The following is a 1,153,433-nucleotide window of genomic DNA, read 5'->3' on the forward strand; positions in this document are numbered from 1 at the left end:
GCCTTCATCCATTTGGAGGTGTGGGCCAAATTTCAAGCCTCTATAAACTTTCCAAGCCCCTCAAAAGCCACTTCATCTTTCATGTTGAACAGCGTTGCCACCAGGGTGCGCCGTTCAGTTTAAAGTCACAATTTTTGCACTGAAGCATCACGAGGGACTGATGTTGATATTCACCGCTTTTGAGGTGGCCACGATGAACCTGTGAAAATCAGTACAACAAAATTAAAGCCATGACATTTCCTGTTGCCACTAGGTGGCGCTGTACGTATTCCCGACAATGGGCACATCAATCTGTTCAGGGTGGGTCTGACATCATGCCTGTAAAGTCTGGTACTGAACAGACTGGATTTCATTGAGTTATACTAATTTGTTTCTTCATGGCGTGACATCAAAGTTCGCCATGCTGCTGGGGTCACACCCTTTTGCGAAAAGTCACAGTTTTCACTGTAACCCAAGACCAACTCCTTAAGGCTTTCCTGGAGAAATTTGAGGCTGCAGGTGTCACCCATCACTATACTGTACCCCAAAGTGTAAAACATGACATTTCCTGTTCCCACTAGGTGGCGCTGTCCTTGATGTCAAATATGGCAGTTGAAATATGTTCAGGGGTGGAGCCTTATCATATGTGTGCTCTTTGGTCCAGATCGGAACATGTATGACAAAATGAGAGGCAATAAGATTTTCATGGCGAGTCATCGAAATTCGCCATGGCGCCACGGCCTAATAGTATTGTGAAAACTCAAAAGCTCCGCAATTTAACATGGCACAAGGGTGTAGTTGACACTGTCCAAATTTGAAGGTTATGAAATGAAACCCCAAGGAGGAGTTCGCAAAAGTTCGAGGCATGGAAATGGCAAAATTAGAGCCAAAATGTCACCTTCTCTTCCAAATGGCGGACTTCCTATTGGGTTTGCGTCAATGGGCCCACAGACTTTTTTGTTCGTCTTGGCATGATACACATGTGTGCCAAATTTCATACATGTAGCTCAAACCATGTGGTCGTAGGGCTGCATTTAACAAGGCATAGGTGGCGCTCTAGAGCCATTTCCCAGTGCTCATATGTAAAACCATTAAAATACAAAATTTTTCACCAGACCTGGCATGTGTGCAAAATTTCATGAGTTTTTGAGCATGTTTAGGCCCTCAAAAAGGCCCTTGTTTCGCCTGAATAATAATAATAATTAAAGCTGCAAGCAGCGTTATGAGGGCCCTCGCACCCCATCGCGTCGAGCTACGCCCAACACCTACAACCAGCACCTCCGATCTGATGTCACATTGATGAAATTCATGCATTCAACCACCAGCTAACATTTCATCTCATTCAATCATGATTATAGTCATCCCACTAGGTGGCGCTCTAACCATTATGTACAAATGGCATAACAAACATTTCCGAGCTCGAGTCTCATCACGCCTATGAGCTTTGGGAGAGATTGGACATTGTGTTTTTGAGTGACAGCAGATTACTGCTTTTTGGCGAGTGATTGAAACTCCACGTGCCGCCATGACCACCCCGTTTCCCTGAATGTAAAAAGCTTCGCAATTTAACATCACAAAGGTCTTTAGATTCCACACACAGGAGATCGCATCAATGTGATGAAATCCCTTGGAGGAGTTCGTCAAAGAACGGTGCCTGGAAAGAGGGGAAAATGTTGCCAAAATTGCACATTAATTTTAAAATGGCTGACTTCCTGTTGGATTTTGGATATTGCTCCAAGAGACTTTTTTGTACATCTTGATATCTCCTATAAGCTTACCAGGTTTCAGACTCATACATAAAACACAGAGCTGGGGCTGTGGTTTTGAAATTTTGTAGGGGGCGCTGTGGAGCCATTTCGCGCTATTCAATAAAAATGATCACATGACAACAAAGCCTTCATCCATTTGGAGGGGTGTGCTAAATTTAAAGCCTCTATATACTTTCCAAGCCCCTCAAAAGCCACTTCATCTTTCATGGTGGACCGCGTTGCCACCAGGGTGCGCCGTTCAGTTTAAAGTCAAAATTTTTGCACTGAAGCATCACGAGGGACTGATGTTGATATTCACCGCTTTTGAGGTGGCCACGATGAACCTGTGAAAATCAGTACAACAAAATTAAAGCCATGACATTTCCTGTTGCCACTAGGTGGCGCTGTCCGTATTCCCGACAATGGGCACATCAATCTGTTCAGGGCGGGTCTGACATCATGCCTGTAAAGTCTGGTACTGAACAGACTGGATTTCATTGAGTTATACTAATTTGTTTCTTCATGGCGTGACATCAAAGTTCGCCATGCTGCTGGGGTCACACCCTTTTGCGAAAAGTCACAGTTTTCACTGTAACCCAAGACCAACTCCTTAAGGCTTTCCTGGAGAAATTTGAGGCTGCAGGTGTCACCCATCACTATACTGTACCCCAAAGTGTAAAACATGACATTTCCTGTTCCCACTAGGTGGCGCTGTCCCTGGTGTCAAATATGGCAGTTGAAATATGTTCAGGGGTGGAGCCTTATCATATGTGTTCACTTTGGTCAAGGTCAGAAAATGTATGACAAAATGAGAGGCAATAAGATTTTCATGGCGAGTCATCGAAATTCGCCATGGCGCCACGGCCTTATAGTATTGTGAAAACTCAAAAGCTCCGCAATTTAACATGGCCCAGGTGTGTAGTTGACACTGACCAAAGATGAAGCTTATACAACCAAATCCCAAGGAGGAGTTCGCAAAAGTTCGAGGCATGGAAATGGCAAAATTAGAGCCAAAATGTCACCTTCTCTTCCAAATGGCGGACTTCCTGTTGGGTTTGCATCAATGGGCCCACAGACTTTTTTGTTCGACTCGGCATGATACACATGTGTGCCAAATTTCATACATGTAGCTGAAACGATGTGGTCGTAGGGCTGCATTTAACAAGGCATAGGTGGCGCTGTAGAGCCATTTCCCAGTGCTCATATGTAAAACCATTAAAATACAAAATTTTTCACCAGACCTGGCATGTGTGCAAAATTTCATGAGTTTTTGAGCATGTTTAGGCCCTCAAAAAGGCCCTTGTTTTGCCTGAATAATAATAATAATAATAATAATAATAATAATTAAAGCTGCAAGCAGCGTTATGAGGGCCCTCGCACCCCCGGCACGTCGAGCCACTGCCAACACCTCAAACCGGCACGTCCGATGTGATGTCACATTGATGGATTTCATGCTTTTAATCACCAGCTAACATTTCATCTTATTCAACCAGGATTATAGTCATGCCACTAGGTGGCGCTCTAACCATTATTGACAAATGGCATAACAAACATTTCCAAGCTCGAGTCTCATCACACCTGCGACCTTTGGGAGAGATTGGACATTGTGTTTTTTAGTGACAGCAGATTACTGCTTTTTGCGAGTGATTGAAACTCTACGTGCCGCCATGACCACCCCGTTTCCCTGAACGGAAAAAGCTTCGCAATTTAACATCACAAAGGTCTTTAGATTCTACACACTGAAGAATGCTTCAATATGATGAAATCCCTTGGAGGAGTTCGTCAAAGTATGAGGCCTGAAAAGGGGGGAAAATGTCATCAAAATTACACATTAATTTTAAAATGGCTGACTTCCTGTTGGATTTGGGATATTGCTCCAAGAGACTTTTTTGTACATCTTGATATCTTACACAAGCTTACCAAGTGTCAGACTCATAGATGAAACACAGAGCAGGGGCTGATGTTTTGAAATATTGTAGGGGGCGCTGTGGAGCCATTTTGCGCTATTCAAGGAAAATGGTTACATAACAACAATGCCTTCATCCATTTGGAGGTGTGTGCCAAATTTCAAGCCTCTATAAACTTTCCAAGCCCCTCAAAAGCCACTTCATCTTTCATGGTGAACCGCGTTGCCACCAGGGTGCGCCGTTCAGTTTAAAGTCACAATTTTTGCACTGAAGCATCACGAGGGACTGATGTTGATATTCACCGCTTTTGAGGTGGCCACGATGAACCTGTGAAAATCAGTACAACAAAATTAAAGCCATGACATTTCCTGTTGCCATTAGGTGGCGCTGTCCGTATTTCCGACAATGGGCACATCAATCTGTTCAGGGCGGGTCTGCCATCATGCCTGTAAAGTCTGGTACTGATCAGACTGGATTTCATTGAGTTATACTAATTTGTTTATTCATGGCGTGACATCAAAGTTCGCCATGCTGCTGGGGTCACACCCTTTTGCGAAAAGTCACAGTTTTCACTGTAACCCAAGACCAACTCCTTAAGGCTTTCCTGGAGAAATTTGAGGCTGCAGATGTCACCCATCACTATACTGTACCCCAAAGTGTAAAACATGACATTTCCTGTTCCCACTAGGTGGCGCTGTCCTTGATGTCAAATATGGCAGTTGAAATATGTTCAGGGGTGGAGCCTTATCATATGTGTGCTCTTTGGTCCAGATCGGAACATGTATGACAAAATGAGAGGCAATAAGATTTTCATGGCGAGTCATCGAAATTCGCCATGGCGCCACGGCCTCATAGTATTGTGAAAACTCAAAAGCTCCGCAATTTAACATGGCACAAGGGTGTAGTTGGCACTGACCAAATATGAAGGTTATGAAATCAAACCCCAAGGAGGAGTTCGTTAAAGTTCGAGGCATGGAAATGGTAAAATCAGAGCCAAAATGTCACCTTCAATCCAAAATGGCGGACTTCCTGTTGGGTTTAGGACATTGCCATAATAGACTTTTTTGTTCGACTCTGAACATTATATAGGTGTACCGACTTTCAAACATGTAGGTCATACCCATACCGGGGGCTCGCGTTTTTCATTTTTCTAGGTGGCGCTACTGAGCTAATTTTCCCTGGCCATGTCTGAGAACATTAAAATACGTAAATTTTCACCAGACCTGACGCGTGTGCAAAATTTCATGAGTTTTCGAGCATGTTTAGGCCCTCAAACGGCCAATTCATTTGCCGAAATAATAATAATAATAATAATTAAAGCTGCAAGCAGCGTTATGAGGGCCCTCGCACCCCGGCGTGTCGAGCCACGCCCAACACCTAAAACCAGCACGTCCGATGTGATGTCACATTGATGGAATTCATGCATTTAACCACCAGCTAACAATTCAACTCATTCATTCATGATTAGTTAGTCGTTCCACTAGGTGGCGCTCTAACCATTATGTACAAATGGCATAACAAACACTTCCAAGCTCGAGTCTCATCACACCTGAGACGTTTGGGAGAGATTGGACATTGTGTTTTTGAGTGACAGCAGATTACTGCTTTTTGGCGAGTGATTCAAACTCTAAGTGCCACCATAACCACCCCGTTTCCCTGGACGTAAAAAGCTTCGCAATTTAACATCACAAAGGTCTTTAGATTCCACACACTGGAGAATGGTTCAATATGATGAAATCCCTTGGAGGAGTTCGTCAAAGTATGAAGCCTGAAAAGAGGGGAAAATGTCGCCAAAATTACACATTAATTTTAAAATGGCTGACTTCCTGTTGGATTTGGGATATTGCTCCAAGAGACTTTTTTGTACATCTTGATATTTTCCATAAGCTTACCAGGTTTCAGACTCATAGATGAAACACAGAGCTGGGGCTGATGTTTTGAAATTTTGTAGGGGGCGCTGTGGAGCAATTTCGCGCTATTCAATGAAAATGATCACATGACAACAAAGCCTACATCCATTTGGAGGTGTGTGCCAAATTTCAAGCCTCTATAAACTTTCCAAGCCCCTCAAAAGCCACTTCATCTTTCATGGTGAACCGCGTTGCCACCAGGGTGCGCCGTTCAGTTTAAAGTCACAATTTTTGCACTGAAGCATCACGAGGGACTGATGGTGATATTCACCGCTTTTGAGGTGGCCAAGATGAATCTGTGAAAATCAGTACAACAAAATTAAAGCCATGACATTTCCTGTTGCCACTAGGTGGCGCTGTCCGTATTTCCGACAATGGGCACATCAATCTGTTCAGGGCGGGTCTGACATCATGCCTGTAAAGTCTGGTACTGATCAGACTGGATTTCATTGAGTTATACTAATTTGTTTCTTCATGGCGTGACATTAAAGTTCGCCACGCCGCTGGGGTCACACCCTTTTGCGAAAAGTCACAGTTTTCACTGTAACCCAAGACCAACTCCTTAAGGCTTTTCTGCAGAAATTTGAGGCTGCAGATGTCACCCATCACTATACTGTACCCCAAAGTGTAAAACATGACATTTCCTGTTCCCACTAGGTGGCGCTGTCCCTTATGTCAAATATGGCAGTTGAAATATGTTCAGGGGTGGAGCCTTATCATATGTGTGCTCTTTGGTCAAGGTCAGAAAATGTATGACAAAATGAGAGGCAATAAGATTTTCATGGCGAGTCATCGAAATTCGCCATGGCGCCACGGCCTCATAGTATTGTGAAAACTCAAAAGCTCCGCAATTTAACATGGCACAAGGGTGTAGTTGACACTGTCCAAATTTGAAGCTTATAGGACCAAATCCCAAGGAGGAGTTCGTTAAAGTTCGAGGCATGGAAACGGTAAAATCAGAGCCAAAATGTCACCTTCAATCCAAAATGGCGGACTTCCTGTTGGGTTTAGGACATTGCCATAATAGACTTTTTTGTTCGACTCTGAACGTTATATAGGTGTACCGACTTTCAAACATGTAGGTCATACCCATACCGGGGGCTCGCGTTTTTCATTTTTCTAGGTGGCGCTACTGAGCTAATTTTCCCTGGCCATGTCTGAGAACATTAAAATACGTAAATTTTCACCAGACCTGACGCGTGTGCAAAATTTCATGAGTTTTCGAGCATGTTTAGGCCCTCAAACGGCCAATTCATTTGCCGAAATAATAATAATAATAATAATAATAATAATAATAATAATAATAATAAACAGAGCAATTACAATAGGGCCTTCGCACTGTCAGTGCTCGGGCCCTAATAATAATAATAATAATAAACAGAGCAATTACAATAGGGCCTTCGCACTATCAGTGCTCGGGCCCTAATAATAAGAAACGGAGCAGATACAATAGGGCCTTCGCACTCTCGGTGCTCGGGCCCTAATAATAATTAAAGCTGCAAGCAGCGTTATGAGGGCCCTCGCACCCCCGGCACGTCGAGCCACTGCCAACACCTAAAACCAGCACGTCCAATCTGATGTCACATTGATGGAATTCATGCATTTAACCACCAGCTAACATTTCAACTCATTCATTCATGATTAGCTAGTCGTTCCACTAGGTGGCGCTCTAACCATTATGTACAAATGGCATAACAAACATTTCCGAGCTCGAGTCTCATCACGCCTATGAGCTTTGGGAGAGATTGGACATTGTGTTTTTGAGTGACAGCAGATTACTGCTTTTTGGCGAGTGATTCAAACTCTAAGTGCCGCCATAACCACCCCGTTTCACTGAACGTAAAAAGCTTCGCAATTTAACATCACAAAGGTCTTTAGATTCCACACACTGGAGATTGGTTCAATATGATGAAATCCCTTGGAGGAGTTCGTCAAAGAACGGTGCCTGGAAAGAGGGGAAAATGTTGCCAAAATTACACATTAATTTTAAAATGGCTGACTTCCTGTTGGATTTGGGATATTGCACCAGGAGACTTTTTTGTACATCTTGATATCTCCTATAAGCTTACCAGGTTTCAGAATCATACATAGAACACAGAGCAGGGGCTGTGGTTTTGAAATTTTGTAGGGGGCGCTGTGGAGCAATTTCGCGCTATTCAATGAAAATGATCACATGCCAACAAAGCCTTCATCCATTTGAATGTGTGTGCCAAATTTCAAGCCTCTATAAACTTGCCAAGACCCTCAAAAGCCACTTCATCTTTCATGTTGAACAGCGTTGCCACCAGGGTGCGCCGTTCAGTTTAAAGTCACAATTTTTGCACTGAAGCATCACGAGGGACTGATGGTGATATTCACCGCTTTTGAGGTGGCCACGATGAACCTGTGAAAATCAGTACAACAAAATTAAAGCCATGACATTTCCTGTTGCCACTAGGTGGCGCTGTCCGTATTTCCGACAATGGGCACATCAATCTGTTCAGGGCGGGTCTGACATCATGCCTGTAAAGTCTGGTACTGATCAGACTGGATTTCATTGAGTTATACTAATTTGTTTCTTCATGGCGTGACATCAAAGTTCGCCACGCCGCTGGGGTCACACCCTTTTGCGAAAAGTCACAGTTTTCACTGTAACCCAAGACCAACTCCTTAAGGCTTTCCTGGAGAAATTTGAGGCTGCAGATGTCACCCATCACTATACTGTACCCCAAAGTGTAAAACATGACATTTCCTGTTCCCACTAGGTGGCGCTGTCCTTGATGTCAAATATGGCAGTTGAAATATGTTCAGGGGTGGAGCCTTATCATATGTGTGCTCTTTGGTCCAGATCGGAACATGTATGACAGAATGAGAGGCAATAAGATTTTCATGGCGAGTCATCGAAATTCGCCATGGCGCCACGGCCTCATAGTATTGTGAAAACTCAAAAGCTCCGCAATTTAACATGGCACAAGGGTGTAGTTGACACTGTCCAAATTTGAAGGTTATGAAATGAAACCCCAAGGAGGAGTTCGCAAAAGTTCGAGGCATGGAAATGGCAAAATTAGAGCCAAAATGTCACCTTCTCTTCCAAATGGCGGACTTCCGGTTGGGTTTGCGTCAATGGGCCCACAGACTTTTTTGTTCGTGTTGGCATGATACACATGTGTGCCAAATTTCATACATGTAGCTGAAACGATGTGGTCGTAGGGCTGCATTTAACAAGGCATAGGTGGCGCTGTAGAGCCATTTCCCAGTGCTCATATGTAAAACCATTAAAATACAAAATTTTTCACCAGACCTGGCATGTGTGCAAAATTTCATGAGTTTTTGAGCATGTTTAGGCCCTCAAAAAGGCCCTTGTTTGGGGTGAATAATAATAATAATAATAATTAAAGCTGCAAGCAGCGTTATGAGGGCCCTCGCACCCCCGGCGCGTCGAGCCACGCCCAACACCTAAAACCAGCACGTCCGATGTGATGTCACATTGATGGAATTCATGCATTTAACCACCAGCTAACATTTCAACTCATTCATTTATGATTAGTTAGTCGTTCCACTAGGTGGCACTCTAACTATTACCGACAAATGGCATACCAAACATTTCCGAGCTCCAGTCTCATCACACCTGAGACGTTTGGGAGAGATTGGACATTGTGTTTTTGAGTGACAGCAGATTACTGCTTTGTGGCGAGTTATTCAAACTCTAAGTGCCGCCATAACCACCCCGTTTCGCTGAACGTAAAAAGCTTCGCAATTTAACATCACAAAGGTCTTTAGATTCCACAAGCTGCAGATCGGTCCAATCTGATGAAATCCCTTGGAGGAGTTCGTCAAAGTACGGTGCCTGAAAAGATGGGAAAATGTTGCCAAAATTACACATTAATTTTAAAATGGCTGACTTCCTGTTGGATTTGGGATATTGCTCTAAGAGACTTTTTTGTACTTCTTGATATCTCCTATAAGCTTACCAGGTTTCAGACTCATACATAAAACACAGAGCAGGGGCTGTGGTTTTGAATGTTTTTAGGGGGCGCTGTGGAGCCATTTCGCACTATTCAATGAAAATGATCACATGCCAACAAAGCCTTCATCCATTTGGAGGTGTGTGCCAAATTTCAAGCCTCTATAAACTTGCCAAGACCCTCAAAAGCCACTTCATCTTTCATGTTGAACAGCGTTGCCACCAGGGTGCGCCGTTCAGTTTAAAGTCACAATTTTTGCACTGAAGCATCACGAGGGACTGATGGTGATATTCACCGCTTTTGAGGTGGCCACGATGAACCTGTGAAAATCAGTACAACAAAATTAAAGCCATGACATTTCCTGTTGCCACTAGGTGGCGCTGTCCGTATTTCCGACAATGGGCACATCAATCTGTTCAGGGCGGGTCTGACATCATGCCTGTAAAGTCTGGTACTGATCAGACTGGATTTCATTGAGTTATACTAATTTGTTTCTTCATGGCGTGACATCAAAGTTCGCCATGCTGCTGGGGTCACACCCTTTCGCGAAAACTTACAGTTTTCACTGTAACCCAAGACCAACTCCTTAAGGCTTTCCTGGAGAAATTTGAGGCTGCAGATGTCACCCATCACTATACTGTACCCCAAAGTGTAAAACATGACATTTCCTGTTCCCACTAGGTGGCGCTGGCCCTTATGTCAAATATGGCACTTGAAATATGTTCAGGGGTGGAGCCTTATCATATGTCTTCACTTTGGTCAAGGTCAGAAAATGTATGACAAAATGAGAGGCAATAAGATTTTCATGGCGAGTCATCGAAATTCGCCATGGCGCCACGGCCTCATAGTATTGTGAAAACTCAAAAGCTCCGCAATTTAACATGGCACAAGGGTGTAGTTGACACTGACCAAATATGAAGGTTATGAAATCAAACCCCAAGGAGGAGTTCGCAAAAGTTCGAGGCATGGAAATGGCAAAATTAGAGCCAAAATGTCACCTTCTCTTCCAAATGGCGGACTTCCTGTTGGGTTTGCGTCAATGGGCCCCCAGACTTTTTTGTTCGTCTTGGCATGATACACATGTGTGCCAAATTTCATACATGTAGCTCAAACGATGTGGTCGTAGGGCTGCATTTAACAAGGCATAGGTGGCGCTCTAGAGCCATTTCCCAGTGCTCATATGTAAAACCATTAAAATACAAAATTTTTCACCAGACCTGGCATGTGTGCAAAATTTCATGAGTTTTTGAGCATGTTTAGGCCCTCAAAAAGGCCCTTGTTTCGCCTGAATAATAATAATAATAATAATAATAATAAGAAACGGAGCAGATACAATAGGGCCTTCGCACTCTCGGTGCTCGGGCCCTAATAATTAAAGCTGCAAGCAGCGTTACGAGGGCCCTCGCACCCCCGGCGCGTCGAGCCACGCCCAACACCTAAAACCAGCACCTCCGATCTGATGTCACATTGATGGAATTCATGCATTTAACCACCAGCTAACATTTCAACTCATTCATTCATGATTAGTTAGTCGTTCCACTAGGTGGCGCTCTAACCATTATGTACAAATGGCATAACAAACACTTCCGAGCTCGAGTCTCATCACACCTGAGACGTTTGGGAGAGATTGGACATTGTGTTTTTGAGTGACAGCAGATTACTGCTTTTTGGCGAGTGATTCAAACTCTAAGTGCCACCATAACCACCCCGTTTCACTGAACGTAAAAAGCTTCGCAATTTAACATCACAAAGGTCTTTAGATTCCACACACTGGAGATTGGTTCAATATGATGAAATCCCTTGGAGGAGTTCGTCAAAGAACGGTGCCTGGAAAGAGGGGAAAATGTTGCCAAAATTACACATTAATATTAAAATGGCTGACTTCCTGTTGGATTTGGGATATTGCACCAAGAGACTTTTTTGTACATCTTGATATCTCCTATAAGCTTACCAGGTTTCAGAATCATACATAGAACACAGAGCAGGGGCTGATGTTTTGAAATTTTGTAGGGGGCGCTGTGGAGCAATTTCGCGCTATTCAATGAAAATGATCACATGCCAACAAAGCCTTCATCCATTTGGAGGTGTGTGCCAAATTTCAAGCCTCTATAAACTTGCCAAGACCCTCAAAAGCCACTTCATCTTTCATGTTGAACAGCGTTGCCACCAGGGTGCGCCGTTCAGTTTAAACTCACAATTTTTGCACTGAAGCATCACGAGGGACTGATGGTGATATTCACCGCTTTTGAGGTGGCCAAGATGAACCTGTGAAAATCAGTACAACAAAATTAAAGCCATGACATTTCCTGTTGCCACTAGGTGGCGCTGTCCGTATTTCCGACAATGGGCACATCAATCTGTTCAGGGCGGGTCTGACATCATGCCTGTAAAGTCTGGTACTGATCAGACTGGATTTCATTGAGTTATACTAATTTGTTTCTTCATGGCGAGATATCAAAGTTCGCCATGCCGCTGGGGTCACACCCTTTCGCGAAAAGTCACAGTTTTCACTGTAACCCAAGACCAACTCCTTAAGGCTTTCCTGGAGAAATTTGAGGCTGCAGATGTCACCCATCACTATACTGTACCCCAAAGTGTAAAACATGACATTTCCTGTTCCCACTAGGTGGCGCTGTCCTTGATGTCAAATATGGCAGTTGAAATATGTTCAGGGGTGGAGCCTTATCATATGTGTGCTCTTTGGTCCAGATCGGAACATGTATGACAGAATGAGAGGCAATAAGATTTTCATGGCGAGTCATCGAAATTCGCCATGGCGCCACGGCCTCATAGTATTGTGAAAACTCAAAAGCTCCGCAATTTAACATGGCACAAGGGTGTAGTTGACACTGTCCAAATTTGAAGTTTATAGGACCAAATCCCAAGGAGGAGTTCGTTAAAGTACAAGGCATGGAAACGGTAAAATCAGACCCAAAATGTCACCTTCAATCCAAAATGGCGGACTTCCTGTTGGGTTTAGGACATTGCCATAATAGACTTTTTTGTTCAACTCTGAACGTTATATAGGTGTACCGACTTTCAAACGTGTAGGTCATACCCATACCGGGGGCTCGCGTTTTTCATTTTTCTAGGTGGCGCTACTGAGCTAATTTTCCCTGGCCATGTCTGGGAACATTAAAATACGTAAATTTTCACCAGACCTGACGCGTGTGCAAAATTTCATGAGTTTTCGAGCATGTTTAGGCCCTCAAACGGCCAATTCATTTGCCGGAATAATAATAATAATAATAATAATAATAATAATAATAATAATAATAATAATAATAATAATAATAAACAGAGCAATTACAATAGGGCCTTCGCACTGTCAGTGCTCGGGCCCTAATTAAAGCTGCAAGCAGCGTTATGAGGGCCCTCGCACCCTGGCGTGTCGAGCCACGCCCAACACCTAAAACCAGCACGTCCGATGTGATGTCACATTGATGGAATTCATGCATTTAACCACCAGCTAACATTTCAACTCATTCATTCATGATTAGTTAGTCGTTCCACTAGGTGGCGCTCTAACCATTATGTACAAATGGCATAACAAACACTTCCAAGCTCGAGTCTCATCACACCTGAGACGTTTGGGAGAGATTGGACATTGTGTTTTTGAGTGACAGCAGATTACTGCTTTTTGGCGAGTGATTCAAACTCTAAGTGCCGCCATAACCACCCCGTTTCCCTGGACGTAAAAAGCTTCGCAATTTAACATCACAAAGGTCTTTAGATTCCACAAACTGCAGATCGGTCCAATCTGATGAAATCCCTTGGAGGAGTTCGTCAAAGAAGGGTGCCTGAAAAGAGGGGAAAATGTTGCCAAAATTGCACATTAATTTTAAAATGGCTGACTTCCTGTTGGATTTGGGATATTGCTCCAAGAGACTTTTTTGTACATCTTGATATCTCCTATAAGCTTACCAGGTTTCAGATTCATACATAAAACACAGAGCTGGGGCTGTGGTTTTGAAATTTTGTAGGGGGCGCTGTGGAGCCATTTTGGGATATTCAATGAAAATGATCACATAACAACAAAGCCTTCGTCACATTGGAGGTGTGTGCCAAATTTCAAGCCTCTATAAACTTGCCAAGACCCTCAAAAGCCACTTCATCTTTCATCGTGAACAGCGTTGCCACCAGGGTGCGCCGTTCAGTTTAAAGTCACAATTTTTGCACTGAAGCATCACGAGGGACTGATGGTGATATTCACCGCTTTTGAGGTGGCCACGATGAACCTGTGAAAATCAGTACAACAAAATTAAAGCCATGACATTTCCTGTTGCCACTAGGTGGCGCTGTCCGTATTTCCGACAATGGGCACATCAATCTGTTCAGGGCGCGTCTGACATCATGCCTGTAAAGTCTGGTACTGATCAGACTGGATTTCATTGAGTTATACTAATTTGTTTCTTCATGGCGTGACATCAAAGTTCGCCATGCTGCTGGGGTCACACCCTTTGGCGAAAACTCACAGTTTTCACTGTAACCCAAGACCAACTCCTTAAGGCTTTCCTGGAGAAATTTGAGGCTGCAGATGTCACCCATCACTATACTGTACCCCAAAGTGTAAAACATGACATTTCCTGTTCCCACTAGGTGGCGCTGTCCCTGGTGTCAAATATGGCAGTTGAAATATGTTCAGGGGTGCAGCCTTATCATATGTGTTCACTTTGGTCAAGGTCAGAAAATGTATGACAAAATGAGAGGCAATAAGATTTTCATGGCGAGTCATCGAAATTCGCCATGGCGCCACGGCCTCATAGTATTGTGAAAACTCAAAAGCTCCGCAATTTAACATGGCACAAGGGTGTAGTTGACACTGTCCAAATTTGAAGTATATAGGACCAAATCCCAAGGAGGAGTTCGTTAAAGTACAAGGCATGGAAACGGTAAAATCAGAGCCAAAATGTCACCTTCAATCCAAAATGGCGGACTTCCTGTTGGGTTTAGGACATTGCCATAATAGACTTTTTTGTTCGACTCTGAACGTTATAACGGTGTACCGACTTTCAAACTTGTAGGCCATACCCATACCGGGGGCTCGCGTTTTTCAATTTTCTAGGTGGCGCTACTGAGCTAATTTTCCCTGGCCATGTCTGAGAACATTAAAATACGTAAATTTTCACCAGACCTGACGCGTGTGCAAAATTTCATGAGTTTTCGAGCATGTTTAGGCCCTCAAACGGCCAATTCATTTGCCGAAATAATAATAATAATAATAATTAAAGCTGCAAGCAGCGTTATGAGGGCCCTCGCACCCCCGGCGTGTCGAGCCATGCCCAACACCTGAAACCAGCACGTCCGATCTGATGTCACATTGATGGAATTCATGCATTTAACCACCAGTTAACATTTCATTTGGTTCAACCATGAGTATAGTCGTCCCACTAGGTGGCGCTCTAACCATTATAGACAAAGGGCATAACAAACATTTCCGAGCTCGAGTCTCATCACGCCTGCGACCTTTGGGAGAGATTGGACTTTGTGTCTTTGAGTGACAGCATATTACTGCTTTTTGGCCAGTGATTGAAACTCCACGTGCCGCCATGACCACCCCGTTTCCTTGAACGTAAAAAGCTTCGCAATTTAACATCACAAAGGTCTTTAGATTCCACACACTGGAGAATGGTTCAATATGATGAAATCCCTTGGAGGAGTTCGTCAAAGTATGAAGCCTGAAAAGAGGGGAAAATGCCGCCAAAATTACACATTAATTTTAAAATGGCTGACTTCCTGTTGGATTTGGGATATTGCTCCAAGAGACTTTTTTGTACATCTTGATATTTTCCATAAGCTTACCCGGTTTCAGACTCATAGATGAAACACAGAGCAGGGGCTGATGTTTTGAAATTTTGTAGGGGGCGCTGTGGAGCAATTTCGCGCTATTCAATGAAAATGATCACATGACAACAAAGCCTACATCCATTTGGAGGTGTGTGCCAAATTTCAAGCCTCTATAAACTTGCCAAGCCCCTCAAAAGCCACTTCATCTTTCATGGTGAACCGCGTTGCCACCAGGGTGCGCCGTTCAGTTTAAAGTCACAATTTTTGCACTGAAGCATCACGAGGGACTGATGGTGATATTCACCGCTTTTGAGGTGGCCACGATGAACCTGTGAAAATCAGTACAACAAAATTAAAGCCATGACATTTCCTGTTCCCACTAGGTGGCGCTCTTCATATTCCTGACAATGGGCACATCAATCTGTTCAGGGCGGGTCTGACATCATGCCTGTAAAGTCTGGTACTAATCAGACTGGATTTCATTGAGTTATACTAATTTGTTTCTTCATGGCGAGATATCAAAGTTCGCCATGCTGCTGAGGTCACACCCTTTCGTGAAAAGTCACAGTTTTCACTGTACCCCAAGACCAACTCCTTACGCCTTTCCTGGAGAAATTTGAGGCTGCAGATGTCACCCATCACTATACTGTACCCCAAAGTGTAAAACATGACATTTCCTGTTCGCACTAGGTGGCGCTCTCCCTGATGTCAAATATGGCAGTTGAAATATGTTCAGGGGTGGAGCCTTATCATATGTGTTCACTTTGGTCAAGGTCAGAATATCTATGACAAAATGAGAGGCAATAAGATTTTCATGGCGAGTCATCAAAATTCGCCATGGCGCCACGGCCTCATAGTATTGTGAAAACTCAAAAGCTCCGCAATTTAACATGGCACAAGGGTGTAGTTGACACTGTCCAAATTTGAAGTTTATAGGACCAAATCCCAAAGAGGAGTTCGTTAAAGTACAAGGCATGGAAACGGTAAAATCAGAGCCAAAATGTCACCTTCAATCCAAAATGGCGGACTTCCTGTTGGGTTTAGGACATTGCCATAATAGACTTTTTTGTTCGACTCTGAACGTTATATAGGTGTACCGACTTTCAAACTTGTAGGCCATACCCATACCGGGGGCTCGCGTTTTTCATTTTTCTAGGTGGCGCTACTGAGCTAATTTTCTCTGGCCATGTCTGAGAACATTAAAATACGTAAATTTTCACCAGACCTGACGCGTGTGCAAAATTTCATGAGTTTTCGAGCATGTTTAGGCCCTCAAACGGCCAATTCATTTGCCGAAATAATAATAATAATAATAATAATAATAATAATAATAATAAACAGAGCAATTACAATAGGGCCTTCGCACTATCAGTGCTCGGGCCCTAATTAAAGCTGCAAGCAGCGTTATGAGGGCCCTCGCACCCTGGCGTGTCGAGCCACGCCCAACACCTAAAACCAGCACGTCCGATCGATGTCACATTGATGGAATTCATGCATTTAACCAACCAGCTAACATTTCAACTCATTCATTCATGATTAGTTAGTCGTTCCACTAGGCGGCGCTCTAACCATTATGTACAAATGGCATAACAAACATTTCCGAGCTCGAGTCTTATCACGCCTATGAGCATTGGGAGAGATTGGACATTGTGTCTTTGAGTGACAGCAGATTACTGCTTTTTGGCGAGTGATTAAAACTCTACGTGCCACCATGACCACCCCGTTTCCCTGAATGTAAAAAGCTTCGCAATTTAACATCACAAAGGTCTTTAGATTCCACACACTGAAGAATAGTTCAATCTGATGAAATCCCTTGGAGGAGTTCGTCAAAGTACGGTGCCTGAAAAGATGGGAAAATGTCGCCAAAATTACAGATTAATTTTAAAATGGCTGACTTCCTGTTGGATTTGCGATATTGCTCCAAGATACTTTTTTGTACATCTTAAGATATTCCATTAGCTTACCAAGTTTCAGACTCATAGATAAAACACAGAGCAGGGGCTGTGGTTTTGAAATTTTGTAGGGGGCGCTGTGGAGCCATTTTGGGATATTCAATGAAAATGATCACATGACAACAAAGCCTTCATCCATTTGGAGGTGTGTGCCAAATTTCAAGCCTCTATAAACTTTCCAAGCCCCTCAAAAGCCACTTCATCTTTCATGGTGAACAGCGTTGCCACCAGGGTGCGCCGTTCAGTTTAAAGTCACAATTTTTGCACTGAAGCATCACGAGGGACTGATGGTGATATTCACCGCTTTTGAGGTGGCCACGATGAACCTGTGAAAATCAGTACAACAAAATTAAAGCCATGACATTTCCTGTTGCCACTAGGTGGCGCTGTCCGTATTTCCGACAATGGGCACATCAATCTGTTCAGGGCGGGTCTGACATCATGCCTGTAAAGTCTGGTACTGATCAGACTGGATTTCATTGAGTTATACTAATTTGTTTCTTCATGGCGTGACATCAAAGTTCGCCATGCTGCTGGGGTCACACCCTTTCGCGAAAAGTCACAGTTTTCACTGTAACCCAAGACCAACTCCTTAAGGCTTTCCTGGAGAAATTTGAGGCTGCAGATGTCACCCATCACTATACTGTACCCCAAAGTGTAAAACATGACATTTCCTGTTCCCACTAGGTGGCGCTGTCCTTGAGGTCAAATATGGCAGTTGAAATATGTTCAGGGGTGGAGCCTTATCATATGTGTTCACTTTGGTCAAGGTCAGAAAATGTATGACAAAATGAGAGGCAATAAGATTTTCATGGCGAGTCATCGAAATTCGCCATGGCGCCACGGCCTCATGGTATTGTGAAAACTCAAAAGCTCCGCAATTTAACATGGCACAAGGGTGTAGTTGACACTGTCCAAATTTGAAGTTTATAGGACCAAATCCCAAGGAGGAGTTCGCAAAAGTTCGAGGCATGGAAATGGCAAAATTAGAGCCAAAATGTCACCTTCACGTCCAAATGGCGGACTTCCTGTTGGGTTTGCGTCAATGGGCCCACAGACGTTTTTGTTCGTCTTGGAATGATACACATGTGTGCCAAATTTCATACATGTAGCTCAAACCATGTGGTCGTAGGGCTGCATTTAACAAGGCATAGGTGGCGCTCTAGAGCCATTTCCCAGTGCTCATAAGTAAAACCATTAAAATACAAAATTTTTCACCAGACCTGGCATGTGTGCAAAATTTCATGAGTTTTTGAGCATGTTTAGGCCCTCAAAAAGGCCCTTGTTTGGGGTGAATAATAATAATAATAATTAAAGCTGCAAGCAGCGTTATGAGGGCCCTCGCACCCCTGGCGCGTCGAGCCACGCCCAACACCTAAAACCAGCACCTCCGATCTGATGTCACATTGATGGAATTCATGCATTTAACCACCAGCTAACATTTCAACTCATTCATTTATGATTAGTTAGTCGTTCCACTAGGTGGCGCTCTAACCATTATGCACAAATGGCATAACAAACATTTCCGAGCTGGAGTCTCATCACGCCTATGAGCTTTGGGAGAGATTGGACATTGTGTTCTTGAGTGACAGCAGATTACTGCTTTTTGGCGAGTGATTGAAACTCTATGTGCCGCCATGACCACCCCGTTTCCCTGAATGTAAAAAGCTTCGCAATTTAACATCACAAAGGTCTTTAGATTCCACACACAGGAGATCGCATCAATGTGATGAAATCCCTTGGAGGAGTTCGTCAAAGAACGGTGCCTGAAAAGCGGGGAAAATGTTGCCAAAATTGCACATTAATTTTAAAATGGCTGACTTCCTGTTGGATTTGGGATATTGCTCCAAGAGACTTTTTTGTACATCATGATATCTCCTATAAGCTTACCAGGTTTCAGACTCAAACATAAAACACAGAGCTTGGGCTGTGGTTTTGAAATTTTGTAGGGGGCGCTGTGGAGCAATTTCGCGCTATTCAATGAAAATGATCACATGACAACAAAGCTTTCCTCCATTTGGGGGTGTGTGCCAAATTCCAAGCCTCTATAAACTTTCCAAGCCCCTCAAAAGCCACTTCATCTTTCATGTTGAACCGTGTTGCCACCAGGGTGCGCCGTTCAGTTTAAAGTTACAATTTTTGCACTGAAGCATCACGAGGGACTGATGGTGATATTCACCGCTTTTGAGGTTGCCACGATGAACCTGTGAAAATCAGTACAACAAAATTAAAGCCATGACATTTCCTGTTGCCACTAGGTGGCGCTGTCCGTATTTCCGACAATGGGCACATCAATCTGTTCAGGGCGGGTCTGACATCATGCCTGTAAAGTCTGGTACTGATCAGACTGGATTTCATTGAGTTATACTAATTTGTTTCTTCATGGCGTGACATCAAAGTTCGCCATGCTGCTGGGGTCACACCCTTTCGCGAAAACTCACAGTTTTCACTGTAACCCAAGACCAACTCCTTAAGGCTTTCCTGGAGAAATTTGAGGCTGCAGATGTCACCCATCACTATACTGTACCCCAAAGTGTAAAACATGACATTTCCTGTTCCCACTAGGTGGCGCTGTCCTTGATGTCAAATATGGCAGTTGAAATATGTTCAGGGGTGGAGCCTTATCATATGTGTGCTCTTTGGTCCAGATCGGAACATGTATGACAGAATGAGAGGCAATAAGATTTTCATGGCGAGTCATCGAAATTCGCCATGGCGCCACGGCCTCATAGTATTGTGAAAACTCAAAAGCTCCGCAATTTAACATGGCACAAGGGTGTAGTTGACACTGTCCAAATTTGAAGTTTATAGGACCAAATCCCAAGGAGGAGTTCGTTAAAGTACAAGGCATGGAAACGGTAAAATCAGACCCAAAATGTCACCTTCAATCCAAAATGGCGGACTTCCTGTTGGGTTTAGGACATTGCCATAATAGACTTTTTTGTTCGACTCTGAACGTTATATAGGTGTACCGACTTTCAAACATGTAGGTCATACCCATACCGGGGGCTCGCATTTTTCATTTTTCTAGGTGGCGCTACTGAGCTAATTTTCCCTGGCCATGTCCGAGAACATTAAAATACGTAAATTTTCACCAGACCTGACGCGTGTGCAAAATTTCATGAGTTTTCGAGCATGTTTAGGCCCTCAAAAGGCCAATTCATTTGCCGGAATAATAATAATAATAATAATAATAATAATAATAATAATAATAAACAGAGCAATTACAATAGGGCCTTCGCACTGTCAGTGCTCGGGCCCTAATAATTAAAGCTGCAAGCAGCGTTATGAGGGCCCTCGCACCCCCAGCGCGTCGAGCCACGCCCAACACCTAAAACCAGCACGTCCGATCTGATGTCACATTGATGGAATTCATGCATTTAACCACCAGCTAACATTTCAACTCATTCATTCATGATTAGTTAGTCGTTCCACTAGGTGGCGCTCTAACCATTATGTACAAATGGCATAACAAACACTTCCAAGCTCGAGTCTCATCACACCTGAGACGTTTGGGAGAGATTGGACATTGTGTTTTTGAGTGACAGCAGATTACTGCTTTTTGGCGAGTGATTCAAACTCTAAGTGCCGCCATAACCACCCCGTTTCCCTGGACGTAAAAACCTTCGCAATTTAACATCACAAAGGTCTTTAGATTCCACACACTGGAGAATGGTTCAATATGATGAAATCCCTTGGAGGAGTTCGTCAAAGTATGAAGCCTGAAAAGAGGGGAAAATGTCGCCAAAATTGCACATTAATTTTAAAATGGCTGACTTCCTGTTGGATTTGGGATATTGCTCCAAGAGACTTTTTTGTACATCTTAATATCTTCCATAAGCTTACCAGGTTTCAGACTCATAGATAAAACACAGAGCAGGGGCTGTGGTTTTGAAATTTTGTAGGGGGCGCTGTGGAGCCATTTTGGGATATTCAATGAAAATGATCACATAACAACAAAGCCTTCATCCATTTGGAGGTGTGTGCCAAATTTCAAGCCTCTATAAACTTTCCAAGCCCCTCAAAAGCCACTTCATCTTTCATGGTGAACAGCGTTGCCACCAGGGTGCGCCGTTCAGTTTAAAGTCACAATCTTTGCACTGAAGCATCACGAGGGACTGATGGTGATATTCACCGCTTTTGAGGTGGCCACGATGAACCTGTGAAAATCAGTACAACAAAATTAAAGCCATGACATTTCCTGTTGCCACTAGGTGGCGCTGTCCGTATTTCCGACAATGGGCACATCAATCTGTTCAGGGCGGGTCTGACATCATGCCTGTAAAGTCTGGTACTGATCAGACTGGATTTCATTGAGTTATACTAATTTGTTTCTTCATGGCGTGACATCAAAGTTCGCCATGCTGCTGGGGTCACACCCTTTGGCGAAAAGTCACAGCTTTCACTGTAACCCAAGACCAACTCCTTAAGGCTTTCCTGGAGAAATTTGAGGCTGCAGATGTCACCCATCACTATACTGTACCCCAAAGTGTAAAACATGACATTTCCTGTTCCCACTAGGTGGCGCTGTCCTTGATGTCAAATATGGCAGTTGAAATATGTTCAGGGCTGGAGCCTTATCATATGTGTTCACTTTGGTCAAGGTCAGAAAATGTATGACAAAATGAGAGGCAATAAGATTTTCATGGCGAGTCATCGAAATTCGCCATGGCGCCACGGCCTCATAGTATTGTGAAAACTCAAAAGCTCCGCAATTTAACATGGCACAAGGGTGTAGTTGACACTGTCCAAATTTGAAGTATATAGGACCAAATCCCAAGGAGGAGTTCGTTAAAGTACAAGGCATGGAAACGGTAAAATCAGAGCCAAAATGTCACCTTCAATCCAAAATGGCGGACTTCCTGTTGGGTTTAAGACATTGCCATAATAGACTTTTTTGTTCGACTCTGAACGTTATAACGGTGTACCGACTTTCAAACTTGTAGGCCATACCCATACCGGGGGCTCGCGTTTTTCAATTTTCTAGGTGGCGCTATTGAGCTAATTTTCCCTGGCCATGTCTGAGAACATTAAAATACGTAAATTTTCACCAGACCGGACGCGTGTGCAAAATTTCATGAGTTTTCGAGCATGTTTAGGCCCTCAAACGGCCAATTCATTTGCCGAAATAATAATAATAATAATAATAATAATAATAATAATAAACAGAGCAATTACAATAGGGCCTTCGCACTGTCAGTGCTCGGGCCCTAATTAAAGCTGCAAGCAGCGTTATGAGGGCCCTCGCACCCCCGGCGCGTCGAGCCATGCCCAACACCTAAAACCAGCACCTCCGATCTGATGTCACATTGATGGAATTCATGCATTTAACCACCAGCTAACATTTCAACTCATTCATTTATGATTAGTTAGTCGTTCCACTAGGTGGCGCTCTAACCATTATGCACAAATGGCATAACAAACATTTCCGAGCTCGAGTCTCATCACGCCTATGAGCTTTGGGAGAGATTGGACATTGTGTTTTTGAGTGACAGCAGATTACTGCTTTTTGGCGAGTGATTGAAACTCTACGTGCCGCCATGACCACCCCGTTTCCCTGAATGTAAAAAGCTTCGCAATTTAACATCACAAAGGTCTTTAGATTCCACACACAGGAGATTGCATCAATCTGATGAAATCCCTTGCAGGAGTACGTCAAAGCACGGTGCCTGAAAAGAGGGGAAAATGTTGCCAAAATTGCACATTAATTTTAAAATGGCTGACTTCCTGTTGGATTTGGGATATTGCTCCAAGAGACTTTTTTGTACATCTTGATATCTCCTATAAGCCTACCAGGTTTCAGATTCATACATAAAACACAGAGCTGGGGCTGTGGTTTTGAAATTTTGTAGGGGGCGCTGTGGAGCCATTTTGGGATATTCAATGAAAATGATCAGATGACAACAAAGCCTTCGTCACATTGGAGGTGTGTGCCAAATTTCAAGCCTCTATAAACTTGCCAAGACCCTCAAAAGCCACTTCATCTTTCATGGTGAACAGCGTTGCCACCAGGGTGCGCCGTTCAGTTTAAAGTCACAATTTTTGCACTGAAGCATCACGAGGGACTGATGGTGATATTCACCGCTTTTGAGGTGGCCACGATGAACCTGTGAAAATCAGTACAACAAAATTAAAGCCATGACATTTCCTGTTGCCACTAGGTGGCGCTGTCCGTATTTCTGACAATGGGCACATCAATCTGTTCAGGGCGAGTCTGACATCATGCCTGTAAAGTCTGGTACTGATCAGGCTGGATTTCATTGAGTTATACTAATTTGTTTCTTCATGGCGTGACATCAAAGTTCGCCATGCTGCTGGGGTCACACCCTTTCACGAAAACTCACAGTTTTCACTGTAACCCAAGACCAACTCCTTAAGGCTTTCCTGGAGAAATTTGAGGCTGCAGATGTCACCCATCACTATACTGTACCCCAAAGTGTAAAACATGACATTTCCTGTTCCCACTAGGTGGCGCTGTCCTTGATGTCAAATATGGCAGTTGAAATATGTTCAGGGGTGGAGCCTTATCATATGTGTGCTCTTTGGTCCAGATCGGAACATGTATGACAAAATGAGAGGCAATAAGATTTTCATGGCGAGTCATCGAAATTCGCCATGGCGCCACGGCCTCATAGTATTGTGAAAACTCAAAAGCTCCGCAATTTAACATGGCACAAGGGTGTAGTTGACACTGACCAAATATGAAGGTTATGAAATGAAACCCCAAGGAGGAGTTCGCAAAAGTTCGAGGCATGGAAATGGCAAAATTAGAGCCAAAATGTCACCTTCTCTTCCAAATGGCGGACTTCCTGTTGGGTTTGCGTCAATGGGCCCACAGACTTTTTTGTTCGTCTTGGCATGATACACATGTGTGCCAAATTTCATACATGTAGCTCAAACGATGTGGTCGTAGGGCTGCATTTAACAAGGCATAGGTGGCGCTCTAGAGCCATTTCCCAGTGCTCATATGTAAAACCATTAAAATACAAAATTTTTCACCAGACCTGGCATGTGTGCAAAATTTCATGAGTTTTTGAGCATGTTTAGGCCCTCAAAAAGGCCCTTGTTTCGCCTGAATAATAATAATAATAATTAAAGCTGCAAGCAGCGTTATGAGGGCCCTCGCACCCCCGGCACGTCGAGCCACTGCCAACACCTAAAACCAGCACGTCCAATCTGATGTCACATTGATGGAATTCATGCATTTAACCACCAGCTAACATTTCAACTCATTCATTCATGATTAGCTAGTCGTTCCACTAGGTGGCACTCTAACCATTATGTACAAATGGCATAACAAACATTTCCGAACTCGAGTCTCATTATGCCTGCGACGTTTGGGTAAGATTGGACATTGTGTTTTTGAGTAACAGCAGATTACTGCGTTTTGGCGAGTGATTGAGAGTCTACGTGCCGCCATAACCACCCCGTTTCCCTGAACGTAAAAAGCTTCGCAATTTAACAACACAAAGGTCTTTGGATTCCACACACTGAAGAATAGTGCAATCTGATGAAATCCCTTGGAGGAGTTCGTCAAAGAACGATGCCTGAAAAGAGGGGAAAATGTTGCCAAAATTGCACATTAATTTTAAAATGGCTGACTTCCTGTTGGATTTGGGATATTGCTCCAAGAGACTTTTTTGTACATCTTGATATCTCCTATAAGCTTACCAGGTTTCAGACTCATAGATGAAACACAGAGCTGGGGCTGTGGTTTTGAAATTTCGTAGGGGGCGCTGTGGAGCCATTTCGCGCTATTCAATGAAAATGATCACATGACAACAAAGCCTTCATCCATTTGGAGGTGTGTGCCAAATTTCAAGCCTCTATAAACTTTCCAAGCCCCTCAAAAGCCACTTCATCTTTCATGATGAACCGCATTGCCACCAGGGTGCGCCGTTCAGTTTAAAGTCACAATTTTTGCACTGAAGCATCACGAGGGACTGATGGGGATATTCACCGCTTTTGAGGTGGCCACGATGAACCTGTGAAAATCAGTACAACAAAATTAAAGCCATGACATTTCCTGTTGCCACTAGGTGGCGCTGTCCGTATTTCCGACAATGGGCACATCAATCTGTTCAGGGCGGGTCTGACATCATGCCTGTAAAGTCTGGTACTGATCAGACTGGATTTCATTGAGTTATACTAATTTGTTTCTTCATGGCGTGACATCAAAGTTCACCATGCTGCTGGGGTCACACCCTTTCGCGAAAACTCACAGTTTTCACTGTAACCCAAGACCAACTCCTTAAGGCTTTCCTGGAGAAATTTGAGGCTGCAGATGTCACCCATCACTATACTGTACCCCAAAGTGTAAAACATGACATTTCCTGTTCCCACTAGGTGGCGCTGTCCTTGATGTCAAATATGGCAGTTGAAATATGTTCAGGGGTGGAGCCTTATCATATGTGTGCTCTTTGGTCCAGATCGGAACATGTATGACAAAATGAGAGGCAATAAGATTTTCATGGCGAGTCATCGAAATTCGCCATGGCGCCACGGCCTCATAGTATTGTGAAAACTCAAAAGCTCCGCAATTTAACATGGCACAAGGGTATAGTTGACACTGTCCAAATTTGAAGTTTATAGGACCAAATCCCAAGGAGGAGTTCGTTAAAGTACAAGGCATGGAAATGGCAAAATTAGAGCCAAAATGTCACCTTCAATCCAAAATGGCGGACTTCCTGTTGGGTTTAGGACATTGCCATAATAGACTTTTTTGTTCGACTCTCAACGTTATATAGGTGTACCGACTTTCAAACATGTAGGTCATACCCATACCGGGGGCTCGCGTTTTTCATTTTTCTAGGTGGCGCTACTGAGCTAATTTTCCCTGGCCATGTCTGAGAACATTAAAATACGTAAATTTTCACCAGACCTGACGCGTGTGCAAAATTTCATGAGTTTTCGAGCATGTTTAGGCCCTCAAACGGCCAATTCATTTGCCGAAATAATAATAATAATAATAATAATAATAATTAAAGCTGCAAGCAGCGTTATGAGGGCCCTCGCACCCCCGGCGCGTCGAGCCACGCCCAACACCTAAAACCAGCACGTCCGATGTGATGTCACATTGATGGAATTCATGCATTTAACCACCAGCTAACATTTCAACTCATTCATTCATGATTAGTTAGTCGTTCCACTAGGTGGCGCTCTAACCATTATGTACAAATGGCATAACAAACACTTCCAAGCTCGAGTCTCATCACACCTGATACGTTTGGGAGAGATTGGACATTGTGTTTTTGAGTGACAGCAGATTGCTGCTTTTTGGCGAGTGATTCAAACTCTAAGTGCCGCCATAACCACCCCGTTTCCCTGGACGTAAAAAGCTTCGCAATTTAACATCACAAAGGTCTTTAGATTCCACAAACTGCAGATCGGTCCAATCTGATGAAATCCCTTGGAGGAGTTCGTCAAAGAAGGGTGCCTGAAAAGAGGGGAAAATGTTGCCAAAATTGCACATTAATTTTAAAATGGCTGACTTCCTGTTGGATTTGGGATATTGCTCCAAGAGACTTTTTTGTACATCTTGATATCTCCTATAAGCTTACCAGGTTTCAGATTCATACATAAAACACAGAGCTGGGGCTGTGGTTTTGAAATTTTGTAGGGGGCGCTGTGGAGCCATTTTGGGATATTCAATGAAAATGATCACATAACAACAAAGCCTTCGTCACATTGGAGGTGTGTGCCAAATTTCAAGCCTCTATAAACTTGCCAAGACCCTCAAAAGCCACTTCATCTTTCATCGTGAACAGCGTTGCCACCAGGGTGCGCCGTTCAGTTTAAAGTCACAATTTTTGCACTGAAGCATCACGAGGGACTGATGGTGATATTCACCGCTTTTGAGGCGGCCACGATGAACCTGTGAAAATCAGTACAACAAAATTAAAGCCATGACATTTCCTGTTGCCACTAGGTGGCGCTGTCCGTATTTCCGACAATGGGCACATCAATCTGTTCAGGGCGCGTCTGACATCATGCCTGTAAAGTCTGGTACTGATCAGACTGGATTTCATTGAGTTATACTAATTTGTTTCTTCATGGCGTGACATCAAAGTTCGCCATGCTGCTGGGGTCACACCCTTTGGCGAAAACTCACAGTTTTCACTGTAACCCAAGACCAACTCCTTAAGGCTTTCCTGGAGAAATTTGAGGCTGCAGATGTCACCCATCACTATACTGTACCCCAAAGTGTAAAACATGACATTTCCTGTTCCCACTAGGTGGCGCTGTCCCTGGTGTCAAATATGGCAGTTGAAATATGTTCAGGGGTGCAGCCTTATCATATGTGTTCACTTTGGTCAAGGTCAGAAAATGTATGACAAAATGAGAGGCAATAAGATTTTCATGGCGAGTCATCGAAATTCGCCATGGCGCCACGGCCTCATAGTATTGTGAAAACTCAAAAGCTCCGCAATTTAACATGGCACAAGGGTGTAGTTGACACTGTCCAAATTTGAAGTATATAGGACCAAATCCCAAGGAGGAGTTCGTTAAAGTACAAGGCATGGAAACGGTAAAATCAGAGCCAAAATGTCACCTTCAATCCAAAATGGCGGACTTCCTGTTGGGTTTAGGACATTGCCATAATAGACTTTTTTGTTCGACTCTGAACGTTATAACGGTGTACCGACTTTCAAACTTGTAGGCCATACCCATACCGGGGGCTCGCGTTTTTCAGTTTTCTAGGTGGCGCTACTGAGCTAATTTTCCCTGGCCATGTCTGAGAACATGAAAATACGTAAATTTTCACCAGACCTGACGCGTGTGCAAAATTTCATGAGTTTTCGAACATGTTTAGGCCCTAAAAAGGCCAATTCATTTGCCGAAATAATAATAATAATAATAATAATAATAATAATAAACAGAGCAATTACAATAGGGCCTTCGCACTGTCAGTGCTCGGGCCCTAATAATAAACAGAGCAATTACAATAGGGCCTTCGCACTGTCAGTGCTCGGGCCCTAATAATAAGAAACAGAGCAGATACAATAGGGCCTTCGCACTCTCGGTGCTCGGGCCCTAATTAAAGCTGCAAGCAGCGTTATGAGGGCCCTCGCACCCCCGGCGTGTCGAGCCATGCCCAACACCTGAAACCAGCACGTCCGATCTGATGTCACATTGATGGAATTCATGCATTTAACCACCAGTTAACATTTCATTTGGTTCAACCATGAGTATAGTCGTCCCACTAGGTGGCGCTCTAACCATTATAGGCAAAGGGCATAACAAACATTTCCGAGCTCGAGTCTCATCACGCCTGCGACCTTTGGGAGAGATTGGACTTTGTGTCTTTGAGTGACAGCAGATTACTGCTTTTTGGCCAGTGATTGAAACTCCACGTGCCGCCATGACCACCCCGTTTCCTTGAACGTAAAAAGCTTCGCAATTTAACATCACAAAGGTCTTTAGATTCCACACACTGGAGAATGGTTCAATATGATGAAATCCCTTGGAGGAGTTCGTCAAAGTATGAAGCCTGAAAAGAGGGGAAAATGTCGCCAAAATTACACATTAATTTTAAAATGGCTGACTTCCTGTTGGATTTGGGATATTGCTCCAAGAGACTTTTTTGTACATCTTGATATTTTCCATAAGCTTACCAGGTTTCAGACTCATAGATGAAACACAGAGCAGGGGCTGTTGTTTTGAAATTTTGTAGGGGGCGCTGTGGAGCAATTTCGAGCTATTCAATGAAAATGATCACATGACAACAAAGCCTACATCCATTTGGAGGTGTGTGCCAAATTTCAAGCCTCTATAAACTTTCCAAGTCCCTCAAAAGCCACTTCATCTTTCATGGTGAACCGCGTTGCCACCAGGGTGCGCCGTTCAGTTTAAAGTCACAATTTTTGCACTGAAGCATCACGAGGGACTGATGTTGATATTCACCGCTTTTGAGGTGGCCACGATGAACCTGTGAAAATCAGTACAACAAAATTAAAGCCATGACATTTCCTGTTGCCACTAGGTGGCGCTGTCCGTATTCCCGACAATGGGCACATCAATCTGTTCAGGGTGGGTCTGACATCATGCCTGTAAAGTCTGGTACTGAACAGACTGGATTTCATTGAGTTATACTAATTTGTTTCTTCATGGCGTGACATCAAAGTTCGCCATGCTGCTGGGGTCACACCCTTTTGCGAAAAGTCACAGTTTTCACTGTAACCCAAGACCAACTCCTTAAGGCTTTCCTGGAGAAATTTGAGGCTGCAGGTGTCACCCATCACAATACTGTACCCCAAAGTGTAAAACATGACATTTCCTGTTCCCACTAGGTGGCGCTGTCCTTGATGTCAAATATGGCAGTTGAAATATGTTCAGGGGTGGAGCCTTATCATATGTGTTCACTTTGGTCAAGGTCAGAAAATGTATGACAAAATGAGAGGCAATAAGATTTTCATGGCGAGTCATCGAAATTCGCCGTGGCGCCACGGCCTCATGGTATTGTGAAAACTCAAAAGCTCCGCAATTTAACATGGCACAAGGGTGTAGTTGGCACTGACCAAATATGAAGGTTATGAAATCAAACCCCAAGGAGGAGTTCGTTAAAGTTCGAGGCATGGAAACGGTAAAATCAGAGCCAAAATGTCACCTTCAATCCAAAATGGCGGACTTCCTGTTGGGTTTAGGACATTGCCATAATAGACTTTTTTGTTCGACTCTGAACGTTATATAGGTGTGCCGACTTTCAAACATGTAGGTCATACCCATATCGGGGGCTCGCGTTTTTCATTTTTCTAGGTGGCGCTACTGAGCTAATTTTCCCTGGCCATGTCTGGGAACATTAAAATACGTAAATTTTCACCAGACCTGACGCGTGTGCAAAATTTCATGAGTTTTCGAGCATGTTTAGGCCCTCAAACGGCCAATTCATTTGCCGAAATAATAATAATAATAATAATTAAAGCTGCAAGCAGCGTTACGAGGGCCCTCGCACCCCCGGCGCGTCGAGCCAAGCCCAACACCTAAAACCAGCACCTCCGATCTGATGTCACATTGATGGAATTCATGCATTTAACCACCAGCTAACATTTCAAGTCATTCAATCATGATTATAGTCGTCCCACTAGGTGGCGCTCTAACCATTACTGACAAATGGCATAACAAACATTTCCGAGCTCGAGTCTCATCACGCCTGCGACCTTTGGGACATATTGGACATTTTGATTTTGAGTGACAGCAGATTACTGCTTTTTGGCGAGTGACTGAAACTCCACATGCCGCCATGACCACCCCGTTTCCTGAACGTAAAAAGCTTCGCAATTTAACATCACAAAGGTCTTTAGATTCCTCACACTGGAGATTGGTTCAATATGATGAAATCCCTTGGAGGAGTTCGTCAAAGAACGGTGCCTGGAAAGAGGGGAAAATGTCACAAAAATTACACATTAATTTTAAAATGGCTGACTTCCTGTTAGATTTGGGATATTGCTCCAAGAGACTTTTTTGTACATCTTGATATCTCCTATAAGCTTACCAGGTTTCAGACTCATACATAAAACACAGAGCTGGGGCTGATGTTTTGAAATTTTGTAGGGGGCGCTGTGGAGCCATTTTGCGCTATTCAATGAAAATGATCACATAACAACAAAGCCTTAAGCACAATGGAGGTGTGCGCCAAATTTCAAGCCTCTATAAACTTTCCAAGACCCTCAAAAGCCACTTCATTTTTCATGGTGAACAGCGTTGCCACCAGGGTGCGCCGTTCAGTTTAAAGTCACAATTTTTGCACTAAAGCATCATCAAGGACTGATGGTGATATTCACCGCTTTTGAGGTGGCCACTATGAACCTGTGAAAATCAGTACAACAAAGTGTAAGACATGACATTTCCTGTTCCCACTAGGTGGCGCTCTTCATATTCCTGACAATGGGCACATCAATCTGTTCAGGGCGGGTGTGACATCATGCCTGTAAAGTCTGGTACTAATCAGACTGGATTTCATGGAGTTATACTAATTTGTTTCTTCATGGCGAGATATCAAAGTTCGCCATGCTGCTGAGGTCACACCCTTTCGTGAAAAGCTACAGTTTTCACTGTACCCCAAGACCAACTCCTTACGCCTTTCCTGGAGAAATTTGAGGCTGCAGATGTCACCCATCACTATACTGTACCCCAAAGTGTAAAACATGACATTTCCTGTTCCCACTAGGTGGCGCTGTCCTTGATGTCAAATATGGCAGTTGAAATATGTTCAGGGCTGGAGCCTTATCATATGTCTTCACTTTGGTCAAGGTCAGAAAATGTATGACAGAATGAGAGGCAATAAGATTTTCATGGCGAGTCATCGAAATTCGCCGTGGCGCCACGGCCTCATGGTATTGTGAAAACTCAAAAGCTCCGCAATTTAACATGGCACAAGGGTGTAGTTGGCACTGACCAAATATGAAGGTTATGAAATCAAACCCCAAGGAGGAGTTCGTTAAAGTTCGAGGCATGGAAACGGTAAAATCAGAGCCAAAATGTCACCTTCAATCCAAAATGGCGGACTTCCTGTTGGGTTTAGGACATTGCCATAATAGACTTTTTTGTTCGACTCTGAACGTTATATAGGTGTACCGACTTTCAAACATGTAGGTCATACCCATATCGGGGGCTCGCGATTTTCATTTTTCTAGGTGGCGCTACTGAGCTAATTTTCCCTGGCCATGTCTGAGAACATTAAAATACGTAAATTTTCACCAGACCTGACGCGTGTGCAAAATTTCATGAGTTTTCGAGCATGTTTAGGCCCTCAAACGGCCAATTCATTTGCCGAAATAATAATAATAATAATAATAATAATAATAAACAGAGCAATTACAATAGGGCCTTCGCACTATCAGTGCTCGGGCCCTAATTAAAGCTGCAAGCAGCGTTATGAGGGCCCTCGCACCCCATCGCGTCGAGCCACGCCCAACACCTACAACCAGCACCTCCGATCTGATGTCACATTGATGGAATTCATGCATTTAACCACCAGCTAACATTTCAACTCATTCATTCATGATTAGTTAGTCGTTCCACTAGGTGGTGCTCTAACCATTATGCACAAATGGCATAACAAACATTTCCGAGCTCGAGTCTCATCACGCCTATGAGCTTTGGGAGAGATTGGACATTGTGTTTTTGAGTGACAGCAGATTACTGCTTTTTGGCGAGTGATTGAAACTCTACGTGCCGCCATGACCACCCCGTTTCCCAAAACGTAAAAAGCTTCGCAATTTAACATCACAAAGGTCTTTAGATTCCACACACAGGAGATTGCATCAATCTGATGAAATCCCTTGGAGGAGTTCGTCAAAGAACGGTGCCTGAAAAGAGGGGGAAATGTCGCCAAAATTACACATTAATTTTAAAATGGCTGACTTCCTGTTGGATTTGGGATATTGCACCAAGAGACTTTTTTGTACATCTTGATATCTCCTATAAGCTTACCAGGATTCAGACTCATAGATGAAACACAGAGCAGGGGCTGTTGTTTTGAAATTTTGTAGGGGGCGCTGTGGAGCAATTTCGCGCTATTCAATGAAAATGATCACATGACAACAAAGCCTACATCCATTTGGAGGTGTGTGCCAAATTTCAAGCCTCTATAAACTTTCCAAGCCCCTCAAAAGCCACTTCATCTTTCATGGTGAACCGCGTTACCACCAGGGTGCGCCGTTCAGTTTAAAGTCACAATTTTTGCACTGAAGCATCACGAGGGACTGATGTTGATATTCACCGCTTTTGAGGTGGCCATGATGAACCTGTGAAAATCAGTACAACAAAATTAAAGCCATGACATTTCCTGTTGCCACTAGGTGGCGCTGTCCGTATTTCCGACAATGGGCACATCAATCTGTTCAGGGTGGGTCTGACATCATGCCTGTAAAGTCTGGTACTGATCAGACTGGATTTCATTGAGTTATACTAATTTCTTTCTTCATGGCGTGACATCAAAGTTCGCCATGCTGCTGAGGTCACACCCTTTTGCGAAAAGTCACAGTTTTCACTGTAACCCAAGACCAACTCCTTAAGGCTTTTCTGGAGAAATTTGAGGCTGCAGATGTCACCCATCACTATACTGTACCCCAAAGTGTAAAACATGACATTTCCTGTTCCTACTAGGTGGCGCTGTCCTTGATGTCAAATATGGCAGTTGAAATATGTTCAGGGCTGGAGCCTTATCATATGTGTTCACTTTGGTCAAGGTCAGAAAATGTATGACAAAATGAGAGGCAATAAGATTTTGATGGCGAGTCATCGAAATTCGCCATGGCGCCACGGCCTCATAGTATTGTGAAAACTCAAAAGCTCCGCAATTTAACATGGCACAAGGGTGTAGTTGACACTGTCCAAATTTGAAGTTTATAGGACCAAATCCCAAGGAGGAGTTCGTTAAAGTACAAGGCATGGAAACGGTAAAATCAGAGCCAAAATGTCACCTTCAATCCAAAATGGCGGACTTCCTGTTGGGTTTAGGACATTGCCATAATAGACTTTTTTGTTCGACTCTGAACGTTATATAGGTGTACCGACTTTCAAACTTGTAGGCCATACCCATACCGGGGGCTCGCGTTTTTCATTTTTCTAGGTGGCGCTACTGAGCTAATTTTCCCTGGCCATGTCTGAGAACATTAAAATACGTAAATTTTCACCAGACCTGACGCGTGTGCAAAATTTCATGAGTTTTCGAGCATGTTTAGGCCCTCAAACGGCCAATTCATTTGCCGAAATAATAATAATAATAATAATAATAATAATAATAATAATAATAATAAACAGAGCAATTACAATAGGGCCTTCGCACTATCAGTGCTCGGGCCCTAATAATTAAAGCTGCAAGCAGCGTTATGAGGGCCCTCGCACCCCCGGCGCGTCGAGCCACGCCCAACACCTAAAACCAGCACCTCCGATCTCATGTCACATTGATGGAATTCATGCATTTAACCACCAGCTAACATTTCAACTCATTCATTCATGATTTGTTAGTCGTTCCACTAGGTGGCGCTCTAACCCTTATGCACAAATGGCATAACAAACATTTCCGAGCTCGAGTCTCATCACGCCTATGAGCTTTGGGAGAGATTGGACATTGTGTTTTTGAGTGACAGCAGATTAGTGCTTTTTGGCGAGTGATTCAAACTCTAAGTGCCACCATAACCACCCCGTTTCACTGAACGTAAAAAGCTTCGCAATTTAACATCACAAAGGTCTTTAGATTCCACACACTGGAGATTGGTTCAATATGATGAAATCCCTTGGAGGAGTTCGTCAAAGAACGGTGCCTGGAAAGAGGGGAAAATGTTGCCAAAATTACACATTAATTTTAAAATGGCTGACTTCCTGTTGGATTTGGGATATTGCACCAAGAGACTTTTTTGTACATCTTGATATCTCCTATAAGCTTACCAGGTTTCAGAATCATACATAGAACACAGAGCAGGGGCTGTGGTTTTGAAATTTTGTAGGGGGCGCTGTGGAGCAATTTCGCGCTATTCAATGAAAATGATCACATGCCAACAAAGCCTTCATCCATTTGGAGGTGTGTGCCAAATTTCAAGCCTCTATAAACTTGCCAAGACCCTCAAAAGCCACTTCATCTTTCATGTTGAACAGCGTTGCCACCAGGGTGCGCCGTTCAGTTTAAACTCACAATTTTTGCACTGAAGCATCATGAGGGACTGATGGTGATATTCACCGCTTTTGAGGTGGCCAAGATGAACCTGTGAAAATCAGTACAACAAAATTAAAGCCATGACATTTCCTATTGCCACTAGGTTGCGCTGTCCGTATTTCCGACAATGGGCACATCAATCTGTTCAGGGCGGGTCTGACATCATGACTGTAAAGTCTGGTACTGATCAGACTGGATTTCATTGAGTTATACTAATTTGTTTCTTCATGGCGTGACATCAAAGTTCGCCACGCCGCTGGGGTCACACCCTTTTGCGAAAAGTCACAGTTTTCACTGTAACCCAAGACCAACTCCTTAAGGCTTTCCTGGAGAAATTTGAGGCTGCAGATGTCACCCATCACTATACTGTACCCCAAAGTGTAAAACATGACATTTCCTGTTCCCACTAGGTGGCGTTCTCCCTGATGTCAAATATGGCAGTTGAAATATGTTCAGGGGTGGAGCCTTATCATATGTGTGCTCTTTGGTCCAGATCGGAACATGTATGACAGAATGAGAGGCAATAAGATTTTCATGGCGAGTCATCAAAATTCGCCATGGCGCCACGGCCTCATACTATTGTGAAAACTCAAAAGCTCCGCAATTTAACATGGCACAAGGGTGTAGTTGACACTGTCCAAATTTGAAGTTTATAGGACCAAATCCCAAGGAGGAGTTCGTTAAAGTACAAGGCATGGAAACGGTAAAATCAGACCCAAAATGTCACCTTCAATCCAAAATGGCGGACTTCCTGTTGGGTTTAGGACATTGCCATAATAGACTTTTTTGTTCGACTCTGAACGTTATATAGGTGTACCGACTTTCAAACATGTAGGTCATACTCATACCGGGGGCTCGCGTTTTTCATTTTTCTAGGTGGCGCTACTGAGCTAATTTTCCCTGGCCATGTCTGAGAACATTAAAATACGTAAATTTTCACCAGACCTGACGCGTGTGCAAAATTTCATGAGTTTTCGAGCATGTTTAGGCCCTCAAACGGCCAATTCATTTGCCGGAATAATAATAATAATAATAATAATAATAATAATAATAATAATAATAATAATAATAATAAACAGAGCAATTACAATAGGGCCTTCGCACTGTCAGTGCTCGGGCCCTAATAAACAGAGCAATTACAATAGGGCCTTCGCACTGTCAGTGCTCGGGCCCTAATAATAATAATAAGAAACGGAGCAGATACAATAGGGCCTTCGCACTCTCAGTGCTCGGGCCCTAATAATAATAATAATAATAAACAGAGCAATTACAATAGGGCCTTCGCACTATCAGTGCTCGGGCCCTAATAATAATAATAATAATAAGAAACGGAGCAGATACAATAGGGCCTTCGCACTCTCGGTGCTCGGGCCCTAATAAGAAACGGAGCAGATACAATAGGGCCTTCGCACTCTCAGTGCTCGGGCCCTAATAATAATAATAATAATAATAAGAAACGGAGCAGATACAATAGGGCCTTCGCACTCTCGGTGCTCGGGCCCTAATTAGACGATCTTTACCTAGAGAAAGCCCAGGGTGCCTTTATAAGATCGAGAGCCAAGTGGATTGAGGCAGGTGAAAAGAACTCATCATATTTTAGTAAGCTGGAAAAGTGCAGACAGCAGAGAAATCTAATCTCAAGCTTGTTGATAAATGGGACTGAATGTAAAGATTTCAGAAAGATTGAAAAGGAAGTCTTCACTTTTTATTCCAAATTGTACTCCTCAGAATATTCAGCAGCTGATTCTGATAGTTTCTTTGATAAGATTCATAATCTCATCCCATGTATTGACAAGCCGTTCAAAGATCTGTGTGATTCAGAGCTTAAAATTGAGGAACTGGATTTGGTAGTCATGAAAATGGCATTAAACAAGTCCCCAGGGACAGATGGACTCACTACTAATTTTTATCAATTCTTCTGGAAGGACCTAAGAACTTTATTGTTTGATGCATTAAAGGAATCGATAGAGAAAAAAGAAGTGATGCCGAGCATGAAACAAGGGCTGATAACCCTGATCCCTAAATCGGGTAAGGATAAAAGAATTTTAGACAATTTAAGACCCATCACCTTACTAAACACTGACTATAAGATCCTGTCTGGAGCTGTAGCTGAGAGGCTAAAGAAAGGCATCTCAAACATTATCAGTGAAACACAATCAGGTTTTTTGAAAGGAAGACTAATTCATAACAATATTAGGCTGGTTTTGGATCTCCTTGAATACAGTGAATTAATCCAAGAGAGAGGGTACATCCTGTTCTTGGATTTTTACAAAGCATTTGACTCAGTTGAACATACGTTCATATTAAAAACTCTGCAGTCTTTTGGTTTTGGAGAGGAATTTATCAATGTTATAGAGATGCTATATAATGACATTAACAGCTCTGTTTTGCTAGAACATGGTACATGTTCAAGGTTTGAGGTTAATAGAGGGATAAGGCAGGGATGTAGCAGCTCACCACTTCTGTTCATCATGGTTGCTGAGCTGTTGTCTATTTTCATCATCATCATCATCATCAACTTTATTTATAAAGCACTTTAAAACAACCACAGCTGACACAAAGTGCTGTACATTGGAACTGTAAAATAAAATTACATGAGATATAAATAAAAAACAAATAAAAGAAGAGTGAAATCATTAATTAAATAACTACTGCATTAAAAAAGAAACTAAGTCTCACTGAGGTTAAAAGCCAAGGAATAAAAGTGGGTTTTAAGACGTGATTTAAAAGTGGACAGTGAAGGGGCCTCTCTAACATGCATGGGCAAATTATTCCATAATTTTGGAGCCACAATAGAGAAGGCCCTGTCCCCTCTGAGCTTCCTCCTGGATCTCGGTACCTCCAGGAGCAGCTGGTCAGCTGACCTGAGAGACCGACAGGGTATGTGGGGATGAAGAAGCTCAGAGAGGTAAGGCGGGGCAAGACTGTGTAGACATTTAAAAACAAACATAAGAATTTTAAAATTAACTCTAAAAGACACAGGCAGCCAGTGCAGAGAGGCCAGCACGGGGGTTATATGCTCTCTTTTTCGAGTTCCTGTTAGGAGTCGTGCAGCCGCATTTTGAACCAGCTGCAGACGTGAGAGCAATGACTGACTGACCCCCACATAAAGTGAGTTACAGTAGTCCAGGCGGGAAGAAATAAAAGCATGGATCACTGTTTCAAGGTGCTGCCTCGAAAGAAAAGATTTTAGTCTTGCCAGTCGCCTTAAATGATAAAAACTGGACTTCACCACTGCTCTGATTTGGTTGTCCAATTTAAAATCACTGTCCAACTTAAAACCAAGGTCAGTAACAACAGATTTAAAATAGACTTCCAGGGATCCTAAAACAACAGAGGAGGACTCACAGGGACCACTGGGTCCAAACACCAACACTTCTGTTTTCTTTTTATTAAAATTTAAAAAGTTTCGAGCCAACCAAGCTTTAATGTCATCTAGACATGTCAAGAGAGGTTTTATGGAGATGGCATCCTTGCGTTTTAGTGTCAAATAAATTTGGCAGTCATCGGCATAACGGTGAAATGAGATCCCATGCCTTCTAAGGATAGAACCCAGAGGCAGTAGATACAGAGAAAAGAGCAGTGGCCCTAAAATTGAGCCCTGTGGGACACCACATGACAGAGGAGCAGAAGACGATTCGTAACCGAGAAGGCTGACAGAGAAAGTTCTATCTGACAAATAAGACCTAAACCAATTGAGTGCAGTGCCACCAATACCCACTACATCATGTAATCGAGAAATTAAAATATTGTGGTCTACTGTGTCAAAGGCAGCAGTTAGGTCAAGCAAGACAAGAACAACATGGTTACCAGAATCACATGCCAGAAGGATGTCATTAAAAACCCTTAGTAATGCAGATTCTGTGCTGTGAAGGGTTTTAAAACCTGACTGAAAAACCTCAAAGATTCCATTTTCATCTAGAAAATCTTTCAGTTGACTAAAAACAATTTTCTCTAAAACCTTGGAGACTAAAGGCAGCTTGGAAATAGGCCTATAGTTCGCTAAAACTGTGTGATCAAGGCCAGGTTTCTTAAGCAGTGGCTGTACTACTGCATGTTTGAAATTTGCAGGAACCACACCAGAAGACAGACTGCTGTTAATAATGTCAAGGACATACTGTTGTATACTAGGAAAAATTTCTTTAAAGAATTGTGGAGGGACAGGATCCCGTGGGGAACCTGTGGGCTTAATATGGCGAACCACATCCTCTAAAGAGGAGAGCGTCACAAGCTCAAACTGAGTGAAAACAGCAGCGCAAGGGACAGAGACAGAGGGCTCAGAGTCAGGAGCTGTGATAAGAGCCCTGATGGTGACAACCTTTTCAATAAAAAAGTTCAGAAAATCATTGCAAATCTCAGGAGAAACTTCCAAACAGACATTCAAAGGAGTATTAAGAACAGTGTCAATGGTCCTAAATAACACACGTGGGTTATGACAGTTGGAAGAAATAATATTTGCAAAATATCCCCTTTTTGCCTCTTTAACAGTGTTCTGGTAGCGATGCCAGCAGTCTTTGAGAATTTGAAATGATACATGCAGTTTATCCTTTTTCCACCTCCGTTCTGCTCGACGACATTCCCTCTTAACAGCACGACTGCTCTCATTAAACCAAGGCTCAGGTTTAGCCTTAAGCTGCCTGGTTTTTAAAGGAGCCACAGAGTCCATGATTTTTTGACAGCAAGAATTAAACCAGGAATGTAGGTCTTCTGTGTCAGAGGAATTATTTTGATTAAAAACAGTCACATTAAGGGGTTAACTGTGATGGGTGAACAGATAATAATCAGTCAGCTGGCAGATGATACCACCCTGTTTCTAAAAAATGAGGACCAGATTCCTTTAGCCTTGCAGGCGATCAACCATTTCTCCAAAGCTTCTGGCCTACAGCTGAATATTAATAAATGCAAAATTCTAGCTCTGCATGAGTGTCCCCTGCAAGCAATAAATAATATGCAGATCAAAAAAGAGGTGAAGTATCTGGGCATTGTAATTTGCAAGGATAAGACATCAACAGAAAATAAGAATATCTGTACCAATATAGAAAAGTGTAAGTCAATTTTAAACATGTGGCTGCAAAGGGACATAACTCTGTTTGGGAGAATCTTGCTAACCAACATGGACAGTCTGTCCAGACTCATCTATCCAGCCTTTTCTCTGCCCATACCTCCAAAACTAATTAAATCTATAAATACTCTTAATTTTAGGTTCATATGGAGGAACAAATGTCATTATATAAAGAAAAATGATGTGATTAAGAATTATGAAGAGGGTGGGGCTAATGCCACTGACTTTGATGTTATGAATGGTGTACTAAAATTGAAATGGTTAAGATCTTTCATTAGGAACAAAAATTCCTTTTGGAACATTATTCCCAATGTGATTTTTGGCAAAATGGGTGGAATAGACTTTTTGTTACGTTGTGACTTTGATTGCAGTTCGTTACCTGTTAAACTCTCAGCTTTCCATCAGCAGGTCCGTCTCTACTGGAAATTAATCTATAAACATAGCTTTACTCCTCACAACACCCCTATATGGAACAACAGGTATATCCGTTTGTGTAGGAAATCTGTGTACGTGGATGAATGGAGATCTAAAGGGATTTGGGCTGTAGCTCATTTTATGGATGATAATGGGGTCTTACTAAAACATGAGACGTTTTGTGAGAAATTTGATGTAAGATGTACTGCTAAGAGATATAAATCCCCAGTGAAAGCCATCCCAGTCCCTTTGAGATCAATGATAAAAGAAGATATTGTGCACTCTAAAATTTCTCCTGGACTGAGGCAGCTCTGCATAGCTGGAGTTGAATTTGGTGACAGCAGGTTTACAAACAAAGTGATCAGGAATATTTTGATAAATGAAATTTGCCCTAATCCGGTTAAAAGAAATTATATCCTTAAAGAATTTGAGACCATGGAGGTTAAGGCGATAAGACAAAAGTCTACAGGGAGAGCAGAATTATTAGGCAAATGAGTATTTTGTCCACATCATCCTCTTCATGCATGTTGTCTTACTCCAAGCTGTATAGGCTCGAAAGCCTACTACCAATTAAGCATATTAGGTGATGTGCATCTCTGTAATGAGAAGGGGTGTGGTCTAATGACATCAACACCCTATATCAGGTGTGCATAATTATTAGGCAACGTCCTTTCCTTTGGCAAAATGGGTCAAAAGAAGGACTTGACAGGCTCAGAAAAGTCAAAAATAGTGAGATATCTTGCAGAGGGATGCAGCAGTCTCAAAATTGCAAAGCTTCTGAAGCGTGATCATCGAACAATCAAGCGTTTCATTCAAAATAGTCAACAGGGTCGCAAGAAGCGTGTGGAAAAACCAAGGCGCAAAATAACTGCCCATGAACTGAGAAAAGTCAAGCGTGCAGCTGCCAGGATGCCAGCATAGGAAAATTGGGTTGAACAGTGAGACTGCATTTGTGGGGTTTAGAAACATCCAGAGCATCGCAACAGAAAGGTAAATAAAAAAAGTAAGAGAGAGAGATAAAGAAATAAATGAACTAATAATACATAAATGAATAGAAAAATATAAAACACACATGTAGAAATTGTCACATGTGAAATTGTTTTTGGAGAGAATCAGAAGTGAGACAGTTTGAATCCACAGTTCAGCGCAAAGATGCAGGAATTAAATCTGATTATAAAAACACATCGAGGCAACGAAGACCAGCTTACACTCAATATTAATATGAACACACAACATACACGCAATGAAGACCAGCTTACACTCAATATTAATATGAACACACAACATACACGCAATGAAGACCAGCTTACACTCAATATTAATATGAACACACAACATACACGCAATGAAGACATGCTTACACTCATGAATGTGAATACATGACATAAATGCTGAATGGTGTAGATTTAACACACTTAAAGGCTGAAGCTGAGGAATAACTCAGGAAGTTGCAGGACAATAGAGCGACTTTTGTGACAAGGAAAAAGAGACTGGGAGGACCAACCAGTGATTAGAAGCTTAAAGCAGGTTTAAAATAGTGAATTAGAAGTGGTTTCCAGCTGATTGAGCAAAAGAAGTGACGACTGTAGAAATAAAAATAAAAGAATAATAATTGAATTATGCAGCAATGTTTTGAATATGCATTTCTGTTGTCAGGGCAACTTCTCGAGATGTGACTCAATATGCAAATTAGTTGAATGAGTGGGGACAGAAAAAAAAGAAAAACTCAAGTTTCCTGTCTGAGACATGAGTGAAGTTTGCATTGAGAGAAATATATCTGTGACTGTGTGAGAAGAACTGTTTGGTAAAATATATGATAGCAGCCGCAGGACAATTAAATAAAGTCTGTGACTAAGTGCAGTCGTGCAGATCTGGAGAAGAAGTTTATAATTTAGTGATGACACATTGTTATAAAGTGTTTAGAAAGGGCTTAATGGGAATATTACTGTTGGGCAAACTGTGCGGCTTTAACAAGATTTTCTGTGTATTTAGCAGGTGAAACTCTGTCAGCTGACTTCAGACTGTCAGGAAGCTGAAGAACCTGAGGCCAACCACTGAAACATGATGTGGGCAAAATGAACAGAGGGAGGGATTTTAAAGGTGAACATTTAGGACTTACTGCAAATGTTACTATGTCAAAGTTACTGTGACTCAAACAGAGGAAATTCTGATTTTTTTATTTCCACACCCAGCATGTTTTGGGTGTTATATGCTATTAAATACTTTTAAATAAATTAAAAAGTATTTAATAGCATATAACACCCAAAATATGCTTCGGTTCACATTTAACTCCAGAAAATCATCAATCAAAACATGGATATTACCTGACCACAGATTCGTGGTGACGTCACTGCTCTTTTAACTGTTCGGTGTCTTTGTTTGTTTGCTGGTTGTAGAAATGGTTTATATGAGCTTTGAGCTGAGAGTCAGAGGTTTCTGTGGACACTGCTCATGTCGGCACTTATATTTCTGACCTTTTCTTATAACCGATTAAACATGATCTCCTCCCTTTTGCCCCCATTTTTGGTGGTGTAGGTACAAATGATCAGGCATGACATTCTCATAATAAATAAGATACTGCAAATAATTATTTCTGCATTTGTGCGATTGAAGTGAATTGAAAATGTGTATGAAATGACACTGTTTTAAAGATTTGGCCTAAATAATTTTGGAGTGAATGAGTCTAAACATGATGACCTAACTAGTGATATCCTGACACACACACACACACACACACACACACACACACACACACACACACACACACACACACACACACACACACACACACACACACACACACACAGCATGTTATGCCAGTTTCAGCTGAAACTATGTTTCAAACCATATTCCGGGTTTTTAGTTCACCATTTATGAGGCTTCAAGAAGAAAATAAAAGACAGATCTGAATGTTTGAAAATGTTTTGGAAAGATTCTGTAAAGATGAGATGAAAAATACTCAAAGGATAAATTTAATTGGTTTATTATTTAGATAAGTTGAAAAAAGTTAAACAAGCAAGTAAATGAAGAAACAAGGTAAAATGAAGTAATAATGAAAAAAGTTAAACAAGTAAATGAAGAAACAAGGTAAAATGAAGTAATAATGAAAAAAGTTAAACAAGTAAATGAAGAAACAAGGCAGAGGAGAGAAAAGCCCAACAATCCCCTCTGAGCAAGCAGTTGGCGACAGTGGGGAGGAAAAACTGCCTTTAAACGGGCAGGAACCTCCGGCAGAACCAGGCTCAGGAGGGGACAGTCAACGGCCGGGACTGGTTGGGGGGGTTAACAGAGGTGGAGCAAGACGAGGCTACATCAGGTGAGGAAGCAGTAGCGTCTCTCCTCCGGAACAAGTGGAACCATTTTCTCTTTTTTTTCATGCACTTTTCCACGAGCGCTTTTTTCTCCAGGATGAGATTTCTCAGCTCATCGATGGTTTCTGCGTTTTGTTCTTCAAGTTTCTCACATCTTTGTTCCACCTCTTCCAATGTTGCTTGTTGTTCTTCAAGCTTGTCTTTGAGTTGTTTGGATGTTGCCTCCTGTATCAGCTTGTCCTTGTGCATGTCTGCATTTCTCTGTTGGACCTCTTTGTGCTTGTCTTCTAACTGCTCGTTTCTTTTCTGGATTTCTTGGAGCGTGAGCTGCAGGTCTTCATGTATTTTGTCTTCTTGTTGTTTTTGCGCCTGCATTTGAGTGTTTTCACGCTTCAAGTTATTGAATTCCACCAAAATCCCCTTAACGAGCTCGGAGTTGTTTCTCGCTATCTGATCGATCCTTCTCTGCATCTGTGAGCAGCGTTTCTCCAGTTTGTCCTTTTCTTCTTCCACTTTAGTTGCTTTGTCCTCCAGCTGATTACAAAACTCTTGCAGTTTTAGATTTTTAGACTCAAAGTCCTGGACGATACGTTTTCCTTCTTTCAGTCTTTCCTGCTGTTGCTCTTTCTGTTGAAGAAGGTCTTTATTTTGGCGCAGTGTTTCATCCAGGCTTTCTTTCAGCATGCGGTATTTTTCCTGCATGCTCTTCAGTTCGTGCTGCATGTCTCGTTGCTTTTTGTCCTGCTCTTCCTTCTGTTGGAGGAATTCTTTCTTTTCTTCCACAGCTTCATGGAGCTGTCTTTGGAGGAGCCGATTTTTTCGGTCCATGTATTGGAGATCCCGTTGTATCTTATCAGTCATCGTTTTCTTGTCTTGGAGATGGTTGGTCATTTCTTTTAGTTCTGCCTTTTGCCTGTTTTCTTTAATGAGGTGCACAATCTGCTCTCGGCTCTGAGCAAACTTGATTCCCCAGCCCTCATTAATAATTTTTATGTCCGGCTGGCGCTGTTGTCTTTCTTCCAGCTCTTTATTTTGGGCTTCCATTCGTCTACATTTGTCCTCCAGTTGAAGTTTCTCTTCTTCAATTTGTTGCATTTTTTTCTGGAGAAGGTAGTTTTCCTTCCTACTCTCCTCTAACGCCCTTTGGAAGGATGAGGAGCCATTTGGGGAAATTGGCCGGCCACGCCAGGAAGGAGAGGCGGCGTAATCTTTTTGAATTGGTTGTTTTTTTCTTGGAAACATGTTGGAGTTTCTATACGATGACTTTGAAGAGCTTGTGGTGAACGTTTTGTAGGCTGCAAACACAGATGCTGCTGAAACGAACTAAAACTTGCTGTTTCTCACCCCTACTTAAGGAAAAACATCAAAGGACTTAAGATTCTTAAGATCTATGACATCATCACTCCCTAAGCCAATGAGATTGTCACAAGACATTTTGGAATGGGGTATTTTTTTTTAAACTGTTTTCAAACTTAACTTAAAATTTCAGTGTTTCCTGGTTGTGGACTATTGGTTAGTCCAGCCGATTAAGAAATTAATTGTCACAAACATCACTAATATTATATAACAGACGACAGAAAACACGAGTTTTTTTTCTACTCAATAGAGGTATAATAAAAGTTTTTTTAATTATCCTACTTTTTATAAAAGAGAACATTTATTAAAGATTATGTATTTAATTAAAAAACTCTGTTCATCTAAAGCAGGGGTCAGCAACCTTTAAGACCCAAAGAGCCAAAGAGCCATAATTGGCCTATCTGGGGTTGAAAGGCTCGATAAATGCACGGCGTTTCGCCGGGTACACCGGCTTCCGCGAGTGTGACGCTTATTTTGAGCGATGAAAAAATAAGAAAATATAATTTTATTTGTATATTGCAAAATCACAATAATCTTCCAATTTAGAACTACAAGTTAAAAAAAGAACTAACATAAATAAAATACACTTCAGCTAATTTATTTTCACAAACCACGCGGAGCCGCACTATAAGGACTAAAGAGCCGCAGGTTGCCGACCCCTGATCTAAAGGGTTTAACAAAAAGGGGGAGCTTCCTGCTGGAAATTGAAATGTCCCCATGTCCCCACTGGGCGATCGTGGCTCAAGAGTTAGGAGTTCGCCTTGTAATCGAGCCCCGGCTTGGACAGTCTCGGTCGTTGTGTCCTTGGGCAAGACACTTCACCCGGCAAGACACTTCACCCGTTGCCTACTGGTGGTGGTCAGAGGGCCTGGTGGCGCCCCAGGGTGGCTGTAGCTACATCACCAGTGCGTGAATGTGTGCGTGAATGGGTGGATGACTGAACGTGGGTGCTTAACTAGTTAAAAAAACAAACAAACATCTGTCTCTTATTTTTTATGTCACACAGGAAAGAAGCTTCAATGTCTGATGAGAAGACATTAATTTGTTGGTGTTTGTGGTGTTTGGTGCAGTTTTCTTGTTCTCTGGCTTGTTGTTTATTTACAGTGGAGATGAAGATCTCTAACAAGTTGATTTGTTCACATTTGCACATCTTAATTTTTAAGAGGAATGTGTTTTTTTGAGTTTGTACACTATATGCATGTAAGGCAACCGTTTCCTTTTTCTGTATTTTTGTGTGCTGCTCTTTTAACAAAAGGGGAACAAAAGACATTTAAATCGACCTCAGATGATTTGTTTAAATTTTTACAAGGTCTTACTGAGGTGATGCAAAGTGAAACATGCTTCTTTTTTGGTAATGTGCTGGAAAAGCTTGAAAATTGACCTTGAATGTGCTTAAAAAGTGCTTGAATTTGACCCTAAAAATGTGTATGAACCCTGCATATATTGCAGTATTTACATTTTATAGTAGGAATTTCATGGCAACAGCTAATCTTTATTTTGTTTACTGGGAAATGAAATGCTGCCAATTCACAAAGCTGTGCTTCAGCTGCACTTCCTGTTGTAGACTTGTGATGCACACAGGCTCTGTTCCAGCACTCAGCATGTTCTTCCTTATTTGCTCCACCAGGGGGAGCTCCTAAACTATGACATCCTGATAGGAGTGAACCAGGGAGAGGGGCTGAAGTTTGTGGACGACAGTGAGGACAACGACGGCATCTCAGCTGCGGCGTTCGACTACACCATCTCCAACTTTGTTGACAACCTCTACGGCTACCCAGAGGGTGAGGACGCCACCTCTGTACACTGCCACTTTTTCAGTTATTCCATTTTACAGCCTCCTCTCACTTAACTGCATTTTGCAGCATCATCAGGTTTTGTCTCATTAGGAGCCGCGTTTGTTGATTTGTTCGTTTTTTTCTGTTTGCTGTATTCATTAAAATAAACGGATAATCGTCAAAATGACAAATGTGGACAATTATCAAAGCTTACATTACAATTCTGACAGCTTGAGTTCACATGAATTTTCAAAAGAATATAAAAAGCTGTGAAAGTGCTTTAAGCGTTTAAAACATGTGAGTAAAGAATGGAATCAGTAACATGTGAGCCCAGTGAAGTGCATCAAACAAGACAAGCGTGCTAAAGAGAGCCACTCATCCACATCACGGTGTGTCTGCGCCTTAACCTTTGAGGCTCTGTGGCCAGTAATGCTATCATCCCCCAGGTAGTCGGCTCCCAATCTCAGTGTCGGTGTTTCTGACAGATCGGCCTGCGAACCCCTCACAGCCGGACCACAGTCACAGTACAGACATGTTTGGATAATGCAGTCATGCTTCCTCTCTGCTGCCTGTCACTCCTTCTGTTATCTGAAAGACTTTTTTTTCCTCTCTAGATTTCTCACTCGCTTCCTGTTTACGGACCACCAGTGGGTGGCACCAGCTGTGGCCACTGCCAAACTCCATGCTGAGTTTCAGTCCCCAGTTTACTTTTACACGTTCTACCACCACTGCCAAACCGAGACGCGGCCCGAGTGGGCCGACGCCGCGCACGGAGACGAGATACCTTACGTGTTCGGCGTACCGATGATCGGTGCCACGGACCTGTTCCCGTGCAACTTCTCCAAGAATGATGTGATGCTGAGCACTGTGGTCATGACTTACTGGACTAACTTCGCAAAGACTGGGTAGGCCTCATGTCACAGTAGTGTAAACTGTACACGTTACTGTATGTTCTCTGATAGCCTTCTAGTCATCTTGAATACTTGAATCTAGGTTGCTAGTTTAATTCCCGTGTGGCTTTGAAGAATTGAACATACTGGTTCACCAAAAGCATCCAGATCCCAGAGCAGCCGGTTGGTCTTAGATAGTTTAAAGGTTGCACAGAGAATGGGCCTCCTGTCTGTATTCAGTGTATTGATGCCACATGTTACTTATAATGGAGACTGAATATAACTTTGAACTGAAACGTTTAACCTTTATGCTCCACCAGGGACCCCAACCTGCCCGTCCCTCAGGACACCGAGTTCATTCATACCAAGCCCAACCGCTTCGAGGAGGTCATCTGGACCAAGTTCAACTGGAAGGACAAGCAGTACCTTCACATCGGTTTGAAACCTCGTGTCAGAGACAACTACAGAGCTAACAAAGTGGCCTTTTGGCTGGAATTAGTCCCTCATCTTCACAGCCTGCACGACGTGCTCTTTCCCACCACTACGCGCTCCCCCGCAGGCCGTGACCCCGGCACCATGAGGCCCAGAAACAACGTTCCTCGAACCACTCGTCATCCTTACCCTACCTTCCCATCAGATCCTGAGCCCGAGGGCTCAGAGCGCCCGCCCCAGGACCTCTTTCCCGGAGACACCCGCGACTACTCCACCGAACTGAGCGTGACAGTTGCAGTTGGAGCGTCGCTCTTCTTCCTCAACATCCTGGCCTTCGCCGCCCTTTACTACAAGCGTGACAAGCGGCACGAGATGCGCCGGCACCGGCTGTCCCCTCAGCGGGGCGGCCCCGCCAACGACCTGGCTCACAGCCAGGAGGAGGAGATCATGTCCCTGCAGATGAAGGACTGGGAGCACGACGCTCACCACGACATGGAGCCCATGCGACCCCACGACATCCTGCGGCCCGCCTGCCCTCCCGACTACACCCTGGCGCTGCGCCGCGCCCCCGACAACGTGCCGCTGATGACGCCATACACCATCACCGTGATCCCCAGCACCATCACCAGCATGCAGCCTCTTCACGCCTTCAACACATTCCCTTCCACCGGCCACAACAACACCCTGCCCCACCCCCACTCCACCACCAGGGTATAGTAGGGACAGGCCCGACACAGCGCCACCTAGGGACCAGGAACACTGGCTCTGCTTCCGCTCTGGAAGGGAGGCCTCTAGACGTGGGCCTTCGTTCTGTCCTCTTATTCTCTTCTTTCTCCAAAAGCAACTACACCTGCTGCGTCATGTGCTGTGAAACTTGGCAGCTCCCTCCACTGGTGGCATGTGGAGGTGCAACTGAAGTGTCCAGCAGCAGATGAGCAGTTTGGGGTGGGTGACTCAGATCTTTCAAAGATACTGTTTTCAAAGACGGTCTGCTGTTTCCAGGCTCAAGACCTCCAACATTTGTCAAAGGGACGAATGCTCTCTCGCTCCTCGCTGTTTTCTCTTTTTTACGTTGGCGTCATCTCTTTTTCCATCTCCTGTGTGTTATGTGCACATTATGCTTCTCTTTTCTACATCCGTGTTTTATTACTGCTCTCTTCCTCTCATTTGACACGCCTCCCTCCTGCTCTTCTCTAAAAATTCCCGATCTGCTGAGCAGTCTGGAGGGGGGAGGCGTACACTAAACATATAACTATGAAAACACTGATATCTTTCATTCTACCAGCATTTTTAGGTGCCAAGTAAGTACTGCTGTGTTTCATTTCTCATCGAGGGAGAAGAAAAACCAAAGAAAAATAGAGTATCGCTATTTACCGTCAACTAACAGAGTTCTGTCATGTTCTCATGACAAAGTGCCAAACTGGCCTCAGTCGTGATTTTCTTTCTTCCATCTTCTCTCTTTTTGTTGTTTTGTTTGAAGCATTTGTTAAATTGTTGTTTTTTATTGTGTGGAAAGAATTTTTCTGAAAATATAGATATAGAGAAATGATATTATATATAGTTCTATATAAAATGTGTACAAAGGAGAAAGTATATAAAAGGGTTTTCTCAGTGGGGGATCTATGCATGAATTATTTTTAAAGACGCGGGGAAAAGGACACTGTACCTGTCGATGCACGTTTCCCAAAATCTAAACGAGTCATATCGCTCCATGTTTGCTACTTTTGGTTTTTGGTTTTCTCCCGCAGAGTAAGAGCATCGCAGGAGCATCGCAGGAGCATCGCAGGAGCATCGCAGGAGCATCGCAGGAGCTCCTGAAGTCAAACGACGCCTCCCAGCACTCATTTATTAAAACGGAGTCGATGCCAAAAGTCTTAAACGTTAGAATCAAAGCAACAGCTGTGAACTCAGTCATGGTGTCATGTGCAGCCTCCATCTTACTGTCACTACTTTTTCATTTTAGGGTACGTGAGGTAAAGCGTCCGTCGATGTAGCTTGATTGTACAAAATTATTTTTCTACGTTATTAACAAAACAGAGCAGAGACTGATGCTGCTCCTGTCTGACCCCCTTATGTCTGCCACATGTGTATTCTGACTTCATATCATCACTGCTCCCTCCCTCCTCCTCTCTCCATCCTACACCGCCTTTGTTATTTAACACCGACCCCCCCAAACTGATAATCAGACAAATTCCCAAACAGCTGACTTCACTGTGTCGACACCGTTCCTGACTATTTCTGACCTCAGTTCAGCTCTGCTATTATCCTCACATTAAGGGTTCGTTCACCTGCCTGCAGATGATCTGTGAGCTCGTCGGTTGTAAATTAAACTCTAAGCACACTGAGGGTAACCGGGAGGCGTTCAGGGCCTGCAGTGCAGAGCTGCAACATGAAAAAAAGGGATGGGGGCTCAGATCTCCTGAACAGGGTGGAAACAACACGGTGGGTTTGTGCTGTTTGTGATTCCTGCTCCGTCACTCTGGTGGAGACCACTGCAGCTCAGCAGCGCTCCCTGCTGATCCTCTGATGAAGATGTCAACAGTATGTAAACTGAGCTGATGTGCTGCTGTTTGAGCCCACGTGGTAGCGTACGTCCAGTATGGGAGAACTTAGTCACCGGTGCTGTCTTTGCTTGTGCTCTAGCTTTAGCCTGTTTGATTGTTTGTTTTCTATTTTATTACTGCCTAAAAGGGGAGGTGGGGGAAACACATGCCTGACTTCTCCTGTCAGAGGTTTTGTAAGCTCAGTGGAAGGGAAACGTGCACAAAGTAAATCATAAAACAACTGAGTGGGGCTGTGCTGCAGGTGGATCAGTGCTGTGGACAGTAGCTGTGGAAAAGAGACTGGACAAAGACTCTCAGCCTTAAATACAGGACAGAGGATGATCCGATCATCTTTCAGCTAACAGTGTCGAGCAGAAGGACGGCCGGCTGATGCGTCCATATGAACCCTTTTGTACTCACTCCTGTGTATAAGGAGGTGGCGAGGGGTTGTGTAGTTAACCTCAGCACCACACAGCTACAGCAGAGGAGAGAACACAAACGAGTCCTTTCATTCGGCTCTGTTCTTTCTCCTTGTCTGTTTTATAAGCTAACACTAGAGGGCGCCATTGTGGCACATTCAGCGCTCACTCTGAGGTCACTGGACAGAGAAGAAAATACCAAACTGGGAGACGGATGGAGTCGAAACATCTGGAAGAAGATCAGAGCTGTACATTTTTAAGTGTAAGAAAAAAAACAGACAAAATATTTGTAAATATTAAGTTTCTTGTTTATTTTGTTTTGTTTTGTTTTTTTTTTTTGGAGTGAATGAATGATATGCTTATTTTGTGATGACAAAAGACAACAGGTGCAGTTTGTAATGAGAAGAAAAAATGGCCGTTAGCTTGAGGTTTCAAATGAGTTCATCCTTACCACCGATCAGTTTTGTCTTTGTTTTTTCGACATTTATTTGATTTTTGTCATAACGTTGATCGTTATCATGTGACCATCCGGTAGTAGGAAGGTCGCTGTAGCAGAAGTCATCTCCACTGAAGCCCCCTCACAGCAGAGGGCCAGTCATGCTGTTTATTAGGATTTGCTCGTTTTCAGTGAGAGAAAACATTTTCATCAAGTTTTAAATCGTTTCGTTGCTCTTTTCTCTGCGATTGTCATAAAGTCGTCGTCCTCTATTCAAGCCTTAGCTCGCTTTTATTTTGAAACATGAGTCTTGTGATCAGAGATGAATCTGTGCTGCATGATGTGCGTAACATCAGAGCGATAAAAGCCAGCTTTTCCTTTCAGTGATTCGCAGTAAGGACATAAATGACCTAAACTGAGACTGAAAAAAAGTGCAGTCAGTTAAATGTTAGCTCACCTAACATGTAGCAGTGTTTACATGTAGCCATGTTTGACAGACTCCAGGGCTTTGATACCATAAGATGCCTCATATCCTCACAGACTCATGAGATCACACAGGTGGTCTGACCTGCTCGTGTCACACTGTGCTGTCTGTCTGTCCGTTGTTTTTCTTCTGCAGTGATGTTATGTAGCAGAAAAACAGTTGGATGCTCGAAAAGTGCAGAGCGATGGGTGACGTGTGGAGAACATCACAGTCTGTGTGCGTTCAACAGCTGTTAGAGCCACACTTTGTCCTTTCTGTTGTATAATAGGATCCAGTCCGTCGCAGTACGCCAGCATTTACTGCTGTATCGCACCAGAAGCTCAGGAGGGATTAATCCGACAAAACATCGGCTTAGCTTTATACGGGCTAGCGCCGCCCTGCAATCAATGTGCAGGTGGGTTCCCAATTAACCCGATCACCTGATACAAGGAGCGAGTGCAGCGGAAAGAGAGCGAGGGTGGTAGAGCGAGCGAGAGAGAATGAGAGAAGAAAAAACGGAAGGCGAGTAGCCCATCTGGCTACATCGGCATGTTGGGTTCTTGTTCCGTCTCCTTTTCAGATTCTTCTGAGGAGGTATCAGTGGCCTGCTGGACAAATGAAACCTCTCCTCCATCAGAATCTGCTTCGTCCATTTTCTGAAGCAAAGCCAAAGCCTGTTGCGTGGAGAGGTTCTTCCTGCGTGGCAGTGATACGGAGGCCATCCTGATGTGCGTTCTCAGAAATGCGAACAAGAAATGATTCTCCCGTCTGGGTCGGTCTGCTTTTATGCACAGCACTGTGCTGTAGTCAAGCAATGCCACTCCCTCACATACACAGTGACAATGGAAGATCTGTGCTGAGACTCAAGGAAGGTGTGAATGTGTGTCTTTTATATTTGCAGGTCAGTCAATGTGTGGGATATTTTGTATAGATACGGCAGGCATTTCTGAAAGTCGTAACACAGAGGTTTGGCCTGACTTGGATCTGAGCAACTCTGAGTGAGCAAATGCAAATGTGCCAGGCCTCAAGGATAATGGGTGGTTTGCACAACAAAAGCTGGAGGAGAAATGAGCTGACGACCTGTGAAAATCTCAGCAGGGGTGATTAACACCTCGGGACTTGCACCAGAAAATAAAAAAGCCAGTAATTCTAGGGGGTGTTGGGTTTAGGGAAGTTACGCAAATTTGCGCAGGTTTAGTAAATCTAGTGATAAATACGTGGTAGAAATCCCAAAAGGGTGATTCTGTTCACCTGGACGTAGCATTTTCAATGGGAGAAACGCCTCCTGAACTGAATTGTCTCAGTTGATGGCCATGCGGTTGGCCTCCTGAACTGTTTCTTTGGACTGTTTTTCCTCCTCTTCTGAGTTTTCCTTCCTGGAGCTCCAGCACCCACCCAGGTTTGGTGGAAATGTTCTAATTTTAAGAGTTTGATTGCAAAAGAATAAACTGCTGATGTCCGCAGAAGTTTTTAACTTTGGTTGAAAGGACAAACTATGAAAAATAATAGACCTTTGAGGATTTGAGCATATGGCAAACATTATGCAAAGTTCCTCTTAATTGTAAAACACAAATCTGAGGATGTTGGAAGACGTGTGGTTCTCATCAGCTTTGTGGCATGTAGATGCTCCTTTTATTAATATTCCTAAGTCCGGAAGAATACTCATAAACACTGAGGTCCTGCTATGTGCCAATGTGTATCTGGGCCATTACTAAACAAAGATGTGAAGCAATGTTAATAATTGTTGGTAACTTTTTTTTCATTTCCAGGTTTCAGTTACTGCTGTTGATATGTTAAGAGTAAGAATAAGTTCAGATTCTCTTAAAGATAACAACACTAATATGTTAACAATTGTTGGACTTGTGGAGGTATTTTGAGAACCCTTATAAACATCTGAAGGAAAAATATTCTTTAATCATAGATGCAGACTCATGGAAAAAATATTGATTAATCATTTTATTTGATTTTGTAGAGTTGGAACAAACAGATTGGATTCTCAAAATCAGTCAGTTTCTTGGGGTCTGAAGCAACAACAGAACAGGGCTCTGAATTTTTGGCAGAAGCCCTTTTTTTTCTTCTTTTTCTCCTTTTTCTCCTTGATTTTAATGTTGTCAGACTTCTCTGAATTATTAGTAAAAGAGACAACTGGCTCAGACATGGATAGACATACAGAAGGGAGTTCCTCACTAGGAAGATCATCAGACGTTGCCAGAATTTCAGAAGCAGGCTCTTTAGTAGGAAGAACATCAGCCTTTGATGAACTTTCAATGAGAGGTTCTTTAGTAGGATGAACATCTGGAACATCTGACTTTGGCAGACTTCCACGAGCGGGTTCTCCAGTGGGAAGAATATCAGCCATTGTTGAACTTTCAAAAAGAGGTTCGGAAGTAGGAAGAACATCTGACTTCAGAACACTTTCACAAGCAGGTTCTTGTGGTTCTTTGGTAGGGAGAATATCTGACTTCAGAACACGTTCACGATCAGATCCTTTTGGTTCTTTAGTAGGAACAACATCTGACTTCAGCAGATTTTCATGAGCAGGTTCTTTAGCTGGAAGAACATTGGCCTTTGTGGAACTTTCAAAAAGAGGTTCGGAAGTAGGAAGAACATCTGACTTCAGAACACGTTCACGATCAGGTCCTTTTGGTTCTTTAGTAGGAACAACATCTGACTTCAGCAGATTTTCATGAGCAGGTTCTTTAGCTGGAAGAACATCAGCCTTTGTTGAACTTTTGGAAGGAGGTTCGTGAGTGGAAAAAATATCAGCAATTCGTGAACTTTCAACTGGAGGTTGGGAAGTGGGAAGAACATCTGACTTCAGCAGACCTTCAGGATGAGGTTCTTTAGTTGGAAGAACATCAGACACTACTGGACTTTCACAAGGGGGCTGGAAGATCTGGCATATGCTCGTCTTTGCTACATCAGAAATTGCCCTGAGTAGTCCTGGTGCAAAGTTTGCAATGTGGCTCAGCAGAATCTTTTCTGAATATTTCTCTCTGACTTCAGACAGGATACTTTGCACCATGTCATCTCTGATGGACCATGAGAAGATGGCCTGGTTTTCCGTTGTTAGGAGAGATTTGGACACTCGATCCAAAGTGGCCTTTGTCACACTGGTGGAGAGGATGCTCAATTTTTGGGAGGACATGTTCAGTAGGGGGTAAGAAGGAAGCTTCCAGAAGCCATGCAGGACACGGGGAACCACCTCTATCACCACGTCTGTTGCAGTGAACAGTTTGGAGGTTTGTGCGTCCTGCTGCCTCTCTTTAAGGAGGTCAATGTACTTCCTGACATTGCTGAGGATCTTAGGTGTTCTGCAGAATAAAGTTATAAGAATGATCTTTTACACCTATTTAAAAAAATAACAGAAATTTTGAAATACTGTAGCTGGACTGTTAATGATTTTATGTCAGAGGTGACTCACTGAAATTTAGGAGGTATGGCCTCTGGAAATTCCAGCAGCATCCGGGCTTGAAACTCGATGTCCCTCATTTTATTTATTGTGTTCACTGCCCACACCTGAAACAGAAAGCATGTTTACATTGCAGTTTTGTTGAGAGGTTATGTGATTGTAGTAAAAAAAAAAAAAAAGATCTCCAAATGACTAAAACTCTTGTGAGTTTTCTAGTCTTACCAGTTTCAGAAGAGGTTTGGCTTCTGTTTCTTCCAAACCCTCCAATTCAAACTCCCAAAGTCTTCAAAAGAAAACAAAAGAGAGGTTTTCTCTCAGCATTTACACTTCAGCACAAACAGTTTCAGGTGTGAGGTGGATGGTCTGTAGGTGTCACAGTAACTCACTGCTCTCTGACTGTCTCTTTGCTCCTCTCCACCAAAAGATCTCCCATATCTTCTGCAGTGAGGCTTGATGGTATTTGGTTTTCCTTCTGAAGTCTGAGGAATTCCATCATCATTGCAATCTAAAAATAAAAGGAGACATTTAATCAGCATCAGTCCCAGGTCTTCAGAAATCACCTGACATTTTATCTCAGTTTTGGTTTGGATGGATCTGGGTCTTACCTGAGCCCTGTAACCTGGTAGATACCAGCAGATCTCCACAGCTGTGTTATATATGGGTGTGTTGAACAGCACCTGTCAAAGAAATAAGAAATTACTCATTGTAACTTAAATTGATTCTCAGTTTGTCAGCTTTTTAAAACTACATCAAATTCTTCAAAAATGCAGTAAAAACAAAAAGTGTCACATACCCTGATGGGTTTGTAGATCCCTTTACTGGCTTCCATTAAAACGCTGCTGTTCTATCACAGTTGGGGAAGAGAAACTTTCCAAAACTCTTCAAAACTTGTGTAAGATCAAATGTAGATATGAAAATACTCCTGACTTGATGGTTTTTCTTGCACAGATGAGCTCTTTTTCAAGTCTGATGCAGATTTAAAAATACACAATTCTAAAACAGTCACCATGGAAACATTTGATCCCTGCTTTATGTCATTAAATTAAAAGAAAACACTCTATTTTACACCACATTACACTATATGTTGTTCATTATATAAGTAAATAAGGGTAGGCTACAGCCGTCCTTAGGTCACTCCTGTGAAAAGATGCATACAAACTGGTGAATCAGAAAAGAAAGAAAGCCAACCTGCAGCATTATGTCCTTTTATGTTATTTCAATTCACTTCAGTTTTATTGATACAGCACCAAATCACAACAACAGTCGGCTCAAGGTGCTTTACTTTGTAAGGTAGACTCTAAAATAATATACACAAGGAGAAAAACCCAACAATCATATGACCCCCTATGAGCAAGCACTTTGGCGACAGTGGAAAAAAACTCCCTTTTAACAGGGAGGAAGCGCCGGCAGTAACAGGCTCAGTGAGGGGCGGCCATCTGCCAGGAGTGGTTGGGGTGAGAGAACGAAGATGGGACAAGAGGCATGCTGTGGAAGAGAGACAGAGATTAATAACAAGTGTGATTCAATGCAGAGAGGTCTATTAACACATAGTGAGGGAGAAAGTCTCTGTCTGCTTTTCCTAATGCTGAGGTGAGGAGGACTATTAGCCAATATAAAGGCGACACTGGCGACCCGAGTGTGGAAACAAATGGTTTGCACAAGAAGCGGTCACTGAGCGATCAAAGCTTATTTACCACACATAAAAAATCAAGGCAGAGTAGAAGCGGGTGGATCGATATTTAATGAATTTTAAAATTATGTTTGTTTTTCTTATTCTTAAAAAAAAGATCATTTAACCTCGCATTTGTTTCCCTTTTTATAAACTACTACTTATGTGTTTTTTCTTATTTATGTCTATATTGTTTAGTTAAACAGATGACAGTTTTCCCCTTTTTACTACTTTTTGAACTCTGTGCTGATGTTTAAAGATTTTATTATTACTAAATAATGTTTTTAGCAATTAGGTGAAAATAAATACCAGATGAAACGATATTCTCTTCTGTTATCTTTTATTATTTGTGACTTGAATCAGTATCCGCACTGCACACAATCAAAGTTATTTTCAAAACATGCAGAAACAGGTCTTATTTTGTTAACAAAATGACAAACCATTGCATCGTTACAAACAAGGTTATCACTGTACATATTAATTAGTCTTGAATAAGACGCTCCTTTTTGGACATGATATAGAAAAAGCACACAGTGTTGTCCGCAGGTTACCGAAAAGTCCTTCTGAACCTGTCTCCCAGAATACAATATCCGAGCGGTGTTTTTAAAAGAAAAACTTTTATCTCGGGTGAAAACTTATCAGGTGAGTTACCGAAGCTGTCAAAAAAGTGCCCTTGCTTGTCTTTGTGATATTGAACGCCAACCAGTGCTTCCCAGGTAAGTCTGAAGGATCTGTATTCACAATGCCCATGCATGGATATCTGATGGGCTTTGTTGGCAGCTGGTCACATGCTAAGACGCCTAGAAGATGAGCCCTGTTACTAATCCTTTTAACAATGCTGGTTAGTTCTATTGTATTCATTTTGAATGTTTAGTAGTCGTCCAGCAGCACTTGTCTCATATTAGATATTTGGATGACTGAATCAAATACAGAGTAACACACCAGGTTCATTGTTCGGGGTAGCGGATTTCTGAAACGGGTTTCCAGCCTCACGCTCCCTGTTTGAACTAATGATACGTTCCCTGAATGTCCTTCATCAGTTTTAAAATTAAATGGATTACGTGTAAAAGAACCAGGATAAGCTTCGTTATCCACGAAGGCGATGATGACAAATTTAGGCAACCTGCCCATAAATAAATTAGTTGATATTCTTGCCCCAGCAGGTGTGGAGAAGGTCTTTAAAGAAACTCTGTCTACAGCATATTTTGCATTTGCATGATGCAGCGCCTTGCCGTGTGCCAGCCTGACACTTGGTGAGACACTGATTCTTTTCACAAATAAGCTGGCACAGACGATTTTAACTTTATACGCGGTGTTAGCTCCAGTCATGAGAGCAAATTCGTCTTTAGAGCGCACAAATTTCAGCGACAGCTCGATTCCATTAAGTAATAATTTTTCTTGAAAAAACAGGTCTGCGTGTACTGGAGCAATCAATTCAACAATACTGCTATTCGCTGTATAAGTACCTCTGGTCACCAGACCCTGGCTCTCCCCTTCTATACATGTATCATTCATGTGCGAGGCTGTGTCTGTACAGAATAAAGCGCTGCTGAACTGTGTGTCTAAAGTCTGCTTATTATAATTGATAAGACATTCTATTATGCCTCTGTATGGATACGTGTTGGATGATTGGCTAATCAAGCGATCCCCCAAATTTACATCTACCTGACTAAATAAGGTGCAACCTGGATAATTAACAAGTCCCACGTTTGTGTCACAGGGTGGAGAGGGACAAGTTACCTAAGATATTTTTATTGTGCATGTTTGGTTTTGTTTTTACTTTCTTTAATATTTTAATATTGTATAGTGTTCTATTCTTGGTTTTATTGCATGTTTTATGGTATTCATCGGTGACTTGTCCTGGAAAGTCTCCGCCCCTCCTTGATTATGAACCCGACACACCTGTGAGGTCCCGGAGGCCAATAAGAGTGATGGGAGACGAGAGAGAGGAGATTGATGGTGGAGTGAGGACTGAGAGAGTGAACGGTATCAGGCGGTGGCGGTGCCACAAGCCCAGACGGGCTGGTGCCGGTTGGTGTGCCACAGGAAAGCGGTGGCAACCGGAACAGAAACATCGATAGGGCGGCGAGACGCCGCCGGGTTTTCCCTTCTTCTAAGGCGGCTAGAGTTGGCTAATGCAGGCACCAGCGCGCAGAGGCACCAGCGCGCAGAGGCACCAGCGCGCAGAGGCACCAGCGCGCAGAGAGCAACAGTACCAGCGCAGAGAGCACCAGCGGAAGCCACGAGACGGCTGTGCCGATTTCCAGTTTTAAAGAAGCGGCGGGCGGAGTTGAGAGCTCTGCCCACCCGGGCATATCGGGCGTGAGTGCGAGAGGGAGGCGAGGACTCCGCTGGTTCCTTTGGTTATACCACCTGCTGGATTTCTTAGCTCCCTGGGACTTTTAGGTCGTGGCGCAGGCCACAGGACTTTTAATGTTATGCTTTATTGATTTTTACTGTGTTACCCCTTGGCCAAGGTTGTTTTAATTCATTTTACATTTTTAACTATTTAAATATAATAAATTATATTTTTAATCTTACAGTTTAAATTGTGTGCTTTCCCTTGGCGGCTCCACTGCTCTGCCCGTTTTGAGGAAGGTTTCCTTCCTTTAAAAAAAAAAAAAAAAACACAAAACACTGTGGAAATAAAATCAGCCTTTCCGCTCCGTTACATAATCATCCCTGCCTAAGTTTGTGCCGTCAGCATCTGTGATTCTTACTCGTGTGTAGATATAGGAATCGTTTAGATCCAGGTAATCCTCTCCGGACGATGAGATTTAAACTCGATTGGACCTCCGTCTGTGATTGCAGAAACTGGCGGAATTTCAATAAAGGTCGTTTTCTCTATGGACGTTTGTGTGTATGGGACAGTAAAAAGATCGAGCTCTGTTTTTAGACATTCTCTGATTGGTTGTGTAACAGAGCCATTTAGAAGATGTCACATGCTGTAGTTTTTGAACGACTGGTTCTGGGTCTTTTCACTCCGCGTGGTTGTCTCCGTTTGGTGGCTTTCCTGGCAGGTTTTTAGGCGGCGGCGTATCACGCATGCGTGCAGTGGGAGGGGTCTTAGAAGGTTTGGGTGTATACACATACAAGCTGTTGCCATCCTGCTCAGTAGATGTTGGCTTGGTTATGTTGGATATCACATCAGACACTATGCCTGATGCAGCTTTTTTTAGGTGGGGTTTGACTATGCTGACTCCTTTTTTAAACAACGGTACAGCAATTCTAAACAGGCTGCGGAACAAACCTCCCAGACCTGCGCCACATTGCGTGCTGGTCCCAATATAACCATTCAATTCGCCACCAGCCTGATTTAAATAATATCTTACAGATTTTGCTTCATCTGTGTTGTAGACAGACATCCTTATTTTTTAAAAATGGTGTCTTATGGGTCGGAAGTGGAGCTTGACAAACACCTTCCCGTATAAAAAGGGTATGTGTTGATTTTGATCGTCTATCAAATCAATTTCTATGTCATCGATTAAGGATTTCGAGACCTGTGTGTAGTGTGGGCTGTCAAACTGAAGAATGGCTCCCCGAGGGTCATCGTCTGTTATATTTATTGCTCTTAATAGCTGCGCATGGGCGTCACCCACAAGCTGGTAATCAACGATATCTGCATAAATAAAAATGTTCTATTTTCCGCCGTATACGTCTGCAGGATGTGATGCGTATGTGTTTTTATAATGAAGTACAAACGGGTCTTCTGATTTGAATCCTAAGATTCCTGCCAGTCTCCCTCTAAATGTGAGAACTGTGCCCCTAGGGCCCATAACACTAACATAGTTACTAACTTCACTGTATTGTGTTTTAATGTCGGTGTTATGTTTTAATGTTTTATTATCTGCGCCACAGATGCATAATGCCCCACAGACAGCTCAATCACGGTTATGGACAATGCTCCATTTGTGACTGGATCATAAATTTCCACTCGCGAATCTGATTGTGGAAAAGACAACCATAGTCTTGGGTATTGAAATTCTATAACACCGACCTCATACGGTTCATTTAAAACAACAGGTTTTGCTAGCTTTGTTCTAAAATTAGATTTCTTATTGCCTGGATAAACATGTGCTGAAGCATTCGAGAAGAGGCTCACATAAAAGCCTGCGTTGTTGTTGTTCGTTTTATCCATTCCTTCCTTCCTTTATCAGTCTTTGTCTAGTGCAGAATGAAAGTATGCAGAGCTGCGGCGTCTCTGTTAATCACACTTCAACGATGTCTTTTTCAGGGATCCATGATTTTCAAATGAGAAGGCCAACCGAGCCATTTGACCAGCGCTAACTTTTTTCGGTCCTCTTTTTTCTGCCAAGTATTTTCTCTATTTGAAACCTTTTGTTTTTGTCAATAGTCACCTGCTGTGTATTCATAAATTACACCTTTCACTGCAGCTCCTGTGAGATCCTCCAGTTTGTATACGGGAGGGTCTCTTCCTAAACGCTCCTTTATGGTAAAGTACTCGTCTGTGTAGGTCTGATGGTAACCCTTTCAGAATATGCCTCGTAGTTTAGATATTCTCTCTGTATCGCCCACATTAAATTTAAAAGTCACCGGTTTTTGGGGTTTCATTTTGTACAGGGTGTTAAAGACTGCTTTCTCATTATCTTTGCACACCTCGGTGGGGGTCATTTTGATAGAGCTGTGATAAGACAGGTTATAGGACTGTACAAGATCTTGGATCACATTAACATATCTTGGCGAGTTAACTGATGTTAAGTATTTCCACATTTTCCCCTTTAAGGTGCGGTTAAAACGCTCTACCACACATGATTTCATTTCACTAAAGGTTGAAAAATGTGTGAAGTTATGCTGCTCCATTAGTTTTTTAAATGTTTATTATAAAATTCCTTCCCTAAATCTGTTTGGAGTTTTTCAGGCACACGGCCCTCTCTCAGAATATCACCAAAAGCCTCAGCAACAGCCTGTCCTGTCTTGGTTTCAAGGCACCTAACCCATGCATACTTAGAAAACACATCTATGCATGTCAATAAGTACCTAACATTATCATTATCCGCAGAATATTCACGCATGTCAACCAAATCAGCTTGAAACTGTTTGTCAGTCCCGTTAACCAAAACTCTATTTCTGTATCCTTGCATTTCTGTATCCTTGCATTTCTGTGTCCTCTATCCTTGCAGGTTTATGAAGAGTATATGTGTCATCTCCTTTTAAAAACGCTCCACGTCAGGTAATGACGGCTTTAAGCCTGTTGCCTCACTGACAGCGATACGGAGCTTCTTTACACTTCCTAAACCCCCTGGGTGTGCAGGGTTGTGATATATTTTTCTCAGCGTGTTTTCCATAATCACTCTGACCAAACACAAATACAAATGACCAGAAAAAAGTGTTAGCATACGTTTTTATTTCATTTTCTGTGTAGTGCACAGTAAGGTTTTTATAACAGATGTACATTAAATCTTGTGTCTCCCAGACCAGTAGTTTCCAATCATGTGGAGCAGCGCTGATTTAACTCCGCGGGTGTGATGATTGGTATTTAGCAGGTATCCGACATTCTCATCAGTGGTGCAAACAATGATCTCAGTTCACACAGAAGACGCTCTGCAGTGCTGATGATTTGTGCTTCAGCCTCACTGACACTGTATGAGCAAACAAACAGACGGATGGCCGGGATGAATCGGGGCGTCCGGAGCTTTTCCATCACCTCATCATAGCAGGTCTCGAAGAAAAACACAGGCAGCTCAAACAGGCAACTGTGTTGTAACTGGCTGGGGTGACCGGATTGGCATCCATAACATATCTCCTGCACATACTCATTCAGTGCCATCGACAGCAGGTGGAAGGTTGCGAGTTTAATGTTGAGTTCCGTTTCCTCAGACGGGTGTGATCCTGCAGAGTCCTGTGAGCATCCTGGAGAGGGGGGCGGAGTCGGTGGGGTCTGGTGTTACAGTGAATTATTAAATGTTTGTCATTTTTATGTTTATCATTTGTACATTGTTTTAACTCTGATGAAAGAAATTCCACTGTCCTTCCCCCCAGATTCTCGAGGATCAAGGTGGGGGGCTGTAGTCTTTTATCACAGACACATCCTTGTGCTTCTTTTGATGTAACCTTCCTGCGTTTATGACCCTTTGGTCAGCAGGTGGTCTGACACACACACACACACACACACACACACACACACACACACACACAATGTCTTGTCTGGGCGTGGCTTTGTTCTGACGTGTTTTGTGTGAACGGTCTCTCAATAAAGGCAGCAGGAGGAGGAGGATCTAGAGGTCATTTTCATGGTGGCCTCCCTTGCGCAAATAATCGATCGATCGATTGTCTTGTTTTCTTCATGATGAATAAGTCTCTAGAATTCGCGGGGCTTGTGGAAACACAGATCCAACATCTGGATTAGCAGTGCTGGAGGGGGAGACTCTGAGCGGTCCACAACATGGCAGATGTTGTCTGTAAAAGAAATCCACACATTGCATTTTTAAAAAAATATCGGGTATAATGCCAACGTCTCTCACACAGAGACAACCTACCATTTGGGGTTTTTTTTGTTTTTTTCTGTCCTCAGGGTTTTTGGCCTCAACATGGCAGAAGGTAAACCAATCTTCGGGCCATGTGCGAGCCGATCATATATACAAGACGCGTCCTAATATTCTCATAAGAAGAGTTGTTTGTATGTGCTAAAAAAACAAGCCTCAGAATGAAAACAAAATGAGGCTAATTAGTTCTTTGCCTTATATAGTGTACAAAGGTTGCAGCCTTGTTCTATCATGGAAATGTTAGTAGACTCCTATGACTCACAGAACATTTGAGCCGACCTGGTTTTCCATTTTAGGATGAAACCTCTTCTCACCCACACTCTGCTATTCATCTCTGTTTTTATGTTGCGGCTTTTGAGCCGGGTCGTAACACTGAAGATTACAAAGATCAACATTAAGACCAGTCTGTGCATTCAAAGCAGTGACAGAAAAGAGTGTGGGGCATTAACCCCCACTCACTGAAATGGCATCCAAGATGCCTTCATAACTTTAAGAAAAGGAAAGAAAAAAGGCAATAAAATGTAACTCTAGGAATCACTCATTTCATCCACCTTTGCCACCATTTTCCACATTAATTAGAAGATGAAATGAATCGATTAGCTCAAAGAAATTCCACTGCAGACGAGTGTTTTGGTGGTTAACCCTTGGTAAGTCCTAAAAAAAAAAAAAAAAAAAAAAAAAAGTACCCCTTATGAAGACCTAGAGCCAAAAATCGACCACGCCATAAAAAGTGCTATAAAAAGATTATACATTAATATTTTTCCACTTTAAATTAGCCAATATTTTAGACCTACTTCTCCTTGAAATATTCATATAAAGTTTTAATTATATTTCGCGATTTTAACCTTTTATATCCCGGTTTTGTCACATGAGCACACTGCCTTTTTTGGCAAAAAAAATGAAAAAATTAAATATTTTCCATAAAATACATTTGAAAGTTATATTTTATTGTACTTTTAATTAGGCCTTTGGATGGTCTAAAAATTACTACTGACCTTCATTTTGATCGGCCGTTAGTTTTTTTTGCAGGAGAACGTTTTTCACTCTTGCCCCAATAAATGCATATTACCTTGTTGCCATCTAAAATCAAATAAAAAGCATTATGTAAATAAAAATACAAGATCAGTTTGAACCAAATAAACATTTATTTTTCAACAATGAACAAGAACATGTATATGGTAAATGTAATTATGTATATTGTTGTTGGGAATGGGGAAATGTATGAGAGAGAAAGAGAGTGTGAGAAAGTGAGAAAGCAGTGAGAGGGTGGGGGGCGTGTGTGTGGCTGGGGGGTAAATGTCTTGCTCAGGTAGGGCAGTGGCTGCAGACAAATTTGCTGTGGGCTCGGCAGCTGAATTTTCCACATTTGCTGCATGTGTTTCCCACTCGCCTCCTTTTCCCAACACAGAGCTCACAGAGCTTCCTGCCCTTGGGATTTGTCACTCCAGAGGGGCCTGCAGCAGCACCATCCTGCGCATCTCTTACTAACTCAGCAGCGGCTGATGAGCGGGGAAGACGCTGTCTTTGTGACAAATGGGGCGTGATCAGGCCTTCTCCCACCTCTTCAATGAACATCCTCCTCCTGTGTGGCTTCTGCTGATGCCAGGCCTGATCCACGGAGGTCCACAGCATGAAGGCGTTGTAGAGGGAGACGTCTATGATGTGATGAAAAAGGGCCATTGGCCATCGATTGGTCCGTCTCCTGCAGGAGTAGGTGCCGACAACCTAACAAAAAATAAACATAACAAAAAAAAAAAAACAACATAAAACCTCTGTATATTTTACACAAGAATATATGAAGAAAAATGAATAAAGGTGTGCGTAACTGATGCGTAATGACACCCACCTTATCAAGGTTGTCGACACCTCCTTTGCATCGATTGTAGTCTGTGATGATCGCTGGCTTTTTTCTCTCGTCATCGCTGACCTCCGGCCTGCGATGTTTCGTGCTCAATAAAAGCACATTCCTGCCCCGTCGGGGAATGTACGACACTAGGGTCTGTTTCGCTGAAAAGGCAAAGATCGAGGAGTAGACGGCTCTCCCTCTCATCTGGCGCAAAACGGGTGGGATTCCTTTTTTGTTCTGGCGGATTGTGCCGACCAGAGCCATTTTATTTTTGAGGAGTTCCTCTGCCAGTTCAGATGAGGTGAAAAAAATTGTCGACTGTGACAACATGCCCATGGAGCCCGTCAGTCATCTGCTGGACGACCCTCATCCCCTGGTTTACCTCGGCCGGTTCGCCCGCTGCTCTCCCGGTGTAAACCTGCAGCCGCCAGGCGTATGATGTCTTGACATCGCATGCTGCCCAGACCTTTATGCCGCATTTCGCAGGCTTTTTGGGGATATACTGGCGGAAACTGCACCTTCCCTTGAACGGTACCAGCTGCTCATCCACCGTAAGGTCCCGGTCTGGACTAAACAACATCCCCAGGCGGTGTGCCCACATGTCCCATATCTGCCGAATGGGAGCCAATTTGTCCGCACGTCGTGCAGGTCGGGTGAGTTTGTCATCAAATCGGAGCGCTCTGGTTATGTGACAAAATCTTTTCTCAGCCACTGAGGCACGGAAAATCTTCCTTCCCGTTTTCTCACTCCAAAGGCTGGCGATGGCCTCGTGCTTTGACCGGTATACACCGGACAAAATTAGCAGCCCCACATAAGCGAGCATTTCGTTGCTATCTAAATCTCTCCAGAATGAGATGTAGCGTCTGCCCTGAAGGTTTGTCATTGCAACTATATGCTGTATAATCCCATCAGTTATGTACAACCTGATGCTGGAGAGTGGGTCCGTAATTCGGGCTACGGCGTAGTGGGTCGGTCCCGGAATAAGCCCCGTGGGTGCTGCGACGTAGCGCAGCGTCTCGGCGTTTGTTGCGGACCATTTCTTCCCATCTTTGGAGGTCCACGCCGCTGCTTCCTCCGGCGTCCTCCCCTCGTTCTCATCTTCAGAAGAAAAATCAGAGGACGACTCCTGGTGATCAGTGTCGAGAGACGAATCATCCGTGTCACCCCCGGAATCAGAGTCACTCTCGGCAGATGAAGAGGAGAGATCCTCGCTGTCAGAGCGCATCAGGATGTCCACTACTTCCTCGGTACCGTGCCATCGTGAAAATGCCTACTCCCGCGCTACGGCTTATTATTATAACCTCTCCTGCCTGCACCTGCATAAACAAGCTGAGGTTGGCGACAAAATAAAGTCTAATTTGTTTTTTATTCTTGTTTTCATGTTAGATTTGTTTGCATTGCAGGGTGTACTTCAAAGAGGGAAGGCTTTTATCTAAACTATGCCAATCAGCAACTCCTTAAGGTACCGAAAACTAAGTATAAACTTAAAGGTGATCGTGCTTTTGCTGTAGCTGCTCCAAAGTTGTGGAATGATCTGCCCTTGCATGTTAGGCAGGCCTCTTCTCTCTCCGAATTTAAAAGTCTTCTTAAAACATATTTATTCGCTGAAGCCTTTGGCATTGATTAGAGGGGTTGACTCAATTTGTTTTAACATGTTTCAATTTATTGTATCTATTTATTTTATCGTATCTCATTTTAATTTTCTTTACGTATGCTATTAACATGTACAGCACTTTGTGAAACTCTGGTTTTATGTTAAAGTGCTTTAGAAATAAAGTTGGTATGGTATGGTAAACTTAGAATGAGACAGACACAAAATTTTTTTCTTTTAGGCAGAGAGACCTTTATTTTATTTATTTTTAAATATAAAGGTCAAAATGCACCCTCTAACAGCCCTAAGGGCAGAAAATGGTCCCGAACGAGCAGCGGGCCAAGCTGCTGCTGCACTCGGGGAATGAGTCTGCCTTTCCCGGGTGTATGTCTCGAGCAGCCCGCTGGAAAAGGTCTATGTTCCAGCAGGCGTCACATGTGGAACAAGGGCGCCACCCGGTGGCCAAATAAAAAAAATTACAATTCTAAGGCCCCTTGTCCAACACGGAACCGAAACAGAAGCCATCACCCATACGTTAATGGTAATAATTCTGCAGTGAAAAATAGCGTTTATAATGGGTTTCAATGGGGCGATTTATGGCTCTAGGACCTCATGTGGATGGCGGTTTGTAGCTTAGCCACTTTAAGCTAATCTAATAAACGGAGACTGCAATTCTAAAGAAAAAAGAAAAAAAAAAGGGTCGGAAGGTTTGGCTATATTCTATTCAACACAGTGAAAATGGCCTAATATTAAAAAACGCTGGGGATGAAAAATGGCTGTAGGTCCTACTGAGGGTTAAACTGCAAAGCAAGCCACGCACATGGTGCAGGCCACTTCTGTGGGCTCTATCAGGGATTTATGTGACTAGTCGACTAATTGTCACTAGTCTGTATCAGACTTACCAGTCGTTCAATCTAATTGTTAACATTTTAATTGATTAATTAATGCTGGTACATTGTGTTCTAAATGTTAGGCAGCGATCTACCACCAGATGGTGCACTGTTGTTGAGAAACACCATAAATCTATTAATCTACCCTGATCTTCTTGTTAACACTGAGATCGCAGATACACGCAGAGGAAATTAGTTTCCTGAGAGGTGGAAAACCTCTCCTTTAGGAGAGCAGTTAAGTCAATGGGGGAGGGGCTCAGAGTAGAGTCACTACTCCTTCACATCAAAAGGTGACAGCCACCTTGGCCAGGAGGCTGTTCCAGCTGGGCACGTCCTACCAGTAGGAGGCCCCAGCATCCTTGGTCATGCTAGCCAGTTTACATCTATCAGCTGTGGTCAGGAGTGGTCCTTCCTGCTGCCCCCACAACCTGACTAGAAAACAGCTGTATAATGTATTACCTGAATCATTCTCGCCACACTTAGACGTACTTTTAGATTCTCAAATGATTGTCATATTTTAATAGAACATCTTTTGTAGTAACGCATTTTCATTTGTATTTAACAGAATGTGATAAATGGTTTAAGATACCTCTGCGTCTAGTTTGACAGTTTCTATTAATCAGTTCTGAAAATCAACTCAATATCTGAATGTTTCTTAGTTTTACATTAGTTGGTTAGTCTAATTATTTCCCCCTCGATTAGTCGACTAGTAAATAAGACGCCAGGAACATCCCTACTCTTCAGACAAAATGTGAGTATGAATTACACACCAAGGTATTAAAATGGATATGGAGTATGGCTTTGGTTTACCATAAACAGCTGATGTAAGGACATCATTAATGTACTCTGTCCAATGAACACTGGAAACAAGACTGCACTGACCTTGCTGGCAAACCTCAATGAGTTCAGAGTTTCCCCAAAGCTGTCGGGCTCCGGAGCAATGTTAACAAACATCAAGCTGCAAATAAAGACATCCAAAATTAGTGCCAAAGAATAAACAGTCACAATCTGAAGTGATGAGATCAAACGCTGTTAAATATTTTTTGGGGATAAATTCCTTCAGTTTTATGTGTCGTCATTATAAAGATTTGTGATGTCAACAAACTCACGTTTTGCCGTTTCCCCCCCAAACATCCCTGAAGGAGGTACGTGAGCTTCGAGTTCCTGTAAGCTACGTAAGTCTCCTGGAACACAAAGGCCAAAAAAATCATTAATACTGTAAATGTAAAGAAAGCAGGTGTGACATCTAAGACTACAGAAACTGCAGCTGCAGACCTTTTTGGCCAGAGCGGCGATAACGACGCCCAGGTTGGACAGTGAGCTGTTGATGGCGGTCATCTCTTTGAAACGGTCACCCTGAGACTGGCTCTTCACCATTCGCTCACTGCCAGCCAAGTCCACCAGGCACAGAGTGGCTACACACACAGAGAAAACCAACTCTTATAGGAAGCAGTGATCCGTTTTTCCTTCCATTAAAGGTAGTTTTAATACTTTACAAAACACTTCTTTTAGCGCTCAGGGGCTCAAACATTAACCTTGAGTCATCATAGCAGATTTTGCACTGGTTACAGTAACAATAACTAACCAGACTAAATATTATAGATCCAAAAAGAAGAAACCACATTCCTGATGCTGGTACTTCCAGTGTGATACATTTGCACTTGACATCCCTGCCGGCATTAACTCCCTCAATATCCAGCTGGAAGACTGAGTGGGAGCGAGACGAGCGGTCATTCTGGGCTGTCTGGGCAGTGGAGCGATTCTGATTGGCCAAAGCAATCAGACGGAGAACCTGAGAGGACGAGGGAACGTTTTAAAACATAGAGCATCGATAAAGTTTGATGTATTTTCAAAGTTTGGTAACAATTTGTCAGCAGATTTGAAATTAATTTGTTCTGAGCTACAGATGTCTGTCTGCTGTACCTGATCCTCATTGGAGACCCGCTCATAGGTGAGATTAGTGATTGTCAATTCGTTGCTGGCTGTCTTGCGGATCTCATGCTCAGGTCTCTTGCTGGACTTGCCGGTGAACACAAGGTCCCTCAGGGTCTCATTGTAAATTTCGACGAAGCTCGCTGTGAACGTGAACTGTGAAGTGAGTGGGGGTTAATGCCCCACACTCTTTTCTGTCACTGCTTTGAATGCACAGACTGGTCTTAATGTTGATCTTTGTAATCTTCAGTGTTACGACCCGGCTCAAAAGCCGCAACATAAAAACAGAGATGAATAGCAGAGTGTGGGTGAGAAGAGGTTTCATCCTAAAATGGAAAACCAGGTTGGCTAAAATGGCTGGTGCCACCAAGGCAAAGACTAGTGCACTGCCGGGAAGCTTGCCTCAGGTATGCTTTTATCCACACCTGACTAGGTGTGGCCAGTTAGCACCAGCTGAAAACACTGAGACGATTAGAAGCTGCAGAGGGACGTAACATTCAGTATTGATATTTGTAAATGTAAACTATGAGGATTTATTTATTTTTAATTCTTTTCTTTTTTTTTCTTTTTTTTCCCTCTTTTTTTCTTTTTCCAAATAAATGTCCCGATTGAGTAATGAAACTAACCCAAAGGAGAATTCTAACAATATTAGACAGGCCATTCAATATGCTTTATCGTGGACAACTCGTGGCTAAAAACCCACACACACACACACACAAACCTCTAATCAAACATGAAAACGGATAATCCAGCTGAAGCTTCAGACAGCCGTCAGACAGTGAAACACTGCCATCTGCTGGACGCGAATAACAAAGACGCTGCTTTGACGGGTGAGGGAGTTTCAACAAGTCTGCAACGACTCAAGCATCAAACTACAGAACTATTCTAGCGGACATGGTGATCTAATGACTGCTTCATTAACGCAGGTCAGAAAGGATCAAACATATCAATAAATCATAAAACACAAAACGTCTCTTATTGCCCAGGGCTCAGGAAGTGAGTGTGTTCCTTATAGCCTATTAAACCTTAGCAGGTTATTTTGATGTGTTACAGATGAAACAGCTATCCAGTAACATTCAGCTACAAAAACGCTTTTTTATAATTACTTTTTTACAGCTTCGCACTTTTACACAAGTTTTATCATCAGTGTCACAATGGCTGCTGCTAAAATTGAGTACAAGATATTTGTTGGCCTGATTAAAAGGTCTTGATGCGTGCTCAATCATCAGGGAAGTAAATCTCCAAAAGTTGATTCTGTTCTTCTGGACGTAGCGTTTTCAGTCAGAGAAACCAGCCGACTGAAGGAACAATGGGCTGGGAGGTCAGTTCCTTAATCATGATTATGCAAATTCTCATGACCATTGATCAACAACCACTGATCAATGGTCCTGAGTACCATTCACAGAGAGTTGGAGAACGGCTGCAATCACAGCATTGTAAGATGGTGACAGATGTACCCTTAGGCCCCCTCCTTGATTCAGAGAGGGTCTTTCCCTTTTCACGTAAATGGCCTCCTTGACTCCGCCCTCAAACCAGCGTTCATTGCAGTTATTGTTGACAATCACATTGTATCGTGTAACCATCCAGCTCACATATTCAATGTAAATGATTTGTTGAACTGAAGACATGATGAATGTTCCTGCATTAAAACACATCCAGCCTAGTGTTCTCACTCTCCCTAAATGGATCTGTTACATTAGTGATATATGGGAGTTGTGTTTCAGTCTTTTCCACATGAGGACATTTACATTTAGTTTTTGCTTTACTGATGAGTGGCTGGTTAACCTGCAGTGGTTGAAGTATGTGTCGGTCGTCTGGAAGAGTAGGTGTAGAAGACGTCTTTAATGAATGTAATGCTCTGAAGGTGTCAGTGATTACTGTGAATTCATTATAAAAGTGGATTTCAGTGAATAAAGTGAATAAAGACAGGCCCTCATGGTGACGCTCAGGTGTCCATAAAGTGTAACAGGAGAGCTTTGTCATACTTTCAGAGATTTTACATGAGCCAGTCTTTCAAAAATTACATAAATAAATAATTCATTCATTCATCCACAGGAAACACAATGCTCATATCTGAAAGTAAACTCTGATATATATCCCCGACTAGAGTTACTACTAAATAAAGGATCGCCCCAAAATGACTAAATATATAAAGACACTCTCCAGAAGAAGTTAAAGGGATTTTATTTATTGTACAAGCAATATCTTCATAAGAATTACAAATTCTGCAGACATATTACCTTCTTACTGAACCTGAACAACTCACACACAGACGTGTCTGCTGCTTATCTTTGTTCAAACATGATGTTTTATCTTCTCTTCAAAACACATTACTCATCTTTCTGGCATCGTGTTACATGAAAACACCTGCATTCTACCTGTGTCATTGTACCACAAAGACAATGATTGCAACACTGTGCTTGCAAAATAGAAGAAATAAGACGACCAGCAAATACATAAAAGATGGTAAAAGTGATTCCATCTTTGTGTCTCCTCCCATTGTTTCCCCAGTCTGTCTAGTTCCCATATTCCCAGGACACCGCTGGACAACAAGTGGGTATTCCAAGACTGAGAGACAGCCAGAGTTGGCAAAAGATCAGACATTCTCCACTTAAGTAGAAGTAAAAATACTATTGTTCCAGTGAAAGTTAAAGTACTGATTCAACTTCATTACTCAGCTAAAGCAAAAAAGTACAGGCTCGAAGCGCTTACAGAGAAAAGCAGACAACAGAATACAACAGAATGCTGATGGCGGCAGTAACACACACTTGGAGGAGAGGCTCCAGCCGTCCATTCCAGCCCTATCCCTAACATTAACTCTAACCATAACTTTAACCTTAACCCTATCAGGTCTTGTTTTACAAAGCGATTCATGATTAGAACAAAAAACACATTTACACATACCGATGATTTGTCACATAGCATCGTTACCTGTTGGGATGAGAACGTGTTGTTTCCAGAGCACCACAAATTGGGGTGTCTGTAGCTCAGGTAGAGCAGGAAACCTACTAATCAGAAAGTTGCTGGTTCAATCCCCGCCTGCTCCAGCCTGCATGCCAAATATCCTTGGGCAAGACGCTAACCCCAAGTTGCTCTCCGATGCATCCATCGGGAGGATGAATGCGTATTAATGTTAGATAGAAAGCACTTACAGAGAAAAAGCATAGAAAAAAGTGAGTGCATGAATGAGGCAAGTTGTAGAGAGTAGAAAGGTTTTATACAAGAACCAGTTCATTTACCGTTATATTTTAGTTTCATTTTCAGTTCTGTACTTTTTACATGTAATATTGATTCATTAGATTGACTACATGCATTAGACCTAACTTGCTGACAGCAAATTTAAACAACCGTAGTAATTTCTTTTCAGCGTCTGAAATATTTATTTAGTTTGTTTTTTGTTTTCTTTTTGGCTCCTGATATTAGTCAACTACTATTTGTCAATGTTGAACTAATAATGAATCTAAGAAAAGCTATTTGTCACGGTTGGCCAGCGTCAACCGTGGGGATGTGAGGAAGGAGGAGCCAGGCACGGAGCTCTGAATGCAAGCAGTGCGTTTATTTACAGTGAATGGAAAATAACAATAAATCCGCAGTGCGTTCCCGACTCCCGTGAAATGTCCTCTTCCCAGTGCTAGTGTTCCTTGTCTCCGCTCCTCAGTGTCTGAGCACCCCGTGCTCGCTGCCCTCTCATCTCCACGCTTCTCCTGGGGAGATAACAAACAGGCAGCCGTAAGACACATACAATGCGGCAGACTATCCGTACTGACTGGCCGAGAGACTAACGTGAAGTCACGCAATGATCCAGCGTCAGAGAGAGCGCCACCGCATTCTCAAGTAGCTCCTCTGACAAGGCTTGATCAGCTGTGTGATGGTCTTCAAGTGTGGCCAACCACCTGGCAGGGCCACACCCACCAGGCCTGAAGGTGCCTGTAAACAGGTGCTCTCAGAAACTCCGGCATCCACACACACACACACAGATATACCTGCAAGCAGGGAGAACGAGGGACAGCACACCAAAAACACACATGTCCATAACTGCTGGGTCGTTTAGACTCCTGAGCTGTGCACGAGGGGTCGAACACCCACTGGAAGGCCGGGCACTGGTTTTCAACCGTAATATACCTGATGTGCTCAGGTAACCTGTAGCGCCATGAAACCACTGTCACACCAGGGCGCATAAGAAATGATGCTTTAAGAGACTGATGGGATCGGGCAGCAGGGAAAACATCCACAAAATGCTACTTTCAGTTTGACTCCCTAAGACTACCTAAACTAAGTAGAGTCATTACATGGTTGTTAAAAGCAAACTCTCATATAGTTTTTAATGTGCTTCTTTCATTACAATGACTAGATAAAGAATGTGGCCCTGTCTCTATTTAACACTGGCTACCCCAAAATGTTTCCAAACCTACAACCGTAACTTTCACTGAGAGATTTTTAGATACGGTTATTGAAGCTGTGGGGTTAATTTTTTAAGTAACATGAGAGAGAGGCAGCAGCATACTGTTAGATTATAATATTATTTTATGCCATGTTATACCCCTAACTAAAGATTGTGAATTATTATGTAGTTTTAGTTTGCATTATTCTCCTGAATTAGAAGAAGCTGACAACTATTGCATTAGTTAAACTGATTTGCATTAAAGTAGACTGCTGATTTATTGTGGATGAATGATATTGTTTTATGATGCATAATACTGCTGCAGAACGTCATCGCCTTATTTGTCTGATTAGAAGAGAACAGAGCATGCTGGAGTTTTCTGCCCCAACTCAGCAGGAGCAGATAAACGGGGAGCCAAGGTCGTAGCTTAGGCGCCGTGTGAGAGAAAAGCATGTGAATGTTTAGGCTTTTATGATAAGGTGGGAGAACCAGAGGCTATAAGAGTTTGATCAATGCTCCACCATTTTGAGATCTGAGGCTGTCTGCATCAGTGTCCATCTCCCACGCGTGTGATCATCATCGTTTGACTCAACCCGACCGGACCAGTGTTGTTATTGTGATTTTTCTCTTGTCTCCATCCCCAGTATTTTGAACCTTAACAGTACCGATTTAAAATCCTACATGTCTTTGTTCTCAGGTTATCACGTTCACAAACTTTGGTGTCCACGCTATTTGCCTGCCAGGCTGACAATGATTTAGATCACAGAAACATTTTTAAGCTGTTATTCCTGGTTTCACAGTGGAAAACTCCGGGTAACGTCCATTATCTTTGCTCCTGTATAAGACTTTCCTGAATGCTGAGGTTTGGTCTTCCACATGAAATTCAGTACTTTTGTTTCAGTTTCATTAATGATGCATTGATTTTGGACATCGATGTAATATATATGTGATACACGACAGTCTTTGAGTCCGTCCTTCTCATATATAATCCCACTGTTTTTGCACTTCAGATGATTCCAGTAATGACTGATTTAAAAAAGAAAAGTGAAATATTTCTAATGAACTCACCACGATTCTTATTTCAAACTTCATTAAGAGCTGCTGGATCAACAGGGGTGTCCTGGATTTGTTAGTAATATAATATAGTAATATATTATTATTAGTTTTAATTATTTAGTCAAAAATCAATTCCAGACTGCTCTGAGCAACATGCTGCAGCGAGAGTCCTGACAGGGACTAGAAACAGAACATTTATTGGCTCCCTGTTTTATCCAGAATAAAAGATTCTTTTTTCTTTTGTGTCCCGTTTGGATCTTTAGCCATCAGAATTGTTGTCTTAAGGCCAAGAAAGATGCCAAGCGGATTTATTTTACCAAGTGGGTCATCATGGCCTTGCCATATTGGTCCATTTGATTGACCTTTATTATAATTATGAATTTATTTTATTTTCAGTTGCTACAAACGGGACAGACATGACTGTGGGATAGGACAGGGAGAAAGAATGAAAGAAAGAGGGGGAGAGAAAGAAAACCAAAGGGGAGAAGAGACGGTGAGAAGGGGGGGAAGAGAGAAAAAAAACCAAAACTCCTGGGTCACCTGCATGGAGAAAAAAAAACAGAAGAGAAAGCAAACAACAAAGAGCAACATAATAAGAAAAAAAAAGCACCATCACAATAAACTAGCTAGCAGTAGATATCAATAGTTACTAAATAATAAACGATATTGTGCAGCACGCAAGATAGACAGCGCACAATGTGCTTTGAGGCAGCAGCCAAGAAAGCTGTAGTCCGCGTCTGTGAATACCCGTGTGTACACCTGTGTGCATACCTGCGTGGATCAGCATGCTTGTATTCCAAAGGTTTCTCCATGTAACGATCTGCTAGGGAGTGTGTGTGTGTGTGTGTGTGTGTGTGTGTGGGGGGGGGGGGGGGGGGGGGGGGGGGGGGCACAGCCCCGTCCTCCAGGGCATGAAGCAGGTATGAAGGAGATCAAAACTCGAGACATCCAGAGGCCCCCAGAACACAAGACACCAAGGAAGACCCACAGAGGGGCAGCCGCGCCACTGTCCCAGTAAGAGCTGAGGAGAGTCCCAGATGAGGGCTCATTCAGCAGCCGCAGAGCAGAAGCCAAGGGGAGTTGCAGTGACGCGCCCGTGAGCTCCGCCAGCAGCCAGCTGTGCCTGAGTGACCAAGCCCCAGGCCGAGAGGCCGGGGGCACCCCACCTCCGAAGTGCCCCAGGCTCCAGGCCCCGACAAGCGGCCGCCAAGGAGTGAGCCGGTGTGTACCCGGACGCCCACCCCCAGACACAAAGAACTACCAACACACCGACACCTGAGGGAGTCCGCCACCGGCAGGGGAAGTGGTGGTGGGGGGAGATAGGCCTCCAAACCTTGGAGGGCCTGAGATGTCCCCAGAGAGGTGGCGTCTGATACCCAACCTGACATATAGACACAGACATACAGGCACACACAGACACAAACATCCATTCCCACCCTCATGCTCTCATATGCACTTACTCCACACTCAACCGACGTGGAGACAGACATAAAGAGACGCTGTATACACGATCACACTCCCCAAGCGTACTCTACGAACTGGGTCTAGGTACCCTTGCCCCTGGAGGGGGGAACTGCACCCAGACCCAGGTAGTGTTACCCTTTTCCCTGCGGTGGGGAGAGGCAGACCGCCCCGACTCCGCAGCAGCAGGGAGGCCCCACACCCCAGACCGCAGCCAGACGGCCAACTCCTCCTAGCCCCCCCGCTCCAGCAGGCCGCAGAGGATGGGGGTGAGAGAAGACTCCAAACCTCCCTCCACCCGCTCATTGTAGTGTTGATGCATGTGTGTTCTAAGGTGTAATTAAAACCCAGGAGGGCATGGAGCTACCTGCCAGAGAGCAGCAGGTAAGCGCATAGTCCCTCCTGCTAGCCCTCAATGTCTACGTGTATTTAAAATTGAGAGGTGGGCAACGATGCCAGGGGTGAGGTGTACACCCTGATGGTAACTTGGACTCCGTGTATCGTGCCCACCCCCAAGATCCTATATGTATGTGCAATGAGGGTGTGAGTAATGTGAATGTCTAAGTTGTGGGATAAAATTGTCCATCTCCCACGCGTGTGATCATTAAAATCATCGTTTGACTTAACCCGGCCGGACCAGTGTTGTTATTGTGGTTTTTTTCTCTTGTCTCTTGTCTCCATCCCCATATTTTGAACCATAACAATACACACAGAGCATCAGTGATAGAAAGCTAGGCTAACATAGGGTAGCTACCTGTTCAAGGAGAAACATGTATAGGCCCATCTCAAGTGCCAGTGAACATCTAAATGATTCAGGGAAGACTTTGGAGAAAGTGCTGTGGGGAGATGAAACCAAATTCCAATTATGTGGCTTTAACTGACCTTTTGAAATAGGAGTGTGATGCAAAAAATAGCATCCCCGCAGTCAAGCAGAGAGATGGAAACATTATGATGTGGGCTACAGGACGACTTAGTCGGGGTTCCAAGCAGTCAGGAAATGTGACATCGTCAGACTGCAGGCCACGGATTGGCTCGTCAGTCGCGGCACTCAATGAGTCATGAGACGGTGTCTTTCACTAAAATCAAAACTGCAGTTTTTTAAAAACCCTGCAACAAGGCAAATAGCTGCACAACACCGTGGTTTCCAAGTGTGACAAAAAGCCACAGATACATCATTCACACATTCACACACTGGTGATGGCAGCTACATTGTAGCCACAGCTGCCCTGGGGCGCACTGACAGAACATTGCAGAACCTTCAGCACCTCGTATGAAAAATATTTGACTGTGTGCATGCTTTTAGCACTGTTTGGATTTGAGAAAATCTAAAATAAATCGAAATTTGCTTTTAGAAGTTGTTTTATAAAGTTCAGTGGTATATTATGCATACAATAGGACATCTATTTAGATTTACATCTTCCACAGAAAAAACTGCACATTACTGAAACTTAGTATACTGGACTTTGTTGTTGTCCCACACAGGTTCAATTTCGAGTGGTAGATGGCTCAGTGCTCAGTCAACCAAGATTTTATGATAGTGGGCACAATGAGATAGATAAGCTGCTTGTAAACAGTACTTTTATGCTCTCTTTTTCCATTTGGATAAGAAAGAAAGAACCAGGAAACAAAGGCAAACAAATAATCTGTGCCTTTATCCCAGATTCACATTATAGGAACAGCTGCTCAATGACCACTGTAGTCTTTGCTTACAGCACTTTTATCTAGATCTATGCAAAGTGATCCACTACACCTACTTTTACAGTTAAATCATTTTATGAGCACTGATGCCATTTTAATCTGAGTTTCTACTCAAATACAATCAGTAAAGAAAAACACAGTCTGTGACGTTTGTTTTGAAGGAAAAGGTATTCCCTGCAAATGTTTATCTGTGTGAGACTATTCAGAAAACAGTCATTTTGTTTTATAGGTGAGACACTTGGCCTCTTTTTTCCTTGTTCTACGTTTGTCTTTTGTCCGATTACTCTGGAACACAAGATGGAAAACTGATATTCTCATGTTAAAAATATAGAAAAAGGATTTTATCACCCATAAATGTTAACTTCTCATGCCTCTAAGCACAAGCAGGAGCAGAAGTGCCCTCTGAAGTTTGTGTGTGGAAGTGCAAAAGCTTACAGCACCTGGTTTTCCCAGGCGGTCTCCCATCCAAGTACTGACCAGGCCCGACCCTGCTTAGGTCACGATATCGGGCAAGCAGAGCTGAAGAGGAGGATGCAGGAGGCCTGTGTGTGTTCAGCAGCCTGCTGCATTGGAGTTTGCCTGGTAACAGATGACTCAAACAGCCCACACACCCGCTGGACGTGACCGCAAACATGCCCCCCTACACCTTTTACATAGCCCGGCTGCTCGAGTTCTTTTGCTGGTTTTTCCCGCGACCCCCCACCTTCTTCAAATCCAACAAAAGTGGTATCAAACGTTTATGCTACGTTTGTGCTGTAAAAATTTTTGTTTGTGCTGCTATCATTTTAAAGATATTCAAGAAAATTTCTAGAGGTCCCCAGAGGTCAACCAGCCCCCCCACATTAATTAAATCAAACAAAACTGGTGTCAATCAACTGTGCTACGCTTGTGCTGGTTTGTGCTGCTAAAATTCTCGTTTCTGCTGCTTCTGTTTTAAAGATATTAACGAAAATGTAAAGGTCAAAAGGTCTCTTCAGTATCCTTCCTGATGGCAGCAAACTGAAGACGCTGTTGAAGAGATGAGTGGAGTCACCTGTAATGAAGAGGACCTTTTGAATGAGGCAGGCACAGTAGATCTCCTGGGGAGGGAGGCAAGAGAGGACCCTGCAATCCTCTCCACTGCTCTCACTACCCGTTGTCATATTTTTCCTGCAGGACCCAGTGCAGGAGTCATACCACACAGTGATGCAGTTGGTGAGGATATTTTCAATGGTGCTCTTTAGAAGGTGCTCATAGTGGGGGTTGAATCTCTTGTCAGCAGAGTGAAGAGAATTGTTATGTGCATTATTATTCAGCCCCCTTTGGTCTGAGTGCAGTCAGTTGCCCATAGACATTGCCTGATGAGTGCTAATGACTAAATAGAGTGCACCTGTGTGTAATGTAATGTCAGTACAAATACAGCTGCTCTGTGACGGCCTCAGAGGTTGTCTCAGAGAATACTGGGAGCAGCAACACCATGAAGTCCAAAGAAACACTCTGATGGACGTGTGGACAGCAATGCTGCCTTGAACAGTACCGATGTTTCAGGGCTGGGTGACGTTGTTGGGTGGGACATCTACATCCTGACATATCAAGGTTACTTTACTTTTAGGTCAATTTGCTTTACAGAAAAATAATAGCATTTGTCATCAAGATATTTATATGACTGCACTTGCTCAGGTTTGTCCGGATTTCAAACTGTTCTAAAAGTCTTTTGATTCAAATCTGGGGCTGTGTTATTGAAAGCAGCAGAGAAATCGATGAACTGAAGTCCTTTACTCTCTACATGTTTGACAATCAGGTGAAGTAGAATCAAAAGCACGTCCTCCACTCCTCTATTGGGCTTATGTGCAATCTGCATTGAATCAAGCTGAAGTTCAGTGTCTTCCATAATCACATTTCTGATGATTTTTTCAAAGACTGAGGTGAGGGCAGCAGGCCTGAAGTCGTTTAGAACTTTTGGACGACTAGATTTAGGACCAGGAACCACAACAGCTTCTTTCCAAAGAGAGGGCATGAACGATTTATTCAGAATAACCTAAAATATGGGACTGAGTTGTCTGTGACGGTTCTCAGTCATCCAGGTCATTGTAGACTAAGGAGCTTGCAAAGAAAAGCGTCTGGACTTCTTTGAGTTGCTTGAAGACGTTTCACCTCTCATCTGAGAAGCTTCTTCAGTTCTAAGGGTCAGTTGGTGGGGAGTCCCAGATTTAAACCCAGTGGGAGTTTCCCCCCAAAGAGGGACAAAGGACCCCCTGATGATCCTCTACGTAATCACATGAGCCAAGGTGTGAAAGCGGGTGGGGGTCCTAATCAGCCAGGGTTTCGGGTGAGCTCATTGTGAAACCTGGCCCCACCCTATCATGTGATTTCCTGAGGTCAGATGGCCCAGGATGTGAGTGGGCGTTAAGGTGTCTGGGGAGGGAACTCAAAACTGGATTATAGATTATTTATATTATATATTGATATTATTTATCTGAATATTTATTTATCATAACTCTGTTTCTACACTCACTTTATATGAGTGCTTGTTGTTTCTTGTATATTTGCTGCTATGACAACTCAGTTTCCCTCCTGGATTAATAAAGTTTCTCTGATTCTGAAATACAGTGAGCCATTATATTTGTAGTTTCTAACTAACAATATAAAGGTTCAGCAACCGATAGTGCCACAGCACGTCCCACTGGCAGCTGAAGGAGCTTTTATACAAAGGACTTTGTAATTGAAGCTTTATTTATACAGGTCGGCTCATTGAGACTCAATGTCTCATTTACAAGAGAGACCTGTTCCAGACACACATATTAAAATTACAACAATAAGAGAAAAGTTTGTGTAATGTACTCAGTCACATTAAAAACGAGAACAAGTTCCCAGAGATGGTTTCACAAAAACATGTGTACGTCTTTTGAAGTCTGCAAGTGAAATCAACGGAGAGCCTTAAATCCTTCGGTTATGTTTTCCATGAAGACGGAGCAGAAAAGGAGAACGCCTTCTTCCCAAGCTCTGCATGAACTGATGGAACAGTGAATGTAATGATGTCCTGAGACTGCAGGCTGTGACTAAACTGTTTGCCTAACATGTACTCTGATGAATAGGAGGCAGTAACCCAGAAACAGATTGATAGATAAAATGATACTAATGGACCATCCTGTGTAAGACCAATGAGGACCAGTTAACCAGAGAACACAGAGTATAGTGGTGTTCTTCTGTTGTAGAGAAAGATTAAAAATATAAGACACTGGCTCAGCTATGATATTTGCAGCCAAGTGCAAGAAGGAAGGAGAACGATTGTGAGGACGAGTTTCTGGTGTTGGGGCTATTCAAAGCCTTACAAACCTCTTCTACTGTGACAGGTGTGAAGGAAAAGGTATCAGTAAGCAGGAACTACGAGCAGAGTTGTGTGCAAGAGGTTTACCATCAGATACTGTGCTGAACAAAGAGCAAGAAGCAACAAAGTGTTTGTTAAAGCAACATTTCAGTTTTGTGTGACACAGGAGTGGAGTCGATATTTAAGTGAGGAGGAAGCTCTGAGGAGTCACAGCTGGCAGAGACACTTTATAGTTTGCCAAAACCTCCTACGGTCGTTTGGACTGTCAGTCGTTAAAGTAAAAAATAGTTACATCTTGATGATGGAGGCAGTAATCCGATTACACAGCTAATGAAAACGTAGCCAATCAGCATCAGAGCCAGACTTCCTGCCCAGGCCTGGTTTCTCTCATGTAGGAGATCGGCCGGTACTGAACCAAACCAGGCCTGTCCCGACCTTTCACCCTGACCTGGCAAAAAGGGGCGTGTCTGTCCACAAAGTAGACACAACTCTCCTGTAAATGTTCCCAAACTGACATTGTCAGCCTGTTTAATACGACCCCAGTTCAAACTGATGCGGGCTCGGAGCGTGAGATTTTAGTGTTTCTCACAGCACCAACTATGCAGTGATCACTCAGGTCGTTGGCAAAAACTGCAGATGTGGAAAACTTACGCAGCATATTAGTTAAAAAAGGTCAATAAGAGCAGATTTATCTGGGTGTTTAGGATCAAGGCGTGTGAGGCTTTAAATCATTTGAGTCAGTTTTAAAAACTGACCTTAAAATCATCAGACACAGAAGAAAGCCAGTCCCAATGAAAATCATCCATCTGAAAGACGTCATTAAAATGCAGCTCAGATAAAAGTTGGACCAGAGACGGTGATGTGCTGGGGGAAGCAGGTGGAGGCTGATAGCAGCCAACAACAGTCTGATTTCCAAACAGATCAATAGTTAAGGCCAAGATTTCAAATGGCTGAGGTGCAGATGGAGAGAACAAGACTTGAGCAGCAAGACAGAGCTTCACATAAACTTCCAGACCTCCGCCTTTTCTGGGACAGTCTGAGTGCTAAATGTTAAATCCATCAGTTGCTACGTTTTTATCCAGTAAAGATTTGGAAAGTCTCAGAAACAACAACGATACCAGCACCGCTTGAACAGCCCAGATTCCAATCATATCCATGTTAGGAAGCACACGACGTGATGCACGTGTAACCCAGACAGTTTTTAACATCTGCTGGTGTTTCACATTCAGCCAGAGGCCCAGGGTTAGGTTGGATACCAGACAATAATAAAAGCATCGTTATTAGACTCTAGAGCTCGTTTATAGCTGACACCACATGTAGAGTTTAAGTTCACACAGAGACGATGACATTTTTCTACAACCAGCAAACAATAAACAAGAAATGTAACAAGAGTTTCAGAAGAAGCTGTTTTACAGAGAAATGATTCCCTGAAGACAAAATTATTATTATCATCTTTATTTCTCCAGGTGAAAATTTAATTGAGATTAAAAATGTTGTTTTCAAGAGAGACCTGGCATCATGGCAGCAAGAGTCAGAAATACATCATAATTCAAACAAATACAAAATAGGAGAAACATCCTACATAAACTTCATAAAGTTTCATTAACAGACTTTGAACAATGGACTTCAAACTTCCCCCCAAAACAACAGAAACACATTTGAAGATAATGAATGACATTTATCCCTCTAAAGAAGGACTTAGACTACGATTTAATATGAATGAGAACATGTTCATAAATGGATGCAACCAAAGATTTCATCAATCCCTGATTTAGAGACAACAGAACATTTGGTTTGATTTCACAAGATAAGAATGACGACTGAGTTGGAAGATTGTTTTACGTTTAGTCAAATCTTTCATACATAAAGTTGGATTACAAAATCATCCCCTAAATTTGTTGTTTTATTCAAGGAATTGAAATTATAGAGAAAATCTGTGAAATGACTTAAAGAAAACAAACCACAAAAACTCTATGATACTCTAAACCTCCTGGTTTAGGTCGGACACCTTTCTGATGATGAGTGCATCTAACATTTCCTCAGAAGTCAATGTGCCATATGATTGCATTAGCAATAAATTACACACTATATAGAACCACTTCATAGGATTATATTTGTGCGCAGATGTTTGCAGCTATCAGCGAATATTAATCAGCTATTTTGAAACAAAGAAAGGCTTTTTATCCATAACAGCAAATGAACTGTACAACAGAAAATACAAATGCTATTTATGGTCTCCTCACAACAATGATAAGAAAAATAAACTGGGCTAATATGTCATGTTTCTTAATACAGAGACACACATGTTAATGTGATCTCTGGTCTCCTCTGAGTGGGAGTTATTATAACTGACTGTAAAAAGTCAGCACAAGGAAAATAAACTCCACCTAAACTTGGTTTATATCTGACCCAGATAGACTGCAGGTCATAACTTCTTACCTGAAGTTCAGTTCACCTGACACTCGGACCGGCAGCCGCCTCGGGTCTCTGCTCCTCCTGCCTCCCCTTTCCCTCATCCACCTGCTGCCTCTGTGGAAGCTCCGCCATAGCCACCACCAAACAACTGACTTATTTTTACACATCGACCAGCATCCGGCCAATCCACCACCTTCCATCGTTTATACCGTTACAAAAAAATTAAAAAACATCATCGGCCCATTAAAAATGAAAAATCATCATCGGTATGCCCGATGGCCAGTCCAGCTATGGTCGTGCCATCAGTTAACCCTTCACGTGGCAGCTGTGACACGCGTGCCCAGGGTTGCCGACCCCTGCTCTAAAGCATCTGATTTGGATTCCTGAGCTCAAATATATTTTCCTTTGTGTTTGTTTTCTTCACATTTGTGGCTTTAACGTAGTGTTACATCCTGTTTGTTTGCTTCCATCTGTATACATGTCCAGATTCACTGTTATGTTTCTATTCTTACATTGCTGTGTGATCACTGTTCCCTCTGCTGACTGATGTGACCTTTTGTATCTCACACTGATACTTGTCATATTTGTATCTGCGCCTAAAAGATAAAAAGTTTTCCATGCTAAAACACAGCTCCACCTCCTGCAGTTCTCCCTCTGAACCACTAGATGTCTCTGTTATCTAAATGAAGACGTGCAGCACAGCAACCACAGCAGCGCTCAGATCACACGTGTCCTGTTATTATGTATAAAAGCATGAAACAGGTGAGACAGGTGGGATCAATATTAATGTTGTGGAAATATATGAAAAAGCAACAGAAGAGTGAAAACATTTCGTGTTTCTAGAAAGATCTTTCAGCTCACAGCTGCTCACAGACTGTATTTACAAGTGACAAACTGCAACTCTACAGTACATCTACAGTATATATCAAATATATTCTGTATTCAAATCTATTGAGTGATGTTTGAAAGTCTTTCCAGGTGAGTTTGATCCAGGAGGGTCTGAAGCCAGAGTCAGACAGAGACTGTGCAGAGACTGTAGAAGGACAGAGCAGCAGCAGAGCAGTCCAGATACACTGATGATCCTCTGTCAGATCCAGAGGGACACACAGGGATGATGCTGGACTCTACATTGTGTCTGACAGTGGAGCTGTTCTCAGAGCAGTTCACTCTGCAGCACTGACAGTCATCTGCACTTCTTCTCATTCCTCTGTCAGTCACTGCTGGATGAAGCTCTCCTCTCCACCTCCCAGTAACATGGCCCAGTCAGAGCGTCTCTACACACAAGCTGCTGCTGCTTCAACCTCTCTGGATCATCAGGACACAGCTCCTCCTCTCTCAGCACACACACCGTCCTGTTTACCATCATAGCCTCCACCTGCAGAGAGAAGAAGGAAGAGCAGAGGAGATAAACGAGTGTTTCCAGAGACTCTTCATCAGCTGTCAGTCAGTGATGCAGCACATCCAGTATAAAGAGCAGCAGGGACTTCAGTGCTGGGACTGTACTAGGACTCATTGTTGCTTCACTTTTTCTAATCTTTGGATTTTTATTGAAGTTGATGAAAATGTTTTTCCCTCCTAGTTTGAGTTTGGACTTTCATTCATTAGAAGAACCTTGGTGTGTCCACTCTGAGCTCTGTAGGAACCCCAACAACAAGCCCAACAATCCAGATGGACGGTTCCAGCTGTTAACTGGAGGAATTCCATCCAAACATCTGCTCTCACTAAATTCTTCCTCACCTACAGACTGTGTTCTTCACTGCTTTAAACTTGGAAATGAATGCAGTCATTGGTCTGCGTGCTGCTTTGTTCAGAGAGCTGATTGGCTGTTGACAGTGTTTGATCAGAGCGTGTCAGCTGTTACTATGGTGACCATAAAGGTCAGAAACAGGAAGTGTTTGTGTCCAATCCTGAAGCCTGTCACCATTCTCCTCTCACAGCTTCACTGAGAAGCTGCAGCTTTACAGGAAACACTGGATCTTTGTTTCATACTGACTGTGTTTAGTACAATACTGCTGACAGCACCACCCACTCACTCCATCACTCTACTGACCCCAGAGTCTCCAGTCTGTAGTCTGGACTCTGCTGAAGATCAGACAGCTGCTTCACATCTGGATCCTTCAGGTTGTTTCCGTACAGGTGCAGCTGTCTCAGATGGGAGGGGTTGGACTTCAGCGCTGCTGCCAGATAATCACAGCTGATCTTTGACAAACCACAGCTCATCAATCTGTATAAAGAATGAAAGATGTAAGTTTATTAGACAAAGTGTCATCATCTGTTCAGAGCTGAAGAAGGTTCAGAATGTAGAAGTTTAGAAAATAGAAACTCCAAACAGCTGAAGCCAACAGGAAGCAGCTTCAAACAGGAAACTGTGCAGAGTTTCAGACTATATGTCCTGATGCAGCCAGTTGGATTTTGGAGATTTGAATCTCTGTTCTGTGACTAAGTCCTTGAATCATTTCTTCCAGTTGGTCCAACAAGACAGACTAAGTGTTGGACATGTGTTGTGGCTCCATTAGGGGAGCTTCTAAATGTGATGTGATGGCCCCTCTGGGTCTGTCAGGTCACAGCACTGAAGAGAGCTCAAACTGGGCACACAGTTGTTCCAGTCTGGACCAAAGACTATATACTGGGACTGAGGGACTGCTTTGACTGCACCCACTGGGACTTTTTAAAGGCTCATGTTCTCACTGAGATCATCGATTTCTACTTACATTTCTTTCTGGGAAAAATGGGGATTACTTTGGAAACAGGAAGTATTTTCCCAATAAGCAGCCCTGGATTAGTAAATCACTCCAACATGTTCTCAGGCAGAAGAAGCTGTCTTGTTATGAGGGAGAGAAGAAAAAGATTGAGGCACAGAAACTTGTTGAAAGAGAGATAAAGCAGCTAAAATCAGGTGTAAAAGTAAAGCAGAGGATGAGCTGAATAAAGGACACTCAAGGCTGGCTTGGAAAGGAATGAAGTCCATGGTGGGGATGCAGAACAAGGAGCAAAGATGAATGTGATGCTGAATCAGCAGAAGACTTGGACTCATTTGATTCCAGCTTTGATATCATTGATTTCAATGAAGAGCTTTGTGATTGTAGCAAAGGGCTGGTAGCTCTGAGAGTCCCACTGATGAGGTGTTTGTGTGGAAATCTCTTAGTGGGACCAAAGAGAGAAAAAGCCCTGGTCCTGATGCTGTGGGAGGGAAATGATTGAAGTGTGCTGTGAGGAACTGACTGGGAGATTTTCACACATTTTCCAGTCCTCCTTGGAACAACAGGAAGTTCCCAGCATATGGAAACAAAGGTTAAGTGTCCTATGGCACTCAGTGATGATGGTGCTGTGGCCCCACCACCTCCACCTCTTTGTAAAGGAACTAACTGTAATCTGAAGCTTCAAATGGAACTAAGACTTCCTCCACTAGGTGGCAGTGTCTGATGAGAAAGTGTTAGTGGAGCTGGCCTGGAGTCAGAAACAGGAAGATGCAGGATTTGGGCTGAAATGGGGAAAAGTGGTTCGCACTAGTGCCTTAAAGCAAGAAGGTTGTAGGTTGAAGCTTGTTGGCCTTTCTGTGGAGGTTGGATGTTCTCCCACAGTCCAATGAAATGCTGCTTAGGTTCATTGGTGCTTCTAAATTGGCTGTAGGTGTGGATGTGAGAGAGTGCTTCTCTGTCTCTCTCTGTTGGCCCTGTGATGGACTGCTCACCTGTGCAGGTGGACCACGCCTCTTGCCCTATGACAGCTAGGGCACAGGCTGCAGCCCTGTGAGCCTAAGCTGAATAAACAGTTAGCAAAAATGATCCATAGATGGCCTGAAATCCCCCAGTTAGCAGTTTGGTAGATAGCTATGACATGCTAATCCCATCCAGCAGCTGTATTCTACCTGTAAGCTGATCCCTGCTGAGCCAAAGCACTTTTTCATATACAAATTACAACCTTTAATAGAAACCTATTGGTCAACATCTTATTAGCCTGCTGTTAGCTTCATTCCACAGAAAACTGAGAGAAACTAACAGAGTTGATAAAGAATAAAGAGAAATGTGCTGATTTAAAGCCTTTGAAGTGCTTCAGATGATCTCTGTCCACTTCTGTCCACTCATTCATTCATGTAAGCTTTCTAATGCAGCTTTGATCTTCACAGTCTGCTTCATGAAACTCATTCTAACCCTGAATGTCAGAGTGTTCCTCCTTCTCTTTCCCATCATTCATGCTGGCAGTGGAGGAGATTTGGATGTTGGACTGTGTTTTGGATGATGTGTGTATGTTTGTGTTGGACTGCTGTCTGTAAAGCAAACGCACATTTTGCTTTGGATTTCAGTGTCAGACAGACTTTAAGGTGGAATGAAGAGTTGGAGAGTTTCACAGTGAATTATCCAGTGGAGGATTTTTCTTCTTCTTTGAAGGTTTGAAATGTAAACATTGTTCTGCTGCAGTCAATGGACTAAACCAGAGAAGAAGAAAACAGACTTTACCATGAAGATCCTCAGTGTGGATCAGTATAATATCAGCCTGATGTCTGCAGTTTAGTGTCAGCACAACTTTCACATCATATTCATCTCAGCACAACTAAAACATGCTGACTGACCTCAGAGTTTCAAGTCCACATCCTGGACTCTCCAGGAAACCACACAGATGCTTCACTCCTGAATCCTGCAGCTTGTTGTTGGAGCTCAGGTCCAGCTGTCTCAGATGGGAGGGGTTGGACTTCAGTGCTGCTGCCAGATAATCACAGCTGATCTCTGACAAACCAGAGCCCCTCAATCTGTATAAAGAATGAAAGATGTAAGTTTATTAGACAAAGTGTGAGCTTGAAATCATTCAGTGTTTCATCATCTGTTCAGAGCTGAAGAAGGTTCAGAATGTAGAAGTTTAGAAAATGGAAACTCCAAACAGCTGACAGAGTTCATACGCCTTTGTCAGGGTCAAATTCAAGCAAGACCATGTGAAAATTAAAACACATCATCCTAGGTGAACTTAAACACCTTTGTTCCCCTTTTGTTAAGACATAGAAAAGTACACCACACAAAAATACTGCAAAAGGAAACGGTCGCCTTATATACATAGTGTATAAACTCAAAATGCACATTTCACTTCAAATTAAGATTAAGGCTTTGAACAGATCACATAGTTCAGTTCAACATATAAGACTTTAAGAATGCACAAGCATCTACTTAAAATCTATTTAATTTATCATCCATGATATTATTTTGTACAATTCCAATGTATTTTGTTCATCTCCCTTAAATAAACAGGCAGTCTTAAAGTATGAAATATTCATATACAAACACATATAAATGTGTGTACTGTCTCAGTGGCTGATAGTACCCCACAGGCCTCAGTGTGAGCTTGAAGACATTTATAATGTTTAAGTAGTTTAATGTGCAGGTGCTGACGATAAACACATTTTGAATGAAAGCCGGGGAACTTTGGTAGCACAGAAACAAGTGGCTATTCTTTGTGACTATATGGATCACTCACAATACCATTATTTCACACAAAGGCACCAAATTAATACTCAAAAAAGCTGCAGCAATACACACAAATATAAACAGTACTTGGTGACAACTTTGCTTTTAGCCTTTAACCCTTCTTGACTACTTTTGATGTGGCCTCTATATTTTACCTTTAAAAACAGTTTATCTTGCCAATCTGTTATTTTCTCATTTTGACCAACTGTATCAGCACAATTTATCTAAATTCAGACAAAATTTAAAATACAAGTAGAAAGTGATATTTTGACTGTAAAAACCACACACATGTTTAACGAATCATCTTCATAACTTGAAATGCAAATAGAGATTGTACATTTTTAAAAATATGCACACGTTTTGCAAACAACAAAGTTATATGGTACTATTTACCAAAAAATGCAGCCAAGGCTCAGACGTTTTTCATATAATCATTTCAAACTATTTACAGAACAATCAGGTGTCAAACAATAGTTTGTGTCACTCTAACACATATGAGAACAGCACAGGGATAAACCTGCAGGTCTGACAGCAGGTGTGTCACTCAGCGTTTACACTGCAATCTGCCTTTGTTGGCTTTAAGGCAGCAACTGTGACGATCACTAGTAGAACTGACACACAAAACAAAACAACAGCTACACACTAAATACACAAGACAACAAACTAACTTGAGACCAAACACGGTAAACGTCACAAATCTCTCACGTATCAAAACTCTCTCTCTCTTTCGCTCACTCGCTCTCTCTTGCCGGTCACTCCTAAAACTTCCCCCTTTTGCTAAACAACCAAATGTCATGTTTCCATATCATTTTTGATTGGTCGACATGGTACATTTTCCCACCTATAGGGCTTTGGAGCGTGATGTCACGGGAGATGGGCCATGCCCCCTTCCGCCATGACAGTAGGCCAGCCAAAGGATACCATTTCAGCTATGGATCGTACGTGTTGTGTTGTCGGTTGCAACGTTAGATCACACGATCGTGAAGGCAAGAAGCTGGATAACGGGCTCTCTTTTCATCGTTTTCCATCCTGGAGGCAACGTGAGGGATCCCATGTATCCGATATTAGTAAACAAAGACGTCAGGCTTGGATTGCAGCGGTGAGACGAGCGGATATCGAGTTCTCTGCAATCCCCAGCTTTTTGTTGGTTTGCTCACAGCATTTTCTTTCCGGTGAGTTCTAAATTAATTCATATCACTCTTGAAAGGCTTTTAGTGTTATTTTCAACGTGCTGCGGTCATAGATAATGAGATAAAACATGCTAATGTGTGATGCTGCAGAACCACATCATGTCGACTGAGTAGCTTATGATTTGGCATTATTGCAGGCAAACCAGCATATGAAATGGATGTAACAAATCCAGACTGGGCACCAACACTGCACATGGGGCATGACGACATACCTGTATCAGACTCGGACCGGCACTCAAGGCGTACGCAACGGAAGCGAAAAAGAGCACCCATCGGAGGTAAACAACCCCCCCCCCCCCCCTCTAAAAACATACTAAATTGCTATCACTGTACACTAATCCGCACATAACTTCCAGATGAATCACACACCTGTCATTGGAATATTGGTGTACATTTACCTTATGTCTAATTTTATCTTACAGGCTTTCGTTATGCAGCTGCAGAGTCTGAAGGTGTGCCCCGTGCAGAAGTGATTGATGAAGATCTGACAGAAGACCAACAGCAAAATCACAATGTCATGGAGGCAGTGGACAGCAGTTGTGTTGGACAAGTGGAGGTTGAGGTAGCAGCTGCAAATGTGGATATACTGAAGAAATGTAAACCTTTTAAAATGATGACAGATTACAAACTCTCAGCTGTGTCTGTAATCAAACCTCTGTAACTTTGCTTCACTTCAGCAGCATCAGCTCATGTTCACATGTTGATTCATGGTTTGCTTCAGTTTTTGATGGACTGCAGAATATTTTGAAGGTTATCTGCTATAAAAAGCCAGAACAGGAAAATCTGCTTCATGTGTTTCTGTTTGATCCTCAGTGACTTTGACACAAAGGCCTCTGCTGTGATGATCACACCTCTGATCAAGTCTCACAGTGTCAGCTTTGTTTTTATACATATGGATATGTGCTGATAAATGATCAGAGTTATAATATTTCCCACTGTCTGCTGTGTGCCGTGACCTTTGACCTGCTAAAGACAGTCAGCTGTGGATTATTCATTGTTGTGTCTGATACTTAGAACTGTGAGGAAGAACACTACACAGTTAATCAGGGTCCCCTCTCTCTGAATCAGGAAAGGTGGGCAGGCCGCGTGTGGGCCGCGGGCCATACGTTGAGTCTCACTGTTTGAAATGTGAACATTGTTCTGCTGCAGTCAATGGACTAAACCAGAGAAGAAGAAAACAGACTTTACCATGAAGATCCTCAGTGTGGATCAGTATAATATCAGCCTGATGTCTGCAGTTTAGTGTCAGCACAACTTTCACATCATATTCATCTCAGCACAACTAAAACATGCTGACTGACCCCAGAGTTTCAAGTCCACATCCTGGACTCTCCAGGAAACCACACAGATGCTTCACTCCTGAATCCTGCAGGTTGTTGTTGGAGCTCAGGTCCAGCTCTCTCAGATGGGAGGGGTTGGACTTCAGTGCTGCTGCCAGATAATCACAGCTGATCTCTGACAAACCACAGAGACTCAATCTGTATAAAGAATGAAAGATGTAAGTTTATTAGACAAAGTGTGAGCTTGAAATCATTCAGTGTTTCATCATCTGTTCAGAGCTGAAGAAGGTTCAGAATGTAGAAGTTTAGAAAATGGAAACTCCAAACAGCTGAAGCCAACAGGAAGCAGCTTCAAACAAACACAACAAGAGAAAAAACTCTGAATGTTTCACATTAAAGTCGTACATTTATCATAAAAACAGGACAAAGACTTGAAAAAGTCGTGTTTTTCCTTCCAGGAACCACAAGGCTTCACTTTTAAAGGTGAAGTGTGAAAGAAATGGACATATTTGAAGTCCAACACCTTTTTCCAGTCACATTATTAAAGCAGACAAACTACAAGCTCATTTTCATTCCAACAAGTCATCTTCTGACCTGGACTAACAACACTGGTCTCTATGTGCAGCTGGCTGTGAGACCAGTGCTCAGGGAGCGTCTACAAAGTGCAACACTGAAAGAACATCGCACACTAGCTTTGTCCCAAAACGTCGGCTGCATCCTTCAGAGGACCCGGTATTCGCGGTCTACGTGGGCCAGGTCCTTCAAAGACCGAAAAGGCTGGAAGTGCGAGGCTGTGAAATGGGACGGTCTAGCCTTCAGATTTGCGTCACCGCTGTGTTGGTGGAGTTTAATAAACTCGGCCGTCTGCTCCTTGCTATCTAAAATATAACAGGACACTGGCGTAAATTCTCGACCGTCTCACACTTCTGTTTAATCAGTTTCCTGTTTAACGTTTATTCAGCTGTGTGAAAATCCCGGAGGAACTTTGATCTCAGCCAAACCGATTTACTCCGGAACAAATAAAACACAGAAAAAAGGCAAACAATTACATTTTTAAGTTCTCCGAGTGACTTATATATCGTGTTTCACCTGAGTAGCGAAAGAGCAGGGGTCTGAAAACGATGAAGCCGGGCGTCCACTGCTCTCGCCGGCTGGAGTGACCATTGAACCCCCCGGCTTGCTAGCGAGCGGGTGGGTGGGTAACAGACGTCTCCGAAAACGTCGGCACACTTTTGCAAATATGTGATGTCTTGATAAACCAAGCAGATATTTGAAGTTTACACAGCTACTTTCTCGCCTGAAAATATGTTAAAAGTTTATTTTGTGACCCAGAAAGATTAATAAGAGTAATTTGAAAACTTAGTAGCTGCCGCCATTGTTGGCAGCTGAAATTTGGCTGGGATATGAATTCTGGGATATGGTGGGCCACGAAGGACACACCCGACGAATCCTTCAAATTCGGGGAAATGAAGGACGCATTTGTCGGGCACATTTGAAGGAGTCGACAAATACGGACAGCCTTCATCGCCTGGCTGTGACGTAATCGGCCTTCAAATGCAGCCTCTGGAGGATGCAGCCGACGTTTTGGGACACAGCTACTAATTTGCTTCCATCATCCAACCTGAAGAGGAAACAGAGACGCCTCCCCTTCAAAGTAAAAGCTGCTCCTTTTGGACACAGTATCAAAGAAAGTCTACAGTATAACATAGAAAAGACAGAACAAAGTTTTGGTTGTTTTTAAATTGTGCAGAAATGAAACTACACTAAGCTCAATTATGTGACAGACATTTCATCCCATGTCAGTTTGGCCTCATCCTGGGCCGGATTATCCAGCACACACTCTGACCACAGGTCCATGTTGAGCAGGATGAGCTGCTGGCTAATCTGGAGGCTGTAGCAGCAGCTCACAGTCACAGTGGGTTTCCACTCATGAAAAAGCTCTGGCTGCTTCATTTCTCATCTCATATCAGAGACTTTAATGCTTCACTGAAGCTGTACTGTGATGCTCCCATATTCCAGTGAGGCCTCCATAATGATTTCAGCTGTTCTGTACACACACTGTGTGCCCTGTATGGCTCAAAGTCTCTGCAGCCTGTTTTTATCTGCTATCATCAGATCTTCATCATCCTCATTCACATCCCTCACACACTCTACAGCCTCATCAGCACTGACTTCATCTTCACTGACTGATGGAGCACAACATGAACCTGTGGAGGCTGAAACACTGTCCTGTCAAACATCTCCCCGTCACCACTCCACTTCTGTCAGCCTTTAAATGAACCCTGCTCAAGTCTGTCACTTCTGTTTGGAGCCAAAAGAGGTTAAAGATTACGCCACTACATTCTTGTCTAGAAAATATTAAAGTGTATTTGGTGACACACAAAAAAGGGTAAAAGTATAGTTTGGGTCCACACATGTCCAAACCCTGGTGTGTAGGCCTACTTAGTATTGAGAAAAGCCCACTAAAAGAACGCCCACCAGACCAAAGCAATGGTGTTGACTTGATCAGCATTAACCCCGCCCCCTGACTTTGATGGGTGAAGCTGACAAATAAAATGTATTTATGAACAGCGATGCAGGGCCAGGAGTAGCAACGTGAATTAAATAAATACATCATTAAATAATTCATTAAATGTGTCAGTAAAATAATTAAAATAGAAAACAAACCAACAAAATATGTAATTAACTAATTTGAATTGTACATAAATACTTAATGAATTATTTTAAATGAAATTAACCAATAATTCATTGTGATTTTGTTTTGTGTTTTGATGAGCTAATAATCAGCTCTCTTTTTCTCATTGTTGTTCTAAGCCGCTTATCCAAAGGTAAGGCACTACCTGTTGAATTATTTCCAAAGTGTGCCAAATTGGACATTACAAATTAAAGTCTACTCACTGAAATTACTGGGGAATGTCTGCTTTGATTTTGATGAGAATCTCATGACAGTACTGAGGATTTAATGCAGTTGGACTGCTAAAAATGATTGAATGCGGTTGGACCGCTAAAGGATTTAATACGGTTGGACCGTGGAAAGCAGTTGGACTGCTGAGTGATTTTAGTATATTAGGGAATTTGGTTATTGTTTGGGGTGGAGCCCGTATTGGTTATAAGGTTGGACCTGCTTCAGTCTTACACTTTTTTGGCTGTTTTACTGTTGTTCCAAAGTATTATAAATTATTCAAGAACGTCAGTTGGACTGATAGGAAGCACAGTGCTCAGAGGTAACGCTTGCCAATGCCAAGGACGCTTAGGCATTGTCCTCGAAGAGGGATAGTCAGTTGGTCACTGTGGAGCTTGGGGCACTCCAGAATAACTAGGAGTTAGAGTCTCCTTACCGTTTGGAACGGTAGTCTGCGCTTTTTTGGCCAGCAGAAGTTGGACTTCGGGCGTGTAACTTTAACTTAAAACTTCGGGGTAAGCCTTGGCTGTGAAATGCCAAAAATAGAGCTTCAGGCAAAGTTTGGGTTGGTTGACGCTTTTAAATTGAGTTAGGGATTTTAGAGATGAGGCCAGAAACTGTTGGACAGATACTGGTTAATTGATCACAAAAAAGTTGGACTTTATCGGTTGGACCGTTAACTTAAATTTGTCGAAATTGTTTAGGCGCTAAAGCTGACAGATGTGACAGTGGTTGTAAATATAAGACGTCTTTGTAATATAAAATAAGAGATCTCTGTGTGAAAGGAGTCTGAGGCAGTGCTGGAGCTATTTTTAGACTGTGTGTGTGTGAGTGTGAAAATGCAAATTAGTCAGCAGTGAATTGTTTAAACCACAGTTGGTTTTACAAATACTGCTGCAAACATTGTTGAGTGTGTGTTTAAGACGCCATTTATGTTCATTAGAGGGCTATAAATAAAGTTTTGAGTTGCCGTAGTGGATGTATAGTAATTGACTGAGTTTTGATATATAAATATAGTGAGTGCACTGTATATATTTAAGACTAACATATTACTTTTAGGAGTAACCTCTCATCAGCAATAAATGCTGGTGTGTTTTATTTTTTCTATTCTATGTGTGTGCTGTGAGAATTAATAGAGGTTTCAATTGTTTTCTTTGACTTGCTCTTTCTGATTATGAAAGGCATGTCTGAAATACTCTTAGGAAAGCGTGTTGTGAGTATATTCCTCAACTCTTGTCACAGTTTAAGTGTGTGAATGCTGTGAGTAGCAGGCTTTGAGTGATTGGGTGTGATTTGTACAAAATAATAAATAATAATAACACTATGAAAGTTTTGATAGTAGAGTGAGTGCAGAAGTGGAAGTGTGAGAGAAAAGGCGGTGTGTGTGTGAGACGATCTGACAAACGCAAAGAATTTAGTATATTTAGAAGTGTGTGCGTGAAATAAGGGTGAATTGTTTTAGATCAAGACTTAGTAAAACAAGAGTTTTATTAGCCTGTAAAAAAAACAAAACAGGAGAGATAGAAACAGAAAATATGGTTCTGAGCAGCTGCAAGGTTGACAGGAAATGGTGTGTGTGACAGGAACTTTGCATGCCCATAAAAGGAACTGACTGTGACAAGTGAGCACACAGAGAGAGAAACATACGAGTTAAACTCCAGGCAGATGAAGCAAATGGAGGTTTTAAGAAAAGAAATGAAAAGGATATTAATTGTATGCTTTAGTGTGTCAATACAGGTGGACTTCTTTCAACCTAGAATCTTGAGTACAAAACCATTGATTAACAGAATTGGGAGGAAAACAGGCCAGATTTTGGCTTAAAATTTTACAGCTTGACCTCCCACTTGTCCCGATCCTGAGAAGAAGCTCATAGGACAGTTAATCTCCTGATGAAGACCGACAGAACATCGTGGACTTCAAGAATTAACAGCAGGCAAAAGACAGTGCAACTGAAACTACACTGACGATACCAGCAGCAGCATGGAAGAAAAGCACGTGATGGAAAATGCACGGTGAACTGCAGGCTGGTAAGAACAGTGTGACATAACTGTTTAAAGACACTGAATGGGATATTTTGCCAGGCTGGGATTTAATCTAAAAGGAAAATACTGAAAAGAGCAACGGAGAAGAAACAGAGAAGAAACAGACTGTGTTTGCTGGGGATCACAAGACAACAAAGGACACTAAGAGAAGGGCACAGGGGCCAGTGGGAAGGTGAAGCCCAGACGAGTTCGACTGCGAGAATAGAGGGTACAATTGGGTTGAAATTGAAGCCGGAACTCAGGATGGTTTAGGGATGTCCACGTCACAAACAAAGAGGTAAACAAAAAGAAGGTAAAATAAAGAGAGAAAATAACTGACAATTACATTAATGAATAGAAGACACACATATAGATATTACATAGATTTATTTTTAGGATAAAGGGGAGAGCTTATACATAGAAATGACTTTTTATACATATTGCAGGGAGTTGTGGCTCAATTCGTCTCTTGTGGGTCACGAGCCTTTGGCTAGCGCTATGATTAGCCAATCTACTGTGAGGATGATATGAGTTATTGAAGGATTGCACACGCTTACAGACATATAGAGTCCATAAACACACATGACAGTATTGATTCCAGGCAAAAGGCCTCAAATTAATTTAGCGTTTAACTGAACTTGAGCTGGCCCTGTAATAAGTGACAGAAAAGAGGAACTGAATAGGAGTTTCTTGCTTTAGAGAAGGACCAAAGGAAGGAAAGCATATATTTTGGTTAAGTCTGATAAACTAGAATGAGAAGGTATTGTTACATCAAAGGAGCAAGATGAAATAAAAAGGCTGTACCAAAAACAGGCTATAACATAGGAAATGTGAGTTTTAAAATGAAGTTAGTGTTAACACACAGGAGTTGTTTCAAGGCAGCGTTTAGCTGTGATAAAATGTATGCAGGAGTAATTGCTTATATGTTTAAACTTAATTGATTAAAGTGGTTGTTTTTTTTGGATCTTTTAGTAGAATAGGCGCTTATAATGATTTTCTTGTGAAAGGAGATTCTAGGTCAGAGTGGAGGCCTTGCAGCAGCGAGAGTTCTGTGTACAGGATGCTGATGATTAGATAAGGCAAGCGACAGGAAACGCATGCAGGGACGTGAAAGCAGCGTTTTAAGAGTTTTAAAATGATGAGTAACGTTGAAGAATATATATAAATACAAGTCAATAAGTCAAGAAGATAATTAGGATCAGGCTTTTGATTAAAGAGTCCCAAAGATGATAAGTTAGGGAGGTGCAGGAAAAGGTGTTTGGTTTGCTTTACACAAGATCTCGGCGACCACAGGGGGGTGAGGATGCTGGAGGCCCGAGGCATGATGGACCACAAGAGAGGGACGCAGAAAAAACCTAATCTTACGCATGGAGTGTTCTCGAGGGGGAGCTGGTGTTTATTACTGGGCCACTTAGATGACATGAGGTTGTCTGATTTGCTGAGCCAGAGGACGGCTAGAGAGGGTCAGAGCGGGAGTGGTGACCCCGATGTCCATGATGCCATGGATGGACATGGAAGCAGCTGAGTGGGCCGAGGAGTGACCCAACACAATGTATTGTGACCTCTGGTGTTCCAGAGGTCGAGAGAGGGAGTATTGAGATTGGAGAGATATTTTGCTGCTATTGTTAAAGGCTCATGTTCTCACTTAGATCATCGATTTCTACTTGCATTTCTTTCTGGGAAAAATGGGGATTACTTTGGAAACAGGAAGTATTTTCCCCAATAAGCAGCCCTGGATTAGTGAATCACTCCAACATGTTCTCAGGCAGAAGAAGCTGTCTTGTTATGAGGGAGAGAAGAAAAAGATTGAGGCACAGAAACTTGTTGAAAGAGAGATAAAGCAGCTAAAATCAGGTGTAAAAGTAAAGCAGAGGATGAGCTGAATAAAGGACACTCAAGGCTGGCTTGGAAAGGAATGAAGTCCATGGTGGGGATGCAGGACAAGGAGCAAAGATGAATGTGATGCTGAATCAGCAGAAGACTTGGACTCATTTGATTCCAGCTTTGATATCATTGATTTCAATGAAGAGCTTTGTGATTGTAGCAAAGGGCTGGTAGCTCTGAGAGTCCCACTGATGAGGTGTTTGTGTGGAAATCTCTTAGTGGGACCAAAGAGAGAAAAAGCCCTGGTCCTGATGCTGTGGGAGGGAAATGATTGAAGTGTGCTGTGAGGAACTGACTGGGAGGTTTTCACACATTTTCCAGTCCTCCTTGGAACAACAGGAAGTTCCCAGCATATGGAAACAAAGGTTAAGTGTCCTATGGCACTCAGTGATGATGGTGCTGTGGCCCCACCACCTCCACCTCTTTGTAAAGGAACTAACTGTCATCTGAAGCTTCAAGTGGAACTAAGACTTCCTCCACTAGGTGGCAGTGTCTGATGAGAAAGTGTTAGTGGAGCTGGCCTGGAGTCAGAAACAGGAAGATGCAGGATTTGGGCTGAAATGGGGAAAAGTGGTTCGCACTAGTGCCTTAAAGCAAGAAGGTTGTAGGTTGAAGCTTGTTGGCCTTTCTGTGGAGGTTGGATGTTCTCCCACAGTCCAATGAAATGCTGCTTAGGTTCATTGGTGCTTCTAAATTGGCTGTAGGTGTGGATGTGAGAGAGTGCTTCTCTGTCTCTCTCTGTTGGCCCTGTGATGGACTGCTCACCTGTGCAGGTGGACCACGCCTCTTGCCCTATGACAGCTAGGGCACAGGCTGCAGCCCTGTGAGCCTAAGCTGAATAAACAGTTAGCAAAAATGATCCATAGATGGCCTGAAATCCCCCAGTTAGCAGTTTGGTAGATAGCTATGACATGCTAATCCCATCCAGCAGCTGTATTCTACCTGTAAGCTGATCCCTGCTGAGCCAAAGCACTTTTTCATATACAAATTACAACCTTTAATAGAAACCTATTGGTCAGTATCTTATTAGCCTGCTGTTAGCTTCATTCCACAGAAAACTGAGAGAAACTAACAGAGTTGATAAAGAATAAAGAGAAATGTGCTGATTTAAAGCCTTTGAAGTGCTTCAGATGATCTCTGTCCACTTCTGTCCACTCATTCATTCATGTAAGCTTTCTAATGCAGCTTTGATCTTCACAGTCTGCTTCATGAAACTCATTCTAACCCTGAATGTCAGAGTGTTCCTCCTTCTCTTTCCCATCATTCATGCTGGCAGTGGAGGAGATTTGGATGTTGGACTGTGTTTTGGATGATGTGTGTATGTTTGTGTTGGACTGCTGTCTGTAAAGCAAACGCACATTTTGCTTTGGATTTCAGTGTCAGACAGACTTTAAGGTGGAATGAAGAGTTGGAGAGTTTCACAGTGAATTATCCAGTGGAGGATTTTTCTTCTTCTTTGAAGGTTTGAAATGTGAACATTGTTCTGCTGCAGTCAATGGACTAAACCAGAGAAGAAGAAAACAGACTTTACCATGAAGATCCTCAGTGTGGATCAGTATAATATCAGCCTGATGTCTGCAGTTTAGTGTCAGCACAACTTTCACATCATATTCATCTCAGCACAACTAAAACATGCTGACTGACCCCAGAGTTTCAAGTCCACATCCTGGACTCTCCAGGAAACCACACAGATGCTTCACTCCTGAATCCTGCAGCTCGTTCCAGCTCAGCTCCAGCTCTCTCAGATGGGAGGGGTTGGACTTCAGTGCTGCTGCCAGATAATCACAGCTGATCTCTGACAAACCACAGCCCCACAATCTGTATAAAGAATGAAAGATGTAAGTTTATTAGACAAAGTGTGAGCTTGAAATCATTCAGTGTTTCATCATCTGTTCAGAGCTGAAGAAGGTTCAGAATGTAGAAGTTTAGAAAATGGAAACTCCAAACAGCTGACAGAGTTCATACGCCTTTGTCAGGGTCAAATTCAAGCAAGACCATGTGAAAATTAAAACACATCATCCTAGGTGAACTTAAACACCTTTGTTCCCCTTTTGTTAAGACATAGAAAAGTACACCACACAAAAATACTGCAAAAGGAAACGGTCGCCTTATATACATAGTGTATAAACTCAAAATGCACATTTCACTTCAAATTAAGATTAAGGCTTTGAACAGATCACATAGTTCAGTTCAACATATAAGACTTTAAGAATGCACAAGCATCTACTTAAAATCTATTTAATTTATCATCCATGATATTATTTTGTACAATTCCAATGTATTTTGTTCATCTCCCTTAAATAAACAGGCAGTCTTAAAGTATGAAATATTCATATACAAACACATATAAATGTGTGTACTGTCTCAGTGGCTGATAGTACCCCACAGGCCTCAGTGTGAGCTTGAAGACATTTATAATGTTTAAGTAGTTTAATGTGCAGGTGCTGACGATAAACACATTTTGAATGAAAGCCGGGGAACTTTGGTAGCACAGAAACAAGTGGCTATTCTTTGTGACTATATGGATCACTCACAATACCATTATTTCACACAAAGGCACCAAATTAATACTCAAAAAAGCTGCAGCAATACACACAAATATAAACAGTACTTGGTGACAACTTTGCTTTTAGCCTTTAACCCTTCTTGACTACTTTTGATGTGGCCTCTATATTTTACCTTTAAAAACAGTTTATCTTGCCAATCTGTTATTTTCTCATTTTGACCAACTGTATCAGCACAATTTATCTAAATTCAGACAAAATTTAAAATACAAGTAGAAAGTGATATTTTGACTGTAAAAACCACACACATGTTTAACGAATCATCTTCATAACTTGAAATGCAAATAGAGATTGTACACTTTTAAAAATACGCACACGTTTTGCAAACAACAAAGTTATATGGTACTATTTACCAAAAAATGCAGCCAAGGCTCAGACGTTTTTCATATAATCATTTCAAACTATTTACAGAACAATCAGGTGTCAAACAATAGTTTGTGTCACTCTAACACATATGAGAACAGCACAGGGATAAACCTGCAGGTCTGACAGCAGGTGTGTCACTCAGCGTTTACACTGCAATCTGCCTTTGTTGGCTTTAAGGCAGCAACTGTGACGATCACTAGTAGAACTGACACACAAAACAAAACAACAGCTACACACTAAATACACAAGACAACAAACTAACTTGAGACCAAACACGGTAAACGTCACAAATCTCTCACGTATCAAAACTCTCTCTCTCTTTCGCTCACTCGCTCTCTCTTGCCGGTCACTCCTAAAACTTCCCCCTTTTGCTAAACAACCAAATGTCATGTTTCCATATCATTTTTGATTGGTCGACATGGTACATTTTCCCACCTATAGGGCTTTGGAGCGTGATGTCACGGGAGATGGGCCATGCCCCCTTCCGCCATGACAGTAGGCCAGCCAAAGGATACCATTTCAGCTATGGATCGTACGTGTTGTGTTGGCGGTTGCAACGTTAGATCACACGATCGTGAAGGCAAGAAGCTGGATAACGGGCTCTCTTTTCATCGTTTTCCATCCTGGAGGCAACGTGAGGGATCCCATGTATCCGATATTACTAAACAAAGACGTCAGGCTTGGATTGCAGCGGTGAGACGAGCGGATATCGAGTTCTCTGCAATCCCCAGCTTTTTGTTGGTTTGCTCACGGCATTTTCTTTCCGGTGAGTTCTAAATTAATTCATATCACTCTTGAAAGGCTTTTAGTGTTATTTTCAACGTGCTGAGGTCATAGATAATGAGATAAAACATGCTAATGTGTGATGCTGCAGAACCACATCATGTCGACTGAGTAGCTTATGATTTGGCATTATTGCAGGCAAACCAGCATATGAAATGGATGTAACAAATCCAGACTGGGCACCAACACTGCACATGGGGCATGACGACATACCTGTATCAGACTCGGACCGGCACTCAAGGCGTACGCAACGGAAGCGAAAAAGAGCACCCATCGGAGGTAAACAACCCCCCCCCCCCTCTAAAAACATACTAAATTGCTATCACTGTACACTAATCCGCACATAACTTCCAGATGAATCACACACCTGTCATTGGAATATTGGTGTACATTTACCTTATGTCTAATTTTATCTTACAGGCTTTCGTTATGCAGCTGCAGAGTCTGAAGGTGTGCCCCGTGCAGAAGTGATTGATGAAGATCTGACAGAAGACCAACAGCAAAATCACAATGTCATGGAGGCAGTGGACAGCAGTTGTGTTGGACAAGTGGAGGTTGAGGTACCAGCTGCAAATGTGGATATACTGAAGAAATGTAAACCTTTTAAAATGATGACAGATTACAAACTCTCAGCTGTGTCTGTAATCAAACCTCTGTAACTTTGCTTCACTTCAGCAGCATCAGCTCATGTTCACATGTTGATTCATGGTTTGCTTCAGTTTTTGATGGACTGCAGAATATTTTGAAGGTTATCTGCTATAAAAAGCCAGAACAGGAAAATCTGCTTCATGTGTTTCTGTTTGATCCTCAGTGACTTTGACACAAAGGCCTCTGCTGTGATGATCACACCTCTGATCAAGTCTCACAGTGTCAGCTTTGTTTTTATACATATGGATATGTGCTGATAAATGATCAGAGTTATAATATTTCCCACTGTCTGTTGTGTGCAGTGACCTTTGACCTGCTAAAGACAGTCAGCTGTGGATTATTCATTGTTGTGTCTGATACTTAGAACTGTGAGGAAGAACACTACACAGTTAATCAGGGTCCCCTCTCTCTGAATCAGGGAAGGTGGGCAGGCCGCGTGTGGGCCGCGGGCCATACGTTGAGTCTCACTGTTTGAAATGTGAACATTGTTCTGCTGCAGTCAATGGACTAAACCAGAGAAGAAGAAAACAGACTTTACCATGAAGATCCTCAGTGTGGATCAGTATAATATCAGCCTGATGTCTGCAGTTTAGTGTCAGCACAACTTTCACATCATATTCATCTCAGCACAACTAAAACATGCTGACTGACCCCAGAGTTTCAAGTCCACATCCTGGACTCTCCAGGAAACCACACAGATGCTTCACTCCTGAATCCTGCAGCTTGTTGTTGTATCTCAGGTCCAGCTGTCTCAGATGGGAGGGGTTGGACTTCAGTGCTGCTGCCAGATAATCACAGCTGATCTCTGACAAACCACAGCCCCCCAATCTGTATAAAGAATGAAAGATGTAAGTTTATTAGACAAAGTGTGAGCTTGAAATCATTCAGTGTTTCATCATCTGTTCAGAGCTGAAGAAGGTTCAGAATGTAGAAGTTTAGAAAATGGAAACTCCAAACAGCTGACAGAGTTCATACGCCTTTGTCAGGGTCAAATTCAAGCAAGACCATGTGAAAATTAAAACACATCATCCTAGGTGAACTTAAACACCTTTGTTCCCCTTTTGTTAAGACATAGAAAAGTACACCACACAAAAATACTGCAAAAGGAAACGGTCGCCTTATATACATAGTGTATAAACTCAAAATGCACATTTCACTTCAAATTAAGATTAAGGCTTTGAACAGATCACATAGTTCAGTTCAACATATAAGACTTTAAGAATGCACAAGCATCTACTTAAAATCTATTTAATTTATCATCCATGATATTATTTTGTACAATTCCAATGTATTTTGTTCATCTCCCTTAAATAAACAGGCAGTCTTAAAGTATGAAATATTCATATACAAACACATATAAATGTGTGTACTGTCTCAGTGGCTGATAGTACCCCACAGGCCTCAGTGTGACCTTGAAGACATTTATAATGTTTAAGTAGTTTAATGTGCAGGTGCTGACGATAAACACATTTTGAATGAAAGCCGGGGAACTTTGGTAGCACAGAAACAAGTGGCTATTCTTTGTGACTATATGGATCACTCACAATACCATTATTTCACACAAAGGCACCAAATTAATACTCAAAAAAGCTGCAGCAATACACACAAATATAAACAGTACTTGGTGACTGTTAAGTCTAATTGTTGAATGTTGCCATTGTGTTTCTTAAATTTGTACAGTCTTAGTTCAAGCAGTAGGATCAAAGCCATTCCTTTGATCCTGGCCACCTCTCCAACCACTCTGTGCTGGGGGAGGTTTTATTGTAGATACATCCTATCTGGAAGATCTGTTTCTTTTGATGTAAACTTCCTGGGTTTACGACCCTTTGGTCAGCAGGAGGTCTGACACACACACACACACACACACACACACACACACACACACACACACACACACACACACTCTTACAGAAGTTCACACATATACATAAAATGCTTTGTCTTAGAACAAAGGGGGCGTGGCTTTGTTCTGACGTGTTTTGTGTGAACTGTCTCCCAATAAAAGGTAGCAGCAGGAGGTCAGATCTGTGGTCATTTTCGTGGTGGACACAGACGAGGCCTCCCTTTCGCAAATAATTGATCGATCGACTGTCTTGTTTTCTTCATGATGAATAAGTCTCTAGAATTAGCGGGGCTTGTGGAAACACAGACCCAACAGTGACAACTTTGCTTTTAGCCTTTAACCCTTCTTGACTACTTTTGATGTGGCCTCTATATTTTACCTTTAAAAACTGTTTATCTTGCCAATCTGTTATTTTCTCATTTTGACCAACTGTATCAGCACAATTTATCTAAATTCAGACAAAAGTTAAAATACAAGTAGAAAGTGATATTTTGACTGTAAAAACCACACACATGTTTAACGAATCATCTTCATAACTTGAAATGCAAATAGAGATTGTACATTTTTAAAAATACGCACACGTTTTGCAAACAACAAAGTTATATGGTACTATTTACCAAAAAATGCAGCCAAGGCTCAGACGTTTTTCATATAATCATTTCAAACTATTTACAGAACAATCAGGTGTCAAACAATAGTTTGTGTCACTCTAACACATATGAGAACAGCACAGGGATAAACCTGCAGGTCTGACAGCAGGTGTGTCACTCAGCGTTTACACTGCAATCTGCCTTTGTTGGCTTTAAGGCAGCAACTGTGACGATCACTAGTAGAACTGACACACAAAACAAAACAACAGCTACACACTAAATACACAAGACAACAAACTAACTTGAGACCAAACACGGTAAACGTCACAAATCTCTCACGTATCAAAACTCTCTCTCTCTTTCGCTCACTCGCTCTCTCTTGCCGGTCACTCCTAAAACTTCCCCCTTTTGCTAAACAACCAAATGTCATGTTTCCATATCATTTTTGATTGGTCGACATGGTACATTTTCCCACCTATAGGGCTTTGGAGCGTGATGTCACGGGAGATGGGCCATGCCCCCTTCCGCCATGACAGTAGGCCAGCCAAAGGATACCATTTCAGCTATGGATCGTACGTGTTGTGTTGGCGGTTGCAACGTTAGATCACACGATCGTGAAGGCAAGAAGCTGGATAACGGGCTCTCTTTTCATCGTTTTCCGTCCTGGAGGCAACGTGAGGGATCCCATGTATCCGATATTACTAAACAAAGACGTCAGGCTTGGATTGCAGCGGTGAGACGAGCGGATATCGAGTTCTCTGCAATCCCCAGCTTTTTGTTGGTTTGCTCACGGCATTTTCTTTCCGGTGAGTTCTAAATTAATTCATATCACTCTTGAAAGGCTTTTAGTGTTATTTTCAACGTGCTGAGGTCATAGATAATGAGATAAAACATGCTAATGTGTGATGCTGCAGAACCACATCATGTCGACTGAGTAGCTTATGATTTGGCATTATTGCAGGCAAACCAGCATATGAAATGGATGTAACAAATCCAGACTGGGCACCAACACTGCACATGGGGCATGACGACATACCTGTATCAGACTCGGACCGGCACTCAAGGCGTACGCAACGGAAGCGAAAAAGAGCACCCATCGGAGGTAAACAACCCCCCCCCCCTCTAAAAACATACTAAATTGCTATCACTGTACACTAATCCGCACATAACTTCCAGATGAATCACACACCTGTCATTGGAATATTGGTGTACATTTACCTTATGTCTAATTTTATCTTACAGGCTTTCGTTATGCAGCTGCAGAGTCTGAAGGTGTGCCCCGTGCAGAAGTGATTGATGAAGATCTGACAGAAGACCAACAGCAAAATCACAATGTCATGGAGGCAGTGGACAGCAGTTGTGTTGGACAAGTGGAGGTTGAGGTAGCAGCTGCAAATGTGGATATACTGAAGAAATGTAAACCTTTTAAAATGATGACAGATTACAAACTCTCAGCTGTGTCTGTAATCAAACCTCTGTAACTTTGCTTCCCTTCAGCAGCATCAGCTCATGTTCACATGTTGATTCATGGTTTGCTTCAGTTTTTGATGGACTGCAGAATATTTTGAAGGTTATCTGCTATAAAAAGCCAGAACAGGAAAATCTGCTTCATGTGTTTCTGTTTGATCCTCAGTGACTTTGACACAAAGGCCTCTGCTGTGATGATCACACCTCTGATCAAGTCTCACAGTGTCAGCTTTGTTTTTATACATATGGATATGTGCTGATAAATGATCAGAGTTATAATATTTCCCACTGTCTGCTGTGTGCCGTGACCTTTGACCTGCTAAAGACAGTCAGCTGTGGATTATTCATTGTTGTGTCTGATACTTAGAACTGTGAGGAAGAACACTACACAGTTAATCAGGGTCCCCTCTCTCTGAATCAGGAAAGGTGGGCAGGCCGCGTGTGGGCCGCGGGCCATACGTTGAGTCTCACTGTTTGAAATGTGAACATTGTTCTGCTGCAGTCAATGGACTAAACCAGAGAAGAAGAAAACAGACTTTACCATGAAGATCCTCAGTGTGGATCAGTATAATATCAGCCTGATGTCTGCAGTTTAGTGTCAGCACAACTTTCACATCATATTCATCTCAGCACAACTAAAACATGCTGACTGACCCCAGAGTTTCAAGTCCACATCCTGGACTCTCCAGGAAACCACACAGATGCTTCACTCCTGAATCCTGCAGGTTGTAGTTGTCACTCAGCTCCAGCTCTCTCAGATGGGAGGGGTTGGACTTCAGTGCTGCTGCCAGATAATCACAGCTGATCTCTGACAAATCACAGTCCATCAATCTGTATAAAGAATGAAAGATGTAAGTTTATTAGACAAAGTGTGAGCTTGAAATCATTCAGTGTTTCATCATCTGTTCAGAGCTGAAGAAGGTTCAGAATGTAGAAGTTTAGAAAATGGAAACTCCAAACAGCTGAAGCCAACAGGAAGCAGCTTCAAATAAACACAACAAGAGAAAAAACTCTGAATGTTTCACATTAAAGTCGTACATTTATCATAAAAACAGGACAAAGACTTGAAAAAGTCGTGTTTTTCGTTCCAGGAACCACATGGCTTCACTTTTAAAGGTGAAGTGTAAAAGAAATGGACATATTTGAAGTCCAACACCTTTTTCCAGTCACATTATTAAAGCAGACAAACTACAAGCTCATTTTCATTCCAACAAGTCATCTTCTGACCTGGACTAACAACACTGGTCTCTATGTGCAGCTGGCTGTGAGACCAGTGCTCAGGGAGCGTCTACAAAGTGCAACACTGAAAGAACATCACACACTCATTTGCTTCCATCATCCAACCTGAAGAGGAAACAGAGACGCCTCCCCTTCAAAGTAAATGCTGCTCCTTTTGGACACAGTATCAAAGAAAGTCTACAGTATAACATAGAAAAGACAGAACAAAGTTTTGGTTGTTTTTAAATTGTGCAGAAATGAAACTACACTAAGCTCAATTATGTGACAGACATTTCATCCCATGTCAGTTTGGCCTCATCCTGGGCCGGATTATCCAGCACACACTCTGACCACAGGCCCAGGGGCCACGCACAGCTGGGCTCCATCCAAGAGACAGGAAACAAACCAACACAATAATAAAAAGCACCATGTGATCTTCTTACATCTTCAAGACAAACATAGTAAAAACATGAGCATATTTGTTTCCTGATAAAATGATGTGACAGGTAGAACAGAGTAAAGTGGTGGTGTTACAGCCTTTCTCCCCTCTGCTGCCGAGGCTGTTAGTCTCTCCCAAACTCAGCTACAGGACTTCCAAATGAATGAAAGCAGCAGAAGTGGCTTTACAAATGAAAGAGGAAGAGGAGAAGAAGAGGAGAGGGAGGCCACCCTGACCATCACTCCAGCTGAAAACATCACACTTCCATTAGAGTTGGTGAGAAAATGTTGAGCAGGATGAGCTGCTGGCTAATCTGGAGGCTGTAGCAGCAGCTCACAGTCACAGTGGGTTTCCACTCATGAAAAAGCTCTGGCTGCTTCATTTCTCATCTCATATCAGAGACTTTAAAGCTTCACTGAAGCTGTACTGTGATGCTTCCATATTCCAGTGAGGCCTCCATAATGATTTCAGCTGTTCTGTACACACACTGTGTGCCCTGTATGGCTCAAAGTCTCTGCAGCCTGTTTTTATCTGCTATCATCAGATCTTCATCATCCTCATTCACATCCCTCACACACTCTACAGCCTCATCAGCACTGACTTCATCTTCACTGACTGATGGAGCACAACATGAACCTGTGGAGGCTGAAACACTGTCCTGTCAAACATCTCCCCGTCACCACTCCACTTCTGTCAGCCTTTAAATGAACCCTGCTCAAGTCTGTCACTTCTGTTTGGAGCCAAACGAGGTTAAAGATTGTGCCACTACATTCTTGTCTAGAAAATATTAAAGTGTATTTGGTGACACACAAAAAAGGGTAAAAGTATAGTTTGGGTCCACACATGTCCAAACCCTGGTGTGTAGGCCTACTTAGTATTGAGAAAAGCCCACTAAAAGAACGCCCACCAGACCAAAGCAATGGTGTTGACTTGGTCAGCATTAACCCCGCCCCCTGACTTTGATGGGTGAAGCTGACAAATAAAATGTATTTATGAACAACGATGCAGGGCCAGGAGTAGCAACGTGAATTAAATAAATACATCATTAAATAATTCATTAAATGTGTCAGTAAAATAATTAAAATAGAAAACAAACCAACAAAATATGTAATTAACTAATTTGAATTGTACATAAATACATAATGAATTATTTTAAATGAAATTAACTGATAATTAATTATCAATATATTTTTTTAATTAATTATATACATTTTTAATTAATCACTGAAATAAATAATTCATTAGTGATGTATTTATTTAATACAACCATAAAATTATTGCTAGTTTAATCAAAATAAATTTAAGACATCAATATTAAAGGTTAAATTATGATAATGAATACATGCAACTATAACTGATGACGTAAGAATTTGGATTTTTTAAGCTAAAGCGAAGGTGCTGACTCACTTGGCATGTTAGGCTACGTTCACTCTGCAGGTCTTAATGCTCAATTCCGATTTTTTGATCAAATCCGATTTTTTTATCTGCTCGTTCACACTACAAATAAAATGCGACCGCAAACGCGCTCTAGTGTGAACGCTCAAAGCGGCCCGCATGCGCAAAAGAAGACTTCACACACAACGTGCTCTGTTTAGACCCAGAGCAAAGAATATTGTTTGACAGATGGCCCTTAATATAAAGACTTCGGACTTTACGTTTCCCAATTTTTGCTTTAAGTTATTTTGTTATTTACATAATAATGTAAATAACCTAATAATGATCCTTATTGCTGTTTTAAAGGAGCGGTGCTTCAAAGGATAGCTGCAGATTTCTGTCAGAATCTGCAGATTATACAGTACAAATAAAAAGTTCACGTTTCTCCAACGCTGTCTTCCCAACAGTTTCACTGACATCTACACGGGATGGCCAGGAAGCGTTTGCGATGTCTTATCGGGCGCTGATAATTGGCGTCTGTCTTGTGTTGGTGACGTAAAAGACGGATTTAATGCGACTTGACCGTTCAAACAGCAGTCGCTTTCTAAAACATCGGATATGTATCGGATTCAGCACCACATACGAAAGTGACCCAGATCGGATTTGAAAATATCGGATTTACGCCGTTCACACTGTCATAGCATGATCGGATATGGGTCGCATAGGGTCAAAAAAATCGGATTTGATGCGCTTTCGCCTGCAGTGTGAACGTAGCCTTACTCTCAAATCCTCCCTAATAACAAGAACATAATTACACTTTAGCCACAAGAGGGCAGCAGCATTAAGTCGCATGTATATAAAGGTACAGTGATTATATTACAGTGATTTTGACAAAAACAAAACAGAAGTTCATGGCAGTGTGTTTTTCATAACATACCAACCAAATTAAATAATAAAAACTTTATAACTTACAGAGCTTTTTTAGAGGCTTTGACCACTGGCAGCAGCCTCAGAAGAGCCTCCTCTGAAGCAGAGTATTTATTCAGGTCAAACACATCCAGATCTTTTTCTGATGACAGTAAGATGAAGACCAGAGCTGACCACTGAGCAGGAGACAGTTTATCTGTGGAGAGACGTCCTGATCTCAGGGACTGTTGGATCTCCTCCACTAGAGAACGATCATTCAGTTCATTCAGACAGTGAAACAGATTGATGCTTTTCTCTGCAGACAGATTCTCACTGAGCTTCTTCTTGATGTACTGAACTGCTTCTTGATTGCTCTTTGAGCTACTTCCTGTTTGTGTCATGAGGCCTTGCAAACGAGTTTGATTAGTCTTCAGACCCAAGAGAAAACGAAGGAACAAGTCCAGGTGTCCATTGGGGCTCTGTAAGGCCTTGTCCACAGCACACTGGTAGAAGTATTTCTCTGTCTCAGAGCTTGTTTGTTGTTCTTCCAGCAGATTGAGTCCAGAGTTGATGAAGGTCAGGTGGACATGAAGAGCAGCCAGAAACTCCTGAACACTGAGATGAACAAAGCAGAACACCTTGTTCTGGTACAGTTGTTTCTCCTCTTTAAAGATCTGTGTGAACACTCCTGAGTACACTGAGGCTGCTCTGATATCGATGCCACACTCTGTCAGGTCTGGTTCATAGAAGATCAGGTTTCCTTTCTGCAGCTGATCAAAAGCCAGTTTTCCCAGTGACTCAATCATCTTCCTGCTCTCTGGACTCCAGTGTGGATCTGTCTCAGCTCCTCCATCATATTTGACCTTCTTCACTTTGGCCTGAACCACCAGGAAGTGGATGTACATCTCAGTCAGGGTGTTGGGCAGCTCTCCTCCCTCTCTGGTTTTCAGCACATCCTCCAGAACTGTAGCAGTGATCCAGCAGAAGACTGGGATGTGACACATGATGTGGAGGCTTCGAGCTTTCTTGATGTGGGAGATGATCCTGCTGGCCTGCTTCTTATCTCTGAATCTCTTCCTGAAGTACTCCTCCTTCTGTGGGTCAGTGAACCCTCTGACCTCTGTCACCATGTCGACACACCAAGGAGGGATCTGATTGGCTGCTGCAGGTCGTGTTGTTATCCAAAGGCGAGCAGAAGGGAGCAGGTTCCCTCTGATGAGGTTTGTCAGCAGCTCATCCAATGAGGTGGACTTTCTTGTTTCAGTCAGGATTTTAGTTTTGTTGAAGTCCAAATTAAGTCGACACTCATCCAGACCATCAAGTATGAACACAACCTGGAAGTCTTCAAGCCTGCAGATTCCTGATTCGTTAGTTTGATTAAAGAAGTGATGAACAAGTTCCACCAAGCTGAACTTTTCCTCTTTCAGCACATTCAGCTCTCTGAAAGTGAATGGAAATATGAACTGGATGTCCTGGTTGGCTTTGTCTTCAGCCCAGTCCAGGCTGTATTTCTGTGTTAAGACTGTTTTCCCAATGCCAGCCACTCCCTTTGTCAGCACTGTTCTGATTGGTTCGTCTCTTCCTGGTGAGGCTTTAAAGATGTCTTCTTGTCTGATTGTTGTTTCTGGTCTGTCTGGTTTCCTGGATGCTGTTTCAATCTGTCTGACCTCATGTTCCTCATTGACCTCTGCAGTCCCTCCCTCTGTGATGTAGAGCTCTGTGTAGATCTGATTCAGGAGGGTTGGGCTTCCTGCTTTAGCGATGCCCTCAAACACACACTCGAACTTCTTCTTCAGTTGGGCTTTAAGTTCTCGTTTACAGAGTGGAGCAAATATTTCTGAAGGTAAGAAATTCAGAAAAAAATATTATATAATAAATATCATAGCCTTTCAGTACCCTGAAAGGATGAATGTCTATTGGTCCATTTCTTGAGCTATTAGGAAAGATCAATATTCAGTCTTTAGAGAAATTCTCTTACTGCTCTGCAGATGGTCAGCCATCTCATGCTGCTTAAGTCTCCTCAAGAAGTGGAGTGTGATCTTCAGAAATGCTTCTCTGCAGCTCTTTCTTTCATCTTCATCCTCTCCTTCAAACATCTCCTCATCCTCCATCTGGCTCTTTAAAGTTTCTGGGTGATCTGGACTCAGAAGCTTCTGGATCTTCTTCAGCTCGTTCTTCACAAACATGGTGATGTTGTCCTCCAGCCGCTGGAAAAGAAGACTATATGAATTACCCAGTGGTAAATGGACTGGTTCTTATATAGCTCTCTTTGATACTCTGTGCACACAAAGCTTTTTATACAACATGCCTCATTCAACCAAGCACATTGTTCTATGCTTAAATACTTTCTTTCACACTCTGATGGATGCATCAGAGGGCAGCTTGGGTTTAGTACGTTACCCAGTACATTTGCCAGCCAGGGTTTGATTCACAAACCTTCTGACTAGTAGCTGACCTGCTCCCCTCCTGAGCTACAGTCACCCCAATCTGACTGAAATCATGGAGCCCAAACTCTGACTTATGTTGGACACACTGACAATCCTCTGGTCCACAAAGTGCAGCATAGAGGTGACTGAAAAGAACAAATGTAAACGTAGTACTACAAACCATAACCACAGAGTCCAGGTGTGTTTGATGTTGCTGTGCAGACTGACCAGTGGAAACCTCTGCTCTCTGCTGGTCCACTCTGTGGAGGAGTAATGTATAATTAGCTCATGTTATGTCTGTCCACACACAGACACAAGCTAAAGGTCCATGAAGTGATGTTTGGATGGGTTCAGTCAATCAGATGACTGTCATGGTGGAGCTTTGCTAGTCCTGCTGATCCCACTGAGAATTAACAACTCAGTTTCCAGATGTCTGTAGTTTTCTGCTCAGTTTCTTTAGTCCCAACAGCTCTTACCATCTCCTGCATAAAGCTTTCCCTCCATGCTCAGATGCCCTGGAACAAGGTGCTCTCTTTATATCAGTGACTGGTTTAAAGGGACAACTTGCAGTGCTCGCCAAACTTTGTGTCAGCAAAAGTAGTTCTAATGTTTCTTACATTTATTACATTTTTACACACACAAATCAATGAACGCAAAAACATGAACTTTTCAGACATTTTGTTTTACAATGTTACAAAACTCAGTTCACAACTACACAGTCAGATTTACAAGTACAAAATATTTATGACCACAGTTTGAGCCGATGTATGTCCCGAGTCTGTGGACTCAGTGGTTTTGTTTTGATTGTTCTTGTCTTTTGTTACAATTTCATTCTGATTAAGATTTTCTAGTTCTGAGGTTTTGGTTTCTGTGTTCCCTCTGTACTGTGTTAGTATTGTGTCTCTGTGTTCACTTCCTGTTTTATTTTGACAGTGCCATGTCCTATGTTAGTGTGTCTACTTTTGCTTCCCCTTGTCTGGTTATGTCCAATGAATCCTGCTGTGTCTCCCTTTTCTCATTCCCTGATGGCTCTTTTGTGTATATGAGCCCTTTGTTTTCTCCTGCTTGTTGCTGGTTCGTCTGTGTTGTCTCCCCGTGTCTCCGTTTAAGGTTTCAGGTTAGTTTTTTGTTTTTTTCAGTAGAGGTTATCTTAGCTTCTGCACAGGCCATCTCCACTGCACTTCACCGTTTCAATACAGCTCACTCACTTCACAGCAGTGTCTGCATCTTGGGTCCTTTATTAAATTCAACATGGCTCGCCCCACTAGCCGTGACAAAAGATGTGAAAACAATATCCAAAAAACATGAGGGACAAACAGGGAATAGTTTTAAGGTACAGGGCCAACAAACTGAGTCTAGCCATGAACTCAGAGTTGATTGAATTAGCATTTTGAATTGGCTGATCTGAGCAATCAAGTCTATGTTCACTTTCAGTTAAGATTATACGTGATTGATGTAAAAGAAAAAAGCCATCATCAGCAACTGATTCTGATTTAGCAGGTTTTCAAATGTAAACGGTACCCATCCCTAGCTGGCTGTAGTTAAACCTTTACTTAAAAAGCATCCCTAGACCCAGCTGTACGGCTTATCTACTGAGCAGCGCAGTGTCAGAGTGAACAACACAGGAAAATGATCAGAGATGCCCAACTCAGATATTTCAGTGACGCACACATCCCGCCCGTGGGAAAGCTCCAAGTCTAGTGTGTGACCTTTTTCATGAGTGGGACCAGTAACCCACTGGGTCAAGTTAAAAGAGTCAATAATATTTAAAAAGTCCTTGACCAGAAGTTTAAAGTCACAGCAGACATGGATGTTGAAATCACCAAGGCAGCCTCATCAGAAGACATAGCACACCCAGCTCTATCTGTCCATGAAGCCAGATAACACACACCAATGAGTTAAACTGCAGGAATGTCTTAAAGACACAAAGACCTGGATGGCCGCTAACTTTCTGCTTCTTCATTCAGATCAAACTGAGGTTATTGTACTCGGCCCTGAAAAGCCTAGAAATATGATCTCTAAGCAGATTCTTACTCTGGATGGCATTACCTTGGCCTCCAGTAACACTGTGAGGAACCTTGGAGTCATTTTTGACCAGGACATGTCCTTCAACGCACATATTAAACAAATATGTAAGACTGCTTTCTTCCATTTGTGCAACATCTCTAAAATTAGAAATATCCTGTCTCAGAGTGACGCTGAAAAACTAGTTCATGCATTTATTACTTCCAGGCTGGACGACTGTAATTCATTATTATCAGGATGTCCAAAAAACTCACTGAAAAGCCTTCAGTTAATCCAAAATGCTGCAGCAAGAGTGCTGACAGGGACTAGAAAGAGAGAGCAGATTTCTCCTGTTTTGGCTTCCCTTCATTGGCTTCCTGTTAAATCCAGAATTCAAAATCCTGCTCCTCACATACAAGGTCTTAAATAATCAGGCCCCATCTTATCTTAATGACCTTGTACCAACCAACTTGTACCAATCAACCAACCTAGATGGCGCCGTGGATGGTCGCCCTGGTGCTTCAGTGCGTTACTTTTGTTTTGTTTTTGTGCATTTCTTCTGTGTCTGGGCACTCCTCTGGATATTCGTACACCAGAGAAAAGCTCCTTAACTACAGGACTACAACGCCTGTGGATTTATTTCCAATATTTGTCGCATCTGCGGCAGATTTACTGCTGACTCTGACCAGGAAAGCGAGACGCCGAAAGAGAGGAAAGCGAGCCGGCGCACTCGTGCGTTTGAGGAGACGCGGACTGCGAACCGCTCTTCCTGGGATCTTCCTTTCTAATGTACGCTCACTCGGGAATAAGATTGACGAACTGGCCCTGATGAGAAGCATGAACAGAGACTTTGCCTCCTCCTGTGTCTTATGTTTTACGGAGTCGTGGCTCAGTGAGAACATCCCAGACTGCGCGCTCAAACTGGAGGGCTTCCATCTGCTGCGCGCGGACCGGCAGGCCGCTCTCTCCGGTAAGTCCAAAGGTGGAGGTCTCTGCTTCTACATCAATAGTGGCTGGTGCACAGATGTGACAGTGATTGCTCAGCACTGCTCTTCCTCTCTGGAATATCTTTTTATCCACTGCAAACCGTTTTATTCTCCGCGGGAGTTTGCTTCATTCATCCTGGCCGCTGTTTACATCCCGCCAGACGCGGATGCGCAGGCAGCTCAGTGCGCACTCGCAGAGCAGATTCTCCACACGGAGCGGACATTCCCGGACTCTCTCATCATTGCTCTTGGGGACTTTAACAAAGCCAATCTGAGCCATGAGCTTCCGAAATACAAGCAGTATATTAAATGCCCGACCAGAGAGGAGAGGACATTGGACCACTGTTACAGCACGATCAGCGGGGCCTATCGTGCGGTGCCCCGCGCTTCACTCGGACTTTCTGACCACGTCATGATCCACCTAATCCCCGCGTACAGACAGAGGCTGAAGCTCTCCAAACCTGTCGTGAGGACTAAAAAACTGTGGAGCAACGAGGCTGTGGAGGAGCTTCGCACGTGTTTGGAGTCTACAGACTGGGACACAATGAAGGCTGCTTCTAACAGCTTGGACGAGTTTACGGACACTGTCACCTCCTATATCCACTTCTGTGAGGACAGCATTGTGCCATCACGCACCAGGGTGAGTTATAACAATGACAAACCCTGGTTTACCCCTAAACTCAAAAAGCTGTGGCTGGAAAAGAGAAAGGCGTTCAGAAGCGGAGACAGGGACTGCTACAGAGAGGCCAAGTACAAGTTCACTAAAGAAGTGGACGTTGCTAAACATCAGCACTCTGAGAAGATGCAGCAGCAGATCTCAGAGAATGACTCGGCCTCTGTGTGGAAAGGTTTTAGGAATATCACAAACTACAAGCCTAAAACCCCCCACTCCACTGATGACTTGCTCTTGGCCAACACCCTTAACGACTTCTACTGCCGTTTTGACGAGCCATCAGGCAGCCTTCACACCTCCAACGGCCCCAACAATAGAGACACTTTGGACACTAATTCCCCCACCTCTCCCCCATCCATAGAGCCATCACCACCTTCAAACCGTTCACCTACAACACCCCCCTCCTCACCCCACACAAAAGAGGATTTCACACCACCTCCTCCCACCACAACTCTTCATATTCATGAAGCAGACGTGAGGAAGCAGTTTAAGAGTCTGAATGCTCGGAAAGCTCCCGGCCCAGACGGTGTGTCTCCTGCCACCCTCAGACACTGTGCAAACGAGCTGGCCCCAGTGTTTTCTGGCATTTTCAACTCCTCACTGCAGGCATGTCATGTGCCTGCCTGCTTCAAGTCCTCCACCATAATCCCTGTCCCCAAGAAACCTAGGATCACTGGACTAAATGACTACAGACCCGTGGCTCTGACATCTGTGGTCATGAAGTCCTTTGAGCGCCTAGTTCTCTCCCATCTCAGGACCCTCACGGCCCCCCTCCTGGACCCCCTGCAGTTTGCATATAGAGCCAACAGGTCTGTAGACGACGCCATCAACATGGCCCTACACTTCATCCTGCAGCATCTGGACTCCCAAGGAACCTACGCCAGGATCCTGTTTGTGGACTTCAGCTCTGCCTTCAACACCATCCTTCCAGACCATCTCCGAGACAAGCTTTCCCAGATGAATGTGCCTGATCCCATCTGCCGGTGGATCACTGACTTCCTGACGGACAGGAAGCAGCATGTGAGGCTGGGAAAGAATGTCTCGGACTCCCGGACCATCAGCACCGGCTCCCCTCAGGGCTGTGTTCTTTCTCCTCTGCTCTTCTCCCTGTACACCAACTGCTGCACCTCCACCCACCAGTCTGTCAAGCTAATCAAGTTTGCAGATGACACCACCGTTATTGGACCCATCTCGGACGGGGACGAGTCTGCCTACAGGAGGGAGGTTGAACGTCTGGTGTCCTGGTGCAGCCACAACAACCTGGTGCTGAATGCCCAGAAGACAGTGGAGATTATTGTGGACTTCAGGAAGCACACAGCCCCACTCCACCCCATCATCCTGACTGACACCCCCATCACCTCTGTGGACTCATTCCGCTTCCTGGGTACCACCATCACCCAGGACCTGAAGTGGGAGCCCACCATCACCTCCGTCATCAAGAAAGCCCAGCAGAGGATGTACTTCCTGAGGCAGCTGAAGAAATTCAACCTGCCAACACGGACGATGATGCAGTTCTACACTGCAATCATCGAGTCCATCCTCACCTCCTCCATCACCGTGTGGTACGCTGGAGCCACTATCAGGGACAAACAGAGACTGCAGCATGTTGTGCGCTCTGCTGAGAAGGTGATTGGCTGCAGACTCCCATCTTTGCAGGACCTGTACACCTCCAGGACACTGGGGCGTGCAGCTCAGTCACAGCTGACCCTTCTCACCCTGGACACAGTCTGTTTGACCTGCTCCCCTCAGGCAGGAGGCTCCGGTCCATTCGCACCAGAACCTCTCGCCATAAGAACAGTTTCTTCCCCTCTGCTGTTGGACGCATGAACAATAACCATATGACTGTCCCCGCCACTAACACATGACCCTACGCTGTGTTCACTGTATCATTCCATGTTTGGCACTGATCACCACCTGCACTCATGTATATATCTTTCAACGTAGCACTCTTAATTCTTACTCTCATGTATATATCTCATGTATATCTCATGCACATATCTTTCCACGTAGCACTTTTAATTCTTATCCCTACTTTTATTTTTTCCATGTCTATTTAAGTGTTATTTATGACACCATGTTTGCACTGAAGCACCGCAGCAATTTCCTAATGTTGTAAACCTGCTCAACATTTGGCAATAAACCCCATTCTGATTCTGATTCTTGTAGTACCATATCACCCTATTAGAGCACTTCGCTCTCGCTCTGCAGGCCTACTTGTTGTTCCTAGAGTATTTAAAAGTAGAATGGGAGGCAGAGCCTTCAGTTTTCAGGTCCCTCTTCTGTGGAACCAGCTTCCAGTTTGGATTCAGGAGACAGACACTATCTCTACTTTCAAGATTAGGCTTCAAACTTTCTTCTTACTTAACGATTAAGTCCCTGTATTCCACCGTTATATGGAAATCAACCATTATAACTTGTGTCAAATCTACTTGTACCTCACAGTTTTCTAAGCACACAGAGAGCAGTAAACCTCAGAGCAGCAGCACATCAGACTGTGCAAAAAATCTAGAAGAGAAAATATTTTGACCCATTTCTAAATGATTCTTGTGACCATGCTGCACCACAACACCTGATCTCTGGTTTCCTCACCTCTTCAATCCCACTTTAATACTTGACTAAACTCATTTTCCTGTTTAGGTGTTGAGGCAAAGCCGCCCATCTACAATGCAGGCAACAGCAAACGGAGCTATTTTTGATTCCCTTTGGGTTTTTTCTACTTTTGTGCTACAAAATGTTCAAGCTGATTAAATTCATTAGAATAAAAGTTCAGATAATTTTCTCATATTAATGTTGGAGGTAGAAATTCAGGGAACTTTGCACAAAAACTGGCAGAAATTTCCTTCAAAGATGGCGTTTTTACTTTAATACTGTGAGTACATTTCAGAGCCTGGACTCTTTTACCTTTACTTGAGTAAAGAAGTTGAATCAGTATTTCAGCTTTAAGAGGGTATTTTAACACAAACATCAGTCCTTCTACTTAAGTATGTTTGACACTTTGTTTAATCATCATTTTTAATGATCAAATATAATTATGTTTGTTATTTGTGGATTTTAAATGTCCTTGACAGAGACAGATGATGATCATTATCCTGCACTGTGGTCTCAGGTTTGGTCGAGCTAGCACAAAGAATGGCTATGTTGAACTTCCTCCTGGGATCTACACTAAGAAGTGAGTCCAACATTAGCAGGGTCTCTTTCCTTTATCTGGATTCACTTTAGCATTCACAGTCACGTGAAGCTTGTTATTAACTCGATAAGTCAACCCAGGGTTTCAGCTGAGCGCTCACATGAAACACATGGTGTTGGCAGCATCTGATCAATCATATTCATGGAGACGTGTATCAGCAACAGAGCAGCTGAGTTTGCAGAAGGAAGTCAAACTAAACCACAGGAACAATATGAGGAGATTACACACATAATAAAATACTAGCAGTAACACAGCTGCTGCAGACAAATCAGTCGTGTGATCGTGTGTGAGAGGAGAAGGACTGTAAAGGAGTTTGGTGTTAAAAGCTCTGTATGAATGTGGGAGACTTTGAAGGGCTTTAAAAAGGCCAATATAAAATAAAAGGCAGCAAAATTGCTGAGTGTGAAAGTCACCAGACTTATCAGAGCTCTGTGATTAAGACCTGTAAGAACACCTGTTTGTACTTGTTGGCATTATATCAAACACACACGTATATTAAGCCTTTGTTTGAACTCTGGTTGAATTTGTTACTTTCAGACTGTGAAACATCACAGAGGCTGCAGCTGCAGATCTTTTATTCACCTGGAAATTTACTTTAAATGTTAGATGGAAAATGTATTGCTCAGTTTAACCAAAGTAAGAACAAGAATCCATAAACCTTCACAAAGACAAACATCTCCCAGAACATTGAGCTGCTGAAGTGTCACTGAAGGGAAAAACTATTTGTCCTCCTCCATCCAGCAACACCTGAAACACCTGAGTGGAAGCTCCTCCCTACACTGTGTTTGAAGCAAAGCACAAAGGAGACACCTGCTGGAGCAGCTGGAGTCCTACAGACACTCAGCCTCTTCACTACACAAACACCTCCTACAACATCCACTCTTTCCACTCTGACTGCTGTGTTTGTGGAAACACTCCAACACACACCGCTTCACATACCAACATAGAAATGTGTGTGAAAAAGAGCTGAGCTGATATTAAACATGAGGATTTATTCAAAAATACAGAGTCAGGAACAACATCTAGACACACATTACCTCTCAGCAGCAGAAGAACAGCCTTTAAAGTCTATAAAAGCATCCTTCGACTCGTTGCTCTTTAAGGAAACACAGCTGGGTTCAGGTCCAGGAGATTCTGGCCTCTTATTGATCCTAAAAGAAAAACAATAAATGTCACAGCTTCATGAGACAGGAAGGAAAAACTGGAAATATTAAATTAAAGACATGATGAACAATCTCGTAAAAATAATGTACTTACTCTTTGTCACATAACAGTCTTTTGTTAAAGTTTACAATAACACCCTTCGAGTCGTTGCTCTTTAAGGAAACACAGCTGGGTTCAGGTCCAGGCTCTGGATTAGTTTCAGGGTTATGTCCAGCTGAGCCTGGTACGCCCCACAGCTCTGGGCTTTAAAACAACACACACAGAGGTATGAGTGTGAATAATGATGGAGCAGTGATGTGAGTGCTGAGCTGTGACATGGAGAAGAGTCATGGACAGTTAGAGATGGTCATCTCACCTCTGAGCTTTGGTCTGGCTCTCATGTTCCCCACACAGAGTGCTTTTAGAGGGAGGGACTCCCTCCTCTCTGTCCTCACACTGATCCATGCTGCTCAGTTCACATCAGCTCACACACACTTTCTACCTTCACCTGCAGAGGAAACACAAATCATTCATGTGCACATCAACTGAGAGCTGCAGAGGTCGTGTCTGATGTGTTGGACTAACATCCATCTGAGACACAGCTTTCATCAGTTCACTACAAAAAGTGTCACAGAGCCCAGTTCAGTCTCCAAATCCTCCATTACTGTAGTCCTACAAAGCAGCAGGTCAAACATGGCTGCAGAGAGCAGCTTTATGTCAGTAACCATGTCCAGGACCGAGCTGACTGCTTACAGAGTTCATACTCTAACTGCTAGCTGCTCTGCTAGCTAAGCTAACTCAGTAACAGTGACTCTGACAGCAGTTACTGTGGAACAGCGGCCGAGCTCAGGACACATTCAGTGTGTTTAGTCTGAGTCCTGGACTCTGATTCAATGGATTCAATCCAGCTCAGAGTTTCATGTGTTCATCAGAATAAAATACATGTACTAATATAACAGAAGTAATGCTCTGAATGCAGGACTGTAATGGAGGATAAATAAGGTTTTTACAGCCTGAAAGAAACATTCAGTTCATATATTTGTAGACAGTGAAGCAGTTTTTAATACTGCAGCTGTTTCCTTCACCTGTGTGTGTGTGAGCCACACCTTCATGTGCTGCTGTAGAAATATGTGGTCTGACTGCTCAGACTGAGTCTAGGAGGAAAGTTCACACGCTGGAGAAAGTTTTGTTCCTAACTTTGTCAGAGTTCGACTCCAAAGACAAAGAAGACGGAGCTCACAGTCTGTAGATGGTCCTCAGTGTGTGTGTGAAGCACACAGGAGTGTGTTTATGTCAGCAAATCAGTGTGTGAAGAGTCTGGGGGAGTGTGTGAATGAGACTAAACACTGAAACCAACAGTCCAAGAAAAGCGTCTGGATTTCTTTAAGTTTAACTTAAAGAAGTCCAGACGCTTTTCTTTTTGTCTCCATAATGTCTCCATAATGCTGCAATGTTATCTGCCCCAGAAACACTGCAGAAGCTCTGATGGTGACACAGAAAAGTCACAGTGGAGATACTTCTGTCCACCTTTGATTAGACTCATTATAAAAAGGAAACAAAGTTTGAACACAGTCATGTTTCCAGTTCACTGACTTACATTTATTCCATGGACACTCACTCTAACCTGAAGCACAGCTACAACCCAACATTGTTGAGGCCTCATCTCCTCCTTTCCTGACTGTAGAGGTTAAATATGCAACAACCGACAAATAAAAGAATTTGGTTCATTTCAAAGAAATTCACACGGTGACCAAGTAAAGTAACCGTAGTAAAGGAGACAACATCCCGTTGATGGTGGGATTATTTGAAAGATTTGCTTTAGTCACGTCACCAAATGCAGTTGAACCACCCGTGGATCCATGTTTGACCATTCTACCACTCTGAGCTCTGCTTTTGAATCATTTTATTATTATCATCATTCATTTATTCATTCTTTGGAGGGGGGCTATTTCCTAATGCCGCCCTAATAAGCTGATGTTCAAGGGGAAATATAACAGAAACTCTTTCAGTGTTATTCATTAATAAATTAACAGATAAACTGTGAAGAAGAAAAAAACTGAGATTTAAAGGAGAGAGTGAGAAACTTGATCATCCATCCTCATAATACATGTTTATCAGTATCTGCTGTGACCATACTGCAGTAATAACTACAAGTCTACATTTCTGTGACTGTTGATCAATCACAGCAGGAATCTGAGCTCATCTCTGCACACAGAGCAGCTTCAGCTCTGGGATAAACTGCTCGCTTCACGTCCTTCTCAGCTCACAGACACTCATCCTGATATTTTCCTTTAACATTTGATGGTATAATTCATCTGAGTTTACACTTTATCTGCATAAATACAGAAAAACAGACCCAAACACCAGAAACCATCAGTTTCACGTTCAACGGGAAGTGGCTCAAACGTCACAGTTTCATAACGTCACCCTGAACTCCACTCACGGAGTTTCTGTCGCCATTGTAGTTTTTAAAGTCCCGTGATAAAGGCGGGGCTTTCTGTGAATCCGCACGCTCATTGGCTAATAGCTCGAGATTGACACATCGTTATCCAATGAGCGTGCGGGAACTTCCGACATAAAGTTGTTTCCTTTGAAAAACCAAAGTCTGATTATTTTTGCCTCCACTGACGGAGCCTGTTGTTCCCGCCACAGAGACACAGTAATGTCAGAGCGGTGTTAACACTCACCCTGCCTCAGCACAGCTCTCACTCTCCTCCTGCTCTCTCACACTAAACGGAGGCTCAGCTAAACTCACTTCCTCTCTACTTACAGGAAACCAGCGCTCAGAGGAGCCGACCGGCCTCACATTTCACCCACAGACACGAACAGCGTGGAATTATTTTATGTCATAAGAAGAAACATTCATGTTAACACTCACCTGCCTCAGCTCCACCTTCCTCCTCCTGCTTTCACTTTCACTGCTGCTCCCTAAACACAGAGGATGCTGGGACTTGTAGTTGTTTCCTTCCGGTGCGGTCTTCCTCTTTGTTTGTTTGTGTTTGTGTTCAAGTTATTTCGATCATGTAAACATCAACAGAACACGTGAAGCCACACAGAGTTTGTATGTCGAGGTGGGTAGGAGGGTTTGAGGGTTTGGGGAGGGGTCAGAGGGAAGAGGTCTCTCAGTCTTGACAATCCACATTGATGGCATTGCATCTTTCAACGTGTTTGTGGGTCGATTTGGATGCTCCAGGTGTGAGAGCAGCCACTCAGCCTCTGCTGCAGATGTGTGTCACAAGTTCATCTAGTAGTGAGACGGTGGCGCAAGATGGCGAGTTGAGCAGTCGCACGAATTAGGAGCTCGTTGAACTTGTCCCAGAATTTACTTTGTGTTCGTTATTGTTTCCACTCGAAAGTAGTAAAATGACTGCCCCAAGTATAGTTAAACCTGCTAAATTCAGACTCGACCTCAAAAAACAAGAAACAACATCGCCATGTGATGGAAAGGAAGACAGCAGAGAAGGAACGGATCATGACTACGTAGAAAAAACCTTGAAAAAAGAGTGGACGAGCAGCTAGCTGACCTGAGTGTGCAATGCAAGCAAGCTAGTACGATGCTAGCCAGCCTAGCCAAAGCGGTTCAGTTCAACTCGGAGGAGGTGAAAGAATGTAAACAAAAGGTTAAAGAGTTGGAGAGACGAAACGAGCAGTTGACCAAAGATAACTACGATCTCAAGGAGAGAGTGTGAGAGCAAGAAAGGTACAAAATGAGGTGGTGCCTCCGGATTAAAGGATTAGAAGAGAAAAGAGATGAAGGTGTCAGATCGCTGGTTATTGGAATTCTTGGCAAGATCGCACCTGATATGATATCAAAGCTTGAAGAATCTGTGGATGTGGTGCATAGAGTTGGGAAGAAGATTGAGAACAAGGTCCGACATATCATCATTCTGTTTGCTCTGAGACACGTGAAAGAGGAGATTTGGCGTCGCACCAAAGATTCGGCTGTCTGTAAGAACGGCGGTTTCCACTTCGCTGAGGTACTGCCGCGGGAGGACTGGGAAGAGAGGAGGCGGCTGTGGCCGCAAATTGAACAAGCCAGACGGGCTGGGAAACGGGCCTTTTTCCGGGGTCCTCATGGATACATCGAAGGACGGAGGATCGTCGACGTTGAATGAAAGACTTGATGTAAGACTGTATACAGTGGAATATTATTAATGGGACAAAAGAGTTCTACTTAAAGTTAAAGGTTATTAGTCACTGAGTTGGTGACAAGTGTTACAATTTAAACTCATGTTTATATATTTTTCTTTTCTTTTTAAAAAAAAGTTATTTTCTTAGCATACTCTTATTATGGTTCACTCAAAAATTTCTTTTGGTTCATTAAACGTTCGGGGTTTGAAGGAAATTGTTAAGAGAAAGGCACTTTTTTTATTTTGCAAGGGGCAAAAATGTCACTGTCTGTTTTTACAAGAGACTCACTCTGTGGATGCCGATGTTACCTTTTGGGCTAATCAGTGGGGAGACAAGATTCTTTTCAGTCGTGGATCTAACAGATCTGGAGGTGTGGCGATTTGTTTTAATAAGTTCCCAGGGGAGATTATAACATATAAAGCTGATAGTGAGGGTCATTGGTCAACTGCAGCTTGAAGAGCGAAGGTATATTTCTAATTGTTACAAATCTTTATGGACATAATAACGAAGGTCAAAATAAACATCTATTGGAAAATCTAACAAATGTTATTTCAGAGTTTAAAGTTATGTACCCCACAGATTACATCCTAGTAGGAGGAGACTGGAACATGACCTCAGATGAATGGATGGACAGATGGCCTCCTCGCTTAGGAAGGAGGCAACAGAATAACATTATTGAGAACTTTTCTAGTGATAATAATTTTACAGACATTTGGAGAAGTTTGAATCCTGGAGTTAAGAATTATTCATGGTTTAAACCTAATGGAGAAAGCAGGTCAAGAATTGATTATTGGTTAGTGAGCGATGACATTTTGAGGTGTACTTCACCATCTAAAATCTCCAAAGCACCCCTATCTGATCACTGTTTCATTGATCTTGTCTTAGAACCAACAAGGATGAAACGTAGTAGCAGGGGATATTGGAAATTTAATGCCAGCCTTTTAAATAAGGACAAGTATTGTGATAAAATTAGACATAAAATTACAGATATAAAAAATGATGACTCAGTAGTGGGTAATATACAGAAATGGGAACTTATTAAATTCAAAATCAGAGAATTCACTATAAAATTCTGCAAAGAACTGAACAGGGAAAAACGGGAATATGAAAGTAATTTACTTCGTGAAATAACTCAGTGCTGTAGTAAAGAAAAACTAAACGTGCAAGAAAAGAATAAATTGATGGAGTTACAAACTAAATTAGACGATCTTTACCTAGAGAAAGCCCAGGGTGCCTTTATAAGATCGAGAGCCAAGTGGATTGAGGCAGGTGAAAAGAACTCATCATATTTTAGTAAGCTGGAAAAGTGCAGACAGCAGAGAAATCTAATCTCAAGCTTGTTGATAAATGGGACTGAATGTAAAGATTTCAGAAAGATTGGAAAAGAAGTCTTCACTTTTTATTCCAAATTGTACTCCTCAGAATATTCAGCAGCTGATTCTGATAGTTTCTTTGATAAGATTCATAATCTCATCCCATGTATTGACAAGCCGTTCAAAGATCTGTGTGATTCAGAGCTTAAAATTGAGGAACTGGATTTGGTGGTCATGAAAATGGCATTAAACAAGTCCCCAGGGACAGATGGACTCACTACTAATTTTTATCAATTCTTCTGGAAGGACCTAAGAACTTTATTGTTTGATGCATTAAAGGAATCGATAGAGAAAAAAGAAGTGATGCCGAGCACGAAACAAGGGCTGATAACCCTGATCCCTAAATCGGGTAAGGATAAAAGAATTTTAGACAATTTAAGACCCATCACCTTACTAAACACTGACTATAAGATCCTGTCTGGAGCTGTAGCTGAGAGGCTAAAGAAAGGCATCTCAAACATTATCAGTGAAACACAATCAGGTTTTTTGAAAGGAAGACTAATTCATAACAATATTAGGCTGGTTTTGGATCTCCTTGAATACAGTGAATTAATCCAAGAGAGAGGGTACATCCTGTTCTTGGATTTTTACAAAGCATTTGACTCAGTTGAACATACGTTCATATTAAAAACTCTGCAGTCTTTTGGTTTTGGAGAGGAATTTATCAATGTTATAGAGATGCTATATAATGACATTAACAGCTCTGTTTTGCTAGAACATGGTACATGTTCAAGGTTTGAGGTTAATAGAGGGATAAGGCAGGGATGTAGCAGCTCACCACTTCTGTTCATCATGGTTGCTGAGCTGTTGTCTATTTTCATCATCATCATCATCAACTTTATTTATAAAGCACTTTAAAACAACCACAGCTGGCTGACACAAAGTGCTGTACATTGGAACTGTAAAATAAAATTACATGAGATATAAATAAAAAACAAATAAAAGAAGAGTGAAATCATTAATTAAATAACTACTGCATTAAAAAAGAAACTAAGTCTCACTGAGGTTAAAAGCCAAGGAATAAAAGTGGGTTTTAAGACGTGATTTAAAAGTGGACAGTGAAGGGGCCTCTCTAACATGCATGGGCAAATTATTCCATAATTTTGGAGCCACAATAGAGAAGGCCCTGTCCCCTCTGAGCTTCCTCCTGGATCTCGGTACCTCCAGGAGCAGCTGGTCAGCTGACCTGAGAGACCGACAGGGTATGTGGGGATGAAGAAGCTCAGAGAGGTAAGGCGGGGCAAGACTGTGTAGACATTTAAAAACAAACATAAGAATTTTAAAATTAACTCTAAAAGACACAGGCAGCCAGTGCAGAGAGGCCAGCACGGGGGTTATATGCTCTCTTTTTCGAGTTCCTGTTAGGAGTCGTGCAGCCGCATTTTGAACCAGCTGCAGACGTGAGAGCAATGACTGACTGACCCCCACATAAAGTGAGTTACAGTAGTCCAGGCGGGAAGAAATAAAAGCATGGATCACTGTTTCAAGGTGCTGCCTCGAAAGAAAAGATTTTAGTCTTGCCAGTCGCCTTAAATGATAAAAACTGGACTTCACCACTGCTCTGATTTGGTTGTCCAATTTAAAATCACTGTCCAACTTAAAACCAAGGTCAGTAACAACAGATTTAAAATAGACTTCCAGGGATCCTAAAAAAACAGAGGAGGACTCACAGGGACCACTGGGTCCAAACACCAACACTTCTGTTTTCTTTTTATTAAAATTTAAAAAGTTTCGAGCCAACCAAGCTTTAATGTCATCTAGACATGTCAAGAGAGGTTTTATGGAGATGGCATCCTTGCGTTTTAGTGTCAAATAAATTTGGCAGTCATCGGCATAACAGTGAAATGAGATCCCATGCCTTCTAAGGATAGAACCCAGAGGCAGTAGATACAGAGAAAAGAGCAGTGGCCCTAAAATTGAGCCCTGTGGGACACCACATGACAGAGGAGCAGAAGACGATTCGTAACCGAGAAGGCTGACAGAGAAAGTTCTATCTGACAAATAAGACCTAAACCAATTGAGTGCAGTGCCACCAATACCCACTACATCATGTAATCGAGAAATTAAAATATTGTGGTCTACTGTGTCAAAGGCAGCAGTTAGGTCAAGCAAGACAAGAACAACATGGTTACCAGAATCACATGCCAGAAGGATGTCATTAAAAACCCTTAGTAATGCAGATTCTGTGCTGTGAAGGGTTTTAAAACCTGACTGAAAAACCTCAAAGATTCCATTTTCATCTAGAAAATCTTTCAGTTGACTAAAAACAATTTTCTCTAAAACCTTGGAGACTAAAGGCAGCTTGGAAATAGGCCTATAGTTCGCTAAAACTGTGTGATCAAGGCCAGGTTTTTTAAGCAGTGGCTGTACTACTGCATGTTTGAAATTTGCAGGAACCACACCAGAAGACAGACTGCTGTTAATAATGTCAAGGACATACTGTTGTATACTAGGAAAAATTTCTTTAAAGAATTGTGGAGGGACAGGATCCCGTGGGGAACCTGTGGGCTTAATATGGCGAACCACATCCTCTAAAGAGGAGAGCGTCACAAGCTCAAACTGAGTGAAAACAGCAGCGCAAGGGACAGAGACAGAGGGGTCAGAGTCAGGAGCTGTGATAAGAGCCCTGATGGTGACAACCTTTTCAATAAAAAAGTTCAGAAAATCATTGCAAATCTCAGGAGAAACTTCCAAACAGACATTCAAAGGAGTATTAAGAACAGTGTCAATGGTCCTAAATAACACACGTGGGTTATGACAGTTGGAAGAAATAATATTTGCAAAATATTCCCTTTTTGCCTCTTTAACAGTGTTCTGGTAGCGATGCCAGCAGTCTTTGAGAATTTGAAATGATACATGCAGTTTATCCTTTTTCCACCTCCGTTCTGCTCGACGACATTCCCTCTTAACAGCACGACTGCTCTCATTAAACCAAGGCTCAGGTTTAGCCTTAAGCTGCCTGGTTTTTAAAGGAGCCACAGAGTCCATGATTTTTTGACAGCAAGAATTAAACCAGGAATGTAGGTCTTCTGTGTCAGAGGAATTATTTTGATTAAAAACAGTCACATTAAGGGGTTAACTGTGATGGGTGAACAGATAATAATCAGTCAGCTGGCAGATGATACCACCCTGTTTCTAAAAAATGAGGACCAGATTCCTTTAGCCTTGCAGGCGATCAACCATTTCTCCAAAGCTTCTGGCCTACAGCTGAATATTAATAAATGCAAAATTCTAGCTCTGCATGAGTGTCCCCTGCAAGCAATAAATAATATGCAGATCAAAAAAGAGGTGAAGTATCTGGGCATTGTAATTTGCAAGGATAAGACATCAACAGAAAATAAGAATATCTGTACCAATATAGAAAAGTGTAAGTCAATTTTAAACATGTGGCTGCAAAGGGACATAACTCTGTTTGGGAGAAGCTTGCTAACCAACATGGACAGTCTGTCCAGACTCATCTATCCAGCCTTTTCTCTGCCCATACCTCCAAAACTAATTAAATCTATAAATACTCTTAATTTTAGGTTCATATGGAGGAACAAATGTCATTATATAAAGAAAAATGATGTGATTAAGAATTATGAAGAGGGTGGGGCTAATGCCACTGACTTTGATGTTATGAATGGTGTACTAAAATTGAAATGGTTAAGATCTTTCATTAGGAACAAAAATTCCTTTTGGAACATTATTCCAATGTGATTTTTGGCAAAATGGGTGGAATAGACTTTTTGTTACGTTGTGACTTTGATTGCAGTTCGTTACCTGTTAAACTCTCAGCTTTCCATCAGCAGGTCCGTCTCTACTGGAAATTAATCTATAAACATAGCTTTACTCCTCACAACACCCCTATATGGAACAACAGGTATATCCGTTTGTGTAGGAAATCTGTGTACGTGGATGAATGGAGATCTAAAGGGATTTGGGCTGTAGCTCATTTTATGGATGATAATGGGGTCTTACTAAAACATGAGACGTTTTGTGAGAAATTTGATGTAAGATGTACTGCTAAGAGATATAAATCCCCAGTGAAAGCCATCCCAGTCCCTTTGAGATCAATGATAAAAGAAGATATTGTGCACTCTAAAATTTCTCCTGGACTGAGGCAGCTCTGCATAGCTGGAGTTGAATTTGGTGACAGCAGGTTTACAAACAAAGTGATCAGGAATATTTTGATAAATGAAATTTGCCCTAATCCGGTTAAAAGAAATTATATCCTGAAAGAATTTGAGACCATGGAGGTTAAGGCGATAAGACAAAAGTCTACAGGGAGAGCAGAATTATTAGGCAAATGAGTATTTTGTCCACATCATCCTCTTCATGCATGTTGTCTTACTCCAAGCTGTATAGGCTCGAAAGCCTACTACCAATTAAGCATATTAGGTGATGTGCATCTCTGTAATGAGAAGGGGTGTGGTCTAATGACATCAACACCCTATATCAGGTGTGCATAATTATTAGGCAACGTCCTTTCCTTTGGCAAAATGGGTCAAAAGAAGGACTTGACAGGCTCAGAAAAGTCAAAAATAGTGAGATATCTTGCAGAGGGATGCAGCAGTCTCAAAATTGCAAAGCTTCTGAAGCGTGATCATCGAACAATCAAGCGTTTCATTCAAAATAGTCAACAGGGTCGCAAGAAGCGTGTGGAAAAACCAAGGCGCAAAATAACTGCCCATGAACTGAGAAAAGTCAAGCGTGCAGCTGCCAGGATGCCAGCATAGGAAAATTGGGTTGAACAGTGAGACTGCATTTGTGGGGTTTAGAAACATCCAGAGCATCGCAACAGAAAGGTAAATAAAAAAAGTAAGAGAGAGAGAGAGATAAAGAAATAAATGAACTAATAATACATAAATGAATAGAAAAATAGAAAACACACATGTAGAAATTGTCACATGTGAAATTGTTTTTGGAGAGAATCAGAAGTGAGACAGTTTGAATCCACAGTTCAGCGCAAAGATGCAGGAATTAAATCTGATTATAAAAACACATCGAGGCAACGAAGACCAGCTTACACTCAATATTAATATGAACACACAACATACACGCAATGAAGACATGCTTACACTCATGAATGTGAATACATGACATAAATGCTGAATGGTGTAGATTTAACACACTTAAAGGCTGAAGCTGAGGAATAACTCAGGAAGTTGCAGGACAATAGAGGGACTTTTGTGACAAGGAAAAAGTGACTGGGAGGACCAACCAGGGATTAGAAGCTTAAAGCAGGTTTAAAATAGTGAATTAGAAGTGGTTTCCAGCTGATTGAGCAAAAGAAGTGACGACTGTAGAAATAAAAATAAAATAATAATAATTGAATTATGCAGCAATGTTTTGAATATGCATTTCTGTTGTCAGGGCAACTTCTCGAGATGTGACTCAATATGCAAATTAGTTGAATGAGTGGGGACAGAAAAAAAAGAAAAACTCAAGTTTCCTGTCTGAGACATGAGTGAAGTTTGCATTGAGAGAAATATATCTGTGACTGTGTGAGAAGAACTGTTTGGTAAAATATATGATAGCAGCCGCAGGACAATTAAATAAAGTCTGTGACTAAGTGCAGTCGTGCAGATTTGGAGAAGAAGTTTATAATTTAGTGATGACACATTGTTATAAAGTGTTTAGAAAGGGCTTAATGGGAATATTACTGTTGGGCAAACTGTGCGGCTTTAACAAGATTTTCTGTGTATTTAGCAGGTGAAACTCTGTCAGCTGACTTCAGACTGTCAGGAAGCTGAAGAACCTGAGGCCAACCACTGAAACATGATGTGGGCAAAATGAACAGAGGGAGGGATTTTAAAGGTGAACATTTAGGACTTACTGCAAATGTTACTATGTCAAAGTTACTGTGACTCAAACAGAGGAAATTCTGATTTTTTTTATTTCCACACCCAGCATGTTTTGGGTGTTATATGCTATTAAATACTTTTAAATAAATTAAAAAGTATTTAATAGCATATAACACCCAAAATATGCTTCGGTTCACATTTAACTCCAGAAAATCATCAATCAAAACATGGATATTACCTGACCACAGATTCGTGGTGACGTCACTGCTCTTTTAACTGTTCGGTGTCTTTGTTTGTTTGCTGGTTGTAGAAATGGTTTATATGAGCTTTGAGCTGAGAGTCAGAGGTTTCTGTGGACACTGCTCATGTCGGCACTTATATTTCTGACCTTTTCTTATAACCGATTAAACATGATCTCCTCCCTTTTGCCCCCATTTTTGGTGGTGTAGGTACAAATGATCAGGCATGACATTCTCATAATAAATAAGATACTGCAAATAATTATTTCTGCATTTGTGCGATTGAAGTGAATTGAAAATGTGTATGAAATGACACTGTTTTAAAGATTTGGCCTAAATAATTTTGGAGTGAATGAGTCTAAACATGATGACCTAACTAGTGATATCCTGACACACACACACACACACACACACACACACACACACACACACACACACACACACACACACACACACAGCATGTTATGCCAGTTTCAGCTGAAACTATGTTTCAAACCATGTTCCGGGTTTTTAGTTCACCATTTATGAGGCTTCAAGAAGAAAATAAAAGACAGATCTGAATGTTTGAAAATGTTTTGGAAAGATTCTGTAAAGATGAGATGAAAAATACTCAAAGGATAAATTTAATTGGTTTATTATTTAGATAAGTTGAAAAAAGTTAAACAAGTAAATGAAGAAACAAGGCAGAGGAGAGAAAAGCCCAACAATCCCCTCTGAGCAAGCAGTTGGCGACAGTGGGGAGGAAAAACTGCCTTTAAACGGGCAGGAACCTCCGGCAGAACCAGGCTCAGGAGGGGGCAGTCAACGGCCGGGACTGGTTGGGGGGGTTAACAGAGGTGGAGCAAGACGAGGCTACATCAGGTGAGGAAGCAGTAGCGTCTCTCCTCCGGAACAAGTGGAACCATTTTTTCTTTTTTTTCATGCACTTTTCCACGAGCGCTTTTTTCTCCAGGATGAGATTTCTCAGCTCATCGATGGTTTCTGCGTTTTGTTCTTCAAGTTTCTCACATCTTTGTTCCACCTCTTCCAATGTTGCTTGTTGTTCTTCAAGCTTGTCTTTGAGTTGTTTGGATGTTGCCTCCTGTATCAGCTTGTCCTTGTGCATGTCTGCATTTCTCTGTTGGACCTCTTTGTGCTTGTCTTCTAACTGCTCGTTTCTTTTCTGGATTTCTTGGAGCGTGAGCTGCAGGTCTTCATGTATTTTGTCTTCTTGTTGTTTTTGCGCCTGCATTTGAGTGTTTTCACGCTTCAAGTTATTGAATTCCACCAAAATCCCCTTAACGAGCTCGGAGTTGTTTCTCGCTATCTGATCGATCCTTCTCTGCATCTGTGAGCAGCGTTTCTCCAGTTTGTCCTTTTCTTCTTCCACTTTAGTTGCTTTGTCCTCCAGCTGATTACAAAACTCTTGCAGTTTTAGATTTTTAGACTCAAAGTCCTGGACGATACGTTTTCCTTCTTTCAGTCTTTCCTGCTGTTGATCTTTCTGTTGAAGAAGGTCTTTATTTTGGCGCAGTGTTTCATCCAGGCTTTCTTTCAGCATGCGGTATTTTTCCTGCATGCTCTTCAGTTCGTGCTGCATGTCTCGTTGCTTTTTGTCCTGCTCTTCCTTCTGTTGGAGGAATTCTTTCTTTTCTTCCACAGCTTCATGGAGCTGTCTTTGGAGGAGCCGATTTTTTCGGTCCATGTATTGGAGATCCCGTTGTATCTTATCAGTCATCGTTTTCTTGTCTTGGAGCTGGTTGGTCCTTTCTTTTAGTTCTGCACTCTTTTGCCTGTTTTCTTTAATGAGGTGCACAATCTGCTCTCGGGTCTGAGCAAACTTGATTCCCCAGCCCTCATTAATAATTTTTATGTCCGGCTGGCGCTGTTGTCTTTCTTCCAGCTCTTTATTTTGGGCTTCCATTCGTCTACATTTGTCCTCCAGTTGAAGTTTCTCTTCTTCAATTTGTTGCATTTTTTTCTGGAGAAGGTAGTTTTCCTTCCTACTCTCCTCTAACGCCCTTTGGAAGGATGAGGAGCCATTTGGGGAAATTGGCCGGCCACGCCAGGAAGGAGAGGCGGCGTAATCTTTTTGAATTGGTTGTTTTTTTCTTGGAAACATGTTGGAGTTTCTATACGATGACTTTGAAGAGCTTGTGGTGAACGTTTTGTAGGCTGCAAACACAGATGCTGCTGAAACGAACTAAAACTTGCTGTTTCTCACCCCTACTTAAGGAAAAACATCAAAGGACTTAAGATTCTTAAGATCTATGACATCATCACTCCCTAAGCCAATGAGATTGTCACAAGACATTTTGGAATGGGGTATTTTTTTAAACTGTTTTCAAACTTAACTTAAAATTTCAGTGTTTCCTGGTTGTGGACTATTGGTTAGTCCAGCCGATTAAGAAATTAATTGTCAAAAACATCCCTAATATTATATAACAGACGACAGAAAACACGAGTTTTTTTTCTACTCAATAGCGGTATAATAAAAGTTTTTTTAATTATCCTACTTTTTATAAAAGAGAACATTTATTGAAGATTATGTATTTAATTAAAAAACTCTGTTCATCTAAAGCAGGGGTCAGCAACCTTTAAGACCCAAAGAGCCAAAGAGCCATAATTGGCCTATCTGGGGTTGAAAGGCTCGATAAATGCACGGCGTTTCGCCGGGTACACCGGCTTCCGCGAGTGTGACGCTTATTTTGAGCGATGAAAAAATAACAAAATATAATTTTATTTGTATATTGCAAAATCACAATAATCTTCCAATTTAGAACTACAAGTTAAAAAAAGAACTAACATAAATAAAATACACTTCAGCTAATTTATTTCCCCAAACCACGCGGAGCCGCACTATAAGGACTAAAGAGCCGCAGGTTGCCGACCCCTGATCTAAAGGGTTTAACAAAAAGGGGGAGCTTCCTGCTGGAAATTGAAATGTCCCCATGTCCCCACTGGGCGATCGTGGCTCAAGAGTTAGGAGTTCGCCTTGTAATCGAGCCCCGGCTTGGACAGTTTTGGTCTTTGTGTCCTTGGGCAAGACACTTCACCCGGCAAGACACTTCACCCGGCAAGACACTTCACCCGTTGCCTACTGGTGGTGGTCAGAGGGCCTGGTGGCGCCCCAGGGTGGCTGTAGCTACATCACCAGTGTGTGAATGTGTGCGTGAATGGGTGGATGACTGAACATGGGTGCTTAACTAGTTAAAAAAACAAACAAACATCGGTCTCTTATTTTTTATGTCACACAGGAAAGAAGCTTCAATGTCTGATGAGAAGACATTAATTTGTTGGTGTTTGTGGTGTTTGGTGCAGTTTTCTTGTTCTCTGGCTTGTTGTTTATTTACAGTGGAGATGAAGATCTCTAACAAGTTGATTTGTTCACATTTGCGCATTTTTAAGAGGAATGTGTTTTTTTGAGTTTGTACACTATATGCATGTAAGGCAACCGTTTCCTTTTTCTGTATTTTTGTGTGCTGCTCTTTTAACAAAAGGGGAACAAAAGACATTTAAATCGACCTCAGATGATTTGTTTAAATTTTTACAAGGTCTTACTGAGGTGATGCAAAGTGAAACATGCTTCTTTTTTGGTAATGTGCTGGAAAAGCTTGAAAATTGACCTTGAATGTGCTTAAAAAGTGCTTGAATTTGACCCTAAAAATGTGTATGAACCCTGCATATATTGCAGTATTTACAGTTTATAGTAGGAATTTCATGGCAACAGCTAATCTTTATTTTGTTTACTGGGAAATGAAATGCTGCCAATTCACAAAGCTGTGCTTCAGCTGCACTTCCTGTTGTAGACTTGTGATGCACACAGGCTCTGTTCCAGCACTCAGCATGTTCTTCCTTATTTGCTCCACCAGGGGGAGCTCCTAAACTATGACATCCTGATAGGAGTGAACCAGGGAGAGGGGCTGAAGTTTGTGGACGACAGTGAGGACAACGACGACATCTCAGCTGCGGCGTTCGACTACACCATCTCCAGCTTTGTTGACAACCTCTACGGCTACCCAGAGGGTGAGGACGCCACCTCTGTACACTGCCACTTTTTCAGTTATTCCATTTTACAGCCTCCTCTCACTTAACTGCATTTTGCAGCATCATCAGGTTTTGTCTCATTAGGAGCCGCGTTTGTTGATTTGTTCGTTTTTTTCTGTTTGCTGTATTCATTAAAATAAACGGATAATCGTCAAAATGACAAATGTGGACAATTATCAAAGCTTACATTACAATTCTGACAGCTTGAGTTCACATGAATTTTCAAAAGAATATCAAAACCTGTGAAAGTGCTTTAAGCGTTTAAAACATGTGAGTAAAGAATGGAATCAGTAACATGTGAGCCCAGTGAAGTGCATCAAACAAGACAAGCGTGCTAAAGAGAGCCACTCATCCACATCACGGCGTGTCTGCGCCTTAACCTTTGAGGCTCTGTGGGCAGTAATGCTATCATCCCCCAGGTAGTGGGCTCCCAATCTCAGTGTCGGTGTTTCTGACAGATCGGCCTGCGAACCCCTCACAGCCGGACCACAGTCACAGTACAGACATGTTTGGATAATGCAGTCATGCTTCCTCTCTGCTGCCTGTCACTCCTTCTGTTATCAGAAAGACTTTTTTTTCCTCTCTAGATTTCTCACTCACTTCCTGTTTACGGACCACCAGTGGGTGGCACCAGCTGTGGCCACTGCTAAACTCCATGCTGAGTTTCAGTCCCCAGTTTACTTGTACACGTTCTACCACCACTGCCACACCGAGATGCGGCCCGAGTGGGCCGACGCCGCGCACGGAGACGAGATACCTTACGTGTTCGGCGTACCGATGATCGGTGCCACGGACCTGCTCCCGTGCAACTTCTCCAAGAACGATGTGATGCTGAGCGCTGTGGTCATGACTTACTGGACTAACTTCGCAAAGACTGGGTAGGCCTCATGTCACAGTAGTGTAAACTGTACACGTTACTGTATGTTCTCTGACAGCCTTCTAGTCATCTTGAATACTTGAATCTGGGTTGCTAGTTTAATTCCCGTGTGGCTTTGAAGAATTGAACATACTGGTTCACCAAAAGCATCCAGATCCCAGAGCAGCCGGTTGGTCTTAGATAGTTTAAAGGTTGCACAGAGAATGGGCCTCCTGTCTGTATTCAGTGTATTGATTCCACATGTTACTTATAATGGAGACTGAATATAACTTTGAACTGAAACGTTTAACCTTTATGCTCCACCAGGGACCCCAACCTGCCCGTCCCTCAGGACACCGAGTTCATTCATACCAAGCCCAACCGCTTCGAGGAGGTCATCTGGACCAAGTTCAACTGGAAGGACAAGCAGTACCTTCACATCGGTTTGAAACCTCGTGTCAGAGACAACTACAGAGCTAACAAAGTGGCCTTTTGGCTGGAATTAGTCCCTCATCTTCACAGCCTGCACGACGTGCTCTTTCCCACCACTACGCGCTCCCCCGCAGGCCGTGACCCCGGCACCATGAGGCCCAGAAACAACGTTCCTCGAACCACTCGTCATCCTTACCCTACCTTCCCATCAGATCCTGAGCCCGAGGGCTCAGAGCGCCCGCCCCAGGACCTCTTTCCCAGACACACCCACGACTACTCCACCGAACTGAGCGTGACAGTTGCAGTTGGAGCGTCGCTCTTCTTCCTCAACATCCTGGCCTTCGCCGCCCTTTACTACAAGCGTGACAAGCAGCACGAGATGCGCCGGCACCGGCTGTCCCCTCAGCGGGGCGGCCCCGCCAACGACCTGGCTCACAGCCAGGAGGAGGAGATCATGTCCCTGCAGATGAAGGACTGGGAGCACGACGCTCACCACGACATGGAGCCCCTGCGACCCCACGACATCCTGCGGCCCGCCTGCCCTCCTGACTACACCCTGGCGCTGCGCCGCGCCCCCGACAACGTGCCGCTGATGAAGCCAAACACCATCACCGTGATCCCCAGCACCATCACCAGCATGCAGCCTCTTCACGCCTTCAACACATTCCCCTCCACCGGCCACAACAACACCCTGCCCCACCCCCACTCCACCACCAGGGTATAGTAGGGACAGGCCCGACACAGCGCCACCTAGGGACCAGGAACACTGGCTCTGCTTCCGCTCTGGAAGGGAGGCCTCTAGACGTGGGCCTTCGTTCTGTCCTCTTATTCTCTTCTTTCTCCAAAAGCAACTACACCTGCTGCGTCATGTGCTGTGAAACTTGGCAGCTCCCTCCACTGGTGGCATGTGGAGGTGCAACTGAAGTGTCCAGCAGCAGATGAGCAGTTTGGGGTGGGTGACTCAGATCTTTCAAAGATACTGTTTTCAAAGACGGTCTGCTGTTTCCAGGCTCAAGACCTCCAACATTTGTCAAAGGGACGAATGCTCTCTCGCTCCTCGCTGTTTTCTCTTTTTTACGTTGGCGTCATCTCTTTTTCCATCTCCTGTGTGTTATGTGCACATTATGCTTCTCTTTTCTACATCCGTGTTTTATTACTGCTCTCTTCCTCTCATTTGACACGCCTCCCTCCTGCTCTTCTCTAAAAATTCCCGATCTGCTGAGCAGTTTGGAGGCGGGAGGCGTACACTAAACATATAACTATGAAAACACTGATATCTTTCATTCGACCAGCATTTTTAGGTGCCAAGTAAGTACTGCTGTGTTTCATTTCTCATCGAGGGAGAAGAAAAACCAAAGAAAAATAGAGTTTCGCTATTTACCGTCAACTAACAGAGTTCTGTCATGTTCTCATGACAAAGTGCCAAACTGGCCTCAGTCGTGATTTTCTTTCTTCCATCTTCTCTCTTTTTGTTGTTTTGTTTGAAGCATTTGTTAAATTGTTGTTTTTTATTGTGTGGAAAGAATTTTTCTGAAAATATAGATATAGAGAAATGATATTATATATAGTTCTATATAAAATGTGTACAAAGGAGAAAGTATATAAAAGGGTTTTCTCAGTGGGGGATCTATGCATGAATTATTTTTAAAGACGCGGGGAAAAGGACACTGTACCTGTCGATGCACGTTTCCCAAAATCTAAACGAGTCATATCGCTCCATGTTTGCTACTTTTGGTTTTTGGTTTTCTCCCGCAGAGTAAGAGCATCGCAGGAGCATCGCAGGAGCATCGCAGGAGCATCGCAGGAGCTCCTGAAGTCAAACGACGCCTCCCAGCACTCATTTATTAAAACGGAGTCGATGCCAAAAGTCTTAAACGTTAGAATCAAAGCAACAGCTGTGAACTCAGTCATGGTGTCATGTGCAGCCTCCATCTTACTGTCACTACTTTTTCATTTTAGGGTACGTGAGGTAAAGCGTCCGTCGATGTAGCTTGATTGTACAAAACTATTTTTCTACGTTATTAACAAAACAGAGCAGAGACTGATGCTGCTCCTGTCTGACCCCCTTATGTCTTGTGTGTGTGTGTGTGTGTGTGTGTGTGTGTGTGTGTGTGTGTAGGAGCTGCTGTCGCTGTGTGTGATATCACATCTGCATCACTCAAGGGTAGGCGGCCCCGCGTCAGACAACAATAAACAAAAAGCAGAAAAAGGCCAACAGTAAAAACTCAGACTCCAGCATGAGCTCCTTCCTGCTGCTTAACCAATCACCTTCCTCCATATCATCACTGCTCCCTCCCTCCTCCTCTCTCCATCCTACACCGCCTTTGTTATTTAACACCGCCCCCCCCAAACTGATAATCAGACAAATTCCCAAACAGCTGACTTCACTGTGTCGACACCGTTCCTGACTATTTCTGACCTCAGCTCAGCTCTGCTATTATCCTCACATTAAGGGTTCGTTCACCTGCCTGCAGATGATCTGTGAGCTCGTCGGTTGTAAATTAAACTCTAAGCACACTGAGGGTAACCGGGAGGCGTTCAGGGCCTGCAGTGCAGAGCTGCAACATGAAAAAAAGGGATGGGGGCTCAGATCTCCTGAACAGGGTGGAAACAACACGGTGGGTTTGTGCTGTTTGTGATTCCTGCTCCGTCACTCTGGTGGAGACGACTGCAGCTCAGCAGCGCTCCCTGCTGACCCTCTGATGAAGATGTCAACAGTATGTAAACTGAGCTGATGTGCTGCTGTGTGACCCCATAAAGACTTCCCTAAACCTGCTGGTCTGGAAGTCCAGCAGTTCATCTAAACAAAAGGCACTTAGCCTAAATCAGATATAGATACATTTATCCTAAATGAACAGAGGGAGTGACTTTAAGTCTGATTTCAGACTATGTCAGTATTAGTTAAGCCAAGAGTCGGCAAAAGCTTTATGGCCCGGAAAGTTCTAGTTCCCACAACATATTATTGGATTAGTAAGCAAAACTTTTCTGTGATGAAGATTTTTGGGGTCGTTGTTTTAGTGATGGGTTCATTCTGTCAGTTAGCTTTGGCTTGTTTTCTTATTTCAATAGAGGGAGTTTTACTAAACATGGACATGTCGAGGAGCGGCTCATTATTTCTGTAACAGTGCACTTAGAGAAAACTGTCAGGTGTCGCCCCCTTTGGTGATGATGTTTTGTGCTCTGATGAGCTAATAATCAGCTCTCTTTTCCTCCTTCTTTGTTCTAAGCAGGCCTGCAAGATTGAATTAACAGCGCTGTAAAACATTGTTGTGAGAGCAAATATAAGGTGAGCTTTTCCAGATTACAATGGGCTGAGGAAAAGGTCACCTGTGGGAACCTGCCAGTTCCTGTCTAAAAGGATTGCAGCGAGTCAATCCAGTCCAAGATCATAAAGAACTCTTTTTCTAAAAACAAAAGAAAGAACAAATAAATGAGCTCATATTGATGAGGGTGGAGACTCTGATGCTTTGCGCGTGAGGCTCCACTTGTCTGCTGTGCAGCCGTGACAAAGACTGGACCAGCGTTAGGATGAGTAGATGTTGACAAACAATTCACGACGCCGGTAAGAAAAAGGTGGATGCTTTGCTTTGCTTTTGGCAGGAGCACAAGAGAGAGAGGGAGACCGAAAGGTTCACATGAGAGTGGAGCTGCAGACTCCACCCTTGGGCGGCTAATTTTGGGTTGCTGATGTTTGCTTTAAGAAAATGTTGTTTTATTGACTGGGTTTAGATGATGGTGTCACATTATATTGTTGGGAAAATGCCAAATGCTGAAGGGGAGAAAATGTTTGATATTACTGATGTTACCATTAACCAAAGCAGGCCACTGTAGAAGTCAACGACATTTTATAGAAGGAAAATAGAACCAAAGCCAAATGTAGGAGTTATATAGGGGATTGGTGGACTTGTCACATTCCAAATCCAGTTATGGAACAACAAACACTGGTCCAAGGGAAAGGGCAGGTGATACGAGGTGGTGCTGGAGGGAAACGAGCAAAGTAAAGACAGCAAACCTATTTTGGTTCGATTTGATAAAGTCAGATTAAAAGAAGTACCATGACACTCAGAGGATCAACGTGAAACTAAAACATACGCACATTTTGTATGAAGCACATGACTGATAACTGTTGTGTTTTAAGTTTAGTTTCTTATAGCACAGAGTGGATCACAGTGAGGGAAGGACAGGGGGGGAACTGAGTTTAAATGTGAAGTTGATGCTAATATACAGGTTTTGTTTCTAGGTCGTTCTGGGGATGCAGGCTCTGGGTGGAGCCAGGAGCTGAAAAGATCGAACATGATAATTAAACTGATTTTATTATTTAAACACAGGTTTGCAGGCCCGGAGCAAATATACTCGAGAGGAGAATCGCTGAGGTTTCCTGAGAAATGATCTGATGAACCTTTTTCTTTTAATTTTCTAGTTGTGGTTTTGTTTGACACATGAAGATGTGTCAAAAGGGGGAGTTTTAGGTCTAATTTGAAACAATGGATTATATGATCGATGATGCAATTCTACACTGCAATCATCGAGTCCATCCTCACCTCCTCCATCACCGTGTGGTACGCTGGAGCCACTATCAGGGACAAACAGAGACTGCAGCATGTTGTGCGCTCTGCTGAGAAGGTGATTGGCTGCAGACTCCCATCTCTGCAGGACCTGTACGCCTCCAGGACACTGGGGCATGCAGCTCAGTCACAGCTGACCCTTCTCACCCTGGACACAGTCTGTTTGACCTGCTCCCCTCAGGCAGGAGGCTCCGGTCCATTCGCACCAGAACCTCTCGCCATAAGAACAGTTTCTTCCCCTCTGCTGTTGGACACATGAACAATAACCGTATGACTGTTCCCACCACTACCACGTGACCCTACGCTGTGTTCACTGCATCATTCCATGTTTGGCCCTGATCACCACCTGCACTCATGTATATATCTATCTACTTAGCACTTTTAATCCTTATTTTTATTTTTATTTAAGTGTTATATGACAGTATGTTTGCACTGAAGCACCGCAGCAATTTCCTAATGTTGTAAACCTGCTCAACATTTGGCAATAAAACCGTTTTTGATTCTGATTACTGTCAGCATTTTAATCGCTAGTTTAAAGGCTGCAGCTGTTGCTCTAACATAAATGTAACAGGCCTCAGTGCTGGTTCTAATAGTCTGAGCTGCTTCCAGCTTTATTTGTGAAGAGCACAGCAGCTTACAAAACACGTAGCTAGCTCGTACAGCTGCGACGTTAAACTTTCATGAGCTAAGATGACCTTAAAATAACGGGGCTACGTGTGGTGATGCTAGCGTTAGCCACGTTAGCGCGTTAACTTCACAGGTGGTCAGACTGAGTAAACAGGCACTAAGTCAGAGGTTGGGCTCTCCGTTTCGCTGCAGGATCCCTTCATTCATGCAATTTATGCAGTTTATTAAAGTGCAATTGGAAAAAGGATTTTGAAATGCAGTTTTTAAAAGCATTTCAAAAATCAGTTTATTAAATGGGAATTCAAAAATGAATTTACAAATGCAGAATTTATTCTATAATTCATTACTTAAGCACAGAATTCTTTATTTCGATGCGCGTGGCTCTTGTGGTCCTCCATACAGGAGTGAGAACGTGTTGGCATTTGGGTCCTCCTTCCCCTCATCATAGTCTGCCACGCAGGCCGTGACAGAAAAGCCCACTAAAAGAACGCCCACCAGACCAAAGCAATGGTTTTGACTTGATCAGCATTAACCCCGCCCCCTGACTTTGATGGGTGAAGCTGACAAATAAAATGTATTTATGAACAGCGATGCAGGGCCAGGAGTAGCAACGTGAATTAAATAAATACATCATTAAATAATTCATTAAATGTGTCAGTAAAATAATCAAAATAGAAAACAAACCAATAATTGATTAAATATGTAATTAACTAATTTGAATTGTATATAAACAAATATTGAAAAATTTTAAATGAAATTAATGGATAATTCATTATTAATATATATCTTTAATTGATTATGTAGATTTTTTAAATTAATTACTGAAATAGTTCATTCATTAGTGATGCATTTATTTAATGCAACCATAAAATTATTGCTAGTTTAAGTAAAATCAATTTAAGACATCAATATTAAAGGTTAACTTATGATAATGAATACATGCAACTATAACTGATGACATAAAAATGAGGATTTCTTAAGCTGAAGCCAAAGTGCTGACTCATTTGTCATGTTACTCTCAAATGTTTTCCCTAATAACAAGAACATAATTACACTTTAGCCACAAGAGGGCAGCAGCATTAATACAAGTCACGTGTATATAAAGGTACAGTGATTATATTACAGTGATTTTGACAAAAACAAAACAGTTGATGGCAGTGTGTTTTTCCATGACAGAATAATTACGCACACCCCACTTTGCAGTTATTTATTTGTAAAAAATGTTTGGAATCATGTATGATTTCCGTTCCACTTTGTGTTGGTCTTTCACGTGGAATTCCAATAAAACTGATTCATGTTTGTGCTGTAATGTGACAAAATGTGGGAAAGTTCAAGGGGGCCAACACTCGGACCGGCGGCCGCCTCGGGTCTCTGCTCCTCCTGCCTCCCCTTTCCCTCATCCACCTGCTGCCTCTGTGGAAGCTCCGCCATAGCCACCACCAAACAACTGACTTATTTCTACACATCGACCAGCATCCGGCCAATCCGCCACCTTCCATTGTTTATACCGTTACAAAAAAAAAAAAATCATAAAAAAACATCATTGGCCCAGAAAAACGAAAAATCACCATCAGTATGCCCGATGGCCAGTCCAGCTATGGTCGTGCCATCAGTCAACCCTTCGCTTGCCAGCTGTGACACGCGTGCCCAGGGTTGCCGACCCCTGCTCTAAAGCATCTGATTTGGATTCCTGAGATCAAATATATTTTCCTTTGGCTTTGTTTTCTTCCCATTTGTGGCTTTAATGTAGTGTTACATCCTGTTTGTTTGCTTCCCTCTGTATACATGTCCAGATTCACTGTTATGTTTCTATTCTTACATTGCTGTGTGATCACTGTTCCCTCTGCTGACTGATGTGACCTTTTGTATCTCACACTGATACTTGTCATATTTGTATCTGCGCCTAAAAGATAAAAAGTTTTCCATGCTAAAACACAGCTCCACCTCCTGCAGTTCTCCCTCTGAACCACTAGATGTCTCTGTTATCTAAATGAAGACGTGCAGCACAGCGACCACAGCAGCGCTCAGATCACACGTGTCCTGTTACTATGTATAAAAGCATGAAACAGGTGAGACAGGTGGGATCAATATTAATGTTGTGGAAATATATGAAAAAGCAACAGAAGAGTGAAAACATTTCGTGTTTCTAGAAAGATCTTTCAGCTCATAGCTGCTCACAGACTGTATTTACAAGTGACAAACTGCAACTCTACAGTACATCTACAGTATATATCAAATATATTCTGTATTCAAATCTATTGAGTGATGTTTGAAAGTCTTTCCAGGTGAGTTTGATCCAGGAGGGTCTGAAGCCAGAGTCAGACAGAGACTGTGCAGAGACTGTAGAAGGACAGAGCAGCAGCAGAGCAGTCCAGATACACTGATGATCCTCTGTCAGATCCAGAGGGACACACAGGGATGATGCTGGACTCTACATTGTGTCTGACAGTGGAGCTGTTCTCAGAGCAGTTCACTCTGCAGCACTGACAGTCATCTGCACTTCTTCTCATTCCTCTGTCAGTCACTGCTGGATGAAGCTCTCCTCTCCACCTCCCAGTAACATGGCCCAGTCAGAGCGTCTCTACACACAAGCTGCTGCTGCTTCAACCTCTCTGGATCATCAGGACACAGCTCCTCCTCTCTCAGCACACACACCGTCCTGTTTACCATCATGGCCTCCACCTGCAGAGAGAAGAAGGAAGAGCAGAGGAGATAAACGAGTGTTTCCAGAGACTCTTCATCAGCTGTCAGTCAGTGATGCAGCACATCCAGTATAAAGAGCAGCAGGGACTTCAGTGCTGGGACTGTACTAGGACTCATTGTTGCTTCACTTTTTCTAATCTTTGGATTTTTATTGAAGTTGATGAAAATGTTTTTCCCTCCTAGTTTGAGTTTGGACTTTCATTCATTAGAAGAACCTTGGTGTGTCCACTCTGAGCTCTGTAGGAACCCCAACAACAAGCCCAACAATCCAGATGGACGGTTCCAGCTGTTAACTGGAGGAATTCCATCCAAACATCTGCTCTCACTAAATTCTTCCTCACCTACAGACTGTGTTCTTCACTGCTTTAAACTTGGAAATGAATGCAGTCATTGGTCTGCGTGCTGCTTTGTTCAGAGAGCTGATTGGCTGTTGACAGTGTTTGATCAGAGCGTGTCAGCCGTTACCATGGTGACCATAAAGGTCAGAAACAGGAAGTGTTTGTGTCCAATCCTGAAGCCTGTCACCATTCTCCTCTCACAGCTTCACTGAGAAGCTGCAGCTTTACAGGAAACACTGGATCTTTGTTTCATACTGACTGTGTTTAGTACAATACTGCTGACAGCACCACCCACTCACTCCATCACTCTACTGACCACAGAGTCTCCAGTCTGTAGTCTGGACTCTGCTGAAGATCAGACAGCTGCTTCACATCTGGATCCTGCAGCTTGTTGTTCCAGCTCAGGTCCAGCTCTCTCAGATGGGAGGGGTTGGACTTCAGTGCTGCTGCCAGATAATCACAGCTGATCTTTGACAAACCACAGCTCCTCAATCTGTATAAAGAATGAAAGATGTAAGTTTATTAGACAAAGTGTGAGCTTGAAATCATTCAGTGTTTCATCATCTGTTCAGAGCTGAAGAAGGTTCAGAATGTAGAAGTTTAGAAAATGGAAACTCCAAACAGCTGAAGCCAACAGGAAGCAGCTTCAAACAGGAAACTGTGCAGAGTTTCAGACTATATGTCCTGATGCAGCCAGTTGGATTTTGGAGATTTGAATCTCTGTTCTGTGACTAAGTCCTTGAATCATTTCTTCCAGTTGGTCCAACAAGACAGACTAAGTGTTGGACATGTGTTGTGGCTCCATTAGGGGAGCTTCTAAATGTGATGTGATGGCCCCTCTGGGTCTGTCAGGTCACAGCACTGAAGAGAGCTCAAACTTGGCACACAGTTGTTCCAGTCTGGACCAAAGACTATATACTGGGACTGAGGGACTGCTTTGACTGCACCCACTGGGACTTTTTAAAGGCTCATGTTCTCACTTAGATCATCGATTTCTACTTACATTTATTTCTGGGAAAAATGGGGATTACTTTGAAAACAGGAAGTATTTTCCCCAATAAGCAGCCCTGGATTAGTAAATCACTCCAACATGTTCTCAGGCAGAAGAAGCTGTCTTGTTATGAGGGAGAGAAGAAAAAGATTGAGGCACAGAAACTTGTTGAAAGAGAGATAAAGCAGCTAAAATCAGGTGTAAAAGTAAAGCAGAGGATGAGCTGAATAAAGGACACTCAAGGCTGGCTTGGAAAGGAATGAAGTCCATGGTGGGGATGCAGGACAAGGAGCAAAGATGAATGTGATGCTGAATCAGCAGAAGACTTGGACTCATTTGATTCCAGCTTTGATATCATTGATTTCAATGAAGAGCTTTGTGATTGTAGCAAAGGGCTGGTAGCTCTGAGAGTCCCACTGATGAGGTGTTTGTGTGGAAATCTCTTAGTGGGACCAAAGAGAGAAAAAGCCCTGGTCCTGATGCTGTGGGAGGGAAATGATTGAAGTGTGCTGTGAGGAACTGACTGGGAGGTTTTCACACATTTTCCAGTCCTCCTTGGAACAACAGGAAGTTCCCAGCATATGGAAACAAAGGTTAAGTGTCCTATGGCACTCAGTGATGATGGTGCTGTGGCCCCACCACCTCCACCTCTTTGTAAAGGAACTAACTGTCATCTGAAGCTTCAAATGGAACTAAGACTTCCTCCACTAGGTGGCAGTGTCTGATGAGAAAGTGTTAGTGGAGCTGGCCTGGAGTCAGAAACAGGAAGATGCAGGATTTGGGCTGAAATGGGGAAAAGTGGTTCGCACTAGTGCCTTAAAGCAAGAAGGTTGTAGGTTGAAGCTTGTTGGCCTTTCTGTGGAGGTTGGATGTTCTCCCACAGTCCAATGAAATGCTGCTTAGGTTCATTGGTGCTTCTAAATTGGCTGTAGGTATGGATGTGAGAGAGTGCTTCTCTGTCTCTCTCTGTTGGCCCTGTGATGGACTGCTCACCTGTGCAGGTGGACCACGCCTCTTGCCCTATGACAGCTAGGGCACAGGCTGCAGCCCTGTGAGCCTAAGCTGAATAAACAGTTAGCAAAAATGATCCATAGATGGCCTGAAATCCCCCAGTTAGCAGTTTGGTAGATAGCTATGACATGCTAATCCCATCCAGCAGCTGTATTCTACCTGTAAGCTGATCCCTGCTGAGCCAAAGCACTTTTTCATATACAAATTACAACCTTTAATAGAAACCTATTGGTCAGCATCTTATTAGCCTGCTGTTAGCTTCATTCCACAGAAAACTGAGAGAAACTAACAAAGTTGATAAAGAATAAAGAGAAATGTGCTGATTTAAAGCCTTTGAAGTGCTTCAGATGATCTCTGTCCACTTCTGTCCACTCATTCATTCATGTAAGCTTTCTAATGCAGCTTTGATCTTCACAGTCTGCTTCATGAAACTCATTCTAACCCTGAATGTCAGAGTGTTCCTCCTTCTCTTTCCCATCATTCATGCTGGCAGTGGAGGAGATTTGGATGTTGGACTGTGTTTTGGATGATGTGTGTATGTTTGTGTTGGACTGCTGTCTGTAAAGCAAACGCACATTTTGCTTTGGATTTCAGTGTCAGACAGACTTTAAGGTGGAATGAAGAGTTGGAGAGTTTCACAGTGAATTATCCAGTGGAGGATTTTTCTTCTTCTTTGAAGGTTTGAAATGTGAACATTGTTCTGCTGCAGTCAATGGACTAAACCAGAGAAGAAGAAAACAGACTTTACCATGAAGATCCTCAGTGTGGATCAGTATAATATCAGCCTGATGTCTGCAGTTTAGTGTCAGCACAACTTTCACATCATATTCATCTCAGCACAACTAAAACATGCTGACTGACCTCAGAGTTTCAAGTCCACATCCTGGACTCTCCAGGAAACCACACAGATGCTTCACTCCTGAATCCTGCAGCTTGTTGTTGCAGCTCAGCTCCAGCTCTCTCAGATGGGAGGGGTTGGACTTCAGTGCTGCTGCCAGATAATCACAGCTGATCTCTGACAAACCACAGCTCTCCAATCTGTATAAAGAATGAAAGATGTAAGTTTATTAGACAAAGTGTGAGCTTGAAATCATTCAGTGTTTCATCATCTGTTCAGAGCTGAAGAAGGTTCAGAATGTAGAAGTTTAGAAAATGGAAACTCCAAACAGCTGAAGCCAACAGGAAGCAGCTTCAAACAAACACAACAAGAGAAAAAACTCTGAATGTTTCACATTAAAGTCGTACATTTATCATAAAAACAGGACAAAGACTTGAAAAAGTCGTGTTTTTCCTTCCAGGAACCACAAGGCTTCACTTTTAAAGGTGAAGTGTGAAAGAAATGGACATATTTGAAGTCCAACACCTTTTTCCAGTCACATTATTAAAGCAGACAAACTACAAGCTCATTTTCATTCCAACAAGTCATCTTCTGACCTGGACTAACAACACTGGTCTCTATGTGCAGCTGGCTGTGAGACCAGTGCTCAGGGAGCGTCTACAAAGTGCAACACTGAAAGAACATCACACACTAGCTGTGTCCCAAAACGTCGGCTGCATCCTTCGGAGGACCCGGTATTCGCGGTCTACGTGGGCCGGGTCCTTCAAAGACCGAAAAGGCTGGAAGTGCGAGGCTGTGAAATGGGACGGTCTAGCCTTCAGATTCGCGTCACCGCTGTCTTTGTGGAGTTTAATAAACTCGGCCGTCTGCTCCTTGCTATCTAAAATATAACAGGACACTGGCGTAAATTCTCGACCGTCTCACACTTCTGTTTAATCAGTTTCCTGTTTAACGTTTATTCAGCTGTGTGAAAATCCCGGAGGAACTTTGATCTCAGCCAAACCGATTTACTCCGGAACAAATAAAACACAGAAAAAAGGCAAACAATTACATTTTTAAGTTATCCGAGTGACTTATATATCATGTTTCACCTGAGTAGTGAAAGAGCGGGGTCTGAAAACGATGAAGCCGGGCGTCCGCTGCTCTCGCCGGCTGGAGTGACCATTGAACCCCCCGGCTTGCTAGCGAGCGGGTGGGGAACAGACGTCTCCGAAAACGTCGGCACACTTTTGCAAATATGCGATGTCTTGATAAACCAAGCAGATATTTGAAGTTTACACAGCTACTTTCTCGCCTGAAAATATGTTAAAAGTTTATTTTGTGACCCAGAAAGATTAATAAGAGTAATTTGAAAACTTAGTAGCTGCCGCCATTGTTGGCAGCTGAAATTTGGCTGGGCCGCGCTATGAATTCTGGGATATGGTGGGCCACGAAGGACACACCCGACGAATCCTTCAAATTCGGGGAAATGAAGGACGCATTTGTCGGGCACATTTGAAGGAGTCGACAAATACGGACAGCCTTCATCGCCTGGCTGTGACGTAATCGGCCTTCAAATGCAGCCTCTGGAGGATGCAGCCGACGTTTTGGGACACAGCTACTAATTTGCTTCCATCATCCAACCTGAAGAGGAAACAGAGACGCCTCCCCTTCAAAGTAAAAGCTGCTCCTTTTGGACACAGTATCAAAGAAAGTCTACAGTATAACATAGAAAAGACAGAACAAAGTTTTGGTTGTTTTTAAATTGTGCAGAAATGAAACTACACTAAGCTCAATTATGTGACAGACATTTCATCCCATGTCAGTTTGGCCTCATCCTGGGCCGGATTATCCAGCACACACTCTGACCACAGGTCCATGTTGAGCAGGATGAGCTGCTGGCTAATCTGGAGGCTGTAGCAGCAGCTCACAGTCACAGTGGGTTTCCACTCATGAAAAAGCTCTGGCTGCTTCATTTCTCATCTCATATCAGAGACTTTAATGCTTCACTGAAGCTGTACTGTGATGCTTCCATATCCCAGTGAGGCCTCCATAATGATTTCAGCTGTTCTGTACACACACTGTGTGCCCTGTATGGCTCAAAGTCTCTGCAGCCTGTTTTTATCTGCTATCATCAGATCTTCATCATCCTCATTCACATCCCTCACACACTCTACAGCCTCATCAGCACTGACTTCATCTTCACTGACTGATGGAGCACAACATGAACCTGTGGAGGCTGAAACACTGTCCTGTCAAACATCTCCCCGTCACCACTCCACTTCTGTCAGCCTTTAAATGAACCCTGCTCAAGTCTGTCACTTCTGTTTGGAGCCAAAAGAGGTTAAAGATTACGCCACTACATTCTTGTCTAGAAAATATTAAAGTGTATTTGGTGACACACAAAAAAGGGTAAAAGTATAGTTTGGGTCCACACATGTCCAAACCCTGGTGTGTAGGCCTACTTAGTATTGAGAAAAGCCCACTAAAAGAACGCCCACCAGACCAAAGCAATGGTGTTGACTTGATCAGCATTAACCCCGCCCCCTGACTTTGATGGGTGAAGCTGACAAATAAAATGTATTTATGAACAGCGATGCAGGGCCAGGAGTAGCAACGTGAATTAAATAAATACATCATTAAATAATTCATTAAATGTGTCAGTAAAATAATTAAAATAGAAAACAAACCAACAAAATATGTAATTAACTAATTTGAATTGTACATAAATACTTAATGAATTATTTTAAATGAAATTAACCGATAATTCATTGTGATTTTGTTTTGTGTTTTGATGAGCTAATAATCAGCTCTCTTTTTCTCATTGTTGTTCTAAGCCGCTTATCCAAAAGGTAAGGCACTACCTGTTGAATTATTTCCAAAGTGTGCCAAATTGGACATTACAAATTAAAGTCTACTCACTGAAATTACTGGGGAATGTCTGCTTTGATTTTGATGAGAATCTCATGACAGTACTGAGGATTTAATGCAGTTGGACTGCTAAAAATGATTGAATGCGGTTGGACCGCTAAAGGATTTAATACGGTTGGACCGTGGAAAGCAGTTGGACTGCTGAGTGATTTTAGTATATTAGGGAATTTGGTTATTGTTTGGGGTGGAGCCCGTATTGGTTATAAGGTTGGACCTGCTTCAGTCTTACACTTTTTTGGCTGTTTTACTGTTGTTCCAAAGTATTATAAATTATTCAAGAACGTCAGTTGGACTGATAGGAAGCGCAGTGCTCAGAGGTAACGCTTGCCAATGCCAAGGACGCTTAGGCATTGTCCTCGAAGAGGGATAGTCAGTTGGTCACTGTGGAGCTTGGGGCACTCCAGAATAACTAGGAGTTAGAGTCTCCTTACCGTTTGGAACGGTAGTCTGCGCTTTTTTGGCCAGCAGAAGTTGGACTTCGGGCGTGTAACTTTAACTTAAAACTTCGGGGTAAGCCTTGGCTGTGAAATGCCAAAAATAGAGCTTCAGGCAAAGTTTGGGTTGGTTGACGCTTTTAAATTGAGTTAGGGATTTTAGAGATGAGGCCAGAAACTGTTGGACAGATACTGGTTAATTGATCACAAAAAAGTTGGACTTTATCGGTTGGACCGTTAACTTAAATTTGTCGAAATTGTTTAGGCGCTAAAGCTGACAGATGTGACAGTGGTTGTAAATATAAGACGTCTTTGTAATATAAAATAAGAGATCTCTGTGTGAAAGGAGTCTGAGGCAGTGCTGGAGCTATTTTTAGACTGTGTGTGTGTGAGTGTGAAAATGCAAATTAGTCAGCAGTGAACTGTTTAAACCACAGTTGGTTTTACAAATACTGCTGCAAACATTGTTGAGTGTGTGTTTAAGAAGCCATTTATGTTCATTAGAGGGCTATAAATAAAGTTTTGAGTTGCCGTAGTGGATGTATAGTAATTGACTGAGTTTTGATATATAAATATAGTGAGTGCACTGTATATATTTAAGACTAACATATTACTTTTAGGAGTAACCTCTCATCAGCAATAAATGCTGGTGTGTTTTATTTTTTCTATTCTATGTGTGTGCTGTGAGAATTAATAGAGGTTTCAATTGTTTTCTTTGACTTGCTCTTTCTGATTATGAAAGGCATGTCTGAAATACTCTTAGGAAAGCGTGTTGTGAGTATATTCCTCAACTCTTGTCACAGTTTAAGTGTGTGAATGCTGTGAGTAGCAGGCTTTGAGTGATTGGGTGTGATTTGTACAAAATAATAAATAATAATAACACTATGAAAGTTGATAGTAGAGTGAGTGCAGAAGTGGAAGTGTGAGAGAAAAGGCGGTGTGTGTGTGAGACGATCTGACAAACGCAAAGAATTTAGTATATTTAGAAGTGTGTGCGTGAAATAAGGGTGAATTGTTTTAGATCAAGACTTAGTAAAACAAGAGTTTTATTAGCCTGTAAAAAAAACAAAACAGGAGAGATAGAAACAGAAAATATGGTTCTGAGCAGCTGCAAGGTTGACAGGAAATGGTGTGTGTGACAGGAACTTTGCATGCCCATAAAAGGAACTGACTGTGACAAGTGAGCACACAGAGAGAGAAACATACGAGTTAAACTCCAGGCAGATGAAGCAAATGGAGGTTTTAAGAAAAGAAATGAAAAGGATATTAATTGTATGCTTTAGTGTGTCAATACAGGTGGACTTCTTTCAACCTAGAATCTTGAGTACAAAACCATTGATTAACAGAATTGGGAGGAAAACAGGCCAGATTTTGGCTTAAAATTTTACAGCTTGACCTCCCACTTGTCCCGATCCTGAGAAGAAGCTCATAGGACAGTTAATCTCCTGATGAAGACCGACAGAACATCGTGGACTTCAAGAATTAACAGCAGGCAAAAGACAGTGCAACTGAAACTACACTGACGATACCAGCAGCAGCATGGAAGAAAAGCACGTGATGGAAAATGCACGGTGAACTGCAGGCTGGTAAGAACAGTGTGACATAACTGTTTAAAGACACTGAATGGGATATTTTGCCAGGCTGGGATTTAATCTAAAAGGAAAATACTGAAAAGAGCAACGGAGAAGAAACAGAGAAGAAACAGACTGTGTTTGCTGGGGATCACAAGACAACAAAGGACACTAAGAGAAGGGCACAGGGGCCAGTGGGAAGGTGAAGCCCAGACGAGTTCGACTGCGAGAATAGAGGGTACAATTGGGTTGAAATTGAAGCCGGAACTCAGGATGGTTTAGGGATGTCCACGTCACAAACAAAGAGGTAAACAAAAAGAAGGTAAAATAAAGAGAGAAAATAACTGACAATTACATTAATGAATAGAAGACACACATACAGATATTACATAGATTTATTTTTAGGATAAAGGGGAGAGCTTATACGTAGAAATGACTTTTTATACATATTGCATTTTGTGCCTTTAAGGGAGTTGTGGCTCAATTCGTCTCTTGTGGGTCACGAGCCTTTGGCTAGCGCTATGATTAGCCAATCTACTGTGAGGATGATATGAGTTATTGAAGGATTGCACACGCTTACAGACACAGAGTCCATAAACACACATGACAGTATTGATTCCAGGCAAAAGGCCTCAAATTAATTTAGCGTTTAACTGAACTTGAGCTGGCCCTGTAACAAGTGACAGAAAAGAGGAACTGAATAGGAGTTTCTTGCTTTAGAGAAGGACCAAAGGAAGGAAAGCATATATTTTGGTTAAGTCTGATAAACTAGAATGAGAAGGTATTGTTACATCAAAGGAGCAAGATGAAATAAAAAGGCTGTACCAAAAACAGGCTATAACATAGGAAATGTGAGTTTTAAAATGAAGTTAGTGTTAACACACAGGAGTTGTTTCAAGGCAGCGTTTAGCTGTGATAAAATGTATGCAGGAGTAATTGCTTATATGTTTAAACTTAATTGATTAAAGTGGTTGTTTTTTTTTGGATCTTTTAGTAGAATAGGCGCTTATAATGATTTTCTTGTGAAAGGAGATTCTAGGTCAGAGTGGAGGCCTTGCAGCAGCGAGAGTTCTGTGTACAGGATGTTGATGATTAGATAAGGCAAGCGACAGGAAACGCATGCAGGGACGTGAAAGCAGCGTTTTAAGAGTTTTAAAATGATGAGTAACGTTGAAGAATATATATAAATACAAGTCAATAAGTCAAGAAGATAATTAGGATCAGGCTTTTGATTAAAGAGTCCCAAAGATGATAAGTTAGGGAGGTGCAGGAAAAGGTGTTTGGTTTGCTTTACAGAAGATCTCGGCGACCACAGGGGGGTGAGGATCCTGGAGGCCCGAGGCATGATGGACCACAAGAGAGGGACGCAGAAAAAACCTAATCTTACGCATGGAGTGTTCTCGAGGGGGAGGTGGTGTTTATTACTGGACCACTTAGATGACATGAGGTTGTCTGATTTGCTGAGCCAGAGGACGGCTAGAGAGGGTCAGAGCGGGAGTGGTGACCCCGATGTCCATGATGCCATGGATGGACATGGAAGCAGCTGAGTGGGCCGAGGAGTGACCCAACACAATGTATTGTGACCTCTGGTGTTCCAGAGGTCGAGAGAGGGAGTATTGAGATTGGAGAGATATTTTGCTGCTATTGTTAAAGGCTCATGTTCTCACTTAGATCATCGATTTCTACTTACATTTCTTTCTGGGAAAAATGGGGATTACTTTGGAAACAGGAAGTATTTTCCCCAATAAGCAGCCCTGGATTAGTAAATCACTCCAACATGTTCTCAGGCAGAAGAAGCTGTCTTGTTATGAGGGAGAGAAGAAAAAGATGGAGGCACAGAAACTTGTTGAAAGAGAGATAAAGCAGCTAAAATCAGGTGTAAAAGTAAAGCAGAGGATGAGCTGAATAAAGGACACTCAAGGCTGGCTTGGAAAGGAATGAAGTCCATGGTGGGGATGCAGAACAAGGAGCAAAGATGAATGTGATGCTGAATCAGCAGAAGACTTGGACTCATTGGATTCCAGCTTTGATATCATTGATTTCAATGAAGAGCTTTGTGATTGTAGCAAAGGGCTGGTAGCTCTGAGAGTCCCACTGATGAGGTGTTTGTGTGGAAATCTCTTAGTGGGAGCAAAGAGAGAAAAAGCCCTGGTCCTGATGCTGTGGGAGGGAAATGATTGAAGTGTGCTGTGAGGAACTGACTGGGAGATTTTCACACATTTTCCAGTTCTCCTTGGAACAACAGGAAGTTCCCAGCATATGGAAACAAAGGTTAAGTGTCCTATGGCACTCAGTGATGATGGTGCTGTGGCCCCACCACCTCCACCTCTTTGTAAAGGAACTAACTGTAATCTGAAGCTTCAAATGGAACTAAGACTTCCTCCACTAGGTGGCAGTGTCTGATGAGAAAGTGTTAGTGGAGCTGGCCTGGAGTCAGAAACAGGAAGATGCAGGATTTGGGCTGAAATGGGGAAAAGTGGTTCGCACTAGTGCCTTAAAGCAAGAAGGTTGTAGGTTGAAGCTTGTTGGCCTTTCTGTGGAGGTTGGATGTTCTCCCACAGTCCAATGAAATGCTGCTTAGGTTCATTGGTGCTTCTAAATTGGCTGTAGGTGTGGATGTGAGAGAGTGCTTCTCTGTGTCTCTCTGTTGGCCCTGTGATGGACTGCTCACCTGTGCAGGTGGACCACGCCTCTTGCCCTATGACAGCTAGGGCACAGGCTGCAGCCCTGTGAGCCTAAGCTGAATAAACAGTTAGCAAAAATGATCCATAGTTGGCCTGAAATCCCCCAGTTAGCAGTTTGGTAGATAGCTATGACATGCTAATCCCATCCAGCAGCTGTATTCTACCTGTAAGCTGATCCCTGCTGAGCCAAAGCACTTTTTCATATACAAATTACAACCTTTAATAGAAACCTATTGGTCAGCATCTTATTAGCCTGCTGTTAGCTTCATTCCACAGAAAACTGAGAGAAACTAACAGAGTTGATAAAGAATAAAGAGAAATGTGCTGATTTAAAGCCTTTGAAGTGCTTCAGATGATCTCTGTCCACTTCTGTCCACTCATTCATTCATGTAAGCTTTCTAATGCAGCTTTGATCTTCACAGTCTGCTTCATGAAACTCATTCTAACCCTGAATGTCAGAGTGTTCCTCCTTCTCTTTCCCATCATTCATGCTGGCAGTGGAGGAGATTTGGATGTTGGACTGTGTTTTGGATGATGTGTGTATGTTTGTGTTGGACTGCTGTCTGTAAAGCAAACGCACATTTTGCTTTGAATTTCAGTGTCAGACAGACTTTAAGGTGGAATGAAGAGTTGGAGAGTTTCACAGTGAATTATCCAGTGGAGGATTTTTCTTCTTCTTTGAAGGTTTGAAATGTGAACATTGTTCTGCTGCAGTCAATGGACTAAACCAGAGAAGAAGAAAACAGACTTTACCATGAAGATCCTCAGTGTGGATCAGTATAATATCAGCCTGATGTCTGCAGTTTAGTGTCAGCACAACTTTCACATCATATTCATCTCAGCACAACTAAAACATGCTGACTGACCTCAGAGTTTCAAGTCCACATCCTGGACTCTCCAGGAAACCACACAGATGCTTCACTCCTGAATCCTGCAGCTTGGTGTTGGAGCTCAGCTCCAGCTCTCTCAGATGGGAGGGGTTGGACTTCAGTGCTGCTGCCAGATAATCACAGCTGATCTCTGACAAACCACAGCCCCACAATCTGTATAAAGAATGAAAGATGTAAGTTTATTAGACAAAGTGTGAGCTTGAAATCATTCAGTGTTTCATCATCTGTTCAGAGCTGAAGAAGGTTCAGAATGTAGAAGTTTAGAAAATGGAAACTCCAAACAGCTGAAGCCAACAGGAAGCAGCTTCAAACAGGAAACTGTGCAGAGTTTCAGACTATATGTCCTGATGCAGCCAGTTGGATTTTGGAGATTTTAATCTCTGTTCTGTGACTAAGTCCTTGAATCATTTCTTCCAGTTGGTCCAACAAGACAGACTAAGTGTTGGACATGTGTTGTGGCTCCATTAGGGGAGCTTCTAAATGTGATGTGATGGCCCCTCTGGGTCTGTCAGGTCACAGGACTGAAGAGAGCTCAAACTGGGCACACAGTTGTTCCAGTCTGGACCAAAGACTCTATACTGGGACTGAGGGACTGCTTTGACTGCACCCACTGGGACTTTTTAAAGGCTCATGTTCTCACTGAGATCATCGATTTCTACTTACATTTCTTTCTGGGAAAAATGGGGATTACTTTGGAAACAGGAAGTATTTTCCCCAATAAGCAGCCCTGGATTAGTAAATCACTCCAACATGTTCTCAGGCAGAAGAAGCTGTCTTGTTATGAGGAAGAGAAGAAAAAGATTGAGGCACAGAAACTTGTTGAAAGAGAGATAAAGCAGCTAAAATCAGGTGTAAAAGTAAAGCAGAGGATGAGCTGAATAAAGGACACTCAAGGCTGGCTTGGAAAGGAATGAAGTCCATGGTGGGGATGCAGGACAAGGAGCAAAGATGAATGTGATGCTGAATCAGCAGAAGACTTGGACTCATTTGATTCCAGCTTTGATATCATTGATTTCAATGAAGAGCTTTGTGATTGTAGCAAAGGGCTGGTAGCTCTGAGAGTCCCACTGATGAGGTGTTTGTGTGGAAATCTCTTAGTGGGACCAAAGAGAGAAAAAGCCCTGGTCCTGATGCTGTGGGAGGGAAATGATTGAAGTGTGCTGTGAGGAACTGACTGGGAGATTTTCACACATTTTCCAGTTCTCCTTGGAACAACAGGAAGTTCCCAGCATATGGAAACAAAGGTTAAGTGTCCTATGGCACTCAGTGATGATGGTGCTGTGGCCCCACCACCTCCACCTCTTTGTAAAGGAACTAACTGTCATCTGAAGCTTCAAATGGGACTAAGACTTCCTCCACTAGGTGGCAGTGTCTGATGAGAAAGTGTTAGTGGAGCTGGCCTGGAGTCAGAAACAGGAAAATGCAGGATTTGGGCTGAAATGGGGAAAAGTGGTTCGCACTAGTGCCTTAAAGCAAGAAGGTTGTAGGTTGAAGCTTGTTGGCCTTTCTGTGGAGGTTGGATGTTCTCCCACAGTCCAATGAAATGCTGCTTAGGTTCATTGGTGCTTCTAAATTGGCTGTAGGTGTGGATGTGAGAGAGTGCTTCTCTGTCTCTCTGTTGGCCCTGTGATGGACTGCTCACCTGTGCAGGTGGACCACGCCTCTTGCCCTATGACAGCTAGGGCACAGGCTGCAGCCCTGTGAGCCTAAGCTGAATAAACAGTTAGCAAAAATGATCCATAGATGGCCTGAAATCCCCCAGTTAGCAGTTTGGTAGATAGCTATGACATGCTAATCCCATCCAGCAGCTGTATTCTACCTGTAAGCTGATCCCTGCTGAGCCAAAGCACTTTTTCATATACAAATTACAACCTTTAATAGAAACCTATTGGTCAGCATCTTATTAGCCTGCTGTTAGCTTCATTCCACAGAAAACTGAGAGAAACTAACAGAGTTGATAAAGAATAAAGAGAAATGTGCTGATTTAAAGCCTTTGAAGTGCTTCAGATGATCTCTGTCCACTTCTGTCCACTCATTCATTCATGTAAGCTTTCTAATGCAGCTTTGATCTTCACAGTCTGCTTCATGAAACTCATTCTAACCCTGAATGTCAGAGTGTTCCTCCTTCTCTTTCCCATCATTCATGCTGGCAGTGGAGGAGATTTGGATGTTGGACTGTGTTTTGGATGATGTGTGTATGTTTGTGTTGGACTGCTGTCTGTAAAGCAAACGCACATTTTGCTTTGGATTTCAGTGTCAGACAGACTTTAAGGTGGAATGAAGAGTTGGAGAGTTTCACAGTGAATTATCCAGTGGAGGATTTTTCTTCTTCTTTGAAGGTTTGAAATGTGAACATTGTTCTGCTGCAGTCAATGGACTAAACCAGAGAAGAAGAAAACAGACTTTACCATGAAGATCCTCAGTGTGGATCAGTATAATATCAGCCTGATGTCTGCAGTTTAGTGTCAGCACAACTTTCACATCATATTCATCTCAGCACAACTAAAACATGCTGACTGACCTCAGAGTTTCAAGTCCACATCCTGGACTCTCCAGGAAACCACACAGATGCTTCACTCCTGAATCCTGCAGCTTGTTGTTGGAGCTCAGGTCCAGCTGTCTCAGATGGGAGGGGTTGGACTTCAGTGCTGCTGCCAGATAATCACAGCTGATCTCTGACAAACCACAGTCGATCAATCTGTATAAAGAATGAAAGATGTAAGTTTATTAGACAAAGTGTGAGCTTGAAATCATTCAGTGTTTCATCATCTGTTCAGAGCTGAAGAAGGTTCAGAATGTAGAAGTTTAGAAAATGGAAACTCCAAACAGCTGAAGCCAACAGGAAGCAGCTTCAAACAAACACAACAAGAGAAAAAACTCTGAATGTTTCACATTAAAGTCGTACATTTCTCATAAAAACAGGACAAAGACTTGAAAAAGTCGTGTTTTTCCTTCCAGGAACCACAAGGCTTCACTTTTAAAGGTGAAGTGTGAAAGAAATGGACATATTTGAAGTCCAACACCTTTTTCCAGTCACATTATTAAAGCAGACAAACTACAAGCTCATTTTCATTCCAACAAGTCATCTTCTGACCTGGACTAACAACACTGGTCTCTATGTGCAGCTGGCTGTGAGACCAGTGCTCAGGGAGCGTCTACAAAGTGCAACACTGAAAGAACATCACACACTAGCTTTGTCCCAAAACGTCGGCTGCATCCTTCGGAGGACCCGGTATTCGCGGTCTACGTGGGCCGGGTCCTTCAAAGACCGAAAAGGCTGGAAGTGCGAGGCTGTGAAATGGGACGGTCTAGCCTTCAGATTTGCGTCACCGCTGTGTTGGTGGAGTTTAATAAACTCGGCCGTCTGCTCCTTGCTATCTAAAATATAACAGGACACTGGCGTAAATTCTCGACCGTCTCACACTTCTGTTTAATCAGTTTCCTGTTTAACGTTTATTCAGCTGTGTGAAAATCCCGGAGGAACTTTGATCTCAGCCAAACCGATTTACTCCGGAACAAATAAAACACAGAAAAAAGGCAAACAATTACATTTTTAAGTTATCCGGGTGACTTATATATCGTGTTTCACCTGAGTAGCGAAAGAGCGGGGTCTGAAAACGATGAAGCCGGGCGTCCGCTGCTCTCGCCGGCTGGAGTGACCATTGAACCCCCCGGCTTGCTAGCGAGCGGGTGGGGAACAGACGTCTCCGAAAACGTCGGCACACTTTTGCAAATATGCGATGTCTTGATAAACCGAGCAGATATTTGAAGTTTACACAGCTACTTTCTCGCCTGAAAATATGTTAAAAGTTTATTTTGTGACCCAGAAAGATTAATAAGAGTAATTTGAAAACTTAGTAGCAGCCGCCATTGTTGGCAGCTGAAATTTGGCTGGGCCGCGCTATGAATTCTGGGATATGGTGGGCCACGAAGGACACACCCGACGAATCCTTCAAATTCGGGGAAATGAAGGACGCATTTGTGCATTTGCATGCGCAAAAGAAGACTTCACACACAACGCGCTCTGTTTAGACCCAGAGCAAAGAATATTGTTTGACAGATGACCCTTAATATGAAGACTTCGGACTTTACGTTTCCCAATTTTTGCTTTAAGTTATTTTGTTATTTACATAATAATGTAGATAACCTAATAATGATCCTTATTGCTGTTTTAGAGGAGCGGTGCTTCAAAGGATAGCTGCAGATTTCTCTCAGAATCTGTAGATTATACAGTACAAATAAAATGTTCACGTTTCTCCAACGTTGTCTTCCCAACAGTTTCACTGACATCTACACGGGATGGCCAGGAAGCGTTCGCGATGCCTTATCGGGCGCTGATAATTGGCGTCTGTCTTGTGTTGGTGACGTAAAAGACGGATTTAATGCGACATGACCGTTCAAACAGCAGTCGCTTTCTAAAACATCGGATATGTATCGGATTCAGTACCACATACGAAAGTGACCCAGATCGGATTTGAAAATATCGGATTCGCGACGTTCACACTGTCATAGCATGATCGGATATGGGTCGCATAGGGTCAAAAAAGTCAGATTTATAAAGGTCAGAAAAATCGGATTTGATGCGCTTTCGCCTGCAGTGTGAACGTAGCCTTACTCTCAAATCCTCCCTAATAACAATAACATAATTACACTTTAGCCACAAGAGGGCAGCAGCATTAAGTCGCATGTATATAAAGGTACAGTGATTATATTACAGTGATTTTGACAAAAACAAAACAGAGGTTCATGGCAGTGTGTTTTTCATAACATACCAACCAAATTAAATAATAAAAACTTCATAACTTACAGAGCTTTTTTAGAGGCTTTGACCACTGGCAGCAGCCTCAGAAGAGCCTCCTCTGAAGCAAAGTATTTCTTCAGGTCAAACACATCCAGATCTTTTTCTGATGACAGTAAGATGAAGACCAGAGCTGACCACTGAGCAGGAGACAGTTTATCTGTGGAGAGACGTCCTGATCTCAGGGACTGTTGGATCTCCTCCACTAGAGAACGATCATTCAGTTCATTCAGACAGTGAAACAGATTGATGCTTTTCTCTGCAGACAGATTCTCACTGAGCTTCTTCTTGATGTACTGAACTGCTTCTTGATTGGTCTTTGAGCTACTTCCTGTTTGTGTCATCAGGCCTTGCAAACGAGTTTGATTAGTCTTCAGACCCAAGAGAAAACGAAGGAACAAGTCCAGGTGTCCATTGGGGCTCTGTAAGGCCTTGTCCACAGCACACTGGTAGAAGTATTTTTTTGAAGATTTTCTTGTTTGAAACACCTTCCAAGTTGTTTCTTGCTCTTCCAGCAGATTGAGTCCAGAGTTGATGAAGGTCAGGTGGACATGAAGAGCAGCCAGAAACTCCTGAACACTGAGATGAACAAAGCAGAACACCTTGTTCTGGTACAGTTGTTTCTCCTCTTTAAAGATCTGTGTGAACACTCCTGAGTACACTGAGGCTGCTCTGATATCGATGCCACACTCTGTCAGGTCTGGTTCATAGAAGATCAGGTTTCCTTTCTGCAGCTGATCAAAAGCCAGTTTTCCCAGTGACTCAATCATCTTCCTGCTCTCTGGACTCCAGTGTGGATCTGTCTCAGCTCCTCCATCATATTTGATCCTCTTCACTTTGGCCTGAACCACCAGGAAGTGGATGTACATCTCAGTCAGGGTGTTGGGCAGCTCTCCTCCCTCTCTGGTTTCCAGCACATCCTCCAGAACTGTAGCAGTGATCCAGCAGAAGACTGGGATGTGACACATGATGTGGAGGCTTCGAGCTTTCTTGATGTGGGAGATGATCCTGCTGGCCTGCTCCTCATCTCTGAATCTCTTCCTGAAGTACTCCTCCTTCTGTGGGTCAGTGAACCCTCTGACCTCTGTCACCATGTCGACACACTGAGGAGGGATCTGATTGGCTGCTGCAGGTCGTGTTGTTATCCAAAGGCGAGCAGAAGGGAGCAGGTTCCCTCTGATGAGGTTTGTCAGCAGCTCATCCAATGAGGTGGACTTTCTGGTTTCAGTCAGGATTTTAGTTTTCTTGAAGTCCAAATTAAGTCGACACTCATCCAGACCATCAAGTATGAACACAACCTGGAAGTCTTCAAGCCTGCAGATTCCTGATTCGTTAGTTTGATTAAAGAAGTGATGAACAAGCTCCACCAAGCTGAACTTTTCCTCTTTCAGCACATTCAGCTCTCTGAAAGTGAATGGAAATATGAACTGGATGTCCTGGTTGGCTTTGTCTTCAGCCCAGTCCAGGCTGTATTTCTGTGTTAAGACTGTTTTCCCAATGCCAGCCACTCCCTTTGTCAGCACTGTTCTGATTGGTTCGTCTCTTCCTGGTGAGGCTTTAAAGATGTCTTCTTGTCTGATTGTTGTTTCTGGTCTGTCTGGTTTCCTGGATGCTGTTTCAATCTGTCTGACCTCATGTTCATCATTGACCTCTGCAGTCCCTCCCTCTGTGATGTAGAGCTCTGTGTAGATCTGATTCAGGAGGGTTGGGCTTCCTGCTTTAGCGATGCCCTCAAACACACACTGGAACTTCTTCTTCAGTTGGGCTTTAAGTTCTCGTTTACGGAGTGGAGCAAATATTTCTGAAGGTAAGAAATTCAGAAACAAATATTATATAATAAATATCATAGCCTTTCAGTACCCTGAAAGGATGAATGTCTATTGGTCCATTTCTTGAGCTATTAGGAAAGATCAATATTCAGTCTTTAGAGAAATTCTCTTACTGCTCTGCAGATGGTCAGCCATCTCATGCTGCTTAAGTCTCCTCAAGAAGTGGAGTGTGATCTTCAGAAATGCTTCTCTGCAGCTCTTTCTTTCATCTTCATCCTCTCCTTCAAACATCTCCTCATCCTCCATCTGGCTCTTTAAAGTTTCTGGGTGATCTGGACTCAGAAGCTTCTGGATCTTCTTCAGCTCGTTCTTCACAAACATGGTGATGTTGTCCTCCAGCCGCTGGAAAAGAAGACTATATGAATTACCCAGTGGTAAATGGACTGGTTCTTATATAGCTCTCTTTGATACTCTGTGCACACAAAGCATTTATACAACATGCCTCATTCAACCAAGCACATTGTTCTATGCTTAGATACTTTCTTTCACACTCTGATGGATGCATCAGAGGGCAGCTTGGGTTTAGTACGTTACCCAGTACATTTGCCAGCCAGGGTTTGATTCACAAACCTAACTAGTAGCTGACCTGCTCCCCTCCTGAGCTACAGTCACCCCAATCTGACTGAAATCATGGAGCCCAAACTCTGATTTATGTTGGACACACTGACAATCCTCTGGTCCACAAAGTGCAGCATAGAGGTGACTGAAAAGAACAAATGTAAACGTAGTACTACAAACCATAACCACAGAGTCCAGGTGTGTTTGATGCTGCTGTGCAGACTGACCAGTGGAAACCTCTGCTCTCTGCTGGTCCACTCTGTGGAGGAGTAATGTATAATTAGCTCATGTTATGTCTGTCCACACACAGACACAAGCTAAAGGTCCATGAAGTGATGTTTGGATGGGTTCAGTCAATCAGATGACTGTCATGGTGAAGCTTTGCTAGTCCTGCTGATCCCACTGAGAATTAACAACTCAGTTTCCAGATGTCTGTAGTTTTCTGCTCAGTTTCTTTAGTCCCAACAGCTCTTACCATCTCCTGCATAAAGCTTTCCCTGCATGCTCAGATGCCCTGGAACAAGGTGCTCTCTTTATATCAGTGACTGGTTTAAAGTGACAACTCGCCAAACTTTGTGTCAGCAAAAGTAGTTCTAATGTTTCTTACATTTATTACATTTTTACATTTTTACACACACAAATCAATGAACGCAAAAACATAAACTTTTCAGACATTTTGTTTTACAATGTTACAAAACTCAGTTCACAACTACACAGTCTGATTTACAAGTACAAAATATTTATGACCACAGTTTGAGCCGATGTATGTCCCGAGTCTGTGGACTCAGTGGTTTTGTTTTGATTGTTCTTGTCTTTTGTTACAATTTCATTCTGATTAAGATTTTCTAGTTCTGAGGTTTTGGTTTCTGTGTTCCCTCTGTACTGTGTTAGTATTGTGTCTCTGTGTTCACTTCCTGTTTTATTTTGACAGTGCCATGTCCTATGTTAGTGTGTCTACTTTTGCTTCCCCTTGTCTGGTTATGTCCAATGAATCCTGCTGTGTCTCCCTTTTCTCATTCCCTGATGGCTCTTTTGTGTATATGAGCCCTTTGTTTTCTCCTGCTTGTTGCTGGTTCGTCTGTGTTGTCTCCCCGTGTCTCCGTTTAAGGTTTCAGGTTAGTTTTTTAGTTTTTCAGTAGAGGTTATCTTAGCTTCTGCACAGGCCATCTCCACTGCACTTCACCGTTTCAATAAAGCTCACTCACTTCACAGCAGTGTCTGCATCTTGGGTCCTTTATTAAATTCAACATGGCTCGCCCCGCTAGCCGTGACATAAGATGTGAAAACAATATCCAAAAAACACGAGAGACAAACAGGGAATAGTTTTAAGGTGCAGGGCCAACAAACTGAGTCTAGCCATGAACTCAGAGTTGATTGAATTAGCATTTTGAATTGGCTGATCTGAGTTACTTCAATCAAGTCTATGTTCACTTTGAGTTAAGATTATACGTGATTAATGTAAAAGAAAAAAGCCGTCATCAGCAACTGATTCTGATTTAGCAGGTTTTCAAATCTAAACGGTACCCATCGCTAGCTGGCTGTAGTTAAACCTTTACTTAAAAAGCATCCCTAGACCCAGCTGTCTTAGCTAATTATAGGCCGATCTCCAACCTGACAATCCTTGAAAGAGTAGTTGGGGGGCGACAATCAGAGGGGCAGTGTGATGATCTTAGGTTACAAACTACTGCAGTCAAGTCATTAAGGGAGACGGGATCAAACTGCTCTAAGACAGCTGAGCACACAGGAGAAAGACTCTGATCTGAGGCAGCAGTCGGCGAGACAAGAGCCCTAATAGATAGAAGCTTGTTGTTAAAAAACGCTAAAAAGAGTGACGCTGAAAAACTAGTTCATGCATTTATTACTTCCAGGCTGGACGACTGTAATTCATTATTATCAGGATGTCCTAAAAACTCCCTGAAAAGCCTTCAGCTGATCCAAAATGCTGCAGCAAGAGTCCTGACAGGGACTAGAAAGAGAGCAGATTTCTCCTGTTTTGGCTTCCCTTCATTGACTTCCTGTTAAATCCAGAATTCAAAATCCTGCTCCTCACATACAAGCAGTGTTGGGACTAACGCGTTATTAACTCATTCACTGCCATTGACATCTATAGCCGTCAATTGCAGTGCATGAGTCAATGGGTTTAACTCATTCACTGCCAATGGCTGGCAGTGAATGAGTTAAGTAACGCGTTACAGTAACTACGTTATTATTGTGGTAACGAGCACGGTAACTAGTTATTATGCCAAAATCAGGAACACGTTAGTCGTTACTGGGATTTAGATAGGGTCGTTACTCGTTACTTCGTGTGGTGGCTATCGCGGAGCTTCCACAGATTCAGTAACATTAGCAAGTGGTGGAGGCCAGCAGGTGGATGAAGGAAAGGGGACGCAGAAGGAAAAGAGACCCGAGGCGGCTGCCGCCGGTCCAAGTGTGACCTGAACTTCAGGTAAGAAGTTATGACCTGCAGTCTCTCTGGGTCAGATATGAACCAAGTTTAGGTGGAGTTTATTTTCGTTATTCTGACTTTTTCCGTACTGCGTGCTAGCTAGCATGACGGAGTTTCTATACAGCTGGGTGGTGCTATGAAGTTAATGATGTTGAACTTTATTTTGTTCATAAGTTATTAGAGTTGCCAACCGTCCCGTCTGGTATTCAGAGAAAATATTACGCGTTTCTTATTGAGGTGAAAAGGATCAGTTTGTCCCGTAATTCAGCTACAATGAAAAAGACACAAAGCTGGAGTTATTCTGTGTCTTTGCTGCACAGCTGCCTCTTCTTCTCTCATTCTCCCCCCTCCCTCTCCCGTTTCTACTTCAATCATGAAAACTGATCAATGATCAGCTGATCGGCTCTCTTGTTTGTTTATCGCTCACTTTGCGCCAGAAAGAGGAAACCAGCGGATGTCGCGGTAAACAACAGCAGCACTTTTAAGCTTGATCAGCTGTTGTTAGAATTTATTTAATATTAATTTCTAGTATCAGCTGATGTTTGATGGAGCCACAGCTGTAAAGCTGCTGGTCATGATATGGTTTGGTTATCTGGTGAGAGGGAAACATGAAGATGAAACCAGGAGATGTCCTTACTGGATCATCAGAGCTGAACAGGTGATGGAGAAACAGGTTTACCTTTTAGGTGACATGAATGAGTTGAAGGGAAGTTATGAACTGTTTCTGAGAGACAAATAACACCAGGATCCTTTTTTAGGTAGCTGACAGCTGGTAACTGTGCAGGTGCGGATCTAGCAAAGTGTTGCCAGGGGGGCATGTAGGGCATTAACAGGGAAAGGGGGGCACAAGGAAATACTTTTCTTTCTTATTCTTATTTAAAATGTCTAGCTTTTAAAAAATAATTATCTGAATCTTACAACAAACGATTGATAGATTGATGCATATATACCATCAAAACAGTGTACATCACTGTCACAACAGCGTTTGTTTTCATTCAAAGGCTTTATGTTTTTCCTATAATGGTGGGCCGGTCTCTAGTCAAAATGCCCGGACCAATTTTCTGTCCCAGTCCAGCCCTGTATGCAGCTCATCTGCAGTCTGGTGTTACCTACATCTTCCTATTCAGAAGGCAGAATTTCTGAGTTCTGAGTACAATCAAAGCACCACGACTGCAGTTTTTGTGTTGGATGTAAAAGGCGCACATGACGCTGTGACGTAGGCTAGAATCATGGCAGCAGTCAATGACGGTCCAGGCGTGGGATTTCTCTCGTGGAAATGTGCACATTATCTTTTCCTTTCTATTGGTAGGTGGCACAGTGCACTGTGGCAAGTAAGCAAGCTAGAAGACTGGCAAAGTTATGGAAGCAACACATTAACAAGAGAATTCTGAGTAAAACCAAAGTTACTTTCCCTAGTAACTAGTTACTTTGAAAATAACGAGTAACTTGAAGTAACTGAGTTACTTTTGAGAGAAGTAACTAGTAATGTAATTAAGTTACTATTTTAAAGTAACTTACCCAACACTGCATACAAGGTCTTAAATAATCAGGCCCCATCTTATCTTAATGCTGCACCACAACACCTGATCTCTGGTTTCCTGACCTCTTCAATCCCACTTTAATACTTGACTAAACTCATTTTCCTGTTTAGGTGTTGAGGCAAAGCCGCCCATCTACAATGCAGGCAACAGCAAACGGAGCTATTTTTGATTCCCTTTGGGTTTTTTCTACTTTTGTGCTACAAAATGTTCAAGCTGATTAAATTCATTAGAATAAAAGTTCAGATAATTTTCTCATATTAATGTTGGAGGTAGAAATTCAGGTAACTTTGCACAAAAACTGGCAGAAATTTCCTTCAAAGATGGCGTTTTTACTTTAATACTGTGAGTACATTTCAGAGCCTGGACTCTTTTACCTTTACTTGAGTAAAGAAGTTGAATCAGTATTTCAGCTTTAAGAGGGTATTTTAACACAAACATCAGTCCTTCTACTTAAGTATGTTTGACACTTTGTTTACGTCTAAATTAACTTTACTGTTAACGAGTTTTCATGTTTCTGTAATCCACCAGTGTGCTCATGCTTTTTTAATTGAAAACATATTTTTAATGATCAAATATAATTATGTTTGTTATTTGTGGATTTTAAATGTCCTTGACAGAGACAGATGATGATCATTATCCTGCACTGTGGTCTCAGGTTTGGTCGAGCTAGCACAAAGAATGGCTATGTTGAACTTCCTCCTGGGATCTACACTAAGAAGTGAGTCCAACATTAGCAGGGTCTCTTTCCTTTATCTGATTCACTTTAGCATTCACAGTCACGTGAAGCTTGTTATTAACTCGATAAGTCAACCCAGGGTTTCAGCTGAGCGCTCACATGAAACATGGCAGCATCTGATCAATCATATTCATGGAGACGTGTATCAGCAACAGAGCAGCTGAGTTTGCAGAAGGAAGTCAAACTAAACCACAGGAACAATATTTGGAGATTACACACATAATAAAATACTAGCAGTAACACAGCTGCTGCAGACAAATCAGTCGTGTGATCGTGTGTGAGAGGAGAAGGACTGTAAAGGAGTTTGGTGTTAAAAGCTCTGTATGAATGTGGGAGACTTTGAAGGGCTTTAAAAAGGCCAATATAAAATAAAAGGCAGCAAAATTGCTGAGTGTGAAAGTCACCAGACTTATCAGACCTCTGTGATTAAGACCTGTAAGAACACCTGTTTGTACTTGTTGCCATTATATCAAACACACACGTATATTAAGCCTTTGTTTGAACTCTGGTTGAATTTGTTACTTTCAGACTGTGAAACATCACAGAGGCTGCAGCTGCAGATCTTTTTTTCACCTGGAAATTTACTTTAAATGTTAGATGGAAAATGTATTGCTCAGTTTAACCAAAGTAAGAACAAGAATCCATAAACCTTCATAAAGACAAACATCTCCCAGAACATTGAGCTGCTGAAGTGTCACTGAAGGGAAAAACTATTTGTCCTCCTCCATCCAGAAACACCTGAAACACCTGAGTGGAAGCTCCTCCCTACACTGTGTTTGAAGCAAAGCACAAAGGAGACACCTGCTGGAGCAGCTGGAGTCCTACAGACACTCAGCCTCTTCACTACACAAACACCTCCTACAACATCCACTCTTTCCACTCTGACTGCTGTGTTTGTGGAAACACTCCAACACACACCGCTTCACATACCAACATAGAAATGTGTGAAAAAGAGCTGAGCTGATATTAAACATGAGGATTTATTCAAAAATACAGAGTCAGGAACAACATCTAGACACACATTACCTCTCAGCAGCAGAAGAACAGCCTTTAAAGTTTATATAAAAATCCTTCGACTCGTTGCTCTTTAAGGAAACACAGCTGGGTTCAGGTCCAGGCTCTGGATTAGTTTCAGGGTTATGTCCAGCTGAGCCTGGTACGCCCCACAGCTCTGGGCTTTAAAACAACACACACAGAGGTATGAGTGTGAATAATGATGGAGCAGTGATGTGAGTGCTGAGCTGTGACATGGAGAAGAGTCATGGACAGTTAGAGATGGTCATCTCACCTCTGAGCTTTGGTCTGGCTCTCATGTTCCCCACACAGAGTGCTTTTAGAGGGAGGGACTCCCTCCTCTCTGTCCTCACACTGATCCATGCTGCTCAATTCACATCAGCTCACACACACTTTCTACCTTCACCTGCAGAGGAAACACAAATCATTCATGTGCACATCAACTGAGAGCTGCAGAGGTCGTGTCTGATGTGTTGGACTAACATCCATCTGAGACGCAGCTTTCATCAGTTCACTACAAAAAGTGTCACAGAGCCCAGTTCAGCCTCCAAATCCTCCATTACTGTAGTCCTACAAAGCAGCAGGTCAAACATGGCTGCAGAGAGCAGCTTTATGTCAGTAACCATGTCCAGGACCGAGCTGACTGCTTACAGAGTTCATACTCTAACTGCTAGCTGCTCTGCTAGCTAAGCTAACTCAGTAACAGTGACTCTGACAGCAGTTACTGTGGAACAGCGGCCGAGCTCAGGACACATTCAGTGTGTTTAGTCTGAGTCCTGGACTCTGATTCAATGGATTCAATCCAGCTCAGAGTTTCATGTGTTCATCAGAATAAAATACATGTACTAATATAACAGAAGTAATGCTCTGAATGCAGGACTGTAATGGAGGATAAATAAGGTTTTTACAGCCTGAAAGAAACATTCAGTTCATATATTTGTAGACAGTGAAGCAGCTTTTAATACTGCAGCTGTTTCCTTCACCTGTGTGTGTGTGAGCCACACCTTCATGTGCTGCTTTAGAAATATGTGGTCTGACTGCTCAGACTGAGTCTAGGAGGAAAGTTCACACGCTGGAGAAAGTTTTGTTCCTAACTTTGTCAGAGTTCGGCTCCAAAGACAAAGAAGACGGAGCTCACAGTCTGTAGATGGTCCTCAGTGTGTGTGTGAAGCCAAGAGAGCACACAGGAGTGTGTTTATGTCAGCAAATCAGTGTGTGTGAAGAGTCTGAGGGAGTGTGTGAATGAGACTCAACACTGAAACCAACAGTCCAAGAAAAGCGTCTGGACTTCTTTAAGTTTAACTTAAAGAAGTCCAGACGCTTTTCTTTTTGTCTCCATAATGTCTCCATAATGCTGCAATGTTATCTGCCCCAGAAACACTGTGCAGAAGCTCTGATGGTGACACAGAAAAGTCACAGTGGAGATACTTCTGTCCACCTTTGATTAGACTCATTATAAAAAGGAAAACAAAGTTTGAACACAGTCATGTTTCCTGTTCACTGACTTACATTTATTCCATGGACACTCACTCTAACCTGAAGCACAGCTACAACCCAACATTGTTGAGGCCTCATCTCCTCCTTTCCTGACTGTAGAGGTTAAATATGCAACAACCAACAAATAAAAGAATTTGGTTCATTTCAAAGAAATTCACACGGTGACCAAGTAAAGTAACCGTAGTAAAGGAGACAACATCCCGTTGATGGTGGGATTATTTGAAAGATTTGCTTTAGTCACGTCACCAAATGCAGTTGAACCACCCGTGGATCCATGTTTGACCATTCTACCACTCTGAGCTCTGCTTTTGAATCATTTTATTATTATCATCATTCATTTATTCATTCTTTGGAGGGGGGCTATTTCCTAATGCCGCCCTAATAAGCTGATGTTCAAGGGGAAATATAACAGAAACTCTTTCAGTGTTATTCATTAATAAATTAACAGATAAACTGTGAAGAAGAAAAAACTGAGATTTAAAGGAGAGAGTGAGAAACTTGATCATCCATCCTCATAATACATGTTTATCAGTATCTGCTGTGACCATACTGCAGTAATAACTACAAGTCTACATTTCTGTGACTGTTGATCAATCACAGCAGGAATCTGAGCTCATCTCTGCACACAGAGCAGCTTCAGCTCTGGGATAAACTGCTCGCTTCACGTCCTTCTCAGCTCACAGACACTCATCCTGATATTTTCCTTTAACATTTGATGCTATAATTCATCTGAGTTTACACTTTATCTGCATAAATACAGAAAAACAGACCCAAACACCAGAAACCATCAGTTTCACGTTCAACGGGAAGTGGCTCAAACGTCACAGTTTCATAACGTCACCCTGAACTCCACTCACGGAGTTTCTGTCGCCATTGTAGTTTTTAAAGTCCCGTGATAAAGGCGGGTCTTTCTGTGAATCCGCACGCTCATTGGCTAATAGCTCGAGATTGACACATCGTTATCCAATGAGCGTGCGGGAACTTCCGACATAAAGTTGTTTCCTTTGAAAAACCAAAGTCTGATTATTTTTGCCTCCACTGACGGAGCCTGTTGTTCCCGCCACAGAGACACAGTAATGTCAGAGCGGTGTTAACACTCACCCTGCCTCAGCACAGCTCTCACTCTCCTCCTGCTCTCTCACACTAAACGGAGGCTCAGCTAAACTCACTTCCTCTCTACTTACAGGAAACCAGCGCTCAGAGGAGCCGACCGGCCTCACATTTCACCCACAGACACGAACAGCGTGGAATTATTTTATGTCATAAGAAGAAACATATTCATGTTAACACTCACCTGCCTCAGCTCCACCTTCCTCCTCCTGCTTTCACTTTCACTGCTGCTCCCTAAACACAGAGGATGCTGGGACTTGTAGTTGTTTCCTTCCGGTGCGGTCTTCCTCTTTGTTTGTTTGTGTTTGTGTTTAAGTTATTTCGATCATGTAAACATCAACAGAACACGTGAAGCCACACAGAGTTTGTATGTCGAGGTGGGTAGGAGGGTTTGAGGGTTTGGGGAGGGGTCAGAGGGAAGAGGTCTCTCAGTCTTGACAATCCACATTGATGGCATTGCATCTTTCAGCGTGTTTGTGGGTCGATTTGGATGCTCCAGGTGTGAGAGCAGCCACTCAGCCTCTGCTGCAGATGTGTGTCACAAGTTCATCTAGTAGTGAGACGGTGGCGCAAGATGGCGAGTTGAGCAGTCGCACGAATTAGGAGCTCGTTGAACTTGTCCCAGAATTTACTTTGTGTTCGTTATTGTTTCCACTCGAAAGTAGTAAAATGACTGCCCCAAGTATAGTTAAACCTGCTAAATTCAAACTCGACCTCAAAAAACAAGAAACAACATCACCATGTGATGGAAAGGAAGACAGCAGAGAAGGAACGGATCATGACTACGTAGAAAAAACCTTGAAAAAAGAGTGGACGAGCAGCTAGCTGACCTGAGTGTGCAATGCAAGCAAGCTAGTACGATGCTAGCCAGCCTAGCCAAAGCGGTTCAGTTCAACTCGGAGGAGGTGAAAGAATGTAAACAAAAGGTTAAAGAGTTGGAGAGACGAAACGAGCAGTTGACCAAAGATAACTACGATCTCAAGGAGAGAGTGTGAGAGCAAGAAAGGTACAAAATGAGGTGGTGCCTCCGGATTAAAGGATTAGAAGAGAAAAGAGATGAAGGTGTCAGATCGCTGGTTATTGGAATTCTTGGCAAGATCGCACCTGATATGATATCAAAGCTTGAAGAATCTGTGGATGTGGTGCATAGAGTTGGGAAGAAGATTGAGAACAAGGTCCGACATATCATCATTCTGTTTGCTCTGAGACACGTGAAAGAGGAGATTTGACGTCGCACCAAAGATTCGGCTGTCTGTAAGAACGGCGGTTTCCACTTCGCTGAGGTACTGCCGCGGGAGGACTGGGAAGAGAGGAGGCGGCTGTGGCCGCAAATTGAACAAGCCAGACGGGCTGGGAAACGGGCCTTTTTCCGGGGTCCTCATGGATACATCGAAGGACGGAGGATCATCGACGTTGAATGAAAGACTTGATGTAAGACTGTATACAGTGGAATATTATTAATGGGACAAAAGAGTTCTACTTAAAGTTAAAGGTTATTAGTCACTGAGTTGGTGACAAGTGTTACAATTTAAACTCATGTTTATATATTTTTCTTTTCTTTTAAAAAAAAAAGTTATTTTCTTAGCATATTCTTATTATGGTTCACTCAAAAATTTCTTTTGGTTCATTAAACGTTCGGGGTTTGAAGGAAATTGTTAAGAGAAAGGCACTTTTTTTATTTTGCAAGGGGCAAAAATGTCACTGTCTGTTTTTACAAGAGACTCACTCTGTGGATGCCGATTGTTATGTTGTGGCAAGGATTTGTCCACCAGGGGGCAACAGTGGTTGGGGAGCTTTCAGTCTGTGGGGGCGCATGCCCCGGTTCTCTTAATAAAGAAGCAACTGTGAGCTAAACATGGTCTCCGTGGTTCCTTGGTCTTAGGATATCACATATGGCGACGAGGGTAAAAGCCAGGTTTTGCTGTGAAGTTACACCGTGCTAAGTGACTTATGAACTGAGGTTGGCAAGTGGTACAGCGCTAGCATCTGTGGGAAGTGGAGCGTAACCCTCAGTGTGGAATAATGGCTACCACTTTGGGCTCGGTGGCACCGTTCGACAGCGAGCTGCAATCCTGGGAGGAATATTGTGAGATTTTGGATTACTTCTTTGTGGCGAATGATATTAAGGAGGAGGAGAAGAAGCGAGCGGTACTGTTGAGTTGCGTGGGCGCACAGACCTATGCCCTGATTAGGAACCTACTCAGTCCGGTCAAGCCAGGGGATCGTTCTTATGCTGAGTTGGTGGGATTGTTGAACAATCATTTTCACCCTAAGCCGAGTGAAATTGTGCAGCGGTGGAAGTTTAACACACGGAATAGAAGGCCGGAGGAAAGTGTGGGCGATTATGTAGCGGAGCTGAGGAAGCTCGCACAGGACTGTAACTTTGGTGACTCCCTGACGGTGATGCTGCGGGATCGTTTAGTATGTGGAATAAGCGACGACAGAATACAGCGCAGATTGTTAGCAGAGGATTCGCTAACATTTGAAAAGGCGCTGAAGTTTGCTCAAGCAATGGAGGCTGCTAACAGAGACATTGTGGATTTGAAGAGCATGACAGAACAGTCGCGATTCACTAAAGGATTAGGAGCCGTGAACAAGATGGAGGACGGCGGCTCGACGTCACAACAGGTTGTCAGGAAGTGCTACAGATGTGGAGGACTAAATCATGTGGCCAAGGACTGCAGGTTTGTTTCAGAAAAATGCCACAACTGTGGAAAGGTGGGACACATAAAAAGGGTTTGCCGAATGAAAATGGAACAAAAAGGAGGGCGTGGCAGACAAGGTAAACAAGCCCATTTCTTGGAAGAGGAGAATGTGGAGAGTGAGGAAGAAGGAGCTGAAATGCACCACATAAAGGCAAGTGTGACTATGTATAATGTGCATGAGGAGATTAGCATCCCAAGGGAAGAACCCATCAGACAGAAGCTAAAAGTAAATGGACAGAATGTGACATTTGAAGTAGACACAGGCTGTGGTTACACTATCATGTCGAAGGAGTCATTTAAAAAACTTTTTGAAGGCAGTAAGGCGCCCAAAGTAAGCAAGTGTGGAATCAAACTGAGAACGTATGGAGGCCACAAGGTACCCGTGTGGGGAGCAGCCCAAGTGCAGGTGGAATTCAGAGACAGTAAGAAAACACTGGATGTGGTGGTGGTTGAAGGGGCTGGAACTAGTTTGATGGGTCGGGGATGGATTAAGGCCCTCCAATTAGACTGGCAACCTGTACATAAGATCGAAGGCGGAGAGGATGCCTTACAGCGGATACTGGCCAGACATGAAACAGTGTTTAAGGATGAGTTGGGAACGCTGAAGGGGTTTGCGGCAAAGATACATGTAGCTAAGGATGCTAAACCGTGCTTCTATAAGCCCCGATCAGTTCCGTTTGCTATGAAAAAGAAAGTGGAGCAGGAACTGGAGAGACTGTTGGAGGAGAAAATCATCCAACCAGTGAAATTCTCAGAGTGGGCCGCACCCATTGTACCCATACTAAAGCCAGACTCCAGCGCCAGAATTTGTGGTGACTACAAACTGACTGTTAACAAGGTGTCGCCTGTAGAACAATACCCCATTCCACGAATGGAGGACATGATAGCGGGGCTGGCGGGAGGAGAAAAATACACCAAGTTAGATATGAGTCACGCATATCAACAGGTTGTACTTGATGAGGAATCTAGAAAGTATGTCACAGTGAACACACACAAGGGTTTGTTTACATACACCAGGTTGCCATTTGGTGTGAGTTCAAGTCCTGCCATTTTTCAGCGCACCATGGAGAGTGTGTTGCAAGGTCTGACCAATGTCGCAGTGTATCTGGATGACATCATCCTGACGGGAAAGAATGACAAAGAACATCTTCAAACACTGGAGGGAGTGCTGCAGCGCTTGGAGGAGGCGGGCCTGCGCTTAAAAAGGAGCAAATGTCAATTCATGGAGAAGGAAGTGACATTTTTAGGACATCGGGTGGATAAGACCGGTTTACATCCAGTACCGGCAAAAGTGAAAGCAGTGCAGGAGGCGCCACCCCCAAAATCAGTGACAGAGCTCAAAGCTTATTTGGGGTTGTTGAACTTCTATAATAAGTTCTTGCCAAACTTGTCCACACTGTTGGCCCCACTGCACAAGCTTCTGAGAAAGGGGGAACCATGGTGTTGGGGACCAGCACAGGAGAAGGTTTTCGGCAAATCAAAGGAACTGTTGCAGTCAAGCAGTGTATTGGTACACTATGATGAGCAAAAGGATTTAATTCTTTCTTGCGACGCGTCCCCCTATGGAGTGGGAGCAGTACTAGCTCACCGCATGCCAGATGGTCAGGAAAAACCCATTGGGTTTGCATCGCGTACCCTGAATGCAGCAGAAAAGAACTACTCACAGCTGGATAAAGAAGGATTGGCTGTGATATTTGGTGTACAGTATTTTCATAAGTACCTGTACGGCAGGAAGTTCATGATTATCACGGATCATAAGCCATTGATAAGTTTGTTCCATGAGTTGAAGGCCGTCCCTCAGATGGCGTCACAGAGGATCATGCGATGGGCAGTGTTATTAAGAGCCTATGAGTATGTCATTAAATACAGAGAAGGCAAAAATAACAGTAATGCTGATGGTCTGAGTCGTCTCCCTCTTCCAGAGAACCTCCCTAAAGAGGTGGCAGCTGAGGACCAAGTGTTGATGGTAGATCAGGACCAGGAGGGCGTGATGACATCTGAGCAGCTGCAAAGATGGACAACCAAAGATCCCATACTCTCCAGAGTGCGTGAGTATGCTATGAGAGGATGGCCCACTACGCAGCATCCTAATTTTCAGCCCTACAGACAGAGACAACAGGAGCTGAGTGTGCAGGATGGGTGTGTGCTGTGGGGGGCGAGGGTGGTGATACCAGAACGAGGTCGACGCCCCCTTTTGGAACAGCTACATCAGTCACACCCAGGAATGAGCCGCATGAAGGGCCTGGCCAGAAGCTACATGTGGTGGCCGCATATGGAGAATGACATTGAAGACAAGGTGAGGTCCTGCAGTACATGTCAAGAACATAGACACAGGCCACAAGAGGCACCGCTACACCCCTGGGAGTGGCCAGAAAAGCCCTGGAGAAGGATACATATCGATTATGCGGGCCCGTTTTTGGGTAAAATGTTCTTAGTAATAGTGGACGCCCACTCCAAATGGTTAGATGTGTATACAGTTCCATCCGCTACAGCAGCTGCAACCATAGACTGCCTGAGAAATTGTTTCAGCACGCACGGCCTTCCTGAGATGGTGGTCTCAGATAATGCCCAGTGTTTTGTAAGTGCACAAACTAAAGAGTTCATGGCAAAGAACGGAATCACTCACGTCACCTCCGCTCCATATCACCCCGCCTCCAATGGGTTAGCAGAAAGAGCAGTGCAAACGTTCAAAGAACTCATGAAAAAGAGTACTGGAGACACACTGGCAACCAAGTTAAACAGGGCTCTGTTTAGTTACAGAATCACACCACAGTCCACAACAGGGAAGTCTCCCGCTGAGTTGATGATGGGCCGGAAGTTGAGGTGTACTCTTGATCTCATACACCCTGACTTGAAACAAAAAGTGACAGCAAAACAAGATAGCCAAAGACGGTATCATGATAGACATGCCAAGGAACGCATGTTTGTTATTGGAGACACAGTATATACCAGAAACTATGGCAGAGGACCCAAATGGATACCAGGACTTATACAGGAGATGACGGGGCCTGTTTCCTACTTGGTGATGCTGGGCAATGGGACAGTGGTGAGGCGTCACGTCGATCAGCTGTTTGCCCGCCTGGAGCCGTGCCTGGCAGCAGGAATGCCTGAAGGCCACCCAGGCGAGCCCCCAAAGGCAGCCCCAAACATCAGCGCTGAGACAGGAGACGAGGATGAGAGACACATAGAGGTGCAAGTTACACCAGTGGTGAAGCCACATATGGAGAGTAGTGATTCGCTGGAATCACCTGCCACTGGGTTACGGCGATCGCAAAGGACCAAGAGAAAGCCGGAGCACCTGAGAGACTTTGTGCCGTGATTACGGTGAACTGTTATAGGTTAACCTAAGACTGTTGGACTAAAGGTTCACTATTCCGGAGTGAAATTTCAATAAAGGCTGGGGACGGGGTTGTTGCATTTTTTTTATAAAGGTGAAGTTTTTGGTTATGGGTATTTTCTGTAGTGATTAAAACTACAGAGTAGTTCCAGTTTAAGGGGGGAGGAATGTTATGTTGTGGCAAGGATTTGTCCACCAGGGGGCAACAGTGGTTGGGGCTAAACATGGTCTCCGTGGTTCCTTGGTCTTAGGATATCACACCGATGTTACCTTTTGGGCTAATCAGTGGGGAGACAAGATTCTTTTCAGTCGTGGATCTAACAGATCTGGAGGTGTGGCGATTTGTTTTAATAAGTTCCCAGGGGAGATTATAACATATAAAGCTGATAGTGAGGGTCATTGGTTAACTGCAGCTTGAAGAGCGAAGGTATATTTCTAATTGTTACAAATCTTTATGGACATAATAACGAAGGTCAAAATAAACGTCTATTGGAAAATCTAACAAATGTTCAGTTCAGTTCAGTTCATTTTTATTTCAAACATTTCAAACATGTGCCTTCACAATCATTACAAAATATCATTCCATTATTTGTTTGAAAAGGAGTAGGCTGAAGTATTTACTTATTTGTCCCTACCCCCTCAAGTTTTACCTCTCATTCATTTAATTTTTTTTTGTCTTAAATTAAACAAACAACATATGAAACATATAAACATATGAAGTAAAACAAAACATAACATACATAAATCAAAAACAAGAAATTAGCAAGCCCCACCACAGTATAGTTTCTTTCATATGAAAAATACAGAATGTGTATATTTGCAGATACACAAGTTATGGAAAAACAACAAACCAAAACAAAACAAAAAAACAAAAAAACAACCAAAAAAGAACCGCAACACCATTACCAGCAACATTACCATCCTGGGTTAACCCCGTTTTCTTCATTCTTATACTTATTTAAAATTAGGTTTTTATATTTTACTTTAAACTGTTTTATGTTTTGACTGTCTTTTATTTCTTCTGTTAGACTGTTCCATAATTTAACTCCTGCAATTGAGATTGACATAGTTCTTAAAGTTGTTCTAGCACTTTGTATTTTTAAATTCCATTTCCCTCTTAAGTTATACCCACCTTCTCTTTCTATGAACAATTTACAGATTTCTTTGGGAAGCAATTTATTTCTGACTTTATACATTATTTGCGCTGTTTTAAGCTTCACCAAGTCTTGGAATTTAATAGCTTGCATTTTGACAAAGAGTGCATTTGTATGGTCCCTGTACCCTACATTATTTATTAATCTAATGGCCCTTTTCTGTATTATAGTTATTGTTTGTGTGTTACTTTTGTATGTGTTTCCCCAGACCTCTACACAGTAGCTCATATATGGCAGTAGTAAAGCACAGTATAAAATGTGCAGTGCTTTCTGATCCAACATATGCTTTGCTTTTCCCAGGACGGCAATGCCCCGTGCCAATTTCCCCCGAACATAAGTAATGTGTGGCTTCCAACAGAGCTTGTGGTCAATGATCACCCCAAGAAATTTTATTTCATTTACTCTTTCTAAATATACATTGTCAACACATATTTCTACTTCGATGTTTTTCTTTTGGTTTCCAAACAACATAAATTTGGTTTTATCGAGATTCAATGATAATTTATTTATATCAAACCACTTCTTTAATATCGTTAATTCCTGTGTGATCATTTCCAAAACCTGTGGCAATTCCCCACCTGCACACAGTATATTTGTGTCATCTGCAAATATTACAAACTTTAAAATCTCCGATACTCTGCAGATATCATTTAAGTACATAATAAACATTTTTGGACCCAGTACTGAACCTTGAGGTACTCCACAAGCTATATCCATCAAATTAGATTTATATTCATTTATTTGTACATATTGTTGCCTATTCCCTACATAGCTTTTTAACCATTCCAAAACCACTCCCCTAAACCCGTACTTTTCCAGTTTTTTTAATAGAATTTCATGATTAACAGTATCAAACGCCTTCTTTAGATCTAAGAAAACTCCGAGCGCATACCTCTTATTATCCATACATTCCGTTATCTTTTCCATTAAATCTATCAGTGCCAAAGCTGTTGATCTGTTGTTTCTGAACCCATACTGACTATCTGTCATTAATTCATATTTTTCCACAAAACTGTCAAATCTTTTTATGAAGAGTTTTTCCAGTATCTTAGAGAACTGGGAGAGTATTGACACTGGTCTATAGTTTGTAAAATGATGTCTTTCACCGGTTTTGTAAATGGGAATAACTTTAGCAACTTTCATTTTTTGTGGAAAAAACTCCTTTTTGAAACGACAAGTTGAATATATATTTTAATGGTTTTACGATACCATCAATAACTGTCTTTACCGTTACCATATCAATATCATTCCAGTCTGTACTGGTTTTGTTCTTAAGTCCTCTAACCATGTCATAAATCTCTTTCTCTTCCACTGCTCTTAAAAACATTGAGCTACTATTCCTTTCAATATTTTCACCAGTGTCCCTTTCTATTCCATCAACCTTTATTTCTTCTGCCAGTTTTGGCCCTATGTTTACGAAGAATTCATTAAAGCCATTTACTATCTCCTCCATGTTATTAATACTTCTTGTCCCTTCTATAAAGTACCCAGGGTAATCATTATTCCTTGATTCATTTTTGATTATTCTGTTTAATACATTCCATATATCTCTTGTGTTATCTTTATTGTGTTCTAACCTTTTAATGTAATACTCTCTTTTACAGGATCTCATTATATTAGTTAATTTATTTTTGTAAGTTTTATACTTCATTTCAGTTTCTATTGTTCTCTTTTTTATGAATTCTCGATATAAGGTATTCTTTTTTTTGCTGGCATTTTGTAGTCCTTTTGTCATCCATGGTCTTCCTGCATAGTTGTGTTTCCTATTGATTTCAATTACTGGGCAGTTTTTATCAAGTAATGTGTTAAATGTTCTTAAAAATCCTTCGTAAGCTTTATTAACTTCTGTTTGTTCATATACAATATTCCAATCTTGCTTTAAAAGTTCATTTCTAAGACAATTTAAGGTCTTCTCTGTTCTTATTCTTTTGTAAATAATCTTATGTCCATCGTTGTTCACTTTATAATGGCAATTATACGATGCAAAGACTGGTAAATGGTCACTTATATCATTGATTAACAGCCCACTTTTTATCTTTCCTTCTATTATATTTGTAAATATATTATCTAATAGAGTTGCACAATGAGATGTTATTCTGATCGGTCTTGTTATCAGTGGAAATAAACCGATGCTGTACATGGAATCAATAAATTCTTCTGTACTCTTATTATGATTTGGATTCAATAAGTCAATATTAAAGTCCCCACAAATAAACATTCTTTTCTGATTTATATTTGTAAATAAGTCCTCCATATTATCCTTAAATATCTCAATCTTAGATCCTGGTGTTCTATATATACAACTGACAATTAGGTTTTTCCTTTTTTCTATACTTATTTCCACTGATAAACATTCCATCACTCCATCAATAACAGTTGTCATTCTTCCCATTCTTTTGTACTTTAGGTTTTTATCAATGTAAAGTGCCACCCCACCTCCTTTCTTGTTGATCCTGTCTACATGAAGGAATTCATATCCATTTATTTTAAAGTCTTCTTCTTTTCCAGGAGTTATCCAGGTCTCCGATATGGCTATCACATTGAATGGCTGTTCAAACTGTGTTATGTAGTCTTTGATGGATTGAAAGTTTGCATATAAGCTTCGACTATTAAAGTGAACCATTGTTATACCCTGTTCTACCTTGAATTCCTTTTTAAGTTTCTCATTTGTATAATAATTGCATTCATTTGTCTTATTGTTAAAGAAATTACAATCAGGATCTATGTTGCTGTCATACATCAATGTCTTATTTTCAATATCTATATGAGTTGTTAGTTGAAAATTGTCAGACATCTGCGTTGGTTGTGCACTTGGACGGTCACATCATATTTAGCACTGCTTTGCATTTATCGGTTATATTTTTCTAGTTCCGTCATCTCTTTGATGACTAGAACCTTAGCCTGCTCTGGTGTTCCATTTAACTTAATGAATATTTTACAGTCTGACGTCCAAGTTGACTGTATTTTCTTCTGTTTTCTTAATATTCTTGCTTGTCTTGCAATGTCTGCATTTTTCTTGATTAGGTGTTCATTTAAATAAACATTTAACAAATGTTATTTCAGAGTTTAAAGTTATGTACCCCACAGATTACATCCTAATAGGAGGAGACTGGAACATGACCTCAGATGAATGGATGGACAGATGGCCTCCTCGCTTAGGAAGGAGGCAACAGAATAACATTATTGAGAACTTTTCTAGTGATAATAATTTTACAGACATTTGGAGAAGTTTGAATCCTGGAGTTAAGAATTATTCATGGTTTAAACCTAATGGAGAAAGCAGGTCAAGAATTGATTATTGGTTAGTGAGCGATGACATTTTGAGGTGTACTTCACCATCTAAAATCTCCAAAGCACCCCTATCTGATCACTGTTTCATTGATCTTGTCTTAGAACCAACAAGGATGAAACGTAGTAGCAGGGGATATTGGAAATTTAATGCCAGCCTTTTAAATAAGGACAAGTATTGTGATAAAATTAGACATAAAATTACAGATATAAAAAATGATGACTCAGTAGTGGGTAATATACAGAAATGGGAACTTATTAAATTCAAAATCAGAGAATTCACTATAAAATTCTGCAAAGAACTGAACAGGGAAAAACGGGAATATGAAAGTAATTTACTTCGTGAAATAACTCAGTGCTGTAGTAAAGAAAAACTAAACGTGCAAGAAAAGAATAAATTGATGGAGTTACAAACTAAATTAGACGATCTTTACCTAGAGAAAGCCCAGGGTGCCTTTATAAGATCGAGAGCCAAGTGGATTGAGGCAGGTGAAAAGAACTCATCATATTTTAGTAAGCTGGAAAAGTGCAGACAGCAGAGAAATCTAATCTCAAGCTTGTTGATAAATGGGACTGAATGTAAAGATTTCAGAAAGATTGGAAAAGAAGTCTTCACTTTTTATTCCAAATTGTACTCCTCAGAATATTCAGCAGCTGATTCTGATAGTTTCTTTGATAAGATTCATAATCTCATCCCATGTATTGACAAGCCGTTCAAAGATCTGTGTGATTCAGAGCTTAAAATTGAGGAACTGGATTTGGTGGTCATGAAAATGGCATTAAACAAGTCCCCAGGGACAGATGGACTCACTACTAATTTTTATCAATTCTTCTGGAAGGACCTAAGAACTTTATTGTTTGATGCATTAAAGGAATCGATAGAGAAAAAAGAAGTGATGCCGAGCACGAAACAAGGGCTGATAACCCTGATCCCTAAATCGGGTAAGGATAAAAGAATTTTAGACAATTTAAGACCCATCACCTTACTAAACACTGACTATAAGATCCTGTCTGGAGCTGTAGCTGAGAGGCTAAAGAAAGGCATCTCAAACATTATCAGTGAAACACAATCAGGTTTTTTGAAAGGAAGACTAATTCATAACAATATTAGGCTGGTTTTGGATCTCCTTGAATACAGTGAATTAATCCAAGAGAGAGGGTACATCCTGTTCTTGGATTTTTACAAAGCATTTGACTCAGTTGAACATACGTTCATATTAAAAACTCTGCAGTCTTTTGGTTTTGGAGAGGAATTTATCAATGTTATAGAGATGCTATATAATGACATTAACAGCTCTGTTTTGCTAGAACATGGTACATGTTCAAGGTTTGAGGTTAATAGAGGGATAAGGCAGGGATGTAGCAGCTCACCACTTCTGTTCATCATGGTTGCTGAGCTGTTGTCTATTTTCATCATCATCATCATCAACTTTATTTATAAAGCACTTTAAAACAACCACAGCTGGCTGACACAAAGTGCTGTACATTGGAACTGTAAAATAAAATTACATGAGATATAAATAAAAAACAAATAAAAGAAGAGTGAAATCATTAATTAAATAACTACTGCATTAAAAAAGAAACTAAGTCTCACTGAGGTTAAAAGCCAAGGAATAAAAGTGGGTTTTAAGACGTGATTTAAAAGTGGACAGTGAAGGGGCCTCTCTAACATGCATGGGCAAATTATTCCATAATTTTGGAGCCACAATAGAGAAGGCCCTGTCCCCTCTGAGCTTCCTCCTGGATCTCGGTACCTCCAGGAGCAGCTGGTCAGCTGACCTGAGAGACCGACAGGGTATGTGGGGATGAAGAAGCTCAGAGAGGTAAGGCGGGGCAAGACTGTGTAGACATTTAAAAACAAACATAAGAATTTTAAAATTAACTCTAAAAGACACAGGCAGCCAGTGCAGAGAGGCCAGCACGGGGGTTATATGCTCTCTTTTTCGAGTTCCTGTTAGGAGTCGTGCAGCCGCATTTTGAACCAGCTGCAGACGTGAGAGCAATGACTGACTGACCCCCACATAAAGTGAGTTACAGTAGTCCAGGCGGGAAGAAATAAAAGCATGGATCACTGTTTCAAGGTGCTGCCTCGAAAGAAAAGATTTTAGTCTTGCCAGTCGCCTTAAATGATAAAAACTGGACTTCACCACTGCTCTGATTTGGTTGTCCAATTTAAAATCACTGTCCAACTTAAAACCAAGGTCAGTAACAACAGATTTAAAATAGACTTCCAGGGATCCTAAAAAAACAGAGGAGGACTCACAGGGACCACTGGGTCCAAACACCAACACTTCTGTTTTCTTTTTATTAAAATTTAAAAAGTTTCGAGCCAACCAAGCTTTAATGTCATCTAGACATGTCAAGAGAGGTTTTATGGAGATGGCATCCTTGCGTTTTAGTGTCAAATAAATTTGGCAGTCATCGGCATAACAGTGAAATGAGATCCCATGCCTTCTAAGGATAGAACCCAGAGGCAGTAGATACAGAGAAAAGAGCAGTGGCCCTAAAATTGAGCCCTGTGGGACACCACATGACAGAGGAGCAGAAGACGATTCGTAACCGAGAAGGCTGACAGAGAAAGTTCTATCTGACAAATAAGACCTAAACCAATTGAGTGCAGTGCCACCAATACCCACTACATCATGTAATCGAGAAATTAAAATATTGTGGTCTACTGTGTCAAAGGCAGCAGTTAGGTCAAGCAAGACAAGAACAACATGGTTACCAGAATCACATGCCAGAAGGATGTCATTAAAAACCCTTAGTAATGCAGATTCTGTGCTGTGAAGGGTTTTAAAACCTGACTGAAAAACCTCAAAGATTCCATTTTCATCTAGAAAATCTTTCAGTTGACTAAAAACAATTTTCTCTAAAACCTTGGAGACTAAAGGCAGCTTGGAAATAGGCCTATAGTTCGCTAAAACTGTGTGATCAAGGCCAGGTTTCTTAAGCAGTGGCTGTACTACTGCATGTTTGAAATTTGCAGGAACCACACCAGAAGACAGACTGCTGTTAATAATGTCAAGGACATACTGTTGTATACTAGGAAAAATTTCTTTAAAGAATTGTGGAGGGACAGGATCCCGTGGGGAACCTGTGGGCTTAATATGGCGAACCACATCCTCTAAAGAGGAGAGCGTCACAAGCTCAAACTGAGTGAAAACAGCAGCGCAAGGGACAGAGACAGAGGGGTCAGAGTCAGGAGCTGTGATAAGAGCCCTGATGGTGACAACCTTTTCAATAAAAAAGTTCAGAAAATCATTGCAAATCTCAGGAGAAACTTCCAAACAGACATTCAAAGGAGTATTAAGAACAGTGTCAATGGTCCTAAATAACACACGTGGGTTATGACAGTTGGAAGAAATAATATTTGCAAAATATTCCCTTTTTGCCTCTTTAACAGTGTTCTGGTAGCGATGCCAGCAGTCTTTGAGAATTTGAAATGATACATGCAGTTTATCCTTTTTCCACCTCCGTTCTGCTCGACGACATTCCCTCTTAACAGCACGACTGCTCTCATTAAACCAAGGCTCAGGTTTAGCCTTAAGCTGCCTGGTTTTTAAAGGAGCCACAGAGTCCATGATTTTTTGACAGCAAGAATTAAACCAGGAATGTAGGTCTTCTGTGTCAGAGGAATTATTTTGATTAAAAACAGTCACATTAAGGGGTTAACTGTGATGGGTGAACAGATAATAATCAGTCAGCTGGCAGATGATACCACCCTGTTTCTAAAAAATGAGGACCAGATTCCTTTAGCCTTGCAGGCGATCAACCATTTCTCCAAAGCTTCTGGCCTACAGCTGAATATTAATAAATGCAAAATTCTAGCTCTGCATGAGTGTCCCCTGCAAGCAATAAATAATATGCAGATCAAAAAAGAGGTGAAGTATCTGGGCATTGTAATTTGCAAGGATAAGACATCAACAGAAAATAAGAATATCTGTACCAATATAGAAAAGTGTAAGTCAATTTTAAACATGTGGCTGCAAAGGGACATAACTCTGTTTGGGAGAATCTTGCTAACCAACATGGACAGTCTGTCCAGACTCATCTATCCAGCCTTTTCTCTGCCCATACCTCCAAAACTAATTAAATCTATAAATACTCTTAATTTTAGGTTCATATGGAGGAACAAATGTCATTATATAAAGAAAAATGATGTGATTAAGAATTATGAAGAGGGTGGGGCTAATGCCACTGACTTTGATGTTATGAATGGTGTACTAAAATTGAAATGGTTAAGATCTTTCATTAGGAACAAAAATTCCTTTTGGAACATTATTCCCAATGTGATTTTTGGCAAAATGGGTGGAATAGACTTTTTGTTACGTTGTGACTTTGATTGCAGTTCGTTACCTGTTAAACTCTCAGCTTTCCATCAGCAGGTCCGTCTCTACTGGAAATTAATCTATAAACATAGCTTTACTCCTCACAACACCCCTATATGGAACAACAGGTATATCCGTTTGTGTAGGAAATCTGTGTACGTGGATGAATGGAGATCTAAAGGGATTTGGGCTGTAGCTCATTTTATGGATGATAATGGGGTCTTACTAAAACATGAGACGTTTTGTGAGAAATTTGATGTAAGATGTACTGCTAAGAGATATAAATCCCCAGTGAAAGCCATCCCAGTCCCTTTGAGATCAATGATAAAAGAAGATATTGTGCACTCTAAAATTTCTCCTGGACTGAGGCAGCTCTGCATAGCTGGAGTTGAATTTGGTGACAGCAGGTTTACAAACAAAGTGATCAGGAATATTTTGATAAATGAAATTTGCCCTAATCCGGTTAAAATAAATTATATCCTTAAAGAATTTGAGACCATGGAGGTTAAGGCGATAAGACAAAAGTCTACAGGGAGAGCAGAATTATTAGGCAAATGAGTATTTTGTCCACATCATCCTCTTCATGCATGTTGTCTTACTCCAAGCTGTATAGGCTCGAAAGCCTACTACCAATTAAGCATATTAGGTGATGTGCATCTCTGTAATGAGAAGGGGTGTGGTCTAATGACATCAACACCCTATATCAGGTGTGCATAATTATTAGGCAACGTCCTTTCCTTTGGCAAAATGGGTCAAAAGAAGGACTTGACAGGCTCAGAAAAGTCAAAAATAGTGAGATATCTTGCAGAGGGATGCAGCAGTCTCAAAATTGCAAAGCTTCTGAAGCGTGATCATCGAACAATCAAGCGTTTCATTCAAAATAGTCAACAGGGTCGCAAGAAGCGTGTGGAAAAACCAAGGCGCAAAATAACTGCCCATGAACTGAGAAAAGTCAAGCGTGCAGCTGCCAGGATGCCAGCATAGGAAAATTGGGTTGAACAGTGAGACTGCATTTGTGGGGTTTAGAAACATCCAGAGCATCACAACAGAAAGGTAAATAAAAAAAGTAAGAGAGATAAAGAAATAAATGAACTAATAATACATAAATGAATAGAAAAATAGAAAACACACATGTAGAAATTGTCACATGTGAAATTGTTTTTGGAGAGAATCAGAAGTGAGACAGTTTGAATCCACAGTTCAGCGCAAAGATGCAGGAATTAAATCTGATTATAAAAACACATCGAGGCAACGAAGACCAGCTTACACTCAATATTAATATGAACACACAACATACACGCAATGAAGACATGCTTACACTCATGAATGTGAATACATGACATAAATGCTGAATGGTGTAGATTTAACACACTTAAAGGCTGAAGCTGAGGAATAACTCAGGAAGTTGCAGGACAATAGAGTGACTTTTGTGACAAGGAAAAAGAGACTGGGAGGACCAACCAGGGATTAGAAGCTTAAAGCAGGTTTAAAATAGTGAATTAGAAGTGGTTTCCAGCTGATTGAGCAAAAGAAGTGACGACTGTAGAAATAAAAATAAAATAATAATAATTGAATTATGCAGCAATGTTTTGAATATGCATTTCTGTTGTCAGGGCAACTTCTCGAGATGTGACTCAATATGCAAATTAGTTGAATGAGTGGGGACAGAAAAAAAAGAAAAACTCAAGTTTCCTGTCTGAGACATGAGTGAAGTTTGCATTGAGAGAAATATATCTGTGACTGTGTGAGAAGAACTGTTTGGTAAAATATATGATAGCAGCCGCAGGACAATTAAATAAAGTCTGTGACTAAGTGCAGTCGTGCAGATCTGGAGAAGAAGTTTATAATTTAGTGATGACACATTGTTATAAAGTGTTTAGAAAGGGCTTAATGGGAATATTACTGTTGGGCAAACTGTGCGGCTTTAACAAGATTTTCTGTGTATTTAGCAGGTGAAACTCTGTCAGCTGACTTCAGACTGTCAGGAAGCTGAAGAACCTGAGGCCAACCACTGAAACATGATGTGGGCAAAATGAACAGAGGGAGGGATTTTAAAGGTGAACATTTAGGACTTACTGCAAATGTTACTATGTCAAAGTTACTGTGACTCAAACAGAGGAAATTTTGATTTTTTTATTTCCACACCCAGCATGTTTTGGGTGTTATATGCTATTAAATACTTTTAAATAAATTAAAAAGTATTTAATAGCATATAACACCCAAAATATGCTTCGGTTCACATTTAACTCCAGAAAATCATCAATCAAAACATGGATATTACCTGACCACAGATTCGTGGTGACGTCACTGCTCTTTTAACTGTTCGGTGTCTTTGTTTGTTTGCTGGTTGTAGAAATGGTTTATATGAGCTTTGAGCTGAGAGTCAGAGGTTTCTGTGGACACTGCTCATGTCGGCACTTATATTTCTGACCTTTTCTTATAACCGATTAAACATGATCTCCTCCCTTTTGCCCCCATTTTTGGTGGTGTAGGTACAAATGATCAGGCATGACATTCTCATAATAAATAAGATACTGCAAATAATTATTTCTGCATTTGTGCGATTGAAGTGAATTGAAAATGTGTATGAAATGACACTTTTTAGTTTTTAGTTCACCATTTATGAGGCTTCAAGAAGAAAATAAAAGACAGATCTGAATGTTTGAAAATGTTTTGGAAAGATTCTGTAAAGATGAGATGAAAAATACTCAAAGGATAAATTTAATTGGTTTATTATTTAGATAAGTTGAAAAAAGTTAAACAAGTAAATGAAGAAACAAGGCAGAGGAGAGAAAAGCCCAACAATCCCCTCTGAGCAAGCAGTTGGCGACAGTGGGGAGGAAAAACTGCCTTTAAACGGGCAGGAACCTCCGGCAGAACCAGGCTCAGGAGGGGACAGTCAACGGCCGGGACTGGTTGGGGGGGTTAACAGAGGTGGAGCAAGACGAGGCTACATCAGGTGAGGAAGCAGTAGCGTCTCTCCTCCGGAACAAGTGGAACCATTTTTTCTTTTTTTTCATGCACTTTTCCACGAGCGCTTTTTTCTCCAGGATGAGATTTCTCAGCTCATCGATGGTTTCTGCGTTTTGTTCTTCAAGTTTCTCACATCTTTGTTCCACCTCTTCCAATGTTGCTTGTTGTTCTTCAAGCTTGTCTTTGAGTTGTTTGGATGTTGCCTCCTGTATCAGCTTGTCCTTGTGCATGTCTGCATTTCTCTGTTGGACCTCTTTGTGCTTGTCTTCTAACTGCTCGTTTCTTTTCTGGATTTCTTGGAGCGTGAGCTGCAGGTCTTCATGTATTTTGTCTTCTTGTTGTTTTTGCGCCTGCATTTGAGTGTTTTCACGCTTCAAGTTATTGAATTCCACCAAAATCCCCTTAACGAGCTCGGAGTTGTTTCTCGCTATCTGATCGATCCTTCTCTGCATCTGTGAGCAGCGTTTCTCCAGTTTGTCCTTTTCTTCTTCCACTTTAGTTGCTTTGTCCTCCAGCTGATTACAAAACTCTTGCAGTTTTAGATTTTTAGACTCAAAGTCCTGGACGATACGTTTTCCTTCTTTCAGTCTTTCCTGCTGTTGCTCTTTCTGTTGAAGAAGGTCTTTATTTTGGCGCAGTGTTTCATCCAGGCTTTCTTTCAGCATGCGGTATTTTTCCTGCATGCTCTTCAGTTCGTGCTGCATGTCTCGTTGCTTTTTGTCCTGCTCTTCCTTCTGTTGGAGGAATTCTTTCTTTTCTTCCACAGCTTCATGGAGCTGTCTTTGGAGGAGCCGATTTTTTCGGTCCATGTATTGGAGATCCCGTTGTATCTTATCAGTCATCGTTTTCTTGTCTTGGAGCTGGTTGGTCATTTCTTTTAGTTCTGCACTCTTTTGCCTGTTTTCTTTAATGAGGTGCACAATCTGCTCTCGGCTCTGAGCAAACTTGATTCCCCAGCCCTCATTAATAATTTTTATGTCCGGCTGGCACTGTTGTCTTTCTTCCAGCTCTTTATTTTGGGCTTCCATTCGTCTACATTTGTCCTCCAGTTGAAGTTTCTCTTCTTCAATTTGTTGCATTTTTTTCTGGAGAAGGTAGTTTTCCTTCCTACTCTCCTCTAACGCCCTTTGGAAGGATGAGACGCCATTTGGGGAAATTGGCCGGCCACGCCAGGAAGGAGAGGCGGCGTAATCTTTTTGAATTGGTTGTTTTTTTCTTGGAAACATGTTGGAGTTTCTATACGATGACTTTGAAGAGCTTGTGGTGAACGTTTTGTAGGCTGCAAACACAGATGCTGCTGAAACGAACTAAAACTTGCTGTTTCTCACCCCTACTTAAGGAAAAACATCAAAGGACTTAAGATTCTTAAGATCTATGACATCATCACTCCCTAAGCCAATGAGATTGTCACAAGACATTTTGGAATGGGTTTTTTTTTTTAACTGTTTTCAAACTTAACTTAAAATTCAGTGTTTCCTGGTTGTGGACTATTGGTTAGTCCAGCCGATTAAGAAATTAATTGTCACAAACATCCCTAATATTATATAACAGATGACAGAAAACACGAGTTTTTTTTCTACTCAATAGAGGTATAATAAAAGTTTTTTTAATTATCCTACTTTTTATAAAAGAGAACATTTATTAAAGATTATGTATTTAATTAAAAAACTCTGTTCATCTAAAGCAGGGGTCAGCAACCTTTAAGACCCAAAGAGCCAAAGAGCCATAATTGGCCTATCTGGGGTTGAAAGGCTCGATAAATGCACGGCGTTTCGCCGGGTACACCGGCTTCCGCGAGTGTGACGCTTATTTTGAGCGATGAAAAAATAAGAAAATATAATTTTATTTGTATATTGCAAAATCACAATAATCTTCCAATTTAGAACTACAAGTTAAAAAAAGAACTAACATAAATAAAATACACTTCAGCTAATTTATTTCCCCAAACCACGCGGAGCCGCACTATAAGGACTAAAGAGCCGCAGGTTGCCGACCCCTGATCTAAAGGGTTTAACAAAAAGGGGGAGCTTCCTGCTGGAAATTGAAATGTCCCCATGTCCCCACTGGGCGATCGTGGCTCAAGAGTTAGGAGTTCGCCTTGTAATCGAGCCCCGGCTTGGACAGTCTCGGTCGTTGTGTCCTTGGGCAAGACACTTCACCCGGCAAGACACTTCACCCGTTGCCTGCTGGTGGTGGTCAGAGGGCCTGGTGGCGCCCCAGGGTGGCTGTAGCTACATCACCAGTGTGTGAATGTGTGCGTGAATGGGTGGATGACTGAACGTGGGTGCTTAACTAGTTAAAAAAACAAACAAACATCTGTCTCTTATTTTTTATGTCACACAGGAAAGAAGCTTCAATGTCTGATGAGAAGACATTAATTTGTTGGTGTTTGTGGTGTTTGGTGCAGTTTTCTTGTTCTCTGGCTTGTTGTTTATTTACAGTGGAGATGAAGATCTCTAACAAGTTGATTTGTTCACATTTGCGCATTTTTAAGAGGAATGTGTTTTTTGAGTTTGTACACTATATGCATGTAAGGCAACCGTTTCCTTTTTCTGTATTTTTGTGTGCTGCTCTTTTAACAAAAGGGGAACAAAAGACATTTAAATCGACCTCAGATGATTTGTTTAAATTTTTACAAGGTCTTACTGAGGTGATGCAAAGTGAAACATGCTTCTTTTTTGGTAATGTGCTGGAAAAGCTTGAAAATTGACCTTGAATGTGCTTAAACAGTGCTTGAATTTGACCCTAAAAATGTGTATGAACCCTGCATATATTGCAGTATTTACAGTTTATAGTAGGAATTTCATGGCAACAGCTAATCTTTATTTTGTTTACTGGGAAATGAAATGCTGCCAATTCACAAAGCTGTGCTTCAGCTGCACTTCCTGTTGTAGACTTGTGATGCACACAGGCTCTGTTCCAGCACTCAGCATGTTCTTCCTTATTTGCTCCACCAGGGGGAGCTCCTAAACTATGACATCTTGATAGGAGTGAACCAGGGAGAGGGGCTGAAGTTTGTGGACGACAGTGAGGACAACGACGGCATCTCAGCTGCGGCGTTCGACTACACCATCTCCAACTTTGTTGACAACCTCTACGGCTACCCAGAGGGTGAGGACGCCACCTCTGTACACTGCCACTTTTTCAGTTATTCCATTTTACAGCCTCCTCTCACTTAACTGCATTTTGCAGCATCATCAGGTTTTGTCTCATTAGGAGCCGCGTTTGTTGATTTGTTCGTTTTTTTCTGTTTGCTGTATTCATTAAAATAAACGGATAATCGTCAAAATGACAAATGTGGACAATTATCAAAGCTTACATTACAATTCTGACAGCTTGAGTTCACATGAATTTTCAAAAGAATATAAAAAGCTGTGAAAGTGCTTTAAGCGTTTAAAACATGCGAGTAAAGAATGGAATCAGTAACATGTGAGCCCAGTGAAGTGCATCAAACAAGACAAGCGTGCTAAAGAGAGCCACTCATCCACATCACGGCGTGTCTGCGCCTTAACCTTTGAGGCTCTGTGGGCAGTAATGCTATCATCCCCCAGGTAGTCGGCTCCCAATCTCAGTGTCGGTGTTTCTGACAGATCGGCCTGCGAACCCCTCACAGCCGGACCACAGTCACAGTACAGACATGTTTGGATAATGCAGTCATGCTTCCTCTCTGCTGCCTGTCACTCCTTCTGTTATCAGAAAGACTTTTTTTTCCTCTCTAGATTTCTCACTCACTTCCTGTTTACGGACCACCAGTGGGTGGCACCAGCTGTGGCCACTGCCAAACTCCATGCTGAGTTTCAGTCCCCAGTTTACTTTTACACGTTCTACCACCACTGCCAAACCGAGACGCAGCCCGAGTGGGCCGACGCCGCGCACGGAGACGAGATACCTTACGTGTTCGGCGTACCGATGATCGGTGCCACGGACCTGCTCCCGTGCAACTTCTCCAAGAACGATGTGATGCTGAGCGCTGTGGTCATGACTTACTGGACTAACTTCGCAAAGATTGGGTAGGCCTCATGTCACAGTAGTGTAAACTGTACACGTTACTGTATGTTCTCTGACAGCCTTCTAGTCATCTTGAATACTTGAATCTAGGTTGCTAGTTTAATTCCCGTGTGGCTTTGAAGAATTGAACATACTGGTTCACCAAAAGCATCCAGATCCCAGAGCAGCCGGTTGGTCTTAGATAGTTTAAAGGTTGCACAGAGAATGGGCCTCCTGTCTGTATTCAGTGTATTGATGCCACATGTTACTTATAATGGAGACTGAATATAACTTTGAACTGAAACGTTTAACCTTTATGCTCCACCAGGGACCCCAACCTGCCCGTCCCTCAGGACACCAAGTTCATTCATACCAAGCCCAACCGCTTTGAGGAGGTCATCTGGACCAAGTTCAACTGGAAGGACAAGCAGTACCTTCACATCGATTTGAAACCTCGTGTCAGAGACAACTACAGAGCTAACAAAGTGGCCTTTTGGCTGGAATTAGTCCCTCATCTTCACAGCCTGCACGACGTGCTCTTTCCCACCACTACGCGCTCCCCCGCAGGCCGTGACCCCGGCACCATGAGGCCCAGAAACAACGTTCCTCGAACCACTCGTCATCCTTACCCTACCTTCCCATCAGATCCTGAGCCCGAGGGCTCAGAGCGCCCGCCCCAGGACCTCTTTCCCAGACACACCCGCGACTACTCCACCGAACTGAGCGTGACAGTTGCAGTTGGAGCGTCGCTCTTCTTCCTCAACATCCTGGCCTTCGCCACCCTTTACTACAAGCGTGACAAGCAGCACGAGATGCGCCGGCACCGGCTGTCCCCTCAGCGGGGCGGCCCCGCCAATGACCTGGCTCACAGCCAGGAGGAGGAGATCATGTCCCTGCAGATGAAGGACTGGGAGCACGACGCTCACCACGACATGGAGCCCCGCGACCCCACGACATCCTGCGGCCCGCCTGCCCTCCCGACTACACCCTGGCGCTGCGCCGCGCCCTCGACAACGTGCCGCTGATGAAGCCAAACACCATCACCGTGATCCCCAGCACCATCACCAGCATGCAGCCTCTTCACGCCTTCAACACATTCCCCTCCACCGGCCACAACAACACCCTCCCCCACCCCCACTCCACCACTAGGGTATAGTAGGGACAGGCCCGACACAGCGCCACCTAGGGACCAGGAACACTGGCTCTGCTACCGCTCTGGAAGGGAGGCCTCTAGACGTGGGCCTTCGTTCTGTCCTCTTATTCTCTTCTTTCTCCAAAAGCAACTACACCTGCTGCGTCATGTGCTGTGAAACTTGGCAGCTCCCTCCACTGGTGGCATGTGGAGGTGCAACTGAAGTGTCCAGCAGCAGATGAGCAGTTTGGGGTGGGTGACTCAGATCTTTCAAAGATACTGTTTTCAAAGACGGTCTGCTGTTTCCAGGCTCAAGACCTCCAACATTTGTCAAAGGGACGAATGCTCTCTCGCTCCTCGCTGTTTTCTCTTTTTTACGTTGGCGTCATCTCTTTTTCCATCTCCTGTGTGTTATGTGCACATTATGCTTCTCTTTTCTACATCCGTGTTTTATTACTGCTCTCTTCCTCTCATTTGACACGCCTCCCTCCTGCTCTTCTCTAAAAATTCCCGATCTGCTGAGCAGTCTGGAGGGGGGAGGCGTACACTAAACATATAACCATGAAAACACTGATATCTTTCATTCGACCAGCATTTTTAGGTGCCAAGTAAGTACTGCTGTGTTTCATTTCTCATCGAGGGAGAAGAAAAACCAAAGAAAAATAGAGTTTCGCTATTTACCGTCAACTAACAGAGTTCTGTCATGTTCTCATGACAAAGTGCCAAACTGGCCTCAGTCGTGATTTTCTTTCTTCCATCTTCTCTCTTTTTTTGTTGTTTTGTTTGAAGCATTTGTTTAATTGTTGTTTTTTATTGTGTGGAAAGAATTTTTCTGAAAATATAGATATAGAGAAATGATATTATATATAGTTCTATATAAAATGTGTACAAAGGAGAAAGTATATAAAAGGGTTTTCTCAGTGGGGGATCTATGCATGAATTATTTTTAAAGACGCGGGGAAAAGGACACTGTACCTGTCGATGCACGTTTCCCAAAATCTAAACGAGTCATATCGCTCCATGTTTGCTACTTTTGGTTTTTGGTTTTCTCCCGCAGAGTAAGAGCATCGCAGGAGCATTGCAGGAGCTCCTGAAGTCAAACGACGCCTCCCAGCACTCATTTATTAAAACGGAGTCGATGCCAAAAGTCTTAAACGTTAGAATCAAAGCAACAGCTGTGAACTCAGTCATGGTGTCATGTGCAGCCTCCATCTTACTGTCACTACTTTTTCATTTTAGGGTACGTGAGGTAAAGCGTCCGTCGATGTAGCTTGATTGTACAAAATTATTTTTCTACGTTATTAACAAAACAGAGCAGAGACTGATGCTGCTCCTGTCTGACCCCCTTATGTCTGCCACATGTGTATTCTGACTTCATATCATCACTGCTCCCTCCCTCCTCCTCTCTCCATCCTACACCGCCTTTGTTATTTAACACCGACCCCCCCCCAAACTGATAATCAGACAAATTCCCAAACAGCTGACTTCACTGTGTCGACACCGTTCCTGACTATTTCTGACCTCAGCTCAGCTCTGCTATTATCCTCACATTAAGGGTTCGTTCACCTGCCTGCAGATGATCTGTGAGCTCGTCGGTTGTAAATTAAACTCTAAGCACACTGAGGGTAACCGGGAGGCGTTCAGGGCCTGCAGTGCAGAGCTGCAACATGAAAAAAAGGGATGGGGGCTCAGATCTCCTGAACAGGGTGGAAACAACACGGTGGGTTTGTGCTGTTTGTGATTCCTGCTCCGTCACTCTGGTGGAGACCACTGCAGCTCAGCAGCGCTCCCTGCTGACCCTCTGATGAAGATGTCAACAGTATGTAAACTGAGCTGATGTGCTGCTGTTTGAGCCCACGTGGTAGCGTACGTCCAGTATGGGAGAACTTAGTCACCGGTGCTGTCTTTGCTTGTGCTCTAGCTTTAGCCTGTTTGATTGTTTGTTTTCTATTTTATTACTGCCTAAAAGGGGAGGTGGGGGAAACACATGCCTGACTTCTCCTGTCAGAGGTTTTGTAAGCTCAGTGGAAGGGAAACGTGCACAAAGTAAATCATAAAACAACTGAGTGGGGCTGTGCTGCAGGTGGATCAGTGCTGTGGACAGTAGCTGTGGAAAAGAGACTGGACAAAGACTCTCAGCCTTAAATACAGGACAGAGGATGATCCGATCATCTTTCAGCTAACAGTGTCGAGCAGAAGGACGGCCGGCTGATGCGTCCGTACGAACCCTTTTGTACTCACTCCTGTGTATAAGGAGGTGGCGAGGGGTTGTGTAGTTAACCTCAGTGATAGGTTTGTAGCATAAACCTATTCGTTGGAACGTTAAGGACAATTTAATTACACAGCAAAGCAAGACACGAGTAGGCAAAGTTCTTCATGTTTCCCGTGCACGGGAGAGAACCGGACAAACGCCGTTCCTTCGCTTGACCCCAGTTGCTCTCGTCCGCTCCCCCGTAACACTGCTCTTTTATTGAGGTTACATGAATATACATATGACGTTCATTAACATATGACGTCTACATACAAACAAAGAGTACGTTGCCTGTGCGTGCGTGTGTGTGTGTGGGGGGGTCAGAGTGTGACCCCATAAAGACTTCCCTAAACCTGCTGGTCTGGAAGTCCAGCAGTTCATCTAAACAAAAGGCACTTAGCCTAAATCAGATATAGATACATTTATCCTAAATGAACAGAGGGAGTGACTTTAAGTCTGATTTCAGACTATGTCAGTATTAGTTAAGCCAAGAGTCGGGCAAAAGCTTTATGGCCCGGAAAGTTCTAATTCCCACAACATATTGTTGGATTAGTAAGCAAAACTTTTCTGTGATGAAGATTTTTGGGGTCGTTGTTTTAGTGATGGGTTCATTCTGTCAGTTAGCTTTGGCTTGTTTTCTTATTTCAATAGAGGGAGTTTTACTAAACATGGACATGTCGAGGAGCGGCTCATTATTTCTGTAACAGTGCACTTAGAGAAAACTGTCAGGTGTCGCCCCCTTTGGTGATGATGTTTTGTGCTCTGATGAGCTAATAATCAGCTCTCTTTTCCTCCTTCTTTGTTCTAAGCAGGCCTGCAAGATTGAATTAACAGCGCTGTAAAACATTGTTGTGAGAGCAAATATAAGGTGAGCTTTTCCAGATTACAATGGGCTGAGGAAAAGGTCACCTGTGGGAACCTGCGAGTTCCTGTCTAAAGGATTGCAGCGAGTCAATCCAGTCCAAGATCATAAAGAACTCTTTTTCTAAAAACAAAAGAAAGAACAAATAAATGAGCTCATATTGATGAGGGTGGAGACTCTGATGCTTTGCGCGTGAGGCTCCACTTGTCTGCTGTGCAGCCGTGACAAAGACTGGACCAGCGTTAGGATGAGTAGATGTTGACAAACAATTCACGACGCCGGTAAGAAAAGGGTGGATGCTTTGCTTTGCTTTTGGCAGGAGCACAAGAGAGAGAGAGGGAGACCGAAAGGTTCACATGAGAGTGGAGCTGCAGACTCCACCCTTGGGCGGCTAATTTTGGGTTGCTGATGTTTGCTTTAAGAAAATGTTGTTTTATTGACTGGGTTTAGATGATGGTGTCACATTATATTGTTAGGAAAATGCCAAATGCTGAAGGGGAGAAAATGTTTGATATTACTGATGTTACCATTAACCAAAGCAGGCCACTGTAGAAGTCAATGACATTTTATAGAAGGAAAACAGAACCAAAGCCAAATGTAGGAGTTATATAGGGGATTGGTGGACTTGTCACATTCCAAATCCAGTTATGGAACAACAAACACTGGTCCAAGGGAAAGGGCAGGTGATACGAGGTGGTGCTGGAGGGAAACGAGCAAAGTAAAGACAGCAAACCTATTTTGGTTCGATTTGATAAAGTCAGATTAAAAGAAGTACCATGACACTCAGAGGATCAACGTGAAACTAAAACATACGCACATTTTGTATGAAGCACATGACTGATAACTGTTGTGTTTTAAGTTTAGTTTCTTATAGCACAGAGTGGATCACAGTGAGGGAAGGACAGGGGGGGAACTGAGTTTAAATGTGAAGTTGATGCTAATATACAGGTTTTGTTTCAAGGTCGTTCTGGGGATGCAGGCTCTGGGTGGAGCCAGGAGCTGAAAAGATCGAACATGATAATTAAACTGATTTTATTATTTAAACACAGGTTTGCAGGCCCGGAGCAAATATACTCGAGAGGAGAATCGCTGAGGTTTTCTGAGAAATGATCTGATGAACCTTTTTCTTTTAATTTTCTAGTTGTGGTTTTGTTTGACACATGAAGATGTGTCAAAAGGGGGAGTTTTAGGTCTAATTTGAAACAATGGATTATATGATCGATGATGCAATTCTACACTGCAATCATCGAGTCCATCCTCACCTCCTCCATCACCGTGTGGTACGCTGGAGCCACTATCAGGGACAAACAGAGACTGCAGCATGTTGTGCGCTCTGCTGAGAAGGTGATTGGCTGCAGACTCCCATCTCTGCAGGACCTGTACGCCTCCAGGACACTGGGGCGTGCAGCTCAGTCACAGCTGACCCTTCTCACCCTGGACACAGTCTGTTTGACCTGCTCCCCTCAGGCAGGAGGCTCCGGTCCATTCGCACCAGAACCTCTCGCCATAAGAACAGTTTCTTCCCCTCTGCTGTTGGACACATGAACAATAACCGTATGACTGTTCCCACCACTACCACGTGACCCTACGCTGTGTTCACTGCATCATTCCATGTTTGGCCCTGATCACCACCTGCACTCATGTATATATCTATCTACTTAGCACTTTTAATCCTTATTTTTATTTAAGTGTTATATGACAGTATGTTTGCACTGAAGCACCGCAGCAATTTCCTAATGTTGTAAACCTGCTCAACATTTGGCAATAAAACCGTTTTTGATTCTGATTACTGTCAGCATTTTAATCGCTAGTTTAAAGGCTGCAGCTGTTGCTCTAACATAAATGTAACAGGCCTCAGTGCTGGTTCTAATAGTCTGAGCTGCTTCCAGCTTTATTTGTGAAGAGCACAGCAGCTTACAAAACACGTAGCTAGCTCGTACAGCTGCGACGTTAAACTTTCATGAGCTAAGATGACCTTAAAATAACGGGGCTACGTGTGGTGATGCTAGCGTTAGCCACGTTAGCGCGTTAACTTCACAGGTGGTCAGACTGAGTAAACAGGCACTAAGTCAGAGGTTGGGCTCTCCGTTTCGCTGCAGGATCCCTTCATTCATGCAATTTATGCAGTTTATTAAAGTGCAATTGGAAAAAGGATTTTGAAATGCAGTTTTTAAAAGCATTTCAAAAATCAGTTTATTAAATGGGAATTCAAAAATGAATTTACAAATGCAGAATTTATTCTATAATTCATTACTTAAGCACAGAATTCTTTATTTCGATGCGCGTGGCTCTTGTGGTCCTCCATACAGGAGTGAGAACGTGTTGGCATTTGGGTCCTCCTTCCCCTCATCATAGTCTGCCACGCAGGCCGTGACAGAAAAGCCCACTAAAAGAACGCCCACCAGACCAAAGCAATGGTTTTGACTTGATCAGCATTAACCCCGCCCCCTGACTTTGATGGGTGAAGCTGACAAATAAAATGTATTTATGAACAGCGATGCAGGGCCAGGAGTAGCAACGTGAATTAAATAAATACATCATTAAATAATTCATTAAATGTGTCAGTAAAATAATCAAAATAGAAAACAAACCAATAATTGATTAAATATGTAATTAACTAATTTGAATTGTATATAAACAAATATTGAAAAATTTTAAATGAAATTAATGGATAATTCATTATTAATATATATCTTTAATTGATTATGTAGATTTTTTAAATTAATTACTGAAATAGTTCATTCATTAGTGATGCATTTATTTAATGCAACCATAAAATTATTGCTAGTTTAAGTAAAATCAATTTAAGACATCAATATTAAAGGTTAACTTATGATAATGAATACATGCAACTATAACTGATGACATAAAAATGAGGATTTCTTAAGCTGAAGCCAAAGTGCTGACTCATTTGTCATGTTACTCTCAAATGTTTTCCCTAATAACAAGAACATAATTACACTTTAGCCACAAGAGGGCAGCAGCATTAATATAAGTCACATGTATATAAAGGTACAGTGATTATATTACAGTGATTTTGACAAAAACAAAACAGTTGATGGCAGTGTGTTTTTCCATGACAGAATAATTACGCACACCCCACTTTGCAGTTATTTATTTGTAAAAAATGTTTGGAATCATGTATGATTTCCGTTCCACTTTGTGTTGGTCTTTCACGTGGAATTCCAATAAAACTGATTCATGTTTGTGCTGTAATGTGACAAAATGTGGGAAAGTTCAAGGGGGCCAACACTCGGACCGGCGGCCGCCTCGGGTCTCTGCTCCTCCTGCCTCCCCTTTCCCTCATCCACCTGCTGCCTCTGTGGAAGCTCCGCCATAGCCACCACCAAACAACTGAGTTATTTCTACACATCGACCAGCATCCGGCCAATCCACCACCTTCCATCGTTTATACCGTTACAAAAAAAAAAAATCATAAAAAAACATTGGCCCAGAAAAACGAAAAATCATCATCGGTATGCCCGATGGCCAGTCCAGCTATGGTCGTGCCATCAGTTAACCCTTCGCTTGCCAGCTGTGACATGCGTGCCCAGGGTTGCCGACCCCTGCTCTAAAGCATCTGATTTGGATTCCTGAGATCAAATATATTTTCCTTTGGCTTTGTTTTCTTCCCATTTGTGGCTTTAATGTAGTGTTACATCCTGTTTGTTTGCTTCCATCTGTATACATGTCCAGATTCACTGTTATGTTTCTATTCTTACATTGCTGTGTGATCACTGTTCCCTCTGCTGACTGATGTGACCTTTTGTATCTCACACTGATACTTGTCATATTTGTATCTGCGCCTAAAAGATAAAAAGTTTTCCATGCTAAAACACAGCTCCACCTCCTGCAGTTCTCCCTCTGAACCACTAGATGTCTCTGTTATCTAAATGAAGACGTGCAGCACAGCAACCACAGCAGCGCTCAGATCACACGTGTCCTGTTATTATGTATAAAAGCATGAAACAGGTGAGACAGGTGGGATCAATATTAATGTTGTGGAAATATATGAAAAAGCAACAGAAGAGTGAAAACATTTCGTGTTTCTAGAAAGATCTTTCAGCTCACAGCTGCTCACAGACTGTATTTACAAGTGACAAACTGCAACTCTACAGTACATCTACAGTATATATCAAATATATTCTGTATTCAAATCTATTGAGTGATGTTTGAAAGTCTTTCCAGGTGAGTTTGATCCAGGAGGGTCTGAAGCCAGAGTCAGACAGAGACTGTGCAGAGACTGTAGAAGGACAGAGCAGCAGCAGAGCAGTCCAGATACACTGATGATCCTCTGTCAGATCCAGAGGGACACACAGGGATGATGCTGGACTCTACATTGTGTCTGACAGTGGAGCTGTTCTCAGAGCAGTTCACTCTGCAGCACTGACAGTCATCTGCACTTCTTCTCATTCCTCTGTCAGTCACTGCTGGATGAAGCTCTCCTCTCCACCTCCCAGTAACATGGCCCAGTCAGAGCGTCTCTACACACAAGCTGCTGCTGCTTCAACCTCTCTGGATCATCAGGACACAGCTCCTCCTCTCTCAGCACACACACCGTCCTGTTTACCATCATATCCACCACCTGCAGAGAGAAGAAGGAAGAGCAGAGGAGATAAACGAGTGTTTCCAGAGACTCTTCATCAGCTGTCAGTCAGTGATGCAGCACATCCAGTATAAAGAGCAGCAGGGACTTCAGTGCTGGGACTGTACTAGGACTCATTGTTGCTTCACTTTTTCTAATCTTTGGATTTTTATTGAAGTTGATGAAGATGTTTTTCCCTCCTAGTTTGAGTTTGGACTTTCATTCATTAGAAGAACCTTGGTGTGTCCACTCTGAGCTCTGTAGGAACCCCAACAACAAGCCCAACAATCCAGATGGACGGTTCCAGCTGTTAACTGGAGGAATTCCATCCAAACATCTGCTCTCACTAAATTCTTCCTCACCTACAGACTGTGTTCTTCACTGCTTTAAACTTGGAAACGAATGCAGTCATTGGTCTGCGTGCTGCTTTGTTCAGAGAGCTGATTGGCTGTTGACAGCGTTTCATCAGAGCGTGTCAGCCGTTACTATGGTGACCATAAAGGTCAGAAACAGGAAGTGTTTGTGTCCAATCCTGAAGCCTGTCACCATTCTCCTCTCACAGCTTCACTGAGAAGCTGCAGCTTTACAGGAAACACTGGATCTTTGCTTCATACTGACTGTGTTTAGTACAATACTGCTGACAGCACCACCCACTCACTCCATCACTCTACTGACCTCAGAGTCTCCAGTCTGTAGTCTGGACTCTGCTGAAGATCAGACAGCTGCTTCACATCTGGATGCTTCAGGTTGTTAAGTTGTAGCTCCAGCTCTCTCAGATGGGAGGGGTTGGACTTCAGCGCTGCTGCCAGATAATCACAGCTGATCTCTGACAAACCACAGAAACTCAATCTGTATAAAGAATGAAAGATGTAAGTTTATTAGACAAAGTGTGAGCTTGAAATCATTCAGTGTTTCATCATCTGTTCAGAGCTGAAGAAGGTTCAGAATGTAGAAGTTTAGAAAATGGAAACTCCAAACAGCTGAAGCCAACAGGAAGCAGCTTCAAACAGGAAACTGTGCAGAGTTTCAGACTATATGTCCTGATGCAGCCAGTTGGATTTTGGAGATTTGAAACTCTGTTCTGTGACTAAGTCCTTGAATCATTTCTTCCAGTTGGTCCAACAAGACAGACTAAGTGTTGGACATGTGTTGTGGCTCCATTAGGGGAGCTTCTAAATGTGATGTGATGGCCCCTCTGGGTCTGTCAGGTCACAGGACTGAAGAGAGCTCAAACTGGGCACACAGTTGTTCCAGTCTGGACCAAAGATTCTATACTGGGACTGAGGGACTGCTTTGACTGCACCCACTGGGACTTTTTAAAGGCTCATGTTCTCACGTAGATCATCGATTTCTACTTACATTTCTTTCTGGGAAAAATGGGGATTACTTTTAAAACAGGAAGTATTTTCCCCAATAAGCAGCCCTGGATTAGTAAATCACTCCAACATGTTCTCAGGCAGAAGAAGCTGTCTTGTTATGAGGGAGAGAAGAAAAAGATTGAGGCACAGAAACTTGTTGAAAGAGAGATAAAGCAGCTAAAATCAGGTGTAAAAGTAAAGCAGAGGATGAGCTGAATAAAGGACACTCAAGGCTGGCTTGGAAAGGAATGAAGTCCATGGTGGGGATGCAGAACAAGGAGCAAAGATGAATGTGATGCTGAATCAGCAGAAGACTTGGACTCATTTGATTCCAGCTTTGATATCATTGATTTCAATGAAGAGCTTTGTGATTGTAGCAAAGGGCTGGTAGCTCTGAGAGTCCCACTGATGAGGTGTTTGTGTGGAAATCTCTTAGTGGGACCAAAGAGAGAAAAAGCCCTGGTCCTGATGCTGTGGGAGGGAAATGATTGAAGTGTGCTGTGAGGAACTGACTGGGAGATTTTCACACATTTTCCAGTTCTCCTTGGAACAACAGGAAGTTCCCAGCACATGGAAACAAAGGTTAAGTGTCCTATGGCACTCAGTGATGATGGTGCTGTGGCCCCACCACCTCCACCTCTTTGTAAAGGAACTAACTGTCATCTGAAGCTTCAAATGGAACTAAGACTTCCTCCACTAGGTGGCAGTGTCTGATGAGAAAGTGTTAGTGGAGCTGGCCTGGAGTCAGAAACAGGAAGATGCAGGATTTGGGCTGAAATGGGGAAAAGTGGTTGGCACTAGTGCCTTAAAGCAAGAAGGTTGTAGGTTGAAGCTTGTTGGCCTTTCTGTGGAGGGTGGATGTTCTCCCACAGTCCAATGAAGTGCTGCTTAGGTTCATTGGTGCTTCTAAATTGGCTGTAGGTGTGGATGTGAGAGAGTGCTTCTCTGTCTCTCTCTGTTGGCCCTGTGATGGACTGCTCACCTGTGCAGGTGGACCACGCCTTTTGCCCTATGACAGCTAGGGCACAGGCTGCAGCCCTGTGAGCCTAAGCTGAATAAACAGTTAGCAAAAATGATCCATAGATGGCCTGAAATCCCCCAGTTAGCAGTTTGGTAGATAGCTATGACATGCTAATCCCATCCAGCAGCTGTATTCTACCTGTAAGCTGATCCCTGCTGAGCCAAAGCACTTTTTCATATACAAATTACAACCTTTAATAGAAACCTATTGGTCAGCATCTTATTAGCCTGCTGTTAGCTTCATTCCACAGAAAACTGAGAGAAACTAACAGAGTTGATAAAGAATAAAGAGAAATGTGCTGATTTAAAGCCTTTGAAGTGCTTCGGATGATCTCTGTCCACTTCTGTCCACTCATTCATTCATGTAAGCTTTCTAATGCAGCTTTGATCTTCACAGTCTGCTTCATGAAACTCATTCTAACCCTGAATGTCAGAGTGTTCCTCCTTCTCTTTCCCATCATTCATGCTGGCAGTGGAGGAGATTTGGATGTTGGACTGTGTTTTGGATGATGTGTGTATGTTTGTGTTGGACTGCTGTCTGTAAAGCAAACGCACATTTTGCTTTGGATTTCAGTGTCAGACAGACTTTAAGGTGGAATGAAGAGTTGGAGAGTTTCACAGTGAATTATCCAGTGGAGGATTTTTCTTCTTCTTTGAAGGTTTGAAATGTGAACATTGTTCTGCTGCAGTCAATGGACTAAACCAGAGAAGAAGAAAACAGACTTTACCATGAAGATCCTCAGTGTGGATCAGTATAATATCAGCCTGATGTCTGCAGTTTAGTGTCAGCACAACTTTCACATCATATTCATCTCAGCACAACTAAAACATGCTGACTGACCTCAGAGTTTCAAGTCCACATCCTGGACTCTCCAGGAAACCACACAGATGCTTCACTCCTGAATCCTGCAGCTTGTTGTTCCTGCTCAGGTCCAGCTGTCTCAGATGGGAGGGGTTGGACTTCAGTGCTGCTGCCAGATAATCACAGCTGATCTCTGACAAACCACAGTCCATCAATCTGTATAAAGAATGAAAGATGTAAGTTTATTAGACAAAGTGTGAGCTTGAAATCATTCAGTGTTTCATCATCTGTTCAGAGCTGAAGAAGGTTCAGAATGTAGAAGTTTAGAAAATGGAAACTCCAAACAGCTGAAGCCAACAGGAAGCAGCTTCAAACAGGAAACTGTGCAGAGTTTCAGACTATATGTCCTGATGCAGCCAGTTGGATTTTGGAGATTTGAATCTCTGTTCTGTGACTAAGTCCTTGAATCATTTCTTCCAGTTGGTCCAACAAGACAGACTAAGTGTTGGACATGTGTTGTGGCTCCATTAGGGGAGCTTCTAAATGTGATGTGATGGCCCCTCTGGGTCTGTCAGGTCACAGGACTGAAGAGAGCTCAAACTGGGCACACAGTTGTTCCAGTCTGGACCAAAGACTATATACTGGGACTGAGGGACTGCTTTGACTGCACCCACTGGGACTTTTTAAAGGCTCATGTTCTCACTTAGATCATCGATTTCTACTTACATTTCTTTCTGGGAAAAATGGGGATTACTTTGGAAACAGGAAGTATTTTCCCCAATAAGCAGCCCTGGATTAGTAAATCACTCCAACATGTTCTCAGGCAGAAGAAGCTGTCTTGTTATGAGGGAGAGAAGAAAAAGATTGAGGCACAGAAACTTGTTGAAAGAGAGATAAAGCAGCTAAAATCAGGTGTAAAAGTAAAGCAGAGGATGAGCTGAATAAAGGACACTCAAGGCTGGCTTGGAAAGGAATGAAGTCCATGGTGGGGATGCAGGACAAGGAACAAAGATGAATGTGATGCTGAATCAGCAGAAGACTTGGACTCATTTGATTCCAGCTTTGATATCATTGATTTCAATGAAGAGCTTTGTGATTGTAGCAAAGGGCTGGTAGCTCTGAGAGTCCCACTGATGAGGTGTTTGTGTGGAAATCTCTTAGTGGGACCAAAGAGAGAAAAAGCCCTGGTCCTGATGCTGTGGGAGGGAAATGATTGAAGTGTGCTGTGAGGAACTGACTGGGAGATTTTCACACATTTTCCAGTCCTCCTTGGAACAACAGGAAGTTCCCAGCATATGGAAACAAAGGTTAAGTGTCCTATGGCACTCAGTGATGATGGTGCTGTGGCCCCACCACCTCCACCTCTTTGTAAAGGAACTAACTGTAATCTGAAGCTTCAAATGGAACTAAGACTTCCTCCACTAGGTGGCAGTGTCTGATGAGAAAGTGTTAGTGGAGCTGGCCTGGAGTCAGAAACAGGAAGATGCAGGATTTGGGCTGAAATGGGGAAAAGTGGTTGGCACTAGTGCCTTAAAGCAAGAAGGTTGTAGGTTGAAGCTTGTTGGCCTTTCTGTGGAGGTTGGATGTTCTCCCACAGTCCAATGAAGTGCTGCTTAGGTTCATTGGTGCTTCTAAATTGGCTGTAGGTGTGGATGTGAGAGAGTGCTTCTCTGTCTCTCTCTGTTGGCCCTGTGATGGACTGCTCACCTGTGCAGGTGGACCACGCCTCTTGCCCTATGACAGCTAGGGCACAGGCTGCAGCCCTGTGAGCCTAAGCTGAATAAACAGTTAGCAAAAATGATCCATAGATGGCCTGAAATCCCCCAGTTAGCAGTTTGGTAGATAGCTATGACATGCTAATCCCATCCAGCAGCTGTATTCTACCTGTAAGCTGATCCCTGCTGAGCCAAAGCACTTTTTCATATACAAATTACAACCTTTAATAGAAACCTATTGGTCAGCATCTTATTAGCCTGCTGTTAGCTTCATTCCACAGAAAACTGAGAGAAACTAACAGAGTTGATAAAGAATAAAGAGAAATGTGCTGATTTACAGCCTTTGAAGTGCTTCAGATGATCTCTGTCCACTTCTGTCCACTCATTCATTCATGTAAGCTTTCTAATGCAGCTTTGATCTTCACAGTCTGCTTCATGAAACTCATTCTAACCCTGAATGTCAGAGTGTTCCTCCTTCTCTTTCCCATCATTCATGCTGGCAGTGGAGGAGATTTGGATGTTGGACTGTGTTTTGGATGATGTGTGTATGTTTGTGTTGGACTGCTGTCTGTAAAGCAAACGCACATTTTGCTTTGGATTTCAGTGTCAGACAGACTTTAAGGTGGAATGAAGAGTTGGAGAGTTTCACAGTGAATTATCCAGTGGAGGATTTTTCTTCTTCTTTGAAGGTTTGAAATGTGAACATTGTTCTGCTGCAGTCAATGGACTAAACCAGAGAAGAAGAAAACAGACTTTACCATGAAGATCCTCAGTGTGGATCAGTATAATATCAGCCTGATGTCTGCAGTTTAGTGTCAGCACAACTTTCACATCATATTCATCTCAGCACAACTAAAACATGCTGACTGACCTCAGAGTTTCAAGTCCACATCCTGGACTCTCCAGGAAACCACACAGATGCTTCACTCCTGAATCCTGCAGCTTGTTGTTGTAGCTCAGCTCCAGCTGTCTCAGATGGGAGGGGTTGGACTTCAGCGCTGCTGCCAGATAATCACAGCTGATCTCTGACAAACCACAGTCCATCAATCTGTATAAAGAATGAAAGATGTAAGTTTATTAGACAAAGAGCTTGAAATCATTCAGTGTTTCATCATCTGTTCAGAGCTGAAGAAGGTTCAGAATGTAGAAGTTTAGAAAATGGAAACTCCAAACAGCTGAAGCCAACAGGAAGCAGCTTCAAACAAACACAACAAGAGAAAAAACTCTGAATGTTTCACATTAAAGTCGTACATTTATCATAAAAACAGGACAAAGACTTGAAAAAGTCGTGTTTTTCCTTCCAGGAACCACAAGGCTTCACTTTTAAAGGTGAAGTGTGAAAGAAATGGACATATTTGAAGTCCAACACCTTTTTCCAGTCACATTATTAAAGCAGACAAACTACAAGCTCATTTTCATTCCAACAAGTCATCTTCTGACCTGGACTAACAACACTGGTCTCTATGTGCAGCTGGCTGTGAGACCAGTGCTCAGGGAGCGTCTACAAAGTGCAACACTGAAAGAACATCACACACTAATTTGCTTCCATCATCCAACCTGAAGAGGAAACAGAGACGCCTTCCCTTCAAAGTAAAAGCTGCTCCTTTTGGACACAGTATCAAAGAAAGTCTACAGTATAACATAGAAAAGACAGAACAAAGTTTTGGTTGTTTTTAAATTGTGCAGAAATGAAACTACACTAAGCTCAATTATGTGACAGACATTTCATCCCATGTCAGTTTGGCCTCATCCTGGGCCGGATTATCCAGCACACACTCTGACCACAGGCCCAGGGGCCACGCACAGCTGGGCTCCATCCAAGAGACAGCAAACAAACCAACACAATAATAAAAAGCACCATGTGATCTTCTTACATCTTCAAGACAAACATAGTAAAAACATGATATTTGTTTCCTGATAAAATGATGTGACAGGTAGAACAGAGTAAAGTGGTGGTGTTACAGCCTTTCTCCCCTCTGCTGCCGAGGCTGTTAGTCTCTCCCAAACTCAGCTACAGGACTTCCAAATGAATGAAAGCAGCAGAAGTGGCTTTACAAATGAAAGAGGAAGAGGAGAAGAAGAGGAGAGGGAGGCCACCCTGACCATCACTCCAGCTGAAAACATCACACTTCCATTAAAGTTGGTGAGGAAATGTTGAGCAGGATGAGCTGCTGGCTAATCTGGAGGCTGTAGCAGCAGCTCACAGTCACAGTGGATTTCCACTCATGAAAAAGCTCTGGCTGCTTCATTTCTCATCTCATATCAGAGACTTTAAAGCTTCACTGAAGCTGTACTGTGATGCTTCCATATCCCAGTGAGGCCTCCATAATGATTTCAGCTGTTCTGTGCACACACTGTGTGCCCTGTATGGCTCAAAGTCTCTGCAGCCTGTTTTTATCTGCTATCATCAGATCTTCATCATCCTCATTCACATCCCTCACACACTCTACAGCCTCATCAGCACCGACTTCATCTTCACTGACTGATGGAGCACAACATGAACCTGTGGAGGCTGAAACACTGTCCTGTCAAACATCTCCCCGTCACCACTCCACTTCTGTCAGCCTTTAAATGAACCCTGCTCAAGTCTGTCACTTCTGTTTGGAGCCAAAAGGAAAAACTGTTGTTCAGTCGTTTGGAAAGACAACATTTCTGAAAGCACTCAAACTTCTTCACATTTGTCTTCAGACACATCCTGAACATTTAGGAACTAAAGAAAGTTTCAAACATCAATCAAAGACCTGAAATATAGAAAAACTACAACAGCCGCAGTCAGTGAACTCACCTCAGAGTCTCCAGTCCACAGTTTGGACTCTCCAGTCCAGCACACAGAAGCTTCACACCTGAATCCTGCAGGTTGAGGTTCTCACTCATGTCCAGCCGTGTCAGATGGGAGGGGTTGGACTTCAGAGCTGAGGCCACAACTTCACAGTGAGACTCTGAGAGTCCACACTCAGTCAGGCTGTGATGATAGAAAATATAAAATGTGTTATTATAAAAGCAGAAAATCTGCATTATAAACACAGACTGAATGTATATGAAGACAAAACAGAGTGAGGTCATAATCTGATGAATCTGCTCTTCACATCTGTGCTTCAGCTCCTCTTACTGTGTTTGACATGACACAACGATTGAGTCTCTCTCAGACCTGCAGACTTTTAATGAGAATCTTTGTTTGGCTTTAATCTGCAGATGAAGGAGGAAGATGGTGTCACATTTAGGCTTCCATAATGTCCACAGTCTGTCACTGAGATCTGATCCAGAGTCAGAGTGAAGACACACATTTGGACTGCTTCCTGTTTTGACTCCAGAACATTTTGAATGAGTTCAGCTCAGTGAAGAGTTCCAGCTGGAAAGATGATCTCTGTTTGCTACCTGCTGTCAGGTACGACTGTTCACGTCCACACGCAGGAAAAACCTGCTGACTGTTACCAAACGTAGCAGAAAGCTCATCACTGGACAATAATGATGAATGAACTCAGAGCTGCTGATATCAGATCTGATTTCAGGGGAACTAAACACAGAAATGATTGGCTCATTTTAGCTTTCTGAGCCATTATCTGCTGCTGTGTCGCTAGTTGGCAGAAAATGATTTGTATTCCTGTTCAGGGCTTCAGTGTTTATGAGTCCAGATCCAGGTGACAGCAAGTCAAAATGATGTTACCTGTCTGTGTCCAGCAGCAGCCTGTATTCACTTTGAATATTGTTATAACCTGACATGGATCAGTTTGTCTTTGATTGGTTTGTAAATGTCACTGTTTCCATTGGACCTGAGTGACGTACAAAGACAGAGAGGGAGAGAAAGGAGAGAGAGGATGGAGACAGCAAAGAGAGAGCAAACACAAACAGGTGAGAGTGGACAGGTGACCAAGGTCAGCAACCAATCAGAGAGCTTCTGTTTGACCCACAGTCACTGATGATGACTGCACATAACCAAGCAGTGTGTTACTCTGATATCAAATATGGATCCTGCTCTTATAATAATGATCATCAGATGATATTATTGTGTTATTTTGCAGCTGAATACGATGTTTGTGTGATTATCAGTGAAAGAAGCAGTGAGGAGGATGGAGAGAGAGAGAGGACAGAGGGTGAAGTTAGAAACACTAAAAGGATTTTTCATGGATTTCATGGATGATTTGAGTGATTTCCAGCAGGACACTTAAACATGTCAGTGGACGTCCTAAAGAACATATTCACTGATATGAAACGTGTCATTGAACAGGATTAATATCAGTGGAAACATGGTGGAAACAGCTGTGACTGCATGGATGTGACACACTTCAAATCTGTTCTCCACTCTTGGATTTGGGATCCATGGAGCTGCTGCTGAGTCTGTACAATAAAGGAATGGTGTGGAAGGTTGCAGCGTACGGACACAAACACTTTGTGGTTACAATCTGATTTTATTTTCAACATTAAACTACTAACCTACACTGATCAATGATGTTAATGATCACATCTGGACTCACCCAGCCTTTCTGCAGGTCCTCACAGCTGGAATCAGTCTCTGTCGTCCCCGCTCTGATGTGTTGTACTTCTGCAGGTCAAACTCATCCAGAACCTCCTCTGACATCTGCAGCATGTAGGCCAGAGCTGAGCACTGGATCTCAGAGAGTAACTTCTCTGATCTGTTCTCTGACTTCAGGAACTCTTGGATCTCCTGAAATAATGAGAGGTCGTTCATCTCCATCAGACAGTGGAAGATGTTGATGCTTCTGTCAGGAGAGATTTCATCACTGTTCATCTCCTTCAGGTTGTTGATGACTCTCTGGATGGTTCCTGGACTGATCTCTGTCTGACCCAGCAGACCTACTAAGAGTCTCTGGTTGGACTCCAGACAGAGGCCATGAAGGAAGCGAACAAACAGGTCCAGGTGGCCATTTTTACTCTGGAGGGATTTATACATGCCTTTAGTCAAAAAGACATCCATTGATGGGAAGCTATAAGACTTGAACATGTTCTTAAAAAAAGATCTGTTTTTGTATTCTTCTCGGAAATTCCCTAGAAAACCTTCTACCACCTCTGTCTTCCTGTTGGTGTGACAGTGGAACATGTAGACTGCAGCCAGAAACTCCTGAATGCTCAGATGAACAAAGCAGTAGACTGGTTTCTGGAAGATCACACACTCTCTTTTGAAGATCTCTGTACAAACTCCTGAGTACACCGAGGCCTCTGTCACATCCAGACCACACTGCTCCAGGTCTTCTTGGTAGAACATGATGTTTCCTTTCTCCAGATGTTCAAACGCCAGCCTCCCCAGCTTCAGAAGAACTTTCCTATCAGCCTTCGTCAGCTCCTGTGGACTCGTCTCACGTCCCTCATGGTACTTGTTCTTCTTCCTCTTTGTCTGAACCAGCAGGAAGTGTGAGTACATGTCAGTCAGGGTCTTGGGCAGCTCTCCTCTCTGCTCTGTAGTCAACATGTGCTCCAGAACTGTAGCAGTGATCCAGCAGAAGACTGGGATACTACACATGATGTGGAGGCTCCTGGATGTCTTCATGTGGGAGATGATTCTGCTGGACAGCTCTTCATCACTGAATCTCCTCCTGAAGTACTCCTCCTTCTGGGCGTCAGTGAAGCCTCGTACTTCTGTTAGCCTGTCAACACGTGTAGGAGGGATCTGATTGGCTGCTGCAGGTCGGGAAGTTATCCAGACGAGAGCCGAGGGAAGCAGATTCCCCTGGATGAGGTTTGTCAGCAGCTGGCTGACTGATGACTTCTGTGTGACATCAGACAGCAGCTTCCTGTTGGTGAAATCCAATGAAAGTCTGCTTTCATCCAGGCCGTCAAAGATGAACAAAAGCTGAGAGACAGCCAGCTTCTCTGCTGTGACCTTCTGTAATGTTGGATGGAAAACATGGAGCAGCTCCAGAAGACTGTACTGCTCATCTCTGATCAGGTTCAGCTCCCTGAATGAAAGCAGAACCACCACACTGACATGTTGGTTCTCCAAGCCCTCTGCCCAGTCCAGAGTGAACTTCTGCACTGAGAAGGTTTTTCCAACACCAGCCACGCCGTTGGTCAGAACCACTCTGATGGGTCTCTGTTGGTCAGGTAAGGCTTTAAAGATGTCCTGGCACCTGATTGGAGCGTCATGGAGGGCGTCCATCTTGGAAGCTGTCTCCAGCTGCCTCACCTCATGTTGGGTATGAACCTCTTCACTCTGTCCCTCTGTGATGTAGAGCTCAGTGTAGATGGTGTTGAGGAGGGTTCTACTTCCTGTTTCATCACTTCCTTCAGTCACACGTTCACATCTCCTCCTCAGACTGATCTTATGTTCATCTAAAACCTCCTGCAGACCAACATCTGCTGAAAGAAAGAAAAACAATGAGACTAAAGAGAAAGAAAACTCTTCAATGTCTGAACAACACAAGAAGTCCAGTTTTCAGAAATGAGTCCATCAGCAGACAGATGTTCAGTCTTACTTTGTACACAGCTGCTCTGACTGGCTGTCTGCAGTCCAGCTCTGCTTCTGGATCTTTCTCCACACTGTGCAGAAGCTCTGATGGTGACACAGAAAAGTCACAGTGGAGATACTTCTGTCCACCTTTGATTAGACTCATTATAAAAAGGAAACAAAGTTTGAACACAGTCATGTTTCCAGTTCACTGACTTACATTTATTCCATGGACACTCACTCTAACCTGAAGCACAGCTACAACCCAACATTGTTGAGGCCTCATCTCCTCCTTTCCTGACTGTAGAGGTTAAATATGCAACAACCAACAAATAAAAGAATTTGGTTCATTTCAAAGAAATTCACACGGTGACCAAGTAAAGTAACCGTAGTAAAGGAGACAACATCCCGTTGATGGTGGGATTATTTGAAAGATTTGCTTTAGTCACGTCACCAAATGCAGTTGAACCACCCGTGGATCCATGTTTGACCATTCTACCACTCTGAGCTCTGCTTTTGAATCATTTTATTATTATCATCATTCATTTATTCATTCTTTGGAGGGGGGCTATTTCCTAATGCCGCCCTAATAAGCTGATGTTCAAGGGGAAATATAACAGAAACTCTTTCAGTGTTATTCATTAATAAATTAACAGATAAACTGTGAAGAAGAAAAAACTGAGATTTAAAGGAGAGAGTGAGAAACTTGATCATCCATCCTCATAATACATGTTTATCAGTATCTGCTGTGACCATACTGCAGTAATAACTACAAGTCTACATTTCTGTGACTGTTGATCAATCACAGCAGGAATCTGAGCTCATCTCTGCACACAGAGCAGCTTCAGCTCTGGGATAAACTGCTCGCTTCACGTCCTTCTCAGCTCACAGACACTCATCCTGATATTTTCCTTTAACATTTGATGGTATAATTCATCTGAGTTTACACTTTATCTGCATGAATACAGAAAAACAGACCCAAACACCAGAAACCATCAGTTTCACCATGTAGAATATATTGTTGTTTCCTTGCTTTTAATTCAGAGAAAAACTCTGATTTTGATTTTCTCTGTTCTCTTTGCCACAGCCCATCCCAGCAGCAGCTGAAGCAGCTGACTGTCACAACACTGAATAACACTTTAGGAGGAATTTCAGAGGTCAGTAAAGCTCCCGTTTCAACATCAGTTAATTCATCATAGTTCATCATAAATGTTAACCTGGCTGGCACACATGTTAATGTTAGCCATTTAAATATTAGCAGTTAGCTGAGGCCACAAGAAGAAGAGGCCCTAGAAGAACAATGGATGATAAGATTAGATTTTCAAGACTAGGCAGAGACGTGTTTTCCTTTACTGTCTCTTACAGAGGAGGGAGCAGATACCAGACGAGGCCACGGAGGTACGGGGAGGATTCGCAGCAGACAGCAAGACTGCCACGTCCATGCGAGAGAGCGATGGCTACGATAATCTCTGTTTTTGTCTCCCTATATAATGTTGTACTGTGTGAGGGTTATCCTCTCTGTGAACCAGATGCTTGATTTCACACAGAGGTCCACCAACTGAATTTGATCAGTTATGGAACGATTTACCTCGACAGGCTCCTTCACTCGCTGCTTTTAAACCTCCTTTAAAACAAACTTTTACTCCCTGACCTTTGACCCAGTGTGACATGTTGACTCACTACCTCAGACAGCTTAAAATAGTCTTTTTGTTTTTTGGTGCTGCCTAAAAGAACCGTGAAATATCTGTCCTATATACAGTTATGTTCATATATTTTTGTACTACATCAGGAAACTCAAAAATATAGTTTGTAATATTTTAACCCTTTGACTGCCTCACCAAGAAAAATACAATGAAAAAATTATTTGTTCATATTTTCTATTCCTTTAGGTCAATAATGATCACAATCAAAAAAAAAATTTATACACACCTTATAGTTTTTTAAATATTACCCTCTACCAAACGGTTGAGATGTCGCTCTATGGTACAACTACATAAAGTTCCACAGACATAACTAGTAGAAAAAAGTAAAGGTTATACTCATTTTGCAAAACAATAACTACCCAATTTTGTGTTTGACCCACTTTATTGTGGTAGTAAAACATCAAACATTGTTGGATTCCATTTCAACAGTGGGCGTTATAATAACAAACCACAAAATGTATAAAACACAAAAATATTGTAAATTTGATCAAAAACTTGATCTGCAATTACCGAAAATTCATAAACATACAAATTCACTTTTGACCTGTTGTTAACATAAACTTTTCACTGTAGTGTTTGAACAGCACTAACATTTTTTATTTTATTTTCCAGAACATTCTGGTGGTATATTATATACCATTGCCGTTTTGCACTGAAAAATTTGAGAACACACTGAAACAGTTCTGGCTCTTTTCTTTTGCTGTTCATGCAACTTCACCAATATCCCTTGATGATTAGATCTTCTGGTGGTACACTGCAAAGCATTCCTGACTGGCATTCAAGCACAAGAAAACGTTGCATTTTTGGCATTTCCATCTTGAGACGCCCTTTGGACAGTAATTGCATCGGCCTCGCTTGTCACAGTGAAGTGGCCAATGCCCAAAGCAGTCATATCGCACATCTGGCTGTGGGTGTGAGGGTCTTGGGGTGTATTGTTTCTTTGGTGGTGGTGGAGAGCTGGATGCTGGCTTGTTGACTTGTTTCAAGCTATGCGCAACTGCCAGGCGGAATCTTTTGAGTGTGATTGGTTTCTGGTTTAGTTGTCCACTTTCCCTCTTGTAGACCAGCCAGGAATTTGCAATGGACAGATCAAGCATGTAACCAAAGAGTGGCAGGTACCATCTTGTAGACTTGGCTGGGGTCTTGTACAGGTGTACCAGCATGTCAGAGAGATCTATCCCTCCCATATGCTCATTGTATGCAGGGATGAGTGATGGGCATGGGATCATAACTTTCGCCTTGGACTCTTTGCTCCAGCGTTTGACAGTTGAAAGTGGCATGATCCCAGAAGCATTACTTAGCAGGTTCACACATTTGTTGTTGTCAAACCATTTAACTGCGATCACACCTTCAGCAGACCTGTAGTCAAAAGCTCCACGCCCTCTCTTCATCAGCTCTTTGTCTGTCATCAAAGTGGCTCCACCTGTGCGATTTGGTCGAACAGTGCCAATGCACTTGACACCCAATGAGGTGTTTAGGTGCTGGACCAGTTTAAAACTGGTAAAATAGTTGTCACAGAACACAACAGAAAGCCTTGGCTGTGTTATGGTTTGGCAAAGCGTTGTCACCACTTTGGCTCCCTGAGAATTTTCAGGTACAAGGGCCAGGTAGGTGCGTTGTCTTGCTCCATAAAAGGATTTGCAATCCATCTAATAAACATTAAAAAAAATAAAATTGTAGAAATATAGTTGGTTTGATTTCCATGTGTCATTTAAAACTGTACTTTAAAAAATAATCACAGAAAGTGAGTAAATCTTTAAACATTAGAACATTTTGTAACATACAGTATTTGTCATGGAAAATTTTAAACATGTAATATTTACATGTATAGATCATTAAATTATTTATATTCAATAGTAAATAGTCAATTTCATATGTTAAAACAACAGTTCTAAACATTAGCTAAGTTTTGCTACTCTTACCATCAATTGACAAATCAACCGTTTGGTTGAGCATGTTTTTAAAAAAATATTATGGATTTATTACAGCTATTTTCTGGTATCAAATGACATAATCATGTTCAGTAAAGACTCTGACATGTTTATACTGCAGAAAAATGTACTTACCTTTAAAATTTTTAGCCAAAACAGTCCATGTGTCCAGAGTGATTTTTTGCTTTCTGATTTCCTGGTTGGAGGGTGGCAGATGAGGCCTGCCGTATCCTGACACAGTGCCATCTAGTGTTTTTTTTTAGGATAACATAACTCAACCAAGTGGTAGAGATGGCTCAATAAGGTTGAGTTAAGCTAAGTACTCCAGTTTATTATATATAGTCTCTCAAAATATGTTAAACCAAATGGTTGAGCAGGCAGTCAAAGGGTTTTAATCCTTATTTTTAAAACTGTTTTTGTCATTTTTCTTCTCCCACTGCATCAAAAATCATTATTTACACTGAATAAATGAGTCAGCAGCTCTCTTACATTGTTGCTGCAGGTTCATTGCTGAACTTTGGAGGTTCTCCTTTGGACCGGTCACTCCTCACAGACACACAGCTGGATGCTGCAGATCCTGCTCCATCCTCTTCCTCCATCTTCTTGATGTCAGGGTGGAGTTAGTCTGAGAGGTAAACACACACACTCAGAGGTGCTGTTGTACTGGAAGCATCACACTGACGGGTTTCTAAAGTTCTCATTGATCATTTCATGGAGTTTCTGTGGTAAACACTGTCCTGTGACGTATGTGTTATGGTGAGGGTCATGAGGGCTAACCAGCCCCACTCCTTACTCCTCATATTTCAGCCTGAAGCACAATAACAGCCTAAACCTAACCAGGAGGCTGTAACCTCAAAGGGACTTCATGGTTAGAAATAAAAGTTCGATGAAATGAAGCAGATCATAAAAACATGAGTTCCAACTTTAAAAGAAGCATCCACACGATGACGGCACAGCAGAGGAGCACTTTCTCTAACACACTGATTCAGTTCCACTGACACAAGGACACACACAGGAAGGCACACACACACAAGCCTTTATAAGAAACAACACAATCATCTGCGCTTGACTTGTCAATCCAAGTCCTTAGCCCATGAGCCCGCGGTATCAGACCACAGATATTCCCTTACTTTGAAAAAATAAAGACAGTTTTCAGAACAGACCTGATGTTTATGCTACAGCCTGTTTACCAATATAATCAATATCAGATATCAGAGCAACAGAAACCTCGGTGATCAGGACGCTGGGACTGAGAACAGGAAGTGGCTCAAACGTCACAGTTTCATAACGTCACCCTGAACTCCACTCACGGAGTTTCTGTCGCCATTGTAGTTTTTAAAGTCCCGTGATAAAGGCGGGTCTTTCTGTGAATCCGCACGCTCATTGGCTAATAGCTCGAGATTGACACATCGTTATCCAATGAGCGTGCGGGAACTTCCGACATAAAGTTGTTTCCTTTGAAAAACCAAAGTCTGATTATTTTTGCCTCCACTGACGGAGCCTGTTGTTCCCGCCACAGAGACACAGTAATGTCAGAGCGGTGTTAACACTCACCCTGCCTCAGCACAGCTCTCACTCTCCTCCTGCTCTCTCACACTAAACGGAGGCTCAGCTAAACTCACTTCCTCTCTACTTACAGGAAACCAGCGCTCAGAGGAGCCGACCGGCCTCACATTTCACCCACAGACACGAACAGCGTGGAATTATTTTATGTCATAAGAAGAAACATATTCATGTTAACACTCACCTGCCTCAGCTCCACCTTCCTCCTCCTGCTTTCACTTTCACTGCTGCTCCCTAAACACAGAGGATGCTGGGACTTGTAGTTTTTTTCCTTCCGGTGCGGTCTTCATCTTTGTTTGTTTGTGTTTGTGTTCAAGTTATTTCGATCATGTAAACATCAACAGAACACGTGAAGCCACACAGAGTTTGTATGTCGAGGTGGGTAGGAGGGTTTGAGGGTTTGGGGAGGGGTCAGAGGGAAGAGGTCTCTCAGTCTGGACAATCCACATTGATGGCATTGCATCTTTCAGCGTGTTTGTGGGTCGATTTGGATGCTCCAGGTGTGAGAGCAGCCACTCAGCCTCTGCTGCAGATGTGTGTCACAAGTTCATCTAGTAGTAGGCTATGGCACTTGGCCACAGGTGGCAGCAGTGGACTGGCCTCCATGTGAGACTGCTCCAGCTGCTATGTGATAGTCCAGCTGCAAACTGAAGATCATATGCAAGTTTTGGAAATTAAACTGTACAATATAAAGCGCCTTGAGGCGACTGTTGTTGTGATTTGGCTTAGCTTTAAAACCAACCCAATCTCTCCTCCACACTCAAAAACAAAGACAAACCAACTGACACATCTGAGTCCCTCACTTTCTTCAATCCACTCACTCTCACAAGCTCCACTTAGTCACACTGGCTCTGTTTATTACTAATTACTATTGTCTCCCCAGAAACACTTCCGTTTTCTTTTTTCCTATTTCAGTTGTGTTTTTTGTGCTTTTGCAGCGTTTTTGTTATTGCTGGTGTTTTCTTAAGTTGCAGTCCATTTGGCCTCTCAGGGCCACCGTAGATAAAGGCCAAAAATAAATACATAACATCATTTCAAATCAGTTTAAAGGTTTATTTGCAAGACACAAAAACAGAAAAAATAAAAAGTTACAAATGTATTGTGCATGAAACAGGAATTCAAACGTGGCTCAGATGTGTGTCACAAGTTAACCTGGCTGTAGGCTATGGCACTTGACCACAGGTGGCGCTAACTGGCTTGACTCCATTTGAGTGCGCACAAAGTAAACTGCACACTTTAGTTGTGAAGCGAAAACGCTGAAATCGCAGTAATAACACGTACGAGGGGAACGATAACGAAGACAAGATGCTCCTGATCGTTACTCTTGCTGTCCTGTGAACAGCATCGGCGTGGTGTTAATGGTTTGCTTTTGTTTTGGCGAGCGCCCCGTGAATGAGAATATGACCAGGTAAACCCGCGACATTTTTAAATAGTTTGTCGTTCAACAGCAACAAGACTGACGGAGTGTGTTTGAGGAAACCTCACAAATGTCACAGATGAAATATTTGGTGTTTATTTGCTGGTTTGTCGGTAGCAGCTCCTTCAGAGTAAGTCTACCACACATCTGTTTGACCAACGCCAGTTGATTTGGATCACCGGTCCAAACAATTTGAACCATTGTTGTGTTACCTTTGTGTTGAGTTTGACTGATATTTGCTGGATAGCAAATGTTTTAAAGCTATGCAACCTTTATCTGCACATAGCAGTTAAACTGTTTGGATCAATCTTTATTGATAATATACATTATTTATTTATGAATTACTGTGTACACAAGAATAAGTTAATGTATTAAGATAAACTGGCTGAAGTTTTTGTATTATTCTTGTGATTTTTTTTATTGGCCCTGTTTATTTACAGGCCAGGTGACCCTTTAGGGGTTTAAAATGCCGAGCCAATGAACGGCTGGGAGCAGGAATCTTTCTTCACTGAAGCTTCCACTTCCACGGGTCTGGTAGGAAGTTGTCCAAGCCAACAAAACAAACAGACAAAAAATCCATCTATCAATCACCTGGATCACCTGTTGAGAAAGAAAAAAGAGAAAACAAGCAAACAAAAGAGAGCAATATAATAAACAACAGCATCGCGATGATCTATGTGAATATAACTGTAAATACTAAATATTGAATATTATTGTGCAGCACGTAAGATCGACAGCGCACAGTGTGCTTTGAGGTAGCAGCCAAAATGCAAGGCAAGTTTATTTATATCGCACAATTCAACAACAAGGTGATCCCAAGTTCTTTACAGAACATTAAAAAACAAAAATGGATAAAAAGCATGATTTAAACGTGACGTGCCCGTGAGCTCCGCCGGCAGCCAGCTGTGCCAGAGTGACCGAGCCCCAGGCTGAGAGGCCAAAGGCACCGCACCCTGAAGGAGCCCGAGCGAGCCCCAGGCTCCAGGCCCCGACAAGCAGTACCTGGACGCCCATCCCCGGACACAAAGAACCACCAATGCACCGATATCTGAGGGCGTCTGCCACTGGCAGGGGGAGTGGTGGGGGGAGATAGGCCTCCATACCTTGGAGGGCCTGAGATGTCCCCAGAGAGGTGGCGTCTGATACCCGACCTGACATATGGACACAGACAAACAGGCACACACAGATACAAACATCCATTCCCACCCTCATGCTCTCATATGCAATTACTCAGCAGCAGGTAAGCGCATAGCCCCTCCTGGTAGCCCTCAATGTCTACGTGGATTTAAAATTGAGAGGTGGGCAACGGCGCCAGGGGTGAGGTTGTACACCCTGATGTGATTCTGATCTTGGAAACATTAAAGACATTCATAGCCAGACTGCTGACTTTGTGTTTTTATTCAGTCGCCTAACAGAAGTGCAGTGAGAAACGATTTACCCCATCCTGATTTCTTAGCTATTTGCATATTTGCCACACTTACGTGTTTCAGATCGTGAAGCAAATTTTTATGATAGATAAAGATGACCAGAGTCAGCATAAAATAAAGCTTTTACATGTATTGCTGGGAGGTCGGCAGCTCCCTCCACTGCTTGGCCCTCTGTGAAAAACAACTGGGATCCAGCTTCCCTGTGATGCTGAATTATATAAGTGGACAAAAATAAATAGATAGAAGGATGGATGATTGTATTTTGTGTACTGTTAAGTCTAATTGTTGAATGTTGCCATTGTGTTTCTTAAATTTGTACAGTCTTAGTTTAAGCAGTAGGATCAAAGCCATCCCTTTGATCCTGACCACCTCTCCAGCCACTCTGTGCTGGGGGAGGTTTTATTGTAGATACATCCTATCTGAAAGATCTGTTTCTTTTGATGTAAACTTCCTGGGTTTATGACCCTTTGGTCAGCAGGAGGTCTCACACACACACACACACACACACACACACACACACACACACACACACACACACACACACACACACACACACACACACACACACACACACTCTTACAGAAGTTCACACATATACACTTACATACAGTGCCTTGTCTATGTAACCAAAGGGGGGTTGCAAGGGGAGGTGTTTTGTAAACTATTGTTTGAAGTTTGTCAATAAAAGGCAGCGAGAGGAGGCCACCATTGGGGTCATTGTCGTGCTGGACACAGATGAGAGGCCTCCCTTGCGCAAGTAATGGATCGATCGACTGTCTTGTTTTCTTCATGATGAATAAGTCTCTAGAATTAGCGGGGTTTGTGGAAACACAGACCCAACAGTACAATCGTTGAAGTGTAAAAAGGGTTGGCCCTCCGTGGTGCCCTAAGCAAAGTTTGATTTTTGGGGCCCTTTAATAGTGCCAATAATAGTGATTAATGATCACCTACTATAAATGTATTTCATTTTCTAATGTTGATGTTGTTGTAATCCACAGTGAAAAATGTCATAAAAACAGATAACAAATTTGCAACTTTCATGAAAAATGTTTTCATTAATATTAAAAAAAAAACAAAAAAAACACCTCCCCCTGCTGGCCACACAGAGAAACAATAGATAAAACCTGAGAGCTGCACAGTTGCAGCAGTGTGGTTTACGTCATTCTGTTGTCAGCCTGTTTTACACATCGGTGGTTTCTTATTGACGTGTAAAAAGATCTGAAATCGTAGTAAATTCAGCTGCTATTGTGGGCTGGGGATGATTTACACTTAACATTTTAATAACTGGGTATTGAATGTCAGAGGCCCAATGTTCCCTCTAATTTTTCAGGTGTCTGAGCGAACACACAAACTCCCTGAGCGGTTCCTTGGACCACTGTGAGCCACATCAGACGTGTGCACTGTGGTCACGCCGGCATCGAATCCATCCAAGTTTCATGGTTTATTAAAATAATCAAATTACAGCGTTTACATTTATGTTAGACTACTTTTAATGAACTGCTTCAGCCCATTTACAATGAAAATGTAAAAGAAATCTTGTTCATGACCTGTGTAGTATGTTAACACTATTGGAAGTACAAATAACTTGAACTCCAATTTCAAAAACACAACTTTCTTTTTTTTCCTTTTTTTTAATAAAGCTCTGACTTGTATTATGAGTCTGTGGTCTGGGAGAGAGTCTGTAACTCTCTGTCTCCAAAATACAGGATATAATGACCAAAGCTGGGAAATCAATCAATCAATCAATCAATCAATCAATCAATCAATCAATCAATCAATCAATCAATCAATCAATCAATCAATCAATCCTTATTTATAAAGCACTTTTCATACAAAAAAAGTAGCACAAAGTGCTTTACATGGTTAAAAGCAGCCCACCCCACCCCACCCCGCCCTCCAACTAACCCCCCACACTCTCATTAACATAAACAATCATAATACACACATATATCCCCCCCCCCAGCCAGGCTGAGAGGACCCCCCAGAGCCCCAGCAGCCACGGCCGATCACAGCCCCGGTGCAGAGAGCCCCCTCCGAGGAAACACTGGAGATATGTCACAATAGGATATGTACAGGGTAAAAAGATAAAGTAAATAAGAACGGGTTACAATGTAAATATAAATATAAATAGAGTAAGAAGATAAAAAATGAGTAAGAATAAAATCAATAAATATTAGGTAAAACCTAAATTAATAAATAGAATAACAGGATAGAATAAATAAGCATAAAATAAATAAACGTTAGGTGAAAGCTAAATTAAAAAGGTGGTCTTGAGCCTGTTCTTAAAAACATGTACGTTCTCTGCGGCCCTGAGCTCCTCCGGCAGGCTGTTCCACAGACGAGGACCATACCCCTGAAAAGCTGCCTCTCCGTGAGTATGTCCTGACTTTGGGAACAGTCAAAAGGCCAGTGCCAGAGGACCTCAAGGTCCGCGAGGGTTCATATGGTAAAAGCAGATCTGAGAGATAAGAAGGCCCAAATTCAAATTCAAATTTTATTTTTCACGCACACAGTCGTACACAGTACGATATGCAGTGAAATGCTTGGACAACTGCTCGTGACCTAAAGAAAAAAAAGGAAAAGGCTATGAATAAGATAGGAAATAAATATGAAAAATTAAAAAGGGTAAATTTAACTAGGAAGGAATAAAATATAAATTAAGGTTAAAATTGAAATAACTGTACAACACAAATTAGAATGAAGGGTAAATTTAACTGGGAAAGAATAAGATAAAATATATAAATTAAAGTTGAAAATAAAATAACTGTACAACAAAATACACAACATAGAACTATACAGGGAGTGCAGAATTATTAGGCAAATGAGTATTTTGTCCACATCATCCTCTTCATGCATGTTGTCTTACTCCAAGCTGTATAGGCTTGAAAGCCTACTACCAATTAAGCATATTAGGTGATGTGCATCTCTGTAATGAGAAGGGGTGTGGTCTAATGACATCAACACCCTATATCAGGTGTGCATAATTATTAGGCAACGTCCTTTCCTTTGGCAAAATGGGTCAAAAGAAGGACTTGACAGGCTCAGAAAAGTCAAAAATAGTGAGATATCTTGCAGAGGGATGCAGCAGTCTCAAAATTGCAAAGCTTCTGAAGCGTGATCATCGAACAATCAAGCGTTTCATTCAAAATAGTCAACAGGGTCGCAAGAAGCGTGTGGAAAAACCAAGGCGCCAAATAACTGCCCATGAACTGAGAAAAGTCAAGCGTGCAGCTGCCAAGATGCCACTTGCCACCAGTTTGGCCATATTTCAGAGCTGCAACATCACTGGAGTGCCCAAAAGCACAAGGTGTGCAATACTCAGAGACATGGCCAAGGTAAGAAAGGCTGAAAGACGACCACCACTGAACAAGACACACAAGCTGAAACGTCAAGACTGGGCCAAGAAATATCTCAAGACTGGTTTTTCTAAGGTTTTATGGACTGATGAAATGAGAGTGAGTCTTGATGGGCCAGATGGATGGGCCCGTGGCCGGATTGGTAATGGGCAGAGAGCTCCAGTCCAACTCAGACGCCAGCAAGGTGGAGGTGGAGTACTGGTTTGGGCTGGTATCATCAAAGATGAGCTTGTGGGGCCTTTTCGGGTTGAGGATGGAGTCAAGCTCAACTCCCAGTCCTACTGCCAGTTTCTGGAAGACACCTTCTTCAAGCAGTGGTACAGGAAGAAGTCTGCATCCTTCAAGAAAAACATGATTTTCATGCAGGACAATGCTCCATCACACGCGTCCAAGTACTCCACAGCGTGGCTGGCAAGAAAGGGTATAAAAGAAGAAAAACTAATGACATGGCCACCTTGTTCACCTGATCTGAACCCCATTGAGAACCTGTGGTCCATCATCAAATGTGAGATTTACAAGGAGGGAAAACAGTACACCTCTCTGAACAGTGTCTGGGAGGCTGTGGTTGCTGCTGCACGCAATGTTGATGGTGAACAGATCAAAACACTGACAGGATCCATGGATGGCAGGCTTTTGAGTGTCCTTGCAAAGAAAGGTGGCTATATTGGTCGCTGATTTGTTTTTGGGGTTTTTTTGAATGTCAGAAATGTATATTTGTGAATGTGGAGATGTTATATTGGTTTCACTGGTAAAAATAAATAATTGAAATGGGTATATATTTGTTTTTTGTTAAGTTGCCTAATAATTATGCACAGTAATAGTCACCTGCACACACAGATATCCCCCTAAAATAGCTAAAACTAAAAACAAACTAAAAACTACTTCCAAAAACATTCAGCTTTGATATTAATGAGTTTTTTGGGTTCATTGAGCACATGGTTGTTGTTCAATAATAAAATTATTCCTCAAAAATACAACTTGCCTAATAATTCTGCACTCCCTGTATAAGAATGTATGAAGAAATATAAATAAATAAATATATACACAATAACAGCAGCTGTACAAGTATTAATTGGAAATAAAGAATATAGTGCCCAGTGTTGTGCAATCCACATTATGTCTTGTGCAGTGCAAATATGCTTAAAGTATTTTAAGTGAAAACAATGTCCAGAAAGTCCAGTGTGTGTGTAAGAACCATATGTGTGGGTCAGTACTGTGTGGTGGTGTGATTGAGAGACCGTATCGCCTGCGGGAAGAAGCTCCTCCTCAGTCTCTCTGTGTTGGTCTTCAGGGAGCGGAATCGCTTTCCTGACCTCAGCAGAGAGAACAGTCTGTTGTTGGGATGGCTGAGGTCCTTCACGATCTTCCTGGCCTTGGTCCAGCACCGCCTGCTGTAGATTGAGTGCAGGTCAGGGAGCTCGGAGCGGATGGTGCGCTCAGCTGACCGCACAACCCTCTGTAGAGCTCGTCTGTCCTGCATGGTGCTGTTCCCAAACCAGGTTAAGATGTTTCCCGTCAGGATGCTCTCTATGGTGCAGGAGTAAAAGTTCCTGAGCACCTTGGAGGGCAGTTGGAAGTCTCTCAAGCGTCTGAGGTGGTAGAGACGCTGTCGGGCCTTTTCACCACGGTGTTGATGTGACAGGACCATGACAGGTCCAGCGTGATGTGAACTCCGAGGTATTTGAAGCTGTCCACTCTCTCCACTGGGCACTCGTTGATGACAGGGGTCTGGTAGTTCCTCTCCTGCTTAGTGCTGAAGTCCACTATCAGCTCCTTTGTCTTACTGACGTTTAGAAGGAGGTTGTTCCTCTGGCACCAGTTCTCCAGATTCCTAATCTCCTTCAGGTAGGCCGTCTCGTTGTTATCAGAGATCAGGCCCACCACGACGGTGTCGTCAGCAAACTTGATGATGGTGGTGGAGCTGGTAGTGGCCACACAGTCATATGTGTACAGAGAGTACAGCAGGGGGCTCAGAACACACCCCTGGGGGGCTCCAGTGCTGAGAGTGGTGGAGGCTGAGACATGTCCGCCCATCCTTACTGCCTGTGGTCTGCCAGTTAGGAAGTTGGAGATCCACTGACACATAGATGAGCTGAGTCCCAGATGCTCCAGCTTGGTGGTGAGTGTGGAGGGAATTATGGTATTAAATGCAGAGCTGTAGTCTATGAAGAGCATTTTAACATAATTCCCCCTTCTAGTGTCCAAGTGAGTGAGTGATGTGTGGAGGAGATGAGAGATGGCATCGTCTGTGGAACGATTTGGACAGTAAGCGAACTGTAGTGGGTCCAGTGTGTCTGGTAGTGAAGAAATGATGAAGTCTCTGACCAGGCGTTCAAAGCACTTCATCACTACTGAGGTGAGGGCTACAGGGCGATAGTCATTGAGAGAAGCAGACCATTAAGACATTTAAAAACCAATAAAAGAACTTTAAAATCGATCCTGAAATACACGGGGAGCCAATGCAGCGATTCTAAAACCGGTGTACTGTGGGCCCACCCTCTGGTCTTCGTCAGCACACGAGCTGCAGTTTTGTAAAAGTTGTAAGGGTGATATATTCTTTTTGGGGAGACCAGAGAGCAGGGCGTTACAGCAATCAATGCGACTGGTAATAAAAGCATGCATCAACATATATAGCTGAATTTTTTTAATATTTTGTACACAATAACAGAATAATTTCAGAAAAACACAAAATGACTGGTGTCAATATTATTTGCCCCACAAAAAAGGTCGAATATAAAACAATATTGCAAATATTGCACAGTTGAAAAAAAAAAAGCACTACAGCTCAGTTGTTCCCGCCATCCTTTGTCCTCCTGTTTCCCCTCCCTCTCCCCTCCAACGACGAGTTTGATGGTGTTACGGATTCAAATATTGGGGATGGATACAAGAGGAAAAACCACAATAACAACACTGGTCCGACCGGGTTGAGTCAAACGATGATTTTAATGATCACACGCGTGGGAGATGGACACCGTACGCAGACAGCATCAGATCTCAAAATGGTGGAGCATTGATCAAACTCTTATAGCCTCTAGTGGCCCCCACCTTATCATAAAAGCCTAAACATTCACATGCTTTCTCTCACACGGCGCCTAAGCTACGACCTTGGCTCCCTGTTTATCTGCTCCTGCTGAGATGGGGCAGAAAACTCCAGCATGTTCTGTTCTCTTCTAATCAGACAAATAAGGCGATGACTTTCTGCGAACAGTATTTCTTATAACTCAGCAGTATAATGCATCATGAAACAATATCATTCATTCACAATAAATCAGCAGTCTAATGTAATGCAAATCAGTTTAACAAATGCAATAGTTATCACCTTCTTCTAATTCAGGAGAATAATGCAAACTAAAACTACATAATAATTCACAATCTTCAATTAGGGGTCTAACGTGGCATAAAATAATATTATAATACCACACTGGCAAACTTCTCCCAATGTTTCCACTGAAGGGGTTGAAAGTTAAAAAGCGCCGAAGGTTAAGTTAGGTTTGGAGTAAATCATGGATGTGCGCACGTGTTTGTGTGCAGCTTGTAGTGCAAACGTGCGTGCAGAATTCATGCAGACATGTGTAACTGGTCGTTTTGAGGTAGAAAAGAGTGATGCGCGGTCAAGCTGGTAGTTGAAAGTGTCAGTCAGAGTAGAAGAGCATTGTGTAAAAATGCAAGTAATAACAAAAAAGTGCAAGTCATTAATCGCATCACCCTGAAAAACCTGAGTAAGGAGTGCAGCTCCTGATGAAAGGAGGAGCACTGAAAACCAGGAAATGATGTTTCTGGAACAGTCTGATGACTGAAGCTGGATGTTTGAAGTCTCAGTGAACTGCTTGTCTTTTCCCCACAGCTCCTCCCTCAGCGATGTATATGGCTATATGTTATGAACAATGTGCTGATGTCCGTATCAGGTAACAAACAGCGTGACACAAACGGAGAACATTGTGTCCACTCGATAATATGCTGCTCTAAAAAGGCTCCATCCTGCAGGGAAGTCGTCCCAGCTTTACTCGCACAGCCTGCCAGCTCTGTTTGAACAGAAAGGACATCTGCACAAGAAACACAGCAGCCTGTCGCTCAGCACCAACCGCCTCACTGAGCGGATCAGTCTCAGGTACGACACGCCATCACAGATGCAGGGAAACAGGAGCTGTAGGTGCAGCAGTGTTAATAATGTCATGTATGATGCTACCACTTGATTTTGAGGAAGGAGGATACTGTAAACCCAATTTTGTCTGCTTGTTCTGACCTGGATATTCTCTGTTGGCCACAGAAAGTTTACCATATCTGTAAAGATTCCTGACACTAAAGGTTGTAGGAGGTGCAGTGTAGGTAAGCAATGCCGAGTTACTCTGGTCAGTCTGTTTGTTCACGGAGAACAACTGCAGACACTTAGTCCTGCTCTCTCTGTTTCAGCAAGAAACCCATACACAGATAGTACATATCTGTGCGGGGCTGTCCCATCTGGCCTGGTTTTACTCTTGTGGTATGAGCCTCTTCAAAAGTTCATGCATCTAAAGGTTTGTACAGATATGTCGAACTTGCCACCTGAATAAATGTCTTCCTTTCTAACTCTAACCCTATTTCCACAATGCAAACCAGTCATTAGACCTGAATTACATAAAAGTAGACAGACAGCATATCAAAATCTGAAGCTGAAGAATGTAATTGATTTTTTTTAATAACATATGCATACTTTTTATTCAAGCCCAACAAGATTTTAGAGACTAAATAAAAGAAACGTTGTATAAACGCCGTCCAAAAACACCAACAGCACCTTCTCTGGGTCCAAGCTCGTGTAACTGAATGGTTACCGTGTGTTTTCTGTGCTACAGGAACAGTGTTATCAGCACACAGTTCAACGCCAGCATGCACCATTAGATCACATAGCACAGATAACTGACAGTTTTTTTGTGAATGTCTCGCACATTTCATAACGATAATGTATGTACTGTGAGAACAGAGCTCTGTGTTAAGCCTGTCTGCAGTCCTAACACAGTGCTGCTTGGAGAAACACGCCTGTGTCACAACATTATGGAAAAGTGGCATCAGTCCAAAGACGTGCAGTTAGGGGATGGATGGATGGATGGATGGATGGATGGAAGGATGGATCGACGGGTGGATGGATGGATGGATGGACGGGTGGATGGATGGATGGACGGCTGGATGGATGGATGGATGGATGGATGGAGGGATGGGTGGGTGGATGGATGGATGGACAGATGGGTGGACGGGTGGATGGATGGATGGACGGGTGGATGGATGGATGGATGGACGGATGGATGGATGGATGGATGGATGGATGGATGGATGGGTGGGTGGATGTTTGGACGAACAGATGGACGGGTGGATGGATGGATGGATGGATGGATGGATGGATGGATGAATGGATGGACGGCTGGACGGATGGACGGGTGGATGGATGGATGGATGGATGGATGGATGGATGGATGGATGGACGGCTGGACGGATGGACGGGTGGATGGATGGATGGATGGATGGATGGATGGATGGATGGGTGGATGGCATCGGTTTATCTTTAATCTCAAGATTTAATAATCATACAAGAATTCTGTTGTGCTGTTTTTGACGGTTGTATGAACAGGTTCAGCTCAGGTTTAACAAGCATCACTTAACCATCCATGAGAATTTATTTAGTTTTTTTTGTTTTCCTTGGTGACTGTTTCACAGCAACTCGCCATCAGGCTCCCAGATTCTCTTCTCAGCTGTGTGTTGGAGTGAGAGACTGTAGTAATGATAAACCACCAACCGGCCAACAGCTCAGGTTTGATATTATAGAGCTGAACGGCGCTCCTGTTCCAGTGCCAGGTAGGACCGTTTCTGCGTGTCTCTGCTGACTTCCTGAAGCTTCAAGCTTCAACTTGTTGCAACAAGCTTCCTTCTTTCCGTGCATCAGGAGATAGTGGAGCACTCAGAGTCGTGCAGGTAACCCAGCTGGACCGAGACACTGTTCTCATCACCTTGGAAAGTAAGTCCCCTCGCATATTGTGAATCCTTCAAATGTCTTTCATGCTCATTCTCAATCTGTGTACTGTTTGGACAGGAACTGTAAAGATCGTGAACCTGCAAGGACTTCCATCCAGACAGCTGGCTGCAGAAATAGTCTTTGACTTCCCCATTGAAACACTAGGTAGAAATAATGATGTGACAAACAAAGTGAATGAGAGCTGATGTGTGTCCTGAAAGCTGAGTGACACCTCCTGTTCTGTCAGTCTGCTTGCAGGATAGTGTGCTGGCATTCTGGAAGCATGGCCTCAAAGGGAGGAGTTTCCATTCAGATGAGGTGATGAACTAGTAAATTCATCCAACGTTGGCTGAGCTCGTATCATGTGCTCATCATATTAGTTCTAAGTCATTACACGTGAATTTTCACTTTATGTGCAGGTAACACAAGAAATTACAGATGAGAGTCGTGTGTTCAGAGTTCTGGGAACAAACAGGTATGTTAACTGTATGCTGACAAGAGCTATCAATCACTGTGAGAAACTAGTAATCCTAGTACATCAGAAGTAATCAGGATAGTATTTTTCTTGATACTATTGTTAATAGACCTGGAAGTGATTTTCAGAGTAGCATGTGGAAGTAGCATGAATACTGCTAGCATTAATGGTAGCATTAAAGCAGGAGTCACACTAGAGTGTTTGTTCTGTTGGTTACTCAGATCCAAGGATTTAGGAAATGCAGCCTATGTGTTTGCATGCAGCCCTCCAAAGAAAAACAGCCATTAAAGTTACCAACTACCGTCTACCTGACACTTTGTACAGAAAACTACTTTCCTTAGTGCTAATTTTCTTTATTCTAGTACCAAATCACAACAATAGTCACTTCAAGACACTGTATATTGTAAGGTAAAGGCCCTGCAATTATGGTGCACAAAGGTGAAAAACTCCCTTTTAGCAGGTGAAAACCTGAACCAGGCTGGGGGAGGGGCGGGCATCTGCTGCGATTGGTTGGGGGGGTGAGAGGAGGAAGACGGGACAAAGACAATCTGGGGAAGAGAGCCAGAGAATATTCTCAACTAATGATTGAATGCAGAGAGGTGTTTAAATAGATAGTGAGTGAAAAGGGCGACTGAAGAAGAAACACTTGGTGCATCACGGGAACCCGCCAGCAGCCTAGACTTAGGCTAACTAAGGGAGGATTCAGGGAAGAAAGGAAAGTTTGAAGCCTAATGTTAAAAGTAGAGAGGGTGTCTGTCTCCCAAACCCAAACTGGAAGCTGGTTCCACAGAAGTGGTGGCTGTAGTTCAGGTGGGGGAGCAGGTCACCTACTCCCCGTCTACATGCCAGATATCCTGCATGAAAGTTGCTCTTCGGTGCATCCGTCAGAGTATGAATGGGTGTGAACGGGTGAATGAGGCAAGCTTTGAGTGCTCAGAGTAGAAAACCACTATATAAGAACCGGTCCATTTACCATTTACCAAGAGGGGCCTGGAAACCGAAGGGTCTGGCTCCCATTTTACTTTTAAATACTTGGAACGAAGTGCTCTAATGGGGTGATATGGTACTATAAGGTCATTAAGATAAGACAGGGGCTGATTATTCAAAACCTTTTATGTGAGGATTTTGAATCTTTTATTCTGGATAAAACAGGGAGCCAATAAATGTTCTGTTTCTAGTCCCTGTCAGGACTCTCGCTGCAGCATGTTGCTCAGAGCAGTCTGGAATTGATTTTTGACTAAATAATTAAAACTAATAATAATATATTACTATATTATATTACTAACAAATCCAGGACACCCCTGTTGATCCAGCAGCTCTTAATGAAGTTTGTAATAAGAATCGTGGTGAGTTCATTAGAAATATTTCACTTTTCTTTTTTAAATCAGTCATTACTGGAATCATCTGAAGTGCAAAAACAGTGGGATTATATATGAGAAGGACGGACTCAAAGACTGTCGTGTATCACATATATATTACATCGATGTCCAAAATCAATGCATCATTAATGAAACTGAAACAAAAGTACTGAATTTCATGTGGAAGACCAAACCTCAGCATTCAGGAAAGTCTTATACAGGAGCAAAGATAATGGACGTTACCCGGAGTTTTCCACTGTGAAACCAGGAATAACAGCTTAAAAATGTTTCTGTGATCTAAATCATTGTCAGCCTGGCAGGCAAATAGCGTGGACACCAAAGTTTGTGAACGTGATAACCTGAGAACAAAGACATGTAGGATTTTAAATCGGTACTGTTAAGGTTCAAAATACTGGGGATGGAGACAAGAGAAAAATCACAATAACAACACTGGTCCGGTCGGGTTAAGTCAAACGATGATGAGCACACGCGTGGGAGATGGACACTGATGCAGACAGCCTCAGATCTCAAAATGGTGGAGCATTGCTCAAACTCTTATAGCCTCTGGTTCTCCCACCTTATCATAAAAGCCTAAACATTCACATGCTTTTCTCTCACACGGCGCCTAAGCTACGACCTTGGCTCCCCGTTTATCTGCTCCTGCTGAGTTGGGGCAGAAAACTCCAGCATGCTCTGTTCTCTTCTAATCAGACAAATAAGGCGATGACTTTCTGCAGCAGTATTATGCATCATAAAACAATATCATTCATCCACAATAAATCAGCAGTCTACTTTAATGCAAATCAGTTTAACTAATGCAATAGTTGTCAGCTTCTTCTAATTCAGGAGAATAATGCAAACTAAAACTACATAATAATTCACAATCTTTAATTAGGGGTATAACATGGCATAAAATAATATTATAATCTAACAGTACCATAGGTGTGTCTACTGGGAGGCTGAGGCTTGGCGCTGCTGGCTGCCAGTACTAAGTATTATTATACAACCCTTATTTAGTTGATCTTATCTTCTTTCCTTGTGTTTCAGTTAGTTTTTACTCAAACTGGGTGTAGAAGGAATCCCTGCAAAGGTTTCTTTTTCTTCTGTGTTATGTTTTATGTATTTCTCAGCTCTTTGCTTCCTTTTTTATACTTTAAACTTGTTTGTATGCTGTTGTGTAAATGTTCACACTTATCATAAAGTTTAAAAAAGTAGTAGGCGTGGTGATGAGCAGGAACAGGAGTAAAACTCCAGTAAGTGTACCAGTACTGTACCAGTGTGTAGCATTAAAGTCAAACTACAGTGGTTGTAGTATCAGTAGAGTAGTGTTAGTACTAGAGGTGGGAGGAGTAGAAGCAGGTGGAGGCACTGGCTTTAGGTTAGTACTGCCTTTCTCTGGCTCTCCTTTACAACTCATCTCCTTCTCATTTGCTGACAATGTGCAGAGCCATCATCCTTCAGAGCACACCGACTGATGACCCGTCAGCACTGAGCAGCCTGTACATCCTGACAGGACACGAAAGCAGCTACTGAGAGAGGACACGGGGCTCATTCGACGGTGTTACCAAAGAAAAGCACAGCCTGTCTGTAACTGTGGGGTGGAAACGATGCTCTGTTTCACTGAGGCTGTGCCAGGAAACGGTTCAATGCTGGGAATGACAAATGTTAGGAAGGTATCCTGCTGACTGTCCAGCCTTCACCTGTACACAAGACACCTGTCAAGGTCCTCGCTGGGGTTATAGTTGATAAAGCTTTCTAGCTTTTCTTGTCTATTCAGCTTACCTGCTTAAATCAGACCTTTCTGTTAAAGCTAATGCAGACTCCACTGATCCGCCCGCTCAGTGTGGACGGGAGAATAACCTGAACATGGCCTCTGGGACATCATCGTACTGATGTTATGAAGCGCTCAGTCAGGTTTTCTTCTTGATCAGACTGAGGGGCAGACTGAGTGTGTTTTGGTGCCTCAACATTCAGTCATATTCTGTAAAGCCATTTTCTGTCTGCATGCTGCACATAACCTCTTTGGACCAGAGTGCTGTGACACCTACACCTTACACCTGCAGGAGCTGCTCGGCCATAGAAAGCTGCTCTGTGAAGTGCACGGCTTTTTTGCCAGTGTTGATTTTATGGGTTTAATGTAATAACTAATTTTTCACATCATCGTCTGAGTCGTAATCCCAACGAGGAAACCTGGAATGTAAAACTTGATGGACGCTCCAGCTGAAGAGTGAAGTGTCAGACTTTTAATGGATCTTTCAAGCATTAGCGTACTTACAATGGCAGAAACAGTGCCACGTCTAAAGCATAGGAGCCATCTTCATCTCATTCTTCCCATTTCATGCAAGTTTCTTCTCTTCCTCAGATGGACAGAATTTGGTTTGCTGACTTCATTCAGTCACACCATACTAGAGCATAAAAAGTGGAAATAAACTGGTCAGTAAGAAAGTGTGATGCTTGAAAGTATAGCGTAAGGACAGCAGCAGCACTGCATTTACAGCTGATATGATGACTTCAGCATCTTTAAAGAACTGTGAAGGAATTATCAGTGCTAACACAACCTTAAGCACGTGATGTGACCGTATACACTGCTTACACTTTCAGTATCCTTACTTAAAGAGAACATCTCAGAAAAAAGTACAGTTAGCAAGAAGCTTTGAGAACAAGGCAGTGTTATTGTATGCTAACCACCGTGGTGGTGTAGCTTGTCCTGATAAAAAGTGAATGTGGTCACATTATACTTGTTAACTAAAATGAAAAAAATACAATAATTCCACTACATGGGTAAAGATATTTATGATATTTATGGAAAGGATACTATAAAAGTAACACTGGCCTTTCCATGAGAGAAACTTGAAGTACAGTATGCATGTTGAGGTTAATGTTTGTTTAATATGTTTTTGCTACTATGTGAAGATGTGATGTTATTAACAACACAGAATAGACAGAAATAAAGATTTTCATATCTCTTGGAGTTTTATGAAGAGTTTGTTGGGTTGTTCTTCTTTGAATGTGTGGATCGATGCTTCTGCGATTTATATCTTAATCCTTCAATTTGTAAAAAACATTTTGAATTCCGTTTGAGAAGATAAATGAAGGTTCTTGCGTTCAAGTGGAGGCTCTAGCAGACTGAGAAAGTAACTGCATAACTGGTCAAAGGAGCTTGTAAAGAAAAGCGTCTGGACTTCTTTAAGTTACTTGAAGACGTTTCACCTCTCATCCGAGAAGCTTCTTCAGTTCTAAGGTCAAATGGTGGAGAGTCCCAGATAACTGCATAACTGTGTTATTCCTGCACCCATAGCAGCAAGTAAGTGAAGGCAGTGAGGAGCGCTGATGAGTTCTCAGATCACTCAGTCAGTCTCTGAGCGTCACCTTTATTGTGATCGCGCACTTTAAGCTTTCATGCCTGTATTTTTGCACAATTGTGATAATACTGTATTGAAAGAAATCTGTGCACAGACGAACATGGGGTGGCTTTGCTCAGGTAGTAGAGGAAGGTGCTTCAATCCCCGTCTGCATGCCAAATATCCCTGGGCAAGATACCAACCCAGAGTTGCTCTCCGAATGTGTGTGAACATTACACAGAAAGTGCTTACAGAGAAAAGTGCTTGCGTACACCTGAATGAGGCAAGTTCTTTAAAGTGCTTTGAGTACTATATAAGAACCAGTCCATTTACATCGCCAAAGCACTCAATACTCTCTTTACGAAGTTCTCTGTAGTTTGTTTCTCCAGCACCATATTTGACCGCGGTCAAGTGAGCCCTCACTTACGACCACACAGTCAAGCCAGCCGCACCTAAAATGTTGTTGCACTATTCTTATGCATATTACGGTACGGGTGCCGACTGGCTTAGAAATGCAGTCTTTTGTGTCCTGACCAGAGATGGGCAGTAACGCGTTACTTGTAATCCGATTACTTTTTTCAAGTAACAAGTAAATAAGGGATTAGATTAGATTACCGTTACTTTCCCGTAGGAACGCTGCGTTACTAAAACAGTGATTTTTTTGCGAGAATGTCTCATGACAGTGACGTAAGCAAGTGCAACGTCCGTGACAACAGCTGTGTGCAGATCAACAATGGATAATATATCGAGTGCGGGAGAGAGTATGAGCGTGCAGCGTTTAAAGCGTGGAAGTACTGACCTTACTTTGAGTTTGATTCCATAAAAAGTGACAAAAACATTAGTGTCCGTTGTGCGTGGGAAGAAAACTTCTTTTTACGGCGAAAAAACCCCCTAAACTTCCAAGCAAGCACCGAGTGCGCTACGACGTAATGGGAAAGTCACAGAGAAACTCGCGGATTCTTCAACTGACCGCGGCACACCTGCACCAGGGTAAACCTCCGCCTACCCTACTCCTGCTTTACAGGTGAAAATAGAGCCAAAGGACCGCTAGTCTTTGATTTTATTTATTTTCTGCTGTGTTTTACTTGCATCTATTTGAAAGAGTGAGTGTAAACACAAAAAATATTTTATTTTATGTGCTGGAATGGGCAGAAAATAAGTTTAAATATTAAACAAATTTCTTCCAGTCAGAGAATGTTGCATATAATTCAATTTTTGCTTGATGCATAAAGTTAAAAGATTAAAACTAATTAAACAAGTTTTAAAAAGAGAGACTTTTCCATTTGATTACATTTTATATGATGAATTATGCAGAAAAAGTAGAATTGGGCTGAAAGATCTATCGCTTTATCACCTATTCAGGTTGTAAATCGTGTTTTTTAAAAGTAACTAAGTAATTAATTACTTTTGAAAATAAGTAATCAGTAAAGTAACAGGATTACTTTTTGGGGGAAGTAATCAGTAATTAGTTACTGATTACTTTTTTCAAGTAACTTGACCAACACTGGTCCTGACACTATTGTACTTCACAATCCACTCCCAGTTTTGGTTCATCTCCACTTTTCCACTTTTTCCACTCCACCCTGTGATCCACAGCCCAAATTACTGTACGATTCAGAGAAAATTAACAGTAAAATTTACCCAATTTACTGTACTGTACTCTATATTTTCTCATATTTGAGTTCAGATTACAGGAAAACTGTAAGAGGTGACACTGATATCTCACTAGATTCTGACTCTGGGTGACCCCCACACACCCAAGATTACTGTACGGTTTCTGAGATTGCTTTGTTAACCCTCTCAAGGCAGGCGTTGCAGATATGCAACAGTTAAAAGCTAACAACCTGATCACCCCACATACATATTTCATGAGTTTTTTACTCAGAAGTACCACTGCAGGTATTCTTTTGTGCATTAGCAACAAAAACTTAATTTGAGCCTGAGAGGGTTAAGCATGAGTATGACAAAGGCTAAGAAAATATACTGCCTACAATAATATCAAATTTAAACAACAAATTACAAAATTGCCACACCTGCTGTTATTGCCAGGTGTTCGATAGAGCATTATTTAGTCATAAAAAATACATATCACTGAAATATCATCAGTAAAAGAAACACTCTGTCATGGTCCTGGGTCAGTGACCCAGTGCTTTTAGTTATCATTTTCTAGTTTATTATGATGATGATGATTATTATTATTGTTTGAGTTCTATGTGTGATATTCGGTCTGCCTTTGAGTCTGTGTCTCTGTCTGTCTATGGTGTCACCCCATCTGTTTGTGAAGCTGTCTGTTTAGATCTGTGTCTTGTTTGGTTCCCCGTGTCTGAGTTTCCTGTTTTATTGTGAAGGTCTCTGTCTGATGTGAGTATGTTCAGTTACATTTCCCCTGTCCCATCAGCTCTGATTTCTCCCAGCTGTGTTGCCCTCCTGTCTCTCATCCCCTGATTACTGGTGTGTGTGTATTTAAGCCCTGTGTGTTCTCCTGCATGTTGCCGGTTTGTCTGTATTACTCAGTGTATCCACCGTGCCTGCTCCTTGCTTTTCATCGTCATTCTCCTCTGCTCGTTTTCAATCAGGATTGTGCTCTGTAGTTTAGTTGTTTCCCAGTTTAGTTTAGTTCGAGCCCCGTTTGCTGTTTGTCCACATTCTTTTTGTGTTCAATAAATCACCTTCACTTCTCCACGACTGCCTGTGATTGGATCCTCATTTATTCCGCACGGCTCGCCTCGGCAGCCGTGACACACTCACTATGTAAGACATGTTAGCAAATTCAGTTAATAAATAATGTATCAAATCTATACAGATGTTTGAAGGTATATTGCAAAGCATGTTTGTTTCTTATGGCTTACAAATGTGTTTGCCTTTAACATAATTTACATTTTATTTATACAGTTTCACAGACGAAACAAAATAGGTTTCCTGAACTGTTCTTCGTGGCCTAATTTTGAATCCTTCTGAGGGGGATGCATTATCCATGAAGGTGGGCAATTTGTTCGTCGATCTCTGACCCTCGCTGACTCTGACGCCTCCTAATTCTGCTTCCAGCCTCGCTGATTAATTTGTTGTCACTGATGCTGTCACCAGTTGTACACAACATCTCTGTTTGTCCACCAGTCTAATCTGTAATTCAGGTGAACCCAGAATTACCTGCATCTTTGTAATGTTTCAGAAAATATACACTATATGTTGATGGGCTTTGTCCCACTTTTCTTTCCTTTATAAGTAAGAATCTCTGTGGTTTTAATGACAATTCATATACAGATTGTGGAGGACATTTTATTCAACACTCAAAAAAGTTCCTCACCAGCAGACTGTAGTACAATTTCAGCCCACAGTTAATAAACCCATCCAATGCAGCGTTATCAGAGAAATTATGCAAGTGTTATGTTTGTATGTACTGGTAATCTGTTTATCATTTATCATGATTCCTGCTCTGATGATTACTTTCTTCTCCTTCTGTAATTTTAACAGATAAAGGATGTTGAACATTAAGCTCCAAACAGGATGAATGAGGAAGACCACAGAGGAGAATCGTGGATGTAGTGAAAGAATATATGCAGATGGTTTTTTTCATGGTGGAGGAGCAACTTCTGATACCATCTTAAAGAAAAAACACATAAAATTGAAGAGTAAAAATAATGACAACAATATGTCTAAATTTTTTATTAAGTTTTTAGAGCAAATGCAGTCTTGTCATGGTCAGAGTTGCCCACTCATATTTAACTAATTCAAATACAATTACTCCATTTAAATGCTTATGTTCTAATAAAAGGCATCGTTTAATACTTCTGCCATGACAACCCAAATAAATCAATGAGAGGGAAACGGGAAGATTAGTCATCAGGCAAGGTTTACTGTTCATTTACCATGCCTTGATAACAGTAAGCTTAACAAAAGAAAAATGTTGGCGACGAGAAAAGGTGTGCTGTCAAAACATCCTACCGTAGCGTAAATTTATAGTCTTGTCTATCAATCCGTGCTAACTTATCAGAATATGCTACCTTACGTGGTTAATGGCTCCGTTGTATAGGTAGCGTGTTCAGATGACCCAATCACACTATTAAAACATGCTTCCTGCTGGGATTTATATAGGTAGCATGTTCAGATGACCCAATCACACTATTAAAACATGCTTCCTGCTGGGATTTATATAGGTAGCATGTTCAGATGGCCAAATCACACTATTAAAACATGCTTCCTGCTGGGATTTATATAGGTAGCATGTTCAGATGGCCAAATCACACTATACATAACATAAGTGGTGGCTCGTCCGGGATCTTTGGACATTTTAGTGGAGACTGAATGTCAGTTTGTTTTGCTTTTAAGTGGGTGAGTGATGGTGTTCAGTGTAATTGAGCAAACTCCCTTTAGTGTGTTTCAGCTGGGTGACTGTGCTGCCCTTCCATCGAAGCACTTGTTTGTTGTTTTGCTTTATTGTTTTAGTTTGTGTTTGGTGGCTATCCTGGGTGGGGGTACGCTTCAGAGTTTGGTAGGAGACTATATCTCTGGTCTGCTGCCTGCTCTCGAGTTCGCGTTTAAAGTTGCCTCGAGCCTGGTACACCACTGAAGACTAGGGTAGGGAAAGTAAGGGATTTGTTGTTTTTAGTGTACTTTTGGTTTTGTGTTGTAGCAGGTCAGGTAATCATTTTGGGTTTGACTGTTGTGCTCTTTTGTGTTGGTCACATGTTACTTTTTGTGTGTTCAGTGTGGCAACTTCAGATCCTCATGTAGGGGCATCCATGCTTAAAGATGCCAACTTGCTTCAGAGGAACTTTTAATTTGTTTAGGGGTCCTAGAGGAACCCTTTTAAGGGAGGAGGTGTTACGTCCCTCTGCAGCTTCTAATCATCTCAGTGTTTTCAGCTGGTGCAATTGGCCACACCTAGTCAGGTGTGGATAAAAGCATACCTGAGGCAAGCTTCCCGGCAGTGCACTAGTCTTTGCCTTGGTGGCACCAGCCATTTTAGCCAACCTGGTTTTCCATTTTAGGATGAAACCTCTTCTCACCCACACTCTGCTATTCATCTCTGTTTTTATGTTGCGGCTTTTGAGCCGGGTCGTAACACTGAAGATTACAAAGATCAACATTAAGACCAGTCTGTGCATTCAAAGCAGTGACAGAAAAGAGTGTGGGGCATTAACCCCCACTCACTGAAATGGCATCCAAGATGCCTTCATAACTTTAAGAAAAGGAAAGAAAAAAGGCAATAAAATGCAACAGCCTTTAAATTTGGTTTTATTTGTAGAGTAAATGTAATAGCGTACATGTTAAATAAACATTTAATTCCCACGAAACATACTAATGATATGGCAGACATCGAAACAGGTAAAAGAAACAATCATATTTATTCATTTTCATTAATTTAAAATACCCTTTACAAAGTATATATATAGAAACATAATCCAACATATGTGGAAAAAAACAAAAAAAACTGACACCCTGCTTTAAACGCACATATATAAAAGTTACTCTTTTAATAATTTCTACTTTGTTGTCCTGATGACGCAGTCGTTCACCTGCATGTGGTGCAATCCAATTAGGCTGTCAGTAGTACTTCAGGTCTCCCAGCCCTTTGCCAGACAGGAGGAGACACCAACCCCCAGGTAACTCAAACAAAGATGTATTAATATAACATAAAACAGAGCTTTGACCTTGCAAGGTTAATATGTGTGCACGCCATATAAACATTGGAAGGTGTGATGGAAAAATGAATACATTTAATAAAGAAACAATATTGAACAATAAATGGAATATTTTAAAGTAGTGACTGTAAATTAAACTAAAGTGAATCAACGGGTGGTGAGGTGTGGAGCTTACCATGTGTGGCATGCCATCACACATGGCAACTGTCATGACCAACTCAGCGTGGAAACCTGAGATGAACCTAAAAAGTAGAAAACTCAGGGTTTTTTTTAAATAATTCTACTTTTTGTTGGCAGTCGCTGTCCTGATGACGCAGTCGTTCACCTGTGGGGGAGAAAACAAAACAAAATTGTCAAAAATGTTAAAGTTACAGTGAAACTTCAAATCCTTGTACAATTCAGTGGTATTTATACTGTAAACTTAATCCCTATGCTGTAAACTGACATGTAACTCTAGGAATCACTCATTTCAGCCACCTTTGCCACCATTTTCCACATTAATTAGAAGAAGAAATGAAATAAATGAATCGATTAGCTCAAAGAAATTCCACTGCAGACGAGTGTTTTGGTGGTTAAACTGCAAAGCAAGCCACGCACATGGTGCAGGCCACTTCTGTGGGCTCTCAGGGATTTATGTGACTAGTCGACTAATTGTCACTAGTCTGTATCAGACTTACCAGTCGTTCAATCTAATTGTTAACATTTTAATTGATGCCCAATGCTGGTACATTGTGTTCTAAATGTTAGGCAGCGATCTACCACCAGATGGTGCACTGTTGTTGAGAAATGCCATAAATCTATTAATCTACCCTGATCTTCTTGTTAACACTGAGATCGCAGATACACGCAGAGGAAATTAGTTTCCTGAGAGGTGGAAAACCTCTCCTTTAGGAGAGCAGTTAAGTCAATGGGGGAGGGGCTCAGAGTAGAGTCACTACTCCTTCACATCAAAAGGTGACAGCCACCTTGGCCAGGAGGCTGTTCCAGCTGGGCACGTCCTACCAGTAGGAGGCCCCAGCATCCTTGGTCATGCTAGCCAGTTTACATCCATCAGCTGTGGTCAGGAGTAGTCCTTCCTGCTGCCCCCACAACCTGACTAGAAAACGGCTGTATAATGTATTACCTGAATCATTCTCGCCACACTTAGACGTACTTTTAGATTCTCAAATGATTGTCATATTTTAATAGAACATCTTTTGTAGTAATGCATTTTCATTTGTATTTAACAGAATGTGATAAATGGTTTAAGATACCTCTGCGTCTAGTTTGACAGTTTCTATTAATCAGTTCTGAAAATCAACTCAATATCTGAATGTTCCTTAGTTTTACATTAGTTGGTTAGTCTAATTATTTCCCCCTCGATTAGTCGACTAGTAAATAAGACGCCAGGAACATCCCTACTCTTCAGACAAAATGTGAGTATGAATTACACACCAAGGTATTAAAATGGATATGGAGTATGGCTTTGGTTTACCATAAACAGCTGATGTAAGGACATCATTAAATTATCTTTTTTTCTTAAAGAAATCTACTTCATCATGTGTAATATTTTATATCATGTGTAAGTTCCATCACAACCTGCTGTGGTTTTATTTTGAAATGTTTTTATTGTTGCATGCTGCACCCAGTGTGAATGTAGAGATTTGTGAATTTCATCAGTAATAAATGTTTTTGGACCCTTTAAGGCTGAAAGCGTTTGTCACACTCATATCACAGACGTCTAACGTCATCTTGTTGGCCACACTAACTAAAGAACAAACAAACAAACAGCCCACCTGTAGCATTTCTACACATTGACCTCCACAGAAAAGTGTCAGTGTTAAAGGACCTACATGACATAAAGCAGATCATTGTAATGTTGTTGCACACTGTTGCAGTAATGAATGTCCTAATGTGTATATTGTCAATTAGGGCTGCCACAAACGATTATTTTGATAGTCGACTAGTCACCGATTATTTATGCGATTAGTCGACTAATCAGATCATCATCCACTGGACGTAAAACTACAGCTTATTGCACCAGCAGCATCTGCTCTTATATAACTATCATTAGCTTACAGCTTTAAGCTTTTAAGGTGCTAACTAAAAATAAAGACAAGATGATAGTTTATTCAATTTTAATGAAATTTGCAGATTGTTTCGGTAAAGTTTAATAAACTCCTTGCTATCTAAAATATAACAGGACACCGGAGTATAATCTCCAGCGTCTCACACTTCTGATAATCAGCTGTCTGCTTGACGTTTATTCAGCTGTGTAAAAACTATAACTTTAATCTCAGCCAAACCGATTTACTCAGGAACAAATAAAATACAAAAAAAAAAAAAAAAGCCAAACAATAACATTTTTAATTTATCTAAGTGACTCATATATATTTAACCTGAGTCGCGAAAGACGGCGGTGGGTTTGAAAACAATTTGCCGGGAGTCCGGTGTTCTCATGGCGCTAGTGAGCCTAGCCCCCGGCTAGCTATCGAGCTAGTGGGTAACAGACGTCTCCGAAAACGTCGGAGCGCTTTTGAAAATATGTGGTGTCCTGATAAACTGAGCCGATATTTGAGGTTTACACAGCTACATTCTCGCCTGAAAATATGTTAAACGTTTATTTTGTGACCCAGAAAGAATAATAAGAGTAATATTAAAACTAACTAGCTACCGCCATTGTTGGAAACTAAGCTGGGCCGCGCTATGAATTCTGGGACACAGCTGCTTCTTCTTCTTCGGGGTTTAACAGCAGCTGGCATCCTTGTACATGCTGTGCTGCCATCTTCTGTTTCAGTCCGTTATTACACTCTTAAATCCTGCTATTATTCCTGCGTCTTTTGCGATCTTACAAAGCTTCAAACGACACGTCGACTATTAAATCAGTCGTCGACGATTTTGATAGTCGACGTAATCGTGACTAGTCGACAAATCGTGGCAGCCCTATTGTCAATAATAATGTGGATACTCAAATTGCAACTCAGTCTGAAGAATCTAAAAACGGTGAGTCGAGATTTTTTACCTATTTTTTTGGAGAAATCATGGGTGACAATAAACAGGCAGTTGCTATGCTTCTACGTTTAATGATGATTACTTAACCTGACCTGCATCATTTTACACTCAGTGGTCACATCACATCTCACTGCTGTCAAAGAGTTCATTAAGTTGGCACAGGTCAGCAGTCCTCCTCCACCGCTCTCTGTCCCTTCAGCAGGTCGATGCCAGCACTTCAAGCTCTTTCAGTCAGAAACCTTTGCTGACCAGCCAGTCCTTCAGCTCATATCGAAGTGACCTTTGACCTTCACGGTCATGGTGATCACATTGACCTGTGTAAGCAGCTCTTTCCCCATCACCTCCTTCAGGTACTGCCTCACGTCCTTCTCTAGAGCCCGAATGTCACCCTCCCTTTTCCATATCAGCGTTAATTTCTGGTTGCTATTGGTTACATCAGTGTAAATCAGGATGTCGTGTCGGGAGCTGCAGATCATGTAGGGCAGAGACGAATTCGGGCAGATCCCGCAGTAGGCATCCAGCCTGATGGGGTAGGACCAGTGTGTTTAGGCAGAGTGGGGATCCGTGATGGTGGGATGAGCCGCTCAACAGCTGAACTCTTCACTCTTGGTAAGATGTTGAAACTGTTTTGGGTTCTAATCGTAGGAATAGACAGTTTTTAGGTTATATAAAAAACTTTAAATTGGTCTGAATTGATCATAATGGGAACAAGTTGTTGAAAAATCCTTCCTGAATATGCATCTGAACAGACCCAACAGAGCACCTCAGTAAAGGACTTTAAATTCTTATCACTACAAAATTTAATAACTGGGCAAAGGACAGACGCAACAATACTGATGATTACAACCTCACAAAGAAAACAGAATGTATGTTGTATCACTCAACACTAGAGGATATATTAGCTGTGTCAGTTGTTAGACTTGAAACAACAGCTTTATTGTCCACATTTTGACTTTAGTCTGTACAGTTTGTTCACTGACCTTCTGTCCCTCACTGACTCAAGTGCCTCCAGATTTGAACAGTGTTGGTCAAGTTACTTGAAAAAAGTAATCAGTAACTAATTACTGATTACTTCCCCAAAAAAGTAATCCCGTTACTTTACTGATTACTTATTTTCAAAAGTAATTAATTACTTAGTTACTTAGTTACTTTTTAAAAGCACGATTTACAACCTGAAGCGGTGATAAAGTGATAGATCTTTCAGCCCAATTCTACTTTTTCTGCATAATCCATCATACAAAATGTAATCAAATGGAAAGGTCTCTTTTTAAAACTTGTTTTATTAGTTTTAATCTTTTAACTTTATGCATCAAGCAAAAATTTAATTATATGCAACATTCTCTGACTTGAATAAATTAGTTTAACATTTAAACCTATTTTCTGCACATTCCAGCACATAAAATAAAATATTTTTTGTGTTTACACTCACTCTTTCAAATAGATGCAAGTAAAACACAGAGTCAAAGCATGACATCTCTCATGATCAGGGCTGGACTGGGACAAAAAAATCAGCCCGGGCATTTTGACTAGAGACCGGCCCACCAGGTATTATAGGAAAAACCATAAAGCCTTTGAATGAAAACAAACGTCGTTGTGACAGTGATGTACACTGTCTTGTTGGTACATATGTATCAATCTAATAAACTTAAACCTACACCATCCTCCCTATTCTGGTATTCTAAACAGTACTTCCTACAAAACTGCTCAAAGAAGTCCTGCCATTAATTAATTCTTCGATCTTAAATATGACCAACCTATCTCTAATGATCGGCTATGTACCACAGGCCTTCAAGCTAGCTGTAGTTAAACCTTTACTCAAAAAGCCATCTCTAGACCCAGCAGTCTTAGCTAATTATAGGCCAATCTCCAACCTTCCTTTCATATCAAAAATCCTTGAAAGAGTAGTTGTCAAACAGCTAACAGATCATCTGCAGAGGAATGGTTTATTTGAAGAGTTTCAGTCAGGTTTCAGAGCTCATCACAGCACAGAAACAGCTTTAGTGAAGGTTACAAATGATCTTCTTATGGCCTCTGACAGTGGACTCATCTCTGTGCTTGTCCTGCTAGACCTTAGCGCAGCATTCGATACTGTTGACCATAATATCCTATTAGAGCGATTAGAACATGCTGTAGGTATTACAGGTACTGCACTGCAGTGGTTTGTATCATATCTATCTAATAGACTCCAATTTGTTCATGTAAATGGAGAGTCCTCTTCACACACTGAGGTTAATTATGGTGTTCCACAGGGTTCAGTGCTAGGACCAATTCTGTTTACATTATACATGCTTCCCTTAGGCAGCATCATTAGAAGTGTCACGGTTTGCGGGGCAAGCCGTGTGGATTTGTAGTAGGACCAAAAGGACGGCAGTTCTGGTGCAGGTGGGTGTTTATTTATGATAGTGGGTCAATACAAACAGCAAGGGTGGCAAAACATGAAACTAGAAACCTAAACTGGGTAAACTAATAAGACAAACCAGAAACGAAGATGCAGGGAGGTCCGGGGAAATACATACGGGGAGCCGCAGGGAGACCGAGGGGAAACAACACAGACGAACCAGCGATTACTAAGACAGAAAATACAACTTAAATACACTCAGAACACAGGGAGATTACACACAGGTGGGAGACACAGCTGGGAGTGATTAACATGACGAGACCAGGGAGGCAAACTGAAAACACTCACATAAGACGCAGACCTTCACAATAAAACAGGAACACACGAGGGGGGGGAACAGGGTAAACACCAATTAGAGAACAGAACCAAAATCGCGAAGAGAAAACACAAAACGCTGGGTCAAAAGGACCCAGGATCATGACAAGAAGACATAGCATACATTTTCACTGCTATGCAGATGACACCCAGCTCTATCTGTCCATGAAGCCAGATAACACACACCAATTAGTTAAACTGCAGGAATGTCTTAAAGACATAAAGACCTGGACGGCCGCTAACTTTCTGCTTCTTCATTCAGATCAAACTGAGGTTATTATACTCGGCCCTGAAAATCTTAGAAATATGGTATCTAACCAGATTCTTACTCTGGATGGCATTACCTTGGCCTCCAGTAACACTGTGAGGAACCTTGGAGTCATTTTTGACCAGGACATGTCCTTCAATGCACATATTAAACAAATATGTAAGACTGCGTTCTTCCATTTGCGCAACATCTCTAAAATTAGAAATATCCTGTCTCAGAGTGACGCTGAAAAACTAGTTCATGCATTTATTACTTCCAGGCTGGACTAGTGTAATTCATTATTATCAGGATGTTCAAAAAGCCTTCAGCTAATCCAAAATGCTGCAGCAAGAGTACTGACAGGGACTAGAAAGAGAGAGCATATTTCTCCTGTTTTGGCTTCCCTTCATTGGCTTCCTGTTAAATCCAGAATTGAATTCAAAATCCTGCTCCTCACATACAAGGTCTTAAATAATCAGGCCCCATCTTATCTTAATGACCTTGTAGTACCATATCACCCTATTAGAGCACTTGGCTCTCGCTCTGCAGGCCTACTTGTTGTTCCAGAGTATTTAAAAGTAGAATGGGAGGGAGAGCCTTCAGTTTTCAGGCCCCTCTTCTGTGGAACCAGCTTCCAGTTTGGATTCAGGAGACAGACACTATCTCTACTTTCAAGATTAGGCTTAAAACTTTCCTTTTTGCTAAAGCATATAGTTAGGGCTGGACCAGGTGACCCTGAATCCTCCCTTAGTTATGCTGCAATAGACATAGGCTGCCGGGGGATTCCCATGATGCATTGAGTTTTTCCTTTCCAGTCACCTTTCTCGCTCACTATGTATTAACAGACCTCTCTGCATTGAATCATATCTGTTATTAATCTCTGTCTCTCTTCCACAGCATGTCTTTTATCCTGTCTTCCTTCTCTCACCCCAACCGGTCGCAGCAAATGGCCGCCCCTCCCTGAGCCTGGTTCTGCCGGAGGTTTCTTCCTGTTAAAAGGGAGTTTTTCCTTCCCACTGTTGCCAAAGTGCTTGCTCATAGGGGGTCATATGATTGTTGGGTTTTTCTCTGTATCTATGAAGCGCCTTGAGGTAGGGCTGCTCAATTAATCGAATTTTAATCACGATTACGATCTGGGCTTTCAACGATCATTAAAAATGACTGAGCCGATTATTAGCCCCTCCCTCATTTATCCGCGACACCTTAAAGGCCGGTCCGTGAAAATATTGTCGGGCATAAACCGGTCCGTGGCGCAAAAAAGGTTGGAGACCGCTGATTAAGAGGACCCGAGGGAAGCTCGGAAAGCTAAGCAGAAGTTATTTGGAGAGTGACTGCCGTTGGTTGAAAAGAGAGTTAAAAAAAAAAAAAAAAAAAACTTCAGTGGTGTTGCACACTATTTTATATTATTTTTTTAAAGTCATTGTTAACCCTTTAAAGCCGGTCAGAGCAGCACGCTCCGTTTTGCGTAACTATTTTTAAATCCCTGTAGAACCTGAACCGTGTAAGCTAGCGCAATAATTTGTTTTGCATATGAAACCGGAGGAGTTGTACTTACATCTGATGCCATCAGCTTGTCCTCGGTCACGGTTTCCTTCCACATATACTGTCATGGTCCTGGGTCGGTGACCCAGCGCTTTTAGTTATCATTTTCTAGTTTATGATGATGATGATTATTGTTTGAGTTCTGTGTGTTATATTTTTGATCTGCCTCTGAGTCTGCATCTGAATCTGTCTGTTTAGTTCAATGTCTTGTCTGGTTCCATGTATCTGAGTTTCCTGTTTTATTGTGAAGGTCCGTGTCGTATGTGAGTGTGATCAGTTTACGTTTCCCCTGTCCCGTCAGCCCAGATTCCTCCCAGCTGTGTTGCCCTCCTGTCTCTCATCCCCTGATTACTGGTGTGTGTATTTAAGCCCTGTGTGTTCTCCTGCCTGTTGCCGGTTCGTCTGTGTTCCTCTGTGTAACTCTGTGTTCCACGGTGTCCTCGGCCTCGTCTGCGTCTCTCTGCTATTCATCATCCGTTGTCATATGCTCCCAGGTCTGTTATTTTAGTTCTCCCAGTTTAGGTGTCTTTAGTTGTTTGTTATGCCCCACTGTTTGTTTGCCACTACACCTCTGTAAATAAAACCACCGGTATCTCATCCACTGCCTGCATCTTGGGTCCTCCTTCTATATCCACACGGCTCGCCTCGGCAGCCGTGACATATAGCTTTGCAAAAATTGCATAAAAAGCGCTTGCAGGAACAAAAACATAATATTCCAGAAACACGCTTTGCCGATCCTATCAGCTGTTCGTAACACTTCCCACAGTGAAATGATGCACATGCTGTTTTCTTTGCAAATTTGCATCATAGGATTGTTTTTTGTTTTTCCTGCAGTATATAAAAATTGGTGTATCTCCAAAATAAAACTATGAAGACACTCAAAATAAATTTCCTGTGGTGGGAAACTATTTTTTGCAACTTTATTGTATTTAAAGTTTTGAGGGATAAACCTCTTAAATTTCTCCAAGTAGAAATATATGTAAACAAAACAAAAGCGATTTTCAATTTTTTTTTGTAGTTTATTGCACTTTTTTGCAATTTATGTAATTACTATGGACTTAATGCATACATATTATTAAAATATGGGCTATAACAGTTGTATTGATGTATAGCAACTTGAAATGCTCCCACAAATGGCACTACAGCAAGTAAAAAAAAAAAAATAAATAATATAAGCTCTGGTGGACTTGGTTCCATAGTAGGTCTTAAAGGGTTAAATAAATATCGTCAAATAATCGTGATCTCAATTTCAGTGAAAATAATCGTGATTATCATTTTTGCCATAATCGAGCAGCCCTACCTTGAGGCGACTTATGTTGTGATTTGGCGCTATATAAATAAAATTGAATTGAATTGAATTACTTAGCTGAAACCCAAAGACTGCTTGGTTGAGTTAACTTCCTGAACTATCTACACCAAAAGAACAAATCCTTTAAAAATATGATCCTGGTTCCAAAAATATGGGGTAAAGATAAGAAGGGAGGAGGGAAAGAAGAGGAACTAGGAAAAAGATGAGAGTATAAAAAGTAGACCAAGCCTGGACTTAACCTCTGCTAACTCCTAATGAGCTCAGTAAAACTGCTGAGGTGGTTCAGGGAGGATTTCACAGCAGGCTGTTTGCACATCCCTGGATTTCAGACATCCACTCTTCCACTATTTATGGGCGTGACTATGTGCAGCGCTTCAGCTGCTGAACTGCGCAGTTTGATTGCAATTCTCTGTGAGGTTGTGTGACGAGAAAGAGCCCGTTCTTCTTAAATATTCCACGTGGCCAGTTTTTAATCGTAAATTAGGATCATGTGCTGTGGCTTTAACAGCTTCACGTGTGGAATTTTAAAGACACTCTGAGACAATATCTGTAGATCATGTTGTTGTGTTACAAGTCAATATAGAATCAGAGCAATGTTTTAACTTCTTTTGCTGAAATAATCTACCAGTGTTAAAAAGTGACATGCCAGTTGCTCTGATGTCCGCTGATCAAACAGTGTATAAAAAGTATAAAAAGTAGACGTGTTTTGACAGGTTAGAACGTTAAAGCTTACCAACACTAATTGTGCCTGTCCAGTAAATAATAGAACTATTTCTGAATGAAATAAGCCTGTTGTTGGGCAGCATCTTTCATTCTTTCACTATTAAGAGTTTAAAACTAAAGACGACTTGAATAATTTTGACTCACATAATGAAAAGAGAGGTTTGTTTTACTTACCCTGAAGGCTCTGAGGACTGCTAATGGGTCATCAGTTGTGAGTCTCTGCAGGAGTGCTGGCCAGCAGCGATGAGCCATAGGCAGCAGTTCATTTTCCCTCTCACTCAGCACCTGAACGCACAACTCCAGCACGTCTAGTACTGTTAAGGTTCAAAGTTGAGGAAGGAGAGTACACACCACCCATGGTCCAGAGGATCTTGGTCAAACAATGATTTTAATGAACACACGTGTGGGAAGACACTCTGTACGCAGACAGCCAGTAGTCCTCGACTTAATCAAAGCATGAACAGATATTTTATAGCATCAGGGTTTGTTTACTGACGCCCCTTCATGCGTCACCGGTACATTTTATACATAGATCAGATCAACACCATCATGACTTTTCACCCAGAAAATCATCTTCTATTTTCATGGCTTGGTACTTTCCGTTCTTGTCTCAAAGTGAATTGTTCCTCTTTCTTGTCTAGACATAACTAATCTCTCCTCTAAATAAATCTTAACTAATGTGTGTGTACGTGTTGACCTCACATGCTCTTTGTGTCACCTCTTCACTGTCTGTGTCTCGTCCTCAAATGCTCTTTCTCAATTCACCTGTTGCACTTCTGACCTTTTACCAGACCAGAGGCTCACTGAGACTATGTGTATGTCTTCTACTAAATAAATGTTTTAATCAAGAACCTCTACTTAAACCTTAATATAAAATGACCTGATATAAGTGTTTTGTAAGCATGTATTGCGATTCCTTCTATGGCTCCAAGTCACTTGCACAATAGATTGTCCGAACATCGCGCCGAACAAAGCTTCCGACCCCCAATTAATTGACCGAGCTCCAACTCTTTAATAAGCACAGATATGCATTGTGTATGAAATAGTCATAACTGCTTAAGGCCTTCTTAAAGCTATCTGTTACATTGTTAAAGCCTCGTCTTAGCCTGCGGCTCAAAATAACTTCCACTTCTGCATACAACTTCCTGTCAGCCTGCAACTCAGTCTTTCTGAAAGAGACACTGTTTAACCCCTGAATGCAATATAAACTCCAGATTATATTATTAATGCAATGGTAATGATGACAATTATTTAACAATAGCAGTAAAATAATTTCCCTGCTCCACAGTACCTAAAGACAAAGACGCACAACACACCTAACAATTATCTCTGTTTTGATCCTGATTATATGTGAGCTGAAACTAATTACTGAGGTCTTCATTGAGAGCCCAAACTCCTGAGCAGGCACGACTTCAGCACAGACTTATTTCTGTTTCACTCCTGGACCAGACTGAATGTTTTTCCTTGATGAGCATTACACCACTGAACAGTCATCCACACAGTTCTGACAGGATGAATTGTACCAACGCTGGCGGTCCTACCTTCACAAGAATGATTATTTTTGTTATTAGTCCAACAGTTGACTCTACGTAAAACTACTGATACAGTACCTTGAGTCGGAGCCTGAGGCTGGGATCAGACAGCAGATGAATGCAGCGCTCCATAACATCCTTAGTGATGCTGAGGTGGGAGGGAAGCTCTGCTTTCACATCAGGACTACCAGTATCTTCAACATCCTCACACTCAGTGGGAGGGACTTCTGCAATGGAGCACATGTACAGTTAGACTGCCAGTTTAGCAGTGAGGTTCAGATTTCTATGACTCTTAATTACAATGATCCATCTCCTCTACACTCTGAATCTAAAATAATCACCACTACAACCTATAGCTTATATTCCACTGGCCCTTAGACAGACCTATTACCTTGGTCTTCAGTGTTATAATCATCCTCTATTCCAATGCCCTCTGCCAGTTCTTTCTGTTTGCGGTAATTCAGCAGGAATTGGCGAATGCTGAGGTCTTCCTGGTCACTGGAGCTCTACCTGGAGCTGACAGACATACTGGTCCTGCAACAATTGGAAGGAAACCACCTCGCTAAAGGAAAAAAAAGACAACAATATCAAAATAGGTTTGATTACAATAAAATAAGTCAGTTAATCAAAATCAGTGTGACAGAGATGCTGATGTTTTTGAAAAGAGCCCATTAGTGACATTTAATTCCATATTTTTACCGTGACGGCTTGTAAAACTGCAAAAACTGCAAACACCTATAGTGCCGCTGTCTAAATATTATTATGAATATGAATTCTATAACAGAAAACGACTGAGCATTTAAACCATCACGATGTATTAAATGTTTCCAAAGATACTGATAATTTGATAACAAGAAAAGTTAGTTCTCCTCAAAATGCGCCTGACTAAAAGTGGGATCAACCAGTACATATAATATTCATCCTGCTACATTTAGAAAGTGGCAACAACAGTAAACATGAGTAACTCCACCGTGTGTCTATCCGGTCTTTAAGTGATGACGTGATCAATCCTACTTCTGGGCCCAAACTACTCTGTGTTTAATAAGGCTGTTGTGTTTTTAACATGTTTTAATGCTTTGTAACTTGTTCTATTTAATCTCAACAAGCCCCTTACAAAAAGTAAGCGATCACTGTCGACCTCTCTCAGTTTTTATTACAACTATTCATATTAAAGCTCAGTTTTTAAAACCTTACCATGTAACTACAGCCCAGGCAATGCAGCAGCACATTAATGACTAACCTGTATGTGGATGGATTATCTCAGTTGTTCTCTTGACTGAAGTTTGGTCCGTTTACAGCATCCTGCCATGCCACTGCATTTGTCCCTAACCATCGGGAACCCTCACCTTAACTCTTATCCAGTGGAAAAAAGTTCCCCTTCATCACTGTGTTAATGTTATGCTAACATAGCTGTTTCGCTAGTCACATAGCACATCACTATATACCAGCTAGCCAAACTTCAGTAACCCTACAAACATCACTGCTGCTTACTTTCCTGTCTTCATGTATGTCAGAAGTGATAGCAGAGCTGTGCCTTTTAATTTGTTTTAGAAATCCCTCAGTCAGAACCTGGTATATTATATTTAGACGGAAACTAGTGAGCTAACTCTCTGCTAACTTCTAACTTCAGACAGATTTTTAACTCTCAGTGATCATTTGACTTTGGGACCTGCAGTGTAGTTTGGGTCCAGACACGCTAATGACCAGACTTAAAGACCAAATTTCGGGTCACTTTTGCTGGTCCCAAGCCCCAATAAAGAAGCTAGCTTGAAGCTTGACATAAAAAACAATAATTGCTAAGAAAAGTGTAATTTGTAGTTCTAAATATATTCTAAATGCATTTAGATCGTTTTTACTCACTTTATGTCTCTTCCACGATGTTACGTCTCTCTCCTATGTTGGTTACAATTACATAAGCACTTAGCAGGACAGTGGAAAAACCCAGGGCCACAGTGATACTGAGAATTCCACGGTGTTCACTGTCTTCAGCAACCTTACGAGGGCCGGTTGAACGGCTACAGTCTTATCATACACGTGCAGTGTTCCTACAAGCCATAAGGTTACCTTGAGTGAGGAAGATGATGATTGAATGTCCGTCTGAGTCCATAGGTTGAGGTGCAAGCACATTTCTCCCATTCTCCACAGAGGGCAGTGGCGCATAGGTGTGACGTCACTAACACTTTAAAAGATAGAGTTTGCACAGATGTACAATCAAATCTTCTTCTATTTAAACACAAGAGACAGCAGGTCTATTTGCAGTGAGATGTAATACTCCGATGAATTTTAAACACGCTATAACATTTCACACATCGTTATGAGAGGAGCGTTTCTGAGGCAACGACAAAAGGCTGGTTTTCAAGGGGATATTTCTGAATTTTCTTTTTCGCTTTCCATCTTCTCTGCATCACAGCACAACAATTGGATTAATAAACCTGCAGCTGAATAGCAGCAAAGGGATTTCAAATATTGCTTCATCGCTAATAATTTCTGGTGTTTGTATCTAGTCATTTCTAGACAGTGCAGCCACTCCACCACTAAATATTCAATTTATGTCTGCAGCAAAATTCCAGCTTTTTTTATTCATTTTTCCCCCCCAAGCATGACTGAGTGCAGACAAATCGACATTGTGGTCATAACTGTGTTTACTGTTGTTTACTGATTTAATCCCCTTGAATACAGATGAGCCAGGATCACAGTTTTAATGAGTGCCAGGTGGGTGCAAAAATATGTTAATTCAAGGTCATGTCAAGGGGTTAAGACTCACTGTGTTTCAGGTCAGCGGAGCCACAGCTCTGACTACTGCCACCTGTGACCCACTATGTTATTACTTTAGAAGGAAGAGGTGAGGTGATAGCAATGATTAAACATCCACTTTGTTAAAAAGAGCTGAAAGTCAAATACTGGAAAGCCACGTGTACTATTGGATTTTACTTTGCTCCAAGCAGATCTAATCTATATTTCAGAGGGAAAGATCTTTGTCCCAGGCCAGCACTGCAAAATCATCTGAAGCAGTCATTTAACAGAGAACAAGCAGCAGTTAGCCACACTTTGGACAACCTCTCCACTAAGAAGCTGACCTACATTCTTAAAGCAGCCAACTTTGAATGCTAAATCCTGCTGGGTTAGAGTTGAGAGACACACAAAGAGAATTCTTCTTTATACATATTCTACTATGACTGCAGCGACAACTAATACTGTTGTATAATGCTATCTGGACACTTGACTCTCAGGGCAGATGTTCATAATGATGATGACAAAAATGTGGCCAATGTTTTAACACAACCTGCACTAATGATTGTGAGGAATATTGAAGCTCTAACACCACGTGTCTCATTCTTACATAATGCATCACAAGTATTACTAGGATCAATGAAAAATAAAGCATAGCTGTGCTTTTTAACCATCTGTATTGAACATCTGGATCTCTGCACTGTGACATAAAATAGAAATCTTATGTAGTACATAAAATTTTTCCCTTTCTCCATCACAGATTATAGACATTCGAAAAACGTCAAACACTTAAAAACTGAAGACAATCTGTTTCGTCTCGTATTTTAAAAATGGCGTCAGGTGGTTGCTGTCAGTGCCTCTGTCAGTGCGCCCCAGGGTGGCTGTGGCTACAATGTAGCTTGCCATCACCAGTGTGTGAATGTGTGGATGACTGGATATGTAAAGCGCTTTGGGGTCCTTAAGGACTAGTAAAGCGCTATATAAATACAGGCCATTTACCATGCTGTGCACGTGATGAAATTGTATGTTTAATGATTTTTTTCCCTGCCATTATTCAGATTGAAGACTCGTGGAACACAAGTAATAACATGATTAAGTACTCACTCTAATGCGATTACTGAGTTCAGCAAAAGTAATGAGTTACCGTTAAAATACTGCATTAAAGACAAAGTAGTAATGCTTTAATGGCTAAAAATTATGATGCATGAACGCTTCCCGGCCAATGCAGCCTTGCAGTCTGCTGTATCATTTCTGTCAGACAACCTTCAAGTAACCCGTCTTAAATCTGACAGCCACCTTCTGCTTTTCCGACTTCATGCCGTTTCCTGCAGCACCACATGGCTTTTTGCTTTGACTCCTCAATCACTTTCAAATGAAAACAAACTGTCCCACAGAGGGAAGGACAAACTTTTAAAAAGTCCAAAATAATCCTTTCAGGGAAAACAAAACAGGAACTACTACTCATTCTAAATCTGAGTGGGACTAGCAGCGTATAAAACCAACTGTGGAGTCGACGCTGTTGTTTTAACATAAAGCACCGAGGCAATACTGTTCCTAAAATTCAGTGGGACAATTTTTCTAAAAAAAAAGGAAAATACTGTGTGGACTGAATTCCAAGCAGAAAGCTACACGACAAGAGTAAGTAATGCTTTTACCAGAAAGTACAGCACAGGAGGACTTACAACAGCCATTAAAATGCACCCACATTTGGGTTGAGCGACCTCTGCATCAAACAGAGAGCATTACTGTGGAGAGCACAGATACAGGACTTTCCACTGCAGCATTCAATTACAGCAGTGTGGTTCAGAATGCAAAAACAGCTGGTGATAGTACAAAAGAGCCGTGTAATGCAAAAAGATTGATGAGAACATACCTGTCTCTCCCCACAGTGTGTCATGACTATCAATTTGCACAGCGTGCTCATTATTCAACGCCAGCAAGCCTCTCACAACCTGCCAAAAAAGAAACTTAGATTAATGACATGCTGTTTCAGCAGAAAAAAAAAAAAATCAAATAAACCTTTGAGAGGTTACAGTATACAAAATGCTAATCTTAAAAAACATTAACAAAAACGCGCATTCAAATAGTTGAACTTTAAAAGGGTCTTTTCTGCATGCAGGTTGACTTCACTTGGCCCAGTTATGTTATTCTAATCCAGGCCTTGGGAGCCAATTCCAGCTAACGAGGGAGCCAAACTAAACCTTGAGCCTACGTCTCACCGGGGCAGCTGAAGGCGCTGCACTGTTATCGATTGTGAATCTACATGCAATTCTGAACAGTACTTCTGGCTTTGAGTCATATTCACAGAGAACGCTGTGTGCTCATTTTTATTTTATATATCTATAGTTCCTTCTGATCTTTAAAAAAAAATAAATCAGAAATTCTTTGTGAAGGCTGTTGTGAAACCATGCAAGAAAGAAAAGGTCTTGTCTCACTATTAAAACTGGAAAAACCAGGATCCTGTGTGGCTTAAAGTATGTTTTTTGTACATCCATGTTTTCTTTCTTTTGTAGCGAGAAACAGTACAAAAAAAAGGGCATTTATGTCTATGGATCTGGTAAAATACATGCATGTGTGTCAGTCAGACCTGTGTGTGCCCCATGCTCGAGGCTGCAATCAAAGCCTGCTGCAGAGCTTTGCTCTTCAGAGAGCAGTCCTGCTGCTGCCCCTCAGCACGCCATTCTAGCTCCAGCAGGTACTGGATAATCTCAAGGTGTCCTCGTAGGGCAGCATGGACCAGAGCACACTGGCCACTCTTATCTACATGATCAACCTGGCAAAAAGAAGATTCTTGGTTTTAATAAACAGAAACAGCAAAAACCTGTGAGGTAAATGTACCGTATGCATGGTTCAGACGCATTTTTCAAATTTAAGTAATTTTTACGCACTTTCAAAGTCCATTATCAAGCTTTTCCAGTACATTACCAAAAAAAGAATGAATGTTTCAATTTGCATTACCTCAATAAGACCATGTAAAAATTGAAACAAATCATCTTAGGTCGACTTAAAAGTCCTTTGTTCTCCTTTTGTTAAAACAGAGAAAAATGCACCACACGAAAACACTGAAAAAGGAAATGGTTGATTTATATGCATATAGTGTACAAACTCAAAACACATATTTCTCTTAAAACAGAAAGATGTGCAAATGTGAACAAATCAACTTAAAGATATTCATCTCCACTTGACAAAAAACAACAACCACATAAAACAAGAAAACTGCACAAATTAATGTCTTTAATCATTAATAATAATTAATAATTTTTGTGACACAAAAATAGGAGACAGATGTTTGTTATTTTAACTAGTTAAGCACACATGCCCAGAGAAATGGGGGGAAAAGGGAGGAGACCACGTTTAATCGATTATAACACGAGGTCAGAAATATAAGTGCTGACATGAGTAGTGTCCACAGAAACCTCTGAATCTCAGCTAAAAACTCATGTAAACCATGTCTACAAACACCAAACAAAGCAAAGACACCAGACAGTTAAAAGAGCAGTTACTGCACCATGAATCTGTGGACAGGTAATATCCCTATTTTGATTTATGATTTTCTGGAGTTAAATGTGAACCAAAGCATATTTTCAAACGTGTTATATGCTATAAAATACTTTTAAAAATTAGGTGAGGGAAATAAAAAATCATTTTTTCTATGTTTGAGTCACAGTAACTTTGACATAGTAACATCTGCAGTAATATTTACAGCTCTGATGACATCTCACCAGTGTTAGCTTTATTTTGACACCAAGACTGTTTACACAGAGTTTGTAATTGCAGAGAAATACATTTATTTTGGTCATTTCCTTTTCAAGCAGGAAGCTCACCCTTCTTGGTATACCCTTTAGATGAATACAGAGTTTTTAATTAAATACATATTCTTTAAATAATGTTCCCTTTTAGAAAAAGTAGGATAATTAAAAAAACAAAACATTTATTATAGCTCTGTCACGTAGAAAAAAACCTGTCTTTTTTCTGTGGTCTGTTATATAACATTAGGGGTGTTCGTGGCAATTAACTTTTTAATCGACTAAGCGGGTCAAGTAAGAAACACTTAAATATTAAGTTACATTTGAAAACTGTTTTAAAAAAAACATATCCCCATTCCACATTCCAAAATGTCATGTGACAATCTGATTGGCTTAGGAGTGATGATGTCACAAGGATGTCACAAGGATGTCACAAGGATGTCACAAGGATCCTTTGAAGTTTTTCTATAAATAGGGGTGAGAAACAGCAATTTTCAGTTCGTTTCTTCGCAGCCTTTGTGTTTGCAGCCTTCAAACGTTGACTACAGAAAAATTTGGAAACCTCTCAGAGTCATCGGATACAAACGCCAACATGTATCCAAGATTACGGCAACCGAGACAAAAAGATTTCGCCGCCTCTCCTTCCACGCGTGGCCGGCCAATTTCTCCAAATGGCCTCTTATCCATCCAAAGGGCATTACAGGAGAGTAGGAATGAAAACAACCATCTCCAGAACAAAATTCGACAAATTGAAGAAGAAAAACGTCACCTGGAGAAGAAGTGCTTACAGATGGAAGCACAAAACAAACACCTGGAAGAAACACTACAGCGCCAGCCCGACATCAACATTATTAATGAGGGCTGGGGGATCAAGTTTGCTCAAGCCAGAGAGCAGATTGTATCCCTCATCAAAGAAAACAAGAAAAAGAGCGCTGAAGTTAAAGAAATGTCCGAGCAGCTTCAAGGCAGGAAAGCCACGATTGATAAAATGGAGTGGGATCTGCAATACATGGACCAAATGAATCACCTGCTCCAAAGAAAGCTTGATGAAGCTGAAGAAAAAAATAAAGAAGTCCTCCAACAGAAGGAACAACAGGACACAAAGCAAAAAGACCTGCAGCGCGAGCTCCAAGGCATGCAGGAAAAGTACAGAATGGTGAAGGCAGAGTTGGAACAAACATTGGTCCAAAATAAAGACCTCCTTCAAGAGAAAGAGCAACAGAAAGAAAGACTGCCAGAAGAAAAGTGCATTATCAAGGACTTTGAGAGTAAAAATCAAAAGTTGCAAGGATTCTGTGATGAACTGAAGGTCAAAACAAGTGAGCTGGAGGGAGAAAAGGAAACACTAGAAAAACGATGCTCACACATGCAGAAAAAGATTGATCACATGGCCAAAAACAACTCAGAGCTCATTAAGGGGATATTGTTGGAATTCAACAACTTGAAGCGGGAAAACACAGAAATGCAGGCCCAAAAGCAAAAACAAGACAAAACGCATGAGGACCTGCAGTGTACGCTCCGCGATATCCAGAAAAGAAATGAGCAGCTAGAAGGCCTGCACAAAGAAGATCAAGTGAGAAATGCAGACCTGCAGAAGGCAAAGCTGACACAGGAGGCAACATCCAAAGACCTCAAAGAAAAGCTTGAAGAAACACGAGCAACATTAGAACAGGTGGAACAAACATGCAAGAAACTAGAGAGGCAAAACACAGAAACCATCGATGAGTTGAGAACCCTCATCCTGGACAAAAAGGCGCTCGTGGAAAAGTCCATGAAAAAGAAGAAAAGATTCTTCAGCTTTTTCCGGAAGAGGGACAATACTGCTTCTTCAACTGATGTAGCCTCGTCTTGCTCCACCTCTGTTCACCCCCCCAACCAGTCCCGGCAGTTGACTGCCCCCTCCTGAGCCTGGTTCTGCCGGAGGTTTCTGCCCGTTTAAAGGCAGTTTTTCCTCCCCACTGTCGCCTAGTGCTTGCTCAGAGGGGATTGTTGGGGTTTTCTCTCCTCTACCTTGTTTCGTTATTTACTTGTTAACTTTTTGCTCTTACTTCATTTAACCTTGTTTCGTTATTTACTAGTTAACTTTTTGCTCTTACCTCATTTAACCTTGTTTCGTTATTTACTTGTTAACTTTTTGCTCTTACTTCATTTAACCTTGTTTCATTATTTACTAGTTAACTTTTTGCTCTTACTTCATTTAACCTTGTTTCATTATTTACTTGTTAACTTTTTGCTCTTACTTCATTTAACCTTGTTTCGTTATTTACTTGTTAACTTTTTGCTCTTACTTCATTTAACCTTGTTTCATTATTTACTTGCTTGTTTAACTTTTTTTTCAACTTATCTAACAAAATAAAACAGTTGAATTTATCCTTTGAGTATTGTTCATCTAATCTTTACAGAGTTTTTCCAAAACACTTTCAAACATTCAGATCTGTCTTTCATTTTCTTCTTGAAACCTCATGAACGGTGAACTAAAAACTCTGGAACATGGTTTGAAACACTGAAATTGTTTCAGCTGAAACTGGCAAAGTCATACGTGCGTGTGTGAGTGTCACAGGTGATATGGTGTCATTAGTCCGGTCATCATGTTTAGGCTCATTCACTCCAGAATTATTTAGGCCAAATCTTTAAAACAGTGTCACTGCACACACATTTCAATCACACAAATGCAGGATTAATTCTTTGCAGTATTTTATCTGATTTATTATGAGAATGTCACGCCTGATCATTTGCACCCACAACATCAAAAATGGGGGCAAAAGAGAGGAGACCACGTTTAATCGATTATAACACGAGGTCAGAAATATAAGTGCTGACATGAGTAGTGTCCACAGAAACCTCTGAATCTCAGCTAAAAACTCATGTAAACCATGTCTACAAACACCAAACAAAGCAAAGACACCAGACAGTTAAAAGAGCAGTTACTGCACCATGAATCTGTGGACAGGTAATATCCCTATTTTGATTTATGATGTTCTGGAGTTAAATGTGAACCAAAGCATATTTTCAAACGTGTTATATGCTATAAAATACTTTTAAAAATTAGGTGAGGGAAATAAAAAATCATTTTTTCTATGTTTGAGTCACAGTAACTTTGACATAGTAACATCTGCAGTAATATTTACAGCTCTGATGACATCTCACCAGTGTTAGCTTTATTTTGACACCAAGACTGTTTACACAGAGTTTGTAATTGCAGAGAAATACATTTATTTTGGTCATTTCCTTTTCAAGCAGGAAGCTCACCCTTCTTGGTATACCCTTTAGATGAATACAGAGTTTTTAATTAAATACATATTCTTTAAATAATGTTCCCTTTTAGAAAAAGTAGGATAATTAAAAAAACAAAACATTTATTATAGCTCTGTCACGTAGAAAAAAACCTGTCTTTTTTCTGTGGTCTGTTATATAACATTAGGGGTGTTCGTGGCAATTAACTTTTTAATCGACTAAGCGGGTCAAGTAAGAAACACTTAAATATTAAGTTACATTTGAAAACTGTTTAAAAAAAAACATATCCCCATTCCACATTCCAAAATGTCATGTGACAATCTGATTGGCTTAGGAGTGATGATGTCACAAGGATGTCACAAGGATGTCACAAGGATGTCACAAGGATCCTTTGAAGTTTTTCTATAAATAGGGGTGAGAAACAGCAATTTTCAGTTCGTTTCTTCGCAGCCTTTGTGTTTGCAGCCTTCAAACGTTGACTACAGAAAAATTTGGAAACCTCTCAGAGTCATCGGATACAAACGCCAACATGTATCCAAGATTACGGCAACCGAGACAAAAAGATTTCGCCGCCTCTCCTTCCACGCGTGGCCGGCCAATTTCTCCAAATGGCCTCTTATCCATCCAAAGGGCATTACAGGAGAGTAGGAATGAAAACAACCATCTCCAGAACAAAATTCGACAAATTGAAGAAGAAAAACGTCACCTGGAGAAGAAGTGCTTACAGATGGAAGCACAAAACAAACAGCTGGAAGAAACACTACAGCGCCAGCCCGACATCAACATTATTAATGAGGGCTGGGGGATCAAGTTTGCTCAAGCCAGAGAGCAGATTGTATCCCTCATCAAAGAAAACAAGAAAAAGAGCGCTGAAGTTAAAGAAATGTCCGAGCAGCTTCAAGGCAGGAAAGCGACGATTGATAAAATGGAGTGGGATCTGCAATACATGGACCAAATGAATCACCTGCTCCAAAGAAAGCTTGATGAAGCTGAAGAAAAAAATAAAGAAGTCCTCCAACAGAAGGAACAACAGGACACAAAGCAAAAAGACCTGCAGCGCGAGCTCCAAGGCATGCAGGAAAAGTACAGAATGGTGAAGGCAGAGTTGGAACAAACATTGGTCCAAAATAAAGACCTCCTTCAAGAGAAAGAGCAACAGAAAGAAAGACTGCCAGAAGAAAAGTGCATTATCAAGGACTTTGAGAGTAAAAATCAAAAGTTGCAAGGATTCTGTGATGAACTGAAGGTCAAAACAAGTGAGCTGGAGGGAGAAAAGGAAACACTAGAAAAACGATGCTCACACATGCAGAAAAAGATTGATCACATGGCCAAAAACAACTCAGAGCTCATTAAGGGGATATTGTTGGAATTCAACAACTTGAAGCGGGAAAACACAGAAATGCAGGCCCAAAAGCAAAAACAAGACAAAACGCATGAGGACCTGCAGTGTACGCTCCGCGATATCCAGAAAAGAAATGAGCAGCTAGAAGGCCTGCACAAAGAAGATCAAGTGAGAAATGCAGACCTGCAGAAGGCAAAGCTGACACAGGAGGCAACATCCAAAGACCTCAAAGAAAAGCTTGAAGAAACACGAGCAACATTAGAACAGGTGGAACAAACATGCAAGAAACTAGAGAGGCAAAACACAGAAACCATCGATGAGTTGAGAACCCTCATCCTGGACAAAAAGGCGCTCGTGGAAAAGTCCATGAAAAAGAAGAAAAGATTCTTCAGCTTTTTCCGGAAGAGGGACAATACTGCTTCTTCAACTGATGTAGCCTCGTCTTGCTCCACCTCTGTTCACCCCCCCAACCAGTCCCGGCAGTTGACTGCCCCCTCCTGAGCCTGGTTCTGCCGGAGGTTTCTGCCCGTTTAAAGGCAGTTTTTCCTCCCCACTGTCGCCTAGTGCTTGCTCAGAGGGGATTGTTGGGGTTTTCTCTCCTCTACCTTGTTTCGTTATTTACTTGTTAACTTTTTGCTCTTACTTCATTTAACCTTGTTTCGTTATTTACTTGTTAACTTTTTGCTCTTACCTCATTTAACCTTGTTTCGTTATTTACTTGTTAACTTTTTGCTCTTACTTCATTTAACCTTGTTTCATTATTTACTAGTTAACTTTTTGCTCTTACTTCATTTAACCTTGTTTCGTTATTTACTTGTTAACTTTTTGCTCTTACTTCATTTAACCTTGTTTCATTATTTACTTGTTAACTTTTTGCTCTTACTTCATTTAACCTTGTTTCGTTATTTACTTGTTAACTTTTTGCTCTTACTTCATTTAACCTTGTTTCATTATTTACTTGTTAACTTTTTGCTCTTACTTCATTTAACCTTGTTTCGTTATTTACTTGTTAACTTTTTGCTCTTACTTCATTTAACCTTGTTTCATTATTTACTTGTTAACTTTTTGCTCTTACTTCATTTAACCTTGTTTCGTTATTTACTTGTTAACTTTTTGCTCTTACTTCATTTAACCTTGTTTCGTTATTTACTTGCTTGTTTAACTTTTTTTTCAACTTATCTAACAAAATAAAACAGTTGAATTTATCCTTTGAGTATTGTTCATCTAATCTTTACAGAGTTTTTCCAAAACACTTTCAAACATTCAGATCTGTCTTTCATTTTCTTCTTGAAACCTCATGAACGGTGAACTAAAAACTCTGGAACATGGTTTGAAACACTGAAATTGTTTCAGCTGAAACTGGCAAAGTCATACGTGCGTGTGTGAGTGTCACAGGTGATATGGTGTCATTAGTCCGGTCATCATGTTTAGGCTCATTCACTCCAGAATTATTTAGGCCAAATCTTTAAAACAGTGTCACTGCACACACATTTCAATCACACAAATGCAGGATTAATTCTTTGCAGTATTTTATCTGATTTATTATGAGAATGTCACGCCTGATCATTTGCACCCACAACATCAAAAATGGGGGCAAAAGAGAGGAGACCACGTTTAATCGATTATAACACGAGGTCAGAAATATAAGTGCTGACATGAGTAGTGTCCACAGAAACCTCTGAATCTCAGCTAAAAACTCATGTAAACCATGTCTACAAACACCAAACAAAGCAAAGACACCAGACAGTTAAAAGAGCAGTTACTGCACCATGAATCTGTGGACAGGTAATATCCCTATTTTGATTTATGATTTTCTGGAGTTAAATGTGAACCAAAGCATATTTTCAAACGTGTTATATGCTATAAAATACTTTTAAAAATTAGGTGAGGGAAATAAAAAATCATTTTTTCTATGTTTGAGTCACAGTAACTTTGACATAGTAACATCTGCAGTAATATTTACAGCTCTGATGACATCTCACCAGTGTTAGCTTTATTTTGACACCAAGACTGTTTACACAGAGTTTGTAATTGCAGAGAAATACATTTATTTTGGTCATTTCCTTTTCAAGCAGGAAGCTCACCCTTCTTGGTATACCCTTTAGATGAATACAGAGTTTTTAATTAAATGCATATTCTTTAAATAATGTTCCCTTTTAGAAAAAGTAGGATAATTAAAAAAACAAAACATTTATTATAGCTCTGTCACGTAGAAAAAAACCTGTCTTTTTTCTGTGGTCTGTTATATAACATTAGGGGTGTTCGTGGCAATTAACTTTTTAATCGACTAAGCGGGTCAAGTAAGAAACACTTAAATATTAAGTTACATTTGAAAACTGTTTTAAAAAAAACATATCCCCATTCCACATTCCAAAATGTCATGTGACAATCTGATTGGCTTAGGAGTGATGATGTCACAAGGATGTCACAAGGATGTCACAAGGATGTCACAAGGATCCTTTGAAGTTTTTCTATAAATAGGGGTGAGAAACAGCAATTTTCAGTTCGTTTCTTCGCAGCCTTTGTGTTTGCAGCCTTCAAACGTTGACTACAGAAAAATTTGGAAACCTCTCAGAGTCATCGGATACAAACGCCAACATGTATCCAAGATTACGGCAACCGAGACAAAAAGATTTCGCCGCCTCTCCTTCCACGCGTGGCCGGCCAATTTCTCCAAATGGCCTCTTATCCATCCAAAGGGCATTACAGGAGAGTAGGAATGAAAACAACCATCTCCAGAACAAAATTCGACAAATTGAAGAAGAAAAACGTCACCTGGAGAAGAAGTGCTTACAGATGGAAGCACAAAACAAACACCTGGAAGAAACACTACAGCGCCAGCCCGACATCAACATTATTAATGAGGGCTGGGGGATCAAGTTTGCTCAAGCCAGAGAGCAGATTGTATCCCTCATCAAAGAAAACAAGAAAAAGAGCGCTGAAGTTAAAGAAATGTCCGAGCAGCTTCAAGGCAGGAAAGCGACGATTGATAAAATGGAGTGGGATCTGCAATACATGGACCAAATGAATCACCTGCTCCAAAGAAAGCTTGATGAAGCTGAAGAAAAAAATAAAGAAGTCCTCCAACAGAAGGAACAACAGGACACAAAGCAAAAAGACCTGCAGCGCGAGCTCCAAGGCATGCAGGAAAAGTACAGAATGGTGAAGGCAGAGTTGGAACAAACATTGGTCCAAAATAAAGACCTCCTTCAAGAGAAAGAGCAACAGAAAGAAAGACTGCCAGAAGAAAAGTGCATTATCAAGGACTTTGAGAGTAAAAATCAAAAGTTGCAAGGATTCTGTGATGAACTGAAGGTCAAAACAAGTGAGCTGGAGGGAGAAAAGGAAACACTAGAAAAACGATGCTCACACATGCAGAAAAAGATTGATCACATGGCCAAAAACAACTCAGAGCTCATTAAGGGGATATTGTTGGAATTCAACAACTTGAAGCGGGAAAACACAGAAATGCAGGCCCAAAAGCAAAAACAAGACAAAACGCATGAGGACCTGCAGTGTACGCTCCGCGATATCCAGAAAAGAAATGAGCAGCTAGAAGGCCTGCACAAAGAAGATCAAGTGAGAAATGCAGACCTGCAGAAGGCAAAGCTGACACAGGAGGCAACATCCAAAGACCTCAAAGAAAAGCTTGAAGAAACACGAGCAACATTAGAACAGGTGGAACAAACATGCAAGAAACTAGAGAGGCAAAACACAGAAACCATCGATGAGTTGAGAACCCTCATCCTGGACAAAAAGGCGCTCGTGGAAAAGTCCATGAAAAAGAAGAAAAGATTCTTCAGCTTTTTCCGGTAGAGGGACAATACTGCTTCTTCAACTGATGTAGCCTCGTCTTGCTCCACCTCTGTTCACCCCCCCAACCAGTCCCGGCAGTTGACTGCCCCCTCCTGAGCCTGGTTCTGCCGGAGGTTTCTGCCCGTTTAAAGGCAGTTTTTCCTCCCCACTGTCGCCTAGTGCTTGCTCAGAGGGGATTGTTGGGGTTTTCTCTCCTCTACCTTGTTTCGTTATTTACTTGTTAACTTTTTGCTCTTACCTCATTTAACCTTGTTTCGTTATTTACTTGTTAACTTTTTGCTCTTACCTCATTTAACCTTGTTTCGTTATTTACTTGTTAACTTTTTGCTCTTACCTCATTTAACCTTGTTTCGTTATTTACTTGTTAACTTTTTGCTCTTACTTCATTTAACCTTGTTTCGTTATTTACTTGCTTGTTTAACTTTTTTTTCAACTTATCTAACAAAATAAAACAGTTGAATTTATCCTTTGAGTATTGTTCATCTAATCTTTACAGAGTTTTTCCAAAACACTTTCAAACATTCAGATCTGTCTTTCATTTTCTTCTTGAAACCTCATGAACGGTGAACTAAAAACTCTGGAACATGGTTTGAAACACTGAAATTGTTTCAGCTGAAACTGGCAAAGTCATACGTGCGTGTGTGAGTGTCACAGGTGATATGGTGTCATTAGTCCGGTCATCATGTTTAGGCTCATTCACTCCAGAATTATTTAGGCCAAATCTTTAAAACAGTGTCACTGCACACACATTTCAATCACACAAATGCAGGATTAATTCTTTGCAGTATTTTATCTGATTTATTATGAGAATGTCACGCCTGATCATTTGCACCCACAACATCAAAAATGGGGGCAAAAGAGAGGAGACCACGTTTAATCGATTATAACACGAGGTCAGAAATATAAGTGCTGACATGAGTAGTGTCCACAGAAACCTCTGAATCTCAGCTAAAAACTCATGTAAACCATGTCTACAAACACCAAACAAAGCAAAGACACCAGACAGTTAAAAGAGCAGTTACTGCACCATGAATCTGTGGACAGGTAATATCCCTATTTTGATTTATGATTTTCTGGAGTTAAATGTGAACCAAAGCATATTTTCAAACGTGTTATATGCTATAAAATACTTTTAAAAATTAGGTGAGGGAAATAAAAAATCATTTTTTCTATGTTTGAGTCACAGTAACTTTGACATAGTAACATCTGCAGTAATATTTACAGCTCTGATGACATCTCACCAGTGTTAGCTTTATTTTGACACCAAGACTGTTTACACAGAGTTTGTAATTGCAGAGAAATACATTTATTTTGGTCATTTCCTTTTCAAGCAGGAAGCTCACCCTTCTTGGTATACCCTTTAGATGAATACAGAGTTTTTAATTAAATACATATTCTTTAAATAATGTTCCCTTTTAGAAAAAGTAGGATAATTAAAAAAACAAAACATTTATTATAGCTCTGTCACGTAGAAAAAAAACCTGTCTTTTTTCTGTGGTCTGTTATATAACATTAGGGGTGTTCGTGGCAATTAACTTTTTAATCGACTAAGCGGGTCAAGTAAGAAACACTTAAATATTAAGTTACATTTGAAAACTGTTTAAAAAAAAACATATCCACATTCCAAAATGTCATGTGACAATCTGATTGGCTTAGGAGTGATGATGTCACAAGGATGTCACAAGGATGTCGCAAGGATGTCACAAGGATGTCGCAAGGATCCTTTGAAGTTTTTCTATAAATAGGGGTGAGAAACAGCAATTTTCAGTTCGTTTCTTCGCAGCCTTTGTGTTTGCAGCCTTCAAACGTTGACTACAGAAAAATTTGGAAACCTCTCAGAGTCATCGGATACAAACGCCAACATGTATCCAAGATTACGGCAACCGAGACAAAAAGATTTCGCCGCCTCTCCTTCCACGCGTGGCCGGCCAATTTCTCCAAATGGCCTCTTATCCATCCAAAGGGCATTACAGGAGAGTAGGAATGAAAACAACCATCTCCAGAACAAAATTCGACAAATTGAAGAAGAAAAACGTCACCTGGAGAAGAAGTGCTTACAGATGGAAGCACAAAACAAACACCTGGAAGAAACACTACAGCGCCAGCCCGACATCAACATTATTAATGAGGGCTGGGGGATCAAGTTTGCTCAAGCCAGAGAGCAGATTGTATCCCTCATCAAAGAAAACAAGAAAAAGAGCGCTGAAGTTAAAGAAATGTCCGAGCAGCTTCAAGGCAGGAAAGCGACGATTGATAAAATGGAGTGGGATCTGCAATACATGGACCAAATGAATCACCTGCTCCAAAGAAAGCTTGATGAAGCTGAAGAAAAAAATAAAGAAGTCCTCCAACAGAAGGAACAACAGGACACAAAGCAAAAAGACCTGCAGCGCGAGCTCCAAGGCATGCAGGAAAAGTACAGAATGGTGAAGGCAGAGTTGGAACAAACATTGGTCCAAAATAAAGACCTCCTTCAAGAGAAAGAGCAACAGAAAGAAAGACTGCCAGAAGAAAAGTGCATTATCAAGGACTTTGAGAGTAAAAATCAAAAGTTGCAAGGATTCTGTGATGAACTGAAGGTCAAAACAAGTGAGCTGGAGGGAGAAAAGGAAACACTAGAAAAACGATGCTCACACATGCAGAAAAAGATTGATCACATGGCCAAAAACAACTCAGAGCTCATTAAGGGGATATTGTTGGAATTCAACAACTTGAAGCGGGAAAACACAGAAATGCAGGCCCAAAAGCAAAAACAAGACAAAACGCATGAGGACCTGCAGTGTACGCTCCGCGATATCCAGAAAAGAAATGAGCAGCTAGAAGGCCTGCACAAAGAAGATCAAGTGAGAAATGCAGACCTGCAGAAGGCAAAGCTGACACAGGAGGCAACATCCAAAGACCTCAAAGAAAAGCTTGAAGAAACACAAGCAACATTAGAACAGGTGGAACAAACATGCAAGAAACTAGAGAGGCAAAACACAGAAACCATCGATGAGTTGAGAACCCTCATCCTGGACAAAAAGGCGCTCGTGGAAAAGTCCATGAAAAAGAAGAAAAGATTCTTCAGCTTTTTCCGGTAGAGGGACAATACTGCTTCTTCAACTGATGTAGCCTCGTCTTGCTCCACCTCTGTTCACCCCCCCAACCAGTCCCGGCAGTTGACTGCCCCCTCCTGAGCCTGGTTCTGCCGGAGGTTTCTGCCCGTTTAAAGGTAGTTTTTCCTCCCCACTGTCGCCTAGTGCTTGCTCAGAGGGGATTGTTGGGGTTTTCTCTCCTCTACCTTGTTTCGTTATTTACTTGTTAACTTTTTGCTCTTACTTCATTTAACCTTGTTTCGTTATTTACTTGTTAACTTTTTGCTCTTACCTCATTTAACCTTGTTTCGTTATTTACTTGTTAACTTTTTGCTCTTACTTCATTTAACCTTGTTTCGTTATTTACTAGTTAACTTTTTGCTCTTACTTCATTTAACCTTGTTTCTTTATTTACTAGTTAACTTTTTGCTCTTACTTCATTTAACCTTGTTTCGTTATTTACTAGTTAACTTTTTGCTCTTACTTCATTTAACCTTGTTTCGTTATTTACTTGTTAACTTTTTGCTCTTACTTCATTTAACCTTGTTTCGTTATTTACTAGTTAACTTTTTGCTCTTACTTCATTTAACCTTGTTTCGTTATTTACTAGTTAACTTTTTGCTCTTACTTCATTTAACCTTGTTTCGTTATTTACTTGTTAACTTTTTGCTCTTACTTCATTTAACCTTGTTTCGTTATTTACTAGTTAACTTTTTGCTCTTACTTCATTTAACCTTGTTTCGTTATTTACTTGTTAACTTTTTGCTCTTACTTCATTTAACCTTGTTTCGTTATTTACTTGTTAACTTTTTGCTCTTACTTCATTTAACCTTGTTTCGTTATTTACTAGTTAACTTTTTGCTCTTACTTCATTTAACCTTGTTTCGTTATTTACTTGTTAACTTTTTGCTCTTACTTCATTTAACCTTGTTTCGTTATTTACTTGTTAACTTTTTGCTCTTACTTCATTTAACCTTGTTTCGTTATTTACTTGTTAACTTTTTGCTCTTACTTCATTTAACCTTGTTTCGTTATTTACTAGTTAACTTTTTGCTCTTACTTCATTTAACCTTGTTTCGTTATTTACTTGTTAACTTTTTGCTCTTACTTCATTTAACCTTGTTTCGTTATTTACTTGTTAACTTTTTGCTCTTACTTCATTTAACCTTGTTTCGTTATTTACTTGTTAACTTTTTGCTCTTACTTCATTTAACCTTGTTTCGTTATTTACTAGTTAACTTTTTGCTCTTACTTCATTTAACCTTGTTTCGTTATTTACTTGTTAACTTTTTGCTCTTACTTCATTTAACCTTGTTTCGTTATTTACTAGTTAACTTTTTGCTCTTACTTCATTTAACCTTGTTTCGTTATTTACTTGTTAACTTTTTGCTCTTACTTCATTTAACCTTGTTTCGTTATTTACTAGTTAACTTTTTGCTCTTACTTCATTTAACCTTGTTTCGTTATTTACTTGTTAACTTTTTGCTCTTACCTCATTTAACCTTGTTTCATTATTTACTTGTTAACTTTTTGCTCTTACTTCATTTAACCTTGTTTCGTTATTTACTTGTTAACTTTTTGCTCTTACTTCATTTAACCTTGTTTCATTATTTACTTGCTTGTTTAACTTTTTTTTCAACTTATCTAACAAAATAAAACAGTTGAATTTATCCTTTGAGTATTGTTCATCTAATCTTTACAGAGTTTTTCCAAAACACTTTCAAACATTCAGATCTGTCTTTCATTTTCTTCTTGAAACCTCATGAACGGTGAACTAAAAACTCTGGAACATGGTTTGAAACACTGAAATTGTTTCAGCTGAAACTGGCAAAGTCATACGTGCGTGTGTGAGTGTCACAGGTGATATGGTGTCATTAGTCCGGTCATCATGTTTAGGCTCATTCACTCCAGAATTATTTAGGCCAAATCTTTAAAACAGTGTCACTGCACACACATTTCAATCACACAAATGCAGGATTAATTCTTTGCAGTATTTTATCTGATTTATTATGAGAATGTCACGCCTGATCATTTGCACCCACAACATCAAAAATGGGGGCAAAAGAGAGGAGACCACGTTTAATCGATTATAACACGAGGTCAGAAATATAAGTGCTGACATGAGTAGTGTCCACAGAAACCTCTGAATCTCAGCTAAAAACTCATGTAAACCATGTCTACAAACACCAAACAAAGCAAAGACACCAGACAGTTAAAAGAGCAGTTACTGCACCATGAATCTGTGGACAGGTAATATCCCTATTTTGATTTATGATGTTCTGGAGTTAAATGTGAACCAAAGCATATTTTCAAACGTGTTATATGCTATAAAATACTTTTAAAAATTAGGTGAGGGAAATAAAAAATCATTTTTTCTATGTTTGAGTCACAGTAACTTTGACATAGTAACATCTGCAGTAATATTTACAGCTCTGATGACATCTCACCAGTGTTAGCTTTATTTTGACACCAAGACTGTTTACACAGAGTTTGTAATTGCAGAGAAATACATTTATTTTGGTCATTTCCTTTTCAAGCAGGAAGCTCACCCTTCTTGGTATACCCTTTAGATGAATACAGAGTTTTTAATTAAATACATATTCTTTAAATAATGTTCCCTTTTAGAAAAAGTAGGATAATTAAAAAAACAAAACATTTATTATAGCTCTGTCACGTAGAAAAAAACCTGTCTTTTTTCTGTGGTCTGTTATATAACATTAGGGGTGTTCGTGGCAATTAACTTTTTAATCGACTAAGCGGGTCAAGTAAGAAACACTTAAATATTAAGTTACATTTGAAAACTGTTTAAAAAAAAACATATCCCCATTCCACATTCCAAAATGTCATGTGACAATCTGATTGGCTTAGGAGTGATGATGTCACAAGGATGTCACAAGGATGTCACAAGGATGTCACAAGGATCCTTTGAAGTTTTTCTATAAATAGGGGTGAGAAACAGCAATTTTCAGTTCGTTTCTTCGCAGCCTTTGTGTTTGCAGCCTTCAAACGTTGACTACAGAAAAATTTGGAAACCTCTCAGAGTCATCGGATACAAACGCCAACATGTATCCAAGATTACGGCAACCGAGACAAAAAGATTTCGCCGCCTCTCCTTCCACGCGTGGCCGGCCAATTTCTCCAAATGGCCTCTTATCCATCCAAAGGGCATTACAGGAGAGTAGGAATGAAAACAACCATCTCCAGAACAAAATTCGACAAATTGAAGAAGAAAAACGTCACCTGGAGAAGAAGTGCTTACAGATGGAAGCACAAAACAAACACCTGGAAGAAACACTACAGCGCCAGCCCGACATCAACATTATTAATGAGGGCTGGGGGATCAAGTTTGCTCAAGCCAGAGAGCAGATTGTATCCCTCATCAAAGAAAACAAGAAAAAGAGCGCTGAAGTTAAAGAAATGTCCGAGCAGCTTCAAGGCAGGAAAGCGACGATTGATAAAATGGAGTGGGATCTGCAATACATGGACCAAATGAATCACCTGCTCCAAAGAAAGCTTGATGAAGCTGAAGAAAAAAATAAAGAAGTCCTCCAACAGAAGGAACAACAGGACACAAAGCAAAAAGACCTGCAGCGCGAGCTCCAAGGCATGCAGGAAAAGTACAGAATGGTGAAGGCAGAGTTGGAACAAACATTGGTCCAAAATAAAGACCTCCTTCAAGAGAAAGAGCAACAGAAAGAAAGACTGCCAGAAGAAAAGTGCATTATCAAGGACTTTGAGAGTAAAAATCAAAAGTTGCAAGGATTCTGTGATGAACTGAAGGTCAAAACAAGTGAGCTGGAGGGAGAAAAGGAAACACTAGAAAAACGATGCTCACACATGCAGAAAAAGATTGATCACATGGCCAAAAACAACTCAGAGCTCATTAAGGGGATATTGTTGGAATTCAACAACTTGAAGCGGGAAAACACAGAAATGCAGGCCCAAAAGCAAAAACAAGACAAAACGCATGAGGACCTGCAGTGTACGCTCCGCGATATCCAGAAAAGAAATGAGCAGCTAGAAGGCCTGCACAAAGAAGATCAAGTGAGAAATGCAGACCTGCAGAAGGCAAAGCTGACACAGGAGGCAACATCCAAAGACCTCAAAGAAAAGCTTGAAGAAACACGAGCAACATTAGAACAGGTGGAACAAACATGCAAGAAACTAGAGAGGCAAAACACAGAAACCATCGATGAGTTGAGAACCCTCATCCTGGACAAAAAGGCGCTCGTGGAAAAGTCCATGAAAAAGAAGAAAAGATTCTTCAGCTTTTTCCGGTAGAGGGACAATACTGCTTCTTCAACTGATGTAGCCTCGTCTTGCTCCACCTCTGTTCACCCCCCCAACCAGTCCCGGCAGTTGACTGCCCCCTCCTGAGCCTGGTTCTGCCGGAGGTTTCTGCCCGTTTAAAGGCAGTTTTTCCTCCCCACTGTCGCCTAGTGCTTGCTCAGAGGGGATTGTTGGGGTTTTCTCTCCTCTACCTTGTTTCTTTATTTACTTGTTAACTTTTTGCTCTTACCTCATTTAACCTTGTTTCGTTATTTACTTGTTAACTTTTTGCTCTTACCTCATTTAACCTTGTTTCGTTATTTACTTGTTAACTTTTTGCTCTTACCTCATTTAACCTTGTTTCGTTATTTACTTGTTAACTTTTTGCTCTTACTTCATTTAACCTTGTTTCATTATTTACTTGTTAAATTTTTGCTCTTACTTCATTTAACCTTGTTTCGTTATTTACTTGTTAAATTTTTGCTCTTACCTCATTTAACCTTGTTTCGTTATTTACTTGTTAACTTTTTGCTCTTACCTCATTTAACCTTGTTTCGTTATTTACTTGTTAACTTTTTGCTCTTACCTCATTTAACCTTGTTTCGTTATTTACTTGTTAACTTTTTGCTCTTACCTCATTTAACCTTGTTTCGTTATTTACTTGCTTGTTTAACTTTTTTTTCAACTTATCTAACAAAATAAAACAGTTGAATTTATCCTTTGAGTATTGTTCATCTAATCTTTACAGAGTTTTTCCAAAACACTTTCAAACATTCAGATCTGTCTTTCATTTTCTTCTTGAAACCTCATGAACGGTGAACTAAAAACTCTGGAACATGGTTTGAAACACTGAAATTGTTTCAGCTGAAACTGGCAAAGTCATACGTGCGTGTGTGAGTGTCACAGGTGATATGGTGTCATTAGTCCGGTCATCATGTTTAGGCTCATTCACTCCAGAATTATTTAGGCCAAATCTTTAAAACAGTGTCACTGCACACACATTTCAATCACACAAATGCAGGATTAATTCTTTGCAGTATTTTATCTGATTTATTATGAGAATGTCACGCCTGATCATTTGCACCCACAACATCAAAAATGGGGGCAAAAGAGAGGAGACCACGTTTAATCGATTATAACACGAGGTCAGAAATATAAGTGCTGACATGAGTAGTGTCCACAGAAACCTCTGAATCTCAGCTAAAAACTCATGTAAACCATGTCTACAAACACCAAACAAAGCAAAGACACCAGACAGTTAAAAGAGCAGTTACTGCACCATGAATCTGTGGACAGGTAATATCCCTATTTTGATTTATGATTTTCTGGAGTTAAATGTGAACCAAAGCATATTTTCAAACGTGTTATATGCTATAAAATACTTTTAAAAATTAGGTGAGGGAAATAAAAAATCATTTTTTCTATGTTTGAGTCACAGTAACTTTGACATAGTAACATCTGCAGTAATATTTACAGCTCTGATGACATCTCACCAGTGTTAGCTTTATTTTGACACCAAGACTGTTTACACAGAGTTTGTAATTGCAGAGAAATACATTTATTTTGGTCATTTCCTTTTCAAGCAGGAAGCTCACCCTTCTTGGTATACCCTTTAGATGAATACAGAGTTTTTAATTAAATACATATTCTTTAAATAATGTTCCCTTTTAGAAAAAGTAGGATAATTAAAAAAACAAAACATTTATTATAGCTCTGTCACGTAGAAAAAAACCTGTCTTTTTTCTGTGGTCTGTTATATAACATTAGGGGTGTTCGTGGCAATTAACTTTTTAATCGACTAAGCGGGTCAAGTAAGAAACACTTAAATATTAAGTTACATTTGAAAACTGTTTAAAAAAAAACATATCCCCATTCCACATTCCAGAATGTCATGGGATGAGAACGTGTTGTTTCCAGAGCACCACAAATTGGGGTGTCTGTAGCTCAGGTAGAGCAGGAAACCTACTAATCAGAAAGTTGCTGGTTCAATCCCCGCCTGCTCCAGCCTGCATGCCAAATATCCTTGGGCAAGACGCTAACCCCAAGTTGCTCTCCGATGCATCCATCGGGAGGATGAATGCGTATTAATGTTAGATAGAAAGCACTTACAGAGAAAAAGCATAGAAAAAAGTGAGTGCATGAATGAGGCAAGTTGTAGAGAGTAGAAAGGTTTTATACAAGAACCAGTTCATTTACCGTTATATTTTAGTTTCATTTTCAGTTCTGTACTTTTTACATGTAATATTGATTCATTAGATTGACTACATGCATTAGACCTAACTTGCTGACAGCAAATTTAAACAACCGTAGTAATTTCTTTTCAGCGTCTGAAATATTTATTTAGTTTGTTTTTTGTTTTCTTTTTGGCTCCTGATATTAGTCAACTACTATTTGTCAATGTTGAACTAATAATGAATCTAAGAAAAGCTATTTGTCACGGTTGGCCAGCGTCAACCGTGGGGATGTGAGGAAGGAGGAGCCAGGCACGGAGCTCTGAATGCAAGCAGTGCGTTTATTTACAGTGAATGGAAAATAACAATAAATCCGCAGTGCGTTCCCGACTCCCGTGAAATGTCCTCTTCCCAGTGCTAGTGTTCCTTGTCTCCGCTCCTCAGTGTCTGAGCACCCCGTGCTCGCTGCCCTCTCATCTCCACGCTTCTCCTGGGGAGATAACAAACAGGCAGCCGTAAGACACATACAATGCGGCAGACTATCCGTACTGACTGGCCGAGAGACTAACGTGAAGTCACGCAATGATCCAGCGTCAGAGAGAGCGCCACCGCATTCTCAAGTAGCTCCTCTGACAAGGCTTGATCAGCTGTGTGATGGTCTTCAAGTGTGGCCAACCACCTGGCAGGGCCACACCCACCAGGCCTGAAGGTGCCTGTAAACAGGTGCTCTCAGAAACTCCGGCATCCACACACACACACACAGATATACCTGCAAGCAGGGAGAACGAGGGACAGCACACCAAAAACACACATGTCCATAACTGCTGGGTCGTTTAGACTCCTGAGCTGTGCACGAGGGGTCGAACACCCACTGGAAGGCCGGGCACTCGTTTTCAACCGTAATATACCTGATGTGCTCAGGTAACCTGTAGCGCCATGAAACCACTGTCACACCAGGGCGCATAAGAAATGATGCTTTAAGAGACTGATGGGATCGGGCAGCAGGGAAAACATCCACAAAATGCTACTTTCAGTTTGACTCCCTAAGACTACCTAAACTAAGTAGAGTCATTACATGCTTGTTAAAAGCAAACTCTCATATAGTTTTTAATGTGCTTCTTTCATTACAATGACTAGATAAAGAATGTGGCCCTGTCTCTATTTAACACTGGCTACCCCAAAATGTTTCCAAACCTACAACCGTAACTTTCACTGAGAGATTTTTAGATACGGTTATTGAAGCTGTGGGGTTAATTTTTTAAGTAACATGAGAGAGAGGCAGCAGCATACTGTTAGATTATAATATTATTTTATGCCATGTTATACCCCTAACTAAAGATTGTGAATTATTATGTAGTTTTAGTTTGCATTATTCTCCTGAATTAGAAGAAGCTGACAACTATTGCATTAGTTAAACTGATTTGCATTAAAGTAGACTGCTGATTTATTGTGGATGAATGATATTGTTTTATGATGCATAATACTGCTGCAGAAAGCCATCGCCTTATTTGTCTGATTAGAAGAGAACAGAGCATGCTGGAGTTTTCTGCCCCAACTCAGCAGGAGCAGATAAACGGGGAGCCAAGGTCGTAGCTTAGGCGCCGTGTGAGAGAAAAGCATGTGAATGTTTAGGCTTTTATGATAAGGTGGAGGCACCAGAGGCTATAAGAGTTTGAGCAATGCTCCACCATTTTGAGATCTGAGGCTGTCTGCATCAGTGTCCATCTCCCACGCGTGTGATCATCATCGTTTGACTCAACCCGACCGGACCAGTGTTGTTATTGTGATTTTTCTCTTGTCTCCATCCCCAGTATTTTGAACCTTAACAGTACCGATTTAAAATCCTACATGTCTTTGTTCTCAGGTTATCACGTTCACAAACTTTGGTGTCCACGCTATTTGCCTGCCAGGCTGACAATGATTTAGATCACAGAAACATTTTTAAGCTGTTATTCCTGGTTTCACAGTGGAAAACTCTGGGTAACGTCCATTATCTTTGCTCCTGTATAAGACTTTCCTGAATGCTGAGGTTTGGTCTTCCACATGAAATTCAGTACTTTTGTTTCAGTTTCATTAATGATGCATTGATTTTGGACATCGATGTAATACATATGTGATACACGACAGTCTTTGAGTCCGTCCTTCTCATATATAATCCCACTGTTTTTGCACTTCAGATGATTCCAGTAATGACTGATTTAAAAAAGAAAAGTGAAATGTTTCTAATGAACTCACCACGATTCTTATTTCAAACTTCATTAAGAGCTGCTGGATCAACAGGGGTGTCCTGGATTTGTTAGTAATATAATATAGTAATATATTATTATTAGTTTTAATTATTTAGTCAAAAATCAATTCCAGACTGCTCTGAGCAACATGCTGCAGCGAGAGTCCTGACAGGGACTAGAAACAGAACATTTATTGGCTCCCTGTTTTATCCAGAATAAAAGATTCTTTTTTCTTTTGTGTCCCGTTTGGATCTTTAGCCATCAGAATTGTTGTCTTAAGGCCAAGAAAGATGCCAAGCGGATTTATTTTACCAAGTGGGTCATCATGGCCTTGCCATATTGGTCCATTTGATTGACCTTTATTATAATTATGAATTTATTTTATTTTCAGTTGCTACAAACGGGACAGACATGACTGTGGGATAGGACAGGGAGAAAGAATGAAAGAAAGAGGGGGAGAGAAAGAAAACCAAAGGGGAGAAGAGACGGTGAGAAGGGGGGGAAGAGAGAAAAAAAACCAAAACTCCTGGGTCACCTGTATGGAGAAAAAAAAACAGAAGAGAAAGCAAACAACAAAGAGCAACATAATAAGAAAAAAAAAGCACCATCACAATAAACTAGCTAGCAGTAGATATCAATAGTTACTAAATAATAAACGATATTGTGCAGCACGCAAGATAGACAGCGCACAATGTGCTTTGAGGCAGCAGCCAAGAAAGCTGTAGTCCGCGTCTGTGAATACCCGTGTGTACACCTGTGTGCATACCTGCGTGGATCAGCATGCTTGTATTCCAAAGGTTTCTCCATGTAACGATCTGCTAGGGAGTGTGTGTGTGTGGGGGGGGGGGGGGGGGGGGGGGGCACAGCCCCGTCCTCCAGGGCATGAAGCAGGTATGAAGGAGATCAAAACTCGAGACATCCAGAGGCCCCCAGAACACAAGACACCAAGGAAGACCCACAGAGGGGCAGCCGTGCCACTGTCCCAGTAAGAGCTGAGGAGAGTCCCAGATGAGGGCTCATTCAGCAGCCGCAGAGCAGAAGCCAAGGGGAGTTGCAGTGACGCGCCCGTGAGCTCCGCCAGCAGCCAGCTGTGCCTGAGTGACCAAGCCCCAGGCCGAGAGGCCGGGGGCACCCCACCTCCGAAGTGCCCCAGGCTCCAGGCCCCGACAAGCGGCCGCCAAGGAGTGAGCCAGTGTGTACCCGGACGCCCACCCCCAGACACAAAGAACTACCAACACACCGACACCTGAGGGAGTCCGCCACCGGCAGGGGAAGTGGTGGTGGGGGGAGATAGGCCTCCAAACCTTGGAGGGCCTGAGATGTCCCCAGAGAGGTGGCGTCTGATACCCAACCTGACATATAGACACAGACATACAGGCACACACAGACACAAACATCCATTCCCACCCTCATGCTCTCATATGCACTTACTCCACACTCAACCGACGTGGAGACAGACATAAAGAGACGCTGTATACACGATCACACTCCCCAAGCGTACTCTACGAACTGGGTCTAGGTACCCTTGCCCCTGGAGGGGGGAACTGCACCCAGACCCAGGTGGTGTTACCCTTTTCCCTGCGGTGGGGAGAGGCAGACCGCCCCGACTCCGCAGCAGCAGGGAGGCCCCACACCCCAGACCGCAGCCAGACGGCCAACTCCTCCTAGCCCCCCCGCTCCAGCAGGCCGCAGAGGATGGGGGTGAGAGAAGACTCCAAACCTCCCTCCACCCGCTCATTGTAGTGTTGATGCATGTGTGTTCTAAGGTGTAATTAAAACCCAGGAGGGCATGGAGCTACCTGCCAGAGAGCAGCAGGTAAGCGCATAGTCCCTCCTGCTAGCCCTCAATGTCTACGTGTATTTAAAATTGAGAGGTGGGCAACGACGCCAGGGGTGAGGTGTACACCCTGATGGTAACTTGGACTCCGTGTATCGTGCCCACCCCCAAGATCCTATATGTATGTGTAATGAGGGTGTGAGTAATGTGAATGTCTAAGTTGTGGGATAAAATTGTCCATCTCCCACGCGTGTGATCATTAAAATCATCGTTTGACTTAACCCGGCCGGACCAGTGTTGTTATTGTGGTTTTTTTCTCTTGTCTCTTGTCTCCATCCCCATATTTTGAACCATAACAATACACACAGAGCATCAGTGATAGAAAGCTAGGCTAACATAGGGTAGCTACCTGTTCAAGGAGAAACATGTATAGGCCCATCTCAAGTGCCAGTGAACATCTAAATGATTCAGGGAAGACTTTGGAGAAAGTGCTGTGGGGAGATGAAACCAAATTCCAATTATGTGGCTTTAACTGACCTTTTGAAATACGAGTGTGATGCAAAAAGTAGCATCCCCGCAGTCAAGCAGAGAGATGGAAACATTATGATGTGGGCTACAGGACGACTTAGTCGGGGTTCCAAGCAGTCAGGAAATGTGACATCGTCAGACTGCAGGCCACGGATTGGCTCGTCAGTCGCGGCACTCAATGAGTCATGAGACGGTGTCTTTCACTAAAATCAAAACTGCAGTTTTTTAAAAACCCTGCAACAAGGCAAATAGCTGCACAACACCGTGGTTTCCAAGTGTGACAAAAAGCCACAGATACATCATTCACACATTCACACACTGGTGATGGCAGCTACATTGTAGCCACAGCTGCCCTGGGGCGCACTGACAGAACATTGCAGAACCTTCAGCACCTCGTATGAAAAATATTTGACTGTGTGTATGCTTTTAGCACTGTTTGGATTTGAGAAAATCTAAAATAAATCGAAATTTGCTTTTAGAAGTTGTTTTATAAAGTTCAGTGGTATATTATGCATACAATAGGACATCTATTTAGATTTACATCTTCCACAGAAAAAACTGCACATTACTGAAACTTAGTATACTGGACTTTGTTGTTGTCCCACACAGGTTCAATTTCGAGTGGTAGATGGCTCAGTGCTCAGTCAACCAAGATTTTATGATAGTGGGCACAATGAGATAGATAAGCTGCTTGTAAACAGTACTTTTATGCTCTCTTTTTCCATTTGGATAAGAAAGAAAGAACCAGGAAACAAAGGCAAACAAATAATCTGTGCCTTTATCCCAGATTCACATTATAGGAACAGCTGCTCAATGACCACTGTAGTCTTTGCTTACAGCACTTTTATCTAGATCTATGCAAAGTGATCCACTACACCTACTTTTACAGTTAAATCATTTTATGAGCACTGATGCCATTTTAATCTGAGTTTCTACTCAAATACAATCAGTAAAGAAAAACACAGTCTGTGACGTTTGTTTTGAAGGAAAAGGTATTCCCTGCAAATGTTTATCTGTGTGAGACTATTCAGAAAACAGTCATTTTGTTTTATAGGTGAGACACTTGGCCTCTTTTTTCCTTGTTCTACGTTTGTCTTTTGTCCGATTACTCTGGAACACAAGATGGAAAACTGATATTCTCATGTTAAAAATATAGAAAAAGGATTTTATCACCCATAAATGTTAACTTCTCATGCCTCTAAGCACAAGCAGGAGCAGAAGTGCCCTCTGAAGTTTGTGTGTGGAAGTGCAAAAGCTTACAGCACCTGGTTTTCCCAGGCGGTCTCCCATCCAAGTACTGACCAGGCCCGACCCTGCTTAGGTCACGATATCGGGCAAGCAGAGCTGAAGAGGAGGATGCAGGAGGCCTGTGTGTGTTCAGCAGCCTGCTGCATTGGAGTTTGCCTGGTAACAGATGACTCAAACAGCCCACACACCCGCTGGACGTGACCGCAAACATGCCCCCCTACACCTTTTACATAGCCCGGCTGCTCGAGTTCTTTTGCTGGTTTTTCCCGCGACCCCCCACCTTCTTCAAATCCAACAAAAGTGGTATCAAACGTTTATGCTACGTTTGTGCTGTAAAAATTTTTGTTTGTGCTGCTATCATTTTAAAGATATTCAAGAAAATTTCTAGAGGTCCCCAGAGGTCAACCAGCCCCCCCACATTAATTAAATCAAACAAAACTGGTGTCAATCAACTGTGCTACGCTTGTGCTGGTTTGTGCTGCTAAAATTCTCGTTTCTGCTGCTTCTGTTTTAAAGATATTAACGAAAATGTAAAGGTCAAAAGGTCTCTTCAGTATCCTTCCTGATGGCAGCAAACTGAAGACGCTGTTGAAGAGATGAGTGGAGTCACCTGTAATGAAGAGGACCTTTCGAATGAGGCAGGCACAGTAGATCTCCTGGGGAGGGAGGCAAGAGAGGACCCTGCAATCCTCTCCACTGCTCTCACTACCCGTTGTCATATTTTTCCTGCAGGACCCAGTGCAGGAGTCATACCACACAGTGATGCAGTTGGTGAGGATACTTTCAATGGTGCTCTTTAGAAGGTGCTCATAGTGGGGGTTGAATCTCTTGTCAGCAGAGTGAAGAGAATTGTTATGTGCATTATTATTCAGCCCCCTTTGGTCTGAGTGCAGTCAGTTGCCCATAGACATTGCCTGATGAGTGCTAATGACTAAATAGAGTGCACCTGTGTGTAATGTAATGTCAGTACAAATACAGCTGCTCTGTGACGGCCTCAGAGGTTGTCTCAGAGAATACTGGGAGCAGCAACACCATGAAGTCCAAAGAAACACTCTGATGGACGTGTGGACAGCAATGCTGCTTTGAACAGTACCGATGTTTCAGGGCTGGGTGACGTTGTTGGGTGGGACATCTACATCCTGACATATCAAGGTTACTTTACTTTTAGGTCAATTTGCTTTACAGAAAAATAATAGCATTTGTCATCAAGATATTTATATGACTGCACTTGCTCAGGTTTGTCCGGATTTCAAACTATTCTAAAAGTCTTTTGATTCAAATCTGGGGCTGTGTTATTGAAAGAAGCAGAGAAATCGATGAACTGAAGTCCTTTACTCTCTACATGTTTGACAATCAGGTGAAGTAGAATCAAAAGCACGTCCTCCACTCCTCTATTGGGCTTATGTGCAATCTGCATTGAATCAAGCTGAAGTTCAGTGTCTTCCATAATCACATTTCTGATGATTTTTTCAAAGACTGAGGTGAGGGCAGCAGGCCTGAAGTCGTTTAGAACTTTTGGACGACTAGATTTAGGACCAGGAACCACAACAGCTTCTTTCCAAAGAGAGGGCATGAACGATTTATTCAGAATAACCTAAAATATGGGACTGAGTTGTCTGTGACGGTTCTCAGTCATCCAGGTCATTGTAGACTAAGGAGCTTGCAAAGAAAAGCGTCTGGACTTCTTTGAGTTGCTTGAAGACGTTTCACCTCTCATCTGAGAAGCTTCTTCAGTTCTAAGGGTCAGTTGGTGGGGAGTCCCAGATTTAAACCCAGTGGGAGTTTCCCCCCAAAGAGGGACAAAGGACCCCCTGATGATCCTCTACGTAATCACATGAGCCAAGGTGTGAAAGCGGGTGGGGGTCCTAATCAGCCAGGGTTTCGGGTGAGCTCATTGTGAAACCTGGCCCCACCCTATCATGTGATTTCCTGAGGTCAGATGGCCCAGGATGTGAGTGGGCGTTAAGGTGTCTGGGGAGGGAACTCAAAACTGGATTATAGATTATTTATATTATATATTGATATTATTTATCTGAATATTTATTTATCATAACTCTGTTTCTACACTCACTTTATATGAGTGCTTGTTGTTTCTTGTATATTTGCTGCTATGACAACTCAGTTTCCCTCCTGGATTAATAAAGTTTCTCTGATTCTGAAATACAGTGAGCCATTATATTTGTAGTTTCTAACTAACAATATAAAGGCTCTGCAACCGATAGTGCCACAGCACGTCCCACTGGCAGCTGAAGGAGCTTTTATACAAAGGACTTTGTAATTGAAGCTTTATTTATACAGGTCGGCTCATTGAGACTCAATGTCTCATTTACAAGAGAGACCTGTTCCAGACACACATATTAAAATTACAACAATAAGAGAAAAGTTTGTGTAATGTACTCAGTCACATTAAAAACGAGAACAAGTTCCCAGAGATGGTTTCACAAAAACATGTGTACGTCTTTTGAAGTCTGCAAGTGAAATCAACGGAGAGCCTTAAATCCTTCGGTTATGTTTTCCATGAAGACGGAGCAGAAAAGGAGAACGCCTTCTTCCCAAGCTCTGCATGAACTGATGGAACAGTGAATGTAATGATGTCCTGAGACTGCAGGCTGTGACTAAACTGTTTGCCTAACATGTACTCTGATGAATAGGAGGCAGTAACCCAGAAACAGATTGATAGATAAAATGATACTAATGGACCATCCTGTGTAAGACCAATGAGGACCAGTTAACCAGAGAACACAGAGTATAGTGGTGTTCTTCTGTTGTAGAGAAAGATTAAAAATATAAGACACTGGCTCAGCTATGATATTTGCAGCCAAGTGCAAGAAGGAAGGAGAACGATTGTGAGGACGAGTTTCTGGTGTTGGGGCTATTCAAAGCCTTACAAACCTCTTCTACTGTGACAGGTGTGAAGGAAAAGGTATCAGTAAGCAGGAACTACGAGCAGAGTTGTGTGCAAGAGGTTTACCATCAGATACTGTGCTGAACAAAGAGCAAGAAGCAACAAAGTGTTTGTTAAAGCAACATTTCAGTTTTGTGTGACACAGGAGTGGAGTCGATATTTAAGTGAGGAGGAAGCTCTGAGGAGTCACAGCTGGCAGAGACACTTTATAGTTTGCCAAAACCTCCTACGGTCGTTTGGACTGTCAGTCGTTAAAGTAAAAAATAGTTACATCTTGATGATGGAGGCAGTAATCCGATTACACAGCTAATGAAAACGTAGCCAATCAGCATCAGAGCCAGACTTCCTGCCCAGGCCTGGTTTCTCTCATGTAGGAGATCGGCCGGTACTGAACCAAACCAGGCCTGTCCCGACCTTTCACCCTGACCTGGCAAAAAGGGGCGTGTCTGTCCACAAAGTAGACACAACTCTCCTGTAAATGTTCCCAAACTGACATTGTCAGCCTGTTTAATACGACCCCAGTTCAAACTGATGCGGGCTCGGAGCGTGAGATTTTAGTGTTTCTCACAGCACCAACTACGCAGTGATCACTCAGGTCGTTGGCAAAAACTGCAGATGTGGAAAACTTACGCAGCATATTAGTTAAAAAAGGTCAATAAGAGCAGATTTATCTGGGTGTTTAGGATCAAGGCGTGTGAGGCTTTAAATAATTTGAGTCAGTTTTAAAAACAAGCAGCGTGCCTTAAAATCATCAGACACAGAAGAAAGCCAGTCCCAATGAAAATCATCCATCTGAAAGACGTCATTAAAATGCAGCTCAGATAAAAGTTGAACCAGAGACGGTGATGTGCTGGGGGAAGCAGGTGGAGGCTGATAGCAGCCAACAACAGTTTGATTTCCAAACAGATCAATAGTTAAGGCCAAGATTTCAAATGGCTGAGGTGCAGATGGAGAGAACAAGACTTGAGCAGCAAGACAGAGCTTCACATAAACTTCCAGACCTCCGCCTTTTCTGGGACAGTCTGAGAGCTAAATGTTAAATCCATCAGTTGCTACGTTTTTATCCAGTAAAGATTTGGAAAGTCTCAGAAACAACAATGATACCAGCACCGCTTGAACAGCCCAGATTCCAATCATATCCATGTCAGGAAGCACACAACGTGATGCACGTGTAACCCAGACAGTTTTTAACATCTGCTGGTGTTTCACATTCAGCCAGAGGCCCAGGGTTAGGTTGGATACCAGACAATAATAAAAGCATCGTTATTAGACTCTAGAGCTCGTTTATAGCTGACACCACATGTAGAGTTTAAGTTCACACAGAGACGATGACATTTTTCTAAAACCAGCAAACAATAAACAAGAAATGTAACAAGAGTTTCAGAAGAAGCTGTTTTACAGAGAAATGATTCCCTGAAGACAAAATTATTATTATCATCTTTATTTCTCCAGGTGAAAATTTAATTGAGATTAAAAATGTGGTTTTCAAGAGAGACCTGGCATCATGGCAGCAAGAGTCAGAAATACATCATAATTCAAACAAATACAAAATAGGAAAAACATCCTACATAAACTTCATAAAGTTTCATTAACAGACTTTGAACAATGGACTTCAAACTTCCCCCCAAAACAACAGAAACACATTTGAAGATAATGAATGACATTTATCCCTCTAAAGAAGGACTTAGACTACGATTTAATATGAATGAGAACATGTTCATAAATGGATGCAACCAAAGATTTCATCAATCCCTGATTTAGAGACAACAGAACATTTGGTTTGATTTCACAAGATAAGAATGACGACTGAGTTGGAAGATTGTTTTATGTTTAGTCAAATCTTTCATACATAAAGTCGGATTACAAAATCATCCCCTAAATTTGTTGTTTTATTCAAGGAATTGAAATTATAGAGAAAATCTGTGAAATGACTTAAAGAAAACAAACCACAAAAATTCCAAGATGCTCTCAACCTCCTGGTTTAGGTCGGACACCTTTCTGATGATGAGTGCATCTAACATTTCCTCAGAAGTCAATGTGCCATATGATTGCATTAGCAATAAATTACACACTATATAGAACCACTTCATAGGATTATATTTGTGCGCAGATGTTTGCAGCTATCAGCGAATATTTATCAGCTATTTTGAAACAAAGAAAGACTTTTTATCCATAACAGCAAATGAACTGTACAACATAAAATACAAATGCTATTTATGGTCTCCTCACAACAATGATAAGAAAAATAAACTGGGCCAATATGTCATGTTTCTTAATACAGAGACACACATGTTAATGTGATCTCTGGTCTCCTCTGAGTGGGAGTTATTATAACTGACTGTAAAAAGTCAGCACAAGGAAAATAAACTGCACCTAAACTTGGTTTATATCTGACCCAGACAGACTGCAGGTCATAACTTCTTACCTGAAGTTCAGTTCACCTGACACTCGGACCGGCAGCCGCCTCGGGTCTCTGCTCCTCCTGCCTCCCCTTTCCCTCATCCACCTGCTGCCTCTGTGGAAGCTCCGCCATAGCCACCACCAAACAACTGACTTATTTTTACACATCGACCAGCATCCGGCCAATCCGCCATCTTTCATTGTTTATACCGTTACAAAAAAAGTAAAAAAACATCATCGGCCCATAAAAACGAAAAATCACCATCAGTATGCCCGATGGCCAGTCCAGCTATGGTCGTGCCATCAGTTAACCCTTCACGTGGCAGCTGTGACACGCGTGCCCAGGGTTGCCGACCCCTGCTCTAAAGCATCTGATTTGGATTCCTGAGATCAAATATATTTTCCTTTGTGTTTGTTTTCTTCTCATTTGTGGCTTTAATGTAGTGTTACATCCTGTTTGTTTGCTTCCCTCTGTATACATGTCCAGATTCACTGTTATGTTTCTATTCTTACATTGCTGTGTGATCACTGTTCCCTCTGCTGACTGATGTGACCTTTTGTATCTCACACTGATACTTGTCATATTTGTATCTGCGCCTAAAAGATAAAAAGTTTTCCATGCTAAAACACAGCTCCACCTCCTGCAGTTCTCCCTCTGAACCACTAGATGTCTCTGTTATCTAAATGAAGACGTGCAGCACAGCAACCACAGCAGCGCTCAGATCACACGTGTCCTGTTATTATGTATAAAAGCATGAAACAGGTGAGACAGGTGGGATCAATATTAATGTTGTGGAAATATATGAAAAAGCAACAGAAGAGTGAAAACATTTCGTGTTTCTAGAAAGATCTTTCAGCTCACAGCTGCTCACAGACTGTATTTACAAGTGACAAACTGCAACTCTACAGTACATCTACAGTATATATCAAATATATTCTGTATTCAAATCTATTGAGTGATGTTTGAAAGCCTTTCCAGGTGAGTTTGATCCAGGAGGGTCTGAAGCCAGAGTCAGACAGAGACTGTGCAGAGACTGTAGAAGGACAGAGCAGCAGCAGAGCAGTCCAGATACACTGATGATCCTCTGTCAGATCCAGAGGGACACACAGGGATGATGCTGGACTCTACATTGTGTCTGACAGTGGAGCTGTTCTCAGAGCAGTTCACTCTGCAGCACTGACAGTCATCTGCACTTCTTCTCATTCCTCTGTCAGTCACTGCTGGATGAAGCTCTCCTCTCCACCTCCCAGTAACATGGCCCAGTCAGAGCGTCTCTACACACAAGCTGCTGCTGCTTCAACCTCTCTGGATCATCAGGACACAGCTCCTCCTCTCTCAGCACACACACCGTCCTGTTTACCATCATAGCCTCCACCTGCAGAGAGAAGAAGGAAGAGCAGAGGAGATAAACGAGTGTTTCCAGAGACTCTTCATCAGCTGTCAGTCAGTGATGCAGCACATCCAGTATAAAGAGCAGCAGGGACTTCAGTGCTGGGACTGTACTAGGACTCATTGTTGCTTCACTTTTTCTAATCTTTGGATTTTTATTGAAGTTGATGAAAATGTTTTTCCCTCCTAGTTTGAGTTTGGACTTTCATTCATTAGAAGAACCTTGGTGTGTCCACTCTGAGCTCTGTAGGAACCCCAACAACAAGCCCAACAATCCAGATGGACGGTTCCAGCTGTTAACTGGAGGAATTCCATCCAAACATCTGCTCTCACTAAATTCTTCCTCACCTACAGACTGTGTTCTTCACTGCTTTAAACTTGGAAATGAATGCAGTCATTGGTCTGCGTGCTGCTTTGTTCAGAGAGCTGATTGGCTGTTGACAGCGTTTGATCAGAGCGTGTCAGCCGTTACCATGGTGACCATAAAGGTCAGAAACAGGAAGTGTTTGTGTCCAATCCTGAAGCCTGTCACCATTCTCCTCTCACAGCTTCACTGAGAAGCTGCAGCTTTACAGGAAACACTGGATCTTTGTTTCATACTGACTGTGTTTAGTACAATACTGCTGATAGCACCACCCACTCACTCCATCACTCTACTTACACCAGAGTCTCCAGTCTGTAGTCTGGACTCTGCTGAAGATCAGACAGCTGCTTCACATCTGGATGCTTCAGGTTGTTCCAGCTCAGGTCCAGCACTCTCAGATGGGAGGGGTTGGACTTCAGTGCTGCTGCCAGATAATCACAGCTGATCTCTGACAAACCACAGCTCATCAATCTGTATAAAGAATGAAAGATGTAAGTTTATTAGATAAAGTGCTTGAAATCATTCAGTGTTTCATCATCTGTTCAGAGCTGAAGAAGGTTCAGAATGTAGAAGTTTAGAAAATGGAAACTCCAAACAGCTGAAGCCAACAGGAAGCAGCTTCAAACAGGAAACTGTGCAGAGTTTCAGACTATATGTCCTGATGCAGCCAGTTGGATTTTGGAGATTTGAATCTCTGTTCTGTGACTAAGTCCTTGAATCATTTCTTCCAGTTGGTCCAACAAGACAGACTAAGTGTTGGACATGTGTTGTGGCTCCATTAGGGGAGCTTCTAAATGTGATGTGATGGCCCCTCTGGGTCTGTCAGGTCACAGCACTGAAGAGAGCTCAAACTGGGCACACAGTTGTTCCAGTCTGGACCAAAGACTCTATACTGGGACTGAGGGACTGCTTTGACTGCACCCACTGGGACTTTTTAAAGGCTCATGTTCTCACTTAGATCATCGATTTCTACTTGCATTTCTTTCTGGGAAAAATGGGGATTACTTTGGAAACAGGAAGTATTTTCCCCAATAAGCAGCCCTGGATTAGTAAATCACTCCAACATGTTCTCAGGCAGAAGAAGCTGTCTTGTTATGAGGGAGAGAAGAAAAAGATTGAGGCACAGAAACTTGTTGAAAGAGAGATAAAGCAGCTAAAATCAGGTGTAAAAGTAAAGCAGAGGATGAGCTGAATAAAGGACACTCAAGGCTGGCTTGGAAAGGAATGAAGTCCATGGTGGGGATGCAGAACAAGGAGCAAAGATGAATGTGATGCTGAATCAGCAGAAGACTTGGACTCATTTGATTCCAGCTTTGATATCATTGATTTCAATGAAGAGCTTTGTGATTGTAGCAAAGGGCTGGTAGCTCTGAGAGTCCCACTGATGAGGTGTTTGTGTGGAAATCTCTTAGTGGGACCAAAGAGAGAAAAAGCCCTGGTCCTGATGCTGTGGGAGGGAAATGATTGAAGTGTGCTGTGAGGAACTGACTGGGAGATTTTCACACATTTTCCAGTCCTCCTTGGAACAACAGGAAGTTCCCAGCATATGGAAACAAAGGTTAAGTGTCCTATGGCACTCAGTGATGATGGTGCTGTGGCCCCACCACCTCCACCTCTTTGTAAAGGAACTAACTGTAATCTGAAGCTTCAAATGGGACTAAGACTTCCTCCACTAGGTGGCAGTGTCTGATGAGAAAGTGTTAGTGGAGCTGGCCTGGAGTCAGAAACAGGAAGATGCAGGATTTGGGCTGAAATGGGGAAAAGTGGTTCGCACTAGTGCCTTAAAGCAAGAAGGTTGTAGGTTGAAGCTTGTTGGCCTTTCTGTGGAGGTTGGATGTTCTCCCACAGTCCAATGAAATGCTGCTTAGGTTCATTGGTGCTTCTAAATTGGCTGTAGGTGTGGATGTGAGAGAGTGCTTCTCTGTCTCTCTCTGTTGGCCCTGTGATGGACTGCTCACCTGTGCAGGTGGACCACGCCTCTTGCCCTATGACAGCTAGGGCACAGGCTGCAGCCCTGTGAGCCTAAGCTGAATAAACAGTTAGCAAAAATGATCCATAGATGGCCTGAAATCCCCCAGTTAGCAGTTTGGTAGATAGCTATGACATGCTAATCCCATCCAGCAGCTGTATTCTACCTGTAGGCTGATCCCTGCTGAGCCAAAGCACTTTTTCATATACAAATTACAACCTTTAATAGAAACCTATTGGTCAGCATCTTATTAGCCTGCTGTTAGCTTCATTCCACAGAAAACTGAGAGAAACTAACAGAGTTGATAAAGAATAAAGAGAAATGTGCTGATTTAAAGCCTTTGAAGTGCTTCAGATGATCTCTGTCCACTTCTGTTCACTCATTCATTCATGTAAGCTTTCTAATGCAGCTTTGATCTTCACAGTCTGCTTCATGAAACTCATTCTAACCCTGAATGTCAGAGTGTTCCTCCTTCTCTTTCCCATCATTCATGCTGGCAGTGGAGGAGATTTGGATGTTGGACTGTGTTTTGGATGATGTGTGTATGTTTGTGTTGGACTGCTGTCTGTAAAGCAAACGCACATTTTGCTTTGGATTTCAGTGTCAGACAGACTTTAAGGTGGAATGAAGAGTTGGAGAGTTTCACAGTGAATTATCCAGTGGAGGATTTTTCTTCTTCTTTGAAGGTTTGAAATGTGAACATTGTTCTGCTGCAGTCAATGGACTAAACCAGAGAAGAAGAAAACAGACTTTACCATGAAGATCCTCAGTGTGGATCAGTATAATATCAGCCTGATGTCTGCAGTTTAGTGTCAGCACAACTTTCACATCATATTCATCTCAGCACAACTAAAACATGCTGACTGACCTCAGAGTTTCAAGTCCACATCCTGGACTCTCCAGGAAACCACACAGATGCTTCACTCCTGAATCCTGCAGCTTGTTGTTGGAGCTCAGGTGCAGCTCTCTCAGATGGGAGGGGTTGGACTTCAGTGCTGCTGCCAGATAATCACAGCTGATCTCTGACAAACCACAGTCCCCCAATCTGTATAAAGCATGAAAGATGTAAGTTTATTAGACAAAGTGTGAGCTTGAAATAATTCAGTGTTTCATCATCTGTTCAGAGCTGAAGAAGGTTCAGAATGTAGAAGTTTAGAAAATGGAAACTCCAAACAGCTGACAGAGTTCATACGCCTTTGTCAGGGTCAAATTCAAGCAAGACCATGTGAAAATTAAAACACATCATCCTAGGTGAACTTAAACACCTTTGTTCCCCTTTTGTTAAGACATAGAAAAGTACACCACACAAAAATACTGCAAAAGGAAACGGTCGCCTTATATACATAGTGTATAAACTCAAAATGCACATTTCACTTCAAATTAAGATTAAGGCTTTGAACAGATCACATAGTTCAGTTCAACATATAAGACTTTAAGAATGCACAAGCATCTACTTAAAATCTATTTAATTTATCATCCATGATATTATTTTGTACAATTCCAATGTATTTTGTTCATCTCCCTTAAATAAACAGGCAGTCTTAAAGTATGAAATATTCATATACAAACACATATAAATGTGTGTACCGTCTCAGTGGCTGATAGTACCCCACAGGCCTCAGTGTGAGCTTGAAGACATTTATAATGTTTAAGTAGTTTAATGTGCAGGTGCTGACGATAAACACATTTTGAATGAAAGCGGGGGAACTTTGGTAGCACAGAAACAAGTGGCTATTCTTTGTGACTATATGGATCACTCACAATACCATTATTTCACACAAAGGCACCAAATTAATACTCAAAAAAGCTGCAGCAATACACACAAATATAAACAGTACTTGGTGACAACTTTGCTTTTAGCCTTTAACCCTTCTTGACTACTTTTGATGTGGCCTCTATATTTTACCTTTAAAAACAGTTTATCTTGCCAATCTGTTATTTTCTCATTTTGACCAACTGTATCAGCACAATTTATCTAAATTCAGACAAAATTTAAAATACAAGTAGAAAGTGATATTTTGACTGTAAAAACCACACACATGTTTAACGAATCATCTTCATAACTTGAAATGCAAATAGAGATTGTACACTTTTAAAAATACGCACACGTTTTGCAAACAACAAAGTTATATGGTACTATTTACCAAAAAATGCAGCCAAGGCTCAGACGTTTTTCATATAATCATTTCAAACTATTTACAGAACAATCAGGTGTCAAACAATAGTTTGTGTCACTCTAACACATATGAGAACAGCACAGGGATAAACCTGCAGGTCTGACAGCAGGTGTGTCACTCAGCGTTTACACTGCAATCTGCCTTTGTTGGCTTTAAGGCAGCAACTGTGACGATCACTAGTAGAACTGACACACAAAACAAAACAACAGCTACACACTAAATACACAAGACAACAAACTAACTTGAGACCAAACACGGTAAACGTCACAAATCTCTCACGTATCAAAACTCTCTCTCTCTTTCGCTCACTCGCTCTCTCTTGCCGGTCACTCCTAAAACTTCCCCCTTTTGCTAAACAACCAAATGTCATGTTTCCATATCATTTTTGATTGGTCGACATGGTACATTTTCCCACCTATAGGGCTTTGGAGCGTGATGTCACGGGAGATGGGCCATGCCCCCTTCCGCCATGACAGTAGGCCAGCCAAAGGATACCATTTCAGCTATGGATCGTACGTGTTGTGTTGTCGGTTGCAACGTTAGATCACACGATCGTGAAGGCAAGAAGCTGGATAACGGGCTCTCTTTTCATCGTTTTCCATCCTGGAGGCAACGTGAGGGATCCCATGTATCCGATATTACTAAACAAAGACGTCAGGCTTGGATTGCAGCGGTGAGACGAGCGGATATCGAGTTCTCTGCAATCCCCAGCTTTTTGTTGGTTTGCTCACGGCATTTTCTTTCCGGTGAGTTCTAAATTAATTCATATCACTCTTGAAAGGCTTTTAGTGTTATTTTCAACGTGCTGCGGTCATAGATAATGAGATAAAACATGCTAATGTGTGATGCTGCAGAACCACATCATGTCGACTGAGTAGCTTATGATTTGGCATTATTGCAGGCAAACCAGCATATGAAATGGATGTAACAAATCCAGACTGGGAACCAACACTGCACATGGGGCATGACGACATACCTGTATCAGACTCGGACCGGCACTCAAGGCGTACGCAACGGAAGCGAAAAAGAGCACCCATCGGAGGTAAACAACCCCCCCCCCCCCTCTAAAAACATACTAAATTGCTATCACTGTACACTAATCCGCACATAACTTCCAGATGAATCACACACCTGTCATTGGAATATTGGTGTACATTTACCTTATGTCTAATTTTATCTTACAGGCTTTCGTTATGCAGCTGCAGAGTCTGAAGGTGTGCCCCGTGCAGAAGTGATTGATGAAGATCTGACAGAAGACCAACAGCAAAATCACAATGTCATGGAGGCAGTGGACAGCAGTTGTGTTGGACAAGTGGAGGTTGAGGTAGCAGCTGCAAATGTGGATATACTGAAGAAATGTAAACCTTTTAAAATGATGACAGATTACAAACTCTCAGCTGTGTCTGTAATCAAACCTCTGTAACTTTGCTTCACTTCAGCAGCATCAGCTCATGTTCACATGTTGATTCATGGTTTGCTTCAGTTTTTGATGGACTGCAGAATATTTTGAAGGTTATCTGCTATAAAAAGCCAGAACAGGAAAATCTGCTTCATGTGTTTCTGTTTGATCCTCAGTGACTTTGACACAAAGGCCTCTGCTGTGATGATCACACCTCTGATCAAGTCTCACAGTGTCAGCTTTGTTTTTATACATATGGATATGTGCTGATAAATGATCAGAGTTATAATATTTCCCACTGTCTGCTGTGTGCCGTGACCTTTGACCTGCTAAAGACAGTCAGCTGTGGATTATTCATTGTTGTGTCTGATACTTAGAACTGTGAGGAAGAACACTACACAGTTAATCAGGGTCCCCTCTCTCTGAATCAGGGAAGGTGGGCAGGCCGCGTGTGGGCCGCGGGCCATACGTTGAGTCTCACTGTTTGAAATGTGAACATTGTTCTGCTGCAGTCAATGGACTAAACCAGAGAAGAAGAAAACAGACTTTACCATGAAGATCCTCAGTGTGGATCAGTATAATATCAGCCTGATGTCTGCAGTTTAGTGTCAGCACAACTTTCACATCATATTCATCTCAGCACAACTAAAACATGCTGACTGACCCCAGAGTTTCAAGTCCACATCCTGGACTCTCCAGGAAACCACACAGATGCTTCACTCCTGAATCCTGCAGCTTGTAGTTGTCACTCAGGTCCAGCTCTCTCAGATGGGAGGGGTTGGACTTCAGTGCTGCTGCCAGATAATCACAGCTGATCTCTGACAAACCACAGCCCCACAATCTGTATAAAGAATGAAAGATGTAAGTTTATTAGACAAAGTGTGAGCTTGAAATCATTCAGTGTTTCATCATCTGTTCAGAGCTGAAGAAGGTTCAGAATGTAGAAGTTTAGAAAATGGAAACTCCAAACAGCTGAAGCCAACAGGAAGCAGCTTCAAACAAACACAACAAGAGAAAAAACTCAGAATGTTTCACATTAAAGTCGTACATTTATCATAAAAACAGGACAAAGACTTGAAAAAGTCGTGTTTTTCCTTCCAGGAACCACAAGGCTTCACTTTTAAAGGTGAAGTGTGAAAGAAATGGACATATTTGAAGTCCAACACCTTTTTCCAGTCACATTATTAAAGCAGACAAACTACAAGCTCATTTTCATTCCAACAAGTCATCTTCTGACCTGGACTAACAACACTGGTCTCTATGTGCAGCTGGCTGTGAGACCAGTGCTCAGGGAGCGTCTACAAAGTGCAACACTGAAAGAACATCGCACACTAGCTGTGTCCCAAAACGTCGGCTGCATCCTTCGGAGGACCCGGTATTCGCGGTCTACGTGGGCCGGGTCCTTCAAAGACCGAAAAGGCTGGAAGTGCGAGGCTGTGAAATGGGACGGTCTAGCCTTCAGATTTGCGTCACCGCTGTCTCGGTGGAGTTTAATAACCTCGGCCGTCTGCTCCTTGCTATCTAAAATATAACAGGACACTGGCGTAAATTCTCGACCGTCTCACACTTCTGTTTAATCAGTTTCCTGTTTAACGTTTATTCAGCAGTGTGAAAATCCCGGAGGAACTTTGATCTCAGCCAAACCGATTTACTCCGGAACAAATAAAACACAGAAAAAAGGCAAACAATTACATTTTTAAGTTATCCGAGTGACTTATATATCGTGTTTCACCTGAGTAGTGAAAGAGCGGGGTCTGAAAACGATGAAGCCGGGCGTCCGCTGCTCTCGCCGGCTGGAGTGACCATTGAACCCCCCGGCTTGCTAGCGAGCGGGTGGGTAACAGACGTCTCCGAAAACGTCTGCACACTTTTGCAAATATGTGATGTCTTGATAAACCAAGCAGATATTTGAAGTTTACACAGCTACTTTCTCGCCTGAAAATATGTTAAAAGTTTATTTTGTGACCCAGAAAGATTAATAAGAGTAATTTGAAAACTTAGTAGCAGCCGCCATTGTTGGCAGCTGAAATTTGGCTGGGCCGCGCTATGAATTCTGGGATATGGTGGGCCACGAAGGACACACCCGACGAATCCTTCAAATTCGGGGAAATGAAGGACGCATTTGTCGGGCACATTTGAAGGAGTCGACAAATACGGACAGCCTTCATCGCCTGGCTGTGACGTAATCGGCCTTCAAATGCAGCCTCTGGAGGATGCAGCCGACGTTTTGGGACACAGCTACTAATTTGCTTCCATCATCCAACCTGAAGAGGAAACAGAGACGCCTCCCCTTCAAAGTAAAAGCTGCTCCTTTTGGACACAGTATCAAAGAAAGTCTACAGTATAACATAGAAAAGACAGAACAAAGTTTTGGTTGTTTTTAAATTGTGCAGAAATGAAACTACACTAAGCTCAATTATGTGACAGACATTTCATCCCATGTCAGTTTGGCCTCATCCTGGGCCGGATTATCCAGCACACACTCTGACCACAGGTCCATGTTGAGCAGGATGAGCTGCTGGCTAATCTGGAGGCTGTAGCAGCAGCTCACAGTCACAGTGGGTTTCCACTCATGAAAAAGCTCTGGCTGCTTCATTTCTCATCTCATATCAGAGACTTTAATGCTTCACTGAAGCTGTACTGTGATGCTTCCATATTCCAGTGAGGCCTCCATAATGATTTCAGATGTTCTGTACACACACTGTGTGCCCTGTATGGCTCAAAGTCTCTGCAGCCTGTTTTTATCTGCTATCATCAGATCTTCATCATCCTCATTCACATCCCTCACACACTCTACAGCCTCATCAGCACTGACTTCATCTTCACTGACTGATGGAGCACAACATGAACCTGTGGAGGCTGAAACACTGTCCTGTCAAACATCTCCCCGTCACCACTCCACTTCTGTCAGCCTTTAAATGAACCCTGCTCAAGTCTGTCACTTCTGTTTGGAGCCAAACGAGGTTAAAGATTACGCCACTACATTCTTGTCTAGAAAATATTAAAGTGTATTTGGTGACACACAAAAAAGGGTAAAAGTATAGTTTGGGTCCACACATGTCCAAACCCTGGTGTGTAGGCCTACTTAGTATTGAGAAAAGCCCACTAAAAGAACGCCCACCAGACCAAAGCAATGGTGTTGACTTGATCAGCATTAACCCCGCCCCCTGACTTTGATGGGTGAAGCTGACAAATAAAATGTATTTATGAACAGCGATGCAGGGCCAGGAGTAGCAACGTGAATTAAATAAATACATCATTAAATAATTCATTAAATGTGTCAGTAAAATAATTAAAATAGAAAACAAACCAACAAAATATGTAATTAACTAATTTGAATTGTACATAAATACTTAATGAATTATTTTAAATGAAATTAACCGATAATTCATTGTGATTTTGTTTTGTGTTTTGATGAGCTAATAATCAGCTCTCTTTTTCTCATTGTTGTTCTAAGCCGCTTATCCAAAGGTAAGGCACTACCTGTTGAATTATTTCCAAAGTGTGCCAAATTGGACATTACAAATTAAAGTCTACTCACTGAAATTACTGGGGAATGTCTGCTTTGATTTTGATGAGAATCTCATGACAGTACTGAGGATTTAATGCAGTTGGACTGCTAAAAATGATTGAATGCGGTTGGACCGCTAAAGGATTTAATACGGTTGGACCGTGGAAAGCAGTTGGACTGCTGAGTGATTTTAGTATATTAGGGAATTTGGTTATTGTTTGGGGTGGAGCCCGTATTGGTTATAAGGTTGGACCTGCTTCAGTCTTACACTTTTTTGGCTGTTTTACTGTTGTTCCAAAGTATTATAAATTATTCAAGAACGTCAGTTGGACTGATAGGAAGCGCAGTGCTCAGAGGTAACGCTTGCCAATGCCAAGGACGCTTAAGCATTGTCCTCGAAGAGGGATAGTCAGTTGGTCACTGTGGAGCTTGGGGCACTCCAGAATAACCAGGAGTTAGAGTCTCCTTACCGTTTGGAACGGTAGTCTGCGCTTTTTTGGCCAGCAGAAGTTGGACTTCGGGCGTGTAACTTTAACTTAAAACTTCGGGGTAAGCCTTGGCTGTGAAATGCCAAAAATAGAGCTTCAGGCAAAGTTTGGGTTGGTTGACGCTTTTAAATTGAGTTAGGGATTTTAGAGATGAGGCCAGAAACTGTTGGACAGATACTGGTTAATTGATCACAAAAAAGTTGGACTTTATCGGTTGGACCGTTAACTTAAATTTGTCGAAATTGTTTAGGCGCTAAAGCTGACAGATGTGACAGTGGTTGTAAATATAAGACCTCTTTGTAATATAAAATAAGAGATCTCTGTGTGAAAGGAGTCTGAGGCAGTGCTGGAGCTATTTTTAGACTGTGTGTGTGTGAGTGTGAAAATGCAAATTAGTCAGCAGTGAACTGTTTAAACCACAGTTGGTTTTACAAATACTGCTGCAAACATTGTTGAGTGTGTGTTTAAGACGCCATTTATGTTCATTAGAGGGCTATAAATAAAGTTTTGAGTTGCCGTAGTGAATGTATAGTAATTGACTGAGTTTTGATATATAAATATAGTGAGTGCACTGTATATATTTAAGACTAACATATTACTTTTAGGAGTAACCTCTCATCAGCAATAAATGCTGGTGTGTTTTATTTTTTCTATTCTATGTGTGTGCTGTGAGAATTAATAGAGGTTTCAATTGTTTTCTTTGACTTGCTCTTTCTGATTATGAAAGGCATGTCTGAAATACTCTTAGGAAAGCGTGTTGTGAGTATATTCCTCAACTCTTGTCACAGTTTAAGTGTGTGAATGCTGTGAGTAGCAGGTTTTGAGTGATTGGGTGTGATTTGTACAAAATAATAAATAATAATAACACTATGAAAGTTGATAGTAGAGTGAGTGCAGAAGTGGAAGTGTGAGAGAAAAGGCGGTGTGTGTGTGAGACGATCTGACAAACGCAAAGAATTTAGTATATTTAGAAGTGTGTGCGTGAAATAAGGGTGAATTGTTTTAGATCAAGACTTAGTAAAACAAGAGTTTTATTAGCCTGTAAAAAAAACAAAACAGGAGAGATAGAAACAGAAAATATGGTTCTGAGCAGCTGCAAGGTTGACAGGAAATGGTGTGTGTGACAGGAACTTTGCATGCCCATAAAAGGAACTGACTGTGACAAGTGAGCACACAGAGAGAGAAACATACGAGTTAAACTCCAGGCAGATGAAGCAAATGGAGGTTTTAAGAAAAGAAATGAAAAGGATATTAATTGTATGCTTTAGTGTGTCAATACAGGTGGACTTCTTTCAACCTAGAATCTTGAGTACAAAACCATTGATTAACAGAATTGGGAGGAAAACAGGCCAGATTTTGGCTTAAAATTTTACAGCTTGACCTCCCACTTGTCCCGATCCTGAGAAGAAGCTCATAGGACAGTTAATCTCCTGATGAAGACCGACAGAACATCGTGGACTTCAAGAATTAACAGCAGGCAAAAGACAGTGCAACTGAAACTACACTGACGATACCAGCAGCAGCATGGAAGAAAAGCACGTGATGGAAAATGCACGGTGAACTGCAGGCTGGTAAGAACAGTGTGACATAACTGTTTAAAGACACTGAATGGGATATTTTGCCAGGCTGGGATTTAATCTAAAAGGAAAATACTGAAAAGAGCAACGGAGAAGAAACAGAGAAGAAACAGACTGTGTTTGCTGGGGATCACAAGACAACAAAGGACACTAAGAGAAGGGCACAGGGGCCAGTGGGAAGGTGAAGCCCAGACGAGTTCGACTGCGAGAATAGAGGGTACAATTGGGTTGAAATTGAAGCCGGAACTCAGGATGGTTTAGGGATGTCCACGTCACAAACAAAGAGGTAAACAAGAAGAAGGTAAAATAAAGAGAGAAAATAACTGACAATTACATTAATGAATAGAAGACACACATACAGATATTACATAGATTTATTTTTAGGATAAAGGGGAGAGCTTATACGTAGAAATGACTTTTTATACATATTGCATTTTGTGCCTTTAAGGGAGTTGTGGCTCAATTCGTCTCTTGTGGGTCACGAGCCTTTGGCTAGCGCTATGATTAGCCAATCTACTGTGAGGATGATATGAGTTATTGAAGGATTGCACACGCTTACAGACACAGAGTCCATAAACACACATGACAGTATTGATTCCAGGCAAAAGGCCTCAAATTAATTTAGCGTTTAACTGAACTTGAGCTGGCCCTGTAACAAGTGACAGAAAAGAGGAACTGAATAGGAGTTTCTTGCTTTAGAGAAGGACCAAAGGAAGGAAAGCATATATTTTGGTTAAGTCTGATAAACTAGAATGAGAAGGTATTGTTACATCAAAGGAGCAAGATGAAATAAAAAGGCTGTACCAAAAACAGGCTATAACATAGGAAATGTGAGTTTTAAAATGAAGTTAGTGTTAACACACAGGAGTTGTTTCAAGGCAGCGTTTAGCTATGATGAAATGTATGCAGGAGTAATTGCTTATATGCTTAAACTTAATTGATTAAAGTGGTTGTTTTTTTTTTGGATCTTTTAGTAGAATAGGCGCTTATAATGATTTTCTTGTGAAAGGAGATTCTAGGTCAGAGTGGAGGCCTTGCAGCAGCGAGACTTCTGTGTACAGGATGTTGATGATTAGATAAGGCAAGCGACAGGAAACGCATGCAGGGACGTGAAAGCAGCGTTTTAAGAGTTTTAAAATGATGAGTAATGTTGAAGAATATATATAAATACAAGTCAATAAGTCAAGAAGATAATTAGGATCAGGCTTTTGATTAAAGAGTCCCAAAGATGATAAGTTAGGGAGGTGCAGGAAAAGGTGTTTTGTTTGCTTTACAGAAGATCTCAGCGACCACAGGGGGGTGAGGATCCTGGAGGCCCGAGGCATGATGGACCACAAGAGAGGGACGCAGAAAAAACCTAATCTTACGCATGGAGTGTTCTCGAGGGGGAGCTGGTGTTTATTACTGGGCCACTTAGAGGACATGAGGTTGTCTGATTTGCTGAGCCAGAGGACGGCTAGAGAGGGTCAGAGCGGGAGTGGTGACCTCGATGTCCATGATGCCATGGATGGACATGGAAGCAGCTGAGTGGGCCGAGGAGTGACCCAACACAATGTATTGTGACCTCTGGTGTTCCAGAGGTCGAGAGAGGGAGTATTGAGATTGGAGAGATATTTTGCTGCTATTGTTAAAGGCTCATGTTCTCACTTAGATCATCGATTTCTACTTGCATTTCTTTCTGGGAAAAATGGGGATTACTTTGGAAACAGGAAGTATTTTCCCCAATAAGCAGCCCTGGATTAGTAAATCACTCCAACATGTTCTCAGGCAGAAGAAGCTGTCTTGTTATGAGGGAGAGAAGAAAAAGATTGAGGCACAGAAACTTGTTGAAAGAGAGATAAAGCAGCTAAAATCAGGTGTAAAAGTAAAGCAGAGGATGAGCTGAATAAAGGACACTCAAGGCTGGCTTGGAAAGGAATGAAGTCCATGGTGGGGATGCAGAACAAGGAGCAAAGATGAATGTGATGCTGAATCAGCAGAAGACTTGGACTCATTTGATTCCAGCTTTGATATCATTGATTTCAATGAAGAGCTTTGTGATTGTAGCAAAGGGCTGGTAGCTCTGAGAGTCCCACTGATGAGGTGTTTGTGTGGAAATCTCTTAGTGGGACCAAAGAGAGAAAAAGCCCTGGTCCTGATGCTGTGGGAGGGAAATGATTGAAGTGTGCTGTGAGGAACTGACTGGGAGATTTTCACACATTTTCCAGTCCTCCTTGGAACAACAGGAAGTTCCCAGCATATGGAAACAAAGGTTAAGTGTCCTATGGCACTCAGTGATGATGGTGCTGTGGCCCCACCACCTCCACCTCTTTGTAAAGGAACTAACTGTAATCTGAAGCTTCAAATGGAACTAAGACTTCCTCCACTAGGTGGCAGTGTCTGATGAGAAAGTGTTAGTGGAGCTGGCCTGGAGTCAGAAACAGGAAGATGCAGGATTTGGGCTGAAATGGGGAAAAGTGGTTCGCACTAGTGCCTTAAAGCAAGAAGGTTGTAGGTTGAAGCTTGTTGGCCTTTCTGTGGAGGGTGGATGTTCTCCCACAGTCCAATGAAATGCTGCTTAGGTTCATTGGTGCTTCTAAATTGGCTGTAGGTGAATAAGCTGAATAAACAGTTAGCAAAAATGATCCATAGATGGCCTGAAATCCCCCAGTTAGCAGTTTGGTAGATAACTATGACATGCTAATCCCATCCAGCAGCTGTATTCTACCTGTAAGCTGATCCCTGCTGAGCCAAAGCACTTTATCATATACAAATTACAACCTTTAATAGAAACCTATTGGTCAGCATCTTATTAGCCTGCTGTTAGCTTCATTCCACAGAAAACTGAGAGAAACTAACAGAGTTGATAAAGAATAAAGAGAAATGTGCTGATTTAAAGCCTTTGAAGTGCTTCAGATGATCTCTGTCCACTTCTGTTCACTCATTCATTCATGTAAGCTTTCTAATGCAGCTTTGATCTTCACAGTCTGCTTCATGAAACTCATTCTAACCCTGAATGTCAGAGTGTTCCTCCTTCTCTTTCCCATCATTCATGCTGGCAGTGGAGGAGATTTGGATGTTGGACTGTGTTTTGGATGATGTGTGTATGTTTGTGTTGGACTGCTGTCTGTAAAGCAAACGCACATTTTGCTTTGGATTTCAGTGTCAGACAGACTTTAAGGTGGAATGAAGAGTTGGAGAGTTTCACAGTGAATTATCCAGTGGAGGATTTTTCTTCTTCTTTGAAGGTTTGAAATGTGAACATTGTTCTGCTGCAGTCAATGGACTAAACCAGAGAAGAAGAAAACAGACTTTACCATGAAGATCCTCAGTGTGGATCAGTATAATATCAGCCTGATGTCTGCAGTTTAGTGTCAGCACAACTTTCACATCATATTCATCTCAGCACAACTAAAACATGCTGACTGACCTCAGAGTTTCAAGTCCACATCCTGGACTCTCCAGGAAACCACACAGATGCTTCACTCCTGAATCCTGCAGCTTGTTGTTCAGGCTCAGGTTCAGCTCTCTCAGATGGGAGGGGTTGGACTTCAGTGCTGCTGCCAGATAATCACAGCTGATCTCTGACAAACCACAGTCCCTCAATCTGTATAAAGAATGAAAGATGTAAGTTTATTAGACAAAGTGTGAGCTTGAAATCATTCAGTGTTTTATCATCTGTTCAGAGCTGAAGAAGGTTCAGAATGTAGAAGTTTAGAAAATGGAAACTCCAAACAGCTGAAGCCAACAGGAAGCAGCTTCAAACAAACACAACAAGAGAAAAAACTCAGAATGTTTCACATTAAAGTCGTACATTTCTCATAAAAACAGGACAAAGACTTGAAAAAGTCGTGTTTTTCCTTCCAGGAACCACAAGGCTTCACTTTTAAAGGTGAAGTGTGAAAGAAATGGACATATTTGAAGTCCAACACCTTTTTCCAGTCACATTATTAAAGCAGACAAACTACAAGCTCATTTTCATTCCAACAAGTCATCTTCTGACCTGGACTAACAACACTGGTCTCTATGTGCAGCTGGCTGTGAGACCAGTGCTCAGGGAGCGTCTACAAAGTGCAACACTGAAAGAACATCGCACACTAGCTGTGTCCCAAAACGTCGGCTGCATCCTTCGGAGGACCCGGTATTCGCGGTCTACGTGGGCCGGGTCCTTCAAAGATCGAAAAGGCTGGAAGTGCGAGGCTGTGAAATGGGACGGTCTCGCCTTCAGATTTGCGTCACCGCTGTGTTGGTGGAGTTTAATAAACTCGGCCGTCTGCTCCTTGCTATCTAAAATATAACAGGACACTGGCGTAAATTCTCGACCGTCTCACACTTCTGTTTAATCAGTTTCCTGTTTAACGTTTATTCAGCTGTGTGAAAATCCCGGAGGAACTTTGATCTCAGCCAAACCGATTTACTCCGGAACAAATAAAACACAGAAAAAAGGCAAACAATTACATTTTTAAGTTATCCGAGTGACTTATATATCATGTTTAACCTGAGTAGCCAAAGAGCGGGGTCTGAAAACGATGAAGCCGGGCGTCCGCTGCTCTCGCCGGCTGGAGTGACCATTGAACCCCCCGGCTTGCTAGCGAGTGGGTGGGGAACAGACGTCTCCGAAAACGTCGGCACACTTTTGTAAATATGCGATGTCTTGATAAACCGAGCAGATATTTGAAGTTTACACAGCTACTTTCTCGCCTGAAAATATGTTAAAAGTTTATTTTGTGACCCAGAAAGATTAATAAGAGTAATTTGAAAACTTAGTAGCAGCCGCCATTGTTGGCAGCTGAAATTTGGCTGGGCCGCGCTATGAATTCTGGGATATGGTGGGCCACGAAGGACACACCCGACGAATCCTTCAAATTCGGGGAAATGAAGGACGCATTTGTGCATTTGCATGCGCAAAAGAAGACTTCACACACAACGCGCTCTGTTTAGACCCAGAGCAAAGAATATTGTTTGACAGATGACCCTTAATATGAAGACTTCGGACTTTACGTTTCCCAATTTTTGCTTTAAGTTATTTTGTTATTTACATAATAATGTAGATAACCTAATAATGATCCTTATTGCTGTTTTAGAGGAGCGGTGCTTCAAAGGATAGCTGCAGATTTCTCTCAGAATCTGTAGATTATACAGTACAAATAAAATGTTCACGTTTCTCCAACGTTGTCTTCCCAACAGTTTCACTGACATCTACACGGGATGGCCAGGAAGCGTTCGCGATGTCTTATCGGGCGCTGATAATTGGCGTCTGTCTTGTGTTGGTGACGTAAAAGACGGATTTAATGCGACATGACCGTTCAAACAGCAGTCGCTTTCTAAAACATCGGATATGTATCGGATTCAGTACCACATACGAAAGTGACCCAGGTCGGATTTGAAAATATCGGATTCGCGACGTTCACACTGTCATAGCATGATCGGATATGGGTCGCATAGGGTCAAAAAAGTCAGATTTATAAAGGTCAGAAAAATCGGATTTGATGCGCTTTCACCTGCAGTGTGAACGTAGCCTTACTCTCAAATCCTCCCTAATAACAATAACATAATTACACTTTAGCCACAAGAGGGCAGCAGCATTAATACAAGTCACGTGTATATAAAGGTACAGTGATTATATTACAGTGATTTTGACAAAAACAAAACAGAGGTTCATGGCAGTGTGTTTTTCATAACATACCAACCAAATTAAATAATAAAAACTTTATAACTTACAGAGCTTTTTTAGAGGCTTTGACCACTGGCAGCAGCCTCAGAAGAGCCTCCTCTGAAGCAAAGTATTTCTTCAGGTCAAACACATCCAGATCTTTTTCTGATGACAGTAAGATGAAGACCAGAGCTGACCACTGAGCAGGAGACAGTTTATCTGTGGAGAGACGTCCTGAACTCAGGGACTGTTGGATCTCCTCCACTAGAGAACGATCATTCAGTTCATTCAGACAGTGAAACAGATTGATGCTTTTCTCTGCAGACAGATTCTCACTGAGCTTCTTCTTGATGTACTGAACTGCTTCTTGATTGGTCTTTGAGCTACTTCCTGTTTGTGTCATGAGGCCTTGCAAACGAGTTTGATTAGTCTTCAGACCCAAGAGAAAACGAAGGAACAAGTCCAGGTGTCCATTGGGGCTCTGTAAGGCCTTGTCCACAGCACACTGGTAGAAGTATTTCTTTGAAGATTTTCTTGTTTGAAACACCTTCCAAGTTGTTTCTTGCTCTTCCAGCAGATTGAGTCCAGAGTTGATGAAGGTCAGGTGGACATGAAGAGCAGCCAGAAACTCCTGAACACTGAGATGAACAAAGCAGAACACCTTGTTCTGGTACAGTTGTTTCTCCTCTTTAAAGATCTGTGTGAACACTCCTGAGTACACTGAGGCTGCTCTGATATCGATGCCACACTCTGTCAGGTCTGGTTCATAGAAGATCAGGTTTCCTTTCTGCAGCTGATCAAAAGCCAGTTTTCCCAGTGACTCAATCATCTTCCTGCTCTCTGGACTCCAGTGTGGATCTGTCTCAGCTCCTCCATCATATTTGATACTCTTGACTTTGGCCTGAACCACCAGGAAGTGGATGTACATCTCAGTCAGGGTGTTGGGCAGCTCTGCTCCCTCTCTGGTTTCCAGCACATCCTCCAGAACTGTAGCAGTGATCCAGCAGAAGACTGGGATGTGACACATGATGTGGAGGCTTCGAGCTTTCTTGATGTGGGAGATGATCCTGCTGGCCTGCTCCTCATCTCTGAATCTCTTCCTGAAGTACTCCTCCTTCTGTGGGTCAGTGAACCCTCTGACCTCTGTCACCATGTCGACACACTGAGGAGGGATCTGATTGGCTGCTGCAGGTCGTGTTGTTATCCAAAGGCGAGCAGAAGGGAGCAGGTTCCCTCTGATGAGGTTTGTCAGCAGCTCATCCAATGAGGTGGACTTTCTTGTTTCAGTCAGGATTTTAGTTTTGTTGAAGTCCAAATTAAGTCGACACTCATCCAGACCATCAAGTATGAACACAACCTGGAAGTCTTCAAGCCTGCAGATTCCTGATTCGTTAGTTTGATTAAAGAAGTGATGAACAAGTTCCACCAAGCTGAACTTTTCCTCTTTCAGCACATTCAGCTCTCTGAAAGTGAATGGAAATATGAACTGGATGTCCTGGTTGGCTTTGTCTTCAGCCCAGTCCAGGCTGTATTTCTGTGTTAAGACTGTTTTCCCAATGCCAGCCACTCCCTTTGTCAGCACTGTTCTGATTGGTTCGTCTCTTCCTGGTGAGGCTTTAAAGATGTCTTCTTGTCTGATTGTTGTTTCTGGTCTGTCTGGTTTCCTGGATGCTGTTTCAATCTGTCTGACCTCATGTTCCTCATTGACCTCTGCAGTCCCTCCCTCTGTGATGTAGAGCTCTGTGTAGATCTGATTCAGGAGGGTTGGGCTTCCTGCTTTAGCGATGCCCTCAAACACACACTGGAACTTCTTCTTCAGTTGGGCTTTAAGTTCTCGTTTACGGAGTGGAGCAAATATTTCTGAAGGTAAGAAATTCAGAAACAAATATTATATAATAAATATCATAGCCTTTCAGTACCCTGAAAGGATGAATGTCTATTGGTCCATTTCTTGAGCTATTAGGAAAGATCAATATTCAGTCTTTAGAGAAATTCTCTTACTGCTCTGCAGATGGTCAGCCATCTCATGCTGCTTAAGTCTCCTCAAGAAGTGGAGTGTGATCTTCAGAAATGCTTCTCTGCAGCTCTTTCTTTCATCTTCATCCTCTCCTTCAAACATCTCCTCATCCTCCATCTGGCTCTTTAAAGTTTCTGGGTGATCTGGACTCAGAAGCTTCTGGATCTTCTTCAGCTCGTTCTTCACAAACATGGTGATGTTGTCCTCCAGCCGCTGGAAAAGAAGACTATATGAATTACCCAGTGGTAAATGGACTGGTTCTTATATAGCTCTCTTTGATACTCTGTGCACACAAAGCATTTATACAACATGCCTCATTCAACCAAGCACATTGTTCTATGCTTAAATACTTTCTTTCACACTCTGATGGATGCATCAGAGGGCAGCTTGGGTTTAGTACGTTACCCAGTACATTTGCCAGCCAGGGTTTGATTCACAAACCTTCTGACTAGTAGCTGACCTGCTCCACTCCAGAGCTACAGTCACCACAATCTGACTGAAATCATGGAGTCCAAACTCTGATTTATGTTGGACACACTGACAATCCTCTGGTCCACAAAGTGCAGCATAGAGGTGACTGAAAAGAACAAATGTAAACGTAGTACTACAAACCATAACCACAGAGTCCAGGTGTGTTTGATGTTGCTGTGCAGACTGACCAGTGGAAACCTCTGCTCTCTGCTGGTCCACTCTGTGGAGGAGTAATGTATAATTAGCTCATGTTATGTCTGTCCACACACAGACACAAGCTAAAGGTCCATGAAGTGATGTTTGGATGGGTTCAGTCAATCAGATGACTGTCATGGTGAAGCTTTGCTAGTCCTGCTGATCCCACTGAGAATTAACAACTCAGTTTCCAGATGTCTGTAGTTTTCTGCTCAGTTTCTTTAGTCCCAACAGCTCTTACCATCTCCTGCATAAAGCTTTCCCTCCATGCTCAGATGCCCTGGAACAAGGTGCTCTCTTTATATCAGTGACTGGTTTAAAGTGACAACTCGCCAAACTTTGTGTCAGCAAAAGTAGTTCTAATGTTTCTTACATTTATTACATTTTTACATTTTTACACACACAAATCAATGAACGCAAAAACATAAACTTTCCAGATATTTTGTTTCACAATGTTACAAAACTCAGTTCACAACTACACAGTCTGATTTACAAGTACAAAATATTTATGACCACAGTTTGAGCCGATGTATGTCCCGAGTCTGTGGACTCAGTAGTTTTGTTTTGATTGTTATTGTCTTTTGTTACAATTTCATTCTGATTAAGATTTTCTAGTTCTGAGGTTTTGGTTTCTGTGTTCCCTCTGTACTGTGTTAGTATTGTGTCTCTGTGTTCACTTCCTGTTTTATTTTGACAGTGCCATGTCCTATGTTAGTGTGTCTACTTTTGCTTCCCCTTGTCTGGTTATGTCCAATGAATCCTGCTGTGTCTCCCTTTTCTCATTCCCTGATTTCTCTTTTGTGTATATGAGCCCTTTGTTTTCTCCTGCTTGTTGCTGGTTCGTCTGTGTTGTCTCCCCGTGTCTCCGTTTAAGGTTTCAGGTTAGTTTTTTAGTTTTTCAGTAGAGGTTATCTTAGCTTCTGCACAGGCCATCTCCACTGCACTTCACCGTTTCAATAAAGCTCACTCACTTCACAGCAGTGTCGGCATCTTGGGTCCTTTATTAAATTCAACATGGCTCGCCCCGCTAGCCGTGACATAAGATGTGAAAACAATATCCAAAAAACACGAGAGACAAACAGGGAATAGTTTTAAGGTGCAGGGCCAACAAACTGAGTCTAGCCATGAACTCAGAGTTGATTGAATTAGCATTTTGAATTGGCTGATCTGAGTTACTTCAATCAAGTCTATGTTCACTTTGAGTTAAGATTATACGTGATTAATGTAAAAGAAAAAAGCCGTCATCAGCAACTGATTCTGATTTAGCAGGTTTTCAAATCTAAACGGTACCCATCCCTAGCTGGCTGTAGTTAAACCTTTACTTAAAAAGCATCCCTAGACCCAGCTGTCTTAGCTAATTATAGGCCGATCTCCAACCTGACAATCCTTGAAAGAGTAGTTGGGGGGAGACAATCAGAGGGGCAGTGTGATGATCTTAGGTTACAAACTACTGCAGTCAAGTCATTAAGGGAGATGGGATCAAACTGCTCTAAGACAGCTGAGCACACAGGAGAAAGACTCTGATCTGAGGCAGCAGTCGGCGAGACAAGAGCCCTAATAGATAGAACCTTGTTGTTAAAAAATGCTAAAAAGAGTGACGCTGAAAAACTAGTTCATGCATTTATTACTTCCAGGCTGGACGACTGTAATTCATTATTATCAGGATGTCCTAAAAACTCCCTGAAAAGCCTTCAGCTGATCCAAAATGCTGCAGCAAGAGTCCTGACAGGGACTAGAAAGAGAGAGCAGATTTCTCCTGTTTTGGCTTCCCTTCATTGACTTCCTGTTAAATCCAGAATTCAAAATCCTGCTCCTCACATACAAGCAGTGTTGGGACTAACGCGTTATTAACTCATTCACTGCCATTGACATCTATAGCCGTCAATTGCAGTGCATGAGTCAATGGGTTTAACTCATTCACTGCCAATGGCTGGCAGTGAATGAGTTAAGTAACGCGTTACAGTAACTACGTTATTATTGTGGTAACGAGCACGGTAACTAGTTATTATGCCAAAATCAGGAACGCGTTAGTCGTTACTGGGATTTAGATAGGGTCGTTACTCGTTACTTCGTGTGGTGGCTATCGCGGAGCTTCCACAGATTCAGTAACATTAGCAAGTGGTGGAGGCCAGCAGGTGGATGAAGGAAAAGGGACGCAGAAGGAAAAGAGACCCGAGGCGGCTGCCGCCGGTCCAAGTGTGAACTGAACTTCAGGTAAGAAGTTATGACCTGCAGTCTCTCTGGGTCAGATATGAACCAAGTTTAGGTGGAGTTTATTTTCGTTATTCTGACTTTTTCCGTACTGCGTGCTAGCTAGCATGACGGAGTTTCTATACAGCTGGGTGGTGCTATGAAGTTAATGATGTTGAACTTTATTTTGTTCATAAGTTATTAGAGTTGCCAACCGTCCCGTCTGGTATTCAGAGAAAATATTACGCGTTTCTTATTGAGGTGAAAAGGATCAGTTTGTCCCGTAATTCAGCTACAATGAAAAAGACACAAAGCTGGATTTATTCTGTGTCTTTACACTGTCATTCTCCCCCCTCCCTCTCCCGTTTCTACTTCAATCATGAAAACTGATCAATGATCAGCTGATCGGCTCTCTTGTTTGTTTATCGCTCACTTTGCGCCAGAAAGAGGAAACCAGCGGATGTCGCGGTAAACAACAGCAGCACTTTTAAGCTTGATCAGCTGTTGTTAGAATTTATTTAATATTAATTTCTAGTATCAGCTGATGTTTGATGGAGCCACAGCTGTAAAGCTGCTGGTCATGATATGGTTTGGTTATCTGGTGAGAGGGAAACATGAAGATGAAACCAGGAGACGTCCTTACTGGATCATCAGAGCTGTGATGGAGAAACAGGTTTACCTTTTAGGTGACATGAATGAGTTGAAGGGAAGTTATGAACTGTTTCTGAGAGACAAATAACACCAGGATCCTTTTTTAGGTAGCTGACAGCTGGTAACTGTGCAGGTGCGGATCTAGCAAAGTGTTGCCAGGGGGGCATGTAGGGCATTAACAGGGAGAGGTGGGCACAAGGAAATACTTTTCTTTCTTATTCTCATTTAAAATGTCTAGCTTTTAAAAAATAATTATCTGAATCTTACAACAAACGATTGATAGATTGATGCATATATACCATCAAAACAGTGTACATCACTGTCACAACAGCGTTTGTTTTCATTCAAAGGCTTTATGTTTTTCCTATAATGGTGGGCCGGTCTCTAGTCAAAATGCCCGGACCAATTTTCTGTCCCAGTCCAGCCCTGTAAGCAGCTCATCTGCAGTCTGGTGTTACCTACATCTTCCTATTCAGAAGGCAGAATTTCCAAGTTCTGAGTACAGTCAAAGCACCACGACTGCAGTTTTTGTGTTGGATGTAAAAGGCGCACATGACGCTGTGACGTAGGCTAGAATCATGGCAGCAGTCAATGACGGTCCAGACGTGGGATTTCTCTCGTGGAAATATGCACATTATCTTTTCCTTTCTATTGGTAGGTGGCACAGTGCACTGTGGCAAGTAAGCAAGCTAGAAGACTGGCAAAGTTATGGAAGCAACACATTAACAAGAGAATTCTGAGTAAAACCAAAGTTACTTTCCCTAGTAACTAGTTACTTTGAAAATAACGAGTAACTTGAAGTAACTGAGTTACTTTTGAGAGAAGTAACTAGTAATGTAATTAAGTTACTATTTTAAAGTAACTTACCCAACACTGCATACAAGGTCTTAAATAATCAGGCCCCATCTTATCTTAATGCTGCACCACAACACCTGATCTCTGGTTTCCTGACCTCTTCAATCCCACTTTAATACTTGACTAAACTCATTTTCCTGTTTAGGTGTTGAGGCAAAGCCGCCCATCTACAATGCAGGCAACAGCAAACGGAGCTATTTTTGATTCCCTTTGGGTTTTTTCTACTTTTGTGCTACAAAATGTTCAAGCTGATTAAATTCATTAGAATAAAAGTTCAGATAATTTTCTCATATTAATGTTGGAGGTAGAAATTCAGGTAACTTTGCACAAAAACTGGCAGAAATTTCCTTCAAAGATGGCGTTTTTACTTTAATACTGTGAGTACATTTCAGAGCCTGTACTCTTTTACCTTTACTTGAGTAAAGAAGCTGAATCAGTATTTCAGCTTTAAGAGGGTATTTTAACACAAACATCAGTCCTTCTACTTAAGTATGTTTGACACTTTGTTTAATCATCATTTTTAATGATCAAATATAATTATGTTTGTTATTTGTGGATTTTAAATGTCCTTGACAGAGACAGATGATGATCATTATCCTGCACTGTGCTCTCAGGTTTGGTCGAGCTAGCACAAAGAATGGCTATGTTGAACTTCCTCCTGGGATCTACACTAAGAAGTGAGTCCAACATTAGCAGGGTCTCTTTCCTTTATCTGATTCACTTTAGCATTCACAGTCACGTGAAGCTTGTTATTAACTCGATAAGTCAACCCAGGGTTTCAGCTGAGCGCTCACATGAAACACATGGTGTTGGCAGCATCTGATCAATCATATTCATGGAGACGTGTATCAGCAACAGAGCAGCTGAGTTTGCAGAAGGAAGTCAAACTAAACCACAGGAACAATATGAGGAGATTACACACATAATAAAATACTAGCAGTAACACAGCTGCTGCAGACAAATCAGTCGTGTGATCGTGTGTGAGAGGAGAAGGACTGTAAAGGAGTTTGGTGTTAAAAGCTCTGTATGAATGTGGGAGACTTTGAAGGGCTTTAAAAAGGCCAATATAAAATAAAAGGCAGCAAAATTGCTGAGTGTGAAAGTCACCAGACTTATCAGAGCTCTGTGATTAAGACCTGTAAGAACACCTATTTGTACTTGTTGACATTATATCAAACACACACGTATATTAAGCCTTTGTTTGAACTCTGGTTGAATTTGTTACTTTCAGACTGTGAAACATCACAGAGGCTGCAGCTGCAGATCTTTTATTCACCTGGAAATTTACTTTAAATGTTAGATGGAAAATGTGTTGCTCAGTTTAACCAAAGTAAGAACAAGAATCCATAAACCTTCATAAAGACAAACATCTCCCAGAACATTGAGCTGCTGAAGTGTCACTGAAGGGACAAACTATTTGTCCTCCTCCATCCAGCAACACCTGAAACACCTGAGTGGAAGCTCCTCCCTACACTGTGTTTGAAGCAAAGCACAAAGGAGACACCTGCTGGAGCAGCTGGAGTCCTACAGACACTCAGCCTCTTCACTACACAAACACCTCCTACAACATCCACTCTTTCCACTCTGACTGCTGTGTTTGTGGAAACACTCCAACACACACCGCTTCACATACCAACATAGAAATGTGTGTGAAAAAGAGCTGAGCTGATATTAAACATGAGGATTTATTCAAAAATACAGAGTCAGGAACAACATCTAGACACACATTACCTCTCAGCAGCAGAAGAACAGCCTTTAAAGTCTATAAAAGCATGCTTTGAGTCGTTGCTCTTTAAGGAAACACAGCTGGGTTCAGGTCCAGGAGATTCTGGCCTCTTATTGATCCTAAAAGAAAAACAATAAATGTCACAGCTTCATGAGACAGGAAGGAAAAACTGGAAATATTAAATTAAAGACATGATGAACAATCTCATAAAAATAATGTACTTACTCTTTGTCACATAACAGTCTTTTGTTAAAGTTTACACCAACACCCTTCGACACGTTGCTCTTTAAAGAAACACAGCTGGGTTCAGGTCCAGGCTCTGGATTAGTTTCAGGGTTATGTCCAGCTGAGCCTGGTACGCCCCACAGCTCTGGGCTTTAAAACAACACACACAGAGGTATGAGTGTGAATAATGATGGAGCAGTGATGTGAGTGCTGAGCTGTGACATGGAGAAGAGTCATGGACAGTTAGAGATGGTCATCTCACCTCTGAGCTTTGGTCTGGCTCTCATGTTCCCCACACAGAGTGCTTTTAGAGGGAGGGACTCCCTCCTCTCTGTCCTCACACTGATCCATGCTGCTCAGTTCACATCAGCTCACACACACTTTCTACCTTCACCTGCAGAGGAAACACAAATCATTCATGTGCACATCAACTGAGAGCTGCAGAGGTCGTGTCTGATGTGTTGGACTAACATCCATCTGAGACGCAGCTTTCATCAGTTCACTACAAAAAGTGTCACAGAGCCCAGTTCAGCCTCCAAATCCTCCATTACTGTAGTCCTACAAAGCAGCAGGTCAAACATGGCTGCAGAGAGCAGCTTTATGTCAGTAACCATGTCCAGGACCGAGCTGACTGCTTACAGAGTTCATACTCTAACTGCTAGCTGCTCTGCTAGCTAAGCTAACTCAGTAACAGTGACTCTGACAGCAGTTACTGTGGAACAGCGGCCGAGCTCAGGACACATTCAGTGTGTTTAGTCTGAGTCCTGGACTCTGATTCAATGGATTCAATCCAGCTCAGAGTTTCATGTGTTCATCAGAATAAAATACATGTACTAATATAACAGAAGTAATGCTCTGAATGCAGGACTGTAATGGAGGATAAATAAGGTTTTTACAGCCTGAAAGAAACATTCAGTTCATATATTTGTAGACAGTGAAGCAGTTTTTAATACTGCAGCTGTTTCCTTCACCTGTGTGTGTGTGAGCCACACCTTCATGTGCTGCTTTAGAAATATGTGGTCTGACTGCTCAGACTGAGTCTAGGAGGAAAGTTCACACGCTGGAGAAAGTTTTGTTCCTAACTTTGTCAGAGTTCGGCTCCAAAGACAAAGAAGACGGAGCTCACAGTCTGTAGATGGTCCTCAGTGTGTGTGTGAAGCCAAGAAAGCACACAGGAGTGTGTTTATGTCAGCAAATCAGTGTGTGTGAAGAGTCTGAGGGAGTGTGTGAATGAGACTAAACACTGAAACCAACAGTCCAAGAAAAGCGTCTGGATTTCTTTAAGTTTAACTTAAAGAAGTCCAGACGCTTTTCTTTTTGTCTCCATAATGTCTCCATAATGCTGCAATGTTATCTGCCCCAGAAACACTGTGCAGAAGCTCTGATGGTGACACAGAAAAGTCACAGTGGAGATACTTCTGTCCACCTTTGATTAGACTCATTATAAAAAGGAAAACAAAGTTTGAACACAGTCATGTTTCCAGTTCACTGACTTACATTTATTCCATGGACACTCACTCTAACCTGAAGCACAGCTACAACCCAACATTGTTGAGGCCTCATCTCCTCCTTTCCTGACTGTAGAGGTTAAATATGCAACAACCGACAAATAAAAGAATTTGGTTCATTTCAAAGAAATTCACACGGCGACCAAGTAAAGTAACCGTAGTAAAGGAGACAACATCCCGTTGATGGTGGGATTATTTGAAAGATTTGCTTTGGTCACGTCACCAAATGCAGTTGAACCACCCGTGGATCCATGTTTGACCATTCTACCACTCTGAGCTCTGCTTTTGAATCATTTTATTATTATCATCATTCATTTATTCATTCTTTGGAGGGGGGCTATTTCCTAATGCCGCCCTAATAAGCTGATGTTCAAGGGGAAATATAACAGAAACTCTTTCAGTGTTATTCATTAATAAATTAACAGATAAACTGTGAAGAAGAAAAAACTGAGATTTAAAGGAGAGAGTGAGAAACTTGATCATCCATCCTCATAATACATGTTTATCAGTATCTGCTGTGACCATACTGCAGTAATAACTACAAGTCTACATTTCTGTGACTGTTGATCAATCACAGCAGGAATCTGAGCTCATCTCTGCACACAGAGCAGCTTCAGCTCTGGGATAAACTGCTCGCTTCACGTCCTTCTCAGCTCACAGACACTCATCCTGATATTTTCCTTTAACATTTGATGGTATAATTCATCTGAGTTTACACTTTATCTGCATAAATACAGAAAAACAGACCCAAACACCAGAAACCATCAGTTTCACGTTCAACGGGAAGTGGCTCAAACGTCACAGTTTCATAACGTCACCCTGAACTCCACTCACGGAGTTTCTGTCGCCATTGTAGTTTTTAAAGTCCCGTGATAAAGGCGGGTCTTTCTGTGAATCCGCACGCTCATTGGCTAATAAGTTGAGATTGACACCTCGTTATCCAATGAGCGTGCGGGAACTTCCGACATAAAGTTGTTTCCTTTGAAAAACCAAAGTCTGATTATTTTTGCCTCCACTGACAGAGCCTGTTGTTCCCGCCACAGAGACACAGTAATGTCAGAGCGGTGTTAACACTCACCCTGCCTCAGCACAGCTCTCACTCTCCTCCTGCTCTCTCACACTAAACGGAGGCTCAGCTAAACTCACTTCCTCTCTACTTACAGGAAACCAGCGCTCAGAGGAGCCGACCGGCCTCACATTTCACCCACAGACACGAACAGCGTGGAATTATTTTATGTCATAAGAAGAAACATATTCATGTTAACACTCACCTGCCTCAGCTCCACCTTCCTCCTCCTGCTGCTCTGAACGGAGGCTCAATGCTTTCACTTTCACTGCTGCTCCCTAAACACAGAGGATGCTGGGACTTGTAGTTGTCCGGTGCAGTCTTCCTCTTTGTTTGTTTGTGTTTGTGTTCAAGTTATTTCGATCATGTAAACATCAACATTAATTACAACAATTAATTACAGCAAAAACCATCATTATAATGATCTTGATTGATATTGTAATCTCAGTTTTCAACACAATTGTTCATTAACTTAAACAATGTTACAAGCTAAATATATATTCTTAGTGCTTATTTTCTGATTAGATTGTTTTATGTATTTTAATAAGAGAGGCCTTTATAAACCAATCGCAGTGTGTGTCTGGCAGGAAGTGAAGCAGGAAGTCTGAATATAGCTTGTGAGCTTGAGAGAGATGTTTCAAAATGAAAACAGAGGAATTAGAGAATGAAAGTGCAAAGTAATAGTAATGAAAATGATATTAAATAAATGTCTTAGTGTGTTAATACAGGTGCCCATGGACTTGCTCAACCTCCTGGAAGAATACAGCAGAAAAATGATAGATTAACAGAATTGGGACGAAAACAGGCTTTGGTTTAAAATGTCACAGCTTCACCTCTCATCCTGTCCTTATCCTGAGAAGAAGCTTAAAGGACAGTTAATCTCCTGATGAAGACAGAAGACAGACAGAACAACACCGTGGACTTGAAGAATTAACAGCAGGCAAAAAGACAGTGCACCTGACCTACAACACTGAAGGGTCCAGCAGCATGTATGTTGATGGAAACATGCGCTCTGAATTACAAGCTGGAAAGTGTACCAGTGACATGACTGTGTGAAACCACTGGATGGGACTGTCTGAGTTCATATTTGCCATGCTGGGAGTTAAGCGCCAAGAAAAGACTGAAAAGAGGAAGAGAGAATGAAGAGAGAAGAAGAAACAGCTGATTTGGGCCTGTGTTTGATTTGGGAGGCCACACAGGAAGTTGAGAGAAGAGGGGACGAGGACCGGTGAGAGGTGAAGGCTGGACGTGTTAAAGTGACAGCATAGGAAAGTTGGGTTGAACATTGAGGCTGAATTTGTGGGTTTAGAAACATCCAGAGCATCACAACAGAAAGGTAAAGAAAAAAAGAAAGAGAGATAAAGAAATAAATGAACTAATAATACATAAATGAATAGAAAAATAGAAAACACACATGTAGAAATTGTCACATGTGAAATTATTTTTGGAGAGAATCAGAAGTGAGACAGTTTGAATCCACAGTTCAGCGCAAAGATGCAGGAATTAAATCTGATTATAAAAACACATCGAGGCAACGAAGACCAGCTTACACTCAATATTAATATGAACACACAACATACACGCAATGAAGACATGCTTACACTCAATATTAATATGAATACACAACATACACGCAATGAAGACATGCTTACACTCATGAATGTGAATACATGACATAAATGCTGAATGGTGTAGATTTAACACACTTAAAGGCTGAAGCTGAGGAATAACTCAGAAAGTTGCAGGACAATAGAGCGACTTTTGTGACAAGGAAAAAGTGACTGGGAGGACCAACCAGTGATTAGAAGCTTAAAGCAGGTTTAAAATAGTGAATTAGAAGTGGTTTCCAGCTGATTGAGCAAAAGAAGTGACGACTGTAGAAATAAAAATAAAATAATAATAATTGCATTATGCAGCAATGTTTTGAATATGCATTTCTGTTGTCAGGGCAACTTCTCGAGATGTGACTCAATATGCAAACTAGAAAGTGCATTTTCTGAAGAAACTGCAGTGTGAATGCTTGAATCTGAATGTATGCATTGAAATGAAATAATTACTGAATTTAAGTTAAAAATTTTGAATGAGATAAAAAAAAAAACCCGAATTTAACCTGAAAACAAAAGTGCTGAACTGCTAAAAGCTGAAGGTTACACAGAAGAAGAAGTTGGAAAAAAGCTGAAAATGTTTTAATTGTAAATTAGAAAAACCTAAGAAATGAGAAAAGAACATTTAGAGTCAGAAAACATCTGAAAGAATATTAAAAGGTCATATTCTTTGAATCACTGAATGACTAAAATGTGATCCCTCCACTTGGACCCACACAGTTTAAAAAGTTTACATCTCTGAGCTTTGAAAGACAAGATGTTGGAAAAAGAACAACGATGGCGACGTTTTGAGGGTAAAATGATGGCTTTAACACTGTGGACACAGCAGCAGTTGAAAGAGAAGTGTTTAAGATGAATTTTGGCAGAGTGGCAGAGAGAGCTCGTTAAGCAGGCAGGTGTGAGCCTGGTTGCTATAGTGACCGCACCCAATGGCTCCATACACACGGACACAGACATGCACCTCACTTTTGCTGCTTAAAATGAACAGAAAAGTCAGGCCGAAACAATCGTCCCCAAATGAAAAGTAAAAGTCGTATTGACAAAATTCTTTCACTGTGAGCGACAGCAATGTCTAGTCTACCAAATTCTCAGTTTTCATGTCTGTGGAGTTTATTATATGGACGTGGTGACAGTGGAAAGACACCATGCTCTTCTGATTTTCAAACGAACCTTCTGAGCCATTTTAACATTAGAGTCTATGGAAGAGTTGGAGGGAGGAGGCTGTGCATTGGTGACATTTATGAAAGAACCATAACACCTAGTACAATAGTAAACACATTGGATAAAAGAGGACAGCGATGGCTACGTTTTGAGGGTAAAATCATACCTGTAGAGCAAACACTGTGGACACAGCAGCAGTTTTAAAAAAGATTTTAAGATTAATTTTTTTGCTCCTCTCACTCTAGCAGTTGAGCTGTCTCACTCTAGCCCCAACATTCCGTCCCATACACACCCATTATAAACTCTGAAACGGCTGAAAAAACATCATGAAACTTAAACTGGAACTGAAGAAAAAGTATAATAGATATTGAAAAGATAAATACAAGTTGAATAGTTGAATGTCTTGTCTTCGTTTTAAAGTTTGAATGGTGGCTCTATGTCAATGTATGTGGAAGTAGATACAGTTTAAAGAGGAGGAAGTTGAATGAGAATTTGAAGGGTCTCTCCATTGAAATACATTATAAATTTTTGTTGAAAAAAGTTGAATAAAATTAAAAATATAAATGTTAAAAATGAGAAAAATAGAAGCAATGTTGTCCAAAAGAATAGGAATCTAACGGTGTTTGAATGGTTTTTCTAAGTTGAACGGTTTTGAAGGAGTAGGCTTTCAAAAAACGTACGGAATAGATAATAATAACTAGAAAGTGCATTTTCTGAAGAAACTGCAGTGTGAATGCTTGAATCTGAATGTATGCACTGAAATGAATTAATTGCTGAATTTTGAGTTAAAAATATTGAATGAGATAAAAAAACAAAACAAAAAAAAATGAATTTAACCTGAAAACAAAGGTGCTGAACTGCTAAAAGCTGGACGTTACACAGAAGAAGAAGTTGGAAAAAAGCTGAAAATGTTTTAATTGCAAATTAGAAAAACCTAAGAAATGAGAAAAGAACATTTAGAGTCAGAAAACATCTGAAAGAATATTAAAAGGTCATATTCTTTGAATCACTGAATGACTAAAATGTGATCCCTCCACTTGGATCCACACAGTTTAAAAAGTTTAAATGTCTGAGCTTTGAAAGACAAGATGTTGGAAAGAGAACAACGATGGCGACGTTTTGAGGGTAAAATGATGGCTTTAACACTGTGGACACAGCAGCAGTTGAAAGAGAAGTGCTTAAGATGAATCTTGGCAGAGTGGCAGAGAGAGCTCGTTAAGCAGGCAGGTGTGAGCCTGGTTGCTATAGTGACCGCACCCAATGGCTCCATACACACGACACAGACATGCGCCTCACTTTTGCTGCTTAAAATGAACAGAAAAGTCAGGCCGAAACAAATCGTTCCCAAATGAAAAGTAAAAGTCGTATTGACGAAATTCTTTCACCGTGAGCGACAGCAATGTCTAGTCTACCTAATTCTCAGTTTTCATGCCTGTGGAGCTTATTATATGGACGTGGTGACAGTGTAAAGACACCATGCTCTTCTGATTTTCAAACGAACCTTCTGAGCAAGTTTAACATTAGAGTCTATGGAAGAGTTGGAGGGAGGAGGCTGTGCATTGGTGGCATTTATGAAAAAACCATAACACCTAGTACAATAGTAAACACATTGGATGAAAGAGGACAGCGATGGCTACATTTTGGGGGTAAAATCATACCTGTAGAGCAAACGCTGCGGACACAGCAGCAGTTTTAAAAAAGATTTTAAGATAAATTTTTTTGCTCCTCTCACTCTAGCAGTTGAGCTGTCTCACTCTAGCCCCAACATTCCGTCCCATACACACCCATTATAAACTCTGAAACGGCTGAAAAAACATCATGAAACTTAAACTGGAACTGAAGAAAAAGTATAATAGATATTGAAAAGATAAATACAAGTTGAATAGTTGAATGTCTTGTCTTCGTTTTAAAGTTTGAATGGAGGCTCTATGTGAACGTATGTGGAAGTAGTAAGAGTTTAAAGAGGAGGAAGTTGAATGAGAATTTGAAGGGTCTCTCCATTGAAATACATTATAAATTTTTGTTAAATAAAGTTGAATAAAATTAAAAATATAAATGTTAAAAATGAGAAAAGTAGAAGCATTCATGTCCAAAAGAATAGGAATCTAACGGTGTTTGAATGGTTTTTCTAAGTTGAGCGGTTTTGAAGGAGTGAGATGCCAAAAAACGTACGGAATATATAATAATAATAATAATAATAACTAGAAAAATTTGCATTTCCTGCGAAAATGCAGTGTGGATGCTTAAAGCTGAAGCTGAATGCAAAAAGTAGCTGAAAAAGCTGAAAAGTTGCAGAAATTGTAAAAACTTTGCAGAAGCAAAAGAAGTTTGCTAAAATGGAATAACTTAGCAGAACTGCAATATCTTAGAGGAAACATAATACTTGGCAGAAATACAATAGCATAGCAGAATTTAGCAGAAATATTGTAACTTACCAGAAACATGATAACTTCTCAAAAATACAAGAATTTAGGAGAAATAGTATAAGATAACAGAAAGAATATATTTAGCCAAAAATACTTAAACATTACAGAAACACTATGATTTAGAAAAATAGTACAACAGAGCAGAAATATTGTGATTTACCAGAGACACTGTGATGAACTATGAATATTGTAATTTTAAATTGAGACTATGTTTTAGCACAAATATTATAATTTGGCAGAAATACTATAATTTAGCAGAAATACTATATTAAGCACAAATCCTATAAAAAGCAGAAATGGTATGATTAAGCACAAATACTACATTTAGTAGAAATACTTTGTTTTAGCACAAATCCCATAAAAAGCAGAAATACTGTACTATGATTTAGTAGAAAAACTATAATTAATCAGAAATACTAAATTTAGCAGAAATACTATATTAAGCACAAATCTTATAAAATAGCAGAAATAGTATGATTAAGCATAAATACTACATTTAGCAGAAATACTATATTAAGCACAAATCTTATAAAATAGCAGAAATAGTATGATTTAGCACAATAGTAATAAGTTAAACAGAAAAATTGGAAAAGCAAAATGGACAGCTGAAAAAATGCTGAACATGCTGAGGGTCCCTCAAATATACTTGTTAAATGACAAAAATCTGCAAAAAAATTTATTACAGCCACACAATCACAAATATGTACACATGAGGAAACACACATGCACAGAGAGACCCACACACAAGATCCAATTCAGTCAACCAGTCTAAATATATTGAATTTAAATCTTAGAATGAGATCATCCCATTAAAAGCCTTTCTCTCTCTCTCTCTCTCTCTCTGTCACACACACACACAAACACACACACACACACAGGGAGAGAGAAGTAAGTTTCTAGGTCAGCCTGGGAGCTGGTGAATTTGAATCCACCAATCAGAGAGGCTGTGCACTTTTCCCCACCAAAACAGGTGCATCTGTTTACACACGCAGCAGCACAGAGAGACACAGGATTTTTGCAGTCTATTTCTCATAGTGACGACTCCCCTCAAACAAATGACCGTAATTTCCTAACCGTAGGGGCTAGAACGGTCATTCTTACACCGTTTTGTTCAGAAGAGATGGGGGAATCTTCAAGTGTTGACAATTTAATATTAAAATATGAATTTTTAGAGATATATGACATGGATGACTTGTTGACTTAGAAGCCACGAATTCCCCAATATGCAAATTTGAATGCCTGAGACCACATATGTGATTGGCTGGCTGGGAAGCCGTGCAGGCCCTGATTTGTGGATTTGAATTCCTCAGCCCTCAGATATGATTGGCTGGCTTAGAAGCCACGAAGGCCCCAATATGCAAATTTGAATGCCTCAGGACACTTATTTGATTGGCTGGGAAACTGTGCAGGCCCTGATTTGAAAATTTGAATGTCTCAGTCCTCACAGAGGATTGGCTGCCTGGGGACCTGGCAGAAATATATAGAAATACTATTATTAAGCATAAATACTACATTTAGTAGAAATACTATGTTTTAGCACAAATACTATAAAAAGAAGAAAAACTATAATTTAGCAGAAATACTATATTAAGCACAAATCCTATAAAAAGCAGAAATACTATAATTTAGAACAAATAGTATAAAAAGCAGAAATACTATAATTTGGCAGAAATACTATGTTAGGCACAAATACTATAAAAAGCAGAAATACTATAATTTAGCAGAAATACTATATTAGGCATAAATCCTTTGAAAAGCAGAAATAGTATGATTTAGCAGAAATACTGTATTTAGCACAAGTACCGAAAAGTACCAGAAATACTATGATTTAGCAGAATAGTAATAACTTATTGAAACACAAATGCACAGAGGGACACACAAACACAGGCTCTAATCCAGTCAACCAGTCTAACTATATTCAATTTAAATCCTACAATGACATGCTGCCAAATAAGGGCAGGGTCCTCTCTCTCCCACTAAACACACACACACACACACACACACAGGGAGAGAGGACTAAGTTTCTAGGTCAGCCTGGGAGCTGCTGAATTTGAATCCACCAATCAGAGAGGCTGTTTACGTTTTCCCGCCAAAACAGGTGCATCTTTTTACACACGCAGCACAGAGACATAGACCTGCTTCTTTCAGTTTATTTCACATAGTGAGGATTCCCCTCAAACAAATGACCATAATTTCCTAACCATAGGGGCTAGAGCGGTCATTCTTACACCGTTTTGTTCAGAAGAGATGGGGTAATCTTCAAGTGTTGACAATTTATCATTAAAATATGAATTTTTAGAGATATATGACATGGATGACTTGTTGACTTAGAAGCCACGAATTCCCCAATATGCAAATTTGAATACCTGGAGCCCACATACATGATTGGCTGGCTGGGAAGCTGTGCAGGCCCTGATTTGTGGATTTGAATTCCTCAGCCCTCAGATATGATTGGCTGGCTTAGAAGCCACGAAGGCCCCAATATGCAAATTTGAATGCCTCAGGACACATATATGATTGGCTGGGAAACCGTGCAGGCCCTGATTTGAAAATTTGAATGTCTAAGTCCTCACAGAGGATTGGCTGCCTGGGGACCTGGCAGAAATATATAGAAATATATAGAAATACTATGATTAAGCATAAATACTACATTTAGTAGAAATACTATGTTTTAGCACAAATACTATAAAAAGCAGAAATACTATAATTTAGCAGAAATACTATATTAAGCACAAATCCTATAAAAAGCAGAAATAGGATGATTAAGCATAAACACTACATTTAGTAGAAATATTATGTTTGAGCAAAAATCCTATAAAAAGCAGAAATACTATATTAGGCACAAATCCCATAAAAAGCAGAAATAGTATGATTAAGCATAAATACTACATTTAGTAGAAATACTATGTTTTAGCACAAATAGTATAAAAAGCAGAAATACTGTAATTTAGCAGAAATACTATATTAGGCACAAATCTTATAAAATAGCAGAAACAGTATGATTTAGCACAATAGTAATAAGTTAAACAGAAAAATTGGAAAAGCAAAATGGACAGCTGAAAAAATGCTGAACATGCTGAGGGTCCCTCAAATATACTTGTTAAATGAAAAAATCAGCAAAAAAATGCACAGGGAGAGAGAAGTAAGTTTCTAGGTCAGCCTGGGAGCTGCTGAATTTGAATCCACCAATCAGAGAGCCTGTGTACTTTTTCCCGCCAAAACATGTGCCTCTTTTTACACACGCAGCACAGAGAGGCACAGGATTATTGCAGCCTATTTCTCATAGTGAGGACTCCCCTCAAACAAATGACCATAATTCCCAAACCGTAGGGGCTAGAGCGGTCATTCTTACACCGTTTTGTTCAGAAGAGATGGGGGAATCTTCCAGTGTTTACAATTTATCATTAAAATATGAATTATTAAAGATATTTGACTTGTAATGCACCATAACTGAGTAGAGCGAAGCAAAAACTGCCTTGACTTGCCCTCAAACAACGCTTTGTAACTCGAAATCTATTTGGAGTATCGATATCATTCTTTCACCGTAAGAGACAGCAGGCTTTGGTGAACAGTCATGGAAATTTTCAGGTCTCTGTGGAAATCCAAAAAAAAATTATGACGAGAGAAAAAAGTGGTTCATTTCCAGAGTTTTAAATCTGAAGAAATCTGAGCGAAGGACGAATTTCCTACCCTCAAACAAGTCCAACTCATTTCAGAACGGTAATAGGTGAGAAAGAAATTCTTGAATTGTGAGCGTCAGGGGTGTCTGAAAATATTCGGGGACAAGCCTCATGTCTTAAAGTCGCTTCGTTAAGGAGATATGACGATTCGAATATGCCTCTCATTACAGAAATCCAGCGATGATTTTGAACAAGCTCTCCATTGACTTTATATGGAGAGTTTTGAGACCTTGTGTTGGTCTGAGGAGATTTGCAAAAATTCTATAAATCCCACAACAATGATAGTGACATTTTCTGAAAGCCAGCAAAAATACCTACGTTTTGATGTATAATTTGTGGAAGTTGAGTGAAAATTGAGCAAGTAGCAAGAAGTTGTTCGGACATGAAGTGAAAATTGCAAAACCTTCAGTGGCACACTGGAAGCCAAGAGCATAGCAACCATAACAACGCATGTATTTTGTGAAAAATCACAATTTTGCAACTCAAAACTTTAAGAGGCATAAAAGTAAAACAGTAAAACATTTGAAAAAGCTGAATCATACCTGAATAGCCCAATAATTTGTGAACATTTTAAAGTTTGAATGGTTGTTCTAGGTGAAAATATGAGGAAGTAGTTAAGTTTCAAAAACAAGCAAATTTTAGCAGAATTGCAGAAGTTTCCCATTCATTTCAATGGGACAAATTAAAGGAAAAAAGCTTAATATTTTAAAAAGTATAATAGTTAAAAATAGCAAAAATCGTAGCGTAAATTAGCAGAAATAGCAGAATAGTTTAAAATTTGAACGGTGAAAATCGGCTGAAAATTGTGGAAGTAGTTAAGTGCCAAAAAGTGTACGGAAGCAACTAGAATAATAATAATAACTAGAAAAATTTGCATTTCCTGCGAAAATGCAGTGTGGATGCTTAAAGCTGAAGCTGTATGCAAAAAGTAGCTGAAAAAGCTGAAAAGTTGCAGAAATTGTAAAAACTTTGCAGAAGCAAAAGAAGTTTGCTAAAATGGAATAACTTAGCAGAACTGCAATATCTTAGAGGAAACATAATACTTGGCAGAAATACAATAGCATAGCAGAATTTAGCAGAAATATTGTAACTTACCAGAAACATGATAACTTCTCAAACATACAAGAATTTAGGAGAAATAGTATAAGATAACAGAAAGAATATATTTAGCCAAAAATACTTAAACATTACAGAAACACTATGATTTAGAAAAATAGTACAACAGAGCAGAAATACTGTGATTTACCAGAGACACTGTGATGAACTATGAATATTGTAATTTTAAATTGAGACTATGTTTTAGCACAAATATTATAATTTGGCAGAAATACTATAATTTAGCAGAAATACTATATTAAGCACAAATCCTATGAAAAGCAGAAATAATATGATTAAGCATAAATACTACATTTAGTAGAAATACTTTGTTTTAGCACAAATCCCATAAAAAGCAGAAATACTGTACTATGATTTAGTAGAAAAACTATAATTAATCAGAAATACTAAATTTAGCAGAAATACTATATTAAGCACAAATACTATGAAAAGCAGAAATAATATGATTAAGCATAAATACTACATTTAGCAGAAATACTATATTAAGCACAAATCTTATAAAAAGCAGAAATACTATATTAAGCACAAATCCTATAAAAGCAGAAATAGTATATTAAGCACAAATCTTATAAAATAGCAGAAATAGTATGATTTAGCACAATAGTAATAAGTTAAACAGAAAAATTGGAAAAGCAAAATGGACAGCTGAAAAAATGCTGAACATGCTGAGGGTCCCTCAAATATACTTGTTAAATGACAAAAATCTGAAAAAAAATTTATGACAGCCACACAATTACAAATATGTACACATGAGGAAACACACATGCACAGAGAGACACACACACAAGATCCAATTCAGTCAACCAGTCTAACTATATTCAATTTAAATCCTACAATGACATGCTGCCAAATAAGGGCAGGGTCCTCTCTCTCCCACTAAACACACACACACACACACACACACACACACACACACACACACACACACACACACACACAGAGGGAGAGAGCTGCCGAATTTAAATCCACCAATCAGAGTTGCTGTTTACGTTTTCCCGCCAAAACAGGTGCATCTTTTTACACACGCAGCACAGAGAGGCACAGGATTATTGCAGTCTATTTCTCATAGTGAGGACTCCCCTCAAACAAATGACCATAATTTCCTAACTGTAGGGGCTAGAGCGGTCATTCTTACACCGTTTTGTTCAGAAGTGATTGGGCAATCTTCAAGTGTTGACAATTTATCATTCAAATATGAATTTTTAGAGATATATGACATGGATGACTTATTGACTTAGAAGCCACGAATTCCCCAATATGCAAATTTGAATGGCTGAGGCCACATATATGATTGGCTGGCTGGGAAGCCATGCAGGCCCTGATTTGTGGATTTGAATTCCTCAGCCCTGATATGATTGGCTGGCTTAGAAGCCATGAAGGCCCCAATATGCAAATTTGAATGCCTCAGGACACATATATGATTGGCTGGGAAGCCGTGCAGGCCCTGATTTGAAAATTTGAATGTCTCAGTCCTCAGAGAGGATTGGCTGCCTGGGGACCTGGCAGATATATATATGTAGAAATACTATGATTAAGCATAAATACTACATTTAGTAGAAATACTATGTTTTCGCACAAATACTATAAAAAGCAGAAATACTATAATTTAGCAGAAATACTATATTAGGCACAAATAGTATAAAAAGCAGAAATACTATATTAGGTACAAATCCTATAAAAAGCAGAAATACTATATTAGGCACAAATCCTATAAAAAGCAGAAATACTATATTAGGCACAAATAGTATAAAAAGCAGAAATACTATAATTTAGCAGAAATACTATGTTAGGCACAAATCTTATAAAAAGAATAAATACTATAATTTAGCAGAAATACTATATTATGCACAAATCTTATGAAAAGCAGAAATAGTATGATTTAGCAGAAATACTGTATTTAGCACAAGTGCCGAAAAGTACCAGAAATACTATGATTTAGTAGAATAGTAATAACTTACAAAATTACAAATATGGAGGCATATTGAAACAGAAATGCACAGAGGGACACACAAACACAGGCTCTAATCCAGTCAACCAGTCTAACTATATTCAATTTAAATCCTACAATGACATGCTGCCAAATAAGGGCAGGGTCCTCTCTCTCCCACTAAACACACACACACACACACACACACACACACACACACACACACACACACACACAGAGGGAGAGAGCTGCCGAATTTAAATCCACCAATCAGAGTGGCTGTTTACGTTTTCCTGCCAAAACAGGTGCATCTTTTTACACACGCAGCACAGAGAGGCACAGGATTTTTGCAGTCTATTTCTCATAGTGACGACTCCCCTCAAACAAATGACCATAATTTCCTAACCGTAGGGGCTAGAACGGTCATTCTTAAGCCGTTTTGTTCAGAAGAGATGGGGGAATCTTCCAGTGTTAACAATTTATCATTAAAATGTGAATTTTTAGAGATATACAACATGGATGACTTGTTGACTTAGAAGCCACGAATTCCCCAATATGCAAATTTGAATGCCTGAGGCCACATATATGATTGGCTGGCTGGGAAGCCGTGCAGGCCCTGATTTGTGGATTTGAATTCCTCAGCCCTCAGATATGATTGGCTGGCTTAGAAGCCATGAAGGCCCCAATATGCAAATTTGAATGCCTCAGGACACATATATGATTGGCTGGGAAACCGTGCAGGCCCTGATTTGAAAATTTGAATGTCTAAGTCCTCACAGAGGATTGGCTGCCTGGGGACCAGGCAGAAATATATAGAAATACTATGATTAAGCATAAATACTACATTTAGTAGAAATACTATGTTTTAGCACAAATACTATAAAAAGCAGAAATACTATAATTTAGCAGAAATACTATATTAAGCACAAATTCTATAAAAAGCAGAAATACTATATTAAGCACAAATTCTATAAAAAGCAGAAATACTATATTAAGCACAAATCCTATTAAAAGCAGAAATACTATATTAAGCACAAATCTTATAAAATAGCAGAAACAGTATGATTTAGCACAATAGTAATAAGTTAAACAGAAAAATTGGAAAAGCAAAATGGACAGCTGAAAAAATGCTGAACATGCTGAGGGTCCCTCAAATATACTTGTTAAATGAAAAAATCAGCAAAAAAATGCACAGGGAGAGAGAAGTAAGTTTCTAGGTCAGCCTGGGAGCTGCTGAATTTGAATCCACCAATCAGAGAGCCTGTGTACTTTTTCCCGCCAAAACATGTGCCTCTTTTTACACACGCAGCACAGAGAGGCACAGGATTATTGCAGCCTATTTCTCATAGTGAGGACTCCCCTCAAACAAATGACCATAATTTCCAAACCGTAGGGGCTAGAGCGGTCATTCTTACACCGTTTTGTTCAGAAGAGATGGGGGAATCTTCCAGTGTTTACAATTTATCATTAAAATATGAATTATTAAAGATATTTGACTTCTAATGCACCATAACTGAGTAGAGCGAAGCAAAAACTGCCTTGACTTGCCCTCAAACAACGCTTTCTAACTCGAAATCTATTTGGAGTATCGATATCATTCTTTCACCGTAAGAGACAGCAGGCTTTGGTGAACAGTCATGGAAATTTTCAGGTCTCTGTGGAAATCCAAAAAAAAGTTATGACGAGAGAAAAAAGTGGTTCATTTCCACAGTTTGAAATCTGAAGAAATCTGAGCGAAGGACGAATTTCCTACCCTCAAACAAGTCCAACTCATTTCAGAACGGTAATAGGTGAGAAAGAAATTCTTGAATTGTGAGCGTCAGGGGTGTCTGAAGATATTCGGGGACAAGCCTCATGTCTTAAAGTCGCTTCGTTAAGGAGATATGACGATTCGAATATGCCTCTCATTACAGAAATCCAGCGATGATTTTGAACAAGCTCTCCATTGACTTTATATGGAGAGTTTTGAGACCTTGTGTTGGTCTGAGGAGATTTGCAAAAATTCTATAAATCCCACAACAATGATAGTGACATTTTCTGAAAGCCAGCAAAAATACCTACGTTTTGATGTATAATTTGTGGAAGTTGAGTGAAAATTGAGCAAGTAGCAAGAAGTTGTTCGGACATGAAGTGAAAATTGCAAAACCTTCAGTGACACACTGGAAGCCAAGAGCATAGCAACCATAACAACGCATGTATTTTGTGAAAAATCACAATTTTGCAACTCAAAACTTTAAGAGGCATAAAAGTAAAACAGTAAAAGATTTCAAAAAGCTGAATCATACCTGAATAGCCCAATAATTTATGAACATTTTAAAGTTTGAATGGTTGTTCTAGGTGAAAATATGAGGAAGTAGTTAAGTTTCAAAAACAAGCAAATTTTAGCAGAATTGCAGAAGTTTCCCATTCATTTCAATGGGACAAATTAAAGGAAAAAAGTGGAATATTTTAAAAAGTATAATAGTTAAAAATAGCAAAAATCGTAGCGTAAATTAGCAGAAATAGCAGAATAGTTTAAAATTTGAACGGTGAAAATCGGCTGAAAATTGTGGAAGTAGTTAAGTGCCAAAAAGTGTACGGAAGCAACTAGAATAATAATAATAAAGAATAAAGAGAAACAGGAACTCAATAGTGTGGATGCTTAAAGCATCCACACAATAATAAAGAATAAAGAGAAACAGGAACTCAATAGTGTGGATGCTTAAAGCATCCACACAACTAGAAAAATTTGCATTTCCTGCGAAAATGCAGTGTGGATGCTTAAAGCTGAAGCTGTATGCAAAAAGTAGCTGAAAAAGCTGAAAAGTTGCAGAAATTGTAAAAACTTTGCAGAAGCAAAAGAAGTTTGCTAAAATGGAATAACTTAGCAGAACTGCAATATCTTAGAGGAAACATAATACTTGGCAGAAATACAATAGCATAGCAGAATTTAGCAGAAATATTGTAACTTACCAGAAACATGATAACTTCTCAAAAATACAAGAATTTAGGAGAAATAGTATAAGATAACAGAAAGAATATATTTAGCCAAAAATACTTAAACATTACAGAAACACTATGATTTAGAAAAATAGTACAACAGAGCAGAAATATTGTGATTTACCAGAGACACTGTGATGAACTATGAATATTGTAATTTTAAATTAAGACTATGTTTTAGCACAAATATTATAATTTGGCAGAAATACTATAATTTAGCAGAAATACTATATTAAGCACAAATCCTATAAAAAGCAGAAATGGTATGATTAAGCATAAATACTACATTTAGTAGAAATACTTTGTTTTAGCACAAATCCCATAAAAAGCAGAAATACTGTACTATGATTTAGTAGAAAAACTATAATTAATCAGAAATACTAAATTTAGCAGAAATACTATATTAAGCACAAATACTATGAAAAGCAGAAATAATATGATTAAGCATAAATACTACATTTAGCAGAAATACTATATTAAGCACAAATCTTATAAAAAGCAGAAATACTATATTAAGCACAAATCCTATAAAAGCAGAAATAGTATATTAAGCACAAATCTTATAAAATAGCAGAAATAGTATGATTTAGCACAATAGTAATAAGTTAAACAGAAAAATTGGAAAAGCAAAATGGACAGCTGAAAAAATGCTGAACATGCTGAGGGTCCCTCAAATATACTTGTTAAATGACAAAAATCTGAAAAAAAATTTATGACAGCCACACAATTACAAATATGTACACATGAGGAAACACACATGCACAGAGAGACACACACACAAGATCCAATTCAGTCAACCAGTCTAACTATATTCAATTTAAATCCTACAATGACATGCTGCCAAATAAGGGCAGGGTCCTCTCTCTCCCACTAAACACACACACACACACACACACACACACACACACACACACACACACACACACACACAGAGGGAGAGAGCTGCCGAATTTAAATCCACCAATCAGAGTGGCTGTTTACGTTTTCCCGCCAAAACAGGTGCATCTTTTTACACACGCAGCAGAGAGAGACACAGGATTATTGCAGTCTATTTCTCATAGTGAGGACTCCCCTCAAACAAATGACCATAATTTCCTAACTGTAGGGGCTAGAGCGGTCATTCTTACACCGTTTTGTTCAGAAGTGATTGGGGAATCTTCAAGTGTTGACAATTTATCATTCAAATATGAATTTTTAGAGATATATGACATGGATGACTTATTGACTTAGAAGCCACGAATTCCCCAATATGCAAATTTGAATGGCTGAGGCCACATATATGATTGGCTGGCTGGGAAGCCATGCAGGCCCTGATTTGTGGATTTGAATTCCTCAGCCCTGATATGATTGGCTGGCTTAGAAGCCATGAAGGCCCCAATATGCAAATTTGAATGCCTCAGGACACATATATGATTGGCTGGGAAGCCGTGCAGGCCCTGATTTGAAAATTTGAATGTCTCAGTCCTCAGAGAGGATTGGCTGCCTGGGGACCTGGCAGATATATATATAGAAATACTATGATTAAGCATAAATACTACATTTAGTAGAAATACTATGTTTTCGCACAAATACTATAAAAAGCAGAAATACTATAATTTAGCAGAAATACTATATTAGGCACAAATAGTATAAAAAGCAGAAATACTATATTAGGTACAAATCCTATAAAAAGCAGAAATACTATATTAGGCACAAATCCTATAAAAAGCAGAAATACTATATTAGGCACAAATACTATAAAAAGCAGAAATACTATAATTTAGCAGAAATACTATGTTAGGCACAAATCTTATAAAAAGAATAAATACTATAATTTAGCAGAAATACTATATTATGCACAAATCTTATGAAAAGCAGAAATAGTATGATTTAGCAGAAATACTGTATTTAGCACAAGTGCCGAAAAGTACCAGAAATACTATGATTTAGTAGAATAGTAATAACTTACAAAATTACAAATATGGAGGCATATTGAAACAGAAATGCACAGAGGGACACACAAACACAGGCTCTAATCCAGTCAACCAGTCTAACTATATTCAATTTAAATCCTACAATGACATGCTGCCAAATAAGGGCAGGGTCCTCTCTCTCCCACTAAACACACACACACACACACACACACACACACACACACACACACACACACACAGACAGACACAGAGGGAGAGAGCTGCCGAATTTAAATCCACCAATCAGAGTGGCTGTTTACGTTTTCCTGCCAAAACAGGTGCATCTTTTTACACACGCAGCACAGAGAGGCACAGGATTTTTGCAGTCTATTTCTCATAGTGACGACTCCCCTCAAACAAATGACCATAATTTCCTAACCGTAGGGGCTAGAACGGTCATTCTTAAGCCGTTTTGTTCAGAAGAGATGGGGGAATCTTCCAGTGTTAACAATTTATCATTAAAATGTGAATTTTTAGAGATATACAACATGGATGACTTGTTGACTTAGAAGCCACGAATTCCCCAATATGCAAATTTGAATGGCTGAGGCCACATATATGATTGGCTGGCTGGGAAGCCATGCAGGCCCTGATTTGTGGATTTGAATTCCTCAGCCCTGATATGATTGGCTGGCTTAGAAGCCATGAAGGCCCCAATATGCAAATTTGAATGCCTCAGGACACATATATGATTGGCTGGGAAACCGTGCAGGCCCTGATTTGAAAATTTGAATGTCTAAGTCCTCACAGAGGATTGGCTGCCTGGGGACCAGGCAGAAATATATAGAAATACTATGATTAAGCATAAATACTACATTTAGTAGAAATACTATGTTTTAGCACAAATACTATAAAAAGCAGAAATACTATAATTTAGCAGAAATACTATATTAAGCACAAATTCTATAAAAAGCAGAAATACTATATTAAGCACAAATTCTATAAAAAGCAGAAATACTATATTAAGCACAAATCCTATTAAAAGCAGAAATACTATATTAAGCACAAATCTTATAAAATAGCAGAAACAGTATGATTTAGCACAATAGTAATAAGTTAAACAGAAAAATTGGAAAAGCAAAATGGACAGCTGAAAAAATGCTGAACATGCTGAGGGTCCCTCAAATATACTTGTTAAATGAAAAAATCAGCAAAAAAATGCACAGGGAGAGAGAAGTAAGTTTCTAGGTCAGCCTGGGAGCTGCTGAATTTGAATCCACCAATCAGAGAGCCTGTGTACTTTTTCCCGCCAAAACATGTGCCTCTTTTTACACACGCAGCACAGAGAGGCACAGGATTATTGCAGCCTATTTCTCATAGTGAGGACTCCCCTCAAACAAATGACCATAATTTCCAAACCGTAGGGGCTAGAGCGGTCATTCTTACACCGTTTTGTTCAGAAGAGATGGGGGAATCTTCCAGTGTTTACAATTTATCATTAAAATATGAATTATTAAAGATATTTGACTTCTAATGCACCATAACTGAGTAGAGCGAAGCAAAAACTGCCTTGACTTGCCCTCAAACAACGCTTTGTAACTCGAAATCTATTTGGAGTATCGATATCATTCTTTCACCGTAAGAGACAGCAGGCTTTGGTGAACAGTCATGGAAATTTTCAGGTCTCTGTGGAAATCCAAAAAAAAGTTATGACGAGAGAAAAAAGTGGTTCATTTCCAGAGTTTTAAATCTGAAGAAATCTGAGCGAAGGACGAATTTCCTACCCTCAAACAAGTCCAACTCATTTCAGAACGGTAATAGGTGAGAAAGAAATTCTTGAATTGTGAGCGTCAGGGGTGTCTGAAGATATTCGGGGACAAGCCTCATGTCTTAAAGTCGCTTCGTTAAGGAGATATGACGATTCGAATATGCCTCTCATTACAGAAATCCAGCGATGATTTTGAACAAGCTCTCCATTGACTTTATATGGAGAGTTTTGAGACCTTGTGTTGGTCTGAGGAGATTTGCAAAAATTCTATAAATCCCACAACAATGATAGTGACATTTTCTGAAAGCCAGCAAAAATACCTACGTTTTGATGTATAATTTGTGGAAGTTGAGTGAAAATTGAGCAAGTAGCAAGAAGTTGTTCGGACATGAAGTGAAAATTGCAAAACCTTCAGTGACACACTGGAAGCCAAGAGCATAGCAACCATAACAACGCATGTATTTTGTGAAAAATCACAATTTTGCAACTCAAAACTTTAAGAGGCATAAAAGTAAAACAGTAAAAGATTTCAAAAAGCTGAATCATACCTGAATAGCCCAATAATTTATGAACATTTTAAAGTTTGAATGGTTGTTCTAGGTGAAAATATGAGGAAGTAGTTAAGTTTCAAAAACAAGCAAATTTTAGCAGAATTGCAGAAGTTTCCCATTCATTTCAATGGGACAAATTAAAGGAAAAAAGTGGAATATTTTAAAAAGTATAATAGTTAAAAATAGCAAAAATCGTAGCGTAAATTAGCAGAAATAGCAGAATAGTTTAAAATTTGAACGGTGAAAATCGGCTGAAAATTGTGGAAGTAGTTAAGTGCCAAAAAGTGTACGGAAGCAACTAGAATAATAATAATAAAGAATAAAGAGAAACAGGAACTCAATAGTGTGGATGCTTAAAGCATCCACACAACTAGAAAAATTTGCATTTCCTGCGAAAATGCAGTGTGGATGCTTAAAGCTGAAGCTGTATGCAAAAAGTAGCTGAAAAAGCTGAAAAGTTGCAGAAATTGTAAAAACTTTGCAGAAGCAAAAGAACTTTGCTAAAATGGAATAACTTAGCAGAACTGCAATATCTTAGAGGAAACATAATACTTGGCAGAAATACAATAGCATAGCAGAATTTAGCAGAAATATTGTAACTTACCAGAAACATGATAACTTCTCAAAAATACAAGAATTTAGGAGAAATAGTATAAGATAACAGAAAGAATATATTTAGCCAAAAATACTTAAACATTACAGAAACACTATGATTTAGAAAAATAGTACAACAGAGCAGAAATATTGTGATTTACCAGAGACACTGTGATGAACTATGAATATTGTAATTTTAAATTGAGACTATGTTTTAGCACAAATATTATAATTTGGCAGAAATACTATAATTTAGCAGAAATACTATATTAAGCACAAATCCTATAAAAAGCAGAAATGGCATGATTAAGCACAAATACTACATTTAGTAGAAATACTTTGTTTTAGCACAAATCCCATAAAAAGCAGAAATACTGTACTATGATTTAGTAGAAAAACTATAATTAATCAGAAATACTAAATTTAGCAGAAATACTATATTAAGCACAAATACTATGAAAAGCAGAAATAGTATATTAAGCACAAATCTTATAAAATAGCAGAAATGCTATGATTTAGCACAATAGTAATAAGTTAAACAGAAAAATTGGAAAAGCAAAATGGACAGCTGAAAAAATGGTGAACATGCTGAGGGTCCCTCAAATATACTTGTTAAATGACAAAAATCTGCAAAAAAATTTATTACAGCCACACAATCACAAATATGTACACATGAGGAAACACACATGCACATAGAGACCCACACACAAGATCCAATTCAGTCAACCAGTCTAAATATATTGAATTTAAATCTTAGAATGAGATCATCCCATTAAAAGCCTCTCTCTCTCTCTCTCTCTCTCTCTCTCTCTCTCTCTCTCTCTCTCTGTCACAGACACACACACACACACACACACACACACACACACACACACACACAGGGAGAGAGGACTAAGTTTCTAGGTCAGCCTGGGAGCTGCTGAATTTGAATCCACCAATCAGAGAGCCTGTGCACTTTCCCCCACCAAAACAGGTGCATCTGTTTACACACGCAGCAGCACAGAGAGACACAGGATTTTTGCAGTCTATTTCTCATAGTGACGACTCCCTCAAACAAATGACCGTAATTTCCTAACCGTAGGGGCTAGAACGGTCATTCTTACACCGTTTTGTTCAGAAGAGGTGGGGGAATCTTCAAGTGTTGACAATTTAATATTAAAATATGAATTTTTAGAGATATATGACATGGATGACTTGTTGACTTAGAAGCCACGAATTCCCCAATATGCAAATTTGAATGCCTGAGACCACATATGTGATTGGCTGGCTGGGAAGCCGTGCAGGCCCTGATTTGTGGATTTGAATTCCTCAGCCCTCAGATATGATTGGCTGGCTTAGAAGCCACGAAGGCCCCAATATGCAAATTTGAATGCCTCAGGACACTTATTTGATTGGCTGGGAAACTGTGCAGGCCCTGATTTGAAAATTTGAATGTCTCAGTCCTCACAGAGGATTGGCTGCCTGGGGACCTGGCAGAAATATATAGAAATACTATTATTAAGCATAAATACTACATTTAGTAGAAATACTATGTTTTAGCACAAATATTATAAAAAGAAGAAAAACTATAATTTAGCAGAAATACTATATTAAGCACAAATCCTATAAAAAGCAGAAATACTATAATTTAGCAGAAATACTATGTTAGGCACAAATCCTATAAAAAGCAGAAATACTATATTAGGCATAAATCCTATGAAAAGCAGAAATAGTATGATTTAGCAGAAATACTGTATTTAGCACAAGTACCGAAAAGTACCAGAAATACTATGATTTAGCAGAATAGTAATAACTTATTGAAACACAAATGCACAGAGGGACACACAAACACAGGCTCTAATCCAGTCAACCAGTCTAACTATGTTCAATTTAAATCCTACAATGACATGCTGTCAAATAAGGGCAGGGTCCTCTCTCTCCCACTAAACACACACACACACACACACACACACACACACACACACACACACACACACACACACACACACACAGGGAGAGAGGACTAAGTTTCTAGGTCAGCCTGGGAGCTGCTGAATTTGAATCCACCAATCAGAGAGGCTGTTTACGTTTTCCCGCCAAAACAGGTGCATCTTTTTACACACGCAGCACAGAGACATAGACCTGCTTCTTTCAGTTTATTTCACATAGTGAGGATTCCCCTCAAACAAATGACCATAATTTCCTAACCATAGGGGCTAGAGCGGTCATTCTTACACCGTTTTGTTCAGAAGAGATGGGGGAATCTTCAAGTGTTGACAATTTATCATTAAAATATGAATTTTTAGAGATATATGACATGGATGACTTGTTGACTTAGAAGCCACGAATTCCCCAATATGCAAATTTGAATACCTGGAGCCCACATACATGATTGGCTGGCTGGGAAGCTGTGCAGGCCCTGATTTGTGGATTTGAATTCCTCAGCCCTCAGATATGATTGGCTGGCTTAGAAGCCATGAAGGCCCCAATATGCAAATTTGAATGCCTCAGGACACGTATATGATTGGCTGGGAAGCCGTGCAGGCCCTGATTTGAAAATTTGAATTTCTCAGTCCTCACAGAGGATTGGCTGCCTGGGGACCTGGCAGAAATATATAGAAATACTATGATTAAGCATAAATACTACATTTAGTAGAAATACTATGTTTTAGCACAAATACTATAAAAAGCAGAAATACTATAATTTAGCAGAAATACTATATTAAGCACAAATCCTATAAAAAGCAGAAATAGGATGATTAAGCATAAACACTACATTTAGTAGAAATACTATGTTTGAGCAAAAATCCTATAAAAAGCAGAAATACTATATTAGGCACAAATCCCATAAAAAGCAGAAATAGTATGATTAAGCATAAATACTACATTTAGTAGAAATACTATGTTTTAGCACAAATAGTATAAAAAGCAGAAATATTGTAATTTAGCAGAAATTCTATATTAGGCACAAATCTTATAAAATAGCAGAAATAGTATTATTTAGCACAATAGTAATAAGTTAAACAGAAAAATTGGAAAAGCAAAATGGACAGCTGAAAAAATGCTGAACATGCTGAGGGTCCCTCAAATATACTTGTTAAATGAAAAAATCAGCAAAAAAATGCACAAGGAGAGAGAAGTAAGTTTCTAGGTCAGCCTGGGAGCTGCTGAATTTGAATCCACCAATCAGAGAGCCTGTGTACTTTTTCCCGCCAAAACATGTGCCTCTTTTTACACACGCAGCACAGAGAGGCACAGGATTATTGCAGCCTATTTCTCATAGTGAGGACTCCCCTCAAACAAATGACCATAATTTCCAAACCGTAGGGGCTAGAGCGGTCATTCTTACACCGTTTTGTTCAGAAGAGATGGGGGAATCTTCCAGTGTTTACAATTTATCATTAAAATATGAATTATTAAAGATATTTGACTTCTAATGCACCATAACTGAGTAGAGCGAAGCAAAAACTGCCTTGACTTGCCCTCAAACAACGCTTTGTGACTTGAAATCTATTTGGAGTATCGATATCATTCTTTCACCGTAAGAGACAGCAGGCTTTGGTGAACAATCATGGAAATTTTCAGGTCTCTGTGGAAATCCAACAAAAAGTTATGACGAGAGAAAAAAGTGGTTCATTTCCACAGTTTGAAATCTGAAGAAATCTGAGCGAAGGACGAATTTCCTACCCTCAAACAAGTCCAACTCATTTCAGAACGGTAATAGGTGAGAAAGAAATTCTTGAATTGTGAGCGTCAGGGGTGTCTGAAGATATTCGGGGACAAGCCTCATGTCTTAACTTTGCTTCGTTAAGGAGATATGACGATTCGAATATGCCTCTCATTACAGAAATCCAGCGGTGATTTTGAACAAGCTCTCCATTCACTTTATATGGAGAGTTTTCTGACCTTGTGTTAGTCTGAGGAGATTTGCAAAAATTCTATAAATCCCACAACAATGATGGTGACATTTTCTGAAAGCCAGCAAAAATACCTACGTTTTGATGTATAATTTGTGGAAGTTGAGTGAAAATTGAGCAAGTAGCAGGAAGTTGTTCGGACATGAAGTGAAAATTGCAAAACCTTCAGTGGCACACTGGAAGCCAAGAGCATAGCAACCATAACAACACATGTATTTTGTGAAAAATCACAATTTTGCAACTCAAAACTTTAAGAGGCATAAAAGTAAAACAGTAAAAGATTTGAAAAAGCTGAATCATACCTGAATAGCCCAATAATTTGTGAACATTTTAAAGTTTGAATGGTTGTTCTAGGTGAAAATATGAGGAAGTAGTTAAGTTTCAAAAACAAGCAAATTTTAGCAGAATTGCAGAAGTTTCCCATTCATTTCAATGGGACAAATTAAAGGAAAAAAGTGGAATATTTTAAAAAGTATAATAGTTAAAAATAGCAAAAATCGTAGCGTAAATTAGCAGAAATAGCTGAATAGTTTAAAATTTGAACGGTGAAAATCGGCTGAAAATTGTGGAAGTAGTTAAGTGCCAAAAAGTGTACGGAAGCAACTAGAATAATAATAATAATAACTAGAAAAATTTGCATTTCCTGCGAAAATGCAGTGTGGATGCTTAAAGCTGAAGCTGTATGCAAAAAGTAGCTGAAAAAGCTGAAAAGTTGCAGAAATTGTAAAAACTTTGCAGAAGCAAAAGAAGTTTGCTAAAATGGAATAACTTAGCAGAACTGCAATATCTTAGAGGAAACATAATACTTGGCAGAAATACAATAGCATAGCAGAATTTAGCAGAAATATTGTAACTTACCAGAAACATGATAACTTCTCAAAAATACAAGAATTTAGGAGAAATAGTATAAGATAACAGAAAGAATATATTTAGCCAAAAATACTTAAACATTACAGAAACACTATGATTTAGAAAAATAGTACAACAGAGCAGAAATATTGTGATTTACCAGAGACACTGTGATGAACTATGAATATTGTAATTTTAAATTGAGACTATGTTTTAGCACAAATATTAATTTGGCAGAAATACTATAATTTAGCAGAAATACTATATTAAGCACAAATCCTATAAAAAGCAGAAATGGTATGATTAAGCACAAATACTACATTTAGTAGAAATACTTTGTTTTAGCACAAATCCCATAAAAAGCAGAAATACTGTACTATGATTTAGTAGAAAAACTATAATTAATCAGAAATACTAAATTTAGCAGAAATACTATATTAAGCACAAATCTTATAAAATAGCAGAAATAGTATGATTAAGCATAAATACTACATTTAGCAGAAATACTATATTAAGCACAAATCTTATAAAATAGCAGAAATAGTATGATTTAGCACAATAGTAATAAGTTAAACAGAAAAATTGGAAAAGCAAAATGGACAGCTGAAAAAATGCTGAACATGCTGAGGGTCCCTCAAATATACTTGTTAAATGACAAAAATCTGCAAAAAAATTTATTACAGCCACACAATCACAAATATGTACACATGAGGAAACACACATGCACAGAGAGACCCACACACAAGATCCAATTCAGTCAACCAGTCTAAATATATTGAATTTAAATCTTAGAATGAGATCATCCCATTAAAAGCCTTTCTCTCTCTCTCTCTCTCTCTCTGTCACACACACACACAAACACACACACACACACAGGGAGAGAGAAGTAAGTTTCTAGGTCAGCCTGGGAGCTGGTGAATTTGAATCCACCAATCAGAGAGGCTGTGCACTTTTCCCCACCAAAACAGGTGCATCTGTTTACACACGCAGCAGCACAGAGAGACACAGGATTTTTGCAGTCTATTTCTCATAGTGACGACTCCCCTCAAACAAATGACCGTAATTTCCTAACCGTAGGGGCTAGAACGGTCATTCTTACACCGTTTTGTTCAGAAGAGATGGGGGAATCTTCAAGTGTTGACAATTTAATATTAAAATATGAATTTTTAGAGATATATGACATGGATGACTTGTTGACTTAGAAGCCACGAATTCCCCAATATGCAAATTTGAATGCCTGAGACCACATATGTGATTGGCTGGCTGGGAAGCCGTGCAGGCCCTGATTTGTGGATTTGAATTCCTCAGCCCTCAGATATGATTGGCTGGCTTAGAAGCCACGAAGGCCCCAATATGCAAATTTGAATGCCTCAGGACACTTATTTGATTGGCTGGGAAACTGTGCAGGCCCTGATTTGAAAATTTGAATGTCTCAGTCCTCACAGAGGATTGGCTGCCTGGGGACCTGGCAGAAATATATAGAAATACTATTATTAAGCATAAATACTACATTTAGTAGAAATACTATGTTTTAGCACAAATACTATAAAAAGAAGAAAAACTATAATTTAGCAGAAATACTATATTAAGCACAAATCCTATAAAAAGCAGAAATACTATAATTTAGAACAAATAGTATAAAAAGCAGAAATACTATAATTTGGCAGAAATACTATGTTAGGCACAAATACTATAAAAAGCAGAAATACTATAATTTAGCAGAAATACTATATTAGGCATAAATCCTTTGAAAAGCAGAAATAGTATGATTTAGCAGAAATACTGTATTTAGCACAAGTACCGAAAAGTACCAGAAATACTATGATTTAGCAGAATAGTAATAACTTATTGAAACACAAATGCACAGAGGGACACACAAACACAGGCTCTAATCCAGTCAACCAGTCTAACTATATTCAATTTAAATCCTACAATGACATGCTGCCAAATAAGGGCAGGGTCCTCTCTCTCCCACTAAACACACACACACACACACACACACACAGGGAGAGAGGACTAAGTTTCTAGGTCAGCCTGGGAGCTGCTGAATTTGAATCCACCAATCAGAGAGGCTGTTTACGTTTTCCCGCCAAAACAGGTGCATCTTTTTACACACGCAGCACAGAGACATAGACCTGCTTCTTTCAGTTTATTTCACATAGTGAGGATTCCCCTCAAACAAATGACCATAATTTCCTAACCATAGGGGCTAGAGCGGTCATTCTTACACCGTTTTGTTCAGAAGAGATGGGGGAATCTTCAAGTGTTGACAATTTATCATTAAAATATGAATTTTTAGAGATATATGACATGGATGACTTGTTGACTTAGAGGCCACGAATTCCCCCAATATGCAAATTTGAATACCTGGAGCCCACATACATGATTGGCTGGCTGGGAAGCTGTGCAGGCCCTGATTTGTGGATTTGAATTCCTCAGCCCTCAGATATGATTGGCTGGCTTAGAAGCCATGAAGGCCCCAATATGCAAATTTGAATGCCTCAGGACACATATATGATTGGCTGGGAAACCGTGCAGGCCCTGATTTGAAAATTTGAATGTCTAAGTCCTCACAGAGGATTGGCTGCCTGGGGACCTGGCAGAAATATATAGAAATATATAGAAATACTATGATTAAGCATAAATACTACATTTAGTAGAAATACTATGTTTTAGCACAAATACTATAAAAAGCAGAAATACTATAATTTAGCAGAAATACTATATTAAGCACAAATCCTATAAAAAGCAGAAATAGGATGATTAAGCATAAACACTACATTTAGTAGAAATATTATGTTTGAGCAAAAATCCTATAAAAAGCAGAAATACTATATTAGGCACAAATCCCATAAAAAGCAGAAATAGTATGATTAAGCATAAATACTACATTTAGTAGAAATACTATGTTTTAGCACAAATAGTATAAAAAGCAGAAATACTATATTAGGCACAAATCTTATAAAATAGCAGAAACAGTATGATTTAGCACAATAGTAATCAGTTAAACAGAAAAATTGGAAAAGCAAAATGGACAGCTGAAAAAATGCTGAACATGCTGAGGGTCCCTCAAATATACTTGTTAAATGAAAAAATCAGCAAAAAAATGCACAGGGAGAGAGAAGTAAGTTTCTAGGTCAGCCTGGGAGCTGCTGAATTTGAATCCACCAATCAGAGAGCCTGTGTACTTTTTCCCGCCAAAACATGTGCCTCTTTTTACACACGCAGCACAGAGAGGCACAGGATTATTGCAGCCTATTTCTCATAGTGAGGACTCCCCTCAAACAAATGACCATAATTCCCAAACCGTAGGGGCTAGAGCGGTCATTCTTACACCGTTTTGTTCAGAAGAGATGGGGGAATCTTCCAGTGTTTACAATTTATCATTAAAATATGAATTATTAAAGATATTTGACTTCTAATGCACCATAACTGAGTAGAGCGAAGCAAAAACTGCCTTGACTTGCCCTCAAACAACGCTTTGTAACTCGAAATCTATTTGGAGTATCGATATCATTCTTTCACCGTAAGAGACAGCAGGCTTTGGTGAACAGTCATGGAAATTTTCAGGTCTCTGTGGAAATCCAAAAAAAAATTATGACGAGAGAAAAAAGTGGTTCATTTCCAGAGTTTTAAATCTGAAGAAATCTGAGCGAAGGACGAATTTCCTACCCTCAAACAAGTCCAACTCATTTCAGAACGGTAATAGGTGAGAAAGAAATTCTTGAATTGTGAGCGTCAGGGGTGTCTGAAGATATTCGGGGACAAGCCTCATGTCTTAAAGTCGCTTCGTTAAGGAGATATGACGATTCGAATATGCCTCTCATTACAGAAATCCAGCGATGATTTTGAACAAGCTCTCCATTGACTTTATATGGAGAGTTTTGAGACCTTGTGTTGGTCTGAGGAGATTTGCGAAAATTCTATAAATCCCACAACAATGATAGTGACATTTTCTGAAAGCCAGCAAAAATACCTACGTTTTGATGTATAATTTGTGGAAGTTGAGTGAAAATTGAGCAAGTAGCAAGAAGTTGTTCGGACATGAAGTGAAAATTGCAAAACCTTCAGTGACACACTGGAAGCCAAGAGCATAGCAACCATAACAACGCATGTATTTTGTGAAAAATCACAATTTTGCAACTCAAAACTTTAAGAGGCATAAAAGTAAAACAGTAAAACATTTGAAAAAGCTGAATCATACCTGAATAGCCCAATAATTTGTGAACAGTTTAAAGTTTGAATGGTTGTTCTAGGTGAAAATATGAGGAAGTAGTTAAGTTTCAAAAACAAGCAAATTTTAGCAGAATTGCAGAAGTTTCCCATTCATTTCAATGGGACAAATTAAAGGAAAAAAGCTTAATATTTTAAAAAGTATAATAGTTAAAAATAGCAAAAATCATAGCGTAAATTAGCAGAAATAGCAGAATAGTTTAAAATTTGAACGGTGAAAATCGGCTGAAAATTGTGGAAGTAGTTAAGTGCCAAAAAGTGTACGGAAGCAACTAGAATAATAATAATAATAATAATAAAGAATAAAGAGAAACAGGAACTCAATAGTGTGGATGCTTAAAGCATCCACACAATAATAATAAAGAATAAAGAGAAACAGGAACTCAATAGTGTGGATGCTTAAAGCATCCACACAATAATAAAGAATAAAGAGAAACAGGAACTCAATAGTGTGGATGCTTAAAGCATCCACACAACTAGAAAAATTTGCATTTCCTGCGAAAATGCAGTGTGGATGCTTAAAGCTGAAGCTGTATGCAAAAAGTAGCTGAAAAAGCTGAAAAGTTGCAGAAATTGTAAAAACTTTGCAGAAGCAAAAGAAGTTTGCTAAAATGGAATAACTTAGCAGAACTGCAATATCTTAGAGGAAACATAATACTTGGCAGAAATACAATAGCATAGCAGAATTTAGCAGAAATATTGTAACTTACCAGAAACATGATAACTTCTCAAAAATACAAGAATTTAGGAGAAATAGTATAAGATAACAGAAAGAATATATTTAGCCAAAAATACTTAAACATTACAGAAACACTATGATTTAGAAAAATAGTACAACATAGCAGAAATACTGTGATTTACCAGAGACACTGTGATGAACTATGAATATTGTAATTTTAAATTAATACTATGTTTTAGCACAAATACTATAATTTGACAGAAATACTATCATTTGGCAGAAATACTATATTAAGCACAAATCCTATAAAAAGCAGAAATGGTATGATTAAGCATAAATACTACATTTAGTAGAAATACTTTGTTTTAGCACAAATCCCATAAAAAGCAGAAATACTGTACTATGATTTAGTAGAAAGACTATAATTAATCAGAAATACTAAATTTAGCAGAAATACTATATTAAGCACAAATCCTATGAAAAGCAGAAATAGTATGATTAAACATAAATACTACATTTAGCAGAAATACTATATTAAGCACAAATCTTATAAAAAGCAGAAATACTATATTAAGCACAAATCCTATAAAAGCAGAAATAGTATATTAAGCACAAATCTTATAAAATAGCAGAAATAGTGTGATTTAGCACAATAGTAATAAGTTAAACAGAAAAATTGGAAAAGCAAAATGGACAGCTGAAAAAATGCTGAACATGCTGAGGTTCCCTCAAATATACTTGTTAAATGACAAAAATCAGCAAAAAAATTTATGACAGCCACACAATTACAAATATGTACACATGAGGAAACACACATGCACAGAGAGACACACACACAAGATCCAATTCAGTCAACCAGTCTAAATATATTGAATTTGAATCTTACAATGGGATCATCCCATTAAAAGGCTTTCTCTCTCTCTCTCTCTCTCTCTGTCACACACACACACACAAACACACACACACACACACACACACACACACACACACACACACATACACACACACAGGGAGAGAGAAGTAAGTTTCTAGGTCAGCCTGGGAGCTGGTGAATTTGAATCCACCAATCAGAGAGGCTGTGCACTTTTCCCCACCAAAACAGGTGCATCTGTTTACACACGCAGCAGCACAGAGAGACACAGGATTTTTGCAGTCTATTTCTCATAGTGACGACTCCCCTCAAACAAATGACCGTAATTTCCTAACCGTAGGGGCTAGAACGGTCATTCTTACACCGTTTTGTTCAGAAGAGATGGGGGAATCTTCAAGTGTTGACAATTTAATATTAAAATATGAATTTTTAGAGATATATGACATGGATGACTTGTTGACTTAGAAGCCACGAATTCCCCAATATGCAAATTTGAATGCCTGAGACCACATATGTGATTGGCTGGCTGGGAAGCCGTGCAGGCCCTGATTTGTGGATTTGAATTCCTCAGCCCTCAGATATGATTGGCTGGCTTAGAAGCCACGAAGGCCCCAATATGCAAATTTGAATGCCTCAGGACACTTATTTGATTGGCTGGGAAACTGTGCAGGCCCTGATTTGAAAATTTGAATGTCTCAGTCCTCACAGAGGATTGGCTGCCTGGGGACCTGGCAGAAGTATATAGAAATACTATTATTAAGCATAAATACTACATTTAGTAGAAATACTATGTTTTAGCACAAATACTATAAAAAGAAGAAAAACTATAATTTAGCAGAAATACTATATTAAGCACAAATCCTATAAAAAGCAGAAATACTATAATTTAGAACAAATAGTATAAAAAGCAGAAATACTATAATTTAGCAGAAATACTATGTTAGGCACAAATCCTATAAAAAGCAGAAATACTATAATTTAGCAGAAATACTATATTAGGCATAAATCCTATGAAAAGCAGAAATAGTATGATTTAGCAGAAATACTGTATTAAGCACAAATCCTATAAAAAGCAGAAATACTATAATTTAGAACAAATAGTATAAAAAGCAGAAATACTATAATTTAGCAGAAATCCTATAAAAAGCACAAATCCTATAAAAAGCAGAAATACTATAATTTAGCAGAAATACTATGTTAGGCACAAATCCTATAAAAAGCAGAAATACTATAATTTAGCAGAAATACTATATTAGGCATAAATCCTATGAAAAGCAGAAATAGTATGATTTAGCAGAAATACTGTATTTAGCACAAGTACCGAAAAGTACCAGAAATACTATGATTTAGCAGAATAGTAATAACTTATTGAAACACAAATGCACAGAGGGACACACAAACACAGGCTCTAATCCAGTCAACCAGTCTAACTATGTTCAATTTAAATCCTACAATGACATGCTGTCAAATAAGGGCAGGGTCCTCTCTCTCCCACTAAACACACACACACACACACACACACACACACACACACACACACACACACACACACACACACACACACACACAGGGAGAGAGGACTAAGTTTCTAGGTCAGCCTGGGAGCTGCTGAATTTGAATCCACCAATCAGAGAGGCTGTTTACGTTTTCCCGCCAAAACATGTGCCTCTTTTTACACACGCAGCACAGAGACATAGACCTGCTTCTTTCAGTTTATTTCACATAGTGAGGATTCCCCTCAAACAAATGACCATAATTTCCTAACCATAGGGGCTAGAGCGGTCATTCTTACACCGTTTTGTTCAGAAGAGATGGGGGAATCTTCAAGTGTTGACAATTTATCATTAAAATATGAATTTTTAGAGATATATGACATGGATGACTTGTTGACTTAGAAGCCACGAATTCCCCAATATGCAAATTTGAATACCTGGAGCCCACATACATGATTGGCTGGCTGGGAAGCTGTGCAGGCCCTGATTTGTGGATTTGAATTCCTCAGCCCTCAGATATGATTGGCTGGCTTAGAAGCCATGAAGGCCCCAATATGCAAATTTGAATGCCTCAGGACACATATATGATTGGCTGGGAAGCCGTGCAGGCCCTGATTTGAAAATTTGAATTTCTCAGTCCTCACAGAGGATTGGCTGCCTGGGGACCTGGCAGATATATATATAGAAATACTATGATTAAGCATAAATACTACATTTAGTAGAAATACTATGTTTTAGCACAAATACTATAAAAAGCAGAAATACTATAATTTAGCAGAAATACTATATTAAGCACAAATCCTATAAAAAGCAGAAATAGGATGATTAAGCATAAACACTACATTTAGTAGAAATACTATGTTTGAGCAAAAATCCTATAAAAAGCAGAAATACTATATTAGGCACAAATCCCATAAAAAGCAGAAATAGTATGATTAAGCATAAATACTACATTTAGTAGAAATACTATTTTTTAGCACAAATAGTATAAAAAGCAGAAATATTGTAATTTAGCAGAAATACTATATTAGGCACAAATCTTATAAAATAGCAGAAATAGTATTATTTAGCACAATAGTAATAAGTTAAACAGAAAAATTGGAAAAGCAAAATGGACAGCTGAAAAAATGCTGAACATGCTGAGGGTCCCTCAAATATACTTGTTAAATGAAAAAAATCAGCAAAAAAATGCACAGGGAGAGAGAAGTAAGTTTCTAGGTCAGCCTGGGAGCTGCTGAATTTGAATCCACCAATCAGAGAGCCTGTGTACTTTTTCCCGCCAAAACATGTGCCTCTTTTTACACACGCAGCACAGAGAGGCACAGGATTATTGCAGCCTATTTCTCATAGTGAGGACTCCCCTCAAACAAATGACCGTAATTTCCAAACCGTAGGGGCTAGAGCGGTCATTCTTACACCGTTTTGTTCAGAAGAGATGGGGGAATCTTCCAGTGTTTACAATTTATCATTAAAATATGAATTATTAAAGATATTTGACTTGTAATGCACCATAACTGAGTAGAGCGAAGCAAAAACTGCCTTGACTTGCCCTCAAACAACGCTTTCTAACTCGAAATCTATTTGGAGTATCGATATCATTCTTTCACCGTAAGAGACAGCAGGCTTTGGTGAACAATCATGGAAATTTTCAGGTCTCTGTGGAAATCCAACAAAAAGTTATGACGAGAGAAAAAAGTGGTTCATTTCCACAGTTTGAAATCTGAAGAAATCTGAGCGAAGGACGAATTTCCTACCCTCAAACAAGTCCAACTCATTTCAGAACGGTAATAGGTGAGAAAGAAATTCTTGAATTGTGAGCGTCAGGGGTGTCTGAAGATATTCGGGGACAAGCCTCATGTCTTAACTTTGCTTCGTTAAGGAGATATGACGATTCGAATATGCCTCTCATTACAGAAATCCAGCGGTGATTTTGAACAAGCTCTCCATTCACTTTATATGGAGAGTTTTCTGACCTTGTGTTAGTCTGAGGAGATTTGCAAAAATTCTATAAATCCCACAACAATGATGGTGACATTTTCTGAAAGCCAGCAAAAATACCTACGTTTTGATGTATAATTTGTGGAAGTTGAGTGAAAATTGAGCAAGTAGCAGGAAGTTGTTCGGACATGAAGTGAAAATTGCAAAACCTTCAGTGGCACACTGGAAGCCAAGAGCATAGCAACCATAACAACACATGTATTTTGTGAAAAATCACAATTTTGCAACTCAAAACTTTAAGAGGCATAAAAGTAAAACAGTAAAAGATTTGAAAAAGCTGAATCATACCTGAATAGCCCAATAATTTGTGAACATTTTAAAGTTTGAATGGTTGTTCTAGGTGAAAATATGAGGAAGTAGTTAAGTTTCAAAAACAAGCAAATTTTAGCAGAATTGCTGAAGTTTCCCATTCATTTCAATGGGACAAATTAAAGGAAAAAAGCTTAATATTTTAAAAAGTATAATAGTTAAAAATAGCAAAAATCGTAGCAGGAATTAGCAAAAATAGCTGAATAGTTTAAAATTTGAACGGTGAAAATCGGCTGAAAATTGTGGAAGTAGTTTAACGGCGAAAAGTGTACGGAAGCAACTAGAATAATAACTAGAAAAATTTGCATTTCCTGCGAAAATGCAGTGTGGATGCTTAAAGCTGAAGCTGTATGCAAAAACTAGCTGAAAAAGCTGAAAAGTTGCAGAAATTGTAAAAACTTTGCAGAAGCAAAAGAACTTTGCTAAAATGGAATAACTTAGCAGAACTGCAATATCTTAGAGGAAACATAATACTTGGCAGAAATACAATAGCATAGCAGAACTTTGCAGAAATATTGTAACTTACCAGAAACATGATAACTTCTCAAAAATACAAGAATTTAGGAGAAATAGTATAAGATAACAGAAAGAATATATTTAGCCAAAAATACTTAAACATTACAGAAACACTATGATTTAGAAAAATAGTACAACATAGCAGAAATACTGTGATTTACCAGAGACACTGTGATGAACTATGAATATTGTAATTTTAAATTAATACTATGTTTTAGCACAAATACTATAATTTGACAGAAATACTATCATTTGGCAGAAATACTATATTAAGCACAAATCCTATAAAAAGCAGAAATGGTATGATTAAGCACAAATACTACATTTAGTAGAAATACTTTGTTTTAGCACAAATCCCATAAAAAGCAGAAATACTGTACTATGATTTAGTAGAAAAACTATAATTAATCAGAAATACTAAATTTAGCAGAAATACTATATTAAGCACAAATACTATGAAAAGCAGAAATAGTATGATTAAGCATAAATACTACATTTAGCAGAAATACTATATTAAGCACAAATCCTATAAAAGCAGAAATAGTATATTAAGCACAAATCTTATAAAATAGCAGAAATAGTATGATTTAGCACAATAGTAATAAGTTAAACAGAAAAATTGGAAAAGCAAAATGGACAGCTGAAAAAATGCTGAACATGCTGAGGGTCCCTCAAATATACTTCTTAAATGACAAAAATCTGCAAAAAAATTTATTACAGCCACACAATCACAAATATGTACACATGAGGAAACACACATGCACAGAGAGACCCACACACAAGATCCAATTCAGTCAACCAGTCTAAATATATTGAATTTAAATCTTAGAATGAGATCATCCCATTAAAAGCCTTTCTCTCTCTCTCTCTCTCTCTCTCTCTCTCTCTGTCACACACACACACACACACACACACACACACAGGGAGAGAGAAGTAAGTTTCTAGGTCAGCCTGGGAGCTGGTGAATTTGAATCCACCAATCAGAGAGGCTGTGCACTTTTCCCCACCAAAACAGGTGCATCTGTTTACACACGCAGCAGCACAGAGAGACACAGGATTTTTGCAGTCTATTTCTCATTGTGACGACTCACCTCAAACAAATGACCGTAATTTCCTAACCGTAGGGGCTAGAACGGTCATTCTTACACCGTTTTGTTCAGAAGAGATGGGGGAATCTTCAAGTGTTGACAATTTAATATTAAAATATGAATTTTTAGAGATATATGACATGGATGACTCGTTGACTTAGAAGCCACGAATTCCCCAATATGCAAATTTGAATGCCTGAGACCACATATGTGATTGGCTGGCTGGGAAGCCGTGCAGGCCCTGATTTGTGGATTTGAATTCCTCAGCCCTCAGATATGATTGGCTGGCTTAGAAGCCACGAAGGCCCCAATATGCAAATTTGAATGCCTCAGGACACTTATTTGATTGGCTGGGAAACTGTGCAGGCCCTGATTTGAAAATTTGAATGTCTCAGTCCTCACAGAGGACTGGCTGCCTGGGGACCTGGCAGAAATATATAGAAATACTATTATTAAGCATAAATACTACATTTAGTAGAAATACTATGTTTTAGGACAAATATTATAAAAAGAAGAAAAACTATAATTTAGCAGAAATACTATATTAAGCACAAATCCTATGAAAAGCAGAAATAGTATGATTTAGCAGAAATACTGTATTTAGCACAAGTACCGAAAAGTACCAGAAATACTATGATTTAGCAGAATAGTAATAACTTATTGAAACACAAATGCACAGAGGGACACACAAACACAGGCTCTAATCCAGTCAACCAGTCTAACTATGTTCAATTTAAATCCTACAATGACATGCTGTCAAATAAGGGCAGGGTCCTCTCTCTCCCACTAAACACACACACACACACACACACACACACACACACACACACACACACACACACACACACACACACAGGGAGAGAGGACTAAGTTTCTAGGTCAGCCTGGGAGCTGCTGAATTTGAATCCACCAATCAGAGAGGCTGTTTACGTTTTCCCGCCAAAACAGGTGCATCTTTTTACACACGCAGCACAGAGACATAGACCTGCTTCTTTCAGTTTATTTCACATAGTGAGGATTCCCCTCAAACAAATGACCATAATTTCCTAACTGTAGGGGCTAGAGCGGTCATTCTTACACCGTTTTGTTCAGAAGAGATGGGGGAATCTTCAAGTGTTGACAATTTATCATTAAAATATGAATTTTTAGAGATATATGACATGGATGACTTGTTGACTTAGAAGCCACGAATTCCCCAATATGCAAATTTGAATACCTGGAGCCCACATACATGATTGGCTGGCTGGGAAGCTGTGCAGGCCCTGATTTGTGGATTTGAATTCCTCAGCCCTCAGATATGATTGGCTGGCTTAGAAGCCATGAAGGCCCCAATATGCAAATTTGAATGCCTCAGGACACATATATGATTGGCTGGGAAACCGTGCAGGCCCTGATTTGAAAATTTGAATGTCTAAGTCCTCACAGAGGATTGGCTGCCTGGGGACCTGGCAGAAATATATAGAAATACTATGATTAAGCATAAATACTACATTTAGTAGAAATACTATGTTTTAGCACAAATACTATAAAAAGCAGAAATACTATAATTTAGCAGAAATACTATATTAAGCACAAATCCTATAAAAAGCAGAAATAGGATGATTAAGCATAAACACTACATTTAGTAGAAATACTATGTTTTAGCACAAATAGTATAAAAAGCAGAAATACTGTAATTTAACAGAAATACTATATTAGGCACAAATCTTATAAAATAGCAGAAATAGTATGATTTAGCACAATAGTAATCAGTTAAACAGAAAAATTGGAAAAGCAAAATGGACAGCTGAAAAAATGCTGAACATGCTGAGGGTCCCTCAAATATACTTGTTAAATGAAAAAATCAGCAAAAAAATGCACAGGGAGAGAGAAGTAAGTTTCTAGGTCAGCCTGGGAGCTGCTGAATTTGAATCCACCAATCAGAGAGCCTGTGTACTTTTTCCCGCCAAAACATGTGCCTCTTTTTACACACGCAGCACAGAGAGGCACAGGATTATTGCAGCCTATTTCTCATAGTGAGGACTCCCCTCAAACAAATGACCATAATTCCCAAACCGTAGGGGCTAGAGCGGTCATTCTTACACCGTTTTGTTCAGAAGAGATGGGGGAATCTTCCAGTGTTTACAATTTATCATTAAAATATGAATTATTAAAGATATTTGACTTCTAATGCACCATAACTGAGTAGAGCGAAGCAAAAACTGCCTTGACTTGCCCTCAAACAACGCTTTGTAACTCGAAATCTATTTGGAGTATCGATATCATTCTTTCACCGTAAGAGACAGCAGGCTTTGGTGAACAGTCATGGAAATTTTCAGGTCTCTGTGGAAATCCAAAAAAAAATTATGACGAGAGAAAAAAGTGGTTCATTTCCAGAGTTTTAAATCTGAAGAAATCTGAGCGAAGGACGAATTTCCTACCCTCAAACAAGTCCAACTCATTTCAGAACGGTAATAGGTGAGAAAGAAATTCTTGAATTGTGAGCGTCAGGGGTGTCTGAAGATATTCGGGGACAAGCCTCATGTCTTAAAGTCGCTTCGTTAAGGAGATATGACGATTCGAATATGCCTCTCATTACAGAAATCCAGCGATGATTTTGAACAAGTTCTCCATTGACTTTATATGGAGAGTTTTGAGACCTTGTGTTGGTCTGAGGAGATTTGCAAAAATTCTATAAATCCCACAACAATGATAGTGACATTTTCTGAAAGCCAGCAAAAATACCTACGTTTTGATGTATAATTTGTGGAAGTTGAGTGAAAATTGAGCAAGTAGCAAACAGTTGTTCGGACATGAAGCGAAAATTGCAAAACCTTCAGTGGCACACTGGAAGCCAAGAGCATAGCAACCATAACAACACATGTATTTTGTGAAAAATCACAATTTTGCAACTCAAAACTTTAAGAGGCATAAAAGTAAAACAGTTAAAGATTTGAAAAAGCTGAATCATACCTGAATAGCCCAATAATTTGTGAATATTTTAAAATTTGAATGGCTGTTCTAGGTGAAAGTATGAGGAAGTAGTTAAGTTTCAAAAACAAGCAAATTTTAGCAGAATTGCTGAAGTTTCCCATTCATTTCAATGGGACAAATTAAAGGAAAAAAGTGGAATATTTTAAAAAGTATAATAGTTAAAAATACCAAAAGTCATAGCCGGCATTAGCAAAAATAGTTGAATAGTTTAAAATTTGAACGGTGAAAATCGGCTGAAAATTGTGGAAGTAGTTCTACGGCGAAAAGTGTACGGAAACACCCGGAATAATAATAATAAAGAACTAGAAAAATTTGCATTTCCTGCGAAAATGCAGTGTGGATGCTTAAAGCTGAAGCTGTATGCAAAAACTAGCTGAAAAAGCTGAAAAGTTGCAGAAATTGTAAAAACTTTGCAGAAGCAAAAGAAGTTTGCTAAAATGGAATAACTTAGCAGAACTGCAATATCTTAGAGGAAACATAATACTTGGCAGAAATACAATAGCATAGCAGAATTTAGCAGAAATATTGTAACTTACCAGAAACATGATAACTTCTCAAAAATACAAGAATTTAGGAGAAATAGTATAAGATAACAGAAAGAATATATTTAGCCAAAAATACTTAAACATTACAGAAACACTATGATTTAGAAAAATAGTACAACAGAGCAGAAATATTGTGATTTACCAGAGACACTGTGATGAACTATGAATATTGTAATTTTAAATTAAGACTATGTTTTAGCACAAATATTATAATTTGGCAGAAATACTATAATTAATCAGAAATACTACATTTAGCAGAAATACTATATTAAGCACAAATCCTATGAAAAGCAGAAATAGTATGATTAAGCATGAATACTACATTTAGCAGAAATACTATATTAAGCACAAATCTTATAAAAAGCAGAAATACTATATTAAGCACAAATCCTATAAAAGCAGAAATAGTATGATTAAGCATGAATACTACATTTAGCAGAAATACTATATTAAGCACAAATCTTATTAAAAGCAGAAATACTATATTAAACACAAATCTTATAAAATAGCAGAAATAGTATGATTTAGCACAATAGTAATAAGTTAAACAGAAAAATTGGAAAAGCAAAATGGACAGCTGAAAAAATGCTGAACATGCTGAGGGTCCCTCAAATATACTAGTTAAATGACAAAAATCTGCAAAAAAATTTATGACAGCCACACAATTACAAATATGCACACATGAGGAAACACACATGCACAGAGAGACACACACACAAGATCCAATTCAGTCAACCAGTCTAACTATATTCAATTTAAATCCTACAATGACATGCTGCCAAATAAGGGCAGGGTCCTCTCTCTCCCACTAAACACACACACACACACACACACACACACACACAGACAGACACAGAGGGAGAGAGCTGCCGAATTTAAATCCACCAATCAGAGTGGCTGTTTACGTTTTCCCGCCAAAACAGGTGCATCTTTTTACACACGCAGCACAGAGAGGCACAGGATTATTGCAGCCTATTTCTCATAGTGAGGACTCCCCACAAACAAATGACCATAATTTCCTAACCGTAGGGGCTAGAGCGGTCATTCTTACACTGTTTTGTTCAGAAGAGATGGGGGAATCTTCCAGTGTTAACAATTTATCATTAAAATGTGAATTTTTAGAGATATACGACATGGATGACTTGTTGACTTAGAAGCCACGAATTCCCCAATATGCAAATTTGAATGCCTGAGGCCACATATATGATTGGCTGCCTGGGAAGCCGTGCAGGCCCTGATTTGTGGATTTGAATTCCTCAGCCCTCAGATATGATTGGCTGGCTTAGAAGCCTTGAAGGCCCCAATATGCAAATTTGAATGCCTCAGGACACATATATGATTGGCTGGAAAACCGTGCAGGCCCTGATTTGAAAATTTGAATGTCTAAGTCCTCACAGAGGATTGGCTGCCTGGGCACCTGGCAGAAATATATAGAAATACTATGATTAAGCATAAATACTACATTTAGTAGAAATACTATGTTTTAGCACAAGTACTATAAAAAGCAGAAATACTATAATTTAGCAGAAATACTATATTAAGCACAAATCCTATAAAAAGCAGAAATAGGATGATTAAGCATAAACACTACATTTAGTAGAAATATTATGTTTGAGCAAAAATCCTATAAAAAGCAGAAATACTATATTAGGCACAAATCCCATAAAAAGCAGAAATAGTATGATTAAGCATAAATACTACATTTAGTAGAAATACTATGTTTTAGCACAAATAGTATAAAAAGCAGAAATACTGTAATTTAGCAGAAATACTATATTAGGCACAAATCTTATAAAATAGCAGAAATAGTATGATTTAGCACAATAGTAATCAGTTAAACAGAAAAATTGGAAAAGCAAAATGGACAGCTGAAAAAATGCTGAACATGCTGAGGGTCCCTCAAATATACTTGTTAAATGAAAAAATCAGCAAAAAAATGCACAGGGAGAGAGAAGTAAGTTTCTAGGTCAGCCTGGGAGCTGCTGAATTTGAATCCACCAATCAGAGAGCCTGTGTACTTTTTCCCGCCAAAACATGTGCCTCTTTTTACACACGCAGCACAGAGAGGCACAGGATTATTGCAGCCTATTTCTCATAGTGAGGACTCCCCTCAAACAAATGACCATAATTTCCAAACCGTAGGGGCTAGAGCGGTCATTCTTACACCGTTTTGTTCAGAAGAGATGGGGGAATCTTCCAGTGTTTACAATTTATCATTAAAATATGAATTATTAAAGATATTTGACTTCTAATGCACCATAACTGAGTAGAGCGAAGCAAAAACTGCCTTGACTTGCCCTCAAACAACGCTTTCTAACTCTAAATCTATTTGGAGTATCGATATCATTCTTTCACCGTAAGAGACAGCAGGCTTTGGTGAACAGTCATGGAAATTTTCAGGTCTCTGTGGAAATCCAAAAAAAAGTTATGACGAGAGAAAAAAGTGGTTCATTTCCAGAGTTTTAAATCTGAAGAAATCTGAGCGAAGGACGAATTTCCTACCCTCAAACAAGTCCAACTCATTTCAGAACGGTAATAGGTGAGAAAGAAATTCTTGAATTGTGAGCGTCAGGGGTGTCTGAAGATATTCGGGGACAAGCCTCATGTATTAAAGTCGCTTCGTTAAGGAGATATGACGATTCGAATATGCCTCTCATTACAGAAATCCAGCGATGATTTTGAACAAGCTCTCCATTGACTTTATATGGAGAGTTTTGAGACCTTGTGTTGGTCTGAGGAGATTTGCAAAAATTCTATAAATCCCACAACAATGATAGTGACATTTTCTGAAAGCCAGCAAAAATACCTACGTTTTGATGTATAATTTGTGGAAGTTGAGTGAAAATTGAGCAAGTAGCAAGAAGTTGTTCGGACATGAAGTGAAAATTGCAAAACCTTCAGTGACACACTGGAAGCCAAGAGCATAGCAACCATAACAACGCATGTATTTTGTGAAAAATCACAATTTTGCAACTCAAAACTTTAAGAGGCATAAAAGTAAAACAGTAAAAGATTTCAAAAAGCTGAATCATACCTGAATAGCCCAATAATTTATGAACATTTTAAAGTTTGAATGGTTGTTCTAGGTGAAAATATGAGGAAGTAGTTAAGTTTCAAAAACAAGCAAATTTTAGCAGAATTGCAGAAGTTTCCCATTCATTTCAATGGGACAAATTAAAGGAAAAAAGTGGAATATTTTAAAAAGTATAATAGTTAAAAATAGCAAAAGTCATAGCCGGCATTAGCAAAAATAGCTAAATAGTTTAAAGTTTGAACGGTGAAAATAGCACAAAAATTGTGGAAGTAGTTCCACGGCGAAAAGTGTACGGAAGTCCTAAGAATAATAAAGAATAAAGAGAAACAGGAACTCAATAGTGTGGATGCTTAAAGCATCCACACAATAAAGAGAAACAGGAACTCAATAGTGTGGATGCTTAAAGCATCCACACAATAAAGAATAAAGAGAAACAGGAACTCTATAGTGTGGATGCTTAAAGCATCCACACAATAATAAAGAATAAAGAGAAACAGGAAAACAATAGTGTGGATGCTTAAAGCATCCACACAATAATAATAAAGAATAAAGAGAAACAGGAACTCAATAGTGTGGATGCTTAAAGCATCCACACAACTAGAAAAATTTGCATTTCCTGCGAAAATGCAGTGTGGATGCTTAAAGCTGAAGCTGTATGCAAAAAGTAGCTGAAAAAGCTGAAAAGTTGCAGAAATTGTAAAAACTTTGCAGAAGCAAAACAACTTTGCTAAAATGGAATAACTTAGCAGAACTGCAATATCTTAGAGGAAACATAATACTTGGCAGAAATACAATAGCATAGCAGAATTTAGCAGAAATATTGTAACTTACCAGAAACATGATAACTTCTCAAAAATACAAGAATTTAGGAGAAATAGTATAAGATAACAGAAAGAATATATTTAGCCAAAAATACTTAAACATTACAGAAACACTATGATTTAGAAAAATAGTACAACAGAGCAGAAATATTGTGATTTACCAGAGACACTGTGATGAACTATGAATATTGTAATTTTAAATTGAGACTATGTTTTAGCACAAATATTATAATTTGGCAGAAATACTATAATTTAGCAGAAATACTATATTAAGCACAAATCCTATAAAAAGCAGAAATGGTATGATTAAGCACAAATACTACATTTAGTAGAAATACTTTGTTTTAGCACAAATCCCATAAAAAGCAGAAATACTGTACTATGATTTAGTAGAAAAACTATAATTAATCAGAAATACTAAATTTAGCAGAAATACTATATTAAGCACAAATACTATGAAAAGCAGAAATAGTATGATTAAGCATAAATGCTACATTTAGCAGAAATACTATATTAAGCACAAATCCTATAAAAGCAGAAATAGTATATTAAGCACAAATCTTATAAAATAGCAGAAATAGTATGATTTAGCACAATAGTAATAAGTTAAACAGAAAAATTGGAAAAGCAAAATGGACAGCTGAAAAAATGCTGAACATGCTGAGGGTCCCTCAAATATACTTGTTAAATGACAAAAATCTGCAAAAAAATTTATTACAGCCACACAATCACAAATATGTACACATGAGGAAACACACATGCACAGAAAGACCCACACACAAGATCCAATTCAGTCAACCAGTCTAAATATATTGAATTTAAATCTTAGAATGAGATCATCCCATTAAAAGCCTTTCTCTCTCTCTCTCTCTCTCTCTCTCTGTCACACACACACACACACACACACACACACACACACACACACACACACACACACACACACACAGGGAGAGAGAAGTAAGTTTCTAGGTCAGCCTGGGAGCTGGTGAATTTGAATCCACCAATCAGAGAGGCTGTGCACTTTTCCCCACCAAAACAGGTGCATCTGTTTACACACGCAGCAGCACAGAGAGACACAGGATTTTTGCAGTCTATTTCTCATAGTGACGACTCCCCTCAAACAAATGACCGTAATTTCCTAACCGTAGGGGCTAGAACGGTCATTCTTACACCGTTTTGTTCAGAAGAGATGGGGGAATCTTCAAGTGTTGACAATTTAATATTAAAATATGAATTTTTAGAGATATATGACATGGATGACTTGTTGACTTAGAAGCCACGAATTCCCCAATATGCAAATTTGAATGCCTGAGACCACATATGTGATTGGCTGGCTGGGAAGCCGTGCAGGCCCTGATTTGTGGATTTGAATTCCTCAGCCCTCAGATATGATTGGCTGGCTTAGAAGCCACGAAGGCCCCAATATGCAAATTTGAATGCCTCAGGACACTTATTTGATTGGCTGGGAAACCGTGCAGGCCCTGATTTGAAAATTTGAATGTCTCAGTCCTCACAGAGGATTGGCTGCCTGGGGACCTGGCAGAAATATATAGAAATACTATTATTAAGCATAAATACTACATTTAGTAGAAATACTATGTTTTAGCACAAATACTATAAAAAGAAGAAAAACTATAATTTAGCAGAAATACTATATTAAGCACAAATCCTATAAAAAGCAGAAATACTATAATTTAGAACAAATAGTATAAAAAGCAGAAATACTATAATTTAGCAGAAATACTATGTTAGGCACAAATCCTATAAAAAGCAGAAATACTATAATTTAGCAGAAATACTATGTTAGAAACAAATCCTATAAAAAGCAGAAATACTATAATTTAGCAGAAATACTATATTAGGCATAAATCCTATGAAAAGCAGAAATAGTATGATTTAGCAGAAATACTGTATTTAGCACAAGTACCGAAAAGTACCAGAAATACTATGATTTAGCAGAATAGTAATAACTTATTGAAACACAAATGCACAGAGGGACACACAAACACAGGCTCTAATCCAGTCAACCAGTCTAACTATGTTCAATTTAAATCCTACAATGACATGCTGCCAAATAAGGGCAGGGTCCTCTCTCTCCCACTAAACACACACACACACACACACACACACACACAGACACAGAGGGAGAGAGCTGCCGAATTTAAATCCACCAATCAGAGTGGCTGTTTACGTTTTCCCGCCAAAACAGGTGCATCCTTTTTACACACGCAGCACAGAGAGGCACAGGATTATTGCAGCCTATTTCTCATAGTGACGACTCCCCTCAAACAAATGACCATAATTTCCTAACCATAGGGGCTAGAGCCGTCATTCTTACACCGTTTTGTTCAGAAGTGATTGGGGAATCTTCAAGTGTTGACAATTTATCATTAAAATATGAATTTTTAGAGATATATGACATGGATGATTTGTTGACTTAGAAGCCACGAATTCCCCAATATGCAAATTTGAATGCCTGAGGCCACATATATGATTGGCTGGCTGGGAAGCCGTGCAGGCCCTGATTTGTGGATTTGAATTCCTCAGCCCTGATATGATTGGCTGGCTTAGAAGCCATGAAGGCCCCAATATGCAAATTTGAATGCCTCAGGACACATATATGATTGGCTGGGAAGCCGTGCAGGCCCTGATTTGAAAATTTGAATTTCTCAGTCCTCACAGAGGATTGGCTGCCTGGGGACCTGGCAGAAATATATAGAAATACTATGATTAAGCATAAATACTACATTTAGTAGAAATACTATGTTTTAGCACAAATACTATAAAAAGCAGAAATACTATAATTTAGCAGAAATACTATATTATTAAGCACAAATCCTATAAAAAGCAGAAATACTATATTAGGTACAAATCCTATAAAAAGCAGAAATACTATATTAGGCACAAATCCTATAAAAAGCAGAAATACTATATTAGGCACAAATAGTATAAAAAGCAGAAATACTATAATTTAGCAGAAATACTATATTAAGCACAAATCCTATAAAAAGCAGAAATACTATATTAGGTACAAATCCTATAAAAAGCAGAAATACTATATTAGGCACAAATAGCATAAAAAGCAGAAATACTATAATTTAGCAGAAATACTGTGTTATGCACAAATCCTATAAAAAGAATAAATACTATAATTTAGCAGAAATACTATATTAGGCACAAATCTTATGAAAAGCAGAAATAGTATGATTTAGCAGAAATACTGTATTTAGCACAAGTACCGAAAAGTACCAGAAATACTATGATTTAGCAGAATAGTAATAACTTACAAAATTACAAATATGGAGGCATATTGAAACACAAATGCACAGAGGGACACACAAACACAGGCTCTAATCCAGTCAACCAGTCTAACTATATTCAATTTAAATCCTACAATGACATGCTGCCAAATAAGGGCAGGGTCCTCTCTCTCCCACTAAACACACACACACACACACACACACACACACACACACACACACACACACAGACACAGAGGGAGAGAGCTGCCGAATTTAAATCCACCAATCAGAGTGGCTGTTTACGTTTTCCCGCCAAAACAGGTGCATCCTTTTTACACACGCAGCACAGAGAGGCACAGGATTATTGCAGCCTATTTCTCATAGTGACGACTCCCCTCAAACAAATGACCATAATTTCCTAACCGTAGGGGCTAGAGCCGTCATTCTTACACCGTTTTGTTCAGAAGAGATGGGGGAATCTTCCAGTGTTAACAATTTATCATTAAAATATGAATTATTAAAGATATTTGACTTGTAATGCACCATAACTGAGTAGAGCGAAGCAAAAACTGCCTTGACTTGCCCTCAAACAACGCTTTCTAACTCTAAATCTATTTGGAGTATCGATATCATTTTTTCACCGTAAGAGACAGCAGGCTTTGGTGAACAATCATGGAAATTTTCAGGTCTCTGTGGAAATCCAACAAAAAGTTATGACGAGAGAAAAAAGTGCTTCATTTCCACAGTTTGAAATCTGAAGAAATCTGAGCGAAGGACGAATTTCCTACCCTCAAACAAGTCCAACTCATTTCAGAACGGTAATAGATGAGAAAGAAATTCTTGAATTGTGAGCGTCAGGGGTGTCTGAAGATATTCGGGGACAAGCCTCATGTCTTAACTTTGCTTCGTTAAGGAGATATGACGATTCGAATATGCCTCTCATTACAGAAATGCAGCGGTGATTTTGAACAAACTCTCCATTGACTTTATATGGAGAGTTTTCTGACCTTGTGTTGGTCTGAGGAGATTTGCCAAAATTCTATAAATCCCACAACAATGATGGTGACATTTTCTGAAAGCCAGCAAAAATACCTACGTTTTGATGTATAATTTGTGGAAGTTGAGTGAAAATTGAGCAAGTAGCAGGAAGTTGTTCGGACATGAAGTGAAAATTGCAAAAGCTTCAGTGTCACACTGGAAGCCAAGAGCATAGCAACCATAACAACACATGTATTTTGTGAAAAATCAAAATTTTGCAACTCAAAACTTTAAGAGGCATAAAAGTAAAACAGTAAAAGATTTGAAAAAGCTGAGTCATACCTGAATAGCCCAATAATTTGTGAACATTTTAAAATTTGAATGGTTGTTCTAGGTGAAAGTATGAGGAAGTAGTTAAGTTTCAAAAACAAGCAAATTTTAGCAGAATTGCTGAAGTTTCCCATTCATTTCAATGGGACAAATTAAAGGAAAAAAGTGGAATATTTTAAAAAGTATAATAGTTAAAAATACCAAAAGATATAGCCGGAATAAGCAAAAATAGCTGAATAGTTTAAAGTTTGAACGGTGAAAATAGCACAAAAATTGTGGAAGTAGTTCTACGGCGAAAAGTGTACGGAAGTCCTAAGAATAATAAAGAATAAAGAGAAACAGGAACTCAATAGTGTGGATGCTTAAAGCATCCACACAATAAAGAGAAACAGGAACTCAATAGTGTGGATGCTTAAAGCATCCACACAATAATAAAGATTAGAAGAACAATACTGTGAATGCTTTTCAAGCATTCACACTAATAAAGATTAGAAGAACAATACTGTGAATGCTTTTCAAGCATTCACACTAATAATAAAGATTAGAAGAACAATACTGTGAATGCTTTTCAAGCATTCACACTAATTAGTTGAATGAGTGGGGACAGAAAAAAAAGAAAAACTCAAGTTTCCTGTCTGAGACATGAGTGAAGTTTGCATTGAGAGAAATATATCTGTGACTGTGTGAGAAGAACTGTTTGGTAAAATATATGATAGCAGCCGCAGGACAATTAAATAAAGTCTGTGACTAAGTGCAGTCGTGCAGATCTGGAGAAGAAGTTTATAATTTAGTGATGACACATTGTTATAAAGTGTTTAGAAAGGGCTTAATGGGAATATTACTGTTGGGCAAACTGTGCGGCTTTAACAAGATTTTCTGTGTATTTAGCAGGTGAAACTCTGTCAGCTGACTTCAGACTGTCAGGAAGCTGAAGAACCTGAGGCCAACCACTGAAACATGATGTGGGCAAAATGAACAGAGGGAGGGATTTTAAAGGTGAACATTTAGGACTTACTGCAAATGTTACTATGTCAAAGTTACTGTGACTCAAACAGAGGAAATTTTGATTTTCTTATTTCCACACCCAGCATGTTTTGGGTGTTATATGCTATTAAATACTTTTAAATAAATTAAAAAGTATTTAATAGCATATAACACCCAAAATATGCTTCGGTTCACATTTAACTCCAGAAAATCATCAATCAAAACATGGATATTACCTGACCACAGATTCGTGGTGACGTCACTGCTCTTTTAACTGTTCGGTGTCTTTGTTTGTTTGCTGGTTGTAGAAATGGTTTATATGAGCTTTGAGCTGAGAGTCAGAGGTTTCTGTGGACACTGCTCATGTCGGCACTTATATTTCTGACCTTTTCTTATAACCGATTAAACATGATCTCCTCCCTTTTGCCCCCATTTTTGGTGGTGTAGGTACAAATGATCAGGCATGACATTCTCATAATAAATAAGATACTGCAAATAATTATTTCTGCATTTGTGCGATTGAAGTGAATTGAAAATGTGTATGAAATGACACTGTTTTAAAGATTTGGCCTAAATAATTTTGGAGTGAATGAGTCTAAACATGATGACCTAACTAGTGATATCCTGACACACACACACACACACACACACACACACACACACACACACACACACACACACACACACACACACACACACAGCATGTTTTGCCAGTTTCAGCTGAAACTATGTTTCAAACCATGTTCCGGGTTTTTAGTTCACCATTTATGAGGCTTCAAGAAGAAAATAAAAGACAGATCTGAATGTTTGAAAATGTTTTGGAAAGATTCTGTAAAGATGAGATGAAAAATACTCAAAGGATAAATTTAATTGGTTTATTATTTAGATAAGTTGAAAAAAGTTAAACAAGCAAGTAAATGAAGAAACAAGGTAAAATGAAGTAATAATGAAAAAAGTTAAACAAGTAAATGAAGAAACAAGGCAGAGGAGAGAAAAGCCCAACAATCCCCTCTGAGCAAGCAGTTGGTGACAGTGGGGAGGAAAAACTGCCTTTAAACGGGCAGGAACCTCCGGCAGAACCAGGCTCAGGAGGGGACAGTCAACGGCCGGGACTGGTTGGGGGGGTTAACAGAGGTGGAGCAAGACGAGGCTACATCAGGTGAGGAAGCAGTAGCGTCTCTCCTCCGGAACAAGTGGAACCATTTTCTCTTTTTTTTCATGCACTTTTCCACGAGCGCTTTTTTCTCCAGGATGAGATTTCTCAGCTCATCGATGGTTTCTGCGTTTTGTTCTTCAAGTTTCTCACATCTTTGTTCCACCTCTTCCAATGTTGCTTGTTGTTCTTCAAGCTTGTCTTTGAGTTGTTTGGATGTTGCCTCCTGTATCAGCTTGTCCTTGTGCATGTCTGCATTTCTCTGTTGGACCTCTTTGTGCTTGTCTTCTAACTGCTCGTTTCTTTTCTGGATTTCTTGGAGCGTGAGCTGCAGGTCTTCATGTATTTTGTCTTCTTGTTGTTTTTGCGCCTGCATTTGAGTGTTTTCACGCTTCAAGTTATTGAATTCCACCAAAATCCCCTTAACGAGCTCGGAGTTGTTTCTCGCTATCTGATCGATCCTTCTCTGCATCTGTGAGCAGCGTTTCTCCAGTTTGTCCTTTTCTTCTTCCACTTTAGTTGCTTTGTCCTCCAGCTGATTACAAAACTCTTGCAGTTTTAGATTTTTAGACTCAAAGTCCTGGACGACACGTTTTCCTTCTTTCAGTCTTTCCTGCTGTTACTCTTTCTGTTGAAGAAGGTCTTTATTTTGGCGCAGTGTTTCATCCAGGCTTTCTTTCAGCATGCGGTATTTTTCCTGCATGCTCTTCAGTTCGTGCTGCATGTCTCGTTGCTTTTTGTCCTGCTCTTCCTTCTGTTGGAGGAATTCTTTCTTTTCTTCCACAGCTTCATGGAGCTGTCTTTGGAGGAGCCGATTTTTTCGGTCCATGTATTGGAGATCCCGTTGTATCTTATCAGTCATCGTTTTCTTGTCTTGGAGCTGGTTGGTCATTTCTTTTAGTTCTGCACTCTTTTGCCTGTTTTCTTTAATGAGGTGCACAATCTGCTCTCGGGTCTGAGCAAACTTGATTCCCCAGCCCTCATTAATAATTTTTATGTCCGGCTGGCGCTGTTGTCTTTCTTCCAGCTCTTTATTTTGGGCTTCCATTCGTCTACATTTGTCCTCCAGTTGAAGTTTCTCTTCTTCAATTTGTTGCATTTTTTTCTGGAGAAGGTAGTTTTCCTTCCTACTCTCCTCTAACGCCCTTTGGAAGGATGAGGAGCCATTTGGGGAAATTGGCCGGCCACGCCAGGAAGGAGAGGCGGCGTAATCTTTTTGAATTGGTTGTTTTTTTCTTGGAAACATGTTGGAGTTTCTATACGATGACTTTGAAGAGCTTGTGGTGAACGTTTTGTAGGCTGCAAACACAGATGCTGCTGAAACGAACTAAAACTTGCTGTTTCTCACCCCTACTTAAGGAAAAACATCAAAGGACTTAAGATTCTTAAGATCTATGACATCATCACTCCCTAAGCCAATGAGATTGTCACAAGACATTTTGGAATGGGGTATTTTTTTTTAAACTGTTTTCAAACTTAACTTAAAATTTCAGTGTTTCCTGGTTGTGGACTATTGGTTAGTCCAGCCGATTAAGAAATTAATTGTCACAAACATCACTAATATTATATAACAGACGACAGAAAACACGAGTTTTTTTTCTACTCAATAGCGGTATAATAAAAGTTTTTTTAATTATCCTACTTTTTATAAAAGAGAACATTTATTAAAGATTATGTATTTAATTAAAAAACTCTGTTCATCTAAAGCAGGGGTCAGCAACCTTTAAGAGCCAAAGAGCCAAAGAGCCATAATTGGCCTATCTGGGGTTGAAAGGCTCGATAAATGCACGGCGTTTCGCCGGGTACACCGGCTTCCGCGAGTGTGACGCTTATTTTGAGCGATGAAAAAATAAGAAAATATAATTTTATTTGTATATTGCAAAATCACAATAATCTTCCAATTTAGAACTACAAGTTAAAAAAAGAACTAACATAAATAAAATACACTTCAGCTAATTTATTTTCACAAACCACGCGGAGCCGCACTATAAGGACTAAAGAGCCGCAGGTTGCCGACCCCTGATCTAAAGGGTTTAACAAAAAGGGGGAGCTTCCTGCTGGAAATTGAAATGTCCCCATGTCCCCACTGGGCGATCGTGGCTCAAGAGTTAGGAGTTCGCCTTGTAATCGAGCCCCGGCTTGGACAGTCTCGGTCGTTGTGTCCTTGGGCAAGACACTTCACCCGGCAAGACACTTCACCCGTTGCCTACTGGTGGTGGTCAGAGGGCCTGGTGGCGCCCCAGGGTGGCTGTAGCTACATCACCAGTGTGTGAATGTGTGCGTGAATGGGTGGATGACTGAGCGTGGGTGCTTAACTAGTTAAAAAAACAAACAAACATCTGTCTCTTATTTTTTATGTCACACAGGAAAGAAGCTTCAATGTCTGATGAGAAGACATTAATTTGTTGGTGTTTGTGGTGTTTGGTGCAGTTTTCTTGTTTTCTGGCTTGTTGTTTATTTACAGTGGAGATGAAGATCTCTAACAAGTTGATTTGTTCACATTTGCACATTTTTAAGAGGAATGTGTTTTTTGAGTTTGTACACTATATGCATGTAAGGCAACCGTTTCCTTTTTCTGTATTTTTGTGTGCTGCTCTTTTAACAAAAGGGGAACAAAAGACATTTAAATCGACCTCAGATGATTTGTTTAAATTTTTACAAGGTCTTACTGAGGTGATGCAAAGTGAAACATGCTTCTTTTTTGGTAGTGTGCTGGAAAAGCTTGAAAATTGACCTTGAATGTGCTTAAAAAGTGCTTGAATTTGACCCTAAAAATGTGTATGAACCCTGCATATATTGCAGTATTTACAGTTTATAGTAGGAATTTCATGGCAACAGCTAATCTTTATTTTGTTTACTGGGAAATGAAATGCTGCCAATTCACAAAGCTGTGCTTCAGCTGCACTTCCTGTTGTAGACTTGTGATGCACACAGGCTCTGTCCCAGCACTCAGCATGTTCTTCCTTATTTGCTCCACCAGGGGGAGCTCCTAAACTATGACATCTTGATAGGAGTGAACCAGGGAGAGGGGCTGAAGTTTGTGGACGACAGTGAGGACAACGACGGCATCTCAGCTGCGGCGTTCGACTACACCATCTCCAACTTTGTTGACAACCTCTACGGCTACCCAGAGGGTGAGGACGCCACCTCTGTACACTGCCACTTTTTCAGTTATTCCATTTTACAGCCTCCTCTCACTTAACTGCATTTTGCAGCATCATCAGGTTTTGTCTCATTAGGAGCCGCGTTTGTTGATCTGTTCGTTTTTTTCTGTTTGCTGTATTCATTAAAATAAACGGATAATCGTCAAAATGACAAATGTGGACAATTATCAAAGCTTACATTACAATTCTGACAGCTTGAGTTCACATGAATTTTCAAAAGAATATCAAAAGCTGTGAAAGTGCTTTAAGCGTTTAAAACATGCGAGTAAAGAATGGAATCAGTAACATGTGAGCCCAGTGAAGTGCATCAAACAAGACAAGCGTGCTAAAGAGAGCCACTCATCCACATCACGGCGTGTCTGCGCCTTAACCTTTGAGGCTCTGTGGGCAGTAATGCTATCATCCCCCAGGTAGTGGGCTCCCAATCTCAGTGTCGGTGTTTCTGACAGATCGGCCTGCGAACCCCTCACAGCCGGACCACAGTCACAGTACAGACATGTTTGGATAATGCAGTCATGCTTCCTCTCTGCTGCCTGTCACTCCTTCTGTTATCAGAAAGAGTTTTTTTTCCTCTCTAGATTTCTCACTCGCTTCCTGTTTACGGACCACCAGTGGGTGGCACCAGCTGTGGCCACTGCCAAACTCCATGCTGAGTTTCAGTCCCCAGTTTACTTTTACACGTTCTACCACCACTGCCAAACCGAGACGCGGCCCGAGTGCCGACGCCGCGCACGGACCTTACGTGTTCGGCGTACCGATGATCGGTGCCACGGACCTGTTCCCGTGCAACTTCTCCAAGAACGATGTGATGCTGAGCGCTGTGGTCATGACTTACTGGACTAACTTCGCAAAGACTGGGTAGGCCTCATGTCACAGTAGTGTAAACTGTACACGTTACTGTATGTTCACTGATAGCCTTCTAGTCATGTTGAATACTTGAATCTAGGTTGCTAGTTTAATTCCCGTGTGGCTTTGAAGAATTGAACATACTGGTTCACCAAAAGCATCCAGATCCCAGAGCAGCCGGTTGGTCTTAGATAGTTTAAAGGTTGCACAGAGAATGGGCCTCCTGTCTGTATTCAGTGTATTGATGCCACATGTTACTTATAATGGAGACTGAATATAACTTTGAACTGAAACGTTTAACCTTTATGCTCCACCAGGGACCCCAACCTGCCCGTCCCTCAGGACACCAAGTTCATTCATACCAAGCCCAACCGCTTCGAGGAGGTCATCTGGACCAAGTTCAACTGGAAGGACAAGCAGTACCTTCACATCGGTTTGAAACCTCGTGTCAGAGACAACTACAGAGCTAACAAAGTGGCCTTTTGGCTGGAATTAGTCCCTCATCTTCACAGCCTGCACGACGTGCTCTTTCCCACCACTACGCGCTCCCCCGCAGGCCGTGACCCCGGCACCATGAGGCCCAGAAACAACGTTCCTCGAACCACTCGTCATCCTTACCCTACCTTCCCATCAGATCCTGAGCCCGAGGGCTCAGAGCGCCCGCCCCAGGACCTCTTTCCCAGACACACCCGCGACTACTCCACCGAACTGAGCGTGACAGTTGCAGTTGGAGCGTCGCTCTTCTTCCTCAACATCCTGGCCTTCGCCGCCCTTTACTACAAGCGTGACAAGCGGCACGAGATGCGCCGGCACCGGCTGTCCCCTCAGCGGGGCGGCCCCGCCAACGACCTGGCTCACAGCCAGGAGGAGGAGATTATGTCCCTGCAGATGAAGGACTGGGAGCACGACGCTCACCACGACATGGAGCCCCTGCGACCCCACGACATCCTGCGGCCCGCCTGCCCTCCCGACTACACCCTGGCGCTGCGCCGCGCCCCCGACAACGTGCCGCTGATGACGCCATACACCATCACCGTGATCCCCAGCACCATCACCAGCATGCAGCCTCTTCACGCCTTCAACACATTCCCCTCCACCGGCCACAACAACACCCTGCCCCACCCCCACTCCACCACCAGGGTATAGTAGGGACAGGCCCGACACAGCGCCACCTAGGGACCAGGAACACTGGCTCTGCTTCCGCTCTGGAAGGGAGGCCTCTAGACGTGGGCCTTCGTTCTGTCCTCTTATTCTCTTCTTTCTCCAAAAGCAACTACACCTGCTGCGTCATGTGCTGTAAAACTTGGCAGCTCCCTCCACTGGTGGCATGTGGAGGTGCAACTGAAGTGTCCAGCAGCAGATGAGCAGTTTGGGGTGGGTGACTCAGATCTTTCAAAGATACTGTTTTCAAAGACGGTCTGCTGTTTCCAGGCTCAAGACCTCCAACATTTGTCAAAGGGACGAATGCTCTCTCGCTCCTCGCTGTTTTCTCTTTTTTACGTTGGCGTCATCTCTTTTTCCATCTCCTGTGTGTTATGTGCACATTATGCTTCTCTTTTCTACATCCGTGTTTTATTACTGCTCTCTTCCTCTCATTTGACACGCCTCCCTCCTGCTCTTCTCTAAAAATTCCCGATCTGCTGAGCAGTCTGGAGGGGGGAGGCGTACACTAAACATATAACTATGAAAACACTGATATCTTTCATTCGACCAGCATTTTTAGGTGCCAAGTAAGTACTGCTGTGTTTCATTTCTCATCGAGGGAGAAGAAAAACCAAAGAAAAATAGAGTTTCGCTATTTACCGTCAACTAACAGAGTTCTGTCATGTTCTCATGACAAAGTGCCAAACTGGCCTCAGTCGTGATTTTCTTTCTTCCATCTTCTCTCTTTTTGTTGTTTTGTTTGAAGCATTTGTTAAATTGTTGTTTTTTATTGTGTGGAAAGAATTTTTCTGAAAATATAGATATAGAGAAATGATATTATATATAGTTCTATATAAAATGTGTACAAAGGAGAAAGTATATAAAAGGGTTTTCTCAGTGGGGGATCTATGCATGAATTATTTTTAAAGACGCGGGGAAAAGGACACTGTACCTGTCGATGCACGTTTCCCAAAATCTAAACGAGTCATATCGCTCCATGTTTGCTACTTTTGGTTTTTGGTTTTCTCCCGCAGAGTAAGAGCATCGCAGGAGCATCGCAGGAGCATCGCAGGAGCATCGCAGGAGCATCGCAGGAGCTCCTGAAGTCAAACGACGCCTCCCAGCACTCATTTATTAAAACGGAGTCGATGCCAAAAGTCTTAAACGTTAGAATCAAAGCAACAGCTGTGAACTCAGTCATGGTGTCATGTGCAGCCTCCGTCTTACTGTCACTACTTTTTCATTTTAGGGTACGTGAGGTAAAGCGTCCGTCGATGTAGCTTGATTGTACAAAATTATTTTTCTACGTTATTAACAAAACAGAGCAGAGACTGATGCTGCTCCTGTCTGACCCCCTTATGTCTGCCACATGTGTATTCTGACTTCATATCATCACTGCTCCCTCCCTCCTCCTCTCTCCATCCTACACCGCCTTTGTTATTTAACACCGACCCCCCCCAAACTGATAATCAGACAAATTCCCAAACAGCTGACTTCACTGTGTCGACACCGTTCCTGACTATTTCTGACCTCAGCTCAGCTCTGCTATTATCCTCACATTAAGGGTTCGTTCACCTGCCTGCAGATGATCTGTGAGCTCGTCGGTTGTAAATTAAACTCTAAGCACACTGAGGGTAACCGGGAGGCGTTCAGGGCCTGCAGTGCAGAGCTGCAACATGAAAAAAAGGGATGGGGGCTCAGATCTCCTGAACAGGGTGGAAACAACATGGTGGGTTTGTGCTGTTTGTGATTCCTGCTCCGTCACTCTGGTGGAGACGACTGCAGCTCAGCAGCGCTCCCGCTGACCCTCTGATGAAGATGTCAACAGTATGTAAACTGAGCTGATGTGCTGCTGTTTGAGCCCACGTGGTAGCGTACGTCCAGTATGGGAGAACTTAGTCACCGGTGCTGTCTTTGCTTGTGCTCTAGCTTTAGCCTGTTTGATTGTTTGTTTTCTATTTTATTACTGACTAAAAGGGGAGGTGGGGGAAACACATGCCTGACTTCTCCTGTCAGAGGTTTTGTAAGCTCAGTGGAAGGGAAACGTGCACAATGTAAATCATAAAACAACTGAGTGGGGCTGTGCTGCAGGTGGATCAGTGCTGTGGACAGTAGCTGTGGAAAAGAGACTGGACAAAGACTCTCAGCCTTAAATACAGGACAGAGGATGATCCGATCATCTTTCAGCTAACAGTGTCGAGCAGAAGGACGGCCGGCTGATGCGTCCATATGAACCCTTTTGTACTCACTCCTGTGTATAAGGAGGTGGCGAGGGGTTGTGTAGTTAACCTCAGCACCACACAGCTACAGCAGAGGAGAGAACACAAACGAGTCCTTTCATTCGGCTCTGTTCTTTCTCCTTGTCTGTTTTATAAGCTAACACTAGAGGGCGCCATTGTGGCACATTCAGCGCTCACTCTGAGGTCACTGGACAGAGAAGAAAATACCAAACTGGGAGACGGATGGAGTCGAAACATCTGGAAGAAGATCAGAGCTGTACATTTTTAAGTTGATGGAATAGAAAGGGACACTGGTGAAAATATTGAAAGGAATAGTAGCTCAATGTTTTTAAGAGCAGTGGAAGAGAAAGAGATTTATGACATGGTTAGAGGACTTAAGAACAAAACCAGTACAGACTGGAATGATATTGATATGGTAACGGTAAAGACAGTTATTGATGGTATCGTAAAACCATTAAAATATATATTCAACTTGTCGTTTCAAAAAGGAGTTTTTCCACAAAAAATGAAAGTTGCTAAAGTTATTCCCATTTACAAAACCGGTGAAAGACATCATTTTACAAACTATAGACCAGTGTCAATACTCTCCCAGTTCTCTAAGATACTGGAAAAACTCTTCATAAAAAGATTTGATAGTTTTGTGGAAAAATATGAATTAATGACAGATAGTCAGTATGGGTTCAGAAGCAACAGATCAACAGCTTTGGCACTGATAGATTTAATGGAAAAGATAACGGAATGTATGGATAATAAGAGGTATGCGCTCGGAGTTTTCTTAGATCTAAAGAAGGCGTTTGATACTGTTAATCATGAAATTCTATTAAAAAAACTGGAAAAGTACGGGTTTAGGGGAGTGGTTTTGGAATGGCTAAAAAGCTATGTAGGGAATAGGCAACAATATGTACAAATAAATGAATATAAATCTAATTTGATGGATATAGCTTGTGGAGTACCTCAAGGTTCAGTACTGGGTCCAAAAATGTTTATTATGTACTTAAATGATATCTGCAGAGTATCGGAGATTTTAAAGTTTGTAATATTTGCAGATGACACAAATATACTGTGTTCAGGTGGGGAATTGCCACAGGTTTTGGAAATGATCACACAGGAATTAACGATATTAAAGAAGTGGTTTGATATAAATAAATTATCATTGAATCTCGATAAAACCAAATTTATGTTGTTTGGAAACCAAAAGAAAAACATCGAAGTAGAAATATGTGTTGACAATGTATATTTAGAAAGAGTAAATGAAATAAAATTTCTTGGGGTGATCATTGACCACAAGCTCTGTTGGAAGCCACACATTACTTATGTTCGGGGGAAATTGGCACGGGGCATTGCCGTCCTGGGAAAAGCAAAGCATATGTTGGATCAGAAAGCACTGCACATTTTATACTGTGCTTTACTACTGCCATATATGAGCTACTGTGTAGAGGTCTGGGGAAACACATACAAAAGTAACACACAAACAATAACTATAATACAGAAAAGGGCCATTAGATTAATAAATAATGTAGGGTACAGGGACCATACAAATGCACTCTTTGTCAAAATGCAAGCTATTAAATTCCAAGACTTGGTGAAGCTTAAAACAGCGCAAATAATGTATAAAGTCAGAAATAAATTGCTTCCCAAAGAAATCTGTAAATTGTTCATAGAAAGAGAAGGTGGGTATAACTTAAGAGGGAAATGGAATTTAAAAATACAAAGTGCTAGAACCACTTTAAGAACTATGTCAATCTCAATTGCAGGAGTTAAATTATGGAACAGTCTAACAGAAGAAATAAAAGACAGTCAAAACATAAAACAGTTTAAAGTAAAATATAAAAACCTAATTTTAAATAAGTATAAGAATGAAGAAAACGGGGTTAACCCAGGATGGTAATGTTGCTGGTAATGGTGTTGCGGTTCTTTTTTGGTTGTTTTTTTGTTTTTTTGTTTTGTTTTGTTGTTTTTCCATAACTTGTGTATCTGCAAATATACACATTCTGTATTTTTCATATGAAAGAAACTATACTGTGGTGGGGCTTGCTAATTTCTTGTTTTTGATTTATGTATGTTATGTTTTGTTTTACTTCATATGTTTATATGTTTCATATGTTGTTTGTTTAATTTAAGACAAAAAAAAATTAAATGAATGAGAGGTAAAACTTGAGGGGGTAGGGACAAATAAGTAAATACTTCAGCCTACTCCTTTTCAAACAAATAATGGAATGATATTTTGTAATGATTGTGAAGGCACATGTTTGAAATGTTTGAAATAAAAATGAACTGAACTGAACTGAACTGAACTGAAGTGTAAGAAAAAAAACAGACAAAATATTTGTAAATATTAAGTTTCTTGTTTATTTTGTTTTGTTTTGTTTTGTTTTTGGAGTGAATGAATGATATGCTTATTTTGTGATGACAAAAGACAACAGGTGCAGTTTGTAATGAGAAGAAAAAATGGCCGTTAGCTTGAGGTTTCAAATGAGTTCATCCTTACCACCGATCAGTTTTGTCTTTGTTTTTTCGACATTTATTTGATTTTTGTCATAACGTTGATCGTTATCATGTGACCATCCGGTAGCAGGAAGGTCGCTGTAGCAGAAGTCATCTCCACTGAAGCCCCCTCACAGCAGAGGGCCAGTCATGCTGTTTATTAGGATTTGCTAGTTTTCAGTGAGAGAAAACATTTTCATCAAGTTTTAAATCGTTTCGTTGCTCTTTTCTCTGCGATTGTCATAAAGTCGTCGTCCTCTTTTCAAGCCTTAGCTCGCTTTTATTTTGAAACATGAGTCTTGTGATCAGAGATGAATCTGTGCTGCATGATGTGCGTAACATCAGAGCGATAAAAGCCAGCTTTTCCTTTCAGTGATTCGCAGTAAGGACATAAATGACCTAAACTGAGACAGAAAAAAAGTGCAGTCAGTTAAATGTTAGCTCACCTAACATGTAGCAGTGTTTACATGTAGCCATGTTTGACAGACTCCAGGGCTTTGATACCATAAGATGCCTCATATCCTCACAGACTCATGAGATCACACAGGTGGTCTGACCTGCTCGTGTCACACTGTGCTGTCTGTCTGTCCGTTGTTTTTCTCCTGCAGTGATGTTATGTAGCAGAAAAACAGTTGGATGCTCAAAAAGTACAGAGCGATGGGTGACGTGTGGAGAACATCACAGTCTGTGTGCGTTCAACAGCTGTTAGAGCCACACTTTGTCCTTTCTGTTGTATAATAGGATCCAGTCCGTCGCAGTACGCCAGCATTTACTGCTGTATCGCACCAGAAGCTCAGGAGGGATTAATCCAACAAAACATCGGCTTAGCTTTATACGGGCTAGCGCCGCCCTGCAATCAATGTGCAGGTGGGTTCCCAATTAACCCGATCACCTGATACAAGGAGCGAGTGCAGCGGAAAGAGAGCGAGGGTGGTAGAGCGAGCGAGAGAGAATGAGAGAAGAAAAAACGGAAGGCGAGTAGCCCATCTGGCTACATCGGCATGTTGGGTTCTTGTTCCGTCTCCTTTTCAGATTCTTCTGAGGAGGTATCAGTGGCCTGCTGGACAAATGAAACCTCTCCTCCATCAGAATCTGCTTCGTCCATTTTCTGAAGCAAAGCCAAAGCCTGTTGCGCGGAGAGGTTCTTCCTGCGTGGCAGTGATACGGAGGCCATCCTGATGTGCGTTCTCAGAAATGCGAACAAGAAATGATTCTCCCGTCTGGGTCGGTCTGCTTTTATGCACAGCACTGTGCTGTAGTCAAGCAATGCCACTCCCTCACATACACAGTGACAATGGAACAATGGAAGATCTGTGCTGAGACTCAAGGAAGGTGTGAATGTGTGTCTTTTATATTTGCAGGTCAGTCAATGTGTGGGATATTTTGTATAGATACGGCAGGCATTTCTGAAAGTCGTAACACAGAGGTTTGGCCTGACTTGGATCTGAGCAACTCTGAGTGAGCAAATGCAAATGTGCCAGGCCTCAAGGATAATGGGTGGTTTGCACAACAAAAGCTGGAGGAGAAATGAGCTGACGACCTGTGGAAATCTCAGCAGGGGTGATTAACACCTCGGGACTTGCACCAGAAAATAAAAAAGCCAGTAATTCTAGGGGGTGTTGGGTTTAGGGAAGTTACGCAAATTTGCGCAGGTTTAGTAAATCTAGTGATAAATACGTGGTAGAAATCCCAAAAGGGTGATTCTGTTCACCTGGACGTAGCATTTTCAATGGGAGAAACGCCTCCTGAACTGAATTGTCTCAGTTGATGGCCATGCGGTTGGCCTCCTGAACTGTTTCTTTGGACTGTTTTTCCTCCTCTTCTGAGTTTTCCTTCCTGGAGCTCCAGCACCCACCCAGGTTTGGTGGAAATGTTCTAATTTTAAGAGTTTGATTGCAAAAGAATAAACTGCTGATGTCCGCAGAAGTTTTTAACTTTGGTTGAAAGGACAAACTATGAAAAATAATAGACCTTTGAGGATTTGAGCATACAAACATTATGCAAAGTTCCTCTTAATTGTAAAACACAAATCTGAGGATGTTGGAAGACGTGTGGTTCTCATCAGCTTTGTGGCATGTAGATGCTCCTTTTATTAATATTCCTAAGTCCGGAAGAATACTCATAAACACTGAGGTCCTGCTATGTGCCAATGTGTATCTGGGCCATTACTAAACAAAGATGTGAAGCAATGTTAATAATTGTTGGTAACTTTTTTTTCATTTCCAGGTTTCAGTTACTGCTGTTGATATGTTAAGAGTAAGAATAAGTTCAGATTCTCTTAAAGATAACAACACTAATATGTTAACAATTGTTGGACTTGTGGAGGTATTTTGAGAACCCTTATAAACATCTGAAGGAAAAATATTCTTTAATCATAGATGCAGACTCATGGAAAAAATATTGATTAATCATTTTATTTGATTTTGTAGAGTTGGAACAAACAGATTGGATTCTCAAAATCAGTCAGTTTCTTGGGGTCTGAAGCAACAACAGAACAGGGCTCTGAATTTTTGGCAGAAGCCCTTTTTTTTCTTCTTTTTCTCCTTTTTCTCCTTGATTTTAATGTTGTCAGACTTCTCTGAATTATTAGTAAAAGAGACAACTGGCTCAGACATGGATAGACATACAGAAGGGAGTTCCTCACTAGGAAGATCACCAGACGTTGCCAGACTTTCAGAAGCAGGCTCTTTAGTAGGAAGAACATCAGCCTTTGATGAACTTTCAAAAAGAGGTTCGGAAGTAGGAAGAACATCTGACTTCAGAACACTTTCCCAAGCAGGTTCTTGAGGTTCTTTAGGAGGAACAACATCTGGCTTCAGCAGATTTTTACAAGCAGGCTCTTTAGTCGGAAGAACATCAGCCTTTGTTGAACTTTCAAAAGGAGGTTCGGAAGTAAGAAGAACATCTGACTTTAGAACACGTTCAGGAGCAGGTTCGTGTGGTTCTTTAGTAGGAAGAACACCTGACTTCAGAACACTTTCACAAGCAGGTTCTTGTGGTTCTTTAGTAGGGAGAATATCTGACTTCAGAACACGTTCACGATCAGGTCCTTTTGGTTCTTTAGTAGGAACAACATCTGACTTCAGCAGATTTTCATGAGCAGATTCTTTAGCTGGAAGAACATCAGCCTTTGTTGAACTTTTGGAAGGAGGTTCGTGAGTGGAAAAAATATCAGCAATTCGTGAACTTTCAACTGGAGGTTGGGAAGTGGGAAGAACATCTGACTTCAGCAGACCTTCAGGATGAGGTTCTTTAGTTGGAAGAACATCAGACACTACTGGACTTTCACAAGGGGGCTGGAAGATCTGGCATATGCTCGTCTTTGCTACATCAGAAATTGCCCTGAGTAGTCCTGGTGCAAAGTTTGCAATGTGGCTCAGCAGAATCTTTTCTGAATATTTCTCTCTGACTTCAGACAGGATACTTTGCACCATGTCATCTCTGATGGACCTTGAGAAGATGGCCTGGTTTTCCGTTGTTAGGAGAGATTTGGACACTCGATCCAAAGTGGCCTTTGTCACACTGGTGGAGAGGATGCTCAATTTTTGGGAGGACATGTTCAGTAGGGGGTAAGAAGGAAGCTTCCAGAAGCCATGCAGGACACGGGGAACCACCTCTATCACCACGTCTGTTGCAGTGAACAGTTTGGAGGTTTGTGCGTCCTGCTGCCTCTCTTTAAGGAGGTCAATGTACTTCCTGACATTGCTGAGGAGCTTAGGTGTTCTGCAGAATAAAGTTATAAGAATGATCTTTTACACCTATTTAAAAAAATAACAGAAATTTTGAAATACTGTAGCTGGACTGTTAATGATTTTATGTCAGAGGTGACTCACTGAAATTTAGGAGGTATGGCCTCTGGAAATTCCAGCAGCATCCGGGCTTGAAACTCGATGTCCCTCATTTTATTTATTGTGTTCACTGCCCACACCTGAAACAGAAAGCATGTTTACATTGCAGTTTTGTTGAGAGGTTATGTGATTGTAGTAAAAAAAAAAAAAAAAAGATCTCCAAATGACTAAAACTCTTGTGAGTTTTCTAGTCTTACCAGTTTCAGAAGAGGTTTGGCTTCTGTTTCTTCCAAACCCTCCAATTCAAACTCCCAAAGTCTTCAAAAGAAAACAAAAGAGAGGTTTTCTCTCAGCATTTACACTTCAGCACAAACAGTTTCAGGTGTGAGGTGGATGGTCTGTAGGTGTCACAGTAACTCACTGCTCTCTGACTGTCTCTTTGCTCCTCTCCACCAAAAGATCTCCCATATCTTCTGCAGTGAGGCTTGATGGTATTTGGTTTTCCTTCTGAAGTCTGAGGAATTCCATCATCATTGCAATCTAAAAATAAAAGGAGACATTTAATCAGCATCAGTCCCAGGTCTTTAGAAATCACCTGACATTTTATCTCAGTTTTGGTTTGGATGGATCTGGGTCTTACCTGAGCCCTGAAATTATTTTACTGCTATTGTTAAATAATTGTCATTATTACCATTGCATTAATAATATAATCTGGAGTTTATATTGCATTCAGAGGTTGAACAGTGTGTGTCTTTCGGAAAGACTAAGTTGCAGGCTGACAGGAAGTTGCAGGTTTGCAGAGTGTGCCTTTTGCAGAACTGAAACCGAAAGCAGAGTCTAAGTGCAGGTTATTTTGAGGAGCATTTGAGGACGAGACAGACAGTAGGTGAAGAGGTGACACAAAGAGCATGTGAGGTCAACACATACACACACATTAGTTAAATTTATTTAGAGGAACCGTCCTTGTTGTCTCGGCAAGAAAGAGGAACAATTCATTTTAAGATAAGAACGGAAAGTACCAAGCCATGAAAATAGAAGATGATTTTCTGGGTGAAAAGTCATGATGATGTTGATCTGATCTATGTATAAAATGTACCGGTGACGCATGAAGGGGCGTCAGTAAACAAACCCTGATGCTATAAAATATCTGTTCATGCTTTGATTAAGTCGAGGACTACTGGCTGTCTGCGTACAGAGTGTCTTCCCACACGTGTGTTCATTAAAATCATTGTTTGACCAAAGAGCTTCTGGACCAAGAGTAGTTTGTACTCTCCCTCCTCAATTTTGAACCTTAACATTTGGGGGCTTCGTCCGGTGGTTGAGGAGGGAGGATTGGAGGTGTAGACGGTGATGTATGGTCCGTTGTGGTCAGACAGGCAGGCGTGACCCGGCAACCAAACTGAGGGGACAGGCGCCTTTAAAAAGAGGTAGGCACAGGCCTGTTGATTTTATCCGAAGTGTGCTGGATTGGATGAATAAATGTGGACAAACAATTTGCTTTTACCAGAGAAAATTTCTGTTTTGTTTTGTTGACTGGGGTTAGATTATGGGATTATAGTATATTGTTGGGAGAATGCCAAATGCTAAAGGGGAAATATTTTTGATGAAACTCAGTTATCATTAATTGAAGAAACACATGACTGATAACTGTTCTGTTTTAAGTTTATTTTTATGACATAGATTGGATCATGAGTGGGGAAAACTTAGCATTTTTAAGTTTTGTATAGTATCTTGACACATGAAATGTATCAAGATAAAGGGGGGTTTAGGGTTTAATAATTTAATTGTTTAATAATTTAGGATCATTTCAGGACCTTTTGGGTTTTTGATCATTTGGATATGGTAAAACTGAAACTGTTATTTTTAAGTTAAGGTTAAAGGATTAAAGTGAACTTGTCACGGTTTGCGGGCCAAGCCGTGTGGAGTTGTAGAAAAGGACCCAAAAGGCGGCAGCTCTGGTGCAGGTGAATATTTATTTACAACGGTGGGCATAAAACAGCACTGGTGGAAAAACAAGAAACCGGAAAACTGGGTAAGCTAATAACACAAACCAGAAACGAGGATGCAGGGAGGTCCGGGGAAATACACACAGAGAACACAGGGAGATTACACACAGGTGGGGAACACAGGTGACACTGATAAACATGACGAGACAGGGCAGGAGTGAACACAACATTACGCATACTGACGAGGGACTGTCAAAGTAAAACAGGAAGTACACAGAGGTTCAGACAGGAGGAGAGAAAGCACGGGGAGAACACAGACATAACAGGCTGGGGGAAAACATGGAATAAACACAAAGAGAGACGAGAGCTCATAAATACACGGAGGGGCACAAGGGGGTAAGAGTCACAAAGGGAAAAAACACTTAGGGAACACCACAACAGGACACCTCAGAAAACCTGGCCTAAATAAGGAGCGAAAATACAAGGAACCAAGAATACTGGGCCAACATGGCCCAGGACCATGACAGAACTGAATCCTGTTTAGAAGATACAATGCCGGTTTTTCAAAGCTGTGAATAAGTCTTAGGGGGAAAATTAGTGAGGGTTGAAGGAGTAGAACAGCTTTGATTTCTTTTTGATCTTTAGAAGAAGTGGTTATAATGTAGGCGTACACATACAGATATTACATAGGTTTATCTTTAGGATAAAGGGGAGAGCTTGTAAATAGAAATGATTTTCATACATATTGCATTTTGTGCTTTTAAAGGAGTTGTGGCTCAAATTTGTCTCTGGAGGGTCACGAGCCTTTGGCTAGCGCTATGATTAGCCAATCTACTGTGAGGATAATATGAGTTCATGAAGGATTGCACACGCTTACAGACACAGAGTTAAGGAACACACATGACAGTATTGATTCCAGGCAAAAGGCCTCAAATTCATTTAGCTTTTAACTGAACTTAAAGAAGGACCAAAGAGGAAGGAAAGCATATATTTTGGTTAAGTCTGATAAACTAGAATTAGAAGGTATGGTTACATTGAAAGGAGCAAAATGAAATAAAAAGGCTATACCAAAAACAGGTGATAACATAGGAAATGTGAGGTTAAAATGAAGTTAGTGTTAACACACAGGAGTTGTTTCAAGGCAGCATTTAGCTATGATGAAATGTATACAGGAGTAATTGCTTATATGCTTAAACTTAATTGATTAGAATGGGTGTTTTCTTTTGGATCTTTTAGAGTGGAGGAACTTGCAGCAGCGACAATTTGTGCACAAGATGTTGATGATCAGATAAGGGAAAATAGAGCGAGCAACCGGACGTGAAAGCAGGGCTTAAAGAGTTTTAAGGTGATGAGTAACGTTGAAGAATATACATATAAGTCAATAAGTTAAGAAGATAATTAGGATCAGGCTTTTGATTAAAGAGTCCCAGATAGGATAGGTTAGGGAGGTGCAGGAAAAGGTGTTTTGTTTCCTTTGCAGAAGATCTCGGCGACCACAGGAGGGACGAGGATCCTGGAGATCTCGAGGTCCGAGACCACCAGAGAGGGTCTGAGCGAGGACACAATGTATTGCGACCTCTGGTGTTCCAGAGGTCGAGAGAGGGAGTGTGGAGCAGGGAAATTATTTTACTGCTATTGTTAAATAATTGTCATTATTACCATTGCATTAATAATATAATCTGGAGTTTATATTGCATTCAGAGGTTGAACAGTGTGTGTCTTTCAGAAAGACTAAGTTGCAGGCTGACAGGAAGTTGCAGGTTTGCAGAGTGTGCCTTTTGCAGAACTGAAACCGAAAGCAGAGTCTAAGTGCAGGTTATTTTGAGGAGCATTTGAGGACGAGACAGACAGTAGGTGAAGAGGTGACACAAAGAGCATGTGAGGTCAACACATACACACACATTAGTTAAATTTATTTAGAGGAACCGTCCTTGTTGTCTCGGCAAGAAAGAGGAACAATTCATTTTAAGATAAGAACGGAAAGTACCAAGCCATGAAAATAGAAGATGATTTTCTGGGTGAAAAGTCATGATGATGTTGATCTGATCTATGTATAAAATGTACCGGTGACGCATGAAGGGGCGTCAGTAAACAAACCCTGATGCTATAAAATATCTGTTCATGCTTTGATTAAGTCGAGGACTACTGGCTGTCTGCGTACAGAGTGTCTTCCCACACGTGTGTTCATTAAAATCATTGTTTGACCAAAGAGCTTCTGGACCAAGAGTAGTTTGTACTCTCCCTCCTCAATTTTGAACCTTAACACCTGGTAGATACCAGCAGATCTCCACAGCTGTGTTATATATGGGTGTGTTGAACAGCACCTGTCAAAGAAATAAGAAATTACTCATTGTAACTTAAATTGATTCTCAGTTTGTCAGCTTTTTAAAACTACATCAAATTCTTCAAAAATGCAGTAAAAACAAAAAGTGTCACATACCCTGATGGGTTTGTAGATCCCTTTACTGGCTTCCATTAAAACGCTGCTGTTCTATCACAGTTGGGGAAGAGAAACTTTCCAAAACTCTTCAAAACTTGTGTAAGATCAAATGTAGATATGAAAATACTCCTGACTTGATGGTTTTTCTTGCACAGATGAGCTCTTTTTCAAGTCTGATGCAGATTTAAAAATACACAATTCTAAAACAGTCACCATGGAAACATTTGATCCCTGCTTTATGTCATTAAATTAAAAGAAAACACTCTATTTTACACCACATTACACTATATGTTGTTCATTATATAAGTAAATAAGGGTAGGCTACAGCCGTCCTTAGGTCACTCCTGTGAAAAGATGCATACAAACTGGTGAATCAGAAAAGAAAGAAAGCCAACCTGCAGCATTATGTCCTTTTATGTTATTTCAATTCACTTCAGTTTTATTGATACAGCACCAAATCACAACAACAGTCGGCTCAAGGTGCTTTACTTTGTAAGGTAGACTCTAAAATAATATACACAAGGAGAAAAACCCAACAATCATATGACCCCCTATGAGCAAGCACATTGGCGACAGTGGAAAAAAACTCCCTTTTAACAGGGAGGAAGCGCCGGCAGTAACAGGCTCAGTGAGGGGCGGCCATCTGCCAGGAGTGGTTGGGGTGAGAGAACGAAGATGGGACAAGAGGCATGCTGTGGAAGAGAGACAGAGATTAATAACAAGTGTGATTCAATGCAGAGAGGTCTATTAACACATAGTGAGGGAGAAAGTCTCTGTCTGCTTTTCCTAATGCTGAGGTGAGGAGGACTATTAGCCAATATAAAGGCGACACTGGCGACCCGAGTGTGGAAACAAATGGTTTGCACAAGAAGCGGTCACTGAGCGATCAAAGCTTATTTACCACACATAAAAAATCAAGGCAGAGTAGAAGCGGGTGGATCGATTTTTAATGAATTTTAAGATTATGTTTGTTTTTCTTATTCTTGAAAAAAAGATCATTTACCCTCGCATTTGTTTCCCTTTTTATACACTACTACTTATGTGTTTTTTTCTTATTTATGTCTATATTGTTTAGTTAAACAGATGACAGTTTTCCCCTTTTTACTACTTTTTGAACTCTATGCTGATGTTTAAAGATTTTATTATTACTAAATAATGTTTTTAGCAATTAGGTGAAAATAAATACCAGATGAAACGATATTCTCTTCTGTTATCTTTTATTATTTGTTACTTGAATCAGTATCCGCGCTGCACACAATCAAAGTTATTTTCAAAACATGCAGAAACAGGTCTTATTTTGTTAACAAAATGACAAACCATTGCATCGTTACAAACAAGGTTATCACTGTACATATTAATTATTCTTGAATAAGACGCTCCTTTTTGGACATGATATAGAAAAAGCACACAGTGTTGTCCGCAGGTTACCGAAAAGTCCTTCTGAACCTGTCTCCCAGAATACAATATCCGAGCGGTGTCTTTAAAAGAAAAAGTTTTATCTCGGGTGAAAACTTATCAGGTGAGTTACCGAAGCTGTCAAAAAAGTGCCCTTGCTTGTCTTTTGTGATATTGAACGCCAACCAGTGCTTCCCAGGTAAGTCTGATGGATCTGTATTCACAATGCCCATGCATGGATATCTGATGGGCTTTGTTGGCAGCTGGTCACATGCTAAGACGCCTAGAAGATGAGCCCTGTTACTAATCCTTTTAACAATGCTGGTTAGTTCTATTGTATTCATTTTGAATGTTTAGTAGTCGTCCAGCAGCACTTGTCTCATATTAGATATTTGGATGACTGAATCAAATACAGAGTAACACACCAGGTTCATTGTTCGGGGTAGCGGATTTCTGAAACGGGTTTCCAGCCTCACGCTCCCTGTTTGAACTAATGATACGTTCCCTGAATGTCCTTCATCAGCTTCCAGATTGAAACAGGAATTGTTTGGCCAGATACGACTGTCCATCAGCGTATAAACACATGAGTTCTATATCACAGTTTTAAAATTAAATGGATTACGTGTAAAAGAACCAGGATAAGCTTCGTTATCCACGAAGGCGATGATGACAAATTTAGGCAACCTGCCCATAAATAAATTAGTTGATATTCTTGCCCCAGCAGGTGTGGAGAAGGTCTTTAAAGAAACTCTGTCTACAGCATATTTTGCATTTGTATGATGCAGAGCCTTGCCGTGTGCCAGCCTGACACTTGGTGAGACACTGATTCTTTTCACAAATAAGCTGGCAGAGACGATTTTAACTTTATACGCGGTGTTAGCTCCAGTCATGAGAGCAAATTCGTCTTTAGAGCGCACAAATTTCAGCGACAGATCGATTCCATTAAGTAATAATTTTTCTTGAAAAAACAGGTCTGCGTGTACTGGAGCAATCAATTCAACAATACTGCTATTCGCTGTATAAGTACCTCTGGTCACCAGACCCTGGCTCTCCCCTTCTATACATGTATCATTCATGTGCGAGGCTGTGTCTGTACAGAATAAAGCGCTGCTGAACTGTGTGTCTAAAGTCTGCTTATTATAATTGATAAGACATTCTATTATGCCTCTGTATGGATACGTGTTGGATGATTGGCTAATCAAGCGATCCCCCAAATTTACATCTACCTGACTAAATAAGGTGCAACCTGGATAATTAACAAGTCCCACGTTTGTGTCACGGGGTGGAGAGGGACAAGTTACCTAAGATATTTTTATTGTGCATGTTTGGTTTTGTTTTTACTTTCTTTAATATTTTAATATTGTATAGTGTTCTATTCTTGGTTTTATTGCATGTTTTATGGTATTCATCGGTGACTTGTCCTGGAAAGTCTCCGCCCCTCCTTGATTATGAACCCGACACACCTGTGAGGTCCCGGGGGCCAATAAGAGTGATGGGAGACGAGAGAGAGGAGATTGATGGTGGAGTGAGGACTGAGAGAGTGAACGGTATCAGGCGGTGGCGGTGCCACAAGCCCAGACGGGCTGGTGCCGGTTGGTGTACCACAGGAAAGCGGTGGCAACCGGAACAGAAACATCGATAGGGCGGCGAGACGCCGCCGGGTTTTCCCTTCTTCTAAGGCGGCTAGTTGGCTAATGCAGGCACCAGCGCGCAGAGGCACCAGCGCGCAGAGGCACCAGCGCGCAGAGAGCACCAGCGGAAGCCACGAGACGGCTGTGCCGATTTCCAGTTTTAAAGAAGCGGCGGGCGGAGTTGAGAGCTCTGCCCACCCGGGCATATCAGGGCGTGAGTGCGAGAGGGAGGCGAGGACTCCGCTGGTTCCTTTGGTAATACCACCTGCTGGATTTCTTAGCTCCCTGGGACTTTTAGGTCGTGGCGCAGGCCACAGGACTTTTAATGTTATGCTTTATTGATTTTTACTGTGTTACCCCTTGGCCAAGGTTGTTTTAATTCATTTTACATTTTTAACTATTTAAATATAATAAATTATATTTTTAATCTTACAGTTTAAATTGTGTGCTTTCCCTTGGCGGCTCCACTGCTCTGCCCGTTTTGAGGAAGGTTTCCTTCCTTTAAAAAAAACAAAAAAACACAAAACACTGTGGAAATAAAATCAGCCTTTCCGCTCCGTTACATAATCATCCCTGCCTAAGTTTGTGCCGTCAACATCTGTGATTCTTACTCGTGTGTAGATATAGGAATCGTTTAGATCCAGGTAATCCTCTCCGGACGATGAGATTTAAACTCGATTGGACCTCCGTCTGTGATTGCAGAAACTGGTGGAATTTCAATAAAGGTCGTTTTCTCTATGGACGTTTGTGTGCATGGGACAGTAAAAAGATTGAGCTCTGTTTTTAGACATTCTCTGATTGGTTGTGTAACAGAGCCATTTAGAAGATGTCACATGCTGTAGTTTTTGAACGACTGGTTCTGGGTCTTTTCACTCCGCGTGGTTGTCTCCGTTTGGTGGCTTTCCTGGCAGGTTTTGTCGTTTTACGCTTTTTAGGCGGCGGCGTATCACGCATGCGTGCAGTGGGAGGGGTCTTAGAAGGTTTGGGTGTATACACATACAAGCTGTTGCCATCCTGCTCAGTAGATGTTGGCTTGGTTATGTTGGATATCACATCAGACACTATGCCTGATGCTGCTGTTTTTAGGTGGGGTTTGACTATGCTGACTCCTTTTTTTTAAACAACGGTACAGCAATTCTAAACAGGCTGCTGAACAAACCTCCCAGACCTGCGCCACATTGCGTGCTGGTCCCAATATAACCATTCAATTCTCCACCAGCCTGATTTAAATAATATCTTACAGATTTTGCTTCATCTGTGTTGTAGACAGACATCCTTATTTTTTAAAAATGGTGTCTTATGGGTTGGAAGTTGAACTTGACAAACACCTTCCTGTATAAAAAGGGTATGTGTTGATTTTGGTCGTCTTTCAAATCAATTTCTATGTCATCGATTAAGGATTTCGAGACTGGTGTGTAGTGTGGGCTGTCAAATTGAAGAATGGCTCCCCGACGGTCATCGTCTGTTATATTTATTGCTCTTAATAGCCGCGCATGGGCGTCACCCACAAGCTGGTAATCAACGATATCTGCATAAATAAAAATGTTCTATTTTCCGCCGTATACGTCTGCAGGATGTGATGCGTATGTGTTTTTATAATGAAGTACAAACGGGTCTTCTGATTTGAATCCTAAGATTCCTGCCAGTCTCCCTCTAAATGTGAGAACTGTGCCCCTAGGGCCCATAACACTAACATAGTTACTAACTTCACTGTATTGTGTTTTAATGTCGGTGTTATGTTTTAATGTTTTATTATCTGCGCCACAGATGCATAATGCCCCACAGACAGCTCAATCACGGTTATGGACAATGCTCCATCTTTGACTGGATCATAAATTTCCACTCACGAATCTGATTGTGGAAAAGACAACCATAGTCTTGGGTATTGAAATTCTATAACACCGACCTCATACGGTTCATTTAAAACAACAGGTTTTGCTAGCTTTGTTCTAAAATTAGATTTCTTATTGCCTGGATAAACATGTGCTGAAGCATTCGAGAAGAGGCTCACATAAAAGCCTGCGTTGTTGTTGTTCGTTTTATCCATTCCTTCCTTCCTTTATCAGTCTTTGTCTAGTGCAGAATGAAAGTATGCAGAGCTGCGGCGTCTCTGTTAATCACACTTCAACGATGTCTTTTTCAGGGATCCATGATTTTCAAATGAGAAGGCCAACCGAGCCATTTGACCAGCGCTAACTTTTTTCGGTCCTCTTTTTTCTGCCAAGTATTTTCTCTATTTGAAACCTTTTGTTTTTGTCAATAGTCACCTGCTGTGTATTCATAAATTACACCTTTCACTGCAGCTCCTGTGAGATCCTCCAGTTTGTATACGGGAGGGTCTCTTCCTAAACGCTCCTTTATGGTAAAGTACTCGTCTGTGTAGGTCTGATGGTAACCCTTTCAGAATATGCCTCGTAGTTTAGATATTCTCTCTGTATCGCCCACATTAAATTTAAAAGTCACCGGTTTTTGGGGTTTCATTTTGTACAGGGTGTTAAAGACTGCTTTCTCATTATCTTTGCACACCTCGGTGGGGTCATTTTGATAGAGCTGTGATAAGACAGGTTATAGGACTGTACAAGATCTTGGATCACATTAACATATCTTGGCGAGTTAACTGATGTTAAGTATTTCCACATTTTCCCCTTTAATGTGCGGTTAAAACGCTCTACCACACATGATTTCATTTCACTAAAGGTTGAAAAATGTGTGAAGTTATGCTGCTCCATTAGTTTTTTAAATGTTTATTATAAAATTCCTTCCCTAAATCTGTTTGGAGTTTTTCAGGCACACGGCCCTCTCTCAGAATATCACCAAAAGCCTCAGCAACAACCTGTCCTGTCTTGGTTTCAAGGCACCTAACCCATGCATACTTAGAAAACACATCTATGCATGTCAATAAGTACCTAACATTATCATCATCCGCAGAATATTCACGCATGTCAACCAAATCAGCTTGAAACTGTTTGTCAATCCCGTTAACCAAAACTCTATTTCTGTATCCTTGCATTTCTGTATCCTTGCATTTCTGTGTCCTCTATCCTTGCAGGTTTATGAAGAGTATATGTGTCATCTCCTTTTAAAAACGCTCCACGTCAGGTAATGACGGCTTTAAGCCTGTTGCCTCACTGACAGCGATACGGAGCTTCTTTACACTTCCTAAACCCCCTGGGTGTGCAGGGTTGTGATATATTTTTCTCAGCGTGTTTTCCATAATCACTTTGACCAAACACAAACACAAATGACCAGAAAAAAGTGTTAGCATACGTTTTTATTTCATTTTCTGTGTAGTGCACAGTAAGGTTTTTATAACAGATGTGCATTAAATCTTGTGTCTCCCAGACCAGTAGTTTCCAATCATGTGGAGCAGCGCTGATTTAACTCCGCGGGTGTGATGATTGGTATTTAGCAGGTATCCGACATTCTCATCAGTGGTGCAAACAATGTGCGGCACTGATCTCAGTTCACACAGAAGACGCTCTGCAGTGCTGATGATTTGTGCTTCAGCCTCACTGACACTGTATGAGCAAACAAACAGACGGATGGCCGGGATGAATCGGGGCGTCCGGAGCTTTTCCATCACCTCATCATAGCAGGTCTCGAAGAAAAACACAGGCAGCTCAAACAGGCAACTGTGTTGTAACTGGCTGGGGTGACCGGATTGGCATCCATAACATATCTCCTGCACATACTCATTCAGTGCCGTCGACAGCAGGTGGAAGGTTGCGAGTTTAATGTTGAGTTCCGTTTCCTCAGACGGGTGTGATCCTGCAGAGTCCTGTGAGCATCCTGGAGAGAGGGGGGCGGAGTCGGTGGGGTCTGGTGTTAGAGTGAATTGTTAAATGTTTGTCATTTTTATGTTTACCATTTGTACATTGTTTTAACTCTGATGAAAGAAATTCCACTGTCCTTCCCCCCAGATTCTCGAGGATCAAGGTGGGGGGCTGTAGTCTTTTATCACAGACACATCCTTGTGCTTCTTTTGATGTAACCTTCCTGCGTTTATGACCCTTTGGTCAGCAGGAGGTCTGACACACACACACACACACACACACACACACACACACACTTACAGAAGTTCACACATATACATACAATGCCTTGTCTGGGCGTGGCTTTGTTCTGACGTGTTTTGTGTGAACGGTCTCTCAATAAAGGCAGCAGGAGGAGGAGGATCTGGAGGTCATTTTCATGGTGGCCTCCCTTGCGCAAATAATCGATCGATCGACTGTCTTGTTTTCTTCATGATGAATAAGTCTCTAGAATTCGCGGGGCTTGTGGAAACAGACCCAACATCTGGATTAGCAGTGCTGGAGGGGGAGACTCTGAGCGGTCCACAACATGGCAGATGTTGTCTGTAAAAGAAATCCACACATTGCATTTTTAAAAAAAATATCGGGTATAATGCCAACGTCTCTCACACAGAGACAACCTACCATTTGGGTTTTTTTTGTTTTTTTCTGTCCTCAGGGTTTTTGGCCTCAACATGGCAGAAGGTAAACCAATCTTCGGGCCATGTGCGAGCCGATCATATATACAAGACGCGTCCTAATATTCTCATAAGAAGAGTTGTTTGTATGTGCTAAAAAAAACAAGCCTCAGAATGAAAACAAAATGAGGCTAATTAGTTCTTTGCCTTATATAGTGTACAAAGGTTGCAGCCTTGTTCTATCATGGAAATGTTAGTAGACTCCTATGACTCACAGAACATTTGAGCCGACCTGGTTTTCCATTTTAGGATGAAACCTCTTCTCACCCACACTCTGCTATTCATCTCTGTTTTTATGTTGCGGCTTTTGAGCCGGGTCGTAACACTGAAAATCACAAAGATCAACATTAAGACCAGTCTGTGCATTCAAAGCAGTGACAGAAAAGAGTGTGGGGCATTAACCCCCACTCACTGAAATGGCATCCAAGATGCCTTCATAACTTTAAGAAAAGGAAAGAAAAAAGGCAATAAAATGTAACTCTAGGAATCACTCATTTCATCCACCTTTGCCACCATTTTCCACATTAATTAGAAGATGAAATGAATCGATTAGCTCAAAGAAATTCCACTGCAGACAAGTGTTTTGATGGTTAACCCTTGGTAAGTCCTAAAAAAAAAAAAAAAAAAAAAAAGTTCCCCTTATGAAGACCTAGAGCCAAAAATCGACCACGCCATAAAAAGTGCTATAAAAAGATTATACATTAATATTTTTCCACTTTAAATTAGCCAATATTTTAGACCTACTTCTCCTTGAAATATTCATATAAAGTTTTAATTATATTTCGCGATTTTAACCTTTTATATCCCGGTTTTGTCACATGAGCACACTGCCTTTTTTGGCAAAAAAAATGAAAAAATTAAATATTTTCCATAAAATACATTTGAAAGTTATATTTTATTGTACTTTTAATTAGGCCTTTGGATGGTCTAAAAATTACTACTGACCTTCATTTTGATCGGCCGTTAGTTTTTTTTGCAGGAGAACGTTTTTCACTCTTGCCCCAATAAATGCATATTACCTTGTTGCCATCTAAAATCAAATAAAAAGCATTATGTAAATAAAAATACAAGATCAGTTTGAACCAAATAAACATTTATTTTTCAACAATGAACAAGAACATGTATATGGTAAATGTAATTATGTATATTGTTGTTGGGAATGGGGAAATGTATGAGAGAGAAAGAGAGTGTGAGAAAGTGAGAAAGCAGTGAGAGGGTGGGGGGCGTGTGTGTGGCTGGGGGGTAAATGTCTTGCTCAGGTAGAGCAGTGGCTGCAGACAAATTTGCTGTGGGCTCGGCAGCTGAATTTTCCACATTTGCTGCATGTGTTTCCCACTCGCCTCCTTTTCCCAACACAGAGCTCACAGAGCTTCCTGCCCTTGGGATTTGTCACTCCAGAGGGGCCTGCAGCAGCACCATCCTGCGCATCTCTTACTAACTCAGCAGCGGCTGATGAGCGGGGAAGACGCTGTCTTTGTGACAAATGGGGTGTGATCAGGCCTTCTCCCACCTCTTCAATGAACATCCTCCTCCTGTGTGGTTTCTGCTGATGCCAGGCCTGATCCACGGAGGTCCACAGCATGAAGGCGTTGTAGAGGGAGACATCTATGATGTGATGAAAAAGGGCCATTGGCCATCGATTGGTCCGTCTCCTGCAGGAGTAGGTGCCGACAACCTAACAAAAAATAAACATAACAAAAAAAAAAAACAACAACATAAAACCTCTGTATATTTTTCACAAGAATATATGAAGAAAAATGAATAAAGGTGTGCGTAACTGATGCGTAATGACACCCACCTTATCAAGGTTGTCGACACCTCCTTTGCATCGATTGTAGTCTGTGATGATCGCTGGCTTTTTTCTCTCGTCATCGCTGACCTCCGGCCTGCGATGTTTCGTGCTCAATAAAAGCACATTCCTGCCCCGTCGGGGAATGTACGACACTAGGGTCTGTTTCGCTGAAAAGGCAAAGATCGAGGAGTAGACGGCTCTCCCTCTCATCTGGCGCAAAACGGGTGGGATTCCTTTTTTGTTCTGGCGGATTGTGCCGACCAGAGCCATTTTATTTTCGAGGAGTTCCTCTGCCAGTTCAGATGAGGTGAAAAAAAATTGTCGACTGTGACGACATGCCCATGGAGCCCGTCAGTCATCTGCTGGACGACCCTCATCCCCTGGTTTACCTCGGCCGGTTCGCCCGCTGCTCTCCCGGTGTAAACCTGCAGCCGCCAGGCGTATGATGTCTTGACATCGCATGCTGCCCAGACCTTTATGCCGCATTTCGCAGGCTTTTTGGGGATATACTGGCGGAAACTGCACCTTCCCTTGAACGGTAGCAGCTGCTCATCCACCGTAAGGTCCCGGTCTGGACTAAACAACATCCCCAGGCGGTGTGCCCACATGTCCCATATCTGCCGAATGGGAGCCAATTTGTCCGCACGTCGTGCAGGTCGGGTGAGTTTGTCATCAAATCGGAGCGCTCTGGTTATGTGACAAAATCTTTTCTCAGCCACTGAGGCACGGAAAATCTTCCTTCCCGTTTTCTCACTCCAAAGGCTGGCGATGGCCTCGTGCTTTGACCGGTATACACCGGACAAAATTAGCAGCCCCACATAAGCGAGCATTTCATTGCTATCTAAATCTCTCCAGAATGAGATGTAGCGTCTGCCCTGAAGGTTTGTCATTGCAACTATATGCTGTATAATCCCATCAGTTATGTACAACCTGAAGCTGGAGAGTGGGTCCGTAATTCGGGCTACGGCGTAGTGGGTCGGTCCCGGAATAAGCCCCGTGGGTGCTGCGACGTAGCGCAGCGTCTCGGCGTTTGTTGCGGACCATTTCTTCCCATCTTTGGAGGTCCACGCCGCTGCTTCCTCCGGCGTCCTCCCCTCGTTCTCAGCTTCAGAAGAAAAATCAGAGGACGACTCCTGGTGATCAGTGTCGAGAGACGAATCATCCGTGTCACCCCCGGAATCAGAGTCACTCTCGGCAGATGAAGAGGAGAGATCCTCGCTGTCAGAGCGCATCAGGATGTCCACTACTTCCTCGGTACCGTGCCATCGTGAAAATGCCTACTCCCGCGCTACGGCTTATTCTTATAACCTCTCCTGCCTGCACCTGCATAAACAAGCTGAGGTTGGCGACAAAATAAAGTCTAATTTGTTTTTTATTCTTGTTTTCATGTTAGATTTGTTTGCATTGCAGGGTGTACTTCAAAGAGGGAAGGCTTTTATCTAAACTTAGAATGAGACAGACACAAATTTTTTTTCTTTTAGGCAGAGAGACCTTTATTTTATTTATTTTTAAATATAAAGGTCAAAATGCACCCTCTAACAGCCCTAAGGGCAGAAAATGGTCCCGAACGAGCAGCGGGCCAAGCTGCTGCTGCACTCGGGGAATGAGTCTGCCTTTCCCGGGTGTATGTCTCGAGCAGCCCGCTGGAAAAGGTCTATGTTCCAGCAGGCGTCACATGCGGAACAAGGGCGCCACCCGGTGGCCAAATAAAAAAATTACAATTCTAAGGCCCCTTGTCCAACACGGAACCGAAACAGAACCCATCACCCATACGTTAATGGTAATAATTCTGCAGTGAAAAATAGCGTTTATAATGGGTTTCAATGGGGCGATTTATGGCTCTAGGACCTCATGTGGATGGCGGTTTGTAGCTTAGCCACTTTAAGCTAATCTAATAAATGGAGACTGCAATTCTAAAGAAAAAAAAAAAAAAAGGGTCGGAAGGTTTGGCTATATTCTATTCAACACAGTGAAAATGGCCTAATATTAAAAAACGCTGGGGATGAAAAATGGCTGTAGGTCCTACTGAGGGTTTTAAACTGCAAAGCAAGCCACGCACATGGTGCAGGCCACTTCTGTGGGCTCTATCAGGGATTTATGTGACTAGTCGACTAATTGTCACTAGTCTGTATCAGACTTACCAGTCGTTCAATCTAATTGTTAACATTTTAATTGATGCCCAATGCTGGTACATTGTGTTCTAAATGTTAGGCAGCGATCTACCACCAGATGGTGCACTGTTGTTGAGAAACGCCATAAATCTATTAATCTACCCTGATCTTCTTGTTAACACTGAGATCGCAGATACACGCAGAGGAAATTAGTTTCCTGAGAGGTGGAAAACCTCTCCTTTAGGAGAGCAGTTAAGTCAATGGGGGAGGGGCTCAGAGTAGAGTCACTACTCCTTCACATCAAAAGGTGACAGCCACCTTGGCCAGGAGGCTGTTCCAGCTGGGCACGTCCTACCAGTAGGAGGCCCCAGCATCCTTGGTCATGCTAGCCAGTTTACATCTATCAGCTGTGGTCAGGAGTAGTCCTTCCTGCTGCCCCCACAACCTGACTAGAAAACGGCTGTATAATGTATTACCTGAATCATTCTCGCCACACTTAGACGTACTTTTAGATTCTCAAATGATTGTCATATTTTAATAGAACATCTTTTGTAGTAATGCATTTTCATTTGTATTTAACAGAATGTGATAAATGGTTTAAGATACCTCTGCGTCTAGTTTGACAGTTTCTATTAATCAGTTCTGAAAATCAACTCAATATCTGAATGTTCCTTAGTTTTACATTAGTTGGTTAGTCTAATTATTTCCCCCTCGATTAGTCGACTAGTAAATAAGACGCCAGGAACATCCCTACTCTTCAGACAAAATGTGAGTATGAATTACACACCAAGGTATTAAAATGGATATGGAGTATGGCTTTGGTTTACCATAAACAGCTGATGTAAGGACATCATTAATGTACTCTGTCCAATGAACACTGGAAACAAGACTGCACTGACCTTGCTGGCAAACCTCAATGAGTTCAGAGTTTCCCCAAAGCTGTCGGGCTCCGGAGCAATGTTAACAAACATCAAGCTGCAAATAAAGACATCCAAAATTAGTGCCAAAGAATAAACAGTCACAATCTGAAGTGATGAGATCAAACGCTGTTAAATATTTTTTGGGGATAAATTCCTTCAGTTTTATGTGTCGTCATTATAAAGATTTGTGATGTCAACAAACTCACGTTTTGCCGTTTCCCCCCCAAACATCCCTGAAGGAGGTACGTGAGCTTCGAGTTCCTGTAAGCTACGTAAGTCTCCTGGAACACAAAGGCCAAAAAAATCATTAATACTGTAAATGTAAAGAAAGCAGGTGTGACATTTAAGACTACAGAAACTGCAGCTGCAGACCTTTTTGGCCAGAGCGGCGATAACGACGCCCAGGTTGGACAGTGAGCTGTTGATGGCGGTCATCTCTTTGAAACGGTCACCCTGAGACTGGCTCTTCACCATTCGCTCACTGCCAGCCAAGTCCACCAGGCACAGAGTGACTACACACACAGAGAAAACCAACTCTTATAGGAAGCAGTGATCCGTTTTTCCTTCCATTAAAGGTAGTTTTAATACTTTACAAAACACTTCTTTTAGCGCTCAGGGGCTCAAACATTAACGTTGAGTCATCAGAGCAGATTTTGCACTGGTTACAGTAACAATAACTAACCAGACTAAATATTATAGATCCAAAAAGAAGAAGCCACATTCCTGATGCTGGTACTTCCAGTGTGATTATACTCATGTTACGACCCGGCTCAAAAGCCGCAACATAAAAACAGAGATGAATAGCAGAGTGTGGGTGAGAAGAGGTTTCATCCTAAAATGGAAAACCAGGTTGGCTAAAATGGCTGGTGCCACCAAGGCAAAGACTAGTGCACTGCCGGGAAGCTTGCCTCAGGTATGCTTTTATCCACACCTGACTAGGTGTGGCCAATTAGCACCAGCTGAAAACACTGAGACGATTAGAAGCTGCAGAGGGACGTAACATTCAGTATTGATATTTGTAAATGTAAACTATGAGGATTTATTTATTTTTAATTCTTTTCTTTTTTTTTTCTTTTTTTCCCTCTTTTTTTCTTTTTCCAAATAAATGTCCCGATTGAGTAATGAAACTAACCCAAAGGAGAATTCTAACAATATTAGACAGGCCATTCAATATGCTTTATCGTGGACAACTCGTGGCTAAAAACCCACACACACACACACACACAAACCTCTAATCAAACATGAAAACGGATAATCCAGCCGAAGCTTCAGACAGCCGTCAGACAGTGAAACACTGCCATCTGCTGGACGCGAATAACAAAGACGCTGCTTTGACGGGTGAGGGAGTTTCAACAAGTCTGCAACGACTCAAGCATCAAACTACAGAACTATTCTAGCGGACATGGTGCTCTAATGACTGCTTCATTAACGCAGGTCAGAAAGGATCAAACATATCAATAAATCATAAAACACAAAACGTCTCTTATTGCCCAGGGCTCAGGAAGTGAGTGTGTTCCTTATAGCCTATTAAACCTTAGCAGGTTATTTTGATGTGTTACAGATGAAACAGCTATCCAGTAACATTCAGCTACAAAAACGCTTTTTTATAATTACTTTTTTACAGCTTCGCACTTTTACACAAGTTTTATCATCAGTGTCACAATGGCTGCTGCTAAAATTGAGTACAAGATATTTGTTGGCCTGATTAAAAGGTCTTGATGCGTGCTCAATCATCAGGGAAGTAAATCTCCAAAAGTTGATTCTGTTCTTCTGGACGTAGCGTTTTCAGTCAGAGAAACCAGCCGACTGAAGGAACAATGGGCTGGGAGGTCAGTTCCTTAATCATGATTATGCAAATTCTCATGACCATTGATCAACAACCACTGATCAATGGTCCTGAGTACCATTCACAGAGAGTTGGAGAACGGCTGCAATCACAGCATTGTAAGATGGTGACAGATGTACCCTTAGGCCCCCTCCTTGATTCAGAGAGGGTCTTTCCCTTTTCACGTAAATGGCCTCCTTGACTCCGCCCTCAAACCAGCGTTCATTGCAGTTATTGTTGACAATCACATTGTGTCGTGTAACCATCCAGCTCACATATTCAATGTAAATGATTTGTTGAACTGAAGACATGATGAATGTTCCTGCATTAAAACACATCCAGCCTAGTGTTCTCACTCTCCCTAAATGGATCTGTTACATTAGTGATATATGGGAGTTGTGTTTCAGTCTTTTCCACATGAGGACATTTACATTTAGTTTTTGCTTTACTGATGAGTGGCTGGTTAACCTGCAGTGGTTGAAGCATGTGTCGGTCGTCTGGAAGAGTAGGTGTAGAAGACGTCTTTAATGAATGTAATGCTCTGAAGGTGTCAGTGATTACTGGGAATTCATTATAAAAGTGGATTTCAGTGAATAAAGTGAATAAAGACAGGCCCTCATGGTGACGCTCAGGTGTCCATAAAGTGTAACAGGAGAGCTTTGTCATACTTTCAGAGATTTTACATGAGCCAGTCTTTCAAAAATTACATAAATAAATAATTCATTCATTCATCCACAGGAAACACAATGCTCATATCTGAAAGTAAACTCTGATATATATCCCCGACTAGAGTTACTACTAAATAAAGGATCGCCCCAAAATGACTAAATATATAAAGACACTCTCCAGAAGAAGTTAAAGGGATTTTATTTATTGTACAAGCAATATCTTCATAAGAATTACAAATTCTGCAGACATATTACCTTCTTACTGAACCTGAACAACTCACACACAGACGTGTCTGCTGCTTATCTTTGTTCAAACATGATGTTTTATCTTCTCTTCAAAACACATTACTCATCTTTCTGGCATCGTGTTACATGAAAACACCTGCATTCTACCTGTGTCATTGTACCACAAAGACAATGATTGCAACACTGTGCTTGCAAAATAGAAGAAATAAGACGACCAGCAAATACATAAAAGATGGTAAAAGTGATTCCATCTTTGTGTCTCCTCCCATTGTTTCCCCAGTCTGTCTAGTTCCCATATTCCCAGGACACCGCTGGACAACAAGTGGGTATTCCAAGACTGAGAGACAGCCAGAGTTGGCAAAAGATCAGACATTCTCCACTTAAGTAGAAGTAAAAATACTATTGTTCCAGTGAAAGTTAAAGTACTGATTCAACTTCATTACTCAGCTAAAGCAAAAAAGTACAGGCTCGAAGCGCTTACAGAGAAAAGCAGACAACAGAATACAACAGAATGCTGATGGCGGCAGTAACACACACTTGGAGGAGAGGCTCCAGCCGTCCATTCCAGCCCTATCCCTAACATTAACTCTAACCATAACTTTAACCTTAACCCTATCAGGTCTTGTTTTACAAAGCGATTCATGATTAGAACAAAAAACACATTTACACATACCGATGATTTGTCACATAGCATCGTTACCTGTTGGGATGAGAACGTGTTGTTTCCAGAGCACCACAAATTGGGGTGTCTGTAGCTCAGGTAGAGCAGGAAACCTACTAATCAGAAAGTTGCTGGTTCAATCCCCGCCTGCTCCAGCCTGCATGCCAAATATCCTTGGGCAAGACGCTAACCCCAAGTTGCTCTCCGATGCATCCATCGGGAGGATGAATGCGTATTAATGTTAGATAGAAAGCACTTACAGAGAAAAAGCATAGAAAAAAGTGAGTGCATGAATGAGGCAAGTTGTAGAGAGTAGAAAGGTTTTATACAAGAACCAGTTCATTTACCGTTATATTTTAGTTTCATTTTCAGTTCTGTACTTTTTACATGTAATATTGATTCATTAGATTGACTACATGCATTAGACCTAACTTGCTGACAGCAAATTTAAACAACCGTAATAATTTATTTTCAGCGTCTGAAATATTTATTTAGTTTGTTTTTTGTTTTCTTTTTGGCTCCTGATATTAGTCAACTACTATTTGTCAATGTTGAACTAATAATGAATCTAAGAAAAGCTATTTGTCACGGTTGGCCAGCGTCAACCGTGGGGATGTGAGGAAGGAGGAGCCAGGCACGGAGCTCTGAATGCAAGCAGTGCGTTTATTTACAGTGAATGGAAAATAACAATAAATCCGCAGTGCGTTCCCGACTCCCGTGAAATGTCCTCTTCCCAGTGCTAGTGTTCCTTGTCTCCGCTCCTCAGTGTCTGAGCACCCCGTGCTCGCTGCCCTCTCGTCTCCACGCTTCTCCTGGGGAGATAACAAACAGGCAGCCGTAAGACACATACAATGCGGCAGACTATCCGTACTGACTGGGCCGAGAGACTAACGTGAAGTCACGCAATGATCCAGCGTCAGAGAGAGCGCCACCGCATTCTTAAGTAGCTCCTCCGACAAGGCTTGATCAGCTGTGTGATGGTCTTCAAGTGTGGCCAACCACCTGGCAGGGCCACACCCACCAGGCCTGAAGGTGCCTGTAAACAGGTGCTCTCAGAAACTCCGGCATCCACACACACACACAGATATACCTGCAAGCAGGGAGAACGAGGGACAGCACACCAAAAACACACATGTCCATAACTGCTGGGTCGTTTAGACTCCTGAGCTGTGCACGAGGGGTCGAACACCCACTGGAAGGCCGGGCACTGGTTTTCAACCGTAATATACCTGATGTGCTCAGGTAACCTGTAGCGCCATGAAACCACTGTCACACCAGGGCGCATAAGAAATGATGCTTTAAGAGACTGATGGGATCGGGCAGCAGGGAAAACATCCACAAAATGCTACTTTCAGTTTGACTCCCTAAGACTACCTAAACTAAGTAGAGTCATTACATGCTTGTTAAAAGCAAACTCTCATATAGTTTTTAATGTGCTTCTTTCATTACAATGACTAGATAAAGAATGTGGCCCTGTCTCTATTTAACACTGGCTACCCCAAAATGTTTCCAAACCTACAACCGTAACTTTCACTGAGAGATTTTTAGATACGGTTATTGAAGCTGTGGGGTTAATTTTTTAAGTAACATGAGAGAGAGGCAGCAGCATACTGTTAGATTATAATATTATTTTATGCCATGTTAAACCCCTAACTAAAGATTGTGAATTATTATGTAGTTTTAGTTTGCATTATTCTCCTGAATTAGAAGAAGCTGATAACTATTGCATTAGTTAAACTGATTTGCATTACATTAGACTGCTGATTTATTGTGGATGAATGATATTGTTTTATGATGTTATAACAAATACTGTTTGCAGAAAGTCATCGCCTTATTTGTCTGATTAGAAGAGAACAGAGCATGCTGGAGTTTTCTGCCCCATCTCAGCAGGAGCAGATAAACGGGGAGCCAAGGTCGTAGCTTAGGCGCCGTGTGAGAGAAAAGCATGTGAATGTTTAGGCTTTTATGATAAGGTGGGAGAACCAGAGGCTATAAGAGTTTGAGCAATGGTCCACCATTTTGAGATCTGAGGCTGTCTGCATCAGTGTCCATCTCCCACGCGTGTGATCATTAAAATCATCGTTTGACTTAACCCGGCCGGACCAGTGTTGTTATTGTGGTTTTTTTCTCTTGTCTCTTGTCTCCATCCCCATATTTTGAACCATAACAATACACACAGAGCATCAGTGATAGAAAGCTAGGCTAACATAGGGTAGCTACCTGTTCAAGGAGAAACATGTATAGGCCCATCTCAAGTGCCAGTGAACATCTAAATGATTCAGGGAAGACTTTGGAGAAAGTGCTGTGGGGAGATGAAACCAAATTCCAATTATGTGGCTTTAACTGACCTTTTGAAATAGGAGTGTGATGCAAAAAATAGCATCCCCGCAGTCAAGCAGAGAGATGGAAACATTATGATGTGGGCTACAGGACGACTTAGTCGGGGTTCCAAGCAGTCAGGAAATGTGACATCGTCAGACTGCAGGCCACGGATTGGCTCGTCAGTCGCGGCACTCAATGAGTCATGAGACGGTGTCTTTCACTAAAATCAAAACTGCAGTTTTTTAAAAACCCTGCAACAAGGCAAATAGCTGCACAACACCGTGGTTTCCAAGTGTGACAAAAAGCCACAGATACATCATTCACACATTCACACACTGGTGATGGCAGCTACATTGTAGCCACAGCTGCCCTGGGGCGCACTGACAGAACATTGCAGAACCTTCAGCACCTCGTATGAAAAATATTTGACTGTGTGCATGCTTTTAGCACTGTTTGGATTTGAGAAAATCTAAAATAAATCGAAATTTGCTTTTAGAAGTTGTTTTATAAAGTTCAGTGGTATATTATGCATACAATAGGACATCTATTTAGATTTACATCTTCCACAGAAAAAACTGCACATTACTGAAACTTAGTATACTGGACTTTGTTGTTGTCCCACACAGGTTCAATTTCGAGTGGTAGATGGCTCAGTGCTCAGTCAACCAAGATTTTATGATAGTGGGCACAATGAGATAGATAAGCTGCTTGTAAACAGTACTTTTATGCTCTCTTTTTCCATTTGGATAAGAAAGAAAGAACCAGGAAACAAAGGCAAACAAATAATCTGTGCCTTTATCCCAGATTCACATTATAGGAACAGCTGCTCAATGACCACTGTAGTCTTTGCTTACAGCACTTTTATCTAGATCTATGCAAAGTGATCCACTACACCTACTTTTACAGTTAAATCATTTTATGAGCACTGATGCCATTTTAATCTGAGTTTCTACTCAAATACAATCAGTAAAGAAAAACACAGTCTGTGACGTTTGTTTTGAAGGAAAAGGTATTCCCTGCAAATGTTTATCTGTGTGAGACTATTCAGAAAACAGTCATTTTGTTTTATAGGTGAGACACTTGGCCTCTTTTTTCCTTGTTCTACGTTTGTCTTTTGTCCGATTACTCTGGAACACAAGATGGAAAACTGATATTCTCATGTTAAAAATATAGAAAAAGGATTTTATCACCCATAAATGTTAACTTCTCATGCCTCTAAGCACAAGCAGGAGCAGAAGTGCCCTCTGCAGTTTGTGTGTGGAAGTGCAAAAGCTTACAGCACCTGGTTTTCCCAGGCGGTCTCCCATCCAAGTACTGACCAGGCCCGACCCTGCTTAGGTCACGATATCGGGCAAGCAGAGCTGAAGAGGAGGATGCAGGAGGCCTGTGTGTGTTCAGCAGCCTGCTGCATTGGAGTTTGCCTGGTAACAGATGACTCAAACAGCCCACACACCCGCTGGACGTGACTGCAAACATGCCCCCCTACACCTTTTACATAGCCCGGCTGCTCGAGTTCTTTTGCTGGTTTTTCCCGCGACCCCCCACCTTCTTCAAATCCAACAAAAGTGGTATCAAACGTTTATGCTACGTTTGTGCTGTAAAAATTTTTGTTTGTGCTGCTATCATTTTAAAGATATTCAAGAAAATTTCTAGAGGTCCCCAGAGGTCAACCAGCCCCCCCACATTAATTAAATCAAACAAAACTGGTGTCAATCAACTGTGCTACGCTTGTGCTGGTTTGTGCTGCTAAAATTCTCGTTTCTGCTGCTTCTGTTTTAAAGATATTAACGAAAATGTAAAGGTCAAAAGGTCTCTTCAGTATCCTTCCTGATGGCAGCAAACTGAAGACGCTGTTGAAGAGATGAGTGGAGTCACCTGTAATGAAGAGGACCTTTCGAATGAGGCAGGCACAGTAGATCTCCTGGGGAGGGAGGCAAGAGAGGACCCTGCAATCCTCTCCACTGCTCTCACTACCCGTTGTCATATTTTTCCTGCAGGACCCAGTGCAGGAGTCATACCACACAGTGATGCAGTTGGTGAGGATACTTTCAATGGTGCTCTTTAGAAGGTGCTCATAGTGGGGGTTGAATCTCTTGTCAGCAGAGTGAAGAGAATTGTTATGTGCATTATTATTCAGCCCCCTTTGGTCTGAGTGCAGTCAGTTGCCCATAGACATTGCCTGATGAGTGCTAATGACTAAATAGAGTGCACCTGTGTGTAATGTAATGTCAGTACAAATACAGCTGCTCTGTGACGGCCTCAGAGGTTGTCTCAGAGAATACTGGGAGCAGCAACACCATGAAGTCCAAAGAAACACTCTGATGGACGTGTGGACAGCAATGCTGCCTTGAACAGTACCGATGTTTCAGGGCTGGGTGACGTTGTTGGGTGGGACATCTACATCCTGCCATATCAAGGTTACTTTACTTTTAGGTCAATTTGCTTTACAGAAAAATAATAGCATTTGTCATCAAGATATTTATATGACTGCACTTGCTCAGGTTTGTCCGGATTTCAAACTGTTCTAAAAGTCTTTTGATTCAAATCTGGGGCTGTGTTATTGAAAGAAGCAGAGAAATCGATGAACTGAAGTCCTTTACTCTCTACATGTTTGACAATCAGGTGAAGTAGAATCAAAAGCACGTCCTCCACTCCTCTATTGGGCTTATGTGCAATCTGCATTGAATCAAGCTGAAGTTCAGTGTCTTCCATAATCACATTTCTGATGATTTTTTCAAAGACTGAGGTGAGGGCAGCAGGCCTGAAGTCGTTTAGAACTTTTGGACGACTAGATTTAGGACCAGGAACCACAACAGCTTCTTTCCAAAGAGAGGGCATGAACGATTTATTCAGAATAACCTAAAATATGGGACTGAGTTGTCTGTGACGGTTCTCAGTCATCCAGGTCATTGTAGACTAAGGAGCTTGCAAAGAAAAGCGTCTGGACTTCTTTGAGTTGCTTGAAGACGTTTCACCTCTCATCTGAGAAGCTTCTTCAGTTCTAAGGGTCAGTTGGTGGGGAGTCCCAGATTTAAACCCAGTGGGAGTTTCCCCCCAAAGAGGGACAAAGGACCCCCTGATGATCCTCTACGTAATCACATGAGCCAAGGTGTGAAAGCGGGTGGGGGTCCTAATCAGCCAGGGTTTCGGGTGAGCTCATTGTGAAACCTGGCCCCACCCTATCATGTGATTTCCTGAGGTCAGATGGCCCAGGATGTGAGTGGGCGTTAAGGTGTCTGGGGAGGGAACTCAAAACTGGATTATAGATTATTTATATTATATATTGATATTATTTATCTGAATATTTATTTATCATAACTCTGTTTCTACACTCACTTTATATGAGTGCTTGTTGTTTCTTGTATATTTGCTGCTATGACAACTCAGTTTCCCTCCTGGATTAATAAAGTTTCTCTGATTCTGAAATACAGTGAGCCATTATATTTGTAGTTTCTAACTAACAATATAAAGGCTCTGCAACCGATAGAGCCACAGCACGTCCCACTGGCAGCTGAAGGAGCTTTTATACAAAGGACTTTGTAATTGAAACTTTATTTATACAGGTCGGCTCATTGAGACTCAATGTCTCATTTACAAGAGAGACCTGTTCCAGACACACATATTAAAATTACAACAATAAGAGAAAAGTTTGTGTAATGTACTCAGTCACATTAAAAACGAGAACAAGTTCCCAGAGATGGTTTCACAAAAACATGTGTACGTCTTTTGAAGTCTGCAAGTGAAATCAACGGAGAGCCTTAAATCCTTCGGTTATGTTTTCCATGAAGACGGAGCAGAAAAGGAGAACGCCTTCTTCCCAAGCTCTGCATGAACTGATGGAACAGTGGATGTAATGATGTCCTGAGACTGCAGGCTGTGACTAAACTGTTTGCCTAACATGTACTCTGATGAATAGGAGGCAGTAACCCAGAAACAGATTGATAGATAAAATGATACTAATGGACCATCCTGTGTAAGACCAATGAGGACCAGTTAACCAGAGAACACAGAGCATAGTGGTGTTCTTCTGTTGTAGAGAAAGATTAAAAATATAAGACACTGGCTCAGCTATGATATTTGCAGCCAAGTGCAAGAAGGAAGGAGAACGATTGTGAGGACGAGTTTCTGGTGTTGGGGCTATTCAAAGCCTTACAAACCTCTTCTACTGTGACAGGTGTGAAGGAAAAGGTATCAGTAAGCAGGAACTACGAGCAGAGTTGTGTGCAAGAGGTTTACCATCAGATACTGTGCTGAACAAAGAGCAAGAAGCAACAAAGTGTTTGTTAAAGCAACATTTCAGTTTTGTGTGACACAGGAGTGGAGTCGATATTTAAGTGAGGAGGAAGCTCTGAGGAGTCACAGCTGGCAGAGACACTTTATAGTTTGCCAAAACCTCCTACGGTCGTTTGGACTGTCAGTCGTTAAAGTAAAAAATAGTTACATCTTGATGATGGAGGCAGTAATCCGATTACACAGCTAATGAAAACGTAGCCAATCAGCATCAGAGCCAGACTTCCTGCCCAGGCCTGGTTTCTCTCATGTAGGAGATCGGCCGGTACTGAACCAAACCAGGCCTGTCCCGACCTTTCACCCTGACCTGGCAAAAAGGGGCGTGTCTGTCCACAAAGTAGACACAACTCTCCTGTAAATGTTCCCAAACTGACATTGTCAGCCTGTTTAATACGACCCCAGTTCAAACTGATGCGGGCTCGGAGCGTGAGATTTTAGTGTTTCTCACAGCACCAACTACGCAGTGATCACTCAGGTCGTTGGCAAAAACTGCAGATGTGGAAAACTTACGCAGCATATTAGTTAAAAAAGGTCAATAAGAGCAGATTTATCTGGGTGTTTAGGATCAAGGCGTGTGAGTCTTTAAATAATTTGAGTCAGTTTTAAAAACAAGCAGCGTGCCTTAAACTCATCAGACACAGAAGAAAGCCAGTCCCAATGAAAATCATCCATCTGAAAGACGTCATTAAAATGCAGCTCAGATAAAAGTTGAACCAGAGACGGTGATGTGCTGGGGGAAGCAGGTGGAGGCTGATAGCAGCCAACAACAGTCTGATTTCCAAACAGATCAATAGTTAAGGCCAAGATTTCAAATGGCTGAGGTGCAGATGGAGAGAACAAGACTTGAGCAGCAAGACAGAGCTTCACATAAACTTCCAGACCTCCGCCTTTTCTGGGACAGTCTGAGAGCTAAATGTTAAATCCATCAGTTGCTACGTTTTTATCCAGTAAAGATTTGGAAAGTCTCAGAAACAACAACGATACCAGCACCGCTTGAACAGGCCCAGATTCCAATCATATCCATGTCAGGAAGCACACAACGTGATGCACGTGTAACCCAGACAGTTTTTAACATCTGCTGGTGTTTCACATTCAGCCAGAGGCCCAGGGTTAGGTTGGATACCAGACAATAATAAAAGCATCGTTATTAGACTCTAGAGCTCGTTTATAGCTGACACCACATGTAGAGTTTAAGTTCACACAGAGACGATGACATTTTTCTAAAACCAGCAAACAATAAACAAGAAATGTAACAAGAGTTTCAGAAGAAGCTGTTTTACAGAGAAATGATTCCCTGAAGACAAAATTATTATTATCATCTTTATTTCTCCAGGTGAAAATTTAATTGAGATTAAAAATGTTGTTTTCAAGAGAGACCTGGCATCATGGCAGCAAGAGTCAGAAATACATCATAATTCAAACAAATACAAAATAGGAAAAACATCCTACATAAACTTCATAAAGTTTCATTAACAGACTTTGAACAATGGACTTCAAACTTCCCCCCAAAACAACAGAAACACATTTGAAGACAATGAATGACATTTATCCCTCTAAAGAAGGACTTAGACTACGATTTAATATGAATGAGAACATGTTCATAAATGGATGCAACCAAAGATTTCATCAATCCCTGATTTAGAGACAACAGAACATTTGGTTTGATTTCACAAGATAAGAATGACGACTGAGTTGGAAGATTGTTTTACGTTTAGTCAAATCTTTCATACATAAAGTCGGATTACAAAATCATCCCCTAAATTTGTTGTTTTATTCAAGGAATTGAAATTATAGAGAAAATCTGTGAAATGACTTAAAAAAAACAAACCACAAAAACTCTATGATACTCTAAACCTCCTGGTTTAGGTCGGCAACCTTTCTGATGATGAGTGCATCTAACATTTCCTCAGAAGTCAATGTGCCATATGATTGCATTAGCAATAAATTACACACTATATAGAACCACTTCATAGGATTATATTTGTGCGCAGATGTTTGCAGCTATCAGCGAATATTTATCAGCTATTTTGAAACAAAGAAAGACTTTTTATCCATAACAGCAAATGAACTGTACAACAGAAAATACAAATGCTATTTATGGTCTCCTCACAACAATGATAAGAAAAATAAACTGGGCCAATATGTCATGTTTCTTAATACAGAGAAACACATGTTAATGTGATCTCTGGTCTCCTCTGAGTGGGAGTTATTATAACTGACTGTAAAAAGTCAGCACAAGGAAAATAAACTCCACCTAAACTTGGATTATATCTGACCCAGACAGACTGCAGGTCATAACTTCTTACCTGAAGTTCAGTTCACCTGACACTCGGACCGGCGGCCGCCTCGGGTCTCTGCTCCTCCTGCCTCCCCTTTCCCTCATCCACCTGCTGCCTCTGTGGAAGCTCCGCCAAAGCCACCACCAAACAACTGACTTATTTTTACACATCGACCAGCATCCGGACAATCCGCCATCTTTCATTGTTTATACCGTTACAAAAAAATAAAAAAACATCATCAGCCCATAAAAATGAAAAATCACCATCAGTATGCCCGATGGCCAGTCCAGCTATGGTCGTGCCATCAGTTAACCCTTCACGTGGCAGCTGTGACACGCGTGCCCAGGGTTGCCGACCCCTGCTCTAAAGCATCTGATTTGGATTCCTGAGATCAAATATATTTTCCTTTGTGTTTGTTTTCTTCCCATTTGTGGCTTTAATGTAGTGTTAAATCCTGTTTGTTTGCTTCCATCTGTATACATGTCCAGATTCACTGTTATGTTTCTATTCTTACATTGCTGTGTGATCACTGTTCCCTCTGCTGACTGATGTGACCTTTTGTATCTCACACTGATACTTGTCATATTTGTATCTGCGCCTAAAAGATAAAAAGTTTTCCATGCTGAAACACAGCTCCACCTCCTGCAGTTCTCCCTCTGAACCACTAGATGTCTCTGTTATCTAAATGAAGACGTGCAGCACAGCAACCACAGCAGCGCTCAGATCACACGTGTCCTGTTATTATGTATAAAAGCATGAAACAGGTGAGACAGGTGGGATCAATATTAATGTTGTGGAAATATATGAAAAAGCAACAGAAGAGTGAAAACATTTCGTGTTTCTAGAAAGATCTTTCAGCTCATAGCTGCTCACAGACTGTATTTACAAGTGACAAACTGCAACTCTACAGTACATCTACAGTATATATCAAATATATTCTGTATTCAAATCTATTGAGTGATGTTTGAAAGCCTTTCCAGGTGAGTTTGATCCAGGAGGGTCTGAAGCCAGAGTCAGACAGAGACTGTGCAGAGACTGTAGAAGGACAGAGCAGCAGCAGAGCAGTCCAGATACACTGATGATCCTCTGTCAGATCCAGAGGGACACACAGGGATGATGCTGGACTCTACATTGTGTCTGACAGTGGAGCTGTTCTCAGAGCAGTTCACTCTGCAGCACTGACAGTCATCTGCACTTCTTCTCATTCCTCTGTCAGTCACTGCTGGATGAAGCTCTCCTCTCCACCTCCCAGTAACATGGCCCAGTCAGAGCGTCTCTACACACAAGCTGCTGCTGCTTCAACCTCTCTGGATCATCAGGACACAGCTCCTCCTCTCTCAGCACACACACCGTCCTGTTTACCATCATCACCTCCACCTGCAGAGAGAAGAAGGAAGAGCAGAGGAGATAAACGAGTGTTTCCAGAGACTCTTCATCAGCTGTCAGTCAGTGATGCAGCACATCCAGTATAAAGAGCAGCAGGGACTTCAGTGCTGGGACTGTACTAGGACTCATTGTTGCTTCACTTTTTCTAATCTTTGGATTTTTATTGAAGTTGATGAAGATGTTTTTCCCTCCTAGTTTGAGTTTGGACTTTCATTCATTAGAAGAACCTTGGTGTGTCCACTCTGAGCTCTGTAGGAACCCCAACAACAAGCCCAACAATCCAGATGGACGGTTCCAGCTGTTAACTGGAGGAATTCCATCCAAACATCTGCTCTCACTAAATTCTTCCTCACCTACAGACTGTGTTCTTCACTGCTTTAAACTTGGAAATGAATGCAGTCATTGGTCTGCGTGCTGCTTTGTTCAGAGAGCTGATTGGCTGTTGACAGTGTTTGATCTGAGCGTGTCAGCCGTTACTATGGTGACCATAAAGGTCAGAAACAGGAAGTGTTTGTGTCCAATCCTGAAGCCTGTCACCATTCTCCTCTCACAGCTTCACTGAGAAGCTGCAGCTTTACAGGAAACACTGGATCTTTGTTTCATACTGACTGTGTTTAGTACAATACTGCTGACAGCACCACCCACTCACTCCATCACTCTACTGACCTCAGAGTCTCCAGTCTGTAGTCTGGACTCTGCTGAAGATCAGACAGCTGCTTCACTCCTGAATCCTGCAGGTTGTCGTTGTATCTCAGGTCCAGCTGTCTCAGATGGGAGGGGTTGGACTTCAGTGCTGCTGCCAGATAATCACAGCTGATCTCTGACAAACCACAGCTCATCAATCTGTATAAAGAATGAAAGATGTAAGTTTATTAGACAAAGTGTGAGCTTGAAATCATTCAGTGTTTCATCATCTGTTCAGAGCTGAAGAAGGTTCAGAATGTAGAAGTTTAGAAAATGGAAACTCCAAACAGCTGAAGCCAACAGGAAGCAGCTTCAAACAGGAAACTGTGCAGAGTTTCAGACTATATGTCCTGATGCAGCCAGTTGGATTTTGGAGATTTGAATCTCTGTTCTGTGACTAAGTCCTTGAATCATTTCTTCCAGTTGGTCCAACAAGACAGACTAAGTGTTGGACATGTGTTGTGGCTCCATTAGGGGAGCTTCTAAATGTGATGTGATGGCCCCTCTGGGTCTGTCAGGTCACAGCACTGAAGAGAGCTCAAACTGGGCACACACTTGTTCCAGTCTGGACCAAAGATTCTATACTGGGACTGAGGGACTGCTTTGACTGCACCCACTGGGACTTTTTAAAGGCTCATGTTCTCACTTAGATCATCGATTTCTACTTACATTTCTTTCTGGGAAAAATGGGGATTACTTTGGAAACAGGAAGTATTTTCCCCAATAAGCAGCCCTGGATGAGTAAATCACTCCAACATGTTCTCAGGCAGAAGAAGCTGTCTTGTTATGAGGGAGAGAAGAAAAAGATTGAGGCACAGAAACTTGTTGAAAGAGAGATAAAGCAGCTAAAATCAGGTGTAAAAGTAAAGCAGAGGATGAGCTGAATAAAGGACACTCAAGGCTGGCTTGGAAAGGAATGAAGTCCATGGTGGGGATGCAGAACAAGGAGCAAAGATGAATGTGATGCTGAATCAGCAGAAGACTTGGACTCATTTGATTCCAGCTTTGATATCATTGATTTCAATGAAGAACTTTGTGATTGTAGCAAAGGGCTGGTAGCTCTGAGAGTCCCACTGATGAGGTGTTTGTGTGGAAATCTCTTAGTGGGACCAAAGAGAGAAAAAGCCCTGGTCCTGATGCTGTGGGAGGGAAATGATTGAAGTGTGCTGTGAGGAACTGACTGGGAGATTTTCACACATTTTCCAGTCCTCCTTGGAACAACAGGAAGTTCCCAGCATATGGAAACAAAGGTTAAGTGTCCTATGGCACTCAGTGATGATGGTGCTGTGGCCCCACCACCTCCACCTCTTTGTAAAGGAACTAACTGTCATCTGAAGCTTCAAATGGAACTAAGACTTCCTCCACTAGGTGGCAGTGTCTGATGAGAAAGTGTTAGTGGAGCTGGCCTGGAGTCAGAAACAGGAAGATGCAGGATTTGGGCTGAAATGGGGAAAAGTGGTTCGCACTAGTGCCTTAAAGCAAGAAGGTTGTAGGTTGAAGCTTGTTGGCCTTTCTGTGGAGGTTGGATGTTCTCCCACAGTCCAATGAAATGCTGCTTAGGTTCATTGGTGCTTCTAAATTGGCTGTAGGTGTGGATGTGAGAGAGTGCTTCTCTGTCTCTCTCTGTTGGCCCTGTGATGGACTGCTCACCTGTGCAGGTGGACCACGCCTCTTGCCCTATGACAGCTAGGGCACAGGCTGCAGCCCTGTGAGCCTAAGCTGAATAAACAGTTAGCAAAAATGATCCATAGATGGCCTGAAATCCCCCAGTTAGCAGTTTGGTAGATAGCTATGACATGCTAATCCCATCCAGCAGCTGTATTCTACCTGTAAGCTGATCCCTGCTGAGCCAAAGCACTTTTTCATATACAAATTACAACCTTTAATAGAAACCTATTGGTCAGCATCTTATTAGCCTGCTGTTAGCTTCATTCCACAGAAAACTGAGAGAAACTAACAGAGTTGATAAAGAATAAAGAGAAATGTGCTGATTTAAAGCCTTTGAAGTGCTTCAGATGATCTCTGTCCACTTCTGTCCACTCATTCATTCATGTAAGCTTTCTAATGCAGCTTTGATCTTCACAGTCTGCTTCATGAAACTCATTCTAACCCTGAATGTCAGAGTGTTCCTCCTTCTCTTTCCCATCATTCATGCTGGCAGTGGAGGAGATTTGGATGTTGGACTGTGTTTTGGATGATGTGTGTATGTTTGTGTTGGACTGCTGTCTGTAAAGCAAACGCACATTTTGCTTTGGATTTCAGTGTCAGACAGACTTTAAGGTGGAATGAAAAGTTGGAGAGTTTCACAGTGAATTATCCAGTGGAGGATTTTTCTTCTTCTTTGAAGGTTTGAAATGTGAACATTGTTCTGCTGCAGTCAATGGACTAAACCAGAGAAGAAGAAAACAGACTTTACCATGAAGATCCTCAGTGTGGATCAGTATAATATCAGCCTGATGTCTGCAGTTTAGTGTCAGCACAACTTTCACATCATATTCATCTCAGCACAACTAAAACATGCTGACTGACCTCAGAGTTTCAAGTCCACATCCTGGACTCTCCAGGAAACCACACAGATGCTTCACTCCTGAATCCTGCAGCTTCTTGTTCCTGGTCAGGTCCAGCTGTCTCAGATGGGAGGGGTTGGACTTCAGTGCTGCTGCCAGATAATCACAGCTGATCTCTGACAAACCACAGCCCCTCAATCTGTATAAAGAATGAAAGATGTAAGTTTATTAGACAAAGTGTGAGCTTGAAATCATTCAGTGTTTCATCATCTGTTCAGAGCTGAAGAAGGTTCAGAATGTAGAAGTTTAGAAAATGGAAACTCCAAACAGCTGAAGCCAACAGGAAGCAGCTTCAAACAAACACAACAAGAGAAAAAACTCTGAATGTTTCACATTAAAGTCGTACATTTATCATAAAAACAGGACAAAGACTTGAAAAAGTCGTGTTTTTCCTTCCAGGAACCACAAGGCTTCACTTTTAAAGGTGAAGTGTGAAAGAAATGGACATATTTGAAGTCCAACACCTTTTTCCAGTCACATTATTAAAGCAGACAAACTACAAGCTCATTTTCATTCCAACAAGTCATCTTCTGACCTGGACTAACAACACTGGTCTCTATGTGCAGCTGGCTGTGAGACCAGTGCTCAGGGAGCGTCTACAAAGTGCAACACTGAAAGAACATCACACACTCATTTGCTTCCATCATCCAACCTGAAGAGGAAACAGAGACGGCTCCCCTTCAAAGTAAAAGCTGCTCCTTTTGGACACAGTATCAAAGAAAGTCTACAGTATAACATAGAAAAGACAGAACAAAGTTTTGGTTGTTTTTAAATTGTGCAGAAATGAAACTACACTAAGCTCAATTATGTGACAGACATTTCATCCCATGTCAGTTTGGCCTCATCCTGGGCCGGATTATCCAGCACACACTCTGACCACAGGCCCAGGGGCCACGCACAGCTGGGCTCCATCCAAGAGACAGGAAACAAACCAACACAATAATAAAAAGCACCATGTGATCTTCTTACATCTTCAAGACAAACATAGTAAAAACATGAGCATATTTGTTTCCTGATAAAATGATGTGACAGGTAGAACAGAGTAAAGTGGTGGTGTTACAGCCTTTCTCCCCTCTGCTGCCGAGGCTGTTAGTCTCTCCCAAACTCAGCTACAGGACTTCCAAATGAATGAAAGCAGCAGAAGTGGCTTTACAAATGAAAGAGGAAGAGGAGAAGAAGAGGAGAGGGAGGCCACCCTGACCATCACTCCAGCTGAAAACATCACACTTCCATTAAAGTTTGTGAGGAAATGTTGAGCAGGATGAGCTGCTGGCTAATCTGGAGGCTGTAGCAGCAGCTCACAGTCACAGTGGATTTCCACTCATGAAAAAGCTCTGGCTGCTTCATTTCTCATCTCATATCAGAGACTTTAATGCTTCACTGAAGCTGTACTGTGATGCTTCCATATTCCAGTGAGGCCTCCATAATGATTTCAGCTGTTCTGTACACACACTGTGTGCCCTGTATGGCTCAAAGTCTCTGCAGCCTGTTTTTATCTGCTATCATCAGATCTTCATCATCCTCATTCACATCCCTCACACACTCTACAGCCTCATCAGCACTGACTTCATCTTCACTGACTGATGGAGCACAACATGAACCTGTGGAGGCTGAAACACTGTCCTGTCAAACATCTCCCCGTCACCACTCCACTTCTGTCAGCCTTTAAATGAACCCTGCTCAAGTCTGTCACTTCTGTTTGGAGCCAAAAGAGGTTAAAGATTACGCCACTACATTCTTGTCTAGAAAATATTAAAGTGTATTTGGTGACACACAAAAAAGGGTAAAAGTATAGTTTGGGTCCACACATGTCCAAACCCTGGTGTGTAGGCCTACTTAGTATTGAGAAAAGCCCACTAAAAGAACGCCCACCAGACCAAAGCAATGGTGTTGACTTGATCAGCATTAACCCCGCCCCCTGACTTTGATGGGTGAAGCTGACAAATAAAATGTATTTATGAACAGCGATGCAGGGCCAGGAGTAGCAACGTGAATTAAATAAATACATCATTAAATAATTCATTAAATGTGTCAGTAAAATAATTAAAATAGAAAACAAACCAACAAAATATGTAATTAACTAATTTGAATTGTACATAAATACTTAATGAATTATTTTAAATGAAATTAACCGATAATTCATTGTGATTTTGTTTTGTGTTTTGATGAGCTAATAATCAGCTCTCTTTTTCTCATTGTTGTTCTAAGCCGCTTATCCAAAGGTAAGGCACTACCTGTTGAATTATTTCCAAAGTGTGCCAAATTGGACATTACAAATTAAAGTCTACTCACTGAAATTACTGGGGAATGTTTGCTTTGATTTTGATGAGAATCTCATGACAGTACTGAGGATTTAATGCAGTTGGACTGCTAAAAATGATTGAATGCGGTTGGACCGCTAAAGGATTTAATACGGTTGGACCGTGGAAAGCAGTTGGACTGCTGAGTGATTTTAGTATATTAGGGAATTTGGTTATTGTTTGGGGTGGAGCCCGTATTGGTTATAAGGTTGGACCTGCTTCAGTCTTACATTTTTTTGGCTGTTTTACTGTTGTTCCAAAGTATTATAAATTATTCAAGAACGTCAGTTGGACTGATAGGAAGCACAGTGCTCAGAGGTAACGCTTGCCAATGCCAAGGACGCTTAGGCATTGTCCTCAAAGAGGGATAGTCAGTTGGTCACTGTGGAGCTTGGGGCACTCCAGAATAACTAGGAGTTAGAGTCTCCTTACCGTTTGGAACGGTAGTCTGCGCTTTTTTGGCCAGCAGAAGTTGGACTTCGGGCGTGTAACTTTAACTTAAAACTTCGGGGTAAGCCTTGGCTGTGAAATGCCAAAAATAGAGCTTCAGGCAAAGTTTGGGTTGGTTGACGCTTTTAAATTGAGTTAGGGATTTTAGAGATGAGGCCAGAAACTGTTGGACAGATACTGGTTAATTGATCACAAAAAAGTTGGACTTTATCGGTTGGACCGTTAACTCAAATTTGTCGAAATTGTTTAGGCGCTAAAGCTGACAGATGTGACAGTGGTTGTAAATATAAGACGTCTTTGTAATATAAAATAAGAGATCTCTGTGTGAAAGGAGTCTGAGGCAGTGCTGGAGCTATTTTTAGACTGTGTGTGTGTGAGTGTGAAAATGCAAATTAGTCAGCAGTGAACTGTTTAAACCACAGTTGGTTTTACAAATACTGCTGCAAACATTGTTGAGTGTGTGTTTAAGACGCCATTTATGTTCATTAGAGGGCTATAAATAAAGTTTTGAGTTGCCGTAGTGGATGTATAGTAATTGACTGAGTTTTGATATATAAATATAGTGAGTGCACTGTATATATTTAAGACTAACATATTACTTTTAGGAGTAACCTCTCATCAGCAATAAATGCTGGTGTGTTTTATTTTTTCTATTCTATGTGTGTGCTGTCAGAATTAATAGAGGTTTCAATTGTTTTCTTTGACTTGCTCTTTCTGATTATGAAAGGCATGTCTGAAATACTCTTAGGAAAGCGTGTTGTGAGTATATTCCTCAACTCTTGTCACAGTTTAAGTGTGTGAATGCTGTGAGTAGCAGGTTTTGAGTGATTGGGTGTGATTTGTACAAAATAATAAATAATAATAACACTATGAAAGTTGATAGAGTGAGTGCAGAAGTGGAAGTGTGAGAGAAAAGGCGGTGTGTGTGTGAGACGATCTGACAAACGCAAAGAATTTAGTATATTTAGAAGTGTGTGCGTGAAATAAGGGTGAATTGTTTTAGATCAAGACTTAGTAAAACAAGAGTTTTATTAGCCTGTAAAAAAAACAAAACAGGAGAGATAGAAACAGAAAATATGGTTCTGAGCAGCTGCAAGGTTGACAGGAAATGGTGTGTGTGACAGGAACTTTGCATGCCCATAAAAGGAACTGACTGTGACAAGTGAGCACACAGAGAGAGAAACATACGAGTTAAACTCCAGGCAGATGAAGCAAATGGAGGTTTTAAGAAAAGAAATGAAAAGGATATTAATTGTATGCTTTAGTGTGTCAATACAGGTGGACTTCTTTCAACCTAGAATCTTGAGTACAAAACCATTGATTAACAGAATTGGGAGGAAAACAGGCCAGATTTTGGCTTAAAATTTTACAGCTTGACCTCCCACTTGTCCCGATCCTGAGAAGAAGCTCATAGGACAGTTAATCCCCTGATGAAGACCGACAGAACATCGTGGACTTCAAGAATTAACAGCAGGCAAAAGACAGTGCAACTGAAACTACACTGACGATACCAGCAGCAGCATGGAAGAAAAGCACGTGATGGAAAATGCACAGTGAACTGCAGGCTGGTAAGAACAGTGTGACATAACTGTTTAAAGACACTGAATGGGATATTTTGCCAGGCTGGGATTTAATCTAAAAGGAAAATACTGAAAAGAGCAACGGAAACAGAGAAGAAACAGACTGTGTTTGCTGGGGATCACAAGACAACAAAGGACACTAAGAGAAGGGCACAGGGGCCAGTGGGAAGGTGAAGCCCAGACGAGTTCGACTGCGAGAATAGAGGGTACAATTGGGTTGAAATTGAAGCCGGAACTCAGGATGGTTTAGGGATGTCCACGTCACAAACAAAGAGGTAAACAAAAAGAAGGTAAAATAAAGAGAGAAAATAACTGACAATTACATTAATGAATAGAAGACACACATACAGATATTACATAGATTTATTTTTAGGATAAAGGGGAGAGCTTATACGTAGAAATGACTTTTTATACATATTGCATTTTGTGCCTTTAAGGGAGTTGTGGCTCAATTCGTCTCTTGTGGGTCACGAGCCTTTGGCTAGCGCTATGATTAGCCAATCTACTGTGAGGATGATATGAGTTATTGAAGGATTGCACACGCTTACAGACACAGAGTCCATAAACACACATGACAGTATTGATTCCAGGCAAAAGGCCTCAAATTAATTTAGCGTTTAACTGAACTTGAGCTGGCCCTGTAACAAGTGACAGAAAAGAGGAACTGAATAGGAGTTTCTTGCTTTAGAGAAGGACCAAAGGAAGGAAAGCATATATTTTGGTTAAGTCTGATAAACTAGAATGAGAAGGTATTGTTACATCAAAGGAGCAAGATGAAATAAAAAGGCTGTACCAAAAACAGGTTATAACATAGGAAATGTGAGTTTTAAAATGAAGTTAGTGTTAACACACAGGAGTTCTTTCAAGGCAGCGTTTAGCTGTGATAAAATGTATGCAGGAGTAATTGCTTATATGTTTAAACTTAATTGATTAAAGTGGTTGTTGTTTTTTTTTGGATCTTTTAGTAGAATAGGCGCTTATAATGATTTTCTTGTGAAAGGAGATTCTAGGTCAGAGTGGAGGCCTTGCAGCAGCGAGAGTTCTGTGTACAGGATGTTGATGATTAGATAAGGCAAGCGACAGGAAACGCATGCAGGGACGTGAAAGCAGCGTTTTAAGAGTTTTAAAATGATGAGTAACGTTGAAGAATATATATAAATACAAGTCAATAAGTCAAGAAGATAATTAGGATCAGGCTTTTGATTAAAGAGTCCCAAAGATGATAAGTTAGGGAGGTGCAGGAAAAGGTGTTTGGTTTGCTTTGCAGAAGATCTCGGCGACCACAGGGGGGTGAGGATCCTGGAGGCCCGAGGCATGATGGACCACAAGAGAGGGACGCAGAAAAAACCTAATCTTATGCATGGAGTGTTCTCGAGGGGGAGCTGGTGTTTATTACTGGACCACTTAGATGACATGAGGTTGTCTGATTTGCTGAGCCAGAGGACAGCTAGAGAGGGTCAGAGCGGGAGTGGTGACCCCGATGTCCATGATGCCATGGATGGACATGGAAGCAGCTGAGTGGGCCGAGGAGTGACCCAACACAATGTATTGTGACCTCTGGTGTTCCAGAGGTCGAGAGAGGGAGTATTGAGATTGGAGAGATATTTTGCTGCTATTGTTAATAATCATCATCATTACCATTGCATTAATAATATAATCTACAGAATTGATATTGCATTCAGATGTTTAAACAATGTGTGTCTTTCAGAAAGACTAAGTTGCAGGCTGACAGGAAGTTGCAGGTTTGAAGAGTGTGTCTTTTGCAGAACTGAAACCGAAAGCAGAGTCTAAGTGCAGGTTATTTTGAGGAGCCTTTAAGGACGAGGCACACACTTAGTTAAAGAGAATCATTTATAGGTGGAAGTTTAATCATGTTTTGCTCGGGGTTGCAAAAGAGCAGTTTGTCGCAGAACTGCTGCTGATGTGTCAAGATGATAAGCGAGCATCCGGCAGTGACAGGAAGTACCTGCCATGAAGATAGGAGATAATGTTCTTTTAAACTGTGTTAAAAGTCATTGTGGTTTTGATTTGACGTATGCATATATTCTGTTTGTGACGTATGAGAGGGCGTCATTAAATTCAAGCCCTGATGGTATAAAATATCTGTTTATGCTTTGATTAAGTCGGAGATCAGCCCGGTCTGCGAACGGAGCTGGTCTTCCCACGCGTGTATTTCATTAAAATTGTTTGACCAAGTTCTGGACCATGGTTGTTTGTACTCTCCTTCCCCAATATTTGAACCTTAACATTAGTTTACTCAAAATAATTTTAAGACATCAATATTAAAGGTTAAATTATGATAATGAATACATGCAACTATAACTGATGACATAAGAATTTGGATATTTTAAGCTAAAGCGAAGGTGCTGACTCACTTGGCATGTTACTCTCAAATCCTCCCTAATAACAAGAACATAATTACACTTTAGCCAGAAGAGGGCAGCAGCATTAATACAAGTCACGTGTATATAAAGGTACAGTGATTATATTACAGTGATTTTGACAAAAACAAAACAGAAGTTCATGGCAGTGTGTTTTCCATAACATACCAACCAAATTAAATAATAAAAACTTTATAACTTACAGAGCTTTTTTAGAGGCTTTGACCACTGGCAGCAGCCTCAGAAGAGCCTCCTCTGAAGCAAAGTATTTCTTCAGGTCAAACACATCCAGATCTTTTTCTGATGACAGTAAGATGAAGACCAGAGCTGACCACTGAGCAGGAGACAGTTTATCTGTGGAGAGACTTCCTGATCTCAGGGACTGTTGGATCTCCTCCACTAGAGAACGATCATTCAGTTCATTCAGACAGTGAAACAGATTGATGCTTTTCTCTGCAGACAGATTCTCACTGAGCTTCTCCTTGATGTACTGAACTGCTTCTTGATTGGTCTGTGAGCTACTTCCTGTCTGTGTCATCAGGCCTTGCAAATGAGTTTGATTAGTCTTCAGACCCAAGAGAAAACGAAGGAACAAGTCCAGGTGTCCATTGGGGCTCTGTAAGGCCTTGTCCACAGCACACTGGTAGAAGTATTTCTCTGTCTGAGAGCTTGTTTGTTGCTCTTCCAGCAGATTGAGTCCAGAGTTGATGAAGGTCAGGTGGACATGAAGAGCAGCCAGAAACTCCTGAACACTGAGATGAACAAAGCAGAACACCTTGTTCTGGTACAGTTGTTTCTCCTCTTTAAAGATCTGTGTGAACACTCCTGAGTACACTGAGGCTGCTCTGATATCGATGCCACACTCTGTCAGGTCTGGTTCATAGAAGATCAGGTTTCCTTTCTGCAGCTGATCAAAAGCCAGTTTTCCCAGAGACTCAATCATCTTCCTGCTCTCTGGACTCCAGTGTGGATCTGTCTCAGATCCTCCATCATATTTGATCCTCTTGACTTTGGCCTGAACCACCAGGAAGTGGATGTACATCTCAGTCAGGGTCTTGGGCAGCTCTCCTCCCTCTCTGGTTTCCAGCACATCCTCCAGAACTGTAGCAGTGATCCAGCAGAAGACTGGGATGTGACACATGATGTGGAGGCTTCGAGCTTTCTTGATGTGGGAGATGATCCTGCTGGCCTGCTTCTTATCTCTGAATCTCTTCCTGAAGTACTCCTCCTTCTGCGGGTCAGTGAACCCTCTGACCTCTGTCACCATGTCGACACACTGAGGAGGGATCTGATTGGCTGCTGCAGGTCGTGTTGTTATCCAAATGCGAGCAGAAGGGAGCAGGTTCCCTCTGATGAGGTTTGTCAGCAGCTCATCCAATGAGGTGGACTTTCTTGTTTCAGTCAGGATTTTAGTTTTGTTGAAGTCCAAATTAAGTCGACACTCATCCAGACCATCAAGTATGAACACAACCTGGAAGTCTTCAAGCCTGCAGATTCCTGATTCGTTAGTTTGATTAAAGAAGTGATGAACAAGTTCCACCAAGCTGAACTTTTCCTCTTTCAGCACATTCAGCTCTCTGAAAGTGAATGGAAATATGAACTGGATGTCCTGGTTGGCTTTGTCTTCAGCCCAGTCCAGGCTGTATTTCTGTGTTAAGACTGTTTTCCCAATGCCAGCCACTCCCTTTGTCAGCACTGTTCTGATTGGTTCGTCTCTTCCAGGTGAGGCTTTAAAGATGTCTTCTTGTCTGATTGTTGTTTCTGGTCTGTCTGGTTTCCTGGATGCTGTTTCGATCTGCCTGACCTCATGTTCATCATTGACCTCTGCAGTCCCTCCCTCTGTGATGTAGAGCTCTGTGTAGATCTGATTCAGGAGGGTTGGGCTTCCTGCTTTAGCGATGCCCTCAAACACACTCTGGAACTTCTTCTTCAGTTGGGCTTTAAGTTCACGTTTACAGAGTGGAGCAAATTCTGAAAGTAAGAAATTCAGAAAATAATATTATGTAATAAATATGTCTGTGAAGGTTCTCAGTCATCCAGGTCATCGTAGTCAAAGGAGCTTGCAAAGAAAAGCGTCTGGACTTCTTTAAGTTGCTTGAAGACGTTTCACCTCTCATCCGAGAAGCTTCTTCAGTTCTAAGGTCAAATGGTGGAGAGTCCCAGATTTAAACCTAGTGGGAGTAACCCCCCACAGAGGGACAAAAGGACCCCCTGATGATCCTCTAATCGCCTGAGCCAAGGTGTGAAACTGGGTGTGGGTCCCAATCAGCCAGAGTTTCGGGTGAGTTCATTATAAAACCTGGCCCCACCTTATCATGCGAATTCCTGAGGTCAGATGGCCCAGGATGTGAGTGGGCGTTAAGGCGTCTGGGAAGGGATCTCAAAACTGGATTATAGATGGCAGAGAGTTGGTGTTGTAAACCACCGCCTCTGTTCAAAGATGGTCGCTCACAGTGGACATAGATGGCTTCTTTCACTCCTCTTTCAAACCATCTGTCCTCTCTGTCCCAAATATTTTGGACATGATAAGGTGGGGCCAGGTTTCACAATGAACTCACCCGAAACTCTGGCTGATTGGGACCCACACCCAGTTTCACACCTTGGCTCAGGTGATTAGAGGATCATCAGGGGGTCCTTTTATCCCTCTGTGGGGGGATACTCCCACTAGGTTTATATCTGGGACTCTCCACCATTTGACCTTAGAACTGAAGAAGCTTCTCGGATGAGAGGTGAAACGTCTTCAAGTAGACCTCTAAAGAAGTCCAGACGCTTTTCTTTGCAAGCTCCTTTGACTATATAATAAATATCATAGCCTTTCAGTACCCTGAAAGGATGAATGTCTATTGGTCCATTTCTTGAGCTATTAGGAAAGATCAATATTCAGTCTTTAGAGAAATTCTCTTACTGCTCTGCAGATGGTCAGCCATCTCATGCTGCTTAAGTCTCCTCAAGAAGTGGAGTGTGATCTTCAGAAATGCTTCTCTGCAGCTCTTTCTTTCATCTTCATCCTCACCTTCAAATATCTCCTCATCCTCCTTCTGGCTTTTTATGGTTTCTGGGTGATCTGGACACAGAACCTTCTTGATTTTCTCCAGCTCATTCTTCACAAATGTTGTGATGTGTTTCTCCAGCCGCTGGAAAAGAAGACTATATGAATTACCCAGTGGTAAATGGACTGGTTCTTATATAGCTCTCTTTGATACTCTGTGCACACAAAGCATTTTATACAACATGCCTCATTCAACCAAGCACATTGTTCTATGCTTAAATACTTTCTTTCACACTCTGATGGATGCATCAGAGGGCAGCTTGGGTTTAGTACGTTACCCAGTACATTTGCCAGCCAGGGTTTGATTCACAAACCTTCTGACTAGTAGCTGACCTGCTCCCCTCCTGAGCTACAGTCACCCCAATCTGACTGAAATCATGGAGCCCAAACTCTGACTTATGTTGGACACACTGACAATCCTCTGGTCCACAAAGTGCAGCATAGAGGTGACTGAAAAGAACAAATGTAAACGTAGTACTACAAACCATAACCACAGAGTCCAGGTGTGTTTGATGTTGCTGTGCAGACTGACCAGTGGAAACCTCTGCTCTCTGCTGGTCCACTCTGTGGAGGAGTAATGTATAATTAGCTCATGTTATGTCTGTCCACACACAGACACAAGCTAAAGGTCCATGAAGTGATGTTTGGATGGGTTCAGTCAATCAGATGACTGTCATGGTGAAGCTTTGCTAGTCCTGCTGATCCCACTGAGAATTAACAACTCAGTTTCCAGATGTCTGTATTTTTCCGCTCAGTTTCTTTAGTCCCAACAGCTCTTACCATCTCCTGCATAAAGCTTTCCCTCCATGCTCAGATGCCCTGGAACAAGGTGCTCTCTTTATATCAGTGACTGGTTTAAAGGGACAACTTGCAGTGCTCGCCAAACTTTGTGTCAGCAAAAGTAGTTCTAATGTTTCTTACATTTATTACACACACAAATCAATGAATGCAAAAACATGAACTTTCCAGATATTTTGTTTCACAATGTTACAAAACTCAGTTCACAACTCCACAGTCAGATTTACAAGTACAAAATATTTATGACCACAGTTTGAGCCGATGTATGTCCCGAGTCTGTGGACTCAGTAGTTTTGTTTTGATTGTTATTGTCTTTTGTTACAATTTCATTCTGATTAAGATTTTCTAGTTCTGAGGTTTTGGTTTCTGTGTTCCCTCTGTACTGTGTTAGTATTGTGTCTCTGTTCACTTCCTATTTTATTTTGACAAGGCCATGTCCTATGTTAGTGTGTCTACTTTTGCTTCCCCTTGTCTGGTTATGTCCAATGAATCCTGCTGTGTCTCCCTTTTCTCATTCCCTGATGGCTCTTTTGTGTATATGAGCTCTTTGTTTTCTCCTGCTTGTTGCTGGTTCGTCTGTGTTGTCTCCCCGTGCCTCCGTTTAAGGTTTCAGGTTAGTTTTTTGTTTTTTTCAGTAGAGGTTATCTTAGCTTCTGCACAGGCCATCTCCACTGCACTTCACCGTTTCAATAAAGCTCACTCACTTCACAGCAGTGTCGGCATCTTGGGTCCTTTATTAAATTCAACATGGCTCGCCCCGCTAGCCGTGACATAAGATGTGAAAACAATATCCAAAAAACATGAAGGACAAACAGGAAATAGTTTTAAGGTGCAGGGCCAACAAACTGAGTCTAGCCATGAACTCAGAGTTGATTGAATTAGCATTTTGAATTGGCTGATCTGAGCAATCAAGTCTATGTTCACTTTGAGTTAAGGTTATATGTGATTGATGTAAAAGAAAAAAGCCGTCATCAGCAACTGATTCTGATTTAGCAGGTTTTCAAATGTAAACGGTACCCATCCCTAGCTGGCTGTAGTTAAACCTTTACTTAAAAAGCATCCCTAGACCCAGCCGTACGGCTTATCTACTGAGCAGCGCAGTGTCAGAGTGAACAACACAGGAAAATGATCAGAGATGCCCAACTCAGATATTTCAGTGACGCACACATCCCACCCGTGGAAAACCTCCAAGTCTAGTGTGTGACCTTTTTCATGAGTGGGACCAGTAACCCACTGGGTCAAGTTAAAAGAGTCAATAATATTTAAAAAGTCCTTGACCAGAAGTTTAAAGTCACAGCAGACATGGATGTTAAAATCACCAAGGAAGCCTCATCAGAAGACATAGCACACCCAGCTCTATCTGTCCATGAAGCCAGATAACACACACCAATGAGTTAAACTGCAGGAATGTCTTAAAGACATAAAGACCTGGATGGCCGCTAACTTTCTGCTTCTTAATTCAGATCAAACTGAGGTTATTGTACTCGGCCCTGAAAAGCTTAGAAATATGGTCTCTAAGCAGATTCTTACTCTGGATGGCATTACCTTGGCCTCCAGTAACGCTGTGAGGAACCTTGGAGTCATTTTTGACCAGGACATGTCCTTCAATGCACATATTAAACAAATATGTAAGACTGCTTTCTTCCATTTGTGCAACATCTCTAAAGTTAGAAATATCCTGTCTCAGAGTGACGCTGAAAAACTAGTTCATGCATTTATTACTTCCAGGCTGGACGACTGTAATTCATTATTATCAGGATGTCCAAAAAACTCACTGAAAAGCCTTCAGCTGATCCAAAATGCTGCAGCAAGAGTCCTGACAGGGACTAGAAAGAGAGAGCAGATTTCTCCTGTTTTGGCTTCCCTTCATTGGCTTCCTGTTAAATCCAGAATTCAAAATCCTGCTCCTCACATACAAGGTCTTAAATAATCAGGCCCCATCTTATCTTAATGACCTTGTAGTACCATATCACCCTATTAGAGCACTTCGCTCTCGCTCTGCAGGCCTACTTGTTGTTCCTAGAGTATTTAAAAGTAGAATGGGAGGCAGAGCCTTCAGTTTTCAGGCCCCTCTTCTGTGGAACCAGCTTCCAGTTTGGATTCAGGAGACAGACACTATCTCTACTTTCAAGATTAGGCTTCAAACTTTCTTCTAACTTAACGATTAAGTCCCTGTATTCCACCGTTATATGGAAATCAGCCATCATAACTTGTGTCAAATCTACTTGTACCTCACAGTTTTCTAAGTGCACAGAGAGCAGTAAACCTCAGAGCAGCAGCACATCAGACTGTGTGCAAAAAATCTAGAAGAGAAAATATTTTGACCCATTTCTAAATGATTCTTGTGACCATGCTGCACCACAACACCTGATCTCTGGTTTCCTCACCTCTTCAATCCCACTTTAATACTTGACTAAACTCATTTTCCTGTTTAGGTGTTGAGGCAAAGCTGCCCATCTACAATGCAGGCAACAGCAAACGGAGCTATTTTTGATTCCCTTTGAGTTTTTTCTACTTTTGTGCTACAAAATGTTCAAGCTGATTAAATTCATTAGAATAAAAGTTCAGATAATTTTCTCATATTAATGTTGGAGGTAGAAATTCAGGTAACTTTGCTCAAAAACTGGCAGAAATTTCCTTCAAAGATGGCGTTTTTACTTTAATACTGTGAGTACATTTCAGAGCCTGTACTCTTTTACCTTTACTTGAGTAAAGAAGCTGAATCAGTATTTCAGCTTTAAGAGGGTATTTTAACACAAACATCAGTCCTTCTACTTCAGTATGTTTGACACTTTGTTTACACCTAAATTAACTTTACTGTTAACGAGTTTTCATGTTTCTGTAATCCACCAGTGTGCTCATGCTTTTTTAAGTGAAAACATATTTTTAATGATCAAATATAATTATGTTTGTTATTTGTGGAGTTTAAATGTCCTTGACAGAGACAGATGATGATCATTATCCTGCACTGTGCTCTCAGGTTTGGTCGCGCTAGCACAAAGAATGGCTATGTTGAACTTCCTCCTGGGATCTACACTAAGAAGTGAGTCCAACATTAGCAGGGTCTCTTTCCTTTATCTGGATTCACTTTAGCATTCACAGTCACGTGAAGCTTGTTATTAACTCGATAAGTCAACCCAGGGTTTCAGCTGAGCGCTCACATGAAACACATGGTGTTGGCAGCATCTGATCAATCATATTCATGGAGACGTGTATCAGCAACAGAGCAGCTGAGTTTGCAGAAGGAAGTCAAACTAAACCACAGGAACAATATGAGGAGATTACACACATAATAAAATACTAGCAGTAACACAGCTGCTGCAGACAAATCAGTCGTGTGATCGTGTGTGAGAGGAGAAGGACTGTAAAGGAGTTTGGTGATAAAAGCTCTGTATGAATGTGGGAGACTTTGAAGGGCTTTAAAAAGGCCAATATAAAATAAAAGGCAGCAAAATTGCTGAGTGTGAAAGTCACCAGACTTATCAGAGCTCTGTGATTAAGAGCTGTAAGAACACCTGTTTGTACTTGTTGGCATTATATCAAACACACACGTATATTAAGCCTTTGTTTGAACTCTGGTTGAATTTGTTACTTTCAGACTGTGAAACATCACAGAGGCTGCAGCTGCAGATCTTTTATTCACCTGGAAATTTACTTTAAATGTTAGATGGAAAATGTATTGCTCAGTTTAACCAAAGTAAGAACAAGAATCCATAAACCTTCATAAAGACAAACATCTCCCAGAACATTGAGCTGCTGAAGTGTCACTGAAGGGAAAAACTATTTGTCCTCCTCCATCCAGCAACACCTGAAACACCTGAGTGGAAGCTCCTCCCTACACTGTGTTTGAAGCAAAGCACAAAGGAGACACCTGCTGGAGCAGCTGGAGTCCTACAGACACTCAGCCTCTTCACTACACAAACACCTCCTACAACATCCACTCTTTCCACTCTGACTGCTGTGTTTGTGGAAACACTCCAACACACACCGCTTCACATACCAACATAGAAATGTGTGAAAAAGAGCTGAGCTGATATAAAACATGACGATTTATTCAGAAATACAGAGTCAGGAACAACATCTAGACACACATTACCTCTCAGCAGCAGAAGAACAGCCTTTAAAGTCTATAACAGCATCCTTCGACACGTTGCTCTTTAAAGAAACACAGCTGGGTTCAGGTCCAGGAGATTCTGGCCTCTTATTGATCCTAAAAGAAAAACAATAAATGTCACAGCTTCATGAGACAGGAACGAAAAACTGGAAATATTAAATTAAAGACATGATGAACAATCTCATAAAAATAATGTGCTTACTCTTTGTCACATAACAGTCTTTTGTTAAAGTTTACAACAGCACCCTTCGACCTGTTGCTCTTTAAGGAAACACAGCTGGGTTCAGGTCCAGGCTCTGGATTAGTTTCAGGGTTATGTCCAGCTGAGCCTGGTACGCCCCACAGCTCTGGGCTTTAAAACAACACACACAGAGGTATGAGTGTGAATAATGATGAAGCAGTGATGTGAGTGCTGAGCTGTGACATGGAGAAGAGTCATGGACAGTTAGAGATGGTCATCTCACCTCTGAGCTTTGGTCTGGCTCTCATGTTCCCCACACAGAGTGCTTTTAGAGGGAGGGACTCCCTCCTCTCTGTCCTCACACTGATCCATGCTGCTGAAAACATCCAGATGAACAGAATCAACTTTTTGGGGATTTGCTGGATGATTGAGCATCAAGACACTTTTTAATATTTTACTAATTTCTGAAGCTTTTTACCAACTTTGATCAAATTGGTCTGCTGTCATTTTATTGTTGACAAAAAGAGATTTTGAGTTTGAGTGTTGACGTTTCCATGTGGGACTGTTGCTGCAACACCAGGATGTTACTACAGAATACACTTTATATTGTGAGCACTTGGATGTTAGTCCAGTGGTCCTAAACTGACACACCTGCACCTGGATTCATTCTGACCAGATTTTAGCCCAACAGTGTTTCATACTTAATACATCAGACACAAACTCTGCAGCTGTCATTGTCATCAACTGCTACTATGTAAGGAGTTGTTTTGATCGAAACTATATGTGACGTAGCAGAAATATATATACACATGCAGCTTGTGATTTTTTTTTCAGAGCTGTGGGTGCATGATAGCGCCTAACAGTTCTCCGTTCCCGGGAATGTAAAATAAAGATCATTTTTTGAGTTTGACCACTTTGAGCCCAGTTTTTCTTCGCCGCCAAAAGAATGCAAAGAACTGAATTTAATAAGACGATCAACTGCGCCACAACATTCACGAAAGCGAAAGTAAAAGCGACGGAAGGAAACGCCCAGAGAGGCGTTTGAGGGACGGTCAGAGTCAGGAACCTCAGAAACGCATCAGGCTGGAGTTTAATTCTGTTTTCATCTTTAGAAACATCTGGAAATAGTTATAAAAACGCTGCGTAATAAAGAAAAATAGTGTAGATTAGTTTGAGTTGTGTTTAGCTGAGCTGTGTCTTTAATCTGAAGTTCATTTTGTGGAGGAGCAGCAAGACTTTCAGTGTTACTCTCAGAGAAAGCCTCCCAAATGTCTGTTGTCTTAATAGTGGAATTATCTGGAAAATGAACCAGTTCTTATGAGCTGCTTTTCTGTATGAGCAGTCAAAGCATTTTATACAGCGTGCTTCATTCACACAAGCACTTCTTTTTCTAACAATGACACTATGATGGATGCATCGGAGAGCAAGTCGGGGTTCCACATCTTGCCCAAGGATACCGTGGCGTGCAGACTGGAGCAGCCAGGGATCAAACCTCCAACCTTCCAGTTAGTAATTCTACCTGCTGAGCTACAGTCTGTACTTCCTGAACATCACACCCTCCTTTTGTTTCTTTATTTCCAGTAGCAACCAGGACCATAATGAACCCTGACTCCAACAGACACTCAGGATCCACCTGCCCAGTAAGTCACCCGCTAACTGCAACTATCAGAGCCCTGACCTTCTGCAGAGACGAGTCACACTGAACACAGCAAGTGTCCCTGCTCTCAGATACAAAACCTGCCTTTAAAAGTTCAGAGTAATGAAATCAGCAGTTCTGATTCTAGAATCTGTAGTCTCACACACATGTGCAGAGCACTTTTGTTGTTTTGGTTCACATCAGGTGATATTCTGCTGCAAACAACTAATGAGAACATTTTATGAAAGCTTTGAGTGTCCATCAGGATCCTGTAGAAACAGCTTCCATGTCAAAGATCAATATTCTGAATTCTGTTTTGAAAGAAAAAGATTTCTAGAAAATTCTCTAAAGAATTCACCATCTGTTTTGTTTTCTAAAACAGATGGTGTTTTAGAAGCTACCTGGTTTCTCCACTGGTTTTTCTTTATTTTTTTTAAGGAGGTCTGGTTTCCCCACCAGTTTTTTAATTATTCTAAGGAGGTCTGGTTTCTTCGCCAGTTTTTAAGGAGGGTTAAGGATGGTTGCTCCACCGAAAGGAGGTTTTTCCTCTGCCGCTGAGGGCGTTGAGTGTTTGGTTTATCCACCAATATGTAAGGAGGATAGAGCTCTCATTGGTGGGTAAACGCACGTGTGAGCGAGTGCGGGCCAGACGTGGTCTGTGTGAGTGTGACTGATTGTTGTCTTGTAATGGGGAATAAACTGGGTAATTCTGCCTTGAAAGGGGATGGAATACATTGCAAAGTATTCACTGGGCAGCACGTAGTATGTAGATCATTGAAGGAAGAAAGTAATGAATTTGTGCACAAAGCAGATGGAACAGTGAGTGTGACTGTGTCTGACGTCACTGTGTGTGTGAGACACAGAGAGGTGTGAAAGACAAACATCCAAACTCAGCCTGCAGTTCTGTTCTGTGATTCTACATTTGACTATCCGTTGAGTTTGGTGTGCACTTCTGCTTTGTTCAGATGCATTTAGATACATCACCTCCACTCTGGGTGGCTGTAGCTCAGGTGGCAGAGCAGGTCAGCCACTAATCAGAAGGTCGGTGGTTCGATCCCAGGCTGCACCCTGGCTGCATGCCAAATATCCTTGGGCAAGATACTAACCCCGTGTTTGCCTACTGGTGGTGGTCAGAGGGCCCGGTGGCGCCTGTGTCCGGCAGCCTCGCCTCTGTCAGTGCGCCCCAGGGCAGCTGTGGCTACAATGTAGCTTGCTATCGCCAGTGTGTGAATGTGTGTGTGAATGGGTGGATGACTGAATGTAGTGTAAAGCGCTTTGGGGTCCTATGGACTAGAAAAGCGCTATACAAATGCAGGCCATTTACCATCTCCTGTCTTTCCTTCTCTACCATTGCCTCCTAACTGCGGATGGGCACCGGTATCTGATGTCATTATGGCACCGGGTCTGACATAAACGGTAGTAACCAGACTGAAAAGCAGTGCACATTTTGGTGCTTTTTTTCCTGAGATGTCATACACTTTGGATTCTAGCCAATCATTTTACCTTTCCAAGGATAGTAGGCGGGCCCCGGTACGTATGTTCTTTTAGAGCAGAGCGACAGATTAAAAATGCCCAAGGCTAAGCGGTCAAAGTCTGGCTGTACTTCACAGCAAAAGATGCAAACTCAGCAGCCTGCAACAAGTGCTTTAAGCTGATACTGTGCAAAGGAGGTAACACCTCGAATCTGGTGAAACAGGGAGGCTGTAGCTCAGGAGGTAGAGCTGGTCACCTACTGGTCGGAAGGCTGATGGTTCGATCCCAGGCTCCTCGTGCCAAGTATCCTTGGGCAAGATACTAACCCCAACTTGCTCTCCACATTCGGAGTGTGAATGTACTTAGAAAGCACTGAGTACAGATAAAGTGCTGGTGTGATTGGGTGAATGTGGCATGTTGAGTACTCTGGGAGAGTAGAAAAGCGCTATATAAGAATCAGTCTGTTTACCATGAAACACCCGGCGACGCAGTGTTTTTTTTTTAAAGCCGAGAAATGCACCGTATTTGATAGCTTCCTGCAAGACCTCACACCGAGCACAACTACTGCGGGTGTGGTGCCTGTTATCGGACACGGAGTTAGCAACATCCCCCAAGAACCTGAAGAGGAGAGTCCTGGCCCCTAGCCCTGCCAGAGGAGCAGAAATGATGAGGATGATGACGGCAGCAGCAGCCGTTCTTCTCTGCGTGTGTAGCTTAATGTTGTTTGTGTGTAATTTACGTTGAGTAGGCTAACCACGTTATTACATTAATGTAAGGTGAACAAGCAAACACCGTTGTAGTTACATGCTGCTGTCTTCTTGTTTGATAGAGTGATACCATATATGCCCTATAGCTGCACAAAAGGCTAACATTGTTATCTTTTTACAAAAAAAACAACAAAACATGAGCGGTTTCAGGACAAAGTTTGTGTTCTCCATTCTTTAAGCACCGGTTCCAACCAAAGGAGGTATCTTGTATCAACAGAAAAGGCTAACTTGGTTATCATTTTGCAGAAAAAAAGAGACTGCTAAAAATAAAAACATGAGAGGTTTTTGGACAAAGTTTGTGTTCTCCATTCTTTAATCACTGATTCGAGCACCGATTAAGCACAGGCACTGTTTCAAAAGTACCGGTTTGGCACCGGTATCGGATAAAACCTAAACGATACCCATCCCTACTCCTAACATGCCTCCTTCCTCCTCTTCCTTTTCTTTCAGCCATCAGTAGCATGACAGTCTTATTCATTATGATCCACGCATTTTATTTGGTAAAGCTTTAGTTCAGAAGGCCCTTACTAATGCAACACTCCCCATTTACCCAGGCTGGCACTTGGAGTACACTGGCTTGTGGCCCCTTGTGCCAGCATTAGTGCTTTCCTCCTTTCTGCTGCTCACAATTCACCGATCACACTTTGACTATTACCATTAAAGGCTGCAGAACCTGCGTCTGAAGCCTCTGGTTTAAAAGAGTTCAAATAAATAATCCAGCTATAGTTGTCAGTATTTCCACTGCTGCACAGGAAAAAACTTTATTATAAAATAAATAATAAGAAATAAACTTTATTTTTCAAACACAAGCTTTACACAACTTGTACGTTCACACAAGCACTTTTTCCATGTGTCTAAGTGTTTCCTGTCGAACATTCACCAGGACACCATGCAGACTGGCATTAAACCACCAACCTTCTGGTTAGCAGGTGACCTGCTCGACCACCTGAGTTCCAGCCACCTCATCAAAGTGACCAATCACATTAGAATCCTGTCCTGCTTTGGGCTCCGCCTCCAAACCATCCAAAGCGGGTTTATTTGCACCATGTATGCAGGTAAACTTAAACATCCATTCAGCTGCTTCAGAAGGAAAATGTCAGCTTGTGGTTTCAGTCACAGGAAACTCACAGGTTAGAGTCCAGCCAGAGGGCTGCTGTTGTTTATCTGTAAAGTCTTTACATTTACAGAAATAAATAATTATGTGGACACATCTGGATCATCAGCAAACATGAAACCAGGTGACCACCAGGACCAAGCTGACTGCTGACACAGAGTTCATACTCTAACTGCTAGCTGCTCTGCTAGCTAAGTTAACTGATGTTAAAGGTCAGAGTAAAGAAATGACGTGATGCTGCTGGGAGTGACACCACAGACTAGCAGCATTTAGTTACTCAGCATATAATGCAGTTAATCTGAAATCTCTTTTTCTCTCTGAAACAAAGTGACAGCAGACTGAGTCAAAGACAGAAACCTTATTGAAACACCAAATATTCCCCGGCTTCACTTCCTGATCCAGGATTCAAAGAGGACGTTGCACTTACTCAGCTTCTTCCCATGAACGTCTTCCCTCTGCAGCTCTGCTGTCTGGACCAGGTCTGTGTAGAAACAGAGACAATCTTCTGCTTCATCAGTCCTCTGTGTCTGCAGGCTGAAGTCACATTAAACACTTCACACCAGCAAAGAGTCTGAAGCTCAAAGGTCAGCTGCTGCACCTTGTGTGATATTGTTTGATCAATAATTAACCTGCAGCAGGTTTCTGCTCCAACTCCGACACACTGAACAACCCTGAGAACAAATCAGAGGATGTGGGTGTGTCTGCAAGCTTCAATAGTATTAAACACCTCACACCAGCAATGAGTCTGAAGCTCGCAGGTCAAAGGTCAAAGGTCAGCTGCCACACTGTATATAATATTTCAATATGTATACAACCTGACTGTGGGTGTGTGTGCAGCCATAAACAGTTTAAACATTAAACACTGAACCATAAAAGAAGCTTAAGCTGCAGCTCACAGGTCAAAGCTCAGCTGCTGCAGCCAGTTATGACTTTACATAAATCATCATGTTTTCCCTCTCAGCACTTGGGCTGTTTTGACTCAGCTACACTATGGCAAATGGCCAATGGTTCCACAGCTGTTCTTGTTGTGTTAGGGCTGAAAAGCCCGACTTGTTCTCCTCTGCAGGTCATCAAATGCACCACAGAAGTTTGTATTTGCAGAAGCCTGTGTATGTTTGATGGCTTTATTATTCTCTGTTCAAAGACAATAAATGTGGAAAATGTCTCATGTAGTATCAGCGTCATTTAAAAATGACTGCAAACATTTAGAGAACATGTGCTGCTGTTTGTCCTTGTAACAGGACGGCCCTTAGCGGCTGGAAACACAGTGAGACAGACCAAGGCAAGTGTAGTGGAACAAAGTATTTATTTGCTATATGGCTCTCCTTACAACAATTAACTTGTCGAGCTTCTTCACAGCACAAAAAATCCACCTCTAATGACAACTGGCAGCCTTAAATATGTTCAGCTGTCACAGACTTAACCATTATTCCACTCTCAGGTAAATTCTTAAATCCCAACCTTCCACCACAGTATACAATATATTAATTAGAATAAATAAATACATAAATACATTTCCACATTTACATATTAATAAATATTTCACACTTAATGTTACACCAAACCCAATATTATAAAAACCCAGAAACCCAAGCACAAAAAGATTCACCACACTCTCTTTACCAATGGTCTCTCCCGGAACCTTTAAATGGTGTCTGGACCCCAGGGGAAACATTTGCCCAAACACCTTGAAGAGGACACAGGCAAGAAAGGTGAGTAATCATTAACTTACAAACACTTATTTGCACCACTTTTATCCCTAGATTTCACACACACGTTTGCATTAGTTTTCCTTACTGGTAAACCTTAATCACAATCTCAATCACCATTCTTCTCTCCTGACAGACAACCACCACATTCCTTGATGAGGAGCAGCTGTGCAGGATCTGAAATAAGGCTACCAACTGATTTTAAAATTCCCAATAAATAGTCAATAAATATTTAAACTTCTTGTGTGCAAATCCATGCTTAAAGTGCAATGCTCATAAATTGCTTGATAAGGTGCTTTTAATAAAGTGAAAGGTGTGCTCTAAAGTGCTATACATATAATATAAATAAATACAGTCAAGTCTGTCCCGTATTCAGTAAGTGAAAATGAAATGAACAATAAAAGGTGAATCAAATGGACCATTACGGCAAGGCTGGGATGGTCAATTTGGTAAAGTAAATCCGTTGGGCATCTTTCTTTGCCTTTAGACAATAATTCTGATGGCAAAAGAGCCAAACGGGACAGGCACAAAAAAAAAAAAAAAAATACAGTAAGGGAGTCTTCTTCCTTACATTTCCTCCTCCCTCTCTTGAGCGCGAAGTGCTTCAGTCCTCTGTCATCCTAGATAAACAATCAGCAACCACATTTGACTTCCCTGGCCTATACTGGACCGTAAAGTCATAAAGCTGCAAAGACAAGTACCATCCTGCAATGCGGGCATTTGCATCCCTCATGCGGTTCAACCACTGGAGGGGACGATGATCAGTCTCCAGAGTGAAGTGACGTCCCAGAAGATGATACCTCAAGGCCTCAATAGCCCATTTCATGGCCAAGCACTCTTTCTCCACCGTCGAATACCTCGTCTTCCTGTCGAGTAGTTTCCGACTCAGAAACACCACAGGCCTTCTTTCACCATCCACCTCTTGCTGAAGGACAGCACCAAGGCCAACTCCTGAAGCATCAGTTTGCAAGATGAATGGCTTGTTGAAGTCTGGACTGTGTAGAACTGGATGTGTGCAAACTGCTTCCTTGAGGTCTCTGAATGCTCGCTCACAGTCTTCTGTCCAACGCACTTTGTTGGGGGCTGAGCCTTTTGTGAGGTCATTCAGTACAGTGGATCGCTCTGCAAAAGAAGGTATGAATTTCCGGTACCAGCCTACTAGACCCAGAAAACCTCTCACCTTCCTTTTTGTTGTCGGAACTGGGAAGGACTGAATTGCTTCAATCTTTCCAACCTGCGGCTTTATCTTCCCAGAGCCAACTACAAAGCCCAAGTACTCCACTTCTCTCTTGGCTATGGAGCACTTCTTGGGATTGATAGTCAGTCCAGCCATTCTGATGGAGTGTAGCACCTTCTGTAGGTGAATGACATGCTCTTCCCAGGACTGGCTGTTCACCACCACGTCATCCAGATATGCTGCAGAGAATGCTGACACATCTCTCAGTACATGGTCCATTAATCGTTAATCGCATGACTTTAAATTGGTACATACCAAAAGGAGTTTTGAAGGCTGTCAGCTCTCTCGCTTCTGGTGCCAAAGCCACTTGCCAGTATCCTTTACACATTGCTCAAACTCTTATAGCCTCTGGTGCCTCCACCTTATCATAAAAGCCTAAACATTCACATCCTTTCTCTCACACGGCGCCTAAGCTACGACCTTGGCTCCCCGTTTATCTGCTCCTGCTGAGATGGGGCAGAAAACTCCAGTATGTTCTGTTCTCTTCTAATCAGACCAATAAGGTGATGACTTTCTGCAAACAGTATTTCTTATAACTCAGCAGTATAATGCATCATAAAACAATATCATTCATCCACAATAAATCAGCAGTCTAATGTAATGCAAATCAGTTTAACAAATGCAATAGTTATCATCTTCTTCTAATTCAGGAGAATGATGCAAACTAAAACTACATAATAATTCACAATCTTTAATTAGGGGTATAACATGGCATAAAATAATATTATAATCTAACAATTCCCCCTGATGAGCTCGTTAGAATAATGAGCTCACCAACACCCTATAATCCAGTGTCGCCGGGTTCATCTCTTCTCACTCCTGAGGCCCTTTGTCCCCCTGAGGGGCGAACCATATGTGAGATGACCTCTGTGTTTGCGCAGTTCAGATGCAAGAAAAACTATTATTCCAACAATAGCAGGTACAGATGACACTCCCCAGTTCTCCCACAGCTTTATTTTGGTGCTACCTTATACCCTTCCGACGTACTCAGACTAGAACCTCTGTCCAAGGAGCTTTTAGCCTTTATTTTATTGCTGCAGCTACCAGTGTCTTCCAGTTGGGTGATCCTCTGCTCTTCATTCTTCAACCTCAGGGGTTAGACAACCCTTCAGTCGTGGCACAGATCAGGGGATTATTCTGCCCCGATTTCAAACAACGATCTGTGTATCCTCCAGAAAAAGATCAGGAACGCGTCCCCCTTTTTGCCCAAGAGCCTCTCGAACTTCGTTGGTCTGGTGTTCCTGGATTTCCGCCAACCCCTTCATGGTTATTGCTGTGTTTATGGGATCCATCCTTTTGTGGTGACTAGCTGGAGCCCAAACGCCATGACACTTGGACCCAGTTGATGTCTCGGCAGTCACTGTGTCTGTCTCTGCTGCGGAGGATCCTCGCATATCTGTGACCTCGTCTGGTGTCTGTCCCTTTCTCTGTAAGAGACAGAAAACCAAGACACCTCTCTTCCTAACCCTAATAATCTAATGTTGTTATCTACTGACCTTCTAGTGATTCAGAATTGGTCTAAAACATTCAGAATGTCCCAGGGACTTATTCTAATCATATCCTATGTGTGTGTAAGCGTGTTTGCATTTAGCCCTCTGCACTCAAGGCATTTCCTACACTTTATCAGTCCGGACCATCACGCCGAACGAAGCTTATGACCTTCAAAAGGCCGAGTGCCAACTCATCATAAGCACATTTGCAAGGTGTGTCTGAAACTTATTGAAACCACTCTTTTTAACAAAAGATAAACAAATTAACAAATCTTCTAAACGCTATTCAGTTCATTTCAATGATTGATGCTTACACATGGAAATAATGATTTATGCTTCTCACTGATTCTCTACAAAAGACCGGAAACTTCTCGGGCCGCTATTAGCTTAAGCTTTACCATTCCTAAGTTATTAAAGACACAAATGAAGTTATAAAAATGTTCAAATAATCCTTGTTTAATGTTAAAACTCAACTCCCCCCCCCCCTTTTTTTTTGACACATTCCAATGTGTCAAATCAACGGAGCTAGAACATTCAAAGAAAAGGTTAGGCAGCTACAAGGTTTCCCAGATTGTTAAGTTGATCTGCGTATGATGCTCTGACTCAAGTATATAATCTTAAATGAATGTCATTTAATTAACTGCCACTATTTAAAACTTAGCTTAAAGACATAATTGAATAAAAATCACAAAGAATAACATGATATCAATGTTATGTAAGCGCGTGCGGCCCTCTATGCTCGAAGTCACTCCACACCATAGATCAGCCAAACATCGCGTTGACTGTAGCTTTTAACCCTTATTAACTTGAGCACAACTCTATAATGAGCAACAAACTGCAATATGTCTGAAAATGATCATGGTTACACCTGCAATAGAAGATCGTATGATTATCCTGACACCTGTAAATAGAAAATTAACCTGCGGTTATAACAATCACTGGAACACAAATGTTAGTACAATGTCAAAAACTTCAATAAATGTTTAATGCAATGCTAGTTATATGATTCTGATGCAATAATAAAGCTGATGCCAAAATAAGAGTAAAACACCCCCTTTTATCCCGTTTCACTTGACACATAAACGTTTATAAATGCCTCTTTTAAATCTTATTTCCCCCTGATCTCCCCTTACTGACCACAGCAGGGGAAACTCCGCTATGAGTCAACCATGAATGCAGCTCACCTGATTCATCACTGAGCTCCACCGTCACTGGCGTCTGACAGGGTGGCGCTGCATACTCTTCCTTTAATGTCACTATTTTCAACCTGTTGATTAGAGTGCTTAAACCTGAAGTCGACTACGTCCACAACAAGTCAATACAGCTGTAAATGTGGCCAATTATCAATCTATTACCAATCAATAACAACAGATAAATTTTATTTTATGCATGCTTTCAGTCAACCACTCACCCAGAGGATCTCCAATCCCAGAAAATTCCTTCTCCTCAGTCAATGAGTCTGTCCTCCTTCCATGGCCTGGTAACTGGTCCATCCAGAGCCATATGATCTCAAAATATACATACAACAAGCCAAACCACACCTTGGTCACACCAACCCTTTTCCGCCCTGAAGATGTTCAACGCCATCTTAGTCTGGACTGTCAAAGGTGACTTTAACGCTGGCTGTTCCGACAATCCATTTTATAACATTTCCTGGTCAGATTCGCCAATCTCTGCACCAGGGTTTTAAACGTTTTGCCATCTTCATTAGTTTTTATTTTTATTTAGCTTCGACTCCAGATTTTCAATTTTTACCAGTTGTAATCAGTTTTTACCAATCAGTCGCTAGTTTAGTCTAGTTTTTATTTTCTGAACATCCTTAATTTCAGTTTAGTTTTGATTAGTTTCAGTTATAGTTTTAGTTGTGTTTTGCAAAAATTAAGTGTAACCAAATCCCAGTTCCATCATATCAATCATGCTCTTCCGCTTATCCTTGGGTATTGAGACTATTAACTCTTGCAGCACCGGGTGTTCCTAATTTTGGTTCAAGTGAATTGATAAACTTTTTGAAGGCGATTGACTCACACAATTATTTAGATGTCCCAGTCCTGTTGTCTCGGGACGCATCACGCTGCCTTATCTGGGGTTAGCTGTTTTCTGGGGATGCTGGTTAAGTGGGGGAGCTCTTCAAGGAGGGGGGGGGGGGGGGGGGGGGGGGGGGGTGCTCCCCCTGATGAGCTCTTCAAGGTAAGCTAGGTTAACCTTCTTGTGTGAGCTTTTCAAGTGCACTTCAAGGTTTGTGGGATTTTTAGTTTTATAAATGTCCCTCATAACCCCCTGATGACCCAGTAATTCATTTTTGCACACTGTAGTACACATTTAGTTTTTTTCTTGTAGCTCTCATACTCTACTTGCCACTCCTCTAAGTCCTGATGTTTCTTAGAGAGGACAACAGTACCTTTAAAATTATATCACATGTGTGGGGGTGTGGCCTTGCCAATTGTTTTCCCACCTTTTCAAAATGGCTGGCATGCCCACCAGCACATTTTAAGGAAGAAAGAAAGGTAAGCTTGATATTTACATTTAAAATGTTTTGTTAAACTCAGATTTTTATTAATTTTCAAAAAATAAACATCTAGTAAATAATTTGAGGGGTCTTTAAGAATTAGGCTTATTGAGTTTCACAGAGAACATGACTAATTTATTAATGTGTACTCTAGTGCACGTCGGGACTTTGTACTTATATTTATTTCACTTTTTCCTAGTAGACAACTCTTTGACAAAGGCAGAGAGAATTCTTAACAGAATAATTGAGCGAGATTCAAACAGAGATTTTTCAGAAGATGAGAGTCATGTGAGCCAGATAGGAGAGGGTGAGAACCCAGGAGGAGCCACACAAAGATTATCGAGATGCAGTGGCAGATGTGATAGAGAAAAACACAGGGCCACCTGAAATCTGTCGTCCTATCTGGTCCAAAACCAACATGTAGGAGAATCTGGAATTTTTGCTTTGAGTTAAAAATAAAATATGGGTAAAATGCAGGAATGATTTCCAGTATAGTAAAAAATAAGAGTCGCATTTATAGCTGAATCCATGACACCTGATTGTTTCTACACGATCACGTCTTTGCTGAAAGTTGTCAATGATCTCAATGTGCAAAAAGAACTCCCAGTATCTGGAGTTCAAGCTCCTCTTGGCTGAGAAACCAGGGACAAACATGTGAACAAGACCTGAATAATACCAGTAATGAAGAGTTCTCTCCAAAAATCAAGAAAAGGAGGCCCCAATCAGATGAGAGTGTAGCAAAATATGGTTCCCTCCACTTGCCTGAGATGGTTAACAGTCCAAGGCATTTCAGTTGTAGAATGGTTGGGTGCAACAGTAAAACATATGTGAGATGTGGGAAGTGCCAAATGTTGCTTTGTGTCTCCAAATAAAAAAATCACAGTACTTCCTCAGATATCATAAATGAATTGACTTTTGTGAAATAGAAAGCCCAGTGCAATCACTTGTTCCTGAACCAATGGCTTACAGCTAGTGAAGTGTCAGTGACTTCTAAGTTGGTCCCTGATCTACATTTTTATTATTATATTGTTATATAAATAAGTTTTAATATCCTGCTTACAACAAATTCAGTGGAGCTTTTAATTTTCTTAAATAGCTCTTGAATTTTGTTAGTTTCACATTCGTGATCAATGAACTCCCCTTGTGCACTGTAGTGCACATGTTGTAAAATTTAAATAAAATTAGTTAAAAACAATTTTGTTTTTGTAATGTGTTTTTTTTACCGTCCCAACACTTGATTTATCTGAAAAAGAAAAAAAGAAAAAGAAAAAAGGAAAATGCTTTTCCTTTTTTTCTTTTTTCTTCCTCCCTGGGTCTCAGGAGGACATTGTGTCTATCTTACTTTTAAATTGCTGACTATTTCAAGAAAGCACCCAAAAGACGGGGACCAGTGTTTATCATTACATATCTCCATTTTGAGTGTGGCAAGTCTATCATTCCCCTGTTATTCATAGACCTCAGTGGAGGTTTTTGTTTTTTTGTTTTTTTTACCTCTATAAAAGTTAATTGACTCTTTACAGTGACCTGCTATGGTTAATAATAACCTGCTCCGTCATGAGTGGAATCAAACCTTTTCTTCACTTTAGCATTTAACATTCCCAACCATATAATATGATACATTAATCGAACTACAGCTACTAAAAACACAATTTTCTTAATGCAAACATCAGTAACTCAAAATTAGCAACCAAAGGGTTCAGTCTGCAGTTCACACTCATGTGAAGCTACAGCCTCCCCCCTTAGTCTCTATCATCCTTCTGTTCTTGCAAAAACAAAACAAAGCAAGACAAAACATCCACCCTTCTTTTACAGGCTGGGTGAATTGTTGTGGACATTCACTAATCCTAAAGTCGGTACCGTTTTTGTCTCAATATCAAGTCAGTTAAACTTTTAGTCGTCAGTCCGTCACAGTCCAGTCACATGCATACATCCACACACATTCATACCAGATATTGCTGATAATGGAGTCTCACGCGCAACCTATTCGAGCCTCCATCACCAGCAAGATGACGTCATCATTTTGAAGGAAACAGTTCCTTGTTTTTGGACTGGATTGACTCGCTGCAATCCTTTTAGGCTCGGGACTTCTCATTCGATCAGTGTCCCATATAAGTGAATTTCTCCCAAGCTCATTATAATCATGGAGAAAAATACTTTGCGACTGTTTTCAGTAAGAATATTTTATAGCGCTTTAAAGTTCAATCTCTCAGGCCTGGATTAAAGAGCTGATTTGTTAAATCAGGAACTCACAAAATACCAAAATATCACCACCGGTGGATCATACAGTGGGGCAAAAAAGTATTTAGTCAGCCACCGATTGTGCAAGTTCCCCCACTTAAAATGATGACAGAGGTCAGTAATTTGCACCAGAGGTACACTTCAACTGTGAGAGACAGAATGTGAAAAAAAAATCCATGAATTCACATGGTAGGATTTGTAAAGAATTTATTCGTAAATCAGGGTGGAAAATAAGTATTTGGTCAATAACAAAAATACAACTCAATACTCACCAAATACCAAACAGGTAAGGTGTAATTGAGCCATAGTGCTTGGTCTCTTTGTCCGATGTAAATCAATTGCAGTTAGAGGCTACATTAATTTTCTTTCTGTAAGCACTTATTGAAATTATCTGAGCACATTACAAGTACATATTTGCTTACTCTGTATGCTCAAATGTGACCCGTTATGGCCACTAGAAAAAAAGAGGAGGCCCGAAAAACAGGTGGGGGTCCTCCACCACCACCACTCACAGAGCCTGGCCACTTGGCTTCCACATTTGTGATAATGTTGGCAGCATCACATATGATCTTCACAGTGCAGAGAACACAAATTAGCATCCATTACTATAATGAAATAATTTGTTAGTTTGAAATGCTACAGGGAACTATGTACCTGTACATTAATGCTGTGGAACGACTTCCTGTTCACATAGTCTCCTTCATTTACTGAAGGAGCAATGATTGGAATGTGAGTGCCATCTATACAGCCAATCACGCCTGGGAACCCTGAAAATAAATGTAAAATTTAAGTAGTAGTTCAAGTATCACCACATCATGAATTAAGTTTTGTTCATCCTGCTACCTGCAATTTTGTGGCATCCCTCTTTGATAAATCTTGTGGGTCTATGACCGGGGAACACCACAGACGAGTACAGGAGACGTTTCAGTGCAACTGTAACATTCCTGACTGCCCGACAGACGGTAGCCTTGGAAACGTGCTCAGCGTCACCAATATTATACAGAAAGCTCCCGTTTGCAAAAAACCGAAGTGCAATACAAATAATATGTACAGAACTGAGAGAATGTCCACGATGTGTCACATGAGCAATATTAGGCCTGAGGATGTTATTCAAATAAATTATAGATTGTGCTGAAAAACGGTAACGTTCACACAGGAAATCATCAGGAAATGATAAAATGTCCGAACGCGCTCTAATCACTCTCTCCCGGCGGAGAGCTCTGCGGAGAATTTGGGCTTCAACATCTACTGGCTCTTCAAGGAAGGAGCACGCCATGTCTGACACTTCCTACAGTCAGGTTTCCGACACAGAGGCGGAGAACGTCAGGGTTAGTTGAAGTAAACCTGCTAGGGAGCAGGTTAGCTTCACGGAGTGTGTCGTCATAGTAACTCACTCAGGATTAATCTAAACTCGCTTTGTGAAACCGAAAACCCAGAGTTTTCGTTAACTCAGGGTATACTTACTCAGAGTTTGCACTAAACCGGCTTCCTGAAATAGGGCCCAGATCTAAATCCAATCAAGAATCTGTGGCAAAATCTGAAAACTGCTGTTCACAAACGCTGCCCATCTAATCTGACTGAGCTGGAGCTGTTTTGCAAAGAAGAATGGGCAAAGATTTCAGTCTGTAGATGTGCAAAGCTGGTAGAGACATAAGGCAAACCGGATTATAAGGAGCACTGTCGATTTCCAGAAAAATCAAAGGACTGATTTTTAGAGTGCCTTATTTTCCGAAAAGCACAGTAATAACATAATAACAACGGCCCGCTAGCATGCTCTTGGTTGCTGAGGGCTATGCTGTGGCTGAGCTGCAAGATTAACTCTGCAAAACCAACTTTCATCAAGTAACAGGGCTCTAGAGTGCAACCAATTTGGTCGCAAATGCGAATCCGTATAAATGAGAGCAGGTACACTGATTCCACACAAAGACGTAAATACAGAACGGACCGACGCATCAGAATCAACTTTGTCTTTCTCGGCTTTCTCACCCGACGGCTCGTAGACGGACACGCTGTCGGAGCTTAGCGATCCTGATGCGTCCGGTCCGCGCTGCGATTACGTCTTCTTGCGCTGATTCTGAGCTGCAGGTTTTGTCTCTCCAACCAAAATTCAGAGCCAGCAGCAAAAGAAGCAGCAAACTGCGCTTCACATTTGATCAATGTCATTAATTTTGCTGTTTTGCTTCCACGACTATTAAAATCACACTCCATGCACAGCTAGCTCTCTCTCTATCTGTCTCTGTACTTCAAGAACAGTTTCCCGTCTCCAATCTCTGTTTTCTGTATTATTCATGCGCTTATTACCCACCAGTCTACCGTTGTTTTTTCCCTGCTAATATTAGCATCACACGGCACAGCTTCTGTATCACGTGGTATAAGGCTCCGCCCTTGTCATTTGTTGAGCAGGAAGAGTGAGCGCTTGGTTTCATGCAGAGTACGTCCCGGATCAAAATGCGGTACAATCGTCGTCGTCTTTTTCTTTTTCTTTCTTTTAAATCGTCATTTGGAAATGAGATCGCAAATAAGTTTGAATCGAGATCGCGATTTTCTAACGATTAATCGTGCAGCCCTAATCCTATTAGTCGACTAATCGCAAAAATAATCGGTGACTAGTCGACTATCAAAATAATCGTTTGTGGCAGCCCTAATGCACACAGGGAAAAGTTAGAGAGGAAAAGAGAGAGCAGGAAATTACTCTTACTCTTAGGACGTATATGGCCCAACAGGCCTCGTGATACAGATGAGCTACATCCTCCTGGAAAGCAGCTGCCAATACAGTCTCCCCCATCTGCTGGAAGGCAGATGCTTCAAAACAGAGTGAGAAGTAAAGAGAGAGGGAAGGAACTCAAACAAATTAACACCATATTTTATCTTTAATAATCATATATATTGCTTTACCAAAACAGCTTGTTTTTGTGTTTTTTAAACTACCATCTCTCTTAAACCAACTTGAATTGAACAGTGAGCACAGCCACTAAGTTCTATGTAACAAAAATACAGGGATGGGAGGGAGGGAGACGGTACCTGCACTGACGTTTAAAAAGAAGGAATAGGAGGAGGAGGGGTGGAGGTGGTGGAGCTCTCCGACAGGGGGAAAACTGAGATTTCAGTAAAGCTCAGTCCAAAGCACTTTCCTAATGATTTCCCTGTAACATTAGTCCTCGAGGTCCCCGTCACAGCAGACTACTGTGAGCGCCACCAGACAGTTAATGAGACAAAAACGAGACGCTCTTACAGCCAGGAGGATGCTTCCAGATGACGCTTGATTAATTTGATTGATTATCTGTGAATAAGTCTTGAGCCTCTCCTCAGTTCTTTATATTTTGCCTGTGCTGAGCCAGATGTTCTTCTTCTTCCTTTCTTTAGACTTTCTGAAGGTCATTTAAAGTTTTTCTTTGGACATTAACTGCTTTTTCACCCATTTTCAGTCCAGTCCTTGTACCTGATCGCTTTCAGAGCGATATTTTTGTTTTTTGGGGGGGTTAAACCACTTAACCTAACTCAAGGGGACAAACCCGAGTTGTCAAATACAATACAAAACACACAACTTAGCAAAGAACCAATTTTAAATTTTATCTTTAGGGACTTTGTTACTAGCAACCTGTCACAGAAACACACTATTTAATTTCTTTGGATTGGGAAAGTAGAAGACAGAAAAAAAGGGGACAAGCTGAAAAATCTATCTACAGTGGAGGAACAGTACCTGAAAGTCATGTCAAAAAAAATTCAGCAAACACCTGACACAGGACCTGAAAGATGCACTTGGTCCTTCAGTTGATCCATCTAGTGTTCACCAAAGCCTCATCTCATGGTGTCAGTGAAGGGTGGCTGTCAAGAAGCCATTATTAAGGAAGGGAACAGGGAGAAAAGGCTGAGGGATGCCAAATTACACAAGAACTGGACTGAAAATCAGTAGCAGCAGGTCTGATGGAGTGATGAACCAAAATTTGACAGTTCTGGTTCAAATTGTGGTAATATGTCTACAACCACCTGTAAACTACTGTACAGCTCTGCCATAGTTTGGGTCTGCATTTCAGCCAGGGTGTTGGGGATTTCGTCAAAATTGATGGAATTATGAATAGTACCACCAGACTTTGATGCACCATGCAATACCATCTGGAAAGCGTCTGATCGGCAGCAGCTTACTAAACACATCGAAACACCATCATTCATGGACTGACCTGAGCCGTGTGGGATCATCTCGGCAGAGAATGGAACAAAACGGCAGCTGATATCGAAAGAAGAGCTCTGAATGTCCTTAAAGAAGCTCGGAGAACTATTCCTGAAGACTACTTAAAGGAATTCCAAAGAAATGTGCCTAAGAGAGTTCAGGGCATGCTGAAGATAAAGATGCTCAAGCTCATTACCTCATTATATCAACTCTGTTTTTGCCTTTTATATTGTATTTTCATGTAAACTTTTCAAATTTAAACTGTTGCACCCGTTTCCCATTACCCAGCAAGTTATATGTTAGAATTAAGGTGTGGCTCAAACTTTTGCACAGTCCTACATTTCCCATCTATAAAATGATTTGACACCTGATAAACCTTTAAAAGCACTGACCTGCCTCTCCAACTCTCTGTTTTAAACAACACACACTTACCAGCAGTTGTGTTACGTTTTCGTCAGGTTAGTGGCTCAGACCTAAAACAGCCCAACATTATCTCTAATTCAGGTCTGGACCCAAGCTGACCCATTAAAGTACGTGGTACTCCTTTTATTTGTACTTGTGTACTCAGGCATAAATTAGACTTTTCAGGTACAAACTAAATAACACAAAGAGGAGCTTATGAATAAGAATGAAACTGAGAGGCCCACTGCAAGAAGATACACACCCAAGTGCTGAGATTGTAAAGATGAAAAGTGAGCAGAGGAAAACGAGCGTTTCAGGACACCGAGGCGGTTTCCTCTTCTTCCCATCTGGCAGCCTCACAGCGGGGAGTTATGAGGTAGCCCCAACCTACCTCACATCTCCCCGCTGTGCAAGAACGAGCTCAGCAACACAAGCATCCTCTCTCTTTCGCGAGTGCATACGTGCACATCTACAGTGCTGCATGCCAATGAACCCATTTTCTTGGAGCACCTACACAAGCTGCAATCTACAGATCGTGTTTCACAGCGCTACAGTGAGAGGCAAACACCTCCCTCTGTTTGTGCTTCATTCTAGCTTCGCCCTTCTCTTCCCAACCACACACACCAACACCTTCCTCTTGTGAATTTTATTTTAATCCTTAACATAAAGACAGCTATAAATTAGGATAATCAAACTTGATTTATTACCTCCTGCACCCCCCCACTGTGTGTTCAACAGGAAGCTAAAAGTTGTTAGCTGTTAAAGTGTTCAAAAAACAGCAGGAGCTCGGTGTGAGGCCACAGTGGGCCAAAAAACACAAGATGACCTCCAGCAAGGACAAAATGTATCTGGACGTCTCTGTGAGCATCTGTCTCACTGTGTAAGTGTAGCACAGTGTCTGTGTGTGCATGGCTGGGCAAGAGAGACAGCACAACTGAAAGCACTCAGACGAGGACCCGGTGCATCGTCTGTCTCATCTCAGCCAGTTTACTTACAAACTCTTTAAGTTTGAATTTTAAAGCCGACAATGTGCACAGGGCAGTGATATTTAAAATGAAGGTAAACTATTCCAATCTCTGCAGCCCCAATTGTGTATCTCACACACACACACAGTCCTGAATTCATTACTGAAGTCTCATCCAGACATTCAATGTGCTGTGTAATTAAATTGAGATGTGGGGTCAAAATTCCCACCTAGATTGAGTGAGATGAAATAGAAATCGGCTCTCCTCTAACTGACTTTATAGAAATAATTGCATAAGCTGCATTTATAACTGTTATTAAATAACAGCAGCACACGAGAACTGAAGTGTAATCCCAGCACATTTCGCTTCGCTTGCACTGATTCTTTAGAGATGACGACCGTGGTGGGTAATTAAGGGCAAACAATATACAAGTGGTGTGAAAAATGGAGGCTGCATTACCTTTCCAAAGCTTCCTTTCCCGATGGCCCGCAGTATCTGGAAGTGGTCAAAGTTTACTGTGGAGAAAATGAGAAGCAGTTAGTGAGAACGTGTCAGTTTGAGCTGAGCTATAAAACAGGGAACATGACATGTACAGCACTGTGCAAAAGTCTTGAGCCATCCCTCATTTGCTTCCAGGGATCCGGACTTCCCTGTAATCTTTAAAGTGGTATTAAGGAATAGCTCTCCAGGCTTTTTAAAGTGTTTCTGATTTTTAATCCAGGGCTTGTATTTGACCACTTTTTGTCTGTTAAGACCCTTCACACTAATCTCTGAAACATTCAAACATAAACAGACACCTAAGTCACGGAAAGGACCAGAAAACTTAACAAAGAACCAATTTTAAATTGTATCTTTACACATTTACTTGCAGCCTATTGCAAAAAAACAAAAGCCCACATCATTTGTTCTCACTTCTTTAGTTGAAGAATGCAGTTAATAACACCGTTAACACAGACTGACCTGGCAAAACACGAAAAAATAAGGGGGTGGTTCAAGACTTTTGCTCGGTACTGTATGAGAAATGGAAATGTGCACTTCACAATGTATCGCTGCACTTCGGCAGTACTGTGAAGATTAAATGTTTTTTCCTTCCCGATGCATGTGAAAGGTTAAGACTTACATCTCCAAATGTACTGGAACTGATTTGAACCAGAGGACTCAGCCACACTGTTACTATGTACTGCATAAACACGTTTACCGATGAAGGTAAATCAGACGCTGTCCTGATTGTGTGGCTAAATTTGGTGCTGAAAGCATCAAATCAATTGAATATGATTAACTTGCTATGAGAGGTTTTTACTCCAAGTGTGACTTTTTCTGGCTTCATACACCTTTCAGGGTCAAATTCAAGCACTTTGTGAGCACGTTTAATGTCCATTTTCAACATTTTCCAGCACATTACCATAAAAAGGATGCATATTTCACTTCGCATCACCTGAATAAGACCACGTGAAAGGCCAAATTAATAAGTCTTCTCATCAGATATTGATGCTTCTTTCTTATGTGACACAAAAAACAGGAGGAGACAGATCTTTGCTTGTGTTGTTTTTTAAGTTCATTCATTCAAAACTAACTGTAAGACGCTTAACTACATTGCAGTCTGTGTTATTGTTGTAGACCTAATTATCACCTTTAAAGTGTTTGTGGTAATAACATCATGTAGAGTAAGACAGGCATAGAGAACAGCACTGACTGGGAGAGGCTTTGAACAGATGACATACTCAGATCAATTCAACACTTTAGACTTTAAAAATGCACAAGCGTCTTTCAAAAACCCATTTATTTAATCTATCATCATTGATATTATTATGTACAGTTATAATGTACTGTTCATCTCCCTTAAATAAACAGGCAGCCTTAAAGTGTGAAATAGTCACTTGTCTACTGTCTCAGTGGCTGATAGTGCCCCACAGGCCTCAATGTCAGCTTGAAGCCATTATGTTTCAATTGTTTAATGAGAAACAGATTTTGAATGAAAGCGAGGAAACTTCGGTAGCACAAAAAAGTGCCTATTCTTTGTTCCCATATGGTTCAGTCATATTACCGTCATTTCCCCCTAAGCTGTTCCCAAAGACACCAGGTTAATACTTGAAAAGGCTGCAGCGATACACAAAAATATCATCAATATTCTGTTTACTTGGTGACAACGTCGCTTTTAGCCTTCAATCAGAAAGCCTGACGTTGGCTAGTTAAGCATCGGGCTAACGTTTAACGCTTTCACTTGAGGGAAGTAACTCGTATTACTGCTACTGCTGTGTAATCTTGGTTCAATTCACAGCATATTCTACAAGTTACCCTGCAATAACTAACTGTTAGAATAGCGCCACCGTATTGTATCGCACTGAGTGCACTTCAATCCTTTATCCCGCGAGTTTGCTAGCTAGCAAAATAATAATACCAATTTTAAACAAATAACATGTGTAACGTACACACTCGAGAAAATTATTTACTAGTACTTACGCAAACTCCCCCGTTGTGAAAACGTACAAATCCTTCTTGTATTTTTCGTTTTCCAGCAAACACTCATTAAAACGGCCTCCAGGCACATTAGCGCACTCACCCCCGACTGATCAGGGAGGGGGTGAGGGGTCACACACTGAAACAGACTAACGTGCAGAGGTACAGCCCAGGCAGAGAAATGTTGCTTTTAGACTTTGCGACTCGTTTTATTTCTCTATCTGATAAGAAAAATATTCAATCAGATAGTTATTTGTGGTGAATGAAATACGGTTACAGTTTCAAGAAGTTTTAAGCACCAAATCCAAAATCCAAGCACTGCAATATTAAAATCCAATTCAATTTCTTGTTTGCTCCGAAATCTACGACATGACTATATACAGAAAAGCTTGACATGGTATGCAAAAAAAACCCCGAAGACAATACAAATACAAATACATGAACAAAAAAGGTTTTAACTGTCAGTTATGTCATTTTAAAATTTTCCAAAACTAACATTTTCTTTGATTGACTGATATTAAATTGATTAGGGTCAAGTTTAGTGTGAACAATATTACACAAACAAGCACGTGTGTGCGCATGCGCACATATGAGAATCCCTTCGATCACTTCTCATATGTGCGCATGCGCACATATTAGAATCCCTTCGATCGCTTCTCATATGTGCGCATGCGCACATATTAGAATCCCTTCGATCGCTTCTCATATGTGCGCATGCGCACATATTAGAATCGCTTCGATCGCTTGTGACGCGGTAACTTTGCTTTGATCCTTTCTGACGTCATAACTTTGCTTTGATCCCAAAACCCATAAATAGGAGCGCTCACCTGTTACTTTATGCTTAACGGACGTTGACCTGCAGCAACTGAAACCCTTTCGAGAAGTTTTGAGAGCAATTTACGAGAGAAACCAAAACAAGTTCAGTTTTGTTTCTCACCAATCCACAGCGCAAACAGACACATTACACCATGTCAGCCAACCCATCCTTCGGCTCAGATGAGCTTCGAATATCTAAAGGGACCATTTTGGGAGATCACCACATGGTGGAGGCTTTCCTTGGAGAAGGAAGCTTTGGTGTTGTAACGAAATGTCGCGATACAAAAAACAACAAAACTGTTGCTATTAAAGTCAACAAGAGCGACCCTGAAATTCTGCTCCAGGCAAAACTGGAAATTTTCATCCTGGAGCAGCTACGACGCTTGGATCCAGACAGGTGCAACATTGTCGAATGGAACGGCTATTTCCTCGATGGAGAGCGCATTTGCTTGAATTTCGAACTCCTCGACCAAAGCCTGTCAGACTACATAGGGGACCGGAATAACCAAGGTCTCCCAATGAGAGAAATCAGGCCAATTTTGAATCAGCTCGCAAATGCTCTGTTCCACCTGGGTTCTGTGGGAATAGTGCATGCTGACCTCAAACCTGTCAACATCATGGTTGTGAACCGCAGTGAGTCTCAAGTCAGAGTCAAACTTATAGACTTTGGCATCGCATGTAACACCTCTGCAGTGATTCCTGGTGACTGTGTGGGGACAATTGGTTATTGTGCACCTGAGATTATGCTTGGCACTCCATATGATGAAGCAATTGACATGTGGTCTCTGGGGCTGGTAGCTGTGGAGCTTGCTACAGGGGTGCCTCTCTATCCTGGGGAAGACGATTATGACGTTTTGAAATTCATAATTGAAACCCAGGGTCAGCTACCAGATCATCTTCTAGAGTCTGGCTTGTACACTGACAGCTATTTCATCGAGGATAACCACAACGAACAGCGCCGGACATTTAAGACCCCAGAACAATTTCAATACGAGACAGATTATCGATCCAAGGAAACTCGATCGATAAAACTTAAGTGTCTCGATGACCTCGAACAACTGCTGAAAGTTAGGCGAGGACCGGAAAATGGCCAAACATTATTTGTAAGGCTAATCAAAGAAATGTTGGCCTTGGATGCAAATCAGCGCATAACACCCTCGGAGGTTCTGAAGCATCCCTTTTTCGACCCTGGCCTCTCAAGGAGAACCCCCTGCACGGACATGAATAGTACAGGGGGAGAACTCCTTGTGCTCTCTCAGCAGCCTTCAAGCTGGAAAAGTCATGGATCGCAAAAATTCAGCTGCAGTTTCCAAAACTCAGTTGAATTTGCTCAAAAAAGAGACATCAACACCTCAGCCAACCCATCTGCCTCTGAAGATGATCTTCAAATAACGAAAGGGACCATTTTAGGAGATCACCACGTGGTAGAGGCCTTCCTTGGAGAAGGAGGCTTTGGTTTGGTAACCAGATGTCGCGATACAAAAAACAACAAAACGGTTGCTATTAAAGTCAACAAGAGCGACCCTGAAATTCTGCTCCAGGCAAAACTGGAAATTTTCATCCTGGAGCAGCTACGACGCTTGGATCCAGACAGGTGCAACATTGTCGAATGGAACGGCTATTTCCTCGATGGAGAGCGCATTTGCTTGAATTTCGAACTCCTCGACCAAAGCCTGTGGGACTACATTGGGGACCGGAATAACCGAGGTCTCCCAATGAGAGAACTCGGGCCAATTTTGCATCAGCTCGCAAATGCTCTGTTCCACCTGGGTTCTGTGGGAATAGTGCATGCTGACCTCAAACCTGGAAACATCATGGTTGTGAACCGCAGTGAGTCTCCCGTCAAAGTCAAACTCATAGACTTTGGCCTCGCATGTCCTGCTTCTGCAGTGATTCCTGGTGACCGTGTGGGGACAATTGGTTATTGTGCACCTGAGGTTATGCTTGGCATTCCATACGACAAAGCAATCGACATGTGGTCTCTGGGGCTGGTAGCTGTGGAGCTTGCTACAGGGGTGCCTCTCTATCCTGGGGAAGACGATTATGATGTTTTGAAATTCATAATTGAAACCCAGGGTCAGCTACCAGATCATCTTCTAGAGTCTGGCTTGTACACTGACAGCTATTTCATCGAGGATAACCACAACGAACAGCGCTGGACATTTAAGACCCAAGAACAATTTCAATACGAGACAGATTATCGATCCAAGGAAACTCGATATATAAAACTTAAGCGTCTCGATGACCTCGAACAACTGCTGAAGGTTAGGCGAGGACTGGAAAATGGCCAAACATTATTTGTAAGGCTAATCAAAGAAATGTTGGCCTTGGATGCAAATCAGCGCATAACACCCTTGGAGGTTCTGAAGCATCCCTTTTTCGACCCTGGCCTCTCAAGGAGAATCCCCTGCACTGACATGAATAGTACAGGGGGACAAAACCTTGTGCTCTCTCAGCAGCAATCATCGTTTGGGTGGCCAGAATTCTAGGGGAGCTAGAAAATTCTTGTGGAAAAAAAGCCCAAAACAATAACATCAACAAAAACAACCAATGAATATGGTCTTAAACTTGGGCACAATTTGGCTTGAAATCCATCAACTAATCTCTCAATATTCAAAGCGGAACAGCAGACAACTTACCATCACATCAGTCCTTCAATCAGACCTACAACAAACGTCTTCCTTCTCTCACCCCAACCGGTCGCAGCAGATGGCCGCCCCGACCTGAGCCTGGTTCTGCCGGAGGTTTCTTCCTGTAAAAAGGGAGTTTTTCCTTCCCACTGTCGCCAAAGTGCTTGCTCATAGGGGGTCATATGATTGTTGGGTTCTCTATATGTACTATTGTAGGGTCTACCTTACAATAATACATACAGCCTTGAAGTGAGTGGTGATGTGATTTGCTGCTGAATGAATTGGGAACTAATTGGAAATCTGGATATTAATTAAATAAACCTGCTTTGAGCATCAATTAATTGTTGTTTGAAATTCTTTATAAATATATAAATATAGTGCCACTCTTCTACTGTTTAAATTGCAACTGTTTAAAACTGACTAATTTATTCATACACTTGAGCATAAACACACGCACAGTAAATGGCCTGTATTTGTACAGCGCTTTACTTAGTCCCCAAGGACCCCAAAGAGCTTTACACTACATTCAGTCATTCACACATTCACACACTGGTGATGGCAGCTACATTGTAGCCACAGCTGCCCTGGGGCGCACTGACAGAGGCGAGGCTGCCGGACACTGGCGCCACCGGGCCCTCTGACCACCACCAGTAGGCAACGGGTGAAGTGTCTTGCCCCGGGACACAACGACCGAGACTGTCGGAGGCGGGGCTCAATCTGGCAACCTTCCAATTACAGGATGAACTGCGAACTCTTGAGCCACGATTGCCCTATATACACATATACTTTACAGTACTAGTCAGTGCTTACATACTAGTTCTTTTCCCTACTTTTTCATGCTTACTGGTACAAATGCCTGTTACTAGAGTTAAATGCTATCAATGTATTCTCACAGTTATGGAACTGTACAAATGCATACAAAATAACGCTCACGTAAACATAACTGTGCACTAGTTTGCCCTTATTGCTGCAGTTTGTTTCAAGTTGTTCTCTCACACACACACACACACACACACACACACACACACACACACACACACACACACACACACACACACACACACTATGTAACGTTTCAGCAAGAAAATACCGCCCCTCCCCCCCACAGTGACACCACCACCACTAGTCTGCACAGCTGACATGAGGCAGCATGGATCCATCCTTTCATGCTATTTATGCCAAATTCTGACCCGACCATCTGCATGTCAGAGCAGAAATCAAGACTCATCAGACCAGGCAACATTTATCCAATCTTCTCATGTCAAATTTTGAGAACTGTAGCTTCAATTTCCTGTTCTTAGCTGACCAAAACGCTCTTCTGCATTCTTTGGTTGCAACAAATGGTTGTATGAGCTACGGTTGCCTTCCTATCAGACATTTTTCTCTGACCGTTGACATCAATAAGGCAGTTTTTCCAAGAGAACTGCCTTTCACTGGATATTTTCTCATTTTTGTCACCGAAAAGGGTGTCTGTGTTACTTCTTGTCTTATATATATTGTCTCTGTTTTCCTCTGTCCTTTGTCAGTGTCTGTTCACCTACCCCTGTGTCTCCATATTCCCAGTGTTCAAGGTTTCCGAGTGTTTTCCCAGTTTAGGTTTTCATGGTTGGTTCTGTTTGCTACTCAGCCAGAATAAACAGCTCGCTCTTTTTAAAAGTAGGCTCCAGAATGGATGATGGCATGTTCGCATGTCTTTATGCAACACTGAGTGTGCTGAACTAAAGGTAGGCCTAGTTTCATTTTCATGGTCATTATTATCATGACAATGATTACGCCTTATTCTGATTATTTCTCCCTTTTGGAGATGTAACATTTACATGAGGGGTGTAGGAACATTTCCCCCTAAATATTTTTAGATAAATTTTTGTTGAAGTCACTGTTTTTGTCGTATTGATGATGCAGCTAGAATAAGTGCTTTTAAATAAAAGAATAACCATTCAAAGTGCTCAGTGGTGAAACTGTAACTCTTTCAGAGTTTGACAGCTGGACAAGTGATGCCGTATTTAAAGAAACATGAGATGAGTGCAGCATATTATCTGAACAGAGATCATTCAATGAGCAAGAATAAACACTGAAAGAGAAACACTTCACTGTTGATTATCATATGAAGTCTAATAAAAGCTGTTAATCTGTTAATATCCTGCTAATCTGCATACAGCAAATACAGAACATGCGACTTTAAAGCATCCAGCAAAGTGATAACTGTCCTCTGCCCACTAAGTAGTGACTCTACAAAAGATTATTTTCAATATCATCTTTATATTATATTTAGTTATTCTCCAGCGCAACAATGTAAGGAGCTCTGTGATTGGTTAGGAAAGGACAGACTGGCCACCTCGATTTTTCTTCACTGCACATTGATCCATAGCTTTGCTCTGTAAAGGCTAACAAAGTGCTTTTGCTTTACAAAGACATTCAGCGTCGGTATTCACTCTTTTAAAATGCCACTGAACACTGGAGTGAAATGGAGCCCTGATCCTCAGAGTTTTATTGTTGCTAACATTTCTTATAGATAGCACAGATAGTGCCCCACTGCAGTAATCACTCATGTCTAGATATTCCTGTTAAAAATGAGTTTTTCCTCCCCACTGTAACATGGCAAACATAGCAAACGGATAATCCAGCTGAAGCTTCAGACAGCCGTCAGACAGTGAAACACTGCCATCTGCTGGACGCGAATAACAAAGACGCTGCTTTGACGGGTGAGGGAGTTTCAACAAGTCTGCAACGACTCAAGCATCAAACTACAGAACTATTCTAGCGGACATGGTGCTCTAATGACTGCTTCATTAACGCAGGTCAGAAAGGATCAAACATATCAATAAATCATAAAACACAAAACGTCTCTTATTGCCCAGGGCTCAGGAAGTGAGTGTGTTCCTTATAGCCCAACACGTTCTCACTCCCAACTCGTCAAACGTGTGACGCATGGTCAGGCTCCCTCTGCTTCACTTATGGACCATATGGACCACCAGGTAAGACCATTTAAACGGACAGCATTTATAGAATGACTATTAAAAGTCAGCGAGTGTCAGTAATGTTAATGTGGTTATGTTAGTAATACACCGAGTGCTAATATAACAGCTTTAAGATGCATTTGTAGATGTTATTACGTGTTTTACCGTCTTTATGGTGCTAGCTTAAAGTTACGGTGTAAACGTTAGCTTATATTGGAGGAAAGCTGTTACTGTTTAAACGATGTTAGCACAGAAATATTAGCTTCTGTCATGACTGATGAAGTTACTAGTTAATAAAGTTTCCAGTAAAGTGTTTAATCGCAGCCACAGACTGACAGCAAATATCTCGATTAGCTTCAGTGCATCTGTAATAAATATGTGCAAGTTTCAGTGCTTCGTTTAAACTGTATGATACTTATACTGACCCAGGGTCAGTGTAAAATACAATCCTAGCTGTGTGAACAAAGCCTGGCTGCTTTAATCCTGCATGACAAACCTCAGGATGCAGGTTATTATTACTCTTTCCTGCTGGCACACCTGTCACACCTGAGAGTCAGCTAGAAACTCACAGTGACGTGGACATCATGCAAAGACTGCCAGACTCTGTAATACTGCAAATGATCAGTGACTCAGGTTATCACTAAACTTTAAACGGCACCTCTGTGTCTCTGTGTGCTGAACATCTAGGATTGAGTCAGGCTGCATTGACTGTGGGACTTTAATGTGTTAAAAGCAGGTTGAAGACGGCTCAGAAACATTTGAAGATTAAAATTTAGCATTATGGCTGCTGGTGGTTTGTAAAGCCTCTACTCAGCTGTATTTCTGTTACTAATTTATGTTTGTTGTTGTTTAACACAGATTTCAGAAGAGCAAATATGCTTAATAGTTTAACTAGATTTCATTTGTCAGTGTGGGACTGCTGAGTCACCTGAAGAACTCATTTCATTCATTCTCCACATGATGTTCATTTACAGAAATGTTTCACAGGAACTGATTTCTCCCAAAGGGTGAACTAGTGTGTTTCCATAGATTACCTCTGTATGAATGTACTTCTTAAATGAAGGCAAGTGTTTGTCCTTTTTTGTTCCTCAGGTACAGTACGTGATATCAAGGGCAGGCGGTCATCACTGGGGGTAGACAAGAAGCAGACGTACTTCCAAGAGGGAGCTGCAGTGAGGTCAGAGGTCAGAATCTGAAACAGCTCAGGTTTATATTTTAGAGGTTATAAAAAATCAAAATGTATTATTTAAAGAAACCTTTAAATAATAGTCATAATTATGATTATTATAAGAAATATCAAACATTTAAGTGGATTTTCTGTTACACATATCGTGTTAGCCCTGCAATAAACTGGCAGCCTGTCTTTGTCCTGTATCAGCTGGGATAGGCTTCATCCTCCTGCAACCCTGAATTGGATACATTGTATTCCAATTATGTAATCTGATCATTTACAAACTCAAGGTATCTAATCAAAATGTAAGTGATGCCGCCCTTGACAGACAGGGAGATTTTATTCCTCAAAGACCATCATCCAGTCGAAGTACTAGTTGCCACGTGGTCAGTGTTCTCACAACCATTGATTTTATCTCACAACTTGTTTTCACCAAAGAATTTCAGTAAGTAAATATTCTTCAATCTCTTTTTCCCCCCAGTGTCTGCAGATCAGCATCAGTGTCCACGTGAAGAACCTAGTTATGTTGCCAGTGTCAACCCAACAAAAGGTACTTTACCTTCTTGTATATATTGTGATTCCTTTACTTTTATATTTGTTGTTATAGTTGAGTTAGGCAGGGCTTTTGTGCAGTCCTGAGAAACATACTGCCTAGAGTGTTTTTCACTTTGTGGAAGAGTTTCTTTATTTTTTTTCTGTTAGTGTGTGGAACTGAGGTGCTTCGTCAGGAGCTCCTTCAGTTGTTGGAGGATGGAGAAGAGGACGCAGCCATGACTTGTGAGACGTCGTCTGAGTCAGCTGCTACTCACTGGGCGATCAGAAACATGGTGTCCTTGCTAAAGTGGAAAGAGGCCAGGCCTTGTCTTATAGACAATATGTTAGCTACTCTGGATCCACAGTCACACCGTGTGTGTCAGTGTGGCAAACAAGTAGTTGTGAGGTGTCTGGACTGCCTGCCTCTTCCATTCCTTTGTGCTGACTGTGATATTGCAGTTCACACACGCTTTGTCCTGCACAGCAGAGAGGCAGTAACAGGAGGGTTTTTGCAGCCTTCATCAGAGTTTCACAATCCAATATGTACGGTTTTTAAGTCTTATGCATTTATTGCTATGTACTATGAGTGTGTGCTGTTATTGTATATTTATTGTGTATCATTTAATTTCCAATTCTTTTTATATATATTGTGTGTTTTTAATGTTAGTTCGGCTGTTGCCTGTGCAAAGACCAGACTGTGTGTGACTGCCCAGCAGGTAACGTTGAGGTTTCACCCGGTGCAATTGTGGCTCTTGTAACCATAAATGGTAAGTTGCTCTTTTGTCACACAGTACATACACAATAGATGTGTTTGCAGGTTTTATTGCAAATTGTACATTGCTACATTGTTTTGAATTACCCTCGGCCCGCAGTATATGTGGGCACCTGTCAAAGGTCATTTGGATTTACCAGACCGCTTTGAAAACAACATGGGAAAAAATGAATGTCTTTGTTGAGCCATGACTGGATTTCTCCTTATCCTTCCTAAAGGCCGTTATAACCTTGCACTGCCAGTGGTGAGCTGCACCAGCTGTGGCCTAATGTGGTCCCCCTCAGTTAAGGACTTCCAGGGTGGTGGATATTGGCCTGGCACCTTAAATTTCTGCACCCTGTTTTCAGTCTTTCTATGACATTAAGAAGCTGCAGCAGGGATGTCACTTAAGGCCTTTGTCAAAGTGCTGGATGAACGAACAGCCCATTTTGGAAGGGTGAGTTTCTAAATTTGTCAAGTTTAAGGAAATTGTGCAAATCAATGTTTATGATGACTGTCCGTGAATATTCTGTTGTTTGTCCTCTACTTAAAAGACTGGCCGAATATCAGCTGATGCCTTCAGCAAAAGTTTCTTGGAGTGGAGTGCTGTAAAGTTTGAGGTGGACAGGATGTGCAAGGAGCCATGCTTTAGCTGCCCTGCCTGCACTCCAGACATGCTCGCCGTCTCAGTTGATGGAAACTGCAAGCTTTATCGCTTTCAATCAAATGCAAGGTACGTTATGCATTGTGTACATAAATCAAATATGGATTTGTACAAAAATTGTATTTTGATGTTTCTTTTCAAACAACTGTCACCGTGTTCGTTCAGCACTTCAGAGCAGGGGAACTTTGAAGGTGTCTTCATTGAGAAAGATGAGGAAGTTGCTGAGTTTGTGAAATACATCCAGAGACACACAAATGATGTAAGATACACATATATATCAGTGCTGTCAGCGTTAATCTTGTTAAAATGACGTTAACGCCATAACCATATACTCATACGTGTGTGTGTGTGGATACATATTTGGATGGGTGGATATTTATTTTGTTTTTCTCTTGGTGTTGTCGTAATACTATTTACTTGACTTTATCTTAATGTGTACTTCATTTTGAGTAGCTCACACTTGGATGTGCGAGGTATACTGCAGCTTGTAGTCTTGGATACGTTTAAGACATTTTGTTATAAGGTTGAATGAATTCAGCAGTCATGTATTGTGACCTCCTTTCTATAGATCAAATGGGGAGGTGCGTTTCAGGATGGGGCCGGTTCTACAGTTGGAGAAGAGGTGGAGCAAGTAAACAGTTTCCTGTCTAGGGCGGCCATCACAACGAAGTACATGTCTAAAGCAGGTGTGTGTCTGTGTGTGAGATTCCACTCAGTCTCCTGCTCATTCATTCTTATTTGTATACTAACTGAAATGCAGGGCGAACAGACATGCTGAGCCTCCTGGCTTTGGGCTGGAACAAAAGGAAAGTGGAACAACTGGGCCGCACTTTGAGCCAGAGATATCTAAAGGTCATTTTTTCAACACCCATTTTAATGTGTGTGGTAATGGGGGGGAAACACCAGTACTCTAAAAATGTCCATATGAATGACATTTATTAATGTATTCTTATATCATAAGGATCCTTAGAGAACAAGTGGAGAGCCTGAATGCGAGCAGAAATGAGCTGGGTGTGGATGACGACACACTGCAGCAATGGGCTGAAGGTGAGTCTCAATATAATGCACTCGTGTATAACAACAGGACCCACCATGGCCTCATTAAAGAACTTAGAGTTAAGATCTTTCTGACAGTGTCAACAAACAATGAAAAATAAGCTTGTAAAAGCAGAATTGATGGCAGAGTTGTTGCGTTTGATCAAATTGGATTGGACCTGGGTTGAAGTGATGTCGTACTAGTTGGTTTTATAAAGCTGAACACCAACATACTTGTTATCTCATGATAATGCAGCACATGAAGGCTCCAGATGTCTCATAATGAATATCATCAAGTCAGTGATTACAGAGTCCACTGTAGTTTGGTGACTGTTACTCATCCTGTGTTCTGATTAATATTCCTCTCACTTAGAAACGGATCAAACTGATGGCAGCCTTGGAGCGTTGCAGGCACGAGTAGAGGAGCTTGTCGTCATCATCAGAGTGCGAACACAAAGTCTTTACAGACAAAATGGTGTCACAGTTTCTTTGAAACGGACCGTTTGATGCTCAGTTTGTACAGCTTGTACAGCTACTTTGTAAACAGAATAAAATCAGATCCAGGTTTGTTTAAGCTGGATGTGATTTGTTCTAGCAAACGAATTGATGAGTGTAGATTAAAATGTAAATATATGCATTATGTGAAGGTGTGAATTTTTTATGATTATTTACAGATAGCAACAAGAGGCGACATAGAATTCGCAAGGTCATCTTAGATGAGAAGAAACGCTTGGCGGCTGCTGTTGACGACTACAACAAGGAAACAAGCAACAAAGCAAATCGTATCCAGTGATGCCCTCATGCAGAGCGACGTTTGGCCCTGGCAGAGCACAAGTGAACGTAAGCTCTTGATTTCTAAATATCCTTTTTAAACAAACTCCCAGTATCTGAGCAGCAGTTGAATGTTTTGTTCTTGAATCATAATATGCTGCTATGTTTTCCCATCTGATGTTGTTAAACTGCAGCTGCTGCTGACCTCCGGACAAAGAGAAAGGTCTTTGAGAAGGTGATGGCTGTGAGGCGCCTGAGAGAGGAGGAGATGATCCTTTGCAGGGAGATGCAGCATCACTGGACAGTGTTGCAAATGCGATCTGTGGTGTTGGGGACAATCTCCTCAGACTGTAAGCACATCTTTTATTTATTTATACATTTGGTGATGAATTGATTGAAAATAATAGCAGATGCTAAAGTCTTACTGGATCTTTTACCTATATTTGGGTTGCTAGCTAACACCGCCTTCTCCCTTAAAAAAAGTTTAATTACATGATCCTAACTCCTTGTGTTTATGAGGTGAGGTTTGTTTGTTTGTTTGTTTGTTTTACTTATATTTAATAGTTTTGTTGTTTTTACAGCCTCCCTTGTTGGCATGTCGGAGGATGCACAGAAAGGACTCCATAGCCTGGTTTAAAAACAAAGTGAACTGAAAGCTGAAACGCTCAAAGTAAAGGACGTGTACAAGAGAATCCTCAGCCACCAACCACTCCTGGAAATGGACTCGGAGGAGGAGGAGGACGTTTCAGACGATGAGAGTGATTTGAGCACTTCTGATGAAGACTGATTGTGTCATCATTGATGTTATGTTTGCTAGAATAAAAAGTTAAACACATCTGTTTAATGTGATTTTTATCATGTCTGTTTTAGAAATTGCTTATCAACAGACATTTTACATGTTGAGAAGAAAAATGTAATTCCCTTGGTGCAGTTGTTTACCCTGAATCATTCTTTCCCATCTAATTTAATGACTCGTGTACATGTTCAGATACAATAACATCATTGAATTCATGGGATGCTTTCTGGGCTGCTCAAATTACTACAAAATGTAAAAGCACCAGGCAGCACACTCACAAGGACATGTTTTGTTCAGTGTTTTGTTGAAGAAATCAACAAGTACAACTGAGATGTTTGCTGTAGTGGTGTGTTTGTTAAGAAGCATGCCAGCACACTGGTGAACTGACAGTCCCAGAATGCACCCGAGCCAGTGACTCGCCCCAGAACAAATGACATTAATTATCTAGAAAGACAACCGTGATCAAAGAAGAAGTAAAAGAGTAGGAAACAAAAGCTAAGGAAAGGTACTGTGGGGTAGGAAAGAAAGGCCAGAGCTGTGCAAAATGACCTCCAGCAGGCCACAAATATGCACGTCTGCTCAAACGGTCAGATACTGACTCCATGAGGGTGGTATGAGGGCTCGACGTCCACAGGTGGGGGTTGTGCTTACAGCCCAACATCGTGCCGGATGTTTGGCATTTGCCAGAGAACACCAAGATTGGCAACTTTGCCACTGGCGCCCTGTGCTCTTCACAGATGAAAGCAGGTTCACACTGAGCACGTGTGACAGAGTCTGGAGACATATTGGAGAACCTTCTGCTGCCTGAAACATCCTCCAGCATGATGGTTGGGCAGTGGGTGACTAATGGTGTGGGTGGCATTTCTTTGGGGGACCGCACAGCCCTCCATGTGCTCGGCAGAGGTAGCCTGACTGCCATTAGGTGCTGAAATTAGATCCTCAGACCCCTTGTGAGACTAAATGCTGGTGCGGGTGGCCCCGGGTTCCTCCTAATGCAAGACAACGCTAGACCTCATGTGGCTGGAGTGTGTCAGCAGTTCCTGCAAGACGAAGGCATTGATGCTGTGGACTGGCCCGCCCATTCCCCAGACCTGAATCCATTTGAGGACATCTGGGACATCATGTCTCACTCCATCCACCAACTGCACCACAGACTGTCCAGGAGTTGGCAGATGCTTTAGTCCTGGAGTCTGGGAGGAGATCCATCAGGAGACCATCTGCCACTTCATCAGGAGCATGCCCAGGTGTTGTAGTGAGGTCATACAGGCATGTGGAGGCCACACAGACTACAGAGCCTCATTTTGACGTGTTTGAAGGACATTACATCAAACCAGATGAATGATTCTGTATTGCACTGATCAAGGAACCAACCCAATAGGAGCTAAAGGCATCCTCTTCACATTACTTAACATAGTGAGTTTATACTATGTTTAATGTGCATTTTCTTCATCAGTCTAGAACATAACATGTTAGCGCTCCCTGGTTCTTTTTGGAGACAGATCCTGAGACAGCAGGCAGCTTTGGAGAACTCATGCCAGCTGTGGTCATTAAGGAATCCTTTGATTTAATATTGATTTCATGACAACTATCCTCAGGCACATATTCCTGGATATATACAATGACACGAGTAGACACTAACCCCCAGCAGTCTGGTGCTATGACAGCATAACTAAGGGCTGACCTGAACCAGCCCCAACTATAAGCTCTATAAAGAAGTAAAGTCTTATGCCAACTCTTAAAAGTCTTGACCATGTCCACCTCCAAAACTCATAATGGACTTTGGAGGTGGACAGCTATCAAGCTCCTCACAGAGGAGCAGCTTGACAGCTAACAGCTCCCAATTTACTTTAGTCCAAATACATGAATTCAAATTGAGGTGATAACTATTTATCAACAGTATGAATGTCTGTTCCCGTCCAACAAAGTTGTTACTACATACCATGTTGAGCAGGGCTTCCACTTGACTTTAACTTCTTCTTTTTCCTGAAAAACATGATATAAACAAACAATTAATTCAGAAAGACATGCAGGTTGCATACAAAAAGGAGCCTACAAACATTTGTGTACTGTTGAATGGCTCAATATATTATACAGTTAGTTTACAAAAACATAAGAACCACTACAATGCTTGTACTGCCAGCATCGAGTGCATGTCAGCAAAGCAACACTGCTTACATTGTGGCTCACAAGCTCCACTCCTTTTCATCAAAACCAAAATTTTATCTACATTCTGTTTTTTACACTTTAAATCCCAGTTAGGTTAAATATTACCAGTAGCTTTTCAGATAAAACAGTAATAAAGTCCTAATGGTTTCATAAATCTTCATATTTTTTTTCATATAAGCATCGGGGACAAGGCTGTCTTGCAACTGTTGAGGTCACTAGTGTGCGCCCTATTTCTTCCAGGATCACTCTTCATTTGTAGGTTTTAGTGGACTCCTACTACTGTGAAGTGGTTTTCATGGGACAGGGGCTTGTATTCCAAGATCTGGGAGATTGTAGAAATGAGCTGTGATGCCCTTCTTGCCATCTTTCCAGAAATATCAGTGATCTGGAAGCTGTTAGGCTGACTTACAGCAGCAGCACTTTCTGCACCTGCAGAAACTCCAGGACACATTTACTAACAGTGTTTGTTGCTGTGTGTGCTGCAGCTGCAGCTTTGAATTTTTTTTGAGAGCTAATATTTTGGCTTTGGTGTCTTGTTATGAAATGTACAAGAGTAAGAGTGTTAGCATGTGTGTCAAAGCTACGTTTGACTGGGAAACTCAAAGCTCAATAACCTGTATCAACAACAATTCACTGCAGCCTGTGTAATATTTGATGCATCATAATTTATTCCAGTCTATCTTGCAAATACATGTTTGCGTTGCAATGTCATGCACAACACACACAACTATTAGAGCCTTAGGATCAAACCTGCGTCATTCTTTTGGTCCACTGCAGTGTAGCAGTCAAACAAGGAGAAGTGAAGTGGCCCCAAATGGCCAGGATAGAGATCAGAGGGTTAATGCGTAAAATGCATAAAAATATTATTGATTACAGGATAATACATTAATGTTAATATCAACAATAAGCTTTTTACTCTGAAGTTACAAGTATAAACAATGCTGTTGCATTTACACTTACATTTTTTACTATAAGTATGGAAACAAGTGAACAGCATTTTATAATAAGTTTAACTGGAATTCTGTACACTGAAAAACAAACAACAGATAAAAAACACAAACAAACAGCCAGTGCCTTCATCTGTCCATTAAATGTCAAACATCGCTTTGACCTGTAGTCTCTGCTCGTCAGCACGTGCTTTTAAAAAGAGCTCCATGTCCTCTGCAAACTGAAAAACAAAGAGGAAGAAGTCCCTCTACACAAAAACACTGTGGATGACAGGCCAGGCAAACATCTATTGACCTGTTTGAATGCCTCCTCATCATGTGAGCCTTGAAGTTTTTTTGTAAGAAGACTAAGACCACAGTGAGGACGTTTCATTTTCATGGACTTTCCACAAGCCCCAGTTTCATTTAGCACAGAGGGTGGAGCACATGAATGTTCTACCCAAGATTCAGGAAATGGTTTAGATGCTGGAGACGAGACATGGAGAGGGAGACGAGGCTCCACGGAGAGTTCAGTGGGGAGCAGTCCTGAATGCTGACATGACAATAATTGCCTTGCCATATCCCCACGCTGTATGACTGTCATGTTACAGAAGGGCAGTGAAAGTGCACCGGCACATCATTTTGTCTGTAAGAGAGAAAAAAAGAAAAAACATGTAATTTAAATGTAGTTGTATAGAATGCAGTCAGTTTATCTAACAATCAGATTGTACATATTAACAAAAATATCCAAGCCGTCCTCAATAATGAAAGCAAAATGGTGTGGATCACAAGAGCTGTCAGGAAATGTGGTGAACAGGAAAAATATTTAATGAAAACACTTTTTTCTCTCGCTGATGAATGAACTGAACTGTACAATGTGAAAAATAACTTTTAAGTCAACAAAGACCTGCAGAGGTGCTGAAAAGAAGTGCATATTTATGACTTTAACTATGAGGTATATTTAATACCAACATACCTTTGAAAGGCAAAGCATTTTGAATGTGTCCATTTATATGCTGCTCAATCTTTGCCCTGACAGCAGGGCTGAAAGTGGGGCACAGAGGGCAGTGAAACAGCCAACACGTGGTGCATTCCTGCAATTCTGGCCTGGAGGCAGAACTCCAATTTGATATTTGCATCTAAAACAGAGAGAAAAACAGATAAACACCATATACACATTTAAGTTCAGGTTTTAGCAGAAATAACACGTTACAGTTAGCATGTAAGAGATTTGGGAGAAAATTCTTTACAAAAACATAATTTACAAGAAACTTTTATTTGTGACATACGTATCTATTGACATATAAAAGACAATTGAACAAAGGCTAACTAACATCTTGGCAATAAAACAGAATAAATAGAGAATATTAGTATTTATACATACATAAAACTCTCTGTGACGACCTTTACAATGTTTTTGCAGGTGGAATGAGAGATATGAATAAAGTGCAATATGCAGTAAATGGAACAATGTGCATTGATGTTACAGATCGTGAAAAGTAGTGAAGTGAATTTGTTCATAACAAGCAAAAATCAAATACGTTTGAAACTGACCACTAAATGCTAACCAGAGGTGTCAAAAGTGCACATTCTTACTAAAGTTTAGATGCCTCGGGGGTCTGACCGTTGTTGTAGCGCTAACAAAGTGCCAACGTAATCAGTGTAAGCAAACTAGATGATTCCTACAATTATATAATTATTAACGGCAAATTTAGACATGAAAGACTCTGTAACAACCTTTACGATCCACTTGCAAGGTTTCCACAGTCGATGGCTGTATCCCAATTCAGGGTCTGCAGCCTTAAAGTTCGCAGCCTCAACGGTCCATGAACTCTGAACATCTGAACTCTGAAGCATGAACTCTGTGTCAAAGATTCAAGTTGCAGTTATTTATATTTCCTATCACCTTAAATCTTCACTCAAAGACACTCAAGTATCTGTGACAGTGTGTATATAGATGTATCATATATAAGAGAGAAATATTGTTATTTTAATATGTTGGCATTACTAAATGTGGCTCAGTGCTTACATATATGTGTAAAAAGCAAATGTACGAGCTGTGATAACTGTGTCTGATAGAATGAAGAGTAGACTGATAAATGAAATATTCCTTTATTGGGTGAGAAAATCAGACCATGTCATAACTGCTTTAAGTCACACAGAATAGACATCAGAGCCTTAAACAGGCTGACTTCTGCTAAATGGGTCAAACTGGGCAGAAAGTCTACAAACACATAACATCCTTATAGAATATGATGTAACACTATAGATCAACTTAGCTCAGAATATATAAAGCATATAAACAATTACAGCAATATGATGCAACAAACACAGCAGTGCTACTGATCCAAAATACTCAAAGCTTCATAGAACTGAAACAAACATTTATTTTTAGCTCCATTCTGCTGCTGATACAGACTTTAGGTTTCTGAACATTAAACTTGTTGCTGCCTTTCATAGTGTGTAACTTGAAGGCCCTGAGTACTTTCTCCCACACTGAAAACACTGGAATGATAACATTATTTGAACATTACCTAATAAGACTGATTCAGGACAGACAGTTATGTTAAACTTTTCTAGCAGTCCTTCACAAACAGGGAACAGTCTGTCTATTCTCTCCATCTGTCAGCTGCTGCTGGCTCTTCCTCCTCCTCTTCCTCACACACTGCTGAGTTTGTCCTGGTGGATCATCAGGGCTGCAAAGCCTCACAGATGATGTGCAGCAGTGGGTCCCTCAGTCTGTCCTCACTCTGGACACTTGCAGTCGTCACACATGGAAATCAAATGTGTGATAAGCTGCAGGATTCAAACACAAGTGTGACTTATAAACACATGTTCATACTTTTATTCCACAATCAGAGAGAAAGAAACAGAGAGAGAGTGCAGGACCATAGCTGGACTCGCCATCGGGCATACCGGGCATTTGCCCGGTGGGCCGCTGGCGATTTTTTGCTTTTATGGGCCGATCGATTTTTTTTTTTTTGGAAGGGTATAAATAATGAAAGGTGTTGGATTGGCCAATTGGTCATGATCGACTCTGGGCTGGACCAATTACAGCCGAGGAGGGCGGATGCACCCTCCCCCTTGTTTAGCAATCTTATAGATGAACTAAGGAAAATGGAGAACAAAAAAAGGAAAGAAGGTGCAGAAAAAATTAGGGCCAAAAAGAAACAAGCCCTTCAGGCAGACGCTGCCAAATGTGTAAAAATAACTGAATTGTTTGGCGGTAGCTGTGGCATAGCTTCCACAGATTTAGCAACATCAGCAAGTGGTGGAGGCCAGCAGGTGGATAAGGGAAAGGGGAGGCAAGAGGAGGAGAGACCCGAGGCCGCCGCCGGTCATAGTGGCAGAGGAACTGAACTTCAGGTAAGAAGTTATGACCTGCTGTCTATCTGTGTCAGATATAAACCAAGTTTAGTTGTAGTTTGTTTTCGTTGTGCTGACTTTTTACAGTCGCTTAGAATAACTGGTACTAGCTAGCATGACGGAGTTTATATACTGCTGGGCGGGTGCTATGAAGTTACTGATAGTAAATTTTATTTTATGCTTAAGGTTAGTTTCTCAAACTCCTCAAAATCTTAACAAATTGTGCCAATCCTTACATGTTGCACCAGGCTGATTTATCATCAAAAGTGGAGAAGTCTGTGACAGAGGAGACAGAAGAGCAGCAGAGAGAGATGGAGCAAGAGAGAGAAATAAAAGAGCAGGAGATGGAGATGGAGAGATGACTTTATGTCATCCATGAGGGATGCATTTGACATATGTTTCACATATTATAGCCCAACAAGTTACTTATAGCAATTTAAATACCAGCAATCACTTTTTGGCAGACAATCACTTTTTGGCACAACACCGGCTATTTTTTGTGTTTCTTTTTATCGCTCTGTAGCTGAGTTCAATTGAAAGCCTGCATGCGCTAGTACCTCTTGCCACAAGTTCCCAGAATCCTTTGCGGTTTTTACCCCTGAATGACGTCACATTTTTGGTGGGCCGGTCTCTAGTCAAAATGCCCGGGCCGATTTTTTGTCCCAGTTCAGCCCTGTGCAGGACAGACAGACAGGTGACAGTCTCAGGTGTATACACTGCTACACAACAGCACCAGAGAAGGAGGATTTAGTGTTTGTGTTATTACGAGTGCTAAACAAGAAGAGTTCCCAGATGGTGCAGTGGACACATGTGTGACTGCTGTGATTAAAGCATCTTTCTTTCAGCTTAACGAGTGAACCGTCAGCTCGTTCAAACACACGTTAAAGTCCGTTTGGCTCGACACCACCGAACAGAGGCAGCAATATAACATAGCTAACATTAACAGTGCAGTGAATCCTGCTTGTGCCGTGATGTTCAGGACTGCAAACCGAGCAGCATCACTGACTTTCAGCTTGTTGTGTTTGTGGATAAATGACTGACTTTAATTATCCACAAAATCATCACATTCTCTGTAGGATTAAGGTCGACTATTGAACAGCGTATATTTTAAAGTAAAGGCTTTAAAACCAAGTAAACGCTGAAAGTACAAACATCACTAATGTCACATAACTTTGCCAACATGTGGCCAACAGGAATGTTTTAATGTTCTTCATTATTAAACATTTGCACATAAATAAGTGACATAATATTCAGTACTTACTTCTGAAAGTTTACTCTTCAGCCGCCCCTCTTCCGCCGTTTTCTATCGGCAACATTATCCACACCCACCGCCGCGCCGTTCTCTCAGAACTGAAGAAACTTCTTGGATAAAACGTCTTCAAGAAATTTAAAGCAGTTCAGACGCTTTTCTTTCCCAGCTCCTCAGACTGTCCACCCTGTTAGCTTCGTTAAGCAGCCATGAAGAGTAGAAGGCCAAGTATGAGTTTCAAACAATAAACACATTTATTTTTAAACCCTGCAAATAAACAACATTGACATCAAAAGTTTTACATTTCCCATATGTATCCCACAATCTGAATATAACACCCACTTCCCCACGTTTGATCCGCTGTGTTAAATATGATTAAGAACAGAATTCAATCATTTGCAAATCCTATAAACCAGTATTTTAAACAAAGTGAGAAAATGAAACATTTAAAGAAAAATATTAGCCCATTTTGAATTTGATGGCAGCATCCTCTCTCCAAAAACTAAAGGCTTTACGATGTTTAGTGCTGGACCATGTTGGTTAATGTGTAAACTCAACAGTTTCCATTTTGATTAACCTGACCAACATCTAACATAGAACACCTTTGAAGTGGACCTCGCAGCCTGTGGATAACTTCAAACACGTCGAGGTCTTCAGAGGCTGAACTTTGACCCAGCATCACAAGGAGCGCCATAAACACTTGTTACGGTTATTAGAAGGAACCCAGCCTTTAGACATCCCCACAACGACATCGTGACCAAGGGTCTGTTGCATGATTTTTAACATGGCTACAATGTGTCGTCTGCTGAGTCATCGTTTAATACAACAACGTACTGAAAGAGAGCATTCAGCATCTGACTGAGCTGGACTAACCTTCCCTTTCAAAAGTGAAAACTGCAACATAAAACTGGAATACAACCAACTTCTAATGAAATGTAACATTTTATAACATGAACACAGATTCCAGGTGAGCTGTGTCTTCCAGGACTGGATTTACCAGAACAGGTATGAGGACGGTGCCTGACGGGCATGTACGAGCTGGAGTGGATCCCAGCTAACACAGGGTGAGGAGACAGACGACTGTTCACGCTCACACTTATTCACCAGTTAACCTAACCCCACTACCTGAATGTGTGTGAACTGTGGGAGGAAGCCAGAGTCCCCTGAGAGGACCCACACAAACACGGGGAGAACATCCAACCTCCACAGAGACTCTCTCTGCACTAAAAGCACAAAATAAAAATCACACCGTCATGTAATTCAAGAAACTGGTCTTAAAAACAGTTAATCTAATATGTCCACATGGAGCCCGTGTTAAGGTCCGTACTGGGCTTCAGAACATCAAGTGAACAACGTCAGATGGGACCTGGGTGCGTTGTCTCCTGATAGAAAGTGCTGAGGATCAGAAGGACTCAGGGACAACACGATATCTGTCCAGCAGAGGGCGGCAGAGGTGCTGGTGGTGGACTAATTGTAATTTAAAATGTGAACATTTTAGCTGTCCTCCATCATTCTCCCTGAGGAGTCGAGTTACGGTGACTTTGTATCTTCTACAAGAGACGCACAAGAGCAAGTTTAAAAAAAAAACTGTAGAGGAAAATATGGCAAAGTCCCAAGACTTACAAAAGGAAGCTTATGCTAGACGAGTCCAGAAGTACAGAAACCTTGTGTACAGCGTTGGAGATGAAGTTCTTCTCTTGAACACGAAACATGGAAGGAAGGGAGGAAGACTTGATCGAGATTTTTCAGGACCCTACACCATTCAAGACATCGCTGGCAAATGTGTGAGATTAAAAAACACAGAAGGAGCAACTTTAAGAAATCACTACAGCATTGACCATATCAAGCCGTACAGAAGAAGCCACCATGTAAATATCAGTGACAAGTAAAAATACCCAACTCGCAGTCAGATAGTGAACAGCAGCACAGACCTGAAGATGCCTCCCTGCCATCCTACTGCTAACCCTCAGTGCCAGCAAAGTCCAGAGGATTCATTATGCACCCAAAACGGCTGACACAAGGAGTTTAATTGTGTTCCAGGACCAGAAACGCGTGAACAAGAACTTCCCTCCCGGAAACAAAGCTTAGAAAATGAAGGTGACATAGTGAACAACTCTTTTTGACCAGTTGGTCATTTGTTGCCAGTTTGGCGTTGCAACTTAATTGACTGTTGCATGACTTTGTTTGCATTTTGAAGTCTTCAACTCATATTGGATGTAAAGAAACATGCAACGTGCACTGAGCTTGTGGAAGTCTGGAAATGGATCTGCCTGTCAGTAATTTTCTATTTTGCCCACCCGCTGTACCTTTCCTATTTCTCTGCGTGTAAATGCATGCCTATTGTATTGACTTTTTCCTGTTGTGGCCCGTCGGCCTTTACCAAGCGTATCCACTAGAAATCTCATGCATGCCTGAGCTAACTTATCATATTTTTCTTTTAGTAAAGAGGCTATGGCGTGCAAAGGATACTGGGCGCTTGGAGGCAGCTGTTGGACCATACAAGTTATTTTTCGAACACTGCAGGGGTCACGGTGGTTTCTGATGAGGTAAGAGAACTTATCATTATTGAGTCTGATTTCGAGGTTCTGCTCCTTCTGAAGCATTTGCAGTGCAGAGACCATTAATAGTTTAAAATGTGCGGGTAGGTCGGGGGGTTTGTATTGCAAAACTCTGATAAGGTTTCACCCATTCACTTCAATAGGAAAAAATGTTATCAACCACAACACAGATGTTGTGACATCATAATACCCAGTTTCAGTATATGCAGAAAGAACCTTTATCAGCAATTCTATTCCTTTAGATGTTTTTGTGTACAGCACTCAAGCAGTTACTTCAAAAATTGTTGCTGTTGTTGTATAAACTCAGATTTTTCAAAACAGGTCATTGATGCATATCTGCACCGTGTTATTGACAGACGAAAGGTAAGTAAGAAATGTCATTTACCTACTAATTTTGAAAAAAAAAAAAACCCTATTTACTGTTCTATAACATTTTTCTATACTTGTGCAGAATGCTGCACACCTGCTCTGTTCAGTAGTTGCAAGCTCGTTGTTTTCTGGGCAGTTCAGATGCCTCAACTGGTATGTTGAAAGCTCAGAAGTGGTCCAAACAGTTGACTCCTTTCTGTTGCTGAGGAAAGAGTTCGGTTCCTTTAAAGAAGACTATATTTGAAAACACCCTGAGACGCATGGTACCTAAGTAAATCCAAATTACTCTGCACTTCCAATCCCACAGATGAAGTTCCCAGTTGAAGACGTGGCTGTGCCCTGTGAACTTTGGTACACACTGGATTCTTGTGGTATGTGTTCATTTTGTTATTAATTTGCATAATTTGTTGTGAAGCAGTTTCTTGCACAAAGTGTTATTTTTAAATAAGTTTTCAGTGGCACAAACAATTGTAATTTTTAATTTAACTTTTTCTTTAGATTGTCAACATCTCTGCACAGAAAATACTGCTCATAGACCCCATGGGAATGAAGGTGTTTATGACAGGAAAATTCTGCGCAACTGGAGGTATGTATGATACTGAGGTGTTATTCTTAGATTAAAAAAAAAAAAATCTTGTTTCATTACAAACACTTTTGTTCAACTAGGAATTTTCTGAGGATGAGAGGGCATGAAGACACCATGGAGTGGCAGTTACAGACTATGCAACACAACAAGCGACAGGATTCCTGCAGTTGTGGAGTTTTACTGTTAAAGGTAACCCGTATTCAAATGATTCAGTTTCTTGTTAGCTAGAATTAAGACTTTAAGTGAATTTAAGTGAAGTGAAAGTTATTTCGGTCAACAACAACAAAGATGATCATTTTACATAGAAGTACTTAATCATACAGTAACTGAAAAAGGAATAGGCTGAAGCCTTGTGGCTTATAATTATCCTATCCTTTACCTAATTAAGACTTTACATTCTAATTATGATCAATCTCACAGTTTGCAGAACACTACCTTGATTTTGGAGAGGTCAGTGAGGTGTCAACCACTACAGAGCCAGTTGTGCTGGAGCGAATGCAGATAGCTTGCACCCTACTTGAAAATCGAGGTAAGTCCAGTAAAGTCCTTATCACGTTAGTGCGTACTTCCAATTTAAATAGTGCTTTTCAAACAGCACAGTACAAATAGTGCTCTTCAAACACTTTCAGATAAGACCCTTCTCAAAGTCTAATTTAGACTAATTTTCCAGGAAGTATATTTGGAAAAAATGTACTATTATTTTTTTAATTATTCAATAAACAATGTTTGATTAAAACCTAACTATGATTGTGTTTCAGGGAACGCTGAGGACTACTGCATTGTTTGCTCCATGTTAGATGCTAACGCTGACCGCAGCATGATTGAAATGGTAAAACAAAACAAAACAAAAGAAACACATAAGTCTTAGTATCATTACTTGCAAATCATAATTAAAATGTTGAGTAATAGTATTCACCAAACAGAATATGAGCCATTTATTTTTCCTTTCCAGGTGCAGTGTGAATCTTGCCAAAGATGGGCACATTTTGCATGTGAAAAATATAAAGAGAGCAACCAAGAATATAAATGCCAAAAATGTAGCCAGAGTCAGACAGAGACTGTGCAGAGACTGTAGAAGGACAGAGCAGCAGCAGAGCAGTCCAGATACACTGATGATCCTCTGTCAGATCCAGAGGGACACACAGGGATGATGCTGGACTCTACATTGTGTCTGACAGTGGAGCTGTTCTCAGAGCAGTTCACTCTGCAGCACTGACAGTCATCTGCACTTCTTCTCATTCCTCTGTCAGTCACTGCTGGATGAAGCTCTCCTCTCCACCTCCCAGTAACATGGCCCAGTCAGAGCGTCTCTACACACAAGCTGCTGCTGCTTCAACCTCTCTGGATCATCAGGACACAGCTCCTCCTCTCTCAGCACACACACCGTCCTGTTTACCATCATAGCCTCCACCTGCAGAGAGAAGAAGGAAGAGCAGAGGAGATAAACGAGTGTTTCCAGAGACTCTTCATCAGCTGTCAGTCAGTGATGCAGCACATCCAGTATAAAGAGCAGCAGGGACTTCAGTGCTGGGACTGTACTAGGACTCATTGTTGCTTCACTTTTTCTAATCTTTGGATTTTTATTGAAGTTGATGAAAATGTTTTTCCCTCCTAGTTTGAGTTTGGACTTTCATTCATTAGAAGAACCTTGGTGTGTCCACTCTGAGCTCTGTAGGAACCCCAACAACAAGCCCAACAATCCAGATGGACGGTTCCAGCTGTTAACTGGAGGAATTCCATCCAAACATCTGCTCTCACTAAATTCTTCCTCACCTACAGACTGTGTTCTTCACTGCTTTAAACTTGGAAATGAATGCAGTCATTGGTCTGCGTGCTGCTTTGTTCAGAGAGCTGATTGGCTGTTGACAGCGTTTGATCAGAGCGTGTCAGCCGTTACTATGGTGACCATAAAGGTGAGAAACAGGAAGTGTTTGTGTCCAATCCTGAAGCCTGTCACCATTCTCCTCTCACAGCTTCACTGAGAAGCTGCAGCTTTACAGGAAACACTGGATCTTTGTTTCATACTGACTGTGTTTAGTACAATACTGCTGACAGCACCACCCACTCACTCCATCACTCTACTGACCTCAGAGTCTCCAGTCTGTAGTCTGGACTCTGCTGAAGATCAGACAGCTGCTTCACATCTGGATACTTCAGGTTGTTTCTCCACAGGTCCAGCACTCTCAGATGGGAGGGGTTGGACTTCAGAGCTGCTGCCAGATAATCACAGCTGATCTCTGACAAACCACAGCGACTCAATCTGTATAAAGAATGAAAGATGTAAGTTTATTAGACAAAGTGTGAGCTTGAAATCATTCAGTGTTTCATCATCTGTTCAGAGCTGAAGAAGGTTCAGAATGTAGAAGTTTAGAAAATGGAAACTCCAAACAGCTGAAGCCAACAGGAAGCAGCTTCAAACAGGAAACTGTGCAGAGTTTCAGACTATATGTCCTGATGCAGCCAGTTGGATTTTGGAGATTTGAATCTCTGTTCTGTGACTAAGTCCTTGAATCATTTCTTCCAGTTGGTCCAACAAGACAGACTAAGTGTTGGACATGTGTTGTGGCTCCATTAGGGGAGCTTCTAAATGTGATGTGATGGCCCCTCTGGGTCTGTCAGGTCACAGGACTGAAGAGAGCTCAAACTGGGCACACAGTTGTTCCAGTCTGGACCAAAGACTATATACTGGGACTGAGGGACTGCTTTGACTGCACCCACTGGGACTTTTTAAAGGCTCATGTTCTCACTTAGATCATCGATTTCTACTTACATTTCTTTCTGGGAAAAATGGGGATTACTTTGGAAACAGGAAGTATTTTCCCCAATAAGCAGCCCTGGATTAGTAAATCACTCCAACATGTTCTCAGGCAGAAGAAGCTGTCTTGTTATGAGGGAGAGAAGAAAAAGATTGAGGCACAGAAACTTGTTGAAAGAGAGATAAAGCAGCTAAAATCAGGTGTAAAAGTAAAGCAGAGGATGAGCTGAATAAAGGACACTCAAGGCTGGCTTGGAAAGGAATGAAGTCCATGGTGGGGATGCAGAACAAGGAGCAAAGATGAATGTGATGCTGAATCAGCAGAAGACTTGGACTCATTTGATTCCAGCTTTGATATCATTGATTTCAATGAAGAGCTTTGTGATTGTAGCAAAGGGCTGGTAGCTCTGAGAGTCCCACTGATGAGGTGTTTGTGTGGAAATCTCTTAGTGGGACCAAAGAGAGAAAAAGCCCTGGTCCTGATGCTGTGGGAGGGAAATGATTGAAGTGTGCTGTGAGGAACTGACTGGGAGGTTTTCACACATTTTCCAGTCCTCCTTGGAACAACAGGAAGTTCCCAGCATATGGAAACAAAGGTTAAGTGTCCTATGGCACTCAGTGATGATGGTGCTGTGGCCCCACCACCTCCACCTCTTTGTAAAGGAACTAACTGTCATCTGAAGCTTCAAATGGAACTAAGACTTCCTCCACTAGGTGGCAGTGTCTGATGAGAAAGTGTTAGTGGAGCTGGCCTGGAGTCAGAAACAGGAAGATGCAGGATTTGGGCTGAAATGGGGGAAAGTGGTTCGCACTAGTGCCTTAAAGCAAGAAGGTTGTAGGTTGAAGCTTGTTGGCCTTTCTGTGGAGGTTGGATGTTCTCCCACAGTCCAATGAAATGCTGCTTAGGTTCATTGGTGCTTCTAAATTGGCTGTAGGTGTGGATGTGAGAGAGTGCTTCTCTGTCTCTCTCTGTTGGCCCTGTGATGGACTGCTCACCTGTGCAGGTGGACCACGCCTCTTGCCCTATGACAGCTAGGGCACAGGCTGCAGCCCTGTGAGCCTAAGCTGAATAAACAGTTAGCAAAAATGATCCATAGATGGCCTGAAATCCCCCAGTTAGCAGTTTGGTAGATAGCTATGACATGCTAATCCCATCCAGCAGCTGTATTCTACCTGTAAGCTGATCCCTGCTGAGCCAAAGCACTTTTTCATATACAAATTACAACCTTTAATAGAAACCTATTGGTCAGCATCTTATTAGCCTGCTGTTAGCTTCATTCCACAGAAAACTGAGAGAAACTAACAGAGTTGATAAAGAATAAAGAGAAATGTGCTGATTTAAAGCCTTTGAAGTGCTTCAGATGATCTCTGTCCACTTCTGTCCACTCATTCATTCATGTAAGCTTTCTAATGCAGCTTTGATCTTCACAGTCTGCTTCATGAAACTCATTCTAACCCTGAATGTCAGAGTGTTCCTCCTTCTCTTTCCCATCATTCATGCTGGCAGTGGAGGAGATTTGGATGTTGGACTGTGTTTTGGATGATGTGTGTATGTTTGTGTTGGACTGCTGTCTGTAAAGCAAACGCACATTTTGCTTTGGATTTCAGTGTCAGACAGACTTTAAGGTGGAATGAAGAGTTGGAGAGTTTCACAGTGAATTATCCAGTGGAGGATTTTTCTTCTTCTTTGAAGGTTTGAAATGTGAACATTGTTCTGCTGCAGTCAATGGACTAAACCAGAGAAGAAGAAAACAGACTTTACCATGAAGATCCTCAGTGTGGATCAGTATAATATCAGCCTGATGTCTGCAGTTTAGTGTCAGCACAACTTTCACATCATATTCATCTCAGCACAACTAAAACATGCTGACTGACCTCAGAGTTTCAAGTCCACATCCTGGACTCTCCAGGAAACCACACAGATGCTTCACTCCTGAATCCTGCAGCTTGTTGTTCCTGCTCAGGTCCAGCTGTCTCAGATGGGAGGGGTTGGACTTCAGTGCTGCTGCCAGATAATCACAGCTGATCTCTGACAAACCACAGTCCCTCAATCTGTATAAAGAATGAAAGATGTAAGTTTATTAGACAAAGTGTGAGCTTGAAATCATTCAGTGTTTCATCATCTGTTCAGAGCTGAAGAAGGTTCAGAATGTAGAAGTTTAGAAAATGGAAACTCCAAACAGCTGACAGAGTTCATACGCCTTTGTCAGGGTCAAATTCAAGCAAGACCATGTGAAAATTAAAACACATCATCCTAGGTGAACTTAAACACCTTTGTTCCCCTTTTGTTAAGACATAGAAAAGTACACCACACAAAAATACTGCAAAAGGAAACGGTCGCCTTATATACATAGTGTATAAACTCAAAATGCACATTTCACTTCAAATTAAGATTAAGGCTTTGAACAGATCACATAGTTCAGTTCAACATATAAGACTTTAAGAATGCACAAGCATCTACTTAAAATCTATTTAATTTATCATCCATGATATTATTTTGTACAATTCCAATGTATTTTGTTCATCTCCCTTAAATAAACAGGCAGTCTTAAAGTATGAAATATTCATATACAAACACATATAAATGTGTGTACTGTCTCAGTGGCTGATAGTACCCCACAGGCCTCAGTGTGAGCTTGAAGACATTTATAATGTTTAAGTAGTTTAATGTGCAGGTGCTGACGATAAACACATTTTGAATGAAAGCCGGGGAACTTTGGTAGCACAGAAACAAGTGGCTATTCTTTGTGACTATATGGATCACTCACAATACCATTATTTCACACAAAGGCACCAAATTAATACTCAAAAAAGCTGCAGCAATACACACAAATATAAACAGTACTTGGTGACAACTTTGCTTTTAGCCTTTAACCCTTCTTGACTACTTTTGATGTGGCCTCTATATTTTACCTTTAAAAACAGTTTATCTGTTATTTTCTCATTTTGACCAACTGTATCAGCACAATTTATCTAAATTCAGACAAAATTTAAAATACAAGTAGAAAGTGATATTTTGACTGTAAAAACCACACACATGTTTAACGAATCATCTTCATAACTTGAAATGCAAATAGAGATTGTACATTTTTAAAAATACGCACACGTTTTGCAAACAACAAAGTTATATGGTACTATTTAGCAAAAAATGCAGCCAAGGCTCAGACGTTTTTCATATAATCATTTCAAACTATTTACAGAACAATCAGGTGTCAAACAATAGTTTGTGTCACTCTAACACATATGAGAACAGCACAGGGATAAACCTGCAGGTCTGACAGCAGGTGTGTCACTCAGCGTTTACACTGCAATCTGCCTTTGTTGGCTTTAAGGCAGCAACTGTGACGATCACTAGTAGAACTGACACACAAAACAAAACAACAGCTACACACTAAATACACAAGACAACAAACTAACTTGAGACCAAACACGGTAAACGTCACAAATCTCTCACGTATCAAAACTCTCTCTCTCTTTCGCTCACTCGCTCTCTCTTGCCGGTCACTCCTAAAACTTACCCCTTTTGCTAAACAACCAAATGTCATGTTTCCATATCATTTTTGATTGGTCGACATGGTACATTTTCCCACCTATAGGGCTTTGGAGCGTGATGTCACGGGAGATGGGCCACGCCCCCTTCCGCCATGACAGTAGGCCAGCCAAAGGATACCATTTCAGCTATGGATCGTACGTGTTGTGTTGTCGGTTGCAACGTTAGATCACACGATCGTGAAGGCAAGAAGCTGGATAACGGGCTCTCTTTTCATCGTTTTCCATCCTGGAGGCAACGTGAGGGATCCCATGTATCCGATATTACTAAACAAAGACGTCAGGCTTGGATTGCAGCGGTGAGACGAGCGGATATCGAGTTCTCTGCAATCCCCAGCTTTTTGTTGGTTTGCTCACGGCATTTTCTTTCCGGTGAGTTCTAAATTAATTCATATCACTCTTGAAAGGCTTTTAGTGTGATTTTCAATGTGCTGAGGTCATAGATAATGAGATAAAACATGCTAATGTGTGATGCTGCAGAACCACATCATGTCGACTGAGTAGCTTATGATTTGGCATTATTGCAGGCAAACCAGCATATGAAATGGATGTAACAAATCCAGACTGGGCACCAACACTGCACATGGGGCATGACGACATACCTGTATCAGACTCGGACCGGCACTCAAGGCGTACGCAACGGAAGCGAAAAAGAGCACCCATCGGAGGTAAACAACCCCCCCCCCCTCTAAAAACATACTAAATTGCTATCACTGTACACTAATCCGCACATAACTTCCAGATGAATCACACACCTGTCATTGGAATATTGGTGTACATTTACCTTATGTCTAATTTTATCTTACAGGCTTTCGTTATGCAGCTGCAGAGTCTGAAGGTGTGCCCCGTGCAGAAGTGATTGATGAAGATCTGACAGAAGACCAACAGCAAAATCACAATGTCATGGAGGCAGTGGACAGCAGTTGTGTTGGACAAGTGGAGGTTGAGGTAGCAGCTGCAAATGTGGATATACTGAAGAAATGTAAACCTTTTAAAATGATGACAGATTACAAACTCTCAGCTGTGTCTGTAATCAAACCTCTGTAACTTTGCTTCACTTCAGCAGCATCAGCTCATGTTCACATGTTGATTCATGGTTTGCTTCAGTTTTTGATGGACTGCAGAATATTTTGAAGGTTATCTGCTATAAAAAGCCAGAACAGGAAAATCTGCTTCATGTGTTTCTGTTTGATCCTCAGTGACTTTGACACAAAGGCCTCTGCTGTGATGATCACACCTCTGATCAAGTCTCACAGTGTCAGCTTTGTTTTTATACATATGGATATGTGCTGATAAATGATCAGAATTATAATATTTCCCACTGCCTGCTGTGTGCCGTGACCTTTGACCTGCTAAAGACAGTCAGCTGTGGATTATTCATTGTTGTGTCTGATACTTAGAACTGTGAGGAAGAACACTACACAGTTAATCAGGGTCCCCTCTCTCTGAATCAGGGAAGGTGGGCAGGCCGCGTGTGGGCCGCGGGCCATACGTTGAGTCTCACTGTTTGAAATGTGAACATTGTTCTGCTGCAGTCAATGGACTAAACCAGAGAAGAAGAAAACAGACTTTACCATGAAGATCCTCAGTGTGGATCAGTATAATATCAGCCTGATGTCTGCAGTTTAGTGTCAGCACAACTTTCACATCATATTCATCTCAGCACAACTAAAACATGCTGACTGACCCCAGAGTTTCAAGTCCACATCCTGGACTCTCCAGGAAACCACACAGATGCTTCACTCCTGAATCCTGCAGCTTGTTGTTCCTGCTCAGGTCCAGCTGTCTCAGATGGGAGGGGTTGGACTTCAGTGCTGCTGCCAGATAATCACAGCTGATCTCTGACAAACCACAGTCCCTCAATCTGTATAAAGAATGAAAGATGTAAGTTTATTAGACAAAGTGTGAGCTTGAAATCATTCAGTGTTTCATCATCTGTTCAGAGCTGAAGAAGGTTCAGAATGTAGAAGTTTAGAAAATGGAAACTCCAAACAGCTGACAGAGTTCATACGCCTTTGTCAGGGTCAAATTCAAGCAAGACCATGTGAAAATTAAAACACATCATCCTAGGTGAACTTAAACACCTTTGTTCCCCTTTTGTTAAGACATAGAAAAGTACACCACACAAAAATACTGCAAAAGGAAACGGTCGCCTTATATACATAGTGTATAAACTCAAAATGCACATTTCACTTCAAATTAAGATTAAGGCTTTGAACAGATCACATAGTTCAGTTCAACATATAAGACTTTAAGAATGCACAAGCATCTACTTAAAATCTATTTAATTTATCATCCATGATATTATTTTGTACAATTCCAATGTATTTTGTTCATCTCCCTTAAATAAACAGGCAGTCTTAAAGTATGAAATATTCATATACAAACACATATAAATGTGTGTACTGTCTCAGTGGCTGATAGTACCCCACAGGCCTCAGTGTGAGCTTGAAGACATTTATAATGTTTAAGTAGTTTAATGTGCAGGTGCTGACGATAAACACATTTTGAATGAAAGCCGGGGAACTTTGGTAGCACAGAAACAAGTGGCTATTCTTTGTGACTATATGGATCACTCACAATACCATTATTTCACACAAAGGCACCAAATTAATACTCAAAAAAGCTGCAGCAATACACACAAATATAAACAGTACTTGGTGACTGTTAAGTCTAATTGTTGAATGTTGCCATTGTGTTTCTTAAATTTGTACAGTCTTAGTTCAAGCAGTAGGATCAAAGCCATTCCTTTGATCCTGGCCACCTCTCCAACCACTCTGTGCTGGGGGAGGTTTTATTGTAGATACATCCTATCTGGAAGATCTGTTTCTTTTGATGTAAACTTCCTGGGTTTACGACCCTTTGGTCAGCAGGAGGTCTGACACACACACACACACACACACACACACAGACACACACACACACACACACACACACACACACTCTCTTACAGAAGTTCACACATATACATAAAATGCTTTGTCTTAGAACAAAGGGGGCGTGGCTTTGTTCTGACGTGTTTTGTGTGAACTGTCTCCCAATAAAAGGTAGCAGGAGGAGGTCAGATCTGTGGTCATTTTCGTGGTGGACACAGACGAGGCCTCCCTTGCACAAATAATTGATCGATCGACTGTCTTGTTTTCTTCATGATGAATAAGTCTCTAGAATTAGCGGGGCTTGTGGAAACACAGACCCAACAGTGACAACTTTGCTTTTAGCCTTTAACCCTTCTTGACTACTTTTGATGTGGCCTCTATATTTTACCTTTAAAAACAGTTTATCTTGCCAATCTGTTATTTTCTCATTTTGACCAACTGTATCAGCACAATTTATCTAAATTCAGACAAAATTTAAAATACAAGTAGAAAGTGATATTTTGACTGTAAAAACCACACACATGTTTAACGAATCATCTTCATAACTTGAAATGCAAATAGAGATTGTACATTTTTAAAAATACGCACACGTTTTGCAAACAACAAAGTTATATGGTACTATTTAGCAAAAAATGCAGCCAAGGCTCAGACGTTTTTCATATAATCATTTCAAACTATTTACAGAACAATCAGGTGTTAAACAATAGTTTGTGTCACTCTAACACATATGAGAACAGCACAGGGATAAACCTGCAGGTCTGACAGCAGGTGTGTCACTCAGCGTTTACACTGCAATCTGCCTTTGTTGGCTTTAAGGCAGCAACTGTGACGATCACTAGTAGAACTGACACACAAAACAAAACAACAGCTACACACTAAATACACAAGACAACAAACTAACTTGAGACCAAACACGGTAAACGTCACAAATCTCTCACGTATCAAAACTCTCTCTCTCTTTCGCTCACTCGCTCTCTCTTGCCGGTCACTCCTAAAACTTCCCCCTTTTGCTAAACAACCAAATGTCATGTTTCCATATCATTTTTGATTGGTCGACATGGTACATTTTCCCACCTATAGGGCTTTGGAGCGTGATGTCACGGGAGATGGGCCACGCCCCCTTCCGCCATGACAGTAGGCCAGCCAAAGGATACCATTTCAGCTATGGATCGTACGTGTTGTGTTGTCGGTTGCAACGTTAGATCACACGATCGTGAAGGCAAGAAGCTGGATAACGGGCTCTCTTTTCATCGTTTTCCGTCCTGGAGGCAACGTGAGGGATCCCATGTATCCGATATTACTAAACAAAGACGTCAGGCTTGGATTGCAGCGGTGAGACGAGCGGATATCGAGTTCTCTGCAATCCCCAGCTTTTTGTTGGTTTGCTCACGGCATTTTCTTTCCGGTGAGTTCTAAATTAATTCATATCACTCTTGAAAGGCTTTTAGTGTTATTTTCAACGTGCTGAGGTCATAGATAATGAGATAAAACATGCTAATGTGTGATGCTGCAGAACCACATCATGTCGACTGAGTAGCTTATGATTTGGCATTATTGCAGGCAAACCAGCATATGAAATGGATGTAACAAATCCAGACTGGGCACCAACACTGCACATGGGGCATGACGACATACCTGTATCAGACTCGGACCGGCACTCAAGGCGTACGCAACGGAAGCGAAAAAGAGCACCCATCGGAGGTAAACAACCCCCCCCCCCCCCTCTAAAAACATACTAAATTGCTATCACTGTACACTAATCCGCACATAACTTCCAGATGAATCACACACCTGTCATTGGAATATTGGTGTACATTTACCTTATGTCTAATTTTATCTTACAGGCTTTCGTTATGCAGCTGCAGAGTCTGAAGGTGTGCCCCGTGCAGAAGTGATTGATGAAGATCTGACAGAAGACCAACAGCAAAATCACAATGTCATGGAGGCAGTGGACAGCAGTTGTGTTGGACAAGTGGAGGTTGAGGTACCAGCTGCAAATGTGGATATACTGAAGAAATGTAAACCTTTTAAAATGATGACAGATTACAAACTCTCAGCTGTGTCTGTAATCAAACCTCTGTAACTTTGCTTCACTTCAGCAGCATCAGCTCATGTTCACATGTTGATTCATGGTTTGCTTCAGTTTTTGATGGACTGCAGAATATTTTGAAGGTTATCTGCTATAAAAAGCCAGAACAGGAAAATCTGCTTCATGTGTTTCTGTTTGATCCTCAGTGACTTTGACACAAAGGCCTCTGCTGTGATGATCACACCTCTGATCAAGTCTCACAGTGTCAGCTTTGTTTTTATACATATGGATATGTGCTGATAAATGATCAGAGTTATAATATTTCCCACTGTCTGCTGTGTGCCGTGACCTTTGACCTGCTAAAGACAGTCAGCTGTGGATTATTCATTGTTGTGTCTGATACTTAGAACTGTGAGGAAGAACACTACACAGTTAATCAGGGTCCCCTCTCTCTGAATCAGGAAAGGTGGGCAGGCCGCGTGTGGGCCGCGGGCCATACGTTGAGTCTCACTGTTTGAAATGTGAACATTGTTCTGCTGCAGTCAATGGACTAAACCAGAGAAGAAGAAAACAGACTTTACCATGAAGATCCTCAGTGTGGATCAGTATAATATCAGCCTGATGTCTGCAGTTTAGTGTCAGCACAACTTTCACATCATATTCATCTCAGCACAACTAAAACATGCTGACTGACCTCAGAGTTTCAAGTCCACATCCTGGACTCTCCAGGAAACCACACAGATGCTTCACTCCTGAATCCTGCAGCTTGTTGTTCCTGCTCAGGTCCAGCTCTCTCAGATGGGAGGGGTTGGACTTCAGTGCTGCTGCCAGATAATCACAGCTGATCTCTGACAAACCACAGTCCATCAATCTGTATAAAGAATGAAAGATGTAAGTTTATTAGACAAAGTGTGAGCTTGAAATCATTCAGTGTTTCATCATCTGTTCAGAGCTGAAGAAGGTTCAGAATGTAGAAGTTTAGAAAATGGAAACTCCAAACAGCTGAAGCCAACAGGAAGCAGCTTCAAACAAACACAGCAAGAGAAAAAACTCTGAATGTTTCACATTAAAGTCGTACATTTATCATAAAAACAGGACAAAGACTTGAAAAAGTCGTGTTTTTCCTTCCAGGAACCACAAGGCTTCACTTTTAAAGGTGAAGTGTGAAAGAAATGGACATATTTGAAGTCCAACACCTTTTTCCAGTCACATTATTAAAGCAGACAAACTACAAGCTCATTTTCATTCCAACAAGTCATCTTCTGACCTGGACTAACAACACTGGTCTCTATGTGCAGCTGGCTGTGAGACCAGTGCTCAGGGAGCGTCTACAAAGTGCAACACTGAAAGAACATCGCACACTAGCTGTGTCCCAAAACGTCGGCTGCATCCTTCGGAGGACCCGGTATTCGCGGTCTACGTGGGCCGGGTCCTTCAAAGACCGAAAAGGCTGGAAGTGCGAGGCTGTGAAATGGGACGGTCTAGCCTTCAGATTTGCGTCACCGCTGTCTTTGTGGAGTTTAATAAACTCGGCCGTCTGCTCCTTGCTATCTAAAATATAACAGGACACTGGCGTAAATTCTTGACCGTCTCACACTTCTGTTTAATCAGTTTCCTGTTTAACGTTTATTCAGCTGTGTGAAAATCCCGGAGGAACTTTGATCTCAGCCAAACCGATTTACTCCGGAACAAATAAAACACAGAAAAAAGGCAAACAATTACATTTTTAAGTTATCCGGGTGACTTATATATCATGTTTAACCTGAGTAGCGAAAGAGCGGGGTCTGAAAACGATGAAGCCGGGCGTCCGCTGCTCTCGCCGGCTGGAGTGACCATTGAACCCCCCGGCTTGCTAGCGAGCGGGTGGGTAACAGACGTCTCCGAAAACGTCGGCACACTTTTGCAAATATGCGATGTCTTGATAAACCAAGCAGATATTTGAAGTTTACACAGCTACTTTCTCGCCTGAAAATATGTTAAAAGTTTATTTTGTGACCCAGAAAGATTAATAAGAGTAATTTGAAAACTTAGTAGCAGCCGCCATTGTTGGCAGCTGAAATTTGGCTGGGCCGCGCTATGAATTCTGGGATATGGTGGGCCACGAAGGACACACCCGACGAATCCTTCAAATTCGGGGAAATGAAGGACGCATTTGTGCATTTGCATGCGCAAAAGAAGACTTCACACACAACGCGCTCTGTTTAGACCCAGAGCAAAGAATATTGTTTGACAGATGACCCTTAATATGAAGACTTTGGACTTTACGTTTCCCAATTTTTGCTTTAAGTTATTTTGTTATTTACATAATAATGTAGATAACCTAATAATGATCCTTATTGCTGTTTTAGAGGAGCGGTGCTTCAAAGGATAGCTGCAGATTTCTGTCAGAATCTGCAGATTATACAGTACAAATAAAATGTTCACGTTTCTCCAACGTTGTCTTCCCAACAGTTTCACTGACATCTACACGGGATGGCCAGGAAGCATTCGCGATGTCTTATCGGGCGCTGATAATTGGCGTCTGTCTTGTGTTGGTGACGTAAAAGACGGATTTAATGCGACATGACCGTTTAAACAGCAGTCGCTTTCTAAAACATCGGATATGTATCGGATTCAGTACCACATACGAAAGTGACCCAGGTCGGATTTGAAAATATCGGATTCGCGACGTTCACACTGTCATAGCATGATCGGATATGGGTCGCATAGGGTCAAAAAAGTCAGATTTATAAAGGTCAGAAAAATCGGATTTGATGCGCTTTCGCCTGCAGTGTGAACGTAGCCTTACTCTCAAATCCTCCCTAATAACAAGAACATAATTACACTTTAGCCACAAGAGGGCAGCAGCATTAATACAAGTCACGTGTATATAAAGGTACAGTGATTATATTACAGTGATTTTGACAAAAACAAAACAGAGGTTCATGGCAGTGTGTTTTTCATAACATACCAACCAAATTAAATAATAAAAACTTTATAACTTACAGAGCTTTTTTAGAGACTTTGACCACTGGCAGCAGCCTCAGAAGAGCCTCCTCTGAAGCAAAGTATTTCTGCAGGTCAAACTCATCCAGATCTTTTTCTGATGACAGTAAGATGAAGACCAGAGCTGACCACTGAGCAGGAGACAGTTTATCTGTGGAGAGACGTCCTGAACTCAGGGACTGTTGGATCTCCTCCAGTAGAGAACGATCATTCAGTTCATTCAGACAGTGAAACAGATTGATGCTTTTCTCTGCAGACAGATTCTCACTGAGCTTCTTCTTGATGTACTGAACTGCTTCTTGATTGGTCTTTGAGCTACTTCCTGTTTGTGTCATGAGGCCTTGCAAACGAGTTTGATTAGTCTTCAGACCCAAGAGAAAACGAAGGAACAAGTCCAGGTGTCCATTGGGGCTCTGTAAGGCCTTGTCCACAGCACACTGGTAGAAGTATTTCTCTGTCTCAGAGCTTGTTTGTTGCTCTTCCAGCAGATTGAGTCCAGAATTGATGAAGGTCAGGTGGACATGAAGAGCAGCCAGAAACTCCTGAACACTGAGATGAACAAAGCAGAACACCTTGTTCTGGTACAGTTGTTTCTCCTCTTTAAAGATCTGTGTGAACACTCCTGAGTACACTGAGGCTGCTCTGATATCGATGCCACACTCTGTCAGGTCTGGTTCATAGAAGATCAGGTTTCCTTTCTGCAGCTGATCAAAAGCCAGTTTTCCCAGTGACTCAATCATCTTCCTGCTCTCTGGACTCCAGTGTGGATCTGTCTCAGCTCCTCCATCATATTTGATCCTCTTGACTTTGGCCTGAACCACCAGGAAGTGGATGTACATCTCAGTCAGGGTGTTGGGCAGCTCTGCTCCCTCTCTGGTTTCCAGCACATCCTCCAGAACTGTAGCAGTGATCCAGCAGAAGACTGGGATGTGACACATGATGTGGAGGCTTCGAGCTTTCTTGATGTGGGAGATGATCCTGCTGGCCTGCTCCTCATCTCTGAATCTCTTCCTGAAGTACTCCTCCTTCTGTGGGTCAGTGAACCCTCTGACCTCTGTCACCATGTCGACACACTGAGGAGGGATCTGATTGGCTGCTGCAGGTCGTGTTGTTATCCAAAGGCGAGCAGAAGGGAGCAGGTTCCCTCTGATGAGGTTTGTCAGCAGCTCATCCAATGAGGTGGACTTTCTTGTTTCAGTCAGGATTTTAGTTTTGTTGAAGTCCAAATTAAGTCGACACTCATCCAGACCATCAAGTATGAACACAACCTGGAAGTCTTCAAGCCTGCAGATTCCTGATTCGTTAGTTTGATTAAAGAAGTGATGAACAAGTTCCACCAAGCTGAACTTTTCCTCTTTCAGCACATTCAGCTCTCTGAAAGTGAATGGAAATATGAACTGGATGTCCTGGTTGGCTTTGTCTTCAGCCCAGTCCAGGCTGTATTTCTGTGTTAAGACTGTTTTCCCAATGCCAGCCACTCCCTTTGTCAGCACTGTTCTGATTGGTTCGTCTCTTCCTGGTGAGGCTTTAAAGATGTCTTCTTGTCTGATTGTTGTTTCTGGTCTGTCTGGTTTCCTGGATGCTGTTTCAATCTGTCTGACCTCATGTTCATCATTGACCTCTGCAGTCCCTCCCTCTGTGATGTAGAGCTCTGTGTAGATCTGGTTCAGGAGGGTTGGGCTTCCTGCTTTAGCGATGCCCTCAAACACACACTGGAACTTCTTCTTCAGTTGGGCTTTAAGTTCACGTTTACAGAGTGGAGCAAATATTTCTGAAGGTAAGAAATTCAGAAAAAAATATTATATAATAAATATCATAGCCTTTCAGTACCCTGAAAGGATGAATGTCTATTGGTCCATTTCTTGAGCTATTAGGAAAGATCAATATTCAGTCTTTAGAGAAATTCTCTTACTGCTCTGCAGATGGTCAGCCATCTCATGCTGCTTAAGTCTCCTCAAGAAGTGGAGTGTGATCTTCAGAAATGCTTCTCTGCAGCTCTTTCTTTCATCTTCATCCTCACCTTCAAACATCTCCTCATCCTCCATCTGGCTCTTTAAAGTTTCTGGGTGATCTGGACTCAGAAGCTTCTGGATCTTCTTCAGCTCGTTCTTCACAAACATGGTGATGTTGTCCTCCAGCCGCTGGAAAAGAAGACTATATGAATTACCCAGTGGTAAATGGACTGGTTCTTATATAGCTCTCTTTGATACTCTGTGCACACAAAGCATTTATACAACATGCCTCATTCAACCAAGCACATTGTTCTATGCTTAAATACTTTCTTTCACACTCTGATGGATGCATCAGAGGGCAGCTTGGGTTTAGTACGTTACCCAGTACATTTGCCAGCCAGGGTTTGATTCACAAACCTTCTGACTAGTAGCTGACCTGCTCACCTCCTGAGCTACAGTCACCCCAATCTGACTGAAATCATGGAGCCCAAACTCTGACTTATGTTGGACACACTGACAATCCTCTGGTCCACAAAGTGCAGCATAGAGGTGACTGAAAAGAACAAATGTAAACGTAGTACTACAAACCATAACCACAGAGTCCAGGTGTGTTTGATGCTGCTGTGCAGACTGACCAGTGGAAACCTCTGCTCTCTGCTGGTCCACTCTGTGGAGGAGTAATGTATAATTAGCTCATGTTATGTCTGTCCACACACAGACACAAGCTAAAGGTCCATGAAGTGATGTTTGGATGGGTTCAGTCAATCAGATGACTGTCATGGTGAAGCTTTGCTAGTCCTGCTGATCCCACTGAGAATTAACAACTCAGTTTCCAGATGTCTGTAGTTTTCTGCTCAGTTTCTTTAGTCCCAACAGCTCTTACCATCTCCTGCATAAAGCTTTCCCTCCATGCTCAGATGCCCTGGAACAAGGTGCTCTCTTTATATCAGTGACTGGTTTAAAGTGACAACTTGCAGTGCTCGCCAAACTTTGTGTCAGCAAAAGTAGTTCTAATGTTTCTTACATTTATTACATTTTTACACACACAAATCAATGAACGCAAAAACATAAACTTTCCAGATATTTTGTTTTACAATGTTACAAAACTCAGTTCACAACTACACAGTCAGATTTACAAGTACAAAATATTTATGACCACAGTTTGAGCCGATGTATGTCCCGAGTCTGTGGACTCACTGGTTTTGTTTTGATTGTTATTGTCTTTTGTTACAATTTCATTCTGATTAAGATTTTCTAGTTCTGAGGTTTTGGTTTCTGTGTTCCCTCTGTACTGTGTTAGTATTGTGTCTCTGTGTTCACTTCCTGTTTTATTTTGACAGTGCCATGTCCTATGTTAGTGTGTCTACTTTTGCTTCCCCTTGTCTGGTTATGTCCAATGAATCCTGCTGTGTCTCCCTTTTCTCATTCCCTGATGGCTCTTTTGTGTATATGAGCCCTTTGTTTTCTCCTGCTTGTTGCTGGTTCGTCTGTGTTGTCTCCCCGTGTCTCCGTTTAAGGTTTCAGGTTAGTTTTTTAGTTTTTCAGTAGAGGTTATCTTAGCTTCTGCACAGGCCATCTCCACTGCACTTCACCGTTTCAATAAAGCTCACTCACTTCACAGCAGTGTCGGCATCTTGGGTCCTTTATTAAATCCAACATGGCTCGCCCCGCTAGCCGTGACATAAGATGTGAAAACAAAAAAACATGAGGGACAAACAGGGAATAGTTTTAAGGTGCAGGGCCAACAAACTGAGTCTAGAAATAAACTCAGAGTTGATTGAATTAGCATTTTGAATTGGCTGATCTGAGTTACTTCAATCAAGTCTATGTTCACTTTGAGTTAAGATTATACGTGATTGATGGAAAAGAAAAAAGCCGTCATCAGCAACTGATTCTGATTTAGCAGGTTTTCAAATCTAAACGGTACCCATCCCTAGCTGGCTGTAGTTAAACCTTTACTTAAAAAGCATCCCTAGACCCAGCTGTCTTAGCTAATTATAGGCCGATCTCCAACCTGACAATCCTTGAAAGAGTAGTTGGGGGGAGACAATCAGAGGGGCAGTGTGATGATCTTAGGTTACAAACTACTGCAGTCAAGTCATTAAGGGAGACGGGATCAAACTGCTCTAAGACAGCTGAGCACACAGGAGAAAGACTCTGATCTGAGGCAGCAGTCGGCGAGACAAGAGCCCTAATAGACAGAAGCTTGTTGTTAAAAAACGCTAAAAAGAGTGACGCTGAAAAACTAGTTCATGCATTTATTACTTCCAGGCTGGATGACTGTAATTCATTATTATCAGGATGTCCTAAAAACTCCCTGAAAAGCCTTCAGCTGATCCAAAATGCTGCAGCAAGAGTCCTGACAGGGACTAGAAAGAGAGAGCAGATTTCTCCTGTTTTGGCTTCCCTTCATTGACTTCCTGTTAAATCCAGAATTCAAAATCCTGCTCCTCACATACAAGCAGTGTTGGGACTAACGCGTTATTAACTCATTCACTGCCATTGACATCTATAGCCGTCAATTGCAGTGCATGAGTCAATGGGTTTAACTCATTCACTGCCAATGGCTGGCAGTGAATGAGTTAAGTAACGCGTTACAGTAACTACGTTATTATTGTGGTAACGAGCACGGTAACTAGTTATTATGCCAAAATCAGGAACGCGTTAGTCGTTACTGAGATTTAGATAGGGTCGTTACTCGTTACTTCGTGTGGTGGCTATCGCGGAGCTTCCACAGATTCAGTAACATTAGCAAGTGGTGGAGGCCAGCAGGTGGATGAAGGAAAGGGGACGCAGAAGGAAAAGAGACCCGAGGCGGCTGCCGCCGGTCCAAGTGTGAACTGAACTTCAGGTAAGAAGTTATGACCTGCAGTCTCTCTGGGTCAGATATGAACCAAGTTTAGGTGGAGTTTATTTTCGTTATTCTGACTTTTTCCGTACTGCGTGCTAGCTAGCTATACAGCTGGGTGGTGCTATGAAGTTAATGATGTTGAACTTTATTTTGTTCATAAGTTATTAGAGTTGCCAACCATCCCGTCTGGTATTCAGAGAAAATATTACGCGTTTCTTATTGAGGTGAAAAGGAACAGTTTGTCCCGGACTTCAGCTACAATGAAAAAGGCACAAAGCTGGAGTTATTCTGTGTCTTTGCTGCACAGCTGCCTCTTCTTCTCTCATTCTCCCCCCTCCCTCTCCCGTTTCTACTTCAATCATGAAAACTGATCAATGATCAGCTGATCGGCTCTCTTGTTTGTTTATCGCTCACTTTGCGCCAGAAAGAGGAAACCAGCGGATGTCGCGGTAACGAGTAACTTGAAAATAACGAGTAACTTGAAGTAACTGAGTTACTTTTGAGAGAAGTAACTAGTAATGTAATTAAGTTACTATTTTAAAGTAACTTACCCAACACTGCATACAAGGTCTTAAATAATCAGGCCCCATCTTATCTTAATGCTGCACCACAACACCTGATCTCTGGTTTCCTGACCTCTTCAATCCCACTTTAATACTTGACTAAACTCATTTTCCTGTTTAGGTGTTGAGGCAAAGCCGTCCATCTACAATGCAGGCAACAGCAAACGGAGCTATTTTTGATTCCCTTTGGGTTTTTTCTACTTTTGTGCTACAAAATGTTCAAGCTGATTAAATTCATTAGAATAAAAGTTCAGATAATTTTCTCCTATTAATGTTGGAGGTAGAAATTCAGGTAACTTTGCACAAAAACTGGCAGAAATTTCCTTCAAAGATGGCGTTTTTACTTTAATACTGTGAGTACATACATTTCAGAGCCTGGACTCTTTTACCTTTACTTGAGTAAAGAAGCTGAATCAGTATTTCAGCTTTAAGAGGGTATTTTAACACAAACATCAGTCCTTCTACTTAAGTATGTTTGACACTTTGTTTAATCATCATTTTTAATGATCAAATATAATTATGTTTGTTATTTGTGGATTTTAAATGTCCTTGACAGAGACAGATGATGATCATTATCCTGCACTGTGGTCTCAGGTTTGGTCGAGCTAGCACAAAGAATGGCTATGTTGAACTTCCTCCTGGGATCTACACTAAGAAGTGAGTCCAACATTAGCAGGGTCTCTTTCCTTTATCTGATTCACTTTAGCATTCACAGTCACGTGAAGCTTGTTATTAACTCGATAAGTCAACCCAGGGTTTCAGCTGAGCACTCACATGAAACACATGGTGTTGACAGCATCTGATCAATCATATTCATGGAGACGTGTATCAGCAACAGAGCAGCTGAGTTTGCAGAAGGAAGTCAAACTAAACCACAGGAACAATATGAGGAGATTACACACATAATAAAATACTAGCAGTAACACAGCTGCTGCAGACAAATCAGTCGTGTGATCGTGTGTGAGAGGAGAAGGACTGTAAAGGAGTTTGGTGTTAAAAGCTCTGTATGAATGTGGGAGACTTTGAAGGGCTTTAAAAAGGCCAATATAAAATAAAAGGCAGCAAAATTGCTGAGTGTGAAAGTCACCAGACTTATCAGAGCTCTGTGATTAAGACCTGTAAGAACACCTGTTTGTACTTGTTGGCATTATATCAAACACACACGTATATTAAGCCTTTGTTTGAACTCTGGTTGAATTTGTTACTTTCAGACTGTGAAACATCACAGAGGCTGCAGCTGCAGATCTTTTATTCACCTGGAAATTTACTTTAAATGTTAGATGGAAAATGTATTGCTCAGTTTAACCAAAGTAAGAACAAGAATCCATAAACCTTCATAAAGACAAACATCTCCCAGAACATTGAGCTGCTGAAGTGTCACTGAAGGGAAAAACTATTTGTCCTCCTCCATCCAGCAACACCTGAAACACCTGAGTGGAAGCTCCTCCCTACACTGTGTTTGAAGCAAAGCACAAAGGAGACACCTGCTGGAGCAGCTGGAGTCCTACAGACACTCAGCCTCTTCACTACACAAACACCTCCTACAACATCCACTCTTTCCACTCTGACTGCTGTGTTTGTGGAAACACTCCAACACACACCGCTTCACATACCAACATAGAAATGTGTGTGAAAAAGAGCTGAGCTGATATTAAACATGAGGATTTATTCAGAAATACAGAGTCAGGAACAACATCTAGACACACATTACCTCTCAGCAGCAGAAGAACAGCCTTTAAAGCATACAGCAACATCCTTCGACACGTTGCTCTTTAAGGAAACACAGCTGGGTTCAGGTCCAGGAGATTCTGGCCTCTTATTGATCCTAAAAGAAAAAGAATAAATGTCACAGCTTCATGAGACAGGAAGGAAAAACTGGAAATATTAAATTAAAGACATGATGAACAATCTCATAAAAATAATGTACTTACTCTTTGTCACATAACAGTCTTTTGTTAAAGTCTTCACCAATATCCTTCGACATGTTGCTCTTTAAGGAAACACAGCTGGGTTCAGGTCCAGGTTCTGGATTAGTTTCAGGGTTATGTCCAGCTGAGCCTGGTACGCCCCACAGCTCTGGGCTTTAAAACAACACACACAGAGGTATGAGTGTGAATAATGATGGAGCAGTGATGTGAGTGCTGAGCTGTGACATGGAGAAGAGTCATGGACAGTTAGAGATGGTCATCTCACCTCTGAGCTTTGGTCTGGCTCTCATGTTCCCCACACAGAGTGCTTTTAGAGGGAGGGACTCCCTCCTCTCTGTCCTCACACTGATCCATGCTGCTCAATTCACATCAGCTCACACACACTTTCTACCTTCACCTGCAGAGGAAACACAAATCATTCATGTGCACATCAACTGAGAGCTGCAGAGGTCGTGTCTGATGTGTTGGACTAACATCCATCTGAGACGCAGCTTTCATCAGTTCACTACAAAAAGTGTCACAGAGCCCAGTTCAGCCTCCAAATCCTCCATTACTGTAGTCCTACAAAGCAGCAGGTCAAACATGGCTGCAGAGAGCAGCGTTATGTCAGTAACCATGTCCAGGACTGAGCTGACTGCTTACAGAGTTCATACTCTAACTGCTAGCTGCTCTGCTAGCTAAGCTAACTCAGTAACAGTGACTCTGACAGCAGTTACTGTGGAACAGCGGCCGAGCTCAGGACACATTCAGTGTGTTTAGTCTGAGTCCTGGACTCTGATTCAATGGATTCAATCCAGCTCAGAGTTTCATGTGTTCATCAGAATAAAATACATGTACTAATATAACAGAAGTAATGCTCTGAATGCAGGACTGTAATGGAGGATAAATAAGGTTTTTACAGCCTGAAAGAAACATTCAGTTCATATATTTGTAGACAGTGAAGCAGCTTTTAATACTGCAGCTGTTTCCTTCACCTGTGTGTGTGTGAGCCACACCTTCATGTGCTGCTTTAGAAATATGTGGTCTGACTGCTCAGACTGAGTCTAGGAGGAAAGTTCACACGCTGGAGAAAGTTTTGTTCCTAACTTTGTCAGAGTTCGGCTCCAAAGACAAAGAAGACGGAGCTCACAGTCTGTAGATGGTCCTCAGTGTGTGTGTGAAGCCAAGAGAGCACACAGGAGTGTGTTTATGTCAGCAAATCAGTGTGTGAAGAGTCTGAGGGAGTGTGTGAATGAGAGTCAACACTGAACAGTCCAAGAAAAGCGTCTGGACTTCTTTAAGTTTAACTTAAAGAAGTCCAGACGCTTTTCTTTTTGTCTCCATAATGTCTCCATAATGTCTCCATAATGCTGCAATGTTATCTGCCCCAGAAACACTGTGCAGAAGCTCTGATGGTGACACAGAAAAGTCACAGTGGAGATACTTCTGTCCACCTTTGATTAGACTCATTATAAAAAGGAAAACAAAGTTTGAACACAGTCATGTTTCCAGTTCACTGACTTACATTTATTCCATGGACACTCACTCTAACCTGAAGCACAGCTACAACCCAACATTGTTGAGGCCTCATCTCCTCCTTTCCTGACTGTAGAGGTTAAATATGCAACAACCAACAAATAAAAGAATTTGGTTCATTTCAAAGAAATTCACACGGTGACCAAGTAAAGTAACCGTAGTAAAGGAGACAACATCCCGTTGATGGTGGGATTATTTGAAAGATTTGCTTTAGTCACGTCACCAAATGCAGTTGAACCACCCGTGGATCCATGTTTGACCATTCTACCACTCTGAGCTCTGCTTTTGAATCATTTTATTATTATCATCATTCATTTATTCATTCTTTGGAGGGGGGCTATTTCCTAATGCCGCCCTAATAAGCTGATGTTCAAGGGGAAATATAACAGAAACTCTTTCAGTGTTATTCATTAATAAATTAACAGATAAACTGTGAAGAAGAAAAAACTGAGATTTAAAGGAGAGAGTGAGAAACTTGATCATCCATCCTCATAATACATGTTTATCAGTATCTGCTGTGACCATACTGCAGTAATAACTACAAGTCTACATTTCTGTGACTGTTGATCAATCACAGCAGGAATCTGAGCTCATCTCTGCACACAGAGCAGCTTCAGCTCTGGGATAAACTGCTCGCTTCACGTCCTTCTCAGCTCACAGACACTCATCCTGATATTTTCCTTTAACATTTGATGGTATCTGGAATAGTTGGCAGTAATAAGGATGATTTTCTGTAAAATAATATTGATATGAGCCGTGAATTATTCGTAGATGAGTGTTAGATTAGTTTGATGGGTTAACTCAGAGAGCTGAAGATATGGTGGACATGCTGACCTCGCTCCGTGGTGTACAGGGCCGTTTACCCTCATGATTAATATTCACAATAAAAAAATGAGGCGAACATCATGAAGTCTGTGTGTGTTTCATAGTGTCGAACCACCTTTGTACAGTTAAACCTAACAGTTACTACATGACGGAAACACCAACGTTATTTCTTTTATGTGTTTATCAGGTCACGCTGATTATTGAACAAAAACCCAAACATCAGATGTTAATCGAATCTTTTTGCTCTCTCTCCTCCTTAAACATGTTTTTAATGTTAGTTATAATTCAGAATTGGCGACTGGAACACGTATGACACATACGAACATCAGGAAATAAAAACACGATAAATATAACCTCTGTAAATGAAGTCAGTGTGCAGCGGGGGTTATTACAGCTGTGTACCGGCCTGCGCTTTGTCGGTGGTAATAGCAGCTCGATTGCTTGCGAGGCGAGCGGGTCTGTCCCACGCTTTGCCGTGAGACTGGGCTGGGCAGACATCTCCGAAATCATCGAAGCACTTTTGCAAAAAAGCTGTATCTTGACAAACCGACCAGACATCTGAAGATTAAACCGCTACATTCTCGGCTAAAAAATATTAAAACGGTATTTGGTGAGACACAAACTGTCATGGTCCCCGTGTCTGCCCGGCTGACTCAGGTTGGCTACATATGTTTCTTGTTTACATCTACCTCTCTCACGCTAGCTGTGTCTCGCCAGGGCGGAGCTCATTGCGGGCTCCCGCCCCTGGCCCTTGCACCTGAAGTTAATCACACATCTGTGGCTCATCGCCTAAACTCATCCACTACTTAAGGCAGAGGCTGGAAACATCTCGTCGCTGGACTATTGAGTAACCTCGGTAGTAAGCTCCGGAGTACTAGTCTCTTGTTGCCTTTTCGTATCGCTGACCCTTTGGATTAATCACTTGTTGTCTGTAAACAGGAATTCCGTTTCCCTGGAACCCTTGGTGTGCTGTGTTTTTTATGAAGTCCCTTGTGTGTGAAGAGCTCCTTTCCCGGATTTCCCTGTGCCCTGGATTCCCCCTGCCATCTCACTTGTATATATTTGCACCTGGTGTTGTATAGTAAAAAACGGAACTGTATTCTAGCTGCCTTGTCTGCGCTTGAGTCCATCCCACACACAAACACAAACAGGGTTTTTCAAAGTTCAGTTCTGTTAGTTTCCACATGGCAGTTGTTGGTGTGCAGTAACGCCTTCTAAAAACAATGGCCACCAGGCCAAAGCAATGGTTCTGACTCGATCAGCATTAACCCCGCCCCCTGGGTTTGATGGGTGAGGTTGACACATAAAATAAATTTATGATGAGACCTGAAGGAGTCAACTGTGCCAAAATGAATTAATTAAATACACCATTAAATAATTATTTAAATGTGGCAATAATTAATTAAAACGTGAAATAATTAATTAATTAATTAAATGTGTCAAAAAATGTTTATTTAATTATTTATTTCCCATTTTAATTAATTATTTCAAATTTTAATTAATTATTGTCACATTTAATTTATTATTCAATGGTGCATTTAATTAATTCATTATGGCACTCCTGGCGTTCCATACTGTGGTTGGGTCGACTTTACTATATAGATGTTTCACATGTTTCCATCTCAGCAGCCCCGTTGACAGATCACAGTATTATTACTTTTAAACTTAACCCTGAAAATAAAACGCAGTTTAAAAAAGATTACTGGAAATTAAATGCAGATCTATTAATTGATGACGGGTATGTTAAGATAGTTAAAGAGCTCCTCCATAACATTTACAACAACGTAACAATTGGCAATTACATACATAGATGGGAATTTTTTCATTTAAAGTTAGAGAATTTTCAATTACGTTTAGTAAAATGAAAAGTAGACAACAGAAGGAATTTGAAAGTAAATTACTTTACGATATAAATAACTATTGTAATAGACATTTTATGTCAGAGGCTGATAAGAAATCCCTGTTGTCTTTACTCAATTAGATGATCTATACAAGAAAAAGGCTCATGGAGCTTACATTAGAGCTCGTGCAAAATGGATAGAAGAAGCTGAAAAAGTGCTTCATATTTCTACAATTTGGAGAAACGGAGGCAAGAAAAGAAATCTATTAATACATTAATCATAAATGGGGAGGAATGCACAAATCATAAGACTGTAGCGGAAGAAAAACATAAATTTTACTCAAATTTATTCTCCTCAAAATATTTAATTGCTGATTCATTAACTTTTTGTGATCAGATTGAACCTTATACTCCAAAAATCGATTCTGTATTCAGAGAAATTTGTGATTCTGATATATCACTGGATGACTGAGATCAAGCCTTAAACAAACTGAAAATGACAAAGCTCCTGGTCAGGATGGCTTGACTGCAATCTTTTATAAATTCTTCTGGAAAGAAATAAAAGAATTTTTCTTCAAAACTATTACTGAAATCATTAGTAATGAAATGTTAGCAACGACAATGAAACAGGGTCTTATCTCCCTTATTCCCAAACCTGGTAAAGATAAAAGACTAATCGATAATCTACGACCAATAATATTAGATTGGTTGTAGATCTACTGGATTCTAATCACTTAATTGAAGATGATGGTGTGATTCTTTTTTTAGACTTTTATAAGGCATTTGATACGGTCGAACATCCTTTTATTTTAAAAGCTCTACCCTATTTTGGTTTTGGTAAACAAAACTTCATAGATTTAATTTCTTTATTATACTCTGACTCAATAGTTCTGTTTCTTTACCTTTTGGAACATCTAAACGCTTTAATGTTAGACGAGGAATCGTCAGTTTTTATAGAACATGAATGAAATTTCACTTTTCTCAAAGGCTTCTGGTTTGTACCTGAATATTAGAAAATGCAAATTATTAACTATTCGTGATTGTGACCTAGTAGCTCTCTTAACATAGCTCTTAAAACTGACATTAAATATTTGGGTATTATAATGTCAAAGAACACAAATAATAGAGAAAATCTACATTTTGAGCAAATTACCCAGAAATCAAAAAGATTACAGGCTACAAAGACACCTCTCCATCTTTGGACGTGTCTTGCTTACTAAAACAGAAGGTATCTCTGGATTGATTTATCCATCACAATGTTTATATGTTTCCAATAGTCTAATCAATAATATAAATCAAATTAATTTCAATTACATTTGGAGAAACAAGCAACATTATGTTAGGAAGAATGATATAGTGAAGTCATTTGAAGAAGGAGGTTTGAATGCGATTGATTTTGAAGCAATGATGGTTCCATCAAACTCAAATGGTTGCAATCTTTCATAAATAATTCAAACAGTATTTGGTTTTATTTTCCCAAAGTAATTTTGGAGAAGCTGGGTGGCATTGAATTTCTTATAAAGTGCGACTTTGAAATTTCCAAATTAAATTATCCAATTTTCACAAACAGGTTCTCCAGTACTGGAAAATGATACACAAGCATATTTTTTCTCCACATACAAATTCGATTTGGAACAACAGATGTATACGATAAAAGAAAATCCATCTTTTATAAGGATTGGATGGATCATGGCATTTGGACGGTTTTACACCTTTTAGACAATGACGGAAATGTGTTAACATATAACAAATTCATAGATAATTATGGCATATCATGTACTCAGAGTAAATTCATTAAAGTTGTGAAAGCCATTGCCCCCTGCAATGATTCAGATGTCTTCCCCCGATCGTGGGCGATCGTGGCTCGGAGTTTGCCTTGCAATCGGAAGGTTGCCGGTTCGAGCCCCGGCTTGGACAGTCTCGGTCGTTGTGTCCTTGGGCAAGACACTTCACCCGTTGCCTACTGGTGGTGGTCAGAGGGCCCGGTGGCGCCAGTGTCCGGCAGCCTCGCCTCTGTCAGTGCGCCCCAGGGTGGCTGTGGCTACAATGTAGCTTGCCATCACCAGTGTGTGAATGTGTGTGTGAATGGGTGGATGACTGGATATGTAAAGCGCTTTGGGGTCCTTAGGGACTAGTAAAGCGCTATATAAATACAGGCCATTTACCATTTCCCCCGACTGAACAACAACCCGTCAACAACATGCTGAGCTGTGACTCTTCTTCCCTCTAAAGTCCTGGTGTTAACACTCACCCTGCATCAGCTTCACCTTTTTTTAATTGTTTTTACTTTTCAAACCGACGGATCATTTGAAGCCAACCATCCAAAAACTGCTTCGGCTGTGTTTGATGTTTATGCTACAGCCTGTTTACCAATATAATCAATATCAGATATCAGAGCAACAGAAACCTCGGTGATCAGGACGCTGGGACTGAGAACAGGAAGTGGCTCAAACGTCACAGTTTCATAACGTCACCCTGAACTCCACTCACGGAGTTTCTGTCGCCATTGTAGTTTTTAAAGTCCCGTGATAAAGGCGGGTCTTTCTGTGAATCCGCACGCTCATTGGCTAATAGCTCGAGATTGACACATCGTTATCCAATGAGCGTGCGGGAACTTCCGACATAAAGTTGTTTCCTTTGAAAAACCAAAGTCTGATTATTTTTGCCTCCACTGACGGAGCCTGTTGTTCCCGCCACAGAGACACAGTAATGTCAGAGCGGTGTTAACACTCACCCTGCCTCAGCACAGCTCTCACTCTCCTCCTGCTCTCTCACACTAAACGGAGGCTCAGCTAAACTCACTTCCTCTCTACTTACAGGAAACCAGCGCTCAGAGGAGCCGACCGGCCTCACATTTCACCCACAGACACGAACAGCGTGGAATTATTTTATGTCATAAGAAGAAACATATTCATGTTAACACTCACCTGCCTCAGCTCCACCTTCCTCCTCCTGCTGCTCTGAACGGAGGCTCAATACTTTCACTTTCACTGCTGCTCCCTAAACACAGAGGATGCTGGGACTTGTAGTTGTTTCCTTCCGGTGCGGTCTTCCTCTTTGTTTGTTTGTGTTTGTTTTCAAGTTATTTCGATCATGTAAACATCAACAGAACACGTGAAGCCACACAGAGTTTGTATGTCGAGGTGGGTAGGAGGGTTTGAGGGTTTGGGGAGGGGTCAGAGGGAAGAGGTCTCTCAGTCTGGACAATCCACATTGATGGCATTGCATCTTTCAACGTGTTTGTGGGTCGATTTGGATGCTCCAGGTGTGAGAGCAGCCACTCAGCCTCTACTGCAGATGTGTGTCACAAGTTCATCTAGTAGTAGGCTATGGCACTTGGCCACAGGTGGCAGCAGTGGACTGGCCTCCATGTGAGACTGCTCCAGCTGCTATGTGATAGTCCAGCTGCAAACTGAAGATCATATGCAAGTTTTGGAAATTAAACTGTACAATATAAAGCGCCTTGAGGCGACTGTTGTTGTGATTTGGTGCTATATAAATAAAATTGAATTGAAATTCAGAATATTCTTAACTTAGCTTTAAAACCAACCCAATCTCTCCTCCACACTCACAAACAAAGACAAACCAACTGACACATCTGAGTCCCTCACTTTCTTCAATCCACTCACTCTCACAAGCTCCACTTAGTCACACTGGCTCTGTTTATTACTAATTACTATTGTCTCCCCAGAAACACTTCCGTTTTCTTTTTTCCTATTTGTGTTTTCGTTTTTTGTATTTGTGTTTTCTTTTTTCCTATTTCAGTTGTGTTTTTTGTGCTTTTGCAGCGGTTTTTTTTTTATTGCTGGTGTTTTCTTAAGTTGCAGTCCGTTTGGCCTCTCAGGGCCACCGTAGCTATAGGCCAAAAATAAATACATAACATCATTTCAAATCAGTTTAAAGGTTTATTTGCAAGACACAAAAACAGAAAAAATTAAAAGTTACAAATGTATTGTGCATGAAACAGGAATTCAAACGTGGCTCAGATGTGTGTCACAAGTTCATCTGGCTGTAGGCTATGGCACTTGACCACAGGTGGCGCTAATTGACTTGACTCCATTTGAGTGCACACAAAGTAAACTGCACACTTTAGTTGTGAAGCAAAAACACTGAAATCGCAGTAATAACACGCACGAGGGGAACGATAACGAAGACCAGATGCTCCTGATCGTTACTCTTGCTGTCCTGTGAACAGCATCGGCGTGGTGTTAATGGTTTGCTTTTGTTTTGGCGAGCGCCCCGTGAATGAGAACATGACCAGGTAAACCCGCGACATTTTTAAATAGTTTGTCGTTCAACAGCAACAAGACTGACGGAGTGTGTTTGAGGAAACCTCACAAACGTCACAGATGAAATATTTGGTGTTTATTTGCTGGTTTGTCGGTAGCAGCTCCTTCAGAGTAAGTCTACCACACATCTGTTTGACCAACGCCAGTTGATTTGGATCACCGGTCCAAACAATTTGAACCATTGTTGTGTTACCTTTGTGTTGAGTTTGACTGATATTTGCTGGATAGCAAATGTTTTAAAGCTATGCAACCTTTATCTGCACATAGCAGTTAAACTGTTTAGATCAATCTTTATTGATAATATACATTATTTATTTATGAATTACTGTGTACACAAGAATAAGTTAATGTATTAAGTTAAACTGGCTGAAGTTTTTGTATTATTCTTGTGATTTTTTTTATTGGCCCTGTTTATTTACAGGCCAGGTGACCCTTTAGGGGTTTAAAATGCCGAGCCAATGAACAGCTGGGAGCAGGAATCTTTCTTCACTGAAGCTTCCACTTCCACGGGTCTGGTAGGAAGTTGTCCAAGCCAACAAAACAAACAGACAAAAAATCCATCTATCAATCACCTGGATCACCTGTTGAGAAAGAAAAAAGAGAAAACAAGCAAACAAAAGAGAGCAATATAATAAACAACAGCATCGCGATGATCTATGTGAATATAACTGTAAATACTAAATATTGAATATTATTGTGCAGCACGTAAGATCGACAGCGCACAGTGTGCTTTGAGGTAGCAGCCAAAATGCAAGGCAAGTTTATTTATATCGCACAATTCAACAACAAGGTGATCCCAAGTTCTTTACAGAACATTAAAAAACAAAAACAGATAAAAAGCATGATTTAAACGTGACGTGCCCGTGAGCTCCGCCGGCAGCCAGCTGTGCCAGAGTGACCGAGCCCCAGGCTGAGAGGACAAAGGCACCGCACCCTGAAGGAGCCCGAGCGAGCCCCAGGCTCCAGGCCCCGACAAGCAGTACCTGGACGCCCATCCCCAGACACAAAGAACCACCAATGCACCGATGTCTGAAGGCGTCTGCCACTGGCAGGGGGAGTGGTGGGGGGAGATAGGCCTCCATACCTTGGAGGGCCTGAGATGTCCCCAGAGAGGTGGCGTCTGATACCCGACCTGACATATGGACACAGACAAACAGGCACACACAGATACAAACATCCATTCCCACCCTCATGCTCTCATATGCAATTACTCAGCAGCAGGTAAGCGCATAGCCCCTCCTGGTACCCCTCAATGTCTACGTGTATTTAAAATTGAGAGGTGGGCAACGGCGCCAGGGGTGAGGTTGTACACCCTGATGTGATTCTGATCTTGGAAACATTAAAGACATTCATAGCCAGACTGCTGACTTTGTGTTTTCATTCAGTCGCCTAACAGAAGTGCAGTGAGAAACGATTTACCCCATCCTGATTTCTTAGCTATTTGCATATTTGCCACACTTACGTGTTTCAGATCGTGAAGCAAATTTTTATGATAGATAAAGATGACCAGAGTCAGCATAAAATAAAGCTTTTACATGTATTGCTGGGAGGTCGGCAGCTCCCTCCACTGCTTGGCCCTCTGTGAAAAACAACTGGGATCCAGCTTCCCTGTGATGCTGAATTATATAAGTGGACAAAAATAAATAGATAGAAGGATGGATGATTGCATTTTGTGTACAATCGTTGAAGTGTAAAAAGGGTTGGCCCTCCGTGGTGCCCTAAGCAAAGTTTGATTTTTGGGGCCCTTTAATAGTGCCAATAATAGTGATTAATGATCACCTACTATAAATGTATTTCATTTTCTAATGTTGATGTTGTTGTAATCCACAGTGAAAAATGTCATAAAAACAGATAACAAATTTGCAACTTTCATGAAAAATGTTTTCATTAATATTTAAAAAAAAACAAACAAAAAAAACACCTCCCCCTGCTGGCCACACAGAGAAACAATAGATAAAACCTGAGAGCTGCACAGTTGCAGCAGTGTGGTTTACGTCATTCTGTTGTCAGCCTGTTTTACACATCGGTGGTTTCTTATTGACGTGTAAAAAGATCTGAAATCGTAGTAAATTCAGCTGCTATTGTGGGCTGGGGATGATTTACACTTAACATTTTAATAACTGGGTATTGAATGTCAGAGGCCCAATGTTCCCTCTAATTTTTCAGGTGTCTGAGCGAACACACAAACTCCCTGAGCGGTTCCTTGGACCACTGTGAGCGACAGCAGACGTGTGCACTGTGGTCACGCCGGCATCGAATCCATCCAAGTTTCATGGTTTATTAAAATAATCAAATTACAGCGTTTACATTTATGTTAGACTACTTTTAATTAACTGCTTCAGCCCATTTACAATGAAAATGTAAAAGAAATCTTGTTCATGACCTGTGTAGTATGTTAACACTGTTGGAAGTACAAATAACTTGAACTCCAATTTAGAAAACACAACTTTTTTTTTTTTATAAAGCTCTGACTTGTATTATGAGTCCGTGGTCTGGGAGAGAGTCTGTAACTCTCTGTCTCCAAAATACTGTATATAATGACCAAAGCTGGGAAATTAATCAATCAATCAATCTTTATTTATAAAGCACTTTTCATACAAAAAAAGTAGCACAAAGTGCTTTACATGGTTAAAAGCACCCCACCCCGCCCTCCAACTAACCCCCCACACTCTCATTAACATAAACAATCATGAATGCACCCATATCCCCCCCCCCCCCCCCCCAGCCAGGCTGAGAGGACCCCCAGAGCCCCAGCAGCCACGGTCGATCACAGCCCCGGTGCAGAGAGCCCCCTCCGAGGAAACACTGGAGATATGTCACAATAGGATATATACAGGGTAAAAAGATAAAGTAAATAAGAACGGGATACAATAGAAATAGTAAGAAGATAAAAAATGAGTAAGAATAAAATCAATAAATATTAGGTAAAACCTAAATTAATAAATAGAATAACAGGATAGAATAAATAAGCATAAAATAAATAAACGTTAGGTGAAAGATAAATTAAAAAGGTGGTCTTGAGCCTGTTCTTAAAAACATGTACGTTCTCTGCGGCCCTGAGCTCCTCCGGCAGGCTGTTCCACAGACGAGGACCATACCCCTGAAAAGCTGCCTCTCCGTGAGTATGTGTGCTGTCTTTGGGAACAGTCAAAAGGCCAGTGCCAGAGGACCTCAAGGTCCGCGAGGGTTCATATGGTAAAAGCAGATCTGAGAGATAAGACGGCCCAAATCAAATTCAAATTCAAATTTTATTTTTCACGCACACAGTCATACACAGTCATACACAGTACGATATGCAGTGAAATGCTTGGACAACTGCTCGTGACCTAAAGAAAAAAAAAAAAGGAAATAAATAGGAAAAATTAAAAAGGGTAAATTTAACTAGGAGGGAATAAGATATAAATTAAGGTTAAAAATGAAATAACTGTACAACACAAATTAGAATGAAGGGTAAATTTAACTGGGAGAATAAGATAAAATATATAAATTAAAGTTGAAAATAAAATAACTGTACAACAAAATACACAATATAGAACTATATAAGAATGTATGAAGAAATATAAATAAATAAATATATACACAATAACAGCAGCTGTACAAGTATTAACTGGAAATGAAGAATATAGTGACCAGTGTTGTGCAAAAACAATGTCCAGAAAGTCCAGTGTGTGTGTAAGAACCATATGTGTGGGTCAGTACTGTGTGGTGGTGTGATTGAGAGACCGTATCGCCTGCGGGAAGAAGCTCCTCCTCAGTCTCTCTGTGTTGGTCTTCAGGGAGCGGAATCGCTTTCCTGACCTCAGCAGAGAGAACAGTCTGTTGTTGGGATGGCTGAGGTCCTTCACGATCTTCCTGGCCTTGGTCCAGCACCGCCTGCTGTAGATTGAGTGCAGGTCAGGGAGCTCGGAGCGGATGGTGCGCTCAGCTGACCGCACAACCCTCTGTAGAGCTCGTCTGTCCTGCATGGTGCTGTTCCCGAACCAGGTTAAGATGTTTCCCGTCAGGATGCTCTCTATGGTGCACGAGTAAAAGTTCCTGAGCACCTTGGAGGGCAGTTGGAAGTCTCTCAAGCGTCTGAGGTGGTAGAGACGCTGTCGGGCCTTTTTCACCACGGTGTTGATGTGACAGGACCATGACAGGTCCAGCGTGATGTGAACTCCGAGGTATTTGAAGCTGTCCACTCTCTCCACTGGGCACTCGTTGATGACAGGGGTCTGGTAGTTCCTCTCCTGCTTAGTGCTGAAGTCCACTATCAGCTCCTTTGTCTTACTGACGTTTAGAAGGAGGTTGTTCCTCTGGCACCAGTTCTCCAGATTCCTAATCTCCTTCAGGTAGGCCGTCTCGTTGTTATCAAACTTGATGATGGTGGTGGAGCTGGTAGTGGCCACACAGTCATATGTGTACAGAGAGTACAGCAGGGGGCTCAGAACACACCCCTGGGGGGCTCCAGTGCTGAGAGTGGTGGAGGCTGAGACATGTCCGCCCATCCTTACTGCCTGTGGTCTGCCAGTTAGGAAGTTGGAGATCCACTGACACATAGATGAGCTGAGTCCCAGATGCTCCAGCTTGGTGGTGAGTGTGGAGGGAATTATGGTATTAAATGCAGAGCTGTAGTCTATGAAGAGCATTTTAACATAATTCCCCCTTCTAGTGTCCAAGTGAGTGAGTGATGTGTGGAGGAGATGAGAGATGGCATCGTCTGTGGAACGATTTGGACGGTAAGCGAACTGTAGTGGGTCCAGTGTGTCTGGTAGTGAAGAAATGATGAAGTCTCTGACCAGGCGTTCAAAGCACTTCATCACTACTGAGGTGAGGGCTACAGGGCGATAATCATTGAGAGAAGCAGACCATTAAGACATTTAAAAACCAATAAAAGAACTTTAAAATCGATCCTGAAATACACGGGGAGCCAATGCAGCGATTCTAAAACCGGTGTACTGTGGGCCCACCCTCTGGTCTTCGTCAGCACACGAGCTGCAGTTTTGTAAAAGTTGTAAGGGTGATATATTCTTTTTGGGGAGACCAGAGAGCAGGGCGTTACAGCAATCAATGCGACTGGTAATAAAAGCATGCATCAACATATATAGCTGAATTTTTTTAATATTTTGTACACAATAACAGAATAATTTCAGAAAAACACAAAATGACTGGTGTCAATATTATTTGCCCCACAAAAAAGGTCGAATATAAAACAATATTGCAAATATTGCACAGTTGAAAAAAAAAAAGCACTACAGCTCAGTTGTTCCCGCCATCCTTTGTCCTCCTGTTTCCCCTCCCTCTCCCCTCCAACGACGAGTTTGATGGTGTTACGGATTCAAATATTGGGGATGGATACAAGAGGAAAAACCACAATAACAACACTGGTCCGACCGGGTTGAGTCAAACGATGATTTTAATGATCACACGCGTGGGAGATGGACACCGTACGCAGACAGCATCAGATCTCAAAATGGTGGAGCATTGATCAAACTCTTATAGCCTCTAGTGGCCCCCACCTTATCATAAAAGCCTAAACATTCACATGCTTTCTCTCACACGGCGCCTAAGCTACGACCTTGGCTCCCTGTTTATCTGCTCCTGCTGAGTTGGGGCAGAAAACTCCAGCATGTTCTGTTCTCTTCTAATCAGACAAATAAGGCGATGACTTTCTGCGAACAGTATTTCTTATAACTCAGCAGTATAATGCATCATGAAACAATATCATTCATCCACAATAAATCAGCAGTCTAATGTCATGCAAATCAGTTTAACAAATGCAATAGTTATCACCTTCTTCTAATTCAGGAGAATAATGCAAACTAAAACTACATAATAATTCACAATCTTCAATTAGGGGTCTAACGTGGCATAAAATAATATTATAATACCACATTGGCAAACTTCTCCCAATGTTTCCACTGAAGGGGTTGAAAGTTAAAAAGCGCCGAAGGTTAAGTTAGGTTTGGAGTAAATCATGGATGTGCGCACGTGTTTGTGTGCAGCTTGTAGTGCAAACGTGCGTGCAGAATTCATGCAGACATGTGTAACTGGTCGTTTTGAGGTAGAAAAGAGTGATGCGCGGTCAAGCTGGTAGTTGAAAGTGTCAGTCAGAGTAGAAGAGCATTGTGTAAAAATGCAAGTAATAACAAAAAAGTGCAAGTCATTAATCGCATCACCCTGAAAAACCTGAGTAAGGAGTGCAGCTCCTGATGAAAGGAGGAGCACTGAAAACCAGGAAATGATGTTTCTGGAACAGTCTGATGACTGAAGCTGGATGTTTGAAGTCTCAGTGAACTGCTTGTCTTTTCCCCACAGCTCCTCCCTCAGCGATGTATATGGCTATATGTTCTGAACAATGTGCTGATGTCCGTATCAGGTAACAAACAGCGTGACACAAATGGAGAACATTGTGTCCACTCGATAATATGCTGCTCTAAAAAGGCTCCATCCTGCAGGCAAGTCGGCCCAGCTTTACTCGCACAGCCTGCCAGCTCTGTTTGAACAGAAAGGACATCTGCACAAGAAACACAGCAGCCTGTCGCTCAGCACCAACCGCCTCACTGAGCGGATCAGTCTCAGGTACGACACGCCATCACAGATGCAGGGAAACAGGAGCTGTAGGTGCAGCAGTGTTAATAATGTCATGTATGATGCTACCACTTGATTTTGAGGAAGGAGGATACTGTAAACCCAATTTTGTCTGCTTGTTCTGACCTGGATATTCTCTGTTGGCCACAGAAAGTTTACCATATCTGTAAAGATTCCTGACACTAAAGGTTGTAGGAGGTGCAGTGTAGGTAAGCAATGCCGAGTTACTCTGGTCAGTCTGTTTGTTCACGGAGAACAACTGCAGACACTTAGTCCTGCTCTCTCTGTTTCAGCAAGAAACCCATACACAGATAGTACATATCTGTGCGGGGCTGTCCCATCTGGCCTGGTTTTACTCTTGTGGTATGAGCCTCTTCAAAAGTTCATGCATCTAAAGGTTTGTACAGATATGTCGAACTTGCCACCTGAATAAATGTCTTCCTTTCTAACTCTAACCCTATTTCCACAATGCAAACCAGCCATTAGACCTGGATTACATAAAAGTAGACAGACAGCATATCAAAATCTGAAGCTGAAGAATGTAATTGATTTTTTTTAATAACATATGCATACTTTTTATTCAAGCCCAACAAGATTTTAGAGACTAAATAAAAGAAACGTTGTATAAACGCCGTCCAAAAACACCAACAGCACCTTCTCTGGGTCCAAGCTCGTGTAACTGAATGGTTACCATGTGTTTTCTGTGCTACAGGAACAGTGTTATCAGCACACAGTTCAACGCCAGCATGCACCATTAGATCACATAGCACAGATAATTGACAGTTTTTTTGTGAATGTCTCGCACATTTCATAACGATAATGTATGTACTGTGAGAACAGAGCTCTGTGTTAAGCCTGTCTGCAGTCCTAACACAGTGCTGCTTGGAGAAACACGCCTGTGTCACAACATTATGGAAAAGTGGCATCAGTCCAAAGACGTGCAGTTAGGGGATGGATGGATGGATGGATGGATGGATGGATGGATGGATGGATGGATGGAAGGAAGGATGGATCGACGGGTGGATGGATGGATGGATGGACGGGTGGATGGATGGATGGACGGCTGGATGGATGGATGGATGGATGGATGGATGGATGGATGGATGGATGGATGGATGGATGGAGGGAGGGATGGGTGGGTGGGTGGATGGATGGATGGACGGATGGGTGGACGGGTGGATGGATGGATGGATGGACGGGTGGATGGATGGATGGATGGACGGATGGATGGATGGATGGGTGGGTGGATGTTTGGACGAACAGATGGACGGGTGGATGGATGGATGGATGGATGGATGGATGGATGGATGGATGGATGGGTGGATGGATGGGTGGATGGCATCGGTTTATCTTTAATCTCAAGATTTAATAATCATACAAGAATTCTGTTGTGCTGTTTTTGACGGTTGTATGAACAGGTTCAGCTCAGGTTTAACAAGCATCACTTAACCATCCATGAGAATTTATTGAGTTTTTTTTGTTTTCCTTGGTGACTGTTTCACAGCAACTCGCCATCAGACTCCCAGATTCTCTTCTCAGCTGTGTGTTGGAGTGAGAGACTGTAGTAATGATAAACCACCAACCGGCCAACAGCTCAGGTTTGATATTATAGAGCTGAACGGCGCTCCTGTTCCAGTGCCAGGTAGGACCGTTTCTGCGTGTCTCTGCTGACTTCCTGAAGCTTCAAGCTTCAACTTGTTGCAACAAGCTTCCTTCTTTCCGTGCATCAGGAGATAGTGGAGCACTCAGAGTCGTGCAGGTAACCCAGCTGGACCGAGACACTGTTCTCATCACCTTCGAAAGTAAGTCCCCTCGCATATTGTGAATCCTTCAAATGTCTTTCATGCTCATTCTCAATCTGTGTACTGTTTGGACAGGAACTGTAAAGATCGTGAACCTGCAAGGACTTCCATCCAGACAGCTGGCTGCAGAAATAGTCTTTGACTTCCCCATTGAAACACTAGGTAGAAATGATGATGTGACAAACAAAGTGAATGAGAGCTGATGTGTGTCCTGAAAGCTGAGTGACACCTCCTGTTCTGTCAGTCTGCTTGCAGGATAGTGTGCTGGCATTCTGGAAGCATGGCCTCAAAGGGAGGAGTTTCCATTCAGATGAGGTGATGAACTAGTAAATTCATCCAACGTTGGCTGAGCTCGTATCATGTGCTTATCATATTAGTTCTAAGTCATTACACATGTGAATTTTCACTTTATGTGCAGGTAACACAAGAAATTACAGATGAGAGTCGTGTGTTCAGAGTTCTGGGAACAAACAGGTATGTTAACTGTATGCTGACAAGAGCTATCAATCACCGTGAGAAACTAGTAATCCTAGTACATCAGAAGTAATCAGGATAGTATTTTTCTTGATACTATTGTTAATAGACCTGGAAGTGATTTTCAGAGTAGCATGTGGAAGTAGCATGAATACTGCTAGCATTAATGGTAGCATTAAAGCAGGAGTCACACTAGAGTGTTTGTTCTGTTGGTTACTCAGATCCAAGGATTTAGGAAATGCAGCCTATGTGTTTGCATGCAGCCCTCCAAAGAAAAACAGCCATTAAAGTTACCAACTACCGTCTACCTGACACTTTGTACAGAAAACTACTTTCCTTAGTGCTAATTTTCTTTATTCTAGTACCAAATCACAACAATAGTCACTTCAAGACACTGTATATTGTAAGGTAAAGGCCCTGCAATTATGGTGCACAAAGGTGAAAAACTCCCTTTTAGCAGGTGAAAACCTGAACCAGGCTGGGGGAGGGGCGGGCATCTGCTGCGATTGGTTGGGGGGGTGAGAGGAGGAAGACGGGACAAAGACAATCTGGGGAAGAGAGCCAGAGAATATTCTCAACTAATGATTGAATGCAGAGAGGTGTTTAAACAGATAGTGAGTGAAAAGGGCGACTGAAGAAGAAACACTTGGTGCATCACGGGAACCCACCAGCAGCCTAGACTAGGCTAACTAAGGGAGGATTCAGGGAAGAAAGGAAAGTTTGAAGCCTAATGTTAAAAGTAGAGAGGGTGTCTGTCTCCCAAACCCAAACTGGAAGCTGGTTCCACAGAAGTGGTGGCTGTAGTTCAGGTGGGGGAGCAGGTCACCTACTCCCCGTCTACATGCCAGATATCCTGCATGAAAGTTGCTCTTCGGTGCATCCGTCAGAGTATGAATGGGTGTGAACGGGTGAATGAGGCAAGCTTTGAGTGCTCAGAGTAGAAAACCACTATATAAGAACCGGTCCATTTACCATTTACCAAGAGGGGCCTGGAAACCGAAGGGTCTGGCTCCCATTTTACTTTTAAATACTTGGAACGAAGTGCTCTAATGGGGTGATATGGTACTATAAGGTCATTAAGATAAGACAGGGGCTGATTATTCAAAACCTTTTATGTGAGGATTTTGAATCTTTTATTCTGGATAAAACAGGGAGCCAATAAATGTTCTGTTTCTAGTCCCTGTCAGGACTCTCGCTGCAGCATGTTGCTCAGAGCAGTCTGGAATTGATTTTTGACTAAATAATTAAAACTAATAATAATATATTACTATATTATATTACTAACAAATCCAGGACACCCCTGTTGATCCAGCAGCTCTTAATGAAGTTTGTAATAAGAATCGTGGTGAGTTCATTAGAAATATTTCACTTTTCTTTTTTAAATCAGTCATTACTGGAATCATCTGAAGTGCAAAAACAGTGGGATTATATATGAGAAGGACGGACTCAAAGACTGTCGTGTATCACATATGTATTACATCGATGTCCAAAATCAATGCATCATTAATGAAACTGAAACAAAAGTACTGAATTTCATGTGGAAGACCAAACCTCAGCATTCAGGAAAGTCTTATACAGGAGCAAAGATAATGGACGTTACCCGGAGTTTTCCACTGTGAAACCAGGAATAACAGCTTAAAAATGTTTCTGTGATCTAAATCATTGTCAGCCTGGCAGGCAAATAGCGTGGACACCAAAGTTTGTGAACGTGATAACCTGAGAACAAAGACATGTAGGATTTTAAATCGGTACCATAGGTGTGTCTACTGGGAGGCTGAGGCTTAGCGCTGGTGGCTGCCAGTACTAAGTATTATTATACAACCCTTATTTTAGTTGATCTTATCTTCTTTCCTTGTGTTTCAGTTAGTTTTTACTCAAACTGGGTGTAGAAGGAATCCCTGCAAAGGTTTCTTTTTCTTCTGTGTTATGTTTTATGTATTTCTCAGCTCTTTGCTTCCTTTTTTCTACTTTAAACTTGTTTGTATGCTGGTGTGTAAATGTTCACACTTATCATAAAGTTTAAAAAAGTAGTAGGCATGGTGATGAGCAGGAACAGGAGTAAAACTCCAGTAAGTGTACCAGTACTGTACCAGTGTGTAGCATTAAAGTCAAACTACAGTGGTTGTAGTATCAGTAGAGTAGTGTTAGTACTAGAGGTGGGAGGAGTAGAAGCAGGTGGAGGCACTGGCTTTAGGTTAGTACTGCCTTTCTCTGGCTCTCCTTTACAACTCATCTCCTTCTCATTTGCTGACAATGTGCAGAGACATCATCCTTCAGAGCACACCGACTGATGACCCGTCAGCACTGAGCAGCCTGTACATCCTGACAGGACACGAAAGCAGCTACTGAGAGAGGACACGGGGCTTCTCTTTCGACGGTGTTACCAAAGAAAAGCACAGCCTGTCTGTAACTGTGGGGTGGAAACGATGCTCTGTTTCACTGAGGCTGTGCCAGGAAACGGTTCAATGCTGGGAATGACAAATGTTAGGAAGGTATCCTGCTGACTGTCCAGCCTTCACCTGTACACAAGACACCTGTCAAGGTCCTCGCTGGGGTTATAGTTGATAAAGCTTTCTAGCTTTTCTTGTCTATTCAGCTTACCTGCTTAAATCAGACCTTTCTGTTAAAGCTAATGCAGACTCCACTGATCCGCCCGCTCAGTGTGGACGGGAGAATAACCTGAACATGGACTCTGGGACATCATCGTACTGATGTTATGAAGCGCTCAGTCAGGTTTTCTTCTTGATCAGACTGAGGGGCAGACTGAGTGTGTTTTGGTGCCTCAACATTCAGTCATATTCTGTAAAGCCATTTTCTGTCTGCATGCTGCACATAAACTCTTTGGACCAGAGTGCTGTGACACCTACACCTTACACCTGCAGGAGCTGCTCGGCCATAGAAAGCTGCTCTGTGAAGTGCACGGCTTTTTTGCCAGTGTTGATTTTATGGGTTTAATGTAATAACTAATTTTTCACATCATCGTCTGAGTCGTAATCCCAACGAGGAAACCTGGAATGTAAAACTTGATGGACGCTCCAGCTGAAGAGTGAAGTGTCAGACTTTTAATGGATCTTTCAAGCATTAGCGTACTTACAATGGCAGAAACAGTGCCACGTCTAAAGCATAGGAGCCATCTTCATCTCATTCTTCCCATTTCATGCAAGTTTCTTCTCTTCCTCAGATGGACAGAATTTGGTTTGCTGACTTCATTCAGTCACACCATACTAGAGCATAAAAAGTGGAAATAAACTGGTCAGTAAGAAAGTGTGATGCTTGAAAGTATAGCGTAAGGACAGCAGCAGCACTGCATTTACAGCTGATATGATGACTTCAGCATCTTTAAAGAACTGTGAAGGAATTATCAGTGCTAACACAACCTTAAGCACGTGATGTGACCGTATACACTGCTTACACTTTCAGTATCCTTACTTAAAGAGAACATCTCAGAAAAAAGTACAGTTAGCAAGAAGCTTTGAGAACAAGGCAGTGTTATTGTATGCTAACCACCGTGGTGGTGTAGCTTGTCCTGATAAAAAGTGAATGTGGTCACATTATACTTGTTAACTAAAATGAAAAAATAAAATAATTCCACTACATGGGTAAAGATATTTACGATATTTATGGAAAGGGTACTATAAAAGTAACACTGGCCTTTCCATGAGAGAAACTTGAAGTACAGTATGCATGTTGAGATTAATGTTTGTTTAATATGTTTTTGCTACTATGTGAAGATGTGATGTTATTAACAACACAGAATAGACAGAAATAAAGATTTTCATATCTCTTGGAGTTTTATGAAGAGTTTGTTGGGTTGTTCTTCTTTGAATGTGTGGATCGATGCTTCTGCGATTTATATCTTAATCCTTCAATTTGTAAAAAACATTTTGAATTCCGTTTGAGAAGATAAATGAAGGTTCTTGCGTTCAAGTGGAGGCTCTAGCAGACTGAGAAAGTAACTGCATAACTGGTCAAAGGAGCTTGTAAAGAAAAGCGTCTGGACTTCTTTAAGTTACTTGAAGACGTTTCACCTCTCATCCGAGAAGCTTCTTCAGTTCTAAGGTCAAATGGTGGAGAGTCCCAGATAACTGCATAACTATGTTATTCCTGCACCCATAGCAGCAAGTAAGTGAAGGCAGTGAGGAGCGCTGATGAGTTCTCAGATCACTCAGTCAGTCTCTGAGCGTCACCTTTATTGTGATCGCGCACTTTAAGCTTTCATGCCTGTATTTTTGCACAATTGTGATAATACTGTATTGAAAGAAATCTGTGCACAGACGAACATGGGGTGGCTTTGCTCAGGTAGTAGAGGAAGGTGCTTCAATCCCCGTCTGCATGCCAAATATCCCTGGGCAAGATACCAACCCAGAGTTGCTCTCCGAATGTGTGTGAACATTACACAGAAAGTGCTTACAGAGAAAAGTGCTTGCGTACACCTGAATGAGGCAAGTTCTTTAAAGTGCTTTGAGTACTATATAAGAACCAGTCCATTTACATCGCCAAAGCACTCAATACTCTCTTTACGAAGTTCTCTGTAGTTTGTTTCTCCAGCACCATATTTGACCGCGGTCAAGTGAGCCCTCACTTACGACCACACAGTCAAGCCAGCCGCACCTAAAATGTTGTTGCACTATTCTTATGCATATTACGGTACGGGTGCCGACTGGCTTAGAAATGCAGTCTTTTGTGTCCTGACCAGAGATGGGCAGTAACGCGTTACTTGTAATCCGATTACTTTTTTCAAGTAACAAGTAAAGTAAGGGATTACTATTGCAAAAACGATAATTAGATTACCGTTACTTTCCCGTAGGAACGCTGCGTTACTAAAACAGTGATTTTTTTGCGAGAATGTCTCATGACAGTGACGTAAGCAAGTGCAACGTCCGTGACAACAGCTGTGTGCAGATCAACAATGGATAATATATCGAGTGCGGGAGAGAGTATGAGCGTGCAGCGTTTAAAGCGTGGAAGTACTGACCTTACTTTGAGTTTGATTCCATAAAAAGTGACAAAAACATTAGTGTCCGTTGTGCGTGGGAAGAAAACTTCTTTTTACGGCGAAAAAACCCCCTAAACTTCCAAGCAAGCACCGAGTGCGCTATGACGTAATGGGAAAGTCACAGAGAAACTCGCGGATTCTTCAACTGACCGCGGCACACCTGCACCAGGGTAAACCTCCGCCTACCCCACTCCTGCTTTACAGGTGAAAATAGAGCCAAAGGACCGCTAGTCTTTGATTTTATTTATTTTCTGCTGTGTTTTACTTGCATCTATTTGAAAGAGTGAGTGTAAACACAAAAAATATTTTATTTTATGTGCTGGAATGGGCAGAAAATAAGTTTAAATATTAAACAAATTTCTTCCAGTCAGAGAATGTTGCATATAATTCAATTTTTGCTTGATGCATAAAGTTAAAAGATTAAAACTAATTAAACAAGTTTTAAAAAGAGAGACTTTTCCATTTGATTACATTTTATATGATGAATTATGCAGAAAAAGTAGAATTGGGCTGAAAGATCTATCGCTTTATCACCTATTCAGGTTGTAAATCGTGTTTTTTAAAAGTAACTAAGTAATTAATTACTTTTGAAAATAAGTAATCAGTGAAGTAACAGGATTACTTTTTGGGGGAAGTAATCAGTAATTAGTTACTGATTACTTTTTTCAAGTAACTTGACCAACTCTGGTCCTGACACTATTGTACTTCACAATCCACTCCCAGTTTTGGTTCATCTCCACTTTTCCACTTTTTCCACTCCACCCTGTGATCCACAGCCCAAATTACTGTACGATTCAGAGAAAATTAACAGTAAAATTTACCCAATTTACTGTACTGTACTCTATATTTTCTCATATTTGAGCTCAGATTACAGGAAAACTGTAAGAGGTGACACTGATATCTCACTAGATTCTGACTCTGGGTGACCCCCACACACCCAAGATTACTGTACGGTTTCTGAGATTGCTTTGTTAACCCTCTCAAGGCAGGCATTGCAGATATGCAACAGTTAAAAGCTAACAACCTGATCACCCCACATACATATTTCATGAGTTTTTTACTCAGAAGTACCACTGCAGGTATTCTTTTGTGCATTAGCAACAAAAACTTAATTTGAGCCTGAGAGGGTTAAGCATGAGTATGACAAAGGCTAAGAAAATATACTGCCTACAATAATATCAAATTTAAACAACAAATTACAAAATTGCCACACCTGCTGTTATTGCCAGGTGTTCGATAGAGCATTATTTAGTCATAAAAAATACATATCACTGAAATATCATCAGTAAAAGAAACACTCTGTCATGGTCCTGGGTCAGTGACCCAGTGCTTTTAGTTATCATTTTCTAGTTTATTATGATGATGATGATTATTATTATTGTTTGAGTTCTATGTGTGATATTCGGTCTGCCTTTGAGTCTGTGTCTCTGTCTGTCTATGGTGTCACCCCATCTGTTTGTGAAGCTGTCTGTTTAGATCTGTGTCTTGTTTGGTTCCCCGTGTCTGAGTTTCCTGTTTTATTGTGAAGGTCTCTGTCTGATGTGAGTATGTTCAGTTACATTTCCCTTGTCCCATCAGCTCTGATTTCTCCCAGCTGTGTTGCCCTCCTGTCTCTCATCCCCTGATTACTGGTGTGTGTGTATTTAAGCCCTGTGTGTTCTCCTGCATGTTGCCGGTTCGTCTGTATTACTCAGTGTATCCACCGTGCCTTCTCCTTGCTTTTCAGCGTCATTCTCCTCTGCTCGTTTTCAATCAGGATTGTGCTCTGTAGTTTAGTTGTTTCCCAGTTTAGTTTAGTTCGAGCCCCGTTTGCTGTTTGTCCACATTCTTTTTGTGTTCAATAAATCACCTTCACTTCTCCACGACTGCCTGTGATTGGATCCTCATTTATTCCGCACGGCTCGCCTCGGCAGCCGTGACACACTCACTATGTAAGACATGTTAGCAAATTCAGTTAATAAATAATGTATCAAATCTATACAGATGTTTGAAGGTATATTGCAAAGCATGTTTGTTTCTTATGGCTTACAAATGTGTTTGCCTTTAACATAATTTACATTTTATTTATACAGTTTCACAGACGAAACAAAATAGGTTTCCTGAACTGTTCTTCGTGGCCTAATTTTGAATCCTTCTGAGGGGGATGCATTATCCATGAAGGTGGGCAATTTGTTCGTCGATCTCTGACCCTCGCTGACTCTGACGCCTCCTAATTCTGCTTCCAGCCTCGCTGATTAATTTGTTGTCACTGATGCTGTCACCAGTTGTACACAACATCTGTTTGTCCACCAGTCTAATCTGTAATTCAGGTGAACCCAGAATTACCTGCATCTTTGTAATGTTTCAGAAAATATACACTATATGTTGATGGGCTTTGTCCCACTTTTCTTTCCTTTATAAGTAAGAATCTCTGTGGTTTTAATGACAATTCATATACAGATTGTGGAGGACATTTTATTCAACACTCAAAAAAGTTCCTCACCAGCAGACTGTAGTACAATTTCAGCCCACAGTTAATAAACCCATCCAATGCAGCGTTATCAGAGAAATTATGCAAGTGTTATGTTTGTATGTACTGGTAATCTATTTATCATTTATCATGATTCCTGCTCTGATGATTACTTTCTTCTCCTTCTGTAATTTTAATAGATAAAGGATGTCGAACATTAAGCTCCAAACAGGATGAATGAGGAAGACCACAGAGGAGAATCGTGGATGTAGTGAAAGAATATATGCAGATGGTTTTTTTCATGGTGGAGGAGCAACTTCTGATACCATCTTAAAGAAAAAACACATAAAATTGAAGAGTAAAAATAATGACAACAATATGTCTAAATTTTTTATTAAGTTTTTAGAGCAAATGCAGTCTTGTCATGGTCAGAGTTGCCCACTCATATTTAACTAATTCAAATACAATTACTGCATTTAAATGCTTATGTTCTAATAAAAGGCATCGTTTAATACTTCTGCCATGACAACCCAAATAAATCAATGAGAGGGAAACGGGAAGATTAGTCATCAGGCAAGGTTTACTGTTCATTTACCATGCCTTGATAACAGTAAGCTTAACAAAAGAAAAATGTTGGCGACGAGAAAAGGTGTTCTGTCAAAACATCCTACCGTAGCGTAAATTTATAGTCTTGTCTATCAATCCGTGCTACCTTATCAGAATATGCTACCTTACGTGGTTAATGGCTCCGTTGTATAGGTAGCATGTTCAGATGACCCAATCACACTATTAAAACATGCTTCCTGCTGGGATTTATATAGGTAGCATGTTCAGATGACCCAATCACACTATTAAAACATGCTTCCTGCTGGGATTTATATAGGTAGCATGTTCAGATGACCCAATCACACTATTAAAACATGCTTCCTGCTGGGATTTATATAGGTAGCATGTTCAGATGACCCAATCACACTATTAAAACATGCTTCCTGCTGGGATTTATATAGGTAGCATGTTCAGATGACCCAATCACACTATTAAAACATGCTTCCTGCTGGGATTTATATAGGTAGGGTGTTCAGATGACCCAATCACACTATTAAAACATGCTTCCTGCTGGGATTTATATAGGTAGCATGTTCAGATGGCCAAATCACACTATTAAAACATGCTTCCTGCTGGGATTTATATAGGTAGCGTGTTCAGATGGCCAAATCACACTATTAAAACATGCTTCCTGCTGGGATTTATATAGGTAGCGTGTTCAGATGACCCAATCACACTATTAAAACATGCTTCCTGCTGGGATTTATATAGGTAGGGTGTTCAGATGACCCAATCACACTATTAAAACATGCTTCCTGCTGGGATTTATATAGGTAGCATGTTCAGATGGCCAAATCACACTATACATAACATAAGTGGTGGCTCGTCCGGGATCTTTGGACATTTTAGTGGAGACTGAATGTCAGTTTGTTTTGCTTTTAAGTGGGTGAGTGATGGTGTTCAGTGTAATTGAGCAAACTCCCTTTAGTGTGTTTCAGCTGGGTGACTGTGCTGCCCTTCCATCGAAGCACTTGTTTGTTGTTTTGCTTTATTGTTTTAGTTTGTGTTTGGTGGCTATCCTGGGTGGGGGTACGCTTCAGAGTTTGGTAGGAGACTATATCTCTGGTCTGCTGCCTGCTCTCGAGTTCGCGTTTAAAGTTGCCTCGAGCCTGGTACACCACTGAAGACTAGGGTAGGGAAAGTAAGGGATTTGTTTTTAGTGTACTTTTGGTTTTGTGTTGTAGCAGGTCAGGTAATCATTTTGGGTTTGACTGTTGTGCTCTTTTGTGTTGGTCACATGTTACTTTTTGTGTGTTCAGTGTGGCAACTTCAGATCCTCATGTAGGGGCATCCATGCTTAAAGATGCCAACTTGCTTCAGAGGAACTTTTAATTTGTTTAGGGGTCCTAGAGGAACCCTTTTAAGGGAGGAGGTGTTACGTCCCTCTGCAGCTTCTAATCGTCTCAGTGTTTTCAGCTGGTGCTAATTGGCCACACCTAGTCAGGTGTGGATAAAAGCATACCTGAGGCAAGCTTCCTGGCAGTGCACTAGTCTTTGCCTTGGTGGCACCAGCCATTTTAGCCAACCTGGTTTTCCATTTTAGGATGAAACCTCTTCTCACCCACACTCTGCTATTCATCTCTGTTTTTATGTTGCGGCTTTTGAGCCGGGTCGTAACACTGAAGATTACAAAGATCAACATTAAGACCAGTCTGTGCATTCAAAGCAGTGACAGAAAAGAGTGTGGGGCATTAACCCCCACTCACTGAAATGGCATCCAAGATGCCTTCATAACTTTAAGAAAAGGAAAGAAAAAAGGCAATAAAATGCAACAGCCTTTAAATTTGGTTTTATTTGTAGAGTAAATGTAATAGCGTACATGTTAAATAAACATTTAATTCCCACGAAACATACTAATGATATGGCAGACATCGAAACAGGTAAAAGAAACAATCATATTTATTCATTTTCATTAATTTAAAATACCCTTTACAAAGTATATATATAGAAACATAATCCAACATATGTGGAAAAAAACAAAAAAAACTGACACCCTGCTTTAAACGCACATATATAAAAGTTACTCTTTTAATAATTTCTACTTTGTTGTCCTGATGACGCAGTCGTTCACCTGCATGTGGTGCAATCCAATTAGGCTGTCAGTAGTACTTCAGGTCTCCCAGCCCTTTGCCAGACAGGAGGAGACACCAACCCCCAGGTAACTCAAACAAAGATGTATTAATATAACATAAAACAGAGCTTTGACCTTGCAAGGTTAATATGTGTGCACGCCATATAAACATTGGAAGGTGTGATGGAAAAATGAATACATTTAATAAAGAAACGATATTGAACAATAAATGGAATATTTTAAAGTAGTGACTGTAAATTAAACTAAAGTGAATCAACGGGTGGTGAGGTGTGGAGCTTACCATGTGTGGCATGCCATCACACATGGCAACTGTCATGACCAACTCAGCGTGGAAACCTGAGATGAACCTAAAAAGTAGAAAACTCAGGGTTTTTTTTTTTTAATAATTCTACTTTTTGTTGGCAGTCGCTGTCCTGATGACGCAGTCGTTCACCTGTGGGGGAGAAAACAAAACAAAATTGTCAAAAATGTTAAAGTTACAGTGAAACTTCAAATCCTTGTACAATTCAGTGGTATTTATACTGTAAACTTAATCCCTATGCTGTAAACTGACATGTAACTCTAGGAATCACTCATTTCAGCCACCTTTGCCACCATTTTCCACATTAATTAGAAGAAGAAATGAAATAAATGAATCGATTAGCTCAAAGAAATTCCACTGCAGACGAGTGTTTTGGTGGTTAAACTGCAAAGCAAGCCACGCACATGGTGCAGGCCACTTCTGTGGGCTCTATCAGGGATTTATGTGACTAGTCGACTAATTGTCACTAGTCTGTATCAGACTTACCAGTCGTTCAATCTAATTGTTAACATTTTAATTGATGCCCAATGCTGGTACATCATTGTGTTCTAAATGTTAGGCAGCGATCTACCACCAGATGGTGCACTGTTGTTGAGAAACGCCATAAATCTATTAATCTACCCTGATCTTCTTGTTAACACTGAGATCGCAGATACACGCAGAGGAAATTAGTTTCCTGAGAGGTGGAAAACCTCTCCTTTAGGAGAGCAGTTAAGTCAATGGGGGAGGGGCTCAGAGTAGAGTCACTACTCCTTCACATCAAAAGGTGACAGCCACCTTGGCCAGGAGGCTGTTCCAGCTGGGCACGTCCTACCAGTAGGAGGCCCCAGCATCCTTGGTCATGCTAGCCAGTTTACATCTATCAGCTGTGGTCAGGAGTAGTCCTTCCTGCTGCCCCCACAACCTGACTAGAAAACGGCTGTATAATGTATTACCTGAATCATTCTCGCCACACTTAGACGTACTTTTAGATTCTCAAATGATTGTCATATTTTAATAGAACATCTTTTGTAGTAATGCATTTTCATTTGTATTTAACAGAATGTGATAAAGGGTTTAAGATACCTCTGCGTCTAGTTTGACAGTTTCTATTAATCAGTTCTGAAAATCAACTCAATATCTGAATGTTCCTTAGTTTTACATTAGTTGGTTAGTCTAATTATTTCCCCCTCGATTAGTCGACTAGTAAATAAGACGCCAGGAACATCCCTACTCTTCAGACAAAATGTGAGTATGAATTACACACCAAGGTATTAAAATGGATATGGAGTATGGCTTTGGTTTACCATAAACAGCTGATGTAAGGACATCATTAATGTACTCTGTCCAATGAACACTGGAAACAAGACTGCACTGACCTTGCTGGCAAACCTCAATGAGTTCAGAGTTTCCCCAAAGCTGTCGGGCTCCGGAGCAATGTTAACAAACATCAAGCTGCAAATAAAGACATCCAAAATTAGTGCCAAAGAATAAACAGTCACAATCTGAAGTGATGAGATCAAACGCTGTTAAATATTTTTTGGGGATAAATTCCTTCAGTTTTATGTGTCGTCATTATAAAGATTTGTGATGTCAACAAACTCACGTTTTGCCGTTTCCCCCCCAAACATCCCTGAAGGAGGTACGTGAGCTTCGAGTTCCTGTAAGCTACGTAAGTCTCCTGGAACACAAAGGCCAAAAAAATCATTAATACTGTAAATGTAAAGAAAGCAGGTGTGACATCTAAGACTACAGAAACTGCAGCTGCAGACCTTTTTGGCCAGAGCGGCGATAACGACGCCCAGGTTGGACAGTGAGCTGTTGATGGCGGTCATCTCTTTGAAACGGTCACCCTGAGACTGGCTCTTCACCATTCGTTCACTGCCAGCCAAGTCCACCAGGCACAGAGTGGCTACACACACAGAGAAAACCAACTCTTATAGGAAGCAGTGATCCGTTTTTCCTTCCATTAAAGGTAGTTTTAATACTTTACAAAACACTTCTTTTAGCGCTCAGGGGCTCAAACATTAACGTTGAGTCATCAGAGCAGATTTTGCACTGGTTACAGTAACAATAACTAACCAGACTAAATATTATAGATCCAAAAAGAAGAAACCACATTCCTGATGCTGGTACTTCCAGTGTGATACATTTGCACTTGACATCCCTGCCGGCATTAACTCCCTCAATATCCAGCTGGAAGACTGAGTGGGAGCGAGACGAGCGGTCATTCTGGGCAGTGGAGCGATTCTGATTGGCCAAAGCAATCAGACGGAGAACCTGAGAGGACGAGGGAACGTTTTAAAACATAGAGCATCGATAAAGTTTGATGTATTTTCAAAGTTTGGTAACAATTTGTCAGCAGATTTGAAATTAATTTGTTCTGAGCTACAGATGTCTGTCTGCTGTACCTGATCCTCATTGGAGACCCGCTCATAGGTGAGATTAGTGATTGTCAATTCGTTGCTGGCTGTCTTGCGGATCTCATGCTCAGGTCTCTTGCTGGACTTGCCGGTGAACACAAGGTCCCTCAGGGTCTCATTGTAAATTTCGACGAAGCTCGCTGTGAACGTGAACTGTGAAGTGAGTGGGGGTTAATGCCCCACACTCTTTTCTGTCACTGCTTTGAATGCACAGACTGGTCTTAATGTTGATCTTTGTAATCTTCAGTAGTGATGGGACGTTCTGTATCGAGGCTTCGGAGCGTGTGTCGAGTAATGGAGGGGGCGTTTCCGCGAAGCGCGTATCGAGGCTTGCTTCATTTATGGGAGGAGCTGAAAATGATGACGTCCGAAGCCTCGCTGCCCGGCTGTACCACGTGACTGATTCATGAAGTGGTTCGAACTTTGCCGCGAGATATGACAGCGATATAAACCCCTCAGACTTCATTCAAAATGTGGGTGTTTGATGGAGAGTTGCGGTTAGAGAGAGTTTGGAGACCGTTTGGAGGTTTATGAGAGTGAGGAGAGAAAGTCAGGAGAGAATGGAGCCAGCTAAGAAGAGGAGGATGTCCTCCCCTGTGTGGGAACATTTTGATCTTATTCCTCCCAACAAGGTATGTAAATTTCTACAGAAGATGTATTGTCATGATACTGATGGTGCAATACAATTTATGTTGAGCTGTCTTGACTTTTGTACAAGGTGAAGTGTTTGCTATGTGCCAGGGAGCTGGGATATAACAACAACACCTCATCCATGCTTAGGCACTACAGAGCTTTGCATGAGAATAAGAGGAACACCGATTGTGGAGCAAGACCAGGTGAGCCATCAAATGCAATGATAATATAGCATGCAGTAATGTTACTAAATGATATAACAATATTATACAACTGTTATAAGTTACGTGTGTGATATTTATATTTGTGCTTTGTCTTTATTGTCTTTCCTGAGGAGAACAATCTCAAATAGATGAAGACCTGGTCAGCATGGTGATTGAGGACTCCCAGCCATTTAGCATTGTGGAGGACAAAGGATTCAAAAGATTTGTTAAATCATTAAATCCCAGCTATGTTCTCCCCACTAAAAAGGACGTAAAAGCAGTGAAAATTTAGTTTTTACAGAATAAAATGTGAACAGGCAGGACTGAGGCTCAAAGCCTCAGTGTGTAGCTGTCCATACCTCAACGTTACAAAAGCACAACCACTGTCCACACCCCAACCACACCTCACCTCACAGTAAATGATCATTTCCATTTCAAGCATTTCCAAATAATCATTTCCCATACTGCCACTATAAATATACACAGTATACTGCCATCACTACAATATACATGTGTTACACACTCCTTTTGTTGTTGACATTTACAGGCTGTGTGCAAAATGCCACACTCTTCAAATTCATGCCAGCTATTATTTTTACGTCCAGTAGGTGTCCTGCTAGAGCAAATGAAGCTTCATGAAGCTTCGCGTTGGGGTGAACCAATTGGATGAAAAGCTTCAGTGCTTCATGGGGCTTCATCTGCCCATCACTAATCTTCAGTGTTACGACCCGGCTCAAAAGCCGCAACATAAAAACAGAGATGAATAGCAGAGTGTGGGTGAGAAGAGGTTTCATCCTAAAATGGAAAACCAGGTTGGCTAAAATGGCTGGTGCCACCAAGGCAAAGACTAGTGCACTGCCGGGAAGCTTGCCTCAGGTATGCTTTTATCCACACCTGACTAGGTGTGGCCAATTAGCACCAGCTGAAAACACTGAGACGATTAGAAGCTGCAGAGGGACGTAACATTCAGTATTGATATTTGTAAATGTAAACTATGAGGATTTATTTATTTTTAATTCTTTTCTTTTTTTTTCTTTTTTTTCCCTCTTTTTTTCTTTTTCCAAATAAATGTCCCGATTGAGTAATGAAACTAACCCAAAGGAGAATTCTAACAATATTAGACAGGCCATTCAATATGCTTTATCGTGGACAACTCGTGGCTAAAAACCCACACACACACACACACACACACACAAACCTCTAATCAAACATGAAAACGGATAATCCAGCTGAAGCTTCAGACAGCCGTCAGACAGTGAAACACTGCCATCTGCTGGACTCGAATAACAAAGACGCTGCTTTGACGGGTGAGGGAGTTTCAACAAGTCTGCAACGACTCAAGCATCAAACTACAGAACTATTCTAGCGGACATGGTGCTCTAATGACTGCTTCATTAACGCAGGTCAGAAAGGATCAAACATATCAATAAATTATAAAACACAAAACGTCTCTTATTGCCCAGGGCTCAGGAAGTGAGTGTGTTCCTTATAGCCTATTAAACCTTAGCAGGTTATTTTGATGTGTTACAGATGAAACAGCTATCCAGTAACATTCAGCTACAAAAACGCTTTTTTATAATTACTTTTTTACAGCTTCGCACTTTTACACAAGTTTTATCATCAGTGTCACAATGGCTGCTGCTAAAATTGAGTACAAGATATTTGTTGGCCTGATTAAAAGGTCTTGATGCGTGCTCAATCATCAGGGAAGTAAATCTCCAAAAGTTGATTCTGTTCTTCTGGACGTAGCGTTTTCAGTCAGAGAAACCAGCCGACTGAAGGAACAATGGGCTGGGAGGTCAGTTCCTTAATCATGATTATGCAAATTCTCATGACCATTGATCAACAACCACTGATCAATGGTCTTGAGTACCATTCACAGAGAGTTGGAGAACGGCTGCAATCACAGCATTGTAAGATGGTGACAGATGTACCCTTAGGCCCCCTCCTTGATTCAGAGAGGGTCTTTCCCTTTTCACGTAAATGGCCTCCTTGACTCCGCCCTCAAACCAGCGTTCATTGCAGTTATTGTTGACAATCACATTGTGTCGTGTAACCATCCAGCTCACATATTCAATGTAAATGATTTGTTGAACTGAAGACATGATGAATGTTCCTGCATTAAAACACATCCAGCCTAGTGTTCTCACTCTCCCTAAATGGATCTGTTACATTAGTGATATATGGGAGTTGTGTTTCAGTCTTTTCCACATGAGGACATTTACATTTAGTTTTTGCTTTACTGATGAGTGGCTGGTTAACCTGCAGTGGTTGAAGCATGTGTCGGTCGTCTGGAAGAGTAGGTGTAGAAGACGTCTTTAATGAATGTAATGCTCTGAAGGTGTCAGTGATTACTGTGAATTCATTATAAAAGTGGATTTCAGTGAATAAAGTGAATAAAGACAGGCCCTCATGGTGACGCTCAGGTGTCCATAAAGTGTAACAGGAGAGCTTTGTCATACTTTCAGAGATTTTACATGAGCCAGTCTTTCAAAAATTACATAAATAAATAATTCATTCATTCATCCACAGGAAACACAATGCTCATATCTGAAAGTAAACTCTGATATATATCCCCGACTAGAGTTACTACTAAATAAAGGATCGCCCCAAAATGACTAAATATATAAAGACACTCTCCAGAAGAAGTTAAAGGGATTTTATTTATTGTACAAGCAATATCTTCATAAGAATTACAAATTCTGCAGACATATTACCTTCTTACTGAACCTGAACAACTCACACACAGACGTGTCTGCTGCTTATCTTTGTTCAAACATGATGTTTTATCTTCTCTTCAAAACACATTACTCATCTTTCTGGCATCGTGTTACATGAAAACACCTGCATTCTACCTGTGTCATTGTACCACAAAGACAATGATTGCAACACTGTGCTTGCAAAATAGAAGAAATAAGACGACCAGCAAATACATAAAAGATGGTAAAAGTGATTCCATCTTTGTGTCTCCTCCCATTGTTTCCCCAGTCTGTCTAGTTCCCATATTCCCAGGACACCGCAGGACAACAAGTGGGTATTCCAAGACTGAGAGACAGCCAGAGTTGGCAAAAGATCAGACATTCTCCACTTAAGTAGAAGTAAAAATACTATTGTTCCAGTGAAAGTTAAAGTACTGATTCAACTTCATTACTCAGCTAAAGCAAAAAAGTACAGGCTCGAAGCGCTTACAGAGAAAAGCAGACAACAGAATACAACAGAATGCTGATGGCGGCAGTAACACACACTTGGAGGAGAGGCTCCAGCCGTCCATTCCAGCCCTATCCCTAACATTAACTCTAACCATAACTTTAACCTTAACCCTATCAGGTCTTGTTTTACAAAGCGATTCATGATTAGAACAAAAAACACATTTACACATACCGATGATTTGTCACATAGCATCGTTACCTGTTGGGATGAGAACGTGTTGTTTCCAGAGCACCACAAATTGGGGTGTCTGTAGCTCAGGTAGAGCAGGAAACCTACTAATCAGAAAGTTGCTGGTTCAATCCCCGCCTGCTCCAGCCTGCATGCCAAATATCCTTGGGCAAGACGCTAACCCCAAGTTGCTCTCCGATGCATCCATCGGGAGGATGAATGCGTATTAATGTTAGATAGAAAGCACTTACAGAGAAAAAGCATAGAAAAAAGTGAGTGCATGAATGAGGCAAGTTGTAGAGAGTAGAAAGGTTTTATACAAGAACCAGTTCATTTACCGTTATATTTTAGTTTCATTTTCAGTTCTGTACTTTTTACATGTAATATTGATTCATTAGATTGACTACATGTATTAGACCTAACTTGCTGACAGCAAATTTAAACAACCGTAATAATTTATTTTCAGCGTCTGAAATATTTATTTAGTTTGTTTTTTGTTTTCTTTTTGGCTCCTGATATTAGTCAACTACTATTTGTCAATGTTGAACTAATAATGAATCTAAGAAAAGCTATTTGTCACGGTTGGCCAGCGTCAACCGTGGGGATGTGAGGAAGGAGGAGCCAGGCACGGAGCTCTGAATGCAAGCAGTGCGTTTATTTACAGTGAATGGAAAATAACAATAAATCCGCAGTGCGTTCCCGACTCCCGTGAAATGTCCTCTTCCCAGTGCTAGTGTTCCTTGTCTCCGCTCCTCAGTGTCTGAGCACCCCGTGCTCGCTGCCCTCTCATCTCCACGCTTCTCCTGGGGAGATAACAAACAGGCAGCCGTAAGACACATACAATGCGGCAGACTATCCGTACTGACTGGCCGAGAGACTAACGTGAAGTCACGCAATGATCCAGCGTCAGAGAGAGCGCCACCGCATTCTCAAGTAGCTCCTCTGACAAGGCTTGATCAGCTGTGTGATGGTCTTCAAGTGTGGCCAACCACCTGGCAGGGCCACACCCACCAGGCCTGAAGGTGCCTGTAAACGGGTGCTCTCAGAAACTCCGGCATCCACACACACACACAGATATACCTGCAAGCAGGGAGAACGAGGGACAGCACACCAAAAACACACATGTCCATAACTGCTGGGTCGTTTAGACTCCTGAGCTGTGCACGAGGGGTCGAACACCCACTGGAAGGCCGGGCACTGGTTTTCAACCGTAATATACCTGATGTGCTCAGGTAACCTGTAGCGCCATGAAACCACTGTCACACCAGGGCGCATAAAAAATGATGCTGTAAGAGACTGATGGGATCGGGCAGCAGGGAAAACATCCACAAAATGCTACTTTCAGTTTGACTCCCTAAGACTACCTAAACTAAGTAGAGTCATTACATGCTTGTTAAAAGCAAACTCTCATATAGTTTTTAATGTGCTTCTTTCATTACAATGACTAGATAAAGAATGTGGCCCTGTCTCTATTTAACACTGGCTACCCCAAAATGTTTCCAAACCTACAACCGTAACTTTCACTGAGAGATTTTTAGATACGGTTATTGAAGCTGTGGGGTTAATTTTTTAAGTAACATGAGAGAGAGGCAGCAGCATACATACAGAGCATCAGTGATAGAAAGCTAGGCTAACATAGGGTAGCTACCTGTTCAAGGAGAAACATGTATAGGCCCATCTCAAGTGCCAGTGAACATCTAAATGATTCAGGGAAGACTTTGGAGAAAGTGCTGTGGGGAGATGAAACCAAATTCCAATTATGTGGCTTTAACTGACCTTTTGAAATAGGAGTGTGATGCAAAAAATAGCATCCCCGCAGTCAAGCAGAGAGATGGAAACATTATGATGTGGGCTACAGGACGACTTAGTCGGGGTTCCAAGCAGTCAGGAAATGTGACATCGTCAGACTGCAGGCCACGGATTGGCTTGTCAGTCGCGGCACTCAATGAGTCATGAGACGGTGTCTTTCACTAAAATCAAAACTGCAGTTTTTTAAAAACCCTGCAACAAGGCAAATAGCTGCACAACACCGTGGTTTCCAAGTGTGACAAAAAGCCACAGATACATCATTCACACATTCACACACTGGTGATGGCAGCTACATTGTAGCCACAGCTGCCCTGGGGCGCACTGACAGAACATTGCAGAACCTTCAGCACCTCGTATGAAAAATATTTGACTGTGTGCATGCTTTTAGCACTGTTTGGATTTGAGAAAATCTAAAATAAATCGAAATTTGCTTTTAGAAGTTGTTTTATAAAGTTCAGTGGTATATTATGCATACAATAGGACATCTATTTAGATTTACATCTTCCACAGAAAAAACTGCACATTACTGAAACTTAGTATACTGGACTTTGTTGTTGTCCCACACAGGTTCAATTTCGAGTGGTAGATGGCTCAGTGCTCAGTCAACCAAGATTTTATGATAGTGGGCACAATGAGATAGATAAGCTGCTTGTAAACAGTACTTTTATGCTCTCTTTTTCCATTTGGATAAGAAAGAAAGAACCAGGAAACAAAGGCAAACAAATAATCTGTGCCTTTATCCCAGATTCACATTATAGGAACAGCTGCTCAATGACCACTGTAGTCTTTGCTTACTGCACTTTTATCTAGATCTATGCAAAGTGATCCACTACACCTACTTTTACAGTTAAATCATTTTATGAGCACTGATGCCATTTTAATCTGAGTTTCTACTCAAATACAATCAGTAAAGAAAAACACAGTCTGTGACGTTTGTTTTGAAGGAAAAGGTATTCCCTGCAAATGTTTATCTGTGTGAGACTATTCAGAAAACAGTCATTTTGTTTTATAGGTGAGACACTTGGCCTCTTTTTTCCTTGTTCTACGTTTGTCTTTTGTTTTACTCTGGAACACAAGATGGAAAACTGATATTCTCATGTTAAAAATATAGAAAAAGGATTTTATCACCCATAAATGTTAACTTCTCATGCCTCTAAGCACAAGCAGGAGCAGAAGTGCCCTCTGCAGTTTGTGTGTGGAAGTGCAAAAGCTAACAGCACCTGGTTTTCCCAGGCGGTCTCCCATCCAAGTACTGACCAGGCCCGACCCTGCTTAGGTCACGATATCGGGCAAGCAGAGCTGAAGAGGAGGATGCAGGAGGCCTGTGTGTGTTCAGCAGCCTGCTGCATTGGAGTTTGCCTGGTAACAGATGACTCAAACAGCCCACACACCCGCTGGACGTGACCGCAAACATGCCCCCCTACACCTTTTACATAGCCCGGCTGCTCGAGTTCTTTTGCTGGTTTTTCCCGCGACCCCCCACCTTCTTCAAATCCAACAAAAGTGGTATCAAACGTTTATGCTACGTTTGTGCTGTAAAAATTTTTGTTTGTGCTGCTATCATTTTAAAGATATTCAAGAAAATTTCTAGAGGTCCCCAGAGGTCAACCAGCCCCCCCACATTAATTAAATCAAACAAAACTGGTGTCAATCAACTGTGCTACGCTTGTGCTGGTTTGTGCTGCTAAAGTTCTCGTTTCTGCTGCTTCTGTTTTAAAGATATTAACGAAAATGTAAAGGTCAAAAGGTCTCTTCAGTATCCTTCCTGATGGCAGCAAACTGAAGACGCTGTTGAAGAGATGAGTGGAGTCACCTGTAATGAAGAGGACCTTTCGAATGAGGCAGGCACAGTAGATCTCCTGGGGAGGGAGGCAAGAGAGGACCCTGCAATCCTCTCCACTGCTCTCACTACCCGTTGTCATATTTTTCCTGCAGGACCCAGTGCAGGAGTCATACCACACAGTGATGCAGTTGGTGAGGATACTTTCAATGGTGCTCTTTAGAAGGTGCTCATAGTGGGGGTTGAATCTCTTGTCAGCAGAGTGAAGAGAATTGTTATGTGCATTATTATTCAGCCCCCTTTGGTCTGAGTGCAGTCAGTTGCCCATAGACATTGCCTGATGAGTGCTAATGACTAAATAGAGTGCACCTGTGTGTAATGTAATGTCAGTACAAATACAGCTGCTCTGTGACGGCCTCAGAGGTTGTCTCAGAGAATACTGGGAGCAGCAACACCATGAAGTCCAAAGAAACACTCTGATGGACGTGTGGACAGCAATGCTGCCTTGAACAGTACCGATGTTTCAGGGCTGGGTGACGTTGTTGGGTGGGACATCTACATCCTGACATATCAAGGTTACTTTACTTTTAGGTCAATTTGCTTTACAGAAAAATAATAGCATTTGTCATCAAGATATTTATATGACTGCACTTGCTCAGGTTTGTCCGGATTTCAAACTGTTCTAAAAGTCTTTTGATTCAAATCTGGGGCTGTGTTATTGAAAGAAGCAGAGAAATCGATGAACTGAAGTCCTTTACTCTCTACATGTTTGACAATCAGGTGAAGTAGAATCAAAAGCACGTCCTCCACTCCTCTATTGGGCTTATGTGCAATCTGCATTGAATCAAGCTGAAGTTCAGTGTCTTCCATAATCACATTTCTGATGATTTTTTCAAAGACTGAGGTGAGGGCAGCAGGCCTGAAGTCGTTTAGAACTTTTGGACGACTAGATTTAGGACCAGGAACCACAACAGCTTCTTTCCAAAGAGAGGGCATGAACGATTTATTCAGAATAACCTAAAATATGGGACTGAGTTGTCTGTGACGGTTCTCAGTCATCCAGGTCATTGTAGACTAAGGAGCTTGCAAAGAAAAGCGTCTGGACTTCTTTGAGTTGCTTGAAGACGTTTCACCTCTCATCTGAGAAGCTTCTTCAGTTCTAAGGGTCAGTTGGTGGGGAGTCCCAGATTTAAACCCAGTGGGAGTTTCCCCCCAAAGAGGGACAAAGGACCCCCTGATGATCCTCTACGTAATCACATGAGCCAAGGTGTGAAAGCGGGTGGGGGTCCTAATCAGCCAGGGTTTCGGGTGAGCTCATTGTGAAACCTGGCCCCACCCTATCATGTGATTTCCTGAGGTCAGATGGCCCAGGATGTGAGTGGGCGTTAAGGTGTCTGGGGAGGGAACTCAAAACTGGATTATAGATTATTTATATTATATATTGATATTATTTATCTGAATATTTATTTATCATAACTCTGTTTCTACACTCACTTTATATGAGTGCTTGTTGTTTCTTGTATATTTGCTGCTATGACAACTCAGTTTCCCTCCTGGATTAATAAAGTTTCTCTGATTCTGAAATACAGTGAGCCATTATATTTGTAGTTTCTAACTAACAATATAAAGGCTCTGCAACCGATAGTGCCACAGCACGTCCCACTGGCAGCTGAAGGAGCTTTTATACAAAGGACTTTGTAATTGAAGCTTTATTTATACAGGTCGGCTCATTGAGACTCAATGTCTCATTTACAAGAGAGACCTGTTCCAGACACACATATTAAAATTACAACAATAAGAGAAAAGTTTGTGTAATGTACTCAGTCACATTAAAAACGAGAACAAGTTCCCAGAGATGGTTTCACAAAAACATGTGTACGTCTTTTGAAGTCTGCAAGTGAAATCAACGGAGAGCCTTAAATCCTTCGGTTATGTTTTCCATGAAGACGGAGCAGAAAAGGAGAACGCCTTCTTCCCAAGCTCTGCATGAACTGATGGAACAGTGAATGTAATGATGTCCTGAGACTGCAGGCTGTGACTAAACTGTTTGCCTAACATGTACTCTGATGAATAGGAGGCAGTAACCCAGAAACAGATTTATAGATAAAATGATACTAATGGACCATCCTGTGTAAGACCAATGAGGACCAGTTAACCAGAGAACACAGAGTATAGTGGTGTTCTTCTGTTGTAGAGAAAGATTAAAAATATAAGACACTGGCTCAGCTATGATATTTGCAGCCAAGTGCAAGAAGGAAGGAGAACGATTGTGAGGACGAGTTTCTGGTGTTGGGGCTATTCAAAGCCTTACAAACCTCTTCTACTGTGACAGGTGTGAAGGAAAAGGTATCAGTAAGCAGGAACTACGAGCAGAGTTGTGTGCAAGAGGTTTACCATCAGATACTGTGCTGAACAAAGAGCAAGAAGCAACAAAGTGTTTGTTAAAGCAACATTTCAGTTTTGTCTGACACAGGAGTGGAGTCGATATTTAAGTGAGGAGGAAGCTCTGAGGAGTCACAGCTGGCAGAGACACTTTATAGTTTGCCAAAACCTCCTACGGTCGTTTGGACTGTCAGTCGTTAAAGTAAAAAATAGTTACATCTTGATGATGGAGGCAGTAATCCGATTACACAGCTAATGAAAACGTAGCCAATCAGCATCAGAGCCAGACTTCCTGCCCAGGCCTGGTTTCTCTCATGTAGGAGATCGGCCGGTACTGAACCAAACCAGGCCTGTCCCGACCTTTCACCCTGACCTGGCAAAAAGGGGCGTGTCTGTCCACAAAGTAGACACAACTCTCCTGTAAATGTTCCCAAACTGACATTGTCAGCCTGTTTAATACGACCCCAGTTCAAACTGATGCGGGCTCGGAGCGTGAGATTTTAGTGTTTCTCACAGCACCAACTATGCAGTGATCACTCAGGTCGTTGGCAAAAACTGCAGATGTGGAAAACTTACGCAGCATATTAGTTAAAAAAGGTCAATAAGAGCAGATTTATCTGGGTGTTTAGGATCAAGGCGTGTGAGGCTTTAAATAATTTGAGTCAGTTTTAAAAACAAGCAGCGTGCCTTAAAATCATCAGACACAGAAGAAAGCCAGTCCCAATGAAAATCATCCATCTGAAAGACATCATTAAAATGCAGCTCAGATAAAAGTTGAACCAGAGACGGTGATGTGCTGGGGGAAGCAGGTGGAGGCTGATAGCAGCCAACAACAGTCTGATTTCCAAACAGATCAATAGTTAAGGCCAAGATTTCAAATGGCTGAGGTGCAGATGGAGAGAACAAGACTTGAGCAGCAAGACAGAGCTTCACATAAACTTCCAGACCTCCGCCTTTTCTGGGACAGTCTGAGAGCTAAATGTTAAATCCATCAGTTGCTACGTTTTTATCCAGTAAAGATTTGGAAAGTCTCAGAAACAACAACGATACCAGCACCGCTTGAACAGGCCCAGATTCCAATCATATCCATGTTAGGAAGCACACGACGTGATGCACGTGTAACCCAGACAGTTTTTAACATCTGCTGGTGTTTCACATTCAGCCAGAGGCCCAGGGTTAGGTTGGATACCAGACAATAATAAAAGCATCGTTATTAGACTCTAGAGCTCGTTTATAGCTGACACCACATGTAGAGTTTAAGTTCACACAGAGACGATGACATTTTTCTACAACCAGCAAACAATAAACAAGAAATGTAACAAGAGTTTCAGAAGAAGCTGTTTTACAGAGAAATGATTCCCTGAAGACAAAATTATTATTATCATCTTTATTTCTCCAGGTGAAAATTTAATTGAGATTAAAAATGTTGTTTTCAAGAGAGACCTGGCATCATGGCAGCAAGAGTCAGAAATACATCATAATTCAAACAAATACAAAATAGGAAAAACATCCTACATAAACTTCATAAAGTTTCATTAACAGACTTTGAACAATGGACTTCAAACTTCCCCCCAAAACAACAGAAACACATTTGAAGACAATGAATGACATTTATCCCTCTAAAGAAGGACTTAGACTACGATTTAATATGAATGAGAACATGTTCATAAATGGATGCAACCAAAGATTTCATCAATCCCTGATTTAGAGACAACAGAACATTTGGTTTGATTTCACAAGATAAGAATGACGACTGAGTTGGAAGATTGTTTTATGTTTAGTCAAATCTTTCATACATAAAGTCGGATTACAAAATCATCCCCTAAGTTTGTTGTTTTATTCAAGGAATTGAAATTATAGAGAAAATCTGTGAAATGACTTAAAGAAAACAAACCACAAAAACTCTATGATGCTCTAAACCCCCTGGTTTAGGTCGGACACCTTTCTGATGATGAGTGCATCTAACATTTCCTCAGAAGTCAATGTGCCATATGATTGCATTAGCAATAAATTACACACTATATAGAACCACTTCATAGGATTATATTTGTGCGCAGATGTTTGCAGCTATCAGCGAATATTTATCAGCTACTTTGAAACAAAGAAAGACTTTTTATCCATAACAGCAAATGAACTGTACAACAGAAAATACAAATGCTATTTATGGTCTCCTCACAACAATGATAAGAAAAATAAACTGGGCCAATATGTCATGTTTCTTAATACAGAGACACACATGTTAATGTGATCTCTGGTCTCCTCTGAGTGGGAGTTATTATAACTGACTGTAAAAAGTCAGCACAAGGAAAATAAACTCCACCTAAACTTGGTTTATATCTGACCCAGACAGACTGCAGGTCATAACTTCTTACCTGAAGTTCAGTTCACCTGACCCTCGGACCGGCGGCCGCCTCAGGTCTCTGCTCCTCCTGCCACCCCTTTCCCTCATCCACCTGCTGCCTCTGTGGAAGCTCCGCCATAGCCACCACCAAACAACTGACTTATTTTTACACATCGACCAGCATCCGGCCAATCCACCATCTTTCATTGTTTATACCGTTACAAAAAAATAAAAAAACATCATCAGCCCATAAAAAACGAAAAATCACCATCAGTATGCCCGATGGCCAGTCCAGCTATGGTCGTGCCATCAGTTAACCCTTCACGTGGCAGCTGTGACACGCGTGCCCAGGGTTGCCGACCCCTGCTCTAAAGCATCTGATTTGGATTCCTGAGATCAAATATATTTTCCTTTGTGTTTGTTTTCTTCTCATTTGTGGCTTTAATGTAGTGTTACATCCTGTTTGTTTGCTTCCCTCTGTATACATGTCCAGATTCACTGTTATGTTTCTATTCTTACATTGCTGTGTGATCACTGTTCCCTCTGCTGACTGATGTGACCTTTTGTATCTCACACTGATACTTGTCATATTTGTATCTGCGCCTAAAAGATAAAAAGTTTTCCATGCTAAAACACAGCTCCGCCTCCTGCAGTTCTCCCTCTGAACCACTAGATGTCTCTGTTATCTAAATGAAGACGTGCAGCACAGCAACCACAGCAGCGCTCAGATCACACGTGTCCTGTTATTATGTATAAAAGCATGAAACAGGTGAGACAGGTGGGATCAATATTAATGTTGTGGAAATATATGAAAAAGCAACAGAAGAGTGAAAACATTTCGTGTTTCTAGAAAGATCTTTCAGCTCACAGCTGCTCACAGACTGTATTTACAAGTGACAAACTGCAACTCTACAGTACATCTACAGTATATATCAAATATATTCTGTATTCAAATCTATTGAGTGATGTTTGAAAGTCTTTCCAGGTGAGTTTGATCCAGGAGGGTCTGAAGCCAGAGTCAGACAGAGACTGTGCAGAGACTGTAGAAGGACAGAGCAGCAGCAGAGCAGTCCAGATACACTGATGATCCTCTGTCAGATCCAGAGGGACACACAGGGATGATGCTGGACTCTACATTGTGTCTGACAGTGGAGCTGTTCTCAGAGCAGTTCACTCTGCAGCACTGACAGTCATCTGCACTTCTTCTCATTCCTCTGTCAGTCACTGCTGGATGAAGCTCTCCTCTCCACCTCCCAGTAACATGGCCCAGTCAGAGCGTCTCTACACACAAGCTGCTGCTGCTTCAACCTCTCTGGATCATCAGGACACAGCTCCTCCTCTCTCAGCACACACACCGTCCTGTTTACCATCATCAGCTCCACCTGCAGAGAGAAGAAGGAAGAGCAGAGGAGATAAACGAGTGTTTCCAGAGACTCTTCATCAGCTGTCAGTCAGTGATGCAGCACATCCAGTATAAAGAGCAGCAGGGACTTCAGTGCTGGGACTGTACTAGGACTCATTGTTGCTTCACTTTTTCTAATCTTTGGATTTTTATTGAAGTTGATGAAAATGTTTTTCCCTCCTAGTTTGAGTTTGGACTTTCATTCATTAGAAGAACCTTGGTGTGTCCACTCTGAGCTCTGTAGGAACCCCAACAACAAGCCCAACAATCCAGATGGACGGTTCCAGCTGTTAACTGGAGGAATTCCATCCAAACATCTGCTCTCACTAAATTCTTCCTCACCTACAGACTGTGTTCTTCACTGCTTTAAACTTGGAAACGAATGCAGTCATTGGTCTGCGTGCTGCTTTGTTCAGAGAGCTGATTGGCTGTTGACAGCGTTTGATCAGAGCGTGTCAGCCGTTACTATGGTGACCATAAAGGTGAGAAACAGGAAGTGTTTGTGTCCAATCCTGAAGCCTGTCACCATTCTCCTCTCACAGCTTCACTGAGAAGCTGCAGCTTTACAGGAAACACTGGATCTTTGTTTCATACTGACTGTGTTTAGTACAATACTGCTGACAGCACCACCCACTCACTCCATCACTCTACTTACAGCAGAGTCTCCAGTCTGTAGTCTGGACTCTGCTGAAGATCAGACAGCTGCTTCACATCTGGATACTTCAGGTTGTTCCAGCTCAGGTCCAGCTGTCTCAGATGGGAGGGGTTGGACTTCAGTGCTGCTGCCAGATAATCACAGCTGATCTTTGACAAACCACAGCCCCACAATCTGTATAAAGAATGAAAGATGTAAGTTTATTAGACAAAGTGTGAGCTTGAAATCATTCAGTGTTTCATCATCTGTTCAGAGCTGAAGAAGGTTCAGAATGTAGAAGTTTAGAAAATGGAAACTCCAAACAGCTGAAGCCAACAGGAAGCAGCTTCAAACAGGAAACTGTGCAGAGTTTCAGACTATATGTCCTGATGCAGCCAGTTGGATTTTGGAGATTTGAATCTCTGTTCTGTGACTAAGTCCTTGAATCATTTCTTCCAGTTGGTCCAACAAGACAGACTAAGTGTTGGACATGTGTTGTGGCTCCATTAGGGGAGCTTCTAAATGTGATGTGATGGCCCCTCTGGGTCTGTCAGGTCACAGCACTGAAGAGAGCTCAAACTGGGCACACACTTGTTCCAGTCTGGACCAAAGACTCTATACTGGGACTGAGGGACTGCTTTGACTGCACCCACTGGGACTTTTTAAAGGCTCATGTTCTCACTTAGATCATCGATTTCTACTTACATTTCTTTCTGGGAAAAATGGGGATTACTTTGGAAACAGGAAGTATTTTCCCCAATAAGCAGCCCTGGATTAGTAAATCACTCCAACATGTTCTCAGGCAGAAGAAGCTGTCTTGTTATGAGGGAGAGAAGAAAAAGATTGAGGCACAGAAACTTGTTGAAAGAGAGATAAAGCAGCTAAAATCAGGTGTAAAAGTAAAGCAGAGGATGAGCTGAATAAAGGACACTCAAGGCTGGCTTGGAAAGGAATGAAGTCCATGGTGGGGATGCAGGACAAGGAGCAAAGATGAATGTGATGCTGAATCAGCAGAAGACTTGGACTCATTGGATTCCAGCTTTGATATCATTGATTTCAATGAAGAGCTTTGTGATTGTAGCAAAGGGCTGGTAGCTCTGAGAGTCCCACTGATGAGGTGTTTGTGTGGAAATCTCTTAGTGGGACCAAAGAGAGAAAAAGCCCTGGTCCTGATGCTGTGGGAGGGAAATGATTGAAGTGTGCTGTGAGGAACTGACTGGGAGATCTTCACACATTTTCCAGTCCTCCTTGGAACAACAGGAAGTTCCCAGCATATGGAAACAAAGGTTAAGTGTCCTATGGCACTCAGTGATGATGGTGCTGTGGCCCCACCACCTCCACCTCTTTGTAAAGGAACTAACTGTAATCTGAAGCTTCAAATGGGACAAAGACTTCCTCCACTAGGTGGCAGTGTCTGATGAGAAAGTGTTAGTGGAGCTGGCCTGGAGTCAGAAACAGGAAGATGCAGGATTTGGGCTGAAATGGGGAAAAGTGGTTTGCACTAGTGCCTTAAAGCAAGAAGGTTGTAGGTTGAAGCTTGTTGGCCTTTCTGTGGAGGTTGGATGTTCTCCCACAGTCCAATGAAATGCTGCTTAGGTTCATTGGTGCTTCTAAATTGGCTGTAGGTGTGGATGTGAGAGAGTGCTTCTCTGTCTCTCTCTGTTGGCCCTGTGATGGACTGCTCACCTGTGCAGGTGGACCACGCCTCTTGCCCTATGACAGCTAGGGCACAGGCTGCAGCCCTGTGAGCCTAAGCTGAAGAAACAGTTAGCAAAAGTGATCCATAGATGGCCTGAAATCCCCCAGTTAGCAGTTTGGTAGATAGCTATGACATGCTAATCCCATCCAGCAGCTGTATTCTACCTGTAAGCTGATCCCTGCTGAGCCAAAGCACTTTTTCATATACAAATTACAACCTTTAATAGAAACCTATTGGTCAGCATCTTATTAGCCTGCTGTTAGCTTCATTCCACAGAAAACTGAGAGAAACTAACAGAGTTGATAAAGAATAAAGAGAAATGTGCTGATTTAAAGCCTTTGAAGTGCTTCAGATGATCTCTGTCCACTTCTGTCCACTCATTCATTCATGTAAGCTTTCTAATGCAGCTTTGATCTTCACAGTCTGCTTCATGAAACTCATTCTAACCCTGAATGTCAGAGTGTTCCTCCTTCTCTTTCCCATCATTCATGCTGGCAGTGGAGGAGATTTGGATGTTGGACTGTGTTTTGGATGATGTGTGTATGTTTGTGTTGGACTGCTGTCTGTAAAGCAAACGCACATTTTGCTTTGGATTTCAGTGTCAGACAGACTTTAAGGTGGAATGAAAAGTTGGAGAGTTTCACAGTGAATTATCCAGTGGAGGATTTTTCTTCTTCTTTGAAGGTTTGAAATGTGAACATTGTTCTGCTGCAGTCAATGGACTAAACCAGAGAAGAAGAAAACAGACTTTACCATGAAGATCCTCAGTGTGGATCAGTATAATATCAGCCTGATGTCTGCAGTTTAGTGTCAGCACAACTTTCACATCATATTCATCTCAGCACAACTAAAACATGCTGACTGACCCCAGAGTTTCAAGTCCACATCCTGGACTCTCCAGGAAACCACACAGATGCTTCACTCCTGAATCCTGCAGCTTGTTGTTGGAGCTCAGGTCCAGCTCTCTCAGATGGGAGGGGTTGGACTTCAGTGCTGCTGCCAGATAATCACAGCTGATCTCTGACAAACCACAGTCCATCAATCTGTATAAAGAATGAAAGATGTAAGTTTATTAGACAAAGTGTGAGCTTGAAATCATTCAGTGTTTCATCATCTGTTCAGAGCTGAAGAAGGTTCAGAATGTAGAAGTTTAGAAAATGGAAACTCCAAACAGCTGACAGAGTTCATACGCCTTTGTCAGGGTCAAATTTAAGCAAGACCATGTGAAAATTAAAACACATCATCCTAGGTGAACTTAAACACCTTTGTTCCCCTTTTGTTAAGACATAGAAAAGTACACCACACAAAAATACTGCAAAAGGAAACGGTCGCCTTATATACATAGTGTATAAACTCAAAATGCACATTTCACTTCAAATTAAGATTAAGGCTTTGAACAGATCACATAGTTCAGTTCAACATATAAGACTTTAAGAATGCACAAGCATCTACTTAAAATCTATTTAATTTATCATCCATGATATTATTTTGTACAATTCCAATGTATTTTGTTCATCTCCCTTAAATAAACAGGCAGTCTTAAAGTATGAAATATTCATATACAAACACATATAAATGTGTGTACTGTCTCAGTGGCTGATAGTACCCCACAGGCCTCAGTGTGAGCTTGAAGACATTTATAATGTTTAAGTAGTTTAATGTGCAGGTGCTGACGATAAACACATTTTGAATGAAAGCCGGGGAACTTTGGTAGCACAGAAACAAGTGGCTATTCTTTGTGACTATATGGATCACTCACAATACCATTATTTCACACAAAGGCACCAAATTAATACTCAAAAAAGCTGCAGCAATACACACAAATATAAACAGTACTTGGTGACAACTTTGCTTTTAGCCTTTAACCCTTCTTGACTACTTTTGATGTGGCCTCTATATTTTACCTTTAAAAACAGTTTATCTTGCCAATCTGTTATTTTCTCATTTTGACCAACTGTATCAGCACAATTTATCTAAATTCAGACAAAATTTAAAATACAAGTAGAAAGTGATATTTTGACTGTAAAAACCACACACATGTTTAACGAATCATCTTCATAACTTGAAATGCAAATAGAGATTGTACATTTTTAAAAATACGCACACGTTTTGCAAACAACAAAGTTATATGGTACTATTTACCAAAAAATGCAGCCAAGGCTCAGACGTTTTTCATATAATCATTTCAAACTATTTACAGAACAATCAGGTGTCAAACAATAGTTTGTGTCACTCTAACACATATGAGAACAGCACAGGGATAAACCTGCAGGTCTGACAGCAGGTGTGTCACTCAGCGTTTACACTGCAATCTGCCTTTGTTGGCTTTAAGGCAGCAACTGTGACGATCACTAGTAGAACTGACACACAAAACAAAACAACAGCTACACACTAAATACACAAGACAACAAACTAACTTGAGACCAAACACGGTAAACGTCACAAATCTCTCACGTATCAAAACTCTCTCTCTCTTTCGCTCACTCGCTCTCTCTTGCCGGTCACTCCTAAAACTTCCCCCTTTTGCTAAACAACCAAATGTCATGTTTCCATATCATTTTTGATTGGTCGACATGGTACATTTTCCCACCTATAGGGCTTTGGAGCGTGATGTCACGGGAGATGGGCCATGCCCCCTTCCGCCATGACAGTAGGCCAGCCAAAGGATACCATTTCAGCTATGGATCGTACGTGTTGTGTTGTCGGTTGCAACGTTAGATCACACGATCGTGAAGGCAAGAAGCTGGATAACGGGCTCTCTTTTCATCGTTTTCCATCCTGGAGGCAACGTGAGGGATCCCATGTATCCGATATTACTAAACAAAGACGTCAGGCTTGGATTGCAGCGGTGAGACGAGCGGATATCGAGTTCTCTGCAATCCCCAGCTTTTTGTTGGTTTGCTCACGGCATTTTCTTTCCGGTGAGTTCTAAATTAATTCATATCACTCTTGAAAGGCTTTTAGTGTGATTTTCAATGTGCTGAGGTCATAGATAATGAGATAAAACATGCTAATGTGTGATGCTGCAGAACCACGTCATGTCGACTGAGTAGCTTATGATTTGGCATTATTGCAGGCAAACCAGCATATGAAATGGATGTAACAAATCCAGACTGGGCACCAACACTGCACATGGGGCATGACGACATACCTGTATCAGACTCGGACCGGCACTCAAGGCGTACGCAACGGAAGCGAAAAAGAGCACCCATCGGAGGTAAACAACCCCCCCCCCCTCTAAAAACATACTAAATTGCTATCACTGTACACTAATCCGCACATAACTTCCAGATGAATCACACACCTGTCATTGGAATATTGGTGTACATTTACCTTATGTCTAATTTTATCTTACAGGCTTTCGTTATGCAGCTGCAGAGTCTGAAGGTGTGCCCCGTGCAGAAGTGATTGATGAAGATCTGACAGAAGACCAACAGCAAAATCACAATGTCATGGAGGCAGTGGACAGCAGTTGTGTTGGACAGGTGGAGGTTGAGGTACCAGCTGCAAATGTGGATATACTGAAGAAATGTAAACCTTTTAAAATGATGACAGATTACAAACTCTCAGCTGTGTCTGTAATCAAACCTCTGTAACTTTGCTTCAAACACAACAAGAGAAAAAACTCTGAATGTTTCACATTAAAGTCGTACATTTCTCACAAAGCTCAATTATGTGACAGACATTTCATCCCATGTCAGTTTGGCCTCATCCTGGGCCGGATTATCCAGCACACACTCTGACCACAGGCCCAGGGGCCACGCACAGCTGGGCTCCATCCAAGAGACAGCAAACAAACCAACACAATAATAAAAAGCACCATGTGATCTTCTTACATCTTCAAGACAAACATAGTAAAAACATGAGCATATTTGTTTCCTGATAAAATGATGTGACAGGTAGAACAGAGTAAAGTGGTGGTGTTACTGTTAAGTCTAATTGTTGAATGTTGCCATTGTGTTTCTTAAATTTGTACAGTCTTAGTTCAAGCAGTAGGATCGAAGCCATTCCTTTGATCCTGACCACCTCTCCAACCACTCTGTGCTGGGGGAGGTTTTATTGTAGATACATCCTATCTGAAAGATCTGTTTCTTTTGATGTAAGCTTCCTGGGTTTATGACCCTTTGGTCAGCAGGAGGTAACACACACACACACACACACACACACACACACACACACACACACACACATACATACAGTGCCTTGTCTATGTAACCAAAGGGGGGTTGCAAGGGGAGGTGCTTTGTAAACTATTGTTTGAAGATTGTCAATAAAAGGCAGCGAGAGGAGGCCACCATTGGGGTCATTGTCGTGCTGGACACAGACGAGGCCTCCCTTGCGCAAGTAATGGATCGATCGACTGTCTTGTTTTCTTCATGATGAATAAGTCTCTAGAATTAGCGGGGCTTGTGGAAACACAGACCCAACATTTATTTGGTCCTTCGGAGCCGGAGCCTAACACATTGCATCCACCGAGGAGAGGGAGAGGACGCCACCGCAACGTCTGGGATGATTGACGTAAAGCCCTGGTGTTTTTGGCTTGCCACCAGGCCGGGAAGTTTGCTCCTGACCTCCCCTCGGGATGGATGACGATTGACGGGATCCAGAGGCTCTTCCCATGAACGTAAACAAACAGTGAGTACAGAAGGCCTTAGAGAGCGGCTACGGGCTGTGCGTTAAACGTGAGTCCGGGAGCGCGCTAGCCGCGTGAGAGAGACGCAGGCTTCTCCGCCATTTGGGGCGTAGAGAGTTCTCCGCCATTTGGGGCGTGGAGATAACCTAGGTTCGGCGTCTCCGCCGTGAAGGAGTCCGGAATCTCCGCCATATGGGGCGTTTGAGAGTTTTCAACAGAGAGCGCTAGCTGTGCGTGCAGACGCAAGCGATAGGCCTATGTTGTGTGTGTGTGCGGGCCAGACGTGGTCTGCGTGAGTGTGGCTGATTGTTAATGGAGAATAAAATGTGTAAGTCTGCCTTAGAAGGAGATTTAAAATTTATGGAGAAATTTTTACCAGGCAGTACGCAGTATGTAGGTTGTTGGCGTAAGAAATGTGGATTTGAAGGGACATTAGTGGAAGTTCAGTGTAAAATGCTGGTAGAAAGAATAGCTGTAAGTGTAGCAGGTAAAACAGGTAAAGCGAAGCAGAGGAAGGAATTGCAGTTAGCAATTGCTAAGTTGTGGCTGGAGCAGGTTCAGAAGAGGAGAGAAGCAAGAATGTTAGCAGAAAGTAGAGCCAGAGAAGAGCGTGAGAGAGCAGAGGCTGAGTATGGAGAGACATTGGGAGAAGCATTGAGTCCAAGACAGACTGGGCAGGGTAGGAAACAGAAAGTAAAGTTAGTGAACACAAACGTTACAACTACATATCCATCCCTGACACAAAACAAACAAACAAACAAAAAAAACATATGGTGTTTCTGTAACAGAGTGTGAAGATGAAGAAAGTTTTTCTCCTGATCCAGTCCGTGAGTGTGTCTGACGTCATGGTGTGTGTGAAAGGTATCCAGCTGGGGCAGACGTGATTCTGCAGGTCACCTGCCCAGTGGACAAAAAGAAATAAAATAGTTGTGTGGATGAATGATAGCATGAAGAGTGTTTGGTGTTTCTAAGTCTGAAACAGCTGTAATGCTATTTTCTGTTTTGGAGAAAAGTACAGTTAAAGAAAAAAAAACAGAGAGAGATGTGTGTTGTTTTAAGCAGTGATGAGAATAATGAAAGTGTGATGAGAGAAGAACACAAAAACATACTGAAAATGCATTAACTATACTAACCCTACATGCATTTACACATAAATGATACTCATGAAGACCAGACAGCATCTTAAGCATGAGATTCTGTTTGTCATCTTGTCCAAGTCACTAGTAAGATGAAAGTGATACATAGACTAGTGGACTGAATATTATAGGAGGACAGATGGTTGCATCATAGATGAGAGGTCTTAAATGAGTGAGCTGAGTGAGCTGATTGTGAGTTTCTGGTGTGTGAAGAAGTTTTACCATGGCACACATTTAGTTACATGAGAACTAAAACTTATTATGTGCTAAGACAACAGGGTTATGCTGTATGTTGTGTGTATGGCTGATTGGATGAATGTTTGAGATTAAACTGGCTGTTTGATTTGTCTTTTGTTATTTAAGTTGAGCCTGCCAATTGGGTTGTGACGATTTATCCCCCTGGCATGAAGAACACGTGTCATGACTTAAACAAGGCCTTTCTTTCCTTTGATTTCCTTTATTTTCTTTCTTTTATTTTGTTACTTTCATGGTGCACTGAAAGTTTTGTTTGATGATCTCTGTTTGAGCACGATCAGAATCGAAGCGTCGTCGAGAAAACTGTTGCAAAGTGAGCTTCTCCAAAATTAAAATGGGCTCAGGAGAAAGCCACTTATTTGAGACAAGTTCCTGTCCAAAAGGATTCAGCGAGAAAATCCAGTCTAAATTATTTTTCTTTTTGAAATGACGTTGTTTTGCTGAGCGTGGAAACGGATGCGACGATAATTTCCACAATTAGCAAAAGAAGGAATCACTGAGTGAATGAGTAAGAGTTTTAAAATAAATGGGAAACTGACTGACTGACAAAAGCTGACAAGACTGACTGACTTAACACCATTGTGTGAAGTCAACCCCCACCTGACAAAGGTGTGGATGTGTCTCTGTGTGTGTCTCTGTTGCAGGAGCAGAAGGAGACCACAGGAGGAAACTTGGGTCACATGACTATGTGAACTCTGAAAATTTAACCTTTTTAGTTTAAATTCTATGTCTGTGAATTTACCATGTGTGTGTCATTCACTACCTTGTGTTGCTCACAGAGATTACTGTGAGAAAGTGTGTACACACCTGCGCAGCGCTAACATTTACATTTCTCTTTACAGCAGATGGTTAATCATGTGATTTGATCATGTGGTTTACAGCAGGACACAACTTAATGATGTTTCTCTACCACAGGATTACTGAGATTTTGTATGAAGAGAACTGTAGTTACAGGCTATATGTTGATGATGAAATTACACTGTGTTTTTGAGAGAATGTTACAGGGAAGAAATGAATGCAGTGTGAGACATACTGTGATGAGACCATTGTTACTTTTTCCACAGCGAGTGTTAACTTTATGACTTTTCACAGCTCCTCTGGAATCTGGATGGCCGACACCTGACAACCGGGATGAACCTTGTGTTTGGCTAATGTTGTTTTTCTTTAAGAGTGCTTGTAAAGGATTCAGCACAGACAGACGAGTGACAATTGAACAGATGTGCAGTGGTTACAGAATAGTTACATGGAGCTCATTATCTGACCACACTGTTGGGCTCATGGTGAGTAACAAACTTAAGGGACGTCACTGATTACAATGTGGAATGACGGTGAGATGTTAAATAATTTGGAACAAATTATGGGGAAAAGTAGGAGTTTAATGAGTTTAGAATAAACCTGCAATGATACTTGTCTCTGTGATGCTGAATACTTTATTACTCTTATGATCTATAGTTGGTTGCAAATGTGAAGTTGTTTTAATTTTAAGACTTTGTCTTCTAGGATACAGGAGCTGGGAGCTAAACAAGCTGAACATTTCAATGCTGACTAATGTTTTTACACAGGGTTACAGCTTGGAGTGAAGCTGCTCCAAGGGACAAACCCTGGAGATTGTTTTAGGGAGACTGTGCAACACTCTTGTACATGTCTCATTGGGGAGTTGACACATGGCGAAAGCCGTGTGGCGAGAGGAGTGTCATTTTTTAATTTGTAGATATCGTGAGGTGCCATGACGAGAAGGAGTGACTGAGAGGATCGTCCACAAGATGGAAGCTGAGGCCAGGAGAGAGTTTTCAGGAGGATCGGAGATCACCTTCAGCACAGAGAGCTGTGTTACTGGTCTTCCAAAGGATCGTCACGAGGAGACTTTGCACAGCAAATCTTAAATAAGATGAAAGAGTTTCGACGTTGACGTTAAGGAAGACAACTAAGCTGTTTGCGTGTCGAGGAGCCTGTGCCATCACCAGGGAAGTCTCAAATGTCCCAGGAATGGGTGGACCAAAGACCAGCTTTCCAGAGTCATTATTTTGTTTTAGGAGTTTTATTTTTCATTTTGTTAGACATGGCACAGTTGAAAGTAAAAGAAGACCACTCTAATTTGTCATGTGTTGTCATATTTTGATATATTTGATTACTTTTCATTGGTTATATTATATCGGGTAAAAATCACCCGGCATTAGTGATCGTGTTACTATTTATAGCGATAGTGTTCTAGGGTTAAATCTTCAGCAGCGTTGGAAAATGGAACCTGAGGGAGCGTGCCAAGCTCCAGAAAGTGACAGCGCAGAGGAGGTCCAGCGATGGACTTGTGGTTCTGCGAACAGCACAAATGCCAGGTGACTGTAAAATAACTAACAGCACTTTTTCCACAAGTGAAGCCAGTAACTTACTATCCTAAAAGATTAGCTCTAGTTGCTCGTGCTTTACCTCCATGCATGAGATCAGTATGTGCAGCAGTTTAAGCTGTACAATGTTTCAATAGTTTATTTCACCTTTTGACATTGTTAGTTCCACACGAGGTAGATGTCTACTACTGCAGACTAAACTTACATTTCTGACACCTACAAGACACTTGTCTTTAATGTTACTCTCACAACCACACATATTACCATAAAGTGGTGCACAATTCTGAATCTGTCCAACCCTTTTTGCCAACGGAGGAGGGCACTTCTCATGAGTGTAGAGAGCGCGAGGAGAAGAAGTGTAAGCCGAGGGATGACTTAATAGATGTGCCACTCGTTGAGGGAAAGGTTTGGTTTGCTGATGGTTTGAGTTTTACAACAGCAGAGGGACAGACTAGAACACGTTTTACTGTAGCAGACAGTGAGAGAGAGTTATCTATGTAGGACAACTAGCATGTTTCATATTTGCTTGAGCAGCAGAGATGCTAGCTTTAACGGAAGTGTGTAAAGCTGTAGAGAGACAATATACACTGATAGGCAGTATACATTTGCTACTGTACATTTCTTTGTAGTGCAGTGAGTGAGACGAGGTGTGACAACCTCTACAGGGAAACCTGCAGAACACACCAAACTCTTGCAAAATCTGCTGGAGGCAGTGTTATTAACCAGTAGAATTGCCGTTTGTAAATGTGCAGCACACATGTGAGGGAAAGATCCAGTTGCATTAGGGAAAGTTTTTGCAGATAAGATCACAAAAGAAGCAGCTGTATTAAACATGGTGTTAACCTTTTATCAGTACAGCATCAGCAGACATGCAGGCCCACTCACCTACAGCAGGAAAACAGTTGTGACTTACAGAGGGAGCAAGCTTGCAGGATGATGTTTTTTATCTGTGTGATAAACCAGTACTGCCTGATAATTTGTATAAGACTGCTGCTATTTTGAGCCATTGGCTTTGCCATGTCTCAAACAGGAGGGAAATGAGCAGTCGTTATACTCATTCTAGGATTATTAAATACTTTTTAAAAAAAAAAACTTTTGCAGGCAGAGAGAACTAATGGAACAGTAAAGTTAAGATTTAGGAAGACAGGCAGGACATGGTTAGACTGTATAGAATAAGTACATGAGGATTACTCCAACAGAGAATGGTCTGACTCTTTGAGATTACACATGTTAGAGCATTTAGAGTTCCAGTCTTCTGTAGTGATGATAGAAAAGCAGAAGAGAGAGCGTATTAGCAGATTAGATGCTTGAAAATGTTTAAAAGTAAAGTAGTCATGAGAACAAATGATCTGCCAGATGATTCTGTTTCTCCGCAGGAGCAGAGTCTGAAGTCTGGAGATTGGATGTTGATAAGGCCATGGAGAGGAAGTGCTGGTCCAGTCCATGGTGGGAAGGTCCATATCGGATGCTGCTGACGACGACCACAGCAGTGAAGATTGCTGGAAGGAACACTTGGATATATCAAGCGCACTGCAAGAAGGTGACACACATCCAGGCCAGCTCGGAGTAAGTGGCAGGAAGACCGGGAACAAAGGGGGGGGGAAAGCCTCCAGGGCCCCTCGTCTCAATCCAGTGAAGAAACCAACTGAGCCACAGGTACTCATCAGAATGGCTGGGAATGTGCTGTGCATCTTCTTGTGCCTGTGGACCCTGAGTGGGATGACAGGGAGCGCACTGGAACAGAGCAAACCACACCCTGTACCAGCATGGGTTTTCAACAACTACTGGTGGCAGTTTAAGAACACAACCGCTCACATAAAGAATGAGACCAATGGTTATGCTTGTGATGCCACTGGCTACACATTCTTCTGGACTGTGGCCCTATAGCATCACTGAGAGCGAGGCAGTTTGTCTGGTTGCTTTAGCAACACATCCGGGAACACTGCCAACTTTTCAACTGCTCTGAACCTGAATGGAAGGTTGATTCACCAGTAGCTGGGAAGGTGAACTGCTCTGGTGAGACAGACCTGCTCGTCTGACTCAAAGAATATGACTTGCTGCAGGACATTGAACAGCTAAACGAACTGGAAACAGGCCAATTGCCTATGTGTATGAAGGACAATGGATTAGCCCAAGTTGGAGATCAACCATGGAACATGGCAACATCACCTATTCTTTTGTCTTCTGCAAGAAGGATGTAAACAGAGAAGCCTTTTGTCTACATTACATCATGAACACTTGAGGTTTCGAGCCAAGAAGTTCAAAACAGCTTGATCCAATTTCCTTTACAAAGCTTTTTCTGTGGTGACAACAGGACAGGAGAAGAGTTGTAAATGCAGATAATTCACCAGTTGACTCTAACCCCCACAGGATGCCTACAGTGAGAAGATTTGGGGGGTTGATAGGAGTCATAAAGAAGGGTGTTGACCAGGCTGCAGCTTTGAAGTTAGCTGAGAGCCATATGGACAAACAATAAAGTCAACTGATGCGTTTAAATACCTATGTCTGTATACAGTTGGATTGTAGTGACATATGATTTTTGAGAATGATGATTCTTCTTGTTTGACCTTTGACATTCAGTTGTTTACTTGAAGAAATACATAATGAATTGCACGACAGGAGTAGATCCGCCACAAGGCTGGATAGCTTGGTTACCGTCTGGTCCTTGGTGGCATCTTCTTTTGAAAATATTAATTCCTGTTTTTGGACTGTTGATACTGATTTGCTTATGTATAGGATGTAGTTTACTGTGTATGAATGAAATCTATACTGACACTGTCCAAACAAAGGGTGCATAAGTTGAAATTTAAGAACAATGACAAAAAGGAGGGAAATGTTAAGTCTAATTGTTGAATGTTGCCATTGTGTTTCTTAAATTTGTACAGTCTTAGTTTAAGCAGTAGGATCAAAGCCATTCCTTTGATCCTGACCACCTTTCCAGCCACTCTGTGCTGGGGGAGGTTTTATTGTAGATACATCCTATCTGAAAGATCTGTTTCTTTTGATGTAAACTTCCTGGGTTTATGACCCTTTGGTCAGCAGGAGGTAACACACACACACACACACACACACACACACACACACACACACACACACACACACACACACACACACACACACACACTTACATACAGTGCCTTGTCTATGTAACCAAAGGGGGGTTGCAAGGGGAGGTGCTTTGTAAACTATTGTTTGAGGATTGTCAATAAAAGGCAGCGAGAGGAGGCCACCATTGGGGTCATTGTCGTGCTGGACACAGACGAGGCCTCCCTTGCGCAAGTAATGGATCGGTCGACTGTCTTGTTTTCTTCATGATGAATAAGTCTCTAGAATTAGCGGGGCTTGTGGAAACACAGACCCAACAGTTACAGCCTTTCTCCCCTCTGCTGCCGAGGCTGTTAGTCTCTCCCAAACTCAGCTACAGGACTTCCAAATGAATGAAAGCAGCAGAAGTGGCTTTACAAATGAAAGAGGAAGAGGAGAAGAAGAGGAGAGGGAGGCCACCCTGACCATCACTCCAGCTGAAAACATCACACTTCCATTAAAGTTGGTGAGGAAATGTTGAGCAGGATGAGCTGCTGGCTAATCTGGAGGCTGTAGCAGCAGCTCACAGTCACAGTGGGTTTCCACTCATGAAAAAGCTCTGGCTGCTTCATTTCTCATCTCATATCAGAGACTTTAATGCTTCACTGAAGCTGTACAGTGATGCTTCCATATTCCAGTGAGGCCTCCATAATGATTTCAGCTGTTCTGTACACACACTGTGTGCCCTGTATGGCTCAAAGTCTCTGCAGCCTGTTTTTATCTGCTATCATCAGATCTTCATCATCCTCATTCACATCCCTCACACACTCTACAGCCTCATCAGCACTGACTTCATCTTCACTGACTGATGGAGCACAACATGAACCTGTGGTGGCTGAAACACTGTCCTGTCAAACATCTCCCCGTCACCACTCCACTTCTGTCAGCCTTTAAATGAACCCTGCTCAAGTCTGTCACTTCTGTTTGGAGCCAAAAGGAAAAACTGTTGTTCAGTCGTTTGGAAAGACAACATTTCTGAAAGCACTCAAACTTCTTCACATTTGTCTTCAGACACATCCTGAACATTTAGGAACTAAAGAAAGTTTCAAACATCAATCAAAGACCTGAAATATAGAAAAACAACAACAGCCGCAGTCAGTGAACTCACCTCAGAGTCTCCAGTCGACAGTTTGGACTCTCCAGTCCAGCACACAGAAGCTTCACACCTGAATCCTGGAGGCCATCATTCCAACTGATGTCCAGCTGTGTCAGATGGGAGGGGTTGGACTTCAGAGCTGAGGCCACAACTTCACAGTGAGACACTGAGAGTCGACACTGAGTCAGTCTGTGATGATAGAAAATATAAAATGTGTTATTATAAAAGCAGAAAATCTGCATTATAAACACAGACTGAATGTATATGAAGACAAAACAGAGTGAGGTCATAATCTGATGAATCTGCTCTTCACATCTGTGCTTCAGCTCCTCTTACTGTGTTTGACATGACACAACGATTGAGTCTCTCTCAGACCTGCAGACTTTTAATGAGAATCTTTGTTTGGCTTTAATCTGCAGATGAAGGAGGAAGATGGTGTCACATTTAGGCTTCCATAATGTCCACAGTCTGTCACTGAGATCTGATCCAGAGTCAGAGTGAAGACACACATTTGGACTGTTTCCTGTTTTGACTCCAGAACATTTTGAATGAGTTCAGCTCAGTGAAGAGTTCCAGCTGGAAAGATGATCTCTGTTTGCTACCTGCTGTCAGGTACGACTGTTCACGTCCACACGCAGGAAAAACCTGCTGACTGTTACCAAACGGAGCAGAAATCTCATCACTGGACAATAATGATGAATGAACTCAGAGCTGCTGATATCAGATCTGATTTCAGGGGAACTAAACACAGAAATGATTGGCTCATTTGAGCTTTCTGAGCCATTATCTGCTGGTGTGTCGCTAGTTGGCAGAAAATGATTTGTATTCCTGTTCAGGGCTTCAGTGTTTATGAGTCCAGATCCAGGTGACAGCAAGTCAAAATGATGTTACCTGTCTGTGTCCAGCAGCAGCCTGTATTCACTTTGAATATTGTTATAACCTGACATGGATCAGTTTGTCTTTGATTGGTTTGTAAATGTCACTGTTTCCATTGGACCTGAGTGACGTACAAAGACAGAGAGGGAGAGAAAGGAGAGAGAGGATGGAGACAGCAAAGAGAGAGCAAACACAAACAGGTGAGAGTGGACAGGTGACCAAGGTCAGCAACCAATCAGAGAGCTTCTGTTTGACCCACAGTCACTGATGATGACTGCACATAACCAAGCAGTGTGTTACTCTGATATCAAATATGGATCCTGCTCTTATAATAATGATCATCAGATGATATTATTGTGTTATTTTGTAGCTGAATACAATGTTTGTGTGATTATCAGTGAAAGAAGCAGTGAGGAGAACAATGTTCTGGACATTTTCCAGTCTGGTTTCCGCAAATTGCACTCCACTGAAACCGCTTTGCTTAAAGTGTCTAGTGACATTCTGATGGCAGCAGACTCTGGAGAGTACACTGTTCTGGTTATGTTGGATCTCAGCTCTGCTTTTGATACTGTTGATCACAGCATCATGATAAATAGGCTGAAGGACTTGTTTGGGATTACTGGCGTTGTTTTAAAATGGTTTATGTCATATCTATCTGAGAGATCCTTTACTGTCTGTATAAATCATGTGCTGTCGGAAACATCAGCTCTGTCTTCTGGGGTACCTCAAGGATCTGTTTTAGGTCCTATTCTCTTTTTGCTGTATATCCTCCCTCTAGGCCACATTATCAGATGTTACAATAACATTTCTTATCATCTCTATGCTGATGACATTCAGTTGTACTGTTCTTTCAAAGCTTCTGAGTTGTATAAATTGTCTTGTTTAAATAATTGTCTGTCAGAAATCAAACAATGGTTAAATGACAATTTCCTTCAGTTAAATGCAGATAAAACAGAAACTTTGATTATTGCACCTGATCACATTCTCTCAGAAATTAGGCAGCATATCAGTTTTTTAGACCCTTCATTTCAGTCGAGTCTCAGAAACTTAGGTGTTATATTTGACAGTTCGATGTCTCTTGAGAAACACTCTAAACAACTTGTCCGGAACTGTTTTTATCATCTAAGAAACATTTCTAAACTCAGGCTACTGGTGTCAAAGGCAGAACTTGAGATGATTATTCATGCTTTTATCTCTTCTCGTTTGGATTATTGTAACGGTCTTTTTACGTGTCTCAACAAATCAGCTCTGGATCGCCTTCAGTCTGTACAGAATGCAGCGGCAAGACTTTTAACTGGTACAAACAAGAGGTCACACATTACTCCAGTTTTGGCTTCTCTTCATTGGTTGCCTGTAAATTTTAGGGTTCATTTTAAAATTTTAGTTGTAACTTTTAGAGCTCTGCATGGTGAAGCTCCCCAGTATATCTCTGACCTGTTGAAACCTCATGCTTCATCCCGAGCACTTAGGTCTTCAGGTCAGAGGCTACTGGTGGTCCCACGTACTAGGTTTAAAACACGTGGGGATCGGGCTTTTCAGGCACTGGCACCTAGGCTGTGGAACTCTCCGCCGTTGTCTTTACTACTGTGTCTAGACTCTACTGACTCCTTTAAAAAGCAGCTGAAGACATTTTTATACAAACGGGCTTTTAATTAATTTAATTAATTTTAACTTGTATGTCTGATCTTACTGTAAAGCACTTTGTGATTTTTATCTGTGAAATGTGCTATATAAATAAATTTTACTTACTTACTTACTTACTTACTAGGATGGAGAGAGAGAGAGGACAGAGGGTGAAGTTAGAAACACTAAAAGGATTTTTCATGGATTTCATGGATGATTTGAGTGATTTCCAGCAGGACACTTAAACATGTCAGTGGACGTCCTAAAGAACATATTCACTGATATGAAACGTGTCATTGAACAGGATTAATATCAGTGGAAACATGGTGGAAACAGCTGTGACTGCATGGATGTGACACACTTCAAATCTGTTCTCCACTCTTGGATTTGGGATCCATGGAGCTGCTGCTGAGTCTGTACAATAAAGGAATGGTGTGGAAGGTTGCAGCGTACGGACACAAACACTTTGTGGTTACAACCTGATTTTATTTTCAACATTAAACTACTAACCTACACTGATCAATGATGTTAATGATCACATCTGGACTCACCCAGCCTTTCTGCAGTTCCTCACAGCTGGAATCAGTCTCTGTCGTCCCTGCTCTGATGTGTTGTACTTCTGCAGGTCCAACTCACCCAGAACCTCCTCTGACATCTGCAGCATGAAGGCCAGAGCTGAGCACTGGATCTCAGAGAGTTTCCTCTCTGATCTGTTCTCTGACTTCAGGAACTCTTGGATCTCCTGAAATAATGAGAGGTGGTTCATCTCCATCAGACAGTGGAAGATGTTGATGCTTCTGTCAGGAGAGATTTCATCACTGTTCATCTCCTTCAGGTTGTTGATGACTCTCTGGATGGTTCCATAACTGATCTCTGTCTGACCCAGCAGACCTACTAAGAGTCTCTGGTTGGACTCCAGACAGAGGCCATGAAGGAAGCGAACAAACAGGTCCAGGTGGCCATTTTTACTCTGGAGGGATTTATACATGGCTCTGCTCAGAAATACATCAAGTGATTGGAGATCTTTGTTATCAAAAACACTGGAAATCAACTTGGTCAAAGATTTTGGTTTAAGGAAGTTCCTCAGCACCTTTGTCTTCCTGTTGGTGTGACAGTGGAACATGTAGACAGCAGCCAGAAACTCCTGAATGCTCAGATGAACAAAGCAGTAGACTGGTTTCTGGAAGATCACACACTCTCTTTTGAAGATCTCTGTACAAACTCCTGAGTACACCGAGGCCTCTGTCACATCCAGACCACACTGCTCCAGGTCTTCTTGGTAGAACATGATGTTTCCTTTCTCCAGATGTTCAAACGCCAGCCTCCCCAGCTTCAGAAGAACTTCCCTGTCAGCCTCCGTCAGCTCCTGTGGACTCGTCTCACGTCCCTCATGGTACTTGTTCTTCTTCCTCTTTGTCTGAACCAGCAGGAAGTGTGAGTACATGTCAGTCAGGGTCTTGGGCAGCTCTCCTCTCTGCTCTGTAGTCAACATGTGCTCCAGAACTGTAGCAGTGATCCAGCAGAAGACTGGGATACTACACATGATGTGGAGGCTCCTGGATGTCTTCATGTGGGAGATGATTCTGCTGGACAGCTCTTCATCACTGAATCTCCTCCTGAAGTACTCCTCCTTCTGGGCGTCAGTGAAGCCTCGTACTTCTGTTAGCCTGTCAACACATGTAGGAGGGATCTGATTGGCTGCTGCGGGTCGGGAAGTTATCCAGACGAGAGCCGAGGGAAGCAGATTCCCCTGGATGAGGTTTGTCAGCAGCTGGCTGACTGATGACTTCTGTGTGACATCAGACAGCAGCTTCCTGTTGGTGAAATCCAATGAAAGTCTGCTTTCATCCAGGCCATCAAAGATGAACAAAAGCTGAGAGACAGCCAGCTTCTCTGCTGTGACCTTCTGTAATGTTGGATGGAAAACATGGAGCAGCTCCAGAAGACTGTACTGCTCATCTCTGATCAGGTTCAGCTCCCTGAATGAAAGCAGAACCACCACACTGACATGTTGGTTCTCCAAGCCCTCTGCCCAGTCCAGAGTGAACTTCTGCACTGAGAAGGTTTTTCCAACACCAGCCACGCCGTTGGTCAGAACCACTCTGACGGGTCTCTGTTGGTCAGGTAAGGCTTTAAAGATGTCCTGGCACCTGATTGGAGCGTCATGGAGGGCATCCATCTTGAAAGCTGTCTCCAGCTGCCTCACCTCATGTTGGGTATGAACCTCTTCACTCTGTCCCTCTGTGATGTAGAGCTCAGTGTAGATGGTGTTGAGGAGGGTTCTACTTCCTGTTTCATCACTTCCTTCAGTCACACGTTCACATCTCCTCCTCAGACTGATCTTATGTTCATCTAAAACCTCCTGCAGACCAACATCTGCTGAAAGAAAGAAAAACAATGAGACTAAAGAGAAAGAAAACTCTTCAATGTCTGAACAACACAAGAAGTCCAGTTTTCAGAAATGAGTCCATCAGCAGACAGATGTTCAGTCTTACTTTGTACACAGCTGCTCTGACTGGCTGTCTGCAGTCCAGCTCTGCTTCTGGATCTTTCTCCACACTGTGCAGAAGCTCTGATGGTGACACAGAAAAGTCACAGTGGAGATACTTCTGTCCACCTTTGATTAGACTCATTATAAAAAGGAAAACAAAGTTTGAACACAGTCATGTTTCCAGTTCACTGACTTACATTTATTCCATGGACACTCACTCTAACCTGAAGCACAGCTACAACCCAACATTGTTGAGGCCTCATCTCCTCCTTTCCTGACTGTAGAGGTTAAATATGCAACAACCAACAAATAAAAGAATTTGGTTCATTTCCAAGAAATTCACACGGTGACCAAGTAAAGTAACCGTAGTAAAGGAGACAACATCCCGTTGATGGTGGGATTATTTGAAAGATTTGCTTTGGTCACGTCACCAAATGCAGTTGAACCACCCGTGGATCCATGTTTGACCATTCTACCACTCTGAGCTCTGCTTTTTAATCATTTTATTATTATCATCATTCATTTATTCATTCTTTGGAGGGGGGCTATTTCCTAATGCCGCCCTAATAAGCTGATGTTCAAGGGGAAATATAACAGAAACTCTTTCAGTGTTATTCATTAATAAATTAACAGATAAACTGTGAAGAAGAAAAAACTGAGATTTAAAGGAGAGAGTGAGAAACTTGATCATCCATCCTCATAATACATGTTCATCAGTATCTGCTGTGACCATACTGCAGTAATAACTACAAGTCTACATTTCTGTGACTGTTGATCAATCACAGCAGGAATCTGAGCTCATCTCTGCACACAGAGCAGCTTCAGCTCTGGGATAAACTGCTCGCTTCACGTCCTTCTCAGCTCACAGACACTCATCCTGATATTTTCCTTTAACATTTGATGGTATAATTCATCTGAGTTTACACTTTATCTGCATAAATACAGAAAAACAGACCCAAACACCAGAAACCATCAGTTTCACCATGTAGAATATATTGTTGTTTCCTTGCTTTTAATTCAGAGAAAAACTCTGATTTGGATTTTCTCTGTTCTCTTTGCCACAGCCCATCCCAGCAGCAGCTGAAGCAGCTGACTGTCACAACACTGAATAACACTTTAGGAGGAATTTCAGAGGTCAGTAAAGCTCCAGTTTCAACATCAGTTAATTAATCATAGTTCATCATAAATGTTAACCTGGCTGGCACACATCTTAATGTTAGCCATTTAAATATTAGCAGTTAGCTGAGGCCACAAGAAGAAGAGGCCCTAGAAGAACAATGGATGATAAGATTAGATTTTCAAGACTAGGCAGAGACGTGTTTTCCTTTACTGTCTCTTACAGAGGAGGGAGCAGATACCAGACGAGGTCACGGAGGTACGGGGAGGATTCGCAGCAGACAGCAAGACTGCCACGTCCATGCGAGAGAGCGATGGCTACGATAATCTCTGTTTTTGTCTCCCTATATAATGTTGTACAGCCCATGTGAGGGTTAACACAAACATCAGTCCTTCTACTTAAGTATGTTTGACACTTTGTTTACACCTAAATTAACTTTACTGTTAACGAGTTTTCATGTTTCTGTAATCCACCAGTGTGCTCATGCTTTTTAAGTGAAAACATATTTTTAATGATCAAATATAATTATGTTTGTTATTTGTGGATTTTAAATGTCCTTGACAGAGACAGATGATGATCATTATCCTGCACTGTGGTCTCAGGTTTGGTCGAGCTAGCACAAAGAATGGCTATGTTGAACTTCCTCCTGGGATCTACACTAAGAAGTGAGTCCAACATTAGCAGGGTCTCTTTCCTTTATCTGGATTCACTTTAGCATTCACAGTCACGTGAAGCTTGTTATTAACTCGATAAGTCAACCCAGGGTTTCAGCTGAGCGCTCACATGAAACACATGGTGTTGGCAGCATCTGATCAATCATATTCATGGAGACGTGTATCAGCAACAGAGCAGCTGAGTTTGTAGAAGGACGTCAAACTAAACCACAGGAACAATATGAGGAGATTACACACATAATGAAATACTAGCAGTAACACAGCTGCTGCAGACAAATCAGTCGTGTGATCGTGTGTGAGAGGAGAAGGACTGTAAAGGAGTTTGGTGTTAAAAGCTCTGTATGAATGTGGGAGACTTTGAAGGGCTTTAAAAAGGCCAATATAAAATAAAAGGCAGCAAAATTGCTGAGTGTGAAAGTCACCAGACTTATCAGACCTCTGTGATTAAGACCTGTAAGAACACCTGTTTGTACTTGTTGGCATTATATCAAACACACACGTATATTAAGCCTTGTGGACAGTCATAGCCTGCTGCTAGCATGAATGCTAAATGTACTGCTGTGGATGATCAGCTGAAAAACTTGTGGTCAGTTTGACTGTTTGCTGTATTTCAAGTGTTTTTCTCAGTTCGTCTGTATTCAAAGTGCATTCGGGGCTTTAGCTGACAGCTCTTTGTGCTAACAAACTAAACTCTCTTAGTTTAAGCCAACAGACTTTACCAAACACAAAGCCTGCTGCTGCCTCCATGGGTTAGCTTGTGTGACTGGTGTTTACACCAATGAAATCTAAATCACACTAATGTGTCCTCCGAGGTGTTTGGTGGGAGCACTGAGTGAAACATAAGAGCTCTGGTAAAATAACAAACAGGGCTGTGAGAGCAACTGAAGTGATAAAAATACTGTTTAAAGATAAAAACACTTTGATGTTCTCTCGTCACCTAACAAAGTCCAAACCCTGTGAACTATTTTAGCTTTAATAATTGTGGATTCAGGTATCCTGAACCCATCTTTGGACATTTGTAATTAAATATTTTAAAACTCCATCAAAGACTCCTGATGTGGCTGTTTGGAGAAGGAAAAGAGGGACAAAGTGGAGCGTCGAGCTGAGGCTTCATTCACTGCAAACCTACAGTTATGTTTCCTTATTTCTGCTGTTTGCATGTTCACAGCTGAAATAAAGCTGCCTCTTTGACTTCATCCTGTTGTGTTTGGGTCCAATTCTGCCTGCCACACAGCGCTACAGGACAAAGTCTAATATTTTTATCTTTTTAATGAATCTTTGGTCATATTTATCCAGGAAAACACAAACATGTAAAGGAGTCATCACAGTTCTCTGACCTCGTTGGTCCAGGTTCAGCACTGAAGTTTAGAGGATGACCTTTGGACCCATCACTCCTTATAGACGGACAGCTGGATCCTGCAGACTGTGACCTCTGACCTCTGCAGACACAAACATGTTTTATTCAATGATCAATTCTCTGATGAAGTGATTGAAGCAGCTGTGATCACACAGACTGCAGATAATGCAGCTGTTTCCTGTCAGTAACAGTCCTCTTAGATTAGAGTTCAGCTTTTTACAGGAAAACAAATGTCCCTGAATGCAACAGTGAGACAGTCTGCCTGTGTGGCTGTGATAGCTGCCGTTAGGAGCGCTCATGTGTTTGCAGTTAGACGAGGAGATGTTACCATCATGGACACGTTAACAAATCCTGCAGCATCACGTGGCACAAACACTTTGTGTTCCTGTCATCTGCAAGCAACAGGAAGTTCATTAATAAAGGCGGGATGGAGACGCGACCGTGATGGTTCTCCTTCATCCAGCTGTTACACACATCTGGGCTAACACGACGAGCCTTTGTCTAATACAGCAGCTGCTCTCTGAACACTTTTCTGAAGAGGAGCTGCACAAACCTTTGTTTGCTTTCTAGAGCAGCGTATCAAAGTCAAACTACCCACTGCTAGCAGCTGTTTCTATCATAGTTTAGGATCCAGATGTGTGAGGTCTAAATTTACACCTCTGATTAAAATACATAGTTAAAAACAGCCAATTGAGTCCAAATGTGTCTTAAACCAGATAAACTGACAGTTACAGCTGAGCCTGTGTGTCCTTGGAGACACTGCTCTGCTACAGAGATGCATTTTAGAAACCAGGAAACATCAAAATCATTTAAATCAGAGAGTTTTTGTTACTAACAGCTCACCTCTCTGCAGCGGACACAGGCTGGGATTTAAAATCAATGAATCGATGATTGGACCAGTCACTCTTTAAGGACACAGAGCTGGATGGTTTCTGATTGACGCTAAAAGTAAGTGAACATGAAACATGTGTCACATCCAATGTGTCCAATACATTACATAAAAAGTATAAATAAAGTATTAAATAGTTTATTATTTAAATCGTTAAATAGTAAAAAGCTGATTAAAATTTCAAACATTTTAACACTGACATGAACTTACTTTTTGTCAGATGACTTTTTTTGCCCTAAATTATGAAAGAAATGCTTCACCCGTTTGCTCTTAGAGGACACACTTCTGGGTGGAGGTCCAGGCTGGTTCCTGTGAATAATGATGGAGCAGTGATGTGAGTGCTGAGCTGTGACATGGAGAAGAGTCATGGACAGTTAGAGATGGTCATCTCACCTCTGAGCTTTGGTCTGGCTCTCATGTTCCCCACACAGAGTGCTTTTAGAGGGAGGGACTCCCTCCTCTCTGTCCTCACACTGATCCATGCTGCTCAATTCACATCAGCTCACACACACTTTCTACCTTCACCTGCAGAGGAAACACAAATCATTCATGTGCACATCAACTGAGAGCTGCAGAGGTCGTGTCTGATGTGTTGGACTAACATCCATCTGAGACGCAGCTTTCATCAGTTCACTACAAAAAGTGTCACAGAGCCCAGTTCAGCCTCCAAATCCTCCATTACTGTAGTCCTACAAAGCAGCAGGTCAAACATGGCTGCAGAGAGCAGCTTTATGTCAGTAACCATGTCCAGGACCGAGCTGACTGCTTACAGAGTTCATACTCTAACTGCTAGCTGCTCTGCTAGCTAAGCTAACTCAGTAACAGTGACTCTGACAGCAGTTACTGTGGAACAGCGGCCGAGCTCAGGACACATTCAGTGTGTTTAGTCTGAGTCCTGGACTCTGATTCAATGGATTCAATCCAGCTCAGAGTTTCATGTGTTCATCAGAATAAAGTACATGTACTAATATAACAGAAGTAATGCTCTGAATGCAGGACTGTAATGGAGGATAAATAAGGTTTTTACAGCCTGAAAGAAACATTCAGTTCATATATTTGTAGACAGTGAAGCAGTTTTTAATACTGCAGCTGTTTCCTTCACCTGTGTGTGTGTGAGCCACACCTTCATGTGCTGCTTTAGAAATATGTGGTCTGACTGCTCAGACTGAGTCTAGGAGGAAAGTTCACACGCTGGAGAAAGTTTTGTTCCTAACTTTGTCAGAGTTCGGCTCCAAAGACAAAGAAGACGGAGCTCACAGTCTGTAGATGGTCCTCAGTGTGTGTGTGAAGCACACAGGAGTGTGTTTATGTCAGCAAATCAGTGTGTGTGAAGAGTCTGAGGGAGTGTGTGAATGAGACTCAACACTGAACAGTCCAAGAAAAGCGTCTGGACTTCTTTAAGTTTAACTTAAAGAAGTCCAGACGCTTTTCTTTTTGTCTCCATAATGTCTCCATAATGCTGCAATGTTATCTGCCCCAGAAACACTGTGCAGAAGCTCTGATGGTGACACAGAAAAGTCACAGTGGAGATACTTCTGTCCACCTTTGATTAGACTCATTATAAAAAGGAAACAAAGTTTGAACACAGTCATGTTTCCAGTTCACTGACTTACATTTATTCCATGGACACTCACTCTAACCTGAAGCACAGCTACAACCCAACATTGTTGAGGCCTCATCTCCTCCTTTCCTGACTGTAGAGGTTAAATATGCAACAACCGACAAATAAAAGAATTTGGTTCATTTCAAAGAAATTCACACGGTGACCAAGTAAAGTAACCGTAGTAAAGGAGACAACATCCCGTTGATGGTGGGATTATTTGAAAGATTTGCTTTAGTCACGTCACCAAATGCAGTTGAACCACCCGTGGATCCATGTTTGACCATTCTACCACTCTGAGCTCTGCTTTTGAATCATTTTATTATTATCATCATTCATTTATTCATTCTTTGGAGGGGGGCTATTTCCTAATGCCGCCCTAATAAGCTGATGTTCAAGGGGAAATATAACAGAAACTCTTTCAGTGTTATTCATTAATAAATTAACAGATAAACTGTGAAGAAGAAAAAACTGAGATTTAAAGGAGAGAGTGAGAAACTTGATCATCCATCCTCATAATACATGTTTATCAGTATCTGCTGTGACCATACTGCAGTAATAACTACAAGTCTACATTTCTGTGACTGTTGATCAATCACAGCAGGAATCTGAGCTCATCTCTGCACACAGAGCAGCTTCAGCTCTGGGATAAACTGCTCGCTTCACGTCCTTCTCAGCTCACAAACACTCATCCTGATATTTTCCTTTAACATTTGATGGTATAATTCATCTGAGTTTACACTTTATCTGCATGAATACAGAAAAACAGACCCAAACACCAGAAACCATCAGTTTCACGATCAACGGGAAGTGGCTCAAACGTCACAGTTTCATAACGTCACCCTGAACTCCACTCACGGAGTTTCTGTCGCCATTGTAGTTTTTAAAGTCCCGTGATAAAGGCGGGTCTTTCTGTGAATCCGCACGCTCATTGGCTAATAGCTCGTGATTGACACATCGTTATCCAATGAGCGTGCGGGAACTTCCGACATAAAGTTGTTTCCTTTGAAAAACCAAAGTCTGATTATTTTTGCCTCCACTGACGGAGCCTGTTGTTCCCGCCACAGAGACACAGTAATGTCAGAGCGGTGTTAACACTCACCCTGCCTCAGCACAGCTCTCACTCTCCTCCTGCTCTCTCACACTAAACGGAGGCTCAGCTAAACTCACTTCCTCTCTACTTACAGGAAACCAGCGCTCAGAGGAGCCGACCGGCCTCACATTTCACCCACAGACACGAACAGCGTGGAATTATTTTATGTCATAAGAAGAAACATATTCATGTTAACACTCACCTGCCTCAGCTCCACCTTCCTCCTCCTGCTTTCACTTTCACTGCTGCTCCCTAAACACAGAGGATGCTGGGACTTGTAGTTGTTTCCTTCCGGTGCGGTCTTCCTCTTTGTTTGTTTGTGTTTGTGTTCAAGTTATTTCGATCATGTAAACATCAACAGAACACGTGAAAGAATGTAAACAAAAGGTTAAAGAGTTGGAGAAACGAAACGAGCAGTTGACCAAAGATAACTACGATCTCAAGGAGAGAGTGTGAGAGCAAGAAAGGTACAAAATGAGGTGGTGCCTCCAGATTAAAGGATTAGAAGAGAAAAGAGATGAAGGTGTCAGATCGCTGGTTATTGGAATTCTTGGCAAGATCGCACCTGATATGATATCAAAGCTTGAAGAATCTGTGGATGTGGTGCATAGAGTTGGGAAGAAGATTGAGAACAAGGTCCGACATATCATCATTCTGTTTGCTCTGAGACACGTGAAAGAGGAGATTTGGCGTCGCACCAAAGATTCGGCTGTCTGTAAGAACGGCGGTTTCCACTTCGCTGAGGTACTGCCGCGGGAGGACTGGGAAGAGAGGAGGCGGCTGTGGCCGCAAATTGAACAAGCCAGACGGGCTGGGAAACGGGCCTTTTTCCGGGGTCCTCATGGATACATCGAAGGACGGAGGATCATCGACGTTGAATGAAAGACTTGATGTAAGACTGTATACAGTGGAATATTATTAATGGGACAAAAGAGTTCTACTTAAAGTTAAAGGTTATTAGTCACTGAGTTGGTGACAAGTGTTACAATTTAAACTCATGTTTATATATTTTTCTTTTCTTTTTAAAAAAAAAGTTATTTTCTTAGCATACTCTTATTATGGTTCACTCAAAAATTTCTTTTGGTTCATTAAACGTTCGGGGTTTGAAGGAAATTGTTAAGAGAAAGGCACTTTTTTTATTTTGCAAGGGGCAAAAATGTCACTGTCTGTTTTTACAAGAGACTCACTCTGTGGATGCCGATGTTACCTTTTGGGCTAATCAGTGGGGAGACAAGATTCTTTTCAGTCGTGGATCTAACAGATCTGGAGGTGTGGCGATTTGTTTTAATAAGTTCCCAGGGGAGATTATAACATATAAAGCTGATAGTGAGGGTCATTGGTTAACTGCAGCTTGAAGAGCGAAGGTATATTTCTAATTGTTACAAATCTTTATGGACATAATAACGAAGGTCAAAATAAACGTCTATTGGAAAATCTAACAAATGTTATTTCAGAGTTTAAAGTTATGTACCCCACAGATTACATCCTAATAGGAGGAGACTGGAACATGACCTCAGATGAATGGATGGACAGATGGCCTCCTCGCTTAGGAAGGAGGCAACAGAATAACATTATTGAGAACTTTTCTAGTGATAATAATTTTACAGACATTTGGAGAAGTTTGAATCCTGGAGTTAAGAATTATTCATGGTTTAAACCTAATGGAGAAAGCAGGTCAAGAATTGATTATTGGTTAGTGAGCGATGACATTTTGAGGTGTACTTCACCATCTAAAATCTCCAAAGCACCCCTATCTGATCACTGTTTCATTGATCTTGTCTTAGAACCAACAAGGATGAAACGTAGTAGCAGGGGATATTGGAAATTTAATGCCAGCCTTTTAAATAAGGACAAGTATTGTGATAAAATTAGACATAAAATTACAGATATAAAAAATGATGACTCAGTAGTGGGTAATATACAGAAATGGGAACTTATTAAATTCAAAATCAGAGAATTCACTATAAAATTCTGCAAAGAACTGAACAGGGAAAAACGGGAATATGAAAGTAATTTACTTCGTGAAATAACTCAGTGCTGTAGTAAAGAAAAACTAAACGTGCAAGAAAAGAATAAATTGATGGAGTTACAAACTAAATTAGACGATCTTTACCTAGAGAAAGCCCAGGGTGCCTTTATAAGATCGAGAGCCAAGTGGATTGAGGCAGGTGAAAAGAACTCATCATATTTTAGTAAGCTGGAAAAGTGCAGACAGCAGAGAAATCTAATCTCAAGCTTGTTGATAAATGGGACTGAATGTAAAGATTTCAGAAAGATTGGAAAAGAAGTCTTCACTTTTTATTCCAAATTGTACTCCTCAGAATATTCAGCAGCTGATTCTGATAGTTTCTTTGATAAGATTCATAATCTCATCCCATGTATTGACAAGCCGTTCAAAGATCTGTGTGATTCAGAGCTTAAAATTGAGGAACTGGATTTGGTGGTCATGAAAATGGCATTAAACAAGTCCCCAGGGACAGATGGACTCACTACTAATTTTTATCAATTCTTCTGGAAGGACCTAAGAACTTTATTGTTTGATGCATTAAAGGAATCGATAGAGAAAAAAGAAGTGATGCCGAGCATGAAACAAGGGCTGATAACCCTGATCCCTAAATCGGGTAAGGATAAAAGAATTTTAGACAATTTAAGACCCATCACCTTACTAAACACTGACTATAAGATCCTGTCTGGAGCTGTAGCTGAGAGGCTAAAGAAAGGCATCTCAAACATTATCAGTGAAACACAATCAGGTTTTTTGAAAGGAAGACTAATTCATAACAATATTAGGCTGGTTTTGGATCTCCTTGAATACAGTGAATTAATCCAAGAGAGAGGGTACATCCTGTTCTTGGATTTTTACAAAGCATTTGACTCAGTTGAACATACGTTCATATTAAAAACTCTGCAGTCTTTTGGTTTTGGAGAGGAATTTATCAATGTTATAGAGATGCTATATAATGACATTAACAGCTCTGTTTTGCTAGAACATGGTACATGTTCAAGGTTTGAGGTTAATAGAGGGATAAGGCAGGGATGTAGCAGCTCACCACTTCTGTTCATCATGGTTGCTGAGCTGTTGTCTATTTTCATCATCATCATCATCAACTTTATTTATAAAGCACTTTAAAACAACCACAGCTGACACAAAGTGCTGTACATTGGAACTGTAAAATAAAATTACATGAGATATAAATAAAAAACAAATAAAAGAAGAGTGAAATCATTAATTAAATAACTACTGCATTAAAAAAGAAACTAAGTCTCACTGAGGTTAAAAGCCAAGGAATAAAAGTGGGTTTTAAGACGTGATTTAAAAGTGGACAGTGAAGGGGCCTCTCTAACATGCATGGGCAAATTATTCCATAATTTTGGAGCCACAATAGAGAAGGCCCTGTCCCCTCTGAGCTTCCTCCTGGATCTCGGTACCTCCAGGAGCAGCTGGTCAGCTGACCTGAGAGACCGACAGGGTATGTGGGGATGAAGAAGCTCAGAGAGGTAAGGCGGGGCAAGACTGTGTAGACATTTAAAAACAAACATAAGAATTTTAAAATTAACTTTAAAAGACACAGGCAGCCAGTGCAGAGAGGCCAGCACGGGGGTTATATGCTCTCTTTTTCGAGTTCCTGTTAGGAGTCGTGCAGCCGCATTTTGAACCAGCTGCAGACGTGAGAGCAATGACTGACTGACCCCCACATAAAGTGAGTTACAGTAGTCCAGGCGGGAAGAAATAAAAGCATGGATCACTGTTTCAAGGTGCTGCCTCGAAAGAAAAGATTTTAGTCTTGCCAGTCGCCTTAAATGATAAAAACTGGACTTCACCACTGCTCTGATTTGGTTGTCCAATTTAAAATCACTGTCCAACTTAAAACCAAGGTCAGTAACAACAGATTTAAAATAGACTTCCAGGGATCCTAAAACAACAGAGGAGGACTCACAGGGACCACTGGGTCCAAACACCAACACTTCTGTTTTCTTTTTATTAAAATTTAAAAAGTTTCGAGCCAACCAAGCTTTAATGTCATCTAGACATGTCAAGAGAGGTTTTATGGAGATGGCATCCTTGCGTTTTAGTGTCAAATAAATTTGGCAGTCATCGGCATAACGGTGAAATGAGATCCCATGCCTTCTAAGGATAGAACCCAGAGGCAGTAGATACAGAGAAAAGAGCAGTGGCCCTAAAATTGAGCCCTGTGGGACACCACATGACAGAGGAGCAGAAGACGATTCGTAACCGAGAAGGCTGACAGAGAAAGTTCTATCTGACAAATAAGACCTAAACCAATTGAGTGCAGTGCCACCAATACCCACTACATCATGTAATCGAGAAATTAAAATATTGTGGTCTACTGTGTCAAAGGCAGCAGTTAGGTCAAGCAAGACAAGAACAACATGGTTACCAGAATCACATGCCAGAAGGATGTCATTAAAAACCCTTAGTAATGCAGATTCTGTGCTGTGAAGGGTTTTAAAACCTGACTGAAAAACCTCAAAGATTCCATTTTCATCTAGAAAATCTTTCAGTTGACTAAAAACAATTTTCTCTAAAACCTTGGAGACTAAAGGCAGCTTGGAAATAGGCCTATAGTTCGCTAAAACTGTGTGATCAAGGCCAGGTTTCTTAAGCAGTGGCTGTACTACTGCATGTTTGAAATTTGCAGGAACCACACCAGAAGACAGACTGCTGTTAATAATGTCAAGGACATACTGTTGTATACTAGGAAAAATTTCTTTAAAGAATTGTGGAGGGACAGGATCCCGTGGGGAACCTGTGGGCTTAATATGGCGAACCACATCCTCTAAAGAGGAGAGCGTCACAAGCTCAAACTGAGTGAAAACAGCAGCGCAAGGGACAGAGACAGAGGGGTCAGAGTCAGGAGCTGTGATAAGAGCCCTGATGGTGACAACCTTTTCAATAAAAAAGTTCAGAAAATCATTGCAAATCTCAGGAGAAACTTCCAAACAGACATTCAAAGGAGTATTAAGAACAGTGTCAATGGTCCTAAATAACACACGTGGGTTATGACAGTTGGAAGAAATAATATTTGCAAAATATTCCCTTTTTGCCTCTTTAACAGTGTTCTGGTAGCGATGCCAGCAGTCTTTGAGAATTTGAAATGATACATGCAGTTTATCCTTTTTCCACCTCCGTTCTGCTCGACGACATTCCCTCTTAACAGCACGACTGCTCTCATTAAACCAAGGCTCAGGTTTAGCCTTAAGCTGCCTGGTTTTTAAAGGAGCCACAGAGTCCATGATTTTTTGACAGCAAGAATTAAACCAGGAATGTAGGTCTTCTGTGTCAGAGGAATTATTTTGATTAAAAACAGTCACATTAAGGGGTTAACTGTGATGGGTGAACAGATAATAATCAGTCAGCTGGCAGATGATACCACCCTGTTTCTAAAAAATGAGGACCAGATTCCTTTAGCCTTGCAGGCGATCAACCATTTCTCCAAAGCTTCTGGCCTACAGCTGAATATTAATAAATGCAAAATTCTAGCTCTGCATGAGTGTCCCCTGCAAGCAATAAATAATATGCAGATCAAAAAAGAGGTGAAGTATCTGGGCATTGTAATTTGCAAGGATAAGACATCAACAGAAAATAAGAATATCTGTACCAATATAGAAAAGTGTAAGTCAATTTTAAACATGTGGCTGCAAAGGGACATAACTCTGTTTGGGAGAATCTTGCTAACCAACATGGACAGTCTGTCCAGACTCATCTATCCAGCCTTTTCTCTGCCCATACCTCCAAAACTAATTAAATCTATAAATACTCTTAATTTTAGGTTCATATGGAGGAACAAATGTCATTATATAAAGAAAAATGATGTGATTAAGAATTATGAAGAGGGTGGGGCTAATGCCACTGACTTTGATGTTATGAATGGTGTACTAAAATTGAAATGGTTAAGATCTTTCATTAGGAACAAAAATTCCTTTTGGAACATTATTCCCAATGTGATTTTTGGCAAAATGGGTGGAATAGACTTTTTGTTACGTTGTGACTTTGATTGCAGTTCGTTACCTGTTAAACTCTCAGCTTTCCATCAGCAGGTCCGTCTCTACTGGAAATTAATCTATAAACATAGCTTTACTCCTCACAACACCCCTATATGGAACAACAGGTATATCCGTTTGTGTAGGAAATCTGTGTACGTGGATGAATGGAGATCTAAAGGGATTTGGGCTGTAGCTCATTTTATGGATGATAATGGGGTCTTACTAAAACATGAGACGTTTTGTGAGAAATTTGATGTAAGATGTACTGCTAAGAGATATAAATCCCCAGTGAAAGCCATCCCAGTCCCTTTGAGATCAATGATAAAAGAAGATATTGTGCACTCTAAAATTTCTCCTGGACTGAGGCAGCTCTGCATAGCTGGAGTTGAATTTGGTGACAGCAGGTTTACAAACAAAGTGATCAGGAATATTTTGATAAATGAAATTTGCCCTAATCCGGTTAAAAGAAATTATATCCTTAAAGAATTTGAGACCATGGAGGTTAAGGCGATAAGACAAAAGTCTACAGGGAGAGCAGAATTATTAGGCAAATGAGTATTTTGTCCACATCATCCTCTTCATGCATGTTGTCTTACTCCAAGCTGTATAGGCTCGAAAGCCTACTACCAATTAAGCATATTAGGTGATGTGCATCTCTGTAATGAGAAGGGGTGTGGTCTAATGACATCAACACCCTATATCAGGTGTGCATAATTATTAGGCAACGTCCTTTCCTTTGGCAAAATGGGTCAAAAGAAGGACTTGACAGGCTCAGAAAAGTCAAAAATAGTGAGATATCTTGCAGAGGGATGCAGCAGTCTCAAAATTGCAAAGCTTCTGAAGCGTGATCATCGAACAATCAAGCGTTTCATTCAAAATAGTCAACAGGGTCGCAAGAAGCGTGTGGAAAAACCAAGGCGCAAAATAACTGCCCATGAACTGAGAAAAGTCAAGCGTGCAGCTGCCAGGATGCCAGCATAGGAAAATTGGGTTGAACAGTGAGACTGCATTTGTGGGGTTTAGAAACATCCAGAGCATCGCAACAGAAAGGTAAATAAAAAAAGTAAGAGAGAGAGATAAAGAAATAAATGAACTAATAATACATAAATGAATAGAAAAATAGAAAACACACATGTAGAAATTGTCACATGTGAAATTGTTTTTGGAGAGAATCAGAAGTGAGACAGTTTGAATCCACAGTTCAGCGCAAAGATGCAGGAATTAAATCTGATTATAAAAACACATCGAGGCAACGAAGACCAGCTTACACTCAATATTAATATGAACACACAACATACACGCAATGAAGACATGCTTACACTCATGAATGTGAATACATGACATAAATGCTGAATGGTGTAGATTTAACACACTTAAAGGCTGAAGCTGAGGAATAACTCAGGAAGTTGCAGGACAATAGAGCGACTTTTGTGACAAGGAAAAAGAGACTGGGAGGACCAACCAGGGATTAGAAGCTTAAAGCAGGTTTAAAATAGTGAATTAGAAGTGGTTTCCAGCTGATTGAGCAAAAGAAGTGACGACTGTAGAAATAAAAATAAAAGAATAATAATTGAATTATGCAGCAATGTTTTGAATATGCATTTCTGTTGTCAGGGCAACTTCTCGAGATGTGACTCAATATGCAAATTAGTTGAATGAGTGGGGACAGAAAAAAAAGAAAAACTCAAGTTTCCTGTCTGAGACATGAGTGAAGTTTGCATTGAGAGAAATATATCTGTGACTGTGTGAGAAGAACTGTTTGGTAAAATATATGATAGCAGCCGCAGGACAATTAAATAAAGTCTGTGACTAAGTGCAGTCGTGCAGATCTGGAGAAGAAGTTTATAATTTAGTGATGACACATTGTTATAAAGTGTTTAGAAAGGGCTTAATGGGAATATTACTGTTGGGCAAACTGTGCGGCTTTAACAAGATTTTCTGTGTATTTAGCAGGTGAAACTCTGTCAGCTGACTTCAGACTGTCAGGAAGCTGAAGAACCTGAGGCCAACCACTGAAACATGATGTGGGCAAAATGAACAGAGGGAGGGATTTTAAAGGTGAACATTTAGGACTTACTGCAAATGTTACTATGTCAAAGTTACTGTGACTCAAACAGAGGAAATTCTGATTTTTTTATTTCCACACCCAGCATGTTTTGGGTGTTATATGCTATTAAATACTTTTAAATAAATTAAAAAGTATTTAATAGCATATAACACCCAAAATATGCTTCGGTTCACATTTAACTCCAGAAAATCATCAATCAAAACATGGATATTACCTGACCACAGATTCGTGGTGACGTCACTTCTCTTTTAACTGTTCGGTGTCTTTGTTTGTTTGCTGGTTGTAGAAATGGTTTATATGAGCTTTGAGCTGAGAGTCAGAGGTTTCTGTGGACACTGCTCATGTCGGCACTTATATTTCTGACCTTTTCTTATAACCGATTAAACATGATCTCCTCCCTTTTGCCCCCATTTTTGGTGGTGTAGGTACAAATGATCAGGCATGACATTCTCATAATAAATAAGATACTGCAAATAATTATTTCTGCATTTGTGCGATTGAAGTGAATTGAAAATGTGTATGAAATGACACTGTTTTAAAGATTTGGCCTAAATAATTTTGGAGTGAATGAGTCTAAACATGATGACCTAACTAGTGATATCCTGACACACACACACACACACACACACACACACACACACACACACACACACACACACACACACACACACACACACAGCATGTTATGCCAGTTTCAGCTGAAACTATGTTTCAAACCATGTTCCGGGTTTTTAGTTCACCATTTATGAGGCTTCAAGAAGAAAATAAAAGACAGATCTGAATGTTTGAAAATGTTTTGGAAAGATTCTGTAAAGATGAGATGAAAAATACTCAAAGGATAAATTTAATTGGTTTATTATTTAGATAAGTTGAAAAAAGTTAAACAAGCAAGTAAATGAAGAAACAAGGTAAAATGAAGTAATAATGAAAAAAGTTAAACAAGTAAATGAAGAAACAAGGCAGAGGAGAGAAAAGCCCAACAATCCCCTCTGAGCAAGCAGTTGGCGACAGTGGGGAGGAAAAACTGCCTTTAAACGGGCAGGAACCTCCGGCAGAACCAGGCTCAGGAGGGGACAGTCAACGGCCGGGACTGGTTGGGGGGGTTAACAGAGGTGGAGCAAGACGAGGCTACATCAGGTGAGGAAGCAGTAGCGTCTCTCCTCCGGAACAAGTGGAACCATTTTCTCTTTTTTTTCATGCACTTTTCCACGAGCGCTTTTTTCTCCAGGATGAGATTTCTCAGCTCATCGATGGTTTCTGCGTTTTGTTCTTCAAGTTTCTCACATCTTTGTTCCACCTCTTCCAATGTTGCTTGTTGTTCTTCAAGCTTGTCTTTGAGTTGTTTGGATGTTGCCTCCTGTATCAGCTTGTCCTTGTGCATGTCTGCATTTCTCTGTTGGACCTCTTTGTGCTTGTCTTCTAACTGCTCGTTTCTTTTCTGGATTTCTTGGAGCGTGAGCTGCAGGTCTTCATGTATTTTGTCTTCTTGTTGTTTTTGCGCCTGCATTTGAGTGTTTTCACGCTTCAAGTTATTGAATTCCACCAAAATCCCCTTAACGAGCTCGGAGTTGTTTCTCGCTATCTGATCGATCCTTCTCTGCATCTGTGAGCAGCGTTTCTCCAGTTTGTCCTTTTCTTCTTCCACTTTAGTTGCTTTGTCCTCCAGCTGATTACAAAACTCTTGCAGTTTTAGATTTTTAGACTCAAAGTCCTGGACGACACGTTTTCCTTCTTTCAGTCTTTCCTGCTGTTGCTCTTTCTGTTGAAGAAGGTCTTTATTTTGGCGCAGTGTTTCATCCAGGCTTTCTTTCAGCATGCGGTATTTTTCCTGCATGCTCTTCAGTTCGTGCTGCATGTCTCGTTGCTTTTTGTCCTGCTCTTCCTTCTGTTGGAGGAATTCTTTCTTTTCTTCCACAGCTTCATGGAGCTGTCTTTGGAGGAGCCGATTTTTTCGGTCCATGTATTGGAGATCCCGTTGTATCTTATCAGTCATCGTTTTCTTGTCTTGGAGCTGGTTGGTCATTTCTTTTAGTTCTGCACTCTTTTGCCTGTTTTCTTTAATGAGGTGCACAATCTGCTCTCGGCTCTGAGCAAACTTGATTCCCCAGCCCTCATTAATAATTTTTATGTCCGGCTGGCGCTGTTGTCTTTCTTCCAGCTCTTTATTTTGGGCTTCCATTCGTCTACATTTGTCCTCCAGTTGAAGTTTCTCTTCTTCAATTTGTTGCATTTTTTTCTGGAGAAGGTAGTTTTCCTTCCTACTCTCCTCTAACGCCCTTTGGAAGGATGAGGAGCCATTTGGGGAAATTGGCCGGCCACGCCAGGAAGGAGAGGCGGCGTAATCTTTTTGAATTGGTTGTTTTTTCCTTGGAAACATGTTGGAGTTTCTATACGATGACTTTGAAGAGCTTGTGGTGAACGTTTTGTAGGCTGCAAACACAGATGCTGCTGAAACGAACTAAAACTTGCTGTTTCTCACCCCTACTTAAGGAAAAACATCAAAGGACTTAAGATTCTTAAGATCTATGACATCATCACTCCCTAAGCCAATGAGATTGTCACAAGACATTTTGGAATGGGGTAATTTTTTTTAAACTGTTTTCAAACTTAACTTAAAATTTCAGTGTTTCCTGGTTGTGGACTATTGGTTAGTCCAGCCGATTAAGAAATTAATTGTCACAAACATCCCTAATATTATATAACAGACGACAGAAAACACGAGTTTTTTTTCTACTCAATAGAGGTATAATAAAAGTTTTTTTAATTATCCTACTTTTTATAAAAGAGAACATTTATTTAATTAAAAAACTCTGTTCATCTAAAGCAGGGGTCAGCAACCTTTAAGACCCAAAGAGCCAAAGAGCCATAATTGGCCTATCTGGGGTTGAAAGGCTCGATAAATGCACGGCGTTTCGCCGGGTACACCGGCTTCCGCGAGTGTGACGCTTATTTTGAGCGATGAAAAAATAACAAAATATAATTTTATTTGTATATTGCAAAATCACAATAATCTTCCAATTTAGAACTACAAGTTAAAAAAAGAACTAACATAAATAAAATACACTTCAGCTAATTTATTTTCCCAAACCACGCGGAGCCGCACTATAAGGACTAAAGAGCCACAGGTTGCCGACCCCTGATCTAAAGGGTTTAACAAAAAGGGGGAGCTTCCTGCTGGAAATTGAAATGTCCCCATGTCCCCACTGGGCGATCGTGGCTCAAGAGTTAGGAGTTCGCCTTGTAATCGAGCCCCGGCTTGGACAGTCTCGGTCGTTGTGTCCTTGGGCAAGACACTTCACCCGGCAAGACACTTCACCCGTTGCCTACTGGTGGTGGTCAGAGGGCCTGGTGGCGCCCCAGGGTGGCTGTAGCTACATCACCAGTGCGTGAATGGGTGGATGACTGAACGTGGGTGCTTAACTAGTTAAAAGAAACAAACAAACATCTGTCTCTTATTTTTTATGTCACACAGGAAAGAAGCTTCAATGTCTGATGAGAAGACATTCATTTGTTGGTGTTTGTGGTGTTTGGTGCAGTTTTCTTGTTCTCTGGCTTGTTGTTTATTTACAGTGGAGATGAAGATCTCTAACAAGTTGATTTGTTCACATTTGCGCATTTTTAAGAGGAATGTGTTTTTTGAGTTTGTACACTATATGCATGTAAGGCAACCGTTTCCTTTTTCTGTATTTTTGTGTGCTGCTCTTTTAACAAAAGGGGAACAAAAGACATTTAAATCGACCTCAGATGATTTGTTTAAATTTTTACAAGGTCTTACTGAGGTGATGCAAAGTGAAACATGCTTCTTTTTTGGTAATGTGCTGGAAAAGCTTGAAAATTGACCTTGAATGTGCTTAAAAAGTGCTTGAATTTGACCCTAAAAATGTGTATGAACCCTGCATATATTGCAGTATTTACATTTTATAGTAGGAATTTCATGGCAACAGCTAATCTTTATTTTGTTTACTGGGAAATGAAATGCTGCCAATTCACAAAGCTGTGCTTCAGCTGCACTTCCTGTTGTAGACTTGTGATGCACACAGGCTCTGTTCCAGCACTCAGCATGTTCTTCCTTATTTGCTCCACCAGGGGGAGCTCCTAAACTATGACATCTTGATAGGAGTGAACCAGGGAGAGGGGCTGAAGTTTGTGGACGACAGTGAGGACAACGACGGCATCTCAGCTGCGGCGTTCGACTACACCATCTCCAGCTTTGTTGACAACCTCTACGGCTACCCAGAGGGTGAGGACGCCACCTCTGTACACTGCCACTTTTTCAGTTATTCCATTTTACAGCCTCCTCTCACTTAACTGCATTTTGCAGCATCATCAGGTTTTGTCTCATTAGGAGCCGCGTTTGTTGATTTGTTCGTTTTTTTCTGTTTGCTGTATTCATTAAAATAAACGGATAATCGTCAAAATGACAAATGTGGACAATTATCAAAGCTTACATTACAATTCTGACAGCTTGAGTTCACATGAATTTTCAAAAGAATATAAAAAGCTGTGAAAGTGCTTTAAGCGTTTAAAACATGCGAGTAAAGAATGGAATCAGTAACATGTGAGCCCAGTGAAGTGCATCAAACAAGACAAGCGTGCTAAAGAGAGCCACTCATCCACATCACGGCGTGTCTGCGCCTTAACCTTTGAGGCTCTGTGGGCAGTAATGCTATCATCCCCCAGGTAGTGGGCTCCCAATCTCAGTGTCGGTGTTTCTGACAGATCGGCCTGCGAACCCCTCACAGCCGGACCACAGTCACAGTACAGACATGTTTGGATAATGCAGTCATGCTTCCTCTCTGCTGCCTGTCACTCCTTCTGTTATCAGAAAGACTTTTTTTTCCTCTCTAGATTTCTCACTCGCTTCCTGGCTCTTGGTTCATCTCACCAACATTTGCTTTGGTTTCATATCTGTTGATCAGACCGATCTCTTAAAAAATGTCTTGCACTGCTGTTACTTTACTCTTAGCAGTTTTCACTTTTATCTTTCTTCCCCCTCCTTTTGTCCCCTCCTGTGCTTCTTCACCAGGCAAAGACATCCTGAGGGAGACCATTAAGTTCATGTACACAGACTGGGCGGACAGGGACAACGGCGACATGCGGCGGAAGACTCTGTTGGCCCTGTTTACGGACCACCAGTGGGTGGCACCAGCTGTGGCCACTGCCAAACTCCATGCTGAGTTTCAGTCCCCAGTTTACTTTTACACGTTCTACCACCACTGCCACACCGAGACGCGGCCCGAGTGCCGACGCCGCGCACGGAGACGAGATACCTTACGTGTTCGGCGTACCGATGATCGGTGCCACGGACCTGCTCCCGTGCAACTTCTCCAAGAACGATGTGATGCTGAGCGCTGTGGTCATGACTTACTGGACTAACTTCGCAAAGACTGGGTAGGCCTCATGTCACAGTAGTGTAAACTGTACACGTTACTGTATGTTCACTGATAGCCTTCTAGTCATCTTGAATACTTGAATCTGGGTTGCTAGTTTAATTTCCGTGTGGCTTTGAAGAATTGAACATACTGGTTCACCAAAAGCATCCAGATCCCAGAGCAGCCGGTTGGTCTTAGATAGTTTAAAGGTTGCACAGAGAATGGGCCTCCTGTCTGTATTCAGTGTATTGATGCCACATGTTACTTATAATGGAGACTGAATATAACTTTGAACTGAAACGTTTAACCTTTATGCTCCACCAGGGACCCCAACCTGCCCGTCCCTCAGGACACCGAGTTCATTCATACCAAGCCCAACCGCTTCGAGGAGGTCATCTGGACCAAGTTCAACTGGAAGGACAAGCAGTACCTTCACATCGGTTTGAAACCTCGTGTCAGAGACAACTACAGAGCTAACAAAGTGGCCTTTTGGCTGGAATTAGTCCCTCATCTTCACAGCCTGCACGACGTGCTCTTTCCCACCGCTACACGCTCCCCCGCAGGCCGTGACCCCGGCACCATGAGGCCCAGAAACAACGTTCCTCGAACCACTCGTCATCCTTACCCTACCTTCCCATCAGATCCTGAGCCCGAGGGCTCAGAGCGCCCGCCCCAGGACCTCTTTCCCAGACACACCCGCGACTACTCCACCGAACTGATCGTGACAGTTGCAGTTGGAGCGTCGCTCTTCTTCCTCAACATCCTGGCCTTCGCCGCCCTTTACTACAAGCGTGACAAGCGGCACGAGATGCGCCGGCACCGGCTGTCCCCTCAGCGGGGCGGCCCCGCCAACGACCTGGCTCACAGCCAGGAGGAGGAGATCATGTCCCTGCAGATGAAGGACTGGGAGCACGACGCTCACCACGACATGGAGCCCCTGCGACCCCACGACATCCTGCGGCCCGCCTGCCCTCCCGACTACACCCTGGCGCTGCGCCGCGCCCCCGACAACGTGCCGCTGATGAAGCCAAACACCATCACCGTGATCCCCAGCACCATCACCAGCATGCAGCCTCTTCACGCCTTCAACACATTCCCCTCCACCGGCCACAACAACACCCTGCCCCACCCCCACTCCACCACCAGGGTATAGTAGGGACAGGCCCGACACAGCGCCACCTAGGGACCAGGAACACTGGCTCTGCTACCGCTCTGGAAGGGAGGCCTCTAGACGTGGGCCTTCGTTCTGTCCTCTTATTCTCTTCTTTCTCCAAAAGCAACTACACCTGCTGCGTCATGTGCTGTGAAACTTGGCAGCTCCCTCCACTGGTGGCATGTGGAGGTGCAACTGAAGTGTCCAGCAGCAGATGAGCAGTTTGGGGTGGGTGACTCAGATCTTTCAAAGATACTGTTTTCAAAGACGGTCTGCTGTTTCCAGGCTCAAGACCTCCAACATTTGTCAAAGGGACGAATGCTCTCTCGCTCCTCGCTGTTTTCTCTTTTTTACGTTGGCGTCATCTCTTTTTCCATCTCCTGTGTGTTATGTGCACATTATGCTTCTCTTTTCTACATCCGTGTTTTATTACTGCTCTCTTCCTCTCATTTGACACGCCTCCCTCCTGCTCTTCTCTAAAAATTCCCGATCTGCTGAGCAGTTTGGAGGCGGGAGGCGTACACTAAACATATAACTATGAAAACACTGATATCTTTCATTCGACCAGCATTTTTAGGTGCCAAGTAAGTACTGCTGTGTTTCATTTCTCATCGAGGGAGAAGAAAAACCAAAGAAAAATAGAGTTTCGCTATTTACCGTCAACTAACAGAGTTCTGTCATGTTCTCATGACAAAGTGCCAAACTGGCCTCAGTCGTGATTTTCTTTCTTCCATCTTCTCTCTTTTTGTTGTTTTGTTTGAAGCATTTGTTTAATTGTTGTTTTTTATTGTGTGGAAAGAATTTTTCTGAAAATATAGATATAGAGAAATGATATTATATATAGTTCTATATAAAATGTGTACAAAGGAGAAAGTATATAAAAGGGTTTTCTCAGTGGGGGATCTATGCATGAATTATTTTTAAAGACGCGGGGAAAAGGACACTGTACCTGTCGATGCACGTTTCCCAAAATCTAAACGAGTCATATCGCTCCATGTTTGCTACTTTTGGTTTTTGGTTTTCTCCCGCAGAGTAAGAGCATCGCAGGAGCATCGCAGGAGCATCGCAGGAGCATCGCAGGAGCTCCTGAAGTCAAACGACGCCTCCCAGCACTCATTTATTAAAACGGAGTCGATGCCAAAAGTCTTAAACGTTAGAATCAAAGCAACAGCTGTGAACTCAGTCATGGTGTCATGTGCAGCCTCCATCTTACTGTCACTACTTTTTCATTTTAGGGTACGTGAGGTAAAGCGTCCGTCGATGTAGCTTGATTGTACAAAATTATTTTTCTACGTTATTAACAAAACAGAGCAGAGACTGATGCTGCTCCTGTCTGACCCCCTTATGTCTGCCACATGTGTATTCTGACTTCATATCATCACTGCTCCCTCCCTCCTCCACTCTCCATCCTACACCGCCTTTGTTATTTAACACCGACCCCCCCAAACTGATAATCAGACAAATTCCCAAACAGCTGACTTCACTGTGTCGACACCGTTCCTGACTATTTCTGACCTCAGTTCAGCTCTGCTATTATCCTCACATTAAGGGTTCGTTCACCTGCCTGCAGATGATCTGTGAGCTCGTCGGTTGTAAATTAAACTCTAAGCACACTGAGGGTAACCGGGAGGCGTTCAGGGCCTGCAGTGCAGAGCTGCAACATGAAAAAAAGGGATGGGGGCTCAGATCTCCTGAACAGGGTAGAAACAACACGGTGGGTTTGTGCTGTTTGTGATTCCTGCTCCGTCACTCTGGTGGAGACGACTGCAGCTCAGCAGCGCTCCCTGCTGATCCTCTGATGAAGATGTCAACAGTATGTAAACTGAGCTGATGTGCTGCTGTTTGAGCCCACGTGGTAGCGTACGTCCAGTATGGGAGAACTTAGTCACCGGTGCTGTCTTTGCTTGTGCTCTAGCTTTAGCCTGTTTGATTGTTTGTTTTCTATTTTATTACTGCCTAAAAGGGGAGGTGGGGGAAACACATGCCTGACTTCTCCTGTCAGAGGTTTTGTAAGCTCAGTGGAAGGGAAACGTGCACAATGTAAATCATAAAACAACTGAGTGGGGCTGTGCTGCAGGTGGATCAGTGCTGTGGACAGTAGCTGTGGAAAAGAGACTGGACAAAGACTCTCAGCCTTAAATACAGGACAGAGGATGATCCGATCATCTTTCAGCTAACAGTGTCGAGCAGAAGGACGGCCGGCTGATGCGTCCGTACGAACCCTTTTGTACTCACTCCTGTGTATAAGGAGGTGGCGAGGGGTTGTGTAGTTAACCTCAGTGATAGGTTTGTAGCATAAACCTATTCGTTGGAACGTTAAGGACAATTTAATTACATAGCAAAGCAAGACACGAGTAGGCAAAGTTCTTCATGTTTCCCGTGCACGGGAGAGAACCGGACAAACGCCGTTCCTTCGCTTCACCCCAGTTGCTCTCGTCCGCTCCCCCGTAACACTGCTCTTTTATTGAGGTTACATGAATATACATATGACGTTCATTAACATATGACGTCTACATACAAACAAAGAGTACGTTGCCTGTGCGTGTGTGTGTGCGTGCGTGCGTGTGTGTGTGTGTGTGTGTGTGTGTGGTGGGGGGGGGGTCAGAGTGTGACCCCATAAAGACTTCCCTAAACCTGCTGGTCTGGAAGTCCAGCAGTTCATCTAAACAAAAGGCACTTAGCCTAAATCAGATATAGATACATTTATCCTAAATGAACAGAGGGAGTGACTTTAAGTCTGATTTCAGACTATGTCAGTATTAGTTAAGCCAAGAGTCGGCAAAAGCTTTATGGCCCGGAAAGTTCTAATTCCCACAACATATTGTTGGATTAGTAAGCAAAACTTTTCTGTGATGAAGATTTTTGGGGTCGTTGTTTTAGTGATGGGTTCATTCTGTCAGTTAGGTTTGGCTTGTTTTCTTATTTCAATAGAGGGAGTTTTACTAAACATGGACATGTCCAGGAGCGGCTCATTATTTCTGTAACAGTGCACTTAGAGAAAACTGTCAGGTGTCGCCCCCTTTGGTGATGATGTTTTGTGCTCTGATGAGCTAATAATCAGCTCTCTTTTCCTCCTTCTTTGTTCTAAGCAGGCCTGCAAGATTGAATTAACAGCGCTGTAAAACATTGTTGTGAGAGCAAATATAAGGTGAGCTTTTCCAGATTACAATGGGCTGAGGGAAAGGTCACCTGTGGGAACCTGCCAGTTCCTGTCTAAAAGGATTGCAGCGAGTCAATCCAGTCCAAGATCATAAAGAACTCTTTTTCTAAAAACAAAAGAAAGAACAAATAAATGAGCTCATATTGATGAGGGTGGAGACTCTGATGCTTTGTGCGTGAGGCTCCACTTGTCTGCTGTGCAGCCGTGACAAAGACTGGACCAGCGTTAGGATGAGTAGATGTTGACAAACAATTCATGACGCCGGTAAGAAAAGGGTGGATGCTTTGCTTTGCTTTTGGCAGGAGCACAAGAGAGAGAGGGAGACCGAAAGGTTCACATGAGAGTGGAGCTGCAGACTCCACCCTTGGGCGGCTAATTTTGGGTTGCTGATGTTTGCTTTAAGAAAATGTTGTTTTATTGACTGGGTTTAGATGATGGTGTCACATTATATTGTTGGGAAAATGCCAAATGCTGAAGGGGAGAAAATGTTTGATATTACTGATGTTACCATTAACCAAAGCAGGCCACTGTAGAAGTCAATGACATTTTATAGAAGGAAAACAGAACCAAAGCCAAATGTAGGAGTTATATAGGGGATTGGTGGACTTGTCACATTCCAAATCCAGTTATGGAACAACAAACACTGGTCCAAGGGAAAGGGCAGGTGATACGAGGTGGTGCTGGAGGGAAACGAGCAAAGTAAAGACAGCAAACCTATTTTGGTTCGATTTGATAAAGTCAGATTAAAAGAAGTACCATGACACTCAGAGGATCAACGTGAAACTAAAACATACGCACATTTTGTATGAAGCACATGACTGATAACTGTTGTGTTTTAAGTTTAGTTTCTTATAGCACAGAGTGGATCACAGTGAGGGAAGGACAGGGGGGGAACTGAGTTTAAATGTGAAGTTGATGCTAATATACAGGTTTTGTTTCTAGGTCGTTCTGGGGATGCAGGCTCTGGGTGGAGCCAGGAGCTGAAAAGATCGAACATGATAATTAAACTGATTTTATTATTTAAACACAGGTTTGCAGGCCCGGAGCAAATATACTCGAGAGGAGAATCGCTGAGGTTTCCTTAGAAATGATCTGATGAACCTTTTTCTTTTAATTTTCTAGTTGTGGTTTTGTTTGACACATGAAGATGTGTCAAAAGGGGGAGTTTTAGGTCTAATTTGAAACAATGGATTATATGATCGATGATGCAGTTCTACACTGCAATCATCGAGTCCATCCTCACCTCCTCCATCACCGTGTGGTACGCTGGAGCCACTATCAGGGACAAACAGAGACTGCAGCATGTTGTGCGCTCTGCTGAGAAGGTGATTGGCTGCAGACTCCCATCTCTGCAGGACCTGTACGCCTCCAGGACACTGGGGCGTGCAGCTCGGATCTCAGCTGACCCTTCTCACCCTGGACACAGTCTGTTTGACCTGCTCCCCTCAGGCAGGAGGCTCCGGTCCATTCGCACCAGAACCTCTCGCCATAAGAACAGTTTCTTCCCCTCTGCTGTTGGACACATGAACAATAACCGTATGACTGTTCCCACCACTACCACGTGACCCTACGCTGTGTTCACTGCATCATTCCATGTTTGGCCCTGATCACCACCTGCACTCATGTATATATCTATCTACTTAGCACTTTTAATCCTTATTTTTATTTTTATTTAAGTGTTATATGACAGTATGTTTGCACTGAAGCACCGCAGCAATTTCCTAATGTTGTAAACCTGCTCAACATTTGGCAATAAAACCGTTTTTGATTCTGATTACTGTCAGCATTTTAATCGCTAGTTTAAAGGCTGCAGCTGTTGCTCTAACATAAATGTAACAGGCCTCAGTGCTGGTTCTAATAGTCTGAGCTGCTTCCAGCTTTATTTGTGAAGAGCACAGCAGCTTACAAAACACGTAGCTAGCTCGTACAGCTGCGACGTTAAACTTTCATGAGCTAAGATGACCTTAAAATAACGGGGCTACGTGTGGTGATGCTAGCGTTAGCCACGTTAGCGCGTTAACTTCACAGGTGGTCAGACTGAGTAAACAGGCACTAAGTCAGAGGTTGGGCTCTCCGTTTCGCTGCAGGATCCCTTCATTCATGCAATTTATGCAGTTTATTAAAGTGCAATTGGAAAAAGGATTTTGAAATGCAGTTTTTAAAAGCATTTCAAAAATCAGTTTATTAAATGGGAATTCAAAAATGAATTTACAAATGCAGAATTTATTCTATAATTCATTACTTAAGCACAGAATTCTTTATTTCGATGCGCGTGGCTCTTGTGGTCCTCCATACAGGAGTGAGAACGTGTTGGCATTTGGGTCCTCCTTCCCCTCATCATAGTCTGCCACGCAGGCCGTGACAGAAAAGCCCACTAAAAGAACGCCCACCAGACCAAAGCAATGGTTTTGACTTGATCAGCATTAACCCCGCCCCCTGACTTTGATGGGTGAAGCTGACAAATAAAATGTATTTATGAACAGCGATGCAGGGCCAGGAGTAGCAACGTGAATTAAATAAATACATCATTAAATAATTCATTAAATGTGTCAGTAAAATAATCAAAATAGAAAACAAACCAATAATTGATTAAATATGTAATTAACTAATTTGAATTGTATATAAACAAATATTGAAAAATTTTAAATGAAATTAATGGATAATTCATTATTAATATATATCTTTAATTGATTATGTAGATTTTTTTAATTAATTACTGAAATAGTTCATTCATTAGTGATGCATTTATTTAATGCAACCATAAAATTATTGCTAGTTTAAGTAAAATCAATTTAAGACATCAATATTAAAGGTTAACTTATGATAATGAATACATGCAACTATAACTGATGACATAAAAATGAGGATTTCTTAAGCTGAAGCCAAAGTGCTGACTCATTTGTCATGTTACTCTCAAATGTTTTCCCTAATAACAAGAACATAATTACACTTTAGCCACAAGAGGGCAGCAGCATTAATATAAGTCACATGTATATAAAGGTACAGTGATTATATTACAGTGATTTTGACAAAAACAAAACAGTTGATGGCAGTGTGTTTTTCCATGACAGAATAATTACGCACACCCCACTTTGCAGTTATTTATTTGTAAAAAATGTTTGGAATCATGTATGATTTCCGTTCCACTTTGTGTTGGTCTTTCACGTGGAATTCCAATAAAACTGATTCATGTTTGTGCTGTAATGTGACAAAATGTGGGAAAGTTCAAGGGGGCCAACACTCGGACCGGCGGCCGCCTCGGGTCTCTGCTCCTCCTGCCTCCCCTTTCCCTCATCCACCTGCTGCCTCTGTGGAAGCTCCGCCATAGCCACCACCAAACAACTGAGTTATTTCTACACATCGACCAGCATCCGGCCAATCCACCACCTTCCATCGTTTATACCGTTACAAAAAAAAAAAAATCATAAAAAAACATCATTGGCCCAGAAAAACGAAAAATCATCATCGGTATGCCCGATGGCCAGTCCAGCTATGGTCGTGCCATCAGTTAACCCTTCGCTTGCCAGCTGTGACACGCGTGCCCAGGGTTGCCGACCCCTGCTCTAAAGCATCTGATTTGGATTCCAGGGCCCTGTTTCAGGAAGCCGGTTTAGTGGAAAAACTGAGTAAGTATACCCTGAGTTAACGAAAACTCCGGGTTTTCGGTTTCACAAAGCGAGTTCAGATGAAGCCTCAGTGAGTCACTATGACGACACACTCCGTGAAGCTAACCTGCCCCCTAGCAGGTTTACTACAACTAACCCTGACTGTCTCCGCCCCTTTGTCGGAAACCTGACAGTAGGAAGTGTCAGACATGGCGTGCCCCTTCCTTGAAGAGCCAGTAGATCGTGAAGCACAAATTCTCCGCAGAGCTCTCCGCTGGGAGAGAGTGATTAGAGCGCGTTTGGACATTTTATCATTTCCTGATGATTTTCTGTGCGAACGTTACCGGTTCTCAGCACAATCTATAAGTTATTTGAATAACATCCTCAGGCCATATATTACGCATGTGACACATCGCGGACATGCTCTCAGTTCATTACATATTATTTGTATTGCACTTCGGTTTTTTGCAAACGGGAGCTTTCTGTATAATATTGGTGACGCTGAGCACGTTTCCAAGGCTACCATCTGTCGGGCAGTCAGGAATGTTACAGTTGCACTGAAACGTCTCCTGTACTCGTTTGTGGTGTTCCCCGGTCATAGACCCACAAGATTTATCAAAGAGGGATGCCACAAAATTGCAGGTATCAGGATGACCAAAACTTAATTCATGATGTGGTGATACTTGAACTACTACTTAAATTTTACATTTATTCTCACGGTTCCCAGGCGTGATTGGCTGTATAGATGGCACTCACATTCCAGTCATTGCTCCTTCAGTAAATGAAGGAGACTATGTGAACAGGAAGTCTTTCCACAGCATTAATGTGCAGGTACATAGTTCCCTGTAGCATTTCAAACTAACAAATTATTTCATTATAGTAATGGATGCTAATTTGTGTTCTCTGCACTGTGAAGATCATATGTGATGCTGCCAACATTATCACAAATGTGGAAGCCAAGTGGCCAGGCTCTGTCCATGACTCACAAATATTCCGTGAATGTACACTGAGCACAAAATTTGGACATGGTGAGTTGAGAATACTGTAAAATATATAAAGACCAATTGCTTCAGAAGTGTATCCTTCTGTCTTAGGAGAGTTCACTGGCTACTTGCTTGGTGATAGGGGGTATCCATGTTTACCCTATTTGCTTACCCCTTACTCTGACCCTGAACCGGGCCCACAGCAGCGATATAATCTGGCTAATTGCAGGACAAGAGCCAGAATTGAAATGACTATCGGAATGCTTAAGGCCCGGTTCCAGTGCCTGCAAAGACTCAGGGTCACCCCAGAAAGGGCATGTGACATTATTGTGGCATGTGTGATTCTTCACAACATTGCCACAATTAGAGGAGAACACTGTCCTTCTGAACCAAACATCAGCAGTGATCCAAACCATGAACATCCTGACCCTCCCACGGACATACAAGATGGAAGCGCAGTCAGAGACACCATATGTCACAATCATTTCTTTTGACCCATCACCTCAACATGTTGAAAGAAGAATAAACAGATTTTTTGTTCAACTGGCTTTATTGGTCGCCTGTGTTTCCTGTACACAAAGTATTAAAAGATGTAAACCTCATAAAGTGTCTCTGTTGCTTCCTCCTCTGTAACAGCTGTCAATGTTTCTTCATTATTTTCCTGTAGTAAAGAAATAGACAACATTGCTGTTCTACTGTAAACTCATATAATCTGTGGAGTATTACTCACAACTGCATGTTGGTCTGGCTCAACAGGAGGCTGCACCAGATGCAGTACACCACCACCATCAACTGATAGAATATGAGGTTTATACAGGTCACTTATAACTTACAAGGGACCAAATGGCAATTAACAAACATACCAATCACCTTACACTTCATTGTCATTATGCTCTCAAAGACAACCAAGACTGAGGGAAGGCAAAATCAGTCGGAAAATAACTTCACTACAAAATAATCCATTATGGTAAAGAGTTTATCAAATGAATGTGTCGCACTGCAAAGGTGACTGTGAAGAAAGGATGTATGCACATCATGTATTATTTTGGATTTACCCCTTATGTAGGCACTTGTGTCTTGCGGGGTTATTGCCTCAGAGGATGTCCCCGCAGAGATGCCTTCGGCCACAGGGCGCCCACTGTTTTGGCTGAGGGCCAACTGCTCAGCCTCTGTGAGTGGTGGTGGTGGAGGACCCCCACCTGTTTTTCGGGCCTCCGCTTTTTTTCTGTTGGCTATAACGGGTCACATTTGAGCATACAGAGTAAGCAAATATGTACTTGTAATGTGCTCAGATAATTTCAATAAGTGCTTACAGAAAGAAAATTAATGTAGCCTCTAACTGCAATTGATTTACATGGGACAAACAGACCAAGCACTATGGCTCATAATACAATTACACCTCACCTGTTTGGACTATATTTTTATATTTCATTTTTACTTGCTGCCAGGAACGTTTGGGGCCTGTTGGGTTGCACCTGCGCTCACATCACATCACAAAATAAAATGTATAAAATAACAAATAAAATAACATATGATAAAATAACGTGTTAAATGGGTGGAAATCCCTAGATCAATGTTTAAATTAACACTCACGCATTGACTCTGTCGGCTATGTTTTGCCATGCATGCTCCCTTTATTTTGCAGCTGTGGCTGTGTTACTTTTTTCCGCGGAATTTGCATGTTATCGGCATATGCTGCCATCAGAATTTCGGCCTCAAGCGCTGTGAAATACATTGACCGCGCCTTCTTTCCCTCCGTCTCCATGGTGACTCGCTTAATCTGTGCTCCGCTTATCAGGGCTTTATGTATCCTCGTCCGCGCGCTTCACTTGGGGTTAAAGCAACTCCGCGTTGACTGAACTAATTGTTATCAGCCTTTCTGAAACGGAATATTCCGAGTTGGACAGTTCGGGGTTACTCAACCCTGCGTATCGTTTTTCACTCTGAGTTTTCTAAACCGGCTTCCTGAAACAGGGCCCTGAGATCAAATATATTTTCCTTTGGCTTTGTTTTCTTCCCATTTGTGGCTTTAATGCAGTGTTACATCCTGTTTGTTTGCTTCCATCTGTATACATGTCCAGATTCACTGTTATGTTTCTATTCTTACATTGCTGTGTGATCACTGTTCCCTCTGCTGACTGATGTGACCTTTTGTATCTCACACTGATACTTGTCATATTTGTATCTGCGCCTAAAAGATAAAAAGTTTTCCACGCTAAAACACAGCTCCACCTCCTGCAGTTCTCCCTCTGAACCACTAGATGTCTCTGTTATCTAAATGAAGACGTGCAGCACAGCAACCACAGCAGCGCTCAGATCACACGTGTCCTGTTATTATGTATAAAAGCATGAAACAGGTGAGACAGGTGGGATCAATATTAATGTTGTGGAAATATATGAAAAAGCAACAGAAGAGAAAACATTTTGTGTTTCTAGAAAGATCTTTCAGCTCACAGCTGCTCACAGACTGTATTTACAAGTGACAAACTGCAACTCTACAGTACATCTACAGTATATATCAAATATATTCTGTATTCAAATCTATTGAGTGATGTTTGAAAGTCTTTCCAGGTGAGTTTGATCCAGGAGGGTCTGAAGCCAGAGTCAGACAGAGACTGTGCAGAGACTGTAGAAGGACAGAGCAGCAGCAGAGCAGTCCAGATACACTGATGATCCTCTGTCAGATCCAGAGGGACACACAGGGATGATGCTGGACTCTACATTGTGTCTGACAGTGGAGCTGTTCTCAGAGCAGTTCACTCTGCAGCACTGACAGTCATCTGCACTTCTTCTCATTCCTCTGTCAGTCACTGCTGGATGAAGCTCTCCTCTCCACCTCCCAGTAACATGGCCCAGTCAGAGCGTCTCTACACACAAGCTGCTGCTGCTTCAACCTCTCTGGATCATCAGGACACAGCTCCTCCTCTCTCAGCACACACACCGTCCTGTTTACCATCATCAGCTCCACCTGCAGAGAGAAGAAGGAAGAGCAGAGGAGATAAACGAGTGTTTCCAGAGACTCTTCATCAGCTGTCAGTCAGTGATGCAGCACATCCAGTATAAAGAGCAGCAGGGACTTCAGTGCTGGGACTGTACTAGGACTCATTGTTGCTTCACTTTTTCTAATCTTTGGATTTTTATTGAAGTTGATGAAAATGTTTTTCCCTCCTAGTTTGAGTTTGGACTTTCATTCATTAGAAGAACCTTGGTGTGTCCACTCTGAGCTCTGTAGGAACCCCAACAACAAGCCCAACAATCCAGATGGACGGTTCCAGCTGTTAACTGGAGGAATTCCATCCAAACATCTGCTCTCACTAAATTCTTCCTCACCTACAGACTGTGTTCTTCACTGCTTTAAACTTGGAAATGAATGCAGTCATTGGTCTGCGTGCTGCTTTGTTCAGAGAGCTGATTGGCTGTTGACAGCGTTTGATCAGAGCGTGTCAGCCGTTACCATGGTGACCATAAAGGTCAGAAACAGGAAGTGTTTGTGTCCAATCCTGAAGCCTGTCACCATTCTCCTCTCACAGCTTCACTGAGAAGCTGCAGCTTTACAGGAAACACTGGATCTTTGTTTCATACTGACTGTGTTTAGTACAATACTGCTGACAGCACCACCCACTCACTCCATCACTCTACTGACCTCAGAGTCTCCAGTCTGTAGTCTGGACTCTGCTGAAGGTCAGACAGCTGCTTCACATCTGGATACTTCAGGTTGTTTCCGTACAGGTCCAGCTGTCTCAGATGGGAGGGGTTGGACTTCAGTGCTGCTGCCAGATAATCACAGCTGATCTCTGACAGACCACAGTCCCACAATCTGTATAAAGAATGAAAGATGTAAGTTTATTAGACAAAGTGTGAGCTTGAAATCATTCAGTGTTTCATCATCTGTTCAGAGCTGAAGAAGGTTCAGAATGTAGAAGTTTAGAAAATGGAAACTCCAAACAGCTGAAGCCAACAGGAAGCAGCTTCAAACAGGAAACTGTGCAGAGTTTCAGACTATATGTCCTGATGCAGCCAGTTGGATTTTGGAGATTTGAATCTCTGTTCTGTGACTAAGTCCTTGAATCATTTCTTCCAGTTGGTCCAACAAGACAGACTAAGTGTTGGACATGTGTTGTGGCTCCATTAGGGGAGCTTCTAAATGTGATGTGATGGCCCCTCTGGGTCTGTCAGGTCACAGCACTGAAGAGAGCTCAAACTGGGCACACAGTTGTTCCAGTCTGGACCAAAGACTCTATACTGGGACTGAGGGACTGCTTTGACTGCACCCACTGGGACTTTTTAAAGTGTTACACCCCGGCCTAGGCAACCGGAGTGCAACACGAAAAGAGTAAAAATAAAGGAAAAAAAACACACGAGAAAAAACTAATACGGGCTTCCACAAAAATAATCCCAAAACGAGATTTAAAGCAAGAAACGACATTTATTTACATCACCAAACACAAGACGTCAAACTATTTACAACGGGGGGAAGATCGCGACCATGACATACAGAAACACAGGGCTTAAATACATAGAAGGAGCAATTAGGGAATGGACCACAGGAGGGAAACACAGCTGGGGCAAATTAGACCTGACGAGACAAGGAAACGTAAACTGAACACTAAGATAACACAGACTTTCAAAGTAAAACAGGAAACACATAACAGTCACGCCAAAACAAAACTCCTAAAACAATACACTGCCAACGCCGAACCGTAACATACGCCCCCACCCAAAAAAAACAAACATTTAAAACAACCCCAACGAAAAATGTTTGTTCCATGTCCAGCCCATACGGCACCGGCCGCCGTCCCGCAGGCGACGCTGATGGCTGGACGGATCCTCCAGTGGAAACGGAAAACTGGAGCGGGCCCTCGGATCCTCCAGCGAAGACAGACGAGCAGCTCACTAGCCGCAAACACGGACACGCAGCCCACCAGCTGCAAACACGGACACGCAGCCCACCAGCTGCAAACACGGACACGCAGCCCACCAGCTGCAAACACGGACACGCAGCCCACCAGCTGCAAACACGGACACGCAGCCCACCAGCTGCAAACACGGACACGCAGCCCACCAGCTGCAAACACGGACACGCAGCCCACCAGCTGCAGAAGGCTGGAGCGGTCCCTCGGATCCTCCAGCGAAGACAAACGAGCAGCTCACTAGCCGCAAACACGGACACGCAGCCCACCAGCTGCAAACACGGACACGCAGCCCACCAGCTGCAAACACGGACACGCAGCCCACCAGCTGCAAACACGGACACGCAGCCCACCAGCTGCAGAAGGCTGGAGCGGTCCCTCGGATCCTCCAGCGAAGACAAACGAGCAGCTCACTAGCCGCAAACACGGACACGCAGCCCACCAGCTGCAAACACGGACACGCAGCCCACCAGCTGCAAACACGGACACGCAGCCCACCAGCTGCAGAAGGCTGGAGCGGTTCCCCGGACCCTCCAGCGAAGGCGGATGAAGGCTGGAGCAGTCCCTCGGACCCTCCAGCAGACGACGAAGGCTGGGGCGGTCCCTCGGACCCTCCAGCGAAGGCGGATGAAGGCTGGACCGGCCCTCGGACCCTCCAGCGAAGACAGACGACTGAAGCGGTCCCTCCCTCGGACCCTCCAGCGAAGGCGGATGAAGGCTGGACCGGCCCTCGGACCCTCCAGCGAAGACAGACGGCTGAAGCGGTCCCTCCCTCGGACCCTCCAGCGGGTGGACGAGCCCCCATATGTTACACCCCGGCCTAGGCAACCGGAGTGCAACACGAAAAGAGTAAAAATAAAGGAAAAAACACACGAGAAAAAACTAATACGGGCTTCCACAAAAATAATCCCAAAACGAGATTTAAAGCAAGAAACGACATTTATTTACATCACCAAACACAAGACGTCAAACTATTTACAACGGGGGGAAGATCGCGACCATGACATATAGAAACACAGGGCTTAAATACATAGAAGGAGCAATTAGGGAATGGACCACAGGAGGGAAACACAGCTGGGGCAAATTAGACCTGACGAGACAAGGAAACGTAAACTGAACACTAAGATAACACAGACTTTCAAAGTAAAACAGGAAACACATAACAGTCACGCCAAAACAAAACTCCTAAAACAATACACTGCCAACGCCGAACCGTAACAAAAGGCTCATGTTCTCACTTAGATCATCGATTTCTACTTACATTTCTTTCTGGGAAAAATGGGGATTACTTTGGAAACAGGAAGTATTTTCCCCAATAAGCAGCCCTGGATTAGTAAATCACTCCAACATGTTCTCAGGCAGAAGAAGCTGTCTTGTTATGAGGAAGAGAAGAAAAAGATTGAGGCACAGAAACTTGTTGAAAGAGAGATAAAGCAGCTAAAATCAGGTGTAAAAGTAAAGCAGAGGATGAGCTGAATAAAGGACACTCAAGGCTGGCTTGGAAAGGAATGAAGTCCATGGTGGGGATGCAGAACAAGGAGCAAAGATGAATGTGATGCTGAATCAGCAGAAGACTTGGACTCATTTGATTCCAGCTTTGATATCATTGATTTCAATGAAGAGCTTTGTGATTGTAGCAAAGGGCTGGTAGCTCTGAGAGTCCCACTGATGAGGTGTTTGTGTGGAAATCTCTTAGTGGGACCAAAGAGAGAAAAAGCCCTGGTCCTGATGCTGTGGGAGGGAAATGATTGAAGTGTGCTGTGAGGAACTGACTGGGAGATTTTCACACATTTTCCAGTCCTCCTTGGAACAACAGGAAGTTCCCAGCATATGGAAACAAAGGTTAAGTGTCCTATGGCACTCAGTGATGATGGTGCTGTGGCCCCACCACCTCCACCTCTTTGTAAAGGAACTAACTGTAATCTGAAGCTTCAAATGGGACTAAGACTTCCTCCACTAGGTGGCAGTGTCTGATGAGAAAGTGTTAGTGGAGCTGGCCTGGAGTCAGAAACAGGAAGATGCAGGATTTGGGCTGAAATGGGGAAAAGTGGTTCGCACTAGTGCCTTAAAGCAAGAAGGTTGTAGGTTGAAGCTTGTTGGCCTTTCTGTGGAGGTTGGATGTTCTCCCACAGTCCAATGAAATGCTGCTTAGGTTCATTGGTGCTTCTAAATTGGCTGTAGGTGTGGATGTGAGAGAGTGCTTCTCTGTCTCTCTCTGTTGGCCCTGTGATGGACTGCTCACCTGTGCAGGTGGACCACGCCTCTTGCCCTATGACAGCTAGGGCACAGGCTGCAGCCCTGTGAGCCTAAGCTGAATAAACAGTTAGCAAAAATGATCCATAGATGGCCTGAAACCCCCCAGTTAGCAGTTTGGTAGATAGCTATGACATGCTAATCCCATCCAGCAGCTGTATTCTACCTGTAAGCTGATCCCTGCTGAGCCAAAGCACTTTTTCATATACAAATTACAACCTTTAATAGAAACCTATTGGTCAGCATCTTATTAGCCTGCTGTTAGCTTCATTCCACAGAAAACTGAGAGAAACTAACAGAGTTGATAAAGAATAAAGAGAAATGTGCTGATTTAAAGCCTTTGAAGTGCTTCAGATGATCTCTGTCCACTTCTGTCCACTCATTCATTCATGTAAGCTTTCTAATGCAGCTTTGATCTTCACAGTCTGCTTCATGAAACTCATTCTAACCCTGAATGTCAGAGTGTTCCTCCTTCTCTTTCCCATCATTCATGCTGGCAGTGGAGGAGATTTGGATGTTGGACTGTGTTTTGGATGATGTGTGTATGTTTGTGTTGGACTGCTGTCTGTAAAGCAAACGCACATTTTGCTTTGGATTTCAGTGTCAGACAGACTTTAAGGTGGAATGAAGACTTGGAGAGTTTCACAGTGAATTATCCAGTGGAGGATTTTTCTTCTTCTTTGAAGGTTTGAAATGTGAACATTGTTCTGCTGCAGTCAATGGACTAAACCAGAGAAGAAGAAAACAGACTTTACCATGAAGATCCTCAGTGTGGATCAGTATAATATCAGCCTGATGTCTGCAGTTTAGTGTCAGCACAACTTTCACATCATATTCATCTCAGCACAACTAAAACATGCTGACTGACCTCAGAGTTTCAAGTCCACATCCTGGACTCTCCAGGAAACCACACAGATGCTTCACTCCTGAATCCTGCAGCTTGTTGTTGTAGCTCAGGTCCAGCTGTCTCAGATGGGAGGGGTTGGACTTCAGTGCTGCTGCCAGATAATCACAGCTGATCTCTGACAAACCACAGCCCCACAATCTGTATAAAGAATGAAAGATGTAAGTTTATTAGACAAAGTGTGAGCTTGAAATCATTCAGTGTTTCATCATCTGTTCAGAGCTGAAGAAGGTTCAGAATGTAGAAGTTTAGAAAATGGAAACTCCAAACAGCTGACAGAGTTCATACGCCTTTGTCAGGGTCAAATTCAAGCAAGACCATGTGAAAATTAAAACACATCATCCTAGGTGAACTTAAACACCTTTGTTCCCCTTTTGTTAAGACATAGAAAAGTACACCACACAAAAATACTGCAAAAGGAAACGGTCGCCTTATATACATAGTGTATAAACTCAAAATGCACATTTCACTTCAAATTAAGATTAAGGCTTTGAACAGATCACATAGTTCAGTTCAACATATAAGACTTTAAGAATGCACAAGCATCTACTTAAAATCTATTTAATTTATCATCCATGATATTATTTTGTACAATTCCAATGTATTTTGTTCATCTCCCTTAAATAAACAGGCAGTCTTAAAGTATGAAATATTCATATACAAACACATATAAATGTGTGTACTGTCTCAGTGGCTGATAGTACCCCACAGGCCTCAGTGTGAGCTTGAAGACATTTATAATGTTTAAGTAGTTTAATGTGCAGGTGCTGACGATAAACACATTTTGAATGAAAGCCGGGGAACTTTGGTAGCACAGAAACAAGTGGCTATTCTTTGTGACTATATGGATCACTCACAATACCATTATTTCACACAAAGGCACCAAATTAATACTCAAAAAAGCTGCAGCAATACACACAAATATAAACAGTACTTGGTGACAACTTTGCTTTTAGCCTTTAACCCTTCTTGACTACTTTTGATGTGGCCTCTATATTTTACCTTTAAAAACAGTTTATCTTGCCAATCTGTTATTTTCTCATTTTGACCAACTGTATCAGCACAATTTATCTAAATTCAGACAAAATTTAAAATACAAGTAGAAAGTGATATTTTGACTGTAAAAACCACACACATGTTTAACGAATCATCTTCATAACTTGAAATGCAAATAGAGATTGTACACTTTTAAAAATACGCACACGTTTTGCAAACAACAAAGTTATATGGTACTATTTACCAAAAAATGCAGCCAAGGCTCAGACGTTTTTCATATAATCATTTCAAACTATTTACAGAACAATCAGGTGTCAAACAATAGTTTGTGTCACTCTAACACATATGAGAACAGCACAGGGATAAACCTGCAGGTCTGACAGCAGGTGTGTCACTCAGCGTTTACACTGCAATCTGCCTTTGTTGGCTTTAAGGCAGCAACTGTGACAATCACTAGTAGAACTGACACACAAAACAAAACAACAGCTACACACTAAATACACAAGACAACAAACTAACTTGAGACCAAACACGGTAAACGTCACAAATCTCTCACGTATCAAAACTCTCTCTCTCTTTCGCTCACTCGCTCTCTCTTGCCGGTCACTCCTAAAACTTCCCCCTTTTGCTAAACAACCAAATGTCATGTTTCCATATCATTTTTGATTGGTCGACATGGTACATTTTCCCACCTATAGGGCTTTGGAGCGTGATGTCACGGGAGATGGGCCATGCCCCCTTCCGCCATGACAGTAGGCCAGCCAAAGGATACCATTTCAGCTATGGATCGTACGTGTTGTGTTGTCGGTTGCAACGTTAGATCACACGATCGTGAAGGCAAGAAGCTGGATAACGGGCTCTCTTTTCATCGTTTTCCATCCTGGAGGCAACGTGAGGGATCCCATGTATCCGATATTACTAAACAAAGACGTCAGGCTTGGATTGCAGCGGTGAGACGAGCGGATATCGAGTTCTCTGCAATCCCCAGCTTTTTGTTGGTTTGCTCACAGCATTTTCTTTCCGGTGAGTTCTAAATTAATTCATATCACTCTTGAAAGGCTTTTAGTGTTATTTTCAATGTGCTGAGGTCATAGATAATGAGATAAAACATGCTAATGTGTGATGCTGCAGAACCACATCATGTCGACTGAGTAGCTTATGATTTGGCATTATTGCAGGCAAACCAGCATATGAAATGGATGTAACAAATCCAGACTGGGAACCAACACTGCACATGGGGCATGACGACATACCTGTATCAGACTCGGACCGGCACTCAAGGCGTACGCAACGGAAGCGAAAAAGAGCACCCATCGGAGGTAAACAACCCCCCCCCCCTCTAAAAACATACTAAATTGCTATCACTGTACACTAATCCGCACATAACTTCCAGATGAATCACACACCTGTCATTGGAATATTGGTGTACATTTACCTTATGTCTAATTTTATCTTACAGGCTTTCGTTATGCAGCTGCAGAGTCTGAAGGTGTGCCCCGTGCAGAAGTGATTGATGAAGATCTGACAGAAGACCAACAGCAAAATCACAATGTCATGGAGGCAGTGGACAGCAGTTGTGTTGGACAAGTGGAGGTTGAGGTAGCAGCTGCAAATGTGGATATACTGAAGAAATGTAAACCTTTTAAAATGATGACAGATTACAAACTCTCAGCTGTGTCTGTAATCAAACCTCTGTAACTTTGCTTCACTTCAGCAGCATCAGCTCATGTTCACATGTTGATTCATGGTTTGCTTCAGTTTTTGATGGACTGCAGAATATTTTGAAGGTTATCTGCTATAAAAAGCCAGAACAGGAAAATCTGCTTCATGTGTTTCTGTTTGATCCTCAGTGACTTTGACACAAAGGCCTCTGCTGTGATGATCACACCTCTGATCAAGTCTCACAGTGTCAGCTTTGTTTTTATACATATGGATATGTGCTGATAAATGATCAGAATTATAATATTTCCCACTGTCTGCTGTGTGCCGTGACCTTTGACCTGCTAAAGACAGTCAGCTGTGGATTATTCATTGTTGTGTCTGATACTTAGAACTGTGAGGAAGAACACTACACAGTTAATCAGGGTCCCCTCTCTCTGAATCAGGAAAGGTGGGCAGGCCGCGTGTGGGCCGCGGGCCATACGTTGAGTCTCACTGTTTGAAATGTGAACATTGTTCTGCTGCAGTCAATGGACTAAACCAGAGAAGAAGAAAACAGACTTTACCATGAAGATCCTCAGTGTGGATCAGTATAATATCAGCCTGATGTCTGCAGTTTAGTGTCAGCACAACTTTCACATCATATTCATCTCAGCACAACTAAAACATGCTGACTGACCTCAGAGTTTCAAGTCCACATCCTGGACTCTCCAGGAAACCACACAGATGCTTCACTCCTGAATCCTGCAGCTTGTTGTTCAGGTTCAGGTCCAGCTGTCTCAGATGGGAGGGGTTGGACTTCAGTGCTGCTGCCAGATAATCACAGCTGATCTCTGACAAACCACAGCCCCACAATCTGTATAAAGAATGAAAGATGTAAGTTTATTAGACAAAGTGTGAGCTTGAAATCATTCAGTGTTTCATCATCTGTTCAGAGCTGAAGAAGGTTCAGAATGTAGAAGTTTAGAAAATGGAAACTCCAAACAGCTGAAGCCAACAGGAAGCAGCTTCAAACAAACACAACAAGAGAAAAAACTCTGAATGTTTCACAGTAAAGTCGTACATTTCTCATAAAAACAGGACAAAGACTTGAAAAAGTCGTGTTTTTCCTTCCAGGAACCACAAGGCTTCACTTTTAAAGGTGAAGTGTGAAAGAAATGGACATATTTGAAGTCCAACACCTTTTTCCAGTCACATTATTAAAGCAGACAAACTACAAGCTCATTTTCATTCCAACAAGTCATCTTCTGACCTGGACTAACAACACTGGTCTCTATGTGCAGCTGGCTGTGAGACCAGTGCTCAGGGAGCGTCTACAAAGTGCAACACTGAAAGAACATCACACACTCATTTGCTTCCATCGTCCAACCTGAAGAGGAAACAGAGACGCCTCCCCTTCAAAGTAAAAGCTGCTCCTTTTGGACACAGTATCAAAGAAAGTCTACAGTATAACATAGAAAAGACAGAACAAAGTTTTGGTTGTTTTTAAATTGTGCAGAAATGAAACTACACTAAGCTCAATTATGTGACAGACATTTCATCCCATGTCAGTTTGGCCTCATCCTGGGCCGGATTATCCAGCACACACTCTGACCACAGGCCCAGGGGCCACGCACAGCTGGGCTCCATCCAAGAGACAGCAAACAAACCAACACAATAATAAAAAGCACCATGTGATCTTCTTACATCTTCAAGACAAACATAGGAAAAACATGAGCATATTTGTTTCCTGATAAAATGATGTGACAGGTAGAACAGAGTAAAGTGGTGGTGTTACAGCCTTTCTCCCCTCTGCTGCCGAGGCTGTTAGTCTCTCCCAAACTCAGCTACAGGACTTCCAAATGAATGAAAGCAGCAGAAGTGGCTTTACAAATGAAAGAGGAAGAGGAGAAGAAGAGGAGAGGGAGGCCACCCTGACCATCACTCCAGCTGAAAACATCACACTTCCATTAAAGTTGGTGAGGAAATGTTGAGCAGGATGAGCTGCTGGCTAATCTGGAGGCTGTAGCAGCAGCTCACAGTCACAGTGGATTTCCACTCATGAAAAAGCTCTGGCTGCTTCATTTCTCATCTCATATCAGAGACTTTAATGCTTCACTGAAGCTGTACTGTGATGCTTCCATATCCCAGTGAGGCCTCCATAATGATTTCAGCTGTTCTGTACACACACTGTGTGCCCTGTATGGCTCAAAGTCTCTGCAGCCTGTTTTTATCTGCTATCATCAGATCTTCATCATCCTCATTCACATCCCTCACACACTCTACAGCCTCATCAGCACTGACTTCATCTTCACTGACTGATGGAGCACAACATGAACCTGTGGAGGCTGAAACACTGTCCTGTCAAACATCTCCCCGTCACCACTCCACTTCTGTCAGCCTTTAAATGAACCCTGCTCAAGTCTGTCACTTCTGTTTGGAGCCAAAAGGAAAAACTTTTGTTCAGTCGTTTGGAAAGACAACATTTCTGAAAGCACTCAAACTTCTTCACATTTGTCTTCAGACACATCCTGAACATTTAGGAACTAAAGAAAGTTTCAAACATCAATCAAAGACCTGAAATATAGAAAAACAACAACAGCTGCAGTCAGTGAACTCACCTCAGAGTCTCCAGTCGACAGTTTGGACTCTCCAGTCCAGCACACAGAAGCTTCACTGCTGAATCCTGCAGGTTGAGGTTGTTACTCATGTCCAGCTCTGTCAGATGGGAGGGGTTGGACTTCAGAGCTGAGGCCACAACTTCACAGTGAGACTCTGAGAGTCCACAGTGAGTCAGTCTGTGATGATAGAAAATATAAAATGTGTTATTATAAAAGCAGAAAATCTGCATTATAAACACAGACTGAATGTATATGAAGACAAAACCGAGTGAGGTCATAATCTGATGAATCTGCTCTTCACATCTGTGCTTCAGCTCCTCTTACTGTGTTTGACATGACACAACGATTGAGTCTCTCTCAGACCTGCAGACTTTTAATGAGAATCTTTGTTTGGCTTTAATCTGCAGATGAAGGAGGAAGATGGTGTCACATTTAGGCTTCCATAATGTCCACAGTCTGTCACTGAGATCTGATCCAGAGTCAGAGTGAAGACACACATTTGGACTGCTTCCTGTTTTGACTCCAGAACATTTTGAATGAGTTCAGCTCAGTGAAGAGTTCCAGCTGGAAAGATGATCTCTGTTTGCTACCTGCTGTCAGGTACGACTGTTCACGTCCACACGCAGGAAAAACCTGCTGACTGTTACCAAACGGAGCAGAAATCTCATCACTGGACAATAATGATGAATGAACTCAGAGCTGCTGATATCAGATCTGATTTCAGGGGAACTAAACACAGAAATGATTGGCTCATTTGAGCTTTCTGAGCCATTATCTGCTGGTGTGTCGCTAGTTGGCAGAAAATGATTTGTATTCCTGTTCAGGGCTTCAGTGTTTATGAGTCCAGATCCAGGTGACAGCAAGTCAAAATGATGTTACCTGTCTGTGTCCAGCAGCAGCCTGTATTCACTTTGAATATTGTTATAACCTGACATGGATCAGTTTGTCTTTGATTGGTTTGTAAAGGTCACTGTTTCCATTGGACCTGAGTGACGTACAAAGACAGAGAGGGAGAGAAAGGAGAGAGAGGATGGAGACAGCAAAGAGAGAGCAAACACAAACAGGTGAGAGTGGACAGGTGACCAAGGTCAGCAACCAATCAGAGAGCTTCTGTTTGACCCACAGTCACTGATGATGACTGCACATAACCAAGCAGTGTGTTACTCTGATATCAAATATGGATCCTGCTCTTATAATAATGATCATCAGATGATATTATTGTGTTATTTTGTAGCTGAATACGATGTTTGTGTGATTATCAGTGAAAGAAGCAGTGAGGAGGATGGAGAGAGAGAGAGGACAGAGGGTGAAGTTAGAAACACTAAAAGGATTTTTCATGGATTTCATGGATGATTTGAGTGATTTCCAGCAGGACACTTAAACATGTCAGTGGACGTCCTAAAGAACATATTCACTGATATGAAACGTGTCATTGAACAGGATTAATATCAGTGGAAACATGGTGGAAACAGCTGTGACTGCATGGATGTGACACACTTCAAATCTGTTCTCCACTCTTGGATTTGGGATCCATGGAGCTGCTGCTGAGTCTGTACAATAAAGGAATGGTGTGGAAGGTTGCAGCGTACGGACACAAACACTTTGTGGTTACAATCTGATTTTATTTTCAACATTAAACTACTAACCTACACTGATCAATGATGTTAATGATCACATCTGGACTCACCCAGCCTTTCTGCAGTTCCTCACAGCTGGAATCAGTCTCTGTCGTCCCCGCTCTGATGTGTTGTACTTCTGCAGGTCCAACTCATCCAGAACCTCCTCTGACATCTGCAGCATGAAGGCCAGAGCTGAGCACTGGATCTCAGAGAGTTCCTTCTTTGATCTGTTCTCTGACTTCAGGAACTCTTGGATCTCCTGAAATAATGAGAGGTCGTTCATCTCCATCAGACAGTGGAAGATGTTGATGCTTCTGTCAGGAGAGATTTCATCACTGTTCATCTTCTTCAGGTTGTTGATGACTCTCTGGATGGTTCCTGGACTGATCTCTGTCTGACCCAGCAGACCTACTAAGAGTCTCTGGTTGGACTCCAGACAGAGGCCATGAAGGAAGCGAACAAACAGGTCCAGGTGGCCATTTTCACTCTGGAGGGATTTATACATGACTCTCCTCAGAAATACATCAAGTGATTGGAGATGTTTGTTATCAAAAAGACTGAAAATCATCTTGGTGAAAGATTCTGATTTTAGAAACATCTTCAGCACCTCTGTCTTCCTGGTGGTGTGACAGTGGAACATGTAGACAGCAGCCAGAAACTCCTGAATGCTCAGATGAACAAAGCAGTAGACTGGTTTCTGGAAGATCACACACTCTCTTTTGAAGATCTCTGTACAAACTCCTGAGTACACCGAGGCCTCTGTCACATCCAGACCACACTGCTCCAGGTCTTCTTGGTAGAACATGATGTTTCCTTTCTCCAGATGTTCAAACGCCAGCCTCCCCAGCTTCAGAAGAACTTCCCTGTCAGCCTCCGTCAGCTCCTGTGGACTCGTCTCACGTCCCTCGTGGTACTTGTTCTTCTTCCTCTTTGTCTGAACCAGCAGGAAGTGTGAGTACATGTCAGTCAGGGTCTTGGGCAGCTCTCCTCTCTGCTCTGTAGTCAACATGTGCTCCAGAACTGTAGCAGTGATCCAGCAGAAGACTGGGATACTACACATGATGTGGAGGCTCCTGGATGTCTTCATGTGGGAGATGATTCTGCTGGACAGCTCTTCATCACTGAATCTCCTCCTGAAGTACTCCTCCTTCTGTGCGTCAGTGAAGCCTCGTACTTCTGTTAGCCTGTCAACACATGTAGGAGGGATCTGATTGGCTGCTGCGGGTCGGGAAGTTATCCAGACGAGAGCCGAGGGAAGCAGATTCCCCTGGATGAGGTTTGTCAGCAGCTGGCTGACTGATGACTTCTGTGTGACATCAGACAGCAGCTTCCTGTTGATGAAATCCAATGAAAGTCTGCTTTCATCCAGGCCGTCAAAGATGAACAAAAGCTGAGAGACAGCCAGCTTCTCTGCTGTGACCTTCTGTAATGTTGGATGGAAAACATGGAGCAGCTCCAGAAGACTGTACTGCTCATCTCTGATCAGGTTCAGCTCCCTGAATGAAAGCAGAACCACCACACTGACATGTTGGTTCTCCAAGCCCTCTGCCCAGTCCAGAGTGAACTTCTGCACTGAGAAGGTTTTTCCAACACCAGCCACGCCGTTGGTCAGAACCACTCTGATGGGTCTCTGTTGGTCAGGTAAGGCTTTAAAGATGTCCTGGCACCTGATTGGAGCGTCATGGAGGGCGTCCATCTTGGAAGCTGTCTCCAGCTGCCTCACCTCATGTTGGGTATGAACCTCTTCACTCTGTCCCTCTGTGATGTAGAGCTCAGTGTAGATCCTGTTGAGGAGGGTTCTACTTCCTGTTTCATCACTTCCTTCAGTCACACGTTCACATCTCCTCCTCAGACTGATCTTATGTTCATCTAAAACCTCCTGCAGACCAACATCTGCTGAAAGAAAGAAAAACAATGAGACTAAAGAGAAAGAAAACTCTTCAATGTCTGAACAACACAAGAAGTCCAGTTTTCAGAAATGAGTCCATCAGCAGACAGATGTTCAGTCTTACTTTGTACACAGCTGCTCTGACTGGCTGTCTGCAGTCCAGCTCTGCTTCTGGATCTTTCTCCACACTGGGGACAGGAGGAGTCTCCTGATGAAGCAGACTGGTCCCAGTATGAGGAAATGCACTGTTTGCAGAACCAGTGTCCACAGCTGGTAGAGACTGGATCCTTCAGGACGTCCTGACACAAAGCACAGCAGGACAGCTGCTCCTCCTCACAAACACCACTCCTCTTCCTCTTCCTCCCTCTGTGAACACATTTCTTTATCACTACAATCAGTGACTTTTAGTGACAAACATCCAGATTTGACAACACTGTGCAGAAGCTCTGATGGTGACACAGAAAAGTCACAGTGGAGATACTTCTGTCCACCTTTGATTAGACTCATTATAAAAAGGAAACAAAGTTTGAACACAGTCATGTTTCCAGTTCACTGACTTACATTTATTCCATGGACACTCACTCTAACCTGAAGCACAGCTACAACCCAACATTGTTGAGGCCTCATCTCCTCCTTTCCTGACTGTAGAGGTTAAATATGCAACAACCGACAAATAAAAGAATTTGGTTCATTTCAAAGAAATTCACACGGTGACCAAGTAAAGTAACTGTAGTAAAGGAGACAACATCCCATTGATGGTGGGATTATTTGAAAGATTTGCTTTAGTCACGTCACCAAATGCAGTTGAACCACCCGTGGATCCATGTTTGACCATTCTACCACTCTGAGCTCTGCTTTTTAATCATTTTATTATTATCATCATTCATTTATTCATTCTTTGGAGGGGGGCTATTTCCTAATGCCGCCCTAATAAGCTGATGTTCAAGGGGAAATATAACAGAAACTCTTTCAGTGTTATTCATTAATAAATTAACAGATAAACTGTGAAGAAGAAAAAAACTGAGATTTAAAGGAGAGAGTGAGAAACTTGATCATCCATCCTCATAATACATGTTTATCAGTATCTGCTGTGACCATACTGCAGTAATAACTACAAGTCTACATTTCTGTGACTGTTGATCAATCACAGCAGGAATCTGAGCTCATCTCTGCACACAGAGCAGCTTCAGCTCTGGGATAAACTGCTCGCTTCACGTCCTTCTCAGCTCACAGACACTCATCCTGATATTTTCCTTTAACATTTGATGGTATAATTCATCTGAGTTTACACTTTATCTGCATAAATACAGAAAAACAGACCCAAACACCAGAAACCATCAGTTTCACCATGTAGAATATATTGTTGTTTCCTTGCTTTTAATTCAGAGAAAAACTCTGATTTGGATTTTCTCTGTTCTCTTTGCCACAGCCCATCCCAGCAGCAGCTGAAGCAGCTGACTGTCACAACACTGAATAACACTTTAGGAGGAATTTCAGAGGTCAGTAAAGCTCCAGTTTCAACATCAGTTAATTAATCATAGTTCATCATAAATGTTAACCTGGCTGGCACACATGTTAATGTTAGCCATTTAAATATTAGCAGTTAGCTGAGGCCACAAGAAGAAGAGGCCCTAGAAGAACAATGGATGATAAGATTAGATTTCCAAGACTAGGCAGAGACGTGTTTTCCTTTACTGTCTCTTACAGAGGAGGGAGCAGATACCAGACGAGGTCACGGAGGTACGGGGAGGATTCGCAGCAGACAGCAAGACTGCCACGTCCATGCGAGAGAGCGATGGCTACGATAATCTCTGTTTTTGTCTCCCTATATAATGTTGTACAGCCCATGTGAGGGTTATCCTCTCTGTGAACCAGATGCTTGATTTCACACAGAGGTCCACCAACTGAATTTGATCAGTTATGGAACGATTTACCTCGACAGGCTCCTTCACTCGCTGCTTTTAAACCTCCTTTAAAACACACTTTTACTCCCTGACCTTTGACCCAGTGTGACATGTTGACTCACTACCTCAGACAGCTTAAAAATAGTCTTTTTGTTTTTTGGTGCTGCCTAAAAGAACCGTAAAATATCTGTCCTATATACAGTTATGTTCATATATTTTTGTGCTACATCAGGAAACTCAAAAACATAGTTTTTAATATTTTAATCCTTATTTTTAAAACTGTTTGTGTCATTTTTCTGAATAACACTTTAGGAGGAACGTCTTGATGCATTCTCAATCATCCAGGAAAGTAAATCTCCAAAAGTTGATTCTCTTCATCTGGACGTAGCGTAAATGTGTCCCAGCTGGACTTTTGTCAAAGCTGGAAAGGCTCCTAAAGAAAGTTCCAGTCGATCCAGGAGAGAAGGACAACCGCTGCCTAAGAGAAAACCTGTAGCTATCCCATATGTGTCAGGAGTGTCGGAGCAGCTGAGTCGCATTTTTTCTAAACACTGGGTCTCTGTGGCTTTTAAACCCCAAAACACGCTGCGCCAAAAACTGGTCCACCCCAAGGATCGGGTCCCCCGACACAAACAGAGTAACATAGTGTAGCTGTTAAGTGCAGGACGATTGGCAGGATTTATACATCGGGGAAACCAAACAACCTCTGGCTACAACACAGAAGAGCCACCTCGTCAGGCCAGGACTCTGCAGTCTATTTACACCTACAGGCCAGTGGACACTCTTTCAATGATGAGGATGTAACATCCTGGACAGGGAGGAACGCTGGTTTGAGGGCGGAGTCAAGGACGCCATTTACGTGAAAAGGGAAAGACCATCTCTGAATTGAGGAGGGGGCCTAAGGGTACATCTGTCACCATCTTACATGCTGTGATTGCAGCCATTCCCCAACTCTCTGTGAATGGTACTCATGACCATTGATCAGTGGTTGTTGATCAATGGTCATGAGAATTGCATAATTAAGATTAAGGAACTGACCTCACAGCCCATTGTTCCTTCAGTGGGCAGGTTTCAGTCATCATGCAAATGTCCTGTTTATAAGATTGAATCCTGCAGTCAGCTGAGACTGAAGGAGTCACCTGGATGAGAGACGAAATGTTTCTCCCACAAAACGCTACGTCCAGATGAACTGAATCAACTTTTGGAGAAAGAAGTTGAATCAGTATTTCAGCTTTAAGAGGGTATTTTAACACAAACATCAGTCCTTCTACTTAAGTATGTTTGACACTTTGTTTACACCTAAATTAACTTTACTGTTAACCAGTTTTCATGTTTCTGTAATCCACCAGTGTGCTCATGCTTTTTTAAGTGAAAACATATTTTTAATGATCAAATATAATTATGTTTGTTATTTGTGGATTTTAAATGTCCTTGACAGAGACAGATGATGATCATTATCCTGCACTGTGGTCTCAGGTTTGGTCGAGCTAGCACAAAGAATGGCTATGTTGAACTTCCTCCTGGGATCTACACTAAGAAGTGAGTCCAACATTAGCAGGGTCTCTTTCCTTTATCTGGATTCACTTTAGCATTCACAGTCACGTGAAGCTTGTTATTAACTCGATAAGTCAACCCAGGGTTTCAGCTGAGCGCTCACTTGAAACACATGGTGTTGGCAGCATCTGATCAATCATATTCATGGAGACGTGTATCAGCAACAGAGCAGCTGAGTTTGCAGAAGGAAGTCAAACTAAACCACAGGAACAATATGAGGAGATTACACACATAATAAAATACTAGCAGTAACACAGCTGCTGCAGACAAATCAGTCGTGTGATCGTGTGTGAGAGGAGAAGGACTGTAAAGCAGTTTGGTGTTAAAAGCTCTGTATGAATGTGGGAGACTTTGAAGGGCTTTAAAAAGGCCAATATCAAATAAAAGGCAGCAAAACTGCTGAGTGTGAAAGTCACCAGACTTATCAGAGCTCTGTGATTAAGACCTGTAAGAACACCTATTTGTACTTGTTGGCATTATATCAAACACACACGTATATTAAGCCTTTGTTTGAACTCTGGTTGAATTTGTTACTTTCAGACTGTGAAACATCACAGAGGCTGCAGCTGCAGATCTTTTATTCACCTGGAAATTTACTTTAAATGTTAGATGGAAAATGTGTTGCTCAGTTTAACCAAAGTAAGAACAAGAATCCATAAACCTTCATAAAGACAAACATCTCCCAGAACATTGAGCTGCTGAAGTGTCACTGAAGGGAAAAACTATTTGTCCTCCTCCATCCAGCAACACCTGAAACACCTGAGTGGAAGCTCCTCCCTACACTGTGTTTGAAGCAAAGCACAAAGGAGACACCTGCTGGAGCAGCTGGAGTCCTACAGACACTCAGCCTCTTCACTACACAAACACCTCCTACAACATCCACTCTTTCCACTCTGACTGCTGTGTTTGTGGAAACACTCCAACACACACCGCTTCACATACCAACATAGAAATGTGTGTGAAAAAGAGCTGAGCTGATATTAAACATGAGGATTTATTCAGAAATACAGAGTCAGGAACAACATCTAGACACACATTACCTCTCAGCAGCAGAAGAACAGCCTTTAAAGTAAACACCAACACCCTTCGACTCGTTGCTCTTTAAGGAAACACAGCTGGGTTCAGGTCCAGGAGATTGTGGCCTCTTATTGATCCTAAGAGAAAAACAATAAATGTCACAGCTTCATGAGACAGGAAGGAAAAACTGGAAATATTAAATTAAAGACATGATGAACAATCTCATAAAAATAATGTACTTACTCTTTGTCACATAACAGTCTTTTGTTAAAGTTTACAATAACATCCTTGCTTAGTCTTTGCTCTGTACTGCAGTACTTGCACTGGTTTCACTGGACAAGTCTGCATGTGAATCTACAACTGATCTGACATTGTGGCACAAACACAGTAAACAAACACTACGAGTACCTTGTTTCATGTGCAGTGGCTTTCTTCTCATTCTGTTACTGAACACTGTATGAAAAGCCTCTCACTGCCAGCATCCTTCCAGCCCCACGACAACAAGACCAACTCACATCTTCACAACACCAAGAATTTTTCCCCTTTTCTTTGGAGAAACTGAGAAGCCAATAGGATTGTAGCTCAAACTTGCTCACAGTCCTGCTTCATCACTGCTCACTCCTACCTGTGTTGGTGCTGAGTGGACAGTCATAGCCTGCTGCTAGCATGAATGCTAAACGTACTGCTGTGGATGATCAGCAGAAAAACATGTGGTCAGTTTGACTGTTTGCTGTATTTAAAGTCTTTTTCTCAGTTCGTCTGTATTCAAAGTGCATTCGGGGCTTTAGCTGACAGCTCTTTGTGCTAACAAACTAAACTCTCTTAGTTTAAGCCAACAGACCAAACACAAAGCCTGCTGCTGCCTCCATGGGTTAGCTTGTGTGACTGGTGTTTACACCAATGAAATCTAAATCACACTACAGGGAGTGCAGAATTATTAGGCAAATGAGTATTTTGTCCACATCATCCTCTTCATGCATGTTGTCTTACTCCAAGCTGTATAGGCTCGAAAGCCTACTACCAATTAAGCATATTAGGCGATGTGCATCTCTGTAATGAGAAGGGGTGTGGTCTAATGACATCAACACCCTATATCAGGTGTGCATAATTATTAGGCAACGTCCTTTCCTTTGGCAAAATGGGTCAAAAGAAGGACTTGACAGGCTCAGAAAAGTCAAAAATAGTGAGATATATTGCAGAGGGATGCAGCAGTCTCAAAATTGCAAAGCTTCTGAAGCGTGATCATCGAACAATCAAGCGTTTCATTCAAAATAGTCAACAGGGTCGCAAGAAGCGTGTGGAAAAACCAAGGCGCAAAATAACTGCCCATGAACTGAGAAAAGTCAAGCGTGCAGCTGCCAAGATGCCACTTGCCACCAGTTTGGCCATATTTCAGAGCTGCAACATCACTGGAGTGCCCAAAAGCACAAGGTGTGCAATACTCAGAGACATGGCCAAGGTAAGAAAGGCTGAAAGACGACCACCACTGAACAAGACACACAAGCTGAAACGTCAAGACTGGGCCAAGAAATATCTCAAGACTGGTTTTTCTAAGGTTTTATGGACTGATGAAATGAGAGTGAGTCTTGATGGGCCAGATGGATGGGCCCATGGCTGGATTGGTAAAGGGCAGAGAGCTCCAGTCCGACTCAGACGACAGCAAGGTGGAGGTGGAGTACTGGTTTGGGCTGGTATCATCAAAGATGAGCTTGTGGGGCCTTTTCGGGTTGAGGATGGAGTCAAGCTCAACTCCCAGTCCTACTGCCAGTTTCTGGAAAACACCTTCTTCAAGCAGTGGTACAGGAAGAAGTCTGGATCCTTCAAGAAAAACATGATTTTCATGCAGGACAATGCTCCATCACACGCGTCCAAGTACTCCACAGCGTGGCTGGCAAGAAAGGGTATAAAAGAAGAAAAACTAATGACATGGCCTCCTTGTTCACCTGATCTGAACCCCATTGAGAACCTGTGGTCCATCATCAAATGTGAGATTTAAAGGAGGGAAAACAGTACACCTCTCTGAACAGTGTCTGGGAGGCTGTGGTTGCTGCTGCACGCAATGTTGATGGTGAACAGATCAAAACACTGACAGAATCCATGGATGGCAGGCTTTTGAGTGTCCTTGCAAAGAAAGGTGGCTATATTGGTCGCTGAGTTGTTTTTGTTTTGTTTTTGAATGTCAGAAATGTATATTTGTGAATGTGGAGATTGAAGGAAAAAATGTCCATCCCGGTTTTCCCTCCAAGGCACGAGCGATAAGCAGAGTTCTGTCCTTTCCTTCTAAGATTCCTAATTATTCAAAGTAACACTCAGGTATGCCGCTCAGCTGGGTTAGTTACGACGTCGGGAGCAGCTTGGGAGAACAAGAAAACAGAGACTGCTTCAGGTTGTCTTCCCAAATCGACTCAAAGGTTTATTAAGTATACAACAGCTTATATAGAGGAAAAAAAGGTTCGTGTGTCAGCAAGTTCTCAGTTCAAACCGGTACAGACCAAATAAGGAAACGTCTTCCTGCCTTGTGAGCAAAGAAGTATCCTGTGTGTAGTTTATCAGTTCAGCTACAATTTATGATCATCCCAGCAAAATACACTCCTAGACATAGAATACAGAGTTCTTTCATTAGTGAATTCTGAAACAAACCACCTGGCCTTTAACGAGCCTTTTTCTAAGAGATAAAGAAGAAGGGAGGATGGGAGTAAGGAAGTGGTCTCGTCTCTGTGGTATTTTCGACCTTGGGGTACCAGCCTGTGAGTCTTACACATTAATTCTTGGGTCACAGAGAAAGAGAAAAACAACTATTAAATGGGCCTTATTGAGTAACTCTTTTCTGTATAATATCACAATAAAACAATATCCTGTAAATGCTACCATGGTATCAAAATATCACAACAGAGATGTTATATTGGTTTCACTGGTAAAAATAAATAATTGAAATGGGTATATATTTGTTTTTTGTTAAGTTGCCTAATAATTATGCACAGTAATAGTCACCTGCACACACAGATATCCCCCTAAAATAGCTAAAACTAAAAACAAACTAAAAACTACTTCCAAAAACATTCAGCTTTGACATTAATGAGTTTTTTGGGTTCATTGAGAACATGGTTGTTGTTCAATAATAACATTATTCCTCAAAAATACAACTTGCCTAATAATTCTGCACTCCCTGTAATGTGTCCTCCAAGGTGTTTGGTGGGAGCACTGAGTGAAACATAAGAGCTCAGAGGAGCCGACCGGCCTCACATTTCACCCACAGACACGAACAGCGTGGAATTATTTTATGTCATAAGAAGAAACATATTCATGTTAACACTCACCTGCCTCAGCTCCACCTTCCTCCTCCTGCTTTCACTTTCACTGCTGCTCCCTAAACACAGAGGATGCTGGGACTTGTAGTTGTTTCCTTCCGGTGCGGTCTTCCTCTTTGTTTGTTTGTGTTTGTGTTCAAGTTATTTCGATCATGTAAACATCAACAGAACACGTGAAGCCACACAGAGTTTGTATGTCGAGGTGGGTAGGAGGGTTTGAGGGTTTGGGGAGGGGTCAGAGGGAAGAGGTCTGTCAGTCTTGACAATCCACATTGATGGCATTGCATCTTTCAACGTGTTTGTGGGTCGATTTGGATGCTCCAGGTGTGAGAGCAGCCACTCAGCCTCTGCTGCAGATGTGTGTCACAAGTTCATCTAGTAGTGAGACGGTGGCGCAAGATGGCGAGTTGAGCAGTCGCACGAATTAGGAGCTCGTTGAACTTGTCCCAGAATTTACTTTGTGTTCGTTATTGTTTCCACTCGAAAGTAGTAAAATGACTTCCCCAAGTATAGTTAAACCTGCTAAATTCAAACTCGACCTCAAAAAACAAGAAACAACATCGCCATGTGATGGAAAGGAAGACAGCAGAGAAGGAACGGATCATGACTACGTAGAAAAAACCTTGAAAAAAGAGTGGACGAGCAGCTAGCTGACCTGAGTGTGCAATGCAAGCAAGCTAGTACGATGCTAGCCAGCCTAGCCAAAGCGGTTCAGTTCAACTCGGAGGAGGTGAAAGAATGTAAACAAAAGGTTAAAGAGTTGGAGAGACGAAACGAGCAGTTGACCAAAGATAACTACGATCTCAAGGAGAGAGTGTGAGAGCAAGAAAGGTACAAAATGAGGTGGTGCCTCCGGATTAAAGGATTAGAAGAGAAAAGAGATGAAGGTGTCAGATCGCTGGTTATTGGAATTCTTGGCAAGATCGCACCTGATATGATATCAAAGCTTGAAGAATCTGTGGATGTGGTGCATAGAGTTGGGAAGAAGATTGAGAACAAGGTCCGACATATCATCATTCTGTTTGCTCTGAGACACGTGAAAGAGGAGATTTGGCGTCGCACCAAAGATTCGGCTGTCTGTAAGAACGGCGGTTTCCACTTCGCTGAGGTACTGCCGCGGGAGGACTGGGAAGAGAGGAGGCGGCTGTGGCCGCAAATTGAACAAGCCAGACGGGCTGGGAAACGGGCCTTTTTCCGGGGTCCTCATGGATACATCGAAGGACGGAGGATCATCGACGTTGAATGAAAGACTTGATGTAAGACTGTATACAGTGGAATATTATTAATGGGACAAAAGAGTTCTACTTAAAGTTAAAGGTTATTAGTCACTGAGTTGGTGACAAGTGTTACAATTTAAACTCATGTTTATATATTTTTCTTTTCTTTTTTAAAAAAAAAGTTATTTTCTTAGCATACTCTTATTATGGTTCACTCAAAAATTTCTTTTGGTTCATTAAACGTTCGGGGTTTGAAGGAAATTGTTAAGAGAAAGGCACTTTTTTTATTTTGCAAGGGGCAAAAATGTCACTGTCTGTTTTTACAAGAGACTCACTCTGTGGATGCCGATGTTACCTTTTGGGCTAATCAGTGGGGAGACAAGATTCTTTTCAGTCGTGGATCTAACAGATCTGGAGGTGTGGCGATTTGTTTTAATAAGTTCCCAGGGGAGATTATAACATATAAAGCTGATAGTGAGGGTCATTGGTCAACTGCAGCTTGAAGAGCGAAGGTATATTTCTAATTGTTACAAATCTTTATGGACATAATAACGAAGGTCAAAATAAACGTCTATTGGAAAATCTAACAAATGTTATTTCAGAGTTTAAAGTTATGTACCCCACAGATGACATCCTAGTAGGAGGAGACTGGAACATGACCTCAGATGAATGGATGGACAGATGGCCTCCTCGCTTAGGAAGGAGGCAACAGAATAACATTATTGAGAACTTTTCTAGTGATAATAATTTTACAGACATTTGGAGAAGTTTGAATCCTGGAGTTAAGAATTATTCATGGTTTAAACCTAATGGAGAAAGCAGGTCAAGAATTGATTATTGGTTAGTGAGCGATGACATTTTGAGGTGTACTTCACCATCTAAAATCTCCAAAGCACCCCTATCTGATCACTGTTTCATTGATCTTGTCTTAGAACCAACAAGGATGAAACGTAGTAGCAGGGGATATTGGAAATTGAATGCCAGCCTTTTAAATAAGGACAAGTATTGTGATAAAATTAGACATAAAATTACAGATATAAAAAATGATGACTCAGTAGTGGGTAATATACAGAAATGGGAACTTATTAAATTCAAAATCAGAGAATTCACTATAAAATTCTGCAAAGAACTGAACAGGGAAAAACGGGAATATGAAAGTAATTTACTTCGTGAAATAACTCAGTGCTGTAGTAAAGAAAAACTAAACGTGCAAGAGAAGAATAAATTGATGGAGTTACAAACTAAATTAGACGATCTTTACCTAGAGAAAGCCCAGGGTGCCTTTATAAGATCGAGAGCCAAGTGGATTGAGGCAGGTGAAAAGAACTCATCATATTTTAGTAAGCTGGAAAAGTGCAGACAGCAGAGAAATCTAATCTCAAGCTTGTTGATAAATGGGACTGAATGTAAAGATTTCAGAAAGATTGGAAAAGAAGTCTTCACTTTTTATTCCAAATTGTACTCCTCAGAATATTCAGCAGCTGATTCTGATAGTTTCTTTGATAAGATTCATAATCTCATCCCATGTATTGACAAGCCGTTCAAAGATCTGTGTGATTCAGAGCTTAAAATTGAGGAACTGGATTTGGTGGTCATGAAAATGGCATTAAACAAGTCCCCAGGGACAGATGGACTCACTACTAATTTTTATCAATTCTTCTGGAAGGACCTAAGAACTTTATTGTTTGATGCATTAAAGGAATCGATAGAGAAAAAAGAAGTGATGCCGAGCACGAAACAAGGGCTGATAACCCTGATCCCTAAATCGGGTAAGGATAAAAGAATTTTAGACAATTTAAGACCCATCACCTTACTAAACACTGACTATAAGATCCTGTCTGGAGCTGTAGCTGAGAGGCTAAAGAAAGGCATCTCAAACATTATCAGTGAAACACAATCAGGTTTTTTGAAAGGAAGACTAATTCATAACAATATTAGGCTGGTTTTGGATCTCCTTGAATACAGTGAATTAATCCAAGAGAGAGGGTACATCCTGTTCTTGGATTTTTACAAAGCATTTGACTCAGTTGAACATACGTTCATATTAAAAACTCTGCAGTCTTTTGGTTTTGGAGAGGAATTTATCAATGTTATAGAGATGCTATATAATGACATTAACAGCTCTGTTTTGCTAGAACATGGTACATGTTCAAGGTTTGAGGTTAATAGAGGGATAAGGCAGGGATGTAGCAGCTCACCACTTCTGTTCATCATGGTTGCTGAGCTGTTGTCTATTTTCATCATCATCATCAACTTTATTTATAAAGCACTTTAAAACAACCACAGCTGACACAAAGTGCTGTACATTGGAACTGTAAAATAAAATTACATGAGATATAAATAGTCTTGGCAGACTGTTTATCTGTTGGCTTCATCGGGTGAAGGCCTCCAGCTCGCACTGGAACGGTTCGCAGCCGAGTGTGAAGCAGCGGGAATGAGGATCAGCACCTCCAAATCTGAGGCCATGGTTCTCAGCCGGAAAAGGGTGGAGTGCCCACTCCGGGTCGGGGATGAGTTCCTGCCACAAGTGGAGGAGTTCAAGTATCTCGGGGTCTTGTTCGCGAGTGATGGGAGAAGGGAGCCGGAGATCGACAGACGGATTGGGGCTGCAGCTGCAGTAATGCGGACGCTGCACCGGTCCGTCGTGGTGAAGAGGGAGCTGAGTGTAAAAGCGAAGCTCTCAATTTACCGGTCGATCTACGTCCCTACCCTCACCTATGGCCACGAGCTGTGGGTAGTGACCGAAAGAACGAGATCGCGGATACAAGCGGCAGAAATGAGCTTCCTCCGAAGGGTGGCTGGCCTCTCCCTTAGAGATAGGGTGAGAAGTTCGGCCATCCAGGAGGGGCTCAGAGTAGAGCAGCTGCTGCTCCACATCGAAAGGAGCCAGCTGAGGTGGTTCGGGCATCTGACAAGGATGCCCCCTGGGCGCCTCCTGGGTGAGGTGTTCCAGGCATGTCCCACCGGGAGGAGGCCCCGGGGCAGACCCAGGACACGCTGGAGAGATTATATCTCTCGGCTGGCCTGGGAACGCCTTGGTATTCCCCCGGATAAGCTGGAGGAGGTGGCTGGGGAGAGGGAGGTCTGGGCCTCTTTGCTTAGGCTGCTGCCCCCGCGACCCGGCCCCGGACAAAGCAGATGAAGATGGATGGATGGATGGATGGAGATATAAATAAAAAACAAATAAAAGAAGAGTGAAATCATTAATTAAATAACTACTGCATTAAAAAAGAAACTAAGTCTCACTGAGGTTAAAAGCCAAGGAATAAAAGTGGGTTTTAAGACGTGATTTAAAAGTGGACAGTGAAGGGGCCTCTCTAACATGCATGGGCAAATTATTCCATAATTTTGGAGCCACAATAGAGAAGGCCCTGTCCCCTCTGAGCTTCCTCCTGGATCTCGGTACCTCCAGGAGCAGCTGGTCAGCTGACCTGAGAGACCGACAGGGTATGTGGGGATGAAGAAGCTCAGAGAGGTAAGGCGGGGCAAGACTGTGTAGACATTTAAAAACAAACATAAGAATTTTAAAATTAACTTTAAAAGACACAGGCAGCCAGTGCAGAGAGGCCAGCACGGGGGTTATATGCTCTCTTTTTCGAGTTCCTGTTAGGAGTCGTGCAGCCGCATTTTGAACCAGCTGCAGACGTGAGAGCAATGACTGACTGACCCCCACATAAAGTGAGTTACAGTAGTCCAGGCGGGAAGAAATAAAAGCATGGATCACTGTTTCAAGGTGCTGCCTCGAAAGAAAAGATTTTAGTCTTGCCAGTCGCCTTAAATGATAAAAACTGGACTTCACCACTGCTCTGATTTGGTTGTCCAATTTAAAATCACTGTCCAACTTAAAACCAAGGTCAGTAACAACAGATTTAAAATAGACTTCCAGGGATCCTAAAACAACAGAGGAGGACTCACAGGGACCACTGGGTCCAAACACCAACACTTCTGTTTTCTTTTTATTAAAATTTAAAAAGTTTCGAGCCAACCAAGCTTTAATGTCATCTAGACATGTCAAGAGAGGTTTTATGGAGATGGCATCCTTGCGTTTTAGTGTCAAATAAATTTGGCAGTCATCGGCATAACAGTGAAATGAGATCCCATGCCTTCTAAGGATAGAACCCAGAGGCAGTAGATACAGAGAAAAGAGCAGTGGCCCTAAAATTGAGCCCTGTGGGACACCACATGACAGAGGAGCAGAAGACGATTCGTAACCGAGAAGGCTGACAGAGAAAGTTCTATCTGACAAATAAGACCTAAACCAATTGAGTGCAGTGCCACCAATACCCACTACATCATGTAATCGAGAAATTAAAATATTGTGGTCTACTGTGTCAAAGGCAGCAGTTAGGTCAAGCAAGACAAGAACAACATGGTTACCAGAATCACATGCCAGAAGGATGTCATTAAAAACCCTTAGTAATGCAGATTCTGTGCTGTGAAGGGTTTTAAAACCTGACTGAAAAACCTCAAAGATTCCATTTTCATCTAGAAAATCTTTCAGTTGACTAAAAACAATTTTCTCTAAAACCTTGGAGACTAAAGGCAGCTTGGAAATAGGCCTATAGTTCGCTAAAACTGTGTGATCAAGGCCAGGTTTCTTAAGCAGTGGCTGTACTACTGCATGTTTGAAATTTGCAGGAACCACACCAGAAGACAGACTGCTGTTAATAATGTCAAGGACATACTGTTGTATACTAGGAAAAATTTCTTTAAAGAATTGTGGAGGGACAGGATCCCGTGGGGAACCTGTGGGCTTAATATGGCGAACCACATCCTCTAAAGAGGAGAGCGTCACAAGCTCAAACTGAGTGAAAACAGCAGCGCAAGGGACAGAGACAGAGGGGTCAGAGTCAGGAGCTGTGATAAGAGCCCTGATGGTGACAACCTTTTCAATAAAAAAGTTCAGAAAATCATTGCAAATCTCAGGAGAAACTTCCAAACAGACATTCAAAGGAGTATTAAGAACAGTGTCAATGGTCCTAAATAACACACGTGGGTTATGACAGTTGGAAGAAATAATATTTGCAAAATATTCCCTTTTTGCCTCTTTAACAGTGTTCTGGTAGCGATGCCAGCAGTCTTTGAGAATTTGAAATGATACATGCAGTTTATCCTTTTTCCACCTCCGTTCTGCTCGACGACATTCCCTCTTAACAGCACGACTGCTCTCATTAAACCAAGGCTCAGGTTTAGCCTTAAGCTGCCTGGTTTTTAAAGGAGCCACAGAGTCCATGATTTTTTGACAGCAAGAATTAAACCAGGAATGTAGGTCTTCTGTGTCAGAGGAATTATTTTGATTAAAAACAGTCACATTAAGGGGTTAACTGTGATGGGTGAACAGATAATAATCAGTCAGCTGGCAGATGATACCACCCTGTTTCTAAAAAATGAGGACCAGATTCCTTTAGCCTTGCAGGCGATCAACCATTTCTCCAAAGCTTCTGGCCTACAGCTGAATATTAATAAATGCAAAATTCTAGCTCTGCATGAGTGTCCCCTGCAAGCAATAAATAATATGCAGATCAAAAAAGAGGTGAAGTATCTGGGCATTGTAATTTGCAAGGATAAGACATCAACAGAAAATAAGAATATCTGTACCAATATAGAAAAGTGTAAGTCAATTTTAAACATGTGGCTGCAAAGGGACATAACTCTGTTTGGGAGAAGCTTGCTAACCAACATGGACAGTCTGTCCAGACTCATCTATCCAGCCTTTTCTCTGCCCATACCTCCAAAACTAATTAAATCTATAAATACTCTTAATTTTAGGTTCATATGGAGGAACAAATGTCATTATATAAAGAAAAATGATGTGATTAAGAATTATGAAGAGGGTGGGGCTAATGCCACTGACTTTGATGTTATGAATGGTGTACTAAAATTGAAATGGTTAAGATCTTTCATTAGGAACAAAAATTCCTTTTGGAACATTATTCCCAATGTGATTTTTGGCAAAATGGGTGGAATAGACTTTTTGTTACGTTGTGACTTTGATTGCAGTTCGTTACCTGTTAAACTCTCAGCTTTCCATCAGCAGGTCCGTCTCTACTGGAAATTAATCTATAAACATAGCTTTACTCCTCACAACACCCCTATATGGAACAACAGGTATATCCGTTTGTGTAGGAAATCTGTGTACGTGGATGAATGGAGATCTAAAGGGATTTGGGCTGTAGCTCATTTTATGGATGATAATGGGGTCTTACTAAAACATGAGACGTTTTGTGAGAAATTTGATGTAAGATGTACTGCTAAGAGATATAAATCCCCAGTGAAAGCCATCCCAGTCCCTTTGAGATCAATGATAAAAGAAGATATTGTGCACTCTAAAATTTCTCCTGGACTGAGGCAGCTCTGCATAGCTGGAGTTGAATTTGGTGACAGCAGGTTTACAAACAAAGTGATCAGGAATATTTTGATAAATGAAATTTGCCCTAATCCGGTTAAAAGAAATTATATCCTGAAAGAATTTGAGACCATGGAGGTTAAGGCGATAAGACAAAAGTCTACAGGGAGAGCAGAATTATTAGGCAAATGAGTATTTTGTCCACATCATCCTCTTCATGCATGTTGTCTTACTCCAAGCTGTATAGGCTCGAAAGCCTACTACCAATTAAGCATATTAGGTGATGTGCATCTCTGTAATGAGAAGGGGTGTGGTCTAATGACATCAACACCCTATATCAGGTGTGCATAATTATTAGGCAACGTCCTTTCCTTTGGCAAAATGGGTCAAAAGAAGGACTTGACAGGCTCAGAAAAGTCAAAAATAGTGAGATATCTTGCAGAGGGATGCAGCAGTCTCAAAATTGCAAAGCTTCTGAAGCGTGATCATCGAACAATCAAGCGTTTCATTCAAAATAGTCAACAGGGTCGCAAGAAGCGTGTGGAAAAACCAAGGCGCAAAATAACTGCCCATGAACTGAGAAAAGTCAAGCGTGCAGCTGCCAGGATGCCAGCATAGGAAAATTGGGTTGAACAGTGAGACTGCATTTGTGGGGTTTAGAAACATCCAGAGCATCGCAACAGAAAGGTAAATAAAAAAAGTAAGAGAGAGAGATAAAGAAATAAATGAACTAATAATACATAAATGAATAGAAAAATAGAAAACACACATGTAGAAATTGTCACATGTGAAATTGTTTTTGGAGAGAATCAGAAGTGAGACAGTTTGAATCCACAGTTCAGCGCAAAGATGCAGGAATTAAATCTAATTATAAAAACACATCGAGGCAACGAAGACCAGCTTACACTCAATATTAATATGAACACACAACATACACGCAATGAAGACATGCTTACACTCATGAATGTGAATACATGACATAAATGCTGAATGGTGTAGATTTAACACACTTAAAGGCTGAAGCTGAGGAATAACTCAGGAAGTTGCAGGACAATAGAGCGACTTTTGTGACAAGGAAAAAGAGACTGGGAGGACCAACCAGGGATTAGAAGCTTAAAGCAGGTTTAAAATAGTGAGTTAGAAGTGGTTTCCAGCTGATTGAGCAAAAGAAGTGACGACTGTAGAAATAAAAATAAAAGAATAATAATTGAATTATGCAGCAATGTTTTGAATATGCATTTCTGTTGTCAGGGCAACTTCTCGAGATGTGACTCAATATGCAAATTAGTTGAATGAGTGGGGACAGAAAAAAAAGAAAAACTCAAGTTTCCTGTCTGAGACATGAGTGAAGTTTGCATTGAGAGAAATATATCTGTGACTGTGTGAGAAGAACTGTTTGGTAAAATATATGATAGCAGCCGCAGGACAATTAAATAAAGTCTGTGACTAAGTGCAGTCGTGCAGATCTGGAGAAGAAGTTTATAATTTAGTGATGACACATTGTTATAAAGTGTTTAGAAAGGGCTTAATGGGAATATTACTGTTGGGCAAACTGTGCGGCTTTAACAAGATTTTCTGTGTATTTAGCAGGTGAAACTCTGTCAGCTGACTTCAGACTGTCAGGAAGCTGAAGAACCTGAGGCCAACCACTGAAACATGATGTGGGCAAAATGAACAGAGGGAGGGATTTTAAAGGTGAACATTTAGGACTTACTGCAAATGTTACTATGTCAAAGTTACTGTGACTCAAACAGAGGAAATTCTGATTTTTTTATTTCCACACCCAGCATGTTTTGGGTGTTATATGCTATTAAATACTTTTAAATAAATTAAAAAGTATTTAATAGCATATAACACCCAAAATATGCTTCGGTTCACATTTAACTCCAGAAAATCATCAATCAAAACATGGATATTACCTGACCACAGATTCGTGGTGACGTCACTGCTCTTTTAACTGTTCGGTGTCTTTGTTTGTTTGCTGGTTGTAGAAATGGTTTATATGAGCTTTGAGCTGAGAGTCAGAGGTTTCTGTGGACACTGCTCGTGTCGGCACTTATATTTCTGACCTTTTCTTATAACCGATTAAACATGATCTCCTCCCTTTTGCCCCCATTTTTGGTGGTGTAGGTACAAATGATCAGGCATGACATTCTCATAATAAATAAGATACTGCAAATAATTATTTCTGCATTTGTGCGATTGAAGTGAATTGAAAATGTGTATGAAATGACACTTTTTAGTTTTTAGTTCACCATTTATGAGGCTTCAAGAAGAAAATAAAAGACAGATCTGAATGTTTGAAAATGTTTTGGAAAGATTCTGTAAAGATGAGATGAAAAATACTCAAAGGATAAATTTAATTGGTTTATTATTTAGATAAGTTGAAAAAAGTTAAACAAGTAAATGAAGAAACAAGGCAGAGGAGAGAAAAGCCCAACAATCCCCTCTGAGCAAGCAGTTGGCGACAGTGGGGAGGAAAAACTGCCTTTAAACGGGCAGGAACCTCCGGCAGAACCAGGCTCAGGAGGGGACAGTCAACGGCCGGGACTGGTTGGGGGGGTTAACAGAGGTGGAGCAAGACGAGGCTACATCAGGTGAGGAAGCAGTAGCGTCTCTCCTCCGGAACAAGTGGAACCATTTTCTCTTTTTTTTCATGCACTTTTCCACGAGCGCTTTTTTCTCCAGGATGAGATTTCTCAGCTCATCGATGGTTTCTGCGTTTTGTTCTTCAAGTTTCTCACATCTTTGTTCCACCTCTTCCAATGTTGCTTGTTGTTCTTCAAGCTTGTCTTTGAGTTGTTTGGATGTTGCCTCCTGTATCAGCTTGTCCTTGTGCATGTCTGCATTTCTCTGTTGGACCTCTTTGTGCTTGTCTTCTAACTGCTCGTTTCTTTTCTGGATTTCTTGGAGCGTGAGCTGCAGGTCTTCATGTATTTTGTCTTCTTGTTGTTTTTGCGCCTGCATTTGAGTGTTTTCACGCTTCAAGTTATTGAATTCCACCAAAATCCCCTTAACGAGCTTGGAGTTGTTTCTCGCTATCTGATCGATCCTTCTCTGCATCTGTGAGCAGCGTTTCTCCAGTTTGTCCTTTTCTTCTTCCACTTTAGTTGCTTTGTCCTCCAGCTGATTACAAAACTCTTGCAGTTTTAGATTTTTAGACTCAAAGTCCTGGACGACACGTTTTCCTTCTTTCAGTCTTTCCTGCTGTTGCTCTTTCTGTTGAAGAAGGTCTTTATTTTGGCGCAGTGTTTCATCCAGGCTTTCTTTCAGCATGCGGTATTTTTCCTGCATGCTCTTCAGTTCGTGCTGCATGTCTCGTTGCTTTTTGTCCTGCTCTTCCTTCTGTTGGAGGAATTCTTTCCTTTCTTCCACAGCTTCATGGAGCTGTCTTTGGAGGAGCCGATTTTTTCGGTCCATGTATTGGAGATCCCGTTGTATCTTATCAGTCATCGTTTTCTTGTCTTGGAGCTGGTTGGTCATTTCTTTTAGTTCTGCACTCTTTTGCCTGTTTTCTTTAATGAGGTGCACAATCTGCTCTCGGGTCTGAGCAAACTTGATTCCCCAGCCCTCATTAATAATTTTTATGTCCGGCTGGCGCTGTTGTCTTTCTTCCAGCTCTTTATTTTGGGCTTCCATTCGTCTACATTTGTCCTCCAGTTGAAGTTTCTCTTCTTCAATTTGTTGCATTTTTTTCTGGAGAAGGTAGTTTTCCTTCCTACTCTCCTCTAACGCCCTTTGGAAGGATGAGGAGCCATTTGGGGAAATTGGCCGGCCACGCCAGGAAGGAGAGGCGGCGTAATCTTTTTGAATTGGTTGTTTTTTTTCTTGGAAACATGTTGGAGTTTCTATACGATGACTTTGAAGAGCTTGTGGTGAACGTTTTGTAGGCTGCAAACACAGATGCTGCTGAAACGAACTAAAACTTGCTGTTTCTCACCCCTACTTAAGGAAAAACATCAAAGGACTTAAGATTCTTAAGATCTATGACATCATCACTCCCTAAGCCAATGAGATTGTCACAAGACATTTTGGAATGGGGTGTTTTTTTTTTAAACTGTTTTCAAACTTAACTTAAAATTTCAGTGTTTCCTGGTTGTGGACTATTGGTTAGTCCAGCCGATTAAGAAATTAATTGTCACAAACATCACTAATATTATATAACAGACGACAGAAAACACGAGTTTTTTTTCTACTCAATAGAGGTATAATAAAAGTTTTTTTAATTATCCTACTTTTTATAAAAGAGAACATTTATTGAAGAATATGTATTTAATTAAAAAACTCTGTTCATCTAAAGCAGGGGTCAGCAACCTTTAAGACCCAAAGAGCCATAATTGGCCTATCTGGGGTTGAAAGGCTCGATAAATGCACGGCGTTTCGCCGGGTACACCGGCTTCCGCGAGTGTGACGCTTATTTTGAGCGATGAAAAAATAACAAAATATAATTTTATTTGTATATTGCAAAATCACAATAATCTTCCAATTTAGAACTACAAGTTAAAAAAAAGAACTAACATAAATAAAATACAGGGAAACAACTGAAATATGAAATAAACACACATGTAAGCTAAGACTCTCTAAAGCATAGGTGTCAAACTCTGGCCCGCGGGCCAAATTTGGCCCGTAGCCTAATTACATTTGGCCCGCAAAGCCATACCAAATTACTATTAGAGCTGGCCTACTGGTATTATACAGCTAATATATATATTGTTTAGTATTAAGCTTTGCTTGTTCCATATTCGGTTTTCCAGCAAAACTTATTTGAGTCCATAAGAAAAGATTCATTCTTATATCTGGAGGAAGATTTGTTTCTCAATAAATATTAATGTTAGCCCGCGACTTTGTTCCAGTTTTGAATTTTGGCCCACTGCGTATTTGAGTTTGACACCCCTGCTCTAAAGAAACAGCATTGTTGTTGTTTGGCTTTTCATTTCGCCATTTGTTGATTCACTCTAAGAAAGAGAAACGTAATATGGGCCAAGTGATCAGTTTGATATCAATCTTTTGTGATAAACCGTCGTATTTACATTATTTGTACAGTACCAATGATTTGCTTTGGTACCTCCAGTTCTCCTCTGTCTGCCTGGCTGCGCTTCTCCAACAGCGCACTCGCTGGTACCAGCTGCCCCGCCCCCTCGATCAGTCACTTAGTGCCTGAGCTCGGATCATACCAATATTAGGGGGGATTTACGCACAGTCGTAAATTCCCACAGTGTGCACTATGTGCTTCGAATATTGTGTGTAGTTTTTGTTTTATAAAGTTGTCAGCCAGGCATCTAACTATGAAAAAATTACACTCCAAAAGACCCCGGGCTTCTGACAAAACAACCCGGGCTTAAGCCCAGTAAGTCACCCCCCCGCTCCGCCACTGATCTACACACAGGGTAGACTCTTGATGGAGTGATGAAGATCGGATATCTGCAGACATACCTAGGGGGTCAGAGGTAGTGATGTGCGATACCACTGATTTTCTTTCCGATCCGATACCAAGTAATATTCAGGGTGGTATCGACGATACTGATCTGATACCAATACTTTGTACAAAAACTTATTTTATTTATTGTATCTCAAATTATAGCGTCATAATGATTACAGGACATCAGATTTCTTGTTCTTATCACTTAATAATGCAGAGTTCATCATATAGAAATAAAAAAACTGAAGTTGTTATAGTTAAGAGTAGTTAAGAATAGTTAAGAATGACTTAGACTACGATTTAATATGAATGAGAACATGTTCATAAATGGATGCAACCAAAGATTTCATCAATCCCTGATTTAGAGACAACAGAACATTTGGTTTGATTTCACAAGATAAGAATGACGACTGAGTTGGAAGATTGTTTTACGTTTAGTCAAATCTTTCATACATAAAGTCGGATTACAAAATCATCCCCTAAATTTGTTGTTTTATTCAAGGAATTGAAATTATAGAGAAAATCTGTGACATGACTTAAAGAAAACAAACCACAAAACTCTATGATTCTCTAAACCTCCTGGTTTAGGTCGGCAACCTTTCTGATGATGAGTGCATCTAACATTTCCTCAGAAGTCAATGTGCCATATGATTGCATTAGCAATAAATTACACACTATATAGAACCACTTTATAGGATTATATTTGTGCACAGATGTTTGCAGCTATCAGCGAATATTTATCAGCTATTTTGAAACAAAGAAAGACTTTTTATCCATAACAGCAAATGAACTGTACAACAGAAAATACAAATGCTATTTATGGTCTCCTCACAACAATGATAAGAAAATTAAACTGGGCTAATATGTCATGTTTCTTAATACAGAGACACACATGTTAATGTGATCTCTGGTCTCCTCTGAGTGGGAGTTATTATAACTGTCTGCAAAAAGTCAGCACAAGGAAAATAAACTCCACCTAAACTTGGTTTATATCTGACCCAGACATACTGCAGGTCATAACTTCTTACCTGAAGTTCAGTTCACCTGACACTCGGACCGGCGGCCGCCTCAGGTCTCTGCTCCTCCTGCCTCCCCTTTCCCTCATCCACCTGCTGCCTCTGTGGAAGCTCCGCCAAAGCCACCACCAAACAACTGACTTATTTTTACACATCGACCAGCATCCGGCCAATCCGCCATCTTTCATGTTTTTTAAAAAATAAAAAAACATCATCAGCCCATAAAAACGAAAAATCATCATCGGTATGCCCGATGGCCAGTCCAGCTATGGTCGTGCCATCAGTTAACCCTTCACGTGGCAGCTGTGACACGCATGCCCAGGGTTGCCGACCCCTGCTCTAAATCATCTGATTTGGATTCCTGAGATCAAATATATTTTCCTTTGTGTTTGTTTTCTTCCATTTGTGGCTTTAATGTAGTGTTACATCCTGTTTGTTTGCTTCCATCTGTATACATGTCCAGATTCACTGTTATGTTTCTATTCTTACATTGCTGTGTGATCACTGTTCCCTCTGCTGACTGATGTGACCTTTTGTATCTCACACTGATACTTGTCATATTTGTATCTGCGCCTAAAAGATAAAAAGTTTTCCATGCTGAAACACAGCTCCACCTCCTGCAGTTCTCCCTCTGAACCACTAGATGTCTCTTGAAGGAAACGGTTTCCAGGGCCTAATCCATGGATCGACTTCCTCCGAGGCGTGGACGTCTATCAGCAGAGAATGTACCTTCACCTATCAGCAGAGAATGTCCCTTAGTCTGTAACACAGTCAAATATATTCTCAAGCAACATTCAAGCATGCCATTCAGCGTGTTAGTACGATCTCGGGAGCAGCTTGGGAGAACAAGAAAACAGAGACTGTTTCAGGTTGTCTTCCCAAATTGACTCAACTTTATTCACAAGTACAACAGTTTATATAGAGGGTAAAATTCATGAGACAGCAGATTATCAGTTTAAACCAGTACAGACCAAGATAAGGGAGCGTCTTCCTGCCCTTGGGTGAAGAAGCATCCTTTGTGTAGTTTATCAGTTCAGCTACAATTGTGATTATCTCAGCGACATATTTTCAAGGCACAAAATAAAGAGTTCTTTCATTAGTGAATTCTGAAACAAACCATCTGGCCTTCAACAGGCGTCTCCTAAGAGATTAAGAAACGAATGTAGCTGAGGGAGTGATCTCTGTGGTATTTCAACTTTGTACCAGCCTGTGATTCTCACACATCAATTCTTGGGTCAAAGAGAAAAACACTGAAACAAAGGGGCCTTATTGAATGACAGAGTTTTCCTGCATAATGTCACTATAAAACAATATCCAGTAAATGCTACCATGGTACTAAAATACCTAACAGTTCCCCTCTTTTATTATTTTTAAAAATAATAACTCAATAGAAAGGAAAAATCACAAATGTAATAACATAATATAAAAAGCAAATCATAAAATGTAACTGGTCTGTCGAGCAGGCTTAATATCAAATAAAAATCCTAAGGTTAATGCAGTAGATATGATTAATAACCTAAATATATAAAAAAACACAGTTCTTCAGTCGTCTCCTGGCCTGGTCCCAGGTTCGAGAGACCCCGTATAAGCGTCGTGTGATGACAATGGGCATTTCATTTTCTCCATTATCAGGATGAAACGAGTCTATCTTTATCAGGTTAGACATTGTGTGGTACTCTAGGCTTTCTGTTCCTGCTGGATGTTCGAGTACCTTGTTGTTGTTCAGGCGGGGGATCAAAGGGCTTTCTGAGTTTTGGCTCTTTCCGGCGTTGTGTGTTAATCAGTGATTGTGTGTGTGTAGGTGTATTGAATCCGGGCGCTGGCTCGCCTGAGTCGTCATCTGTAGGTGTATTGAATCCGGGCGCTGGCTCGCCGGAGACGTCATCTACTTGATCCGACGCCTTAGGTGGTTTGGTGGGGCTGGTCTTAACCCTGCTGGCATGAATCCACTGAGGTTGTCTGTCTGTTAGGATGCTGGTTCTCGTCACTGCAAGTACAGTCTGGGGGCTGGAACATGCGCGGCCTCCCCGAATTTCCTTGGTTTTAGCGACTTCACCAACACCGCATCTCCTTGTCTCCACTGGTGGAACTGTGGAGGGGAAAGGCTGAGAGAGACAAACTTTCTGATAGTTATTATTCAGTGTTTCTACCAGGTTATGAACATAGTCAGACAATGCAGTGTCTATGTCCCCTTCCAATAGCGGTGCCCCTCTGGAGGCTGACCATGGTGTTGGAAACGGTCTTCCCATGATTATTTCAAATGGAGATAATTTGGTTGCTGCGGATGGAGTCATTCTAATCTCGCAGAGGATTTGAGGAAGTAGTTTGATCCAGGTCATTCCTGTTTCTATCATTGCTTTAGTCAGGCGGTTTTTTATGGTCCTATTCATTCTTTCTACAACTCCTGAACTCTGAGGATGGTATGGCACATGATATTTCCAGTCTATTGCTAGAGTTTTAGCACACTTTTGAATTACTTCTGATGTGAATGAAGGTCCTCTATCACTGTTAATTTGGTGAGGTATTCCAAATCTGGGTATTATTTCATTGCACAACTTTTGACAGACTACTTCTGCAGTTTCTTTTGAGGTTGGATAAGCTTCTACCCATTTACTAAATTGATCCACTATTACCAGTAAGTACTTGATGCTTCCTTGTGCTGGCATATGTGTAAAATCGATTTGTAATGTATGAAATGGGAAATCTGGTTGTGGTAAATGCTGATGTTTTGCTTTTGGTTTTCCTACATTAGTTCGTGCACATGTTAGACAGGTTGCTAATATGCGTTTTACTGCGTGTGATGTTTTCTCGATTACAAATCTTGATTTTATTGCTCCTATTACCCCTCTTTGTCCGACATGACTCACACCGTGAAAATGGCAGACAAGGATTGGCAGTAGTGAAGATGGGAGGGCAATCAAACCCTCAAGGTTTTTGTATAAGCTGTCTCTGTTATCTAAGGTACAATTATTACTTTCCCAGTAAGTGTAATCTGAGGCAGAGGCTTGCTCTTGTATGAATTTTAGGTCAACATTTGTTTCTAAATAGTCTGGGAGTGTGACAAGTGGCAGCTGTAAAGGCAAAGATAATACTTCCTTTCTGGGTGGTTGCTGTGAGGCAGCAGCTGCTTTCGCGGTTACGTCTGCAAGAGCATTTCCCACTGCTTCGTCTGTGTCAGCTGTACTGTGTCCTTTCGTTTTAACAACTGCAATTGCCGATGGCAGCTGTATAGCCTGCAAAAGTCTTTGAACAAGATCAGAATTAGCGATCGATTTTCCATCAGCAGATGTGAAGCCTCTCTGTCTCCACAATGTGCCAAAGTCATGCACCACACCGAATGCATAACGGCTATCAGTGTAAATTGTTACTCGCTTATCCACATGTGGCTCACAGGCGCGTATTAAAGCCATGAGCTCTGCTTTTTGTGCTGAGTGAAACGGTAATGAGTGAGCCTCTAGTATGATGTCAGGCAATGTGACCACTGAATAGCCACAAAGAAATGAGTTGTCATTTGGTTTTGAACAGGACCCGTCCACATAAACAATGACTGAGTCTGGGATTGGTGTCTGCTCTAAGTCTGGGCGTGGTGCTGTGGATTCCTGTATACGTGTCATACAATCATGATCGTCAGGGTCGTCTGAACCATCCTGTCGGTCAGAGGAACACAGCATACGAATAAGTAAGTGTGCTGGCGAATTGGGTGTGCTGTTTGCTTTTATAGTGAGATTAGCTGTTGAAGTCAGTGTAGCTTCATAACCTGAGCGACGTTGTGCGGTCATATGTTGTGTAGTTATGTTTGCTAGAATGGTCGTGACCTGGTGATTGGTGTGTAGAATAGTGTCATGTGAGAGTGTGAGCTTCTCGCAGTCCCTTATCATGATAGAGCAAGCTGCTACTGCTCTCAGGCAGGCCGGCATCCCCTGAACTACCGCAGGCAGAGTCAGGCAGACCCAAACAAGGGGCGGAGGTCAGCGCTCCCTGTAATGCATTGAAAGAGGCAGTCATTTCTGTGGACCACAGTATTCGAGGAGGCTTGTCTTTTTTGCAGCATTCACGCAGAATGTGGTCATGAAAAGAACAGTCTGGTATCCACTGTCTGCAATAGTTCACCATGCCCAGGAAGGACAACATTTCCTTCTGTGTAGTGGGCCGAGGGACGGAGGTCACAGCTTTGACCCTGTCTGTAGTCATGGAACGTTTTCCGTGAGACAGTGTGAATCCCAAATATTGAACAGAAGTCTGACAGTACTGCGTTTTCTTTGCTGATGCTTTGTGGCCAGTCTGTTGGAGGTGCTGGAGTAGCATGTGTGTGGCAGTTTGACATAGTTTTTCACTCGGAGCACAGAGGAGGAGGTCATCCACGTACTGTATCAGGGTACAGCCCTGAGGAGGAGTGAAGCTGTCCAGGGTAGCACGGACCACCATTGAGAAAGCAGCAGGGCTGTCTATCATGCCCTGAGGCAAACGTGTCCAGGTGTACTGCTTATTTCTATGTGTGAATGCAAATATCGGCTGTGTGTCTTCATGCACAGGCACTGAGAAAAAGGCGGAGCACAAATCCACCACAGTAAAATGTGTGGCTGTTGCTGGAATAGATGTCAGTATGCTGGGAACGTCTGGGACGAGAGGTGGCAGAGGCATAATGACTGCATTAATTTGCCTTAAGTCTTGTGTGAAACGCCATACGCCAGGTTTGTTAGGCTTTGGCACAGGATTGACAGGAGTGTTATATGGAGATACTGTGGGCTTTATTACTCCAGCTGTCAATAAATCTCCTATGATGATGTCTAGGGCTGCGGTTTTTTCAGCGGAAATGGGATATTGCTTGACATATACTGGCTTGTTGTTTTTCAGCTGAGCATGATAAGGTGTACAGTCAATAAATCCTACATCATTCTCACCTCTTGACCATAATGTCATGTTCTGATATTCAGCTGGCAATGTGACAGCAGAGATAGTACAGTGTATGGGGTAGGTTAGATCTGTGTGTCGACATGGTGCAGTAATGTCATAACCTATGTCTGAGTTATGTGACAAAACCACTGTTTTATCTTCACTGGTGTGAGCAGTTATCATGTTGTTAAACAGTGTGAGAGAAACAAAAGTGTGGCTCCCAGATGTGGGATTACCTGGTAGTGGTATTTGTACACGTTTTTGGCACAGTGTGTGACGTGGAATACCGGACAAAAGGATGTTGAGTTCATTCTCTGCTGAGGCGTCCAGCTGACACAGAGGCTGTTCCTTCTCCATGGTGTCGGTGCAAAGGGCAGAGAAAACATAGCTGTTATCAGTATCTGCAAACATTTCACCCTTTGTGTTAAATGAAATACACAAATTCATTTTTGCCATTAAATCTCTGCCTAATAGATTCACAGGCGAGTTTGGAATAATTATGAATGGATGATATGTAATTTCATCTGGTTTTGGGCCCCAGCGTGTCTTTAGAGAATGAGTTTTGGGGCATTGCACTAGAGTTCCGTTTATTCCCATGGTGTTGATGCACACAGAGGAAACAGGCCCACTATAGAATTTTCCAGACAGTGAACTTTTAGTGGCTCCACTGTCAACTAAAAAGGAATAAGTCTTTTCACCTATCTCTATCTAACATGGGCAAGCTTTCTGTGTTACGGGACAATTGCAAATGCAGCATCGTGTGTAGTGCTTCACACTGTCCCTCATCCTCACCTGGGCCTCCCTATTGTCGGTCCAGCCTTTCGTTATCATATCTGTTAGGTATTTTAGTACCATGGTAGCATTTACTGGATATTGTTTTATAGTGACATTATGCAGGAAAACTCTGTTACTCAATAAGGCCCATCTACTAGTTGTTTTTCTCTTTCTCTGTGACCCAAGAATTAAGGTGTAAGACTCACAAGCTGGTACCAGAAGGTCGAAAACACCACAGAGATGAGACCACTTCCTTACTCCCATCCTCCCTTTTTCTTTATCTCCTGGAAAAGGCTCGTTAAAGGCCAGGTGGTTTGTTTCAGAATTCACTAATGAAAGAACTCTGTATTTTATGTCTAGGAGTGTATTTTGCTGGGATGATCATAAATTATAGCTGAACTGATAAACTACACAAGGGATACTTTGCTCAGAAGGCAGGAAGACGTTTCCTTATTTAGTCTGTACCGGTTTGAACTGGGAAAGCTGACACACGAACCTTTTTTCCTCTATATAAACTGCTGTGTATCAAATAAACCTTTGAGTCGATTGGGAAGGCAACCTAAAGCAGTCTCTGTTTTCTTGTTCTCCCAAGCTGCTCCCGAGCTCGTACTAACACGCTGAATGGCATACCTGAGTGTTACTTTAAATAATTAGGAATCTTAGAAGGAAAGGACAGAACTCTGCTTATCGCTCACGCCACGGAGGAAACCCGGGAAGGCAATTTCCTTCAATTTTGGTGTCAGAAGTGGGATTACTGACAGAAGGTAAATATGCGTCTTTCATATTTATATAGAGACCTATTATACCTCTCTCAGTGATCGATCCATAAAAAAACGGGATATGCTGACGAAGTTTCACTTAGTGATCCAGAGAGATACACTGACTGACTTCCTCAGTCCCCGAATAAAGTAAATTAACCCTTGTGTGGTGTTGGTGGACACAGGAAGTTGCCTGTTGTCTTGAATATTTTAATTTTGTTTAAGTTGCTCACTCAGAAAGAGTGACACAGGAAGTTGCCTGTTGTCTTAAATACTTCTCGTTAAGTGAGAAGTTGCTCACCAAAGAGTGACACAGGAAGTTGCCTGTTGTCTTAAATACTTCTCGTTAAGTGAGAAGTTGCTCACCAAAGAGTGACACAGGGAGAAGTTGAACGGGTCTCACAGACCCGATTACCATACAAGGGTTAAAAGCAGTAAATTAAAAGCAGAAAGACACAGGAAGTTGCCTGTTGTTTTACGAGAAGTTGCTCGTTAAGCGAGAAGTTGCTCGCTAAGTGAGAGTTGCTCACACAAACAAAAAATTGCTAGCAATAAATTTAAAGTGACCTCAGCTGTGCCGCAGCGAAAATACTAACCTAAATCCTCCTAGCGTGTAAACCCCTCTGGAAATCACTGAACATGGGTCAGAATTATTCAAAGACCACAGACAGGTCCGATAAAAAATCTAAAGTACCTGTAAAACCAAAAATTAATAAAATACAAAATAAAGTCTCAAATAACGGCTCAGTATAACTCCCATTTCCGGTTACGTGTAACCTACGTCCGCGAATCGGTGAAGACGTCCATGATCACGTATCCAGAACATGCGGGAGTGCTTATGTGACTGACTTTGTTTACAACTTAAGAAGTTCAATGCATTCTAATTTCTTTTCGGAGCCCTATCCCGAACGATTATCGCCAGAAAACAGGTCAGTAGAAATGTTGAATATCATTTGTGATAAGAAAAGTAGTCTGCTTAAAAAGTCCTGTAGAAAATATATGATAGAATGCCGCGACGTGATGCATCAAATGTTACCGCTATGGACAAAAGGAGGGTAAATAATGACAAAGTCGCCGATTTCTTTAAGAATCTAAAGAAATTCCTGCTAACAATGTCCAGAGACAAAATTGACTTAAATGCAGTAACTATGTGTAAACAGAAGCCTGATGAATCCATCCTAGTATTCATAAAACGCTTTATGCACTGTTGGACAAGCTAGAGGTGCAAATTTAGCTCAGTTTTCCAGCAGCCGCAGACACCCAGAGCAAAAATGAATTTGTGTATTTCATTTAACATAAAGGGTGAAATGTTTGCTGACACTGATAACAGCTTATGTTTTCTCTGCCCTATGTACCGACATGATGGAGAAGGAACATCCTCTGTGTCAGCTGGACCCTCAGCAGAGAATGAACTCAACATCCTTTTGTCCGGTACTCTATGTCACACACTGTGCCAAAAAAAACGTGTACAGACGCCACTAACAGGTAATCCCATATCTGGGAGCCACACTTTTGTTTCTCTCACACTGTTCAACAACATGATAACTGCTCACACAAGTGAAGGTCAAACAGTGATTTTGTTACATAACTCAGACATAGGTTACGAAAAATGTCGTCACATAGATCTAACCTACCCTATCCACTGTGCTATTTCTGCAGTTACATTGCCAGCTGAATACCAGAATATGACATTATGGTCTAAAAGTGAGAATGATATAGGATTTATTGACTGTACACTTTATCACGTACACCTATTAAAACACAACAAGCGAGTATGTGTCAAGCAATGTCCCCTTTCCACGGAAAAAGCCGCAGCCCTAGATGTCATGATAGGATATTTATTGACTACAGGAGTAATAAAGCCCACACTCCTGTCAATCCTGTGCCAAAGCCTAACAAACCTGGCGTATGGCGTTTCATACAAGACTTAAGGCAAATTAATGCAGTCAACATTCCTCTGCCACCTCTCGTTTCAGATGTTCACAGCATATTGACATGCATTGCATACACACTTTACCGTGGTGGATTTATGCTCCGCTCCTTTTTCTCATGAAGACACACAGCCGTTATTTGCATTCACACATAGAAATAAGCAGTACACTTGGACTCGTTTGCCCCAAGGCATGATAGACAGCTCTGCTGCTTTCTCAATGGTGCTTCACTCCTCCAGGGCTGCACCCTGATCCACATGTGGATGACCTCCTCCTCTGTGCTCCGAGTGAAAAACTATGTCAAACTGCTACACACATGCTTCTCCAGCACCTCCAAAAGACTGGCCACAAAGCATCTGCAAAGAAAATGCAGTACTGTCAGACTTCTGTTCAATATTTGGGATTCACACTGTCTCACGGAAAACGTTCCATGACTGCAGACAGGGTCAAAGCTGTGACCTCCGTCCCTCGTCCCACTACACAGAAGGAAATGTCGTCCTTCTTAGGCATGGTGAACTATTGCAGACAGTGGATACCAGACTGTTCTTTTCATGACCACATTCTGCGTGACTGTTGTAAAAAAGACAAGCCTCCTCGAATACTGTGATCCACAGAAATGACTGCCTCTTTCAATGCATTAAAGGGAGTGCTGACCTCCGCCACTCAAAGGTGCTGCCTGAATTGTTCAGGAATGCCGGCCTGCCTGAGGGCAGTAGCAGCTTGCTCTATCATGATAAGGGACTGCGAGAAGCTCACACTCTCACATGACACTATTCTACACACCAATCACCAGGTCACGACCATTCTAGCAAACATAACTACACAACATATGCAAATCTCACATTTATTGATCCTATGCTGTGTTCTTCTGACCGACAGGATGGCTCAGACAGGCTTGACGATCATGACTGCATGACACGTATACAGGAATCCACAGCACCACGTCCAGATTTAGAGCAAACACCTATCTCAGACTCAGCCACGGTTTATGTGGACGGGTCCTGTTCAAGGCCGAATGACAACTCATTTCTTTGTGGCTATTCAGTGGTAACAGTGCCTGACATCATACTAGAGGCTCACTCATTACCATTTCACTCAGCACAAAAAGCAGAGCTCATGGCTTTAATACGCGCCTGTGAGCTACATTTGGATAAGCATGTGACAATTTGCGCAGACAGCCGCTATACATTTGGCGTTGTGCATGACTTTGGCACATTGTGGAGACAGAGAGGATTTAGATCTGCTGATGGAAAAGAAATTGCTAAATTCTGATTTTGTTCAAAGACTTTTTCAGGCTATACAGCTGCCATCGGCCGTTGCAGTTGTAAAAACGAAAGGACACAGTACAGCTGACACAGACGAAGCAACAGGTAATGCCTTAGCAGACGTGACAGCCAAGGCTGCAGCTGCATCACAGCTCCCACCTCCGCAGGAAGTATTATCTGTGCCCCTACAGCTGCCACTTGTTACACTCCCAGACTATTTAGACACAAATGTTGATTTAAAATTTATACAAGAGCAAGCCTCTGCATGTGATTACACCTGTTGGGAGAATAATGACTGTACCTTAGATGACAGAGATGGCTTATACAAAATCTTAAGGGTTTGATTGCCCTCCCATATTCCCTGATGCCAGTCCTTGCCCGACATTTTCACGGTGTGAGTCATGTCGGACAAAGAGGGGTAATAGGGGCAATAAAATCAAGATTTGTAATTGAGAAAACATCACACGCAGTAAAAAGCATATTAGCAACCTGTCTAACATGTGCACGAACTAATGTAGGAAAACCAAAAGCGAAACATCAGCATTTACCACAACCAGAGTTTCCATTTCATACATTACAAATTGATTTTACACACATGCCAGCGCAAGGAAGCATCAAGTACTTACTGGTAATAGTGGATCAATTTAGTAAATGAGTAGAAGCTTATCCAACCTCAAAAGAAACTGCAGAAGTAGTCTGTCAAAAGTTGTGCAATGAAATAATACCCAGATTCGGAATACCTCACCAGATTAACAGTGATAGAGGATCTTCATTCACATCAGAAGTAATTCAAAAGTGTGCTAAAACTTTAATGACCTGGGTCAAATTACTTACTCAAGTCCTGTGTGAGATTAGAATGACTCCATCTGCAGTAACCAAATTATTTCCATTTGAAATAAGACTATTCCCAACACCATGGTCAGCTTCCAGAGGGGCACCGCTAGTAGAAGGTGATGTATATTGCATTGTCCACTGATGTTCACAACCTGGTAGAAAAACTGAATAATAACTATCAGAAAGTTTGTCTCTCTCAGCCTTTCCCCTCCACAGTTCCACCAGTGGAGACAAGGAGATGCATGTTGGAGAAGTCACTAAACCCAAGGACACTCTGGGAGGCCGCGCGTGTTCCAGCCCCAGACTGTACTGGCAGTGACGAAGAACCAGCATCCTCACAGACGGACAACCTCAGTGGATTCATGCCAGCAGGGTTAAGACCAGCCCAATCGGACCATCTCAGGCGTCGGATCAAGCAGACGACATCTCAGGCGAGCCAGCGCCCGGATCCAAAAGTTACATACACACACACAATCACTGATTAACACACAACGCCTGAAAGAACAACAACAAGGTACTCAAACATCCAGCAGGAACAGAAAGCCAAAAGTACCACATGATGTCTAACCTGATAAAGCCAGACTCATTTCATCCTGATAATGGAGAAAATGAAATGCCCATTGTCATCATACGACGCTTATTCTGTGTCTCTCGAACCTGGGACCAGGCCAGGAGACAACTGAAGAACTGTTTTTCTTATATACTTTCTTATATATTTAGGTTATTTATCATATCTATCGCATTAACTTTAGGATTTCTCTTTGCTATTTTGTATTGTAAACTGCAACCATGTTCACATTTCTGCAGGTCATATTTTGCTGACTATACCTCATGCTCCATTTTGCAAGACACCTACTTAATGCACTCCTCACGTTCCCTAAAATCAGTAAATAGCAACATAGACGCCACTAATAAACCATTTTATGCACCCTCTAGAACAGGAGCTAACGCCTGGTATGAAAATGCCAGAACAGCCGCTCGTGATTTAGGAAACAGTAACTGTTATGTCTGTTCAAAGGCTAATCCAGAACAGGTAATAGTAGGATACCCCATATCCGGTTTCCCCCTCACTGAGGGACTAGAGAAAATCGGCGGAGATAATGCTCTCTTTAAAGACGCTTTACAGTTGACTCTGAGCCCTCTCGACTGCCTACTTAGACACACACACACACCAACTAACCCTGAGACTCCATTAGGCGAATTATTGAAGTTATCTACTGACACCGCAGGGACCTGCGCCCCAATGAAACGCCCTGAGAATAGGTTAAAGCCCTCACTGCCCTTAGGACAGATCCCTCTCCATTTTAATACTAGTATGATATGTCTGCGCAGACTAAAGTTAACTGGCCCAGACACACACATAGATTATACAAAGGATAACTATACATTCTTCTCTGACTCCCCAGGTGCACGCTGTAATGAGACATGGCTAGCTGTCTCTATGGCTGAAGTTTTATCATATCTGGAGGAACACACACACAGTTCAAGTTCGAGCAGAGACTCGATCATTGTTCCCACAGACGGTGTATTAAATGACACTGACTGGGGGGAGTTAGTTAAATCACACATGGTCACGCGCCTGACCAGACCAATCCCACATGCTTATTGGTTGTGCAATAATACCCTTAGATTAGCTTTACCTGTTAATTGGACCGGTACCTGTGGTCTAGTAACCGTTGATGTATGCTGTACTTTCATTCCCAATAATACCGCTCCTAACGGTTCATTCACACAAGCTATGAATAAACTTGAAGCATTGCAGATAGAACTAATTGCCAATACAAGTCACGGTCAGTGGCTACATAAGTGGCTACAGGACACGTTTGGAAGATGGAAGGAACTAATTGTAGCCTTTGTAACCGTTGCAGCATGTTTTTGATGATTATTGTCTGTTGTGTGGTACCCTGTGTACGTTCTATGATAACCCGTATAGCTACTAGTACAGCTACTTCAATGTATTTGCAATTGGCACAAATTGACCCAGATTATGTGTCAGATGTTACCAATGATGTTCCTGATGTGTATATTGAACATTAGGTTGTGAACTATTACATTTTATGATTTGCTTTTTATATTACGTTATTACATTTGTGATTTTTCCTTTCTATTTGAGTTATTATTTTTAAAAATAATAAAAGAGGGGAACTGTTAGGTATTTTAGTACCATGGTAGCATTTACTGGATATTGTTTTATAGTGACATTATGCAGGAAAACTCTGTTACTCAATAAGGCCCATCTACTAGTTGTTTTTCTCTTTCTCTGTGACCCAAGAATTAAGGTGTAAGACTCACAAGCTGGTACCAGAAGGTCGAAAACACCACAGAGATGAGACCACTTCCTTACTCCCATCCTCCCTTTTTCTTTATCTCCTGGAAAAGGCTCGTTAAAGGCCAGGTGGTTTGTTTCAGAATTCACTAATGAAAGAACTCTGTATTTTATGTCTAGGAGTGTATTTTGCTGGGATGATCATAAATTATAGCTGAACTGATAAACTACACAAGGGATACTTTGCTCAGAAGGCAGGAAGACGTTTCCTTATTTAGTCTGTACCGGTTTGAACTGGGAAAGCTGACACACGAACCTTTTTTCCTCTATATAAACTGCTGTGTATCAAATAAACCTTTGAGTCGATTGGGAAGGCAACCTAAAGCAGTCTCTGTTTTCTTGTTCTCCCAAGCTGCTCCCGAGCTCGTACTAACACGCTGAATGGCATACCTGAGTGTTACTTTAAATAATTAGGAATCTTAGAAGGAAAGGACAGAACTCTGCTTATCGCTCACGCCACGGAGGAAACCCGGGAAGGCAATTTCCTTCAATATGGGTGGGGATTAAAATGTGGATTATAAGGTTGCTGCCGAAGTGCAAAGGGGCCATTATTTTGATGTGATTCCTGTCTGCGTTGCCAGTTAACTTGTCTGGAAGAGCTCTGCTGACGCCTAGTGGCAGGAGCTGGTCCTGTGTTTTGTGGTTGAGACCCACGTGCTGCTGATTTGCATTCCCTCCTCCAGTGCCCTATTTTTCCACAGTAAAAACATACGTCTCCACTCCTATCTGTCCTTCTGAGATCTCCCTGCTGCGCTTGTTGAGGGGGCGGGGCCCCTGCATACATCATTTTCTCACTTTCCTCTGAGCCTTCAACATCAAAATTTAACATCATCTTAACATTTTTAGCCTTCGTGCTGTTGGGAAAAAGATCTGCACCGGCTTTCGTTTTGACAAGTGTGATAAAGTTCTTTATCTTCATGTCATAGAGATTATCAGTGGCAGTCAGCTTCAATAGTTGTGAACATTCTGGATGAATATTGTTTAAGAATATAGTTCTATATTGTGTATTGTGTATTTTGTTGTACAGTTATTTTATTTTCAACTTTAATTTATATATTTATCTTTATCTTATTCTTCCCAGTTAAATTTACCCTTCATTCTAATTTGTGTTGTACAGTTATTTCATTTTTAACCTTAATTTATATTTTATTCCTTCCTAGTTAAATTTACCCTTTTTAATTTTTCATATTTATTTCCTATCTTATTCATAGCCTTTCCTTTTTTGTTTTCTTTAGGTCACGAGCAGTTGTCCAAGCATTTCACTACATATCGTACTGTGTATGACTGTGTACGTGACAAATAAAATTTGAATTTGAATTTGAATTTGAATTTGTTATGAAAATCTGATCATTTCCACCTTCAGGCATGCATGCCTCATTAGTCCAGCAGTGCATGAAACGTTTCATAAAAACTAGAATGGATTCATCTGGCTTTTGCTTACACATGGTTACTGCATTTAAATCAATTTTATCTCTAGACATTGTGAGCAGAAATTTCTTTAGATTTTGAAAAAAGGCTGTGATTTTGTCATCGTTTATCCACAAAAACGAGGTGGTGTTGGCTGCTTGGTCATTTTTAGGGTCTAGTTCCTCTACTTCTTCAATAAGCTGAGATTCAGTCACACCTGGGATTCGTTGACATAATATATATCTATAATCAGGCCCACCCAAGTGGTGGTCCGCTATTTGTGATTTTATATTTTATTTTTTTCGGTTTTACAGTTAATTTTGATTTTTTTATCGGACCCGTCTAAGGTCTTTGAATTATTCTGACCCATGGTCAGTGATTTCCAGAGGGGTTTAGACGCTTGAAGGATTTAAGTTAGTTTTATTTTGCTGTGGCACACCTGAGGTTACTTGATTTTTTGCTAGCAATTTTATCTTTTTAGTGAGCAACTTCTCACTTTTTAACGAGCAACTTCTCGTTTTATGACCACAGGCAACTTCCTGTGTCCTTTCTGCTGGTGAGCAACTTCTTAGTTTATGACAGCAGGCAACTTCCTGTGTCCTTTCTGCTTTTATTTACAAAACAACAGGCAACTTCCTGTGTTTCTATGTGGGCCACTAAAGAAGGCTCCTCAGTGTATCCCACTTGTTACTATGTGGGCCACTGAAGAAGGCCTCGTCAGCGTATCCCGTTTCTATGTGGATCACTGAGAAAGGCATAACACAGTCTTATAAAATAAAAGACACGTGCCTACCTTCGTCAGGATCCCACTTCTGACACCAAAATTGAAGGAAACGGTTTCCAGGGCCTAATCCGTGGATCGACTTCCTCCGAGGCGTGGACGTCTATCAGCAGAGAATATCCCTTAGTCTGTAACACAGTCAAATATATTCTCAAGCAACATTCAAGCATGCCATTCAGCGTGTTAGTACGATCTCGGGAGCAGCTTGGGAGAACAAGAAAACAGAGACTGCTTCAGGTTGTCTTCCCAAATTGACTCAACTTTATTCACAAGTACAACAGTTTATATAGAGGGTAAAATTCATGAGACAGCAGATTATCAGTTTAAACCAGTACAGACCAAGATAAGGGAGCGTCTTCCTGCCCTTGGGTGAAGAAGCATCCTTTGTGTAGTTTATCAGTTCAGCTACAATTGTGATTATCTCAGCGACATATTTTCAAGGCACAAAACAAAGAGTTCTTTCATTAGTGAATTCTGAAACAAACCATCTGGCCTTCAACAGGCGTCTCCTAAGAGATTAAGAAACGAATGTAGCTGAGGGAGTGATCTCTGTGGTATTTCAACCTTGTACCAGCCTGTGATTCTCACACATCAATTCTTGGGTCAAAGAGAAAAACACTGAAACAAAGGGGCCTTATTGAATGACAGAGTTTTCCTGCATAATGTCACTATAAAACAATATCCAGTAAATGCTCCCATGGTACTAAAATACCTAACATCTCTGTTATCTAAATGAAGACGTGCAGCACAGCAACCACAGCAGCGCTCAGATCACACGTGTCCTGTTATTATGTATAAAAGCATGAAACAGGTGAGACAGGTGGGATCAATATTAATGTTGTGGAAATATATGAAAAAGCAACAGAAGAGTGAAAACATTTCGTGTTTCTAGAAAGATCTTTCAGCTCACAGCTGCTCACAGACTGTATTTACAAGTGACAAACTGCAACTCTACAGTACATCTACAGTATATATCAAATATATTCTGTATTCAAATCTATTGAGTGATGTTTGAAAGTCTTTCCAGGTGAGTTTGATCCAGGAGGGTCTGAAGCCAGAGTGAGACAGAGACTGTGCAGAGACTGTAGAAGGACAGAGCAGCAGCAGAGCAGTCCAGATACACTGATGATCCTCTGTCAGATCCAGAGGGACACACGGGGATGATGCTGGACTCTACATTGTGTCTGACAGTGGAGCTGTTCTCAGAGCAGTTCACTCTGCAGCACTGACAGTCATCTGCACTTCTTCTCATTCCTCTGTCAGTCACTGCTGGATGAAGCACTCCTCTCCACCTCCCAGTAACATGGCCCAGTCAGAGCGTCTCTACACACAAGCTGCTGCTGCTTCAACCTCTCTGGATCATCAGGACACAGCTCCTCCTCTCTCAGCACACACACCGTCCTGTTTACCATCATCAGCTCCACCTGCAGAGAGAAGAAGGAAGAGCAGAGGAGATAAACGAGTGTTTCCAGAGACTCTTCATCAGCTGTCAGTCAGTGATGCAGCACATCCAGTATAAAGAGCAGCAGGGACTTCAGTGCTGGGACTGTACTAGGACTCATTGTTGCTTCACTTTTTCTAATCTTTGGATTTTTATTGAAGTTGATGAAAATGTTTTTCCCTCCTAGTTTGAGTTTGGACTTTCATTCATTAGAAGAACCTTGGTGTGTCCACTCTGAGCTCTGTAGGAACCCCAACAACAAGCCCAACAATCCAGATGGACGGTTCCAGCTGTTAACTGGAGGAATTCCATCCAAACATCTGCTCTCACTAAATTCTTCCTCACCTACAGACTGTGTTCTTCACTGCTTTAAACTTGGAAACGAATGCAGTCATTGGTCTGCGTGCTGCTTTGTTCAGAGAGCTGATTGGCTGTTGACAGTGTTTGATCAGAGCGTGTCAGCCGTTACCATGGTGACCATAAAGGTCAGAAACAGGAAGTGTTTGTGTCCAATCCTGAAGCCTGTCACCATTCTCCTCTCACAGCTTCACTGAGAAGCTGCAGCTTTACAGGAAACACTGGATCTTTGTTTCATACTGACTGTGTTTAGTACAATACTGCTGACAGCACCACCCACTCACTCCATCACTCTACTGACCTCAGAGTCTCCAGTCTGTAGTCTGGACTCTGCTGAAGATCAGACAGCTGCTTCACATCTGGATCCATCAGGTTGTTTCCTTGCAGCTCCAGCTCTCTCAGATGGGAGGGGTTGGACTTCAGTGCTGCTGACAGATAATCACAGCTGATCTTTGACAAACCACAGCCCCACAATCTGTATAAAGAATGAAAGATGTAAGTTTATTAGACAAAGTGTGAGCTTGAAGTCATTCAGTGTTTCATCATCTGTTCAGAGCTGAAGAAGGTTCAGAATGTAGAAGTTTAGAAAATGGAAACTCCAAACAGCTGAAGCCAACAGGAAGCAGCTTCAAACAGGAAACTGTGCAGAGTTTCAGACTATATGTCCTGATGCAGCCAGTTGGATTTTGGAGATTTGAATCTCTGTTCTGTGACTAAGTCCTTGAATCATTTCTTCCAGTTGGTCCAACAAGACAGACTAAGTGTTGGACATGTGTTGTGGCTCCATTAGGGGAGCTTCTAAATGTGATGTGATGGCCCCTCTGGGTCTGTCAGGTCACAGCACTGAAGAGAGCTCAAACTGGGCACACAGTTGTTCCAGTCTGGACCAAAGACTCTATACTGGGACTGAGGGACTGCTTTGACTGCACCCACTGGGACTTTTTAAAGGCTCATGTTCTCACTTAGATCATCGATTTCTACTTACATTTCTTTCTGGGAAAAATGGGGATTACTTTTAAAACAGGAAGTATTTTCCCCAATAAGCAGCCCTGGATTAGTAAATCACTCCAACATGTTCTCAGGCAGAAGAAGCTGTCTTGTTATGAGGGAGAGAAGAAAAAGATGGAGGCACAGAAACTTGTTGAAAGAGAGATAAAGCAGCTAAAATCAGGTGTAAAAGTAAAGCAGAGGATGAGCTGAATAAAGGACACTCAAGGCTGGCTTGGAAAGGAATGAAGTCCATGGTGGGGATGCAGAACAAGGAGCAAAGATGAATGTGATGCTGAATCAGCAGAAGACTTGGACTCATTTGATTCCAGCTTTGATATCATTGATTTCAATGAAGAGCTTTGTGATTGTAGCAAAGGGCTGGTAGCTCTGAGAGTCCCACTGATGAGGTGTTTGTGTGGAAATCTCTTAGTGTGACCAAAGAGAGAAAAAGCCCTGGTCCTGATGCTGTGGGAGGGAAATGATTGAAGTGTGCTGTGAGGAACTGACTGGGAGATCTTCACACATTTTCCAGTCCTCCTTGGAACAACAGGAAGTTCCCAGCATATGGAAACAAAGGTTAAGTGTCCTATGGCACTCAGTGATGATGGTGCTGTGGCCCCACCACCCCCACCTCTTTGTAAAGGAACTAACTGTAATCTGAAGCTTCAAATGGAACTAAGACTTCCTCCACTAGGTGGCAGTGTCTGATGAGAAAGTGTTAGTGGAGCTGGCCTGGAGTCAGAAACAGGAAGATGCAGGATTTGGGCTGAAATGGGGAAACGTGGTTCACACTAGTGCCTTAAAGCAAGAAGGTTGTAGGTTGAAGCTTGTTGGCCTTTCTGTGGAGGTTGGATGTTCTCCCACAGTCCAATGAAATGCTGCTTAGGTTCATTGGTGCTTCTAAATTGGCTGTAGGTGTGGATGTGAGAGAGTGCTTCTCTGTCTCTCTCTGTTGGCCCTGTGATGGACTGCTCACCTGTGCAGGTGGACCACGCCTCTTGCCCTATGACAGCTAGGGCACAGGCTGCAGCCCTGTGAGCCTAAGCTGAATAAACAGTTAGCAAAAATGATCCATAGATGGCCTGAAATCCCCCAGTTAGCAGTTTGGTAGATAGCTATGACATGCTAATCCCATCCAGCAGCTGTATTCTACCTGTAAGCTGATCCCTGCTGAGCCAAAGCACTTTTTCATATACAAATTACAACCTTTAATAGAAACCTATTGGTCAGCATCTTATTAGCCTGCTGTTAGCTTCATTCCACAGAAAACTGAGAGAAACTAACAGAGTTGATAAAGAATAAAGAGAAATGTGCTGATTTAAAGCCTTTGAAGTGCTTCAGATGATCTCTGTCCACTTCTGTCCACTCATTCATTCATGTAAGCTTTCTAATGCAGCTTTGATCTTCACAGTCTGCTTCATGAAACTCATTCTAACCCTGAATGTCAGAGTGTTCCTCCTTCTCTTTCCCATCATTCATGCTGGCAGTGGAGGAGATTTGGATGTTGGACTGTGCTTTGGATGATGTGTGTATGTTTGTGTTGGACTGCTGTCTGTAAAGCAAACGCACATTTTGCTTTGGATTTCAGTGTCAGACAGACTTTAAGGTGGAATGAAGAGTTGGAGAGTTTCACAGTGAATTATCCAGTGGAGGATTTTTCTTCTTCTTTGAAGGTTTGAAATGTGAACATTGTTCTGCTGCAGTCAATGGACTAAACCAGAGAAGAAGAAAACAGACTTTACCATGAAGATCCTCAGTGTGGATCACTATAATATCAGCCTGATGTCTGCAGTTTAGTGTCAGCACAACTTTCACATCATATTCATCTCAGCAAAACTAAAACATGCTGACTGACCTCAGAGTTTCAAGTCCACATCCTGGACTCTCCAGGAAACCACACAGATGCTTCACTCCTGAATCCTGCAGGTTGTTGTTCCAGCTCAGGTCCAGCTCTCTCAGATGGGAGGGGTTGGACTTCAGTGCTGCTGCCAGATAATCACAGCTGATCTCTGACAAACCACAGTTGATCAATCTGTATAAAGAATGAAAGATGTAAGTTTATTAGACAAAGTGTGAGCTTGAAATCATTCAGTGTTTCATCATCTGTTCAGAGCTGAAGAAGGTTCAGAATGTAGAAGTTTAGAAAATGGAAACTCCAAACAGCTGACAGAGTTCATACGCCTTTGTCAGGGTCAAATTCAAGCAAGACCATGTGAAAATTAAAACACATCATCCTAGGTGAACTTAAACACCTTTGTTCCCCTTTTGTTAAGACATAGAAAAGTACACCACACAAAAATACTGCAAAAGGAAACGGTCGCCTTATATACATAGTGTATAAACTCAAAATGCACATTTCACTTCAAATTAAGATTAAGGCTTTGAACAGATCACATAGTTCAGTTCAACATATAAGACTTTAAGAATGCACAAGCATCTACTTAAAATCTATTTAATTTATCATCCATGATATTATTTTGTACAATTCCAATGTATTTTGTTCATCTCCCTTAAATAAACAGGCAGTCTTAAAGTATGAAATATTCATATACAAACACATATAAATGTGTGTACTGTCTCAGTGGCTGATAGTACCCCACAGGCCTCAGTGTGAGCTTGAAGACATTTATAATGTTTAAGTAGTTTAATGTGCAGGTGCTGACGATAAACACATTTTGAATGAAAGCCGGGGAACTTTGGTAGCACAGAAACAAGTGGCTATTCTTTGTGACTATATGGATCACTCACAATACCATTATTTCACACAAAGGCACCAAATTAATACTCAAAAAAGCTGCAGCAATACACACAAATATAAACAGTACTTGGTGACAACTTTGCTTTTAGCCTTTAACCCTTCTTGACTACTTTTGATGTGGCCTCTATATTTTACCTTTAAAAACAGTTTATCTTGCCAATCTGTTATTTTCTCATTTTGACCAACTGTATCAGCACAATTTATCTAAATTCAGACAAAATTTAAAATACAAGTAGAAAGTGATATTTTGACTGTAAAAACCACACACATGTTTAACGAATCATCTTCATAACTTGAAATGCAAATAGAGATTGTACATTTTTAAAAATACGCACACGTTTTGCAAACAACAAAGTTATATGGTACTATTTACCAAAAAATGCAGCCAAGGCTCAGACGTTTTTCATATAATCATTTCAAACTATTTACAGAACAATCAGGTGTCAAACAATAGTTTGTGTCACTCTAACACATATGAGAACAGCACAGGGATAAACCTGCAGGTCTGACAGCAGGTGTGTCACTCAGCGTTTACACTGCAATCTGCCTTTGTTGGCTTTAAGGCAGCAACTGTGACGATCACTAGTAGAACTGACACACAAAACAAAACAACAGCTACACACTAAATACACAAGACAACAAACTAACTTGAGACCAAACACGGTAAACGTCACAAATCTCTCACGTATCAAAACTCTCTCTCTCTTTCGCTCACTCGCTCTCTCTTGCCGGTCACTCCTAAAACTTCCCCCTTTTGCTAAACAACCAAATGTCATGTTTCCATATCATTTTTGATTGGTCGACATACATTTTCCCACCTATAGGGCTTTGGAGCGTGATGTCACGGGAGATGGGCCACGCCCCCTTCCGCCATGACAGTAGGCCAGCCAAAGGATACCATTTCAGCTATGGATCGTACGTGTTGTGTTGTCGGTTGCAACGTTAGATCACACGATCGTGAAGGCAAGAAGCTGGATAACGGGCTCTCTTTTCATCGTTTTCCGTCCTGGAGGCAACGTGAGGGATCCCATGTATCCGATATTACTAAACAAAGACGTCAGGCTTGGATTGCAGCGGTGAGACGAGCGGATATCGAGTTCTCTGCAATCCCCAGCTTTTTGTTGGTTTGCTCATGGCATTTTCTTTCCGGTGAGTTCTAAATTAATTCATATCACTCTTGAAAGGCTTTTAGTGTTATTTTCAACGTGCTGAGGTCATAGATAATGAGATAAAACATGCTAATGTGTGATGCTGCAGAACCACATCATGTCGACTGAGTAGCTTATGATTTGGCATTATTGCAGGCAAACCAGCATATGAAATGGATGTAACAAATCCAGACTGGGAACCAACACTGCACATGGGGCATGACGACATACCTGTATCAGACTCGGACCGGCACTCAAGGCGTACGCAACGGAAGCGAAAAAGAGCACCCATCGGAGGTAAACAACCCCCCCCCCCCCCCCCCCCTCTAAAAACATACTAAATTGCTATCACTGTACACTAATCCGCACATAACTTCCAGATGAATCACACACCTGTCATTGGAATATTGGTGTACATTTACCTTATGTCTAATTTTATCTTACAGGCTTTCGTTATGCAGCTGCAGAGTCTGAAGGTGTGCCCCGTGCAGAAGTGATTGATGAAGATCTGACAGAAGACCAACAGCAAAATCACAATGTCATGGAGGCAGTGGACAGCAGTTGTGTTGGACAAGTGGAGGTTGAGTTAGCAGCTGCAAATGTGGATATACTGAAGAAATGTAAACCTTTTAAAATGATGACAGATTACAAACTCTCAGCTGTGTCTGTAATCAAACCTCTGTAACTTTGCTTCACTTCAGCAGCATCAGCTCATGTTCACATGCTGATTCATGGTTTGCTTCAGTTTTTGATGGACTGCAGAATATTTTGAAGGTTATCTGCTATAAAAAGCCAGAACAGGAAAATCTGCTTCATGTGTTTCTGTTTGATCCTCAGTGACTTTGACACAAAGGCCTCTGCTGTGATGATCACACCTCTGATCAAGTCTCACAGTGTCAGCTTTGTTTTTATACATATGGATATGTGCTGATAAATGATCAGAGTTATAATATTTCCCACTGTCTGCTGTGTGCCGTGACCTTTGACCTGCTAAAGACAGTCAGCTGTGGATTATTCATTGTTGTGTCTGATACTTAGAACTGTGAGGAAGAACACTACACAGTTAATCAGGGTCCCCTCTCTCTGAATCAGGAAAGGTGGGCAGGCCGCGTGTGGGCCGCGGGCCATACGTTGAGTCTCACTGTTTGAAATGTGAACATTGTTCTGCTGCAGTCAATGGACTAAACCAGAGAAGAAGAAAACAGACTTTACCATGAAGATCCTCAGTGTGGATCAGTATAATATCAGCCTGATGTCTGCAGTTTAGTGTCAGCACAACTTTCACATCATATTCATCTCAGCACAACTAAAACATGCTGACTGACCTCAGAGTTTCAAGTCCACATCCTGGACTCTCCAGGAAACCACACAGATGCTTCACTCCTGAATCCTGCAGCTTGTAGTTGTCACTCAGGTCCAGCTCTCTCAGATGGGAGGGGTTGGACTTCAGTGCTGCTGCCAGATAATCACAGCTGATCTCTGACAAACCACAGCCCCTCAATCTGTATAAAGAATGAAAGATGTAAGTTTATTAGACAAAGTGTGAGCTTGAAATCATTCAGTGTTTCATCATCTGTTCAGAGCTGAAGAAGGTTCAGAATGTAGAAGTTTAGAAAATGGAAACTCCAAACAGCTGACAGAGTTCATACGCCTTTGTCAGGGTCAAATTCAAGCAAGACCATGTGAAAATTAAAACACATCATCCTAGGTGAACTTAAACACCTTTGTCCCCTTTTGTTAAGACATAGAAAAGTACACCACACAAAAATACTGCAAAAGGAAACGGTCGCCTTATATACATAGTGTATAAACTCAAAATGCACATTTCACTTCAAATTAAGATTAAGGCTTTGAACAGATCACATAGTTCAGTTCAACATATAAGACTTTAAGAATGCACAAGCATCTACTTAAAATCTATTTAATTTATCATCCATGATATTATTTTGTACAATTCCAATGTATTTTGTTCATCTCCCTTAAATAAACAGGCAGTCTTAAAGTATGAAATATTCATATACAAACACATATAAATGTGTGTACTGTCTCAGTGGCTGATAGTACCCCACAGGCCTCAGTGTGAGCTTGAAGACATTTATAATGTTTAAGTAGTTTAATGTGCAGGTGCTGACGATAAACACATTTTGAATGAAAGCCGGGGAACTTTGGTAGCACAGAAACAAGTGGCTATTCTTTGTGACTATATGGATCACTCACAATACCATTATTTCACACAAAGGCACCAAATTAATACTCAAAAAAGCTGCAGCAATACACACAAATATAAACAGTACTTGGTGACAACTTTGCTTTTAGCCTTTAACCCTTCTTGACTACTTTTGATGTGGCCTCTATATTTTACCTTTAAAAACAGTTTATCTTGCCAATCTGTTATTTTCTCATTTTGACCAACTGTATCAGCACAATTTATCTAAATTCAGACAAAATTTAAAATACAAGTAGAAAGTGATATTTTGACTGTAAAAACCACACACATGTTTAACGAATCATCTTCATAACTTGAAATGCAAATAGAGATTGTACATTTTTAAAAATACGCACACGTTTTGCAAACAACAAAGTTATATGGTACTATTTACCAAAAAATGCAGCCAAGGCTCAGACGTTTTTCATATAATCATTTCAAACTATTTACAGAACAATCAGGTGTCAAACAATAGTTTGTGTCACTCTAACACATATGAGAACAGCACAGGGATAAACCTGCAGGTCTGACAGCAGGTGTGTCACTCAGCGTTTACACTGCAATCTGCCTTTGTTGGCTTTAAGGCAGCAACTGTGACGATCACTAGTAGAACTGACACACAAAACAAAACAACAGCTACACACTAAATACACAAGACAACAAACTAACTTGAGACCAAACACGGTAAACGTCACAAATCTCTCACGTATCAAAACTCTCTCTCTCTTTCGCTCACTCGCTCTCTCTTGCCGGTCACTCCTAAAACTTCCCCCTTTTGCTAAACAACCAAATGTCATGTTTCCATATCATTTTTGATTGGTCGACATGGTACATTTTCCCACCTATAGGGCTTTGGAGCGTGATGTCACGGGAGATGGGCCATGCCCCCTTCCGCCATGACAGTAGGCCAGCCAAAGGATACCATTTCAGCTATGGATCGTACGTGTTGTGTTGTCGGTTGCAACGTTAGATCACACGATCGTGAAGGCAAGAAGCTGGATAACGGGCTCTCTTTTCATCGTTTTCCATCCTGGAGGCAACGTGAGGGATCCCATGTATCCGATATTACTAAACAAAGACGTCAGGCTTGGATTGCAGCGGTGAGACGAGCGGATATCGAGTTCTCTGCAATCCCCAGCTTTTTGTTGGTTTGCTCACGGCATTTTCTTTCCGGTGAGTTCTAAATTAATTCATATCACTCTTGAAAGGCTTTTAGTGTGATTTTCAACGTGCTGAGGTCATAGATAATGAGATAAAACATGCTAATGTGTGATGCTGCAGAACCACATCATGTCGACTGAGTAGCTTATGATTTGGCATTATTGCAGGCAAACCAGCATATGAAATGGATGTAACAAATCCAGACTGGGAACCAACACTGCACATGGGGCATGACGACATACCTGTATCAGACTCGGACCGGCACTCAAGGCGTACGCAACGGAAGCGAAAAAGAGCACCCATCGGAGGTAAACACCCCCCCCCCCCCCCCCCCCCCCTCTAAAAACATACTAAATTGCTATCACTGTACACTAATCCGCACATAACTTCCAGATGAATCACACACCTGTCATTGGAATATTGGTGTACATTTACCTTATGTCTAATTTTATCTTACAGGCTTTCGTTATGCAGCTGCAGAGTCTGAAGGTGTGCCCCGTGCAGAAGTGATTGATGAAGATCTGACAGAAGACCAACAGCAAAATCACAATGTCATGGAGGCAGTGGACAGCAGTTGTGTTGGACAAGTGGAGGTTGAGGTACCAGCTGCAAATGTGGATATACTGAAGAAATGTAAACCTTTTAAAATGATGACAGATTACAAACTCTCAGCTGTGTCTGTAATCAAACCTCTGTAACTTTGCTTCCCTTCAGCAGCATCAGCTCATGTTCACATGTTGATTCATGGTTTGCTTCAGTTTTTGATGGACTGCAGAATATTTTGAAGGTTATCTGCTATAAAAAGCCAGAACAGGAAAATCTGCTTCATGTGTTTCTGTTTGATCCTCAGTGACTTTGACACAAAGGCCTCTGCTGTGATGATCACACCTCTGATCAAGTCTCACAGTGTCAGCTTTGTTTTTATACATATGGATATGTGCTGATAAATGATCAGAGTTATAATATTTCCCACTGTCTGCTGTGTGCCGTGACCTTTGACCTGCTAAAGACAGTCAGCTGTGGATTATTCATTGTTGTGTCTGATACTTAGAACTGTGAGGAAGAACACTACACAGTTAATCAGGGTCCCCTCTCTCTGAATCAGGAAAGGTGGGCAGGCCGCGTGTGGGCCGCGGGCCATACGTTGAGTCTCACTGTTTGAAATGTGAACATTGTTCTGCTGCAGTCAATGGACTAAACCAGAGAAGAAGAAAACAGACTTTACCATGAAGATCCTCAGTGTGGATCAGTATAATATCAGCCTGATGTCTGCAGTTTAGTGTCAGCACAACTTTCACATCATATTCATCTCAGCACAACTAAAACATGCTGACTGACCCCAGAGTTTCAAGTCCACATCCTGGACTCTCCAGGAAACCACACAGATGCTTCACTCCTGAATCCTGCAGGTTGATGTTCCAGCTCAGGTCCAGCTGTCTCAGATGGGAGGGGTTGGACTTCAGTGCTGCTGCCAGATAATAACAGCTGATCTCTGACAAACCACAGCGACTCAATCTGTATAAAGAATGAAAGATGTAAGTTTATTAGACAAAGTGTGAGCTTGAAATCATTCAGTGTTTCATCATCTGTTCAGAGCTGAAGAAGTTTCAGAATGTAGAAGTTTAGAAAATGGAAACTCCAAACAGCTGAAGCCAACAGGAAGCAGCTTCAAACAAACACAACAAGAGAAAAAACTCTGAATGTTTCACATTAAAGTCGTACATTTCTCATAAAAACAGGACAAAGACTTGAAAAAGTCGTGTTTTTCCTCCCAGGAACCACAAGGCTTCACTTTTAAAGGTGAAGTGTGAAAGAAATGGACATATTTGAAGTCCAACACCTTTTTCCAGTCACATTATTAAAGCAGACAAACTACAAGCTCATTTTCACTCCAACAAGTCATCTTCTGACCTGGACTAACAACACTGGTCTCTATGTGCAGCTGGCTGTGAGACCAGTGCTCAGGGAGCGTCTACAAAGTGCAACACTGAAAGAACATCACACACTAGCTTTGTCCCAAAACGTCGGCTGCATCCTTCGGAGGACCCGGTATTCGCGGTCTACGTGGGCCGGGTCCTTCAAAGATCGAAAAGGCTGGAAGTGCGAGGCTGTGAAATGGGACGGTCTAGCCTTCAGATTTGCGTCACCGCTGTGTCGGTGGAGTTTAATAAACTCGGCCGTCTGCTCCTTGCTATCTAAAATATAACAGGACACTGGCGTAAATTCTCGACCGTCTCACACTTCTGTTTAATCAGTTTCCTGTTTAACGTTTATTCAGCTGTGTGAAAATCCCGGAGGAACTTTGATCTCAGCCAAACCGATTTACTCCGGAACAAATAAAACACAGAAAAAAGGCAAACAATTACATTTTTAAGTTCTCCGAGTGACTTATATATCATGTTTAACCTGAGTAGCGAAAGAGCGGGGTCTGAAAACGATGAAGCTGGGCGTCCGCTGCTCTCGCCGGCTGGAGTGACCATTGAACCCCCCGGCTTGCTAGCGAGCGGGTGGGTAACAGACGTCTCCGAAAACGTCGGCACACTTTTGCAAATATGCGATGTCTTGATAAACCAAGCAGATATTTGAAGTTTACACAGCTACTTTCTCGCCTGAAAATATGTTAAAAGTTTATTTTGTGACCCAGAAAGATTAATAAGAGTAATTTGAAAACTTAGTAGCTGCCGCCATTGTTGGCAGCTGAAATTTGGCTGGGCCGCGCTATGAATTCTGGGATATGGTGGGCCACGAAGGACACACCCGACGAATCCTTCAAATTCGGGGAAATGAAGGACGCATTTGTCGGCCACATTTGAAGGAGTCGACAAATACGGACAGCCTTCATCGCCTGGCTGTGACGTAATCGGCCTTCAAATGCAGCCTCTGGAGGATGCAGCCGACGTTTTGGGACACAGCTACTAATTTGCTTCCATCATCCAACCTGAAGAGGAAACAGGGACGGCTCCCCTTCAAAGTAAAAGCTGCTCCTTTTGGACACAGTATCAAAGAAAGTCTACAGTATAACATAGAAAAGACAGAACAAAGTTTTGGTTGTTTTTAAATTGTGCAGAAATGAAACTACACTAAGCTCAATTATGTGACAGACATTTCATCCCATGTCAGTTTGGCCTCATCCTGGGCCGGATTATCCAGCACACACTCTGACCACAGGCCCAGGGGCCACGCACAGCTGGGCTCCATCCAAGAGACAGGAAACAAACCAACACAATAATTAGGGCTGCTCGATTATGGCAAAAATGATAATCACGATTATTTTCACTGAAATTGAGATCTCGATTATTTGACGATATTTATTTAACCCTTTAAGACCTACTATAGCACCAAGTCCGCCAGAGCTTATATTATATTTTTACATGCTGTAGTGCCATTTGTGGGAGCATTTCAAGTTTCTATATAACTGTTATAGCCCATATTTTAATAATATGTATACATTAAGTCCATAGTAACTACATTAATTGCAAAAAAGTGCAATAAACTACAAAAAAATTGAAAATAGTTTTTGTTTTTTTACATATATTTCTACTTGGAGAAATTTAAGAGGCTTATCCCTCAAAACTTTAAATACAAAAAAGTTGCAAAAAATAGTTTACAATAACAGGAAACTTATTGTGAGTGTCTTCATAGTTTTATTTTGGAGATACACCAATTTTTATATACTGCAGGAAAAACGAAAAAACAATCCTATGATGCAAATTTGCAAAGAAAACAGCATGTGCATCAAAATAAACAATTTCCAGCAGTGCAATTCGAGTTCTAAGCATCCCAGAAACTATTCAGAAAAGTCAAACATGACCAGTATAGGTTTTTAAGGCCTACAAGTAAAAAAAACTACATTTCCGCAAAAATGACATCACTTCCGGTTTCGGCCAGGAAATGGCGGACATGTGATAGTTGCGCTGACGACTTTTTCAATGTGGGAAGTGTTACGAACAGCTGATTGGATCGGCGAAGCGTGTTTCTGGAATATTATGCTTTTGTTCCTGCAAGCGCTTTTTATGCAATTTTTGCAAAGCTATATGTGGAACGAAACCGTGACCGAGGACAAGCTGATGGCACAAGATGTAAGTACAACTCCTCTGGTTTCATATGCAAACAAATTATTGCGCTAGCTTACATGGTTCAGGTTCTACAGGGATTTAAAAATAGTTACACAAAACGGAGCATGCTGCTCTGACCGGATTTAAAGGGTTAACAATGACTTTAAAAAATAATAGTGTGCAACACCACTGAAGTTTTTTGTTTTTAACCTCTCTTTTCAACCAACGGCAGTCACTCTCCTCTCCAAATAACTTCTGCTTAGCTTTCCGAGCTTCCCTCGGGTCCTCTTAATCAGCGGTCTCCAACCTTTTTTGCGCCACGGACCAGTTTATGCCCGACAATATTTTCACGGACCGGCCTTTAATGTGTCGCGGATAAATGAAGGAGGGGCTAATAATCGGCTCAGTCATTTTTAATGATCGTTGAAAGCCCAGATCGTAATTGTGATTAAAATTCGATTAATTGAGCAGCCCTACCAATAATAAAAGCACCATGTGATCTTCTTACATCTTCAAGACAGACATAGTAAAAACATGAGCATATTTGTTTCCTGATAAAATGATGTGACAGGTAGAACAGAGTAAAGTGGTGGTGTTACAGCCTTTCTCCCCTCTGCTGCCGAGGCTGTTAGTCTCTCCCAAACTCAACTACAGGACTTCCAAATGAATGAAAGCAGCAGAAGTGGCTTTACAAATGAAAGAGGAAGAGGAGAAGAAGAGGAGAGGGAGGCCACCCTGACCATCACTCCAGCTGAAAACATCACACTTCCATTAAAGTTGAGCAGGATGAGCTGCTGGCTAATCTGGAGGCTGTAGCAGCAGCTCACAGTCACAGTGGGTTTCCACTCATGAAAAAGCTCTGGCTGCTTCATTTCTCATCTCATATCAGAGACTTTAAAGCTTCACTGAAGCTGTACTGTGATGCTTCCATATTCCAGTGAGGCCTCCATAATGATTTCAGCTGTTCTGTACACACACTGTGTGCCCTGTATGGCTCAAAGTCTCTGCAGCCTGTTTTTATCTGCTATCATCAGATCTTCATCATCCTCATTCACATCCCTCACACACTCTACAGCCTCATCAGCACCGACTTCATCTTCACTGACTGATGGAGCACAACATGAACCTGTGGAGGCTGAAACACTGTCCTGTCAAACATCTCCCCGTCACCACTCCACTTCTGTCAGCCTTTAAATGAACCCTGCTCAAGTCTGTCACTTCTGTTTGGAGCCAAAAGGAAAAACTGTTGTTCAGTCGTTTGGAAAGACAACATTTCTGAAAGCACTCAAACTTCTTCACATTTGTCTTCAGGGCGATCGTGGCTCAAGAGTTAGGAGTTCGCCTTGTAATCGGAAGGTTGCCGGTTCGAGCCCCGGCTCGGACAGTCTCGGTCGTTGTGTCCTTGGGCAAGACACTTCACCCGTTGCCTACTGGTGGTGGTCAGAGGGCCCGGTGGCGCCAGTGTCCGGCAGCCTCGCCTCTGTCAGTGCGCCCCAGGGTGGCTGTGGCTACAATGTAGCTGCCATCACCAGTGTGTGAATGTGTGTGTGAATGGGTGGATGACTGGATATGTAAAGCGCTTTGGGGTCCTATGGACTAGTAAAAGCGCTATATAAATACAGGCCATTTACCATTCAGACACATCCTGAACATTTAGGAACTAAAGAAAGTTTCAAACATCAATCAAAGACCTGAAATATAGAAAAACAACAACAGCCGCAGTCAGTGAACTCACCTCAGAGTCTCCAGTCGACAGTTTGGACTCTCCAGTCCAGCACACAGAAGCACACCTGAATCCTGGAGGCCATCATTCCAACTCATGTCCAGCTCTGTCAGATGGGAGGGGTTGGACTTCAGAGCTGAGGCCACAACTTCACAGTGAGACTCTGAGAGTCGACACTCAGTCAGTCTGTGATGATAGAAAATATAAAATGTGTTATTATAAAAGCAGAAAATCTGCATTATAAACACAGACTGAATGTATATGAAGACAAAACAGAGTGAGGTCATAATCTGATGAATCTGCTCTTCACATCTGTGCTTCAGCTCCTCTTACTGTGTTTGACATGACACAACGATTGAGTCTCTCTCAGACCTGCAGACTTTTAATGAGAATCTTTGTTTGGCTTTAATCTGCAGATGAAGGAGGAAGATGGTGTCACATTTAGGCTTCCATAATGTCCACAGTCTGTCACTGAGATCTGATCCAGAGTCAGAGTGAAGACACACATTTGGACTGTTTCCTGTTTTGACTCCAGAACATTTTGAATGAGTTCAGCTCAGTGAAGAGTTCCAGCTGGAAAGATGATCTCTGTTTGCTACCTGCTGTCAGGTACGACTGTTCACGTCCACACGCAGGAAAAACCTGCTGACTGTTACCAAACGGAGCAGAAATCTCATCACTGGACAATAATGATGAATGAACTCAGAGCTGCTGATATCAGATCTGATTTCAGGGGAACTAAACACAGAAATGATTGGCTCATTTGAGCTTTCTGAGCCATTATCTGCTGGTGTGTCGCTAGTTGGCAGAAAATGATTTGTATTCCTGTTCAGGGCTTCAGTGTTTATGAGTCCAGATCCAGGTGACAGCAAGTCAAAATGATGTTACCTGTCTGTGTCCAGCAGCAGCCTGTATTCACTTTGAATATTGTTATAACCTGACATGGATCAGTTTGTCTTTGATTGGTTTGTAAATGTCACTGTTTCCATTGGACCTGAGTGACGTACAAAGACAGAGAGGGAGAGAAAGGAGAGAGAGGATGGAGACAGCAAAGAGAGAGCAAACACAAACAGGTGAGAGTGGACAGGTGACCAAGGTCAGCAACCAATCAGAGAGCTTCTGTTTGACCCACAGTCACTGATGATGACTGCACATAACCAAGCAGTGTGTTACTCTGATATCAAATATGGATCCTGCTCTTATAATAATGATCATCAGATGATATTATTGTGTTATTTTGTAGCTGAATACGATGTTTGTGTGATTATCAGTGAAAGAAGCAGTGAGGAGGATGGAGAGAGAGAGAGGACAGAGGGTGAAGTTAGAAACACTAAAAGGATTTTTCATGGATTTCATGGATGATTTGAGTGATTTCCAGCAGGACACTTAAACATGTCAGTGGACGTCCTAAAGAACATATTCACTGATATGAAACGTGTCATTGAACAGGATTAATATCAGTGGAAACATGGTGGAAACAGCTGTGACTGCATGGATGTGACACACTTCAAATCTGTTCTCCACTCTTGGATTTGGGATCCATGGAGCTGCTGCTGAGTCTGTACAATAAAGGAATGGTGTGGAAGGTTGCAGCGTACGGACACAAACACTTTGTGGTTACAATCTGATTTTATTTTCAACATTAAACTACTAACCTACACTGATCAATGATGTTAATGATCACATCTGGACTCACCCAGCCTTTCTGCAGTTCCTCACAGCTGGAATCAGTCTCTGTCGTCCCCGCTTTGATGTTTTGTACTTCTGCAGGTCCAACTCATCCAGAACCTCCTCTGACATCTGCAGCATGAAGGCCAGAGCTGAGCACTGGATCTCAGAGAGTTTCTTCTCTGACTTCAGGAACTCTTGGATCTCCTGAAATAATGAGAGGTCGTTCATCTCCATCAGACAGTGGAAGATGTTGATGCTTCTGTCAGGAGAGATTTCATCACTGTTCATCTTCTTCAGGTTGTTGATGACTCTCTGGATGGTTCCTGGACTGATCTCTGTCTGACCCAGCAGACCTACTAAGAGTCTCTGGTTGGACTCCAGACAGAGGCCATGAAGGAAGCGAACAAACAGGTCCAGGTGGCCGTTTTTACTCTGGAGGGATTTCTCCATGACTCTCCTCAGAAATACATCAAGTGATTGGAGATCTTTGTTATCAAAAAGATTGAAAATCATCTTGGTGAAAGATTGTGATTTTAGAAACATCTTCAGCACCTCTGTCTTCCTGTTGGTGAAACAGTGGAACATGTAGACAGCAGCCAGAAACTCCTGAATGCTCAGATGAACAAAGCAGTAGACTGGTTTCTGGAAGATCACACACTCTCTTTTGAAGATCTCTGTACAAACTCCTGAGTACACCGAGGCCTCTGTCACATCCAGACCACACTGCTCCAGGTCTTCTTGGTAGAACATGATGTTTCCTTTCTCCAGATGTTCAAACGCCAGCCTCCCCAGCTTCAGAAGAACTTCCCTGTCAGCCTCCGTCAGCTCCTGTGGACTCGTCTCATGTCCCTCATGGTACTTGTTCTTCTTCCTCTTTGTCTGAACCAGCAGGAAGTGTGAGTACATGTCAGTCAGGGTCTTGGGCAGCTCTCCTCTCTGCTCTGTAGTCAACATGTGCTCCAGAACTGTAGCAGTGATCCAGCAGAAGACTGGGATACTACACATGATGTGGAGGCTCCTGGATGTCTTCATGTGGGAGATGATTCTGCTGGACAGCTCTTCATCACTGAATCTCCTCCTGAAGTACTCCTCCTTCTGGGCGTCAGTGAAGCCTCGTACTTCTGTTAGCCTGTCAACACATGTAGGAGGGATCTGATTGGCTGCTGCGGGTCGGGAAGTTATCCAGACGAGAGCCGAGGGAAGCAGATTCCCCTGGATGAGGTTTGTCAGCAGCTGGCTGACTGATGACTTCTGTGTGACATCAGACAGCAGCTTCCTGTTGGTGAAATCCAATGAAAGTCTGCTTTCATCCAAGCCGTCAAAGATGAACAAAAGCTGAGAGACAGCCAGCTTCTCTGCTGTGACCTTCTGTAATGTTGGATGGAAAACATGGAGCAGCTCCAGAAGACTGTACTGCTCACCTCTGATCAGGTTCAGCTCCCTGAATGAAAGCAGAACCACCACACTGACATGTTGGTTCTCCAAGCCCTCTGCCCAGTCCAGAGTGAACTTCTGCACTGAGAAGGTTTTTCCAACACCAGCCACGCCGTTGGTCAGAACCACTCTGATGGGTCTCTGTTGGTCAGGTAAGGCTTTAAAGATGTCCTGGCACCTGATTGGAGCGTCATGGAGGGCGTCCATCTTGGAAGCTGTCTCCAGCTGCCTCACCTCATGTTGGGTATGAACCTCTTCACTCTGTCCCTCTGTGATGTAGAGCTCAGTGTAGATGGTGTTGAGGAGGGTTCTACTTCCTGTTTCATCACTTCCTTCAGTCACACGTTCACATCTCCTCCTCAGACTGATCTTATGTTCATCTAAAACCTCCTGCAGACCAACATCTGCTGAAAGAAAGAAAAACAATGAGACTAAAGAGAAAGAAAACTCTTCAATGTCTGAACAACACAAGAAGTCCAGTTTTCAGAAATGAGTCCATCAGCAGACAGATGTTCAGTCTTACTTTGTACACAGCTGCTCTGACTGGCTGTCTGCAGTCCAGCTCTGCTTCTGGATCTTTCTCCACACTGTGCAGAAGCTCTGATGGTGACACAGAAAAGTCACAGTGGAGATACTTCTGTCCACCTTTGATTAGACTCATTATAAAAAGGAAACAAAGTTTGAACACAGTCATGTTTCCAGTTCACTGACTTACATTTATTCCATGGACACTCACTCTAACCTGAACCACAGCTACAACCCAACATTGTTGAGGCCTCATCTCCTCCTTTCCTGACTGTAGAGGTTAAATATGCAACAACCAACAAATAAAAGAATTTGGTTCATTTCAAAGAAATTCACACGGTGACCAAGTAAAGTAACCGTAGTAAAGGAGACAACATCCCGTTGATGGTGGGATTATTTGAAAGATTTGCTTTGGTCACGTCACCAAATGCAGTTGAACCACCCGTGGATCCATGTTTGACCATTCTACCACTCTGAGCTCTGCTTTTGAATCATTTTATTATTATCATCATTCATTTATTCATTCTTTGGAGGGGGGCTATTTCCTAATGCCGCCCTAATAAGCTGATGTTCAAGGGGAAATATAACAGAAACTCTTTCAGTGTTATTCATTAATAAATTAACAGATAAACTGTGAAGAAGAAAAAACTGAGATTTAAAGGAGAGAGTGAGAAACTTGATCATCCATCCTCATAATACATGTTTATCAGTATCTGCTGTGACCATACTGCAGTAATAACTACAAGTCTACATTTCTGTGACTGTTGATCAATCACAGCAGGAATCTGAGCTCATCTCTGCACACAGAGCAGCTTCAGCTCTGGGATAAACTGCTCGCTTCACGTCCTTCTCAGCTCACAGACACTCATCCTGATATTTTCCTTTAACATTTGATGGTATAATTCATCTGAGTTTACACTTTATCTGCATAAATACAGAAAAACAGACCCAAACACCAGAAACCATCAGTTTCACCATGTAGAATATATTGTTGTTTCCTTGCTTTTAATTCAGAGAAAAACTCTGATTTGGATTTTCTCTGTTCTCTTTGCCACAGCCCATCCCAGCAGCAGCTGAAGCAGCTGACTGTCACAACACTGAATAACACTTTAGGAGGAATTTCAGAGGTCAGTAAAGCTCCAGTTTCAACATCAGTTAATTAATCATAGTTCATCATAAATGTTAACCTGGCTGGCACACATGTTAGTGTTAGCCATTTAAATATTAGCAGTTAGCTGAGGCCACAAGAAGAAGAGGCCCTAGAAGAACAATGGATGATAAGATTAGATTTTCAAGACTAGGCAGAGACGTGTTTTCCTTTACTGTATCTTACAGAGGAGGGAGCAGATACCAGACGAGGTCACGGAGGTACGGGGAGGATTCGCAGCAGACAGCAAGACTGCCACGTCCATGCGAGAGAGCGATGGCTACGATAATCTCTGTTTTTGTCTCCCTATATAATGTTGTACAGCCCATTTGAGGGTTAACACAATCATCAGTCCTTCTACTTAAGTATGTTTGACACTTTGTTTACGCCTAAATTAACTTTACTGTTAACGAGTTTTCATGTTTCTGTAATCCACCAGTGTGCTCATGCTTTTTTAAGTGAAAACATATTTTTAATGATCAAATATAATTATGTTTGTTATTTGTGGATTTTAAATGTCCTTGACAGAGACAGATGATGATCATTATCCTGCACTGTGGTCTCAGGTTTGGTCGAGCTAGCACAAAGAATGGCTATGTTGAACTTCCTCCTGGGATCTACACTAAGAAGTGAGTCCAACATTAGCAGGGTCTCGTTCCTTTATCTGATTCACTTTAGCATTCACAGTCACGTGAAGCTTGTTATTAACTCGATAAGTCAACCCAGGGTTTCAGCTGAGCGCTCACATGAAACACATGGTGTTGGCAGCATCTGATCAATCATATTCATGGAGACGTGTATCAGCAACAGAGCAGCTGAGTTTGCAGAAGGAAGTCAAACTAAACCACAGGAACAATATGAGGAGATTACACACATAACAAAATACTAGCAGTAACACAGCTGCTGCAGACAAATCAGTCGTGTGATCGTGTGTGAGAGGAGAAGGACTGTAAAGGAGTTTGGTGTTAAAAGCTCTGTATGAATGTGGGAGACTTTGAAGGGCTTTAAAAAGGCCAATATAAAATAAAAGGCAGCAAAATTGCTGAGTGTGAAAGTCACCAGACTTATCAGACCTCTGTGATTAAGACCTGTAAGAACACCTGTTTGTACTTGTTGACATTATATCAAACACACACGTATATTAAGCCTTTGTTTGAACTCTGGTTGAATTTGTTACTTTCAGACTGTGAAACATCACAGAGGCTGCAGCTGCAGATCTTTTATTCACCTGGAAATTTACTTTAAATGTTAGATGGAAAATGTATTGCTCAGTTTAACCAAAGTAAGAACAAGAATCCATAAACCTTCATAAAGACAAACATCTCCCAGAACATTGAGCTGCTGAAGTGTCACTGAAGGGAAAAACTATTTGTCCTCCTCCATCCAGCAACACCTGAAACACCTGAGTGGAAGCTCCTCCCTACACTGTGTTTGAAGCAAAGCACAAAGGAGACACCTGCTGGAGCAGCTGGAGTCCTACAGACACTCAGCCTCTTCACTACACAAACACCTCCTACAACATCCACTCTTTCCACTCTGACTGCTGTGTTTGTGGAAACACTCCAACACACACCGCTTCACATACCAACATAGAAATGTGTGTGAAAAAGAGCTGAGCTGATATTAAACATGAGGATTTATTCAGAAATACAGAGTCAGGAACAACATCTAGACACACATTACCTCTCAGCAGCAGAAGAACAGCCTTTAAAGTTTATATCAAAAACCTTCGACTCGTTGCTCTTTAAGGAAACACAGCTGGGTTCAGGTCCAGGAGATTCTGGCCTCTTATTGATCCTAAAAGAAAAACAATAAATGTCACAGCTTCATGAGACAGGAAGGAAAAACTGGAAATATTAAATTAAAGACATGATGAACAATCTCATAAAAATAATGTACTTACTCTTTGTCACATAACAGTCTTTTGTTAAATTTTACACCAACACCCTTCGACATGTTGCTCTTTAAGGAAACACAGCTGGGTTCAGGTCCAGGTTCTGGATTAGTTTCAGGGTTATGTCCAGCTGAGCCTGGTACGCCCCACAGCTCTGGGCTTTAAAACAACACACACAGAGGTATGAGTGTGAATAATGATGGAGCAGTGATGTGAGTGCTGAGCTGTGACATGGAGAAGAGTCATGGACAGTTAGAGATGGTCATCTCACCTCTGAGCTTTGGTCTGGCTCTCATGTTCCCCACACAGAGTGCTTTTAGAGGGAGGGACTCCCTCCTCTCTGTCCTCACACTGATCCATGCTGCTCAGTTCACATCAGCTCACACACACTTTCTACCTTCACCTGCAGAGGAAACACAAATCATTCATGTGCACATAAACCAAAATCCTCCTTTCCATCATGTGTGCTGTCCAAATATCAGCTGAATGCAGTCAGACAGCAGTGTGAGGCACAGGAAGCTGCCATCAGCTGCTCTACTTCTACTATCAGTCCACTAGATGGAGCCATGAAGCACACATGATGCATTCACTGACACACACTGATTCACTGTGACTGGAAGTTTAAGTACATTAAGCCTCCACTCATCTACATTGTGCTTACAACCCACTGCCCCCCATCTCCCACCCCCATCAACCTCCTGGGGCCAGGAATGACTGGAACTGAATTGGAAACGGGCGTAATCAAACATAAATCTGTTATTCTTATCCAACCTGTCTGCCTGGACACAGTTTGCTGACCGATCATGGAGCCTATGATTCGCTTGGACAACAACTTCATGAATGTGGAAATGAAACTGAGTGTCAGCTGAGTGTCGAGCAGAAGAGGAATCAGAGAAAAGTGACAGAGCTGCTGACTTTACAAAGAAAACTAAAACCATGTTGAAGAGATTAAACAGATAATACAATCTAACAACAACACAGCTGCTGCTGCAGACAAAACACATGTATGAGTGTGTGACAGGAAAAGCACTGAACAGAAGTTTACTATTAAAAATGCAGCATGTTGTAAAAAGTTTGGTCAGTGAGACTGAAAAATGGCTGCATGAGTTACTATTGTGAACAAACCCCTATAAGAACCCTGATATTACCTGAATAAGATCAAATCCTGATACGTAGTGCAGACCTTGGTAAGAGATACGGTCCAACTGGAATATAAACCTTTGGTGTGTTTAATCCAGTCAGTCTCTGAGTAACTCCACTCCTCTGCTTTCTGTTGGAAGAGACAAAAGTTTGTAGCACGATCCTTTTCCTCAGAGGCCTGTGTTGAATTTATATTACATCTAAGATAAAAAGTAATTCACAAAGTCTGCTCTGTCCTCCTGTCCTCCCTGCAGTCTCTGTGAGCTCCGCAGAGTGATTATAAAGACCCGGAGCTCAGAGTTTCTCCAACACCGTGGTCAAGTGTGAGCCACGCCTGCCACCCGTTATCTGCCAAACTTGAGCTTCAACGCCAAGTTTTACGGTAGTGCTGCTTCTTATCCCTTTTTGCTGATCACACACATAACAACACACATGGTTTTCAGGAAGTTAACAGAAATAAAGCCACAGTGTCATTTGTTTTTCACTCAAGTTGTCTTTTCTTCTTAATTTTTCTGGTAATGCTTCTTCATTCATGATTCATTCAAATCTAAAATAACTTCAAAAAATGTAAAATATTTCTGAAAATCATCTTTTATAGTTGAAATTCAGTTCTCATTTGGCTCAGCTGCTCTTTCATGTATCCATAGTTTCACCTCAAACTGCTGCTTGAGACACGAGAAATTAAAGAACAACATTGTTCAAACGGAGAAACTTTGAAGGAACTCAATAATGTCATTTAAATGGTTTCAGGTAGGTGTATGAAGGTTCTGTATTCAATCATATATGATAGTTGACATGAAATTCTGAATTCATCTTCTTGGACACCCACACTGCATAATTCTGTAGAAATGAAATTAGTCGTTTCTAATCAATTTCAACATCAAATATCATAACATTGCATCAAAATGCGTAAAAATGATTCTTGATAGCTGACCTTAAAGTCTCTGTGCATTCTTCCTCTGGGTTACCTTCTCTATATATTTGCAGTTTAACCACCTAAAGCTGCAAGGTTTCAGAGAAATAAAAGGAACGTTCTACTCAAATTTAATAAGATTCATTTAATAAACAATAGAAAAAAAACTTTGACAGTTGTCATAAAATTCTTAACAAACTCCTCTTCTGTCTGTAGCTCAGGAGTTAGAGCAGGGGCCCGTTCTTCGTACGTCACTTACTACATCCAAGACCAAATCATCGCGCTAACCGTGAGCTCGCTAATCCGGTTCTCCGAACACACCTGCTGTTGACGATTAGTACAGCTGGATGAAGTAATGTGAGATCACTGGGTGGCTTAACAGGGGCTACGCATCGATAGTAGAAACATTGATCGGCAACCCTTTGATTGGTCGGCGAAAATGTCGAAGGAGCGCGCTCGGTATTTTTCGGCAGCAGAGCAAGAACTCTTGAGTGAGGGATTTCAGGAGTTTCAGAGTTTAATCAGAACGCAAGGGAACACTGCAAAGGCTGCAAAAGCAAGGAGAGAGGGCTGGCAGAAAGTTGCTGACAAATTAAACTCGTAAGTAATTTCATATCACACTATATTATCCAATATTATATTACATTATATTATATTATAATATGTTATATTATATCCCCTTTCACATTAGAGCCACAACAGGACCCACTAGAACATGGGAACAAGTAAAAGTGAAATATAAGAATATTCTACAGAATGGTAATATTTATCACTTATATTGCTTTTAGTCTCTTGGAAAGAGACCCTGAAATACTCTGTTTGTTTGTTTATAACAGCAACCAAGAAAAGGGCAGAGCAAAGAAAGACAGGTGGTGGTCCTGCACCCCCTCATCAACAAGTTGGTTAAGTGAATAATACCCTCACGGGAATATCGATATCTCTCTATGAGCACACTGTCGCGCTGAGCTAAAGGATCCTGTCTGTCCCGCAATATACGCTGAATTCTGAAAACTCTCCTTATCAATCTTGCACCTTCCGCAATGGGTGGCTCGCGTATACGGACAGGACATGGCTGCGACAGGCTTCCCAAATCCACCTTCGCTTTTATAGCCGTGGTCTCCCATCTTGATTACACGAAGTAATTTACAATTACTACTCTGAAATATGAATTACATCTGTAATAATCACATACATGTAATAGAATGTTAATAGTACATTTCCCTTTTTTAGGAAATGACCTGTATGTATCTGTGTGACATCAATAAAAGGATCAAGTGCTGCATTATCTTTAGTTACATTGATGTTATTTATTTATGGTGAAACAGTGGTGAAATATCGCTGTTGCTTTCGTATAAATGAAGCGGACATACCTGCGTGGCCGCGATCTAATCCTGTTTACATAAAGTAAACCTGCTCCCGAGCAGGTTTACGCTTACGGCTCTGTTGCTACGACAGCAAGTCCCGGATGAGCTTCGGGGAACCGAACGATCCAAGATCACGCGAAATCGTCAACAATCAAATCCAGCTAACTTACTTAGCGAGGTACGAAGAACAGGCCCCTGGTCACGAAGTAACTGGAAGGTTGGTTGTTTGATACGAGATACTAACCCCAAGATAGAAAACTCTTCTGCACAGGAAAAGTCCTTGAATGAGTCATTTGTATGAAGCACTTTGAATGCTCAGAGTAGAAAAGCACCATATCAGAACCAGCCTCACCCACTTGTGATGGGTGGGTGGCTGTGGCTCAGGTGGTAGAGCAGATCAGCTGCTGATTGGAAGGTTGGTGGCTCGAACCTTGGCTTCCCCAGCCTGCATGCCAAATATCCTTGGGCAAGATACTAACCCCAAGTTGCCCTCTGATGATTAGTTTGCACTTGTGTTTAGAAGTGCTTGTGTGAATGAGGCCTGTTGTATAGAGCACTTTGAGAACTCCAGGAGAGTAGAAAAGCACTATATAAGAATCAGTCCATTTACTACATGTCCGCAAAGTTTCATCTCCAACCACTGCAATATTATTTGTTAGGATCGCTGTTCTCTCCGGGTACTCCGGCTTCCTCCCACCGTCCAAAGACATGCAGCTTGTGGGGATATTTAGTTGGATAATCCAAATTGCCACTAGGTGTGAATGTGTGAGTGAATGTGAGTGCGAATCGTTGTCTATCCCTGTGTGTTGGCCCTGCGACAGACTGGCAACCTGTCCAGGGTGTACCCCGCCTCTCGCCCTATGACAGCTGGGATAGGCTCCAGCGCCCCCGCGACCCTGAAAAGGAGAAGCGGAAGCTGATGGAGGATTGCTGTTTTTTTCCTCAGGGTTTTGTGATGCCTTTTTGTTTTCGAGAGTCTTTTGTGTTTTAGTTTGGATCTTTGTATATAAGGATGGTTAATAGTTTGCTTTAGGATTTACTATATCCCATGTAACCTGTTTTCATATTGTAGTTTGTCTTCTTGGTTTTGTAACACTAAATATCTGCTTTTGTGATCCCTTTCTGTACTTCAGTTATGTCCCTTTGTCTGTCTTGTCTCTCTGTTTGTCTGTCATTGTCTGATTTCCCCATCTGTCATGTTTCCCATTCACTTATATTTTCCTTTCTGTTTTCTACATGTCTGTGTATGTCTCTGTGTATCATTTCCTCTTTTTTATCGTCTCATGTCTTGTGAACTTAGCTTTGAGTTTTACTTCCCCCATTTGGTTAATGATTTGTTCCCATCAGTGTCTCAGTCTCGTCTGCATTTATCTATCTCATGTTCCCCTGTCCAGTCTGTTCTCCTCTATGTAATTTAAGCCTTGTTCTCCATGTTTTCCTGTTTTATTGTTTTAACTGTTGCTTCCTGTGACTATTGTAGTTTTCTCCTGCATCATGTCTCTCACCCGTTGCCTCTCGTCTCATTATCCAGTGTGTATTTATTGTCCCCGTCTTCTTGTGTACTTTGTGCTTTCCTTGCTCTGTGTTCCCATGGTTTTGGGGGCGGTGGTGTGGGATTGATTAAGGAAATGGCTGAGTTAATAGGAATGACCAAAATGAGAAAAATAAATCGATCTTCAATAAGAGAAAGGATTATTCTAAGAAGGAATATTTTTGATGGATCAGAATTATATAATGAAATATGAACAAAATCTTTTGTTGATCATTGTTTATTAACTGAACCTTGTTGAATTTGAGTAGAACTGTTTTTTAATTTGGCAGAAACACGGCAGCAGTTTGAAATGAAACTATCCAGGCTGTAGAGTAGACGAGCAAAATCAAGAATCCACTGAGATTTTCATGACAATAACTAAGAAGGATTTCTTAAATGAATTGTTGATACGCTGTTATAATAATCCACTGAGCTTATTGAATTTGGGGAGAAATGTCCTTTAATGTGCAATCACACAGTGGGCTGAGATGAAACTGCACACAGTGTGGGTGTCCCAGAAGAGAAATCAGTTAGAAATTTAGTGTCAGCTAGTAAGCAAGAATTTAAAAAATATTTTTACAGATATCAAATTTGTTCTGTTATATAAACCTGTAACTTATACTAGTCAGGTGGATCATCAACGATCATCAATCAGTGCAGTACCAGCAAAATTCAGACAGACACACAAACACACACATGCACAATTTTACTGTCTTAACACAGTATCATAAATCTAATTAGAATATGCTATAGTCCTTTAAATACCAATTTAAATATATTTCAAAAATATATTACAGCTTTTTTCAGTCTGTTGAACAAAAATCCCCAAAGAAGAAGAAGCACTACCATAAAACTTTGTGTAAAAGTGCAAGAAAGTTTAAGAGGCTTACAAATGACGGCTCACATAACTGCGGTGTTACAAGTCAACCTCGTTCATATCTGTCATCATGAACAATGCTATGGTTTGTGCTGGAGCGAAGCTGCACACAGCTGATATTATCAGAAAAAAATACATACTGATTCGATTACCTTCACACGCAGATTCACACAAAGACGACCAGCTGCATCAGCGAAGTTTAGAAGACAGACAGTGAAACTTAAAAAAGGAAACAGACAGATTTGTGGGAATGCTGGGGCTGGGGAACATTAGTAATTAGAAACACAAAATGTTTCTAAGCATTTGTAAATGTTTGTTGGAGGGTTTAGAGGAGCTGAATCATTTTGTGTGAAAGTTAAAGTCAAACACACTCTTAGTAGAGAGAGACTGTGTCTGCAGATCAAACAGGTCTCACTGTGATGTCCCTTTAGTCAGACTCTGTCTCTGCTACATTAATGACTGAAAGTTGTCACGTTCTTATTTAGTTAATACTCTTTAAACCAGGTGTACACTTTTAGTTTAATACATTATAGATTCTCTGATGAAGAAATACGGTATATATATGTAACCTGATGAAGCGGTATCTAAAATGTTTTTATGTTTGACATACCAAGACTGTTTCACACTGCAGGAGTTGCAGATGATAAAACAAAGACTGTAAAGCTAAGCAGCTTGTTTGCTGTTTATCACTGCCTGTCCATTAGTCAAATTAATATTACTTTCATCAAAAATAATTTCCCGTCTGTATTTGGTCTTCCTCCATAGTCACCATAGTCACATCATTGTGTTTTGTTGATGTTTCCCCTCCTTGTGATTCACTCAGTGTTCCCATGTCTGTTTCGCCCCCGGTCCCTGTGTGTCGAGCCGTGTCTCTTAGTTTGTGTCCTGTTTTATTTGGAAAGTCTCGTGTCCTGTGTTCAGTGTGTTCAGTTTTGCTTTCTCCTGTCTCATCACATCTAATTTGTCCCTGCTGTGTCCTCATGTGTTTCCATTTCCCTTATCATCCCTTTGTGTATATATTGTGTGACTTTCCTTTTGTTCATTGTCAGGTTGTCTGTTTATTATGCGTTATGTGTCGGGGGCTGGATCTGTGACCCAGTATTTTGAGTTGTGTGTTTTTGGAGGTCTTATATTATATTGAATATATGCTTAGTTCTTGTGTTGCCATTATTAGTTAGGATTTAGTTGGGTGTTATTCTAGCTTAGGTTTCCATCTTACACCTTAAAGGTCGTTCCCTGAAAATATCGTCTGACATTAAAGTGGTCTGTGGTGCAAAAAGGTTGGGGACTCCTGCTGTACAGTACAGAATGCGTTTAGCTTGTCGAATTTACATAAATCTTCGATCGCTAGCAGTGTAACTCTGAAGTGCTGCACTGTATGTTTGTAAGTTTTCTCCCAAACAAACACAACAATGCCGACGAAACGTTTTGCACCCTCAAATGCACCTTTAGGTTTCATTCCATAATACTGGACTTATGTTTCTACGAAGGTTTGAACTCTAAGAGTGTTTAACATGATAGTGATTTATTGATTCTAACCCTAAATCTATCCAGTAATGTCTGCACATATTTTCAGTACTGATTTTAAAGTGTTTTAATCCTTCTGTCACTCAGGGAACCCAATAAGGATTCAAATACTTCAAAAGTCAACCAATGACATTGATGTGTAAGACTATTTAATAATTATTTATTGTTTATATTTCATTTATTCATTCATTCTTTGCACTGTGATTTAACCCATCTTTGTGTAAAGCAGGGGTGTCAAACTCCAGGCCTTGAGAGCCAGCGTCCTGAAGCTTTGAAATGTATCTCTGCTGCAACACACCTGAATAAAATTATTAGGTCATTAGCATGACTCTACCCTACTCAAGTAAATTTAAATAAATGTAAGTACATACCACCAGGTAGCTCCACTCGTACCCAGTGTAACGGGAAGTGAGAGGGTTAGGTTTTGGCGCTTTGAATGTTCAGTTGTGTGATGCAGCGATTAACGTTTGAGTAAAATATTGGGCTCCCTCGTGTCTTCCCTACATTCCTCCACAATGTCCGTTTTTGCAAAAATGTACTTCTAGAAGTACTTTTATTGCACGATGTTCATTCACTCATGAGCTGCTGCAACATGAATCAAATGGCTGAACTGCCACCTTGGCGTGCAGTCAAGTTCTACAGTCTGCTAATGATCTAATAATAAGTATTAATATTCCTCACTCACCTTACTAAATGTTTGTGAACACAGCCAGAAACATTTGCATCACAAACACAGACTAGTGTTTATTAGCAGAAGCTTTTGGGTGGTTGCTCTCAAACCTGTGTACAAGTTGAAGCATTAATGGTCCCTTCACTGATTTCCAGGTATCCAATGTCAGGGCTAACAGATGGATTCAGACGCAGGCAGCGTTCTGGCAAGCAAAGGGTTGACAATTTATTAACACAGAAGGGAAACCACAGTGATGTTTCTCTGCTCCTCACAGAGAGGTGATGGAGACGATTCCTGAGGTCCAGCAGACGTCAGATTATCAGTGATGGTGAGAAACTGAGATGCAATAACAATGCATTGTGCTAGTATGCATTTTCTCTTTGATCAATAATTGATGTATTCATTTTGATCAGTGTCACATTTTTCCTGCTTTTTCAAGTTTCCTCCTGGATCATTGTATTAGCTGCAGTATTGGTGATGATGGTCTTTGTCAGTGTTGCTGCTCTGCAGTAGGCTACTCTTTAAAGAAAAAGACCAGATAACTTTCATTTTTCATTTCTTGTCATTTTTTTCTACACCAAAATCTATCCAATAATATCTGCATAACATTTTCTACTTGTGATTTAGTTATTAATTCTTTGCTTCATGATTCAATCGGTCTTTGTCTAGTATTAAATTTTATGTCTCCCATTTAATCCCACTGGCTTTAAAGTGTTTCACCAGATTTTTACGAAGTATTTCCAGTCTTTTGTTGTCTCTGTCCCAAATGTTCTGAAATGTGTTGCATGTATTAAAAGAAGTTGGACCAAAAAATGTACTATGTACTTACAAACTTACATTTATGAAAGCTGAACAAACATTGATGTACTTGACTTTTGTAACAGTGAAAAGGCGATCTGTTTTTATTGATAAATATATATGTTTGCATTACTGTTATTTAGATTGCCATGTTAGAACGTAGCAAACAACATTGTTTGTTCCTCTATGGTTTCTTTATTTTTACAAATCTAAATGTTTTTTGTCAAAAGATTAATAATTTCATATTGAGGTCAGATGGTCAGCAGTTTTGATGTTTTTGCAGAGATTTTATTTTTTGCAAAATAGCACAAGTAAACATTAAAAGTAGTTCCTAAATCAAGGCATTTATTATTAAGGCGGCCATTATTATGGCCCTGTGTGGAAAAAGTGATTGCCCCCTAAACCTAATAACTGGTTGGGCCACCCTGAGTAGAAACATCTGCAATAAAGCGTTTGGGATAACTGGCAATGAGTCCTTTACGAGGTGGTGGAAGAATTTCTGCCCACTCATCTTTGCAAAATTGTTGTAATTCAGCCACACTGGAGGGGTTTTGAGTATGAACCACCTTTCCAAGGTCACAGCACCTCAATCAGATTCACGTATGAACTTTGGCTAAGCCATTCCAAAGTCTTTCTTTTGTTTTACTTAAGCTGCTTAGAGGTGGACTTGTTGGTGTGCTTTGGATCAAGTGCACTTCAGCTTGTGGTCGTGAACAGATGGCCAGACATTCTCCTTCAGGATCCCAGAAACTGGATTCTGTTCATCTTGACGTTGCATCTCCAGACTGAGAGATCTCAATTACTTTGTTTCTTATTTGCTTCTGAATTTCCTTGGATTGCGCCATGATGTGTAGTTTTTGAGGATCTTTTGGTCTACTCTACTTTGTCAGACAGGTCCTGTTTAAGTGATTGATTCAGCACAGGTTTGGCAGTAATCGGGCCTGGCTATGACTATGGAAAAATTGTATATTTTCTATTGATGAATGCAAATATTTTATGTCTGTTATGTGCATTGCCGTGTGGAGAATATAAGGAAAACAATTGTGTGGTTTACATTGTTTCTTCCTCTTAGATTTCTTGATTTTTTTTTAAATTGCAATAACTTTATGTTAATTTCAGTGCACTTTCACATTTCTTTAAATTCAAACTACAGTCCTGTGAATAACTAGAAACACTTCTAGCAGCACAAATGTGAGCTAATTGTTTTCTGCTTGACTTTATCAGTCTCTCATATTGTTGTGGAGGAATGTTGGCCCACTCTTCATTACAACGTTGCTTCAGTTCTTTGAGCTTTGTGGGCATTTATTTAAGCACAGCTCTCTGAATGTCCCAGGTTGAGGTCTGGACTTTGCTTTTCAGCTATTCTGCTGTAGATTTGCTGCTGTGTTTGGGATCATTGTTCGACTGCAAGACCTAAACTTTACCTATTAAACAGTTAACTCTGTATTTTACACTTTATGTGAATATTGTTGCAGATTTCAATTATTAATGTTTTTATAACTTTGTTCTTTCTTATATTTAATATTATACAATATTTATACTTCATGTCTCTGTCTTCTTTTGAACACTCCAGCACAGCATCACTATAACTTTGTCCTCACTGACAATAAAGCTGTTTTATATATTTCATTGCAGATGTTTCAAGCAATTTGTAGCTGTATCTTAAGATATTTTGTTAATAATATAGTATTTTATATTGTTTTTTTCCCCATATTTGAGAAATATTTAACATGTAAAAGTCTGTTTATGTACAATTTGGTGATATTAGCCCTGATTATTGGAGGAACTTGTACATGAAGCAGATTTCTGAGACTTCAGATTTGAAGGTTGTTGTCATATAATCTAAATGATGGCAGATTAACGTTCCCTACCTCTGTCCTACAACCACAGGACTCCTTTGCATTCGACTGATAGAAATTTCAAGCTCAGTGTTAATGAAGATTTCAAAGGCCTTAGTGCAGGGGTAGGGAACGTCTAAAACCTGCAGGGACACCGGCCCTCGAGGCCTGGAGTTCCCTACCGCTGCCTTAGTGTGAAAGGAATGAAGCTGTAGCGCCTCCCAGTGGTTGAAAAGAGGTACACAAGAGGTTAGAAATAAGAGGCTGTAGAAATAACATTACAGAAAAGCAGGACATGCTCAAGCAAAACATTATAGAAAGTCTGTCACGGTTCTGGGTCAGTTTGACCCAGTATTTTGAGTTGTCATGTTTTTGCAGGTTTAGTTTAGTTCCATGTGTCATTTTCTGTCTCTCTCTCTATGTCGAGTCTGCGTCTTAGTGTGATGGTTTCTTGTTCCTGTTTTATTGTGAAGGTCTGCGTCTCATGTGAGTGTGTTCAGTTTGACCTCTGTCTCGTCTTGGTGATTATTCCCAGCTGTGTCCACCACCTGTGTGTAATTCCCCTGTGTTTCTCTGTGTATTTAAGTCGTGTCCTCTGTCATTGTAGTTGCTGGTCCGTCTGTGTGTCCACCATGTCTCACCCGTGTGTTTGTGCTCTGTAGTTTAGTTGTTTCCAGTCTAGTTTAGTTCGTGCTCCATTTGCTGTTTGTCCATATTTATTTTTGTGTTCAATAAACCACCTTCACTTCTCCACTACTGCCTGCGATTGGATCCTCATTTATTATTTTCACACGGCTCTCCTCACCCGCCGTGACAGTACGGACCAGCCAGATATGGATCCAGCGGCAGTCACCCCACCTAGGGAGCTTCAGGAGGCCGTTATCGACTCTGCTTCTAAATTGATTTACCAGCTGTTAGAGCATGAGGGAGAAGTGTCTCTTTACACTGTGGAAGCCAACCTACAACACCTTATTTCCAGTTACCCCTGGTTATTGGACTCACTGCGTCCGCTCGTACAGAATTTTGTTCTTCACGAGCTTCACCTACACCCCCCCGCCACTACCGCTCGCCTGCTCATGCAGTGATATCATCAGTGACAAGTCAGGTGATAGAGGCTAATGCAAAATGGTGTTTCAGTGAGGCAGAATTTATTATGACAATACATTTTTAAAAAAATACTCAGTATGAATTAAACAGGTTAAAGGTCAATGCTCTGTTGTAATATAAAGACAAAATGATTGACAGCAGCCCAGCAATATCAGTAAAACACAAATTAGCCACATGGTGCAATGTAAGGAGCTCTGTGATTGGTTAGGAAAGGACAGACTGGCCACCTCGATTTTTCTTCACTGCACATTGATCCATAGCTTTGCTCTGTAAAGGCTAACAAAGTGCTTTTGCTTTACAAAGACATTCAGCGTCAGTATTCACTCTTTTAAAATGCCACTGAACACTGGAGTGAAATGGAGCCCTGATCCTCAGAGTTTTATTGTTGCTAACATTTCTTATAGATAGCACAGATAGTGCCCCACTGCAGTAATCACTCATGTCTAGATATTCCTGTTAAAAAGGAGTTTTTCCTCCCCACTGTAACATGGCAAACATAGCAAACGCATAATCCAGCTGAAGCTTCAGACAGCCGTCAGACAGTGAAACACTGCCATCTGCTGGACGCGAGTAACACAGACGCTGAAGGAAAAGCACTCAGAAGGAAAAGCACGCACACTTGGAAGACTTGACCATTTGCACAAAATGAATGGCTGACACTGGACAGATGAGAGAATGTGGATGGTCACACCCTCGTGCATTAAAGAGGGCTTTCAGTTCATTGAAAACACAAAACCAAACACACAAAAGACACAATGAGACAGCTGATCAGTTTGCTTCACTAAATCATCGACACAAGCCGTGTTGTAGAGGGTACTGCAGCCGTGGCAGGTTATCATCTTAATGTGGCCCTGACACTCCATCGTACGCCACAAAGCTGTGAATAAATGAAAAGCAAAGAGGCATCATCACTAACATAATAACTGTAGAAGTTATCCCGCTGCATTACATTTATCAGGATATCGTAATAAATGTTCATCATATGTTGCTTTGACCCATCATTGTTGTCATTAATATCGGTACGTGATACTGGACACTTCCTGTCATTCATATGTCCTGACTTTGTGATCAGTGTAGCAGCTTGAAAATAACTGCTTGGTTAACAGCAGGTGTACAGGCAGGTGCTCTGATCAAATAACATGTTTGGCTAAAGAAACAGAAAATAAAAACATGTAAATAGGAACACCCACATCTCTACTTCTTCTTCTATTTTCCATTTCACACTTACAAAAAAGTTCTCCTGCGTAGGTGTTGAGACAAATATATGTCAATTTAATACTTCAGACAGGCCCCAGAGCAGGTCTGAACAATTAGTCCACTTAAAATCAAAACTGCAATTTGAAACCCTGCAATTAGCAATTTTGCAAAGAAAACTTGGCTAGGCTAAGCTAAGCTAACTGTTAGACAAAGTAGAGGAGTTGGAAGAGTAAAGGATTCTGGTTAACTCCAGTTCAACTTAACATTAAATTAAACTGACAAATATCATGTTTATATTCATATCTTAGTCTTTTGATGAGCTCTATCTTATAAATCTTTTAGACTCAGACGAGGTCGGCACAGGGACAGGCCTCGGGGGTCCAGGCCCACCTGGTGAAGTCCTTCTTCCCCAACATCTTCTGATGTACTTCATTTATACATTTTGGTAATGAAGTACTTAAACTACCACCTCACTGATTAGTTATTGCAGTGTGAGCTCAGTTCAATTAATCAGGTCACAGTAGTTTAGCACTTCTACAGCAATCATGCAACCAGCATGACTGAGGAGGACACTGGGTGGACGGGCTTTGCAGGTCAGACTTTGAAACTATCTTTTATTGTCATTACGCCAAAAGCAGTGAAATTATATGCGGTCCCATTCAGTGCAAATAAAGAATCTGTGTTTACTGACAGGACAAAGCACTGAACATGATTTCATCTGTTAACCTGGACAAATTCCAAAACAATTCCTTATTATTTCTTTTTCTTAAGTAAAACCAGTAAAAGCTTCTACTTCAAAAATATGGACTTAACACTGAGATCCTGATATTTTAGACCAGTTGAATTTAGATGATCTTTTTTAGTTCGTTCAGTTTGCTGGTTCTAACGACGACGGTCTTCATCAGTTTTAATGTCACTGTGACTCATATCTCTGCATGGCTGTTTTGTTCTGAGTGCACTGTGACAATGAAGTTAAGATCCGGTGATCAGCACAGCAGCCTGGGAGTGACTGCTTGGTTAACGACAAGGTTTACAAGACCTGATCAAATGTCACACTGGAAATATTTTGCAAGTGAAACAGCAAATGAAAAAATGTAAATATGTTAACTGGACCACCTACATTGTTTCGAGAGCAGGGGTGAACTAAAGAGTGCGACCCATCACTTCAGTTTCAGCATATAATTTCTATTTAACACTCAAAAAAATCTGTTGTACAAGTATTAAAAATATATTCACAAATGAAATTGACATGCCTGAGATGAAAACATTACTCATACAAGTTGTCAGGTAAAGTCTATAGCACTGTTACATCTAAATATGGACACTGAGCTGGGACGATGTCACAGATCTGAGCCTCTGCACCTTCACTATACGTTTGTGTATGTCAGGCCTGTCCTGTATCTCTCCACCACCTGATCCAACACACCACCAAATCCTGATCAGCTGATCATCTCTGCTCCTCTAATCACCTGAATATCCAAGTATCCGAAAGTGTCCATCGATCTGACAATACAATTGTAAAACCGATCACTGACCTGTGCCCTAATGTGTTCTGTGCACTTGTGAACACACTTCCTTATGGAGTACGTTTATTAAGGACACTCTTTCATTAGCACACAGGTTCAATAACACAACAAATAACCTCCAATAAACCTTTTAATAAACTGTCATTGGAGGCTGATGTGTTCTCTCTTGGCTTGTTTTCTTGTTGTGTGCCACACAGAAAATAAATGCATGGTGTCTTAACTCACTGATACGGGGATATCAATGAGCACAGAGTCCAGCCAACGATGGCACAAAGTCAAACCTCCTTCAAGGAAACTGGAGAGTCCAACACTGGCATTGAGGCTACCCCAACAATATCAATATGGTGTAACTTCCTGCTCTAACTCAGGCTCCTTCCCCACAAGAAAGACGATATTTTATGTACTCGAAGTCAGACCTGGAATCTGCGGGTCAGACTTCCTGGGCCCCCGACCCCTGACCTCTGAGATTTTCATGTCTTGTATTTTATAATATTTATCTTTTGTTCTCCTGCCAAAATTGTAAACACTGTCATCATGCCATATTGCACTGTTGTTCGATCAGCTTCATTAAATATACTTTTATATATACTTTTATCCTTTGTTTTGTTATACATCCATGTAAATCCTCATATGAAATTATTACAACCAACTGGTAGTAAAACAAAAATAAAAAGATTGTTCAACATTTTAACTGCAAATGGTCAAAACACTCACTTTATTTGCCAAAAATTATACTTAAAAAGGGGAAAAAGAAGTGTTAATAGTTTATTTGAAAGGTCAAAATATACCAACACATCTTTTTATTTTAAATCTATTTGTTTGTGCATTAATTTTTTTTCTAAAGCCAGATGTGGAAAAACAGGCTGCATCTACATGCAGGTTCTTGTGGTCAGTGGTCATCATATTTGCATTATCTTTCTGAGTCACAAGCAGGGAAGTGTTAAAGTTTCCTAGAAGTGGTGGGCCAGTGATGTAGGTGTGGATGCAAAGGATTATTTGAGGTGGTGCTGATCAGAAGTATAAAAATCAAAGTGTCCAGATCCAAACACACTTTGTTCCTCTGTGACAGAAGTGAACTAGAACTCACAGCAGCATCTGAACTGCAGAAGAGATCTCTGCTCATCTCCGTCTGCATTCCTCTTTTGGTAAGAACTTATTATGTATCATTTAAAATGATTTTCCTTTTAAAGCTGGGCAGCAGGCTCACGTTGAACATCTCCATAAACTGTCATAATTCTGCTGCTACACTAAACACTGCATTCGGTGAGCACACTAAACTTACGTAAGCTGTATATTTGCACGGTGAGAGACCTGTTTTTGCTGATTTGTGTTCAAATACAACAAGATCTTATTTAAACTGACTGTCAGATGTTGCCTATCCAGTTATGTAATGAACCCACTATATACATGAACCACAGACCCTTCACCACATCTTCATCACCTGCTGTTCCAGACAACCAACTTATACCTGAACCACTGCAGGTTAATCATCATCATTAGTAAAGGAAAAAAAGGTGAGTGTCTTATTATTTTTATTTTGCAGTGTGTCACTGTTACTACAGAGCACACTGAAACATGTGACAGGAAAGAATAACTGAGTGCAGAAAGGCTTTTATATTAAATCGGATTTAAACTTTGTTCTTAATGAACCGGATCTATTATGACCTGGACTTTTATCTATAAAATGGGCTTGTGAAACCCAGAGGAAAACTCTCTCAATATATCTGTAGATATAAATATATATTTATCCAAATCACATCAAGTAAAAAAGGCAAAATGACAAAATTAAAAAAAAGAATAACAAAAAGTATAAATTAAAACACAAAATTTTAAGGCAAAAACAAATATCTTGATGTCTTAATACGATGAATATAAAATATAAAGTAATACAACAAGGTTAAATATCTAAACATTTAAACTACTTCAGCTTTTCAAAGCTTCTTTTTCCAGTTGAAAATGACATCATCACGCCTGAATCTGCTTCCAGGAGCCGTCCAGATCAGGCTTGTTCAGGATATTTAGAAATCGTCCTAACAGTTGAAAAATAAAAAATAAACAGAGAACAAAGTAATATATATGATTAGAAATAAATAAAAAAGAAAACTATAAATAAAACGACTTCTTTCATTTAAAGAAAAAGGTCTATCAGTCCTCTTGTCGTGTATGTTTGCAGCTCACAAAGACGACTTACTGAGCTTCAGGATCCAAAAGGATGTATCTGCCAAATTCTTAATGTGGAAAAATGTCCATGTGTTTTCTTCTCCAGGAGACGATGAAGACACTGTTTGTCTGCATGATGCTCGTGCTGCTCTTTGCTTCCGGATTTTCCAAAGTGAACAATTTTCAACCAAGCGAGCACCGACCTGAAGAAACACCTTATGAAAAGTTTAGAAGACAGCATGTAGATGCTAAGATGACTGAAAAGCTGTGTAACACAGAAATATCAAATAGGAATATCTACAAAATTGACAACAGTTGTAAGGAAACCAACACATTCATCCTCAGCATTCCAGCAAAGGTCAAATCCATTTGTAGAGGTGATGGGAGGTACGATGAAAATAGCGGCATGACGTATAGTACCGCAACGTTTCGCATAATTAAATGTAAGCTAAAGCATCAGGGAGCCAGGAAACCCAGCTGCCAGTATGAAGGCAGGCTTCTCACCAACAGGATCATTGTCGTGAAATGTGAAGGGAAGTTACCTGTGCACTTCGATCGGGACCTTCTACCCTCTGAGCGCAACGATGGCGAGCAACTGTGAGGAAAGAGTGGTGTGGAGGGGGGGCGTGGTCTGCGATGCTGCTGCAGGTCAGATGGATGTACCTGCGCTGCATTTGCTATCACGCCTCGCCAACTTAAAAGGCTTTGTGCTGTCTGAGTTGTTGGTGTTGTGGATGTGTTGGCTGGCAGTCCACAGACAGACTGATTTACACAACTGTGGAAAAAATAAAATTAATAAATAAAATAAATTGGAAAACATAGATGTGTCATTATTTCATATAGATTTCAAATAACATACCATTTGATGTCAACATGGTTTAGTTGCATTTGCAGTGCTCGTGCTGTTATATTCTTATGATTCTGTTCATTTTATGAGTGTACCCTTCAGCCTTGCTTCACATATTTACTGCTGCTTGATCAGCTTTAGTCCTGCTAGCATCAGCACAGGTAGAAACAGATCACACATCAGAGAATCGGCCGTGCATCTAAATGCAAATGGAAACTAAAAATGAAAACATAGATAACTGAGCTGAACTTCATAGATCTGAAAGTTGACCAATGCATACATAGTGCTAAAAATCAGGTATCGGGAAAACACATTATTTTATATTATGCTGAAGTTAATTGTTATCCTTTTTTAAAACTATATCATATAATAAAGTCTGTTTTGAAGTTTACTATGGTAAAAAAAATATTTTAAGGCTCTTCAGATATACTGTAACTTCATAGGTATGAACCATCAAAGCATTTTCATCATAAATATAAAACTTCATTAGGTAGATCTGTTCAAATACTCATTAATGCAAATATCTGATCAGCCAATCACATGGCAGCAACTCAATGCAGGTGTAAAAGGTGAGGTCTAAAAAGAACCTTTAAGAAAATATGAATCATCTTAATCAGTCTTTAATTATGAAGCAATGGCCTAACTCCCTCTGACAAACAGACCTGTGGCAAAATTTATAAACCACTTTTGACTTTTTCCAAGGTGAACATTGTCTGGCAGCAGGTGCCCTTCCCCTCCCAGATCACGGTTCATATCTGATTTTCAGCTCTAAAGTTTATTTTTCTCTTCATAACAACTGTGCAAAGGATGATTTCTGAGGATGATGACTCATTGAAAATGCTTGGATGCTGACAATTATGCAGAGTCAGGCATGGAAAGGCTGCTCTTTGTGACAGGTGGGTGCTGTCATACATGGGTGTAGCTGCCAGCTGTCCTCGAGGCTTCACCTCTGCTAAACGTGTGTCTCTGAACTTGACCTGGTCTCATAAACTCTCCTGTGATTTTTATTTTGCATCCTTGGTTATTCAAATGAATGATTAATATATTAATATGAATCTATACAGATTTGTCCACACTGGATATGACAGTAAGAGTTAGTAAAGCTCTGTTAACGTGTCCCTCTACAGCCTGTTGTTTCTTAGTTTCACCAGTGAAACTGAATTAAAAACAAAACATAGATGACATATTGTCGCCTAGGCAACCACCAAGCTCCCAGTGCCTACAGACATTCACTAAAACATGCTGGTCATTGGATCGTTTGAATAAATACCTTTAACTAAATATCAATGTTTTCGACATGTCTTAGTTTACATTATTACACAGTTATTATGAGAGAGCATGTCTAATATTTTTCCACTAAACAGTCGTCTTCTCCTTTGGTTTGTTTGTAACAACCATTTATAAAAACTTGTGTTTTGCTTTTGTTTTATTTTTAACTGCAATTCTGGTCGAGTAGCTTTTATAGTGTTAATTCAACATATACTACAAAATAAAATGACTTTTTTTAAAGTACATTTGTGGACATTTTATTTTCAAACTATCCAATCACAGAATCAAATGCACAAAGCCTGTGATGTCATCAAAGGCACAAAGCTTGTGATGTCATCACATTCTGTCATTGGAAGGAGAAATTCAGTCAACTGTAGCAACTCTTTGGTGGCAGAACTACAAAACAACCTGTTTGTTAAAACCAAGATAAGGAAGACACAGAGACGCTGAAGCAGACGCAGACGCAGACGCATATAAAATGGCAGAAGCACAGATGGAAGTGGTCGTGAGCCCAAATATAACAGTTTTGCAAAGATCGGAAAATTACCTCAAAAAAGCCCAAACACCAAATCCTGAAACACGTCCTCTGGCACAAGTTCAAACAGAAGTGGTCGTGAAAGGCAAGAAAAAAAGGGGGCAAAAACAGAAAAGAGTGGCTGAAGAACCCAGACGACCGATTACTCGGGCGTATGCTCGGGCTCTTCTAGAAGCCCAAAACAACGTGGCTGATGGAAGCAACCTGAGAAATGAAGAAGTGTCAGGAAACCCTGAAGGAACCTCTGAAAGGGAAAACCCTGAATCCCTCCCTATGTCAGAAACAAAGGACGACGTGAATATGGAGACAGAGGCAAACATGAATAACGCCAGTGGACAAAACCCTGGGCCAAATGGAGGGACGTGGCAACATCAGCCAAATCCCAGATTTATACCCCATCATGGCAGAGTCCAGTATGATTCATGTTGTGAGATTGCTGCTCTCAGGCATCAACTACAAGCTTCCCAAAACCACCAGAACGAGCTTTACTGGAAACTGGTAGCTGCTAATAAGAGGGCTTCTTATTACCAGTCTAAGGTGACCAAACTTCATGCACAGATGATCGCCGACAAAAAACAGCATGAAGAAACAATTAAAGAGCTCATAGAGCAACTGGAGGAGGCTAATGATAATAATAAGCCTGATAAGAGCAAAACAGAGGTTCAAGCAAAGGACAACCAAGCAGTTGTCATGCTGGATGACATGATCCGTGTCCTGCACGAAGACGTCAGCGACCCTACCACAGAGCAGTGTGTGGATTCTTCTACACAAACCACAGAGGCTTCACACACGGACTGTGTAGGTCTGAAGGAGGCTCAATTTGAAGTCCAATACAAGACTCAACAAGAGCAAATAGGAACACTCCAACAACAGCTCCTAGAAGCTCAACACCAACTCAAGGAACAGGAAGACAAACATAGGCAGGACCAGGAGACACTGAACATGGAAATCAGTGAGCTTAAATCCCAGCTCTGCTCCAACAAGGAGCTTCATGACATGAAAGTAGAGACTCTTTATCAAGAGTTGAAAGAAGTCAAAGCGTCCTACATTAAAATCACACAGGAGCAAAATGAACAAAATTCCAACACAGCAAATGGAAAATCTGAGCTTCTGGTGGAAAAAGACACCAAAGAACAGGACAAGGAAGAAGAAGAAGACTCCCTGACATCAACTGAGATGTCTCTGCATGACTCTCTACAACAAACAGAAGACAGAGAGAAAACGATAACTACCAATCCAGCTGAACTCAAAACTGAAGCTAAGACTGTGCCAGAGAAAAAACCCAAGAAGAAGAAGAGGAACTGGCTGCGTCGGCTTTTCAGCTGTACCAGTCCACAGACAGACTGATTTACACAACTGTGGAAAAACTAAATAAATACAAAAAAAAATAAATAAATTGGAAAATATAGATGTGTCATTATTTCATATAGATTTCAAATAACATACCATTTGATGTCAACATGTTTTAGTTGCATTTGCAGTGCTCGTGCTGTTATATTCTTATGATTCTGTTCATTTTATGAGTGTATCCTTCAGCCTTGCTTCACATATTTACTGCTGCTTGATCAGCTTTAGTCCTGCTAGCATCAGCACAGGTAGAAACAGATCACACATCAGAGAATCGGCCGTGCATCTAAATGCAAATGGAAACTAAAAATGAAAACATAGATAACTGAGCTGAACTTCATAGATCTGAAAGTTGACCAATGCATACATAGTGCTAAAAATCAGGTATCGGGAAAACACATTATTTTATATTATGCTGATGTCAGGGCTCTGAGTGCGGGCAGGTGGAAATGTGGATCCAAATGCAGGACTCCGAGACGAAATGTAACTAAAACCACAGCTTTTATTGCTGGCATGAAACAAAAACAGAAACCAAACCATGAAACCAAGCAGGAACACACAGGCAGGGTCTGAGGGTACGACGCGACACCAAGCGTGGGAAAACACAGGGCTTAAATACACAGGGTAGTAATGAGGGAATGGGCCACAGAAGGGAGACACAGCTGGGGGAGCTGAACTTCATAGATCTGAAAGTTGACCAATGCATACATAGTGACAACACATTATTTTATATTATGCTGAAGTCAGTTTTTATCCAATTTTATAACTATATCATATAATAAAGTCTGTTTTGAAGTTTACTATGGTAACAATTCATCTTTTTAGGCTTTTCAGAAACACTGTAACTTCATAGGTATGAACCAACAAACCATTTTTCATCATGACAATAAAAAATAAATCTAAAGGAGATAAACATCACAACTGTTCAACCAAGCATTAAGTCCATTTTGAAACAAAGAACGATGTACACTCAGCCAATCACATGGCAGCAACTCAATGCAGTGTAAAAGGTGAGATGTAAAATAAAACAATTAAAAATATTAATTAATCTTAATCAATCTTAAAATATGAAGCAATCTTCTAACTCCCCTTTACATACAAAGCTGTGGCCAACCTTACAAACCATTTTGAATTTTTTCCAGCCGAGGCGTTCAAAATAACCAAACTGCTAATAGTCACGGTTTAATTTGGGCAGCTGCCTGCCTAATATAATGTAAAATCATCACAATATTTTACACAAAGAGAGTAAATGTATCCTTGTACTCAGCTAAGACAGCTGGGCTGCTGTGGCTTGTGTTTATGTTCAGAGTGACATCTGATTTAAAAGCAGACTGTCATGGTTGCGGCTGTGTGCAGGCAGGATGAGGACCCAAACACAAGCTCACGGAGGCAGGAATGAACTCAAAACACAGCTTTATTGCTGGAGAGAGAAACCATACAACCTAAACGAGGAAACTATAACGTAATACACAGAGAAACACACGGCCATGAATGAGGGAGAACGCGACACAGAACTGAGGGAGACGCAGACATAAATACACAGAGGGTTAACGAGGGAAGTGGGAGCACACGGGGAACACAGGTGACACTGATAATCATAACAAGACACGGCAGGAGTGAACGCAACACTGACGGGAGACTGTCAAAGTAAAACAGGAAGTACACGGAGGTTCAGAGAGGAGGAGAGACAGCACGGGGAGAGCACGGACATAACGGGCTGGGAAAACATGGAATAAAACTCAAGGAGGGGAAACGAGGGCTCACAGATAAACAGAGGGGCACACAGGAGGTAATCAAATAAGGAACATCTTAACAGAAACCATGGCATAAATAAAGAACAACACACAAAACATATGAAAACTAAGAATGCTGGGCCAACATGGCCCAGGATCATGACAGACAGCAAAAGACACTGAGCAGCATATCAGTCAGCATGGGAAAAATGCCATAGATTTAAGGAACCAGGCTAAAATAATTGGTTTCTAGTGGGTTCTATTGTAAGTGCTCTATATTTCAGCATGACATACTGTATGCATCCTACACTGAGAACCCTTGAAGCTGATCATCAGGGTATGCTGTGTACTTCTTACACAGAAGATAAAATAACATGCAAAGATTTTAGATGGTTGTGGTTGGTCCTTACACACAGATGTAAGGTCAAAAAAAAAATCACCCACAATGGATCGTTCACAGACGCTGGTCCAGTGGAACCCACTTCCACAAAGGCTGCACCTGCTCTGGCAGAACAGGAAGCATCAACTACATAGTAGCTATTTTCATAATTAAGACATCAACTATAGGTGTTCCCAAAATGTGCCATGTTGTCTGCACACCTGACAGCTCAATAAGTCCTGTGTTGATTACAGATGGTGGTTGTTTCCAGAAACAGCACTTGCATAAAACAAGTACAGAGCACTTTATGAGCCAACCTGCTTCTTTAATGAGCATTTAGGTTGTTTGTATTCAGTGTTCACAGATAATATGCTCATTAAAAGGGGGGATCCACTATGTCCTTCTTCACAATCCTGTCTGCCAACTTTAAGAAGAAATCAGAGTGACGCAGAAGCTTTAAAACAGTGTTCAGAATAATCAGTGATGCTTTTATCTGAACTGATGACAGATAAAGATGAACGTGAGTGTGGCAGAAGAGTAAGTTCTCCCTCTTTCTTGGAAGTATACAAAAGTCTGTTGTTTATAAAAAGTTCATAAACAAACAAGTTCTTACAGAATGAGACGTGAAGCCTGGAGACGAGCAGTTCAGACACGCTGTTATTAAATTCTACCTGAGCAGGTTATAGTTCACCTCAGTTACGGAAGAACAAATAACACTTGGCTCTGGGAGCTTCAGTTTTTATACACTGTCGTAGCACCACCCTAAGCCATCATTTGCATCAACACCTACATCACTAGCCCAGCAGTTCTAAGAAACTTCTCTGTTTGTGGTTCAGAACCTAATGTGACACCAATGAGCACAACAGCATGCAGCTGCAGGTTGTTGTTCATACCTGGCTTTACAATAAAGAGCCATGTTTGCAGGCAGCTGTTTGAAGTTTTGTGTAAAATATCATTTTTATAGAAATAAACCAAATGTGTCTAAATATATTAAGTAAACAATCAGAATAAGAACATTTTGAAATAAAATCCAAAAACTGCATCTGGCTTAGTTTTTGTTGAATAAATAATGACTCTGTGTAATATGTCATGTGTTGTATATGTAAGTTGTATTTGTACAATGAAGCCAGGCTTTCTTTGTGTTAGCTGCCTGACAGAACCTAAAACTCTAGTCAGAGATTGCAGGTGTCACAACAGACATGATCAGCTTTCTCTGTCGATCCTATCTTTCTGTTTCACACTCTGTGCACTCATAGAAAAAATCTTTAAAAAAAAAAAATCACATGACTCTTCTTCCACACAACATGATCCCTGAGTGCCGCCTGCTCCAACCAGACATGTTCTCACAGCGACGATGGTGATAATTAAAATCTACAAAGAACGTGATAAACATTATTAAAACCCCTGGAGGGCCTTGGGTCGATTTGTGGCTATTTTTGGCTATTTTCAAATTTTGATTACCTGCCATTTGCACAGTGTTGAATGGAATATAGCGAAAGTCTGCAAAAAAAAGTTTGGTCACATTTACTGTTAAAATTTCAGTATGACTTCCGGAAATTAGCTTCAGTGGCTAAGCTAGCGATAAACTTACGCTATTGATCCTAGGGTCGATTTGTGCCCCATTGAAACCCATTATAAACGCTATTTTTCACTGCAGGATTTATACCGTTAACATCTGGGTGATGGCTTAGGTTTCGTTTTTGTTTTGGAGAAGAGGCCTTAGAATTGTAATTTTTTTATTTGTCCACCGGGTGGTGCCCTTGCTCCACATTTGACCTGGGGCTGGAAAACAGCGGGCTGCTTAAAGAGACCTGCGGGGAATGAAGCGTCATTTCCGGCGTGCTGCAGCGGCTTCGCCCGCTGATCGTGCGGGACCATTTTTGGGTCCCTAGGACCATGAGAGGGTGCTTTTTTTTTTTTTTTTTAGTCAACAGGAAATGACGTATTTGTTGTCACGTGGTATCGGACGTGTGGGCTGGAAAAAGCAGTCCCCGGTGATCGTGCCCCGGTGATCGTCGCGACTTACCCCGGCAACATGCACTTATTTCGGCCTAGAGGAGGAGCATTTGCCGCCTGGAGACCATTTTCTGGTCCTGAAAAAAAAAATAAAAGGCGATCGAAATGACTGTTTGTGCCAATCTTTAGTCCATCTAAAGGCCTAATTATAATAACAATCAAATATTACTTCAAATGTTTTTTTGGGAAAATATTTAGTTTTTTAGTTTTTTTTTTAGTTTTTTTGTAATTTAAAGGGTTAAAACAACGAAAATATAATTAAAACTTTATATGAATATTTCAGGGAGAAGTAGTTTTAAAAGACTGACCAATTTAAAGTGAAAAAAAAATTAATATTTAATATTTTTATTGCACTTTTTGGGCGTGGTCGATAGTGTGCATTTTATGAAATGCGCTCCTGGAAAAAAAATAAAAGGCGATCGAAATGACTCTTGGTGCCAATCTTTAGTCCATCCAAAGGCCTAATTATAATAACAATTGAATATTACCTCAAATGTTTTTTTTGGAAAATATTCAAGTTTTTTGTTTTTTGGGGCAAAAAAAGCAGTGCGCTCATGTGACGAAACCGGGATATAAAGGGTTAAAATCCGCGAAATGTAATTAAAACTTGACATGAATATTTCAAGGAGAAGTAGGTCTAAAAGATTGGCTAATTTAAAGTGGAAAAAAATATTAATATATAAATTTTTTATAGCACTTTTTTGGGCGTGGTCGATTTGTGGCTCTAAGACCAATAGTGTATGCATTTTTCTAAGACCCTCCAGGGTTAAAATGCAGCACTGTTAAAGCAACGTGATTAATGCTGCATTAAAATGAGCCTTTAGCACATAGAGATGATTCAACAGTTTCATTTGACTTCATTGTTTCTAAGGCAGATGCTACACCAGTGAAGGTGCACTTAGTTTTCACACACTGCTTCTGCATTGTGTCTTAGTTTTAGTGGATTAAATAATGACACAGTGTTTGTTTGTTTTTCTTTAGTAACAAATGACCTCAGACCAGCTTATAATATTTTATAAACAAATAAGCATAAATGCATAAACTCAGCCTGGAATCACATGGGATAAACATGGGATGTGCATTTTTTTATTTGTTTTGTGTTACTGAGTCTTGCAAGAATGCCAACCTTACCAGCAGCAGCTTGGTTTTTTTGTTTGTTGTTTTTTTAATTGAATGAGTGCTGAAAGTTGAGCAACAGCTGTGACAACGAGAGAAGATGGAGCCAATCAGAAACAACTGTGAAAATGTACAATATGCAAGCTAAGAAAGCAAAGTGTAGCAATGTTGCCATCGTTTTTGTTGTTGTGGGATTTTTTTTCAACATTCACTGAAAATCACTTCTCTCATATTTCCTCTTTATTATTTTCATCACTGTTTAAGAAACGTAACAAAGTCTTATAAAGCATCTAAACCAGCATCATGAAGTGATGTTTAAAGATGGCAGCAAGCTCACAGCATCTCTCAACTCAAGAGCAACATTCAAAGTGCACAGGCTGAAGGAAAGTATTGATTTTATCACATGCAATTACAATACGCCTTTTCATCCGTATCTGGATGTACAATGGGTATCGTTGTTTGTCCCAGCAGTTTACAATACAGAATGTGCACGTCTGTGGGGCTTTTATAAAGATTTCTATTTGCATTGATACAATTGCTTGGATCACAAATTGTTCTAACTTGATTAAAGTCACCAATGATAAAGGTATTCTTGCGCTTACAGTTACCATTATTATCTCTGTTTGCTATCAGATCATCACATCCCCCTTGTGGGATCATGTTGATGATATGCTGGTTTTCTGAACACGTCCGTTAGTCATGCAGAGCACAGTGCCAGAGAGCGCCACCAGCAGGAACATGGAAGTCTTCATTGTATTTCTATATCGAAAAAGTAAACAGAGTGAATATATAAATCAGTATTATTTCATTTCATTTATTAACTTGTTTATTTTTGTTTCCTAAATGTTAATCGTGCTTAACTATTAAAGTAAAAATACAGATAGATAGGAAACTCTCTGAAAAGTCAAACTGTTTTCAGTGAGTTTATATATTTGCCAGAGGAAAGGTCAGGATCTGCATATCTGACCACTTTGAATCAATTTATATCTAAACAGAAATCAGTAAAAGTTCAAATCAGTTTATCAATATCCTCACTTATGAGGATATTGATATCCGTATAACTGGAGTTATTATAGATTTTCATACATGACATTTGTGAAAAAGGCGAGGGTGTCAGGGTCCCTGTGTCTACCCGGTCGCCTCAGTGTGGCTACATGTGTTTTTTTGTTTTGATTTTGTCCCCGCTCTCTCCCTCCCTCCTTCTCTCACTGCCTGGGCGGAGCTCATCTGTGGGCTCCTGCCCTTGGCCCACGCACCTGGTGACACCTGTGGCTCATCACCCAACAGTGTTCCAGTCCCCTTATAAGATGGCAGCCCTGTATTTCTCGTCGCTGGACCGTTGCCGACTCTCGTCAGTGTTAACCCCAGCTCAGTTCGTTCTCGTGTTTCCCTAGCGATCTTCTTACAGTAACCTTTTGCATCTCTGTGAATAGATTTCCCTGGACCTGCCCCTGTGTTACCTGAGCGATCAAGTGTGTGAGGATTGGAGCGAGCTTTTGTGTTTCTTGTGGAGTGTGAAGAGGAGCGTGGAGCGTGGATGGAGTGAGGACTTTGGAGCGGGTGTGGACTGCAAGTGTCTTTCCCCCCTCCTGTTCGTGTGTGGATTCCCGGAACCCGTCTTTTCCCCACTGTGTAAATAGATCACCTGGTGCTTCTGTAAATAAAAAACCTTTATTGTTCCCTACTCAGAGCCTACGCGTGAGTCCGTTCAGTCCCGTTGTGACAGAGGGTAAGGACGTAAATCGACTGGTAAAGAGGGACTGGTGAAGAGTCTGCAGCCGCAGCACCGATCCATCTGTCCATCTCCTGTTCCCTTCTCTGATCACTCGTGAACAAGACTGCGAGTTTTGTAACTTAATAAAAGCAGTAATTTGTTTGCCAGAGGGCCCCTTCCACGTCACACCCTGTTCTTTCCTTCTTGTCTTATATGAAAATTCACTTTGTGTAGCTTTTTGGGAAATTGTTAAACTTCAGGAAGATTCTGAACATGCCCCATCGTTTAGCCAGCTCTTTGGAGCTGAGCAGGTTCAGGCCTGTTGTTGTAAGTTTTATAAAACGATCTCATTTAAACGGATAATCCAGCTGAAGCTTCAGACAGCCGTCAGACAGTGAAACACTGCCATCTGCTGGACGCGAATAACAAAGACGCTGCTTTGACGGGTGAGGGAGTTTCAACAAGTCTGCAACGACTCAAGCATCAAACTACAGAACTATTCTAGCGGACATGGTGCTCTAATGACTGCTTCATTAACGCAGCTCAGAAAGGATCAAACATATCAATAAATTATGAAATAAAAAAATTACTGTTTCACTGCACACACAAACCTTCTCTTATTAGCACAACACTGCCCAGGCCTCAGAGTGTATTCCTTATAGACTATTAAACCTTAGCATGTTATTTTAAAGTCTTACAGGTGAAACAGCCAACCAGTGATCCTAACTGTAATTTAAAATATTCAGCTGCAAAAATGCTTTTAGCAAATAGTTTTTTATGACTGTGCTAAGATTCAATACTAGATTTTTGCTGGTCTGATTAAAAGGTTAAATGTAGAAGTTTGGGGATCATATATTAATACTTCCAAAACAATAAAGTTGTTGTAGAGAATCTATGTTCATTATTGTTGCTCATCATGGAAAGACAAAGACATCAGACTCTGCTGAAAAATTTTACACTCCTACTCTCTGCACACAGCGGTCTGAGGGACCTTCCAGGATCGGGGATTTTATTTATTTTGTTCTTTTTCGGTCTTACTGGTTAGTAGGTGGTGATTTTCTACCTGGTGATCTCTCATTTGGAACATGATTTGCTCTGGAGCAGATTAGGTTCAAAGCATGAGTTGACCTGGCATTATGTCTTGGATTACAAAAAAATCCCACATTAAACCTTGAAGTTAGCCGGATAAGACAGCGTTCTGTTTCACAGTAAAGGCCTCAGAGAGTTGTTGCTAACCAAAGTCTATCTTGTACAGCCACGCAGCATCTAATGACGTTTTGTAACCTGTCACTACAAAGGAGCAGTGAAATGATTGCTGTTTTAGCGCACACACACAGTGTGGTGATCAGTATAAGGACATTAAAGTGATGTTGCAGAAAGCTGCATCTGGTCAGAAGGAAAAAAAACACGCACACTTGGAAGACTTGGCCAGATTTGCACAAAATGAATGGCTGACAGTGGACAGATACAAGGATGTGGATGGTCACACCCTCGTGCATTAAAGAGGCCGTTCACAAAACCAAACACTCAACAGACACAATAAGACAGCTGATCAGTTTGCCTCACTAACTCATCTACACAAGGCGTGTTGTAGAAGTAGAGCAGGGCGATATGGCCAAAAATATTCATCACGATATAAATTTGAAAATGTGCGATAACGATATAACTGACACGAGACAAAATACTTTACAACTCCACTTCATTTGTGCAAAAAACAACAACAATCAATGTATTTTCACTTAAATAAGCAGCTGCTTTTCATGTGCATTAAACTTATATAAAAATGTAACAGTGCAAATGCAAATTCCTCCCTGACAGTTTAACCAAAAGGCATTTCCAGTGGAAACTGGCCGACATATCCTCAGCACAACCATGTATAATATCCACAAAACTTAAAAAGAGGTTAAACAAACACACAGTACAGTAATATTATGTTGAAGCACAGTACGTATCACTCCGCGGGGCTCCTGCCTACGATAGCCGTAATGCTCCAACAATCCATCAAGCGGTGCGGCTTCGTAGCTTAGCAAAGTCGTACTAAAACATTTGACAGATTTTCGAGCGCCGTGCACATAAAATCGTTTCCAGGTCAGTAAACACAACCAGGATTCATACAGTGGCTTGCAAAAGTATTCGGCCCCCTTGAACTTTTCCCCATTTTGTCACATTACAGCCACAAACATGAATCAATTTTATTGGAATTCCACGTGAAAGACCAACACAAAGTGGTGAACACGTGAGAAGTGGAACGAAAATCAGACATGATTCCAAACATTTTTTACAAATAAATAACTGCAAAGTGGGGTGTGTGTTCAGCCCCCTTTGGTCTGAGTGCAGTCAGTTGCCCATAGACGTTGCCTGATGAGTGCTAATGATTAAACAGAGTGCACCTGTGTGTAATCTAATGTCAGTACAAATACAGCTGCTCTGTGACGGCCTCAGAGGTTGTCTAAGAGAATATTGGGAGCAACAACACCATGAAGTCCAAAGAACACAGCAGACAGGTCAGGGATAAAGTTACTGAGAAATTCAAAGCAGGCTTAGGCTACAAAAAGAAACAACGTCCCACGGAGCACTGTTCAAGCGATCATTCAGAAATGGAAGGAGTATGGCACAACTGTAAACCTACCAAGACAAGGCCGTCCACCTAAACTCACAGGCCGAACAAGGAGAGCGCTGATCAGAAATGCAGCCAAGAGGCCCATGGTGACTCTGGACGAGCTGCAGAGATCTACAGCTCAGGTGGAGGAATCTGTCCATAGGACAACTATTAGTCGTGCACTGCACAAAGTTGTGCTTTATGGAAGAGTGGCAAGAAGAAAGCCATTGTTAACAGAAACCATAAGAAGTCCCGTTTGCAGTTTGCCACAAGCCATGTGGGGGACACAGCAAACATGTGGAAGAAGCTGCTCTGGTCAGATGAGACCAAAATGCAAAATGCTCTGTGTGGAAAACTAACACTGCACATGACTCTGAACACACCAGCCCCACTGTCAAATATGGTGGTGGCAGCATCATGCTCTGGGGGGGCTTCTCTTCAGCAGGGACAGGGAAGCTGGTCAGAGTTGATGGGAAGATGGATGGAGCCAAATACAGGGCGATCTTGGAAGAAAACCTCTTGGAGTCTGCAAAAGACTTGAGACTGGGGCGGAGGTTCACCTTCCAGCAGGACAACGACCCTAAACATAAAGCCAGGGCAACAATGGAGTGGTTTAAAAGCAAACATATCCATGTGTTAGAATGGCCCAGTCAAAGTCCAGATCTAAATCCAATCAAGAATCTGTGGCAAAATCTGAAAACTGCTGTTCACAAACGCTGCCCATCTAATCTGACTGAGCTGGAGCTGTTTTGTGAAGAAGAATGGGCAAAGATTTCAGTCTGTAGATGTGCAAAGCTGGTAGAGACATAAGGCAAACCGGATTATAAGGAGCACTGTCAATTTCCAGAAAAATCAAAGGACTGATTTTTAGAGTGCCTTATTTTCCGAAAAGCACAGTAATAACATAATAACAACGGCCCGCTAGCATGCTCTTGGTTGCTGAGGGCTATGCTGTGGCTGAGCTGCAAGATTAACTCTGCAAAACCAACTTTCATCAAGTAACAGGGCTCTAGAGTGCAACCAATTTGGTCGCAAATGCGAATCCGTGTAAATGAGAGCAGGTACACTGATTCCACACAAAGACGTAAACACAGAACGGACCTGACGCATCAGAATCAGCTTTGTCTTTCTCGGCTTTCTCACCCGACGGCTCGTAGACGGACACGCTGTCGGAGCTTAGCGATCCTGATGCGTCTGGTCCGCGCTGCGATTACGTCTTCTTGCGCTGATTCTGAGCTGCAGGTTTTGTCTCTCCAACCAAAGTTCACAGAGCCAGCAGCAAAAGAAGCAGCAAACTGCGCTTCACATTTGATCAATGTCATTAATTTTGCTGTTTTGCTTCCACGACTATTAAAATCACACTCCATGCACAGCTAGCTCTCTCTCTCTCTCTCTCTGTACTTCAAGAACAGTTTCCCGTCTCCAATCTCTGTTTTCTGTATTATTCATTCGCTTATTACCCACCAGTCTACCGTTGTTTACAGCGCTGTGGCTGCTGTCTTTTTCTTTTTTTCACTTAAATGACCTCGGACAAGAAAGCCTATTTTTTCTGTTGTTCAATACTGAAGAAATTTAAACTTCATATGCAGAACATTGTAGAATATTTTTAAGGTTATCTGCTATAAAAAGCCAGACCAGGAAAATCTCCTTCATGTTTTTCTGTGTTTTATTCTCAGTTACTTTCACACAAAGGCATCTGCTGTGATGTTCACAATTCTGATGAAGTCAGTACTGATAAATGATCAGAGTTATAATATTTCTGACTGTCTGAGGCTAAGTTGAATCGAATTGGGACTTTGAAAACCGGAATCGAATGGATTATAGAAATCAGTGATGATACCCAGCCCTAGTGAGCAGCCTAGGCACGACAGAAGTGGATGTAGCTGTAATAGGAAAACAACTATTGCTAACTTTTCTGTTAAGTTAAGGCCTGATCCTTCTGAAATTCATAGCCAGTGCTCTGACACGGTGTCATCAATCTTTGAATTCTGAAAAAGCACAGTGTATCCAGAAAAACACATTATATTATATAAATTATTATAAAATTTGTGTGCGCCTAACTTTTTAAAGTTAGGCGTACCGGTACGCCCATGGCAAAAAGTTAGTCTAGAGCCCTGCAGTAAAGACGAGAGTTGGTTTTGAAAGGTGCAAAGAAGGGAGGGATGAGAAGTAAAAAGCAGCTACTGTCAGTCTTTACAGACAGAAGGACTGATTGGCTGTCTGGGAGCCCAACGGATGTTAAAAAAAAGAGAAAAAAAAGTTGAAAACGTTGAAGGTTTGATCATCTACTCCCTCATCTCCATCTCGTTTTTACTCCCACTCATTTCCAGCAGCCGTCTCTGTTAGTCTGCCTTCCCATTTCCATCCTAATGAGGATTTATTCCCACTGAAGCAGCTGCACGGCGCAGGGAAAGAAGACGCAGGAACCGCACGCTGAGTTCATCCACAACTTATGACCTTCCCTGTCTCTCTCCATCCACCTCTCTTCTATCCGTTTAGATGTTTACCTGTCCATGTGACTGTTGACATTAGGAAGCTGTCACTAAACTGCTGTCGCTGCCAATGACTGTCATGTCCCCCTCGAGTGTTAGCCCCCCTCCAGAGCTCTAAAGCACAGGCTTTAATAAGCCCGGCAAGAGAAATGCCAGCTTCCTATGCAGCCTGAGCTGAGAACATTGGAGTGACAAAGAAGAGGGGGGCAAAAGTCTGATGCACACTAGGGCTGCCACGATTAGTCGACTAGTCACGATTACGTCGACTATCAAAATCGTCGTTTGAAGCTTTGTAAGATCACAAAAGACGCAGGAATAAGTAGTAGGATTTAAGAGTGTAATAACGGACTGAAACAGAAGATGGCAGCACTGCATGTACAAGGATGCCAGCTGCCGTTAAACCCCGAAGAAGAAGAAGCTGTGTCCCAGAATTCATAGCGCAGCCCAGCTCAGTTTCCAACAATGGCGGCAGCTAGTTAGTTTTAATATTACTCTTATTATTCTTTCTGGGTCACAAAATAAACGTTTAACATGTTTTCAGGCAAGAGTGTAGCTGTGTAAACCTCAAATATCTGCTCAGTTTATCAAGACACCACATATTTCAAAAGCGCTCCGACGTTTTCAGAGACGTCTGTTAGTCACTAGCTCGATAGCTAGCCGGGAGCAAGGCTCATTAGAGCCCGTGAGAACACCGGAATCCCGGCAAATAGTTTTCAAACCCACCGCCGTCTTTCGCTACTCAGGTTAAACATGATATAAGTCACTTAGATAACTTAAAAATGTTATTGTTTGGCTTTTTTTAGTATTTTATTTGTCCCTGAGCAAATCGGTTTGGCTAAGATTAAAGTTATAGTTTTTACACAGCTGAGTAAACGTCAAGCAGACAACTGATTATCAGAAGTGTGAGATGCTGGAGAATATACTCCGGTGTCCTGTTATATTTTAGATAGCAAGGAGCAGACGGCTGAGGTTATTAAACTTCACCGAAACAATCTGCAAATTTCATTAAAATTTAATAAACTATCATCTTGTCTTTATTTTTAGTTAGCACATACCTGAAACACTTAAAGCTGTAAGCTAATGATAGTTATATAAGAGCAGATGCTGCTGGTGCAATAAGCTGTACGTTTTACGTACAATGGATGATGATCTGATTTAGGGCTGCACGATTTTGCATAAAATGAGAATCACGATTTTTTGGCTTAGAATTGAGATCACGATTCTCTCACGATTTTCTTCCATCCATCCATCCATCTTCATCCGCTTTATCCGAGGCCGGGTCGCGAAGAGGCTCTAAGAAAAGAGGCCCAGACCTCCCTCTCCCCAGCCACCTCCTCCAGCTTATCCGGGGGAACACCAAGGCGTTCCCAGGCCAGCCGAGAGATATAATCTCTCCAGCGTGTCCTGGGTCTGCCCCGGGGCCTCCTCCTGGTGGGACATGCCTGGAACACCCCACCCAGGAGGCGCCCAGGGGGCATCCTTGTCAGATGCCCGAACCACCTCAGCTGGCTCCTTTCGGTGTGGAGCAGCAGCTGCTCTACTCTGAGCCCCTCCCGGATGGCCGAACTTCTCACCCTATCTCTAAGGGAGAGAGGCCAGCCACCCTTCGGAGGAAGCTCATTTCTGCCGCTTGTATCCGCGATCTCGTTCTTTCGGTCACTACCCACAGCTCGTGGCCATAGGTGAGGGTAGGGACGTAGATCGACCGGTAAATTGAGAGCTTCGCTTTTACACTCAGCTCCCTCTTCACCACGACGGACCGGTGCAGCGTCCACATTACTGCAGCTGCAGCCCCAATCCGTCTGTCGATCTCCGGCTCCTTTTTCCCATCACTCGCGAACAAGACCCCGAGATACTTGAACTCCTCCACTTGGGGCAGGAACTCATCCCCGACCCGGAGTGGGCACTCCACCCTTTTCCGGCTGAGAACCATGGCCTCAGATTTGGAGGTGCTGATCCTCATTCCTGCTGCTTCACACTCGGCTGCGAACCGTTCCAGTGCGAGCTGGAGGCCCTCACCCGATGAAGCCAACAGAACCACATCATCCGCAAAAATCAGAGATGAGATTCTGAGGCCACCAAAGCAAAAGCCCTCCGCCACTTGGCTGCGCCTAGAAATCCTGTCCATAAAAATTATGAACAGAACCGGAGACAAAGGGCAGCCCTGGCGGAGCCCATCACCCACCTGGAACGAGTCCGACTTATTGCCGGCAATGCGACTCAAGCTCTTGCAACGGTTGTATAGGGATCGAATGGCCCGTAGCAATGGGCCAGACACCCCATACTCCCGCAACACCTCCCACAGGACACCCCGAGGGACACGGTCGAATGCCTTCTCCAAGTCCACAAAACACATGTAGACTGGTTGGGCAAACTCCCATGCACCCTCAAGTATCCTCGAGAGGATAAAGAGCTGGTCCAGTGTTCCGCGACCAGAACGAAAACCGCATTGTTCCTCCTGTATCCGAGGTTCAACTAGCGGACGAACTCTCCTTTCCAGCACCCTGGCATAGACTTTCCCAGGGAGGCTGAGGAGTGTGATCCCCCTGTAGTTGGAACACACTCTCCGGTCCCCCTTCTTAAAGATGGGGACCACCACCCCGGTCTGCCAGTCCACAGGTACTGCCCCTGATCTCCACGCAACATTGCAGAGGCGTGTCAACCAGGACAGCCCTACAACGTCCAGAGCCTTCAGGAACTCGGGGCGGACCTCATCAACACCAGGTGCTCTGCCACCAAGGAGTTGTTTAACTGCCTCAGTGACCTCGCCCCCGGAAATTGGCGGGTCATTCCCCTCATCCCCAGACTCTGCTTCCTCCTCGGAAGACGTGTCAGTGGGATTAAGGAGGTCCTCGAAGTATTCCTTCCACCGCCTGACAATTTTCTCAGTCGACGTCAGCAGCGCTCCCCCAGCACTATACACGGTGCAGGTAGAGCACCGCTTTCCCCTACTGAGAGGCCTGACGGTTTGCCAGAATCTCTTCGAGGCAGTCCGAAAGTCTTTTTCCATGGCCTCTCCGAACTCCTCCCACACCCGAGTTTTTGCTTCAGCCACTGCCCGAGCCGCATTCCGCTTGGCCTGTCGATACCTGTCGGCTGCCTCCGGAGTCCCACAGGCTAACCAAGCCCGATAGGACTCCTTCTTCAGCCTGGTGGCTCCCTTCACCTCTGGTGTCCACCATTTGGTTCGGGGATTACCACCACGGCAGGCACCAACCACCTTGCGGCCGCAGCTCAATGCAGCAGCTTCGGCAATGGAGACGCTGAACATGGTCCATTCGGACTCAATGTCCCCAGTCTCCCTCGGAATGCTGTTGAAGCTCTGCCGGAGGTGTGCGTTGAAGATCTCGCGGACTGGGGCCTCTGCTAGACGTTCCCAGCACACCCTCACTACGCGTTTAGGTGCACCAGGTCTGTCCAGCGTCCTCCCCCGCCACCTGATCCAACTCACCACCAGGTGGTGATCAGTTGACAGCTCAGCCCCTCTCTTTACCCGAATGTGTCCAGAACATGTGGTCGCAGGTCTGGTGATACGATTACAAAATCGATCATCGACCTACGGCCTAGAGCGTCCTGGTGCCACGTGCACTTATGGACACTCTTATGTTCGAACAGGGTGTTCGTTATGGCCAAACTGTGATTAGCACAGAAGTCCAATAACAAAGCACCGCTCGGGTTCAGATCAGGGAGGCCGTTCCTCCCAATCACGCCCCTCCAGGTCTTGCTGTCGTTACCCACGTGAGCATTGAAGTCTCCCAGCAGGACAACAGAGTCTCCAGGTGGAGCACCTTCCAGCAAACCCCCTCCCCCCCCCCCCCCCCCCCCCCACCAGGGACTCTAAGAAGGCTGGGTACTCTGAACTGCCACTCGGCGCATAAGCGCAGATGACAGTCAGGACCCGTTCCCCGACCTAAGGCGCAGGGAACAAACCCTCTCGTCCACCGGGAAAAACCCCAACGTACCGGCAGCAAGCCGAGGGGATATTAGAATACCCACCCCAGCCCGCCGCCTCTCACCAGGGGCAACGATTTTCTTTTCCAGTATAAATATTTATTGCGCTTATTAATTGCACATCAACTTCGTAACAGTTGAGACTGAACATAAAAACAATAAATAAACATAAAAACAACAAATGTCTCACGTTTTGTTGTTGCCGCAAAATGTTGTACTGCTTGAAATTCCGTCTCCACCGTTGCTCGACACTGCGTGTATAGAGCAGGTAGTGCAACAATAGAAAAATAGTTGCGGGACGGCACTGTGTAGCGTTTGTCTAGGGTGTTGATCATTTTCCTAAATCGCTCGTTTTGCACAGTGTTGATGGGAGCCATATCTTTGATCAGGTGATAAGTGATAGCCTCCGTAATTTCTTTGTGCCTGCGAGAGTTCGACGGGTATAGGGAAGCGCTGTATAAGGTTCCCGTTATTGATGTTTGGGTGGTTGACCGGGACGGATTTTCTCCTGTCACTTTCTCATCATCCCTGACGTGCGCTCCGTTGTTTTTTCCCTGCTAATATTAGCATCACACGGCACAGCTTCTGTATCACGTGGTATAAGGCTCCGCCCTTGTCATTTGTTGAGCAGGAAGAGTGAGCGCTTGTTTTCATGCAGAGTACGTCCCGGATCAAAATGCGGTACAATCGTCGTCGTCTTTTTTTTTTCTTTTTTCTTTTTTCTTTTTTAAATCGTCATTTGGAAATGAGATCATATATATTGCTTTACCAACACAGCTTGTTTTTGTGTTTTTTAAACTACCATCTCTCTTAAACCAACTTGAATTGAACAGTGAGCACAGCCACTAAGTTCTATGTAACAAAAATACAGGGATGGGAGGGAGGGAGACGGTACCTGCACTGACGTTTAAAAAGAAAGAATAGGAGGAGGAGGGGTGGAGGTGGTGGAGCTCTCCGACAGGGGGAAAACTGAGATTTCAGTAAAGCTCAGTCCAAAGCACTTTCCTAATGATTTCCCTGTAACATTAGTCCTCGAGGTCCCCGTCACAGCAGACTACTCTGAGTGCCACCAGACAGTTAATGAGACAAAAACGAGACGCTCTTACAGCCAGGAGGATGCTTCCAGATGACGCTTGATTAATTTGATTGATTATCTGTGAATAAGTCTTGAGCCTCTCCTCAGTTCTTTATATTTTGCCTGTACTGAGCCAGATGTTCTTCTTCTTCCTTTCTTTAGACTTTCTGAAGGTCATTTAAAGTTTTTCTTTGGACATTAACTGCTTTTTCACCCATTTTCAGTCCAGTCCTTGTACCTGATCGCTTTCAGAGCGATATTTTTGTTTTTTGGGGGGGTTAAACCACTTAACCTAACTCAAGGGGACAAACCCGAGTTGTCAAATACAATACAAAACACACAACTTAGCACAGAACCAATTTTAAATTTTATCTTTAGGGACTTTGTTACTAGCAACCTGTCACAGAAACACACTATTTAATTTCTTTGGATTGGGAAAGTAGAAGACAGAAAAACTAACTTTCTGCTTCTTAATTCAGATAAAACTGAGGTTATTGTACTCGGCCCTGAAAATCTTAGAAATATGGTATCTAATCAGATTCTTACTCTGGATGGCATTACCTTGGCCTCCAGTAACGCGGTGAGGAACCTTGGAGTCATTTTTGACCAGGACATGTCCTTCAACGCACATATTAAACAAATATGTAAGACTGCTTTCTTCCATTTGCGCAACATCTCTAAAATTAGAAATATCCTGTCTCAGAGTGACGCTGAAAAACTAGTTCATGCATTTATTACTTCCAGGCTGGACTACTGTAATTCATTATTATCAGGATGTCCAAAAAACTCACTGAAAAGCCTTCAGCTAATCCAAAATGCTGCAGCAAGAGTCCTGACAGGGACTAGAAAGAGAGAGCATATTTCTCCTGTTTTGGCTTCCCTTCATTGGCTTCCTGTTAAATCCAGAATTGAATTCAAAATCCTGCTCCTCACATACAAGGTCTTAAATAATCAGGCCCCATCTTATCTTAATGACCTTGTAGTACCATATCACCCTATTAGAGCGCTCCGCTCTCGCTCTGCAGGCCTACTTGTTGTTCCTAGAGTATTTAAAAGTAGAATGGGAGGGAGAGCCTTCAGTTTTCAGGCCCCTCTTCTGTGGAACCAGCTTCCAGTTTGGATTCGGGAGACAGACACTATCTCTACTTTTAAGATTAGGCTTAAAACTTTCCTTTTTTCTAAAGCATATAGTTAGGGCTGGACCAGGTGACCCTGAATCCTCCCTTTGTTATGCTGCAATAGATGTAGGCTGCCGGGGGATTCCCATGATGCATTGAGTTTTTCCTTTCCAGTCACCTTTCTCACTCACTATGTATTAATAGACCTCTCTGCATTGAATCATATCTGTTATTAACCTCTGTCTCTCTTCCACAGCATGTCTTTATCCTGTCTTCCTTCTCTCACCCCAACCGGTCGCAGCAGATGGCCGCCCCTCCCTGAGCCTGGTTCTGCCGGAGGTTTCTTCCTGTTAAAAGGGAGTTTTTCCTTCCCACTGTCGCCAAAGTGCTTGCTCATAGGGGGTCATATGATTGATGGGTTTTTCTCTGTATCTATGAAGCGCCTTGAGGCGACTTTTGTTGTGATTTGGCGCTATATAAATAAAATTGAATTGAATTGAATTGAAAAAAAAGGGGACAAGCTGAAAAATCTATCTACAGTGGAGGAACAGTACCTGAAAGTCATGTCAAAAAAAAATCAGCAAACACCTGACACAGGACCTGAAAGATGCACTTGGTCCTTCAGTTGATCCATCTAGTGTTCACCAAAGCCTCATCTCATGGTGTCAGTGAAGGGTGGCTGTCAAGAAGCCATTATTAAGGAAGGGAACAGGGAGAAAAGGCTGAGGGATGCCAAATTACACAAGAACTGGACTGAAAATCAGTAGCAGCAGGTCTGATGGAGTGATGAACCAAAATTTGACAGTTCTGGTTCAAATTGTGGTAATATGTCTACAACCACCTGTAAACTACTGTACAGCTCTGCCATAGTTTGGGTCTGCATTTCAGCCAGGGTGTTGGGGATTTCGTCAAAATTGATGGAATTATGAAAAGTACCACCAGACTTTGATGCACCATGCAATACCATCTGGAAAGCGTCTGATCGGCAGCAGCTTACTAAACACATCGAAACACCATCATTCATGGACTGACCTGAGCCGTGTGGGATCATCTCGGCAGAGAATGGAACAAAACGGCAGCTGATATCGAAAGAAGAGCTCTGAATGTCCTTAAAGAAGCTCGGAGAACTATTCCTGAAGACTACTTAAAGGAATTCCAAAGAAATGTGCCTAAGAGAGTTCAGGGCGTGCTGAAGATAAAGATGCTCAAGCTCATTACCTCATTATATCAACTCTGTTTTTGCCTTTTATATTGTATTTTCATGTAAACTTTTCAAATTTAAACTGTTGCACCCGTTTCCCATTACCCAGCAAGTTATATGTTAGAATTAAGGTGTGGCTCAAACTTTTGCACAGTCCTACATTTCCCATCTATAAAATGATTTGACACCTGATAAACCTTTAAAAGCACTGACCTGCCTCTCCAACTATCTGTTTTAAACAACACGCACTTACCAGCAGTTGTGTTGCGTTTTCGTCAGGTTAGTGGCTCAGACCTAAAACAGCCCAACATTATCTCTAATTCAGGTCTGGACCCAAGCTGACCCATTAAAGTACGTGGTACTCCTTTTATTTGTACTTGTGTACTCAGGCATAAATTAGACTTTTCAGGTACAAACTAAATAACACAAAGAGGAGCTTATGAATAAGAACGAAACTGAGAGGCCCACTGCAAGAAGATACACACCCAAGTGCTGAGATTGTAAAGATGAAAAGTGAGCAGAGGAAAACGAGCGTTTCAGGACAACCAGGCGGTTTCCTCTTCTTCCCATCTGGCAGCCTCACAGCGGGGAGTTATGAGGTAGCCCCAACCTACCTCACATCTCCCCGCTGTGCAAGAACGAGCTCAGCAACACAAGCATCCTTTCTCTTTCGCGAGTGCATACGTGCACATCTACAGTGCTGCATGCCAATGAACCCATTTTCTTGGAGCACCTACACAAGCTGCAATCTACAGATCGTGTTTCACAGCGCTACAGCGAGAGGCAAACACCTCCCTCTGTTTGTGCTTCATTCTAGCTTCGCCCTTCTCTTCCCAACCACACACACCAACACCTTCCTCTTGTGAATTTTATTTTAATCCTTAACATAAAGACAGCTATAAATTAGGATAATCAAACTTGATTTATTACCTCCTGCACCCCCCCACTGTGTGTTCAACAGGAAGCTAAAGACTGGTGCTGTTAAAGTGTTCAAAAAACAGCAGGAGCTCGGTGTGAGGCCACAGTGGGCCAAAAAACACAAGATGACCTCCAGCAAGGACAAAATGTATCTGGACGTCTCTGTGAGCATCTGTCTCACTGTGTAAGTGTAGCACAGTGTCTGTGTGTGCATGGCTGGGCAACAGAGACAGCACAACTGAAAGCCAGCACTCAGACGAGGACCCGGTGCATCGTCTGTCTCATCTCAGCCAGTTTACTTACAAACTCTTTAAGTTTGAATTTTAAAGCCGACAATGTGCACAGGGCAGTGATATTTAAAATGAAGGTAAACTATTCCAATCTCTGCAGCCCCAATTGTGTATCTCACACACACACACAGTCCTGAATTCATTACTGAAGTCTCATCCAGACATTCAATGTGCTCTGTAATTAAATTGAGACGTGGGGTCAAAATTCCCACCTAGATTGAGTGAGATGAAATAGAAATCGGCTGTCCTCTAACTGACTTTATAGAAATAATTACATAAGCTGCATTTATAACTGTTATTAAATAACAGCAGCACACGAGAACTGAAGTGTAATCCCAGCACATTTCGCTTCGCTTGCACTGATTCTTTAGAGATGACGACCGTGGTGGGTAATTAAGGGCAAACGATATACAAGTGGCGTGAAAAATGGAGGCTGCATTACCTTTCCAAAGCTTCCTTTCCCGATGGCCCGCAGTATCTGGAAGTGGTCAAAGTTCACTGTGGAGAAAATGAGAAGCAGTTAGTGAGAACGTGTCAGTTTGAGCTGAGCTATAAAACAGGGAACATGACATGTACAGCACTGTGCAAAAGTCTTGAGCCATCCCTCATTTGCTTCCAGGGATCCGGACTTCCCTGTAATCTTTAAAGTGGTATTAAGGAATAGCTCTCCAGGCTTTTTAAAGTGTTTCTGATTTTTAATCCAGGGCTTGTATTTGACCACTTTTTGTCTGTTAAGACCCTTCACACTAATCTCTGAAACATTCAAACATAAACAGACACCTAAGTCACGGAAAGGACCAGAAAACTTAACAAAGAACCAATTTTAAATTGTATCTTTACACATTTACTTGCAGCCTATTGCAAAAAAACAAAAGCCCACATCATTTGTTCTCACTTCTTTAGTTGAAGAATGCAGTTAATAACACCGTTAACACAGACTGACCTGGCAAAACACGAAAAAATAAGGGGGTGGTTCAAGACTTTTGCTCGGTACTGTATGAGAAATGGAAATGTGCACTTCACAATGTATCGCTGCACTTCGGCAGTACTGTGAAGATTAAATGTTTTTTTCCTTCCCGATGCATGTGAAAGGTTAAGACTTACATCTCCAAATGTACTGGAACTGATTTGAACCAGAGGACTCAGCCACACTGTTACTATGTACTGCATAAACACGTTTACCGATGAAGGTAAATCAGACGCTGTCCTGACTGTGTGGCTAAATTTTGTGCTGAAAGCATCAAATCAATTGAATATGATTAACTTGCTATGAGAGGTTTTTACTCCAAGTGTGACTTTTTCTGGCTTCATACACCTTTCAGGGTCAAATTCAAGCACTTTGTGAGCACGTTTAATGTCCATTTTCAACATTTTCCAGCACATTACCATAAAAAGGATGCATATTTCACTTCGCATCACCTGAATAAGACCACGTGAAAGGCCAAATTAATAAGTCTTCTCATCAGATATTGATGCTTCTTTCTTATGTGACACAAAAAACAGGAGGAGACAGATCTTTGCTTGTGTTGTTTTTTAAGTTCATTCATTCAAAACTAACTGTAAGACGCTTAACTACATTGCAGTCTGTGTTATTGTTGTAGACCTAATTATCACCTTTAAAGTGTTTGTGCTAATAACATCATGTAGAGTAAGACAGGCATAGAGAACAGCACTGACTGGGAGAGGCTTTGAACAGATGACATACTCAGATCAATTCAACACTTTAGACTTTAAAAATGCACAAGCGTCTTTCAAAAACCCATTTATTTAATCTATCATCATTGATATTATTATGTAGTTATAATGTTCATCTCCCTTAAATAAACAGGCAGCCTTAAAGTGTGAAATAGTCACTTGTCTACTGTCTCAGTGGCTGATAGTGCCCCACAGGCCTCAATGTCAGCTTGAAGCCATTATGTTTCAATTGTTTCATGAGAAACAGATTTTGAATGAAAGCGAGGAAACTTCGGTAGCACAAAAAAGTGCCTATTCTTTGTTCCCATATGGTTCAGTCATATTACCGTCATTTCCCCCTAAGCTGTTCCCAAAGACACCAGGTTAATACTTGAAAAGGCTGCAGCGATACACAAAAATATCATCAATATTCTGTTTACTTGGTGACAACGTCGCTTTTAGCCTTCAATCAGAAAGCCTGACGTTGGCTAGTTAAGCATCGGGCTAACGTTTAACGCTTTCACTTGAGGGAAGTAACTCGTATTACTGCTACTGCTGTGTAATCTTGGTTCAATTCACAGCATATTCTACAAGTTACCCTGCAATAACTAACTGTTAGAATAGCGCCACCGTATTGTATCGCACTGAGTGCACTTCAATCCTTTATCCCGCGAGTTTGCTAGCTAGCAAAATAATAATACCAATTTGAAACAAATAACATGTGTAACGTACACACTCGAGAAAATTATTTACTAGTACTTACGCAAACTCCCCCGTTGTGAAAACGTACAAATCCTTCTTGTATTTTTCGTTTTCCAGCAAACACTCATTAAAACGGCCTCCAGGCACATTAGCGCACTCACCCCCGACTGATCAGGGAGGGGGTGGGGGGTCACACACTGAAACAGACTAACGTGCAGAGGTACAGCCCAGGCAGAGAAATGTTGCTTTTAGACTTTGCGACTCGTTTTATTTCTCTATCTGATAAGAAAACTATTCAATCAGATAGTTATTTGTGGTGAATGAAATACGGTTACAGTTTCAAGAAGTTTTAAGCACCAAATCCGAAATCCAAGCACTGCAATATTAAAATCCAATTCAATTTCTTGTTTGCTCCGAAATCTACGACATGACTATATACAGAAAAGCTTGACATGGTATGCAAAAAACCCCCCGAAGACAATACAAATACAAATACATGAACAAAAAATGTTTTAACTGTCAGTTATGTCATTTTAAAATTTTCCAAAACTAACATTTTCTTTGATTGACTGATATTAAATTGATTAGGGTCAAGTTTAGTGTGAACAATATTACACAAACAAGCACGTGTGTGCGCATGCGCACATATGAGAATCCCTTCGATCGCTTCTCATATGTGCGCATGCGCACATATTAGAATCGCTTCGATCGCTTGTGACGCGGTAACTTTGCTTTGATCCTTTCTGACGTCATAACTTTGCTTTGATCCCAAAACCCATAAATAGGAGCGCTCACCTGTTACTTTATGCTTAACGGACATTGACCTGCAGCAACTGAAACCCTTTCGAGAAGTTTTGAGAGCAATTTACGAGAGAAACCAAAACAAGTTCAGTTTTGTTTCTCACCAATCCACAGCGCAAACAGACACATTACACCATGTCAGCCAACCCATCCTTCGGCTCAGATGAGCTTGGAATATCTAAAGGGACCATTTTGGGAGATCACCACATGGTGGAGGCTTTCCTTGGAGAAGGAAGCTTTGGTGTTGTAACGAAATGTCGCGATACAAAAAACAACAAAACGGTTGCTATTAAAGTCAACAAGAGCGACCCTGAAATTCTGCTCCAGGCAAAACTGGAAATTTTCATCCTGGAGCAGCTACGACGCTTGGATCCAGACAGGTGCAACATTGTCGAATGGAACGGCTATTTCCTCGATGGAGAGCGCATTTGCTTGAATTTCGAACTCCTCGACCAAAGCCTGTCAGACTACATAGGGGACCGGAATAACCGAGGTCTCCCAATGAGAGAAATCAGGCCAATTTTGCATCAGCTCGCAAATGCTCTGTTCCACCTGGGTTCTGTGGGAATAGTGCATGCTGACCTCAAACCTGTCAACATCATGGTTGTGAACCGCAGTGAGTCTCAAGTCAGAGTCAAACTTATAGACTTTGGCATCGCATGTAACACCTCTGCAGTGATTCCTGGTGACTGTGTGGGGACAATTGGTTATTGTGCACCTGAGATTATGCTTGGCACTCCATATGATGAAGCAATTGACATGTGGTCTCTGGGGCTGGTAGCTGTGGAGCTTGCTACAGGGGTGCCTCTCTATCCTGGGGAAGACGATTATGACGTTTTGAAATTCATAATTGAAACTCAGGGTCAGCTACCAGATCATCTTCTAGAGTCTGGCTTGTACACTGACAGCTATTTCATCGAGGATAACCACAACGAACAGCGCTGGACATTTAAGACCCCAGAACAATTTCAATACGAGACAGATTATCGATCCAAGGAAACTCGATCGATAAAACTTAAGCGTCTCGATGACCTCGAACAACTGCTGAAAGTTAGGCGAGGACCGGAAAATGGCCAATCATTATTTGTAAGGCTAATCAAAGAAATGTTGGCCTTGGATGCAAATCAGCGCATAACACCCTCGGAGGTTCTGAAGCATCCCTTTTTCGACCCTGGCCTCTCAAGGAGAACCCCCTGCACGGACATGAATAGTACAGGGGGAGAACTCCTTGTGCTCTCTCAGCAGCCTTCAAGCTGGAAAAGTCATGGATCGCAAAAATTCAGCTGCAGTTTCCAAAACTCAGTTGAATTTCCTCAAAAAAGAGACATCAACACCTCAGCCAACCCATCTGCCTCTGAAGATGATCTTCAAATAACGAAAGGGACCATTTTAGGAGATCACCACGTGGTAGAGGCCTTCCTTGGAGAAGGAGGCTTTGGTTTGGTAACCAGATGTCGCGATACAAAAAACAACAAAACGGTTGCTATTAAAGTCAACAAGAGCGACCCTGAAATTCTGCTCCAGGCAAAACTGGAAATTTTCATCCTGGAGCAGCTACGACGCTTGGATCCAGACAGGTGCAACATTGTCGAATGGAACGGCTATTTCCTCGATGGAGAGCGCATTTGCTTGAATTTCGAACTCCTCGACCAAAGCCTGTGGGACTACATTGGGGACCGGAATAACCAAGGTCTCCCAATGAGAGAACTCGGGCCAATTTTGCATCAGCTCGCAAATGCTCTGTTCCACCTGGGTTCTGTGGGAATAGTGCATGCTGACCTCAAACCTGGAAACATCATGGTTGTGAACCGCAGTGAGTCTCCCGTCAAAGTCAAACTCATAGACTTTGGCCTCGCATGTCCTGCTTCTGCAGTGATTCCTGGTGACCGTGTGGGGACAATTGGTTATTGTGCACCTGAGGTTATGCTTGGCATTCCATACGACAAAGCAATCGACATGTGGTCTCTGGGGCTGGTAGCTGTGGAGCTTGCTACAGGGGTGCCTCTCTATCCTGGGGAAGACGATTATGACGTTTTGAAATTCATAATTGAAACCCAGGGTCAGCTACCAGATCATCTTCTAGAGTCTGGCTTGTACACTGACAGCTATTTCATCGAGGATAACCACAACGAACAGCGCTGGACATTTAAGACCCAAGAACAATTTCAATACGAGACAGATTATCGATCCAAGGAAACTCGATCGATAAAACTTAAGCGTCTCGATGACCTCGAACAACTGCTGAAGGTTAGGCGAGGACCGGAAAATGGCCAAACATTATTTGTAAGGCTAATCAAAGAAATGTTGGCCTTGGATGCAAATCAGCGCATAACACCCTCGGAGGTTCTGAAGCATCCCTTTTTCGACCCTGGCCTCTCAAGGAGAACCCCCTGCACTGACATGAATAGTACAGGGGGACAAAACCTTGTGCTCTCTCAGCAGCAATCATCGTTTGGGTGGCCAGAATTCTAGGGGAGCTAGAAAATTCTTGTGGAAAAAAAGCCCAAAACAATAACATCAACAAAAACAACCAGTGAATGTGGTCTTAAACTTGGGCACAATTTGGCTTGAAATCCATCAACTAATCTCTCAATATTCAAAGCGGAACAGCAGACAACTTACCATCACATCAGTCCTTCAATCAGACCTACAACAAACGTCTTCCTTCTCTCACCCCAACCGGTCGCAGCAGATGGCCGCCCCGACCTGAGCCTGGTTCTGCCGGAGGTTTCTTCCTGTAAAAAGGGAGTTTTTCCTTCCCACTGTCGCCAAAGTGCTTGCTCATAGGGGGTCATATGATTGTTGGGTTCTCTGTATGTACTATTGTAGGGTCTACCTTACAATAATACATACAGCCTTGAAGTGAGTGGTGATGTGATTTGCTGCTGAATGAATTGGGAACTAATTGGAAATCTGGATATTAATTAAATAAACCTGCTTTGAGCATCAATTAATTGTTGTTTGAAATTCTTTATAAATATATAAATATAGTGCCACTCTTCTACTGTTTAAATTGCAACTGTTTAAAACTGACTAATTTATTCATACACTTGAGCATAAACACACGCACAGTAAATGGCCTGTATTTGTACAGCGCTTTACTTAGTCCCCAAGGACCCCAAAGAGCTTTACACTACATTCAGTCATTCACACATTCACACACTGGTGATGGCAGCTACATTGTAGCCACAGCTGCCCTGGGGCGCACTGACAGAGGCGAGGCTGCCGGACACTGGCGCCACCGGGCCCTCTGACCACCACCAGTAGGCAACGGGTGAAGTGTCTTGCCCCGGGACACAACGACCGAGACTGTCGGAGGCGGGGCTCAATCTGGCAACCTTCCAATTACAGGATGAACTGCGAACTCTTGAGCCACGATTGCCCTATATACACATATACTTTACAGTACTAGTCAGTGCTTACATACTAGTTCTTTTCCCTACTTTTTCATGCTTACTGGTACAAATGCCTGTTACTAGAGTTAAATGCTATCAATGTATTCTCACAGTTATGGAACTGTACAAATGCATACAAAATAACGCTCACGTAAACATAACTGTGCACTAGTTTGCCCTTATTGCTGCAGTTTGTTTCAAGTTGTTCTCTCACACACACACACACACACACACACACACACACACACACTATGTAACGTTTCAGCAAGAAAATACCGCCCCTCCCCCCCACAGTGACACCACCACCACTAGTCTGCACAGCTGACATGAGGCAGCATGGATCCATCCTTTCATGCTATTTATGCCAAATTCTGACCCGACCATCTGCATGTCAGAGCAGAAATCAAGACTCATCAGACCAGGCAACATTTATCCAATCTTCTCATGTCAAATTTTGAGAACTGTAGCTTCAATTTCCTGTTCTTAGCTGACCAAAACGCTCTTCTGCATTCTTTGGTTGCAACAAATGGTTGTATGAGCTACGGTTGCCTTCCTATCAGACATTTTTCTCTGACCGTTGACATCAATAAGGCAGTTTTTCCAAGAGAACTGCCTTTCACTGGATATTTTCTCATTTTTGTCACCGAAAAGGGTGTCTGTGTTACTTCTTGTCTTATATATATTGTCTCTGTTTTCCTCTGTCCTTTGTCAGTGTCTGTTCACCTACCCCTGTGTCTCCATATTCCCAGTGTTCAAGGTTTCCGAGTGTTTTCCCAGTTTAGGTTTTCATGGTTGGTTCTGTTTGCTACTCAGCCAGAATAAACAGCTCGCTCTTTTTAAAAGTAGGCTCCAGAATGGATGATGGCATGTTCGCATGTCTTTATGCAACACTGAGTGTGCTGAACTAAAGGTAGGCCTAGTTTCATTTTCATGGTCATTATTATCATGACAATGATTACGCCTTATTCTGATTATTTCTCCCTTTTGGAGATGTAACATTTACATGAGGGGTGTAGGAACATTTCCCCCTAAATATTTTTAGATAAATTTTTGTTGAAGTCACTGTTTTTGTCGTATTGATGATGCAGCTAGAATAAGTGCTTTTAAATAAAAGAATAACCATTCAAAGTGCTCAGTGGTGAAACTGTAACTCTTTCAGAGTTTGACAGCTGGACAAGTGATGCCGTATTTAAAGAAACATGAGATGAGTGCAGCATATTATCTGAACAGAGATCATTCAATGAGCAAGAATAAACACTGAAAGAGAAACACTTCACTGTTGATTATCATATGAAGTCTAATAAAAGCTGTTAATCTGTTAATATCCTGCTAATCTGCATACGGCAAATACAGAACATGCGACTTTAAAGCATCCAGCAAAGTGATAACTGTCCTCTGCCCACTAAGTAGTGACTCTACAAAAGATTATTTTCAATATCATCTTTATATTATATTTAGTTATTCTCCAGCGCAACAATGTAAGGAGCTCTGTGATTGGTTAGGAAAGGACAGACTGGCCACCTCGATTTTTCTTCACTGCACATTGATCCATAGCTTTGCTCTGTAAAGGCTAACAAAGTGCTTTTGCTTTACAAAGACATTCAGCGTCGGTATTCACTCTTTTAAAATGCCACTGAACACTGGAGTGAAATGGAGCCCTGATCCTCAGAGTTTTATTGTTGCTAACATTTCTTATAGATAGCACAGATAGTGCCCCACTGCAGTAATCACTCATGTCTAGATATTCCTGTTAAAAATGAGTTTTTCCTCCCCACTGTAACATGGCAAACATAGCAAACGGATAATCCAGCTGAAGCTTCAGACAGCCGTCAGACAGTGAAACACTGCCATCTGCTGGACGCGAATAACACAGACGCTGCTTTGACGGGTGAGGGAGTTTCAACAAGTCTGCAACGACTCAAGCATCAAACTACAGAACTATTCTAGCGGACATGGTGCTCTAATGACTGCTTCATTAACGCAGGTCAGAAAGGATCAAACATATCAATAAATCATAAAACACAAAACGTCTCTTATTGCCCAGGGCTCAGGAAGTGAGTGTGTTCCTTATAGCCCAACACGTTCTCACTCCCAATTCGTCAAACGTGTGACGCATGGTCAGGCTCCCTCTGCTTCACTTATGGACCATATGGACCACCAGGTAAGACCATTTAAACGGACAGCATTTATAGAATGACTATTAAAAGTCTGCGAGTGTCAGTAATGTTAATGTGGTTATGTTAGTAATACACCGAGTGCTAATATAACAGCTTTAAGATGCATTTGTAGATATTATTACGTGTTTTACCGTCTTTATGGTGCTAGCTTAAAGTTACGGTGTAAACGTTAGCTTATATTGGAGGAAAGCTGTTACTGTTTAAACGATGTTAGCACAGAAATATTAGCTTCTGTCATGACTGATGAAGTTACTAGTTAATAAAGTTTCCAGTAAAGTGTTTAATCGCAGCCACAGACTGACAGCAAATATCTCGATTAGCTTCAGTGCATCTGTAATAAATATGTGCAAGTTTCAGTGCTTCGTTTAAACTGTATGATACTTATACTGACCCAGGGTCAGTGTAAAATACAATCCTAGCTGTGTGAACAAAGCCTGGCTGCTTTAATCCTGCATGACAAACCTCAGGATGCAGGTTATTATTACTCTTTCCTGCTGGCACACCTGTCACACCTGAGAGTCAGCTAGAAACTTACAGTGACGTGGACGTCATGCAAAGACTGCCAGACTCTGTAATACTGCAAATGATCAGTGACTCAGGTTATCACTAAACTTTAAACGGCACCTCTGTGTCTCTGTGTGCTGAACATCTAGGATTGAGTCAGGCTGCATTGACTGTGGGACTTTAATGTGTTAAAAGCAGGTTGAAGACGGCTCAGAAACATTTGAAGATTAAAATTTAGCATTATGGCTGCTGGTGGTTTGTAAAGCCTCTACTCAGCTGTATTTTTGTTACTAATTTATGTTTGTTGTTGTTTAACACAGATTTCAGAAGAGCAAATATGCTTAATAGTTTAACTAGATTTCATTTGTCAGTGTGGGACTGCTGAGTCACCTGAAGAACTCATTTCATTCATTCTCCACATGATGTTCATTTACAGAAATGTTTCACAGGAACTGATTTCTCCCAAAGGGTGAACTAGTGTGTTTCCATAGATTACCTCTGTATGAATGTACTTCTTAAATGAAGGCAAGTGTTTGTCCTTTTTTGTTCCTCAGGTACAGTACGTGATATCAAGGGCAGGCGGTCATCACTGGGGGTAGACAAGAAGCAGACGTACTTCCAAGAGGGAGCTGCAGTGAGGTCAGAATCTGAAACAGCTCAGGTTTATATTTTAGAGGTTATAAAAAATCAAAATGTATTATTTAAAGAAACCTTTAAATAATAGTCATAATTATGATTATTATAAGAAATATCAAACATTTAAGTGGATTTTCTGTTACACATATCGTGTTAGCCCTGCAATAAACTGGCAGCCTGTCTTTGTCCTGTATCAGCTGGGATAGGCTTCATCCTCCTGCAACCCTGAATTGGATACATTGTATTCCAATTATGTAATCTGATCATTTACAAACTCAAGGTATCTAATCAAAATGTAAGTGATGCCGCCCTTGACAGACAGGGAGATTTTATTCCTCAAAGACCATCATCCAGTCGAAGTACTAGTTGCCACGTGGTCAGTGTTCTCACAACCATTGATTTTATCTCACAACTTGTTTTCACCAAAGAATTTCAGTAAGTAAATATTCTTCAATCTCTTTTTCCCCCCAGTGTCTGCAGATCAGCATCAGTGTCCACGTGAAGAACCTAGTTATGTTGCCAGTGTCAACCCAACAAAAGGTACTTTACCTTCTTGTATATATTGTGATTCCTTTACTTTTATATTTGTTGTTATAGTTGAGTTAGGCAGGGCTTTTGTGCAGTCCTAAGAAACATACTGCCTAGAGTGTTTTTCACTTTGTGGAAGAGTTTCTTTATTTTTTTTCTGTTAGTGTGTGGAACTGAGGTGCTTCGTCAGGAGCTCCTTCAGTTGTTGGAGGATGGAGAAGAGGACGCAGCCATGACTTGTGAGACGTTGTCTGAGTCAGCTGCTACTCACTGGGCGATCAGAAACATGGTGTCCTTGCTAAAGTGGAAAGAGGCCAGGCCTTGTCTTATAGACAATATGTTAGCTACTCTGGATCCACAGTCACACCGTGTGTGTCAGTGTGGCAAACAAGTAGTTGTGAGGTGTCTGGACTGCCTGCCTCTTCCATTCCTTTGTGCTGACTGTGATATTGCAGTTCACACACGCTTTGTCCTGCACAGCAGAGAGGCAGTAACAGGAGGGTTTTTGCAGCCTTCATCAGAGTTTCACAATCCAATATGTACGGTTTTTAAGTCTTATGCATTTATTGCTATGTACTATGAGTGTGTGCTGTTATTGTATATTTATTGTGTATCATTTAATTTCCAATTCTTTTTATATATATTGTGTGTTTTTAATGTTAGTTCGGCTGTTGCCTGTGCAAAGACCAGACTGTGTGTGACTGCCCAGCAGGTAACGTTGAGGTTTCACCCGGTGCAATTGTGGCTCTTGTAACCATAAATGGTAAGTTGCTCTTTTGTCACACAGTACATACACAATAGATGTGTTTGCAGGTTTTAGTGCAAATTGTACATTGCTACATTGTTTTGAATTACCCTCGGCCCGCAGTATATGTGGGCACCTGTCAAAGGTCATTTGGATTTACCAGACCGCTTTGAAAACAACATGGGAAAAAATGAATGTCTTTGTTGAGCCATGACTGGATTTCTCCTTATCCTTCCTAAAGGCCGTTATAACCTTGCACTGCCAGTGGTGAGCTGCACCAGCTGTGGCCTAATGTGGTCCCCCTCAGTTAAGGACTTCCAGGGTGGTGGATATTGGCCTGGCACCTTAAATTTCTGCACCCTGTTTTCAATGGATGTCTTTCAGTCTTTCTATGACATTAAGAAGCTGCAGCAGGGATGTCACTTAAGGCCTTTGTCAAAGTGCTGGATGAACGAACAGCCCATTTTGGAAGGGTGAGTTTCTAAATTTGTCAAGTTTAAGGAAATTGTGCAAATCAATGTTTATGATGACTGTCCGTGAATATTCTGTTGTTTGTCCTCTACTTAAAAGACTGGCCGAATATCAGCTGATGCCTTCAGTAAAAGTTTCTTGGAGTGGAGTGCTGTAAAGTGTGAGGTGGACAGGATGTGCAAGGAGCCATGCTTTAGCTGCCCTGCCTGCACTCCAGACATGCTCGCCGTCTCAGTTGATGGAAACTGCAAGCTTTATCGCTTTCAATCAAATGCAAGGTACGTTATGCATTGTGTACATAAATCAAATATGGATTTGTACAAAAATTGTATTTTGATGTTTCTTTTCAAACAACTGTCACCGTGTTCGTTCAGCACTTCAGAGCAGGGGAACTTTGAAGGTGTCTTCATTGAGAAAGATGAGGAAGTTGCTGAGTTTGTGAAATACATCCAGAGACACACAAATGATGTAAGATACACATATATATCAGTGCTGTCAGCGTTAATCTTGTTAAAATGACGTTAACGCCATAACCATATACTCATACGTGTGTGTGTGTGGATACATATTTGGATGGGTGGATATTTATTTTGTTTTTCTCTTGGTGTTGTCGTAATACTATTTACTTGACTTTATCTTAATGTGTACTTCATTTTGAGTAGCTCACACTTGGATGTGCGAGGTATACTGCAGCTTGTAGTCTTGGATACGTTTAAGACATTTTGTTATAAGGTTGAATGAATTCAGCAGTCATGTATTGTGACCTCCTTTCTATAGATCAAATGGGGAGGTGCGTTTCAGGATGGGGCCGGTTCTACAGTTGGAGAAGAGGTGGAGCAAGTAAACAGTTTCCTGTCTAGGGCGGCCATCACAACGAAGTACATGTCTAAAGCAGGTGTGTGTCTGTGTGTGAGATTCCACTCAGTCTCCTGCTCATTCATTCTTATTTGTATACTAACTGAAATGCAGGGCGAACAGACATGCTGAGCCTCCTGGCTTTGGGCTGGAACAAAAGGAAAGTGGAACAACTGGGCCGCACTTTGAGCCAGAGATATCTAAAGGTCATTTTTTCAACACCCATTTTAATGTGTGTGGTAATGGGGGGGAAACACCAGTACTCTAAAAATGTCCATATGAATGACATTTATTAATGTATTCTTAGATCATAAGGATCCTTAGAGAACAAGTGGAGAGCCTGAATGCGAGCAGAAATGAGCTGGGTGTGGATGACGACACACTGCAGCAATGGGCTGAAGGTGAGTCTCAATATAATGCACTCGTGTATAACAACAGGACCCACCATGGCCTCATTAAAGAACTTAGAGTTAAGATCTTTCTGACAGTGTCAACAAACAATGAAAAATAAGCTTGTAAAAGCAGAATTGATGGCAGAGTTGTTGCGTTTGATCAAATTGGATTGGACCTGGGTTGAAGTGATGTCGTACTAGTTGGTTTTATAAAGCTGAACACCAACATACTTGTTATCTCATGATAATGCAGCACATGAAGGCTCCAGATGTCTTATAATGAATATCATCAAGTCAGTGATTACAGAGTCCACTGTAGTTTGGTGACTGTTACTCATCCTGTGTTCTGATTAATATTCCTCTCACTTAGAAACGGATCAAACTGATGGCAGCCTTGGAGCGTTGCAGGCACGAGTAGAGCAGCTTGTCGTCATCATCAGAGTGCGAACACAAAGTCTTTACAGACAAAATGGTGTCACAGTTTCTTTGAAACGGACCGTTTGATGCTCAGTTTGTACAGCTCGTACAGCTACTTTGTAAACAGAATAAAATCAGATCCAGGTTTGTTTAAGCTGGATGTGATTTGTTCTAGCAAACGAATTGATGAGTGTAGATTAAAATGTAAATATATGCATTATGTGAAGGTGTTCCTTTTTATGATTATTTACAGATAGCAACAAGAGGCGACACAGAATTCACAAGGTCATCTTAGATGAGAAGAAACGCTTGGCGGCTGCTGTTGACGACTACAACAAGGAAACAAGCAACAAAGCAAATCGTATCCAGTGATGCCCTCATGCAGAGCGACGTTTGGCCCTGGCAGAGCACAAGTGAACGTAAGCTCTTGATTTCTAAATATCCTTTTTAAACAAACTCCCAGTATCTGAGCAGCAGTTGAATGTTTTGTTCTTGAATCATAATATGCTGCTATGTTTTCCCATCTGATGTTGTTAAACTGCAGCTGCTGCTGACCTCCGGACAAAGAGAAAGGTCTTTGAGAAGGTGATGGCTGTGAGGCGCCTGAGAGAGGAGGAGATGATCCTTTGCAGGGAGATGCAGCATCACTGGACAGTGTTGCGAATGCGATCTGTGGTGTTGGGGACAATCTCCTCAGACTGTAAGCACATCTTTTATTTATTTATACATTTGGTGATGAATTGATTGAAAATAATAGCAGATGCTAAAGTCTTACTGGATCTTTTACCTATATTTGGGTTGCTAGCTAACACTGCCTTCTCCCTTAAAAAAAGTTTAATTACATGATCCTAACTCCTTGTGTTTATGAGGTGAGGTTTTTTTGTTTGTTTGTTTGTTTTACTTATATTTAATAGTTTTGTTGTTTTTACAGCCTCCCTTGTTGGCATGTCGGAGGATGCACAGAAAGGACTCCATAGTCTGGTTTAAAAACAAAGTGAACTGAAAGCTGAAACGCTCAAAGTAAAGGACGTGTACAAGAGAATCCTCAGCCACCAACCACTCCTGGAAATGGACTCGGAGGAGGAGGAGGACGTTTCAGACGATGAGAGTGATTTGAGCACTTCTGATGAAGACTGATTGTGTCATCATTGATGTTATGTTTGCTAGAATAAAAAGTTAATCACATCTGTTTAATGTGATTTTTATAATGTCTGTTTTAGAAATTGCTTATCAACAGACATTTTACATGTTGAGAAGAAAAATGTAATTCCCTTGGTGCAGTTGTTTACCCTGAATCATTCTTTCCCATCTAATTTAATGACTCGTGTACATGTTCAGATACAATAACATAATTGAATTCATGGGATGCTTTCTGGGCTGCTCAAATTACCACAAAATGTAAAAGCACCAGGCAGCACACTCACAAGGACATGTTTTGTTCAGTGTTTTGTTGAAGAAATCAACAAGTACAACTGAGATGTTTGCTGTAGTGGTGTGTTTGTTAAGAAGCATGCCAGCACACTGGTGAACTGACAGTCCCAGAATGCACCCGAGCCAGTGACTCGCCCCAGAACAAATGACATTAATTATCTAGAAAGACAACCGTGATCAAAGACTAAGTAAAAGAGTAGGAAACAAAAGATAAGGAAAGGTACTGTGGGGTAGGAAAGAAAGGCCAGAGCTGTGCAAAATGACCTCCAGCAGGCCACAAATATGCACGTCTGCTCAAACGGTCAGATACTGACTCCATGAGGGTGGTATGAGGGCTCGACGTCCACAGGTGGGGGTTGTGCTTACAGCCCAACACTGTGCAGGATGTTTGGCATTTGCCAGAGAACACCAAGCTTGGCAACTTTGCCACTGGCGCCCTGTGCTCTTCACAGATGAAAGCAAGTTCACACTAAGTACTTGTGACAGAGTCTGGAGACATATTGGAGAACCTTCTGCTGCCTGAAACATCCACCAGCATGATGGTTGGGCAGTGGGTGACTAATGGTGTGGGTGGCATTTCTTTGGGGGACCGCACAGCCCCCCGTGTGCTCGGCAGAGGTAGCCTGACTGCCATTAGGTGCTGAAATTAGATCCTCAGACCCCTTGTGAGACTAAATGCTGGTGCGGGTGGCCCCGGGTTCCTCCTAATGCAAGACAGCGCTAGACCTCATGTGGCTGGAGTGTGTCAGCAGTTCCTGCAAGACGAAGGCATTGATGCTGTGGACTGGCCCGCCCATTCCCCAGATCTGAATCCATTTGAGGACATCTGGGACATCACGTCTCACTCCATCCACCAACTGCACCACAGACTGTCCAGGAGTTGGCAGATGCTCTAGTCCTGGAGTCTGGGAGGAGATCCATCAGGAGACCATCTGCCACTTCATCAGGAGCATGCCCAGGTGTTGTAGTGAGGTCATACAGGCATGTGGAGGCCACACAGACTACAGAGCCTCATTTTGACGTGTTTGAAGGACATTACATCAAACCAGATGAATGATTCTGTATTGCACTGATCAAGGAACCAACCCAATAGGAGCTAAAGGCATCCTCTTCACATTACTTAACATAGTGAGTTTATACTATGTTTAATGTGCATTTTCTTCATCAGTCTAGAACATAACATGTTAGCGCTCCCTGGTTCTTTTTGGAGACAGATCCTGAGACAGCAGGCAGCTTTGGAGAACTCATGCCAGCTGTGGTCATTAAGGAAAACTTTGATTTAATATTGATTTCATGACAACTATCCTCAGGCACATATTCCTGGATATATACAATGACACGAGTAGACACTAACCCCCAGCAGTCTGGTGCTATGACAGCATAACTAAGGGCTGACCTGAACCAGCCCCAACTATAAGCTCTATAAAGAAGTAAAGTCTTATGCCAACTCTTAAAAGTCTTGACCATGTCCACCTCCAAAACTCATAATGGACTTTGGAGGTGGACAGCTATCAAGCTCCTCACAGAGGAGCAGCTTGACAGCTAACAGCTCCCAATTTACTTTAGTCCAAATACATGAATTCAAATTGAGGTGATAACTATTTATCAACAGTATGAATGTCTGTTCCCGTCCAACAAAGTTGTTACTACATACCATGTTGAGCAGGGCTTCCACTTGACTTTAACTTCTTCTTTTTCCTGAAAAACATGATATAAACAAACAATTAATTCAGAAAGACATGCAGGTTGCATACAAAAAGGAGCCTACAAACATTTGTGTACTGTTGAATGGCTCAATATATTATACAGTTAGTTTACAAAAATATAAGAACCACTACAATGCTTGTACTGCCAGCATCGAGTGCATGTCAGCAAAGCAACACTGCTTACATTGTGGCTCACAAGCTCCACTCCTTTTCATCAAAACCAAAATTTTATCTACATTCTGTTTTTTACACTTTAAATCCCAGTTAGGTTAAATATTACCAGTAGCTTTTCAGATAAAACAGTAATAAAGTCCTAATGGTTTCATAAATCTTCATATTTTTTTTCATATAAGCATCGGGGACAAGGCTGTCTTGCAACTGTTGAGGTCACTAGTGTGCGCCCTATTTCTTCCAGGATCACTCTTCATTTGTAGGTTTTAGTGGACTCCTACTACTGTGAAGTGGTTTTCATGGGACAGGGGCTTGTATTCCAAGATCTGGGAGATTGTAGAAATGAGCTGTGATGCCCTTCTTGCCATCTTTCCAGAAATATCAGTGATCTGGAAGCTGTTAGGCTGACTTACAGCAGCAGCACTTTCTGCACCTGCAGAAACTCCAGGACACATTTACTAACAGTGTTTGTTGCTGTGTGTGCTGCAGCTGCAGCTTTGAATTTTTTTTGAGAGCTAATATTTTGGCTTTGGTGTCTTGTTATGAAATGTACAAGAGTAAGAGTGTTAGCATGTGTGTCAAAGCTACGTTTGACTGGGAAACTCAAAGCTCAACAACCTGTATCAACAACAATTCACTGCAGCCTGTGTAATATTTGATGCATCATAATTTATTCCAGTCTATCTTGCAAATACATGTTTGCGTTGCAATGTCATGCACAACACACACAACTATTAGAGCCTTAAGATCAAACCTGCGTCATTCTTTTGGTCCACTGCAGTGTAGCAGTCAAACAAGGAGAAGTGAAGTGGCCCCAAATGGCCAGGATAGAGATCAGAGGGTTAATGCGTAAAATGCATAAAAATATTATTGATTACAGGATAATACATTAATGTTAATATCAACAATAAGCTTTTTACTCTGAAGTTACAAGTATAAACAATGCTGTTACATTTACACTTAAATTTTTTACTATAAGTATGGAAACAAGTGAACAGCATTTTATAATAAGTTTAACTGGAATTCTGTACACTGAAAAACAAACAACAGATAAAAAACACAAACAAACAGCCAGTGCCTTCATCTGTCCATTAAATGTCAAACATCGCTTTGACCTGTAGTCTCTGCTCGTCAGCACATGCTTTTAAAAAGAGCTCCATGTCCTCTGCAAACTGAAAAACAAAGAGGAAGAAGTCCCTCTACACAAAAACACTGTGGATGACAGGCCAGGCAAACATCTACTGACCTGTTTGAATGCCTCCTCATCATGTGAGCCTTGAAGTTTTTTTGTAAGAAGACTAAGACCACAGTGAGGACGTTTCATTTTCATGGACTTTCCACAAGCCCCAGTTTCATTTAGCACAGAGGGTGGAGCACATGAATGTTCTACCCAAGATTCAGGAAATGGTTTAGATGCTGGAGACGAGACATGGAGAGGGAGACGAGGCTCCACGGAGAGTTCAGTGGGGAGCAGTCCTGAATGCTGACATGACAATAATTGCCTTGCCATATCCCCACGCTGTATGACTGTCATGTTACAGAAGGGCAGTGAAAGTGCACCGGCACATCATTTTGTCTGTAAGAGAGAAAAAAAGAAAAAACATGTAATTTAAATGTAGTTGTATAGAATGCAGTCAGTTTATCTAACAATCAGATTGTACATATTAACAAAAATATCCAAGCCGTCCTCAATAATGAAAGCAAAATGGTGTGGATCACAAGAGCTGTCAGGAAATGTGGTGAACAGGAAAAATATTTAATGAAAACACTTTTTTCTCTCGCTGATGAATGAACTGAACTGTACAATGTGAAAAATAACTTTTAAGTCAACAAAGACCTGCAGAGGTGCTGAAAAGAAGTGCATATTTATGACTTTAACTATGAGGTATATTTAATACCAACATACCTTTGAAAGGCAAAGCACTTTGAATGTGTCCATTTATATGCTGCTCAATCTTTGCCCTGACAGCAGGGCTGAAAGTGGGGCACAGAGGGCAGTGAAACAGCCAACACGTGGTGCATTCCTGCAACTCTGGCCTGGAGGCAGAACTCCAATTTGATATTTGCATCTAAAACAGAGAGAAAAACAGATAAACACCATATACACATTTAAGTTCAGGTTTTAGCAGAAATAACACGTTACAGTTAGCATGTAAGAGATTTGGGAGAAAATTCTTTACAAAAACATAATTTACAAGAAACTTTTATTTGTGACATACGTATCTATTGACATATAAAAGACAACTGAACAAAGGCTAACTAACATCTGGGCAATAAAGCAGAATAAATAGAGAATATTAGTATTTATACATATATAAAACTCTCTGTGACGACCTTTACAATGTTTTTGCAGGTGGAATGAGAGATATGAATAAAGTGCAATATGCAGTAAATGGAACAATGTGCATTGATGTTACAGATCGTGAAAAGTAGTGAAGTGAATTTGTTCATAACAAGCAAAAATCAAATACGTTTGAAACTGACCACTAAATGCTAACCAGAGGTGTCAAAAGTGCACATTCTTACTAAAGTTTAGATGCCTCGGGGGTCTGACCGTTGTTGTAGCGCTAACAAAGTGCCAACGTAATCAGTGTAAGCAAACTAGATGATTCCTACAATTATATAATTATTAACGGCAAATTTAGACATGAAAGACTCTGTAACAACCTTTACGATCCACTTGCAAGGTTTCCACAGTCGATGGCTGTATCCCAATTCAGGGTCTGCAGCCTTAAAGTTCGCAGCCTCAACGGTCCATGAACTCTGAACATCTGAACTCTGAAGCATGAACTCTGTGTCAAAGATTCAAGTTGCAGTTATTTATATTTCCTATCACCTTAAATCTTCACTCAAAGACACTCAAGTATCTGTGACAGTGTGTATATAGATGTATCATATATAAGAGAGAAATATTGTTCTTTTAATATGTTGGCATTACTAAATTTGGCTCAATGCTTACATATATGTGTAAAAAGCAAATGTACGAGCTGTGATAACTGTGTCTGATAGAATGAAGAGTAGACTGATAAATGAAATATTCCTTTATTGGGTGAGAAAATCAGACCATGTCATAACTGCTTTAAGTCATACAGAATAGACATCAGAGCCTTAAACAGGCTGACTTCTGCTAAATGGGTCAAACTGGGCAGAAAGTCTACAAACACATAACATCCTTATAGAAAATGATGTAACACTATAGATCAACTTAGCTCAGAATATATAAAGCAAATAAACAATTACAGCAATATGATGCAACAAACACAGCAGTGCTACTGATCCAAAATACTCAAAGCTTCATAGAACTGAAACAAACATTTATTTTTAGCTCCATTCTGCTGCTGATACAGACTTTAGGTTTCTGAACATTAAACTTGTTGCTGCCTTTCATAGTGCGTAACTTGAAGGCCCTGAGTACTTTCTCCCACACTGGAAACACTGGGATGACAACATTATTTGAACATTACCTAATAAGACTGATTCAGCACAGACAGTTATGTTAAACTTTCCTAGCAGTCCTTCACAAACAGGGAACAGTCTGTCTATTCTCTCCATCTGTCAGCTGCTGCTGGCTCTTCCTCCTCCTCTTCCTCACACACTGCTGAGTTTGTCCTGGTGGATCATCAGGGCTGCAAAGCCTCACAGATGATGTGCAGCAGTGGGTCCCTCAGTCTGTCCTCACTCTGGACACTTGCAGTCGTCACACATGGAAATCAAATGTGTGATAAGGTGCAGGATTCAAACACAAGTGTGACTTATAAACACATGTTCATACTTTTATTCCACAATCAGAGAGAAAGAAACAGAGAGAGAGTGCAGGACCATAGCTGGACTCGCCATCGGGCATACCGGGCATTTGCCCGGTGGGCCGCTGGCGATTTTTTGCTTTTATGGGCCGATCGATTTTTTTTGGAAGGGTATAAATAATGAAAGGTGTTGGATTGGCCAATTGGTCATGATCGACTCTGGGCTGGACCAATTACAGCCGAGGAGGTCGGATGCACCCTCCCCCTTGTTTAGCAATCTTATAGATTAGATAGATAAAAAAAGGAAAGAAGGTGCAGAAAAAATTAGGGCCAAAAAGAAACAAGCCCTTCAGGCAGACGCTGCCAAATGTGCAAAAATAACTGAATTGTTTGGCGGTAGCTGTGGCATAGCTTCCACAGATTTAGCAACATCAGCAAGTGGTGGAGGCCAGCAGGTGGATAAGGGAAAGGGGAGGCAAGAGGAGGAGAGACCCGAGGCCGCCACCGGTCATAGTGGCAAAGGAACTGAACTTCAGGTAAGAAGTTATGACCTGCTGTCTATCTGTGTCAGATATAAACCAAGTTTAGTTGTAGTTTGTTTTCGTTGTGCTGACTTTTTACAGTCGCTTAGAATAACTGGTACTAGCTAGCATGACGGAGTTTATATACTGCTGGGCGGGTGCTATGAAGTTACTGATAGTAAATTTTATTTTATGCTTAAGGTTAGTTTCTCAAACTCCTCAAAATCTTAACAAATTGTGCCAATCCTTACATGTTGCACCAGGCTGATTTATCATCAAAAGTGGAGAAGTCTGTGACAGAGGAGACAGAAGAGCAGCAGAGAGAGATGGAGCAAGAGAGAGAAATAAAAGAGCAGGAGATGGAGATGGAGAGATGACTTTATGTCATCCATGAGGGATGCATTTGACATATGTTTCACATATTATAGCCCAACAAGTTACTTATAGCAATTTAAATACGAGCAATCACTTTTTGGCAGACAATCACTTTTTGGCACAACACCGGCTATTTTTTGTGTTTCTTTTTATCGCTCTGTAGCTGAGTTCAATTGAAAGCCTGCATGCGCTAGTACCTCTTGCCACAAGTTCCCAGAATCCTTTGCGGTTTTTACCCCTGAATGACGTCACATTTTTGGTGGGCCGGTCTCTAGTCAAAATGCCCAGGCCGATTTTTTGTCCCAGTTCAGCCCTGTGCAGGACAGACAGACAGGTGACAGTCTCAGGTGTACACACTGCTACAAACAGGAGGATTTAGTGTTTGTGTTATTACGAGTGCAAACAAGAAGAGTTCCAGATGGTGCAGTGGACACATGTGTGACTGCTGTGATTAAAGCATCTTTCTTTCAGCTTAACGAGTGAACCGTCAGCTCGTTCAAACACACGTTAAAGTCCGTTTGGCTCGACACCACCGAACAGAGGCAGCAATATAACATAGCTAACATTAACAGTGCAGTGAATCCTGCTTGTGCCGTGATGTTCAGGACTGCAAACCGAGCAGCATCACTGACTTTCAGCTTGTTGTGTTTGTGGATAAATGACTGACTTTAATTATCCACAAAATCATCACATTCTCTGTAGGATTAAGGTCGACTATTGAACAGCATATATTTTAAAGTAAAGGCTTTAAAACCAAGTAAACACTGAAAGTACAAACATCACTAATGTCACATAACTTTGCCAACATGTGGCCAACAGGAATGTTTTAATGTTCTTCATTATTAAACATTTGCACATAAATAAGTGACATAATATTCAGTACTTACTTCTGAAAGTTTACTCTTCAGCCGCCCCTCTTCCGCCGTTTTCTTTCGGCAACATTATCCACACCCACCGCCGCGCCGTTCTCTCAGAACTGAAGAAACTTCTTGGATAAAATGTCTTCAAGAAATTTAAAGCAGTTCAGACACTTTTCTTTCCCAGCTCCTCAGACTGTCCACCCTGTTAGCTTGGTTAAGCAGCCATGAAGAGTAGAAGGCCAAGTATGAGTTTCAAACAATAAACACATTTATTTTTAAACCCTGCAAATAAACAACATTAACATCAAAAGTTTTACATTTCCTAAATGTATCCCACAATCTGAATATAACACCCACTTCCCCACGTTTGATCCGCTGTGTTAAATATGATTAAGAACAGAATGCAATCATTTGCAAATCCTATAAACCAGTATTTTAAACAAAGTGAGAAAATGAAACATTTAAAGAAAAATATTAGCCCATTTTGAATTTGATGGCAGCATCCTCTCTCCATAAACTAAAGGCTTTACGATGTTTAGTGCTGGACCATGTTGGTTAATGTGTAAACTCAACAGTTTCCATTTTGATTAACCTGACCAACATCTAACATAGAACACCTTTGAAGTGGACCTCGCAGCCTGTGGATAACTTCAAACACGTCGAGGTCTTCAGAGGCTGAACTTTGACCCAGCATCACAAGGAGCGCCATAAACACTTGTTACGGTTATTAGAAGGAACCCAGCCTTTAGACACCCCCACAACGACATCGTGACCAAGGGTCTGTTGCATGATTTTTAACATGGCTACAATGTGTCGTCTGCTGCGTCATCGTTTAATACAACAACGTACTGAAAGAGAGCATTCAGCATCTGACTGAGCTGGACTAACCTTCCCTTTCAAAAGTGAAAACTGCAACATAAAACTGGAATACAACCAACTTCTAATGAAATGTAACATTTTATAACATGAACACAGATTCCAGGTGAGCTGTGTCCTCCAGGACTGGATTTACCAGAACAGGTATGAGGACGGTGCCTGACGGGCATGTACGAGCTGGAGTGGATCCCAGCTAACACAGGGTGAGGAGACAGACCACCGTTCACGCTCACACTTATTCACCAGTTAACCTAACCCCACTACCTGAATGTGTGTGAACTGTGGGAGGAAGCCAGAGTCCCCTGAGAGGACCCACACAAACACGGGGAGAACATCCAACCTCCACAGAGACTCTCTCTGCACTAAAAGCACAAAATAAAAATCACACCGTCATGTAATTCAAGAAACTGGTCTTAAAAAACATTTAATCTAATATGTCCACATGGAGCCCGTGTTAAGGTCCGTACTGGGCTTCAGAACATCAAGTGAACAACGTCAGATGGGACCTGAGTGCGTTGTCTCCTGATAGAAAGTGCTGAGGATCAGAAGGACTCAGGGACAACACGATATCTGTCCAGCAGAGGGCGGCATTATTCCAAACGGCTCCATCCTAGAAACATGATGTGGAACAGCTGACCTGTAGATCTGCTCAAGAACAATCGTCACAGTCTGATCACAGTCAGTCCCACGTCTGCCATGTTCTCAGCTTCCTTTAGTACAGGTAGCTTTAATGATCATTTCAAGTGTGGTTGTTTCATGGAAACAGAGAGCAGACTGCAACATCTGTGACAGCCTCCTCTAACACTCTGATGGACGTGTGGACAGCAATGCTGCCTGGAACAGTACCGATGTTTCAGGGCTGATGACGTTTTTGGGTGGGACATCTACATCCTGACATATCAAGGTTACTTTACTTTTACGTAAATTTGCTTTACAGAAAAATAATAGCATTTGTCATCCCTTCACAAACACACACATCGATTTAAACCTGACAGACACATATTTGGAAATTAGACGCGATTAATCAAATCAGAAAAACAGTTATTAGTTATTAAGTTTAGTGACGGCAGCAGGGACAAAGCTGCTTTTATAAGACTTTGTCCTGCATCATTCTCATGATAAAACAGACTCAATGGCCCCAAGATATTTATATGACTGCACTTGCTCAGGTTTGTCCGGATTTCAAACTGTTCTAAAAGTCTTTTGATTCAAATCTGGGGCTGTGTTATTGAAAGCAGCAGAGAAATTGATGAACTGAAGTCCTTTACTCTCTACATGTTTGACAATCAGGTGAAGTAGAATCAAAAGCGCGTCCTCCACTCCTCTATTGGGCTTATGTGCAATCTGCATTGAATCAAGCTGAAGTTCAGTGTCTTCCATAATCACATTTCTGATGATTTGTTCAAAGACTGAGGTGAGGGCAGCAGGCCTGAAGTCGTTTAGAACTTTTGGACGACTAGATTTAGGACCAGGAACCACAACAGCTTCTTTCCCAAGAGAGGGCATGAACGATTTATTCAGAATAACCTAAAATATGGGACTGAGTTCTTGAGCACAAGTGTAGGAGCCATATGAGTTGTTCCTTTTTGTTTTGGATTAAGAGGGTTGGTTTAAATGCACACCTTGTATTGGTGCACGGGTGTGGGGCGTGACTCGTGGGCGTGTTAGGTGATAAATGTGGTTGCACTCACCTGATGAGCAGAAAGGTCGGGTGAGCATGAGGGGAACCTGTTGACCCCAGCTTGAGTCATTTTGATGCATTTTTGGCTGTAACTTGATGTATGTTTTATGCACTAATTGATGCCATAGGCCGATGTTGTAGTTTGGTGTAGTAATTGGTGTAATTCTTGTGAGATGCAGTCATTGTGTTTGTGCAGTCTGTGCATTTGTTTAATAGTTCGATGTGCTGATTTGTATAGTGGACAGTAACACGTGGAATTAAAGGAGCAAATAGTGCAGAAGTGCATCTCATGTGTTTGTTGTTGTCGTCATCAGCGTCCTCATGTTTAGCCTGCTGCGGACATTTGCTGGAGGAGCCACAACAACTTGTCAACAGAAGAGTTTGTAGGTTTTATTAGATTATTTATATATAGTTTTATTGGTGAGAGTTTTATGGTTCGCTGTTGCCTTTTAGAGTAAGCCTGTGGCTTCACACAGCTGTTTCAATCAGGAGTCTTATTCCCCTGTTAGGTTTCAGCAGTTTCACCTGCATTAGGCGTTGTACTGATTTGCTTTCTATTGTGCATCAGGCGGCTGAAGCCATTGGCTTGGGAGTACCGCCGCAGTTTGTGTTTAAGACAGTTTGTCTTCCTCACAGCTGACGGTATGGAGGTACATAAATACCCATCGCCAGTATGTACGGAAGACTAGGCTGGGTTAGCTAGGTTTAACAGGCAGATTAGTGGGGATGTTACGCCTGTTAATTGTTTGTGTCCAAGGTTTATTGAAAGGAACGTCATTAATCTGATGTGTTGGAATGAAGCTCTGTGGCATAGGTGCAGTTCAGCGTTTGGATTTTGTAATGTTTGAGTTATGAGTTATGTGAGTTATGCAAACAACAAAGTTTTTTGCAGCTGTTTACCTAAAAAATGCAGCCAAGGCGTTTTTAAAATAAACATTTCAAACTATTTACAGAACAATCAGCTGTTCGGCATCAAATCTGATGCCACACAAATTATTTGTGCCACTGCAAAAAATAATTTCTGTCCACTATGAGATAAAGGAGAACAACAGCCTGATACCTGCAGGCCTGACAACAGCAGATGTATCACTCCACATCAGCCACGCCGCTTTGCTAGCTAAAACACATAAGGACGCTGTCATAGCCTGTCAACCATGTTGATTAGCTGCGTATATACACGAATGTGAATCGCATCATTGGCTGGACTATGGGAGAAGGTGGCATCATTCTAATCGCATACAGGAGCAGCCGGACACTTACTGACTATTAACTACTCGATTTAAATCAAGACGCAACCTCTCGCGCTCTCTCTCTCTCTCTCTCACTCACTCACTCACTCACTCACTCACTCACTCACTCACTCACTCACTCACACACACACACACACACACACACTTTCTAACAGCCATCTTCAAGATAAAACAAATCAAGCTCCAATAACTAGTGAAAAATGTAAAAACTCTCCAAGACATCTGGATTAACGTTAAATCCTAATAACTGTGAACTCTTTGCCATAAATGATAAACTGTAAGATTCCTGTTAAATCAGAAATAAGATATTTGGAAATTCATCTCACAAAGGACCAAAAAGTAAATCGGTCGTTGAACGTGGAGAAGAAACTAAAAGAATTCAAGACCAAACTGAACTCTGGGCTTTTGTCACGGTTCTGGGTCATTTTGACCCAGCATTTTCAGTTCTTATATTACTTTGTATTATGGTTTGTATCCCGATGCTTTTGTTTATTGGTATTCCATGTTTCTGTTATTCTTAGTGAGGGATTAGTTCTTAGGTTGTGTCTCGTGTTTAGTATAGGTTCAGTGTCAAGTCTGCGTCTGTTTCTTGTTTCCTGTTTTATTGTGAAGGGTTGTCTCATGTCAGTGGCTGTATCCCAATTCAGGGTCTGCAGCCTTAAAGTACGCATTTCAAGGCCGATTACGTCACAGCGGCGCGCCGAAGGCTGTCCCAATTCAAAGGCTGCTCCAAATGCGGCCGTGAAATGCATCCTTCATTTCCCTGAATTTTAAGGCTGTGGCAGTGTAGACTTCGTGGCCCAACATATCCCAGAATGCATAGCGCGGCAGTGGGTGTGGATAATTTAGCCGAAAAATGGCATTAAAACGGATCTCCAATGTGCACTGGACGACAGGAGGGGGAAATCCTTGTGAAAGTGGCCAAAAGACACGAAAAAGGTTACGGCAAAAACAACTAATCATCCGTGTGGATACTAACTCACTCGCCTGGCTAGTGCGCTGCAGAGAGGACGTGAGTAACATCAGTTCTTTTAAGTGAAGGATGTTTTTGAAAATACTGAGAAAATGTCAGGAGGCGTTGGACAAATGGACATTTTTGATAATGGCAAAGAGGATTGAACAACATATGTGGTGAGAGATGAACAATATTGTCTGGCTAACCAAATAGAGGATGAGAGGAAAGTTGCTGTGTTCCTGAGTGTCATGGGAGGAAAAACATACAACTTGTTGCGCAGCATCAAACAAAAACTAAATGTGCAAAAGAGACCGAAAGCTGCATGAAGTAACTGAGAAAGACTCAAATGATTCTCAGGAGGATTTGGCATGCCTGGAGCTGTACACAATGCAAGAGAAAGACAATGATGCAATATGGCTCACACCAAAAATACAAGAGGTTGAGTTACAGATGGAACTGGACACTGGGTCTGCCCTCTCACTGATCTTATATGAAGATTACAGAGACAAATTCCCCAATCTGAAACTGAAACACACCTCGGTGAAACTGAAAACATACACAGGTGAAAGAATAACTCCTCTGGGAAAAGTGAAAGTGGAATATGAGAAAAAGAAACGCAACCTGGAACTTTATGTCAGTGAGACTGGAACGAGGCCCGAGTGCACATTCTGTGGATGAAAGACTGAAACAGAAACTTAATAACCGTGCCCAGGTGTTCAAAGATGGAATCAGCACCCTGAAAAATATTAAAGCACAGATCATACTGGAGGACAATGCAAAACCAAGATTTCACAAGGCACGTCCTGTACCTTATGCTTTATGCCCCAAAGTCGAAGCAGAGCTCCAGCGCTTGGAAGAGCAAGGAATACTCACCAAGGTGGAATGGTCAGATTGGGCTACACCAATAGTGTCAGTAAGCAAGAAAGCAAGTGACAGAGTGCAGATCTGTGGTGATTTTAAGGTTTCAGTGAACCCAGTTCTCCACATAGATCAGTACCCACTTCCGCGGATAGAAGACATATTCACAGCAGTCGCAGGTGGCAAACACTTTTCAAAAACTGACCTTGCCCAGGCTTATCTCCAGTTGGAAGTAGAAGAGACATCCAGGAAATATGTGGTGATAAACACTCACAAAGGCCTATATCAGTACAACAGGCTGGTATTTGGTATCGCCAGTGTCCCAGCAGTATGGCAACGTGCCATGGATCAGGTCCTACAAGGCATTCCAGGAACAGTGTTTTCTGGATGACATAATAGTCACTGGTGTTGATGAGGAGACTCATCTGGCTAACCTAACAGCAGTCCTGGCCAGGCTAGAAAAATATGGATTGAGAGCAAACAAAAACAAATGTGAGTTCTTCAAGGATGCCATTGAGTATTGTGGACACAAGATCGACAGACATGGGCTCCACAAAACCGAGGACAAAGTTGAAGCAGTCCTGAAGGCACCAGACACTAAAAATGTGAGTCAGCTACGTTCATTCTTGGGCTTAATTAATTATTACCACAAGTTTCTACCAAACCTTTCAACAGTCCTGCACCCGCTGAACTCTCTGCTGCAACAAAATGTCAAATGGAAATGGACAAAAAACTATGAAGAGGCATTTAATTTAGTTAAGTTAAGCAGCTCATTACATCAGAGGAGGTTCTGACACACTTTGACCCCAAGCTACCACTTCGCCTCGCCTGTGATGCCTCACCATATGGCATTGGTGCCGTGCTATCTCACAAAATGCCTGATAGATCCGAACGACTACTTGCCTTTGCCTCAAGGTCCCTAAATGCAGCCGAGCGCAACTATACGCAGATAGACAGAGAAACACTCGGTCTAGTGTGGGGAGTGAAGAAGTTTAATCAGTATTTATATGGACGACACTTCACCCTGATCACAGACCACCGACCGCTGGTGTCCATCTTTAACCCTCAGAAAGGTATTCCAACCATGGCTTGCGTACGCTTGCTTGGGCTTTGTTCCTGGGTGCACACACCTACACCATTGAGTTCAAAGGGACAAAGCTACATGGAAATGCAGATGGACTGGTTTCCCGCGACTGACGACTCGTTTAATTAAGACCCTGAATTGGGACACAGCCTAGTGGTGCCGAGCTGGCGCACCGAGTAGTTCCTGTTACCTGCTGTGTGTCTGTTTTTACAGACTGCAGCAGCACGCTTTCGGTGGTGTCGAGCCAAACGGACTTTAACGTGTGTTTGAACGAGCTGACGGTTCACTCGTTAAGCTGAAAGAAAGATGCTTTAATCACAGCAGTCACACATGTGTCCACTGCACCATCTGGTGCAGGCCCAGGCTCTTCCAGCAGCCACTAGGCCCAGGATCCTCCTGCTCCACCAGGCCCAGGATCCTCCAGCAGCCACCAGGCCCAGGCTCTTCCAGCAGCCACTAGGCCCAGGATCCTCCTGCTCCACCAGGCCCAGGATCCTCCAGCAGCCACCAGGCCCAGGCTCTTCCAGCAGCCACTAGGCCCAGGATCCTCCTGCTCCACCAGGCCCAGGATCCTCCAGCAGCCACCAGGCCCAGGCTCTTCCAGCAGCCACTAGGCCCAGGATCCTCCTGCTCCACCAGGCCCAGGAGCGTTAAGATGCCGCCTAAGAGGAGCAACGTTAATGAGGAGGAACTGGAGGACATAAAGAAATCCCTAAACTTTATGTCTGAAGAAATAACAAAAATTTCAAAACAACAAAAACTGATACTCAATTTAATGGATGATATTAAAGAACTAAGAAGGCAGAGCGAGGAAAAGGACAAGAAGATTGCTATGCTGGAAGGACGGGTGTCAGATCTGGAACAATATTCAAGAGTAAATGATGTGATAGTGACAGGACTGGAAACCAAGCATCAGACATACGCACGGGTAGCAGCAGCAGAGAGAGGGGAGCCACCCGAGCAAGAGCTACGCTCTTTGGAAGAGCAGGTAATGGCCTTCTTTAAAAGCAAAGGTATAGAAATGGACAGTAAAAATATTGAGGGATGCCATCCTCTTCCGAGAAAAAATCAAATACCTGCCATTATCATTCGTTTTGTTAATAGAAAACAGAAAAAAGAACTGTTCAAGCAAGGAAGAAAGCTAAAAGGTACAAATGTTTATTTAAATGAACACCTAATCAAGAAAAATGCAGACATTGCAAGACAAGCAAGAATATTAAGAAAACAGAAGAAAATACAGTCAACTTGGACGTCAGACTGTAAAATATTCATTAAGTTAAATGGAACACCAGAGCAGGCTAAGGTTCTAGTCATCAAAGAGATGACTGAACTAGAAAAATATAACTGATAAATGCAAAGCAGTGCTAAATATGATGTGACCGTCCAAGTGCACAACCAACGCAGATGTCTGACAATTTTCAACTAACAACTCATATAGATATTGAAAATAAGACATTGATGTATGACAGCAACATAGATCCTGATTGTAATTTCTTTAACAATAAGACAAATGAATGCAATTATTATACAAATGAGCAACTTAAAAAGGAATTCAAGGTAGAACAGGGTATAACAATGGTTCACTTTAATAGTCGAAGCTTATATGCAAACTTTCAATCCATCAAAGACTACATAACACAGTTTGAACAGCCATTCAATGTGATAGCCATATCGGAGACCTGGATAACTCCTGGAAAAGAAGAAGACTTTAAAATAAATGGATATGAATTCCTTCATGTAGACAGGATCAACAAGAAAGGAGGTGGGGTGGCACTTTACATTGATAAAAACCTAAAGTACAAAAGAATGGGAAGAATGACAACTGTTATTGATGGAGTGATGGAATGTTTATCAGTGGAAATAAGTATAGAAAAAAGGAAAAACCTAATTGTCAGTTGTATATATAGAACACCAGGATCTAAGATTGAGATATTTAAGGATAATATGGAGGACTTATTTACAAATATAAATCAGAAAAGAATGTTTATTTGTGGGGACTTTAATATTGACTTATTGAATCCAAATCATAATAAGAGTACAGAAGAATTTATTGATTCCATGTACAGCATCGGTTTATTTCCACTGATAACAAGACCGACCAGAATAACATCTCATTGTGCAACTCTATTAGATAATATATTTACAAATATAATAGAAGGAAAGATAAAAAGTGGGCTGTTAATCAATGATATAAGTGACCATTTACCAGTCTTTGCATCGTATAATTGCCATTATAAAGTGAACAACGATGGACATAAGATTATTTACAAAAGAATAAGAACAGAGAAGACCTTAAATTGTCTTAGAAATGAACTTTTAAAGCAAGATTGGAATATTGTATATGAACAAACAGAAGTTAATAAAGCTTACGAAGGATTTTTAAGAACATTTAACACATTACTTGATAAAAACTGCCCAGTAATTGAAATCAATAGGAAACACAACTATGCAGGAAGACCATGGATGACAAAAGGACTACAAAATGCCAGCAAAAAAAAGAATACCCTATATCGAGAATTCATAAAAAAGAGAACAATAGAAACTGAAATGAAGTATAAAACTTACAAAAATAAATTAACTAATATAATGAGATCCTGTAAAAGAGAGTATTACATTAAAAGGTTAGAACACAATAAAGATAACACAAGAGATATATGGAATGTATTAAACAGAATAATCAAAAATGAATCAAGGAATAATGATTACCCTGGGTACTTTATAGAAGGGACAAGAAGTATTAATAACATGGAGGAGATAGTAAATGGCTTTAATGAATTCTTCGTAAACATAGGGCCAAAACTGGCAGAAGAAATAAAGGTTGATGGAATAGAAAGGGACACTGGTGAAAATATTGAAAGGAATAATAGCTCAATGTTTTTAAGAGCAGTGGAAGAGAAAGAGATTTATGACATGGTTAGAGGACTTAAGAACAAAACCAGTACAGACTGGAATGATATTGATATGGTAACGGTAAAGACAGTTATTGATGGTATCGTAAAACCATTAAAATATATATTCAACTTGTCGTTTCAAAAAGGAGTTTTTCCACAAAAAATGAAAGTTGCTAAAGTTATTCCCATTTACAAAACCGGTGAAAGACATCATTTTACAAACTATAGACCAGTGTCAATACTCTCCCAGTTCTCTAAGATACTGGAAAAACTCTTCATAAAAAGATTTGACAGTTTTGTGGAAAAATATGAATTAATGACAGATAGTCAGTATGGGTTCAGAAACAACAGATCAACAGCTTTGGCACTGATAGATTTAATGGAAAAGATAACGGAATGTATGGATAATAAGAGGTGTGCGCTCGGAGTTTTCTTAGATCTAAAGAAGGCGTTTGATACTGTTAATCATGAAATTCTATTAAAAAAACTGGAAAAGTACGGGTTTAGGGGAGTGGTTTTGGAATGGTTAAAAAGCTATGTAGGGAATAGGCAACAATATGTACAAATAAATGAATATAAATCTAATTTGATGGATATAGCTTGTGGAGTACCTCAAGGTTCAGTACTGGGTCCAAAAATGTTTATTATGTACTTAAATGATATCTGCAGAGTATCGGAGATTTTAAAGTTTGTAATATTTGCAGATGACACAAATATACTGTGTGCAGGTGGGGAGTTGCCACAGGTTTTGGAAATGATCACACAGGAATTAACGATATTAAAGAAGTGGTTTGATATAAATAAATTATCATTGAATCTCGATAAAACCAAATTTATGTTGTTTGGAAACCAAAAGAAAAACATCGAAGTAGAAATATGTGTTGACAATGTATATTTAGAAAGAGTAAATGAAATAAAATTTCTTGGGGTGATCATTGACCACAAGCTCTGTTGGAAGCCACACATTACTTATGTTCGGGGGAAATTGGCACGGGGCATTGCCGTCCTGGGAAAAGCAAAGCATATGTTGGATCAGAAAGCACTGCACATTTTATACTGTGCTTTACTACTGCCATATATGAGCTACTGTGTAGAGGTCTGGGGAAACACATACAAAAGTAACACACAAACAATAACTATAATACAGAAAAGGGCCATTAGATTAATAAATAATGTAGGGTACAGGGACCATACAAATGCACTCTTTGTCAAAATGCAAGCTATTAAATTCCAAGACTTGGTGAAGCTTAAAACAGCGCAAATAATGTATAAAGTAAGAAATAAATTGCTTCCCAAAGAAATCTGTAAATTGTTCATAGAAAGAGAAGGTGGGTATAACTTAAGAGGGAAATGGAATTTAAAAATACAAAGTGCTAGAACAACTTTAAGAACTATGTCAATCTCAATTGCAGGAGTTAAATTATGGAACAGTCTAACAGAAGAAATAAAAGACAGTCAAAACATAAAACAGTTTAAAGTAAAATATAAAAACCTAATTTTAAATAAGTACAAGAATGAAGAAAACGGGGTTAACCCAGGATGGTAATGTTGCTGGTAATGGTGTTGCGGTTCTTTTTTGGTTGTTTTTTTGTTTTTTTTTGTTTTGTTTTGTTTTGTTGTTTTTCCATAACTTGTGTATCTGCAAATATACACATTCTGTATTTTTCATATGAAAGAAACTATACTGTGGTGGGGCTTGCTAATTTCTTGTTTTTGATTTATGTATGTTATGTTTTGTTTTACTTCATATGTTTATATGTTTCATATGTTGTTTGTTTAATTTAAGACAAAAAAAAAATTAAATGAATGAGAGGTAAAACTTGAGGGGGTAGGGACAAATAAGTAAATACTTCAGCCTACTCCTTTTCAAACAAATAATGGAATGATATTTTGTAATGATTGTGAAGGCACATGTTTGAAATGTTTGAAATAAAAATGAACTGAACTGAACTGAACTGAACTGAACTTTCACGTCTTCCACACATGCAACCCACCGAAGAAATGACTGATCCAGCTACTGTGTTTCATGTTACACAAATGGAACCCCTACCTGTCACAAGTGCTCAGGTGAAAAGAGAAACGAGCCAAAACACAATCTTGTCAAACGATCTTACTGTGAATGGTTGGCCGTCCTGTAGTGACACTCAGTTCTCTGCGTACTCCACCCGCAAAGACCAACTATCCGTTTGCCAAGGATGTGTCATGTGGGGAACTCGTGTCATCCTGCCACCCAAACTACGTACAAAGGTACTGGACTCACTGCACAATGGACATTTGGGTGTTAAGATGAAAGGTCTTGCTAGAAGCTATGTTTGGTGGCCAGGCACTGATTGTGAAATGGAGAATATGGCTAAATCCTGCATTGTTTGCCAGCAGACGCTGCGCCAGCCTCAAACAGCACCTGTACACGCGTGGGAGTGGCCATCTGCTCCATGGCAACGCATTCATATAGACTATGCTGGCCCATTTATGGACTAAATGTTCCTGGTTGTGGTTGATGCCCACTCAAAGTGGCCAGAAATCTTCCCCGTAAAGCAAGCAACAGCTGCCAGCACGATCAATAGTCTTTGGTCACCGTTTGCACGCACAGGTCTGCCACAACAGCTCGTAAGTGACAATGGTCATCAGTTTACTGGAGAGGAGTTCCAGTGTTTCCTTGGGAGTAACGGCATACGACATATCACTTCAGCTCACCATCATCCTGCAACAAAGCTGAACCAGCCAGTCGCACAGAGGGGAAACCGCTACAACAGAAAATTGACAATTTTTTTACTGTCTTACCACTCATGCAACAACTGGACACACACCTGCAATGCTCTTCATGGGATGAGATCTGAGATCACGTCTAGATTTGCTGAAACCAGACATTCGCAAGGATGTCCAAGATAAACAGTCTTCCATGGTGGAAGCAACAAGAAACAAAACCAGGTTCTTCAATGTTGGACAAAGAGTTCTCGCCAGAGACTACAGAGACCCAAGTCAGAAATGGCATTCTGGCACGATTCGTTCACGGACCGGACCGCTGATATACACCATAAATGTTGGAGCCAACTTAGTCTGGCGTAGACATGTTGATCAGATTCTAGATGCAGAATGTCACGTGGTTCCAGAGCAACCTGAGAGGACACATCTACACCTCAAGATTCAGAAGAGTTTGCCCTCGCTTCACCACCTGAGGTTCAGGGTTTACGTGAAACCACCAATGTTCAAACACCTGAACTTTCCACACAGAGCACTATGGACTCTGACCAAACAGGCAGACATTACCCTGAGAGAAATCGCAGAGCACCTCAGAGACTGAACTTATAGGTTTCCAGTTCATTTTGTAAGGAAAGCGGTTAAAATGTTTAAGAGGAAACAACCTACCTCTATGTTGTAAATCACTGAGTAGGTGTCATATTTCAGTTTAAGTACAATCTTATGCTTATGCATAAGCTTATGCTAGACGAGTCCAGAAGTACAGAAACCTTGTGTACAGCGTTGGAGATGAAGTTCTTCTCTTGAACATGAAACGTGGAAGGAAGGGAGGAAGACTTGATCCAGATTTTTCAGGACCCTACACCATTCAAGACATCGCTGGCAAATGTGTGAGATTAAAAAAACACGGAAGGAGCAACTTTAAGAAATCACTACAGCATTGACCATATCAAGCCATACAGAAGAAGCCACCATGTAAATATCAGTGACAATTAAAAATACCCAACTCGCAGTCAGACGGTGAACAGCAGCACAGACCTGAAGATGCCTCCCTGCCATCCTACTGCTAACCCTCAGTGCCAGCAAAGTCCAGAGGATTCATTATGCACCCAAAACGGCTGACACAAGGAGTTTAATTGTGTTCCAGGACCAGAAACGCGTGAACAAGAACTTCCCTCCCGGAAACAAAGCTTAGAAAATGAAGGTGACATAGTGAACAACTCTTTTTGACCAGTTGGTCATTTGTTGCCAGTTTGGCGTTGCAACTTAATTGACTGTTGCATGACTTTGTTTGCATTTTGAAGTCTTCAACTCATATTGGATATAAAGAAACATGCAACGTGCACTGAGCTTGTGGAAGTCTGGAAATGGATCTGCCTGTCAGTAATTTTCTATTTTGCCCACCCGCTGTACCTTTCCTATTTCTCTGCGTGTAAATGCATGCCTATTGTATTGACTTTTTTCCTGTTGTGGCCCGTCGGCCTTTACCAAGCTTATCCACTACAAATCTCATGCATGCCTGAGCTAACTTATCATATTTTTCTTTTAGTAAAGAGGCTATGGCGTGCAAAGGATACTGGGCGCTTGGAGGCAGCTGTTGGACCATACAAGTTATTGGATTCCTCTTTTCGAACACTGCAGGGGTCACGGTGGTTTCTGATGAGGTAAGAGAACTTATCATTATTGAGTCTGATTTCGAGGTTCTGCTCCTTCTGAAGCATTTGCAGTGCAGAGACCATTAATAGTTTAAAATGTGCGGGTAGGTCGGGGGGTTTGTATTGCAAAACTCTGATAAGGTTTCACCCATTCACTTCAACAGGAAAAAATGTTATCAACCACAACACAGATGTTGTGACATCATAATACCCAGTTTCAGTATATGCAGAAAGAACCTTTATCAGCAATTATATTCCTTTAGATGTTTTTGTGTACAGCACTCAAGCAGTTACTTCAAAAATTGTTGCTGTTGTTGTATAAACTCAGATTTTTCAAAACAGGTCATTGATGCATATCTGCACCGTGTTATTGACAGACGAAAGGTAAGTAAGAAATGTCATTTACCTACTAATTTTGAAATTTAAAAAAAAAACCTATTTACTGTTCTATAACATTTTTGTATACTTGTGCAGAATGCTGCACACCTGCTCTGTTCAGTAGTTGCAAGCTCGTTGTTTTCTGGGCAGTTCAGATGCCTCAACTGGTATGTTGAAAGCTCAGAAGTGGTCCAAACAGTTGACTCCTTTCTGTTGCTGAGGAAAGAGTTCGGTTCCTTTAAAGAAGACTATATTTGAAAACACCCTGAGACGCATGGTACCTAAGTAAATCCAAATTACTCTGCACTTCCAATCCCACAGATGAAGTTCCCAGTTGAAGACGTGGCTGTGCCCTGTGAACTTTGGTACACACTGGATTCTTGTGGTATGTGTTCATTTTGTTATTAATTTGCATAATTTGTTGTGAAGCAGTTTCTTGCACAAAGTGTTATTTTTAAATAAGTTTTCAGTGGCACAAACAATTGTAATTTTTAATTTAACTTTTTCTTTAGATTGTCAACATTTCTGCACAGAAAATACTGCTCATAGACCCCATGGGAATGAAGGTGTTTATGACAGGAAAATTCTGCGCAACTGGAGGTATGTATGATACTGAGGTGTTATTCTTAGACTAAAAAAAAAAAAATCTTGTTTCATTACAAACACTTTTGTTCAACTAGGAATTTTCTGAGGATGAGAGGGCATGAAGACACCATGGAGTGGCAGTTACAGACTATGCAACACAACAAGCGACAGGATTCCTGCAGTTGTGGAGTTTTACTGTTAAAGGTAACCCGTATTCAAATGATTCAGTTTCTTGTTAGCTAGAATTAAGACTTTAAGTGAATTTAAGTGAAGTGAAAGTTATTTCGGTCAACAACAACAAAGATGATCATTTTACATAGAAGTACTTAATCATACAGTAACTGAAAAAGGAATAGGCTGAAGCCTTGTGGCTTATAATTATCCTATCCTTTACCTAATTAAGACTTTACATTCTAATTATGATCAATCTCACAGTTTGCAGAACACCACCTTGATTTTGGAGAGGTCAGTGAGGTGTCAACCACTACAGAGCCAGTTGTGCTGGAGCGAATGCAGATAGCTTGCACCCTACTTGAAAATCGAGGTAAGTCCAGTAAAGTCCTTATCACGTTAGTGCGTACTTCCAATTCAAATAGTGCTTTTCAAACAGCACAGTACAAATAGTGCTCTTCAAACACTTTCAGATAAGACCCTTCTCAAAGTCTAATTTAGACTAATTTTCCAGGAAGTATATTTGGAAAAAATGTACTATTATTTTTTAATTATTCAATAAATAATGTTTGATTAAAACCTAACTATGATTGTGTTTCAGGGAACGCTGAGGACTACTGCATTGTTTGCTCCATGTTAGATGCTAACGCTGACCGCAGCATGATTGAAATGGTAAAACAAAAGAAACACATAAGTCTTAGTATCATTACTTGCCAATCATAATTAAAATGTTGAGTAATAGTATTCACCAAACAGAATATGAGCCATTTATTTTTCCTTTCCAGGTGCAGTGTGAATCTTGCCAAAGATGGGCACATTTTGCATGTGAAAAATATAAAGAGAGCAACCAAGAATATAAATGCCAAAAATGTAGCCAGAGTCAGACAGAGACTGTGCAGAGACTGTAGAAGGACAGAGCAGCAGCAGAGCAGTCCAGATACACTGATGATCCTCTGTCAGATCCAGAGGGACACACAGGGATGATGCTGGACTCTACATTGTGTCTGACAGTGGAGCTGTTCTCAGAGCAGTTCACTCTGCAGCACTGACAGTCATCTGCACTTCTTCTCATTCCTCTGTCAGTCACTGCTGGATGAAGCTCTCCTCTCCACCTCCCAGTAACATGGCCCAGTCAGAGCGTCTCTACACACAAGCTGCTGCTGCTTCAACCTCTCTGGATCATCAGGACACAGCTCCTCCTCTCTCAGCACACACACCGTCCTGTTTACCATCACCAGCTCCACCTGCAGAGAGAAGAAGGAAGAGCAGAGGAGATAAACGAGTGTTTCCAGAGACTCTTCATCAGCTGTCAGTCAGTGATGCAGCACATCCAGTATAAAGAGCAGCAGGGACTTCAGTGCTGGGACTGTACTAGGACTCATTGTTGCTTCACTTTTTCTAATCTTTGGATTTTTATTGAAGTTGATGAAAATGTTTTTCCCTCCTAGTTTGAGTTTGGACTTTCATTCATTAGAAGAACCTTGGTGTGTCCACTCTGAGCTCTGTAGGAACCCCAACAACAAGCCCAACAATCCAGATGGACGGTTCCAGCTGTTAACTGGAGGAATTCCATCCAAACATCTGCTCTCACTAAATTCTTCCTCACCTACAGACTGTGTTCTTCACTGCTTTAAACTTGGAAACGAATGCAGTCATTGGTCTGCGTGCTGCTTTGTTCAGAGAGCTGATTGGCTGTTGACAGTGTTTGATCAGAGCGTGTCAGCCGTTACTATGGTGACCATAAAGGTCAGAAACAGGAAGTGTTTGTGTCCAATCCTGAAGCCTGTCACCATTCTCCTCTCACAGCTTCACTGAGAAGCTGCAGCTTTACAGGAAACACTGGATCTTTGTTTCATACTGACTGTGTTTAGTACAATACTGCTGACAGCACCACCCACTCACTCCATCACTCTACTTACACCAGAGTCTCCAGTCTGTAGTCTGGACTCTGCTGAAGATCAGACAGCTGCTTCACATCTGGATCCTTCAGGTTGTTTTTCCACAGGTGCAGCTGTCTCAGATGGGAGGGGTTGGACTTCAGTGCTGCTGCCAGATAATCACAGCTGATCTTTGACAAACCACAGCTCTCCAATCTGTATAAAGAATGAAAGATGTAAGTTTATTAGACAAAGTGTGAGCTTGAAATCATTCAGTGTTTCATCATCTGTTCAGAGCTGAAGAAGGTTCAGAATGTAGAAGTTTAGAAAATGGAAACTCCAAACAGCTGAAGCCAACAGGAAGTAGCTTCAAACAGGAAACTGTGCAGAGTTTCAGACTATATGTCCTGATGCAGCCAGTTGGATTTTGGAGATTTGAATCTCTGTTCTGTGACTAAGTCCTTGAATCATTTCTTCCAGTTGGTCCAACAAGACAGACTAAGTGTTGGACATGTGTTGTGGCTCCATTAGGGGAGCTTCTAAATGTGATGTGATGGCCCCTCTGGGTCTGTCAGGTCACAGGACTGAAGAGAGCTCAAACTGGGCACACAGTTGTTCCAGTCTGGACCAAAGACTCTATACTGGGACTGAGGGACTGCTTTGACTGCTCCCACTGGGACTTTTTAAAGGCTCATGTTCTCACTTAGATCATCGATTTCTACTTACATTTCTTTCTGGGAAAAATGGGGATTACTTTGGAAACAGGAAGTATTTTCCCCAATAAGCAGCCCTGGATTAGTAAATCACTCCAACATGTTCTCAGGCAGAAGAAGCTGTCTTGTTATGAGGGAGAGAAGAAAAAGATTGAGGCACAGAAACTTGTTGAAAGAGAGATAAAGCAGCTAAAATCAGGTGTAAAAGTAAAGCAGAGGATGAGCTGAATAAAGGACACTCAAGGCTGGCTTGGAAAGGAATGAAGTCCATGGTGGGGATGCAGAACAAGGAGCAAAGATGAATGTGATGCTGAATCAGCAGAAGACTTGGACTCATTTGATTCCAGCTTTGATATCATTGATTTCAATGAAGAGCTTTGTGATTGTAGCAAAGGGCTGGTAGCTCTGAGAGTCCCACTGATGAGGTGTTTGTGTGGAAATCTCTTAGTGGGACCAAAGAGAGAAAAAGCCCTGGTCCTGATGCTGTGGGAGGGAAATGATTGAAGTGTGCTGTGAGGAACTGACTGGGAGATTTTCACACATTTTCCAGTCCTCCTTGGAACAACAGGAAGTTCCCAGCATATGGAAACAAAGGTTAAGTGTCCTATGGCACTCAGTGATGATGGTGCTGTGGCCCCACCACCTCCACCTCTTTGTAAAGGAACTAACTGTAATCTGAAGCTTCAAATGGAACTAAGACTTCCTCCACTAGGTGGCAGTGTCTGATGAGAAAGTGTTAGTGGAGCTGGCCTGGAGTCAGAAACAGGAAGATGCAGGATTTGGGCTGAAATGGGGAAACGTGGTTCGCACTAGTGCCTTAAAGCAAGAAGGTTGTAGGTTGAAGCTTGTTGGCCTTTCTGTGGAGGTTGGATGTTCTCCCACAGTCCAATGAAATGCTGCTTAGGTTCATTGGTGCTTCTAAATTGGCTGTAGGTGTGGATGTGAGAGAGTGCTTCTCTGTCTCTCTCTGTTGGCCCTGTGATGGACTGCTCACCTGTGCAGGTGGACCACGCCTCTTGCCCTATGACAGCTAGGGCACAGGCTGCAGCCCTGTGAGCCTAAGCTGAATAAACAGTTAGCAAAAATGATCCATAGATGGCCTGAAATCCCCCAGTTAGCAGTTTGGTAGATAGCTATGACATGCTAATCCCATCCAGCAGCTGTATTCTACCTGTAAGCTGATCCCTGCTGAGCCAAAGCACTTTTTCATATACAAATTACAACCTTTAATAGAAACCTATTGGTCAGCATCTTATTAGCCTGCTGTTAGCTTCATTCCACAGAAAACTGAGAGAAACTAACAAAGTTGATAAAGAATAAAGAGAAATGTGCTGATTTAAAGCCTTTGAAGTGCTTCAGATGATCTCTGTCCACTTCTGTCCACTCATTCATTCATGTAAGCTTTCTAATGCAGCTTTGATCTTCACAGTCTGCTTCATGAAACTCATTCTAACCCTGAATGTCAGAGTGTTCCTCCTTCTCTTTCCCATCATTCATGCTGGCAGTGGAGGAGATTTGGATGTTGGACTGTGTTTTGGATGATGTGTGTATGTTTGTGTTGGACTGCTGTCTGTAAAGCAAACGCACATTTTGCTTTGGATTTCAGTGTCAGACAGACTTTAAGGTGGAATGAAGAGTTGGAGAGTTTCACAGTGAATTATCCAGTGGAGGATTTTTCTTCTTCTTTGAAGGTTTGAAATGTGAACATTGTTCTGCTGCAGTCAATGGACTAAACCAGAGAAAAAGAAAACAGACTTTACCATGAAGATCCTCAGTGTGGATCAGTATAATATCAGCCTGATGTCTGCAGTTTAGTGTCAGCACAACTTTCACATCATATTCATCTCAGCACAACTAAAACATGCTGACTGACCTCAGAGTTTCAAGTCCACATCCTGGACTCTCCAGGAAACCACACAGATGCTTCACTCCTGAATCCTGCAGCTTGTTGTTCCAGCTCAGGTCCAGCTGTCTCAGATGGGAGGGGTTGGACTTCAGTGCTGCTGCCAGATAATCACAGCTGATCTTTGACAAACCACAGTCACTCAATCTGTATAAAGAATGAAAGATGTAAGTTTATTAGACAAAGTGTGAGCTTGAAATCATTCAGTGTTTCATCATCTGTTCAGAGCTGAAGAAGGTTCAGAATGTAGAAGTTTAGAAAATGGAAACTCCAAACAGCTGACAGAGTTCATACGCCTTTGTCAGGGTCAAATTCAAGCAAGACCATGTGAAAATTAAAACACATCATCCTAGGTGAACTTAAACACCTTTGTTCCCCTTTTGTTAAGACCTAGAAAAGTACACCACACAAAAATACTGCAAAAGGAAACGGTCGCCTTATATACATAGTGTATAAACTCAAAATGCACATTTCACTTCAAATTAAGATTAAGGCTTTGAACAGATCACATAGTTCAGTTCAACATATAAGACTTTAAGAATGCACAAGCATCTACTTAAAATCTATTTAATTTATCATCCATGATATTATTTTGTACAATTCCAATGTATTTTGTTCATCTCCCTTAAATAAACAGGCAGTCTTAAAGTATGAAATATTCATATACAAACACATATAAATGTGTGTACTGTCTCAGTGGCTGATAGTACCCCACAGGCCTCAGTGTGAGCTTGAAGACATTTATAATGTTTAAGTAGTTTAATGTGCAGGTGCTGACGATAAACACATTTTGAATGAAAGCCGGGGAACTTTGGTAGCACAGAAACAAGTGGCTATTCTTTGTGACTATATGGATCACTCACAATACCATTATTTCACACAAAGGCACCAAATTAATACTCAAAAAAGCTGCAGCAATACACACAAATATAAACAGTACTTGGTGACTGTTAAGTCTAATTGTTGAATGTTGCCATTGTGTTTCTTAAATTTGTACAGTCTTAGTTCAAGCAGTAGGATCAAAGCCATTCCTTTGATCCTGGCCACCTCTCCAACCACTCTGTGCTGGGGGAGGTTTTATTGTAGATACATCCTATCTGGAAGATCTGTTTCTTTTGATGTAAACTTCCTGGGTTTACGACCCTTTGGTCAGCAGGAGGTCTGACTGACACACACACACACACACACACACACACACACACACACACACACACACACTCTTACAGAAGTTCACACATATACATAAAATGCTTTGTCTTAGAACAAAGGGGGCGTGGCTTTGTTCTGACGTGTTTTGTGTGAACTGTCTCCCAATAAAAGGTAGCAGGAGGAGGTCAGATCTGTGGTCATTTTCGTGGTGGACACAGACGAGGCCTCCCTTTCGCAAATAATTGATCGATCGACTGTCTTGTTTTCTTCATGATGAATAAGTCTCTAGAATTAGCGGGGCTTGTGGAAACACAGACCCAACAGTGACAACTTTGCTTTTAGCCTTTAACCCTTCTTGACTACTTTTGATGTGGCCTCTATATTTTACCTTTAAAAACAGTTCATCTTGCCAATCTGTTATTTTCTCATTTTGACCAACTGTATCAGCACAATTTATCTAAATTCAGACAAAATTTAAAATACACGTAGAAAGTGATATTTTGACTGTAAAAACCACACACATGTTTAACGAATCATCTTCATAACTTAAAATGCAAATAGAGATTGTACATTTTTAAAAATACGCACACGTTTTGCAAACAACAAAGTTATATGGTACTATTTACCAAAAAATGCAGCCAAGGCTCAGACGTTTTTCATATAATCATTTCAAACTATTTACAGAACAATCAGGTGTCAAACAATAGTTTGTGTCACTCTAACACATATGAGAACAGCACAGGGATAAACCTGCAGGTCTGACAGCAGGTGTGTCACTCAGCGTTTACACTGCAATCTGCCTTTGTTGGCTTTAAGGCAGCAACTGTGACGATCACTAGTAGAACTGACACACAAAACAAAACAACAGCTACACACTAAATACACAAGACAACAAACTAACTTGAGACCAAACACGGTAAACGTCACAAATCTCTCACGTATCAAAACTCTCTCTCTCTTTCGCTCACTCGCTCTCTCTTGCCGGTCACTCCTAAAACTTCCCCCTTTTGCTAAACAACCAAATGTCATGTTTCCATATCATTTTTGATTGGTCGACATGGTACATTTTCCCACCTATAGGGCTTTGGAGCGTGATGTCACGGGAGATGGGCCATGCCCCCTTCCGCCATGACAGTAGGCCAGCCAAAGGATACCATTTCAGCTATGGATCGTACGTGTTGTGTTGTCGGTTGCAACGTTAGATCACACGATCGTGAAGGCAAGAAGCTGGATAACGGGCTCTCTTTTCATCGTTTTCCATCCTGGAGGCAACGTGAGGGATCCCATGTATCCGATATTACTAAACAAAGACGTCAGGCTTGGATTGCAGCGGTGAGACGAGCGGATATCGAGTTCTCTGCAATCCCCAGCTTTTTGTTGGTTTGCTCACGGCATTTTCTTTCCGGTGAGTTCTAAATTAATTCATATCACTCTTGAAAGGCTTTTAGTGTTATTTTCAACGTGCTGAGGTCATAGATAATGAGATAAAACATGCTAATGTGTGATGCTGCAGAACCACATCATGTCGACTGAGTAGCTTATGATTTGGCATTATTGCAGGCAAACCAGCATATGAAATGGATGTAACAAATCCAGACTGGGCACCAACACTGCACATGGGGCATGACGACATACCTGTATCAGACTCGGACCGGCACTCAAGGCGTACGCAACGGAAGCGAAAAAGAGCACCCATCGGAGGTAAACAACCCCCCCCCCTCTAAAAACATACTAAATTGCTATCACTGTACACTAATCCGCACATAACTTCCAGATGAATCACACACCTGTCATTGGAATATTGGTGTACATTTACCTTATGTCTAATTTTATCTTACAGGCTTTCGTTATGCAGCTGCAGAGTCTGAAGGTGTGCCCCGTGCAGAAGTGATTGATGAAGATCTGACAGAAGACCAACAGCAAAATCACAATGTCATGGAGGCAGTGGACAGCAGTTGTGTTGGACAAGTGGAGGTTGAGGTAGCAGCTGCAAATGTGGATATACTGAAGAAATGTAAACCTTTTAAAATGATGACAGATTACAAACTCTCAGCTGTGTCTGTAATCAAACCTCTGTAACTTTGCTTCACTTCAGCAGCATCAGCTCATGTTCACATGTTGATTCATGGTTTGCTTCAGTTTTTGATGGACTGCAGAATATTTTGAAGGTTATCTGCTATAAAAAGCCAGAACAGGAAAATCTGCTTCATGTGTTTCTGTTTGATCCTCAGTGACTTTGACACAAAGGCCTCTGCTGTGATGATCACACCTCTGATCAAGTCTCACAGTGTCAGCTTTGTTTTTATACATATGGATATGTGCTGATAAATGATCAGAATTATAATATTTCCCACTGTCTGCTGTGTGCCGTGACCTTTGACCTGCTAAACACAGTCAGCTGTGGATTATTCATTGTTGTGTCTGATACTTAGAACTGTGAGGAAGAACACTACACAGTTAATCAGGGTCCCCTCTCTCTGAATCAGGGAAGGTGGGCAGGCCGCGTGTGGGCCGCGGGCCATACGTTGAGTCTCACTGTTTGAAATGTGAACATTGTTCTGCTGCAGTCAATGGACTAAACCAGAGAAGAAGAAAACAGACTTTACCATGAAGATCCTCAGTGTGGATCAGTATAATATCAGCCTGATGTCTGCAGTTTAGTGTCAGCACAACTTTCACATCATATTCATCTCAGCACAACTAAAACATGCTGACTGACCCCAGAGTTTCAAGTCCACATCCTGGACTCTCCAGGAAACCACACAGATGCTTCACTCCTGTATCCTGCAGCTTGTTGTTCAGGCTCAGGTCCAGCTGTCTCAGATGGGAGGGGTTGGACTTCAGTGCTGCTGCCAGATAATCACAGCTGATCTCTGACAAACCACAGTTCATCAATCTGTATAAAGAATGAAAGATGTAAGTTTATTAGACAAAGTGTGAGCTTGAAATCATTCAGTGTTTCATCATCTGTTCAGAGCTGAAGAAGGTTCAGAATGTAGAAGTTTAGAAAATGGAAACTCCAAACAGCTGAAGCCAACAGGAAGCAGCTTCAAACAAACACAACAAGAGAAAAAACTCTGAATGTTTCACATTAAAGTCGTACATTTCTCACAAAGCTCAATTATGTGACAGACATTTCATCCCATGTCAGTTTGGCCTCATCCTGGGCCGGATTATCCAGCACACACTCTGACCACAGGCCCAGGGGCCACGCACAGCTGGGCTCCATCCAAGAGACAGCAAACAAACCAACACAATAATAAAAAGCACCATGTGATCTTCTTACATCTTCAAGACAAACATAGTAAAAACATGAGCATATTTGTTTCCTGATAAAATGATGTGACAGGTAGAACAGAGTAAAGTGGTGGTGTTACAGCCTTTCTCCCCTCTGCTGCCGAGGCTGTTAGTCTCTCCCAAACTCAGCTACAGGACTTCCAAATGAATGAAAGCAGCAGAAGTGGCTTTACAAATGAAAGAGGAAGAGGAGAAGAAGAGGAGAGGGAGGCCACCCTGACCATCACTCCAGCTGAAAACATCACACTTCCATTAAAGTTGGTGAGGAAATGTTGAGCAGGATGAGCTGCTGGCTAATCTGGAGGCTGTAGCAGCAGCTCACAGTCACAGTGGGTTTCCACTCATGAAAAAGCTCTGGCTGCTTCATTTCTCATCTCATATCAGAGACTTTAATGCTTCACTGAAGCTGTACTGTGATGCTTCCATATCCCAGTGAGGCCTCCATAATGATTTCAGCTGTTCTGTACACACACTGTGTGCCCTGTATGGCTCAAAGTCTCTGCAGCCTGTTTTTATCTGCTATCATCAGATCTTCATCATCCTCATTCACATCCCTCACACACTCTACAGCCTCATCAGCACTGACTTCATCTTCACTGACTGATGGAGCACAACATGAACCTGTGGAGGCTGAAACACTGTCCTGTCAAACATCTCCCCGTCACCACTCCACTTCTGTCAGCCTTTAAATGAACCCTGCTCAAGTCTGTCACTTCTGTTTGGAGCCAAAAGGAAAAACTGTTGTTCAGTCGTTTGGAAAGACAACATTTCTGAAAGCACTCAATCTCCTTCACATTTGTCTTCAGAAACATCCTGAACATTTAGGAACTAAAGAAAGTTTCAAACATCAAAGACCTGAAATATAGAAAAACAACAACAGCCGCAGTCAGTGAACTCACCTCAGAGTCTCCAGTCGACAGTTTGGACTCTCCAGTCCAGCACACAGAAGCTTCACACCTGAATCCTGCAGCTTGTTCCAACTCATGTCCAGCTCTGTCAGATGGGAGGGGTTGGACTTCAGAGCTGAGGCCACAACTTCACAGTGAGACTCTGAGAGTCCACACTCAGTCAGTCTGTGATGATAGAAAATATAAAATGTGTTATTATAAAAGCAGAAAATCTGCATTATAAACACAGACTGAATGTATATGAAGACAAAACAGAGTGAGGTCATAATCTGATGAATCTGCTCTTCACATCTGTGCTTCAGCTCCTCTTACTGTGTTTGACATGACACAACGATTGAGTCTCTCTCAGACCTGCAGACTTTTAATGAGAATCTTTGTTTGGCTTTAATCTGCAGATGAAGGAGGAAGATGGTGTCACATTTAGGCTTCCATAATGTCCACAGTCTGTCACTGAGATCTGATCCAGAGTCAGAGTGAAGACACACATTTGGACTGTTTCCTGTTTTGACTCCAGAACATTTTGAATGAGTTCAGCTCAGTGAAGAGTTCCAGCTGGAAAGATGATCTCTGTTTGCTACCTGCTGTCAGGTACGACTGTTCACGTCCACACGCAGGAAAAACCTGCTGACTGTTACCAAACGGAGCAGAAATCTCATCACTGGAAAATAATGATGAATGAACTCAGAGCTGCTGATATCAGATCTGATTTCAGGGGAACTAAACACAGAAATGATTGGCTCATTTGAGCTTTCTGAGCCATTATCTGCTGCTGTGTCGCTAGTTGGCAGAAAATGATTTGTATTCCTGTTCAGGGCTTCAGTGTTTATGAGTCCAGATCCAGGTGACAGCAAGTCAAAATGATGTTACCTGTCTGTGTCCAGCAGCAGCCTGTATTCACTTTGAATATTGTTATAACCTGACATGGATCAGTTTGTCTTTGATTGGTTTGTAAATGTCACTGTTTCCATTGGACCTGAGTGACGTACAAAGACAGAGAGGGAGAGAAAGGAGAGAGAGGATGGAGACAGCAAAGAGAGAGCAAACACAAACAGGTGAGAGTGGACAGGTGACCAAGGTCAGCAACCAATCAGAGAGCTTCTGTTTGACCCACAGTCACTGATGATGACTGCACATAACCAAGCAGTGTGTTACTCTGATATCAAATATGGATCCTGCTCTTATAATAATGATCATCAGATGATATTATTGTGTTATTTTGTAGCTGAATACGATGTTTGTGTGATTATCAGTGAAAGAAGCAGTGAGGAGGATGGAGAGAGAGAGGACAGAGGGTGAAATTAGAAACACTAAAAGGATTTTTCATGGATTTCATGGATGATTTGAGTGATTTCCAGCAGGACACTTAAACATGTCAGTGGACGTCCTAAAGAACATATTCACTGATATGAAACGTGTCATTGAACAGGATTAATATCAGTGGAAACATGGTGGAAACAGCTGTGACTGCATGGATGTGACACACTTCAAATCTGTTCTCCACTCTTGGATTTGGGATCCATGGAGCTGCTGCTGAGTCTGTACAATAAAGGAATGGTGTGGAAGGTTGCAGCGTACGGACACAAACACTTTGTGGTTACAATCTGATTTTATTTTCAACATTAAACTACTAACCTACACTGATCAATGATGTTAATGATCACATCTGGACTCACCCAGCCTTTCTGCAGTTCCTCACAGCTGGAATCAGTCTCTGTCGTCCCTGCTCTGATGTGTTGTACTTCTGCAGGTCCAACTCATCCAGAACCTCCTCTGACATCTGCAGCAAGAAGGCCAGAGCTGAGCACTGGATCTCAGAGAGTTTCTTCTCTGATCTGTTCTCTGACTTCAGGAACTCTTGGATCTCCTGATGTACTGAGAGGTCGTTCATCTCCATCAGACAGTGGAAGATGTTGATGCTTCTGTCAGGAGAGATTTCATCACTGTTCATCTCCTTCAGGTTGTTGATGACTCTCTGGATGGTTCCTGGACTGATCTCTGTCTGACCCAGCAGACCTACTAAGAGTCTCTGGTTGGACTCCAGACAGAGGCCATGAAGGAAGCGAACAAAAAGGTCCAGGTGGCCATTTTTACTCTGGAGGGATTTATACATGGCTCTCCTCAGAAATACATCAAGTGATTGGAGATCATCGTCATCAAAAAGACTGGAAATCATCTTGATTAAAGATTTTGGTTTAAGGAAGTTCTTCAGCACCTTTGTCTTCCTGTTGGTGTGACATTGGAACATGTAGACTGCAGCCAGAAACTCCTGAATGCTCAGATGAACAAAGCAGTAGACTGGTTTCTGGAAGATCACACACTCTCTTTTGAAGATCTCTGTACAAACTCCTGAGTACACCGAGGCCTCTGTCACATCCAGACCACACTGCTCCAGGTCTTCTTGGTAGAACATGATGTTTCCTTTCTCCAGATGTTCAAACGCCAGCCTCCCCAGCTTCAGAAGAACTTCCCTGTCAGCCTCCGTCAGCTCCTGTGGACTCGTCTCATGTCCCTCGTGGTACTTGTTCTTCTTCCTCTTTGTCTGAACCAGCAGGAAGTGTGAGTACATGTCAGTCAGGGTCTTGGGCAGCTCTCCTCTCTGCTCTGTAGTCAACATGTGCTCCAGAACTGTAGCAGTGATCCAGCAGAAGACTGGGATACTACACATGATGTGGAGGCTCCTGGATGTCTTCATGTGGGAGATGATTCTGCTGGACAGCTCTTCATCACTGAATCTCCTCCTGAAGTACTCCTCCTTCTGGGCGTCAGTGAAGCCTCGTACTTCTGTTAGCCTGTCAACACATGTAGGAGGGATCTGATTGGCTGCTGCGGGTCGGGAAGTTATCCAGACGAGAGCCGAGGGAAGCAGATTCCCCTGGATGAGGTTTGTCAGCAGCTGGATGACTGATGACTTCTGTGTGACATCAGACAGCAGCTTCCTGTTGGTGAAATCCAATGAAAGTCTGCTTTCATCCAGGCCGTCAAAGATGAACAAAAGCTGAGAGACAGCCAGCTTCTCTGCTGTGACCTTCTGTAATGTTGGATGGAAAACATGGAGCAGCTCCAGAAGACTGTACTGCTCATCTCTGATCAGGTTCAGCTCCCTGAATGAAAGCAGAACCACCACACTGACATGTTGGTTCTCCAAGCCCTCTGCCCAGTCCAGAGTGAACTTCTGCACTGAGAAGGTTTTTCCAACACCAGCCACGCCGTTGGTCAGAACCACTCTGATGGGTCTCTGTTGGTCAGGTAAGGCTTTAAAGATGTCCTGGCACCTGATTGGAGCGTCATGGAGGGCGTCCATCTTGGAAGCTGTCTCCAGCTGCCTCACCTCATGTTGGGTATGAACCTCTTCACTCTGTCCCTCTGTGATGTAGAGCTCAGTGTAGATGGTGTTGAGGAGGGTTCTACTTCCTGTTTCATCACTTCCTTCAGTCACACGTTCACATCTCCTCCTCAGACTGATCTTATGTTCATCTAAAACCTCCTGCAGACCAACATCTGCTGAAAGAAAGAAAAACAATGAGACTAAAGAGAAAGAAAACTCTTCAATGTCTGAACAACACAAGAAGTCCAGTTTTCAGAAATGAGTCCATCAGCAGACAGATGTTCAGTCTTACTTTGTACACAGCTGCTCTGACTGGCTGTCTGCAGTCCAGCTCTGCTTCTGGATCTTTCTCCACACTGTGCAGAAGCTCTGATGGTGACACAGAAAAGTCACAGTGGAGATACTTCTGTCCACCTTTGATTAGACTCATTATAAAAAGGAAAACAAAGTTTGAACACAGTCATGTTTCCAGTTCACTGACTTACATTTATTCCATGGACACTCACTCTAACCTGAAGCACAGCTACAACCCAACATTGTTGAGGCCTCATCTCCTCCTTTCCTGACTGTAGAGGTTAAATATGCAACAACCGACAAATAAAAGAATTTGGTTCATTTCAAAGAAATTCACACGGTGACCAAGTAAAGTAACCGTAGTAAAGGAGACAACATCCCGTTGATGGTGGGATTATTTGAAAGATTTGCTTTAGTCACGTCACCAAATGCAGTTGAACCACCCGTGGATCCATGTTTGACCATTCTACCACTCTGAGCTCTGCTTTTGAATCATTTTATTATTATCATCATTCATTTATTCATTCTTTGGAGGGGGGCTATTTCCTAATGCCGCCCTAATAAGCTGATGTTCAAGGGGAAATATAACAGAAACTCTTTCAGTGTTATTCATTAATAAATTAACAGATAAACTGTGAAGAAGAAAAAACTGAGATTTAAAGGAGAGAGTGAGAAACTTGATCATCCATCCTCATAATACATGTTTATCAGTATCTGCTGTGACCATACTGCAGTAATAACTACAAGTCTACATTTCTGTGACTGTTGATCAATCACAGCAGGAATCTGAGCTCATCTCTGCACACAGAGCAGCTTCAGCTCTGGGATAAACTGCTCGCTTCACGTCCTTCTCAGCTCACAGACACTCATCCTGATATTTTCCTTTAACATTTGATGGTATAATTCATCTGAGTTTACACTTTATCTGCATAAATACAGAAAAACAGACCCAAACACCAGAAACCATCAGTTTCACCATGTAGAATATATTGTTGTTTCCTTGCTTTTAATTCAGAGAAAAACTCTGATTTGGATTTTCTCTGTTCTCTTTGCCACAGCCCATCCCAGCAGCAGCTGAAGCAGCTGACTGTCACAACACTGAATAACACTTTAGGAGGAATTTCAGAGGTCAGTAAAGCTCCAGTTTCAACATCAGTTAATTAATCATAGTTCATCATAAATGTGAACCTGGCTGGCACACATGTTAATGTTAGCCATTTAAATATTAGCAGTTAGCTGAGGCCACAAGAAGAAGAGGCCCTAGAAGAACAATGGATGATAAGATTAGATTTTCAAGACTAGGCAGAGACGTGTTTTCCTTTACTGTCTCTTACAGAGGAGGGAGCAGATACCAGACGAGGTCACGGAGGTACGGGGAGGATTCGCAGCAGACAGCAAGACTGCCACGTCCATGCGAGAGAGCGATGGCTACGATAATCTCTGTTTTTGTCTCCCTATATAATGTTGTACAGCCCATGTGAGGGTTAACACAGACATCAGTCCTTCTACTTAAGTATGTTTGACACTTTGTTTACGCCTAAATTAACTTTACTGTTAACGAGTTTTCATGTTTCTGTAATCCACCAGTGTGCTCATGCTTTTTTAAGTGAAAACATATTTTTAATGATCAAATATAATTATGTTTGTTATTTGTGGATTTTAAATGTCCTTGACAGAGACAGATGATGATCATTATCCTGCACTGTGGTCTCAGGTTTGGTCGAGCTAGCACAAAGAATGGCTATGTTGAACTTCCTCCTGGGATCTACACTAAGAAGTGAGTCCAACATTAGCAGGGTCTCTTTCCTTTATCTGGATTCACTTTAGCATTCACAGTCACGTGAAGCTTGTTATTAACTCGATAAGTCAACCCAGGGTTTCAGCTGAGCGCTCACATGAAACACATGGTGTTGGCAGCATCTGATCAATCATATTCATGGAGACGTGTATCAGCAACAGAGCAGCTGAGTTTGCAGAAGGAAGTCAAACTAAACCACAGGAACAATATGAGGAGATTACACACATAATAAAATACTAGCAGTAACACAGCTGCTGCAGACAAATCAGTCGTGTGATCGTGTGTGAGAGGAGAAGGACTGTAAAGGAGTTTGGTGTTAAAAGCTCTGTATGAATGTGGGAGACTTTGAAGGGCTTTAAAAAGGCCAATATAAAATAAAAGGCAGCAAAACTGCTGAGTGTGAAAGTCACCAGACTTATCAGAGCTCTGTGATTAAGACCTGTAAGAACACCTGTTTGTACTTGTTGGCATTATATCAAACACACACGTATATTAAGCCTTTGTTTGAACTCTGGTTGAATTTGTTACTTTCAGACTGTGAAACATCACAGAGGCTGCAGCTGCAGATCTTTTATTCACCTGGAAATTTACTTTAAATGTTAGATGGAAAATGTATTGCTCAGTTTAACCAAAGTAAGAACAAGAATCCATAAACCTTCATAAAGACAAACATCTCCCAGAACATTGAGCTGCTGAAGTGTCACTGAAGGGAAAAACTATTTGTCCTCCTCCATCCAGCAACACCTGAAACACCTGAGTGGAAGCTCCTCCCTACACTGTGTTTGAAGCAAAGCACAAAGGAGACACCTGCTGGAGCAGCTGGAGTCCTACAGACACTCAGCCTCTTCACTACACAAACACCTCCTACAACATCCACTCTTTCCACTCTGACTGCTGTGTTTGTGGAAACACTCCAACACACACCGCTTCACATACCAACATAGAAATGTGTGAAAAAGAGCTGAGCTGATATTAAACATGAGGATTTATTCAGAAATACAGAGTCAGGAACAACATCTAGACACACATTACCTCTCAGCAGCAGAAGAACAGCCTTTAAAGTCTATAACAGCATCCTTCGACTCGTTGCTCTTTAAGGAAACACAGCTGGGTTCAGGTCCAGGAGATTCTGGCCTCTTATTGATCCTAAAAGAAAAACAATAAATGTCACAGCTTCATGAGACAGGAAGGAAAAACTGGAAACATTAAATTAAAGACATGATGAACAATCTGAAACTCATAAAAATAATGTACTTACTCTTTGTCACATAACAGTCTTTTGTTAAAGTTTACACTGATATCCTTCGACATGTTGCTCTTTAAGGAAACACAGCTGGGTTCAGGTCCAGGCTCTGGATTAGTTTCAGGGTTATGTCCAGCTGAGCCTGGTACGCCCCACAGCTCTGGGCTTTAAAACAACACACACAGAGGTATGAGTGTGAATAATGATGGAGCAGTGATGTGAGTGCTGAGCTGTGACATGGAGAAGAGTCATGGACAGTTAGAGATGGTCATCTCACCTCTGAGCTTTGGTCTGGCTCTCATGTTCCCCACACAGAGTGCTTTTAGAGGGAGGGACTCCCTCCTCTCTGTCCTCACACTGATCCATGCTGCTCAATTCACATCAGCTCACACACACTTTCTACCTTCACCTGCAGAGGAAACACAAATCATTCATGTGCACATAAACCAAAATCCTCCTTTCCATCATGTGTGCTGTCCAAATATCAGCTGAATGCAGTCAGACAGCAGTGTGAGGCACAGGAAGCTGCCATCAGCTGCTCTACTTCTACTATCAGTCCACTAGATGGAGCCATGAAGCACACATGATGCATTCACTGACACACACTGATTCACTGTGACTGGAAGTTTAAGTACATTAAGCCTCCACTCATCTACATTGTGCTTACAACCCACTGCCCCCCATCTCCCACCCCCATCAACCTCCTGGGGCCAGGAATGACTGGAACTGAATTGGAAACGGGCGTAATCAAACATAAATCTGTTATTCTTATCCAACCTGTCTGCCTGGACACAGTCTGCTGACCAATCATGGAGCCTATGATTCGCTTGGACAACAACTTCATGAATGTGGAAATGAAACTGAGTGTCAGCTGAGTGTCGAGCAGAAGAGGAATCAGAGAAAAGTGACAGAGCTGCTGACTTTACAAAGAAAACTAAAACCATGTTGAAGAGATTAAACAGATAATACAAGCTAACAACAACACAGCTGCTGCTGCAGACAAAACACATGTATGAGTGTGTGACAGGAAAAGCACTGAACAGAAGTTTACTATTAAAAATGCAGCATGTTGTAAAAAGTTTGGTCAGTGAGACTGAAAAATGGCTGCATGAGTTACTATTGTGAACAAACCCCTATAAGAACCCTGATTTTACCTGAATAAGATCAAATCCTGATACGTAGTGCAGACCTTGGTAAGAGATACGGTCCAACTGGAATATAAACCTTTGGTGTGTTTAATCCAGTCAGTCTCTGAGTAACTCCACTCCTCTGCTTTCTGTTGGAAGAGACAAAAGTTTGTAGCACGATCCTTTTCCTCAGAGGCCTGTGTTGAATTTATATTACATCTAAGATAAAAAATAATTCACAAAGTCTGCTCTGTCCTCCTGTCCTCCCTGCAGTCTCTGTGAGCTCCGCAGAGTGATTATAAAGACCCGGAGCTCAGAGTTTCTCCAACACCGTGGTCAAGTGTGAGCCACGCCTGCCACCCGTTATCTGCCAAACTTGAGCTTCAACGCTAAGTTTTACGGTAGTGCTGCTTCTTATCCCTTTTTGCTGATCACACACATAACAACACACATGGTTTTCAGGAAGTTAACAGAAATAAAGCCACAGTGTCATTTGTTTTTCACTCAAGTTGTCTTTTCTTCTTAATTTTTCTGGTAATGCTTCTTCATTCATGATTCATTCAAATCTAAAATAACTTCAAAAAATGTAAAATATTTCTGAAAATCCTCTTTTATAGTTGAAATTCAGTTGTCATTTGGCTCAGCTGCTCTTTCATGCATCCATAGTTTCACCTCAAACTGCTTGAGACACGAGAAATTAAAGAACAACTCTGTTCAAACGGAGAAACTTTGAAGGAACTCAATAATGTCATTTAAATGGTTTCAGGTAGGTGTATGAAGGTTCTGTATTCAATCATATATGATAGTTGACATGAAATTCTGAATTCATCTTCTTGGACACCCACACTGCAAAATTCTGTAGAAATGAAATTAGTCGTTTCTAATCAATTTCAACATCAAATATCATAACATTGCATCAAAATGCGTAAAAATGATTCTTGATAGCTGACCTTAAAGTCTCTGTGCATTCTTCCTCTGGGTTACCTTCTCTATATATTTGCAGTTTAACCACCAAAAGCTGCAAGGTTTCAGATAAATAAAAGGAGCGTTCTACTCAAATTTAATAAGATTCATTTAATAAACAATAGAAAAAAAACTTTGACAGTTGTCATAAAATTCTTAACAAACTCCTCTTCTGTCTGTAGCTCAGGAGTTAGAGCAGGGGCCCGTTCTTCGTACGTCACTTACTACATCCAAGACCAAATCATCGCGCTAACCGTGAGCTCGCTAATCCGGTTCTCCGAACACACCTGCTGTTGACGATTAGTACAGCTGGATGAAGTAATGTGAGATCACTGGGTGGCTTAACAGGGGCTACGCATCGATAGTAGAAACATTGATCGGCAACCTTTTGATTGGTCGGCGAAAATGTCGAAGGAGCGCGCTCGGTATTTTTCGGCAGCAGAGCAAGAACTCTTGAGTGAGGGATTTCAGGAGTTTCAGAGTTTAATCAGAACGCAAGGGAACACTGCAAAGGCTGCAAAAGCAAGGAGAGAGGGCTGGCAGAAAGTTGCTGACAAATTAAACTCGTAAGTAATTTCATATCACACCATATTATCCAATATTATATTATATTATATTATAATATGTTATATTATATCCCCTTACACATTAGAGCCACGACAGGACCCACTAGAACATGGGAACAAGTAAAAGTGAAATATAAGAATATTCCACAGAATGGTAATATTTATCACTTATATTGCTTTTCGTCTCTTGGAAAGAGACCCTGAAATAATCTGTTTGTTTGTTTATAACAGCAACCAAGAAAAGGGCAGAGCAAAAAAAGACAGGTGGTGGTCCTGCACCCCCTCGTCAACAAGTTGGTTAAGTGAATAATATCCTCACGGGAATATCGATATCTCTCTATGAGCACACTGTCGCGCTGAGCTAAAGGATCCTGTCTATCCCGCAATATACGCTGAATTCTGAGGACTCTCCTTATCAATCTTGCACCTTCCGCAATGGGTGGCTCGCGTATACGGACAGGACATGGCTGCGACAGACTTCCCAAATCCACCTTCGCTTTTATAGCCGTGGTCTCCCATCTTGATTACACGAAGTAATTTACAATTACTACTCTGAAATATGAATTACATCTGTAATAATCACATACATGTAATAGAATGTTAATAGTACATTTCCCTTTTTTAGGAAATGACCTGTATGTATCTGTGTGACATCAATAAAAGGATCAAGTGCTGCATTATCTTTAGTTACATTGATGTTATTTATTTATGGTGAAACAGTGGTGAAATATCGCTGTTGCTTTCGTATAAATGAAGCGGACATACCTGCGTGGCCGTGATCTAATCCTGTTTACATAAAGTAAACCTGCTCCCGAGCAGGTTTACGCTTACGGCTCTGTTGCTACGACAGCAAGTCCCGGATGAGCTTCGGGGAACCGAACGATCCAAGATCACGCGAAATCGTCAACAATCAAATCCAGCTAACTTACTTAGCGAGGTACGAAGAACAGGCCCCTGGTCACGAAGTAACTGGAAGGTTGGTTGTTTGATACGAGATACTAACCCCAAGATAGAAAACTCTTCTGCACAGGAAAAGTCCTTGAATGAGTCATTTGTATGAAGCACTTTGAATGCTCAGAGTAGAAAAGCACCATATCAGAACCAGCCTCACCCACTTGTGATGGGTGGGTGGCTGTGGCTCAGGTGGTAGAGCAGATCAGCTGCTGATTGGAAGGTTGGTGGCTCGAACCTTGGCTTCCCCAGCCTGCATGCCAAATATCCTTGGGCAAGATACTAACCCCAAGTTGCCCTCTGATGATTAGTTTGCACTTGTGTTTAGAAGTGCTTGTGTGAATGAGGCCTGTTGTATAGAGCACTTTGAAAACTCCAGGAGAGTAGAAAAGCACTATATAAGAATCAGTCCATTTACTACATGTCCGCAAAGTTTCATCTCCAACCACTGCAATATTATTTGTTAGGATCGCTGTTCTCTCCGGGTACTCCGGCTTCCTCCCACCGTCCAAAGACATGCAGCTTGTGGGGATATTTAGTTGGATAATCCAAATTGCCACTAGGTGTGAATGTGCGAGTGAATGTGAGTGTGAATCGTTGTCTATCCCTGTGTGTTGGCCCTGCGACAGACTGGCGACCTGTCCAGGGTGTGCCCCGCCTCTCGCCCTATGACAGCTGGGATAGGCTCCAGTGCCCCCGCGACCCTGAAAAGGAGAAGCGGAAGCTGATGGAGGATCGCTGTTTTTTTCCTCAGGGTTTTGCGATGCCTTTTTGTTTTTGAGAGTCTTTTGTGTTTTAGTTTGGCTCTTTGTATATAAGGATGGTTAATAGTTTGCTTTAGGATTTACTATATCCCATGTACCCTGTTTTCATATTGTAGTTTGTCTTCTTGGTTTTGTAACACTAAATATCTGCTTTTGTGATCCCTTTCTGTACTTCAGTTATGTCCCTTTGTCTGTCTTGTCTCTCTGTTTGTCTGTCATTGTCTGATTTCCCCATCTGTCATGTTTCCCATTCACTTATATTTTCCTTTCTGTTTTCTACATGTCTGCGTATGTCTCTGTGTATCATTTCCTCTTTTTTATCGTCTCATGTCTTGTGAACTTAGCTTTGAGTTTTACTTCCCCCATTTGGTTAATGATTTGTTCCCATCAGTGTCTCAGTCTCGTCTGCATTTATCTATCTCATGTTCCCCTGTCCAGTCTGTTCTCCTCTATGTAATTTAACCCTTGTTCTCCATGTTTTCCTGTTTTATTGTTTTAACTGTTGCTTCCTGTGACTATTGTAGTTTTCTCCTGCATCATGTCTCTCACCCGTTGCCTCTCGTCTCATTATCCAGTGTGTATTTATTGTCCCCGTCTTCTTGTGTACTTTGTGCTTTCCTTGCTCTGTGTTCCCATGGTTTTGGGGGCGGTGGTGTGGGATTGATTAAGGAAATGGCTGAGTTAATAGGAATGACCAAAATGAGAAAAATAAATCGATCTTCAATAAGAGAAAGGATTATTCTAAGAAGGAATATTTTTGATGGATCAGAATTATATAATGAAATATGAACAAAATCTTTTGTTAATCATTGCTTATTAACTGAACCTTGTTGAATTTGAGTAGAGCTGTTTTTTTAATTTGGCAGAAACACAGCAGCAGTTTGAAATGAAACTATCCAGGCTGTAGAGTAGACGAGCAAAATCAAGAATCCACTGAGATTTTCATGACAATAACTAAGAAGGATTTCTTAAATGAATTGTTGATACGCTGTTATGATAATCCACTGAGCTTATTGAATTTGGGGAGAAATGTCCTTTAATGTGCAATCACACAGTGGGCTGAGATGAAACTGCACACAGTGTGGGTGTCCCAGAAGAGAAATCAGTTAGAAATTTAGTGTCAGCTAGTAAGCATGAATTTAAAAAATATTTTTACAGATATCAAATTTGTTCTGCTATATAAACCTGTAACTTATACTAGTCAGGTGGATCATCAACAATCATCAATCAGTGCAGTACCAGCAAAATTCAGACAGACACACAAACACACACATGCACAATTTTACTGTCTTAACACAGTATCATAAATCTAATTAGAATATGCTATAGTCCTTTAAATACCAATTTAAATATATTTCAAAAATATATTACAGCTTTTTTCAGTCTGTTGAACAAAAATCCCCAGAGAAGAAGAAGCACTACCATAAAACTTTGTGTAAAAGTGCAAGAAAGTTTAAGAGGCTTACAAACGACGGCTCACATAACTGCGGTGTTACAAGTCAACCTCGTTGATATCTGTCATCATGAACAATGCTATGGTTTGTGCTGGAGCGAAGCTGCACACAGCTGATATTATCAGAAAAAAATACATACTGATTCGATTACCTTCACACGCAGATTCACACAAAGACGACCAGCTGCATCAGCGAAGTTTAGAGAACAGACAGTGAAACTTAAAAAAGGAAACAGACAGATTTGTGGGAATGCTGGGGCTGGGGAACATTAGTAATTAGAAACACAAAATGTTTCTAAGCATTTGTAAATGTTTGTTGGAGGGTTTAGAGGAGCTGAATCATTTGTGTGAAAATTAAAGTCAAACACACTCTTAGTAGAGAGAGACTGTGTCTGCAGATCAAACAGGTCTCACTGTGATGTCCCTTTAGTCAGACTCTGTCTCTGCTACATTAATGACTGAAAGTTGTCACGTTCTTATTTAGTTAATACTCTTTAAACCAGGTGTACACTTTTAGTTTAATACATTATAGATTCTCTGATGAAGAAATACGGTATATATATGTAACCTGATGAAGCGGTATCTAAAATGTTTTTATGTTTGACATACCAAGACTGTTCCACACTGCAGGAGTTGCAGATGATAAAACAAAGACTGTAAAGCTAAGCAGCTTGTTTGCTGTTTATCACTGCCTGTCCATTAGTCAAATTAATATTACTTTTATCAAAAATAATTTCCCGTCTGTATTTGGTCTTCCTCCATAGTCGCCATAGTCACATCATTGTGTTTTGTTGATGTTTCCCCTCCTTGTGATTCATTCATGTCTGTTTCGCCCCCGGTCCCTGTGTGTCGAGCCGTGTCTCTTAGTTTGTATCCTGTTTTATTTGGAAAGTCTCGTGTCCTGTTCAGTGTGTTCAGTTTTGCTTTCTCCTGTCTCATCACATCTAATTTGTCCCTGCTGTGTCCTCATGTGTTTCCACTTCCCTTATCATCCCTCTGTGTATATATTGTGTGACTTTCCTTTTGTTCATTGTCCCTACATTGTTTAGTTTCACTTTAGCCATGGCATCATTATGTTCATTTCAGTCAGCTGTTCCCCCGTGTGTTTCCACTTCCCCTGATCACCTCCTGTCTGTATTTAAGTCCTCTGTCTTTCTTTATTCAGTGTCAGGTCGTCTGCGTTGCCTCCCTTCAGGTCTTATCACAGTTGATTCAAAGTTATCACAGTTTTGTCACAGTCAGTTAGTTTTCCTAGTTTGGTTTCAGTTTAGTTTTTGCCACTGCTCATGATGCTTTCATTTTGTATTCACGTTTATAGCCTAAATAAACAGCTTGCCTTTTTTTCAAAAGGCAAGCTCTGCCTCCTTCCCTGTCTGCACTTGGGTCCACTTCATCATAACACTGGTGTACCCCACCATGACAGTTATGTCCAAGTTTTCCATGTTCCCAGTGTTTAGTTTCCCCACTTTAGTCTTGGTTAGTTTTCCTTTAGTTTGCTCCTGCCTTTTGTTTTGTTTTGCTCACCAGCCTTGAATAAACGGTTCGCTTTTGGTTAAACTTTTGTTTCCACGCGTCTGCTTCTGGGTCCACACTTCAACCTCCACATAGTCCACAGCCCACACTGTGGCTGGGGTCAGGTCACAGAGTTTTGGACTTTAACTGGCATTTTATGCAAGGTTTCATTATTTTCCTGGAATTTACTTCCCATGTTTTGCTGGCTGTGTGTTATGACTCTGGAAATTATTCTAAAAAATATTAATTTGTGATTGTTTCATGACCAGATCCTACAGACTCTTTACAGTCATTATGGGATGGTTTTACAGGTGGGGGACACTGATATTTTTCCTCCTCATACCAGTGTCACTACTGGTATGAGAAGAGACCAGTAACCTGTACTTGTATCTGACAAAACAATCAGAAACAGATTTTATAAGGGTGGCCTGAGGGCCTGATGTCCTCTAGCAGGCCCTGTACTCACTGACTGGAACCATGCATGATTGACATTTGCCATAGAATACCAGAATTATCAGGCCACCACTGGCAGACTGTGTTTTTCACCCTGAACACATATGACAGATATGAAAGGGTCCAGAGAAGTTGTAACATCGTTCTGCGTGGCCAGTTTGATAGTGGGCCAGTAATGACCCAAGAGGCATATCAGTGGAGGGAGGCACAGACATCTATGGGCTGGCAGCATCACCCTGACTGCAATTAGGCATCAGGATGAAGTTTCTGGACCTCTGGACTGATTACCAAACTCTACGCTGGTGCAGTGGTTGCTCCTCCTGCTGCAAGACAATGACACCAAACACACCTCCAGGCTGTGTGAGGGCTGTTTGACCAAGAAGGAGCGTGATGGAGTGCTGACCAGATGGTCTGGCCTCCACAGTCACCTGACCTAAACCCAGTGGAGATGGTTTGGGATGAGATGGAGCTCAGAGTGAAGGCAAAGGACCAACAAGTGCTCAGCATCTCTGGGAACTCCTTCAAGACTGTTGGAAACCATTTCAGGTGATGACCTCATGAAGCTCATGGAGAGAACGCCAAGAGTGAGCAAAGCAGGAATCAAAGCAAACATTAAATTTTAGTAAGCTCTTTGGGATCCACTAAGGTTTTTGAAATTCCGTCATATTTTGTTTGAGATATCTTTTTTCTCTGCTGATCAAACTGGAGAGTCTCACTGTAATGTGCCGGCGAGTCACACTCAATTTTACTTTTAGTTTGGAAACTGAACAGACTTTCAGTAAAAATAATGATTCAGCAATGTACAATGTTGGGAACTAATACATTTATAACTATTTTCTAAAGGATCATTTAATGCCACTACAGGCAAGCTAAAGTCTAGCTATCATTTCATAATTCCCACAGCAAAAGTAAGGTGACAGGTGACCACAATGTGGCAACAAGACTGAATTAAGACTGGAAACCTGCACCATCATCTCATCCATCCTCTCAGTTTGGAAAGTAGACCTACACCATTGTCTCAAAGGTATACTCTTCTGTTGGATAATTTGTTGGTTTGTTAAAAACCGACAGAGGAAGCTGTACAAACACATCACATGTCAGTTTTCAGCAGAAGTGTAGGAGAGGACAAAATGTAAGCGCTGAGAACTTCAGAATCTGAGATTTGTCCAGATTTATAGAGGAACAGATCAGATTTATTTTGTTTATATCATGTTCAGTCTTTCAAAATTAGAAAAGGCAGAATTTGTGCTGTTCAAACACACTGATTCCACAAAAAGACAAAAATGTGAAATTGCCTAGCTAACAGTTACAGAGTGTTACGAGTTCAAAATTGGGGATGGAGACAAGAGAAAAAACCACAATAACAACACTGGTCCGGCCGGGTTGAGTCAAACGATGATTTTAATGATCACACGCGTGGGAGATGGACACTGTATGCAGACAGCCTCAGATCTCAAACTGGTGGAGCATTGATCAAACTCTTATAGCCTCTGGTGCCCCCACCTTATCATAAAAGCCTAAACATTCACATGCTTTCTCTCACACAGCGCCTAAGCTACGACCTTGGCTCCCCGTTTATCTGCTCCTGCTGAGATGGGGCAGAAAACTCCAGCATGCTCTCTTCTAATCAGACAAATAAGGCGATGACTTTCTGCGAACAGTATTTCTTATAACATCATAAAACAATATCATTCATCCACAATAAATCAGCAGTCTAATGTAATGCAAATCAGTTTAACTAATGCAATAGTTATCAGCTTCTTCTAATTCAGGAAAATAATGCCAACTAAAACTACCTAATAAGTCACAATCTTTACTTAGGGGTATAACATGGCATAAAATAATATTATAATCTAACACTATGCATTGTATAATAGCCAGTGAGGGGACAGACATGGCAAATGGTGCAACATGTCAGACTGTGGGATTATACATTTGTTAGTTTTTCTAATGGCCTCTTCAAAAGGTAAGTTTTATTCCATATTGTCATTTTTGGTTTTTTAAGTTATTTATTGTGACAGGAAAACAAAACAAAACAAGAAGCTCCTAAAAAGGTCATAAATGTGAGAACTTTTCCAAAGAAATCTCAGTCAGTTATGCCTGAGATAGAGAGATGATTATAACAGAGTAAAGATAGCATTAAAATGTTGGTGACAGAAGTAATGCTAAAATCTCAACAAGCCAAAGTTACATACATGTTAAAGGGAAAGATCAAACAGTACTGAAATGAAGAAGTGGGCATTACGGGGCTTCCCCAGTGAAATAACTGAACTTGGAGCACAAAATAATAAATAACATACCAGTAATGCGCGGAGGGAAGGCTTCTGAGAAAATGTATAAGTTCACAGGGAATTTCTTCAATAGCACGAGTTAGATGTGGGCAGATTGATGCAGTTATCAATAGTATTGATACCAATGCTGGTATTGTTACTGGAGATATACTACTGCAATAGGATTGGTACTTTGTTTCTGTCCTGTAAGTTCAGTATGTACCTCAGTGAATTCTGTTATGTAGTTGTTGTTTTTTTTTTTAAATGAAACATAAAACACGGACTATGAAAGCCTCTTATTTTGTTTGTGCAGCTCTAACAACAGTGATACAAGCACAGCAGACTGTGCTGGCTGCAGTGGGAGAAGATGCTGAATTCAGCTGTCAGCTCTCGGAGACTAAATACATCCTTCAGGTCACATGACAGAAAATCTTACAAGATGTGGAGACAAATGTTGACACCTACAGCTTTACTGAATTTTCAAAATGCAGAAAAAAATGATTGAGTTTGCTGATTAAAACACTGATGAAACTCTGCACTGGGAAGTTTTTGTACTTTACTTGGTACAGTTGATCATTCTAACATGCCTTGGAATGTCCCACAAGGAAGGGAGATTCTTCCTTCCTTCGGGGACATTTGAGTTTTCAATAATTTGGCTATTGTACGACGTTGTTTCAATATGTGGTACAATAGCCAGTGGGGACACAGAGACGTGCACCATGTCAGACTGTGGGATTCTGTGTTTGTTTTTTCTTTTTATGGCCTTTTCAAAAGGTAAGTTTTATTCCGTATTGTTGTTTTTGTTTTTTAAAGTTATTTATTGTGACAAGAGAAAAAAAAAAGAAAACAAGAACCTCCACTCGTAATAATTAAAAATTGATCCTAAAATGTGAGAACTTTTCTCTGAAGTGACAAAGAGATTGTCTTTAGACAGAATTAGAGGGAGATACAATTACTGAAGAGTTTAGATTTTGTTTGAATGAGTGACAAAACGTTTCTCCCACTGAACACTCAGCCTAATAAAAAAGAACAAAATCAACTTTCTGTGTCATGAGTTGTTCATCATTCAGATTAATGAGACTGTTTTGAGAGCTGTGTGAAAACAGCTTTAGACTGTTTTGTTAAAGGTTGCCCCATGCCTATTCATATTACGATGAAAGCAATAGATAAACCACATGTTTGTGTGTTATGTATGTATGGTTGGTAAATTAACAAAAATTGGGTTGTATGTGGCCTACAATGTAAAAGACGTTTCACAACCCCAATGTAGTTAAAAACAAGAAGGCACTCATTTCCATTAGACAGAGATGGAGTTCAGGTCATAAGTAGTTTACTGACAATTATTTAACATTTGAAATGAAAAGATCCGTCAGTCCATTCACATATATACTGTTCAGAGAAGGCATGTAGTTTAGAGCAAAGTGTAGTAGTGTGAAGTGGCTAAACACACTCACCAATTGTTCTAAAATAAACAATTTATCAAAACATTAACAGTCTTTCACACATACATACGGTTTATACACTATTTTAAAAAGAAGGGGTTGAAGACCTGATTGATTACAAAAAGTCTATTAAAATGTTCTGGGTAACCACAGAAATCTTAGTCAGTTATGTCTGAGAGAGAATGTTTATGACAGAAGTAATGCCAAAATCTCAACAAACCAAAGTTACATACATGCTAAAGAGAAAGATCAAACTGTGCTGAAATTAGGAAGTGGGCAATATAGGGCTTCCCCAGTGAAATAACTGATCTGAAATAATTGAGGCACAAATTAATAAATGACATACTAGTAATCCACAGAAGGGGAGGCCTCTGGGAAAATGTAGAAAATCAATGGGAATTTCTACAGTAGCACGAGTTACCAGTCAATACCAGTCCTGGTATTGGTTATGTTGAAGTGATGGGTTTTATAATTCATTTTTGGTCCACTGAAGGGATTGTTTTGTAGCCCCAATATTGATATTTTGTAAATAAAAAATATGACCTCAATTAAACCTTTAAATTCCCTGCACTTGTCATAGATATCTACATGATGTCCAACAAATATACATCAAGTCCAAGGTTCTAATGTTGAACGCCATATTGATGTCCAGCTTAAATCATGGTTGGACCTCCAAATTGTTGGAAAAGTTCAAATGCAGTACAGACCTCCAGAATTGGTCATGGACCAACAGAACCAATATAGACACGATCTGTACATCTATCTGACTTTCTTTGTTTAGTTGGTAGCTAACTGAATTGTCTTACTTTTTTTTATAGATGAAAGAAAATGTCCCTGAAACATACAGTATGAAACAATGAGTGTCAGGTTTATATTTATAGTCTACATCACATTTAAGTGGTACCCATATGTCAATTTGTTTGAGCCTAAAACACAGACTACTCCATGACCCGAATGATTGTTTAATCCTTCCCATCAATACCTCTCAGTTCCACATCTCTAACTCATGTTATTCTCCATGCAGCTCTAACAGCAGTGGTCCAAACACAGCAGACTGTGCTGGCAGCAGTGGGAGAAGATGCTGAATTCAGCTGTCAGCTCTTGGACACTAAAGACGTCCTTCAGGTCACATGGCAGAAAATCTCACGTGATGTGGAGACAAATGTTGCCACCTACAGCAAGTACTATGGTCAGAGAGTGAATGATGGCTTTAACGATAAAGTCAAGTTTAAATACACTGGACTACAGAACTGCTCCATAGTCATCAGGAATGTGACGGAGCAGGATGAAGGATGCTATCACTGTCTGTTTAACACTTATCCTGAAGGCTCCTTCACTGGTAGAACCTGCTTCCAAGTCTATGGTAAGAACTTTTGCATTAATGTGTTTAAATGTGCTAGAAACTGATTTCCTTTCAACAACATATTCCTTGCAATATCTCCTGATCCTTCACAGAGCTGCATGAACCTGCTGTTGATGTCAGAGAGTCAAACTCTGCTGAAGAGTGGGTTGTTTCCTGTTCAGCCACTGGTCGACCTGCTCCCACTGTAACACTCTCACAACAAGACCTCAGCTTCTCACAGTACAACACTGTCAGTGTGTCCAACACCAACGCTACATTCACTGTCACCACTACAGCTGTGCTCTCAGGTTCACGTAAACACAGCACACAGGTGGGATGTGCAGCATGAGTGCTCTCTGCTCCTCACAGAGAGGTGATGGAGACGATTCCTGAGGTCCAGCAGACGTCAGATTATCAGTGATGGTGAGAAACTGAGATGCAATAACAATGCATTGTGCTAGTATGCATTTTCTCTTTGATCAATAATTGATGTATTCATTTTGATCAGTGTCACATTTTTCCTGCTTTTTCAAGTTTCCTCCTGGATCATTGTATTAGCTGCAGTATTGGTGATGATGGTCTTTGTCAGTGTTGCTGCTCTGCAGTAGGCTACTCTTTAAAGAAAAAGACCAGATAACTTTCATTTTTCATTTCTTGTCATTTTTTTCTACACCAAAATCTATCCAATAATATCTGCATAACATTTTCTACTTGTGATTTAGTTATTAATTCTTTGCTTCATGATTCAATCGGTCTTTGTCTAGTATTAAATTTTATGTTTCCCATTTAATCCCACTGGCTTTAAAGTGTTTCACCAGATTTTTACGAAGTATTTCCAGTCTTTTGTTGTCTCTGTCCCAAATGTTCTGAAATGTGTTGCATGTATTAAAAGAAGTTGGACCAAAAAATGTACTATGTACTTACAAACTTACATTTATGAAAGCTGAACAAACATTGATGTACTTGACTTTTGTAACAGTGAAAAGGCGATCTGTTTTTATTGATAAATATATATGTTTGCATTACTGTTATTTAGATTGCCATGTTAGAACGTAGCAAACAACATTGTTTGTTCCTCTATGGTTTCTTTATTTTTACAAATCTAAATGTTTTTGGTCAAAAGATTAATAATTTCATATTGAGGTCAGACGGTCAGCAGTTTTGATGTTTTTGCAGAGATTTTATTTTTTGCAAAATAGCACAAGTAAACATTAAAAGTAGTTCCTAAATCAAGGCATTTATTATTAAGGCGGCCATTATTATGGCCCTGTGTGGAAAAAGTGATTGCCCCCTAAACCTAATAACTGGTTGGGCCACCCTGAGTAGAAACATCTGCAATAAAGCGTTTGGGATAACTGGCAATGAGTCCTTTACGAGGTGCTGGAAGAATTTCTGCCCACTCATCTTTGCAAAATTGTTGTAATTCAGCCACACTGGAGGGTTTTTGAGTATGAACCACCTTTCCAAGGTCACAGCACCTCAATCAGATTCACGTATGAACTTTGGCTAAGCCATTCCAAAGTCTTTATTTTGTTTTACTTAAGCTGCTTAGAGGTGGACTTGTTGGTGTGCTTTGGATCAAGTGCACTTCAGCTTGTGGTCGTGAACAGATGGCCAGACATTCTCCTTCAGGATCCCAGAAACTGGATTCTGTTCATCTTGACGTTGCATCTCCAGACTGAGAGATCTCAATTACTTTGTTTCTTATTTGCTTCTGAATTTCCTTGGATTGCGCCATGATGTGTAGTTTTTGAGGATCTTTTGGTCTACTCTACTTTGTCAGACAGGTCCTGTTTAAGTGATTGATTCAGCACAGGTTTGGCAGTAATCGGGCCTGGCTATGACTATGGAAAAATTGTATATTTTCTATTGATAAATGCAAATATTTTATGTCTGTTATGTGCATTGCCGTGTGGAGAATATAAGGAAAACAATTGTGTGGTTTACATTGTTTCTTCCTCTTAGATTTCTTGATTTTTTTTAAAAATTGCAATAACTTTATGTTAATTTCAGTGCACTTTCACATTTCTTTAAATTCAAACTACAGTCCTGTGAATAACTAGAAACACTTCTAGCAGCACAAATGTGAGCTAATTGTTTTCTGCTTGACTTTATCAGTCTCTCATATTGTTGTGGAGGAATGTTGGCCCACTCTTCATTACAACGTTGCTTCAGTTCTTTGAGCTTTGTGGGCATTTATTTAAGCACAGCTCTCTGAATGTCCCAGGTTGAGGTCTGGACTTTGCTTTTCAGCTATTCTGCTGTAGATTTGCTGCTGTGTTTGGGATCATTGTTCGACTGCAAGACCTAAACTTTACCTATTAAACAGTTAACTCTGTATTTTACACTTTATGTGAATATTGTTGCAGATTTCAATTATTAATGTTTTTATAACTTTGTTCTTTCTTATATTTAATATTATACAATATTTATACTTCATGTCTCTGTCTTCTTTTGAACACTCCAGCACAGCATCACTATAACTTTGTCCTCACTGACAATAAAGCTGTTTTATATATTTCATTGCAAATGTTTCAAGCAATTTGTAGCTGTATCTTAAGATATTTTGTTAATAATATAGTATTTTATATTGTTTTTTTCCCCATATTTGAGAAATATTTAACATGTAAAAGTCTGTTTATGTACAATTTGGTGATATTAGCCCTGATTATTGGAGGAACTTGTACATGAAGCAGATTTCTGAGACTTCAGATTTGAAGGTTGTTGTCATATAATCTAAATGATGGCAGATTAACGTTCCCTACCTCTGTCCTACAACCACAGGACTCCTTTGCATTCGACTGATAGAAATTTCAAGCTCAGTGTTAATGAAGATTTCAAAGGCCTTAGTGCAGGGGTAGGGAACGTCTAAAACCTGCAGGGACACCGGCCCTCGAGGCCTGGAGTTCCCTACCGCTGCCTTAGTGTGAAAGGAATGAAGCTGTAGCGCCTCCCAGTGGTTGAAAAGAGGTACACAAGAGGTTAGAAATAAGAGGCTGTAGAAATAACATTACAGAAAAGCAGGACATGCTCAAGCAAAACATTATAGAAAGTCTGTCACGGTTCTGGGTCAGTTTGACCCAGTATTTTGAGTTGTCATGTTTTTGCAGGTTTAGTTTAGTTCCATGTGTCATTTTCTGTCTCTCTCTATGTCGAGTCTGCGTCTTAGTGTGATGGTTTCTTGTTCCTGTTTTATTGTGAAGGTCTGCGTCTCATGTGAGTGTGTTCAGTTTGACCTCTGTCTCGTCTTGGTGATTATTCCCAGCTGTGTCCACCACCTGTGTGTAATTCCCCTGTGTTTCTCTGTGTATTTAAGTCGTGTCCTCTGTCATTGTAGTTGCTGGTCCGTCTGTGTATCCACCATGTCTCACCCATGTGTTTGTGCTCTGTAGTTTAGTTGTTTCCAGTCTAGTTTAGTTCGTGCTCCATTTGCTGTTTGTCCATATTTATTTTTGTGTTCAATAAACCACCTTCACTTCTCCACTACTGCCTGCGATTGGATCCTCATTTATTATTTTCACACGGCTCTCCTCACCCGCCGTGACAGTACGGACCAGCCAGATATGGATCCAGCGGCAGTCACCCCACCTAGGGAGCTTCAGGAGGCCGTTATCGACTCTGCTTCTAAATTGATTTACCAGCTGTTAGAGCATGAGGGAGAAGTGTCTCTTTACACTGTGGAAGCCAACCTACAACACCTTATTTCCAGTTACCCCTGGTTATTGGACTCACTGCGTCCGCTCGTACAGAATTTTGTTCTTCACGAGCTTCACCTACACCCCCCCGCCGCTACCGCTCGCCTGCTCATGCAGTGATATCATCAGTGACAAGTCAGGTGATAGAGGCTAATGCAAAATGGTGTTTCAGTGAGGCACAATTTATTATGACAATACATTTTTTTAAATACTCAGTATGAATTAAACAGGTTAAAGGTCAATGTTCTGTTGTAATATAAAGACAAAATGATTGACAGCAGCCCAGCAATATCAGTAAAACGCAAATTAGCCACATGGTGCAATGTAAGGAGCTCTGTGATTGGTTAGGAAAGGACAGACTGGCCACCTCGATTTTTCTTCACTGCACATTGATCCATAGCTTTGCTCTGTAAAGGCTAACAAAGTGCTTTTGCTTTACAAAGACATTCAGCGTCGGTATTCACTCTTTTAAAATGCCACTGAACACTGGAGTGAAATGGAGCCCTGATCCTCAGAGTTTTATTGTTGCTAACATTTCTTATAGATAGCACAGATAGTGCCCCACTGCAGTAATCACTCATGTCTAGATATTCCTGTTAAAAAGGAGTTTTTCCTCCCCACTGTAACATGGCAAACATAGCAAACGGATAATCCAGCTGAAGCTTCAGACAGCCGTCAGACAGTGAAACACTGCCATCTGCTGGACGCGAATAACAAAGACGCTGCTTTGACGGGTGAGGGAGTTTCAACAAGTCTGCAACGACTCAAGCATCAAACTACAGAACTATTCTAGCGGACATGGTGCTCTAATGACTGCTTCATTAACGCAGGTCAGAAAGGATCAAACATATCAATAAATCATAAAACACAAAACGTCTCTTATTGCCCAGGGCTCAGGAAGTGAGTGTGTTCCTTATAGCCCAACACGTTCTCACTCCCAACTCGTCAAACGTGTGACGCATGGTCAGGCTCCCTCTGCTTCACTTATGGACCATATGGACCACCAGGTAAGACCATTTAAACGGACAGCATTTATAGAATGACTATTAAAAGTCAGCGAGTGTCAGTAATGTTAATGTGGTTATGTTAGTAATACACCGAGTGCTAATATAACAGCTTTAAGATGCATTTGTAGATGTTATTACGTGTTTTACCGTCTTTATGGTGCTAGCTTAAAGTTACGGTGTAAACGTTAGCTTATATTGGAGGAAAGCTGTTACTGTTTAAACGATGTTAGCACAGAAATATTAGCTTCTGTCATGACTGATGAAGTTACTAGTTAATAAAGTTTCCAGTAAAGTGTTTAATCGCAGCCACAGACTGACAGCAAATATCTCGATTAGCTTCAGTGCATCTGTAATAAATATGTGCAAGTTTCAGTGCTTCGTTTAAACTGTATGATACTTATACTGACCCAGGGTCAGTGTAAAATACAATCCTAGCTGTGTGAACAAAGCCTGGCTGCTTTAATCCTGCATGACAAACCTCAGGATGCAGGTTATTGTTACTCTTTCCTGCTGGCACACCTGTCACACCTGAGAGTCAGCTAGAAACTCACAGTGACGTGGACATCATGCAAAGACTGCCAGACTCTGTAATACTGCAAATGATCAGTGACTCAGGTTATCACTAAACTTTAAACGGCACCTCTGTGTCTCTGTGTGCTGAACATCTAGGATTGAGTCAGGCTGCATCAGCTGAAGCTGTTATTTGTATATATCAGTATTTTTTATTCAGGTGTGGGGAAAATACGTAAGACTGCAGTGAAGCGATGCACCAGATTAATCCCTGGCCAAAGGTATCGTACTTAAATCAGACTACTGATCCAGCCACATCAGCCTTTTGTGAGGTCTGTTTAAAGTTGACTAAAAATGAACTGCAGGTTCCTGAGAGGTGGACTGTGAGCACAGAAACACATGATTCATACATACAGCTGCAGCAAACTTACATTAATTTTAAATAGATTTGTTACTCTGATGTCTGTCTCTGTGTTAGTCCTCTGACAGACTGGTGACCTGTCCAGGTGTGCTCTACCTATGACTACTGGGACAGGCTCTAGCCTCTGTAATAGAAATTTTCTGTTATTCTCATTTAAAGTATTTAAGTGCTTATGCATATGCTTAGTTGTGACACTGTTACTGTTCAGTGAAAGTTTCTAAAACTAGATGAACTTACTTCAGCGTCAGCAGTTTGAGAAAACAACTCCCTTTACAGGTGCTGATAAGGCCAAGGGCACAAAACAGCATAACCATTGATGCGTTAGGTTTCATAGCGAGACACGTGAAGTGTGGTAGGATCAGTTTGTAACTTCCTCCCTCTTCCTTGGAATGCATAAAGGAGCAGGAGCACCACTTCTGTGGCAGCGCTGACATGACTGAACTGTGATGTTTGATGTGTGTTGGTGCAGTAATAAAAAGCTTGATCACAGCTCTTTCTGTGTTGCAGACTTTATTAAAAAAATTCCACGACACCCCCCCCCCCCCCCCCCTCCCACTGTGAACCTGAATTGAATATTCAGAAGACATTTGTTTAAATAGTTCTACAAATCTGAGCTGTGGGTGTGTCCTTGGATTGTGTGGTAATAATATTAGAGCCTGCAATCTTTCTTACTGAATCTCTACTATGAGTCATGTTACCTGAGATTAATTCTATGTTTACCTGTCAGCCTGGACGAATGTGCTGTGTGAAGGAAGTTAAATTAAATCAGATCTGAACATTTGAGGAACCTGTTCATATTTAATTGAAATATGAACCAGTGATTTTTTGATTGCTGATTCCAAGAGAGTCTTTGTGGAAATCCTGTTTGGCTTTTTGTTATTTTAATTCTCTTCTCTGTTTTCCAGAACAGTTCTCCACAGTCGCTGTCCACATGGGTCAGTGGGACCAAGAAGCACTCTGCTAATGTGGGACTCTGACCAGCAACATCCAGCAGGACCCAGACAGCGTTTTCTATCTCCCAGCTGCAGTTTTTGTTTGTCAGTGACTGGAGAGTCAGATTTTTGTTGAGCTTCACACTTGCAGAGCTAAGTCAGTTTGCAGAGATCCCTCCCACCCTGGCTTTTATGTGCTAGATTTCTTATCTGAAACAGTAATATTTCAGTGACTGCTGCTTATACCACAGGTTAATACACGCTACTGATCCCTGATGGGAGAATCATCAATTTTGGCAACAAAGAAGCCTGGTGGATGTTTGTTTACAGTCTGATGATGGGACATCATGCTCTGCATCTTCAAAGTTTGCCTCCTCATTATTATTCATACCCAGTAATGTGAAGTATGCTCATATCTGCTATAACTGAACCAACCTGGTGCTCTTCATTTATGGAGGCTGTTGAGTCTGAATGTTGGATGTTGTGTATCTCGTGTTCTCTGGGCTTTGTTGTCCTCAGTCTTTTTGCAGGATCAGAAAACAAAACCAGGAGGCGCGTAAATGTTTCTTCTCCATGATGTTTCTTCAAATGTTTCTTCTGGATGATGATAAGACTGTGACACGGGATTCCACCTTTGGTCTTGTGATGAAGCAAAGCTCAGGAAGAAGTGGGATTAAATGGTACCCACATGCTGAGAAGGATGTACAGGGGCACCTGCAGCCAAATGCAAGCCTCAGGTTAGTTGTAGTTGCAGATCGCTATAGACTGAGACAGCTGAGGCATCAAATGTTTGATTAAACGGATGAAAAAGAGAAGTTTCTTCCCTATAATTATCACTTCTTAAAATCTGTAGCAACTTCAAGTCTGTCAGCATGCTGAACATGCTCAGAATGTGACAATATATTTTTGTTCAATATTTAATTTCTTTCAGTTGAAATGGTTAAATGAAAAAAAAAAATTCTTATAATTTAGCAAACTAATTTATCAAAAAATATATACATATATACATATATCTGTATTAGTGTTAATAAATTAATTTGACAGCTGTATTGAAAATACCATATTGTATTCATACAGAATCAGTTTGGTATCATTGTTTGTCTGTTCACTGATTGTTGAAGCTAAGAGCTAGTTTTATCTGTTTAGATCTAAAGTATCCAAAGTTGAGCTCTGATGTTTCTTCACCCCTGTGTGTGTGATATGTGATTCCTACATGCTGGCAGAGCAGAGCAGCAGTTTGTGCTCACAGATGGTGACGGTGTGGAGAGACGGTGGTGTTTCCTCAGAAGAACCAGCAGAGTCACAAAGGACACCAGTCCATCTCACCACCGTGACTCGCTGACTGATGCTCGTCTGCACTGCACAGAGGAAATCAGCTGACCGAGGTTTGTCCAGTGACGTGTTATGAATGTATATTTGTTTTATGCTTACAGATATGTTTTTCTTGACAGAGGCTCTGCAGAGGTTAGACAAAGCAGAGAAAACATGTGCTTTACATTTTACTGTGATTTATTGAGATATTTGTTGCCTGATGTTCAGCAGGAATGGAGAAATAGAATCAAAGGGAGATGTTTTTGCTGTTTTTGTAATGATGTAAGTAAATCTTCAATATTATTTATTTGCTTGGTTATATTAGGAGTGTTTCTGAGTGAGGGGGGAGGAGTCATCATCCAGGTAAAGTGACGTAGATCAGTGGATACACTTGTCTCCCCTTTAAAGGAGACGATCAGAGTCATCCTTAAATGTTAGTGCTTTCAAATACACAAACATTTTTAAAGGACAGAAATGAACATCCAACTTTGACTGTAACACAAAATAAATCTTTGCATGTGTGTTTTCAAACTCTCAGATGGGCAGCATATCAGTCTTGGACTGTCTAACCTGCAGCACTGAATGACCACCACACATGAGCATGTTCCTGCAACATTCAGCATCTGATCCTTCATCTGTGTGCTTCTGCTTTTGGTAAGTACAGTTACCCAACTCCAGTAACTCTAAACACATGCCATCCATTTCTAACGGCCTGGTTACTTCCTGTCAGTTACTTTAGAAACCATGTGGTCACCTGACCTAACACTGTTTCTTCTTCTTCCCCTTAATGTTGAAGTGTCAAATGTCCAACAGCTGGAGAGGAAACTACACCAGTGTACTGAGATGTTTCAGCAACATGTGCCAGATGCTGTTCCTTCATGGTGACATCACCAGAGACAGCCCCGCCCACCTCAGGACCTCGCCATTGATCATGATGATTATAATGATGACAGCGAGCGGAACTAAGACTGTAAAAATCCACGACCAGAATGTTTCTTTCTAATTATTAATGAATACTGAGAGCCTCTTTCTGTGTTTTCTCTGTTTTGTTTTTTACCTCATTTGTTACTAACAAAGTTCACCAAACTCACACAGTTTACATTCTGTATGTTTCCATCTTTACCAGCCACACTCTAACTGCATTTAAGAAAATAATCCTTAGAAATCGTCGTTTTTCTCTTTTGTAATTGATGATAATTCAGTGAATATACTGCGCTGCTTCCTTCTATTGCGTCACACATTGCTTTAAGTTTTTCAGTGTCCAGTTATTTTTTACTGCTGTTTGAATTCTCTGAATGTTTGACCCTGTAGACTGTTTGATGGACTGCTTGTCTTCCTGTTTGTTACCGCCGCCTGTTTTTTAATAAAGATTTGGATTTCTGACTTCAACACAGCCTCTGCGTGTCCTCCCTTTGTGTCGTCTTCCTCTGTGAATGTGTTGCATGTGTCACAGATTCCTTTTATTAACAGCTTTCCCACAGTGAGTTGCATCAGCATTCATTCACAGCACATTTCAGAAGGATTCAGATTAATACAGTGATCTTACAGTCAGAATGATCCTGACAGAGTGCCACTGTAAATGATCTTTCATCAGGTAAATTTTAAAGCTCAGTATTTCAAAGCAGGAGTTATGAAGAATCATGCTGGCATTAGGACTAATAATATGTACTTACAAAGTCAAAGTTTTTTAATTATGCTAGAATATTGGAAGACAATCAACTTTTAGTGTTTTCCGCATATTAATTATTCTGAAATAGAGACGTGACCCTAACTGTACAGAAGCACTAAACAACTGACACTCTAACAGACATCATTGGCCTGAGCCGTCATGCACAGTGAGTCTGATCCTTTGCTGTGAGAGTCTGACAAGCATGTTTCTGGTCAGTTTGGAAGAAATAAGATCACAATGTTGATCTTTCTTTCCAATATTCCTTCTCTTTTACAACATAAACTGTGATCAAAGCTACTTATGTTCACAGCATGTAATAATACTGACAGTCCAGGGCATTGTGGTCTGTTGAGCTAGGGTTAGGGTTAGCAATTCAGACATATGTAATCAATATTAAACGTCTCTGACGTGGGCCACTGTCCGCAGTGTTGGGAAATCCATACCAGGCTGGAACGAGTCAAGGTAGGTGAGCATCCACGAGAAGACAGCAGATGCATCCTACTGACAGGACCAGGAGACTCCAGAAACCGAGCATCTTCTCTTCAGTGCCATCCTCTCCTGTCACCCTCTCTGCCCGCAGCTCTTTGAGTATGGGGTAGATAAGGGCGCAGAGAAACCCTTATTACTAATTTGTATTATAATTCAATTTTCATGAAATATTCAGTATTGGTCCTTTTATATTATAACCACGTATCCACCCAGGCTCATGGTGGGGCAGGGCTCTGTCCTGGGATGCTTGAGTGAAAGGTAATGTACACCTGACCAGGTATCCAGTCTGTCAGAATTGTTTTCAATATTTGGTTCAAAAACATGAGTGACAACAAAAATCCAACTAGGATTCTTGCATATGATGAATGAAGTCTGTCTTTGACTGTATTCTCCAGCTGATCCATCAAACCCCCAGCAGGTGAACCTTATTCATGACATAACACGGCAACAATGTAAAAAATGAAACAGCAACAGTCTAAATGTAAAGTGCATCTAAACTCCTCTTCAATAAATCATATGCAAAGAGTCATTCAGGTCTGTAAAACGTGAACTACAGAACCCAGAGTCTTCATCATTAAATCTCTGGTTGCTTCATTTTTCTATCCTATATCAGATACTTTAAGGTTAGGTTAGGTAAACTTGCATTCTCATGGTGAGGCAAAATGCTTTATGTGTGTGTGTGCGTGTCATGAACGGCTATAAAAGGCCTATAATTAAAGAACAAAGCGGGATTTGAGTTCGAGTTGCGGCGACTGTCACTACTTGTAAATGGAACGCAGTCTTCCTACGGCGGACAGCTAATAACAGGAATCGGACGCGGTCCACCCAAGTCCACAGCAACCACCATAGCAACCGCCTAGCATGACCTTAAAAACATATTCTGTCTTCATAACTATCAAAAACGTGAAATGATTTGCAAAGTGTGAAAGTGTTACAGCTGCAGAGAGCTATGGCGGTATCTTTGGAAGCTGTTTACACAGCTAATAATATACGATGTAACCATGGAGACAGTCAGTCACGTGAGCTAGCGGTGCACGTTTACTACAGCGAATAAGGTGATTGCGTGCACAGCGTCCACACGCTGCAGAGGGTAAAGACATTACTTCAATATTGTTTTATATTGATATATATTTGCCTTCTGTTCACCATCACCTCAGGTTCACCATCACAGTTTCAGCAGACAGATGCACACTGACTAAATATGAACACATTCAAAAACTCATGTCTCAGAAATAAGCACAGCTGTTCATGTTTGTCATTAGAGTTTTATTTGTAAGAAAATTATGAGCTTCATATTGTGCATCAAATAAAAGAACATTTCACAACTCTGAGTCAACAGAAACAGGTAACAGAAATGTCTCTAATGTAGACATGTACAGTGTAGTGTAAGCATTAAAAGATCATAAAGGAAACACTAACATTCATGTGAAACTAATTGTAATAAAAAATGAGCAGGTGCTTTATAGATGTAAAAGAAAGAATCTGACAACAACACTTTTTTGGTCTAAGTGATCAAAGTAGAAAACAGAACTGATGTTCAAGAACAAACCGTAGCTGCACTAATATTACACATCTCCATTGTTGTGGTGAACAGACATGTTGCTTTTAAAACCACATGCAGTGTGTGACCATGACTGTTCACTGAGACCATGAACGCCACTTCGCTGAAGCCTTCGCCTTCTTCTTCTTCTTCTAAATTGGAAGCAGAAGGAGCACGAGCTGCTCTGATCTACTGAAAGGAAAAAGCAGAACATCTGAGCTGAAACCATTAAGACAGGAACAAATTCAATGCAGTGTCTCAGGTGGCTTAGCCTGTTACAACTGTTGATACAAGCTAAATACGGTTAACACACAGTGTCAGGGAGCTCCAGTGTGGGAACTAGTGGCTTTAGGTTTGTAGTCATTTAACTTTCATCCATTCATTCATTTAATTCAGGAGGAAGAAATGCCAGGTTGGTGCAGGCTGGTTACATGCATTTGGTCCCATGCTGTCTTTAACTAAATGACTTGGTTCACTTTATGGCTGGGCTGTATGTGGGGTTATATCATGTTATTTGGGCAGGAGTTCCTGTCCTCTGTTAGACTTAGAAAGTTTCTCCATAAGTAGAGTTTCTAACTCTTCTAGCACATCTGTGGCTGACAGCTTTTTGTGGCTCTTTTTACCCCACACTGGTTGTGAGTGTGTAAATAGCCCCACTAGTTCTTTTGGGTTGCAGTTAACTTGGGAGGAAGAGGTAGGTCTGCCATGACTAGATGAATAACAATTATCTGGGATACATAAATTTTATAATGCATGCATATATCTCTATAAACCTGCCTGAGGGCTGCCATTTTTACATTCAGTTATTTCTTTGTTGAATCTAAATAATGAATGTGTTACAGTTAAACTGACACTGGTCAGTGTAAATGGCTCATTGGGACACAGAAACCTTTAAATTAAACCTGATATCGAGTGTCAAACAATATCAAAGCTGTAACAGCTGTTTACAGTCAGAATTTATAAAACTATGATTGTAAATAAATTCAAACAAGTGAGCTTTTCTCTTTGTGCTGAATATCAACACTGTGATTTCTTAGACTGTAAGCTTTACTTCAGCACAACCACTTGTAGAAGCCGTCACTCCAAATGTCTTTGATAACAAGAAAAAAAGACCTTTTCAGTCCACGGCCTGAAGTTCTTCTCTGACATCTTCTGCCATCGGCTTTGTCTGCTGGTTTGAAGACAATAAACCACAAAAAGATGATTTAGTCACTTTGTCTGCGTCATGCAGCTCGAATGTGTCGTGTAACGATGTTGAATAGCCGTCGTTATCCCTCTGCTGTGTCAGTAGGATTGTACTGTACAGCATCTCATTGATATGTGAGGAATGCTAATGTAACACGATAACAGACTTACATCATTAAAACATAAAGGGCAGGAGATATTTAGATATTTTTATATTTATATTACATTTTATAGCTGACGGATGTTACTAAATAGATAGAATTTACTAAATAGCTGGATGAACGTGAAAAATATGTCTATAATAACAAATGACCATGAGAGCCAGTAGAATTAATTCAACTGGACACTCAAAAGACGTCCTTAAATGCTCTTTAAGTGGCAGAACAAACGAACAAACAGTTAATCGCTTACTTGAGATGAAATCTGCTCAGCTACTTTGAAAACAGCTTCTAACTGGTTCCTCCTGTAACGGGATGACTGCTCAGGGGTAAGGCCATCATGTAGTCCAGCAACCTTTATGGTTCTGCTTTGATTCACCAGGAACTATTAGGGAAACCTTCCAGCGCCTCCTGTGAAAGACACAGGCATAAACACACAAACATTTATTAACATGTTCCACAGTCTTCCAGTTTGATTTTCTCATCCTGTGGACAACAACGTACATGGATGCAGGTTTATTGTGAACTTTTGTAAGGTTTATTTAGTGAACATATCCAGCTGCAGCTCCACTGTGATCCTGAACTGGATAAGCACTTAAGAAAATGTGTCAATAAATGCACATACATCAACTTACTATATTTATCCAAACAGACGGGACCAATAATGCTTCACTGAGTCAGAGACTTTAACGTCTCTTCTATGTAAGAATGTCTCGTGCTGATAGACCTGCAAACTTGACAACAAAGGTTTTTCAGACTACATGTAGCTGTCCTCTATGTCAGCTCACACATTTACATTTATGTCACACTTATTTCTGCTTTCCCATTTTATAATTATTACTTACATTTTGATTAGATACCTTGAGTTTGTAAATGATCAGATTACATAATTGGAATACAATGTATCCAATTCAGGGTTGCGGGAGGATGAAGCCTATCCCAGCTGATACAGGACAGAGACAGGCTGCCAGTTTATTGCAGGGCTAACACGATATGTGTAACAGAAAATCCACTTAAATGTTTGATCTTTCTTATAATAATCATAATTATGACTATTATTTAAAGGTTTCTTTAAATAATACATTTTGATTTTTTATAACCTCTAAAATATAAACCTGAGCTGTTTCAGATTCTGACCTCTGACCTCACTGCAGCTCCCTCTTGGAAGTACGTCTGCTTCTTGTCTTCCCCCAGTGATGACCGCCTGCCCTTGATATCACGTACTGTACCTGAGGAACAAAAAAGGACAAACACTTGCCTTCATTTAAGAAGTACATTCATACAGAGGTAATCTATGGAAACACACTAGTTCACCCTTTGGGAGAAATCAGTTCCTGTGAAACATTTCTGTAAATGAACATCATGTGGAGAATGAATGAAATGAGTTCTTCAGGTGACTCAGCAGTCCCACACTGACAAATGAAATCTAGTTAAACTATTAAGCATATTTGCTCTTCTGAAATCTGTGTTAAACAACAACAAACATAAATTAGTAACAAAAATACAGCTGAGTAGAGGCTTTACAAACCACCAGCAGCCATAATGCTAAATTTTAATCTTCAAATGTTTCTGAGCCGTCTTCAACCTGCTTTTAACACATTAAAGTCCCACAGTCAATGCAGCCTGACTCAATCCTAGATGTTCAGCACACAGAGACACAGAGGTGCCGTTTAAAGTTTAGTGATAACCTGAGTCACTGATCATTTGCAGTATTACAGAGTCTGGCAGTCTTTGCATGACGTCCACGTCACTGTGAGTTTCTAGCTGACTCTCAGGTGTGACAGGTGTGCCAGCAGGAAAGAGTAATAATAACCTGCATCCTGAGGTTTGTCATGCAGGATTAAAGCAGCCAGGCTTTGTTCACACAGCTAGGATTGTATTTTACACTGACCCTGGGTCAGTATAAGTATCATACAGTTTAAACGAAGCACTGAAACTTGCACATATTTATTACAGATGCACTGAAGCTAATCGAGATATTTGCTGTCAGTCTGTGGCTGCGATTAAACACTTTACTGGAAACTTTATTAACTAGTAACTTCATCAGTCATGACAGATGATAGGTTTGTAGCTTGAACCTATTCGCTGGAACGTTGAAGACAATATAATTACACAGCAAAGCAAGACACAAGGCACCAAAGTTCTCTGGTTTACTCATGCATGAGGGAGACCTGCCTAGAGCCAAGTGTCGTCCCACCACTTGACCTCCATCAGACTCTCAGCCAGGCTCCCCATAGCACTCCTTTTATTGTGGTTACATGAATATGCATAGGTTCATTAACATATGACGTCTACATACACACAAAGAGTACCTTGCCTGTGTGTGTGTGTGTGTGTGTGTACTGCTGATCAAAGGGTCAAACATCCTTGGTCAGGAAGAGGGTAGCCTCCCCCTCACCCTAGATGGTTCACCCTAGATAACACGGTGAGGAAGTCCTGCAGTTCATCTAAACAAAGAGCACTTAGACTAGAACAGACGCAACTACGTTAATCTTACCATAAAACAATAAGACACGGTACGACCTCTCATGCTCCCAGAGTGCTGTCTAATACACACAAAGTTTGCAGACTATCAAGGATCAAACCCTCTACCAATCTACAACTAATTACAAAACTCTAAGCATATATAAGTAAATATTTCTAAGCATAAATAACAATCAACAATACAAATCTAACAACAGAAGCTAATATTTCTGTGCTAACATCGTTTAAACAGTAACAGCTTTACTCCAATATAAGCTAACGTTTACACCGTAACTTTAAGCTAGCACCATAAAGACGGTAAAACACGTAATAACATCTACAAATGCATCTTAAAGCTGTTATATTAGCACTCGGTGTATTACTAACATAACCACATTAACATTACTGACACTCGCAGACTTTTAATAGTCATTCTATAAATGCTGTCCGTTTAAATCAGTGGTGTCGAACTCCAAGCCTCGAGGGCCGGTGTCCTGCAGGTTTTAGATCTCACCCTGGGTCAACACACCTGAATCAAATGATTAGTTCATTACCAGGCCTCTGCAGAACTTCAAAACATGTTGAGGAGGTAATTTAGTGATTTAAATCAGCTGTGTTGGATCAAGGACACATCTAAAACCTGCAGGACACCGGCCCTCGAGGCTTGGAGTTCGACACCTGTGGTTTAAATGGTCTTACCTGTACACACTGCATATCCACCGGATTCCAGCCAGAGTGGATTCTGGAGTCTTCCACGCTCCTGTTAGTGATCCTCCATCTGGATGGATGATAACAACCTTCTGAACAATCTAGCAGGAGATGGCCCATATCTATGGGACTGATTTGTGCTAATAACGCCCATTGTATGGACTGATAACAGCCGAGCGGGTGAATAAAGTCACCCAGTCGCTAGCTGTGCCATTACCCAGCATACATCACTCCCTCCATAAATGCAATAAACGATACAAAAGCATCGTTCTACCTGTTTTTCAGGTAGTTGTTTACATTATATAATTTATTGTGTTCAGCAGGGGCGGAGCGTGGGGGTGGCTTACTGGGCTTAAGCCCGGGTTGTTTTGTCAGAAGCCCGGGGTCTTTTGGAGTGTAATTTTTTCATAGTTAGATGCCTGGCTGACAAGTGTATAAAACAAAAAGTACACACAATATTCGAAGTACATAGTGCACACTGTGGGAATTTAGGACTGTGCGTGAATCCCCCCTGATATTGGTATAGAATATTCTTTATTGTCATTGTCACAAGTACAATGAAATTGAAAGATGTCTCCGGTCAGTGCAACATCACGAAAGATAAATACTTAAAAACTATAATAGATATGATATAAAAGATAGAAATACATATAAAATACAGTGTTCTCATACAGTAAATACACCCAAGCAATCCAGGCCTAAGGCCCCATACAGACACTCAACATACGACCTAGTTGATATATCACTCAAACAATCAATCACTCAGTCAATTTGTTAGCGCATCCAACAAAACATGTCTGAAAGCATTCCAACATCAAGGGCACAAATGACAACAGGGGCAATGAAAGTCATCTACTTTTAGTAGCATTGAGACATGATATTGCAATTGGGTAGAAATTGTGTTTGAGTCTGTTAGTCCTTGTGTATGTTGTTCTATACCGTTTACCTGAAGGCAGCAGTTCGAACATGGAGTGTCCAGGGTGTGAGGTGTCCTTTATGATGTTATGGGCTCTTTTGAGGCAGCGGGAACTGTGTAGGTCTTTCAGTTTGAGGAGAGGGCAGCCGATTGTCCTTTGGGCAGCGTTGATTACTCCCTGGAGTGCTTTCCTCTGAGCCACTGTGCAGCTAGCGTACCATATGCCTATGCAGTACGTTAGTATGCTTTCGATGGAGGCTCTGTAGAAAGACACCAGCAGTCTCTGTGTGATGTTGTTCTTCCTAAGCACTCTCAGAAAGTACAGTCTCTGTTGTGTCTTTTTCAGTAGCTCAGAGGTATTCACACTCCAGGATAGGTTTCCCTCTATGCTGACTCCCAAGAAGCGGAAGTCTGCCACCCTCTCCACATAGTCGTCGCTGATGATTAGTGGTTGGATTTCTGTCTTGTGTCTTCTGTAGTCAATTATGAGTTCTTTGGTCTTTTTCGTGTTTAGGAGAAGGTTGTTATCCTTGCACCATGAAGACAGCCGCTCCACCTCATCTCTGTAGGCAGACTCATCTCCCCCAGATATGAGCCCCACCACAGTAGTGTCATCTGCGAACTTTACAATGGTGTTGCTCTGGTGGGCGGGGGTGCAGTCGTGTGTGTAAAGCGAGTAGAGCAGTGGACTAAGCACGCAGCCCTGTGGCGACCCAGTGCTTAGATTTAGGGCTGGAGATGTGTAACGTCCCACTCTCACTCTCTGTCTGCGGTCGGTGAGGAAGCTATTGATCCACTTACAGGTGCTGTGAGGAAGCCCTAGGTCTTTTAGCTTGGCGTCCAGTTTGTATGGAAGAATGGTATTAAATGCCGAGCTATAATCCACAAAGAGCATACGCACATAGCTTCCTTGCCTCCCCAGATGTGTTAATGCTACATTGAGTGCTGTTGCTATGGCGTCCTCTGTCGATCGGTTTGCTCTGTAGGCAAACTGGTGTGGGTCAAGGCTGCTGGGTAGGGCTGCTGTGATGTGGTAACGCACAAGTTTCAAGTATGATCCGAGCTCAGGCACTAAGCGACTGAGCGAGGGGGCAGCTGCTGCCAGCAGTGAGTGCGCTGTTGGAGAAACGGAGCCAGCCATACTAAGGAGAGCTGAAGTTTGACCAGGTACCAAAGCAAATCATTCGCACCGTACAAATGATGTAAATATGACGGTGCATCACGAAAGATTGATATCAAACTGATCACTTGACCAATATTACGTTAATTGCTTTTCAAGTAAATCAACAAATGGCGAAATGAAAAGCTGAACAAGTGCTATTTTTTTAGAGAGTCTTAGCTTACGTGTGTTTATTTCATATTTTCAGTTCTTACCCTCCCCGACTAAATCGGTTTCAGTTATGTACTGAAATATAAGAATGGACATTAGAGGCTTCTTTCAAAGAAAAAACTTGTAAATGTTATTTTATATATTATGCTTTGTATGTTGTTCAGTATATTTCTATGCAAAACAAGAGGGATTTCAATACACAGCAGGATATTCACATTTGTAACCAGATATTTACATACACTTTAGGGAGAAAACATAAAACATTTTTACTGTACAACATCAATTTAGAGTAAACTTTTGTTTTAGATAAATATTGAAATATCTTTTGAATTAGTTAAATGTCAGAATAAAGAGAGACAGAGCAAACGCGCTCCTTTATGGACCCTCAAAGTGGCCCGCATACGCAAAAGCAGACGTCACACACAACGCGCTCTGTTTAGATCCAGACCAAACAGCATTGTTTGACTGATGGCCTTAATATAAAGACTTGTTTCAGACTTTACGTTGTCCAATTTTGCTTTAAGTTATTTTGTTATTTATATATGGCCTAATAATGATCCTTATTGTTGTTTTAGAGAGGAGCGGTGCTTCAAAGGATAGTTGCAGATTTCTGTCAGAATCTGCAGATTATACAGTACAAATAAAATGTTCACGTTGTCTTCCCAACAGTTTCACTAATATCTGCACGGGATGCACACGAAGCGCTCGTGTGTTCTCAATGTCTTCTCCAGCTCTGATAATTGGCATATGTTTTGTGTCAGTGAAATAAAAGACGGATTTAAGGTGACATGACCATTCAAACAGCAGTTGCTTTCTAAAACATCAGATATGTATCGGATTAAGTACCACATACGAAAGTGACCCAGATCGGATTTGAAAATATCAGATTTTGGCTGTTTTTACACCGTCATACCATGATTGGATATGGGTCGCATACGGTCAAAAAAGTCGGATTTGATGCGTTTTCGCGTGCAGTGTGAACGTAGCCAGAGCCTCCACATGTTCTCACTCTAATTTGCACCTCATGAAGGAATTTATGATTGCACTAATTTGAATGTTCGGGAGAAAATCAAACGCATTTTACTCACAGTACCCTACAAACGTCACTGCTGTTTAGTTTTCTGTCTTCATTTATGTTGGAAGTGATAGCAGAGCTGTACGTTTGAATTTGTTTCAGAAATCCCTCATTTAGATGGAAGCTAGCGAGCTAACTTCCTGCTAATTTCTAACTCTGTTAAATGTCATATATTCCGTTTCATTTTCATGGATGCCTGGATGATAAACTCAATTGTTACACATGGTAGAGCAGAACGCTGATCATTTTATTACAGATGAAAGACTTTAGACAGTTTTTCAACTCTCAGTGATGCCACAGTGATCCTGTGATTTATGGACGTGCAGCGGAGTTTGAGCCCAGACACAACTAGTGACATCAGACTTAAAGACCGGATAAAGAGTGATATGAACATATCTATAACTTACGGGAATGAAAATGTCTGCAGCACACCAACAGATACTAACTAGACAATCCTGTATACTCCAACCCAACGCCATATAATACCAATAAATTTAATGTTGGAGGGGTGTACATGATTTTTTTTTTTAAATTTTACTTCATGAGTGGCACTGGCTAATCTCTCTTGAACTTTGACCATACAGTTTTAAAAATGTTCAAATACATAAATAAAGTGAATGCAAAAAGTTGCACAAATCTGGCACTAACTTATCTCACAGTTAGCTGGTACTCTGGCTTTCATACTTAGTGCTCAGCTAAACCTTAAGGGTGTTTTCGCACCTGTCATTTGTTTACTCAGCTCATGGGTTTGTAAGCTTGTAGTGTTTTTCTATGGTTTCATTTGACATAGAAAAAACTCCAAGTGAACTAAAAATGCATGACTACAAACCGCATTAGAACATTTAATGTGCTTATTGATCAGATGTGTCTGTGGCAGCAGCGACATATTAAATACAGGAAGAAGGTTCTTTGTTCTCAAAGTTGCAATTGGATTGCATCACATTCCCACTATAAACGCTGGAGTTTGTTTTGAACCGGACAAACATCACCTTCTCCAAAGGGTCTTGGTGCAGTTGTTTTTGTGTGATTACGGCGTTCACACTTACACAAGTTAACTGCTTCAAAGGGGGGAAAAATTTAGTTTGTTATCAACGGACTAAACACATCTAAAATTGTGTTAAAATTTCTTCAGGAGAATTTCTAAGGCACTATGTGTTTTGTGGGCAGTTTATTTACGTAACAAAAACAAGTCACATGTTCTCATTGTTCTCAACAGCTATCTGTTGGTATTGAAGCTGTGACAGTGCATTAGTCAGCCTGTCAGAGTGCATGATACGGAAGCGTAGAGCTGCCACCCAGGCAAAAGAAAAATACAAGTGTATCACGTTATAACGTGAAAGGTTTATTGTTCTAACAAGATACTTTTCCTGTTTGTACAATATACTATCATGTTTGTACAATATACTTTTCACGTTTGAACAACATAATATCACGTTATTACAATATACATAATTATCACCTTCGTACAATATAATATTTATATTGTACGAACGTGATAATTATGCCTCTCACCCTATGACAGCTGGGATAGGCTCCAGCGCCCCCCGCGACCCCGAAAAGGATAAGCGGAAGCGAATGGATGGATGGATGGATGGTTTTAATCGTGACCGTTTGAAAGTCAGAGCTAGGTCTGCACCACCACCTGCTACATCCGCCATCTTTCACTCTTTCACTCTTGCTATTGATGCTTGATGTTTCATTCGAAGAAGATTTTAGATTCGGAAATTAGACCTATGAAGCTGTTCACAAAATGTTGTATGAATTGAGTGGACTGATGCAAATACTGAGTGGACCTTTTCTAATATTGCATCTGTTCTTTCCCATAGAAGGTCTATGGATATTCATAAATTAATTATGTACATTTTTTAATTAATTACTGAAATAATTAATTCATTAGTTATGTATGTATTTAATACAACCATAAAATTATTGCTAGTTTAAGTAAAATCAATTTAAGACATTAATATTAAAGGTTAAATTATGATAATGAATACATGCAACTATAACTGATGACATAAAAATTAGGATTTTTTAACATGCCAAGTGCTGACTCACTTGTCATGTTACTCTCAAATGTTTTCCCTAATAACAAGAACATAATTACACTTTAGCCACAAGAGGGCAGCAGCATTAATATAAGTCACATGTATATAAAGGTACAGTGATTATATTACAGTGATTTTGACAAAAACAAAACAGAAGCTGATGGCAGTGTGTTTTTCCATGACAGAATAATTACGCACACCCCACTTTGCAGTTATTTATTTGTAAAAAATGTTTGGAATCACTTATGATTTTCGTTCCACTTTGTGTTGGTCTTTCACGTGGAATTCCAATAAAACTGATTCATGTTTGTGGCTGTAATGTGACAAAATGTGGGAAAGTTCAGGGGGGCCAAATACTTTTGCAGCCACTGTAAAGTTCACTATCAGTAACATCATAGCACCACCCAGCTGTATAGAAACTCCGTCATGCTAGCTAGTAGCAGTACGAGTTATTGTAACTGACTGTAAAAAGTCAGCACAAGGAAAATAAATTGCACCTAAACTTGGTTTATATCTGACCCAGACAGACTGCAGGTCATAACTTCTTACCTGAAGTTCAGTTCACCTGACACTCGGACCGGCGGCCGCCTCGGGTCTCTCCTCCTCCTCCCTCATCTTCCCTCATCCACCTGCTGCCTCTGTGGAAGCTCCGCCACAGCCACCACCAAACAACTGACTTATTTTTAGAAATCAACCAGCATCCAGCCAATCCACCACCTCTCATTGTTTATACCGTTACAAAAAATAAAAAAAACATAAAAAAACATCATCGGTTCATAAAAACGAAAAATCACCATCAGTATGCCCGATGGCCAGTCCAGCTATGGTCGTGCCATCAGTTAACCCTTCAAGTGGCAGCTGTGACACGCGTGCCCAGGGTTGCCGACCCCTGCTCTAAAGCATCTGATTTGGATTCCTGAGATCAAATATATTTTCCTTTGGCTTTGTTTTCTTCCCATTTGTGGCTTTAATGTAGTGTTACATCCTGTTTGTTTGCTTCCATCTGTATACATATCCAGATTCACTGTTATGTTTCTTTTTTTTTTTTTCAATATATTTTTATTGATTTTATAATTGAGCAGTATACAACTATCACCTTCAAAAGAACACAATAGAAGGTGGACGGCAAGTCAACAAGGTGGTAATACAGCATACATAAATGTTAAGACAGAGTATATTTCACTTAAGTTTATCAGGCTAATGACTGGTTGCCAAATCTTATAAAACACACTCTCTCGGTTAGACAAGGTAAACCTGATTTTCTCCAGATGGAGTACATTTCCAAATTCTCTCAACCACATTTCAAAGGTAGGAGGTTTATCAGACTTCCAGCAGAGAAGTATCAGCTTTCTAGCCACAAGTGTGGTCATTGACACAACCTGCGTCTCTGTCTTGTCTCTTGCCCATCCCGGTTCAGACACCCCAAACAATGCTGCAAAGGGGGTACATGGGACCTCCCTGCCAATGGCCTTGGTCAGAAAATCAAACAAATGATTCCAAAAAAGCTGCAGTTTTTGGCATTGAAAGAAAAGGTGAGATAAAGTTCCTCGACCACTTGAACACTTAACACAGAGGGCTGAAACGTTCTTATATATTTTTTCCACTTTAGTGGGAGAAAAATGCAACCTATACACAACCTTAAATTAGATCAGACAATGTCTAGCATTTATAGAACTACAATATATATTCTTAATGCACTCTTGCCAGAGATCATCAGTAACATCCACCCCCAGTTCTTCCTGCCACTGCTCCCTAAAAGTATTAGATGAAGGACTGTATATATCTAGTAAGGCCCTGTAAAAGCGAGACACAGCACCTCTAGTATAGGGCTCAACTGATATGAAGCTGTCAAGCACTGAGTTTCGAGGAATCAAATTGTATTGTGGAATAGATGCTTTGATGAAATGTCTTAATTGTAAAAATCTGAAAAAATGTGAATTTGGAAGATTAAATTTCACCCTCAATTGCTGAAAAGATGGAAAATGTCCATCAATGTGAATATCTTTGAGAGAACAAATCCCTCTTCCTGCCATGTCACAAACGTGATGTCCTCCAGCCCAGGCCTGAAGGCATGATTGTTACATATTGGAGCATCCAAATACATTTTAGGAGCCTTTACTGTGCCCAATAGTTGGTTCCAGACCTTAATTGAATTTTGAATCACAGGATTTCTGCCATATAGTGTATTCTTCACTTTTATCGGGCTATTAAGCAGGGCTGGAAGACAAGTTGGTCTACAAGACAGGTGTTCCATCATCAACCATGAAGGTTGTCCTTCCAAATCAGCACCTGGAGTACACCTTCGCCAAAATGAAAAAATATTTAAGTGTGCAGCCATATAATATAATCTAAAATTTGGGAGTCCAAGGCCACCACAAGTCTTATGTTTAACAAGATGCTTTTTGGAAATTCTAGGAACCTTACCCGACCAAACAAAGGAGGATACAATAGATTCCAGCTTTTTAAAATATGACTGGGGAATGCACACTGGGATTGACTGAAAGATGTACAAAAATCTGGGCAAAACTACCATTTTGATGGCATTAATCCGCCCTACCATGGAAATTGGCAATGTGATCCAAAACTCAATATTCTTCTCCAATTGATTAACTTTTCTATCCCAATTTTGCTTTAAAAGTTGTGACACGTTACATGTGACTGTGATACCAAGACATTCAAACTTATCTAGCGCTATTCTAAATGGAGTATTATGCAGATAAGCCATGTCCACCCCATCCGACAGAGGCATAAGTTCACTTTTCGTCCAATTTATCTTATACCCTGAGAGAGAGCCAAATTCGTTAATAAGCTGCAATAGTGGACTGATCGAGGTCTTAGGTTTTGATATGAATAAGACTACGTCATCAGCATAAGTGGAGAACTTATGAGGAATACCCTGATGTATAATCGGTAGTATATCAGAACTTAGCCGTATACGAGCTGCTAAAGGTTCTAGGGCCAGGGCAAAAATAAAAGGAGAAATGGGATCTCCCTTTTCGCGTGCCCCTGTGCAATCGAAAAGGGTTTGATACATCATTATTAGTCCTTACCGAGGCCATAGGTCCTTTGTACAAAATTCTAATCCAATTGATAAAAGAATCACCAAATCCAAATTTGCATAATACAGTAAACTTATACGGCCACCCGAACTGATCAAAAGCTTTTTCAGCATCCAAAGCTATTACCACAGAATCATCTGAACACCTAGCAGGACTATATATAAGATTAAATAATCTACGCAAATTAAAATAAATGTAGCGGTTCGGGATAAACCCTGTCACTGTTATGTTTCTATTCTTACATTGCTGTGTGATCACTGTTCCCTCTGCTGACTGATGTGACCTTTTGTATCTCACACTGATACTTGTCATATTTGTATCTGCGCCTAAAAGATAAAAAGTTTTCCATGCTAAAACACAGCTCCACCTCCTGCAGTTCTCCCTCTGAACCACTAGATGTCTCTGTTATCTAAATGAAGACGTGCAGCACAGCAACCACAGCAGCGCTCAGATCACACGTGTCCTGTTATTATGTATAAAAGCATGAAACAGGTGAGACAGGTGGGATCAATATTAATGTTGTGGAAATATATGAAAAAGCAACAGAAGAGTGAAAACATTTCCTGTTTCTAGAAAGATCTTTCAGCTCACAGCTGCTCACAGACTGTATTTACAAGTGACAAACTGCAACTCTACAGTACATCTACAGTATATATCAAATATATTCTGTATTCAAATCTATTGAGTGATGTTTGAAAGTCTTTCCAGGTGAGTTTGATTCAGGAGGGTCTGAAGCCAGAGTCAGACAGAGACTGTGCAGAGACTGTAGAAGGACAGAGCAGCAGCAGAGCAGTCCAGATACACTGATGATCCTCTGTCAGATCCAGAGGGACACACAGGGATGATGCTGGACTCTACATTGTGTCTGACAGTGGAGCTGTTCTCAGAGCAGTTCACTCTGCAGCACTGACAGTCATCTGCACTTCTTCTCATTCCTCTGTCAGTCACTGCTGGATGAAGCTCTCCTCTCCACCTCCCAGTAACATGGCCCAGTCAGAGCATCTCTACACACAAGCTGCTGCTGCTTCAACCTCTCTGGATCATCAGGACACAGCTCCTCCTCTCTCAGCACACACACCGTCCTGTTTACCATCACCAGCTCCACCTGCAGAGAGAAGAAGGAAGAGCAGAGGAGATAAACGAGTGTTTCCAGAGACTCTTCATCAGCTGTCAGTCAGTGATGCAGCACATCCAGTATAAAGAGCAGCAGGGACTTCAGTGCTGGGACTGTACTAGGACTCATTGTTGCTTCACTTTTTCTAATCTTTGGATTTTTATTGAAGTTGATGAAAATGTTTTTCCCTCCTAGTTTGAGTTTGGACTTTCATTCATTAGAAGAACCTTGGTGTGTCCACTCTGAGCTCTGTAGGAACCCCAACAACAAGCCCAACAATCCAGATGGACGGTTCCAGCTGTTAACTGGAGGAATTCCATCCAAACATCTGCTCTCACTAAATTCTTCCTCACCTACAGACTGTGTTCTTCACTGCTTTAAACTTGGAAATGAATGCAGTCATTGGTCTGCGTGCTGCTTTGTTCAGAGAGCTGATTGGCTGTTGACACTGTTTGATCAGAGCGTGTCAGTTGTTACTATGGTGACCATAAAGGTCAGAAACAGGAAGTGTTTGTGTCCAATCCTGAAGCCTGTCACCATTCTCCTCTCACAGCTTCACTGAGAAGCTGCAGCTTTACAGGAAACACTGGATCTTTGTTTCATACTGACTGTGTTTAGTACAATACTGCTGACAGCACCACCCACTCACTCCATCACTCTACTGACCCCAGAGTCTCCAGTCTGTAGTCTGGACTCTGCTGAAGATCAGACAGCTGCTTCACATCTGGATCCTTCAGCTTGTTTCCTCTCAGGTCCAGCTCTCTCAGATGGGAGGGGTTGGACTTCAGTGCTGCTGCCAGATAATCACAGCTGATCTTTGACAAACCACAGTCGACCAATCTGTATAAAGAATGAAAGATGTAAGTTTATTAGACAAAGTGTGAGCTTGAAATCATTCAGTGTTTCATCATCTGTTCAGAGCTGAAGAAGGTTCAGAATGTAGAAGTTTAGAAAATGGAAACTCCAAACAGCTGAAGCCAACAGGAAGCAGCTTCAAACAGGAAACTGTGCAGAGTTTCAGACTATATGTCCTGATGCAGCCAGTTGGATTTTGGAGATTTGAATCTCTGTTCTGTGACTAAGTCCTTGAATCATTTCTTCCAGTTGGTCCAACAAGACAGACTAAGTGTTGGACATGTGTTGTGGCTCCATTAGGGGAGCTTCTAAATGTGATGTGATGGCCCCTCTGGGTCTGTCAGGTCACAGCACTGGAGAGAGCTCAAACTGGGCACACAGTTGTTCCAGTCTGGACCAAAGACTCTATACTGGGACTGAGGGACTGCTTTGACTGCACCCACTGGGACGTTTTAACGGCTCATGTTCTCACTTAGATCATCGATTTCTACTTACATTTCTTTCTGGGAAAAATGGGGATTACTTTGAAAACAGGAAGTATTTTCCCCAATAAGCAGCCCTGGATTAGTAAATCACTCCAACATGTTCTCAGGCAGAAGAAGCTGTCTTGTTATGAGGGAGAGAAGAAAAAGATTGAGGCACAGAAACTTGTTGAAAGAGAGATAAAGCAGCTAAAATCAGGTGTAAAAGTAAAGCAGAGGATGAGCTGAATAAAGGACACTCAAGGCTGGCTTGGAAAGGAATGAAGTCCATGGTGGGGATGCAGAACAAGGAGCAAAGATGAATGTGATGCTGAATCAGCAGAAGACTTGGACTCATTTGATTCCAGCTTTGATATCATTGATTTCAATGAAGAGCTTTGTGATTGTAGCAAAGGGCTGGTAGCTCTGAGAGTCCCACTGATGAGGTGTTTGTGTGGAAATCTCTTAGTGGGACCAAAGAGAGAAAAAGCCCTGGTCCTGATGCTGTGGGAGGGAAATGATTGAAGTGTGCTGTGAGGAACTGACTGGGAGATTTTCACACATTTTCCAGTCCTCCTTGGAAGAACAGGAAGTTCCCAGCATATGGAAACAAAGGTTAAGTGTCCTATGGCACTCAGTGATGATGGTGCTGTGGCCCCACCACCTCCACCTCTTTGTAAAGGAACTAACTGTCATCTGGAGCTTCAAATGGAACTAAGACTTCCTCCACTAGGTGGCAGTGTCTGATGAGAAAGTGTTAGTGGAGCTGGCCTGGAGTCAGAAACAGGAAGATGCAGGATTTGGGCTGAAATGGGGAAAAGTGGTTCGCACTAGTGCCTTAAAGCAAGAAGGTTGTAGGTTGAAGCTTGTTGGCCTTTCTGTGGAGGTTGGATGTTCTCCCACAGTCCAATGAAATGCTGCTTAGGTTCATTGGTGCTTCTAAATTGGCTGTAGGTGTGGATGTGAGAGAGTGCTTCTCTGTGTCTCTCTGTTGGCCCTGTGATGGACTGCTCACCTGTGCAGGTGGACCACGCCTCTTGCCCTATGACAGCTAGGGCACAGGCTGCAGCCCTGTGAGCCTAAGCTGAATAAACAGTTAGCAAAAATGATCCATAGTTGGCCTGAAATCCCCCAGTTAGCAGTTTGGTAGATAGCTATGACATGCTAATCCCATCCAGCAGCTGTATTCTACCTGTAAGCTGATCCCTGCTGAGCCAAAGCACTTTTTCATATACAAATTACAACCTTTAATAGAAACCTATTGGTCAGCATCTTATTAGCCTGCTGTTAGCTTCATTCCACAGAAAACTGAGAGAAACTAACAGAGTTGATAAAGAATAAAGAGAAATGTGCTGATTTAAAGCCTTTGAAGTGCTTCAGATGATCTCTGTCCACTTCTGTCCACTCATTCATTCATGTAAGCTTTCTAATGCAGCTTTGATCTTCACAGTCTGCTTCATGAAACTCATTCTAACCCTGAATGTCAGAGTGTTCCTCCTTCTCTTTCCCATCATTCATGCTGGCAGTGGAGGAGATTTGGATGTTGGACTGTGTTTTGGATGATGTGTGTATGTTTGTGTTGGACTGCTGTCTGTAAAGCAAACGCACATTTTGCTTTGAATTTCAGTGTCAGACAGACTTTAAGGTGGAATGAAGAGTTGGAGAGTTTCACAGTGAATTATCCAGTGGAGGATTTTTCTTCTTCTTTGAAGGTTTGAAATGTGAACATTGTTCTGCTGCAGTCAATGGACTAAACCAGAGAAGAAGAAAACAGACTTTACCATGAAGATCCTCAGTGTGGATCAGTATAATATCAGCCTGATGTCTGCAGTTTAGTGTCAGCACAACTTTCACATCATATTCATCTCAGCACAACTAAAACATGCTGACTGACCTCAGAGTTTCAAGTCCACATCCTGGACTCTCCAGGAAACCACACAGATGCTTCACTCCTGAATCCTGCAGCTTGTTGTTGGAGCTCAGGTCCAGCTCTCTCAGATGGGAGGGGTTGGACTTCAGTGCTGCTGCCAGATAATCACAGCTGATCTCTGACAAACCACAGCCCCTCAATCTGTATAAAGAATGAAAGATGTAAGTTTATTAGACAAAGTGTGAGCTTGAAATCATTCAGTGTTTCATCATCTGTTCAGAGCTGAAGAAGGTTCAGAATGTAGAAGTTTAGAAAATGGAAACTCCAAACAGCTGACAGAGTTCATACGCCTTTGTCAGGGTCAAATTCAAGCAAGACCATGTGAAAATTAAAACACATCATCCTAGGTGAACTTAAACACCTTTGTTCCCCTTTTGTTAAGACATAGAAAAGTACACCACACAAAAATACTGCAAAAGGAAACGGTCGCCTTATATACATAGTGTATAAACTCAAAATGCACATTTCACTTCAAATTAAGATTAAGGCTTTGAACAGATCACATAGTTCAGTTCAACATATAAGACTTTAAGAATGCACAAGCATCTACTTAAAATCTATTTAATTTATCATCCATGATATTATTTTGTACAATTCCAATGTATTTTGTTCATCTCCCTTAAATAAACAGGCAGTCTTAAAGTATGAAATATTCATATACAAACACATATAAATGTGTGTACTGTCTCAGTGGCTGATAGTACCCCACAGGCCTCAGTGTGAGCTTGAAGACATTTATAATGTTTAAGTAGTTTAATGTGCAGGTGCTGACGATAAACACATTTTGAATGAAAGCCGGGGAACTTTGGTAGCACAGAAACAAGTGGCTATTCTTTGTGACTATATGGATCACTCACAATACCATTATTTCACACAAAGGCACCAAATTAATACTCAAAAAAGCTGCAGCAATACACACAAATATAAACAGTACTTGGTGACAACTTTGCTTTTAGCCTTTAACCCTTCTTGACTACTTTTGATGTGGCCTCTATATTTTACCTTTAAAAACAGTTTATCTTGCCAATCTGTTATTTTCTCATTTTGACCAACTGTATCAGCACAATTTATCTAAATTCAGACAAAATTTTAAATACACGTAGAAAGTGATATTTTGACTGTAAAAACCACACACATGTTTAACGAATCATCTTCATAACTTGAAATGCAAATAGAGATTGTACATTTTTAAAAATACGCACACGTTTTGCAAACAACAAAGTTATATGGTACTATTTACCAAAAAATGCAGCCAAGGCTCAGACGTTTTTCATATAATCATTTCAAACTATTTACAGAACAATCAGGTGTCAAACAATAGTTTGTGTCACTCTAACACATATGAGAACAGCACAGGGATAAACCTGCAGGTCTGACAGCAGGTGTGTCACTCAGCGTTTACACTGCAATCTGCCTTTGTTGGCTTTAAGGCAGCAACTGTGACGATCACTAGTAGAACTGACACACAAAACAAAACAACAGCTACACACTAAATACACAAGACAACAAACTAACTTGAGACCAAACACGGTAAACGTCACAAATCTCTCACGTATCAAAACTCTCTCTCTCTTTCGCTCACTCGCTCTCTCTTGCCGGTCACTCCTAAAACTTCCCCCTTTTGCTAAACAACCAAATGTCATGTTTCCATATCATTTTTGATTGGTCGACATGGTACATTTTCCCACCTATAGGGCTTTGGAGCGTGATGTCACGGGAGATGGGCCATGCCCCCTTCCGCCATGACAGTAGGCCAGCCAAAGGATACCATTTCAGCTATGGATCGTACGTGTTGTGTTGTCGGTTGCAACGTTAGATCACACGATCGTGAAGGCAAGAAGCTGGATAACGGGCTCTCTTTTCATCGTTTTCCATCCTGGAGGCAACGTGAGGGATCCCATGTATCCGATATTACTAAACAAAGACGTCAGGCTTGGATTGCAGCGGTGAGACGAGCGGATATCGAGTTCTCTGCAATCCCCAGCTTTTTGTTGGTTTGCTCACGGCATTTTCTTTCCGGTGAGTTCTAAATTAATTCATATCACTCTTGAAAGGCTTTTAGTGTTATTTTCAACGTGCTGCGGTCATAGATAATGAGATAAAACATGCTAATGTGTGATGCTGCAGAACCACATCATGTCGACTGAGTAGCTTATGATTTGGCATTATTGCAGGCAAACCAGCATATGAAATGGATGTAACAAATCCAGACTGGGCACCAACACTGCACATGGGGCATGACGACATACCTGTATCAGACTCGGACCGGCACTCAAGGCGTACGCAACGGAAGCGAAAAAGAGCACCCATCGGAGGTAAACAACCCCCCCCCTCTAAAAACATACTAAATTGCTATCACTGTACACTAATCCGCACATAACTTCCAGATGAATCACACACCTGTCATTGGAATATTGGTGTACATTTACCTTATGTCTAATTTTATCTTACAGGCTTTCGTTATGCAGCTGCAGAGTCTGAAGGTGTGCCCCGTGCAGAAGTGATTGATGAAGATCTGACAGAAGACCAACAGCAAAATCACAATGTCATGGAGGCAGTGGACAGCAGTTGTGTTGGACAAGTGGAGGTTGAGGTACCAGCTGCAAATGTGGATATACTGAAGAAATGTAAACCTTTTAAAATGATGACAGATTACAAACTCTCAGCTGTGTCTGTAATCAAACCTCTGTAACTTTGCTTCACTTCAGCAGCATCAGCTCATGTTCACATGTTGATTCATGGTTTGCTTCAGTTTTTGATGGACTGCAGAATATTTTGAAGGTTATCTGCTATAAAAAGCCAGAACAGGAAAATCTGCTTCATGTGTTTCTGTTTGATCCTCAGTGACTTTGACACAAAGGCCTCTGCTGTGATGATCACACCTCTGATCAAGTCTCACAGTGTCAGCTTTGTTTTTATACATATGGATATGTGCTGATAAATGATCAGAATTATAATATTTCCCACTGTCTGCTGTGTGCCGTGACCTTTGACCTGCTAAAGACAGTCAACTGTGGATTATTCATTGTTGTGTCTGATACTTAGAACTGTGAGGAAGAACACTACACAGTTAATCAGGGTCCCCTCTCTCTGAATCAGGGAAGGTGGGCAGGCCGCGTGTGGGCCGCGGGCCATACGTTGAGTCTCACTGTTTGAAATGTGAACATTGTTCTGCTGCAGTCAATGGACTAAACCAGAGAAGAAGAAAACAGACTTTACCATGAAGATCCTCAGTGTGGATCAGTATAATATCAGCCTGATGTCTGCAGTTTAGTGTCAGCACAACTTTCACATCATATTCATCTCAGCACAACTAAAACATGCTGACTGACCTCAGAGTTTCAAGTCCACATCCTGGACTCTCCAGGAAACCACACAGATGCTTCACTCCTGAATCCTGCAGCTTGTTGTTGGAGCTCAGGTCCAGCTCTCTCAGATGGGAGGGGTTGGACTTCAGTGCTGCTGCCAGATAATCACAGCTGATCTCTGACAAACCACAGCCCCTCAATCTGTATAAAGAATGAAAGATGTAAGTTTATTAGACAAAGTGTGAGCTTGAAATCATTCAGTGTTTCATCATCTGTTCAGAGCTGAAGAAGGTTCAGAATGTAGAAGTTTAGAAAATGGAAACTCCAAACAGCTGACAGAGTTCATACGCCTTTGTCAGGGTCAAATTCAAGCAAGACCATGTGAAAATTAAAACACATCATCCTAGGTGAACTTAAACACCTTTGTTCCCCTTTTGTTAAGACATAGAAAAGTACACCACACAAAAATACTGCAAAAGGAAACGGTCGCCTTATATACATAGTGTATAAACTCAAAATGCACATTTCACTTCAAATTAAGATTAAGGCTTTGAACAGATCACATAGTTCAGTTCAACATATAAGACTTTAAGAATGCACAAGCATCTACTTAAAATCTATTTAATTTATCATCCATGATATTATTTTGTACAATTCCAATGTATTTTGTTCATCTCCCTTAAATAAACAGGCAGTCTTAAAGTATGAAATATTCATATACAAACACATATAAATGTGTGTACTGTCTCAGTGGCTGATAGTACCCCACAGGCCTCAGTGTGAGCTTGAAGACATTTATAATGTTTAAGTAGTTTAATGTGCAGGTGCTGACGATAAACACATTTTGAATGAAAGCCGGGGAACTTTGGTAGCACAGAAACAAGTGGCTATTCTTTGTGACTATATGGATCACTCACAATACCATTATTTCACACAAAGGCACCAAATTAATACTCAAAAAAGCTGCAGCAATACACACAAATATAAACAGTACTTGGTGACAACTTTGCTTTTAGCCTTTAACCCTTCTTGACTACTTTTGATGTGGCCTCTATATTTTACCTTTAAAAACAGTTTATCTTGCCAATCTGTTATTTTCTCATTTTGACCAACTGTATCAGCACAATTTATCTAAATTCAGACAAAATTTTAAATACACGTAGAAAGTGATATTTTGACTGTAAAAACCACACACATGTTTAACGAATCATCTTCATAACTTGAAATGCAAATAGAGATTGTACATTTTTAAAAATACGCACACGTTTTGCAAACAACAAAGTTATATGGTACTATTTACCAAAAAATGCAGCCAAGGCTCAGACGTTTTTCATATAATCATTTCAAACTATTTACAGAACAATCAGGTGTCAAACAATAGTTTGTGTCACTCTAACACATATGAGAACAGCACAGGGATAAACCTGCAGGTCTGACAGCAGGTGTGTCACTCAGCGTTTACACTGCAATCTGCCTTTGTTGGCTTTAAGGCAGCAACTGTGACGATCACTAGTAGAACTGACACACAAAACAAAACAACAGCTACACACTAAATACACAAGACAACAAACTAACTTGAGACCAAACACGGTAAACGTCACAAATCTCTCACGTATCAAAACTCTCTCTCTCTTTCGCTCACTCGCTCTCTCTTGCCGGTCACTCCTAAAACTTCCCCCTTTTGCTAAACAACCAAATGTCATGTTTCCATATCATTTTTGATTGGTCGACATGGTACATTTTCCCACCTATAGGGCTTTGGAGCGTGATGTCACGGGAGATGGGCCATGCCCCCTTCCGCCATGACAGTAGGCCAGCCAAAGGATACCATTTCAGCTATGGATCGTACGTGTTGTGTTGTCGGTTGCAACGTTAGATCACACGATCGTGAAGGCAAGAAGCTGGATAACGGGCTCTCTTTTCATCGTTTTCCATCCTGGAGGCAACGTGAGGGATCCCATGTATCCGATATTACTAAACAAAGACGTCAGGCTTGGATTGCAGCGGTGAGACGAGCGGATATCGAGTTCTCTGCAATCCCCAGCTTTTTGTTGGTTTGCTCACGGCATTTTCTTTCCGGTGAGTTCTAAATTAATTCATATCACTCTTGAAAGGCTTTTAGTGTTATTTTCAACGTGCTGCGGTCATAGATAATGAGATAAAACATGCTAATGTGTGATGCTGCAGAACCACATCATGTCGACTGAGTAGCTTATGATTTGGCATTATTGCAGGCAAACCAGCATATGAAATGGATGTAACAAATCCAGACTGGGCACCAACACTGCACATGGGGCATGACGACATACCTGTATCAGACTCGGACCGGCACTCAAGGCGTACGCAACGGAAGCGAAAAAGAGCACCCATCGGAGGTAAACAACCCCCCCCCTCTAAAAACATACTAAATTGCTATCACTGTACACTAATCCGCACATAACTTCCAGATGAATCACACACCTGTCATTGGAATATTGGTGTACATTTACCTTATGTCTAATTTTATCTTACAGGCTTTCGTTATGCAGCTGCAGAGTCTGAAGGTGTGCCCCGTGCAGAAGTGATTGATGAAGATCTGACAGAAGACCAACAGCAAAATCACAATGTCATGGAGGCAGTGGACAGCAGTTGTGTTGGACAAGTGGAGGTTGAGGTACCAGCTGCAAATGTGGATATACTGAAGAAATGTAAACCTTTTAAAATGATGACAGATTACAAACTCTCAGCTGTGTCTGTAATCAAACCTCTGTAACTTTGCTTCACTTCAGCAGCATCAGCTCATGTTCACATGTTGATTCATGGTTTGCTTCAGTTTTTGATGGACTGCAGAATATTTTGAAGGTTATCTGCTATAAAAAGCCAGAACAGGAAAATCTGCTTCATGTGTTTCTGTTTGATCCTCAGTGACTTTGACACAAAGGCCTCTGCTGTGATGATCACACCTCTGATCAAGTCTCACAGTGTCAGCTTTGTTTTTATACATATGGATATGTGCTGATAAATGATCAGAATTATAATATTTCCCACTGTCTGCTGTGTGCCGTGACCTTTGACCTGCTAAAGACAGTCAACTGTGGATTATTCATTGTTGTGTCTGATACTTAGAACTGTGAGGAAGAACACTACACAGTTAATCAGGGTCCCCTCTCTCTGAATCAGGGAAGGTGGGCAGGCCGCGTGTGGGCCGCGGGCCATACGTTGAGTCTCACTGTTTGAAATGTGAACATTGTTCTGCTGCAGTCAATGGACTAAACCAGAGAAGAAGAAAACAGACTTTACCATGAAGATCCTCAGTGTGGATCAGTATAATATCAGCCTGATGTCTGCAGTTTAGTGTCAGCACAACTTTCACATCATATTCATCTCAGCACAACTAAAACATGCTGACTGACCTCAGAGTTTCAAGTCCACATCCTGGACTCTCCAGGAAACCACACAGATGCTTCACTCCTGAATCCTGCAGCTTGTTGTTGGAGCTCAGGTCCAGCTCTCTCAGATGGGAGGGGTTGGACTTCAGTGCTGCTGCCAGATAATCACAGCTGATCTCTGACAAACCACAGCCCCTCAATCTGTATAAAGAATGAAAGATGTAAGTTTATTAGACAAAGTGTGAGCTTGAAATCATTCAGTGTTTCATCATCTGTTCAGAGCTGAAGAAGGTTCAGAATGTAGAAGTTTAGAAAATGGAAACTCCAAACAGCTGACAGAGTTCATACGCCTTTGTCAGGGTCAAATTCAAGCAAGACCATGTGAAAATTAAAACACATCATCCTAGGTGAACTTAAACACCTTTGTTCCCCTTTTGTTAAGACATAGAAAAGTACACCACACAAAAATACTGCAAAAGGAAACGGTCGCCTTATATACATAGTGTATAAACTCAAAATGCACATTTCACTTCAAATTAAGATTAAGGCTTTGAACAGATCACATAGTTCAGTTCAACATATAAGACTTTAAGAATGCACAAGCATCTACTTAAAATCTATTTAATTTATCATCCATGATATTATTTTGTACAATTCCAATGTATTTTGTTCATCTCCCTTAAATAAACAGGCAGTCTTAAAGTATGAAATATTCATATACAAACACATATAAATGTGTGTACTGTCTCAGTGGCTGATAGTACCCCACAGGCCTCAGTGTGAGCTTGAAGACATTTATAATGTTTAAGTAGTTTAATGTGCAGGTGCTGACGATAAACACATTTTGAATGAAAGCCGGGGAACTTTGGTAGCACAGAAACAAGTGGCTATTCTTTGTGACTATATGGATCACTCACAATACCATTATTTCACACAAAGGCACCAAATTAATACTCAAAAAAGCTGCAGCAATACACACAAATATAAACAGTACTTGGTGACAACTTTGCTTTTAGCCTTTAACCCTTCTTGACTACTTTTGATGTGGCCTCTATATTTTACCTTTAAAAACAGTTTATCTTGCCAATCTGTTATTTTCTCATTTTGACCAACTGTATCAGCACAATTTATCTAAATTCAGACAAAATTTAAAATACAAGTAGAAAGTGATATTTTGACTGTAAAAACCACACACATGTTTAACGAATCATCTTCATAACTTGAAATGCAAATAGAGATTGTACATTTTTAAAAATACGCACACGTTTTGCAAACAACAAAGTTATATGGTACTATTTACCAAAAAATGCAGCCAAGGCTCAGACGTTTTTCATATAATCATTTCAAACTATTTACAGAACAATCAGGTGTCAAACAATAGTTTGTGTCACTCTAACACATATGAGAACAGCACAGGGATAAACCTGCAGGTCTGACAGCAGGTGTGTCACTCAGCGTTTACACTGCAATCTGCCTTTGTTGGCTTTAAGGCAGCAACTGTGACGATCACTAGTAGAACTGACACACAAAACAAAACAACAGCTACACACTAAATACACAAGACAACAAACTAACTTGAGACCAAACACGGTAAACGTCACAAATCTCTCACATATCAAAACTCTCTCTCTCTTTCGCTCACTCGCTCTCTCTTGCCGGTCACTCCTAAAACTTCCCCCTTTTGCTAAACAACCAAATGTCATGTTTCCATATCATTTTTGATTGGTCGACATGGTACATTTTCCCACCTATAGGGCTTTGGAGCGTGATGTCACGGGAGATGGGCCATGCCCCCTTCCGCCATGACAGTAGGCCAGCCAAAGGATACCATTTCAGCTATGGATCGTACGTGTTGTGTTGTCGGTTGCAACGTTAGATCACACGATCGTGAAGGCAAGAAGCTGGATAACGGGCTCTCTTTTCATCGTTTTCCGTCCTGGAGGCAACGTGAGGGATCCCATGTATCCGATATTACTAAACAAAGACGTCAGGCTTGGATTGCAGCGGTGAGACGAGTGGATATCGAGTTCTCTGCAATCCCCAGCTTTTTGTTGGTTTGCTCACGGCATTTTCTTTCCAGTGAGTTCTAAATTAATTCATATCACTCTTGAAAGGCTTTTAGTGTTATTTTCAACGTGCTGAGGTCATAGATAATGAGATAAAACATGCTAATGTGTGATGCTGCAGAACCACATCATGTCGACTGAGTAGCTTATGATTTGGCATTATTGCAGGCAAACCAGCATATGAAATGGATGTAACAAATCCAGACTGGGCACCAACACTGCACATGGGGCATGACGACATACCTGTATCAGACTCGGACCGGCACTCAAGGCGTACGCAACGGAAGCGAAAAAGAGCACCCATCGGAGGTAAACAACCCCCCCCCCTCTAAAAACATACTAAATTGCTATCACTGTACACTAATCCGCACATAACTTCCAGATGAATCACACACCTGTCATTGGAATATTGGTGTACATTTACCTTATGTCTAATTTTATCTTACAGGCTTTCGTTATGCAGCTGCAGAGTCTGAAGGTGTGCCCCGTGCAGAAGTGATTGATGAAGATCTGACAGAAGACCAACAGCAAAATCACAATGTCATGGAGGCAGTGGACAGCAGTTGTGTTGGACAAGTGGAGGTTGAGGTACCAGCTGCAAATGTGGATATACTGAAGAAATGTAAACCTTTTAAAATGATGACAGATTACAAACTCTCAGCTGTGTCTGTAATCAAACCTCTGTAACTTTGCTTCCCTTCAGCAGCATCAGCTCATGTTCACATGTTGATTCATGGTTTGCTTCAGTTTTTGATGGACTGCAGAATATTTTGAAGGTTATCTGCTATAAAAAGCCAGAACAGGAAAATCTGCTTCATGTATTTCTGTTTGATCCTCAGTGACTTTGACACAAAGGCCTCTGCTGTGATGATCACACCTCTGATCAAGTCTCACAGTGTCAGCTTTGTTTTTATACATATGGATATGTGCTGATAAATGATCAGAGTTATAATATTTCCCACTGTCTGCTGTGTGCCGTGACCTTTGACCTGCTAAAGACAGTCAGCTGTGGATTATTCATTGTTGTGTCTGATACTTAGAACTGTGAGGAAGAACACTACACAGTTAATCAGGGTCCCCTCTCTCTGAATCAGGAAAGGTGGGCAGGCCGCGTGTGGGCCGCGGGCCATACGTTGAGTCTCACTGTTTGAAATGTGAACATTGTTCTGCTGCAGTCAATGGACTAAACCAGAGAAGAAGAAAACAGACTTTACCATGAAGATCCTCAGTGTGGATCAGTATAATATCAGCCTGATGTCTGCAGTTTAGTGTCAGCACAACTTTCACATCATATTCATCTCAGCACAACTAAAACATGCTGACTGACCTCAGAGTTTCAAGTCCACATCCTGGACTCTCCAGGAAACCACACAGATGCTTCACTCCTGAATCCTGCAGCTTGTTGTTCCTGCTCAGGTCCAGCTGTCTCAGATGGGAGGGGTTGGACTTCAGTGCTGCTGCCAGATAATCACAGCTGATCTCTGACAAACCACAGCTCTCCAATCTGTATAAAGAATGAAAGATGTAAGTTTATTAGACAAAGTGTGAGCTTGAAATCATTCAGTGTTTCATCATCTGTTCAGAGCTGAAGAAGGTTCAGAATGTAGAAGTTTAGAAAATGGAAACTCCAAACAGCTGACAGAGTTCATACGCCTTTGTCAGGGTCAAAATCAAGCAAGACCATGTGAAAATTAAAACACATCATCCTAGGTGAACTTAAACACCTTTGTTCCCCTTTTGTTAAGACATAGAAAAGTACACCACACAAAAATACTGCAAAAGGAAACGGTCGCCTTATATACATAGTGTATAAACTCAAAATGCACATTTCACTTCAAATTAAGATTAAGGCTTTGAACAGATCACATAGTTCAGTTCAACATATAAGACTTTAAGAATGCACAAGCATCTACTTAAAATCTATTTAATTTATCATCCATGATATTATTTTGTACAATTCCAATGTATTTTGTTCATCTCCCTTAAATAAACAGGCAGTCTTAAAGTATGAAATATTCATATACAAACACATATAAATGTGTGTACTGTCTCAGTGGCTGATAGTACCCCACAGGCCTCAGTGTGAGCTTGAAGACATTTATAATGTTTAAGTAGTTTAATGTGCAGGTGCTGACGATAAACACATTTTGAATGAAAGCCGGGGAACTTTGGTAGCACAGAAACAAGTGGCTATTCTTTGTGACTATATGGATCACTCACAATACCATTATTTCACACAAAGGCACCAAATTAATACTCAAAAAAGCTGCAGCAATACACACAAATATAAACAGTACTTGGTGACAACTTTGCTTTTAGCCTTTAACCCTTCTTGACTACTTTTGATGTGGCCTCTATATTTTACCTTTAAAAACAGTTCATCTTGCCAATCTGTTATTTTCTCATTTTGACCAACTGTATCAGCACAATTTATCTAAATTCAGACAAAATTTAAAATACAAGTAGAAAGTGATATTTTGACTGTAAAAACCACACACATGTTTAACGAATCATCTTCATAACTTGAAATGCAAATAGAGATTGTACATTTTTAAAAATACGCACACGTTTTGCAAACAACAAAGTTATATGGTACTATTTACCAAAAAATGCAGCCAAGGCTCAGACGTTTTTCATATAATCATTTCAAACTATTTACAGAACAATCAGGTGTCAAACAATAGTTTGTGTCACTCTAACACATATGAGAACAGCACAGGGATAAACCTGCAGGTCTGACAGCAGGTGTGTCACTCAGCGTTTACACTGCAATCTGCCTTTGTTGGCTTTAAGGCAGCAACTGTGACGATCACTAGTAGAACTGACACACAAAACAAAACAACAGCTACACACTAAATACACAAGACAACAAACTAACTTGAGACCAAACACGGTAAACGTCACAAATCTCTCACGTATCAAAACTCTCTCTCTCTTTCGCTCACTCGCTCTCTCTTGCCGGTCACTCCTAAAACTTCCCCCTTTTGCTAAACAACCAAATGTCATGTTTCCATATCATTTTTGATTGGTCGACATGGTACATTTTCCCACCTATAGGGCTTTGGAGCGTGATGTCACGGGAGATGGGCCACGCCCCCTTCCGCCATGACAGTAGGCCAGCCAAAGGATACCATTTCAGCTATGGATCGTACGTGTTGTGTTGTCGGTTGCAACGTTAGATCACACGATCGTGAAGGCAAGAAGCTGGATAACGGGCTCTCTTTTCATCGTTGTCCGTCCTGGAGGCAACGTGAGGGATCCCATGTATCCGATATTACTAAACAAAGACGTCAGGCTTGGATTGCAGTGGTGAGACGAGCGGATATCGAGTTCTCTGCAATCCCCAGCTTTTTGTTGGTTTGCTCACAGCATTTTCTTTCCGGTGAGTTCTAAATTAATTCATATCACTCTTGAAAGGCTTTTAGTGTTATTTTCAACGTGCTGAGGTCATAGATAATGAGATAAAACATGCTAATGTGTGATGCTGCAGAACCACATCATGTCGACTGAGTAGCTTATGATTTGGCATTATTGCAGGCAAACCAGCATATGAAATGGATGTAACAAATCTAGACTGGGAACCAACACTGCACATGGGGCATGACGACATACCTGTATCAGACTCGGACCGGCACTCAAGGCGTACGCAACGGAAGCGAAAAAGAGCACCCATCGGAGGTAAACAACACCCCCCCCCCCCCCCCCTCTAAAAACATACTAAATTGCTATCACTGTACACTAATCCGCACATAACTTCCAGATGAATCACACACCTGTCATTGGAATATTGGTGTACATTTACCTTATGTCTAATTTTATCTTACAGGCTTTCGTTATGCAGCTGCAGAGTCTGAAGGTGTGCCCCGTGCAGAAGTGATTGATGAAGATCTGACAGAAGACCAACAGCAAAATCACAATGTCATGGAGGCAGTGGACAGCAGTTGTGTTGGACAAGTGGAGGTTGAGGTACCAGCAGCAAATGTGGATATACTGAAGAAATGTAAACCTTTTAAAATGATGACAGATTACAAACTCTCAGCTGTGTCTGTAATCAAACCTCTGTAACTTTGCTTCACTTCAGCAGCATCAGCTCATGTTCACATGTTGATTCATGGTTTGCTTCAGTTTTTGATGGACTGCAGAATATTTTGAAGGTTATCTGCTATAAAAAGCCAGAACAGGAAAATCTGCTTCATGTGTTTCTGTTTGATCCTCAGTGACTTTGACACAAAGGCCTCTGCTGTGATGATCACACCTCTGATCAAGTCTCACAGTGTCAGCTTTGTTTTTATACATATGGATATGTGCTGATAAATGATCAGAGTTATAATATTTCCCACTGTCTGCTGTGTGCTGTGACCTTTGACCTGCTAAAGACAGTCAGCTGTGGATTATTCATTGTTGTGTCTGATACTTAGAACTGTGAGGAAGAACACTACACAGTTAATCAGGGTCCCCTCTCTCTGAATCAGGAAAGGTGGGCAGGCCGCGTGTGGGCCGCGGGCCATACGTTGAGTCTCACTGTTTGAAATGTGAACATTGTTCTGCTGCAGTCAATGGACTAAACCAGAGAAGAAGAAAACAGACTTTACCATGAAGATCCTCAGTGTGGATCAGTATAATATCAGCCTGATGTCTGCAGTTTAGTGTCAGCACAACTTTCACATCATATTCATCTCAGCACAACTAAAACATGCTGACTGACCTCAGAGTTTCAAGTCCACATCCTGGACTCTCCAGGAAACCACACAGATGCTTCACTCCTGAATCCTGCAGCTTGTTGTTGTAGCTCAGCTCCAGCTGTCTCAGATGGGAGGGGTTGGACTTCAGTGCTGCTGCCAGATAATCACAGCTGATCTTTGACAAACCACAGAAACTCAATCTGTATAAAGAATGAAAGATGTAAGTTTATTAGACAAAGTGTGAGCTTGAAATCATTCAGTGTTTCATCATCTGTTCAGAGCTGAAGAAGGTTCAGAATGTAGAAGTTTAGAAAATGGAAACTCCAAACAGCTGACAGAGTTCATACGCCTTTGTCAGGGTCAAATTCAAGCAAGACCATGTGAAAATTAAAACACATCATCCTAGGTGAACTTAAACACCTTTGTTCCCCTTTTGTTAAGACATAGAAAAGTACACCACACAAAAATACTGCAAAAGGAAACGGTCGCCTTATATACATAGTGTATAAACTCAAAATGCACATTTCACTTCAAATTAAGATTAAGGCTTTGAACAGATCACATAGTTCAGTTCAACATATAAGACTTTAAGAATGCACAAGCATCTACTTAAAATCTATTTAATTTATCATCCATGATATTATTTTGTACAATTCCAATGTATTTTGTTCATCTCCCTTAAATAAACAGGCAGTCTTAAAGTATGAAATATTCATATACAAACACATATAAATGTGTGTACTGTCTCAGTGGCTGATAGTACCCCACAGGCCTCAGTGTGAGCTTGAAGACATTTATAATGTTTAAGTAGTTTAATGTGCAGGTGCTGACGATAAACACATTTTGAATGAAAGCCGGGGAACTTTGGTAGCACAGAAACAAGTGGCTATTCTTTGTGACTATATGGATCACTCACAATACCATTATTTCACACAAAGGCACCAAATTAATACTCAAAAAAGCTGCAGCAATACACACAAATATAAACAGTACTTGGTGACAACTTTGCTTTTAGCCTTTAACCCTTCTTGACTACTTTTGATGTGGCCTCTATATTTTACCTTTAAAAACAGTTTATCTTGCCAATCTGTTATTTTCTCATTTTGACCAACTGTATCAGCACAATTTATCTAAATTCAGACAAAATTTAAAATACAAGTAGAAAGTGATATTTTGACTGTAAAAACCACACACATGTTTAACGAATCATCTTCATAACTTGAAATGCAAATAGAGATTGTACATTTTTAAAAATACGCACACGTTTTGCAAACAACAAAGTTATATGGTACTATTTACCAAAAAATGCAGCCAAGGCTCAGACGTTTTTCATATAATCATTTCAAACTATTTACAGAACAATCAGGTGTCAAACAATAGTTTGTGTCACTCTAACACATATGAGAACAGCACAGGGATAAACCTGCAGGTCTGACAGCAGGTGTGTCACTCAGCGTTTACACTGCAATCTGCCTTTGTTGGCTTTAAGGCAGCAACTGTGACGATCACTAGTAGAACTGACACACAAAACAAAACAACAGCTACACACTAAATACACAAGACAACAAACTAACTTGAGACCAAACACGGTAAACGTCACAAATCTCTCACGTATCAAAACTCTCTCTCTCTTTCGCTCACTCGCTCTCTCTTGCCGGTCACTCCTAAAACTTCCCCCTTTTGCTAAACAACCAAATGTCATGTTTCCATATCATTTTTGATTGGTCGACATGGTACATTTTCCCACCTATAGGGCTTTGGAGCGTGATGTCACGGGAGATGGGCCATGCCCCCTTCCGCCATGACAGTAGGCCAGCCAAAGGATACCATTTCAGCTATGGATCGTACGTGTTGTGTTGTCGGTTGCAACGTTAGATCACACGATCGTGAAGGCAAGAAGCTGGATAATGGGCTCTCTTTTCATCGTTGTCCGTCCTGGAGGCAACGTGAGGGATCCCATGTATCCGATATTACTAAACAAAGACGCCAGGCTTGGATTGCAGCGGTGAGACGAGCGGATATCGAGTTCTCTGCAATCCCCAGCTTTTTGTTGGTTTGCTCACGGCATTTTCTTTCCGGTGAGTTCTAAATTAATTCATATCACTCTTGAAAGGCTTTTAGTGTGATTTTCAATGTGCTGAGGTCATAGATAATGAGATAAAACATGCTAATGTGTGATGCTGCAGAACCACATCATGTCGACTGAGTAGCTTATGATTTGGCATCATTGCAGGCAAACCAGCATATGAAATGGATGTAACAAATCCAGACTGGGAACCAACACTGCACATGGGGCATGACGACATACCTGTATCAGACTCGGACCGGCACTCAAGGCGTACGCAACGGAAGCGAAAAAGAGCACCCATCGGAGGTAAACACCCCCCCCCCCCCCCCTCTAAAAACATACTAAATTGCTATCACTGTACACTAATCCGCACATAACTTCCAGATGAATCACACACCTGTCATTGGAATATTGGTGTACATTTACCTTATGTCTAATTTTATCTTACAGGCTTTCGTTATGCAGCTGCAGAGTCTGAAGGTGTGCCCCGTGCAGAAGTGATTGATGAAGATCTGACAGAAGACCAACAGCAAAATCACAATGTCATGGAGGCAGTGGACAGCAGTTGTGTTGGACAAGTGGAGGTTGAGGTACCAGCAGCAAATGTGGATATACTGAAGAAATGTAAACCTTTTAAAATGATGACAGATTACAAACTCTCAGCTGTGTCTGTAATCAAACCTCTGTAACTTTGCTTCACTTCAGCAGCATCAGCTCATGTTCACATGTTGATTCATGGTTTGCTTCAGTTTTTGATGGACTGCAGAATATTTTGAAGGTTATCTGCTATAAAAAGCCAGAACAGGAAAATCTGCTTCATGTGTTTCTGTTTGATCCTCAGTGACTTTGACACAAAGGCCTCTGCTGTGATGATCACACCTCTGATCAAGTCTCACAGTGTCAGCTTTGTTTTTATACATATGGATATGTGCTGATAAATGATCAGAGTTATAATATTTCCCACTGCCTGCTGTGTGCCGTGACCTTTGACCTGCTAAAGACAGTCAGCTGTGGATTATTCATTGTTGTGTCTGATACTTAGAACTGTGAGGAAGAACACTACACAGTTCATCAGGGTCCCCTCTCTCTGAATCAGGAAAGGTGGGCAGGCCGCGTGTGGGCCGCGGGCCATACGTTGAGTCTCACTGTTTGAAATGTGAACATTGTTCTGCTGCAGTCAATGGACTAAACCAGAGAAGAAGAAAACAGACTTTACCATGAAGATCCTCAGTGTGGATCAGTATAATATCAGCCTGATGTCTGCAGTTTAGTGTCAGCACAACTTTCACATCATATTCATCACAGCACAACTAAAACATGCTGACTGACCTCAGAGTTTCAAGTCCACATCCTGGACTCTCCAGGAAACCACACAGATGCTTCACTCCTGAATCCTGCAGCTTGTAGTTGTCACTCAGGTCCAGCTGTCTCAGATGGGAGGGGTTGGACTTCAGTGCTGCTGCCAGATAATCACAGCTGATCTCTGACAAACCACAGTTGATCAATCTGTATAAAGAATGAAAGATGTAAGTTTATTAGACAAAGTGTGAGCTTGAAATCATTCAGTGTTTCATCATCTGTTCAGAGCTGAAGAAGGTTCAGAATGTAGAAGTTTAGAAAATGGAAACTCCAAACAGCTGAAGCCAACAGGAAGCAGCTTCAAACAAACACAACAAGAGAAAAAACTCTGAATGTTTCACATTAAAGTCGTACATTTATCATAAAAACAGGACAAAGACTTGAAAAAGTCGTGTTTTTCCTTCCAGGAACCACAAGGCTTCACTTTTAAAGGTGAAGTGTGAAAGAAATGGACATATTTGAAGTCCAACACCTTTTTCCAGTCACATTATTAAAGCAGACAAACTACAAGCTCATTTTCATTCCAACAAGTCATCTTCTGACCTGGACTAACAACACTGGTCTCTATGTGCAGCTGGCTGTGAGACCAGTGCTCAGGGAGCGTCTACAAAGTGCAACACTGAAAGAACATCGCACACTAGCTGTGTCCCAAAACGTCGGCTGCATCCTTCGGAGGACCCGGTATTCGCGGTCTACGTGGGCCGGGTCCTTCAAAGACCGAAAAGGCTGGAAGTGCGAGGCTGTGAAATGGGACGGTCTAGCCTTCAGATTTGCGTCACCGCTGTCTCGGTGGAGTTTAATAAACTCGGCCGTCTGCTCCTTGCTATCTAAAATATAACAGGACACTGGCATAAATTCTCGACCGTCTCACACTTCTGTTTAATCAGTTTCCTGTTTAACGTTGATTGATTGATTGATTGATTGATTGAATCTTTATTTTGAACATGTTGAAAAAGTATAAAAAAAATAGAATTAAAAGAGACAAATGAACAAAGCAAACAAAAGGAAAACGAGCAACCACAACTCCAAATAACGTCCATGTTCAAAAAGGAGCAGGAAGAAGCATTAGCTTATTTAATCCCACCCCTTTTCCACTATCTAGTATCAATAGACTACAGAAATACCTCCTTGTTATATGTTATGTGTAATTTTTTTTTTTTTTAATTTATTTTTTTTAAATATATACACATATATGTTTCTATCTATCCATACATACGTATATACACACATTTTCAATAACCCCATTAACACCTCAAGGATACACAGCCTACAATTATATTTATATATCCATACCAACAAACCCGTGCATGCAAACACACATGAAAATATTAGACAAGAACACCTTATCAAATCTCTACCTTTTCCCTGTACCCTGTAAAAACCATATCCTTAAACCGCTTTTTAAACTGCGCCATGCTTGGACATTGCTTCATATCTTTACTTAGTCTGTTCCACAGCTTCACTCCACACACAGAGATGCAAAAACTTTTTAATGTTGTACGGATACGAGGATGTTTTAAATTTAATTCCCCCCTCAAATGGTATCCCCGTTCCCTTTTAGAAAACATTTTTAGAATATTGTCAGGAAGCAGGTTATTTATTGCTTTATATATAATTTGTGCTGTGAGAAAATGAACCAGATCTGTGAATTTTAGAATTTTTGATTTTAAGAATAGTGGATTTGTATGATCTCTGTAACCAGTTTTATGGATTATCCTTATGGCCCTTTTTTGTAATATAAAGATTGATGATAGCGAACATTTGTAAGTATTGTACGTTTATTCAGCTGTGTGAAAATCCCGGAGGAACTTTGATCTCAGCCAAACCGATTTACTCCGGAACAAATAAAACACAGAAAAAAGGCAAACAATTACATTTTTAAGTTATCCGAGTGACTTATATATCATGTTTAACCTGAGTAGCAAAAGAGCAGGGGTCTGAAAACGATGAAGCCGGGCGTCCGCTGCTCTCGCCGGCTGGAGTGACCATTGAACCCCCCGGCTTGCTAGCGAGCGGGTGGGGAACAGACGTCTCCGAAAACGTCGGCACACTTTTGCAAATATGTGATGTCTTGATAAACCAAGCAGATATTTGAAGTTTACACAGCTACTTTCTCGCCTGAAAATATGTTAAAAGTTTATTTTGTGACCCAGAAAGATTAATAAGAGTAATTTGAAAACTTAGTAGCAGCCGCCATTGTTGGCAGCTGAAATTTGGCTGGGCCGCGCTATGAATTCTGGGATATGGTGGGCCACGAAGGACACACCCGACGAATCCTTCAAATTCGGGGAAATGAAGGACGCATTTGTCGGGCACATTTGAAGGAGTCGACAAATACGGACAGCCTTCATCGCCTGGCTGTGACGTAATCGGCCTTCAAATGCAGCCTCTGGAGGATGCAGCCGACGTTTTGGGACACAGCTACTAATTTGCTTCCATCATCCAACCTGAAGAGGAAACAGAGACGCCTCCCCTTCAAAGTAAAAGCTGCTCCTTTTGGACACAGTATCAAAGAAAGTCTACAGTATAACATAGAAAAGACAGAACAAAGTTTTGGTTGTTTTTAAATTGTGCAGAAATGAAACTACACTAAGCTCAATTATGTGACAGACATTTCATCCCATGTCAGTTTGGCCTCATCCTGGGCCGGATTATCCAGCACACACTCTGACCACAGGTCCATGTTGAGCAGGATGAGCTGCTGGCTAATCTGGAGGCTGTAGCAGCAGCTCACAGTCACAGTGGATTTCCACTCATGAAAAAGCTCTGGCTGCTTCATTTCTCATCTCATATCAGAGACTTTAAAGCTTCACTGAAGCTGTACTGTGATGCTTCCATATTCCAGTGAGGCCTCCATAATGATTTCAGCTGTTCTGTACACACACTGTGTGCCCTGTATGGCTCAAAGTCTCTGCAGCCTGTTTTTATCTGCTATCATCAGATCTTCATCATCCTCATTCACATCCCTCACACACTCTACAGCCTCATCAGCACTGACTTCATCTTCACTGACTGATGGAGCACAACATGAACCTGTGGAGGCTGAAACACTGTCCTGTCAAACATCTCCCCGTCACCACTCCACTTCTGTCAGCCTTTAAATGAACCCTGCTCAAGTCTGTCACTTCTGTTTGGAGCCAAAAGAGCTTAAAGATTGTGTCACTACATTCTTGTCTAGAAAATATTAAAGTGTATTTGGTGACACACAAAAAAGGGTAAAAGTATAGTTTGGGTCCACACATGTCCAAACCCTGGTGTGTAGGCCTACTTAGTATTGAGAAAAGCCCACTAAAAGAACGCCCACCAGACCAAAGCAATGGTTTTGACTTGATCAGCATTAACCCCGCCCCCTGACTTTGATGGGTGAAGCTGACAAATAAAATGTATTTATGAACAGCGATGCAGGGCCAGGAGTAGCAACGTGAATTAAATAAATACATCATTAAATAATTCATTAAATGTGTCAGTAAAATAATTAAAATAGAAAACAAACCAACAAAATATGTAATTAACTAATTTGAATTGTACATAAATACTTAATGAATTATTTTAAATGAAATTAACCGATAATTCATTGTGATTTTGTTTTGTGTTTTGATGAGCTAATAATCAGCTCTCTTTTTCTCATTGTTGTTCTAAGCCGCTTATCCAAAGGTAAGGCACTACCTGTTGAATTATTTCCAAAGTGTGCCAAATTGGACATTACAAATTAAAGTCTACTCACTGAAATTACTGGGGAATGTCTGCTTTGATTTTGATGACAATCTCATGACAGTACTGAGGATTTAATGCAGTTGGACTGCTAAAAATGATTGAATGCGGTTGGACCGCTAAAGGATTTAATACGGTTGGACCGTGGAAAGCAGTTGGACTGCTGAGTGATTTTAGTATATTAGGGAATTTGGTTATTGTTTGGGGTGGAGCCCGTATTGGTTATAAGGTTGGACCTGCTTCAGTCTTACACTTTTTTGGCTGTTTTACTGTTGTTCCAAAGTATTATAAATTATTCAAGAACGTCAGTTGGACTGATAGGAAGCGCAGTGCTCAGAGGTAACGCTTGCCAATGCCAAGGACGCTTAGGCATTGTCCTCGAAGAGGGATAGTCAGTTGGTCACTGTGGAGCTTGGGGCACTCCAGAATAACTAGGAGTTAGAGTCTCCTTACCGTTTGGAACGGTAGTCTGCGCTTTTTTGGCCAGCAGAAGTTGGACTTCGGGCGTGTAACTTTAACTTAAAACTTCGGGGTAAGCCTTGGCTGTGAAATGCCAAAAATAGAGCTTCAGGCAAAGTTTGGGTTGGTTGACGCTTTTAAATTGAGTTAGGGATTTTAGAGATGAGGCCAGAAACTGTTGGACAGATATTGGTTAATTGATCACAAAAAAGTTGGACTTTATCGGTTGGACCGTTAACTTAAATTTGTCGAAATTGTTTAGGCGCTAAAGCTGACAGATGTGACAGTGGTTGTAAATATAAGACGTCTTTGTAATATAAAATAAGAGATCTCTGTGTGAAAGGAGTCTGAGGCAGTGCTGGAGCTATTTTTAGACTGTGTGTGTGTGAGTGTGAAAATGCAAATTAGTCAGCAGTGAACTGTTTAAACCACAGTTGGTTTTACAAATACTGCTGCAAACATTGTTGAGTGTGTGTTTAAGACGCCATTTATGTTCATTAGAGGGCTATAAATAGTGCGTGAAATAAGGGTGAATTGTTTTAGATCAAGACTTAGTAAAACAAGAGTTTTATTAGCCTGTAAAAAAAACAAAACAGGAGAGATAGAAACAGAAAATATGGTTCTGAGCAGCTGCAAGGTTGACAGGAAATGGTGTGTGTGACAGGAACTTTGCATGCCCATAAAAGGAACTGACTGTGACAAGTGAGCACACAGAGAGAGAAACATACGAGTTAAACTCCAGGCAGATGAAGCAAATGGAGGTTTTAAGAAAAGAAATGAAAAGGATATTAATTGTATGCTTTAGTGTGTCAATACAGGTGGACTTCTTTCAACCTAGAATCTTGAGTACAAAACCATTGATTAACAGAATTGGGAGGAAAACAGGCCAGATTTTGGCTTAAAATTTTACAGCTTGACCTCCCACTTGTCCCGATCCTGAGAAGAAGCTCATAGGACAGTTAATCTCCTGATGAAGACCGACAGAACATCGTGGACTTCAAGAATTAACAGCAGGCAAAAGACAGTGCAACTGAAACTACACTGACGATACCAGCAGCAGCATGGAAGAAAAGCACGTGATGGAAAATGCACAGTGAACTGCAGGCTGGTAAGAACAGTGTGACATAACTGTTTAAAGACACTGAATGGGATATTTTGCCAGGCTGGGATTTAATCTAAAAGGAAAATACTGAAAAGAGCAACGGAGAAGAAACAGAGAAGAAACAGACTGTGTTTGCTGGGGATCACAAGACAACAAAGGACACTAAGAGAAGGGCACAGGGGCCAGTGGGAAGGTGAAGCCCAGACGAGTTCGACTGCGAGAATAGAGGGTACAATTGGGTTGAAATTGAAGCCGGAACTCAGGATGGTTTAGGGATGTCCACGTCACAAACAAAGAGGTAAACAAAAAGAAGGTAAAATAAAGAGAGAAAATAACTGACAATTACATTAATGAATAGAAGACACACATACAGATATTACATAGATTTATTTTTAGGATAAAGGGGAGAGCTTATACGTAGAAATGACTTTTTATACATATTGCATTTTGTGCCTTTAAGGGAGTTGTGGCTCAATTCGTCTCTTGTGGGTCACAAGCCTTTGGCTAGCGCTATGATTAGCCAATCTACTGTGAGGATGATATGAGTTATTGAAGGATTGCACACGCTTACAGACATATAGAGTCCATAAACACACATGACAGTATTGATTCCAGGCAAAAGGCCTCAAATTAATTTAGCGTTTAACTGAACTTGAGCTGGCCCTGTAACAAGTGACAGAAAAGAGGAACTGAATAGGAGTTTCTTGCTTTAGAGAAGGACCAAAGGAAGGAAAGCATATATTTTGGTTAAGTCTGATAAACTAGAATGAGAAGGTATTGTTACATCAAAGGAGCAAGATGAAATAAAAAGGCTGTACCAAAAACAGGTTATAACATAGGAAATGTGAGTTTTAAAATGAAGTTAGTGTTAACACACAGGAGTTGTTTCAAGGCAGCGTTTAGCTATGATAAAATGTATGCAGGAGTAATTGCTTATATGTTTAAACTTAATTGATTAAAGTGGTTGTTTTTTTTTTGGATCTTTTAGTAGAATAGGCGCTTATAATGATTTTCTTGTGAAAGGAGATTCTAGGTCAGAGTGGAGGCCTTGCAGCAGCGAGAGTTCTGTGTACAGGATGTTGATGATTAGATAAGGCAAGCGACAGGAAACGCATGCAGGGACGTGAAAGCAGCGTTTTAAGAGTTTTAAAATGATGAGTAACGTTGAAGAATATATATAAATACAAGTCAATAAGTCAAGAAGATAATTAGGATCAGGCTTTTGATTAAAGAGTCCCAAAGATGATAAGTTAGGGAGGTGCAGGAAAAGGTGTTTGGTTTGCTTTACACAAGATCTCGGCGACCACAGGGGGGTGAGGATCCTGGAGGCCCGAGGCATGATGGACCACAAGAGAGGGACGCAGAAAAAACCTAATCTTACGCATGGAGTGTTCTCGAGGGGGAGCTGGTGTTTATTACTGGACCACTTAGATGACATGAGGTTGTCTGATTTGCTGAGCCAGAGGACGGCTAGAGAGGGTCAGAGCGGGAGTGGTGACCCCGATGTCCATGATGCCATGGATGGACATGGAAGCAGCTGAGTGGGCCGAGGAGTGACCCAACACAATGTATTGTGACCTCTGGTGTTCCAGAGGTCGAGAGAGGGAGTATTGAGATTGGAGAGATATTTTGCTGCTATTGTTAAAGGCTCATGTTCTCACTTAGATCATCGATTTCTACTTACATTTCTTTCTGGGAAAAATGGGGATTACTTTGGAAACAGGAAGCATTTTCCCCAATAAGCAGCCCTGGATTAGTAAATCACTCCAACATGTTCTCAGGCAGAAGAAGCTGTCTTGTTATGAGGGAGAGAAGAAAAAGATTGAGGCACAGAAACTTGTTGAAAGAGAGATAAAGCAGCTAAAATCAGGTGTAAAAGTAAAGCAGAGGATGAGCTGAATAAAGGACACTCAAGGCTGGCTTGGAAAGGAATGAAGTCCATGGTGGGGATGCAGAACAAGGAGCAAAGATGAATGTGATGCTGAATCAGCAGAAGACTTGGACTCATTTGATTCCAGCTTTGATATCATTGATTTCAATGAAGAGCTTTGTGATTGTAGCAAAGGGCTGGTAGCTCTGAGAGTCCCACTGATGAGGTGTTTGTGTGGAAATCTCTTAGTGGGACCAAAGAGAGAAAAAGCCCTGGTCCTGATGCTGTGGGAGGGAAATGATTGAAGTGTGCTGTGAGGAACTGACTGGGAGATTTTCACACATTTTCCAGTCCTCCTTGGAACAACAGGAAGTTCCCAGCATATGGAAACAAAGGTTAAGTGTCCTATGGCACTCAGTGATGATGGTGCTGTGGCCCCACCACCTCCACCTCTTTGTAAAGGAACTAACTGTAATCTGAAGCTTCAAATGGGACTAAGACTTCCTCCACTAGGTGGCAGTGTCTGATGAGAAAGTGTTAGTGGAGCTGGCCTGGAGTCAGAAACAGGAAGATGCAGGATTTGGGCTGAAATGGGGAAAGTGGTTCGCACTAGTGCCTTAAAGCAAGAAGGTTGTAGGTTGAAGCTTGTTGGCCTTTCTGTGGAGGTTGGATGTTCTCCCACAGTCCAATGAAATGCTGCTTAGGTTCATTGGTGCTTCTAAATTGGCTGTAGGTGTGGATGTGAGAGAGTGCTTCTCTGTCTCTCTCTGTTGGCCCTGTGATGGACTGCTCACCTGTGCAGGTGGACCACGCCTCTTGCCCTATGACAGCTAGGGCACAGGCTGCAGCCCTGTGAGCCTAAGCTGAATAAACAGTTAGCAAAAATGATCCATAGATGGCCTGAAATCCCCCAGTTAGCAGTTTGGTAGATAGCTATGACATGCTAATCCCATCCAGCAGCTGTATTCTACCTGTAAGCTGATCCCTGCTGAGCCAAAGCACTTTTTCATATACAAATTACAACCTTTAATAGAAACCTATTGGTCAGCATCTTATTAGCCTGCTGTTAGCTTCATTCCACAGAAAACTGAGAGAAACTAACAGAGTTGATAAAGAATAAAGAGAAATGTGCTGATTTAAAGCCTTTGAAGTGCTTCAGATGATCTCTGTCCACTTCTGTCCACTCATTCATTCATGTAAGCTTTCTAATGCAGCTTTGATCTTCACAGTCTGCTTCATGAAACTCATTCTAACCCTGAATGTCAGAGTGTTCCTCCTTCTCTTTCCCATCATTCATGCTGGCAGTGGAGGAGATTTGGATGTTGGACTGTGTTTTGGATGATGTGTGTATGTTTGTGTTGGACTGCTGTCTGTAAAGCAAACGCACATTTTGCTTTGGATTTCAGTGTCAGACAGACTTTAAGGTGGAATGAAGAGTTGGAGAGTTTCACAGTGAATTATCCAGTGGAGGATTTTTCTTCTTCTTTGAAGGTTTGAAATGTGAACATTGTTCTGCTGCAGTCAATGGACTAAACCAGAGAAGAAGAAAACAGACTTTACCATGAAGATCCTCAGTGTGGATCAGTATAATATCAGCCTGATGTCTGCAGTTTAGTGTCAGCACAACTTTCACATCACATTCATCTCAGCACAACTAAAACATGCTGACTGACCTCAGAGTTTCAAGTCCACATCCTGGACTCTCCAGGAAACCACACAGATGCTTCACTCCTGAATCCTGCAGCTTGTTGTTCCTGCTCAGGTCCAGCTCTCTCAGATGGGAGGGGTTGGACTTCAGTGCTGCTGCCAGATAATCACAGCTGATCTCTGACAAACCACAGTCCATCAATCTGTATAAAGAATGAAAGATGTACGTTTATTAGACAAAGTGTGAGCTTGAAATCATTCAGTGTTTCATCATCTGTTCAGAGCTGAAGAAGGTTCAGAATGTAGAAGTTTAGAAAATGGAAACTCCAAACAGCTGAAGCCAACAGGAAGCAGTTTCAAACAAACACAACAAGAGAAAAAACTCTGAATGTTTCACATTAAAGTCGTACATTTCTCATAAAAACAGGACAAAGACTTGAAAAAGTCGTGTTTTTCCTTCCAGGAACCACAAGGCTTCACTTTTAAAGGTGAAGTGTGAAAGAAATGGACATATTTGAAGTCCAACACCTTTTTCCAGTCACATTATTAAAGCAGACAAACTACAAGCTCATTTTCATTCCAACAAGTCATCTTCTGACCTGGACTAACAACACTGGTCTCTATGTGCAGCTGGCTGTGAGACCAGTGCTCAGGGAGCGTCTACAAAGTGCAACACTGAAAGAACATCGCACACTAGCTTTGTCCCAAAACGTCGGCTGCATCCTTCGGAGGACCCGGTATTCGCGGTCTACGTGGGCCGGGTCCTTCAAAGACCGAAAAGGCTGGAAGTGCGAGGCTGTGAAATGGGACGGTCTAGCCTTCAGATTTGCGTCACTGCTGTCTCGGTGGAGTTTAATAAACTCGGCCGTCTGCTCCTTGCTATCTAAAATATAACAGGACACTGGCGTAAATTCTCGACCGTCTCACACTTCTGTTTAATCAGTTTCCTGTTTAACGTTTATTCAGCAGTGTGAAAATCCCGGAGGAACTTTGATCTCAGCCAAACCGATTTACTCCGGAACAAATAAAACACAGAAAAAAGGCAAACAATTACATTTTTAAGTTATCCTGGTGACTTATATATCATGTTTAACCTGAGTAGTGAAAGAGCGGGGTCTGAAAACGATGAAGCCGGGCGTCCGCTGCTCTCGCCGGCTGGAGTGACCATTGAACCCCCCGGCTTGCTAGCGAGCGGGTGGGGAACAGACGTCTCCGAAAACGTCGGCACACTTTTGCAAATATGCGATGTCTTGATAAACCAAGCAGATATTTGAAGTTTACACAGCTACTTTCTCGCCTGAAAATATGTTAAAAGTTTATTTTGTGACCCAGAAAGATTAATAAGAGTAATTTGAAAACTTAGTAGCAGCCGCCATTGTTGGCAGCTGAAATTTGGCTGGGCCGCGCTATGAATTCTGGGATATGGTGGGCCACGAAGGACACACCCGACGAATCCTTCAAATTCGGGGAAATGAAGGACGCATTTGTGCATTTGCATGCGCAAAAGAAGACTTCACACACAACGCGCTCTGTTTAGACCCAGAGCAAAGAATATTGTTTGACAGATGACCCTTAATATGAAGACTTCGGACTTTACGTTTCCCAATTTTTGCTTTAAGTTATTTTGTTATTTACATAATAATGTAGATAACCTAATAATGATCCTTATTGCTGTTTTAGAGGAGCGGTGCTTCAAAGGATAGCTGCAGATTTCTGTCAGAATCTGCAGATTATACAGTACAAATAAAATGTTCACGTTTCTCCAACGTTGTCTTCCCAACAGTTTCACTGACATCTACACGGGATGGCCAGGAAGCGTTCGCGATGTCTTATCGGGCGCTGATAATTGGCGTCTGTCTTGTGTTGGTGACGTAAAAGACGGATTTAATGCGACATGACCGTTCAAACAGCAGTCGCTTTCTAAAACATCGGATATGTATCGGATTCAGTACCACATACGAAAGTGACCCAGGTCGGATTTGAAAATATCGGATTTACGCCGTTCACACTGTCATAGCATGATCGGATATGGGTCGCATAGGGTCAAAAAAATCGGATTTGATGCGCTTTCGCCTGCAGTGTGAACGTAGCCTTACTCTCAAATCCTCCCTAATAACAAGAACATAATTACACTTTAGCCACAAGAGGGCAGCAGCATTAAGTCGCATGTATATAAAGGTACAGTGATTATATTACAGTGATTTTGACAAAAACAAAACAGAAGTTCATGGCAGTGTGTTTTCCATAACATACCAACCAAATTAAATAATAAAAACTTCATAACTTACAGAGCTTTTTTAGAGGCTTTGACCACTGGCAGCAGCCTCAGAAGAGCCTCCTCTGAAGCAAAGTATTTCTTCAGGTCAAACACATCCAGATCTTTTTCTGATGACAGTAAGATGAAGACCAGAGCTGACCACTGAGCAGGAGACAGTTTATCTGTGGAGAGACTTCCTGATCTCAGGGACTGTTGGATCTCCTCCAGTAGAGAACGATCATTCAGTTCATTCAGACAGTGAAACAGATTGATGCTTTTCTCTGCAGACAGATTCTCACTGAGCTTCTTCTTGATGTACTGAACTGCTTCTTGATTGGTCTGTGAGCTACTTCCTGTTTGTGTCATCAGGCCTTGCAAACGAGTTTGATTAGTCTTCAGACCCAAGAGAAAACGAAGGAACAAGTCCAGGTGTCCATTGGGGCTCTGTAAGGCCTTGTCCACAGCACACTGGTAGAAGTATTTCTCTGAAGATTTTCTTGTTTGAAACACCTTCCAAGTTGTTTCTTGCTCTTCCAGCAGATTGAGTCCAGAGTTGATGAAGGTCAGGTGGACATGAAGAGCAGCCAGAAACTCCTGAACACTGAGATGAACAAAGCAGAACACCTTGTCCTGGTACAGTTGTTTCTCCTCTTTAAAGATCTGTGTGAACACTCCTGAGTACACTGAGGCTGCTCTGATATCGATGCCACACTCTGTCAGGTCTGGTTCATAGAAGATCAGGTTTCCTTTCTGCAGCTGATCAAAAGCCAGTTTTCCCAGTGACTCAATCATCTTCCTGCTCTCTGGACTCCAGTGTGGATCTGTCTCAGCTCCTCCATCATATTTGATCCTCTTGACTTTGGCCTGAACCACCAGGAAGTGGATGTACATCTCAGTCAGGGTCTTGGGCAGCTCTCCTCCCTCTCTGGTTTCCAGCACATCCTCCAGAACTGTAGCAGTGATCCAGCAGAAGACTGGGATGTGACACATGATGTGGAGGCTTCGAGCTTTCTTGATGTGGGAGATGATCCTGCTGGCCTGCTCCTCATCTCTGAATCTCTTCCTGAAGTACTCCTCCTTCTGTGGGTCAGTGAACCCTCTGACCTCTGTCACCATGTCGACACACTGAGGAGGGATCTGATTGGCTGCTGCAGGTCGTGTTGTTATCCAAAGGCGAGCAGAAGGGAGCAGGTTCCCTCTGATGAGGTTTGTCAGCAGCTCATCCAATGAGGTGGACTTTCTTGTTTCAGTCAGGATTTTAGTTTTGTTGAAGTCCAAATTAAGTCGACACTCATCCAGACCATCAAGTATGAACACAACCTGGAAGTCTTCAAGCCTGCAGATTCCTGATTCGTTAGTTTGATTAAAGAAGTGATGAACAAGTTCCACCAAGCTGAACTTTTCCTCTTTCAGCACATTCAGCTCTCTGAAAGTGAATGGAAATATGAACTGGATGTCCTGGTTGGCTTTGTCTTCAGCCCAGTCCAGGCTGTATTTCTGTGTTAAGACTGTTTTCCCAATGCCAGCCACTCCCTTTGTCAGCACTGTTCTGATTGGTTCGTCTCTTCCTGGTGAGGCTTTAAAGATGTCTTCTTGTCTGATTGTTGTTTCTGGTCTGTCTGGTTTCCTGGATGCTGTTTCAATCTGTCTGACCTCATGTTCCTCATTGACCTCTGCAGTCCCTCCCTCTGTGATGTAGAGCTCTGTGTAGATCTGATTCAGGAGGGTTGGGCTTCCTGCTTTAGCGATGCCCTCAAACACACACTGGAACTTCTTCTTCAGTTGGGCTTTAAGTTCTCGTTTACAGAGTGGAGCAAATATTTCTGAAGGTAAGAAATTCAGAAACAAATATTATATAATAAATATCACAGCCTTTCAGTACCCTGAAAGGATGAATGTCTATTGGTCCATTTCTTGAGCTATTAGGAAAGATCAATATTCAGTCTTTAGAGAAATTCTCTTACTGCTCTGCAGATGGTCAGCCATCTCATGCTGCTTAAGTCTCCTCAAGAAGTGGAGTGTGATCTTCAGAAATGCTTCTCTGCAGCTCTTTCTTTCATCTTCATCCTCTCCTTCAAACATCTCCTCATCCTCCATCTGGCTCTTTAAAGTTTCTGGGTGATCTGGACTCAGAAGCTTCTGGATCTTCTTCAGCTCGTTCTTCACAAACATGGTGATGTTGTCCTCCAGCCGCTGGAAAAGAAGACTATATGAATTACCCAGTGGTAAATGGACTGGTTCTTATATAGCTCTCTTTGATACTCTGTGCACACAAAGCATTTATACAACATGCCTCATTCAACCAAGCACATTGTTCTATGCTTAAATACTTTCTTTCACACTCTGATGGATGCATCAGAGGGCAGCTTGGGTTTAGTACGTTACCCAGTACATTTGCCAGCCAGGGTTTGATTCACAAACCTAACTAGTAGCTGACCTGCTCCCCTCCTGAGCTACAGTCACCCCAATCTGACTGAAATCATGGAGCCCAAACTCTGATTTATGTTGGACACACTGACAATCCTCTGGTCCACAAAGTGCAGCATAGAGGTGACTGAAAAGAACAAATGTAAACGTAGTACTACAAACCATAACCACAGAGTCCAGGTGTGTTTGATGCTGCTGTGCAGACTGACCAGTGGAAACCTCTGCTCTCTGCTGGTCCACTCTGTGGAGGAGTAATGAATAATTAGCTCATGTTATGTCTGTCCACACACAGACACAAGCTAAAGGTCCATGAAGTGATGTTTGGATGGGTTCAGTCAATCAGATGACTGTCATGGTGAAGCTTTGCTAGTCCTGCTGATCCCACTGAGAATTAACAACTCAGTTTCCAGATGTCTGTAGTTTTCTGCTCAGTTTCTTTAGTCCCAACAGCTCTTACCATCTCCTGCATAAAGCTTTCCCTCCATGCTCAGATGCCCTGGAACAAGGTGCTCTCTTTATATCAGTGACTGGTTTAAAGTGACAACTCGCCAAACTTTGTGTCAGCAAAAGTAGTTCTAATGTTTCTTACATTTATTACATTTTTACACACACAAATCAATGAACGCAAAAACATGAACTTTCCAGATATTTTGTTTCACAATGTTACAAAACTCAGTTCAAAACTACACAGTCAGATTTACAAGTACAAAATATTTATGACCACAGTTTGAGCCGATGTATGTCCCGAGTCTGTGGACTCAGTAGTTTTGTTTTGATTGTTATTGTCTTTTGTTACAATTTCATTCTGATTAAGATTTTCTAGTTCTGAGGTTTTGGTTTCTGTGTTCCCTCTGTACTGTGTTAGTATTGTGTCTCTGTGTTCACTTCCTGTTTTATTTTGACAGTGCCATGTCCTACGTTAGTGTGTCTACTTTTGCTTCCCCTTGTCTGGTTATGTCCAATGAATCCTGCTGTGTCTCCCTTTTCTCATTCCCTGATGGCTCTTTTGTGTATATGAGCCCTTTGTTTTCTCCTGCTTGTTGCTGGTTCGTCTGTGTTGTCTCCCCGTGTCTCCGTTTAAGGTTTCAGGTTAGTTTTTTAGTTTTTCAGTAGAGGTTATCTTAGCTTCTGCACAGGCCATCTCCACTGCACTTCACCGTTTCAATAAAGCTCACTCACTTCACAGCAGTGTTGGCATCTTGGGTCCTTTATTAAATTCAACATGGCTCGCCCCGCTAGCCGTGACATAAGATGTGAAAACAATATCCAAAAAACATGAGGGACAAACAGGGAATAGTTTTAAGGTGCAGGGCCAACAAACTGAGTCTAGCCATAAACTCAGAGTTGATTGAATTAGCATTTTGAATTGGCTGATCTGAGTTACTTCAATCAAGTCTATGTTCACTTTGAGTTAAGATTATACGTGATTAATGTAAAAGAAAAAAGCCATCATCAGCAACTGATTCTGATTTAGCAGGTTTTCAAATCTAAACGGTACCCATCGCTAGCTGGCTGTAGTTAAACCTTTACTTAAAAAGCATCCCTAGACCCAGCTGTCTTAGCTAATTATAGGCCGATCTCCAACCTGACAATCCTTGAAAGAGTAGTTGGGGGGCGACAATCAGAGGGGCAGTGTGATGATCTTAGGTTACAAACTACTGCAGTCAAGTCATTAAGGGAGACGGGATCAAACTGCTCTAAGACAGCTGAGCACACAGGAGAAAGACTCTGATCTGAGGCAGCAGTCGGCGAGACAAGAGCCCTAATAGACAGAAGCTTGTTGTTAAAAAACGCTAAAAAGAGTGACGCTGAAAAACTAGTTCATGCATTTATTACTTCCAGGCTGGACGACTGTAATTCATTATTATCAGGATGTCCTAAAAACTCCCTGAAAAGCCTTCAGCTGATCCAAAATGCTGCAGCAAGAGTCCTGACAGGGACTAGAAAGAGAGAGCAGATTTCTCCTGTTTTGGCTTCCCTTCATTGACTTCCTGTTAAATCCAGAATTCAAAATCCTGCTCCTCACATACAAGCAGTGTTGGGACTAACGCGTTATTAACTCATTCACTGCCATTGACATCTATAGCCGTCAACTGCAGTGCATGAGTCAATGGGTTTAACTCATTCACTGCCAATGGCTGGCAATGAATGAGTTAAGTAACGCGTTACAGTAACTACGTTATTATTGTGGTAACGAGCACGGTAACTAGTTATTATGCCAAAATCAGGAACGCGTTAGTCGTTACTGAGATTTAGATAGGGTCGTTACTCGTTACTTCGTGTGGTGGCTATCGCGGAGCTTCCACAGATTCAGTAACATTAGCAAGTGGTGGAGGCCAGCAGGTGGATGAAGGAAAGGGGACGCAGAAGGAAAAGAGACCCGAGGCGGCTGCCGCCGGTCCAAGTGTGGACTGAACTTCAGGTAAGAAGTTATGACCTGCAGTCTCTCTGGGTCAGATATGAACCAAGTTTAGGTGGAGTTTATTTTCGTTATTCTGACTTTTTCCGTACTGCGTGCTAGCTAGCATGACGGAGTTTCTATACAGCTGGGTGGTGCTATGAAGTTAATGATGTTGAACTTTATTTTGTTCATAAGTTATTAGAGTTGCCAACCGTCCCGTCTGGTATTCAGAGAAAATATTACGCGTTTCTTATTGAGGTGAAAAGGATCAGTTTGTCCCGTAATTCAGCTACAATGAAAAAGGCACAAAGCTGGAGTTATTCTGTGTCTTTGCTGCACAGCTGCCTCTTCTTCTCTCATTCTCCCCCCTCCCTCTCCCGTTTCTACTTCAATCATGAAAACTGATCAATGATCAGCTGATCGGCTCTCTTGTTTGTTTATCGCTCACTTTGCGCCAGAAAGAGGAAACCAGCGGATGTCGCGCTAAACAACAGCAGCACTTTTAAGCTTGATCAGCTGTTGTTAGAATTTATTTAATATTAATTTCTAGTATCAGCTGATGTTTGATGGAGCCACAGCTGTAAAGCTGCTGGTCATGATATGGTTTGGTTATCTGGTGAGAGGGAAACATGAAGATGAAACCAGGAGATGTCCTTACTAGATCATCAGAGCTGAACAGGTGATGGAGAAACAGGTTTACCTTTTAGGTGACATGAATGAGTTGAAGGGAAGTTATGAACTGTTTCTGAGAGACAAATAACCCCAGGATCCTTTTTTAGGTAGCTGACAGCTGGTAACTGTGCAGGTGCGGATCTAGCAAAGTGTTGCCAGGGGGGCATGTAGGGCATTAACAGGGAGAGGTGGGCACAAGGAAATACTTTTCTTTCTTATTCTCATTTAAAATGTCTAGCTTTTAAAAAATAATTATCTGAATCTTACAACAAACGATTGATAGATTGATGCATATATACCATCAAAACAGTGTACATCACTGTCACAACAGCGTTTGTTTTCATTCAAAGGCTTTATGTTTTTCCTATAATGGTGGGCCGGTCTCTAGTCAAAATGCCCGGACCAATTTTCTGTCCCAGTCCAGCCCTGTATGCAGCTCATCTGCAGTCTGGTGTTACCTACATCTTCCTATTCAGAAGGCAGAATTTCCAAGTTCTGAGTACAATCAAAGCACCACGACTGCAGTTTTTGTGTTGGATGTAAAAGGCGCACATGACGCTGTGACGTAGGCTAGAATCATGGCAGCAGTCAATGACGGTCCAGGCGTGGGATTTCTCTCGTGGAAATATGCACATTATCTTTTCCTTTCTATTGGTAGGTGGCACAGTGCACTGTGGCAAGTAAGCAAGCTAGAAGACTGGCAAAGTAATGGAAGCAACACATTAACAAGAGAATTCTGAGTAAAACCAAAGTTACTTTCCCTAGTAACTAGTTACTTTGAAAATAACGAGTAACTTGAAGTAACTGAGTTACTTTTGAGAGAAGTAACTAGTAATGTAATTAAGTTACTATTTTAAAGTAACTTACCCAACACTGCATACAAGGTCTTAAATAATCAGGCCCCATCTTATCTTAATGCTGCACCACAACACCTGATCTCTGGTTTCCTCACCTCTTCAATCCCACTTTAATACTTGACTAAACTCATTTTCCTGTTTAGGTGTTGAGGCAAAGCCGCCCATCTACAATGCAGGCAACAGCAAACGGAGCTATTTTTGATTCCCTTTGGGTTTTTTCTACTTTTGTGCTACAAAATGTTCAAGCTGATTAAATTCATTAGAATAAAAGTTCAGATAATTTTCTCATATTAATGTTGGAGGTAGAAATTCAGGTAACTTTGCACAAAAACTGGCAGAAATTTCCTTCAAAGATGGAGTTTTTACTTTAATACTGTGAGTACATTTCAGAGCCTGGACTCTTTTACCTTTACTTGAGTAAAGAAGTTGAATCATTATTTCAGCTTTAAGAGGGTATTTTAACACAAACATCAGTCCTTCTACTTAAGTATGTTTGACACTTTGTTTAATCATCATTTTTAATGATCAAATATAATTATGTTTGTTATTTGTGGATTTTAAATGTCCTTGACAGAGACAGATGATGATCATTATCCTGCACTGTGCTCTCAGGTTTGGTCGAGCTAGCACAAAGAATGGCTATGTTGAACTTCCTCCTGGGATCTACACTAAGAAGTGAGTCCAACATTAGCAGGGTCTCTTTCCTTTATCTGGATTCACTTTAGCATTCACAGTCACGTGAAGCTTGTTATTAACTCGATAAGTCAACCCAGGGTTTCAGCTGAGCGCTCACATGAAACATGGCAGCATCTGATCAATCATATTCATGGAGACGTGTATCAGCAACAGAGCAGCTGAGTTTGCAGAAGGAAGTCAAACTAAACCACAGGAACAATATTTGGAGATTACACACATAATAAAATACTAGCAGTAACACAGCTGCTGCAGACAAATCAGTCGTGTGATCGTGTGTGAGAGGAGAAGGACTGTAAAGGAGTTTGGTGTTAAAAGCTCTGTATGAATGTGGGAGACTTTGAAGGGCTTTAAAAAGGCCAATATAAAATAAAAGGCAGCAAAACTGCTGAGTGTGAAAGTCACCAGACTTATCAGACCTCTGTGATTAAGACCTGTAAGAACACCTGTTTGTACTTGTTGGCATTATATCAAACACACACGTATATTAAGCCTTTGTTTGAACTCTGGTTGAATTTGTTACTTTCAGACTGTGAAACATCACAGAGGCTGCAGCTGCAGATCTTTTATTCACCTGGAAATTTACTTTAAATGTTAGATGGAAAATGTATTGCTCAGTTTAACCAAAGTAAGAACAAGAATCCATAAACCTTCATAAAGACAAACATCTCCCAGAACATTGAGCTGCTGAAGTGTCACTGAAGGGAAAAACTATTTGTCCTCCTCCATCCAGCAACACCTGAAACACCTGAGTGGAAGCTCCTCCCTACACTGTGTTTGAAGCAAAGCACAAAGGAGACACCTGCTGGAGCAGCTGGAGTCCTACAGACACTCAGCCTCTTCACTACACAAACACCTCCTACAACATCCACTCTTTCCACTCTGACTGCTGTGTTTGTGGAAACACTCCAACACACACCGCTTCACATACCAACATAGAAATGTGTGTGAAAAAGAGCTGAGCTGATATTAAACATGAGGATTTATTCAGAAATACAGAGTCAGGAACAACATCTAGACACACATTACCTCTCAGCAGCAGAAGAACAGCCTTTAAAGTCTATAACAGCATCCTTCGAGATGTTGCTCTTTAAGGAAACACAGCTGGGTTCAGGTCCAGGAGATTCTGGCCTCTTATTGATCCTAAAAGAAAAACAATAAATGTCACAGCTTCATGAGACAGGAAGGAAAAACTGGAAATATTAAATTAAAGACATGATGAACAATCTCATAAAAATAATGTACTTACTCTTTGTCACATAACAGTCTTTTGTTAAATTTTACAACAACATCCTTCGACTCGTTGCTCTTTAAGGAAACACAGCTGGGTTCAGGTCCAGGCTCTGGATTAGTTTCAGGGTTATGTCCAGCTGAGCCTGGTACGCCCCACAGCTCTGGGCTTTAAAACAACACACACAGAGGTATGAGTGTGAATAATGATGGAGCAGTGATGTGAGTGCTGAGCTGTGACATGGAGAAGAGTCATGGACAGTTAGAGATGGTCATCTCACCTCTGAGCTTTGGTCTGGCTCTCATGTTCCCCACACAGAGTGCTTTTAGAGGGAGGGACTCCCTCCTCTCTGTCCTCACACTGATCCATGCTGCTCAGTTCACATCAGCTCACACACACTTTCTACCTTCACCTGCAGAGGAAACACAAATCATTCATGTGCACATCAACTGAGAGCTGCAGAGGTCGTGTCTGATGTGTTGGACTAACATCCATCTGAGACGCAGCTTTCATCAGTTCACTACAAAAAGTGTCACAGAGCCCAGTTCAGCCTCCAAATCCTCCATTACTGTAGTCCTACAAAGCAGCAGGTCAAACATGGCTGCAGAGAGCAGCTTTATGTCAGTAACCATGTCCAGGACTGAGCTGACTGCTTACAGAGTTCATACTCTAACTGCTAGCTGCTCTGCTAGCTAAGCTAACTCAGTAACAGTGACTCTGACAGCAGTTACTGTGGAACAGCGGCCGAGCTCAGGACACATTCAGTGTGTTTAGTCTGAGTCCTGGACTCTGATTCAATGGATTCAATCCAGCTCAGAGTTTCATGTGTTCATCAGAATAAAATACATGTACTAATATAACAGAAGTAATGCTCTGAATGCAGGACTGTAATGGAGGATAAATAAGGTTTTTACAGCCTGAAAGAAACATTCAGTTCATATATTTGTAGACAGTGAAGCAGCTTTTAATACTGCAGCTGTTTCCTTCACCTGTGTGTGTGTGAGCCACACCTTCATGTGCTGCTGTAGAAATATGTGGTCTGACTGCTCAGACTGAGTCTAGGAGGAAAGTTCACACGCTGGAGAAAGTTTTGTTCCTAACTTTGTCAGAGTTCGGCTCCAAAGACAAAGAAGACGGAGCTCACAGTCTGTAGATGGTCCTCAGTGTGTGTGTGAAGCCAAGAGAGCACACAGGAGTGTGTTTATGTCAGCAAATCAGTGTGTGTGAAGAGTCTGAGGGAGTGTGTGAATGAGACTCAACACTGAACAGTCCAAGAAAAGCGTCTGGATTTCTTTAAGTTTAACTTAAAGAAGTCCAGACGCTTTTCTTTTTGTCTCCATAATGTCTCCATAATGCTGCAATGTTATCTGCCCCAGAAACACTGCAGAAGCTCTGATGGTGACACAGAAAAGTCACAGTGGAGATACTTCTGTCCACCTTTGATTAGACTCATTATAAAAAGGAAAACAAAGTTTGAACACAGTCATGTTTCCTGTTCACTGACTTACATTTATTCCATGGACACTCACTCTAACCTGAAGCACAGCTACAACCCAACATTGTTGAGGCCTCATCTCCTCCTTTCCTGACTGTAGAGGTTAAATATGCAACAACCAACAAATAAAAGAATTTGGTTCATTTCAAAGAAATTCACACGGTGACCAAGTAAAGTAACCGTAGTAAAGGAGACAACATCCCGTTGATGGTGGGATTATTTGAAAGATTTGCTTTAGTCACGTCACCAAATGCAGTTGAACCACCCGTGGATCCATGTTTGACCATTCTACCACTCTGAGCTCTGCTTTTGAATCATTTTATTATTATCATCATTCATTTATTCATTCTTTGGAGGGGGGCTATTTCCTAATGCCGCCCTAATAAGCTGATGTTCAAGGGGAAATATAACAGAAACTCTTTCAGTGTTATTCATTAATAAATTAACAGATAAACTGTGAAGAAGAAAAAACTGAGATTTAAAGGAGAGAGTGAGAAACTTGATCATCCATCCTCATAATACATGTTTATCAGTATCTGCTGTGACCATACTGCAGTAATAACTACAAGTCTACATTTCTGTGACTGTTGATCAATCACAGCAGGAATCTGAGCTCATCTCTGCACACAGAGCAGCTTCAGCTCTGGGATAAACTGCTCGCTTCACGTCCTTCTCAGCTCACAGACACTCATCCTGATATTTTCCTTTAACATTTGATGGTATCTGGAATAGTTGGCAGTAATAAGGATGATTTTCTGTAAAATAATATTGATATGAGCCGTGAATTATTCGTAGATGAGCGTTAGATTAGTTTGATGGGTTAACTCAGAGAGCTGAAGATATCGTGGACATGCTGACCTCGCTCCGTGGTGTACAGGGCCGTTTACCCTCATGATTAATATTCACAATAAAAAAATGAGGCGAACATCATGAAGTCTGTGTGTGTTTCATAGTGTCGAACCACCTTTGTACAGTTAAACCTAACAGTTACTACATGACGGAAACACCAACGTTATTTCTTTTATGTGTTTATCAGGTCACGCTGATTATTGAACAAAAACCCAAACATCAGATGTTAATCGAATCTTTTTGCTCTCTCTCCTCCTTAAACATGTTTTTAATGTTAGTTATAATTCAGAATTGGCGACTGGAACACGTATGACACATACGAACATCAGGAAATAAAAACACGATAAATATAACCTCTGTAAATGAAGTCAGTGTGCAGCGGGGGTTATTACAGCTGTGTACCGGCCTGCGCTTTGTCGGTGGTAATAGCAGCTCGATTGCTTGCGAGGCGAGCGGGTCTGTCCCACGCTTTGCCGTGAGACTGGGCTGGGCAGACATCTCCGAAATCATCGAAGCACTTTTGCAAAAAAGCTGTATCTTGACAAACCGACCAGACATCTGAAGATTAAACCGCTACATTCTCGGCTAAAAAATATTAAAACGGTATTTGGTGAGACACAAACTGTCATGGTCCCCGTGTCTGCCCGGCTGACTCAGGTTGGCTACATATGTTTCTTGTTTACATCTACCTCTCTCACGCTAGCTGTGTCTCGCCAGGGCGGAGCTCATTGCGGGCTCCCGCCCCTGGCCCTTGCACCTGAAGTTAATCACACATCTGTGGCTCATCGCCTAAACTCATCCACTACTTAAGGCAGAGGCTGGAAACATCTCGTCGCTGGACTATTGAGTAACCTCGGTAGTAAGCTCCGGAGTACTAGTCTCTTGTTGCCTTTTCGTATCGCTGACCCTTTGGATTAATCACTTGTTGTCTGTAAACAGGAATTCCGTTTCCCTGGAACCCTTGGTGTGCTGTGTTTTTTATGAAGTCCCTCGTGTGTGAAGAGCTCCTTTCCCGGATTTCCCTGTGCCCTGGATTCCCCCTGCCATCTCACTTGTATATATTTGCACCTGGTGTTGTATAGTAAAAAACGGAACTGTATTCTAGCTGCCTTGTCTGCGCTTGAGTCCATCCCACACACAAACACAAACAGGGTTTTTCAAAGTTCAGTTCTGTTAGTTTCCACATGGCAGTTGTTGGTGTGCAGTAACGCCTTCTAAAAACAATGGCCACCAGGCCAAAGCAATGGTTCTGACTCGATCAGCATTAACCCCGCCCCCTGGGTTTGATGGGTGAGGTTGACACATAAAATAAATTTATGGTGAGACCTGAAGGAGTCAACTGTGCCAAAATGAATTAATTAAATACACCATTAAATAATTATTTAAATGTGGCAATAATTAATTAAAACGTGAAATAATTAATTAATTAATTAAATGTGTCAAAAAATGTTTATTTAATTATTTATTTCCCATTTTAATTAATTATTTCAAATTTTAATTAATTATTGTCACATTTAATTTATTATTCAATGGTGCATTTAATTAATTCATTATGGCACTCCTGGTATTCCATACTGTGGTTGGGTCGACTTTACTATATAGATGTTTCACATGTTTCCATCTCAGCAGCCCCGTTGACAGATCACAGTATTATTACTTTTAAACTTAACCCTGAAAATAAAACGCAGTTTAAAAAAGATTACTGGAAATTAAATGCAGATCTATTAATTGATGACGGGTATGTTAAGATAGTTAAAGAGCTCCTCCATAACATTTACAACAACGTAACAATTGGCAATTACATACATAGATGGGAATTTTTTCATTTAAAGTTAGAGAATTTTCAATTATGTTTAGTAAAATGAAAAGTAGACAACAGAAGGAATTTGAAAGTAAATTACTTTACGATATAAATAACTATTGTAATAGACATTTTATGTCAGAGGCTGATAAGAAATCCCTGTTGTCTTTACTCAATTAGATGATCTATACAAGAAAAAGGCTCATGGAGCTTACATTAGAGCTCGTGCAAAATGGATAGAAGAAGCTGAAAAAGTGCTTCATATTTCTACAATTTGGAGAAACGGAGGCAAGAAAAGAAATCTATTAATACATTAATCATAAATGGGGAGGAATGCACAAATCATAAGACTGTAGCGGAAGAAAAACATAAATTTTACTCAAATTTATTCTCCTCAAAATATTTAATTGCTGATTCATTAACTTTTTGTGATCAGATTGAACCTTATACTCCAAAAATCGATTCTGCATTCAGAGAAATTTGTGATTCTGATATATCACTGGATGACTGAGATCAAGCCTTAAACAAACTGAAAATGACAAAGCTCCTGGTCAGGATGGCTTGACTGCAATCTTTTATAAATTCTTCTGGAAAGAAATAAGAATTTTTCTTCAAAACTATTACTGAAATCATTAGTAATGAAATGTTAGCAACGACAATGAAACAGGGTCTTATCTCCCTTATTCCCAAACCTGGTAAAGATAAAAGACTAATCGATAATCTACGACCAATAATATTAGATTGGTTGTAGATCTACTGGATTCTAATCACTTAATTGAAGATGATGGTGTGATTCTTTTTTTAGACTTTTATAAGGCATTTGATACGGTCGAACATCCTTTTATTTTAAAAGCTCTACCCTATTTTGGTTTTGGTAAAAAAAACTTCATAGATTTAATTTCTTTATTATACTCTGACTCAATAGTTCTGTTTCTTTACCTTTTGGAACATCTAAACGCTTTAATGTTAGACGAGGAATCGTCAGTTTTTATAGAACATGAATGAAATTTCACTTTTCTCAAAGGCTTCTGGTTTGTACCTGAATATTAGAAAATGAGAATTATTAACTATTCGTGATTGTGACCTAGTAGCTCTCTTAACATAGCTGTTAAAACTGACATTAAATATTTGGGTATTATAATGTCAAAGAACACAAATAATAGAGAAAATCTACATTTTGAGCAAATTACCCAGAAATCAAAAAGATTACAGGCTACAAAGACACCTCTCCATCTTTGGACGTGTCTTGCTTACTAAAACAGAAGGTATCTCTGGATTGATTTATCCATCACAATGTTTATATGTTTCCAATAGTCTAATCAATAATATAAATCAAATTAATTTCAATTACATTTGGAGAAACAAGCAACATTATGTTAGGAAGAATGATATAGTGAAGTCATTTGAAGAAGGAGGTTTGAATGCGATTGATTTTGAAGCAATGATGGTTCCATCAAACTCAAATGGTTGCAATCTTTCATAAATAATTCAAACAGTATTTGGTTTTATTTTCCCAAAGTAATTTTGGAGAAGCTGGGTGGCATTGAATTTCTTATAAAGTGCGACTTTGAAATTTCCAAATTAAATTATCCAATTTTCACAAACAGGTTCTCCAGTACTGGAAAATGATACACAAGCATATTTTTTCTCCACATACAAATTCGATTTGGAACAACAGATGTATACGATAAAAGAAAATCCATCTTTTATAAGGATTGGATGGATCATGGCATTTGGACGGTTTTACACCTTTTAGACAATGACGGAAATGTGTTAACATATAACAAATTCATAGATAATTATGGCATATCATGTACTCAGAGTAAATTCATTAAAGTTGTGAAAGCCATTCCCCCTGCAATGATTCAGATGTCTTCCCCCGACTGAACAACAACCCGTCAACAACATGCTGAGCTGTGACTCTTCTTCCCTCTAAAGTCCTGGTGTTAACACTCACCCTGCATCAGCTTCACCTTTTTAAATTGTTTTTACTTTTCAAACCGACGGATCATTTGAAGCCAACCATCCAAAAACTGCTTCAGCTGTGTTTGATGTTTATGCTACAGCCTGTTTACCAATATAATCAATATCAGATATCAGAGCAACAGAAACCTCGGTGATCAGGACGCTGGGACTGAGAACAGGAAGTGGCTCAAACGTCACAGTTTCATAACGTCACCCTGAACTCCACTCACGGAGTTTCTGTCGCCATTGTAGTTTTTAAAGTCCCGTGATAAAGGCGGGTCTTTCTGTGAATCCGCACGCTCATTGGCTAATAGCTCGAGATTGACACATCGTTATCCAATGAGCGTGCGGGAACTTCCGACATAAAGTTGTTTCCTTTGAAAAACCAAAGTCTGATTATTTTTGCCTCCACTGACGGAGCCTGTTGTTCCCGCCACAGAGACACAGTAATGTCAGAGCGGTGTTAACACTCACCCTGCCTCAGCACAGCTCTCACTCTCCTCCTGCTCTCTCACACTAAACGGAGGCTCAGCTAAACTCACTTCCTCTCTACTTACAGGAAACCAGCGCTCAGAGGAGCCGACCGGCCTCACATTTCACCCACAGACACGAACAGCGTGGAATTATTTTATGTCATAAGAAGAAACATATTCATGTTAACACTCACCTGCCTCAGCTCCACCTTCCTCCTCCTGCTTTCACTTTCACTGCTGCTCCCTAAACACAGAGGATGCTGGGACTTGTAGTTGTTTCCTTCCGGTGCGGTCTTCCTCTTTGTTTGTTTGTGTTTGTGTTCAAGTTATTTCGATCATGTAAACATCAACATTAATTACAACAATTAATTACAGCAAAAACCATCATTATAATTATCTTGATTGATATTGTAATCTCAGTTTTCAACACAATTGTTCATTAACTTAAACAATGTTACAAGATAAATATATATTCTTAGTGCTTATTTTCTGGATAGATTGTTTTATGTATTTTAATAAGAGAGGCCTTTATAAACCAATCGCAGTGTGTGTCTGGCAGGAAGTGAAGCAGGAAGTCTGAATATAGCTTGTGAGCTTGTGAGAGACATTTCAAAATGAAAACAGAGGAATTAGAGAATGAAAGTGCAAAGTAATAGTAATGAAAATGATATTAAATAAATGTCTTAGTGTGTTAATACAGGTGCCCATGGACTTGCTCAACCTCCTGGAAGAATACAGCAGAAAAATGATAGATTAACAGAATTGGGACGAAAACAGGCTTTGATTTAAAATGTCACAGCTTCACCTCTCATCCTGTCCTTATCCTGAGAAGAAGCTTAAAGGACAGTTAATCTCCTGATGAAGACAGAAGACAGACAGAACAACACCGTGGACTTGAAGAATTAACAGCAGGCAAAAAGACAGTGCACCTGACCTACAACACTGAAGGGTCCAGCAGCATGTATGTTGATGGAAACATGCGCTCTGAATTACAAGCTGGAAAGTGTACCAGTGACATGACTGTGTGAAACCACTGGATGGGACTGTCTGAGTTCATATTTGCCATGCTGGGAGTTAAGCGCCAAGAAAAGACTGAAAAGAGGAAGAGAGAATGAAGAGAGAAGAAGAAACAGCTGATGTGGGCCTGTGTTTGATTTGGGAGGCCACACAGGAAGTTGAGAGAAGAGGGGACGAGGACCGGTGAGAGGTGAAGGTTGGACGTGTTAAAGTGACAGCAGAGGAAAGTTGGGTTGAACATTGAGGCTGAATTTGTGGGTTTAGAAACATCCAGAGCATCACAACAGAAAGGTAAATAAAAAAAGAAAAGAGAGAGAGATAAAGAAATAAATAAACTAATAATACATAAATGAATAGAAAAATAGAAAACACACATGTAGAAACTGTCACATGTGAAATTATTTTTGGAGAGAATCAGAAGTGAGACAGTTTGAATCCACAGTTCAGCGCAAAGATGCAGGAATTAAATCTGATTATAAAAACACATCGAGGCAACGAAGACCAGCTTACACTCAATATTAATATGAACACACAACATACACGCAATGAAGACATGCTTACACTCATGAATGTGAATACATGACATAAATGCTGAATGGTGTAGATTTAACACACTTAAAGGCTGAAGCTGAGGAATAACTCAGGAAGTTGCAGGACAATAGAGGGACTGTTGTGACAAGGAAAAAGAGACTGGGAGGACCAACCAGTGATTAGAAGCTTAAAGCAGGTTTAAAATAGTGAATTAGAAGTGGTTTCCAGCTGATTGAGCAAAAGAAGTGACGACTGTAGAAATAAAAATAAAAGAATAATAATTGAATTATGCAGCAATCTTTTGAATATGCATTTCTGTTGTCAGGGCAACTTCTCGAGATGTGACTCAATATGCAAATTAGTTGAATGAGTGGGGACAGAAAAAAAAGAAAAACTCAAGTTTCCTGTCTGAGACATGAGTGAAGTTTGCATTGAGAGAAATATATCTGTGACTGTGTGAGAAGAACTGTTTGGTCAAATATATGATAGCAGCCGCAGGACAATTAAATAAAGTCTGTGACTAAGTGCAGTCGTGCAGATTTGGAGAAGAAGTTTATAATCTAGTGATGACACATTGTTATAAAGTGTTTAGAAAGGGCTTAATGGGAATATTACTGTTGGGCAAACTGTGCGGCTTTAACAAGATTTTCTGTGTATTTAGCAAGTGAAACTCTGTCAGCTGACTTCAGACTGTCAGGAAGCTGAAGAACCTGAGGCCAACCACTGAAACATGATGTGGGCAAAATGAACAGAGGGAGGGATTTTAAAGGTGAACATTTAGGACTTACTGCAAATGTTACTATGTCAAAGTTACTGTGACTCAAACAGAGGAAATTCTGATTTTTTTATTTCCACACCCAGCATGTTTTGGGTGTTATATGCTATTAAATACTTTTAAATAAATTAAAAAGTATTTAATAGCATATAACACCCAAAATATGCTTCGGTTCACATTTAACTCCAGAAAATCATCAATCAAAACATGGATATTACCTGACCACAGATTCGTGGTGACGTCACTGCTCTTTTAACTGTTCGGTGTCTTTGTTTGTTTGCTGGTTGTAGAAATGGTTTATATGAGCTTTGAGCTGAGAGTCAGAGGTTTCTGTGGACACTGCTCATGTCGGCACTTATATTTCTGACCTTTTCTTATAACCGATTAAACATGATCTCCTCCCTTTTGCCCCCATTTTTGGTGGTGTAGGTACAAATGATCAGGCATGACATTCTCATAATAAATAAGATACTGCAAATAATTATTTCTGCATTTGTGCGATTGAAGTGAATTGAAAATGTGTATGAAATGACACTGTTTTAAAGATTTGGCCTAAATAATTTTGGAGTGAATGAGTCTAAACATGATGACCTAACTAGTGATATCCTGACACACACACACACACACACACACACACACACACACACACACACACACACACACACACACACACACACACACACACACACACACACAGCATGTTATGCCAGTTTCAGCTGAAACTATGTTTCAAACCATATTCCGGGTTTTTAGTTCACCATTTATGAGGCTTCAAGAAGAAAATAAAAGACAGATCTGAATGTTTGAAAATGTTTTGGAAAGATTCTGTAAAGATGAGATGAAAAATACTCAAAGGATAAATTTAATTGGTTTATTATTTAGATAAGTTGAAAAAAGTTAAACAAGCAAGTAAATGAAGAAACAAGGTAAAATGAAGTAATAATGAAAAAAGTTAAACAAGTAAATGAAGAAACAAGGCAGAGGAGAGAAAAGCCCAACAATCCCCTCTGAGCAAGCAGTTGGCGACAGTGGGGAGGAAAAACTGCCTTTAAACGGGCAGGAACCTCCGGCAGAACCAGGCTCAGGAGGGGACAGTCAACGGCCGGGACTGGTTGGGGGGGTTAACAGAGGTGGAGCAAGACGAGGCTACATCAGGTGAGGAAGCAGTAGCGTCTCTCCTCCGGAACAAGTGGAACCATTTTTTCTTTTTTTTCATGCACTTTTCCACGAGCGCTTTTTTCTCCAGGATGAGATTCCTCAGCTCATCGATGGTTTCTGCGTTTTGTTCTTCAAGTTTCTCACATCTTTGTTCCACCTCTTCCAATGTTGCTTGTTGTTCTTCAAGCTTGTCTTTGAGTTGTTTGGATGTTGCCTCCTGTATCAGCTTGTCCTTGTGCATGTCTGCATTTCTCTGTTGGACCTCTTTGTGCTTGTCTTCTAACTGCTCGTTTCTTTTCTGGATTTCTTGGAGCGTGAGCTGCAGGTCTTCATGTATTTTGTCTTCTTGTTGTTTTTGCGCCTGCATTTGAGTGTTTTCACGCTTCAAGTTATTGAATTCCACCAAAATCCCCTTAACGAGCTCGGAGTTGTTTCTCGCTATCTGATCGATCCTTCTCTGCATCTGTGAGCAGCGTTTCTCCAGTTTGTCCTTTTCTTCTTCCACTTTAGTTGCTTTGTCCTCCAGCTGATTACAAAACTCTTGCAGTTTTAGATTTTTAGACTCAAAGTCCTGGACGATACGTTTTCCTTCTTTCAGTCTTTCTTGCTGTTGCTCTTTCTGTTGAAGAAGGTCTTTATTTTGGCGCAGTGTTTCATCCAGGCTTTCTTTCAGCATGCGGTATTTTTCCTGCATGCTCTTCAGTTCGTGCTGCATGTCTCGTTGCTTTTTGTCCTGCTCTTCCTTCTGTTGGAGGAATTCTTTCTTTTCTTCCACAGCTTCATGGAGCTGTCTTTGGAGGAGCCGATTTTTTCGGTCCATGTATTGGAGATCCCGTTGTATCTTATCAGTCATCGTTTTCTTGTCTTGGAGCTGGTTGGTCATTTCTTTTAGTTCTGCACTCTTTTGCCTGTTTTCTTTAATGAGGTGCACAATCTGCTCTCGGCTCTGAGCAAACTTGATTCCCCAGCCCTCATTAATAATGTTTATGTCCGGCTGGCGCTGTTGTCTGTCTTCCAGCTCTTTATTTTGGGCTTCCATTCGTCTACATTTGTCCTCCAGTTGAAGTTTCTCTTCTTCAATTTGTTGCATTTTTTTCTGGAGAAGGTAGTTTTCCTTCCTACTCTCCTCTAACGCCCTTTGGAAGGATGAGACGCCATTTGGGGAAATTGGCCGGCCACGCCAGGAAGGAGAGGCGGCGTAATCTTTTTGAATTGGTTGTTTTTTTCTTGGAAACATGTTGGAGTTTCTATACGATGACTTTGAAGAGCTTGTGGTGAACGTTTTGTAGGCTGCAAACACAGATGCTGCTGAAACGAACTAAAACTTGCTGTTTCTCACCCCTACTTAAGGAAAAACATCAAAGGACTTAAGATTCTTAAGATCTATGACATCATCACTCCCTAAGCCAATGAGATTGTCACAAGACATTTTGGAATGGGGTATTTTTTTTTAAACTGTTTTCAAACTTAACTTAAAATTTCAGTGTTTCCTGGTTGTGGACTATTGGTTAGTCCAGCCGATTAAGAAATTAATTGTCACAAACATCACTAATATTATATAACAGACGACAGAAAACAAGACAGTTTTTTTTCTACGCAATAGAGGTATAATAAAAGTTTTTTTAATTATCCTACTTTTTATAAAAGAGAACATTTATTAAAGATTATGTATTTAATTAAAAAACTCTGTTCATCTAAAGCAGGGGTCAGCAACCTTTAAGACCCAAAGAGCCAAAGAGCCATAATTGGCCTATCTGGGGTTGAAAGGCTCGATAAATGCACGGCGTTTCGCCGGGTACACCGGCTTCCGCGAGTGTGATGCTTATTTTGAGCGATGAAAAAATAACAAAATATAATTTTATTTGTATATTGCAAAATCACAATAATCTTCCAATTTAGAACTACAAGTTAAAAAAAAGAACTAACATAAATAAAATACACTTCAGCTAATTTATTTCCCCAAACCACGCGGAGCCGCACTATAAGGACTAAAGAGCCGCAGGTTGCCGACCCCTGATCTAAAGGGTTTAACAAAAAGGGGGAGCTTCCTGCTGGAAATTGAAATGTCCCCATGTCCCCACTGGGCGATCGTGGCTCAAGAGTTAGGAGTTCGCCTTGTGATCGAGCCCCGGCTTGGACAGTCTCGGTCGTTGTGTCCTTGGGCAAGACACTTCACCCGGCAAGACACTTCACCCGTTGCCTACTGGTGGTGGTCAGAGGGCCTGGTGGCGCCCCAGGGTGGCTGTAGCTACATCACCAGTGTGTGAATGTGTGCGTGAATGGGTGGATGACTGAACGTGGGTGCTTAACTAGTTAAAAAAACAAACAAACATCTGTCTCTTATTTTTTATGTCACACAGGAAAGAAGCTTCAATGTCTGATGAGAAGACATTAATTTGTTGGTGTTTGTGGTGTTTGGTGCAGTTTTCTTGTTCTCTGGCTTGTTGTTTATTTACAGTGGAGATGAAGATCTCTAACAAGTTGATTTGTTCACATTTGCGCATTTTTAAGAGGAATGTGTTTTTTGAGTTTGTACACTATATGCATGTAAGGCAACGTTTCCTTTTTCTGTATTTTTGTGTGCTGCTCTTTTAACAAAAGGGGAACAAAAGACATTTAACTCTTGGATGGTCGTCAGAATTTACACCCTTTTATGGTCCTCGGGACCCAAAATGGTCCCCATCCAAAAGGTGATATAGCAATGAATTTTATGAATTTTTTTTTCAGTTTTTTTCACACCAGATCTTTTAAACAACTTCAGACCTATCCACTGATATAAAGTTTTTCATAATTTTTTTCATATTTTGTAGGTTTTTATGGCTTCATTGTCATAAAAACCCCTGTTTTTTGGGGGGTAAAAAATCATAATATGCAATATTTTTAAAAAAATGAGTTGCAAATGGAACTACTTGGCATGAGGTTATTAGAGCCTTGGATAGGTAAAGAATTCATAACAGAATTGATTTGGATACTTTATTATTTTTGGAGCAATAAGAGTTTTTCAAATTTACACCCTTTTATGGTCCTCGGGACCCAAAATGGTCCCCATCCAAAAGGTGATATAGCAATGGATTTTATGAATTTTTTTTTCATTTTTTTTCACATCAGATCTTTTAAACAACTTCAGACCTATCCACTGATATAAAGTTTTTCATAATTTTTTTCATATTTTTTAGGTTTTTATGGCTTTATTGTCATAAAAACCCCTGTTTTTTGGGGGGTAAAAAATCATAATATGCAATATTTTTAAAAAATGAGTTGCAAATGGAACTACTTGGCATGAGGTTATTAGAGCCTTGGATAGGTAAAAAATTCATAACAGAATTGATTTGGATACTTTATTATTTTTGGAGCAATAAGAGTTTTTCAAATTTACACCCTTTTATGGTCCTCGGGACCCAAAATGGTCCCCATCCAAAAGGTGATATAGCAATGGATTTTATGAATTTTTTTTTCATTTTTTTTCACATCAGATCTTTTAAACAACTTCAGACCTATCCACTGATATAAAGTTTTTCATAATTTTTTTTAATATTTTTTAGGTTTTTATGGCTTTATTGTCATAAAAACCCCTGTTTTTTGGGGGGTAAAAAACCATAATATGCAATATTTTTAAAAAATGAGTTGCAAATGGAACTACTTGGCATGAGGTTATTAGAGCCTTGGATAGGTAAAGAATTCATAACAGAATTGATTTGGATGCATTATTATTTTTGGAGCAATAAGAGTTTTTACAATATACATCCATTGGTATCCCTTGGGACCCAAAGGGGTCCCCATCCAAAAGGTGATATAGCAATATCATATATGAATTAATTTTTCTTTTTTTTTCACATCAGATCTTTTAAACAACTTCAGACCTATCCACTGATATAAAGTTTTTCTTAATTTTTTTACATTTTTTTAGGTTTTTATGGCTTTATTGTCATAAAGACCCCTGTTTATATTTTGGGGGGTAAAAAACCATAATATGCAATATTTTCAAAAAATGAGTTGCAAATGGAACTACTTGGCATGAGGTTATTAGAGCCTTGGATAGGTAAAGAATTCAGAATAGAATTGATTTGGATGCATTATTATTTTTGGAGCAATAAGAGTTTTTCAAATTTACACCCTTTTATGGTCCTCGGGACCCAAAATGGTCCCCATCCAAAAGGTGATATAGCAATGAATTTTATGAATTTTTTTTTCAGTTTTTTTCACACCAGATCTTTTAAACAACTTCAGACCTATCCACTGATATAAAGTTTTTCATAATTTTCTCAATATTTTTTATGTTTTTATGGCTTTATTGTCATAAAGACCCCTGTTTATTTTCTTTGGGGGGTAAAAAACCATAATATGCAATATTTTCAAAAAATGAGTTGCAAATGGAACTACTTGGCATGAGGTTATTAGAGCCTTGGATAGGTAAAGAATTCAGAATAGAATTGATTTGGATGCATTATTATTTTTGGAGCAATAAGAGTTTTTGCAATATACTTCCATTGGTATCCCTCGGGACCCAAAATGGTCCCCATCCAAAAGGTGATATAGCAATGAATTTTATGAATAGTTTTTTCATTTTTTTTCACATCAGATCTTTTAAACAACTTCAGACCTAACCACAGATATAAAGTTTTTCATAAATTTGTAAATATTTTTTATGTTTTTATAGCTTTATTGTCATAAAGACCCCTGTTTATTTTTTATTTATTTATTTTGGGGGGGGGGAAACCCGTAATATATATTATAAATATATTCTCAATCACATTCACACCACTCTCTTATATCAGTTCCACTACATCGAGACTATTTTATGGTGGTCAGCTGTTTTATTGTCATGTATTTTGCATAATAAGATAACCATGTCCTGCATTCAAAACCACTGAAAATGTCTATGGTGGTGCTGTACCTAATATTGTGCTCATTGGATCCAAAACATATTTTTCCTTTATTTTGAAGCCTGAGGCTTAGATCCATTAGGTATTCACGAGAAAAAAATTATCACATGTCAGGATTACAGTATATCGAAAATATGTGATTATAATGGGAGTCAATGGGACCCAAAATGGTACGAGGACCACAGATGGTAACACTTATGTGAATCTCCTTTACTATACACAACACCATAGAGGGGATCAATGAATTTTAAAAATAATGCTAAAATGCACATCCTAGCCAAGTTTCATGCAACTAGTCTTTAAAATGACTGATATATTGAGAATCAAAAATCCAAGGGGACCCAAAAGGGTCCCTTTTTTGACTATGACCATCAGTTAAATCGACCTCAGATGATTTGTTTAAATTTTTACAAGGTCTTACTGAGGTGATGCAAAGTGAAACATGCTTCTTTTTTGGTAATGTGCTGGAAAAGCTTGAAAATTGACCTTGAATGTGCTTAAAAAGTGCTTGAATTTGACCCTAAAAATGTGTATGAACCCTGCATATATTGCAGTATTTACATTTTATAGTAGGAATTTCATGGCAACAGCTAATCTTTATTTTGTTTACTGGGAAATGAAATGCTGCCAATTCACAAAGCTGTGCTTCAGCTGCACTTCCTGTTGTAGACTTGTGATGCACACAGGCTCTGTTCCAGCACTCAGCATGTTCTTCCTTATTTGCTCCACCAGGGGGAGCTCCTAAACTATGACATCTTGATAGGAGTGAACCAGGGAGAGGGGCTGAAGTTTGTGGACGACAGTGAGGACAACGACGGCATCTCAGCTGCGGCGTTCGACTACACCATCTCCAACTTTGTTGACAACCTCTACGGCTACCCAGAGGGTGAGGACGCCACCTCTGTACACTGCCACTTTTTCAGTTATTCCATTTTACAGCCTCCTCTCACTTAACTGCATTTTGCAGCATCATCAGGTTTTGTCTCATTAGGAGCCGCGTTTGTTGATTTGTTCGTTTTTTTCTGTTTGCTGTATTCATTAAAATAAACGGATAATCGTCAAAATGACAAATGTGGACAATTATCAAAGCTTACATTACAATTCTGACAGCTTGAGTTCACATGGATTTTCAAAAGAATATAAAAAGCTGTGAAAGTGCTTTAAGCGTTTAAAACATGCGAGTAAAGAATGGAATCAGTAACATGTGAGCCCAGTGAAGTGCATCAAACAAGACAAGCGTGCTAAAGAGAGCCACTCATCCACATCACGGCGTGTCTGCGCCTTAACCTTTGAGGCTCTGTGGGCAGTAATGCTATCATCCCCCAGGTAGTGGGCTCCCAATCTCAGTGTCGGTGTTTCTGACAGATCGGCCTGCGAACCCCTCACAGCCGGACCACAGTCACAGTACAGACATGTTTGGATAATGCAGTCATGCTTCCTCTCTGCTGCCTGTCACACCTTCTGTTATCAGAAAGACTTTTTTTTCCTCTCTAGATTTCTCACTCGCTTCCTGTTTACGGACCACCAGTGGGTGGCACCAGCTGTGGCCACTGCCAAACCGAGACGCGGCCCGAGTGGGCCGACGCCGCGCACGGAGACGAGATACCTTACGTGTTCGGCGTACCGATGATCGGTGCCACGGACCTGCTCCCGTGCAACTTCTCCAAGAACGATGTGATGCTGAGCGCTGTGGTCATGACTTACTGGACTAACTTCGCAAAGACTGGGTAGGCCTCATGTCACAGTAGTGTAAACTGTACACGTTACTGTATGTTCTCTGATAGCCTTCTAGTCATCTTGAATACTTGAATCTAGGTTGCTAGTTTAATTCCCGTGTGGCTTTGAAGAATTGAACATACTGGTTCACCAAAAGCATCCAGATCCCAGAGCAGCCGGTTGGTCTTAGATAGTTTAAAGGTTGCACAGAGAATGGGCCTCCTGTCTGTATTCAGTGTATTGATGCCACATGTTACTTATAATGGAGACTGAATATAACTTTGAACTGAAACGTTTAACCTTTATGCTCCACCAGGGACCCCAACCTGCCCGTCCCTCAGGACACCGAGTTCATTCATACCAAGCCCAACCACTTCGAGGAGGTCATCTGGACCAAGTTCAACTGGAAGGACAAGCAGTACCTTCACATCGGTTTGAAACCTCGTGTCAGAGACAACTACAGAGCTAACAAAGTGGCCTTTTGGCTGGAATTAGTCCCTCATCTTCACAGCCTGCACGACGTGCTCTTTCCCACCACTACGCGCTCCCCCGCAGGCCGTGACCCCGGCACCATGAGGCCCAGAAACAACGTTCCTCGAACCACTCGTCATCCTTACCCTACCTTCCCATCAGATCCTGAGCCCGAGGGCTCAGAGCGCCCGCCCCAGGACCTCTTTCCCGGAGACACCCGCGACTACTCCACCGAACTGAGCGTGACAGTTGCAGTTGGAGCGTCGCTCTTCTTCCTCAACATCCTGGCCTTCGCCGCCCTTTACTACAAGCGTGACAAGCGGCACGAGATGCGCCGGCACCGGCTGTCCCCTCAGCGGGGCGGCCCCGCCAACGACCTGGCTCACAGCCAGGAGGAGGAGATCATGTCCCTGCAGATGAAGGACTGGGAGCACAACGCTCACCACGACATGGAGCCCCTGCGACCCCACGACATCCTGCGGCCCGCCTGCCCTCCCGACTACACCCTGGCGCTGCGCCGCGCCCCCGACAACGTGCTGCTGATGAAGCCAAACACCATCACCGTAATCCCCAGCACCATCACCAGCATGCAGCCTCTTCACGCCTTCAACACATTCCCCTCCACCGGCCACAACAACACCCTGCCCCACCCCCACTCCACCACCAGGGTATAGTAGGGACAGGCCCGACACAGCGCCACCTAGGGACCAGGAACACTGGCTCTGCTACCGCTCTGGAAGGGAGGCCTCTCGACGTGGGCCTTCGTTCTGTCCTCTTATTCTCTTCTTTCTCCAAAAGCAACTACACCTGCTGCGTCATGTGCTGTGAAACTTGGCAGCTCCCTCCACTGGTGGCATGTGGAGGTGCAACTGAAGTGTCCAGCAGCAGATGAGCAGTTTGGGGTGGGTGACTCAGATTTTTCAAAGATACTGTTTTCAAAGACGGTCTGCTGTTTCCAGGCTCAAGACCTCCAACATTTGTCAAAGGGACGAATGCTCTCTCGCTCCTCGCTGTTTTCTCTTTTTTACGTTGGCGTCATCTCTTTTTCCATCTCCTGTGTGTTATGTGCACATTATGCTTCTCTTTTCTACATCCGTGTTTTATTACTGCTCTCTTCCTCTCATTTGACACGCCTCCCTCCTGCTCTTCTCTAAAAATTCCCGATCTGCTGAGCAGTTTGGAGGGGGGAGGCGTACACTAAACATATAACTATGAAAACACTGATATCTTTCATTCGACCAGCATTTTTAGGTGCCAAGTAAGTACTGCTGTGTTTCATTTCTCATCGAGGGAGAAGAAAAACCAAAGAAAAATAGAGTATCGCTATTTACCGTTTGAAGCATTTGTTTAATTGTTGTTTTTTATTGTGTGGAAAGAATTTTTCTGAAAATATAGATATAGAGAAATGATATTATATATAGTTCTATATAAAATGTGTACAAAGGAGAAAGTATATAAAAGGGTTTTCTCAGTGGGGGATCTATGCATGAATTATTTTTAAAGACGCGGGCAAAAGGACACTGTACCTGTCGATGCACGTTTCCCAAAATCTAAACGAGTCATATCGCTCCATGTTTGCTACTTTTGGTTTTCTCCCGCAGAGTAAGAGCATCGCAGGAGCATCGCAGGAGCATCGCAGGAGCATCGCAGGAGCATTGCAGGAGCATCGCAGGAGCTCCTGAAGTCAAACGACGCCTCCCAGCACTCATTTATTAAAACGGAGTCGATGCCAAAAGTCTTAAACGTTAGAATCAAAGCAACAGCTGTGAACTCAGTCATGGTGTCATGTGCAGCCTCCATCTTACTGTCACTACTTTTTCATTTTAGGGTACGTGAGGTAAAGCGTCCGTCGATGTAGCTTGATTGTACAAAATTATTTTTCTACGTTATTAACAAAACAGAGCAGAGACTGATGCTGCTCCTGTCTGACCCCCTTATGTCTGCCACATGTGTATTCTGACTTCATATCATCACTGCTCCCTCCCTCCTCCTCTCTCCATCCTACACCGCCTTTGTTATTTAACACCGACCCCCCCAAACTGATAATCAGACAAATTCCCAAACAGCTGACTTCACTGTGTCGACACCGTTCCTGACTATTTCTGACCTCAGTTCAGCTCTGCTATTATCCTCACATTAAGGGTTCGTTCACCTGCCTGCAGATGATCTGTGAGCTCGTCGGTTGTAAATTAAACTCTAAGCACACTGAGGGTAACCGGGAGGCGTTCAGGGCCTGCAGTGCAGAGCTGCAACATGAAAAAAAGGGATGGGGGCTCAGATCTCCTGAACAGGGTAGAAACAACACGGTGGGTTTGTGCTGTTTGTGATTCCTGCTCCGTCACTCTGGTGGAGACCACTGCAGCTCAGCAGCGCTCCCTGCTGATCCTCTGATGAAGATGTCAACAGTATGTAAACTGAGCTGATGTGCTGCTGTTTGAGCCCACGTGGTACCGTACGTCCAGTATGGGAGAACTTAGTCACCGGTGCTGTCTTTGCTTGTGCTCTAGCTTTAGCCTGTTTGATTGTTTGTTTTCTATTTTATTACTGCCTAAAAGGGGAGGTGGGGGAAACACATGCCTGACTTCTCCTGTCAGAGGTTTTGTAAGCTCACTGGAAGGGAAACGTGCACAAAGTAAATCATAAAACAATCATAAAACAACTGACTGGGGCTGATGGTGGATCAGTGCTGTGGACAGTAGCTGTGGAAAAGAGACTGGACAAAGACTCTCAGCCTTAAATACAGGACAGAGGATGATCCGATCATCTTTCAGCTAACAGTGTCGAGCAGAAGGACGGCCGGCTGATGCGTCCGTACGAACCCTTTTGTACTCACTCCTGTGTATAAGGAGGTGGCGAGGGGTTGTGTAGTTAACCTCAGTGATAGGTTTGTAGCATAAACCTATTCGTTGGAACGTTAAGGACAATTTAATTACATAGCAAAGCAAGACACGAGTAGGCAAAGTTCTTCATGTTTCCCGTGCACGGGAGAGAACCGGACAAACGCCGTTCCTTCGCTTCACCCCAGTTGCTCTCGTCCGCTCCCCCGTAACACTGCTCTTTTATTGAGGTTACATGAATATACATATGACGTTCATTAACATATGACGTCTACATACAAACAAAGAGTACCTTGCCTGTGCGTGCGTGTGTGTGTGTGTGTGTGTGTGTGTGTGTGTGTGGGGGGGGGGGGGGGGGGGTCAGAGTGTGACCCCATAAAGACTTCCCTAAACCTGCTGGTCTGGAAGTCCAGCAGTTCATCTAAACAAAAGGCACTTAGCCTAAATCAGATATAGATACATTTATCCTAAATGAACAGAGGGAGTGACTTTAAGTCTGATTTCAGACTATGTCAGTATTAGTTAAGCCAAGAGTCGGGCAAAAGCTTTATGACCCGGAAAGTTCTAATTCCCACAACATATTGTTGGATTAATAAGCAAAACTTTTCTGTGATGAAGATTTTTGGGGTCGTTGTTTTAGTGATGGGTTCATTCTGTCAGTTAGCTTTGGCTTGTTTTCTTATTTCAATAGAGGGAGTTTTACTAAACATGGACATGTCGAGGAGCGGCTCATTATTTCTGTAACAGTGCACTTAGAGAAAACTGTCAGGTGTCGCCCCCTTTGGTGATGATGTTTTGTGCTCTGATGAGCTAATAATCAGCTCTCTTTTCCTCCTTCTTTGTTCTAAGCAGGCCTGCAAGATTGAATTAACAGCGCTGTAAAACATTGTTGTGAGAGCAAATATAAGGTGAGCTTTTCCAGATTACAATGGGCTGAGGGAAAGGTCACCTGTGGGAACCTGCGAGTTCCTGTCTAAAGGATTGCAGCGAGTCGATCCAGTCCAAGATCATAAAGAACTCTTTTTCTAAAAACAAAAGAAAGAACAAATAAATGAGCTCATATTGATGAGGGTGGAGACTCTGATGCTTTGTGCGTGAGGCTCCACTATCAGCAAGATCTAGTGTGAATGTGTGTGCATGATGTGTGTGACTGGACTGTGACTGGACTGACCATGTGGACTAAAGTGTTGACTGACTTGACACTGAGACAAAGACTGGACCAGCGTTAGGATGAGTAGATGTTGACAAGCAATTCACGACGCCGGTAAGAAAAGGGTGGATGCTTTGCTTTGCTTTTGGCAGGAGCAGGAGCACGAGCGAGAGGGAGACCGAAAGGTATCGATTTGTCACATGGCATCGGTTTGTCACATGGCATCGATTTGTCACATGGCATCGATTTGTCACATGGCATCGGTCTGTTAGGTTTTGGGATGAGAACGTGTTGGATGGTTATCTGTCTTGGTCTGGTGGAGGTCTCTTCCCATAAGAAGACTGATGACTTTTTCATTAACACTGAAGTGTTTCTTTCTTCTCTCTCCCCTCAGATGACTTCACACTATAACCAAGGACACCTCATAGGGGATCATCTGATTGTGGCTTCTCTAATAATCTTTCTAATAGTAATATTGTTCACTGTTATGTTACAGAGTGAAGTGAGATTAGTGCTGTAAAACTTCCATAACACTGAACAGATGCCACCACAGATATGTTGAAATCTCAGTCAAAACTAGCAAAAACAAATGAAATCCATGAATCAGAAATGCTGATTGTTGAACAGATAATTCAGTCTGTGCATGAGGAGGATCCACTTTAGACTAAACTACATACAGAAACACAGGAACCAGGGCATAGTGTAAATCCAGGAGCTCTGTGTGCAACAGCTGACCTGTATGAACACAAAACACTGATTGAAGTCCACGTTGATGCTTTCTGTCTGTTTAACTTTTACATTTGAAGTAACACATTTTACTTCAAACACACAGATCAGGTAGAAAACTGTGGATTAGAAAACAAATTCATCAAGAAGGTCCTGAAGCAAGAAGTTCATCATTGCATAGAGTAAGAAAAAGGACATGAATCATCCCACGGGTCTGTGCAGTCGTTATGTTATCATCAGCTAAATCATGTCTGCATACTGTGTGTGTGTGTGTGTGTGTGTGTGTGTGTGTGTGTGTGTGTGTGTGTGTGTGTGTGTGTTGCTTTTTTAAATCTTCTACTTAGAGTTCAAACTTGGATAGTGATAAAAACATTGCACTGCTTCATTTAATATCTAATTGAACACATCTGTGGTTGAATTTGAATCTTAAATGTTTTGATTTCAAAGATGTGGTTCTGATATGAAGGAACAGGAAGTAAATTGTTGCCATGGATACAGTGAGACAGACGCCTCAGACCCTTATTTTTTATTTCTTTGACTTTTTATTTTATTGATTCATTTCTTTATTTTTACATTTTAAAAAGTGTATTTGTCTGAATGAACTAATCCCCATTTCCCATGCTTTGTATCACTGGTCATACTGGGAACAGCCATAGAAAATGTTTGTAAAGAAGAAATCTTAAACATGAGCAGATTCTCAGGCGATTTCTGTTTCCTAACCATTGTTTCAGTGCACACGTCCCATCACTACATGTGTGTTAAAGATTTCTTTGGGATCAAAATCATCCACTGACAGTTATCAGTACAAACAGGATGCAAAAATCCAAAGTTCAGACTTCAGAGTTACTAAAACAGAGATGTGAGGAAAACTGGTTCTTCACACGACGTTTCATGTGTGAACAGTAGAGGTGGTTTCATTTTCACATGTAGGTGTTGCAGTGAGGATTGCAGGGAGACATTTGCTGAATAGCTGCAGCTCTGCTCCTGTAGACTGCCTCTGAATGTGTGTGTGGTGATAAAGTCACTTTAATTAAATGTCACCTGTCAGGGAAAACTTTGTGTTGACTGAAGAAATTTCACTTCTCTTTCATTGCAGCTCCACTCTTATTTTTGATGCACTCATTTGTTTCATAAATGATTTCAATGATTTTGCCACAGCTCTGCATTGTCAGGTCGGAGCATGTGTGCTTTTGATGAAATGCTGATATGATGACGCTTGATTGGGGAAAGATTTCCACAGGTGGTGTTGTTGGTCTCCTTCTTCCAGTTTTCTTGTTGCTGCCTCTCTCCTCGCCTCAGTTGCTGCAGCTGTATCATGTATGTTGTTATGTTACATACAAAGAGGAATTTGTGACATTAAAGAGTAAAGATTCTTCTAATTGTTTTCCATCTCATCTCCTACTGCTTTAGTCTGCGTGGACAATATATGAGTAAATCATTACCAAGCCAGATTATATTTGGAATATTTCAAACAGAGGACATTACAGTGAAATCTGCTTTCAATGTGACATTTACTTTGATCCTTTAAGACACAGTTTATACATCAGACAAGCTGTTTGCAGAGCGATTAAATGTTTGATATTGTTGTTAAAGTTGTACAGATGAGCGTTAATCACCAACAGCTTCATTAATGTGGATGAACTGGACGGTTCCAGGGAAACTATCAGGATCACACGCCTCCAGTGGTCACTGTGAGTAACTACAACTCTGCACATACAATAATTAAGATGAAGAAATGTTTTTATTGTAGAAAGATGAACCAAATGTAGTTTGACTCTCTGACAAACGATGGCAAGATAAAAGTAGTTTGTTAAAAAAGACACAAAAATGGTAACAATGCAAACAAATACAAACAACAGCATATCCTGATATGAGGCTCACAGATCAGGATCAGTACAATACGTAGCAACCGACATTGATGTTGCCATGGTGACCGCTGCTATATATAGTGTTTCTGTTACCTCACTTGTCTTAAACATCAACGCTGGCTGTTTTTCATTTTACTAATGAGTCCACTCTCTTCCCTCACTTTCGTCTCTTCCTCGTGTTTGAGCTCCTCTCAGAGAGGATTTAAGAAAGAGCTTCGATGATGGCTGTAGCTCAGGAGACAGAGCAAGGCATCTACTGATCAAAAGGTTGGTGGTTCAATCCCTGACTGCTCCAGCTGGCACGCAAAGTGTCCTTGAGCAAGACACTAACCCTCTCCGATGCATCCATCAGAGTATGAACGTGTTAAACAAGAATCAGTCCATTCACCATGGAAATATCAAAGTAGAAAGTGATGGCAGTTATGATTGGCTGCACAGCTGGATCACATGACCAGGTGAGTGGTACAAATAACAGGAAGCTTCTCTTGTGGCTTTAATAATCATTTGAATTGATAACTTGTGATTTACAGACTGTTCTTTATCTTTTCATTGTCGTCTGAAACACAGAAAAATATCAATGTTGGAAAATATGACATTTATATCTAGTTTCTACAGGATGGTTTAATTCTCCAAAGGCCACCACAGACATGACAAAGTTATTTCATCATTATAATGCACAAAAACAAAAAGCAGGATGAGCCCTGCTGCTCACCAAACTTGTGCTGAATAATAATTTGTGAATCATTTAGTTTAAAACATCAACTGACTGAATCCATGAATCTCATCATGTGTTTCTGAGTGAAAGACACAGACATGAACAGACTGAACTGTTTCTCTACCAGGTAAGACTAACTACACAGAGTCACTGACTCAGGGCCAAGGAAAAATCTTCCTACAGTCTTCTTCATAAGTTTGAAAGGAGAAATCTCAAAATCAGAAGTGTTTCTCAACCCAAATCCAGGATAAAGAGGTTCAGTGAATGTGGTGTGGAAGGTGTGGAGGTGGATCAGAGAGTCAGAGGAGACTCTGTAGAAGGACAGAGTGCCAGCAGGACAGTCCACATACACTGCTGCTCTGTTAGAGACAGAGGGGGAGGAGGAGGAGGAGGAGGAGATGGGTGTTTGTCTGTTATTGTGCCACACAGAGGAATAATGATCAGAGCAGAAAAGACTCCAGGACTGATCATTTCCACCAAACACACACTCATCACTCCTTCCTTTCCTTTTGATTCCTCTGTAACTCACTGATATCCAAGCCCTCCTCGTCCACTCGACCTCCCAGTAACAGCGACCAGTCAGACCATCTCTACACAGCAGCTGTTCACAAACATCAAATCTGTCTGGATGATCAGGATGTGACTGAACCTCCTCCACATGTGTCACCTTCCTGTTGTTGTCAGACAGTTGGAGGTTTGTGTTCACTGTGTTTGTGTCGATTGTGAGTTGACAGAAATCTGATGGAGAGAACAAACACAATCCAGCTGCAGTTATTGATCCATCATCTGTTCATTGATTGACACTTTGATGATGACTCCTGACATCAGAGATGCGAATGATGAAGATGGTTGAATGTGTGCTGCTTTGTTTTCATGAATCCCATTAAAAACACACTTACACTTCCTCAGACCTGGTCTCAACCATCGGCCTCCAGCAGGCTCCACCCTGAAAGGAGGAGGGGGGGTCAGAGCAGCACAGTCAGCATGCACACATGGACATTACATGGCTCTCATACACACACTGTTACACACTGATAAAGGAACAGTCCAACATTTTGACACATAAATGTTTCAACTTCAAAAGAGCAAAACTCATAATCACATCACATTTAATCTCCTTTATTAAGCACGATGTCCAGGGAGCATTGACATGTGCCACAGTCAAGGTTCAACACACTGTGACATTCATGCTGTCAGGGAGTGGCTGCATATTAAATGTAAAGACTGGGACTGGCTACAAAACTGATTCAGTACAGGTAGAGTGCAGCAGCCAGTGCATCACATATTTTGAGCTAATGCAGCAGTCATCACACCACATACTGCTTTCTATGTAAAGGAGCCTTCATTCTCAGATTAGGGCTGTTTGTGACCATAAAGTCTGTCTCACAAGGGCAGCCACTGGTCCAGGCGAGGATGCCTCCACAGTGGGATGTCTGAGGGTGCAGACATGGGTGAAGTTAGGACCAGGTGCCAGTGGACCTGTGTGCCTCTGGAGATAGGAGTTATTGTTTCACTCCACCAAAAGCAGGAGAGAAAGATGTTTATTAATAATCCTTCTAATTAATAAATGCTCTGTAGAGCAAATTTGTTCAAGGTAAACAAACATAAAATATGGAAACAGCATCAACCAATCACAATGCTGCACTCTTGCAGGAGGAGGTTGTGATTTGATGCATGTGATGAATATATTTATTTCTTATTCTCCTAACAGGAAAATTATCCTTTATTTTTGTATATTTATACTAACATAAGTGCATTTAAAGGCTCGTCATCTTGATTTATTTATTTATTCAGAAATGATGTCAAACAATAATACAGGGAAACCTTGAATTAAATGACACAATTCTTGGTCATTGATGGTTACAGCTAACAGTGTCTCTGGGACCACTTTGGACAGCATTTGACTGAAGTGCTGTTTGGCTGCAGGGCCACCATGAAGGCTCTTTCTGGAGCTCTCAGTGCTGCAACACATATCCTGCAGTGCAGGCTGCAGTGTACCAGGACCAGTGGTTGTTAATGCTACATCCACTTTACAGTCAAAAACACCCACTAGTCTGGGCCTAACACCCAACCAGTGACCCGGTTTCCTCCACCAGCTCCATCCCTTTGTTTCTTAATCTCTTCTTTCTGTTGGAATGATTATTTCTTATTATAATTTGAATTTCAAGGTTGATCGACCAAAGTTAATTCACTTTGACTGCATTCTATTTTTCTGTTGTTTTCTACTAACTATTATCACAAAGTCCAGAAGATCAATTTGATATTTTAGCACAAACAAGTTTCAGTAGTAAACGCTCAGAAGCAGCAAACTAGCAGTGCAAAATAGCCCATTTTAGTAGGCGGCCAGTTAAGTTGAGTGACCTAGTAATCCATTTACTTTTACTAATATGTTTTTCTAAGCTGGGGAAACAACTTCCCCCTAACTCTAGTTTATGCTGGGCCAGGCTAAACATGTCCTGGACATGGTCTCTGCACACAGATAAAGCTTAAAATAAATAAAGAGAGTGAAAATGTCAGTTCCTTTCCAGAGATCAGTTTGAACAGGCTGCACCGTTGTTGCTGACAGAGATTTTGTCCTATGAGACCCCATACAGACATCTACTGTTTAAGTTAGAGCAGAATGGAAAAATGTTCCTATATGTGTGATTGTTCAAATAACACTGGTTTCCAGCGTTAAGTAATCAGACAGAGCCAGTTTCCTCATCTATCAGACACTGTTTGTGGCTGTAACGGCCATCTACATTCCTCAGAGTGTCCAGTCTTAGCTGCTCAAGCATCTTCACTGCTGCCTCTCCTGGGTTATTGTAGCTCAGGTCCAGCTCTTTCAGATGGGAAGAACTGGAGCTAAAAGCTGAGACCAGAGACTTGCAACCTTCCTCTGTGACCAGGCAGCCTGACAGCCTGCAGACATGACAAATACTCTTAGAGAAGAGAAAAATAGCTAAATGCAAACAGGAAATCGCAGCCAAAAATCATTAAGAAATGGCATGACTGAAACAGGAGTTTAAAATGGCCATTAGTCAATCTAAACCTTAGATTGTAAACCTCTAAACCTTATATACTGAACATTTCAAGAACGCTGACCTGAGTGTTTCCAGTTCACAATATGGACTTTTCAGTCCAGAAGACAAAACTTTCACTCCAGAGTCCTTCAGGTCATTGTTACTCAGGTCAAGCTGTCTCAAACTAGAGGGCTGGGAGCTGAGTAGTGAAGGCAGAGTTTCACAGCTTCTCTCTTAGAGATTACAGACACTCAATCTGAAGAGACAATAATGAGAAAAATAACAATGTTAAACTTTCTGGTCTGAACCTTTGAAAAATACATGATCTAGATAAAATATCATCTCTATAGAGGTTAAATCATGTGGAGGGTTAATTAATCATCAATAATTAATCGATGAATCATCATTAAATAATTTATTAAATGTCATTAATGGATTAAGTTCAAAATACTTATTAAATATATACATACATCATTGATTTAATGCCAAATAATTTCTTTTCCAACATTTACAATAAATTAATTAAAAATTTAATGATTTTTAAATAAATGTAATTAATCAATTAATAACACATTTAATTAATTATTTAAGAATCTATTTATTTAATTCATTTGGGCCCTTCTAGCCCTGCAGCTGGGCATGTGCTTACATATCCACTGGTATGTGTCCTACAGGTATTCTCACAGCAGTGCTGCTGAACATTAAATGACCAGCAGATGTCAGTTCTTCATAATAAGCAGTTAAACTTTGTGTGATCTGCCTTTGGGCGAAGCAACAAAGCCGGAAAAATTGGACACATTCACAGAGCTTTACCACACCATCACTAGACAACAATGGAATTATTTTAACTAAAAACAAATAATCAGAAAGTCTTCTGCCTGGTCTCGTACCTCTGTGTTTCTGTAACATGAATAATGAGCAGGGGTCGGCAACCCAGGAAGAGTGTCAGCAGAGCACATGTGGAACTGAACCATTCGCTTGTCTTAATTATCTGATGTTTATATGTGTTACACTTTTTCAATCTTTAATTTTAAATTGAAACTAACATTTAAAAACATTTGGTACAATGTGGAAAGAGGAAGAGTATTTCCAGCAGGAGCAGAAACGTCTGACTCAGCATGACGATGCTGTTGGTGGATACTGAAGAGCTCAGCCTGTCAAGACAGGATTAGGTTATCGTTTTCAAAAATGTTTATTCAATTATATTCTGAGGCCAGTTATCTGGTATAATCTTTGGAAGTCTATTAAAATAAAAATGAAATCAGATGTGTGGTCTTTTGGTTGTTTTTGTTTTGTTCAATAAGCAGATGTTGGTGTTTCAGCAATGCAGTAACTTAAGTTTAAAAGGCTTGTTAGAAACTATGAAACACATCATTCAGACTTGTGGACATTAGAAGACGACTAATAATCATCATGAATAAGACTAAAGGCAGGAAGGTGTCCTTTATAACTAATAATATTAATAACTAATAATATTAATATCATAGTCTGTCTGCAGCTGAGACAATACAAACTCAAACTGTGGGGAGAAGATTATATCACTTCAGTTTAAATTGACCTTAAGCGCCACATTTTCACAGACTTCTTTATTTACAGCATTTTTTACGTGCTGTATAGATTATACAGTTAGGTCCATAAATATCTGGACAGAGAGAACTTCATTTCTGATTTTGGTTCTGTACATACACTAAAATCTATTTTAAATGCAACAACTCAGATGTGTTTGAAGTGCAGACTTTCAGCTTTAATTCAGGGGGTTGAACAAAGAGATGCAGAAGAATGTGAGGAACTAAAGCATGTTCAACACAATCCCTTCATTTCAGGGGAAATGTGGAGGAAAAATTAGAAAAATTAAATAACTTAATTAAATTAATTAAATCATAAGATTGTCAGCTGATAACCAGCTTCATGCGACCGCTTATCCTGGTCCCAGTGTTAGGGTCAGTGAATCCAGTTAACAGAAAGATATCCTGGATATACTTGACTGACTTTTTAGACTCAAGATTAATAATCATAAAAATTATAGTCTAACATCCAGAAATCTGCACGATGTGTTTCATTATGTCTAACAAGCCTTGTACAGTTAAAGCTAACAGTTACTACATGCATCAGTACATTTCTATATTTTTATATCTATAAAAAGAAATCTGACACTTGCGAGACTTTATCAAAGGTGTGAGCGTCACAGCAGATGCCTTTGTGTCAAAGTAGCTGAGGATCAAACAGAAAAACATGAAGGTTTTCCTGGCCTGGGATTTTATACAAATATTCTGCAGTACATCAAAAAGCAAAGAAAACCATTAATGAACATATGAACATGACCTGATGCTGCTGACGTGAAGCAGAGCAAAGTTACAGAGGTTTGATTACAGACACAGCTGAGCATTTTGCAATTTTGCATCATTTTAAAAAGTTTAAATTTGTTCAGTATTGAACGGCAGAAACGAGGCTTTGTTTTCAGAAGTAAGTAAAAGAAAAAAAAACAGCGGCCGACAGGCTGTAAGAACGGTAGACTTGTGCATAACAAGCAAGCGAATAATGCAGAAAACAGGAAACTGTTCTTGAAGTACAGAGAGAGAGAGAGAGAGAGAGAGAGAGAGCTGTGCATGAAGTGTGATTTTATCCTGGTGGCAGCAAAACAATCAGAGGGAATTCATGACGATGTTTATGTGAAGCGTAGTTTGGAGCTTCTTTTGCTGCTGGTTTACTCAATATTGTTTGGAGAGACATCAAACCTGCAGCTTCAGAATCAGCGCAAAAAGGGCGTAAACACAAAGCGCGGAGCCGCCGCAACATCAGAATCAGCGAGCTGTCGGCTTTCAGCTCGTGTCCGTGCAGTCAGGTGAGAAAGTCACATCTCACTGATTCTGATGCGTCGGCGGCTCCGCGCTTTGTGTTTACATCTTTGTGCAGAATCCGTGTTCCTGCTCTCATTTACGGTTTTAGCTGTTTGGTGGTTGTTGAAATTTTGGGAGGTTTAACCTGAGATTCTGGCGTTTTGGCCAAAATAAATTTATATTAAAAAATCGATTCAGGGTTTTAATGAATCGATATCACGTTATCCAAGCCAGAATCGATTTTAATCGATAAATCGATAATCAAAACCACCCCTGATGCATATACACGGGTCACACTGCTTATTGAAACTCCCCAAAGATCAGATCTTAATCAGACAGGTTTCTGTTTTCAAAGTTTAGACTTTGCTTCTATTGGACTTTTTATCAGTAACACGTGCTTACTTTCTGCAGGAACAGTTGAAACTAACATAAATAAATAACTCCAGAGCTGATAGTCAGCAGGGGGTTTACAAGTTGTGGCCGCGTTGTCGGCGGTATAAGCTCGACCACTTGCAAGGTGAGCTGGCAGACATCACTGAACTCATCAGAGATGATTAGGTTCATTTTGACAAAGTGAGCAGATATTTAACCTCCTAGGACCTGGCGTCCACATATGTGGACATCACATTTTGGGTTGTTTAGACCAAAATACTACATTTTGCTCTACAAGGGCCTGATATCCACTCACAAGGATGTTATACTGCCACTGTGCTATCAAAATTTTAGACAAATATCCTCATATGTGGCTCTCATTTTTCTCAGAAACAAAAAATGTGGTAATTCTTTGTTTTTACATTCATCAGGTCCCAATCAGCCCAAATATCAAAGAGAAACTAAAAATGAATGCCACGGAGGAGTTTGGGTCTTAGGAGGTTAAAGATTGTGCCACTACATTCTTGTCTAGAAGATATTAAAGTGTATTTGGTGACACACAAAAGGGTAAAGTTTAAGTATAGTTTGGGTCCACACATGTCCAAACCCTGGTGTGTAGGCCTACTTAGTTTTGAGGAATTGTCATGGGACCGGGGTCTGGGTGACCCAGGGCCTGTAAGAAGTTATGGACATGTGTGTTTTTGGTGCTGCTGTCTCCTGTTTCCATGTTTGTGTATCTAGGTGTGTGTGTGGGTGTGTCAGCCAGGAGCCTGGCCACACCTGCGGAGGAGAATTACTCACACCTGCAGCTGATCAAGCCTCGTCAGAGGAGCTACTTAGGAGTGTGGTGGAGCTCTCTCCGATGCTGGATCATTGCGTAACTTCACGTTAGTCTCTTGGCGAGTTAGTTAAGGTTAGTCTGCTGCATTGTGGCGTTGCTGACGGCTGCCTCTTTGTTATTCCCCAGGAGGAGTGTGGAGACGAGAGGGCAGCGAGCACGGGGTGCTCAGACACTGAGGAGCGGAGACAAAGAACACTAACACTGGCAAGAGGACATGTCAGAGTCGGGAACGCACTGGGGATTTATTGTTGTTTGGATTATTTTGCATCACTGTAAATAAACGCACTGACCTCATCAAAGAGTCCAGCATTTGGGTCGTCCTTCCCCTCATCATAGTCTGCCACGCAGGCCGTGACAGAAAAGCCCACTAAAAGAACGCCCACCAGACCAAAGCAATGGTTTTGACTTGATCAGCATTAACCCCGCCCCCTGACTTTGATGGGTGAAGCTGACAAATAAAATGTATTTATGAACAGCGATGCAGGGCCAGGAGTAGCAACGTGAATTAAATAAATACATCATTAAATAATTCATTAAATGTGTCAGTAAAATAATCAAAATAGAAAACAAACCAATAATTGATTAAATATCCATCCATCCATCCATCCATTTTCATCCGCTTTATCCGAGGCCGGGTCGCGGGGGCAGCAGCCTAAGCAAAGAGGCCCAGACCTCCCTCTCCCCAGCCACCTCCTCCAGCTTATCCGGGGGAATACCAAGGCGTTCCCAGGCTAGCCGAGAGATATAATCTCTCCAGCGTGTCCTGGGTCTGCCCCGGGGCCTCCTCCCGGTGGGACATGCCTCGAACACCTCACCCAGGAGGCGCCCAGGGGGCATCCTTGTCAGATGCCCGAACCACCTCAGCTGACTCCTTTCGATGTGGAGCAGCAGCGGCTCTACTCTGAGCCCCTCCCGGATGGCCGAACTTCTCACCCTATCTCTAAGGGAGAGGCCAGCCACCCTTCGGAGGAAGCTCATTTCTGCCGCTCGTATCCGCGATCTCGTTCTTTCGGTCACTACCCACAGCTCGTGGCCATAGGTGAGGGTAGGGACGTAGATCGACCGGTAAATTGAGAGCTTCGCTTTTACACTCAGCTCCCTCTTCACCACGACGGACCGGTGCAGCGTCCGCATTACTGCAGCTGCAGCCCCAATCCGTCTGTCGATCTCCGGCTCCCTTCTCCCATCACTCGCGAACAAGACCCCGAGATACTTGAACTCCTCCACTTGGGGCAGGAACTCATCCCCGACCCGGAGTGGGCACTCCACCCTTTTCCGGCTGAGAACCATGGCCTCAGATTTGGAGGTGCTGATCCTCATTCCCGCTGCTTCACACTCGGCTGCGAACCGCTCCAGTGCGAGCTGGAGGCCCTCACCCGATGAAGCCAACAGAACCACATCATCCGCAAAAATCAGAGATGAGATTCTGAGGCCACCAAAGCGAAAGCCCTCCGCCACTTGGCTGCGCCTAGAAATCCTGTCCATAAAAATTATGAACAGAACCGGAGACAAAGGGCAGCCCTGGCGGAGCCCATCACCCACCGGGAACGAGTCCGACTTATTGCCGGCAATGCGAACCAAGCTCTTGCAACGGTTGTATAGGGATCGAATGGCCCGTAGCAATGGGCCAGAAACCCCATACTCCCGCAGCACCTCCCACAGGACACCCCGAGGGACACGGTCGAATGCCTTCTCCAAGTCCACAAAACACATGTAGACTGGTTGGGCAAACTCCCATGCACCCTCAAGTATCCTCGAGAGGATAAAGAGCTGGTCCAGTGTTCCGCGACCAGGACGAAAACCGCATTGTTCCTCCTGTATCCGAGGTTCGACTAACGGACGAACTCTCCTTTCCAGCACCCTGGCATAGACTTTCCCAGGGAGGCTGAGGAGTGTGATCCCCCTGTAGTTGGAACACACCCTCCGGTCCCCCTTCTTAAAGATGGGGACCACCACCCCGGTCTGCCATTCCACAGGTACGGCCCCTGATCTCCACGCAACATTGCAAAGGCGTGTCAACCAGGACAGCCCTACAACATCCAGAGCCTTCAGGAACTCGGGGCGGACCTCATCAACACCAGGGGCTCTGCCACCAAGGAGTTGTTTAACTGCCTCAGTGACCTCGCCCCCGGAAATTGGCGGGTCATTCCCCTCATCCCCAGACTCTGCTTCCTCCTCGGAAGACGTGTCAGTGGGATTAACGAGGTCTTCGAAGTATTCCTTCCACCGCCTGACAATTTTCTCAGTCGACGTCAACAGCGCTCCGCCAGCACTATACACAGTGCAGGTAGAGCACCGCTTTCCCCTCCTGAGACGCCTGACGGTTTGCCAGAATCTCTTCGAGGCAGTCCGAAAGTCTTTTTCCATGGCCTCTCCGAACTCCTCCCACACCCGAGTTTTTGCTTCAGCCACTGCCCGAGCCGCATTCCGCTTGGCCTGTCGATACCTGTCGGCTGCCTCCGGAGTCCCACAGGCTAACCAAGCCTGATAGGACTCCTTCTTCAGCCTGGTGGCTCCCTTCACCTCTGGTGACCACCATTTGGTTCGGGGATTACCACCACGGCAGGCACCAACCACCCTGCGGCCGCAGCTCAATGCAGCAGCTTCGGCAATGGAGACGCTGAACATGGTCCATTCGGACTCAATGTCCCCAGTCTCCCTCGGAATGCTGTCAAAGCTCTGCCGGAGGTGTGCGTTGAAGATCTCGCGGACTGGGGCCTCTGCTAGACGTTCCCAGCACACCCTCACTACGCGTTTAGGTGCACCAGGTCTGTCCAGTGTCCTCCCCCGCCACCTGATCCAACTCACCACCAGGTGGTGATCAGTTGACAGCTCAGCCCCTCTCTTTACCCGAGTGTCCAGAACATATGGTCGCAGGTCTGGTGATACGATTACAAAATCGATCATCGACCTACGGCCTAGAGCATCCTGGTGCCACGTGCACTTATGGACACTCTTATGTTCGAACAGGGTGTTCGTTATGGCCAAACTGTGATTAGCACAGAAGTCCAATAACAAAGCACCGCTCGGGTTCAGATCAGGGAGGCCGTTCCTCCCAATCACGCCCCTCCAGGTCTCGCTGTCGTTACCCACGTGAGCATTGAAGTCTCCCAGCAGGACAACAGAGTCTCCAGGTGGAGCACCTTCCAGCACCCCCCCCAGGGACTCTAAGAAGGCTGAGTACTCTGAACTGCCACTCGGCGCATAAGCACAGATGACAGTCAGGACCCGTTCCCCGACCCTAAGGCGCAGGGAACAAACCCTCTCGTCCACCGGGAAAAACCCCAACGAACCGGCAGCAAGCCGAGGGGATATTAGAATACCCACCCCAGCCCGCGGCCTCTCACCAGGGGCAACTCCAGACTGAGACAGAGTCCAGCCCCTCTCCAGGAGACTGGTTCCAGAGCCCAAGCCATGCGTAGAGGTGAGCCCGACTATATCTAGCCGGTACCTCTCAACCTCACGCACTAACTCAGGCTCCTTCCCCACCAGAGAGGTGACATTCCATGTCCCTTTGATTAAATATGTAATTAACTAATTTGAATTGTATATAAACAAATAATGAAACATTTTAAATGAAATTAATGGATAATTCATTATTAATATATTTCTTTAATTGACTATGTACATTTTTAAATTAATTACTGAAATAATTAATTCATTAGTGATGTATTAATTTAATACAACCATAAAATACCATAAAATTGCTAATTTACTCAAAATCTATTTAAAACATCAATATTAAAGGTTAACTTATGATAATGAATACATGCAACTATAACTGATGACATAAAAATGAGGATTTCTTAAGCTGAAGCCAAAGTGCTGACTCATTTTTCATGTTACTCTCAAATGTTTTCCTTAATAACAAGAACATAATTACACTTTAGCCACAAGAGGGCAGCAGCATTAATACAAGTCACGTGTATATAAAGGTACAGTGATTATATTACAGTGATTTTGACAAAAACAAAACAGTTGATGGCAGTGTGTTTTTCCATGACAGAATAATTACGCACACCCCACTTTGCAGTTATTTATTGTAAAAAATGTTTGGAATCATGTATGATTTCCGTTCCACTTTGTGTTGGTCTTTCACGTGGAATTCCAATAAAACTGATTCATGTTTGTGCTGTAATGTGACAAAATGTGGGAAAGTTCAAGGGGGCCGAATACTTTTGCAAGCCACTGTAAAGTTCACTATCAGTAACATCATAGCACCACCCAGCTGTATAGAAACTCCGTCATGCTAGCTAGTACACAGTATGAGTTATTGTAACTGACTGTAAAAAGTCAGCACAAGGAAAATAAACTCCACCTAAACTTGGTTTATATCTGACCCAGACAGACTGCAGGTCATAACTTCTTACCTGAAGTTCAGTTCACCTGACACTCGGACCAGCAGCCGCCTCGGGTCTCTGCTCCTCCTGCCTCCCCTTTCCCTCATCCACCTGCTGCCTCTGTGGAAGCTCCGCCATAGCCACCACCAAACAACTGACTTATTTTTACATATCGACCAGCATCCGGCCAATCCGCCATCTTTCATTGTTTATACCGTTAGAAAAAAATAAAAAAAACATCATCAGCCCATAAAAATGAAAAATCACCATCAGTATGCCCGATGGCCAGTCCAGCTATGGTCGTGCCATCAGTTAACCCTTCACGTGGCAGCTGTGACACGCGTGCCCAGGGTTGCCGACCCCTGCTCTAAAGCATCTGATTTGGATTCCTGAGATCAAATATATTTTCCTTTGGCTTTGTTTTCTTCCCATTTGTGGCTTTAATGTAGTGTTACATCCTGTTTGTTTGCTTCCCTCTGTATACATGTCCAGATTCACTGTTATGTTTCTATTCTTACATTGCTGTGTGATCACTGTTCCCTCTGCTGACTGATGTGACCTTTTGTATCTCACACTGATACTTGTCATATTTGTATCTGCGCCTAAAAGATAAAAAGTTTTCCACGCTAAAACACAGCTCCACCTCCTGCAGTTCTCCCTCTGAACCACTAGATGTCTCTGTTATCTAAATGAAGACGTGCAGCACAGCAACCACAGCAGCGCTCAGATCACACGTGTCCTGTTATTATGTATAAAAGCATGAAACAGGTGAGACAGGTGGGATCAATATTAATGTTGTGGAAATATATGAAAAAGCAACAGAAGAGTGAAAACATTTCCTGTTTCTAGAAAGATCTTTCAGCTCATAGCTGCTCACAGACTGTATTTACAAGTGACAAACTGCAACTCTACAGTACATCTACAGTATATATCAAATATATTCTGTATTCAAATCTATTGAGTGATGTTTGAAAGTCTTTCCAGGTGAGTTTGATCCAGGAGGGTCTGAAGCCAGAGTCAGACAGAGACTGTGCAGAGACTGTAGAAGGACAGAGCAGCAGCAGAGCAGTCCAGATACACTGATGATCCTCTGTCAGATCCAGAGGGACACACAGGGATGATGCTGGACTCTACATTGTGTCTGACAGTGGAGCTGTTCTCAGAGCAGTTCACTCTGCAGCACTGACAGTCATCTGCACTTCTTCTCATTCCTCTGTCAGTCACTGCTGGATGAAGCTCTCCTCTCCACCTCCCAGTAACATGGCCCAGTCAGAGCGTCTCTACACACAAGCTGCTGCTGCTTCAACCTCTCTGGATCATCAGGACACAGCTCCTCCTCTCTCAGCACACACACCGTCCTGTTTACCATCATCACCTCCTGCAGAGAGAAGAAGGAAGAGCAGAGGAGATAAACGAGTGTTTCCAGAGACTCTTCATCAGCTGTCAGTCAGTGATGCAGCACATCCAGTATAAAGAGCAGCAGGGACTTCAGTGCTGGGACTGTACTAGGACTCATTGTTGCTTCACTTTTTCTAATCTTTGGATTTTTATTGAAGTTGATGAAAATGTTTTTCCCTCCTAGTTTGAGTTTGGACTTTCATTCATTAGAAGAACCTTGGTGTGTCCACTCTGAGCTCTGTAGGAACCCCAACAACAAGCCCAACAATCCAGATGGACGGTTCCAGCTGTTAACTGGAGGAATTCCATCCAAACATCTGCTCTCACTAAATTCTTCCTCACCTACAGACTGTGTTCTTCACTGCTTTAAACTTGGAAATGAATGCAGTCATTGGTCTGCGTGCTGCTTTGTTCAGAGAGCTGATTGGCTGTTGACAGTGTTTGATCAGAGCGTGTCAGCCGTTACTATGGTGACCATAAAGGTCAGAAACAGGAAGTGTTTGTGTCCAATCCTGAAGCCTGTCACCATTCTCCTCTCACAGCTTCACTGAGAAGCTGCAGCTTTACAGGAAACACTGGATCTTTGTTTCATACTGACTGTGTTTAGTACAATACTGCTGACAGCACCACCCACTCACTCCATCACTCTACTTACACCAGAGTCTCCAGTCTGTAGTCTGGACTCTGCTGAAGATCAGACAGCTGCTTCACTCCTGAATCCTGCAGGTTGTCGTTGTATCTCAGGTCTAGCTCTCTCAGATGGGAGGGGTTGGACTTCAGTGCTGCTGCCAGATAATCACAGCTGATCTTTGACAAACCACACCACCTCAATCTGTATAAAGAATGAAAGATGTAAGTTTATTAGACAAAGTGTGAGCTTGAAATCATTCAGTGTTTCATCATCTGTTCAGAGCTGAAGAAGGTTCAGAATGTAGAAGTTTAGAAAATGGAAACTCCAAACAGCTGAAGCCAACAGGAAGCAGCTTCAAACAGGAAACTGTGCAGAGTTTCAGACTATATGTCCTGATGCAGCCAGTTGGATTTTGGAGATTTGAATCTCTGTTCTGTGACTAAGTCCTTGAATCATTTCTTCCAGTTGGTCCAACAAGACAGACTAAGTGTTGGACATGTGTTGTGGCTCCATTAGGGGAGCTTCTAAATGTGATGTGATGGCCCCTCTGGGTCTGTCAGGTCACAGCACTGGAGAGAGCTCAAACTGGGCACACAGTTGTTCCAGTCTGGACCAAAGACTCTATACTGGGACTGAGGGACTGCTTTGACTGCTCCCACTGGGACTTTTTAAAGGCTCATGTTCTCACTTAGATCATCGATTTCTACTTACATTTATTTCTGGGAAAAATGGGGATTACTTTGGAAACAGGAAGTATTTTCCCCAATAAGCAGCCCTGGATTAGTAAATCACTCCAACATGTTCTCAGGCAGAAGAAGCTGTCTTGTTATGAGGGAGAGAAGAAAAAGATTGAGGCACAGAAACTTGTTGAAAGAGAGATAAAGCAGCTAAAATCAGGTGTAAAAGTAAAGCAGAGGATGAGCTGAATAAAGGACACTCAAGGCTGGCTTGGAAAGGAATGAAGTCCATGGTGGGGATGCAGAACAAGGAGCAAAGATGAATGTGATGCTGAATCAGCAGAAGACTTGGACTCATTTGATTCCAGCTTTGATATCATTGATTTCAATGAAGAGCTTTGTGATTGTAGCAAAGGGCTGGTAGCTCTGAGAGTCCCACTGATGAGGTGTTTGTGTGGAAATCTCTTAGTGGGACCAAAGAGAGAAAAAGCCCTGGTCCTGATGCTGTGGGAGGGAAATGATTGAAGTGTGCTGTGAGGAACTGACTGGGAGATTTTCACACATTTTCCAGTCCTCCTTGGAACAACAGGAAGTTCCCAGCATATGGAAACAAAGGTTAAGTGTCCTATGGCACTCAGTGATGATGGTGCTGTGGCCCCACCACCTCCACCTCTTTGTAAAGGAACTAACTGTAATCTGAAGCTTCAAATGGGACTAAGACTTCCTCCACTAGGTGGCAGTGTCTGATGAGAAAGTGTTAGTGGAGCTGGCCTGGAGTCAGAAACAGGAAGATGCAGGATTTGGGCTGAAATGGGGGAAAGTGGTTCGCACTAGTGCCTTAAAGCAAGAAGGTTGTAGGTTGAAGCTTGTTGGCCTTTCTGTGGAGGTTGGATGTTCTCCCACAGTCCAATGAAATGCTGCTTAGGTTCATTGGTGCTTCTAAATTGGCTGTAGGTGTGGATGTGAGAGAGTGCTTCTCTGTCTCTCTCTGTTGGCCCTGTGATGGACTGCTCACCTGTGCAGGTGGACCACGCCTCTTGCCCTATGACAGCTAGGGCACAGGCTGCAGCCCTGTGAGCCTAAGCTGAATAAACAGTTAGCAAAAATGATCCATAGATGGCCTGAAATCCCCCAGTTAGCAGTTTGGTAGATAGCTATGACATGCTAATCCCATCCAGCAGCTGTATTCTACCTGTAAGCTGATCCCTGCTGAGCCAAAGCACTTTTTCATATACAAATTACAACCTTTAATAGAAACCTATTGGTCAGCATCTTATTAGCCTGCTGTTAGCTTCATTCCACAGAAAACTGAGAGAAACTAACAGAGTTGATAAAGAATAAAGAGAAATGTGCTGATTTAAAGCCTTTGAAGTGCTTCAGATGATCTCTGTCCACTTCTGTCCACTCATTCATTCATGTAAGCTTTCTAATGCAGCTTTGATCTCCACAGTCTGCTTCATGAAACTCATTCTAACCCTGAATGTCAGAGTGTTCCTCCTTCTCTTTCCCATCATTCATGCTGGCAGTGGAGGAGATTTGGATGTTGGACTGTGTTTTGGATGATGTGTGTATGTTTGTGTTGGACTGCTGTCTGTAAAGCAAACGCACATTTTGCTTTGGATTTCAGTGTCAGACAGACTTTAAGGTGGAATGAAGAGTTGGAGAGTTTCACAGTGAATTATCCAGTGGAGGATTTTTCTTCTTCTTTGAAGGTTTGAAATGTGAACATTGTTCTGCTGCAGTCAATGGACTAAACCAGAGAAGAAGAAAACAGACTTTACCATGAAGATCCTCAGTGTGGATCAGTATAATATCAGCCTGATGTCTGCAGTTTAGTGTCAGCACAACTTTCACATCATATTCATCTCAGCACAACTAAAACATGCTGACTGACCTCAGAGTTTCAAGTCCACATCCTGGACTCTCCAGGAAACCACACAGATGCTTCACTCCTGAATCCTGCAGCTTGTTGTTCCTGCTCAGCTCCAGCTCTCTCAGATGGGAGGGGTTGGACTTCAGTGCTGCTGCCAGATAATCACAGCTGATCTCTGACAAACCACAGTCCCTCAATCTGTATAAAGAATGAAAGATGTAAGTTTATTAGACAAAGTGTGAGCTTGAAATCATTCAGTGTTTCATCATCTGTTCAGAGCTGAAGAAGGTTCAGAATGTAGAAGTTTAGAAAATGGAAACTCCAAACAGCTGAAGCCAACAGGAAGCAGCTTCAAACAGGAAACTGTGCAGAGTTTCAGACTATATGTCCTGATGCAGCCAGTTGGATTTTGGAGATTTGAATCTCTGTTCTGTGACTAAGTCCTTGAATCATTTCTTCCAGTTGGTCCAACAAGACAGACTAAGTGTTGGACATGTGTTGTGGCTCCATTAGGGGAGCTTCTAAATGTGATGTGATGGCCCCTCTAGGTCTGTCAGGTCACAGCACTGAAGATAGCTCAAACTGGGCACACAGTTGTTCCAGTTCCAGTCTGGACCAAAGACTCTATACTGGGACTGAGGGACTGCTTTGACTGCACCCAATGGGACTTTTTAAAGGCTCGTGTTCTCACTTAGATCATCGATTTCTACTTACATTTATTTCTGGGAAAAATGGGGATTACTTTGGAAACAGGAAGTATTTTCCCCAATAAGCAGCCCTGGATTAGTAAATCACTCCAACATGTTCTCAGGCAGAAGAAGCTGTCTTGTTATGAGGGAGAGAAGAAAAAGATTGAGGCACAGAAACTTGTTGAAAGAGAGATAAAGCAGCTAAAATCAGGTGTAAAAGTAAAGCAGAGGATGAGCTGAATAAAGGACACTCAAGGCTGGCTTGGAAAGGAATGAAGTCCATGGTGGGGATGCAGAACAAGGAGCAAAGATGAATGTGATGCTGAATCAGCAGAAGACTTGGACTCATTGGATTCCAGCTTTGATATCATTGATTTCAATGAAGAGCTTTGTGATTGTAGCAAAGGGCTGGTAGCTCTGAGAGTCCCACTGATGAGGTGTTTGTGTGGAAATCTCTTAGTGGGACCAAAGAGAGAAAAAGCCCTGGTTCTGATGCTGTGGGAGGGAAATGATTGAAGTGTGCTGTGAGGAACTGACTGGGAGATTTTCACACATTTTCCAGTCCTCCTTGGAACAACAGGAAGTTCCCAGCATATGGAAACAAAGGTTAAGTGTCCTATGGCACTCAGTGATGATGGTGCTGTGGCCCCACCACCTCCACCTCTTTGTAAAGGAACTAACTGTAATCTGAAGCTTCAAATGGAACTAAGACTTCCTCCACTAGGTGGCAGTGTCTGATGAGAAAGTGTTAGTGGAGCTGGCCTGGAGTCAGAAACAGGAAGATGCAGGATTTGGGCTGAAATGGGGAAAAGTGGTTAGCACTAGTGCCTTAAAGCAAGAAGGTTGTAGGTTGAAGCTTGTTGGCCTTTCTGTGGAGGTTGGATGTTCTCCCACAGTCCAATGAAATGCTGCTTAGGTTCATTGGTGCTTCTAAATTGGCTGTAGGTGTGGATGTGAGAGAGTGCTTCTCTGTCTCTCTCTGTTGGCCCTGTGATGGACTGCTCACCTGTGCAGGTGGACCACGCCTCTTGCCCTATGACAGCTAGGGCACAGGCTGCAGCCCTGTGAGCCTAAGCTGAATAAACAGTTAGCAAAAATGATCCATAGATGGCCTGAAATCCCCCAGTTAGCAGTTTGGTAGATAGCTATGACATGCTAATCCCATCCAGCAGCTGTATTCTACCTGTAAGCTGATCCCTGCTGAGCCAAAGCACTTTTTCATATACAAATTACAACCTTTAATAGAAACCTATTGGTCAGCATCTTATTAGCCTGCTGTTAGCTTCATTCCACAGAAAACTGAGAGAAACTAACAGAGTTGATAAAGAATAAAGAGAAATGTGCTGATTTAAAGCCTTTGAAGTGCTTCGGATGATCTCTGTCCACTTCTGTCCACTCATTCATTCATGTAAGCTTTCTAATGCAGCTTTGATCTTCACAGTCTGCTTCATGAAACTCATTCTAACCTTGAATGTCAGAGTGTTCCTCCTTCTCTTTCCCATCATTCATGCTGGCAGTGGAGGAGATTTGGATGTTGGACTGTGTTTTGGATGATGTGTGTATGTTTGTGTTGGACTGCTGTCTGTAAAGCAAACGCACATTTTGCTTTGGATTTCAGTGTCAGACAGACTTTAAGGTGGAATGAAGAGTTGGAGAGTTTCACAGTGAATTATCCAGTGGAGGATTTTTCTTCTTCTTTGAAGGTTTGAAATGTGAACATTGTTCTGCTGCAGTCAATGGACTAAACCAGAGTAGAAGAAAACAGACTTTACCATGAAGATCCTCAGTGTGGATCAGTATAATATCAGCCTGATGTCTGCAGTTTAGTGTCAGCACAACTTTCACATCATATTCATCTCAGCACAACTAAAACATGCTGACTGACCTCAGAGTTTCAAGTCCACATCCTGGACTCTCCAGGAAACCACACAGATGCTTCACTCCTGAATCCTGCAGCTTGTTGTTGGAGCTCAGGTCCAGCTGTCTCAGATGGGAGGGGTTGGACTTCAGTGCTGCTGCCAGATAATCACAGCTGATCTCTGACAAACCACAGTCCCTCAATCTGTATAAAGAATGAAAGATGTAAGTTTATTAGACAAAGTGTGAGCTTGAAATCATTCAGTGTTTCATCATCTGTTCAGAGCTGAAGAAGGTTCAGAATGTAGAAGTTTAGAAAATGGAAACTCCAAACAGCTGAAGCCAACAGGAAGCAGCTTCAAACAAACATAACACGAGAAAAAAACTCTGAATGTTTCACATTAAAGTCGTACATTTCTCATAAAAACAGGACAAAGACTTGAAAAAGTCGTGTTTTTCCTTCCAGGAACCACAAGGCTTCACTTTTAAAGGTGAAGTGTGAAAGAAATGGACATATTTGAAGTCCAACACCTTTTTCCAGTCACATTATTAAAGCAGACAAACTACAAGCTCATTTTCATTCCAACAAGTCATCTTCTGACCTGGACTAACAACACTGGTCTCTATGTGCAGCTGGCTGTGAGACCAGTGCTCAGGGAGCGTCTACAAAGTGCAACACTGAAAGAACATCACACACTCATTTGCTTCCATCATCCAACCTGAAGAGGAAACAGAGACGCCTCCCCTTCAAAGTAAAAGCTGCTCCTTTTGGACACAGTATCAAAGAAAGTCTACAGTATAACATAGAAAAGACAGAACAAAGTTTTGGTTGTTTTTAAATTGTGCAGAAATGAAACTACACTAAGCTCAATTATGTGACAGACATTTCATCCCATGTCAGTTTGGCCTCATCCTGGGCCGGATTATCCAGCACACACTCTGACCACAGGCCCAGGGGCCACGCACAGCTGGCTCCATCCAAGAGACAGGAAACAAACCAACACAATAATAAAAAGCACCATGTGATCTTCTTACATCTTCAAGACAAACATAGTAAAAACATGATATTTGTTTCCTGATAAAATGATGTGACAGGTAGAACAGAGTAAAGTGGTGGTGTTACAGCCTTTCTCCCCTCTGCTGCCGAGGCTGTTAGTCTCTCCCAAACTCAGCTACAGGACTTCCAAATGAATGAAAGCAGCAGAAGTGGCTTTACAAATGAAAGAGGAAGCGGAGAAGAAGAGGAGAGGGAGGCCACCCTGACCATCACTCCAGCTGAAAACATCACACTTCCATTAGAGTTGGTGAGAAAATGTTGAGCAGGATGAGCTGCTGGCTAATCTGGAGGCTGTAGCAGCAGCTCACAGTCACAGTGGATTTCCACTCATGAAAAAGCTCTGGCTGCTTCATTTCTCATTTCATATCAGAGACTTTAATGCTTCACTGAAGCTGTACTGTGATGCTTCCATATCCCAGTGAGGCCTCCATAATGATTTCAGCTGTTCTGTACACACACTGTGTGCCCTGTATGGCTCAAAGTCTCTGCAGCCTGTTTTTATCTGCTATCATCAGATCTTCATCATCCTCATTCACATCCCTCACACACTCTACAGCCTCATCAGCACTGACTTCATCTTCACTGACTGATGGAGCACAACATGAACCTGTGGAGGCTGAAACACTGTCCTGTCAAACATCTCCCCGTCACCACTCCACTTCTGTCAGCCTTTAAATGAACCCTGCTCAAGTCTGTCACTTCTGTTTGGAGCCACAAGGAAAAACTGTTGCTCAGTCGTTTGGAAAGACAACATTTCTGAAAGCACTCAAACTTCTTCACATTTGTCTTCAGACACATCCTGAACATTTAGGAACTAAAGAAAGTTTCAAACATCAAAGACCTGAAATATAGAAAAACAACAACAGCCGCAGTCAGTGAACTCACCTCAGAGTCTCCAGTCGACGGTTTGGACTCTCCAGTCCAGCACACAGAAGCTTCACACCTGAATCCTGGAGGCCATCATTTCTACTCATGTCCAGCTGTGTCAGATGGGAGGGGTTGGACTTCAGAGCTGAGGCCACAACTTCACAGTGAGACTCTGAGAGTCCACAGTGAGTCAGTCTGTGATGATAGAAAATATAAAATGTGTTATTATAAAAGCAGAAAATCTGCATTATAAACACAGACTGAATGTATATGAAGACAAAACAGAGTGAGGTCATAATCTGATGAATCTGCTCTTCACATCTGTGCTTCAGCTCCTCTTACTGTGTTTGACATGACACAACGATTGAGTCTCTCTCAGACCTGCAGACTTTTAATGAGAATATTTGTTTGGCTTTAATCTGCAGATGAAGGAGGAAGATGGTGTCACATTTAGGCTTCCATAATGTCCACAGTCTGTCACTGAGATCTGATCCAGAGTCAGAGTGAAGACACACATTTGGACTGTTTCCTGTTTTGACTCCAGAACATTTTGAATGAGTTCAGCTCAGTGAAGAGTTCCAGCTGGAAAGATGATCTCTGTTTGCTACCTGCTGTCAGGTACGACTGTTCACGTCCACACGCAGGAAAAACCTGCTGACTGTTACCAAACGGAGCAGAAATCTCATCACTGGACAATAATGATGAATGAACTCAGAGCTGCTGATATCAGATCTGATTTCAGGGGAACTAAACACAGAAATGATTGGCTCATTTTAGCTTTCTGAGCCATTATCTGCTGGTGTGTCGCTAGTTGGCAGAAAATGATTTGTATTCCTGTTCAGGGCTTCAGTGTTTATGAGTCCAGATCCAGGTGACAGCAAGTCAAAATGATGTTACCTGTCTGTGTCCAGCAGCAGCCTGTATTCACTTTGAATATTGTTATAACCTGACATGGATCAGTTTGTCTTTGATTGGTTTGTAAATGTCACTGTTTCCATTGGACCTGAGTGACGTACAAAGACAGAGAGGGAGAGAAAGGAGAGAGAGGATGGAGACAGCAAAGAGAGAGCAAACACAAACAGGTGAGAGTGGACAGGTGACCAAGGTCAGCAACCAATCAGAGAGCTTCTGTTTGACCCACAGTCACTGATGATGACTGCACATAACCAAGCAGTGTGTTACTCTGATATCAAATATGGATCCTGCTCTTATAATAATGATCATCAGATGATATTATTGTGTTATTTTGTAGCTGAATACGATGTTTGTGTGATTATCAGTGAAAGAAGCAGTGAGGAGGATGGAGAGAGAGAGAGGACAGAGGCTGAAGTTAGAAACACTAAAAGGATTTTTCATGGATTTCATGGATGATTTGAGTGATTTCCAGCAGGACACTTAAACATGTCAGTGGACGTCCTAAAGAACATATTCACTGATATGAAACGTGTCATTGAACAGGATTAATATCAGTGGAAACATGGTGGACACAGCTGTGACTGCATGGATGTGACACACTTCAAATCTGTTCTCCACTCTTGGATTTGGGATCCATGGAGCTGCTGCTGAGTCTGTACAATAAAGGAATGGTGTGGAAGGTTGCAGCGTACGGACACAAACACTTTGTGGTTACAATCTGATTTTATTTTCAACATTAAACTACTAACCTACACTGATCAATGATGTTAATGATCACATCTGGACTCACCCAGCCTTTCTGCAGGTCCTCACAGCTGGAATCAGTCTCTGTCGTCCCCACTCTGATGTGTTGTACTTCTGCAGGTCCAACTCATCCAGAACCTCCTCTGACATCTGCAGCATGAAGGCCAGAGCTGAGCACTGGATCTCAGAGAGTTCCTTCTTTGATCTGTTCTCTGACTTCAGGAACTCTTGGATCTCCTGAAATAATGAGAGGTCGTTCATCTCCATCAGACAGTGGAAGATGTTGATGCTTCTGTCAGGAGAGATTTCATCACTGTTCATCTTCTTCAGGTTGTTGATGACTCTCTGGATGGTTCCTGGACTGATCTCTGTCTGACCCAGCAGACCTACTAAGAGTCTCTGGTTGGACTCCAGACAGAGGCCATGAAGGAAGCGAACAAACAGGTCCAGGTGGCCATTTTTACTCTGGAGGGATTTCTCCATGGCTCTGCTCAGAAATACATCAAGTGATTGGGGATCTTTGTCATCAAAAAAACTGAAAATCATCTTGGTGAAAGATTCTGATTTTAGAAACATCTTCAGCACCTTTGTCTTCCTGTTGGTGTGACAGTGGAACATGTAGACAGCAGCCAGAAACTCCTGAATGCTCAGATGAACAAAGCAGTAGACTGGTTTCTGGAAGATCACACACTCTCTTTTGAAGATCTCTGTACAAACTCCAGAGTACACCGAGGCCTCTGTCACATCCAGACCACACTGCTCCAGGTCTTCTTGGTAGAACATGATGTTTCCTTTCTCCAGATGTTCAAACGCCAGCCTCCCCAGCTTCAGAAGAACTTCCCTGTCAGCCTCCGTCAGCTCCTGTGGACTCGTCTCATGTCCCTCATGGTACTTGTTCTTCTTCCTCTTTGTCTGAACCAGCAGGAAGTGTGAGTACATGTCAGTCAGGGTCTTGGGCAGCTCTCCTCTCTGCTCTGTAGTCAACATGTGCTCCAGAACTGTAGCAGTGATCCAGCAGAAGACTGGGATACTACACATGATGTGGAGGCTCCTGGATGTCTTCATGTGGGAGATGATTCTGCTGGACAGCTCTTCATCACTGAATCTCCTCCTGAAGTACTCCTCCTTCTGGGCGTCAGTGAAGCCTCGTACTTCTGTTAGCCTGTCAACACATGTAGGAGGGATCTGATTGGCTGCTGCGGGTCGGGAAGTTATCCAGACGAGAGCCGAGGGAAGCAGATTCCCCTGGATGAGGTTTGTCAGCAGCTGGCTGACTGATGACTTCTGTGTGACATCAGACAGCAGCTTCCTGTTGGTGAAATCCAATGAAAGTCTGCTTTCATCCAGGCCGTCAAAGATGAACAAAAGCTGAGAGACAGCCAGCTTCTCTGCTGTGACCTTCTGTAATGTTGGATGGAAAACATGGAGCAGCTCCAGAAGACTGTACTGCTCATCTCTGATCAGGTTCAGCTCCCTGAATGAAAGCAGAACCACCACACTGACATGTTGGTTCTCCAAGCCCTCTGCCCAGTCCAGAGTGAACTTCTGCACTGAGAAGGTTTTTCCAACACCAGCCACGCCGTTGGTCAGAACCACTCTGATGGGTCTCTGTTGGTCAGGTAAGGCTTTAAAGATGTCCTGGCACCTGATTGGAGCGTCATGGAGGGCGTCCATCTTGGAAGCTGTCTCCAGCTGCCTCACCTCATGTTGGGTATGAACCTCTTCACTCTGTCCCTCTGTGATGTAGAGCTCAGTGTAGATGGTGTTGAGGAGGGTTCTACTTCCTGTTTCATCACTTCCTTCAGTCACACGTTCACATCTCCTCCTCAGACTGATCTTATGTTCATCTAAAACCTCCTGCAGACCAACATCTGCTGAAAGAAAGAAAAACAATGAGACTAAAGAGAAAGAAAACTCTTCAATGTCTGAACAACACGAGAAGTCCAGTTTTCAGAAATGAGTCCATCAGCAGACAGATGTTCAGTCTTACTTTGTACACAGCTGCTCTGACTGGCTGTCTGCAGTCCAGCTCTGCTTCTGGATCTTTCTCCACACTGGGGACAGGAGGAGTCTCCCGATGAAGCAGACTGGTCCCAGTATGAGGAGATGCACTGTCTGCAGAACCAGTGTCCACAGCTGGTAGAGACTGGATCCTTCAGGACGTCCTGACACAAAGCACAGCAGGACAGCTGCTCCTCATCACAAACACCACTCCTCTTCCTCTCTCTGTGAACACATTTCTTTATCACTAAAACATTTACTGTCAGTGAAAAACATCCAGATGTGACCAAACTGCAGTTCCTCACAGTTCCTTTGATTTCATCAACACTAATGAGCTGCTCTTCCTGTCTGCCTGTCTCATTAAACACTGAGTGATGAATACAAACTCAACACTTCCTGCAGACTTCCTGACTTCACAATAAAAGCTTTCCATCAGAGACACAGTTATGACTTTCACTGTTTTACAGCCGCTGTGTGCAGATTATCTGGGTCAGTTCACTCTGAAGCAGCTTAGAAGTGTCCGTGTAGAGCCGTGGTCTGACACACAGAGACTTCTGATTTTCTCTATTTAAACAAACATGATGAAGATGAGCAGGTTTCTCTTCTAGTATAAACTCTGTGTCTCTCTGGCTGGCTCATGATGGCTTTTCAGGTTTTATGTTTTGCTCTCTCCTGCTAGCGTTTTGCCTGCCTGGGTGGAGCTTGTAATGGCCTCTCGCTCTTGGTCCACACAGTTATGATGATTACACCACCTGTTGCTGATTCACCTGGGCTTACCGGTAACCATTTAACGCTGCGGCATGGAGCAGTTCGTCGCTGGGACATTGACCCTCCTGTGTTCATGATCTCAGCTCCTTGCTAAGAAATCTCTCTCTTAATTCACCAGTTGGGTTAACTTTGTGTATACTTTGAGTAAATATTTCCCCGGACCTGGTTACAGACGCTTACCTGTGATTCCTGTGTGTGGCTGTGTGAGTGGAGAGCAGGACAAGAGTGACTGAAGAGGAGTGAATGTGGACTCCCTTCCCTCTTTTCCCTGGAGCCCTGGACCCCCTCCCCAACTCACTGTACATATATAGAGCACTGTGGTTCACCCCTTTGGTAAATAAACTGTCACCTTTTTGTTTGTCAGAACTCAGTCTGTGCTTGAGTTCCTCTGTTAGCCATGACATTTTGTTGGTTCTCTGTCTTCAGGTCCCTGTAAGTGTTTGATCTAAAACATTATATTTATTCTGCTTTGATTGTTTTGTGTGCTGAGGGACATTGTTGCACGATCCACTTTTTCTTATCACTCAAATATCCTGATACTTTCAGAAAGTTGGAGAGCTCTCCTGGCTTGCTTAGTCTTTGCTCTGTACTGCAGTACTTGCACTGGTTTCACTGGACAAGTCTGCATGTGAATCTACAACTGATCTGACATTGTGGCACAAACACAGTAAACAAACACTACGAGCACCTCGTTTCATGTGCAGTGGCTTTCTTCTCATTCTGTTACTGAACACTGTATGAAAAGCCTCTCACTGCCAGCATCCTTCCAGCCCCACGACAACAAGACCAACTCACATCTTCACAACACCAAGAATTTTTCCCCTTTTCTTTGGAGAAACTGAGAAGCCAATAGGATTGTAGCTCAAACTTGCCCACAGTCCTGCTTCATCACTGCTCACTCCTACCTGTGTTGGTGCTCAGTGGACAGTCATTAGGGTTGCCAACTCCCTGAAAAATAAATAAGGGACACCTCGTGGCCAGGGCCGGGCAACCTAGTTGTCTTCACCCTTCCCAGTGTGGTAGCTCTTTTTTGTGTGTGTGAAATTATTTTTTAACCATTTGACTTGAATTTGATTTAAGCAGATGCATATTCTATTCTTTGTGATATGACCATATGGGAAACAAATGATCATTTAGCCATTTATTTTTAGCTCAAAATGACAACATTAACACAGTAAAACAGGTCTCTTTCTTAAACAGAAGCCTGTCATGCTTAACTTTTGAGAATAAAAGTAAATCTTTCTTTAAAAGAACTCTGTCCTGCTTAAGTTAAAATTATATAAATTAATAGAAAGCAATAGAACGAAAAACATTCTTGTAACAGTGCACATATAGTGCATTTAGTGCAATTGGCTTCAGCTGAGGTATTATTTCAGCTTTTCTAATGCTAATCAGCTGCTCCTGTTTGTAAACCCTCTTGTTCCCATGATTACGCATCATAACTCATCATCATTATTCATCTATGTATTACTTTTATGTATTAGTCATCTATTTGTTGTAATCATCTATCCTTGCAGTTGTTTATTACACAAAATAAATTATATTATCACACTTCTGGCCACATAGCGCTGATATTCACTGCACATGCCCATATTAACCTTAACCAGAGGGTTTAAAAAACAAACCAGTGTCTACATACCATATCTGTTTCTGCCGTGGCCTGGTGGACAACAAATTGGTTAAGGGTTCCCCGAGCTTTCACGCCCCTCATGTTCTTCATGTGCCCACCATTAGAAGCATGCCTATGGAAAAAGTGCGCCGGCACACAGTGCAGTGCGCTTTATAGGTGTTATCGTGCACTTTTCCAGCCAGGCGTTTCCCTTTTCCCATTCCTCCCTGTACTTTTGCAGCCTTTTTTTCTTTCTCTGAGCGAACAAACATTGCTGCTCTGATGCTGGGCTTACACTGTGCGATTTTTGGCCCATTTTGAGATGATTTTTGAGTCATGCGACCGATTTGGCGATCGGCCCAATTTTGGCCTTCATCGTGCATCGTGTAGTATACGTGGGGTAACGAGAAGCGATTAACACCTCACGACCAGCTCCCGATCATCAATCGCTCATGAGCGTGTCACCACAGCCGTTCACACTGCTCACGCGCAAACACGTAAACATTGGTGAAAAAGACGGAGCAGCACGGCTGTGCAGCGTGTGATCTGGACACAAGCGATGGAGGCACAACTGTAGAACTTTGGAAAGCTCATCAGAGCCTTTTCGATGTGGCATCACAAAATTATCACGACCACAACAACCGTGAAAATAGTTGGATTTACATGCTGCTCAATCACAGCTGCCTGATCAATGTTTTTCATTAGCAATTTAGCAAAGTTGATGGTGGTGGTTTGTGTGTCTGTGTGAGTGAAAGACAGAGAGAGCGACAGATTTTCTGTTATAACCTTCATTTTATGGAGGCACAGTGTGAGCACTCAGGTCGCATCAGAGCATCGGGCGGTATAGTGTGAGACCTGCATCGTGACCTACCAACTGCGAGTCAATCGTGCACAGCTTTAGGTGTACTGTCGTCCGAGACTTGCACCGCAGTGTCAGCGTTTGTTTCCCTGTTGGCCATGCTTCTTGTTGTGGTCATCTGTTGTCTTCCGGTATTTTCTCCGCAAGCGACCTTTCCTCGACCAATGAGATGAGCGGTAATCTGAATTGTCATAAGTGTGCTGTCAGCTCATTGGTCACAAAGCAGGAGAGGGGCTGGGAATTATGTTTTCAAACAAAGCGTTAATTCCATAAACATTTATAGACCACTTTTGATTCTCACTGTATTACGGGACAAAGTGCGTCCCTTATTAGCTCAATACGGGACAAAGTGCGTCCCTTATTAGCTCAATACGGGACAAAGTGCGTCCCTTATTAGCTCAATACGGGACGTGTGCTTTTGTTTCTAAATACGGGACGATTCCGTTTTTTAAGGGACGGTTGGCAACCCTAACAGTCATAGCCTGCTGCTAGCATGAATGCTAAACGTACTGCTGTGGATGATCAGCAGAAAAACATGTTGTCAGTTTGACTGTTTGCTGTATTTAAAGTGTTTTTCTCAGTTCGTCTGTATTCAAAGTGCATTCGGGGCTTTAGCTGACAGCTCTTTGTGCTAACAAACTAAACTCTCTTAGTTTAAGCCAACAGACTTTACCAAACACAAAGCCTGCTGCTGCCTCCATGGGTTAGCTTGTGTGACTGGTGTTTACACCAATGAAATCTAAATCACACTAATGTGTCCTCCAAGGTGTTTGGTGGGAGCACTGAGTGAAACATAAGAGCTCTGGTTAAGCCTCATCAGCTGGATAGGCTGTCCACCCTAGTCCAGGCTTTAACTCAAATCTCTGATTGGCTTTCTAACAGCTACCTTGTTAGAACAAGACAGAGACCATGATCATAGCTCCTCCTGATCTATATTCTAAAATCAGTCAAGTTGTTGCCCCTTTCTGTTCTTCTGCTGAGCCAAATATTCGAAATCTTGTAAATAATATTTGACTCTTCTTTGGGCCTTGACTCACATGTAAAGTCTCTGTCTCGTTCCTGTTTCTTTCATTTAAGGAATATTTCTAAACTGCGACATATGGTCTCCTTAGCTGAACTGGAAAAAATTGTCCATGGATTTGTGTCATTGCATTTAGATTATTGTAATTCCCTGTTTACCAGCTTGGATAAATCATCTCTTTCTCGCCTCCAAGCTGTACAAAACGCAGCAGCCAGACTACTAACTCACTCTACCCAGCGAGCTCACATCACTCCTATTTTATGTTCTTTACATTGGCTCCCAATAGATTTTAGAATTCGTTTTAAATGATTGTTTTAACGTACAGAGCACTAAATGGCCCCAGATTATTTATCCAAGCTTCTCACTAAATACACTGCTGCTCGCTGTCTCCGCTCACAGACTCAGAGTTTGTTGGCTGCTCCCAGAACACGTCTGAAGACGAAAGGGGGCGGAGCCTTTCAGTCTGTGGCACCAAGGCTGTGGAACAGTCTACCTCTACAACTACGTTTGGTTGACTCTGTGGGATCCTTTAAAAAACAGTTAAAAACTTTACTGTTTAAACAAGCTTTCTGTTGACCAATGCTGTTTACATTGTTATATTTTTAATTTACATTTAAACTCTATATTGTGTATATTGTGCATTTTGCTATTTATCATACTGTTTATTTTAATCTCTGTGTGCAGCACTTTGTGACTACCTGTCTATGAAAAGCGCTTAATAAATAAACTTTACTTACTTACTTACTAAAATAACAAACAGGGCTGTGAGAGCAACTGAAGTGATAAAAATACTGTTTGAAGATAAAAAACACTTTGATGTTCTCTCGTCACCTAACAAAGTCCAAACCCTGTGAACTATTTTAGCTTTAATAACTGTGGATTCAGGTATCCTGAACCCATCTTTGGACATTTGTAATTAAATATTTTAAAACTCCATCAGAGACTCCTGATGTGGCTGTTTGGAGAAGGAAAAGAGGGACAAAGTGGAGCGTCGAGCTGAGGCTTCATTCACTGCAAACCTACAGTTGTGTTTCCTTATTTCTGCTGTTTGCATGTTCACAGCTGAAATAAAGCTGCCTCTTTGGGAAAACACAAACATGTAAAGGAGTCATCACAGGTCTCTGACCTCATTGGTCCAGGTTCAGCACTGAAGTTTGGAGGTTGACCTTTGGACCCATCACTCCTCACAGACGGACAGCTGGATCCTGCAGACTGTGACCTCTGACCTCTGCAGACACAAACATGTTTTATTCAATGATCAATTCTCTGATAAAGTGATTGAAGCAGCTGTGATCACACAGACTGCAGATAATGCAGCTGTTTCCTGTCAGTAACAGTCCTCTTAGATTAGAGTTCAGCTTTTTACAGGAAAACAAATGTCCCTGAATGCAACAGTGAGACACAGTCTGCCTGTGTGGCTGTGATAGCTGCCGTTAGGAGCGCTCATGTGTTTGCAGTTAGACGAGGAGATGTTACCATCATGGACACGTTAACAAATCCTGCAGCATCACGTGGCACAAACACTTTGTGTTCCTGTCATCTGCAAGCAACAGGAAGTTCATTAATAAAGGCGGGATGGAGACGCGACTGTGATGGTTCTCCTTCATCCAGCTGTTACACACATCTGGGCTCACACGACGAGCCTTTGTCTAATACAGCAGCTGCTCTCTGAACACTTTTCTGAAGAGGAGCTGCACAAACCTTTGTTTGCTTTCTAGAGCAGCGTATCAAAGTCAAACTACCCACTGCTAGCAGCTGTTTCTATCATAGTTTAGGATCCAGATGTGTGAGGTCTAAATTTACACCTCTGATTAAAATACATAGTTAAAAACAGCCAATTGAGTCCAAATGTGTCTTAAACCAGATAAACTGACAGTTACAGCTGAGCCTGTGTGTCCTTGGAGACACTGCTCTGCTACAGAGATGCATTTTAGAAACCAGGAAACATCAAAATCATTTAAATCAGAGAGTTCTTGTTACTAACAGCTCACCTCTCTGCAGCAGACACAGGCTGGGATTTAAAACCAATGAATCGATGATTGGACCGGTCACTCTTTAAGGACACAGAGCTGGATGGTTTCTGATTGACGCTAAAAATATGTGAACATGTGTCACATCCAATGTGACCAATACATTACATAAAAAGTATAAACTATGTAAATAGTTTATTATTTAAATCGTTAAATAGTAAAAAGCTGATTAAAATTTCAAACATTTTAATACTGACATGAACTTACTTTTTGTCAGATGACTTTTTTTGCCCTAAATTACGAAAGAAATGCTTCACCCGTTTGCTCTTAGAGGACACACTTCTGGGTGGAGGTCCAGGCGGGTTCCTGTGAATAATGATGCAGCAGTGATGTGAGTGCTGAGCTGTGACATGGAGAAGAGTCATGGACAGTTAGAGATGGTCATCTCACCTCTGAGCTTTGGTCTGGCTCTCATGTTCCCCACACAGAGTGCTTTTAGAGGGAGGGACTCCCTCCTCTCTGTCCTCACACTGATCCATGCTGCTCAATTCACATCAGCTCACACACACTTTCTACCTTCACCTGCAGAGGAAACACAAATCATTCATGTGCACATCAACTGAGAGCTGCAGAGGTCGTGTCTGATGTGTTGGACTAACATCCATCTGAGACGCAGCTTTCATCAGTTCACTACAAAAAGTGTCACAGAGCCCAGTTCAGCCTCCAAATCCTCCATTACTGTAGTCCTACAAAGCAGCAGGTCAAACATGGCTGCAGAGAGCAGCTTTATGTCAGTAACCATGTCCAGGACCGAGCTGACTGCTTACAGAGTTCATACTCTAACTGCTAGCTGCTCTGCTAGCTAAGCTAACTCAGTAACAGTGACTCTGACAGCAGTTACTGTGGAACAGCGGCCGAGCTCAGGACACATTCAGTGTGTTTAGTCTGAGTCCTGGACTCTGATTCAATGGATTCAATCCAGCTCAGAGTTTCATGTGTTCATCAGAATAAAATACATGTACTAATATAACAGAAGTAATGCTCTGAATGCAGGACTGTAATGGAGGATAAATAAGGTTTTACAGCCTGAAAGAAACATTCAGTTCATATATTTGTAGACAGTGAAGCAGTTTTTAATACTGCAGCTGTTTCCTTCACCTGTGTGTGTGTGAGCCACACCTTCATGTGCTGCTTTAGAAATATGTGGTCTGACTGCTCAGACTGAGTCTAGGAGGAAAGTTCACACGCTGGAGAAAGTTTTGTTCCTAACTTTGTCAGAGTTCGGCTCCAAAGACAAAGAAGACGGAGCTCACAGTCTGTAGATGGTCCTCAGTGTGTGTGTGAAGCACACAGGAGTGTGTTTATGTCAGCAAATCAGTGTGTGTGAAGAGTCTGAGGGAGTGTGTGAATGAGACTCAACACTGAACAGTCCAAGAAAAGCGTCTGGACTTCTTTAAGTTTAACTTAAAGAAATCCAGACGCTTTTCTTTTTGTCTCCATAATGTCTCCATAATGCTGCAATGTTATCTGCCCCAGAAACACTGTGCAGAAGCTCTGATGGTGACACAGAAAAGTCACAGTGGAGATACTTCTGTCCACCTTTGATTAGACTCATTATAAAAAGGAGAAAACGTTTGAACACAGTCATGTTTCCAGTTCACTGACTTACATTTATTCCATGGACACTCACTCTAACCTGAACCACAGCTGCGACCATATTTGTAATAACTACAACCCAAACATCAGATGTTAATCGAAATTTTTTGCTCTCTCTCCTCCTTAAATGTGTTTTTAATGTTAGTTATAATTCAGAATTGGCGACTGGAATACATATGACACATACGAACATCAGGAAATAAAAACTCGATAAATATAACCTCAGTAAATGAAGTCAGTGTACAGCGTGGAATTATTTTATGTCATAAGAAGAAACATATTCATGTTAACACTCACCTGCCTCAGCTCCACCTTCCTCCTCCTGCTGCTCTGAATGGAGGCTCAATACTTTCACTTTCACTGCACCTCCCTAAACACAGAGGATGCTGGGACTTGTAGTTGTTTCCTTCCGGTGTGGTCTTCCTCTTTGTTTGTTTGTGTTTGTGTTCAAGTTATTTCGATCATGTAAACATCAACAAAACACGTGAAGCCACACAGAGTTTGTATGTCGAGGTGGGTAGGAGGGTTTGAGGGTTTGGGGAGAGGTCAGAGGGAAGAGGTCTCTCAGTCTGGACAATCCACATTGATGGCATTGCATCTTTCAGCGTGTTTGTGGGTCAATTTGGATGCTCCAGGTGTGAGAGCAGCCACTCAGCCTCTGCTGCAGATGTGTGTCACAAGTTCATCTAGTAGTAGGCTATGGCACTTGGCCACAGGTGGCAGCAGTGGACTGGTATTAAAACCCGATTCTTTGATCCCCATGATAGAACAGAGAAAACCCGACTCATAGTGGTCAAAACATTTATAATTCTTTATTCAATCATCTTCCGGAAGAGATCAGATGGGCCCAATGGCAGTTGTAGGATCTCTAACATTAGAAGCTAAAAATGTGTCTCATATAGGTGTTATTTTGGTACTTTACACGTCACACAGTTTCAACAACTCCTTATATGGTACAAGTTTGTTTTTTCTATCTGGCTTCCTGTATTTATTAATATGCTTGTATATTTCTACACTAACTTCCTGTTTTTCAGTCTGGCTGAGCACTTAGTTTGTGAGTCAAAAGTGGCCTTGCTTTACAAACCTTCATTATTAAAGTACATAAAACAATATAATTAGAAAATAAGCACTAAGAATATATTAATTACATGACAGTTCTTCCCTTTTCGTGTTTCCTAAGAAACACGACATAATTCCTAATTTATCCCATTAAGTTTACCTGCATGTTAAAAGGCTAAAATATAACAAAAGAGATTATGCTAAACAAAATGAAACCTTTCAATTGCCCAACCCTATCTGTCCCCTCAACGGGTTTTATGTTTTCAATGTTTCATTATTATTTTGTCATAATTACTTCTATCCACAACAAATAAATAAAGCTCTAAGACAGCACCTGTGAAATGTGAAATGTCCTAAATCTACTTCCTACACCCCCTTTTTTACCCAGAATCCCAATTTAAACCCACTTCTGACTTCCCTCAGTGCTCACTGTAAACTGCAGATACAATCAGTTATATATATATATATATATATATATATATATATATATATATATTTATAAAAAAAAACCAGCACGCCCCTGCGGGCGGTTTATCCTTCAAGCTCGGGTCCTCTACCAGAGGCCTGGGAGCTTGAGGGTCCTGCGCACACACACACATATATATATATATATATATATATATATATATATATATATATATATATATATATATATATATATATATATATATATATAAGAAAAATCACCTTTGTGAATGGTATACCGGAGTCTCTGAGTGACGATGTCCTTTTACCTCCGGATAAGAACGATGTGATGAATACTGCGTCTGACAGCATAGAAGTTCAAAATGTGTTCACACAATACGTTCATCATAGGAACTTGAGCTGCATGTATTTAGTTCAGAATTTGTTTATGCAACAATTTCGTTGAACACTAATTATTTAACTCTGTTTAACAACCCCAGAGATAAATATCAAATTTCAGTTTTAGGTAGACAGATGTTTCCAGGTAATACAAAATACTTCTTAGAAGCTTTTAATGATGCCACATCCACCCCATACGGGTATCTTCTAATCGATTATAAATCTAAGACGCCTGACTATTTAAGACTCAGAACCAATTTGTTGTCAGATCGTCAAGTTGTTTATATCCCCAAAAAACGGCTAAAGCGGTAAGAAGGATGTCGTATTCACAGATGCAGAGAAACATTGCACTGTTGGAGTTGTTGTATAAATCCCCACCCAGCGTACGGAGGAATATTATTTGTAATGCGAGCATGGATTTTATTAATGCTCTGTGTGAGATATCGCTCAATGTTTTGAAAGGTGTTATCCCGCTGACTGATCAACAGTACTGTTAGGGAAAATATTCTAAAACACTTCTTCAGTAAAGACTGACTGATCAAAATGACTGATCAACAGTACAGACAGCTAAAAAAGAAGTGCAGTGGGAGGGGTCTTAGAAGGTTTGGGTGTATACACATACAAGCCGTTGCCATCCTGCTTAGTAGATGTTGGCTTGGTTATGTTGGATATCACATCAGACACTATGCCTGATGCTGCTGTTTTTAGGTGGGGTTTGACTGTGCTGACTCCTTTTTTAAACAATGGTACAGCAATTCTAAACAGGCTGCTGAACAAACCTCCCAGACCTGCGCCACATTGTGTGCTGGTCCCAATATAACCATTCAATTCGGCACCAGCCTGAAAAACGGTATGTGTTGATTTTGGTCGTCTATCAAATCAATTTCTATGTCATGGATTAAGGATTTCGAGACCTGTGTGCAGTGTGGGCTGTCAAATTGAAGAATGGCTCCCCGACGGTCATCGTCTGTTATATTTATTGCTCTTAATAGCCGCGCATGGGCGTCACCCACAAGCTGGTAATCAACGATATCTGCATAAATAAAAATGTTCTATTTTCCGCCGTATACGTCTGCAGGATGTGGTGCGTATGTGTTTTTATAAAGAAGTACAAACGGGTCTTCTGATTTGAATCCTAAGATTCCTGCCAGTCTCCCTCTAAATGTGAGAACTGTGCCCCTATAGGGCCCATAACACTAACATAGTTACTAACTTCACTGTATTGTGTTTTAATGTCGGTGTTATGTTTTAATGTTTTATTATCTGCGCCACAGATGCATAATGCCCCACAGACAGCTCAATCACGGTTATGGACAATGCTCCATTTGTGACTGGATCATAAATTTCCACTCGCGAATCTGATTGTGGAAAAGACAACCATAGTCTTGGGTATTGAAATTCTATAACACCGACCTCATACGGTTCATTTAAAACAATAGGTGTTATAACCTCAGGATAAAAATGCTCGGAAACTCAAGTGCCAAGTGCCTCTTTTTTTCTGCCAAGTATTTTCTCTATTTTAAACCTTTTGTTTTTGTCAATAGTCACCTGCTGTATCTCAGGTTCGTAAATTACACCTTTCACTGCAGCTCCTGTGAGATCCTCTAGTTTGTATACGGGAGGGTCTCTTCCTAAACGCTCCTTTATGGTAAAGTACTCGTCTGAAAGCAAAATGGTGTGGATCACAAGAGCTGTCAGGAAATGTGGTGAACAGGAAAAATATTTAATGAAAACACTTTTTTCTCTCGCTGATGAATGAACTGAACTGTACAATGTGAAAAATAACTTTTAAGTCAACAAAGACCTGCAGAGGTGCTGAAAAGAAGTGCATATTTATGACTTTAACTATGAGGTATATTTAATACCAACATACCTTTGAAAGGCAAAGCATTTTGAATGTGTCCATTTATATGCTGCTCAATCTTTGCCCTGACAGCAGGGCTGAGAGTGGGGCACAGAGGGCAGTGAAACAGCCAACACGTGGTGCATTCCTGCAATTCTGGCCTGGAGGCAGAACTCCAATTTGATATTTGCATCTAAAACAGAGAGAAAAACAGATAAACACCATATACACATTTAAGTTCAGGTTTTAGCAGAAATAACACGTTACAGTTAGCATGTAAGAGATTTGGGAGAAAATTCTTTACAAAAACATAATTTACAAGAAACTTTTATTTGTGACATACGTATCTATTGACATATAAAAGACAATTGAACAAAGGCTAACTAACATCTTGGCAATAAAACAGAATAAATAGAGAATATTAGTATTTATACATACATAAAACTCTCTGTGACGACCTTTACAATGTTTTTGCAGGTGGAATGAGAGATATGAATAAAGTGCAATATGCAGTAAATGGAACAATGTGCATTGATGTTACAGATCGTGAAAAGTAGTGAAGTGAATTTGTTCATAACAAGCAAAAATCAAATACGTTTGAAACTGACCACTAAATGCTAACCAGAGGTGTCAAAAGTGCACATTCTTACTAAAGTTTAGATGCCTCGGGGGTCTGACCGTTGTTGTAGCGCTAACAAAGTGCCAACATAATCAGTGTAAGCAAACTAGATGATTCCTACAATTATATAATTATTAACGGCAAATTTAGACATGAAAGACTCTGTAACAACCTTTACGATCCACTTGCAAGGTTTCCACAGTCGATGGCTGTATCCCAATTCAGGGTCTGCAGCCTTAAAGTTCGCAGCCTCAACGGTCCATGAACTCTGAACATCTGAACTCTGAAGCATGAACTCTGTGTCAAAGATTCAAGCTGCAGTTATTTATATTTCCTATCACCTTAAATCTTCACTCAAAGACACTCAAGTATCTGTGACAGTGTGTATATAGATGTATCATATATAAGAGAGAAATATTGTTATTTTAATATGTTGGCATTACTAAATGTGGCTCAGTGCTTACATATATGTGTAAAAAGCAAATGTACGAGCTGTGATAACTGTGTCTGATAGAATGAAGAGTAGACTGATAAATGAAATATTCCTTTATTGGGTGAGAAAATCAGACCATGTCATAACTGCTTTAAGTCATACAGAATAGATATCAGAGCCTTAAACAGGCTGACGTCTGCTAAATGGGTCAAACTGGGCAGAAAGTCTACAAACACATAACATCCTTATAGAATATGATGTAACACTATAGATCAACTTAGCTCAGAATATATAAAGCAAATAAACAATTACAGCAATATGATGCAACAAACACAGCAGTGCTACTGATCCAAAATACTCAAAGCTTCATAGAACTGAAACAAACATTTATTTTTAGCTCCATTCTGCTGCTGATACAGACTTTAGGTTTCTGAACATTAAACTTGTTGCTGCCTTTCATAGTGTGTAACTTGAAGGCCCTGAGTACTTTCTCCCACACTGAAAACACTGGAATGACAACATTATTTGAACATTACCTAATAAGACTGATTCAGGACAGACAGTTATGTTAAACTTTCCTAGCAGTCCTTCACAAACAGGGAACAGTCTGTCTATTCTCTCCATCTGTCAGCTGCTGCTGGCTCTTCCTCCTCCTCTTCCTCACACACTGCTGAGTTTGTCCTGGTGGATCATCAGGGCTGCAAAGCCTCACAGATGATGTGCAGCAGTGGGTCCCTCAGTCTGTCCTCACTCTGGACACTTGCAGTCGTCACACATGGAAATCAAATGTGTGATAAGCTGCAGGATTCAAACACAAGTGTAACTTATAAACACATGTTCATACTTTTATTCCACAATCAGAGAGAAAGAAACAGAGAGAGAGTGCAGGACCATAGCTGGACTCGCCATCGGGCATACCGGGCATTTGCCCGGTGGGCCACTGGCGATTTTTTGCTTTTATGGGCCGATCGATTTTTTTTGGAAAGGTATAAATAATGAAAGGTGTTGGATTGGCCAATTGGTCATGATCGACTCTGGGCTGGACCAATTACAGCCGAGGAGGTCGGATGCACCCTCCCCCTTGTTTAGCAATCTTATAGATGAACTAAAGAAAATGGAGAACAAAAAAAGGAAAGAAGGTGCAGAAAAAATTAGGGCCAAAAAGAAACAAGTCCTTCAGGCAGACGCTGCCAAATGTGTAAAAATAACTGAATTGTTTGGCGGTAGCTGTGGCATAGCTTCCACAGATTTAGCAACATCAGCAAGTGGTGGAGGCCAGCAGGTGGATAAGGGAAAGGGGAGGCAAGAGGAGGAGAGACCCGAGGCCGCCACCGGTCATAGTGGCAGAGGAACTGAACTTCAGGTAAGAAGTTATGACCTGCTGTCTATCTGTGTCAGATATAAACCAAGTTTAGTTGTAGTTTGTTTTCGTTGTGCTGACTTTTTACAGTCGCTTAGAATAACTGGTACTAGCTAGCATGACGGAGTTTATATACTGCTGGGCGGGTGCTATGAAGTTACTGATAGTAAATTTTATTTTATGCTTAAGGTTAGTGTTGTGATATTTTGATACCACGGTAGCATTTACAGGATATTGTTTTATACAGGAAAACTGTTACTCAATAAGGCCCATCTACTAGTTGTTTTTCTCTTTCTCTGTGACCCAAGAATTAATGTATAAGACTCACAAGCTGGTACCCCAAGGTCGAAAACACCACAGAGACGAGACCACTTCCTTACTCCCATCCTCCCTTCTCTATCTCTTAGAAAAAGGCTCGTTAAAGGCCAGGTGGTTTGTTTCAGAATTCACTAATGAAAGAACTCTGTATTTTATGTCTAGGAGTGTATTTTGCTGGGATGATCATAAATTATAGCTGAACTGATAAACTACACAAGGGATACTTTGCTCAGAAGGCAGGAAGACGTTTCCTTATTTAGTCTGTACCGGTTTGAACTGGGAAAGCTGACACACGAACCTTTTTTTCTCTATATAAACTGCTGTGTACCAAATAAACCTCTGAGTTGATTCTGGGAAAGCAATCTGAACAGTTTCTGTATCACTTTGTTCTCCTAACTGCTCCCGATATCGTAACTAACCCAGCTGAACGGCATACCTGAGTGTTACTTTGAATAATTAGGAGTCTTATAAGGAAAGGACAAAACTCTGCTTATCGCTCACGCCACGGAGGAAACCCGGGACGGCAATTTCCTTCAATTTTGGTGTCAGAAGTGGGATGGACTGACAGAAGGTAAATATGCGTCTTTAATATTTATATGAGACCGTATTATGCCTCTCTCAGTGATCGATCCATAAAGAAACGGGATATCACTTAGTGATCCAGAGAGATACACTGACGACTTCCTCAGTCCCCGAATAAAGTAAATTAACCCTTGTGTGGTGTTGGTGGACACAGGAAGTTGCCTGTTGTCTTGAAACGTACGTTAAAAAGTGAGAAGTTGCTCACTCAGAAAAAGTGACACAGGAAGTTGCCTGTTGTCTTGAATATTTCTCGTTAAGTGAGAAGTTGCTCACCAATAAGTGACACAGGAAGTTGCCTGTTGTCTTGAAACGTACGTTAAAAAGTGAGAAGTTGCTCACTCAGAGAAAGCTAGTAAATAATTAAATTTAATTTTGTTAAAAAAAAAAAAAAAAAAACGAAAGAAAAGAAAACTGAAAACGGGTCTCACAGACCCGATTACCATACAAGGGTTAAAAGCAGTAAATTAAAAGCAGAAAGACACAGGAAGTTGCCTGTTGTTTTACGAGAAGTTGCTCGTTAAGCGAGAAGTTGCTCGCTATGTGAGAGTTGCTCACCCAAACAAAAAATTGCTAGCAATAAATTTAAAGTAACCTCAGCTGTGCCGCAGCGAAATACTAACATAAATCCTTCAAGCGTGTAAACCCCTCTGGAAATCACTGAACATGGGTCAGAATAATTCAAAGACCACAGACAAGTCCGATAAAAAATCAAAATTACCTGTAAAACCAAAAAAAATTAAATTTAAAGTCTCAAACAACAGCTCAGTACGACTCCCATTTCCAGTTACGTGTAACCCACGTCCACGAATCGGCGAAGACTTCCATGATTACGTATCCAGAACATGCGGAAGTGCTTATGTGACTGACTTTGTTTACAACTTACGGACTGTAAGTTCAATGCATTCTAATTTATTTCCGGAGCCTTATCCCGAACGATTATCGCCAGAAAACAGGTCCGTAGAAATGTTGAATATCATTTGTGATAAGAAAAGTAGTCTGCTTAAAAAGTCCTGTAGAAAATATATGATAGAATGCCGCGACGTGATGCATCAAATGTTACCGCTATGGACAAAAGGACCGGAACCAGGTGTAGATACTTTTACATCAAATAAAACTAGTGCAGGCTCCAGCATAGAAAATAAATCTACCGCGGGAAAAGCTAGTCTTGCATGCTCAGCCATTCAGCCCACAGCCCCGCTGCCTTACGAAGATGAGACCGAATTAATAGTTGCTGCCGCAGCCGCATGCAAACAACGTCAGCGCTTTGATCCAACCAGCTTAAAAGACAGTGACAAAAAACCTGAATCACATGCAACGGGTCTCAGCCACCTAATTGAACAAGATCAGGAAAAACAATATATACGCCGCGAGGAAGAATTAGCAGAACATAGAAAGAGAGAAAAACTTTTGAAAGAAGAATGTGAGGAACTTATGAAAAACAATTTAGACGACTATGAAGAAAAACTTTTGCATCAGGCAGTGTCCACAATAGACACCCACATGAAACGCCACGATATCGTAGCTAGAGGTTTAGAGGTAGCTAAAGAAATACCTGTTACCCGAACTTTAATAAAGACTTATCTAAAAGGAAAAAAGGAAAAACAAAGCCAGGATGACAAAGGTCCTTACGCCAACACTCGCGGTAGTAAACAAACAGACCCAAAATCTAGTGACGTCAATGACGCTTACCCCTTTATGATAATAGGAGATCAGTGTTGTATTCAGCCCCCTAAAATCTCAGAATTAGTGACAACTATTAAAGAGCTTCCCGATCCTCTTAAAAATCCTACAGCCTTTGTCTCTGCACTACAGAGAAGTACCAGATATCACCATTTGGGTGGTCCGGATTACAGGTACATATTGTGTCAATGTATTCCTGGAGTAACCGAGTCACAACTCATAAGAGAGATAGGTGAATTAGACCCAAAGCATGATAAAGCATCCACAACTGTAGAGTTTTTGTGGGTAAATAATGACAAGGTCGCCGATTTCTTTAAGAATCTAAAGAAATTCCTGCTCACAATGTCCAGAGACAAAATTGACTTAAATGCAGTAACTATGTGTAAACAGAAGCCTGATGAATCTATCCTAGTATTCATAAAACGCTTTATGCACTGTTGGACTGATGAGGCATGCATGCCAGAGGATGGTAATGATCAGATTTTCATCACCACCTTTTTGAACAATATCCACCCTGAGTGCTCTCAGTTGCTAAAAGTGACAGCTACTGATAATCTCTACGAATTGAGTAAAGATGCTTTCTTAAAGCTTGTACAACTGAAGGCCAGTGCAGACCTTTTTCCTACTATCACAAAAGCTAACAGTGTCAAGATGATGTTGAATTTTGATGTTCAAGGCTCAGAGGAAAGTGAGAAATTAATGTATGCAGGATTACCCGCTCCAGCACAGCAAGGAAGTTTCAGAGGACGGAATGGTAAGAATAGAGATGTTTGTTTTTGCTGTGGAAGGGTAGGACACTGGTCCAGAGAATGTCGCTTTGCAGCCACCAACAGGGCACACACGCCTCGACCACAGAACGCAGTACAAGTTCCCGCCACTAGGCGTCAGCAGAGCTCTTCCAGTCAAGGTAACTGGCAACCACAAGAAACATGCAATAATGGCCCCACATCTAGGCTGCAGCCTTACAACCCACATTATAACCCACAAGGCAGACAAGCTAGAGGTGCAAATTTAGCTCAGTTTTCCAGTAACCGCAGACACCCAGAGCATGAATCAGAAAGGGAAAGGGTGCGTTACAATTCTCACCATGATCTTTTCCCATCACCTGATAATCCCCGGCTGGGTCGCTACTAGGGAGGCCCAGGTGAGGATGAGGGACAGCAGTGTGAAGCACTACACACGATGCTGCATCTGCAGCTGTCCCCTAACACAGAACATTTGCCCATGCTACAAGTAGATATAGATGGTAAGAAATACCCATTTTTAGTGGATAGTGGAGCCACTAAAAGTTCACTGTCTGGGAAATTCTATAATGGGCCTGTGTCCTCTGTGTGCATCAACACTATGGGAATTAATGGAACTGTAGTGCAATGCCCTAAAACTCATTCTCTAAAGACACGTTGGGGCTCTAAACCAGATGAAATCACATATCATCCATTTGTAATTATTCCAAACTCGCCTGTGAATTTATTAGGCAGAGATTTAATGGCAAAAATGAATTTGTGTATTTCATTTAACACAAAAGGTGAAATGTTTGCTGATACTGATAACAGCTATGTTTTCTCTGCCTTATGTACCATGGAGAAGGAACAGCCTCTGTGTCAGCTGGACGGCTCAGCAGAGAATGAACTCAACACCTTTTTGTCTGGTATTCCACGACACACACTGTGCCAAAGACGTGTTCAAAAACCACTGCCAGGTAATCCCATATCTGGGAGCCACACTTTTGTTTCTCTCACACTGTTCAACAACATGATAACTGCTCACACAAGTGAAGGCCAAACAGTGGTTTTGTCACATAACTCAGACATAGGTTATGACATAACTACACCATGTCGTCACATAGATCTAACCTATCCTATCCACTGTACTATTTCTGCACTTACGTTGCCAGCTGAATACCAGAATATGACATTGTGGTCTAAAGGTGAGAATGATGTAGGATTTATTGACTGTATACCTTAGCTAAAAAACAACAAGCCAGTATATGTCAAGCAATATCCCATTTCTGCCGAAAAAGCCTCAGCCCTAGATGTCATCATAGGAGATTTATTGACTACAGGAGTAATAAAGCCCACAGTATCTCCATATAATACTCCTGTCAATCCTGTGCCAAAGCCTAACAAACCTGGCGTATGGCGTTTTACACAAGACTTAAGACAAATTAATGCAGTCATTATCCCTTTGCCACCTCTGGTCCCAGATGTCCCCAGCATATTGACATGTATTCCATCCACAGCCACACATTTTACCGTGGTGGATTTATGCTCCGCCTTTTTCTCAGTGCCTGTGCATGAAGACACACAGCCGTTATTTGCATTTACACATAGAAATAAGCAGTACACTTGGACTCGTCTGCCTCAAGGCATGATAGACAGCCCTGCTGCTTTCTCAATGGTGATCCGTGCTACCCTGGACAGCTTTACTCCTCCTGAGGGCTGTACTCTGATCCAGTATGTGGACGATCTCCTCCTCTGTGCTCCGAGTGAGGAATTGTGTCAAACTGCTACACACATGCTTCTCCAGCACCTCCAAAAGACTGGCCACAAAGCATCTGCAAAGAAAATGCAGTACTGTCAGACTTCTGTTCAATATTTGGGATTTACACTGTCTCACGGAAAACGTTCCATGACTGCAGACAGGGTCAAAGCTGTGACCTCCGTCCCTCGGCCTACTACACAGAAGGAAATGCTGTCCTTCTTAGGCATGGTGAACTATTGCAGACAGTGGATACCAGACTGTTCTTTTCATGACCACATTCTGCGTGAATGCTGCAAAAAAGACAAGCTTCCTCGAATACTGTGGTCAACAGAAATGACTGCCTCTTTCAATGCATTGAAGGGAGCGCTGACCTCCGCCCCTTGTTTGGGTCTGCCTGACTACCACTTACCTTTCCATCTGTACGTTACAGAGAACGGCACGACCTGCACAGGTGTACTGGCCCAAGAGCATGGCAGTGGCTACCGTCCAGTAGCCTTCTATTCAAAGGTATTGCCAGCAGTAGTTCAGGGGATGCCGGCCTGCCTGAGAGCAGTAGCAGCTTGCTCTATCATGATAAGGGACTGCGAGAAGCTTACACTCTCACATGACACTATTCTACACACCAATCACCAGGTCACGACCATTCTAGCAAACATAACTACACAACACATGACCGCACAACGTCGCTCAGGTTATGAAGCTACACTGACCTCCACAGCAAACCTCACCATAAAAGCGAGCAGCACACCCAATTCGCCAGCACATTTATTGATCCATATGCTGTGTTCTTCTGACCGACAGGATGGCTCAGACAGGCTTGATGTTCATGACTGCATGACACGTATACAGGAATCCACGGCACCACGTCCAGATTTAGAGCAAACACCTATCCCAGACTCAGCCACGGTTTATGTGGACGGGTCCTGTTCAAGGCCGAATGACAACTCATTTCTTTGTGGCTATTCAGTGGTGACATTGCCTGACATCATACTAGAGGCTCACTCATTACCATTTCACTCAGCACAAAAAGCAGAGCTCATGGCTTTAATACGCGCCTGTGAGCTCCATTTGGATAAGCGTGTGACAATTTACACAGACAGCCGCTATGCGTTTGGCGTCGTACATGACTTTGGCACATTGTGGAGTCAAAGAGGATTTAGATCTGCTGATGGAAAACCGATTGCTAATTCTGATCTTGTGCAGAGACTTTTGCAGGCTATACAGCTGCCATCGGCCGTTGCAGTTGTAAAAACGAAAGGACACAGTACAGCTGACACAGACGAAGCAACAGGTAATGCTCTAGCAGACGTGACAGCCAAAGCTGCAGCTGCATCACAGCTCCCACCTCCACAGGAAGTATTATCTGTGCCCCTACAGCTGCCACTTGTTACACTCCCAGACTATTTAGAAACAAATGTTGATTTAAAATTCATACAAGAGCAAGCATCTGCATGTGATTACACTTATTGGGAGAATAATGGCTGTACCTTAGATGACAGAGATGGCCTATATAAAAACCTTGAGGGTTTGATTGCCCTCCCATCTTCCCTGCTGCCAGTCCTTGTCCGACATTTTCACGGTGTGAGTCATGTCGGACAAAGAGGGGTAATAGGAGCAATAAAATCAAGATTTGTAATTGAGAAAACATTGCATGCAGTAAAAAGCATATTAGCAACCTGTCTAACATGTGCACGAACTAATGTAGGAAAACCAAAAGCGAAACATCAGCATTTACCACAACCAGATTTTCCATTTCATACATTACAAATTGATTTCACACACATGCCAGCACAAGGAAGCATCAAGTACTTACTGGTAATAGTGGATCAATTTAGTAAATGGGTAGAAGCTTATCCAACCTCAAAAGAAACTGCACAAGTAGTCTGTCAAAAGTTGTGCAATGAAATAATACCCAGATTCGGAATACCTCACCAAATTAACAGTGATAGAGGACCTTCATTTACATCAGAAGTAATTCAAAAGTGTACTAAAACTCTAGGAATAGACTGGAAATATCATGTGCCATACCATCCTCAGAGTTCAGGGGTTGTAGAGAGAATGAATAGGACCATAAAAAATCGCCTGACTAAAGCAATGATAGAAACAGGAATGACCTGGATCAAACTACTTCCTCAAATCCTCTGTGAGATTAGAATGACTCCATCCGCAGCAACCAAATTATCTCCATTTGAAATAATCATGGGAAGACCATTTCCAACACCATGGTCAGCTTCCAGAGGGGCACCGCTATTGGAAGGGGACATAGACACTGCATTGTCCGACTATGTCCACAATCTGGTAGAAACACTGAATAATAACTATCAGAAAGTTTGTCTCTCCCAGCCTCTCCCCTCCACAGATCCAACCCACAAGTGGAGACCAGGGGACGCGGTGTTAGTGAAGTCACTAAAACCAAGGACACTCGGGGAGGCCGCGTTTTCCAGCCCCCAGACTGTACTGGCAGTGACGAGAACCAGCATCCTTACGGACGGACAACCTCAGTGGATTCATGCCAGCAGGGTTAAGACCAGCCCAATCGGACCATCTCAGGCGTCGGATCAAGCAGACGACATCTCCGGCGGGCCAACGCCCGGAACCAGAGCAAATAAACACACACGGGTAGATGACATCTCAGGCGAGCCAGCGCCCGGATCCAGTGTACATACACACACGCAATCACTGATTAACACACAACGTCTGAAAGAGCCACAGCAAGGTACTCGAACATCCAGCAGGAATAGAAAGCCAAAAGTACCACATGATGTCTAACCTGATAAAGCTAGACTCACTCCATCCTGATAATGGAGAAAATGAAATGCCCATTGTCATCATACGGCGCTTATTCAATGTCTCTCGAACCTGGGACCAGGCCAGAAGACGACTGAAGAACTGTTTTTCTTATATATTTAGGTTATTTATCATACCTATCGCATTAACCTTAGGATTTTTCTTTGCTATTTTGTATTGTAAACTGCAACCATGTTCACATTTCTGCAGGTCATATTTTGCTGACGATACTTCATGCTCTATTTTGCGAGACACCTACTTAATGCACTCTTCACGTTCCCTAAAATCAGTAAATGGCAACATAGACGCCACTAATAAACCATTTTATGCGCCCTCTAGAGCAGGAGTCAACTCCTGGTATGAAAATGCTAGAACAGCTGCTCGTGATTTAGGAAACAGCAATTGTTATGTCTGTTCAAAGGGTAATCCAGAACAGGTTATAGTGGGATACCCAATCTCAGGTTTTCCCCTGACAAGGATGCTATTCAAAAATGATGAAAAGGGGCCCTTAACAGTAACCCTGATTGAAGCGGTGCGAGTAGAGCTAAGTCCTTTGGATTGTCTACTCATATACACAGGACAAGTCTCTAGTAAGGATGTTAGCATGATTAACGACTCTACCCACCCCTGTAACCCAATGAAGCGCCCCGAAGACCGCACTGAACCTCTTTCGCCCCCAAAACAGGTGCGCCATCACCCAAATATCTTGATGACATGCATACACCGACCAAAACTTGACAACATAAATTATGACGCGCAAAACTATACATTTTTTTCTGACTCTCCAGGAGCACGCTGTAACGAAACATGGCTAGCAGCGAGTGTTGACAGGACACAACATAGACATATGTTTTTTTATCTATATGCATATATAAATACGCATTCAGATAACTCCACAATCCTGCATTCGCCCAACACACTAAACGACTCGTACTGGGGAGGCATATTAAAAGGCTTTACAGCTTCGCTCCTGACCAGACCAATCCCACATGCTTATTGGATGTGCAATAATACCCTTAGAGTGGCTTTACCTGTTAATTGGACCGGTACCTGCGGTCTGGTAACTTTAGCTCAAGAACTACTAATACAACAAACCTCAGATCTGCCTGTATCCAGCAGACGTACAAAACGCTCCGCTTACTCACATAACGTTTACATAGATGCTATAGGGGTTCCACGCGGGATACCAAGGGAATTGAAGGCACAAGGGGAAATATCCGCAGGGTTTGTCTCACTAATACCGCATATACAGGTAAACAAAAATGTAGCCTGGATCAATTATGTTTATTACAATCAGCAAAGACTTACTAATTTGACCAATACGGCCCTTAAGGCCCTAGGAGAACAGATGTCTGCTACCTCTTTAATGACCATGCAAAATAGGATGGCCTTAGACATGCTGTTAGCTGAGAAAGGAGGTGTTTGTGCGATGTTCGGAGATGTTTGTTGTACTTTCATTCCCAATAATACCGCCCCTAACGGTTCATTCACACAGGCTATGAATAAACTTGAAGCATTGCAGATAGAACTAAGAGCCAATGCAGGTCACGGTCAGTGGCTAGACAAGTGGCTGCAGGACACGTTTGGAAAATGGAAGGAACTAATTGTAGCTTTTGTAACCATTGTAGCATGTATTATTTTGTTTTTGATGATTATTGTCTGTTGTGTGGTACCCTGTGTACGTTCAATGATAACCCGTATAGCTACTAGTACAGCTACTTCAATGTATTTGCAATTGGCACAAATTGACCCAGATTATGTGTCAGATGTCATCGATGATGATCCTGATGTATGTATTGAGCATTAGATTGTGAATTACTCGATTGTCCAAGAAGAGAATGACGTTTTCTTCTTTTTCTTTTCTTCTTTTTGAAATTTTGATATTAAGCTTACTCGAAGGACTAGTTACATTTATGATTTGTTTCACATTTATGATTTGTTTCACATTTATGATTTGTTTCACATTTATGATTTATCTTTATATTATGTTATTACATTCTGTCTTTATACTATGTTATCATTTCATGATAAAAGGGGAGAACTGTTGTGATATTTTGATACCACGGTAGCATTTACAGGATATTGTTTTATACAGGAAAACTGTTACTCAATAAGGCCCATCTACTAGTTGTTTTTCTCTTTCTCTGTGACCCAAGAATTAATGTATAAGACTCACAAGCTGGTACCCCAAGGTCGAAAACACCACAGAGACGAGACCACTTCCTTACTCCCATCCTCCCTTCTCTATCTCTTAGAAAAAGGCTCGTTAAAGGCCAGGTGGTTTGTTTCAGAATTCACTAATGAAAGAACTCTGTATTTTATGTCTAGGAGTGTATTTTGCTGGGATGATCATAAATTATAGCTGAACTGATAAACTACACAAGGGATACTTTGCTCAGAAGGCAGGAAGACGTTTCCTTATTTAGTCTGTACCGGTTTGAACTGGGAAAGCTGACACACGAACCTTTTTTTCTCTATATAAACTGCTGTGTACCAAATAAACCTCTGAGTTGATTCTGGGAAAGCAATCTGAACAGTTTCTGTATCACTTTGTTCTCCTAACTGCTCCCGATATCGTAACTAACCCAGCTGAACGGCATACCTGAGTGTTACTTTGAATAATTAGGAGTCTTATAAGGAAAGGACAAAACTCTGCTTATCGCTCACGCCACGGAGGAAACCCGGGACGGCAATTTCCTTCAGTTAGTTTCTCAAACTCCTCAAAATCTTAACAAATTGTGCCAATCCTTACATGTTGCACCAGGCTGATTTATCATCAAAAGTGGAGAAGTCTGTGACAGAGGAGACAGAAGAGCAGCAGAGAGAGATGGAGCAAGAGAGAGAAATAAAAGAGCAGGAGATGGAGATGGAGAGATGACTTTATGTCATCCATGAGGGATGCATTTGACATATGTTTCACATATTATAGCCCAACAAGTTACTTATAGCAATTTAAATACGAGCAATCACTTTTTGGCAGACAATCACTTTTTGGCACAACACCGGCTATTTTTTGTGTTTCTTTTTATCGCTCTGTAGCTGAGTTCAATTGAAAGCCTGCATGCGCTAGTACCTCTTGCCACAAGTTCCCAGAATCCTTTGCGGTTTTTACCCCTGAATGACGTCACATTTTTGGTGGGCCGGTCTCTAGTCAAAATGCCCGGGCCGATTTTTTGTCCCAGTTCAGCCCTGTGCAGGACAGACAGACAGGTGACAGTCTCAGGTGTACACACTGCTACACAACAGCACCAGAGAAGGAGGATTTAGTGTTTGTGTTATTACGAGTGCTAAACAAGAAGAGTTCCCAGATGGTGCAGTGGACACATGTGTGACTGCTGTGATTAAAGCATCTTTCTTTCAGCTTAACGAGTGAACCGTCAGCTCGTTCAAACACACGTTAAAGTCCGTTTGGCTCGACACCACCGAACAGAGGCAGCAATATAACATAGCTAACATTAACAGTGCAGTGAATCCTGCTTGTGCCGTGATATTCAGGACTGCAAACCGAGCAGCATCACTGACTTTCAGCTTGTTGTGTTTGTGGATAAATGACTGACTTTAATTATCCACAAAATCATCACATTCTCTGTAGGATTAAGGTCGACTATTGAACAGCGTATATTTTAAAGTAAAGGCTTTAAAACCAAGTAAATGCTGAAAGTACAAACATCACTAATGTCACATAACTTTGCCAACATGTGGCCAACAGGAATGTTTTAATGTTCTTCATTATTAAACATCTGCACATAAATAAGTGACATAATATTCAGTACTTACTTCTGAAAGTTTACTCTTCAGCCGCCCCTCTTCCGCCGTTTTCTTTCGGCAACATTATCCACACCCACCACCGCGCCGTTCTCTCAGAACTGAAGAAACTTCTTGGATAAAATGTCTTCAAGAAATTTAAAGCAGTTCAGACGCTTTTCTTTCCCAGCTCCTCAGACTGTCCACCCTGTTAGCTTCGTTAAGCAGCCATGAAGAGTAGAAGGCCAAGTATGAGTTTCAAACAATAAACACATTTATTTTTAAACCCTGCAAATAAACAACATTAACATCAAAAGTTTTACATTTCCTAAATGTATCCCACAATCTGAATATAACACCCACTTCCCCACGTTTGATCCGCTGTGTTAAATATGATTAAGAACAGAATTCAATCATTTGCAAATCCTATAAACCAGTATTTTAAACAAAGTGAGAAAATGAAACATTTAAAGAAAAATATTAGCCCATTTTGAATTTGATGGCAGCATCCTCTCTCCAAAAACTAAAGGCTTTACGATGTTTAGTGCTGGACCATGTTGGTTAATGTGTAAACTTCTGAAACGTTCAACAGTTTCCATTTTGATTAACCTGACCAACATCTAACATAGAACACCTTTGAAGTGGACCTCGCACCCTGTGGATAACTTCAAACACGTCGAGGTCTTCAGAGGCTGAACTTTGACCCAGCATCACAAGGAGCGCCATAAACACTTGTTACGGTTATTAGAAGGAAGCCAGCCTTTAGACATCCCCACAACGACATCGTGACCAAGGGTCTGTTGCATGATTTTTAACATGGCTACAATGTGTCTGAAGGAAATTGCCGTCCCGGGTTTCCTCCGTGGCGTGAGCGATAAGCAGAGTTTTGTCCTTTCCTTCTAAGATTCCTAATTATTTAAAGTAACACTCAGGTATGCCATTCAGCGTGTTAGTACGAGCTCGGGAGCAGCTTGGGAGAACAAGAAAACAGAGACTGCTTTAGGTTGCCTTCCCAATCGACTCAAAGGTTTATTTAGTACATAACAGCTTATATAGAGGAAAAAAAGGTTCGTGTGTCAGCTTTCCCAGTTCAAACCGGTACAGACCAAATAAGGAAAAATCTTCCTGCCTTGTGAGCAAAGAAGTATCCTGTGTGTAGTTTATCAGTTCAGCTACAATTTATGATCATCCCAGCAAAATACACAGAATACAGAGTTCTTTCATTAGTGAATTCTGAAACAAACCACCTGGCCTTTAACGAGCCTTTTTCTAAGAGATAAGGAAGGGAGGATGGGAGTAAGGAAGTGGTCTCATCTCTGTGGTGTTTTCGACCTTGGGGTACCAGCCTGTGAGTCTTACACCTTAATTCTTGGGTCAGAGAGAAAGAGAAAAACAACTAGTAGATGGGCCATATTGAGTAACAGTTTTCCTGTATAAAACAATATCCTGTAAATGCTTACCGTGGTATCAAAATATCATAACAGTGTCGTCTGCTGAGTCATCGTTTAATACAACAACGTACTGAAAGAGAGCATTCAGCATCTGACTGAGCTGGACTAACCTTCCCTTTCAAAAGTGAAAACTGCAACATAAAACTGGAATACAACCAACTTCTAATGAAATGTAACATTTTATAACATGAACACAGATTCCAGGTGAGCTGTGTCTTCCAGGACTGGATTTACCAGAACAGGTATGAGGACGGTGCCTGACGGGCATGTACGAGCTGGAGTGGATCCCAGCTAACACAGGGTGAGGAGACAGACGACCGTTCACGCTCACACTTATTCACCAGTTAACCTAACCCCACTACCTGAATGTGTGTGAACTGTGGGAGGAAGCCAGAGTCCCCTGAGAGGACCCACACAAACACGGGGAGAACATCCAACCTCCACAGAGACTCTCTCTGCACTAAAAGCACAAAATAAAAATCACACCGTCATGTAATTCAAGAAACTGGTCTTAAAAACAGTTAATCTAATATGTCCACATGGAGCCCGTGTTAAGGTCCGTACTGGGCTTCAGAACATCAAGTGAACAACGTCAGATGGGACCTGAGTGCGTTGTCTCCTGATAGAAAGTGCTGAGGATCAGAAGGACTCAGGGACAACACGATATCTGTCCAGCAGAGGGCGGCATTATTCCAAACGGCTCCATCCTAGAAACATGATGTGGAACAGCTGACCTGTAGATCTGCTCAAGAACAATCGTCACAGTCTGATCACAGTCAGTCCCACGTCTGCCATGTTCTCAGCTTCCTTTAGTACAGGTAGCTTTAATGATCATTTCAAGTGTGGTTGTTTCATGGAAACAGAGAGCAGACTGCAACATCCGTGGCAGCCGCCTCTAACACTCTGATGGACGTGTGGACAGCAATGCTGCCTGGAACAGTACCGATGTTTCAGGGCTGATGACGTTTTTGGGTGGGACATCTACATCCTGACATATCAAGGTTACTTTACTTTTACGTAAATTTGCTTTACAGAAAAATAATAGCGTTTGTCATCCCTTCACAAACACACACATCGATTTAAACCTGACAGACACACATTTGGAAAGTAGACGCGATTAATCAAATCAGAAAAACAGTTATTAGTTATTAAGTTTAGTGACGGCAGCAGGGACAAAGCTGCTTTTATAAGACTTTGTCCTGCATCATTCTCATGATAAAACAGACTCAATGGCCCCAAGATATTTATATGACTGCACTTGCTCAGGTTTGTCCGGATTTCAAACTGTTCTAAAAGTCTTTTGATTGAAATCTGGGGCTGTGTTATTGAAAGCAGCAGAGAAATCGATGAACTGAAGTCCTTTACTCTCTACATGTTTGACAATCAGGTGAAGTAGAATCAAAAGCGCGTCCTCCACTCCTCTATTGGGCTCATGTGCAATCTGCATTGAATCAAGCTGAAGTTCAGTGTCTTCCATAATCACATTTCTGATGATTTGTTCAAAGACTGAGGTGAGGGCAGCAGGCCTGAAGTCGTTTAGAACTTTTGGACGACTAGATTTAGGACCAGGAACCACAACAGCTTCTTTCCCAAGAGAGGGCATGAACGATTTATTCAGAATAACCTAAAATATAGGACTGAGTTCTTGAGCACAAGTGTAGGAGCCATATGAGTTGTTCCTTTTTGTTTTGGATTAAGAGGGTTGGTTTAAATGCACACCTTGTATTGGTGCACGGGTGTGAGGCGTGACTCGTGGGCGTGTTAGGTGATAAATGTGGTTGCACTCACCTGTTCACCGCACCTGATGAGCAGAAAGGTCGGGTGAGCATGAGGGGAACCTGTTGACCCCAGCTTGAGTCATTTTGATGCATTTTTGGCTGTAACTTGATGTATGTTTTATGCACTAATTGATGCCATAGGCCGATGTTGTAGTTTGGTGTAGTAATTGGTGTAATTCTTTGTGAGTTGCAGTCATTGTGTTTGTGCAGTCTGTGCATTTGTTTAATAGTTCGATGTGCTGATTTGTATAGTGGACAGTAACATGTGGAATTAAAGGAGCAAATAGTGCAGAAGTGCATCTCATGTGTTTGTTGTTGTCGTCATCAGCGTCCTCATGTTTAGCCTGCTGCGGCCATTTGCTGGAGGAGCCACAACAACTTGTCAACAGAAGAGTTTGTAGGTTTTATTAGATTATTTATATATAGTTTGATTGGTGAGAGTTTTATGGTTCGCTGTTGCCTTTTAGAGTAAGCCTGTGGCTTCACACAGCTGTTTCAATCAGGAGTCTTATTCCCCTGTTAGGTTTCAGCAGTTTCACCTGCATTAGGCGTTGTACTGATTTGCTTTCTATTGTGCATCAGGCGGCTGAAGCCATTGGCTTGGGAGTACCGCCGCAGTTTGTGTTTAAGACAGTTTGTCTTCCTCACAGCTGACGGTATGGAGGTACATAAATACCCATCGCCAGTATGTACGGAAGACTAGGCTGGGTTAGCTAGGTTTAACAGGCAGATTAGTGGGGATGTTACTCCTGTTAATTGTGTGTGTCCAAGGTTTATTGAAAGGAACGTCATTAATTTGATGTGTTGGAATGAAGCATAGGTGCAGTTCAGCGTTTGGATTTTGTAATGTTTGAGTTATGAGTTATGTGAGTTATGCAAACAACAAAGTTTTTTGCAGATGTTCACCTAAAAATGCAGCCAAGGCGTTTTTAAAATAAACATTTCAAACTATTTACAGAACAATCAGCTGTTCGGCATCAAATCTGATGCCACACAAATTATTTGTGCCACTGCAAAAAATAATTTCTGTCCACTATGAGGTAAAGGAGAACAACAGCCTGATACCTGCAGGCCTGACAACAGCAGATGTATCACTCCACATCAGCCACGCCGCTTTGCTAGCTAAAACACAGAAGGACGCTGTCATAGCCTGTCAACCATGTTGATTAGCTGCGTATATACACGAATGTGAATCGCATCATTGGCTGGACTATGGGATAAGGTGGCATCATTCTAATCGCATACAGGAGCAGCCGGACACTTACTGACTATTAACTACTCGATTTAAATCAAGACGCAACCTCTCGCGCTTTCTCTCTCTCTCACTCACTCACTCACTCACACACACACACACACACACACACACACACACACACACACACACACACACACACACACACACACACACTTTCTAACAGCCATCTTCAAGATAAAACAAATCAAGCTCCAATAACTAGTGAAAAATGTAAAAACTTTCCAAGACATCTGGATTAACGTTAAATCCTAATAACTGTGAACTCTTTGCCATAAATGATAAACTGTAAGATTCCTGTTAAATCAGAAATAAGATATTTGGAAATTCATCTCACAAAGGACCAAAAAGTAAATCGGTCGTTGAACGTGGAGAAGAAACTAAAAGAATTCAAGACCAAACTGAACTCTGGGCTTTTGTCACGGTTCTGGGTCATTTTGACCCAGCATTTTCAGTTCTTATATTACTTTGTATTATGGTTTGTATCCCGATGCTTTTGTTTATTGGTATTCCATGTTTCTGTTATTCTTAGTGAGGGATTAGTTCTTAGGTTGTGTCTCGTGTTTAGTATAGGTTCAGTGTCAAGTCTGCGTCTGTTTCTTGTTTCCTGTTTTATTGTGAAGGGTTGTCTCATGTCAGTGGCTGTATCCCAATTCAGGGTCTGCAGCCTTAAAGTACGCATTTCAAGGCCGATTACGTCACAGCGGCGCGCCGAAGGCTGTCCCAATTCAAAGGCTGCTCCAAATGCGGCCGTGAAATGCGTCCTTCATTTCCCTGAATTTTAAGGCTGTGGCAGTGTAGACTTCGTGGCCCAACATATCCCAGAATGCATAGCGCGGCAGTGGGTGTGGATAATTTAGCCGAAAAATGGCATTAAAACGGATCTCCAATGTGCACTGGACGACAGGAGGGGGAAATCCTTGTGAAAGTGGCCAAAAGACACGAAAAAGGTTACGGCAAAAACAACTAATCATCCGTGTGGATACTAACTCACTCGCCTGGCTAGTGCGCTGCAGAGAGGACGTGAGTAACATCAGTTCTTTTAAGTGAAGGATGTTTTTGAAAATACTGAGAAAATGTCAGGAGGCGTTGGACAAATGGACATTTTTGATAATGGCAAAGAGGATTGAACAACATATGTGGTGAGAGATGAACAATATTGTCTGGCTAACAAAATAGAGGATGAGAGGAAAGTTGCTGTGTTCCTGAGTGTCATGGGAGGAAAAACATACAACTTGCTGCGCAGCATCAAACAAAAACTAAATGTGCAAAAGAGACCGAAAGCTGCATGAAGTAACTGAGAAAGACTCAAATGATTCTCAGGAGGATTTGGCATGCCTGGAGCTGTACACAATGCAAGAGAAAGACAATGATGCAATATGGCTCACACCAAAAATACAAGAGGTTGAGTTACAGATGGAACTGGACACTGGGTCTGCCCTCTCACTGATCTTATATGAAGATTACAGAGACAAATTCCCCAATCTGAAACTGAAACACACCTCGGTGAAACTGAAAACATACACAGGTGAAAGAATAACTCCTCTGGGAAAAGTGAAAGTGGAATATGAGAAAAAGAAACGCAACCTGGAACTTTATGTCAATGAGACTGGAACGAGGCCCGAGTGCACATTCTGTGGATGAAAGACTGAAACAGAAACTTAATAACCGTGCCCAGGTGATCAAAGATGGAATCAGCACCCTGAAAATATTAAAGCACAGATCATACTGGAGGACAATGCAAAACCAAGATTTCACAAGGCACGTCCTGTACCTTATGCTTTATGCCCCAAAGTCGAAGCAGAGCTCCAGCGCTTGGAAGAGCAAGGAATACTCACCAAGGTGGAATGGTCAGATTGGGCTACACCAATAGTGTCAGTAAGCAAGAAAGCAAGTGACAGAGTGCAGATCTGTGGTGATTTTAAGGTTTCAGTGAACCCAGTTCTCCACATAGATCAGTACCCACTTCCGCGGATAGAAGACATATTCACAGCAGTCGCAGGTGGCAAACACTTTTCAAAAACTGACCTTGCCCAGGCTTATCTCCAGTTGGAAGCAGAAGAGACATCCAGGAAATATGTGGTGATAAACACTCACAAAGGCCTATATCAGTACAACAGGCTGGTATTTGGTATCGCCAGTGTCCCAGCAGTATGGCAACGTGCCATGGATCAGGTCCTAAAAGGCATTCCAGGAACAGTGTTTTCTGGATGACATAATAGTCACTGGTGTTGATGAGGAGACTCATCTGGCTAACCTAACAGCAGTCCTGGCCAGGCTAGAAAAATATGGATTGAGAGCAAACAAAAACAAATGGGAGTTCTTCAAGGATGCCATTGAGTATTGTGGACACAAGATCGACAGACATGGGCTCCACAAAACCGAGGACAAAGTTGAAGCAGTCCTGAAGGCACCAGACACTAAAAATGTGAGTCAGCTACGTTCATTCTTGGGCTTAATTAATTATTACCACAAGTTTCTACCAAACCTTTCAACAGTCCTGCACCCGCTGAACTCTCTGCTGCAACAAAATGTCAAATGGAAATGGACAAAAAACTATGAAGAGGCATTTAATTTAGTTAAGTTAAACAGCTCATTACATCAGAGGAGGTTCTGACACACTTTGACCCCAAGCTACCACTTCGCCTCGCCTGTGATGCCTCACCATATGGCATTGGTGCCGTGCTATCTCACAAAATGCCTGATTGATCCGAACGACTACTTGCCTTTGCCTCAAGGTCCCTAAATGCAGCCGAGCGCAACTATACGCAGATAGACAGAGAAACACTCGGTCTAGTGTGGGGAGTGAAGAAGTTTAATCAGTATTTATATGGACGACACTTCACCCTGATCACAGACCACCGACCGCCGGTGTCCATCTTTAACCCTCAGAAAGGTATTCCAACCATGGCTTGCGTACGCTTGCTTGGGCTTTGTTCCTGGGTGCACACACCTACACCATTGAGTTCAAAGGGACAAAGCTACATGGAAATGCAGATGGACTTTCACGTCTTCCACACATGCAACCCACCGAAGAAATGACTGATCCAGCTACTGTGTTTCATGTTACACAAATGGAACCCCTACCTGTCACAAGTGCTCAGGTGAAAAGAGAAACGAGCCAAAACACAATCTTGTCAAACGATCTTACTGTGAATGGTTGGCCGTCCTGTAGTGACACTCAGTTCTCTGCGTACTCCACCCACAAAGACCAACTATCCGTTTGCCAAGGATGTGTCATGTGGGGAACTCGTGTCATCTGCCACCCAAACTACGTACAAAGGTACTGGACTCACTGCACGATGGACATTTGGGTGTTAAGATGAAAGGTCTTGCTAGAAGCTATGTTTGGTGGCCAGGCACTGATTGTGAAATGGAGAATATGGCTAAATCCTGCATTGTTTGCCAGCAGACGCTGCGCCAGCCTCAAACAGCACCTGTACACGCGTGGGAGTGGCCATCCGCTCCATGGCAACGCATTCATATAGACTATGCTGGCCCATTTATGGACTAAATGTTCCAGGTTGTGGTTGATGCCCACTCAAAGTGGCCAGAAATCTTCCCCGTAAAGCAAGCAACAGCTGCCAGCACGATCAATAGTCTTTGGTCACCGTTTGCACGCACAGGTCTGCCACAACAGCTCGTAAGTGACAATGGTCATCAGTTTACTGGAGAGGAGTTCCAGTGTTTCCTTGGGAGTAACGGCATACGACATATCACTTCAGCTCACCATCATCCTGCAACAAAGCTGAACCAGCCAGTCGCACAGAGGGGAAACCGCTACAACAGAAAATTGACAATTTTTTTACTGTCTTACCACTCATGCAACAACTGGACACACACCTGCAATGCTCTTCATGGGATGAGATCTGAGATCACATCTAGATTTGCTGAAACCAGACATTCGCAAGGATGTCCAAGATAAACAGTCTTCCATGGTGGAAGCAACAAGAAACAAAACCAGGTTCTTCAATGTTGGACAAAAAGTTCTCGCCAGAGACTACAGAGACCCAAGTCAGAAATGGCATTCTGGCACGATTCGTTCACGGACCGGACCGCTGATATACACCATAAATGTTGGAGCCAACTTAGTCTGGTGTAGACATGTTGATCAGATTCTAGATGCAGAATGTCACGTAGTTCCAGAGCAACCCGAGAGGAAACATCTACACCTCAAGATTCAGAAGAGTTTGCCCTCGCTTCACCACCTGAGGTTCAGGGTTTACGTGAAACCACCAATGTTCAAACACCTGAACTTTCCACACAGAGCACTATGGACTCTGACCAAACAGGCAGACATTACCCTGAGAGAAATCGCAGAGCACCTCAGAGACTGAACTTATAGGTTTCCAGTTCATTTTGTAAGGAAAGCGGTTAAAATGTTTAAGAGGAAACAACCTACCTCTATGTTGTAAATCACTGAATAGGTGTCATATTTCAGTTTAAGTACAATTATTGGGTTACGGCATTTACCTGAAAATATCTCGATTGTTTGATACTTAATGTGTTCATCAAAGCTGGATGGGAGGAACTGTGATGTATTTAGTAAAATCAGTCTATATTTTGTGGTAAAGTAGAGAACACCAAGCGTGGTGCATGTGCGCATTGATATGCCTGTGCCTTTCCACAACAAGGTTAATAAAGTAAGTTACTAACAACCAAAAATGTGTTGTTACTTTACCAGTTAAGTTATAAGAGAGAACATAACAAACTGGTTGAGATCCTGGATTAAAGAGGGAATGGGAAGGGAAGAGGAGTACAGAGGACTGATTGGTCGGTTCGTGAGGAGAATCACCTGAAACTGAATGTGGCCAAAACAAAGGTGCTGGTGGTGGACTAATTGTAATTTAAAATGTGAAAATTTTAGCTGTCCTCCATCATTCTCCCTGAGGAGTCGAGTTACGGTGACTTTGTATCTTCTACAAGAGACGCACAAGAGCAAGTTTAAAAAAAAACTGTAGAGGAAAATATGGCAAAGTCCCAAGACTTACAAAAGGAAGCTTATGCTAGACGAGTCCAGAAGTACAGAAACCTTGTGTACAGCGTTGGAGATGAAGTTCTTCTCTTGAACACGAAACATGGAAGGAAGGGAGGAAGACTTGATCGAGATTTTTCAGGACCCTTACACCATTCAAGACATCGCTGGCAAATGTGTGAGATTAAAAAACACAGAAGGAGCAACTTTAAGAAATCACTACAGCATTGACCATATCAAGCCGTACAGAAGAAGCCACCATGTAAATATCAGTGACAAGTAAAAATACCCAACTCGCAGTCAGACAGTGAACAGCAGCACAGACCTGAAGATGCCTCCCTGCCATCCTACTGCTAACCCTCAGTGCCAGCAAAGTCCAGAGGATTCATTATGCACCCAAAACGGCTGACACAAGGAGTTTAATTGTGTTCCAGGACCAGAAACGCGTGAACAAGAACTTCCCTCCCGGAAACAAAGCTTAGAAAATGAAGGTGACATAGTGAACAACTCTTTTTGACCAGTTGGTCATTTGTTGCCAGTTTGGCGTTGCAACTTAATTGACTGTTGCATGACTTTGTTTGCATTTTGCAGTCTTCAACTCATATTAGATGTAAAGAAACGTGCAACGTGCACTGAGCTTGTGGAAGTCTGGAAATGGATCTGCCTGTCAGTAATTTTCTCTTTTGCCCACCCGCTGTACCTTTCCTATTTCTCTGCGTGTAAATGCATGCCTATTGTATTGACTTTTTCCTGTTGTGGCCCGTCGGCCTTTACCAAGCGTATCCACTAGAAATCTCATGCATGCCTGAGCTAACTTATCATATTTTTCTTTTAGTAAAGAGGCTATGGCGTGCAAAGGATACTGGGCGCTTGGAGGCAGCTGTTGGACCATACAAGTTATTTTTCGAACACTGCAGGGGTCACGGTGGTTTCTGATGAGGTAAGAGAACTTATCATTATTGATTCTGATTTCAAGGTTCTGCTCCTTCTGAAGCATTTGCAGTGCAGAGACCATTAATAGTTTAAAATGTGCGAGTAGGTGGGGGGGGTTATATTGCAAAACTCTGATAAGGTTTCACCCATTCACTTCAATAGGAAAAAATGTTATCAACCACAACACAGATGTTGTGACATCATAATACCCAGTTCCAGTATATGCAGAAAGAACCTTTATCAGCAATTCTATTCCTTTAGATGTTTTTGTGTACAGCACTCAAGCAGTTACTTCAAAAATTGTTGCTGTTGTTGTATAAACTCAGATTTTTCAAAACAGGTCATTGATGCATATCTGCACCGTGTTATTGACAGACGAAAGGTAAGTAAGAAATGTCATTTACCTACTAATTTTGAAATAAAAAAAAAACCCTATTTACTGTTCTATAACATTTTTCTATACTTGTGCAGAATGCAGCACACCTGCTCTGTTCAGTAGTTGCAAGCTCGTTGTTTTCTGGGCAGTTCAGATGCCTCAACTGGTATGTTGAAAGCTCAGAAGTGGTCCAAACAGTTGACTCCTTTCTGTTGCTGAGGAAAGAGTTCGGTTCCTTTAAAGAAGACTATATTTGAAAACACCCTGAGACGCATGGTACCTAAGTAAATCCAAATTACTCTGCACTTCCAATCCCACAGATGAAGTTCCCAGTTGAAGACGTGGCTGTGCCCTGTGAACTTTGGTACACACTGGATTCTTGTGGTATGTGTTCATTTTGTTATTAATTTGCATAATTTGTTGTGAAGCAGTTTCTTGCACAAAGTGTTATTTTTAAATAAGTTTTCAGTGACACAAACAATTGTAATTTTTAATTTAACTTTTTCTTTAGATTGTCAACATTTCTGCACAGAAAATACTGCTCATAGACCCCATGGGAATGAAGGTGTTTATGACAGGAAAATTCTGCGCAACTGGAGGTATGTATGATACTGAGGTGTTATTCTTAGATTAAAAAAAAAAAAATCTTGTTTCATTACAAACACTTTTGTTCAACTAGGAATTTTCTGAGGATGAGAGGGCATGAAGACACCATGGAGTGGCAGTTACAGACTATGCAACACAACAAGCGACAGGATTCCTGCAGTTGTGGAGTTTTACTGTTAAAGGTAACCCTTATTCAAATGATTCAGTTTCTTGTTAGCTAGAATTAAGACTTTAAGTGAATTTAAGTGAAGTGAAAGTTATTTCGGTCAACAACAACAAAGATGATCATTTTACATAGAAGTACTTAATCATACAGTAACTGAAAAAGGAATAGGCTGACGCCTTGTGGCTTATAATTATCCTATCCTTTACCTAATTAAGACTTTACATTCTAATTATGATCAATCTCACAGTTTGCAGAACACTACCTTGATTTTGGAGAGGTCAGTGAGGTGTCAACCACTACAGAGCCAGTTGTGCTGGAGTGAATGCAGATAGCTTGCACCCTACTTGAAAATCGAGGTAAGTCCAGTAAAGTCCTTATCACGTTAGTGCGTACTTCCAATTTAAATAGTGCTTTTCAAACAGCACAGTACAAATAGTGCTCTTCAAACACTTTCAGATAAGACCCTTCTCAAAGTCTAATTTAGACTAATTTTCCAGGAAGTATATTTGGAGAAAATGTACTTTTATTTTTTAATTATTCAATAAATAATGTTTGATTAAAACCTAACTATGATTGTGTTTCAGGGAACGCTGAGGACTACTGCATTGTTTGCTCCATGTTAGATGCTAACGCTGACCGCAGCATGATTGAAATGGTAAAACAAAACAAAACAAAACAAAAGAAACACATAAGTCTTAGTATCATTACTTGCCAATCATAATTAAAATGTTGAGTAATAGTATTCACCAAACAGAATATGAGCCATTTATTTTTCCTTTCCAGGTGCAGTGTGAATCTTGCCAAAGATGGGCACATTTTGCATGTGAAAAATATAAAGAGAGCAACCAAGAATATAAATGCCAAAAATGTAGCCAGAGTCAGACAGAGACTGTGCAGAGACTGTAGAAGGACAGAGCAGCAGCAGAGCAGTCCAGATACACTGATGATCCTCTGTCAGATCCAGAGGGACACACAGGGATGATGCTGGACTCTACATTGTGTCTGACAGTGGAGCTGTTCTCAGAGCAGTTCACTCTGCAGCACTCTGTCAGTCACTGCTGGATGAAGCTCTCCTCTCCACCTCCCAGTAACATGGCCCAGTCAGAGCGTCTCTACACACAAGCTGCTGCTGCTTCAACCTCTCTGGATCATCAGGACACAGCTCCTCCTCTCTCAGCACACACACCGTCCTGTTTACCATCATCAGCTCCACCTGCAGAGAGAAGAAGGAAGAGCAGAGGAGATAAACGAGTGTTTCCAGAGACTCTTCATCAGCTGTCAGTCAGTGATGCAGCACATCCAGTATAAAGAGCAGCAGGGACTTCAGTGCTGGGACTGTACTAGGACTCATTGTTGCTTCACTTTTTCTAATCTTTGGATTTTTATTGAAGTTGATGAAAATGTTTTTCCCTCCTAGTTTGAGTTTGGACTTTCATTCATTAGAAGAACCTTGGTGTGTCCACTCTGAGCTCTGTAGGAACCCCAACAACAAGCCCAACAATCCAGATGGACGGTTCCAGCTGTTAACTGGAGGAATTCCATCCAAACATCTGCTCTCACTAAATTCTTCCTCACCTACAGACTGTGTTCTTCACTGCTTTAAACTTGGAAATGAATGCAGTCATTGGTCTGCGTGCTGCTTTGTTCAGAGAGCTGATTGGCTGTTGACAGTGTTTGATCAGAGTGTGTCAGCCGTTACCATGGTGACCATAAAGGTCAGAAACAGGAAGTGTTTGTGTCCAATCCTGAAGCCTGTCACCATTCTCCTCTCACAGCTTCACTGAGAAGCTGCAGCTTTACAGGAAACACTGGATCTTTGTTTCATACTGACTGTGTTTAGTACAATACTGCTGATAGCACCACCCACTCACTCCATCACTCTACTTACTCCAGAGTCTCCAGTCTGTAGTCTGGACTCTGCTGAAGATCAGACAGCTGCTTCACATCTGGATCCTTCAGGTTGTTTCCCCACAGGTCCAGCTGTCTCAGATGGGAGGGGTTGGACTTCAGTGCTGCTGCCAGATAATCACAGCTGATCTTTGACAAACCACACCACCTCAATCTGTATAAAGAATGAAAGATGTAAGTTTATTAGACAAAGTGTGAGCTTGAAATCATTCAGTGTTTCATCATCTGTTCAGAGCTGAAGAAGGTTCAGAATGTAGAAGTTTAGAAAATGGAAACTCCAAACAGCTGACAGAGTTCATACGCCTTTGTCAGGGTCAAATTCAAGCAAGACCATGTGAAAATTAAAACACATCATCCTAGGTGAACTTAAACACCTTTGTTCCCCTTTTGTTAAGACATAGAAAAGTACACCACACAAAAATACTGCAAAAGGAAACGGTCGCCTTATATACATAGTGTATAAACTCAAAATGCACATTTCACTTCAAATTAAGATTAAGACTTTGAACAGATCACATAGTTCAGTTCAACATATAAGACTTTAAGAATGCACAAGCATCTACTTAAAATCTATTTAATTTATCATCCATGATATTATTTTGTACAATTCCAATGTATTTTGTTCATCTCCCTTAAATAAACAGGCAGTCTTAAAGTATGAAATATTCATATACAAACACATATAAATGTGTGTACTGTCTCAGTGGCTGATAGTACCCCACAGGCCTCAGTGTGAGCTTGAAGACATTTATAATGTTTAAGTAGTTTAATGTGCAGGTGCTGACGATAAACACATTTTGAATGAAAGCCGGGGAACTTTGGTAGCACAGAAACAAGTGGCTATTCTTTGTGACTATATGGATCACTCACAATACCATTATTTCACACAAAGGCACCAAATTAATACTCAAAAAAGCTGCAGCAATACACACAAATATAAACAGTACTTGGTGACAACTTTGCTTTTAGCCTTTAACCCTTCTTGACTACTTTTGATGTGGCCTCTATATTTTACCTTTAAAAACAGTTTATCTTGCCAATCTGTTATTTTCTCATTTTGACCAACTGTATCAGCACAATTTATCTAAATTCAGACAAAATTTAAAATACAAGTAGAAAGTGATATTTTGACTGTAAAAACCACACACATGTTTAACGAATCATCTTCATAACTTGAAATGCAAATAGAGATTGTACATTTTTAAAAATACGCACACGTTTTGCAAACAACAAAGTTATATGGTACTATTTACCAAAAAATGCAGCCAAGGCTCAGACGTTTTTCATATAATCATTTCAAACTATTTACAGAACAATCAGGTGTCAAACAATAGTTTGTGTCACTCTAACACATATGAGAACAGCACAGGGATAAACCTGCAGGTCTGACAGCAGGTGTGTCACTCAGCGTTTACACTGCAATCTGCCTTTGTTGGCTTTAAGGCAGCAACTGTGACGATCACTAGTAGAACTGACACACAAAACAAAACAACAGCTACACACTAAATACACAAGACAACAAACTAACTTGAGACCAAACACGGTAAATGTCACAAATCTCTCACGTATCAAAACTCTCTCTCTCTTTCGCTCACTCGCTCTCTCTTGCCGGTCACTCCTAAAACTTCCCCCTTTTGCTAAACAACCAAATGTCATGTTTCCATATCATTTTTGATTGGTCGACATGGTACATTTTCCCACCTATAGGGCTTTGGAGCGTGATGTCACGGGAGATGGGCCATGCCCCCTTCCGCCATGACAGTAGGCCAGCCAAAGGATACCATTTCAGCTATGGATCGTACGTGTTGTGTTGTCGGTTGCAACGTTAGATCACACGATCGTGAAGGCAAGAAGCTGGATAACGGGCTCTCTTTTCATCGTTTTCCATCCTGGAGGCAACGTGAGGGATCCCATGTATCCGATATTACTAAACAAAGACGTCAGGCTTGGATTGCAGCGGTGAGACGAGCGGATATCGAGTTCTCTGCAATCCCCAGCTTTTTGTTGGTTTGCTCACGGCATTTTCTTTCCGGTGAGTTCTAAATTAATTCATATCACTCTTGAAAGGCTTTTAGTGTGATTTTCAACGTGCTGCGGTCATAGATAATGAGATAAAACATGCTAATGTGTGATGCTGCAGAACCACATCATGTCGACTGAGTAGCTTATGATTTGGCATTATTGCAGGCAAACCAGCATATGAAATGGATGTAACAAATCCAGACTGGGCACCAACACTGCACATGGGGCATGACGACATACCTGTATCAGACTCGGACCGGCACGCAAGGCGTACGCAACGGAAGCGAAAAAGAGCACCCATCGGAGGTAAACAACCCCTCCCTCTAAAAACATACTAAATTGCTATCACTGTACACTAATCCGCACATAACTTCCAGATGAATCACACACCTGTCATTGGAAGATTGGTGTACATTTACCTTATGTCTAATTTTATCTTACAGGCTTTCGTTATGCAGCTGCAGAGTCTGAAGGTGTGCCCCGTGCAGAAGTGATTGATGAAGATCTGACAGAAGACCAACAGCAAAATCACAATGTCATGGAGGCAGTGGACAGCAGTTGTGTTGGACAAGTGGAGGTTGAGGTACCAGCTGCAAATGTGGATATACTGAAGAAATGTAAACCTTTTAAAATGATGACAGATTACAAACTCTCAGCTGTGTCTGTAATCAAACCTCTGTAACTTTGCTTCACTTCAGCAGCATCAGCTCATGTTCACATGTTGATTCATGGTTTGCTTCAGTTTTTGATGGACTGCAGAATATTTTGAAGGTTATCTGCTATAAAAAAGCCAGAACAGGAAAATCTGCTTCATGTGTTTCTGTTTGATCCTCAGTGACTTTGACACAAAGGCCTCTGCTGTGATGATCACACCTCTGATCAAGTCTCACAGTGTCAGCTTTGTTTTTATACATATGGATATGTGCTGATAAATGATCAGAATTATAATATTTCCCACTGTCTGCTGTGTGCCGTGACCTTTGACCTGCTAAAGACAGTCAGCTGTGGATTATTCATTGTTGTGTCTGATACTTAGAACTGTGAGGAAGAACACTACACAGTTAATCAGGGTCCCCTCTCTCTGAATCAGGAAAGGTGGGCAGGCCGCGTGTGGGCCGCGGGCCATACGTTGACTCTCACTGTTTGAAATGTGAACATTGTTCTGCTGCAGTCAATGGACGAAACCAGAGAAGAAGAAAACAGACTTTACCATGAAGATCCTCAGTGTGGATCAGTATAATATCAGCCTGATGTCTGCAGTTTAGTGTCAGCACAACTTTCACATCATATTCATCTCAGCACAACTAAAACATGCTGACTGACCTCAGAGTTTCAAGTCCACATCCTGGACTCTCCAGGAAACCACACAGATGTTTCACTCCTGAATCCTGCAGCTTGTTGTTGAAGCTCAGCTCCAGCTCTCTCAGATGGGAGGGGTTGGACTTCAGTGCTGCTGCCAGATAATCACAGCTGATCTCTGACAAACCACAGCGACTCAATCTGTATAAAGAATGAAAGATGTAAGTTTATTAGACAAAGTGTGAGCTTGAAATCATTCAGTGTTTCATCATCTGTTCAGAGCTGAAGAAGGTTCAGAATGTAGAAGTTTAGAAAATGGAAACTCCAAACAGCTGAAGCAAACAGGAAGCAGCTTCAAACAAACACAACAAGAGAAAAAACTCTGAATGTTTCACATTAAAGTCGTACATTTATCATAAAAACAGGACAAAGACTTGAAAAAGTCGTGTTTTTCCTTCCAGGAACCACAAGGCTTCACTTTTAAAGGTGAAGTGTGAAAGAAATGGACATATTTGAAGTCCAACACCTTTTTCCAGTCACATTATTAAAGCAGACAAACTACAAGCTCATTTTCATTCCAACAAGTCATCTTCTGACCTGGACTAACAACACTGGTCTCTATGTGCAGCTGGCTGTGAGACCAGTGCTCAGGGAGCGTCTACAAAGTGCAACACTGAAAGAACATCACACACTAGCTTTGTCCCAAAACGTCGGCTGCATCCTTCGGAGGACCCGGTATTCGCGGTCTACGTGGGCCGGGTCCTTCAAAGACCGAAAAGGCTGGAAGTGCGAGGCTGTGAAATGGGACGGTCTAGCCTTCAGATTTGCGTCACCGCTGTGTCGGTGGAGTTTAATAAACTCGGCCGTCTGCTCCTTGCTATCTAAAATATAACAGGACACTGGCGTAAACTCTCGACCGTCTCACACTTCTGTTTAATCAGTTTCCTGTTTAACGTTTATTCAGCTGTGTGAAAATCCCGGAGGAACTTTGATCTCAGCCAAACCGATTTACTCCGGAACAAATAAAACACAGAAAAAAGGCAAACAATTACATTTTTAAGTTCTCCGAGTGACTTATATATCGTGTTTCACCTGAGTAGCGAAAGAGCGGGGTCTGAAAACGATGAAGCCGGGCGTCCGCTGCTCTCGCCGGCTGGAGTGACCATTGAACCCCCAGCTTGCTAGCGAGCGGGTGGGGAACAGACGTCTCCGAAAACGTCGGCACACTTTTGCAAATATGTGATGTCTTGATAAACCAAGCAGATATTTGAAGTTTACACAGCTACTTTCTCACCTGAAAATATGTTAAAAGTTTATTTTGTGACCCAGAAAGATTAATAAGAGTAATTTGAAAACTTAGTAGCAGCCGCCATTGTTGGCAGCTGAAATTTGGCTGGGCCGCGCTATGAATTCTGGGATATGGTGGGCCACGAAGGACACACCCGACGAATCCTTCAAATTCGGGGAAATGAAGGACGCATTTGTCGGGCACATTTGAAGGAGTCGACAAATACGGACAGCCTTCATCGCCTGGCTGTGATGTAATCGGCCTTCAAATGCAGCCTCTGGAGGATGCAGCCGACGTTTTGGGACACAGCTACTAATTTGCTTCCATCATCCAACCTGAAGATGAAACAGAGACGCCCCCCCTTCAAAGTAAAAGCTGCTCCTTTTGGACACAGTATCAAAGAAAGTCTACAGTATAACATAGAAAAGACAGAACAAAGTTTTGGTTGTTTTTAAATTGTGCAGAAATGAAACTACACTAAGCTCAATTATGTGACAGACATTTCATCCCATGTCAGTTTGGCCTCATCCTGGGCCGGATTATCCAGCACACACTCTGACCACAGGTCCATGTTGAGCAGGATGAGCTGCTGGCTAATCTGGAGGCTGTAGCAGCAGCTCACAGTCACAGTGGGTTTCCACTCATGAAAAAGCTCTGGCTGCTTCATTTCTCATCTCATATCAGAGACTTTAATGCTTCACTGAAGCTGTACTGTGATGCTTCCATATTCCAGTGAGGCCTCCATAATGATTTCAGCTGTTCTGTACACACACTGTGTGCCCTGTATGGCTCAAAGTCTCTGCAGCCTGTTTTTATCTGCTATCATCAGATCTTCATCATCCTCATTCACATCCCTCACACACTCTACAGCCTCATCAGCACTGACTTCATCTTCACTGACTGATGGAGCACAACATGAACCTGTGGAGGCTGAAACACTGTCCTGTCAAACATCTCCCCGTCACCACTCCACTTCTGTCAGCCTTTAAATGAACCCTGCTCAAGTCTGTCACTTCTGTTTGGAGCCAAAAGAGGTTAAAGATTACGCCACTACATTCTTGTCTAGAAAATATTAAAGTGTATTTGGTGACACACAAAAAAGGGTAAAAGTATAGTTTGGGTCCACACATGTCCAAACCCTGGTGTGTAGGCCTACTTAGTATTGAGAAAAGCCCACTAAAAGAACGCCCACCAGACCAAAGCAATGGTGTTGACTTGATCAGCATTAACCCCGCCCCCTGACTTTGATGGGTGAAGCTGACAAATAAAATGTATTTATGAACAGCGATGCAGGGCCAGGAGTAGCAACGTGAATTAAATAAATACATCATTAAATAATTCATTAAATGTGTCAGTAAAATAATTAAAATAGAAAACAAACCAACAAAATATGTAATTAACTAATTTGAATTGTACATAAATACTTAATGAATTATTTTAAATGAAATTAACCGATAATTCATTGTGATTTTGTTTTGTGTTTTGATGAGCTAATAATCAGCTCTCTTTTTCTCATTGTTGTTCTAAGCCGCTTATCCAAAGGTAAGGCACTACCTGTTGAATTATTTCCAAAGTGTGCCAAATTGGACATTACAAATTAAAGTCTACTCACTGAAATTACTGGGGAATGTCTGCTTTGATTTTGATGAGAATCTCATGACAGTACTGAGGATTTAATGCAGTTGGACTGCTAAAAATGATTGAATGCGGTTGGACCGCTAAAGGATTTAATACGGTTGGACCGTGGAAAGCAGTTGGACTGCTGAGTGATTTTAGTATATTAGGGAATTTGGTTATTGTTTGGGGTGGAGCCCGTATTGGTTATAAGGTTGGACCTGCTTCAGTCTTACACTTTTTTGGCTGTTTTACTGTTGTTCCAAAGTATTATAAATTATTCAAGAACGTCAGTTGGACTGATAGGAAGCGCAGTGCTCAGAGGTAACGCTTGCCAATGCCAAGGACGCTTAGGCATTGTCCTCGAAGAGGGATAGTCAGTTGGTCACTGTGGAGCTTGGGGCACTCCAGAATAACTAGGAGTTAGAGTCTCCTTACCGTTTGGAACGGTAGTCTGCGCTTTTTTGGCCAGCAGAAGTTGGACTTCGGGCGTGTAACTTTAACTTAAAACTTCGGGTAAGCCTTGGCTGTGAAATGCCAAAAATAGAGCTTCAGGCAAAGTTTGGGTTGGTTGACGCTTTTAAATTGAGTTAGGGATTTTAGAGATGAGGCCAGAAACTGTTGGACAGATACTGGTTAATTGATCACAAAAAAGTTGGACTTTATCGGTTGGACCGTTAACTTAAATTTATCGAAATTGTTTAGGCGCTAAAGCTGACAGATGTGACAGTGGTTGTAAATATAAGACGTCTTTGTAATATAAAATAAGAGATCTCTGTGTGAAAGGAGTCTGAGGCAGTGCTGGAGCTATTTTTAGACTGTGTGTGTGTGAGTGTGAAAATGCAAATTAGTCAGCAGTGAACTGTTTAAACCACAGTTGGTTTTACAAATACTGCTGCAAACATTGTTGAGTGTGTGTTTAAGACGCCATTTATGTTCATTAGAGGGCTATAAATAAAGTTTTGAGCTGCCGTAGTGAATGTATAGTAATTGACTGAGTTTTGATATATAAATATAGTGAGTGCACTGTATATATTTAAGACTAACATATTACTTTTAGGAGTAACCTCTCATCAGCAATAAATGCTGGTGTGTTTTATTTTTTCTATTCTATGTGTGTGCTGTGAGAATTAATAGAGGTTTCAATTGTTTTCTTTGACTTGCTCTTTCTGATTATGAAAGGCATGTCTGAAATACTCTTAGGAAAGCGTGTTGTGAGTATATTCCTCAACTCTTGTCACAGTTTAAGTGTGTGAATGCTGTGAGTAGCAGGTTTTGAGTGATTGGGTGTGATTTGTACAAAATAATAAATAATAATAACACTATGAAAGTTGATAGTAGAGTGAGTGCAGAAGTGGAAGTGTGAGAGAAAAGGCGGTGTGTGTGTGAGACGATCTGACAAACGCAAAGAATTTAGTATATTTAGAAGTGTGTGCGTGAAATAAGGGTGAATTGTTTTAGATCAAGACTTAGTAAAACAAGAGTTTTATTAGCCTGTAAAAAAAAACTAAACAGGAGAGATAGAAACAGAAAATATGGTTCTGAGCAGCTGCAAGGTTGACAGGAAATGGTGTGTGTGACAGGAACTTTGCATGCCCATAAAAGGAACTGACTGTGACAAGTGAGCACACAGAGAGAGAAACATACGAGTTAAACTCCAGGCAGATGAAGCAAATGGAGGTTTTAAGAAAAGAAATGAAAAGGATATTAATTGTATGCTTTAGTGTGTCAATACAGGTGGACTTCTTTCAACCTAGAATCTTGAGTACAAAACCATTGATTAACAGAATTGGGAGGAAAACAGGCCAGATTTTGGCTTAAAATTTTACAGCTTGACCTCCCACTTGTCCCGATCCTGAGAAGAAGCTCATAGGACAGTTAATCTCCTGATGAAGACCGACAGAACATCGTGGACTTCAAGAATTAACAGCAGGCAAAAGACAGTGCAACTGAAACTACACTGACGATACCAGCAGCAGCATGGAAGAAAAGCACGTGATGGAAAATGCACGGTGAACTGCAGGCTGGTAAGAACAGTGTGACATAACTGTTTAAAGACACTGAATGGGATATTTTGCCAGGCTGGGATTTAATCTAAAAGGAAAATACTGAAAAGAGCAACGGAGAAGAAACAGAGAAGAAACAGACTGTGTTTGCTGGGGATCACAAGACAACAAAGGACACTAAGAGAAGGGCACAGGGGCCAGTGGGAAGGTGAAGCCCAGACGAGTTCGACTGCGAGAATAGAGGGTACAATTGGGTTGAAATTGAAGCCGGAACTCAGGATGGTTTAGGGATGTCCACGTCACAAACAAAGAGGTAAACAAAAAGAAGGTAAAATAAAGAGAGAAAATAACTGACAATTACATTAATGAATAGAAGACACACATACAGATATTACATAGATTTATTTTTAGGATAAAGGGGAGAGCTTATACGTAGAAATGACTTTTTATACATATTGCATTTTGTGCCTTTAAGGGAGTTGTGGCTCAATTTGTCTCTTGTGGGTCACGAGCCTTTGGCTAGCGCTATGATTAGCCAATCTACTGTGAGGATGATATGAGTTATTGAAGGATTGCACACGCTTACAGACACAGAGTCCATAAACACACATGACAGTATTGATTCCAGGCAAAAGGCCTCAAATTAATTTAGCGTTTAACTGAACTTGAGCTGGCCCTGTAATAAGTGACAGAAAAGAGGAACTGAATAGGAGTTTCTTGCTTTAGAGAAGGACCAAAGGAAGGAAAGCATATATTTTGGTTAAGTCTGATAAACTAGAATGAGAAGGTATTGTTACATCAAAGGAGCAAGATGAAATAAAAAGGCTGTACCAAAAACAGGTTATAACATAGGAAATGTGAGTTTTAAAATGAAGTTAGTGTTAACCAGAGATGGGCAGTAACGCGTCACTTGTAACGCGTTACTGTAATCTGATTACTTTTTTCAAGTAACAAGTAGTGTAAGGGATTACTATTGCAAAATCGGTAATTAGATTACCGTTACTTTCCCGTAGGAACGCTGCGTTACTGCGTTACTAAAACCGTGATTTTTTTGCGAGAATGTCTCACGACAGTGACCTAAGCGAGTGCGCCGTTAGTGACAACAGCTGTGTGCAGATCAACAATGGATCATAAATCGATTGTGGGAGAGAGTATGAGCGTGCAGCGTTTAAAGCGTGGAAGTACTGACCTTATTTTGAGTTTGATTCCATAAAAAGTGACAGAAACATTAGTGTCCGTTGTGCGTGGGAAGAAAACCTTTTACAGCGGAAAAAAAACCCTAAACTTCCAAGCAAGCACCGAGTGCGCAACGACGTAATGGGAAATTCACAGAGAAACTCGCGGATTCTTCAACTGACCGCGGCACACCTGCACCAGGGTAAACCTCCGCCTACCCCCAGTCCTGCTTTACAGGTCAAAATAGAGCAACAGGACCGCTGAGTCTTTGAGTTTATTTATTTTCTGCTGTGTTTTACTTGCATCTATTTGAAAGACTGAGTGTAAACACAAAAAATATTTCATTTTATGTGCTGGAATGTGCAGAAAATAGGTTTCAATGTTAAACTAATTTATTCAAGTCAGAGAATGTTGCATATAATTAAATTTTTGCTTGATGCATAAAATTAAAAGATTAAAACTGATAAAACAAGTTTAAAAAAAGAGACTTTTCCATTTGATTACATTTTGTATGATGAATTATGCAGAAAAAGTAGAATTGGGCTGAAAGATCTATCGCTTTATCACCTCTTCAGGTTGTAAATCGTGTTTTTAAAAAGTAACTAAGTAACTAAGTAATTAATTACTTTTGAAAATAAGTAATCAGTAAAGTAACGGGATTACTTTTTTGGGGAAGTAATCAGTAATTAGTTACTGATTACTTTTTTCAAGTAACTTGACCAACACTGGTGTTAACACACAGGAGTTGTTTCAAGGCAGCGTTTAGCTATGATAAAATGTATGCAGGAGTAATTGCTTATATGTTTAAACTTAATTGATTAAAGTGGTTGTTTTTTTGGATCTTTTAGTAGAATAGGCGCTTATAATGATTTTCTTGTGAAAGGAGATTCTAGGTCAGAGTGGAGGCCTTGCAGCAGCGAGACTTCTGTGTACAGGATGTTGATGATTAGATAAGGCAAGCGACAGGAAACGCATGCAGGGACGTGAAAGCAGCGTTTTAAGAGTTTTAAAATGATGAGTAACGTTGAAGAATATATATAAATACAAGTCAATAAGTCAAGAAGATAATTAGGATCAGGCTTTTTATTAAAGAGTCCCAAAGATGATAAGTTAGGGAGGTGCAGGAAAAGGTGTTTTGTTTGCTTTACAGAAGATCTCGGCGACCACAGGGGGGTGAGGATCCTGGAGGCCCGAGGCATGATGGACCACAAGAGAGGGACGCAGAAAAAACCTAATCTTACGCATGGAGTGTTCTCGAGGGGGAGCTGGTGTTTATTACTGGGCCACTTAGATGACATGAGGTTGTCTGATTTGCTGAGCCAGAGGACGGCTAGAGAGGGTCAGAGCGGGAGTGGTGACCTCGATGTCCATGATGCCATGGATGGACATGGAAGCAGCTGAGTGGGCCGAGGAGTGACCCAACACAATGTATTGTGACCTCTGGTGTTCCAGAGGTCGAGAGAGGGAGTATTGAGATTGGAGAGATATTTTGCTGCTATTGTTAATAATCATCATCATTACCATTGCATTAATAATATAATCTACAGAATTGATATTGCATTCAGATGTTTAAACAGTGTGTGTCTTTCAGAAAGACTAAGTTGCAGGCTGACAGGAAGTTGCAGGTTTGAAGAGTGTGTCTTTTGCAGAACTGAAACCGAAAGCAGAGTCTAAGTGCAGGTTATTTTGAGGAGCCTTTAAGGACGAGACACACACTTAGTTAAAGAGAATCATTTATAGGTGGAAGTTTAATCATGTTTTGCTCGGGGTTGCAAAAGAGCAGTTTGTCGCAGAACTGCTGCTGATGTGTCAAGATGATAAGCGAGCATCCGGCAGTGACAGGAAGTACCTGCCATGAAGATAGGAGATAATGTTCTTTTAAACTGTGTTAAAAGTCATTGTGGTTTTGATTTGACGTATGCATATATTCTGTTTGTGACGTATGAGAGGGCGTCATTAAATTCAAGCCCTGATGGTATAAAATATCTGTTTATGCTTTGATTAAGTCGGAGATCAGCCCGGTCTGCGAACGGAGCTGGTCTTCCCACGCGTGTATTTCATTAAAATCAATTGTTTGACCAAGTTCTGGACCATGGTTGTTTGTACTCTCCTTCCCCAATATTTGAACCTTAACATTAGTTTACTCAAAATAATTTTAAGACATCAATATTAAAGGTTAAGTTATGATAATGAATACATGCAACTATAACTGATGACATAAGAATTTGGATTTTTTAAGCTAAAGGGAAGGTGCTGACTCACTTGGCATGTTACTCTCAAATCCTCCCTAATAACAAGAACATAATTACACTTTAGCCACAAGAGGGCAGCAGCATTAATACAAGTCACGTGTATATAAAGGTACAGTGATTATATTACAGTGATTTTGACAAAAACAAAACAGAAGTTGATGCAGTGTGTTTTTCCATAACATACCAACCAAATTAAATAATAAAAACTTCATAACTTACAGAACTTTTTTAGAGACTTTGACCACTGGCAGCAGCCTCAGAAGAGCCTCCTCTGAAGCAAAGTATTTCTTCAGGTCAAACACATCCAGATCTTTTTCTGATGACAGTAAGATGAAGACCAGAGCTGACCACTGAGCAGGAGACAGTTTATCTGTGGAGAGACGTCCTGATCTCAGGGACTGTTGGATCTCCTCCAGTAGAGAACGATCATTCAGTTCATTCAGACAGTGAAACAGATTGATGCTTTTCTCTGCAGACAGATTCTCACTGAGCTTCTTCTTGATGTACTGAACTGCTTCTTGGTTGCTCTTTGAGCTACTTCCTGTTTGTGTCATGAGGCCTTGCAAACGAGTTTGATTAGTCTTCAGACCCAAGAGAAAACGAAGGAACAAGTCCAGGTGTCCATTGGGGCTCTGTAAGGCCTTGTCCACAGCACACTGGTAGAAGTATTTCTCTGTCTGAGAGCTTGTTTGTTGCTCTTCCAGCAGATTGAGTCCAGAGTTGATGAAGGTCAGGTGGACATGAAGAAGCAGCCAGAAACTCCTGAACACTGAGATGAACAAAGCAGAACACCTTGTTCTGGTACAGTTGTTTCTCCTCTTTAAAGATCTGTGTGAACACTCCTGAGTACACTGAGGCTGCTCTGATATCGATGCCACACTCTGTCAGGTCTGGTTCATAGAAGATCAGGTTTCCTTTCTGCAGCTGATCAAAAGTCAGTTTTCCCAGTGACTCAATCATCTTCCTGCTCTCTGGACTCCAGTGTGGATCTGTCTCAGCTCCTCCATCATATTTGATCCTCTTCACTTTGGCCTGAACCACCAGGAAGTGGATGTACATCTCAGTCAGGGTGTTGGGCAGCTCTCCTCCCTCTCTGGTTTCCAGCACATCCTCCAGAACTGTAGCAGTGATCCAGCAGAAGACTGGGATGTGACACATGATGTGGAGGCTTCGAGCTTTCTTGATATGGGAGATGATCCTGCTGGCCTGCTCCTCATCTCTGAATCTCTTCCTGAAGTACTCCTCCTTCTGTGGGTCAGTGAACCCTCTGACCTCTGTCACCATGTCGACACACTGAGGAGGGATCTGATTGGCTGCTGCAGGTCGTGTTGTTATCCAAAGGCGAGCAGAAGGGAGCAGGTTCCCTCTGATGAGGTTTGTCAGCAGCTCATCCAATGAGGTGGACTTTCTTGTTTCAGTCAGGATTTTAGTTTTGTTGAAGTCCAAATTAAGTCGACACTCATCCAGACCATCAAGTATGAACACAACCTGGAAGTCTTCAAGCCTGCAGATTCCTGATTCGTTAGTTTGATTAAAGAAGTGATGAACAAGTTCCACCAAGCTGAACTTTTCCTCTTTCAGCACATTCAGCTCTCTGAAAGTGAATGGAAATATGAACTGGATGTCCTGGTTGGCTTTGTCTTCAGCCCAGTCCAGGCTGTATTTCTGTGTTAAGACTGTTTTCCCAATGCCAGCCACTCCCTTTGTCAGCACTGTTCTGATTGGTTCGTCTCTTCCTGGTGAGGCTTTAAAGATGTCTTCTTGTCTGATTGTTGTTTCTGGTCTGTCTGGTTTCCTGGATGCTGTTTCAATCTGTCTGACCTCATGTTCATCATTGACCTCTGCAGTCCCTCCCTCTGTGATGTAGAGCTCTGTGTAGATCTGGTTCAGGAGGGTTGGGCTTCCTGCTTTAGCGATGCCCTCAAACACACACTGGAACTTCTTCTTCAGTTGGGCTTTAAGTTCTCGTTTACAGAGTGGAGCAAATATTTCTGAAGGTAAGAAATTCAGAAAAAAATATTATATAATAAATATCATAGCCTTTCAGTACCCTGAAAGGATGAATGTCTATTGGTCCATTTCTTGAGCTATTAGGAAAGATCAATATTCAGTCTTTAGAGAAATTCTCTTACTGCTCTGCAGATGGTCAGCCATCTCATGCTGCTTAAGTCTCCTCAAGAAGTGGAGTGTGATCTTCAGAAATGCTTCTCTGCAGCTCTTTCTTTCATCTTCATCCTCACCTTCAAACATCTCCTCATCCTCCATCTGGCTCTTTAAAGTTTCTGGGTGATCTGGACTCAGAAGCTTCTGGATCTTCTTCAGCTCGTTCTTCACAAACATGGTGATGTTGTCCTCCAGCCGCTGGAAAAGAAGACTATATGAATTACCCAGTGGTAAATGGACTGGTTCTTATATAGCTCTCTTTGATACTCTGTGCACACAAAGCAGTTTATACAACATGCCTCATTCAACCAAGCACATTGTTCTATGCTTAAATACTTTCTTTCACACTCTGATGGATGCATCAGAGGGCAGCTTGGGTTTAGTACGTTACCCAGTACATTTGCCAGCCAGGGTTTGATTCACAAACCTTCTGACTAGTAGCTGACCTGCTCACCTCCTGAGCTACAGTCACCCCAATCTGACTGAAATCATGGAGCCCAAACTCTGATGTATGTTGGACACACTGACAATCCTCTGGTCCACAAAGTGCAGCATAGAGGTGACTGAAAAGAACAAATGTAAACGTAGTACTACAAACCATAACCACAGAGTCCAGGTGTGTTTGATGTTGCTGTGCAGACTGACCAGTGGAAACCTCTGCTCTCTGCTGGTCCACTCTGTGGAGAAGTAATGTATAATTAGCTCATGTTATGTCTGTCCACACACAGACACAAGCTAAAGGTCCATGAAATGATGTTTGGATGGGTTCAGTCAATCAGATGACTGTCATGGTGGAGCTTTGCTAGTCCTGCTGATCCCACTGAGAATTAACAACTCAGTTTCCAGATGTCTGTAGTTTTCTGCTCAGTTTCTTTGGTCCCAACAGCTCTTACCATCTCCTGCATAAAGCTTTCCCTCCATGCTCAGATGCCCTGGAACAAGGTGCTCTCTTTATATCAGTGACTGGTTTAAAGGGACAACTTGCAGTGCTCGCCAACCTTTGTGTCAGCAAAAGTAGTTCTAATGTTTCTTACATTTATTACATTTTTACATTTTTACACACACAAATCAATGAACGCAAAAACATAAACTTTTCAGACATTTTGTTTTACAATGTTACAAAACTCAGTTCACAACTACACAGTCTGATTTACAAGTACAAAATATTTATGACCACAGTTTGAGCCAATGTATGTCCCGAGTCTGTGGACTCAGTGGTTTTGTTTTGATTGTTCTTGTCTTTTGTTACAATTTCATTCTGATTAAGATTTTCTAGTTCTGAGGTTTTGGTTTCTGTGTTCCCTCTGTACTGTGTTAGTATTGTGTCTCTGTGTTCACTTCCTGTTTTATTTTGACAGTGCCATGTCCTACGTTAGTGTGTCTACTTTTGCTTCCCCTTGTCTGGTTATGTCCAATGAATCCTGCTGTGTCTCCCTTTTCTCATTCCCTGATGGCTCTTTTGTGTATATGAGCCCTTTGTTTTCTCCTGCTTGTTGCTGGTTCGTCTGTGTTGTCTCCCCGTGTCTCCGTTTAAGGTTTCAGGTTAGTTTTTTTGTTTTTTCAGTAGAGGTTATCTTAGCTTCTGCACAGGCCATCTCCACTGCACTTCACCGTTTCAATAAAGCTCACTCACTTCACAGCAGTGTCTGCATCTTGGGTCCTTTATTAAATTCAACATGGCTCGCCCCGCTAGCCGTGACATAAGATGTGAAAACAATATCCAAAAAACACGAGAGACAAACAGGGAATAGTTTTAAGGTGCAGGGCCAACAAACTGAGTCTAGCCATAAACTCAGAGTTGATTGAATTAGCATTTTGAATTGGCTGATCTGAGCAATCAAGTCTATGTTCACTTTGAGTTAAGATTATACGTGATTGATGGAAAAGAAAAAAGCCGTCATCAGCAACTGATTCTGATTTAGCAGGTTTTCAAATCTAAACGGTACCCATCCCTAGCTGGCTGTAGTTAAACCTTTACTTAAAAAGCATCCCTAGACCCAGCTGTCTTAGCTAATTATAGGCCGATCTCCAACCTGACAATCCTTGAAAGAGTAGTTGGGGGGAGACAATCAGAGGGGCAGTGTGATGATCTTTGGTTACAAACTACCGCAGTCAAGTCATTAAGGGAAACAGGATCAAACTGCTCTAAGACAGCTGAGCACACAGGAGAAAGACTCGGATCTGAGGCAGCAGTCGGCGAGACAAGAGCCCTAATAGATAGAACCTTGTTGTTAAAAAATGCTAAAAAGAGTGACGCTGAAAAACTAGTTCATGCATTTATTACTTCCAGACTGGACGACTGTAATTCATTATTATCAGGAAGTCCTAAAAACTCCCTGAAAAGCCTTCAGCTGATCCAAAATGCTGCAGCAAGAGTCCTGACAGGGACTAGAAAGAGAGAGCAGATTTCTCCTGTTTTGGCTTCCCTTCATTGGCTGCTCCTCACATACAAGGTCTTAAATAATCAGGCCCCATCTTATCTTAATGCTGCACCACAACACCTGATCTCTGGTTTCCTCACCTCTTCAATCCCACTTTAATACTTGACTAAACTTATTTTCCTGTTTAGGTGTTGAGGCAAAGCCGCCCATCTACAATGCAGGCAACAGCAAACGGAGCTATTTTTGATTCCCTTTGGGTTTTTTCTACTTTTGTGCTACAAAATGTTCAAGCTGATTAAATTCATTAGAATAAAAGTTCAGATAATTTTCTCATATTAATGTTGGAGGTAGAAATTCAGGGAACTTTGCACAAAAACTGGCAGAAATTTCCTTCAAAGATGGAGTTTTTACTTTAATACTGTGAGTACATTTCAGAGCCTGTACTCTTTTACCTTTACTTGAGTAAAGAAGTTGAATCATTATTTCAGCTTTAAGAGGGTATTTTAACACAAACATCAGTCCTTCTACTTAAGTATGTTTGACACTTTGTTTAATCATCATTTTTAATGATCAAATATAATTATGTTTGTTATTTGTGGATTTTAAATGTCCTTGACAGAGACAGATGATGATCATTATCCTGCACTGTGGTCTCAGGTTTGGTCGAGCTAGCACAAAGAATGGCTATGTTGAACTTCCTCCTGGGATCTACACTAAGAAGTGAGTCCAACATTAGCAGGGTCTCTTTCCTTTATCTGGATTCACTTTAGCATTCACAGTCACGTGAAGCTTGTTATTAACTCGATAAGTCAACCCAGGGTTTCAGCTGAGCGTTCACATGAAACACATGGTGTTGGCAGCATCTGATCAATCATATTCATGGAGACGTGTATCAGCAACAGAGCAGCTGAGTTTGCAGAAGGAAGTCAAACTAAACCACAGGAACAATATGAGGAGATTACACACATAATAAAATACTAGCAGTAACACAGCTGCTGCAGACAAATCAGTCGTGTGATCGTGTGTGAGAGGAGAAGGACTGTAAAGGAGTTTGGTGTTAAAAGCTCTGTATGAATGTGGGAGACTTTGAAGGGCTTTAAAAAGGCCAATATAAAATAAAAGGCAGCAAAATTGCTGAGTGTGAAAGTCACCAGACTTATCAGACCTCTGTGATTAAGACCTGTAAGAACACCAGGGGCCCGTTCTTCGTACGTCGCTTACTACATCCAAGATCAAATGACACATCCAAGATCAAATCATCGCGCTAACCGTGAGCTCGCTAATCCGGTTCCCCGAACACACCTGCTGTTGACGATTAGTACAGCTGGACGCAGTAATGTGACATCACTGGGTGTCATAAAAGGGGCTACGCATCGATAGTAGAAACATTGATCGGCAACCCTCTGATTGGTCGGCGAAAATGTCGAAGGAGCGCGCTCGGCTCGGTATTTTTCGGCAGCAGAGCAAGAACTCCTGAGTGAGGGATTTCAGGAGTTTCAGAGTTTAATCAGAACGCAAGGGAACACTGCAAAGGCTGCAAAAGCAAGGAGAGAGGGCTGGCAGAAAGTTGCTGACAAATTAAACTCGTAAGTAATTTAATAATAATAATAATAATATATTGGATTTATATAGCGCTTTTCAAGGCACCCAAAGCGCTTTACAATGCCACTATTCATTCACTCTCACATTCACACACTGGTGGAGGCAGCTACGGTTGTAGCCACAGCTGCCCTGGGGCAGACTGACAGAAGCGAGGCTGCCATATCGCGCCATCGGCCCCTCTGGCCAACACCAGTAGGCGGTAGGGTAGATTTATTATATTACACTATATTATCCAATATTATATTACATTATATTATAATATGTTATATTTTATCCTCTTTCACATTAGAGCCACAACAGGACCCACTAGAACATGGGAACAAGTAAAAGTGAAATATAAGAATATCCTACAGAATGGTAATATTTATCACTTATATTGCTTTTCGTCTCTTGGAAAGAGAGCCTGAAATAATCTGTTTGTTTGTTTATAACAGCAACCAAGAAAAGGGCAGAGCAAAAAAAGACAGGTGGTGGTCCTGCACCCCCTCGTCAACAAGTTGGTTAAGTAAATAATATCCTCACGGGAAAATCGATATCTCTCAATGAGCACACTGTCGCGCTGAGCTAAAGGATCCTGTCTGTCCCGCAATATACGCTGAATTCTGAGGACTCTCCTTATCAATCTTGCACCTTCCGCAATGGGTTGCTCGCGTAAACGGACAGGACATGGCTGCGACAGGCTTCCCAAATCCACCTTGGCTTTTATAGCCGTGGTCTCTCATCTTGATTACACGAAGTAATTTACAATTACTACTCTGAAATATGAATTACATCTGTAATAATCACATACATGTAATAGAATGTTAATAGTACATTTCCCTTTTTTAGGAAATGACCTGTATGTATCTGTGTGACATCAATAAAAGGATCAAGTGCTGCATTATCTTCAGTTACATTGATGTTATTTATTTATCGCTGTTGCTTTCGTATAAATGAAGCGGACATACCTGCGTGGCCGCGATCTAATCCTGTTTACATAAAGTAAACCTGCTCCCGAGCAGGTTTACGCTTACGGCTCTGTTGCTATGACAGCAAGTCCCGGATGAGCTTCGGGGAACCGACTGATCCAGGATCACGCGAAATCGTCAACAATCTAATCCGGCTAACCTACTTAGCGAGGTACGAAGAACGGGCCCCTGTTTGTACTTGTTGGCATTATATCAAACACACACGTATATTAAGCCTTTGTTTGAACTCTGGTTGAATTTGTTACTTTCAGACTGTGAAACATCACAGAGGCTGCAGCTGCAGATCTTTTATTCACCTGGAAATTTACTTTAAATGTTAGATGGAAAATGTATTGCTCAGTTTCACCAAAGTAAGAACAAGAATCCATAAACCTTCATAAAGACAAACATCTCCCAGAACATTGAGCTGCTGAAGTGTCACTGAAGGGAAAAACTATTTGTCCTCCTCCATCCAGCAACACCTGAAACACCTGAGTGGAAGCTCCTCCCTACACTGTGTTTGAAGCAAAGCACAAAGGAGACACCTGCTGGAGCAGCTGGAGTCCTACAGACACTCAGCCTCTTCACTACACAAACACCTCCTACAACATCCACTCTTTCCACTCTGACTGCTGTGTTTGTGGAAACACTCCAACACACACCGCTTCACATACCAACATAGAAATGTGTGAAAAAGAGCTGAGCTGATATTAAACATGAGGATTTATTCAGAAATACAGAGTCAGGAACAACATCTAGACACACATTACCTCTCAGCAGCAGAAGAACAGCCTTTAAAGTTTATATAAAAATCCTTCGACACGTTGCTCTTTAAGGAAACACAGCTGGGTTCAGGTCCAGGAGATTCTGGCCTCTTATTGATCCTAAAAGAAAAACAATAAATGTCACAGCTTCATGAGACAGGAAGGAAAAACTGGAAATATTAAATTAAAGACATGATGAACAATGTGAAACTCATAAAAATAATGTAGGCTACTTACTCTTTGTCACATAACAGTCTTTTGTTAAAGTTTACAACAACATCCTTCGACCTGTTGCTCTTTAAGGAAACACAGCTGGGTTCAGGTCCAGGCTCTGGATTAGTTTTAGGGTTATGTCCAGCTGAGCCTGGTACGCCCCACAGCTCTGGGCTTTAAAACAACACACACAGAGGTATGAGTGTGAATAATGATGGAGCAGTGATGTGAGTGCTGAGCTGTGACATGGAGAAGAGTCATGGACAGTTAGAGATGGTCATCTCACCTCTGAGCTTTGGTCTGGCTCTCATGTTCCCCACACAGAGTGCTTTTAGAGGGAGGGACTCCCTCCTCTCTGTCCTCACACTGATCCATGCTGCTCAATTCACATCAGCTCACACACACTTTCTACCTTCACCTGCAGAGGAAACACAAATCATTCATGTGCACATAAACCAAAATCCTCCTTTCCATCATGTGTGCTGTCCAAATATCAGCTGAATGCAGTCAGACAGCAGTGTGAGGCACAGGAAGCTGCCATCAGCTGCTCTACTTCTACTATCAGTCCACTAGATGGAGCCATGAAGCACACATGATGCATTCACTGACACACACTGATTCACTGTGACTGGAAGTTTAAGTACATTAAGCCTCCACTCATCTACATTGTGCTTACAACCCACTGCCCCCCATCTCCCACCCCCATCAACCTCCTGGAGCCAGGAATGACTGGAACTGAATTGGAAACGGGCGTAATCAAACATAAATCTGTTATTCTTATCCATAGGTGTTAAACTGGCCCGCGGGCCAAATTTGGCCCGCAGCCTAATTACATTTGGCCCGCGAAGCCAATACTAAATTATTATTAGAGCTGGCCTACTGGTATTATACAGCTAATATATATATTGTTTAGTATTAAGCTTTGCTTGTTCCATATTCAGTTTTTCAGCAAAACTTGTTTGAGTCCATAAGAAAAGATTCATTCTTAAATCTGGAGGAAGATTTTTTTTTCAGTAAATATTAACGTTAGCCCGCGACCTTGTTCCAGTTTTGAATTTTGGCCCACTGTGTATTTGAGTTTGACACCCCTGTTCTTATCCAACCTGTCTGCCTGGACACAGTTTGCCGACCGATCATGGAGCCTATGATTCGCTTGGACAACAACTTCATGAATGTGGAAATGAAACTGAGTGTCAGCTGAGTGTCGAGCAGAAGAGGAATCAGAGAAAAGTGACAGAGCTGCTGACTTTACAAAGAAAACTAAAACCATGTTGAAGAGATTAAACAGATAATACAAGCTAACAACAACACAGCTGCTGCTGCAGACAAAACACATGTATGAGTGTGTGACAGGAAAAGCACTGAACAGAAGTTTACTATTAAAAATGCAGCATGTTGTAAAAAGTTTGGTCAGTGAGACTGAAAAATGGCTGCATGAGTTACTATTGTGAACAAACCCCTATAAGAACCCTGATATTACCTGAATAAGATCAAATCCTGATACGTAGTGCAGACCTTGGTAAGAGATACGGTCCAACTGGAATATAAACCTTTGGTGTGTATAATCCAGTCAGTCTCTGAGTAACTCCACTCCTCTGCTTTCTGTTGGAAGAGACAAAAGTTTGTAGCACGATCCTTTTCCTCAGATGCCTGTGTTGAATTTATATTACATCTAAGATGAAAAATAATTCACAAAGTCTGCTCTGTCCTCCCTGCAGTCTCTGTGAGCTCCGCAGAGTGATTATAAAGACCCGGAGCTCAGAGTTTCAAGTGTGAGCCACGCCTGCCACCCGTTATCTGCCAGGCTTGCGCTTCAACGCTAAGTTTTACGGTAGTGCTGCTTCTTATCCCTTTTTGCTGATCACACACATAACAACACACATGATTTTCAGGAAGTTAACAGAAATTAAGCCACAGTGTCATTTGTTTTTCACTCAAGTTGTCTTTTCTTCTTAATTTTTCTGGTAATGCTTCTTCATTCATGATTCATTCAAATCTAAAATAACTTCAAAAAATGTAAAATATTTCTGAAAATCATCTCTTATAGTTGAAATTCAGTTCTCATTTGGCTCAGCTGCTCTTTCATGCATCCATAGTTTCACCTCAAACTGCTGCTTGAGACACGAGAAATTAAAGAACAACTCTGTTCAAACGGAGAAACTTTGAAGGAACTCAATAATGTCATTTAAATGGTTTCAGGTAGGTGTATGAAGGTTCTGTATTCAATCATATATGATAGTTGACATGAAATTCTGAATTCATCTTCTTGGACACCCACACTGCATAATTCTGTAGAAATGAAATTAGTCATTTCTAATCAATTTCAACATCAAATATCATAACATTGCATCAAAATGCGTAAAAATGATTCTTGATAGCTGACCTTAAAGTCTCTGTGCATTCTTCCTCTGGGTTACCTTCTCTATATATTTGCAGTTTAACCACCAAAAGCTGCAAGGTTTCAGAGAAATAAAAGGAGCGTTCTACTCAAATTTAATTAGATCAATTTAATAAACAATAGAAAAAAAACTTTGACAGTTGTCATAAAATTCTTAACAAACTCCTCTTCTGTCTGTAGCTCAGGAGTTAGAGCAGGTCACGAAGTAACTGGAAGGTTGGTTGTTTGATACGAGATACTAACCCCAAGATAGAAAACTCTTCTGCACAGGAAAAGTCCTTGAATGAGTCATTTGTATGAAGCACTTTGAATGCTCAGAGTAGAAAAGCACCATATCAGAACCAGCCTCACCCACTTGTGATGGGTGGGTGGCTGTGGCTCAGGTGGTAGAGCAGATCAGCTGCTGATTGGAAGGTTGGTGGCTCGAACCTTGGCTTCCCCGGCCTGCATGCCAAATATCCTTGGGCAAGATACTAACCCCAAGTTGCCCTCTGATGATTAGTTTGCACTTGTGTTTAGAAGTGCTTGTGTGAATGAGGCCTGTTGTATAGAGCACTTTGAGAACTCCAGGAGAGTAGAAAAGCACTATATAAGAATCAGTCCATTTACTACATGTCCGCAAAGTTTCATCTCCAACCACTGCAATATTATTTGTTAGGATCGCTGTTCTCTCCGGGTACTCCGGCTTCCTCCCACCGTCCAAAGACATGCAGCTTGTGGGGATATTTAGTTGGATAATCCAAATTGCCACTAGGTGTGAATGTGCGAGTGAATGTGAGTGCGAATCGTTGTCTATCCCTGTGTGTTGGCCCTGCGACAGACTGGCGACCTGTCCAGGGTGTGCCCCGCCTCTCGCCCTATGACAGCTGGGATAGGCTCCAGCGCCCCCGCGACCCTGAAAAGGAGAAGCTGAAGCTGATGGAGGATCGCTGTTTTTTTCCTCAGGGTTTTGCGATGCCTTTTTGTTTTCGAGAGTCTTTTGTGTTTTAGTTTGGATCTTTGTATATAAGGATGGTTAATAGTTTGCTTTAGGATTTACTATATCCCATGTACCCTGTTTTCATATTGTAGTTTGTCTTCTTGGTTTTGTAACACTAAATATCTGCTTTTGTGATCCCTTTCTGTACTTCAGTTATGTCCCTTTGTCTGTCTTGTCTCTCTGTTTGTCTGTCATTGTCTGATTTCCCCATCTGTCATGTTTCCCATTCACTTATATTTTCCTTTCTGTTTTCTACATGTCTGCGTATGTCTCTGTGTATCATTTCCTCTTTTTTATCGTCTCGTGTCTTGTGAACTTAGCTTTGAGTTTTACTTCCCCCATTTGGTTAATGATTTGTTCCCATCAGTGTCTCAGTCTCGTCTGCATTTATCTATCTCATGTTCCCCTGTCCAGTCTGTTCTCCTCTATGTAATTTAACCCTTGTTCTCCATGTTTTCCTGTTTTATTGTTTTAACTGTTGCTTCCTGTGACTATTGTAGCTTTCTCCTGCATCATGTCTCTCACCCGTTGCCTCTCGTCTCATTATCCAGTGTGTATTTATTGTCCCCGTCTTCTTGTGTACTTTGTGCTTTCCTTGCTCTGTGTTCCCATGGTTTTGGGGGCGGTGGTGTGGGATTGATTAAGGAAATGGCTGAGTTAATAGGAATGACCAAAATGAGAAAAATAAATCGATCTTCAATAAGAGAAAGGATTATTCTAAGAAGGAATATTTTTGATGGATCAGAATTATATAATGAAATATGAACAAAATCTTTTGTTAATCATTGTTTATTAACTGAACCTTGTTGAATTTGAGTAGAACTGTTTTTTAATTTGGCAGAAACACGGCAGCAGTTTGAAATGAAACTATCCAGGCTGTAGAGTAGACGAGCAAAATCAAGAATCCACTGAGATTTTCATGACAACAACTAAGAAGGATTTCTTAAATGAATTGTTGATACGCTGTTATGATAATCCACTGAGCTTATTGAATTTGGGGAGAAATGTCCTTTAATGTGCAATCACACAGTGGGCTGAGATGAAACTGCACACAGTGTGGGTGTCCCAGAAGAGAAATCAGTTAAAAATTTAGTGTCAGCTAGTAAGCAAGAATTTAAAAAAATATTTTTAAAGATATCAAATTTGTTCTGTTATATAAAACTCTAATTTATACTAGTCAGGTGGATCATCAACAATCATCAATCAGTGCAGTACCAGCAAAATTCAGACAGACACACAAACACACACATGCACAAATTTACTGTCTTAACACAGTATCATAAATCTAATTAGAATATGCTATAGTCCTTTAAATACCAATTTAAATATATTTCAAAAATATATTACAGCTTTTTTCAGTCTGTTGAACAAAAATCCCCAAAGAAGAAGAAGCACTACCATAAAACTTTGTGTAAAAGTGCAAGAAAGTTTAAGAGGCTTACAAATGACGGCTCACATAACTGCGGTGTTACAAGTCAACCTCGTTCATATCTGTCATCATGAACAATGCTATGGTTTGTGCTGGAGCGAAGCTGCACACAGCTGATATTATCAGAAAAAAATACATACTGATTCGATTACCTTCACACGCAGATTCACACAAAGACGACCAGCTGCATCAGCGAAGTTTAGAAGACAGACAGTGAAACTTAAAAAAGGAAACAGACAGATTTGTGGGAATGCTGGGGCTGGGGAACATTAGTAATTAGAAACACAAAATGTTTCTAAGCATTTGTAAATGTTTGTTGGAGGGTTTAGAGGAGTTGAATCATTTGTGTGAAAATTAAAGTCAAACACACTCTTAGTAGAGAGAGACTGTGTCTGCAGATCAAACAGGTCTCACTGTGATGTCCCTTTAGTCAGACTCTGTCTCTGCTACATTAATGACTGAAAGTTGTCACGTTCTTATTTAGTTAATACTCTTTAAACCAGGTGTACACTTTTAGTTTAATACATTATAGATTCTCTGATGAAGAAATACGGTATATATATGTAACCTGATGAAGCGGTATCTAAAATGTTTTTATGTTTGACATACCAAGACTGTTTCACACTGCAGGAGTTGCAGATGATAAAACAAAGACTGTAAAGCTAAGCAGTTTGTTTGCTGTTTATCACTGCCTGTCCATTAGTCAAATTAATATTACTTTTATCAAAAATAATTTCCCGTCTGTATTTGGTCTTCCTCCATAGTCGCCATAGTCACATCATTGTGTTTTGTTGATGTTTCCCCTCCTTGTGATTCATTCAGTGTCCCCATGTCGGTCCCTGTGTGTCGAGCCATGTCTCTTAGTTTGTATCCTGTTTTATTTGGAAAGTCTCGTGTCCTGTGTTCAGTGTGTTCAGTTTTGCTTTCTCCTGTCTCATCACATCTAATTTGTCCCTGCTGTGTCCTCATGTGTTTCCACTTCCCTTATCATCCCTCTGTGTATATATTGTGTGACTTTCCTTTTGTTCATTGTCCCTACATTGTTTAGTTTCACTTTAGCCATGGCATCATTATGTTCATTTCAGTCAGCTGTTCCCCCGTGTGTTTCCACTTCCCCTGATCACCTCCTGTCTGTATTTAAGTCCTCTGTCTTTCTTTATTCAGTGTCAGGTCGTCTGCGTTGCCTCCCTTCAGGTCTTATCACAGTTGATTCAAAGTTATCACAGTTTTGTCACAGTCAGTTAGTTTTCCTAGTTTGGTTTCAGTTTAGTTTTTGCCACTGCTCATGATGCTTTCATTTTGTATTCACGTTTATAGCCTAAATAAACAGCTTGCCTTTTTTTTCAAAACTTAGTTCTGCCTCCTTCCCTGTCTGCACTTGGGTCCACTTCATCATAACACTGGTGTACCCCACCATGACAGTTATGTCCAAGTTTTCCATGTTCCCAGTGTTTAGTTTCCCCACTTTAGTCTTGGTTAGTTTTCCTTTAGTTTGCTCCTGCCTTTTGTTTTGTTTTGCTCACCAGCCTTGAATAAACGGTTCGCTTTTGGTTAAACTTTTGTTTCCACGCGTCTGCTTCTGGGTCCACACTTCAACCTCCACATAGTCCACAGCCCACACTGTGGTTGGGGTCAGGTCACAGAGTTTTGGACTTTAACTGGCATTTTATGCAAGGTTTCATTATTTTCCTGGAATTTACTTCCCATGTTTTGCTGGCTGTGTGTTATGACTCTGGAAATTATTCTAAAAAATATTAATTTGTGATTGTTTCATGACCAGATCCTACAGACTCTTTACAGTCATTATGGGATGGTTTTACAGGTGGGGGACACTGATATTTTTCCTCCTCATACCAGTGTCACTACTGGTATGAGAAGAGACCAGTAACCTGTACTTGTATCTGACAAAACAATCAGAAACAGATTTTATAAGGGTGGCCTGAGGGCCTGATGTCCTCTAGCAGGCCCTGTACTCACTGACTGGAACCATGCATGATTGACATTTGCCATAGAATACCAGAATTATCAGGCCACCACTGGCAGACTGTGTTTTTCACCCTGAACACATATGACAGATATGAAAGGGTCCAGAGAAGTTGTAACATCGTTCTGCGTGGCCAGTTTGATAGTGGGCCAGTAATGACCCAAGAGGCATATCAGTGGAGGGAGGCACAGACATCTATGGGCTGGCAGCATCACCCTGACTGCAATTAGGCATCAGGATGAAGTTTCTGGACCTCTGGACTGATTACCAAACTCTACGCTGGTGCAGTGGTTGCTCCTCCTGCTGCAAGACAATGACACCAAACACACCTCCAGGCTGTGTGAGGGCTGTTTGACCAAGAAGGAGCTTGATGGAGTGCTGACCAGATGGTCTGGCCTCCACAGTCACCTGACCTAAACCCAGTGGAGATGGTTTGGGATGAGATGGAGCTCAGAGTGAAGGCAAAGGACCAACAAGTGCTCAGCATCTCTGGGAACTCCTTCAAGACTGTTGGAAACCATTTCAGGTGATGACCTCATGAAGCTCATGGAGAGAACGCCAAGAGTGAGCAAAGCAGGAATCAAAGCAAACATTAAATTTTAGTAAGCTCTTTGGGATCCACTAAGGTTTTTGAAATTCCGTCATATTTTGTTTGAGATATCTTTTTTCTCTGCTGATCAAACTGGAGAGTCTCACTGTAATGTGCCGGCGAGTCACACTCAATTTTACTTTTAGTTTGGAAACTGAACAGACTTTCAGTAAAAATAATGATTCAGCAATGTACAATGTTGGGAACTAATACATTTATAACTATTTTCTAAAGGATCATTTAATGCCACTACAGGCAAGCTAAAGTCTAGCTATCATTTCATAATTCCCACAGCAAAAGTAAGGTGACAGGTGACCACAATGTGGCAACAAGACTGAATTAAGACTGGAAACCTGCACCATCATCTCATCCATCCTCTCAGTTTGGAAAGTAGACCTACACCATTGTCTCAAAGGTATACTCTTCTGTTGGATAATTTGTTGGTTTGTTAAAAACCGACAGAGGAAGCTGTACAAACACATCACATGTCAGTTTTCAGCAGAAGTGTAGGAGAGGACAAAATGTAAGCGCTGAGAACTTCAGAATCTGAGATTTGTCCAGATTTATAGAGGAACAGATCAGATTTATTTTGTTTATATCATGTTCAGTCTTTCAAAATTAGAAAAGGCAGAATTTGTGCTGTTCAAACACACTGATTCCACAAAAAGACAAAAATGTGAAATTGCCTAGCTAACAGTTACAGAGTGTTACGAGTTCAAAATTGGGGATGGAGACAAGAGAAAAAACCACAATAACAACACTGGTCCGGCCGGGTTGAGTCAAACGATGATTTTAATGATCACACGCGTGGGAGATGGACACTGTATGCAGACAGCCTCAGATCTCAAACTGGTGGAGCATTGATCAAACTTTTATAGCCTCTGGTGCCCCCACCTTATCATAAAAGCCTAAACATTCACATGCTTTTCTCTCACACAGCGCCTAAGCTACGACCTTGGCTCCCTGTTTATCTGCTCCTGCTGAGATGGGGCAGAAAACTCCAGCATGTTCTCTTCTAATCAGACAAATAAGGCGATGACTTTCTGCGAACAGTATTTCTTATAACATCATAAAACAATATCATTCATCCACAATAAATCAGCAGTCTAATGTAATGCAAATCAGTTTAACTAATGCAATAGTTATCAGCTTCTTCTAATTCAGGAAAATAATGCCAACTAAAACTACCTAATAAGTCACAATCTTTACTTAGGGGTATAACATGGCATAAAATAATATTATAATTTAACACTATGCATTGTATAATAGCCAGTGAGGGGACAGACATGGCAAATGGTGCAACATGTCAGACTGTGGGATTATACATTTGTTAGTTTTTCTAATGGCCTCTTCAAAAGGTAAGTTTTATTCCATATTGTCATTTTTGGTTTTTTAAGTTATTTATTATGACAGGAAAACAAAACAAAACAAGAAGCTCCTAAAAAGGTCATAAATGTGAGAACTTTTCCAAAGAAATCTCAGTCAGTTATGCCTGAGATAGAGAGATGATTATAACAGAGTAAAGATAGCATTAAAATGTTGGTGACAGAAGTAATGCTAAAATCTCAACAAGCCAAAGTTACATACATGCTAAAGAGAAAGATCAAACAGTACTGAAATGAAGAAGTGGGCATTACGGGGCTTCCCCAGTGAAATAACTGAACTTGGAGCACAAAATAATAAATAACATACCAGTAATGCGCGGAGGGAAGGCTTCTGAGAAAATGTATAAGTTCACAGGGAATTTCTACAATAGCACGAGTTAGATGTGGGCAGATTGATGCAGTTATCAATAGTATTGATACCAATGCTGGTATTGTTACTGGAGATATACTACTGCAATAGGATTGGTACTTTGTTTCTGTCCTGTAAGTTCAGTATGTACCTCAGTGAATTCTGTTATGTAGTTGTTGTTGTTTTTTTTAAATGAAACATAAAACACGGACTATGAAAGCCTCTTATTTTGTTTGTGCAGCTCTAACAACAGTGATACAAGCACAGCAGACTGTGCTGGCTGCAGTGGGAGAAGATGCTGAATTCAGCTGTCAGCTCTCGGAGACTAAATACATCCTTCAGGTCACATGACAGAAAATCTTACAAGATGTGGAGACAAATGTTGACACCTACAGCTTTACTGAATTTTCAAAATGCAGAAAAAAATGATTGAGTTTGCTGATTAAAACACTGATGAAACTCTACTGCACTGGGAAGTTTTTGTACTTTACTTGGTACAGTTGATCATTCTAACATGCCTTGGAATGTCCCACAAGGAAGGGAGATTCTTCCTTCCTTCGGGGACATTTGAGTTTTCAATAATTTGGCTATTGTACGACGTTGTTTCAATACGTGGTACAATAGCCAGTGGGGACACAGAGACGTGCACCATGTCAGACTGTGGGATTCTGTGTTTGTTTTTTCTTTTTATGGCCTTTTCAAAAGGTAAGTTTTATTCCGTATTGTTGTTTTTGTTTTTTAAAGTTATTTATTGTGACAAGAGAAAAAAAAAAAGAAAACAAGAACCTTCACTCGTAATAATTAAAAATTGATCCTAAAATGTGAGAACTTTTCTCTGAAGTGACAAAGAGATTGTCTTTAGACAGAATTTGTCATGGTCCTGGGCCATGTGGGCCCAGTATTCTTAGTTCTTTGTATTTTTGTATTTCGTTCCTTATTTAGGCCATGTCTTCTGAGTTGCCCTGTTGTGTTGTTCCCTAAGTGTTTTCCCTTCATGGCTCTCTCCCCCCTGTGTGCCCTCTATGTATTGATGAGCCCTCGTCTCCCTTTGTGGTTGTTTCATGTTTCCCCAGCCCGTTATGTCTGTGTTTTCCCCGTGCTCTCTCTCCTCCTGTCGGAACCTCTGTGCCTCTACATGTCATGTTCAGTTCACCCCGCCCTGTCTCGTTATGATTATCAGTGTCACCTGTGTTCCCCGTGTGTGCCCACTTTCCTCATTTACCCTCTGTGTATTTCTGTCTGAGTCTCCCTCTGTTCGGCGTCGTGTTCTCCCTCATGCTGTGTGTGATTCCCCCGTGTTTCCTGGTGAGCTTTACGTTAGTTTTTCCCAGTTTAGTTTTGTATCTCCCATTATCTTTTGTCAGCAATAAAGCTGCCTTTTGAGTTCATCCCCGTGTGTGTGAGTTTTGCATTTTGGGTCCTCCTCCTGCCTGCCACACAGCCGAGCCATGACAGAATTAGAGGGAGATACAATTACTGAAGAGTTTAGATTTTGTTTGAATGAGTGACAAAACGTTTCTCCCACTGAACACTCAGCCTAATAAAAAAGAACAAAATCAACTTTCTGTGTCATGAGTTGTTCATCATTCAGATTAATGAGACTGTTTTGAGAGCTGTGTGAAAACAGCTTTAGACTGTTTTGTTAAAGGTTGCCCCATGCCTATTCATATTACGATGAAAGCAATAGATAAACCACATGTTTGTGTGTTATGTATGTATGGTTGGTAAATTAACAAAAATTGGGTTGTATGTGGCCTACAATGTAAAAGACCTTTCACAACCCCAATGTAGTTAAAAACAAGAAGGCACTCATTTCCATTAGACAGAGATGGAGTTCAGGTCATAAGTAGTTTACTGACAATTATTTAACATTTGAAATGAAAAGATCCATCAGTCCATTCACATATATACTGTTCAGAGAAGGAATGTAGTTTAGAGCAAAGTGTAGTAGTGTGAAGTGGCTAAACACACTCACCAATTGTTCTAAAATAAACAATTTATCAAAACATTAACAGTCTTTCACACATACATACGGTTTATACACTATTTTAAAAAGAAGGGGTTGAAGACCTGATTGATTACAAAAAGTCTATTAAAATGTTCTGGGTAACCACAGAAATCTTAGTCAGTTATGTCTGAGAGAGAATGTTTATGACAGAAGTAATGCCAAAATCTCAACAAACCAAAGTTACATACATGCTAAAGAGAAAGATCAAACTGTGCTGAAATTAGGAAGTGGGCAATATAGGGCTTCCCCAGTGAAATAACTGATCTGAAATAATTGAGGCACAAATTAATAAATGACATACTAGTAATCCACAGAAGGGGAGGCCTCTGGGAAAATGTAGAAAATCAATGGGAATTTCTACAGTAGCACGAGTTACCAGTCAATACCAGTCCTGGTATTGGTTATGTTGAAGTGATGGGTTTTATAATTCATTTTTGGTCCACTGAAGGGATTGTTTTGTAACCCCAATATTGATATTTTGTAAATAAAAAATATGACCTCAATTAAACCTTTAAATTCCCTGCACTTGTCATAGATATCTACATGATGTCCAAAAAATATACATCAAGTCCAAGGTTCTAATGTTGAACGCCATATTGATGTCCAGCTTAAATCATGGTTGGACCTCCAAATTATTGGAAAAGTTCAAATGCAGTACAGACCTCCAGAATTGGTCATGGACCAACAGAACCAATATAGACTCGATCTGTACATCTATCTGACTTTCTTTGTTTAGTTGGTAGCTAACTGAATTGTCTTACTTTTTTTTATAGATGAAAGAAAATGTCCCTGAAACATACAGTATGAAACAATGAGTGTCAGGTTTATATTTATAGTCTACATCACATTTAAGTGGTACCCATATGTCAATTTGTTTGAGCCTAAAACACAGACTACTCCATGACCCGAATTATTGTTTAATCCTTCCCATCAATACCTCTCAGTTCCACATCTCTAACTCATGTTATTCTCCATGCAGCTCTAACAGCAGTGGTCCAAACACAGCAGACTGTGCTGGCAGCAGTGGGAGAAGATGCTGAATTCAGCTGTCAGCTCTTGGACACTAAAGACGTCCTTCAGGTCACATGGCAGAAAATCTCACGTGATGTGGAGACAAATGTTGCCACCTACAGCAAGTACTATGGTCAGAGAGTGAATGATGGCTTTAACGATAAAGTCAAGTTTAAATACACTGGACTACAGAACTGCTCCATAGTCATCAGGAATGTGACGGAGCAGGATGAAGGATGCTATCACTGTCTGTTTAACACTTATCCTGAAGGCTCCTTCACTGGTAGAACCTGCTTCCAAGTCTATGGTAAGAACTTTTGCATTAATGTGTTTAAATGTGCTAGAAACTGATTTCCTTTCAACAACATATTCCTTGCAATATCTCCTGATCCTTCACAGAGCTGCATGAACCTGTTGTTGATGTCAGAGAGTCAAACTCTACTGAAGAGTGGGTTGTTTCCTGTTCAGCCACTGGTCGACCTGCTCCCACTGTAACACTCTCACAACAACACCTCAGCTTCTCACAGTACAACACTGTCAGTGTGTCCAACACCAACGCTACATTCACTGTCACCACTACAGCTGTGCTCTCAGGTTCACGTAAACACAGCACACAGGTGGGATGTGCAGCACGAGTGCTCTCTGCTCCTCACAGAGAGGTGATGGAGACGATTCCTGAGGTCCAGCAGACGTCAGATTATCAGTGATGGTGAGAAACTGAGATGCAATAACAATGCATTGTGGTAGTATGCATTTTCTCTTTGATCAATAACTGATGTATTCATTTTGATCAGTGTCACATTTTTCCTGCTTTTTCAAGTTTCCTCCTGGATCATTGTATTAGCTGCAGTATTGGTGATGATGGTCTTTGTCAGTGTTGCTGCTCTGCAGTAGGCTACTCTTTAAAGAAAAAGACCAGATAACTTTCATTTTTCATTTCTTGTCATTTTTTTCTACACCAAAATCTATCCAATAATATCTGCATAACATTTTCTACTTGTGATTTAGTTATTAATTCTTTGCTTCATGATTCAATCGGTCTTTGTCTAGTATTAAATTTTATGTTTCCCATTTAATCCCACTGGCTTTAAAGTGTTTCACCAGATTTTTACGAAGTATTTCCAGTCTTTTGTTGTCTCTGTCCCAAATGTTCTGAAATGTGTTGCATGTATTAAAAGAAGTTGGACCAAAAAATGTACTATGTACTTACAAACTTACATTTATGAAAGCTGAACAAACATTGATGTACTTGACTTTTGTAACAGTGAAAAGGCGATCTGTTTTTATTGATAAATATATATGTTTGCATTACTGTTATTTAGATTGCCATGTTAGAACGTAGCAAACAACATTGTTTGTTCCTCTATGGTTTCTTTATTTTTACAAATCTAAATGTTTTTTGTCAAAAGATTAATAATTTCATATTGAGGTCAGATGGTCAGCAGTTTTGATGTTTTTGCAGAGATTTTATTTTTTGCAAAATAGCACAAGTAAACATTAAAAGTAGTTCCTAAATCAAGGCATTTATTATTAAGGCGGCCATTATTATGGCCCTGTGTGGAAAAAGTGATTGCCCCCTAAACCTAATAACTGGTTGGGCCACCCTGAGTAGAAACATCTGCAATAAAGCGTTTGGGATAACTGGCAATGAGTCCTTTACGAGGTGGTGGAAGAATTTCTGCCCACTCATCTTTTAAAATGATTTTCCTTTTAAAGCTGGGCAGCAGGCTCACGTTGAACATCTCCATAAACTGTCATAATTCTGCTGCTACACTAAACACTGCATTCGGTGAGCACACTAAACTTACGTAAGCTGTATATTTGCACGGTGAGAGACCTGTTTTTGCTGATTTGTGTTCAAATACAACAAGATCTTATTTAAACTGACTGTCAGATGTTGCCTATCCAGTTATGTAATGAACCCACTATATACATGAACCACAGACCCTTCACCACATCTTCATCACCTGCTGTTCCAGACAACCAACTTATACCTGAACCACTGCAGGTTAATCATCATCATTAGTAAAGGAAAAAAAGGTGAGTGTCTTATTATTTTTATTTTGCAGTGTGTCACTGTTACTACAGAGCACACTGAAACATATGACAGGAAAGAATAACTGAGTGCAGAAAGGCATTTATATTAAATCGGATTTAAACTTTGTTCTTAATGAACCGGATCTATTATGACCTGGACTTTTATCTATAAAATGGGCTTGTGAAACCCAGAGAAAAACTCTCTCAATATATCTGTAGATATAAATATATATTTATCCAAATCACATCAAGTAAAAAAGGCAAAATGACAAAATTAAAAAAAAATAATAACAAAAAGTATAAATGAAAACACAACATTTTAAGGCAAAAACAAATATCTTGATGTCTTAATACGATGAATATAAAATATAAAGTAATACAACAAGGTTAAATATCTAAACATTTAAACTACTTCAGCTTTTCAAAGCTTCTTTTTCCAGTTGAAAATGACATCATCACGCCTGAATCTGCTTCCAGGAGCCGTCCAGATCAGGCTTGTTCAGGATATTTAGAAATCGTCCTAACAGTTGAAAAATAAAAAATAAACAGAGAACAAAGTAATATATATGATTAGAAATAAATAAAAAAGAAAACTATAAATAAAACGACTTCTTTCATTTAAAGAAAAAGGTCTATCAGTCCTCTTGTCGTGTGTGTTTGCAGCTCACAAAGACGACTTACTGAGCTTCAGGATCCAAAAGGATGTATCTGCCAAATTCTTACTATGGAAAAACGTCCATGTGTTTTCTTCTCCAGGAGACGATGAAGACACTGTATGTCTGCATGATGCTCGTGCTGCTCTTTGCTTCCGGATTTTCCAAAGTGAACAATTTTCAACCAAGCGAGCACCGACCTGAAGAAACACCTTATGAAAAGTTTAGAAGACAGCATGTAGATGCTAAGATGACTGAAAAGCTGTGTAACACAGAAAGATCAAATAGGAATATCTACAAAATTGACAACAGTTGTAAGGAAACCAACACATTCATCCTCAGCATTCCAGCAAAGGTCAAATCCATTTGTAGAGGTGATGGGAGGTACGATGAAAATAGCGACATGACGTATAGAACCGCAACGTTTCGCATAATTAAATGTAAGCTTAAGCATCAGGGAGCCAGGAAACCCAGCTGCCAGTATGAAGGCAGGCTTCTCACTAACAGGATCATTGTCGTGAAATGTGAAGGGAAGTTACCTGTGCACTTCGATCGGGACCTTCTGCCCTCTGAGCGCAACGATGGCGAGCAACTATGAGGAAAGAGTGGTGTGGAGGGGGGCGTGGTCTGCGATGCTGCTGCAGGTGAGATGGATGTACCTGCGCTGCATTTGCTATCACGCCTCGCCAACTTAAAAGGCTTTGTGCTGTCTGAGTTGTTGGTGTTGTGGATGTGTTGGCTGGCAGTCCACAGACAGACTGATTTACACAACTGTGGAAAAAATAAAATTAATAAATAAAATAAATTGGAAAACATAGATGTGTCATTATTTCATATAGATTTCAAATAACATACCATTTGATGTCAACATGTTTTAGTTGCATTTGCAGTGCTCGTGCTGTTATATTCTTATGATTCTGTTCATTTTATGAGTGTATCCTTCAGCCTTGCTTCACATATTTACTGCTGCTTGATCAGCTTTAGTCCTGCTAGCATCAGCACAGGTAGAAACAGATCACACATCAGAGAATCGGCCGTGCATCTAAATGCAAATGGAAACTAAAAATGAAAACATAGATAACTGAGCTGAACTTCATAGATCTGAAAGTTGACCAATGCATACATAGTGCTAAAAATCAGGTATCGGGAAAACACATTATTTTATATTATGCTGATGTCAGGACTCCGAGACGAAATGTAACTAAAACCACAGCTTTTATTGCTGGCATGAAACAAAAACAGAAACCAAACCATGAAACCAAGCAGGAACACACAGGCAGGGTCTGAGGGTACGACGCGACACCAAGCGTGGGAAAACACAGGGCTTAAATACACAGGGTAGTAATGAGGGAATGGGCCACAGAAGGGAGACACAGCTGGGGGAGCTGAACTTCATAGATCTGAAAGTTGACCAATGCATACATAGTGACAACACATTATTTTATATCATGCTGAAGTCAGTTTTTATCCAATTTTATAACTATATCATATAATAAAGTCTGTTTTGAAGTTTACTATGGTAACAATTCATCTTTTTAGGCTTTTCAGAAACACTGTAACTTCATAGGTATGAACCAACAAACCATTTTTCATCATGAAAATAAAAAATAAATCTAAAGGAGATAAACATCACAACTGTTCAACCAAGCATTAAGTCCATTTTGAAACAAAGAACGATGTACACTCAGCCAATCACATGGCAGCAACTCAATGCAGTGTAAAAGGTGAGATGTAAAATAAAACAATTAAAAATATTAATTAATCTTAATCAATCTTAAAATATGAAGCACTCTTCTAACTCCCCTTTACATACAAAGCTGTGGCCAACCTTACAAACCACTTTGAATTTTTTCCAGCCGAGGCGTTCAAAATAACCAAACTGCTAATAGTCACGGTTTAATTTGGGCAGCTGCCTGCCTAATATAATGTAAAATCATCACAATATTTTACACAAAGAGAGTAAATGTATCCTTGTACTCAGCTAAGACAGCTGGGCTGCTGTGGCTTGTGTTTATGTTCAGAGTGACATCTGATTTAAAAGCAGACTGTCATGGTTGCGGCTGTGTGCAGGCAGGATGAGGACCCAAACGCAAGCTCACGGAGGCAGGAATGAACTCAAAACACAGCTTTATTGCTGGAGAGAAAAACCATACAACCTAAACGAGGAAACTATAACGTAATACACAGAGAAACACACGGCCATGAATGAGGGAGAACGCGACACAGAACTGAGGGAGACGCAGACATAAATACACAGAGGGTTAACGAGGGAAGTGGGAGCACACGGGGAACACAGGTGACACTGATAATCATAACAAGACACGGCAGGAGTGAACGCAACACTGACAGGAGACTGTCAAAGTAAAACAGGAAGTACACGGAGGTTCAGAGAGGAGGAGAGACAGCACGGGGAGAGCACGGACATAACGGGCTGGGAAAACATGGAATAAAACTCAAGGAGGGGAAATGAGGGCTCACAGATAAACAGAGGGGCACACAGGAGGTAATCAAATAAGGAACATCTTAACAGAAACCATGGCATAAATAAAGAACAACACACAAAACATACGAAAACTAAGAATGCTGGGCCAACATGGCCCAGGATCATGACAGACAGCAAAAGACACTGAGCAGCATATCAGTCAGCATGGGAAAAATGCCATAGATTTAAGGAACCAGGCTAAAATTATTGGTTTCTAGTGGGTTCTATTGTAAGTGCTCTATATTTCAGCATGACATACTGTATGCATCCTACACTGAGAACCCTTGAAGCTGATCATCAGGGTATGGTGTGTACTTCTTACACAGAAGATAAAATAACATGCAAAGATTTTAGATGGTTGTGGTTGGTCCTTACACACAGATGTAAGGTCAAAAAAAAAATCACCCACAATGGATCGTTCAAAGACGCTGGTCCAGTGGAACCCACTTCCACAAAGGCTGCACCTGCTCTGGCAGAACAGGACGCATCAACTACATAGTAGCTATTTTCATAATTAAGACATCAACTAGGTGTTCCCAAAATGTGCCATGTTGTCTGCACACCTGACAGTTCAATAAGTCCTGTGTTGATTACAGATGGTGGTTGTTTCCAGAAACAGCACTTGCATAAAATAAGTACAGAGCACTTTATGAGCCAACCTGCTTCTTTAATGAGCATTTAGGTTGTTTGTATTCAGTGTTCACAGATAATATGCTCATTAAAAGGGGGGATCCACTATGTCCTTCTTCACAATCCTGTCTGCCAACTTTAAGAAGAAATCAGAGTGACGCAGAAGCTTTAAAACAGTGTTCAGAATAATCAGTGATGCTTTTATCTGAACTGATGACAGATAAAGATGAACGTGAGTGTGGCAGAAGAGTAAGTTCTCCCTCTTTCTTGGAAGTATACAAAAGTCTGTTGTTTATAAAAAGTTAATAAACAAACAACAAGTTCTTACAGAATGAGACGTGAAGCCTGGAGACGAGCAGTTCAGACACGCTGTTATTAAATTCTACCTGAGCAGGTTATAGTTCACCTCAGTTACGGAAGAACAAATAACACTTGGCTCTGGGAGCTTCAGTTTTCATACACTGTCGTAGCACCACCCTAAGCCATCATTTGCATCAACACCTACATCACTAGCCCAGCAGTTCTAAGAAACTTCTCTGTTTGTGGTTCAGAACCTAATGTGACACCAATGAGCACAACAGCATGCAGCTGCAGGTTGTTGTTCATACCTGGCTTTACAATAAAGAGCCATGTTTGCAGGCAGCTGTTTGAAGTTTTGTGTAAAATATCATTTTTATAGAAATAAACCAAATGTGTCTAAATATATTAAGTAAACAATCAGAATAAGAACATTTTGAAATAAAATCCAAAAACTGCATCTGGCTTAGTTTTTGTTGAATAAATAATGACTCTGTGTAATATGTCATGTGTTGTATATGTAAGTTGTATTTGTACAATGAAGCCAGGCTTTCTTTGTGTTAGCTGCCTGACAAAACCTAAAACTCTAGTCAGAGATTGCAGGTGTCACAACAGACATGATCAGCTTTCTCTGTCGATCCTATCTTTCTGTTTCACACTCTGTGCACTCATATAAAAAATCTTTAAAAAAAACAATCACATGACTCTTCTTCCACACAACATGATCCCTGAGTGCCGCCTGCTCCAACCAGACATGTTCTCACAGCGACGATGGTGATAATTAAAATCTACAAAGAACGTGATAAACATTATTAAAATGCAGCACTGTTAAAGCAACGTGATTAATGCTGCATTAAAATGAGCCTTTAGCACATAGAGATGATTCAACAGTTTCATTTGACTTCATTGTTTCTAAGGCAGATGCTACACCAGTGAAGGTGCACTTAGTTTTCACACACTGCTTCTGCATTGTGTCTTAGTTTTAGTGGATTAAATAATGACACAGTGTTTGTTTGTTTTTCTTTAGTAACAAATGACCTCAGACCAGCTTATAATATTTTATAAACAAATAAGCATAAATGCATAAACTCAGCCTGGAATAACATGGGATAAACATGGGATGTGCATTTTTTTATTTGTTTTGTGTTACTGAGTCTTGCAAGAATGCCAACCTCACCAGCAGCAGCTTGGTTTTTTTGTTTGTTGTTTTTTTAATTGAATGAGTGCTGAAAGTTGAGCAACAGCTGTGACAGCGAGAGAAGATGGAGCCAATCAGAAACAACTGTGAAAATGTACAATATGCAAGCTAAGAAAGCAAAGTGTAGCAATGTTGCCATCATTTTTGTTGTTGTGGGATTTTTTTCAACATTCACTGAAAATCACTTCTCTCATATTTCCTCTTTATTATTTTCATCACTGTTTAAGAAACGTAACAAAGTCTTATAAAGCATCTAAACCAGCATCATGAAGTGATGTTTAAAGATGGCAGCAAGCTCACGGCATCTCTCAACTCAAGAGCAACATTCAAAGTGCACAGGCTGAAGGAAAGTATTGATTTTATCACATGCAATTACAATACGCCTTTTCATCTGTATCTGGATGTACAATGGGTATCGGTTGTTTGTCCCAGCAGTTTACAATACAGAATGTGCACGTCTGTGGGGCTTTTATAAAGATTTCTATTTGCATTGATACAATTGCTTGGATCACAAATTGTTCTAACTTGATTAAAGTCACCAATGATAAAGGTATTCTTGCGCTTACAGTTACCATTATTATCTCTGTTTGCTATCAGATCATCACATCCCCCTTGTGGGATCATGTTGATGATATGCTGGTTTTCTGAACACGTCCGTTACTCATGCAGAGCACAGTGCCAGAGAGCGCCACCAGCAGGAACATGGAAGTCTTCATTGTATTTCTATATCGAAAAAGTAAACAGAGTGAATATATAAATCAGTATTATTTCATTTCATTTATTAACTTGTTTATTTTTCCATTTTCCTAAATGTTAATCGTGCTTAACTATTAAAGTAAAAATACAGATAGATAGGAAACTCTCTGAAAAGTCAAACTGTTTTCAGTGAGTTTATATATTTGCCAGAGGAAAGGTCAGAATCTGCATATCTGACCACTTTGAATCAATTTATATCTAAACAGAAATCAGTAAAAGTTCAAATCAGTTTATCAATATCCTCACTTATGAGGATATTGATATCCGTATAACTGGAGTTATTATAGATTTTCATACATGACATTTGTGAAAAAGGCGAGGGTGTCAGGGTCCCTGTGTCTACCCGCTCGCCTCAGTGTGGCTACATGTGTTTTTTTGTTTTGATTTTGTCCCCGCTCTCTCCCTCCCTCCTTCTCTCACTGCCTGGGCGGAGCTCATCTGTGGGCTCCTGCCCTTGGCCCACGCACCTGGTGACACCTGTGGCTCATCACCCAACAGTGTTCCAGTCCCCTTATAAGATGGCAGCCCTGTATTTCTCGTCGCTGGACCGTTGCCGACTCTCGTCAGTGTTAACCCCAGCTCAGTTCATTCTCGTGTTTCCCTAGCGATCTTCTTACAGTAACCTTTTGCATCTCTGTGAATAGATTTCCCTGGACCTGCCCCTGTGTTACCTGAGCGATCAAGTGTGTGAGGATTGGAGCGAGCTTTTGTGTTTCTTGTGGAGTGTGAAGAGGAGCGTGGAGCGTGGATGGAGTGAGGACTTTGGAGCGTGTGTGGACTGCAAGTGTCTTTCCCCCCTCCTGTTCGTGTGTGGATTCCCGGAACCCGTCTTTTCCCCACTGTGTAAATAGATCACCTGGTGCTTCTGTAAATAACAAACCTTTATTGTTCCCTACTCAGAGCCTACGCAGTCCCGTTGTGACAGAGGGTAAGGACGTAAATCGACTGGTAAAGAGGGACTGGTGAAGAGTCTGCAGCCGCAGCACCGATCCATCTGTCCATCTCCTGTTCCCTTCTCTGATCACTCGTGAACAAGACTGCGAGTTTTGTAACTTAATAAAAGCAGTAATTTGTTTGCCAGAGGGCCCCTTCCACGTCACACCCTCTTCTTTCCTTCTTGTCTTATATGAAAATTCACTTTGTGGAGCTTTTTGGGAAATTGTTAAACTTCAGGAAGATTCTGAACATGCCCCATCGTTTAGCCAGCTCTTTGGAGCTAAGCAGGTTCAGGCCTGTTGTTGTAAGTTTTATAAAACGATCTCATTTAAATGGATAATCCAGCTGAAGCTTCAGACAGCCGTCAGACAGTGAAACACTGCCATCTGCTGGACTCGAATAACAAAGACGCTGCTTTGATGGGTGAGGGAGTTTCAACAAGTCTGCAACGACTCAAGCATCAAACTACAGAACTATTCTAGCGGACATGGTGCTCTAATGACTGCTTCATTAACGCAGCTCAGAAAGGATCAAACATATCAATAAATTATAAAACACAAAACGTCTCTTATTTCCCAGGGCTCAGGAAGTGAGTGACCACTTAAGTGTGTTCAACAGGAAGCTAAAAGTTGTTAGCTGTTAAAGTGTTCAAAAAACAGCAGGAGCTCGGTGTGAGGCCACAGTGGGCCAAAAAACACAAGATGACTTCCAGCAAGGACAAAATGTATCTGGACGTCTCTGTGAGCATCTGTCTCACTGTGTAAGTGTAGCACAGTGTCTGTGTGTGCATGGCTGGGCAACAGAGACAGCACAACTGAAAGCACTCAGACGAGGACCCGGTGCATCGTCTGTCTCATCTCAGCCAGTTTACTTACAAACTCTTTAAGTTTGAATTTTAAAGCCGACAATGTGCACAGGGCAGTGATATTTAAAATGAAGGTAAACTATTCCAATCTCTGCAGCCCCAATTGTGTATCTCACACACACACACAGTCCTGAATTCATTACTGAAGTCTCATCCAGACATTCAATGTGCTGTGTAATTAAATTGAGACATGGGGTCAAAATTCCCACCTAGATTGAGTGAGATGAAATAGAAATCGGCTCTCCTCTAACTGACTTTATAGAAATAATTACATAAGCTGCATTTATAACTGTTATTAAATAACAGCAGCACACGAGAACTGAAGTGTAATCCCAGCACATTTCGCTTCGCTTGCACTGATTCTTTAGAGATGACGACCGTGGTGGGTAATTAAGGGCAAACAATATACAAGTGGCGTGAAAAATGGAGGCTGCATTACCTTTCCAAAGCTTCCTTTCCCGATGGCCCGCAGTATCTGGAAGTGGTCAAAGTTTACTGTGGAGAAAATGAGAAGCAGTTAGTGAGAACGTGTCAGTTTGAGCTGAGCTATAAAACAGGGAACATGACATGTACAGCACTGTGCAAAAGTCTTGAGCCATCCCTCATTTGCTTCCAGGGATCCGGACTTCCGTGTAATCTTTAAAGTGGTATTAAGGAATAGCTCTCCAGGCTTTTTAAAGTGTTTCTCATTTTTAATCCAGGGCTTGTATTTGACCACTTTTTGTCTGTTAAGACCCTTCACACTAATCTCTGAAACATTCAAACATAAACAGACACCTAAGTCATGGAAAGGACCAGAAAACTTAACAAAGAACCAATTTTAAATTGTATCTGTACACATTTACTTGCAGCCTATTGCAAAAAACAAAAGCCCACATCATTTGTTCTCACTTCTTTAGTTGAAGAATGCAGTTAATAACACCGTTAACACAGACTGACCTGGCAAAACACGAAAAAATAAGGGGGTGGTTCAAGACTTTTGCTCGGTACTGTATGAGAAATGGAAATGTGCACTTCACAATGTATCGCTGCACTTCGGCAGTACTGTGAAGATTAAATGTTTTTTCCTTCCCGATGCATGTGAAAGGTTAAGACTTACATCTCCAAATGTACTGGAACTGATTTGAACCAGAGGACTCAGCCACACTGTTACTATGTACTGCATAAACACGTTTACCGATGAAGGTAAATCAGACGCTGTCCTGACTGTGTGGCTAAATTTTGTGCTGAAAGCATCAAATCAATTGAATATGATTAACTTGCTATGAGAGGTTTTTACTCCAAGTGTGACTTTTTCTGGCTTCATACACCTTTCAGGGTCAAATTCAAGCACTTTGTGAGCACGTTTAATGTCCATTTTCAACATTTTCCAGCACATTACCATAAAAAGGATGCATATTTCACTTCGCATCACCTGAGTAAGAGCACGTGAAAGGCCAAATTAATAAGTCTTCTCATCAGATATTGATGCTTCTTTCTTATGTGACACAAAAAACAGGAGGAGACAGATCTTTGCTTGTGTTGTTTTTTAAGTTCATTCATTCAAAACTAACTGTAAGACGCTTAACTACATTGCAGTCTGTGTTATTGTTGTAGACCTAATTATCACCTTTAAAGTGTTTGTGCTAATAACATCATGTAGAGTAAGACAGGCATAGAGAACAGCACTGACTGGGAGAGGCTTTGAACAGATGACATACTCAGATCAATTCAACACTTTAGACTTTAAAAATGCACAAGCGTCTTTCAAAAACCCATTTATTTAATCTATCATCATTGATATTATTATGTACAGTTATAATGTACTGTTCATCTCCCTTAAATAAACAGGCAGCCTTAAAGTGTGAAATAGTCACTTGTCTACTGTCTCAGTGGCTGATAGTGCCCCACAGGCCTCAATGTCAGCTTGAAGCCATCATGTTTCAATTGTTTCATGATAAACAGATTTTGAATGAAAGCGAGGAAACTTCGTGTTAGGTATTTTAGTACCATGGGAGCATTTACTGGATATTGTTTTATAGTGACATTATGCAGGAAAACTCTGTCATTCAATAAGGCCCCTTTGTTTTAGTTATTTTTCTCTTTGACCCAAGAATTGATGTGTGAGAATCACAGGCTGGTACAAGGTTGAAATACCACAGAGATCACTCCCTCAGCTACATTAGTTTCTTAATCTTTTAGGAGACTCCTGTTGAGGCCAAATGGTTTGTTTCAGATTTCACTAATGTAAGAACTCTTTGTTTTGTGCCTTGAACATATGTCGCTGAGATAATCACAATTGTAGCTGAACTGATAAACTATACAAAGGATGCTTCTTCACCCAAGGGCAGGAAGACGCTGCCTTATCTTGGTCTGTACTGGTTTAAACTGATAAATCTGCTGTCTCATGAATTTTACCCTCTATATAAACTGTTATACTTGTGAATAAAGTTGAGTCAATTTGGGAAGACAATCTGAAGCAGTCTCTGTTTTCTTGTTCTCCCAAGCTGCTCCCGAGCTCGTACTAACACGCTGAATGGCATGCTTGAATATTGCTTGAGAATATATTTGACTGTGTTACAGACTAAGGGACATTCTCTGCTGATAGACGTCCACGCCTCGAAGGAAGTCGATCCACGGATTAGGCCCTGGAAACCGTTTCCTTCAATTTTGGTGTCAGAAGTGGGATCCTGACGAAGGTAGGCACTCGTCTTTTATTTTATAAGACTGTGTTATGCCTTTCTCAGTGATCCACATAGAAACGGGATGCGCTGACGAGGCCTTCTTCAGTGGCCCACATAGTAACAAGTGGGATACGCTGAGGAGCCTTCTTTAGTGGCCCACATAGAAACACAGGAAGTTGCCTGTTGTTTTGTAAATTAAAGCAGAAAGGACACAGGAAGTTGCCTGCTGTCATAAACTAAGAAGTTGCTCACCAGCAGAAAGGACACAGGAAGTTGCCTGGGGTCATAAAACGAGAAGTTGCTCGTTAAAAAGTGAGAAGTTGCTCACTAAAAAGATAAAATTGCTAGCAAACAATCAAGTAACCTCAGGTGTGCCACAGCAAAAATAAAAACTAACTTGAATCCTTCAAAGCGTCTAAACCCCTCTGGAAATCACTGACCATGGGTCAGAATAATTCAAAGACCTTAGACGGGTCCGATAAAAAATCAAAATTAACTGTAAAACCGAAAAAAATAAAATACAAAAATAGCGGCTCAGTACGACTCCCACTTCCGGTTACGTTTAACCCACGCTCGCGAATCAATGAAGACTTCCATGATTACGTATCCAGAACATGCGGAAGTGCTTACGTGACTGATTTCGTCTCGAACTTAAGAACTATAAGTGTCGCGCTGACCTAGTAGGTGTGGCTGTTATTCCTCTCTTCCTCCTCCTGCCCACTACCTGTTCGGTGCTGCTGCTTGTGCATGGCCGCTGATTAGACCTTGGGTGCAATCAACAACTAAGCACGGCCTGGTGTGCGCCGCCCTGCCAGGTGAGCCACATTAGAACAATCAAGGGTGGGCGTGCCTAGTAGACCTTAAAATGCATGCAGCAGTCATTTGACCCGTGACCAACATACTGAGAGGACGGCAAACAAAGCACTTTTCCACTGTGAGGAAGACTTTGAACAAGACGGGCTATCGGTAAGCTCTTGAGCTCACATTTGCTGCACATATATTTGGAACTATGGAAGCTCAGTTGTGCAAATGTTTTACGCTTAGGGAAATAGTTGCTGCATTTAAGTTTAAAAAATTATATTGACAAAAAAGAATGTTTAAGTTTGAATAAATTGTTTGTGCAGTTAGTGTTCCCACATATTTATGTTACTTAATATTAAAAATAGTTACCCCCCAAATCCTTGGGTGGATCGTAAAAATAGAGAATAAATGTTTGGTTTTGATTTAAAGAAAATAATTCTTTGTAAAGAAAATCCTTAGTTAAAGTCTCTATTTAAAATGTTTGTGAACTCTAAAATGTATACTTTAAAATACAATTGTTTATAAAAAAGTGTTAAATGCAAAGAAGACACATTGTGTATATTTATTTAAGAACCACAGTTAAATTAACACAGTTAACCACATGGTAAATGGCTTTACTGAAGTGTATTTTGTTATTTCATCTGTCTTTTGTGTAATGCATGTAATTTATCTGAATGGTTAATGAAATGTTCTTTATTTTTGTGTTGAAAGGTTTTTTACCTGCTGCTACTTACCTATCTACCTGGTCAAAATAAAGTTGAGTGAAATTCAAAGTCTGGTCTTTTTCAAGTGTGGGCACCTCACAGTCAGAGAACACTTGACAGTAAAAAACCGGCCTGGCCAGTAGAGAAACCGGCCTTGACCAGTGAAGACTCCACAAAAGCTCACCACAAAGACGGAGAAGACTCCACCTGGGGGCCTGGAGGAAATCGCAACTTGCCGTTTGCCTGTCCAATCAACAACCGAGAAAACAGCATGGCTGAGTCCAAGTCACTCGAAGAGCTGAAAATAGAGCGAACCACTGCAAAGAGACTGTTTTCCAGACTCACCAACCATATAATAAGGACCCACATGGCTATGTCTGTAGAGGAGCTGCATGATTCCTTCAAGAGACTCACAGCAGAGGGCTCCAAAGTGATTGATGTGAACGAGGAGCTTGAGGCCGCCTACATCACGCAGTGTGAAGCAGAGGGCACACCGGAGCTGATGGGCCAACAGAGAGCAGATGTCGAAAAAACGGAGAAAGAATGTGAGCAGAAGTTGAAGGAGGTGAAGCACCTGATCAGAGAGACACTGTGGACATCATATGGTGAAAAAGAACTGACCCTTGCTCTAAAATCAGCAGAAATGGCGTGTGAGAACGTCACATCCACTCAGCCTGATACACCCCTGGAGGCATATGATTTTATGCTCCACCATCTAAAAGAACTGGTGAAGAAAGCTAAGCAGGCACACCAGACATGGAACCGCTGGGCTCCACCTGCTGAGAGGCGAGATTGTGATCGTCGACTGATGGAGCTCGAAACCTGCCTTCCAAAGCTGGTGTCAGGGAAGGCAGTCCTGATCAAAGCAGAGAGGATTAAAAGAGATGCCGACCAAGCAGTTGTCACAGTCCGCAACGCAGCCTCGGTCGCAGCCATAAAACTGAAAGCCACAGCTTTACCAAAGTTCACCGGCAGCCAGCGTGAGTTCTACAGATGGCGAAAGGAATGGGAGGCTCTGCAAAAGCAAGGTGAACCAACCGGGTCCGTGGAAGTAAAGAAATTCCAACTTCTCGATAGCCTCGATGATAAAGTGGCCAAAGATCTGCGCCTGTCCACATACACCTCGCCCGATGAGATCTTCAGAGTCCTTGAGAACCGCTATGGAAATCAAGCCACCATCGCCATTGAAATCATTGAGGAGCTTCAAGCTATCCCTCCTGTTCGTAGCAACCAGCCTAGAAGAATTATAGAGCTTATCCACGCAGTTGAAAAGGCCCTCTATGATTTGAGTGAGCTGGATGAAGCAAATGCCATAAAGAACCTCTTGGTAATAAAGTCTATTGAAAGCAAGCTGCCCGAGTCCCTAAAGAAAGACTGGCTTACCCACGCTGCTGATCCAAAGAATGCTGTGACTCATCAGAACCGGTTTGACAAGCTGCTCGCATACCTCCAATCTCAAGAGTCCATCTACGAGCAGTTAGACCAGCTGAGAGACATCAACCCTGCCAAGGAGAGAATAAAGTTCCCAATAAAGTACGCCCGTACCAAGTCAGTTAAATCCAGTACTGATCCAGCAGGCTGCATCATCTGTGGGGACCCAAAGCACAAGAGAAAGCTCTACATCTGCAGACGGTTTAGAACCAACACAAAGTTACAGGAGAAAGAGGATGCAGTGCAGCAACTTGGAGCCTGCAAGAGATGCCTCGAGATCCACGATGAACCCTGCAGAAAGACTACTTACCTGTGTGGAAAACCAGAGTGCAAAGACCAGCATCATTACCTTCTTTGTCCCTTGCCACGACCCTTATCACAAAGGCCCAAGTCTGGTCCGGCGAGAGCTGAGGGGAGGAGGTATACAGAGGTTCAAGAAGAGTTCATCTCTAAATTATCGCCAGAGCTAGCGCAGCAGTGTCGGAAAGCTTTCTGCAACGTCTCATCACGAGCCTTCAACTCCATGGCAGCAGAGAGAGGTCTACTGGAGGAGACTGGTCTAAAAGAGTACCCTGTGATCCTGATGCTCCTTGACGTCATCGCCAATGATGGGCAGAGAATTGGGACACTAATTGATCTAGCATCTGACACAAACTACATAACCCATAAAGCTGCAAGTAAGCTCAACCTTCGCAGTGAAGACGTCATGCTTGTCATCCAGGGTATCGGAGGTATGAAGGTGTCTGTGGCAACCAAGCGCTACCTTCTCAAGATCCGTGTCAACACCTCAAGAGGAACTTTAAAGCCTCACCAGTTAGTTTGCTATGGTCTTGACAAGATTGCTGAAGTGACAAGACATGTTCCACCTCAAAAGCTACAGAAGATCTTCCCTGACATCCCTCTCCAAGAACTCATCAGACCCAGAGAGATCCAGCTTCTAATCAGCCATAAAGAAGGCCAGCTGGTGCCCCAAAAGATCCGTTCCATCGGTGACCTGGTTCTCTGGGACGGTCCACTTGGCAAGACAATTGGGGGCGCACATCCAGACCTCTTTGAGGAAGTCACTTTGATGGCCCACACCTCCAAAACTCACTTCGCAAGATCAATGAGAGCTGCTGCACTCAAGTACCAAGAGTTCACTAAAGACCTAGCTTCCTGTCAGCATCCTGATCACCCTGAGTCTCTATCCACCACAGCTACCAGCAGCAGAGACTTTCTGAAGTGGTGGAGGTGGGAAAGCATCGGAGCCGCATGCCAGCCGAGATGTGGAGGGTGTCGTTGTGGGAGCTGCCAGCCAGGGGGTAAAGAAATGATGCTTGCAGAAGAGAGGGAGATGGAGATCGTGAGGAACGGCCTGACTTACTCAACTGGAGATGACCACAACAGTGAACCGCATTGGCATGCCAAGTACCCATGGGTAGAAGATCCAGCAACCTTGCCAAATAACAGGAGAGCAGTAGAAGCAACATTCATCAGAACCGAGATGAAGCTATCTAAAGAACCTGAATGGAAGAAGGCCTATGCTGCACAACTTCATGAGATGGTAAACCGCAGAGCTGCAGTGAAGCTGTCCAAAGAAGTCCTGCAGAGTTGGACTGGGCCAGTATGGTACATAAGCCACCTCATCGCGCCAAATCCACACTCTGTCTCGACCCCAGTGAGGTTGGTGTGGAACAGCAGCCAGAAGTACAGAGGCCTCAGCCTGAATGACATCCTCATCAAAGGTCCTGATGTCCTGAACCCGATAAGAGCTGTCCTGCTGAGGTTTCGAGCTGGTGTCTACGCCGCCCTTGGTGACATCCGCAAGATGTACAACTCCGTCTGGCTGGAAGATCGAGAAGTCCACTTGCACAGATTCTTGTGGCGTGACACAGAAGATGCAGACATAGAAGACTATGCTATAACAAGAGTCAACATTGGAGACAAACCTGCTGGTTGCATAGCCCAAGTAGCCATGAAAGAAACTGCAAACCTACCTTCATTCAGTCACTTCACAGAAGAGAAACGTGTGCTGGAAGAAGATGCTTATGTCGATGACATCCTGACATCACACAATGACCTCGGCCATCTGAGACGCCTAACAGCCGACATTGAGCACATCCTGAGAGCTGGAGGATTCTACATGAAGCCTTGGGTCTACTCCAGTCAAAGTGGGAGGGAGGAGTTGAAGAAAGAGTTGCCTCGATCAGAGCCAAAGACTATGATCCTGCCGAACCAGCTGACGGAAGATGACAACAAAGCCCTTGGCCTTGGCTACACCATCAATGATGACAAGCTTCATGTCATGGTTGCAGTGAACTTCTCAAAGAAAAGGAGGAAAATGCGCCTTGGTCAAGACCTGCTCAGAGAAGAAGTCAGAGAGCAAACACCTGATCCACTCACCAGACGAGAACTGCTAAGCCAAGTCTCCGGCCTATACGACCCACTCGGTCTAGTGACTCCCGTCAAACAAAAGGGTGCCATCCTGGTAAGGAGAGCTTTCCAAGAAGCAAAAGTAAAGCACTGCCTCGAAGACACATGGGACGCAGCCTTGTCTGAAGGTCTCCGAGAAGACGCTATAAAGCTTCTGGAAGAGTATGCTGACCTGAAAAAACTGCATTTCACTAGAGCCCTGACTCCACCAGATCCTTGTGCAGAGCCCAGTGCCATCACGTTCTCTGATGGCAGTGAACATGCATATGGTGCAGTGATGTACCTTCGCTGGAGCTGCAGCCATGGTGTCATTGTGAGACTAGTAGAGTCCAAAGCCAAACTGACGCCTCTCAACCACAAAGGTGATCCTGTTAAAGCAGAGATATGTGGCGCAGTCTTTGCTGCCCGTCTGAAGACCTACTTCCAGAGACACTGCAGAATACAGGTCAAAAAATGGTACCACCTCGTCGACAGCCAGACCGTCTTGGGTGCAATCCAGCGTGAGAGCTACGGTTTCCAGACCTCCTTCGCAAACCGCATTGGTGAAATCCAGAGTAGCACTGATGTCCAAGATTGGTGGTGGATTCCTGGGTCAGCAAACATTGCAGACATTCTCACCAGAGGGGCCAGTCCAGATGCCCTAACCGAGGACTCCGAGTGGCAGTCGGGTCCAAAGTTTCACCAACTTCCTGAAGATGAGTGGCTGAAGAAATCCGCCGGAGAAGTCGCTGCCCAAGCTCGAGAAACGGTCACAAAGCTACAGAAAAAGACTTTTGTTGCGGTCCTTACCAGAATCCACGTCAAGGCGGCTCAGGACTTAGTACACGTAGAGTCAAGAAGACCACTGGCAGGCGTAGCAACCCAACAGCTAATCGATGAAAGGCGATTCAGCAACCTGAGAAGGCTGATTGGGACCGTGGCGTGGGTCTGGAGGGTTGCCAAAAAGTTCATGAGATCCAAAACCAGAGACCAAGAAAAGTGGGAGGCAGTACCATCTTCGGGTGTCCTCACAGTCTGCGAGAGACGAGATGCTTTTCAAGACCTTTGCCTAGCAGCACAAGAGGGCGTCAACTTCCCAAGCACCACAACAGACAGACTAGTTGTTTACAGAGACCAAACAAGTGGACTTCTAGTTTGTGGTGGCAGAATCCAGACCTTCAAAAAAGACCGCAAAGCCGTTCCCCTTCTACCATTCCAAGCCTGGCTATCCACCCTCCTTGCCAGAGAAGCACACAGCGAGGGACATGGCGGAGTGGCAGAGACCTTACTGCGGATGAGAATGAAGGCTTGGGTTGTCAGAGGAAGAATTATTGCCCAAAAGGTCGTTGACCAGTGCATCATCTGCAAGAAGGCAAAGGCAAAAACCTGTAAGCAAGTAATGGGAGACTTACCTGAAGAGAGGTCAAATCCTGCTGCACCATTCGAATTCACATCTGTCGACCTGTTTGGACCCTATCATGTGAGGGATGATGTCAAGAGAAGAGTGACCATGAAAGTTTGGGGAGTTGTGTTTTGCTGTATGGCAAGCCGAGCCATTCATGTCGAACTAGCGAGCACACTATCAACAGAGAGCTTCCTGCTTGCCTACCAGAGGTTCACTTCTGTCCGAGGCCATCCCCGAAAAATCTGGTCAGATCCTGGCACAAACTTTGTCGGCGCCAAACCTGTATTAGAAGAAATGTATGCTTACCTGAGACAACAAAACAAGGAGTCGCTTGAAGAATACTCTGCCAAAAATGAGACCACCTGGGCATGGAAGATTCTTCCCGCTGACTCACCTCACCGAAATGGGGCCGCCGAAGCTGCTGTCAGAGTTACCAAGAGAGCCCTTCATACACTTGGCAATACAGAGGCTCTTACCTTCAGTGAGTTTCTGACAGCACTCCAGCTAGCTGCCAACCTTGCAAATGAGAGACCCATTGATGCCAGAATTCAGAGCCGAGAAGATCGCATTGACTACATCACGCCGAATAATCTGTTGCTTGGTCGAGCCACACAAAGTGGGGACTTCAAAACTGTCGACTTCACAAGTTATCCTTTCAAAAGGCTGAAGGAAATACAAACCATAGTCAACAACTTTTGGAGGTCCTGGAGCCAACTCGCGGGACCAAACCTGTTCATCCGCAGTAAGTGGCATACTTCAGAGAGAAACATTGCTGTTGGAGACATAGTTTGGCTCTGCGACCAAAATGCCCTTAGAGGGCAGTTGAGACTCGCAAAAGTCATCAGCGTGAATCCTGATTCCAAAGGGATCGTTCGAGATGTGCATGTGAGGGTCTCTCCAAGTTCCAGCATTGCGATCAAGAGCCCAAAGTCTGCTACCACAAGTCCTGAGCTGGGCACCATCTTACATCGGGACATCCGGCGTCTTGTGGTCCTTTTACCGGTGGAAGATCAAGCAAGGGACCAGCCCACCTGAGTGCGATCTTTCCAGACAGTGCTGAGCAAAGATCGAGTGGGAGGTGTCGCGCTGACCTAGTAGGTGTGGCTGTTATTCCTCTCTTCCTCCTCCTGCCCACTACCTGTTCGGTGCTGCTGCTTGTGCATGGCCGCTGATTAGACCTTGGGTGCAATCAACAACTAAGCACGGCCTGGTGTGCGCCGCCCTGCCAGGTGAGCCACATTAGAACAATCAAGGGTGGGCGTGCCTAGTAGACCTTAAAATGCATGCAGCAGTCATTTGACCCGTGACCAACATACTGAGAGGACGGCAAACAAAGCACTTTTCCACTGTGAGGAAGACTTTGAACAAGACGGGCTATCGGTAAGCTCTTGAGCTCACATTTGCTGCACATATATTTGGAACTATGGAAGCTCAGTTGTGCAAATGTTTTACGCTTAGGGAAATAGTTGCTGCATTTAAGTTTAAAAAATTATATTGACAAAAAAGAATGTTTAAGTTTGAATAAATTGTTTGTGCAGTTAGTGTTCCCACATATTTATGTTACTTAATATTAAAAATAGTTACCCCCCAAATCCTTGGGTGGATCGTAAAAATAGAGAATAAATGTTTGGTTTTGATTTAAAGAAAATAATTCTTTGTAAAGAAAATCCTTAGTTAAAGTCTCTATTTAAAATGTTTGTGAACTCTAAAATGTATACTTTAAAATACAATTGTTTATAAAAAAGTGTTAAATGCAAAGAAGACACATTGTGTATATTTATTTAAGAACCACAGTTAAATTAACACAGTTAACCACATGGTAAATGGCTTTACTGAAGTGTATTTTGTTATTTCATCTGTCTTTTGTGTAATGCATGTAATTTATCTGAATGGTTAATGAAATGTTCTTTATTTTTGTGTTGAAAGGTTTTTTACCTGCTGCTACTTACCTATCTACCTGGTCAAAATAAAGTTGAGTGAAATTCAAAGTCTGGTCTTTTTCAAGTGTGGGCACCTCACAGTCAGAGAACACTTGACAATAAGTTTAATGCATCCTAATGTATTTCCGGAGCCCTATCCCGAACGATTATCGCCAGAAAACAGGTCAGTAGAAATGTTAAATACTATTTGTGATAAGGAAAGTAGGCTGATTTAAAAAGTCCTGTAAAAAATATATGATAGAATGTCGTGATGTGACCAATCGCATGCTACCACTATGGAAAAAAGGACCCGAGCCAGACGTAAATGCTTTAAATCAAGCCAGTGTAGGCTCTAGTAAATCCACTGCAGAAAAAACTAGCCTTATATGCCCATCCGTTCAACCTACGGCTCCGCCGCCTTATGATGAAAAGACAGAATTAATAGCTGCTGCGGCGGCTGCACGTCATCAGCGCGTATATCCTGATGTAACAGCAGAATCCCAAAAGAGTGAGGAAGGCACTGAAATGACACCTAAATCAGAAGAAGATGACTGGTTTAACCTAGATCAAAGACAGGAACGAGAATACACTGAACGAGAAAGAGAGTTACAGGAACATAAAAAGCAAACAAAACAGTTAATGGCAGAGTGTGAGGAAATCATGAAAGATCCTTTAACTGAATGTACGGAAGCTGAACTGCAGCAAGCCGTTTCCGTCATAGATAATCATGTTCAGCGCCACACTAGAGTAGCGAATGGTTTAACTGTGCCAAAAGCAATAACTAACACCAGAAATTTAATAAGAAACTACTTAAAGCAGAAAAAAGAGGAAAAAACTCAAGAGGGCCCCCACAAAAACACCCGTTATAAAGAAAAGCAGGGATCACAATTTAATGACGTCAGCCCCTCCCTTCCGTTCATGATAATAGGGGACATGTGTTGCATTCAACCCCCTAAAATTTCAGAGTTAGCAGCAACCATTAAAGAACTTCCCGATCCTCTACAAAATCCTACAGCCTTTGTTTCTGCATTACAGAGAAGTACCAGATACCACCACTTGGGTGGGCCTGATTATAGATATATATTATGTCAACGAATTCCAGGTGTGACTGAATCTCAGCTTATTGAAGAAGTAGAGGAACTAGACCCTAAAAATGACCAAGCAGCCAACACCACCTTGTTTTTGTGGATAAACGATGACAAAATCACAGCCTTTTTTCAAAATCTAAAGAAATTTCTGCTCACAATGTCTAGAGATAAAATCGATTTAAATGCAGTAACCATGTGCAAGCAAAAGCCAGATGAATCCATTCTAGTTTTTATGAAACGTTTCACGCACTGCTGGACTAATGAGGCATGCATGCCTGAAGGTAGAAATGATCAGATTTTCATAACAACATTCTTAAACAATATTCATCCAGAATGTTCACAACTATTGAAGCTGACTGCCACTGATAATCTCTATGACATGAAAATAAAGAACTTTATCACACTTGTCAAAACAAAAGCTGGTGCAGATCTTTTTCCCAACAGCACGAAGGCTAAAAGTGTTAAAATGATGTTGAATTTTGATGTTGAAGGCTCAGAGGAAAGTGAAAAAATGATGTATGCAGGGGCCCCGCCCCCTCAACAAGTGCAGCAGGGAGATCTCAGAAGGAGAGATAGGAGTGGAGACGTATGTTTTTATTGTGGAAAAATAGGACACTGGAGGAGGGAATGCAAATCAGCAGCACGTAGGTCTCAACCACAAAACACAGGACCAGCTCCTGCCACTAGGCGTCAGCAGAGCTCTTCCAGACAAGGTAACTGGCAACACAGACAGGAATCACATCAAAATAATGGCCCTTTTGCACTTAGGCAGCAACCTTATAATCCACATTTTAATCCCCACCCATATGATAACGAAAGGCTGGACCGACAATAGGGAGGCCCAGGTGAGGATGAGGGACAGTGTGAAGCACTACACACGATGCTGCATTTGCAATTGTCCCGTAACACAGAAAGCTTGCCCATGTTAGATATAGAAATAGGTGAAAAGATTTATTCCTTTTTAGTTGACAGTGGAGCCACTAAAAGTTCACTGTCTGGAAAATTCTATAGTGGGCCTGTTTCCTCTGTGTGCATCAACACCATGGGAATAAACGGAACTCTAGTGCAATGCCCCAAAACTCATTCTCTAAAAACACGCTGGGGCCCAAAACCAGATGAAATTACATATCATCCATTCATAATTATTCCAAACTCGCCTGTGAATCTATTAGGCAGAGATTTAATGGCAAAAATGAACTTGTGTATTTCATTTAACACAAAGGGTGAAATGTTTGCAGATACTGATAACAGCTATGTTTTCTCTGCCCTATGCACCGACACCATGGAGAAGGAACAGCCTCTGTGTCAGCTGGACGCCTCAGCGGAGAATGAACTCAATATCCATCTGACTGGTACCCCACGTCACACACTGTGCCAAACACGTGTACAGACACCACTACCAGGTAACCCCATGCCTGGAAGCCACATATTTGTTTCAACAACATGATAACTGCTCACACCAGTGAAGGCCAAACAGTGGTTTTGTCACATAACTCAGACATAGGCTATGACATTACTGCACCATGTCGACACATAGATCTAACCTACCCCATACACTGTACTATCTTTGCTGTCACATTGCCAGCTGAATATCAAAACATGACATTATGGTCAAGAGGTGAGAATGATGTAGGATTTATTGACTGTACACCTTATCATGCTCAGCTGAAAAACAACAAGCCGGTATATGTCAAGCAATATCCCATTTCCGCTGAAAAAGCCGCAGCCTTAGACATCATCATAGGAGATTTATTGACAGCTGGAGTAATAAAGCCCACAGTATCTCCATATAACACTCCTGTCAATCCTGTGCCAAAGCCTAACAAACCTGGCGTATGGCGTTTCACACAAGACTTAAGGCAAATTAATGCAGTCATCATGCCTCTGCCACCTCTTGTCCCAGACGTTCCCAGCATACTGACATCCATTCCATCCACAGCTACACATTTTACTGTGGTGGATTTGTGCTCCGCCTTTTTCTCAGTGCCTGTGCATGAAGACACACAGCCGATATTTGCTTTTACACATAGAGATAAGCAGTACACATGGACTCGCTTACCCCAAGGCATGGTAGACAGCCCTGCGGCTTTCTCAATGGTGGTACGTGCTACCCTGGACGGCTTCATTCCTCCAGAGGGCTGTACCCTGATACAGTACGTGGATGATCTCCTCCTCTGTGCTGAAAGTGAAAAACTATGTCAAACTGCCACACACATGCTACTCCAGCACCTCCAACAGACTGGCCACAAAGCATCAGCAAAGAAAATGCAGTACTGTCAGACTTCTGTTCAATATTTGGGATTTACACTGTCTCACGGACAACGTTCCATGACTACAGACAGGGTCAAAGCTGTGACCTCTGTCCCTAAGCCCACTACACAGAAGGAAATGCTGTCTTTCCTAGGCATGGTGAACTATTGCAGACAGTGGATACTAGACTGTTCTTTTCATGACCACATTCTGCGTGAATGCTGCAAAAAAGACAAGCCTCCTCGAATACTGTGGTCAACAGAAATGACTGCCTCTTTCAATGCATTACAGGGAGCGCTGACCTCTGCCCCTTGTTTGGGTCTGCCTGACTACCACTTACCGTTCCACCTGTACGTCACAGAGAATGGCACAACCTGTGCAGGTGTATTGGCCCAAGAGCATGGCTGTGGCTACCGTCCAGTAGCCTTCTACTCAAAGGTGCTGCCTGCAGTAGTTCAGGGGATGCCGGCCTGCCTGAGAGCAGTAGCAGCTTGCTCTATCATGATAAGGGACTGCGAGAAGCTCACACTCTCACATGACACTATTCTACACACCAATCACCAGGTCAAGACCATTCTAGCAAACATAACTACACAACATATGACCGCACAACGTCGCTCAGGTTATGAAGTTACACTGACTTCAACAGCAAATCTCACTATAAAAGCAAACAGCACACCCAATTCGCCAGCACACTTACTCATTCGTATGCTGTGTTCCTCTGACCGACAGGATGGTTCAGACGACCCTGACGATCATGATTGTATGACACGTATACAGGAATCCACAGCACCACGCCCAGACTTAGAGCAGACACCAATACCAGACTCAGTCATTGTTTATGTGGACGGGTCCTGTTCAAAACCAAATGACAACTCATTTCTTTGTGGCTATTCGGTGGTGACATTGCCTGACATCATACTAGAGGCTCACTCATTACCATTTCACTCAGCACAAAAAGCAGAGCTCATGGCTTTAATACGCGCCTGTGAGTTACATGTGGATAAGCGGGTAACAATTTACACTGATAGCCGTTATGCATTCGGTGTGGTGCATGACTTTGGCACATTGTGGAGACAAAGAGGATTCACATCTGCTGATGGAAAATCGATCGCTAATTCTGACCTTGTTCAAAGACTTTTGCAGGCTATACAGCTGCCATCGGCAATTGCAGTTGTTAAAACGAAGGGGCACAGCACGGCTGACACAGACGAAACAGTGGGAAATGCTCTTGCAGACGTAACCGCGAAAGCAGCTGCTGCCTCACAGCAACCACCCAGAAAGGAAGTATTATCTTTGCCTTTACAGCTGCCACTTGTCACACTCCCAGACTATTTAGAAACAAATGTTGACCTAAAATTCATACAAGAGCAAGCCTCTGCCTTAGATTACACTTACTGGGAAAGTAATGATTGTACCTTAGATAACAGAGACGGCTTATACAAAAACCTTGAGGGTTTGATTGCCCTCCCATCTTCACTACTGCCAATCCTTGTCCGCCATTTTCACGGTGTGAGTCATGTCGGACAAAGAGGGGTAATAGGAGCAATAAAATCAAGATTTGTAATCGAGAAAACATCACACGCAGTAAAACGCATATTAGCAACCTGTCTAACATGTGCACGAACTAATGTAGGAAAACCAAAAGCAAAACATCAGCATTTACCACAACCAGATTTCCCATTTCATACATTACAAATTGATTTTACACACATGCCAGCACAAGGAAGCATCAAGTACTTACTGGTAATAGTGGATCAATTTAGTAAATGGGTAGAAGCTTATCCAACATCAAAAGAAACTGCAGAAGTAGTCTGTCAAAAGTTGTGCAATGAAATAATACCCAGATTTGGAATACCTCACCAAATTAACAGTGATAGAGGACCTTCATTCACATCAGAAGTAATTCAAAAGTGTGCTAAAACTCTAGGAATAGACTGGAAATATCATGTGCCATACCATCCTCAGAGTTCAGGAGTTGTAGAAAGAATGAATAGGACCATAAAAAATCGCCTGACTAAAGCAATGATAGAAACAGGAATGACCTGGATCAAACTACTTCCTCAAATCCTCTGCGAGATTAGAATGACTCCATCCGCAGCAATCAAATTATCTCCATTTGAAATAATCATGGGAAGACCGTTTCCAACACCATGGTCAGCCTCCAGAGGGGCACCGCTATTGGAAGGGGACATAGACACTGCATTGTCTGACTATGTTCATAACCTGGTAGAAACACTGAATAATAACTATCAGAAAGTTTGTCTCTCTCAGCCTCTCCCTTCCACAGATCCAACCCATCCGTGGAAACCAGGAGACGCGGTGTTGGTGAAGTCGCTAAAACCAAGGGCACTCGGGGAGGCCGCGTGTTCCAGCCCCCAGACTGTACTTGCAGTGACGAGAACCAGCATCCTAACAGACGGACAACCTCAGTGGATTCATGCCAGCAGGGTTAAGACCAGCCCCACCAAACCACCTAAGGCATCGGATCAAGTAGATGACGACTCAGGCGAGCCAGCGCCCGGATTCAATACACCTACAGATGACGACTCAGGCGAGCCAGCGCCCGGATTCAATACACCTACACACACACAATCACTGATTAACACACAACGCCGGAAAGAGCCAAGACTCAGAAAGCCCTTTGATCCCCCACCTGAACAACAACAAGGTACTCGAACATCCAGCAGGAACAGAAAGCCGAGAGTACCACACAATGTCTAACCTGATAAAGATAGACTCATTCCATCCTGATAATGGAGAAAATGAAATGCCCATTGTCATCACACGACGCTTATACGGGGTCTCTCGAACCTGGGACCAGGCCAGGAGACGACTGAAGAACTGTGTTTTTTATATATTTAGGTTATTATTCATATCTACTGCATTAACCTTAGGATTTTTATTTACTATTTTGTATTGTAAACTGCAACCCTGTTCACATTTCTGCAAACCACATTTTGTTGACAATACCTCATGCTCCACTTGGCAAGACACCCACCTAGTACAGCTACTTCAATGTATTTGCAATTAGCACAAATTGACCCTGAGGATGTGCCAGATGTTACCAATGATGTTCCTGATGTGTATATTGAACATTAGGTTGTGAACTATTACATTTTATGATTTGCTTTTTATATTATGTTATTACATTTGTGATTTTTCCTTTATATTGAGTTATTATTTTTAAAAATAATAAAAGAGTGGAACTGTTAGGTATTTTAGTACCATGGGAGCATTTACTGGAGATTGTTTTATAGTGACATTATGCAGGAAAACTCTGTCATTCAATAAGGCCCCTTTGTTTTAGTTATTTTTCTCTTTGACCCAAGAATTGATGTGTGAGAATCACAGGCTGGTACAAGATTGAAATACCACAGAGATCACTCCCTCAGCTACATTAGTTTCTAAATCTCTTAGGAGACGCCTGTTGAAGGCCAGATGGTTTGTTTCAGAATTCACTAATGAAAGAACTCTTTATTTCGTGCCTTGAAAATATGTCGCTGAGATAATCACAATTGTAGCTGAACTGATAAACTATACAAAGGGTGCTTCTTCACCCAAGGGCAGGAAGACGCTCCCTTATCTTGGTCTGTACTGGTTTAAACTGATAATCTGCTGTCTCATGAATTTTACCCTCTATATAAACTGTTGTACTTGAGAATAAAGTTGAGTCGATTTGGGAAGACAACCTGAAGCAGTCTCTGTTTTCTTGTTCTCCCAAGCTGCTCCCGAGCTCGTACTAACACGCTGAATGGCATGCTTGAATGTTACTTGAGAATATATTTGACTGTGTTACAGACTAAGGGACAATCTCTGCTGATAGACGCCCACGCCTCGGAGGAAGCCGATCCACGGATTAGGCCCTGGAAGCCGTTTCCTTCAGCTGTAGACAGAGTTTCTTTAAAGACCTTCTCCACACCTGCTGGGGCAAGAATATCAACTAATTTATTTATGGGCAGGTTGCCTAAATTTGTCATCATCGCCTTCGTGGATAACGAAGCTTATCCTGGTTCTTTTACACGTAATCCATTTAATTTTAAAACTGTGATATAGAATTCATGTGTTTATACGCTGATGGACAGTCGTGTCCGGCCAAACTATTCCAGCCAAATTTTCAGAGAAAACACTACACCAGAGAATTTTATCAGCTGATACAAACCACTGGAAGACATTTAAAGGATAGACCATTGGCCATAACACGTGAGGACTTTGGCTACACATTATTCTGTTTCAATCTGGAAGCTGATGAAGGACATTCAGGGAACGTATCATTAGTTCAAACAGGGAGCGTGAGGCTGGAAACCCGTTTCAGAAATCCGCTACCCCGAACAATGAACCTGGTGTGTTACTCTGTATTTGATTCAGTCATCCAAATATCTAATATGAGACAAGTGCTGCTGGACGACTACTAAAGATTCAAAATGAATACAATAGAACTAACCAGCATTGTTAAAAGGATTAGTAACAGGGCTCATCTTCTAGGCGTCTTAGCATGTGACCAGCTGCCAACAAAGCCCATCAGATATCCATGCATGGGCATTGTGAATACAGATCCATCAGACTTACCTGGGAAGCACTGGTTGGCGTTCTATATCATAAAAGACAAGCAAGGGCACTTTTTTGACAGCTTCGGTAACTCACCTGATAAGTTTTCACCCGAGATAAAACGTTTTCTTTTAAAAACACCGCTCGGATATTGTATTCTGGGAGACAGGTTCAGAAGGACTTTTCGGTAACCTGCGGACAACACTGTGTGTTTTTTCTATATCATGTCCAAAAAGGAGCGTCTTATTCAAGACTAATTAATATGTACAGTGATAACCTTGTTTGTAACGATGCAATGGTTTGTCATTTTGTTAACAAAATAAGACCTGTTTCTGCATGTTTTGAAAATAACTTTGATTGTGTGCAGTGCGGATACTGATTCAAGTAACAAATAATAAAAGATAACAGAAGAGAATATCGTTTCATCTGGTATTTATTTTCACCTAATTGTTAAAAACATTATTTAGTAATAATACAATCTTTAAACATCAGCACAGAGTTCAAAAAGTAGTAAAAAGGGGAAAACTGTCATCTGTTTAACAAAACAATATAGACATAAATAAGAAAAAAACACACATAAGTAGTAGTATATAAAAAGGGAAACAAATGCGAGGCTAAATGATCTTTTTTTCAAGAATAAGAAAAACAAACATAATTTTAAAATTCATTAAAAATCGATCCACCCGCTTCTACTCTGCCTTGATTTTTTATGTGTGGTAAATAAGCTTTGATCGCTCAGTGACCGCTTCTTGTGCAAACCATTTGTTTCCACACTCGGGTCGCCAGTGTCGCCTTTATATTGGCTAATAGTCCTCCTCACCTCAGCATTAGGAAAAGCAGACAGAGGAACATTTAAGCGGGCGAGTGTTTTTAGAAATGTCGACCACCCTACAGGCCATGAAACATCTGTTGCTCTACGTGTTGCTGTTGCACTTTGGATCAAATCATAGAGATGCAAACCTCTGATTCTCTGGTTGTCAATAATAATCTCACCCCTATCATTCCAAGAAACTCCCGACGCACGAGTGAGCGCTGTTAAAATAAGCTCTGCATTCTTTCTGCTCCTTTTTGCCATATAGGACAAAATCTCATCCCAAACATGTCTTTTTGTCTGTCGCCACCAACATTGCTTTGGCGGTCAGATGCATCCTGACCGGTTTCAGAAGGCAAAGATAGTGTTAGCACATTTTTTTCACTCATGCCTTGTTTCACAAGTGAACGGTATCTCTGAAGAATGGCAGAACACTTTTTAGCCTCTCATACACATCCAAATCTGCAGCTGCAGCACTTCAACCATAGCTTTGTCTCGCTCGTTTTGCTCTACATGTCTGACGGAGCCTGTATGTTGTTGCTGCTGATGGTTTAACATGTCCAACTGATGCTGCGGGACCAAAAACATTTTCTGTGTGTGCTCCATTTTCACCTGTTTGCTATAAGACTGGTGATGAAGGGTATGGCAGCCCCTAATAATGGTAGCAAGGATCCTCCAGATTGGTTGATGGAGCTTCTCTTTTTCAAACTTTTGACCTTTTTGTCTGGAACCAGCCTGATTACTTTTTTTCTTTTTTAGCTGTCTGTACTGTTGATCAGTCAGCGGGATAACACCTTTCAAAACATTGAGCGATATCTCACACAGAGCATTAATAAAATCCCTGCTTGCATTACAAATAATATTCCTCCGTACGCTGGGTGGGGATTTATACAACAACTCCAACAGTGCAATGTTTCTCTGCATCCGTGAATACGACATCCTTTTTACCGCTTTAGCCGTTTTTTGGGGATATACACAACTTGACGATCTGACAACAAATTGGTTCTGAGTCTTAAATACTCAGGCGTCTTAGATTTATAATCGATTAGAAGATACCCGTATGGGGTGGATGTGGCATCATTAAAAGCTTCTAAGAAGTATTTTGTATTACCTGGAAACATCTGTCTACCTAAAACTGAAATTTGATATTTATCTCTGGGGTTGTTAAACAGAGTTAAATAATTAGTGTTCAACAAAATTCTGAACTAAACACATGCAGCTCAAGTTCCTATGATGAACGTATTGTGTGAACACATTTTGAACTTCTATGCTGTCAGACGCAGTATTCATCACATCGTCGATAATGAGCAAGTTGTTCTTATCCGGAGGTAAAAGGACATCGTCACTCAGAGACTCCGGTATACCATTCACAAAGGTGATTTTTCTTATCTGAAGAAATTGATTGTATAAAGGCTGCCAGCAGGAGTAGATGTAAACAATATTGTCAATTTTGGTTGAAATAATAGTAGATGCTTTTTCAATGATGCTTTTGACAAAGAAAGTCTTTCCACAATTACTCGGCCCGCTAATAACTAAACTAAAGGGTGCTGGAGCCTCCCATCAAAGGCTTGATCCTGATCAGTATCCATAAGGGAGTGTTGTATAGTCAGGCAGCACCCTTCTCTTGTTATAGACCACCTGAACTTTTTTTACAACTGTTTCATTCCTGAGATGAAACCTCTTCTTATTGCGTTTGATGGTGTCAGACTCTGCAACTAAACACGCATCCCTGTTGGCCACAAATGCCTTGACTAAGCCTTTCAACGATTCGTGGGTAACAACTTTAGAATTAACATCATTGAGTGTTACACCTTTACACTTAACCTGAGTCTTGCCCTGTTTTGTGTAATAAGCATAGCATTTTGGACCTCCAGAGACAAACTCAGTAATGTGATCATCCTCTCCAGACCCGCCATCATTGAGCTCATCAGTCAGCTCACCGAGGTATGGTCCTAAAGGGGGTACCCACTCCCCGGGATGAGAGGTGAAGATAACTGAATCTGTGTCGCAGTAAAGAATGCGTTCCTGCAGCTTGTCTAACAAGTCATACAGAGTGAGCCTCGCATAGGCCGTAGTCATAGCACCGACAAAGACATTCACATCCTTCACCCGCGACCCTCTACCATCAGCGTGACACCAATGAACCACTGCAACATCATCAGAGATGAAGCAAAACTGGCGTCCGTCATAATGGTCACTGAACATCAGCTGTGTGAATCTGGCAGGGTCTGTAATCAGCTCGCAAGATGGCATATTTGTTCGCATGCAGAATCACCCCCAGAGAGAGTTCAGAAGCAGTTTATTACAACTTCTGATTGCTTTGTTTACACAAATCTTAGCAGGGTCAAGTCTGATGCCTTCTCTCTCATAATAGTCTTGAACAAACTTCTGCTGCTCCTCAGCTGTTTTGACATTTTTTGGTATCCAGATGCCTGCTGCTTGAATTTCAAAAATGTTTTGACATACGGCTTAAACAGTGTGTCAGTCTTATTAGGGAGGTGCCAAACTTCAGCGATGCAGACAATCTGATGCCCTTTTTCAATAGCCTTTTCAAGCTCAAAGGAAACCCAAGTACCTGACAGCTGCCTCTCACGCTCAGCATGCACACAATCACTGTGCTGGCACTGCTCTTCAGCACACGTTCTGCAGAGAGGAAACATCAGCTTATTGTGGCACTTGTAGGGCAGAACAGGATGAAATAGACCCCTTGGAGGAAGCACAGTGCACTTAACAAACCCGAAATAATTTTCAACTCTGTCAAAATTATTGGATATGATCTGAGGGTGACCTATTGGATAATGTTTCGTGCACTGAACAGTGTGGTAAAGACTTGTAAAATCATAGTATCTGATCTTTTCATCTCCATCATCATCAACCTTGTGGTACAGTTTCATCGCATTAGTCCTCCCCCCAAACAACGCGTCTCTAGGGTCCAGAGGCTCAGGCTTTTTGTATTTGTGCATAAAGTCCTTGACTGCCTGATCAGTCGACTTTAATGATGACCAATCACACCTCCACATGACCACGACATTAAGACCATAATGCATTCTTAGAACATTCACCTTCTCACAACCTGCATGATACAATTCGCCATATGAATCCATCCACAAAATAAGGTCCTACTTTTTGTTCGCCGCCTCTGAGAGCATGCTTGATAACAATGTTTTGTTTCGTATTGAAGCCATTCAAGAGACACGTATGAAAATGTCTTATTCTGATCAACATACGCACCGTGATGAGTCAATGCCAGGGTGTGTTTTTGAAGAAACAAGGGTTTGAAAATCCCCATGCAGTATGATGCCAGGGTGGCGTGTGAAAATGGATCAATCTGCGTGCACTCCATCAAGGTCTCGCAGTATATTTTACAAGCCATTCTCAACACTTCGACATCATTAATGCAGTACTTACGCATTTCAGCCTGTAAATCAAATGGTTTCTCGCAGGCAGGCTTGTACCACGCCATAAATTTCTCCTTTTCAAATTCAGACATTTTTTCATACCCGTAAAAAGACGGGGCAGGATAAGGACCTACATAGAATTCGTCAGCCCTTGTGTTAAATGTGTGTGGAAAGAAGCCTTTTTCAAGGTCCTCGAATCCCAAGGCAGAAGGTGTTTTGGCCAAACGCATGGGCAGAGAGCTAAATGAGTCCATCCATCTCTGATCATAGGATTTGTCATACATTAGAACGACACGACTCCCTCTCATTGTTACACCCGGAGCAATACCCTGTTTAACGAGGTATTCCAAGAGAATATAGCTATCGAAACCCGAAGAATTATGGGCTATAAATGTATAGCCACGGTATTTAGGCCTTCTGTAGTGGATACATGAATTAAACCTGATTATAAAAACACATCGAGGCAACGAAGACCAGCTTACACTCAATATTAATATGAATACACAACATACATGCAACAAAGACACGCTTACACTCATGAATGTGAATACATGACATAAATTGGTGTTTCTGGCCGGAGAGAGAGAAGTGTGTTGTTTAACAGTGATGATAATAATGAAAATGTCTTAGTTTTGTCACTTTTAGGTGAAAAGCAGACCTGGATCAATTTTCCACATGCAGCAGTCGGAAGAAAGTTATAGTTTAACATCACTGGAAACGTTCAGGCCAAGTTTCTGGCTGAATTGTTTACAGCGCCATGTGTCACTAAACCTGACAAGCGAGCTCTCACTCCTAACTGAAGACGAGGAATGCAGCTCCAAAGAGCAATAACACGGCAGTTAAAGAGAGACAGTGGAGAATGCAGGACAAAGCTGAAAGAGAACTTCCTGTTATTGGACTGTTGAAGTGGGAGAGGACAAAGGAGTGAGAGCAGTAGGTGAGAACACAGAGGAACGCTGTTATTTAATGTGGGAAATCTAAATTTGGGTTAGCAAACCTGGGGAAAAGAAAACTGACTGCTTAAGTGGGAAAATTGTGAAGGAGTCTGAAACACTGCAAAAAGAAACATACACAAAATCACACACACAAGCAGAAAATGTATTAACCTTACTAACACTTACAAATACAAGAGAGCTCATGAGGATTAGACAGCATCTTCAGCATGTGAGTCTGTTTATCATCTTGTCCAAGTCACTTAGTGTGATGAAAAAGTGATACAAAGACCATTGGACTCATAGCAAAGTAGTTAAAAATGATCCAGTTATAGCAGAGAAATGTGTAGGAAAGGCAGCTTTGAGAACATGCCCTGGTGGATCTGCAGCTCCACTGCACAGACTTCGATTAAACCTGACTAATAACACACATGCAATGAAAATCAGCTTGTTATCTTTCATCAGTGTTAAAATAGTGTGAATGTAACACACTTAAACCCTGAAGTTGAGGAATAACTCAGGGACGTTCCATGACAATAGAGTGATTCTTGTGAAAAGGAAAAAGTGATTAAAGCTTAAAGTAGTTTTTAGAATAGTGAATTAGAAGTGCTCCTGTACAGATTGATCAAAACAAGTGATTACTGTAGAAAGAAAATAAAAATAATTCAATAATGTGGTGATGTTTAAATATGCATTTGTCTTGTCACGGCAACTTCTTGAGATATGACTCAGTATGCAAATGAGTTGAATGACTGGGGACAGGAAAAGAAAAAGGAGAACTTGTGTTTCCTGTCTGACTGGATGAGTGAAGCTTGCACTGAAACACACACTGTGACTGCGTGAGAAGAAAGGCTTGGTAACAGACAGGATAATTAAATAAAGTGGTCAGGTCTGTGACTAAGTGCAGTCGTCCAGATTTGGAAAAGAAATTTAGAATTTAGTGATGATAGATGGTTATAACGTCTTTAGAAAGGGCTTAATGAGAATATCAATGGTGTGCAAAACTGTGCAGCTTTTAACAAGATTTTCTGTGTATTGAGCAGGTGAGACTATGTCAGTTGACCTCAGACTGTCAGGACGCTGAAGAACTTGAGGCAAAACTTTTCTGTGATTAAGATTTTTGGGGTTGTTGTTTTAGTGATGGGTTGATTCTGTCGGTTAGGTTTGGGTTGTTTTCTTATTTTAATAAAGGGAGTTTTTTTAATCATGGACATGGTTAGAACTGGGCCCTTTAAAATGGTAACAGTGCTCTTAGAGAAAACCTGTCAGGTGATGATGTTTTGTGCTCTGATGAGCTAATAATCAGCTCTCTTTTTCTCATTTTTGTTCTAAGCAGGCCTGCAAGATTGAATTAACAGCGCTGTAAAAATTTTCGGGAGAACAAATATAAGGTGAGCTTTTCCAGATTACAACTGGCTGAGGAAAAGCTGACCTGTGGGGACCTGATCAGGTTGTAAGTCCCTGTCTAAAATGATTGCAGCGAGTCAATCCAGTCCAAGAGCATAAAGAACTCTTTCCCTAAAAAACAAAAAACAAAACAAAATAAAACAAATGAATGAGCTCACGTTGCTGAGGGTGGAGAATCTGATTATTTGCGCAGGAGTCTCCACTATCAGCAATATCTGGTGTGAATGTGTGTGACTGGACTGTGACTGGACTGACGATGTGGACTAAAGGTTGGACTGACTGGACACTGAGATAAAGACTGGACCAAGAGTAGGATGAATAAATGCTGACAAACAATTCACCACGCTGGCAAGAGAAAGGGGATGCTTTGCTTTGCTTTGCTTTGCTTTTGCCATGAGCAGGAGGAGCGGAAGACTTAATTCTGGGGCTGCTGATTTTGGGTTGCTGATGTTTGCTTTGAGAAAATTCTGTTTTATTGACTGGATGTAGATTATGGTAGTACATTATATAGTGGGGGAAATACCAAATGCTAAAGGGGAGAAAATGTTGGATGTTACTCATGTTACTATTAACAAAAGCAGGCCACTGTAGAAGTCAATTAAGTTTGATAGACGAAAATAATTACAAAGACTTGTCCAAGTGACCAAGGTTTTTTCCCTTTTAAACAGTAAATTATTAAAAGAGCTGCTACTGGAGGGAGACAGGAGTAACGAAAGCATATATATTTTGGGTAAGTCTGATAAAGTAAAATAAAATGTACCATTACATTAAGAGGAGCAGGAAACAAACGGGAGACCAGTCCTGACGGTGGATTACACTAGGACTGAGGACCTGATTGAGCGTGTCACCGGCTTCAGTGACAGTAACCTCTGGCTGGACTGGGTGGCTCAAAATGCTAAAGAACAACATGTATCTGATTGTGTTGCCTGTGCTTCAGCTAGACCACGTTTGTTCACGGAGCCCGCACCACTGTATCCAGAGGACAAGTGGGGCTATGACTGCATGTTGCGGTTGACTGGAGAAGCGGTGAGCACTGGCAACTGGACTATCTTATCCAGCTCATTTCCCCTAATTCACAAGCAAACACAAGTAGCACCATTCATGCCCAAACAAAACAACTACACATGCTTTAAATTCTCAACGGATACGATAAAGTACAAGTTGGGAGAGATTGACCCAAGTTGGTGCTCTGTCACAGTCACAGGGAGAACCACAAACAATGTAAGCCAAACGAACACTTTAATTGGAACATGGGCAAGAAGTGGGCTCTATTATTATTGTGGACGTAACACCCTTTTGGTTCGTGCCCACATGGGAAGTGAAGAGACGTGCGCAATGGTGCAACTCGGAGCTCCACTCATGCTAATCGGGAACAAAGTAAAAGCCATACGACAACGCAACACACGCACATTGGCGGCCAGACGTAAGAGACACATTTTGGCAAAGAGAGGGATTCAGGGGATACATGCTTATGACCCTAGAATGAACTCGCCTACCTGGACTGACTCAATAGGAGTGCCCAGGGGAGTTCCAGATGAGTATAAACTAGTGGACCAACTAGCTTCAGGATTTGAAAGTATGTTCATATGGATAACTCCAAATAAGAATGTTGATCGCATAAACTACGTCCATTATAATGTGCTGAGACTCTCTAACCTGACCAGAGATGCCATGGAGGGGTTCACAGAACAGTTGGGTTCGACCTCACTGATGGGAGTGCAAAATCGAATGGCCCTAGACATGTTGTTGGCGTGAAAGAAAGGGGGCATGTGGTGCCATGTTTGGAGCAGTGTGTTGTACCTTTATCTCCAACAACACTGCTCCAGATGGCTCAGTAACCCGAGCTCTGGAGGGGCTGAAAACTCTGTCTAAAACCATGCATGAGCACTCGGGAATTGACCTCAGTGTTTGGGAAATGGAAGGGGTTTTTCATGTCTGCAATGTTTTCTACTGCCACTTTTTAGCGATACTGGGGCCGAGGAGTGACACAACACGAAGTGTGGTGACCTTTCTTTTTGAAATGTCAAGAGAGGGAATGTGGGAATAAAGAAAATACTTTACTGCTACAATATAGCCTTCATCATTAACATTGCATTAAAATGTTTATTAAAGCTACTGGCTTTAGACTAAACCTTTTATTAAAGGTGCAGCTATAATCATTGTATACACATATTGCATATTGTGCTCATGAAAGAGTTGATGCTCAGTCTATTCAAGGTCTTAAGCTTCGTTGGGCGCGATGTCCCGACGATCTATTGTGTAAGTGACTTGGAGCAGCAGAAGGTTAAACCGCATACACGCTTACAAACACAAATGATTTAAACATAGGCCAGGCCGAGGGCCTGGATTTCATTTAGCTTCTAACTGCATTTGAGCTGCCTAGTAACAAGTGACAGAAGAAGAGTCAAGAAATTGTAAGTCCCCAGGAATCATCTGGAAGGTGAAACAAATTGCCATGTATGGAAGAATGTGACAGATAGAGGAACGTCTCTGTCTGTTTTTATGCTGATATGGTGATGGTGTATATCTGACCCTGGGTGTGTTTAATAAAATTAAAAGTGTTGCTCACACACATAAAGAACATTGAGATTAAGTAAATTAAGATTAATTAAAGGTTAAGTAAAGTTAATATAAAGGATAGAAGGATTTTTAGAATAGGATCGTTTACGGGAGAAGATTTCAGGACCACAGCGACTACAGGGGTGGCAAGAATCCTGGAAGCCCCAGACCGAACGGAACCAACCAGAGAAAGGGGAACCCGAAAAGAAGCACAGAGCACAGAGAATCAGAATCAGAATCAGAATCAGAAAGGGTTTTATTGCCAAATGTTGAGCAGGTTTACAACATTAGGAAATTGCTGCGGTGCTTCAGTGCAAACATACTGTCATAAATTGCGCTTAAATAGACATGAAAAAAATAAAAGTAAGAATAAGAATTAAAAGTGCTACGTAGAAAGATATATACATGAGTGCAGGTGGTGATCAGTGCCAAACATGGAATGATTCAGTGAACACAGCGTAGGGTCATGTGTTAGTGGTGGGAACAGTCGTACGTTTATTGTTCATGTGTCCGACAGCAGAGGGGAAGAAACTGTTCTTATGGCGAGAGGTTCTGGTGCGAATGGACCGGAGCCTCCTGCCTGAGGGGAGCAGGTCAAACAGACTGTATCCAGGGTGAGAAGGGTCAGCTGAGATCCGAGCTGCATGCCGCAGTGTCCTGGAGGTGTACAGGTCCTGCAAAGATGGGAGTCTGCAGCCAATCACCTTCTCAGCAGAGCGCACAACACGCTGCAGTCTCTGTTTGTCCCTGATAGTGGCTCCAGCGTACCACACCGTGATGGAGGAGGTGAGGATGGACTCGATGATTGCAGTGTAGAATTGCATCATCGTCCGTGTTGGCAGGTTGAATTTCTTCAGCTGCCTCAGGAAGTACATCCTCTGCTGGGCTTTCTTGATGACGGAGGTGATGGTGGGCTCCCACTTCAGGTCCTGGGTGATGGTGGTACCCAGGAAGCGGAATGAGTCCACAGAGGTGATGGGGGTGTCAGTCAGGATGATGGGGGGGAGTGGGGCTGTGTGCTTCCTGAAGTCCACAATAATCTCCACTGTCAACTGGGCATTCAGCACCAGGTTGTTGTGGCTGCACCAAGACACCAGACGTTCAACCTCCCTCCTGTAGGCAGACTCATCCCCGTCCGAGATGAGCCCAATAACGGTGGTGTCATCTGCAAACTTGATTAGCTTGACAGACTGGTGGGTGGAGGTGCAGCAGTTGGTGTACAGGGAGAAGAGCAGAGGAGAAAGAACACAGCCCTGAGGGGAGCCAGTGCTGATGGTCCGGGAGTCCGAGACATTCTTTCCCAGCCTCACATGCTGCTTCCTGTCCGTCAGGAAGTCAGTGATCCACCGGCAGATGGGATCAGGCACATTCATCTGGGAAAGCTTGCCTCGGAGATGGTCTGGAAGGATGGTGTTGAAGGCAGAGCTGAAGTCCACAAACAGGATCCTGGCGTAGGTTCCTGGGGAGTCCAGATGCTGCAGGATGAAGTGTAGGGCCATGTTGATGGCGTCGTCTACAGACCTGTTGGCTCTGTATGCAAACTGCAGGGGGTCCAGGAGGGGGGCCGTGAGGGTCTTGAGATGGGAGAGAACTAGGCGCTCAAATGACTTCATGACCACAGATGTCAGAGCCACGGGTCTGTAGTCATTTAGTCCAGTGATCCTAGGTTTCTTGGGGACAGGGATTATGGTAGAGGACTTGAAGCAGGCAGGCACATGACATGCCTGCAGTGAGGAGTTAAAAATGCCAGAAAACACTGGGGCCAGCTCGTTTGCACAGTGTCTGAGGGTGGCAGGAGACACCCCGTCTGGGCCGGGAGCTTTTCGAGCATTCAGACTCTTAAACTGCTTCCTCACATCTGCTTCATGAATATGAAGAGTTGTGGTGGGAGGAGGTGGTGTGAAATCCTCTTTTGTGTGGGGTGAGGAGGGGGGTGTTGTAGGTGAACAGTTTGAAGGTGGTGATGGCTCTATGGAGGGGGGAGAGGTGGGGGAATTAGTGTCCAAAGTGCCTCTATTGTTGGGGCCGTTGGAGGTGTGAAGGCTGCCTGATGGCTCGTCAAAACGGCAGTAAAAGTCGTTAAGGGTGTTGGCTAAGAGCAAGTCATCAGTGGAGTGGGGGGTTTTAGGCTTGTAGTTGGTGATATTCCTAAAACCTTTCCACACAGAGGCCGAGTCATTCTCTGAGATCTGCTGCTGCATCTTCTCAGAGTGCTGATGTTTAGCAATGTCCACTTCTTTAGTGAACCTGTACTTGGCCTCTCTGTAGCAGTCCCTGTCTCCGCTTCTGAACGCCTTTCTCTTTTCCAGCCACAGCTTTTTGAGTTTAGGAGTAAATCAGGGTTTGTCATTGTTATAACTCACCCTGGTGTGTGATGGCACAATGCTGTCGTCACAGAAGTGGATATAGGAGGTGATAGTGTCCGTAAACTCGTCCAAGCTGTTAGAAGCAGCCTTCATTGTGTCCCAGTCTGTAGACTCCAAACACGTGCGAAGCTCCTCCACAGCCTCGTTGCTCCACAGTTTTTTGGTCCTCACGACAGGTTTGGAGAGCTTCAGCCTCTGTCTGTACGCGGGGATTAGGTGGATCATGACGTGGTCAGAAAGTCAGAGTGAAGCGCGGGGCACCGCGCGATAGGCCCCGCTGATCATGCTGTAGCAGTGGTCTAATGTCCTCTCCTCTCTGGTCGGGCATTTAATATACTGCTTGTATTTCGGAAGCTCATGGCTCAGATTGGCTTTGTTAAAGTCCCCAAGAGCAATGATGAGAGAGTCCGGGAATGTCCGCTCCGTGTGGAGAATCTGCTCCGCGAGTGCGCACTGAGCTGCCTGCGCATCCGCGTCTGGCGGGATGTAAACAGCGGCCAGGATGAATGAAGCAAACTCCCGCGGAGAATAAAACGGTTTGCAGTGAATAAAAAGGTATTCCAGAGAGGAAGAACAGTGCTGAGCAATCACTGTTACATCTGTGCACCAGCCACTATTTATGTAGAAGCAGACACCTCCACCTTTGGTCTTACCGGAGAGAGAGGCCTGCCGGTCCGTGCGCAGCAGATGAAAGCCCTCCAGCTTGAGCGCGCAGTCCGGGATGTCCTCACAGAGCCACGACTCCGTAAAACATAAGACACAGGAGGAGGCAAAGTCTCTGTTCATGCTTCTCATCAGGGCCAGTTCGTCTATCTTATTCCCGAGTGAGCGTACATTGGAAGGGAAGATCCCAGGAAGAGCAGTTCGCAGTCCGCGTCTCCTCAGACGCACGAGTGCGCCGGCTCGCTTCCCTCTCTTTCGGCGTCTCACTTTCCTGATCAGAGTCTGCAGTAAATCTGCCGCAGATGCGACAAATATTGGGAATAAATCCACAGGTGTTGTAGTCCTGTAGTTAAGAAGCTCTTCTCTGGTGTAAGAATATCCAGAGGAGTGCCCAGAGAACCATAGTTCCAGAAAATGTGTTGTTTAGGAGATTAAAAGCTTGTTAGACACAGGTTAAATGTGAGCATAAAAGTAATGAAGAGTAATGAGAGGGACTTTAGGAATAGTTGTAGGATTTCTTTGTTATGTAAATAACCCAAACGCAGTGTTCAGGCCGGTTATGCGCTACCCGTTAAAGGGGGGCAAAGAAACCAGGACTAAGTTTTGAAGATGAAACGGGTTAACTCTATAGAGGATGTTTCCAAAGATTGACAAAATAATCTAGGGCCTTTTACCAGAAAAGCTGATTGTATCTGTTTGGAGTTTACAGTGAGAACTGAGGGAAGTCAGAAGTGGGTTTAACTTGGGATACTGGGTAAAAAAAGAGGGTGTAGGAAGTAGATTTAGGACATTTCATAGGTGCTGTCTTAGAGCTTGATTTATTTGTTGTGGATAGAAGTAATCATGACAGAATTATAAGGAAACATTGAAAACATACAACCCGTTGAGGGGGCAGATAGGGTTGGGCAATTGAAAGGTTTCATTTTGTTTAGCATAATCTCTTTTGTTATATTTTAGCCTTTTAACATGCAGGTAAACTTAATGGGATAAATCAGGAATTATGTCGTGTTTCTTAGGAAACACGAAAAGGGAAGAACTGTCATGTAATTAATATATTCTTAGTGCTTATTTTCTGATTATATTGTTTTATGTACTTTAATAATGAAGGTTTGTAAAGCAAGGCCACTTTTGACTCACAAACTAAGTGCTCAGCCAGACTGAAAAACAGGAAGTTAGTGTAGAAATATACAAGCATATTAATAAATACAGGAAGCCAGAAAGAAAAGAGGAACTTGTACCATATAAGGAGTTGTTGAAACTGTGTGACGTGTAAAGTACCAAAATAACACCTATATGAGACACATTTTTAGATTCTAATGTTAGAGATCCTGCAACTGGCGAGACCTCTTCCCTCTGACCCCTCCCCAAACCCTCAAACCCTCCTACCCACCTCGACATACAAACTCTGTGTGGCTTCACGTGTTCTGTTGATGTTTACATGATCGAAATAACTTGAACACAAACACAAACAAACAAAGAGGAAGACCGCACCGGAAGGAATAAACTACAAGTCCCAGCATCCTCTGTGTTTAGGGAGCAGCAGTGAAAGTAAAAGTATTGAGCCTCCATTCAGAGCAGCAGGAGGAGGAAGGTGGAGCTGAGGCAGGTGAGTGTTTACATGAATATGTTTCTTCTTATGACATAAAATAATTCCACGCTGTTCGTGTCTGTGGGTGAAAACTACAGTGGCGACAGAAACTCCGTGAGTGGAGTTCAGGGTGACGTTATGAAACTGTGACGTTTGAGCCACTTCCTGTTCTCAGTCCCAGCGTCCTGATCACCGAGGTTTCTGTTGCTCTGATATCTGATATTGATTATATTGGTAAACAGTCTGTAGCATAAACATCAAACACAGCTGAAGCAGTTTTTGGATGGTCGGCTTCAAATGATCCGTCGGTTTGAAAAGTAAAAACAATTTAAAAATAGGTGAAGCTGATGCAGGGTGAGTGTTAACACCAGGGCCCTGTTTCAGGAAGCCGGTTTAGAAAACTCAGAGTGAAAAACGATACGCAGGGTTGAGTAACCCCGAACTGTCCAACTCGGAATATTCGGTTCCAGAAAGGCTGATAACAATTAGTTCAGTCAACGCGGAGTTGCCTTAACCCCAAGTGAAGCGCGCGGACGAGGATATATAAAGCCCTGATAAGCGGAGCACAGATTAAGCGAGTCACCATGGAGACGGAGGGAAAGAAGGCGCGGTCAATGTATGTCACAGCGCTTGAGGTCGAAATTCTGATGGCAGCATATGCCGATAACATGCAAATTTTGCAGAAAAAAAGTAACACAGCCACAGCTGCAAAAGAAAGAGAGCATGCATGGCAAAACATAGCCGACAGAGTCAATGCGTGAGTGTTAATATAAACATTGATCTAGGGATTTCCACCCATTTAACACGTTATTTTATCATATGTTATTTTATTTGTTATTTCATACATTTTATTTTGTGATGTGATGTGAGCGCAGGTGCAACCCAACAGGCCCCAAACGTGCCTGACAGCAAGTAAAAATGAAATATAAAAATATAGTCCAAACAGGTAAGGTGTAATTGTATTATGAGCCACAGTGCTTGGTCTGTTTGTCCCATGTAAATCAATTGCAGTTAGAGGCTACATTAACTTTCTTTCTGTAAGCACTTATTGAAATTATCTGAGCACATTACAAGTACATATTTGCCTACTCTGTATGCTCAAATGTGGCCCGTTATAGCCAACAGAAAAAAGCGGAGGCCCGAAAAACAGGTGGGGGTCCTCCACCACCACCACTCACAGAGGCTGAGCAGTTGGCCCTCAGCCAAAACAGTGGGCGCCCTGTGGCCGAAGGCATCTCTGCGGGGACATCCTCTGAGTCAATAACCCCGCAAGACACAAGTGCCTACATAGGGGGTAAATTCAAAATAATACATGATGTGCATACATCCTTTCTTCACAGTCACCTTCGCAGTGCTACTCATTCATCTGATAAACTCTTTACCATAATGGATTATTTTGTAGTGAAGTAATTTTCCGACTGATTTTGCCTTCCCTCAGTCTTGGTTGTCTTTGAGAGCATAATGACAATGAAGTGTAAGGTGCTTGGTATGTTTGTTAATTGCCATTTGGTCCCTTGTAAGTTATAAGTGACCTGTATAAACCTCATATTCTATCAGTTGATGGTGGTGGTGCACTGCATCTGGTGCAGCCTCCTGTTGAGCCAGACCAACATGCAGTTGTGAGTAATACTCCACAGATTATATGAGTTTACAGTAGAACAGCAATGTTGTTAATGTCTTTACTACAGGAAAATAATGAAGAAACATTGACAGCTGTTACAGAGGAGGAAGCAACAGAGACACTTTATGAGGTTTACATCTTTTAATACTTTGTGTACAGGAAATACAGGCGACCAATAAAGCCAGTTGAACAAAAAATCTGTTTATTCTTCTTTCAACATGTTGAGGTGATGGGTCAAAGGAAATGATTGTGACATATGGTGTCTCTGACTGCGCTTCCATCTTGTATGTCCGTGGGAGGGTCAGGATGTTCATGGTTTGGATCACTGCTGATGTTTGGTTCAGAAGGACAGTGTTCTCCTCTAATTGTGGCAATGTTGTGAAGAATCACACATGCCACAATAATGTCACATGCCCTTTCTGGGGTGACCCTGAGTCTTTGCAGGCACTGGAACCGGGCCTTAAGCATTCCGATAGTCATTTCAATTCTGGCTCTTGTCCTGCAAGTAGCCAGATTATATCGCTGCTGTGGGCCCGGTTCAGGGTCAGGGTAAGGGGTAAGCAAATAGGGTAAACATGGATACCCCCTATCACCAAGCAAGTAGCCAGTGAACTCTCCTAAGACAGAAGGATACACTTCAGTTCAAATGTCCCTGAAGCAATTGGTCTTTATATATTTTAAAGTATTTTCAACTCACCATGTCCAAATTTTGTGCTCAGTGTACATTCACGGAATATTTGTGAGTCATGGACAGAGCCTGGCCACTTGGCTTCCACATTTGTGATAATGTTGGCAGCATCACATATGATCTTCACAGTGCAGAGAACACAAATTAGCATCCATTACTATAATGAAATGATTTGTTAGTTTGAAATGCTACAGGGAACTATGTACCTGCACATTAATGCTGTGGAAAGACTTCCTGTTCACATAGTCTCCTTCATTTACTGAAGGAGCAATGATTGGAATGTGAGTGCCATCTGTACAGCCAATCACGCCTGGGAACCGTGAAAATAAATGTAAAATTTAAGTAGTAGTTCAAGTATCATCACATCATGAATTAAGTTTTGGTCATCCTGCTACCTGCAATTTTGTGGCATCCCTCTTTGATAAATCTTGTGGGTCTATGACCGGGGAACACCACAAACGAGTGCAGGAGACGTTTCAGTGCAACTGTAACATTCCTGACTGCCCGACAGACGGTAGCCTTGGAAACGTGCTCAGCCTCACCAATATTATACAGAAAGCTCCCGTTTGCAAAAAACCGAAGTGCAATACAAATAATACGTAATGAACTGAGAGCATGTCCGCGATGTGTCACATGCGTAATATATGGCCTGAGGATGTTATCCAAATAACTTAGAGATTGTGCTGAGAAACAGTAACGTTCGCACAGAAAATCATCAGGAAATGTTAAAATGTCCAAACGCGCTCTGATCACTCTCTCCCGGCGGTGAGCTCTGCGGAGAATTTGGGCTTCACGATCTACTGGCTCTTCAAGGAAGTGGCACGCCATGTCCGACACTTCCTACTGTCAGGTTTCCGACAAAGAGGCGGGGACAGTCAGGGTTAGTTGTAGTAAACCTGCTAGGGGGCAGGTTAGCTTCACGGCGTGTGTCGTCATAGTGACTCACTCAGGCTTCAGCTGAACTCGCTTTGTGAAACCGAAAACCCAGAGTTTTCGTTAACTCAGGGTATACTTACTCAGTTTTTCCACTAAACCGGCTTCCTGAAACAGGGCCCCGGACTTTAGAGGGAAGAAGAGTCACAGCTCAGCATGTTGTTGACGGGTTGTTGTTCAATCGGGGGAAGACATCTGAATCAATGCAGGGGGAATGGCTTTCACAACTTTAATGAATTTACTCTGAGTACATGATATGCCATAATTATCTATGAATTTGTTATATGTTAACACATTTTCGTCATTGTCTAAAAGGTGTAAAACCGTCCAAATGCCATGATCCATCCAATCCTTATAAAAGATGGATTTTCTTTTATCGTATACATCTGTTGTTCCAAATCGAATTTGTATGTGGAGAAAAAATATGCTTGTATATCTTTTTCCAGTACTGGAGAACGTGTTCGTGAAAATTGGATAATTTAATTTGGATATTTCAAAGTCGCACTTTATAAGAAATTCAATGCCACCCAGCTTCTTGAAAATTACTTTGGGGAAATAAAACCAAAATACCGTTTGAAATATTTATGAAAGATTGAAACCATTTGAGTTTGATGGAACCATCATTGCTTCAAAATCAATCGCATTCAAACCTCCTTCTTCAAATGACTTCACTATATCTTTCTTCCTAACATAATGTTGCTTGTTTCTCCAAATGTAATTGAAATTAATTCGATTTATATTATTGATTAGACTATTGGAAACATATAAACATTGTGATGGATAAATCAATCCAGAGATACCTTCTGTTTTAGTAAGCAAGACACGTCCAAAGATGGAGAGGTGTCTTTGTAGCCAGCTGTTTAAAATCTTTTTAGATTTCTGGGTAATATGCTCAAAATTTAGATTTTCTCTATTATTTGTGTTCTTTGACATTATAATGTTTAATATCAGTTTTAATAGCTATGTTAAGAGAGCTACTAGGTCACAATCATGAATAGTTAATAATTCACATTTTTACTTTAGTGCGAACAACTCACATGAATTTCAAAGCTGTTCTAACAGCTTTGTCCATTTTCAGTTTGTTTAAGGCTTGATCTCAGTCGTCCAGTGATATATCAGAATCACACATTTCTCTGAATACAGAATCGATTTTTGGAATATAAGATTCAATCTGATCAAAACAAGTTAATGAATCAGTGATTAAATATTTCGAGGAGTATAAATTTGAGTAAAATTTATGTTTTTCTTCCGCTATAGTCTTATGATTTGTGCATTCCTCCCCATTTACGATTATTGTATTAATTGTTTTCTTTTCTTGCTTCCGTTTCTCCAAATTGTAGAAACATGAAGGACTTTTTCACCTTCTTCTATCCATTTTGCACGAGCTCAAATGTAAGCTCCATGAGCCTTTTTCTTGTATAGATCATCTAATTGAGCCTGTAAAAACAACAGGGATTTCTTATCAGCCTCTGACATAAAATGTCTATTACAATAGTTATTTATATTGTAAAGTAATTTACTTTCAAATTCCTTCTATTGTCTACTTTTCATTTTACTAAACATAATTGAAAATTCTTTAACTTTAAATAAAAAAAAATCCCATCTATGTATGTAATTGCCAATTGTTACATTGCTGTAAATGCTATGGAGGAGCTCTTTAAGTATCTTAACATACCCATCATCATTTAACAGATCTGCATTAAATTAAATGCATTAAATATATGAACTGAATGTTTCTTTCAGGCTGTAAAAACCTTATTTATCCTCCATTACAGTCCTGCATTCAGAGCATTACTTCTGTTATATTAGTACATGTATTTTATTCTGATGAACACATGAAACTCTGAGCTGGATTGAATCCATTGAATCAGAGTCCAGGACTCAGACTAAACACACTGAATGTGTCCTGAGCTCGGCCGCTGTTCCACAGTAACTGCTGTCAGAGTCACTGTTACTGAGTTAGCTTAGCTAGCAGAGCAGCTAGCAGTTAGAGTATGAACTCTGTAAGCAGTCAGCTCGGTCCTGGACATGGTTACTGACACAAAGCTGCTCTCTGCAGCCATGTTTGACCTGCTGCTTTGTAAGACTACAGTAATGGAGGATTTGGAGGCTGAACTCGGCTCTGTGACACTTTTTGTAGTGAACTGATGAAAGCTGCATCTCAGATGGATGTTAGTCCAACACATCAGACACGACCTCTGCAGCTCTCAGCTGATGAATGATTTGTGTTTCCTCTGCAGGTGAAGGTAGAAAGTGTGTGTGAGCTGATGTGAATTGAGCAGCATGGATCAGTGTGAGGACAGAGAGGAGGGAGTCCCTCCCTCTAAAAGCACTCTGTGTGGGGAACATGAGAGCCAGACCAAAGCTCAGAGGTGAGATGACCATCTCTAACTGTCCATGACTCTTCTCCATGTCACAGCTCAGCACTCACATCACTGCTCCATCATTATTCACACTCATACCTCTGTGTGTGTTGTTTTAAAGCCCAGAGCTGTGGGGCGTACCAGGCTCAGCTGGACATAACCCTGAAACTAATCCAGAGCCTGGACCTGAACCCAGCTGTGTTTCCTTAAAGAGCAACGACTCGAAGGATATCGCTGTAAACTTTAACAAAAGACTGTTATGTGACAAAGAGTAAGTACATTATTTTTATGAGTTTCAGATTGTTCATCATGTCTTTAATTTAATATTTCCAGTTTTTCCTTCCTGTCTCATGAAGCTGTTACATTTATTGTTTTTCTTTTAGGATCAATAAGAGGCCAGAATCTCCTGGACCTGAACCCAGCTGTGTTTCCTTAAAGAGCAACGAGTCGAAGGACTTTGTTGTAAACTTTAAAGGATGTTCTTCTGCTGCTGAGAGGTAATGTGTGTCTAGATGTTGTTCCTGACTCTGTATTTTTGAATAAATCCTCATGTTTAATATCAGCTCAGCTCTTTTTCACACACATTTCTATGTTGGTGTGTGAAGCGGTGTGTGTTGGAGTGTTTCCACAAACACAGCAGTCAGAGTGGAAAGAGTGGATGTTGTAGGAGGTGTTTGTGTAGTGAAGAGGCTGAGTGTCTGTAGGACTCCAGCTGCTCCAGCAGGTGTCTCCTTTGTGCTTTGCTTCAAACACAGTGTAGGGAGGAGCTTCCACTCAGGTGTTTCAGGTGTTGCTGGATGGAGGAGGACAAATAGTTTTTCCCTTCAGTGACACTTCAGCAGCTCAATGTTCTGGGGAGATGTTTGTTTTATGAAGCAGGGCCGTGCAGAGAGTTTTAAAGGGGCGGGTGCTCAAAGTTAAAAAGGGGCACATTGAACCAGGCTGAATAACAACAACACACATTCATCAAGAATCTAATATGGGCAACAAGGCAAAGCAAACGTCGCCAATGTTTTACCTGATGGGTACATGGTAAATGGTCTGCATTTGTATAGCGCTTTTCTAGTCCTTAAGGACCCCTAAGCACTTCACACTACATTCACCCATTCACACACAGGCGATAGCAAGCTACATTGTAGCCACAGGCACCCTGGGGCGCACTGACAGAGGCGAGGCTGCCGGACACTGGCGCCACCGGGCCCTCTGACCACCACCAGTAGGGAAACATGGGGTGAGTATCTTGCCCAAGGATATTTGGCATGCAGCCAGGAGGCAGTCTGGGATCGAACCACCGACCTTCTGATTAGTGGCTGACCGGCTCTGCCATCTGAGCTACAGCCACAGTACAATGTTGCTGTTGAGGGGTTTCTGCTGCTCCTGCTGCTGATAGTGCTGGAGGGCAGGGCTGTGTTGATCTGAGACTGTAGACATTAAAAAGTCCACAGGAGAGATGGTAGCTGATTAAACAAGTGTCATGAGATGATAACAAAATGCAAAGATTGGTGACAGCGCTTGGAACCATAAGGCAACAAAAAACTGTGAGAAATAATTTAGGCTCTGCCTGTGAATCACTCTTTGCTTCTCTTCTTCCTTCCATCCCATCATTTCATCTATCACTCTCCACTTGCTGTCTATCTGAGAACAAGGCACAACTTGCTATTGCAATAAACTATAATCTAATTATCCACACCTAACAACTCCTGCACTTAATCTATAATAAAATGATGACAGAAAAATGCTATAGCACTGCCTTTAGTAGCCTCACACAGCTCCTACTGTTTCCTCCTCATGTCCTTACCAGCCATGTCTGGAAAATGTTATATCATGAGTAATACTTTTTTTAAAAATCCATCTAAATAAAACACACACATGCACTCACAGTGACATGTTAGACCTTCTTCAGAATACTGTATATACTATGGGCATCACGGTGCTGATCCAGAATCCTTACATTATTATTTATTACTAGAGCTACAATAATAAAGCAAAGAGGAGGGGGAAGTAATAAATATGAAATAATGTATTTATGATGATTCCATTTGTTTCACTATCCACTCTGTGCAAGGCAAAGCTTATTACATTTTTAAACTGTAGAGATACAATCATTTTACTGCTGTAAAATCCAAATTTTGTCTTATTTAAAATATAAATCTAATATAATCTGCTTCTTAATGTATGTTTTTTAAAATACAGTGTGTGTTTTTTAAAATATTATAATAATGCATAATTATGTGGACATGCATATTAGATCGTTTTTTAGTGAAATATAATCCCTCCAGAAAGGCAGGAAAAGCTCTGTAACTTACTTTAAAACTAAACATGTTCCCTAAAACAGTGACAGAGCTACAGACCCATGACAGCCTTACACAGGTAGCCAGCAGCTATGACCAGCACTACCTGCGCAGTTAATAAAAGGACAGGTAATGTTTGTCGCGCTGTTGCACACACAGCACGCTCGTTTGTTTCAGTTCGTCAGTTGCAACAAGACAGCTTACCAACGTGTACGTAATAAGCTGATACTCCTGTGTGCTACACACTACAGTGTACGCTGTACACCTACTTACTGGTTTTGTCGCATCAGTCTGTGTCTCTGAGTTAACTTGTGTTTCTCCTACAGCTCCGGACCGCTAAAAATGGGCGTGCTCTTTGTGAGCTCGTTCCCGGCTCGTAACCAGCGCGTTCTGCCGTCAAGGGCGATCATTGGTTAAATGTGATCATGTGACTGATGCAAGCCAGATCCTTTTATTTAGCAAAACTGTGATTAATAGTTAAATATTATTGTTGAGGGGCACAGACAAGACTCCGCACAAACAGACACATTAAAAAAATAATAATAATATTTTTTTTTTTAAAAAGTTGCCTCAACAAAAGGGCACTTTGGGCACCCATCAGGAAAGGGGCGGGTGCTCAAGCCCCTCTAGCCCCTCTAGCCCCCCCCCTCTGCACGTGCCTGTTATGAAGGTTTATGGATTATTGTTCTTACTTTGGTTAATCTGAGCAATACATTTTCCATCTAACATTTAAAGTAAATTTCCAGGTGAATAAAAGATCTGCAGCTGCAGCCTCTGTGATGTTTCACAGTCTGAAAGTAACAAATTCAACCAGAGTTCAAACAAAGGCTTAATATACGTGTGTTTGATATAATGCCAACAAGTACAAATAGGTGTTCTTACAGGTCTTAATCACAGAGGTCTGATAAGTCTGGTGACTTTCACACTCAGCAATTTTGCTGCCTTTTATTTTATATTGGCCTTTTTAAAGCCCTTCAAAGTCTCCCACATTCATACAGAGCTTTTAACCCTTGTGTGGTGTTCATATTTTTGTTACTCAGCCAGTGTTCACGGGTCTGGTGGACCCGCTAGAGTTTTGGCTTTCCAAATTAACACTATCAAACAATTTTATGTTAAATTACTCAACAGATGTGTACTTCATCCCAATTACAAACCATATGAACAGCAAACATGGTTAATTGTTTCCCTTTACCTTTGTTAGATCACATTTATGAATCAATGTGCTTCTCGTTTTTTTTTTTGTTTTTTTTTTTATCAAATGTTATAAAAAAATCAGTTATAATCAAGTGGAGTGAGTGGAAAGACACAACACATTTACACGTGAAGCAATATGTTTCAAAACTAAATGGGATCAGCTGCTCATCAATTGTGACATTATGCCCAGGGTTGTAAAACAGGGGGAGGTGGTGCACACACTTATTCCACACTGTCCTGATGGCAGCTAGCTTGTCTCTCTGCCGTCGAGCTGGTCTGTCGTCTCTGTTATCAAAACGGATAATCCTGGAAATTTTGTGGAAGTTTTCCAGAGACATTGATGCACGGAAAGGTTCGTGCCAGTTTCTGCATCCCACAGGGATTCTGTGGATTCCCCTTTGGACCTGAAAACTCCTGCAAGGATAAGAACCCCAAAGTAGGCCTTTGGGGTTCTTAGATGAATTTGGTCTATCTCCTTCCACCTCTCTCCAAAAACACACCTTCCTTCTAGATTACTGCAACGCAGAAAAAATTTCTGGAAGGAATCTGGGATGAAAAGCTCAAATGAAGACTTGATGTCCTGCACATGAGTAAATGTCAGCCGTGTTGGCCCTGGCTTATCACAGTAACAGCTCTGCAGGGTGTCTCATTTCTTGGGCAAGAAGACCATTCAATTTCACCAGTTATTGACATCCATATTTCTTCACTTGCTGTCTGGTGGGCTTGTTCTGGTCCTGGAGCTGGCTGCAGATGGGGTACTCGTCTTCGTTTTGTTACTAAATGGTGCTCAACCTCATCCTCTTCTTCAAAGTCACTGTCACTCTGAATTTTCAGAAATGTGAAATATTCTGAAACCTCTTTGTCAACATCATCATCCGAAGCTCCTCTCTCTTCCAAAATCAATTGGATGGGCCTCGCAGCAGATAATCTTTTGCCATCTTGATCAGTTGTGATAAAGAACCACACTGGCAAAGTCTTATTTATAGTATTATGCCCCTAATTTGCAGGTGGGACAGGGTATGAGAAAATAAAATTTGGATCCCTCAAGAAAGAGGGTAAAATGTGTGGGAATGTAAGAGCAGACGGTGTTGATAGTTGAATTTTCAACAATGTTGCAACTTTGTGCGGGAGCAGGAGGGGAAGAAAACACTATCAGCAGCACCAGAAAGGAGGAAGACAGAGTGTGGGAACACAGGACCTACACTTTCAACACTTTTATTAGACCTGGGTCCAGTGGACCCGAACACCTTGTATGTAATGTAAATGCGTGGGGGGAGGTACAGTATGAGGTCATTGAAAATTAGTTTGGATTTATGTTCTTCACAGAAAATAAGCCAAAGCCAATGAATTTCAGGTTGAAAAAATAATTCATTGTTTAATTTTTCTTTTGAAAAAAACTGAAAACGGGTCTCACAGACCCGAACACCATACAAGGGTTAACACCAAACTCCTTTACAGTCCTTCTCCTCTCACACACGATCACACGACTGATTTGTCTGCAGCAGCTGTGTTACTGCTAGTATTTTATTATGTGTGTAATCTCCTCATATTGTTCCTACGGTTTAGTTTGACTTCCTTCTGCAAACTCAGCTGCTCTGTTGCTGATACACGTCTCCATGAATATGATTGATCAGATGCTGCCAACACCATGTGTTTCATGTGAGCGCTCAGCTGAAACCCTGGGTTGACTTATCGAGTTAATAACAAGCTTCACGTGACTGTGAATGCTAAAGTGAGTCCAGATAAAGGAACGAGACCCTGCTAATGTTGGACTCACTTCTTAGTGTAGATCCCAGGAGGACGTTCAACATAGCCATTCTTTGTGCTAGCTCGACCAAACCTGAGACCACAGTGCAGGATAATGATTATCATCTGTCTCTGTCAAGGACATTTAAAATCCACAAATAACAAAAATAATTATATTTGATCATTAAAAATATGTTTTCACTTAAAAAAGCATGAGCACACTGGTGGATTACAGAAACATGAAAACTCGTTAACAGTAAAGTTAATTTAGGCGTAAACAAAGTGTCAAACATACTTAAGTAGAAGGACTGATGTTTGCGTTAACCCTCAAATGGGCTGTACAACATTATATAGGGAGACAAAAACAGAGATTATCGTAGCCATCGCTCTCTCGCATGGACGTGGCAGTCTTGCTGTCTGCTGCGAATCCTCCCCGTACCTCCGTGACCTCGTCTGGTATCTGCTCCCTCCTCTGTAAGAGACAGTAAAGGAAAACACGTCTCTGCCTAGTCTTGAAAATCTAATCTTATCATCCATTGTTCTTCTAGGGCCTCTTCTTCTTGTGGCCTCAGCTAACTGCTAATATTTAAATGGCTAACATTAACATGTGTGCCAGCCAGGTTAACATTTATGATGAACTATGATTAATTAACTGATGTTGAAACTGGAGCTTTACTGACCTCTGAAATTCCTCCTAAAGTGTTATTCAGTGTTGTGACAGTCAGGTGCTTCAGCTGCTGCTGGGATGGGCTGTGGCAAAGAGAACAGAAAAAAATCCAAATCAGAGTTTTTCTCTGAATTAAAAGCAAGGAAACAAGAATATATTCTACATGGTGAAACTGATGGTTTATGGTGTTTGGGTCTGTTTTTCTGTATTCATGCAGATAAAGTGTAAACTCAGATGAATTATACCATCAAATGTTAAAGGAAAATATCAGGATGAGTGTCTGTGAGCTGAGAAGGACGTGAAGCGAGCAGTTTATCCCAGAGCTGAAGCTGCTCTGTGTGCAGAGATGAACTCAGATTCCTGCTGTGATTGATCAACAGTCACAGAAATGTAGACTTGTAGTTATTACTGCAGTATGGTCACAGCAGATACTGATAAACATGTATTATGAGGATGGATGATCAAGTTTCTCACTCTCTCCTTTAAATCTCAGTTTTTTTCTTCTTCACAGTTTATCTGTTAATTTATTAATGAATAACACTGAAAGAGTTTCTGTTATATTTCCCCTTGAACATCAGCTTATTAGGGCGGCATTAGGAAATAGCCCCCCTCCAAAGAATGAATAAATGAATGATGATAATAATAAAACGATTAAAAAGCAGAGCTCAGAGTGGTAGAATGGTCAAACATGGATCCACGGGTGGTTCAACTGCATTTGGTGACGTGACTAAAGCAAATCTTTCAAATAATCCCACCATCAACGGGATGTTGTCTCCTTTACTACGGTTACTTTACTTGGTCACCGTGTGAGTTTCTTTGAAATGAACCAAATTCTTTTATTTGTTGGTTGTTGCATATTTAACCTCTACAGTCAGGAAAGGAGGAGATGAGGCCTCAACAATGTTGGGTTGTAGCTGTGGTTCAGGTTAGAGTGAGTGTCCATGGAATAAATGTAAGTCAGTGAACTGGAAACATGACTGTGTTCAAACTTTGTTTCCCTTTTTATAATGACTCTAATCAAAGGTGGACAGAAGTATCTCCACTTTTACTTTTCTGTGTCACCATCAGAGCTTCTGCACAGTGTGGAGAAAGATCCAGAAGCAGAGCTGGACTGCAGACAGCCAGTCAGAGCAGCTGTGTACAAAGTAAGACTGAACATCTGTCTGCTGATGGACTCATTTCTGAAAACTGGACTTCTCGTGTTGTTCAGACATTGAAGAGTTTTCTTTCTCTTTAGTCTCATTGTTTTTCTTTCTTTCAGCAGATGTTGGTCTGCAGGAGGTTTTAGATGAACATAAGATCAGTCTGAGGAGGAGATGTGAACGTGTGACTGAAGGAAGTGATGAAACAGGAAGTAGAACCCTCCTCAACACCATCTACACTGAGCTCTACATCACAGAGGGACAGAGTGAAGAGGTTCATACCCAACATGAGGTGAGGCAGCTGGAGACAGCTTCCAAGATGGACGCCCTCCATGACGCTCCAATCAGGTGCCAGGACATCTTTAAAGCCTTACCTGACCAACAGAGACCCATCAGAGTGGTTCTGACCAACGGCGTGGCTGGTGTTGGAAAAACCTTCTCAGTGCAGAAGTTCACTCTGGACTGGGCAGAGGGCTTGGAGAACCAACATGTCAGTGTGGTGGTTCTGCTTTCATTCAGGGAGCTGAACCTGATCAGAGATGAGCAGTACAGTCTTCTGGAGCTGCTCCATGTTTTCCATCCAACATTACAGAAGGTCACAGCAGAGAAGCTGGCTGTCTCTCAGCTTTTGTTCATCTTTGACGGCCTGGATGAAAGCAGACTTTCATTGGATTTCACCAACAGGAAGCTGCTGTCTGATGTCACACAGAAGTCATCAGTCAGCCAGCTGCTGACAAACCTCATCCAGGGGAATCTGCTTCCCTCGGCTCTCGTCTGGATAACTTCCCGACCCGCAGCAGCCAATCAGATCCCTCCTACATGTGTTGACAGGCTAACAGAAGTACGAGGCTTCACTGACGCCCAGAAGGAGGAGTACTTCAGGAGGAGATTCAGTGATGAAGAGCTGTCCAGCAGAATCATCTCCCACATGAAGACATCCAGGAGCCTCCACATCATGTGTAGTATCCCAGTCTTCTGCTGGATCACTGCTACAGTTCTGGAGCACATGTTGACTACAGAGCAGAGAGGAGAGCTGCCCAAGACCCTGACTGACATGTACTCACACTTCCTGCTGGTTCAGACAAAGAGGAAGAAGAACAAGTACCATGAGGGACGTGAGACGAGTCCACAGGAGCTGACGGAGGCTGACAGGGAAGTTCTTCTGAAGCTGGGGAGGCTGGCGTTTGAACATCTGGAGAAAGGAAACATCATGTTCTACCAAGAAGACCTGGAGCAGTGTGGTCTGGATGTGACAGAGGCCTCGGTGTACTCAGGAGTTTGTACAGAGATCTTCAAAAGAGAGTGTGTGATCTTCCAGAAACCAGTCTACTGCTTTGTTCATCTGAGCATTCAGGAGTTTCTGGCTGCTGTCTACATGTTCCACTGTTTCACCAACTGGAAGAAAAAGGTGCTGAGGAACCTTCTGGGACAAACTTATTGGAAATCATCTCTGGATGATTTCCTGAACAGAGCCATGTATAAATCCCTCGAGAGTAAAAATGGCCACCTGGACCTGTTTGTTCGCTTCCTTCATGGCCTCTGTCTGGAGTCCAACCAGAGACTCTTAGTAGGTCTGCTGGGTCAGACAGAGATCAGTCCAGGAAACATCCAGAGAGTCATCAACAACCTGAAGGAGATGAACAGTGATGAAATCTCTCCTGACAGAAGCATCAACATCTTCCACTGTCTGATGGAGATGAACCACCTCTCAGTACATCAGGAGATCCAAGAGTTCCTGAAGTCAGAGAACAGATCAGAGAAGGAACTCTCTGAGATCCAGTGCTCAGCTCTGGCCTTCATGCTGCAGATGTCAGAGGAGGTTCTGGATGAGTTGGACCTGCAGAAGTACAACACATCAGAGCGGGGACGACAGAGACTGATTCCAGCTGTGAGGAACTGCAGAAAGGCTCGGTGAGTTGTTAAGGTTCAAATATTGAGGAAGGAGAGTACAAACAACCATTGGTCCAGAAGAGCTTGGTCAAACAATCGATTTTAATGAATACACGCATGGGAAGACCAGTTCCGTTCGCAGACAGAGCTGATCTTCGACTTAATCAAAGCATACACAGATTTTTATAGCATCAGGGTTTGAATTAATGACGCCCCTTCATACGTCACAGACAGAATACATACATACGTCAAATCAAAACCACAATGACTTTTAACACAGTTTAAAAAGAACATTGTCTTCTATCTCATCTGGAACACGAGCCCCACATCCTGCCAGACGCTGTTCCTCTTTCTTGCAGAGACAAACATGACCAACTTCTCACCTATAAATGAGTCTAACTAATGTGTGTGTGTGTGTGTGTATATGTCGTCCTCAAATGCTCTCTCATCTCACCCGTTGCACTTCTGACCTTTCACCAGAACAGAGGCTCATCCTTATGTGTAATAACCTAACTGAAACTATATGTACTACGTTGAATAAATGTTATAATCAAGAACCTCTACTAAAAGCTTAATAAAAGAATATAAAAGTATACCAGACAATTTGAATAACCTAGTAATTCAAATAGCCTCGTCTAACCAGCTCCTCAGAATAACTTAGACCCTGCTTTCGGTTTCATTTCTGCAAAGCCTGCAACTTCCTGTCAGCCTGCAACTTAGTCTTTCTGAAAGACACACACACTGTTTAAACATATGACTGCAATATCAATGCTGCAGATTATATTATTAATGCAATAGTAATGATGATGATTATTTAACAATAGCAGTAAAATAATTTCCCTGATCCACAGAGTCCAGATGTGATCATTAACATCATTAATTAGTGTAAATTAGTAGTTTAGTTCTTCAGAGATACACAGTACTAAGCAACTCTGATTAGTTTGAGTTTCTCAGATAAAATGCTATTTTGTGTTGATCAGGAAATGTGTGCGTGCACTTAGCATGATCCTGCATTGGTAGTCGTATGCTGTGTGTTGTAGACTCACATCTACACGTAATACCTGTGTTGTGTCATTAGGGGGAAGCATTTTAAACCTGCTGCTGCTGTTGTTGGTCATTCAGACGCTGCTGTTAGAGAGAAGACAGAAATAAGAATCTATTTTTGTATTTTATCTTTGTAGTGAAATGAAGTCTAATGTTAAACACAGTGACAAATATCCAGAGCAGTCACCATTTTAGCTTCTCCTCTGACTACAGACACAGAGTTTAGTGGCATAAACATGGTGAGTGAGGATGAAGGTGCTGAGGAAGACTCTGGTTTAGTGTGATTAAAGTGTGATGTACTGATGAGTGACAGTGCTGTGGTTCAGAGTGAGGGCTCAGAGGTGAACCAGCTGTGCTCTCTTACTGCCAACAGTGGGACAAACTGAGTGAGAAAACACTGCTGACATCTGGACTGAACATGTGTCAAATATGTGAGCTAACGCTGATGTCACAGCAGCTCATGGATTCACTCTCATTCCTGCTGCTGCTCCTAATGTCTGACTTCATGTTCTCATTAATCACAGAGCTGATTGTTCAGTGATTAGTTGTTTCTGCTGAAATGTCGTCCCTATTTTCTGCTGAAGGAAGTCACTGCTGTGTTTTTGACTGCTGTTTACATCCCCAAGCTAACTTCCTGGCAGCGCTCGCCAAACGTCATGATGTCATCAGTGCTTTATAGACTGTGGGAGCTTTAGGTTGTAACCACAAAGTGTTTGTGGCCGTACGCTGCAACCTTCCACAACATTCCTTTATTGTACAGACTCAGCAGCAGCTCCATTGTGTGAGGTCTGCAAGATGGCGCCAGTGTGTACGGCAAGCCGTCTCCGCTCCTCCGAGTTCCTTTTGTTGTTAGCTGTTTTATTTTCCTTATGTTTTCTGGATGGAACCACATTAATTGTTTATGACCGTCAAACGCTGCTGGATCTCCGACCTCTGAAACATTTCCGACCTTTGAAACATCAACCAGCATATCCACTTTTGAAATTGGGAAGCGACATTCCGTCTCCCATAGACACGACTACTGGCATTTATTGCCTGCCTTTTTTCCCCCCTGCCAAGAAACGGCCCAGACGACGGGGAAAACGGAGCGGCATCCGGATTCGCATCAAAACTTATTTGAAACTACATGGTGTAACCAACTACTACGCCATTTCGGATATCCTCCAGCCCCTATCCTCTCTCCATGACCAGCACACCATCAGATTACTCCGCCATCGATGGATCCGACAACTCGCTAATTCGGAACTACCAATCGTCCACCAACCCACTAGAAGCTGGATACGGGCGCGTGGTGGTGGCGTGAACCACAGCAACCTACGTCCGCTGAGGCGTGCTCCAAATAGCGATGAGATGACTACGATCAAGATGGCTGTGCTGAACATTAGATCGCTGGCGAACAAGTCTTTCGTTCTGAATGATTTTTTTCTCTCCTCCGAGCGAGACTTTCTATTCCTGACAGAAACCTGGATCCGACCTGGTGAGTCTGTCTCCCTATCGGAATTTCTTCCACCAGAATGTACTTTTGTCAGTACTCCTAGGACTTCGGGCAGAGGGGGAGGGCTAGTCACGGCTTTTAAAAACAAATTCCGTGTGCGACAGCTTCCCCCAGCCATATTTTCTAGCTTTGAGGTGCAGTTACTTGAGTTGAACTGCTCCTCCCCGATCCTCTGTGCGGTGGTATATCGCCCACCAAAAGTCAATAAGGATTTTATTCATGAGTTCGCTGACTTTTTAGGAAACCTCTTGGTTAATTATGACTGTACTCTCATTACTGGTGATTTCAATATTCATGTCTGTTGTGAGTTGGACCCACTGGTCAAGGACTTTCTTGCTCTTATAGACTCTTTTAACCTTACTCAGTGGGTCAGTAAACCAACCCATATTAAAGGCCACACGCTTGATTTGGTACTATCCTACGGTTTGGACATTTGCATTACGGACATTTATAATCCTGGGATATCGGACCATTTCCCGGTTTTGTTTAATGTCAATGTGTGCAATATGGAGCTGAAACGTGAGGGTCCTGTGCAAAATATACGCATGATTAACTCAGAGACTATTGCTCAGTTTTCTATGGCTCTGACCAACACTGCCTTCTGCGAAATTAACTGGGATACAGCTACACCAGTTAATGATCTCGCTAACTCCTTCATCGCCACCTGTACTTCTATTTTAGACACTGTAGCTCCCTTAAAGACCAAACGCCTTAAACCATTCCGTCAACCGTGGATGAATGACTATACTCGTACCCTCCGACGTGAATGCCGCCAAGCGGAGAGGAGATGGAAGAAAGACAAACTCCAGATCTCCTTTGACATTCTCCACAATTGTCTGAAGAAATATCAGAAGGCTGTTAAAACTGCAAAAGCCTCCTTCCTTTCGGAGATCATTGCGACTAATAGTCATAAGCCGCAGGTCCTTTTTGGCATTTTTAATTCGTTAATAAATCCACTCTCCACTCAGACCGAGACCTCCCAAGCTTTATGTGAAAAATTCCTAAACTATTTTTCAGATAAAACTATAGCACTAAGATCCACATATCTACCCATTGAGGACACATCTTTAACATCCGAACCCTCGTCGGTACTAGAACAGTTTGAATTTGTTTCCTTTCCGACCCTTAAGGAAATAATAGCTCAAACGAAAAATTCCAATTCCCGTCATGATGTGCTCCCTTCTCGCATTATCAAAAACGCCCTGAATATTGTAGGACCCTGGATTTTACTTATAATGAATTCATCACTACTATCAGGCTGCGTCCCTGCTGTGTTCAAACATGCAGTTATCCAACCTGTAATCAAGAAAAGTAATCTTGATCCTAATGTCCTCTCAAACTATAGGCCGGTATCGAAACTCCCTTTTATGGCTAAAGTCTTAGAGAAAATTGTTCTCAAGCAATTGCAATCTTTCTTAGAGGCAAATGGAATCAATGAAAAATTCCAATCTGGTTTTAAACCTCACCACAGTACCGAGACAGCTTTACTGAGAGTTTTTAACGATCTCCTCGTAACTGTTGATACAGGGCGCCCTGTGGTTTTAGTTCTTTTAGACTTGTCCTCTGCTTTTGATACGGTCGACCATGATATTCTCCTTTCAAGACTTGAACATGTAGTTGGCCTTAAAGGCAAAGTACTCTCATGGTTTAAATCATACCTATCCGAGCGGTTTTTCTCTGTCTCTATGGGAAATCACTCCTCTTCCCCCGCACCCCTTCGTTGCGGTGTTCCCCAGGGGTCTGTGTTAAGTCCCACGTTGTTCTCTCTCTATCTGTTACCCCTGGGAAAAATCTTTAGAAATCACAATATCTCTTTTCACTGCTATGCGGATGATATCCAAATCTATTTCCCTTTGGATTTGGATCTTCAATCCCCGCTATTGCCGTTGCTTAATTGTCTGTGTGACGTCAGAGACTGGCTACTGCATAATTCGCTCACCCTCAATGAAAACAAAACAGAAATTATCGTCTTTGGTAGCCACATGCCGTTGAAACAGCTTTCGGAGACTTTAGGTTCCTATGCCAGCCACTTATCGCCCACTGTCAGAAATCTCGGAGTAATGCTGGACAGCTCCCTCAAATTAGATAAGCAAGTGGCTGCAGTGGTAAAAACCAGCTTCTACCAACTACGCCAAATTTCGAAGGCAATGCCTTACCTACGACATAAAGACCTTGAAAGGCTCATTCATGCTTTTATAACCTCTAGACTGGACTACTGTAATTCTCTTTACTTAGGCCTCCAACTCTCTCTTATTCAACGCCTACAATTAGTCCAGAATGCCGCAGCACGCCTTTTAAGCGGCGCTAGAAGACAGGATCATATTACTCCCATTCTAGCTGACCTCCACTGGCTTCCTGTCAAATACCGTATTGTTTTTAAAATTCTTTTATATACTTTTAAAATCTTAAATAACTTGGCACCCAGTTATTTGATTGACCTTCTTAATCTATATATCCCTACAAGGGCACTCAGATCCTCTAATCAGGGGCTTCTAATGCAACCAATGTCTCGATTAAAGACAAAGGGGGATCGGGCCTTTGCTTTCGCTGCACCAAAACTCTGGAACAGCCTACCGGTTGATGTCCGTGTGTCGGAAACTATCCAATCTTTTAAATCTCGGTTAAAAACCCATCTATTTAAGCTCGCTTTTCAAACTACTTAGCTTAATTTTCCCTGATTCATGCCTGTTCTTATATTATTATTTTATTATTTTATTCTTTGTTAACTGTTTTCTCCTGTTGTAAATTGCAAGTATGGTTCGTTTGTGAAGCACTTTGTTGTACTTGTGACTTTTAAATGTGCTATAGAAATAAAATTGAAATTGAAATTGAAATTGATCCCAAATCCAAGAGTGGAGAACAGATTTGAAGTGTGTCACATCCATGCAGTCACAGCTGTTTCCACCATGTTTCCACTGATATTAATCCTGTTCAATGACACGTTTCATATCAGTGAATATGTTCTTTAGGACGTCCACTGACATGTTTAAGTGTCCTGCTGGAAATCACTCAAATCATCCATGAAATCCATGAAAAATCCTTTTAGTGTTTCTAACTTCACCCTCTGTCCTCTCTCTCTCTCCATCCTCCTCACTGCTTCTTTCACTGATAATCACACAAACATCGTATTCAGCTACAAAATAACACAATAACATCATCTGATGATCATTATTATAAGAGCAGGATCCATATTTGATATCAGAGTAACACACTGCTTGGTTATGTGCAGTCATCATCAGTGACTGTGGGTCAAACAGAAGCTCTCTGATTGGTTGCTGACCTTGGTCACCTGTCCACTCTCACCTGTTTGTGTTTGCTCTCTCTTTGCTGTCTCCATCCTCTCTCTCCTTTCTCTCCCTCTCTGTCTTTGTACGCCACTCAGGTCCAATGGAAACAGTGACATTTACAAACCAATCAAAGACAAACTGATCCATGTCAGGTTATAACAATATTCAAAGTGAATACAGGCTGCTGCTGGACACAGACAGGTAACATCATTTTGACTTGCTGTCACCTGGATCTGGACTCATAAACACTGAAGCCCTGAACAGGAATACAAATCATTTTCTGCCAACTAGCGACACACCAGCAGATAATGGCTCAGAAAGCTCAAATGAGCCAATCATTTCTGTGTTTAGTTCCCCTGAAATCAGATCTGATATCAGCAGCTCTGAGTTCATTCGTCATTATTGTCCAGTGATGAGATTTCTGCTCCGTTTGGTAACAGTCAGCAGGTTTTTCCTGCGTGTGGACATGAACAGTCGTACCTGACAGCAGGTAGCAAACAGAGATCATCTTTCCAGCTGGAACTCTTCACTGAGCTGAACTCATTCAAAATGTCCTGGAGTCAGATTCAAAACAGGAAACAGTCCAAATGTGTGTCTTCACTCTGACTCTGGATCAGATGTCAGTGACAGACTGTGGACATTATGGAAGCCTAAATGTGACACCATCTTCCTCCTTCATCTGCAGATTAAAGCCAAACAAAGATTCTCATTAAAAGTCTGCAGGTCTGAGAGAGACTCAATCGTTGTGTCATGTCAAACACAGTAAGAGGAGCTGAAGCACAGATGTGAAGAGCAGATTCATCAGATTATGACCTCACTCTGTTTTGTCTTCATATACATTCAGTCTGTGTTTATGATGCAGATTTTCTGCTTTTATAATAACACATTTTATATTTTCTATCATCACAGACTGACTCAGTGTGGACTCAAAGAGTCTCACTGTGAAGTTGTGGCCTCAGCTCTGAAGTCCAACCCCTCCCATCTGACAGAGCTGGACATGAGTAAGAACAACCTGCAGGATTCAGGTGTGAAGCTTCTGTGTGCTGGACTGGAGAGTCCAAACTGTCGACTGGAGACTCTGAGGTGAGTTCACTGACTGCGGCTGTTGTTGTTTTTCTATATTTCAGGTCTTTGATTGATGTTTGAAACTTTCTTTAGTTCCTACATGTTCAGGATGTGTCTGAAGACAAATGTGAAGAAGTTTGAGTGCTTTCAGAAATGTTGTCTTTCCAAACGACTGAACAAGTTTTTCCTTTTGGCTCCAAACAGAAGTGACAGACTTGAGCAGGGTTCATTTAAAGGCTGACAGAAGTGGAGTGGTGACTGGGGAGATGTTTGACAGGACAGTGTTTCAGCCTCCACAGGTTCATGTTGTGCTCCATCAGTCAGTGAAGATGAAGTCAGTGCTGATGAGGCTGTAGAGTGTGTGAGGGATGTGAATGAGGATGATGAAGATCTGATGATAGCAGATAAAAACAGGCTGCAGAGACTTTGAGCCATACAGGGCACACAGTGTGTGTACAAAACAGCTGAAATCATTATGGAGACCTCACTGGGATATGGAAGCATCACAGTACAGCTTCAGTGAAGCATTAAAGTCTCTGATATGAGATGAGAAATGAAGCAGCCAGAGCTTTTTCATGAGTGGAAATCCACTGTGACTGTGAGCTGCTGCTACAGCCTCCAGATTAGCCAGCAGCTCATCCTGCTCAACATTTTCTCACCAACTTTAATGGAAGTGTGATGTTTTCAGCTGGAGTGATGGTCAGGGTGGCCTCCCTCTCCTCTTCTTCTCCTCTTCCTCTTTCATTTGTAAAGCCACTTCTGCTACTTTCATTCATTCGGAAGTTCTGTAGCTGAGTTTGGGAGAGACTAACAGCCTCGGCAGCAGAGGGGAGAAAGGCTGTAACACTACCACTTTACTCTGTTCTACCTGTCACATCATTTTATCAGGAAAGAAATATGCTCATGTTTTTACTATGTTTGTCTTGAAGATGTAAGAAGATCACATGGTGCTTTTTATTATTGTGTTGGTTTGTTTCCTGTCTCTGGGATGGAGCCCAGCTGTGCGTGGTCCCTGGGCCTGTGGTCAGAGTGTGTGCTGGATAATCCGGCCCAGGATGAGGCCAAACTGACATGGGATGAAATGTCTGTCACATAATTGAGCTTAGTGTAGTTTCATTTCTGCACAATTTAAAAACAACCAAAACTTTGTTCTGTCTTTTCTATGTTATACTGTAGACTTTCTTTGATACTGTGTCCAAAAGCAGCAGCTTTTACTTTGAAGGGGAGGCGTCTCTGTTTCCTCTTCAGGTTGGATGATGGAAGCAAATGAGTGTGTGATGTTCTTTCAGTGTTGCACTTTGTAAACGGTCCCGGAGCACTGGTCTCACAGCCAGCTGCACATAGAGACCAGTGTTGTTAGTCCAGGTCAGAAGATGACTTGTTGGAATGAAAATGAGCTTGTAGTTTGTCTGCTTTAATAATGTGACTGGAAAAAGGTGTTGGACTTCAAATATGTCCATTTCTTTCACACTTCACCTTTAAAAGTGAAGCCTTGTGGTTCCTGGAAGGAAAAACACGACTTTTTCAAGTCTTTGTCCTGTTTTTATGACAAATGTACGACTTTAATGTGAAACAAGCTGCTTCATGTTGGCTTCAGCTGTTTGGAGTTTCCATTTTCTAAACTTCTACATTCTGAACATTCTTCAGCTCTGAACAGATGATGAAACACTGAATGATTTCAAGCTCACACTTTGTCTAATAAACTTACATCTTTCACTCTTTATACAGATTGAGGGACTGTGGTTTGTCAGAGATCAACTGTGATTATCTGGTAGCAGCGTTGAAGTCCAACCCCTCCCATCTGAGACAGCTGGACCTGAGTACTGAGTACGGGTCTTCGACTAACAAGAACAAGCTGCAGGATTCAGGAGTGAAGCATCTGTGTGGTTTCCTGGAGAGTCCAGGATGTGGACTTGAAACTCTGAGGTCAGTCAGCATGTTTTAGTTGTGCTGAGATGAATATGATGTGAAAGTTGTGCTGACACTAAACTGCAGACATCAGGCTGATATTATACTGATCCACACTGAGGATCTTCATGGTAAAGTCTGTTTTCTTCTTCTCTGGTTTAGTCCATTGACTGCAGCAGAACAATGTTCACATTTCAAACAGTGAGACTCAACGTATGGCCCGCGGCCCACACGCGGCCTGCCCACCTTTCCTGATTCAGAGAGAGGGGACCCTGATTAACTGTGTAGTGTTCTTCCTCACAGTTCTAAGTATCAGACACAACAATGAATAATCCACAGCTGACTGTCTTTAGCAGGTCAAAGGTCACGGCACACAGCAGACAGTGGGAAATATTATAATTCTGATCATTTATCAGCACATATCCATATGTATAAAAACAAAGCTGACACTGTGAGACTTGATCAGAGGTGTGATCATCACAGCAGAGGCCTTTGTGTCAAAGTCACTGAGGATCAAACAGAAACACATGAAGCAGATTTTCCTCTTCTGGCTTTTTATAGCAGATAACCTTCAAAATATTCTGCAGTCCATCAAAAACTGAAGCAAACCATGAATCAACATGTGAACATGAGCTGATGCTGCTGAAGTGAAGCAAAGTTACAGAGGTTTGATTACAGACACAGCTGAGAGTTTGTAATCTGTCATCATTTTAAAAGGTTTACATTTCTTCAGTATTGAACAGCAGAAATGAGGCTTTGTTTTCGGAGGCCGACAGCAGTGAACACAACAGCAGACTGGTGCGTAATAAGCAGTGAATAATGCAGGAAACAGATTTTTGAAGGTAAACTGTTCTTGAAGTACACTGAGAGAGAGAGAGCTGTGCAGGAAGTAAACGTCTAAGTCAGAGAGAATTCATGACGATGTTCATCAAACGTAAAGCGTAGTTTGGATCTTCTTCTGCTGCTGGTTCAGTCACTTTTGGTTGGAGACAGATGAAACCTGCAGCTTCAGGATCTGTGAGCTGTCCACTTTCAGCCCCGACAGCGTGTCCGTGTACGTGCCGTCGAGTGAACGATCCACGCTCTGTGTTTCCATATTTGTGTGTTTAGCTGCTCTCATTTACTGTTTTATCTGTTTGCTTGTTGTTGAAATACTTTTGGGAGCTTTAACCTGAGATTCTGGCAAAATACATTTATATTAAAAATCAATTCAGGATTGAATGAATCAACATCGCTTTATTCAAATTAAAACCATTTAAATGGGAAAATCCATTTTTTTACACCCGCCTCTAATGCTGGGTAATGTCAGCTGGTTCATGTGCAGCTGGCTGTGAGGCTCAGGGAGCGTCTACAAAGTGCAACACTGAAAGAACATCATCCATAAATATTGAGTAATAACTGGACTCTCATACAGCGACACTCAAATGCCTTTAAACATCAGCTTATTCTGCTGATCCAAGTCCAACACTGAGTTTGTAAAAACATGTTTGTCAATCATTTTGTTTGGTTTCTGAGGAAAATGATGCAATAACTTGCTACTAATACACAACATTTCATCATATTTCCTCATAACCCTCTTTTGTCTGACCATTTGATCCCATTTGAATTTGCAATAAAGGATCCACAGAGTTTGGTGACAATAATGACAGTAGATGTTTGTGTGAAAGTGCTGGAAGCAAATGAGTGTGTGATGTTCTTTCAGTGTTGCACTTTGTAGACGCTCCCTGAGCACTGGTCTCACAGCCAGCTGCACATAGAGACCAGTGTTGTTAGTCCAGGTCAGAAGATGACTTGTTGGAATGAAAATGAGCTTGTAGTTTGTCTGCTTTAATAATGTGACTGGAAAAAGGTGTTGGACTTCAAATATGTCCATTTCTTTCACACTTCACCTTTAAAAGTGAAGCCTTGTGGTTCCTGGAAGGAAAAACACGACTTTTTCAAGTCTTTGTCCTGTTTTTATGATAAATGTACGACTTTAATGTGAAACATTCAGAGTTTTTTCTCTTGTTGTGTTTGTTTGAAGCTGCTTCCTGTTGGCTTCAGCTGTTTGGAGTTTCCATTTTCTAAACTTCTACATTCTGAACCTTCTTCAGCTCTGAACAGATGATGAAACACTGAATGATTTCAAGCTCACACTTTGTCTAATAAACTTACATCTTTCATTCTTTATACAGATTGATGGGCTGTGGTTTGTCAGAGATCAGCTGTGATTATCTGGCAGCAGCACTGAAGTCCAACCCCTCCCATTTGAGAGAGCTGGACCTGAGCAGGAACAACAAGCTGCAGGATCCAGGAGTGAAGCATCTGTGTGGTTTCCTGGAGAGTCCAGGATGTGGACTTGAAACTCTGAGGTCAGTCAGCATGTTTTAGTTGTGCTGAGATGAATATGATGTGAAAGTTGTGCTGACACTAAACTGCAGACATCAGGCTGATATTATACTGATCCACACTGAGGATCTTCATGGTAAAGTCTGTCTTCTTCTTCTCTGGTTTAGTCCATTGACTGCAGCAGAACAATGTTCACATTTCAAACAGTGAGATTCAACGTATGGCCCGCGGCTCACACGCGGCCTGCCCACCTTTCCTGATTCAGAGAGAGGGGACCCTGATTAACTGTGTAGTGTTCTTCCTCACAGTTCTAAGTATCAGACACAACAATGAATAATCCACAGCTGACTGTCTTTAGCAGGTCAAAGGTCACGGCACACAGCAGACAGTGGGAAATATTATAATTCTGATCATTTATCAGCACATATCCATATGTATAAAAACAAAGCTGACACTGTGAGACTTGATCAGAGGTGTGATCATCACAGCAGAGGCCTTTGTGTCAAAGTCACTGAGGATCAAACAGAAACACATGAAGCAGATTTTCCTCTTCTGGCTTTTTATAGCAGATAACCTTCAAAATATTCTGCAGTCCATCAAAAACTGAAGCAAACCATGAATCAACATGTGAACATGAGCTGATGCTGCTGAAGTGAAGCAAAGTTACAGAGGTTTGATTACAGACACAGCTGAGAGTTTGTAATCTGTCATCATTTTAAAAGGTTTACATTTCTTCAGTATTGAACAGCAGAAATGAGGCTTTGTTTTCGGAGGCCGACAGCAGTGAACACAACAGCAGACTGGTGCGTAATAAGCAGTGAATAATGCAGGAAACAGATTTTTGAAGGTAAACTGTTCTTGAAGTACACTGAGAGAGAGAGAGCTGTGCAGGAAGTAAACGTCTAAGTCAGAGAGAATTCATGACGATGTTCATCAAACGTAAAGCGTAGTTTGGATCTTCTTCTGCTGCTGGTTCAGTCACTTTTGGTTGGAGACAGATGAAACCTGCAGCTTCAGGATCTGTGAGCTGTCCACTTTCAGCCCCGACGGCATGTGAATGGTCCACGCTCTGTGTTTCCATCTTTGTGTGTTTAGCTGCTCTCATTTACTGTTTTATCTGTTTGCTTGTTGTTGAAATACTTTTGTGAGCTTTAGCCTGAGATTCTGGCAAAATACATTTATATGAAAAATCGATTCAGGATTGAATGAATCAACATCGCTTTATTCAAATTAAAACCATTTAAATGGGAAAATCCATTTTTTTACACCCGCCTCTAATGCTGGGTAATGTCAGCTGGTCCATGTGCAGCTGGCTGTGAGGCTCAGCGAGCGTCTACAAAGTGCAACACTGAAAGAACATCATCCATAAATATTGAGTAATAACTGGACTCTCATACAGCGAGACTCAAATGCCTTTAAACATCAGCTTATCCTGCTGATCCAAGTCCAACACTGAGTTTGTAAAAACATGTTTGTCAATCATTTTGTTTGGTTTCTGAGGAAAATGATTCAATAACTTGCTGCTAATACACAACATTTCATCATATTTCCTCATAACCCTCTTTTGTCTGACCATTTGATCCCATTTGAATTTGCAATAAAGGATCCACAGAGTTTGGTGACAATAATGACAGTAGATGTTTGTGTGAAAGTGCTGGAAGCAAACTAGTGTGTGATGTTCTTTCTAGAGATGGACCGATCCGATATTACGTATCGGTATCGGTCCGATACTGACCTAAATTACTGGATCCGATATCGGAGAAAAATAAAAAATGTAATCCGATCCATTAAATATCACGAAAGCGCCTCACAAAACTTGCAACACGCCGTAACTCGCCTCAGAACGTTAGCACGTCGGAGCAGTATGCATCACGTGATAGAGCGGCTGTGGCATGCGGGACCTGTCGGTGGTCTGGATAGCATGTGGAGCTTCGCTAGCAACCCGGCATTTCATCTCCGACAAAGTTATCCCCGAGAGAAGTAAAGCAAGTGTGTAAGTCCATCTCTGAATGTTTGTAAAACATTCCCACGTTAAGCTTAACAAGCGACTGCCTCTTCTTGCTGCTACTTCAATCATGAAACTGCTTAAATGATCAGCTGATCGGCTTTTCTGTCGCGAGTCCGTCTCTCTTGTTTGTTTTTGGCCCACTTTGCACCAGAAAGAGGAAACCAGCGGCTGAACAACAGCAGCACGTTTAAGCTTGATAAGCTGTTGTTAGAATTTATTTAATATTACTTTCTACACCAGGATCTTTTTCTACGTAGCTGACGGCTGGTAACTGTGCAGGGGCGGATCTAGCAAAGTTTAGCCAGGGGGGCCGATAGGGCATTAACAGGGAAAAGGGGGCACAAAGACATACTTTTCTTTCTTATTCTCATTTAAAATGTCGAGCTTTTAATAAATAATTATCTGACACCCAAAGTTTTAATTTGATGTAAAATGAATAGAAGTCAATTACTGTATATAGTGACTATTAAGTCTAATATATATACCCTAGTAAGCTATAGTACTTTTTACTTTGGGAAGGTACCATCTGTGCAGTCTGCAATTTTGTTGAAGAAAGATGTTGAATCTATTTTATATTTCTTGAAAAATAATTGATTTCTGTGCATTTTTTTTCACACTGCATCAAATTAAGGTTGATTACGTCGATTAAGCATCATGAGGTGGCGCGTGAGGGGTGGTTCCCTAATTTTTATTTATTTATTTTTGTTGTTGCTGGGAGTTGGAACCCTATTGGTTAGGTTGCTTAATATTTACGCTACGTACTCTTTAAAGTATCAGAATAGGGAGGATGGTGTAGGTTTAAGTTTATTAGATTGATCAGTATTGCTGAACTATGAAATATTTTTTTTTGTATACAGGTATAACAGAATAGCTTTAGTGTAGTTGTTGTTTTAAACTTGAGTATGAACTTGCGGACTTGCAAAATGCAGCAAGATATTTAAAAAAAACAGTTTTGTTGATTAAAAAACACTATATCGGATTCATATCGGTATCGGCAGATATCCAAATTTATGATATCGGTATCGGTATCGGACATAAAAAAGTGGTATCGTGCCATCTCTAGTTCTTTCAGTGTTGCACTTTGTAGACGCTCCCTGAGCACTGGTCTCACAGCCAGCTGCACATACACGGAGCACAGAATTATTAGGCAAGTTGTATTTTTGAGGAATAATTTTATTATTGAACATCAACCATGTTCTCAATGAACCCAAAAAACTCATTAATATCAAAGCTGAATGTTTTTGGAAGTAGTTTTTAGTTTGTTTTTAGTTTTAGCTATTTTAGGGGGATATCTGTGTGTGCAGGTGACTATTACTGTCCATAATTATTAGGCAACTTAACAAAAAACAAATATATACCCATTTCAATTATTTATTTTTACCAGTGAAACCAATATAACATCTCCACATTCACAAATATACATTTCTGACATTCAAAAACAAAACAAAAACAAATCAGCGACCAATATAGCCACCTTTCTTTGCAAGGACACTCAAAAGCCTGCCATCCATGGATCCTGTCAGTGTTTTGATCTGTTCACCATCAACATTGCGTGCAGCAGCAACCACAGCCTCCCAGACACTGTTCAGAGAGGTGTACTGTTTTCCCTCCTTGTAAATCTCACATTTGATGATGGACCACAGGTTCTCAATGGGGTTCAGATCAGGTGAACAAGGAGGCCATGTCATTAGTTTTTCTTCTTTTATACCCTTTCTTGCCAGCCACGCTGTGGAGTACTTGGACGCGTGTGATGGAGCATTGTCCTGCATGAAAATCATGTTTTTCTTGAAGGATGCAGACTTCTTCCTGTGCCACTGCTTGAAGAAGGTGTCTTCCAGAAACTGGCAGTAGGACTGGGAGTTGAGCTTGACTCCATCCTCAACCCGAAAAGGCCCCACAAGCTCATCTTTGATGATACCAGCCCAAACCAGTACTCCACCTCCACCTTGCTGACGTCTGAGTCGGACTGGAGCTCTCTGCCCTTTACCAATCCAGCCACGGGCCCATCCATCTGGCCCATCAAGACTCACTCTCATTTCATCAGTCCATAAAACCTTAGAAAAAACAGTCTTGAGATATTTCTTGGCCCAGTCTTGACGTTTCAGCTTGTGTGTCTTGTTCAGTGGTGGTCGTCTTTCAGCCTTTCTTACCTTGGCCATGTCTCTGAGTATTGCACACCTTGTGCTTTTGGGCACTCCAGTGATGTTGCAGCTCTGAAATATGGCCAAACTGGTGGCAAGTGGCATCTTGGCAGCTGCACGCTTGACTTTTCTCAGTTCATGGGCAGTTATTTTGCGCCTTGGTTTTTCCACACGCTTCTTGCGACCCTGTTGACTATTTTGAATGAAATGCTTGATTGTTTGATGATCACGCTTCAGAAGCTTTGCAATTTTGAGAGTGCTGCATCCCTCTGCAAGATATCTCACTATTTTTGACTTTTCTGAGCCTGTCAAGTCCTTCTTTTGACCCGTTTTGCCAAAGGAAAGGACGTTGCCTAATAATTATGTACACCTGACATAGGGTGTTGATGTCATTAGACCACACCCCTTCTCATTACAGAGATGCACATCACCTAATATGCTTAATTGGCGGCGGGGCCAGACGGCATCACCGGCCGTCTGCTGCGCTGCTGTGCTGACCTGTGCTGACTCACTGGCAGAACTCAGGTGGTGAGGGTGGGTAGATGCGTCTCTAACAGCATCACCATCAACACAGGAGCACCACAGGGATGTGTCCTCTCACCACTGCTCTACTCCCTCTACACTTCAGACTGTGTGGCCACCCATGGCTCCAACACCATTGTGAAGTTTGCTGACGACACAGTGGTGTTGGGTGCCATCTCCAACAACGGTGAGGCGGCCTACATGGATGAAGTGAAGAATCTGGCATTGTGGTGCCAGGACAACCACCTCCAGCTGAACGTCAGCAAGACCAAGGAGCTGGTGGTGGACTTCAGAAGGGGTCAGCACAGAGACAACAAGCTCATTATCATCAATGGAGCTCCAGTGGAGAGGGTGCAGTCCTTCAAGTATCTTGGTGTCCACATCTCCTCAGACCTGACATGGGCTGCCCACATTCAGGTCCAGACCAAAAAGGCTAGGCAGCGCCTGTACCACCTACGACAACTGAGGAAGTTCAGGGTCTCTCCAAAGATCCTCAGGATTTTCTATACAGGCGGTGTGGAGAGCATCCTCACACAGAACATGACATCGTGGTTTGGGAACAGCTGTGTGAAGGACCAAAAAGCTCTCCAGAGAGTGATCCATACAGCAGAACGCTGCTGCAGGATTGCTCTCCCCCCGCTTCAGGACACCTACACCAGGAGATACCGGACTAGAGCAGCACAGATACTGAAGGACCCGTCCCATCCTGGCAACAAACTGTTCCAACTCCTGCAATCTGGTAGAAGGTTCCGCATCATCCGGGCAAGGACAGAGAGACTCAAGAGGAGCTTCTATCCCCAAGCCATCCGGGCCCTAAACACACACACCGGCCCTCTCACATCATCTATAACTGACTGAGACAGGACTCTCTTCCAGACACTCTAAACCCAGGCACAATGTACATTCCAAATTCCTTTAATTTTAAATATGTTTATATTGTCTATCCTGTAAAATAGTCAGAGGTCTATTCATATTAATGTACAGAATTCACCTGGTTGCTGCTACTACTGCACATTCACCCAATGTACATACTATATATATATATATATATAATGTTCTTCCTCTACCCCCCCCCCCCCCCATTTTTGCACATGTCGAGGAGCGTGTCAGGCTACATTTCACTGTGTGTTATACTTGTATGACTATGCATGTGACATATAAAGAAACTTGAAACTTGGTAGTAGGCTTTCCAGCCTATACAGCTTGGAGTAAGACAACATGCGTGAAGAGGATGATGTGGACAAAATACTCATTTGCCTAATAATTCTGCACTCCCTGTAGAGGCCGGTGTTGTTAGTCCAGGTCAGAAGATGACTTGTTGGAATGAAAATGAGCTTGTAGTTTGTCTGCTTTAATAATGTGACTGGAAAAAGGTGTTGGACTTCAAATATGTCCATTTCTTTCACACTTCACCTTTAAAAGTGAAGCCTTGTGGTTCCTGGAAGGAAAAACACGACTTTTTCACGTCTTTGTCCTGTTTTTATGAGAAATGTACGACTTTAGTGTGAAACATTCAGAGTTTTTTCTCTTGTTGTGTTTGTTTGAAGCTGCTTCCTGTTGGCTTCAGCTGTTTGGAGTTTCCATTTTCTAAACTTCTACATTCTGAACCTTCTTCAGCTCTGAACAGATGATGAAACACTGAATGATTTCAAGCTCACACTTTGTCTAATAAACTTACATCTTTCATTCTTTATACAGATTGATGGACTGTGGTTTGTCAGAGATCAGCTGTGATTATCTGGCAGCAGCACTGAAGTCCAACCCCTCCCATCTGAGACAGCTGGACCTGAGCTACAACACCAAGCTGCAGGATTCAGGAGTGAAGCATGTGTGTGGTTTCCTGGAGAGTCCAGGATGTGGACTTGAAACTCTGAGGTCAGTCAGCATGTTTTAGTTGTGCTGAGATGAATATGATGTGAAAGTTGTGCTGACACTAAACTGCAGACATCAGGCTGATATTATACTGATCCACACTGAGGATCTTCATGGTAAAGTCTGTTTTGTTCTTCTCTGGTTTAGTCCATTGACTGCAGCAGAACAATGTTCACATTTCAAACCTTCAAAGAAGAAGAAAAATCCTCCACTGGATAATTCACTGTGAAACTCTCCAACTCTTCATTCCACCTTAAAGTCTGTCTGACACTGAAATCCAAAGCAAAATGTGCGTTTGCTTTACAGACAGCAGTCCAACACAAACATACACACATCATCCAAAACACAGTCCAACATCCAAATCTCCTCCACTGCCAGCATGAATGATGGGAAAGAGAAGGAGGAACACTCTGACATTCAGGGTTAGAATGAGTTTCATAAAGCAGACTGTGAAGATCAAAGCTGCATTATAATAATAATAATAATGGATTGGATTTATATAGCGCTTTTCAAGGCACCCAAAGCGCTTTACAATACCACTATTCATTCATTAGAAAGCTTACATGAATGAATGAGTGGACAGAAGTGGACAGAGATCATCTGTAGCACTTCAAAGGCTTTAAATCAGCACGTTTCTCTTTATTCTTTATCAACAGTTTTCTGTGGAATGAAGCTAACAGCAGGCTAATAAGATGCTGACCAATCCGGTTGTTCAGTCTGACGTCACTAGCCGTGTCTGGACCTAAACTCCGCTGCACGTCCATATATCAAACGATCACTATGGCATTACTGAGAGTTTAAAAACTGTCTAAAGTCTTTCATCTTTAATAAAATGATCAGCGTTCTGCTCTACCAGGTGTAACAATTGAGATTAACATCCAGGCAACCATGAAAACGGAATTTATGACATTTTATGGAGTTAGAAGTTAGCAGGGAGTTAGCTCGCTAACTTCTATCTAAATACAATATAGCATGTCCTGACTGCGGTGTTTTAGAAACAAATTAAAACGTACTGCTCTGTTATCACTTCCAACATAAATGAAGACAGAAAACTAAACAGCAGTGACGTTTGTAGGGTTACTGAAGTTGGGCTAGCTGGTATATAATGATGTCCTACGTGACCGCTAGCGACACAGCTATGTTAGCATAGTATAAACAAGCTAACCTTTTTTTCCACTCGATAAAAGTTAACGTGAGTGTTCTCGGTGGTCAGGAACAAATGTAATCGCATTGCAGGATGCTCTAAAAGGACCAAACTTCAGCCAGGAGAACAACTGAGATAATCCATCCACAATACGAGGTTAGTCATTCATATACTGCTGCATGGGCTGGGCTGTAGTTACATCCTAAGGTTTTAAAAACTGAGCTTAAATAAATGATTAGCAGTAATAAAAGCCGAGGGCGGTCAACAGTGATCACTGACTGTTTTAGGAGCTTTTTGAGATCAAATAGAAGAAAATACATAACATTAAACATGTTAACACAAAAGCCATATTAAACACAGACTACTTTAGGCCCGGAAGTAGGATTCGTCACGTCATCACTTAACAATCGGATAGGTTTCTATTAAAGGTTGTAATTTGCATATGAAAAAGTGCTTTGGCTCAGCAGGGATCAGCTTACAGGTAGAATACAGCTGCTGGATGGGATTAGCATGTCATAGCTATCTACCAAACTGCTAACTGGGGAATTTCAGGCCATCCATGAATCACTTTTGCTAACTGTTTATTCAGCTTAGGCTCACAGGGCTGCAGCCTGTGCCCTAGCTGTCATAGGGCAAGAGGCGTGGTCCACCTGCACAGGTGAGCAGTCCATCACAGGGCCAACAGAGAGAGACAGAGAAGCACTCTCTCACATCCACACCTACAGCCAATTTAGAAGCACCAATGAACCTAAGCAGCATTTCATTGGACTGTGGGAGAACATCCAACCTCCACAGAAAGGCCAACAAGCTTCAACCTACAACCTTCTTGATTTAAGGCACTAGTGCGAACCACTTTCCCCCATTTAAGCCCAAATCCTGCATCTTCCTGTTTCTGACTCCAGGCCAGCTCCACTAACACTTTCTCATCAGACACTGCCACCTAGTGGAGAAATTCTTAGTTCCATTTGAAGCTTCAGATTACAGTTAGTTCCTTTACAAAGAGGTGGAGGTGGTGGGGCCACAGGACCATCGTCACTGAGTACTAGGGATGGGTATTATTTAGGTTTTGTCCAATACCGGTGCCAACCTGGTACTTTTGAAATGGTGCCGGTGCTTAAACGGTGCTTAAAGAATGGAAAAAACACAAACTTTGTCCTAAAACCTCTCATGTTTAGCTGTTTTCTACTTTTTCTTTGGTCATTTTTGCCTTTTTGGCCAGGGTGAAGGGAGTATCTGCCATCAAACAAGAAGACAGCCGCAAGTAACTACGACGGTGTCTGTTAGTTCACCTTACATGCATTAATGTAATAACGTGGTTAGCCTACTCAACGTAAATTACACACAAACAACATTAAGCTACTCACCCAGAGAAGAATTGCTGCTGCTGCCATCATCATCCGCCATCATTTCTGCTACACTGGCAGGGCTAGGGGCCAGGACTCTCCTCTTCGGGTTCGTGGGGGATGTTGCTAACTCCGGGTCCGATAACAGGCACCACACCTGATAGGTTTGTAGCTTAAACCTATTCGCTGGAACGTTGAAGACAATGTAATTACACAGCAAAGCAAGACACGAGTAGGCAAAGTTCTTCATGTTTCTCGTGCACAGGAGAGAACTGGACAAACAATGTTCCTTCGCTTGACCCCAGTTGCTCTCATCTGCTCCCCCGTAACACTGCTCTTTTATTGAGGTTACATGAATATACATAGGTACATTAACATATGACGTCTACATGCAAACAAAGAGTACCTTGCGTGTGTGTGTGTGTGTGTGGTATGTTGCAAAAGCAGTTTCACCCCGGTTCGTATATTCGTCAGGACTCCAGAAAGAACACCGGGACTCAGTAGTCAATTAACAACACTTTTATTAATACACACTTATTGATTACACCTTCTAGAAGGGAGATGTACAGGACCCCGGACTTTCTCTGCAGATCTCAACTCCTTTGTCTGTTACATGCAGTTTTGTATCAGTGACCCCGCTTCTAAACCCTCTACAAGGTGCCATAAAACTAAGTACTATGTTTACCTACTTTCACTTGTGTGTGTGCGAACCCGTGAATGCCTACATGTGCACGTTCCCGCGTGCCTATATGAGTGCTCGTGTGTGACTGTGTACGCATACCTGTGTGTATGTGTGAGTGAGTGCACATAAGTGAGTGTGCGTGTGGATGTGTGTGCGTGACAGTTAAAACACTGTGGGTGTAGGTGACTCCCTAGAGGTCATAAAACCCTTCTCCCTTCCAGACCACAGTTATCCAGTTACAAATGTTGAGACCCCCACCCAAACATACTCTGGGGAATTTCCACTCAGCATTAACTCTTCTCTGTTTTACTTTCACAGTTCAAGTGGGGGAGGGGTCTCCTACAATCTACTCCTAAGTTCACGACAAAGTGAGGCCTTTATTATATTGAGGGCAGTGTCAGTGTCTCTACAATAGTTCTACATTCTATGTTAACACATTTCTAAACTCTAAAATCAGCTAAACATTCTACAGGTCAGTGTGACCCCATAAATGACTTCCCTAAACCTGCTGGTTTGGAAGTCCAAAAGTTCATCTAAACAAAAGGCACTTAGCCTAAAACAGATATAGATACGTTTATCCTACCATAAAACAATAAGAGAAGGTACGACCTCTCCCATGCTCCCAGAATGTGGGTGTGAATGTCAGAACACTCTAGAATGCACACCAAGCCTATGCAGACTGCCAAAGATCACACATCCTATCACTACACAATCGATTATACACCTCTAAGCATATATGGTTTAATATTTCTAAGCATAAATGACAATAAACAATATAAATCTAACAACACCCGCAGTAGATGCGCTCGGTGTGAGGTCTTGCAGCAAGCTATCAAATACGGTGCATTTCTCGGCCTTTAAAAAAACGCTATGTGTCGCCAGGTGTGTCATCAGATTCGAGGAGTTACCTCCTTTTCACAGTATCACCTTAAAGCACTTGTTGCAGGCTACTGAGTTTGCATCTTTTGCTGTGAAGTACAGCCAGACTTTGACCGCTTCACCTTGGGCATTTTTAATCTGTAGCTCTGCTCTAAAAGAACATACATACCTGGGCCCGCCTACTGTCCTTGGAAAGGTAAAATGATTGGCTATAATCCAAAGTGTATGACATCTCAGGAAAAAAAAAGCACCAAGACGTGCGCTGCTTTTCGGTCTGGTTACTATTAAATTTCGTTCATTGAATTCTTTTGGTGGCAAAGAAAGACTGCACCCAGGGTGGTCAAAGCTCAAAAAATGATCTTTATTTTACATTCCCAAGAACGGAGACCTGAACACACGAACACACACGCTCAGGTCTGAAAGCAGCAGCAGCAAGCATGGTTATTTATATATTTCCGCAGCACGTCACACACTCTAAGTTTTGATCAAAACACTCTGCTTAGTGTCATTTTCTGTCTGCACCTCCTGTGCTCTGCAAAAGCATGCAGTTTCCTGTCAGTACTTTTGGCTCAGACTATACTCAGAGCTGGCCCTCTCTTATTAAAATACATAAAACAATATAATCACCAAATAAGCACTAAGAATATCCATTTAAATCCCAACATTACTACCGTTTATGTCAGAACTAGTGCCACAATGGCACCGGATACCGGTAACCATACCTACTGAGTGCCATAGGACACTTAACCTTTGTTTCCATATGCTGGGAACTTCCTGTTGTTCCAAGGAGGACTGGAAAATGTGTGAAGATCTCACAGTCAGTTCCTCACAGCACACTTCAATCATTTCCCTCCCACAGCATCAGGACCAGGGCTTTTTCTCTCTTTGGTCCCACTAAGAGATTTCCACACAAACACCTCATCAGTGGGACTCTCAGAGCTACCAGCCCTTTGCTACAATCACAAAGCTCTTCATTGAAATCAATGATATCAAAGCTGGAATCAAATGAGTCCAAGTCTTCTGCTGATTCAGCATCACATTCATCTTTGCTCCTTGTTCTGCATCCCCACCATGGACTTCATTCCTTTCCAAGCCAGCCTTGAGTGTCCTTTATGCAGCTCATCCTCTACTTTACTTTTACACCTGATTTTAGCTGCTTTATCTCTCTTTCAACAAGTTTATGTGCCTCAATCTTTTTCTTCTCTCCCTCATAACAAGACAGCTTCTTCTGCCTGAGAACATGTTGGAGTGATTTACTAATCCAGGGCTGCTTATTGGGGAAAATACTTCCTGTTTCCAAAGTAATCCCCATTTTTCCCAGAAAGAAATGTAAGTAGAAATCGATGATCTAAGTGAGAACATGAGCCTTTAAAAAGTGCCAGTGGGTGCAGTCAAAGCAGGCCCTCAGTCCCAGTATAGAGTCTTTGGCCCAGAGTGGAACAACTGTGTGCCCAGTTTGAGCTCTCTTCAGTCCTGTGACCTGACAGACCCAGAGGGGCCATCACATCACATTTAGAAGCTCCCCTAATGGAGCCACAACACATGTCCAACACTTAGTCTGTCTTGTTGGACCAACTGGAAGAAATGATTCAAGGACTTAGTCACAGAACAGAGATTCAAATCTCCAAAATCCAACTGGCTGCATCAGGACATATAGTCTGAAACTCTGCACAGTTTCCTGTTTGAAGCTGCTTCCTGTTGGCTTCAGCTGTTTGGAGTTTCCATTTTCTAAACTTCTACATTCTGAACCTTCTTCAGCTCTGAACAGATGATGAAACACTGAATGATTTCAAGCTCACACTTTGTCTAATAAACTTACATCTTTCATTCTTTACACAGATTGGAGAGCTGTGGTTTGTCAGAGATCAGCTGTGATTATCTGGCAGCAGCACTGAAGTCCAACCCCTCCCATCTGAGACAGCTGGACCTGAGAGGAAACAACAAGCTGCAGGATTCAGGAGTGAAGCATCTGTGTGGTTTCCTGGAGAGTCCAGGATGTGGACTTGAAAATCTGAGGTCAGTCAGCATGTTTTAGTTGTGCTGAGATGAATATGATGTGAAAGTTGTGCTGACACTAAACTGCAGACATCAGGCTGATATTATACTGATCCACACTGAGGATCTTCATGGTAAAGTCTGTTTTCTTCTTCTCTGGTTTAGTCCATTGACTGCAGCAGAACAATGTTCACATTTCAAACAGTGAGACTCAACGTATGGCCCGCGGCCCACACGCGGCCTGCCCACCTTTCCTGATTCAGAGAGAGGGGACCCTGATTAACTGTGTAGTGTTCTTCCTCACAGTTCTAAGTATCAGACACAACAATGAATAATCCACAGCTGACTGTCTTTAGCAGGTCAAAGGTCACAGCACACAGCAGACAGTGGGAAATATTATAATTCTGATCATTTATCAGCACATATCCATATGTATAAAAACAAAGCTGACACTGTGAGACTTGATCAGAGGTGTGATCATCACAGCAGAGGCCTTTGTGTCAAAGTCACTGAGGATCAAACAGAAACACATGAAGCAGATTTTCCTGTTCTGGCTTTTTATAGCAGATAACCTTCAAAATATTCTGCAGTCCATCAAAAACTGAAGCAAACCATGAATCAACATGTGAACATGAGCTGATGCTGATGAAGTGAAGCAAAGTTACAGAGGTTTGATTACTGTCAGGGCTCTGTGTGCGGCAGGCAGAGATGAGGATCCAAATGCAGGACTCGAAAAATTGAATGTAACTCAAAAAACCTCAGCTTTATTGCTGGCAGGAAAACAAACATGAAGTGAGGACGGAATACTGAGACCAAGAACACACAGGCATAATCTGAGGGTACGACGCGACACTGAGCACAGGAAAACACAGGGCTAATATACACAGGGTGGTAATCAGCGAATGGGCAACAGGAGGGAGAGGAGGAGCTAGGGCCAACCTTTCCCGTGGCATCAGAGAGGCTAAGAGACAGTACTCCAGGAAAATATCGCATCACTTCAAAGACAGCAGAGACTCACGGAGCCTGTGGCGGGGCATTCAGACCATCACAGATTACAAGCCCCCACCACAGACCTGTGATAGCACTATCCCCCTGCTGAACGAGCTGAACACTTTCTTTGCTCGCTTTGAAGTCCAAAACAGCACCACTGCACAGAAGACCCCACCCCCTCCTGGTGACCAGGTGATGACTCTGTCCCCGGACAGCGTGAGGAGATCCCTCAGCAGGATCAATGCACGTAAAGCTCCGGGTCCTGACAACATTCCTGGTCGTGTACTGAGAGACTGTGCAGTGGAACTCACTGATGTCTTCACAGACATCTTCAACATATCACTCATCCAGGCTGTCGTCCCCACATGTTTTAAAGCCACCACAATCATTCCGGTCCCAAAAAAGTCATCTCCCTCCTGCTTTAATGACTACCGTCCTGTTGCACTTACTCCCATCCTGATGAAGTGCTTCGAGCGACTAGTCATGCAACACATCAAGACTGTCCTGCCCCCCCTCCCTGGATCCCTTCCAGTTTGCGTATCGGCCCAACCGCTCAACCGATGATGCCATCTCCACTGCACTCCACTCGGCACTCACACACCTGGACAAAAAAGACTCATATGTTCGAATGCTGTTCATAGATTTCAGTTCAGCATTCAACACTATAACCCCCCAACAGCTCACTCAAAAACTGGTCCAGCTGGGGCTCAACACCTCACTGTGCAACTGGCTGTTGGATTTCCTCACCGGAAGACCTCAAACAGTACGGGTCGGCAGTAACACATCCAGCACCATCATTTTAAACACGGGGGCCCCGCAGGGATGTGTGCTGAGCCCCCTCCTCTTCACTCTGCTGACCCATGACTGCACTCCATCATACAGCTCCAACCTCTTCATCAAGTTTGCGGACGACACAACGGTGGTGGGTCTCATTAGCAACAGGGATGAGACCGACTACAGAAGTGAGGTGAGACGCCTGGCCACGTGGTGTGCTGACAACAATCTCTCTCTGAATGTGGAGAAGACGAAGGAGATTGTTGTGGACTTCAGGAGAATGCACACCCAACATGCTCCTCTGACCATTGACGGAGCGTCTGTGGAGAGAGTGAGCAGCACCAAGTTCTTGGGTGTGCACATCACAGAGGATCTCTCCTGGACGTACAACACCACAGCACTGGCCAAGAAATCACAGCAGCGTCTCTTCTTTCTCCGCAAACTAAGAAGAGCAGGAGCACCAGCCCCCATCATGCACACTTTCTACAGAGGCACCATCGAGAGCATCCTGTCGAGCTGCATCACTGTGTGGTTTGGAGCCTGCAATGCGTCCTGTCATAGAACCCTCCAACGCATAGTGAGAGCTGCAGAGAGGATCATTGGTGTCTCTCTCCCCTCCCTCCAGGACATTTACAGCACCCGTCTCACTAAAAAAGCCCTTTGCATAGCGGCTGATCCCACGCACCCAATGCAAAGCTTCTTCAAGCTGCTGCCGTCGGGGAGGAGACTGCGGAGTCTCCAGGCCAGGACCAGCAGGCTGAAGGACAGCTTCATCCATCAGGCTGTCAGGAAGCTTAACTCCCTCCCGTTTCTGCCCCCTCTCCCCTCTCTCCTCCACGGTCTCACTGAACTCTGTCACACACACACACACACACACACTCTCTGACTCACTCACTGGCCTGCACCAGTTACCAGTCACTTTGTGGAGCATTGGACTGCCATTACCTCATAAGACTTTGTGTTACACTATCTCATACCGTACATTACCAAATCTCCATTTGCACTATTTGCCTATTTGCACTACTCTGCCTGGTTTGCACTCAATGTCATTTACCCTTATATTGTATATTGTATAGCTTTCTTGTTATATGTAAAATTGTATTATATTATTTAATTTTTTTACTTTAAAATATTTTACTTGCATTTTTAATCACTCTTATATTTAAATGTTCATTTTCTATTTTATCTAGGGATTGAGAGTAACGAAGTTTCTATTCTCTGTATGTCCTGTACATGTGGCAGAATTGACAATAAAGTTGACTTTGACTTTGACTTTGACACAGCTCGGAGAGATCAGGGTTAATGAGACGGGAGAGCTAAGCTGCACACACTAACATAAGACAAAGACTTTCACAATAAAACAGGAAACAAGAATTACTAAACCGGATGCAGACATGACACTGAGAGACAGACTAGACACTGAACAGAAACTGTAAACCACATGAGAACCCAAAACCTAAGAACTGATCCCTCACCAAGAATAAACAAAGCACCAGAACATCAGAAAACAATCCATAATGCAAAAACCAAAACATAATAAACTCAAAATACTGGTTCCAACGGACCCAGAACCGTGACAATTACAGGCAGCTGAGAGTTTGTAATCTGTCATCATTTTAAAAGGTTTAAATTTCTTCAGTATTGAACAGCAGAAATGAGGCTTTGTTTTGGGAGGCCGACAGCAGTGAACACAACAGCAGACTGGTGCGTAATAAGCAGTGAATAATGCAGGAAACAGATTTTTGAAGGTAAACTGTTCTTGAAGTACACTGAGAGAGAGAGAGCTGTGCAGGAAGTAAACGTCAAAGTCAGAGAGAATTCATGACGATGTTCATCAAACGTAAAGCGTAGTTTGGATCTTCTTCTGCTGCTGGTTCAGTCAGTTTTGGTTGGAGACAGATGAAACCTGCAGCTTCAGGATCTGTGAGCTGTCCACTTTCAGCCCCGACGGCGTGTCCGTGTACGTGCCGTCGAGTGAACGATCCACGCTGTGTGTTTCCATCTTTGTGTGTTTAGCTGCTCTCATTTACTGTTTTATCTGTTTGCTTGTTGTTGAAATACTTTTGGGAGCTTTAGCCTGAGATTCTGGCAAAATACATTTATATTAAAAATCGATTCAGGATTGAATGAATCAACATCGCTTTATTCAAATTAAAACCATTTAAATAGGAAAATCCATTTTTTTACAGCCGCCTCTAATGCTGGGTAATGTCAGCTGGTCCATGTGCAGCTGGCTGTGAGGCTCAGGGAGCGTCTACAAAGTGCAACACTGAAAGAACATCATCCATAAATATTGAGTAATAACTGGACTCTCATACAGCGACACTCAAATGCCTTTAAACATCAGCTTATCCTGCTGATCCAAGTCCAACACTGAGTTTGTAAAAACATGTTTGTCAATCATTTTGTTTGGTTTCTGAGGAAAATGATTCAATAACTTGTTGCTAATACACAACATTTCATCATATTTCCTCATAACCCTCTTTTGTCTGACCATTTGATCCCATTTGAATTTGCAATAAAGGATCCACAGAGTTTGGTGACAATAATGACAGTAGATGTTTGTGTGGAAGTGCTGGAAGCAAATGAGTGTGTGATGTTCTTTCAGTGTTGCACTTTGTAGACGCTCCCTGAGCACTGGTCTCACAGCCAGCTGCACATAGAGACCAGTGTTGTTAGTCCAGGTCAGAAGATGACTTGTTGGAATGAAAATGAGCTTGTAGTTTGTCTGCTTTAATAATGTGACTGGAAAAAGGTGTTGGACTTCAAATATGTCCATTTCTTTCACACTTCACCTTTAAAAGTGAAGCCTTGTGGTTCCTGGAAGGAAAAACACGACTTTTTCACGTCTTTGTCCTGTTTTTATGAGAAATGTACGACTTTAATGTGAAACTGGGTGGCTGTTGCTCAGGTGGTAGAGCAGGTCATCTACTGATCGGAAGGTTGGTGGTTCGATTCCCGGCTTCCCCTAGTCTGCATGCCAAATATCCTTGGGCAAGATACTAACCCGAAATTGCTCTCCGATGCATTCATCGGAGTATGAATGTGTGTGAATGTCAGTTGTGTGAATGGGTGAATGCACAAGTTGTGTAAAGCGCTTTGAGTGCTCAGAAGAGTGGAAAAGCACTATATAAGAACCAGTCCATTTACCAAACATTCAGAGTTTTTTCTCTTGTTGTGTTTGTTTGAAGCTGCTTCCTGTTGGCTTCAGCTGTTTGGAGTTTCCATTTTCTAAACTTCTACATTCTGAACCTTCTTCAGCTCTGAACAGATGATGAAACACTGAATGATTTCAAGCTCACACTTTGTCTAATAAACTTACATCTTTCATTCTTTATACAGATTGAGGAGCTGTTTTTTGTCAGAGATCAGCTGTGATTATCTGGCAGCAGCACTGAAGTCCAACCCCTCCCATCTGAGAGAGCTGGACCTGAGTTGGAACTTCCTGAAGGATCCAGATGTGAAGCAGCTGTCTGACCTTCAACAGAGTCCAGACTACAGACTGGAGACTCTACTGTAAGTAGAGTGATGGAGTGAGTGGGTGGTGCTGTCAGCAGTATCGTACTAAACACAGTCAGTATGAAACAAAGATCCAGTGTTTCCTGTAAAGCTGCAGCTTCTCAGTGAAGCTGTGAGAGGAGAATGGTGACAGGCTTCAGGATTGGACACAAACACTTCCTGTTTCTGACCTTTATGGTCACCATAGTAACGGCTGACACGCTCTGATCAAACACTGTCAACAGCCAATCAGCTCTCTGAACAAAGCAGCACGCAGACCAATGACTGCATTCATTTCCAAGTTTAAAGCAGTGAAGAACACAGTCTGTAGGTGAGGAAGAATTTAGTGAGAGCAGATGTTTGGATGGAATTCCTCCAGTTAACAGCTGGAACCATCCATCTGGATTGTTGGGCTTGTTGTTGGGGTTCCTACAGAGCTCCGAGTGGATACACCAAGGTTCTTCTAATGAATGAAAGTCCAAACTCAAACTAGGAGGGAAAAACATTTTCATCAACTTCAATAAAAATCCAAAGATTAGAAAAAGTGAAGCAACAATGAGTCCTAGTACAGTCCCAGCACTGAAGTCCCTGCTGCTCTTTATACTGGATGTGCTGCATCACTGACTGACAGCTGATGAAGAGTCTCTGGAAACACTCGTTTATCTCCTCTGCTCTTCCTTCTTCTCTCTGCAGGTGGAGCCGATGGTAAACAGGACGGTGTGTGTGCTGAGAGAGGAGGAGCTGTGTCCTGATGATCCAGAGAGGTTGAAGCAGCAGCAGCTTGTGTGTAGAGACGCTCTGACTGGGCCATGTTACTGGGAGGTGGAGAGGAGAGCTTCATCCAGCAGTGACTGACAGAGGAATGAGAAGAAGTGCAGATGACTGTCAGTGCTGCAGAGTGAACTGCTCTGAGAACAGCTCCACTGTCAGACACAATGTAGAGTCCAGCATCATCCCTGTGTGTCCCTCTGGATCTGACAGAGGATCATCAGTGTATCTGGACTGTTCTGCTGCTGCTGTCCTTCTACAGTCTCTGCACAGTCTCTGTCTGACTTTGGCTTCAGACCCTCCTGGATCAAACTCACCTGGAAAGACTTTCAAACATCACTCAATAGATTTGAATACAGAATATATTTGATATATACTGTAGATGTACTGTAGAGTTGCAGTTTGTCACTTGTAAATACAGTCTGTGAGCAGCTGTGAGCTGAAAGATCTTTCTAGAAACACGAAATGTTTTCACTCTTCTGTTGCTTTTTCATAAAGTGTCTCTGCCAGCTGTGACTCCTCAGAGCTTCCTCCTCACTTAAATATCGACTCCACTCCTGTGTCAGACAAAACTGAAATGTTGCTTTAACAAACACTTTGTTGCTTCTTGTTCTTTGTTCAGCACAGTATCTGATGGTAAACCTCTTGCACACAACTCTGCTCGTAGTTCCTGGTTACTGATACCTTTTCCTTCACACCTGTCACAGTAGAAGAGGTTTGTAAGGCTTTGAATAGCCCCAACACCAGAATCTCGTCCTCACAATCGTTCTCCTTCCTTCTTGCACTTGGCTGCAAATATCATAGCTGAGCCAGTGTCTTATATTTTTAATCTTTCTCTACAACAGAAGGCTTTACCACAGATGTGGAAGTGTGCCTCTGTACTCCCCCACTGAAAGCTGGTGATTCTTCAACAGTTAGTAATTACAGGCCAATTTCCAAACTCTGTGTCTTATCTAAGGTTCTTCAAAGGCTGGTAAATAATCAACTTCAAAGTTATCTGGATGAAAATGGGATTTTATCTCCCTTCCAGTCTGGTTTTAGGAAACTGCACAGTACTGGAACTGCTTCGATAAAAGTTCTCAAAGACGTCTATGAAGCGCTGGATGCAAAGAACTACTGTGCAGCTCTTTTTATTGATCTATCAAAGTCTTTGACACTGTTGACCACAACAAAAACTCTTCTGGCACAACTTCACCTACTTCCAAGCTGCGTGGAGAGGATGAGGATCTAACAGCACAGGAACTCCAGCAACACTCAGCAGCAGCTGCTCCCAGTCCCTTGGTTTATGAGCTGAGCTGCTGACCACAGCATTTTATGTCATAGATTACTGGAAATAGGCCTTTCAGACCGAGCAGCTGGCTGCTTCTCTAATGTTCTTTTGGACATCAGCAGTGCGTTCAGCTCAATGGTCTCTCTTCCAGCTTTTTAAATGTCACTAAACGAGTGCACAGGGTTCTGTCCTGGGCTACTTATGTCAACGGTGTGGCACAAAATCTAGATGCATCTGTTCATTTTATACCATCAACATAGTTTTCAAGCCATTACAGCAGCTGTTGATAGTATTCAGTCTCAGCTGGCTCAGACTGGCTTTAAATGTAGAAAAAACCAAAGTCATGTTGTTCACAAACAGAAAGAGGGTCCGGCTTTATTTCCTTCTCCTGTATCTGCTCAAAGTATTTCTATTGAAACTGTGGCCTCGTACACATACCTCGGTATTGTGGTTGATGACAGTCGTTCCTATAAGCCACACATTGAACATCTAATAAAGACACTGAGGCTGAAGTTGGGCTTCTCTTCCAGGAACAGATCATGTTTCACAGGAAAAAGCTTGTTGCTGCCACCTTTTTTTTACCTGCCCTGGATTACAGTGACATGATTTATATGAATGACTCTGCTCGCTCTCTTCATCTGTTGGATTTTGTCCATCATGGGGCATTAAGATTTATAACTGTCTGTAAACCTTTAACACACCACTGTACTCTGTGTTCTCTGGTTAACTGGTCCTCATTGGTCTTACACAGGATGGTCCATTAGTATCATTTTATCTATCAATCTGTTTCTGGGTTACTGCCTCCTATTTATCAGAGTACATGTTAGGCAAACAGTTTAGTCACAGCCTGCAGTCTCAGGACATCTTCACATCCACTGTTCCATCAGTTCATGCAGAGCTTGGGAAGAAGGCGTTCTCCTTTTCTGCTCCGTCTTCATGGAAAACATAACCGAAGGATTTAAGGCTCTCCGTTGATTTCACTTGCAGACTTCAAAAGACGTACACATGTTTTTGTGAAACCATCTCTGGAAACTTGTTCTCGTTTTTAATGTGACTGAGTACATTACACAAACTTTTCTTTTATTGTTGTAATTTTAATATGTGTGTCTGGAACAGATCTCTCTTGTAAATGAGACATTGAGTCTCAATGAGCCGACCTGTATTAATAAAGCTTCAATTACAAAGTCCTTTGTATAAAAGTTCCTTCAGCTGCCAGAGGGACGTGCTGTGGCACTATCGGTTTCTGAGCCTTTATATTGTTTGTTAGAAACTACAAATATAATGGCTCACTGTATTTCAGAATCAGAGAAACTTTATTAATCCAGGAGGGAAACTGAGTTGTCAGCAAATATACAAGAAACAACAAGCACTCATATAAAGTGAGTGTAGAAACAGAGTTATGATAGATAAATATTCAGATAAATAATATCAATATATAATATAAATAATCTATAATCCAGTTTTGAGTTCCCTCCCCAGACGCCTTAACGCCCACTCACATCCTGGGCCATCTGACCTCAGGAAATCACATGATAGGGTGGGGCCAGGTTTCACAATGAGCTCACCCGAAACCCTGGCTGATTAGGACCCCCACCCGCTTTCACACCTTGGCTCATGTGATTACGTAGAGGATCATCAGGGGGTCCTTTGTCCCTCTTTGGGGGGAAACTCCCACTGGGTTTAAATCTGGGACTCCCCACCAACTGACCCTTAAAACTGAAGAAGCATCTCAGATGAGAGGTGAAACATCTTCAAGCAACTCAAAGAAGTCCAGACGCTTTTCTTTGCAAGCTCCTTAGTCTACAATGACCTGGATGACTGAGAACTGTCACAGACAACTCAGTCCTGTATTTTAGGTTATTCTGAATAAATCGTTCATGCCCTCTCTTTGGAAAGAAGCTGTTGTGGTTCCTGGTCCTAAATCTAGTCGTCCAAAAGTTCTAAACGACTTCAGGCCTGCTGCCCTCACCTCAGTCTTTGAAAAAATCATCAGAAATGTGATTATGGAAGACACTGAACTTCAGCTTGATTCAATGCAGATTGCACATAAGCCCAATAGAGGAGTGGAGGACGCGCTTTTGATTCTACTTCACCTGATTGTCAAACACGTAGAGAGTAAAGGACTTCAGTTCATCGATTTCTCTGCTGCTTTCAATAACACAGCCCCAGATTTGAATCAAAAGACTTTTAGAACAGTTTGAAATCCGGACAAACCTGAGCAAGTGCAGTCATATAAATATCTTGATGACAAATGCTATTATTTTTCTGTAAAGCAAATTGACCTAAAAGTAAAGTAACCTTGATATGTCAGGATGTAGATGCCCCACCCAAAAACGTCATCCAGCCCTGAAACATCGGTACTGCTCAAAGCAGCATTGCTGTCCACACGTCCATCAGAGTGTTTCTTTGGACTTCATGGTGTTGCTGCTCCCAGTATTCTCTGAGACAACCTCTGAGGCCGTCACAGAGCAGCTGTATTTGTACTGACATTACATTACACACAGGTGCACTCTATTTAGTCATTAGCACTCATCAGGCAATGTCTATGGGCAACTGACCGCACTCAGACCAAAGGGGGCTGAATAATAATGCACATAACAATTCTCTTCACTCTGCTGACAAGAGATTCAACCCCCACTATGAGCACCTTCTAAAGAGCACCATTGAGAGTATCCTCACCAACTGCATCACTGTGTGGTATGACTCCTGCACTGGGTCCTGCAGGAAAAATATGACAACGGGTAGTGAGAGCAGTGGAGAGGATTGCAGGTACCTCTCTTGCCTCCCTCCCCAGGAGATCTACTGCGCCTGCCTCATCCAGAAGGTCCTGAACGTAAAGGAGGGATTGAAAAAAAAAACAAGAACAGTTTAAAAACAGCAACGGGGCTGCCTCTGTTAAAAACAACAGAAATGCGAGCAGGGTGGTTAATTCAGCCCAGTTGTCAGTAAGTTTAAAAGTTCTGATCTAATAAGTGGTTGGTCTGCTAGACAATTCTTTATTAATCACAGTTGTCAATGTTTTCTTGTATATCATGAAGTAAGAAACTAACAAGACATGTATATACACATAAAATGTTAATTTATAAAAGAGCATAAATAAAAAAGTTATTCACATCAGAATAACATCATCACACTAAAGACATCCAACTAGAAAAAACTTCAACTATTTTAATTTAAGCTACTTCTGATTTTTAATTTAATCAGCTATTAACTGAGAGACAAAACATTTCAAGATGGATTTGATCATACATTTACAGGTTTGGTCGCCATAAATACTTTTTAACTATCTACAACAATAAAACAACAAAGATGTGAAACTTAAAGGTTTGTTATACATCCGTTTGCTTACATGAAAGACTGGCTGCATGTTTTTCTTTGTTGTTCTTGCAGGTTTCAAAACTACACGCCCTGGGCTACCAGCCAGTTCTGTTTCTTGGACAGTTTGACCGTAAGGGCCGTATAGTAGGGGACGTGATCACTCACATCGAACCAGCGGAAGGTGCTGCACGTGACATCCTCATGAAGATGAGGAAGCTTTATGAACACCTTCTGAGAAGTAAGATATGCGTTGCCCATTATCTGTAACCAGGTGTCCTTATCAGGCAGCCTATCCTAGCTGTCTTTGGGTGATACTCATGGTACACCCTAGATAAGTAGGCAGTTCACCACGAGGTACATAGAGACAAACAAGATGGTGAAGACGAGGATAGTTCAGAGTCACCAGCTATTCTATTCAACTCTACTCTATTCTGTTCTGTTCTATTCAACTCTACTCTACTCTGTTCTATTCTATTCAACTCTACTCTATTCTGTTCTATTCTATTCAACTCTACTCTATTCTGTTCTATTCAATTCTATTATTCAGCCAAGGTTCAGACCAGTAACCTTCTTGCTGTGAGGTGACAGCTGCCCTACATGTCCTGTGGCTAACATGAAAATAGTGTTATATCTCCCCATGTGGTGTTCACATCACCAAAGCTAGCCATCGTGAACCTCTGGTGTTACCTGACTTAAAAATTTTGTATATATGTGTGTGTGTGTGTATATTATGGGCTTTCACACTCATGTTTATACAAATGTAATTGTACAAATCTTCTCGAACACCACACCTGATAATTCTCTTTGAGACTTTCTAGTATAACAAGTACATATGTAAACATGTTACCAATATGAACACAAAGATTCTTATACACTTATACACTTCTTAAGAGGTCACCTGATTACATCCCTGAGGTCGTTAGCATCACCACTGTACAAAACTCTTAAGTCACAGTACTAGGTTGAAGTGTCAAAGGTTGTGCACTACAAATTCAGGAAAGTAGTGTCATCAGAGGATAAAAGTCATTAGCTCTCTGGATTTATAGTCACACTCATTAATTTATTAATGTACAATGTAGAAAAGCACTACAGATGTCACACTACCCCCGAGGGCACTTGTACTGAATGATTTGGGTCAGTGAGGGTGTGAGATGACTTACTTAATGCCAATATTTGCAAGTTGTAACTTTAGTAAAAACTTAACTGAAAACATGCAAATCACTACTTGTTATGTGTTTATGTGTACTGTACATTTTCAACCCCTTTTAATGAATATTTAGTATTTAAAATTTTGCAGAATTACAAGTTTCACCTCCTGCTAACAGTTCTCCACCAGCAGCTGGACCATCCTCTGCTGACAGTGTGGATGCTGGACCAGTCCCAGACCCAGAGGCTCTAAACCAGGAATTTATTCTTCATTTAGAGCCTGAACCAACATCTTCCTCTGTCAGCCTCCTGCATCCTCCTCTTCATCTCTGCTTCCTCCTGCATCCTCCTCTTCATCTCTGCTTCCTGCTGCATCCTCCTCTTCATCTCTGCTTCCTGCTGCATCCTCCTCTTCATCTCTGCTTCCTCCTGCATCCTCCTCTTCATCTCTGCTTCCTCCTGCATCCTCCTCTTCATCTCTGCTTCCTCCTGCATCCTCCTCTTCATCTCTGCTTCCTCCTGCATCTCTGCTTCCTCCTGCATCCCCCTCTTCATCTCTGCTTCCTCCTGCATCCTCCTCTTCATCTCTGCTTCCTCCTGCATCCTCCTCTTCATCTCTGCCAGCCTCCTGCATCCTCCTCTTCATCCCTGCTTCCTCCTGCATCCTCCTCTTCATCTCTGCTTCCTCCTGCATCCTCCTCTTCATCTCTGCTTCCTCCTGCATCTCTGCTTCCTCCTGCATCCCCCTCTTCATCTCTGCTTCCTCCTGCATCCTCCTCTTCATCTCTGCTTCCTCCTGCATCCTCCTCTTCATCTCTGCCAGCCTCCTGCATCCTCCTCTTCATCTCTGCTTCCTCCTGCATCCTCCTCTTCGTCTCTGCTTTCTCCTGCATCCTCCTCTTCATCTCTGCTTCCTCCTGCATCCTCCTCTTCATCTCTGCTTCCTCCTGCATCCTCCTCTTCATCTCTGCTTTCTCCTGCATCCTCCTCTTCATCTCTGCTTCCTCCTGCATCTCTGCTTCCTCCTGCATCCCCCTCTTCATCTCTGCTTCCTCCTGCATCCTCCTCTTCATCTCTGCTTCCTCCTGCATCCTCCTCTTCATCTCTGCTTCCTCCTGCATCCTCCTCTTCATCTCTGCTTCCTCCTGCATCCTCCTCTCCATCTCCACTTCCTGCATCTCCCTCGATTTCTACGGCGTACACCTCGGATGTCCCAACCAAAAAAAGGAAAAGGAAAGGTTAGACGTTATGTTATTGTAAATGTACGAAACACATGACAGGTTCGTTAAGTTTGATAAGATTTCTTTTTTCATTTTGTTTCATTCTTTCATTTTCTCCAGTTTTACAGACCTCATGTAAATATTTCCTTTGTTATTTTTCAGAATGCTGAAAACACCGTACACAGAAGATTTTCAAATATGAAGAGATAGTAGACAGGAGAGTTGTAAATGTAAGTAATTTAGCCTGCTGCTGTGTAGATTTGTTTGCATCTTTGGACTTCCCGGATTTGAACTGTGCCTGACTGACTATCCATAAGCTTTTGTATTTGATGAATCTTCACTAATTCAGCCACTGAGTCTGGATTTCGCTCCAAATAGGACATTAAATAGGAACATACCACCTGATACGACCTGGTCGTGCTGCCTTCCTGATGTTTACGTTCTTTAAAGTCCTCCTGACATCATGCTCAGAAGGAGTGATTGATGTGGAGGTGCTCCTTCCCATTCAGTAACATCTGCTTCAGTTAGTTTTGCTTGTGAGCCACAATGTAAGCAGTGTTGCTTTGCTGACATGCACTCGATGCTGGCAGTACAAGCGTTGTAGTGGTTCTTATGTTTTTGTAAACTAATTGTATAATATATTGAGCCATTCAATAGTACACAAATGTTAGAAGGCTCCTTTTTGTATGCAACTTGCATGTCTTTCTTAACTAAATGTTTGTTTAAGATAAGATAAGATAAGATAAGATAACCTTTATTAGTCCCACACGTGGGAAATTTGTTTTGTCACAGCAGGAAGTGGACAGTGCAAAAGTTATGAGGCAAAAATTAGGATACAATAAGAATAAATACAGTACACAACTGTACAGAACAGAATAAAATAAAATACTATATACAGTAGAATAAAATAAAATAAATATACAATAAGATAAAAATAGAATACAAATACAAATGCTATATACAACTGAGTAAAAATACAACGATGACAGAAAGGATTATTGCACTTAGTATTATTGCATATGTATGGATGTGTGTGTTTATATCATGTTTTTCAGGAAAAAGAAGAAGTTAAAGTCAAGTGGAAGCCCTGCTCAACATGGTATGTAGAAACAACTTTGTTGGACGGGAACAGACATTCATACTGTTGATAAATAGTTATCACCTCAATTTGAACTCATGTATTTGGACTAAAGTAAATTGGGAGCTTTTAGCTGTCAAGCTGCTCTTCTGTGAGGAGCTTGATAGCTGTCCACCTCCAAAGTCCATTATGAGTTTTGGAGGTGGACATGGTCAAGACTTTTAAGAGTTGGCATAAGACTTCACTTCTTTATAGAGCTTATAGTTAGGGCTGGTTCAGGTCAGCCCTTAGTTATGCTGTCATAGGACCAGACTGCTGGGGGTTAGTCCCCCCCCCCCCCCCTCCCTCTCTCTGTCTGTCTCTTTCAGGGTTATGCAGGCTCAGTATTGGTTGAAGATGCAGTCACGTCTCCTTTTACTAAAAACTCTCCCCCTCTCCCTCACCACCATCTGTAAACACACATGTCTCAGTAATGCAGTTCATGCATGTTACTAACTAAACTTCTTCCCTGGAGTTTCTGTGCTCTCTCATCCAGCAGGTTCTGAAGGATCGTGGCTGCTGCTGTGGTCCTGCTTGACGTCTGCTTCATATATTATTACTCTCTGACTTGATTTGATTCATTTATATTACAATGAAGGTGTATAAAGCATGACATGAATATAGAAGATATTTCATCCTAAAAAATTGTCGTATGTCACAACCTAAATGATCCTATTTTGTGTGTGTGGTTGTTGTTTGTTATGTTTTTCTCCTGACAGTGGCAAAGTGTGGGATGACACATGGGAACCTGCGCAGTTTTACACACAGTAAACCAGGCACCACAGGTGGCAGAGATCGCACAGTTCACAGTTTGTAGTTCAGCATAAAAGTTCAAAATAAGATATTTACTGTACAATTCTAACCAGTGTCAGTCTCTGTTTCACTCTCTAACTGTGGCTTAAGTACATAAAACACTCATGAATCTGATCCATCAATAATATCTTCCCAGCACTCGATATCTCATAGTTTTACATACCAGCCAACATTATTGTCTACATGCTCATAAATATAGAAGTGACTTGGCTATTGTAACATATTGCAAGTTAAAGCAATACTGCACTGCACGTAAAGTAAGTAACATCTAGTATGAGGTGATTAGGGTCAGCAGTGCTGTGTATGGGAGCCTAAAGCAAAGCTAACTGCACCAGTACCAGCTTCACAACATGTTGTATATTATACGTTTCTACCTGTTTGTAATTTGTCATCTGTCATGTTTAGATGCAGTGACAATTGCACATTTGGAGTCGTGGTCATATGTGGTTTTTATATACAGGGTATTATTTTTTTCTTTTAATTGTCATTTTTTTCTATTTTTCTTGTTTGTTTGCACATCATTATTGTGTGCATATTGCATATGTAACATTATTTTTATTGTTAATATTATTATTAGATGCCAAAGATACAATTTGATTAAGGGTTTTCCTGCCAAAATGTCAATAAAAATGCAATTACACGCGTAAACAATAGGATCAAAATACACTTTTAAAAAGTCTGTTGATCAAATACTGATTTTCAAAACATTCTAGAGGAAAATAGAGATAAAATAATCTGAATACTAACAGTGATCTTGGATGATGATGGAGGCTTGAATGGATTATTCTGTTTCAGTCAATAGGTTCATATCTATGACAATAATTTGATAAGTTTAACAGGTTGGTTCAGGCCTGGCAATGCAGCAAATATTCACAAACTTTTGTTTTTGAAGAATGTTGATCTTTTTTGGGATGAAGCTATCTGGCAACATGACACAGCCCTTTAACCTCATCTGTATGTCTATCATGTGGCTGTGGTACTGGGTTTTGGTTTGATGCATATGCAGGTTACAGCTGGGGAATGGCAGTATGTTGTGGATTGATTTGGCATGTTCAACCACTGTTACACCAAACTCTCTCACTTATAACATGATCAAGGCCTCTTACCCAGTGTCATGGATTTTCTGTAGTTTTGGGGACACAGGTCCAAAGTCTGAGGCAGTAAGTCAGATCAAAGAAGGCAATGATTCTAAAATGGGAGTTTACTCGTGTCATTGTGTATATCCAGGAATATGTGCCTGAGGATAGTTGTCATGAAAACAATATTAAATCAAAGTATTCCTTAATGACCACAGCTGGCATGAGTTCTCCAAAGCTGCCTGCTGTCTCAGGATCTGTCTCCAAAAAGAACCAGGGAGCGCTAACATGTTATGTTCTAAACTGATGAAGAAAATGCACATTAAACATAGTATAAACTTACTGAGTGAAGTAATGTGAAGAGGATGCCTTTAGCTCCTATTGGGTTGGTTCCTTGATCAGTGCAATACAGAATCATTCATCTGGTTTGATGTAATGTCCTTAAAACACGTCAAAATGAGGCTCTGTAGTCTGTGTGGCCTCCACATGCCTGTATGACCTCACTACAACACCTGGGCATGCTCCTGATGAAGTGGCAGATGGTCTCCTGATGGATCTCCTCCCAGACTCCAGGACTAAAGCATCTGCCCACTCCTGGACATTTTGTGGTGCAGTTGGTGGATGGAGTGAGACGTGATGTCCCAGATGTCCTCAAATGGATTCAGGTCTGGGGAATGGGTGGGCCAGTCCACAGCATCAATGCCTTCGTCTTGCAGGAACTGCTGACACACTCCAGCCACATGAGGTCTAGCGTTGTCTTGCATTAGGAGGAACCCGGGGCCACCCGCACCAGCATATAGTCTCACAAGGGGTCTGAGGATCTAATTTCAGCACCTAATGGCAGTCAGGCTACCTCTGCCGAGCACATGGAGGGCTGTGCGGTCCCCCAAAGAAATGCCACCCCACACCATTAGTGACCCACTGCCCAACCATCATGCTGGAGGATGTTTCAGGCAGCAGAAGGTTCTCCAATATGTCTCCAGACTCTGTCACAAGTACTTAGTGTGAACTTGCTTTCATCTGTGAAGAGCACAGGGCGCCAGTGGCAAAGTTGCCAATCTTGGTGTTCTCTGGCAAATGCCAAACATCCTGCACGGTGTTGGGCTGTAAGCACAACCCCACCTGTGGACGTCGAGCCCTCATAACACCCTCATGGAGTCAGTATCTGACTGTTTGAACAGACGTGCATATTTGTGGCCTGCTGGAGGTCATTTTGCACAGCTCTGGCCTTTCTTTCCTACCCCACAGTACCTTTCCTTATCTTTTGTTTCCTACTCTTTTACTTAGTCTTTGATCACGGTTGTCTTTCTGGATAATTAATGTCATTTGTTCTGGGGCGAGTCACTGGCTCGGGTGCATTCTGGGACTGTCAGTTCACCAGTGTGCTGGCATGCTTCTTAACAAACACACCACTACAGCAAACATCTCAGTTGTACTTGTTGATTTCTTCAACAAAACACTGAACAAAAAATGTCCTTGTGAGTGTGCTGCCTGGTGCTTTTGTAACCAATACGTCTACTCACCAAAGAATGAGTGAAGCAACATGGATAACAGCAGAGGACAATTTATTTAGGGTCTGATGGCAATTTACCATCGGTGTCCAGCACTTTAAAGGATTGGATGGACTGGAGCACATCTGTCCTTAACATACCCTCTTAAACATCAGCTTGACACTGATACATCAAAGGAAACTCAACAGACTCTAAGTGCAAATGTTTCAACCTGAACAACTTAAACCTTCTCTGGGATACAATGTAAATGAAGACAAGAAGAAGAAAAATATTTCCATCAATAATCACTTCTCCTAACCAGGAGACAAGTGAATATATTATGTAAAGAGTCCTTTTTCTCAGTCCTGGGGTTGTAACACCACAACCTCCTCAGTCCGTAATCAGAGAGTGTCTATTTGACAATAACCAAAATGTCTTTGGATAGTCTTTGTGAATGCAAAAAGAAAAAAAAAACAATGATGTTAGCTGGCCAGCAATTAAAGAGACTGTATGGCACTGAGTGCGGGCGTGTGTGTGAGTACTTCGGTCCAAATAATCGAAGTCCGGATGGATGAATGAATGGCAGCCGCTTGTCCTTTAATGGCACCAGCGAGACAGCACAGCAGTAAGGCAGCACAGCAGTAAGGCAGCACAGCAGCGAGGCGTCTGGCAGGAGAACGAACAATAGTCTTTTTTTAAGGCTACTGCAGAAGGAGATATTCCCCGCTAGCTCACCCAAGCTTGCTCTCTGGCACAGCTACAAGCCACGTGAGCTCATAACCCCACAGTGACATACGAACTTGGCTACCAACGTCCGCTTAGCATGGCGGCTAATTGTCGAGCTTGCTAGCTTAGCCTCGATTAGCGATTAGCACCTTAATAACCATTACTACACATCACATCATAGCAAACACATGATAACACATGGAATAGTATAATATACATACAAAACTGATTTTTACCTGGCAGGAGAACGAACAATAGTCTTTTTTTAAGGCTACTGCAGAAGGAGATATTCCCTGCTAGCTCACCCAAGCTTGCTCTCTGGCACAGCTACAAGCCACGTGAGCTCATAGCCCCTCCCGCTAGGATGTACTACCACAGTCGACTGTTGTAAAGCAGCCACAAACCAATAGCAATTAAAAAAAAAACAACTCAAAATCATTGAAGAACATTTTATAACACCCAATATAGATATATACATATATACTGAATATCACACAATATCAGATAACCAAATTAACACTGGGTTACACTTTTACATTTTGTGATAATTTGAGCAGCCCAGAAAGCATCCCATGAATTAAATTATGTTATTGTATCTGAACATGTGCACTAGTCATTAAATTAGATGGGAAAGAATGATTCAGGGTAAACAACTGCACCAAGGGAATTACATTTTTCTTCTCAACATGTAAAATGTCTGTTGATAACCAATTTCTGAAAAAGACATTATAAAAATCACATTAAACAGATGTGATTAACTTTTTATTCTAGCAAACATAACATCAATGATGACACAATCAGTCTTCATCAGAAGTGCTCAAATCACTCTCAGCGGCATCGTCTGTGTTAGAGATTTTCTACATTATACATTGTAACCAAATCTCTATAAAACAATATAATCAAGTAAGCCTTATATTTTAACCAAGTAAGCCTTATATTTTAACCAAGTATGCCTTATATTTTGTGTGTTCATATATTTTCACATAACCAAGCCTATTGTTGAAGAATCACCTAACCAAGTCTATTGTTAAAGGAAAACTGATGCATTCCTTACCTAAGTGTCTGAGATGTTTGACAGCATGATATAATGATGCATTCTTTTCCTATAGTGTCTGTGATGTCAGATAAAGCATGATATACTTCTGTATTTTTATCCCAGTGTGTGAAAGATCAGATAAGTTGATTTAATGTTTAACCTCTTCCCTGACTGTTAAAAAGAGGAAGTACTATGTAACCCATTTTTGCCTTATAAATAAAGCAAGCGAGCCTGTGCTCGGTGTGTTTTGTCTTCTCAGAGACATTCACCCGTGTGGGTGTCTTCTCAGAGACATTCACCCGTGCGCACGTTTTCTAATTACACTCTGAGTCGGTCTGCAGTTGTCTCATTTCTCTTACTTGTGTTTGAACAAATGTCTACCCCTGACATTTAATTGGTCCTTCGTAGCCGGAGAACTGACTGTTATTTTTAACGTCTAGTTTTCCACAGACGGTCTTCATCGGATCCTGACGTCGTGACGCCTGCGCTGGAAAAGAGTCTGTGCACAGCAAAAGAAAATCCGGGAGCGTGAATTCGATCTCCGGTCAGCGTCTTATACAGGCCTTCACGGCTCCAGGACCCGATGGGCACCGGATCAAAAAACGCAGCGCCACAGTAAGGTGAATATGAAACACTGCATTCCATCAAGCGTTAAAATACGTTGATATTGAGATTTTCCTTTAAAATAGTGTAAACCTGGTTAGCGCCGACAGATCTCAGTCCAGAAGGGACTTAGAGACAACAGGCAAGAGCGAATTCTAGAAGTCGCTATTAAAAGTTCCGGTTGCTCTGGGTAGCAGCTGTAACGGAACGAGTTCCGGTCGCTCTGGGAGTGGCTGCAACGGAACAGGTTGAAGGTGTTACATGAAATAGGCCTACGGAAAATCTCAATAAAAATTATAAAAACGCGCTTTGTTTATGTTGAAATAGATGAGTGAGTTGTTTTTACGACCCAATACGCGGTCGAACCACTTCTCAAACTGTTTTCCTGTGTACACTCACGTATTGGTTAAAGTGGAAAAAGGGTTGTGCTTCATCACGTAAAATCAATAACCGCTCTCTCGGATAGCGGGAGAGTAGAAGGCTGTTATTGAAAACCCATTCCCACTTTTTCATGCCAAAGAAGGTGTTACAGTTCTGACGTAATTAGTTCAAAATGGGTAATTCTAAAACTAAAGTAAAATTAACAGCAGATGAAGAAAAGCTTGAAAAAAACTGTCAAAACGCAGGAAGAGTCAGTGCAAATAGGTGGAGAAATCCACATAAAATTTCTTGTCCAGCCTGGCAAGGCAAATGCAACCCAGAGTCAATAAATGCTTTAAAAACCGCTTTGCAAAAAGAGCTATATGAGGAAAAAAGTCAAAAGAAAGTAAAAAGCAGGACAAAGAAGGGACAAAAGAGAGATTAAATGCTGTAATTGTGAAAAAAAAACGGGCACTTTGCTCGAGACTGCAGGAGTGTAATTCAGGAACAGGAAAGTGATGAATGACTAGCACGAGAGGAAGGACGTGAAACAGATGAAGCAGAGGTTTACAATGTAGAACAACTACTGTTAGGTTCAGAAGACAAGCCAACAGTTGTAATATATGTGAAAGGTGTGCCGTTAAAAAATGTTTTGAGACACAGGAGCTTGTAAAACTGTTTTAACTGTAGAAGTCCCAAATGTAACATTCTCAAAAAACACTATAATTGTGAAATCAGCCTCAGGACATGTGACAAAACAGCATCTAACCGATCCCCTTTTATGTCACATAGAGATAGTGGCTGTGGCTGCAAAAATCAGTGCATTTATGACCCATCATGCCCAGATTGTATGAAATAAATAAAAGGAAATCATTCATATGAAGACCTTTTCTATAAAAAAAAAAAAGAGAGATGCATAAGGTAGATTAAGGCTGTGTCATTGTTCAGCCAAGGAAAGTGTGTGAAAAGATAAATGTTTCCATCCTGGAGGGTGGGTGAGACTGCAGCTCACTCACAGTCCCTGATGGATACAAAATAAAATATAATAATCTGAAGGTTGGATCTGAGATGAGGCAAACAGAAGACCAGTCTAAAACTAGGCACAAACCTGTTCAGAGAAAAAGCAAATTTTGTAGAGATTGGATGAACTATAAATTATCTGTTTGCCGAGTAAGATGATCCTAACTATTAAATTGGCTCAGTAGTAGTATAGTGATATACACTAATAAAATATTGTGATATACTATTGTTATTATATAGAGAGAAAAAGATGATAATAATTAATAAAAAATATAATATTAATATTGACAAGAAGTATCTTAGCCAGTATGATGTGAGATGGACAATTGTTATGAAGTAGTCTGCATCAAGCTTAAAGGTTTGCTCAAACTCAGTATAATGAAATATGAGATGAAGAAAATAAAAGCAATATCTAAACCAATTAGGTGCATAGAGGCACTTAACCTGCTTGAAAACCTGTCATTTATCCTAGATAAATATTACTGAGATACAGAGCACATCTATAATAACAACTAATAAGCCAAACCCTGTAAGATAATAACTAAACCTGCAGGATTATGAAGCTGAATTAAATGTGTGGACACCGCTAAGTTGATAAGCATGTTACACATTTTCTTTTATTTTTTATTTATTGGGTTTTTTTAAGAACAGAGGCTGCATGCTATTAAAAGCGAACACATGCAGCTGTCTGTGAGCTCAGTTTCCCCTCACACTTCTGCTCTGTTTCTGGCAGCATTTTTCTTTGTCTTTTTGTATCCTGACTCATGTATGTTTTTGTTTGTTTTTTGATTATTTTGTTGGTTTGGAAACAAATTTGTGCCAATACTTGTGGATTATGGTGACACATAGTGATTAGGCATATGATTTACAAATGCATATGATTTACAAATGCCCAGTTTTAGAACTGTGAGCTATGAACAATGCAAAGTTTAGGGGAAAAAAAATATATATATATATACACAAAACAAAAAAACTTCAAAGTTTGAAATATGTAAGACGTGTGAATTCTTTGAAAAACTAGAAGGTATTTAAAAATGCCTCAAGTGAAAATGAGATTCTCTAATGACACTCTGATAGTTAGGTCAGCATCAGGGCCAGGAGGCCTGTGAAACCAAAATAGCCCAACACTGTATGCAGAAGCTCTAAAGAAATCAATGTCACTTTGCTCTCTCTTCCTGCTCCAGGAAAATTTCTGCTGTATGTAGATGACATATTGATTACAGGCCATGCACAAGATGATTGTAAAGAAAACACAGTGATGGTTCTGCAACATCTGACAGAACAAGGCCATAAAGTATCACAACACAAGTTACAACTGTGGAGTGATAAAGTCATCTATTTAGGACATCAGCTAACAGGCCAAGGCCGCACCCTACTAGAGAGCAGAAAGACAGCAGTCCAAAATGCAGCAAAACCAAATAACTAAGCAACAAATGATGAGTTATTTAGGTCTGTGCAATTTCTGTAGATGCTGGATTCCAGAGTATGCACTGCTGGCCCAGCCACTACAGAACCTCATTTATGGTAAAGACCTAGCATTAAAAGACAAAGTACAATGGACCCCAGAAGCAGAAAACAGCATCGCTGAGTGAACAAAAATCTTGGTTGAAAGATGGAGCAGAATTAAAAGACAATCTCATGATGTGTAATGGCAAACTAGTCCTTCCAAAATCTTTGCATAAAAGTGCTGCATTAGTGACACACGGAAGAAGTCATGTGTCAAGCGGAGGGATGGTTTCTATACTCAATAAACAATTCTATACAAAAAATTTTGAAAGTTCAGCAAAAGAGTTTATTAGAACATGTATGATTTGCCAAAAACACAATGCTCAAGGCAATTTAAGACCAAAACGAGGCCGGTTCCCTACACCGCCACACCCATTCCATACTATCCACATGGATTTTATAGAACTAAATGAATCTCAATCCTCCAAGTATGCACTTGTGATAATAGATGTATTTTCCAAGTGGCCAGAAATATACCCAGTGAAAAAAGCAGATGCAATCTCAGTAGCAAAATGTTTGTGCAACCATTTCATTCCAACATATGGCATTCCGTCTCTGATAAGATCAGATAATGGTACACATTTTGTAAATGAAGTAATAAGTAAAGTTTCTGAAGCTCTAGGCTTTAGCATAAAACATCATTGTTCTTATCATCCACAAAGTGCAGGATTAGTCGAGAGAACTAATGGCACAATTAAACAGAGATTGAGGAAATGTATGGAAGAAACTAAAAAACCATGGCCTGAATGTCTAAGCTTAGTTAAGTTATGGATGAGAATAACTCAAGGAGCAGGTGGTCTAACGCCATTTGAAGTTGTACATGGCAGACCCTTCCCTCTCCCCATAACTAGCGAGCCAATTAATAAATCTATTGCAGAAACAACAATGGCAGAATGGATGACAAAGCTGTTTGAAAATAAAGAAGTGATTTTGAACAATCAGCTGCCGTGTGATCCATCTCCAGTCTCTTGCAGGTTGAACCCCAGTGATTGGATTCTGATTAAAGTCCTCCAGCGAAAAAATTGGAGTTCTCCACGGTGGGAGGGTCCCCATCAGGTGCTGCTTACTACACCAACAGCTTGTAAGATAGCCGAAAGACCTTCGTGGATCCATCAAAGTCACGTGAAGAAAGTGTTTGCACCACAATAAGACGCCGGTTCCCCCGACTCTCAAGTGATCCCCTGGTGAAGGAAAGGGCCGATTGGGTATACCCCGCCCTTTACCTTCTCGCCAGTGGTCTCCTCACTTGGAGCCCGGGTGTGCCTGGTCGCCCTGAAGAACAAACACATAATAAAGAGAGACCCATCCCACCAAAGAGAGGAACCAATGACAACACCGGGGACGCCTGGAATGCAGAGAGCCAGCATAATGAATCTAGAAGAAGAAGAGCCACCAGCCCCAGCCCCAAAGCTGTTATGCTTAAGTGCTTGTCACTTTCAACGGAAACGGTTCATGTGCCGCCTGATCTGTCTGGTGGCCGGCATCATCTTAGGGGTGATGCTCTTCTGGCTGATACCTGGAAGAGCCCACAGAATAACACCAACTATTCCCCGTCTCAAGAGGTGGACCCATGACAATTCCCATCTAACTGAGATGTCCCAAGATCACATCCACCCTTGGATGAACAATGCCTGGTACCGATACCTATACAACACCATAGAAGAAAAAGAATGTTATGTCTGTTCTCACATGCCTTCAACTTCAGTCTACCCCACCATATATGGTCGCATAATGGACAGTCACTGGCAAAGTGAATGTGCAGCAAGTTTTGCCAGCATTGGAAGACAACACTTTGCAATCGGCATGAAAGCTTCACTCCCAGGTGCAAAAGGCCTGAAGGATGGAACCTGTGACGACAAATTCTGGGTAGATATGACAGTAAAAAACAGAAATGCTTCTGTCCCTTTCCCTGTTTTTATGACCCATACAGAGAAGTGGCATCCTCTGTGCTTCTACCAAGCGGCAGGGCAAGGACGCCACCCCCTGGGCCATACCAGCAACTGCAACGCAACCTATGGAGGAGTAGGGTATGGGACAGTCAACCTAAATCAACAGACGTGCCAGAGAACTTCAAACTCTGGAACACCGGCGAGAAGGTAATCCACGCTCTGTTTCCTTGGACAGGAGTAGGAAAGCACGCACTACGAATAGAGACTTTAGATTATCGCTTTGGACTGTTTTTGAACGCTTCCACCCGCATTGACAAATCACAGAATGAAGAAATTGATGCAATCCGCATCACTGTCATGCAACACCGAGTAGCTTTGGACATTGTTCTTGCAGAGAAAGGAGGTCTCTGCGTACTGTTCAACAAGACATGTTGTACTTACATACCTGACAACATACACTCATTAAACATGACAAATGCTTTGAATGTTCTGAAACAACTAAGAGACGCTCAGCAACAGGACTACGTAACCGATGAGCAAGGCTGGTGGGACTGGTTGCTGAGCGGCTCCTGGAAATCTTTGCTGATTAAAGGCCTGTTGGCCCTATGTACTATGATGTTTCTATTTTGCATTTTTGCTGCTTGCATTATTCCTTGTTTAAGACGCATGGTGATGAGTATGTTTAATCGTACTTTAGGAAATTTTGTCTTGATCCAGAGGGATATGGAGGATCCCTATCGCCAGTATGATATGCTAAATATGGAAGACAGAGGAGAGAATCTCTATTATAGTCTTAACAGAGCTGATGTTTAGGTACTTCACTGAATGACATGCAAGTTGAAAATGTGATTTAACAAGTGACTATGCATTGATATAAACCTGTGAAATATATTAACATCAGGAGGGAAATGTTAGAGATTTTCTACATTATACATTGTAACCAAATCTCTATAAAACAATATAATCAAGTAAGCCTTATATTTTAACCAAATAAGCCTTATATTTTAACCAAGTATGCCTTATATTTTGTGTGTTCATATATTTTCACATAACCAAGCCTATTGTTGAAGAATCACCTAACCAAGTCTATTGTTAAAGGAAAACTGATGCATTCCTTACCTAAGTGTCTGAGATGTTTGACAGCATGATATAATGATGCATTCTTTTCCTATAGTGTCTGTGATGTCAGATAAAGCATGATATACTTCTGTATTTTTATCCCAGTGTGTGAAAGATCAGATAAGTTGATTTAATGTTTAACCTCTTCCCTGACTGTTAAAAAGAGGAAGTACTATGTAACCCATTTTTGCCTTATAAATAAAGCAAGCGAGCCTGTGCTCGGTGTGTTTTGTCTTCTCAGAGACATTCACCCGTGTGGGTGTCTTCTCAGAGACATTCACCCGTGCGCACGTTTTCTAATTACACTCTGAGTCGGTCTGCAGTTGTCTCATTTCTCTTACTTGTGTTTGAACAAATGTCTACCCCTGACAGTCTGGAATGTCCTCCTCCTCCTCCGAGTCCATTTCCAGGAGTGGTTGGTGGCTGAGGATTCTCTTGTACACGTCCTTTACTTTGAGCGTTTCAGCTTTCAGTTCACTTTGTTGTTTTAAACCAGGCTATGGAGTCCTTTCTGTGCATCCTCCGACATGCCAACAAGGAGGCTGTAAAAACAACAAAACTATTAAATATAAGTAAAACAAAGAAACAAACAAACCTCACCTCATAAACACAAGGAATTAGGATCATGTGATTAAACTTTTTTTTAAGGGAGAAGGCAGTGGTAGCTAGCAACCCAGATATAGGTAAAAGGTCCAGTAAGACTTTAGCATCTGCTATTATTTTCAATCAATTCATCACCAAATGTATAAATAAATAAAAGATGTGCTTACAGTCTGAGGAGATTGTCCCCAACACCACAGATCGCATTCGCAACACTGTCCAGTGATGCTGCATCTCCCTGCAAAGGATCATCTCCTCCTCTCTCAGGCGCCTCACAGCCATCACCTTCTCAAAGACCTTTCTCTTTGTCCGGAGGTCAGCAGCAGCTACAGTTTAACAGCATCAGATGGGAAAACATAGCAGCATATTATGATTCAAGAACAAAACATTCAACTGCTGCTCAGATACTGGGAGTTTGTTTAAAAAGGATATTTAGAAATCAAGAGCTTACGTTCACTTGTGCTCTGCCAGGGCCAAACGTCGCTCTGCATGAGGGCATCACTGGATACGATTTGCTTTGTTGGTTCAGCGAGCTTGTTGTAGTCGTTAACAGCAGCCGCCAAGCGTTTCTTCTCATCTAAGATGACCTTGCGAATTCTGTGTCGCCTCTTGTTGCTATCTGTAAATAATCATAAAAAGGAACACCTTCACATAATGCATATATTTAAATTTTAATCTACACTCATCAATTTGTTTGCTAGAACAAATCACATCCAGCTTAAACAAACCTGGATCTGATTTTATTCTGTTTACAAAGTAATAATAATAATAATAATGGATTGGATTTATATAGCACTTTACAATGCCACTATTCATTCACTCTCGCATTCACACACTGGTGGAGGCAAGCTACGGTTGTAGCCACAGCTGCCCTGGGGCAGACTGACAGAAGCGAGGCTGCCATATCACGCCATCGGCCCCTCTGGCCAACACCAAAGTAGTACAAGCTGTACTAACTGAGCATCAAACGGTCCATTTCAAAGAAACTGTGACACCATTTTGTCTGTAAAGACTTTGTGTTCGCACTCTGATGATGACGACAAGCTCCTCTACTCGTGCCTGCAACGCTCCAAGGCTGCCATCAGTTTGATCCGTTTCTAAGTGAGAGGAATATTAATCAGAACACAGGATGAGTAACAGTCACCAAACTACAGTGGACTCTGTAATCACTGACTTGATGATATTCATCATAAGACATCTGGAGCCTTCATGTGCTGCATTATCATGAGATAACAAGTATGTTGGTGTTCAGCTTTATAAAACCAACTAGTACGACATCTCTTCAACCCAGGTCCAATCCAATTTGATCAAACGCAACAACTCTGCCATCAATTCTGCTTTTACAAGGCTTATTTTTCCTTGTTTGTTGACACTGTCAGAAAGATCTTAACTCTAAGTTCTTTAATGAGGCCATGGTGGGTCCTGTTGTTATACATGAGTGCATTATATTGAGACTCACCTTCAGCCCATTGCTGCACATCGGCCACCCATTGCTGCAGCGTGTCATCATCCACACCCAGCTCATTTCTGCTCGCATTCAGGCTCTCCACTTGTTCTCTAAGGATCCTTATGATCTAAGAATACATTAATAAATGTCATTCATATGGACATTTTTAGAGTACTGGTGTTTTCCCCCATTACCACACACATTAAAATGGGTGTTGAAAAAATGACCTTTAGATATCTCTGGCTCAAAGTGCGGCCCAGTTGTTCCACTTTCCTTTTGTTCCAGCCCAAAGCCAGGAGGCTCAGTGACAGGGGATTTCTTTAAATCACCCTGTAGTTCTTCAGCTAAGACACCTGAGTTAGAAAACACAAACACTGCAGTTGTCTTTACACGCGTGGGCAGTGACGCACACTCTGCGATCTGCGTCTCATCACTGCCTGCGCTCTTTATTTATACATGTCTGTATATCTGTGTGTGTGTGTGTGTGTGTGTGTGTGTGTGTGTGTGTGTGTGTGTGTGTGTGTGTGCGTGCGTGCATGCGTGCATGCTTGCGTGCATGTGTGTGTGTGTGTGTGTGTACAAATAGCTTCTTATTCTAAGAACTCTGAGCTGAGGTTCCCCTTTTTCTAATTCTGTATGTTCTTACAAAAAGAGGAAGCTGTCAGTTGTTTGTCACACAAAAGTACATGTCAAAAGTCACGTAGACGTTTGCTTAGCGGTTAAATAAAAGAATACATTTTATGAAGCTGATCACATTATATAAAAACAATATTCTTTTGACATTCCCTCCTGTTGAACAGAAAAATGAAATATACAAGTCATCAGTAAGTAACTACATAATTGGTTGCACTTCATCTTCATCTTACAAATAGGAAAAGAAGTCTTCATGATCTTCATCGGTTTGGGTACATCTGCATATGCTGTGAGTGATAAACTTATCATCTGTGAAATTACAGCTTTTAAACAAGGAATAACACAGGTAAAGAAAAGCAAAACAAAATAAAATTCCAACACCGATCAACAGTCTCTATGGCATCTGAAGCCATGTTTAAAGAATGTACATTATCTGGTATGTAGGTGCAACACAGGGTGTTGAATAAGACACACAATTCTCCTTTCTCAGCCAGGATCATGTCCAGTGCTACACGATGTTGCATTACAGCAATTCTGAGAGCGTTTCTTCCTGGATGAGGATGTTGATGTTGATGTGCAGTTTACACAAGTCACTCTGAAGGTGTGATCAGAGATCAGAATTGGTGCACATGTTCCAGTGTGTTTCCCACATATGGTTGGGTATGTTGATGCGCTCGGCATGTGTGAGCAGACTTAGCAGTCTTTCTCTGTGGTCCTGTTAAGCACGTATCTGTATCAGGCATTTTTCATCCACGGATAGATGTAGTCTTGTGTCATGTCCATTAGATGTGAGTTGTCATGTGTCCATCTCTTATCTCGGCTTGTGTATGGGTTTCTGCCGTCTTCCAGGTCGGATAGTCTGATGAATAGAGCCGTTGCCAGTAGTAAGACGCCACTCATCACCTGAGAACACCTCATGCTTGAGGTTGGTTTCACCCAAATGTATCAGTAAGCCTAAAGTTGGTCAGTGGCTGGAGAGAATGAGAGTACGAGCTGAGCTCAATCAGCACTCCTCCCTCGCCACTGGACCTACTGACACCTGGTGAAACACCCCTTACACTTGTGAATCTCTGCTGGTCTGGGCTTCAAGCTCTACTTTCTTGCAGTGGCTCTGATGAATCCAAGATGGTCTCTCTGCAATTTTACAGCTGTGGGTGTAGTCAATAACACTCGATAGGGACCCTCCCAGCGAGGCAAGCTCCAATTCCTCCTCTGGAGCACCCGTATTAGGACCCAATCGCTTGGTTTCAACCTGCAAGAGACTGGAGAAGAGTCGTACGGCAGTTTATTGTTCAAAACAATATCCTTATTTTCTAGTAGTTTTGCCATCCATTCTGCAAGAGTTGTTTCTCTGACGGATTTGTCTGGAGTTTCACTTATCACTGGTAGTGGAAAAGGCCTACCATGAACAACCTCGAATGGTGTAAGTTTTTGAGAGCCTTGTGTTAATCTCATCCACATTTTTACTTCCATGCATTTTTATGTATTCATGTTAATTTTTAGTGTGTGTAAGCTGTTTCTTCATTGCCTTGGTATGCTATAATCAGGTTTAATTCATGCATCTTTTCACTGAGTTCTGATTCAAACTATCTCACTTCTGATTCTTTCCAAAAATAATTTCACATGTAACAATTTGTGTATGTGTGTTTTCTATTTTTTGTTTACCTCTTTGTTGTGATCTGGTGGACATCTCTAAACCATTATAAGTTCAGGCTTCAAATTCAACCCAATTATACCCTATAGTCACTCGAACTCCTCTGGGCTTCACCTCTCGCTGGTCCTTTTTCCTTCACAGTGTCCTGTGTGGCCTTCAAATCTCCAACAACACAGTCTGTTTCTTCTCTGTTTCTTTTCAGTATTTGCCTTTTAGATTAAGTCCCAGCTTGGCAAAACATCACATTCAGTGCCTTCAAACAGTCATGTCACACTGTCCTTACCAGCCTGCAGTTCACCCTACATGTTTTCATCACGTGGTTTCTTCTATGCTGCTGCTGGTGTCGTCAGTCGTCGTCAGTGTTAATGGTTCAGTTGCACTGTCTTTTTGTCAACGATGTTCTGTTGGTCTTCATCAGGAGATTAACTGTCCTTCGAGCTTCTTCTCGGGATCGGGACAAAGTGGGAGGTCAAGCTGTAAAATTTTAAGACAAAATCTGGCCTGTTTCCCCAATTCTGTTAATCTATCCTTTTGCCGCTGTACTCAAGATTCCAGGTTGAGAGAAGTCCACCTGTATTGACACACTAAAGCATACAATTAATATCCTTTTCATTTCTTTTCTTAAAACCTCCATTTGCTTCTTTTGACAGTCAGCATGTCTGTTCGCCCTGCATTTCAGTTAGTATACAAATAAGAATGAATGAGCAGGAGACTGAGTGGAATCTCACACAGACACACACCTGCTTTAGACATGTACTTCGTTGTGATGGCCGCCCTAGACAGGAAACTGTTTCCTTGTTCCACCTCTTCTCCAACTGTAGAACCGGCCCCATCCTGAAATGCACCTCCCCATTTGATCTATAGAAAGGAGGTCACAATACATGACTGCTGAATTCATTCAACCTTATAACAAAATGTCTTACACGTATCCAAGACTACAAGCTGCAGTATACCTCGCACATCCAAGTGTGAGCTTTTGCATGCATGACGGAGAGAAAAGGACGCATTGACAAGAGGTTCCTCAGCTCAGGGCACTGCTGAGCCACGCTGGTTAAATATGGAAAATATTTACAGGCCACATCGGAGCAAAGGAACATAATATGTCCTGGGACGCTAGCTGCAGACTTCCTCTGGAGAAAAAGGGGGTAAGCAAAGATCTCCCCTCGAAACATGTCCAATGCAGCTAAGAGGACTAACAGCAAACAAACAGCTCTTTCCATGCCCTCTTCATCCAACTTCCCAGTGGACTTTTTGCTCGACTCCTTTGCTGCAGTCCAAGATGAAGATCCACACAACCCTTTCCCTGGGACCTACACACTCAAAGACACGACGTGATTACGCCCTATCAGGGACAAACTTTTTAACACTAATGCAAAAGAATTAGCTGAATTAGCCTTAAGTCACGTTCACAAACACTTCATAAAAACCATGTTTTTATTTTTTTAAATACACATGGTGACAAAATGAAGTATGCATTAAGATAAAGTCAAGTAAATAGTATTACGACAACACCAAGAGAAAAACAAAATAAATATCCACCCATCCAAATATGTATCCACACACACACACGTATGAGTATATGGTTATGGCGTTAACGTCATTTTAACAAGATTAACGCTGACAGCACTGATATATATGTGTATCTTACATCATTTGTGTGTCTCTGGATGTATTTCACAAACTCAGCAACTTCCTCATCTTTCTCAATGAAGTCACCTTCAAAGTTCCCCTGCTCTGAAGTGCTGAATGAACACAGTGACAGTTGTTTGAAAAGAAACATCTAAATACAATTTTTGTACAAATCCATATTTGATTTATGTCCACAATGCATAACGTACCTTGCATTTGATTGAAAGCGATAAAGCTTGCGGTTTCCATCAACTGACACGGCGAGCATGTCTGGAGTGCAGGCAGGGCAGCTAAAGCATGGCTCCTTGCACATCCTGTCCACCTCAAACTTTACAGCACTCCACTCCAAGAAACTTTTACTGAAGGCATCAGCTGATATTCGGCCAGTCTTTTAAGTAGAGGACAAACAACAGAATATTCAAGGACAGTCATCATAAACATTGATTTGCACAATTTCCTTAAACTTGACAAATTTAGAAACTCACCCTTCCAAAATGGGCTGTTCTTTCGTCCAGCACTTTGACAAACGCCTTAAGTGACATCCCTGCTGCAGCTTCTTAATGTCATAGAAAGACTGAAAGACATCCATTGAAAACAGGGTGCAGAAATTTAAGGTGCCAGGCCAATATCCACCACCCTGGAAGTCCTTAACTGAGGGGGACCACATTAGGTCACAGCTGGTGCAGCTCACCACTGGCAGTGCAAGGTTATAACGGCCTTTAGGAAGGATTAGGAGAAATCCAGTCATGGCTCAACAAAGACATTCATTTGTTTCATGTTGTGAAGATTTCATGTTGTTTTCAAAGCGGTCTGGTAAATCCAAATGACCTTTGACAGGTGCCCACATATACTGCGGGCCGAGGGTAATTCAAAACAATGTAGCAATGTACTATTTGCACTAAAACCTGCAAACACATCTATTGTGTATGTAGTGTGTGACAAAAGAGCAACTTACCATTTATGGTTACAAGAGCCACAATTGCACCGGGTGAAACCTCAACGTTACCTGCTGGGCAGTCACACACAGTCTGGCCTTTGCACAGGCAACAGCCGAACTAACAGTAAAACACACAATATATACAAAAAGAATTGGAAATTAAATTATACACAATAAATATACAATAACAGCACACACTCATAGTACATAGCAAGAAATGCATAGGACTTAAAAACCGTACCTATTGGCCTGTGAAACTCTGATGAAGGCTGCAAAAACCCTCCTGTTACTGCCTCTCTGCTGTGCAAGACAAAGCGTGTGTGAACTGCAATATCACAGTCAGCACAAAGGAATGGAAGAGGCAGGCAGTCCAGACACCTCACAACTACTTGTTTGCCACACTGACACACACGGTGTGACTGTGGATCCAGAGTAGCTAACATATTGTCTATAAGACGAGGCCTGGCCTCTTTCCACTTTAGCAAGGACACCATGTTTCTGATCTCCCAGTGAGTAGCAGCTGACTCAGACGACGTCTCACAAGTCATGGCTGCGTCCTCTTCTCCATCCTCCAACAACTGAAGGAGCTCCTGACGAAGCACCTCAGTTCCACACACTAACAGAAACAAAAAAATAAAGAAAGGAAGAAACTCTTCCACAAAGTGAAAAACACTCTGGGCAGTATGTTTCTTAGGACTGCACAAAAGCCCTGCCTAACTCAACTATAACAACAAATATAAAAGTAAAGGAATCACAATATATACAAGAAGGTAAAGTACCTTTTGTTGGGTTGACACTGGCAACATAACTAGGTTCTTCACGTGGACATTGATGCTGATCTGCAGACACTGGGGGGAAAAAGAGATTGAAGAATATTTACTTACTGAAATTCTTTGGTGAAAACAAGTTGTGAGATAAAATCAATGGTTGTGAGAACACTGACCACGTGGCAACTAGTACTTCGACTGGATGATGGTCTTTGAGGAATAAAATCTCCCTGTCTGTCACGTTTTTTCCAGCGCACTGGTCTTGGCTGAGGTTCACTCTGTGCATCATTCTACGCAATTAACAAGAAAAAATGCAACACCTAAAATACAGTCTATGATTAAAGCAAAGATTATCAAACATCTTAAATTAACCAACTTAATTTCACATAAACTTACATACACATATATAAAATTTTTAAAAAAAAATATATATATATATCAAATAATATAACGTTTACTACGTACAATAAATTAGACAAGTGTGTTCCCTCTTTAACAATTGTTTCCACTACATCGCATTAAAAAAATGTTACCCGCATGTCTTGAAGGAGTTCGTCAGCAGCTTGACGCTCTTCCTCTAGCTCGGGATCCTCTGAATCACTCATTTTCAAACTAAAGAGCAAAGAGATTTTTGCAGAACTCAGTGACATAAACAGATAACTAATGCAATTCAAATGATTTTCTGTTAGGGTTCCTGGGTCGGTGACTCAGTGTTTTGTGTTTTTGGTTATTTGATTTTGTTATTTCATTATATTCTAGCTTTGCTTTACGGGTTTTTCTTAGTTAAGGTCCTCTGAGTGGGGTTTGGTTAGAGTTTAGTGTTTTGGTTTTCTGTCTGTGTTCCTTTGTTGCTGTCGTCCTTGTCTGCTGTATTTCCACGTCCAGTCAGTGTTTGTGTCTGCCCTGGTCCCACGTCTCTGTTCCCTCTGTAGTGCCTGCATGTGAGTCTGTGTCTTTGTTCAGTCTGTGTTCTGTGTTTCCTGTTTTTCTTTGAAGGTCTCTGTCTTACCTCAGTGTGTTCAGTTTACGCTTCTTTGGTCTCGTCAGTTCTGATTTGTCCCAGCTGTGTTTCCCTCCTGTTATTCATTCCCTGATTGCTCCCTCTGTGTATTTAAGCCCTGTGTTTCTCTTAGTGATGGCCAAATGAAGCTTTCCGAAGCATTGAAGCTTGTATTGAAAAACGGTTCATTACTCGAAGCTTTTCAACACAGTCCTCTCTGGTGACATCTGGTGGCCAAAAATACGAAGAGCAGCTTGAATCCACAAAATAAAACCAACTGCTTCATTACGATTGCCTACTCTACAGAGTGGAGTTTTGTCTGATATTGGGCCGCCGTTGTGTTGCTTTGAACGTGTATTTTTTGGTGGTTAAAAAAATGTGTTTTATTTGTTTAATAAATAGTTTTGACCAGTAAACTCTCCTTGTTATGCACCGTGGTGTGGTCTTTCTTTGCTTGTGACTTCTTGATGTTGGTAAATACAATAATTGAAAAATACCACGTTACATATAATATATACATATAATAATGTACAACACATTATGGAGTATGCTTCTGCTCTGAGGTCCTGCCTCCATGCACTTATGCAATTAATCGCTAGACAGGTGTATTTATAAATAATATTATATTAGGGAAATTTTCCCAGACATATTTTTGACCTGGGGGTAGAATTGATTGTGAAATGGAAAAGGAAAATGCTTATGAACTTGCTTATGAACTTGCAAATTAAAAACATGATGCATTTAAGGTAACCCTTTCTCATTTTTATTTAAGAAGAGAATTTGTTCCACTATGCGATGGCCGAACCTGTTCCTTTTCGTGGAGATAATTTCTCCTGCCTTAAGGAAAATCCCTTCACATGGCACAGAAGAGGCTGGAGTGCAGAGAAACTGGTAGAGATGCAGTTATACAGTCTACCTGGGCCCCACAAACTATCAGCTAAAGAGAATAAAGAAATTCAATTGCTGCACATTTGGCAGAATAACATTTTCAGATTAATTAAACAATAATATATATATTTTTACAACATTACATGTAAAGAATCAAGTGGAAGTTTTTCTAAAGTTATTTAATGATATTTATATTATGGAAGCAGATCTTTGACATTTTACCTTTTTCCCGTTTTCAGATATAATAAACACGCACAAAACAAAAGCAAACGGCCAGAACACAAAGCTGGAAAACCCACCCAACTGACCAAAATCAACTCAAATTTCTCCCACACAACAGAACCTCCTCTATTCCTCGCTGGCTCCAAATCTCTCAGTGGAATGATCAGTGGTTCGCTGTCACCATCAAAACACTCCACAAATCCCGTGAATGATTCGCTTCCTTATAAACCATTGAATCAGACACCGAAGCAGTTAGGTTCTAAATGAAGCTTCGGACGTCCCCGATCACGTGACTCTGGCCAAACGAATCAAGCTTCGATACAGTGCTTCTGAAGCAGTGTGTTGATTTTTTTGACACACGCACCGGAGCTTCAGCTTCAAGCGGGCCATCACTAGTTTCTGCCGGTGTTAGTTTATTTTGAGTTTCTTTTCCAGTTATGTTATGTTTGAGTTCAGCATTAAAGCTGTTTGGTTTAAGTTTCTCTCTGGAGTCTGCATCTTGGGTCCTATTCCTGTCCGCACACAGCCGTCACCTAACAGAAGATCGCGACCAGAACATGGACCCCGCAGACTCTTTTTTTCCTCGGAGTACAACACTGAGATGGAGCGGATGGTGAGCCTGCTTGACCGCATCGCCCAGTCCCCTGATTTAAGGACCATGGCAGTGGGGCTGAGTGCGGTGGAGGCCATCATTTGCTTTAACCCCCGGCTTAGCCAGTTTGCTAAGGACACTAAGTTGGACGACACCATTACTGCCTGGAGAGAGCAAGTCAAGGCTGGTGAGCTTGCTCTCTCACTCTCTACATCTTCCCCACCGTTACCCCAGGACAACACACACTCTCCTTCTGTCTCAACATTGCCACCGACTTCCTCTCCCCCACCAGCTGGGGTCTCGTTCACCTGCCTTTTTCCTGGCAGCTCTGTGGTCAGAGGATGAGGAGGAGGTCTCTTTTTCTCCACTGGTTCCTGTTTCCTCATCCCGAAGGAAATGGCGTTCTGGCCGCCGCCACAACAGAACTGTTGAGCATTCTGACATCACACCCACTTCATCTGTTCTGCAAACTGGTTCTGCTGGAGGGTCCGAGGGGCCCGTTCAGCCTCCTGTCTCCGCTGGAGGGTCCGAGGAACCGCTTCAGCCATCTCTTCCTGCTGGAGGACCCGAGGGGCCCGTTCAGCCACCTGTCTCCGCTGGAGGGTCCGAGGGGCCCGTTCAGCCACCTGTCTCCGCTGGAGGGTCCGAGGGGCCCGTTCAGCTTCACGCCGCATCAGCTGGAGGGCCCGAGGGGCCCGTTCAGCTTCACGCCGCGTCAGCTGGAGGGCCCGAGGAGCCCGTCCAGCCGCCACCTGCGGCTGCCTCTCCGTCGTCTGGTCCAGCTCCGGCCTGTGCTTCGCCTGGTCCAGCCTCTTCCGGGTCTTCGTCCTCGCCTGGTCCGGCCCCGTCCTCGCCTGGTCCGGCCCCGTCCTCGCCTGGTCTGGCCCCGTCGCCTGTGGCTGCCACGCCACCGTCTGGTCTGTCTGGTCCCGCCTCGTCTGGTCCGTCTGGTCCCGCCTCGTCTGGTCCTGGGCCCCCGTCGCACGCCCTTGGTGGGTTGGTTTTGGTTTTGTCTTTCAGGGTTTTTGGGCGTCTGGAATCCGCCCTTGAAGGGGGGGCTCTGTCATGATCCTGGGTCTATTGAGTTTTAGTTTATGTTTAAAAGCCCTTCAGGTTTTCTAGGTTCATTTGTTACCATGCCTAGGTGGTTCTAGTTCTTATTAATTCACCCTCACGTTTCCAACACTTGTTAAGTCTCCCCGGCTCTTCATGTGTTTCATGTCTGTGTCTTACGTTGTCAAGTTCAGGTTGTCATGTCTGTGTCTCATTATGTTTCCTGTTTTATTGTGAAGAGGTCTGGTGTTTCTGGGTTCATCGTGTTCAGTTTTACTCTTCCACTGTGACGTCGTTATGTTCATGTGTCAGCTGTTTCCCCATGTGTTGCCACTTTCCTCATTATCCTCCTGTGTCTATTTAGTCCGTGTGCTTTCAGTCATTCTTTGTCAGGTCGTCTGCTCATCCATGTCTCATCTCCAGGTAGCTCTGTCAGTTCACTATGCTTAAGGTTTTTCATGTTTAGTTTTAGTTCACCCAGTTTAGGTTAGTGTTTAGTGTTCACCAATGCCCTACTGTTTGTACTCTCGTTGCTAGCCTCAATAAACGGCTTGTTTTTGTTACTCCACGCCACGTTTTGGTCAGCGTTTGAGTCCTCTTTTGCAACACATACAGTCTGCCCCAGCCAGACTGTGACAGTACGACCTGACCCTACTATGGACTCAGCAGACCGCGAGCTCTATGAGCGTCGGGAGGCAGCCTTCGCCCAACTGGAGGAAGAGCTCCGCTGGAAGCCGTGGCGTGCCCCCGACTACGAGCGCATTTTCCACGGGACTCGGCTAGCTCTCAGAGGTCCCAAGAGCTGCCGAAAGTCCCCGCCTGTTGCTCTGCCTGCATCCAAGCCTCGCCCGCTTCAGGTGGGAGTCCTCCGTGTGGCTTCAGGTGCTCACGCTCCAGCCTCGGTGTCACCGTTCTGTGCAACAGAGGCTCAATCGCCCGCCGCCATAAACTGGACATTGCTGAGCAGCTCACGGTGGTGAGTGACAATGACTCCTATTCTCAAGTCCTGTCTGACATTAAAAGTAACAGCCTCACCTCTGATCCGTGGGGAACTTCCCTTATGGATGATGACATGGACTGGGAAAAGTTATTTTGCTTTGCTCCCTCTGAACAGGGTGAGATCGGAAACCTAAACTGGGTAAACTAACAACACAAACCAGAAATGAAGATGCAGGGAGACCGAGGGGAAACAACACAGACGAACCAGCAACTACTAAGACAGAAAACACAACTTAAATACACTCAGAGAACACAGGGAGATTACACACAGGTGGGAAACACAGCTGGTAAGCTATTAAGACTCGACTGTACACTGTGTTCGTGTTTTCAATAAGCTCCGTTGGAGCAGCCTTTCAATGCCTCTCTCTTTCTCTCACTAGCAAAGTTGACCCAGACAACAAAGTAAAGCTGTTTTTCGGCTACGAGCCCGACACGAACCCGACGTATTAGTCAGAGGTCCCTTTACTACGGTTCAGAGCCACGGACCTTCAGTATTAGTAATAAATCACACAGCAATAGTACATTCATGTAGTTGTAAAAAGCATGATAATATATTAAGTAATCCAAAGTATTCAGAATATGTTACTCTCATTGAGTAACGTAACGGAATACGTTACAGAATACATTTTGGGGCATGTATTCTGTATTCTGTAATCTGTAGTGGAAAACATTTTAAAAGTAACCTTCCCAACACTGGATGAACATGGAGTGAAGCTATGTAATATTCAGCCAAAATGCGGGCTGTGTGTGGTTCCAATTGTGTTAATCTATCATTTTGCTCCAGCCGCTGTGCTTGTGGAGGACATTGATCCAGTTCCGTAGCCACCTGTATTAACACACTTAAAACATTTTCATCATTCTCATCACTGATTGAACAACACATCTCTCTCCGGTTTTTGAATTCTCCTTTTTTTAAAAACAGAAAGTGAGATTGTAGTCTTTCTTGACTGAGAAACACAAAACCTTTTTCCTATTATTATTTTTAATCTACAATGTTACGTCCCTCTGCAGCCTCTAATCTGCTCGGTGTGTTCAGCTGGTGCTAATTGACCACACCTAGTCAGGTGTGGATAAAAGCATACCTGAGGCAAGCGTCCAGGGAGCTCACTTGTCTTTGCCTTGGTGGCATCAGCCATTTTAGCCAACCTGGTTTTCCATTTTAAGATAAAAACCTCTTCTCACCCATACTCTGGTATTCATCTCCTTTTTTTTATGTTGTGGCTTTTGAGCCGGGTCGTAATATAAGCGGGGGCTCGTCTGGGATATTTAGACATTTTAGTGGAGATTGAATATAATATTATTTATAGTTATTATCAGTTTTTATCAGTCGTAACAACAATGTAAATTTTGTTTCTTTTTTTCCCATTACGGTAGCTGGTGACCTGCAGAATCGCCTCTCTCACAGGTGGAGACAATTACTTTTACACAGCGCACACACACACACAGCGACTTTAGGCACATTCACACTCACTTTTTTCATCTGCGTAAATAAATCATATGACCAATGGTATTTTCAATGGTGATCCATAAGAATGATCACAAATTTATTTAGTTATTTTTTTAACCCGACAAAACACAAAGCAAAAACATGATGCTGATGCTATGAACGCATTACACACATGAATCAAGATGAAAGAAAACTGCTGCGCATCTGAGGTGTAAGGAAGAAACTGAACTCTCAGATAGCTGCACGCTCGAGTTATGATAGCTCTCTGATGCGTTCCTCCTCCTGCTCTGATAATGTGTAGCTTGCTCATCAGCTTAGAAGTGACCACAACGTAACCTCACACAGTGGTTGCATGCTTTGCCGCACACAGTGGCAAAGACTTGCACAACGATAAAGACTTTCATATTTAATTCAGCTTCTCCATAATGTAGTTTTTGCTGTTTTATACAGGCTTGTCATATTAGTTGTTTTTATAGGTGTGCTCTATATCTCAATAATGTCTCATAATAGGATGACAGTTTTTCAAACAGGTCAAATATGCGTTTAATTAGTTTAGCTATTTTCCTATTTTACTTCATCTCATATGTCATTGTACTGAATTTGAGCTATCCTAAGCTTAATGCAAACTGCTTTTAACAATTATCCACCTCAGTTAAATCTTTGGTCTGGAGCACAGGCTGCTGTTGATCAGGGCAATCTAAAGAATAATCTAAACGTTTCCTAATGAAATCAGCAATGGGTGGGTGAAAGCCATTCATCAGAGCGTATCTTAACTGCTGCTGATGTGGGCTGGCCTTCTCTGCACGCTCTTCAGTGCCGCTATGTTTTCTGACAACTTCTAACATTTGACATTTTCCAGCAACCAGTTTACCCTCAAAATCACAGTTTTTATGAGAATATCAAATCAAATCACTTTTATTGTCACATCACATGTGCAGGTACATCGGTACAGCACATGTGAGTGAAATTCTTGTGTGCGAGCTTCACAAGCAACAGAGTTGTGCAAAATACAATAACGTAAACAAGCAGAATACAAGAATGGCTACATCTGAAACTAATAAATATATGTACAATATATAATAGTATATGCATTTCTGGATGTGTATACTAAATATTTTCCTGTGTGTGTGTACACATATTTTACAAATTAGAGTAAACAATAAATAAAATATATAAAATAAAATATACAGAGTGAGACATGTGCAAAACAGTGGCTTTACTGTACAGTATGGAGTGCATAATGTTGAAGTTCCAGTAGTGAAGGTGAGGTGTCTATGAAGTGTTCAGCAGTCTGATGGCCTGATGGAAGAAGCTGTCTCTCAGTCTGCTGGTACGGGACCAGATGGTGCAGAACCTCCTTCCTGATGGAAGTAGTCTGAACAGTTTATGGCTGGGGTGACTGGAGTCCTTGATGATCCTCCCCGCTTTCCTCAGGCAGCGCTTCCTGTAGATGTCTTGGAGGGAGGGAAGCTCACCTCCAATTATCCGTTCAGAGCACCGCACTACTCGCTGGAGAGCTTTGCAGTTGTAGGCGGTGCTGTTGCCGTACCAGGTGGTGATGCATCCAGTGAGGATGCTCTCAATGGCACAGTGATAGAAGGTCCTGAGGATGCGGGGGCTCATGCCGAATCTTTTCAGTCTCCTGAGAAAGAAGAGGCGCTGCTGCGCCTTCTTCACTGTTTTGTTTGTGTGTACTGACCACGTAAGATCCTCAGCCAGATGTACACCAAGGAACCGGAAGCTGCTCACTCTCTCCACAGCAGCGCCGTTGATGGTGATGGGGGTGTGTACTTCTCTGCACCTCCGGAAGTCCACTATCAACTCCTTTGTCTTTGCGACGTTGAGGGTGAGATGGTTGTCTTGACACCAGTGGGTCAGGGCGCTGACCTCCTCCCTGTAGGCCGTCTCATCACTGTTGGTGATAAGACCCACCACTGTAGTGTCGTTCGCAAACTTCACAATGATGTTGGAGTTGTTAATGGCTGTGCAGTCGTAGGTGTAGAGTGAGTACAGGAGAGGGCTCAGTACACACCCCTGTGGAGCACCAGTGTTCAGTGTGATGGGGGATGAGGTGATGCTGCCCAGTCTGGCCACTTGGCGTCTGTCAGACAGGAAGCTAAGGATCCAGCTGCAGAGGGAGCTGCTCAGTCCTAGATCCTGCAGTTTCCTGTCCAGCTTCGAGGGAACGATGGTATTGAATGCTGAGCTGTAATCTACAAACAGCATTCTCACATACGTGTCTCTCTTCTCCAGGTGTGACAGGGCAGTATGTAGTGTCAGGGCTATGGCATCATCAGTGGACCTGTTGTGGCGGTATGCGAACTGTAGAGGGTCCAGTGAGTCGAGTAGTGCAGAGCGGATGAATTCCCTGACCAGCTTCTCAAAGCATTTGCTCACGATGGGGGTCAGGGCTACAGGTCGCCAGTCGTTCAATGAGGAGATGGTGGAGGATTTGGGTACAGGGACGATGGTGGCCATTTTGAAGCAGGCTGGGACTACAGACAGAGAGAGGGAAAGGTTGAAGATGTGTGTGAACACTCCAGCCAGCTGAGCCGCGCATGACTTGAGGACGCGGCCGGGAATCCCGTCCGGACCAGTAGCTTTGCGAGCGTTCACCTTCCTGAAGCACTTCCGCACATCCTCCTCAGACACAGTGTGCGCACAGACGTCATCCGTGGTGCGCACACTGTCCGGTCTCATGGTGTTCGCTGTGTCGAATCTAGTGTAGAATACGTTTAGATCCTCACACAGAGAGGCCGTGGTCTGCGGTGTGCTGGTTTTCCCTCTAAAGTCTGCGATCGTGTTTAGTCCCTGCCACATACTCCGAGGGTTGTCAAACTGTTGCTCCACCCTGTCCCTGTACTCACGTTTGGCTGCTTTGATCGTCTTCCGGAGTTGGTAATGTGCGTGTTTGTAGTCCGATGTGTTGGCGGAGGCAAAGGCGGTGCTCCGTGCCGCGCGAACATCTCCGTTAATCCAGGGTTTTTGATTTGGGAAGGATTTAACTGTTCTGGATGGGACGACATCTTCCACGCATTTCCTGATAAATCCGCAGACTGAGTCTGTGTACTCGTCAATGTCATTAGCAGCCACGTGAAACATTTTCCAGTCCGCGTGATCAAAACAGTCCCGCAGCGCAGACTCCGATTGGTCCGTCCAACAGTGCACCGCCCTCCGGGTTGGAGCTTCCCGTTTCAGCTTCTGCCTGTAGGCGGGCAGGAGCAGGATGGAGCGGTGATCTGATTGGCCGAATGGGGCGCGGGGGAGGGCTTTGTACGCATCCCGGAAAGAGGTGTAGCAGTGGTCGAGTAGCCGTTCTCCACGAGTGTTAAAATGGATGTGTTGGTGGAGTTTTGGTGAGACTTTCTTCAGGTTTCCCTTATTAAAGTCTCCGGCTGTGATAAACGCTGCCTCTGGGTGTGCGGTTTCCTCGCTGCTGATCGCACTGTACAGTTCCCTGAGTGCTCGGTCAGTGTCGGCTTGTGGGGGAATGTAAACAGCCGTAATAATCACTGCTGTAAATTCCCTCGGTAGCCAGAATGGCCGGCACTTAATCATCAGGTACTCCAGGTCCGGTGAGCAGAAGGATTTGACCGGGTGCACGTAAATATAAATACCTCGCACTGTAATGTTCCTTTTATCTTTGTAATACTTTGTGCTGTAATTCTCACAGTATTTGTTCTAACTATAAGTGTTTGTATCATGGTCTTGCCTCTTTGAATCTTTGTTCCTGTTCCAAATAAAGTAAATGTTGTGGGTGTGGCTGGGATCAAAGTGTTTACACTGGTAGTTAAAACAAGTTGACATGTCACCAACTGAACTTTGTTCTGAACCAATCTGACTAGTTTGTCAGAATATATGTTAACAATATGTGAAGCAGGATTTAAAGGAGACACATTTTTCAGTGTGCACTGTGAACGTGAAATTTAGAAGGAAAATCAAAAAAATATTTTCAAAGGAAAGAAATAGGAATACAAGCTGAGAGAGAAGCTTCTTCTTACATTTATATTTGTTGTTCAGGAACTTGAAGGATGTTTTGAAGTGAAGCTGAGTGTTGCTCTACTCAGCCCCTCCCGCCTGTCCTTCGCTGCAGGGCAGGTGTGACAGGACGATGCTGCACAGCCTGATTGTTCAAGTGTGAGTCAGACAGTGTGAGAGAGAAAATGATGTGCTTGTTCATCAAACTGCTTCACAGTGATACTAACATGAACACGAACACAGTAAAGCTGGACATAATTAGCCTGATGCTGTGGATCCTTTCATGATTTCAGTTTTTCAATAAACACGTCAGTCTACCTTTGAAAGCACAAAGCTGCCGTCCACACAGTCACAGCTCACATCTGGAATCTGTTCCAGAAACAGCATCATGGGAAAACTACCAGATTGATGACACTGGTTATCAGTCAGTAGCTTTTCATTGAAGCATTTTCCACATTGATAAACACCTGTCCTTCCTTCATTGTTAGTTGGTCAGAGTGTGGTCTCTTGTGTTTCTACATTAAAGTCTTTGTATTTTTTTGGTTAAATATGTTGAACTTTGGTCCTTTTGAACTGTTTTCATTTTGAATGAACGGTCACTTCATCTTATTAGAGTTTTTTTTTGGCCTGGATTTGGCTCCACACCTCTGTCAGCACTTCCCAGTTAATCTTGTATTAAATACATTTATATAGTGCCTAATGGTAAATGGCTTTTTAATTCTGTTTGTTGTAATGAAGTATTCTTAGTGAGCACTTGAGCTTAAACAAATTTATACGTGTCCCTCCACCACTACAGAATGTGTCAGATGTAATGTGCAGAACTCAACCCTGATAATTGTGTTTAATCTTTAGCAAATGAATCAGAAATTAACTCTTCAAAGGCTGTGAGCTGTTTTATGTCCCTTATTTCTTGGATAAAAGAGGCTCCCTGACTCTTTGCACCATCGGCCTGTGCTCAGTAGCCAGTTCATGTTCTGTAAAAAGATTGTCCTTTTAGAGCAGGCATACTCACGTAGAGGTTAACATCTACACTGCAAAAGCAGCTATACTTGAAACAAGCCAAATATAAGTTGTTTGACTAGAATTCTCAAAACTAGCAAATTAATCTAACTGCCATATGCCTTTTAACTAGACAAAATTGTCTAAAATGTATGCTTAATACAAGAAAATGTGACTTATGAGAAAAGACACAGCTCAACGTGGCACAGACCAAGGAACTGATCATGGACTTCAGGAAGACCAGGAAACACTTGACCCCTGTTTCAATCCAGGGGGTCAGTGTTGACATTGTGGAGGACTATAAATACCTTGGAGTACACATTGACAATAAACTGGACTGGGCTAAAAACACCACAGCACTTTACAGGAAGGGCCGGAGTCGTCTCTATTTTTTGAGGCGACTGAGGTCCTTTAACATCTGCCAGAAAATGCTCAGGATTTTCTATGAGTCTGTTGTGGCCAGTGCGGTCTTCTATGCTGTTGCATGCTGCGGGAGCAGGCTGAGGGTAGCAGATGCCAACAGACTTAATAAACTAATCCGTAAGGCCAGTAATGTTGTGGGGATGGAGCTGGACTCCCTCAAGGTGGTGTCGGAGAGGCGGATGCTGTCCAAGATAAAGATAATGTTGGATAACACCTCCCACCCACTCCATGACATGCTGGTCAACTGATTTTTGTTACAAATTCATTTTCATTTCCTCTCAGCTCACAAACACAGTCAGAAAATCAACCAGAATCAACACTGATTATAATGTCAGTGCAGAATTATTTCTGTTACTCAGTCAGTTCAGCTCTCTGACCTCGTTGGTCCAGGTTCAGCACTGAACTCTGGAGGATCATGATCTTTGGACCGGTCACTCCTCACAGACGGACAGCTGGATCCTGCAGACTCTGCTCTGTCCTCCTCTTCCTCCATCATCATCTTCAGTCAGTCTGAGAGGTAAACCACTAACACTCAGTGAGTTCACATTAACAGAAGTCATTGAGTTACAGTCACTGACCTCTGACCTGTCATGCAACCTAGAAACCAGGTCACATGATCCACATCAGCTCACACACACTTTCTACCTTCACCTGCAGAGGAAACACAAATCATTCATGTGCACATCAACTGAAATCCTCCTTTCCATCATGTGTGCTGTCCAAATATCAGCTGAATGCAGTCAGACAGCAGTGTGAGGCAGAGGAAGCTGCCATCAGCTGCTCTTCTATCAGTCCACTAGATGGAGCCGTGAAGCACACACAATGCATTCACTGACACACACTGATTCACTATTAATAAGAAAAATTAGAAGTGACAGTTTGTTTCTGTATTTGTGTTGATGTGGACGTTGTGGAATGTTTCCTCTGTCAGTGCGCCCCAGGGTGGCTGTGGCTACAACGTAGCTTGTCATCACCAGTGTGTGAATGGGTGGATGACTGGATGTGTGAAGGGCTTTGGGGTCCTTAGGGACTAGTAAAGTGCTATACAGATAAAGGCCAAAACAGAGACTTGTTACTCTACATAAAGACAGCCTAGTCTATGAGAATATTGCCAACACCCTAAAACGGAGCTGCAGCACAGTGGCCAAGACCATACAGGAGTTTATCCCTTTAAGACCTACCATAGAACCAAGTCCGCCAGAGCTTATCTTTATATGTTTACATGCTGTAGAGCCATTTTTGGGAACATTTCAAGTTGCTATACACCAATAAAACCATTATAGCCAAATTTTTAATAATATGTATGCATTAAGTGCATAGTAATGACATAAATTGCAAAAAAGTGCAATAAACTACAAAAAAATTGAAAATCGTTTTTGCTTTTTTACCATATATTTCTAGTTAGAGAAATTTAAGAGGCTTATCCCTCAAAACTGTAAATACAAAAAGTTGCACAAAATAGTTTCCCACCACACAAAATTTATTTTGAGTGTCTTCATAGTTTTATTTTTGAAATACACCAATTTTTATATACTGCAGGAAAAACGAAAATACATACTATAATGCAAATTTGCAAAAAAAGCAGCATATGCATCAAAATAACTATTGCCAGCAGTGCAATATGAGTCCTAAGCATCCCAGAAACGACACAGAAAGTCATAAAGTCAAACATAACTTTTAAAAACACCAGTATGAGGCCCTGATGGTAAAAGACTACATTTCCTCGAAAATGACATCACTTCCGGTTTCGGGCACGTCATGGCGGACATGCGATAGTTCGTGCTGATGGACGTAGGAAGTGTTATGAACAGCTGATCGGATCGGCAAAGCTGTTTCTGGAATATTATGTTTTTGTTGCTGCAAGTGGTTTTTATGCTGTTTTTGCAAAGCTTTATGTGGAAGGAAACCGTGACCTAGGACAAGCTGATGGCATAAGATGTAAGTACAACTCCTCCGGTTTCATATGCAAAAAAAATTATTGCGCTAGCTCACGTGGTTGCAGTGCTACCGGGATATAAAAATAGCTAGAGTACGCTTGGGGAGTGTGATCGTGTGTACAGCGTCTCTTTATGTCTGTCTCCACGTCGGTTGAGTGTGAAGTGCATATGAGAGCATGAGGGTGGGAATGGATGTTTGTGTCTGTGTGTGCCTGTATGTCTGTGTCTATATGTCAGGTTGGGTATCAGACGCCACCTCTCTGGGGACATCTCGGGCCCTCCAAGGTTTGGAGGCCTATCTCCACCCACCACCACTTCCCCTGCCGGTGGCGGACTCCCTCAGGTGTCGGTGCGTTGGTGGTTCTTTGTGTCTGGGGGTGGGCGTCCAGGTACACACCGGCTCACTCCTTGGCGGCCGCTTATTGGGGCTCGCTCGGGCCACTTCGGAGGTGGGGTGCCCCCGGCCTCTCGGCCTGGGGCTCGGTCACTCAGGCACAGCTGGCTGCCGGCGGAGCTCACGGGCGCGTCACTGCAACTCCCCCTGGCTTCTGCTCCGCGGCTGCTGAGTGAGCCCTCATCTGGGACTCTCCTCAGCTCTTACTGGGACAGTGGCGCGGCTGCCCCTCTGTGGGTCTTCCTTGGTCTCTTGTGTTCTGGGGGCCTCTGGATGTCTGTAGTTTGATCTCCTCCATACCTGCTTGATACCATAAAGGACGGGGCTGTGGCTCCCCACACTCCCTAGCAGATCATTACATGGAGAAACCTTTGGAATGCAAGCATGCTGATCCACACAGGTATGCACACAGGTGTACACACGGGTATTCACAGACGCGGACTACAGCTTTCTTGGCTGCTGCCTCAAAGCACACTGTGCACTGTCTATCTTGCGTGCTGCACAATATCGTTTATTATTTAGTAACTATTGATATTTACTGCTAGCTAGTTTATTGTGATGGTGCTTTTTTTTTTTCTTATTATGTTGCTCTTTGTTGTTTGCTTTCTCTTCTGTTTTTTTTTCTCTCCATACAGGTGACCCAGGTGTTTTGTTTTTTTTGTTTGTTTTTTTTCTCTCTTCCCCCCCTTCTCACCGTCTCTTCTCCACTTTGGGTTTCTTTTTTTCTCTCCCTCTCTTTCTTTCATTCTTTCTCCCTGTCCTATCCCACAGTCATGTCTGTCCCGTTTGTAACAACTGAAAATAAAATAAATTCATAATTATAATAAAGGTCAATCAAATGGACCAATATGGCAAGGCCATGATGATCCACTTGGTAAAATAAATCCGCTTGGCATCTTTCTTGGCCTCAAGACAACAATTCTGATGGCTATAGATCCAAACGGGACCAAAAAAAATAAAAAAATAGCTACGCAAAACGGAGCGTGCCCGCCCTGACCGGTTTTAAAGGGTTTACTGATTAGAAAGAATTGTACACTGTGAATCAATGCAAGTCTTTCTAGATAGACAGATCTTTAATAATCCCTCAGGTAGGTTCCTCTGGGACAGTCACAGTTAGAGACACCAATTCTGACATCCTTTGAAAGTTTGAATTTTCATAACTCGTCATGTACACAGATTTTAATTCTACATATTCCTAGTACTGAACTCTAAATCAATATGAAGAAAATGCTCCTACTAATCAACATAAATGTTGATATCAAATCCTTTTACAGCACATGGATAAATATATATAAATATTTCAATCTGATCAGAATGGGCACAGTGTTGTTATTCCAGCACTCCCTGATGTTTGAAAAGCTAAATGCCCTACACATGATAGAGAAAGAAAGAAAGAGACACTCTTTACACTAAACCTAGCACAGACGCACTGTGGAACCAGGACTGACCCAAAACCCAGGATAAAGAGGTTCAGTGAATTTGGTGTTGAAGGTGTGGAGGTGGATCAGAGTATCAGAGGAGACTCTGTAGAAGGACAGAGTGCCAGCAGGAACGTCAACATACACTGCAACTCTGTTAGAGACAGAGGAGGAGGAGGAGGAGGAGGAGGAGGGGGGGATGTATGTTATGCTGTTATTGAAGCAAACAGACTGAGGACCATCATCAGAGCAGTCAAGAATCCAGGTGTGATCGTTGTTGAAATACTTCACTGATATTTTAATCCTTCTGCTCCACTCGACCTCCCAGTAACAGCGACCAGTCAGAACATTTCTACACTGCAGCTCAAACCAAACATCAGGCATTTGTGGAATATCAACCGATGGCTCCTCCACATGTGTCACCTCCCTGTTGTTGTCAGACAGTGTGATGTATCCTTTGTATTCGTGTGTGCCGATTGTGAGTTGACAGGAATCTGATGGAGAGAACAAACACAATCCAGCTGCAGTTATTGATCCATCATCTGTTCATTGATTGACACTTTGATGATGACTTCTGACATCAGAGATGTGAATGAGTGATGTGACAATTTGAAGATGGTTGAATGTGTGCTGCTTTGTTTTCATGAATCACAATAAAAACACACTTACACTTCTTCAGATCTGTTCTCAAAGATTGGACTCCAGCAGGCTCCATCCTGAAAGGATGAGGGGGGTCAGATCAGCACAGTCTCTTTCAGCATGCACACATGGACATTACATGGCTCTCATACACATACTGTTAGACACTGTGGAGATACAGAAATTATTTTATTGCTGCCATATAATCTGCATCATTATAATTGCATTGATAACATTCTTTACAGCATTATTTCATCTAATAATATTTCTCACAGTATTGATATTGCATTAAAGTTGTGTATTGAAGATGTCCATTTGAGGATCCTTCCATTATGTATGCTGTAGCTCAGGCGGTAGAGCAGGTCATCTACTGATCGGAAGGTTGGTGGTTCGATTCCTGGCTTCCCCCAGTCTGCATGCCAAATATCCTTGGGCAAGACATTAACCCCAAATTGCTCTCCGATGCATCCATCGGAGTATGAATATGTGTGAATGTTACTTAGAAAGCACCTAGAACAATGTGCTTGTGCAAATGGGTGAATGCACAAGTTGTGTAAAGCGCTTTGAGTGCTCAGAAGAGTAGAAAAACGCTATATAAGAACCAGTCCATTTACCTTTCTCACTCACTATGTATTAATAGACCTCTCTGCATTGAATCATACCTGTTATTAATCTCTTTCTCTCTTCAACAGCATGTTTTTATCCTGTCTTCCATCTCTCACCCCAACCGGTCGCAGCAGATGGCCGCGCCCCTCCCTGAGCCTGGTTCTGCCGGAGGTTTCTTCCTGTTAAAAGGGAGTTTTTCTTTCCCACTGTCGCCAAAGTGCTTGCTCATAGGGGGTCATTGTTTTCTCTGTATAATAGAGTACAATATAAAGCGCCTTGAGGCGACTTTTGTTGCGATTTCGCACTATATAAATAAAATTGAATTGAATTGAATTGACTATACTGAGCAGAGCTGGGTAGTAATGCATTACATTTACTCCGTTACGTGTACTTGAGTAAGTTTTTGAAAAAAGTGTACTGCTACCTAAGTACCTTTATTGCTCCATACTTTTACTTATACTTGAGTACATTTGTGAAAAAGAACAGTTACTCCAGCTGAACGTTGGCAAGTTGGTCCACCACCAAACTTCACAATGGTCTTGGAGCCGTGGGTGGCCACACAGTCTGAAGTGTAGAGGGAGTAGAGCAGTGGCGAGAGGACACACCCCTGTGGTGCTATTGTGTTGATGGTGATGCTGTTAGAGATGCATTTGCCCACCCTTACCACCTGAGTTTTGCCAGTGAGGAAGTCCAACACCCATCCACACAGATGGCTGTTGAGTCCCTGATCCCTCAGCTTTGTGAACAGTCTACCGGACACTATTGTGTTAAATGCTAAAGTGTAATCAACAAACAGCATTCTCACATAGTTACCCTGTTTCTTGTCCACGTGGCTGGGGGTGGTGTGCAGGACGTGGGCGATGGCGTCCTCTGTGGATCTGTTGGATCAGTAGGCGAACTGTAGTGGATCTGTGATGTCTGGGATGGAGGAGGAGATGATGTTCTTCAGCAGCCACTCAAACACCGCTGTTGATTGGGCAGACCAATGTTCCACCTCCCTCGTGGTTACTTCTGCCCTCCGTATGTTTTGTTTATACTGGGGAATGAGGAAGATGGCATTGTGGTCAGACTTCCCAAAAGCTGGGTGGGAGACAGCTTTGTAGCCCTGCTTGTATGGCGTGTAGCAGTGGTCCACAATTCGATCCCCCCCTCGTCGAACACGAGACATGCTTGTCCGGCATGACTTGTCCGAGGTTTGCTTTATCAAAGTCTCCAATATATGAGGTTGGATTAATGTACCACAAAGAATAGTGTAAAAGCAGTAATATTAATGGATTGGATTTATATAGCACTTTTGAAGGCAACCAAAGCGCTTTACAATGCCACTATTCATTCACTGGTGGAGGCAGCTACAGGTGTAGCCACAGCTGCCCTGGGGCAGACTGACAGAAGCGAGGGTGCCATATCGCGCCATCGGCCCCTCTGGCCAACACCAGTAGGCGGTAGGGTAAAGTGTCTTGCCCAAGGACACAACGACCTGGGATCGAACCGGCAACCTTCTGGTTACAGATGCGCTTCCCAACTCCCTGAGCCACGGACTATACTGTAGTATTTCTGAAGTACAGATCTAAAGTTATTGTACAGCCTGCATCAGATTCACTTCAGTTACTTTCAGACACAGAAAAAAAAAATTTTGAGTCATTATTTTAAACAGTGACTTGAAGTGAGACTCTCAACTTTAAATAGTATTCAGTCTAACTCTGCTGGAGGTAACAGCATCAGTCTGCATCAGTGCATCAGTGTCTGCCGTCTATCGTGATGGGAAATGTGCGATCGTTGGCAAGTAAAATCGACGAGCTCTCAGCACTGGTACGGAGTCAGAGGGAATACCGAGAGTGTAGCCTGATGTGTTTCACCGAATCATGGCTGCACCAGGTCATTCCCGATGAGAATGCTTCCGTGGAAGGCTTCCACACTGTTCGGGCGGACAGGGACAGCATCGCTAGCGGTAAGCGTAAAGGAGGTGGGCTTGCTGTTTTAGTTAACAACCGGTGGTGTAACCCTGCCAACATAACAATCAAAGAAAGGATTTGTTGCCCGGACACTGAACTGTGTGCTGTTGGACTCAGGCCGTATTATTTACCCAGGGAATTCTCTCACGTCATCTTGGTGGCTGTTTATGTTCCCCCCTCTGCTAACCCCACAGCTGCATGTGACACTATCCACTCTGCCATAGCTCGGCTACAGACTCAGCACCCGAGTGCCTTTATTGTGATCTCGGGTGACTTCAACCATGTATCACTGGACAATACACTACCAACATTCAAACAATATGTGGACTGTCCCACCAGGGGAGAGAAAACTTTAGACTTACTGTATGCTAACGTCAAGGATGCATACAGCTCCTCCTCCCTCCCCCCACTTGGTAGGTCAGATCATAACCTGATTCACCTCACCCCCCGCTATGTGCCAATTGTGAGGAGGGAACCTGTGACCACCAGGACTGTTAGGAGGTGGTCAGAGGAGGCAATAGCGGAACTACAGGGCTGTTTCGAGGTGACCGACTGGGAAACACTCTGTGAGCCTCACGCCGAGGACATCAATGGGCTTACTGAGTGTATCACAGACTACATAACTTTCTGCACCGACTCCATTGTTCCAGCTCAGACTGTTCATTGTTACCCAAATAACAAGCCGTGGGTGACTAAGGACATCAAAGCCCTCCTCAACAACAAGAAGAGGGCTTTCAGAGGGGGCAACAAAGAGGAGGTGAGGAAGATCCAGGTGTTACTAAAGGACAAGATCAGAGAGGCTAAGGAAAATTACAGGAGGAAGCTGGAGTGGAAACTCCAGCAGAACAGCATGAGAGAGGTGTGGAGGGGCATGAAGACCATCACTGGATTCAGGCCAACCAACAGCAGGGGAGCTGAGGGAGGTGCGAATAGAGCCGACGAGTTGAATCTGTTTTTCAATAGATTCGACACCACAGTGTCTGCTCCCACCCCCACAACCTCACCTGCAGTCAGCCTGGAATCCAGAGCCACACCACTGTGCCAGCCTCTCTCTTCACATGTTGCCTCCTGTGAGATTCCTGACACCCCTCCCCCACCCATCACCTTCACTCAATACCAGGTTGAGATGCAAATGAGGAGACTTCACTCAGGCAAGTCTGCTGGACCAGACGGAGTGAGTCCCCTTGTCCTCAAGACCTGTGCCCCCCAGCTGTGTGGAGTCTTTCATAAACTGTTTATGCTGAGTCTGAGTCTGCAGAGGGTCCCGGTGATGTGGAAGACATCATGCCTCGTCCCTGTACCAAAGACGCCTCGTCCCAGTGGCCCCCAGGATTACAGGCCCATGGCACTGACCTCCCACATCATGAAGACCCTGGAAAGGCTCATCCTGGACCAGCTGCGACCCATAGTAAGACCACATCTGGATCCCCTTCAGTTCGCTTATCAGCCTCGTCTCGGAACAGAGGACGCCATCATCTACCTGCTCAATCGTGTCTACACCCATCTGGACCAGCCGGCGAGCACTGTGAGGGTCATGTTTTTTGACTTTTCCAGTGCTTTCAACACCATCAGGCCGACCCTCCTGGGTGATAAGTTAGCAGCGATGCAGGTGGATGCTTCTCTGGTGTCCTGGATTGTTGATTACCTGACAGGAAGACCACAATATGTACGTCTCCCACAGTGTGTGTCTGACAAGGTGATTAGCAACACAGGGGCACCACAGGGGACTGTCCTCTCCCCCTTCCTCTTCACCCTCTACACCACAGACTTCAGCCACTGCACAGAGACCTGCCATCTTCAGAAGTTTTCTGATGACTCTGCGGTGGTTGGATGCATCAGCAGGGATGATGAGACAGAGTACCGGGCTGTGGTCGACTCCTTTGTCACATGGTGTGAGCAGAATCATCTGCAGCTCAACGTGGCAAAGACCAAGGAACTGATCGTGGACTTCAGGAAGACCAGGAAACACTTGACCCCTGTTTCAATCCAGGGGGTCAGTGTTGACATTGTGGAGGACTATAAATACCTTGGAGTACACATTGACAATAAACTGGACTGGGCTAAAAACACCACAGCACTTTACAGGAAGGGCCAGAGTCGTCTCTATTTTTTGAGGCGACTGAGGTCCTTCAACATCTGCCAGAAAATGCTGAGGATTTTCTATGAGTCTGTGGTGGCCAGTGCGATCCTCTATGCTGTTGCATGCTGGGGGAGCAGGCTGAGGGTCGCAGATGCCAACAGACTTGATAAACTGATCCGTAAGGCCAGCAATGTTGTGGGGATGGAGCTGGACTCCCTCAAGGTGGTGTCGGAGAGGCGGATGCTGTCCAAGATAAAGACAATGTTGGATAACACCTCCCACCCACTCCATGACATGTTGGTCAGTCACAGGAGCTCGTTCAGTGAGAGACTGAGATTACCGAAAAGCACCACTGAACGACACAGGAAATCATTCCTGCCTGTGGCCATCTCCCTGTACAACGCATCCACTTAACACACTGTTTGCTGCTACAACTACACGTTTCTTTTCCAAATATTTATTTATAAGTGACTTATGTATGTATGTATGTATATATATGTATATATTGTACTATTCTTAGTTAGCGTATTGTCTGTCTTGTCTTAATGTTGGTTTAAAATGGAGCACTGTAACAAAAAATAATTTCCCCCAGGGATCAATAAAGTATTCTGATTCTGATTCTGATTCAGTCTGAGTCACATGACTTTCTCCTCTTTCTGGGTGGAAACAACATGACTTCCTGTTAGAGCAGAGCCAAAAGTTTGTGACAGCTTGTCTTATCTAAATTTTATCTGTGATAAATAATCAAACGGCCATCCAACTCTGAGTCCAGCTGCTGACAATTAACTAATTCTGCTGCTGCTCTCAGTCAAGGACTCTGATCACACACTAACAGGAAATGGCCTCTTTTGTCCAGCTGTGAGCGGGGCTGGCTATACGCTGGGGCAAGAGAAGGCAATGCCCCCTTAAATCAAACTTTTAGAACTTGAGAAAGGAAATACTACACTACCCACAATTGACTTTGGACAAAATTTACTACAGTAGCTGAAAAATCCACAGGAAAAGGCACAAATGAGACATGACTGATTTCACGTCTTGTTCGCTCTGTTTTTGCGCAGGCTCACACAGCAGTGAACTCCCACTCACCCTCCCCCAGCTAAACATCTAATCACTGTTAGTACGCAAATAACCTGGGCCCTGTTTCAGGAAGCCGGTTTAGTGGGAAAACTGAGTAAGTATACCCTGAGTTAACGAAAACTCTGGTTTTTCGGTTTCACAAAGCGAGTTCAGCTGAAGCCTGAGTGAGTCACTATGACGACACACGCCGTGAAGCTAACCTGCCCCCTAGCAGGTTTACTACAACTAACCCTGACTGTCTCCGCCCCTTTGTCGGAAACCTGACAGTAGGAAGTGTCGGACATGGCGTGCTCCTTCCTTGAAGAGCCAGTAGATGTTGAAGCCCAAATTCTCCGCAGAGCTCACCGCCGGGAGAGAGTGATCAGAGCGCGTATGGACATTTTATCATTTCCTGATGATTTTCTGTGCGAACGTTACCGTTTTTCAGCACAATCTATAATTTATTTGGATAACATCCTCAGGCCATATATTACGCATGTGACACATCGCGGACATGCGCTCAGTCCATTACATATTATTTGTATTGCACTTCGGTTTTTTGCAAACGGGAGCTTTCTGTATAATATTGGTGACGCTGAGCACGTTTCCAAGGCTACCGTCTGTCGGGCAGTCAGGAATGTTACAGTTGCACTGAAACGTCTCCTGTACTCGTTTGTGGTGTTCCCCGGTCACAGACCCACAAGATTTATCAAAGAGGGATGCCACAAAATTGCAGGTATCAAGGTGACCAAAACGTAATGTATGATGTGGTGATACTTGGACTACTACTTAAATTCTACATTTATTTTCACGGTTCCCAGGCGTGATTGGCTGTACAGATGGCACTCACATTCCAATCATTGCTCCTTCAGTAAATGAAGGAGACTATGTGAACAGGAAATCCTTCCACAGCATTAATGTGCAGGTACATAGTTCCCTGTAGCATTTCAAACTAACAAATTATTTCATTATAGTAATGGATGCTAATTTGTGTTCTCTGCATTGTGAAGATCATATGTGATGCTGCCAACATTATCACAAATGTGGAAGCCAAGTGGCCAGGCTCTGTCCATGACTCACAAATATTCCGTGAATGTACACAAAATTTGGACATGATGAGTTGAGAATACTTTAAAATATATAAAGACCAATTGCTTCAGGGACATTTGAACTGAAGTGTATCCTTCTGTCTCAGGAGAGTTCACTGGCTACTTGCTTGGTGATAGGGGGTATCCATGTTTACCCTATTTGCTTACCCCTTACCCTGACCCTGAACCGGGCCCACAGCAGCGATATAATCTGGCTAATTGCAGGACAAGAGCCAGAATTGAAATGACTATCGGAATGCTTAAGGCCCGGTTCCAGTGCCTGCAAAGACTCAGGGTCACCCCAGAAAGGGCATGTGACATTATTGTGGCATGTGTGATTCTTCACAACATTGCCACAATTAGAGGAGAACACTGTCCTTCTGAACCAAACATCAGCAGTGATCCAAACCATGAACATCCTGACCCTCCCACGGACATACAAGATGGAAGCGCAGTCAGAGACACCATATGTCACAATCATTTCCTTTGACCCATCACCTCAACATGTTGAAAGAAGAATAAACAGATTTTTTGTTCAACTGGCTTTATTGGTCACCTGTGTTTCCTGTACACAAAGTATTAAAAGATGTAAACCTCATAAAGTGTCTCTGTTGCTTCCTCCTCTGTAACAGCTGTCAATGTTTCTTCATTATTTTCCTGTAGTAAAGACATTAACAACATTGCTGTTCTACTGTAAACTCATATAATCTGTGGAGTATTACTCACAACTGCATGTTGGTCTGGCTCAACAGGAGGCTGCACCAGATGCAGTACACCACCACCATCAACTGATAGAATATGAGGTTTATACAGGTCACTTATAACTTACAAGGGACCAAATGGCAATTAACAAACATACCAATCACCTTACACTTCATTGTCATTATGCTCTCAAAGACAACCAAGACTGAGGGAAGGCAAAATCAGTCGGAAAATAACTTCACTACAAAATAATCCATTATGGTAAAGAGTTTATCAAATGAATGAGTAGCACTGCAAAGGTGACTGGGAAGAAAGGATGTATGCACATCATGTATTATTTTGAATTTACCCCCTATGTAGGCACTTGTGTCTTGCGGGGTTATTGACTCAGAGGATGTCCCCGCAGAGATGCCTTCAGCCACAGGGCGCCCACTGTTTTGGCTGAGGGCCAACTGCTCAGCCTCTGTGAGTGGTGGTGGTGGAGGACCCCCACCTGTTTTTCGGGCCTCCGCTTTTTTTCTGTTGGCTATAACGGGCCACATTTGAGCATACAGAGTAAGCAAATATGTACTTGTAATGTGCTCAGATAATTTCAATAAGTGCTTACAGAAAGAAAATTAATGTAGCCTCTAACTGCAATTGATTTACATGGGACAAACAGACCAAGCACTATGGCTCATAATACAATTACACCTTACCTGTTTGGACTATATTTTTATATTTCATTTTTACTTGCTGCCAGGCACGTTTGGGGCCTGTTGGGTTGCACCTGCGCTCACATCACATCACAAAATAAAATGTATAAAATAACAAATAAAATAACATATGATAAAATAACGTGTTAAATGGGTGGAAATCCCTCGATCAATGTTTAAATTAACACTCACGCATTGACTCTGTCGGCTATGTTTTGCCATGCATGCTTTTGCAGCTGTGGCTGTGTTACTTTTTTCCGCGGAATTTGCATGTTATCGGCATATGCTGCCATCAGAATTTCGGCCTCAAGCGCTGTGAAATACATTGACCGCGCCTTCTTTCCCTCCGTCTCCATGGTGACTCGCTTAATCTGTGCTCCGCTTATCAGGGCTTTATGTATCCTCGTCCGCGCGCTTCACTTGGGGTTAAAGCAACTCCGCGTTGACTGAACTAATTGTTATCAGCCTTTCTGAAACGGAATATTCCGAGTTGGACAGTTCGGGGTTACTCAACCGTGAGTGTCGTTTTTCACTCTGAGTTTTCCAAACCGGCTTCCTGAAACAGGGCCCAGGGAAGGAACAGCAATGTTGTCTATTTCTTTACTACAGGAAAATAATGAAGAAACATTAACAGCTGTTACAGAGGAGGAAGCAACAGAGACACTTTATGAGGTTTACATCTTTTAATACTTTGTGTACAGGAAATACAGGCGACCAATAAAGCCAGTTGAACAAAAAATCTGTTTATTCTTCTTTCAACATGTTGAGGTGATGGGTCAAAAGAAATGATTGTGACATATGGTGTCTCTGACTGCGCTTCCATCTTGTATGTCCGTGGGAGGGTCAGGATGTTCATGGTTTGGATCACTGCTGATGTTTGGTTCAGAAGGACAGTGTTCTCCTCTAATTGTGGCAATGTTGTGAAGAATCACACATGCCACAATAATGTCACATGCCCTTTCTGGGGTGACCCTGAGTCTTTGCAGGCACTGGAACCGGGCCTTAAGCATTCCGATAGTCATTTCAATTCTGGCTCTTGTCCTGCAATTAGCCAGATTATATCGCTGCTGTGGGCCCGGTTCAGGGTCAGGGTAAGGGGTAAGCAAATAGGGTAAACATGGATACCCCCTATCACCAAGCAAGTAGCCAGTGAACTCTCCTAAGACAGAAGGGTACACTTCAGTTCAAATGTCCCTGAAGCAATTGGTCTTTATATATTTTAAAGTATTCTCAACTCACCATGTCCAAATTTTGTGCTCAGTGTACATTCACGGAATATTTGTGAGTCATGGACAGAGCCTGGCCACTTGGCTTCCACATTTGTGATAATGTTGGCAGCATCACATATGATCTTCACAGTGCAGAGAACACAAATTAGCATCCATTACTATAATGAAATAATTTGTTAGTTTGACATGCTACAGGGAACTATGTACCTGTACATTAATGCTGTGGAAAGACTTCCTGTTCACATAGTCTCCTTCATTTACTGAAGGAGCAATGATTGGAATGTGAGTGCCATCTGTACAGCCAATCACGCCTGGGAACCCTGAAAATAAATGTGCAATTTAAGTAGTAGTCCAAGTATCACCACATCATACATTAAGTTTTGGTCATCCTGATACCTGCAATTTTGTGGCATCCCTCTTTGATAAATCTTGTGGGTCTGTGACCGGGGAACACCACAAACGAGTACAGGAGACGTTTCAGTGCAACTGTAACATTCCTGACTGCCCGACAGACGGTAGCCTTGGAAACGTGCTCAGCGTCACCAATATTATACAGAAAGCTCCCGTTTGCAAGAAACCGAAGTGCAATACAAATAATATGCAATGAACTGAGAGCATGTCCGCGATGTGTCACATGCGTAATATATGGCCTGAGGATGTTATCCAAATAAATTATAGATTGTGCTGAGAAACGGTAACGTTCGCACAGAAAATCATCAGGAAATGATAAAATGTCCAAACGCGCTCTGATCACTCTCTCCCGGCGGAGAGCTCTGCGGAGAATTTGGGCTTCACGATCTACTGGCTCTTCAAGGAAGTGGCACGCCATGTCCGACACTTCCTACTGTCAGGTTTCCGACAAAGGGGCGGAGACAGTCAGGGTTAGTTGTAGTAAACCTGCTAGGGGGCAGGTTAGCTTCACGGAGTGTGTCGTCATAGTGACTCACTCAGGCTGCAGCTGAACTCGCTTTGTGAAACCGAAAACCCAGAGTTTTCGTTAACTCAGGGTATACTTACTCAGTTTTTCCACTAAACCGGCTTCCTGAAACAGGGCCCTGGTGTCAGGTTTTTCAGCAGGCAGGGCAGAGCGACATTAAGCAGCTGTCCACACTATTCCTCCCTTGTTCCTGGTTTGTCCTCTCACTTTATGGAGATGTGACAAACTAAATATTTCTTGCTGTAATTACTGCGCATACTCTTGTGTTTCTGGATTTACTGAACAACTGCTGGATTATGTTTATTTTCTCCTCCTATTCGTTTCCCTGTTGAAACCATTCCAGATAAAACACAGTGGATGTCTGTTAAGGTCGGTTGATATGTCCATTTTTTCCAACCAACATTCAGTCCAATAAACGATGATATTGACACAGGTGATTTTTTGAGCCATGTAATCATGAATTTATACGTTTTGTTTGGAGGGAATATTTTACCTCATTTTCTTGTTTGTTTCAGTATCAATAGAGCTACTTTTTGGATTATTTATTTTTTTGAGATGCACCAAATCCCACAAAAGACCAAACAGAGATTTTTTTGAATGTTATGTGGGTGATTCTTGAAGTTTGAGGTAGAAATAAAAGACAACAACAACAATTTAGTAAAATCTATAAAAGGCAAGTTAAAAATTCAAAACAGCATGATATCAAAAATTTGTTTTTAAAGAATGGCTGTAAAATGAAATGATAACAACTTTTCATTAATTAGATATTACAACAAAACCACCTCACTGGGCTATTTTTGAGCCGCTTCTGTGTCAAAGGGTTAATAGAGTGACGGCGGTTTTGTTCCCGGAAATACAAACACACACAGTTTGTTGTGTGAAGAAATCAAACATGAGCTGAACAAACAGTAAAGTTCCTAAAGACAAAATGTTAAAGGACGAAACAAAGCAAACTTACAGTTTCTTCAAACGCACACACCAACAACAAGCTCCACTCCACACCTGTACACTAAACACGGACACCCAGGTGAGCTGCTTCCTGGAAGGAGGTGGGACTCCACCTGAAGCAGGACAGGTGGGAAGGTATCAACAGCAACATTCGACTTCATTGGACTGGACAGTGGACAATTTCTCTGCTTTCTTCCTCTTTTATTTGCATTAAATTTGTATTTTATTTCCATGTGTGTGTCTCTGTGTTCAAATGTCACTGACTTCTTCTTTTTGACTGTCCTGTTAAATGTTCATCTCTACTATGGACCTGTTTGTCACACACCGACTTTTAGACCTCAGAGATAATTTTTCTGCTCACAAATAAAAGCAGGAAAGTTTGACCAGAAGTCACTTTCACTTCTTTACAAACTTGTGTTAAAAAAATCAGCCTTTGTATTCAACTATAATTCATAATCACAATGCCTTTAACTACATCATTTAATCAATGATTTACAGAAAGGGGGAAGGAGTCTGAGTTAGTGCGTGAGGTTGAGAGGTACCTTCAGTATTAGTAATAAATCACACAGCAATAGTACATTCATGTAGTTGTAAAAAGCATGATAATATATTAAGTAATCCAAAGTATTCAGAATATGTTACTCTCATTGAGTAACGTAACGGAATACGTTACAGAATACATTTTGGGGCATGTATTCTGTATTCTGTAATCTGTAGTGGAAAACATTTTAAAAGTAACCTTCCCAACACTGGATGAACATGGAGTGAAGCTATGTAATATTCAGCCAAAATGCGGGCTGTGTGTGGTTCCAATTGTGTTAATCTATCATTTTGCTCCGGCCGCTGTGCTTGTGGAGGACATTGATCCAGTTCCGTAGCCACCTGTATTAACACACTTAAAACATTTTCATCATTCTCATCACTGATTGAACAACACATCTCTCTCCGGTTTTTGAATTCTCCTTTTTTAAAAACAGAAAGTGAGATTGTAGTCTTTCTTGACTGAGAAACACAAAACCTTTTTCCTATTATTATTTTTCATCTACAATGTTACGTCCCTCTGCAGCCTCTAATCTGCTCGGTGTGTTCAGCTGGTGCTAATTGACCACACCTAGTCAGGTGTGGATAAAAGCATACCTGAGGCAAGCGTCCAGGGAGCTCACTTGTCTTTGCCTTGGTGGCATCAGCCATTTTAGCCAACCTGGTTTTCCATTTTAAGATAAAAACCTCTTCTCACCCATACTCTGGTATTCATCTCCTTTTTTTATGTTGTGGCTTTTGAGCCGGGTCGTAATATAAGCGGGGGCTCGTCTGGGATATTTAGACATTTTAGTGGAGATTGAATATAATATTATTTATAGTTAATATCATTTTTTATCAGTCATAACAACAATGTAAATTTTGTTTCTTTTTTTCCCATTACGGTAGCTGGTGACCTGCAGAATCACCTCTCTCACAGGTGGAGACAATTACTTTTACACAGCGCACACACCAACAACAAGCTCCACTCCACACCTGTACACTAAGCAGGTGAGCTGCTTCCTGGAAGGAGGTGGGACTCCACCTGAAGTGGGAAAGGTGAGAAGGTATCAACAGCAACATTCGACTTCATTGGACTGGACAGTGGACAATTTCTCTGCTTTCTTCCTCTTTTATTTGCATTAAATTTGTATTTTATTTCCATGTGTGTGTCTCTGTGTTCAAATGTCACTGACTTCTTCTTTTTGACTGTCCTGTTAATAAAATTAAAAGTGTTGCTCACACACATAAAGAACATTGAGATTAAGTAAATTAAGATTAAGTAAAGATTAAGTAAAGTTAATATAAAGGACAAAGCCCAGAACATGATATTTTGAACCAACTTTGAATAATTAAGGGAACAATAGATGCACACAGTAGATTATTGAGGTGTAGCAGAGAGAGGCGTTTTGTTTTCTATCCTTTACAGGAGAAGATTTCAGGACCACAGCGACCACATTGGTGGCGAGAATCCTGGAAGCCCCAGACCGAACGGAACCAACCAGAGAAAGGGGAACCAAAAGAAGCACAGAGCACAGAGAACCATAGTTCCAGAAAATGTGTTGTTTAGGAGATTAAAAGCTTGTTAGACACAGGTTAAATGTGAGCATAAAAGTAATGAAGAGTAATGCGAGGGACTTTAGGAATAGTTGCAGGATTTCTATGTTATGTAAATAACCCAAACGCAGTGTTCAGGCCGGATATGCTCTACCCGTTAAAGGGGGCAAAGAAACCAGGACTAAGTTTTGAAGATGAAACGGGTTAACTCTATAGAGGATGTTTCCAAAGATTGACAAAATAATCTAGGACCTTTTACCAGAAAAGCTGATTGTACCTGTTTGTAGTTTACAGTGAGCACTGAGGGAAGTCAGAAGTGGGTTTAAATTGGGATTCTGAGTAAAAAAGGGGGTGTAGGAAGTAGATTTAGGACATTTCACAGGTGCTGTCTTAGAGCTTGATTTATTTGTTGTGGATAGAAGTAATTATGACGGAATAATAAGGAAACATTGAAAACATACAACCCGTTGAGGGGACAGACAGGGTTGGGCAATTGAAAGGTTTCATTTTGTTTAGCATAATCTCTTTTGTTATATTTTAGCCTTTTAACATGCAGGTAAACTTAATGGGATAAATCAGGAATTATGTCGTGTTTCTTAGGAAACACAAAATGCGGGAGAACTGTCATGTAATTAATATATTCTTAGTGCTTTTTTTCTGATTATATTGTTTTATGTACTTTAATAATGAAGGTTTGTAAAGCAAGGCCACTTTTGACTCACAAACTAAGTGCTCAGCCAGACTGAAAAACAGGAAGTTAGTGTAGAAATATACAAGCATATTAATAAATACAGGAAGCCAGACAGAAAAGAGGAACTTGTACCATATATGGTACAAGTTCCTCTTTGTTCCACAGTTTCAACAACTCCTTATATATAAGGAGTTGTTGAAACTGTGTGACGTGTAAAGTACCAAAATAACACCTATATGAGACACATTTTTAGATTCTAATGTTAGAGATCCTGCAACTGGCGAGACCTCTTCCCTCTGACCCCTCCCCAAACCCTCAAACCCTCCTACCCACCTCGACATACAAACTCTGTGTGGCTTCACGTGTTCTGTTGATGTTTACATGATCGAAATAACTTGAACACAAACACAAACAAACAAAGAGGAAGACCGCACCGGAAGGAAACAACTACAAGTCCCAGCATCCTCTGTGTTTAGGGAGCAGCAGTGAAAGTGAAAGTATTGAGCCTCCGTTCAGAACAGCAGGAGGAGGAAGGTGGAGCTGAGGCGGGTGAGTGTTAACATGAATATGTTTCTTCTTATGACATAAAATAATTCCACGCTGTTCGTGTCTGTGGGTGAAATGTGAGGTCGGTCGGCTCCTCTGAGCGCTGGTTTCCTGTAAGTAGAGAGGAAGTGAGTTTAGCTGAGCCTCCGTTTAGTGTGAGAGAGCAGGAGGAGAGTGAGAGCTGTGCTGAGGCAGGGTGAGTGTTAACACCGCTCTGACATTACTGTGTCTCTGTGGCGGGAACAACAGGCTCCGTCAGTGGAGGCAAAAATAATCAGACTTTGGTTTTTCAAAGGAAACAACTTTATGTCGGAAGTTCCCGCACGCTCATTGGATAACGATGTGTCAATCTCTAGCTATTAGCCAATGAGCGTGCGGATTCACAGAAAGCCCCGCCTTTATCACGGGACTTTAAAAACTACAATGGCGACAGAAACTCCGTGAGTGGAGTTCAGGGTGACGTTATGAAACTGTGACGTTTGAGCCACTTCCTGTTCTCAGTCCCAGCGTCCTGATCACCGAGGTTTCTGTTGCTCTGATATCTGATATTGATTATATTGGTAAACAGGCTGTAGCATAAACATCAAACACAGCTGAAGCAGTTTTTCGATGGTTGGCTTCAAATGATCTGTCGGTTTTAAAAGTAAAAACAATTTAAAAAAGGTGAAGCTGATGCAGGGTGAGTGTTAACACCAGGACTTTAGAGGGAAGAAGAGTCACAGCTCAGCATCTTGTTGACAGGTTGTTGTTCAATCGGGGGAAGACATCTGAATCATTGCAGGGGGAATGGCTTTCACAACTGTAATGAATATACTCTGAGTACATGATATGCCATAATTATCTATGAATTTGTTATATGTTAACACATTTCCGTCATTGTCTAAAAGGTGTAAAACCGTCCAAATGCCATGATCCATCCAATCCTTATAAAAGATGGATTTTCTTTCATCGTATACATCTGTTGTTCCAAATCGAATTTGTATGTGGAGAAAAAATATGCTTGTGTATCATTTTCCAGTACTGGAGAACCTGTTTGTGAAAATTGGATAATTTAATTTGGATACTTCAAAGTCGCACTTTATAAGAAATTCAATGCCACCCAGCTTCTTGAAAATTACTTTGGGGAAATAAAACCAAAATACCGTTTGAAATATTTATGAAAGATTGCAACCATTTGAGTTTGATGGAACCATCATTGCTTCAAAATCAATCGCATTCAAACCTCCTTCTTCAAGTGACTTCACTATATCTTTCTTCCTAACATAATGTTGCTCGTTTCTCCAAATGTAATTGAAATTAATTCGATTTATATTATTGATTAGACTATTGGAAACATATAACCATTGTGATGGATAAATCAATCGAGAGATACCTTCTGTTTTAGTAAGCAAGACGCGTCCAAAGATGGAGAGGTGTCTTTGTAGCCAGCTGTTTAAAATCTTTTTAGATTTCTGGGTAATTTGCTCAAAATTTAGATTTTCTCTATTATTTGTGTTCTTTGACATTATAATACCCAAATATTTAATGTCAGTTTTAACAGCTATGTTAAGAGAGCTACTAGGTCACAATCATGAATAGTTAATAATTCACATTTTTACTTTAGTGCGAACAACTCATATGAATTTCAAAGCTGTTCTAACAGCTTTGTCCATTTTCAGTTTGTTTAAGGCTTGGTCTCAGTCGTCCAGTGATATATCAGAATCACACATTTCTCTGAATACAGAATCGATTTTTGGAATATAAGATTCAATCTGATCAAAACAAGTTAATGAATCAGTGATTAAATATTTCGAGGAGTATAAATTTGAGTAAAATTTATGTTTTTCTTCTGCTATAATCTTATGATTTGTGCATTCCTCCCCATTTACGATTATTGTATTAATAAATTTCTTTTCTTGCTTCCGTTTCTCCAAATTGTAGAAACATGAAGGACTTTTTCACCTTCTTCTATCCATTTTGCACGAGCTCAAATGTAAGCTCCATGAGCCTTTTTCTTGTATAGATCATCTAATTGAGCCTGTAAAGACAACAGGGATTTCTTATCAGCCTCTGACATAAAATGTCTATTACAATAGTTATTTATATTGTAAAGTAATTTACTTTCAAATTCCTTCTGTTGTCTACTTTTCATTTTACTAAACATAATTGAAAATTCTTTAACTTTAAATTAAAAAAAATCCCATCTATGTATGTAATTGCCAATTGTTACATTGCTGTAAATGCTATGGAGGAGCTCTTTAACTATCTTAACATACCCATCATCATTTAACAGATCTGCATTAAATTAAATGCATTAAATATATGAACTGAATGTTTCTTTCAGGCTGTAAAAACCTTATTTATCCTCCATTACAGTCCTGCATTCAGAGCATTACTTCTGTTATATTAGTACATGTATTTTATTCTGATGAACACATGAAACTCTGAGCTGGATTGAATCCATTGAATCAGAGTCCAGGACTCAGACTAAACACACTGAATGTGTCCTGAGCTCAGCCGCTGTTCCACAGTAACTGCTGTCAGAGTCACTGTTACTGAGTTAGCTTAGCTAGCAGAGCAGCTAGCAGTTAGAGTATGAACTCTGTAAGCAGTCAGCTCGGTCCTGGACATGGTTACTGACATAAAGCTGCTCTCTGCAGCCATGTTTGACCTGCTGCTTTGTAGGACTACAGTAATGGAGGATTTGGAGGCTGAACTCGGCTCTGTGACACTTTTTGTAGTGAACTGATGAAAGCTGCGTCTCAGATGGATGTTAGTCCAACACATCAGACACGACCTCTGCAGCTCTCAGTTGATGTGCACATGAATGATTTGTGTTTCCTCTGCAGGTGAAGGTAGAAAGTGTGTGTGAGCTGATGTGAATTGAGCAGCATGGATCAGTGTGAGGACAGAGAGGAGGGAGTCCCTCCCTCTAAAAGCACTCTGTGTGGGGAACATGAGAGCCAGACCAAAGCTCAGAGGTGAGATGACCATCTCTAACTGTCCATGACTCTTCTCCATGTCACAGCTCAGCACTCACATCACTGCTCCATCATTATTCACAGGAACCAGCCTGGACCTCCACCCAGAAGTGTGTCCTCTAAGAGCAAACGGGTGAAGCATTTATTTCGTAATTTAGGGCGAAAAAAGTCATCTGACGAAAAGTAAGTTCATGTCAGTATTAAAATGTGTGAAATTTTAATCAGCTTTTTACTATTTAACGATTTAAATAATAAACTATTTAATACTTTATTTATACTTTTTATATAATGTATTGGACACATTGGATGTGACACATGTTTCATGTTCACTTATTTTTAGCGTCAATCAGAAACCATCCAGCTCTGTGTCCTTAAAGAGTGACTGGTCTAAAAATGTCATCATTGAGTTTAAAGTCTCTGCTGCAGAGAGGTGAGCTGTTAGTAACAAGAACTCTCTGATTTAAATGATTTTGATGTTTCCTGGTTTCTAAAATGCATCTCTGTAGCAGAGCAGTGTCTCCAAGGACACACAGGCTCAGCTGTAACTGTCAGTTTATCTGGTTTAAGACACATTTGGACTCAATTGGCTGTTTTTAACTATTTATTTTAATCAGAGGTGTAAATTTAGACCTCACACATCTGGATCCTAAACTATGATAGAAACAGCTGCTAGCAGTGGGTAGTTTGACTTTGATACGCTGCTCTAGAAAGCAAACAAAAGTTTGTGCAGCTCCTCTTCAGAAAAGTGTTCGGAGAGCAGCTGCTGTATTAGACAAAGGCTCGTCGTGTGAGCCCAGATGTGTGTAACAGCTGGATGAAGGAGAACCATCACAGTCGCGTCTCCATCCCGCCTTTATTAATGAACTTCCTGTTGCTTGCAGATGACAGGAACACAAAGTGTTTGTGCCACGTGATGCTGCAGGATTTGTTAACGTGTCCATGATGGTAACATCTCCTCGTCTAACTGCAAACACATGAGCGCTCCTAACGGCAGCTATCACAGCCACACAGGCAGACTGTGTCTCACTGTTGCATTCAGGGACATTTGTTTTCCTGTAAAAAGCTGAACTCTAATCTAAGAGGACTGTTACTGACAGGAAACAGCTGCATTATCTGCAGTCTGTGTGATCACAGCTGCTTCAATCACTTTATCAGAGAATTGATCATTGAATAAAACATGTTTGTGTCTGCAGAGGTCAGAGGTCACAGTCTGCAGGATCCAGCTGTCCGTCTATAAGGAGTGATGGGTCCAAAGATTACCCTCCAGAGTTCAGTGCTGAACCTGGACCAACGAGGTCAGAGAACTGTGATGACTCCTTTACATGTTTGTGTTTTCCTGGATAAATATGACCAAAGATTCATTAAAAAGATAAAAATATTAGACTTATTAGCGCTGTGTGGCAGGCAGGATTGGACCCAAACACAACAGGATGAAGTCAAAGAGGCAGCTTTATTTCAGCTGTGAACATGCAAACAGCAGAAATAAGGAAACATAACTGTAGGTTTGCAGTGAATGAAGCCTCAGCTCGACGCTCCACTTTGTCCCTCTTTTCCTTCTCCAAACAGCCACATCAGGAGTCTCTGATGGAGTTTTAAAATATTTAATTACAAATGTCCAAAGATGGGTTCAGGATACCTGAATCCACAATTATTAAAGCTAAAATAGTTCACAGGGTTTGGACTTTGTTAGGTGACGAGAGAACATCAAAGTGTTTTTTATCTTTAAACAGTATTTTTATCACTTCAGTTGCTCTCACAGCCCTGTTTGTTATTTTACCAGAGCTCTTATGTTTCACTCAGTGTTCCCACCAAACACCTTGGAGGACACATTAGTGTGATTTAGATTTCATTGCTGTAAACACCAGTCACACAAGCTAACCCATGGAGGCAGCAGCAGGCTTTGTGTTTGGTAAAGTCTGCTGGCTTAAACTAAGAGAGTTTAGTTTGTTAGCACAAAGAGCTGTCAGCTAAAGCCCGAATGCGCTTTGAATACAGACGAACTGAGAAAAACACTTTAAATACAGCAAACAGTCAAACTGACCACATGTTTTTCTGCTGATCATCCACAGCAGTACATTTAGCATTCATGCTAGCAGCAGGCTATGACTGTCCACAAGGCTTAATATACGTGTGTGTTTGATATAATGCCAACAAGTACAAATAGGTGTTCTTACAGGTCTTAATCACAGAGGTCTGATAAGTCTGGTGACTTTCACACTCAGCAATTTTGCTGCCTTTTATTGTATATTGGCCTTTTTAAAGCCCTTCAAAGTCTCCCACATTCATACAGAGCTTTTAACACCAAACTCCTTTACAGTCCTTCTCCTCTCACACACGACTGATTTGTCTGCAGCAGCTGTGTTACTGCTAGTATTTTATTATGTGTGTAATCTCCTCATATTGTTCCTGTGGTTTAGTTTGACTTCCTTCTGCAAACTCAGCTGCTCTGTTGCTGATACACGTCTCCATGAATATGATTGATCAGATGCTGCCAACACCATATGTTTCATGTGAGCGCTCAGCTGAAAGCCTGGGTTGACTTATCGAGTTAATAACAAGCTTCACGTGACTGAATGCTAAAGTGAATCCAGATAAAGGAAAGAGACCCTGCTAATGTTGGACTCACTTCTTAGTGTAGATCCCAGGAGGAAGTTCAACATAGCCATTCTTTGTGCTAGCTGGACCAAACCTGAGACCACAGTGCAGGATAATGATCATCATCTGTCTCTGTCAAGGACATTTAAAATCCACAAATAACAAACATAATTATATTTGATCATTAAAAATATGTTTTCACTTAAAAAGCATGAGCACACTGGTGGATTACAGAAACATGAAAACTCATTAACAGTAAAGTTAATTTAGGCATAAACAAAGTATCAAACATACTTAAGTAGAAGGACTGATGTTTGTGTTAACCCTCAAATGGGCTGTACAACATTATATAGGGAGACAAAAACAGAGATTATCGTAGCCATCGCTCTCTCGCATGGACGTGGCAGTCTTGCTGTCTGCTGCGAATCCTCCCCGTACCTCCGTGACCTCGTCTGGTATCTGCTCCCTCCTCTGTAAGAGACAGTAAAGGAAAACACGTCTCTGCCTAGTCTTGAAAATCTAATCTTATCATCCATTGTTCTTCTAGGGCCTCTTCTTCTTGTGGCCTCAGCTAACTGCTAATATTTAAATGGCTAACATTAACATGTGTGCCAGCCAGGTTAACATTTATGATGACCTATGATTAATTAACTGATGTTGAAACTGGAGCTTTACTGACCTCTGAAATTCCTCCTAAAGTGTTATTCAGTGTTGTGACAGTCAGCTGCTTCAGCTGCTGCTGGGATGGGCTGTGGCAAAGAGAACAGAGAAAATCAAAATCAGAGTTTTTCTCTGAATTAAAAGCAAGGAAACAACAATATATTCTACATGGTGAAACTGATGGTTTATGGTGTTTGGGTATGTTTTTCTGTATTTATGCAGATAAAGTGTAAACTCAGATGAATTATACCATCAAATGTTAAAGGAAAATATCAGGATGAGTGTCTGTGAGCTGAGAAGGACGTGAAGCGAGCAGTTTATCCCAGAGCTGAAGCTGCTCTGTGTGCAGAGATGAGCTCAGATTCCTGCTGTGATTGATCAACAGTCACAGAAATGTAGACTTGTAGTTATTACTGCAGTATGGTCACAGCAGATACTGATAAACATGTATTATGAGGATGGATGATCAAGTTTCTCACTCTCTCCTTTAAATCTCAGTTTTTTCTTCTTCACAGTTTATCTGTTAATTTATTAATGAATAACACTGAAAGAGTTTCTGTTATATTTCCCCTTGAACATCAGCTTATTAGGGCGGCATTAGGAAATAGCCCCCCTCCAAAGAATGAATAAATGAATGATGATAATAATAAAACGATTAAAAAGCAGAGCTCAGAGTGGTAGAATGGTCAAACATGGATCCACGGGTGGTTCGACTGCATTTGGTGACGTGACTAAAGCAAATCTTTCAAATAATCCCACCATCAACGGGATGTTGTCTCCTTTACTACGGTTACTTTACTTGGTCACCGTGTGAATTTCTTTGAAATGAACCAAATTCTTTTATTTGTTGGTTGTTGCATATTTAACCTCTACAGTCAGGAAAGGAGGAGATGAGGCCTCAACAATGTTGGGTTGTAGCTGTGGTTCAGGTTAGAGTGAGTGTCCATGGAATAAATGTAAGTCAGTGAACTGGAAACATGACTGTGTTCAAACTTTGTTTTCCTTTTTATAACGAGTCTAATCAAAGGTGGACAGAAGTATCTCCACTTTGACTTTTCTGTGTCACCATCAGAGCTTCTGCACAGTGTGGAGAAAGATCCAGAAGCAGAGCTGGACTGCAGACAGCCAGTCAGAGCAGCTGTGTACAAAGTAAGACTGAACATCTGTCTGCTGGTGGACTCATTTCTGAAAACTGGACTTCTTGTGTTGTTCAGACATTGAAGAGTTTTCTTTCTCTTTAGTCTCATTGTTTTTCTTTCTTTCAGCAGATGTTGGTCTGCAGGAGGTTTTAGATGAACATAAGATCAGTCTGAGGAGGAGATGTGAACGTGTGACTGAAGGAAGTGATGAAACAGGAAGTAGAACCCTCCTCAACAGGATCTACACTGAGCTCTACATCACAGAGGGACAGAGTGAAGAGGTTCATACCCAACATGAGGTGAGGCAGCTGGAGACAGCTTCCAAGATGGACGCCCTCCATGACGCTCCAATCAGGTGCCAGGACATCTTTAAAGCCTTACCTGACCAACAAAGACCCATCAGAGTGGTTCTGACCAACGGCGTGGCTGGTGTTGGAAAAACCTTCTCAGTGCAGAAGTTCACTCTGGACTGGGCAGAGGGCTTGGAGAACCAACATGTCAGTGTGGTGGTTCTGCTTTCATTCAGGGAGCTGAACCTGATCAGAGATGAGCAGTACAGTCTTCTGGAGCTGCTCCATGTTTTCCATCCAACATTACAGAAGGTCACAGCAGAGAAGCTGGCTGTCTCTCAGCTTTTGTTCATCTTTGACGGCCTGGATGAAAGCAGACTTTCATTGGATTTCACCAACAGGAAGCTGCTGTCTGATGTCACACAGAAGTCATCAGTCAGCCAGCTGCTGACAAACCTCATCCAGGGGAATCTGCTTCCCTCGGCTCTCGTCTGGATAACTTCCCGACCTGCAGCAGCCAATCAGATCCCTCCTAAATGTGTTGACAGGCTAACAGAAGTACGAGGCTTCACTGACGCCCAGAAGGAGGAGTACTTCAGGAGGAGATTCAGTGATGAAGAGCTGTCCAGCAGAATCATTTCCCACATGACGACATCCAGGAGCCTCCACATCATGTGTAGTATCCCAGTCTTCTGCTGGATCACTGCTACAGTTCTGGAGCACATGTTGACTACAGAGCAAAGAGGAGAGCTGCCCAAGACCCTGACTGACATGTACTCACACTTCCTGCTGGTTCAGACAAAGAGGAAGAAGAACAAGTACCATGAGGGACATGAGACGAGTCCACAGGAGCTGACGGAGGCTGACAGGGAAGTTCTTCTGAAGCTGGGGAGGTTGGCGTTTGAACATCTGGAGAAAGGAAACATCATGTTCTACCAACAAGACCTGGAGCAGTGTGGTCTGGATGTGACAGAGGCCTCGGTGTACTCAGGAGTTTGTACAGAGATCTTCAAAAGAGAGTGTGTGATCTTCCAGAAACCAGTCTACTGCTTTGTTCATCTGAGCATTCAGGAGTTTCTGGCTGCTGTCTACAAGTTCCACTGTCACACCAACAGGAAGACAAAGGTGCTGAAGAACTTTTTGGGAAAAAAATACAACGAGTCCTCTCTGGATGATTTCCTTAAACGAGCCATGAAGAAATCCCTCCAGAGTAAAAATGGCCACCTGGACCTGTTTGTTCGCTTCCTTCATGGCCTCTGTCTGGAGTCCAACCAGAGACTCTTAGTAGGTCTGCTGGGTCAGACAGAGATCAGTCCAGGAACCATCCAGAGAGTCATCAACAACCTGAAGGAGATGAACAGTGATGAAATCTCTCCTGACAGAAGCATCAACATCTTCCACTGTCTGATGGAAATGAACCACCTCTTATTATTTCAGGAGATCCAAGAGTTCCTGAAGTCAGAGAACAGATCAGAGAAGGAACTCTCTGAGATCCAGTGCTCAGCTCTGGCCTTCATGCTGCAGATGTCAGAGGAGGTTCTGGATGAGTTGGACCTGCAGAAGTACAAAACATCAGAGCGGGGACGACAGAGACTTATTCCAGCTGTGAGGAACTGCAGAAAGGCTGGGTGAGTCCAGATGTGATCATTAACATCATTGATCAGTGTAGGTTAGTAGTTTAATGTTGAAAATAAAATCAGATTGTAACCACAAAGTGTTTGTGTCCGTACGCTGCAACCTTCCACACCATTCCTTTATTGTACAGACTCAGCAGCAGCTCCATGGATCCCAAATCCAAGAGTGGAGAAAAGATTTGAAGTGTGTCACATCCATGCAGTCACAGCTGTTTCCACCATGTTTCCACTGATATTAATCCTGTTCAATGACACGTTTCATATCAGTGAATATGTTCTTTAGGACGTCCACTGACATGTTTAAGTGTCCTGCTGGAAATCACTCAAATCATCCATGAATCCATGAAAAATTCTTTTAGTGTTTCTAACTTCACCCTCTGTCCTCTCTCTCTCTCCATCCTCCTCACTGCTTCTTTCACTGATAATCACACAAACATCGTATTCAGCTACAAAATAACACAATAACATCATCTGATGATCATTATTATAAGAGCAGGATCCATATTTGATATCAGAGTAACACACTGCTTGGTTATGTGCAGTCATCATCAGTGACTGTGGGTCAAACAGAAGCTCTCTGATTGGTTGCTGACCTTGGTCACCTGTCCACTCTCACCTGTTTGTGTTTGCTCTCTCTTTGCTGTCTCCATCCTCTCTCTCCTTTCTCTCCCTCTCTGTCTTTGTACGTCACTCAGGTCCAATGGAAACAGTGACATTTACAAACCAATCAAAGACAAACTGATCCATGTCAGGTTATAACAATATTCAAAGTGAATACAGGCTGCTGCTGGACACAGACAGGTAACATCATTTTGACTTGCTGTCACCTGGATCTGGACTCATAAACACTGAAGCCCTGAACAGGAATACAAATCATTTTCTGCCAACTAGCGACACACCAGCAGATAATGGCTCAGAAAGCTCAAATGAGCCAATCATTTCTGTGTTTAGTTCCCCTGAAATCAGATCTGATATCAGCAGCTCTGAGTTCATTCATCATTATTGTCCAGTGATGAGATTTCTGCTCCGTTTGGTAACAGTCAGCAGGTTTTTCCTGCGTGTGGACGTGAACAGTCGTACCTGACAGCAGATAGCAAACAGAGATCATCTTTCCAGCTGGAACTCTTCACTGAGCTGAACTCATTCAAAATGTTCTGGAGTCAAAACAGGAAACAGTCCAAATGTGTGTCTTCACTCTGACTCTGGATCAGATCTCAGTGACAGGCTGTGGACATTATGGAAGCCTAAATGTGACACCATCTTCCTCCTTCATCTGCAGATTAAAGCCAAACAAAGATTCTCATTAAAAGTCTGCAGGTCTGAGAGAGACTCAATCGTTGTGTCATGTCAAACACAGTAAGAGGAGCTGAAGCACAGATGTGACGAGCAGATTCATCAGATTATGACCTCACTCTGTTTTGTCTTCATATACATTCAGTCTGTGTTTATAATGCAGATTTTCTGCTTTTATAATAACACATTTTATATTTTCTATCATCACAGACTGACTCAGTGTGGACTCAAAGAGTCTCACTGTGAAGTTGTGGCCTCAGCTCTGAAGTCCAACCCCTCCCATCTGACAGAGCTGGACATGAGTAGAAATAATGACCTCCAGGATTCAGGTGTGAAGCTTCTGTGTGCTGGACTGGAGAGTCCAAACTGTCGACTGGAGACTCTGAGGTGAGTTCACTGACTGCGGCTGTTGTTGTTTTTCTATATTTCAGGTCTTTGATTGATGTTTGAAACTTTCTTTAGTTCCTACATGTTCAGGATGTGTCTGAAGACAAATGTGAAGAAGTTTGAGTGCTTTCAGAAATGTTGTCTTTCCAAACGACTGAACAGCAGTTTTTCCTTTTGGCTCCAAACAGAAGTGACAGACTTGAGCAGGGTTCATTTAAAGGCTGACAGAAGTGGAGTGGTGACGGGGAGATGTTTGACAGGACAGTGTTTCAGCCTCCACAGGTTCATGTTGTGCTCCATCAGTCAGTGAAGATGAAGTCAGTGCTGATGAGGCTGTAGAGTGTGTGAGGGATGTGAATGAGGATGATGAAGATCTGATGATAGCAGATAAAAACAGGCTGCAGAGACTTTGAGCCATACAGGGCACACAGTGTGTGTACAGAACAGCTGAAATCATTATGGAGGCCTCACTGGGATATGGAAGCATCACAGTACAGCTTCAGTGAAGCATTAAAGTCTCTGATATGAGATGAGAAATGAAGCAGCCAGAGCTTTTTCATGAGTGGAAATCCACTGTGACTGTGAGCTGCTGCTACAGCTTCCAGATTAGCCAGCAGCTCATCCTGCTCAACATTTCCTCACCAACTTTAATGGAAGTGTGATGTTTTCAGCTGGAGTGATGGTCAGGGTGGCCTCCCTCTCCTCTTCTTCTCCTCTTCCTCTTTCATTTGTAAAGCCACTTCTGCTGCTTTCATTCATTTGGAAGTCCTGTAGCTGAGTTTGGGAGAGACTAACAGCCTCGGCAGCAGAGGGGAGAAAGGCTGTAACACCACCACTTTACTCTGTTCTACCTGTCACATCATTTTATCAGGAAACAAATATGCTCATGTTTTTACTATGTTTGTCTTGAAGATGTAAGAAGATCACATGGTGCTTTTTATTATTGTGTTGGTTTGTTTCCTGTCTCTTGGATGGAGCCCAGCTGTGCGTGGCCCCTGGGCCTGTGGTCAGAGTGTGTGCTGGATAATCCGGCCCAGGATGAGGCCAAACTGACATGGGATGAAATGTCTGTCACATAATTGAGCTTAGTGTAGTTTCATTTCTGCACAATTTAAAAACAACCAAAACTTTGTTCTGTCTTTTCTATGTTATACTGTAGACTTTCTTTGATACTGTGTCCAAAAGGAGCAGCTTTTACTTTGAAGGGGAGGCGTCTCTGTTTCCTCTTCAGGTTGGATGATGGAAGCAAATGAGTGTGTGATGTTCTTTCAGTGTTGCACTTTGTAGACGCTCCCTGAGCACTGGTCTCACAGCCAGCTGCACATAGAGACCAGTTCAAGGTTCAAGGTTCAAGGTTCTTTATTTGTCACATGCATAGTTATACAAGTATAACACACAGTGAAATGTAGCCTGACACGCTCCTCGACATGTGCAAAAAAAAAAATGTGTAGAGTGTGTAGGTGTGTAGAGGAAAAACATTATATATATATATATATATATATATATATATATATATATATATATATATATATATATATATATATATATATATATATATATATATATATATATATATATATATATATATGTAGTATATACATTGGGTGAATGTGCAGAAGTAGCAGCAAGCAGGTGAATTCTGTACATTAATATGAATAGACATCTGACTATTTTACAGGATAGACAATATAAACATATTTAAAATTAAAGGAATTGAAATGTACATTGTGCCTTGGTTTAGAGTGTCTGGAAGAGTCCTGACTCAGTCAATTATAGATGATGTGAGAGGGCGGGTGTGTGTGTTTAGGGCACGGATGGCTTGGGGATAGAAGCTCCTCTTGAGTCTCTCTGTCCTTGCCCGGAAGATGCGGAACCTTCTACCAGATTGCAGAAGTTGGAACAGTTTGTTGCCAGGATGGGACGGGTCCTTCAGTATCTGCGCTGCTCTAGTCCGGCATCTCCTGGTGTAGGTGTCCTGAAGCGGGGGGAGAGCAATCCTGCAGCAGCGTTCTGCTGTACGGATCACTCTCTGGAGAGCTTTTTGGTCCTTCACACAGCTGTTCCCGAACCACGATGTCATGTTCTGTTTGAGGATGCTCTCCACAGCGCCTGTATAGAAAATCCTGAGGATCTTTGGAGAGACCCTGAACTTCCTCAGTTGTCGTAGGTGATACAGGCGCTGCCTAGCCTTTTTGGTCTGGACCTGAATGTGGGCAGCCCATGTCAGGTCTGAGGAGATGTGGACACCAAGATACTTGAAGGACTGCACCCTCTCCACTGGAGCTCCATTGATGATAATGGGCTTGTAGTCTCTATGCTGACCCCTTCTGAAGTCCACCACCAGCTCCTTGGTCTTGCCGACGTTCAGCTGGAGGTGGTTGTCTTGGCACCACGATGCCAGATTCTTCACTTCATCCATGTAGGCCGCCTCATCGTTGTTGGAGATGGCACCCAACACCACTGTGTCGTCAGCAAACTTCACAATGGTGTTGGAGCCATGGGTGGCCACACAGTCTGAAGTGTAGAGGGAGTAGAGCAGTGGCGAGAGGACACATCCCTGAGGTGCTCCTGTGTTGATGGTGATGCTGTTGGAGAAGCACCTGCCCACCCTCACCACCTGAGTTCTGCCAGTGAGGAAGTCCAACACCCATGCACACAGACGGCTGTTAAGTCCCAGATCCCTGAGCTTTGTGAACAGTCTGCAGGGCACTATTGTGTTAAACGCTGAACTGTAATCAACAAACAGCATTCGCACATAGTTACCCTGTTTCTTGTCCACATGGCTGAGAGTGGTGTGCAGGACGTGGGCGATGGCCTCCTCTGTGGATCTGTTGGATCTGTAGGCGAACTGCAGCGGATCTGTGGTGTCTGGGACGGAGGAGGAGATGATGTTCTTCAGCAGCCTCTCAAACACCTTCATTACTACCGAGGTCAGTGCAACTGGCCGGTAATCGTTCAGGGATGAGGGTTTGCTGTTCTTGGGCACAGGGATGATGGTGGATCTTTTGAAGCATGTGGGGACCACAGACTTCGCCAGGGACTCGTTGAAGATGTAAGTGAACACACCTGCTAGCTGGTCAGCACAGCAGCGCAGCAGACGGCCGGTGATGCCGTCTGGCCCCTCCGCTTTCCTTGTGTTCACTCTCCTCAGTGCCGCTCGGACGTCATGCTCCGCGATGCTGGTCACCGGTCTCTCGCTGATGACGTCACTGTCCTCGGTAGTCAGGCGGTAGATAGCATTAGCCGCCTGGCTAACCTCGAAACGGGCGTAGAACTGATTCAGCTCGTTGGTGAATGCAGAGTCAGCGTTGATCAGCGCAGTGTCCCTTTGTAGTCTTTGTAGTCCGTAATGGTGCGTAGTCCGTGACACATACTCCGTGTGTCGCCCTGGTGGAAGTGGGACTCCACACGTTCCCGGTACCGGCGTTTGGCATCTCTCACCGCGCGCCGCACGCCGTATGAGGACGTGTTGTTAGTCCAGGTCAGAAGATGACTTGTTGGAATGAAAATGAGCTTGTAGTTTGTCTGCTTTAATAATGTGACTGGAAAAAGGTGTTGGACTTCAAATATGTCCATTTCTTTCACACTTCACCTTTAAAAGTGAAGCCTTGTGGTTCCTGGAAGGAAAAACACGACTTTTTCAAGTCTTTGTCCTGTTTTCATGATAAATGTACGAGTTTAATGTGAAACATTCAGAGTTTTTTCTCTTGTTGTGTTTGTTTGAAGCTGCTTCCTGTTGGCTTCAGCTGTTTGGAGTTTCCATTTTCTAAACTTCTACATTCTGAACCTTCTTCAGCTCTGAACAGATGATGAAACACTGAATGATTTCAAGCTCACACTTTGTCTAATAAACTTACATCTTTCATTGTTTATACAGATTGTGGTGCTGTGGTTTGTCAGAGATCAGCTGTGATTATCTGGCAGCAGCACTGAAGTCCAACCCCTCCCATCTGAGACAGCTGGACCTAAGTAACTGGTCTTCAACTAACAAAAACAACCTGCAAGATTCAGGAGTGAAGCATTTGTGTGGTTTCCTGGAGAGTCCAGGATGTGGACTTGAAACTCTGAGGTCAGTCAGCATGTTTTAGTTGTGCTGAGATGAATATGATGTGAAAGTTGTGCTGACACTAAACTGCAGACATCAGGCTGATATTATACTGATCCACACTGAGGATCTTCATGGTAAAGTCTGTTTTCTTCTTCTCTGGTTTAGTCCATTGACTGCAGCAGAACAATGTTCACATTTCAAACAGTGAGACTCAACGTATGGCCCGCGGCCCACACGCGGCCTGCCCACCTTTCCTGATTCAGAGAGAGGGGACCCTGATTAACTGTGTAGTGTTCTTCCTCACAGTTCTAAGTATCAGACACAACAATGAATAATCCACAGCTGACTGTCTTTAGCAGGTCAAAGGTCACGGCACACAGCAGACAGTGGGAAATATTATAATTCTGATCATTTATCAGCACATATCCATATGTATAAAAACAAAGCTGACACTGTGAGACTTGATCAGAGGTGTGATCATCACAGCAGAGGCCTTTGTGTCAAAGTCACTGAGGATCAAACAGAAACACATGAAGCAGATTTTCCTGTTCTGGCTTTTTATAGCAGATAACCTTCAAAATATTCTGCAGTCCATCAAAAACTGAAGCAAACCATGAATCAACATGTGAACATGAGCTGATGCTGCTGAAGTGAAGCAAAGTTACAGAGGTTTGATTACAGACACAGCTGAGAGTTTGTAATCTGTCATCATTTTAAAAGGTTTACATTTCTTCAGTATTGAACAGCAGAAATGAGGCTTTGTTTTGGGAGGCCGACAGCAGTGAACACAACAGCAGACTGGTGCGTAATAAGCAGTGAATAATGCAGGAAACAGATTTTTGAAGGTAAACTGTTCTTGAAGTACACTGAGAGAGAGAGAGCTGTGCAGGAAGTAAACGTCAAAGTCAGAGAGAATTCATGACGATGTTCATCAAACGTAAAGCGTAGTTTGGATCTTCTTCTGCTGCTGGTTCAGTCAGTTTTGGTTGGAGACAGATGAAACCTGCAGCTTCAGGATCTGTGAGCTGTCCACTTTCAGCCCCGACGGCGTGTCCGTGTACGTGCCGTCGAGTGAACGATCCACGCTGTGTGTTTCCATCTTTGTGTGTTTAGCTGCTCTCATTTACTGTTTTATCTGTTTGCTTGTTGTTGAAATACTTTTGGGAGCTTTAACCTGAGATTCTGGCAAAATACATTTATATTAAAAATCGATTCAGGATTGAATGAATCAACATCGCTTTATTCAAATTAAAACCATTTAAATAGGAAAATCCATTTTTTTACACCCTCCTCTAATGCTGGGTAATGTCAGCTGGTCCATGTGCAGCTGGCTGTGAGGCTCAGGGAGCGTCTACAAAGTGCAACACTGAAAGAACATAGTCCATAAATATTGAGTAATAACTGGACTCTCATACAGCGAGACTCAAATGCCTTTAAACATCAGCTTATCCTGCTGATCCAAGTCCAACACTGAGTTTGTAAAAACATGTTTGTCAATCATTTTGTTTGGTTTCTGAGGAAAATGATTCAATAACTTGCTGCTAATACACAACATTTCATCATATTTCCTCATAACCCTCTTTTGTCTGACCATTTGATCCCATTTGAATTTGCAATAAAGGATCCACAGAGTTTGGTGACAATAATGACAGTAGATGTTTGTGTGAAAGTGCTGGAAGCAAATGAGTGTGTGATGTTCTTTCAGTGTTGCACTTTGTAGACGCTCCCTGAGCACTGGTCTCACAGCCAGCTGCATAGAGACCAGTGTTGTTAGTCCAGGTCAGAAGATGACTTGTTGGAATGAAAATGAGCTTGTAGTTTGTCTGCTTTAATAATGTGACTGGAAAAAGGTGTTGGACTTCAAATATGTCCATTTCTTTCACACTTCACCTTTAAAAGTGAAGCCTTGTGGTTCCTGGAAGGAAAAACACGACTTTTTCAAGTCTTTGTCCTGTTTTTATGATAAATGTACGAGTTTAATGTGAAACATTCAGAGTTTTTTCTCTTGTTGTGTTTGTTTGAAGCTGCTTCCTGTTGGCTTCAGCTGTTTGGAGTTTCCATTTTCTAAACTTCTACATTCTGAACCTTCTTCAGCTCTGAACAGATGATGAAACACTGAATGATTTCAAGCTCACACTTTGTCTAATAAACTTACATCCCTCATTCTTTATATAGATTGATGGGATGTGGTTTGTCAGAGATCAGCTGTGATTATCTGGCAGCAGCACTGAAGTCCAACCCCTCCCATCTGAGACAGCTGGACCTGAGCTGGAACAACAAGCTGCAGGATTCAGGAGTGAAGCATCTGTGTGGTTTCCTGGAGAGTCCAGGATGTGTACTTGAAACTCTGAGGTCAGTCAGTGTTAGAAAGGCCACTGTTTACACATTATTTGCTTCGTTGAAGTGTTGTGGTTTGTTTATAGATAGTGTTTGCGCTGTGGAAATTGATATGTCCTACGTCATTGAACTCACCATGTCTATGCTGACGCTCCTTGAATGCACCACTCTGTGCCGTGTGCTGCTAGTCTGCCTTTGTCGCTGCTGATAGCCAGCATTGCTCCTTGTGTCCTCTCATCAGCATTTCGTGGGTTTTGGTTTATTGCTGTGTGTGACTGCCAGAAGGTGGGTTCTGTTTACATGATGTTGTGTAGGTCAGATGCTATTGTGTGTATTTGTTCGCTCTTGACTATGCTAATGTTATCTTATGCTAATACGCTAACATGCTATGTAAGCTACTAAGCTAGTTAATGCTAATCAGAAATCTGGTGTAATTATTAGTGTGAATGCTTGAAAAGCATTCACAGTATTGTTGTTGTAATCTTTATTATTATATTTTATTAGTGTGAATGCTTGAAAAGCATTCACAGTATTGTTCTTCTAATCTTTATTAGTGTGAATGCTTGAAAAGCATTCACAGTATTGTTCTTCTAATCTTTATTCTATTTTATTAGTGTGAATGCTTGAAAAGCATTCACAGTATTGTTCTTCTAATCTTTATTCTATTTTATTTATTATTCTGTATTCCGTACGTTTTTTGTAATCTATCTCCTTCAAAACCGTTCAACTTAGAAAAACCATTCAAACACCGTTAGATTCCTATTCTTTTGGACATGACTGCTTCTATTTTTCTCATTTCTAACATTTATATTTTTAATTTTATTCAACTTTATTCAACAAAAATTTATAATGTATTTCAATGGAGAGACCCTTCAAATTCTCATTCAAATTCCTCCTCTTTAAACTGTATCTACTTCAACATACGTTCACATAGAGCCTCCATTCAAACTTTAAAACGAAGACAAGACATTCAACTATTCAACTTGTATTTATCTTTTCAATATCTATTATACTTTTTCTTCAGTTCCAGTTTAAGTTTCATGATGTTTTTTCAGCCGTTTCAGAGTTTATAATGGGTGTGTATGGGACGGAATGTTGGGGCTAGAGTGAGACAGCTCAACTGCTAGAGTGAGAGGAGCAAAAAAATTAATCTTAAAATCTTTTTTAAAACTGCTGCTGTGTCCGCAGCGTTTGCTCTACAGGTATGATTTTACCCTCAAAACGTAGCCATCGCTGTCCTCTTTCATCCAATGTGTTTACTATTGTACTAGGTGTTATGGTTCTTTCATAAATGTCACCAATGCACAGCCTCCTCCCTCCAACTCTTCCATAGACTCTAATGTTAAAATGGCTCAGAAGGTTCGTTTGAAAATCAGAAGAGCATGGTGTCTTTACACTGTCACCACGTCCATATAATAAACTCCACAGGCATGAAAACTGAGAATTTGGTAGACTGGACATTGCTGCCGCTCACGGTGAAAGAATTTTGTCAATACAACCTATACTTTTCATTTGGGAGCGATTTGTTTAGGGCTGACGTTTCTGTTCATTTTAAGCAGCAAAAGTGAGGCGCATGTCTGTGTACGTGTGTATGGAGCCATTGGGTGCGGTCACTATAGCAACCAGGCTCACACCTGCCTGCTTAACGAGCTCTCTCTCTCTCACTCTGCCAAGATTCAACTTAAACACTTCTCTTTCAACTGCTGCTGTGTCCACAGTGTTACAGCCATCATTTTACCCTCAAAATGTCACCATCGTTGTTCTCTTTCCAACATTGTCTTTCAAAGCTCAGACTTTTACATTTTTTAAACTGTGTGGATCCAAGCGGAGGGATCACATTTTAGTCATTCAGTGATTCAAAGAATATGAACTTTTAATGTTCTTTCAGATGTTTTCTGACTCTGAATTTTCTTTTCTCAGTTCTGAGGTTTTTCTAATTTACAATTAAAACATTTTCAGCTTTTTTCCAACTTCTTCTTCTGTGTAACCTTCAGCTTTTAGCAGTTCAGCACTTTTGTTTTCACGTAAAATTCGGATTTTTTTTTATCTCATTCAAAATTTTTAACTCAAAATTCAGTAATTAATTCATTTCAGTGCATACATTCAGATTCAAGCATTCACACTGCAGTTTCTTCAGAAAATGCACTTTCTAGTTTATTATTCTGTATTCCGTACGTTTTTTGTAATCTATCTCCTTCAAAACCGTTCAACTTAGAAAAACCATTCAAACACCGTTAGATTCCTATTCTTTTGGACATGACTGCTTCTATTTTTCTCATTTCTAACATTTATATTTTTAATTTTATTCAACTTTATTTAACAAAAATTTATAATGTATTTCAATGGAGAGACCCTTCAAATTCTCATTCAAATTCCTCCTCTTTAAACTGTATCTACTTCAACATACGTTCACATAGAGCCTCCATTCAAACTTTAAAACGAAGACAAGACATTCAACTATTCAACTTGTATTTATCTTTTCAATATCTATTATACTTTTTCTTCAGTTCCAGTTTAAGTTTCATGATGTTTTTTCACCCGTTTCAGAGTTTATAATGGGTGTGTATGGGACGGAATGTTGGGGCTAGAGTGAGACAGCTCAACTGCTAGAGTGAGAGGAGCAAAAAAATTAATCTTAAAATCTTTTTTAAAACTGCTGCTGTGTCCGCAGCGTTTGCTCTACAGGTATGATTTTACCCTCAAAACGTAGCCATCGCTGTCCTCTTTCATCCAATGTGTTTACTATTGTACTAGGTGTTATGGTTCTTTCATAAATGTCACCAATGCACAGCCTCCTCCCTCCAACTCTTCCATAGACTCTAATGTTAAAATGGCTCAGAAGGTTCGTTTGAAAATCAGAAGAGCATGGTGTCTTTACACTGTCACCACGTCCATATAATAAACTCCACAGGCATGAAAACTGAGAATTTGGTAGACTGGACATTGCTGCCGCTCACGGTGAAAGAATTTTGTCAATATGACCTATACTTTTCATTTGGGAGCGATTTGTTTAGGGCTGACGTTTCTGTTCATTTTAAGCAGCAAAAGTGAGGCGCATGTCTGTGTACGTGTGTATGGAGCCTTTGGGTGCGGTCACTATAGCAACCAGGCTCACACCTGCCTGCTTAACGAGCTCTCTCTCTCACTCTGCCAAGATTCATCTTAAACACTTCTCTTTCAACTGCTGCTGTGTCCACAGTGTTACAGCCATCATTTTACCCTCAAAATGTCACCATCGTTGTTCTCTTTCCAACATTGTCTTTCAAAGCTCAGACTTTTACATTTTTTAAACTGTGTGGATCCAAGCGGAGGGATCACATTTTAGTCATTCAGTGATTCAAAGAATATGAACTTTTAATGTTCTTTCAGATGTTTTCTGACTCTGAATTTTCTTTTCTCAGTTCTGAGGGTTTTTCTAATTTACAATTAAAACATTTTCAGCTTTTTTCCAACTTCTTCTTCTGTGTAACCTTCAGCTTTTAGCAGTTCAGCACTTTTGTTTTCACGTTAAATTCGGATTTTTTTTTATCTCATTCAAAATTTTTAACTCAAAATTCAGCAATTAATTCATTTCAGTGCATACATTCAGATTCAAGCATTCACACTGCAGTTTCTTCAGAAAATGCACTTTCTAGTTAGTGTGAATGCTTGAAAAGCATTCACAGTATTGTTCTTCTAATCTTTATTATTGTGTGAATGCTTTAAGCATCCACACTATAGAGTTCCTGTTTCTCTTTATTCTTTATTATTGTGTGGATGTTTAAGCATCCACACTATTGAGTTCCTGTTTCTCTTTATTCTTTATACTTCATTGTGTGGATGCCTTAATAGGCATCCACACTATTGAGATCCTGTTTCTCTTTCTTCTTTATTATTATTCCGGGTGTTTCCGTACACTTTTTGCCGTGGATCTACTTCCACAATTTTTGTGCTATTTTCACCGTTCAAACTCTAAACTGTTCTGCTCTTTCTGCTAATGCCGGCTATGACTTTTGGTGTTTATTACTATTATACTTTTTAAAATATTACACTTTTTTCCTTTAATTTGTCCCATTGAAATGAATGGGAAACTTCCACAATTCTGCTAAAACTTTCTTGTCTTTGAAACTTAACTACTGCCTCATACTTTCACCTAGAAACTCCATTCAAACTTTAAAATGTTCTCAAATGATTTGGCTATTCCTGTATGATTCAGCTTTTTCAGATCTTCTACCGTTTTAATCTTATCCCTCTTTGAGTTTTCAGTTGCAAAATTGTGATTTTTCAGAAAATACATGCGTTGCTATGGTTGCTATGCAATTAACTCAGAGGGGACAGTGAAACTGTTTGAATTTTCTCTTCATGTCCAAACAACTTCTTGCTACTCGCTCAATTTCCACTCAAGCCCCACAAATTATACATCAAAACGTAGGTATTTTTGCTGGCTTTCAGAAAATGTCACTATCATTGTTGTGGGACTCATAGATATTTTGCAAATCTCCTCAGAGTAACACAAAGTCAGAAAACTCTCCATATAAACTCAATGGAGAGTTTGTTCAAAATCACCGCTGGATTTCTCTAATGAGAGGCATTTTCAAATTGTCATATCTCCTTAACGAAGCGAAGTTAAGACATGAGGCTTGTCCCCGTATATGTTCAGACACTCCTGACGCTCACAATTCAAGAATTTCTTTCTCACCTATTACCATTCTGAAATGAGTTGGACTTCTTTGAGGGTAGGAAATTTGTCCCTCGCTCAGATTTCATCAGATTTCAATCTCTGGAAATGAACCACTTTTTTCTCTCGTCATATCTTTTTGATGGATTTCCACAGAGCCCTGAAAATTTCCATGACTGTTCACCAAAGCCTGCTGTTTCTTACGGTGAAAGAATGATTTTGATGCTCCATATAGATTTAGAGTTACCAAAGGTTGTTTGAGCGCAAGTCAAGGCAGTTTTTGCTTCGCCTCTACTCAGTTACAGTGTATTACAAGTCATATATCTTTAATAATTTATGTTTTATCTCTGAATTATGAAGACCTGAAGATTCCCCCATCTCTTCTGAATAAAACGATGCCTGAATGACCGTTCTAGCCTCTACGGTTAGGAAATTATGGCCATTTGTTCGAGGGGAATCCTGAATGTCAGAAATACACTGAAGAAAACTCACACCTCTCTCTGTGCCTGCGTGTGTAAGGGCTGACTACAGCAGGTGCAGCTAATTTAACTGACCTACATATACCAAGCCCAGACTCTCAACAGCTCCTGTTCCCTTTACTGTCTGTGTATGTGTGTCTGTGTATCAATATTTCTCCTATGTTTAGGTATTACTCCTCAATCATAGTATTTCTGCTAAAGCAAAGTACTTCTACTACATCTTAGTACTTCTGCTAAATCATAGTATTTCTGCCAATTCATAGTATTTTTGCAAAATCATGGTATTTGTGCAAAATCATGGTTTTGGGGCCAAACATTTCTGTTATTTTATAATATATGTGCTGAATATATTATATGTGCCAAATCATAGTATTTATCCCAAATTATAGTATTTATGCCAAATTACAGTATTTCTGCTAAACCAGAGTATTCCTGCCAAATCATAGTATTTGTACTGAAACATGGTACTTCTGCCCAATCATAGTATTTGTACTAAATCATAGTACTTGTGCCAAATCATAGTATTTATACCCAATCATAGTATTTCTGCTAAATCATAGCATTTGTGCCAAATCATGGTATTTGTGCAAAAACATAGTATGTCTGCAAAACCATAGTATATCTGTTATGTTATAGTATTACTACTAAGGCATAGTATTTCTGCCAAATCACAGTGTGTGTGCCAAATCGCAGTATTTATACCAAATCACAGTATTTGTGGTAAAACATAGTATTTCTGCCATATTGTGGTATTTGTGCAAGAACATTGAACTGTTATGTTATAGTATTACTACTAAGTCATAGTATTTCTGCATTGTTATAGTATTTGTACTAAAACGTAGTATCTCTGCCAAGTCATAGAATTACTGCAATTTCATAGTTTTTTTTAGGAAATCTGTTATGTTATAGTATTACTACTAAGTCATAGTATTTCTGCCAAATCATAGTATTTGTGCCAAAGCATCGTATTTGTATGGAGTCATAGTATTTCTTCTAAATCATAGTATTTCAATCAAATCTCAGTAGTTGTTGTTAAAACGCAATATTATTGCCAAATCATAGTATTTGTACCCAATCATAGTATTTCTGCTAAATCATAGCATTTGTGCCAAATCATGGTATTTGTGCAAAAACATAGTATGTCTGCAAAACCATAGTATATCTCTTATGTTATAGTATTACTACTAAGTCATAGTATTTCTGCCAAATCATAGTATTTGTACTAAATCATAGTACTTGTGCCAAATCATAGTATTTGTTGCACATCATAGTATTGGAACCAAAACATAGTATTTGTCCCAAAGTATCGTATTTGTATGGAGTAATAGTATTTCTTCTAAATCATAGTATTTCAATTAAATCTCAGTAGTTGTGTTAAAATGCAGTATTATTGCCAAATCATAGTATTTGTACCCAATCATAGTATTTTTGCCAAATCGTGGTATTTGTGCCCAAATAATAATTCTGTTATGTTATAGTATTACTACTAAGTTGTAGAATATCTGTTATGTTATAGTGTATCTGCGGAATATAGTATGTGTGCCAAATCATAGTATTTATACCAAATCACAGTATTTGTGCTAAAACATAGTATTTCTGCCATATTGTGGTATTTGTGCAAGAACATTGAACTGTTATGTTATAGTATTACTACTAAGTCATAGTATTTCTGCGTTGTTATAGTATTTGTGCTAAAACGTAGTATCTCTGCCAAGTCATAGAATTACTGCAATTTAATCGTTTTTTTTAGGAAATCTGTTATGTTATAGTATTACTACTCAGTCATAGTATTTCTGCCAAATCATAGTATTTGTGTGAATTTGTATACTGTAATATCACTGTATTATGTAGTGGCTAAGTAGGGGCTGTTTACTAAGTGCATCAGTGTAAATAGGTCATCTCTTGTGTTGGAGTGCCCTCTTGTGGCGCCTTTTGGGTAGTGCCTTAGTAAACGGGAACCCTGTAAAAAGTGGCATCAGACTGATTTGTAGTGGAGGAATTTGTTACCAGTTTTCTTAATCTTTAATCTGTATGCATGTTGTAATGCATACCCTGTTCTTAATCATAGAAACCACACCATATCACCTCTCCACATCCTCCTACTGTATGCCATACCTCCCTGTACCATCCATCTGACCGCAATAAACTCCACCTCGTGGTAATCTAATCCCTGGATGTCAGCCTCTCCTTCTGACCGAGGATAGTTATAGTATTTGAGCCAAATCATAGTATTTGTGCTAAAACATAGTATTTCTTCCAAATCATAGTATTTGTGCCAAAGTATAGTATTTCTTCCAAATCATAGTATAACTGCATAATAAAGGTTCTTGAGCCACATCAGTGTTTGTGCCAAATCTTAGTATTTCTTCTAAATCCTAGTAATTCTGCTCAATGATAGAATTTCTGCTATGCTTTAGTACTTTTTTCCTAGATTGTAGTACTTCTGCTAAGTCAAAGTATTTTATGTAAATCATAGTATTTCTACCAAGTCCCAATGTTTCTGCTAAATCATAAATAATGTTTTAGTACAAATTGTATGATTTGGTGGAACTTTCTGTGTTCCAGCACAAATGCTATGATTTGGCAGGAAAAAAATATTATTTAGCATAAATACTAAGTTTTAGCAGAAATGCTATGTTTAAACTTTAAAAAATTCTGCTATTTCTGCTGATGTGTGTTATGACTTTTGACCATTGAAATGAATGGAACACATTATCAATGTGGTCACTGATTTTGCATGATGGGCTGAGCTGTGTTTTACCTCAGTGAGATAAGCATCCGTTCTCAGACTGGGAGGCCTGGGTTCAAATCCAGCTTATGGCAACATTTCTTTCACTTAACAGTTAAACTTTTTTTAAACTCTTTTCAACACAAATTTCATTTTTTTCACCCCTTTTCAGCAAAATTTTCAGTTTTTTTAACCCCTTTTCAGCACAAATCCAAACTTTTTCAGCTCTTTTTCAGCAAAAACCTCTTTTCAGCAGAATTCTGCTCAGTCACCTCTTTTCAGCAGAAATTCTGCTGATTGAACTCTTTTCAGCAGAATTTTCACCCCCTTTTTTTTGCCCAAATTCTGCTAGCACAATTGTCAATCTCTCCACCTTTTCTTTGTGAGAAAGTGTTTGGCTCAGTGAGCTAAATAGCTGCCCTTTGACCAGGAGGGCCAGGTTCGAATCCTGCTCAGGGCATTTTTTTTTTTTTTGTTTCAACTTTTTCAGCTTTTTCCAGCAGATATCTTCAGCCGTTAAGGCATCCACACTGCATTTTCGCAGGAAATGCAAATTTTTCTAGTTGTGTGGATGCCTTAATAGGCATCCACACTATTGAGTTCCTGTTTCTCTTTATTCTTTATTATTCCGGGTGTTTCCGTACACTTTTCGCCGTGGATCTACTTCCACAATTTTTGTGCTATTTTCACCGTTCAAACTCTAAACTGTTCTGCTCTTTCTGCTTATGCCGGCTATGACTTTTGGTGTTTATTACTATTATACTTTTTAAAATATTACACTTTTTTCCTTTAATTTGTCCCATTGAAATGAATGGGAAATTTCCACAATTCTGCTAAAACTTTCTTGTCTTTGAAACTTAACTACTACCTCATACTTTCACCTAGAAACTCCATTCAAACTTTAAAACGTTCTCAAATGATTGGGCTATTCCTGTGTGATTCAGCTTTTTCAGATCTTCTACCGTTTTCATCTTATCTCTCTTTAAGTCTTCAGTTGCAAAATTGTGATTTTTCAGAAAATACATGCGTTGCTATGGTTGCTATGCAATTAACTCAGAGGGGACAGTGAAACTGTTTGAATTTTCTCTTCATGTCCAAACAACTTCTTGCTACTCGCTCAATTTCCACTCAAGCCGCACAAATTATACATCGAAACGTAGGTATTTTTGCTGGCTTTCAGAAAATGTCCCTATCATTGTTGTGGGACTCATAGATATTTTGCAAATCTCCTCAGAGTAACACAAAGTGTGAAAACTCTCCATATAAACTCAATGGAGAGTTTGTTCAAAATCACCGCTGGATTTCTGTAATGAGAGGCATTTTCAAATTGTCATATCTCCTTAACGAAGCGAAGTTAAGACATAAGGCTTGTCCCTGTATATCTTCAGACACTCCTGATGCTCACAATTCAAGAATTATTTTCTCACCTATTACCGTTCTGAGATGAGTTAGACTTGATTGAGGGGTGGAAATTTGTCCCTCGCTCAGATTTCATCAGATTTCAAATTCTGGAAATGAGGCACTTTTTTCTCTCATCATATCTTTTCGATGGATTTCCACAGAGCCCTGAAAATTTCCATGACTGTTCACCAAAGCCTGCTGTTTCTTACGGTGAAAGAATGATTTTGATGCTCCATATAGATTTAGAGTTACCAAAGGTTGTTTGAGAGCAAGTCAAGGCAGTTTTTGCTTCGCCTCTACACAGTTACAGTGTATTACAAGTCATATATCTTTAATAATTTATATTTTATCTCTGAATTAAGAAGACCTGAAGATTCCCCCATCTCTTCTGAACAAAACGATGTCTGATGTCTGATGACCGTTCTAGCCTCTACGGTTAGGAAATTATGGCCATTTGTTCGAGGGGAATCCTGAATGTCAGAAATACACTGAAGAAAACTCACACCTCTCTCTGTGTCTGTGTGTGTAAGGGCTGACTACAGCAGGTGCAGCTAATTTAACTGACCTACATATACCAAGCCCAGACTCTCAACAGCTCCTGTTCCCTTTACTGTCTGTGTATGTGTGTCTGTGTATCAATATTTCTCCTATGTTTAGGTATTACTCCTCAATCATAGTATTTCTGCTAAAGCAAAGTACTTCTACTACATCTTAGTACTTGTGCCAAATCATAGTATTTGTACTAAATCATAGTACTTGTGCCAAATCATAGTATTTGTTGCACATCATAGTATTGGAACCAAAACATAGTATTTGTCCCAAAGCATCGTATTTGTATGGAGAAATAGTATTTCTTCTAAATCACAGTATTTCAATCAAATCTCAGTAGTTGTGTTAAAATGCAGTATTATTGCCAAATCATAGTATTTGTACCCAATCATAGTATTTTTGCCATGTCATCGTATTTGTGCCGAATCATGTTATTTTTGCCAAATCGTGGTATTTGTGCCCAATTAATAATTCTGTTATGTTATAGTATTACTACTAAGTCGTAGAATATCTGTTATGTTATAGTGTATCTGCGGAATATAGTATGTGTGCCAAATCGTAGTATTTATACCAAATCACAATATTTGTGCTAAAACATAGTATTTCTGCCATATTGTGGTATTTGTGCAAGAACATTGAACTGTTATGTTATAGTATTACTACTAAGTCATAGTATTTCTGCGTTGTTGTAGTATTTGTGCTAAAACGTAGTATCTCTGCCAAGTCATAGAATTACTCCTATTTCATACTATTTAAGCGAAATTACAGTGTTTCTGCAAAAACATTGCATTTCTGCTAAATCATAGTATTTCTATAATCTTATAGTACTTGTACTCAATTATAGTATTTGTACCAAAACATAGTATTACTGGTAAAACATAGTATTCCTGCCAAATCATAGTATTTGTACTGAAACATAGTACTTCTGCCCCATCATAGTATTTGTACTAAATCATAGTACTTGTGCCAAATCATAGTATTTGTGCCAAAGCATCGTATTGTATGGAGTCATAGTATTTCTTCTAAATCATAGTATTTCAATCAAATCTCAGTAGTTGTTGTTAAAACGCAGTATTATTGCAAAATCATAGTATTTGTACCCATTCATAGTATTTCTGCTAAATCATAGCATTTGTGCCAAATCATGGTATTTGTGCAAAAACATAGTATGTCTGCAAAACCATAGTTTATCCCTTATGTTATAGTATTACTACTAAGGCATAGTATTTCTGCTAAATCATAGTATTTGTACTAAATCATAGTACTTGTGCCAAATCATAGTATTTGTTGCACATCATAGTATTGGAACCAAAACATAGTATTTGTCCCAAAGCATCGTATTTGTATGGAGTAATAGTATTTCTTCAAAATCATAGTATTTCAATCAAATCTCAGTACTTGTGTTAAAATGCAGTATTATTGCCAAATCATAGTATTTGTACCCAATCATAGTATTTTTGCCAAATTGTGGTATTTGTGCCCAATTAATAATTCTGTTATGTTATAGTATTACTACTAAGTCGTAGAATATCTGTTATGTTATAGTGTATCTGCGGAATATAGTATGTGTGCCAAATCGTAGTATTTATACCAAATCACAGTATTTCTGCCAAATCAGAGTATTTCTGCCAAATCATAGTATTTGTACTAAATCATAGTACTTGTGCCAAATCATAGTATTTGTTGCACATCATAGTATTGGAACCAAAACATAGTATTTGTGCCAAAGCATCGTATTTGTATGGAGTAATAGTATTTCTTCTAAATCATAGTATTTCAATCAAATCTCAGTAGTTGTGTTAAAATGCAGTATTATTGCCAAATCATAGTAGTTGTACCCAATCATAGTATTTTTGCCATGTCATCGTATTTGTGTCGAATCATGTTATTTTTGCCAAATCGTGGTATTTGTGCCCAATTAATAATTCTGTTATGTTATAGTATTACTACTAAGTCGTAGAATATCTGTTATGTTATAGTGTATCTGCGGAATATAGTATTTGTGCCAAATCGTAGTATTTATACCAAATCACAGTATTTGTGCTAAAACATAGTATTTCTGCCATATTGTGGCATTTGTGCAAGAACATTGAACTGTTATGTTATAGTATTACTACTAAGTCATAGTATTTCTGCGTTGTTATAGTATTTGTGCTAAAACGTATTATCTCTGCCAAGTCATAGAATTACTGCAATTTCATAGTTTTTTTTAGGAAATCTGTTATGTTATAGTATTACTACTAAGTCATAATATTTCTGCCAAATCATAGTATTTGTGCCAAAGCATCGTATTTGTATGGAGTCATAGTATTTCAATCAAATCTCAGTAGTTGTTGTGAAAACGCAGTATTATTGCCAAATCATAGTATTTGTACCCAATCTTAGTATTTCTGCTAAATCATAGCATTTGTTCCAAATCATGGTATTTGTGCAAAAACATAGTATGTCTGCAAAACCATAGTATATCTCTTATGTTATAGTATTACTACTAAGGCATAGTATTTCTGCCAAATCATAGTATTTGTACTAAATCATAGTACTTGTGCCAAATCATAGTATTTGTTGCACATCATAGTATTGGAACCAAAACATAGTATTTGTCCCAAAGCATCGTATTTGTATGGAGTAATAGTATTTCTTCAAAATCATAGTATTTCAATCAAATCTCAGTACTTGTGTTAAAATGCAGTATTATTGCCAAATCATAGTATTTGTACCCAATCATAGTATTTTTGCCAAATTGTGGTATTTGTGCCCAATTAATAATTCTGTTATGTTATAGTATTACTACTAAGTCGTAGAATATCTGTTATGTTATAGTGTATCTGCGGAATATAGTATGTGTGCCAAATCGTAGTATTTATACCAAATCACAGTATTTATGCTAAAACATAGTATTTCTGCCATATTATGGTATTTGTGCAAGAACATTGAACTGTTATGTTATAGTATTACTACTAAGTCATAGTATTTCTGCCAAATCATAGTATTTGTGTGAATTTGTATACTGTAATATCACTGTAGTATGTAGTGGCTAAGTAGGGGCTGTTTACAGTGTAAATAGCTCATCTCTTGTGTTGGAGTGCCCTCTTGTGGCGCCTTTTGGGTAGTGCCTTAATAAACGTGAACCCTGTAAGAATTGGTATCAGACTGATTTGTAGTGGAGGAATTTGTTGCCAGTTTTCTTAATCATAGAAACCACACCATATCACCTCTCCACATCCTCCTACTGTATGCCATGCCTCCCTGTACCATCCATCTGACCGCCAATAAACTCCACCTGTGGTAATCTAATCCCTGGATGTCAGCCTCTCCTTCTGACCGAGGATAGTTACTATTGCAGCACCACCCAGCATTAAACTGACGTACACCATTCTGTACAATAGTATTTGTGCTAAAAAGTAGTATTTCTGCCAAATCATAGTATTACTGCTATTTCATACTATTTAAGCGAAATTACAGTGTTTCTGCAAAAACATGTTTGAGGGGTGGAAATCTGTCCTCCTCTCATTTTTCAAACTCCGAAAATTAAGCCATTTCTTCTCTCGTCATGTCTCCGCGACGGAGATACAAAGAGCTATGTAAATCGCAGTCAAAGTACACCAAAGTCCGCTGATTCACCCAGTGCAAGAATTATGCTTCTATCCCACCTAGTTTTTGAGTACAAATTTATACACTATCACAGACCGGTAATTCATATTGATAATTTATTACAATTCTGCAAAGTTTTATGATTTTACCAGCTTTTCTAATATGGACCTCAGATTCTTGTTAACAGTCTATGGCAGAAACACATAAAAGTACACAGCCTGATGAAGCAGACAGAAGCAGTACCTCTGATTGGTTCAGAATTTTCACCTCTTATCAGCACAAATCTCAGCCTCTTCTGCTGTTTTCATTAAAATTGTAAGCTTTTCCACCTTTTTTCAGTTACGTGAGAACCAGTTTGGCTCAATGAGTAGCTGAAAAATATCAGCCTCTTCTTCTGTTTTAGCAGGATTTCAGAGTTCAGCTTTTTCACTTGTTTTAAGCACAAATTTCAGTTTCATTACCTCATTTCACAACAAAGTTCTTCCTCTTCACCTCTTTTCTGCTAATTTGAGCTTCTGCTCCACAGTGCACATTGTCCCTCTCATCATATCTTTGCTTGTGACCAGAACTCATTTGGCTCAGAGGGTAGGGCATCTGCAGTGAGACCCGGTGGCAGAGGTTTGAATCCTACCTGTGACAGTTGCTACACATGTTCCCTGCTTGCATGCGCTCTGCTTTCTTGTGTGTCACTGCTCTCCAGTGTGTCATTACACATACAGCCATCTTCAGCAAGCACTTCTGCTTCTACACCTCTTTTCAGCTCATCTTTTTGCTTCTTTGCCTCTTTTCAGCAGAAATTCTTCTGATTCACCTCTTTTCTGCCAAATGTTTAGCTTTTTCACCTCTTATCAGCACAATTCTAAGCAGCTTCTGCTAATTTCACCACAATTGTCACTCTCTCCACCTCTGCTTTGTGTGAATGAGTTTGGTGCAGTGAGGTGAATCGCTGCCTTTAGACCAGAAGGGCCAGGTTCAAATCCTGCTCAGGGCAATGTTTTTTGTTTTTTGTTTCAACTTTTTCAGCTTTTTTCAGCAGACATCTTCAGCGTTAAGGCATCCACACAGCATTTTCGCAGGAAATGCAAATTTTTCTAGTTCTAGTTGCTTCCGTACACTTTTCGCCGTAGAACTACTTCCACAATTTTCAGCCGATTTTCACCGTTCAAATTTTAAACTATTCAGCTATTTTTGCTCTTTCCGGCTATATCTTTTGGTATTTTTAACTATTATACTTTTTAAAATATTCCACTTTTTTCCTTTAATTTGTCCCATTGAAATTAATGGGAAACTTCAGCAATTCTGCTAAATTTTGCTTGTTTTTGAAACTTAACTACTTCCTCAAATTTTCACCTAGAACAACCATTCAAACTTTAAAATGTTCACAAATTATTGGGCTATTCATGTATGTTTCAGCTTTTTCAAATATTTTACCGTTTTACTTTTATGCCTCTTAAAGTTTTGAGTTGCAAAATTGTGATTTTTCACAAAATACATGCGTTGTTATGGTTGCTATGCTCTTGGCTTCCAGTGTGACACTGAAGCTTTTGCAGCCTTCTCTTCATGTCCGAACAACTGTTTGCTACTTGCTCAATTTTCACTCAACTTCCACAAATTATACATCAAAACGTAGGTATTTTTGCTGGCTTTCAGAAAATGTCACTATCATTGTTGTGGTATTCATAGAACTTTCGCAAATCTCCTCAGACCAACACAATGTCAGAAAACTCTCCATATAAAGTGAATGGAGAGCTTGTTCAAAATCACCGCTGGATTTCTGTAATGAGAGGCATATTCGAATCGTCATATCTCCTTAACGAAGCAAAGTTAAGACATGAGGCTTGTCCCCGAATATCTTCAGACACCCCTGACGCTCACAATTCAAGAATTTCTTTCTCACCTATTACCGTTCTGAAATGAGTTGGACTTGTTTGAGGGTAGGAAATTCGTCCTTCGCTCAGATTTCTTCAGATTTCAAACTGTGGAAATGAACCACTTTTTTCTCTCGTCATAACTTTTTGTTGGATTTCCACAGAGACCTGAAAATTTCCATGATTGTTCACCAAAGCCTGCTGTCTCTTACGGTGAAAGAATGATATCGATACTCCAAATAGATTTCGAGTTAGAAAGCGTTGTTTGAGGGCAAGTCAAGGCAGTTTTTGCTTCGCTCTACTCAGTTATGGTGCATTACAAGTCAAATATCTTTAATAATTCATATTTTAATGATAAATTGTTAACACTGGAAGATTCCCCCATCTCTTCTGAACAAAACGGTGTAAGAATGACGGCTCTAGCCCCTACGGTTAGGAAATTATGGTAATTTGTTTGAGGGGAGTCATCACTATGAGAAATAGGCTGCAATAATCCTGTGCCTCTCTGTGCTGCGTGTGTAAAAAGGATGCACCTGTTTTGGCGGGAAAACGTAAACAGCCACTCTGATTGGTGGATTTAAATTCGGCAGCTCTCTCCCTCTGTGTGTGTGTGTGTGTGTGTGTGTGTGTGTGTGTGTGTGTGTGTGTGTGTGTGTGTGTGTGTGTGTGTGTGTGTGTGTGTGTTTAGTGGGAGAGAGAGGACCCTGCCCTTATTTGGCAGCATGTCATTGTAGGATTTAAATTGAATATAGTTAGACTGGTTGACTGGATTAGAGCCTGTGTTTGTGTGTCCCTCTGTGCATTTCTGTTTCAATATGCCTCCATATTTGTAATTTTGTAAGTTATTACTATTCTGCTAAATCATAGTATTTCTGGTACTTTTCGGTACTTGTGCTAAATACAGTATTTCTGCTAAATCATACTATTTCTGCTTTTCATAAGATTTGTGCCTAATATAGTATTTCTGCTAAATTATATTATTTGTTCTTTTTATAGGATTTGTGCCTAACATAGTATTTCTGCTAAATTATAGTATTTCTGCTTTTTATAGGATTTGTGCCTAATATAGTATTTCTGCTTTTTATAGGATTTGTACCTAATATAGTATTTCTGCTTTTTATAGGATTTGTGCTTAATATAGTATTTCTGCTAAATTATAGTATTTCTGCTTTTCATAGGATTTGTGCTAAAACATAGTATTTCTACTAAATGTAGTATTTATGCTTAATCATAGTATTTCTATATATTTCTGCCAGGTCCCCAGGCAGCCAATCCTCTGTGAGGACTGAGACATTCAAATTTTCAAATCAGGGCCTGCACGGCTTCCCAGCCAATCATATATGTGTCCTGAGGCATTCAAATTTGCATATTGGGGCCTTCATGGCTTCTAAGCCAGCCAATCATATCAGGGCTGAGGAATTCAAATCCACAAATCAGGGCCTGCACGGCTTCCCAGCCAGCCAATCATATATGTGGCCTCAGCCATTCAAATTTGCATATTGGGGAATTCGTGGCTTCTAAGTCAACAAGTCATCCATGTCATATATCTCTAAAAATTCATATTTTAATGATAAATTGTCAACACTTGAAGATTCCCCCATCACTTCTGAACAAAACGGTGTAAGAATGACCGTTCTAGCCTCTACGGTTAGGAAATTATGGTCATTTGTTTGAGGTGAGTCGTCATTATGAGAAATAGACTGCAAAAATCCTGTGCCTCTCTGTGCTGCGTGTGTAAACAGAAGCACCTGTTTTGGAGGGAAAAAGTGCACAGGCTCTCTGATTGGTGGATTCAAATTCAGCAGCTCCCAGGCTGACCTAGAAACTTACTTCTCTCTCCCTGTGTGTGTGTGTGTGTGTGTGTGTGTGTGTGTGTGTGTGAGTGGACTGGGTGACTGGGTGACTGTGTGTTTCCTTATGTGTACATATTTGTGATTGTGTGGCTGTTATAGATTTTTTTTGCCAATTTTTTTCATTTAACAAGTATATTTGAGGGACCCTCAGCATGTTCAGCATTTTTTCAGCTGTCCATTTTGCTTTTCCAATTTTTCTGTTTAACTTCTTACTATTGTGCTAAATCATACTATTTCTGCTATTTCATAAGATTTGTGCTTAATATAGTATTTCTGTTTTTTAAAGGATTTGTGCTTAATATAGTATTTCTGCTTTTTGTAGAATTTGTGCTTAATATAGTATTTCTGCTTTTTATAGAATTTGTGCTAAATTATAGTATTTCTGCTTTTTATAGGATTTGTGCTAAAACATAGTATTTCTGCTAAATTATAGTATTTCTGCCAAATTATAATATTTGTGCTAAAACATAGTCTTAATTTAAAATTACAATATTCATAGTTCATCACAGTGTCTCTGGTAAATCACAATATTTCTGCTCTGTTGTACTATTTTTCTAAATCATAGTGTTTCTGTAATGTTTAAGTATTTTTGGCTAAATATATTCTTTCTGTTATCTTATACTATTTCTCCTAAATTCTTGTATTTTTGAGAAGTTATCATGTTTCTGGTAAGTTACAATATTTCTGCTAAATTCTGCTATGCTATTGTATTTCTGCCAAGTATTATGTTTCCTCTAAGATATTGCAGTTCTGCTAAGTTATTCCATTTTAGCAAACTTCTTTTGCTTCTGCAAAGTTTTTACAATTTCTGCAACTTTTCAGCTTTTTCAGCTACTTTTTGCATACAGCTTCAGCTTTAAGCATCCACACTGCATTTTCGCAGGAAATGCAATTTTTTCTAGTTATTAGTGTGAATGCTTGAAAAGCATTCACAGTATTGTTCTTCTAATCTTTATTATTATTAGTGTGAATGCTTGAAAAGCATTCACAGTATTGTTCTTCTAATCTTTCTTATTATCTATTATTCCATATTCCGTACGTTTTTTAGCATCTAACTCCTTCAAAACCGTTCAACTTAGAAAAACCATTCAAACACCTTCAGATTCCTCTTCTTTTGGACAAGACTGCTTCTATTTTTCTCATTTTTAACATTTATATTTTTAATTTTATTCAACTTTATTCAACAAAAATTTATAATGTATTTCAATGGGGAGACCCTTCAAATTCTCATTCAACTTACTCATTTTTAAACTCTTACTACTTCCACATACATTGACATAGAGCCACCATTCAAACTTTAAAACAAAGACAAGACATTCAACTATTCAACTTGTATTTATCTTTTCAATATCTATTATACTTTTTCTTCAGTTCCAGTTTAAGTTTCATGATGTTTTTTCAGCCGTTTCAGAGTTTATAATGGGTGTGTATGGGACGGAATGTTGGGGCTAGAGTGAGACAGCTCAACTGCTAGAGTGAGAGGAGCAAAAAAATTAATCTTAAAATCTTTTTTAAAACTGCTGCTGTGTCCACAGCGTTTGCTCTACAGGTATGATTTTACCCTCAAAACGTAGCCATGGCTGTCCTCTTTCATCCAATGTGTTTACTATTGTCCTAGGTGTTACGGTTCTTTCATAAATGTCACCAATGCACAGCCTCCTCCTTCCAACTCTTCCATAGACTCTAATGTTAAAATGGCTCAGAAGGTTCGTTTGAAAATCAGAAGAGCATGGTGTCTTTCCACTGTCACCACGTCCATATAATAAACTCCACAGACATGAAAACTGAGAATTCAGTAGACTAGACATTGCTGTCGCTCACGGTGAAAGAATTTTGTCAACACGACATGTACTTTTCATTTGGGAAGAATTTGTTTCGGCCTGACTTTTCTGTTCATTTTAAGCAGCAAAAGTGAGGCGCATGTCTGTGTACGTGTGTATGGAGCCATTGGGTGCGGTCACTATAGCAACCAGGCTCACACCTGCCTGCTTAACGAGCTCTCTCTCTCACTCTGCCAAGATTCATCTTAAACACTTCTCTTTCAACTGCTGCTGTGTCCACAGTGTTAAAGCCATCATTTTACCCTCAAAACGTCGCCATCGTTGTTCTTTTTCCAACATCTTGTCTTTCAAAGCTCAGACATTTAAACTTTTTAAACTGTGTGGATCCAAGTGGAGGGATCACATTTTAGTCATTCAGTGATTCAAAGAATATGACCTTTTAATATTCTTTCAGATGTTTTCTGACTCTAAATGTTCTTTTCTCATTTCTTAGGTTTTTCTAATTTACAATTAAAACATTTTCAGCTTTTTTCCAACTTCTTCTTCTGTGTAACCTTCAGCTTTTAGCAGTTCAGCACTTTTGTTTTCAGGTTAAATTCGGGGTTTTTTTTTTTATCTCATTCAAGATTTTTAACTTAAATTCAGTAATTAATTCATTTCAGTGCATACATTCAGATTCAAGCATTCACACTGCAGTTTCTTCAGAAAATGCACTTTCTAGTTGAAGTTGTTATAGATGTGAGTGTTGAATACAGTTCCTTGTGCTATCTCTGTGCTAGAATAATGTCTGGGCATGTTGAATGTTTTATGTGTGCTGTACTGATAGTTGCTTTATGTATCGTTACTACAGACCACAGCTGAATAAATCTCCTAAACTTGGAAGCTGCCTCCGTATTCTTTAACCGGAACACACCCACCATACCTTGCCGCTCTAAATCAAATCAGCTAAACTCCCAGAGACAACATTCTCTCCATTTTAGTCAGCATGTTTTAGTTGTGCTGAGATGAATATGATGCTAAAGTTGTGCTGACACTAAACTGCAGACATCAGGCTGATATTATACTGATCCACACTGAGGATCTTCATGGTAAAGTCTGTTTTCTTCTTCTCTGGTTTAGTCCATTGACTGCAGCAGAACAATGTTCACATTTCAAACAGTGAGACTCAACGTATGGCCCGCGGCCCACACGCGGCCTGCCCACCTTTCCTGATTCAGAGAGAGGGGACCCTGATTAACTGTGTAGTGTTCTTCCTCACGGTTCTAAGTATCAGACACAACAATGAATAATCCACAGCTGACTGTCTTTAGCAGGTCAAAGGTCACGGCACACAGCAGACAGTGGGAAATATTCTAATTCTGATCATTTATCAGCACATATCCATATGTATAAAAACAAAGCTGACACTGTGAGACTTGATCAGAGGTGTGATCATCACAGCAGAGGCCTTTGTGTCAAAGTCACTGAGGATCAAACAGAAACACATGAAGCAGATTTTCCTGTTCTGGCTTTTTATAGCAGATAACCTTCAAAATATTCTGCAGTCCATCAAAAACTGAAGCAAACCATGAATCAACATGTGAACATGAGCTGATGCTGCTGAAGTGAAGCAAAGTTACAGAGGTTTGATTACAGACACAGCTGAGAGTTTGTAATCTGTCATCATTTTAAACGGTTTAATTTTCTTCAGTACTGAACAGCAGAAATGAGGCTTTGTTTTGGGAGGCCGACAGCAGTGAACACAACAGCAGACTGGTGCGTAATAAGCAGTGAATAATGCAGGAAACAGATTTTTGAAGGTAAACTGTTCTTGAAGTACACTGAGAGAGAGAGAGCTGTGCAGGAAGTAAACGTCAAAGTCAGAGAGAATTCATGACGATGTTCATCAAACGTAAAGCGTAGTTTGGATCTTCTTCTGCTGCTGGTTCAGTCAGTTTTGGTTGGAGACAGATGAAACCTGCAGCTTCAGGATCTGTGAGCTGTCCACTTTCAGCCCCGATGGCGTGTCCGTGTACCTGCCGTCGAGTGAACGATCCACGCTGTGTGTTTCCATCTTTGTGTGTTTAGCTGCTCTCATTTACTGTTTTATCTGTTTGCTTGTTGTTGAAATACTTTTGGGAGCTTTAACCTGAGATTCTGGCAAAATACATTTATATTAAAAATCGATTCAGGATTGAATGAATCAACATCGCTTTATTCAAATTAAAACCATTTAAATAGGAAAATCCATTTTTTTACACCCTCCTCTAATGCTGGGTAATGTCAGCTGGTCCATGTGCAGCTGGCTGTGAGGCTCAGGGAGCGTCTACAAAGTGCAACACTGAAAGAACATCATCCATAAATATTGAGTAATAACTGGACTCTCATACAGCGAGACTCAAATGCCTTTAAACATCAGCTTATCCTGCTGATCCAAGTCCAACACTGAGTTTGTAAAAACATGTTTGTCAATCATTTTGTTTGGTTTCTGAGGAAAATGATTCAATAACTTGCTGCTAATACACAACATTTCATCATATTTCCTCATAACCCTCTTTTGTCTGACCATTTGATCCCGTTTGAATTTGCACTAAAGGATCCACAGAGTTTGGTGACAATAATGACAGTAGATGTTTGTGTGAAAGTGCTGGAAGCAAATGAGTGTGTGATGTTCTTTCAGTGTTGCACTTTGTAGACGCTCCCTGAGCACTGGTCTCACAGCCAGCTGCACATAGAGACCAGTGTTGTTAGTCCAGGTCAGAAGATGACTTGTTGGAATGAAAATGAGCTTGTAGTTTGTCTGCTTTAATAATGTGACTGGAAAAAGGTGTTGGACTTCAAATATGTCCATTTCTTTCACACTTCACCTTTAAAAGTGAAGCCTTGTGGTTCCTGGAAGGAAAAACACGACTTTTTCAAGTCTTTGTCATGTTTTGATGAGAAATGTACGACTTTAATGTGAAACATTCAGAGTTTTTTCTCTTGTTGTGTTTGTTTGAAGCTGCTTCCTGTTGGCTTCAGCTGTTTGGAGTTTCCATTTTCTAAACTTCTACATTCTGAACCTTCTTCAGCTCTGAACAGATGATGAAACACTGAATGATTTCAAGCTCACACTTTGTCTAATAAACTTACATCTTTCATTCTTTATACAGATTGATGGACTGTGGTTTGTCAGAGATCAGCTGTGATTATCTGGCAGCAGCACTGAAGTCCAACCCCTCCCATCTGAGACAGCTGGACCTGAGTAATGACTCCTGGTCTTCAACTAACAAAAACAACAAGCTGCAGGATTCAGGAGTTAAGCATCTGTGTGGTTTCCTGGAGAGTCCAGGATGTGGACTTGAAACTCTGAGGTCAGTCAGCATGTTTTAGTTGTGCTGAGATGAATATGATGTGAAAGTTGTGCTGACACTAAACTGCAGACATCAGGCTGATATTATACTGATCCACACTGAGGATCTTCATGGTAAAGTCTGTTTTCTTCTTCTCTGGTTTAGTCCATTGACTGCAGCAGAACAATGTTCACATTTCAAACCTTCAAAGAAGAAGAAAAATCCTCCACTGGATAATTCACTGTGAAACTCTCAAACTCTTCATTCCACCTTAAAGTCTGTCTGACACTGAAATCCAAAGCAAAATGTGTGTTTGCTTTACAGACAGCAGTCCAACACAAACATAGACACATCATCCAAAACACAGTCCAACATCCAAATCTCCTCCACTGCCAGCATGAATGATGGGAAAGAGAAGGAGGAACACTCTGACATTCAGGGTTAGAATGAGTTTCATGAAGCAGACTGTGAAGATCAAAGCTGCATTAGAAAGCTTACATCAGGGGTGTCAAACTCAAATACACAGTGGGCCAAATTTCAAAACTGGAATAAAGTCGCGGGCTAACATTAATATTCATTGAAAAAAAATCTTCCTCCAAATATAACAAGGAATCTTTTCTTATGGACTCAAACAAGTTTTGCTGAAAAACTGAATATGGAACAAGCAAAGCTTAATACTAAACAATATATATAACTTAATATTACACACATTAAATAACACATCAGTGGAATTCATTTCTTAAATAAAAAATGTATTTGAAGCCTTCTGAATTAAATTTTATCATTTATCAAATTTTCATTATATTCTCACACCTGTCCAGAAAGCTCCTGTTTTCTGCATTTCTTTTTTTCCATTTTGGGATAGCTAGCATGGCAGTATTTGCATGGTTGCTATGACTATGGTCAACAGAGGAGAGGGTGCTAATGGGTCCTGTCATGACTGACGCGCCAAAACACCAACAGAGCATTCTGGGAGTTGTAGTATTAGCAGTACAGGCACTGTATAAAACTGGCAGGTCAGCTCTAATAGTAATTTTTTATGGCTTTGCTGGCCAAATGTGATTAGGCTGCGGGCCAAATTTGTCCCGCTGGCCAGACTTTGACACCTATGGCTTACACCTGACCCAGAGGGGCCATCGCATCACATTTAGAAGCTCACCTAATGGAGCCACAACACATGTCCAATACTTAGTCTGTCTTGTTGGACCAACTGGAAGAAATGATTCAAGGACTTAGTCACAGAACAGAGATTCAAATCTCCAAAATCCAACTGGCTGCATCAGGACATATAGTCTGAAACTCTGCACAGTTTCCTGTTTGAAGCTGCTTCCTGTTGGCTTCAGCTGTTTGGAGTTTCCATTTTCTAAACTTCTACATTCTGAACCTTCTTCAGCTCTGAACAGATGATGAAACACTGAATGATTTCAAGCTCACACTTTGTCTAATAAACTTACATCTTTCATTCTTCATACAGATTGAGGAGCTGTGGTTTGTCAAAGATCAGCTGTAATTATCTGGCAGCAGCGCTGAAGTCCAACCCCTCCCATCTGAGACAGCTGGTCCTGTCGGGAAACAACCTGAAGGATCCAGATGTGAAGCAGCTGTTTGATCTTCAGCAGAGTCCAGACTACAGACTGGAGACTTTGGTGTAAGTAGAGTGATGGAGTGAGTGGGTGGTGCTGTCAGCAGTATTGTACTAAACACAGTCAGTATGAAACAAAGATCCAGTGTTTCCTGTAAAGCTGCAATTTCTCAGTGAAGCTGTGAGAGGAGAATGGTGACAGGCTTCAGGATTGGACACAAACACTTCCTGTTTCTGACCTTTATGGTCACCATAGTAACGGCTGACACACTCTGATCAAACACTGTCAACAGCCAATCAGCTCTCTGAACAAAGCAGCACGCAGACCAATGACTGCATTCATTTCCAAGTTTAAAGCAGTGAAGAACACAGTCTGTAGGTGAGGAAGAATTTAGTGAGAGCAGATGTTTGGATGGAATTCCTTCAGTTAACAGCTGGAACTGTCCATCTGGATTGTTAGGCTTGTTGTTGGGGTTCCTACAGAGCTCAGAGTGGACACACCAAGGTTCTTCTACTGAATGAAAGTCCAAACTCAAACTAGGAGGGAAAAACATTTTCATCAACTTCAATAAAAATCCAAAGATTAGAAAAAGTGAAGCAACAATGAGTCCTAGTTAGGGATGGGTACCGGTGTCCGGTGCCATGATGGCACCAGTTCTGACATAAACGGTAGTAACCAGACCGAAAAGCAGCGCACATTTCGGTGCTTTATTTCGGTGCTTTTTTTTCCTGAGCTGTGATACACTTCTAGCCAATCATTTTACGTTTCCGAGGATAGTAGGCGGGGCCATGTACGTACGTTCTTTTAGAGCAGAGCTACAGATTAAAAAAATGTCCAAGGCGAAGCGGTCAAAAGTCTGGCTGTACTTCACAGCAAAAGATGCAAACTCAGCAGCAACAAGTGCTTTATGCTGATACTGTGATACTGTCAAAGGAGGTAACACCTCGAATCCGATGAAACACCTGGCAACGCATAGCTTTTTTTTTTTAAAAGCCCAGAAATGCGCCGTATTTGATAGCTTGCTGAGAGACCTCACACCTAGCACATCTACTGCGGGTGGGTTGCCTGTTATGCAACATCCCCCAAAAACACGAAGAGGAGAGTCCTGGCCCCTAGCCCTGCCAGTGTAGCAGAAATGATGAGGATGATGATGCAGCAGCAGCCGTTCTTCTCTGCGTGAGTAGCTAAATGTTGTTCGTGTGTAATTTACGTTGAGTAGGCTAACCACGTTATTACATTAATGCATGTAAGGTGAACTAGCAAACATCATCATAGCTACATGCAGCTGTCTTCTTGTTTGATGGCAGATACTCCCTTCACCCTGGCCAAAAAGGCTAAAATGACCAAAGAAAAAGTGGAAAACAGCTGAACATGAGAGGTTTAGGACAAAGTTTGTGTTTTTTCATTGTTTAAGCACTGCTTCCAGCCAAGAGTGATACCATATATGCCCCATAGCTGCAGAAAAGGCTAACATTGTTATCTTTTTACAAAAAACAGCTGAACATGAGAGGTTTTTGGACCAATTTTGTGTTCTCCATTATTTAAGCACCGGTTTGAGCACCGTTTAAGCACCGGCACCGTTCTAAAAGTACAGATTTGGCACTGGTATCGGATAAAACCTAAACGATACCCATCCCTAGTCCTAGTACAGTCCCAGCACTGAAGTCCCTGCTGCTCTTTATACTGGATGTGCTGCATCACTGACTGACAGCTGATGAAGAGTCTCTGGAAACACTCGTTTATCTCCTCTGCTCTTCCTTCTTCTCTCTGCAGGTGGAGCTGGTGATGGTAAACAGGACGGTGTGTGTGCTGAGAGAGGAGGAGCTGTGTCCTGATGATCCAGAGAGGTTGAAGCAGCAGCAGCTTGTGTGTAGAGACGCTCTGACTGGGCCATGTTACTGGGAGGTGGAGAGGAGAGCTTCATCCAGCAGTGACTGACAGAGGAATGAGAAGAAGTGCAGATGACTGTCAGTGCTGCAGAGTGAACTGCTCTGAGAACAGCTCCACTGTCAGACACAATGTAGAGTCCAGCATCATCCCTGTGTGTCCCTCTGGATCTGACAGAGGATCATCAGTGTATCTGGACTGCTCTGCTGCTGCTCTGTCCTTCTACAGTCTCTGCACAGTCTCTGTCTGACTCTGGCTTCAGACCCTCCTGGATCAAACTCACCTGGAAAGACTTTCAAACATCACTCAATAGATTTGAATACAGAATATATTTGATATATACTGTAGATGTACTGTAGAGTTGCAGTTTGTCACTTGTAAATACAGTCTGTGAGCAGCTGTGAGCTGAAAGATCTTTCTAGAAACAGGAAATGTTTTCACTCTTCTGTTGCTTTTCCATATATTTCCACAACATTAATATTGATCCCACCTGTCTCACCTGTTTCATGCTTTTATACATAATAACAGGACACGTGTGATCTGAGCGCTGCTGTGGTTGCTGTGCTGCACGTCTTCATTTAGATAACAGAGACATCTAGTGGTTCAGAGGGAGAACTGCAGGAGGTGGAGCTGTGTTTTAGCATGGAAAACTTTTTATATTTAGGTGCAGATACAAATATGACAAGTATCAGTGTGAGATACAAAAGGTCACATCAGTCAGCAGAGGGAACAGTGATCACACAGCAATGTAAGAATAGAAACATAACAGTGAATCTGGACATGTATACAGATGGAAGCAAACAAACAGGATGTAACACTACATTAAAGCCACAAATGGGAAGAAAACAAAGCCAAAGGAAAATATATTTGATCTCAGGAATCCAAATCAGATGCTTTAGAGCAGGGGTCGGCAACCCTGGAGGATTTGAGGAGGATTTGTATTTTCTGTTGTACAGTTCATTTGCTGTTATGGATAAAAAGTCTTTTTTTGTTTCAAAATAGCTGATAAATATTCGCTGATAGCTGCAAACATCTGCAAACAAATATAATCCTATAAAGTGTGTAATTTATTTCTAATGCAATCATATGGCACATTGACTTCTGTCAAACTTGACACATGATGATGTGATGATCTTCTAGATTGAACTTCTAGAATTAGCGGGGTCTGTGTTTCCACAAACCCCGCTAATTCTAGAGACTTATTCATCATGAAGAAAACAAGACAGTCGATCGATCCATTACTTGCGCAAGGGAGGTCTCTCATCTGTGTCCAGCACGACAATGACCTCCATGATGGCCTCCTCTCGCTGCCTTTTATTGACAAACTTCAAACAATAGTTTACAAAACACCTCCCCTTGCAACCCCCTTTGGTTACAAAGACAAGGCACTGTATGTAAGTGTGTGTGTGTGTGTGTGTGTGTGTGTGTGTGTGTGTGTGTGTGTGTGTGTGTGTTATGTGAGAATGTGTGTGTGTGTGTGTGTGTGTGTGTGTGTGTGTGTGTGTGTGTGTGTGTGTGTGTGTGTGTGTGTGTTATGTGGGAGTGAGAGTGAGTGTGTGTCAGACCTCCTGCTGGCCAGGGTCGTAAACGCAGGAAGCTTACAGTACATCAAAAGAAGCAGATCTTCCAGATAGGATATATCTGCAATAAAACATTACAGCCCCCACCAGAACCTTGAGAATCTGGGGGGAAGGACAGTGGAATTTCTTTCATCAGAGTTAAAACACTGTACAAATGGTAAACATAAAAATGACAAACATTTAACAATTTAACTCTAACATTCCCTCCTGTTAAGTTATTTTTATGCTCCAAATCATTTCTATGTAGTATATTCTCAGCCATGCACCTCTTGCTTAACATTTTTGGCGCAGGCATCATTTATACACAGGCTTCTGCCATGTCAGTAATTTCAGTCAATTCATATTGTTATAAAAGCACATAATTAACAAATGTATGGGAAATCATCTTAGTTAGCATTGATCTTATACAAGGTAAAATGCATCCTGTACATAAGCAAATCAGTGTCAACAGTTCAAAAACAGGAATTAATATTTTCAAAAGAAGATGCCACCAAGGACCAGACGGTAACCAAGCTATCCAGCCTTGTGGCGGATCTACTCCTGTCGTGCAATTCATTATGTACATGTGGCACCAGAGAGCCAAGGTACTTGAATTGTTAGATTTACATGCCTTCAAGATACACGGTGGCTGGCGATCCACCAGTAGTAAGGACTAGCCAAGGAAATCAAGGAAGGATTCAGGCCTGTTGAGGCCTGAAGTTTGAAGGCGCTCCTTCATCGAAAGTTTTGGAAGCTTGGTTTTGCCTTTGCTGGATACTGATCTGAAACTCTTTTCTTGCTGCGTCACGACTGACTTTTTAGCTAACGTAAGCTAAAGTGGCAGTTTCTGTTTTTGTTTTTGACGCTGTCGCCGGTACGAGATTCCAGAATGGCACCACTTACCTCAACATCCAGCTGTGAAAGCTGCATCAACCTGAGCCAAAAAGTGATCGAGCTGGAACAAAGGATATCCACGCTATACCAAATCCAGGGGGCTGAATGCGAACTTCAAGTCAAGTCAAGTCAAGTCAAGTCAACTTTATTTGTCAATTCTGCCACATGTACAGGACATACACAGAATAGAAATTGCGTTACTCTCAAACCCTAGTGATTAGAAAAATGCAAATAAAATAATTAAAAAGTAAAAATTTAAATAAATACAATACAATTTTACGTATAACAAAAAAAAGCTATGCAATATACAATATACAATATTCAAGTAAGAAGGCATAGTGGTGCAAAATAGGCAAATAGTGCAAATGGGGATTTAGTAGTATACGGTAAGAGATAGTGTAACAACAAAGTCTTATGAGGTCCAATGCTTAAGCAGTCCAATGCTCCACAAAGTGACTGGAGCAGGCCAGTGAGTGCGTCAGAGAGTGAGTGTGTGTGTGTGTGTGACAGAGTTCAGTGAGACACGATCCTCCTTGACAAAGCTCAAACCACCGCTACTAGCGCTGAGCTAGCCGACACAGTGCACCATCCAGCTGCTGTGTCCCAAGATCCCGCCAACAGTCAACACAGGCTCTCAACTTGCGTCGCTGGTGCTTCTGCCAAGGACGAGAACTCCTGGTTTCAGCTAGGGGCCAGACCCAAGGCTCTGGTCAACTCCACTCCACTCCAACCAGCGCCATGGACCGTGGTTGAGACGCGTGGTGGCTGCAGAGGGGGCAGGAGGATCCGTCTCTCGCACCCTCACCCCTCCGGCGCGGTAATACTGGAGAATAAATTCAATGTCCTGGATCCTGTGGACTTTCCTCCTCTGACCGCTAGCCCTTGCCATCCCGCTGTGTCGCTGAGGTCTGCGCCATCTCCACCACTACGCCCCCGGAGCCGCGGCGGGCAACCCGACGCTGTGGTGCAAATTCACCGCGGAGAGCTGTGCTTTACCCCGGCTCCTCGGAGAAGAGGACCCACGGCGCGGCTACCTGGGAGTCACTCACGCAGTCCGGCTGGCGCATCTCCATCTGAACACCCCCGGTGTTGCGGCGCGGGCGTCTCAGATGGCCAACAGCCCCCAGTGACACCTCCTCTCTCCACGCTGGTCCTCGGGGATTCCATCGTCAGGAACGTGCGGATGAGGGGGGCGCTCACGCTGTCGTTCCCGGGAGCCACTGTTGTTGACATAGTGGAGGTGGAGCTGTGTTTTAGCATGGAAAACTTTTTATCTTTTAGACGCAGATACAAATATGACAAGTATCAGTGTAAGATACAAAAGGTCACATCAGTCAGCAGAGGGAACAGTGATCACACAGCAATGTAAGAATAGAAACATAACAGTGAATCTGGACATGTATACAGATGGAAGCAAACAAACAGGATGTAACACTACATTAAAGCCACAAATGGGAAGAAAACGAAGCCAAAGGAAAATATATTTGATCTCAGGAATCCAAATCAGATGCTTTAGAGCAGGGGTCGGCAACCCTGGACACGCGTGTCACAGCTGGCACATGAAGGGTTAACTGATGGCACGACCATAGCTGGACTGGCCATCGGGCATACTGATGGTGATTTTTCATTTTTATGGGCCGATGATGTTTTTTTATTTTCTTGTAACGGTATAAACAATGAAAGGTGGCGGATTGGCTGGATGCTGGTCGATGTGTAAAAATAAGTCAGTTGTTTGGTGGTGGCTATGGCGGAGCTTCCACAGAGGCAGCAGGTGGATGAGGGAAAGGGGAGGCAGGAGGAGCAGAGACCCGAGGCGGCCGCCGGTCCGAGTGTCAGGTGAACTGAACTTCAGGTAAGAAGTTATGACCTGCAGTCTGTCTGGGTCAGATATAAACCAAGTTTAGGTGGAGTTTATTTTCGTTGTGCTGACTTTTTACAGTCAGTTACAATAACTCGTACTGCTACTAGCTAGCATGACGGAGTTGCTATACAGCTGGGTGGTGCTATGATGTTACTGATAGTGAACTTGAACAAAGCTGGAGTTATTCTGTGTCTTTACACTGTCATTCTCTCCCCTCCCTCTCCTGTTGCTGCTTCAATAATGAAAATGATCAATGATCAGCTGATCGGCTTTTCTCTCTTGTGTTTTTTATCGCTGAATTTGCGCCAGAAAGAGGAAACCAGCGGATGTCGCGCTAAACAACAGCAGCACGTTTAAGCTTGATCAGCTGTTGTTAGAATTTATTTAATATTAATTTCTAGTATCAGCTGATGTTTGCTGGAGCCACAGCTGTAAAGCTGCTGGTCAGGATGTCGGTTTGGATATGTGGTGAGAGGGAAACATGAAGATGAAACCAGGAGATGTCCTTACTGAATCATCAGAGCTGAACAGGTGATGGAGAAACAGGTTTACCTTTTAGGTGACATGAATGAGTTGAAGGGAAGTTATGAACTGTTTCTGAGAGACAAATAACACCAGGATGCTTTTCTAAGTAGCTGACAGCTGGTAACTGTGCAGGGGCGGATCTGGTAAAGTTTTGCCAGGGGGGCAGGTAGGGCATTAACAGGGAGAGGGGGGCACAAAGAATTACTTTTCTTTCTTATTCTCATTTAAAATGTCTCGCTTTTATTAAATAATTATCTGAATCTTACAACCAAAGTTTTCATCTGATGTAAAATGTATAGAAATCATACATATACCAACAAGACTGTACATCACTGTCACAACAGTGTTTGTTTTCATTCAAAGGCTTCATGGCTTTAATACCTGGGGGGCCGGTCTCTCTAGTCAAAATGCCCGGGCCAATTTTTTGTCCCAGTCCAGCCCTGGGCACGACACGCAGTGAAGTAATCTGGGAAGGTGCATTAAAAAATAAATGGCCGGGCCAGCGGTGCACATTGCAAATTAGCTCACATAGACACATTAGTTGTGCCTCTTCTTAATGACAGTATCTTAGCTAACAACCCCAACTACCAGATTCAACTTGTAACTGGCTAAAAATAACTTAGCCTACCGGTGAGAGGGACGTTGCTAGCTGTCAGTTTTTTCAAGCGATGTTGAAAGTTCCACATTCAGACACTTCAAAAGCTTCAGGAGCATCAGCACCAGCATCATACATCCGGATACTCGAGACAGAATTCACAATGTGTTTTTGGGACTTTCAGGTGTTTGGACCAATGTTTTCTTTTCTGATCAAACCAGAAAGCTTTAATGAGCAGCTGGATTTGT

General features: G+C 41.6%; 24 protein-coding genes, 10 long non-coding RNA genes and 4 pseudogenes across 74 annotated transcripts in view; 16 read left to right on the forward strand and 22 right to left on the reverse strand.

The window, feature by feature from the left end:
- Positions 1 to 44,910: 44,910 nt before the first annotated feature.
- LOC308399879 (neuroligin-2-like) lies at positions 44,911 to 48,840 on the forward strand (the record flags this gene model as incomplete). The annotated part of the gene is made up of 4 exons (XM_080887287.1): positions 44,911 to 44,949; positions 46,654 to 46,824; positions 47,351 to 47,706; positions 48,012 to 48,840. 4 exons carry the CDS (start codon positions 44,911 to 44,913, stop codon positions 48,838 to 48,840), a joined length of 1,395 nt encoding a protein of 464 aa, XP_080743413.1.
- Positions 48,841 to 65,003: 16,163 nt separating this feature from the next.
- Positions 65,004 to 66,657, reverse strand: LOC308394149 (piggyBac transposable element-derived protein 4-like). Its single transcript, XM_080878318.1, has 2 exons — positions 65,415 to 66,657; positions 65,004 to 65,293 (listed from the first exon to the last, which is right to left on the reverse strand). The coding sequence occupies exon 1, from the start codon at positions 66,637 to 66,639 to the stop codon at positions 65,707 to 65,709; it is 933 nt and encodes a 310-aa protein (XP_080734444.1). The 5' UTR covers positions 66,640 to 66,657; the 3' UTR covers positions 65,004 to 65,293; positions 65,415 to 65,706.
- Positions 66,658 to 67,309: 652 nt separating this feature from the next.
- Positions 67,310 to 72,752, reverse strand: LOC308399888 (carboxy-terminal kinesin 2-like; annotated as a pseudogene). Its single transcript has 7 exons — positions 72,732 to 72,752; positions 69,819 to 69,983; positions 69,549 to 69,687; positions 69,171 to 69,310; positions 69,005 to 69,079; positions 68,778 to 68,853; positions 67,310 to 67,408 (listed from the first exon to the last, which is right to left on the reverse strand). The product of its transcript is annotated as a carboxy-terminal kinesin 2-like (transcript).
- Positions 72,753 to 85,114: 12,362 nt separating this feature from the next.
- LOC308393807 (uncharacterized protein) lies at positions 85,115 to 896,050 on the reverse strand. The gene is made up of 25 exons (XM_080877817.1): positions 895,474 to 896,050; positions 895,291 to 895,389; positions 895,045 to 895,143; positions 894,180 to 894,281; positions 888,786 to 889,021; positions 886,842 to 888,669; positions 885,155 to 885,331; positions 883,241 to 883,417; positions 880,688 to 880,864; positions 829,754 to 829,930; positions 817,535 to 817,711; positions 750,328 to 750,504; positions 656,321 to 656,497; positions 649,565 to 649,741; positions 602,744 to 602,920; positions 484,811 to 484,987; positions 481,450 to 481,626; positions 207,248 to 207,424; positions 149,432 to 149,608; positions 107,791 to 107,967; positions 103,888 to 104,064; positions 100,520 to 100,693; positions 92,090 to 92,266; positions 86,196 to 86,369; positions 85,115 to 85,520 (listed from the first exon to the last, which is right to left on the reverse strand). Exons 1-25 carry the CDS (start codon positions 895,560 to 895,562, stop codon positions 85,508 to 85,510), a joined length of 5,646 nt encoding a protein of 1,881 aa, XP_080733943.1. The 5' UTR covers positions 895,563 to 896,050; the 3' UTR covers positions 85,115 to 85,507.
- On the forward strand, positions 124,486 to 140,223 carry LOC308394069 (neuroligin-2-like). Its single transcript, XM_080878223.1, has 4 exons — positions 124,486 to 125,617; positions 136,873 to 137,043; positions 137,612 to 137,925; positions 138,231 to 140,223. Exons 1-4 carry the CDS (start codon positions 125,567 to 125,569, stop codon positions 139,057 to 139,059), a joined length of 1,365 nt encoding a protein of 454 aa, XP_080734349.1. The 5' UTR covers positions 124,486 to 125,566; the 3' UTR covers positions 139,060 to 140,223.
- LOC308399914 (protein NLRC3-like) lies at positions 151,184 to 165,531 on the reverse strand (the record flags this gene model as incomplete). Its single annotated transcript, XM_080887332.1, has 6 exons — positions 165,263 to 165,531; positions 164,638 to 164,866; positions 162,705 to 164,496; positions 160,419 to 160,595; positions 157,874 to 158,050; positions 151,184 to 151,301 (listed from the first exon to the last, which is right to left on the reverse strand). The coding sequence occupies exons 1-6, from the start codon at positions 165,263 to 165,265 to the stop codon at positions 151,184 to 151,186; spliced, it is 2,496 nt and encodes an 831-aa protein (XP_080743458.1). The 5' UTR covers positions 165,266 to 165,531.
- LOC308399923 (neuroligin-2-like) lies at positions 192,436 to 196,354 on the forward strand (annotated as a pseudogene). Its single transcript has 4 exons — positions 192,436 to 192,474; positions 194,169 to 194,339; positions 194,908 to 195,221; positions 195,527 to 196,354. The product of its transcript is annotated as a neuroligin-2-like (transcript).
- On the reverse strand, positions 211,608 to 216,765 carry LOC308399928 (protein NLRC3-like; the record flags this gene model as incomplete). The annotated part of the gene is made up of 5 exons (XM_080887355.1): positions 211,608 to 211,618; positions 211,767 to 211,885; positions 213,396 to 215,235; positions 215,352 to 215,428; positions 216,677 to 216,765. The coding sequence occupies 5 exons, from the start codon at positions 216,763 to 216,765 to the stop codon at positions 211,608 to 211,610; spliced, it is 2,136 nt and encodes a 711-aa protein (XP_080743481.1).
- On the forward strand, positions 229,442 to 237,323 carry LOC308394399 (mitogen-activated protein kinase kinase kinase kinase 2-like). The gene is made up of 8 exons (XM_080878714.1): positions 229,442 to 230,625; positions 230,705 to 230,828; positions 230,988 to 231,046; positions 232,632 to 232,703; positions 232,779 to 232,865; positions 232,948 to 233,018; positions 233,120 to 233,175; positions 235,979 to 237,323. The coding sequence occupies exons 1-8, from the start codon at positions 230,598 to 230,600 to the stop codon at positions 236,064 to 236,066; spliced, it is 585 nt and encodes a 194-aa protein (XP_080734840.1). The 5' UTR covers positions 229,442 to 230,597; the 3' UTR covers positions 236,067 to 237,323.
- LOC308394523 lies at positions 254,652 to 260,393 on the reverse strand. Of its 3 annotated transcripts, XR_013971225.1 has the most exons (6): positions 259,891 to 260,393; positions 259,177 to 259,255; positions 257,338 to 257,389; positions 256,638 to 256,752; positions 254,965 to 255,135; positions 254,652 to 254,800 (listed from the first exon to the last, which is right to left on the reverse strand). It is a non-coding gene; the product is annotated as an uncharacterized lncRNA (long non-coding RNA). The 3 variants fall into 3 exon arrangements; XR_013971224.1 differs by lacking the exon at positions 257,338 to 257,389; XR_013971226.1 differs by having other exon boundaries at positions 256,638 to 257,389.
- On the reverse strand, positions 291,003 to 311,564 carry LOC308399948 (protein NLRC3-like). Its single transcript, XM_080887392.1, has 7 exons — positions 311,178 to 311,564; positions 310,550 to 310,778; positions 308,617 to 310,408; positions 306,326 to 306,502; positions 294,641 to 294,809; positions 292,093 to 292,262; positions 291,003 to 291,417 (listed from the first exon to the last, which is right to left on the reverse strand). Exons 1-7 carry the CDS (start codon positions 311,178 to 311,180, stop codon positions 291,405 to 291,407), a joined length of 2,553 nt encoding a protein of 850 aa, XP_080743518.1. The 5' UTR covers positions 311,181 to 311,564; the 3' UTR covers positions 291,003 to 291,404.
- Positions 370,387 to 374,425, forward strand: LOC308399955 (neuroligin-2-like; annotated as a pseudogene). Its single transcript, XR_013974686.1, has 4 exons — positions 370,387 to 370,425; positions 372,123 to 372,293; positions 372,862 to 373,164; positions 373,470 to 374,425. The product of XR_013974686.1 is annotated as a neuroligin-2-like (transcript).
- On the reverse strand, positions 398,541 to 400,670 carry LOC308394665. Its single transcript, XR_013971273.1, has 3 exons — positions 399,904 to 400,670; positions 399,738 to 399,812; positions 398,541 to 399,586 (listed from the first exon to the last, which is right to left on the reverse strand). It is a non-coding gene; the product is annotated as an uncharacterized lncRNA (long non-coding RNA).
- On the reverse strand, positions 403,579 to 453,616 carry LOC308394601. Of its 3 annotated transcripts, none has more exons than XR_013971251.1 (3): positions 453,478 to 453,616; positions 451,477 to 451,532; positions 403,579 to 403,743 (listed from the first exon to the last, which is right to left on the reverse strand). It is a non-coding gene; the product is annotated as an uncharacterized lncRNA (long non-coding RNA). The 3 variants fall into 3 exon arrangements; XR_013971253.1 differs by lacking the exon at positions 403,579 to 403,743 and adding an exon at positions 441,221 to 442,005; XR_013971252.1 differs by lacking the exons at positions 451,477 to 451,532; positions 453,478 to 453,616 and adding an exon at positions 403,824 to 404,713.
- On the forward strand, positions 431,819 to 515,134 carry LOC308394419 (mitogen-activated protein kinase kinase kinase kinase 2-like). Its single transcript, XM_080878736.1, has 7 exons — positions 431,819 to 432,817; positions 432,897 to 432,952; positions 513,074 to 513,134; positions 513,214 to 513,337; positions 513,497 to 513,555; positions 513,640 to 513,743; positions 515,077 to 515,134. Exons 1-7 carry the CDS (start codon positions 432,724 to 432,726, stop codon positions 515,107 to 515,109), a joined length of 531 nt encoding a protein of 176 aa, XP_080734862.1. The 5' UTR covers positions 431,819 to 432,723; the 3' UTR covers positions 515,110 to 515,134.
- On the forward strand, positions 459,599 to 462,700 carry LOC308394507. 5 transcript variants are annotated; one of them, XR_013971222.1, is made up of 5 exons: positions 459,726 to 459,895; positions 460,970 to 461,434; positions 461,530 to 461,598; positions 461,751 to 462,349; positions 462,573 to 462,700. It is a non-coding gene; the product is annotated as an uncharacterized lncRNA (long non-coding RNA). The 5 variants fall into 5 exon arrangements; XR_013971223.1 differs by having other exon boundaries at positions 460,970 to 461,061; positions 462,250 to 462,349; XR_013971219.1 differs by lacking the exon at positions 459,726 to 459,895 and adding an exon at positions 459,599 to 459,718 and having other exon boundaries at positions 460,970 to 461,598.
- LOC308394352 (uncharacterized protein) lies at positions 462,696 to 465,638 on the forward strand. Of its 11 annotated transcripts, none has more exons than XM_080878628.1 (10): positions 462,696 to 462,790; positions 462,888 to 463,066; positions 463,163 to 463,256; positions 463,566 to 463,683; positions 463,758 to 463,849; positions 463,959 to 464,044; positions 464,406 to 464,596; positions 464,707 to 464,872; positions 464,998 to 465,153; positions 465,385 to 465,638. In XM_080878628.1, the coding sequence occupies exons 1-6, from the start codon at positions 462,734 to 462,736 to the stop codon at positions 463,965 to 463,967; spliced, it is 549 nt and encodes a 182-aa protein (XP_080734754.1). In that variant the 5' UTR covers positions 462,696 to 462,733; the 3' UTR covers positions 463,968 to 464,044; positions 464,406 to 464,596; positions 464,707 to 464,872; positions 464,998 to 465,153; positions 465,385 to 465,638. The 11 variants fall into 11 exon arrangements, 10 of the variants coding, with proteins under 10 accessions (XP_080734754.1, XP_080734749.1, XP_080734752.1 ...); XM_080878623.1 differs by having other exon boundaries at positions 463,566 to 463,666; XM_080878626.1 differs by having other exon boundaries at positions 463,566 to 463,666; positions 464,406 to 464,476.
- On the forward strand, positions 515,181 to 519,222 carry LOC308399962 (mitogen-activated protein kinase kinase kinase kinase 2-like; the record flags this gene model as incomplete). Its single annotated transcript, XM_080887416.1, has 4 exons — positions 515,181 to 515,310; positions 515,393 to 515,463; positions 515,567 to 515,622; positions 517,884 to 519,222. 4 exons carry the CDS (start codon positions 515,181 to 515,183, stop codon positions 517,969 to 517,971), a joined length of 345 nt encoding a protein of 114 aa, XP_080743542.1. The 3' UTR covers positions 517,972 to 519,222.
- Positions 525,454 to 528,627, reverse strand: LOC308399968 (carboxy-terminal kinesin 2-like; the record flags this gene model as incomplete). Its single annotated transcript, XM_080887426.1, is given in 7 exon segments — positions 525,454 to 526,198; positions 527,425 to 527,500; positions 527,652 to 527,668; positions 527,670 to 527,726; positions 527,818 to 527,957; positions 528,196 to 528,325; positions 528,457 to 528,627. Coding segments are annotated over 7 exon segments (636 nt in total), but the record flags the coding sequence as incomplete, so codon positions are not given.
- LOC308393921 (protein NLRC3-like) lies at positions 541,971 to 569,306 on the reverse strand. Its single transcript, XM_080877975.1, has 10 exons — positions 569,198 to 569,306; positions 566,696 to 566,827; positions 566,513 to 566,611; positions 566,257 to 566,355; positions 565,394 to 565,495; positions 562,270 to 562,346; positions 560,326 to 562,153; positions 557,288 to 557,464; positions 543,052 to 543,225; positions 541,971 to 542,376 (listed from the first exon to the last, which is right to left on the reverse strand). The coding sequence occupies exons 2-10, from the start codon at positions 566,782 to 566,784 to the stop codon at positions 542,367 to 542,369; spliced, it is 2,655 nt and encodes an 884-aa protein (XP_080734101.1). The 5' UTR covers positions 566,785 to 566,827; positions 569,198 to 569,306; the 3' UTR covers positions 541,971 to 542,366.
- LOC308394061 (neuroligin-2-like) lies at positions 569,794 to 584,696 on the forward strand (annotated as a pseudogene). The gene is made up of 4 exons: positions 569,794 to 569,887; positions 581,156 to 581,309; positions 582,096 to 582,460; positions 582,766 to 584,696. The product of its transcript is annotated as a neuroligin-2-like (transcript).
- LOC308399974 (uncharacterized protein) lies at positions 570,475 to 575,446 on the reverse strand (the record flags this gene model as incomplete). The annotated part of the gene is made up of 3 exons (XM_080887433.1): positions 573,484 to 575,446; positions 572,566 to 572,970; positions 570,475 to 570,540 (listed from the first exon to the last, which is right to left on the reverse strand). Exons 1-3 carry the CDS (start codon positions 574,249 to 574,251, stop codon positions 570,475 to 570,477), a joined length of 1,239 nt encoding a protein of 412 aa, XP_080743559.1. The 5' UTR covers positions 574,252 to 575,446.
- On the reverse strand, positions 593,905 to 599,552 carry LOC308399982 (ribonuclease inhibitor-like; the record flags this gene model as incomplete). The annotated part of the gene is made up of 3 exons (XM_080887440.1): positions 593,905 to 594,310; positions 594,986 to 595,159; positions 599,374 to 599,552. Coding segments are annotated over 3 exons (363 nt in total), but the record flags the coding sequence as incomplete, so codon positions are not given.
- On the reverse strand, positions 604,661 to 613,298 carry LOC308399991 (protein NLRC3-like; the record flags this gene model as incomplete). The annotated part of the gene is made up of 5 exons (XM_080887452.1): positions 604,661 to 604,841; positions 606,352 to 608,179; positions 608,296 to 608,537; positions 612,670 to 612,783; positions 613,243 to 613,298. The coding sequence occupies 5 exons, from the start codon at positions 613,296 to 613,298 to the stop codon at positions 604,661 to 604,663; spliced, it is 2,421 nt and encodes an 806-aa protein (XP_080743578.1).
- On the reverse strand, positions 617,972 to 622,773 carry LOC308400002 (uncharacterized protein; the record flags this gene model as incomplete). The annotated part of the gene is made up of 3 exons (XM_080887462.1): positions 621,637 to 622,773; positions 620,719 to 621,123; positions 617,972 to 617,977 (listed from the first exon to the last, which is right to left on the reverse strand). The coding sequence occupies exons 1-3, from the start codon at positions 622,402 to 622,404 to the stop codon at positions 617,972 to 617,974; spliced, it is 1,179 nt and encodes a 392-aa protein (XP_080743588.1). The 5' UTR covers positions 622,405 to 622,773.
- Positions 660,769 to 664,854, reverse strand: LOC308400020 (protein NLRC3-like; the record flags this gene model as incomplete). Its single annotated transcript, XM_080887482.1, has 4 exons — positions 660,769 to 660,946; positions 662,457 to 664,269; positions 664,389 to 664,465; positions 664,748 to 664,854. The coding sequence occupies 4 exons, from the start codon at positions 664,852 to 664,854 to the stop codon at positions 660,769 to 660,771; spliced, it is 2,175 nt and encodes a 724-aa protein (XP_080743608.1).
- On the reverse strand, positions 682,724 to 711,240 carry LOC308394586. The gene is made up of 4 exons (XR_013971244.1): positions 711,117 to 711,240; positions 709,122 to 709,177; positions 684,111 to 684,294; positions 682,724 to 683,949 (listed from the first exon to the last, which is right to left on the reverse strand). It is a non-coding gene; the product is annotated as an uncharacterized lncRNA (long non-coding RNA).
- LOC308394179 (uncharacterized protein) lies at positions 717,368 to 746,128 on the forward strand. 15 transcript variants are annotated; one of them, XM_080878362.1, is made up of 14 exons: positions 718,578 to 719,859; positions 720,083 to 720,314; positions 720,412 to 720,590; positions 720,687 to 720,780; positions 721,090 to 721,207; positions 721,282 to 721,373; positions 721,475 to 721,568; positions 722,230 to 722,395; positions 722,521 to 722,676; positions 744,625 to 744,739; positions 745,073 to 745,114; positions 745,430 to 745,493; positions 745,621 to 745,708; positions 745,789 to 746,128. In XM_080878362.1, the coding sequence occupies exons 2-8, from the start codon at positions 720,258 to 720,260 to the stop codon at positions 722,346 to 722,348; spliced, it is 753 nt and encodes a 250-aa protein (XP_080734488.1). In that variant the 5' UTR covers positions 718,578 to 719,859; positions 720,083 to 720,257; the 3' UTR covers positions 722,349 to 722,395; positions 722,521 to 722,676; positions 744,625 to 744,739; positions 745,073 to 745,114; positions 745,430 to 745,493; positions 745,621 to 745,708; positions 745,789 to 746,128. The 15 variants fall into 15 exon arrangements, with proteins under 15 accessions (XP_080734492.1, XP_080734496.1, XP_080734498.1 ...); XM_080878365.1 differs by lacking the exon at positions 745,789 to 746,128 and adding an exon at positions 721,930 to 722,000 and having other exon boundaries at positions 745,430 to 745,735; XM_080878361.1 differs by lacking the exon at positions 745,789 to 746,128 and having other exon boundaries at positions 745,430 to 745,734.
- Positions 762,440 to 763,861, reverse strand: LOC308394580. Of its 2 annotated transcripts, XR_013971242.1 has the most exons (4): positions 763,739 to 763,861; positions 763,526 to 763,647; positions 762,649 to 762,780; positions 762,440 to 762,536 (listed from the first exon to the last, which is right to left on the reverse strand). It is a non-coding gene; the product is annotated as an uncharacterized lncRNA (long non-coding RNA). The 2 variants fall into 2 exon arrangements; XR_013971243.1 differs by having other exon boundaries at positions 763,526 to 763,854.
- LOC308394552 lies at positions 780,587 to 784,466 on the forward strand. 3 transcript variants are annotated; one of them, XR_013971235.1, is made up of 6 exons: positions 780,587 to 780,707; positions 781,758 to 782,516; positions 783,003 to 783,164; positions 783,416 to 783,523; positions 783,629 to 783,744; positions 783,887 to 784,466. It is a non-coding gene; the product is annotated as an uncharacterized lncRNA (long non-coding RNA). The 3 variants fall into 3 exon arrangements; XR_013971236.1 differs by lacking the exon at positions 780,587 to 780,707 and having other exon boundaries at positions 781,637 to 782,516; XR_013971237.1 differs by lacking the exon at positions 780,587 to 780,707 and having other exon boundaries at positions 781,637 to 782,516; positions 783,416 to 783,453.
- Positions 787,916 to 791,452, reverse strand: LOC308394598. The gene is made up of 4 exons (XR_013971250.1): positions 791,294 to 791,452; positions 789,269 to 789,360; positions 788,385 to 788,542; positions 787,916 to 787,959 (listed from the first exon to the last, which is right to left on the reverse strand). It is a non-coding gene; the product is annotated as an uncharacterized lncRNA (long non-coding RNA).
- LOC308394634 lies at positions 840,337 to 847,030 on the reverse strand. Its single transcript, XR_013971264.1, has 3 exons — positions 846,368 to 847,030; positions 840,546 to 840,677; positions 840,337 to 840,433 (listed from the first exon to the last, which is right to left on the reverse strand). It is a non-coding gene; the product is annotated as an uncharacterized lncRNA (long non-coding RNA).
- Positions 855,380 to 858,219, forward strand: LOC308400030 (neuroligin-2-like; the record flags this gene model as incomplete). Its single annotated transcript, XM_080887490.1, has 4 exons — positions 855,380 to 855,400; positions 855,945 to 856,115; positions 856,707 to 856,939; positions 857,245 to 858,219. 4 exons carry the CDS (start codon positions 855,380 to 855,382, stop codon positions 858,071 to 858,073), a joined length of 1,254 nt encoding a protein of 417 aa, XP_080743616.1. The 3' UTR covers positions 858,074 to 858,219.
- Positions 896,051 to 931,160: 35,110 nt separating the features above from the next.
- Positions 931,161 to 1,153,433, reverse strand: part of LOC308407496 (protein NLRC3-like) — a gene marked incomplete at its 3' end in the record, with an annotated part of 496,743 nt that continues 274,470 nt past the window's right edge. Inside the window, exon 4 of the mRNA XM_080899151.1 lies at positions 931,161 to 931,356. Coding sequence (XP_080755277.1) covers positions 931,161 to 931,356 — 196 coding nt within the window. The remainder of the gene's footprint in view (positions 931,357 to 1,153,433) is intronic.
- The window catches only part of LOC308394039 (protein NLRC3-like), a 237,891-nt gene continuing 24,403 nt past the window's right edge, over positions 939,946 to 1,153,433 (reverse strand). Inside the window, exons 2-4 of the mRNA XM_080878165.1 lie at positions 942,253 to 942,331; positions 941,624 to 941,852; positions 939,946 to 941,482 (exon numbers count right to left, since the gene is read on the reverse strand). Coding sequence (XP_080734291.1) covers positions 940,068 to 941,482; positions 941,624 to 941,852; positions 942,253 to 942,255 — 1,647 coding nt within the window. The 5' untranslated portion in view covers positions 942,256 to 942,331 and the 3' untranslated portion in view covers positions 939,946 to 940,067. The remainder of the gene's footprint in view (positions 941,483 to 941,623; positions 941,853 to 942,252; positions 942,332 to 1,153,433) is intronic.
- Positions 1,002,426 to 1,008,340, forward strand: LOC308394537. 2 transcript variants are annotated; one of them, XR_013971227.1, is made up of 3 exons: positions 1,002,426 to 1,002,489; positions 1,007,954 to 1,008,085; positions 1,008,198 to 1,008,340. It is a non-coding gene; the product is annotated as an uncharacterized lncRNA (long non-coding RNA). The 2 variants fall into 2 exon arrangements; XR_013971228.1 differs by lacking the exon at positions 1,002,426 to 1,002,489 and adding an exon at positions 1,002,748 to 1,002,825.
- Positions 1,008,365 to 1,041,067, forward strand: LOC308400036 (NACHT, LRR and PYD domains-containing protein 12-like; the record flags this gene model as incomplete). Its single annotated transcript, XM_080887505.1, has 9 exons — positions 1,008,365 to 1,008,378; positions 1,008,460 to 1,008,573; positions 1,015,043 to 1,015,119; positions 1,015,236 to 1,017,027; positions 1,023,742 to 1,023,915; positions 1,025,626 to 1,025,823; positions 1,027,980 to 1,028,156; positions 1,034,503 to 1,034,679; positions 1,040,564 to 1,041,067. The coding sequence occupies 9 exons, from the start codon at positions 1,008,365 to 1,008,367 to the stop codon at positions 1,040,757 to 1,040,759; spliced, it is 2,919 nt and encodes a 972-aa protein (XP_080743631.1). The 3' UTR covers positions 1,040,760 to 1,041,067.
- LOC308393912 (protein NLRC3-like) lies at positions 1,107,512 to 1,144,538 on the forward strand. Its single transcript, XM_080877966.1, has 9 exons — positions 1,107,512 to 1,107,680; positions 1,107,765 to 1,107,863; positions 1,108,874 to 1,108,975; positions 1,112,008 to 1,112,084; positions 1,112,201 to 1,113,992; positions 1,115,502 to 1,115,678; positions 1,119,556 to 1,119,747; positions 1,121,902 to 1,122,078; positions 1,144,102 to 1,144,538. Exons 1-9 carry the CDS (start codon positions 1,107,592 to 1,107,594, stop codon positions 1,144,319 to 1,144,321), a joined length of 2,925 nt encoding a protein of 974 aa, XP_080734092.1. The 5' UTR covers positions 1,107,512 to 1,107,591; the 3' UTR covers positions 1,144,322 to 1,144,538.

Source organism: Rhamphochromis sp. 'chilingali' (assembly GCF_963969265.1).
Source record: "Rhamphochromis sp. 'chilingali' genome assembly, chromosome: 1".
NCBI classification, from domain to species: domain Eukaryota; kingdom Metazoa; phylum Chordata; class Actinopteri; order Cichliformes; family Cichlidae; genus Rhamphochromis; species Rhamphochromis sp. 'chilingali'.

What these genes read in the sequence shown, in the direction of transcription:
- LOC308399948 (XM_080887392.1), bottom strand. An exon ending in AAAGCCTCTAAAAAAGCTCT is followed by an intron (nt 306,503 to 308,616) that starts GTAAGTTATAAA and finishes TTCTTTATACAG; the next exon opens with ATTGAGGGACTGTGGTTTGT. An exon ending in GTCCAGGATGTGGACTTGAA is followed by an intron (nt 292,263 to 294,640) that starts ACTCTGAGGTCA and finishes TTATACAGATTG; the next exon opens with ATGAGCTGTGGTTTGTCAGA.
- LOC308393807 (XM_080877817.1), bottom strand. Translation starts at nt 895,562, where the DNA reads ATGGATCAGTGTGAGGACAGAGAGGAGGGAGTCCCTCCCTCTAAAAGC. An exon ending in TGTGGACTTGAAACTCTGAG is followed by an intron (nt 656,498 to 750,327) that starts GTCAGTCAGCAT and finishes TTCTTTATACAG; the next exon opens with ATTGAGTCGCTGTGGTTTGT. An exon ending in TGTGGACTTGAAACTCTGGG is followed by an intron (nt 481,627 to 484,810) that starts GTCAGTCAGCAT and finishes TTCTTTATACAG; the next exon opens with ATTGAGGGACTGTGGTTTGT.
- LOC308394179 (XM_080878366.1), top strand. Translation starts at nt 720,258, where the DNA reads ATGTCACTTAAGGCCTTTGTCAAAGTGCTGGATGAACGAACAGCCCAT. An exon ending in CGCTTTCAATCAAATGCAAG is followed by an intron (nt 720,591 to 720,686) that starts GTACGTTATGCA and finishes GTGTTCGTTCAG; the next exon opens with CACTTCAGAGCAGGGGAACT. An exon ending in TGAGCCAGAGATATCTAAAG is followed by an intron (nt 721,374 to 721,474) that starts GTCATTTTTTCA and finishes ATGTATTCTTAG; the next exon opens with ATCATAAGGATCCTTAGAGA.
- LOC308394149 (XM_080878318.1), bottom strand. Translation starts at nt 66,639, where the DNA reads ATGCGCTCTGACAGCGAGGATCTCTCCTCTTCATCTGCCGAGAGTGAC.
- LOC308394352 (XM_080878619.1), top strand. Translation starts at nt 462,734, where the DNA reads ATGTCACTTAAGGCCTTTGTCAAAGTGCTGGATGAACGAACAGCCCAT. An exon ending in TCCAGAGACACACAAATGAT is followed by an intron (nt 463,257 to 463,565) that starts GTAAGATACACA and finishes TCCTTTCTATAG; the next exon opens with ATCAAATGGGGAGGTGCGTT. An exon ending in GAAGTACATGTCTAAAGCAG is followed by an intron (nt 463,684 to 463,757) that starts GTGTGTGTCTGT and finishes ACTGAAATGCAG; the next exon opens with GGCGAACAGACATGCTGAGC.
- LOC308394419 (XM_080878736.1), top strand. Translation starts at nt 432,724, where the DNA reads ATGCATCGGAGAGCAAGTCGGGGTTCCACATCTTGCCCAAGGATACCG. An exon ending in TTGTAGGAGGTGCAGTGTAG is followed by an intron (nt 513,556 to 513,639) that starts GTAAGCAATGCC and finishes TCTCTGTTTCAG; the next exon opens with CAAGAAACCCATACACAGAT. An exon ending in AAAAGTTCATGCATCTAAAG is followed by an intron (nt 513,744 to 515,076) that starts GTTTGTACAGAT and finishes TCCGTGCATCAG; the next exon opens with GAGATAGTGGAGCACTCAGA.
- LOC308393912 (XM_080877966.1), top strand. Translation starts at nt 1,107,592, where the DNA reads ATGGATCAGTGTGAGGACAGAGAGGAGGGAGTCCCTCCCTCTAAAAGC. An exon ending in GCTGAACCTGGACCAACGAG is followed by an intron (nt 1,108,976 to 1,112,007) that starts GTCAGAGAACTG and finishes TGTCACCATCAG; the next exon opens with AGCTTCTGCACAGTGTGGAG. An exon ending in TGTGGACTTGAAACTCTGAG is followed by an intron (nt 1,119,748 to 1,121,901) that starts GTCAGTCAGCAT and finishes TTCTTTATATAG; the next exon opens with ATTGATGGGATGTGGTTTGT.
- LOC308394069 (XM_080878223.1), top strand. Translation starts at nt 125,567, where the DNA reads ATGGATACATCGAAGGACGGAGGATCGTCGACGTTGAATGAAAGACTT. An exon ending in CGTTGAATGAAAGACTTGAT is followed by an intron (nt 125,618 to 136,872) that starts GTAAGACTGTAT and finishes TTGCTCCACCAG; the next exon opens with GGGGAGCTCCTAAACTATGA. An exon ending in AGGGTGAGGACGCCACCTCT is followed by an intron (nt 137,044 to 137,611) that starts GTACACTGCCAC and finishes TTCTGTTATCAG; the next exon opens with AAAGACTTTTTTTTCCTCTC.
- LOC308393921 (XM_080877975.1), bottom strand. Translation starts at nt 566,784, where the DNA reads ATGGATCAGTGTGAGGACAGAGAGGAGGGAGTCCCTCCCTCTAAAAGC. An exon ending in CCTGTGTCCGCTGCAGAGAG is followed by an intron (nt 565,496 to 566,256) that starts GTGAGCTGTTAG and finishes TTGTGTCTGCAG; the next exon opens with AGGTCAGAGGTCACAGTCTG. An exon ending in TCAGAGCAGCTGTGTACAAA is followed by an intron (nt 562,154 to 562,269) that starts GTAAGACTGAAC and finishes TCTTTCTTTCAG; the next exon opens with CAGATGTTGGTCTGCAGGAG.
- LOC308394399 (XM_080878714.1), top strand. Translation starts at nt 230,598, where the DNA reads ATGAACAATGTGCTGATGTCCGTATCAG. An exon ending in TGTGCTGATGTCCGTATCAG is followed by an intron (nt 230,626 to 230,704) that starts GTAACAAACAGC and finishes TCCATCCTGCAG; the next exon opens with GGAAGTCGTCCCAGCTTTAC. An exon ending in AGAGTTCTGGGAACAAACAG is followed by an intron (nt 233,176 to 235,978) that starts GTATGTTAACTG and finishes GACAATGTGCAG; the next exon opens with AGCCATCATCCTTCAGAGCA.